The sequence below is a fragment of the Crotalus tigris genome, unplaced genomic scaffold (assembly GCF_016545835.1).
Source record: "Crotalus tigris isolate CLP2741 ecotype Arizona unplaced genomic scaffold, ASM1654583v1 scf7180000018548.2558034, whole genome shotgun sequence".
NCBI classification, from domain to species: domain Eukaryota; kingdom Metazoa; phylum Chordata; class Lepidosauria; order Squamata; family Viperidae; genus Crotalus; species Crotalus tigris.
The window spans coordinates 887,313-2,040,745 of NW_024097071.1; the positions used below are offsets into that span (position 1 = coordinate 887,313).

The 1,153,433-nt window shown below is 37.0% G+C and overlaps 33 protein-coding genes across 100 annotated transcripts; 21 read left to right on the forward strand and 12 right to left on the reverse strand.

The window, feature by feature from the left end:
• Nucleotides 1–2,221: 2,221 nt before the first annotated feature.
• On the reverse strand, nt 2,222–69,937 carry UHRF1BP1L (UHRF1 binding protein 1 like). Its single transcript, XM_039354062.1, has 21 exons — nt 69,735–69,937; nt 65,586–65,748; nt 64,286–64,324; nt 61,452–61,543; nt 58,861–59,050; nt 54,435–54,575; nt 39,895–40,065; nt 38,924–39,104; nt 35,512–35,595; nt 33,260–33,442; nt 29,784–29,899; nt 27,344–27,485; nt 26,271–26,464; nt 23,023–24,494; nt 21,253–21,428; nt 20,322–20,449; nt 15,839–15,989; nt 14,343–14,599; nt 10,480–10,588; nt 6,839–7,011; nt 2,222–5,061 (listed from the first exon to the last, which is right to left on the reverse strand). Exons 1-21 carry the CDS (start codon nt 69,776–69,778, stop codon nt 4,936–4,938), a joined length of 4,332 nt encoding a protein of 1,443 aa, XP_039209996.1. The 5' UTR covers nt 69,779–69,937; the 3' UTR covers nt 2,222–4,935.
• Nucleotides 69,938–81,106: 11,169 nt separating this feature from the next.
• ACTR6 (actin related protein 6) lies at nt 81,107–91,953 on the forward strand. Of its 4 annotated transcripts, none has more exons than XM_039354065.1 (11): nt 81,107–81,394; nt 82,149–82,266; nt 82,611–82,679; nt 83,153–83,276; nt 83,406–83,541; nt 83,625–83,681; nt 85,719–85,817; nt 86,339–86,414; nt 86,585–86,756; nt 88,742–88,813; nt 90,221–91,953. In XM_039354065.1, the coding sequence occupies exons 1-11, from the start codon at nt 81,168–81,170 to the stop codon at nt 90,253–90,255; spliced, it is 1,185 nt and encodes a 394-aa protein (XP_039209999.1). In that variant the 5' UTR covers nt 81,107–81,167; the 3' UTR covers nt 90,256–91,953. The 4 variants fall into 4 exon arrangements, with proteins under 4 accessions (XP_039209999.1, XP_039209998.1, XP_039209997.1 ...); XM_039354063.1 differs by having other exon boundaries at nt 81,113–81,394; nt 88,675–88,813; XM_039354066.1 differs by having other exon boundaries at nt 81,114–81,394; nt 83,206–83,276; nt 88,675–88,813.
• An 8,231-nt stretch (nt 91,954–100,184) lies between these two features.
• Nucleotides 100,185–135,586, forward strand: SCYL2 (SCY1 like pseudokinase 2). 2 transcript variants are annotated; one of them, XM_039354067.1, is made up of 19 exons: nt 100,185–100,365; nt 105,141–105,345; nt 109,209–109,366; nt 109,983–110,127; nt 110,741–110,890; nt 111,700–111,921; nt 113,331–113,447; nt 115,616–115,741; nt 115,993–116,169; nt 116,529–116,540; nt 116,672–116,794; nt 117,533–117,646; nt 118,417–118,549; nt 120,582–120,700; nt 123,677–123,777; nt 127,031–127,097; nt 127,314–127,397; nt 130,283–130,402; nt 131,000–135,586. In XM_039354067.1, the coding sequence occupies exons 2-19, from the start codon at nt 105,169–105,171 to the stop codon at nt 131,615–131,617; spliced, it is 2,763 nt and encodes a 920-aa protein (XP_039210001.1). In that variant the 5' UTR covers nt 100,185–100,365; nt 105,141–105,168; the 3' UTR covers nt 131,618–135,586. The 2 variants fall into 2 exon arrangements, with proteins under 2 accessions (XP_039210001.1, XP_039210002.1); XM_039354068.1 differs by lacking the exon at nt 116,529–116,540 and having other exon boundaries at nt 100,187–100,365.
• Nucleotides 135,587–141,431: 5,845 nt separating this feature from the next.
• Nucleotides 141,432–175,464, forward strand: SLC17A8 (solute carrier family 17 member 8). The gene is made up of 12 exons (XM_039354070.1): nt 141,432–141,586; nt 154,021–154,270; nt 156,291–156,409; nt 157,569–157,683; nt 159,079–159,166; nt 165,839–165,925; nt 166,047–166,183; nt 168,114–168,263; nt 169,108–169,240; nt 169,871–169,981; nt 171,858–171,985; nt 173,071–175,464. The coding sequence occupies exons 1-12, from the start codon at nt 141,486–141,488 to the stop codon at nt 173,407–173,409; spliced, it is 1,758 nt and encodes a 585-aa protein (XP_039210004.1). The 5' UTR covers nt 141,432–141,485; the 3' UTR covers nt 173,410–175,464.
• A 25,996-nt stretch (nt 175,465–201,460) lies between these two features.
• NR1H4 (nuclear receptor subfamily 1 group H member 4) lies at nt 201,461–242,501 on the forward strand. Of its 6 annotated transcripts, XM_039354073.1 has the most exons (12): nt 201,468–202,442; nt 208,156–208,278; nt 210,987–211,058; nt 211,223–211,356; nt 213,695–214,057; nt 215,673–215,813; nt 218,938–219,071; nt 226,940–227,038; nt 227,638–227,737; nt 231,095–231,241; nt 238,356–238,469; nt 241,995–242,501. In XM_039354073.1, exons 5-12 carry the CDS (start codon nt 213,712–213,714, stop codon nt 242,231–242,233), a joined length of 1,320 nt encoding a protein of 439 aa, XP_039210007.1. In that variant the 5' UTR covers nt 201,468–202,442; nt 208,156–208,278; nt 210,987–211,058; nt 211,223–211,356; nt 213,695–213,711; the 3' UTR covers nt 242,234–242,501. The 6 variants fall into 6 exon arrangements, with proteins under 6 accessions (XP_039210006.1, XP_039210005.1, XP_039210007.1 ...); XM_039354072.1 differs by lacking the exon at nt 211,223–211,356 and having other exon boundaries at nt 201,461–202,442; nt 208,189–208,278; XM_039354071.1 differs by lacking the exon at nt 211,223–211,356 and having other exon boundaries at nt 201,462–202,442.
• A 3,083-nt stretch (nt 242,502–245,584) lies between these two features.
• Nucleotides 245,585–276,736, forward strand: GAS2L3 (growth arrest specific 2 like 3). 2 transcript variants are annotated; one of them, XM_039354077.1, is made up of 10 exons: nt 245,585–245,699; nt 245,958–246,110; nt 251,917–251,949; nt 252,249–252,417; nt 252,976–253,094; nt 253,786–253,927; nt 261,830–261,893; nt 262,546–262,684; nt 273,247–273,354; nt 273,776–276,736. In XM_039354077.1, exons 3-10 carry the CDS (start codon nt 251,932–251,934, stop codon nt 275,165–275,167), a joined length of 2,151 nt encoding a protein of 716 aa, XP_039210011.1. In that variant the 5' UTR covers nt 245,585–245,699; nt 245,958–246,110; nt 251,917–251,931; the 3' UTR covers nt 275,168–276,736. The 2 variants fall into 2 exon arrangements, with proteins under 2 accessions (XP_039210011.1, XP_039210012.1); XM_039354078.1 differs by lacking the exons at nt 245,585–245,699; nt 245,958–246,110 and adding an exon at nt 249,675–249,741.
• Nucleotides 276,737–303,311: 26,575 nt separating this feature from the next.
• Nucleotides 303,312–400,018, forward strand: ANO4 (anoctamin 4). Of its 11 annotated transcripts, XM_039354080.1 has the most exons (30): nt 303,318–303,572; nt 303,679–303,785; nt 331,349–331,540; nt 338,212–338,322; nt 344,558–344,694; nt 346,028–346,186; nt 348,552–348,652; nt 357,817–357,861; nt 360,621–360,752; nt 365,063–365,169; nt 365,909–365,964; nt 367,500–367,621; nt 369,063–369,197; nt 370,872–370,968; nt 372,225–372,285; nt 374,974–375,056; nt 376,609–376,749; nt 377,581–377,610; nt 378,888–379,052; nt 379,484–379,520; nt 383,172–383,283; nt 385,711–385,768; nt 387,468–387,565; nt 389,890–390,032; nt 390,715–390,867; nt 392,211–392,358; nt 394,660–394,779; nt 396,691–396,796; nt 397,833–398,032; nt 399,537–400,017. In XM_039354080.1, the coding sequence occupies exons 3-29, from the start codon at nt 331,387–331,389 to the stop codon at nt 398,022–398,024; spliced, it is 3,003 nt and encodes a 1,000-aa protein (XP_039210014.1). In that variant the 5' UTR covers nt 303,318–303,572; nt 303,679–303,785; nt 331,349–331,386; the 3' UTR covers nt 398,025–398,032; nt 399,537–400,017. The 11 variants fall into 11 exon arrangements, with proteins under 11 accessions (XP_039210021.1, XP_039210014.1, XP_039210017.1 ...); XM_039354083.1 differs by having other exon boundaries at nt 303,318–303,785; nt 331,393–331,540; nt 399,537–400,018; XM_039354085.1 differs by having other exon boundaries at nt 303,318–303,785; nt 331,452–331,540; nt 399,537–400,018.
• Nucleotides 398,021–442,749, reverse strand: LOC120312838 (sodium-coupled monocarboxylate transporter 1-like). 7 transcript variants are annotated; one of them, XM_039354093.1, is made up of 16 exons: nt 441,863–442,749; nt 440,231–440,296; nt 439,551–439,602; nt 438,802–438,869; nt 437,827–437,981; nt 434,474–434,614; nt 422,242–422,371; nt 417,453–417,541; nt 412,484–412,593; nt 410,760–410,827; nt 409,807–409,893; nt 408,057–408,241; nt 405,440–405,543; nt 404,001–404,086; nt 398,953–398,977; nt 398,021–398,319 (listed from the first exon to the last, which is right to left on the reverse strand). In XM_039354093.1, the coding sequence occupies exons 1-16, from the start codon at nt 442,235–442,237 to the stop codon at nt 398,249–398,251; spliced, it is 1,812 nt and encodes a 603-aa protein (XP_039210027.1). In that variant the 5' UTR covers nt 442,238–442,749; the 3' UTR covers nt 398,021–398,248. The 7 variants fall into 7 exon arrangements, with proteins under 7 accessions (XP_039210027.1, XP_039210028.1, XP_039210031.1 ...); XM_039354094.1 differs by having other exon boundaries at nt 398,021–398,349; XM_039354097.1 differs by lacking the exon at nt 408,057–408,241 and having other exon boundaries at nt 398,021–398,349.
• A 4,930-nt stretch (nt 442,750–447,679) lies between these two features.
• LOC120312839 (sodium-coupled monocarboxylate transporter 1-like) lies at nt 447,680–466,881 on the reverse strand. Its single transcript, XM_039354099.1, has 15 exons — nt 465,434–466,881; nt 464,459–464,524; nt 463,217–463,268; nt 462,131–462,198; nt 461,559–461,713; nt 459,059–459,199; nt 457,989–458,118; nt 457,520–457,608; nt 456,574–456,683; nt 456,206–456,273; nt 455,181–455,267; nt 454,583–454,758; nt 453,434–453,537; nt 452,370–452,455; nt 447,680–449,193 (listed from the first exon to the last, which is right to left on the reverse strand). Exons 1-15 carry the CDS (start codon nt 465,782–465,784, stop codon nt 449,080–449,082), a joined length of 1,797 nt encoding a protein of 598 aa, XP_039210033.1. The 5' UTR covers nt 465,785–466,881; the 3' UTR covers nt 447,680–449,079.
• An 11,337-nt stretch (nt 466,882–478,218) lies between these two features.
• On the forward strand, nt 478,219–566,127 carry UTP20 (UTP20 small subunit processome component). The gene is made up of 62 exons (XM_039354101.1): nt 478,219–478,443; nt 479,119–479,199; nt 481,109–481,175; nt 484,634–484,766; nt 486,205–486,393; nt 487,846–487,927; nt 490,141–490,278; nt 491,493–491,648; nt 492,792–492,938; nt 496,542–496,676; nt 497,785–497,862; nt 500,965–501,143; nt 502,603–502,758; nt 503,483–503,571; nt 504,747–504,852; nt 506,766–506,916; nt 507,715–507,777; nt 508,287–508,427; nt 509,348–509,424; nt 511,765–511,844; nt 512,287–512,530; nt 513,105–513,320; nt 520,506–520,596; nt 522,966–523,051; nt 523,650–523,775; nt 525,076–525,242; nt 527,780–527,988; nt 529,668–529,811; nt 530,976–531,055; nt 532,019–532,245; nt 533,250–533,394; nt 533,789–533,876; nt 535,502–535,645; nt 536,678–536,728; nt 536,812–536,964; nt 541,062–541,217; nt 542,311–542,451; nt 542,647–542,784; nt 543,149–543,288; nt 543,672–543,751; nt 543,957–544,255; nt 544,633–544,772; nt 544,953–545,109; nt 545,517–545,618; nt 546,581–546,748; nt 548,172–548,338; nt 549,507–549,648; nt 550,688–550,804; nt 552,329–552,499; nt 553,331–553,459; nt 553,941–554,051; nt 554,731–554,810; nt 555,853–555,922; nt 556,797–556,979; nt 559,001–559,132; nt 560,156–560,288; nt 560,668–560,861; nt 561,325–561,396; nt 562,293–562,547; nt 563,398–563,524; nt 565,128–565,273; nt 565,401–566,127. Exons 1-62 carry the CDS (start codon nt 478,399–478,401, stop codon nt 565,554–565,556), a joined length of 8,370 nt encoding a protein of 2,789 aa, XP_039210035.1. The 5' UTR covers nt 478,219–478,398; the 3' UTR covers nt 565,557–566,127.
• An 826-nt stretch (nt 566,128–566,953) lies between these two features.
• ARL1 (ADP ribosylation factor like GTPase 1) lies at nt 566,954–573,992 on the reverse strand. Its single transcript, XM_039354102.1, has 6 exons — nt 573,811–573,992; nt 572,445–572,582; nt 570,876–570,957; nt 570,291–570,402; nt 568,072–568,250; nt 566,954–567,250 (listed from the first exon to the last, which is right to left on the reverse strand). Exons 1-6 carry the CDS (start codon nt 573,812–573,814, stop codon nt 567,220–567,222), a joined length of 546 nt encoding a protein of 181 aa, XP_039210036.1. The 5' UTR covers nt 573,815–573,992; the 3' UTR covers nt 566,954–567,219.
• Nucleotides 573,993–575,262: 1,270 nt separating this feature from the next.
• Nucleotides 575,263–624,942, reverse strand: NUP205 (nucleoporin 205). The gene is made up of 43 exons (XM_039354103.1): nt 624,663–624,942; nt 623,450–623,592; nt 622,009–622,180; nt 620,260–620,404; nt 619,495–619,654; nt 617,889–618,117; nt 615,460–615,624; nt 615,105–615,280; nt 612,494–612,610; nt 611,069–611,206; nt 609,556–609,706; nt 608,490–608,695; nt 608,052–608,234; nt 606,407–606,457; nt 602,951–603,160; nt 601,767–601,866; nt 600,974–601,111; nt 600,557–600,746; nt 599,946–600,066; nt 599,192–599,273; nt 598,562–598,726; nt 598,008–598,132; nt 597,481–597,595; nt 596,930–597,079; nt 596,327–596,401; nt 594,860–595,017; nt 594,189–594,269; nt 593,075–593,266; nt 592,570–592,840; nt 592,107–592,205; nt 591,070–591,218; nt 590,560–590,751; nt 588,755–588,876; nt 583,520–583,658; nt 583,208–583,334; nt 582,030–582,106; nt 581,250–581,378; nt 580,750–580,876; nt 580,059–580,225; nt 579,505–579,628; nt 578,656–578,784; nt 577,086–577,144; nt 575,263–575,573 (listed from the first exon to the last, which is right to left on the reverse strand). The coding sequence occupies exons 1-43, from the start codon at nt 624,688–624,690 to the stop codon at nt 575,421–575,423; spliced, it is 6,030 nt and encodes a 2,009-aa protein (XP_039210037.1). The 5' UTR covers nt 624,691–624,942; the 3' UTR covers nt 575,263–575,420.
• Nucleotides 624,943–625,737: 795 nt separating this feature from the next.
• POLR3H (RNA polymerase III subunit H) lies at nt 625,738–641,987 on the forward strand. 5 transcript variants are annotated; one of them, XR_005557977.1, is made up of 9 exons: nt 625,738–625,954; nt 626,679–626,818; nt 627,461–627,557; nt 628,396–628,482; nt 629,546–629,609; nt 630,944–631,151; nt 633,189–633,309; nt 635,801–635,933; nt 636,960–641,987. XR_005557977.1 is itself a non-coding variant. In XM_039354104.1 (7 exons), exons 2-7 carry the CDS (start codon nt 626,708–626,710, stop codon nt 633,240–633,242), a joined length of 621 nt encoding a protein of 206 aa, XP_039210038.1. In that variant the 5' UTR covers nt 625,738–625,954; nt 626,679–626,707; the 3' UTR covers nt 633,243–633,611. The 5 variants fall into 5 exon arrangements, 1 of the variants encoding a protein (XP_039210038.1); XR_005557978.1 differs by having other exon boundaries at nt 636,963–641,987; XR_005557975.1 differs by having other exon boundaries at nt 635,801–641,987.
• Nucleotides 641,988–642,584: 597 nt separating this feature from the next.
• Nucleotides 642,585–748,939, forward strand: CNOT4 (CCR4-NOT transcription complex subunit 4). 9 transcript variants are annotated; one of them, XM_039354105.1, is made up of 13 exons: nt 642,585–642,827; nt 663,405–663,663; nt 686,054–686,251; nt 686,709–686,795; nt 688,807–688,908; nt 690,073–690,198; nt 691,550–691,683; nt 699,772–699,927; nt 716,715–716,772; nt 717,420–717,669; nt 719,623–720,120; nt 746,815–747,027; nt 747,680–748,939. In XM_039354105.1, exons 2-13 carry the CDS (start codon nt 663,490–663,492, stop codon nt 747,979–747,981), a joined length of 2,298 nt encoding a protein of 765 aa, XP_039210039.1. In that variant the 5' UTR covers nt 642,585–642,827; nt 663,405–663,489; the 3' UTR covers nt 747,982–748,939. The 9 variants fall into 9 exon arrangements, with proteins under 9 accessions (XP_039210039.1, XP_039210043.1, XP_039210041.1 ...); XM_039354109.1 differs by having other exon boundaries at nt 691,550–691,674; XM_039354107.1 differs by having other exon boundaries at nt 642,585–642,823.
• Nucleotides 748,940–765,646: 16,707 nt separating this feature from the next.
• LOC120312845 (solute carrier family 23 member 1-like) lies at nt 765,647–809,746 on the forward strand. Of its 4 annotated transcripts, none has more exons than XM_039354115.1 (14): nt 765,647–765,770; nt 766,154–766,560; nt 779,579–779,648; nt 782,124–782,282; nt 784,639–784,796; nt 796,944–797,103; nt 797,768–797,949; nt 799,575–799,695; nt 801,301–801,457; nt 802,050–802,303; nt 803,240–803,404; nt 805,265–805,373; nt 806,415–806,510; nt 808,404–809,746. In XM_039354115.1, exons 2-14 carry the CDS (start codon nt 766,454–766,456, stop codon nt 808,649–808,651), a joined length of 1,986 nt encoding a protein of 661 aa, XP_039210049.1. In that variant the 5' UTR covers nt 765,647–765,770; nt 766,154–766,453; the 3' UTR covers nt 808,652–809,746. The 4 variants fall into 4 exon arrangements, with proteins under 4 accessions (XP_039210049.1, XP_039210050.1, XP_039210051.1 ...); XM_039354116.1 differs by having other exon boundaries at nt 765,670–765,770; nt 766,391–766,560; XM_039354117.1 differs by lacking the exons at nt 765,647–765,770; nt 766,154–766,560 and adding an exon at nt 777,295–777,423.
• On the reverse strand, nt 801,466–837,982 carry STRA8 (stimulated by retinoic acid 8). 5 transcript variants are annotated; one of them, XR_005557980.1, is made up of 9 exons: nt 837,694–837,982; nt 833,489–833,686; nt 831,006–831,081; nt 829,099–829,183; nt 828,568–828,720; nt 823,254–823,542; nt 821,414–821,490; nt 820,187–820,329; nt 815,064–815,364 (listed from the first exon to the last, which is right to left on the reverse strand). XR_005557980.1 is itself a non-coding variant. In XM_039354120.1 (9 exons), exons 2-9 carry the CDS (start codon nt 833,678–833,680, stop codon nt 815,293–815,295), a joined length of 1,056 nt encoding a protein of 351 aa, XP_039210054.1. In that variant the 5' UTR covers nt 833,681–833,686; nt 837,795–837,982; the 3' UTR covers nt 815,064–815,292. The 5 variants fall into 5 exon arrangements, 4 of the variants coding, with proteins under 4 accessions (XP_039210055.1, XP_039210054.1, XP_039210053.1 ...); XM_039354120.1 differs by having other exon boundaries at nt 820,187–820,298; nt 837,795–837,982; XM_039354119.1 differs by having other exon boundaries at nt 820,187–820,298.
• Nucleotides 837,983–839,637: 1,655 nt separating this feature from the next.
• Nucleotides 839,638–856,150, forward strand: WDR91 (WD repeat domain 91). 2 transcript variants are annotated; one of them, XM_039354133.1, is made up of 16 exons: nt 839,842–839,976; nt 841,171–841,254; nt 842,634–842,813; nt 843,428–843,635; nt 844,140–844,222; nt 844,640–844,767; nt 845,336–845,513; nt 845,683–845,841; nt 847,958–848,157; nt 848,508–848,658; nt 849,624–849,718; nt 850,650–850,818; nt 851,541–851,649; nt 852,724–852,836; nt 853,990–854,187; nt 854,807–856,150. In XM_039354133.1, exons 3-16 carry the CDS (start codon nt 842,745–842,747, stop codon nt 854,969–854,971), a joined length of 2,025 nt encoding a protein of 674 aa, XP_039210067.1. In that variant the 5' UTR covers nt 839,842–839,976; nt 841,171–841,254; nt 842,634–842,744; the 3' UTR covers nt 854,972–856,150. The 2 variants fall into 2 exon arrangements, with proteins under 2 accessions (XP_039210066.1, XP_039210067.1); XM_039354132.1 differs by lacking the exon at nt 841,171–841,254 and having other exon boundaries at nt 839,638–839,976.
• A 4,630-nt stretch (nt 856,151–860,780) lies between these two features.
• CYREN (cell cycle regulator of NHEJ) lies at nt 860,781–870,728 on the reverse strand. The gene is made up of 4 exons (XM_039354135.1): nt 870,589–870,728; nt 863,152–863,275; nt 861,690–861,756; nt 860,781–861,331 (listed from the first exon to the last, which is right to left on the reverse strand). Exons 1-4 carry the CDS (start codon nt 870,608–870,610, stop codon nt 861,101–861,103), a joined length of 444 nt encoding a protein of 147 aa, XP_039210069.1. The 5' UTR covers nt 870,611–870,728; the 3' UTR covers nt 860,781–861,100.
• TMEM140 (transmembrane protein 140) lies at nt 865,609–870,724 on the reverse strand. The gene is made up of 2 exons (XM_039354134.1): nt 870,593–870,724; nt 865,609–867,207 (listed from the first exon to the last, which is right to left on the reverse strand). Exons 1-2 carry the CDS (start codon nt 870,608–870,610, stop codon nt 866,578–866,580), a joined length of 648 nt encoding a protein of 215 aa, XP_039210068.1. The 5' UTR covers nt 870,611–870,724; the 3' UTR covers nt 865,609–866,577.
• A 2,462-nt stretch (nt 870,729–873,190) lies between the features above and the next one.
• Nucleotides 873,191–924,681, reverse strand: AGBL3 (ATP/GTP binding protein like 3). Of its 9 annotated transcripts, XM_039354123.1 has the most exons (23): nt 924,216–924,677; nt 923,679–924,040; nt 920,728–920,832; nt 918,743–918,803; nt 916,779–916,961; nt 914,215–914,322; nt 904,093–904,240; nt 899,154–899,936; nt 898,378–898,540; nt 897,668–897,794; nt 896,840–896,940; nt 896,666–896,757; nt 896,450–896,498; nt 894,215–894,313; nt 893,356–893,424; nt 891,973–892,086; nt 890,124–890,217; nt 887,653–887,724; nt 886,582–886,755; nt 880,074–880,104; nt 878,766–878,977; nt 874,765–875,014; nt 873,191–874,262 (listed from the first exon to the last, which is right to left on the reverse strand). In XM_039354123.1, the coding sequence occupies exons 3-23, from the start codon at nt 920,791–920,793 to the stop codon at nt 874,031–874,033; spliced, it is 3,228 nt and encodes a 1,075-aa protein (XP_039210057.1). In that variant the 5' UTR covers nt 920,794–920,832; nt 923,679–924,040; nt 924,216–924,677; the 3' UTR covers nt 873,191–874,030. The 9 variants fall into 9 exon arrangements, with proteins under 9 accessions (XP_039210057.1, XP_039210059.1, XP_039210058.1 ...); XM_039354125.1 differs by having other exon boundaries at nt 923,740–924,677; XM_039354124.1 differs by having other exon boundaries at nt 923,614–924,677.
• Nucleotides 924,682–936,858: 12,177 nt separating this feature from the next.
• On the reverse strand, nt 936,859–945,835 carry PDE6H (phosphodiesterase 6H). Its single transcript, XM_039354025.1, has 4 exons — nt 945,533–945,835; nt 941,677–941,859; nt 940,235–940,275; nt 936,859–937,220 (listed from the first exon to the last, which is right to left on the reverse strand). Exons 2-4 carry the CDS (start codon nt 941,814–941,816, stop codon nt 937,144–937,146), a joined length of 258 nt encoding a protein of 85 aa, XP_039209959.1. The 5' UTR covers nt 941,817–941,859; nt 945,533–945,835; the 3' UTR covers nt 936,859–937,143.
• Nucleotides 945,836–956,075: 10,240 nt separating this feature from the next.
• Nucleotides 956,076–970,476, forward strand: ARHGDIB (Rho GDP dissociation inhibitor beta). Of its 2 annotated transcripts, none has more exons than XM_039354136.1 (6): nt 956,076–956,230; nt 960,910–961,096; nt 962,138–962,221; nt 966,710–966,786; nt 968,097–968,160; nt 969,773–970,476. In XM_039354136.1, exons 2-6 carry the CDS (start codon nt 960,919–960,921, stop codon nt 969,970–969,972), a joined length of 603 nt encoding a protein of 200 aa, XP_039210070.1. In that variant the 5' UTR covers nt 956,076–956,230; nt 960,910–960,918; the 3' UTR covers nt 969,973–970,476. The 2 variants fall into 2 exon arrangements, with proteins under 2 accessions (XP_039210070.1, XP_039210071.1); XM_039354137.1 differs by lacking the exon at nt 956,076–956,230 and adding an exon at nt 956,248–956,355.
• Nucleotides 970,477–972,007: 1,531 nt separating this feature from the next.
• Nucleotides 972,008–988,429, forward strand: ERP27 (endoplasmic reticulum protein 27). 4 transcript variants are annotated; one of them, XM_039354139.1, is made up of 7 exons: nt 972,008–972,163; nt 973,107–973,207; nt 975,925–976,062; nt 980,275–980,391; nt 983,082–983,207; nt 985,635–985,910; nt 988,134–988,429. In XM_039354139.1, exons 1-6 carry the CDS (start codon nt 972,079–972,081, stop codon nt 985,863–985,865), a joined length of 798 nt encoding a protein of 265 aa, XP_039210073.1. In that variant the 5' UTR covers nt 972,008–972,078; the 3' UTR covers nt 985,866–985,910; nt 988,134–988,429. The 4 variants fall into 4 exon arrangements, with proteins under 4 accessions (XP_039210073.1, XP_039210072.1, XP_039210075.1 ...); XM_039354138.1 differs by having other exon boundaries at nt 985,635–985,832; XM_039354141.1 differs by having other exon boundaries at nt 985,704–985,910.
• Nucleotides 988,430–1,022,947: 34,518 nt separating this feature from the next.
• Nucleotides 1,022,948–1,032,387, forward strand: LOC120312853 (matrix Gla protein). The gene is made up of 5 exons (XM_039354142.1): nt 1,022,948–1,023,105; nt 1,027,789–1,027,927; nt 1,028,578–1,028,613; nt 1,030,783–1,030,864; nt 1,032,021–1,032,387. The coding sequence occupies exons 2-5, from the start codon at nt 1,027,867–1,027,869 to the stop codon at nt 1,032,157–1,032,159; spliced, it is 318 nt and encodes a 105-aa protein (XP_039210076.1). The 5' UTR covers nt 1,022,948–1,023,105; nt 1,027,789–1,027,866; the 3' UTR covers nt 1,032,160–1,032,387.
• An 11,828-nt stretch (nt 1,032,388–1,044,215) lies between these two features.
• LOC120312855 (matrix Gla protein-like) lies at nt 1,044,216–1,050,666 on the forward strand. The gene is made up of 4 exons (XM_039354148.1): nt 1,044,216–1,044,420; nt 1,045,111–1,045,134; nt 1,046,477–1,046,549; nt 1,049,908–1,050,666. The coding sequence occupies exons 1-4, from the start codon at nt 1,044,354–1,044,356 to the stop codon at nt 1,050,035–1,050,037; spliced, it is 294 nt and encodes a 97-aa protein (XP_039210082.1). The 5' UTR covers nt 1,044,216–1,044,353; the 3' UTR covers nt 1,050,038–1,050,666.
• On the reverse strand, nt 1,050,446–1,059,427 carry LOC120312854. 5 transcript variants are annotated; one of them, XM_039354145.1, is made up of 4 exons: nt 1,059,332–1,059,427; nt 1,058,772–1,058,941; nt 1,057,529–1,057,603; nt 1,050,446–1,053,378 (listed from the first exon to the last, which is right to left on the reverse strand). In XM_039354145.1, the coding sequence occupies exon 4, from the start codon at nt 1,053,375–1,053,377 to the stop codon at nt 1,052,577–1,052,579; it is 801 nt and encodes a 266-aa protein (XP_039210079.1). In that variant the 5' UTR covers nt 1,053,378; nt 1,057,529–1,057,603; nt 1,058,772–1,058,941; nt 1,059,332–1,059,427; the 3' UTR covers nt 1,050,446–1,052,576. The 5 variants fall into 5 exon arrangements, with proteins under 5 accessions (XP_039210079.1, XP_039210077.1, XP_039210078.1 ...); XM_039354143.1 differs by having other exon boundaries at nt 1,057,529–1,057,620; XM_039354144.1 differs by having other exon boundaries at nt 1,057,529–1,057,716.
• A 6,045-nt stretch (nt 1,059,428–1,065,472) lies between these two features.
• WBP11 (WW domain binding protein 11) lies at nt 1,065,473–1,089,462 on the forward strand. 2 transcript variants are annotated; one of them, XM_039354149.1, is made up of 12 exons: nt 1,065,473–1,065,775; nt 1,066,282–1,066,384; nt 1,075,258–1,075,289; nt 1,078,110–1,078,203; nt 1,078,601–1,078,797; nt 1,082,726–1,082,859; nt 1,083,841–1,084,040; nt 1,084,541–1,084,735; nt 1,084,942–1,085,043; nt 1,087,076–1,087,399; nt 1,087,837–1,088,019; nt 1,088,501–1,089,462. In XM_039354149.1, exons 2-12 carry the CDS (start codon nt 1,066,321–1,066,323, stop codon nt 1,088,917–1,088,919), a joined length of 1,944 nt encoding a protein of 647 aa, XP_039210083.1. In that variant the 5' UTR covers nt 1,065,473–1,065,775; nt 1,066,282–1,066,320; the 3' UTR covers nt 1,088,920–1,089,462. The 2 variants fall into 2 exon arrangements, with proteins under 2 accessions (XP_039210083.1, XP_039210084.1); XM_039354150.1 differs by lacking the exons at nt 1,065,473–1,065,775; nt 1,075,258–1,075,289.
• A 3,091-nt stretch (nt 1,089,463–1,092,553) lies between these two features.
• On the reverse strand, nt 1,092,554–1,093,171 carry LOC120312821 (histone H3). The gene has a single exon (XM_039354026.1). The coding sequence runs from the start codon at nt 1,093,118–1,093,120 to the stop codon at nt 1,092,710–1,092,712; it is 411 nt and encodes a 136-aa protein (XP_039209960.1). The 5' UTR covers nt 1,093,121–1,093,171; the 3' UTR covers nt 1,092,554–1,092,709.
• A 2,044-nt stretch (nt 1,093,172–1,095,215) lies between these two features.
• Nucleotides 1,095,216–1,096,071, forward strand: LOC120312822 (histone H1.10-like). The gene has a single exon (XM_039354027.1). The coding sequence runs from the start codon at nt 1,095,324–1,095,326 to the stop codon at nt 1,095,966–1,095,968; it is 645 nt and encodes a 214-aa protein (XP_039209961.1). The 5' UTR covers nt 1,095,216–1,095,323; the 3' UTR covers nt 1,095,969–1,096,071.
• Nucleotides 1,096,072–1,097,752: 1,681 nt separating this feature from the next.
• On the forward strand, nt 1,097,753–1,098,198 carry LOC120312861 (histone H3). Its single transcript, XM_039354156.1, has one exon. It carries the CDS (start codon nt 1,097,753–1,097,755, stop codon nt 1,098,161–1,098,163), a length of 411 nt encoding a protein of 136 aa, XP_039210090.1. The 3' UTR covers nt 1,098,164–1,098,198.
• LOC120312857 (pentraxin fusion protein-like) lies at nt 1,098,156–1,121,078 on the forward strand. Of its 3 annotated transcripts, XM_039354152.1 has the most exons (7): nt 1,098,156–1,098,272; nt 1,103,646–1,103,859; nt 1,104,315–1,104,365; nt 1,105,847–1,106,132; nt 1,116,269–1,116,423; nt 1,118,439–1,118,486; nt 1,120,219–1,121,078. In XM_039354152.1, the coding sequence occupies exons 2-7, from the start codon at nt 1,103,805–1,103,807 to the stop codon at nt 1,120,821–1,120,823; spliced, it is 1,200 nt and encodes a 399-aa protein (XP_039210086.1). In that variant the 5' UTR covers nt 1,098,156–1,098,272; nt 1,103,646–1,103,804; the 3' UTR covers nt 1,120,824–1,121,078. The 3 variants fall into 3 exon arrangements, with proteins under 3 accessions (XP_039210086.1, XP_039210085.1, XP_039210087.1); XM_039354151.1 differs by lacking the exon at nt 1,098,156–1,098,272 and having other exon boundaries at nt 1,102,657–1,103,859; XM_039354153.1 differs by lacking the exon at nt 1,098,156–1,098,272 and having other exon boundaries at nt 1,103,800–1,103,859; nt 1,104,300–1,104,365.
• A 225-nt stretch (nt 1,121,079–1,121,303) lies between these two features.
• Nucleotides 1,121,304–1,125,958, forward strand: APOLD1 (apolipoprotein L domain containing 1). Of its 2 annotated transcripts, XM_039354155.1 has the most exons (3): nt 1,122,459–1,122,487; nt 1,122,899–1,122,970; nt 1,124,192–1,125,958. In XM_039354155.1, exon 3 carries the CDS (start codon nt 1,124,195–1,124,197, stop codon nt 1,124,888–1,124,890), a length of 696 nt encoding a protein of 231 aa, XP_039210089.1. In that variant the 5' UTR covers nt 1,122,459–1,122,487; nt 1,122,899–1,122,970; nt 1,124,192–1,124,194; the 3' UTR covers nt 1,124,891–1,125,958. The 2 variants fall into 2 exon arrangements, with proteins under 2 accessions (XP_039210088.1, XP_039210089.1); XM_039354154.1 differs by lacking the exon at nt 1,122,899–1,122,970 and having other exon boundaries at nt 1,121,304–1,122,487.
• Nucleotides 1,125,959–1,134,902: 8,944 nt separating this feature from the next.
• DDX47 (DEAD-box helicase 47) lies at nt 1,134,903–1,151,693 on the forward strand. 2 transcript variants are annotated; one of them, XM_039354158.1, is made up of 12 exons: nt 1,134,903–1,135,030; nt 1,140,476–1,140,569; nt 1,140,996–1,141,102; nt 1,141,539–1,141,610; nt 1,144,037–1,144,155; nt 1,144,605–1,144,676; nt 1,144,782–1,144,898; nt 1,145,014–1,145,160; nt 1,145,398–1,145,535; nt 1,148,020–1,148,090; nt 1,148,769–1,148,898; nt 1,149,296–1,151,693. In XM_039354158.1, the coding sequence occupies exons 2-12, from the start codon at nt 1,140,502–1,140,504 to the stop codon at nt 1,149,434–1,149,436; spliced, it is 1,182 nt and encodes a 393-aa protein (XP_039210092.1). In that variant the 5' UTR covers nt 1,134,903–1,135,030; nt 1,140,476–1,140,501; the 3' UTR covers nt 1,149,437–1,151,693. The 2 variants fall into 2 exon arrangements, with proteins under 2 accessions (XP_039210092.1, XP_039210091.1); XM_039354157.1 differs by having other exon boundaries at nt 1,134,909–1,135,030; nt 1,140,996–1,141,184.
• The last annotated feature ends 1,740 nt before the right edge of the window (nt 1,151,694–1,153,433 follow it).

Sequence of the window (1,153,433 nt, forward strand, 5' to 3'; positions counted from 1 at the left end):
AATAGACTCTCTTGAATAGAGTCTAATTCTATTGGCTTTCAAAAGCCAATAGGAATTGTCCAGGCTGTCTCTGCCCTGCTGAGCCCGCCAAAAGTCCCATTCTGCAAACGGTGCTGCACCGGTTGAGTAGTCCTCGACTTATGACCGGTTGAGTAGTCCTTGACATACGACCGGTTGGGGGTCGCGGCATTAAAAAGGTTGAGAACCACTGCACTAATGAGTAATTGCGCCTAACAGCTGTTAGGCGTGATCTGCTGTTCGCCGTGGAACGAGGCTTCATTCCTTTTAGCGACAGCTGAAGGGAAGGGTACTTCAAGTAACAGACTTTCTTTCTAAATTACACCATGCTGCAACCAGAACTGCTAATAGCCTGAGTTGCTTCAAATAAGTAGTTCAGCAAATCCAAAATAGCGACCGTTTGTGGAAAGCTCTGACCGGGCTCGGTCAGAGAAGAATCCACGTGGCCTCAAAATGGCAGCCACTAGAAAGAACGCGTCCGCTGTTCTAAGGGGATTAACTCAGACCCCTTATTCTCTTAAACAAAAGGATCACCCCCCCACTTTGATTCTTATGTTAAGAAAGTGAATTAATTCAGCAAACTGCTAAATTAGGGGAAAAGGCAGCCACCACCACCCCAGCAAGGAAAGAAATACAACTATTCTCCCAAGGAAAGGGAAAAGGAAGGGGAAAAATGGCTAAACCTCCCAGAGAAGAACTAACCAAACTATAATTCTCCTATTCTCCAGGAAGAATCCACCAATGCTTTGACAATATCTAGTCTGACCTGCTATTCCAATGAAGAGATTCAAGTTATCACATCCTCATGGGCGAAAGACTAAGATGAAACTGGGAAGTCCTGGTCAATGAGGGGCGTGACAACTTGACAACTTAGTCTGATTGGACAGGAGGACTGAAATAACCCATTGGTGGATTCTTCAGTCATCATGCTGGAGAACTAATAGTCTCTTGGTTTCTAACCTGATGCCTTAATTACTGCACCACTCCGCTTCCATCTGGAGATTAGAAGCTTATAGATTTTTTTTCTGGTGGAATATGATTACTGGCTCATGAAAAACAATTTAGGAATTCAAAATTCTACTGTAATGTAGTTGCAATTGGGTAGAACTCTGTTTTCTCACATTTAAAAACCAGGATTGAAGACAGGTGTTTCTAATATTTCTCCCTCAGCTAAATATTCCTTTGAGTCAAGCTTGGCTAACCCTAAACAAAGCTCCTTTAACCTTGCTTAGCTTTGAGCCCAAGAACAATTGATTTATTGCAAAAAGAGAGATCCAGTATAAGATGGCTTCACAGATTCTTATTCTACACAAATTTCTGAAAAAGCAATGCCAAAATTGTTCAATGCATGTTAAAAGACCGTTGTGATATTTTTCTCATCTGTAATATGGCTCTATCTATATAAGAAAATTTATGCAGATTACTGCAAACATAGTCTCCCTTGTAATTTTGGACACTACAGAACAATTCGTGCAGAACTGGCATCTGGATCCATTCCTATAGCTGCATCATTGTAATTTGATGTGCTACTGTTCCTGCCGCTTAACAATTTAACTTGGATGATATCTATAAGCAACTGTGGTTGACCACTAAACCATACCTACTTATAAATCATTATGCAAGTTAAGGCCTATAAAAAGGAATACCATCTAGGATGGGCTTCCAATAAGTGGTATTCTGTTTTGTTGTATTGTGAATTTGATGTGGTATAGAAGGCCTGTTAATCTATTGCAAAATTTCCCTAGGTATTTGATACATGCTTCAGTTACACTCATCATGTCTTTATCCGATGGGTCTGAAGAGATGAACATTGTTATTTGATATAAATGAATTTCTGGTGTATTCTGAATGGAAGCAGAAAAATGCATGCATGCATGCATGTACTGGGCAATTCCTGTACAATATGTAGTGTATGTGTGTGTCTATATGTGTGTGTGTATACTAAAAACAATGGAATTCTATTCAATTGATTTTGGAAATTAAATATATAAACTGTAGCAGAGAACAGGGAGGTCCAGATTTATGGTTGTATAGTACATGAAAAATAACCTGAAAAATTTACAAGTTGTCTCAACACTAGAAATAAGAATATGTATAATTCAAAATAATTTCTGGAATGTGCTTCAGACCACTGTGCAATTTATTAAAATATACCTTTCTCTTTTTAAGGTTTTCACACAAACTGAAAAAAGATGCAGCCACATTAACGATCTCATTAAGTACATATTACTTTAATTATATGATTCATTTCAGCAGCAACATTTCTTTTTCAGGCATGTAAAAAAGCCTGAAAAAATACATGTTGCAATAAATAACAAAAAGATGATATGATCATGCAAAGTCCAACCCACTTCTTCTATACTAATTGGGAAGCATGAAGAGGCCTTAATTCATTCATAGGAATCTGCTAATACAATTTTTAATTTTAGAATTTGAAGGATTATTTTCCACAGCACCAATTGTTTTTTAAAAAACTGAATCAGAAAATAAAATTATCATTTAACATGACAATTCTTTGCTTTAAAAATTATTACCTCAAAAATCTTTTTCTTATAAAGAACAGCAAAGTGTATAAAAGAGTAGCACTTCTAATGTTAGGTGGAAAAGACCTTGGGAGACTGGGTGAAGAGATGTTGCCTAGGGAACAATTAGATAAGAAACAGTATAGCCCACTGCTGTAAAGTGGGTGGAGCAAGAAGCTCAGAAGGGAATGCCCTTGGGCTATAAAAGTGACAATGGGAGAATTGTACTTTCAGATTTTTACAAGTTTCTGTTCATGTAGTTTTACAGTAAAGTAGAATTAGTTGAGCTGGTTGTGTTTCCTATCTGGTCCACCTGGTAAGGCTGACAGCACTGGATTTGTTCAGTTAATTCAAACAAGCACAAAACCACATTCTATTTTCTTTTTGACCAAACCATTGCTATGATATCATAGTATGACAAGCATGAAATAAGAGGACAACAGTATGAGTTTCAAGCAATTTTCATCTTACAGTGCCTACACATCTTACAGTGGTGCTGAACAAGTGGTACTTAGAACCAGTCTTCAAGTTCCAGCCTCTGCAGTGTCCCCACAGTCATGTCATTTGATCTGGTTCTTCAGCTTCTTTGCTGGCTTTTTACAAGCAAAGTGAACGGGAAAGCCCCAGGTCACAAATAACAACCATGTGACATTGTAGAATTTGCATAACCATGGCAACTGGAAGCGCCCGAACTGCCATCTCTGTGCAGTCACAACACGCCTTATGACTGCATTATTTAGCCTTAGAAATTCTAGTCCCAATTGTTATCATTAACCAAGGACTACCTGTATATATTTATTTTGTAATATAATTCTATATATGCCTATCAGAAATAAAACTGCAGGAAGCTTAATGAACCTTAATACCAAATTAAATGGTTAGTTATGTGTAGTCTTTTAAAATGGACTGTACATAAATAACCTGTACAAAAATAATTTGGAAAATAACTTACTATTTTAATCAATTGGATTTAACAAGCATGTATTTGGTCAAGTATTTTGCATATTCAACTTAGAGTTATATAACTTTTGTTTCTGATAAACTAATAAAGGTGACACAAAAAAGCACTGAGCAATGGTGAGATAATATTTAAGAAAAAATAAAGATAAATGAACTGATAATTTCAGTTGAAAGGAATAGGAGATGGGAAATACACTGATCTTCATAAAATTAAGACTATTATGTTTTAAAATAAAAGCATACATAATTATTTCACATAATTCGGACATCTTGATTTGTTATCTTTTTGCAAAATTTTCAATTATTTTAATCCAATAAATATGAATTATATCAGATAAACTTTGATTAAAATAATTTCAGTTCAAATTCTTATTATTTTATTTCCAATTCAGTAACTCAATCACCAGATTTTAATTGTTTGGTCTCTTATTTTTACTTTAAAAAAGAAATTAATTATTCCCTGAATTATTTTACAGTTCAAGTATACAAATACATACCTCTCAAAATGTTTTCAAGTAATGAACAAGAAAGATCATTGAATAGCCTATATACTATTATCATCCTGATAAGTGTTCTATCAGAGATTTAGTTATTGTTTTAAAAATTTAAGAATCTTTTGCACAGGTTTGTATACTTTACTTATTTACAGCAATTTTTAAACTGAAAATTTAAAGTTTAATTTTTACACATAATTGTGATATAAAATGCAACTTTACATTTTGTTAAATTGTTACAAGTTTGAATAATTATATAACTGCTTTCAAGCATATTAATATACAGCGATGTTAATTTATAAAAAAACATTCAACTGTTAAAAATTTAAGTTTCTAAGAATGGCTGAGCTTCACTGTCAAAGCAAAAAAATGACTAATGATCTTCAAAAAGAGCTCAGATCTAACAACCTCTTATTCTGTGAGCTAATAAGAAATCATTGTCCAACTGATTGTGCAATTTCCAATTTTCCCCAACATATATTACCATATTATCCTTTCCGATGCTGAAGTGATACATTTTGAGAGTTGGAGGTGCTAATCTTTAAGCACATCCTGTTGGTGCCTGAACTATTTCTGCATGACTGTTATAAATTTTCATAATGGACCATTTTATGTGTAGTGCAAATTTAATGTCCCTTGAACAATCCTTTTGTTGTAACAAAGATTTTTTATCTTCACAAATGAAGATGAAGTTATCCTATCAATGACAAAGGAATATTTTATTCATATACCAGTTATTTCACAAGTTAATGATGTATAATAGCAATTGTTCTTCCTTACATCACTGCAACCTAAGAGTTTAAAAAGAAAAAAAATCTAATTTTTCTTATCCCTTTTTACAAGTGAATTTTCTGCAGAAATGTTGCTCTGAGTTCAGTTTCATAAACAAAAATTAATATAAAATGTCTCCTTTCTTGTTTCAAATTAATGTATAGGATCTGCTAACATTTTTCATTATTCATTTTTTTAATATGGTGAAGCAAGGTATCTTTTTCCAAATGAGCTTCAGCAAGGGCCATCTTGGCTTTCGCTAATTCCTGTTTTAGACATTCATTTTCTTCAACAAGCTGTAATAAATAAATAAATAAACAAATAAGTATATAAATAATATCAATTAATAAACCATTTTAATGTTCAGATGCCAAATTAAGTTTGATAAGGTCATAGCCTTATAAACACATTATATCACGGGTGTCAAATTTGCAACGTCACGTGACATGTCGCGATGTATCGTGACTTTTTTTCCATTGCTGGCATGGGTTTTGCCATGATGCATCTTGCTCGCTATGATGCATTTGACACCCCTGCATTATATGAAAGAATTCTGTGCTTCCTAATTGTTTTTTGTTTATTTCTTTTTGGGTGGTATTTTTCAGTGCTTTGCAATACACTTTGAGCACTTTTTAATATCACTTTTTTTAAAAAAAAACCCTCCTTATTTTCTAGACTGATAAAATTTTCAGTTCAGAACTTTGCAATACAATTCTGATCTTTATCATTACTTATAACTGGATGTAAATTACTCATCTATCTTCACTAATTTAACAACAGAAGACCTGACAGTGCTCCAAATTAACATAAAAAAACCATAAAAACCACTTGTAAGATTTGTAAAAAAAGTCATGTCAGCATGTTTGTGAAGGATAGAATAAATTTGCCAGAAACCATTTAAGGCACAGCTTAAAGGCACTGAATGTTGTCAACTCAACATTCCTTTTTACAGGATAAGTATACTGCATATGCATAAACATGTTAAGCAAGAACTAACAGCTGACCACTGTTTATGTTATGACTTTCGTTAACAGAAAAACATATTGAATTAAACTTAGTATTGAAAAAAAAAGTATTCTACTGCAAGGCTTTAAAAATACCATGGCTGAGTTTACATGATATAAATCTACTGTTTTGCTCTGAGCCATGGTTCGTAATTTATTGTTACATATTAACCTAATTTTTTTTAAATTTCTGTGAATGCATTTTAAAAAGCAATTTATTTGACATGACATATTAAAATTATATCTATCTTTTTCATACATGTATATAGAGTACTTTCTCAGATATTTAAATTATGTATTAGTAATTTTCTTATCCATTAATTATGAATGGGCTACATTTGTCCATTTTTAATTATAAATTTCTACACACTAAAGTTATTTTTAACTTACATTCATTATTTAATTTCCTTAAAGTGTACATAATTTACAATACTTGTAAATTATAAAGTATACTTGTTATCTGATTATTTCCATCAAGGTGTTTCATTTTTTTCCCATAAATAGGAGGTCATCATCTTAAGTTTTTTGTTTATTGAATACAGTATTTACAATCTTGGGCTCTAAACGATGTATTTTGCACTCTTTTAAAATACTCGAGGAAAACCAGATTTGGCTTCCAGTTTCCTTCAAAAGAGTATTGTTGGAATATTCATGAACAGGAAGAGTCATGTGGTAACTCAGTCAGCCAATGTGAAGAAAGTGCTACTGAGTCTGTGCAAAAAAGAGTATTGAGTTAGGAGCTGGTTTTCCAGTCTCAAGTTTTGTCTCTGATCTGTCTCTGTAAGAAGTCTTCATTAAGCTATGTTGCTGTAAAGAAGAATGGTATTGTAAATATTTTTATATAAATATAAAGTTATTTTGAATCAGCTAAATGCAGTCATCTGTAAGAGCTTCTGATTTATTTTTCATCAATTAGAGAAATTAAAATTCTCTAACAAGTATGCTGTTTTTTACAATATAAAATCTTTAACTGCCATTATAAAACCAATTTTACAAAAAAAGAAAAGAAAAGAAAAGAAAGAAAGAAAAAAAGAAAGAAAAGCAAAATATATAGTAGATTTTTCATTACCTGTTCTTTGATTACCATAGGTAAAGTCATAAATTCTTCGGAAGTGTTAATTTCTGGAGAGGTTTGTGTAGACTGGGAGCAAAAAAAAATTTTCTTTTGAGTATCAGCTTCAGCAACCTGATTGCCTATTCTGCTTTGTGTCTTTGGTGCATCACTACTAACTGTTTGGTGGTCTGTTAAGACAAATCAGAGAATTAAGAGAATTATACAAAGATACTGATATCAATAACTCAGTAAAATGCATCACATCAATATGAACTATATCAAGCAGAAATTGATAAAGTTATGACACAAAATATTTTCAATGCCATCTTACCAATATTGCTGTTAAATGCATATAACATTAACACAATATCAATCCAAGTATTAAGAGCTGGGATCAAACTTATTTTTCAAAAAGTACAATATTATTCAAAGTATTTTAAAAGGAAAGAAACATTCCCCCAAAATCTACCTTTTTAAAATGTATTCTAATCCTGGACCCTTTTCTTAATATAGGTAATCTAATTAGACCGTTACTTCTCATAGATTTAAACAGATAAATTATGTAGATATTTTTACATTGAAATGATTTTAAACTTCTGAACATTATTCAAAGTGCATTTTATTTGAATATATTCTCAAAAAAACCCAAACATATTAATGATGTACATTCATTTGACAAATTCATACATTTGTCTGTTTCACCTAGATGTATTGGGTTTTCAAGACAATTAGGTCTGAAATTAACAGAACCAAATTTCAATTCTCCAATTAGGTATTTACAATAATTTGTAAGTTATCTAATAACAGTTTATGAGTATTCTGACACTTCAGTGCTCTGCAAAAAAAAAAAAAAAACCAGACTGTGTAATTGGGAAAAAATAAAAGTTGCTTCCATTTTTTAAAATATGGAAATAAGAGGGAAAGAATGCAAATGAGAAATTTAACTTCTACTTATAAGAAAAAAATGTCACCATACATTTTAATTGCATTGTTTTGGATAAGAGAAACTCAGTTTTGTATACAGTAATGTTTCTATTTTATGCTTTTTATTAAATCTAACATTAAAAATAAAAATAAATAAAAAGTCAATGGCACCCCTTCAGCAATTGGTTTAAAGCTGCCAAGCTTCACTCCACTTGATGGTTTTATCCCTGCAAAAATTTTAAATTATCACTTTACAGTCACTGGAAATCAAAAGCCAGAAATTGCTTCATATTTAGTGCCGAATTGGACTAAATGCCTTTTCAATTGATTTAAAGCAATCATTTTTTAAACTCTTGAATCATGCTCTGAATCTGATCTTATGTACATCTAAAACTTTCACAGATTCAGCATATGTACATTAATAGAAACAAGAATGGTTCCAATAGATACAATGTATCACACAGCGCATAAAACATCATTGATTTTAATCTGGCTTCTAAGGTGGCTTAAAATGATAAATTTGTTAAATTAACAGATATACAAAATAGGGGAAGTTAGAAACCCAATAGTTCTTTTTCTTTATTTTACATGACTTCTTTGCATTTTTCTTGTTAAATTGATTTTTGCTTGTACTTTTTTTTTTATTTCCATACTAGATCAAAATCTTTTATTACATAACAAATAATTTGATGTAGTCCGCAACAGTTTTTTTCTCATATATTCAAATTTGTATGAAAAAGTCAAGTAATTTTATGCTTGCAATACTAATATTCTAAATTGTAATTAATACTGATAAAGTATTAGAAAGTAAAGATAAAAAATACTCTAAGTTATCTAAATGATAGAATGTCAATTTTAATTAATACTGTACAAGTATTATACTGAACAATATAATGTACTAAGATTTACAGTAATATAATAAACGGGGGAAAACGAGATTCAGTAATGCTGTCTTTGCCAGATGATGTTGACAGAAACATGAGAACTGGAACTGCATTCTTCTAAGGTTACTGGTTATTGTAATGCAATTTAATTTGATTTCTTAAAGTAAATTCAGCTATGTTCAATGGGAATTATATTAAGAAAACTTTAACATAGGTAGAAAATATTTGGACAAATAATCAGTACAGAACTACAACTGGCAGTTATTCATTAAATATTATTAATACATTTATTGAATAAATAGAGATAGCTTATGAAGTTCAGAAGAATCATGAAGTATTTAGTAAAGAAATTTTGTTCCACTTATTAAAATATGTTGTTAGGAGAAAGTACAATAACAATGGTTCACTTCAGTAATGTGATTTGCCTTATTTCTAACCAGTTTGGGTTTCAAATTAACAAACAGTAAAAGATTAATGTATGGATTAATGAAAGCTAAGATTCATCAGTAATTTTTTTTTCTTGACAACATTTAAACCTTGCTTAACAACTACTTGTTTAGTGACCATTCAAACTGAATGAATGGTAGTTACCAACAGTTCTCTAAGTTACAGCCATTGTAGGTGATCAAAATTTGGGTGTTTGGCAACCAGCCCACATTTAAGACTGTAGCATATACTTCTTCCCCACCAACCTCTTCCCCACTCTGCCCTCTGGGCTGCCATGCACTCTGCCATTAGCTACCTATACTGCCCCTCATCCCCAGCTGACCTCTACCATCTTCTTCCTCCCACTGCAGCCATAATCCAGGCACTGGATGAGGGCGCAGCCCCAGGACATTGTCACCAAGTGAAGGATAGTGGAGCCTTGTTTGGCAAAGGGAGCTTGCCGGGTCTGGCTGGGGAAGGGGTAGTGGAACAGAGCAGGCAGTTCACAGAGGACTGGAGAAACGTCAAGTCCTCGCCTAATGACAGCAACTATATTACTGGAATTTTTGTTGCTAAGCAGCATGATCACCAGATACTTTGCCTAATAACTGCATCATTTAGCAATGGAAATTTTAAGTTTAAGTGAGGATTATCTCTAAGGTAGTCCTCAATTTACAATCATTCATTTAATGACCATTTGAAGTTACAATGGCACTGAAAAAAGTGACTTATAACCGTTTTTTACATTTACGACCACTGCAGCATCCCCATGGTCACGTGATCAAAATTCAGATGCTTGGCAACTGGTTCATATTTATGATAGTTGCACTGACCTGGGATCATGTGATCACCTTTTGTGATCTTCTGACAACCAAAGTTGAGCAGGGGGTTGGACTAGAAGGCCTTTTAGGTCTCTTCCAGCTCTATTCTGATTGATTGATATAAGTCAATGAGGAAATCAGATTTACTTAACAACCATGTTAACAATTGCAGAGATTCACTTAACAATTGTGGCAGAAAAGATCGTAAAGTGGGGCAAAATTCATTTAACAACTGTCTCATTTAGCAACAGAAACGTTGAGCTCAATTGTGGTCATAGGTTTTATTTATTTATTTATTTATGAGACTTATATACCGCGTTGAGGACTAACTGTATATTTTAATATTTTAAAATAGTTAATGATTGACTCTCATTGTATATCTTTAAAAAAAATAGCCAAAAATATAAAATGAACCATGGACAGAACTTATAGAACTTGGTTTGAAATATAAAAAATAGCTCTGTTTGCTTCCCCCCCTTGCTTATTACTACTATGAAAATGTTAAGATTTAATAAAATCTTGCAGATTTTAATCAATTTTTCAGAATATTTACTTTGAATGTTGCCAGTATTATATCTGGGGAAGGGAAGAAAAGATCTACCTGTAATGTAAAATGAGCCATCATCTTTTCTCTCTATCATAAGCAGATCAATATGCACAGTTACTGGAACTGATTCAGGAGCAGACAAACTATCACGAGGACTATCATCCTAGAAAACAAAAAATATAAAAACCATTAACTTGTGTTAAGGCTAAATTCTGCATGCAGAAGTATTTTCTGGAAATAAAGTAAATTTCAGGTGACAAGGTAAGTAAGAACTTGTACTCATATAGGAACATTAAATATATAGACACGTATCTATATAGCTAAAGCTGTATCTCTATCTGTATCTGTACTGAATTGAATTGAATACTTTATTTGGTCTAGTGTGATTAGACACACAAGGAATTTACAGAAGCACTCAGTGTACATGCAAAGCAGCAGAATAATAATTATACCAATAAAAGGAGAGTAAAGAAGATAATAAGGATAAATAATAATAGTACAGCCTATATAGTAGATATACAGTATCTACTATAGATATAGCTATATCTATCTGTCTGTCTAGCTAGCTATTATCTATCTATTGAGAGTGAGTTCTGGACTAGGTTAAATGGTCTGATGCTATGACGAGACGGGTGGAAGAAACTGGGGCTCTGCTTTCTTAACCCAATTTTGTTTGGTTGGAAAGTTGCCCTGGAGGGGCAACAAAAAAGAAGGGAAGCTTTGGGAGTTTGGACCAGACAGCGGTCAGTCCAAACAAACCGAAGAACCTCTTCAAAAGGACAGAAGAAAAGCTGCCTGTAAGCAGAGGCAGTCCAAGTCATCGTCAGCTGGAAAAAAAAGCAAGGAGCTGCTACGCGCTACAGAAGAGCTGATTGTTTTTATTCCTCTTCCTTATGGACTTGGAAAGAGAGATCCCCTGACTGGAAAAAAATTCCAAAGTAAAGATCCCAGAAAGACTAGGGGAGAAGAGACTTAAAAGCGTCAAGAAACTACAAGAGGGGGAAGGAATTTAAGGAATATAAAAGAATACCTAAAAATGGAATCAGACTGACTTAAAGAAAAACTGTTTAACCCTCAGAGATATGGAAAATCTTTTAGATTCAATTTTCAGGAGAAATAATTTAAAGAGAACTTTAAAAGAAAACTTTGTAAAAACTTTTTAAACCAGGATATAGACAATATAGTGAATAAGGACATCTAGTGGTGAAAGGAGATACTACAGCAATATCAAATATTAAAAGAACTTGAAAAGTTTTTGACCTTGAAACAACACATAGGGTAAACAAAGTGCCTTTATATGACTTTACATGAGAAAGACTATCTACAATTATATCTTTTGACCCTGGATATAACCAAAACAGGAATTACTTGGAGACAGCAGACTTTTTACATTTTTGATCTGACTGGAGCATTTGGATCTAGCCTAAAGTAGTTGGCTGGTTTTATGGTTTGGATTTTAGCCTAAGATAGTTGGCTTTTTTTCTTTTCCTCCTTTTTATTTGGTTTTTTCTCCCTGTGGATCTATAAATTTACTTAATTGAAAAATGAGCACACCAAATCTCACCAGGCTTATGAAAAAACCTTCTTCTGCACCTTCTGTTGGAACATCTAGCCCAACAAGCCAGGGATCTATTGAAACAATGTTACAGCGAGAAAAAATAAACATAAAAAAATAAATAAAAATAAAAGGCAAGGATGTCCGTTATCTCCATTGTTATTTATTTTAACTTAGGAAGTTCTAAATAGAAATATTAGACAAGATACAGAAATTAAAGGACTAGAAATAAAAGGTGAAATATACAAATTGCAAGCATTTGCAGATGATTTAGTATTTATCCTGGAAGAACCTTTGGAGACAATTCCTAAACTATTGGAAAAGATAGAATGGTATGGAGAAATAGCAGGACTGAAAATAAATAGAGTAATTTATTACTTTATTATTAATAAAGTAATAGTTAAAAATCTTTCAGGTAAGCAAAACAAACAAATGTCAGAAAAAATAGAACTACAAACAGTCAAAAAGGCTAAATACCTGGGAATGTACTTAACAGCAAGATGTTCAATGATAAAAGAAGATAATTATACAAAATTATTGAACCAAATAAAATTGGACTTGGAAAAATGGAAAAACCTGCAACTGTCGATATTAGGAAGAATTGCTACAGTGAAAATGAATATACTACCAAAATTTTTATTTCTATTCCAAACAATATCTATAAAACTTGAGAAAAAATTCTTTGAAGATTTAAACTCATTAATTTTGAAATTTATTTGGCAAGGAAAGAAAGCTAGAATCAAGATGAAAACATTACAAGAAACCAAGGAAAATGGTTTTGGTTTGCTAGAGTGGGTCTTATATTATCAAGCATCCGTATTAACACGAGTAAAAGAATTGATAATTCTTAGAAACAAAAGGTTGTTATATTTGGAGGGATGTGATTTACAACTGGGGTGGCATGCTTTTTTTCAAAACCACTATATAAGAAATGCATTATCAACAGGGGAAAAAATAAAATGTAAAATATATCTGAAAATTCCAGATTGGCTTTCAACAATGGAAGCATTTGTACATCCAAATTTAGTTAATTTTGAAAAAATCCGAACATATAGAGATATTCTAAATTCTGAAGGGAACTTAAAATCTAAACAAGAAATGGAAAACCAGGGTATCAATCTATCATGGTGGGCATACTTACAAATGCAAGCTAGATATGACAAAGATGTTAAACTGTATGGATTTTATAAGGAGCAAACCTTGTTTGATAAGATATTATTAACCTCTGATGAGAAGCTAATTAAGAAAATTTATAATTTACTACTAAATTTGAAAATGGAAAGCGAACAAGTTAAAGAAACAATGATAAGATGGGCAAATTTTTTTGGATATAATATAGAATTAGAAAAATGGCAAAGGTTGTGGGAAAGAAACTATAAATGGACAATGTCAACTTCTTATAAAGAAAACTTATATAAAATGTTTTATAGATGGCACTTGCCACCAGCAAGATTAGCAAAAATGTTTAAAAACATGTCAGATAAATGTTGGAAATGCAAACACAAGTCAGATACTTATTACCATGTTAGGTGGACATGTGCCAAAGCAAAGAGTTATTGGAAAAAATACATACGTGGCTAGAAAAGATTTTGGGAAAATATGTAGATTTTAAACCTGAACTTTTTTTATTAGGTATAATGCCAGAAAAGACTGATAAACAAATCATATATTTAATTTACATGTAACGACAGTGGCAAGAATTATATTCGCGCAGTATTGGAAAAATGAAGAAATACCATCAGATGAAGAAATAATTAAAAAAATACTAGAATGTGCGGAGATTGATAGACTGACTTTGAGGTTGAAAGAAAAAGAAGAAAAGAATATTATCAAACTTGGGGCTTATTTTGTCAATGGCTAGAGGAAAGAATAAAGGATTAGGAATTAAATTTGTATTAGTGAATGTAAACTCAGACATCACGTTTGTTGAACAAGTACTATTGAATGTATGAAAAAATGAATAAAAATCTTATATAAAAAGAATAAATGGCTAAATCTGAAAAGAGTGATAAACCAGTTTAAATTAAATACTTTAGTGATATGGATCACAATTAAACCACTGCTGTTTAATATTTTCAGTTGCATTGGTATAGGGTTTCCTGCGTGAGCAAAGGTTGGAATAGATGACCTCCAAGGTCCCTTCCAACTTTATTATTATTATTTACAATGCAAATTCGAGAAATCCCTGTACAAAAGGCAAGTTAAATCCAATAACACTTCTTAAAAATATAGAGATATTTGCTTCAGTCAAGGGAACTATTAAGTAATTTTTTAAAGAAAGTTTCTATAAAAGTTGGACTATTCATATAGTGAATACAAACTCCAATCAAATAAAGTATCAAGCTCACTAAAAATGACATACTTTTATGTTGATTTTTGTATTAGAAATTTTTACATTCATAGGCATCACTTCTGCAAGCATTTCATCTTCCAAGAACCGCTGAATGTTCATAAGTGAAGAAGTTAGGAAATCAGCAGTAAAACCTTCTACGTGACATTGTAGAAACCCAGTTTTTTCAGATTTCAATGAATGTATTACAGCACTTGGTCCACTTTCCCATCTCAGCCTTACTTCGGGAGCTGGTTTAATTGGCCCAGCTGTACATTTAGGATCCGAACCTGTTATAAAATTAAATATGGAATTAGGTTATAGTTGTTAAATGCATCTCTATAGAGCCTATTTTTGATATGATATAAAAGCAGTCCAAATAAAGGGATCTATTTTTGATAAGTAGTTGCCCCCATAATTTTACATTATAAATAGAAATAGTTAACCCCATAGAAATTTTAAAAATTAATAAAATATGGCATGTTCTTCCTCTCACATTTTTATGCATTCTTATTTGCCTAAAGCCATTTCTCCCAATGCTTCATGTTAAGATATATTGAATAGTATTAAATATTGACAATATTACTGTCAAGCTTCCCTCTTTCCAGTCTATATTAAAGCAGTTAATCCAAGGAACAAGAAGTTTAAGATTATAATACAAGAATTCCAGCAAGTCCTGTACTTTCATATGAGGTGTGTATGTGTGGGCATAGAAAAAGAGGGAGGGAGGGAGAGGTGGGGCAATCAATGACAGCAAAACTATTAATTTTGCATTTTTTTCAGCATAGGGCAGTGGTGGTGAACCTATGGCACAGGTGCCAGAGGCAGCACTCAGAGCCCTCTCTGTGGGCACGCGCGCTGTCGCCCCAGTCCTAGGCCTTCAGCTGGGTTTTCTAAAACCTTTTTGCTTTAGGCCTCCGCCACCGTGTGCAAAAAAAAAAAAGTTCAATCAATCAATTTCAACTTCTTGCGGGAAAAAAAAAGATCTTGCAAAGTTGGAATTGATTGATTGAACTTTTTAGTCCCACCTAGTCTGCTGTTACCACCACAGCCACAGGCCATGCCCACCCAATGGGCCACACCCACCGGGCACTCAACGATGCATAAGTGGGTTTTGGGTTACAGTTTGGGCACTCAGTCTCTAAAAGGTTCACCATCACTGGCATAGGGGGAACTGCCCTTTTTGGGAAGGCACTCTGTATTTGTTACTGTTACTGTTTTGGAATCTGCTTTTCCTTTTTCTATGGTGAGAAATAACTTGCATTTTATAATATAAACTATATATATATAGCTGATGTAAGTGTTGAACAAGATTAAGTGGTTGTTTCAATTTCTGAAGTTTAAAAAAAAGCATTACTGTCAGTTTCCAATCTTTTTTTAAAAAAGTACATACACACATTGATAGGCCTATAAACTATGTATGTCCAACACAATAACATATTTTTTATAATTAATTAACAAAGAGAACAGTTCATGGTACTATTACTAAAGTGAAAATACTGTTAGTGCCTTTTTGTGTTATTTCTTACCTGCCGTTCGGTTGCAAAGATAATGTCGAACACTGATATTGCCCAGCTGATTTGGTAAAACATGATTTATCTGGAGGCATACTTCTGTGTCTTCACCTCTGATGTCAATTTCACCATTAATACCAAATATTTTAAAAACTACCACTGACATCTGTCAACAAAATAAAAAATGCAAATAATCTGTTAAGAGTCAGTTTTTTTCTTTTCTTTTCTTCGTTTGCATAATTTAGTAGCTTTTAGGAAGTTTTGTTGCTCACTCTGTGAATCAAGGATGTACAAAACGTTTCACATTCAAAATGTTTCTAACTTGAAATACTTCATTTTGGGTTAAAAACAATTGTTTCAAGTTTAACATGGGTTGTTCCCATCATTCCAAAAATGTTTCAAGTTTGAAACAAAACACTTTACAGGATGGGTGAAATAGCTTGAGACAATTCTTGGGTTTTTAGGCAAAATGTTTTGATGTCAAAATGTTTCATATACTGCTAAATCAGTGGTTCTCAACCTGTGGGTCGGGACCCCATTTGGGGTCGAATGACCATTTCATGGGGGTCGCCAAACAAGGCTGTCCGCCATTTTTTTCCTTTTCTTTGGCCACGCCCCTGGCACCCAGTGATGTATAAGTGGTTGGGGGTCACCACAACATGGGGAACTGTATTATGGGGTCATGGCATTAGAAAGGTTGAGAACCACTGTGCTAAATAAAGTTGTTTATATCTGATCTAAGTTAGACTTATTATTATAGATGCTAATAGTAACCACTATAGTCTGTTTTTCACATTTGCTTGGATTTTTAATATTTTTAGTTCCAAGATACTAAGATGCTTTGCTAATTATATATTTATTAAATTACAAATATATATATATATCTATGTGTAGATGTGTAATACATCTATGATCTCAAGTAAAAACTTTTGTTACAAGCAATATAGTACCTGAAGCAGAATCAATGCAGCTGGAAAAGTTTTCAGACACATTTAAAAAAAGGCTTATAGTGATTGCTTAGGCTAAGCAACCATTTAGTATAGGTAGTCACTGACTTACAACCTTTCATTCCGTGACCATCCAAAGTTAAAAAAAAGTAACTTACAGCCATTTTTCACACTTGCGGCCATTGCAGCATCCTCATGGCCATATAATCAAATTCAGAACCTTGGTAACTGGCTCATATTTATGACAGTTGCACTGTCCTGGGGTCATTAGATCATCTTTTGCAATCTTCTGACAACCAAAGTCAATGGGGAAGCCAGATTCATTTTACAACTGTAATACTAACTTAATAACTGCCATCATTCACTTAACTGTGGCAAGAAAAGTCAGAAAATTGGGCTTAATAACTGCCTTGCTTAGCAACAGAAATTTTGGGTTCAATTGTGGTCATAAATCGAGGATTATCTGTAATCATAATCATAATAGTAAAGTTGGAAGGGATGTTGGAGGTCATCTAGTCCAACCCCCTGCTTAGACAAGAAACCTATACCATTTCAGACAAATGACTGTCCAGTCTCTTCTTAAAAACTTCCAGTGTTGGAGCATTCACCGCTTCTGGAGGCAGGTTGTTCCACTGGTTAATTGTTCTAAATGTCAGGAAGTTTCTCCTTAGTTCTAGGTTGCTTCTCTCGTTGGTTATTTTCCATCTGTTGCTTCTTGTCCTGCCTTCAAGTGCTTTGGAGAATAGCTTGACTCTCTCTTCTTTGTGGCAGCTCCTGAGATATTGGAACACTGCTATCATGTCTCCCTTCGCCCTTCTCTTCATTAAACTAGATATACCCAATTCCAGCAACTGTTCCTTATGTGTTTTAGCCTCCTGTCCCCTAATCATCTTTGTTGCTCTTCTCTGAACTCTTTCTAGAGCAGCGGTTCTCAACCTGTGGGTCGGGACCCCACTTGGGGTCGAACGACCATTTCATGGGGGTCGCCAAACAACGCAGTCCACCATTTTTTCCCTTTTCCTTAGCTGTGCTACTCCCTTTTATTCTATTGGCTTTTGAAAGCCAATAGAATAGACTCTCTTGAATAGAGTCTAATTCTATTGGCTTTCAAAAGCCAATAGGAATTGTCCAGGCTGTCTCTGCCCTGCTGAGCCTGCCAAAAGTCCTATTCTGCAAACGGTGCTGCAAGTTGTCTGCAGCGAAGACGAGCTGTCTGGAAGTTTCCACTCCTCCCTGCTGAGCAACTACTAAAAATGTAAGTAAAAGAGGGCCAGGGGTGGGAGGTGGGAGGCCGGCGGGCGCAGGAAGGGTTGCTGACGCGCATGGGGCCCAGTGGGTGCCTTACCTCCCTTGGGCTGGGCCAGCTGGTGGCTCAGCCGGTGGTCGGCCTGCGCTGTCTGTGCCACTTGCCAGCTATGCCTCGGCCGGCACAGGGGGCGGCACCACGCATGCGTGGCGCTCCTGGGCAGGGAAAGTCCTCGACTTACGACCAGTTGAGTAGTCCTCGACTTACGACCGGTTGAGTAGTCGACTTACGACCGGTTGGGGGCGCGGAATTAAAAAGGTTGAGAACCACTGTTCTAGAGTCTCAACATCTTTTTTACATTGTGGTGACCAAAACTGGATGCAGTATTCCAAGTTTGGCCTTACCAAGGCATTGTAAAGTGGTATCAACACTTCACGTGATCTTGATTCTATCCCTTTGTTAATGCAGCCTAGCAATGTGTTGGCTTTTTTGACAGCTGCAGCACACTGCTAGCTCATAGTTAAGTGATTGTCCACTAGGACTTCGAGATCCCTCTCACAGTTACTACTATTGAGCAAGTTACTACCTATACTATACCTGTGCATTTGGTTTTTCTTGTCTAAATGTAGAACCTTACTTTTTCACCATTGAATTTCATTTTGTTAGATAGCGCCCAATGTTCAAATCTGTCAAGATCCTTCTGTATTTTAAGCCTATCTTCTGGATTGTTGGCTATTCCTGCCAGCTTGGTGTCATCTGCAAATTTGATGAGTTTCCCATCTATCCCCTCATCCAAATCATTGATGAAGATGTTGAAGAGCACTGGGCCCGGAACAGAGCCTTGGGGCACCCCACTACACCCTTCCCTTCATGTAGATGCGGTTCCATTGAGGACCACATGCTGAGTATGGCCGGTCAGCCAGCTACAAATCCATCTGGTGGTGATGCTGTCTAACCCACATTTTTCTATCTTATCAAGTAGTAGATTGTGATCTACTTTATCAAATGCCTTACTGATATCCAAGTATATTATATCCACAGCATTCCTCTGGTCCACTCATTTTGTCACTTGGTCAAAGAATGCAATAAGGTTTGTCTGGCATGATCTGTTTTTGACAAACTCATGTTGCCTTTTGATAATGACTTTGTTTGCCTCTAGGTGTTCACTGATTCATTGTTTATCTTTTCCAGAATCTTCCCAGGTATTGAGGTCAGGCTGATAGGTCTGTAGTTCCCTGGATCCAATTTTTTTCCTTTTTTGAAGTGGATATCCAGAGTGTAAATATGGCTCCTAGAAAGTTCTACTATCTTACAATGACCCAAAACGCACAAGTCTAACCACCAAAGATTAGTTAAAGCAGAACAAAGTTAATGTTTTGGAATAATCAAGTCAGAGTCCTGACCTTAATTCTATAGAAATATTGTGGAAGGACTTGAAGTGGGTAATCCACAAAAGGAAGTCCACCAACCTCCTAAAACTGAAGCGGTTCTATAAGGAGGAATCAACTAAAATTCCTCCAAGCCCATGTGTAGGACTGATCAAAAGCTGTCAAAAATGTTTAGTTGCAGTTACTGTTGCTCAAGCAGGGCATACCAGTTATTGAAAGCAAAGATTCATGTACTTGTGTCACACACAAATATGTAGCTTTGGATCATTTTGCTCAATAAATAAATGAGTAAGTGTAATGTTTTTTTACTCCTTTGTTCTAATCTGATTCTCTTTATGTAGTTTTAGAACATGTGTGTAAAACAGATCATACTTTAGCCATATTTATGTAGGAACATTGAAAATCCAAAAGGGCTCACAAATTTTAAAACACCACTGTAACTCTTGAAGAATAGGACTGCCCCATAAAAGCCAAATTTTTCCAAATAGCCTTTCTACCAATCAAAGATATCCATTTTGTCTGGAGAAAAGACAGGGGACTGTTTGTGAACTAATTAAATCTGCTAGCCCCATCCACCTCCTGTTCTCTAGGGGTTTGGGGTTTCAGGTCTAATTTCCTGAAAATTATAGCTGAACAAGGCAACATTTTATTCTATTTTTTTGTTACTGAAGCACTTTAAAACTCTAATCATTTAGTAGAGTCTGAGGTACAAATCAAAAGTTTATTTAACTTTTATGACAACAGTGAAGTAGTAAATTGTGTGGCATTTTTGTTCAGCAAGCACCATTTTTTATCATGGCCATGCATTACTTCCCCCCCCCGCCCATTCTACAATTAACCAAAAAGAAGTATTTCAGTTTTCCAAAGAGTTGCTTAGATATATAAAAGTGTTGTTATTGTTGTTTTTAGAGCATTACCATTTCTTCACTAGCATCCTGAGTTCCCTCTGAAATGGCACTGAGGACATCTGGGGATGATTCACCATAGTTCTCGTTTTCTGTGCCTTCATCAGGCATATTTTCCACGGGTTTATTGGATAAGATAGCTGGCAGATTCACATTGTGGAAAAAGAATGAAGGTTGAATATTCATATGCAAACATTCACAGTAGCTTAATCTGGTTGCACATCAAACTACATAAAATAAACTGGTTTTAAATAATTTAATTTGATTAAATTTTGTCATTTAAGATGGGAGGGAGAGATAAAAAGGATATCACATTCTGATCTAGTTAGTTGATAGGCAGAGAGACTGCAGACAGACAGGAACATTCAGCATAATGTTTAACCAAAATAGAATGCAGATTCCTACTATGAAGCTACCAAAAAACCTGATTGTTTGAATTCTTTCTTGAATTTTATTTAAAACTTCTCTAAAGTTTTTAAGTTTTGAAAATGTAGCAGTAAATAAACAAATATCCATAACTTTGCAAATTATAGTAAATATGCTCAATGCAAAACATAATTCCACGCTTAATAGTTATACACACACACACACACACACACACACACACACACACAAGAATCTGCTCCTTGCCCTACAATCACCATTTAACCATAATTAAAAATTCATCAATGATGACTATGCCATGGATGAATTTCAGTTGGCTTGCATTCACATTGACAGTTATTTGAAACTGAGACTCTCTGGTGATATATTAATCCAATAATGAAAGAGCCATCAATATATTATATTTTCTAATTATGGTAATTTGTTTATTGTAGGCCAAAAAAATGCATTTGAAATAAATAAAATATTTTTAAAACAGGAACTAAAATTAGTTCTTGTACTAATGAAGAAAAGAGATAGCATTGTTTATATTCAAAAGTGTGTCAGAAAGTTTTTATACCTTTTTCAAAAAAGCTCTGGCTGTCACTTCCATCACTTTCCAAACAGTGATCCTCAAATACGTTGCTGTCAGTAGAAATGGTATCCAAAGAGGCTTGTGATGGACTTTTCTTCATGTTCTTATAAGAAACAGAGAATGCAGGAAGATTGGACTGGCACGATTCCTTAGGCTTTCCACTTTTTGATATAAAGATATTAGGAAATCATTACTTAAGGTAGAAAAAATTACAAAATAAAATAAAAATCCTTTAAAATCTGTAATTAAAAGAAATGTTGATGAAAATATATTCTGAAATCACAAGTAGTAATTATACCCAGTAATATATTCATGCTTGACTTCAGTAGTCAGATTACAATCCTGTAACTAGTTAGAACTAACAGTCTATGTACATATTAAAGGATGATACAATTTGTGATTTTATTTTAAGTTGACAAGCGATCACATATAGAGAAAATCCTTTATCTAGCGGGCAGCTGCATTTTTTATAAATTTCCTAAAGTAAGTATTGCAGGAAATCCATGCAATGTTCACAACCTCCACCATTTTATAAATGAATTTGTAACACAAGAATGTCAACTAAGTATTTACGCCTCAAATTGCCCAACAAGAAATTGGGACCAAAATTCTTGGGGCCTTTCCCCATAGTAAGGATCATCAACCCGTCACATAGAACTAAAACTCCCTAGACTTTTAGGGAAAATTCACCCAGTTTTCCATTGTAGCTTGTTGAAACCTTATTAGAGCTCCACTTTAAGACCTCCTCCGAAGAAGGCACCTAGGCCCCTCGTAGTTGCGGGACAGACCCACTATGAAGTGAAACATATTCTTGATTCTAGAATCTTTAAAGGGAAATTGCAGTACCTAGTACAATGGAAGGGATACCCGTTGTCTGAAGCCACCTGGGTGAAATCCAGTGAAGTGAAAGCTGACAGATTGGTCAAAAGGTTTCATGTGAAACATCCCAACAAACCGAAAACTAGTCATTAACATATGCTTTTGTTTACATTACAGGATCTGTCCTTCTTGTAAGGGGGGGGGCGGATGTCAATGCTGCAAATACTGTATATTCTTGCTTTGACAAAATATGCAAAACTGTCTGGTATTTTTAGAGTTAATGCAGAGCTAAGGAGGGAGGAAGGAAAAGCCTGCGAAACAGAATGGAAGGGAATCTTTGCCCTTTACACTAATTGGTGAACGTAAATCGTGACAGCAAAATAGGGAGTGGAAATGCTAGCAAAATAACTGCTCAGTGGGTGGGGATTTTAGATCTTAGCATACCTTTGTTATGCTGTGCCGACATTTTGTAACAAAATTAAAGACTTTTAGGAAAATCAATGCCTGGAAGTTCTTTGAAGTGTTTCATTAGCTGGAATCATTACAGTAATAGGTAGGAGTATGAAAAAATGATGATGCCTTCTGATTCATTCCAACCACTAGAAACTTTTCTCCAGCTCCAACTGCACACTGATTATTGTTCCAATATATTGTATCATTCAGTTCTACATGGAGCATTCCTATAAGTATGCTAGCTGCTAGCCAAGAAATGCATGATAAAGAGGGTTTAAATGATTAATCTGGTAAATTATGACTATAGAACAGATGCAATGCAATATGCCAAAAAACACATTAAAATTTTGACAGCCAATTTCCAGCTTTGTAATATCAACAAGTAATCTAAAGACTCAGAATATCTTTAATCCCTCTAATTTTACTCTGCTGACCTTAAGTCCCAGATCTAAACCATGTTAATTTGTAGAATATTTTCTGTACCTTAATGGAGACTGAAATGCAAGCATTTTTGCTGTGTTCAATTTTTCTTTGCCATTTTCAAACTTCTCAGACTGTCCCACAGAATCAGTTTCAGTTTCTATGACTTTAACAGCTGAGCATTCTGCTTTACTTTTGTTATTTGATAAACCACTTTTCTCTTCTCTGTCCATCAGCATTTTGATAGGGTCTTCTTTGCAATTTGAGATATCAGCCAATTCTCTAGGATAGGAATTGTCACTTGGTGATTCACAAATTTCTTCTGAATCACTATGACTGAAAAGCCCACTATTACTTTCTTCGTTCATTTTCCTCCAAAGTTTTTCTGCTGCATCATTCAAAAATGAACTTTCGCTTGGCAAATCCATATCACTATTTGATTTTAAAACTGGATTCATCAAAAGATTAAGATTAGTATTCAGAGACCCACAGTTGGTTACAACATTAATATCTAAATTGTTCATTTGTGTAGTAGAAGTAGAAAGTAGCTCGCTTTTTGGTTCATAAACTTCTCTGTTTTCCATGGGTAAGAGATCTGATGTCCCTGGACCTCCTTGTTCTAAAATGGGAGGGTTGCACATGCTTCCTTGCACTAGTGGATGAAGCAACAAAGCTATGTCAGCACTTTTCAATAAGATCCCAATACAGACATTTGCCTCTTTTGCTGGATTACCTGTCACAGTCTCTACATCTTTCCTCAAGTTGTCCAAGAGTAACACAAGAGATTCTTGTAGGTAAAGTAAGAAAAGATATTGGTAATGATTTATCTGCATGCTTACATGTTTCTGAATATGAAGTAAAACATGAATGTCTGCAACATATGCAGATTGAGATTCTGAAGTGCTTTTAGTGGAGCCCAAATTTTCAGTACCACTGATGAAGGCTTCCATTTCAGTATTACAGGTATAATACTCTTTCAGACGTTTTTTATGCTGCAGGCGATTAGCAAGATCACAAGACTCACTTTTCAAAATGTTGAGAGATTCCTGATTGCAAAAAGGCTCTTTGCATGACTGTTCACATCTCATAGGTTGACAAATCCAAAGTGTAAGTGGGAATGAATCCACAAAGCTTATCGGCCGTCCTTTCCCACTTTTCATTCCTTCATAGTCCATCCAAAATTGGGAAAAATGCACTGCCCAAACATCTGACGCAGCTGAGGTTTTAAGCGCACATTTATTCAGTTGAGGAGTAATAATACCTTTATAGATGTCATGCAGTTTTGTATCTTGTTCATGGGCATGTCTTTGAAAAATGGGATGCAAAAGATTAAAACAGTCAGAAGATTTGGGAAAGTCTGTGAAAGTTCTACTGAAGAATGTAGAGTCTTTGAAGTTTTGGAATGCTGCTTCCAAATCAGAGTGTCTACAATTTGCTGAATGTCTAGCATTTGTAGCAATCATTTCAGAACTCTGAATGGAAATTGCATATGGATCATCTCTATGTTTTTGCTTCCTTTCAGAAGGAATGATGAGCTACAATGATTAAAAAATAAACTTAGTTAGAAAACTGTATGTGAGGATCAAACAGAATTCATTGAATAAATATTCTTCAAATGTTAGGAACAAGAAAGAAAAGTAAATTGTCCAAGGAGTATCTGATCAATACACATAAAAGTTATTAATATATATAGCTCCCCAAAGTGTGGGTTATACAATCCCCAAAACAGCTGAATAAGAGAAGAGGAAAATAGCAGTCTGCAATGGCTGGTACTGGATTTGGTCTAAAATCTAATTAATTAATATTAATTTAATTTTAATCTCTATAGCTTCTTATCTCAGTCAATGACTCTGGAAGGCTTACAGTTCAAAAATGTATGAAAATACTAAAAACATTTTAAAACAATTAAAACCAATAGAAACATCCAAATTAAATACACATAGTAGCTGAGATACTTGGCTACTTAGCAAGACAGCCAGGAAATAGGGCCCTTAACACATTCAGCATCCTAGGCATGAGAACAAAGCCAGGTTTTTAGGGCCTTATGAAAGGCTAACAGGGTCAGTACCATTCTAATCTCAAAAGGAAGAATGTTCCATAGAGCAGGGGCCACTGTGTAAAAGCTCACTATGGTAGTTTATATTCTAATAACTTTCCAATCCGATTAGTTTTAATAAGCAAAATATAGAGAAAACCTTAAAGATAAAGTGTGAGTTACAGCTAGTTCAGACTACAACAGCTAGTACTGTGAATAATGTAGTCATATGGAATCACATATCCATTCTGAAGAAACTGTACTGATTACTCATTTTCTTTAGGAGCAATTCTACCTAGAAACCTACACTGCTTGATTCCCATACTTCTCCCACCTGTTCCTGAAAACTGAATTTAAAAATTCAAGGCTAGAGAGCAGAGGTATGCTGCTATCACAGGATCTGATTGATCATTCCACTGTCTTGCTCTTTCCACGCAAGAAGGGAAAGTAACCTTTGCTACCTGGCTCCTTGTTGGTGGTGTTACAAGTTCCTCCATTTTCCTTTTAAATATTGCTACTTTCTTACTAGTTCCTGTTCATTTGTTTCTCAGATGTTGCATACATGAATGGCTTCATATATTTTTCCCATGTTTCTCCTTTGAAGCTAATATACCATAGCTTCAATGCTACCATTGTTAAAGCAGAGGGAACAGATTGTTCCTTTATTCCACTATGGGTGGGTAGAAATTTTGTGTTAATGAAGAACTAATAGTTGAAATTTAAGGAAGCAAAGAAGTACCATTCACTGAAACTTTGTAACATTGTTCAAATATTCAGGAAGGAAAGGAGGTAGAACCACTGCAGTACAGTGGGCAACGTGTAGGAAAGAAAGGAGAGGATGGGTAGGAACTATAAGGCTGCCCACAGAATAGAATGGAATGAATATACTAGACTCCATGATGTTTATGAGCCATTGGATTAGCTGGAAGAAATAAAAAATTATTAAATAATTAAATAATAATAATAGTAATAGTAATAATAATAATAATAATTATAGTTATATACAATCACACTGAAAGCATTATATGGTATCAGTAGTATACTGAGAAATGTATTTCTGCTATGTTAGAAATTTTGAAAATTTAAAAATCTGAAAGGTCCAAATGTCCTATAAAAGTTAGAAACCAAGACAGTCACTGGCACATTGTCCATGATCTGTCATTTAAAAATGGCTCCACAGTTTCAAATAGTTTCAAAACAGGGACTGTTCTCATGCATCATTCTTTATAGGAATGAAACACTTAGCAATGTTGTGTTATGCTTTTGCAAACTGTACCTTTATCATTAATCCGTCAACTCGAACATCAACATGTTCTTCTGATTTTGAATTGTCATTTAACTTGTACATGGCCATAAACTGACTGAGACTCTGTTTCATATCCAATACAAATTGATTTAGCCAAAGAATACTTCTCTCGTCCAAAGTGAACTGCAGTGCATTTAGTTGAATATACAAGTTTGCATTTGGAACTAAAGGAAATAAAAAAAATATTATATTAAAATGTTTTAAAAGTAGAGTTACTATGTCTATAATAAGCTAGGTGCTTGAAGAATATTGGCTCCAAGGAAAAACAGTGTTATTAGTATGGCAGTGGTTTCCTTAGTGTGGCACTAAATCTCTAATAATATTTTGATAACTACCATAGTAGAAATGAGATTTGGAAAAAAATTCACAAACACCAGTGAAATTTACAAAAAATTGCAATACATAGCTTTTTATATAGCTTTGATCCCTTTTAGAATATTCCATTCCAATTCTAGTTACAATTCTTTTGTAATTATTTTACCATCCACGCTAACATTTTGACCAAGATAAATGTGTTATATGCAGTGCTAAGTAAATAGTCTTAAACTTTGCTTCTGAAATGTTTGTCAAACCTGCTCTATGGTATAATCCTCCAACTTGTCTGGTTTATCAGTATCTACCTAACCCTAATCTTTTGCTAGATGTATCTGCTAGAAATAAATATATCTTCCCTGAATATAGGAGAAACTTCATTTTAATGGATTGAGGGCAGGGAGTATCCATTATTCTCAATGTCTGTTAATTTAAAAGTAATTAACAAATACCTTTCAGTAATACATGCATCTTTTGTATACCAACATAATTATACAAAAAAGCATAATCTGTGTTTTGTTATATAGCTGCAGAAAATATGACAAAATTTAACTGTCTTGTTCAGACTGTTTTGGATTCAAAGGAATTGCCATTATTTGAAAAAGATTTCCAAATAGAATACAGTTCACTATATCTGCAGACCACTAAATATGAATCCATTAAATTGAAGATCCACTTTCAAAACAGCTACAATGATTTAACAAAGGAAAAAAGATAAGAAAACATTTTACTAGGAAAGTCTTTGCCATCTGGATAATAGTATTCAGTGAATTCTATATGAATGGCTGGCATTTCTTGTGGGAGATACAGAGATTTTTTGTTGCAAGAAATAAGAGTTTTAGGCGAACGATGACAATGATCTGCTGTAGAGACCTGAAAATAAGAAATTCAGCATTTAGGTTTTGTGAAGTACAGGAGTTAACAACTTCTTACCTGTCACATTTCATGATTATTAGGAAAAATATTTTCATTTTAATAACCCGAAAAAGACAAATACATTTGGGGGGCATTTATGACACTTGGTGCATGGTACTGGATTTGTATAGAGCAGTGGTTCTTAACCTTTTTGAACGAATCGCCCCCTTGAGCAAATGAGGAAGTTGTCATTGCCCCCTCCCCCAAATAATGTCTCAATCATAGGAAATAATTCTTCAATTTATGCAAACACCTTTTTGTTTTCTTTAAAATTGTCATCAGGACATATCGATGCAAATAATTTATTTCCAGTCTTTTTCCCATATCGCCCATATTCTGGCCAATGGCGTGCCACTGTATGGGTAGAGGCTGCTGTGCAATGCGCATGAAGATAAGCGATGCGTATTCACATATGTACGGCGTTCTGTACTGAAGCTAGCTGGAGGAACATTTGAAAACACAATTCAATCCACTAATAGCAAGCAATCTGATGTTTTTGTATGACAGATATACAGCAATTCACTGTACGAAAAAGTCTCAAAAGTGTCCCCAAAACATCTCGCTCCATCGACCCCATATCGCCCCCTTTTCGTTCCTTTGCCCCCCTGTCACCCTTTTTCGTTCCATCGCCCCCCTGAAAAATGAAATCGCCCCCTGGGGGGCAATATCGCCCAGGTTAAGAACCACTGGTATAGAGCATACAAGGAAATGTCATTCTTAATATGCTGTTAACATTTCAATAATTATTTCTTAATTTTAAATAGTTGTAAAACTAAGCCCTTTGCCTAGTTTGGTCCCAATGGTGTTAAAATCAGAGTTAAAAATGTGTTATTATGCTACATAAATATAATACCTTAAAATTATATGTGAATTGTTTGTGTATGTACCATATGTACTATAAGTTACCATGTCTTTAAGCTTACTGTTTTCACATACATTTTATATGTTTAAGTCAATCAAATCAAATAAGAAAAATGAGAAAAATAAATTAAATTGCCTGAATACGCAAAGGTTCTAATAATCATTTACAGTATTAGCTAAAAAGATAGAATATATTTATATTAACATCCAAATTTTTAATACTATAATTTGCAAACATTACATAATCCTAGGAATGAGTCAGCTTAAAAAAAATTGACTAAGTGCAGTCTTGTTTACCTAGGACATCAATGTTTGTAAGATTCTTCTTCCCTCTAAGATCAGGCACAGAAATTTTATCTCAAAAAGTTAAATCTAATATCAGATATATTCTCCTTCTGGAAGCAGATAATTATATCCCAAGATATAATAAGGTTTAATAAGCTTTATATATAGCACAGTAGAAAAGTTAACCTGTTACATTTTCAAACAGGATAATCCAAAATATATTTCTTTTTGAGGTGCATAAACTGTGATACTTTTCATCATATGAAACAAAAACTATGGTAAATAACTGCTTGCTTATTATAACCAGATATTCCTAAAAGTTCTACAGGTGGCTTAGATTATAAATAATTATAACTTAAGCTCAAGATGTAGTCAATTATAATAATATTTTTTAAAAAACTCTCCTGCCCTCAGAATTCTTCAAAGAAGCATGCTGAGCACAGACTTCTGGAACAGATTTCTGCTACACTGCATGTCAGGGAACATATGTACATGTCATTTGGAGATGGCTGAATAGCTGTTGCATTTCCACTTAAATCCTCTATTTTGTTGTGTGTGCCTTGCCTTCCACCTGCCTCCCAATAGAAAGTTGGATCAGCCAATCAGCATGCAGACACAGATCTCCATGCAATGTGTAGTTAGGATTTGGGAGGTGTACGCATCAGTCCATTTGCAACCATCTGCAACCTACACTTACCCATCAACCCCATCCCAGCATAGGTATGCATCATTGTCTATGAGCAGTAGTGGACAAGTCTAAATCAAGCTTAAGAAATGGGCCAACTGTCCAATTAAATTGCAATGAAAAAAAACCCAGCAAATAGTTCCTGATTTTCATTCTGATAGAAATAAACTAGAAAGGCAAAAGTGACTGCGGATGATATAATGCCCATTTGAAGCAATCCAATCTGATCAAAGATTTTTTTCTCCCAATTATAAGACTAAAAACAGAAATAGTTTGGAATAAGAAAATAACCCTTTACGCCAACAATTACTTTGGCAAAATCTGTCATATGGATTAAAGTCAACAGTTGTATTAAGAATCTCATAATTTTGGACATAAAATAAGAGTAATATTAACTTGTTGTAGCAGTTATTATTTAAATGTACCTGATAAAAATTGACATCTGCAAGTCTAAGTACCACTGGGCTACACATCAATTTCTCCTTTGGCTGCTGTGATGACACAAAAGACTTAGAAATTCCTTTTGACATTTGATCCTTACCTACAAGAAACAAAAAGCATAAAAACACATACAGTATAGTCTACCTTCTAAAATCCCCTATATTCATGTTGCTGGGTAATGTAAAAATAATTAAAATAAACTAAAATTTCAATAAGAGAGGGCAAATGAAAGGAAACAAATATAAATTGACTTATTAATTGCACAATTCATACAGGATTGGAAACCTAATAAATTATTTATCATCATCATCATCATCATCATCACGTTGGAAGGGACCTTGGAGGTCATCTAGTTCAACCCCCTGCTCAGGCAGGAAACCCTATACCATTTCAGACAAATGGCTGTCCAGTCTCTTCTTAAAAACTTCCAGTGTTGGAGCATTCACCGCTTCTGGAGGCAGGTTGTTCCACTGGTTAATTGTTCTAACTGTCAGGAAGTTTCTCATTAGTTCTAGGTTGCTTCTCTCCTTGATTAGTTTCCACCTGTTGCTTCTTGTCCTGCCTTCAAGCGCTTTGGAAAATAGCTTGACTCCCTCTTTTTTGTGGCAGCCCCTGAGATATTGGAACACTGGTATCATGTCCCCCCTCGTCCTTCTCTTCATTAAGGAGAGACATACCTAGACATACCCAATTCCAGCAGCCGTTCCTCATATGCTTTAGCCTCCAGTCCCCTAATCATCTGTTACTTTTCTTTGTACTCTTTCTAGAGTCTTAACATCTTTTTTACATCGTGGTGACCAAAACTGGATGCAGTATTCCAAGTGTGGCCTTACCAAGGCATTGTAAAGTGGTATTAACACTTCACGTGATCTTGATTCTATCCTCTGTTAATGTAGCCTAGCACCGTGTTGGCCTTTTTGGCAGCTGCAGCACATTGCTGGCTCATATTTAGATAATTGTCTTCTAGGACTCCGAGGTCCCTCTCATAGTTACTACTATTGAGCAAGGTGCCACCTATGCTCTACTTGTGCATTTGGGTTTTTCTTGCCTAAATGTAGAACCTTGCTTTTTTCACCATTGAATTTCATTTTGTTAGATAGTGCCCAATGTTCAAGTCTGTCCAGATCCTTCTGTATCTTAAGGCTGTCTTCTGGAGTGTTGGCTATTCCTGCCAGCTTGGTGTCATCTGCAAATCTGACGAGTTCCCCATCTATCCCCTCGTCCAAATCGTTGATGAAGATGTTGAAGAGCACTGGGCCCAGAACACAGCCCTGGGGTACCCCACTACACACTTCCCTCCATGTAGATGCGGTTCCATTGAGGACCACTTGCTGAGTACGGCTGGTCAGCCAGCTATGGATCCATCTGGTGGTGGTTCTGTCTACCCCACATTTTTCTATCTTGTCAAGTAGTACGTTTATATTTATCAAATGCCTTACTGAAGTCCAAGTAAATTATGTCCACAGCATTCCTCTGATCCACTAATTTTGTCACTTGGTCAAATTTGTCTGGCATGATCTATTTTTGACAAACCCATGTTGGCTTTTAGTAATGACTTTGTTTGCCTCTAGGTGTTCATTGATCCGTTGTTTGATTATCTTTTCCAGGATCTTCCCAGGTATTGAGGTCAGGCTGATAGGTCTGTAATTTCCTGGGTCCATTTTTTTTTCCTTTTTTGAGGATGGGAACTACATCAGCTCTTTTCCAGTCCTCAGGTAGTTACCCTGTGCTCCAGGATCTTTGAAAAATATAGTTCAGTGGTTCCGAGATCACATCTGCCAGTTCCTTAAGAACCTTGGGGTGTAATCCATCTGGTCCTGGTGATTTGAACTCGTCTAGGGGGGACAGGTGCTCACTTACCATTTTCTTGCCTATCTTAACTTGTGTTTCTATTCTGTTTTTTATGGCACTATTTTTGATAGGTTGGTCTGTTTTTTCCTTTATGTAAAGACAGATGCAAAAAATGAGTTAAATAGTTCTGCTTTCTCCGTTGCTTGTCACCTTCTTGTCACTTTCACCCACTAATGGACTTTTTTCTTGTTTTTTACCTGTTGAAAGAAGCTTTTTTTGTTATTTTTGACTTTGGTCACAAGACTTAGTTCATTTTGAGCCTTGGCTTTCCTCACTTCATCTTTGCAGGCTTGGGCTATTTGCTGATATTCTGACTTAGTTATCTTCCCCTCTTTCCATTTTCTATACTTGTCCTTTTTATCTTTCAATTTGTCAGAGAGTTCTTTATGCAGCCATGCTGGTTTCTTTTGAGAGCTGTTATTTTTCCTCTTTGTTGGTATTGTGCTAGTCTGTGCTTTTATTATCTTATTTTTCAAAATTTCCCAAGCTTCTGGAGTTGTTTTCCCCTTGAGGATTCTCATCCATGGAATCCTTCCCAATCCCTCTCTAAGTTTATTGAAATTAGCTCTCTTGAAGTCCAAGACTCTAGTTTGACTGTGTTCTATTGCTTGTGCTTCCATAATGTTGAATTCTAATATTGCATGATCACTTCCTCCCAGGGTTCCTATGGCTTCAACACCTTCTATCTTTTCATCTCCATTAGTGAGAATTAGATCCAAAATGGCTAATCCCCTAGTTCCCTTCTCTACTTTTGGGGACACAAAGTTGTCTGTTAGGTTTGCCAAGAACCTGTTTGACCTTCCACTTGGTGCAGAGTTTGTCTCCCAGTTGAGGGTAGTTAAAGTCCCCATTACTATTGTGATGTGCTTCCTACATACCTTAATTAGCTGACTAGCAAAAAGTTTATCTATTTCCTCTGTTTGGTTGGGTGGTCTGTAGTATACACCTATGGCAATGTCATTTTTTTTCCCTTTTATATTGACCCAAATGCATTCAAGACAGTTTTTATCATTGTTGTGCTCTATTTCTGTAGAGATGTAGTTATTTCTTATATAGAGAGCAACTCCACCTCCTCTTTTATTTGATCTGTTTCTTTTAAATAATTTAAATCCCTCTACCTGTGTGTTCCACGTGTGGGTTTCATCCCACCATGTTTCCGTAATGGCAACAATATCATATCTGCCCTCATTAACCTGAATTTCTAGTTCACCCTGTTTGCTGTTCATACTCTGTGCATTGGTGTATAGACATTTGAGTCCTTTGTGACTGGCCCTGTGTTTACTTTCTACATAACCTGTGTAGTGCCTGAGTTCCCCTACTGTCTTACCACCTATCTGGTTAGTGCACTTTGTGTGGCACTCGCTATTAGAGGCTTCATTTTGCTTGACAGCAAGGTTGGTATTCTTGTTCACACACAAGAATATAAGCATCAATCTCCCAAATTATTTTTTTACGTACATGGGAGACTACAATATAGTATGAATAAAGATTACCAAATTATAAGGAAAGACAGCCAAATTTATTCAAAACAAATGTTTTGGTGTTTCTAATCAAATCAAATAAGACCTGTGTCCACAAATAGATTGTAAAAATGAAAAATCCTAAATACCTATCTGCATATGCTGTGGAGACTCCTGGAATGGGGATTTAACTGGAGAATCTAAATTGTGATCCTTCACAGCCTGCTTAAGCAATTCAATATTTCCTTTGAACTCTTGCAGCAGTTCTTCTGCCCATTCACTTCTGGTTTTTGTAGCATCACTGTAATGCATCCAATGGCTGCAGCTCTCATCTACAATTGTATATATTTAATATAAATGAAAAAGAAATTTAAGCACCTAACTTAAATCCATTTATAATATTTTAATATTTTATTCATAATTATCTATTTTAAAATATTTGAAGCTTGTTTAGATTCCAGTTTGTAATTGCCTAACATCAATATTAAGGCACTAAAGATGTAATGAATTTTAAAAAAGCTTTTACTACATCATTTCAAAAATCTATGTTATCCAGCATTTGTGAGGCACAACCAGGCCCACATGTACAGAGTTCAAACTAGCTACTTTATTGTTATTTGCCTATTTCACAGGAATCTTCCCAGATTGGCAGATTCACCTGGGAAAGACTAAATAAGGCTCAAAGGCATTCGAGGATGGGGTTAGACCTTGCCCTCTTTTGTTTACATACCAAGTCCATACTAATTCTCCTTTTGATTCCTCTACCCAACTGGGATGATTGTTCTCCAACACATTCTATTCAAATGCCTCATGAAGCAGCCCTGAGCTCTCTAATAAATTTCCATTATTATTTTTCAAAACTTGGTATTCAAGGGCACTGTGTCCCTATAACCTGGAAGTCCAATACCCATATCATTCTTAATAGTCACTTACTCCATCACTTAATCCAATCTCCTTCAAGCCATCTAACCTAGTAGTCCTTATCACATCATACCAACACAAATGAAATTGATATTTCATATATACAGGTAGTCCTCAATTTATGACTATTTGTTCCGTAAATTGTTCAAAAGTGCTGAAAAAATTGACTTATGACCCATGCCTGAAGTTACAGCCATTGCAATATCCCCATGATAAAAATGATAATGATCAAAAGTTGTGCTTGGCAACCCACTTGCACTTATGATAACAGGGGTACTACAATTCCCCCACCCATCTCCCCCCATCTCAGTGACCCACCAGCGTGTGCAAATCTGCTGTGACCTGGGGAGGACTCAGCTGGCCACCCAGCCCACCAACATGCACAATGGACTCCACTTTACCTTTTTCTCCAGCTTCTGAGAAGCACATCCAGCCTATGTGAGGCGTGGCATTCTTCCCAAGACTATCTCATGGCATTTTTCAAGTAGGCTCCATTGCTGCAAACCTCCAGAAGCCTCCTTCTCCAAATTTGGCCATGGCAGTTTGGCACACACTGTTGGGCCATGTGGCCAGCCGGGGCCTCTAAGTCCATGGCAGGTTTGTGAGTGCTGGTGGGCCAGGTGACCAGCTGAGACCTCCCGGGTTGTGGTAGCTTTGTATCATGTTGCAGCATCCTCCAACTTGTGTGCAGCTTCCCAGGGCCTCCCCCATCTCTACTAAGGTACCCGTGTGCTCCTTACCTGGGTCTTAATGACACATGAGGTCACTTAGCTACCATTATCGGGAATACTGGAATTGTGGTCGTTGAGTAAAGCAGTCATGTGACATCTCACTTAATGACCACTTTGCTCAATGACGACCAAGATTCTGGTCCCATCTGTGGTTGTAAGTCAAATACTACTTGTGTACGCTGTTTAAAACAATACTTTTTTTACTATCCTTATATCCCTATTGGATAACTTTAAACTTTAGTATTAAGAGAGGAAAAATTCTCTCAAGAATTTTCTCCATACCATATATAATTCTATACACCACTGTAATGACCATAATTACCACAACTAGAAAGGCCAAACATCAAAGCCTTTCTTCATAGGAATTATCTTCAAACCTAATGACTTTTATTATTCTTTTCAAATCCTTTCCAGTTTGGAAACCTTGGAGTTCTGGCTGGGGATGATGAGTGTATTTACTGAAGACATCTAGATAACAACAGATTCGGAACAGCTGTTTTAAGAGCTGCTAAGAATAACTGAAATTCTCAGAACATTATACAGTAAATAACTATTTCCAATCATTTAAGTATCTTTTTGAACTGTGATATAACCTATTATATTATACAATATAACCTATTGTGCAAAATTTCATATCTGCAGCATTCTCAATTCACTTTAGTCAATAATATCATATGTAAGATTTACTGTGGAAAAATAAAGTGCTGATCAAGCAGTTTGGCAACCAGTAAACAAAACTCAACTTTTACCTGCTTTGTGAAATGGATAGTAGTCTATAGTTAACTGACTAAAGGACAGCTGCATAGCACCTCCTGACACACGCCTGTTTGCATCTGTAAAATAATACAATTAATAATATTACATATCATAGTTCATATTTATTTCCTCTGGAAGGAAACTATTATGGTTCATTTAAAGCAACATTTCTCTCTTCTCGGTGGGTCTCAAATCTGCTATACTCTAATTTCATTTAGGAAAACAACAACAACTGAACAAATGTTGATTTCTATTGTGGCCTTTTTTTCATTTAATTTTTCCAGATTTGTGAAAATTCAAATCTGAATCTGTAACACATATAACACACAATCCATTAAAAATAGCCTGGGTATCATTAACTCCAATTTCTATTAGTAGTTTCTTACAGCCCTCATTAGCCTATATCCACAGATGAGCATTGTGGGGAAAAATGCATACTCGCTGAAGTTGTCCTCCTGTTCTCTAAGAACTGTAACTGTTAGAACTATAATTATTAATTTATGAAAGATAGAAAGAACAGCATTTTCAGAATTGCCAACCCCACGATCAGCAGTTCCCTTGAATATGTATCTATTCCTTTCAATTTTTGTAATAATTAACTACTTAGCTAGAATTATTAAATGATACATTTTTGAATAAATCTACATCTTTTCTTTTTCATTAATTTAAACTGAAAACTGCAGTTATTTGTACTATAGTGCTCTAAAAATAAACTAGATACAAATATAAATTTAGAAATATACAGTAGATAGTATATAAACATGTAGTAGAAACAATGGCACCTTATTATTTATTACTTAATTAGGCTAATGGTTTAAACTTCATAATGTTAATATTTTCAATCCCTTTTGTGTTATTACATAAATTATTATAGAAAAAGAGCAGAGTAATTAGATGAAGAGTATCCAGAAGTTTCAGCTGATAGAGAATGCAGTGATGCAGACAGTTACATGCACTCTTAGAACAGCACATGTTATGACTTCTATTCTGCGAGCTGCACTGATTGCCAGTTTGCTTCTGAGTCCAATTCCAGATGCTGGTTTTGACCTTTAAAGCTCTTTATGGTGTGGAATAAGCTATCTGAGGAAATACTTCTCATTGGTTACATCAGCCTACCCCATTAGATCTGTTACCAAAGGTATGCTGCAGGTACCATCAGACAGGAACCTACAAACAATGAGCACAGGCGCCATTCAGGGCTGCATGCTCTCTCTGTTGCTCTTTTCCCTCTATACCAGACATGTCAAACAAAAAGCCTATGATGGGCCCAGATCCTACCCAAGGGGCCAGCCTGGAGAGGGTGAGGGACCAGTCCCCACACCCCAGCCCCAGCTCACCCCAGCCAGGCCGGGTGCCCCACCCCAGGCGTGCACATAGGAGGTGATGAGCACGCGGGAGCCAGCAGTGCCCGGCAGCAGCAGCAGCCTGCCAGCCTGTCCAGCCACCTGTCGGCTGGCGCACCATTGGGATCCTGCAGCCTGCACAGTACAGGTGGGTCCGAGTGCACTGGGCCGGCTCTCCAAGTGCAGGCAGACACAGAGGCATGGGGGGAGGCATGCGATCCGGCCCCCCAGATGAGCATGGGCAGCAAAGCCCAGCCAGTCACCATCACCACCATGCCGCAGCCCCTACCATCTAACTTCATCCTCCAGCTCCACCGTCCACACAGAACGAGTCTCTCACCCACCACCACACCAACGGTCCTGGGAAACGGGAAGGGCAGGGAGCCTCCCATTCCCAAGAGGCAGCTGGGACTCCCCTCCCTGCTCCATCCGAACCCAGTTCCGGAGCTTCCCCAATGCGTCCAGGCACCGGGATGCAGTGCTAGCATCCCAGCACCCCAGGAGCGCCACTGTCCGGAGCCCCTGTGAGCCCGAGAGAACGGCGAGACTACTCCCTTGCACCAGACCCCGGCGCCCACCCTGGTCCCACCCTCTCTGTCCCAGCCCCCCGGATCCCCCCACAGCCCCACCCGGCAGTCCCCCGACGCAAACGACATTGAGCCGGCCATGGCCACCAACCCATGATCCCCCAGTCCCCTAAGGGCAACCACAATGCTGATGCGGCCCTCAATGAAATAGAGTTTGATACCCCTGCTCTATTCCAATGACTGCAGCTCAGGGGAACCCTCTGTTAAAGTTCTGAAGTTTGTAGATGATACAATTGTCGTTGACCTCATTTGAGATGGTGATGAGTTTGCATATAGATGGGAGGTTGAACAACTGGCCCTATGGTCCAGATGAATAAGCGTATTCATCTGGAGCTGAATATGCTTAAAACTGTAGAGATGAGAGTGAATTTTACCCTTCTATTTTACCTCTTATCATATTTGATAGCACAGTATCAGCAGTAGAGTCCTTCAAATTTTGGGGTTCTATAATCTCCCAGAACTTGAAATGGACACTTAACATTAGAGCTATCATTAGAAATCTACAATAAAGAATGTTCTTCGTGCAACAATTCAGAAAGCTCAGACTGCCCCAGGAGCTGTTGATGCAATTTTATAGAGGAATTATTGAGTCTTTCATATGTACTTCTATAACTGTCTGGTTTGGTACAGGAACCAAACAGGACAGGCAAGACTGCAATGGATAGTTAAGACTGCAGAAAAAATAATTGCAACCAGCCTGCCTCCCATAGAAGACCTGTATATTGTGCGGGTCAGAAGGAGGGCTGAGAACAATTTTTCCCCTTGGGTCATCACTCTACTGATCCCCTAATTCACACAGTGCTGTGTAATATCTATGTATACTTACACATGTAGTATGCCTGTAGTATTATAATTATCCTTATTATCTCCTTTACTATCCCCACTTGTTGGTGTTATTATTGGTGCCTTTTGTATGTGTAATCACACTTGGTCAAATAAAGTGTTCTGCTTGTCCTGTCCTGTCCTACCCTACCCTACCTTATTTTATTCTATTCATCCAAGAAGGCATGTCTTCTCAGCTATGCCACCCACCTTATGGGATATTTCCCCCCCCCCAAATTAGATTAGCTTCCAACCCTTTTGATATACCAGAAGACCATCAGGTTATGTTATGAGGCCTGGGACTCCTAGGGAACAAAGACATTCTTAAATAGTTCCATGACTATTTTTAACTTCTCTTTGCCTAGGCTTCTTTGTTTTTATAATATTTACTTTTAAAGTGATTTTTATATTTTTTATATCTGTGGTTTCATATGTGGTTTTATCCATTCGTTGTGCTCTGTTCAGAGTTGCCTTTGGGGAGATGGCAGAAATCTAAGTTTGATTAATAAGATACTGCTATGCACCAACTGATATTTAAGAAGTAGTGCATATATCTGAAAATGTACAAGCAAAATAAACTGGAAATATATAGTAGTTTAACATAGAGTCATACAATTTTGGTCAATCATAAAGATAATAAATAAAAGTCTTGCCCTTTTCCTTGGTGTAAATATCATCACAGATATGCAGATCCAAATGAGAAATTGCCAGATGGTAAGATGTTTCCTTAACATCAAAATCATTGAATAATTTTACAATTGCATCATTTTGATCAAAAGCTGCTGAAGACTGTTGAGTTTTCATCTCCTGAGAATTATATCCTGATATGGAACTCTGAAACAATTTAAATACAACATAAACTTCACTGAAACACCATAACATGTGCTTTCATATTAAATAATATTTTCAAATGGAATACAAATTATACTTTAATCTTCAGAGTTATTGCTATTAAATTGAATGACAACAAGAGTGGCACTGCTGAGGTGTAGCACTTTAAATTCAAAACCTTGTGAAACAGATTTTTTTTAAAATAGTATTCAAAATATTTCTAGAAATTATTTAATTTGATTTGATTTAATTAAATTTATTCAATTTGGGCACCTGTCTACAGTCAACACTAGCCAGGTCAAAATATAATTGCAGTAAAGTGAATATGAATAATAAATACAAAATAAATTAAGAACAAGAAAAATAAGAACAATAACAAGATGGCAGTCTGGCCAACAAGTCTTTGCTACCTAGTGCAATTAAGTTATGAAGAGATTAAAAGCAGAAAATAATTCAAAAATATGCAAAACTAATTTAATTCTGTCTTTGTCCAGTCTGATATACTAGTTATTACACTATCTATTCTAATAACAAATATTCATAGCAATTGGTTCTTCTGTCTTAGAGGAATAATATTACACAACAAACTCAAAAAATATTTTAACCCTTTTTATGTAATTTTATATAATTCAAACTGATGCTACCAATTTTGGGGGAAAAACCCTAAGGTTTGACAAACAAAATGAACCAGTTTCACAAAGTTAAAACTAAAATTCAATAGAAACCCATACTGTAGAGTTTTCTGAACAAATTTGTACCAATATTAAGATATAAAAATACTTGATTGCCTTACTTGCATGGGTTCAGAAGCAAGGCTTTTTCTCTGTTCAGCTGATTTCTCTATTGCTTCACTAAGGGATTTAGCATACTGTACCATAGCTTTCAATTGGGAATCAGTCAAAACCCACAGTAAATCATCCAGTATTAAAATTAGTTTGGATGCCACCACATTGCAATCTTTTAACTGTCAAAGGAAAAAAAGTGAATTTTAAATATTGTTTTTAAATATATTTTATTAAAACTTTTCTTTCTTAATATAAAATACAAATAGAAACACATATACATATATTGTCCCCACAGTTAAATATATTACAGCAATAATAGTTTCTCCCTGTTGCAAAGCAGGCCCATAATTTATAAACGTCTGCAAAACTATTTGCTACCAATTGACCTGTCTAGCTACTATATATATAAAAAAGGTAGTTAATAGGTAAACCAACAGTAAAGGTAAACTTCAAACCCCTCTGCAAGCAATCTATTATTGTATTTAGAAAACCTACAACATTGTAAGTCTATTTTTAAAATTTTCTGAATTAAACCATGGATCTTTACCCAATATTTCTTTGCCTTGTCATATGTCCACAACATACGATAAAAGTTCCTTCCTTACAGTTGCATTTCCAACAAATATTTGAAACATCCTTATATCTTTAATAGTTTTTATCTGGTATCAAATACAACCAGCGCATCACTGCAGAAGCTCTCATTAAGATTATAATTCAATGTGAATATCAGTTTATCAGTCCATGTATTTTCCCATTGCTCTAACATTATATTATAACCAAAATTTCTTGCCCACTGAATCAAACAACGTTTAACATACTGGTTATCTAGGTTTAATTGTAACAGCCTTTTATAAACCTTAGTTATAAGATGATACTTTGTACCAATGATGAACATTTCAAATTCATTTTAGCAGCTTCAAAACCACATTTTCTTTTAATTGCAAATAGGTAAAACAATGACATGTATGATCTTCTAGCTCCAAGTCTTCTTCTTCTTCTTTTTATATATATTTTATTAGTTTTTATAGGATTAGGAATAAGGTGGGTCGGAATTGGAGTTGGGATTTGGGTTGGGGTTAGGGTTTTTTTTAAAATAACATTCTCAATATTTAGCAAACAGCATAACGTCTGGGTTCATATATTTTAAAAAAGAGTAGTTAATTATCGTAAACAATATGTTAATTAATCGCTCAATGGTCTTCTTGCTAATATATATTCAAAGTTACATATCATAGTCCTTTCTCTCTAACTCGTTTTTCTAACCATTGATAAAAATTATTCCATGTACTAAAATACACCGAGTCTTCTTTCTCTTTTATCTTTAAAGTCAATCTATCCATTTCTGCACACTCTAAAATTTTCTTAATTAATTCTTCTTCAGTTGGTAAACTTTCATTTTTCCAATGTTGGGCAAATGCAATTCTTGCATAGAATTAAATATATACAGTCTTTCTCATAATTTGCTCCTATTATTCCTAACAAAAATAATTCTGGCTTAAAGTCTATTTGTTTTTTAGTCATTTTCTCAAACCATTTTAACCAAAATCCTTTTGCTTTAGGGAATGTCCACCAGATGTGGTAATAAGTACCTGGTCTTTGTTTGCATTTCCAACACTTGTTTGAAGTATTTTTAAACATTTTTGCTAATCTCACTGGTGTCATATGCCATCTGTAAAACATTTTATATAAGTTTTCTTTATATGCCACTGCTTTCGTTAATTTAGCATTTCTTTCTCATAACTTTTGCCAGTTTTCTAATTCTATATTATATCCAAAGTTCTTTGCCCATATTATCAGTTTCTTTTACTTGTTCTTCCTCCATCTTTAAGCTTAACAGATATTTATAGAGTTTCTTAATCAACTTTTCATCTGTTTTTAACAGTATCTGGTCAAATTCTGTCTGTTCTTTATAAAATCCCATTGTTTTAACATCTTTTTCATATCTCGTTTGGATTTGCAAATATGGCCACCATGATAAATCAATACCTTGTTCTAGTAAATCTTGTCCGTCTTTCAATTTTCCTTCATTGTCCATTGTCACATCTTTGTCGTAATTAATTAAATTTGGGTAAGCAAAAGCTTCCATTGCTGAAAGCCATCCAGGTATCTTGATATAAATTTTTGCTTTTATTTTTTCTCACTCTGAAAGAAATGCATTTCTTATAAAGTGGTTTTGAAAGTATCTATGTATTTCATTCTTCCCATACCACAGAAAGACATGCCAACCAATTTGTAGGTCATGCCCCTCTAGGTATAATAGTCTTTTATCTCTAAGCATTATCCTTTCTTTAAGCCAAGTTAAAATAGATGCTTGGTAGTATAACGTCCAGTCCGGCAGTCCAAATCCTCCACTTTCTTTCGCTTCTTGTAGCATTTTCAGTCTAATTCTAGCTTTTTTTTCTTGCCAGATAAATTTCAGTATTGTTGTGTTCAGTTCATCAAAAAAGGCTTTTCCTAGTCTTACAGGAATCATTTGAAATAGAAAGAGTACTTTTGGTAAGATATTCATTTTCTCCCCAGCATTGAAAGTTGTAAGTTTTTCCACTTTTCCAGATCCAATTTTATTTGTTTTAGCAATTTTACATAATTATCTTTTTTATTGTTACACATCTTGTTGTTAGATAAATTCCCAAGTATTTAACTTTTTCAACTATTTGAAGATTAGGGGTTTTTTTTGCTGGTTGGTTTTTTTGTTTTCCTGTTAGATTTTTTGTTAGCACTTTAGTCTTTTCTCTGTTTATTTTCAACCCTGCCACTTCTCAAAACTTTTCTATTTTTTCCTAAGTTTTGTGCTTGTTTCAAGCGGATCTTCCAATATAAAAATCAAGTCATTTACAAATGCTTGTAGTTTATATTGTTCATCTTTTATCTCCAGTCCTTTAATTTCTATATCTTGTCTGATGTTTCCATTAAATACTTCCAGTGTTAGTATAAATAATAATGGAGATAGTGGGCATCTCTGTCTTGTGCCTTTTTTAATGTTAAAGTTTTCTGTAAAATCTCCATTTACAATTATTTTGTCTGTTTATAATAAATTATTTTAATTACATTTATAAAGTTTTCTCCAAAATCCATTTCTACTAGTTGCTGAAACATAAATTGCTAGTTTACATTATCAAACACTTTCTGTGCATCAAGAAATATTAAAGCCATCTGTTTCCTTGGATAAATTTCATAGTACTCTAAAACGTCAAGAATTATTTTTTAATCTATCTTTTAGGTAGAAAACCATTTTGGTCTGTATGTATAAATTCAGTCAAAAATTTCTTTAGTCTTTCTGCTATTATTGAGACGAAAATTTTATAATCTACATTTAATAATGATATTGGTCTATAGTTTTTTATTTGCGTTAGATCAGAGTCTTCTTTGGTTATTAAGGTAATATTGGCTTCAGTCCATGTATTTGGTATTTTAGCTTCCAAAAGTATTTCATTACACAGTACTTTCAATATAGGACTTAATATAGTTTGTAATGATTTATAAAGCTCTGCAGGTAATCCATCTGGACCCGGAGTCTTATCTTTTTTTTGCCTTTTTATACCCTCTATAATCTCCATCCTTGAAATTTTCCCATTAAATATATTTTGAATATTTTCTGAGATTTTTGGTAAGTCTGCTTTTTTAAAATACTGTATTTTTTTTCTTTTGAAATTTCCTCTGCATTATTATTATTATTTATGAGACTTATATACCGCTTTAAGTGCAAGCACTCTCTAAGCAGTGTACACCAGTAAGCAATGTATATATATATTTACATTGCCCCCAACAATCTGGGTCCTCATTTTACCTACCCCAGAAGAATGGAAGGCTGAGTCAACCTTGAGCCGGTGAGATTTGAACTGCTGAACACAGTCAGCTAAAGTGGCCTGCAGTACTTCCCTCTAACTGCTGCGCCACCTCGCAGCAGTTATAGTGCAGTAAAGTATCTCGTAATAGTCTTTGATGATTTTTTTAATTGTATCATTTTGAAACTGTAATTCACCTTTTGAATCTTGCAGCTTATTTATCAGTTTTTTCTCGTTTTCTTTTCTCAGTCTATGTGCTAACCATCTCCCCGGTTTGTTGGCATTTTCAAAAAAGTTCTGTTTAGCCCTTTTAATCTATTGAGCCATTATTTCCGTCTCAGTTAGATTTAATTTGTATTTTATTATCTCTATTTGTTTCTTAAGTATTTTCTTTTGTGGGTCTATTTGTAATTCTGATTCTAACTTTCTGAATTCTTCCTTCAACTTTAACTGTTATTGTTTCTTTTCTTTATTCTTTTTAGCGGTATAGATTATAGCCAACCCTCTGAAATATGCTTTAGCTGTATCCCACACATTTTGAAGCAATGTTTCTTCTTTCTTGTTTATTTTGAAAAAAAAATCCATTTTGTTTGTTGCTAGTTGTATAAATTCTTTTTCTTTCAATATAGATTTGTTCAAGGACCATCTTAATTTTTTCTTGGTTCCTCTCCAAGTCATCTTTATTGGGTTACGATCTGCCATAACATTAGTTTCTATCTCAATTTCTTGTATCACCTATTAAGTTCCAAAGATGTCCATATCATATCAATTCTAGACCATGATTTATGTCTATTTGAGTAAAATATATATTGTAATTTCTTTGGATTTTTTTCTCTCTGTATCTTGGATACAGAGTTCTTCTGTCATTTTTGAAAACGCTTTAGGTAATATATTTTCTCCTTTCCTCTCTTGTTTAGTGCTTTTATATTCCAAAGTTCCATCTGTTATTGTATTGAAGTCTCCCATTATACAGAGATTTTGATAGTTCAATTCTAATATATTTAATGTAATTTTTGGTAAAATTGTTCTTGTTTATCATTTGGTGCATATATTGCTCCAAGTCTTCTTTTGGTTTGAGAGTGGATTCACCTTGAATGAATTTTCATTATTTCACTATAAATCCACCAATTAAAGCTCACTGTCATCTTCTTCCTTTAAAAAAGGCTTCTTGGGGTTACACCCAAAGAGGTGTTTTTTAAAAAAAATTCTTTACATTATCCCTTACTCTATAAATGGCACACTTCACAAAGCGATTCTTGAAATCTGCATTCATTTTAAGTTAGGCATGACATCTAAACTTCAGTTTATTACCTTTCAAATTCAATAACTTTTTATCCTTTAGGTCACCCATTCCTTCATCCAGACCAAACAATATGCCTCAAAATACAATTTTAAATCTGAAAGCCCCAGACATATTTGGCATCCCACAACAATTTATATTCAATTTTTGGTTTTTTCCTTGTCAGTGAATTTTAAATACTGTTAACCATATCAGTTTGTAAGCTATGTTTTATATAAGGAGAAATTTTAAGCAAAATGAAGAGATTTTAGTTTACAAACTATAATTTTTCTTCAAGTACTTCTATATTTCCATGTTCTACATGGAAAGTCCTTTAATAAACACTGACTAAAGACCACAGGCATCCATGAATTTTAAGCCTTATTGTTGGTGGTGATAGTTGTACAGTCAGCTAGATGTTTAGGCTGGATTTGGAATTTTTATCTATCTATAGAGTCCTTCCTAAAAGCTTGAATAGGCAGATGCTATTTGATGTGTTAAAGGTATCATAGCAGGATGTAAGTTGTTCCAAATAAAGCTGCTTTTGCAATTGACTGATGGTAATTTTGTCAATGCCGATGGTGTTTAAGTTTCTAAGTTATTTTGGATTGTACCCAAGATACCTATTGCTATTGTACTATCTTTGCTTTCTTTTGCCACAGTTGTTTCACTTCTATTTACAAGTCTTGTATTTTGTTATCTTACTCCAGGTCTTTCTCTTCTATTCTGCTGTCTCCAAGTATTGCCACATCCGCTATCCAGACTTTGTCTTTCTTATCAACAATTGTTAAGTCTGCAGTATTATGTGGCAGGTGCTGGTCTGTTTGAATTTTAAAGTTCCAGAGCAATTTAGCTTCTTCTTTTTCTATGTCTTTTTTATTTTATGGTCCTGCCAATTCTTGCTTGTGGGCAAATGTTATTTCTTGCACATCTTCCAATGCAGCATTATTGCTACTTTGTCATGCCGTTGTTTGTAATCAATCTGTGCAATCTTCCTGCAACAGCTAACCAGGTGATCCACTGTTTCTTCAGTTTCTTTGCAGAAGTGGCATTTGCTACCTGCTGCTGTCTTCTCAACTCTGGCTTTTGCATACCGTACTTTCCGGCGTATAAGACGACTTTCGCAAGCTTTAAAATTGGTGCCGAAGATGGAGGTCATCTTATATGCCGGAAATAACAGTAGTTTCCGGCATATAAGATCACTTTCTAGGCATGTGACTCGGCACCGAAGACAGGAGTCGTCTTATACGCCAGAATATACCGTACATTTGTTCTTAAGGCTTGGTCTTGTACAGCCAGAATTAGCCTTCTCTCTCTTTCTTCAACTTTTCTGCTCTTAGCCATTGCTAAGTTATTATCTGCTTTCCCTGTTATATTTTTAAAGTACTGACAATGTAATGCTTTGTCTTCCCATGCCTCATTTGGTCTTTCTTCTAGGCAACTTACTCAGTAGGCCTTCCTTGAATACTAGTTTCAATGTATTTCCTTCACTATCCTTCAGATATTCTTCCAATGCCCTTTTTTTCTTTTTCAATCATCTTATTTACTTGTAACATTCCACACCCACCCATTTTCTATGGTAAGCAGAGTCTTTCAACATCGATGCATGGATAAAGGGCAATATTTCATTGCCACTATTTTTCTAGTCTTCCTATCCAAGGCCTTTAGTTCTGAGTCCAGTCCACTATTTCAGCTGTGTACCTAATGATTAGAATTACCCAGGTGTTGATTGCCTTGACGGTATTTCCTCTACTGAGTTTGGAGTATAATCTTCACTCTCTTGATGTATTCATTTCTAACCCTTCTAACCTTATGTTCTTCATTTCATCTTACTTCTAGGCTAGTTTGGTCTCTCCAATAATTAATATTATTATTGGTGGTAGTTTGTCACACAGCCAGATGTTCAGACTCGATTTGGCATTTTTGTCTGCCTATTGGGTCCTGAGATAGGCAGATATGAATATTTGATGGTGATCGTGGTACAATATTACATCATTGCAGGATGTAAGCTGTTCTAAGTAAAGCTGCCTTTTGCAATTGGCTGATGGAGAATTTGTCAATGCCGATAGGTGCAATTCCAATATCTGGGAATTGCACCTAAGATGCCTATGATTATTGGTACTGCCTTTGTTTTTGTCACAATTGTTTTATTTCTATCTGCAGGTCTTTGTATTTTGTTATCTTCTCCAGTTCTTTCTCTTCTATCTGTATGCCAGGTACTGCCACTTTCACTATCCAGACTTTTTTTGTCTTTTTATTGACAGTTGTTAAGTCCGTGGTGTTATGTGGCAGATGCCTGTCTGTTTAAAGTCTAAATTATTATTTATTCTATCCCAACAACTGAGAGGTTCACAGGTGTTTTCTTTAAGAATTAGTTTTTCTATTTTCGTTGGAGTTTTCACACAAAAATGTTTCATTCAGAAATAAAATAGTATTCCTTATTTATCTCTCCTCTACAACCAATTAACAAAATGAAACATGCATACAGGAATTGTACTGAATAAATACAAAATAGGTAAAATATAAAATTTAGGCTATGCAATAATCTGCTTCAAATGATATTAATAGCCTTGCCCAACAGATTCAAATGGTCAAAGCAGGGATGTTGAATGGTGAACTGGGTTTGTCCCCAATTTCTTTATGGAAGGAACTGGCCTCTTGTACTGAAGACATTTTTTAAAAAAATAAGGCCAGCTTTTGAACAAGTCAACTGAGCAAGTATCTTCCATTTCATCAAAGGAAAAGTAAGCTGTGCTTTCTCTGTAGCAGCACCTGCCCCAAAGATCCAGGTGGCTCTGACCTTATTACTTTTTTATAAGGCTCTAAGACTTGGCTATTTCCAAGGTGTTCAGGTCAGGTTAAGCGAACACTATTATAGACAGGATTTTAGAACTGGAACATATTATTTACTTTAAGCATCATGGATTATACCATTTTATGAGATGAGTGCCCATATAAAATAGATAGATAGATAGATAGATAGATAGATAGATAGATAGATAGATAGATAGATAGATAGATAGATAGACAGACAGACAGACAGAGGAATGGATGGATGGATGGATGGATGGATGGATGGATGGACTGATGGATGGATGGATAAATAGATAAATATCAAAGTTCAGGATGTTTCAAAAAGCAACTTGATTGAGGGCAGATCAGGGATCCAACATAGTATCTGAATAGAGAGATGGGGACTACCAAACAGATACTTGGAAATGAAAAACCGATGCCTAAGTGGACCAGGCTGCAGACGCAGCTGCACTGCGTGTCAAGTGAGCGGTGATATGCGTAGGAACTGGAAGTGACTAAGAAAGATAGGCCCGAGCAATACATCCCCTGATCCATCTACCAATGGTCGAAGAGGATATCTTCTGATCCATGGCAGAGGGCTGAAAAGACACGAACAAGGCCTCTGATTTACGAAAGGCCGAGGTCCGCTTAACATAATGACGCAGAGCCCTGCGCACATCTAACTTATGCCATTGTCTCTCTAGACGATGTGACGGATTAGGACAAAAATCTGGAAGAACTAAGTCCTGTGACCTATGAAACCAAGTGTTAATCTTTGGAACAAAGGAAGGGTCCAAACGAAGGACCACCCTATCCTCAAAAAAGGTACACAAATCACTCTGAACTGAGAGTGCGGCCAATTCCAAAATCCGTCTGGCGATGTGATAGCCACCTAGAATGCTACCTTTAAGGAAAGGAAATGAAGTGAACAAGACCTGAGGGGCTCGAACGGCGGAGAAATCAGGGCTTGTAACACCCTAGGTAAGTCCCAAGAGGGATAACGATGGACCACAGGTGGTTTGGCGTTAACCGCCCCCTTCAGAAAAGCACTTACAGTTGGATGATGTGATAAAGGGACGAGGGTGTCACAGGTAAGGCCCGTTTGCAAGGCCGCAACCTGTCTGCAGAAGGTACTAGGTGATAGCCCCTTATTCATACCTTCCAAAAGATACTCCAATATGTTAGGGATGGTGACTGATAATGGCCTGAGCTGCTGTTTAGTGCACCACATGCAGAAGTTCTTCCACATGGCGTCATAAATCCTATTAGTCGAGGGGAGTCTTGAAGCTTGGATCATCGAGATCACCCCGGACGAATAGGATTGCCTAGCTAAACTTTCCCACTCAAGTGCCAGGCGGCCAACTGGAGCCACTGTGGATCTGGATGTTGAAGATTCCCGTGGCTGAGAGCCACTCGGTCCGGGGGAATCCTCCACAGTGGCGAGAGCGATAGATCCACAAGGTCTGCAAACCACGGACGCCTTGGCCAATGTGGAGCAATTAAGATTATCTCCGCCTCTTCCTGAATCAGTTTGCGAATGGTTGCCTGTAACAACGGGAGGGGAGGAAAGGCATAGAGCAGACTCCCCGGCCACTTGCACCGGAGGGCGTCCGTTTCCTCCGCCCCCCTTGTCAGAAACCTGGAGACGAACCTGGGAAGCTGGGCATTCATCGGGGACGCAAAGAGATCCAGATGTGGATGGCCAAACCTGGCCAAGATTTCCCTGAACAGTGCCAGGTCCAGTCGCCACTCTGAGTGGTCTACTGTGACCCTGCTCAGGGAATCTGCTTGTCGATTTGCTTCCCCCGATATGTGTTCCACTCTGATGGAACCCAGAGTGGACTCTGCCCACAGATCCAGCTCCAAGGCCTCCTGCATGATTGACCAGGACCAGGTCCCTCCCTGTTTGTTGACGTGAGCCTTGGCTGCCACATTGTCTGTCAAGATCAGGACGTGCTGTCCGGTCACTAGGGAGGAAAACCGACGGAGAGCTAAGTGTGTGGCTCTGAGTTCGAGCCAATTTATGTTGTGGACTAGATCCGATCGTGACCACTGTCCCTGAGCAAGATGAGTCTGAAGATGGGCACCCCAACCGAACAGACTGGCGTCTGTAGTCAAGGTGAGCCTGAGAGGCTCCTTGAAAATGGTTCCCTTGGACATTGCGGATGAAGCCTACCATAGAAGAGACAACAGAGTGTGATGAGGAACCCTGACCTTTCTGGTAGATGAACTGAAGTTCCATTTCTAGAAGGGAAGGAGGAACCATTGAAGGCTTCTGGAATGAGGTCTGGCCCACGGAACGATCCCCATGCAAGAAACCATCTTTCGCAGGAACTGAGACAGCTGGACCAGAGGCACTGTTCTCTCTCTCCAAACCTGGTGCATGAGCTTTCGGATGCTAACCCGACGCTCTTGTGAAAGATAAACCTTGCAAAGATCTGAATCTATAATCGCCCCTAGATGAAGGAGGCGCTTTGTGGGGATCGTGTTGCTCTTTTTGAAGTTCACGGAGAAGCCGTGAACCTGAAGGGTATGTATCGTGATTTCCAGGTCTGACTGAGCCGACTGGAAGGAACTGGACTGTACTAGGATATCGTCCAGATAGCATTGCACACGCACCGGCATCATCCTGAGGTGGGTCGCCAATACTGCCAAAACTTTTGTGAAGACCCTTGGGGCTGAAGAGAGGCCAAAGGGAAGGGCTCTGTATTGGTAATGCAGATGCGCGTAACAAAACCGAAGGAACCTGCGGTGGTCCGGAAGTATCGGAATGTGTAAGTATGCCTCTGTCAGGTCTATGGAGGAGAGAAAGTCCCCTTTCCTGATGCTGGCCAGAATGGACTTTAGGGACTGCATCTTGAACCTTCTCTTAGGTCAAGAAGTAATTCAGACCCCTTAAGTCCAGTATCGCCCTCCATCCCCGAGGCTTTGGGAACCACAAACAGAATGGAGTAAAACCCCTCTCCTTCCTGTTCCTGTGGTACAGGCTCTATTGCCTTGATTTCTACCAAATGGGAGTTGGCCATGGCTACTAATTCTGCCTTGGTTGTGTTTCGTGATACTGGGCACTGTATGAAACAGTCTGGGGGAGGTGAATAAAACTCTAGAGCGAGTCTGTGTTTTATGGTCTCTCTGACCCAAGAGTTGATGGTGTTGACCTCCCAAACGTCGCTGAACAGTGCCAAATGACCCCCTATGGGAGAGTCCTCCTTGGCGTCACTTGGACCGCCTACAGGGACAGCCCCTGGAGCCCCTGGAACTGGCCCTTGGCTGCAATGCTCTAGTGGTCCTGTTGGCGATCCTGCCTGGGGGGAAAGGATCGCAAGCCTCTGAGCCAATCCCAGGACTGCCTGGTCCAAAAGGGCTGCCTCCACTCCCAGGAGCCACTGGGACGGAAGGCCTGCCTACGAAACTCCTGCTGGGGCTGCCTATCCGACCTTTTGGATGGGTGTGCCAGGATCTTATGTTTATCCTTGCCCTCAATTATGTGTGGTTCGAGGACTGAACCGAATAGGTGTGTACCACTGTACTTGGATGTCGACAGATGCCACTTGTACTTTAAGTCAGTCCGCCACTGTTTCAGCCACAGTAGTCTGCGAGAAGCAACAGTGGCTGCAATGGATCTGGCGGAATATTTATTTTATTTATTTATGAGACTTATATACTGCTTTAAGTGCAAGCACTCTCTAAGCGGTGTACATCAGTAAGCAATGTATATATATATTTACATTGCCCCCAACAATCTGGGTCCTCATTTTACCTACCCCGGAAGGATGGAAGGCTGAGTCAACCTTGAGCTGGTGAGATTTGAACCGCTGACCTGCTGAACACAGTCAGCTAAAGTGGCCTGCAGTACTGCACTCTAACTGCTGCGCCACCTCGGCGCAGGAATACCTGGCCGAATGAAGAGAAGCATCTGCCATGGACTCTGATGCTGTCACTAGTTTCCCTAGTGTCTGATGTGTCCGAACCTGATCAGGGGGAACGAGTGCCTGGAGTTCACGGAGCCACATAATTGATGCCCTTGCAAAAAAGGAAGATGAAGTCGCACCCCTTTTCGCCCAGGCCGAGGATTGGTGAGCCTGATGAAGAGAGAACTCAAACTTCTTGTCCTCCGCCTTCAGGGCTTCAGCCATATCCCCTGGAATAGCAGAGGAGGTGGAAAACAAAGAAGTTAAAGGAGTGTCCACAGAAGGCACATCTAAGAGGGAAGCAAATGAGGAAGAAACATTGAACAGTTTCTTCTCTGTACTATTGGGAGAAGGCAAAGTAGCCAGAGATGACCACTGTTTCTCCACCATAGTACGAAAGACATGCGGACAAGGAATCTGTTTCTCCTCCACAACCTGTTCTGCAAACAAAGGGTTAGACTCTTGGCTAGTGGAGGTGGAAGATTTGTCTTCCTGTGCCAAAGTGAGGTTGGCCGTGGTACAGGCCTTCATAAGTAGAGACCTGAAAAGAGATGGATTAAAAAGACCCGAAGTTGGCGCCTGTTCGGGCGTTGCCTCATCCTCTGACATGGGTATGTCGGCTATCTCTAGGTCCACTGACCCCTCCTCTCCTAACTGGGAGGAAGTCTCAGAGACGCCGGAACCAGGGACTGTGGCACGTCCCACTTGAGAAGGTGGTATGGATGGAGGCAGTGGAGTTGCAAAGGTGGTTGACTCCTAGAGGATGACATAAATTGAGTAAATGCATGTTGCATAAATGCCTGAAATTGTTCTGACCACATATTCTGTTGGCCCCTAGAACTGACCCCAGCCTCAGTTGAGGCATACATGGCTTCAGGACCTTGTTGTGTAGATGATGAGCAAGGGGGACCAACCTGTTCAGTTTCCCCCTGAGGAGACCATGCCCTAGGGGCATCATGGGAAGGCACAAATGGAGGCTCAAATGGAGGTGTCCAATGGAACGGGGGGAACCACTTCAGCTTCACTGGACATGAGCCTTTGGGATTTGGAGAATTCCCTCTCCAGCACCTGGTGTCTCCTCGTGGCCTCTTGCTCGGCTGCCTTGGAGGACTCTTTGGTAGATAAATGCTTTGTCTTGGCTTTTTTCTTTTCCCCCGCGTCCAAATCAGTTGATCTGCGCTTTGTCTGTTGGGAGGGATACCAGAGCCTTGTGATGCCTGGGGTGAGGAACTGTCTGCCATTGCAATCTAGATAATCCGGGCAAGGGATATCTAGAAGTGGGGGGAACCCAAACACGCAGATCTAGTTGTCAGAGATGGGAAAATGACCCTCGCTCTGAACCACAGCAATGGCAAAAAACAGCCAGACAGTTCACTAGAACTGCCTGTCAAGGCCTTGTGGCACAGTGCCACAGACTAAACAGAAACAGGTGGATTCTAAAATAAATTCCCCTTCGCTAAACACACTAGTAAAGAAGGATATACAGCCTGAATTTCAATGAGTAGTCAGAATAATAATGCAAGTGCAATGAGGCGATCACTGATGTGATTCCCTTAATAACGCACCAAATTATCCAGAAAGATCCTCAAATGCTTCCCCCCAGTGAAGGCCTGACACAGCAGGCCAGGGCAACTAAGCAAGCAGGCCCCAATAGAGCTCAAAGGAACACGAGGTCCCTACAAAATGGCGTCCGTGCCTAAATCGCTCCAAAATAGCGGCCAAGCCTTGAACATGCGTTCAAAATGGCGGCCGCGTCCTTTAGTACCTCTTGAACAATGGCAAACACGCCCAAAAACTGAAGAAAATGAAGCTACAAGTCCCCTTGGAAGAAAGGGCCTTAAGAATCTGCAATCTAAATAGGCTCCCTTCTCCCCGCTCTGAAAAAGGCACTTGCGGTTTGTCGCGCAGCTCTGCTGCGATCCGAAGTCACCTGCTTCCAACAGAGAAACCTCGTGCGTTGGCAACAGCAAGGGAAGCCCTCCAGTTGTACAAAGTGTGAGGAACTCCTAATCGCCACGATTCAGCTGTTGTGCTGATCCGCGCTCCCACTGATCAGCTCGATGGGAGCGAAAACACTCCACTTCAGATCAGCCTGTAGCCTGCTCTATAGGAGCCTGTTAGGCTCTTGAGGCCCAAAGGCCTGAGTAATATCCAGGAGGATTACTGCCAAATTCTTGCCAATTTGAGTCCAAATATCAAGGAAAAATAAAAACACCTGAATTTAGAGATCTTTTGAATAAATTGAAATCCAATTAGAAATAAACCAAATTAATTAACCTAATCTAACTGAGGAGCCAAAGGATTTGCGTCCTACTGAGCTGAAACTAAGTCAAAAACTGGAGGACACTCCCAGAGGGAGGCGTGGCTAAAGTTCTGACTTAGTCTCTTCTGAGCAGGAAGGCTGAGATTACCCCACCGGTGGATTCTACATTTATCATGCTGGAGAACATAGCATACAGATCCAGGAAGTAACAGTTGCACTGTACTCTGCATTAGGCTGACTGTCATTGGAGTACTTTATTCAGTTTTACATATGTACCTTAAAACTAGTGAAGTTTTCAGAGAAGAGTTACTATAATAATATAGAACTGGAAATCTGCCACAGAATGTTCAGTGGATTTCTACACTGACCAAAAATGACTTGTTAGGTCCCTTCCAACTAATACATTATATTACGAGATAACATTTTATCCATTGCTATTAAAATGCTCATAAATAAAATTAACATTATTTTTATTTAAATAAAATAAGCAAACTGATTTCAACAGTTTCAGCATTACCCTTCTCTTAAGTATGATTCTAATTTTAGATTGGTTGGTAATCAGACGAACTGGAGCACTCATGATTTCATGCTGAGAGCTTTGGATTGCATCTGCTTCTATTCTGATCATCTGCCAGTTGATTTCTTTAAATGTCAATACCTATAATAAAACATACATAAATTAATTAAACATTAAGTAGAGTTTATCTAAGTGTATGTGTGTGTGTGTGTGTGTGTGTGTGTGTGTGTGTGTGTGAGAGAGAGAGAGAGAGAGAGAGAGAGAGAGAGAGAGAGAGAGAGAGAGAGGAAGAGAATAAAGCAGGCATGGCTGATTCTCTTTCTTATTAGAGACTGCCAACTGGAATTCTGTTTAGATTTGTTAACTTTCATTTTTTAAGATTAAAAACTCAAATTTCTTATTCATAACTAAGAAAAAAAAATCACATCCTAAATCAAGACAACAAAAAGCAAGTTTAAGAATGTAATGTTTAGGTTTGTGTATTTTGACTTTTGGATTTATTTTGTAACCGTTTAATGGTTATTATTATTTTTCTTTTATGTTGTGGGTTGCCAAAAATCTATGCATGATTGTGGCAAGGTACAATACACACATACTAATATATTTTTATTTGAAACTGTATGTGACTGATCTTTGGAACATTAATTAATCATTCACATATGCATATGAGAAAGCAAGACACAGTAATCATCTACACCATTTTTTCTATTTAGGTCTTGCCTAAGTGAACTATGATTGTAATCTTTGAAATCAGTGAACATGAGTGTTACTCTCTTATTATAATACTCTTGTAACTGGAAGCATTCTACACCCAACATCAAATGTTGTTCAACAATGAGAGATTTGTCCAATCAGTTTTTAAAGCCATTTTAGCAATTATCACAAATTGTGGTAATGAATTTCACCAATCAATTATGTATCAAGTGAAGAAATATTTTCTTTAATCTTTATAAATCTCCTTCCAAACAAGTTCATTAGCTAATCTTGACCTGTTATGCTAATGTTTTGAGAAAAGACAAAAAAATTCCAGATGCAGATGTACCAGAGCTTTGTATAAAGTCATGATATTATTGACAGTTTTACTTTCAGTCTTTTTCACAAAAATTCCTAATACGTCTTTTGATTTTTTCATAGTGGCCGTGTCAGCATTTTCATTAAATTATCCACTATGACCCAAATTTTATTCTTGGCTAGTTTCAGACAATTCTGATCTCATCAATCTATATGTGAAATTTTGCACCAACAAGAAATTGTTCCAAAACTTTTCATAATCACTTTTAATTTCATTAAGATGAATAATTTAACATAACCTGCAAACATGCAAATTTACTGTTTATACCTATGTCAAAATAAGATAAATGACAATTTAACTAATTTAAATGAATTCAAGTTTCCAGTATCAAGTAGATTACACTGTATGGTGTTGAAGAGACTAGCTGACAGCCCTTCAAATAAATCAGGTCATGAAACAGTCACACTAGGAATGCTCTTTATTATAGTAAGGTAGAATAGTTAAAGCCTGTCCACATTTCTCGCTTTGCCATCTTTACCAAACAAAATAAGAACAACTGCCAGGAATCATTGGTTGACTTGGGTGGGCTATAGAAATTGGATGGATGAATGGATAAATAAACGCTGAGTTTCTTTCTCAGCTTTCCTCTTTTTCCATACTGTATATTTTTTCTGAAAATCCTCCCACCAATAGCTGGCTCATTTCTTCCCTATCCTCAAGATCAGATCTATATTCCTTCACACTAGCAAAAGAGATCACAGAACCACTCTCATAAACTGAGAATTCCTGTTGAACTGATGAGGTCCTGGAAAATTGAAAAAAAGCAGATGTCATCACTATATGTGAAGGAAGAGGATCTAGGAAACTATAAATCTCTCATTTTGATATCTATAGTAGGAGACATCCTTGAATAACTTGTTGAACTGACTATTTGTAGGCAGGTAAGCTGCATTTAGGAGGAAGCAGCATGTGTTTGTCACAAACAAATCATGCCGGATTAACCATATCTTCTTTGATAGAATTATTAGCTTACTAGATCACAGGAATAACAGAGACCTCAGTAAAGCCTTAAATATAATCCTTCAGCATTTTCTCCTTAATAAATGGTAAAATATGGGTTAAATGGTACCACTAATACATGAATTCACAATCAGCTGAACAACTGTACCCAGTGTTCATTATTGGCTTCATTGGAGCTTAAAAGGAAGTACTGAATGAACTATGCAAAATACAGAGTCTAGGTCATGGGAGAGCTCAGAGAACACCAATAACTCCACAAATCATGGAAGTAATAATTCATTTTATTCTGTTCTAGTCAAAGCTTTAATAATGTGAATGGGAATAATGTGTGCAGTTCTGGGTACCACAATTCAAAAAAGTACAATGCCATACTCAAGCATATTCAGAACAGGGATAACAAAAAGATAAGGGGTCTGGAAATCAAGCCCTATGAGAATTATCTGGGTCTATTTAATCTGTAGAAAATATAAGTGAGGGACAGTAGAACAGTAGTCTTCAATATCTGAAAGGTTGTCACAAAAAACAGGGAGTAGATTTATTTGCTATTGCCCCAGAAAGCAGGACTAGAATTAGTTTGTAAAAACTGCAAGAAAATAAGTTCAGACTAGACATTATCATACACTAGTTTGATGTTTGACCATACAGTGAAACAGACTGCCAAATAAAGTAATGAATTCTCTTTCACTATAAGTCTTCAAACAGAGATTGAATGATTTTTAAACGATACTATAGTGTATTCTGCATTGAGCAATAGCTTGGATCAGATGACCTCTAAGGTGCCTACCAATTTTTTTAAAATCTATAATTCTTATAAGATCATATATCTGAAAACTGCAATTCCAGGTGCTTAAGCCTAATTTTCTTGAATAAAATAACATGTCAGGATTTAAATGTATAGTATGTTCCCATGGTGGCACCAAAAGTAATAGTGTGCTGCTAATATAGTCCTTGATTCCTATCAAAACATCTGCCTCATCCTTTTAAGATTATTTTATTAAAAACAGAAATCAAAGTTGCAAAGCAAACCAGTAATCTCCAGCATAACCTGCATTTCCAGCAATGCCTCTGGAACCACATATATCCCAGAGAATCTTAGAAAATAAAATGGTGAATTCTGATAAATCAAGATAACCAATGTATAGGAGCTGCAAGTCAGCCTCCCCACTTCTGAAAACCTATAATGTGTATGTTTATTTAATTATTTTTGTAACTCATCCTAATTAAAAGATTGGGCATATACCTGAACAACATGACAACACAAAACTTCACACACCACACATAATCAGAGCTGAAATGACACAGAAATGTTACTGGAAGTGGAATGGCTCAATTTTTTTCATCCCATTTTTTTTTAAAAAAAATATGGAAATGTTAAGGATGAGGAGAGGAAATAGGAGATTGAAATGTTCCAGAAATTGGTTGTTCTCATTTTCTCTTTTAAAACTATTCAGAACCTGAAAACTTTTTTTTTTTGGGGGGGGGGGGGATTTTGGTCTTGTGATCAAAGTTTCTTGGGGAGGATTGCATTTAGTTTCTCTGATGAATGGTCCTATCACCATAATGACTTTCTGGGAGTACCCCTAATGTGCTCCCAAATCTAAATGAGCCCACTGACTGCAAAAGTTTGGGCTCCTGGATTTGCTGCAACAGATTTGTTCTTTATGTTTACTATTTTCTCCAGAATACCAACAGATTTCCCTAAATGCCATCCATGGAGGATATTACATATACAGACACTTAGATGCTCTATAGTCCTGATTTCTATGACATTGAGATTCCTTTTGCAACTTATTCTGTTTCCTAAATACTTGTCAAGGCCCATTAAAGGCTTTCAAAAGCATAATTTCACAAGCAAATTATTTCATAAATGAAGAAATGATATTCCTCCCTTTAATCAGGAATTTGAACAGCATGGTAATTATACTGTAATAACATGAGAAACTTTTCAAAAATTGCAAATATGTGAAAAGGCATGAGATAACAATTGAATTAGTAGCAAGCTAATTGAGCTGTAATATGTAAATGGTAGCTGTACTCATATGTAAATGGTAGCAAGTGACTTAAAATGGTTAGCCACTTCGAAATAATTTTCATATTAAAATAACTATATAAATGCTGATCAGTCTTGGTTAGGCTCACAAGCTAAGCAGGGCTGAATGGGAGGTCACCAGGACTATCAGAGCTATAGGCTAACTGGCAAATTAGAAGACAACTGTGATTACATACGTCTGTATAGCTAAAAAAAACCTATAAAGACATTATTTAAATGCTAGTATTTATATAATGCTAAATAAAAAAGTGGATTCTGCTACAATTATTTTTCTATGAGTGAAATAGATATGTAAAAAATAGAGTCTCATTGTAAACATTGGGAAGAAGAAAAATAAGATTTACCTCTCCACGCTGTGATTCTTGTATTCGAGTAAATCTTAGATCATCATGTTCCCACTTTGCATTTACACTATATATTCTCAACTGAGAAAGTTCAAATGAAGCATTGAAAGCTTTTGCTCCAATTCGGATTATAATGGAGTTTACAGAAACAGATATGCCTTCTACAACTTTCTCAGCAAAACCATATTCGCTGGCAAAATAAAATGCAGGGATTTAAATTAGACTTTAGTGTACATGAATGAAACATTTAGCAATTGGTCAAAATGAAGACAATATATGTACTGGTGTAATAAGACATCAGATCCTCACTAAATTCAGAACAGATTAAAGATTGCTAAAGAATCCAATTCAAGGAGTCAAATAAATAAATAATGAGTTGCTTAGATAAAGCAGATATGCTAGTTGGTAAACACCCAAAAAACCTGCATTTAATTAGCTTTTTATTGATATTAGCTTCACAATTCTAAAGTTGGTCATGCATAATAAAACTGTAGTTTCCATTGCAAACTATTTGGCATTTTCTTGTGTTTCATGGAAATATTATGCTAGAGCAATGCAAGGGTTTTCATGCTTGCAGTTTATACTTATGATTTCCTGGAGCAATAAGATTATATACTGTAGAACAATTTAAGAAGTTCAAATTAGAGAAGATGTAACCACTGCCACAGTTGGTGGCAGACATTTTATATTAATAAAAGTAGTCCAGGATATAGAGAAGCCATAAGTTGGAAAGGAAAAGTCATCCAGTTCAACCCCTTGCTCAGTTTAGCAGTCCTATAGAACAATGTTTCCCAACCTTCACAACCTTAGGTGTGTGGGTTTCAAATACAGGTAGTCCTCAACTTAGGACCACAATTGAGCCCAATTTTCTGTTGCTAAGTAAAACAGTTGTGAAATGAATTTTATCCGATTTTATTATCTTTCTTGCCACAGCTGTTAAGTGAATCAATGCAGTTGTTAAATTAATCTGGTTTCCCCATTGACAGAAGATCGCAAAAGGTGAACCCATCACCCCAAGAAACTGCAACTGTCATAAATAAGAGTAAGTTGTCAAGTATTCAAAGTTTGATCATGTCACTATGGGGATGTTGCAATGGTTATAAGTGTGAAAAACAGACACAGGTCATTTTCTTCAGTGCCATTCTAACTTTGAATGGTCGCTAAATGAATTGTTGTAAGTTGAGGACTACCTGTACCAGAATTCTAAATAAACCACGGCCATTGCTTAGAATGATCTAAATTATCTCTGATAGGTTGCCATCAAGTTCCCATTTGAAAACCTCCAACAATAAAACATATGCTAGGATCATGCATCCCTTTAGATTAAAAAACGAAAGGATACCCATTTACATACCACCTGTCTGCCATCCTTAAAGCAACAGTGTTTTTTCCCAAGAACACATGGCTATATCTAATAGCTGCTGAGTGAACTAAGGAAAATATATGCTTGGTTCAAGGAATGCAGACAGATACTACATGCGTATTAGTAAGCTCTCTGAACCACTTTCCCCCCTTAGATCTGCAAAGCACTTAAAATTTCCTTCTGCTTTGAGCAGATTATTCCGTCGGTTAAGGAAATCCCTCATAATGTTCTAGCCTGAATCTTTCAATTCCAGTCTTGGTTTGGTTTTATTCCTCTCTACAGTGGTACCTCGGTACTCATCATTAATTGGTTTTAGGAGGTTTGTCTGCTAAAAACAATGAGTACCAAACAAACCACATGACTTAACATGTGACCCTTTGTTTCAGCTGGAAAGGGTAGCAAGTCACAAGGCAGCTGACAGCAACAAGTTCTAGCTTGTGCATCAAGTACCAAACAAATGATGAGTACTGGAACAAAATTTTTGCATCAAAATAGGTTGAGTACCAAATTCTATGAGTTTTAAATCAGTCAAGTACCGAGGTATGACTCTATTTCAAGAGAGTAAAACTGTCTTCTCTTCCATGGAACAGTCTTTTAGTTATTTGCAGGCCACTATCATATTCCCCCCTCCCCTAGTCTTCTCTTTCACAAGCTAACCATACATATTTTTAATTACCAAATGGTATTATAATGTTTAAATTATAACCAATTTGTTTTTATACATACCATATTTCCCCCAAAATAAGACCCGGTCTTATTTTTTTTTGTCTCCAAAAGAGGCACCAGGTCTTATTTTCATTGGGTGTCTTTTCCACTCATCTCACGGGGGCAGCATCAACAGCCTCACCCAGCCAGCCCACTTCTGTGGCCGAAGAAACAGCTTCCTTCTGCAGCTGAGAATGGAGCTCTGGCCTGCAATTCGCAGTCAGAAGGAAAGACTTCTGGCTGCAAAATGCAGGCTGGAGCTCCATTCTCAGCTGCAGAATGAAGCTGCTCCTTTGGCCACAGAAGTGGAGCCGTGAGGCAAGTGTCGATCCATGGGAGAAGCTCCAACCCCCCACCCTAGCTTGATTTTTAGGCATGTGCCTCGCCCCAAAACTAGGGCTTACTTTTGGGGTAAGGCTTATATTAGGCCCACCCCCAAAAATCAAGTTAGGGCTTATTTTCAGGGAAACACATTATTGTATACATTCCACCTTAATCACTTAAATGATTAATAATAATTTACCTTTGTCCTGATGCAGTTGCTATAGGTGATGGTCCATTTGGGGCACGAGGTTCATCACATGTACTCATTTCCATTATTACTTTATCTAATGACTGGGAAATACAGGCAAAAAAAATAATTGAATTGTTTTGATTTTTTAAAATCAATTTACCTAATCTATTCATGCATAATGGCTGGGTAAAATTTTAGCATAAAACTCTCTAAATATTGCAGGGTGTCAAGAAAAATGTAATACTGTACCTAATAGATTTTAAAGAAAGATACCTAATTACAGCAATTGTTCAACTTGGTTATCATGAATATATATATATATATTGTACAATATTATGCCCATCTATAATAGTAATTTGCTAAGTTTTGAATAATTGTATGCAAACTAACTTCAATTAAATTAAAGCTGTTAAAGAAATGCTCAATAGCCATAGTTGAAACATGTTTCAAATTGCATTCCATGCATGTCATTTAAGCAGCCAATGCCATATACAATGAAAACACTAAAACACACAATCTTAAAATGGTTCTCTGGATCTTATTATATTATCACTTGTAATAATTTATTTCTTACAGCAATACCAAGTACAAAGTTGGGCTTCAAAAATACATAAAATATATAAGATACATAAAATGGTAACATCCATGAACCAAAATAGTGTTGTATGTATAGCCAATGAGAGTCTGTCATAATATACACTTTAGGGCTACTAAGTACAGTCAAACTCTTCAACAATCTGGCAGCTATACTATGGTAAGACCACATTAAGCTAATCTAATTTTTAAGAAAGACTATTGCCATAGGCAATACCTAGCAATTTATCAGACTACAGTTTAAAAAGAAACCCTCCCGAAACATTTAGGTTCAACTTCCTCACTCAAAACTGAAAAACTCAAATATTATCAAATACCACAGGTGAATGAAAAGCCAAGTTAAAAGGAGAAATTTGAAAATGCAAAGATATACTTTTATAATTTCTAAGCAAATGGTAGTTATATATAACCAGTCCTTGGAGTTACAGCCATCCTAGCACCCCCACAGTGATGATCTTGGCACTTGGCAACCCTTTCACACTTATGACTGGATGCAGTGCCCCATGATCATGTAATTGTTTACGGCCTTCCCTAACAGCTTGCCACAAGCAAAGCAAATTAAATCAATAATATTTATTCAGTTATTGATCAGCAAAATTTAAAAGAATGAAAACCGAGTGAAACAAATAACATCTAGCAAAATAAATCACATAGAATAACATTCACTCCTCTATTACTATATTAATACATTTGTTATCCAGATGATAAATCTAAAATATTGATAGACATAAAATAAAAATTATATATATCCTCTAACAATTATAAGTTAATATGTATCAAACCAAAAGTAGTATTTAAAACAACCATTTATTAATGTCTTGAACCAATTATGTTTTACTTTCATCCCAGCAACAGAAAATTTAGCTACTGCATGTATTAATAAGGGGTTTTAAATCCTGAAGGAGAAGCTTCATGTAAAATTCATCTGGCCTCCCATATGCAAAGTCAATGGGTAAACCAGCAGGGAAGACTACAAATTGCTGTGTAAATCTCCTCAACCTGCACACTCTCCACAGACTTGTCTATGCTCATGCCAAGCTAGACACTCACACATCCCTTGTGCATGTTCCATGACCCTTCCTTGCACCATCACACACACCCTTGCATCCCTATGCGCCCTTCCTGAACTTTGCTGTGCCAGTCTTACACCCTCATACAACCTGTTGCACCTTCCTCCACTCAGCAGCAGCCACTTATCTGCCTGTCAGCCTGCTTGTAAGACACCTGAGATTTGCAATTTGCAATTTCTTGTGGAATTCCAGCAGGAAGTTGCCTCATCTAATATTATGGGATTCAGTTAATGATGGCAACTAGAATTGCATTACCATCACTAAGCGATGTAGTTGCACTTTACAACCATGTCACTTAATGACAGAAATTCCAGTCCCAATTGTGGTTATAAATTAATAACTACGTCTACTGCTGCTATTTTGACAATTTGCTTCTTAGTGAAACTGTACAGCAGTCCTCAATTTATAACAGTAATTGAGTAACTGTCTCTTGCTACAGGGACAGTGTATAAAGGCTTGTGGAAGGTGCACGAGGATGTGAGAGAGATGTGGTAAGGCTTATGGAGGGTGCACGGGAATGCGCAAGCATGCAGAGGATGTGAGGGAGATGCAAGGAGGGATGGGGAGAGTGCACACGGGTGCATGGTGATGCGTGAAGGTGCGAGAGAAGCAGTGTGAAGCTCAGTGTGTGTGAGGATGCAAGCAAGGTATAGCGAGGTTTGAGGAGGTACACATGGGTATGAAGAAGTGCACTTATGAGGGTGCAAGAGAGGCATGGCAAGGCTCAAGGAAGGTGCTTAATTGTGAGCAACTGGTCAGTGTAGCATGAAAGCAGAGACTGGGGGAGGGTGCGTTGGTGGAGGATATTTACTTCATCGACTTATAACCTTCCCTACTGGCTTCCTCACTGCCTTTCTTGGGAGGCCGGTTGGGAAGGTCAAAAATGGTGATCATGAAACCATGAGCCATGCAACTGATCATAAGTATGAGCTGCTTACCAACCACTTAAATTGCAAACACATGATGGGGATGCTGAGATAGTCAGATCTGTGAGGACAGTCATAACTACCATTTGTTCAGAACCATTGTAACTTTGAACAGTTGTTGAATGAATGGTCATAAGTCGAGTGCTATTGTAATGCAAATGTTATTTCAATTATTTTTGTGATGTCCAGAAAATGATAATCTATATACATTTTACTTTAAAAATCACAGGGAAGTGGCTGTATTCAAACTCACCAAACAGATTGGATGTGTTTTCAATTTTGTCCATGGTATCTGCAATGGAAAACAAATACAAGAGAAAATATTGTTAAGCAATAATGAACTTTATCTTCAGAAAAGAAAGAAGAAGAGGCAAAAGGGACATATAATTTTGTCTACATCAATAAAAACAAAATCAAATTATCTCTACTGTTTTCAGGATAAAATTCAGGGAGGGAGGGATGGAGGGAGGGAGGGAGGGAGGAAGATATCTGATATGACCACAAAGTATTCTATATAGAGAAAGTAGGGAATAATCCTCTTCAGCTAATTTCTGGGGTATCATACCTGCTGTTATTCATACCATTCATGGCTGTGATGAGAAATGGATTCAAAAATCCATCAGGAGAGGTAGCTCTTTCTTCAAATAAGCTGCAACAGCGTAATCCACCTTTATTTGGTTATGCATTCACTTCCTTTCTCCCAGATATTAGAAGAAATTTATTTTTATTTTATTTATTTCTATCTACCTTTATTATTTTTACGAATAACCCAAGGCAGTGAACATATGTAACTTCCCTCTATTTTCCACACAGCAACAACCCTGTGAGGTGAGTTGGGCTGAGAGGAAGTGCCTGGCCCAAGGTCACCAAAATGGCTTTCATGGCTAAGGCAGAACTTGAACCCATGGTTTCCCGCTTTCTAACTTAATTTCTTAACCACTAGACCATCGGTCTCCAACCTTTCCTGCTTTGCAGACCAGCTGTGGAGGGGAGAAGCGATGGCTCCCTCAGCCCAGTTCTGAATAGGCTGCAGCCCAGTAGTGGGTTGCGGCCTGGGGGGTTGGGGAACCATGCACTAAACCAAAATTTTATTCATTTTATTCTATGCAATAATATCTCTATTATTACATAGTTCATATTACAATCCCTAAATGCCCCCCTTCTATAAATGTTTGGTGTCTATGATGGATATATTGAGTGACAGAGAAAAGAAATGGAAGATAAAAAGCTACCAGAGACAGACAGAATAAAAAAAAATGTGATAAAAGTTTGATTCTTTTGAAAGAATTCTGGACTTTACCTCAAAATTAAAGGCTTCAAAAGGAAAAGGAGGAAAAATGGTTAACTAAATCTTATTTTAACAAGACCATTCTATATCATGCTATTTATTACAAAAATGGAACAGAATGTTTTATGGCTGCAGTTTCCTTTATTACAGTCTATTGAGCTTAAAAAGGGTTTAAACCCATTTCAAATACTGGATTCAAATTATTTTAAGAGCAACATGAATAAAAATTGACCAAATTCCTTAACTGAAATAGTGATTTACTCACCCTAATAGAAGCTTTATTACAAAACACTTTGTTGATGGCAAGCCAAGTGGGAAGGTCTAGCATATTCTGAAGTACTTCTTCATCAAACTCTATATTGGTTACCTGACCTTCACCTTTCAGTGTGCTCAAGTTGATTTTATCAGGTGATAGATTTTTGGTGAACCTAAAAATAAACATACATAGATACCAAACTTACTTCCCTAAATAATTTACAGAACTGAACATTCATGTAAACAAACAAACAAATACTATAAATACGTGTTCTGGAAAGTATTGAAAATATCAATTATGAGGATTATTAAACATTTGCTTTAGAATTTTAAACAGATAAACATTTCACCATTTCAATTAATTCACCATGAAGATTTTTTTTGTTGCACATTGAAAATTCTTTAATTATTTTTTTAAAGTGAAATCCCACAAAGTTTTTACGAACTATGAATGGAGATCAATTCATAAAACAAATATCTGGAAAAGGATGGACAAAAAGTTGAAGACAGAGCAATAGCAATAGCACTTAGACTTATATACTGTTTTGCAATGCTTTATAGCCCTCTCTAAGCGATTTACAGAATCAGCATATTGCCCCCAACAATCTGAGTCCTCATTTTACCGACCTCAGAAGGATGGAAGGCTGAGTCAATCTTGAGCCAGTGAGAATCAAACTGCCAAACTGCTGGAAACCGGCAGTCAGCAGAATTAGCCTGCATTACTGCATTCTAACCACTGTGTCGCCACGGCTCATGTTTGGATGGAACTAATATTTCTCAAGATAAGCAAATTGAGAAGTTTAATGAACAAAGAAATGCATGAATGAGTGAAGAAATGGTGAAAACTAGTGATTGCAAGGATAGAAAGTATTAACAGATATGACGTATAGTGCTACATGAAACTATATTCAGTTAAATTTCCTTTTCTTTTCTTTTAATTCCCATTTTTAATTGCTTCTTCTCGCTACTTGTCATTCACTGTCTACATTTTGCATAATGCTGCTTACTCAGAATAGCATGATGTGTTTGTATACTGTATTGGCCAAAAGAAAATAAGCTACAGTTATTTAGGGTTATTTAAACAAAAAGCACTTTCTGATCAAATGTGATCAGATCTTCTGTCAACATCTACCCAGTAGAAAAAAATAATAAAAATTCTTAATCACTGAATGACAGATGCTTCCAAAAAGTATTCATCTTACATTATCAAACATTAACTTCTTCCATAGATCTTTATATCAGCCCATTCAATTCTTCATTTCTCCATTTTAGACAGTTGCAGAACAGCAATTTGGGAAATTCAATAATAGTTTGGTTATATCCAGTCATTTAAGAGCATACTTGTCTTTTCCTTGAACTGGGGCTATCATTGCAAATCTTTATTTCTGTCAATTTATATGGCTGTCCATCTCACAAATGTGATTCTAAATAGATGACATGAATTAAAAATTATTTAAATAAAATGTCTTTGTTACATTTGAGCAGATACATATTTGTACTGCTACACTTTTAAGTAGAACATGTTGATGGAAAAGATGAAAATAATTCTGTATTTTAAAATTAAATGCCACATAAACTATAGAATTCTGCATAAGAGGATCAAATAGAGTGTGAAAATGGGGAAAATAAGGCTTGCCTAAGAATTTAACTCAAAAAAAAGCGCCAAGTTAGATATCATTCTTGAATATCAAGACATTTCAAAGATGGCAATAGTTAGGCTACCTCTAAGTTAGGGGTAGGCAACCTTGGCTCGTTTATGATTCGTGGACTTCAGCTCCCAGAATTTCTGAGCCAGCTATGGAATTCTGGGAGTTGAAGTCCAGGAGTCATAAAAGAGCCACGGTTGCCTACCCCTGCTCTAAGTGAAAGAGTACTGAGTGTGTTGTGTGAAAAGTCCTTACTCCTCACTCCAGGGGAACTGACATTTTGACTTTATCAAGAGTCAAGTACATTTAAGACAATCCCCTTAACTGCCTTGAAACCTAAAGGTCAGTAGTCACACCATTTCTGGGAATGCCTTATTTCACTATGGAAATCATGACGTAAATGTATCTGCATAATCCTTAGCATAAAAACAAAGATTACTTTTTATTAAGGGTCATCATTTAACCTGCATGCTAGTAAAGCAACATAAAAGCATTACAATAGGGTTCACTTTATTATTTAAATAATTGTTCACAGGAAAAAAATAGAATGAAGAAAAATCATCACACCCAGTTTCTTGCAATCATGCAGAACTCTCCACTAATACACTTAAATTCATATGATCTAGTGGACTCAGAATGACAAAGACAATGAAGTGCACCACATAAAGGAGTATTTAAAACAAACACAGAAGTCAAACATTTTAAACAGTTTTGTCTTGAACATAGTAAAAAAATAGCTTTTTCATAATTACATATAATCTATTTCAAAATGTCAGTGTTTTCTTTTTATTAAAATGCCCCTTAAAGTACTGGTTTTTGGATTACAATTTTAAAAAAATCTCATTTTTAAAGTGTGAGTTGAAAATGTAATAAAGAAAATGTATTTATTTTTTGCTATGCATCTTTAGGTATACAATACACCAAGCCAAACTCAGAATTCATGGGAAAAAGACATTTGATCATCTTGGAACTGCTTCATATTGCTTCAGTCTAACAAAGACATGCATGCTTAGGAAATAATCGTGACCATTATTGTTTATATCATTTTATTGATATTTCACTTTGCTTTATCATAAAGCTTATGCATTCAGGAAAACTGTCAGTCAGAAATGGAAAACTACTTTATTATTTGTTCCAAATGTTTAGTTTATATGAACCCATCAAAATATTGACTGGTTATTAATATACATAATTTCACTGTTGTCAGTAAAATAGATCATTCTTCCCATCTTATGCTACATGCTCATTCTTCAGTTTTCCCTAATGTTACCAGCTATTCTTTGTCTAAATGAAGAGTCCCTCTGAATTCCATTTTAAGCAGATATACAGGATTCTACACCAACAACATATTCAAAACTTGCATCTTTATTCAGTCTGACTTCTTCACTGCAATGTTTAGTGTCGTCAGTTATCTGTTCAAACCCATAAATCAATATATTTCAAGAAATTGTTGTAAAAACCAAACGAAGACAAAAGTACAAATCAGTTGATCAAATGTAAAATACTTAGTTATTATTTCTTTAGTTTTGCAGAAATACGTAGACGTACATCCTACTTTCACTGTTCTTAGCATTTCAAAAAGCATCCTCAAATTACCTCATTCACTATTATGCCCACCTCTGAACCGTGTTATATACTATTGTAAAAATACATTACTTAAGTTAACATCTACACGAGATGGACGGAAGCACAAACATCGCTTCAAACGCATAGCCAGTATAAAAGATTTATAAAAACTGCTCAGCAATTCTCCTTCCTTTCAGCTACAACTAAGGAAGCAGGGAGGGAACGCAGTGCTGAATCACAACCTATAGCAACGCGTTTTCCAGCAGGCTAGCTAGCAGTCATCTCTACATAAACCTGGCATCTCCAGACTCGTCTTTAAGAGACAATATGCACGGTGACATCAGCTAAGCCGCCGTTCGCTCCTCCTACAGATAACGTGTCAAGTATAATTTACGATCCACCCACTCTCGCCTGTGCACTTTCCTGGATCCACAGTGTTCTAGAGACAAGCTGTTCAATTGAGCGTCCCGCTGTATTGGCAGGTTACGGATAAATAACTCGGGCAATTAAGCTTTATCTCGACCTCCTCTCTGCACCGGTAGAATGAGCCACGAAGGCCTTCTAGAGTGCGGCAAGAAAAGCCCCGGGTGGGTACTTCCATGGAGAAGGCACCTCCCCCGCCCCCAGAATTACTCCCCTCAGCTGTCTGGTACCAAAGGCAAGCTCAGCCCTTCGGGCTCCTAGCGCGCGCCATCGCTCTCGCCCCCGCGAATTCAAAATTAGCGTTGTATTTTCTGCCACCTAGCACTCCCAAAACCACCAAGAAACAAGCAACGAGCGACCCGCAGGACCCTTCAGACGTTTTCCAGGACTTTGAATCTCGCGACTGAAGAAAATGGATGTGTTAGGCTCCCCTCCACCTCTTCCGTTGCCGAGTCGTCCTGCCAAGCGCTGAAAAAGAACACCGAAATCCGCCCCTCCTGAGGAAAAGCGCCCAGGGTACCGACCTGGAAAGGTGCTTAAGGATCTGCTTTTTGATAATGCCCGCCATGGTCCGCTTTCGCGTCTCAGCTTGTCGCCCGGTTCTTCAGGGAAAGGCGGTGATTGCTTGGCCCATCCCAGCGCGGGACTCCTCCATCCCCGAGACAGGCAGCGCAGCCGCTTTTGCTCACACTTTTCCCGGCCCCACCGCCATCTTGATTGCAGTAGAGCCAGCTGACAGGCTGAGCTTGAAGGGGCGGGGATAAGTGAGGCACGAGCCGGTGGATGCGCCGCCCGTCTCTCTGCTGCGACTACTGTATTGGAACCAGGGCTCGAGGAGTTTGGTGGCGTGCGCCTTTCTTGCAGTGACTAGAATGAATTCACACGCATTCCGGTGCCAGCAATGTAATCCTGATTCACCATGTTCACAGTTACATACGCATAGGCGCCGCTAAGTTAAAACCGAAGTTGTTTCTATATGTAAGTATTCTTAGTCAGCAAAAAGCCTGAAAATAGTTCTCTTTGCGTATCAGAGAGGATTCTTATACAATCTACAAATCAAATTAACCTTTATTGTCAAAGTGCAACATGTGTACAATGAGATTGGCTGAGCTTCCCTCCCCCCACTACACAACTCACAGTGACAACAAACCCACCATGTTGATTGTTGTTAATTGTGAAGTCGTGTCCGACCCATCGTGACCCCATGGACAACGTTCCTCCAGGTCTTCCTGTCCTCTACCATTTTCTGGAGTCCATTTAAGTTCACACCTACTGCTTCAGTGACTCCATCCAGCCATCTCATTCTCTGTCGTCCCCTTTTTCTATTGCCCTTAATCTTTCCCAGCATTAGGCCCTTCTCCAGTTAAGTCCTTCCTTCTCATTAGGTGGCCAAAGTATTTGAGTTTCAACTTCAGGATCTGACCTTCTAAAGGGCAGTCGGGGTTGATCTCTTCTAGGACTGACCGGTTTGAACGCCTTGCAGTCCAAGGGACTTGCAGGAGTCTTCTCCAGCACCATAGTTCAAAGGCCTCAATTCTTTGGCGCTCAGCCTTTCTTATCGTCCAACTCTCACAGCCATACATTGCAACTGGGAAAACCATGGCCTGACTATAGGCACTTTTGTTGGCAGGGTGATGTCTCTGCTTTTTAGTATGCTGCTAGATTTGCCATAGCTTTCCTCCCCAGGAGCAAGCGTCTTTTAATTTCTTGGCTGCAGTCCCCATCTGAGGTGATCTTGGAGCCCAGAAAAATAAAATCTGTCACTACCTCCATTTCTTCCCCATCTATTTGCCAGGAATTGAGAGGGCCGGATGCCATGATTTTGGTTTTCTTAATGTTGAGTTTCAAGCCAACTTTTGCACTCTCCTTCTTCACCCGCATCAAGAGGCTCTTTAGTTCCTCTTCACTTTCTGCCATTAGAGTGGTATCATCTGCATATCTTAGATTGTTGATATTTCTCCCGGCAATCTTAATTCCAACTTTTGTTTCATCTAGCCCTGCCTTTCTCATGATGTGCTCTGCATATAAGTTAAATAGGCAGGGTGACAGTATACAGCCTTGCTGGACTCCTTTTCCAATTCTGAACCAATCAGTGGTTCCGTGTCCAGTTCTCACTGTTGCTTCTTGACCTGCATATAGGTGTCTCAAGAGACAAATAAAATGGTTTGGTATTCCCATCTCTTTAAGAACTTGCCACAATTTGTTGTGATCCACACAATCAAAGGCTTTAGCATAGTCAATGAAGCAGAAGTAGATGTTTTTCTGGAACTCCCTAGCTTTCTCCATGATCCAGCGTATGTTGGCAATTTGATCTCTAGTTCCTCTGCCTCTTCGAAATCCTGCCTGTACTTCTGGTAGTTCTCGATCCACATACTGCTGGAGTCTAGCTTGTAGGATTTTAAGCATAACTTTACTAGCATGTGAAATGAGTGCAATGGTGCGATAGTTTGAACATTCTTTGGCATTGCCTTTCATTGGAATTGGAATGTAAACTGACCTTTTCCAATCCTGTGGCCACTGTTGAGTTTTCCAAATTTGCTGGCAAATTGAGTGTAGCACTTTTACTGCATCATCTTTTAAGATTTTGAATAGCTCAGCTGGAATACTGTCACCTCCATGTGAACTTACTGCACAATGCACTGGCCCCACAAGTCTGTCATATATGGAGTTATTTCCCATTCAGGAGTCTAACAGCCCATGGGTAGAAACTCTTCTTCAGCCTGTTGGTGCGGCTGGCTATACTTCTATATCTCTTACCCGATGCTAGAAGGGTGTGAGTCATTCCTGAGGATTTTCCTCACTCTTCTAAGGCAGCGGGCCCTAGCGATGTCATCTAGTGGTATCAGGGGACAGCCCATGATGTTTTGTGCTGTACTCACCACCCTCTGCAGTGTCTATCTGCGGCTGTCAAGCCAGCATACCACACCATAATACAGTGTGAGAGGATGCTTTCTATAGTGGACCAGTAAAGGAGGTCATCAGTTGTTGTTCCACTTTGTTCTTTCACAAGACCCTAGGGGAGTCTCTGTTGGGCCTTTCTGACCTCCTGGGTTGTGTTGATTTTCCAGGTGACATCTTCGCTGAGGTAGACTCACAGGAATTTAAAGGAGGAAACTCGCTCCACACAACCCCCTCCAATATAAAGTGGGGCGGGTTCCTCTCTTTTCTTCCAGAAGTCTTAACACCATTTCCTTTGTCTTGCCAATGTTCAGTTGTTTTCTAGACACCATGAGGATAGTTTCTGTACCTCCCCCCTGTACGCTGTTTTGTCTCTACCTGTAATAAGACCCAGAACTTAATGATCACAGTAGATGGGTCAGACGATACACAATCGTGTGTACAGTGAATACAGGTAGGGACTAAGCACACAGCCCTATGGCGAGCCAGTGCAAAGCTTCAGGGAGGTGGATGTGACAGACCCGACCCTCACTGTTTGTACATAATGTACAATTATGTGGATTGCTATGTGGATTGTTCAATACAGATAGTCTTCGACTTACAACAGTTCATTTAGCGACTGTTCAAAGTACAACGGCACTAAAAAAAGTGACATGACCATTTTTCACAGTTACAACCTTTGTAGCATCCCCAAGATCATCTGAACAAAATTCTGACTTCTGAATTCTGACAAAGTCAATCAGGAAGCCAGATTCACTTAACAACCATGTTACTAACATATCAACTGCAGTAATTCACTTAACAACTGTAGCAAGAAAGATCATAAAAGGGGGCAAAACTCACTTAACAAATGTCTCACTGAGCAACATAAATTTTCGACTCACTTGTTGTAAGCCAAGGACTATCTGTATAAATTTTATAGTTCAACCCAGCTCCTTTTTAACAATAACCCAAAAATATAAAGATATTCTATAGGGCATCCTAAGTCTAGAAGATTTTTTTTTAAACTAATCTTTCTTCAAACACAGAATGCTTCTATTACAGAAATAGAAATAATAATTTGCTTTCTAATAAGAAGCTTAAAGGAAATTGTGGCAAATATATTTCTGCTGCCTTCATTGACCCTCAAGAACTGCATATTACTCAGTTTATGAAATGATTACTGATTCTGCCATAAAGTTGATTAGACAAATAAAATTTGCACTGGAAACAAGTAAGTGTGGGATTTAAATCCATATTTACTTTAACAATTTCAGTACTATGTTATATATATATATATATATACTGTAGGTAAAATTAAACACAAATGAGTAGAATTGAATGAAGTTAAATGTCATGGTTCCGACAGATGAAACTCTTCAAAAGAACTTTGAGGCATTGTTTACCTTAAAGAATCTTTTATTCGATAAACAAAGTACCGGCACTACATAGTTGAAGCCAAAAACTGAATTCCCCTCCCCTGGGTACAAAGTAGCAAAGCACAATTCTCCCCAGCTCTCCAACCCTCCAAATCTTTATCAACTATGGGCGCAATAACCTTGGATTCCCACAGCTGAGTTGTTATTCTTATGACTAGCTGGACTCTCATCCACATTCCCCCTCCCAGCATCAACTAACTCTAAAAGTGAAAGAGAAAAAATGGCTACATTTCCATCTGTTGTCAAAGCAAGAACATCCGATGTTAGCAGCGTTGACATTAATCCTGTTAAACTAAAAAGTGCATACACTTTTTACAAAGATGTTATAATTTTAAGAAAAATACGTTTTTATTTGTATGTTTTTATTTTTTTAAGTTTTACAAATACATGTTTATAAGAATGTAGGGGGAAGGGGGAAAAGATAAACAATAGTATATTGTTTATGGTGTCAGACTTGATTTCATTGAGGGCTGCATCAGCATTGTGGTGGCTCTCAGGGGGCGGGAGGCCTGGCTGGATGGGCATGGCCAATTGGGTGCATGTGGCCAGGTGGACATGGCTGGCTTGATGTCGCCTGCATCAGGGGGGCACCTGTGGGGGGCCAGGCAGGGCTGTGGGAAGATCTGGGGGTCTCCCACAGAGGGGGGGCAGGACCGGGACAGGCACCAGGGCCTGGTGCAACAGAGGAGCCTCGCCATCCCTCTTGGGCCATGCCGCAGCCTCATCCATCTTTGCTTCCCTATACCTGCTGCGGCTGGGCAGGACAGGGCAGGCGGACGGCCACCTGGCGCATCTGGCAGACTGGATCGCATGCCTCCCCCCATGCCTCTGCCTACACCTGCTACTTGATGCGCTGGCCTGGTAGTGGCCATGGTGCTCAGACCCACCTGCACTGTTGCGGCTGTGGGATCCTGGGGGGCACTGGGTGGGCCAGGGCTGGGGCGGCCCCTTGAGCCAGATCTGGGCTCATTGTGGGCCTTGTGTTTGATATATCTGTTGTAAGCCATCCAGAGTTATTTATGAAAATAACATATAAATAATATATGGCCCAAAGTCACCTGGCTAGTTACCTAAGATGGAACTAGAATGCATGGTCTCCTAATTAGAGAGTACTTTACTTAGAGTACTTTAAGACATTTCACATCCAATGTTCAGAGATATTTCAATTGAACTGTAAAAATATTTGCTTAACATAACTGAAATTAATAAGAGGGGGGGAAAGCTATATATTGTAAATAGTACATTAAAAAGATACTATAAATAATATGTAGGCTATATATCAGATTGAAATATAAACTCTATCATCCACATTCAGGATATAATTTCATTCTATATAAGATATAAAGATATGAAGCCATTTTAGGTTGAAGCATATTCTTACTGTTTAACCATTTTTCTATAGAGGGGATTAGAGATATTTTTCAATAAAAAGTATATCAAACCATTACAAACCCATAATATTCAATGCCAATTCAGTATGTTTTGAGTAAAGTTTTGGTTTGGTGAAGAAAAATATATCAGGTTAAAATAGAATTGCAAATTTCAAAATTTGTTCCATTTTACAAATGAAAAATAATGAATTAATTTCCAATAATATTGAATTCTGCAACATTGCCACCACATAGAGAAGAAGTCAATTATTTTACCAATCAGAACCGGAGTACTGTACTAGCTGTAAAATATACCAGTTCTCTCTAAGGATAAGGTTCAAGGTGATCTTAATGTTTTTTCCATTGAAAATGAGAAAAAAGATACATACAATTGAACTCAATTCTTATGCTTGAACATTAGAATTCCTATCTTCCATTTTTATAAATGCTTAATTCTATTCTAAGCAGTGGTGGGATTCAGCCAGTTCGCACCAGTTCAGCAGAACCGGTAGCTAATTTTTTGTTGCCCAGACCCAGAATGGACTTCCAGAAGCAGCATCCACAGAACTGGTTGTTCACGTATCTGAATCTCACCACTGATTCTAAGGTATGGTATGTAACAGTTACAATTAAACTCAGATTATAGACAAAAATAGAGCTATAGATAGAAATATAAATCTCACTTGTGAACAAATGAAGGACAGATAATTGTTACCTTTTTAATAAAACTTAATATCACTTAAATTGGAAATCTTAAGCAGAATTCTCAAATCACAGATTCTTTCCAAAGTATTTAGAAATCATAGTATTCTGTTTTATAACTCTGATTTCTAAACACTCTGGAAATAATTTGTGACTTGAGAACTGCAGCTTAAGATTTCCAATTTAAATGATATAAAGTGTTATAAATATTTGTGAAAATAGCCATACGTGTAAAAGTTAAAAAAAACACAATATGCTTCAATTTTCTAAAACAAATACTATTACTCCTTAATATTATTGTATTGCTGTTCTATTTATTATTGCAGAATTATTGTTGCTGTTTATCTTAATTGCATAAAGCCAGAAATGAGGTAAGAAACATGGTGCTCTACTCTTTTTAAATAGTTTTTTTCCCCAGATCTCATTGTTGCCTTCTCTTATGGCAATCAAAACTGAGCATTTCAACAGAGGTTAAATTCTTACTTTTATGAATTGAGATATGGTGGCTTTATGAGCACTCAGATATAATGTGATAATGATTTTTATTGATTTTAATGTTTTAAATGTGTTCAGTGTTTTGTAAGCTGCTGAGTCTCCAGTCAGCAGTTTTTAAATACTGAAAACAAACAATAAAATAAGTCAAGAATTTAGAGGATTCTTATCTTAATATGCTTGTCATCCAAAATGACATAATTATTTGTCAATGATGAAACTAAATAATTTACTTTGTTCATTATAATGTTTTTTCTGGAAGAGAACTTTAGCAGTTATAACAGAATAAAAAAAGACATAGTTTGTATATTTCTTTGTTGCCCTCTGGTTGTCATTCAGGTTTTTTAAAAGCTAGTTCATAGCTTCTTCCTTCTGTTCTTTTCAGAATTTTCCTATCCATTTTGAATAGAAGACTAACCCTTTTTTTTATGGTGGGGGAAACTGAGTCAAATCTCTTTATGACAAGGATTGTATCACTCCCATGTGAAGATGCTGCATCAGACAGGGGAGTTGTGAAATCCTAGTCCTGCAAGCAAGCTGCCATTCTTGAAACAGTCTGGCAGTTATTGTTGTGAATGCAGGATATCATTCCCAGGAAAAATGAATAATGGAGAAAAAGCAAGAATATTTAAGAAATAGGCTTTCTTTTGCATTATTGATTCAATAAATTAGTTCGGCTTGTAGCAATTGTCTGGAACGTGGCTCAGATTTTCAAAGTCAAACAAACTCACTTGGGATTCCAGGAACAGAGTTTCATTGAAAGAAAGCTTTTGCAAAGGGTGGTGGTCTTAAATTCATGCAGGAGATTAAGCCACACATACAATTTTTAAAATCACATATTTATACCCTCTCATGAAGCTAGTTCTCCCCCCCACCCCTATCACACTCAACAGCCCACCTGCTCATCCCGATCAACTAATCCGAAGCGCCTAAACAGAATACATTTCAGTTCATCCCCTCCCAGGAAAAAGCCAGTTATATTTTATATACCTGTTAACCATGACCTTTTGCTGACATTAGCCCTATCTTTATTTTTATATTTCCTCCTGCTTGTGGTTACATCTAGCTTCCTACAGAACCTACATATTTCAAAGTAATTATCCTGCATGTGTCAAAGCCCCTACTTCTAAAAGCTGAAGTTATTCCATTTTGCCATTATTAAGCTTACTCCTTAAATTTCAGCTGATCTTATTGAATGTCTTCATATGATACTGCCAATGTGTTACCCTTGCCTGTATATCTTTAAAATAGATGGATTTGTATTTTCATATATCATTAAACAATTTCTGATATTTTATCTGTTACACGATGAACAAAATGTCATTCAGGCCCTACTCATCTCACGATTAGATTGTTGTAATGCGCTCTACATGGGGGTAGAGCTCTACTCTTGAAGAACATTCGGAAGCTACAGCTGGGGCAGAGTGAGGCAGTGTGCACAGTTTTTGGGGCCCAAAAAAAGGCCTATGTAACACCACTGCTCTGTGAGCTACATTGGCTGCCACTCCACTTCTCGTTGCATTTCACCTTTATAGTCCTTCATGGCATGGGTCCTGGCCACTTGAGGGATTGTCTCATCCTACTAGGATTGGCTGTCCCACCTGTGCCAGCAGAGGAGGCATGCTGTGGGCCATTGGCCCAAATAGTCTGACTGGCAGAGTCCAGGAGAAGGGTCTTCTTTGCCGCTGCACCTGCCCTCTGGAATATTTTGTGTTCAATGGGGGACCATCACAATGGAGATGGTTGATAGATTAACAACAGATCCCACCTACCCTACCCTGCTCCAGCCTGATAGGAATAAGTGAATAGTCTTCAAAATTTAATATTGAAAGAGAAATTTAAAATTGAATTTGCTGCAGTGAAAACTTACTGAGTGGAGAAGCAACTATAATGGATAGGAAACAGGAAAGGATAGTATAAAGGCAGGATGTAAGATAAATACGTAGGCAAAAATTAGCTGGGTCTTAGAATGGGAAAGGAAGAAGATGAGCTATAAAAACATCTGTAAGAGGAAATGGCTAGCCAGGAAAACTTAACTAAACTGAAAAACAGGAAAGAACCTATTGTTCTAAGGGGCCCAGAACTCAAAACCAACAATTGAATATGTCTGATATTTTATATTATTAATGTACATGTGATGTATGATTTAGTATGTAGCAGGAAATATGAAGGAGGCGGTCGGAAATATTGTAACCTCATAGTACCTCAGCCAATGGGGAAACAGGAGGGATGTGGCGGCCGGGACAGGGCTGTATAAAGAAGGGAATATTTTGGGTGGGAACTTTGAAGAGAACCAAGCTCTGATAGCTTCTTTCCCCGCTTATTGCAATAAACGAAACAAAAGGCCTTCACTGTGTCTTGGCTGATTATCGGTCAGGAAAGCTTGCCTCTGATCACGAAGAAAAGTAGCCAGGAGCACATAACACACCCTCCCGATCTTTAATTGGGCTGCAGTGTTTGCTTTTGTATTAACTTATTTAGGTTTTAGTTTATAAAGTTTTTATCTTTTAAGATTTCAAGTCACCCAGAGTTACCTTGGTGTAAGAAAATGGCCAATAAATTTTATAAATAAATAAATTAGAAAAAATGAATCAATGAAATAACTAAACATTTTGGAGAACCTCGGAATGTTTTGTTTCTCTCAGGTGAAACTTCATCTAGACCAGTGGTTCTCAACCTGTGGGTCGGGACCCCATTTGGGGTCGAACGACCATTTCACGGGGGTCGCCAAACAATGCAGTCCGCCATTTTTCCCCCCTTTTCCTTAGCTGTGCTACTCCCTTTTATTCTATTGGCTTTTGAAATCCAATAGAATAGACTCTCTTGAATAGAATTTAATTCTATTGGCTTTCAAAAGCCAATAGAAATGTCCAGGCTGTCTCTGCCCTGCTGAGCCCGCCAAAAGCCCCAGTCTGCAAACGGTGCTGCAAGTTGTCTGCAACGAAGGCGAGCTGTCTGGAAGTTTCCACCCCTTCCTGCTGAGCAACTACTGAAAATGTAAGTAAAAGGAGGCCGGTGGGTGCAGGGAGGGTTGGTGGCGCGCATGGGGCCCGGCGGGTGCCTTACCTCCCTTGGGCTGGGCCAGCTGGTGGCCCAGCTGGTGGTCGGCCTGCGCTGTCTCTGCCACTTGCCAGCTACGCCACAGCCAGCGCAGGGGGCGGCACCACGCATGCGCGGCGCTCCCGGGCAGGGAAAGTCCTCGACTTACGACCGGTTGGGTAGTCCTCGACTTACGACCGGTTGGAGGTCGCAGCATTAAAAAGGTTGAGAACCACTGCTCTAGACAATACCATTCTGAGAGGTTGTTCAGGATATAGCAATAAATACATTCTTCAAATCAAAAATCTATTGAAATATTATGGACCAAAAAAGATTTGTTTTGAGGCTAGATCAATTCTAGCAATTCACTAGAACTGCTTCTAGTTCTGAGGTTTTGGTTTTGGAAACTAATGAATTCAGCTTAAAATAGAATGGATCATATCAAAATTTATAATGATACAAAAGAAAATAGGGCATTATAAAGTTTTCTGAGACAATCGTTTCTCGGATCGATAAACCATGCATGCCTAGAGGAAAATAAAAACATCTAATCTTTTATTCATCAGAAAAAGGAATTATTTTTCCTGTGTTATGTCCAGGAACAATGAGGTGATCTATTTATTAGATTTCTAGGCAGTTGCAATCTGTATGCATCTGGATGGCTTGTATAATGCAACAATAAAAACAAGGATATATAATCCAAAAGAAAGTATGGAAATAAGAAACAACAATAACCAATCAATTTATTTCTAGTCCTACCCCACTTTTTGGACATTTCCTGGACTGAGAAGTCAGCTTTCTGTATGTTTTTGGGAGACTTAAAAGTATCTAGCAGTTTCTTAAAATTGCTGAATGATTTTTTAAAATATATTTCCACAATAAATTAGCATTAAAAGAGTGCATTCCCCTAAAAATGCAATAAATATACGGTTCAGAAAGTTTACTGTTTTTGAATGTTATTCTCATTTATTTATAACTGAATCTACTTTTTCCTAATATCAGTTTTATTTTCCAAGACATAATCCACCCACTTCTACTGCATTCCTGTTTTTAATAAATCAATCTTCTAATTGTAGAGATTTATAAGTAGGAGATTACTTTCTGAAATTCAGTCTATTTAGTCAATAACAATAAAGAATCTTTTTTAATGTTACAAACCTTGCAAACATGAAGCTACTAACATTAGTGTTCCTGTATTGAAGATAATCAAAGAAAGGGATTGTTGTAAGGAATTGATTACAAAGTTCTAAGAAAAATCCAGTGGGACTTTCCATTAAACAAACAACTTAAAATTATAAATGTATTTTTAAAATCTGCAGCGTGCATGCATCACATGGTGATTCACACGTGTGATCCAGTTGAATAGCTTAGTCTCATTGCAGCTAGTTTAAATAGGAATGTGCTCTTCTTACCCGAGTATAAATACATAAATATAGGGTAGAGTGAAACACTTCATTTTATAGGTTATTTCCCAGATGTAGCTGTTTATAAATTCAAACAAACATCCAGTGACAGAGTTATACTAAATCTATTATTTTAACTTTTGGGAAAAATAAACCTGCCAAATCGTGCCCAAAGTAGTTGACCACCCCAGCTTTCCTGTGTAATAAAATATATGTTTAGTAGGAATTGGGGAACTGACAAAAAATGGAACTTCGCTAATCTACAAAGCATTGGTATATTCTAAAATTAGGATTGATTCCGTTTTAAATTTCGTTAGAAGTCGCTCGCAGAAAACCCTTTTATACTCTCCGTTCTCATGCCAGTCTAATGGCAATGACCTGGAATGATCCACTGAACTGCATATAGCAGTTCGGTTTTTGAATATGCGATTTTTTAAAAAAATAAAATTATTACTCCAAGTAAGTTATACATTACAAAGACTTAAGAAACGATTTATATATTGCCGCGCCTTGTTTAAATGGACTAGTTTCACCTCTACACCGGAACTAAAAAAAATGAACCCGGATGAGCTATAAATTAAAATAATCATTTTTATACACATATATCTCAGCTTTTTGGCGATTTTCATATCTATATGAGTTTTTGCCCATTCATGGGAACATATTGCAATAATAGCCTACATTACAAAGGTAGATCGAACCAGGGAAGAGAAATCTCGATTGATGCGGAAGTTTTAGGTGGTTTTTCTTCTAGGCAATGGGGCGGAGTCGAGACACTTAGCCATGAAAGGAAAATGGCGACGCTCGTGTTGGATAACGGCGCTTATAATGCCAAGATTGGATACAGTCATGCTCATGTCAGGTGAGGCTGGTTCGCTCGAAATAGTTAGGGAGAAACCTAACTATCGTTTTAGGATAATTGACGACGAATCTATGGAGTTTCTTACATGTTTCATATAAGGATAATCCACGGTATTGTTACCGTGAATGAAGAGAAACATTCCCAAACTGTACGTTTCTTAACAAACATTCAGATTTTTTTAACTATGGAAACGTCATTTATTGAACTGTGTTGTTCATTATACATTTTTTTCCACCAAGGAGAATTTGGAAGAATCTGTTTTCTATTTATAGACGGATCAGCAATTTTTGCAAATATACCTCACAGCATACTTAGTTTATTTGGAGCCTTCTGATTGCATAGGAACTAACCCTCCAACTATGTAGAATCTGGATAAATTGTCTGCGTGTAATGCTCAAAATAAGTGTTAATAATACTTTAAACCCTGAGCCTCCTTTAAGTTTCATTTGTATTTTTAAGGCTTCAGGCTTTTTTGCAGAAAATACGCATATTTGATTTAAGAAATCTTGAAAATATCGAACTGAGAATTTGATTTAACTATATGAAACTTTATTGAGTCTCAGGCCCCTTTGGTTCCAGACATTAGCTTGCTGCATCCAACTCTAATAAAATATTTAATTTAATAGAGCACTTCCCTTGAAAAGTGTTTTGATATTGACAGTATTTTGTTAGTTGCTATGTTCATTTACAGATGACGGCTTGTTTAAATGCGTATTTAGGAATCTACTATATTTTTTTTTTCTCCTTCCCACAGTGTCATTCCCAATTGTCAGTTCAGATCAAAGACTGCTCGTTTGAAAACATTTACAGCTAACCAACTGGATGAAATTAAAGATCCCTCTGGACTTTTTTATATTCTCCCTTTTCAGAAGGTAACTAGAAACATGCCTCAATATATGTACTATTGTTTTTGTTTTCCACTTAATTTTTTAATAATTATAACTTCATCCTACAGTCCCGATCACACTAGCTTGGGTGTACATTTTTTTCAGATTGCTAGAATCAGTTATTGTTTATATGAGATAAATAGGAACTGGCAAGAACTTTAAATATTTTTTCCGAAAGCAAAATATTTGTTAAAGAAATGAGAGGCTTTCACTATATATTGTCAAATATCATTTTTTTACACTTGATGTTTTATAAATTATATAGACAAAATATAGGTTGAAAAATTTGAATTATGCAAGTGTCGTATTTTTTCCTTTTTTAAAAATAGGGATACTTGGTTAATTGGGATGTTCAGAGACAAGTATGGGATTATCTTTTTGGAAAAGAAATGTATCAGGTAACTTGCATTTTTGTATACCTTGAATATAGATGTAAGACAATGGCAAAAGGCATTTAGATCATAGTATTTAAAACATTCACTACAATAATAGTTGACTGAAAACAAGTTTTGATACGGATAATCTGTAGATACCATTCACTGATTTAAAGCTTCAAGCGTGCTTTGTCCAAACATGCAACTGTTCATTGTGGATATTCATGAATATTGAAAATGGACTGCCAGTTAATTAATTATATTAATTTATTGTGGAAAATATATTTAAAATGGGTTGTTTATTCATTTCATTCAGCAATTTTGGGAGAGAGAGTTTCAGAGATACAATCTGAAACTTGCTCAGAACAGTAACTGAGTGGGACTTTAATAAAAAAGATATATCTTTAATATGGATTTTGAATTAATATCAGGAAGATATTACGTCTGAAGTTTTATTTTAAAATTACTTCCAGTTCTTGAAATGTTTTCCTTTACAGGTAGATTTTGTTGATACTAATATAATCATCACAGAACCTTATTTCAACTTTAGCTCAATTCAAGAGTCTATGAATGAAATATTATTTGAAGAATACCAATTCCAAGCAGTTCTCAGAGTAAATGGTGAGTGATATTGTCCACTGTCCAGAAAATGTATAATGCTTTTCTTCATTGTGACATTGACTCAGCACATTAAAATTTATTATGTTACTGTTAATAAAAATAACTATAATATGGTATATTATGTTGCAGCTGGAGCTCTTAGTGCCCATAGATACTTCCGAGATAACCCATCAGAATTGTGTTGTATTATTGTGGACAGTGGATATTCTTTTACACACATTGTGCCTTACTGCAGAAGTAAAAAGAAGAAAGAAGCAATAATAAGGTAAAATATTTAAGCATTCATAAAAGAAGAAATTTTGTTTTAAAAATATATGAAAATTTTGTTAACTTTTTTTTAATTTCCAGGATTAATGTTGGAGGAAAACTCTTAACCAATCATTTAAAGGAAATAATCTCTTACAGGTAAAGCATTTATTTTGACTCTGCAAAAGTACCCCATTTAACCCTATCATCAAACAAACAAATCATGCTAGATTAAACTCATATTCTTTGGAAGAACTGCTACTTAAATAGATCAGAGGGATACTGTGGTCATATATACCTGGACCTCAACAAAATCATTGATAGAATGTGTCAAGATACTCTATTTAATAAATGATAAAATATGGGCTAGAGGATTCTATTGTTAGATGGACTGACAGTTGACTGAATGACCACATCCAAAATATGCTAATTAATGGTGTCACTTTGACTTGGAGGGATATTGTACTGCTTTATGTTCAACATTTTTATCAATTATAAAATTTGCAGATGATGCAAAGCTGTAAGGAAAGCTAATACTTTAGATGAAAAAGAAAAGATTTGAAAAGATCTAGAACAGTGGTTCTCATCCTTTTTAATGCCGCGACCCCCAACCGGTCGTAAGTCGAGGACTACTCAACCAGTCGTAAGTCGAGGACTACTCAACTGGTGCAGCACCGTTTGCAGAATGGGACTTTTGGCGGGCTCAGCAGGGCAGAGACAGCCTGGACAACTCCTATTGGCTTTTGAAAGCCAATAGAATTAGACTCTATTCAAGAGAGTCTATTCTATTGGCTTTCAAAAGCCAATAGAATAAAAGGGAGTAGCACAGCTAAGGAAAAGGGGAAAAAAATGGCGGACTGCGTTGTTTGGCGACCCGTGAAATGGTCGTTCGACCCCAAATGGGGTCCCGACCCACAGGTTGAGAACCACTGATCTAGAAAATCTTGATAAGTGGATTAAAATTAATGATTGATATTAACAGGGAGAAATGTAAAGTTCTGCATCTTGGTAGGAAAAAACATATAGCACAGATATAGATTGCAGACCTGTTTGTGGTTGCTAGCAAGGATTGTGTGTTCATTAAACAGAAAAGTCCAGATCATGGGAGTAATTGTTCTATTCTGCACAAATCAGATCCCATTTACAATATTGTATTCAAATGTCACTACAGATCAAAAACGGACAGTGGCAAAGTAAATTCAGGGAAGAGTATGAAAACCAACCCCTAGGACAGTGGGGGCGAACCTATGGCACGGGTGCCATAGGTGGCACTTGTAGTCCTCTCTGTGGGCACACGTGCCATTGCCCCAGCCTTGCCTCCCCCCACGATCCCCTCCTCTCCAGCCCCCCTGAAGGAGAGTCGCTCTCGAGCGTGGCCCACATGGAGCAGCGTAGCCAAGGACATGGCAGCCAGGTAGCGTAGACAAGATTTTGCCCTCATGACCCATCATGCAGTTGATGCTGCAGGATGCAGGCAGAGGGTGTGGCCGCCATAGTACTGCTGGGCTGCCTGGGCGATCGGCGGGCCTGGAGGTGGTGAATGGTCCTGTGGACGGAGTGGGGGATGGGGGGCAGAGCGGGGGCGGAGCAGGGAGGTGGAGTGGGGCGGGGCCAGTTTTTGGGCATTCGCTCTCTAAAAGGTTCGCCATCACTGCCCTAGGAGAAGGAGTTAAACAATTTGGGTATTAGTAGTTTTCAAATATATGAAGATCTTACATAGAAGGAAATGTGGGACTTATTTTCTGTTGTTCCTAATAGCAAAACCAAAACCAATAGCTAAAATTATAAGAAAGGAGATACGGCGCTGAACAGGAGGTTGGAATAGATGACCATTTCAGGCTCTAATTATCTTTCTACGAACTCATTGTACCAATTTTGGAAACGAAATGTCATGTCCTTAAGATTCATATCCTTAAGATACAAGGAGCTATGAAGTTTAGCAAGGTTGCCCAACAAATCCTTAACCAGAATTTACTGAGAAGTCAAATAGATTACTGTAATGGTTGTAAATTTTAATTCTTCAATTTACCATTAAATTTAGTAGTATACCTATATCTGTAGAACATTAAATGGGTTTTTCCATAATCTTGCAGCGGAGTACGAAATACGAAGTTAAATAATTTTCCTTCAACACTTATAATAAACTGGCAAAGCAAACAGAATAAATAACTTTTTCAAAACTTGTAATTTTTCTAGGCAGCTCCATGTTATGGATGAAACTCATGTGATTAATCAAGTGAAAGAAGATGTATGTTATGTTTCACAAGACTTTTTCAAGGATATGGAGATTGCCAAGTATGCTGTTTTTAAATATATTAATTAAGTGTTGTTTATTTTACTAAAATTAGGAAATTTATAGGGCTTGATCCTGAAAAAGCATGCCACTTAGTTAGGCTGACATTTTTGTAATTAAAAAGGTACTCTTTGAGCATATATGAAATATTTTATCTTCTGTGCCCTATCATACATATCTGGAAGGAGAGACAAAAGATCTTTGGGAAGACCTTTGATTTAGATTTCAGTTTGTGATCTGATCTATGAGAGATGTAGTTTTCTAGTCCACTTTAAAGAGACGTTTTTTCCTATAAAGGTGACCTAAAATATTTTTAAATAGAAGAAATAATGATGTTCAAAATCAAGGATGTGCTACACATTTTTCTACTTCTACCATTTACCTAATAATCATTTTGAAAGCCCATTTCATTAAGACTCTTCAAGTTACTATACATTATATTAAAATGTAAACATTGCTGTGCAATAAATCGTTTTGAGAAACTTTTAAGAAATTTCTTAATGCATTCTGAATTCTGTTCCAGATTGAAAGAAGAAAATACAGTGATGTTGGACTATGTTTTACCAGACTTCAGCACAATAAAAAAAGGATTTTGTAAGGTAATTCTGTAAAATAATTATAAGTGTGTAAAGTTTTCATTGTGTGCAAGTAAATGACGAATGTTTGCCAATTTGTTATATGTTGTGTTTGCATATTAAATATAGTAGTGGAAAAACACTTAATGAACTCTAGATTTCATCACTATGTGTTTTACAATTGTTTGATGTAGCCAAGAGAAGAAATGGTGTTAAGTGGAAAGTACAAAACTGGTGAACAAATACTTCGTCTTACAAATGAACGATTTGCAGTTCCAGAAATACTCTTCCATCCTTCAGATATTGGCATTCAAGAAATGGGAATTCCTGAAGCTATTGTTTATTCAATTCAGAATTTGCCAGAAGGTACATCGATTAAAATGGTGTTGCATTCTAAAGGATCCATCTTTGAAGTATATTGCACAACAAAACATTTTATTATGCTTAAGTAGCTTACAGTTTTAAACGCTTCATTGTGTACAACTATTTTAATATTGATATTTGCAATAATTACATGTAGTTCTCAGTCAATAATCACTCATTCAGTGGCCATTTGAAGTTACAGTGGCACCAAAAAGTGATGCTTTCAACCAATCCTTTAGATCAGTGGTTCTCAACCTGTGGGATGGGACCCCATTTGGGGTCGAACGACCATTTCACGGGGGTCGACAAACAAGGCTGTCTGCCATTTTTTTCCCCTTTCCTTTGGCTACGCCCCTGGCACCCGGTGATGTATAAGTGGTTGGGGGTCACCACAACATGGGGAACTGTATTATGGGGTCGCGGCATTAGAAAGGTTGAGAACCACTGCTTTAGATTCTGACTGTCCCAGGAACCCCATGATCATGTAGTCGTGATCTGGATGCTTGGTAAACAGTTCACACTTACTACAAGAGTTGCAGCATCCCGCAACATGTGATTGCCATTTGTGACCTTCCCTGCCAGTTTTCCACACGCAAATTAATGGGGAAGCTTGCAGGGAAAGTCGCAAGGCACTCTGGTGTATTCATTCACATTCCAGTGGCTTTTTCTTCAGAGAAGCCTTACTGTGGTACCTGAACCCACTCCTCCCAACCACCAACACACCCTCACGCACACTTCCCCATTTGCAGCACCAAACTCAACGATAGTTGCCAATGCATCCAACAGCAGCCAACCCTGGCCTTGTCGTATTTGTGCTATGCCTTGACAACCAATCACACATCCTCTCACACTTGGTAGCAGCCACACCTAGCTTCCACTATGTTCATGCCATGCTTCAACAGCCATTTGTGCATTCTTCCCCCATCGGGAGCAGCCATCTCTCAGACTGCACAATAGCCACCCATGCATCTTCCCTTATTCAGCTCCAATCACTTAATTGTCCAACAGCGTACTGGTGATCCACCCAGGACTTGCAATTTTTTGCTAGCTTCCCTATTGACTTTGCTTATTGAAAACTGACAGGAAGTTGCAAGAAGATCCTCACTTAGTGATCTGCAGTCCTCACTTAACATCAGTGGGCTAAACTATATGGTCACATGACATCATACTTTTCAACTGCATCTCTTAGTGACAGAAATTCCGGTCCCAATTGTCATTATAATCCTAGAACTACCTGCACTTATATTAAGAATGTTACATCTGTAAAATTTGCGGTAGATAAATTTACAAACCAATATATTTTACTCTATAAACATAGCTTCTGTATACAAGAATTCCTGTTCTGATTTCTCTGATATCAAATTTAATAAAAACATTTTAAAAATGATTAAACATCTAGTTAAAATATAATGACACATTACATAGGAAACCATTGTTAGTATTAATGTGCTATTGTAAAACTCTAGTAATTATCTCTGCACTATCAAGAATGCTGAACAAAAGAAATTTAAAGATAACAAGTATTGTGAAATACAGTTTCACTTTAGCACTTTGTGGAAATAAGCAATTATGTTTGTAAAATACCTAAATATTAAGATAATGGTAAGAGTGCCTTCATGTGTTTATTCCAGGTTAATAACAGTCTTAAACCTATCAGGTAGCTGCTATTCGAGAGAATGACAGGCGTATGCATTAGTTATGCTCAGGTTAAGATCTTTTAGCAGGAGGACCATATTTGTTCTTGTTACACTCACAGAAAACTCCATAATATCAGCAATAATTCCAATTATTTTTTTAAAAAACAGACAAATCTGAATTATTTCTACCTCTCAGGCAAGTTTAAACTGGCAATTGCTCTTTACCATAAAATCAAACAAATTAATTCAGAATATTAAATTGTCTTAATCTGATTTGTCTACAGAAATGCAGCCTCATTTCTTTAAGAATATTGTTTTAACTGGTGGGAATTCTCTGTTCCCCGGTTTCAGAGATCGTGTTTATTCTGAGGTTCGATGCCTCACTCCAACAGATTATGATGTTTCAGTTGTTCTACCAGAGAAGTAAGTTGTCTTCAATTTACAAATAGTGTATCTTAATTTTAAAGTATTCTTCAGTTTTTATGTTAAAGTTTCTAATATTAATTTAGGAATGAATGTATTCTGGTTCTTTCTGGCACCGTTGGCGGTATACAGATGTACTCACCATATTATTACTTTTGGGGTAAGTGGTGTTATGCCACCTATAAAAAAGAAGTAGAAATAATTGGCAAAATATAAAAGTAGAATATAATAGAAAAGGGAAGAAAGACTAAAATTATTCTTTATATTTCTATATACCTTCCTGTCCTTACAAATCATTCTTGCTTCCACAATATCCATATAGTATTTATATATTGCCTTTTCTTCCTAAAATTTCTCACCTCTTTTTCAGGTTCTCATCTGCTTTGTCCACCCATGGTTTTCCTAATCTTCCCCTTTTGCTCAACTTATTTATTTAGTCTTTTTATTTATTTATCAAATTTATTTGCCATCTGTCTCATAGTTTAAGGCAACTCTGAGCAGCTGACAGCAAAATAAAACACACAAACTTCTGACAATTATAAATAAATTATCTCTATTAATGCACCAATCACCTCCACCAGCAACTTCTCCTTCAGGACCCCTGGCATAGCCAGGTTTTAAGACTTTTACTGAAAACTAAAAGAGAGAGGGTAGATCTTATTTCCGGTGGCAAGAGGTTCCTATTTTTGTATTGTGACTATGTCTTCATTGATGTTTCGTATATAAACAATGCACCGCCCAACATACTTTTTTTTCATACTGATGACTTACTTTGTATTCATTTATACTTGGCACTTTGTCTTTGAAGACAAAGGTATTAAATTGTGGTGTCAAATGTTTTAATGGAGAAATATTCCAAGGAAGGGGCAAAAGTTGGATTAGAAAATATCTGAGATGCCTCTCAATTTTCCAATGAAGAGCCCCCAAATATGGTTATTTAAAATAAACCATTCCCACTCCATTGAAAGTTTATGGTTTTTCTGATATACCCAGCTCTTACTCTTATATGTGTAAAAAATGGGGAAAAGCACACATACCTCCATTTTTGTTTCTTCCGACAAAGATTCAGCCATCACAACAAACCTTGTATTGTCCATGACATTTCTAAGCAAATACATAATTTAAAACTTCCCCATCGATTTAATAAATATTCTATCAAGGTGCACAATTTTATCTGCTTGCTCTGATTTTCTGGTTTTACCTGCTCACATGGTAAGGTATAATTTGCAATCATTTGGTTCATTTTCTCTGTGAAATACAACTAAATTAATCATAATCAACTTGATTTTCAGTACATTAATTTCACATGCATTATACAAGTAATGTTTCCTAGTATGGCTAATGTAAATATTAATTCATAATTTTTATATACTTCACTTTCTAAAAGGCTGTTTTATTTATTTTCAGTCCTATTACTTATTCCTGGGAAGGTGGAAAGTTGATTTCTGAAAATGATGATTTCGAAGATATGGTAGTAACAAGAGAAGACTATGAAGAAAATGGGCATAGCATATGTGAAGAAAAATTTGATATTTAAATAGATTACTTCCATATAGGTGTTATATTGTATAGATTGGCAAGATGTCTTCATTTGGTGTTGTGTTGTAGAATAACTAATATTGATGAACTGTCTATATTTAACTGTATTTACTTGTGTACATGAGTATTCAAACATATAAGTGTATATATTGGTTATTACTGATCACTGAATTCATGGCAAATATATGAATTCTAAAGAAAATAACTAGAATAGCTCCTTAAAGGAAGTCAGTTAATATATCAGAATATTTTGTGGCCGAGATGACTTACAAATTTTTAAATGTATAGTATATATGAAACTTTAATGTATATAGGAAACCTTAATTTTGGATTCTAGAAAGATAATTATGTATAACTCAAAAGCTAGTTCATTTTTAAAAATATCTAATCTTGATCAATTTAATAAATGGGTAATTTTATCTACAGGTCCTCTTTATTAGTGGAAAGGCAGCCACTACTAAACTGAAGACAAAGGTAACATACTGCAGTATCAAATCTCTTAATAGAGAAATATTCCAAGGAATTAAAATTGGAAGGGGCCATTCAAGTTATTGAGTTTAGACTCATTCTTAATGTAGGGATTTACATTCAATTCTCTTAGACTATCTAGCCTTCATGTTAACAAAGGCAAAGGTTGGACAGCCATTTAGGTGAGAAGATAAGAGAACTCCTCGCTTGAGTACAAGTTAGATTAGAAAACATCCAAGGTGTAACTCTCAACTTTCCAAAAAAGGGGAGCCCACCATGATTTTACTTGTGGGAAGGTTTTCCTAACATTCAGTTGAAATCTGTAATTTAAATTTAAATTTAAATCCATATCCTCTACTATGGAGTTAAATAGAAAAGTGCTAACATACAGTAGTGCTTCAGCTTTCTCAAGGTTATAAAAACCTAGCTCCATTAATGTGTTCGTAGAATTTAATTTGTAGTCTTCATTATAGTCCTAACCCTCCTTGCTGTTCTATGAACTTGTGATAATTTCTCCAAATCCCTTACAAAGTGAGTTCAAATCTGAATACAGAAAAGTAGTTGTAATGGGGACTGACAAAATTCTCAGTGCCAGATGTTCCAACAATATTTTATTATCAATTTCATTCTATGATGAATTTTAACTTATAATAGGAATGAATACACCTATATACAACCTGGCTCCTTTGGGTGGTTGTGGATGCATGTAGCTGGAGTCAGGAGATAAATGTTTTTCCTAGGGAGGGTGAAATCCCACTAGCCTCAAAAAAATGGTAACATGCTGTCTTTTGAAGAGGCTGTTTCTATCCAGCTGTATTGGATGACTTCTTATCTTCAAATTTGTCTTTTGGAGCAAATTCTACAGATGGTATGGAATTAATTAGATCTAAAATGAAATGGCTCATCTGATCCCTTCCAGTCTGGATTCAGGCAGGCATATGAGAAACAGGAATAATTTCTCTGGAGCATTACCTTCGGTAGAATCTGATTACAGATTTGCCACTCCTTTTTAGAGCCCTTAACAGCATTCAGTAATTCAACTTTGGTATCCTTGTCACCACTAGGAAGGAGAGTTATATGGGAATCTTTGTTAACATTCTTTGTACATGTAAAATAAAGACTCCTCAGAAATACTAAGACGAAATGCTACATTGAGAAGCAACCGTCAAGACTTTTGAATGCCAAGATGTTTATGCATCTTGGACTTATTTACATCTATGATCCATAAAACCTGCACATTCTCATAATTCTATTGTACCTCAGTTCCCATGTTGATCTTTAGAATCTGAGACTATATAAATGAATTTGTATCAGCAATTTCTGCACCAAGTGGCAGCGGCCAATGCAAGTAATAACTGCAAAGTATGCATTTATGTAATTTCATTATGATGGCATTTATGTAATTTCATCATGATGTATACAGTATGAAAACACATCATTTGTGTGATGATGTAATTAAGCATATATAATTTGCTCTCCCTCTTCCTTAGGACAGGGGTCCCCAACCTATGGGCTGTGGCCCGGGATGCACATGGGCGAAAATGGGGATGCTAGTGTTATGTGCTCCTGGCTACTTTCCTTCGTGACCAGAGGCAAGCTCGCCTGACCAATAACCAGCCAAGACACAGTGAAGGCCTTTTGTTTCGTTTATTGCAATAAGCGGGGAGAGAAGCTTTCAAAGCTTGGTTCTCTCCAAAGTTTTAACCCAAAATATCTCCTTCTTTTATTCATCCCTCTCACCGGCCGCTACAGCCCTCCTCTTTCCCCATTGGCTGAGGTAGTATGAGGTTACACTCTTTCCGTCCGCCTATACACATTTCCTGATAACATACTAAATCATATTCACATATACAATAAGAATAAGAAAAATTATTTTCCTATGGTTATTTTTAAACTCAATATATATTTATGTCTCCACAATAAGCTCTTTTCCTGCTTTTCAATTCAATTCATCATTTCAATTCATCATTCTCTTCTTATCTTATTTGGCCTGGTTTCCTACTTTCCTATACTTCCTGGCTAGCCATTTCCTTAAAAAACAACTATTTATACTTCCCTCTTCCTTTCTCAGACCCAGCTATTTTTGCCTTATCTTACTTCCTTAATCTCTTCCTGACTCTCACCATCTGTATTTTTAACTGACTGAAGATTTATCATATTGATGTATATTTATCAATCCCCCCTGTATTTCTGTATACTCTGATGAATCTTCATTTTTGGCTATATTAGATAACATAAATTTAATCTGTACATCTTCTCCAGAGATGTTTTTCGCTACTGCACCCAATGTTTTGGTGCAAAATGAAATACAGCAGGGTAAACATTGGAGACAGACACAACACATAATACTTATCACAACTATAAACACTAGTCCTATAAATATTTGTTTTATCCACCCAAAATTGGGAAGCCAATTTGTTAACCAACTCCAATCACCCCACATATTTTCATACTTTTGTTCAGGAGCTTTGGCCACATTCCTGATTCCTTTTGCAATGTCCATCACTGCTTCATGATTATCATCTATCTTTAAACAACAGTTAGTGTAATTAAATTTTCCACATACTCCTCCCTCAGAGGCTAATATATAATCTAAAGCCATTCTATTTTGAATTACAATTTCTCTAATTTGTCCTACCTCAGTAGCCAGTAATTCTAGAGCTGTAGCTGTTCGATTAGCTATTACCTCTACCACAGCTTGTAATCTTATTATTCCATTGGTCAAAGTATATAGCCCTCTATATCCTCCTATGGTCCACCAATGCCAGGTTACTGGTTGTAATTCTTTTATTATTCTATTTGTGGACCATACACCTTTCCAACTTTGTTCTGGGGCTTTAGCTATTTCCCTCTTTCCCCTATATTTTTTATATGAGGGGATTTGTATTTCATTATCCTTTTCATTTTCTAATAAAAAGAATTCAGGTATCACTACCCCTGGATAGCAGATTCCAGTCCAATTTGGGGGCAATGCTCGATATGCTTTTGACCCACATATCCAGTATTGACCTTTTCTTGCTGGCTGTCCCTTAGGAAAAGGTCCATTCCAATTGCCATCCCATCCAACTGGTGCTATAGTCATATATTGTCCTCCATGTGGCACAGGCATAGCCCACAAGGTTGTTCCTACACATCTATATACTTTCCCTTCCTTTGTACATTTATCTGTAGGCCATTTATAAATGTTCCAATATTCAGTGAATCCTGCAGTTAATGTTCCATTTATATGTCTCCAACCCCAAATCCATTCTGTTAACTGTTTTACTATACCCTCCTTATTCTGCTTTCTGCATAAGCATCCCAATCTTAACCTATTTGCTGCATAAGAACATTGTTTTTTAGTGTATGTTGTTTTAAGTTGAGTACAGTTTACAGGGCCTGTTGTAAGTGGAATCTTGTCATATGTTTGAGTCCAAATACATTGACTTTTCCCCAACATTTGATGTCCTTTACTTCTATTTAAACAAAAGAAGCCTGTCGGAACATTACTCAACTCCCACATATGTCTATTAGTATCAGTCCAATTGCTAGTGTAATCATCAGCGTCAGGGAGAAGGAAATGAGGGCTCAAAGGAACTGCTCTCATAGGCCATTGAGCTATCAAAGGCCTGCCACACACCCAACATTTGGTTAAATTGAACACCTTATGTACTTGTTCTGCAAATTCCACAAACAAATTTTTACCTTCATTTCCCAGGCTGTTCTGGTGTGTTGTCTTCAGTAATATTAGAAGTAGAATCCACCCCTCATGATTATTACACAGTATTTCACACCCACAAATTGATCCACAATTACAACAATAACAATAACAATAATCACTAGCTATTACAGAGATAACACATCTACCACCTAATTCTTACAATGTACAATTCTACGTTTTCAGTTTCTAATGGTATGACTTCTGACTTAATTATTCATTTTATTTGTAACAAACAACTTGTATTTCTCTGATGAGTCACCACCAACATCTTTGTTCTTCATCTGGGGTCACCTGAAATTCTAATAAAGATATTCAAAATAGGTAGGGGTTCTGGTCCACTACCCATTCAAATCCTTTTAAACGTGGCTTTCAGTCCTTGTCCTGGAATAACCATCCACCCTCTTTCAGGTCCAGTCACCACCTTTGCTCATGTGTAGTGAGTCCAACCCTTCTCAGCCCTCCGGACAGCAGATATAACAAGGAACTTCCTTTCTTTGGTTGTAGAAGTTCCTCCTTCCATTTACGATTCAGCACCCACTGTCCCGGCTGGATTTTATGGACTGGAAATTCCAAAGGAGTTCTTTCCGCCACCAAGCCTTCCTGTCAAAGAGAAGACAGAGACCCCAGTACTTGTTCTACATTTAGCTATTTGTCTCCCTCCTTTGGGAGTCTTAACCCTTTATTAACCCTTTTACATATCAAACATCCCTCTGTAGCCCTTTGGGCTATCCCATAAATTCCAAGGGTAGCATAGAATTTCAAATACATTTCTACCTATGCTTTAATTCCCCAATATTTCCCCTCATATAGTTTTTGGATCACCATTCTTGCAGTACCTTGTAATAACCACAGAATCCCCTTAAGACCATTTTTGTTGTTTGGTAATTATAAATCTATATCCTTAATCCTTTTACTATCTATTTTTCTTTCCCCTTCAACGATAATATATTCTAGATATTTTACCTCCTTTCATACCAATTGGGCTTTATTTGCTAAACACCCTCAATCCTTTCTTCTGCCAAAAAGTTGCTTTCCCATTTCTTTATAATTCCCAGAATAAATTCTTACTGGGAAGCTACATAAAAATGTATTTGCTTCCACATCTTAAAAGTGGTGGAAAGAAAAGAAAGAAAAAATCATTTGTCCTGTATCAGATAGACTACACTTGTTCATGGAAGCTCTATCAAAAATTGTCACATTTTTCTTTCTCCTCCCCCTTTCACCCTGATTAGATACCATGTTACAAAAATATAACTCAATAAACTTATTGTAAATAACACATTCAGGATTTTAAAAGGTAAAGCACATAGGCTCACCAATTAGCATTGGGCCAACATTTCTGGAATGCCTTTTGTCTCAGGCAAATAACATTCAAATCACTCTTGTGGCAGCACATCAAAGAACACCAGGATAGCTAAGAAGACAAAAGATTGTCTTCCCCTTCCCCCACTCACTAAACCAGACAGAGTAAAAATTTATACAAAACTTTTGCTTGAAACAGCCCTCAGGAGGAAAATTGCCTTAACATTTACAGAAGTGGCTTGCCAATACCTTCCTCCTAGGGTTGAACAAAAATAAACCAGCCCCAAAACACTCAGCCAACCCTCAAGGCTAAAGCAGGATTTGAAATCAAATCCAGCCTTGCAGCCTGTGGCTATAACCCTGAAACCAAATTGGTTTTCTATAAAGATTTCCCTCCCCCTGCTTGGCTCCAAGGAAAAGGAAAACAAACTGGACACACACAGTATGCAGCAATTAATCATCTTTTCTGCAGTAGCAAGGAGTCCCAAAGACACATATTTATCAAATGTTAAATAAAACATCATAAGATTGTTCCTTTGACAAGAATACCCTCAAATGCATTACTAAGGATAAATCCAAACTAAAATGCAAAGGAAAAATCACTGAAGCATGCCACACATACAAAAACAGAATATCAGAGTTGGATGGGACATTAGAGGTCCTCTAGTCCAACCCCTTACTGAAACAGGAAACTCTATCCATTTCAGACCCTATCAATTTCTAACCTCCTCCCAAAAACCTCCAATAATGAAGCATCCACAATTTCTGGAGACAATTATCCCACTGATTAATTATCCTTACAGTCAGGAAATTTTACCCAATTTCTGTTCTTTAAAAAAAACACACATACACACAAACGAACATGCAGACAGAAACTGCCTCCCCCCTTTCCTTTTTTTCTTCTTTCTTCTTTTTGCATCTCTTACTTCTCCAAGGCAGAAATTCTTGGGTTAAAAAAGTAACAAACTAAACATTTTTAAAAGGATTGCTCAAAAATTTCACCCCCCTTCAATAGCCCTTCCACCATGGGCTTTAAACCCATTCTTCCTTCCAATGTAATGTTATACTGTTTCTGATGTACAGCTTCTCCTGGTTGTTTAAGAGTTACTTTTAATGGTTTAATTTGAACCCTTCCCCTATTCCCCTCCTTGGCCCAAACTGAGGGGTTCACTTTTCTTTGAGCCTCCTCACTTAAGGCCATAATGTTTACCATTATTTCCCTTTCATTTCCCATAATAACAATCCCCAATTTACCAATTATGTACCTCCTGGCCAAATTGCAGCTCCCTTTAACCAATACAAAGTTCAGGTCCTTTTACTACTGTCTGGACCACAGCTGATTTAAATATTGTTGCTTCTACTACACGTCCGTAATTCCCTGATCCTTAATCTTCCCTTTCCCAATTTGCATTCCTGGAGGTAAAAGTTCAGGGTAAATCTGGTGGTCCAGAATCCACCAAATACACCCTTTCCTCCTCCAGGGATCCAACCTTTAAGGTTTATCAGGGGTTCCTAAAAAGCTGAACCAGAAAACAGATTAGTCTCCTGAACCCCTAATCCTCAAAATTCACCAAATGTGCTAGTTCTTCCCCCTCCTTCCTCTTAAGCTACTGTACTCATTTTCCCAGTGTCCTTCCTCCTTACAAAAGGCACATTTGTTTATTTATTTAAAGACTGGGGAAAAATTTTCTCCTAGAGATTTATATCCCCTGGTGCCAACTGGCTGTCCTCACCCCCAGCCTGCCTTTCCTAATTACTCTTCCTCTTTGCTGGCCTGTTTGCAATAATTGAGCCATGAATTTTATCTTATCTTACGTTTATCTCTCTCCTCTTCTCTCTTCGCATATACTTTCTGAGCCTCTTTTACCGCTAATAAATCTTCTACTGTTTTAGTTTTCCATCTGTCTAATTTCTGCATTTGTACCCTAATACCTTCCCATGCTTTCCATTGGTCCTAAAAACATTTCTAACTTGTTTTCCTACTTCAATAGGATCTTCTATTAGGTTGGGCAATTCTTTCTTAGATTGCCTGATTTCAAAAGCTGTTAGGGGGGACAATTCCCCCCCCTCCAGGTCTTTAGAAATGAGTCAATACAATCCCCAAACACACAGACCATTAAACATAATTTCCAGACCTTTCCACTTTTACTCTTTTAGGGCACTTGTAGCTTGTTCTCCAGGCAGTGGGGAAATACGAGGAGTGTTTCTGATAAGACTTTAACCACTGCCTATACATTCCCCATCGCTCTAAGCTAAGCTGAGAAGCCCAATTTAATTTATTGGCTGGCCAAACATGTACTTAGGCCAGGTATAGCAAATGCCTTGTTTAAAGCATTGACTTAAAACACTTCAACATTCTCCCTAAGGGATTCGCATCTCCCTAAGGGGGTTCATTCCAGAATGTAAATACCTTTCCTCTTTTTCCTTATTGGCCGGCACACTGGCTGGGGAGGCGTCCCTCCTCTTCAAACTCTTATTGCCCATTAACACCTCTCTGGTATACAGATACCCCTCTGGTATCTTACCTGTCAGGCTGAGTTGAAGTCCTTCCTTAGGTCGGCCGACTTTCCCTTAGGTTTTCACTGGGTCCTGGCTTTCATCTCGGGATCTCCAATTCCTCCTTGTTTGAGCAGGGGCAATCCGACCTTTAGGGCTGGGAAAAACTTACCCAGGTGCGCACTCCCCTTTCGAATATCCCCGGCTGCCAAAGATGGAACAGGTGCAAATCCCGGACGAGCCCCCAAGGCTGTTATGTGCTCCTGGCTACTTTCCTTCGTGACCAGAGGCAAGCTCGCCTGACCAATAACCAGCCAAGACACAGTGAAGGCCTTTTGTTTCGTTTATTGCAATAAGCGGGGAGAGAAGCTTTTCAAAGCTTGGTTCTCTCCAAAGTTTTAACCCAAAATATCTCCTTCTTTTATTCATCCCTCTCACCGGCCGCTACAGCCCTCCTCTTTCCCCATTGGCTGAGGTAGTATGAGGTTACACTCTTTCCGTCCGCCTATACACATTTCCTGATAACATACTAAATCATATTCACATATACAATAAGAATAAGAAAAATTATTTTCCTATGGTTATTTTTAAACTCAATATATTTATTTATGTCTCCACAATAAGCTCTTTTCCTGCTTTTCAATTCAATTCATCATTTCAATTCATCATTCTCTTCTTATCTTATTTGGCCTGGTTTCCTACTTTCCTATACTTCCTGGCTAGCCATTTCCTTAAAAAACAGCTATTTATACTTCCCTCTTCCTTTCTCAGACCCAGCTATTTTTGCCTTATCTTACTTCCTTAATCTCTTCCTGACTCTCACCATCTGTATTTTTAACTGACTGAAGATTTATCATATTGATGTATATTTATCACTAGCACGGGGTGAGTGTCCATGGCCCATTTGCGCATGCTAGCCTGGGTGGGTTGTATGGCCTACTTGCGCATGTGCAAATAGGGATGCTAGCCGCCGCAGAGGGTACACAGCTGTTCATGCACACACGGCCAGCCACATGCGTGAACGGGGCCGCTAGTGCTGCGCCAGTGTGCATGGCCCCACGCACACACCAATTTTGAAGCTGCTCTCCTTCCTGTGGTCTGCGAGCCCGAAAAGGTTGGAGACCTTTGCCATAGGATACCCACAGTTCAAATATTGCTATTTATTAAAGTACAGGTAGTCCTCGACTTAAGATGGCAATTGAACCCAAAATTTATGTTGCTAAGCAAGACAGTTGTTGAGTTTCACTTCATTTTACAACCTGTCTTGCCACAGTTGTTAAGTGAATCACTGCAGTTGTTAGGTTAGTAACCCGGTTAAGTGAATATGGCTTCCCCATTGACTGTCAGAAGGTTGCAAAAAGTGATCATAGGACTCTGGTCATAAATGTGAACCAGTTGCCAAGCATCTGAATTTTGATCATGTGACCATGGGGATGCTGCAATGGCCATAAACTGAAAATGGTCATAGCACTTTTCAGTGCCGTTGTTAACTTTGAACAGTCACTAAATGAACTGTTGTAAGACGAGGATTACCTGCGCAACTGGCAAGAGCTCATGCAATATATTAAGCCAACACAAAGCAAGCTAAAACTATGCCCTAGTCTAGTGCAACGAGTGAAGTCGGCCGTCGTGATGAGAGAAGAGCCCCAAACAGAAAGGGAAATTCCAGCGTCTTTTTCCAGCCGAGCACTCCTGAAGAACCTTCGCCTGGGGATGGAAGGCGTCCATAACAGCCAGTAGCATCTCCTCGACCGCCTCAATCCAAACCCGACTCCCTTGAACGGGCAATCAAACTCCACGGACACCTAAAACTACCGTTGGCGGCGTAAGCGGTGGGCGGAGCTTCCTCCGGCACAACTTCCGGCCCTGAGCCCATCTCCTGTTTCTCTCGCAGTGACAACAACAGAGGCAGGCGGCGGAAGCTCGTGGGAAGGACTATCCGGGTCAGATTGGGCGGCTGAGGTGGTCGCCATGGCGTAGCCGAGCCTGGTCTGCACTTGGTCAACCACGCCCCACAGTGAGGGCTGTATCATTTCTTCAGGGACAGGTGAGCCGGGTTGAGGGCGGCCTTCGCTGTCGGTGCCGGAGAGTGGCCTTAAAAACTTGGAGCGGGGAAGGGCCCGTTTTCTGCCTCCGAATCGCAAGGAGGGCCTGAATGGTGTATTCTGGGCAGGCCAGGTATAGGGAGAGATGGGTGACGTTATTCCTCTCCACCGTGTTTTCTGCTAGTTTTCTCGATCGGTCGTGAGCGACGTGGCGAAAAAGAGTAATAAGCTTCTTAGTAATAATACAGTTTCCTAACCAACAGGCTCTTCCAGTTAAGGGGAAGGACAGCTTCAACCTTTTCCTTACACGGTGAAAATCTCGTATCTGTTTTGGGGGTTTATTTATCCGAAAGAATGGGCTGCTATTTGTATATCTAGTAGTGTGACATCTCAAAGAATATCAACGTTTTTTTAAAAAAGAATAGAAGCACTTTTGCTGTTGTGATCCGATAGTTGATTAATCTGTTTTTTAAATGGACAGTATAAATGATATTACAACATAGAGAAATACAGCATATTTAAAAGTTTGTATGTATATTGAAATACCAAACGAAGCATAAAAGTAATATGGGCTGAGTATATTTTATATGTTTAGTTGTCCACTTATTGCACCTTCTGACAAAACTTGCTTGGGAAATCTAAGCCAAAACAATGGGATTGCCTTGTTTTGAAGAGAATTAAATTCTTTACTTTTAATGTGTCATGGGTCTTCTAAATCTTTTTCTGACAGCTCACTAAAAGTAATTTCTTGTAAGATATGGAAGCAGTTAAACAGAAATTACTACCTTTAAAACATCTGAAATGCTACTGATGTTCCAGTCAAAAGTATATTTAGTAAACTCCACATTGAAAATAGCAGAATTGAAATCTTTATTTCCAGGCTTAAAAAGCAGAGGAATTATTCCCAAATTTGCTTTTGTTATGATGAGCTGAAGTCATACGCATTTATGTGTGATTAAGGATAATTAAACACCTTGCTACATATTTCTATTTGGTTTGTTCTATTTTCATTTTAAAAGATAAGCTCAAACTATTTTTACAGATATGCCATCTCCCTAAGTTACACATAAAGCAGTTTTTGGATAGCCTGTTTGGAAAAAAAAAAATTCAGCTGAAATCTCTATAGAGCTGCAGGCACGCTTACAGCAGGTTCCTAAACTTAATTTCTGGAGTTTACAGCTGTACTAATTTTTATATCTATAATATTTTCTATATCCTTAAATGCAGTGGTTCTCAACCTGTGGGTCGGGACCCCATTTGGGGTCAAACGACCATTTCACGGGGGTCGCCAAACAAGACTGTCCGCCATTTTTTCCCCCTTTTCTTTGGCCACGCCCCTGGCACCCAGTGATGTATAAGTGGTTGGGGGTCACCACAACATGGGGAACTGTATTGTGGGGTCGTGGCATTAGAAAGGTTGAGAACCACTGCTTAAATGACTTGCAAATACTGTTTTTCATAAGTCTGTTACTATGTCACAATAGTTTCTATGTATGATGTGTATAAACAATACTCCTATAATTAGTATGCTACCACTCAAGCATGCAAACATCAGAAAACAAATCCTTATCTTCCTATACTCTTGTCAGCTACTGGGCATCTTTCATTTAAAAGGCCCTACAACAGGCATGTCAAACTTGTGATGTCGCGTGACGTATTGCGACTTTTTCCCCATTGCTGGCAATGGGGTGGGCATGGTTTCGGTGTGACGCATCCAGCCTGTGGGCCGGCAGTTTGACATGCCTGCCGTACAAAAATGAATTCTTTTCACACTCTTTCCTAAATGTCAAAAGGGGAAAGAGGCATTCTGACCTCAGATGGCAGAGTATTGTGTTCTACAGTGAGGATGCTGGTCCTGGGAAGGCCATTTTATGGACATCTGTCCCCTTAATCTCTCAAGAGAGGGGTACCCATAATACCCCTCCCATTGAATAGGCATGTTTCATTCAGATCACATCATTTGAAACTTATAAGGAATAAAGTGATATAGGACTTTATAGTTAATAGATTTTGAATCAAATCAGCTGCAGATTATAGGTCATTTTCAAGAGCAGTTTCACGTAGACCAAATTGCCTCTGTCTAACAAGAGCTAGAGTCACTAACTTCATTTCTTTTCATCTGGAAAAGTCACAGCTGATAGTCCAACCAGAACTGGCCAAAGCCTTTATTTAAAAGAAAAGAAAACACACATAAATAGTAAAATAACAAAATGGTACAGCATAAACATAAAAAAAACAGAGATGGGGGAAAGACTGCAAGATCTCTCATTAAGATCTTTAATAATGTTTCTTCCCCAAATGTTTGCTGACATAAGTTGAAATCAACAAGATTGCATTTTCCTCCATTTGAAACATTCTTCTAAGCCGTCTAGTAAATATAATATTTTCTGATGAAATAATTTCATTTTAAATCATTATTAAATTATTTAAAGCATATAACAAAAAATATATAGCATGCTGAGTGCCACTACATATCTTAATTCTTTTTATTAGAAGAGGCCAGTGGTTCAAGAACAACACTGAAAAAAAAGGAGACAAGAGTTATCCTTGTCAGGTGTTTCTTATTTTTAGCAACTTAAGATGTGTGGACTTTTAACTCCCAGAATTCCCCAGTCACAGGCTGGAGAATTGTTGACAGGAGAATTTGGGAGTTGAAGTCCATGCGTCTTAAAGATGCTGAGGTTGGGAAACACTTATATAATTTGATAGGTTAAGAGATGAATCAATTCAAAATAACTGCTTGATGAAGATATAAAATTGTAATCTAATGAAAAAAATGTGGAAAATCATAACTTTTTAGGCCATTCTTCATAAAAGTAATTTGAAAAATGTCTAATATTTTTTCAAAACTAAAACAGCTGATTCAAATTTCTGTTATGATATCAAAATATCACTCATCAGGTGAATGTTGTCAGATATCCAGGCTCTACTAATCACAGCCCCCACTTGCTCTTCTAGCAGGAACCATAGGTCAAGGAGAATCCCCAGATTGCATATCCGCTCTTTGCCAGCAATATCGCATCTTTGAGAGCTGTAAATGGAACAATCATGAATACAGAACAACTTTGTAACAAAGTCAGTTTAATTTTATTAGGATTAAGCATGAATCTGTTCAACTTCGTTCAGTCGTACACTATAGAAAATAAAAGAAAATGTCTTGACAGAAGATTTATTTCCAAAGTAACAAGCAGATAAACATTGCAGAAGTCTAGATGAAGGGGGAGGGGTACAAAAAACATCTTAGATCGGCACCATCCTAACTTTTTTGAAATGTGTTTTTCTGGTTTTTGTTGTTAGTCTGTCTCTCACTGTTAAAATAAATAATGGGCAAATGTACAAAATCAGCAGGGGATCAAATAATTTTTTCCCTCACTGTATGCCAGACATGTCAAATCCACGACATCATGTGATGTCGCGCAATGTATCAGGACAGTTTTGCCATTGCCGGCAATGAAGTGGGCATGGCTTCCAGATGACACGTCTGGCCGATGGGCCGGCAGTTTGACACCCCTGCTGTATGCACTCAGTTAAGACTGTAACTTCTGTTTGGCTAGGATCAGGGTGGCTAATGATGATTTAAAAAAAATAATCGGATTTTGTTTATTTAAAACAGATTTTTTTTTATCAAATTTATTTTAATGAAATGCTTTTGGAGTAAAAATCTATCTAAAGTTAGTTTGAGATTGAAGGTTAAATCCTATGAAAAATGGTAAAAAGAACTATATGAAGCCTCCCCATCACAAGACTCTCATTGATGACTCACACCTCACCCATCACAAGACCCTCACTTGACACACCCACACCTGAAGCTCTTATAAACAGAAGAACACTAACAATGACATCCCTTAAATTCTACTGAAGATGTTACCTAGCCTGGTAGTGAAACATTTGGAAACCAACCCATAAGCTCAGAGAACAAACCTTCACCCTCATCCTACACTTGACCTACAGATATTCGCCACTATTGCGGAACTATATGTGTTTACCCAAACAAGAGAAGTCTGAAATTAGACGTGATAGCAATATTCCAATATTTGAAGGGCTGTAACGAGAATATGGATTCATTCCAAGTAATGCCAAGAAAATGATGGAAGCTCTCCAAAGAGAGATCCAACTTGAAATATCGAACTGATTATGAGAGTTAGTGAAACAGTCTGCCTCCTGGAATCATGAGTATTCCATAAATGGAAATTTTCAAATAAATATTAGACAACCATTGGTCTGGGATTGTCTGAGAAAGACGTGGCATGGGGTTGGACTAGGAAATGTTTTTGCAGCCCTATAATTGGATATTAGGGTACACTTTATAATGTGTTCATCTTATATTTAATATATTATATCAACTCAAGAATATTAGAAAGGGTATTATAACAGAGTATAGCAATTAATCTCTTACATTCTTTCTAACTTTTTTTCAACATAAGTAACAGATTTAATTCCTGAAATCCCTTCATCATTTTTCAATGAAAAGAAATTTATTCAGATTAATAAATTAATTTTAGCAAAATCTCTGATATAGAGTTTAACTGACACCATAACTTAGATTTCTGAAGTCATAGTCGTAGTCTGTCTATTTTTGCCTTTTTAGAATACAATTCCTTTTTTTCCCAAGGAGCTGCTATTTTTTAACACTTTAAATGGTGTTAACTATTAGAATAAAAACAAATTCTCATATTCAAAAAGGGATACAAAAATATGTTAAAATTCTTTATTATCTGTGGCATCAAGCTTTCATTTAAATGTTTTCCAAAATGATTTTAATAATTTTTTTTTGTAGGCAAACATACTGCAGAATTGTCATAATAATGGAGTTGATGCTAAATAAATTGAAGAGCACTGTTACAAAAGTGACTGCAGATGTTACAAGTGCAGTTATGGGAAATCCTGTAACCAGGGAATTTGATGTTGGTCGGCACATTGCTAGTGGTGGCAACAAACTTGCTTGGAAAATATTTAATGGCTTTAAAAAGTCAACAAAACAGGTAAGCTTTTTGGGAAAGAAATCTATATAATCATAGTCATGTTTCAGTGACAGAATAAAAGTTGTTGATTATGCTCAACATTATAATATTTGTGGAAGTGATGTTCATATATGTTCCTGTTAGGTTTCTAAAGTGTCTCAATATTTAAAAGTTACGAGAAAACTAAAGAAAATTAAATATACTATAATTTCTTAGACTACAATCTAAGGAGGTTGTCTATCTGTAAGTAGATATATGAACTCTATCCTAATCTATCTCAGATATGTGTGCTTACATTGCTATCAAGTATTCAGATGTCAATAAGACACCTTGAATATGTCTTTACTTTAGTGTGGTGGTGTTATCGCATTAATCCTGTGATAATGGTTACAGGAACAAGTCTCTGCAGTTGTTGATCACATTATCAAAATAATCACCTAATGACTGCTTCACTTAGTGATAGAAATTCCAGTCCAAACTAGGGTTGTCAGAAGTACTGGTAGGTAAAAGTGATTATGTATAAGTTTGGTAGATTTATAAATAAGATACTTCATGTCACATGTACGGTAATTTTTAATTAATACGGTAATTATTTTGTTGTTATAGCTCTTTTAAATAAAATATTCACAGCCATGTCTCCTTTTTCTTTGAGAGTAGGGGTTTCTTAAATACCAAATCATCTCTTCTTTAGATAAATATAAAAAAACTTGTGCAGGTTTTCAGGATAAACCAAAACTATGATTAAGAGTAAAAATTATATCCTAAAAATATTTAGCAAAGTCATCTTCTGGACACACTGAAATCACATTTTTATCATTTATTTTTTGTTTCTTATTTGCTGATCTTTTAACAGTGAAAAAATGGTTAGTTCTTAAGCATGCTAATCTTCAGACAGCTTTTTACACTGGTAACGTATCCATGTTATCCTGTATTTTCTAATCTATCTCCCATTTATTTCATGAATGGAGTTAGGATCACTCCTAAAATCCTGCTTACTCAACAGTTATACTTATATAGTTGGTATCTATTGGCATGTTGCCCCATTGAAATACTATTTGTTATTGCTAGTGAAAGACAGGAATCAAATTGGGATACATTGGTCAGAATTTCTGGAATTGTTTGGGAAAAACGACATTCAGTAACTATGACAAATATGTAACTCCACAGCCAAGCTAAAAACATGCTAATTTTTATTTTGGCTCTGACATATGATTAAGAGTTTTTATAGAAACTACTCTGATTTTACTGTGCATCTCATGTCCTAATGAACATGTGATATTTAGCCAGATCTAAAGTGAAGAAATCTAAAGTCAATAAATATTTCTGGGATAAAAGTATATTAAATATTACCAGAAAAATGTATTGAAACATGCTATCTCTTTGCATATATGTATTTATGTACTGAACTCTTCCCAGTCCTTTACTGGAAAACTCTTGTACATACTTTCTGCCCCCCTCCCTACTATCCACTGTCGCTTTAATACTGTACCACCTCCATGAAATTCATGGGCATTGTATTTGATGTGCTAAGTAGAATATTGTTTTGTTATGTCCATTGTTGTTGGTGCCATTGTTTGCTTCTGTGGCCCAATGATTTTTGTGCCGCAAGAGCAGAAGAAGTTTGTCTCTTGGTCTTTGTATATTATGCATCACAGTATTGGCTGCTGTCAGGTATTTATTCTTTTTGCTTTATTCAATTACATTTCTTTCTCTCCCTGATTGTTGGACTGTATTTCTCCAGTTTGGTTTTGCTACAGGTAGTCCTCGAGTTACAAGACTTTGTTTAATGACAGTTCAAAGTGATGACAGCCTTGGAAAAATTGACTTATAACCTGTACTTGCACTTTGTCATTGCACCACTCCCACAGATACATGAATGCAATTCAGGCACTTGGCAACTGAATATTTATTATTGGTTGCACATCTTGCAATCATGTGATCATGGTTTTAACGTTTCTTTGCTAATTTCTGGCAAAAAAATAGCCATTGGGGATGTTGGATTCAGTTAACAACTGCGAGATTCACTTAACCATAGTAATTAGTGACTAACTTAATGACCAAATTGTCATAAAATCAGGTCCAACTCAACTTAAAACTGCAATAATTTACAGTCGTAAGTTAAGGACTGACTTCTCATTAAGCAGTACTTGCTCATTGTTTCTTCTGAGCTTAACTGCTGTAGTTTTCTGTCTGTTGATATGAAAATATATTATATCTAGGATATAAAATAATTGTAAAGTTGTGGAATTACAGGTAGTTCTCAATTTCAACCACAATTGAGTTTAAAATTTCCACTGCTAAGTAAGATAGTTAAGTGAGTTTTGCCCCATTTTACAACCTTTCTGGCAACAGTTGTTAAATGAATCAGCTTCCTTATAGACTTGCTTGTCAGAAGATTGTAAAAAGTGATCCCATGACTCTGGGACACTGCAATCATCATAAATACATGCCAGTTGTCTAACATCCAAATTTTGATTACATGACCACACGGATGCTCCAATGGTTATGTAAAAAACAGTCATAAGCTGCTTTTTTCAGTGTCATTGTAACTTTGAATGGTCACTGAAATGACCATGGTTATAAGTCAAGGACTATTTCTATATACTGCCCTTATTATTAAAGTACACAATTGTATGATTCAATGGGCAATGAACTTTGGATATAATGTAAAGCTTAAACAATGGGAGAATATGTGGACGAAAGTTTTCAAATTTACATTAAATTACAATTTAAAAGAAAAAATTTATAAGATGATGTATCTTTAACATCAGGTAAGTTGTCAAGAATGTACAAAGGATTTCAAATGAACCCTTTCCCCACTTTTATTTTCCTATTTGCTTTTGTATTTCATATTATAAACTAATAAAAAGGATAATATTAAAAAAATAAATGTGCCTTTTCCCAAGATTTTGCTGTAGAATGAATGTGATCATAGAAATAGACTCAAATGCTTTAAGGACTTTTAAGATTGGGCAGCCATTTGTATGGAATTGTGTAGGATCTTCTGCTTGAGCAGGGGGTTGAACTAGAAGATCTTCAAGGACCCTTCAAACTCTTATTATTCTGTTATTCTGTTAGATTTAGCTGAATGCCAGTTATCAGGAAAATTGCACTTACTGTATTTAATATTCCAGTGAACCTTTCATCACCACTGTGTAATAGAGTTTTAAAAACTGTACTTTTAATAAAATCTTTCTGTCACATATAAAGGAAATATCCAGAATCAAGTGCCTGAACATAAAGCTTGTTTTTTTTGTTTTATTTAACACATAGCTTGAAAATTCTGAATAGATGTACTAGTTTAAGTGTGATTTGTATACAGATTGTCCTCAATTTACAAGCATTCATTTAATGACCATTCAAAGTTACAACAGTGCTGAAAAGAGTGACTTATGACTGGTCCTTGTACTTACGACTGTCACAGAAGCCTCATAGTCACATGATCAAAATTTGGGCAGTTGACAAACTTGTATTTACAGTGATTGCAGCATCCGAGGATCACATTATTACCATTTGTGACCTTCCTAGCCAACTTCCAAAAAGCAGAGTCAATGGAGGATGTCAGATCTGCTTAACAACTGCATGATTCACTTAAAAAACTGCAGTGTTTTGTTTAACTGTGGCAAAAGAGATTATAAAATTGGGAGCGACTCATTTAACAACTGGCTCGCTTAGCAACAGATGTTCCAGTCCCAATTGTGGTTGTAAGTCAAAGGCAATTTTGTAAGATGGCAATTTTCTTACAGTGGTGAAATGCCTTGTTTTCAACTAAAAGGTTTCAAAAAGAATTATTTTAAAGTAAAGTATTAAATGTAGTTGTCTTTAGTAAAATATACATAAAATATTAATGGTTCATTAATTACATTTGTATATCTTATGTTTAGGAAGTGGCAGTCTTTGTATTTGATAAAAAACTTATGGATAAATATCAGAAATTTGAGAAGGATCAAATTATTGATTGCTTAAAACGTGGAGTTCAGCAGTTGACAAGACTTCGACATCCTCGGCTGCTAACTGTGCAGCATCCACTAGAAGAGTCCCGGTAAAAATTTCTGATGCTAAAATAATAATAGATTCAGTGTAAAAGCTAAAGTCAAAACAGTCTGATAATTGGATTGTGATGAATTTTGAAAATTGACAGTGCAGTATAGAATACTGAATTGTAAAAAACTGGATTCTTTTTCAAATACTTACATAGATTTCTAAATAAAGCCAGAGGTTACAATTTATATCCATATTTTAAATACTTTTCAAATATTTTGTACCCTGGGTATAATGGGTGATGAAATATATGCATTTAATTCAGTTTGCATTCTATGAATATAAGAGAGTTTTATAAGGAAAAATCAAAGGGACCTATTTAAAATATTCAAAAATTTCATTTCATTTTGTTCTTTTCCCAGTGATTCTGAGAAGCTTTTTAAAGGATTTTAACTGGTGTTGATTCTTACAAAATAATGTTGATTTATGTAGTTGGAGTTTTGATACTTGCTGTTAAAATTCCAAATTGAAATATATTTGCTTATCATAATGTCTTGTGCATTTTCCAGATGGCAGTGTGCTACATAACCTATAAACTACCTGCATTAGTATAACTATCTCTTTTTTTAAATTTAACATTTGAAGTGTTTAGTAAAATTATCCTTGTTTTCTTTTAGAGATTGTCTAGCATTTTGTACAGAACCAGTTAGTGCAAGTTTGGCTAATATCCTGGGTAACTGGGAGAATCTTCCTTCACCCTTACCATCGAACATTAAAGAATATAACTTGTATGATGTGGAAACGAAATATGGCTTACTTCAGGTATATGTTGACTTATAACTTACATTGATATAGTACCTCAGTGTATCATAATTGTAATCCAGTCAAAATTGTATGTGTGTGTCTGTGTCTGTGTGTTTATAAATGAGCAGATATATGAATACCTTAATGTATTCATATGTAAATGAGGTATTTAGTCCACATTTTCTTTCTACAGAAGGAAAACAATAAAAGTACCGTTTACAATAAAAATTATAATAAATTTGTATACCGTACCAATTCCTTCCATGTTGTAAAATAATCTGCAAGGGAATGCACACATTTTAGATAATTAAAAACTTGAAAGTCCTCAGCTTCTTTCATTTCTTAAAAGATTTTTGGGAAGTCTTCAGGAGATTATCTTATTCAGATAGTTTGATCATTTGTATCATACTCTGTGTTTTAGAATAATAGTTCTTGTGTAAATTGTGCAAAAATATCTCATGAATAAGAAGGGCTTAAAGAGCTAATTACAGTTGATTGGATGAGCAAGTATGACTTGGTTACATTGTCTGTATTGAGATAGCAAAAAACAAACATAACCCATCATAAGTAAGTCTTAGAAAACTGGGGAAAAAGACATTATCACAAGAATATAAATTGTCCTTCCCAACAGGTTTCAGAAGGCTTGTCATTTCTACACAGCAGTGTGAAAATGATTCATGGCAACCTTACTCCTGAAAACATAATTTTGAATAAAAGTGGTGCATGGAAAATTATGGGATTTGACTTCTGCATTCAATCTATAAATCCATCTGAGCAAGAGGTAGTAGATTGTTTAATTTGCTATTTTTCTTAAATGAAGCCCAGCTGAAAATACTAAAAGTCTAATATTTAGCTGATTTAAAAGTTTTAAAAGTTTACAATGAGTCAATACATGATAGTTCCTTCACTTTTTCAGATAGAAAAACACCTTGACATTGTCAGAGGTGAAAATTTTGTATAAGATTTGTGATTTGTACTTTTTAGTACAAATTAAGATTTTATGATTTTTGAGGAAGTTATGGAGGCTATTTATTTATTATTTACTTGCTTGCTTGCTTACTTTCTTACTTATTTATTTACTATAAGCAAGTTCTCCCAGCACAGAAATGGCCACAATTGATGTACAAGACAAACCTGTGCAAAAGCCCCACTGGCCATGGGTACCATCTGTTCCTCAAGCAGGACCTCAGAGTCCAGGAGGATTCCCAAATACACTCTCATACAGAATTAAAGATGGAAAATCTCCAGAGTAAGAGGGCCTTAAAATCCATAGCAACTTAGTCTTGCCATGGTTGAGTTGAAGTTTATTCTCCCTCATCTACTAGGTATCTAGCAATTCTAAAATGAAGTAGGATGATATATTTATATATGTTATATGTTCTTATGAAGATAAGTTTTTGCTTTCTTCACTTAATATTAAAAATGTGTCAAAAAATTAAATTTCAATTGAAATGAGCACATGTCTGTTAAAAATTTAGGTCTAAATAGTTAAGGTAGAACTTTTGAATATTAATATTACTTGGCTAAAGTAAATTTGTTTTACATTTTAACGTTTCAAAATATATGACTTCACTACACTTCTTATTGCAGCCAAAATTCTCTTCTAAAGAATGGGACCCAAATTTACCATCTTTGTGTCTTCCAAATCCTCAGTATTTGGCACCAGAATACATCCTTTCAGTAAGCTGTGAAACAGCTAGTGACATGTATTCTCTAGGGGCAATTATATATGCTGTATTTAATAATGGAAAGCCAATTTTTGAGGTCAGCAAGCAAGATATATATAAAAGCTTCAGCAGACAGCTGGATCAGGTACATTTACATCTATTAATACGTATTTTCAAATATACGTTCTCAACTTAAGACCAGTTGCTTAGCAACCTTTTGAAGTTACAACAGACTCCCCAAAAATTACTTTTAACCTGGTTTCAAAGTTAACAATGGATGCAGCACCCTGCAGTCATTTGCCCTTATGGCTGACTGAAGATCCCTTCAGTGCAGTGTTCATCCACCCACCCATTCCTCCCTGCTGGATCCTTGCTGGATCCCTGCAGCCACTCATCCACCCAAGGGAAATCATGCTGGTTATAGTGATGCAAATCAGCTGGAACTTGCAAGCTATCAGTTGCCTTCTCATCCAGCAAGCAAGGGGAGATCAGCAGTCTTCCTTCCCACCCAAGGACTTTCAGGACTCAGCCTGCTTCACAGCCCAGCAACACTCAACTTACTTTTCTGAGGTTTTTTTGCAGCTTCTGAGATAGATACCCAGCCCAATACAGGATCAGCTTTCTTACAGACGTAGCCTCATGGCAAAGCAGTTGTTATTCTAGCAAATCTATAGGGAGTTCCCTTTTTAAGGAGGCTCCATAAACTCCACAAATAGAGTCTCCTTAAAAAGTGGACCTTCCTTAAAACAAAAGTCTATAGTATTGTGAGAAAAGAACCTGTTGCAAAATAGTATGAATTTGCCACAAGCCTGGGGCTGTAAGAAACGGATTCTGTATTGGACCAAGTATCTCTTTCTGAAGATGCAAAAAACAAAAAGTCAAGTTGAGCGCTGCTGGGCCTTGGAGCAAGCAGAATCCTGCATGTCCTTGGGTGGGATTTCCCATTGTTCAATTGCAAGCTCTAGGTGAACTGATCTCCCCTTGCATGTTGGAGATTGCAAACTCTATCCAGCCTAATCTCCTCTTGTTTGCTGGATTGGAAGGCAACTGGAGGCTTGCGAGTTCTAGCTGGCTTGATCTCCCCTGCTTACTGGGTGGGAAGGATGCTAAAGAACTGTGGGGACCCCACGGGGTGAGAAGCAGAACATGGGGTGCCTCAGGGGGTATGGGAGGCCTGGGGCAACTGACCCTGGGCCTGCATAAGCCTTCCAGAACCTTCCCCACCTCTGAGGCACCGTGTGCTCCATTTAACAATCTTCAGGTTTGCCTAACAGCTGCATCAGGGAGACAAAGGAGTGGGATCATTAAGTGAGGCCATTTTGCTTAATGGTCACTGACATGCAACCGTAATGGGAAGGGTCCATTATGGTTATATCTTAAGGACTACATGTATTGATTTATAATGGCTGGTTTCAAATATTAGACTTGATGTGTGAGCATGAAAATGTATATTGTACATGATGAAATTCTAAACCATAAAGATTTTTATGTAATAAACACACGATAGGCAGGATTTTTTGTTGTTGTTAATGATGTATGATGTGTTCTGTACAGCTTAGTCGGTTGAATTCCAGTAATCTTCAGAACATCCCAGAAGATGTCCGTGAACATGTGAAATTGTTGTTAAATGTCACTCCTGCAGTCAGACCAGATGCAGACCAAATGACTAAAGTAAGTAAATAGAAATAACGGCAGAACATAAGGCAGTCTTCAATTGTTATAACAAAAAATGAATATAGAGTTTTAAAATGTTTTGTAAAAATACCCTGGTTTACGGGAATTTGGAATATAAGAGATTAAATTTCTTTTATTAGCAGAGCCAGTGCTCAGTAATTCCCTGGAATTGTTTTTGGACAGAATACAGGTAGTCCTCGAGTTACAAGTGTAATGGAGCCTGCCCATTCCACTCGTAACTTGAAAACTCGTAGAGTGAATCTTGTTCCTTTAGCGAGATCACTCTCTTGCTCATTAAAATGCATGTGCCTCGTTAAGAAAACATGAGGTATCTCAGGATTGGGAAGGTCATGGTGGGCCTAGTGATGGAACAAGCCCCCAAGGCATCCCTGACCCACTAAGATACCTCATGCTTCCGCCTTCCTTCCTGCTGCACGAGACTCACGTGGAAATGGTCTGTCTCCTCTTTGCCACGGTTCCTGCTGCCGCTCCGATCTGAGGCCAGGGGATGTGTCCACAGCCCCCCGCAGCCCGGAAAACGTGGATGGGCTGCGGAGGGACAAAATCACTCAGCGGCCATGGATCTGGTCTCCAGGGGCTTGGAAAAGGCCTCCGGAGCCCGGATTGGGCTGCAGAGGGCTGCAAAATCCCTCCGCAGCCATGGATCCAGGCTCCAGAGTCTTGGAAAAGACCTCTGGAGCCCGGATTGGACTGCGAAGGGCCGCAAAAAGTGCTCTGCGACCATGGATCTGGGCTCCAGAGGCTTGGAAAAGGCCTCCAGAGTCCAGATCGGCCCTCGAAGGGGGCGCAAAATCATTCCACGGCCATGGATCCGGTCTCCAGAGGCTTGGAAAAGGTGTCTGGAGCCTGGATCGGGCCACGGGGGGCGGCAAAATCGCTCCACAGCCATTGATCTGGGCTCTGGAGGTCTTTCTCAGGCCTTTGGAGCCCGGATCGGCTGCGTGGGGTGTGAAATTGCACTATAGCCATAGATCCTGGCAGCAGAGGCCTTTTCCAGGCCTCTGCAGCCTGGATTGCCTGCGGGAGTGGCACAAAATCGTTCTGCAGCTATAGATCAGGGCAGCAAAGTCCTTTTCCAGGCCTCCAGAGCCCAGATCGGGCCCCGGGGCCCCCTGCAAAATCACTCCGTGGCCATGGATCCGGTCTCCGGAGGCTTGGAAACGGCCACCGGAGCCCGGATTGGGCCACAAGGGGGCTGTAAAATCGCTCCACAGCCATTATTCTGGACTCTGGAGGTCTTTCCGAGGCCTCCGGAAGCTGGATCGGCTGCGTGGGGCGCGAAATTGCACTGCAGCCATAGATCCAGGCAGCAAAGGCCTTTCCCAGGCCTTCGGAGCCTGGATCAGCCGGTGGTGTGTGTGAAATCACTCTGCAGCCATAGATCTGGGCAGCAGAGATCTTTTCCAGGCCTCTGGAGCCCCGATCCAGCTTCCGGAGTCACATCGAAGTGTCCCCCCCGGCTTCAGTTTGGTTCTCTGTTGCAGAGAACAGAAGCCTAAAGTACCATGAGATCACACAAGATCAATAGTGTGAGATCTCGCTCCACTGATCTCGCGTCATCTTGCTGTTATTTTAGGCCTCCATTCTCTGCAAACACACCAAAGGCCTGGAGCAGCCAAGAAAGCGAAGATTCTCCATCTTCGCAGAGTGAGTACTGAAAGTCTAGTGCCTAGGGAGACCCGCAGCGGGGGTGAGGAGAGAGGGAATAACCTGGGTGAGTGTTGCAGAACCACTGCGGCAGCTCGTAAGGATGAACGACTGCTGTGGTGCTGCAATACTCGTAATTTTGGGAGTTGCTCGTAAGGATTAGGGGGCGCTCATCACGTAACTTTGAACGAGCATTAAGTGAACACTCGTAACTCGGGGATTACCTGTATCTTTTTAGAGACTATCATGTAGTTGTCTAGAAAATAGGTGATACTTATGAAACTATAGCAGGAAAAATGATTTTTACCTTTATTTTTAAATTTTATTTTTAATACATCTATTTATTATTAAATTGTATACTGCCCAACTCTCAGACACTCAAGACAATTCATAAAATAACCTATTAACCTTAATTAGAATTAAATGCTATTGTACTTTTGATGAGCCAAATATATAACATTTATCATCTAAATAATCCTTTCTTATTTTTTTTTTAGATACCATTCTTCAGTGATGTTGGGGCCATGACATTACAGTACTTTGATTCTTTATTCCAAAGGGATAATCTTCAAAAATCACAGTTTTTCAAAGGGCTGCCAAAAGTTTTACCAAAACTACCTAAGGTTAGTAACTTCAAAATATATTAATAAATGCCTGAGGAATACTGTATATTGTAGATGAAATGTGCATTCTCTGTAATAAATTTATTTTAGGACTGATAAATATTTCTGATTTCATATGTTTTAAAAAAGAGTTATAGGATGCACCAAATATAAAGTTATTTTTTAACAATGCTGTATTTTTATTTATAATATTTAAGATTAATTATATAAATCTTATATCTTTGAAAAGTAAAGTATCTATTTTCTTTCAGCGTGTTATAGTGCAAAGAATTTTGCCTTGCTTAACATCTGAATTTGTAAATCCAGACATGGTACCTTTTGTTCTGCCTAATGTTCTGCTCATTGCGGAGGAATGTACCAAAGAAGAATACATTAAACTAATTCTACCTGACCTCAGCCCTGTATTTAGACAACAGGAACCAATCCAGGTACATTTGTATCTTAAACATTACTTTTGTTTCCTTTTGATGAATATTTTGCATTTCCCATTAAATATTGACAAAAATATGTGCCTTAAAGTCTGTTTACACTGACATGCTGAAAAGAAAAGATAGAACTGTTATATCTTTATACAATTATATTCAGTGTGTAAAGTTACGGCCAAAGTTTATTTCAGAATCCTAGATGGAATTCCCTGGAATAGATTTCTGCCAGGTGAGAGATTTAGTTTCTAAGTCTAGTGTATTTCATTTTGTGGATATAGTAATTATATTATGCTATACATTCCAACAGTATATACTGGTAATTTTGATTTTAAAATTGGTGTTCTTGTTTTCCACGCTTACAGGCTAGCAATATGGTAAGTGAATGTGTTTGTTATATTTACATTGACATTTGAATGCAGATTGGTACCAAAAGCTATTCTGAAATATTAGTCTGATTAACAAAATAAGCTAAAGTATTTTTTTAAAATTTACATTTCATAAACAGATTCTCTTGATATTTCTTCAAAAAATGGATCTACTGCTAACAAAAACACCTCCAGATGAAATAAAGAACAGTGTTCTGCCAATGGTTTATAGAGCCCTAGAAGCACCATCAATTCAAATACAGGTCTGACAACCATATCTTTTGTTCAACTTTGTTACAGCTGAAATGTATTTGGGATCTTTGAAAGATTCTCTTATCCTATCTTTATTTCTTGTATTTGTTTCTATCAGTCTTTAGAATAAGGTTTCACAATGCAGTAAAATATTTAAAAAGCAATACGAGGATAAATTTTTAATTTTTGCATTTCTTTAATTTTGGAATATCACTTTTTCTTATAACATTGACTGATTGTTTTTCAGGTCAAAAGGAAGGATGAACAAATATTCTTTTCTCTCGAAGTGTGTAAAATGTTTTGAGATTGAAAAGTTCTGATCCTAAATGTATCATTCTTACTTTCAAATGCTCCCTGTTCTAGTTTCACAAAAGCATTCCAAAGTTGGGCATATTTTTCAAACTTTACTAGAAGCGATCTGGTTGAAAAGCAGGCCATTCTGAACATTTACGATTGGAACGGTCCATTTCAATATCAACTTCATGAAAGGATAGAATTTCTTATTCCAGTGTAAGGTGATGATTCGGATAAGGTGAGAGTGATCCAACCTCAAAATGTTTTACATATGTGTGCTTCCCACACTCCATCCTTCATCCTATCTTTGACCTAAATATAAATTTTGTCTTAAAATATTAATCATTTACTGTAAACAGAAATTAAAATCAATGGCTTGAAAATTACTTGTTTTTAAAAGTTAATTCTAACCTTATCCAATTTTTATATGATGATTGTGGTATTTTTATTTGCAGGAACTCTGTTTAAATATAATTCCCACATTTGCCAACCTTATAGATTATCCATCAATGAAAAATTCATTGATACCAAGAATTAAAAATGCATGTTTACAAACTTCATCTCTTGCTGTAAGTTTTAATTCAGAGCTCTTTATAATTGTTTGCATTTTGCTGTTTTAGTTCGAACAATATTACTTGATTTCTGGCATGTGTGAGGGTTTTTTTGTATTTTTAGCAAAAACTGTTTTGATTATATATAGCTAATATTTGAAGAGTGAAATAGCTTACCAATTACTCTCACCCTTTCATCATTATGCCCCCTGCTTCCAAAATAGTGTCTCTAAAAAAGAAAAAGAATTACATGTCTTAGACTCTCCATACAAAGCAGCCTCAATTGTATAAGATTTCTAATAGCATAGGGACCCTTTACACAACCATATCATTGTATTCCTGAAGTTTTCAATTTCCATTGAATGTTCACATATTGGAATTTGAACTGTAGACTCATATATCTTTCTGAGAAGAGATTAAGGCTTGATCATAAATTAAACTTTCACATTTATCTTTAATCTAGCCTTATACTTTATTTGATTATTATATTATTAAATTTCCATTCATTTCTTTCATTTTTCTATTTCATTCATCAGATGCTAAAATACTACTTAAAAGCTTTAAGTAGCTGATATAGATTGTATTTTACTTTCTGATTACTAACATAGTAATTCTAATTCAGTGGATAGGTACATAAACACACACTGTTTAAGTCTGGAAAGGAGATATAGGAATGTACATCCCTTGTACACATATGTTTTAAGTGATTAAATAGCTTGTTTATGAAATTTCATTTTAAATCACCTTTATTCATAAAAATTCAGAGGCTTTGTTTATATATTTATTAGGTGCGTGTAAATTCCTTAGTCTGCCTGGGAAAAATTTTGGAATACTTGGATAAGTGGTTTGTTCTTGATGATATTCTGCCTTTTTTGCAACAAATTCCTTCCAAAGAACCTGCAGTCCTTATGGGAATCTTAGGTAATACAACTTTTTATTTTTTGTGTTATCTACAGTAATTCCTCCGCAATATTTTGGTGTACTGATTCAAAAACATATGTTTATAATATGGCTCAGAGGTGTATAACTTGTTTAGTTTCCCAATATTTTCTTTTAAGTTCAAACTGTATCAACATATATTAACTACCCAGGAACATACTATTATCTCTAGTCAAAAAAATAATCAACTTCAACATTTTGTTTCCCTATTCCCTCAAACTAAAAGAAATACAAACATAATTATACATTTATAATTGCATATAACAGTTTAGACAGCCGTGTTCAAATTTAAGTTTGAGTGAATCCCTAAATGAACAGAAGCTAACACCAATCTCTCTCTTGGATAAAGTTAAGCATGAAATCTTGCTGCAAATGTGAACACAATTATAATGTTTATGTGCAATTGTTTACCAATTCAAAATTATCTGGTATCTGTCATCTGTCTCACTTTTAACCTACATGAGCATAACCAATCTATTCCCCCCCCAACTTTCTGGTTCACCACAATTTAAATCGTACATCAATCAGTGCATAAAATCATCTGATGAATTCAGCTAGAAAAGTTTATATCTTAATAAAAAGGTCCTTCTGATTTTTTTGCCACCATTTTTTGATCTTTCGGTTAATATTTGTAATATCTCATTTGGCAAGCAGAAAAGCTTCCAAAATTCCCTCTAGCCAGCTTTTTATTTCTTCCTTCTGGAAGATTTTCCATTCTTTCTTGAAAATATCTACTGGTTCAGGAAAATCTTCTTATATACAATGGATTATTTCCTGGCAGATTTTCAATAACATTTCAGTCTGAGACTGGGAATATCAAAATCGTTGTCTTACTTTTCTGTAAGTTCTTTATGGTTGATTTAGAGGTGTATTTCTGATCAGTTTTTTTTACTAAAACATCTCTCTGTTATCAGCTTCATTTTCTTCACTGATTATAAAACCCCACATGATTGTAGTCTTTGCTATTCTTCTCTATGAAACTTCTCTATGTTCTGACTCAAGATATGGCCAAATACTTCAGAACTCAATTTAAAGATAGTTTAAGAGACTAATCTTGCCCAGAAGAATGAGCAAGTTGGGCTCTAATGTAATTTCTGAGATTGGCAAATTTACAGTGAACTAAAACAATTCAAAGCCCCTGGAATAATCTAATCCTGCTAAATTACTGAATGCCAGCACCAAATGGGAAGTCCCAATTTTAGCAAATCTGTTTAAACACATAGATCTTTGTTATATAAGCAGTAACTCTAGTCAGCTACTCTAGTATTAGCTGAACATCCCAGTTGTTTTTTAACAGTGATATGTGTGTTCCATTTTCTAGATCTTGCCAGTTTGGGAGAGCTCTAGCAGAGATTTTTCTTGGTCTTCCAGAACTTGTTTTGACTTCAATAACTACATGTAGCTTCTGTTTCTTAATAACACTTCTTGCAATTGAAATGGCTAGAAGAACATGTTTAGAGATTTTTTTAATAGATTTCCCTTATTTATACATACATTACCTTCATTCTCAAATGAACAGATAGCTATCATGAGGAGATCATGGTTGCTGAAAGTAAATAGGACACTCAACCTGAGAAGTAAAAAGTGTCAGAGCATTCATCTTTACCTAGGTAATTGTAGTCAGTGAGTCATCACTTTTTGGGGCCTTATTAACATCTTATAAAATAATGTGATTAATTTGGAAGTGTGTTCTTGTCATATTCACTACATATTATTTGATTCTATAAGCAACTGCACATAAATAATAGATATGCACTCATTTTTTTTTTTAAAAAAATAGGTCTTTATATTATGTATCAGCTTCTATTCCTCTGATACATGTAGACTGACTGGGGGTTATCAGAATGTTTGTATGCAACTATATATATATGTGTGTGTGTGTGTGTGTGTGTGTGTATCAAGTGCAATGGAAGTTTCCATTTAATTGAAATTAGTCTTGTGTTCAAAGTAAAATATAATGACTGCAATTTATTATAACAAAATGAATAGCTAAACCATTAATGTTTCATAACAGGTATTTACAAATGTACATTTAGTCACAAAAAGCTGGGAATTACAAAAGAACAACTTGCAGGAAAGGTGCTCCCACATCTGATTCCTCTTAGCATTGAGAACAATCTTAATCTAAATCAGGTAGGTTGATTAATCATATATTTTCACTATAAAAATGTAACATTAGAGTTAATTCATAAAGATGTTCATTTTACATTTCACTACGTTGCATTAAAGCTATTTTGAATGCAATTGTGCAAAAGTCAGGGGAACTGAATTGCTGTTCATTTAATCCCATGATTTCTTTGGTGTAGGAGCAGACTTTCCAATTTGGAGCCTTCTTTAAAGAAAAGATCACACTTAATTTGCACTGGTTGAGTTGTTTTGGTTTTTTGAGATGGTGGTGGTAGAAATTATAAAAATAACTTTCTGTGTAGGTAATATGTATAGTCACTACAATGAAGTACAGTTATGCCAAAGAGACAACACACCTTGACATCAGTGTTGTCATTATATACTTGCAAGGTGATATCTGATGCAAGTCTTAAGTTGTAGTGGTTCCATCTTGGACAGGCATTCATATCTTCCCTCCCCCTGCAAATGCCCATGGATATATTTTGACCTCACTAAGGGAGTATAAATACAGTTGTATTTATAGAAAAGAAGGCTGCAAACTGGAAGGGGATTGATAATTTGAATGAAAAAAATATTGCTAGTAAAGAAATCTGGACAATTTCAGAAAAATAGTGTGAGGATTAATAAAACATTCATTTTATTTCTTTATTTCTCTTTGGATCAATTGGCAACAATATTATAGAAAGTATTGTGACCTGACTAGACTTCCAATATTTTCCAAATATGTAAAAGAAAGCTTATAAAGAACATTAAGCATGGGAATAAAGCTGTGCAATATTGCTTTATATCCTCCAAAGTTGTGATCACTGATAAAAATCATCTGTTGTGACCAAGAGACTAGAAATGTTAATCACAAAACAACAAGCCCTTGCCCCCATCCCTGTCCTCACTTAAATCTTTTTTTATGGAACGCTTGAAGAGAAATCTATCAGTTTCTGCAGACTTCATTTCCATGTCCTAATATTTAAATCACTTATAAAGTTTCAGAATCTAAGTGTACTGAACATCTGTTTTATGCCATTATTGAGTAATTGCATTAAATTTATTTGCCTGAAGGCTTTTGGAAGAGGCAACTATCTAGGGGAATGTTAAAAGAGGTGTTTGAGACCCACACATACACATAGACTAAGAAAGAAAAACATTGTATACAAATGTGTTTGAATTATTTGGGAAATAAATGTAAAAACATTTACATGCATAGATCATGTTAAGTACAGAAAACAAGTGTCTTTTGGTGACAATTTCACAAGGCAGCTTGTTAATTTGTATTATTTTAAGATGGTACTATTTTTAGACCTTAAAAACTGCAGTGTTGTGTACACATATATGCCTGTGTACCCATCACCCTATTCCCTTTCAGGATAAGCAGTGTTTTGCAAAGTGCAGAAAAAGAAAAAATAGTAAAGAAAAGAAATTGGAAGGAGATGATAGTAGAAAAAAAGAAGGAAGTCGAACACTAACTTATACCAACATTTGTGATGACTCTATACCAGCAGTGGCGAATCTATGGCACGGATGCCAGAGGCGGCACTCAGAGCCTTCTCTGTGGGCACGCGCGCCATGCCCCGGAGATGGCAACCGTCCCTCTTCAACCTGCCCCTCGCTAACTCAACGAGGTCCCACGTGGCCGGATGCATCCCAGCATGGCGGGTTTCCCTCCCCCCATCCCTCCTGACCTCACATGCTCTCCTTTTCCCGGGCATGACCCACTGCATCGCCTCCTCAGCTGTCGGCCAGCCATTCAGCTCATAGACAGCTTCTCTGAACTGCTGGCGGTGGACTGCAGGGCCCCAGAGTGTGCAGGTCGAGGGGCCATCCGGCTGTGGCTGCTGATGGACACTGCCAGCCCCCATGCGCTCGCTGGCCTCTGTGTGTGGGGACCAATGGTGTCAGGCAGCCGCTGCCCCAGCCCCTGCCTCACCTTCCCCTGCGACAATGGCACCCCCGCCCTGCCTTGCCTTGCCTCACCTCACTACACAGGACGAGCTTCCTGCCCACCACCCCACCTGCCAGAGACCCCCCTGGATTTCCCCCAACCCTGCCCGGCCCGCACAGGCGTCCCTCCCCACCAGAAACATTGAGGCGACCACACCCACCTTGGCCATGCCCACCCAGTCTGCCATGACCATCACAGCCACACCCACCCAGTGGGCCACGCCCACCTGGCATCCAGTGATAAATAAGTGAGTTTTGGGTTGCACTTTGGGCACTCGGTCTCTAGATGGTTTGCCATCGCTGCTGTATACTGTTCTGTCCTTGCAAACCATTCTTGTTTTTATGACATCCATTCCTCAATATGTTACTTTTTCTTGAATTTTTTCAGTTCTTTTTGAGATTCTTATCAATTCCATCCAACCATTACTTTGTTTCCTTCCTCTTTTGTTTTGCAATTTGATCCTCATTCTTTCTTCCAGCTTCAGTTCCATATAACAAAGTGGACAGAAGTACAGGCTTATATGCAGAAATGGTAACTTCTTTTATAAACATTCATTCCTTGCAGTATTTTTTTCTACCAGCATTTGCATATCCTAATATTTCTCTTTTATCCATTTCTCCGTCTTTAAGAAGCATTCTATGCTACATTAATTTTCATACTCATACTGCTTTTTTCACCATATTCAGGTTCTCATCCAACAACATAGCAGCACCTATGTATAAAAATACAGATTCATTTATTTCACTAGTCAACACACCTTTAACATCACTACAGTCCTTATACACTTAATGAAAAATACATGAAAAAGCCCACAAGGCGCGTATTCTTATATTACATATACTTTGCAGTAAGTGTATAAATAAAGTCATTGAATTCAGCATGTCTTCTAATTAAGTGTGCATAGGATTGCTGAATGTCACACTGTGTTCCTTGCATAATAATTTTGTGATGCCCATTTCAATTTGTTAGATTTCTCTTGGTGCATATTCTATATTAGAAGATTGGTGTTTTCATATTTTTTCATGTTAAATATATTTCTCTTCTAGTTTAATTCCTTTATTTCAGTCATAAAAGAGATGTTAGGTAAATTGGAAGCTGAACACAAGACCAAACTTGAACAAATCCATGTTATGCAGGAACAACAAAAGTAAGTATGTAAAGCATCATGCTGTCACAATGAATTCATTAATATTATCTCTTTGCTTTGTTAGGGAATTTTCTGGTTTTCTTGAGTTTTTCTATCTAAAAAGCTAGATAAATTGTATTAATAGTATACACTAGTGGTGGCGAACCTATGGCACGCATGCCAGAGGGGGGCACTCAGAGCCCTCTCTGTGGGCACGCGCGCCTCGTTCTTTGGCTAAGTTTTCAGAGGAAAAAGCCATTTCTCAAGCCGCTTCCTAGCCAAAACAAGCCTCTGGAGCAAGTGCGTCCCGCTCTTTGGCTAGGTTTTTGCAGGAAAAAGCCATTTCTCAAGCCCCTTAGCCAAAACAAGCCTCTGGAGCAGGCATGCTCCAAAGGCTTCTTTTTGCAGGATTGCTCTTAAGAAGAGCTAGGTGTGCTCACTCCGGAGGCTTGTTTTGCCTAGGAAGGGGCTTGAGAAATGGTTTTTTCCTGTGAAAACTTAGCTAAAGAGCTTGCGGTCTCTGCCAGATCTCCATTGGGATAAAGTCTTTTAGCTCCTATAGAGCGCTTCTAAACACAGCCAATCCCTGTGTTTGGAAGCACTCCATAGGTGCCGAAACATTTTTTAATCCCAGTGGAGATCTGGCAGAAGGCTCCGTTTCTCAAGCGCCCCATTCCAGGCATACGGAGCTTGCAGTCTCTGCCAGATCTCTGCCAAGGCAAGCTCCGTATGCCTGGAATGGGGTGCTTAAGAAACAGAGCCTTCTGCCAGATCTCCATTGGGATTAAAAAATGGGGCGCTTGAGAAATGGAGCCTTCTGCCAGATCTCCGTTGCGGTAAAAAAATGTTTCTGTACCTATGGAGCGCTTCCAAATGCCGGGATTGGCTGCATTTGGAAGCTCTCTATAGGAGCTAAAAGCCTTTATCCCAATGGAGATCTGGCAGAGATTGCAAGCTCTGTATGTCTGGAATGGGGAGCTTGAGAAACGGAGTGCTTCTTTCCATGCAGTCACAAAGGGTGCTTCAAAATACAGGGAATCCCTGTGTTTTGAATAGCCCCACCAGAGCACAAACACTCCACAATCCACAATGCCAAACCTTAACCCCCACCATACCCCAAGGCATCCACAATGCCAAATTTTAACCCCCACCCGAGGGCAACCACATTCCTTCACTAACCTCCTTTCCAGCTCTGTTCTGTGTGCAGGGCAACAAAAGAAGTTTGTGGGACTAAAAAAAAAAGTTCAATCTGACCTTCCAACTTCTCGCCAAAAAAAAAAAAAAAAGATCTCGCAAAGTTGGAAGGTCTGGTTGAACTTTTTTTTTTAACCGGTAGTCCCACAAGCTTCTTTTTTTGCCCTGAACGCAGTGGCAGAAAATAGAGCTGGAAAGGAGGTTAGGGAAGGGAGGCTTTAGGGAAGCAAGGGGAAACAGGGAAGGGTCTGCTCTGGCCTCTGCTGCCTCACTCCGCCAGCATCAGAGCTCGGAGGCTTGTTTTCGCCAGGAAAAAGCCATTTTCCAAGCCTCTTCCTGGCGAAAATGGAGCCAAAGCATGCCTCGCTCTTACTGAGGGCAATCTTGCAAAAACAGATGACAAAAGTTAGTACAGTTAGTTCTGAAAATGAAATCCTTAAAGTATGGAATTCTCTACCAAATAATTTTAAGCCAGTGAAAGCACTTGGGATTGCTTTCTTTACTTTGTTTAGATCATCTTATGCTTGTGAGCAGCTGTTTTCAGCTTTGAATTATATCAAATCTAAGACCAGAAACAGACTAACAAATGACCTGAATGCTGCATGTGTTGCTCTCAAAGTTACGAAGTATGAGCCAAGGTTAGACAAATTATCAGCATGCATACAATAACAAAAATCACATTAATTGTTCAAAAGTATGCCAAATGCAAACTTTTATCTTTCAATAAAAAGTTGTATCATTGAAAGCTTTGTTATTGTATTTTTCTTTTAAGATGAAAGATGTTAATGTATGAGTTGTTTTTTCTAAACTAAAAGCTCAGTATTCAAGTTAAATTGCCGTGTTGGCACTTTGCAATAAATAAGTGGGTTTTGGGTTGCAGTTTGGGCACTCGGTCTCTAAAAGATTCGCCATCACTGGTATATACTAATAAGTTAACTGGTTATTAATATTCTACTGCAAGGACGTTTATAGTACTTTTCTTAACTTCTTCACAACCCTATAAAGTTAGCTAACTGCCATTCATCTTCACAGTTGAACAGTTTGGAAAATATTTTCCATATAAGCAGACTGTGAACTTTATCTTCCATCATCTTGGATAGGAATTTAGTATTCTACACCAAACCACACTCAAATAATGACTGGACTAGTACATGTTAAACTGCAATAGACATTTAATTTGAGTTCATGAACTGGTATTGATTAGTATTATGTATGAGTTATGCCTTCAGTTCATTGTTAAAACAAACCATGGGTTAGTGTAATGTGTGAATTGAACCAATGATGTGTTTAAATTAAAACTTCAGACATCTTGGGCTTGTCTCATAAAATTTGAATACATTATAGGTATGTGTTTTCAATTTATATTCAACACTGTTATATAGTTAAATGAGAGAAACAGGAGAAATTGGAAGAATCTATGCTCTGTTATATACATTTCATATTTTTAAATGGGGTGACATATTTTATAGTTTATTAATGCAAGTAACTTAATAGCAATAGTGAAAATATTTTTGTTTTGAGTATAGACATGCATTGGGAGCAAAGGAGGCATTCCGCAGTGCCCCCAAAATTGTTCTGCAGGCAGAGCAAAGATAAAAATAACACAGAGACACACACATACACCCATCCACATGCATAGTTATCTTACTGATGGTGGTGAGAGATGGAGGAGAATTTTAATAGTTTCAGCATGCATGCAAAATAGAAAAGGAAAACTATATCAACTCTGGTGAATTTTTAATTTGTTGTGGCGGACAAGAGCCAAGGAGGGGTTGAATATTGATTTTTTTTCTAGCCATATGTGGTTTATTGTATAGTAACCCTGTGTTGTTTTTGTGTTAATTCTATTTTATTACTTTAACCTTTGAATTTATGCTGCTTTGATTTAACCTGTAAATTTGTGATATAGAAGCTGATGTGACCTCTAAATAATAATATAATTACTAACTGTAATTATGTTGAAAAGGAAACTCAATGCAAATTATTTTTAATTTGTATTGATAACATTTGGAATATATTTCTGTAACTCTTACTGTGTTTTTGAGGTTGAAACTATAACATTATAATTACCTTTTTACAGATCTTTGGATATAACTAATCAAATGAAGCCACTTGAAGAATCAAAAGTTAGCAGTTCAGGCAATCAAGTAAGATATATGTATGTATGTAACACAAGGTGACAAATGTACAAATTATTCCTTCTTCCTCCTGTTTTCCCCACAACAACCCTGTAATGTTGCTTGGGCTGAGAGTGAGTGATTGACACAGTGGCAACCAGCTGGTGCTGTGTTTATTAAATGAATATAATACTGGTTTCAAGTAACTGTTTTAAACATTTTTTTATTTTGTTTTAATTCAAACAGGTGGACAAAATGTTAAGTAATCTAGGAACGTTAACTAGTGGACCTGATTGTAAAGAGAATGGATTAATGACAAATCAAAGAAAGGTAAATTTTAATAATGAGCAATGGTGTATGTGTGTATACATACATGCATACATGTGTGTACACATGCACATGTATATACACACATACGCACACAAGCACGTATATGGAGTCTGCAATCCAGAGTAGATTTCAATATGATGGATTGGTGAGATAGAATTCTTCATTTTTGGTGTTGTCTTCATAGTTTTAATGCAAACTAATCAGATATAAGATATAATGAGATATGTTATATATATATTTAATGAGATATAAGATAAGGCCAGGAAGACCAAGCAGTTCAATGTTGTAAAGAATATGCATAGAAGAGATATATCTGATGTTTAATCTTTTTTAATCTACTGAAAACAATTGCAATGAAACCTTCACTTAATGAACCTCCATTTAGATGATTTCAGATACAGCTGACAAACTGGAGATTTCCCTAAAATTATAGACAAATCCATTGCATCTCAATCTGGGCGAGGCAAATAAATTTATTCTAATATTTAAACTTAAGCTTAAATAGCTTAAACTTAAGTTTAAATTGTTACACAAATGACATAAATTGCTGCGAATAATATAATTTACAATTTAGCAGATATTTGGGAGCAATGGAACTTGCCTTAGCCCCACTCCCACCCCCCGTTTTAAACATGGTAACTAAATGGCAGGCTTTTGATTTTAAAAGATCTATCATCAACCATGGAAGATCATTTGCTTTTCATAGGAGACATCAATTGTGGACCTACCTGAATTATAAAACTCTGGCAACAGAAACCAAAGCCTTTATTGATCTGCTGTTAGACTACTGTAAAATGCCTTACATGTGTCCACCTTTGAAAACAACTTGGAACTGGTACAGATTAAAAACTGCAACTATGCCAGCTAGGATATTAGCAAATGAGAATACTATTGTAATACACTAACAGTTCCCCAATTATTGCACTTACCAGTAGGTTTTCAAATATAGTTCACAGTGCTGGTTTTTATCTATAAAGCAATAGCAATAACTCTTGGACTTAAATAACATTCTGTAGTGCTTTGTAGCACTCTCTGAGCGGTTTGCAATATCAGCATATTACCTCCAATCATTTGGATTCTCATTTTATTGACCTCAGAAGGATGGGAGGCTGAGTCAGCCTTGACTCATCAGGCTCAAATTGCAGATTGTGAGCAGGGTTAGCCTGCAATACTGCATTCTAACTACTGAGCAACCAGGGCTCTGTACTTGTCTTAGTCCAGGATACTTCAGGGAGAGCCAATCTGTGTGTGCAGTCAGGGAGAGAAAACTTAGGGGTTGATATATGAGGGAATTCAAGGGGCTATGGTCCAGTACACACTCCTTTCCTGTGGTGGCTCCCATTTTTTGGAATACCTTGTCTTGTGAGGTGTGAGGTGAATGTTGTTATGTGGCCTGTGTCAACCATCAACAAAAGAATACAATACAATACTTAGCCAAGTGTGATTAGACACACAAGGAATTTGTCTCTGGTGCAGAAGCTCTAAGTGTAGATTCAAAGCAAGAGAGTATACTAATCATCATCATAATACCAATAAGGAGGTAGTAAAGAAGATAAGAAAGATAATAGTAATATTACAGCCATACAACATGGGTAAATATACTTAGACATAAGACAGCATTGTGAAAATTAAGTGTTCAACAGAGTAATGGCAAGAAGGCAAAAATTATCCCTGTGACTAGTTTTTTTGACATGCAGTGGCCTATAAGAGTGTCCTGAGGGGAGAAATTGAAACAGTTTATGTCCAGGATGTGAGGAATCTAGATATTTTCTCAGCCCTTCTTCTGACCCATGCAATATACACATCTTCTATGGAAGGCAGGCTGGTTGCCGTTGTTCTTTCTGCAATCTTAACTATCCCAAACTAGACAGAGTAATACAAATGACAGGCTCAATAATTCCTCAGTAAAACTGTATCAATAGCTCTTGGGACAGTCTGAAATTCCTGAGTTGATGCAGGAAGAACATTCTTTGTTGTCCCTTTTTAATGATGGTTGCATGTCCATTTCATATCCTAGGAGATTATAGAACCCCAAAACTTGAAGGATTCTGCTGCTGATACCATGTTATCAAAATATAGTAAGAGTTAGTAAAATAGAAGGGCTCCTCCTAAAATCTACTCTCATCTCTACATTTTAAGCATGTTCAGCTTCTGGTTGTTCCAGCTGCACCACAGGACCAGTTATTCAACCTCCCATCTATATACAGGCTCATCACCATCTCAAATGAGACCATGACTTTTTTATCTTGTTATAATTCTTTTACTTCTCTTAGTCCTACTAAACAGCAAGACACAACACCAATATCCCAAATTTTTAAAAATCAGACAAATAATGTCCATTTCTAGTAGAGGGCAAACCTTTTTCTGTTTTACTGTCCTTGGCTATCAGCTGACTTGATAATAGATTTGGCAAAGGGATAGACAGCGTCCTTTGTCAATGAAATCCCTGGCTCTTAATCTTAAACAAGAATGGAAAGGCTCACATTTCAGCTACCATGTGGAAGGTAGATAGAAAACTTTCTGTAGCTGGTATCCTAGTGGAACTGAACTTTCAAAACTTGAAAACAGTGCTTTTTATATTACAGGGAATTGTTCACAATTCTAATAAATTACAATAATATCTGTTAGGCAATAAAAGTAAACTTTGCTATTTTATTTTTAAAAAGACAGATGAGGAAAAAAGGCTGAGTGTGTTTTCTATATATAGAAAAATGAGATTTGGCTGAGATGCAAACATCAGGTAGATCAGATGGGTGTCTGAAAAATGAGCAGGTATTTGCATTTGAACAAATGTTTCTAACTCTTTCGTTAGTCTTGCTGATTTTGTAAAGCTAGTTAGCCACAGCTGGTTCAGGCTATCCATTAACAAATGTGTTCTTTTGAAGGGGTCACTTACACTTGAAGAAAAGCAGAAGTTAGCAAAGGAACAAGAGCAAGCACAAAAACTGAAAAACCAACAGCCACTTAAACCCCAGTCTCATGCAATTATTGCACCAGTGAAACAGGTACGGGTGCATTAACTGATTTCATAAATATATTGGACTGCAAATAAGTGAAAATGGGAAAGTGGTAAAATCTTAGCAGCAATTAAAGAAAGCCAATTCAGCAGCTATGTTTAAACATCTCAGAAAGTGATTTTACCTGATACTGAGATACCGGCAAACTCCCCTAAAAGTAGAGATAGATCGTTAAGTATTTCTTTGTTGTCCACCTAATCTTAATGTAAACATTTGGTAAACTGATATTTTCTTAACAAAAGTTCTGAATACTAGCCTTCTTTACAGACAGCTTCCAATAATTATTTGACTGCAGTTTATGATGTTTTTGCCAGAAACCAGTCTTTACTTCCTGGTTTTGGCACAAAATGTGCTTGTTTTATGACTCCCATATTCTCCTAAAGACCACTGCAATTGTAAAATTGGGTGAAGACATGTGACTTGCTTTATGACCATCACAACTTACCATTGAAATTGCAGGTTCAATTATAGTCATATGTTAAAAACTATATCTGGTTTTAAAATAAAATTATTTCATTGGTGTTTATTATTTAACTTGATAATTGATGCTGCTATAAAATGATTTTAATTGTCTTGTATTTTTAGACAAAGGACTTGACTGATACTCTGAGAGATAACATAGCTTCATTGACCACTCAACCCATCAGCAAACCTAAACTTCCTTCTTCAAGTAGCTTTTCTTCAGTGGGTATTGGAATGGGATTTTCATCATCTGTTGAAAACACTAAGAGAAATGGACTAAATGCTAATATGGGGTTTCAGCCTTCTGGATTTGGCATGGGGATTGGTACCACAAGCCAGAATTTCTTTGGTAATACTGGTGTCTCTGGAATGGCTAACATGAATATGTTGCCAGCAGCAAACATGCCATCATATAGCCCTTTGAACACTACATCACCAGTTGTGCAGCAAAGCAGGACATCTGATATGTCTGCTTTAGATAGTCTATTTGGGACTCAAAAACCCAAAGTTAGTATGAATCAGTTGTCACAACAGAAAACAAACCAATGGCTTAATCAATTTGCACCTCCTCAGGCTACTACCAACAGTTGTCCTTTGGGAACACAGATGAATGTAATGGGACAAACTGGCTTTGGCTTACAGGGAAATCCTTTCTTTAATCCTCAGAACTTTACACAACCAACAAACAGCATGATAAACAGCAGCTCGGCTAGCAAGGATTTAAATGACCTCTTTGGATAATAGTTATAATTGTGAGCAAGATGATTAACATTGTTTTATGCCTATTAAAAAACTGATTTGGATAAATTTGATATAATGAAATGAACATGAGAAAGAAATATTTCCACAGTGACTAATATATTTCATTTGTCTATCTGTTTACTTTTCTTAAGTAATTACAAGACTCTGCCCTAAATTTCATTGTTTTCAAATCAGGTTGTATCAATCTGAGCACCCAGAGTAATGATTAATAAATAAAGATTGCATATCTACCAATTTTAGGCATTTATGTGCTGATTGGTCTTGCTAACTTCTACTGATAAACATGGTCAGATAATTTACTACCATTTGCAAACTGGGGTGTTCCAAGTGCACAAGACCTGAAAATTTGTGCATTAAGTGACTAGGTGGTAATGTGGGATTTCTGCCTTCTGGAGTTGGCATGGAAATTGTTATATAAGCTAGAAGTATTTTAGTACTGCTAGTTTCACTGGAATTACCAACAAATATATCATCCAATAATCCTATAAATACTACATCACCTGTTGTATAGCCGAGGCCAATTGTTATGTTTCCTTTAGATATCCTAATTATTGTATATTTCTACAAATACAATCAAATGATTTATCAGCAACCCAGGGTCCAGCATATGCATCTGAAGTATGTGCTAAACCTTGGCTTTTGAATTTTCCTCTGATATATCTAGTTATAAATAAAGATGACTTGTGGTCAAATGTATTAATGTGGCATTTTCTGGGAAAATATGAGAGCTAAAATTGGTGGACAAAACCACAATTATTTACCTTAAAACATTCTTCCCCAACAGAGTGTTTTGAAAATATTTGTAGAATAGAGGTTTTTTACATTGAAAAATACTGCAAACTGAATGCTCTGATTTACCTCTTAATATCTAAATGTCTGCCCAACCAGAGCACTTACATTTTTGGCATAAACTTTAAAAATGTTATCTAAAAGGCTTAGTTAATTTTATCATGCTTATTATATTTGATATCCAACCATTAAAATAGTACAGTTGCATATTGATGGAACAGATATCAATTGAGCAGCAAAGCTGGTAACTTTTCTGGATACTTAAAGTACAAGCAGTACATCTTCATATAAATATTTGTTAGGGAATCAGATTTGATTGCCATTGGCAGAAGCCTTTTTGTTTCTTCAGATTTAAGCAGATGAGCTTTAAATAAAACAATGTTATTTACTGAAATGTGTTTTTTTTCTCATTGAGGCCCTGTCGGAATATATAAAAGAATAAACTTTTTACATCAATTTGGAGAAAACAATCAACTTGCATCTGAATATAGTTTTTAGTGTAAAAGCTTTCTTTAAGTAAAAGCCAATAGTAAATACTGCTTTATAGAGGAGAAGGGAAGTTTTTCCCCTTTATTTCTTTCCCAGAACATTGGTGATCTATCATACACAATTTTTTGGAATGTAGCAAATTATATTGAGAAGATGTGTAACCTTTATTTTCAGTATCTTTCATTGTTTAAACTGTTTCCATTTGCTGCTTAAGAAACCAAAGGTGCTTATGCTGTGAATGTGAATTGTATTTTCTTAAATTATATCTCAATTATAAACAGTAATGGTGTTAAATATATCTTAAGGATTTACTTTATTTTTCTGCCTTAGTACTTTTATTTTGTATCTTTGGACCAGTGATAATATTATTTATCATAAAAAATCACTTGTGCGATTTATGTACTGTCAATATTTTGTTGAAGTATGTTTAATTAGCCACATGTGTAAAAATTGTGAATGCTAAATATGCTGTATATGCAGTTCTTTGTATAGTTCAAGGTTTCTTTAAATTTCTTATTTATGGTCTAGAAGGATTTCCCAAATATTAAACATTTTTTTAAAAAGAAAAATATATTGAAGATACAAGTTTCCTATAATATATGAAAAATGTTTACAAAACTGTAAAATACTAGTATATCTTTACAATGCTGTTTGTTAAAAATTCAGCTTTTTTAATGTATTTGAATTTCTTAAGATAGCTATAGAAAATGTTTCCTTTAGCTCCACCCCACTAATAAAAACTTGCATTCCAATGTAATATCACTGGAAGTAGCAGAGCTTTGATAGTAACTAATGATACAAGTGTTTTACTGTTCTTTTATACAATGGAAATTTCATTTGATGTAAGGCTATACATGGAAGTTGACCTATAATGGGAAGGGATCCTTCATGCCTCAGTGGTGTAAAAGTTCTTGAAATATTTTTATACATGGCCAATATCATAGTAACTGTATAACCAAATATTTTACCTAGCATTCATAAGATACAAAAAATAAATAAGGCATATGAACAGTTCACTAACTACTATAACTCTTTAATAAGGATTACTTGTTTCCAAAATAGTAAACAACCTGAATTTCAAAGAAAACAGTTCACTGATTTGCTGGAAAAAAATATTGTTCAGTCTCTTCTATGAGGTGTACATTTAAAACTAATTTAGATACAGTGAGCCTGGATATATTATGGGGCTTATTTAAAGATATTTTGGCCTGTGAATAGATGCAGCTGCCTTTATAGCAGATTACTTTTCTCTTTTACAGTGAGCCAAGCAAATGAACTACCATTTTAAGAGAATGCTTGGATTATAGCTGTGATATTATGTTGTCAACCTTTAATATTAACACAAGCATGGAATTTAAAAAGACATTTAAAGTCGAGAAGCATTTTTCTTCAGGATATATTTCATGATTTCTCCTTTTTAAAAAATGATTTCATTAATCACAATAAAATTGTTTTGTTTCACCTCAATTTTTTTTAGAATACCAAAAACATGCTTTTAAAAATGTATTCAGAAGTTTGGATTTTAAGAAAAATATTTTTAGATAACACCAACTTTAACTCTGATCTCATTAAGTAGGATAAAGTTCTATTTACTGACATGAGCTAAAATTTATGAATAAAATAGGCCACTGAGCCACATCCATAAGAAAGAGCTTGGGGACAAAGGTCTGCCTAGTTAACAGTGCAGGTGAAATGTGTATGAAAGGAAAGAAATTGTCTTTTCTCTACCAAATAAGAGGACCAGTTTTGATGGATGCTGACCTCACTCAGAAAAGTTAGAGTAGCAAAATTTAAGAACTATTAGATAAATATTTAAATAGATGTTTCCATTCTCATGTTTTTCTGAACTTAAAATTATAAAATGCTAATTTTTCTTCCTTCTGCAGCAATTCTTCATTTTATGTTTTTAACAGAAGGTGTAACCATGGATTTGTTGAGTTGGATAAACAAACTTCTTTTAAAGTACATCCAATATTTTGGTCTTACTATAGTGAAATAAATCTGGCAAATAACATATATACTTTAATAAAGGCTTCTGATATTTGATTTGTGTACAGTGATGTGTGACAACAGGCTTATAGTTGTCCATAGGTATGATCCATATAACAAATTATTGATTATACCTGTTCATGATATGGCTACATAGGTTTAGGCAAAAGGCAAATACATTATTTTAAATAAAATATTACTCTAATGGCATACTTCCAATCTGACCTCGTGAATATTTTCTAAATATTGATGAGCTTGTGCAGCACATGATTTTAAAAAGTAATTTTTAAAACACATAGCAATCCTACAAAAATTAACCTTTTGTTTGTGAACTCAGGCCTGATTATTTGATTGTTAATTGTTCAGTCTTTAAGCATTAATTTCTATGTTTAAAATTACACAGCACTCAAATTCTTATGTGTAAAGTGATATTCTAGTGTCGTGGTTTGTATAGGATAAATATTTGGAACATGAAATTCTATTTTGATTTATTGGACTTTTGCTGTTTTTTGAAACAAATACATTGATATCAATTTTTAAAATTGTTAACGCTTAAAATATGTAAAATGTACAGTCATGGTTATAAGAAATTCCTACTATTTTGTACTGTGAATGAATAACTGTAGTTTTCAAATAGTCAATGATACTGTTACTGGAATAAAGGTTTTGTGTTTTTTCATATATTCAGTTTTTCAAATGAGAATGGATCATATTTAGATGGAAAATAAAGGTTTTTCTCAATTGGCTATGAAGAAGTTCTAATTGAAAAGAACATTTAAACTTTACTAGTAAATTAAATTAGTAAGTAGAAAATCTTATTTAGTAGCCGGCTGTTTGTGAAGCCAACTAATTTTAAAATTATGCCTCCATAAAGTAAAGAAAATAAAAATATATTATCAGAACACCTTGCAGTGTTTCTCAATCTTAGCAACTTCAAGCTGCCAAGTTTGAGAAACACTGACCTAGATAAATATCATTTTAAAAAATATGAACGTATTGGTAGAAAATGAACTTTTGCCCAACTCTATTTACAGGGATGTTGAGGAAAAACAGGAGGAAGCATTATGTGTACCACCTTGAGTCATGCAAAATAAGGGCAGGATATAAATCAAATAACTAATTCCTAAGAATTTCGTTGAATCAGGCCAGTGATTCTTTCATAATTTCTACAGTTTAACTGTTATGGAAAAAATTGGAGGAAGAAAGGGTATTATATATGTTTGCTGCATTGGGTTACTTATAAAGTAATAAAGTTGGAATAAAATGTAATTACGACAACTTGACTAAATATATTGGTATTCCTCTTTCCCCCACAGAATCCCAATTTGCCAAGAAAAAAAACCCTGACATATTCTATATTCCATACAGCAAATACGTAACTATTTTCATTTCATTGGTGTATGACTCCATTCAAGTCATACATCAAAAGCAAAGTGCCTGCTCTGTGATACCATTTACTTGTGTTAGTTTCAACTTACTGTATTTAAAGGCAAATTGGAATTCTTTGGGAGGAAAAATTGAGAGGTACCAATACAGGTAGTTCTTGACTTATGACCACAATTGAGCCCAAAATTTCTGTTGCTAGGCAAAACAGCTGCTAAGTGAGTTTTACTCCACTTTATGACTTCCTTGCCATAGTTGTTAAGTGAATCACTGCAGTTGTTATGTTAGTAACATGATTGTTAAATGACTCTGGCTTCCCCATTGAGTTTGCTTGTCAGAAGTGTCAGAAGGTGATCACATGATCCTGGGACACTGCAATCGTCATAAATAAGAGTCAGTTGCCAAGCGTCCAAATTTTGATCATGTGACTGTAGGGATGCTGCAACAATTGTAAGTCTGAAAAAGTCATGTCACTTTTTTCAGTGCCATTGTAATTTTAAGCAGTCACTAAATGAACTGTTATAAGTTAAGGACTATCTGCACTTTGGTTGCATCTGTATATAATAAGAGTCACTGATCTTCGCTGTATATAACTAATGAGATTCACTGTACTTCTTTCAAGATCAGCCAAGATTCATTCTTCAATGACTTCATGCATAGAGTTTTGTGGTTGTTACCCTGCTTAAAATAATCTGGCAGAAAATAAATTCTATTATGTTGTCAATGTCAGTTTTTAGAAAAACTGATTTCAATATTCTAAATTTAGAATAAGTGTTTGTTTTAAATTAAAACTTTCAAACATTACCTAAATATATGCTTAATCAAGTTATTTAAACATTATAAAAAGATGATGCCACAGCTAAATTGCATATTTAAAGCGGATGTGAACAATATCAGCTCAACCAGTTAGATTTATCAGGGTGACACTGCTGAAAATCCTGCTCTTGGGTGGGTTGAAGGTCTGAGGTAAGATGTAATACTACTACTACATATATGCAACATAATAAAGTAATGTATTCTTATACAGGCATAGATTCAGTGGTGCAGTTAAATTAATGGACTAGGAATAGGAGATTCAGATTTTACTTCACCCTCTGCCAGAGAAGCTTACTACATGATTGTGAGATAGAGATACTGATAGATTAGAGAGCAAGCGAGAGGGAAAGAGAGAGGGAGAAGGAGAAAGAGATGGTAGACGGATGGATGGATTCCTTTAAGCTTCTGTACATAAAAGATGGCTATAAATTGAATAAACATATGCTGTATATATTCCATATATTGTATTACAGGTCTACATTTGTTAAATATATACCACAGCCCATCTCACTGCTTCAATTTTAGGTGATTTACAAAATTAAAAACCAAGAAGCAATACAAAGACAACCACATACAGAGAAACCAAGAGACAAAAAGCCTTACCCAATCCCCCCTTTCAAACAGAAAAGAATAAACTAATAAACCCTTAAAATTATCATCTATATATTTTTCTTGACAGATGCAATAAAATAATGTTTATTATGGAACAATATTTTTTTGTGCAAGATGAACAAATATCAGAATATACCTTTGGATAGCCTTAGTGTAGCAGTCTCCAGAGGCTGCAAATTAAAAATAATCCAGAAGGTGGTATTATTGATCCAAGGGCTGAGTGACACTAATGCAAAATGATGCAAGTTTTAGAGACTATTGGAATAATTGTCTAGGACATCACTGATCCTGCATAAATTGTCTCTGATATCAGCAGTATCAAAGAAAGTAAATTTAGCAGCATCATTTATATTGAGGACAACGGTTAAAATCTGAAATTGTTTTTGTTGTCATGTGATGTGTCAGAGTGAAAGCACTTGTACCACAAGAAAGCAGACATTAATACTGTTTTTTCCAAAATATAAAATAACATTAGTTGAGCTTTGGCTTTTTAAAAATTCTAAGTTCATTTAAAAATATATTGGTGGTTTCAGAAATAGTTTTTGCTTAAAGTAAAATAAGGAATGTAACAGAATCCACAGAAACCCTGGTTTATATAGAGAGTATGAATTTGTATTGAAGAACTAAATTAAGAGCTATCTATATGTTATATAGAAACAAATAACAAACCAGCTTTCCTCAAGACAAACTTTTTCATTGTTTTTTATTATGGTTGATCGCACACACAGATGTTTAGACTGGATTTGGCATTTTTATCCACTTATCAAGTCCTTCCCATGGACCTATGATAGGCAGAAATTGTTTAATGATATTAAAGGTATTGCTGCATATATAAGCTATTCCAAGTAAAGCTAGCTTTGTGATAGATGGATGGTGATTTTCTCAATGCCAATGGTGTTCAAGTGGTACTCCAGATATTTTGGACTGACACCCACGACAACTATTAGCAAGGAAATAGCTAAGTGAGGACTACCTCTATAGTACTGAATATTCCTTTTTCAGACGTAATTAACTGTATTTTTTCCCCCTCTGCATACATTTTGGAAGAAGGTTTTACTGTGCATTTTAGTAATATTCTGATCTAGTACATGCACCATTTTTAATATAAGGATAAAGGAAATCACTCAGATCATGGTTTTTCACACAGGTTTGGGAATCTCAGGAAAATAGGGAAGCCTATGAGATGGTTACACTGTATGTAAGATAATGATCCATTCTCCACTCTCTAGTTTTGTTGATATATATGTTTAACTGTTGTTTTAATTATTTTAATTGATTATTTTATTGAATGCTATCCAGAGTCACATTTGTGAGATGGGCAGCTATATAAATCTGATGTACATATATACATACATACATACATACATACATACATACATACATACATACATATCAACTATGTTTTGAAGTTCTAAATCACCTATGCTTTGAAGTTCAATAAACTGAAGCTCAGTTCATAGAAGAGGATGATTACTACAGGTAGATGTTTTTTTCTGCTATTTCCTTCTATCTTAGATGCTCCTTTTGTCAGGAATATGTTTGCTTTTTTTTACAAAATTGAGTAAACTATTAACAAATACATTAGAATTTTAGTACAGCCAGAAAATTCTTTTCATATCCTAATAAATTTATTTAGTCTCTAGAGCTGAAATTTTTAAATCGTCACATAGTTATAATTTTAATTAATTTTTTATATACTGCATTTAATAAAACATATTTTAATGCCTATGCATCAGTGTATTTTATTTTATATTTTATTTTACTTGAAAATACAAAAGTAATTTAATCACTCACCAAAGTATATACTTTATATATTAAACAAGCATTAAACAAACATGTATATTAGTGATATCAATGTTAACATTTATATAACTGCAGAATAATAGGAAAAAAGGCAACTAATTATATAAATTACTACCATCTATACCAGACATGTCAAACTCACGATGTCACATGATGTCACGCAACACATCAGAACTTTTTTCTCATTGCCGGCAATGGGGTGGGCACGGTTTCGTTGTGATGAGTCTGGCCTGTTGGCCGGCTGTTTGACACCCCTGATCTACACTATCCAAATATTTACGTAATTCACCAAATAGTTTGCCCTTAATATTTAGATATTGAATATTTCAATGCCTTATTCCATACTTTTTGTACTCTTGAGTATCTAATTTAGTATATTCCAGCAATAGTGTTATAATTGGCACTTATAAATGTTTATAAGGAACATGTTAAATCTTTCATGTGCCATGATGACACAATATAAAAACTGCATAACTGCATATTAATTGCATCAGATATCAGGACTATACTGTATAATGGTGGATAAAATCATTGTTTGCTGCATTTGTGTTGTTTTGATGTAATATTATCTCAACCCAGATGGATGGATGGATGGATGGATGGATGGATGGATTTGTGTGAGGGTTTCTTCTTTGCTTAGACTTGCAGCCTGGGCTTCTATGGTGATCTCCCATCCAAATATTAACCAGGTCCACTATAGGGGTTACCTAAACTGTTGAGAAGATTCTAATATAGTTTGAGAGAGGAAAACAAGAGATTGCAATGGTATTACTGGATCATACTCTTCCTTTAAAGTTTCTAATTATCTATTAAATGGAGTCCTAGGTTTTAGTTTATTAACCATGTCAGTGCTTATCCTGACATATCTTCATTTTCTGCTTTCATTTCTCCAAGTATAATACATTTCAAATTGCCACATTCACAACAATAATAAACATAAATTATAACTATAGGCTATAATTACTTCTTCAGAGAAAACACCTGGCCTCTGGTACAATATTAGTGTAATATCTGAATCGTATTTTCTACATACCTACAAAAGTCACATTTCATTCAGATTACGTTAACTGGTATAATTAGATCCTTATTTAAACAAAATGAGAAGGTCTGGCATCAGTGTGTGTGTGTGTGTTTGTGTGTGTATTGTTTTAGAAAAAAGAATTGAGCAGTTTGTTTATGCTAACTCAGTTGGAAGTATTTAAATCTCAGTGTAACTCAATATCAATTTCTTCCTTTCCCCCCCACTAATTTTCAGTGTGACCTAGTTTGTATCCAATACCATTTGTACAGTATATAGTGATTCTGTATTAGGGAGATATTAATGAGATCAGTCACAAGTGGAATATTAGGGTGTGTGTGTGTGTGTGTGTGTATGTGTGTGTGTGTGTATCCGTCTATCTGTCTGTTTGTCTCTCTTTATGTCAGGCAATATCGTTATCTGGGATTCAGCAGGAAAACAAAAGCAAAATAGGAGCAAAAGGCATGGTTTGAAATTGGGAGGGAGAATGCATAAATGTTTAATAAAGTTTGCTAGGGAGAAGCTCAAATGGCCAGAGAGACAGTATTGTGTTCGTTACTATAGCATCACTGAGCACATGTGTGAAGAAAGCCTAGAAAGAGGATGAGCAGCATGTTATAATGTGCTTTAGTCAGATGCATAAGCTTAACATCAGGTCCAGTATTACTCACTTTCAGGTCTATTCCTTTGAAGACTGCAGAATAACAAGAAATGCAAAACAGACCTCCTTCATTTTGCACTGAATTATTGACCATCTTTGGGAGAATCTATTGATAATTTCGGTGTGGTTATTTTGTTTGGAAGATTAACGTATCTGCCAGATCACTCTCCCAAGGAAGAAAAGAAAAAAAAAGAACAGAACAGGAAAAAAAGACTATTAGAATTGAAAAAAATTGATGATGATCAGTCTATTTTACATAAAAGGATTTATCTAAGAAAAAACAGAAGATGCCTTTTGAAGTGTTAAATTCGTTAAAAGAGAGACTTTTAAAGCCTGGGAAGGAAGAGGTGAAGAATACTGTAAGTGACTCTCTAGGACACTTGCAAAGGTAACAGTTTCATGTACTGTTAACTTCTATAGTAAAATTAGAAAGTGAAATACGTATGTGAAATATGTAGGAACAAATTAATAAAACAGGATATACAAGGATATACCTTAGTTAGATGTGTCCTCAAAATCAGGCAACCCTCCCCCAAAATTTAGATGGTCAACATTTTAGGCAAGCTTAATGTTATTGATAAATCAATTGTTTTGTAGTTTTAAATTAGTACAGCTAAAAATCATGAAGTATTTTAGCTATACTGCTGTGAGTGTGAACAGCAATTGTGTTTTATCTTCAGTCTGTTTAAATACTCTTAAATCCACAAATATGTGCTTGTCTTTGTACTCTTTACCTGAATTTAATATGTGCTTTTTTACTTAATCATTCTAATATATTTGAAAGTATATTTCACATTCATGAGAGTTATCTGTGAATGAATTTTATATACCATAAATTTCATAATATATTTTAGGAAAAAACTGTGTTAAATTGTCATAGCAAAAATTAGAAGTCTTGTATGTTAAAAAAGAATCTTTTATTAAGTTCCTATGGAAATTAGTTTTTTATGCAAACAGTAAACTTTTTATAAGGAAAAAAATAATACCTACAATGTCTAATTGGCATGTTTTTGTATTATTTATTTTCTGAAAATAGCACAGTTGTGTTATTGATGTGCTGTCTATAACAACACATTTTCTGGTCATTTTTCAAAATGTTATAAAAGCGTGAGCAGAAGTAACGTATTATTGTTACAATGTAAAATAATATTATATATAATTTCCTTACAATCTAAACTGCCATCATATGTGCTTAACCACAATTAAATATCTCTCAAAGTAAGTGGGCATTTCTCTATATAAATATACACAGAATTATGTTACAGTATTAATTGCTTATACTAACTGCAGAAAAACAACATGTTTATGTTTTTTGTATCGTCCTAAATAACTGTTTCGATCCATGCTTTCTTTATTTATCAGGACCGACTAGCTCATCTCCTTATTTGGTCTATTATATATAGACATTCATGCATTCATTTGACTTGGTTATTTTCAAAAAGCTAAAAAGTTTATGTGAGACATCCCACCCCCCAAAAAAGCAGAATGAGAGTTTATATTGCGAAGTCATAATAAAAGCAATAATCTCTTCTCCCAGAGGAAAGCAATGCCAAACCATTTCTGCAATGTGGTCAAGAAAACTACATAGACATATTGTGCAGTCACCAAGAGGCAAGCCAGACTTAATGAGGGAGACATTTTAAATTTTAAATTTGAGCATTAAGCATAAGTGTTTTCCTGTTTTCCTAGCTTTCTTGGGCAAATTATTTTTAATTTGTAAAAATTTAAAAGCCACCTTCATATTAGCCCAAAGCTGATATTTCTTCATATTTTTCCAAAGTTTTAGGTTGCTGCTATTGTTAATATTAACCGTCTCTGAGTGTGATATTTATTGTCTCATTTAAATGAAGATATATCTATAAATATCAACAAATAATTTAAGTTGTGCATGGATTAAACCCAAGCCTTTTGGCATTCTTTAATATATATATATATATATATATATATATATATATATATATATATATAAGCACGAAGCCAAAAGCACCAGCCTGAAGATGACGAATGAGACTTCGTCGAAACGTCGCCAAGACACTTCCAATTTTACGTGGGAGAAAACCTGAATAACCAAAGACCTACATAGATAGATAGATAGATAGATAGATAGATAGATAGATAGATAGATAGATAGAACGGCCTTTTAGCCCTGATGATGTTGGGGAGTTTTCCCAGTGAAAGCTTGGCAACTTTTTTTAGCAAAGTAAAGTATTTTTAGTAAAGTATTTTTACTTAAAACTATCCCGGTGATCGAGTATTATTTATTTTATATATATATATATATATATATATATATATATATATATATATAAATCACTGAGTTATTTTCTAAATTCTATTTCAATTCCATTCAGATAGGAAACTGATATGATTTATTTTCCATATCCATTTTGCAATTTATATTGAATACTGGTGGATTGTTACATTGTTGATACTGTATCTTCATCTTGTTTATTTTTCTTTTAACTCTTTTGCTCACGGACGTAAAAATACAAATATAAGATAAATAAGATAGATTCTCCATCTTGCTGTTCCCCCCCCCAAAAAACGCACACGAAGCATTGCTCTATGTGACCACCTAGAATAATTTAACACTAAGATTACTTTTGCATAAAATATTTAGTAAATTCTGTACTGAGTGAGGAACCATCAGACATGCAATATTTTAAAACCATGCATCTGATATTTATTTAATATTATCTACAAAATATCAGTATTATTTGTTGGTGTACTATATTGCAGGAATGGATTATAATTATAATTAAATGAAATAAATGATACTGCCCAGTACTGATGAGAAATTAATCAAGCTGCAGCTGTCTTTTTAAATTAAAAATACTCAACATTTTTAGAACTGGGAGAGTTTTATAAATTAAAATGTCCTTTTGAGTCTCCATCTAATAACTTGAATTCAAGTCCGTGTATGAAAACCTAAACTACTAAAATTACCTTTGGGATTATATTTAAACAGGTTAGTTTTACTGTTAGAATTAAATCTGTTGATCCATCTGATAATTTCAAATAGTAAACAATATCTTGAACTGAGATTCTTCCATGAATGTGGCATAGAACAACTGCAATCCCCACAAGAAAGGCTCTGAAGTTATTGTTAGTTGGTTTAGACATATGGAACATCTCTTTTTTTGAACATGGATTAGATTTCAAGCTGCTTAAGTTAGAGATTTGACTTCTATGCTTCTGTTAAATAATGTGACAGGTATGTTGAGAAGAAATATCTATATCATAGTAGGAAACAGCCAACAGAAACTGTCAGAGTAATAATACTATAAGCCACCCCAGCCAGGTATGGAGAGTCCTTCTCAATCCCTGGAAACTTAATTTTATCTCATAAATCTAATTTTTTTTAAAAAAGAAAGGTGTTTCTTTAAAAAAGGAAAACAATTGATTTCAAAATATTCACTAGCAGATAAAATTTTCTAGTGAATCATTTGACAGCAAGAATTTCTAAAAAAAGACTCGTCTATGGAGATTCTCAGTCATCCAGGTCATAGTTATCCCAAAGGTGCTTTTTCACAAGGCAATTGGACTTTCTTGATTTTCTTTGAAGATGTTTCACTTCTCATCCAAGAAGCTTCTTCAGCCCTTGTTTCAGCTCAGAGCTGAAGAAGCTTCTTGGATGAGAAGCAAAACGTCTTTAAAGAAAAACAAGGAAGTTCAGTTGCCTTGTGAAAAGCACCTTTGGGATAAAAGAAGACTCCTTTCACATTTCAAACTGAATGAGACAAGTACTGTAGAGTTTTAAATTAAGCAAAATTCAGTTTTGCAGCCTTTCTGCAGCTTCCCGTTTTGCACTATTTTTCTGTGTTTTACAGGATGCTATATAAATTAGGAAACAGTAGCAATATCCTTTCTCGTTTTGTTTTTGTTTTTTAGAATTATTCTGTTTGTCTGAAGTATATACTATAGTTGGAGTTTTTCAACATTCTCTTGTATTGTTCTTATCAGTCTATCCTTTTACCTTATCCACATCACCCTTTTTTCAGATGGATTAGCAATTAAGCCTTTGAAGCCAGCTCTGCTTCCCATCCACAGTTCCTCCTAAACATTTTGGATTAATATGGATAGTAAAAACAGGATATTCTTTACTGAACTTTTAAAACATTGAGTGCAAGAGCAATATTATATAAGAATTATATATATATAAATGAACACTGGGATTTACTTATTTTATTCTGTCCCTTCCTTTCTGTCCCTTCCTGCCTTTTACTTTTGAACTGAACCTATCATAAGGGATACATTGAATTTAGACATTGACTGGCAGGCAACAGTAGAAAAGATATTGAGTAGGGCAATTAGGACTGTAAATTCTGGCCTCTAAAGCTGAGAAGTTCCTTGTGTGATGAAGCAGAAATGGCTACTGATGGTGGCAGGATGAAACAGTCTTATCATCAATAATCAGGGATGAATCTTGGAAATGTACACATTTCCATGTACACATTTATGCTCATTTTATTATTTTTAATTTTTTAATTTTTTTCCATAAATCAAATGGTGTGGGTATGTGTTTCTATTCTTTCATAGTAATATATTGTAGTAATACTGAATAAGTACTAATAGCAATAGTAATAGCACTTAGATTTATATACCACTTCATAGTGCATTACAGCCCTCTCTAAGCAGTTTACAGAATCAGTATATTGCCCCCAACAATCTGGTCCTCATTTTTCTGACTTCAGAAGGATGGAACGCTAAGTCAATCTTGAGCCATTCAGAATCGAACTCCTGGAGTGAGCAATGAGTTAGCCTGCAGTACTGCATTCTAATCACTGCGCTACCTTGGCTAATATGTAAATAGTATATATAATAACAATATATGACCATCTACTCAGAATGTAATTTTTTCTACTGTACCACTATACATACTATACTATGCTATACATATTACATTCACATAGTATAGCAAATTGAAAATGAGTGTAATATAACCAGTTATATTACCCTCCTAAACTAGAATATAAGATTTTTTTTTAAATCAAAACGTTGTCTATGGAATCATGATTTGAAAAAAGGGATGATGAATCTGCAAAGCATCCAAGCCAGTAGATCTTCCATGACTGTCCTACATGATGCAAGCCTTACAACTGCTGTTGTGTGATATCTCAGCAAGGTTGTTTTTAGCTGAAACATCCAGGAATGAAGTATGTGCAAAAGCTTTTTTGATGAGAATATTAGGTACCACATGGCTAAACTTAGGTTCCAGAAAGCTTCAGCTTAACTGGTTAGTAATATAAATATTCTGTCAGTTCTTGCCTTCTCAGTCTTTTGTTTTCCCCTGGCCTTTTTTCTGTTGGACCCAGATTTCATTAAGATTATTGAAGACCCTGTTATGGGGCAGCAACCAGATGACATTAATTAAGCAGGAATAACTACAAAGGATTAGAACTGTTTAGTGCTTAAACAGGACAGCATGGAAAATCCCATAGATTTACCACTTGAGACAATAAGAATTTGTCTGAACAGAAAAACTGTTTAAAATATGTATGGCAAAGAGCAGATATTTAGGAATTACTAAATTACTAAAGTGTTTCATACATCTGCATGAAGGGAGGTATGTAGTGGACTCAGTACTCTTCAACATATTCATAAATGATTTAGATGAGAAGTAGAAGAGGAACTCATTAACTTTGCAGATGACACCAAACTGGCAGGAATAGCTAAAACTCAAGATAGGCTCAAGATCCAGAATGATCTCAAGAGACTTGAACACTGGGCCCTATCTAACAAAATGAAATGCAATGGTGAGAAAAGTCCTCCAAGATCCTTTCCAACTCTGTTATTCTGTTATTTTATTTATGATGCTATGTGAATTTACATTAAATGTCCATGCACATAACACTGTGCTTGGAAGGATATCCATTCATTTTCCTATAGCAATTGCTTTGGATGTAAAGCAGATAAAAAGCTTGTAATTGTTTCAAATGATATTTATTATTTTAAGAATTACTGCTGGGGATGATATGGTATTTTATTATTTTATTTTAAACATACGTAATATGTCAAAGTAAAAAAATATAATGGTTAATGTTATGTCCCGAGCCTTTGCAAACGGCTCGGGCGTTTGCAGGCAGTCCCGGGCAGGTGCAAAGCTGCCCGGGACCAGACAGGCTGTCGCCAGCGCCGTGCGCATGCGCGGGTGCTGGCGCGGGAAAAGTAACCCTTTTACCCGGGAGTTGCCTATATAAGAGGTTGCGAGGTGTTTGGGCGAGGCTGAAGCCATCTTCCTGTAAGCTGAACGCTGAATAAAAGAAACTGAGAACTCCAGCTGCTTCTCGTGTCTGCTTTCCCGCCAAGGACGCAACACTGGCGACGAAGGTGGGATGCCTTGCACTACCTGGAAAGGAAGAAGTGTAAGCTTACCCAAGGAGTCCTGAGCGGCGGAAGAGGAACGGCGTCGACTTGGCAGCTGCCCGCCAATCCGGTGCGCATTCGGGGGTAGGCTGGCTGATAGACCCGTCTCCTGAAGATCCGAAGATGGCGAAAATCGGAAGGCTTTCGGAATTCGACGTCTCACATCCAGAGCGGTGGGAGTCCTACGTATCCAGAATGGAGAACTACTTCAAGGCAAACCAAGTGAGGGAAGATAGCTTGAAGGCCGCCACCCTGCTTTGCGTTTGCGGCCAAGACGCCTTCGAAATCGCAGAAAACCTTGCAGCACCTGTTCCAGTAGAGTCTGTAAGCTACGCAGACCTGAAGAAGCTGATGAAAGAGCACTTCCACCCCAAGGTGTCCGTTATCTCATGGCGCCACACCTTCGAGCAGAGGGATCAACGGTCCGGTGAAACAGCCAAGGAATACATCGCCGCGCTACGGAAGGCCGCCAAGCCCTGCGAGTTCAAGGACCTCGAGGAACGACTGAGGGACCGATTCGTGTGCGGGTTAAGGCATCGCGAGCTACAACAGAGACTTTTCGCAAGGAAGAATTATCCTTCCAAGACGCCTTAAGGGAAGTCACCGCAGAAGAAGCAGCAGGCGGCGCCATCAAAAACATGCGGCCGATCAGAAACAGTGCAGAGGGTGCGTCCGTGCACCAGGAAGACGTCCGACGAAACTCCGAGGAGGATCCGGACGAGGAAGTCGACCGTCTACACCCCGCGAAGGAAGAGAACCAGAAGGGAAGCTCTTCGGCTCCGCTCAAGTGCATCGGCTGTGGAGGTCGCCACAGAAGAACCGACTGCAAGTTCTGCTCCGCTACCTGCCGGGCATGCGGCAAACAAGGGCACATTGCAGCTGTGTGTCTGAGCCGACGAAAGGCACAACCCCAAGAAGAACGCCTGAAAGGTACCAGATTCCCCAGCCAGAATAGGGTAGGTTTTTGCGCTTCGCGAAGAAGCATCTGTAGAACAGGCACACACAAGCCCATGAAGAAAAAGCTGTCACTCAACGTGAAGCTACAAGGGGTTCCATTATCTATGGAACTAGACACAGGGTCTGCCCTGTCCATCATTTCATTGCATACATTTAGGAAGATTTGTTCCAGAGTGGGTCTAAGGCCAAGTTAAGGCCTTCTGATATTGTATTAACAGATTTTCAGAACTCAAGAGTGTGTGTTAAGGGGGAGGCCACCCTTAACGTGCAATACAAGAGTTTTGAAGGTCCACTAGACTTATTAGTAGTAGGGGGTGAACGAACGAGTCTCATAGGACTCGATTGGTTTGAGGCCCTGGGGATACACGTCACAGGACTCAACAGCTTACAAACACTCGACCTACAGGAAGTCTGCAAAGAATTTGCAGATGTTTTCAGCCCCCAGCTGGGCACATTCAAAGGACCACCTGTGTCCTTAAAGCTAGACCCCACTGTCACTCCCATTAGGATTAAAGCAAGAAGGGTCCCTTTTGCTTTAAAAAGTAAGATTGACACTGAACTAGACAAACTAATCCAACAGGGAATCCTAGAACCTGTTGATTCCAGCCCGTGGGAGACCCCCATTGTCACGCCTCTAAAGGCAAATGGGGACATTCGCATTTGTGCTGATTACAAATGCACACTCAATAAGGCATTGCAGCAACATGCCTATCCTGTTCCTGTGGTCAGTCACATCCTGGCCTCTCTCAAGGGGGGGCGTGTTTTTGCAAAGCTTGACCTAGCTCAAGCATATCAACAGCTGCCTGTTGATGATGATGCTGCCATAGCTCAGACCATTGTGACCCACAGGGGAGCCTTTAAAGTAAAAAGGCTACAGTTTGGAGTAAATGTCGCTCCTGGGATTTTCCAAAGCGTAATGGAAAACACACTACGAGGTATACCAGGGGTCTGCCCCTACTTTGACGATGTCTTGATTGCAGGAGACTCCACACACATTCTAGCTGAAAGGCTTAGGGCTGTCCTGTTAAGATTCAGGAAATCAGGCCTCAAGCTCAGAAAAGACAAATGCAAGATTGGGGTGCCTTCTACTGAATTTCTGGGATTCAAAATTGATGCTGCTGGGATTCATCCTGCTGAATCCAAACTAACTGCTATTTTAGAAGCACCCAGGCCAAAGTCTAAGGCCGAACTTCAGGCCTTCCTAGGCCTCCTGAATTTCTACAATTCTTTTCTTCCACATAAAGCTAGTGTAGCTGAGCCTCTTCACAGGCTACTAGACAAACAAGCTGTGTGGCTGTGGTCACAAGCACATGAGGCTTGCTTTAAAGAAGTCAAGGCCTTGCTCACTTCTAACAGTGTTCTTGCACATTTCAACGAGTCTCTTCCTGTGTGCATCGCTTGTGATGCGTCCCCCTACGGGGTTGGAGCTGTCCTGAGTCACCTCAGGTCTGATGGAACTCAGGTTCCTATTGCATACTACTCCAGAACACTGTCTTCTGCCGAGCGCAACTACGCTCAGATAGACAGGGAGGCTCTGGCTGTTGTGCTGGAATTAAAAAATTCCACGATTTTCTATATGGCAGGCATTTCACGGTCTTCACTGACCATAAGCCTCTGCTGGGACTGTTTACCACACGTAAGCAGACTCCCCACATATTTCCCCTAGAATGCTTAGGTGGTCTATTTTCTTGTCTGCAATGATTTTTCATTACTCCACAAGCCTGGGAAAGAAATGGGCCATGCTGATGGCCTCAGTAGGTTGCCTCTGCCAGTAGTAGAAGCTGACCCCGCGCCAGCTGTCAACATTCTATCAATCCAAGCCTTGCCCGAGCTCCCTCTTAGTGCCAGGGATGTTACCGCTGAAACGGGTACAGATCACACACTTTCACGTGTCCGCTCCTGGGTCCTGTCCGGGTGGCCTGAGCACTGCCCTAGTCCTGAGTTTCAGAGTTTCTGGTCCAAAAGGAAACGAACTGTCCCTTTCTCAGGGTTGTCTGCTTTGGGGAAACAGAGTTGTCATTCCCACCTCAATGAGGACTAGGGTCTTAGAATCCCTCCACGAGGGTCATCCTGGCATTGTTCGTATGAAGGCTCTTGCACGAAGCCACTTGTGGTGGCCTGCTTTAGATAAGATATTGAGGCTAAGGTACACGCATGCCACCTGTGCCAACGATCTCGCCCAGAGATGCCCCAAGCTCCTGTGCATAGATGGGAGGAAACACAGTCCCCATGGTCTAGGGTGCACATTGACTACGCTGGGCCCTTTCAGGGCCAGTTCTTCTTGGTCCTTGTTGACAGCCATTCAAAATGGCTTGAGGTTGTGCCTGTCTCATCCACCACCACTGCAAAGACTATTCAGGTACTGAGGGGGATTTTTGCTGCACACGGGCTGCCAGATGTCATTGTGTCCGACAACGGCCCTCAATTCACCTCCTCCGAATTCCAAGCTTTCTTACAGGCAAACCTGATTCGTCATGCCACGTCTGCGCCTTTTCACCCGTCCACCAACGGTATGGCTGAACGCATGGTGCGCATCGCAAAGGACGCCTTGAAGAGACTCACCTACGGGGACTGGCATCACAGGTTGGCTGACTTTCTCCTTTCTTATCGCACCACACCGTCCACTTCTACAGGGAGAAGTCCAGCTGAACTTCGTTGGGGGCGCCAACTTACTACTAGACTTGACCGGTTGCATCCGGACAGACTGCCTTCATCTACCTCACATCCTAGGGCACCTAGACAACTACTTGTGGGTGCCCCGGTTTGGGCTCGCAATTACGGGCCTGGTCATACATGGGTCCCCGCTTCTGTGTCCAGGATCACAGGTCCTCTCTCCTACGAGGTTGCCCTGGACAACGGTCGTGTCCTACGTCGGCACATCGACCAACTTCGCTCTAGGCGAGACTTTTCTGCTGAGACTCCTGGGTCTTTTCCAGGGGGGGAGGGGGACCCTTTGGAGCAAAGGGAAGGGCAAGAGCTACTGCCCATCTCCACTGAGGGAGCCACAAACGGCCCGTCCCAAGATTCCGCAATTGCTCCGAAAAGGAAGTCATGGAGCTTACCCACACAACAGGCACTCACGCCTACTCCAGCCAGGGAGTCACCCGGGGGCATACTCACTTTCCACATACGTCACACAGCACTCCAGTCACGGAGGATACCCGGGGGCATCCCAACAAATCATTCCCCGCAAGAGAGCTGGCACACAATTCCCAAGGTTGGCCTGACCTTACCCCAAATCCTACAGGGGGTCAAACATACACAGAGCTAGTCGAGGAACCAAGTCCCGACTACAACACCCCTAGCACAAATCAGGGAACACCTGAGTTTTGGGAAAGTACAGAAACCCACACGAGCCCGAACACAGAATGGGGTTCAGGGAATGGACAGCCTCCTGACAGGTCTTGGACTGACCTAGGAGGTCCTACAGAGACGCCCAGCAGCGGCTATCACTTCAAGGGGCCCGAGGGTCTACAGCTAGGCAGGTCAACCAGGTCACAAAGCAACAGAAGCCCTGGCCTGACGAGCCCGGTGGGCAAGCGAGCAGGCCAGGCATTGGGGCACAGTCCTTGGAAGACACCAGGGCACAATAGAGAGAAAAGGCTCACGCCTCCCTCCAGTCAGGGGACTTATGCCAGTAATCCAGAGCTAAGAAGGTCACAGAGAGCAAAGAAATCTCCCAAGTACCTAGAAGACTACATAACATTGCTGGCAAAGCAAAAGCCAGTAAACAGTGGGAACATTGGGGAGCAAAATGTCATATAAAATAAATGTTGTATGTTGGTAGTAGTTTTAGCCCGGGGGAAAGGGGTGTTATGTCCCGAGCCTTTGCAAACGGCTCGGGCGTTTGCAGGCAGTCCCGGGCAGGTGCAAAGCTGCCCGGGACCAGACAGGCTGTCGCCAGCGCCGTGCGCATGCGCGGGTGCTGGCGCGGGAAAAGTAACCCTTTTACCCGGGAGTTGCCTATATAAGAGGCTGCGAGGCGTTTGGGCGAGGCTGAAGCCATCTTCCTGTAAGCTGAACGCTGAATAAAAGAAACTGAGAACTCCAGCTGCTTCTCGTGTCTGCTTTCCCGCCAAGGACGCAACAGTTAATATATTTTTACTCTCCTGGAATAAATAGAAAACAGCATGCAAATACACACACTGTGAGAAGTTTTTGTCCATTAGTAATATACTCACTTTAATGGAATACACTTTTCCTTTCCTAAAATGGAAAATCTCTGTATGAAACATCCACCACACTCTTGTTCTTGAAAACCTATACAAGTGTCTGATACAAACTGAAATGACAAAAAACAAACATGTACTACAATATCACAAGTTGTACTTGTGTCCTAACTTGTGTCCTAACTTGTGTCCTTAATCATGGGCTTTTTATAGTGATAACACAACTCATATTTTATCATTTGCCCTTCTTGCTCTCCCCTGGGTTTGGTTCTGAACCCTCTTATGGCTTTGCATTATTTATTTAGAAAATGTAATTGGCTAGCCATATTAAATACACGTTTCTAGGCAGCTAAGAAACCAGCTCAGAAGAAAAACAGTATGAAAACTTTTATAAACAAAGCAGAAAATATAGTTAAATATAATCCAATACAAAAACCAAGGTACCACTTTAAATGTTCAGAATACAAATACACATTTATTGTATTATTTTACTCAAGCATATCCTCTAATTTAAACTATTGTTCTAATGTAATTCTTGTGTGTAAGAAATACAGTTCTTTCTAGAATTTTAATAGTTTAAGAACTGTCAGGTTTTTTGACAATAGAGCAGTAGCCAAATCTGACTAGCTTGATGAGAGTTACAGAGAATACAACCCTCATCAAAGTTACATGCGAGTTCCCAAGACAGCTGAGGATCAAACATACTTTCAAATAATAGATTTGCTAATGAGATCTATATTGTCTTTTATTCTATAACAAGTTTCTTAAGGCACCTCTAAATAAGGTTCTGCAAAGCAAAGGCAAGCTATTGCTGAACAGCAAACCTTAGAAGAGTCTATAATTTCTGTATTCAGCAACAAATTGGGGGGGGGGAACAACACAACAGATTCCCAATCCATGTTTTTAGTAATATCACATTAAAATACATTTTTAAACAAAATACTTAAATGGTACACTTAGGACTCACTCTCTAACACTGCAGTTTTTATTCTGTTACTGTCTCCCTGATGGTTGATGAACTAGATTTGCAGCTGCCTCATCAGAAATGCTACTATCACTATATTAGCTTTCCAGAATATTCTATGAGTCATCCAGAGATGATGAGTTACAGTTTTAGTACTTTGGGAAACTATGGCTACAACATAGGACATCAGATTGCAAATGGGTACTCTGTAAAAGCTGGCTCCTTTTTTCTTTCCATGCTATTTAAATGTAATTTATTAAGAAGTGGGAATGTAACAAAAGCATTTCATTATTTAGTTATTTTAAGTAACTTCTGAGAGTATATTTTTCTCTGAACACACCTTGTCTCTGTTTTGCATGACTTTAGAAAAATTGATGGAACCAATGTTGAAAGAGATGCCATAGAGCTGAATGAAGAGGGAAGACCCGTGCAAGCAACAACTAAACCACCTTTATTTGATTGCTATTGCTGTGGATTACCTAAACGTTATATTATTGCTATGATGAGTGGTCTGGGATTTTGCATTTCTTTTGGAATTCGATGCAATCTTGGTGTTGCTATTGTGGAAATGGTTAATAACAACACAGTCTACATCAATGGAAAACCAGAGACTGAGGTAAGTAGAAGGATATATTATTTTAACACAGAAAAATAATATCTTATAATACTCCAGAAGAGATCAGATTAAAAAGTTTATTATCTTTATTTTTTTTTCATTTTTTTCCAATAGACACTGGAATTAGCAGATATTCAGATAGTATAAGCTAATTAGGGTCTTTGTAATTGATATAGAACTGCCTGGACAATCCCTGCAGTTTTCTTGGCAAAGTTTTTCAGAAGTGGCTTGCTATTGCCTCCTTCCTAAGGCTGAGAGAGAGTGGCTATTATGCCTAAGATGGAACTAGAACTCATGGTCTCCTAGTTTCTAGCCTAATTCCTTCACTACTATACCAAATGGGCTTTCTATTAAGCGTTTAGTGGCATTTATGAAACATTATAGTTTAACTCCAATAGTGATTCTTCATTAGATGTACAGCCTGTTTTTCCTTCAAGGAACTCAAGGTGGAAGTATATATTTCTCCTCATATGCCAATACTCACAGGTTTTATAATAACCCTGTGAAGTAGATCAGGCTGACAGATGCAAATAGTCCTGGATGGAACAAAGAGCTTCATAAAACACTTACTGCACAGTAAAAATGGAGATTTAAACCAGAAGCAATATCATTGAATTGAGGGAGAATTCTTGGAGCCAAATTAAAAGCCTCTAAACCAGTGGTGGCGAACCTATGGCACGCGTGCCAGAGGGGGCACTCGGAGCCCTCTCTGTGGGCACATGCACCGTTGCAGCAGCCCCGCTTCCCCCCCACAGCCCCCTCCTCACCAGCATCCCCCTGGAGGAGAGTCACCCTTGGGCGCGGCCTGCACGGAGCAGCGCAGCCAAGGACATAGCCAGGCAGCAGGGACAAGACTCGGCTCTCGCATCCTATAGCATGCAGAAGCTGCTGCGGGGTGTGGGCGGAGGGCGTGGCTGCCATGGCACTGCAGGGCTGCCTGGATCTGCTGCGGCAGGCCATGGAAGCAGTGTGTGGCCCTGCGGGTGGGCGGGGCAGGGGCAGAGCAGGCAGGGCGGGAGGCGGAGTGGGGGCAGGGGCAGTTTTTGGGCACTCAGTCTCTAAAAGGTTTGCCATCACTGCTCTAAACATATTATGCCTTCTCTGGAAAACTATTAGCTCAGCCAATAGTTTAGAAAGCCAAGAGGTCCTGACACTCTGGGAAAAGATCCTGGGAGAAGGAGAACTCTGGAAAATGAAAGAAAGTAACACTGTAAAGAAATTGTGGTCCTGGAATAACTGCCTTCTTGTTCTTTCAAAACCCCATTGTACTGCCATATTACCTTACAGGTCCCACTGTCTTCACTAAGTGCATGATGTGTTATATACAGTGAAATATCTGGATATATTCCAATGTACATAAATCTATAAAGAGGGACTGTATCCCCACCCCCTTTTTAGGTTTGCTTTGCCTAAGCAAATTCAGTCAATAAACCAATATGTGCTTTATTGTAATGTGTCCTGATCTCAGATGAAAGATGCCCTTAAAATATTTTACAAATTACAGTCGGAGTGAAGATACATTAACAAGAAATGTACTAAATCAAGGACAACCGTAGCATAACTGGGGAAGATACCTGTATTTAGAACAAAGGAGTTATCTAATTTGGCTAATCAGATAGGTGAATAGTTGCAATAAAAATGCCCCAGATATTTTTCTTTCTTTTGTTTGAAATATGATTGTGGACAATATGTATATCAGCAAGGACTTTCAAACATTCAGATGTAAAATAAAATTTGTGTAGTCCATCAATTTGAGAGCATACTAGCTGATTAATTAAACACATTTATTTAATACTCTAAACATATTATATATAATTTAAGTACAGTTTAATTAATAAAAAAGAACTCACAAAATTTTCTTCTGCCATCAAATAAGTTTGCTTTTACAGCTCTTGGAGAGTTAAAAATCCACAAATATTGGTTAACGATTATTGCAATATCTGGATTTTGCAGTAAAATATTTTTTACAAACATCAAGATACTGGCTATGTGTTACTATTTAATATTGTTTTATTTGTAGAAAGCACAATTCAGCTGGGATCCAGAAATAGTAGGACTCATTCATGGATCATTTTTTTGGGGCTATATTGTTACACAAATTCCAGGAGGCTTCATTGCAAATAAACTAGCAGCAAACAGGTAATATATTAATATAATATAATGCAATGCAGAATTTGAAAAAACACAAGATATGTACAAAAATATGTACAAAAATAGTGTTAGTTTTCTAGAACTCAACATTTTTAACAAAAATGTTTAAATCATTTGTAGATTTAAATGACAAGTAGTATTACCCATGCAGTATGGCAGTACTACTATTATCCTTCTCATCTTTTCTACTACCTTATCCTATTGGTACCTTATGATTATATTGGTACCTTATGATTGTATTACTTTGTTGTTTGTGTGCACATCGAGAGCTTATGCACCGGAGACAAATTCTTTGTGTATCCAATTACACTTGATCAATAAAGAATATTCTGTTCTATTTTATTCTATTCTAAAAATGTATTGATATAATTTCAAACAGTAACAACATTTTTAAAAAACATTATTTCCATGCTGCTTAGTGGGACATTGTGAGGAAATGGACATAATATGGCAGCTTGAGGATCAATAGTTAATATTAATCTTTATTTACTATAATGAGGCACAAAAATAGTTTATTACTGTAAAACTACAACTACTAGTAGTTTCTCTGATAGTTATTGCTGTTAATTAAAGCTTGTCAGATTATATATTTGTGTTCTGAAATAAAAATAATGATGTTAATTTCAGAAGAACTTAGTAAAGAAAGCTGTGGACTAAAAAGTTTTTAAATAGTGAACATTTTGAGAGTAACATTTATTAAAATGTTCACAGCACAAAGAACTATAAATATCATATATTTTAGTTTATGCTCAGCTAAATTGCTCAGTTGTATTAGCTGGCTATGTGCAATTCTAGAATATAAAGTCTTCAATGAAAGATTAGTTTGTCCTTTTAAAAAAAAAAGATCTCTGGATAATTTTGAACTTTTGTTCAGGCCAGATTTCCTCAGCTTAGTATATAGCAGTGTTTCTCAACCTTGACAATTTTAAGGCATGTGGACTTCAACTCCCAGAATTCCACACTGGTATATAGTATCATGGCATCATGGTAATATGATGTCATGATAAAACCTCACACGAGATTTTAAAGAAGAGACTGGACAGCCACTTGTCTCCTGCTTGAGCAAGACATCCAAGGTCCCTTTCAGCTCTATTCTGATTGATTGATATGAAATTGTAGGGGAAAATTATATTTCTCCTTTTTTTAGGGTATTTGGAGCAGCAATTTTCCTAACTTCAACTTTAAACATGTTCATTCCTGCAGCTGCCAGAGTACATTATGGGTGTGTTATGTTTGTAAGAATTTTACAAGGCCTTGTGGAGGTAAGTACCAATGTAGATGTTTATTTGCAACCGTTATTAAGTTTTCATTAATTGCATGTAAGCAATACAAAAATTAAAATAATGTTTGCATCATTCCAGGGCAGGTAATTTTTTTTGCAACTGTGTTAAAATTGAATCTCTTAGTTGCTCCGAACTTCCAACTGTCTACTGTTAATTAAGTCAATTGGGGTAAGAGGGGGGATATTAGTTAATTTACATCAGTGAGCCTGATAATTCTTGAAGTAGAATTATTCCCATATTGTTAACTTTTAAAGTAAATACCACTGATCTTAGTAAGTATATACAGTACCTAACTCCTTAAATGTATTTAGGGTTGGATTCTGTATTCCTTCCACCAAAAGGCAATCTGTTGCAATGATTAAATATTAGACTAAGAGTGGGAAGATTCAAATTCAAGCTTATCGTCCATCATGGAAACTTCTTGGGTGACTTTGGACCAATTAATTTCTCTCAGTTCAAACAGGGGAAAGGGGTGGAAGAAAAAGAGCTATGTAGTCCACATGACATCTTGGGACAAAAGTAAGATGTATACCCAACAAATAAGTATTAAAAGGATATCACTTCAAGCTATAAAAAAATGCTCGATATTTGAAAGCTTGGTGACATAAAGAACAGGAGGGGAACTTGCAGTTCCATTATGGTGGATATCAAGAGGGAAAGCAAATGAGAGCAAGTGCCATCTCCTTTGTAAACACATTGTGATGTCACACATAGAGAAGAGGAAACTCATGTCACAACAGGACAATGGTGACTTCATTATTTTGACTAAAGCATCTGAGCTGGCAGAGGCCTCTGGAAATATGCTATTATAGTAAAATTCCAAAAAACAAAATGAATTGAAGTTTAATTTGCAGCCATGTAAACTCTGAAAGATGAGAAAATATGACATGGAATTTCAACTAATAATGTCAGCTTCAACAAATAACAAGCAGGTTCCTATTGAAGAAAATCAGTATTTGAAATAACTGGATCCTTCAAATCCTTTCCATTCTTAAAACTATTAAAACAAAGTTTCGTGTCTGGGGCAGGACTTTAATAAAATATCTTCACAGATATTGGTTTGTAATATTTATATTTGAGGAAATATAGGTATTGTGCAATTAAAGGAACCAAAATTCTAATAGAATTCTACACAGTGAATCATTATTTCCTTTCTGTACTGTATTATGTACACATTATAACGTGTGTAAGTATACACACATGAGCGCGCGTACACATTTCAAGTTATTCCCTTTATGTTAAGTGAGATATCTTCCTTTTGCAGACGATTCCTGTCTAAAACAGTAAAAAGTCCAGTTACTTGCAAGTAATAAAAATGTGAGCATAAAGGAAAATTTTAAATGCAAAAATTTAATGCTGTGCAAAATTTGCTAGGGGGTGACTTATCCAGCATGCCATGGGATGTGGAGTAAATGGGCTCCTCCGCTGGAAAGAAGCAGGCTGGCAACTATTTCATTTTGTGGTATGTTCATTTTTTTTCTTTTGTTTTGAGAAAATACCTGCACAATGGGTTTAATGAAAAATACTATGCTGATTATAAAAGGTATTCACATTTTTCATTTGAGGATTTAATAGCCAAGGAAACTTTCTTAATACTTGAAGGACATTTATTTTGCCTTTGGTGACTGGTGTAAAATTGTTGTTTATCTTATACATTTCAGCACATATGGTTTCTATTTTTTTATGGTCATTTCAGTTAGGAAAAAAAATAGGAAAAATGTTTTTTCTTTTAATGCTTAGATTTTTGTTGCCTTAATATATACTCACTCATATCACTTGCTTTAACATATACTCCTGTATCAGATATTGACTTTATTTATATATCTCATTTATTTGTTGCATTATATATTCAATTCAATTTTTGCGGTTCAGATAACATACTAGAATAAGAATAGAAATAGGAATAGGAATGGAAGAGAAGAGAAGAGAAGAGAAGAGAAGAGAAGAGAAGAGAAGAGAAGAGAAGAGAAGATTTTATTTGGCCGTATGATTAAGTATACAAGGAATTTGTCTCCAGTGCAGAAGCTCTCAGTGTACATGCAAAGCATAATAATGATAATACTACTACTACTACTAATAATAATAATAATTAAAAAATAAGATCAGCAAGTTAAGATCACATGCAAGCAAGCTAGAACAGATGAAAGAAAAGAAGTTGAAGAACAAGAAGACCAAAGAATACCTAATCAAGAAATACCACTTAGAAACAAGGAAGATCAAGGAAGCACTGGAAATAATAAAGCAACAAATAACAGCTATAGCCAGGAAAATCAGTAGATATGAAGCTCGAATTGCAAACTATAGGCAGAACCTCCAATTTCAATCCAATCAGAAACGTTTCTACCAATCCATCAATGGAGAAACTGCAAGGAATCAGTCAGTACCTGACAAGGAAGAAACAGTGCAGTTCTGGAAGCAGATATGGGATAACCCAAAGAAATACAACAAGGATGCGGCTTGGTTAAAAGAGGTGGATGCAAATAAAACAGAAGTTGAAATGAAAGAACTAGTAATAACAACAAAAATGGTAGAAAAAAGAGCAAAGAAAATCAAAAATTGGTCAGCACCAGGTGAAGATGAACTGCATGGGTTTTGGTTGAAACATCTAACTGTTATACACCCACTCATTGCCAAGCAGTTCAACAATATACTACAAGGAGGAGAAATTGAAAAGTGGCTAACAACTGGGAAAACCTACCTAATAATGAAAAATCCAGCAAAAGGGGCAACACCAGGCAACTACAGGCCAATTACCTGCTTACCAACAACTTTCAAATTACTAACTGGTGTGGTAGCTGATGCAGTACAACAGCATCTAGTTGAAAACAATCTCTTTCCACCTGAGCAGAAAGGAAACCGCCCCAATAGCAGAGAAACAAAAGATCAACTCCTAATAGACAAAATGATCTTGGAAAACTGCAAGAAAAGGAAGACCAACCTGAATGTGGCATGGATTGACTACAAAAAGGCATTTGACTCTCTGCCACATGACTGGATAATCAAGTGCTTAGAAATAACAGGAGTAAGTAGAAACCAGAAAATTTGTGCAAAGATCAATGACACAATGGAAGACACAGTTGCAGATCAATGGTGAGAGACTGGGAGAGGTTAATATCAAGAGAGGAATATTTCAAGGAGATTCATTGTCACCATTACTATTTGTTATTGCACTGTTTCCTCTGTCAACAATACTGAATAACTCAGGACATGGCTATCAAATATCAAAAACATCTACCAGACTATCCCATCTCCTTTACATGGATGATCTGAAGCTGTATGGAAAAACATCATCTGAAATAGAATCACTGCTCAACACTGTCCATATATATAGCCAAGATATTGTTATGGAGTTTAGCTTGGACAAATGTGCCACACTTACTATCAAACAAGGAAAAGTAGTGAAAACTCAAGGAATCAAGATGCCCCACAAAAATAACATTAAGAGTCTGGATGAGGAAGATTACTACAAATACTTGGGTATCCTTCAAGCTGACAACATCAAGCACACTGAAGTCAAGAAAAAGATTAGAGGTGAATACATCAAGAGAGTGAAGAAGATCTTAAAATCCAAACTCAGTGGAGGAAATACCACAAAGGCAATCAAGACCTGGGCAATTCTAGTCATTAGGTACACAGCTGGAATAGTGGACTGGACTCAAGCAGAACTAAAAGCAATGGATAGGAAGACCAGAAAAATAATGACAATAAATCACGCCCTTCATCCATGCAGTGACATTGACAGACTTTATCTACCAAGGCAAATAGGTGGGCGTGGAATGCTACAAGTACATCAGATGGTTGAAGAAGAAAAAATGGCTCTGGAAGAATATCTGAAGAACAATGATGAAGATGCACTGAAATTAGTATATCAGGAAGGCTTACTGACTACTGGAGAGACCAAACTGGCCTACAAGAAAGATCAAATGAAGAACAGAATAGAGGCATGGGAAGACAAAGCACTACATGGCCAATACATTAAAAAAATAGCTGGGAAAGCAGATATTAACAAGACCTGGCAATGGCTAAGAGCAGGAAAATTGAAGAAAGAGACCAAGGGACTAATTCTGGCTGCACAAGACCAAGCCTTAAGGACAAATGCATATAAAGTCAAAATTGAGAAGACAGCAACAGACAGTAAGTGCCGCCTATGCAAAGAAGCTGAAGAAACAGTGGACCACTTGGTAAGCTGTTGCAAGAAGATTGCACAGACTGACTACAAGCAGCGGCATGACAAAGTAGCAACAATGGTGCATTGGAAGATCTGCAAAAAATATCATTTGCCTGTAAGCAAAAACTGGTGGGATCATAAAATAGAGAAAGTCATAGAAAATGATAAAATTAAACTGCTCTGGGACTTCAGAATTCAAACAGACAAGCACCTGCAACATAACACCCCAGACTTAACAATTGTCGATAAGAAAGACAAAAAAGTCTGGTTAGTGGATGTGGCAGTGCCTGGAGATAGCAGAATAGAAGAGAAAGAACTGGAGAAGATAACAAAATACAAAGACCTACAAATAGAAATAGAAAGACTGTGGCAAAAGCAAGCAAGGGTAGTACCAATAGTAATAGGCTCCTTGGGTGCAATCCCAAAACAACTGGAGCACCACTTGAACACCATTGGCATTGACAAATTCGCTATTAGTCAATTGCAAAAGGCGGCCTTACTAGGAACTGCTTCCATCCTGCGACAATATCTGTAATACCATCAAACAGCCACATCTGCCTATCCCAGGTCCTGGGTAAGGACTCGATAGGTAGACTAAATGCCAAATCCAGTCTGAACATCTGGCTGACTGTGCGATGATCAATAATAATAATAAATAAATAAATAAGAGAGGGTAGTAAAGAAGATTAGAAGGATAACAGTAATAATACAGCCGTACAACATGGGTAAATACAGTATATATAGACAGTAGACAATACTATGAGAGGTGTTCAGCAGAGTGATGGCATGAGGGGAAAAACTGCCTGTTGTCTACCGGTAGTTGTTTCAGTATTCAATGCCTTATAGTGGCATCCTGAGCAAATGAGTTGAAACAGATTATGTCCAGGATGTGAGGGGTCTATACATATTTTCTCAGCCCTTCTTCTGACCCGCACAATATACAGATTTTCTATGGAAGGCTGGTTGGTTGCAATTGTTATTTCTGCAGTCCTAAGCATCAGTTGCAGTCTGTACCTATCCTGTTTGGTTGCTGTACCAAATCAGACAGTTATAGAAGTACAAATGACAGACTCAATAATTCCTCAGTAAAACTATGTCAACAGCTGCTGGGGCAGTCTGAATTTCCTGAGCTGACACAGGAAGAACATTTTTGTTATGCCTTTTTAATGATGGTTCTATTGTTGGGTGTCCATTTCAAATCCTGGGAGATTATAGAACCCAGAAACTTGAAGGACTTTATTGCTGATATTGTGCTGTCTGATATAGTAAGAGATGGTAGAATAGAAAGGTTCCTCCTAAAATCCACTCTCATCTCTACAGTTTTAAGCATGTTTAGCTCTAGGTTATTCCAGCTGCACCACAGGGCCAGTTGTAACCACAAAACTCAATTCACACAACCAAATGCTAAACTAACATATATGGCTAGTTCATGATTCCATGTGTTGTAAGAATATACTAATCAATAATCAACTCCAGCTTCAGTAACCATCCTATAACTTATTGATATTATTGTCTTTGTACATTAATTCATTCCTCTTCTGAGTTTGACTGCCTTTCCTTTTATTTATTATTCTTTTAAAGTTTTGATTTATTTCCAGACAAGTTGAATGTTGATCAATGTAAGCACAATTACCTAAAAATCCTTAAGCAATTTATTATATTTGATTCAAATATTGTTTAAAAAGAATTGTTGGAACATCTCTTTTAAGGTACAGTTTGGATAAATGTTTTGAACTAGTTTATTTATAATTATTCCAAGAACAGTTCCAATGTTCTCAAGATGCCCAATAGTTCATACATAAGTTAACTGTCTATTAAATAATATAAACTAATTTTAAATGAGGAAAAGAAGAACACCTGAGTCTATGCATCTTCCAGAATAATTAATTAGCAACACTGGGAAATGCCAAACTAGAATTTCATGGCTTGTCTTTATGAGCTCTTAATAGGATCCAAATGCCATTTTTTAACCATTTACTAGTAACATGTTCTTCCTATAAATCATCACATAATACTACTTACAGCAGTAATGTCCTGCATTATTTCATGTTATAATATTGTAGAAAAGGCATCCTCGGATTTTAGGACCAAAAGGCACACTTAAAATTTTGGGAGTAATATATAAACACCTCTCATAATGGAAGACAGTGGGCATAGCCAGGTTTTTTTGTATGTATTTGTGTGAATCAGTGTGCACACATGTGTACATGTGACTCCACATACAAAAACATATTTACCAGAAAATAAACTGTTGAGATTCCTCCTCTGAATCCCTTCTAGCATTTCAGGATGAGTTTTACCACATCCACACCCTTTTTTTTCTTTTGGGGGAGCAGATGTAAAGTCTCCTTTAAGCAATGATGATTTCAGGAATATGACTATGAAGTTTTGTTGTATTTATAAGATGTATAAATGATCTCACTCCTGAGGCTGTAGGCATTTACAACATCAAAACACAGTACAATGATAGTAGAACAGAAAACAATAAAACCAGATATAATGAGAAATAATATTGGCACAAACCTTCCTCTGATTGCTTAATTACCAAACAGGTCTTGGAAAAGCCAAATTTTAATTATTCTCTTGCAGGCCCTAAGAAAGTGTGTTCATCCTTGCATCAGGGAACAGATAATCCAAAAGAAGCGAAGAGCCCCCAAGAATGTCTGCCTCAATTTTTTCCTGTTGAACCTCATACTAGGATGGAATCTTCCATATAATAGGGCGGTGTTGGTGAACCTTTTAGAGACCAAGTGTCCAAACTGCAACCCCAAACCCACTTATTTATTGCCGAGTGCCAGGTGGGCGTGGCCCACTGAGTGGGCGTCGCTGTGGTCGTCATGGCAGACTGGGTGTGTGTGGCCAAGGTGGGCATAGTCACCTCAATGTTGCTCGTGGGGAGGGACGCCTGTAGGGGCCAGGCAGGGTTGGGGGAGATCAAGAGGGTCTCTGGCAGGTGGGGTGGTGGGTAGGCGGCTGCTGCCTGACACCATCGGCCCCCGCACACAGAAGCCAGCGAGCGCATGGAGGCCAACAGTGTCCGTCAGCAGCTACAGCCTGCCGGCCCCTCAACCGGCGCACTCTGGAGCTCTGCAGCCCGCCATCAGCAATTCAGAGAAGTGCCCACATAGAGGGCTCTGAGTGCTGCCTCTGGTACGCATGCTATAGGTTCGCCACCACTGTAACAGGGAATAGTCCTCCCTATTTACCCAGGCTGAACAGCCAGTATTTAGTTCAAGAAAGTGTTCTCTAAGATTTCTTGGTCCTATACTGTTCACAACAATATGGAATTAGGTTATTATGACTTTCTTCTCAGGCTTTTTACTACTACTACTACTACTACTACTACTACTACTACTACTACTACTGTTGTTGTTATTATTATTATTATTTGCCAGACTAACAACAACCCTGAAAGTTTTAGGGTTAGTCAATGCAAGTTGTATGTGTTTTTTGTAATTTGCACAGATCCATTTGTCTATGTATTTTGTACGGTGTGTTTTCATATTGTTTTGCTATAATATGAATTGCCCAGAACTGGTTGAGTTGCCCAAGGTTGGAAATTGAATGAAGTCAAAAAACAAACAATGGGGATAGGTCTTTTATCTGAGGTCATGTTAGATTATTGTTGGGAAACATGAGGTGTAGTATTTCAAAGTGCATTCTCGGTTATCTGTATTTCAGCAACATTAACAGATGCAATGTTGTCTAACACAAACAAGTGTATTCCATAATACAAGAATCCATGAATCGAACACTTTTCTACAATGTTTTCATCTCTCCTACTGCAAAATTGGGTGTATTTATTTATTTATTTATTACATTTATAAGCAACTTATCTCACTATTGAAGCAACTCTGAGCTTATAAAACTTTAGTTAACAATGTAGTGCTCTTCCAAACAGAATATAATGGGTTTGATATGTTGGACTACAGCTGTTGATCCATATATATGTGGCTTTTGTTGCAGGTTCTTATGCTGGGGCAGTAGTTGCTATGCCACTTGCAGGTGTATTGGTACAATATATAGGATGGTCATCTGTCTTCTATATATATGGTAAGTTGCCAAGTGAAGAAAAATATCATAGATGAAACAATATATGTTGAAATAATGCTGACAAATATTTTGTTAATATTTTGACTGGTTGACAAAATCCTGTTTCATTCTACATTTAAAGGAATATTTGGGATAATCTGGTATATGTTCTGGCTGCTGCAAGCTTATGAGAGCCCAGCTGTTCATCCAACAATAAGTACTGAGGAAAAAATTTTCATAGAAACTAGCATAGGCGGAGCCAACTTAATCAATACCAATGTAAGTTATTTGTAGCCTTATTTCATAGTTTTTCCCTCTCTTGGAAATGTTTTATTGTCCACAACTACTGTAGAAAACATCAATTAACAACAAATTTGTTGTTGCATTTTGTCACTACTGTAACCAGTGGTGGGATTCAAATATGTGAACAAGCGGTTCTGTGTGTGGATGCCACTTCTGGAAGTCCATTCTGGGCCTGGGCAACAAAAAATTAGCTACTGCTTCTGCTGAACTGGTGCAAACTGGCTGAATCCCACCACTGATTGTAACTAAATGTTTGTGAAGATTCTAACCCCGATAACCTTACTCCTGAACTTCTGTGCTTGTTGATTTAATATCCTAATTTATGCTTAGGCGATAGTACTTTGACCCTGAAGCCTTTTGTTAGACATTCCAGATTTTGTCTGATGTGATTTTTAGATTCAGCAACAGAAATATTCTTAATACATAAATGCAAAGGGAGAGAGAAAGAGATGTGGGCACAGATTTCAGTCTCCCATCTCTCATCCCAAGTTTTTGAAATCATGGTATAAATCAGTGGTGGCGAACCTATGGCACGGGTGCCAGAGGCAGTAGTCAGAGCCCTATCTGTGGGTACGCACACCATGCTTCGGAAATGGCAACTGTCCCTCTTCAATTAGCCACCTGCTAACTTGCCGAAGTCCCACATGGCCGGATGCATCCCAGCACGGCTGGTTTCCCTCCCTCCCATCCCATCCCTCCTGGCCTGGCCTGGCATGCTCTCCTTTTCCCAGGCACAACCATTGCATTGCCTCCTCAGCTGTTGGCCGGCCATCCAGCTCAGAGGTGGCTTCTTTGAACTGCTGGTGGCGGGCTGCGGAACCCCAGAGTATACCGGTCGAGGGGCCGGCAGGCTGTAGCTGCTGACAGACACCGTCAGCCCCCATGCTCTTGCTGGCCTCTGTGTGTGGGGGCCGATGGTGTCAGGCAGCAGCCGCCCCAGCCCTTGCCTTGCCCTCTGGCAATGGCACCCCCATCCTGCCTCACCTCACCCCGCCGGACAAGCTTCCTGCCTACCACTCCACCTGCCAGAGACCCCCTGGATCTCCCTCAACCCTGCCCATCCCCCATAGGCATCCCTCCCCACGAGCAACATTGAGATGACCATGCCTACCTTGGCCACACCCAACCAATTTGCCATGACTACCACAGCCACGCCCACCCAGTGGGCCCTGCCCACCTGGCACTCAGCAATAAATAAGTGGGTTTTGGGTTGCAGTTTGGGCACTCGGTCTCTAAAAGGTTCGCCATCACTGGTATAAATCAAACAGGTTTGGGAACAATGCTTTTTTTCTTGTTTCTAAGCTTGTAGCAAAAAGACTTCTAAAATTTTTCTCTGGCTCTTTATATAAAAAGGAAGTTTGGAGCAGCTTTGCATTTTAGCATTAAATTCCGATGATTTTTTTAAAGAAAGATTAAATCTGAATTCCATAAATATGCATAGGGCTTACTATAAAGCAGACGAGCTATTTCTATCAGAATGCCTTTCCTTCCCCACCAGTTGTGATTTCAGGGACTACTGAAGTTTCAGGTGCCTTTCAGCTAGTAGTGGAATTAAAGTTGCATCTCTGAGCCAAAGTCCAAGACCATCCAGCCTGCCAGTCTCAAATGTCTGCTTGAGACAGCAACAAAGGGGTGGAGCATGGATTCCCAGACTGGTTAAGACATGCTGAACACAGTGGGTTTGATGCTGCTTGCTGCAGAATCTTTTCTTTTTCATTATGTAAATAACAAAAAGAGAGGTTACTTATTCATGTTTGTTTTTCAAATATTGTTTTCTACAGTGAAAACGCTTTCCCCCAAATAATACACATGAATGACAAATTGAACATTAAATTGATGTCTAATATTACTCAGTTGAACCACGACCTTCCATCATTCTAAAAAGCTTTGGCATTCTCTCTTCTAGAAATTTAGCACCCCTTGGAAGCAATTTTTCACTTCGATGCCAGTTTATGCAATTGTTGTGGCAAATTTTTGCAGAAGCTGGACTTTCTACTTGCTGCTCATAAGTCAGCCTGCTTATTTTGAAGAAGTCTTTGGATTTGCAATAAGTAAGGTAAAAATACAAACACAAGGAATTTTTCTAAAGGTCTGAAGGTAACTTGCTGATTGTTCTCAATTATTTTTGCTTGCTTATACTGAATAAATTGGCATGTTTAAATCTTCTCTTTATGTAGCTCACTGTTAGTCAGTGCCAGCTGCTTGATATACAGATAGCATAATAAAAATCAAGGACTGTTTGATGGGAGAAAAAAAAGCTAATCTGTATATCAATAGTCCTATGATACAAATGATGTTTTGTTATCCAATGATTTGTACATTCTATAACAGCACTTTATAAGCTGTCTTTGGAGGCAGTCCTTAAATTCTTTGGGTGTTTGTTACCAACATACTGCATATTGCATATGTATACAAACATTGTATATTTTTAATTGAACTGTTGGTGTTTTAGTACTGAGTCTCAAACTGGAGGCCTGTATAATATTTGACACTAATTTTATCTATAGCAAATGTTCAAATAAACCTGTTAATTGTGTTGGAAAATTAAGAAGATTTACTTTGTTGGTGACAAACCACATCCAAGACATAGGAGGGAATGGCCACTAGATAGGATTTCTGAGCTACATCCCTTTGCCTGCTGTTTCCATTGGGCAACCTTTGCTATTTTTTCAACAATCACTTTTACAGTTCCTTTTATGGTAATTAATGTCACCATAATTTGTAATAACCAATGACAAATGGAAATTTGTCAACTCAATTCTCTAGTGCAAAATATACTAAAATCACCTATGCTAAGGAATCATGTGCTCCTCAAATATTCATTTAATTAATTTCAGACATTGAGAGAAAAATGTATTTCTTTTGGTCACGTGACTTCCAATGTATGTATTTATTTCCAGGTTGGTCTTTTATCTGCAGTTCCGCACATGGTAATGACTGTTATTGTACCCATTGGAGGCCAACTGGCTGACTTTTTGCGCAGCAGCAGAATTTTAACAACTACTGCTGTCAGAAAAATCATGAATTGTGGAGGTATGCTTAGATCTTATATTTGATTTGTATGCTACTATCTAACTATCAGACTGATTTGCTGATTTTTAAAAAGTATAATCAATGCAAAATCTCAAACATTTTGTATATTGTACATTGAAAGAGGGGGTTGAATTTTCAAAATATATGAGGACAGAGGGACAGCTTTTTTTTGCTAAAAGTTTCATTCCTTCTGAGATAATCTGTTGGGGCTGCAGATGGAAGGAAGGAAGGAAGGAAGGAAGGAAGGAAGGAAGGAAGGAAGGAAGGAAGGAAGGAAGGAAGGAAGGAAGGAAATATTGAATTTTATGTTGGTTTAATCTTACAAATTCTAAGCAATTTATAAATATCAAACCATGTATGTAAGAATGATAATAATAAAAAACAGTGCCATAACCTGACTTGACATTCATGCATCATGCCCATGAACACCTACATGTGCACACACACACAGAGAGGCATGGTGTTTTTATAAAAAGCAGAGAAAACTAGAAACCAATCGGTATGTTGTTAGGGTTTGGAACTAATTTTAAAGAAAAAAATAAAAACATCTAAAATAAATAAATATTTTATACTTCTTGAAGTAGTGTATTTTGAAGAATTATTAATCTTCTCCATACATTTTCTTTGCAGGTTTTGGGATGGAAGCTACTTTACTTTTGGTGGTTGGATATTCTCACACTAGAGGTGTGGCTATTTCATTCTTGGTTTTAGCAGTAGGCTTTAGTGGATTTGCTATTTCAGGTAAAACATAAACTGTTAAACACATTGTAGAAGTATTTTAGTATCAGCAGGATTATTATTGCTATTTCCTGTTTCTATATTCTCATCCCTAGGCTGCTTATCACCTTGGTTCTTAACTTTTAATTTTATTTTTTAATGTTATGTTAATTTAATTGTTTTTAGTACTTTTAAACTTTTATTATATTGTAAGCTGCCCAGAGTTGCTGTATTAATGAGATAAGCAGCACAGAAATTTAATTAATTAATTAATTAATTTAGACAACATTGTAAAACACTGTTGGTACAAAAGAAAAAGGCATATTTTTAAAAGTAGTGATATGGGATATCCTATTGGGATGGATCCTTAACTTTCACTCAAAAGAGAAAATGTGCATTGTATAATGCAAAACTGATTGCAAATTTATAGGCAACATTTTTGTACATATAGAGCCTTAAAAATTTGTCATTAAAGAACATTTTCTGTTTGGCAAACTAACCAATTTTGATGTCACCTTTTAATATGCTAAAAATAATGAATTGAAAATCTGTATTCATGGGTTAGAGAACTGATAATGGTAAAAACTGAAAAGCAGGCTAAAGTTACTTGCAAATGTAATCCTGCCTGTTCCTACCAATTCAGTGACCATTTTGAAGCCAGTTGCTTGTATAATTTCTAACACAAAAGTGAAATTAGGAAAGAGACAAAATAGGAGAGAGGGAATTCCACAGAACAGAAAAACCTATCCAGTAAAACTTATAATTAGTAAAGATTATAACAAAAAGGCCATTAAGCCAAGTTATTGACTCACTTAAATTTGTAATAGGATCAGTAGATGTGAATATTAATTAGATTGGAAATCTGAGTACTGCTATTATACCAGCTGTCAGCTAGAAGCTTCAGTTTCTGCCCCTTCACACCCTGAATATTTGTGCCTAATCTTGGCCTTCAACTTTACATGATTTGCATGAATGTGACCTGGCCTTTTTTGTTCTCTTATTAATACTAATTATTCAGTCTATTGAGCTTCTTTTATAACAGATATTTGGAGAACTTACATTTGAAGAACATTTTCTTTCTCTGCAAAACTCTTATCTATCTCATCTCCCTTATCTTCAAAATTGCCACTGTTTTCACCTGTGCAATATCTCTGTCTGTCTGTCTGTCTGTCTGTCTGTCTATCTATCTATCTATTTATCTATCTATCTATCTATCTATCTATCTATCTATCTATCTATCTATCTATCTATCTATCTGGTATCAAACTTGTTTGCTACCCATTTCGACAAAGGCTATTCTGACATTCTTAAATGGCTTTGTAAACTGATTAATTTCTAATGAAAAATTTTACTTCATAAAAATTAAAAAGAAGCATCATTATGCTATAGTAAGTGACTGACTATTTAAATATGTTTGTTATATCATTTATGTATTTAAAATATTCAAAACTAGTAATATAATTTCATCTTAACAGTTAAAACCTTTGAATTATCTATGAAATATGAGCGGTTATGATCTTTTCAGTGCTTTATTTTCAAAATAATTGTTTTTTCTATGCTTTACTTATTATTTTCCTTCTTTGAGAAACTAGGGCTGTGCACAGAATCCACACTTCAAAAAATAAGATGAGAGTTGGGCCCAAACTAAAATATATTTAATTAATTTTACATTGACATTAAATTAAATCTAATTAACACAATTAGCCCTAATGTATTTAATCCCTTTTTTCTTATGTCTTATTTGGTAACCATGTTTGCAATTCTCAAATTCCAGATGACTATGAGGTCTTGGAGGCTTTGTACATTCATGATCAAGAAGGAAGCAGTTGTATTTAAAGCTGCTTGAATCATTCTCATGCTCACAGAATGCACCTTGTAGATGTTATATTTTGTGTTACAGGATTTAATGTCAACCATTTAGATATTGCACCTCGGTATGCCAGCATTCTCATGGGCATCTCTAATGGAGTGGGGACATTGTCAGGAATGGTCTGCCCTCTTATTGTTGGTGCAATGACAAAACATAAGGTAATTATGTGAGATGTATTTTTTCCTAAATGACTTTCAAATGCATGGCAGTCAGCTATTGTTTTTAAAGCATCATTAGTTTCACTAATTTCAAACCATTCCTGATCATTTTGAAAACATGATGGGGATATGAGATTTTATTTCAGCAAGTGGATTTTGGCATGAACATTACTCTTGCAAGAGAGTTAAGTTATTAGCAGTGTCAGAAAAAGGTATTGGGAAACTCGGGCTATAGGATCTTCATTTTTTTCTCCCATACCTCTTAATGTAAACATGAAGATACATTTGAACTTTTATCTAGTCAGATTAGGAATAGGAAATAAACCACATTTGGATGAGACTATAAACTCCATGAAAATTCAAATCTGCAATGTGGGTACACTCCTGAATTTAATAGTGAACCTGAAGGGTAGATTTCAGTGCTGGTCAGGAGTGTGTGTGTGTGTGTGTGTGTGTGTGTGTGTGTGTTTGTACAAAACTAGTACAGTAATAAAGTTCTTCCTGCAGATATCAGTGGCCACTATAAGGCCCCTACTTTTCAAGCTATAGTACATTTTTACACTGGGCTCTTTTTGAAATGCTTTCAGAATTTCAGCTGATTCGAAATGTGGCTACATTATTAATTAGCCCCAGGAAGTGACTCTCATTTTACAATAGCGTCACTGGTTACTTGCTTGTCTCCAGGATCAATTCAGAACTGAAGATTTCTGTGGTTTGAAATATAACATTTTCCTGCCATCAGGACTATTGGTTCCTCCACTATCACAGCCATAGTTGATAGTAACAAAAGAAAGGGGCCTTTTATGCAGATGCTCCTAGATTCTGTCTGCTAAAGTAGCCCAGAGGCTGTCTTTTGGCATAAAAATAGTTTTATTTGGTTCCAAAGAGATCATGCTGATAAAATCAATTTACTTTAAAGTGATATTATTTATTATATTATTTGATAAGTTTTTAGTTCCTGAGTTTTAATATTTTAACTACAGCTTTGTTGTTTTCTTAATATATTATTTTTTAATGTTATTTCTGGTGGAAAAATGGAATACAAATTTAATCTATATAAAATATGTCCCATGTCATTTCTTTAGACTCGTGAAGAATGGCAAAATGTCTTTCTAATAGCTGCTTTAGTCCATTATAGTGGAGTGATATTTTATGCTATCTTTGCTTCTGGTGAGAAGCAGGAATGGGCTGACCCAGAAAGTTTGAATGAAGAGAAATGTGGAATACTTGAACAAGATGAACTGGCTGAAGAGACTGAACTAAACAGTGATATTTTTGTTAACACAAAGAAAACATACGGCGCTACCGTTCAGCATGACGAAGCTCAAAGGAAAGAGCTGCCGAAGGAAAAGGGAGTGAGGCCCAATGTCGAAGAACAGACTGTTTACCAATATGAAAATGGAAACTTTCAAGATTCATTGTAAATGTGTTCATGGTTTATGTGACCATTAGCATTGGTGTATAAAAGCAAGCTCTCTCTGTATTTATTATATTATTGTGGCTAATCCTGCCAAATGATTGGCTATAAGACATAATCATTTTCAGTTTGTGTTACAGGAAATGAATTAATAAAAATACATTGGATGTGTGCAGTGTCTGTGATCAGCCTTGGATTTGCAAAGCCATGTCCTTTAACACCAGGAGCTTTGTTACTAATGATATTTTTAATACATCACTCTTCAGCAATGCATCGTAGTCATGACTCACACATTCTGACCATGTAAATATCCTATAAGCAGAATTTTTTAATTAGTTCATTTCCATAGTAATGTACAATGGAGGATGTGCTGTGTTTAACTTGAAATTATACTATACAGGTAGTGGTGCTCATTTAACAATGCTAATTGTTAATGGGACTGGAAACTGTTGTTAAGTGACATATAAGTTGAAAAACCATGTGACCATACTGCTGGACTTTTTCAAGTCCTGAATGCAGCCCTTTGAGCCACACAAAAGTTGTCACTAAATTATAATTTTTAGTGTAATCGAAGGGGATCCTGATTAAAAACATTAAAATAATATTAATTTAATGTAAATTAAATCATTTATTTTTTTGTCCTGGTCACATCCATGGTCTGCATGCATCCCTCAGATCTTCACTCAAAGGTCAAGTGGGCCAAAGTTTCACACTTCCCCTCCCAAATAAAATTGTGTTCCTACACTATTCCATATCTTTTCCATCCCAAATCCACCTGAAATAAATCAGTTATTTGCCAGCCTTTTAAAGTATTCAGACCATTCTTCCAACAATAGTCCTTACATGCTATGATTGGAAAGACTTTTGTCAAATGAGGTTTAGAGCATGTCATTTTTTTGCTGTATTTCATGATCTGGGAAGCCAACATGAGCAGAAATAACCCCTTAGATAAATGATATTTAAGTAGCTGCCAAATCAGGATAGATAATAGATAGGCTGCAATTTGTGCAAATTCAAATAATGCAATATTCAATTTAGCATAGACAGTAAATTGATACCAGACTGTATTTAATTCAACCCAAAATTCAATTAATGTAAGTCTAGTGCATGTGCAATTGAATCTAGTACATGCAGAGTTGTGGTTAGAATTTTAGATGTTGCTAATCTTTGTGAGTGGAAAATGGAGAAAAGAAAGATCCCATCACAGGAAAACAACACAAATTTTAAAAGAAGAGATTTGGATTGGAGCAAAAAATGCTTTTCTGCCCATGTTGGCTTCCCAGTTTAAATAATATGAAAGTGGTCATAGCAATACTAAAACAGGAAAAGATATTGGAATACCTGAATCTACAGTAGAATCTGTTTTTATTTTGCTTTCAATAACCACCCTGTGACTTTTGTTAACTTTAAATTTAAATTATAAGTATATTCTTTTTATCCATTACTGTAATATTTTACCAATATACATATGAAACATTATGTTAAACATTTTTCATTGCCTATTTTTGTCGAGCTGAAACCAGTTATCATATTTTCCATAAAAGTTTTACTTTATTATTATTATATTATCAAATAATACAACATTATTTGAATTCAAATAATGCAAACATTTCACGGCACTAATCAAGACCTATCTGTAATAACTGGCAATTCAGTCATGGGAGAGGAACAAACAGTTTGAGAATGTGTTCTTTGTTTCTAAATTACATATTTATATATTTCTGATATATTTTCTTGCAAAATAAAGACCTGTATAGCAGGGAGCCCAAGGAACAGTTGCTTTAAGTTATCCCTTCATATAAAAAAGCAAATGTGTTCTTGTGCCTTTTGCTTTTGTCTCAAAGGATTTATACATATTATACTCCCATACTTTTGACATTATGTAAGCAGTCAATGTATTTGCAGGAGTTTATTGTTTAAAAAATAACGTGCTGATTGTTATAGCGCTTATAACGGATTTACATGCAATATACCTAAAATACTTGGCATTGTAGAATTTTCCTCATAACCTGTGAGAAATATCCAGGAAGCATGTTGCTTGACTTCTAACCTGATTATTTTGTTTTCCTGCTATCACTATCAGTAAAATTGCAAGTGAAGATATTTTGCTACATTGTGTATTTTTTTGTAATATATTTTATTGATTTTTAAAAAAACATAAATCACTTAATAATTCGTGAACAGTATGTTGTCTGGGTTTACATTTGCAAAACAATCACTAATAATTGATTTCTATAATCCATAATCCACATAATGGTTTTAGTTGATTTCCTGTTTTCCCCAAAATGTCCTCTTTTGCAAACATTGAGTTAATACAATTCTTATTGTTTTGATAGATAACAATTAAATATATAATTTTTCCCAATATTCTTAAAAATAATAATCACATCAATATAATATTTCTTTTCTATCCAATCATTCTGGTTGCCTTATCATAGATCCTGTTACAGTCCTTATTTAAATTTGTTTCTCCCACAAAATTCAAAGTATTCTTACTGGTTAAGATTTTTTGCCATATGAGCCATCTCAGCATTTTTACATTTCTTAAGAAATAGATAAAACAGTAAAAAAAGAAAGGAGAGCAAGAATAAAGAAACATAAAAATAACATACTACTTAAAATATACATCCCTCCTAAGCTAATATATATTTGTTTCCAAGATTTCTTATTCTTTTAAATCATAATTAAAATATGTTTAATCTTTAAATATTCCATTTAATACATTTAGTCATCTAGTCTAACTCTTATTCAAAACATTTTCTTATCCGTTATAATTTTCTTAAATTCAATCACATTTAAATATCTAAAACATTTCCTTTATCTAAGCCATTTCAAATTTTTATATTACTCATATCAAGAAATATAATAAAAAAGGGAAAAAAGCATACTATATTATTTGAGGGATTCATCCCTCTTAGAATGACATATATATTCCAAATCTTTTCTATTTCTTTAACCATATTCAAACAAATGTTTCTTTTTTAAGTATTCTCTCTGGTAAGTTCCATCATCTATTTTCTTGATTTCCACTTTAGTCTTTTTCCTTTGCCCAATATCTTTCTCGATCAATGTATTTTGCTGAGTCAAAAGGTCTTTCCATATGTTCAGAAATGTTACTGAAGATTTAAAAAGAAAATCAGATGAAGTGTCTTTGTACGGGGCTTCTGGCTTTCCATGTTTGTTGAAAATCTTTTTCTTTCTCTCCGCTTCTCTTATCATTTGCTTTCTCTCCAATGTTCCTGACATCTCTACAGTTCATTTTATCCAGTCTGTTTTCTTGTCCTCAGACTTATTTTGTAGTCTTAAGGGATAAGTTTTTTTTCCAATTCTTGTAAAAAAAATGTCCGCTAGGATTAAATCATATTTCCTTGTTTTGTTAAGTTCCATCTTTAAGTCTCTATTCTCAATTTTGTATCCACTTATCTGTTTTATCTGCTCCTTCTCTCTTGCTGTTTTCTGGGAAATTTTTTTTTGTAAAGTTAACTTGGAAACAGATTGATTTATATTTTCAAAGTTATTTTGAATTTCTTTGTGGTTTAAAATCATTGAATTAGTTGCAGTATACTATATATCTCCTCCTGTGGAGTATTTATGTTTTCTTGATATGTTCTTTCTATGTGTCAATGGCCAAGAATTTGAGTTTTTCTCTTCTTTTCTTTTCTCTGCAAATAGCTTTAGAGTCCCGGTTAAATAGATATTTGTAATCCAAATAGTTCAAAAAAGACTTTTCCCGCTGAAATTTATAATTCTTTGTCTACAGCCCAGATTACCATTTTTTGCCACAGCTGTTCTTTGTTGTTAAAGCTTTGAAAGTCATAAACACAGATTAGTTTTTCCCAAGTTTTGCAAGTCTTATATGAAAGTCATAGCTGTCATAGTCTTCATCCACCACTAGGTGTCAGCATCTATTTCTTTTTCAATTTCCAAAATGAACAATTGTCTTTAGAATGAGAGTCTTAACCATTCAACAATATTAGAGTTACCCAGATTTAAGTTTTAAATTTCAGATTTTATGTTTATTTCACTTTCATATATTTTGATCCTCCATAAAAAGATTAATTCACCGCTTCTGTTAGTATAAGGGTGGGGTGGAAATCCCTCTCCTTCCCTTTTGGAGGTATTTTGTTCTTGGGGATCTTTTCCAGGAAATTAATTATATAATAGAAAAGAGAAGATCAAATTCCTCACCCTGTTTTAAACACGCTGTTCACAGTTGTGCTGGTTAGTACTTTTGGACTTCGGTTGCAAGTAGCTTGGGCTGGTCGATGAAGTATGACCAGATTTTGTCCTGTTGGGTTAAAAGGCTTTCCCCAAGTCGAACAGAACAACCGCCGTTGTTCCAGAATCGCTGAGGCACCCTTCTTTCTTCATCGCCTCTCCGGGGCAACTTAGATCCATTTAGGGTCTCCTGGTAGGGCGAAATTAGCCGCAGGGTTGTGGAGAATTCGCAAGCCTGCAACCAGTTGCTACTGTGCAAAAGCAGAAGTTCCTACATTGTGTATTTTATTGAGAGGCCTGTTGGTCAACTGTTCTATTTTAATAATATTTAAGGTATAGGAAAACATGACAACAGAGACATAACATCCTAATGATATATTTTTCAATACTTTGGGGATACTACTAATTTGGGAGGGGGTGTCTTTGATACTGAAGGCATTAGAGTTCACTTTCCTCAGAAAGGAGTGAAATGCCATACTGATGATAACAAAACTTGTCTGGAGCTACTTTTATTATATTAAAAGTGTTTTACTGAGATATGTTTTCCATCTATATACTTATGTTTGAAGTCAGCACCCATCCACCCTCCTAAAGAAGGAAATATTTGGGGGGATATTTAAAAGGGCAGAATATTAAATTCCCCCAAATGAATAATGGAGAAAATCTTAAAAGGCAGAAACTTCTCCCTTTCTTCTAAGCAGAAACTGAGCAGGCCAGCTCTGTAGAAATGCAGATTTGATAATCCTATTCAGAAAGACTGGGCCACCTAATCGTAAGCAAAACGCCTTCAGTCACAGCCCCAGAGAAGGTTTGAGCTGATGGGATTAGAAAAACAAAGACTCCCAAGGACAGAACATGGCCTTTAGGACATAATAGGATTAACACCACCATTAGAATAGCAAAAGCTCAGGTCAAAATACATGACTCAGGAATAGGAACAACCTCAAACAGGAATAACTCCAAACACAAAACTTCCAAAAGGTATAAAAACCCATCCCTGCCAGATCTATTTTGTCAGCTACCCCAGAAACACGCTGTGTCACTGAAGTTTCTGGCAACTAAATAAACAAGAACCTTCTTTCCAAACAGCCTCCATTTTATTCCCAGATTAGACTGGACCCTGATGATTTTTGCTTTCAACAATTTGGCACCCAGAATGGGACTCTAAACTCACCTGACCAATGTACTGGGCCTGGGTAAGCCTCCATCTTGCAGGTAGCAGACCCCTTGTGTCTGTGGGTGGGTTTTGCAGATCCTGCCCATCTGGAACAAGGGTAGTAAAGGGAGTTTTAAGTTTGAGCTCAAGGGCTGCTTTGGAAAGAAGGTGAGTACCTCTAAATTTTAACTTTTAAAGCCCAAGGGAGCGAGGGAAATGTGTGTATGTCTGTGTGTGTGAATGAGAAGATCTTTTCCCCAATCAAAGCTGGATCTTGCTCCCTCTGGCCTTTCCTAATCACAAAAAGGATCTGTTCAAGTGACAGACCCTGAAAAGCAAGTGGGTTTGGCCAGAGCACAGGAGTTTTTGTTAGAGAAAAGGGAGAGGCTGTGTGAGAATGGAATGGAAGGGAAAATGAGAGAGTCGGATTTGGGCAACCATCTGGGAAGTCAGTGAACAAAGCCCGGATTAGAAGGTGCCCGTACTCACTGCTTAAAGGTGCAGCAGATCCTCCCAGACTCTCCTGAGTCTGAAAACAGTGGGCAGGAAAAGTATGAGCAGGAAAAGGTTGTTGGAAGGAGATGCCCGTACTCACTGCATAGAGGAGCAGCAGGTCCTCCCCAACCCCTTTTTGGTCTGAAAACCATTGGTGGTGTTCCCTTGAAAGGAGGTGTCCATATTCTGTGAAGAAACCAGAGTCCTCCCAGACTTCTTTTTATCTGAAAACTGACAGGTGGAGCAGCAGGTTTTGGCCACAAGGGAAGACCCAACTAAGCCAATTGAACCCTGCATCTGAAGGGAACATGGGAGGCTTAGCTGATGAAGACTTTTCTTTCAATTCTTAAATTAAATATATCAAAAGTTATGTAATTTCTAGTGGATTCTAAGGTTAATGTTTGACAATAAGTGGTATTAAGTGCATTCACTGGATAGGTATTGAAAAAGTAGAGTTAAATGTTTTCAATTATGATTAGAAAATAAAAATGTTAAATACCATATATTGAGTCATTTAAACCCTCAAAAATGTTCTGGTTAATAAAAACTAGAGCAGATTTCCTTGCAAGAAGTAAGCCTTATTATCAGGTGCAGTAGGAAAATAACATAATTAGCTTCGTGATTTTATTTTAAACTTTTTGAGAAAGTGGAGACCTTATAAAGTAGCATTGCATCACTATATTGTGTAATAGTGAGTACTACTGTGTGAAAAACTCTTCATTTTATTTATCTGGAATCTTCCATTTTTCAGCTTCATAAAAAAAATCTGAGGTTCTAATATTTTAAGTGAGAGAGAAAACTTTCTCCTAGAAGAGACATCATGCCAACATAAAAGCAACAATCAATAAGAAACAATAAAGAGCTATCTTCCAAGATTAAAATGAAGTGTGTATTTGAAGGAGAAGGACTGTTTCAAGACTGTAAGGTTTTGGACTTCCGGTGGATTTGCGCTGGCGATGGTGGCTACTTTGTAGCCTTCCTCCTGAGAAAGTGTTAGAACCGCTAAGAACAGCAGGCATCAGCTGTTCTGTGGTTCAGAACCTCCTTCCCGGGCAAAGGGAGGGAGGGGAGTATCATCTGAATAGTGGTAGAGCCTCTGAAACCCCCCAAGGAATTTTTTTTGGGGGGTGAAAAGAATGCTCCCACGGAGTTCAGATTGTCTCCGCTTCTCAGCTGTCTTTGTCTCCAGGGACAAAGCGAGATGCCGCTCCCACCTCCGCGATTATAGAGATCTGGTGAGTTATTTTAAAAGCGGACAGAGCTGAATAAAGGATTTTATTTTTTTTTATTTTATTTGGACTTTTAGTTTAAAGATTTATTTTTATTCCCTTTTTTTTTCTTTTGCTGAAAGGGAAAGTAAAATGGCGATCGGCAGGGTTTTTTTTTTTTTTAAGTGACCGGAATGGAACGGAACGGATTTGATTACTTATAATGATTTTTTGAAAGTGGATTTGGATTTTAAGAGGACTATTTTCCCTCTTTGTTTAACCTCTTTTTTTTTACTTTTTTAAGGGACTTTTTTTTGTATCTTTTGTATTTTTTTCTTAAGGAGGAAAGGAGAAATACATTTTTGAAAATGGCTTCAAAGCGTCAAGCAACTTCTACAGTACCGAAGGTGGCTTCTTCTCCTGCGATACTACCAGCACAACAACCTAAACCTATACCACCATCTTCTTCCCCTCTGCAACCAATAATGGTAAAAGATATGCAAGATATAATGGGAAATGCTATATCTCAAATCAGAGGTGAAATGAAAGAGCTTTTAGTGGAGAATAATAGTATTTTGAGGCAAGATATAGTTTTGGCTTTAAAAGAACTTACTTCTGTGGTTGAAAAATTGGATTCTCGACTTGAAGAAGTTGCAGACAAGGTGGAGGTTTTGGAGGAAAAGTTTGAAGGAATGGAGAAAAAGGTGGAAATTTCACAAGATGAAATTGTTATGTCCCAATATAGAGAGATGGAGTTTGCTTTAAGAATCAGGGGCTTGAGAGAGGACATGCAACAAGACCTGAGAGAGATGGTAGTGAATGATTTTGCTGTGATCTTGGACAGAGAAAAAGAGGAAATATCTAGAGAAATTGAAAAAATATTTAGAGTTAATTCCTGGGTTGCAAAGCAAAGAAACCTGCCAAGAGATGTGGTAATTTACTTTGGGAAAAGATCTCTGCGCAATGAAATCATACAAGCTTTTTATAACAAGAGATTTCAGATTGCTGCACAAGATGTTATAATTTTAAAGGAGATCCCATCTAAAATTTTAAGAAGAAGAAAAGAGTTTGCTTTTCTGGCTGATGAACTTTAAAAAAGGCAAATGCCATTCAGATGGGATATTCCAACTGGAATAGTGGGACACTTTATAGACTTAATACTGTTTTTAAAGCAAAGGAGTTTTATACTTCGGTCCTGGGAGCACGCTCATCACCACCTATAATCCTTAAAGTCTTGGACGGGAAGGAGGTTGAACAGCAGTCTGAAGAAGCTGTGTTGATGAAAGCTGGAAAATCACAGGCTGAGTGGTTTCAACAAGTTGAGATGAAAGAGCAAAGAATGACTCAGGCAGCGCATAGACGTAAGGAAAAGGAACAACAGAAGAAAGATATCAAAGAAGTTTTACAAGAATCTGCTTCTGAGCCTGTGGGAGGAGCAAGACCTAAGAGATCTTCGAAACAATCTTCAATGGCAGATCTTCAAGCAGTCTTCTCCAGGCTTTTGGATGAGGGAGATGGTAAAGCTCCTGACATGGAATGCTAATGGCCTTAATTCCCCTCAAAAGAGAAAGAAAATATTTCACTATTTGAAGCAGCATAACAATGACATTATTTGTTTGCAGGAAACGCATATTATCTCTAAGGATCAAAAATATTTAGTTAATGCTCAATTGGGATCTCATTTTGTATCTTCTGCTCTTGGGAAGAAAGGGGGTGTAGTTATTTATGTTAAGCAAAATTTATCAGCTTGTTTAGTAGATTCTGATCCTCAAGGGAGATATGTTATGATTGAAGTGGGATTGTATGGTAAGAAAATACTTATAGTAGGTTTGTATGCACCAAACCAACAACAGGAACAATTTTATAGGTTGTTGCATCAAAAATTGATTTTATTGGATTACAGATCTGTTATATTGATGGGAGATTGGAATGGAGTTTTAGACACATGTAGAGACAAAAAAGGACTTTCTACTTCTTTTAAACAGGCTAAATTACCTAAGGCTTTTTTTGATTTGAAAGAGGACTGGGAGTTGCGAGACTATTGGCGAGAACACAATCTGGAAGAGAGAGACTTCACTTTCTTTTCGGATAGACATCAATCTTTTTCAAGAATTGACTTTTTTTTTATTACAACGGATTTATACTTTAGAGTAAAGAATGTAAAGATATTCTCAAGGACATTGACAGATCACAGTCCAGCATGGATGGTTTTTAAGGTTGTTAATAGGGCAATATTGGAAGAAGGAATTTTTGCCTACTTTGCAAGAATGGTTTTTTAAAGTTTCCTACTTAGCGGAAATGGCAAAAAATTCGGCTTTCTTGAAAGATCAATCGCAAGAGAAGTATCTTTCAGTGTGGAAAAGATGGATAAATTTTATACAATATAAGTATGATATAAGAAAATATTATCTAGCTTTTGAATAATTTATATAAGTTTAAGATATTATTTAGAAGTGTAATTGTTATTATTCTTTAATTTTTTATTTTTCTTTTATTTCTTTTTTATTTTCTCTTTTGTTTTTCCCCTTTTTGTTTTTTATATATAATGGAGTTAAAGTATTTTTCAATTTGTTTATTGAGTGTAATTATATTTGCTTAAGGTTTATTTGGGTTTAAAACTTTTTTTTTTAAGATCTAGTTAAGCCTGTATTCAGCTCTGGGAAGAACGGGGGAGGGTTTTGGGGTGGGTTGGGAGGGATTGGGGAAGGGGTTTTTATTGTAAAATTTTAAAAAAAATTAATAAAAAAAAGACTGTAAGGTTTTGACTTCAATTAAATTAATTTGAAATACTTAAAATTAATAGGATGGGAATATGGGCTAAAGCATTAATTTGAAAACAAAGAGGTCATAATTGTACAATTCAATATTCAGTTATAGTTGGTAGTTGAATGGATTGAAAGAAGAAAATATGAATGCATGTACAATTATTGTCTCAAGTGAAGAATGATTATTGTCTCTAGTGAAGAACAAGAAAAAGCAACAATGGAAACACAGAATTCACAACTGGATATAAAACTGAAACAGAGATAGCAGGTGTCTAAATACAAAGCAAACTTTGAAACACGTTCTATATATGTTCTTCTGGAACATATAAAGATTTGTTTCTTGAGAAATGTGAAGATTAGGTTATTTGATAATTTCAGATACTGTTGTAAGTTTCAGACTTATAGTCCATTCCCTATGGCAGAATCCTGTGAGTCCTGTAATTTATCAGAGCCTCCCTCTGCCCTTGATGGCCCTTCAAATGCCTCCTCCACCTCCTCCTCAGATTCCTCAGACTCAGCTGTTGCGAGCACCAGCTGGCACGGAATCACAACAGATACCTACTTTCTTCTATCTATGAATAATTGACTTCTCAACTGGAACTGGAATATCTCTGACAGCAGAGATAGTATATAAGAAATAAGCTTGAAAAGTTAATGATATGAATAATAGAAAATTAACTGCAATGTCCTGCTTTTGATGACCAGCCCTACTGTTAAAATATACAAAGCAGTAATCTATCTTGGCAAATAATAATAATAATAGTAAAGTTGGAAGGGACCTTGGAGGTCATCTAGTCCAACCCCCTGCTCGGGCAGGAAACCCTACACCATTTCGGACAAATGGCTGTCCAGTCTCTTCTTAAAAACTTCCAGTGTTGGAGCATTTACTGCTTCTGGAGGCAAGCTGTTCCACTGATAGCAGAGAACTCTATGAAGGTGAAGCAGTGGTGGGATTCAAATATGTGAACAACTGGTTCTCTGTGTGGATGCCGCTTCCGGAAGTCCGTTCTGGGCCTGGGCAACAAAAAATTAGCTATCAGTTCTGCCGAAGTGGTGCAAACTGGCTGAATCCCACCACTGGTAAAATGGCACCCAAAGCTGAGCTGCTGGGAAAATTCCTAAGGCAGCAGCAGACCTGCAAAAAAGATCAAGCAGATGAAATGCCATGGTAACACAAGACCCTGCATGGGTTGTACCATCAACAGATAACCGAGGTAGCGATCTTAACAACGGGCTGAAAAAGAATACACTGAGGCACAAGATACCCTAGCCAATGGTGGGATTCAAATATGTGAACAACCAGTTCTCTGTGTGGATGCTGCTTCCAGAAGTCCATTCTGGGCCTGGGCAACAAAAAATTAGCTACTGGTTCTGCTGAAGTGGTGTGAACTGGCTGAATCCCACCACTGGGGTGAAGGTTTGTTCTCCAAGCTTGTGGGTTGGTTTCCAAACATTTCATTATCAGGCTAGGTAACATCTAAAGAAGTCTATGCTATATAGCTGAACATTGCATCTCCAAAATAGCTTGCTGCCCTCAGCTGCAATGGAAAGTACTATCCCTTCCCTACTGTTCAGATGAAACTGGTTTTGAACATGGAATAGGGCAAAGCTGACACAATTGTTTTGAATAAACACAAAATAACAAATCCCTCTGACTTCCAGTTTGCCAACGTGGCCACATGGACGTTTGGAAGGCAAGCTCCATTTTCCATGTCCAGTTTCACTTTACTGGGGGACCCTAGAAAGGGTCAAAAGTCGCCCTGTATGGGGCGACCAGCAAGGATCCCTGCTTGATCACGGGAGGGTGGTAGCCTTTCTGTTTGATCTGGGGCGGCCCTCCAAACCGGCGGACAAAAGACCAGTCATATAAATATGGCCCGTCACTAGGCTGCAGACAGCCAAAGTCACATTTACCATCAGGCAACTATATACCAGTGCAGTTGAGACTGGGTGAGATCTACCTCTCTTAAATCCAAACTATCTTTTTTACCTATATAAGCTGCTCAAAGTACTCTCCCCCCTGTGGAGAGGGAAGGGAGATTATATCCCTCCCTCTAAAAACAGCAGCGACTGACTATCCAGGGGAGTTTAAAACATAACTTGATCCTAATTGGAATTTTTTTTTTTAAGTTTGTGGACTCAAAGATTTTTTATTTTTGCTGGAGATCTGGGTTTTTACTTACAAAAAAGAAGTAAAACTGAAAAAATTATAAAAAATTTGGACTTAAAAGAAAACTCTAAATGGTATGGGCGACATCTTGTGGCTAAACCTGATGTTACAACTTGTTATTGCTTAAAAGAGACTTGGCTAGTAGCCCAGACTATAGATAAGACTTTTGTAACCTTGAGATATCAGTTGTGAGAAGCCCAGCTGTGTTCTATACTCAGTGACAATTTTTTTTGCATTCTCTGATTGTAAAGCTTTTAATCTAATACATAACTAAGAGAATATGGATGAAGATCAGGAACAGATTCTCTTTATGTCGAAAGCTATCTATGAAACTATTCTTACAGCTACTGATGAAATAAGAAGTTACAGAAAAGAACAAGATGTCAGCCCAGATATATGAACTCAAACTTTGATCACAACTAAAAAATCAACTACACAGAATATAATAGAAAAAGTGGAACAATTAAATATTATGACAGAATATTCAACTGATCAACAAATACAGTTAATGGAAAACCCAGAAAAGGGACTGACAACATGGAAAAGGGAAAAGACTTCCTATATAAATCAGAAGAAACCTGAGGATCAAGAAGAACAGACCGAAGAGAAGATAAACAGTTTAGGACAACTACGTCAAGATGGGAAAATAGAGAGATGATTTGTTAGTCCTCTCAAAAAAAGGGTGACCGGATGGCTTTTTCTAAGTCAAACAATATACATAGCAACACAGGGAGGTTTATTTGATGACTCAAACACAGAGACATGGAAGACAATGTGGCAAAGAAAGAAAGCTAGAATAAGACTGAAGAAAATTGGGACTTTGACTTATCAGTGAGAATTAAAATAGAACATACTCAAATAGATAAGATGTGTACTTTGAATACCAGATATTGTTATGAGTTGAGATAAAGAAAACTTTAGTCATTTAAAACTTGGAAGTATAAATATTAACAGTTAAATTTGAACATTGATTTGCTTATAAAGGTTAAATGTAAAGGTAATTAAGATATATATAAGCTAAAAACCTATTGATTAATGTAATAAATATGTTTTTACTTAGTAGTAATAATAAAAATTATGAGTTTAAATATGAGATTATAGATATTAAAAGAGAGGAAGTATTAAATGTTGAAATAAGAGAAATTTTGGTTACTAAATTTAAGATATTTGGAAATTACCAGAAAATAAGAATGTTATATTGTATTATTAATCAGTTGATGTAAGATGGTGAGAATTCAAATAGATAAGACATGTATCCTGAACATTAGATCTTGTGATGAATTGTGATAAAGAGAATTGGGGTTATTTAAAACTTGGAAATTATAAATATTAAATGTAAAATTTAAATATCAATGGGAAACAAAAATTGGGGAAAACTAATTAGGACATTGATTGTCTAAAAAGATTGAATGTTAAAATAACTAAGATATGTATAAACTAAAAATTACTGATAAATGTAAGAAAGTTATTTTTATTTAATTGATATAATAAGAATTGTATTAGTTTAAATATGAGACAGTAAATACCAAGGGGGAAAAGAGAGGAAATATTTAATGTAATAGTTTGAGATCTGTACTAAAGATATTTGTATGTTATTGAATTATTGATCAACTTAGTCGCCACGTTGCTTTTCAAATATTTAAATGTAAAACTAGAAAATCAATAAAATTTTCTTTAAAAGAAACAAAAACAAATCCCTCTGATCAAATTTTGCTCCTGAGTGAATGAAAGCTTAAAATACTTCCATACTACTGCCCAACCCCAATAAATTTCCTCTCCATTATGTCCCATTAAAGAGCATGTTGTGTTTGCACTCTACTTTTTCAAATATAATGCACGTTTATATTTTTTTCAACCTGCTCTTCAAAATAACCTAGGCTCACTTTGACTACAAATATCTTTATAAAGCTGAGAAGTAATTGATAATAGGAATAGATTATAATTGTCCATAGAATTGAATGAGAAATAGAAATAAAATCCAGTAGGGACACTCAGTCACATATCATTCTCTGTATCTCCTATCTGGTGCTAGAGAATGTATTGGTAATTTTTGGCTAGGTACCTGCAAGGATCCAAATGCTTTTGTGTGTTTTTTTAAAAAAGGAATGATTATTGTATTTAAAAAAATAAATAAAAAGAAAGTTAATGTACTACAAAGTGCTAGCCTCAAGATTGCTTTTACTTCCAAAAAAGCTGAATTCTACGTAAATCTCATAATCATCCTTATGAAATAAAAGTGATAGTTAAAGCTTGGATATGAATATTATGGTTCATCACACTATCAACTGGATTTGGCATTTTTATTCATCTATTGAGTCCTTCCCAAAGACTTGGATAGGGAGATGTGGAAGTCGGAAGGTATCATCCTAGGATGTAAGTTGCCTTTTGCAATTCACGGAGGGTGAGTTTGTCAATATCAATGGTGTTCAAGTGGTGCTTAAGTTGTTTTGGGATTACAACCAAGGCACTTAATATTATTGGTACTACATTTGCTTTCTTTTGCCAGAGTGATTCTATTTCTGTTTGAAGGTCTTTGTATTTTGTTATCTTCTCTAGTTCTTTCTCTTCTGCTGTCTCCAAGTACTGCCAAGACTTTTTTGTCTTTTTTATTGACAATTGTTAAGTCTCCGGTGTTATTTGGCAGGTGCTTGTATGTTTGAATTCTATAGTCCCAGAGCACTTTAGCTTTTCCATTTTCTTTGACTTTCTCTATTTTATGATCCCACCAGTTCTTGCTTGCAGGCAAGTGGTATTTTTTGCAGATCTTCCAATGCACTATTGATGCTGTTTTGTCATACTACTGCTTGTAGTCAGTCTGTGCAATTTTCTTACAGCAGTTAACTAGGTAATCCACTGTTTCTTCAGCTTCTTTGCAGGGAGAGTGGATCACTTAGTTAGCTGCTATAAGAAGATTGCACAGACTGGCTACAAGCAATAGAATGACAAAATAGCAACAATGGTGGATTAAAAAATCTGCAAGAAATCCTATCTATCTAGCTATCTTCTCAATTCTGGTTTTGTATGCATTTCTGCTTAAGGCTGGTCTTGTGCAGCCAGAATTAACTCCTCTGTGTCTTTATTTTTCCTGCTTTTAGCCATTGCCAGGTGTTGTTGTTATCTACTCTGCCTGCTATTTTATTTTTTATATCTCTTTTCTGCTTGGTGTAGACCAGTAAGATGTTTCAACCAAAAGTCGTACAGTTTATCTTCAGCTGGTGCTAATTAATTTTTGATCTACCTTACCTCTTTTTCCTCCCTTTCTAAGTTCTTTTATTTCAGTTTTTTTAAAACTCTTATCTATCTCTTCTATCCAAGCTGAATTTTTATTATAATTCCTTAGGCCAGGGGTGTTAAACTGCCAGCTCATGGGCCGGACGCATCACGTGGAAACCACACCCACTCCATTGCCGGCAATGGCAAAACCGGCCCTATACGTTGTGCGACGTCACGTGACATCGCAAGTTTGACATACTTGCCTTGGGCTGTCCCATAGCTGCATCCAGAACTGCATTGTTTCTTCTTTGTCAGGTATCAACTGGTTCATTGCAATCTCTCCATTGATGGATTGGTAGAAATGTTTCTGATTTGATTGAAATTAAAGATTCTGCCTATACAGTATGCAATTCAAGTTTCATATCTGGTGATCTTCTTGTCTATAGCTATTATTTGCTCTTTTATTATTTCCAGTGTTTCTTTAATCTTGATTGTTTCCAGGTAATATTTCTTCTCAAGGTATTCTTTGGTTTTCTTATTCTTCAGCTTCTTTACTTTAATCTGCTCTAACCTGCTGGCATCTGGTTTTAGCTTGCTGATCTTATTTTCCAGTTTGAAATTGTCTAGCTCTCATCTTTCTCAGAGGATGCAAACCCACAACTGTGTTAAGGTAATGCCTCAGGGAGTTCTTCAGTAATCTCTTGGACTGTCAATTACTTTATGACAGGTCTCTTAATAAATACCAGAATGGATGCACTGTATAGCCAAATATTTTAAAGTACCACACTTCTTATCACTGCACAATAAATGATGGCAATCTTAGTTTTATTGTTATATAGCCTTTAATAAAGTTTCATTGTGAGTGATATAGCTTGCTCATTTTTTGAATTACTCATACACTGATCATACAGTAAAGCTGCCATCCTATATTCCCTTGTATGGAAATGCTATTGAATGTAATGGCAATAATTTCTGGATACAAATGTACAGGTTTACATTATGAAGCAATTTTTCATCAGTCAGTTATATCTATTTTTTAGGACTGATTGGTGAAAGGGCTCTCTTCTACCTTGCTATGGTGAAATAGAGAAAACTCCTGTCAATCAACATTTACAATGTTAAAATCAGAAGGTGCTTCTTTACGTTCTATTGTTTTTTAAAAATAAATTGAAGCAATTCATTCACAATGAAAATGTGCTAAGTCCTAAGTATAATAGATTCACAGCATTTGGCAGAATCCCGGTGATCTTGATTCTGCTCCAAAAGGCTAAGCAGGGTTGGACTTGGATGGGGAATTATCAGGAAAGCCCAGTGCTATAGATTAAAGTGGGAAGCCAAAAACATTCCAGAATTATTGCCACAATTCTGCCAAGAAAACTGTGTGGGTATAGTCATCTGAGTCAATTGGAAGTTCTTTAGTCCTTCATTTTCCTCATGTTTTCTGGGTTACCTTTAGAAAATTAAGCCTCGTTTTTTTTCAAAGGTAATCTGAAATAGTAGCCTTCTAAAATCAACTACAATTTTGTAAACCAGATGATAGCCCGACAATAATAGAAATTGAAATATCAAAAAATCAGAAATGTGTTAAAAATAATCAGGTTTCGCATTCTGATCTGAGCCAGCACTGTGATGTAATTGTAAAAAAATCAAGTCTAGTTTTAGACTGCATGAACATAAATATAATTTCCAAATTGTAAGAAATAATAATTCCACTTTACGTGTTCCACTGCAAATATTCTGCATTGATCAGATCCCCAAGGTTTCAGAGAAATTCAGGGCAATGAAAATGATCAGGGGATTAAAAGCAGCCCTATGAAAAATGAAGTGAAAGTGATGACTATGTTAATAAGTGTTCACATTAGAATAGAATAGAATAGAATAGAATAGAATAGAATAGAATAGAATAGAATAGAATAGAATAGAATAGAATAGAATAAATGGAAGGGACCTTGTAGGTCATCTAGTCCAGTAGTTCTTAATCTTTTTGAACAAATCGCCCCCTTGAGCCAATGAGGAAGTTGTCATTGCCCCCCTCCCCCAACATAACCTCTCAATCACAACATGGGAAATAATTCTTCAATTTATGCAAACACTTTTTTTTGTTTTCTTTAAAATTGTCATCAGGACATATTGATGCAAATAGTTTATTTCCAGTCTTTTTCCCATATCTCAACTGTGTGAAAAATTTTGGTGCCACCCAGCACTTTATTCCCAAACTTCGTGATACATGTATTTCATTCTTATCTCATTTATTCAAGACACTTAAATGTAATGACTACTGAAAACAAAATTCAATTGCAAGAAAGTGAAATACCCGAAAAGAAAAACAGTAACATTTAATGACTGAATTACAAGTGAAATTTAAGACGCAAAAAGAAATATAAAAAGGGCATAAGAACAAACCGCAATGCAGGAACTAAGAATTTCAAGACGAAAACTCTGAAACTAAATTAAGATTTGAGGAAAGTAAATATAGTCATGCACACTGTAAAAGGATTAAAAAGACACAAAGAAAATATAATATCAAACTGGAGTGCATGCTAAAAAAGTACAATACAAAGAGACACACAAAATGTTTTACAGAGCACAACAAAAATTCGAAAACAAAGCTGAAAACTCAAACTGTGACATCAACATTACAGCTGACGTCACAGGGGACAGCCACTCAGCATGCAATGTTTCGAAAGAAGCACTCCCCCCTCCATCACTGCCCATTCTGGCCAATGGCGCACCACTGTATGGGTAGAGGCTGCTGTACAACGCACATGAAGATAAGCGATGCGTATTCACATGTGTACAGCATTCTGTACTGAAGCTAGCTGGAGGAAAACTTAAAACACAATTCAATCCACTAATAGCGAGCGATCTGATGTTTTTGTATGACAGATATACAGCGATTCACTGTACGAAAAAGTCTCAAAAGTGTCCCCAAAACCTCTCGCTCCATTGCCCCCATATCGCCCCCTTTTTGTTCCTTCGCCCCCTTGTCACCCCTTTTTGTTCCATTGGCCCCTGAAAAATGAAATCACCCCCTGGGGGGCAATATTGCCCAGGTTAAGAACCACTGATCTAGTCCAACACCCTGCCCAAGCAGGAGCCCCTACACCATTTCTGATAGATGGCAGTCCAGTCTCTTCTTGAAAGCCTCTAGTGATGAAGCACCAACAACATCTGAAGGCAGTTTGTTCCATTGGTTGATTGTTCTCACTGTCAGAAAATTTCTCCTTATTTCCAGGTTAAATCTCTCCTTGATCAGTTTCCATCCATTATTCCTTGTATGGCCTTCATGTGTTTTGGAAAATAGGTTGACCCCATCTTCTCTGCCCCTCAAATATTGAAATACTGCTATCATGTCTCCCCTGGTCCTTCACTTCACTAGACTAGCCATGCCCAGTTCTTGTAACCGTTCTTCATATGTTTTAGCCTCCAGTCCCATAATCATCTTAAGAGGATCAAAGCCTATTAAACGGGTTTTATAACTGGAAGGTACATGAAGAATAATGTCAGACAGATTATTAACTTATTAGAATATCTAGACAAAAATAATCAAGTTCCTGCAGGATTGATATTTCTAGATGCTGAAAAAGCTTTTGATCAATTGAATTGGCAATTTATGTTAAGATTAATTGAGAAAATGAACTTTGGAGAAAAGATTTTACAAGCTCTGGGTGTTATTTATCAAAAACAAACGGCACAACTTATTGTTAATGGGGGTTTATCAGAGGTTTTTACAATAGAAAAGGGGACTAGACAGGGATGTCCATTGTCACCACTGCTGTTTGTTTTAACTTTGGAAATATTGTTGATTAAAATTCGAGAATCACAGGAAATAAAAGGAATAGATGTTAATAAAAAAGAATATAAATTAAGAGCTTTTGCAGATGACTTGGTGGTTACCCTGTCCCAACCTACTTATTCCGTAGTAGAGTTATTACAATTGATACACTAATATGGACGGGTTTCGGGTTTTAAAATTAATAATAACAAGACTAAAATATTACCTAAAAATATGACCAATTTGGATAAGCAGACTTTGGTTAAGTCGACAGATTTTGAGGTTATTGATAAGGTAAAATATTTGGGGGTTATTTTATCTGTTTCTAATGTAAAATTGTACAAAAATAATTATGAAAGGTTATGGGTCAGGATACAAAGAGATTTGAAAAACTGGGAGAAACTGCAATTATCCCTTTTGGGAAGAATTGCGGTGATTAAAATGAATGTTCTGCCAAAGTTCCTTTTTTTATTTCAAATGATACCTATCTTAAAGAATGAGGTTAATTTAAATGAATGGCAGAAAGGTATCAATAAATTTAATTGGGCGGGGAAAAAACCAAGAGTAAAGCTTAAAATAATACAAGACATTCGTGAGAGAGGTGGACTCAAGGTACCGAATTTGAAACTGTACTATGATGTGGTGGTTTTAACATTAATTAGTGATTGGGTTAATTTAACAAATGTAGAAATACTTCTCTTGGAGGGCTGGGATTTACTTTTTGGATGGCATGCCTATTTAATTTTTAATAAAAAAGTTGATAGGGTTTTTAAATCTCATATTATAAGGATTTATTTATTTCGGGTTTGGAGGAAATATTATAGAAGTGATTTTAAAATTCCATTATGGGCTATACCTGGGCATGCGATAGAGGGGATAAGGAGAGGAGTTAAGATGGATGGTGTTTCTTATTCACAACTACTTAGATGGGATGGTAAAAATTGGCAGTTAAAATCTTTGGAAAATCTAGCACAAGAAAATATTAAATATTCATGGTTTCAGTATAGACAAATAGTGGATAGATGGAAGTTGGATTGTAATGTGGGTTTACTTAGAGAAGATGAAAATTTTCTTAAACAAGTAAAAGACCAAAGTCGAACTCATATCAAGAGAATTTATAGGGTGCTAGTAGAACTGGATTCAGAGGCAGAATTAAAGATTGTATGATCAAATGGGCACAAAATTTTGGTGAACCAGTTTTACTAGATACCTGGGAAATTATTTGGGTGAGGAATGTCAAATTTACACAAGCCCAGAATTTAAGGGAGAATTTTTATAAAATGTTTTACAGATGGCACCTTGATCCACAAAAAATGTCTCGTATGTATCCTGACTTACAGCCTAAATGTTGGAGATGTGGTTGTTTGGATGCTACTTATTATCATATTTGGTGGTCGTGTAAAAATATAAAAGCCTTTTGGATTAAGATATGGTGGAATATTCAAAGAATTTTTAGAAGGAGGGTAAAATTTACCCCACAATTGTTTTTATTAGGTATTGTTACTGATTGTGATACTAAAGAGATCACATTGATGTTAAATTTAATTACAGCCGCAAGGCTGTTAGTAGGGCAATGTTGGAAGAAGGAATCTTTGCCTACTTTGCAAGAGTGGTTTTTTAAAGTTTCTTATCTGGCGGAAATGGCAAAGATTTCAGCTTTCTTGAAGGATCAATTGCAGGAGAAGTATTTTGCCGTATGGAAAAAATGGATAGATTTTATACAATATAAGTTGGATATTAAAAAATATTATTTAGTTTTTCAATAACTTATATTTAAAATTTAAAATATTTTATAGATTTTATTCTTTTTCTTTTTTATATATACTTTCTTTTATCTTTCTCTTTTTTCTTTTTCTTTAGTCTTTTTTTTTCTCAAGTATTATTTTCTGGTATTTATGTTTTTTTATATACATATATTATTGTTAATTATCTTATAGTTTGTTTAATTAATGTATTCAATATTTAAATTTATTCATGGTTTATATTTTTTTTTAGATTATTTGAAGAAATTTTAATTAAGCCTATGTTCAGCTCTGGGAAGGTCAGGGGAGGGAATGGGAGGGTTGGGGAGGTTTGGGGATGGGTTGTTTTGTTTTTGTAAAATTTTAAAAACTTAATAAATATTTACAGAAAAAAAGAGGATCAAAGCCTGTTCTTCCTTATTCCAGACTTATGAAGTGGAAATAATGGAGATAAGCCAAAGCAACAATCAGTTGAGCTGCAACGTGAACATACAAGTTATTTACTGTAGAAAGATTATTCAAGAATTTTTTTTTGAGAACTTCCGGTGGATAGCGTCGATGATGGCGGCTACATTGTAGCCGTCCTCCTGGGATGGCGTTGAGAACCGCAGAGCACAGCAGAGATCAGCCGTCCCGCGGCTCGAAATCCCCCTCCCGGGTGAAGGGAGGGGGTAGAGAATCACCCGAATAGAGGTAGAGCCTCTTAAACCCCCCAGGATTTTTTTTCTGGGGGGTAGAAAGAGAGCTCCCTCGGAGTTCGGGCTGCCTCCGCCTCCCAGCTGTCTCTGTTCCTTCGGGAACAAAGCGAAACGCCGCTACCATCTCCGCACGCTTAAAAGGACCGGGTGAGTGATTTTTAAAAGCGGACAGAGCTGGATAAAGGATTGGACTTATTGATTTTATATTTACTTTTTAGTTTAGGCTGATTTTCTTTTCTTTTTCTTTGTTTTTTGCTTGTGTGGAGAGTGAAAGTAAAATGGCGATTTGAAAGCGCTTTTTTTTTCTCGGAAGAAAGCGAGTCAAACGGAATGTTATGGACTATTTAGTTTTTTCTACTTAAACTTTTTAAACTTTTTTTTTTAGAAGGTGGTTTTGTGTTTTTGAAATAGCTTTTAAACTCTCCTTTGCTTTTTATTTTTTTTAGAGGATTTTTTATTGTATTTTCTTTAAGAAGGAAGAAGAGGAAATAAGATTTTTCCTTTTTTAAAAAATGGCTTCAAAGAGGCAAGCAGCTTCTACAGTTCCTAAGGTGGGTTCTTCCCCTGCGATCTTACCGGTACAACAACCTAAAGCTACACCGGTACAACAACCTAAAGTTACACCACCATCTTCTCCTCCTCTGCCAGTATTATCTGTACAAGACATGAAAGATATAATGGGAAATGCTGTATCTCAAATCAGAGAGGAAATGAAGGACCTTTTAGATCAGAACAAAACTGAAATTAGAGGGGAAATGAAGGAGCTTTTAGATCAGAATAAAACTCAAATCAGAGGAGAAATGAAGAACCTGTTAGAGCAGAATAACACTATTCTGAGGCAAGATATAGTTATGGCTCTATCAGGACTGGCTTCTGTGGTTGAGAAGCTTGATTCAAGGGTTGAAGAGGTTGCAGAAAAGGTTGATAGCCTGGAAGATAAATTTGAAGGCATGGAAAAAAAGATGGAAATTTCACAAGATGACATTGTTATGTCTTAGTATAGGGAAATGGAATATGCTTTAAGAATCAGGGGTCTGAAAGAGGATATGCAACAAGATCTGGCAGAAATTGTGGTAAATGACTTTGCTGTTATTCTGAATAGGGAGAAAGATGGAATACTTAGAGAAGTGGAAAAAGTTTACAGAGTTAATTCCTGGGTCGCAAAACAGAAGAATTTATCAAGAGATGTGGTGATTTATTTTGCAAAGAGATCTCTGCATAATGAAATTATACAAGCTTTCTATAATAAAAGGTTTCAGATTGCTGCTCAAGATGTCATTATCTTAAAGGAGATCCCATCTAAAATTTTAAGAAAGAGAAAAGATTTTGCTTTTCTAGCTAATGAACTTAAAACAAGAATGATGCCATTCAGATGGGAGATTCCGACGGGTATTGTTATGAGCCACGCGGGGACGCGTTACAGACTTAATACTAAAGCAAAGGAGTTTTACAGTTCGGTCCTGGGAGCAGGCTCACCATCATTTATGATGCAGAAAGCTTTGGATGGTAAAGAGGTGGAACAACAGTCTGAAGGACAAGGTGTGATGGTTGCTGGAAAGCCACAGGTGGAGTGGTCACGACAAACAGAGATCAAAGAGCAAAGAATGACCCGTGCAGCACATAGACGCAAGAAAAAGGAACAACAGAAGAAAGAAGTTAAAGAATCTCTTCAAGAAATTGCTTCGTTGCCGGTGGGAGGAGCAAGACCCAAGAGTTCTGCAGCACATTCTTCTATGGCAGATCTTCAAGCAGTCTTCTCCAGGCTCTTGGTTAAGGGAGACGGTAAAGCTCCTGACCTGGAATGCTAATGGCCTTAATTCCCCCCAAAAGAGAAAGAAAATCTTTCATTACTTAAAGCAACATAATAATGATATTATTTGCTTGCAGGAAACACATATTTTATCTAAAGACCAAAAACATTTAGCCAATGCTCGTTTGGGATCTCATTTTGTATCTTCTGCTCCTGGGAAAAAAGGGGGAGTAGTCATTTATGTTAAGCAAAACTTATCAGCCTGTTTGGTAGAATCTGATCTTCAAGGGAGTTATGTTATGATTGAGGTTGGTTTATATGGGAAGAAAATACTTATAGTGGGGTTGTATGCACCAAACCAACAACAGGAACAATTTTACAGATTGTTACATCAGAAATTAACTTTGTTGGATTATAGATCTGTGATATTAATGGGTGATTGAAATGGTGTGTTAGATATACAAAGAGACAAAAAAGGATCTTCTACTTTTTTTAAACAGGCTAAACTACCTAAAGCCTTTTTTGATTTGAAAGAGGACTGGGAGCTGAGAGACTATTGGCGGGAACGCAATCAGGAGGAGAGAGACTTTACTTTCTTTTCAGACAGACACCAATCCTTTTCAAGAATTGATTTTTTCTTGATTACAACTGATTTATGCTTTAGGGTAAAGAATGTTAAGATTTTTCCTAGGACTTTGACGGACCACAGTCCAGTTTGGATGGAGTTGGCGGATGAAAAAGAGGAGAGGAGATCGTGGAGGATTAATGAAAACTTATTTAGACAAGAAAAGAATGTTCAAAAATTAAAGGAGCATTTAAAGGATTATTTTGTTTTAAATATGTATAAGGGAACATCAATGTCAATGGTATGGGATGCAGGTAAAGCCTTCATGCGTGGGATCTTGATACAAATGAATAATACTCATAGACAAAAGCAGATTCAGAAACGTAAGGATTTGGAAGATGAGATTAAATTAAAAGAAAAAATTTTGATTTCAAATCCTACAGATGAAAAGGTTAAAGAATCTATAAAATTGCTTAAATCACAATTTAATATGTTGATGGCTGATCAAACTGCAACTAACTTACTGTATATGAGACAAAATACATTTTGTAATGCTAATAAACCAGGGAGATGGTTGGCTTACCAACTCAGAAAGCAACAGAGACAGAGAATTATAGATAAAATAAATCATAATGGTAAATTGGTATATCAGAAGGAGTTGATTAAGAAATCTTTTTTAGATTATTATCAAAAATTATATAAGAGTACTAAAATACAGGTCTCAGATATAGATAATTATTTAAATGAAGCCAACTTCCCTAAATTAACAGAAGATCAGAAACAAGAAATTAATAGTCCAATTACTTTCTTAAATTTCTTTTCTTCTTTCTTTCTCTTTATTCTTCTTTTTTTAGGTATTTTCTTTTTTTTTCTTTAATATTTATCTCTTTTATATATATATATATATTATTGTTAATTATTCTATTAGTAGTTTAAGTAATGTATTTAGACTTATCTATGGTTTATATTTTTTTTTTTTAAGAATTCAAGAAAATTTAATTAAGCCTATATTCAGCTCTGGGAAAGTTGAGGGAGGGAGTGGGAGGGTTGGGGTGGGTTGGGGAGGGTTGTTTTTTCTTATTTTGTAAAATTTTAAAAATTTTCAATAAAAAAAAAGAGTGGTTTTTTAAAGTTTCTTATCTGGTGGAAATGGCAAAGATTTCAGCTTTCTTGAAGGATCAATTGCAGGAGAAGTATTTTGCCGTATGGAAAAAATGGATAGATTTTATACAATATAAGTTGGATATTAAAAAATATTATTTAGTTTTTCAATAACTTATATTTAAAATTTAAAATATTTTATAGATTTTATTCTTTTTCTTTTTTATATATACTTTCTTTTATCTTTCTCTTTTTTCTTTTTCTTTAGTCTTTTTTTTTCTCAAGTATTATTTTCCTGGTATTTATGTTTTTTTATACATATATTATTGTTAATTATCTTATAGTTTGTTTAATTAATGTATTCAGTATTTAGATTTATTCATGGTTTATATTTTTTTTTAGATTATTTGAAGAAATTTTAATTAAGCCTATGTTCCGGGGGAGGGAATGGGAGGTTTGGGGAGGTTTGGGGATGGGTTGTTTTGTTTTTGTAAAATTTTAAAAACTTAATAAATATTTACAGAAAAAAAAGAGGATCAAAGCCTGTTCTTCCTTATTCCAGACTTATGAAGTGGAAATAATGGAGATAAGCCAAAGCAACAATCAGTTGAGCTGCAACGTGAACATACAAGTTATTTACTGTAGAAAGATTATTCAAGAATTAATACAGTTAGAAATATATAATCATGCATGAAATAAATAATTGGATTATAGGATCTATGCTGACAGTTAAATTGTCTGTAACAATCCATGAATGAAATATTCTCTGGTAAAATTTCTGACCTCTGAGGAGGGAATAAAGAATGTGTGTGAAGAAAATAAAAAGGGGATCCAAAATGAAGAAACTTCCCCAGATATATTTAAAAGATCCCTCAGTAGCCTCAACTCTTAATTCCTCACTGTTAATATGGCTGAAATCTCAATTTAGATGACGGTTAAATATGTTACAAATAACTCCAGCACTCAATTTATTCCAGGTAAAACACCCAGTACTCTTGCGAGTGAAGGTAAATATACACATCCCAGGGTCCTGTCAAATCCTGTAACCCAGTTCTCTCAATAATATAAATACAAATGTAGCAAATATCATTAAGAAAATGAATATAAAGGACAAACAATCACCTAAGTTAAATTCACAGATTAAAAGCCACTACAAGTACTTATAGCAAATTATGATTTAAGGTGCATAAGGATACAAAAGAACACAATTTGTTAATCTAAGATTGAATTATATGAAACAAATACAGTCAAGACCTTCATTCCAAATGAGACCAAATATTGTTCTGTGTATCTAAAACAATTCCCTCTGAAGCAAAGATTTATGTATTTCCTGTTCCATCACTGACTTTCTCTATGCACCAGAGTGTTCTTTTCTTCATAAGGGCCTTCATCCAGATAAACGTTGACTAAAGGGCCTTGTGTCCTGTCATCCATAATGCAGTGTTCCAGGGAGGTATGGTCCTAGAAGCCCTGCCAATGTACAACAGACCCAATTTCTTGATCTGACAAGGAGAGTTAAGATGCTTAAGACATCCACTTCTTCGTAATCCCCCTCCTCCCTGAAACAGAAATATTCGCTTCTGTTCCAAAAGGAAGAGGCCAAAGGAATGCTGGGGACTATATGCCATATGGTTTTTCTGTTTTGTCATATGGTTGTTTTATAATTGTATATATTGTTTTATTAGTTGTAAGCCACCAAGAGTTGGTTTCAAAATGAACAGCTAGATAAATGCTTTTAAATAAATAAATATGCAGCACTGGAAATCCCACTGTAATCCCAATCACTAAAACCGCTGTTCAGTTTTGTTTCAGTATAAATTAAATGCATTGATGGTAGGAGCATTCTGCCCACATAATAGAACCAAATGTTTGAAGTTCCTAGTTTCTAGGTCACTTTCATGACATGTCTTGAGATTTCTTATAGACTGATGTAAAAAAATTTTTTTAAAGTAATTGTTAATGTAACAACATCAAGCCATGAAACAAGCAAACACCACTGCATCTTAGGGTGAATTTGCCTGGTGAGAATACCTGAAGAAATTACTTGAAGAAACAGGTATAGAAAATGAATAAATAGTAAAATAAAGTCATTGGACTAGAATACTCCAGAGAAAATATTAGAATACACCAAGTCAATAGACAATTTGAGTAGCATTGAAATTAATTAAACAGCGCAGAAAGAAACAAAGATAAAATCACACACTATTAAAACTAGAAATTAACAATAGAAGAATGTGTGATAGACAATAATAACAATGACAAAATGTAAGACAACTCCCTTCATTAGAAGTTTGAATATCTAGCCAACTTCTGTAAACAGCACAATTTTTTCCAAATCAAACTTGATTACTTCTTTTGTGATACAATATATATTATGACCAGCTGTACAAAGGTTTCTTATTTTTAGGAGAGTTACATAAAATCTTATGTAGCAGTGGGTGACAAAGGTTTTATTTATTTCACATTATTATCTGTTGACTTTGAAGGCCTAAGTACTGAAGAGATGGAGCAATAGTTAAGTCAATGATTAAATGGATAAAATAAGCATATACAGTAAATGTTTAAAAGAAATTTTATGTTACATTTATTTTTAAAAGCCATAAACATTTTTATCCTTGAAGACCAAGCTAACATTCTGTACAATATGTCCTTTCACTTTTTAACACATATGACATACTATTACTATCATATTTAATTCCTAATAATTCATAAATTATAAATTTGATTGCAAACAAAATGTCTTGCAAATATACATTGTGACCATGTGTACAATATTGGGAGATGAGAAACTCATAAAAATCCTGAGAAACAGCTGATATCAATGAACAAGGAATGAAAGAACATAATGAGACCAGTAATTTATAGAAAGCGCCATCTGAAATAAAACAGCAATTTATTTTAAAAGATAATACTATGATAGGATTTGGAATCCATCTGATACTTAACAGACTAACTGCATTCATATTTAAAAAGAATAGAATAGAATGTAAAAGCAGACATTTCCAGAAGGTAAAATAATAGAGGAATGTTTCAAAATGATAGGAATGATAGATGCCAAAATATTTTTAAAATGTTATTTTGATATATAATTTTGATTTGTGTGAGTTCTATTCCAATATATTTAATCTTATCAGTTTACATATCAAAAAGAAACAGCCTTTAATGTTATCAAGCTAAATTTCCCCCTTGTCTCCCCATATGCTAACAGGTGTGTATATGTGGGTGGGGGTGTTATGTATGTGTACATGGATTTCATTCATAAAATTATGAATTGTATAGATTTTTGAGGAAGTAACTATCTATTAAGATCTGTTCTCAATGCCAGTTATTAGAGATCATGTCGACACTGGCATTTAATTGGTAACTATGTTTTAAAATACTCCATGTTTGGTTTAATTCAGCCATGGTCTTACAATGTTCTGATAATGTTCTAAGCTTCACACATTTCATACAGGAAGAGTTTAAAGAGTTCTGCAAGAATGAATAAATGTACACATAAACATTCACCAACTGGAGGTTAGGACACATTTGTTAAGCTAAATCTTTCTTAATCTCAGTGCAAGATAAATGTGTAAATTTCTTAGCTGTGGCTACGTGGACTGGAATTGTAGAAGTTTTAATTGGCATTTCTGGATGGTAACGTTTATGCTCAGATTATTACTGTGATGTTAAACAACTTTTTCCAGAATATTTAGGTTACAATTACAGCTAAATAGTTTTATAGGCATAAACATAGCTGCTCTATTTCTGGAACTTTTCTGCCTTTTTCAATACCCGGAATTCCACTTGGCCTTGATCTCATACACCTTTTGGTTGTCTCATTCAAAGAAGCATAAGCTAGCATTTGTCAACATACTTTTTAGTTACTGCCCAATAAGAATCTTCAACCAATCACGATTAGCAACATATCCTGCCCAGGAACTGTGCTGTATCCAGTTTTATAAAGTTCCTGTACTTCAAGCCTGTTTAGATAGAACAGGAAAGAAAGTACTGTTAATGAGTAAGCTTTGTGTACTGCAGCACTGAGTCAATGAAGAGAGGAGAAGTCAGCTAAAGTGGTCATGTTTTCACTGAACAATCCTGTGAAAGTGAAAAACAAAACAAAAATGTTCCTGTTGAAAAATCATTAGGAGTTTCAATTGATGCAAAACTGCCGATTCTATGAACAGAGCAAGATATCAGGTGTAAGTTGCTATTTACTAATGCTTATAGTTCAGATAAGTCATACTTTTGAGCATATTGTTTTCTGCAATTTCATTCATTTTGTCTTATTGGAAGCTTTGATTAACAGATGATTTTGCAATAAAGTGAAAAACAGCATTATTATTTATTTAGTATGTGATATAGGACTCCTTTTTAAAAAAATAGAATTTGCGTTAATCTGTGGGAATTAACGGCCAAAGCACTGGTTTTCCCATTATCAAAATATATTGATAATTGATTAAATATTAAATTATAATTACATAAACTTTCAAATTGGCTTACGATAATTTTTCCATTAAATTTAGCAAGTGAAATTTGGTATTTGTTTTATATTTCTGCTGCAGATCCCAAAATGTGAAGTTTTGCCATGGTGTGTGTTATGAAAGAAAAAAGCAGAAAAAAATTATTATTGTAGATTCACAAGCATAGGATCTTGTGTAACTGACAATATGTACTCCAGTAGAGAAAAAATATGGGACAATGCAAAATCATGTTTCTGTATTCTTTTTAGTATTCATTTTATTGGCAAAGGTGGAATGAATTTTCTTTATTATAATAGCCACTTCCAACTCAATGGTTCTGATATTCCTTTTCTTTTCCTCCAATACTTAAAAAAGTACTTGTGAGAATTTAACATTAATATAACTAATTACTTCATTATCACTGTTCATTATATGCTTTTATTTCTCTTTCAAGAGGAAATATAAAACTTTTATTTTATGTATTTACATTACTTTCTTAGTATAAATGTTTTTCATAGAATCTCTTGGCCGGCATTGATCTGATAATTATCACATAGTCCTGAACCTGGCAGTGCGATTACTTTGGTTGATAAAGGGGCACATTTAATTGGATGTAAAAATACTCCAAAGAGTGTCATTCTTTTATTCATTAGTTTCTCATGAGGTTTATCTTACTTTAAAATAAAATTAAAAATATGGGCAACAGCACAACACCATACATAGAGGCCTCAATAAAATATCAGAACACAAATGAAGCCAATGATTGTAATGCTCAGTACATCTAAGACAGTGGTTCTCAACCTGTGGGTCGGGACCCCATTTGGGGTCGAACGACCATTTCACGGGGGTCGCCAAACAACACAGTCCGCCATTTTCCCCCCCTTTTCCTTAGCTGTGCTACTCCCTTTTATTCTATTGGCTTTTGAAAGCCAATAGAATAGACTCTCTTGAATAGAGTCTAATTCTATTGGCTTTCAAAAGCCAGTAGGAATTGTCCAGGCTGTCTCTGCCCTGCTGAGCCCGCCAAAAGTCCCATTCTGCAAATGGTGCTGCACCAGTTGAGTAGTCCTCGACTTACGACTGGTTGAGTAGTCCTCGCCTTATGACCGGTTGGGGGGTTGCGGCATTAAAAAGGTTGAGAACCACTGATCTAAGACACTGAGTCATCTTAAGTACAGTAGCCACCTATTACCTTATCTAATAAATGTTTTTTTAAAATATATTTTATTGGGTTTTTTTAATTTTAACAAAGAGTACTTTAGACACACTGTGGTGTTTGGGTAAACAAACAATTCAAGGTAAAAAACATACATAAACAGCTCAACTTAATACATTCACTATCATCTCTCTATTTCTCACAAATAACATAATAGATTGAATATATTCCATTTCTAGCTTAAATTTCTGTTACTGTTCTGTTCTGTTTTAAAGCTTTATCAATTTAAAATGACCATAATCAAATATTGTTTTACATCAACAAATTATCACTTCAAGTATTTCTACCATGTATATTAAAGTTTTTAATCTCTCTCAGCCCTCTTCTTATCACCAAACTCATTCATTTCTTCTTCCAGTGATAACTAACTTAATTAAAAAAACAAAAAAATGTTAAAACTTAGTTCCTTCAATTGATTACTCAAACTTCAGATATCCAATTAGTTATCATACCTTATCAGATCATATTATTATAGGCAAAAATCACCTAATCAATTTAAGCACTTCAAAATTACATTCTCATGACTGAACATTTTTTTTCAACCCCAGAACATACATATATATATATGATTATATATTTTTTATCCTTAATACAATCCATAGAGCCAAGGTTCTTTTATCCAAACCATTCCATACAACAAAAAAAAATCTAACTAATTTAAACACATATGTATATAGTTATAACTGACTTAATTAAGAGAAAAGAAAAAAGAAAAAAATAATAATAATGTTAAACCTTAATTCCTTTCAATTCATTACACAAACTTCAAATTCCATCCAATTAATTATCATACCTTATCAGATCATATTATTATACACAAAAATCACCTAATTAATTTAAGCACTTACTAATTTAAACATGCATGTATATAATTTCATTTTTCTTAGTTCTAGCTCTAGATCATTATCCTTAAAACAATCCATAAAATCAACATTGCCTTTTACTCCATTAAACATTTTTAAATTTCTTTTTCAGTCTAATTCTGGATTTCTTTCTATGCCACACGGGCTTCCATAAAAGCGCTTCCCTTTCAATCAGTAAATCCATTCTTGATGCTTGTAGTAATCTTTGGGAAAATGTACGTCCCTTCCTCTGCAATAAACGTCTTTTTTCCCTTTCAACCAATAGATCGATTCTTGTTGCTTGTAGTAATCTTTGAGAAAATATAAATCTCTTCCTCTGCAGTAAATGTCTTTTTCTGTTCTCCTTGCAGTGTAGTTGCTTTGTATTTTGAGGTCTTTGCTTCTTCTGGTTCTCTAAGTTGCTGAAGAAAGGATTGTCAGATGAAATAAATTTCACTTCTATCTCTGTAAATTCCTCTTCTGGTACATTTTGATTTATGCCATGATCAGTTGTAACCTGGACATCAGTTTGAGCAAATGTAGTAGAACCTCTGGATCTTAATTCTAAAGTACAGTTTTTAAATGTAGCACAAATTTCTGCAGTGGCCTCATAAATCTTTTCCAATATAAGTGCACAATTCAGTTGTATCTGAGGTTTCTCCATTTTAATATTAATGCTTAAAAGGAAATCTCTTTTTCTTTTTTGTAGAGGCTTTGTTTAATATAAAAACATCCACCCCCACAGCTTCACAGGTGTACAGCTTATCTTTAGTGTTTTGAAATTCAATAGAAGAATAAGCAAAGTTGCAATATTAAATTTTCACCACTAGATGCCCTCAGTGAGTTAAGAAAGTCTTTTCCAAAAATCATTTCTTTTTTTCTGTCTTTTAGAGTATAATATATATTATACTCTAAAAATTGGAAGTGTCTTGGCGACGTTTCGACGAAGTCCCATTCGTCATCTTCAGGCTGGTGTTTTCAGCTTCGTGCTTTGAGCAGCAATGTGTGTGCTCAAAGCACGAAGCTGAAAACACCAGCCTGAAGATGACGAATGGACTTCGTCGAAACGTCGCCAAGACACTTCCAATTTTACGCGGGAGAAAACCCGAACAACCAAAGACCTACATACAAATACCCGCGAAAACCTCAGAAAACATATATATATATATATATATATATATAAAAAGTAAAATATAGTCTTTCAGTATTTGTAAAATGCCTTTCTTCCCAAAGAAAGCAGAAGCCTCCTTTCCAAGCCAGGGAAATAATTTCAAAAGCTCTTACAGGTACATAAATGAAAAAAGGCAGAAAAGAGAGAAAAATAAGAAAAAATTCTCACCTGGATTCACCACAGGGACACTCAAAGATTAGATGTTGTCTGACTTACGGTCTGAAGTGGCAGGGCGATCAGCCATTTTACTGGCCGATCTTCTTCTCCGTCGGCCCTTGGAGATTCGTCCGGACAGCTGGAGGAGCCACCGCTCCTCCGCAGCCAGACAGCAGCCTCCTTGACGGAAGTTGCATCCTCCAGGGTGACTTTGGATCCATATAAGGGTCCACCGACGGAGGGAAACCTAGTCGACGAGGAGAGAAGTCTCCGCGTACGACTAGTGACGCCGTGAACTGGAACCGGAAGTTATCTAATAAATGTTTTAATGACATGGTTACATTGTTGACTATTTCTATCCAAAGATAAAAATATGAATTAATTTGATTGCATACTCTAACAATATTGACTGACATTTCAATAAATTTCAGTGAACAAAGCTGAAAAAAATGGATTTGATTCACACATTATACTAAGCCATAATATAGTTTATTTGGCTTTGGTTTGGCATAATTTGTGGAGCCAGTCATGTGAGATTAATTTGATTAATAGTGGTGAAACAAACCAGAATGCAAACTCAATTAATAAGAATTTGGCATCACTTCCTAGTCAAAAGCCATAAAGATTCATACATGGAAAGTAATAGAAAGCTTGCATAGAGATAAATGTTTGTGCAAAGAAAGTTAGATTCTCTTATGTAAACAATATTAACAAACAATTGTGTAATAATATAACTGTAAATTTTAATTTGATAATTTTAATATAAAACAGTTGTACATGGCCAAAGTGGTATGTTAAAAATCATGTGTCTTCAGATTTGTGAGGTTTACATCTCCCAGATTTTTTTCCAAGATTGCAAAGCGATTGGAGTTGTAGTTCATATACAGCTAGAGATGCAAGATTGAAAGAGCCTTGAATATGGCAGTACTAATGTCTAGTGAAATATTATGATTCTGTAGAAATGACTAGTTGAATTTATTAGGCTCTCAAGTAAATATCATAGAATTTACTTGCTCAAGAATCAATAAATATATATCTTGGAATTATTTTCAGAATATTTGCTAATTTATTGTTTACCCTGCCTTTACTATTGTAGATAAAGATAGCTCACATGATCAAAATATATAAATATGGTTGAATTGCTCTCTATAATACATAGAACATAATAATATAATATTAGTTAATATACATGATGCTGGAAATGTCAGATAAATATTATAAGAACAGAGCCTGTGAAGAGTACGTTAGATTATATCTCAGTTCAGACATTTTAATGTCCACCACAACAGTTCCAGTAACTTTATATTTTCTAGTACATTGATGTTTAACTGTGGTACACCTTAAATACAATAGCCTATAGATGAAGGCTAATAAATGCAACGAATACGTGAGTTTGTTCAAAGTGTTGAATACTTCCACCAAAATATGAATCTCTTTAAGCATGTTATAATAGTATTGACTAAGCATCTGATGAAGTAAGCAACAGCTCCTGAAAGGTTATTATTTTTAAATAAAATGTGTCAGAAAAAGTGCTGCCAAATTCCTAATTTTTGGTTATCATAGTCAAACAGCTTTCAACACAGCCCGCAACAGCAGTAATTGAGAATGCCTTCTTGGATAATGGCATATGGAGTGCGGATGGAGAAAAGACTTTATGAATATCTGATGGAAGTGCTTTCCAGTATGAGTTTAGGCAAGTGTATCCATTTTAAAAATGGGAAAACTCTTAGTATGAAAACGATCACATTGTAGTATTACATACTGGGAATGATCCACATGGAAGAATGTAAGGCTTATTTTTATTTGCTATTAAGTCCTAACCAAGGATCTAAGAATTATTAAGACAGACTCAAAGAATATAAGGCAGTTCCAAGCAGGGCGGCTTTTTGGGGGTGGTAAAATTAACATCTGATAAATGTAATATATCTAGATATGCTTTAACTATTGCTCCAGGGACTCCAGTCACAACTGTTATAACATTGGATTTCTTTTTCCATAAGCATTCAACTTTGATCAGCAAGTCCCAATATTTTGTATTTTTTTACTAATAATATTATTTGTTGTTAGATTTCATCACTGTTTGCAAATCTTACATTAAAGATTCTATGGCATTGGAGATGAACTTGATCAACCATTCCCAGCTATCTTCAGCAGATGGATTTTCTCTTTCTGAAGGTCCTAATTTATTTGGTAAATCAGAACTTACATTAATAACAATACAATATTTATAATGTTGAAAGAAAGCTAAACAGTGGTTAAGGCACCAGGCTAGAAAGCGGGAGACAGTCAGTCTAGTCCCACCTTAGCCATGAAAGCTGATTGGGTGCCCTTGGGCCTGTCACTCTCTCTCAGCCCAATCTACCACCCAGGGTTGTTGTTGTGAGGAAAATAGGAGGAAGAAGGTGTGTTGGATATATTCGCTACCTTGAGTTATTTGTAAAAAATAATAAAGGTGGTAAATAAATAAACAAAGAAATGAATGAATGAATGTAGTTTTCTATCATTTTAAACAATTGACTATTTTTTGAAATGTCCTCAATTAGTTTTTAGTGATGCTATAAAATGAATAAATAATTAAAGAAAATAAAGTGATTTAGTGGTAAAGCACACTATTAATGCAGCAGCAGAACACATATGCTGTATAGAAAAAGATCCCAGCTTGTGTCCTTCACTATAAAGTTCCTGGATAGCAAGTATCAGTCAGCGCAGGCAGTAGGGAAATAAATGTTGACAGTAAAAAAAGGTTACATTAGCTCAAATAAGCATGTCTAATAACTGAACATTCAAGAATTCAGACTCCCCATCTGTTCAACCATTCTGTGGTTCTTGGTGCTCTTTGAGCTTGGTGGGTTTTTTGCAGACATTTTGTTAATGTTACCTAGTTTGGCAATAAAACGTCTGCAGGAAAACCACCAAGCTCAGAGAACACCAAGACTCCACTGGTGTTTAACCCTGAGTTTAATCCTGAGCCACAAGTATTCTTTTTTATCAATTCTGTGGTTCAACCAATTCTATTTCTTGACTCTGTCCAAATGTCTTTCTTTCCCCATCATTCAGCAACATTTACATTTAGTCAAACTATTTATCGTGTGAAAAATTCATAAACTCTTCTGTAGGTTTGTTTTTATTTTGTTTTGTTTTGTTTGAAAATATACTTATAGGTGAAAGAATGTAGTGATCTGGACTGAAGTCTTGAGATGGAGTAGATGGGGGAGGTGTTAACCATTTTTCCTTTCTGCATTCTTTGAATGTCTGTAATATTTCTGCTCTATGCCTCTTCCCCTCATCTGTTTATCTTTCCATTTTCCTCATAATACTTCCTTTAGTCTCTCTGTCACCACTTCTCTGTTTTCAGCTGTCAGCATATAAGGGCATCCCATCAACTTAGCTAAAAGATAAGAATAAATGGGTTTTGCAAGCAATGAGCAGGTGACACCAGGTTTTAGAATAGAAAAGATTTTCTGAGACAGTGTATAAAATACAATCTGTTTCTATATATACTGCTTTAAGTATACAACTGGTATTTTTTATATAATGAACAGTAAAATGGTTCAATAGTATTTTTTTCTTTCATATATTACATTGTTAGCGTTATTGGGATATATGTGTACAACAAATAAGATATATAATAAATGTAATAATCTTTGGATATTTTTGCCATGGTGATCAGTAACTCCTCAGTATTCCTCACCATGTTTTTCTGAATGCTGATGCTTTTGGGTAGGAATTAATTTTTTTTCCTCACCTTTTGTCAGTGGCAGACAGCTGACATGTTATATTCCCACATGGCAGCAGATCACTCAACTTGTATTCAAAACCATTAGCCAATGAGATGAGAGGAGCACAGCTGGTGGCAGGACTGCACTGCACAAAAAGCTGATTGGCAGTAGGAACATACTGATGGCCAGCAACAGCATAAAGCATTTGGCCAACTTGAGACATGATGAAAAAACCGCAACCCACTCCAAAATTCTCTTGCTTATAAACATACTTGAATCAAGTTATTTATATTTTTAACACAAAGATGATTTTCCCAATACATCTCTTATCTTGGGGGGAGGGGGAAGAATAACATGTGTTTCCCCATGAGGCAAAGAGCAGTCCTTCTCTAGAAACATCTCTGGCAAATCCAAGAGGAAAACATAATTTGATATCAAACAGTCGACCTATTTACAACACTCATACTGACTTGCTGACTGTTACATGAGGCATCTTGATTTCCCACAGCAGTTTCCTTGCCTCAGGGCTAGAATAGGTTTTTATATAGATTTACCATTGTGAATTATAATATATTGGTTGATTGGCTTATTTTATCAAGCAGTATTTTTATACTTCATTATACAATATACTGATCCATAAGAAATAATACAACAGGCAAGCGTACAGTTATGAATGCTTCTTCTGAGATCAAATTTTCTAAATTTCACCAAATTGGGCTGGACATTTGTCATAGCTACTCTCTCAACTTATTTCTCATAATAAAGTTAATCAGTAAACCATGTAACCTCTGCCCTACTATTTCCTTGGCTGGTCTCAGAGGAAGTTTTATGTATCATTTGTGATTAGGGTTTTGGAAGTTAAGGAAGCAGAAGAGAAACTATATTACAACATTTTCAGAAACTCTACTTAAATTGTTAAATTGGTTTGCTCTTAAAAGGTAAGATATCATTCCAATTTACTCATTTATTATTCTTAATACTAGATAAGATCATTTTTAGTAGTTATAATGAAACCATGCCTAAACATTGATATTTATGACCTAAGACATCCAAATACTATTATTTCTTTTTATATGTATAACTAATTCAGCTTGGAACTATCTAGTGAGCATTTTCTTACTCTACATAATAATTTCTTATATGGTAATTTTGGTTCATATTGTTCTTGATTTGTGGTAGACCAATCTTCTCCTTCCTGGTGTCCTCCAGATGTATTAGACTACAGCTGTCATCTTGCCCCAGTCAGCATAGGTAAGTTGAAAATACTCTATAACATATAGACTACTTGGTTTGGGAAACTGAAGTATAATATTAAGACTTACATATATTAACTTCTGTAAAATAAGAATTGATAATATAACATTACAATTGTGAATAATATTGTGATTAATAAGGAACAGGTTTTCTCTGTCCAGTTGTGTCTGACTCTAGGGGGTGGTGCTCATCTCCGTTTCTTAGCCAAGGGAGTCAGTGAAGAGACCTCCATGGTCATGTGGCCAGCAGACTATATGCCAAGGCATCCAGAATGCTGTTCCTTCCCACCTAAGTGGTACCTATTTATCTACTAGCATTTGCATGCTTTTGAACTGCTAAGTGGGCAGAAGCTGGGGCAAGTAATGAGAGCTCACCTTGTTGCACAGCACTCAGGTCTTGAACTTGGGCTGTCAGCTTTGCAGCTGACCAGTTTAGCATCTTTAACCACTGAGCCATTGTGCTTCCATATTGTGATTAATACTACTATAATTATTGCAATGTTTATTTGATTTTAAAAGGACAACCAAGCTCATTTACTAACTGGGGGAAACTAGAGTTTGTTATCTAATTTTCCTTTAATGAATTAATGTACCAGTAGCATTTAATGGTTCTTTAGAAATCAGTCAAACTTTCTTTTGTAGTCCATGGCTTATGTTTAAAAAGTGTTCTTTGTGTACGTAAATGATGTAACAAAGACTTAAAAATTTAAATATATTGTTTTTGTCCCCCAAACTAAAATTGATATAATATACATCTATCCTGACAAATACCAGCCTCATATTCCTTCAGTCCTACTCTGCTGAAAACTCCTCCTATCTGTATAGCAGAAAAGAAAAATAATTTAAGATAATTGTAAAAACAATTATTGTATCATTTATTTATTGTGTTTTCAGAACAAATTTACTCATTCATTTGACCATAGTTTATTTAAATAACCCAATGTTTCTATGACATACTGATTATAATTTAAATAAAGATTTGGTTTTCATTCTATCCTAAAATATAGCTGGGTTAGTTTGTGAGAATATCTTGGAAACGAAAAACAGAGGAAAAGACTACCAAGATCACATCAGAAATCACCTGTTTTCATGTTGTAGGAATTTGCATATGTTAATCCTTGTAATGCCACTATGTAACATTTATAATTAACTATTGAATTTTTTTACTTAGCAAAGCTAGTAGTTTCAATAGCTTTTTAAAGTATCAGACAAATTCAAGGAAGACAGAGAGAGAACTAAAAACATTAATTATTTAGTAAAAACAAAATGTTCTATTAGTTGAATCAAATTGCAGCCTTCATTGAAAAGAAAAATAACAACTGTAAAAAAGTAGTAATTTCAGATTTTCAGCACTGTACTTTTAAAATAGTTCCTATAAATGTTTATACTGAAAAATGAATACAGAAACTGTTTTTGCACTTTCACTAGAAACATTTAATCATAAATTCAAACTGATTGACTCTGTTCACACAATACAAATCAACCACATTGGAGTCTAACAATATTTATATGTGGTTTTGTCAGCAAATATATTCATGCAGTTTTAGCAACTGGCAATTCAATATTTAGAATCAAGAGCTAGATGGACACACAACCTTTTTATTCCACTATGTAAATATCTTTGGGGTGGAGTGGGAACTGACAAGGAAAGAGAGATGCTTTTCTTTGGAAAGCTGAGTAGTCTCCCACCTAGGGAGGGGAGGAGACAAGAGAGCAATCTCCATTGTATCTTTCCCTTCTACTTTAAACAGTGCTGGAAAAGAAGACCTCTGTATTATGGGGAAAAGTTTCATATGCGGTATAAAAGTTGTTCCGCAGCCCCTACCACAGTCCTACAGTCCATCGCTAATTGGCATGTAACTGTAGTCCCCTCATCTGGCATACATATCTTCTTCCTGCATACAGTTTATATATACACCCAACCAAATCTAAAAAGAATTAGCACGTCAAGGGAATCCAGCAGAGTTAATGAGAAAAAGAAAAGACATTTATTCTTTAAAATGTATGTTGTAGATTGATCACTATAGAATAGTGGCCCCCAACCTTTTGGCATCAGGGACAGTTCCATGGAGAGAGGTTTTTCCATGGACCAGAGGGGGCATGGTTTCATGTGCTGCCTGCATCCCACAGATGGGGCTTTACTTGTTTATGTGGCCCAGTTTCTTGATTGCCGCAGCTCAGTGCCAGTCCACGGACCGAGGGTTGGGGATCCCTGCTGTAGAATCTCAGTTTAATTGACCACTGAAGGAAGAGGATATCTACTAATGCCAAATGGTAGTAAATTCATATCTGTCATGTTCATCAATATGCATAATCTATATAATCATATAATTGACATAACTCTTGCTTATTCAGTAAATACTCAATATAAAGTGCAACACTCTTATTTAATCTGTAAAATCAAGGGCTGTTTGAACAAAATATGCATCCATTATGTATCACAAATCCATTAATCCAAGGTCTTACTATAATTAGATCCATCCATGCACATTTAGCAAGCTCAGTTCAGGATGATTGAACATTAATATACACTGCAAGGATGTACAAGAAGAAAAAAATGGCAATGATTATTTTTGGTGAAAATAACTGTTTCTGGAATATTGATTTAGAAATATATCTTCTGTTATTATTGAGGTATACATCCGGATCCAATGATTTCTGCAGCGAAAGATACTGATGTGTCATCCTACTCACAGTACAACACTATGCATTTTTGCCCAATGCAGCCTCCAATCTCTTTACCATCTTATTATTCAAGTTTTAATCTTTATCCTCAACAATCTGAAGAATGGCACTCCCCTGTAATGTACGAACTTGGAAAAATGCCTTCTAATCATTTACAAACCAAGGAGACAGATCTGGTAGATATTCCTATAGCCAAGAAGTCTCGGATGGGTCTACTCTCTGGAAGAACAAAAGATAAGGAGCTGTGTGTTGTCTGTGGTGACAAGGCCTCTGGGTACCATTATAATGCCCTGACATGTGAAGGCTGCAAAGGTAGGACACATGTTTAAAAATAGAACTATTTATATAGAATTCATCTACTTAACCAGAGATAGAGCCATTGTCAAGATCTTCTCAACCATGGCAACTTTAAGATATATATATACTTCAAACTCCAGGATTCCCTGACCACCAATTCTCTCAGAATTCTGGGAACTGATATCTACATACCTTAAAGTTGCCAAGGTTGAGAAATACTGTTTAGATAAAAGTCTGTCAGTAGTATTACTATAATAAGATTCTGTGATTACAGATAAGTCAACTGATAGAACGATATGACAAGATCATTCACTATTTAGCAAAAGCTTCAGAAGCACATTTGCTTCACTATCAAGTCACGAGGGTACAAATCTTATAATTTCTTTCACTAGAAGGATTTTCAGTGCATTTATCTTGCTAGGATTAGAAAATTTTCTTACTTGGAATAGCTTTTGTATTTAATATTATGCAATAACCTGGTACAGCTATCTACTCCATTGTTCAAACAAGTGAAAGATTGAGAGATGTGTGCTCCATGTATCACATTGTTCTATGCATATATATAGGGACATTGTTAGAAATAGCACTATAACAAATCAGAGCAGAGTAGCAACTTTCTATTCTAAATTGGAAAAAATACATTTCTCCAGAAGATATCTTTATAGATTTAAAAGCCTATATGGTATAAAATATTATACTTAAGGAAATTGAGTTTTCAAAAAGCTGAAAAGGTGCCTTTGCAATCAGTCAATCATTTAATCAATTTTTATTCAGTCACAGATCAGAAAATTAAAAAAAAAGAAAATCTCTATTAATTAGAGAAAAAAGGGGTAAAAGTTCTAAAATACCTAAAAAAGATTAGAAAAGAAACTACAGCATACTGTAAAATAATAGTTAGCTGTAGTCAAAGAAGTAACAGCAGATTGATCTGATAATAACTTGTTAAGATAAAATAAATCTAAACTACCAGGATATTAAGTAATGAATAGAGATAATTTCTGGCTGCCTTTGCATGATAGATTCAACTATAAACTTTATTTAGTGAACATGCATTAATTTACTGCTTAGTTGGAGTTTGTCTATCATCAATCATCCAGTTCATTGTTCAAAAGTGCTTTTTTTTTCAAAAGGCAACTGGATTTTTTTTTAGTTTTTAGCCACAATCAGAGAGGACCATATATTTGAAACTATGTACCAAAGATGAGGAGTTATTGTGGCTGGAATGACAAAACACACTAAGCCAAGACCAACAAATTACATTGCAATGCAGTACAATATGTACTGTAAGCCAAGCTGGTTCAAATAGCATGATAAAGTACCATTACTTTGGTGCAGTCTACTGTATGTACTCCAGCCTATGTGGTTGGTAAATGATGGCTTATGGGTTAACAAAATATGTCAACTTGACTATAATTTAACATGACATATGAACCCACTTAGAGGATAACAGAATATGCAGCATTTGAGAACTGATTATACTCAAGTTAGAAATTCAGCCTAGATAAAACTTTTACTGTGATCTATAAAACACATTTTTCTAATTAAAAGCATCTTAAGTTAGTGGTATTCATATAGTAATCATTTTAGCATTGGTTTTAAATCTGAAATATTATTCTGCATATATCATCAGGTTTCTTCAGAAGGAGTATCACTAAAAATGCTGAATACAAGTGTAAAAATGGAGGAAACTGTGAGATGGACATGTATATGAGGAGAAAGTGTCAGAAGTGCCGTCTACAAAAGTGCAAGGCAGTTGGAATGCTGGCAGAATGTATGTATACAGCTATTTTCACTTATTTCATTTTAATTGCAAATTAATTGTAGTTTGTTTTTATAATATAGGGGCTATGGATAGTTAGGAAAAGATAATATGGTCTTTGAATTCACCCATTTAGGAAAAAAGTGAAGATCAGATTTACTGTTGTATTGTACTTAACTAATGTTAGATTTATCATAGTATTTTATTAAAATTTACTTTCTTGGCATGTGTTATGTTTTGTAAATATACAAGTACAGGATTCAAGCTGTTTGGTGTTTCCTATTAATAGCTTCAGTTATTTTAGCATAATTGCAGTATCAAACTAGTTTAAGCTCATACCGGAAATTAATCTATTCTGAATTCTTAATGTACTTCTCCAATCTGATCACAAGATGCTATATCAACTCTTATGCTTTGTAGAAAACAATAGACTTTATTAGCATTTCGGAATTAATGAAAAAATTCTAGTATAATTAACCCCCTTATGCTGTCAATTTAAAAGCAAAGATCTTGCTATATGCTCTCTCTACCCTCAGTGCACAAGCAACCAAACAAATGAGGCTGCCATGATGGTCAGACCCCTTAATGCAGCGGTTCTCAATCTGTGGGTCGCGACCCTATTTGGGGTCGATCGACCATTTCACGGGGGTCTCCAAACAACGCGATCCGCCATTTTTTTGTCAGCTGGCGCAGGGGGCGGCGCTGCGCATGCACGCTGCGCAGGGGGTGATGCAGGGGGCGGCACTGCGCAGGCGCACCACGCAGGGGGGCTGCCGCGCATGCGTGCTGCGCAGGGGGCGCCGCCGTGCATGCGTGCCACGCAGGGGGCGCCGCCCTGCATGCGTGCCACGCAGGGGGAGCCACCGCGCATGTGTGCCGCGCAGGGGGCGCCGCCGCGCATGCACGCCACCTGCTTATGTCCGGGGTCGCCGTATAAAAAGCTTGAGAACCACTGCCTTAATGAATCTGTAAGCGTGCAATAAAAATAAACTTTCTTTAAAATAAAGTCAGGTTATTCCCAGAGAAAGGGGAAATGTGTTTATCTTCAGGATTACCAGTAAATGTATCTTCAGTACTATGAGTAATTTAGTATCTGATAATAAAATAATCAGAAAAAAATAGGGCAATGTAACTAATGCTGCCCAAGGAAATGGAAACTTTCAAACCAGCAGGCCATTTTCTCAGATAGTCTTGAGTGAAGCAAAGGCAAATAATAAGGCACTGTGACTTAAATGTCCCTTTGAAATGGAAACTTGTACTTTGTTACTATGAGAGTCATATAACTTATAATTTAAACATAAGCAGATTCTTGTAAAGTACAGGAATGAGGACATCATACAAGTTGTAACTACCTTCAAATAAGGAGTGGTACTGTTCATTTTTAATTTAAAAACAACCTTCAAGGTTTGCCGGATAGTTAAACTTGTAACTTTTTTTGTAAATTGACTTTAAGCAAATGATCTCTCTGAAATTAACATTACCTTGGACTTTGAGCCTTTACTCATAAGACAATACTGCAATTATTCCTGTAAAATGTTGCTATACTGCAAAAAAAGAGGGAAATCTTATGGTTTTTATTACTTTATTTGTGCATCCCTGAATCATCATGATGTAGTGATTACACATCATGTTTTTGTGCAGTTAGAGATACGTTTCTAACTCAAAACGTAGAAAGTAATCCTCACTCAAATCTGGTTCACACTTTGTTGGAAAGGCAAGCTTCTCATTGGAAATAATTCTGAGATTTTATTAAATAGCTTAGAAGGATGAACAATACAATAAAACAAAACAATACAGTAAAAACTGGAAAAAAATTAATACAATAAAACCATTTGTCAGATATTTGCTGGTCTGAAGATAACGGTACTGTTATTTAGAACAAGAGATATCCATCTGAATACATTAAATAAGCTTCTGGCCCTAGTTTATGTATACCATGTGTTTTCTGATTCATGGATATACAGAAATGTCTTTTTCCCCTAGTGTATGAAGCAACTGTCACCCTTTGGTAGTATTCATAATGTGATTTACATTAAATACATCTGGAGAATGCCAGTTTGCTAAGGGCTCCATGCTAAAACGATCAAAGTCAGCACTAAACCTAGTGCCTATGTTGTGATTATAAATGCCATTTTAATCTTTTGAGATATTATGTGGAATTGTTATTTTAATCCCTTAAATTTCCTCTTCTTTCTGTAATAAAGGAAGTTTGATTTCTGTGGTGCATGATTTTATAATATACAGGATATTAAAACTGTTCATTGCTGAATTAAGAATTTTTGTAGATATCTTCCTCAACAATATTTGGCCTCTTTTCTTCATTCTCCCAGGTGAAACAAAATTGTATATATATATACACACAAAAGTATTCCATTTGTTATGATTGTTATAGCCCTGCACCATCATTTACCTATTCTTGGACAACAATATTTTATCTTCTTAAACTGATATAGTAAGATTGATTTTTTAATATTCTGAGTAGAGAAATATGGTCACTGAAGTTGGCTATGTTACTTTGAACAATTGTGATAGATGGGAGGGAGGAATTACATAGGTCCAGCCTTGGCAATAACTTTACAAATTTATTTCCACCACCACATTTCAGGTATTAATAGACATAATGAAATTATTATTATTATTAAATGCTGAAATAATGTCAATAAGTGGAATATCTCCTCATTTTTTTCTGAGAATGTATATAATATGTAAAATTAACTCTTGATTTCCACCCAGCTATTTCAAACTGTGTCTGTCTATCATGGAAAAAATACTTCTGGGGAAGCAAATTTGCCTTTCTCTCTATAGCCTCACAAAGCTGGTCCAGTCAGGAAGAGACTTTCATCAGGCAAGAAGATGATTAACTTAGCAAAAGCTTCCTCCTCCTGTTTTCCCTCAAAGTGATAAGAAGCATCCAGCAGCAATTGGGGACATATGATCCTAGTTGCCAAAGTAACTTTGACTAGGAATGGATGTAGTTGCATCCACTCCTGGACAAGTTTACCTGAACATGTGAATTAATAAAAAAAAAAGATGGAGATTGTAATTATACATGAGCCTTTATTCGTTACTTTTGGGATTACCAACATGGATAAGTATCAGTTGTACAAATTATAAGTATTCATTTTCTGATTTTCAGGTTTGTTAACTGAAATCCAATGCAAGTCAAAACGACTAAGAAAAAATCTATCACAGCGCCCAGATGAGACTATTAGTGAAGATCTCGAGAAACCTGACCTGAAGGAAGTGTCATCTACAACTAAATTCTATAAGGTAATAAAATTACTGTAGCATCTCATCACTCTATAGTTTGATACATCTAGTAAGTATGGCAGACTGAATGAGAATTCTGACAAGCAAATTTCTATTACCTTATAGAAAGGTGAGCTTTTAATAATGCAAATAAATAAGTCTTCTGTTTGCTGGAATAAACCATATAACTGTAAAATTATAATTTAATATTATTTATGTGCAAAAGTATCATTGATGGCCTTGAGAGTATATCAGTTTATACTATGATATAATCGGTATCAGTGTGGTAATCATCCCTGAATTTGGCAAAATATTGTTTATTTAGTTCTAACCTTGGTCATAGTATGAAGCTAGCCTATTGAAGCTAGCCTAAATCAATTATGATTTATTCAGTAAGCCATGATTAAACAAACCATGGCTTAGAGTGGTATGTGAACTATCTAGAGCAGTGGTTCTCAACCTGGGAGCAATGGGGGCTGCAATGTCATCACAGGGGGCTTGAAGAAATGTTACGATTTAAATCTTGAGTTAAGTCTTAGGGGTCTATGGCCATGGTCTATCGCCACAAAAGGTATTTAAGAGGGTCAGTAGTGAAGAAGAGGTTGAAAACCACTGATCTTTTTTTTTTTATTTATTAAAAATTTTTATAAATTTTTACAAAAAGACAAAAAAAACAATACAATACAATACAAAAACAAAGCAAAACAAAACAAAGCAAAACAAAACAAAACAACCCTTCTCCAACCCTCCCCAAAACCCCCACTCCCTCCCCCCCCCGGAGCTTCCCAGAGCAGAATATAGGTTTAATTAAAAAAAGTTAAAAAAATTATATGAAAAAAAAGAATATAACACTAAAATATATGTATATATATAAAAATAAAAGTTATAAAAAAGCTAGATGATATTTTTTATATCCAATTTAAATTGTATAAACTTTATCCATTTATCCCAAACAGCAAGAAATTTCTCTTGCGATTGTTCTTTTAAGAAAGCCGAAATATTTGCCATTTCCGCCAAATAAGACACTTTAAGAAACCATTCCTGCAAAGTAGGCAAAGATTCCTTCTTCCAATATTGTCCTACTAACAGCCTTGCGGCTGTGATCAAGTTCAACATCAATATAACCTCCTTTGTATCACAATCAGTAACTATACCTAATAAAAATAATTGTGGAGTGAATTTTACCCTCCTTCTAAAAATTCTCTGAATATTCCACCATATCTTGATCCAAAAGGCTTTTATATTTCTGCACGACCACCAAATATGATAGGTGGCATCCAAACAACCACATCTCCAACATTTAGGCTGTAGGTCAGGGTACATAAAAGACATTTTTTGTGGATCAAGGTGCCATCTATAAAACATTTTATAAAAATTCTCCCTTAAATTCTGTGCTTGTGTAAATTTAACATTTCTCACCCAAATAGTTTCCCAGGTATCCAGTAGAACTGGTTCACCAAAATTCTGCGCCCATTTAATCATACAATCCTTAATTAATTCTGTTTCTGAATCCAATTCCACTAGAACCCCATAAATTCTCTTAATATGAGTTTGTCTTTGATCCTTCACTTGCTTAATAAAATTTTCATCTTCTCTGAGGAAACCCACCTTACGATCCATCTTCCATCTGTCTACTAATTGCCTATATTGAAACCAAGAATAAATAATATTTTCATGTGCTAGCTCTTCCAATAATTTTAACTGCCAATTTTGTCCATCCCATCTAAGTAACTGTATATAAGACACCATATCCATTTTGACACCTCTTTTTATCCCCTCTATCGCATGCCAAGGTATAGCCCATAATGGTATTTTAAAATCACTTTTATAATATTTTCTCCAAACCCTAAGTAAAGAGATTCTTATAATATGAGATTTAAAAGCCCGGTCCACTTTTTTATTAAATATTAAATAGGCATGCCAACCAAAAAGTAAATCCCATCCCTCCAAATGGAGTATCTCCAAATTTGTTAAATTTACCCAATCACTAATTGATGTTAAAACCACCGCATCATAATATAATTTCAAATTCGGTACCTTGAGTCCACCTCTCTCACGGGAGTCTTGCATGATTTTAAACTTTACCCTTGGTTTTTTCCCTGCCCAGATAAATTTGTTAATACCTTTCTGCCATTCACTTAAATTAATCTCATTCTTCAAAATCGGTAACATTTGAAACAAGAAAAGGAACTTGGGTAGAACATTCATTTTTATCACTGCAATTCTTCCCATGAGAGATAATTGCAACTTCTCCCAATTCCTCAAGTCTTTCTGTACTCTAACCCACAACCTTTCATAGTTATTCTTAAACAATTTTGCATTAGAAACAGATAAAATCACCCCCAAATATTTTACCTTATTAACAATTTCAAAACCCGTCAAATTAACCAAAATCTGCTTCTCCCGAATAGTCATATTTTTAGGTAGGATTTTAGTCTTATTAACATTAATCTTAAAACCCGAAACCAAACCATAATGATAAGTCAACTGTAATAACTTTACTACAGAATAAGTAGGTTGCGACAAAGTAACCACCAAGTCATCTGCAAAAGCTCTTAACTTATATTCTTTTTTGTTAACTTCTATTCCTTTTATCTCCTGCGACTCTCGAATTTTAATCAACAATATTTCCAATGTTAAAACAAACAGCAACGGTGATAATGGACATCCCTGCCTACTACCTTTCTCTATTGTAAAAACCTCTGACAAACCTCCATTAACAATAAGTTGTGCCGTTTGTTTTTGGTATATTGCCGTAAGAGCTTGTAATATCTTTTCACCAAGATTCATCTCTTCAATTACTCTTAACATAAAATGCCAATTCAATTGATCAAAAGCTTTTTCAGCATCTAAAAATATCAGCCCTGCAGAAACTTGATTATTCTTATCTAGATATTCTAATAAGTTAATAATTTGTCTAGCATTATTTTTCATGTACCTACCAGTTATAAACCCAGATTGATCCTTGTGCACAAGATAATGCACAACCCTCATAAGCCTATTTGCTAAAATTTTTGCAAATATCTTATAGTCAACATTTAAAAGAGATATAGGTCTATAATTCTTCGGTAAAGTAGGATCTTGATCCTCTTTTGGGATCAAGGATATAAAAGCACTACGCCATGAAGGAGGAATCTCTGAGCCCTGTAAAATATTATTAAAAAGATCACCTAATGGTTGAATCATCTCTTCCATTAGAGCTTTGTAATAAACAGATGTCAACCCATCCGTGCCCGGTGCTTTCCCTAGTTTCAATTGTTTGATTGCTATCGCAATTTCCTCATTAGTAATTAAACCATTAATTTCATGTTTCTGGTCCTCTGTCAGTTTGGGAAAGTTGGCCTCACTTAAATATTTATTTATATCTAAAATTTGCACATTAGTAGATTTATATAATTTTTGATAGTAATCTAAAAAAGATTTCTTAATCAATTCCTTCTGATACACTAGTTTACCCTTATAGTTTATTTTATCTATTATTCTCTGTCTCTGTTTCTTTCTTAGTTGATAAGCCAACCATCTCCCTGGTTTATTAGCATTAAAAAATGTATTTTGTTTCATAAACAATAAATTGGTTGCGGATTGATCCGCCATCAACATGTTAAATTGTGTTCTTAGCAATTTTATAGATTCTTTAATCCTTTCATCTGAAGGATTTAAAATCAAAAACTTTTCTTTTAATTTGATCTCATCTTCCAATTCTTTACGTTTCTGAATCTGCTTTTGCCTATGAAAGTTATTCATTTTTATCAAAATCCCACACATAAATGCTTTACCTGCATCCCATACCATTGACATTGAAGTCCCCTTATACATATTCAAAGCAAAATAATCCTTTAAACACTCCTTTAACTTTTGAACATTCTTTTCTTGTCTAAATAAGTTCTCATTCACCCTCCAGGATCTTCTCTCCTCTTTTTCTTGAGTCAGCTCCATCCAAACTGGACTATGATCCGTCAGCGATCTAGGAAAAATCTTTACATTCTTTACTCTATTATATAAATCCGTTGTAATCAAAAAGAAATCAATTCTTGAGAAGGATTGGTGTCTATCTGAAAAGAAGGTAAAGTCTCTCTCCTCTTGATTACATTCCCGCCAATAGTCCCTTAGTTCCCAGTCCTCTTTCATGTCAAAAAAGGCTTTAGGTAGTTTTGCCTGTTTAAAAAGAGGAGAAGAACCTTTCTTGTCCCTTTGTATATCTAAGACACCATTCCAATCACCCATTAATATCACGGATCTATAGTCCAGCAAAGTTATTTTTTGATGTAACAATCTATAAAATTGTTCCTGTTGCTGATTTGGTGCATAAAGTCCCACTATAAGTATTTTCTTACCATATAAACCAAGTTCAATCATTACATATCTTCCTTGGGGATCTGATTCTACCAGACAAGCTGGTAAATTTTGCTTCACATAAATAACCACTCCCCCCTTTTTCCCAGGAGCTGCAGATACAAAATGAGATCCCAGACGGGCGTTAACTAAATATTTTTGATCTTTAAGTAAAATATGAGTTTCCTGTAGGCAAATAACATCATTGTTATGTTGCTTTAAGTAGTAAAAGATTTTCTTTCTTTTCTGAGGGGAATTTAGACCGTTAACATTCCAGGTCAGAAACTTTGCCATCTCCCTTTACCAGGAGCCTGGAGAAGACTACCTGGAGGTCTGCCATTGCTGTATGTGTTGCAAAACTCTTGGGTCTTGCTCCTCCCACCGGCAATGAAGCACTTTCCGAAGAAGATTCTTTAATTTCTTTCTTTTGTTGCTCCTTTTCCTTACGTCTATGTACTGCACGGGTCATCCTCTGCTCTTTAACCTCTGTTTGACATTGCCATTCAGCTTGCATCTTCCCAGCAGAGATCAGACCTAATGTTTCAGGTTGCTGTTCCAGCTCTTTACCACTCAAGAGCTTCTGAACAGATGAAGCTGAGCCTGCACCCAGGACCGTATTATAAAACTCTTTAGCTTTGTCAACCGTGTTCAGCCTGTGACGCATCCCCGCATGGCTCAGAGCAATGCCCATCGGAATCTCCCATCTAAATGGCATCAATCTAGCTTTAAGCTCATTAGCTAAGAAAGCAAAATCTTTCCTGTTTCTTAAAATTTTTGATGGGATTTCCTTTAGAATAATAACATCTTGGGCAGCAATCTGGAATCTCTTATTATAAAAAGCTTGTATAATTTCATTACGCAGAGACTTCTTTGTAAAATAAATCACAACATCTCTAGGCAAGTTCTTCTGCTTCGCAATCCAGGAATTAACTCTATAAATTTTTTCCACTTCTCTGCGTAATTCTCCTTTATCCATATTCAAAGCAACAGCTAAATCACTAAGCACCATCTCCATCAAATCTTGATTCATGTCCTCCTTCAGACCCCTGATTCTCAGGGCGTGCTCCATCTCCCTATACTGAGACATAAGGATATCTTCTTGTGAAATCACCATCTTCTTTTCCATATCTTGAAATTTATCCTCAAAAAAGTCAACTTTGTCTGCGACTTCCTCCACTCTCGAGTCCAGCTTCACCACCACAGAAGCCAAACCTGATAAGGCTGTAACTATATCTTGCCGCATAATAGTATTATTATCCTCTAATGAGTCCTTCATTTCATTTAATTCCACTTTAATTTCAGATTTAATCTGTACAACAAGTTGCTTCATTTCATCTCTAATTTGAGATACAGCATCTCCCATTATGTCTTTAATCTCTTGTGCAGACAGGCCTGGCAAAGGAGGGGAAGGTGGTGGCTGGGTCGGTGGTACATGTTTAGGTTGTTGTTGTTGTTGTATGGTTAAAGTTGTGGGAGAGGAAACCACCTTAGGTAGTATAGAAGGCGGTTGTCTCTTTGAAGCCATTTTTTAAAACACAGTTCTCTCTTCCCTTCTCCCCAAAAAAAGGGAAGGGGGAGATAAAAATTAAAAGGAACAAAAATACTGTAATCCTTAGAATTCCGAAAAAGAAAAAAGAGAGAAAATCAAGAAAAAGATCCAAAGCTGAGAACAAGGAAATCAAAAACAGTCATTTAAGTCCATTACCTTCCAAGAAAAATAAGAACAAAGAGACAAAGGAAAAAAAAAAAGCCGAACACTTTCAAAGCGCCATCTTTTTCTCTCTCCGTGCCAACAAAAAAGAACAAAGGAGAAACAACCAAAACTAACTAGAAGAGGAAAATAAAACACTAAACTATAAAAAGAAATCCTTTAAACCGCTCTGTCCGCTTCAAAAGTTACTCACCGAGATTCTTTAACCGCGGAGATAGAAGCGGCGGTTCCTTTTGCTTCCGAAGAAGCAAAAACAGCTGGGAGGCGGAGATCAGCAGGAGCTCCGAGGGAACGCTCCTTCCACCCCCTCAAGGAAAAAATCCAGAGGGGGTTCAGGGGTTCTACCTCTACTCCTGCGTTCTCTACCCCTTCCCTTTGCCTGGGAAGGGGATTCCGAACCGCGGGCCAGCTGGTGCGCGCTGTGCTCCGCAGCTCTAACACCTTCCCAGCTGGACGGCTACAAGGTAGCTGCCATCATCGCCGCCACGTACCGGAAGCTCCTCCGAAAACCACTGATCTTATTGATGCAATAACAGACATGCTAATTCGGTGTAGGGGTTAAGCTTCCCGGCTAGAAATTGGGAGAGCATGAATTCTAGTCCTGACTTCGGCACAAAATAAGCTGGGTGATCTTGAGCCAGTCATTCTCTCTCAGTCTCAGAAAGCAAGCAATGGCAAACCACTCCTGAAATCTTACCACAAAAATTGCAAAGCCTAGTCCAGGCAATCACCAGGACTCTAAGGCATAATAAACAACAAACAACAAACGAATGAATATATAGTTAATATTACAGTTCTGACAAGTTTTAATCTTGGTTGTAATAGGATGCCCTCATCATATGCACATAGTTTGTATACCATATAATCTTACTGTTCTGTTCTGTCTTTTGTATTCTGATACAGATTAACGACTAATTAATGTATTACTGTTATTACTAGCTTGATATAGTCTTGAATCCCTTGCAAAATATATTTATGTCTAAGTCATTATGGAAAAGGTGTATTTATTATTTTATTTTGCATATATATATATATAGGTAGTCCTCAAACTATGACCACTTGTTTAGCGATCATTCAAACTTATGACTGTATTGAATGTGTGGTACTTATGACTAGTCTTCAAAGATCACATGATTACAATCTGGGCACTTGGCAACCCACTCACACTTATGGTGACTGCAGCATTCTGAAGTAACCTGATCATCATTTTCAACTTTCCCTGCTGGCTTCCCACAAGCAAAGGCAATGGAGAAGGTAACAGGGAAAGTTGCAAGTCACTCCAATCAGTTGCTTTTGGCACTTTTTCTCCCCAAATGCCCTATTATGTATAAAATCTCACGGATCTCATACTCAGTAGCACCACTCCACCAGGTCCACCCTCCATAGCATTTTCCCATAGCCTCTACCAGTTCATCTAGATTTTGTAGTGTCTACCACAGCCTCAGCCAACCCATCAACCATCTGTGGCCTTGCCTACTTGCCTGCACTTGTAGTACTGTCCCCATTGTACACAGACACCTCACAGCATCATCATGTACCCACCCAGCCCCTGCCCGCACTGTTTGCATGGGACTCCAAACTCTTCTCATTTAACAAACTGCATGGTCCTGGGTCTGCAATGGCAATGGAGACTGCTGGGATTGCCATCGCTAAGTAATGCAGTCATGCGCTATTGAACTTTACAACTGTATCATTTAATGATGGAAATTCCAGTTCTAATTGGCGTAGTAACCTGAGGACTACCTACAATGCAAAAGTAAATGATTCCATCGTATTATTGAAGTTAAACCTATGTATGAAGTAGAAAATCATGCTCAGTTATGGTTTCATTTTTTTGCCAGTATAGGTGAAAGTAAAATTAAGCCCAGAACAACAAAATCTTCTTTGTTATATAATGGATTCCTATAATAAACAGCAGATTCCTCCTGAAGTTACCAAAAAGCTCGTAAGTATACATGCTTTATCTCCCATAGAATGATTTAGTGATCAATATTTTTGGCTTAAAGTAGTGTGCAAATGACACCAATAAACAGTAGGGATTTTAGAGGTCATTTTGACACTACTGTACCATATTGGCTACAAAATTCAGTGGGCCATTAAGTGGTGACAAAGGGTTGTTGTTTTTTAAAGACCTCTTAACTTGGGCATTCTCTGAATTTTTACAGTCTACCACTATTTATATTTGTTCTAGTCAAGCCAAGTAAAGGCATAGAATTTGGATTCAGATCTCATAAGAAGCAGTACAGAAAGTTTTTATTTGTTGTATAAAAAGCTGAATGTGCAACATCCTCTATTTGTCATCTACAGTGTATAAGATTATGAGACTTTTAAACTGCTATATTATCTTCATCTATTTCATTTTCTCTTATTGGGGTCTAAAATAATCAGTTTTGTGTAACTTTCATACTTTAATAATTGTTCAGTTTTTCAATAAGTAATCCTATACATTTGAGATAGTTGTTCAAGAAAAATTAATAATTCATTTCTAGGATTCCTATTTTTAGCACTAGTTATAATTAATTATTATCTTGTTTTGATTATCAGTTACAAGAGGACTTCAGTGCAGAAGAAAATTTTCTTGTTTTAACAGAAATGGCCACTAGCCATGTTAAAATGCTTGTGGAGTTCACTAAAAGATTACCAGGTAATGAGATGTTGAATAAGTTTGGTCAAATTCATCAAATTTGATTTTTAGTCAGAGAGATTTTTTATTTTATATCCCTTTATATCTTCCTAATCTAATTAATACTCAAAGCACTTAATAAAATATTTTAAAAATAAAAAATAGAAAGTAAAGGGTAACAACAATAATATTAATAACATTTAAAAATTAAATAACCGATAAAAGTTGTTTTAGAGATTTTTAACTACTGAGGGGGGACATAAACTTCAGAAATACAACCACCTTAAATTCAATGCTTCTGCTTAAAAGATTACGGATATCATATAGTGTATAATTGATGATACTAGCACCTCGTTCACTCCAGAACATTCATTCCCTCTTAGAATCACCTTTGACAATTTCTTTAGAAAATAGAAATCAATTGTGTCAGCCTCTACCCTCTATAATTCATGCCCTTACGCTTTGACCTATAAGATCTGTTGCATAGCAATTTTTTCAGAAAGTAATATAATAACTTATATTAGAGTACATTAGAGCAATTAGAGTAAAGAGTTTTCATTTTAGGCCCTTACCTATTAAAATAATCAAATAATAAATTTCAGCATCTTCATTCCAGGTTTTTCATTGATAGAAAAAAATCTGTTATACTCTTTCCTTGTATATAGTTACAGTGATCTTTTATAAATTCATAAATTCTTAACTGAGCCCCACCAGATTTATTATTAATTTGACAGCATATGGTCAAATGCCAGGAAAACCAGGAGATTCAGGTAGTTCAAATGAGTATAAAGATTTATTGCAAGCTTAAGCCCTCTGAGCTACTAACGGTCAAGGAAAGTTAAGAATAGAAAGCAATTCAAGGTGGGCTGGACTTAGATCTCTTGTGGGCACAAAGGGACTCATGAGTTATGATGTGTTTGACCCCCTCCCTGAGGCTTAGCCTGGTCATCTCCCACACATATATAGATTTTCCTACAGCCCTCTCATTAGAAAGAGTCTGTGGGTACTAATTTTGCAATGGAGAAAATGGTCACACAGTTTCTCCTTCCCCTCATATAAAACAGTGCATTTTCTTCTTATGATGTCTTGTCATCTAAACGCATTAAAAGAAGATAAGTAAATGTGGGTTTCTGGGGAAGAAATGGTGATCTGAAAGTGGCTCTGTGAAAAGTGGAGCCAACAACTGCTTTAGAATGAAGAGCCGGCAGGTAGGCCAGCTCTTTGATACCTCCTCTCCAGATAAAGAGAGGACCTGAAATTGCATACAAATGCTCCATCCAGTTGGTCCAGCAAGATTACAATATGGGGTTCTCAAGTGGACGTAATACTTTGGGAGGCAAGGGAATAGCAGCCATCTTTGATTTTAGAAAGTTACAAATGGTCCAGATAAATTTGAAATAAAATTTTGGAATTAATTATAAGAATTCTTCCCATGGAAAGTGCCTTTGTTTTGAATTCATCTTAAAAAATAAGACTTTAAAAATTGGACACTAGAGGAAACTAAAAGAACTATAGATTACAATTGAAAAGAACACTTAAATTTGATTTACAAATACAGAATGAAAAAATATTTTAGCATTGGATTTATTGAAATAATTTTAAACAATACAAAAAGTTAATTTTAAGAGTATATGCCTCTATAGACAGATTGTTTTTAAAAGATATTATGGAAGATGAAATTTTATGTGACAACAGAGAGACTAATGTGGAATGGATTTAAATATGACAGGCTACAAGAACGACATGGCAGAAGATATTGCACTGGACATACAAAAGGCTGGTAGTCTAAAAATTAAAAGGGATATGCAAATAACAAACCAAGAGAATTACTTGGATAATTTTCCTATATTGGATTTATAAAGGAGTCTTGATTTAAGAATTTTATGAAAAGGGATAAAGAAAAAATGAAAAGAAATCAAGTTTTAGGACATTATTTGAAAGGATTAAAGATCAAGATTTTTAGAAGTAAAAAGAAAGAATATAAAGATAGTTTATTTGATCAAAGTTAAAATAAATATGTTGTTATCTCTGGTAACCCTTAATGGGCTTTTGTTGACATCTGGATTGAAATGACATAGCTTTAAGGTTTATTTATAAATATGAGATGAGATATGGAAACAATTTGTTGTATTTTAAGGAAAGGTGCTAAGTTATTAAAATCGTTTTTATACTTTTGATGAAGAGGGAAGTCCTATATTTCTTTTTTTATTATATTATTATATTTCTTTCATTTTTCAGAAAGTGTACTTTCTATTTTTTATTTTTATTTTTTTACATTAGTTTTTATTGTTACAGTGGTAATTTTTAATAAAAAACTATTAAAAAAAGAAAATAGGCAAAATTTACCTATGAAAGCAATTGGCAGTAGATATTGTAAAAATTGGTCGGTAAAAATAGTACTATGCTGTTTTAAATTACTAATAAGCCAGACAGTATCAGGTTACAGATATCTAGCTTAAATATCAATTTTAACTCTAGTTAGACCAAACCTCAGTAGGGCAGATATTATAAATTAAATGTTTGTTTGACTTCATAATATCTTCATAATATTTTCAGGGCACTGAAAATTAACATGGCTCTAAGGAGGCTTACTTGGGGATTGGTGGAGATGTATTCCATTCACCTTGATAGACCAAACCTCCACCACAGCTAACCCAGCTCTCTTTGAATCAGTTTATGACTAGTTGGTGTGGAGCTGGAAAAATAAATGCAGATAGGCTAGAATACCTTTACCCAGTTATCTCTGTGCTTTTATAAAGTGAACACAGATTTTAGTTGTCATAATTGGAAAGCAGACCTGATTAAGATATTGCCAATGTTAATAATTTACCTTTAAATTGGTGTAAATGTGGAGTTCTTTATTTGAAAACTTAGACTGAAATGGGTAATGCCTAAATTTGATGAATAAAAATTCTTCCAACTACATACCTTATTTTTATGTAGTATTATATAAAGTTCTTTTACATAGTCTCTCTTTTTTAAGCTAATTAGAACAAAGAAAAAGCAAGAACAAGAAATGAATGAAAGAGTTGGAAAGTATCCAGTTAAATACTGAAAGATGATAACACATCAGCTCTCTTCTAACCCACACACAGGAAGTTAATTTGTAATATGCTAATTAGGCTGAGAGTAATCATCTTGTGATCTTAAATTAGATTAAAAGAATGTGTACATGTGAAAAAACCTAGATGAATTCTTGTTTGGTGGCTTGGGAACCGAAACAAAATTCACCCTTCAAATATGTGTTTATAATTAAATAGCTTCTTTTCTATGCTAAAAAAAGAGATTTGTCTATTTTAGTTATCCTACAGTGTATCTTTGTCACCCTAAAAACCATTTTTCTGACTGCTAGCTTAATGTTCTCACATTTTATTTCAGGTTTTCAAATCCTGGATCATGAAGATCAAATTGCTTTGCTAAAAGGTTCAGCAGTAGAAGCTATGTTCCTTCGATCAGCTGAAATTTTTAACAGGAAACTTCCTAGAGGACATGCTGATCTCTTAGAAGAAAGAATTCGCAACAGTGGTAGGTATCATTAACAGCAAAAGGAGACTTACTATTCTTGAAAAGTTGAGCAAAAAATCACAGCCATTTTGTGAATGTCAAGCTTTTCAGCATTCAGTAAGAATCAACCTTGAGTTCAATTATAATGTATTATAAAAATACAAATACTGAAAATAAATTTGTTCTATTATAATCAGCCATATTTGGAATATGGGGATGTGGGGAAAAAATCAGATAATGATATGTCATTTCTATCTCATTAAGTTCAGTAAAATAATCTCACCCATCCAAGTGCATGGCAATGACAAAACAAGCTCTATAATTCCTAAGTACTGTATAGATTGAGTGGAAAAACTGATACTGTATTAGTTCATCTGCAATAAATTTGGTTATAACTGATGTGTATGATACTCACTATATAGTTGGTTTCACAAGATTACCTTTACTAATACTTTTACAGCATCTTTCTCTGTACAAAATGTGATTTCATTATCATTTAAATACAGTTATGGTATATATAAGTATCTCAGTCATCATAAGTTATTATCATTTGAACCCACTGTCTATACTCTGGATTTCATATTTGGAAGCCACACTTTTGAGAACCAAAATGAACAATTGCAAAGGGAGATAAGAGGGGAAAATTCTTGCTGTTTTTTTTTTTTCAAAGATGATCTAGGCATAAATGGGGGTATAAGATAAACATCTAGGAGTTAGGTTGCAAATTTATACCCATTTATATGGGAAAAAGTTCTATTTCCGCTTAGTATTTCTGACTCTAAGATATAAAACTGTTTTACTCTGTTAGCTACAGGTAGTCCTCAAGTTACGAGTGTAATGGAACCTGCCCATTACACTTGTAACTCGAAAACTCATAGAGTGACTCTCAAACATTACTCCCTTGCTCGTTAAAACGCACGCGGTTCATTAAGCGAATATGAGCTATCTCAGGGTGGGGAAGGTCATGGAGGGCCTAATGATGGAGTGGGCCCCCAAGGCCTCTTCGACCCATGAAGATACTGCATGCTTCCCCCTCCCTTCTGCCATGCCGTACTCACCTGGAAAAGATCCATCTCCTCTCTGCCGCAGTTCCTGCTGCCACCCAGATTTGAGGCTGGGGAATGCTTCTGCACCCCCCCCCGTGGCCCCATCCGGGCTCCAGAGGCCTTTTCCAGGCTACTGCCACCCGCATTTGGGGCTGGGGAATGCTTCTGTTTCCCCCCCGTGTCTTGATCCAGGCTCCAGAGGCTTTTTCCAGGCTGCTGCCCCCCAGATCTAAGGCCGAGGAATGCTTCTGTGCCCTCCCGTGGCCCCATGCCGTACTGCATGCTTCCCCCTCCCTTCTGCCATGCCGTACTCACCTGGAAAAGATCCATCTCCTCTCTGCCGCAGTTCCTGCTGCCACCCAGATTTGAGGCTGGAGAATGCTTCTGCACCCCCTCCGTGGCCCCATCCAGGCTCCAGAGACCTTTTCCAGGCCACTGCCACCCAGATCTGAGGCTGGCAGATACTTCTGCAGTCCCCCATGGCCCTATCAGGCCCGGAAAATGCCTCTGGAGCCCAGATTGGGCCATGGGGGGTGTGTGTGGAAGTGTTCCATAGCCTCAAATCCGAGCAGTAACGGCCTGGAAAAGGTCTCTGGAGCCCGGATCAGACCACAGAGGAAGTGCGGAAGTGTTCCTCAGCTTCAAATCTGGACAGAAGGGGCCTGCAAAAGGCCTCCGAAGCCCTGATCCAGCCTGCAGAGGCATGTGAAAGCATCCCCCAGTTTCGGTTCCATCCTCTTTTGCAGAAAACAGAGGTCTAAAGTACCATGAGATCACATGAGATCAGTTGCGTGAGATCTCACCCCACTGATCTCACATGATCTTGCATTACTTTAGGCCTCCATTCTCTGCAAACACACCAAAGGCCTGGATCAGCCAAGAAAGCGAAGGATCTCAAACTTGGCAGGGTGAGTATTGAAAGCCTGGTGCCTAGGGAGACCCGGGATGGGGATGGGGAGGGAGGGAATAACCAGGTGAATGTTGCAGAGCCAGTACAGTTGCTTGTAAGGGCGAACGACTGCCGTGGTGCTGCAATATTCGTAACTTTGGGACTTGCTTGTAAGCACCAGGGGGCGCTCATCATGTAACTTTGAACGAGCGTTAAGTGAATGCTCATAACTCAGGGATTACTTATATTAAATATATGTCCAAGAATTAATATAGTATATAGCATTTTACTATCAGATTATTTTAGTAGTATTTGTATTCTGGGTTAATGTATTATATATCTTGTTCTTGTTTTTTTGAAGACAGGTTGTTGAAATTCTCTTAAGAATTATAGCTAAGGGTTGAGGGGTTTTAATACGTAGTTGCACATTCTAATGAATGCATACTACACACTATAACTAGGTGTATTTAAAATGTGTAACAAATATGAACTTCTTCTGACAGAAAAACAAAATCTTGAGGATCATTTCTGTGGCTTGTTAAGATTATTTTTATGTGAAAGTGAACGTCAAGTTGTCAGATAGCTCCTATTGTTCACATCAGTGAAATGCAGCAACAAAAACTGAAAATATAAATATGCCAATAGATGTTCATTTTTTTGTCACCTGCCACAATTCAGGCTTCTGAATTCCCTTAACAGTTAGCAGTTATCCCCTTCATCTAGACAGTTGTTGCATTTTGGATCTCTATGTGACAAAGAAGCTTAGTGGTGACCTTTCTGATATAGCTTCCTTCTCTTAAGGCACTACTGTATGGATGGTGGCGGTGGTGGTAAGACTAACGGCCAAATAGCTTGTGAGAGCTATTGGAAATAGCCCTGACTTCTTCTACATAAATATTAGATTAAAAATGTTTCTATCTAGCAGCAATACTCTCACCTGCTTTTGTTCAGTACCTAATAGTTCCTCTTTATTTCATGGACAGAAGCATATGCTATCATTGTCCATGCTATTGATCAGTTTCCATTAATGTTCATTAAACTCAAACTAACTCATGGGGATGGGCAAAAAGAAGATGTAACATTAGTAACTGCATTTTAAATGTCTTTTTTTTTATAATTCTGAATGCTCATTTATAGTCATGCATTTTAGCTGCAAAGAATGTCAATGCAGCTTTGTGCATTTGCTTTTAAAATCAATGCATTTCCAAAGCAAATACCATATTTGAAAACCATAATTTGGCAGTGGAATTGTATTTATTGGATTTTGTTCTGGTTTACAGTTCCAAACTCTTTCAAGGCAGATTGCAAGATTTCAATACACAAATAGCGCTACTAAAATCTATTCCATAAAATTCCAAAAGCCAAAAGAGGTCATGAAAAACATTTTAAAAAAGGATTAATTATTTGGATCAAAAAAAAATCTGGATATCTACAACTAGTGCAACTAGAAGCCAGGTGGAAAACCCCAAGGAATAAATTAACAATATATTTTTTTTTTTAAAAAAGAGACTCTCTTAGATGAAAAATAATCAGTTCAGAAAATACTGGCACTTACTCAGTGTTTTTTATTTTCCCAACAGAAAGAACTTTCTTGAATTACATGCTAGATAGGCAGATACTGGTAGCAATGGACAGTTTCTTGAGTAATGCAATAAGTGAAAGCTTTCAGAAAAACTAAAGACTCTAATGAAAGATTTGGAATTAAGAAAATACTTTGAATAGATAAGATACGTGAATGAGGTAAAACAGTATGAGTAATTAATGTGTGTTTACTTCTCAGCAATACAGGAGCTAATTTACATTTTGATTTAATATCTACTGGCAGCTTCAAGCCTATCCAAAGTAAAGATCTCTTCATCCATATTAACAACTGTCGTAGTTATAATTAATTAGCTCCAAACCACCTTCCTGAAAGCTGTTTTTCTTCTTTTAATTTAAACATCTAAAGTGAATGCTTATTGCTGAACAATGGAAATTAAAACAGGATGTACAATAAAGAATTGTCTGAAAACAGACATAAATTTTGAATTATACCAATAACCAAGTACCAATTGAATCTACCATTCACCTAAAGCAGGGGTATCAAACTCAATTTTGAGTTTGAGGGCCGCATCAGCATTGCGGTTGTCCTCGGGGGGCTGAGTAGGTGTGGCCAGGGTGGGAGTGGCCTACTGGGTGGGTGTGGATGGAGTGGGTGTGGCCTACTGGGTGGGCATAGCCAGCTCTACATCGTTCACGTCAAGGGTGCCTGTGGGGGCCTGAGAAGGAGTGAGACAGATCTGAGGGTCTCTGGCAGAAGAGGGTGGGACCGGGGCAAGCGCCAAGGCATGGTCCACTGGAAGACCCTCACTGTTCCTCTCCTTCCTTCAAGAACAGACTGGTGGGAAAATATTTGAGATGAGGGAGAAAAACAGGCAAGAAACGCAGCTGGGGAGGTGTCACCCTTCATGAGGAATGAAGAAATGCACCATCACCTGGAAGTGGCCAGAACATGGCCCTCACCTACTTCACATATCTGGCTTGGTGGGCTTTGGGGGAGGGGATGCCATGAGCAATGTGAGAGTCAACGTTACCTGCACAATGCCGTCCAGCCCCCAGCCTGCCTGGTTTCGGCAGGCAGCAAGGCGCTCTCCTCACAGTGCTGAAAGGAAGAGCCAGGCAGCGCAAATCCGAAAAGAAGTGCGACACTACCCAGCCCCCAGCCTGCCCGGTTTTGGCAGGCAGTGGGGTGCTCTCCTCACAGTGCCGAGAGGCTGAGCCAGGCAGTGCGAAGCTCGCCAGCTTTACACCTTGCTTCCTGCTGAAATCGGGCAGGCTGGGGGCTGAGCGGCATCGTGCTTCTTTTGGGATTTGCACCACCTGGCTCAGCCTCTCGGAGCTGTGAGGACAGCGCCCCACTGTCTGCTGAAACCCCTCCCCCGAAGCCCATCAAGCCAGATATGTGAAGTAGACGAGGGCCATTTGCTGGCCACTTCCAGGTGATGGTGCATTTCTTCATTCCTCACAGAGGGTGACATCTCCCCAGCACGCACCTAGGGGGTGGGGCCAATGCGGCAGGGGCCAGTCCCTTGCTGTTTCCAGACGGTCTTGGGGAGCTAAGACTGAATGCGTTTCAGCATAGTTGGCCACCACAAAATTGTACATTGGCTCCCAGGCGGCCTGGGCCAGGGCCAAGGCAGCAGGGGCTATTCCCTCACTGTTTCCAGGATGGCTTTGCGGGCCACATGTAACCACGTTGCGGGCCGCATCCGGCCCCCGGGCCTTGTGTTTGACATGTCTGACCTAAAGGGTAAAGCTGTTAAAATAATATCATAAAGTTTTCAGAAATTGTATTTTACTTGATTCATAGTAAATATTTTCTCATATGGAACAACACAAGTCACTTCAAGAATGGAAACTCCCTCTAGATGGAAGTTTTATCTGATAAAGAAATATAAAATCAAAATCATTAAAAAGAAAAGAATAAACACAGAAAGAATATTGAGTCCTCAGCTTATGACTATTTCTTCAGCAATTATTCAGTTATGATACTCTGAATGGATTTAGGACCTGTGCCTGAAGTAACCGTTGTTGCAGCACCCATATAATCATGTTCTCAAAATTCAGGAGTGTCACAACTCCTTCTCAGAGTATGTTGCAGATATGGTCCAAAAGGCCTTCCTTTTGTGGGGTAGCTGTGCCCTTTCTTTGATTGGAAGGCCCTTTAGACCTCACGTCCTACCCATCTCACAGCTTGACTAGTCAAATGGACCACAGAGTGTTGGGGGCAATATGCTGACTCTGTAAAATCGCTTAGAGAGGGCTGTAAAGCACTGTGAAGCGGTATATAATTCTAAGTGCTATTGCTAAATATTTGCTTAAGAAATGGAAACTCCTTCATTCTGAAGTTAGCTATTGCTATTGCTCAGACATAAAGGTCCCTGATATCTGAAGTTCATTCACATCTGTCTTGTCTAATTGCTCCAGCATGAAATGTTTCCAGTCTATTTAGTACTTGATTATTTATTATTTTCTAAACACCTATAAACAGCTATTCCTTATAATCAATCAGTGAAATATACCTACAGGATATTATGAGCTGATTTCTATGAGCATAGAATGGTTATTTAAAGTACACGAAAGCTACAATTGATCTTGGTCAAAAGTTCAAGAAATTTTAATACACTACTGCTGATTTTTTTTAACCAATGAGGAAAATATTTCAGGCTTTATGTTTGTTTTGTTATACTGTTTCAATTTGTTATTGTGCAGATAAAATGAAAACCTCCCTATAATTTCACATATTGAAATGAATTTAAGATAGTTATGTAGCAGGGAAATATTATGCATAGATATGAAGAGTGATTCAACATCCAGTTAAACCTGCACATCTAGATTTGAGCTCAATTTCCCATATTGTTTCCTGGGAATTTCATATGAAATGTTTCTCTACTACCTGTATGGTTCTTGGAAATTAAGGAGTGCAATAATGGGATGTCTATGTATACACTTCAAAACAAAACAAGATTCAGCTCCCCAAAATATATTTAAGATATTGCAACAAAAAAACCCTATTGTGTATAGGTCACTAGTGATACACCGTTTCAACTATATTCAAATTAAACATGTACTAATCAACTCTTCAAATAGATCAACAGTAGGACGTTTCCATATGTGGTTGATCTAAAACTCCCAGTAACCCTAATCAGCATGGCCAATGGCAAAAGATATTGGGAGCTAAAATTCTGCCACAGGGCTGTGGTTTCCCCATTTCTGATTAATAGAAGAATTTTGACAGTAAAATGATGACTGCAAATAATATTAATAATCTGCTGCATTGATCTATTTTACAGTTTGAGTTCAGTTGAAGGAAGGCATATAGAATGCATTTATAAACTGATATTTATTTATGAGATTTGCAGAATTGGTGCTAGAATTTATGTTATACAGGAAAATAGTGCCCTCTTGTGAATAAAATAGCATACAGCCATCCTATAATGAAACAATAAAAAACAAAAATAAAAACAAAGGGAAATAGATCTGATATGGAATTAGAGAAGGAGGGTTATTTTTAAGTAAAAGGATTTTCATGCAGTAATTTCTATCTTTGTTGATTTTCAGGCTCTTGCATAACTTGGGTGTTAAATTGTCTGAATTTTAATTACCATAGATTGCCACATAATTCTATTATAAGAATCTGCTTTTCCACATTGTCTTATAGGTATCTCAGATGAATACATAACACCTATGTTTCATTTTTATAAAAGTATTGGGGAACTCAAGATGACACAAGAAGAATATGCTCTGCTTACAGCAATCGTTATCTTATCACCAGGTAATTTCATTTTCTCAATTGTTTAAAGTTGTTCAGACCACAGAACCCTAGGGCACATCAGTTTGAAAAACCCTGATCTAGACTGTCAATACTGAATTATGTTACCAAATTTGAAGAAAAAAGGAAAGAGGCATGAAAAAAAGAATGCTAATTTATTATATAAAAATGGTAACTATTATGAAAGTATGTTGACCAAATATTTCTAGAGTGAGTGCATATCTGTTGCCTATGTGTGCACTTTGCCGCACTCCATATGTGCATGTATGGGCATGGGAAATATAGTCCAAATGCTCTCTCCTCCTCTGTTCATGCAAAGAAGATGGCTTAGAATGGAGCACTCAGCAGTATTCCAAGGACCACTCAAGGACCTCTCTCGGGCCCTTTTTGAAGCCCCCTGCCTAAATCTGACCCATTTTTAAATTCAGTCTTTCACCAGCTTCTCTCCTCATACCAAATGTGGTCCAAATGTGCACTGCTGTGAACAATATTTCTTTCTAGCATTCTACTAGAAGGAAGGCATTGGAAAGTAACCTGTAAAATTCTACACTGTTTTAAGATTACAAATGTTAAGATACAATTGTTTAATCATAGACATTTCTGAATTAAATGTTTCAAATAACTTTTTTTACATTCAAAAGACAAACTACATATTACATTAGACCGCATCCTCCAGGGTTGGTATTTAGAATTCTAGTGCAGGTAGAAGACTTAACTCTTTCCCTCCATACTAGGCAGGTATCTAAGCATTTATTTTTCCCTGGAGTACAGTTATGGCCAAATATTTCAAACACATATTCATAATAGCGAGTACAAATTTAATATCATAGCTGTTAAGTTGCATTAATAATTCTGATCACTAGCAGCATAAAATGGTAGGAGGCTAGCTAAAAGAAATCTCTGAGTTTAGTGGGATTTGTGTTACAGGTAGTCCTTGACTTAGAAACATTCATTTAATGACTATTCAAAACCGGCACTGAAAAAAGTGACTTATGACCGTTTATGACCACATTGTGGTTAAGTGATCAAAATTCAGATGCTTGACAACTAGCATGTATTTAGAAATACAGAAACATATAAAACTCATGACAAAAAAAGGCCTACTGGCCCTTTGAGTCTGCCCTTTGAATTTTTTAAATTTATTTTTTTATTTTTGTCAGACGATGCATGTTTATCATAAGCATGTTTAAACTTAGTTACTGATGACTGACCCACTACTCTGCTCTAAAGTTGGTTCCAAGTTTCCACTACTTTTCCTGTGAAGTAATACTTTCTAACATTACTTTTGAACTTCTCTCCTGTCAGTTTGAAGTTATGCCATGTTCTTGATTTTGAACATACTGCCTTCTAGAACTTTATTCCCACCCTTAATATATTTAAATACTTCAGTAATGCCCCCCTTTCCTTTCTGTCCTCCAGGTTGTATATACTCAACTCCTCCAATCTCTCCTGATATGTTTTGTCTCTCAGACCCTGCACCATTTTTATTGCCCATCTCTGAACTTAATCTTATTAATATATTTTTTTAAGTGAGATCTCCAGAACTGGACACAGTATTCCAAATGGGGTCAGACCAAAGCCCTGTACAGTAGGATTAGGACCTCCTTTTTCCTGCTGGTGATCCCTCTAGTGATGCATCCCAGAATTTTGTTTCCCTAAACAGCTGCCTGGCCACAGTTTGCCCATTTTATAGTCATCTGTTATGAACGCACCTAAATCCTTTTTCTTCTTCTAACACTGTACCCCCCTAATACATACCCTACCAGAGGATTTCTATGATCCCTAAGTATGTTGCTTGCAGTGTCCCTTTTGTAACCTTTTGACAGCAAAGTCAACAGGGAAGCCAGATTCACTAGACAGACTTGAACACTGGGCACTATCTAACAAAATGAAATTCAATGGTGAAAAAAGTAAAGTTCTACATTTAGGCAAGAAAAACCAAATGTACAGGTATAGTATAGGGGGTATCTTGCTCAATAATAGTAACTGTGAGAGGAACCTCGGAGTCCTAGTGGACAATCACCTAAATATGAGCCAGCAGTGTGCTGCAGCTACCAAAAAGGCCAACACAGTGCTAGGCTGCATTAACAGAGGGATAGAATCAAGATCACGTGAAGTGTTAATACCACTTTACAATGCCTTGGTAAGGCCACACTTGGAATACTGCATCCAGTTTTGGTCACCACAATGTAAAAAAGATATTGAGACTCTTTTAGACAGAGTACAGAGAAGAGCTACAAAGATGATTAGGGGACTGGAAGCTAAAGCATATAAGGAACGGCTGCTGGAATTGAGTATGTCTAGTTTAATGAAGAGAAGGACGAGGGGGGACATGATAGCAGTGTTCCAATATCTCAGGGGCTGCCACAAAGAAGGCAGGACAAGAAGCAACGGGTGGAAACTAATCAAGGAGAGAAGCAACCTAGAACTAAGGAGAAACTTCCTGACAGTTAGAACAATTAACCAGTAGAACAACTTGCCTCCAGAAGTGGTGAATGCTCCAACACTGGAAGTTTTAAGAAGAGATTGGACAGCTATTTGTCTGAAATGGTATAGCATTTCCTGCATGAGCAGGGGGTTGGATTAGATGGCCTCCAAGATCCCTTCCAACTTTACTATTATTATTATTATTATTAACTGTGCTACTATCTTAATAACTGCAGTAATTCACTTAACAACTGTGGCAACAACTGTGACAAGAAAGTCATACAATGGGACAAAACTCAATTAACAACTATCTTACTTAAAAACAGAAATTTTCGGATCAATTGTGGTCATAAGATAAGTCAAAGACTGCCTGTTTTTTTCTCAGTCTCTAGAAATGGCCAACCTGACCCATCTTTAAAGGCAGAAACCAAGAAAATAAAAATAGAATTTGAATGAAAAAATATTTAATTCTCTAATTTTTGTAGGCATGGGATAGTTTTTAAATTAAAATCTCAAAGAGATAAGATTGTAACCTCGTTTTTGAAGCAAGAATATAACAAAACCAATTAAAACACACACTCACATTTATTTTTGATTTTGTATACTTCTACCATTGCTAAGGTTATGGGCAAGAAGCAAAAGTACAAAAAATACCACTAATAAGAACAAAATATGAAGCAATGTTTAATATAATACTTGAGCCAAAGGCCTGTGAGAATAAAAAATTTGAGTGCCTTTCTAAGGAAAGAGACGCCAGCTCTACTGCAGGCAAAGTATTCCAGAGTTGTTTTTACTATCTTTGCATAACAGAGATAAATAGGAATTTGAATTATTTTTATTATCTCAGAATCAGGGTGTGCAACTTTCTCTATAAACAATACTGTAGTATCAAGCAAGCTAATAAGTAAAACTAATCCCATCAACACTGCAACTTTTTACAGACAAGCAATTCTGCATACAATAAATATATGGGAACAAAATAGCCTATAAATAGAGAAATGATGTATTTCACTTGCAATTGGAACACTTTGGTCTTCATAATTTACATATATGAAATAATGCTTATTATTATTCCCCATCTTCCTTGAAAATTAAAACCAGATCGGCAATACATAAAGGATAGAGATTCTGTTGAACGGCTTCAAGAGCCTCTGCTTGAAGTTCTGCAAACATTCTGCAAGCTTCATCACACAGATAGTCCTCAACATTTTGCTTGTCTCCTCGGTCGTCTTACAGAATTACGGACTTTTAACCACCATCATGCAGATATGTTGATGTCATGGAGAGTTAACAATCACAAATTCACACCTCTTCTTTGTGAAATATGGGATGTGCAGTGATAAACCTGGACTTTACTGGATCCTAAACTAAGTTAGCTGGGACAATAGACTTGAATCCATAACATCAGTGTATTCATTCAGAGTTTTTGTATTGTAAATATTCTCTTAAAGCACTTAAAATAATTCATAGTAAATCATTTTCATTGAAGTTTACATTTGTGTCTGTTTACATAGAATATTTGCCATGGTTCTTAAATTCCTTGAAACAAAAGTACATTTCTACTTGCCTGAAGCAAGTTCCTGTTATTTCTTTTGAAATTAAAATGATATACTACAATTTATTCTCTTTATTTCCATCTTTGTTCATTATAAACCATTATTTATCAATTGATAAATGGATAAATATTTATCATAGCCAAGCTGAAGTGCTATCTATCAGCCATAAACTATTGGAAACTATACCTGCATAAAACACACTATCTATCCTGCTGTAGGTACAATATTGGCAAATGCTGCTGATCTTATATACAAGTCATATTAAAGACAAACTTATGGGCTCCCTCACTTCTTACCAAATATCACCATCTCATGGGAAAACTATGCACCAATAATTCTCCTTAATGTAGAGTAGGGGTGTCAAACTGCCAGCCGGCAGGCCAGATGCATCACGCCAAAACCGCGCCCACCCCATTGCCGGCAATGGGGAAAAAGTCGCGATACATCACAACATGCCACGTGATGTTGCGAGTTTGATACCCTTGATATAGAGTAAGGCTGGGAGGATGATTAGACAGATGAGGTCAGACATCTTTCAAATCTTGTTCCAGTTTTGCACAAATGCATTCAGAAGAAGTTTGACTATTGGCTGGTAATTTTGGACACTGACTGAGCGCTGTTCTGAATATCTTTATTTTGCTTACATTGCTATATATATATATATATATATATATATATATATATATATATATATATATATATATATATATATATAGGTTTTTAGGTTTTGCTAACAAAGAATAAAGAGAGAATGGTATAGCTATTTCGGGTTCCTTTAACCCTCATCAGCCAAACTTACTCTTCTGAGATTCGAACCTGGGCTATCTGCATGTTAGGCAGATGTTATAACCTCTAAGCCACGGGTTCTCTCCCACTTTGTTAGCTATCAGGAGAGAGACAGGGGGAGGAGATTTTTACCTTGAATGAACACCCTGTCAGCCCAGATATGGGAGAAAGAAATCTTCTTTCTTTTCTTTTCTTTTTGCAAAAAGAAAAGAAAAGAAAGAAGATTTCTTCCTCCCATATTTGGGCTGACAGGGTGTTCATTCAAGGTAAATATATATATATATATATATATATATATATATATATATATATATATATATATATATATATAGGTTCAGCATTAGTTCAGAAGACCAGAAAACCATATTCAAAAGCAGCCTGAACAACAGATGACAGTACAGAGATTTCGTATTGTGAATCAGAAGACAGCCAACCTTCCATTCCCTGCTTTGGTAAACAGTTTCACACTCAAAGAGACACATTGATTCAGCTTTCCAAACTGGGAATTGGCTCAAAGACTTACTGAGCACTGGGGAGAGCATAATTTCAAAGAATCAGAATTTCCTATTTTCCGCGGAGAAGAATAACTATCAAAGGCAGTGTTCATAGACCGGTGAAGGACAGTTTTTCTGTGAATATAAAAATACCCTTAAAGGAAATATAGATCTAGTTGCCTATCAAAGGAGGTACCACAAATATGCCAATTGATTATTTAAACCTGTTATTTTAGATAGAAAAGAAGAAAAAGTTGAATACAGTTTTCTCCTATTAGATAAATTAACTCAATACATACATAATACAATGTGTGTACTCAGGATGGTTAGAATCAGTGCTGACCCCTCTTAAATGAAAAATATTTCTTTTCTGTTTCATAACAGCGGCCAAGTTGGTCCACATGCATTACTACACTATTGGTTGCTTAATCATACTTTTCAACCAACTCACAACTGTACAGATTTACAGAACCTGCAGACTAGGGTTGAGGCACACTACGATGACTTTTTCCCACTGTATGCTAAATTAAATCCTGCTGTGGGTTAGCTTTGTCAAAGCAGAGGGCAAGGAATCATTTGGTTTGGGCCACAAGTTATTTTAAAGCAACCTTATTAAGTTTTTAAAAAAGATAAAATACAAATTAACAAAAACAAAAAAAGATTAAAAGAAAGGGGGAGGGGAACAAGGGGGGAATTAAAAATGACAAGAGAAAAGAAAAAAGTACAAAAATGAGTTGACTTTTTTCAGTATAAACTTATAATAAAGTAACCCTTACTGTAAATTAAAACAAAAACAGTAGACAATATAAAAATAAATAAAAAACTAAACCTATATAAAATAACCACTTATTCTGTCTTTCTAAAGAAGCCCAAAAGCGTTGTCCATCTAGAATAGTGAGTTCTAGGTAGGCTGCGCCGTCTGTTTATATAGTTCACTAAACTATCAATCATCGTTAACAAACCACAACACTTGAGTTCACAACCAAAGTAAGCCAAAGAGATAACACCATGTAATAATTTAACACAATGATTCTAGCCAGTGCTTTTTTTCTAAAAAAAAAAAAAAAAAGGTGCCGGAACTCATACACGTCATACAACTTGTCTTGCCTACCCTACAAGGTTCCATCCAAAAAAGGTGCCGGAACTCCGTTCTGGGCGTTCTATGAGAAAAAAAGCCCTGATTCTAGCAATACATGATACAGCATACAATATTGTATTGCACGGCGGTCTATCCAATGCATTTGTTAACCAAGGCTTACAGTTTATGCCTGGCAAACACAGGCATAAACTAGTTGTTTGAATTCTGTAGCGTTGTGTTGCAATATGCTTTATACGAAAGGATAAGGAACCTCTGATTATGCCTCTGATCCATTTCTCTGCCTCCACACTGACTTTTCTAGTTAGGGCTGCTGGGTGTTGCAACCGCTTAGGTTCCCCCCCCCCCCCAAAGCATACAGAGGAGGATTAAATCCTAACACCCGCGCCCTGAGTCCAAAGCAGGCTGTAGTGATAGGCAAAAACTTAGCAAGAGCTGCCTCTCTTGCCGCATGTCCTCTGCCTTATTTCTCAGCTGAGGAGATACCAACACTCGGTCCAGATAATAATCCTTGGTGACTGTCACCTGATACTAACGACAGCAGGATTCTCCCCCCCCCCCCCCCAATGACCGCTGCATCCCCCTTCCGTTTGAATCCTCCCTGAGCACCAGCATCGCCACCCAACCTTTCGCTCCGGACGCCGCAGGGGATCCATCCAACCCGAAAGCTCACTTTCCCTTCCCTCGCCCCCACCGCCCCGTCGGCCTGGGCTCCGCCTCGCGTCAGCTGATTGGGCCTTTCGAACTGTGCGGGCGGACGCGGCCAAATGAATCACGGAGCGCTGGAGCTCGAGAGGATTCCCTGCCGCTGCCGCAATTTCGCGTGTGCTCCCCGGCAGGGGATGCGTGGGGGGTTCTGACTCCGGGGTTTCCCGTAAGTACCCCCAAGTTTCCCCGATGGATAGCAGAGCGTTTGATTGATGTGTGATTTCTCCTGGCTGAAACGCAGTAGGTCCCCAAGGGTCAGCAAACAGATTTGGGACCGATCACAACCTACTAGAGTGAAGCGTGGTTGGTTGTTTATTGCTCAGTAGAGCCTCTAAGTTCCACATGCCATATAGGGGATGGGTTGCCTTAACCTTAAGGCGCTAATGTTCTTGAGGGTTTTTCTTTCCTTGTTTCCCTGGGATAGGGCTATGGAAAAGTGCTCGCCATTTACCCAGAAAAGGGGAAGAAAATCAGTTCGGCGCTTGGTTTCTGTTGCAGTGACGCACATACAGTCTTGACCAGCGGTTTTCTAGCCCGGCGAAACGGCTTTCTGCAACTACAGCCCTCATTCCGGCAGGTATTTTTTGGGAAATAGGAGTGTAGTCCAACAGGGCACCAAGTTGGGGAAAACTTGAAATAGCAGCTAAACTGACTTTTTATTGCATTTTGCCAATGGCACGAATAATCAAAATACCGAGACTCAAAAACAATGAAATGACTTGACATAATATAACAGCCTGTGGCAAATTGTTTCTTAACCTGGCTGACTTTGGAGTTCGCAAGTTCTGAATTAAAGGTTATGTGGTCTTCTAGTAATTTTCAAATGATGTAAGATGGCATTTTTCAAGATTGGCAAGTTTAAGATATGTGAACTTCAATTCTCAAAATTCCCCAGCCAGCATGAAGTTTGAAACATACTGGTGTAAGGAAACCATAAATTACTGAGATTATAACATAAACTGCAGTAGAGTATAGGTTTTATAAATACTTTTTTTAATTACAGATTTATATATTAACCTTAAAAGGGGATGCAATTATAAGGCGTGTGACTATGGTCTCATACATAATGGTATATGATTTTACATATGGTTTCTGTAATAATTCACTTGAGGATGAAGCATTCATCCCTGACTATAACTGCAGCATCCCCAGCAAATGAGTGAAGTTGTTTGGTTGTAAAACTATATTTTGCATTCTGTCCTAGAGGTTCAAAGATGTGAATCCCAAATAATTTAAAATATTCTTTCAGTTTACAATTTGAAGGCTAAACTATAAAGTGTGAATAGTAGGAAGGGTCTCACAAGAACAAATAAAATATTGAAAGCCATGTATTCTTAAAAAATGTTTTTCATTAACTCTCAGAAGATTAAGAAGTGTTTCTTTTGGAAAGATAATTTTGATGGTTTAACTGTCTAAATGTCCTCTTCCTTTTTCTACCTATTATTGAAATAATAGTTAAGACAAAGACTCCTCTGAAAGTATTTTTTCTGATCCTGAAAGGTCATTGCTAGTATTTTAATTGTACCAGAAATTAATATGCATCTCTTGCAATGTTCTAATACTGTTTAAAAGGTTTAGTTGAATTCTACAAGGTAGTTATTATCTGAAATTATCATGTGCAGCTCATTCCTGTTCCCGTTTGCTTTGTAGTTGGGCTCACTGAATTCAGTAGCATTTCCACTCAAGTATATGCACAGGATAATATTATGACTGGGTTTATATATTTTAATCCGTGGTTTATTTTAATTAGAATTGGTTAAACAAACCATGTAGGCTGTAATGTAATGTTATGTAATGTCATCATAAGCCACGATTTACCAATCACAATGGCTATGATATGTGAATTGAGATGTATTTTGTATTCAGACATCAGATTCCTAATTCTCCAACCATTTTGTGAAAGATAGAGAACAAGGAACAAACTTAATACTTGTATATCTTTTTTCTTCTTATTTTTTTCCCATAGAAGACTTCCTGATTTTCTTAAACCACAATTTCCTGTGATTATTGAACTATAAATCTGTGATTTGCAAGTCTTCTATAAAGGCCAAAGGGGGGGGGGAACAGGGTGAAAAAGCATGTACACACTCCTTATTTGTTTCCAATCCTCCAAATCTTGATTTGAAAAACAAAGAATATGATTACTGAAACAAGCTGTGTAGAAAAGACTAATGTTCAACTATGCATTATTGAATAAATCACAATTTGATAGATTCAAACAAGTTAAGCCCTGAAACATAGTTTACAAAAGGTCCCATTCAGCCAGAAAATTCAAGCCACATTGTACAGGTAATCCACCACTTTCAACAGTTTGTTTACTGACCATTCAAAGTTATAATGACACTGAAAAAAGTGACTTCTGACCATTTTTCACATTTATGACCATTGCAACATTGGACACTTGGCAAATGATTCATATTTATGAGTCCCAGGCTCATGTGATCACCTTTTGTGACTTTCTGACAAGCAAAGTCAATGGGTAAGCCAGATTCACTTAACCATGGTATTAACAACTGCAGTGATTCACTTAACAACTGTGGCAAGAAAGATCATAAAATGGGGCAAGACTCACTTAACAATGGTCTCACTTAGCAATGGAAATTTGGGGCTCAATTATGGTCATAAGTCGAGGACTACCTGTACTGGGCTGTAATGAGATTTCTGTTTTGGCCTATTCAGTTGTGATCTGAAACACTGTAGCTTATTCCATAAAAACCAGTCAGTTTACAGTTTAACTGTGAATCTAGCTAATAAATCTGAAATGTGAAAAGTAAAATTCTAGCCATTGTCAGCTGTCCTCTGCTAGCTATCGACAAACTCCAGACACAGAAGGAACAGGTAACAGCAAACCTTAATGCAAAGAAAAAGTCCGCACTGGGAGTGAACTGCTCCCAGTGCTTTACATAGATGTGCCCCACCCACCAACCCCACCCCAATCAGCAAGCCAGCATCCGGTCCCTATGGATAAAAGGCACACTTCAATGTCCGCATTCCCCCCCTCCAGACGCACCCACGTAGCCTCTGCTGTTCCAACTGTTCTCTCAAGGCAACCAGGCAGCACTCTGCCTCCTCCCCACTGTGCCCGGCGGGAGGGAGAGGCAGCCAAGGTGAGGTATAATCCCCCCCTCATCCGGCTTGCTTAGCCCAAATGTCCAGCCAGCGGTGGGAATGTTTCCGGCGTCTGGCTCCTTGGAGGGAGGCACCCGCGGCATCTGGTGGCCATGCCGACCCCCAGCTGCTGGCAGGGAGCCGGGCCGACTCCCAGCTGATTCCCAGGAGCCGGGCCGACACACGGAGGCTGGGCCGGTTCCCAGCCAATCTTTGGGAGTCGGGCGGCGCATGGTGTTTCCACTGACTCCCAGCTGATGTGTGCACGCCGGCCCGACTCTCAGCTGGCTGTCGGGAGCTGGGCGGTGTGTAGCGGCCCTACCGGCTCTCCGCCGAAAGCCGACCCGACTCCCAGCTGACTGTTGGGAGTCTGGTGGTGCTCAAGGCCCCCATAGGGACGTCGGTTGGCTGTTGGCTGCGTGCTCCCCATCTCCTGGCCCATGGCAAGCCCAGGGGCTTGACAGGTGGCCCCCTCTACCAGGGCCCCTCCTAGAAGGCAAACAGACAGGTGAGCATGCGACAACTCTATTGGCCCCTTCCCACCTCCCAGTTTTCCAGGGTGCTGGTGATGGAAGGCCCGCACTAGTCGTGGGGCATGGACGTCCTCCCTCCGCACCCACGATGCCTCCGAAAGAGAGTACCCCTTCCACCTCACCAGGTATTGGACTCATCCATGGCGGATCCGGGAATCTAGGATCTCCTGTATCTCGAACTGGTCGCCAGAAACGGGCCTGGCAGCTTGGTCACAAGCCCCCTTGGGGAATTCGTCACCGGCTTCAGCAGGCTCCCATGGAACACAGGGTGCACCTTCCCAAAGGACTGAGGCAGCCGCAACAGCACAGTTACCGGGTTTATGACCTGAATCACCTTGAAGGGACCTACATACTTGGGACCCAGTTTCTTACAGGGCACCTCCGAACGTAGGTACTTGGTGGATAGGTAAACCCAGTCACCCACGTTAAAGGGCTTGTACTCTGATCCCACTCTGATCCCACTCCCTGCAGGCTGAGACTCGGCCTGCGATGCACCCAGAGTAGACCCTCCTTTGTGAGCTTCACAATTGGATTTTAATTGATTCCAAAGACATATAATATGATGAAGTGAGCCAATATAAAAAATCTTCTGACATTTTATTTCAAGTGTGCAGTTTTTTTTCCAATATAGGCAGGCTTTGTGTGGCATTCTTGAAAAATGAAAATGCTGAACATTCTTCTAATAGTTCTTTTTTTGAATATTTTCCTTTGTTCAAGCTGATCGTCTGCCTTGAATATTGGGCAGTATTTTTGTTACTGTGGTAGTTGGCTTGTTAAGGGCCTTGTTCAAATGTGTAGTGTTCCATCATTTAATGAGAGCAGTATTTTTGGTAGCCTTTGCAACCATATTTTTTCCCTTCTAAAATGTCAGTGAAGCCCCTTACTTTGGACTGTTAAGACAAAGAGCTTTTTATGTAAATGAACTTTATTCCCTGGTACTCACTGTGGGAAGCTGAATACATTAGTTAGTAAAGACTTGTTCTACTTTCTGCCTTTTTTGTGTACTATAAAAGAGAGAAATATCAGGAGGACACGAGTTTTCTAATGTTCAAGTAATAAATGGTGGCATTTGTTTAGGATCTGTGTTCCCAGCTGGCTAGAAACTGAGATTTTGATGTAATTTTAAATTTAGCACTTTAGCAATATTAGTATGCAAGTGAATTATTTTCTATATGTGATTTGAAGATAATTTTAAAATGAAATTTAAAAGCATTTTGTTCTAACTATACAGCAGGATTTGCATTCCTAAACAGTAATGTTCACAACGTGGTTTTTTTTTTTTTCCGTACAGAATTGATTATTCAGTTCAATTAACTGAATAATCAATTCTGTACAGAAAAAAAAAACCATGTTGTGAACATTACTGTTTAGGAATGCAAATCCTGCTGTATAGTTAGAACAAAAAGCTTTTAAATTTCATTTTAAAATTATCTTCAAATCACATATAGAAAATAATTCACTTGCATACTAATATTGCTAAAGTGCTAAATTTAAAATTTAGCACTTTAGTGCTAAAGTCTTATATACTTTATACTAAAGTATACTTACCGTATATACTTTAAGCGTTTCTATGGAAATTTGTAACAATTCAGATTTCAATTGCAGTTTGAATTCTTTCTATTCTTTGGCAAGTCGAGGACACATTCTTCATATGAAGCTACTTTTAAAAAATCTGAGATAAATGTAAAAATATAAACAATGTTTAAAATGTATGTGAAACTAATGTGCAAGCAATGAATGTTATTTCATATTGATATACTTAGAATTATTCCTATGCTACCATTTTAACTAACTTTAAGTAGATTGATAGAATTGATAATATTAATGGAAAGGACTGACGCTTAGATTTTCTGTATCTAAATTTCAACTTTACAACAGGGTATGTAATTTGACATCTGTTTATGGAACTCAAGTGACTGAGTAGGAATAGATACGAGAGTGATCTTTCTGTGACATCTGTCACCCCATTGATTGCAAGAGTTGGTTTAGCTGATCTGGCTGGGTGGCCTCTTTTCCTCCCATTGCATCCCCCTGGAAGCTGCGTGTCTAGTGAAAGAGGGCAACCATTCCAGATAAGAAAAACAACTTCAATTTCAATTCTTATTCATGTGCCATTTTTACACTTTGTAGTAATCCCTGTTTGAAAATTGTTGATCAATTACTTTGGGGCAAAGTCATGGGCAAGTATTGGTATTAATCAGTTTATTACCAAGCACGTTTTTAAACTATTTGAAAGTTATTGCTAATGTGAATGTTAGTTATTTGCGAGAATTCTGAAAAATAGAGCTGAAATATCTCACATTAACAAAGTAATGGCTAAAGATCTTTAAAACATTTTTTTAATGGAGGATGTTTTCATGTTCATTGAATGTTCCAGAAACAGTCTAGCAATCAATCTCATTTTGCTGGAAATGTAAAATGGGAGAGAATATTTACACATGTGAATTAGGCTTGTCTACTATAATGCACCATTTGATTTTCTACTCATATTTGTCAACATGATTTAACTTACTTTTGATATATAAAAACATGGAATGTTGTTATGGAGATACTGAACATGAAGTTTAAAAAAAAGATATTCAGTATTGAAAATAAAGTACAGCCCCAATTTTGGATAATCAGTAATGGTTTACTTTTTGTTGATTTGTCGGCTGTCTTTCCAATGTTGCAGATAAATGAATGAAAATAAAATGCAATTTGTCACTTTTAGTTGAAAGTCTCTTTTTTTCCTCCCATTCTTAGGAACATCCAGTTACCATGCAACATACAGCTCAGGTAGGCAAATTGAAATATTACAGCTATATTTATTACATATTTCCTACTTTCTGATATGAATCTGAAGAACATAATTGACAATAGTTTTAATGTTCAAATCTAGATGGATTGTACAAGCCAAATACAGCTTTTAATAGAGCTAAAGTAGTCCCAAATAACAGTGAATCATTGGGGGACCGTATGTTTCGTTGTTAATGGACTTTCCATTTTTAAAGACATTGATAATGGATTGCAAATATTATCAGTTGTTACATGGTACTGAAATTGTAGTCGAACTGTCTTGTTAATATGTACCTTAGGTGTGGTTTGGAGATGATTTACCTATCAATCCACGAAGTCCACTGACTCCAAGGCATGGCCCTGGCCTGGCTGATGTTTTACTATATGACCAATGGATATCTGTCCGACATGAGGCAACTCTGATTCCTATGCAGGAGGATCTGGCTATCTGGCTATCTGGCTTGTTGGGTTTGTTTGAAGAACCATCTCATTACTGTAGAAAAACATGTAGGGATAGAGCTAGATTTAGAGTTCATGCTGATAGAAATTAAAACTGCTAATGTTACTGTTTCTCCTTTTATAGAAGTCTAGTCATTTGTTAAGAGTACATAATACTGCCTTATCCTAAACAATTTTAAAATGCATGTCTGCTTTTTTGAAACATTGACTAATCAGAACAGTATGAGATTCAATATTTTTCCTAATTAGTATAATTTAAACTACAGCCCAATGTACAACTTGAAATTTAAATAATTATTTTAAAATATATCATGTGCTTTAAATATGAATGACATCTGTGACATTCTGTATCAGTTTGGACATTGCCGCAATCCCACTGGAGTTAAACCACAATAAAAGGGAGTATTATATAGAGGCTTTGAATAGTGAGATAGGCAGCATGTAAATTTAATAATAAAGAAACTATATTTTCTATTGATTTAGGTTGAAGCTTTGCTTATGAATATCTGGGTTATCAGTCTGAGTTTTATCTTCTCTCTACTAATAAAAATCATGGCTTTTCTATAGGTATTGAACTTAAAGCAGAGCATTTATTGGAAGAACTTGATAATGGGGTACTCCTGTGCATTTTGATTGGAGTTATTCAAAACATAGTTAAAAGCTCTTGTAACTCAAATGATTTAAAAGTAAGTTCATTTGTTTTAAAAAATTGCAATTTTTCTTTAAATTAAATGTCATGTGACCAAGATTATACATTAGATGCACTTAGAATTAAAACATATAAAATAGTACATACAGTAGCTTGAGATGGTGCAGAGTACTATGAAAGTTGAGCCTCATATTAGATTCCGTTAAAAAGAAAAAGGAATTTGGAAGATGAAAGTCTGCTGATTAAAATTGTACATGACTTGAAATTCATTAGAAAAATGTGAATCATATGTTCAAGCTGCTGACAGATTTGTTCTAATTTTAAAATACCGAACTAGTATTTTGGATATAAATATCCTGGAGGGTTTGTTTTGGATAATCATGTGATACATGTTATTGCCCTTCTTGTACCTTTTCCCAGTAATATATATTTGAAGAGTCTTTCAAGCCATGTTTTCAGCTAAGTAAATGGGTCAACTGACAACTAAAAGTGAATGCCACAAAGTTTGTGGCCTTTTTTGCCTTTTAGCCAACTCCTCAACAGTACTATTTTAAACAAATTTTCCCATTGCTTATTTATATACAGCTGAGATTCTTTTGAAATGTAATCTTTTTTTGGGGGGAAAGGAACCCCCTCCCCACTTTCCTTACTGGTTCTACTCTAGAAAAAGCCTTTGTGATAAAATGTTTTGGAATGTTTCCTGTTAAAATTTATCTATTACTTTCCAGAATTTCCCTCTGAGAAAAGTCCCCTGTAAAAAAGATGCTCCTTCAGGATCTTTCTTTGCCAGAGATAATACAGCGAACTTTCTGAATTGGTGTAGATGCATTGGAGTGGATGAGACTTATCTTTTTGAATCTGAAGGCTTAGGTAACTTTTGTTGCTTTTTTGCATTGTTTATTGACTTATATACACTAATTTCTTATACACGCTATTATTCACTTCTAAATTTAAAAGATAAGAAGTGTTTGTATAAATGAGACCCCTCTGTATAGAAAAATATCTTGGTATGTTTAATAAACACTGTTAAAACATGTAGAAATGCAAAACAATGCTAAACAGGGCAAAGTATTTCTTAGACTGAAATATTAAAATACTTTTGTTTTGGTAATAAAAATTACTATAAGAGTTTTAAAATTTAGCTTGACAAGTTTAATAATGTTATTGCAATACCTTTCCAACAGAATTGAGAGGGGTTTTCTTTTCTAAAAATGTTGGGATTGTCTGATTTTTGCAACATCAGCAGGTTAAGCTAATGTCTTTGGAACATGTTGATGTGATAATGGCTTTATTAATGCTCTCTGAGGGTTCATTGACAGCTCACTAGGTCCTTGGTAACTTTCAGATGTTGAGTTGAATTTACAAGTGATGCGTCACTACCAGTGGTGGGATTCAAACACCTGAACAACTGGTTCTCTGCATAGACGCCGCTTCCGAAAGTCCATTCTGGGCCTGGGAGGCCTCCCCATGGCCTCCGAGGCTCAGAATGGACTTCCAGAATTGGTGTCCATGCACTTCCGGTGGTCCGTTCTGGGTCTTGCGAAAAAGAGCTAGGACTTCAGCCTGTTCACCAAAGTCAACAAAAAATTAGCTACCAGCTGAGTCCCACCACTGGTCACAACATCGAAATCACTTGAAATATAATAACTACTATAGTATTTTCATTACATTGATTATATTGTCAAAATGATGTGATTCAGCTACAGATACTAAATTAAGCTTAGAAAGTATAGGTAGTCCTTAATTTACAACCACAATTGAGCCCAAAAGTTCTGTTGCTATGCAAATCAGTTGTTAAGTGAGTTTTGCCCCATCGTATGGCTTTTCTTGCCACAGGTGTTAAACTGAATCACTGCAGTTGTTAATTAATAACACAATTGTTAAGTGAAATCTGGCTTCGCCATTGACTTTGTTGTCACAAAGTCACATGATCACATGTCCGTGGAACATTGCAACCCTCATAAATATATTCCAGTTGCCAAGTGTCTGAATTTTGATCACGTGATCATGGAGAATCTACAATGGTTGCAAGTGTGGGGAAAGGGTCATGTGACCTTTTCAGTGCTGTAGTAACTTCAAATGATCACTAAACAAATGGTGCTAAGTTGAGGATTACCTGTATTCTCTTGAGAAATTTGTTTATGCTTCATTGAGAGTTTATAAAAATGATGATTTCTTCACAACCTGAGTGGCTGGAAATGTTTTCTTATGTAGCCTTTACAGGAAATCTACTCTGAAAGCTAATGCATAATAATAATAAAATCAACATCCCATAATCCTAAGCATCAATTGATGTACTATAGCAGCGGTTCTCAACCTGTGGGTCGCAACCCTTTTGGGGGTCGAACAGCCCTTTCACAGGGGTCACCTAAGACCATTGGAAAACACATATTTCCGATGGTCTTAGGAACTGAGACATCGCTCTCACTGTTGCAGCCTCACTCTCTTCCATCTTCTTTTCCTTCCCACCTCCCAGCGAGCTTGTGATACCCCTCAGGGCCTTATGTTGCCTCCCGGAGGACTCAGCTGTTCGGCGGCCAGAAGTTGGAGCCGCTCAGCTGTTGGTCGGGATGCCCATGGAACCGACACCCACGCTGCCAGGTTGAACAGCGCTGGCTGCTGGTCTCCTTTGCCACCCCGCATGTTGTCCTCGACCCCTCCCCTGCTCGTTCATGTCGAGCCCGCGGGGGCTTGACAGGGACAGAGGGAGGGAAGGAGGAAGGGACTCCTCCTCCTCTCCTAAGGTTCAAAGCATGATCAGCTTCCCAAGGGTGCCACAATCCCAATTCATGTGTTTCTGCTGTACCTCCTTGGTGCTGCCGGGAACGGGGTGGGCGGAAGAAAGCTTGGCTAGGCTAGGCAAAGAAAAGCCATGAGCTCAGATCGCAGGCAGGCCGGGGAAGAGGGTGAAGAAGAGGAAGGGGATTGGGAGAGAGGAAATGCCAAGCTTGTCCTCACCTCTCCCAAGGACCTCCTGCGCCACCTCACAGGAACACCTGGTTTCAGATTTACACTGCAAAAGTTTTTCTCGCACAGAGGAGAGAAGAAAAACAATTGTGGAACACTCAGGAATCCCTTGCAAGGCACCATGTACCTTGGTGCTTATTTCCTAATGCCTTCCCCCCATGTTTTCTGCTTCACCTCGAATTTGCCTCCCTTCCACTCTCCTTACGCAGCCCTCTATGGTCTTAATACAGCCCTCAGTATGTCTCCCCTTCAACACCCCCTAAAATTCTTCATTCAGGCAGGCTTCCAGAGTTTGGCTGGCAGGATGCAGGTAACCCTTCCCCCCTGTCCTGCGCCCGTCAGCTGGCGACCCAGCTTGTCAGCTGGGAAGTCTGGCAAGGGAGCCGGCTGGCATGGAGGGTAATGGGGAGGCGGTGGCTCGGCAGGCGGGGTCCTGCCTGCCCACGAATGTCGGGCCCACCCACTCCATCTGTAAAAGAAAAAGTCTTCCACCCAAGCATAACTTTTAAGGATTTTAAGGATCTTTGAGAGGGAGAGAGAAATAGACAGAGGGAGAGAAAGAGGGAAAGAGAAATAAAGAGAGGGAGAGAGAGAAAGAGGAGAGGGAGAGAAAAGAGAAGAGAGGGAGACGGAGAGAGAGAGAGAGAAAGGGAGACAGGGAGAGAGAGAAAAAAGGGAGAAAGAGGAAGAGAGACAGGGAGGGAGAAAGAAAGGGAGAGAGAGAAAAAGAGAGGGAGAGAGAGAAAGAAAGGGAGAGAGATTAAATTAGTAACATGGTTGTTCAGTGAATCTGGTTTCCCCACTAACTTTGCTTGTCACAAGGTTGCAAAGGTTATCATATGACCCTGGAATAATTTTATGGTTGGGGGTCACCACAACATGAGGAACTGTATTAAAGGGTCGCGGCATTAGGAAGGTTGAGAACCACTGTACTATAGCAATAGCTTTTTTTTGTTCCAATTCCAAACTGTCCAATAACTGTTTTGTAGTGCCTCCCAAACTGATTTCTTGGAACATGCCCTGTAAGACAAGGAACAAGCCACAACCTTAATTTCCATGGGTGTGTACTGCTGCGTGTAATCTAGACCAGGGGTCCCCAACCTGTGGGCCACGGCACACATACCCATTTGCGCTAGTGCCTTGGCTGTGGGGTGCAAAAATGGACTGCTGCCCGCTATGGGGCGCAAAAACAAGAAGATGCTGCGCTGTGGGGTGTAAAAATGGGATGCTGCACAGCAGGGTGCATAACTGGGATGCTGCTGTGCCACGGGGCACAAAAATGGCGCTGGGGGCATGAAAATGGGGTGCTGCACCGCACAAGAACAGGGCAGGGCTAGCGAGTATCATGTGCATGCTCGTGGCCCCATGCGTGCACTCGAGTTTAAAATGCTTTCCCCCTCCCTTTCTCTCTGATCCGCCATCTGAGAAAGGTTGGTAACCTCTGATCTAGACACAGTAATAGATTTGTGGTAATCAAGAGGTGGTAGCCTAGTTAAAAAAACAACTACCATATTTTCCGGCGTATAAGACGACTTTCTAAACCCTGAAAATCTTCTCAAAAGTCGGGGGTCATCTTATACGCCGGAATATACGGGTAGCTGTTCTCTGAATTTAAAACCAATCTGCCCCCTAGTGGCCAGCCCTATTTTTTTTACAGAAATAAGCACTAACACAGTGTTTCTCAAAACAGGACAAAGCATACAAAAATCCCATTTTTCTACATTTTCAGGAAAAGCAATTAAATAGTAGAAAACAGTAAGCTATATAAATTAAGGACATTACATCTACAAAAAAAAAAAGAAACATTCGATTTACTTCTTATCCCTATAGCAGCAGTCATGAATATATGGAAAAACTTTTTGATTCAGCAAATCACATTGATTAAGAAAGATACTGATCAAAGGAAAAAGATCAAAGTGAAAATTAAGAAAATAAATGATGGGATCTACCAGAGAGAATATTTAAAAAAGAAACGTTTGAATATGGTTAAAGAAACAGAAAAGATTCTGAATACATATGTCATTCTAAGAGAGATGAATTCCTTAAATAATACTGTATGCTTTCCCCCCCTTTTATTTTATTTCTTGATATAAGTAATATAATACTGCTGAAATGGCCTAGATGAAGGAAATGTTTTAGATAATTACATGTGTCTGAATTTAGGGAAATTATAATGTATAAAAAAGAAAAAAAATGTTTTGAATAAGACCTAAAGGATTAGATGACTAGGCACATTAAATGGAATATTTAAAGATTAAATATATTTTATCAAAATAATAAGAACTATATTATTTCAAGGTTTGCAAAGAAGACATTTTGGGGAAAAGGGGAAATCAACTAAATGTACTATGTGGATTATAGATTATAGAAACCAATTGTTAATGATTTTTCTTTACAAATGTAAACCCAGCAAACACACCGTTTACCAACTCTTAAGTGATTTATGTTTTAAAAAATCAATAAAATATATGGGGAAAAAATACCAGCTGAGTTCAGGAAGCATTAGGGAAGCAGTGGGGGGCAACACTCGTTTTCTAGCAGCAAAGGAATGGAGCTCCTTTTGTGCTCATCTATAAAGAGAAATTCAATATTGTACCATATTTTCCGGCGTATAAGACGACTTTCTAAACCCTGAAAATCTTCTCAAAAGTTGGGGGTCGTCTTATACGCCGGAATATACGGTATCCATGGTAGCGTTGAAGCTTTTTGTATTACAGATCCTCATAGATTAAACAACCTTTTAAAAGTATATGTAAAACTGTGTTTGTTATGTTAATGAATATGTTGCCTTTCCTCAAAATGGCAATAAAGACTCTTGATTATGAATCTCTGAATAAAGTATAATATGTACCTGGTTGCTAAATTAGGCTGTTGAATGAAGAATTTAATGTTAGTAGTTAATAATCTGTTGATAATTAATCTTTTGCTTCAAATCCTGGATTCTACTTTTATGTCTTTTTCCTAACTTGGTAGCTATAAAAATACAAACTATTAATTATGCCTAGAGTTGCTACCCTCAGTTTATTACCTCATCCTAAGTAAATCTGTTGTTGGGTTTGCACCTCAAGGATTGGACTGCCTACCTCTTGTTGTTTCAGGCTGGACCTTGTAACCAGCAGCTGCCAGACCAAATTTTTCCAGATGGACTAAAATCTTATACTGTTCATTAAGAAAAATAGCTTGAAGATGTATTGATAATTACGTTTTTAGCATTGTTCCTTTTAAGAATAGATAGACATAGCTGTAAGCCTTAGACCTATATAAAATCAATGTTTAAATTGTTTGGTGTATATCCTTCCTGAAGAGTATTCTTTATGTATTTGCTTTGCATGGTGTGGGTTTGTTTAAATTTAAAAAATATAATTCAGAATTGTTAAATGTATGGCAAAGTTCAGTTTATAAATAGTTTTTCAATGTAATTAACAGTGGACAGGGTTTATAAGACACAATGTCATCCAAGAATGATAGGATTGATATATCTCCTACACAGCATATTTTAATCTACATTCAGTTAATTTTTTCTATAAAGGAACAGGGTGTAGGTTCACCAACCCTGTATAATATTGCAATTTTAAGGACATAATTCAGAATATTTTGAAAGTGGTTACTGATTACAGTAGCTGGTTTTGTGGCATGAATATATGCTTTGTGTGTTCTTGGCAAAGATCTGGAAGGACCCTTTTGTAAGGTTGTGGGAGTGAAATAAAGAGTGGGTTTGTGCCTAGACAATATTCATGCAGGGGCCATCTGGGTTTCAAAAGAGTTTCACTGCATTCATCATTACAAGGGCCATTGAATCTTTATACTTTTAAAAAGAGGCTAAACTCATTTTGCAGTTGTAAACCTGCCATAAGCAACTTGTACAAAACATTGAGCTGGGTGAGATGTGCCTCATCACGGGAGCTGGACCATATTAATATGACACAGGTTGCCCAAACTCATCATAATGAAGACTGGAATGTTCAAGGAACAAGTCTGTTTAAGTTCTGATTAATCAGATTTATTTTAAAGAAATACAAGTATTGATAGTTTTACTTTCAAAAGTGAACCTTTTAAACTTGCTTCATTGCTCCTGCCCTTTTGGTGAAAGGAAAAGATAGCTTGACTTTTCTGGAAAAAAAATAACCTCATGTGACCATCCATTTTCATATTTTATGCAGTTTATTTCTTAGATAAATCTGGTAATTGATCTAGCCATTATAATGCCATATTGAAGGTTTATAACTCAAACTAAATGTCAGGCATTCCTCTGCTTGTATGGCCCAGATTATCCTGCCTTCTGTTGTACATATTCAGAATTCTTTACTTACATTCAATATCTATGAAAATTATGGTTGTTCTAATATGCATCTATTCTATTACACATCCTGAATGCATTTTTCCTTGCAGCTGAGAATTTTTGAAAGAAGGGACCACATAGGATAAAGCAGGATTTCTCAAAGTGAAGGTTAGGAACTCCTAGAGCAGGGGTGTCAAACTGCCGGCCCGCGGGCCAGATGTGTCATGCAGAAGCTGCGCCCACCCCATTGCCGGCAATGGCAAAACAGTCCCGATACATTGCGTGATGTCGCGAGTTTCAGATTATGGAAAAGCCAGAACAGCATTTGAGATTCAATTTTCTGCTCTCTCTCAGAAAGTGACAATTTGGGAAAGGACTCCTTTTATTGAAGAACTTCATATTAAGCATTAATGTTCCCCACCCGCCTTTCCAAAAGTCCAGAGAGACTACCTCTTCTTCCATGGAAAGCTTTGATTGGCCAGGCTACTTACAGTAAGCTGGTAGCCCGGGTAGTCACATTGGTTCCACTATGCTAATATCCATGATTTCTGCTTTAAGCATTCCTCCCAACCCCATAGGGAATTGAAAATGTAAAAAATGGCCCTTATCATTGGATGTCTTCTTTAACAAAGGTGTATACCAAGGCCTTTAACTAATCTATTGGCTTATGTTTGAGAAGGTCATGGGAAGGTTTTCTTCAGGAGGTGTCTACGATTCTGTTCCTCCTCATTGCTGGGAGATTCTGCTACAGACATATGGAAAGGACACAGGTCACTTTGGTGAAAGCTAAGAGAGGCACACTTAGCTAAACTTTGTGGACAGTTTGTCCAGGGATAGCAGGAAGGAAAATCCAGAGAGCATGGTCTTATGGGACAGTTGATTTGCCCAAGCAAACCCCAAAGGGAGTGCTGATAGGGCTCCAGCACAAACCTCATGCCATGTATATTCGTAATTGGGTCGCTGTTAGTATTGGGAACTAGGAAGCATGCCTCTTCCATGGCAGCCCTCGTCCTATGGGATACTCAGCCTTCTGAAATTTGGCAGGCCTCTCTATCATCCTAGCCTTCTGTGAAGCTTTAAAGACCTGGCTTTTCCCCCAAGCGCTGGGATAAGATTGGATGATTGCAAATAAGAAATTTGAATTGGCACGAGGGTTTTGTTGTTTTTAATAGTTTAACGTGTTTGCTTTTATAGTTTTATACTGTTTTATATGTTGTTTTAATCTTTGATTGGGAGCGTCCCAGAGTTGTTTAGAGGATGGGCAGTTATATAAATGTTTTAAATGAATACATAAATAAATAAATGCACTGCTAGATTTCCAAATCAATGATAGCTAAAGGAAGGTCTGGATGCCAAGCAAAAGTACACCAGGGAGTAGATTAGAAAAGAACTTGCTGGTACAGACTTAGATGTTTACATATGAGTTACATGTGTTGCAAATTTTGCTCCATGCTGTTGAATACAGGTAAGTTCTCTAGGTTTCACTGAATTATTTTTTTTCCTTACATGCACTAATTTTTTTACAGTGCTGCATAAAGACCGAAGACAAGTGTACCTTTGCTTGCTGGAAATTGGTCGCATTGTATCGAGGTGTGTATTCATTTCTTTCTCCAAGTAGATGCTTGAATGCATAATAAGTCTCCCTAAAGGTTCTTAAGAGCTTTCACCCCAGAAATTGGCTGTTTTCATAAGGTACATGGTACTACAAACTAACCTAGTGCATTTCAGTTAGCGCTTGATTAGTGTATGGTTTTGTGTACACGTCATGAAAATGGATTACTTGATAAACCTCATTTTTAAGTTAAGAGTATTATGAAACACAGCCATTCAGTTATAATCCTATATTCTCTGGAAAGGCAATCCAGATGTCATAGGATATTTTGCATTTTCCCACCTACAAGTGGAAAAGGAAGTCTTCTTTTGCCATTGGGTGAGATAATGAAAGAACCTCTACTGTCACTAATCCATAGTAGGGGACTAAGTTTTACTGAAGAAGCCAGTAACCCGTAGGACAATAGAATGTTTTATTCCTGTGTTCTACCCTTACTCCCAAAAGTACTCGGGAACAATACCAGTTCTATAGCTAACCTAGATAATTCTCCTTTTTCTTGATAGCAATGATTTCAAGTATTCATGTTTTACATATGTCATAAGTATAATAGCTATTTTCACCCTATGGTTATTATCTTAGATTTTTGTTAGAATTCTAAATGTAGTATTTTATACATTTTTCTTTTTATAGACATGGAGTTGAACCACCAGTATTAGTAAAGCTAGAGAAAGAAATTGAATTGGAAGAAACTTTGTTGATGTCTTCTGATAGTGTAACCCCGATAGTTTCCTACAAATCATGTTGCCAGCATGGAGAATTACATGAAGCAGTAAGTAGCATGCATATTTCTACCTATGAAGCTATAATCTAAATCTTTCTGAAATCTGTAACCCAATGGTGAATTATGTAAATCTTCTAGGTATTTTGAATGACTAGATCATGCAATGGTCCAAGCTTGCTTGGTTTGGAAATAACATATTATGCAAGCCAAGCCATTGTGGTTTATTAACTGTATTTAAAGTTTAGCATTTGGACAAAAACAGCAAATTTTGATTATCTTATAAATCATAGGCAAACCATGTTTAGCATGAAATATGAACATAGCCCAGGTGTCTGCAAATCACATTCCAACCAAAAATCTATCTATGTAATGTTGGTCAAGATTACAATAAAGCAAATTAATTGAATTTTTTTGTTACATCTGAACCAGCCATTACTTGTTTACGACTTTATAAATTGTGAATTAGCATGAAAGGTGAAGCCATTTTATTGTCAGACCATGGACTTATCACAGAAGAAAGCCTTCAAAGCCTTTTCAACTCAGGAAACCACCTGTCTAAGCACTACATTTCTGATGTGTATTAGTCTTGGTTAACCTTCTCAGGTAGTGTTGCAAGCTTTTTGTATGTAGTGTAGTTTTAAGCAACTATTGATATTACCTCTTGGAAAACTAAATTTAGCTTCTAGAAATGTGGATATTCTGTTTGTCAATTGACAACACAGCAGGACAGGATGCATGAGATTATAGGATGGATAGGATCAAAGGGATGATAGGCCTGTCCTTGGAAAAACTATGAGGCAGTTTGAAGTGACAAGCATTCATGGTCACACAAGAGTTAAGTTCTAATGAATGGCAACTAACTAATTTGGTTAGTACCAAAGGAGTTTGATATCTCACTATTCATGTAATCAGGATAAGTCTTATCCAGAGTGCAGGTAACACAGAGATGCTTAAATTGGAGCGTGATTCTCTTGATTGAAAGCTACTGATACTCATTATACCAGATAATAGTAGTTGATCTTTTCAAAGTGCTGTTTGGTATAGATGTTCCTGGTCTGTGAATACAAGCTTACTCAAGATCATCTCCCTTCTATAATTTTTGAAGGATTCCTAAAACCAGCACCCAGAACTTAGGGGGAGTTCATTTGTTTTTTATTGATTCAATTTATTGCTGCCCATTTCACTATCATGTGACATTCTGGGGTCCTAGGATATATACCTTTGCTCTAGATAAGTGGCATTTGAATTCAGATATAAAAACTCTGAGCTACAATCTGGTTACCACCTTCTAAAACAGTGGTTCTCAACCTGTGGGTTGGGACCCCATTTGGGGTTGAACGACCATTTCACGGGGGTCGCCAAACAACACAGTCCGCCATTTTTTCCCCTTTTCCTTAGCTGTGCTACTCCCTTTTATTCTATTGGCTTTTGAAAGCCAATAGAATAGACTCTCTTGAATAGAGTCTAATTCTATTGGCTTTCAAAAGCCAATAGGAATTATCCAGGGTGTCTCTGCCCTGCTGAGCCCGCCAAAAGTCCCATTCTGCAAACGGTGCTGCACCAGTTGAGTAGTCCTCGACGTACGACCGGTTGGGGGTCCTGGCATTAAAAAGGTTGAGAACCACTGTTCTAAAATCATTATTACTTTATCAAGCTTATCCAAATTTTCAAGTTGAACTTGTAAGTTGAAAAAAATATTCTTTCTCCCCAGCTTTCCATGAGATTTGTCTTGATATATTGGTTGCATTTTACTATATTTTAATATATAGATAGGCCTTGACCTACGACCACAATTGAGCCCAAAATTTCTGTTGCTAAGTGAGACATTTGTTAAATGAATTTTGTCACATTTTGCAACTTTTCTTACCACAGTTTAAGTGAATCACTTAATCATTAATTGTTAAATTAATAACACGGTTGTTAAGTGAATCTGGTGTTCCCCATTGCTTGTCAGAAGATCACAAAAGGTGATCACATGACCCCGGGACATTGCCACCATCATAAATATGAGTCAATTGCCAAGCATCCAGATTTTTTTTAACACATTTTATTGTTTTTTTTTAAAAAATCTTAAGAAAAAGTACTCAGGACCCACCGTGGTGGTTGGGTGGTCAAACATCCAAAAGTAAAAATATATATAAACAACACAACTCAATAAATTTCACTATCCCCTCTCTATTCCCCTCAATTAACATGATACATTTAAATATTACATTTCTCCAGCATGTAGAGGAATGTAGACTCCACGGATGGGTTGATTTAGTCTTCTAGCCCAATCAGACCAAACAATCAAAGTTGCCACGCCTCTGCAGGGTCTGACCATGCCCCAGTTTTCGTTTGGTCTCAGCCCTGAAGACACATGAGAATTTGGCTCCTAATTTAGATTCAGAAAGGTAGTTATTGCCATTCGTGGTTTCTCTATCCTTTTTTTCCTTCCTGGGGGGGGGATTGGTTCAACTCTGAGCTCAGTGCTGCACCATTTCTTCTCTCTTAATCAATTCCCTTCTCCGTGAGTTTTCAGAGGCAGACAGCTGATCGTAGATTGCTGCCTCCTCATTACAATCCATCCTCCCCCACCCCCTCCCAAGATCTTCGCTGTGAATTGCGAAGCTAAACTACTAATTTTCAGCTGAAAACTGAAATCACCTTCTTAGGTTTGTTACCAATTCAAACAACCTGCGGGCGCCATTTTGAGCCTCTAGAAGGCTCGATCCTCACACTACTCAAGTACTTGTTACTGTTGATTGTCAGCTGTAAATTACCAAAAAAAAAAACAAAACCAGCAGGTGAACTGTTTGACTAAAAGAGCTGATTACCAGATTACTTGCAGGAGAGGATCTTTTCTCTCAGCTTGTTTCATCTCTCATCAGATTGTCCCGGCCGCCATTTTGGGCTCCGCCCGATCACACACATTAAATTGACTGCTTTGTCCTAATTACAGCCTTTTCAGTCACGAAGTAACTTACTTATTTGGTGATTCTCCCTAAGTGGGGGGGGGGGAATAGGAGTTCTAATTACATTCCTTTAGATCTTCACTCAGCTGCTTAATAGGCACCATCTCAGGTTGCCTAGTGGACATAGGGAAAATACCTTGAGTCTCTCACTCCATTTTATCTGGTAATATTCCAGACTGTGATACTGAGTTACTACAGTCGTCCCTCCCCCAATCCCTTCAGCATCTTTCACGCCGATGGTGGCGGGTCTTCGGGGCCCCGAACATCCTTCATTTACTGTCCAGCTCCAAGCCATGATCTCACAGGCGGTGGTTCAGGCAATGGCGGCTTCAGGGAGGGCCATTCCGGTCCAAGGACCGTCAACCCCCCCTACGCCCACGGAAACTAGGCATCCCAGGGAGTATGTGATTTCAGATCACGGTTCTCCACCTCAATCTGAAGGGAGTGAGATATCAGATTTTTCTGCTCAGATTCCGGAAGAAGGCATGTGGTCAGACGGGGAAGACATTCAGGCGGAGGCCACTCCTATGGTAGGGGTGTTTAATCCAAATTCCTTCTATCCTCTTTTACAAAAGGCCTATGTCATCGGAAAAATTGAACCTGTGAAACCACAGACGACCGATCAGGACTCTGGACAGAGTTCTGACCCACTGTTTCTGGAACCGGTCAAGAAGAACCTACAGATACCTTGCCCCCCTATGTTTCTCAAATCCATTCAGGATCAGTGGGGATGTCCTGGAAGTTTCTCTGCTCTTGGGGGATTAGATCGTAAGCTCTTAGATACGGTCCCTTCCCTCAACGATGTCCTCAAAGTTCCGAGTGTAGACGAGGTTCTCGCCCCCATACTGTCAGACACCAAAATCCCAGGAGATATGTCGGAGGCCCTTAAGGCTGAGGACAAGAAGTCTGAGATTTCCCTCAAAAGGACCCATCAGGCATCGGCTTGAGCTATAAGAGCCTCAACATCTAACTCCTTTTTTGCTAGAATTGCATTAATCTGGCTCAGGGAATTACAGGCCAGATTATCCCCAGACGAGGTAAGGGTTCACCAGGATGTCACTAAACTAAGGGCCGCACTGGAATACATGGCGGATGTGTCTCTGCAGTCGGCCAAATATTCTGGCTAAAAAAATTGGAAGGCCGATACCAGGCACAAATGGAGAGTAGCTGCGGCACCATATCATAAGGGTCGCCTTTTTGGAGAGGCTCTCACTCCTTACCTGACTGAAAACAAAGAAAAGTTGAAAGTACTAGCTCATGTTGTCAAAAAAACGGGCAGACGTTTTTCTCCATACAACCGGCGTCCGTCGTTCAAGTCTGGCTCAGACCGAACTACATGGAGCGGGTATCGGCCCTTTCAAGCAGGGCCGGACCGCTCATCGGACCGGTCCGGCTACAGAGACAAGCCAAAGCCACAATTCCAGGCTAAGAGCCCCCTTCGCGGCAGAGGAGCTCATCCTTTCCGAAAGTCAAAGTGACTTGAGGCGGATTCCTCCCGTTGGCGGAAGACTGGCACTATATTTCCACAAATGGGAAAGTACCACCACGGACAATTGGGTTCTAACCACTATCAGAGATGGACTGTCTCTGGAGTTCCTCACACTCCCACCTCGGCGCTTCATCTCCTGCCCCCTATCCAGAAATCCCGTGAAACAAGGTCTCATGGAGGAGGCCATTTGTCATCTGTTAAGCATAGAGGCAATAGAGCGGGTACCCCCAGATCAATGGGGACTGGGTTTCTACTCCATCCTGTTCGTGGTACCAAAACCCTCAGGAGGATGGAGGGCGATCCTAGACCTCAAGGCTCTAAATCGGTACCTAATTTACCAAAAATTCAAGATGCAAACTCTTCATTCTATTCTGGGCAGTATTCGGCCGGGGGATTTTCTTACATCCATAGATCTGACAGAAGCTTACCTGCACGTTCCCATACATCCAAATCACAGGCGTTTCCTCAGATTCAGGTATTCCAACCATCACTATCAGTACAGGGCCCTGCCATTCGGCCTATCATCAGCTCCAAGGGTTTTCACCAAAATCCTGGCGGTTCTCGCCGCACAGCTCAGGTTGGTACCAGTCCGCGTTCAGTGCTACTTGGACGATATCCTAATCCAGTCATCCTCGGCACTGAACGCCCGTTCAGACGTGGCACTGACGATCAAGACACTCCAGGATCATGGATTTATGATCAACTTCCCAAAGAGCCATCTGATCCCAACAAACCGTTTGCTCCACCTAGGCGCAATAATAGACACCAGCCAGTGCCGAGTTTTCCTGTCTCAGGAGCGTCAGCTCAGCATACGTACGATGGTCACCAGGATGCGCAAGGAGAAACGTGTAACCCTGCTCCTGCTGTCACAGCTGTTAGGGAAACTGATCTCATGTATTGCCATAGTGCCTTGGGCCAGGCTTCATACGAGACAACTACAGTGGTTTCTACTCCCTTACCAGAAATGGGGTGTAGCATGTTTTCCACAGAGGGTGCGAGTCCCACCACAGACACTCATGTCCCTCATCTGGTGGTTGTCCCCAGCACTGTCCAAAGGATCCCTGTTCAGAGAACCGACTCGGGTAACCTTGATCACAGACGCCAGTCTGTTTGGATGGGGGGCACATCTGCAATCTCAATTCGCCCAGGGACGGTGGTCTCAACGGGATCTCAAGAAAAATATCAATTGGTTAGAGCTCAGAGCCATACACCTAGCACTTCGCCATTTCCACAAGAAGTTGGCAGGCCGCCACGTGCTGGTTCTGACAGACAACGTGGTGGCAAAGGCCCATGTCAACAGGCAGGGCGGCACTCGATCACGGATTCTAATGTCCGAGGCCCAGTGTCTGGGGTCATGGGCGGAACAGAATCTGTTGTCCCTAAAGGCAGAACACATTTCAGGGGTGGAAAACGACCAGGCAGATTTTCTGAGTTGATCTACGATAGATCATTCAGAGTGGCGTCTACATCTCCATCTCTTTCGGGAGATAACTCACCGTTTTGGTCGGCCCAAACACCCAGCTTCCCCGGTTTCTATCTCGGTACCCATCCCAGGGTTCGGAAGGAGCAGATGCCCTCCGCAGCCCTTGGCCGGCGGGCCTTCTATATGCATTTCCACCCCTTCCCTTGATCCCGGCTGTCATCAGGAAGCTGTTACAGGAACAGGCGGAGCTAATCCTTGTGGCCCCGTATTGGCCGAGGCGTCCATGGTTCACGGATCTCATGAACCTCGCCGTAGCCCCCCCTTGGCAAATCCCTCCAGAGAGGATAATTCTAACACAGGGGGCCATATGCCATCTGAACCCACAGTGGCTACAACTAGCCGTCTGGCATCTGAGCGCCAGTTCCTGATGTGCGGATCTTACTCCTCAAGGGTGATAGCTATGATCCAAGCTTCCAGATGGCCGGCGACGAACCGAATCTATGATGCCACTTGGAAGAACTTCTGTGACTGGTGTACCTGTAAGGGTTTGTCTATCTCTTCTGTCACTATTCCAGTGATTCTTGAATACCTCATGGATGGAGTGGATAAAGGCTTAGCCCGAACACCTTGCGTAGACAGGTGGCCGCTCTTTCCACGGTGTTCACCTGTGCCAACGCCACTCCATTGTCCCATCATCCCAGGGTCCGATCCTTTATGAAAGGAGTCTCCAACACCAGACCTCCGGTAGTACACAGGTATCCATCTTGGGAACTACCTCGTGTTCTGCAGGCACTCACTAGGTCTCCCTTTGAACCTATAAGGTCTTGTCCTCTTCACATTTTGTCCCACAAGGTGGCTTTCCTAGTAGCCATCACGTCGGCGAGACGCGTGTCAGAGCTGGCTTCTCTTTCAGTTAGGGAAGACCTGTGTACCTTCTATCAGGACAGAGTGGTGCTGAGTTAGATCCCTCATTCATTCCCAAGGTGAATACCCTGTTTCACCGGGCTCAGGACATTGTACTACCAAACTTTTGTCCCAATCCTTCTCACGCACTAGAAAAGCAGTGGCATTACCTAGATGTACATAGGGCATTACGTCATTACATTAAGAGGACAGCTTCCTTTCGCAAATCGGAGGCATTGTTTGTCTCTTTCCACTCAACTTCCAAGGGACAGAAGGTTTCCTCCTCTACTATAGCCAGGTGGATCAAGGCCTGTATCGCTCAATCTTACCAGGCTTCCTCTTTACCTGTCCCAAGCCGCCTGACAGCGCACTCTACTCGTAGCGCTTCCACATCGGCGGCATGGCAGACTCAGGCGTCCATAGAGGACATCTGTAAGGCGGCTACGTGGTCGTCCCCTTCACCATTCATTCACCACTACAAACTCGACAAGTTTGCTTCCACGGAGGCTGCGTTTGGCCGTTGGGTTTTACAACAAGTGGTCCATTTCAGCATCGACACTTAACCAACCTGCTTCCCACCCGTGGGATCATAGGGGCTTTGGTATGTCCCATCCGTGGAGTCTACATTCCTCTACATGCTGGAGAAGGGGCGTTGTCTTACCTGAATGCCTTTTCTCAGCATGAGGAATGTAGACTCCACCCCCTCCCTGATTATTACTAGCAGCTAGGTTAGTGTCAGCAGTTCAGAGCCATCTCGTCACACAATCATTCGCTTCGCCCTTTCGAAACTGGGGCATGGTCAGACCCTGCAGAGGCGTGGCAACTTTGATTGTTTGGTCTGATTGGGCTAGAAGACTAAATCAACCCATCCGTGGAGTCTACATTCCTCATGCTGAGAAAAGGCATTCAGGTAAGACAACGCCCCTTCTATTTTAAATTTCTATCACTATTAAACCTGTATTATAACTTTATCAGTTTACAATTACAATAACTTAAATTTAAAACAAGAAATTATCAATTCTAATTCTTAGTCTCTCACATCCCTCATATTATCACCAATCTGATTTATTTCTTCTTCCACTACACAATAGATATCCTAATAGCAATAAAATATTGATCAGCCCTAAATATATGTAATCCCAAAGTCAATCCATCTCTTTAAAATAACGAGATAATATTAAACCTAAATTCATTCAAATTCATTAAACAAAATTCAAATTTTCTCTAATTACTTATCATGCCTTATCATGTCTTTGTTGTCATATAAGAAATCCATCCTAGTAATTTAAAACATTCCATAAATTATTAAAAGCATCCCAATCTAAACAGTCATCATTTTTTCAATTCCAGTACATAATGATTTTATATTTCCCAAACGCTACATAAGTACAATCCAATACATTCTTAATCTGTTTAAAATATCTATTCTAATAATCACACTCCTGTATGTGTGTATGTATGTATGTATGTATGTATGTATGTTTAACTAGCAAAAATGCAAGAACACCAGGAAATATAAAACTATAAAAAGTTTTAATGTTAAAATACCAAGCTTTCGCCAGCAACTGCCAGCATCGTCAGGGTAGCTTCCAGTCGATGGGAGAGGCTATTTATGGATATGGCGTTCTTTGCGCCTGGCTTCTGGACTTCGTTACAGGTCCCAGCCAATCCACTTGCACTCTGATCGTAGTTTCCGTGTTGCTGATCATTATTTTCTTGCTTTCCTTGTTTGTATCTATGCCCCCACCCCCCCTCCTCATGTGGCCGTGGATTGGGGGAGCCTGTACATTTTCGCTGTTTGTTTTCCTCATCCTCCTTCCTGATACTCCCCCTCCTCGTTCTCCTCCCACCTTCCCTCTTTCCATAGTCCTTTTTCACAGTTGCCATCTCATTGCTTTCTCCTACGTCACAAGATTTCATTGCAGTTATCTTATCATAACCCCCGTTCTCCAGTGTTGCCCCACTAACTTTCATTTTCTTATCAATGATTATTCTAATATAATTTGGTTTATAAAATAGTCAGGTGTAGCCTGGTCATCCATTTGAATGTTTGAAGTGAAAGTTCTGGATCTTAGTTCTGAACTAGATTCTTTCAATATGGCACAAATTTCTGTAGTGGCCTCATGTATCTTTTCCAGTATAAGCTTATAGTTTAATTGTGAATGCAATTTCTCCATTTTGATAATAGTTAGTAGTAGTTTTGTTTTGTTTTGCTTTGTTTGTGGAGGCTGTATTTGGTAAGAGTTAGTCTATATCCACCCCCACAATTCCCACAGCTCAGCTTATCTTTTTCCAAAAATGATTTGAAGGTCAGGTCTAGTCTAATTTCAAAGAAGTAACCAGAAGATGCAATATTAAATTTTTGCCACTAGATGTCCTCAGTAGGTTAAAAAAAGAGTCTTTTCCAGACAGCATTGCTTTGTTTCTATCTTTAAAAGTATAGTGTGAAAGAAGAAATAATCTTCCAACACCAGGTGATAGTATAGTTCTTAGCAGAACAAAAAAGAGAGAGTTTTCGGTATCCCAAAAAATATGAAAGTAAATTTTAATCTTGTAAAACGCCTTCTTTCCCAAAAATATAAAAGCTGCTTTCTCTAGCCAGGGAAATAATTCCAACAAGGCTCTTACAGGCAAAAAACAAAGTCAAGTAGAGAGAGTAACAAGGAAAAATCTCACTTGGATTCACTACGGGAGCTCTTACAGCTTAGATGTTCTTGACTTGTGGTTTGAAGCAGCAGGATGATCGGCCATTTTACTGGCCAATCTTCTTCTCCGTCGGCCCTCAGAGATCGCCTGGACAGCTGGAGGAGCTGCCGCTCCTCCGCAGCCAAGCCGAAGCCTCTTCGACGGAAATCGCACCCTCCAGGGCAGCTTTCGACCCGTATAAGAGTCGACCGGTGGAGGGAAAGCTAGCCGCCGAGGAGACGAGTCTCCCCGTGCGACTAGAGTCTCCGCGAACCGGAAGTCTCCAAGCATCCAGATTTTGATCACGTGACCATGGGGATGTTGCAATGGTCGTAAGTGTGAAAAACAGTCATTGGTCACTTTTTTCAGTGCTGTTGTAACTTTGAACGACCACTAAATGAACTGTTGTAAATCGAGGACTACCTGTAATCCAAAATACTTTTACAGCTGAAACTTTACAGTCAGTCGTAAACAGTTCCTCTCAAAGACGAGGAGAGCACCATAACATATTAAACTAAAAAATGAATGAGAAGAGCTTTCAGCAATAAAGGAGAGATTTTTTATCAAAAGTTAAAAAAAAATTAAGAACAGTATTTCTTGATAAATTTATAAAATACAAAATCACTGTAGTGAAAGTTCAGTACTAATGTAAATCAAAAAAAAAAATTCATTGGAGTTTCCGAAGCTTCCATGCAGAAGAGACAAAATTGTTCTACAGAAGCTAATCAGACAATAAAAAGAACATTAAAAAGCCACTTTAAGATCTAGCAGAGGGTTAATTTGAATCAGCATCCAACCAGTACATTAACGTTTAAAAGTAGACATCAAAAAATGTCAAAATGTGCAGTTAAAATCTAGGCATTCTTAAAAAGCAAACAGTAGAAAGGAAAAAGATGGAGACTCGACATTCTGACTACTCCCACTTAGAATTGTTACCTTCTAGGTCCTCTTCTGAGGTACATCCATGGTCATCCAAAAGTCCTCTTGAGTCATTCCTAGTAGCTCCCATTCATAACTGGGGAGCATGCTGCCAAGAGAAATAAATCCTGCTGGCTCAAAACACCCTCTTGGGGGCAGGTCCAGATTGTGTAATTCACATTTAGTGTTGTTTTTAATATATATTATATAAAGATAACAGCATCTTTGTACAATGTAGGTTAAGCATATTGCTGAAGATCCTCCTTGTAGCTGCTCTCATAGATTTTCAATTGAGTATTTGTCTGAAGGGCGCTATAGATTGGGAGACAAAATACTGTTCATTCGAGTAAGTACAAGTTTTCAGTGATTTTGCTCTGTCACTTAAGCATCAGTCTTAATTGGATGGGAATTTATTCCTTTTCAAAAGATGACAATATACTGTAATTTAATTGCTAGTACCTTACCTTAGTTATATTATCTGCCTAATTTCATTGCCTATCTGAAAATATCCCACTGTTACTGATGCTTGGAAATACTTCAGCAATCATTCTTTCTCTTTGCTGCCATAATGCTGGGCAGCTTGTACTCCTCTGTATCTCTTGATCAGCAGTTGTTTTTGTGTGGTGTGTGTGCACAATATTTCTATTGCTTTCTAAATATTGATGGCAAATGGGAAAACTGAATATTAAAACCATTTTAATATTTCATGCAATACCTATGTTGCAATCAGTTATAATCAATAAATCTTTTATCTCCTTTTCTATTAGATGTTACATGGCAAACATGTAATGGTACGTGTTGGTGGAGGCTGGGATACTCTTCAAGGTTTTCTTCTCAAGTATGATCCTTGCCGAATGCTTCAGTTTGCAACGTTGGAACAAAAGATTTTGTCATTTCAAAAAGGTGCCTCTGGTGATACAGTTTCTGATTCATCTGCTAGACCTCCACAGCCTCCACTCATGAATCCCATATCTGCCATTGATGCCTATCATAAACAGAGTTCAAAGGTCTCTACTGTGGCTTCAGTTTCAAAAAATCCTCGTGTAGGTAATAGGAAACAGGCAGGATGTAAGTTTTCCCAACCAACAGTTCTTTCTTCTTCAGAAGCAGTAAAGCATTCCTCACGTACAGACCACCCCAAATTAAAAGATTCTTTAGTAAATAACATTCAGTCATTTTCCAAATCATCAAAACCAGTTTCAAAAAAGCCAGCTCCACCTTCTCATAACCTTACATCTGTTTCAAAATACAGACAAACTATAAATAAGTGCTCATCATCAGCTCAGGGGAGAACTGCTACAACACCATCAGCATCTCTTCAGAAATGTACTGTATCATCTATCAAGCCTGCATGTTCCCAAAATTCTCCAACCGTACAACATCCTGCTCTAGGTTGTTCAACCAATAAACTTTCAAAGTTGGCTACAAGGATAGGCTCTCTAGAACATCATTCTCCTAATAGTGCAGCTGGGCTCAGAACTGTAGACAAATGTATGCCTCTTTCAAAAACCTCAGCAAAATCTGTAAAAATAATTAACAGAAACTTAAATGTGTCTAAGCCGTCTTGTCCTCAAACATCTTCTGCAATGCCTACAAAAATAATTTCCCAAAATAACAGTCAAACATTACCCACACAGTTTTATTCACACAGAGGGAAACTGGAAAGTAAGCAGACCAAACAGAAAACTGGTCTTGGCCCCAAACAGCTGAGTTCTAATTCCTCTCTTACAAATGATAAAGCAGCTGAGCAGACATCTACAGTAGATGTAAAGAGTAAAAATTCATTTTCACCTGTTAATAATTCTTCAGCCAAGAAGAGACCAGTTCAAAATAGCAGGATGAAAACACAGGTAACAGCTGATGTAACAACACATTCTGATCGTATGCCATTATCTATTGTGCGTCTTCCTCAAACATCAACCCTAAATGGGACAAAGAAAAAGACATTAAAGGCTAACATCAAAAGTCAGGCACAGGTCAAAGTCTCCCAAAAGAATGATAAAGACGTTGATTCAACCATTAAGGATTCTGTTTTAAAAGGAAAAGCTGCAACTGTTCTAACTAAAGGAACACAGATTAGGTTAAAGGATTCCACAGTAAAGTCAAAACAGGATGATAATTACTTTGTTGTGACTGGGAATAAGAAACTCAGAAAGTAAAGTACTCAGAATTTCAATTGATTATTGCAATATATTTTTCTAATAGCTACCTTATACTAGTGACTTTAACAAAATAACAATACAATAATTTGAATGCTAACTGCCTTGGAACAGGAGAGTTTAAAAGGTTTCCTAGTCCTCACAAGTGCAATAACTGACTGGATTACAAAAAGGCACTTTATCACAATCTGAATTATAATTATTTTGGGATCTATTTCTCACATTGATGTTAAGATGATAAGAATACTCCCAATAGGTCATTTATTGCTCAGGTTCATGTGGCAAATATTTCTTTATGAATTGTAAGGTGCTGTTTAGCATCTCCACAGAAAAATACAGCACAGTAAATTGGCTGTATTATTAGTTATATCTGCCAAAAAAATTGATATTCTCTGATAAGAGTCATTTGTTGACTCTGTCATGAATATTTGTTTCTGATAAGGGCTTTAGTCAAACATGAGCATGAGAATTGGTATTTACTACTATTGTATGTGCATACTACTAATTAGAAAAGCAACTGTCAAATAGTCTTGAGTTAAGAATAACTCCCAATAAATATCTACATTGCTAAATTTTATTTAAACTTTCAGTCAAAGAAAACACTAAGAATATTTTACAAGAGTGCTTGGCTGTAGAGGCAATAATTTTAGTGCCTTCACAGATTATGTTCTTTGTTAGCTGTATCGCAGGAAAGTCTGGAAAGTGGCTCAAATGTGTATTCTAATTATTTTGATTGTGTTCAAGGCTACTGTTACCAGCTGGACTTTATACGAACAAAATTATGCATTCAAATTATAATTTAATGATGATACTGGCACTGTAACTTTTTCATGTTTGCTTTTCAGAATGACTGAAATTTATGCTAACACAATGCTTCACTCTTAAAATGTGACAGACAATCTCTATAGAAGGACAGCACCCAGTAGATGCCTAGGAAATTACTTGTGTCTACAAAGTGAGAGTATAGCTTCAGAAAATAGGTTATATTCCTAAGCACAACTGAAAACCTTTCAAATAAGCTGCCTTTGATATTTTTATATTTGTTTTACATTATTTCATTTTTAGCTGTAGAATATATTTCTTACTGCATTAATCATTTTGCTTACAACATACATAACTAACATTGAAGGGAAAGTACTTTTTTGGTATTTGTATACTGCTGTTAAGCACAGTTGTACTTGTCATAGGGTTTGAAGCAAGTTTTAAGACAAATTTGTGTTCCCCCTCCCCTAGGAAGTAAGAAAAACTTCTCAAACATTAATTATATAATTTCACTATTGGTTAAAATGCTAGTCGACTCGGTGCCAGTAGTTGAAATTCAAGTTAGAATTAATTATGGTTGTATGGAAATATGTTTTCCTCCCTGTGCCCCCACAAAAAATAATGGATTTGGCCAGAGTTCAAATAATTAGTCAAACACCCTGACTCTGCTCTAGCTGCATTTTCAAAATACAAGTAGTCCTCGACTTATGACCACAATTGAGCCCAAAACTTCTGTTGCTAAGTGAGAGATTTGCGAAGTGAGTTTTGCCCCATTTTATGACTTTTCTTGCAACATTTGTTAAGTGAATCACTGCAGTTAAGTTAGGAACACGGTTGTTAAGTGAATCTGGCTTCTCCCCTTGACTTTGCTGGTCAAAAGGTTGCAAAAGGGGATCACATGATGGCGGCACACGGCAACCATCATAAATATGAACCTGTTGCCAAGCATCCGAATGTAAATTACACACGATGGGTTGTAAGTCTGAAAAACGGTCATAAGTCACTTTTTTCAGTCCCATTGAAACTTTGAATGGTCACTAAACAAACTGTTGTAAGTCAAGGACTTGTAGATTGTGTCTGGCTCCTTGAAGTTCAGTGTAGGCAAGATATATATTCTGTATCTTAGAGAAAAAAATGCAGACAGATATTTTTAGGCACTGAAAATTTATATCATTTTCTTGAGTCCAGACTTGCTTATACACACAGATATCCTTAGCTGGATCAGACTGATTCTGAGATTGTAACGTTATAGCCACTTATCTGAAAACAACCATATTAAATAATGGCTCTTTGTCTTTTGGATATAGGATAGTTTTAGATACAAAAGAAATTTGTATCTAATACAAAGATTTCTAAATATTCATTTTTGCACTTAGCAAAATGTATGGATTTGGAAACAAAATGTCTCAAATTGTTATAACAAGCAGTGAGAAAAGCATATTTATCAACACATCTTTGCTTTCAATTAAGGTTTAGGTCTGAACAATTTCAAAACTGGTTACAGTTGGTCCCTGTATTTATTCTTAAAACGGAGAAGACATTACTCTGATTTCTTTCTCTGCCTTCCCAATGCTAAGTAAAAAAAAAAAAAAAATCCTAGATATGGGATGCTAGATGGTTGTATTTACCAATAAGCATTGAAAAGCTATAGCAAAATTAAGTGACACAGCTATATGGCTTCAGTTGGGAACAATATTTAATTTTAGAAATCATGCATATTTCTATGGAAGTGTACCTGAAAGTACAGGTTGTAGTGGACTTAACAACTACAATTGGGATCAGAACTTCCACCATGATACTCTTAAGTAAGTCATGGCATGACCACACTCAACTGTACAATCGTTGCCATGGTTGTTAAGCAAATTGAGCTTTCCTCACCAACTTTGCATGTTGGAATCCAACCGGAAGGTTGGAAATGGTGATCGCATGACCCTGGGATTCTGTCGTAAATACATATTGGTTGCCAAGTGTCCAAATCACAATCATGTGACAGCAAGGACTCTGTGAAAGTCATAAGTGTGAGGATTGGTTGTAGGTCACTTTTTTCACCACCATCATAACTTCAAATAGTTGCTGAACGGTCATTAGTCAAGGACTACTTGTAGTTCAAGGTTAAAGTTCATACTGAAGAACTTACAAAACAACCAAAGCATTCTGCATCCATGTTGAAAGCTACTGCCATAATAAATAAATTGTTTATGACATTAAAACACATTACCTTTTCTAATTAAGAATATATTTGATTTACTACATGTTTACCTTTTTTTGAATTCTAAGAGCATGTTATTAAATTCATTCTCATGACAGTCATTTGAGTGGCTACAATCAGCACATGAAGCTTTTAGCTAAATGGGATCTCTCTAGCACAGGCGTGTCAAACTGCCGGCCCGTGGGCTGGATGCATCACAAAACCGTGCCTACCCCATTGCCAGCAATGGGCAAAAAGTCGTGATACGTTGTGTGACGTCATGTGATGTAAGTTTGACATGCCTGCTCTAGCAGAACAATCATTGCAATATATTGGCTATCAATTGGAGTGAAATTGGGTTATGACTCTTGGCCTACATAGTTTAAAGTTTGTGAAGCTGAGTGAATGACATCCTCCCCCTGACTAACCTTGGATTTTATAGACGAACAAGAAAATAATTACTGGGAATGTTATTAAATATCTGTCCAGACAGAGCAGAAAATACAAAGGGATCTCTTGCCACTGGATTATTTACACTGGCAAAAGAGTCACCTTCGTTCTTCAGCCATAGATAATAATGATAAAGTTGGAAGGGACCTTGGAGGTCATCTAGTCCAATCCCCTGCTCAGGCAGGAAACCCTATACTATTTCGGACAAATGGCTGTCCAGTCTCTTCTTCAAAACTTCCAGTGTTGGAGCATTCGCCGCTTCAGGAGGCAGGTTGTTCCACTGGTTAATTGTTCTAACTGTCAGGAAGTTTCTCCTTAGTTCTAGGTTGCTTCTCTCTTTGGTTAGTTTCTACACGTTGCTTCTTATCCTGCCTTCAGGCACTTTGGAAAATAGCTTGATTCCCTCTTCTTTGTGGTAGCCCCAGAGATATTGGAACACATCTATCATGTCTCCCCTCGTCCTTCTCTTCGTTAAACTAGACATACCCAATTCTAGCAACCGTTCCTTATATTTTTTAGCCTCCAGTTCCCTAATCATCTTTGTTGCTCTTCTCTGTATTCTTTCTAGAGTCTCAACATCTTTTTTACATTGTGGTGACCAAAACTGGATGCAGTATTCCAAGTGTGGCCTTACCAAGGCATTGTAAAGTGGTATTAATACTTCACGTGATCTTGATTCTATCCCTCTGTTAATGCAGCCTAGCACTGTGTTGGCTTTTTTGGCAGCTGCAGCACACTGCTGGCTCATATTTAAATGATTGTCCACTAGGACTCCGAGATCCCTCTCACAGTTACTACTATTGAGCAAGGTATCCCCTATACTATACCTGTGCATTTGGTTTTTCTTACCTAAATAGAGTTAGCATCCAGAAAAATCCAGCTGAAATGCTGGGATTGTAGACATTGAATTGGCAAAATATACAAAATGGGTGGGAGAGGAGTTGGAATAGCTACATTCAAGCAAGCAAGAGAAGAAAAGAAATGGCCACTCTGCAAGTGATGGAGCGAGAAATATCCTGGCTGCCCAGTCCTAGTCTATGGATATTTTATTTTATTGTGATAAATTAATAAAAAATACACATTCAACAGAATCAGCTTCAAACTTAAATCATAATAATTTCTAAGATTATCTTTTATATAATTGTAAAATATTTATAAAGACAACAATTGCAAAAATATTATTACCCCAGCATCCTCCTTGTCCCACATGCATAAACAATGAATTGCTACAAATGGTTAGCAAGTTCTCCTTCCTTTGTTCTATAATAGCTAAACAAGATGGAGCTTCTCTGCTACAAATGAGTTTTGTGTCCAAAGTCTCTGAAGGGAAATAAGAGTTCAAAATGATTACATATAAGATTTATATATATATGCATATACACACAGCCAGCCACTGTGATGTAGTAATTAAGGAGTTGAACAGGGAAATCCAAGTCCTAGTCTATCTTCAAGTAGGAAGAGAGAGTGTCTGGCCAAAAGCTACCTAGCAAACTCTCATGCCCAAGGGAGGACTAGAACTCACATTTGTATCCACCATGATAGCCTTAATATTTTTAGAATTTCTGATTATGCAACCAAGTGATTCTAAAGGCAAAGTAGAAAAAGAACAGTATCTTAGGGCATCCTTCTTTATAAATTTAACAAAGAAGAAAGCATATGGTTAATATTCACTCTTAAGAGATTGCATACATTTTATCAATCCCAAATTTAAAACTTTGAAGCAATTTATAACATTTTAACATAGACTTCTTAAATTTCCAAGAAAATGTTATCAAAGAACTCAAAACTATTATAACTCTGGATCTTACCTATTTTGTGCTATTGTCTGATATTGTTAGAAATTTGACATCCCTGTATAAATCCACTCTAGGTTCTGTCATTAGAAATTCGTGCTATATTTAGAATATCTGTGATAGCTCATTAAAATTTGAAAGTCAGGACTTATTGAAAAAGGTTTACCATGCAACTCTAGCAAGGTATGACATAAAAGTTCCATATACTTTTTATATCTAATGGAATATACTCTAATGGAAACTATTTGCCAGTTTTATAGGTTTATTTGTAATAACAGTTTTTTGAAGTGAATTAGTAACTAACTGCTGACATCAATATGGCAAAACTATTTAGTGTAAAAGAAAATCTAATCTTTTGTTTAATTAGTATATTTTGAATAAAATTCAAAATTATTAATGACACATTCTACTGTGTATTCTGAATAGAATACACAATAGTATTTACTGATCTAATAAGAATATATTTTACTCCCTCTCCACAATATTGTTGTTTTGTGCAAAGTATGAAAATATATGTTGGTACTTGTTCAGTTCATTTTTTGCAAACACCAAAGATCTATATCGATTCAGCAATGGATCTGAACAATACTCATTGTTTTACTTTCTTTTTGGCATAGTGGTAATTCAATCTCATATCAATGTTCTGGCAGAGCAGATGTATTCCCTATAACAGTGCTGTCTAGCAGGTCCCCAAAAACTTGCCTTCTTTTTATGACATCTGCCCTGTGAATTAGCCTCCACCCTGAAATATGGGTGGCTCCTACTCTATTGGCTTTTTGCAAGGCCATGAAGATCTGGCTTTTCCACCAGGCATTGATGGTGAGATGTTAGTTGTGTGAGGGGAGTGTCTAACAGTTTATGTTTTTACTGAGTCTTGATGTGATTTTAGCTAATATTTGCTTTAATTAATTCTTTGTTTTTATTTGTTTGCCTCCCAGAGTTTAACCCTAAGAGGATTAAAATAAAAATGTATAAATAAATAAAACTTTTAGCAGTAATCATACCAAGGCATTGTTCTCTGTTTTATAACATTTATATCATTCAACAAACCACATTCAAGAACCATTTAAAAAGCTGTAATTTCACAGAAGCATGGTCTGAAATTATATTAACATCTATATCTAAGAGTTAACTCTAGATATTAATGAATTAGCAGGGGGGGAAGCTAGCTTAGAACAATTCTTATGTGTGGAAAAAACAAACTATATTCTCATTAAAAAGATTAGTAGGCTGCCAAATATTCACTAAGTTAGGTTTGGGCAAGTATTCTATCAAAATGCTATGAATCCAGGAATATCGTTTGGATGGTAAAATGTTTCCATTAAAATGTTAATATGTAAAATTGCTACTTTATATAAATCTCATCAAAATCTTTTAATAAAAATTTTACCTTTGGCAAGACTGAGTCTCTTCTGAAAAAGCATTTTCAATTCCCATCAGACTTGTTTTCATTCCCATCCTGTCTTCTAAATGAATGTCCATTTTGTTGAGAAATAAACTTTTGAGAAGTTGTATAATAATAGTTTATGTGACATTTTTATCTAAATCTCCATTTCTCTGAAGCTTTTATTTTTCTCCGTGGTTCGATGGTTTATAATTTTTGCCCATGGGAAATGTCTTATTTCATGAAGAAGAGCTAGCCAAATAAATTGGACCAACATAATGCACAGAATTGTTATACATAAAATGAAGATAGGGAGGGCTAGCATGGGATCGGGTTACTTTCAGGATATCCCTGAGGATATCTGCCCATTCGGCCAGCTCAGATAGGATGGGCAGGCTCCAGGTCTCTTCCCTTAAATTAGGTTACCTAGCAGGACTTAGGAAGTGCACCTTTCCTGTAGCTGCCCCTACCCTGTGGAGCATCCTTCCCCAAGAAACCTGGCAAGCCCCCACCCTCATCCCTTCTGGAATGCCTGAAAGAACTGTTTCTTTCTTCCCACAAAGGCTGAAGTAGGATGTGGTTGGAGCCCAATAAGATGGTGTGGATGTATGGGAGAGTGCTGCCCCAGGTGCCATGGTCTTTTGTTGAGTTTTATATTGATGGTTTGGGTTTTTACTGTTTGATGTGCCACAAAGGGTTGCTACAAAATAAGTGGCTATACATATCAAATAAATAAGACACATTTCTACTTAAGAGAATTACCTACCAGCCTACAGAGGCCAGAATATCAGTCTTGCACTGCACAATTACAAAAGCGGACTACTGAATAATTCAAGCATGAGACCAATCTCAAAATTTAAAACAATCCATAGTTATTAAAGATACAATTTATTATCAATGTTCTCTTAAACTTCACACACAATCATATAGCAGAATAATTCTTGCCTTAGATTACTGAGCATTTTGCCCATGGTTAGAGTGTACATGACCTCAAGTGCTTCAACTGTAGATATGTACAGACCTTCAACTGTTGTGTGTATCTGTATTCTCAAGCTTTTCTTGGTGTTACTCAGCTTAGCTCATCCTGGGGCTTATTCTCCTGTTCTTTATTTCACAAGCCTTTTGCAACCTTTTGCAAATTCTTTAGCTCAGGCTATAAGCCCATTTTCTTAGAGGCTTCAGTATTCAGTTATGTGTTATCACCTTCTGGGCAGCTTGAAGTCATCCTATTTTCAGCCTTCTATAACTGACCCCATTTTTCCATACAGTTCAGTTTCTTGCAGCTTTGACTTCACTTATCACCCTTCTCCCTCATGCAAATTTTTCCTATTCATTTTCCATTCATGCTCTAAAATGTTTATATTTTAAGCTATCAGTGAACACAGGTTAGAGTAATAATATAAATGAATAATTGTGTATGCAAAAATTAGAAAAAAAATGAAGTAGAAATATAAAGCTAGAGAACACATCCCATCTAGTGGTGAGGATGCATTAATGTACCATTATTTGCATGGTAATTGTAACAAACCCTCTGTAAACCCTCTGTTAAGACACATTTATTTAACTATGGTTTTACTGATCAGCCTAACTGATCCAGTTGCCTCAGAATACACATTATGGCACTGGTGGAACAGGACATCAGACAGCAGTTTTGCCCTCTCTTCAGTATAAGTTTTCTTTAAACAGTTGTATCTCATGAGGTGCATCTACAGTCAAGAAAAAATGAATCAGAGCTATACAAATCCCAAGTTATAGCTTGCTGTATCCTTATTGCAACACATCCCAAATTCTTGCATCTGATCTGTACTGTCTTACTAGATATAGATTGAAAGTTTTCCAAAATTTGATATCACACCCTATTTGAGGACAAATTTATCAGGGAACTATATAGATGGAAAGACTTTTGAATAAAGTATGTATTTGTATGCATTTGTTGGCCTCAGTTCCTTCTCTTATTATTATTTCTATTATTCCATTCTCCCATTGTTTTTAAATGATATGACACAGTGGTTAGAAACCACAGTGTGATGACTTTGTTGGTCATTGCTGTCCATAGCTTGTTTATGTTGAGCTATACTGTAGTTCTTGCACAACATGAAGGAAGCAGATTCTGTACATGAAAAGGAGTGAGACGATTCTGTCAGATGCTCTTCCATATGGCACAGAAGTCAGGTTTTGGGTTCAATGATTTTTCCAAAGAAATTGCCTACTCAATTTGACTCAACTAAACAAGTTATTTTAAAATATAGTAAATGCTTCAGAAAGCCACAATAAACATTAATTAGTTAATAACCTCATGAGTTGCACTGGTTACTAGTGAATTTACAGGCAAAAGGGATATAGATAGTCCTTGACTTACAACAGTTCATTTAATGATCATTCAAAGTTACAACGGCACTGAAAAAAGTGACTTGTGACCATTTTTCACACTTATGACCATTGCAGCATCCCCATTGTCATGTGATCAAAATTCATATGCTTGGCAACTGGTTCATATTTATGACGGCTACAGTGTTCCGGGTCCTGTGATCACCTTTTGCAACCTTTTGACAAGCAAAGTCAATGGGGAAGCCAGGTTCACTTAACAATTGTGTTGCTAACTTAACAAGTGCAATCATTTATTTAGCCACTGTTGCAAGAAAGGTCGTGAAATTGGGCAAACTCACTTAACAAATGTTTCACTGAGCAACATAAATGTTGGGCTCAATTGTGGTTGTAACTCGAGGACTACCTGTATATATGTATGTCTGTATGGCTACAGAGATGTAGATATAGATAGATATAGATACCTTTTTCCTATGTGTGTGTGTGTGTGTGTGTGTTTGTGTGTGTGTTAAACCTCCATTGCCCAGGGCCAGGATATTTATCTCCAATTATCATAGCTCATCTAACAAAAACAGGCAGAGATTGGCATATTCTGAATTCTGTCAGTTACCTTTTTTTCACTTCTATTGTTCTGCTCTCCTGAAGTTGTACAAAACCTCAAACATACTTCTGTGATTGCAAAGTTAGGTATTATTTCCAGAATAGCTACAGCCATCTAGCATTTGTTAGGTGGATCATCAATAATTCTTATCTCAAGTCTCCTAATTTAATTTCAGTATCACTTTTTATCTAATGGTTTTTTTGAGTTGCATCAATTAACCTTTCTTCATATTTGCATGAGAAATTATGAGTAAAGATATAACAAAAGCTTGTGCTCCCTTTTTGAGACTTGGAGTACAACCAGCAAAATGAGGCCCTTTGCCATTCTGGTACCATTGTTTCCTAATTATCAACTTATCCTGACCCCAGTTTAAATATTTAATATGAATATTTAATTGAAATTAATTCTCTTTTTTTAGTTTTATTTATTTTCTGACTTGACATTATTATTAGTAATAGTAACAGCTATTTCAAAGTTGATGATCTTGCATTTTTAATAGTTTTACCTAGGCTATTAATAATAAATGATGTAAGTTTTCTGCACCTTGCTTTTCTGCCCTTTTGATCTACTCTGTTATGTTACAGTTAACACTAAATTTACTATTAAAATTAGGTGTTTTTTAAAAAAATCTCTAAGCCCCTTTTCACGCTACCATCTCGACTGAAAATAAATTCTTAGGAATGCAAAAGTGTGCATTAAAAAAATCCTTTAGTTGGTGTAATACAGATATTGCCATAGAAAGGCCGTGGCACCCTTTACTTATCCATACTCTGTGGTGCTTGCTTCGGATTCACTAAGTGGATTATATGCTTCCATGTGCTCAGTGCACTACATTTTAATTTAGCATGGGAGCATAACTATGTTCTGACCTTGCAATTTGAAAGACTTGAAGTTACAAAAATATTTTCATACCTTATATTCTTCATTTCTACACATCCCATAATATATTGTTTAAACTTTCAGATACTACCTAAAATAATAAAGGCAACATTGCAAAATTAGTAAAGAGCTCTGCTGTCATTTGTGTCACTTTTTTGCTCACTAAATATCCAATCTGTTTACTTTATGTGCTTGAATTTTTTTTTTAAGTAAAATGACAACTTCTTGATAGTCTGAGGACCTCTAGTGGACAATGCTAGAATGATGAAACAATTGGGAAGAATTCTAGAAGTCGTGTTTTGCATGCTTTCCTTATTTTTATTTTTATTTTAAAGGAAGTTGCATATTGTTGGTCATATGAAGCCTAGTAGAGCAAAGCACTTTATTAAGAAGTCTATCTTCACCTGCAATTCTTACTTCTACTGTTGCAGTTATTATTCATAATAATAAAAATAATGTATAGAAACACCCTGACATTGCTTAGTAAGAACAAGTAGTAGTTCATGAGCCACTCTTTCTGCTCTCTTCTCTTATCCTTATTTAAAAGTAGGTGTAGGAAAAGTTAAATTTTCTAACAACTGCATAGTACAGGTGATACCTGTCTTATGACCACAATTGAGCCCCAAATTTCTATTGTTAAGTGAGACAGTTGTTTTGTCCCATTTTACAACCTTTCTTGCCACAGTTGTTGCAGTTGTTAAGTTAGTATCATGGTTGTTAAGAAAATATGGTTTACTCATTGATTTTGCTTGTCAGAAGGTCACAAAAGATGATCACATGATCCCATATCACTGAAACAGTCAAAAATACACGCCAGTTGCCAAGCATCTGAATTTTGATCATGTGACAATGAGGGTGATGCAATGGTCTTAAGTGTAAAAAATGCTCATAAGCCACTTTTTTTCAGGGCTGTTGTAACTTTGAATGGTCACTAAATGAAGTGTTGTAAGTTGGACAACCTACAGACTTTGAATTGTTGAATTCCTTGCAGTTCCAGTATAGCCACTGAGGAGAAATGCTTGGAGCTGTAATTTGGCAACACTTTGAGGCTTTAGCTAATCCCACCTTGAAGAATACAGTTATCTAAGAAAACAAAATGAAATATAGTAAAAACAAATTTAAACAATTTAAACATGATTTATTTGAATGAAGAGAAACTGGAACCCTTTTCTGCCCCAAAGCATCTACTTTGTAAGCAGAGCAGCCCTTTGGGAGGCCTCTTCTGAACAAAGCAACATATCTGACCATTTGGTCAAAGTCATCAGCATTCTCTTTAGGAATTTTACACTGAAGTTATTTCAGTAAATTCCTATATGATGAATCCATTTTATATTATTTGTACATTTTCTGGGTATTGATGTTTTGCAAACTATCTTAGGAATTTTAAAAAGCAGGTACTAAATATTTTAATATTGTAGTAATTTCATAAACAAAGATCAATTTCATTTTATCTGCCCATATAATGTTTTATTACAAATCAGTCAATTTGATAGGATAGGAAAAGACACTTGCTTTCTTTCAAGTTGTTCCTACCAATTTAGCCAGAATGATGCAACAATCTTTTTGTACAAAAACACTATGAGTCATTCTGTATTGGCCACTGGAAAAATATAATTACTACCAAGTGTTATTCTGATGAATAGTATGTCCAATGGAGCTCTGTTCTGCTGAGTCTAGCATTGAAATAAGGGCATCATAAATTATGTGTACATATTACAGAACTGAACCTTTGTAATATCTGAAAAGTACTTATTACTGGTGTCAAAACAGTGTTGCACCCACAGCATTTTTAAAAATAAATTATCAGCATTTTTGCTACTTCAAAGATTCCTTGTATTAACTTTGAGAGTGCATGTAAAAATCAGTGTGAATGTTGCATTAACTTTGTGGGATGCAGATTAGAATGTCCATAAATAAATTATTTGATATCAGGAACATAAGGTTGTGTTTTGATTCATTACAATTTTGCAATTAATAGCTGATCTTAAAATATGAGAGAGAATGAAAAGTCTTTAGTAGAGACTGATCTGTCCCCTCAGATAAGAATAATGATATAGCGTGGATAAGCATGCAGCTCATCAGGGAAAGGTGAGCCAAGAATATATTAAGAACAAGTGTTCAGAATAGATGTCAGTCTAGGTGACCACTTTTTATTACAGATTGTTTTGTCTTAGCAAAATAATAGGTTTGGTTCAGCTTCAAAGAAAATAAGCATACTACTGAGGAAAAGATTCAGGGCTTTTATTAAATGAAACAGAATAGTAACAGTCCCTGATGTGCTTTTATATCAATCAGAAGGATAATAAGGAAAGTATTATTATAAATTATATAACTTAAATATATCTATTATAAACCTAAGCAATGTTTGTTGCATGATTTCTGTAATTCCATTCTGCTCTTTATCAATAATTTATTCACTAGTGTTGCATGAAACCACTAATGTTTTACATTTAGAAATTTTGGCTACTATGCCCAACGAGTTCTTCTTTTCCCCAAAAGTTGCTAAAAAGTAACTAGGAATATTTCAGGACTAAGATCCCTGGAATCAGTCAAATTTCATCTTGAGCGGAGGAGCAAAGGGGCAAAAGGACAAGATGCAAGTAGTGAAGATTTTCTTCTCTCCAATTGATATTGTATGCTCCATGTGTGTATTTCTGCTCATGGAAGTTCCATATGCAGATCATTGTTTATTTTATTTTTATTCTATCTTTCCTCTTACAAATTTGAGGCAATATGTTTGATTGAACCTACCATTTTATCTATATAACAGTTCTGTGAGAGAGTAAATTGTAAAAGGTGACCTACAGTATTGAACTAATTGGACAAGAAGGGAATGCTGGTTCTCTAAGCCAAGTATAAAGGTTGATTTTTTTTGGTTTGTCTCTTACGCTGGCTTTCCAGGGCTCTAATTCAAGATCAGTCATTCTCAGGTGGTTTGCTCTGATAGCAACAGACTGCTCCTTGAAGCAAAAGGAATCATATCAATTAATATGATTGTATGGAGCACCGAAGGAGGAGCTATGGAATAAACATTTTTTTATTTAGAAAATTAGACTATTGGATAATTGTTTTAAAAAAAGAAGTAATAAAGTATCCTCCATGAATGCCCATTGTAGATATGTACAGCGACAGTGTACCTGAGAAGGGTATGATCAAAAAGTGCTTTGGTATTTTTTATTATATTAAATGTACCTAAGTGGACTTGGATATTTTTCATCCCTTTTCTATTTCACAACAGAATGCATGTCTGTGTGGAGTGTTGAAACATCTGTGACCTATTTATTCACCCAAATGAAGAAGATGTATTGGGGAGAGGGGGAAAGAAAATTAATCTTGTTGACTTTCTTCCAAAATTTTCTGGGATTATTTTTTTTTTATGTTCAGTTCATTAGACAGGCACTTTTTCATGCCCCAGTTTTTTTTTTTAAGCTTTCCAGGTTTGTTTGTTTTTTAATTGACAAACAAACATGTACTGTGTTTTGCTAAGTCCCAGTTTGGGGCTGAAATATTCATAGTTACTTTCCCCTAATTCTTGGGGGAAAAGAGTACTCCCTGCATACAGCTGCCCAAAAGTTGAGATAGGCTCAAAACAGACAGCAGCACTTAACCAGCTTTAGCTGAATATAGCTGATCCAAGTGAGATAAAAACTAGTTGCTGCTTCCAAGCAACCACATCTCCAACACTTAGGCTGTAAACCTATTATCATATTTGGTGGATGTGTAGAAACATAAAAGCTTTTTGGATTAAGATTTGGTGGAACATTCAAAAAATTTGCAAGAGAAAGATAACGTTTTCACCACAATTATTTTTGTTAGGTATTATTGTAGATTGTAATGTTAAAGAAACTATTTTAATGTTGAATCTTATTACGGCTGCAAGGTTATTGGTTGGGCAATATTGGAGAAAAGATTCTTTTCCCACTATAGAAGAATTGTTGCTTAAAGTTTCTAATTTAGCAGAAATGGCCAAAATTTCTGCTTATTTGAAAGATTATTCACAAGAAAGATACATCTCAGTGTGGAGAAGATGGATAAATTATGTACAGAATAAATATGGGATTAGAAAGTATCATTTAGTTTTTGAATAACTTATAGTTTAAAGTGGGAATTGTTTATCTTGATATTGTTACTTTTGTTTTTCTTTGGATTTTTTTTTTTTTTGTATTTGAGTTAAAGTATTGTAGGGATTTGGTTATTGGTATAGTTGGATAAGCTTTGTTAAAATTTCTTTGTTTATTTGTAACCCTGTAATCAGCTCTGGGAAGTGAGGGGGGGTGAAGGTTAGGGTGGAGGGGAGGGAGGGAGGGATATTGTATTGTAATAAAATTTGTATAAAACTTTTCAATAAAAAAATAATAAAAAAACCTAGTTGCTGCTTCTAGTAGGAGTCAGATGTGAGTTGCAGAAGACTATAGCTTTATCCAGGGGCATCCATAGGTTGGTCAAGAGTGTCAAACTAACGAGGATAAGCAGAAGATCAAATGTCTGCCCCCTTTTAAAATACATCACATATATGCAAAAGAGAATGGGCTTTTGATTATTTGGTCATGTCCACAGTTGGTACGCACTGTTGACCGCACACCCCACATGGATGTTTCAGCCTTTATGTTAACATAATAAAAGTGAAACATTTCCTTCATGCTCGTGGCAATGTCTGTTTTGATGTATAATAAAACAGAAGTTTAAAAGAATACTATATAAGATTGAGGTCTGATGTTTTGCCAATTAAAAATCTCCTTTATCAAAAAATACACAAATAAGCATTTATGATTAGAAATCTCATTATTTAGTTAAGAGCCACTCTAGGAAAATATTTTACTGTATTTGAAAGTAAGCATGTATGATTGCATCAGATGTGATTGGAATGGTTGACCGAAATGAATAATCATAGTTCCAAGTATATTAACCTTGCCCAAGGTATAATACAGAGTTTTAGGGATCTGTGGAATCTCTTGTTGTAAAATTGCTTGAAATAATAGCCATCTAGGGATGAGTACTTTTTTCCAAGTACATATACTAACAATATTGCAATATTGCAGTTTATACACAGCAGCATGGGATCCATTTGCTACTGCTTAGCTCATTCAGCATTCTACTTAGGACAGTATCATTATTCATATCATTATATTGTAGAAGGCTATAATATTGCTAGGATTCTGAAAAGCAGCCTTCTGTAAATATTGTGACAAAGCTGTTAATAATAGTCATATATGTTGCCATTTTTATTTTTTTATTTTTCATTTTTTCAGTGGGATTTTTTCTCTTATTTGTTTAATAATAATAATAATAATAATAATAATAATAATAATAATATAATAATAATAATAATAATAATAATAATAATAATAATAATAATAATAATAAAAGTTGGAAGGGACCTTGGAGATCATCTAGTCCAATCCCCTGCTCAGGCAGGAAACCCTATACCATTTCAGACAAATGGCTGTCCAGTTTCTTCTTAAAAACTTGCAGTGTTGGAGCATTCACCACTTCCAATTATATTTCATCTTTAATTATCAAATATAGAAACTCCCAATTCTGCCTTCTCTGGATTCTGCCATAAGAGGGAGAGAAGGGGGAGAACAAAGGGGCTTTATGGCCCTCACTTCCTTCAGTACACTTCAAAGAGCTGAATGCTGAATGTGTGTTTATTGTAACCTCAAGCGTTAGCATACCAAAGAAGGGTATTTGCCTTTCATGTAGTTATCTGAAGTCTCCATCCAGACGGAAGAAAGAAGAAAGGGGGTGGAATTGTGATACTTGAAACTATCACTGGAAGGGGGGTTGATTGGGTGGGACTACTGGGGAACCCCTTAAAACCTTGAATGGAGAGCTTGAACCCCAAGTCCTGTCTAGCATGCCTGCAACCATTTTCTCTTAATAAAGGATTCCTGTTGGAAGAATTATTCCAAGAGTTCTGTCTTCTTAAGATGCAAAGTGGGGTGGGTCCTTACAGGCAGGTTGTTCCACTGGTTAATTGTTCTAACTGTCAGGAGGTTTCTCCTTAGTTCTAGGTTGCTTCTCTCCTTGATTAGTTTCCATCCATTGCTTCTTGTCCTGCCTTCAGGTGCTTTGGAGAATAGCTTGACTCCCTCTTCTTTGTGGCAGCCCCTGAGATATTGGAACACTAGTATCATGTCCCACCTCATCCTTCTCTTCATTATACTAGACATACCCAATTCCAGCAACCGTTCCTTATATGTTTTAGCCTTCAGTCCCCTAATCATCTTTGTTGCTTGAGCTTGTACTTTGATATTTTCTTTTAAAGCTGTAAATGGAAACTCTGAATGCTGAAGATTGGCATATAAATGGTTAAAATAAACTTGACAAAAATAAGGAATCACCTAAAGCCAGCACTTTGAATACCTTAAAAATAAATGAACACATAAATAAATGTCTTATTCCTTTAGTTAGTGTAGACCTTTTTCCTTGATGAACCTTTGTTATGATAAAGCTACCCTGCTACTTTTAACCTTTGTGAAAACTTGTGTTTACAATAGAGAGCTCTACATGGATACTCTGTAGTGATCATCTTGCAGACAAATCTTGTTTCTAATCCATAGCATCAGTGTTTTTCTTTTTCATAGGAAAAAAAATTGGATATAGTAATACTATGGCTGAATTTACACTTTATGCTAAACCAGAGTATACTGCAGCTTGTTAGGTTTTGGTTTAGTGTGTTATGTGACCTTACTAATTATGATTTATAAACCATGGTTTATGGCTTAGCATGTTGGGTAAACCTAGGCATTTATTACGTAAACCATATTTAAAGAAATTTAATAAATCATGTCCTTATCTAGACAGGAAATCACCTTATTTGGCCCACTGAGCTTTGTGCTGGATTTATTGTTCAAGTCTGTTTATTCTGTCTATAAAAATGGTCTAAGGGCAAATTTTACATTGGGAATATTGCTTAAGGATTACATTTCTTTCCTAATTGTCTTTTATATATCTATGTAGCTGAAGCAGCTAAAAGTCTGCTATTTTTGTTTCCCCTAGGTAGAAATGAGCATTCCGAAGAACTTTACAAAAATGAATCCACCCTAGCGTCAGTTTCAGAATAGCAGCAGCAGTAGCAGCATGTGGTTTCAGCCCATGTGTTAGCTAACATGCTGGAGGAAGAACAACTTCCAGTTGTTTCAACAGTGAGGGGGTTCCTGGCTTAGAATGTGGGCCCTCTGTACATTGCCACTTTCAGAAGCAGAGGGGAACTTGCAGAGAAGACTTCAACCAAGCAGATGCACAAGGAATCAGATCTGCTGCAAAATGGGAGCTATTCAGAAAGCAGAACTGCAAACATCACTGAAAGATTTGACTATATTATGTACCCCTGTCAATAACACCATCGAGAAAGGCAGCAGAATGGGCTCTCTTCCTGAATACGGTAAAACATCTCTTACTAATATATATATCATTAGCAGTGAAGATCTTATATTTGTATAAAAATATGGGATTATTATGGTATCTTACTCTGTATGCAACAAAGTATTAGGTGTCCAGTTTCCTTGCTTCTGTAGAAAGAAGCATTATGGAAAGTCATCTTGCTATTTATTTACTGACTCCCAAGGCTGTATAGATACGTATATTCATATGAAACATGGTATTACTATATAGTCAGTCACATTTTGGCCTAGCATGTTTATGCACCCAGTTTACTGTGAGTTCACTGTGTAGAGCGACCACAGAAAATTAGGTTAAAATAAGAAATTAAATGACTTGCTAACTATGAGGTAAGTGTGTTGTGTGAATGCAGCCATTGAAGGTCTAAGATACTCATTTTTGTTGGGTGAAGAGAAAACGCTTCATTGTACTTTTAAGACAATTTTTACAGAATTTTGGTTTCAGATACAGTGAAATGCTAGAACTGAATGTGAGCATTCCAGAAAGAATAATTTAGGCTGAACTTTTATACATATTAACACAGTAGTTTGGGATGGAATTGAATTTATTTTAGAATAAATACAGGTAGGCACATTTTGCAAATGTGCATTTGGGGGCTGCTATTTTGGTCTCTCTAATAGTAGTTAAAAGTTAATCTTAAAATTCAGAGCAAACATCTATCATATTTTATCTACTGCTGTTTAAAACTTGGGGGTATCACTTGATCTTTTATTTGCAAAGAAGGCATACTTTTTTAAAAAGTCAAAACCATTAATTTATAAACATTAGTGCCACTAATAGACTAAACATACCATCCATTTGGAAGAATTGAAAAGTATGTATGTATACTGCATGGTAAAGGAAGAGTAGCTTTTCCACAAATCAAGGTTTTATTAATTGTTGTTTTTCTTTCTGGCATATAAATGTTGGCACATTATTTTATGAGTGCTAGATCCATGAGATGCTATTTAAGATGAGATTCTCATCAGTAGAAAAACAAATAGTTAATAATCATTAAAAGCAAATAGAGACTAATTATAGCAAAAGTTGAGTTTGATCCCTACATTTTAAAGTATTTTCCTTTCACAAATGGATTTCTGAACAAATTACTCATTAATATAATTAATTACAGAACTGGTTGAAGTGCATTAGTCCAAATCAGAACCTTCATTCCAAAGCAGATAGTAGGCATCCATACATATCCACAAGCATATTATCTAAGTTGGGTTGTCATCATAATTCCATTATTTAAAGGGGAAAGTACTCATGTAAGCATACAAATAGTCATAAGGATGGCCAAGGATCCAAAACAAAGGTAGTCTTTTTAAAGAGCTGTTGTAGAATAGAGTAGCCCACTATGCTGAGATTAACTATATTAACTACAGAAAAAATATATTTGCATATATATATTTCCATTAGCATACATGCATTTCAACCAATAGGTTTGTCCATCTTTGTCCCTTTTTTGGTCATGCATTTCCTCTTTAATGTAGTATCTAAATGTCCAGTCTAAAATATAAGACTTAAATACTCACAAAGTTTTAGTTACAACCATTGTATTGTATCTATATGCATATTTGTGTGTGTGTGTATTTGGGTTTATGTACATATATATATATATATATATATATATATATATATATATATATATATATATATGAATACATTCTCCTGCATTTTTATTTTAGATAATAATATTTCTCATGGCAGCAGCAGTCTTTCTGTTGGAACCAGCTACCATAGTTGCATCAGCCAAATTACAGTAGGTAAGAAACTGAATACACTTTGTTTTCCTTTAGTTTATAGAAAAATTAATGTTGAAATTTGTGATTCCACTAATTTACAGTAGATATTGTAATAACCTTATGCACAAGTTTTGCAACAAAATAATATGTATTTATATTCTATAAAAATTGTATAAAGAACATAAATACCATAGGTAAATGAATTTGGAGAGCTGCTACACTGTAATTTTTCTTCCAAAGCTTGGATTTGATTTCCTGTATTAAGCCTAAAACAGTTGCAATTCTTATAGTTAACATTTGTTATGAGAGGGTGACTGTAGCTCAAGGAAAATCATTAATCAGCTGAATTAGGTCTTTTGGGTTTAGGCAGGAACCAGGTACATAATATAGTTCAATTCAGGTTGATTATGAGATCAATAGTTCTAACTGATGATGAGGTTTATGTAGATCAGCAATGGGTAATCCTACCTAATTCAGCCCATGTTGTCCATTGTGGAGATTCAGAAATCCTTCCTCATAATACTGTGGAAATTCAGTGATTTAATATCAAGTTTAAGATCTTTTGCACCATTGGTCAAATGTCTTATATGACCAATACCTGTAAATAGGAATCAGCCAAACACTAAGGCATGCTTGCTCTATCTAGAAAACCAGCAAAAGACTGTTAATTGATAAAGAAAGTGCAAACATTCCAGTGTGATATAAAAAGACCATTAAGAAAGAAAACATGGGTGGTTTAGGTGGTTGGGGCGAACAGTAGGAAGCCAACAAACATTTCTTTTAATTAACCAGTTCAAAGAAAGAGCTTCTAATAGAACCTGAAGGTTGCTTTATATGGTGACTATTTGCAACAATAAAGCTTGGGGGAGAATCTAATCAAGACTCTATTAATACGCATATTTAATCTCAAATCTTTAAGAACTGGATGCTTAAATCATATTAGCCTATTTTCTCTTTTATAAGGAGTTTTATTCTGTTCATTTTACAACTTTAATGATAACTGCTCCTGCCTATGTTTGCATTATAGGCAGTCCTCAACTTATGACTATAGTTGAACCTGGAATTAAGTTGTATTGGTCATTACGTGAGTCACCATGTGATTGTGCCCAACTTTATTATCTTTTCTGTTGTGTTCCTTAAGCAAATGTGGCAGTTGTAAAGTGAACACAGTGGTTATTAAGAAAATCCACCATCAACAATGGGTGTTTTTTTGCTGGAAATTAAAAGTAAATGCCAGTTTCTGGCATAAAAAACCATCCTAAATCACAGTCATATGACCCCAGGATGCTGCAAACAAACATAAATGTGGGCTGGTTGCTCAGCATCCAAAATGTAATCACATGACTGCGGGAGGGACCTGGCTGTCAAAACTTCAAATCTCAGTTGTAAATAGCTCTGTTGGAACATTGAACAGTCACTAGGAAACCAGTCACAAGTTGAGGATCATCTATATAGGAGACAAATAACCAAGTTTCTATATACTGCTAAAGATTTATTTTAGTGACAGTGTCACGATTAGATTTAAAACTATTATTATAACCAGCTTGTTAGAACTTTTGAAAAAAAATATTTACACATTTGAAAAGGAATTCCAAAACCTAATCTTCAGGGTGTAGGAAACAAGATTCTATTGTTTCTTAGACTCTGTACACATATTTGCATAACTTGGTCATGAGTTTATACATTCTGAAATTGCTTTATATAACTGGATTCAAACGGAATTATTGTAAACATGACTAGCTTTAAAAAAATTTAGTTACTAGGCACAGTTATAAAGATGCTCCAGGCTGGATTTAATGTCATGTGCAGATTTCTGTTCACTCAGCAAGAATTTATCTCACTTTCTTTTACCCTGGAGCAAATCTGGAAGTGAACATAGAAAAGGGGACATATCCACTATGCATGTTCTAAGGACAAATAAACAATTTTAAATACGACAAAATAGTTTTTTATTAGAGCCAGTTTGGTCTTGTGGTTAAGCAGGAGATCATGAGTTCTAATGTTGCTTTAACCATGAAAGCCAGCTGGGTGACCTTGGGCCAGGCACTTTCTCTCAGTCCAACTCACTTCACAGGGCTGTGGTGAGGAAAATAGGAGAAGGAAGGAATATTAGATATGTTTGTCACCTTGATTTATTTGTAAAAATAATAAAGGTTATAAATCTCCAAATGTCTTTCTAAACAGCAGAGAGTGGTGAATTCTTCCCTATCCCCAAATCTGTTAGTCTTTCAAAGATAATATTCTGTCAAAAAGCCTGTCTATCCAGTAAGGCTCTTCTTATGTTAATGCATGCTTTGCTTATTTTCAGGTTTTGATGCTTCGGGCCAGTTCTCAATTGGACTTTCTCATTGGAAAAATCCCTGCTCTCAAGCTTTCCATCCTCTTCCTTTCCCTTTCTATGAAGAGGCTGGCACATGTCAATATTATGTCCCACAGTCCAACTTATCTGCTCCTTTGTCCTGCCCAGCTTCACTTTCTGTCACTCCATTGCCTTCTTGCAGTGACAGCAGCAGTCAGGATTCGCTTAATGAAAACCTCACAGGTAAAAGGATTTGGGGAAAGGAATCATAGCTTTTATGTTGACATTGGGGTTCGTGGTTTAAAGTATATGGAATAAGTATATAATCTGATGCCTCATATATGAACTTTAAAATTTTGAGCATAGTTTCCTAGGTCTCTCCCAAAAAATACAGAGAATTGTTATATTACAGAAAAAGAAAATTATTAAATAACCAGATATAATTAGTGATATTTAATTGCACCTCAATTTTAATTAAATCAAATTTACCTTTTCTCCTATCCCATCCATTGTTTAGAGTACCATTGCTAACATGCTTCTAAAGGACAAGCACAGTCCTCTTATAAACCCCCTAGGTAGAAAAATCAATTGCTAGCACCGATCCAAATTCCTTCAGCTTCAATTTCTTTCTTCTCCCAAACTCCCATTTTTTCTTTTCCTCCAATTCTCCCTTTTAGGGATTGTTTTTCAGTTCTACTCTTGTTTCCTCCTTTTCAGATCTAGCTGCTAAATCATCAAGGTAATGCTGTAAAAAAACAATCATACATTGCCATTGCTGCATTTTCTTTCCTGCATATTGTAGTTATCATATTTCCTCCTTCTCTTTTCAAACTAAATATCTGTCAAGCACTATACATAGGATATAACTCTTAGACCAGTTGTGGCGAACCTATGGCACGCATGCCAGAGGGCGGCACTCGGAGTCCTCTCTGTGGGCACACATGCCATTGCCCCAGCCTCACCTCCCCCCACGACCCCCTCACCAGCAGCCCCCCTGGAGGAGAGTAACCCCCGAGCGTGGCCCACATGGAGCAGTGCAGCCAAGGACATGGCAGCCAGGCAGTGTAGACAAGACTGCCCTCATGCCCCATCCCGCACAGTTGATGCTGCGGGGCGCGGGCAGAGGGCGTGGCCACCATAGTGCTGCTGGGCTGCCTGGGTGATCTGCAGTGGGCCCTGGTGAGGCGGTGAGTGGCCCTGCGGGCAGGTGGGGTGGGGGACAGGGCGGGGCAGGGGGTGGAGTAAGGGTGGGACCAGTTTTGGGGCACTCGGTCTCTAAAAGGTTCGCTATCACTGTCCTAGACCATTGATCATCTTCACTGCCCTTCCCTGACATTCATTTTTCATGCCATTAATAATAAAGGAAAAGAATCCATTTATTAAAAAAGTACTAGAAATGCTAATTATCTATGCTCAGTCAGGACTTTTTCTATTTGTATTAGTTGCTGCACTGTACTAAAATAGCTTTCAAATGCAATTATTCAGTCTTCACCCAGCCAGTATTTGGGCTCATTTTCTATACGTACTTATGGAAGTTTTCACTCGATTTCAATAATATGAACAATATTAAGGAGAAAAACCATTAATGGATTCATTGATTTTCCTATTTTAACTTTCCTTTAATAGCTTTTATACTGGTTTAGATCCTACGATGCTTGTTGAATGGTTCTGTACCTGAATTGACCCCAGTAGGCACATCCAGTTCCTTATCCTCTGTTGAAGCTGAAGCAAATCTAGAAAAGCTTCATGGATTAAAAGGGATGCGTGTTCTGTTTACAAGCCTTTTGTAGGTTCTGTATAATCCATATAAACCACAAAACTGAGCTATATTATTTTCTTTTCTAATTTACTTCATATACAAATTAATTGATGTAATTTATCACTAAAATAGTATGAAATGCTGGTGTAGTTTCTGACAGAACTACCTGGCCATTATAATGTTAATGCAAGAGAATTTCTAGAAGTCTGGTGTTCTGATAGATCAATCATCAACAGATATATACCTGATTATAAATTATTCCAAAAAAAAGCAAGCAAAGGCCAAGACAGAATAAAACATTCTGGGGCACATCTTTCCTTATTATATACCCAGAAAACAATACATAGATAAGTGAAATCCAACACAACAGGCAAAAACAGTCTTAGATTAACCAATACAACTAATTGATTCTGGTAGATGAATCATGAACAAGTACCATAAACTGCAATCCCTATCAAGATGGGTAGAACAATCTGTCACACATAAAAGGCAACAAACCCCATTCTTGCCTATCAGAGCACTGACAATCTTAACTAGTTCAGCAAAGAAATGTTTTCAAGAAGAAAACCAAGTTCAGCAAATACCAAGATCTCAATGTTTCAACCCTGAGCTACTCTTTTCTGTTTTGAACATTTACTGTGTCAGCTACTACCTCTTTGCCCAACCCTACTCCAAACTGTTCCCTTTGCAATATCACAATACACAGCAATTAATGTCTATGGATTCTCAGTCATCCAGGTCATAGTTATACCAAAGATGCTTTTTGACAAGGCAACTGGATTTTTTTGTTTTTTCTATGAAGATGTTTCGCTTCTCATCCAAAAAGCTTCTTCAGCTCTTTTTTTTCAGCTCAGAGCTGAAGAAGCTTCTTGAATGAGAAGTGAAACGTCTTCAAAGAAAAAAACAAGAAAGTCCAGGTGCCTCATGAAAAAGCACCTTTGGCACAGCAATTAATGTCAAGATTTTTTCCCATTGCTCAGAAGCTGATGAATCTGAATGGGGAAGAACATGCTTTCACTCAATTCAAATAAGACTGAATGGCTATGAGTTTTAGTTCTAGGACTGGGAGGGCCTGCCCATGATCTCCCATTTTTGTGCACTTCCTAAACAGACCGTTGCAATTATTCTATATGAGGTTGCCTTTGAAGACCATCTGGAACTACAACTGGTCTAGAATGCAGTGATACAAGTCGGTAAGATATTTTAAAATAGTTTTGGGAACTATTACTCTTACAGGTCTTTTCAAATGCAATGAATCTCTTGGTGATTAACCTCAGGCACACCAACATTTCTGTGTCTGAGCACTGAACAAAATAATTTTATTTTCAATTTCTTAATTGCCAAATTATCACTAGTCTGAAAAAATATGCCTCTTGCTTTAAAATGCATTTATGTAATTAAGACTGACAAGGCAGCACATTTAAAGTAAGCATTGCATTAAACTTTTAAAAAGATTATTAGTCTACATAGTCTACTACAAAGGGATGAGTTTATACCATAGAGATAATTACATACATACATACATACATGCATGCATACATACATACATATATATAGTTGTATGGGATCTTTCTTAACTTGTTTCTGATCTATATATGTGCAGATATAACACTCAATTATGCATTTGCTTCTGATTTGCGTGGCATAAAAATTATTCTATATAAGAAACTCCAACATTATTTATAAAATGGTATAGTGGCATTGAATCATTATTTTTTTTCTATCACTGTTTCTATCAAGAGCCTGATAACACCATTTCCAACTAACAATCTTTCTTAAAAGGTATATGCTTTTGCGATATTTGCAACCATCTGCCAGGAATGCTCCTCTGCATTATATATAGGAAAAACAGTACAAACCTTCCATGAAATAATTAAGGGACGTAAGTTTGATATCAGGACATAAAACAAGAATAAAGTAATATCACAGCATTTCAACTTCCCAGGGCACTTAAAGCAGACCCCGAAGTGACTGTATGGAAAAGTGGGACTTTAACAGTATCATTAAGTGAGAAACTGTTTATTAGTTTTATTCTTTTATAACATAAAATGTGAAAATACAAAAGCAAATAGTAGGAGACAACAGTAAAAAAAGGGAAAACAAAAAAGTGTAAAGAAAGGGAGGGGAAGAAACAAAAGGCATTGACTTCCGACTCTCTCTGTTGCAGTAAAATCAGACATTAAAATCAAATCTCAACTTTTTACATTTCTATAGTAGTATGCACTAGCCATTTCTGTATTGGCAAATCAGTCTAATCGGTAAAACTTGAAATCATATTTTTTCCACATCAAGCACAAAATCCAGAAGCGGTTTCCAAATAGAAACAAAAGTATTTATGTTCTTTTCTTTTATCTGCACAATCAATTTGACCATCTCTGCTAATTCCATCAGCTTTTGTAACAATTCATCCATGGTAGGAATCGAGGCATCCTTCCACTTTTGTGCATAGAGCAGTCTTGCTGCCGTCACCATATATAAAATCAGAGTTCCAATTTTTTTTCCAGTTCTCTTTCCATTAGACCCAGAAGGAAACTTTCTGGTTTAATCTTTATGTTCACTTTAAGAATTTTCTGCATTAGTATATGAATCCTACTCCAATATTTCTTTGCCAAGTGAGAAACTGTTAAAGTCTTCTACATCAAAAAGTTTCTAGCAATCTCAGAAGGTCTCAACAAACACAATAGATTGGAAGAGGCACAGAAATTAGGTTTTATTAGATATTATATTTGCATTCAGTACTCTTTCTAGGAGTGCTAACATGAAAACAAACACAAAACAAAAATTGATTATAAATGTGGTTTAGAAAGGATTTATAGTATCAGTGGTGTCCATGCTGCCCATCCTAGTCTGCATTTATTATTTTGTAATCTACTACTTATCAAAGTAAAAACACTATCCTCGTAGATTTGTATTTATGAAAGTTTCTGTAAGTTTTCAATACTGAAATAGGACTTCTACATTATGGCCATCTAACAGAGCTAGCACACTATTAATCTAAATCAATGTTTTTCAAATTTTTACCCTGAAATCTTGCAGTAATGCATTTAAGTGATTTTTAAAAATAGGATTATTACTTAAAGGCCAACACAACTAAATTGATTCTAGCAAAGGCCAAGAATATGTTTTTATATTTGCAGAATACAAATAGAATGTGCATGCACATGCATGTGTATTATGAATATTGATCTATCTTAGCTTTTCCTGCTTGCATTTATTTATAAATTCTGCATATATTTTCATTACTTTTGAATATGAATGTGATGGAATATACACCTGCAGGAGCAGAGAGGGAGACTTTTGGCAACACAAGAGCTTTTCCTAGAGAGAGGTCCAAATTTAAAGATTTTGCAATGCCAGTCTGGAGGTGGGACAGGGGAAGAGGTTCGGTATAGACAAACCTAGAATCTCTCAGGATATATCTAGTAGAGTAGAAAGTTATAGCTTTTATTTGGCAAGATTTTGTCCAGATGTAAGCAAATAAAGGACTGAACTGTGTCGTCTCTAGGTTTTGACTTGACAGTAAGAATAATTTCAGTTTTTTAACTGAAATATTACAAATTCTTAAGTGTCAGATCTCTGCAAAGTTATTCCATTAGTCTTTGAAACTGATGAATCACTACTTTAGAAATGTGCACCTGCAGCAATATGAAAACTATTTTTCATGTGTCAAAACATTGTATTTTGGATTTAAATCCAGATACTTTTGCTAATATTATTAAGTTTATTTTTAAGTGAGTGAAACATGCCACTATATTGTAAAAAGTTATTTGGAATCTGAAATTTTAACCTTTTACCCATCATTTGAGAAGCAAGATTCTAATTATAGTTTCATATATTTTTTAAAGTATCAGATAAGAAAACTTTTTTTAAAAAAAGTTTTTTTAATGGTACCAATATATGGTACTTCCATCCATGAGATTGACCCAACACATATACATATGCTTTTCTTATTTCTCCAGTAAAAAAAATTGCATGCAAATATGTAAGCCATATTCTCATTTTAGTTTCCATGGCATACAAAATAAGAATGAAACCTAATCCGGGCTTTCTGGATGAATTCAGTTGGAAATACATGCATACATATCACATCAGGGCTGAAGGATGCATAGTTTGTTATGACCCTGGATCTCTGGTTGTGATGCGATTGCAGAACTTTTACACAGTATTTGCACCGGATAAAAGAAAAACAATTCCTAATGTCCGTACTGTAAGACTCGTATTTATTTTCTGTAACATATATAAGCCTGGTCATTCTGCTTTTCTTCCTGTAACACCTTGTCCTCTCTGTGGCTCTGGGATGACTGCGGCGTGGGGGAGAAATAGTGCAGTTGACTCCAAATCATTCGGACCTTGGGGACTTCGGACCCCCTCCTCAGATAGCAGGGCCAGCGGGCAACTCGTAGCGAAACGCTTCCGGGAGCCCGAGAAAGCGGCGCCTCAGCAATCTTCCGATCCCAGCCTGGGAAAGGGGTGCGCGGGGCTTGCTCGCCTCAGTGCCCGGCTGCCAGGGCTCCAGTTTAACTCTCCTGCTAGCTCTTGGCAACGGCTGGCCAAGCAAGAAGCCTGGGGCTGGCGGGGTCGCTTCCGCCACTTTTTCCCCCGCTCCTCTCCCCCTCCACAGAGGGGCACGCGCCCCCACCCCCACATAGAGGAACGCACGCGCGCGCAAATAGGAAGGCGGCGGGGCAAAGTGAAGAATCCCCGCCGCGGAGCTTCCGTGTGTGTGTTTATTTTCCCGGCGAGGGAGGACCCAAGTGCCTGCATTTAGCTGCAGTGCTCCAGGGGCAGTCCTGCGCTCCACATTGGCCGCTGCCGCACCGCGAATCGCTTCTTACAGGTTTGGTAGATCGTGGAAAGATTTCACTGTTGCCGCGCGGTGTGTTTGTGTTTGTGCGCGTGTGTGTTGAGTCTCGCATCTTCTTCCCTTTGCCTTCGTCCTCCAGATGACTATTTGCCGGAGCTTTGCTTGAATCGCGTCCCGTTAGGGTCGGCTTTCTAAAGGACGCCTCCCTTTCTAAGCTGCTTTTCCTCAGCGGTTCCGATTCGTATGGTAAGTGGCGGGTGTGCATAGATGGAGGTATATTTGCTGCAGTGCTCTCTCTAGCTCTACCTCCCCTTCCTTCTCCTCGCTGTCACCCCTCCGGATCACTTAAGCCTCGCGCCCTGGCCCATTTTCTTCGGGTGCTTGATGAAGTCAATGCAGTTTCCTTCTGATTTTGTTCCTCGCAACCCCGCCGAAGTCCCTCGCCCGAAATCCCTTTTTGTCCTTGACGGCTGAGGCTTGGAACAAACTCCGGTTTCCTTTCCTTTCAAAAGCCAATAGGAACAATACAGAGAAATCCCGTGGAAATAAAATGGTGTGTTTTGGGGTTACTGCTGGTTCCTTTATGCCAGATTAGAGTCTATTCCACAGAGCAAAATAGCCTCGAGCTGCAAAGAACAGGGAAGGAAAGCAACTCGCGTAATTCCAGGACGTTAAGAAGTAGGGAGGGTGAGACAAATATGCACACACGCACACGCACACACAAGTGTTCTCATCGGCACTTGGTCTCTGTCATTAAAGATAGATTCTTAACACGGTTGCAGTACTAAGTGCAAATATCTGAGAAAAATTATCAGACGTTCTGTAATCGTGTGTGTGTGTGTGTGTGTGTGTGTGTGTGTGTGTGTGTGTGTGTATAGGGTAAAGTCAGCGTTAGAAAGTAAAGGTATTTGATCCAATAGATTTTGTAGATTTGTAATCCCGTGGTGGTTTTGTTTTTAGTCTGAAAAGTTGAAATTTGTTGCAGCTCTTCATAAAGAAAGAAAAGGGTACATAATGTCATTGTAATGGAGGTTGTAATTGTTTTGACCCTACTTTGTCAGTTAGTACAACTTTAACTTGACTATGAGGTGTGTTTAGTAAAAAGCAGAACTGAATCATTATACAGGACAAAACAGCAGCTTTGTAGAATATTAAGTCCTTGCATTTTCCTTCTTACTTCATTAAAAAATAAAAAATTGTACAAATTTTAATGTGAAATAATATATCACAATATTTTTTCACTATGTATTAAAACTTTCAGTGAGATCATTTTATCATAAACAATAATAAATCCTCAAAGTGCCACAAAATAAAAACCAGGACTTTATTTCAGATATTATGAGTTTAATGTTCAGTACTTGGATCAAAGATACATTGATAGGAATCCATGTACTTCCTGTCAAAAGTGTTCGCTGTTTTTATATGAATCATTCTTCCACCAGCATAATTGGCTCCAGGGCAACTGAGGGTCACATTGTACTGGTTGCTCAACAGAAGACCACAGCTGCCAGCTTGGATAGCATGCATCACATCTTAGGAAATGAAATACTTGTCCACCTTTTATCTATATTTGATTCCCTCCCTTCTCTGGAGGCTTGAAGGCAGAGTTGCAAGATTTGAATTGCAGACATTCAAACAATCACTAAATGATATCAAAGGGACAGAAAACGCCAACCTTTTGCTGCCATTTAGTGATAGCTTGGATTTGTGCTGTGGAGACTCAGCGGCTACACTCTACTGTATGGTAAAAGTAAATATTTCCCCTAATATTTCCCCTAGTCAGCATCAGTTCGTGTTACCATATTCATACTCCAGGTCAGATTCTTGGCTAAACTATAAAATGTGTTTGCTCTTGCCTTCTTCCAGATTTTTTCATTGTTTGCACAGCCATGGGATGTCTTCATGATCTCCTATCAAAATAATAAACAATAAATCTGATTCTGTTTCGTGGGTTCAAGCAAGATTATCTAGGTGCTGCCATCAGCTATAGACTGCAGCCCTATGCATTCGTGATTTGGTATCTATTAGTGGATTATGATGCAAAAGCAGTGAGATAATGCATTTTACAATCATATGTGCTCCTGTTTGAGAGTAAACCACCTTCAACTTAATGCTACGTTCAGTAAATGAACATGGAAAATCAGAGGAACAAGAGAGACATCTCTGGAGACTTTTTATGTACTGTGTAGTTTAAATTTCTTATCTGAAATGTAATCAGGTGATGCTGTTTACGGAATAATGTTTGTTTTCTTGCACATAATAGAAGTCCCTAAATCTGTTAGCATCAACCTTTCCCGACTGAGGTCACTTCCAGATATTTTGTACAATGCCTTGTTGGGTAGAAAATATTGGGTAGAAAATCTGAAATCTTGTAGTCCAATATATCTGGAAGACATCTGGTTGTGAATTGATAGTGGTGTTTCTCAATATCAGCAACTTCAAGGTGTGAACTTGAACTTCCAGAATTCCCTAGCCAGTGAGTATGCCATACAGACGATTCTTATAATCGAAAGATCCTCAAAACTATAAGCATCTACACCAGCTGTGTTCACACAATACAGGATTGGATTAGATCAGCGGTTCTCAACCTGTGGGTCAGGACCCCATTTGGGGTCGAACAACCATTTCACGGGGGTCACCAAACAATGCAGTCCGCCATTTCCCCCTTTTCCTTAGCTGTACTACTCCCTTTTATTCTATTGGCTTTTGAAAGCCAATAGAATAGACTCTCTTGAATAGAGTCTAATTCTATTGGCTTTCAAAAGCCAATAGGAATTGTCCAGGCTGTCTCTGCCCTGCTGAGCCTGCCAAAAGTCCCATTCTGCAAACGGTGCTGCAAGTTGTCTGCAGCGAAGGTGAGCTGTTTGGAAGTTTCCACCCCTCCCTGCTGAGCAACTACTAAAAATGTAAGGCCAGGGGTGGGAGGTGGGAGGCCGGCGGGCTCAGGGAGGGTTGCTGGCACGCATGGGGCCCGGCGGGTGCCTTACCTCCTTTGGGCTGGGCCAGCTGGTAGCCCAGCCGGTGGTCGGCCTGCGCTGTCTCTGCCACTTGCCAGCTACGCAGGGGGCAGCACCACGCATGTGTGGCGCTCCCGGGCAGGGAAAGTCTTCGACTTACAACCAGTTGGGTAGTCCTCAACTTACGACCGGTTGGGGGTCGCGGCATTAAAAACGTTGAGAACCAGTGGATTAGATGATCCTTGGATATCTTCCAACTCCAAGTTTCTATGATTCTAATATATGGTACTAATCAATAGGCAACCACAGTTTAGCTTTGCGTATATACACTGAGCTTATGTAGATTAATTTAGAGTGTAATGTGTCATATAGACCTTGATGATTGGGTTAAAAAAGTCATGGTTAAATTAATGCTGGTGTCATGCATACATAGCCATTCCAGATAAAATGGGAAATCATTTTCTGTTGAATAATTGTAAATAGGATACAAATATACATTGAAGCAACATGTTTCATTAGTCTTAATATAAGATTGTTTTATTCTTAAGAATCTTTCTTTAGAAAAAGATTATTGCCAGAAAAATGGGATTAGAGATTTTTTAAAATCTAAATTGCAGTAGTAATTTTAGCACCAATTGGGGGGTGGGGTGTTTAAACAAGGCATGTAACAATTTTGTAAAACAAAAAGTAGGAACTTCCTCTAATATACTGTTATGGAAAATTTAGATGTGCATGTTCATGTACTTCAGAAAAATCACATTTTAAAGTATAGGTATCTAAAATACCCCCTTTATGGATTACTGCCTTGTCGTGGCGAAGGGGCTTGTGTAACTCAATGAAGCTATAAGCTATGCCGTGCAGGGCCACCCAAGACGGACAAGTCATAGCAGAGAGTTCTGACAAAATGTGATCCACTGGAGAAGGAAATGGCAAACCACTCCAGTATCTTTGCCATGAAAACCCCATGGACAGTACTAAAAGGCAAAAAGATATGACGCTGGAAGATGAGCCCCTCAGGTCGGAAGGTGTCCAATATGCTACTGGGGAAGAGCAGAGGGCTAATACTAGTAGCGCCAGAAAGAATGAAGCGACTGGGCCAAAGCCGAAAGGACGCTCAGCTGTGGATATATCTGGTGGTGAAAGGAAAGTCCGATGCTGTAAAGATTTTTTCTCCATAGGAATCTGGAATGTAAGATCCATGAATCAAGGTAAGCTAGACATAGTCAAAAAAGAGATGACAAGACTGAACATCGACATCTTAGGAATCAGTGAACTAAAATGGACAGGAATGGGTGAATTTAACTCAGATGACCATCAGGTATACTACTGTGGGCAAGAATCCCTCAGAAGAAATGGAGTAGCCTTCATAGTCAATAAAAGAATAGGAAAAGCAATAATGGGATACAATCCCCAAAATGACAGAATGATCTCAATTCAAATCCAAGGCAAACCTTTCAATATCACAATAGTCCAAATCTATGCCCCAACCACTGGTGCTGAAGAGGATGAAATTGACCAGTTCTATGAAGCCCTACAGCACCTTATAGAATTAACATCAAAAAATGATGTCCTTATCATCATGGGGGATTGGAATGCTAAGGTAGGAAGCCAAAAGATAACCGGAATAACAGGCAAGTTTGGCCTTGGAGTACAAAATGAAGCAGGGCACAGGCTGATAGAATTTTTTCAAGAGAATACGATGGTCATAGCAAACACTCTTTTCCAATAACCCAAGAGACGGCTGTACACATGGACATCACCAGACGGTCAACATAGAAATCAGATTGACTATGTGCTCTGCAGCCAAAGACGGAGAAGCTCTATACAGTCAGTAAAAACAAGACCAGGAGCTGACTGTGGCTCAGATCATGAGCTTCTCGTTGCAAAATTTAGGCTTAAATTGAAAAAAGTAGGGAAAAGCACTAGGCCACTCAGGTATGAACTAAATCATATTCCTAATGAATATACAGTAGAAGTGACAAATAGATTTAAGGAATTAGATCTGATAGACAGAGTGCCTGAAGAACTATGGATGGAAGTTTGCAACATTGTACAAGAGGTAGCAACTAAAACCATCCCCAAAAAAAAGAAATGCAAGAAAGCAAAATGGCTGTCTGAGGAAGCTTTGCAAATAGCTGAGGAAAGAAGGGAAGCGAAAGGCAAAGGAGAAAGAGAAAGATACACCCAATTGAATGCCGAATTCCAGAGAGTAGCTAGAAGAGATAAGAATGCCTTCTTAAATGAACAGTGCAAAGAAATAGAAGAAAACAACAGAATAGGAAGGACCAGAGATCTCTTCAAGAAAATTGGAGATATGAAGGGAACGTTTCATGCAAAGATGGGCATGATAAAGGACCAAAATGCAGGGACCTAACAGAGGCAGAAGAGATTAAGAAGAGATGGCAAAACTACACAGAAGAACTATACAAGAATGAGCTTAACATCCCAGATAACCACAATGAGATGGTCACTGACCTCGAACCAGACATCCTAGAATGTGAAGTGAAATGGGCCTTAGAACATCTGAGCAACAACAAAGCTAGTGGAGGTGACAGTATTCCAGCTGAGCTATTCAAAATCTTAAAAGACAATGCAGTAAAAGTGCTACACTCAATTTGCCAGCAAATTTGGAAAACTCAACAGTGGCCACAGGATTGGAAAAGGTCGTTTACATTCCAATTCCAAAGAAAGGCAATGTCAAAGAATGTTCAAACTATCGCACCATTGCACTCATTTCACATGCTAGTAAAGTTATGCTTAAAATCCTACAAGCTCGACTCCAGCAGTATGTAGATCGAGAACTACCAGAAGTACAGGCAGGATTTCGAAGAGGCAGAGGAACTAGAGATCAAATTGCCAACATATGCTGGATCATGGAGAAAGCTAGGGAGTTCCAGAAAAACATCTACCTCTGCTTCATTGACTATGCTAAAGCCTTTGATTGTGTTGGTCACAACAAATTGTGGCAAGTTCTTAAAGAGATGGGAATACCAGACCATCTTATTTATCTCTTGAGAAACCTATATGTGGGTCAAGAAGCAACAGTGAGAACTGGACACGGAACCACTGATTGGTTCAAAATTGGAAAAGGAGTCCAGCAAGGCTGTATACTGTCGCCCTGCCTATTTAACTTATATGCAGAACACATCATGAGAAAGGCAGGGCTAGATGAAACAAAAGTTGGAATTAAGATTGCTGGGAGAAATATCAACAACCTAAGATATGCAGATGATACCACGCTAATGGCAGAAAGTGAAGAGGAACTAAAGAGCCTCTTTTTTTTATATTGAAAATTTTTATTTTTTAAAACATACAATCATTTATAAAAATACAATAAAATTTTAAAATAGAGAACCCCCCCTTACCCTCCCTCCCACCCCCACCCCCCCTCCCTTCACTTCCCAGAGCAGAATACAGGGTTAAGAAAAAAAAAGAAAAAGAAAATTATAATAATTAAAAAAAAAGAAAAAAAAGAGAAAGAAAAAAAAATATCATAATTAACCTTTAACTCCATAACTTATAAAACAATTCTCTATAATATTTGATATTCATTCATAAAATAAATAAAACTTTTTAATTCCATATTTTTTCTGAATATAATCTATCCACCTTCCCCATACAGTAATATATCTTTCTTGTGTATGATCCTTTAAATAAGCAGAAATTTTTGCCATTTCTGCAAAACTAGATACTTTAAATATCCATTCTTCTAAAGTAGGCAAAGAATCTTTCTTCCAATATAGACCTACTAGTAACCTTGCTGCAGTTAATAAATTCAACATCAAAGTAGTTTCTTTTTCATTTAAGTCAACAAAAATACCAAGTAAAAATAGTTGAGGAGTAAACTTTATCTTCTTTCTAAAAATCTTTTGAATGTTCCACCAAATCATAATCCACAAAGCCTTTACTTTTTTACAATTCCACCAAATATGAAAGTATGTCGCATCATTATTGCCACATCTCCAACATTTGGGCTGTATGTTGGAATACATACAAGATATTTTTTTAGGATCTAAATGCCATCTATAAAACATTTTATAAAAATTTTCTCTCAAATTTTGAGCTTGTGTAAATTTAACATTTATTATCCAAATTATCTCCCATAAATCCAATGAGATCGGCTCCTGTATATTCTGAGCCCATTTAATCATACAATCTTTAACCAATTCTGTTTCCGAATCTAACTCTAATAAAACATTATATATTCTTTTTATATGAGCCGAACCTTGGTTTTTAATCTGAATAACCAATTGTCTATCTTCTAGTGTTATTCCCTCTTTCTTGTCTACAGTCCATATATCCATTATTTGTAAATATTGAAACCATGACTGTAGAATATTTTGCTGCCTTAATACATCTAGGGATTTCAAATGCCAATTCGAACCAGAACAAATTAACAATTCTTTATATGAAATTTTATCAAAATTTGTCCCCTTAGAGTTTCCCTCAATTGCATGTCTGGGAATCCCCCAGATAGGTATTTTATAATTTAATCTATAATAATACTTCTTCCAAACACGAAGTAAGGCATTCCTCAAAATATGTGATTTAAAAGTCCGATCAACTTTCTTATTAAAAATTAAATATGCATGCCAACCCTATATTAAATCCCAACCTTCCAAAAAAAGAATATCCATATTTGTTAAATTAAGCCAATCACTTACCCAAGTTAGGGCGGCTGCATCATAATATAATTTCAAATTGGGTGCCTTAAGTCCCCCTCTTTCTCGAGCATCCTGTAATATCTTAAATTTAACCCTTGGTTTCTTCCCGGCCCATATAAAATTATTGATACCCTTTTGCCATTCCTCCAAATTTGCCTCTTTTTTAAGAATATGTATCATCTGAAACAAAAAAAGAAACTTTGGTAGAACATTCATTTTTACAGCTGAAATTCTCCCCAACAATGACAATTGCAATTTTTTCCAATCTATTAAATCCTTTTGGACTTTTGCCCATAGTGGTTCATAATTGTTCTTGTACAATTTTCCATTTGAAGCAGTTAGATATACTCCCAAGTATTTAACCTTTTTTACCATCTGAAAACCTGTGGCTTTAATCAAACTTTCCCTTTCTTTAACTGACATATTCTTAGATAATATCTTAGTCTTATAATTATTAACTTTAAAACCAGAAACATTCCCATACTGTGTTATAAGTTCTAATAAACCATCAATCGCCTGATTCGGCTGTTCCAAAATTAAAACCAAATCATCCGCAAATGCCCGCAATTTATACTCATTCTTCCTTATCTTTACACCCTTAACTAACTTCGATTCCCGAATCTGAATCAATAAAATTTCCAATGTTAAAACAAATAACAATGGGGATAATGGACATCCTTGTCTTGTCCCTTTTTGAATATTGAAATTCTCAGTCAATCCCCCATTTACAACAATTTGTGCAGATTGCTGCTGATATATAGCTTTAAGTGCATGTAAAAAATTATCCCCAAAATTCATTTTCTCTACCAAAGAAAATAAAAATTGCCAGTCCAATTGATCAAAAGCCGGGAGAAATATCAACAACCTAAGATATGCAGATGATACCACTCTAATAGCAGAAAGTGAAGAGGAACTAAAGAGCCTCTTGATGCGGGTGAAGAAGGAGAGTGCAAAAGTTGGCTTGAAACTCAACATTAAGAAAACCAAAATCATGGCATCCGGCCCTCTCAATTCCTGGCAAATAGATGGGGAAGAAATGGAGGTAGTGACAGATTTTATTTTTCTGGGCTCCAAGATCACCTCAGATGGAGACTGCAGCCAAGAAATTAAAAGACGCTTGCTCCTGGGGAGGAAAGCTATGGCAAATCTAGACAGCATACTAAAAAGCAGAGTCATCACCCTGCCAACAAAAGTGCGTATAGTCCAGGCCATGGTTTTCCCAGTTGCAATGTATGGCTGTGAAAGTTGGACCATAAGAAAGGCTGAGCGCAAAAGAATTGAGGCCTTTGAACTATGGTGCTGGAGAAGACTCCTGCGAGTCCCTTGGACTGCAAGGCGTTCAAACCGGTCAGTCCTAGAAGAGATCAACCCCGACTGCTCTTTAGAAGGCCAGATCCTGAAGTTGAAACTCAAATACTTGGGCCACCTAATGAGAAGGAAGGACTCACTGGAGAAGGGCCTAATGCTGGGAAAGATTGAGAGCAATAGAAGAAGGGGACGACAGAGAATGAGATGGCTGGATGGAGTCACTGAAGCAGTTGGTGTGAACTTAAATGGACTCCAGAAGATGGTAGAGGACAGGAAGACCTGGAGGAACATTGTCTATGGGGTCGCGATGGGTCGGACACGACTTCGCAGTTAACAACAACAACAATCTAAAATACAATTCCTAAATTGTAGATGAAACAGCCTTTGGAATTTGGTTGATAGGATTAGTAGAAATTTAACTAGTGCAACCTCCAACTTACACTAGGTATAGTATGAAAGTATTATTTTCAGTGTATTTATTTGTCGAAATACTAGCAAAATGAATAGTTCTTATTTGTTGTTGTTGTTAGTTGCGAAGTTGTGTCCGACCCATCGCGACCCCATGGACAACGTTCCTCCAGGCCTTCCTGTCCTCTACCATCTTCTTTTATAAAATCATTTACTGAAAGAAAGAAAACCGATTACTGTGACATGTTCTCTTCCTATTTCATGTAGTGACCAGCTAATAACTATAAAAGCAGCAATATGTATATAAGCAAGAAACACCTTGTTTCTATTTTTAACAGCTACCATGAACCTTCTTCCTTTGTTACATTTGAATACAACAAAGCCTTCTCCTGTCTATTTAATCTATATGTTAAACTAGGGTTCCTATTAGCCCTAAACAACATGGATCATGCTGGCTAGAGATTATGGGAACTGCAGCCTGAAATGCATGAGGGCACCAGATTGGAGAAGAGTCTTTAAGTAAAAGCAAGCTTTGGCAGATCAGGCAGATGAGTTGATTGAAAAAAGAAAGTGAACAATTTATTTATTTATTTATTTATGAGACTTATATACTGCTTTAAGTGCAAGCACTCTCTAAGCGGTGTATACCAGTAAGCAATGTATATATATATTTACATTGCCCCCAACAATCTGGGTCCTCACAATGATTCCTTTCGAGTTTTGTGAAATGAAGTGCATTGTTATTATAGGCACAATTGAATAAATTCAGCTCTTCACTCACTTTATTTATTTGATTAGTATAGCCATTCATCTCACATTTGTGACTCTAGGCAGCTCATATAATTAAACAACAAAGCAACAAAACAAAAATGGGTAGTACAACTCTTCAGCTAGTTCAGTATCACAACTCTTCAGCTACTTCACTACTAGCTTGTGTCTAGTCGTCCAGGTGATCCTCAACTTACAACAGTTCATTTAGTGACTGTTTGAAGTTAAAACAACATTGAAAAAAATAACTTATGACCACTTTTCACACTTATGACCATTGCAGCATCTCCATGGTCACATGATCAAAATTCAGATGCTTGGCATATTTATGATGGTTGCTGTGTCTGGGGGTCATGTGATCACTTTTTGCAATCTTCTGATAAGCAAAGTCAATGGGGAACCCAGATTCACCTAAAAATCGAATTATTGACCTAACAACTGCAGAGATTCCCTTAACAGCTGTGGCAAAAAGGTGGTAAAATGGGGCAAAATTGACTTAACAAGATAAATTTTGGATTCAATTGTGGTCATAAGTCAAAGATTACCTGTACTAGACACAAGCTAGTACCATATACTACATAGTTATTCCAACTCCAGTTCTTTGAATATGCATTATTTATTTATTTAAGTGGTCAAATGCTAGCCTCTAGAAATATGACGCTACTTAATACACAGTTTTATATACTTTAAGGGTGGGAGTGAGACTGGAGAGAAGGAACAACCTGTAGTCTTTGTAGTTATTGTTGGATTCCAGTTCTCCTGAGCCCCATCATATCTGACCAACAGTTAAGAAAGATGAAGAAATATCAACAACACATGAAGTTCTGTAGATCTTTCATTCCGTATTATATTCTAGGAAAAAAATGATCAAATAGATCTCTATACATCAATCCAACTCCAGGTTTTTGTACTCTGGTTTTACTATGTTAGGAGACTCTGAACACTAAGTTGTTTGAGGAGCTAAAAACTAGAATAAAACGGCAAGTGTCAATGAAAGTGATAATTCTTCCCCTTTTAAGCTTCTTACTTATGGCCACCTTTGCCTAATGAACTAAAACAGAAGGGTGGTAGCCACTGTGGCTAAAAGAATAGGGTCTTTATCCAGCAGCATTAGCAGCAGTTATGGCTCTGCTTGCATCTGAAGCTCTAGAAGACTGTGTGAGAAATCAGGATAGAGCATTTATTTAATAAAATCTGTCCTGCAGTAGTATTGTAGCTTTATTTTTATGTTGGAAATGTAAAAAGCAAAAAGACAATATCCTTTACAGAGTTTAATGTTGTCTTTGACAATGGCAGAAAAACACTAGTCCAGTCCCTAAGCTCAGGGAAACGACCATTCATGCTGATAACAGATATCAGATCTGTAGCAGAGCTCACTGAAAGAAAAGCCTTCATAAAATATGAAAGCAAAAGCAAAAAAAAAAAAAAAATGGGGTTACTATAATAGTATTATTTAAATATTTATTGGTATCAGTGCTTTTAATTGACAGATAGCTTCAGAGGAACCTACAGTAGGTTTTAGTTCTCGCAGCATGTAAGGTATACTTTGCTGCACAGCATGGTGTTAATTCTTTCTGCAAGTTGCCTGAAGACTGCACAGATTGCTGCTACAGAAATAATAAAAAACGTATGTTTTACATTCAGTGAGCAAATTGAAGTCACTGTAAATAAAAAGCATGATGTCAAGTTTTACTTTAAAAATCAATTTATATTGGTTCATAGTTTGGAATCAGAATTCTAAAGACTCTTATTCTGAAGAACAATCAATTGATCCTTGTGGAACTTGCTTTTAAGTGAGCACGCTTAAAATGCCCTTATAATAATTGTGGGATTTGTGTTGATGTTATCTTCATAGATAAAGCGTTAGTTGTATTTTAGTATAAGCATTTTTTTCACTTTAACAGCATTATGCATTTTCAAATTAAACTATTTGCTTTTTTGAACTGATGTGACATTATAAATAATCAGACTTCATGTCCTCAGGCTCTGTCAGATCAGTCCAATTCAACTTGACTCAACCATACATCCAAAGTAAGATTTGGAAATGAAAGTTTCCATCTCCTGTTGATCATCATAATACATTCATAAAAGGCTGGTGTTTATTAGAACCTAATGACATTTGATGCATGGGTATTTGGGTGATAGGCTTTTCCACATCTGGACTTATTTTTAAGAGAAAAAAATCTAACTTGTGCCAACTCTCTATAATTTTTGTATATTATATATTTCTTCTATTCAATTGTGTCTGATTTTCAGAGACTGCCCTACAGCTTTCTTGGCAAGATTTTTGAAAGTGGTTTGCCATTGGCTCCTTCCAAGGGCTAAGAGAAAGTGACTGGCTCAAAGTCATCCAGCTGGCTTTGTGTCTTGGGTGTGATTAGACCTTCTTAGCTCTTCTGGATTGTATCCTGAAGTCTTGACCACTACACCAAACTGGCTCCTTTGGTATTATATTATAAGGTTATATTACGTTTGTTACGTTACATTACACAATGTGCACAATTATTAGGCAAGTGAGTATTTTGACCATATCATCATTTTCAATGCATATTTTCCACCTCCAAGCTGTATAAACTTGAATGTTTAGTGGACATAAGCGTATCAGGTGATGTGTATTTGTGTAATGAGGGATGGTGTGGCCTAAGGAGATCAACTACCTATATGAAGGTTTGCAAAATTATTAGGCAGCTTCTTTTCCTCAGGCAAAATGGGCCAAAAAAGAGATTTAATTGACTCTGAAAAGTCAAACATTGTAAAAAGTCTTTCAGAGGGATGCAGCATTCTTGAAATTGCTAACATTTTGTTGCAAATTGTCAACAAGGTCACAAGAAACATGTTGAGAAAAAAAGACACACATTAACTGCCAAATATTTGAGAAGAATCCAAAGTGAATCTACCAGGAACCCATTATCCTTCAGTGCTGTCATATTCCAGAACTGCAATCTACCTGGAGTGCCCAGAAGTACAAGGTGTTCAGTGCTCAGAGACTTGGCCAAGGTAAGGAAGGCTGAAACCCGACTACCATTGAACAATACAAATAAGTTGAAATGGCAAGACTGGGCCAAGACATATCTAAAGAAAGATTTTTCAAAGGTTTTATGGACTGATGAGATGAGAGTGATTCTTCATGGACCAGATGGATGGGCCTGTGGCCTGATCAGTAACGGGCACAGAGCTCCACTTTGACTCAGATGCCAGCAAGATGGAGGTCGGGTAAAAGTATGGGCTGGTATTATTAAAGATGAGCTAGTTGAACCTTTTTGGGTTGAAGATGGACTCAAAATCAGCTCCCAGACCTACTGCCAGTTTTTAGGAGACACTTTCTTCAAACAGTGGTACAGGAAGAAGTCTGCATCTTTCAAGAAGACTATTATTTTTATGCAGGACAATGCTCCATCACATGCATCTAAGCACTCCACTGCGTGGCTAGCCAGTAAAGGATTTAAAGATGAAAGAATAATGACATGGCCCCCCCCACCTGACCTAAACCTATTGTGGGCCCTTCTTAAATGGGAGATTTATGTTGAAGGAAAACAGTACACATCTCTGATCTGTGTCTGGGAGGGTGTGGTTGCTACTGCACAAAATGTTGATCATTAACAGATCAAGAAAGTGACAGACTCCATGAATGGAAGGCTTATGACTTATTGAAAAGAAGGGTAGCTGTATTGGTCAAAACCTCACTTTTACTTTGTTAAATATTCAGGTTTGAGGTTTATTTTGGATTGATTGAGAGCACTTTAGTTGTTCAATAAGAAAATTAATCCTCCAAAATACAACTGCCCACAGTGTATATTATGATATGATATATGATATTATTATCAATACTAATGCTATACTATACTATGCTATACTATATTATTTTCCCTTTTTTGGAAGATACGGTAAAATTTAGCAAAGACTTTGCAGAAAATATTGCAGTCCTGGAATTTCTTACGCTAAAGAGCATATATTGTGAGCTGACAAATTATAGAAGGAAATGTGGATATTTTTATACTAGGTGATTCAAAGCTGATCTTGGATTTGGAGAATAGAATTAACTCTAAGAGCACTTGATATTGAGTGCTACAAAATGGTGTGATTTTATCTTTTAGAGAATTATTTATATTAGTAGTGAAGACCAGCATGCTTAAATTAGTTGCAGGTGAACACAAATATAAAGCTAACTTTTAGATTGTAGACAAATAATTTTTTAAGATAGGAAGACCGGAATCCAAAATCTAATTGATCTTGTGATATGTTTATGAAATAATCTTTTTACAATTAAGTGGCATGACTGATACAGCTATTAACTGATACAGTTATTCACAAAGATATCAGCATGAGAAACTCCTTTTTGAATTCACAAGGGTGCTAGATTTTTCAAAGCAATAAATTTACAAGGAAAGGTGCAGCAAAATACAGTATTTATTTTCTCGGTTATTATTGCAACAGTATTTAGGATGAAAAATAGAGGAGGAACTTAAACCCATGCCTATGAAATAAGAAGAAAAAGATAGCAGTTATAAGAGGGTTTTTTCACCCTAGGCTATGTATATTTTGAACCATTCTACAAAGATCTTTTGGAGGACAAGTTGAGTGCATGATCTCAGTTAAGAAGTGAAAAATATAACCAAAAAAAGATAGATAATCAAAACAAGAAACCATCTTGCCAATTTTAGACATACATTTTCTTTGCATTATCAAGATATAGCATTGTGAATTGTGGAAAAATACTATAGATGTGGGAATATCAGGATCCTTCTGTTCATCCTGAAAAGCTTGCTCCATTTTATCTCATTCACAGTACACGTGATTCCCTACATCAGAATTACAGCTCTGTTTCTGGAATTACCAAATGTTTTTGTCAGTTCTGATAGAGTCCAGTATGCCAAAAAGAGATATGGATATACTAAATGAGCAACAAAATACTAAAAAATGTTATTTTCTAGCAGAGAAAATTCACCTGCAGAATTTGATGCTTTTGTCAAAATATTGATAGCAGTATTTCCATAACACAAACTCCATTCCTTTCATATATTTTTATGAAGCCACATATACACAATATATGTGTAGACCATGTATTTCAACAGATCAATGCAGCTTCTATGATATACTTCCCCCAAGTGTAAACACCTCTCCTTACTAACAAGGACCACATTCCTTAGTATTGGCCTAGAGCAGGGCTTTTCAATCAGTAGTACGTGTACTACTGGTGGTTTGTCGGCACTTGGCAGATGGTACGTGTATGACAGGTTGAAAAGCACTGTAAAAAAAAGTGTAAAAGAAGTATAAAAGTAGATGAGGTGAAGTGGCAGCAGCACTGCACAGGCTTGTGAGAAAGTCAGATGAAGCTGTGCGAGGGGTTGCCTGGGTCCTGCTGAGAGCCCAGGATCAGCGTGTGCAGTTCCAGCTGATTGGCGGTAGCCTTGGGGATGGCAGGCAGCCTCACTGAGTCTTCAAGTGGAGATTCAATTGGAGCTACACGGGGCGTTGCCTGGGTCCTGCTAAGAGCCCAGGATTAGTATGCGCAGCTCCAGCTGATTGGTGGCAGCCTTGGGGGTGGCAGGCCACCACACAGAGTCTTCAGGCAGAGATTCAGCTGGAGCTGTGCAAGGCATTGCCTACTGAGAGCTCAGGATCAGCGGGCGCAGTTACAGCTAATCGGCACTTCCAGTGCACCCAGAAGAGAAAAGGAGACAGGGAAGAAAGAGGAGAGGCTTTTTTAAAGGAGCAGATTTTGGCAGGAGAGGGAGACAACGGGGGGGGGGGGGAAGAGAAGGGGACTGCAAAAGAGAGATGGATAAGCGCAATCTTGAGGAGAACAGTCAGCTGGAAATGCACTGAAGAGAAAGGGGGGAGAGGATAGGATATAAAAGAAGGGAGGAAAGAAGAGGATATAAAGAAGGGGGAGAGAAGAGAGGATATAAAAGCGGGGAGAGAAGAGAGGATATAAAGGGAGGAGATGAGAGAATATAAAAGAAGGAGGGAGAGAAGAGGATATAAAAGGGGTGAGAAATTTATTAATGAGTTTTGCCCCATTTTACAACTTTTCTTGCCACATTTGTTAAGTGAATCACTGCAGTTGTTAAATTAGTAATAGGGTTGTTAAGTGAATCTGGTTTCCTCGCTGACTTTGCTTGTCAGAAGATTGCAAAAGGGGATCACATGACCCTGGGACAATGTGATTGTCATAAATATGAATTGGTTGCCAAGCATCCGAATGTAAATCACATGACCCTGGGATGCTGCAACGATCATAAGTGTGAAAAATGGCCATAAGTCACTTTTTCAGTGCCGTTGTAATTTTGAACAGTTACTAAGCGAACTTTTGTAAGTCAAGGATTACCTGTACTTTATCACTTTTTTCCATGTTTGGGGGGGAGTCATCAAGTTTTTGACACCTTGCTAGGCGACTGGTGGTACTCAAATATTGCCATATTCTAAAAGTTATACAATCGGTGAAAAGGTTGAAAAGCTCTGGCCTGGAGGATATGGTTCTGTATTTTAAAGATAACAAATTTACAAAGTTATTGCTCTGATACTACAGTTAGCAGTTTTTTGTTTATATTCTATAATAAGTTGCCTCTGAAATTGTCCACAAAAAATACAAAACCTGGAAGATAGTTAAATTCTGATCTGCACTTTTGTTCTGGAAATGTAGATTGGATAAATTTATAACTGAAAATACTATCATTGAATTTCTCAGTTCAATAGTTCCACAAGAAACTGTAGTAATAATTTAAAGATTGGAAGTGCAGATTTCTAAACAAATCTCAAAATATAAGTTTGCCTTTGCAGAGAGAAATATTTAGGTCTTTGAGGATATGGTCAGTCATTTTCTCTTTCTGCCCTAGAGTTTAAAAAAAAGCCCTGCTCTTCATCATGTTCTCAGTTGTTCAATAATTATATGTGGCATGGCTGATGGCTCATATTTTTATTTTAAATGTTCATTTACACATACACATAGTAAAATGATAGAATGTCAGAAGAAAGTAATCCATCTGGAATAAAATCTTATTTGGTTGAGATCTCAAGTTAGCCGTAGCCTCAAATTAACCCCCTCCAGAGTTTGACTTGAGGTGATTTGAAAGCTTATATTCAAGTCCAAGATAATTATTTAAATCTCTGTTTCTGCAGACAGTTTAAAGTAGGAGTGTCAAACTGCCAGCCTGTGGGCTGGATGTATCACGCCAAAACTGTTCCCACCCCATTGTTGGCAATGGGGGAAAAGTCATGATATGTCGTGACACGTCACATGACATTGTGTGTTTGACATCCCTGGTTTGAAGCATTCATTCTTCGGTGTAGAATTTTGGTTCCTATAATGCAGTTTAATTTCTAATATACCTCCAAGAAATTTATCTAAATATTTATGAAAGAATTTTGAGTTTGGGATAGTTGGTAACTGGATTCTTTGCATTCACAATTTCCATTAAATCATAATGTGCCTTTCTGTTTATAAATTATGATAGTACATAGCACATTTTATGGCTAATTATGAGCCCATCAAAACATACCTTGACCCAAGCAAATGTTTGAACTCTATTTCACTAAGTTCAAAAATGTTTTCCAGTAGTGCGCCTTTGCCTACAAAGGAATGAATAGCATGACCTTACATAAAATGAATATTCTTTATTCCAGGGCCAGTGTGCATTTTACCCAAGTCAAGAATATTGTAAAACCTTTATTTCAATGATGTTTTATTAAAATGATGGGTCATCTGGAAATTATGGACAGCAAAGGAGAAAAAAATTAAAAGTATTGTTATTATAGAGCAGAAATGATAACTCTTTGGGGGGCTTGGGAATCAAACTACAAATTCTGTCATGTCTGAAAGTTGCAACAATCAAGGCTTGTGATACTTTGACAACATTTGGGAAATATGGTAATGGCTTTTCAGTCACTTTGGGTGTGTGCTTTCTATTGGTTCAGATTTTTGTTTTGCCTTCCCAGAAGAAAAATGGGTCCAAAGATTTTGGCCCTAGTTATTCTGGGATTCTTCATGGAGAGTTTGTGACTGCAGAAATTGATTCTGGTGGCCATGCATCCCATTAGCTGTGTGTTGTCCATTCCTGCAATAGAGTTTGAGAAAATATGTAATTATGCAATTTCTTTTAATTTGCAGGGATTGAAATACTGGTCCATAATTATCTGAAGCCATTCGGTTCAAGTAATAATATTGGGGCTTCATCTAAAAAGATGAAAAACAGCTTTGTTAAGGTTTTAATTTAGATCATAGATGTATGTTTTTATAATGCTAATTGAGATATATAATGAGAGGGAAGGATGCTATTATCCAAATAATGAAACATAACAACTACTAAAAGACTGAATGGGCTTTCTCAGTATGCATCAACAAGAAGAGTAGTCATCAGCAGAAAGAGAAAGTGAAGCTTTGTTCCCAGCAAGTGTGGATTCCAGAAAATTGGCTTAAATTTCTTTGTGGAAGAAAAAAATGGGGATTGCAATTATGATTTAGCATTCATTAAAGCATATAGGATTAAGGTTTTGCAAATAGCCACTCTTCTTTGGCTATATTCCCAAAGATTAAATCCATGCAAATGCATTCAGCCCAATGTGACACAAATGCAGCATGGAAATTAAGGATGTGGCCAGCAATTCTAGCCTGCCTCTTCAGTGAACATAGGTATTTTTCTGGGAAAAGAAATATTGTGGTACCAAAGTAATCAGGCCCTTAGCATATGCAGCAGCAGCAGCAGCAACAGCAGCAATGTGGTTTTTTTGTGGGGGTTTTGGAGACAGAAAGTCAGGATATCAGCTCAAATATTTCTTATTATAGACTTAATGCTAAAAATTTTAAATAAGTTTTGTAAAATATTGCTAGAAGGAAATATGTGCATTTTTAGTGTTTATTATTTGTGATCAATATTGGTTCTTTTAATAGATCCTTTTGTCTCCCTAAATATTTTACAGTATTTGAATTAAGGCAGATAGCAAGTTTTATAGAAATGAAAATCTTTTTTAGTTTAAGATGAAATTTTACCTCTGTATTGATAAAGACATATGAAAATTTATTGCACTCAGAGTGAAAAAAGTAGATCGTAGAGATAGCAAGTTTAATGATAATTTTTTTCTCAATCCACTAAATTATCATCTAATTGCTTTAAATCAGTGCTTCTCAATTATTTTCTGTCATGCCCCCCTAGGAAGAAGAAAACATTTTGCGCCCCCCGCGCGACTGTAAATAGTATCATTTGTCTATAAAATTGTTATAAATACACCTCTGCATAACACTGTATCCTTATTAACGTATATGAGAATAAAAAAAGAAAGAAATGTGGATCAATTTACAACAAAGAATAGCTTTATTAACTGTAGCAGAAAAGATTTAAAGGAGCACAATATTAAAAAAAAACTTTAACCTGAAAAACAAAAATATATAAAATAATTTGAGCTGATTTTTTAATCAGAGGTGATGTCTGGACTAATGGCTACAATGAGCACGTTTTTCAATGCATAGCTTTTCGAAGCGGGGTTTGAAGCAGGACACAGAAACTCTCAGCTCCTTCTCAATGTGTAGCCGAGATCTGTATTTTTTTTTCTGTACAGAGGACCGATTTCCGGTCTAAAAGTCACACGGGCGGGTTTGGCCAATCAGGATAGAGCATCATGTCTATCCAATCGGGTCCTTTGCATGTGTCATGTGCGTTGGTGGTCATGTTGTCCTCCGCGTCGGGCTGCTACTGGGGCTGCGCTGGGACAATCTTCAGTGTTCGCGCCGCGCTGCTCCCTCTCTTCAGCTCTAGAGTTGCTAGGCAACCAATGCCGTGTGGGACGCCGCTTGCGAGTGAGTCGGATGATCCGATCTAGAAATCCAATATGACAGTATTTGCCGAGGTCAAACGAGCCCCCCTTTACGGAGCCTCGCGCCCCCCCTGGGGGGCGCGCCCCACTATTTGAGAAGCACTGCTTTAAATTATGAATACAGTGGAATCTATTACAGCTTCAAAGATGAACATGTATAAATCTAGGAAAACTGAAAGGTTTAAGTTTTGCAAAGTATTAATGTGATAATTTAATTGCCATCACTCACATCTTTTTTATTATTGAAAGACCTGAGAGACCAGGTAAGAGACAGTTCATCATGAAGAAAACCTCTAAGAACCAACATCAACTTGATGGCATATAATTAAATTACATTTTAAGGCATTCATCTCTTTTCAGAAAAGATAATTATAGGCAGTTTTCATTATTTGCACTTTTTTATTCACAGTTTCATATATCTGTGTTTGTAAGGGATATCTTTGTGATGCCTGCCAAAAATGGCAGATAGACTTTTGTAGATGTGTAAAATATATTTTTAATATATCTTTATTATTATTTGTAATTATTCAGCTGAAACAAAACCCTGCAATTAGTGAGGGCTGCTTTCTCAGTTCATAGACTGATAAAAACAACTGATAAAAAACAACTAAATTTTAGTTCTTTTTAACACAATATATTTTCTCCCATTGATAAATTTGAGCCTTTACTACAACATGTTTTGACACTAAACAATTAACTTTTAATATTTATTATCAGATACTTTCTATTTGGACCGACTGTAATATCATTTACTAGATTTCACAAATCTGTCAGTGAAATGAAAATGAAGTATTAAGACTTTAGTACTGTGGAAATGACCTCTCAGTAGATACTACACCTTTCCCTTTTTAAGTATGTTTATATCATAGAAGCTGACTTATATTATCTAAAAACTTAATTATCCTATACTGTTTTTGCATCCTGAGGGTAAGGAAGACAAAATTCGTATTCTTTTTAAGAAATCAAATCATAGAAGGTCTATTGCATATATTTAGTGTAGCCCATTAGCATCATGAATACTTACTCATTTTAGTCCTTTGTACTGGTCTCTATACAAAAATTTCCTTGAGGTTCTACAGTAATGGTAATTTATAATGTTACTTTTTCTTCTTTCTTCTCTGTAGTGTAATTGGGGAAACAGTATGCAATATAGCTAATGCAGTATCCCTTCCAAATAATTACAAAGCTGTTTTGATTGTGGATGATCATATAAGTTTGGCATAATACAAAATGACTTATTTTGGATTCTTGGGTATAATTTCAGCTAATTCTAACTTTTGCTTAAAATGTTAAGTGATTTTGGAAAAAAATATTTTAAAAATGGAGTACAAAAATAATACGCGTAAACCTAGCACTTCAATCCTGTTAAAGATTATTTGTAATTCCCACTAAACATATGAGACTTACTTGTGACCAAAAAGCACACAGAAGAGCTCTTTAATAATAGTACGAGTTGACAGTTGCTTGTATGCATGTTATGGAAACTAAACTTTTCACTTCTTTCATAAATGCAGATTTTCCCCCCAATATCTGATTGGAAATGCTTCAACTGAAATAAATCCTTAGAGAATGTATATTGCATATATTGCAATATAATAAAAATTAATGATACCAACTCTTGAATAAATTATGAAGAAAACCAACTGCTGTTATAGAATGTTGGCATCATCCTGTACAATGACAATTTTGCAAATAGCATCTGTTTTTTACCTTTATGATTTATAGATCCAAGGTTTTTTTTTTTTTTTGCTTAATTGGCTGAATTTTAGCCAAAATCTAATTACTTTCAAAGGTCTTAAACAAGCTGAAATGCTATATATTGCTAATGAGATTAATTTGTTAGCATTTACTAGGAAGCAAATATAAAACCTTATTTCTGATATTCCGGTTTGCTTCTGATTGTGTTAAATTTTTGTAGCTGAACATAAACTGAGTTCTATATTTAATACTGAAAGTTAACTCAGTAGCTTTTCATTCTAAGTACTGTAAAAATATTGGGGAAAGTTTATACGCATTTATATGTCTACTTTCTTTTTCCTTAATCAGAGATGAAATATTTCTGGACAGTATCTAGATTCTAGAAACTCTTACTAGGCTTCTTACAGTGATTTCTGGAGGCATAGAGGCCAGATTTTCAATTATAGCACCCACTCACACCCCAGCATCTAACATTTAAACTGTTGTACACTCATTTCTTTCAGCAAAAGTTGACATGGGTCCCAAATACCTGTTCAGCTGGGAAAGTTTGACCATACCAAAAAATGTATGCAACTTGTTACTCCTAGTGAAGGTTTCTGGAGGGGAGCTGAAGAAGCAACTTTGAAACAGCTGCCACTGAACATTTTAGACAAAGGCATTTCCCATGATTTCCCATTCTTTTCTTTTGTGTTTCTTTTTTCCAAAGCCTATTAATATTACTCAGAAATCCTCAGTGATAAATGCTGGAACTAGAGATAAAAGATTGACAAAATTATTTGTGAGGGAGGAGCTAAAAAACTTGATTTGGACACCAAATAAAAATACTTCTTTTTAGGGAAGGTTACTTCTTTGCTTTGCTTTTCTGTAGCAAAACTATTCTAGAGCTTACACTACAATTTTCATGAATTTTTCTCCTCAGAGTAGCTATTATGATTATTGTTATGATGATATGATTCTATTGCACAACTGAAATTTGGTGGTGTGCTCAAACAGGACTCTATGGGCTAAAAAACTAAACATAACTTAAGTAATATTTACTTTTTAAGATATTTTTAGAAACTCTTATCTGAGTATAATTTTGACAAGATTTCAATATATAAAAGAGGCAAAACTACAACATTATGGACAACATTGCTATGAGTGTAACATTCAGGCAGAATGGACAACTTCTATAAAATATAACAATGTTCTCTGGGGATAGAAAAATAGAAAATTCTGCTAGATTTATATACAAATTAGTTTATTAGTAGACTAAATAAGTGTATAGGAAAATAATAATACTTATAAGTTAACTCATAAATTAGAAAATATAAGTTGGAAATACTGACAAATGCAAATTTAGATAATAAAACTTGGTTGTTGAAAATGGGAGAAATTGAGAAATTCTCTGAATGTATTTTGATTTAAAAATTCAGAGTGTAACTGTGGTTGAATGCCCTCTACTCAGCCTCCAGAGACTTATGGTATATATTCATTTCCCCACTTTTTGAATCAATTTTACTTCTCAAGGCAGCTAACAATAAATGAATGGAGTCATAGGCTAATCCTGAGAGAATAGTCAAGATCTCTGGAATGGTAATGGAGTTCCCTGAGAAAGAAATAAAGTTATGAGTTTAAAGGTGGCTTGGTTGATGACATACAAAATCCTTTCTTGAAAGAGGCTGTTCTTAAACTTTGAATTCATCTTAAATTCTTACCCATATAGCAGTCGTGGCGAACCTATGGCACTGGTGCCAGAGGCGGCACTTGGAGCCCTGTCTATGGGCACACATTTCATTGCCCCAGCCTTGCCTTTGCCCATGATTCCCTCCTCACCAGCAGCCCCCCTGGAGAAGAGTTGCCCTTGAGCGTGACCCACACGGAGCAGCGCAGACAAGGACATGGCAGCCAGGCAGTGTAGACAAGACTCTGCCCTCATGCCCCAACACGCACATTTAATGCTGCGGGGCGCAGGCAGAGGGCGTGGTCGCCATTTATTTATTTATTTATGAGACTTATATACCGCTTTAAGTGCAAGCACTCTCTAAGCGGTGTACACCAATAAGCAATGTATATATATATATATATATATATATATATATATATATATATATATATATGGTCTTTGGTTGTTCGGGTTTTCTCCCGCGTAAAATTGGAAGTGTCTTGGCAACGTTTCGACGAAGTCACATTCGTCATCTTCAGGCTGGTGTTTTTAGCTTCTTGCTTTGAGCAGCAATGTGTGGTTTTAGCTGTTTCTTCCTTTTAACTGCCAGTGAGGGTATGAACTGATTGGATGGGAGCTTGGCTGTGTTCTGATTGGGTGGAGGTGTGTTCTGAATGGTTAGGGGCTTGGCTGTGCTCTGATTGGCTGGGGGAGTGTTCTGTTTGGTTGTGCTCAGGTTAGTCTGAGTTGCAGAGGGGTTTAAGATTTTGGGGTTAGGGAGTCGTTTGTCAATAAGGGCAGGTTTCCAAATGGCTGGTAGGCGGGAGGTATCATCTCGCTTGTTCATGCTGTGTGGGCGTTTTTCTATCTCGATGGCTTCTCTGATTATTCTGTTATTAAAATGTTCACTTTTGGCAATGGTTCTGGTATTTTTAAAGTCAATTTCATGTCCTGTGGCTTTAAGGTGTTGGACCAGGGAAGATGTTGGTTCCTCTTTTTTGACTGAGTTCTTATGTTCTTCAATGCGTGCACTTATTCTTCTGTTGGTTTGTCCGATGTATGTGGTGGGACAAGTGGTGCATGGGATTTCGTATACTCCTTGATTTTCTAATTCAATTTTATCTTTGGGGTTTCTAAGGATGGTGGATATTTTTCTGTTTGTGCAGAATGCTGTTTTGATGTTGTGTTTATGAAGGATCTTAAACCCCTCTGCAACTCAGATTAACCTGAGCACAACCAAACAGAACACTCCCCCAGCCAATCAGAGCACAGCCAAGCCCCTAACCATTCAGAACACACCTCCACCCAATCAGAACACAGCCAAGCTCCCATCCAATCAGTTCATACCCTCACTGGCAGTTAAAAGGAAGAAACAGCTAAAACCACACATTGCTGCTCAAAGCAAGAAGCTAAAAACACCAGCCTGAAGATGACGAATGTGACTTCGTCGAAACGTTGCCAAGACACTTCCAATTTTACGCGGGAGAAAACCCGAACAACCAAAGACCTATATACAAATACCCGCGAAAACCTCAGAAAAAAAATATATATATATATATATATATATATATATATATATATATATATATATATATATATATATATATATTTACATCTGCGGTGGGCCCTGGAGGTGGTGATTGGCCCTGCGGGCAGGCAGGGTTGGGTGGAGCAGGGGCGGGGCCAGTTTTTGGGCACTCAGTCTTTAAAAGGTTCGCTATCACTGCCATATAGTATCCATATTTAATGTAAAAAAGGCATAAACTATAATTTCTGATTTATTATTTTACACAAATACAGAATTATTATTAATTAAATTTAAGTCAAGTAAATAGCAATATAGCAGTAATAAGAGCAACAATACGTACCTCTGAACATACCTTAAGGACAATAAACTTGGTTACTATATAGCTCAGTTTTCCTAGTCAGCAACTGAACCTGTTTTTGTCTATAGAAATTGAATGCAATTAAAGCATTTGTTTTTGTTTCAAAAAAAGGAACGCTCCTTGGGCTTACAAAGATTTTTTTTATGTTTAGAAGATGATAAGATAGCATGGCATTTAAAAATCTACACAGATGTTAAATTTAGTATAGAAAAACAAAATTTTAAGAATCTAAAGGGTGTCCTGCTGGAACAGGCCGTAGGCCCATAGCCCTATCTGGTCCAGCATTTTGTGTTACACAGAGGACATTTGGACGCATTGGGAAGCCTGGACTAAAGGACACTAAACTTCTTCCAATGTCAATCAGTATTTAAGATAGGCTATGTATAATTTATAAGGTAGTAAACAGCTACGAGCATTACTAGATATTTAATCTGGCCAGTATTCAGGTTTCTGCAGGGACCTGTCCAGGCAAGTCTCCCAAGAATTCGACACAATTGAATGGAAGAAAAAAAAAGATTCATGTTTTATACATCTCTATCATATTTCCTATTACCCTTCTTTGTTTCAAACAAAAGAGCCTTGATTGCTATAATCTTTCTTCATAAGAGAACTGTTTCAGTTCTTTAAAAAAAATTGTTGGTAGTTTTTGAATCTTTTTTTTAGGTCTGTTGGTTACCATTCAGCCCTAAAACAAGATCATCTGTGTACAAATTTAAAAAACACTAACCCTTCCCCTGCACCTTCTTTATTCATTGCCCATTTATTTCTCCTTTCTATCCTGTTTTCTTAATAATTTACCAGTTCACTGAAACACCTATCCTTTTATTCCATTACAGTTGAATTTGTTTAGGAGCCTTAAGAGGTCTTTGTTCAAGTTTTTTTTAAATCCCAAGCAGCATCTATCAGCTTGTCCTGCTAAGTTTCTAATTCCTCTATGGACCAAATGAGCCCAGGCCAAATATATGAAGCCAGCTGTTCTCTATTTATTCCATAGTAGTAGACAGCAATGTGAAGCTGTTTCTGTTTAAAGAAGTGACACTTTATCATTGGCAATTGAAACATTTTTTAAAAAATACGTATGTGTGTATGAAGATAAATAGAATATATAAAGAGCCGAGGGGGCGCAGCAGTTAGAGTGTAGTACTGCAGGCCACTTTAGCTGACTGTGTTCAGCAGGTCAGCAGTTCAAATCTCACTGGCTCAAGATTGACTCAGCCTTCCATCCTTCCGAGGTAGGTAAAATGAGGACCCAGATTGTTGGGGGCAATGTAAATATATATATACATTGCTTACTGGTGTACACCACTTAGAGAGTGCTTGCACTTAAAGCGGTATATAAGTCTCATAAATAAATAAATAGAATAAATATAAATTTCTAATAGTAAATATCAATAAGTTAGAATTTAATTTTGAAATCAAAGAATTGAGAGAAATATATATATACATATATATATATATATATATACATATATATACATGTTTTCTGAGGTTTTCGCGGGTGTTTGTATGTAGGTCTTTGGTTGTTCGGGTTTTCTCCCGCGTAAAATTGGAAGTGTCTTGGCGACGTTTCGACGAAGTCCCATTCGTCATCTTCAGGCTGGTGTTTTCAGCTTCGTGCTTCGAGCAGCAATTGCTCGAAGCACGAAGATAAAATTGAATTTTACCCCAAAGATAAAATTGAATTAGAAAATCAAGGAGTATACGAAATCCCATGCACCACTTGTCCCACCACATACATCGGACAAACCAACAGAAGAATAAGTGCACGCATTGAAGAACATAAGAACTCAGTCAAAAAAGAGGAACCAACATCTTCCCTGGTCCAACACCTTAAAGCTACAGGACATGAAATTGACTTTAAAAATACCAGAACCATTGCCAAAAGTGAACATTTTAATAACAGAATAATCAGAGAAGCCATTGAGATAGAAAAACGCCCACACAGCATGAACAAGCGAGATGATACTACATATATATATATACATACATACATACATACATATATATATATATATTGACTAAGCACTGTTGATTTTGTTATTATTATTACAATAAATTTGATTTGATAACTATGGTCATAAATAAAGAGAGTGAATACATTGACGCCATGATTTAGTTTTGAAGGTAAAAGGTTACAGAAAGTTATTAATGAAGTCCCTCTGCTCCTTTTCAGGATCTTTCCTCCAACGTAGATAAATTATTCCTCTAGCATCTTTTAAAATCACTTAAGAGTGTAATCATAAGATATAAAATGATTTGCCTGTTCTGATTCCCACAAGCTCTACAAAAGTGCCAGGTTCTTGTATCTTTAATATTGGCATAGATGTGGGAATTTTATAAGCTGCAAATAAACTCTATTATTGTGCCGGTTTCCCATCCCCCTTTTTTCATACTGAAGAGAGCACATTACTTGGTAGTATTAGAAACTATTCATCTGGAAGTACCTTAAGAGCCTTCAGAAAGAGGTGATACTTAAGTACAGTATATCTCCTTAATATATTGCAACAGTAATTTTTAAAACTGGGAAACATTTAGATTTAAATTATGAATCCAAATTAATATAACATTTACACATTTCTTTGAAACTGTTCATTTTAGATTCTACACCCAAATTTGTAATAGTTATTCAAAGTTTGCCTCCTATAAACTTTTATCTTTTCCTTTTTAGTAGGTAAAAGCTTATGTATTCATGGGGCTGAAAATTGTATGCAGGTCTACCAAAGGAAAAGTACAGCAAGTAATTGGCTATTACAACATCCATCTGTGGTTAGGCATTCTTCATTTCCACAAGTCAGAAGGTCAATAAACATGGAAGCTTCCTCTTCTGGATTTATTACATCACCAATTTCTCATCACCCAGGTATTTAGTTCTGTTGTTTTCCTAAGTGCGTTACAAAAATTATCCCTGCTATGAAATACTGTATTTAAAATATCTATCAACTTCCATAGAATTTATCTCTAGATCAGTTAATAGATTTATGTTCTTTTTTTAAAAAAATCTACGGTTATTTCCAATTGTCATAGTGATTGATAATGAGGGCAGGAACAGAGATGGTTGGAAGATCTTGGAGAAACTGAGGCATTTCATTTTGTTTCTATGATACTCTATTATCACCATCCAGTATTGTTATGCCGACTTTTTGTATTTAAAAAAAAACATGCTAAAATAGCTATATTTCTTCTCTGAGTATAAACAAATCAGATAATTGTAACTTTATCTGTATATTATATATGTAATACACAGATAAATTCACATTAATCTAATTTATGGATATAATTGCTTGTTTCTTAGGCAACATGTACTTCAAACATGCATCAAAAGGATTTTCACACCAGTGAGGATAACAGTAGCTGCTGGGAATCTTTTTAAAAATATTTCTGGTCTTTCTGGCCATTCTGAGTTCTTGAATAGCAGAATAATTTTTTTTTTTTTTTTCAAGATCGCTTTCAAATTACTGACACTCAAAATATTCATAGGCATCCATTGTGCAGTTGTTAGAGAGTCTCCTCAGTCTAATATTTTAAATCTATGTAGGAATAACTTAAATTATGCCCTCATGTACCCTCATGTTTCTATATAGCTTCAAATAAGTAAAGAATGTTGCCTATCTTTCTTATATTACTTCGCTCTGTTATTATTATCCCATTGACTGATGACTACCAGGCATGCAGAGTCAATCAAAGATGTAGCCAAGAGGCATAAAAACATTAACAATATTTATAAGTTGCCATTTGGCCCAGAAAGGGCTCATAGTGTGATTTCATCTAAAGTTCCAAAATGATTAAAGACATTTAAGGACATGAATCCATCACAAAGGGCAATGAATTAGAACTATAAATGAGGCTAAGTTTTAAAAATTGCTTTAAGGATTAAATGCATAGTTCCGGTATTCCAAAATAAATTTTCAAAGAGGAGAGTGGTTCTAGCTACCTTTGCTTATGAAGCATGTGGTATTTTCTAGAAGTATGTTTTGCAGTCAACCAAAAAATATCTAAATATGGGATAAATATCCCTACGTCCGGTTAGATCCCACAGGCTGGGCCTCCTTCAGGCCCCGTCAGCCAAGCAGTGCCATTTGGTGGGGCCGCGGAGGAGGGCCTTCTCTGTGATGGCGCCCACGCTTTGGAACCAGCTCCCCCTGGAGATTAGGACCACTCCCACCCTGTTGGTCTTCCGTAAGCTACTTAAGACCTGGCTTTTCCGGCAGGCCTGGGGTTTATAAAACCTGACCCCTGGATGATTTTCTTTGTACTGTTGTTCTGTTATGTTTTATGTGTTTTTTATTGTTGGCCGCCCAGAGTCCTTCGGGAGTGGGGCGGCTTATAAATTTTAAAAATAAAATAAATAAAAATAAATAAAATAAATCAAAATGAGCTTTGTCCAAAATCAATCAAATATAAATCTGAAATCTCCTGAAATCTCAATTAGTAATCCTGTTTCCAATAACAGGTACATATATTTCAGGTACATATATTTCTAAACATTCCATTTACCAGCAGTTCCAAACCGGTAAGAGGAGGCTAGACATAAGAAAGTTTTGTTTCATAAAAGGTAGTTTCTAGTCATAATTATATGAAATGATAATCATTTCTTTCTTCCTGAAGTTTTTCCTGATATTTGTATGGAAATGCTGAATGTTTAGTTCTTTTGCTACTGGTTACTCCCTGTACATTACCTACTTAATCTTTGTATTACATTTTCTGTGATTTTGGCTTCAGTGGAGGAAAGAAAAGAACACCTCATAAATGCCATCGCCCTTATCTTTCTGACATGTTCTAAGTTATCTGTTAAATAGTGGCCTATGGTTTGACCCTTTTCATGCATATAGTCTCATTCTCATCCCATCCTAAAATGTACAAGGGTTATGGGGAAAATACTCTCTTTATGCCAAATTTGAATTTCCCATTATCGTTTTATACTGATTCTTTTGACATTTTAACCAATTATACATTTGCCATTGTTCAGTTTTTTTCTGACTCATAATAACTTGATAGACATCATTTCACAAGGATTGTCTATCAGTAACTGCTTCTCTGAGCTCTTGTACATTCGTGCTTGTGTCATCATTGATAATATTCTATCAATCTCTTTTTCAATTGCCTTGGATTTTTTTCAAGAATCTTCTCCAATGACTTCCCAGCACATTAGGCTCCCTAAATGTATAAGTTTTAGCTTTATAATTAGTATTTCCATTGATTGGCCTAGTTTTACTTCATGTAATATTCAGTTATTCATTCTTCTTGGCCAACATATTCTCAGTTGTTTTCTACAGTATCACAGTCCAAGGCATTTTTTTTTTTTAAATTCAGCCTTTGGACGGTTCAGCTTTCAGAGCTATATGTTACAACTGGAAAAACCGGGCTTCCTTTATTTTGTATGACGTTTTCATAGCAGTGCCCATAACATAAGGGATAAGGACAGGGGGGAAGCTCTCAAGCTCAATAGGCTTATTGAAAAGTTCTTGGACATACTTAAACCTGAAGACACTAAAAGAAGGGTCAACTTTGCCGGCTGATTTCATCCAACTTTGACATATTTTATAATGCTATTATGAGGGAAGAGTTTTTGGTGCTCTCTGTTTTCTTGTCAACATTTCATTACCCAAATTATTGCATTGATTATGTTACCTAGTTTGGATAATGAAACATCTACAAGAAAACAACCAAGTTCAGAGAGAACCAAGAACCCCTCATTTCAGCACTGTGGTACAAATATTCTTCTCTATCACGATTTGAAACATCCAATTTGAAAGATATTTAGCTTAAAAATATAGGCAGCATTCCCACTGCCCAGATTTTGCATATAAGTATTGGGAGCTAAAGCCCTGAGGGAAACCCACCTCTTCAATTGCTAGGAGATATGCTGCTAGTATGAACTGTAAAGGAGAACGAAAAGGCAAAAAACAGAAATGTTGCCATATTTAGCAAATACGGCAAAATGTGTGTTTTCAGCTGTGTTGAAAGTTTGGATGGGAATAAACATTGCTGTAAGAATGCTGGAAAGTCAAGTATGCAGTTATCAGAAAGCATATTTTAGTTGAACATTTAAATATGGAAATATGTTAGTTTTAATGTGGAAAACATTTGGATTCAGCATTTGGATGGAGTGCCTGTTCCAAATCTTGCTATAGTTTACCTCACTGAAAAAAGTACATTTTTCTGTTTTTAGCAATTAACTATTCCTCATCCTATGTCTACACCATATGCATAGTGGTGATAATACTATAGTACAACACGTCTAGAAAATAAGAATTATTAAAGGACTATGTTTTGAACACTCCCAACAAATAGAGCTGCTCATAACAACTGCTAATAACTACTAATAAAATACGAATGTGACTGAGTTACATCATTTTGTAACTGAGTCAGATCAAAAGTTCTTTATTCATTTAAATTTTTCAATAGCAACTGAATTGTTATCCAAAACTGTTTATGAATAATGAACAGTATTTATTCCTTGCAGTGGAAATTATGCAAATATAATTTTCTTTATTATTTTTTTCAATATAAATTAATAGAACATAATTTATTTAGCAACTGCATTACAATTTTCTATAGAATTTTCCTTATCCATTCCTTTAGAAAGCCCTAATGTCTTAGGAAAATAACAAGCACATTAACAATGAAAGTATCAGTAATAGCTGTATCTCAACATATGTATCTGCTTGCACTTAATATTCAAAGATTAAATTTCAAGCAGCCAACATTGCCATAGCTGTTGATGTGCATCTCTTTTATGATTTTACTGCAGTCTGAGCTAATGGCTATTAGTGAATCCAGTAACAATAAGTTCAATATATCAATTACGCAATCTGTGAAATAATACTTTCTTTTGTTTCTTTTGAACCTCCTGCCAATCAATTTAATTGAATAAAATGATTTCTAGCATGATGAAGAAAAAATATACATACTTTCTCAGTGTTTTTAATTTATAGGGGTCCAATATTTCTCTTGCTAAAATGAGACACTTTTTGTTTTTTTTTATAAGGTAGGGATTAAATGATTATTTTGTTACCATGTGTTGTCTCTTCCTAATACTGGGACATGATTCTAGAAAAACTGTTACTAGAGCTAAAATCATTTTTTAATTTCATAGTCTGCTTTTATTTGCTTTGTTTTCTTAATAGACAATACTTAACTGAATTTCTCTTTTTTCTGTTACTGTTATCCTAAGGAAATTATTAATCATACTTCATTGTTATAAATTATAATTATTTATTATACTTGAATGTTGGGGCCACCTTTTGCTGCTATCCCTGGTAGCTATGCATATTTTTGCAACCTTAATCTGATAGACCTTATGTTTGGCTTAGTATTATACTTCTACGTACTGCTAGTGCAGTGGTTCTCAACCTTTTTAATGCCGCGACCCCAACCGGTGTAAGTCGAGGACTACTCAACTGGTCGTAAGTCGAGGACTACTCAACTGGTGTAGCACGGTTTGCAGTTTTGGTGGGCTCAGCAGGGCATAGACAGCCTGGACAATTCCTATTGGCTTTGGAAAGCCAATAGAATTAGAGTCTCTTCAAGAGAGTCTATTCTATTGGCTTTCAAAAGCCAGTAGAATAAAAGGGAGTAGCATAGGTAAGGAAAAGGGGAAAAAAATGGCGGACTGCGTTGTTTGGCGACCCCCGTGAAATGGTCGTTCGACCCCAAATGGGGTCCCGACCCACAGGTTGAGAACCACTGTGCTAGTGGAAAGGGGTGATGCTCCTTGACTATATTAGTTAGTCTTAATTTCCCAGTACACTTGTATATTTTATGCAAATATTAGTACATTAGTATAAATTGTACTTGGGGTACAATTTATAAACCTAATTATACAGAATTTTGCAATCATAAAAAGAAAGAATTCATGGAACGTGGATCACTTAATAGGGAGAATATAAAATGCCAGTGCTAAAGTTTTATTAGGATTTATGTTTAAAATAAGAATTCTAAACTTCTGAAAAGCTTCTCTGAATCTGGAGCCCTTAGACCTCCAGTTTCACTCCCCTAGTCTCAGTCTAAAGGCAGAAAGGTAGAAAATCCAGGAGCTTGCAAGTGAACTCTTGACTCTTAAATGAGTGGCCTATCAGAACATGAAGAGTCTTAGATCATAATTCTAAGCTTCTGACCTCCTTCAGTAAGAGAGAGAGTGGAACTGGGAGGAAGAGGAAGTTAGAAGTTTTTTTTTTTGTCATCGGGACGTCTTGGTTTAAAGTTCTCATAGAAACAAGGAGAACAAAATTCAGATTTTGTCTGATTGATACTAAGATTCAGGCTCTGTGCCCAAAAAAATCAGAAAACTAGAATCAGATAGATAACATTGGCAAAGAGAGCAGAGAGCAGTTATGCCAGGGTAGTTTAGTTATTTGCAGTGCTGCCTTTACAACTATGTGTTCCCATTTTTTATCCTGTTATCTTTGTTTGATCAAATAAGTGCCAGTTTTGTATGTGGATCTCAGCCTCATGTAATATTGCAATTTACCTTTCTTTGTTGTCTTTCTTCTTTTGCTTACTGCTACTTCAATGTTAAATTAGGACTAGAGTTATACAACTTCTAGTAGTGTGTGGAGATCCAGGGATGAATTTGGCAAGCTTAATAGTATGGTGATGGCCAAGACACCTCATTTTTTGCCAGCAGTATCCATGAATCTAAAGAGGCCAAAATGATCAGAGGCATATAATGTTGTCATCACAACATTAATCATTATGACATACTTGCAAAGTATGTATAGCAGCATTTATGTGATGACATCATTATGCTTCTGTCATCATATCACGCCTTTGTCTAGCTCTTCTCTGCTACAAATATATATTAGGAATATATCAGTCTTCAGTTTCCAGAGAGCTTTGGTAGGCAACTTATTTATAACTAATTTAAAGCCTGATTACATTTATTTGGTACTGCTGTATATCTGCAGAAATAACTCTTTTTAACATAAATTGTTAAAACTACATATGTGAAAAGACAATTTATCAATAATAAATTTTGGAAAATGGATCATTTAGCCTCGGTTATGTTTTGTAAAATTTTGTTTACTGGTTCAAAATTATTTCTGTACTGTATATTGTAATGCTACATTTTGTATACATTTGGCAAACCAAAGCTAAACAGTATTCCCTGTCTGAAAGGGTATGCTTTTAAACTGCAGTTTAATTTGCAAATGCAGCTAGTCGAATATTTTGCCACTTTCTAAGTAGCCTGTGAGAACAAATGTCTATGGAAGGGTAAGGAGGGCAGATAACAACATGTATGTAATGGCTTCATACAAATTCCAACAAAATATGTTACGACACAAGTTGATAATCATAATATTTGTGTCATGACTTAATTTCACATGTTGTTTTGATTCAAATGTGCTTCTAGGAGTGAGAAATAACTTGTAATTTGATTGTTTGTTGGGCTGGTATTTCCCTGCATTGTTATATACAGAAAAGTATACACACAACAATAGTAGTTACTGCCATGGTGTCTTTTCCATTCATTGCTGTTGCAGTCACTACTAAATTGTTGCAAACTCCACCCAATCTCTTCAATTTCTTTAGATAGAAGAGAGCAATATCATGGTTGTGAGCTGGAAACACAAATACCAATAAGGCCCGATGCTCAGAAGACACATGTGGACTTTTCAGAGATTCTTAATGCAATACAAGAAAGTAAGTTATATTGTGAGTCTCAATTATATAATATGTGTTCATATATATGATTTGAAAAATGAGCTAGAGTGGTTATGATTATGGGAATTGAAGGTTGCTTCTTATATTTGAGTTTGATGAAAAATGAATGTCTGGAAAAGACTGATAGAAGTAAGATACCAATATAGGTGACAGGCCTTCCACCTTATCTTCTAAGTATAAAAACATAAACCAAATTGGAAACATAAACATGTGATGTTTGAGGGGGGAAAATACATCCAATGAGTCATACCTTTACCAGAACCGATGCCTGAAAAATCAGAACTTTATTAGCTTCTGAAAGACAAACTGTCTCAGAACCAGACAGACCTCAGAGGAATGTTGTTCCAAAGGCTAGTAGGACAATAGAGAAGGCATGTCTCCTGGTTCACACAGATGGCATTGCGTAAGGAATGAAACATGCCAACCCTGTCCATTCTTATTGGATGGACAGAAATAATTGGAAGTAGATGGTCCTGTGAGTAGCTTGGCTCTGCTTCATGAAGCAGTTAACCAGCATCTAGAACTGGATCCAGAAAATGGACTGGTAATCACTGCAACTCACAAAGTAGAAGTATCACATGGACCTATTGAATTATGCCCTTAATTATCCATGCTGAAGTTTCCAAGTGCTCATCAAGGGCAGCTCCATATATTGCAGTGATCCAATTGTGAGGTGACAAAGGCATGAATGACTGTCAGCAGGGTGTCACAATCTGGGAGTAGACTCAGCTGGCACATCACATCCATCGAGGTCCCTTCATAGATCATCAACAAATGCAACCTATGCTGTGCCTAGGTCTAAAACCCGACTGAAAGGAATCCATCTACTTCATCCAGGCCTTTTGAAGCTATAGCACAATGATCTTCTTAACAGCCCTCTATAGTACGTAGAGGTTGGGAACAGGCTTCAAGAGATCCTGTCCACTTCCATAGTGCCAGCAGCTTAGTTTCAATTAGCCAATATCGTTATAACTGTTGATAGACAATCTTTTTCATGATGTTATTGCTATCCAAGCTAGTAGCCATTACTGATTCTGATATCAGTGGATTCAATGTCTCAGTTATGCATTCTGTTAAATGATATTACATTTTGTTTCTTCTTCTGAACTTGCTTCCAATGAATTTGAGTAAATTAATTTCTAGCATAATGAAGGAAAATAGTACATACTTTGTTTCAATATATTTGAGACAATATATTAAACTGAGACATTTTTGCTTTCTTTCATAAGGTAAAGATTGTAGATTTTATTGCCCTCTTTAAGTCTTCCTAATAGGGACAAGATTTTTATGCCATAGGCTGCTGTTATTAAAACATTTTTTAGTAGACAAGAAACAAATAATGTTTATTTTGTTAATGTTTTTTATTAGAGCTATAGAGCCCATTAGACAATGATGGTGAAAAGACCTTTAGTCTTCAATATACTCTTCAGTATATACTTATTTATTATACTTAATTGTCGGGAGACCTCAGCTTAAAGAAAAACCCATTAAATATATATCTCTGCCTATTTTGTATTCCTCAAGATAAATCCATTATCGAGTGTGTTTATGTATCATACTAAGTCATAATGTAGTTTGTTTGATTATGGTTAAGTATTTTATCTGAATTCAGCCCGTCTAATTTATGTAAAAAAATCATAGTTGAAACAAACTATTACCTATGGATCAAACTCTTTCCTGGTAGCCATGCTAGACCATACCTCAGGCAACTTGAATCTGTACAACCAGAATCCAGCTCCAACTCAGCAATTTTATCTGACAGATGCTGTAAAAATATCCTCATAGCAGTCTTGAAGGAGATTTTCCAACCAGGCACTCCCTAGCAAGGACCAAGTCATCTTTAAAAGGGTTGCTAAATAAGAATCTGTGGACACAATAAAACAAGTAATTCTGTCTGGATGCTCTTTTTTTTACAGAACATTTTATTGGATTATAAAATAAAATACAAAACATATAATAGGACCCAGTGGGGAAGGAAAGGGAAAAAAGAAGTGAGGGGGAGAAGAGAAAGAGAAAAAAAAATAGAATTGACTTCCTCTGTTGCAGTAGAATAAAGCATTAACATCGAACCTATACTGTTTACTTTTCCAAAGTAGTATAAACTAGCCATTTCTATAACAACAAATCTAATCAGTAAATCCCAAAATCAAACTTTCATTTTTTTCCACCTCAAGCACAAAATCCAGAAGCAATCTCCATGTGGAAACAAAAGTACTTGTGTAATTTCTTGTATGAGAAAAGTCTTATCACAAGCTGGTCTGGCATTAAGAAGCAGTAGCTTGAGTCCAGGACCATGAAGGATCTAATTGGTTCTTAGGATTTCAAACAGAATCCTAGAAGGAGCCAGAAGCCAGAATGGTACAAAACACCAAGAATGCCTTTCCTGAGAGTGCCCCATATGTTTTTGTCTGTCACAACTGGAATGCTAGTAGCCATACTCTTCCCCACAGCAAACCACTCTCCCCAGAATCCTGCCAGCTCTAACCCATTTTTCACCCAGATATTGCCAACTGTCTCAGCACAGACTGCCTAGCTAGATCCTGTCTCATTTCTACATAGATACTCAGCGGGACAGTAATACTAATCAAATCAGCACATTCCTACCATCACTACAACATCCAAGTGTCCCTAAATCCAGTACTCTTACCAGACTATATATGGTCTAAAAGAATCATTCAAAATCCCTAATCACTGGAGGGAAGTGACCAGGAGAGGCATATCTATTCTCCTCTGTCTCCCACGCAATAGAGACACAAAATCCTCTCCTTAGCCCTCCCTAATCCAAGAAAGTAGCTATTCACTTCCATCCATCCAATAACACAATAAAAAAATCTTGAGTTCCCAATATCCAGTTTCCTGGTAAATGCAGAAAGGACAAGAGTACTAAAACATAAAAAGTGCTGACAATTCAGTCAGGGCATAGAACTTCCACTGCCCTGTTGTAGTCCCTGAAGGAAAAGACAAGATTGTGGCCACCCAAGATGGCAAACTTCACAGCAGCCACAGGATTCAGAGCAGCATTCACATCAGCAACTGTGTTGATCCCACTCTCGTCTCCTTCTATCACCCAAATGCTTCTACTATCGTCTTCAAAAGTTGTAATTAAGTTTCTTCTTTACCACCTATCTATACTAACAATCTGTAGATATACTATTTAAACCAATATATTTCCTAAACCAAAAAGTGTCTTAGATCAGGGGTCCCCAACCCCTGATCCATGGATTGGCACAGAGCTGCAGTATGCCAGAAACTGGGCTGCACAAACAAGCGAAGCCCCATACGTGGGATGCAAGCAGCACACGAAACCATGCTCCCTCTGGTCCATGGGGAAACCTCTCCAGTGAACCGGTCCCTGGAGCCCAAAAGGTTAGGGGCCACTGTCTTAGATGGCTTTAGTTTAGTGTGCTGAGTGAATCTAACCATTGTGGTTTATAAAATCCATTTCCAAACAATGTTTAAAGATGGACCAGAAGAAAAAATCTTTGATTTCTTTGAATTGGGATGGCAGAGAAAATTATTGAGAGTATTTTTAGAAGAACTCATTTAAGACAAGATAATATAAAAGTAGATTGCTCACTAGAAGCCCTTATAATAAAGCTAAACCTTAAATATTTTGAGCACAACATGTGAAAGGAAGGATCCAAGATGCCTGAAAAACACACACAAATACTATTGAAAAAAAAGCTGACAGATAAGGTGATTATCACTGATGATGCAAATCGGGTTTATAACAATTCAGAAACAGTGAGATATAATCCTTGTGAGATTATGTGTATTGGCTCATGAAAGATTGAAAGAGATCAAACAGCTAAACAACAATAGTAATTATGATTAATTTAACTGTAAGGGTGATTTATAGTTTAAAATACATGTCTTATTCATTCTCAATATTTAAACAATTTTATAAACTAATGAAAAGTTTTCTTTAGCGAGATTACTGCATAATGTTCAAGTGCCTTTTATAAAATACTAATCTGATTTTCTACAGCTCAAGCTTATCCAAATTTTAAAAATAGTCAAGTTCTGACTAGGTAGAGTGTCATGATTCCCATTCTTCCTGAGGTCAAGTAGAATAAGCTTGAATACCTTGTTTTTGCAAATATTGGTAAAGTGACAGGATGTTTTAAAAATGGTAAACTAGCAAAATCAAAAGATGCATACATTATCAAAGAAAAATACAGAGTAAGTAATTAAAAATAAGTGGAGAAAAATACAACAGAAATAAATAAAAATATAGAGCATAATAAGTCATGACAATAATAAATAATTATAGTTCTCTATATAATTTCTTTTTCTGTTATTTTAAAAGCAATAAAGACTATATTAAAAATGGTACAAATAGTCTTTCCTGATCTTAAAATGCAGTTAATACAACAAAAAAAGTTTGCTTCCTATACGTTGAATCCCCGCAGAGAACATTCCATAAAGGTTTGCTATGGGAGCCAAAACAAAAAACTTAAAACATTAACTCGCGTGACTTGGCTTGCCTACTTTTGCTTTGAAATTCTAAAAATTATCAGCTTGACCTTAGGTTGTTGATTATCAAAGAAACATACATCTTTTCCTATATTTCTAACTTACCAAGATATCAAACTATGGATCCTTACTACACCGTGGTGAAGTAAAATAGCATGCTAATCTCTCCCTCTTTCCTTTTAATTTTGTGTTTTGCTATATTTGTTTATGTTCACTGTAATTTGTTATTTTTATATAATTTCAAAAGAAGTGTATGATATTGGCTTTTTTCTGTTGATACCATTATTATGTACTTATTGCTACAGCTATTGTTTAACAAAGCAAAAAAAAATCTATTTATAAAACTAGTCATTTTTAAAAGCAGAATAGTCCTCGGGACTAAATATTTACTGGATACTGGCACATAAATTCCAGTAGATATATCCGTGAATGTGAATAAAAGGACTAGACTTGACATTTATTTATTAGAATTATATTCCACATGTATATACATATGTCTGTATTATGTATACTGTATATACATAAGATATATATTTTATATATCTATAGTATATGTATGTGACTACAATATATGTATCTGTCTCTATACAAGACTAATTTTTCACTTTTCTAACGTAATGGTTTTTGTACATATATATAGTACCTACATCCCATGCTGGCATTTTTACTGCAATAATTGCATACACATGAATAAATGTGAAGCAGATTAACTGGAAATGGGAATGAAAAGGTTTACAAATGTAGCAAATCCAACTTGATAATACAAATAAGATATTTATCATTTATTTGCTTGTTTTTTTACTTTCGTGAATGAAAAATAAATTGAAATATTATTATATCATTTAAACTGAGTCAATAGAAAGTATTTCTTAGGCAAATATAAAAGTTTGATAATATTTTGGGGTACAGTTTTAAAGCTTTTTTAAGAAAATAGGTGTAGGTCTCATAGTACTTGGAAAATAATTAGATTATGTAGAGTGGATATAAAAATGAACAACAGATATTGGAATTCCAGTCAAATGTTAAGAAGCTAAACAGCTGCTAATATTTATCATGAATTTAAAAGCTATATCTGTAGGTCAAAACACAGAGCGTGTATGTATGAATCACTGCTATTTAGAAGATGCTCTGCTTGTTCATATAACATGATCTGTTATAATCTGGGAAATGGCCAAACCTGCAGTGTGTTTGTGGTGCATTGGAACAAAGATAATACATATAGTTTGAGAATGTTCCTTCAGGAAATTTCAAGGCACCTCAGTAATCTCATTGCAGCCACACCAGAAGCAGTTTAGATGGTTAGCTTCCTTAGATATTGAATTATAACATCTATCTCACTACAATTATATAGCACCATATTATGGTGACTTTATCTCATATATTGTATTGTATACACACACACACACACACACACATACACACACACACATAAAGGAATGTGGTATAAAAGGTATATTTTTGCTGATGTTTCATTTAAACTTATATTTGTATATCAGGATTGCATGACCTTTGTAGATGCATATGCTAAATAAATAAAAACTGTTATAATAGATACACATTACATAATTATTTTACATTATCTAATTATTGCAGAGGCCAGCCTAAACTTGTTCCTTCCAGATGTACTGAGCTCACCCATGCCACATCATCCTTTTGCAGTTTTGAAAAGATTTCTAAAAATTTTGACTTTTGATTATATAAAGCACTAATGTTTTAATTCTTTGTCATTGCTTTTTAGTAGCTAAGGATGTCAATATTATCTTTGATGAATTAGAAGAAATAACAAATTCTTCCAAAGATGATGAGTCTTTACTTCACCGTAGAAACTTGACTAGTACTTCAGATGATACTAGCAAATTGGAATTGATTGAAGAGGTAAGACATTTCACACAAATATTTTATTTATGGATTATTTAGTTGGCTCTGAGTTGATAATGCTATCAATATATTATAAAATCACAATGTTTTCATCATTCTTGTATCTTGCAGATTATGTGCTAAAGTACACTCCTAGACTTTCCTAATAGCATATCTAATTCTTATGTTGAAAATAAACATTTGCAGAATGACAGAAAGTCAAACAAGCATATTAAAACAGTATATGGAATGACAAATTATTTATTTAAACTATTTATATGCAGCCTACTAAAAAAATAACAAATATAGAATAATCACCTCCAATCATGAAAACCATAACCTCCAGGAACAAAATTAAAACCAGCATTCATTTTATCTTCCAAAGACATGATAAAAAAATAAACTTTATTTGTTTCTGAAACATAAATATGGAGGGAGCCATTGTATTTTCATGGAAAAAGAATTCCAAAGGATTACAGAGGAACTTGCCTATGTGTTACCATCTCCTAATGTATCCATGGAATAGGAACAATTAATAAAAGTTCCTAAATAGAATATGCCACTTGGAAGATTCTGCTCAGAAGAAGGAATCCCATACAGATCAATGGCCAAAACCATAAAAAGCTTTGTAGGTAATGACTAGCACTTCAAAATGTATCTGGAAGCCTATTTCCAAAGCTAGGCCGTAGTATTTTGGACCAGTTGCAGTTCCCAAATAAGGCAGCCTTTCCTTTCAAAAGCAGCCCCAAGTAAAGCACATTACAAATGTGTGATGATAAGGGCATGAGTGACATTTACAAGACCATCTTGTTTCAGATACAGTTGTTTCAAGCATTCCAAGTATTTCCATATAGTTCATAGTTTCTACCTTCTATTCCAGCAAGAGTTATAATTCCAAAAGAATCCATAGATCCTGGATCAGCTTCTTTTGGAAGAGTGCAACTCATCAGTAGTTAAATATTGAGTTATAATGGATCCAAATTATTTTTAAAAGAAGATCTGTCAGAGAAACTAGGACAGATAATATGAAATTTTGAAAACATATAATATGCACATTCAGAAAACAGTTGCAATAGAAAAGCAACTATCTGGTGATCATCACTATATATGAATTATAGGGAAAATTCTTATGTGGTTTAATAAATCTTATTTCAGTGTTGTTATGTTTTGTTATGCTATCCTATGCTAAGCTAAGCTATATTACATTATGTTACGTTATGTTATGTTATGAATATTTATATGTTCTGTAGTAGTTTTCAGATATTTTGTTCTGAAATCCTTTTCTTACCAAAACTGTTAAAGTCACTAGTTGTGTTTTTTTATTTGACAACTGTACTGACTGCCTTTACAGGATATTCCAGAAAAAAATAAATCCAGTGGACTATACTTCAGAGATGGAAAATGTCACATTGACTATATCTTAGTGTACAGAAAATCTAACTTACATGCAGAGAAAAGAGAAGTATTTGAAAGAAATATTAGAGCAGAAGGACTTCAGATGGAGAAAGAGGTAGGGGGGCTGGAAGCAAGAGTATTTCATTGCCATTTATAATTTATAGCTGATTTCAAGAGGGATACTAAAATGTCTATTGACCTACATAGTTGATTAAACACAATCTACTGATTTAGGCAATGACCTGATTCATCTCAGTCTAATTCCGTGGCTTCCTGATTTGATTTAATACTTGATCCAAAATGAGGTCTGGAAAGCTACATCTTTGAAACTGAATATAATAACATGACATAAAATCTGATGTGCAACAGAAACAAAGCAAAATAGTTATATTGTATATTATATTGATCAGCCTTTGTAAATTTTCTCAAAATCATACTTTATATTTTAAGACGAAAGCTGTTGTAAGCTTGGATTAGACGCAGGGGTTCTCAACCTTGGCAACTTTAAGACTTGTGGACTTCAACTCCCAGAATTCCTCAGCCAGAAAAGCGGGCTGAGGAATTCTGGGAGTTGAAGTCCACAAGTCTTAAAGTTGCCAAGGTTGAGAACCCCTGGATTAGAGGATCTCTGAGGTCTCTTCCAGCCTTATGATTCTATATTTGTACCACATCTTTTTCTATATCACTTTTATAATCCAGGTTTTTTTAAACTCCAGATCCACATTGAAATCAGTCTCAATTTCTGTTTATCCAATAAAATCTTTTGTTCTTCTGTATTCTCTGCTATAATATTAAACAATCTTGAAAGTAACTTCTGAGTGCATTGTTCCCAAAGAGCCTTAATTTTTTTTTTTATAATCTAATAGTGTTGCTCCATTGTAATAAAGGGTCTGTCCTCCTTCAAGAGTAATCCTTTGCTCTTTGGGTTACTTATAGCCAGCCTACCATTCCCTTTTTATCATCTTGTTTATTTTCCAGTCAATAAAATTTTCCCATAGAAGGGTTTCTTACAATTAATTTCAAAGACTTCATGTATTGTCTTATATATTTTTACACACACACACACACACACACACACACACACACACACACACGGCAATATTCTTTCAAGTCCATCTAGCCCCTTAATTTTCCAAAATCAATATTTTAGTCCCCCTTTTGCTGTTTTCCAGAAATTAAAGCTTCTCATTTTTAAAAAGTCTGAATCTCCCTTTAAAGATTGCTCTGAAACTGCAAACTATGCTGTACACAACAACCTGCCTTAGATTATTGCCTTCTTGGAAAGAGACTAATTCCTCATCTGTATTCCATCAAAACCTCTAAAATATGCTGACCACACTTGTCTATTTGTGGTATTCATAAATATAATATGAATTAAAATACATTAGAAAGAAATGTAATTAGTGCTTGATTCTTTTTCTGGCCAGAGTTTGCATGAATTTAATCTACAGTACTATAAAAAGTACATTAACACAAAACCAATACATATGTTGTTCAGGTAGATAATATGCACTTTGTATTGAGTCAATGAACACTAATTTTATGGTTTCATGTTTTGCTTTGTAACAAATTTGTGTAAGGCTTATGGCTATGCACTTAATAAACCTAAATATTCCTATGATTGCATGATAAATAGATAATTCAATAGTAAATCTGATCAGTTGAAAAGCAACACAATATATGTGATTTAAAGCCAACACATTAGGTTTTACTGTAGTTTCAATCAGTTCTTCTTCCAGTTAAGAGACTTGGAGCAAATGCAAAGGAAGCCAGAGTGCCTAAAAGTTAGTGGACTCGATGCTTTATGAAGCACCTTTAAAATGTGTTTCATACAAACTTCCATCATAAACATATTAATATGTAATTTAAATGTAGTGTTCTGCAATCAAGTTAATGAAAGTCTTGTGAATTCACAAGTGGGAAATCACAATATTTTTACTATGCTAAAACTGATTTACTAGCATCACAAGCTCTCCAGTATTCTATGACTTGCAACTCTAACCTTGCAGAAAGGCAGTTCTTAATGGGATTTTATACATTTCATTAATGAGTCTGTGAAGTAGATTCGTCTTGGGTCTTAAATGATGATTCATATGTTGTGGCCTTCTACACTCTTAACTATTTAACCATTTATATTAAGAAAATATTTGAGAGTAATTTTTCAAATATTCTGTGATTTTTAAACAGTATATCAAAAAATAATTCAGTTTATTTTGAGGGATACGTTCAAAATATATTGCTTAATTTTTCTAGAGCCATCATATTCCTACTTTCTAAATGATTTCTGCACTAAAACAGACCTTTTCCTTGTTCACCAGAACTTCAGAATAATTTATCCTATTAATAACAGCTAAAATGGTATTACAAGAAAAAAGCACCAGCAGAATTGGGGAATTTCCAAGGTTTGCAGAGATTTTAAAATAAGAAATTACATTTTTTTAAATTTAGGAATCTAATTTATTATCTCTTATCTGTTGCAGTCATCTTTATCAAACAGTGATATCATCTTTGTGAAGTTGCATGCACCTTGGGAAGTCCTGGGAAAATTTGCAGAACTTATGAATGTAAGAATGCCTTTCAGGTAGGTTTAATTACAATTGTGGAGAATTTAACATGAACATGAAGTTGAAGCGATTATGATTCAGTTGAAATAATGATGGTTCAGCTGCAATTTTGATTCAGTTTTGACTTTGACTTAATATGATATATTCTGCAGTGCCGCTAGTATCATAGAGCAGTGGTTCTTAACCTGGGTGATATTGCCCCCCAGGGGGCAATTTTGTTTTTCAGGGGGGTGATGTAACGAAAAGGGGCGATGCGGGGGCGAAGGAACGAAAAGGGGGCAATATGGGGGCGATGGAGCGAGAAGTTTTGGGGACAGTTTTGAGCCTTCCTCTGCGGCTCCGAGCCTCCTCCGGCATTTGCAGAGAGAGGCACTTGTGCTTCCCTCTCTCTCTCTCTCTCTCTCTCTCTCTCGGATTTGCCCCCTTGAAGGGCTCCTGATTGTCCCTGCGCTCAGGTGCCCCGTCCCCTGGGAGAGGTGTGGCCAGGAAGTCCCTTTCTCTAGCTGGCCCCGTCCGAGGTTCACGTGCCCAGGGAACCGCGCGGGGAAGCCCTGGGATCCCCACTGGGAGTAGCCTGCCAGAGCCTCAGCTGACGGGGTCAGCCTTCCTGCAAGCCGTGGCCCCAAGGGAGAGCAGCCCCTGCTATCCCCAGCTGCGGGACCATTGGCCCAGCTGGCTGGGAAGGTGTGCCGGAGTCCCAGCTGCTTTGTCGGCGAAGAATGTGAGGGAGCAGAAGATGGGGGGGGAGAAAGGGAGGGGGAGGCATTTTCCAAGCAGCAGCAGAAGAGCCCCGGCCAGACCCACGGGAGCGCCTCCTCCTGGGGCCTGGCACTGGCTTCCTTGCCCTCCTCCCCTTCTTCCTCCTGCTACCCCCCAGGCGGCAGTCCCGGCTGGGGCGGTGGCCGGCAGGAGCATCACTCCCTGGGCGACGCTGGTGGGTTGCGGAGCACCGCGCAGAGCAGCCCCATCTCCTCCAGCACAACGGACCTACCGGCAGCAAGGGAGGCAGGCAGTGGTCCTGACGGTTGCGACCAAGTTGCGACCGAGGACGGCAGCGGTGTGGGAGAAGGTTTGGCGATGCAGCTGATGGGGGGGTGTTCCATGGATGCCCCGCGACTTAAGCCCAGGGACGCCAGCGGCACGAGGGGAGGCTTGGCGATGCAGCCGACGGGCGGGGCATTCCATAGATGCCCCGTGGCCCTGACTTGAGCCCGGGGACGTCAGCGGCACGTGGGATGGCCTGCCAATGTGACCGTGAGCCGGGGTGTCCCCGCAGGCCCAGCAGGTAGCGGAGCTGGGTGCCTCCAGCGGCAACAGGGGGTCTTCTGCTGCCTCCTGGCCCCCTCCCCACCACTTCGGCACCCTCTGCCTTTGGTTCTCTTCTCCTCACCTGGAGAAAGAAGGGGGGGAGGGAGAGGAAAGAGAGAGGGAGAGGGGAAAGAGAAAAAGAGAGAGAGAGGAGAGAGGAAAGAGAGAGAGAGGAAGCGCAAGTGCCTCTCTTTCCCCCCTCTCCCTCTCTCTCTCTCTCTCTCTCTCTCTCTCTCTCACACACACACACACACACACACACACACACAAACTGAGTATGGGAAGAGGACTGGCAAACCAAGGCAGAAAGAGGGGAGAGAGAGAGGGAGAGAGAGAGAGAGAGAGAGAGACCCTTTTGACATCTAAAATGAAGATAACACTGAAGATATATATATATATATATAATAAAGATAAAAAAGGATATATGCAATGTTATCTTCATTTTAGATGTCAAAAAGGTTTTGCGGCTCCCAGTGTTTTGTTTTCAGTGGGAAATGGGTCCAAGTGGCTCTTTGAGTGTTTTGGGTTGCTACCCATACAGCGGCGCACCATTGGCCAGAATGGGCAATGATGGAGGGGGGAGCGTTTCTTTCAAAACATTGCATGCTGTTTTGTATGTCTCTTTGTATTGTACTTTTTTAGCATGCACTCCAGTTCGATATTATATTTTCTTTGTGTCTTTTTAATCCTTTTTACAATGTGCGTAACTATATATATTTTCCTCGAATCTTAATTTAGTTTCAGAGTTTTCGTCTTGAAATTCTTAGTTCCTGCATTGCGGTTTGTTCTTATGCCCTTTTTATATTTCTTTTTGCATCTTAAATTTCACTTGTAATTCAATCATTAAATGTTACTGTTTTTCTTTTTGGGAATTTCACTTTCTTGCAATTGAATTTTGTTTTCAGTGGTCATTACATTTAAATGTCTTGAATAAATAAGATAATAATGAAATACATGTATCACGAAGTTTGGGAATAAAGTGACAGGTGGCACCAAAATTTTTCACACAGTTGAGATATGGGAAAAAGACTGGAAATAAATTATTTGCTTCATATGTCCTGATGACAATTTTAAAGAAAACAAAAAAGCGTTTGCATAAATTGAAGAATTATTTCCTATGTTGTGATTGAGAGGTTATGTTGGGGGAAGGGGGCGATGACAACTTCCTCATTGGGTTAAGGGGGTGATTCATTCAAAAAGGTTAAGAACCACTGTCATAGAGCATTCTGTCCTTTGGGTAGAGCCCAAATCACATCCTGCTTTTTTTTAAGGGGACTTCTTTGCAATCAATGAAAGGAAACAAACATCCAAGTGCCATCTGGCATATTTAGTGGCTGTGATCAGCTATGATGTATGTTGCATTATTAGAAACAAAGTTCACCTAAACATTCAAGAATTCAGATGGAAAAAATTAAATATTTATTGTTATTTTGGAAAAGAATTGTTAAAATGTGCTGTGATAATAATAGTCAATTAACTCAATATATCATTATGACAATTTTTGTATATTTAACTCTATATTTTTTCTAAAATTGAATATATTACAAGAATTGTAATTGACTAAAATCGATTCCTACATCATATTGTTAAAAATGTAGTATTTCAAGATACATTTGGCATATGTTACATTAACATAAAGCGGCTAATAGTAACATAATATATAACTTAGTTCATCTGTCACCTCTATAGATTTATTTGCTTTTGTTAGTTGCGAAGTCCGACCCATCGCGACTCCATGAACAACATTCCTCCAGGCCTTCCTGTCCTCTACCATCTTCTGGAGTCATTTAAGCTCACGCCTACTGCTTCAGTGACTCCATCTAACCACCTCATTCTCTGTCGTCCCATTCTTCTATTGCCCTCAATCTTTCCCAGCATTAGGCCCTTCTCCAGTGAGTCCTTCTCATTAGGTGGTCAAAGTACTTGAGTTTCAACTTCAGGATCTGGCCTTCTAAAGAGCAGTCAGGGGTTGATCTCTAGGACTGACCGGTTTGATCGCTTTGCAGTCCAGGGGACTCGCAGGAGTCTTCTCCAACACCATAGTTCAAAGGCCTCAATTCTTTTGTGCTCAGCCTTTCTTATGGTCCAACTTTCACAGCATACATTGCAACTGGGAAAACCATGGCCTTGACTACACGTACTTTTGTTGGGAGGGTGATGTCTCTGCTTTTTAGTATGCTGTCTAGATTTGCCATAGCTTTCCTCCCCAGGAGCAAGCGTCTTTTAATTTCTTGGCTGCAGTCCCCATCTGTGGTGATCTTGGAGCCCAGGAAGATAAAATCTGTCACTATCTCCATTTCTTCCCCATCTATTTGCCAGGAATTGAGAGAGCCGGATGCCATGATCTTGGTTTTCTTAATGCTGAGTTTCAAGCCAACTTTTGCACTCCTTCTTCACCTGCATCAAGAGGCTCTAGTTCCTCTTCACTTTTTGCCATTAGAGTGGTATCATCTGCATATCTTAGGTTGTTGATATTTCTTCCGGCAATCTTAATTCCAATTTTTGATTTATCTAGCCCTGCCTTTCTCATGATGTGCTCTGCATATAAGTTAAATAGGCAGGGCAACAGAATACAGCCTTGCCGGTCTCCTTTCCCAATTTTCAACCAATCAGTAGTTCTGTGTCCAATTCTCAGTGTTGCTTCTTGACCCGCATATGGGTTTCTCAAGTGACGAATAAGCTGGTCTGGTATTCCCATCTCTTTAAGAACTTGCCACAATTTGTTGTGATCCACACAATCAAAGGCTTTAGCATAGTCAATGAAGAAGAAGTAGATGTTTTTCTGGAACTCCCTAGCTTTCTCCATGATCCAGCGTATGTTGGCAATTTGATCTCTAGTTCCTCTGCCTCTTCGAAATCCTGCCTGTTCTTCTGGAAGTTCTCTATCCACATACTGCTGGAGTCTAGCTTGTAGGATTTTAAGCATAACTTTACTTGCATGTGAAATGAGTGCAATGGTGCAATAGTTTGAACATTCTCTGGCATTTCCTTTCTTTGGAATTGGAATGTAAACTGACCTTTTGCAATCCTGTGGCCACTGTTGAGTTTTCCAAATTTGCTGGAAATTGAGTGTAGCACTTTTACTGCATCGTCTTTTAAGATTTTGAATAGCTCAGCTGGAATACTGTCACCTCCACTAGCTTTGTTGTTGCTCAGCTTTCCTAAGGCCCATTTCACTTCACATTCTAGGATGTCTGGCTTGAGGTCAGTGACCACCCTATCGTGGTTACCAGGGATGCTAAGCTTTTTCTTGTATAATTCTTCTGTGTAATATTGTTACCTCTTCTTAATCCCTTCTGCCTCTGTTAGGTCCCTGCCATTTTGGTCCTTTATTATGCCCATCTTTGCATGAGACATTCCCTTCATATCTCCAATTTTCTTGAAGAGATCTCTGGTTCTCCCTATGCTATTGTTTTCTTCTGTTTCTTTGCACTGTTCATTTAAGTGGGCATTCTTATCTCTTCTAGCTATTCTCTGGAATTCTGCATTCAATTGGGTGTATCTTTCTCTTTCTTCCTTGCCTTTTGCTTCCCTTCTTTCCTCAGCTATTTGCAAAGCTTCCTCAGACAGCCATTTTGCATTCTTGCATTTCTTTTTCTTTGGGATGGTTTTAGTTGCTACCTCTTGTACAATGTTGCAAACCTCTGTCCATAGTTCTTCAGGCACTCTTGTCTATTAGATCTAATTCCTTAAATCTATTTATCACCTCTACTGTATATTCATCAAGGATATGATTTAGTTCATACCTGAGTGGTCTAGTGTTTTTCCCTACTTTCTTCAATTTAAGCCTAAATTTTGCAACGAGAAGCTCATGATCTGAGCCACAGTCAGCTCCTGGTTTTGTTTTTACTGACAGTATAGAGCTTTTCCATCTTTGGCTGCAGAACACATAGTCAATCTGATTTTTGTGTTGACCATCTGGTGATGTCCATGTGTAGAGCCGTCTCTTAGGTTGTTGGAAAAGAGTGTTTCTATGACCATCATATTCTCTTGACAAAATTCTATCAGCCTGTGCCCTGCTTCATTTTGTACTCCAAAGCCAAACTTGCCTGTTATTCCAGTTATCTTTTGGCTTCCTACCTTAGCATTCCAATCCCCCATGATGATAAGGACATCATTTTTTGGTGCTGTAGGGCTTCATAGAATCAGTCAATTTCATCCTCTTCAGCACCAGTGGTTGGGGCATAGACTTGGACTACTGTGATATTGAATGGTTTGCTTGGATTCGCACTGAGATCATTCTGTCGTTTTGGGGATTGTATCCCAGTATTGCTTTTTCTACTCTTTTACTGACTATGAAGGCTACTCCATTTCTTCTGAGGGATTCTTGCCAGCAGTAGTATACCTGATGGTCCTCTAGTCCTCTAGTATACCTGATGGTCCTCACCCATTCCTGTCCATTTTAGTTCACTGATTCCTAAGATGTCGATGTTCAGTCTTGTCATCTCTTGTTGACCACATCCAGCTTGCCTTGATTCATGGATCTTACATTCCAGGTTCCTATGGAGAAAAATCTTTACAGCATCGGACTTTCCTTTCACCACCAGATGCATCCACAGCTGTGCGTCCTTTCGGCTTTGGCCCAGTCACTTCACTCTTTCTGGTGCTAGTAGTACTAGTCCTCTACTCTTCCCCAGTAGCATATTGGACACCTTCCAACCTGAGGGGCTCATCTTCCAGCGTCATATCTTTTTGCCTTTTGGTACTGTCCATGGGGTTTTCATGGCAAAGATACTGGAGTGGGTTGCCATTTCCTTCTTCAGTGGATCACATTTTGTCCTCTGCTATGACCTGTCCATCTTAGGTGGTCCTGCACAGCATAGCTCATAGCTTCATTGAGTTACGCGAGCTCCTTCACCACGACAAGGCAGTAATCCATGAAGGAGCTATAGATTTATATGAGTGTTCTAAAAGAAATTTGATTAATCTAAATTTTACAAAGGATACTCTACATAAATAAAAATTAAATTTTTACTATGTAAAGTTTTCTGATCTAATTAGGTTCTAAAAAGGTATTAATATGCAGAGCTAATTGCAAAGACATGATTTTTAAAATTTTAACTCTGTTCTATAAAATTGTAATAATTTCAGCATTGACTGAATTTTCATTGTAAGTTGTAAACTTAATTCTAAATTCATTCTAAAAATGTTTGGGTAATAAAGTGTGGATGTCTATAAGTTTAATGCTGACCAAAATGCTTTATAGCTAGCATTCTGTTTCCAGCATTCTTTAATGAAAAGGGAAATGATCTGAAAAGAATCCAGAATATGCTTTGGAAAATTTATGAAAAAAATATGAAGGTGGTGTCCATTTGCTATTGCTTTTTCTCCTCTGGATACCTAGCAGTACACTTGATAATTCAGTTGCTGAATGATGGTGCATATATTCATGAATATGGGCATATAGGGTCCCTATGGGACACTAAGTTCCCTTAGTTCTACCAAGTTCCCCAAATGATAAGATCTTTATGATATAACACTAGATTAGAAAAGCCAATGTGTTGAAATTGAACTGGCCCAACAAATATGAGACCTCTCTGCTCAATCTTGTCCTCCATTTTTTTTTTGTTCTGCATAATTGTTCTCCTGCATAGGATCTACTGAAGTAGCTATCATCTCATATTATTGTAGTGAATTTCGTAAATGATTTATGCAGCTTTTCCTTTCCAATGGAAATTCTGACATCCAAAGAGGAAAAGACATTTCTACTTCTAATAACCATATTCAGTTTCTTAGCTAAGTTGAGCATGTAATGTTCATACAGAACATTTGAAAATACAATAATCCTTAAGCCCTATGAAAAATTTCATCTCAGTTTTCTTAATAGTACTTCACTTAAAGCAATGAGGTAATATTTTTAAAGCTTAAAACCTATTCTTAATATAGGGAGACCATTACCAGTTTTACAGTTCTATTTTTATTTAAATTAAATCTTAATTGAGCAGAATTCCATATCACCTCTGCAAGGAACAGAGAAGTTCTTTCATTGTGTTCCTAAAGCAGCTTTTTCAGTCTAGCTATGCAACCTAGATATAGCTGCCAATAAACATACAGTATAAAAATATATCTTTATATACAATATAAAAATATATCTTTAATTCCAATATACCTAGAAAGAATTTCTGATATCAGTTGTTTGGGGGCATGTCCATACTGTTCCTAGCCTGTTCAGCTTTATTCTAGATCAGCTGATGAATATCCTGGAGAAGCTGAGATCCTTTGACATGCAAGGTGTTTATCTGGATTGCAGGCTACAATTGGACAATTGCTATGCTGCTGAGGACTCCTAATTGTTTGTACCAGAAAAGCAATTGCCAATCATTTTCCATACTTAGAATGCTAAACTGAATATATATATACCTCCACTCCTTTTTAGTGACTGCATTTTGTTCCAACCACCATGTCCTTAATCAAAATGGATGCTAAGTGAACATGTGACAGAGAGAGGGAGAGAGAGACTCCAGCATGTATTGTTTAGATACACAAAATTTAGTTGCAAATGTACACGGTGTTGAAAAATGAATTTTGTTATATCATTTATTACCTCATCATATTTGTGATCACAGTCACATGAATGAGACAGTTTTTTAATGAGAAGTGGCTGCATATATACAGTGTGCATATGCATACATGCACACAAGCTCACACGTATGTACAGATAGAATAATCAACACTGAAATAAAAAAAATATATTGTCACATTGTAGATCTCTAACTCCAGTAGTTTCAGAACTATTACTAGTAATAATGCAAGAGACACAACTTGTATGAGATATAGATGGTTGCTGGTTCATAACAGAAATGTTTTTTTCCTGAGTGATTTTTCCAGTGGATTTTATTTTTGTTTTTAATAAATGTACCAGTGCACAGTTTCATCATCTTTCAGCTATAACTCCAGAATGCATCCAAGGCAACAAACGTTTACCCACTTGATAGGATGATCCTGTCTCTGCAAGGCAGTTAATCGAAATTAAGTGTTGGCCTAGAATAAATTAAAGCACAATGAGCAAACCAGACAGCAATGTTTGAGTTGAAAGATGCAGGCAATAAGGCTTTGAAAGGGGAGCAAGAAGACATACCTAGAGGTTGCATTGGGAGGGGGAAGGAATATAAAACAATGTCCTTGATTTTTGCCCTCAACATGGTTGCTGGCCATGGTCATCGGGCAAGGTGGCAGTATAATAAGCCCCTACTATGTTGCTTTTTGCGCTTGAGTTAACTTCAGCCCATAACTTCAGTTGTGTGACTTTGTCTTTAGCACACAAAAAATTACACCCAATGTAATCTGAATTAGTAGCATTGTCCCATGAATCTCTTACATCACATTCATAATGGAGGATGCACAAGCCATTCTAACCAATACAATCTCATAGTCACATCACAGATACAGAAAATATAAAAACTGGTATGGAAAACATATACTAAATGCCTCAGTATCATACTATTGTGCATGAACGTAATCTTTTCAAAACTGCATCCCTAGCATCAATGTCACCTGATCATGTATTGCATGTATAACTATAACAGTTTTATATTCCCCCTATTTAAAGCATTTTATTATCAATATAAAAGCGTAGCATTTTATTTCATTTCAGGTTCCATGATTCATTGAACAAAAAATGCTTCAAGGTGTATGACTTAATTGGAAAAAAGAAAATAATGAACATACATGCTTGTATACGCACATACAGAGAAAGTGTGAGAAAAAGATTAAGAATGTTTTTAAAATGATTCTGATTGTTAATCTCTTTTTAGTTTCTTCTTCCACCTCTTACAGGATTCTGTCTTCAATCTCCTTTCCTTCCTTGCTAGTTCATACTGTAACTGACGATGGGTTTTCTTCTCGACTGGCTTCATTTTTGCTGTTCTTCCAGGAGAAAATTCTATTACCTGCATAGGCGCTACAAGTTCCTGAAGAAGTTAGTGGGTTTTGTTTTATTTATTGGGAGTTCAGTTTAATCAAAAAGTTAAATCACAGAAGAAAAATCTAAACTTTTATGGTTTCTATAAAAGCAGTAATTACAAAGATACTTTTTAATTGAGCTCTTCCAGGCATTATCACTTATTCCTCAAATATGATGATAATATTTGTATACCACTTCATTAACTTAAAGGTCTATAACAAGGCTATGAAGGCTTTCCAGCTGCTGTATAATCTCAGGTAAGGGATGGATTCTTTATGAAGTGATAGGAAGGGGTTATATTTATGCTCCTGCAGGCATTAAAGTGACTTTCTGGTGTCAAATCCAAAGTAATTGCACCAATCAAATGGCAATTCCCCTGGGTGTATTCCTTTGAAGAGAAATGGTATATGACATTCATGAAACCCCATCCTAACTTCGAACAGTTGCTAAGTAAATGGTCATAAGGCAAGGACTATCTGTACTTTTTGTATCCTGCTTTTTTCAAAATCCAACTTCCACTTTGATGGCATATCGCAAGGAATACAATTGCTTGCGCTGCTCAGATCTTTGTAGGTAGAGAGTGATTTCAGGTGTTATTAACTTTTTCTTCCACTTGGTTCCTAAGATAAAATGGAGCGATTGTATCTGCTTTTCACTTTTAGCAAAAAAAAAACCTCCCGCTATGCATCTTAAATTTGTTGTTTTGTTCCTTCCCCTAAGAAGCCAAAGTTTTATGATTAAAAGCATAATAGATAAAAGCAGTATAAAATTTTGAAAGAAACAAATAATGTGTTAAAGAATTGTACCTTGGAGAGTCACTGAATATATTATCAGCCCAAACAAGATACAGATTTGTTTGTAAAGTAAATTATGATGGATGTAAATATATTTCAGAGTATCTCCAAATAATAATATGAAATATCCTACAAAACAATGATAAGTAAGAATATAGATAGGACATTTCAGCTAGGAATAGATATTCAGACAATCACAAGTATGTTCTAGATTTTTGTTTTGTTTTGACCTTTCACTAGACCAGTGGTTCTCAACCTGTGGGTCGGGATCCCATTTGGGGTCGAACGACCATTTCACGGGGTCGCCAAACAACGCAGTCCGCCATTTTTTCCCCCTTTTCCTTAGCTGTGCTACTCCCTTTTATTCTATTGGCTTTTGAAAGCCAATAGAATAGACTCTCTTGAATAGAGTCTAATTCTATTGGCTTTCCAAAGCCAATAGGAATTGTCCAGGCTGTCTCTGCCCTGCTGAGCCCACCAAAAGTTCCATTCTGCAAACGGTGCTTCACCAGTTGAGTAGTCCTCGACTTACGACCGGTTGGGGGTCGCGGCATTAAAAAGGTTGAGAACCACTGCACTAGACCATAATGCCACTGATGTTAAGAAATGAGGCTCTTACATTCAGAGACCGGGTACACAGTCAAGTTTTTAAAACCTTACAGAAGGTCAACAGGGCTGGAGAATATTTGACTGAGCAAGGTCTACCAAAGAAAAGGCCCATCTTCTGATCCCTGTCAGCCAACACTCAGGTGGGATCTTCTGGACCAAATTGAATAGGTAGATACTCTTGAAAAAAGATGGTCTTTCGGGTAACCTGATCCCAAGCCATGTAGGTCATGTTGCCTAGATATGCTATTTGTACACTTGCAAACCTGATTGAATAATACATTATATATTAACTGACTAGTCTCCTGATAACTGTTGTGCTTTTATTAAAAAACAAACTCAGAGTTTTGGGATTGGGTATGGAAAACCAGTGCACATGACACATTCTGACAGTTAATACATTTTGCAGCATACTCAAATAAGCATTAAAGTCTCTTTGAAGTAAATAAAACTCAGCACTTGGTTTCTATATTGATACATCCAGGAAGTTTTCTTGGTAGTGATTGGGAATTGTTTTCTTCCACATTTTTTTTCCTTCCTAGACTAGCCTATTATTCTCAATTTCTTATCCAAATATTTACCAGACATTGTCCTGATTAGCTTTTCATAATCACCTAGCTAGACCAAAATAAGTACTATTGAAACAAACTAAGATACCAATGTTTTTTAAAAGCTCTCTTTGTGACAAATGAGTAGGTAGAAAATGGCAGCAAAACCATTTCTGTAAAGTTCTGCTGCCAGAATCTTTTATAATGAGTCTAGGAAGTTTTTATTTTATTTTATGTAGTTTTTCAGATAAGATTAATTTTTTAATCAAAGAGTTAAACCTTTTGAAAATTAAATTGTTAAAAAATGGTCTATATTGAAATTTTGTGCTAAGATTATTTTGTCCTGAGATTATTGCCAAAGCATCTTTTCTTATTTGCTACAATCTTTAAAGCTCTGACTAGCTTTTTGAACTAAGACATTTAAAAGGAAGAGAAATCTAAATACTTCATTCCTTTGCTTTTCCATCTCAAAATCTTTGTCAAAGCAAAGATGTGATTATAAGAGATGTATCTGAAGAATCCTCTATTTTATCTATTGTGAAGCAAGCCAATCTCACTGTATACATGTTATACTCTGATAATAAAGGTTCATTCATTCATTCAATACACACACACACACACACACACACACACACATACACACATATTGTATACACATATAAGTATAGGCTGTTTAGTCATGGCAGAGTTAATTGTGATTAATGTCTGGAAAATTATTACATTTAATATCCTCTGTATCCATAAAAATGTTTATGTATAGAAAATGCTTATTTCCATTTAAATATATTGGTATTGTTAAGTTTGCCTTCCCTTTCGTCTCTTGCAGAATTGAGAAAGAATTAAGCAGGTTTCGAGGATGGTTACCTAGAAAGCCAATGAGTCTGGACAAGGAAAGGCTGCCAGATTTGGAAGAAAATAACTGCTACACAGCTCCATTTAGTCAACAAAGGATTCATCAGTGAGTTTTATAAAAAGGCAAATGTGAAAAGGGAAATATTTATATTTAAGTGAAAATGGAGCCTTGTACTGCTTGATAATTTTTCAAATGCTGAATTCTGAATCCTCCTTAACATACTAAAAAATTCCACATCCTGTACCCTCTAAGTATTTGCTGGGTGCATACTAGCTAAATAAAAACACCAGGTTAGCAATATATTTGGTTATGTTTGTTTCATTACACGTTAATCCAGCTTCTCCATATAAAATAATACCCTATGACCTTTGAATATGTCTGGCTGGGAGAGACTTTTGAGCTGTATTCAGGGAGGTTGGACATTCTGAACATTGTGGATTATAATCTTGCCTGACTGAAAATTTTTGGATGCCTGAGACAAAGGATCACTATAAAATAATTGTTTTTGGGACTGGACCTGTACTCTGGAATCTATTGGATTATAAAGGCTACATATAAAGACCAGAAAACTAGAGGAAACTTTGTTCTACTTTTACTGAGACTGGTGATACCAGAGGAACTCCAGGAATGATGCCTCAAGAAAAAACAAACATCTTTCAGAAGGAAATATACTCTACGCTACAACTAATTCACCAAACAATTGTTGCATACAAAGAGGACATAAAAATGAACCATAATGAGACTAAAAATAATTTAGATAATATAAATGAGCAAATCTCCAAATTAAATCTATAACTACTGTAGAAAGTTCCCAGAAAACGACTACAAAATAGAAACAAAGAAATCAGAACTCAGAAGATGAAGCAGAGGAAATGGACCTAGAGATAGAAGAGATAAAAGAAGGGAAATATAAACTACCATATACGAATAAAATACTGCAAGACCTACACATAACAATGAAAATGCAAAAGACCCTTTACCCCTTAAGACTGCAAAATACACCTGATGACAAAGAAGAAGATGTTTAAAAAATGGAACATAGAGCTGTCAGGGGAAATGTTACAACTTGGGAGAAAAAATAAAAAGAGAAATGGAGGGAGAAGAAAAGTGGGAGTTGCTTAAGGAATATAAATGGGTGGAATTCCCCCCTCAAAAAATACTCTACCTAAATTATCTTCCTCATGCAAAGCAACTTTCACAAAAATAGAAAATTCCTGTGCGATTTAATTGCCCTAGCTTGGAAAGCTGTTTGGCAAAGAAAGAAAGCGAGAGTTAGATTTGAAAAATAGAAGATTTGACTTATTAGATGGAGCATTATATGTTTAAATACTTGTTTGAATATGATTAAAAGAACGGATGGCCCTTAGATATAATTAGATTTTTATAATGAAAAATATGATTTAGAATTAAAATAGTATTTTTTTCTTTTTTGATATGGGAAATATTAAAATAAGAGGAGGATTGATATGAGTAAAAGTTTTAGCGATATAAATGTAATTAATATGGAGAAAATCATAACTGACAAAGATACTTCAAATATTGATGGGACATCAAACTTTAACAAGAGCACGAAAAACAGGATATTGATTTATGAATTGATATTATTATTTGTATAATATTAGTAAAATATGATGAAGATGTATATATCTAACTTGTATACATCAATAGTACCAAGAATTGTAACTGTGTAATGAGGGGAAAATGGAAAAAGTATGGGGAAGAAAGGAGGATCAAGAAAAAAATATTGGATTGTGCAGTACTGAATAGATTTACATTGAAGAAATTAATGTTAAATATGTGAACCCAGATAACATGTTTTTTTATTAAGCACTAAAGATTGTAATTCTTAAAAATTAATAAAACATTTTTTAAAAAAATTAATAGAATATATCCTATGCAGCATATAACATTAATATATCAATTATGAAGTAAAGATCAAAATAACAAAATAAAAAGCTGAGATAGCTGATCTACTTAAATGCTTACAATCAACTGCATATAGTTCATAATTCTAATTTGTATTTTACAAAGCATCTTATATAAAAAATTAACAGCGATAACAAATGCATTTATGGATTTCCATTACAACTATGAAAGAAACAAATAGCTTTCTGACATAAAGAGGTCCTTAACTGATCAAGATATATATATCTTATTCCATTTTGTAGACACATTACTTTTCTATGTCCTCTAAAAAATAAAAAGTTGGAGAATCAGTACAGTACAGTAGTTAGGATTTTAGTTTAGGCCTATAGAGATTAAGGATCACATTCACTATCAGCCTCAAAAACTCACATTTGCCCAGAGATGGTATCATTATTAGTTTACCAATATTAATTAATTAATTAATTTTTATTTTACGGTCACAGACCAAAATGCAAGTGCAACAAAAGAAAACACAAGAAAAATATAATCACAAACAATTAACACCAGAAGCCTTGGCTAAAGGGAATTACAACGTTCTCCTCTAATAGTTACAGCTCTTAAAAGAAATTTAGAAACCTGAGAAGTAATATAGGAGGAGCCATCCCCTAGACAATTTAAAACCAAATTACTAACATTAGAACCAGAGGGATCAATTCCAAGGAAAGGCAATAATTTAATTCTGGCTGTATTATACATAGGGCAGTATAATAAGACATGCTCCACAATTTCAACTTCAGCCCTATCACAGGGGCATAGTCGCTCACTAAACGGGAGCCTCTTGAATCGCCCGTCGAATAGTGCTAAGGACAAGACATTGAAACGGGCTAGGGAAAAGACTCTTCTATACTTGGGGATGGTTAGAGTATAGAAATAAGAGGCCATCCTCAATCCATAATTATTAGAATGGCTAAAGATCAAAGGGGAGTAGGTTTTGTTGACCCTGGCTCTTAAGTATTGCAAATCTATGTCCACAAGCCATTGGACTACCCTAAACTGGGCATCCTTGAGACCATAATCTCCCAGAGCATCCCCCATAAAACTTAGCAAGTAGAGTTTCTTTGTCAGCTCCCTCTCCCAATGAGAAGTATGAGAGTCAGCAAACACCAGGGAGAGGTAGCTACCAGGGGCTGAGTTTACCAATATTTAGGGTGTAGATAAACAAAAAAAGAAAAAAATAGTGCTTGAATTAATTGTGGCAAATAAATATTATCTGAAAGAAAAAAGATATTTTAATATGAAAATAAATGTTGAAGTCTTATCTTTAGAAATGTCATGTTGAATTCTACAATGACCGTTACCACCACAATAGGAGAAGAAAATGGAAATTTAGTTAAGCATTTTTTTGGTCCACACAGTACATGGATAATATTTTTAAAACGGGCTATTTTTATTTGATATAATGCTGTACATCTTAGTGTTCTGAAAGAATTACTGCAAAGCAAAGCAGGCTCAACTTATCTTGGCATGTCTTCCAGTAGATAAAAATATGTTGCCTAAATTTTATTACAGGAAATCATTACATTTGATTCAAATCTGTGATTTTTAATCTAAAATATTTCCAATCTAGATAAATCAAATTTAATCTGCTGACTTAATTGCCAGCTGCAAAGTTATTCTTTATCTGATAGTGTGCTGCACATCCTTTATCCTGCTCTATGTCACATCAAGAGCACTTTCAGATATCTAAACAACCACTTCTATTGATTTCTTACTCCACCATATAACAAATAAAAATATAGTATTTCTAGTATTCAATATTATTAAAAAGAAATGTGTCCAAAAAAGTGAATAAAATGAAATTCTGTAACCCCGTTACATTATCCGGTTTGCCTCCTATAATTCTGAGTAGGTTTCATTTATCTTGTGCTAGGCATTTCAGTTGTTTCCCTGTCTTGCAGGTGCATTTGGTTATATACTAACTGGTGTGAGGGTTCCTTGACTCTGAAATGTTTCTAATCAGAGCATTTCAGATTTGAAGGCAAAAAGGTATTTCGGTGTGTGTAGGATACAATTCCTTAAAGCAACCGCAGCTTTTCCTATATTTTGGGACACCTTTTTGCCTTTGTATTCTAAGCATTGCATAATCTTAATGTTGACTTGTCATATCTGGTAAGGAATCACATACTTTTTCACTCAAGTTTGGTATTGATTTAAGATTCAGTGGCCAATTTGGTTAACATAGAATTGGCAAGGGAACTCATCGTTTGCTTCATCCACAAATAAATTGGTATGATCCTTTCATTTTATAACGAATATCACTGAAGCTGATTTACCTCTTTATGACTATATATCCTACAAACTCTAATAAGCAACAGTTTTTATTTACAATATTTTTAAAAATAATGCAGTTGATTAGGACTTTTATAGAAGATACATTTATTTACTGTATATTTTTTATATTTTATTGTTGGTATGTCAGAAATATTAGTGAAATCTTTTCAGTTGTCAGAAACAATAATTGCATTTCCTTGCTTGTATTTTCAAAACAGCTTTATCATTCACAATAAGGACACATTTTTTAACAATGCTACAAGAAGTAGAATTGTTCACCATATTTTACAAAGGGTGAAATATGAAGAAGGAAAAAATAAAGTCGGTAAGTGTAGGATTTCTGCAACTCTTACTTTATTTCAACCTTTGCTATTACACAGAATAGAGTTAAGAGAAGCTGCAGTACAGAGAGTCCTCGACTTACAACAGTTCATTTAGTGACTGTTCAAAGTTACAACAATACTGAAAAAAGTGACTTATGACCATTTTTCACAGTTACAACCTTTGTAGCATCCCCGTGATCATGTGATCAAAATCCAGTTCATATTTATGACCATTGCTGTGTCTCAAGGTCATGTGATCTCCTTTTGCGACCATCTGACAAGCAAAGTCAATGGGGAAGCCAAATTCATTTAACAACCGGGTTACTAACTTATCAACTGCAGTGATTCTCTTAACAACCGTGGCCAGAACGGCCATAAAATTGGGCAAAACTCACTTAACAAATGTCTTTATTTAACAACAGAAATTTGGGGTCAGTTGTGGTCATAGGTTGAGGACTACCGATACTAGTATATTTCTTGGTACAATTATTAGCTACCAAAATTGTTCCTTTTTGTATCTTTTAATTCAATAATAACTTTTGGAAAAATACTAAAGTGTGTGTAGTATTTGTAACTTGTATCTTCTCATATTTACACCTACTGCCCGCTCTTTGAATACAGTCATATTAAATTGATTGATTGATTCATTTAAGCACCTCTAGATTAACGCTGAATATAATATATTATATACTGTATACATTCCAGCCTTTTCTGTTATATATTAAATATTTCTATTTCTAGGTCTCAATCGGTTGCTTACTAATGGTTCCTATGAAGCTGCATTTCCTCTTCATGAGGTATTCCTTCTATTTTATTTTTTTTAATCCAATTACTTCCCACCATTATTGTTGGTCCATTAATCCTGATTTTCACTATATTAAGGGGAGAATCCATCTAGGTTCTCTCATTTGGACAAATGAAACAAAATGGAATTTCAGATTCTTTTTTAGAAAGATATGTCTTTGAATTCACAACAAATAATGATCAAAAAAGTCAAATAGAATAATTTAAAGGTTTTGATGTATAAATTCATATTTAAGAAAATATGTCTGAAGATGGGGTTCAGCTTTTTAAGTCAAAAACAATGAATGATAGAATGAAAGGACATAAATTCAGGACCATCGGTGGAAAGTTCAGGGGAGTGTGTTACATGTTCCTTTTGTTCCCACAGGAACGCAAACCTTTGTAATCAAATCATGAATTTACCAATATATATTCTTCAAGTGCTTTTTCTTCTGATGAAATTAAAGACATCTCAATAAGTTATTCTAATACTTGCCTAACTGACATTACAGAAGAAATAACTCCTGCAAGTACAAGATTTATAATCAATAATAACAACAATCAACAACTCAATATACAACCATTCCCAATCGTCGTATCTTCTACATTTGTGTAGAATAAGTGTAACTTTGCATATGCAAGACAGCTGTTCTGTGTGAACCTAGCTTAATTTTGTATACAGATAGTCCTCAACATACAGTAGTTCATTTTGTGACCAAAGTTACAACAGCACTGAAAAAAGTGACCTATGACCATTTTTCACACTTACAACCGTTGCAGCATCCCTATGGTCACATCATCAAAATTCAGAAGTTTGTCAACTGACTCATAATTGTGACAGTTGCAGTGTCCCAGGGTCATGTGATCATCTTTTGTGATTTTCTGACAAGCAAAGTCAATGAGATTCAGATTCACTTAACAACCATGTTAATAACTTAACAACTGCAGTGATTCACTTAACAACTGTGGCAAGAAATGTCATAAAGTGGGTCAAAATTCACTTAACAAATGTCTCAAATTTTGGGCTCAATTATAATCATAAGTCAAAGACTACCTGTAATTGTTGGACAAAATTACATGGTTTAAAACAAATGAAAGTTCGGAAGAAGGTTTCTACACATATGTAATGAGTAGTATTTTCTCTTTTTGATTAACTTTATAATATGTATAACTTTACTACAAAATATCAAATTCAGTCTTTCATTTTTAACACTGCACTTATTTTATACTGAATTAAGACCTCCATTCTTAAAAAATAAACTTTAAAAATTGTGGTTGCTTCTTTGAAATATGGGGTCTACTCAGATATATGAGCCATTGTATTCAGTAGGACTTATTCTCAGAAAATTTTATATAGATTTATAACTTCCTTCTTAACTTCCTAAGATAGAATAGAGTACCAGCTAATCATAATTTGAATGGTAACAGAACTTCGGTGATAAATAATGCTAAATCTATATTTATGAATTTAATGCTCTAAAATATTATTATTCATTGATATTTATAAATATCTATTAACTAATTCTTTATTTATTTACTTGTATTTTAGGGTAGTTACAAAAGTAAAAATTCCATAAGAAGTCATGGGGCAGAAAACCACAGGCATCTGCTTTATAAATGTTGGGCCTCATGGGGAGCTTGGTATAAATACCAACCTTTGGATCTTATACGGTAAATTTTCTTTAAAAAATCATTTGTATTAGAAATGTATAGGTAACCTAAAATACTGAAATATATTTTGTGGTTTGATTTGAGGCAATTGGTTTGTTGCCTCATTTGAGTTTTGATATTCACAATATGTATCTGAAATTCTCAAGAACTCTTGTGAGTGCCAGGAGACTAATCTGCCCTGTTACCTTTTCATTGATGAGGTTTACCAGATCATACTTAAGTTGCATTGTTGTGAAAAATATGTCTATTGCTGCTTTCTCTGGGAAAGAAACAAGTGTTATATCTGCATATTGACATCATATCAAAGATGATGTAATATATCATTACACATTTTTCTGATTTATCAAAGTGATAGTTAACTTGGTAAACTCCCTTTTTGGAAGGCTTCCTCTGACAGATGTTGTTCTTGCGAGAACTGTGGCACTAAGAGAGGAATATGAGAACTGATTCCTGAAAGCCTTTAGCACATATTATATTAGTGGAATGAAGAATTTCAAACAGTTTAAAGTGGGTGTACAGCAGAAGCACAGGAACCGATGCATGTTCAATTAAATATACAGAATGTATATTTATACAGAATGAATATCTTTTTCCAGCCATTTAGAGGAAGTTCTATTTCCTTTCCTTTGTACACTTATTTGCTAACTGGTTAAAGTGATCTTTGTACTGCTAGATAATTCTACCAGGGCTAACCAGGTGAAAAAACAACCTAAGGCGACTTTGCCCATGCCCACTGCATCCAGCTCTGCAGAGGGTTATTTTGAGATTCTCAAGGTTTCTACCTCTGGGATCTAGCTGAATTTCTGAAATCACAGTCATAAACTGGCAAATTCTGACAATGGCAAGTAGTAGGGTGCAGTAACACTATAAAGTCAATCTGGAGCAATACTGAGCTTCAAAGGGGCCTCTGTACCCATAGAAACCTTATCTTATATGATCAATTTTGCTATGTAAATTAGTTCTAAAGATCCTGAATGAAAAACTGAGGAGCAGTGTTGCAAAAATTCTCATGGAAATTGAAATTATCTCATGAAACTAATTTGTTCTTTGTTTTTCATATTTTTGGGCATAGACTGGCAAAATTCAGTCTCTTAAAATTAATAGCAGACATCTCTAACAAAGTTAAATGAATAAAGAGGCAGGTCTATCGATCTAATTGTGTATAAGGAGTGATCTGAATATTCTTTCACTAGTAATAATTAGTTTTTGAAACAAGTGGTAATACAATATTCAATATTGCTTGCTTATTTGCATGAATATATGCATCTGCATCAATAAAACAACAATATTTTTTTAAAACTATGGGTGAAAGAATGTGATATGTGATCTTACTCATATATGGGAAGCCCATACATTTCTCGATCATTTTATATTAAGAACCACTAATAAATTCTACTTCGGAAATGTTAATAAAATTGCTTGCTTTTGTGTTTTTGAATAGACGGTATTTTGGTGAGAAAATTGGTTTATATTTTGCCTGGCTAGGCTGGTATACAGGAATGCTCTTTCCAGCAGCCTTCATTGGACTATTTGTCTTTTTATATGGAATAGCCACACTGAACTACTGCCAAGTCAGGTGAAGTCAATATTATATATATTCCTGTGCTTATTTCCAAAACAATTATATTAATTGTTTTTTTTTAAATTGAATTACTATATCATAGCTACTTTTTATTTTGGCACAAAAGATGGTAGAGAATGTACTTATGAATAGTCTGGAGGGTGGCAGCATTGCTAAAGGTTTTGCCATTCTAAGAGATATGTTTATTTTTCTCTTGTTGATTTGTTTTAATAACCTGTACTTACCTCACTTCCTCTTTCAAACCTATTATATATTGCTGTTCTGCTCCTGCAATATGGATATTTTCACATTTTTTCTTGATATACAAATGAATCTTAAATTATTTTCAATTAGCAACCATGCAGTATTTTGCATCTGCTGACAGACCTTGCTATCCCTATATCAGAAAAATCCTATTATTTGTTTAACAGGCCATAATCTAATCCAAAACTGTACAGTAATCACTGAATCATTTGGCCACTCAAACACTGAGTTACTGCAAATGAAGGTGAATATACATGTCCCAGGATCCAACGTGGGTCAGTCACCAGGACCAGAGATTTTGTCTTCCAAGCTTTCGGACTCGGGCTGGAGCCCATCCTCAGGGAATCTCTTTCTAGAAGTTTCCTGAAGATGGGCTTCAGCATGAGTCCAAAAGCTCGGAAGACAAAACCTCTGCTCCTGGTGACGAACCCACATTGGATACTGATTTATTGATTTAACTTTATGAGTTTGATCATAGATTCCATATGTTCTCTTAAAAAAAACAGACAGCTATTTCTGTTCCAACTTTTACATAACTTAATATGATTAAGAAAATTAATCAGATTTTTTTCTATCCCTTCTCTGCTCATATCTTACTCTCTGCCTATGTCTTTTTATCCTACTTCTATCTTCCCATAGTCTCTACCATTTTCTCAGATGCTTTAATTGATTTAGTTAGTTCCTTTATCAGCCAAAATGGGGCAAATATTTCTAGAATATTCGATAAATATTCTGTAAATGGTTAATTCCTTGTTAGTTAACAATCGTAATGCATTACACAGTATAATTTGATTCATTTGTTTCATTGTCTTGATTTATTTATTCTGTATGCAAGTTTCTTTGGTAAAATAAGGGTTTTGTCCTGCTCTGACTTGTAATAATGCATATCTTTGAAACAAACTATGACCTTCCAAAGTGCCATTTGTACTGGGATGGAACACTAAAGATGATTTTATAGACTAATGTAGTCTAAATGTTCTAAATAATGAAACAGTTAACCATCCCAGGAGAATTTATTACAATAATTTCAATGAGACACACATAAAAAAATCTAAAGAATGATTGGAAAGCAAATTTAACATCGGTGCTTCTTGTCACAGCAAGAAGGCAGGAAATTTAAAGATACAGCAAGTACACATACCCAGAAAATGTTTTTTCCTTTATTCCTGTCTGCGGCATAAGGAAGCATCTCAGGGTTCACAGATGTGGAAAAAATTGTACACATGTTGAATGTAATGACCTGAACTATTGATTGATGTGTCTTTAAACTAATTTAAGCCCAAAAGAAAACATTCTATTATTATAGAAAAAGGCACCTTTTCTTTCTAACTCCACTGTTGTCTAAATAATGGGAGTTTTTTTTTTTTAAATAAAATAAATTAATTAGAACTTGGGATAGTAATCATTAGCTCTTCTCTTTTGCAGTAAAGAAATCTGCCAGGCTACAGAGATTATTATGTGCCCAATTTGTGATAAATACTGTCCCTTCATGAGGTTGTCAGATAGCTGTATTTATGCCAAGGTACAAATAAATGCTGTTTTTCTTTTTCTACTAATAGTTTTATCTATGTGTATGTATGTATGTAGGGTGTGTGTGTGTGTGTGTGTGTGTGTGTGTATGTGTCTGTCTGTCTGTATTCTAAATAATCTAAAGACATTGCATTAAAAAAAGATAGATATTTAACTCTGTGGAGTTGAATGCAGCACCTTCATAGAGCTTGCTTCTTAAGATATTAAAGTATTAAGCATACCTAGTTTTTTAAAAAGGATTTGCTGATAAATATAGTGAGTGAGGAATAAGGAGATTAACAGAAGCTTTTAATGTCTATAGCTCACTATATTATATTAAAGGTTATATAAAATTATTACTGTTTTATATTGCCTTTATTATTGAAAGTGATGAGCCTCTTGATGGGGATAGGGATTCTGTTTATACTTTTACTTGTGAGGTTTTGAAGGCAATTGGTTGAACAGGGACTAGGAGTTGTGCTGCATTTAAATAATTTGGAAAATATCTTTCACAGTTTGTGAGAGTTTAAATGCAACACTTTGCATTTGCCCCATGATCCTGGGAAAGAAACAGTTACTTTAAAGAGTTTCAGACAAATGCTACATTTGAGCCCTCATGTGTTTTTAACTACATTGTCCTATAAAATAGCCCTTGATTTAATCTTATTAGCAAAGCTCCTCTTCTGTTCCCATGAGAACCTCACAAGTAGAATCTAGTGAAAACATTTTAGAACTATTAAAAATTATATAAAAATTCCTTCCAATAAAAATAACATTTAGCTTTAAACTTCAGTAAGGTATTTACTTACAATTCTTTGGAGAAGTTCACTTATCAGTACATAGAAAATGTAGAAGATGGTCAGGCTGAGCCCCAGGGAGGGGTCAACTGCATCATCAGTCATGAGTCCCTTCGTGCCCATAAGAGATCTAAGTCCAGCCCACCTTGAATTTCTTCTACTCTTATCTCCTGCTAATTTCCCTTGGCTGTTAGTAGTTCAGATTCTTATTGAGAGGTCAAGCTTACAATAAATCTTTATACCCATTTGAACTGTCTGGATTTCCTGATTTTCCTGGCGCTAGATAGAAAACCCTCTAAGACATGCTTACGGTTTTACCATTAGTGCTAAACTTATACTTTAAAGGGTTTCCTAAGTAGAATAGATAGAAATAAAAATTGATATATATAAGATTTTGCCTAGTTTACAAATCATAAAACAATGTGAATTAAGAAAAATTAAATGAATTTAAGTTAAAATTATTTTTCTCCAGGTAACACATCTTTTTGACAATGGGGCAACTGTTTTTTTTGCTGTTTTCATGGCAGTATGGGGTAAGTGATAATTAGGAAATAATATCAGTGTAATTGTGTTTAAAATAACTAAATGGAGGATATGCTTAACTTCAGCAGACTTAGTTCAATGATATGAAATTCTTAGGGTATTTCTACGCCTCTGTTCTGTTCTTTAAAAATGAATGTTTCTATTTTCATCTGCCCTCATCTTTGCAAGCTCAATAGGAACAGTATAGGACAGCAGATATCTATCTTATTTTTTAAAAGAAATTAAAATGAAAGTGTTTCCCACAGGAAGCCTTCTTTATAATTAATTCCAAAATCTTATTTCAAAATTTTCCATACCCTTAGTCCAGTGGTTCTCAACCTGTGGGTCGGGACCCCATTTGGGATCGAACAACCATTTCACGGGGGTCGCCAAACAACGCAGTCCGCCATTTTTTTCCCCTTTTCCTTAGCTGTGCTACTCCCTTTTATTCTATTGGCTTTTGAAAGCCAATAGAATAGACTCTCTTGAATAGAGTCTAATTCTATTGGCTTTCAAAAGCCAATAGGAATTGTCCAGGCTGTCTCTGCCCTGCTGAGCCCGCCAAAAGTCCCATTCTGCAAACAGTGCTGCACCAGTTGAGTAGTCCTCGACTTACGACCGGTTGAGTAGTCCTCGACTTACGACCGGTTGGGGGTCGCGGATTAAAAAGGTTGAGAACCACTGCCTTAGTCTGTCTGTAGCTTTCTAAAACCAAAGATTTAATCACCCTTTTGCTGTTTATTCCATAAAAAAATAAGTCCTTAAATTTGTATTTAAAACTTCATTTGCTATTTGGATTGAAGGAAACTTACCTGGGTTCTCAAATTCAAACATCCCTAATAGCTGAAAAACAGTTAACAAGAAATTTCTAAAAGTGATTAGAAAAGGAAGTCTGCAAATCCAGTAAACATTCAAAGGCAGTGACCTCAGTTTAAGCAAGATGGCTTTTGCTCATCTCCCAGAGCTCTAAATCTATTGGAAACCACTGTCTTTAAGTCTTCTCTGAAAAAAAAAAATGTCAGGAGTACTTGTGGACGATCTTAAGTTCTCTTTTTGTGCAGAGCAGAATTATTTATCCTATCTAATTGTTTATAAAATTTATAAGCCATTGATCTTATCTCAAAGTAACTCTGGGCTTCTTACAGTCATAAAAAAAATAAAAACTATATAAACTAAAAACATAAATAGGCTTATATAAAATCCAGAACTTCCTGGGGAGGGTGAGAGTGGGGGGAGGGGAGGGTGGGATCTATTGTTAATCAATCAACCACCTCCACTGTGATATTCCCCCATTGAAGTTCCGAGCTAACTGGCAGAGTCAGGTCTTTAGGCTCTTTCAGAATATCAGGAGGATCAGGGCTGACTATATAGATCAATGAAGAATTGATCTACTCACTGATTCTTCATTCCACCACCATCATCAACTTTTCATGGAGCTTTTCACCATACAGATTAGAAAGATATGATCTTTTCTGATTCTATCCTAATGCAGATTGGCAGCAATGAACAAAATGCATTATCAACTGTCATTCTCCACCTAAATTGTTGCATTAAGACATGTTAGAAATATGTATCCAAAAATAGATTTAAATAAAGCACCATATATTAAGAGGAAACACGAATAACAATTTATAGGATTTTTCTCCCATACTTTTTAGGTGCAGAACAAAATTGACAGAACACAAAATAATATGTGGAAATATGTTACACCAACACTGACCAAATTTAGACTGATTTGTATTTGTGTATTCCTTATATTATATCAAATACAATAGAATTTCATGCTTTATTTTCAGGACCCTTTCAACTTGAATTTCTGCCAAAGAATTTCTAGGTAACACAATAGGATTAAATTATATGCAGTATTCCACGAATCCTTTTTTCCCATTCTTTTCAATCAAACAAAACGTTGAGAAGAAATTAGAGCCCTGGTGGCACAGTGGTTAGAATGATGTATTGCAGGCTACGGTAATTCTGCTGACTGCCACAGTTAGATTTTCACCCGCTCAAGGTTGACTCAGCCTCCCAACCTTCCAAGGTCAGTAAAATGAGAACCCAGATTGCTGGAGGCAATATGCTGACTGTAAACAGCTCAGAGAGGGCTGTAAAGCACTCTGAAGTGATATATAAGTGTAAGTGCTATTGCTATTATGTGAAAGGGTTTAGAACTGTATCTGTCTATGTATAGGTCTGTGCTGTTGGCAGAATAACTCTCTGAACAGCACCAAATTTGGTGTGAGAATAGTCACTAGCAAAAAAAGATTGACTTTGACCTAGATCTAGTCAGGCCTGCAGAGAAAAAAATGATCAGAAAAAAGGCAGACATTTTCTTCAGTGAAGATATTTCCTTTCTGAAATATGGATTATCACCACTAGCCATACCTACAGAGTAAATTGGATGAAATAGCTTCCTATGTTGTTCATTTCCTACTTTTTCCAAGAATAGGGGACACTAAAATGCTAGTGCTGAGAAACTAATAAAGCGTTCCTCTTTCTGTGATTTTTCCATTACACACTACACCAGAGACTTGCCATTTTGTATTTAGTTAAGGATTAAACATTTCCACAATGTAGTAACCATATTTATCAGGGGAATTGATATACTGTATATACATTTTCTGGTTGCAGAGGGGGAATCTTGTAAATTCTCATTCAATAATATTACTGGATATATTTTTCCTTCTGTTTTTCTGCCATAGCCACTGTTTTTTTGGAATTTTGGAAAAGAAGACGAGCAGTAATTGCTTATGACTGGGACTTAATTGACTGGGAAGAAGAGGAGGTTTGTATGGATAATATGTCACAATTTTAATTAATATTAATGTACTATTAACAGTCTCAGTTATAATATAAACAGACAATATGGAAGCTGATTGCCTGCCACATAGAACTTAGAGTTTGTTTCCCGGTATCTCTTTTAGCTGTTCTGGTCTATGTCATTTTAGCTGAGTCACTGTCATCGCAGAAGACACAAATCAGTCAACAATCTGATCAATATGAAACAGTGAACAGAAAATGATGGGTGGCTGAAAAAAAAAGGCCAAGCAATATTAAGGAATCTTATATCTATTTCTTGCAGAGAAGAAACTCATTTAATAGTTTAGTCATCAACTATTCTACAGCAAATTTGGAATAAACATTGCAGCTATGCAAAGTCCTTTCTCTTAGCTCCTTTCATGATAGCTTCAGCACTTTGCTCCATTAATTACTAATATTATTCTCAATTCTCAAAACTGAATTGATTCAATAATATATTTGCAGCAAAACACAATTTTAGTTGCAAATATTAATATAAGTGTAAATTCTCTCACTGGCAGCAATTCATATAAGGACCTAATTATATAATACGTCAGTTGTTTGGTTTTTAGATAAATGAAGGGATGTGTAAAATTAAATTATGTGTTCATTTTGAATTCTTTTAATATAATAAGATGTATAAAAGAAATACTGAACACTTCAGTCCCCACATAAGAACCGGGTCAGCACTCTGCTTGTAGCAGTAATTGCCAATATGTTAATTTGCTCAGAGGCAATACCAAACATTAGTGTTATCTTAGGCCATCTAAGGCAGGGGTGTCAAACTTGCAACATCATGTGATGTGTCACAACACATCGCCACTTTTTTGCCATTGCCGGCATTGGGGTGGGTGCAGCTTTGCTATGATGTATCCAGCCTGCTTGCCGGCAGTTTGACACCCCTGATCTAAGGTAACCTCCATTACAGAATCAAGCAAAGAAGCACCTTAGAATCAGCTCCCATTATAAGCGCAGCTTTGAGTAAAATAGGTCTCAGATGCCACTGAAAAAAGTGAGTCCAATTAATGAGTCATAGCGGCAAAAAGGAGCAGTAGGTCCAAGATGCTTATGTGTGGAGATCAAGTTGGCCAGATAGCTGAGGACAGCTCATAAAGGGTCCTTCTGTGATTTGAGGTTCTCTGTTGCTGCCTGACTACATTAATGCTTTGGCATTGCTGCAAGATACTTAGTTAAAATATCATAATTAACCTTCTATTGTTAAGTTTTGATAATGAAAGGCAACAAGAGGGAGGACATAGTAATTTTCCTGAAGTTTGAAGAATTTTCCTGTACTGTACTGTCAAAAACTAAAGGAATCATTTAACTTTGTAAAGATATCTGCTACCTCTCTCTGAAGGATTACAAAATAGTACTTTACTTATTTCTTAGCAATTCTTTTAAATATTTTTAACATCTCAGTCTACTGGCTTGACTAAATGTAATGTATTAATAAAAGCTTCATAAAATTACTAAAAGCTTGAGCTCTCTACACAATTATATATAATACTTTTTTAAAAAAGATGTATTATATTCTTTAGGAAGAAATACGCCCCCAGTTTGAAGCCAAGTACTCCAAGAAAGAGAGAATGAATCCTATATCCGGAAAACCAGAGCCTTATCAAGCGTTTGCAGATAAATGCAGTAGAATGATTGTTTCTGCATCTGGAATATTTTTTATGGTTTGAAAATTCTAATTCATTTTGTTTTTCCTGAAAACTAGATTTTTAAAATATCACCAAAATGGAGTGTATATATTTTAAAGTAGCAGTAAGCCATATTGACTTTTCTAGTTTTTTTTCCTGTTTTAAAATCATTTGTATTGTAGAGTTGTCTTATGTTCTAGGAATTTAATATTCAATACTATTATTGAAACATTTACTTGCTATCATGTTTAATAAAAATGAAATACAGGAGTGATCAATTTAATCAATGAAAATAAAACAACTCTAGCATGTTTTTTTTTAAAAGCTCTGACTAGGGCAGGGGTGTGAAACTGCCGGCCCGCAGGCTGGACGCGTCATCGCAAAACCGTGCCCACCTCATTGCCAGCAATGGCAAAAAAGTTCCAATACGTAGCACGACGTCATGTGACGTCGCGAGTTTGACATGTTTGGACTAGGGAAATCTAGCAAAGAAAAGGATTGTTATTTAATATTAGTGTAGATTAATTCATTTTATTGTGTGATATGTTTATCCTCCAAGCATACACAATATTTTTAAAAAATTAAAGACTATTCCACAATTAAAGCTAATATTGAATGCAAAATTGGACCTACTTTTTCTTAAAGAGTAGAATTATGTATTCTGTAAACTGACCATCAGCTTAACTCTAAACACTTTTATAAATAAGTGTTGGCTGGAATGAAGGCCAGGGTGGGACAAATGAAAACACATGGGTAATGACATAATCATATAACGATTATGGTTTTGTGTCAAGGTATCTGATACAAATAAAAACAGAATTCATGCCATGGCATTGTCACATTTCATGTCATCTTGGTTTCCTGCAGATACCACTGCAAGATGATTGCTTGCATAAGGTAATTGTAGTGGTTGTGGTACAGAGGTCTCCTCACTCTTAAATGTGCTTATGTGAAGTGGAAGAAAACTTATGCCCATAATAACTTTAGATTTCCAAACAATAAACTATTACTTTATAGTTTTTATTTTGACTGTTATTTATATGAGCTTAACTTTAATTATGTTATAAAAATAATTGATAGCCTTTAGCATTTGACTCATCTTTAGCATTTGATTCAAGGTTAATTAAATATTTAATTAGTTTAAAACTTATTATTTGTTGAAATGTATTTTTCAAATATTGAGAATGTGTTTCAAACAGCTGAACTTCATTTTATAGGGGTCATTTAGTATTAAAATAAATGCAACCAGCATTTATTTTATAGAACAGGGAATTGAATGTTATTATTTGGTTACTGCTGTATAAGAACTAAGTGCATTTCAAAAGTCAAGGGATTATTAAAGCAGTTATTAGCTGCTTTCATTTGGTTTTCATTTGCTTCTTATCTACAAGTGAAGCTCAGCAAATTATTATCTCCTTGCTTTTGTTTATTTCCTTTATTTTCAATAATATCTACCAAATAATTGTTTCAATATCTATAGATCCCAAAGCATTCCATAATTATTCTATGCTGAAACTACTCCAGAAATTGGATGTCCATATTTATGATAATGGTCATTGCTTCCTTCTCTCAATTCTGATCTGAGACTTGCTTTTTTTTTTTTTTTACTGTTGCAGATCAGTGTTAATTGACTTTTCTGAGAGGAACAGTTCATCATAATAAAGAGATTTTTGTAATAAAATCTCACTTCAGTAGAGCAATTAAGTAAATTTCTTTATCTGTTTTAATCAGAGCAGCAATTAAGAAACTATTAGTTTAATTGCTTTTCTGAACTTCAGCCTAACTGAATCCTTTAGAGAAAAACTAGAGAAAACTGCCAGCCCTTGGATATGATGCCAGGTTGAGCAACTTCACTGAGAAGTGAAAACTTACGGAATACAAAGTCCTCCAAGCGTGAAATTTTATCTTCTGAAAATTAAATTGCATAATTGACCCTGTTAGTCTGACACTTTGGTCCTTGAGTATTATTTCTTGTCATGACAGTAATAATAGGAAGAGATCACATTAAAATGAAGAAGGAAATCAGGGACAAATCCCCATATGTCCCATGCCTCAATTCTTTTAAGAAAATCAAAGTAATTTATAAATGACTTAATTGGATTTATTATTTGATTGTTAAGAGCTAATGTCCTGGTTGTAAGTTATACTGTATATTCTTTCTATTACTCCTTTAGATCTGTGTGGTGATCGCCGCTGTTTTTGGCATTGTTATTTATCGTGTTGTGACTGTCAGCACTTTTGCTGCCTTTAAATGGGCTTTAATCAAGAATAATTCTCAGGTTGCAACAACTGGGACTGCAGTGTGCATCAACTTTTGCATCATCATGCTGCTGAATGTTGTAAGGAAGCTTTCACACCTTGACTAATTTCAATCTGTGTTTAGGTTGTTTCTTAGTTGTACTCAGATTTCTGTAATAAGAAATAGTCTCCTCAAAAGTATAGCATAACTTGTAATATATGTTAATAAATACAAAACATAAATAATTCAAGTCTAAAATATACCTTTCTCAAAGCACTGTCTTAGTTGATTTGAAATATAGATTTGTACAACTGCAAACTAATATTGAATATCCAAACTCAGTGGGATTCAAAATGCTCTATTTAGCCCCCTAGGCATTTTTAAAAGAAAAGTCAGTAACATTTTGCCTCTAAAGCTGTCATTATCACTGCTAGAATAGAGAAACAAGGAATGAAGGTAGTAAGCACATAATGTTAATCAAATCTGATTTATATATTAGTTTAAAATTATATCCTTTTTCATTTTTTGCAGTTACATGAAAAGGTTGCTCTTTTTCTGACAAATTTAGGTAAGTAATGAAAATGAAGTAATATGTTTCATGATCATCATGCACCTTCATTTATTATAAATGGAGCTAATAGTATTCTGTATTATTTGTTTCCCTGTATGTATGCATGTGTATTTGTATGTGTGCATGTTTCCATCAAATCAACTTACTTTTCTCTATGCCAGTTTTCCCATTCATCTAGTATTCCATCCTACAGAGCAAGAATGCAAAGAAATAAGATACTTGTATAGTATACAATTTCTTGTAAGCAAAAGAGGTAACTGTATAATACAGTTTCATATGTATTAATTTTTTTTGCACAAAACCCACTACTCACATTTTTAGAATGGATTGTAACTGACCTAAACAGCATAAAATGGACTGTCGGAGCTAGTTCTAAACTTTCACAATCTATTTAAGAGCCATCAGTATGAGACGGACTTCGTAAAAAGTTGGAGTTGTTTTTGCTATGTCAAAAAGAGGTCTTTGATTCCAGATTGAAATTTCTCCTTCATTACATTAAATAATACACCTGCTGCTTTATTTCTCAGAGTTTGTTTGCAACCAAGTATGTACAGTATGTGGCATGCCTTGTCTAACTAGGTGCTTCAAGTTTTCAACTAGTATCTTTAAGATGTTTTAGTGTTGCACTATTAATATGCAATAGGAAGGAAATTTCTTCAAACTAACTTCCTTTGAAACATATTTTCCAGCATGTTAGAATGTGTTTTGTCAGACTTTGGTACAAGAGGACAAAGTGCAAAGGATGCCATGTAGGACCAGACATTTTTTCTGTAAAACAATGTTTATTTTTTTAGAACTCTGTTACCAGTCATCTGAGTAGAATGTTTAAAATCTTAGTAGTCTTTCAAATGAAGGTAAATCTACATGTCCCAGGAAAATGTTGTCAGATGCAATCAGATTTACCACCAACTTATCAGGTACTTAGGAGCCAAGGTTACAGCTCAGAAACACAAGGAAACAAAAATCAATGACTTCATACCCATCAAACCCTAATTAACAATTAAAAGCTATACACAATTGAGTTGTTGTTGTTAATTGCGAAGTCATGTCCGACCCATCGCGACCCCATGGACAACGTTCCTCCAGGTTTTCCTGTCCTCTACCATCTTCTGGAGTCCATTTAAATTCACACCTACTGCTTCAGTGACTCCATCCAGCCATCTCATTTTCTGTCGTCCCCTTCTTCTATTGCCCTCAATCTTTCCCAGCATTAGGCCCTTCTCCAGTGAGTCCTTCCTTCTCATTAGGTGGCCAAAGTATTTGAGTTTCAACTTCAGGATCTGGCCTCTAAAGAGCAGTCGGGGTTAATCTCTTCTAGGACTGACCGGTTTGAACGCCTTGCAGTCCAAGGGACTCGCAGGAGTCTTCTCCAGCACCATAGTTCAAAGGCCTCAATTCTTTGGAACTCAGCCTTTCTTATGGTCCAACTTTCACAGCCATACATTGCAATTGGGAAAACCATGGCCTGGACTATACGCACTGTTGTTGGCAGGATGATGTCTCTGCTTTTTAGTATGCTGTCTAGATTTGCCATAGCTTTCCTCCCCAGGAGCAAGCGTCTTTTAATTTCTTGGCTGCAGTCCACATCTGTGGTGATCTTGGAGCCCAGGAAGATAAAATCTGTCACTACCTCCATTTCTTCCCCATCTATTTGCCAGGAATTGAGAGGGCCGGATGCCATGATTTCGGTTTTCTTAATGTTGAGTTTCAAGCCAACTTTTGCACTCTCCTTCTTCACCTGCATCAAGAGGCTCTTTAGTTCCTCTTCACTTTTTGCCATTAGAGTGGTATCATCTGCATATCTTAGGTTGTTGATATTTCTCCCGGCAATCTTAATTCCAACTTTTGATTCATCTAGCCCTGCCTTTCTCATGATGTGCTCTGCATATAAGTTAAATAGGCAGGGCGACAGTATACAGCCTTGCTGGACTCCTTTTCCAATTTTGAACCAATCGAGTACCATATAAATAAAACATGTAGAATAGCCCAGTGCACATATTCTTGAGAGAGAAAAGTTCCCTGATGATGGGCTGCAGCACAAGCCCAGAAGCTTAAAAGAATAAACCTTGGTCCCAATGACTGACTCAGATAGGATCCTTAGTAGTTTTTATTACTGTATCTAGTTGCAGCTAATATTTGTACTTAATTCTAAAATTAAGATCATATGGCCAAGTATGATCAGTTCCTCTCATATCATATTTTTTTCTCCTTAAAATAACAGAAATTTTAAAATTGGCCTCTTTGGGTCCTAAATACAATTGAGCTTCTGAGAATACTATATGAGTCAATTGACTCACATCCCATTTCATGTCCATTGAGTAATGAACTATTGTAGGTTTGGCACTTTTAAACGCCTGGAATGATTCCAAGTCCAGATCTCTCTCTGTTCTGTTATAAGCATCTCCAGCTGGAAAACTGAAAGCAAGAAGCTTTCTCTACAGAGAGCAGGCAGAACCTGTGAGTTCCTGCTGGTGGATATTGTCTGCCTGCACTACCTATACTACTTATCCTGCAGTGTTTCTCAACCATGGCAATGTTAAGATGTATGAGTTCAATATTAAGAATTCTGGAAGTTGAAGTCCACACTTCTTAACATTGCCAAAGTTGAGAAGTAATGTCTCAGAAACTAGGATTTTCTCTAAATATGGGCTACATTATAAGCAAGATCTGTGGCTCTGGGTTTTGCCCCCCAAGGGTCATCCTGATGGTCCATCATTAGTCCTGGGGGGGGATAAATTTACCTTCCTCAGTGCAGGCACGCAACTTGGGTGTCCTCCTGGACTCACAGCTAAATTTGGAACAACATCTATCAGCTGTGGCCAGGTGGACCTTTGCCCAGGTTCGCCTGGTGCACCAGTTGCGGCCTTATTTGGACCAGGAGGCTCTACTCACAGTTACTCATGCCCTTGTCACCTCAAGACTGGATTACTGTAATGCGCTCTACATGGGGCTACCCTTGTAGAGCATTCGGAGGCTGCAGTTGGTTCAGAATGCAGCCGCGAGACTGATTGTGGGTGCACCAAGGTACACCCACGTGTCACCTATCCTCCGCGAGCTGCACTGGCTTCCTGTGGGTCTCCGGATGCAATTCAAGGTGTTGGTTATCACCTTTAAAGCCCTTCATGGCTTAGAACCAGGTTACTTACAGGACCGCATACTGCCGCATAGTTCCCAGAGTCTGGTGAGGTCCCACAGATTGGGCCTCCTTCAGGTCCCGTCAGCCAGACAATGTCGGCTGCCGGGCCCTCAGGGAAGGGCCTTTTCTGTGGTGGCTCCGACGTGGTGGAATCAACTTCCCCCCGAGATTCGAACTACTCCCACCTTGCTGGCCTTTAAGAAAGCCATTAAAACTCTCCTGTTCCGGCAGGCCTGGGGTTGATGTCCCGGGGGGGGGCGGGATACGATTGGGACATGCTGTATAAATGCATTTATTTTTATTGTTATATTTATTGTTTTAATTTTGTACGCAGCCCTGAGTCCCTAGGGATTGGGCGGTATATAAATTTTATAAATAAATAAATAAATAAATCTGTAACTACGTTTACCAAGACATTTCTAGCTTTGTAGGGTGCATGCAGTTTCTCCAACTCCAGCATTCAAATTTCAGTAAATATCTTGATTACAATTTCCATTTTTTTTAAATTACAGAGCAGCCTCGTACTGAATCTGAGTGGGAAAACAGCTTCACTTTGAAAATGTTTCTTTTTCAGTTTGTTAATCTGAACAGTTCTACCTTTTATATAGCATTTTTCCTTGGAAGGTAAGATTAATTAATTTGCCTCTTTGTAAAATTGTTGTTTGTTTTGAATTAATACTAAGTATGCCTTAAGTAGTAGAATACAACATGTTCCTCAAAGTTCCCAAATATAGATTAACTGCGATCACTAAAGGAACTTTTAGTGAGTCACATTGTCTAATACATTCTGTATCTTTATCTATAATACCACATACATACAAACATGCTGTTCCTTTGTGGGTAAGCAGTGCTACTGCAACTGCAGAAAAGCAGTAAGAAAGAGTAATGAAAGGTAGAACATAGGGGAAATATTCCCACCCCCATTCACTATATCTCTCGATAAATTCTATCTTTCTTTCACTATGTCCATATATTAACTCAAATATTGCCTTCTATGTCCATATATTAACTCATATATTGCCTTATTTAAATTGCACAGCTTAGTTCCATCCAAAACCACTTTGTCTATCTTCCTCTTGCTATCAATCCATTCAGTCTTCTTCGTGTGATTTAATAATTCATTCTCTATATAGAACCAAGCCCTTTCAACATCTTTTGTACTGTATCCATAAAAATGTTAAACTAGTAAAAAAATATTATCTTAATCTCTGTTCAATATTCAATCATTAAGCATTTCAATTATTCCCACGCATGCTTTACTTCCATCACATCTGCCTAGAGTTGTTCAACAGTGAGATGAGCAGCATATAAATTTAATAAATAAATCACATACCATTTTTGTATTTCACAATATCACCCATTTTTCAGTATTCAGTCCACATTCATAAAGCATCTATTCATTCTTGATACTATCTGTTCTAAATTTACCACATATTTCTTGATTAAATCTTTCCCACTGCATTGATCCTCCTTTCAAATTTCTCCTCATACATTCAATACACCAGCTTTCTTACAATGGAGTAGATGAAAGTATATTATAAGCAGCCATTTTTACTTCTTTTAATAAATTACATTCCCTGCATACATGTTATGTATTGCCAGCATTTATAAAACTTAAATCTCTCCATCCATTTTTCCATCTTTAATAAATACCAGCAACCTATAACCCCTCGGGCCATCATTTCAGAGATATTTCCTTACCAGATTCCTCAGTGCCTTCAACAAGGGGAGAGTTTCTGATGCACTGCCTTCAATGGAAAAGTTGGGATACATTCATTTCATACTGATAATAGTCCACGTTGAGCTGTATAGCATAGTCAAGCATCAGCACAGGGATTTTTTTAATGACATTTTCTAATGTCATAACTCTTTTAAAGTAATTTTATGTCATAATGCATTTTATAAAATTTACCAGATTTTAATTCCACATGAATCATGGATCCCAGATTTTGAACTCATTCTGTAAGTTAGTCCATTTGAGGTTTATACTTGTCTATACTCTATAGCACATTCCCACAGCGCCCACCTCCCTGTAGTCTGTACCACACCTGCCTGCCTCCCCACTCATGTACGCTCTGTAGTGCCTGCCTCTCATAACCTCTCACACTCTGTAGTGCTCTCCCAAAGTGGTCTCCCACTTGACCTTAGCTCTCATCTGCTATCCTGCTTGCCTGAATTCCAATTTTACCACATGATAGTCACATGAAGTCTATGCTTAATGACCCTTGTGGTTCTTGAGTTATGGCAGCAACTGGGATTGGAGGGATTGTGATTGCTAAGCAATGTGGTCATGTGATATTGCGGTTTTCAATTGCATCATTTAATGATGGAAATTCCAATCCCAATTGCCATCATAACCCAAGAACTACCTGTATTTGGAACAATACGTCACAAGCATAACTAAAGCCCAGTTTTATTCCAAGTGTGCTGAGGCTATTTTATGCAAGATAAGATCTCTAATTTAAATGCTATATTGTAATGCAGTGTATTGACAGTCCATCAGAATATTACACAACGTGGATGAAAAGAGGTATATAGATGTCCTAGTGGACCACTGCTTAAGTATGAGTTGGCAGTGTACTGCAACTGTGAAGAGCTTTTTGTCTTTTAATACACTAACGCATCAAATAATCATTTGGAAGGTTCCACTTTTTTAATAAAATGTTTTGAGGATGTTTACAAACACCTGAAAACTATTAAATGTATCATTTGTTTGAAATATTAGCATGTACTTTATCATGAATATTCCGATATGGCTAAGCTGAAATGATTATCTATGAGTCAAAACCAAGAACAAAATTATTATTTTTAGCCCACATCTTATTTTTATAGATAGGAAAAGTAATCTTTATGTTACATCTAGATTCTTATATAAACCTCAAAAATATTTTTAAAAAACAATTGGTACATTGTACATTAATGCAAATTTAATGCCCTTTTCCATGGCAAAATACAATTGTGCCTCTTGTCTTTGATATTTTCCTCTTACATTCCTATTGTTTTGATAAAAAACGTACCTGCAAAGAGATGATGACCTCTCCTATATTGAAGGTTTACAGGTCACCCTGGTGCCTACCTCAGACTGATAAACAGATGGAGACTAGAAGAAGTAAGTGCTTTATGTTAATATTGAAGCATATTGTACAAAGTTTCAACATATACATTTTTAAGGTTGAAATACGTTGTGTAGAAGGATCTGGAAGGATCTCATAATTTATAATATCTAAAATATATCCAATGCACTAAAAATAATGTATGAAGTAATTAACAGTGCAATTTATTGGAAACAATTGTTATTGAGTTAATGTGGCCTACTCCAATATAAATGCATATGGAATTGCAAAAAGATGCACTGCATTTTAAATCCAATTACACAGTTGTTCAGAAAATAGTCCAGTTTAACTTATAGGTATTATGCAGTTAGACTATTAGAGGAAGATCTGCACCATTATAGTTTGCTATAATTTGTTTTTTTTTAATATGTTGTTCTTCATTTTTTATTTTGTACATCATATAGAGCCTCTGGAATGAGGTGGTTTTATCAGGCAGGCAGGCAAACAGACCAGTAGGTAGGTGAATAGTAAGCAAGATGTCCAAATATGCTTACATTTTAAATCTAAAGTTAAATTCAGAAAACTAAAGTTTTGCTATTAACTAACATGGGAAAATCACAAACAACTATAATGCTTTTAATTGTCCTGAGTCTTGGAGTTAAGTTTCTTTAGCTGTGTTGATGTGTGTGTGTGTGTGTGTGCGCGTGTACACGCATGCATATGCATGCATGCATTGGGATACATGTTTCAGAATTATTATTGCATTATTGCATAGTAAAGTTATAATTCAATATAGAGATGGCTGCCTTAAGATAATTGCTATGTAATTTCTACTAAAACTATGATAATTGTACATACTATATGGTATAGAAACATACTAGATTGTTTTTACACGAGGAACAACATCCTTCATCAACACTGAGAATATGCACAGAGTTTTTGTTCAAATATTTAATTTGTGACTCTATATTCTTTTATCTTGAACTGTTTTTGCATAGACATCTCCAACTCCTTCCAAGTTTTTTTCTATAGCAGCTGACAAGGCAAAAACTTTACTATATCCATTTGACTGATTCAAGCTTTGTCTAGCTTTGTGTTGTCCATGCTAGTAGGCAGATGTCAGTAAAGCTTAGTTTTGAACACTCCCAGATTGACCAGTCTGTAGACCTCATTGCCCATTCTGCAGAAATCATTTTCCTAGCAAGTGAAAATGTGTGCCTGCACAGCTAATCGTTAATAAGTCTGGGAAGGTTTTCAAACTTTACAGCCGATCAGTCATACAGATTAAAAACTGATTTCCTTGATTCCCAATTTCAATCCTTGTAGCTTCTATTTATTAATGCCAATGCAAGACATTATCTAAAACTGGTATTCCCAGGGTCCAAAGCTCATATACTAGCCTCTCTGGCTCAAAAAAAACCCCCTCTATGAATTATGAATCTCCCAATCTAGCACATGCACTTATTCACAAATTTAAATAGCAATATGTAAAATTTTCCTCCATAAATACCTTGGCGCAGTTTTAAACAGCAAGGTACAAGCAAAGAACATATTTAAGTACCCTTTTCTTAGTTTACTGAAAGTATTTGAAAGATGTGTGTAATAAGGATATAGTAAGAATACATACAAGGCTGAGTTCTGTGAAATGTGTATTGCCGGCTTCCTCAATATGAATTCTGGGATTTCCTTCCAATAATTCCCAGTCAGCATGGCTTAAACTTCCCTTTGTTCCTTTGCTGCCTGCTTCTTCTGCAGTGCCACCCTAGTGGATGCCTTATTGATCTCTGTATGCAGATGGGTATTATAATGGTGCTAAAGCAGACTTGGAACAACTTCATGGAATTAGGCTACCCGTAAGTATGTCCTTTTTTGAAATATACATATTAATGCTTGTTTATTGTAACATGTATAGAATACAGAAGCTGTGCTGACACATACTCCTGGGCAATGTAACCTGTTCATTCTGCTTTTGGAGATAACATTCTATTTATTCTGAAGAATGTCAGATCCTTTATATCAGCTGTCCCCAACCTTTGCGGCTTGGTGGCGTGCACATGTACATGCAGCTTCACTCACACATGTGCACCAGCCCGCCACTCACATGAGTCAAGCAGCACATGCACCAGCCCGCTACTCACACAGCCCGGTTGCAAATAGGGCAAAGCCTGGTAATTGACCATGGCCGGGGTTTGGAGACCCCTGCTTTATATAAATTGGAATAGTAATAATGAAAGGTTTCTGTATTTCTAAATTAATTGTTATAACTGTGTCATCCCCCTGGAGTTTCAAAATCATCTTCTCTTTTTCATTCCTTAATACTGGTATATACGCCAAACGCCTTCTTGGTTTATTTGCATGTTCAAGATTCTTTTGTTTAAGAGTGTTCAATTTATTATCTAAACACATAGATAATAAGTTTGGTTTAGAATGTTTATCTTTGTAGGTGATTTCCTTAATTCTTCTTTACTTTTAATTTCCTGTAAGATTTCCCAGATTTTTCCTGGACTTTCTTTTTCAGTTTGCTTGCATTCCATACTCTTTTTATGTCTGTATCTTTGTTTAGGTTTTTGTCAGACAATTCTGTTAACTTCTCTTTGACAACTTTACTATCCAATCTTTCTGTAATAAAGTTTCATTAAGTGTCCATCTAAAGTTTGCTGATTTCTTTGTTAAAGTCAATTCAACTGGATTGTGATCAAGGAAAGACTTTGAGGCCAGAGTAACTAATTTTTTTGAAATTCTTATCATATCTATTTTGAAAATGATTGGTGAAAATAGGTATATTCTCTAGAATTACATTTTTTTTTATTTCTAGATATTGACTAATGTTAAATTTTCTGCAAGAAGGACTTTGGCAATTTTCCTTGGATAGTTTTGATAATTTTTTCAGATGTTTTGTCCAATTGTGGAAACACCATAGCATTCCAGTTGCCTATCAGACACCAACTTTGGTACAGTAGAGTTAACATTAGGTCCATCATATGTTTTAGAAAGTATTTCTGTTGATTGGTGCATAAATTCCCAGCACACAGGTTTTTTGGCCATCTAGTTCCGTTTCTGCTGTTACATATCTACCATCCTGATCAGCTGTTATTAATTGTGGTTTTAATTGGGTTGATATATAGAGCTAAATTCATCTAAATTTTTGTAAAATAAATATTTTACATCTTTATTTCTAATACGTGTTTCCTAAAGGCAAATTATATCCTTTTTTTTTAGATAGTGAAATACTTTTTTTCCTTTGGGGGTGGAGTTGGCTCCATTTATATTCCAGATTAAGCATTTTATTACATAGTTGATGAACTTTTTTGAAAAGTCCATGTCCATAGCCCTCAGCTCCTCATTTTTTCTTATTTCTTGCTGGTTATATACTTGTCTCTTAATTTGTTTGGGTCTTTTCATCTTAATGCCTTTCTGGATCTCTTGTAATTCATTTTTGTATTTCTCTATAAATTATCTGGCCTTTTACACAGTATTTAGACTAAATCTCTTTCATTAAAAGGTAAAATCTATGTCTTCTAACTTTTCCCAACAATATAAGTAGTTTTAATATTTCAGTCAGGATAGAGTAGTCCTTTCGTTTATATAGATTCTGATAGGAATTTCTTTCAAAATAAGTACCTCTACATTGTTGAGCTTCAATTTGGATTTGAATTGACATTGGAGGATTTGTTCTCTTGTTACTTTCTTTTTAAAAAATGCACCAACTCAACTCTTGGAGCCTTTCTTATTATTGTGTAACAAGAGTTAATTGTATATATTTTGTCACATATGGAAAATTTGGTATTAGCTCTAAGTCTTAAATTTTGATGAAGTTCCAACAGTGACGAGTTATAGAGCTCTCTCAAATTCTGTGCCCACAACGTGGATATGTTCTTATTCCATCCAGAGGAATTTTCAGCATCCGACTTGCTGAGAAGGGATTCAGCTTCAGACATTCACTGCTAGGTCCACCATATTGGAACATTTTTGGCAATCAGATTAGTACAGTGATTATTCCAATTTTTATTTTATACTTTAAGATGCTTATTTTAATTATGTTTCTGTTATGTGGCTATTTTTATTGGTATTGTGTGAAAATGAGTACCTCTATAAAAAAACAAATATATGGCAAAACTGTAAATGTTGAAATTTAAGTGATCTGAAAAATATGTAAAAATAATATTCATATATGCAGGATAATTCAGAACTGGTGGACCAGACGAAAACTGCGGCAAGAGTATGGTTCACAGCAAAAAACAACTTTACCACAATGGGAAAAAGACTATAACTTGCTGCCTTTAAATTCCTATGGACTCTTTGATGAATACCTCGAAATGAGTATGAACAGTTCTTTCTTTGTTGCTTGATTCTGGTGGTCCAATATAATAATAATGTGTTTTTTAAAAAATAAAATCTTCCAAGATAGTGTTGCATCCATTCTTGTAAGGTTATAAAATTATTTTCAGAGAAGTAGCCATTTTGCAGCAAAAACATCTCGTGGCACTGTGATATAAATTTTGAGGCATCATAGATCTATAAGCGTAAATGAAATTAGATTAACCAGGCGTGTTGACTCTAATAATAGATACTATACTTTCTAGCGTTTCAAACTAGCAGAGACAAAGAGGAGGTACTGAAAGGAGAAACTTGTTTGATCTAGAAGCTTAAATTCTTTTAATTCTTTTAGAGAAGATAAAGCATTGTATATTTTGATTTGTATCTTGCTATTTTAAGCAGCAATGTGGTCTGCAAATCTGTACTGTTTATCTTTGGATACACTGTATAGATGATTCCAATCTGTACAGGAAGAAATCTACTCTTATGAATCTGCCATTGTTAGTATTTAATGTTGTGGGTTGCTAAAGGAATGTTTATTTCTTATAGAAATCATAAGCTTTGTATTCATGCTTTATTCTACCTTTAGTTTTTAATTATTGTACACTTGGTCATGTACAATATATATAAAATATACTTAAATATTGGTTAAATATGACATTCCTTCTCACATTTTCTTTCTCAGTCCTTCAGTTTGGATTCATAACCATATTTGTAGCAGCTTTTCCACTTGCTCCATTTCTGGCTTTACTGAACAATATCATTGAAATACGCCTGGATGCCTATAAATTTGTCACTCAGTGGAGACGGCCATTAGCTTCCAGAGCAAAAGACATTGGTAAACAGATTTTTTAATGGGTGTATATTGGTGTGATAGCAAATTGAAGTTGAAAATTGTAATCGAAGATCTAGTTACTGAGAAAAGTTTAATATAGGACTACTAGGGTAATAGTTTCAGACAATTAAAACATAAATCTTTTCATAATAACTCTGTGGCATTAAAAAAGCCCAGGCATAGATGCTCACAGGATACAGCCTATCAGGTAGCTAATACCACAAGGTATTTCATACTTGGGAGAGACCATTTTTAATAAGCTTGCTATCTTGGGCCTTGCCTTTTCCAATTCTCCCATACTTGTAGCGCTGAATTGTAGCTATGTGAAAAATGTTTGAGGTAAAAAACAAGGGTAATTTCCAGTTATTTCTATTTAAACCAAAACAAGTATTTAGTCCATGTCTGGAATAGATAGTGTGTACCAGGCAACAACTTAGGGGGGGAGCCAGATGGAGATATAGTAGTGGAGGTGGCCAAAGAAAGGTATTGGAAACATAAGGAGATTGATTGTTAATTCCCTTCATGCCACATTCAACTAATTTGCCTATCTCTGAACTTTTTGAAGACTCCTCTCCCTGCTTCCCTTTAGTTTCTATCAATGTCCTTTACTTCAAACCTTGTTATATGGGAAGACATTGTGAAGATCAGCAAGTGGGCCAATGCACAGCCCATGAGGACAAAGAAAAAAACTTGGTTCAGATTTTATTTTGGCTGAAACTCAAAACAATGTTGAATTTCAGTTCTGTTGAGCTATACTGTATCACTTCCAGAATATCCAACAGAACTTCCGAGTCAATGTGTACATGTCCATTTCACAAAACACATTTTTGTTACAAGTTTCTCCTTAAATAGTAGAATTGTGCTACTATCTTTATAGATCATAAATACAGTCCAATGATGGAACATCATGATACACCAAAGTGGATCCTGTAAATCAGATTTCCTTTGGTGCTTTCCAGATTTGTTGAATTATAAATGTCAGACTCAGAGTGGCAGGTTTTTCATTTTAATACATTTGCAGGCACCATAGGAGAATAGCCAACTTAGTTTATGGTAGCAAAACATCAAGAGAAATCTGAGGACCCTTTTCCCAATTTACACATTTCAAAAACTTAATAAAATTTATCAATTGGAAAAAGTAGTACCACACTCTGATTTTTTAATTCATTTGGAAAAATATCTAATGGGGAAATCTTTGATATTGACTTCTCCTGGAGCAAATGGCATTTTATGGGCATAGGTCTGGTAGACCTATCTAGAACTGGACCATAAACAATGTTGATTAGTGTGTAAATGCTACAATTTCAGAAGTTGAAACTGACATGGCTATTCTTTTCTTTTGTTAGGAATCTGGTATGGAATTCTTGAAGGCATTGGAATTCTTTCTGTCATCACAAATGCATTTGTTATTGCTGTGACTTCAGATTTCATCCCACGGCTTGTTTATGCTTACAAATATGGACCATGTGCAGGTCAAGGAGAGGCTGGACAAAAGTAATTTTTTTTAGAAATATGCCACAAAATAATCCAAATGCCTATTGCAGTTTCAGTTTTAGAATCTCATAGCAACATATCTAAGACTTCATTCAGTTTTTCATAGGTAGGACTATGAACTTTTTAATGAGATATTTACAGAGAAATATCATTGGTTAGGCTTCTTCTTTGCATCCAAATTATTCTGCTTTGACTCTACTGCAAAAATATAAAATAATTTTGAAGGAGATTAAATCTCCAATACAGCCAGCTTTTATTAGCTATTTATGAGAAAGTAATGAAGGCATGCCACAAAACAACTTTTTAGAAAGAACAAGTATTCTGATGCTAATAATTGAAAAAATAACTTTGGTTTAAGATTACTGAACATGTGATTGTCATATTAAAGTTAACTGTACTTTTTAAAATCACAAATAACACCACTACATAAAATAATATATTACTCTGTGATACCAATAAGATCTATTATTTCTATTTTGATATTTCTTTGCTATCAAATAAACCTAATATATAGACTTTTTGAAAGGCCATAGATGGCATAATCTATGTCTGAATCAGAATAAGCTAGGCAGTATTTGTTTCATTAACCATTTAGATGTGTTATATTTTGCATTCCTGCTATACAAAAAGCTATTTTGGAAATTGGAATTTTCTTATGAGTGGATATATTTGGATTTTATTGCAGCTTTGTCACAGAAGGCTAAAAGACGAACTTACAGTTTTGGATATACATTTCTGCTCATTCATTAATGAGTCAAGGAACTTAACTTGGTACTTAATTACATACAGGAGGGAAAGCCAATATTCTCTTGCTATAATTCCTATAAAATTATTTCCTGTAAAGCTGAGTGTGAAGAGCTGAGTTATTGATTATTTCTAGCAATATATAGCAGCATTGCTTTTTCTGAGGAAAAACATTTTGAAACTGCATTATATGAAGTTTTTCACCTTAAGCTGCTGGTAATGAGAACAGCAGTGAGAACTGAAAGAAGCATAGCAGATTAAACAACATATTTCATAAGAAAGTCAATAAAGTTATTTGTTTATTTAATCCATCACAATGACCAGTAGAAACCATTCCAGTTGTAGCTGTCAGCCGATCCCTGGCAGAAGATTGCCATGTCCAGAGGCTTTTTCAAAGCTGCTCCTCTTTTTACGATGGGCTCTTCAGAGTTTGAGTTGTTTGTATCATCCCATTTCAGTGAAAAAAAGGGCTTTACTGGGGTGGAATGGCAATATTTTTTAAAAATATCTTGGAACCAATGAAGTCTGATGTAGCTAATGATGTGATCATATGCTATATCTGAGGGCAAATGAATGTATTTCTAAGACAAGGCAATTCTACAATATTGTCATTTGCCTTTAATGACATTTCATTGTTATATGTTATTTTTTTCCTAGGATTAGTAAACTGATTTGAAGTTTTAAAAATTCATACCTGTGTCGAGCCAATTGAAGTTGAAAATACAAAAAAAAAATCAGCATGAGAGAAGTATATATTTAGCATATTCACAAATAAATATTTAACTCATTACAATATTTTAAAAATAAAAAGTATTATTTAGGAAGAATATAGTTACATAAAAGTGGTTGGATCCATATTGCATTTGGTGCATCCTATTCACTTCATCCCATTCATTTCAACTGAAATCAATATCATCTAAATTAGCCTTGATTAAGATTCCATTGAGTCCAGTGTATATTCTGTAATTTTAATTTTGTTAAGTTTGTTCTTCATTCCAACTGTGAAAAAACTATTTTTTCCTTATAGCCCTTTAGCTCACTTAATATTAAAAATAAAATAACTTAAAACTGAGCAGTGACATTACTCCATTACTAACTAGTATTCCATGTCCAGTTCTTCATTGACTGGGATTTCTTTTTAAATAATTTTATATAACACGTGATTGCAGAAAAAATATTTAAATTGAGAATCAGTATTTTCTTCTTGAAGTTATGAAACAAAAAAAACCCCTAAGCCCTTAGAAAACTGAACAATTTTGTGGATTTTTTTTGGATAATAAAAATCTCAGTGTATATTTATCTCAACATGCAAATAACCTGACTATTGCTTTAGAAGAGATGTTTACTCTTATTTCCCCAAATGTAAATAATGAGACGGTTAGCATATAGTTTCTGTATTATTTTCATGAATCCAGAATTAGGACCAACAGCTCTTCCTAGGATGTTCATTGTTTAGCAAATTATCTGAGTAATATGGACCTGAGTTTTTGTGAGTATTTATTATAGAATCTGGTGTAAGAAGGCTGTGTTCTGAGTAAAATCATTCTTCCTTTCTAGATGTATGGTTGGCTATGTTAATGCAAGTTTATCACTATTTCTGGTGTCCGATTTTGAACATCGTTCAGAACTATTATCAAATGGAAGTGAGCTTTCTGGTGTATCTTTAAAATATTGCAGGTAAAGAAATATGTGTGAAAATGCTATTATGTTTATCAGACATTTTTACTGCTTCACCACTATTATTTTTATTTAAAACAGTGTATATTTTCAAAAAAAATTAACAATGACCTACAGCAATAGTAGCTACAAAAAGCCATTTTCAGAAATAGAAAACTTCAAATGCTTGTCTTAAAAAAAAGCTTTTTATGCCATGTGAAATCAAATCCCGAGTTATTCTTAGGTCTGTGTCACAACTTCTATCAGTAACATGGGGTGGTAAAATACTAATTTATCCAATGCAGTACATATGAATCAAATTACTAAAATGCTGAATGGATACTATTTTATTATAAAAAAAGCTAGAACATTATCCACTGACATCCACAGGGAGGGACAAACAGGCAAGATGGTGATCATGGTATGATTGAAGCCCTTGTTGTTGTTGTTAATTGCGAAGTCGTGTCCGACCCATCGCGACCCCATGGACAACATTCCTCCAGGTCTTCCTGTCCTCTACCATCTTCTGGAGTCCATTTAAATTCACACCTACTGCTTCCCTACCACTTTGTATATGATTCAGTGTCATGCATATGGGTCTTTATCATGCTATAACCACCATCTAGCCTGTTCTGACATCCTCCCATAGACACGAGAGGCATTAGTAGCTATGTAGACCATTAGTATATGCATTTAAGATGTGAATTGTCCTCAGATTATGACCATTCAGTGACTATTCAAAATTCTGACAGGTCCTCAGAATTCCGGCTGTTGCAGTTTCCTGCTGATCACATAAGTACAATTTCCAACCTTCCCTGCTGGCTTCCCACAAGCAAAGATAATGGAGAAGTCAGCAGGAAGTCAGAATGTCCACCTTACTAAGAAGATCAGACAAGAAACATAAATTTCTAGCTTATGTTTTATTGTAAAGCTATATTAACAGAATCCTACAAGTGTGAAAGTACAATTCTCCCTCCATCATCTTAAGGAAGGTCCTTCCTGGGCCTCTTTCTCTTCCCACTATGCAGCTGTGGGCTATGCTGTCTCTTATCTGACTGTTCTCTAGGTAGGATCATTTCGCCCATTCTCCCAAAGACATTCTACCATACTATTACACTCAATCAGAGAAATCCCCTAGTTAGCAATCCATGGGTTCTTCATTTAATAATGACAGCTGGGACTGTCAGAATTGCCATCACTAAATGGCATGATCATGTGATATTACACTTTACAACCACATTGCTTAGTAATGGGGTTCCCACTTCCAATTGTCATTATAACCTGAGGGATATCAATAGACATTAAATTTGTTATGAAAATTTAAAAGTATTAGATGTGTGCTTGAATTTTAATACCAAAAGACAAGAAGAGTGAGATATAGATAGAAGGGGTAGAAACAAAAGAAATAGGTAAGACGCACAAATAGTCGGGTAAAAACCAGCCATTTATGTAGATAAATGTGGTGGTAATCTGTGACATATGATGACATAAACCATTGATTACTATGATTGATCTGACTGTTCTCACTAGTTTGGCAGGTGTCTTACTTACTTTCTTACTCATCATTTCACGTGTCCCTCACGAAGATACGTACTAAGTGGAATAGGGTGACAATAACAGATAGAATTGGCATGCTATTCTTCTTGAAATTATTACCTATACAGTTATCTACAACTGCCATGCTGTTCTTTTTAATGGCAAACAACATTATGCAATATAAATGGTTTAAATCATCTTGTTGTTAAGGTAGTCTAGAAGCTCAGTATATTGGGAATTTCCATAATTCTTTCACAGCCTTTAATTTCAGGTATTAATGGGATCAATGGTAAACAAAGGCTTCAAACTTAATGTCATAGTAGGGTTGATATACATTCAGTAGATATCTTGCATTTTAATAGATAAAATTTATCCTTTTTTTGCTTCTCCTTTCAGATACAGAGACTATCGTGATCCCCCTCATTCTTCAGTGCCCTATGGTTACACACTACAATTCTGGCATGTCTTAGCTGCACGGTTGGCATTTATTATAGTTTTTGAGGTAAATTTCAGTTTTGTAGCCTTCCAAATGTAAAACTTAAAAATGATTGAACTGCCATTGTAATGGTTCAGTGTCGAGGTATAAAATGCTGATACTATTAACACTGGGTAGGCTGACCCTGTATAATAAATTCTGGTCTCCTAATAGTGGCTTGTGCTCAATTTCTTTCTCTTTGAATATCTGTTGAAAGGTTGCCAAAATAGTGTTTTCAGAACACTATTCATATAAATTCATGGTAGAAGATCTTCTTGTGTGAATCTATTAATTCAAAATAGCCATTGTTTGTATGTAGGATGGATCACAGAACCATTATGTTTACTTCTGTGATATTTTAGGTTAGTATTTTTATAACAACATAGTTGAAATATTTAGACCAATTTCACTGCCCAAAAGTTTCAAAGTAACTAAAAGAAATTCAGCTAAACCTCCTGCATTACTCTATAGAGCAGGGATCTCCAACCTTCAGTCTGTGGACCAGCACCAGGTCACAGCATGCCAGAAACTGGGCCGCACAAACAAAGCCCCATCCACGGGATGCAGGCAGCACATGAAACCATGTCCCCTCTGGTCCATGAAGAAACCTCTCTCCATGGAACTGGTACCTAATGTCCAAAAGGTTGGGGGCCAGTATAGTGTTATATTATTATATGATATAATGGATGCATGGATAATTCACTAAATTTAAATATATTAAAATTTAATTTAAATAGTACTAAAATATTTTTTAAATTCTTAAATGTATCTAGATTGTTTCCTCCTCCTATCTATTTCTTTATTGTAGTGAACTAAATAAATTGACACTAGTAAGTACAGTTAGCAATTAATATTGCCATTTAAGTTGTTCTTGGTTTCTTTGAGATGTGAGGATGTTAATAGAAATGAAGTGATTCTTAAAAAAAAATACAAAAATATCATAAACTGTGTATGGAAACATAATTGTATTTTCCCATTATGTTTATTAATAATAAAGATTACTGTATAAGTGTTCAGGTTTGTATGGAAGTAAATTCACTTGCTTTTAAAATTTTCTTTACAGCACCTTGTGTTTTGCATAAAACACTTGATTTCCTATTTAATCCCAGATCTTCCCAAAGATCTAAGGGATCGTATGAGAAGAGAAAAATATCTGATTCAGGAAATGATGTATGAAGCTGAACTTGAGCGCCTTCAGAAGGAACAAAAGGAGAGGAAGAAAAATGGAAAATCTTACCACAAGGAATGGCCATAACTAATGGAGTGAGCATTTCTAAACATATATGTAATTTCCCCAGTAGAGAGTATGTAATTTTTCAAATAAATCAAAAGTTCAGATAAGTATTTTGAGGACATTGAATAGGGGTACTGAACACAAATCAGTAACCCGCACATTTTCCATGGTTAGTGTATTTTTATTAAAGGATACAGTATAGCAATAGTTATATCCTGCTATGGATAGGATTTAGCAATATTTTTTCAGAGCTGTGCAAAGCATCTGTAGAAGACAGTTGAAGTACTGTTCCTTGAAGCATTAAAGTGGCTGCATTCTGCAAAAGGACAGGCACACTAAAGTAATCCTTTTTTTAAAAAAAAGAAAATGCCTCATTTAGCAACTATCCATAATTACAATGGAAAAAATAACTTTACCACCAATCCTTGCATTTATGACATTTGCAGGTCTATAAAGCAAAGGAATGCTGAAATAAGATAAGCAAAGTTGCTATTTCACTTAACTGCTTCATTTAATGACCGATTGGCTGGTGCCAATTGTGATTGCTAAACAAGGACTATCTGTGCTTTAAAAGCTTTTTATTGGCTGCCTGTCCACGTGAGCATGCCCAGACCACACTTCTGCTGGATATACAGGCACACACAAACACATGGTTAGCCATTTAAAACCTTTGAAACAATAGTTGTGCTTCTTTCCAGAAGAAGAGGATTCTTTAATATTTCAAGGATGGATTTTCATCAACATCCTTCATGTGGCTCCAGTATACTTTATAGATATTAGCATCTCTCTTCTTTTTCTTTGACATATATGTCATCTTTCTGTCAATACATTTTGGATCTGGAAATATGACCAACCCATCCTGTTTGTTGTGTATGCATGGACCTCCTCTTCCAAAGATAGAAAGGAAGAGGGGACTGGCATGCCATGCTCAGTAGCATCTGATACTTACTTGCAATCTGACTATGTCCCCTAGGCTGCAAAAAAAAAAAAAAAAAAAGTTAAAAAAAAAAACTAAAGAAATATACTGCATTAGCTATCCAGTTTTAAATTAAATTGAATCTTTTATTTTTTTAGCATTCTAGTAACCATATTACAACCACAGTACAAGTTTAAGGATTCAGGATTAATTATTGTAATATATATTTAATATAGAAAAGGCATATGCATCCTAAAAATTTAACTGGAAAAGAAAGGTGGAAATAAAAACTATTAACGAATAAAGGTTTTACTGAGAGCACAATTGATTTTTGTTTATGCTGTATAGAGTTGGGGAAGATTTTTTTATTGTTTAAATCCTTCTGACTCGCAAAGGGATTCTGTGAAGGGAAGCCTGCAGAAAAAGGAAGAGCACCTCCTTTTTTCATATTGATGTTGCTCAAGCCTGGGGATAAGTTATACATGCTCAAGATTCAGTTCATTTAGATTAGGGACACAATGCAATATTCTGACAATTTAAAATAATGTCTAGATATTGTGTTGTTCATTTTTGCAAGTGGTAGACCTATATTCTTTTCCTTTTTATATTTCCTTAAGAACCCTGTCTTCAGGAAAGTGGAAATGATGCAACATCAATTCATGGACAATTTTAAAAGAACAAATGAGGCAAAACATTTCAAGGAGTTTATTATTTGAAATAATGAGGCAGCCTGCATATGATTACTTTCGAATCTTAAAAAAAAAGTCTTAAGACACAAACCAACAAATAAACCTAATGTATACACCCTGGATCATTTTTCAGCCTGATTGCTCTTTTCTGTGTTATGTTTCATCTGACATTTTTTAGTTCGGAAATAGAAATAAATATATAACATTATCACTGATTAATGTAATATATATTAGCAAAGCATATTATAGTAGCATTTTTACTGTTATGTACATTAGACATACTGTTTGCATATGCAATTTTTTTAAAAAAATGCTATATATAATTCATGAATATGTATATATTGTTTATTTGTAAATAGCAAAAAATAAAAACAAGATCAATTTTACACACTTATAGAATATCATTATCATAAAGCTATATTTAGCATTCCTACAGTTATAATAAACTTTAAAACATATTATGAATTAAATTCCTGCTTTTGTGTTTATTTTTAAAAGAATAAAAAACATTTTATGAAAGTTTGTTATGATTTTATCTTTTAAAACATATTATTCAATTAAATCCCCATTGTATTAAGAAATTGTTTGCTCCCAAAATTAGAATAATTATCAGGTATACTCTGGCACCTTAAAAAATTCCCCAAGTGAGCACAAAACCACAGGGTTCTCCTATAATCTAATGGTCTTTCCAACATGTCTTTCCAATCTGAATCTGCCAGGCTGTTATTGTTAATGTTGTTTCTCTTTTGGTGATTTTTAAAAAAAAACTTAATTGCAAGTTATTGACAGATTTATGGTACTTTATTTTTCTCCTATTAATTTCCTTGTTTATGTTCTATTTATAGAAATGGTATGTGTTGTTTAGTATTCCTTTTCTAAATTATATTTTATTGCTTATATAGTCTTATGATTTTGCTATGCAGGATGATATCCAGTCTTCAGTCTGACTTTAGGCTTTATTTAGTTGAAAACATCTCTAGTGGGATTCACCCCTTCCTAGTTCCAAGCAGTAAAAACAGCCTGAAGAAGCTTTCTCCCAGGTGATTAGTCCATCTCAAAGCAAGATAGTTAATTATGAGTTGCTACTTTGAAGGGCTCCAGTGACATTTCCTATATCATTCTATGGCTTTTCCCTGCTTAAAAATAAGTTGTTGGTAGTTTGTGCATCAATACTTTATTTGGAATTTGCAGGATGGCTGCCAAGGAATGAGAATATCAAGGGAGATTCCAGGCTAGCAAAAGACCTTTAATAAAGTTTATTCAGAAATTGTACTGAAACACATCCACAGCACCAGGAGATCCTTCCTCAATCTGCCTTGCTGAGTCCAAGTGGCAAGGACAGCCTCCAGAAGTAGGATCATAAGGAAGTTGGGATTGCCAGGCAGATCTTACAGATTTTCCCCATTCCCCTGCCCTTTGGAATGCTCACCCCGTTGCTGACGCAATTAACAAGAAGGAAATCATTTGTATTTACTTTATTGGAAAGGAACAAATTACAACAAGTAAGGTGTGTAATATGGAATTCACATGAAAAGAAAGTGATAAGGCTGGTTGTTTGCCTAGTATACACTCAGGAGGCAAAACCCATCTGCTATTAACTTATTAAGGTCAAGGCTAATTTTAGGCAGCAGTGCCAGCTGTAGGAAACAACTAATTAAAAGTTAGTTAACTTGCCATTAGCACTTATTAGGGAAGTGCACTGCAGAAAAAAGCTGCTCAGAAAGAGGGGGGGGGGGAATGGCTCAGGTACAGGATACAAGGTCTCTGAAACAGAGACAAACTATCCAAATCTAATGGAGAAGGGTGAGTGGGATCTCTGATGCCTACCCACCGAAGACACTAATCCAATGTAACCAGTCCTTCAAAAAGCCCATTTGCCCTCCAACTACATCTTTATTACTTCTGTTTTCCACTGGTCTAATTGTTTTTAATACAATAGTGGAACGTTACAAAGTGCCTCTTTGTTATTATTAATACTCCAAAATATTGAGGGCTTTCTCAAAAAGTGGAAAGGGGTCCTAAGTAAGTATTAACTTGTTAGAAATGAAAAACATGAAAATGTTACTCAGTTTTCATTCTTGGTATTTCAAGAGAAATGGGCATTGGAAACTGCAGATATTGCAAAATCAGAATTAGATGGACCAGGGAGAGAATGTTTTCAAACTTTTTTCCAGGCTGAGGAACCTGTTAGTTAAATATATAAACAAATCCCAAAATCTTTAATCAGGAGGAAGAGCTTCAATTGATGTCCCATATTTTTTGCTGTACCTTGGGAAAATTGTTATGGCCACTCCTGATGAACTTTATTTGTTCTTAATTTCTCACTAAATAGGCTCATGTTCTTGTGGAAAACAGTGTTCCAGGAACAATTTTAAAAACCTTAATCTAGATATGCCAAGTATCAGATTTACACTGAATTTTTGCTTATTATTAATATGGATGGTTGAAGGACATGCATAACTGATCAATTTTCAACCAAGAAGGCATTAATCTAAAAAATTATTTTGTGCATGTGGGCAGAATGGTAAAGATTGTAATTTCAACATACTAGTTGAAATTGCAACATCCCTTAATAGCCTTTCATTAAAAATAAAACCGCCATCATAAAATTCTGCTATATAATAGTCAGTGGGACACCTTTTATGCATTGTAAATTACAAAGCTTTTTGGAAAAGAGATGAAAAACAAAAAAAACAATACAAAATACCCATATAGACAAGGACGAATTCTTTTTGTGATTTATATTGTGTGAATATTTTGTTACTTAACAATGTTTAGTCTAAACATTTAGGTTCAAAATTTAGAATTTATTATTTGTAAAGCATTAATAGCATTACATAAAAGCAAATAAAACAAATTTAAGGTTCTTCAATAAATAATGGAGTGTTATATATTAAACTTTTATAATGTTTTGCAGTTCTATAAAATTACCATAAAAACATGCTTAAGCTTTGATAATCAGGTAATAACACAACCAAAATAATTTCAATAATTATTGAAAAATAAAGATTTTCCAATTCAAATATCATTGAGTAAAAACCAAAGATTGCTAAATGCTCAACTTTACTATATTCCATGGGTTTCATTTACAGAAGTTATTTTATAAAAATGCTCTTCTTTTCTGTTTTGTCCTCTGAATCAGCCTTCTTCAGGAGCAACCTGTTTTGCTGACTGCAAATGTAATACAAATTAAAAACAACATAACCATTACTAAATAGACGTTGTACCAAGGCCACATTCTTATTTATTTACCAATTTGATTTATGTGGCCACCCATCTTACAAACTACGACTGAGTAGCTAATACAGTACTAAAACCAAAAGCAAAACTGACAGGGAAAAAAATAGCAGGAAACAGATATAAAGTAACTGAGAGCAACCCATTTGTTCAACTTCCATCATTACAATGAAGCTCAATACTCAGAGGAAAAGTCCATTCTTCAAGGACTTACAGAAGTTCAATAAAGTTTTAACCTTTAAAGCAGACATGTCAAACTCACGACGTCACATGACATCACGCAACGTATCAGAGCTTTTTCCCCATTGCCGGCAATGGGTTGGCTGTGGTTTCCTCGTGACGCGTCTGGCCCACGGGCCGGCAGTTTGACACCCCTGCTTTAAAGTATTAGGATAGCATTAAAAAGGGAATATGTAGCATTTCAGATTTGATTCCATATGCCTCAAGGTATGTAAAAGCAGAAATGTAGTACTTTTCTGAAACATTTTAAAGCAAGTACTATGCTTTTCTTGAGCAAAGGCTGAACTCTGCGGGCACCCTGTGATCCGGGGGGGGGGGGGACTTGTGGCATCTACGCCAAAGAGTTGCTGTTTAATTGCTACATTTTCTTTCCTTTGTTCTTCAAAGAATCTTACTTAAATCAAATCTGCACAGATCTATTAATATATATTTTTAAATTCCACTGAAACAAGTGAGATTGGGGAATACTCAAAATCCTCTTGCTCTAATTCAGGCGTGTCAAACTGCTGGCCCGTGGGCCAGATGCGTCATACCAAAACCGCGCCCACCCCATTGCTGGCAATGGACAAAAAGTTCTGATATGTCACAACATGTCATATGATGTCGCAAGATTGACACCCCTGCTCTAATTCATTGTGATCTAATTGTAAAAAGGTTATTTTGATTTCCTTGTAATCTGATCCTGAAGTTCACAAGAGTGAAATACTTTAGATGAACTACATCCTACATATTTAGTAAACATTATCCAGTCACTGATAATTAATACTTGAAACAAGGATAGTGAACTGCACAGTAAACTCAAATTTGTACCAGATATCTAAAATGAAACTTTGAAAATTAAAGCTATAAATATTCTATTTGCATATTATCTAACCGGAAATAGGTACATCAATAGCACTCTTAAATCATACTTACAAACTTGTTTTTCCAGTACTGAATGTTCACCATAAAATCTTTTCTTGTAAACAGAAGTCTGTGATCTACCTCCTTTTTTAAACCTCCTAAAAGAAAGTTTAATAATATAAACCAAAATTCTGTAGTTTAAGTACTGATATGATCATCTTTGTATTAAACATTCCAAACATAAAATGGAACTTGGAAATGGTTTTGGAAGTAATGCCATATAAAATAAAGAGGCACTTTACATCTGGATCCATTTGCCAATTGCCCAACACATTATTGAGTATCCATAGGTTTAATATACTGTATTTACTGCACTTAACAAGAAAAAATCTTTTCCCCAAAAATAATTATTGGTGCTACTTTTTTTGTAACAGCTATAGTAACACAATCTTGCAAGTCTTGAATGTGCTTTCCCCCTCTCTCATTTTATTTTTGTGTGAATTAGGAAGGGCAAGTTATTTCTTCACATGGACTCAAGCTCAGTCTTTGCCTTGGTAGCAGCAATTCCTTCTGATCTTTAATCTTTATTACCTATTCTTTCTACATTATCAGCAACAGAGGCTGATATATTTATTTATCAAAATTTTATGGCCATCCATTTCACAAGAAATGACTCTGTATATATAAGAAAGTGGTTGATGAAGATATGCATAGAATTGAAGGTATATGGTTAATTACAAATGAAAGGCCTAAATGAATGGCAGAAAATAGGAATTTGTAATTTGGAGGCATATGAAAACAGGGCTTTCTAGATTGATGATAGCTGCATATTATGCTCTGATTGAATGGTGATAATAAAAGAACCAGGAATGAGTTTTGAGGAATTTTTTTACAAAGTTCTGAATGAATACAATCCAGTGTTCAGTGACATTAATAGATAGATGGGAGCAAGAAGAGGGTTTTTCAAAGACCCAAGAATGAATGACAATGATGACTGATAAACATCTGCTTAAAAAGTGAGTATTTTTTGCAAAGCCTTCTTAAGTACATGTTTCTATTTAAAGTTGATTTATAAATCAAGTAGATCAGTAATTAGTAATGTAAATCTTGGTCAAGAAAAACACTGATAAATAGCTTTTTGTATTACATTCTTATATATTATTTGTGTGGTACAATATCACTGATACAATAGAGCTGAGGTGGCGCAGCAGTTAGGGTGCAGTACTGCAGGCCACTTTAGCTGACTGTGTTCAGCAGGTCAGTGGTTCAAATCTCACCGGCTCAAGGTTGACTCAGCCTTCCCTCCTTCCGGGGTAGGTAAAATGAGGATCCAGATTGTTGGGGGCAATGTAAATATGTATATACATTGCTTACTGGTGTACACCGCTTAGAGAGTGCTTGTACTTAAAGCGGTATATAAGTCTCATAAATAAATAAATCAGCAAAGATTGCAAGATAATTTTTAATAAACTGGATGTAAATTTCCATAAATAAAAATTAGTTAAAATTACCTGTTATTAAACTTATAATTGTTCCCATAATAAATGTAATCAAAGCACCTAATGTGTTGAAATATAGATATGACACTGAATACCAGTACTCTTGAAGATATGATCTGAAAGAAAAAAAGTTTAGTATTTCCTATTCCGTTAATTAGAGACTATTTAAAACAAACTACAAATTTAAACTATTTTATGTTTAATAAATACATTGTGGTTGCCCTACTCGGAACTATGCAACCAATACATTTTTTATATAACCCCCTTTTTTAATAGTATAAATTTAGAGAAAATCACTCCTCTCTGTTTATATTGTACAGTATGACCAATCTAACAGTCACCTGAAGGCAAGAGAAACACTACAGAACCCAGAGAGTTGGATGAATTCCCAATGCTTGAAGAATCACTGGTTTACAAAGAAAAAAGAAAAAAAAGCTTTTCCCTCCTCTGGTTGAGAGATGTTAATTATCTTCTTGATTGGAAGCTTTATAAATTGATTTATAAATGTTATAAATAAATATAAGCATTATGACATATTATATCATTAATAAGGGAGCTCTTTGCCAAAAATAGCCTCTGTTCAGTCCAAAGATCCAGATTAGAATTTTGGGTAAATATTAACAGTTGCAGTCATATAAGAAGCTGATAGAATTCTAGATTTTCTAGGAGGCCGATATGAACATACTGTTTTTAGCAGAATAAGTCCATATATCTACATATGAGAGATGCACGTTTGATAAATTCTCTGCAGGGGCAGGTTCATGAAATATCACTGGCTTATCAAGGAACACTTGGTAATAAAGTCATTTCCCATTTTGTCCAGCCAAAGATTATCTGCAAGAAGATTCTGGGCCCCTTCAGGGATCTTGCAAATGCAGGAAGCTGCATGTTGAAAAGACACACAATGGCCTCCACATTCAATATATTATGAAATATAAGTTAATTTCTGAGGAACTCTAAATAATCTAAAATCGTTAGAAATGGAGAAGTGGCTGAAAAATCCAAATATAAATTATTTGGGTCAATGTGCAGTCCATGCTAAAAAATATCATAAACTTGAGTCCTATTGTGGTATTTTGATATTCCCTTCTTAAAAATTTGGACTGCTCGTTCAATGGTTACTGTGCTTTTTACCCTGGTGTTTGGACTACAATAAATTTATCCTCAATTTGTTTCTTTACGTTTCCAATTTCTGATTTTACCATCTTCTTTTGCTAGAATTTCTAGTGTTGAGTCTAAACTGATTGTATATAGCCAGTTGTTAATCCTAATTCCTGATACATAACTTTCAGTCTCAAGCACAATATAAGCAGACTCACTGCTAATTTATAGCAGAGGGAAATTGTAGAGACACTCTACTTATATCAAGAGCTTTTCTGTATTCTTCCAATTAAGGTAAGCAAAAGCTTTCCAAGGGCCAAAGAAAGTAACAAGACCCAAGTAGATACAGATATTGTTTCTTGGCAAATTAGGCATAAGTATCAAAATTTCCAGAATGGGGACATTTGAAAAGAGATGAACAGTATTAACACTATTATATGTTATGTATACCTCCCAGTTCAGTAATTAAGTACATGACTGGTACAAATAAAAATTAGCTCTGATACAGAAATTACCCTGCCATGCATTAAGAGGTTTCCTTTGCTTACCTTTACTGATTGTCAGTCAGGATAGCAACTGATACAAACACACAGCCAGTACTTAAACAAATGAGGAATTTTATTCCAGACATTAAGATGCTAATGAAGTAGTATGATCTAATATTACCGCTCATACAAGTATTACTTACAAAACCAGTATGTACAGAATAGTATAAGAAATAAACTCTTGGCCTGTTTAATTCCCATCCCCAAACTCTCTTTCCTTACTTTCCACTTATGCTTTTTTTGGCTTATTCTACCCCTCATCTCAATTATGGATACTGGAACATCTGTGAGTTTTTCTCTGGCTGTCTTGCTGTCTAAGAAAGCCTTTAACTCACAAAGTACAATTGTCCAGCATCTGATTCCCCATGGTCAGAATAAAATCAGTCATCTATGTCTTTCCACATTTTCACAAACCATTCCAGGATTTTCCTCCTGATTTTCTCCCCACCTGAGGACCAGAATCTGTGGATTTCGCATGCTCCACTCCATATTAACCAGGTGACATCCTCTTCAGCAGCATGAGCTGCAGCATTTGAAATACCACCCCTTATTTCTCTGCTCTTTTGTTAACTATACCCAGACATACATATGGCATGATAGGTATCTTCTAGCATTTTCTCTTTTCTGCCTACAGAGGTTGTTGTGCTGAGTCACCTGCTTTTCTAAAAAAAAAAAAAAAATCATGACCTTGGCATACATCCAACGACTTTCTTCTAGGCAGGCACTTCAATCTGTCAACACTGGCTCAAGTATGCTGTAACACTCAGGACTCTAGCCACAGAAACTCACTTGGGATTTTGGACCAGTGTTTAGGTCGTTTAGGGAAAAATAAGAGAATAAAAGGCAGAATTTAAATCTAACAAATGAACACATGTACTTACACATACATATATGTATATAGTATATATAGTACCAAAATGATTGCTATATATAAGTGCGAAACATTCAAAGATACTTAACCTAGATTGATTTCTTGGGATTACCTTGAAGGAGCTGGCGAAGGGCTAGTAACAATTATAGGTACAAATGCGCTGTCATTGGATTTTTGACAGCCTGCAATTGAAAGAGGTAATGGTACTGTCCGGTGAGATGCCGGTGGGTATTTCTGAGCACCAATTCTAATCCACATTATTACACAAAATCCACAAATAAAACCTGAGAATGCACCCTGAGAAGCAGAAAATTATATACAACTCAAGTGTATGTAATATTAAGAAAAGAGATACCTCTAATTTTTAAAATGGAAGCTAATATTACCTATTCAGGCATGGCTTTAGCTCTCAGTCCACTTATTTTCTGCAATTACAGGGTTCCCTTTTGTTACAATGGAGGAAGTAGACTCTCATGTCTATTGACATTCAAGAAAGAAACCTGTAAAGACTCAAAATCTATGTATACACCTAGGAATACATGGACCTTTGTACTAGAAGCATGCTTTCAACTGCAGAATGAGTAGGCTTGATCCAATAAATAAATATGTTTATTTAACCAGTATTGCTATTATATTGGCCTTTATCCAATCTATTTCTGGAGAATTCTTCACCAGAATGTGGGACTTCCTTTTGTTGTATTCAAGTATCCTTATGGTAAAGGTGATGTGATATTAATATTGAATAAAACATTTTAGTTTAAAAAAATAGTATGTTTAAACTTGTCATTCTACAAGCAAAATTGATTTTTTCCCAGGAAGCTTTATTACAAGACCTCTAAGCCATGGAAATATGAAATAAGTAATACACATTGTTTGAAATGTTATATGTAAGTATCCCATATTTGGATTGGTCTACTACTTCAAAAATTTGTGCCATGAGGCTTCTAATTATTCACTCTTGGCAATCTAGAGTCTGGTCCAGCAAAAAGGAGGAAAATCTTCAACCTGATTTTCACTAACTGTGCCTTGCTTATAGAAATTTTTACATCTAGCAAAAACAAAGTATTTTAAATTAAGCAGAATATTCTTTTAGATTCTTAGGTTGTTTGGACATACAGCAATGTTCTATAATCTGTACATTTGAAGTATTTGATCCTACACTCTGGTTTTTTGCTCTCTGATAGACACTGGGCTTCTATAATGGTTTAAAGTAAAAATATTTTGGTGGTTCTGATCTGCTTCAAAAAAGAGTAAGAAGCAAAAAAACAAATGTTGCATGCAGGAAGAAGAGGGTAGTGGGAGTAGATTATCCTGATTTTTGCATTCCTGGCTTCATTTTTTTTTTAAAAAATGTACATACAGATACTCCTTGATTTATAACCAGTTGCTTAAATTTGAGGTACAATGAGATCATAAAAAGTTACTTACAACCTGTTCTCAAAGTTACAACTGTTGTACCATTCCCATGGTCATGTGTTGCATTTTGGGGATTTGGCAACTGGTCTACATTTATGACCAATTGAAACATCCCATAATCATGTTTTGAAACTTTTGTTGTTGTTTTCCAGCAAAAACACCAATTGGATAAGTTGAATTCAGACTTATGACCATGTAATTTGCTTAACAACCACATGATTCAGTTAACAACTGCAATTTCATTTAATGACCATAGTCCAGGTCCATGGTGACTTATGAATGCAATCTTATAACTCAATTGTAGTCATAAGTCGAGAACTACTCTGTACCCCCATGAAGCTATTAGAAGTAAAGACATAATAGACACATTCAAATACAAAACTTTTAGAAAATAATTTGACATACTCTTTTATTTAATGACAATAGGATATGTTATTAACACTTACTTTAGAATTTGCAAAAGGAAATAGGATGCCCAAAGAATATATTCCTAACAAAGGTCCTCCAATTAATTCAAAAACACTGAATGCAGCCTGAAAGAAGCAAAAGAAAATTACAAACTTTTTGTAAACTAAGCATTGATTTCTTCAACTTACAATGGGAATCCTGAAGGAAGCTATACCCAATAAAGTGAAGCCATTGGGATGGATCCAGACTAAAATGGCTAAGACAGAACTACTGAAATCAGGAGAACAAATCATGGGGGAACTTTTCAGAATTTTACGGGAGTATCAAAAAGCATGTTGATAAGAGAGACAGGCTTTTAATTTTTTTTTTGATGAATATCTTCATCAAAGGCTCTCCATTAATACAGGTAGTCCTTGATATGCAACAGTTAATTTAGTGACCATATGAAGTTGCAACAGCACTGAAAATAAGTGACTTACAACCATTTTTCACACTTACAACTATTGCAGCATCCCCATCATCACGTGATTTACATTTGAATGTTTGGAAATAGACTCACATTTATGCAATGTCCTGCAGTCACATGATCCCATTTTGTGACCTTCTGACAAGCAAAATCAATGTGGAAACCAGATTCATTTAACAGCTGTATTACTAATTTAACAACTGCAGTGATTCACTTAACAAATGTGGCAAGAAAAGTTGTAAAATGGGGCAAAATTCACTTAACAATTTTTTCACTTAGCAACATAAATGTTGGGCTCAATTGCGGTCTTAAATTGAGGACCACCTCTATATCATTCATTGGTAGAAATCATGAAACATTAGTAATTCATGGAAGAACCTAAGAAATAAAATCACACAAAGATCTGCATTGGGCAAATGGAGCCTCTGGCTAATGCCTGCACTATAAACTATTATTAACATTATTTTTTGGGAAATATATATTAAACTTATTTTAGATTAATATAAGAAACCATTAAGGTCTTACCTGTAATAAAGCACCCATAACAGATACTAGCGCAGCCATGGATAGACATGCTATACCAAATAATAGACCTATGTGGATAAAGTTATATGAAGTTTATATGATTTATAAAAGTGATTTTACACTATTAGGCAGAGGATTCACTATTAGGAGATGCTTCCAAGATAATCAATAAAAATGCATGTTCCCTTGGCAAAATGAAAAAAATCAAACTACTAATTGTTAGACATTGATTTAGTCATATAAAGATCTGTCCAGTAGTCCATATGAAACATGTGTTTATTTTTTAAAATTCTTACAGTTAAAGGTTAACTATGAATGGATGAACAAACCTGGTCCCTGGCATTATATTAAAGAAGTCTTTGCTCATCATTGTCCCCATACTTATTTGTGCCTACAACTAAAGCCTTAAAAATCAACCTCATGCTGATAACTCCTGGAATCAGAAAGGCTGCCTATCATAATAAGAAAAAAAATCTCCCTGGTCTCAATTTTAGAAGGGATCCACAAACTTTAGTTCCAAAAGACAATCTGCTAATTGAAACTTCTTTTAGTCCTTGCGTTGTCATAAACAAGGCACCAAAAAGACACCAATATTATTATATATTGTATTGTATTATTATATATTACTTTACATTACATTATAATAATATTGTGTGCTTGATAATAGTATTATCAAGCACAAAATATTATGCTTCTAAAATTTTGCAATAACTGCTGCCATACAATTAAAAAAAAATGAATAAAAGAGTAGTCTGGCAGGAGACACCAGTTTCCATTCCTTGAAATTGTTATTTAGAGGCAAATACATGACTGCTTGAGTATATTTAGGATTTCTAGGTCTGAGGGGGGAACAATATGTGAACAACCAGTTCTCTGTGTGGATGCTGCTTCTGGAAGTTCATTCTGGGCCTGGGCAACAAAAAATTAGCTTCCGGTTCTGCCAAACTGGTGCGAACTGGCTGAATCCCATCACTGGGGGGGGAACAATATGACTCCCAGAGGCCTTCCACTTTATACAGGTAGTCCTCAACTTACAGCTACAATTCAGCCTGAACTCTTGGTTTTTGAGCGAAGTGGTCATTGAGTGAGATGCCCACATGACTGCTTTGCTCAACAATTGCAATCCCAGCTCTCCCGGTTGTGATCATTAAGCAATCATGCAGGGTGCCTCCCCAACTCTGGAAGGCCTGGTGCCTACTGGAGTGTGGAAACCTGACACAGGCCAGGAGGCTTCAGCTAGGCACAGGGCCCACAAGCAAGTGGAAACCTGCCATAGGCCAGGAGGCCCAAGCCACAACCCACCATGCTTGGGAAGCCTTTCCCCGCTCCACTACAGCTGGGTCTACTTACCTTTGCCTTTTTCTGCAGCTGCTGACTGGCACACCCAGCAATGCAAAACACAGTTAGAAAGCCAGTGAATGCAATCTTTGCAAGGTGGAAAGAGCTTTTCAAGTTGTGCTTTGCCTTGACTCAGCAATGTAGACTGTGTTTTGGTATGGTAATTTAGCATAATAACATACTTAAAAATAAATAAATCAGTGGTGCACTATTTGGAAATTCAGGGCCATCTGTAGCCTTCAAAGGCTTTGCATAAGGTCTTCAGAACTACCTATACTTTTTTAACATGACAAATCATTAAGAAATCATCATAGCAGCTATTCTTAATAAGATTCTATAGCATTTATATATAAATTTTCAAAGCAGAATACCAAAGATAAACTTACTTATTCCCATGGCAATATATGATAACTTTTCTTCAGACACTGTGAAATAAGGCTTAATAAAATCTTCTAAAGTTACAGTAGCTAATGCATTGATGCTGGTAGACACTGAACTAAAAAATATAAAATTAAGCATTGTTAATGTTTAACCTGCACTGAATATTAGTTCACAAATATTAAAAAATGAGATAATGAGAAGAAAAATAAAGTTAATCTGAGAAGCAGCAAAATACAGTTCTATTATGTATTTCATTTATATCCTACTACAATCCAAATCAACTCTCAGTTTTTGTTATTTGCACAGGATTGTTGATCAGTTGATTATGTTAGCAATCTCTGCTAAGTGACATGATCCTGGAAAGTATATGACTGAACTAAAGTCTCATGATTAGAACTGCCTTTTAAGAAATGCCTTTCTATTATTTCACCATGACTTTCAGCTCTTTAAAATAAATTGTTTAAACATTATGGAAAAAATAATAGTTGCTATTTTATAATGATTTTGCATTTTGGTTAGCAAAAACTGAACACATACCTGCAAAATTATGTTTCTGTGTCTATGATATGGTGAGAGAGCCAGTGGGTTGATGGTAATTTTGTTGTTATTGTTATGTTTCCTTGATCTGTTTATGTATACATAGAGAGATTTTATTGCTATTTCTATGAATTTTCTTTTGTTATATTCCTTTTGGAGGGCTAATTAATTTCTTCTGAGTGTAGAAATAGGCTTCTATTTCAAAGGATGTCTCACTTATTTAGAATAAATGTTTTATTTAAAAGTTCTGACTAGTTTAATATCAGACTGTTTGATGGAACATATAGTAATAAAACTTACAGACAGCTTATTTACCAAGTTGGCATTTCATTCAGAACTAGCTAATAAAAATACATATGGAATGATTGACATAGAACAGTAGCTTACCTTACCTTTCAGTCTGAGGAAAATTTAAGAAATTATTTCCCCAAATTGTATTCCTAATGCAATTCCATAGGATTTATCCATGAAAAAATGCGCAAAAAAATGGAGCATTATTAAAAGTCAACCAAATATAAATCTCTGTTCTAGGATGTCAATAAGTGTCTTTCATGTTAATGATTGCATGCAACAATGTGCATCTACCAATGCAACAACTTTCAGCATGAAAGCAGTATTTTTTCCATAGTATTGCACCTCACAAAAGGCACTGCTCAATGGAAATCTACTCATGTAATATTACAGGTAGCCCAATATTTATTTAAACATTTACACAACAGTTGCACATTATAATATCTGGCCTTTGAATGACAGAAGAGTTACAAAACTTAAAATAAAAATAAAATCTGATATAACTTTATTTATATTTCTAATATATCATTATTTTCCACTCTTGTATTTTACTAATTTTATTTTCTTGAATCATACCAAAATGTATAAATTGGTACACCTTGGAGGTCAATGATTTGGGACCCAAATGTGACTCTTGGGCCTCAGATGATACATTTCTATGTAATAATATAGAGATAATTATAGTGAATATTTTAAGAGAAATTCTAGCATTAAAAGTCAAAGAACAGAGTGAAAAATGCGATTAAATTAAAGAAATCCAAATTAATGAGAATAGGTACAACAACTAGCCTTAAAATTGACAATGAAAGTACTGAAGTGGTAGATAGCTTCTGTCTTTTAGGATCGATCATCAACAGTAAGGAAATAAGAAGTCAAGAAATATGCTGCATACTTAATAGAGCAGCCATGAAGGCCTTGGAAAATATATTCAAATGCTTTGTCTATGCATATAAAGATCAGATTTCCTGTGACACAAAGTCAAAGGTTTTGGACTTTGAAGAAGCAAGATAGGAAGAGTATTGATGCTTTTGAACTTTAGTGTTGGAGAAGATTCCTGAGAATACTGTGGATAGTCTGGCCAGCACAAAGCCCACTCACCAAAGCTGCTTTAGTACAAACTAAAATTAATTTATTGGCACCAGTTAAAACTTTATACCCAATTAAACCAGATTGGTTTAAAATCTTTGCCTACTTCTAAATATTGGACAAGCGCCAAGGAGATTAATATGAGAGTCTCATTCAAACTTTTACCAAATACTCAGTCCAAATAGTCCAGAAATTAGTAGTACATGTTTTAGAAAATACTTTTGTGGGTGGATTTTTGCCATAAGTAACTATAGAGGGCTGGCAATAGGAAAAAAAATGAACGAGTTGTCAGCTGAACCCATTGTTTTATGCAATTGTATCAGACTGAGCATACAAAGGAGGGAAAGAAGGATCCCAGAATGTTGGTAGCCAGGAGAGATCAAACTAAGCAATGCTCAAAGTAGTGCAATAGGAATCAAGGCAGGAGATGTTGGCCCAAGAATTCTGGAGTTTATTTTTACTGAGAGTGAAATCAGAAGTTGAAATTGTAATTGGAAATTGGAAGTGGGTGAAATTGGAAGTCCCAATGCCAGGATAACCTAGAACAGTGGTTCTCAACCTGTGGGTTGGGACCCCATTTGGAGTCGAATGACCATTTCACGGGGGTCGCCAAACAACGCAGTCCGCCATTTTTTCCCCCTTTTCCTTAGCTGTGCTACTCCCTTTTATTCTATTGGCTTTTGAAAGCCAATAGAATAGACTCTCTTGAATAGAGTCTAATTCTATTGGCTTTCAAAAGCCAATAGGAATTGTCCAGGCTGTCTCTGCCCTGCTGAGCCCGCCAAAAGTCCCATTCTGCAAACGGTGCTGCACCAGTTGAGTAGTCCTCGACTTACGACCGGTTGAGTAGTCCTCGACTTACGACCGGTTGGGGGTCGCGGCATTAAAAAAGTTGAGAACCACTGACCTAGATGCAGGTACACCCCTCGTTGGCTTCTATCCATCTCTGCCTCAGCAGATTGTTATTCCTGTCTCTTATCCCTCTTCCTACACTGGCACAGTTGCAAGCATAGGGCTATCCCAGCAAAAGGTCCTACAGGTACCCAATCACACTGCTTTAGAGATAAATGAAAATGTTTTTAATTGATACTGTAGCTGATACATCATGTCAAGTGGCAAAGGAATTTCAAAGGAGTCCTCTCACTACTGCTATTCATTTTGCTTCTGGAATTTCTGACACTCCAATTTCCCACAAAGAAAATGATCATATGCCAGTAACTTGAGGCCTTTACCTAATACCCATTCTTTCTTGATAGGAACTGATTTAGATGTTAGTCTTTTGGATGGAGACCTCCCATGTAAATTATAAAATGGCATTTTATAAATAAATACCTAAAACTATTACCATGATAACTAAAATATTAACACCATAGAAAGACTGTAAAAAAAACCTAGCAAGAACAAAGAAACAGAAGAAGGAATTTTAATAAAAACCAAGCTATCTCACTTTGCATTGCACTCCTAAAAGTGCCTTCATGGACATTCCAAACATTGAAAATCATAATTGGGTGACAGCAATATCGGAAGTGGCAGCTGATAAAATGGAGTCTATTAAAGTTTACTATTCTAAAGACAATATTTTGCCAGATCTGCTTTTACATTGTATTCCTAAAGAAGTATGGATCACATAAAGTCAGACTTTGGTTGATTAAATCAGCTGATACAGTCTAGATGCATTTAAAGTCTCATATTTCATTAGTGAGGATGCCTCAGTATGCCCGGAACAGAACTGCAGTAAAAGGCATTCGTCCTGTTACTCAATCATTATTAGAACAAGAAATATGAATCAGACCTGGTTCTGATCCCCCTTCCTAGAGATTAAGTCAAGACCTTAGAGCTGTAAATCAGGTTGCTCATACCTGGTTCCTCAGTAAATAGAATGTACAGGTAATCCCCAAGTTATGAGCATTCACTTAATGCTCATTCGAAGTTACACGATAAGCGCTCCCTTATGAGCAAGTTCTGAAATTACGAATATTGCAGCACCATGGCAGTCGTTTGCCTTACGAGCGATCGCAGAGGCTCTGCAACATTCACCCTTGTTATTCCCTCCCACCCCACCCAGGTCTCCCTAGGCACCAGCCTTTCAATATTCACCCTGCAAAGATCGAGATACTTCGCTTTCTTAGCTGCTCCAGGCCTTTGGTGTGTTCGCAGAGAATGGAGGCCTAAAGTAACGCAAGATCACACAAGATCAGTGGGGCGAGATCTCACCCTACTGATCTTGCGTGATCTTATGGTACTTTAGGCTTTTGTTCTCTGCAACAGAGAACAGAACCGAAGCCAGAGGCTGGATCGGGACGTCCCCCGGCCTCTGATCTGGGTGGCAGTGGCATGGAGAAGGCCTCCGGTGCCCGGATTGGGACGCTGGAGAGCTGTGGAAGCGTCCCCTGGCTCAGATCCAAGCAGCAGTGGCATGGAGGCCTCTGGCGCCTGGATCAGGCCACTGGAGGTCCACAGAAGTGTCCCCCAGCCTCAGATCAGGATGGCAGTGGCCTGGAAAAGGCCTCCAATGCCCCCATCCAGTCTCTGGAGGCACTGGAAACGTCCCCCGGCCTCAGATCCGGACAGTAGCAGGAACCGCAGCAGAGAGAAGACAGATCTTTTCAAGGTGAGTCCAGCGTAGCAGGAAGGGGGAAGCACTAGGCCCTCCATGGCCTTCCCCACCCTGAGATACCTCATGTTTACTTAACGAGCCACATGTGTCATAACAAGCAAGAGAATGACCTGGTTTGAGGTACGAGATTCACTTCCACGAGTTTTTGAGTTACAAGTGGAATGGGCAGACTCCATTACACTCATAACTCGAGGACTACCTTTACTTTCTTTGTTATAACATTTTTCACATTTGATGGTAATCTCAGCGATGGTACTGCTAATGGTGAGATTGCCGGATTTATCCTTACTTTTAAAAGATACCACATTTTTAATAAATTTTGTCTTATAGTACAGATTGTACTTGACTTAAAACCATTCATTTAACAACTAAAGCTACAACACTAACTTATCATACTAAAACTTATCAGTGTGAGGATTTATAATGTCAAACTTAAAGCTTACCTTAATGAAGCACTGAAGGTTCCAGCCACAAAAAGTCCTGGTACGCCTGGATAATCTTCCAGAATATCCAGGACAAAATATGGCATGAGCTAAAAAAATTACAATTAACAAACATTAAATATCTATTTTTATTTTGCTCTTTGCAATCTATAATTGAAAATCAATTTTGAAATATTTTTAACTTCAGTCATGTAATCTGAGCACTCTACAATTATGACTTACACAAACATATATTATTCTCTAGCTGTCAATCTACATAATCTATGATCCTTTTTATACGGGTTGACATCACGACACCTCAGTGCATATTACACCATTCTGATGAAATCTTGCTGAGGATGTTGTAAATAGAATTATCTAACAGAACATAATTATCTGAGAGTGAGATGGGCAATATCTACATTTGATAAATAAATAAACTAACTTCTTCTCCATTGGGTCTCAACTACATTGTTTCTTCAAATACAAACTGAAATTTAGGTGAATTTCATATTTCACCTATATAATTCCCTTTCTCAGGAATTATGGGATTCTCTAATCATATATCTGGCTGGGATAAAGTTATCTCTCTTTACTCCATTTAATCAATTTTAATTGACTTTAGATATGTTTATATAAAACACATTAGCATGTATTTTAATTTAGTAAATATTAAAATTATGAAAAATTAATTTGAAAATTTATATTAGTTTATTAGTTAAACAACTAATAGTACCAATCTGGAAGTGCCATTCTTTTTGACACATTACTATTTCAAAGATTATCAACATTATTAAGAACAAAGTACCGTAAATGCCGGCGTATAAGACGACTTCCGCGAGCGCTGAAATCGGCGCCAAAGACGGGGGTCGTCTTATACGCTGAGTCGTCTTATACGCCGGAAATACTGGTAGTTTCCGGGTATAAGACAACGTTCTAGGAATGCGGCCTGGCTATAAAGACGGGGGTCGTCTTATACGCCGGGTCGCCTAATACGCCGGCATATACGGTAGTTGAACTTCCAGAAAGTTTCAGAATATATTTGACTGTAACATTTTTGATACAGCTGTTGCAATCCTGTAGAATTTATACTTCAATAATATGCAAAAAACCCTAACAAAATGAAATGCTATCTTCTTCTAAGTGCATACTGTATGCTCCATACAAAGCCTTATGCAGGTGCCAGGGGCTGCAATTTTATATAATTCAGCAGTTATTAAATTGCTATATAAGTCAGTCTTGTTATGGCACAGATTAATTTTCTTATGAAATGTGATTAAACACGGGTTCACATTTTGTTCATAAAATGGATAGAAATTTATCATCACCAATCTTGTACAATAGTTACAACAGAGTGATTAATTTCAGATGCATTTTATTGTCCATTTTTTCCTTTGCTTTTCTATTTAATTCTGGAACTCTTCACAATTTTTATTAAGCAATCTAATATACTACTTATTTGGCAGTGGCAGATTTTGAATATATTTTTAGTAATTTTATTTAATTATTCTATTTCTTTGCCAAAACAATACATTCAGTATTTTGGTAGGAATTTTCAAAAGGCCTGGGGTATCACTAGTACACAGGTCAGCAACCCGCAGCTCCAGAGCCACATGTGGCTCTTTGAGCCTTCTCCTGAGGCTCCCAGCATCCTCCGCCATTTGCAGAGAGAGAGAGACAAAGAGAGGCACTTGCGCTTCCCTTCTCTCTCTCTCTCTCTCTCTCTGTGTGTATGTGTAAAAAAGAGAGTGGCCTCACACTGTTCTCGGACAAGCTGACAAGCTTATTGGGCAGGGCTCCTGCCTTTGCTGTGTCTCAGCAGGAAGCGCGCACAGGTTTTGCAGCTCCCAGTGTTTTCTTTTCTCTGGGAAATGAGTCCAAGTGGCTCTTTGAGTGTTTAAGGTTGCTGACTCCTGCACTAGTAGAATTATTTTGAAAAATTGGGACAGCAATATTGTTTCTGATATTAAAGAATGGATTCAAGAACAGTTTAATTTATATTTTAAAGGAAATTTTACCCATCAAAAAAGGAAAAAATTGTCATATGTTTTATGATGTTTGTGATATTTATAACATTAGATAATTATCATTTCTATTCATTTATTTAAATCTAGAACTAGATAAGATGGAAATAGAGTTGAACATACATTTAAAAAGGACTGCTGATAAGAATGATCAGGAAAAAATATGAAATAGTGGATATACAAATGATCCAAATGCTCTCTTAATAATTAAAAGGGACATGCAAATAACAAACCTGGAGAATGACTGGGATAATTTTCTTATATTAGACTTATAAAGGAGACCTGTTAAAGTTTTGAAAAACTTGGTAAGAAGAAACAAGAAAAAAGAAAAGAAATAAAGGTAGGAAAATATTTGAAAGGATTAAAGACTAAAATTGTTAAAAAAAATAAAGGGAAGAAATATTAAGTTGATTTATGTGGGGAAAAACTGCACGTGCAGCAAACTGCCATGCTTCCCCCCCCCCAAACTTCATAACCTCTTGATACCCTTTGTCCCAATGAAGCAGCCAAAAGGTCATCCCCTTTTGACTTAATACCTCACCTACCTAAATAGATAATATGCTTAAGTTACTTCCTATCTCTTCCTGCCTTTGTCAGTTCTTTCTCCTTTTGATCTATCTGTATTTGTTTTTACCTGGTCTCTGATCAGGTAATATGTTACTAGAAAATAGTTGCTTATATGAAGGAATTTTCCAATGAAGAAACTTTATGTCAGCATCTAATGGTTCAACTTATGAATGTAAAATATCAGCATTTAATGGTAAAAGTCTATGTATGTGAAAAGTATATAAAAACCAATAAACACAGAGAGACTCTCAAGCTGTCTCAAGCTGTGACAAGCAGCTCTGCTCAAGACATGCCTGAGTCTTTTTCTTAGCGTCTTTACAGATTTATTTGATCAAGGTTAAAAAGGGGGGAAATTACATCTTTATATTTTATTCTCTTTCTTTTGTCATAAAAAAATTCTGGTCTGTTCCTACTAGCATAAGACCAGGAGAATTTGTATTCCTCAGACTAAAACTGAAAATAATTCTAAGATACATTGGGCCCATAAACATTTTAAATTGTTTGTCCTTAGAAATTAATAGTCAATGAACTAAACTAGGATACATATTATATATTCCCTTGCACAGCTGCTGATAGAAAATACATCAAGGTATTTTGTACAAGCGAAACTCTGAATGGTCTTCCAAAGCAGCCCAGAAAAAAGGTTCTATAAAGTTATATAAATTCATTGAAGTATGAATGATAGTGAGAAGATCCTTGATATCCAGTACATATATTTGTATTAGTTACATAATCTGAAACATCCTAGGCACCATTATTCCCTGCTATTCAAAAAGCAAAATGCATGCTTAAAAGAGTAAATCAATGTTAAGTCAATGTTAATTTGAAATCCAGTTCATAGAAGGAAGATGTATAGGTATTCATACAATGTAGAAACAGATTCTTAAACAACTTCATTTTTGCTACCAAAGAGAAGCCAATCATTCATGTTAACAGTAGTTGTTATATTGCATCAGATACATTTGAAAACACTTTACAAATGAAAGCAAATATATGTGTCCCAGGATAATGTTACAAGATCCAGTCTGTTTCTCCCCACTCCAGAAATACATCATTCTCTTCCTTCATAGATTTACATCTATTTCTAATAATATAGTATTTTATTTATTTATTTATTTATTTATTACAATTTATAGACCGCCCCACTCCCACAGGACTCCGGGCGGCTAACAATAAAAACACAATATAACATTAACAAAACAAACAATACAATAACATTCATCCAGGGGTCAGGTTTTATAAACCCCAGGCCTGCCGGAAAAGCCAGGTCTTAAGCAGCTTGCAGAAAACAAACAGGGCGGGAACGGTCCTAATCTCTGGGGGGAGCTGGTTCCAAGATGTGGGCGCCATCAGAGAAAGCCCTCCCACGCGGCCCCAAATGGCACTGCTTGGCCGACGGGACCTGAAGGAGGCCCAGCCTGTGGGATCTAACCAGACGAAGGGAACTATGAGGTAGTAGGCGGTCTCGCAAATAGCCTGGCCCTGAGCCATATAGAACTTTAAAGGTAATAACCAACACCTTGAATTGGACCCGGAGACCAATAGGCAACCAGTGCAGCTCACGGAGGATAGGTGTAACGTGGGTGTACCGAGGAACATCCACTATCACTCGTGCAGCTGCATTCTGGACCAACTGCAGTCTCCGAATACTTTTCAAGGGTAGCCCCATGTAGAGCGCGTTGCAGTAGTTCAGGCATGAGGTCACAAGGGCATGAGTGATTGTAAGGAGAGCCTCCCGGTCCAGGTAGGGTCACAACTGGTGCAACAGATGAACTTGTGCAAAGGTCTTCCCAGCCACAGCCGTCAAATGATGTTCCAATTTCAGCTGTGGATCAAGGAGGACACCCAAATTGTGAACTCGCTCCGAAGGGGGTATATTTTCCCCTGCTAGAGTCAACACTGGACAGTTAACATGATCCTTGGGAGGCAATATCCAAAGCCACTTGGTCTTGTCAGGATTGAGCCTGAGTCTGTTAACCCCCATCCAGACCCTCACAGCTTCAAGGCAACGGCCCATCACATCAGCCGCTTCACTGAGAGAGCTCGGGGAAGAGATATATAGCTGGGTATCATCAGCATACTGATGAAACCTCAGTACATTTTGGTATAAACATTTTAATTTTTCCAAAATATGACCATAAATTATTTATATGGGAGATGCAAAGAAAAGATACAACAAATCCAAATGACAAATATTTCACTTGTACCAAATACTAAACCTGATCTGGGGCTGATACAATTCCGGATGTCAATGGATCACAATCCTTGTATATTGAATACATTGATATTCCATCCAGTGATGCAAAAATCAGAGCTATCCAGAGGCCCACAAGATTCAGATATAGAGCCCTATAATAAAATTTTATAAATGATTGGAAGATTAGAAAATGTTCTTTCTAAAATTATATTATCATAGAAGCATGCCACATTTATATGCTGTAATATTTTTACACTGAGCAAAATATGAAGTATTAGTGCTTTCCTTTTAAAGTTTTAAAATTTTATACTAATTGTAATGCAAGAAAGGATTACCAAAATTTAAATGAAAAAAATGAATTGAAATGGCAAAGTATAATTACTGGAGGATTGTTTTAGTTTTGTACTTTTGTTTGCTTTATGAGATATACTAGATTAGTATACCACCTTTCATTTGGAGTTTGAAGCAGAATATTTACCATTTCCTCTTATTCCTTCCCATCCCAAGAACACTGTGATTATCTTGCCAGTATTACCAAAAAATACTTCCAGACACCTGGGAATTTGAGGGTTCTGTGCAGGATCTCAAATGTCCTGGCACTGCACTCTTTTGGACAGAGAGCTCTGATGTTGTTCCTGGAATCTGTTAAGAGCCACTCTCCTAGCTTAGGAGTCACAGTGCTCTTACCACCACTAGTCCACTTTGATCTTTCCTCTGCAGTTTGTCTTTCAGATCCTGATACTTCTTCAGCAGCTCTATTCCTTCCTGATGTTGCTGCCACTTGTCACTGCTACATCTATCACAACCACTAACATTTGAACCTTGTCTACTACCACAATGTCTGATTTATTGGCTAGTAATTGCCTATGTATCTAGATCTGTACGTCCCCTCCACCCAAAGACTGAAAACAATGCAAGTCTCCCACAATTCAAAACTTGTGGGACACTTTGAATTTGTAAAAAACCTACACTTATTGAGGTGGCAATTCTGGTGGCTATCGTTATAAAAGGACATTGAAAGTTATTTGGCCAGCTGCCCAACTTGTGCAGCACCAAAATAAAGACAAGGAAAAACGCCTGGCCTTTTGCAGCCAGTAGCAAACCCTTCAGCACCTTGGAGAAAGATCTCTATGGACTTCACTATAGAACTGCCAGAAAGCGCAGGAAACACTGTCATTTGGGTAGTGACTGACCTGTTTTCAAAGCAGGTCCACTTTATCCTGTGCCAGAAGATCCCAACTGCCAAGACCCTAGCGAAGCTGTTCCTCCAAACATATTTACTGACTGCATGGGGCCCCTCACCATATAATTTCAGATAGAGGGGTCCAATTCACCTCAAAGTTCTGGAAGGCGTTTTTGGACCTCTTGGGCACAGAACAGGACTTGAGTTCTAGTCATCATCCTCAAACGAATGGGGGACAGAACGAACTTGGTTCTGGAATAGTATTTGAGAAGCTTCATCAACTACCAACGGGATAATTGGAGTGACCTTTTACCATTTGCTGAAGTGGCATTTAACAATGCCATACACTCTAGCATGGGATACACCCCTTTCCAAGTGGCCGCAGGACAGATTTTTAACCCAATATCTGAACTGCCAGCTAATAAATCCACCATCCCTTCCCTTAAGTAATGGATGAATCAGCTGCAAAACACCTGGCCGGTTGTTAGAAAAGATCTAGATGAGGCCAGAGAAGCCTATCTCAAGCAGATAAAAAGAGAGTGGAACCTAAACCTTTCCACATTGGGGACAGAGTACACCTATCTACTAGGTTCTTACAATCATTGCAGCTCTCCAAAAAGTTAGGACCAAAATATGTAGGTCCCTTCCCCATCAAACACATCATAAACCCAGTTACAGTAGAACTAGAACTTTCCAAAGCATTAAGGCAGATCCACCCCGTATTTCACTGCAGTTTATTAAAACATGAGATAAACTTGCCTTTACGGCCAATGACAGCCCCAACACCACAATCCATTATGATAGAGGGTGAGCAGCATTTTGAAATCAAAGAAATACTAGACTCCCATAAACACCATGGAGCTATCCAGTATCTTGTGGTTGGAAGGACCGCCCAGCATCCCAAAATGAATGGGTCCATAAAAAACATGTTAGAACCCCAAGATTACTCAAATGCTTTCATGCACATTATCCGGACAAACCTAACTAACTTCTCATTTCTTTTCTCTCCATTTTTATTATTTTCTATTTCTCCAGGTGGATCTCCCCTTCTTTTAGGGGAGCAGCATGTCTGATCCTCAAACTATATATTAATTTCATTTTGTTTTCAGGTACTGCCATTCTGTTGGGAGGGGGAGGTTTCACTCTTTGGGGAGGGGGGAGCTCTGTGGGCTTTGGGATGCATTTCTTTTACTTTGTTCTTTCACCTTTGATGCATCCCTCAGGGTGAGAAAGGGAGGAGGAATGTACCTGGGGCATTTCTGTCTTATCTTTACTCTGCTGGGAAGAGACCGAGACAAAAACAAAATGCCTGAGAGCTGTGGCTTTATCACCTCGATTCCCATAACAACGTCACATCTGTGAATTGGCCAAAATCATACTGAACCATTGGGCACTGGGGAGGGGTTGAAGGGAGAGTTTTAATGTAATGTTTTGCATGGGAATTCTTCAGATCTTGCCTTGCTATTCTATCACTGTCTCTCAATAAAAGTTCCCTTTGAAATGATGTCAGTTTCAGGAGTTTTGCTTTCTTGGAAGCAATAGCTGAGACAAGACCTTACATGTCTTTAGCTTTCTTATTCTTCATGATCTTCTGTGGGATCTCCTATCTGGACTTAGGATGGTCTAGCCTGTATTCTGTGCAGATGTTATACAATGCCAGCTACTTGGTTGTGCTGTTCACTGTATGCTATTCCTGCCATCTTATACCCTGCCATTATATGTTGGACTATCTCTGAGGCCCCTCTGCACAATCTGCAATTAGGTCCTGTCTAGTGTGGTAGGTCCTGCTTCTATGGAGCTGGTGCTTAATGCCTGTTCTTGTGCTGCTATCTTTTCTTCCAGCTCTTTCCAATCATTGGTAGGATTTCCCAATGTCCGCCACTTCAGTTATCTGTCATTGATAGATCCTATATAGGGTCTTGTCTTGCCATGGCACTTCCTCTGCTTGATCTTCCATATCTGCTGCTGCTTCAGGCATTCTCTCAGCAGTTCATCTTTGGGTGCCATCTTACTGATGTATTTCTCGATGCTCTTTCATCTTTCATTATATATACACATACAATGCCAATAAAGTTTATTATTATTATTCAGGTGCTTTGGAGAATAGCTTGACTCCCTCTTCTTTGTGGCAGCCCCTGAGATATGGGAACACTGCTATCATGTCCCCCCTCATCATTCTCTTCATTAAACTAGCCTTCTTTATTTGCCAAATAGGCTTCCAAAACCGTGTATTTAAATTATCAAAGCATTTTTCCTCAATATTTATGGGTACTCTTTGTGACAGGAAAAGCCATTTGAGTAAAGTATTTCTGAGGGGGAGTTCAGCCCAGTCGTATTCCCACGTTCCTCCTCCCTCAGCTTCTCTTTTCATTTCATTTCTTGTTTCCCAGTTCCTAACACTTCTTTTGAGGGCTCTATAGTATGTTCTATACAATCTTCTTCCTTATTTTCAAGTATATTCTGAGGTCTTAAGGGATGGTGTGTTCTTTCCATTTCTGATATTATCTCTGGGTCTTCAATATTTTTCTTTGTCTGTGTCAGTCTATAGTTTCCTTCCTTTATTTTCTCTGACTTTGGATCATTTTTTTCTAAACTCTCTTCTATTTTCTGGGTTCCTTGTTCTTTCTTTGTAGTCATTTTCTGGGGATTCCCTAATTTAGATTTTAAATTAAGAACTTGCTTAATAATAATAATAATAATGATGATGATGAAGTTGGAAGGGACCTTGGAGGTCATCTATCCAACCACCTGCTCAGGCAGGAAACCCTATACCATTACAGATAAATGGCTGTCGTCTCTTCTTAAAAACTTCCAGTGTTGGAGCATTCACCGCTTCTGGAGGCAGACTGTTCCACTGGTTAATTGTTCTAACTGTCAGGAAGTTTCTCCTTAGTTCTAGATTGCTTCTCTCCTTAATTAGTTTCCATCCGTTGCTTTTTGTCCTGCCTTCAGGTGCTTTGGAGAATAGCTTGACTCCCTCTTCTTTATGGCAACCCCTGGGATATTGGAACACTGCTATCATGTTAACCCTAGTCCTTCTCTTCATTAAACTAGACCACGGGTTGGCAACCTGCGGCTCTGGAGCCGCATGTGGCTCTTTGAGCCTTTTCCTGCAGCTCCCACTCCTCCTCCACCATTTGCAGAGAGAGAGACAGAGAAGAGAGAGGCACTTGCACTTCCCTTCTCTCTCTCTCTCTCTCTTCTCTCTCTCTCTCTCTCTCTCTGTGTGTGTGTGTGTGTGTGTGTGTGTGTGTGTGTGTGTGTGTGTGTGAAAAAGAGAGTGGCCTCACACTATTCTCTGATAAGCTGACAAGCTTATTGAGCAGGGCTCCTGCCTTTGCTGCATCTCTGCAGGAAGTAGGAAGCGGGAAGCAGCAGAAAGCAGTATCTCTCTCTCTCTCTCTCTCACACACACACACACACACACACACACACACACTCACACTGATTGGGGGAAGAGGACTGGCAGACCAAGGGCAGGAGAGAGCCAGCCCAATAAGAATGTGTGTCAACTTGTTGGAGAACAGCATCAGGACAGCTGGTCAGGTGAGCAGAAGATCAGAGAGAGGGGGAGATAGAGGGTGGGAGGAAAAGAAAGAGAGGAAGGGAGAGAGAGGGAGGGAGCGGGGGGAGAGAGAGAACTCATGCACAGCAGCCTCTATTTCTTTTTAATTAAACCCTTCAATCAAGCCCCCTCCTCCAGGGGGCACGCATGCATGTGTGAGTTTTGCAGCTCCCAGTATTTTTTTTCTGTGGGAAATGGGTCCAAGTGGCTCTTTGAGTGTTTAAGGTTGCCAACCCCTAAACTAGACATACCCAATTCCAGCAACCGTTCCTTATATATTTTAGCCTCCAGTCCCCTAATCATCTTTGTTACTCTTCTCTGTACTCTTTCTAGAGTCTCAACATCTTTTTCACATCGTGGTGACTAAAGCCTATATTTTGGAGTGTTGGCTATTCCTGTCAGCTTCATGTCGTCTGCAAATTTGATGAATTCCCCATCTATCCCCTAGTCCAAATCGTTGATGAAGATGTTGAAGAGTACTGGGCCTAGAACAGAGCTCTGGAGTACCCCACTACACACTTCCCTCCATGCAGATGCGCTTCCATTGAGGACCACATGCTGAGTATTGCCAGTCAGCCAGATACGAATCCATCTGGTGGTGATGCTGTCTAACCCACATTTTTCTATCTTATCAAGTAGTAGGTTGTGATCTACTTTATCAAATGCCTTACCTAAATCCAAATAAATTATATCCACAGCATTCCTCTGGTCCACAAATTTTGTCACCTGATCAAAGAATATGATAAGATTTGTCTGACATGATCTGTTTTTGACAAACCCATATTGGCTTTTAGTAATGACTTTGTTTGCTTCTAGGTGTTCGCTGATTCGTTGTTTGATTGCCTTTCCAGAATCTTCCCAGGTATTGAGGTCAGGCTGATAGGTCTTTGGTTTCCTGGATCTAATTTTTTACCTTTTTTTAAGATGGGAACTACATCAGTTCTTTTCCAGTCCTCTGGTAGTTCCCCAGTGCTCCAGGATCTTTGAAAAATATAGTTCAGTGGTTCTGAGATCACATCTGCCAGTTCCTTGAGAACCTTGGGGTGTAATCCATCTGGTCCTTGTGATTTGAACTCGTCTAGGCTGGGCACTTTCCCTCACTAATGGACCAAACATTTCCTTAACATTTTTCTTGTTTTTTACATGTTGAAAGAAGCTTTTGTTATTTTTTTACTTTGGTCGCAAGCCTTAGTTCATTTTGAGCCTTAGCTTTCCTCACTTCATCTTTGCAGGCTTGGGCTATTTGCTGACATTCTGCCTTAGTTATGTGCCCCTCTTTCCACTTTTTATACTTGTCCTTTTTATCTTTCAATTTATCAGAGAGTTCTTTATGCAGCCATGCTGGTTTCTTTTGAGAGCTGTTATTTTTCTTCTTTGTTGGTAATGTGCTAGACTGGGCTTTTATTATGTCACTTTTCAGAATTTCCCAAGCTTCTTGAGTTGTTTTCCCCTGAGGATTCTCATCCATGGAATCCTACCAAAGCTCTATGTCTATTGAAATTAGCTAAGACTCTAGTTTGACTGTGTTCTATTGCTTGTGCTTTCATTATGTTGAATTCTAATATTGCATAATCACTTCCCCCCAAGGTTCCTGTCGCTTCAACACCTTCTATCATTTCATCTCTGTTAGTGAGGATTAGATCCAATATGGCTAATCCCCTAATTCCCTTCTCTACTTTTTGGGAGACAAAGTTGTCTGCTAAGTTTGTCAGGAATCTGTTTGATCTTCCACTTGGTGCAGAGTTTGTCTCCCAGTTGATGTCAGAGTAATTAAAGTCCCCCATTACTATTGTGATGTGCTTCCTACATACCTTAGCTGATTAGCAAAACATTCATCTATTTCCTCTGTTTGGTTTCCTCTATAGTATACACCTATGGCAATGTCATTTCCTCCCCTTTTATATTGACCCAAATGCATTCAAGACAGTTTTCATCATTGTTCTGCTCTATTTCTGTAGAGATGTAATTATTTCTTATATCGAAAGCAACTCCACCTCCTCTTTTGTTTGGTCTGTTTCTTTTAAATAATTTAAATCCCTCTAACTGTTCCATTTGTGGGTTTCATCCTACCATGTTTCTGTAATGGCAACAATATCATATCTGCCCTCATTTACCTGAATTTCTAGTTCACCGTTTACTGTTCATACTCTGCACTGAGTTCTTTATGACTGACCCTGTGTTTACTTTCTACATAACCTGTATGGTGCCTGAGTTCCCCTATTTTCTTACCACCTATTTGGTTAGTGCACTTTGTGTGGCACTCGCTAGTAAAAGCTTGATTTTGCTTGACAGCAAGGTTGATATTCTTGTCCACACACACATCTATGTTACATGCACTGATAACCCTATAATTTTTAGAGTGCTGGGGACAGGGATGTTCTGTATCAATTAACTCACTGTCCCCGTTGTTTAGTTTAAATATTCCTCCAGAAAATCTGTGAATTTATTGCCAAGTAACTCAGTCCCTTTCTTGGATGGATGCAAACCATTTCTTTTGTACATTTTTTCATTGGACCAGCTACAGACATCGTGACTAATATAACCAAAGCCTTCCCCTTTACACCACTCCTTTAGCCACATATTGAATTCTGCTATACGCTGGCCTTTTCCATTTTGCTCCTTACACAGTGGTAAAACTCTGAAAAAGTAAACCTACAGTCTATCCTGCTAAGTTCCTGCCCCAAGTTTTGGAAATCATTCTGCACAATGAGTACATCTTTTTGGGACAGATCGTTAGTGCCAAGATGTACAATAGCATCCACATCACAGTCCTTGCTGGCATTTTTCATTATTTTAAAAATACGTTTCTTGTCTCTACTGGCAGTAGCACCTGGAAGACACCTGACCTCTTTCAAAACCTCTGTGTCCTTTCCTAAATTTACATCCCTTATAATTGAATCACCAACCAGAAGGTGGCTTCTTTTTTTGGATGCCTTTCTCTTCTTGCATGACTTATGTGTAATACCGATTCACACTTCTCCCTGTCAAAAACCAAGTTCTTCATCTTGGACCACAACCCCCTGCTTATTTGAGTTATTATCATAACTATCTTGACCTCCCCTTTATGGATTACTGCCTTGTCGTGGCGAAGGGGCTTGCGTAACTCAATGAAGCTATAAGCTATGCCGTGCAGGGCCACCCAAGACCGACAGGTTATAGCAGAGAGTTCTGACAAAATGTGATCCACTGGAGAAGGAAATGGCAAACCACTCCAGTATCTTTGCCATGAAAACCCCATGGACAGTACTAAAAGGAAAAAAGATATGACGCTGGAAGATGAGCCCCTCAGGTCGGAAGGTGTCCAATATGCTACTGGGGAAGAGCAGAGGGCTAGTACTAGTAGCGCCAGAAAGAATGAAGCGACTGGGCCAAAGCCGAAAGGACGCTCAGCTGTGGATATATCTGGTGGTGAAAGGAAAGTCCGATGCTGTAAAGATTTTTTCTCCATAGGAACCTGGAATGTAAGATCCATGAATCAAGGCAAGCTAGACGTAGTCAAAAAAGAGATGACAAGACTGAACATCAACATCTTAGGAATCAGCGAACTAAAATGGACAGGAATGGGTGAATTTAACTCAGATGACCATCAGGTATACTACTGTGGGCAAGAATCCCTCAGAAGAAATGGAGTAGCCTTCATAGTCAATAAAAGAATAGGAAAAGCAATACTGGGATACAATCCCCAAAATGACAGAATGATCTCAATTCGAATCCAAGGCAAACCATTCAATATCACAGTAGTCCAAATCTATGCCCCAACCACTGGTGCTGAAGAGGATGAAATTGACCGTTTCTATGAAGCCCTACAGCACCTTATAGAATTAACACCAAAAAATGATGTCCTTATCATCATGGGGGATTGGAATGCTAAGGTAGGAAGCCAAAAGATAACCGGAATAACAGGCAAGTTTGGCCTTGGAGTACAAAATGAAGCAGGGCACAGGCTAATAGAATTTTGTCAAGAGAATACGATGGTCATAACAAACACTCTTTTCCAACAACCCAAGAGACGGCTCTACACATGGACATCACCAGACAGTCAACATAGAAATCAGATTGACTATGTGCTCTGCAGCCAAAGATGGAGAAGCTCTATACAGTCAGTAAAAACAAGACCAGGAGCTGACTGTGGCTCAGATCATGAGCTTCTCGTTGCAAAATTTAGGCTTAAATTGAAAAAAGTAGGGAAAAGCACTAGGCCACTCAGGTATGAACTAAATCATATTCCTGATGAATATACAGTAGAGGTGACAAATAGATTTAAGGAATTAGATCTGATAGACAGAGTGCCTGAAGAACTATGGATGGAAGTTCGCAACATTGTACAAGAGGTAGCAACTAAAACCATCCCAAAGAAAAAGAAATGCAAGAAAGCAAATGGCTGTCTGAGGAAGCTTTGCAAATACCTGAGGAAAGAAGGGAAGCGAAAGGCAAAGGAGAAAGAGAAAGATACACCCAATTGAATACAGAATTCCAGAGAATAGCTAGAAGAGATAAGAATACCTTCTTAAATGAACAGTGCAAAGAAATAGAAGAAAACAACAGAATAGGGAGGACCAGAGATCTCTTCAAGAAAATTGGAGATATGAAGGGAACGTTTCATGCAAAGATGGGCATGATAAAGGACCAAAATGGCAGAGACCTAACAGAGGCAGAAGAGATTAAGAAGAGATGGCAAAACTACACAGAAGAACTATACAAGAATGAGCTTAACATCCCAGATAACCACAATGAGATGGTCACTGACCTCGAACCAGACATCCTAGAATGTGAAGTGAAATGGGCCTTAGAAAATCTGAGCAACAACAAAGCTAGTGGAGGTGACAGTATTCCAGCTGAGCTATTCAAAATCTTAAAAGACGATGCAGTAAAAGTGCTACACTCAATTTGCCAGCAAATTTGGAAAACTCAACAGTGGCCACAGGATTGGAAAAGGTCAGTTTACATTCCAATTCCAAAGAAAGGCAATGCCAAAGAATGTTCAAACTATCGCACCATTGCACTCATTTCACATGCTAGTAAAGTTATGCTTAAAATCCTACAAGCTAGACTCCAGCAGTATGTGGATCGAGAACTACCAGAAGTACAGGCAGGATTTCGAAGAGGCAGAGGAACTAGAGATCAAATTGCCAACATACGCTGGATCATGGAGAAAGCTAGGGAGTTCCAGAAAAACATCTACTTCTGCTTCATTGACTATGCAAAAGCCTTTGATTGTGTGGATCACAACAAATTGTGGCAAGTTCTTAAAGAGATGGGAGTACCAGACCATCTCATTTGTCTCTTGAGAAACCTATATGCGGGTCAAGAAGCAACAGTGAGAACCGAACACGGAACCACTGATTGGTTCAAAATTGGAAAAGGAGTCCGGCAAGGCTGTATACTGTCGCCCTGCCTATTTAACTTATATGCAGAGCACATCATGAGAAAGGCAGGGCTAGATGAATCAAAAGTTGGAATTAAGATTGCCGGGAGAAATATCAACAACCTAAGATATGCAGATGATACCACTCTAATGGCAGAAAGTGAAGAGGAACTAAAGAGCCTCTTGATGCGGGTGAAGAAGGAGAGTGCAAAAGTTGGCTTGAAACTCAACATTAAGAAAACCAAAATCATGGCATCCGGCCCTCTCAATTCCTGGCAAATAGATGGGGAAGAAATGGAGGTAGTGACAGATTTTATTTTTCTGGGCTCCAAGATCACCTCAGATGGGGACTGCAGCCAAGAAATTAAAAGACGCTTGCTCCTGGGGAGGAAAGCTATGGCAAATCTAGACAGCATTCTAAAAAGCAGAGACATCACCCTGCCAACAAAAGTGCGTATAGTCCAGGCCATGGTTTTCCCAGTTGCAATGTATGGCTGTGAAAGTTGGACCATAAGAAAGGCTGAGCGCCAAAGAATTGAGGCCTTTGAACTATGGTGCTGGAGAAGACTCCTGCGAGTCCCTTGGACTGCAAGGCGTTCAAACCGGTCAGTCCTAGAAGAGATCAACCCCGACTGCTCTTTAGAAGGCCAGATCCTGAAGTTGAAACTCAAGTACTTTGGCCACCTAATGAGAAGGAAGGATTCACTGGAGAAGAGCCTAATGCTGGGAAAGATTGAGGGCAATAGAAGAAGGGGACGACAGAGAATGAGATGGCTGGATGGAGTCACTGAAGCAGTAGCTGTGAATTTAAATGGACTCCAGAAGATGGTAGAGGACAGGAAGACCTGGAGGAACATTGTCCATGGGGTCGCGACGGGTCGGACACGACTTCGCAATTAACAACAACAACACCTTGACCTGGCTTCTTAATGTCTCTATTAAGATCAGCAAGCGCACTGTATCTGTTATGCAGGGACACAGCAAAAGCTTTATGTTTATGGTTCACAGCTCTCACCCTGCCAGATCCCACAGTTGTCCACACTCCCCTTCTCTAGTTTTTGGGAGAAGGAAGTAATAGAGAAAGGATTAATAATCTCACCCAGTTCCATGCACATTGTTTAAAATGCTGATAATGATGTTTTTTTTATTCGGAAGTGCAGCTAGCCTTGACCGCTGTCTTTCCATGATCTACGAGATTCCCCTCCTTCTTCATCACCTCTCCAGGGTGACTTTAAACCCATTTAGAGCCCCCTGGTAGGGCGAAATCAGTCGTGGGAAGTGGAGCCCCACTTAAACCAGAAGTCTTGATGGTAATTCCACTCTTGAACATGTATCCATATCCAGCCCTTGTGATTATCTAGCTGAGTGGTTTAAGCCTATGCAGAACAGCATCTTTTAGCATACTATCTGATGGTACTTCTCTAATGAGCCTTGGCAACCAGTCTCGAGGGTTGATTGCAGCTAGTTTATCTATGATCTTATGTCTTCTATCAGCTGTTGTGCTCTGTAATGAAGAGGGTGGTATTGACATCTCAGCTTCAGGGATTGGCTACACATCCAGTTGTTTTTCCATGTCTTGGGTATGGGATGTAATGTGTAATTGGTCTATTTCAAGTTATGAGAGCAGTTTCCTCTTCATTATGTTAAAACATTGGATATCTGGCTGTTTCTCAGTTGGTGTGGGGATGCAGGTCTTCTGTCCATCCATAGTTCCCTCATATGTTTCATATATCCCCTCTCATTAGATCTACTGTTGTAGTAGCAGTTCATCAATACCAAGTTCTCTTGTTTTTTTCCATGAATGGTTTGTTCCAGTAACAAACTTACCACTTACAGACTGTTCTGGTTCCTCAACATCTGACACGGACCTTGTTAATCCGGATGACATCCGAATAGGCATGACTCTCCCAGTTCGTGTCACTATCATTTTCTGAGGTAGGAAAGTGAAGCGTCAGGGGGTCTTTACCCATGGACACATAATGGTAAGGGATTTGAACCCTGGTCTCCCACATCAAAGGCGGTATTCTAACCACTAAGCTATCCAACCACTACACACACACACACACACACACACACACACACACACACACACACGCATCCTATTACTACAAGGATTTTTTTTATTGGAACTGTAGACTTACCATTTGGCATCCCATTGTGATCTGCAAGCAAAATATCGTTGAACTTGACTTTGATTTGTTGCATACATACCAACCGAAGTAAAAGTGCCACCAATCACAACAGTCCACACAGTGTGTCTTTTCAAAGGATTTGGGTTAAAGCTACATAGAAAATTCAAGAAAATAATTTAAATTTATCACTGAAAGAACTCAAGAATTTAGTGGAAAAAAAATGGACATTTGAATTTAATAAAAATATATATTTTTCCCAGTATAAATATAGAATAGTGGTTCTCAACCTGTGGGTCGGGACCCCATTTGGGGTCGAGCGACCATTTCACGGGGGTCGCCAAACAACGCAGTCCGCCATTTTTTTCCCCTTTTCCTTAGCTGTGCTACTCCCTTTTATTCTATTGGCTTTTGAAAGCCAATAGAATAGACTCTCTTGAATAGAGTCTAATTCTATTGGCTTTCAAAAGCCAATAGGAATTGTCCAGGCTGTCTCTGCCCTGCTGAGCCCGCCAAAAGTCCCATTCTGCAAACGGTGCTGCACCAGTTGAGTAGTCCTCGACTTACGACCGGTTGAGTAGTCCTTGACTCACGACCAGTTGGGGGTTGTGGCATTAAAAAGGTTGAGAACCACTGATATAGAAACTATAAATAAACAAAGTCATTACAAAAGCCAACATGGTTTGAAAAACAGACTAATTTTATTGCATTCTTTGACCAGGTGACAAAATTAGTGGACCAGAGGAATGCTGTGGATATAATTTACTTGGACTTCAGTAAGGCATTTGATAAAGTAGACCACAACCTACTACCTGATGAGATAGAAAAATGTGGGTTAGACAGCATCCCCACCAGGTGGATTTGTAGCTGGCTGACTGGCCAGATTCAGCATGTGGTCCTCAATGGAACTGCATCTACATGGAGGGAAGCGTATAGTGGGGTGTCCCAGGGCTTTGTTCTGGGCCCACAGCTCTTCAACATCTTCATCAACGATTTAGATGAGGGGATAGATGGGGAACTTATTAAATTTGCAGACGACACCAAGCTGGCAGGAATAGCCAATACTCCAGAAGATAGGCTTAAGATACAGAAGGATCTGGACAGACTTGAACATTGGGCAGTATCTAGCAAAATGAAATTCAATGGTGAAAAAAGTAAGACTCTATATTTAGGCAAGAGAAACCAAATGCACAGGTATAGTATAGGTGGTACCTTGCTCAGTATAGCAACTGTGAGAGGGATCTTGGAGTCCTAATGGACAATGACTTAAATATGAGCCAGCAGCGTGCTGCAGCTGCCAAAAAAGCCAACACAGTGCTAGGCTGCATTAACAGAGGGATAGAAACAAGATCACGTGAAGTGTTAATACCACTTTACAATACCTTGGTAAGGCCACACTTGGAATGCTGCCTCCAGTTTTGGTCACCACAATGTAAAAAATATGTTGAGACTCTAAAAAGAGTACAGAGAAGAGGGGACTGGAGGCTATGATTAGGGGACTGGAGGCTAAAACATATAAGGAACGGTTGCTGGAATTAGGTATGTCTAGTCTAATGAAGAGAAGGACGAGGGGTGTTCCAATATCTCAGGGACTGCCACAAAGAAGAGGGAGTCAAGCTATTCTCCAAAGCACTTGAAGGCAGGACAAGAAGCAACAGATGGAAACTAACCAAAGAGAGAAGCAACCTAGAACTAAGGAGAAATTTTCTGACAGTTAGAACACTTAATCAGTGGAACAACCTGCTTCCAGAAGCAGTGAATACTCCAACACTGGAAGTTTTTAAAAAGAGACTGGACAGTCATTTGTCTGAAATGGTATAGGGTTTCCTGCCTGAGCAGGGAATTGGACTAGATGACCTCCAGGGTCCCTTCCAAGTTGTTTTTTTATATTATTATTATTATTATTTACTTTAAAAAGTCAGTCTTATAAGTGACACTTCTCATGTAGTCATGTTGTCATGTGAGCAGACGTCACACAACGTATCGGAACTTTTCCCCCATTGCTGGCAATGGGGTGGGTGCGGTTTCTTCATGACATATCGGCCAACGGGCCGGCAGTTTGACACCCCTGATCTAGAACAAGCTCCTATTTTGCCTATAACATATTACAATATCACAAAATATTTCATTCCATAAAGAAAGGTATGGAACTCCAAATTGTTGCCATTTTTTTTCTTTCTCATTGCAAGTTGGAGAAAATATTAGTTGAATTAAACAAAGAAAAGTGGAGGACTATGCATTGGCAAAAAATATTTCTTATGGCTTTCTGAAAAAGGCGGCAGAGAAGACTAATTTCTGAACTTAGCACACAATTAAGACACATGGTACAGTCTGAAAACTATTGGGGAAGAAAGTTTTCTCTGAAGGACTACCTACAAATGGTGACTGGCATTTCATGGGCTATAATTATGTCAACATATTGTGAGAATCATCTGAGTCAGTCACATCTCATCATGAAACGACAGTGGCAAGGATTTAGAATTTTTGTACAATTACTGCTTTGGCATTACTGTCACCATTATTTAGAAATTTTACTTTTTAAATTTCAAAAGAAGAGAATCCTGTTGCTATGGTTCATACAGACCAACAAAAATTCCTACCTCCTGGTCAACCTTATTAAATTTATTAGGATAGTAAAAATATTTAACTTTGATAACTTTTTATTGTAGGTATACAGATAGTCTAAACAAGATAGAAGCTTTTCTTCCTGAGTTACATTGTTATTCAAGAGTATCTTCTATTTCTTTTAATACAAATGGTTATCACTAAGAAGAAAGATGACTCTCTAATTTAATCTGGCATTCATATATACAGAAGATTTAGGTGAAGAGACAAGCCTTTAGCAGTCACTTTAAAAAGATGACAGTAAGATCCTAAGAGAGAGAATATTTCTGTTTAGATATAATATAAATGACTGTTCTTTAAAAAGAACCCAAATCAGCTTGTTATAGTAACTTGTATTAATACAAAATGTTTATTATTTATTTATTTATAAAGTTTAATGGCCACCCACCTTAGCACAGGGCATTCTGGGTGGCTTATAATCGTAAAAGATATATACAGTATAGATATCCTAAAAACATAAATAAATACCAGCATATGCCACGATCTAGTTACAGATGGGGAAGGAGGGCGGGGGGGGGGAAGTGAGATCTGTTGTTAATCTATCAACTATATTATTATTATTATTATTATTATTATTATTATTATTATTATATGGCTTGTTAATTTGCTATTTAAAAATTATTTAGATTCATATCAGTTGTCCACCTGTTCAAATATGCATTCATAAATTTAAAAAAAACTTTAATAGTTTTAATAAAAAGTTTCATTTTTTATTACTTTCTATGCAAAAGAATACTTACTCCCAAATGTTTAGTCTTCCTCCCTGGTAAGCATCATCTAGAATAGGGCCAAATCCTCCTTTAATTATCACAGCCTTTGCAAACACTACTCCAAGCCCAATTATCATCAGTATATATTGGAAAACAGCTGCCCAGACTACTGCCTTTAGGCCACCCTAGTCGGAAACAGATATTATATATAGTAAAATATATGCTCTGCCTATATAAACATGCATATAAAATCTGACAAGGATATGTTTCAATGACAAATGTTTTCATTTTTGCACAAATTACCCACTAAAAATAAAAATATTGGCATAGATCATGTATATATTCATTTGCCTTTAGAAAAGAAAATTTTAAAAAGTTGAGCTTTCGTTTATATTCTAGTATTCAAATTTGTTTCAACTGACTATATTAATATTCATATTCTAAATAATATCAGCTTCTTTTCTGAAAACAACTAGGAGCTGCTGTGTTTGTGATATTCTTTTAGGGGCCTTTTTTCTTTAATTAGGCTATATTATAATATTATAAATATTTGTCTATAGATCAGCGGTTCTCAACCTATGGGTCGCGACCCCATTTGGGGTCGAACGACCATTTTACGGGGGTCGCCAAACAACGCGATCCGCCATTTTTCCCCCTCAGGGGGCGCCGCCACGCATGCGCACCGCGCATGGGGCGGCGCGTCCGTGTGACAGGGGTCGCCGTCACACAAAGGTTGAGAACCGCTGCTATAGATTGTTTTTTATATAATACAGAAATTTTTACATGGTGAAAAGGCCAGGCCCTTAAAAACAGTTTTTTAAATTAACTCTGAAGCATCTAAGAAAGATGAGTTTTCTGCAATTTAAGACTATAAACATGAAATTCCATATGCTTCCATGTTTGAAAGTACCGGATAAGAGAATAGGGAAAACATATATTAAATCTAACATGGATTGCTTTACTAATAATTTACAAAATGTGAATTATAGAGATTTGTTAACATACTACTGAGCAGTAGAAGGTGCAGATTAATCCTGTTGCTATTACTGATCCCCACAACTGAAATCCTGTAACTGAAAAAAAAGACATTGTTTTTGAAATATTTCTAGGATAGCACAGAAGAAATATATTTAATTAAAGAAAAGCTAATCAGAAGTACACAAAACCCCCATAAATTATAGTGTATATGGTACATACATAGATTGAAAACCTCTTAATTGACAGCCCATAGGCACACAGCTAATGTCTCAGCTGAGTACACATCTTTGTCTCAAGCACAGACTTTGCTATGTAAGTGAAAGGCAAATTTATCTTCAGTCCTCCTTCTCAGAAGACTTCGTTATTTTGAGAGACTGTAAGCAAATCTCTGTGAAAAGAGAGAAGAGCAGGAAGAGGTGTGCCAGAGTGAAAAGAATAACCTGTGATTATTTTAACCCCAAACTAAGAACAGAAAATTTACACAAAAATCAATTAAACAATGAACTAATTGGAAATCTTTTCCTCAACAAGTTTTTTTTATAATAAATCACAGGAAGACAAAATTACCTTCAGAAGAATTAGACTTAAAAGTAGGGCAGTGAATGAGAAGTAGACACATTCAGACTTTCCAGCAGTAATTATTTAATGATACTATGTTTTGTTTATGTAGTCATCCTTTTCTTTGTTCCAAACTCAATAAAGTTTGGCTCTAGGTTATGCAGCTTTTTCTGTGTTAGAATGTTATGTCCTAGGCAGGATATAAATGTTCACAGTACCTTTATTCAAAGCCAGTGATGGAGAATATATAACAATGCTGGTGTATAATATCTGCAGAAATAACAGAAAGAAAGAAGCATGAGCACATAGGTATCCTCATAAATATTTATTTATGTTAATTTATATTGAATATAATATGAAATAAGAACTATGTAAATTTACTATAATAAAAATTAGTTTTGACCAGTATAATACGAGTTCAAGATGAGAAGAAAAACCAGATTGTAAATTCCCATTAGAGCTTTGTATTTTTCGCTATGCAACTGTTATTTTTATACCTGATTTTTTTTATAATAAATTCTCTATACCCAAAGAGTACAATAGGATAGTTAAAATGTTTCAGATCAAGTAAACCATCTTATATGATAACTTATGAACAAGTTCTAAGAACAAATAGTAACAGAACATTTATTACCATATTTTCAATATATATTTAGTGTCCTGTTTCCATACTTTTTATATATGACAGAGAATATACACAATATACTTTTCCTTATAAATATGGCCTTTTATAAATTAACTCATTAAAAGCCAATTTAATTTTAAACCAGGAACATACCATTTACAATACCAAATTTATATATTATTTGCAGTAAGTAACACTGCATTTAAAAACTATTGTTTATGATACTTTAAATAAGGTTTAAAGATAATCAATAATATTTGTGTTTCTACTTGCCGTTAGTATTATAAACATCATTGTTCCAAGAATACGCATATACTTATTATACCGAAGCTCCAAGTACTGCAAGAGAGGTAAGTTATTAAAACAAAATAAATGTGCTTATGTATAGAAAAATGCAATGTACAGAAGGAAAAGAGCAAAGAAGTTTTAATGCCCAAATTTTAACAAGAAAGCCAACGTAAGAGTTAACACAAATTTTTCAGGGAATTCTAGAGAGGAAGAAAAGGAATTTGCTTGTGAAGTGTCAAACATTTTCTGAATAGTTGTAGATTACAATGGAAGTATCTTGAGAAAGGGTGATCCCGTGGTATTGGTACTTGTGAAAAATATATTGGAATAATGACTATAAGCAGAAAATGACTGCAGTGTAAAATGATTACAGAAAAAAAATCAAAAACAACTTTAAGATGCACCAACAAAAGAATACACTTTCCAAATTGCGGCAAATAAGTATAGTCTCATTTTATTCTGCTGTGATCAGAGTACAATGTCCTCTTCTGGACATCATACTTGATGAGAGTGGAGAATATGGCACGTTAAAGAGTGAATGAGAATCTGTTCTCCTTCATTTCAGAGTGCAAGCCATAAAAACAAATTTAAATTACAGGAAGATTCCAATTAAAAGAGTGTACAGATCCGCGCATGGCTCGCTGCATTGTACTGCATATACCATGCTAATGCTTCCACTCTTATGTTTCTAAAGGTTAGTATTGGTTACAATCAAGTATTGGTTTCTATTTTTCTTTAGAATGGGGAGCCACATGAAAAGATCGCATTTTATTCCCATAAACAGAGATGACTAAAAAATAAAAGGACACAGTTGGGGGAATGAAATTGATAATATATCCATAGTATATACTGCTCCCATTTTAGAAGGCATCTCTTTTTTAGGGAATCTTGATAAGTTATACTTTTGGAACAAAAATTGAAGGACCTATTTTAAGAAAAATCAGCAAATTAAATTGTTCTAAGATAATATTTTTGCAAGATAATAAATTCCACTTAGTTCCAAGAAACCTGAAGTTTCATTTTAAATTAATTTTAACCTTAAGATAACTAAGAACAGTTTATTCTTTTAGCATTGTTAATTTATTAAATGCCTAAGTTGTACCAATGGTTAGTTAATTTATTTTTAACAGAATTGAAAAAAGGGCTGAGAAGTTTAAATTATTAATGAAAAATATATATTCTTACCGCTTGCAATTCTGAATTGCAATTAACAGAGTTGCCCCAATGGCCAACACGTGGCCCTCTCAAAAAAGTAAGAATTTAAATGGAGGGGTTCTGAAACGTTTTACATTTCGTCATTTGTAAGTTTAATATAAACCACTGATTGAAATCCAAGAAAGATTCAGAAATTAAAACCTTTCCTGTTGGGTCTCCGTGCAATTTCAATATGAAAATTAGATGGGCAAGCTCTTGCTATGTCAGAGAAGAAATAGAAGTCTGTATTTATTATTATGCCGCCCATTTCATTATCCAAACGAAATCTTAAGCTACACATCCCGGTCCAGGAAAACACTGGAAAAGTTTTAACATTAAAATAGACTGTATAGAGTTATGACGTAACGTGAGATGTAAATTTTAGCTTGCCATGGCGTAGGTAGGTACGGCTGCTATTCCTACCTCGTAAACGCTGGTGAGTCCCAGTCGATAGAAGACGGGTAGGAACACTTCAGCAATGATCACCACCATGATGGCGTACGAAAAAGCAAAGAGGAGAAAAACACTTCCGAAGCGATAGACTTCTGCCGGAGTTCCCAGCACTGTCAAGGCCGACATATAGCTAGTCGCGAGAGAAAATGCCACAGGCAAAAAACTTAGATTGCGGTCTGCCATCAGAAAGTCCTTGTGAGATTTTAGGACTCCCTCGAAGGCGTAGAATACGCCAACTACCGCCGACAAAAGCAACATTGTGGAAAAGATGGCATAGTCCAGGGTGGTGAAACGTTGACTCAGTATGTCAACGCCAACATCGGACTGAGAGCTGGTCGTCGTCATGATAATTCGGCCCACTCGAGGGCAAGCAATAGTCTGGGCCAACTAGAAGAAAGGTGGCACAGAATCTTCCCTTGCGAAGCTGTGGCCGCAAATACAGCACCTCTCGGGTGGTTTAAGGTCGACTCGCCACTCTGAAGGACTGTTTTCCTTCCACAGCCGAAACCCAATGCAAGCCCTCCTAGCTGCGCGCCCGAGAAGCCACGCGCTGCCAACCGCCCAGACCAGGCCTCCGCGCCCCATTGCTTAGAAGCGCTCGTGGAGCCTTGAGAGCGGCGCACGGGGCCGTTTTCCCACTTCGCTGCGCTTTTCGACCCGCTTCTCCCGTTGTTTGTAGGCATTCCCTCCTACATCGGGTTTTTCTCGTGCCCACCTTTTCTCTTTATCAGATTGCCCTCCTTTTTTCATCCCCCATTCCCAGCTGAGCTGAACAGCTTTTTTCATCTAACACTTTCCCTCTTAAATCCCATGTGTTTGTGTTTGATAATTGTGTTTTTTTTCTTTATACTATTTTTTTTTCTTTGCCAAGACTTAGCAAAATAGGCAGCTTTTGGAAGGAGTTGTGAACCAGGCAGATTTTCTGATACACAAGTATTATCCAGAAATATATTTCAGCTGGAAAGAATAAGAAGTATTCTTAATTACCTTGTGAGTTACACGGTGACAATAAGATATTCTATTCTATTCTAGACCTTTTTTAAACCATAGTGAAACTAAAGAAAAAAAGTAATTATTTTTTGTATTACTTAAAAAAGGCTTTCTTCCCCCAAGTGTTGGCTGCCGTGCATTTAAATTTTGCTTAAAGTTCTTTTAAAATGCCAGAATGTTATTTTCCATTTTCAGATACAAAATCTTCAAAACAAATTTTATTTAATGGGCACAGTCTCAGCTCATAAGGAAATTTTTTGTATCAGCCCTTCAAAATGCTGCATTAAAGTTAGTGTTCTTTGGAATTTGGAAATAGTTGTGTGATGTAAGTATTGCACTGACTTTAAATAAAGAATTGACTACTTAGAAAAACATACTTAAGGTAGAATAGACTAGTCCTGTTGGGCTTCCAAATCTTTGACACATTGTTCAAATGTATTGAGTGCATGCTAATAGCCCATCATTAGGAATGCCTTCCTGGAAGTGTGTTGAAGTTTTTGTAAGGTTGTTCTGAACTAAATTGATTTGTAACTATCCTCAATAAGCAAAAAACTCAAATCTGTGTGAAAGTACAGTAACTAGAATACGAGTCCATACATCTGTTTTAACTTTAGATGGTTCTGCATCTCTCCTTAATACTGCATTTGGAACAGAAGGAGCTACTTGGAATATCCTTAGGAATTTAGATTATATCCTTTCATGAAGTGTAAAGGAAGTGTAAAATCTAATTTTTCAACCAACGAGCAGTTTGAGCTCAGCTATGCTAATACATATTCAATTCCTAATCCTTCATTCTTTCCTCTAGCCAACAATAAAATAAGTCCCAAATTTGGTAGTAATCTGTGTCTTCTTTATCTTTCAATCTCATGGTTAATCTGTACATCTCTGCGCATTCCAATATTTTTCTGATTATTTCTTCTGATGGTAGTCCTTCATTCTTCCAATATTGCATAAAGATTATTCTCACTGCTGTGGTAATGTGTAAAATCAAATATAGACTTCGCTTATTAATCTTTTCAGGCACTATACCTAATAAGAAAAGTTCAGGTTTAAAATCAACATGTTCACCTAATATTTTTTCTAACCACGCATTTATCTTTTTCCAATAAGCCTTTGCTTTGCCAAATGTCCACCAAATGTGATAGTACATGCCTGAGTTGTGCTTACATTTCCAACATCTATCTGACATATTTTTAAACATTTTTGCTAATCTTGCTAGTGGCAAGTGCCATCTATAAAACATTTATATAAGTTTTCTTTATATGAAGTTGACATTGTTAATTTGTAATTTCTCTCCCATAGCTTTTGCCACTTTTCTAGTTCTATATTGTAGCCAAAGTTTTTCGCCCATCTTATCATTGTTCCTTTAACTTCTTCATTTTCCATTTCTAAAATTAACAAAAAATTATACATTTTCTTAATTAATTTCTCATCTGAGATTAACAAAATCTTATCAAATACAGTTTGATCTTTATAGAATTCATATATTTTCACGTCTTTTTCATATCTATTTTGCATCTGTAAATATTCTCACCACAATAGGTTGATCCCTGATTTTCCATTCTTGCTTAGATTTTAAATTCCCATCAATATTTAGAATATCTCTATATGCCCCTATTTTTTTCAAAATCTACCAAGTTCGGATATACAAATGCCTCCATCGTTGATAGCCACACTGGAATTTTTAAGTATATTTTGGCTTTGATTTTTTTCCCGTACTATTAACAAGGCATTTTTTATATAATGGTTTTGGAAATACTTATGAACTCTGTTTTTTCCATACCATAAGAAAGCTGCCAACCCAATTGTAAATCATGCCCCTCTAAATATAACAACCTTTTATTTCTAAGCATTATCCATTCTTTCACCTATGTTAAGACAGATGCTTGATAATACAACACCCATTCCGGCAACCCAAATCCTCCATTTTCCTTAACGTCTTGTAATGTTTTCATCTTAATTCTAGCTTTCTTCCCCTGCCAAACAAAGTTCAAAATTAATGAGTTTAAATCTTGGAAGAAGTTTTTCTCAAGTTTTATCAAAATTGTTTGAAATAAAAATGAAATCTTTGGCAATATGTTCATTTTTATTGTAGCAACAGTAGCTGTATGCGAGCTTTAGTTGAATTGCTTACACCTAATGGACAAAATCTTGCCAAACTAAATGTTCTAACCTACTAGATATATCCTGAGAGATTCTAGGGAAGTGGTGGTGAATCTATGGCACAGGTGCCAGAGGCGGCACTGAGAGCCATCTCTGTGGGCACGTGCACCGTTTCCCTAGCCCCGCCTTTCCCCATGGCCCCCTCCTCACCAGCAGCCCCCCCGGAGGAGAGTAGCGCAGCCAAGGACATGGCAGACAGGCAGCAGAGACAAGACTCCGCCCTTGCACCCCATCGCAGATGATGCTGCGGGGTGCAGGCAGAGGACTTGACTGCCATGGTGCTGCAGGGCTGCCTGGGTGATCTGTAGTGGGCCATGGAAGCTGTAGCTGGCCCTGCAGGTGGGCGGGGCAGGAGGCAGAGCGAGCAAGGGCAGGGTGTTTTTTGGGCACTTGGTATCTAAAAGGTTCACCATCACTGTTCTAGGGTGTGGCTATATTGAATCTCTTCCTCCCTCTTCTAGTCAGCTTGGGCCTACATAGTCTCTTAATTTGGATCTCTCTCTGGGAGACATCTGTACTACCAAAACTCTCCTCTATTGCTCTGCAGATGCACATTCTATCACAATTAATATTGAACCTGTTTTATATGTGTATTGTTTTGATCAGATGTTGAAGTATAAGGGCATGTCCATAGATAGAATGCCTGTTCCTAAAGCCTGCTTGCTCATCTGACAATATACAGTATGCTCTAGGTTGATCTAGTCAACTAATTTATTGTATGTGTCTGCCACAGAGCTTGCTTATAGTTGAAAGGCCAATAAGGCTATAATTAGACAGGTCTTGGGTGCCCTTTATATAAATGTGCACTATATGAGGTCTAGTCCTTTGGGATTTACATAGTGCAATCAATATAAATAAATACAGAAGCAGAAACTAGGGCCCACCATTCCAAATTATTGTGTAGTGTTTCAGGAATGATAAAGTTATTACCTGGAGATTTACCAGGTTTTATCTGATTTATAAGTGTCTTTATTTCAGCAGTAGAAACTGGAGTCCAATAAGGGAGCAAGTTAGCGATTATATTTGACTCAGATTTAGGAGACTCTTATTTCGAAGATAATGCTCTAAAACAGGGGTCCTCAAACTTTTTAAATGGGGCCAGTTCATTGTCCCTCAGACTGTTGGGGGACCGGACTATAGTTTGAAAAAAATTAATGATTATAACCAAAGCATCCTTAAGATAGGATGGAAGACCACCGGGATAGGCCAGGAGCAGGGGCCAAGGGGATGGCAAAAGGGCAGCAGGGCAGGACTAAGGCAGGACTTCCCATCTCCTTCCTTTCTTCTTTCCTTCCATCCTTCCTCCCTCCCTCCCTCCCTCCCTACCCTCCTTCCTTCCCTGCCTCCCTCCTTCTCATCTCCTTCCTTCCTCCCTCATTCTCATCTCCTTCCTTCCTCCCTCCCCAGGAAGGGAAAGGGGAGGGGGAGAGGTTGCCAGCAAGGCCGGCGGCCGTGCTACCGGTGGCCATGTCTTGAAAGGCCACTGTAAATTCCTGGACAATAGCTGCACAGCCTTAAGACAGAGTGGCGATAAGATATTTGTGATGAGGGAGGGAGAAAAACAGACAAGAAATGCAGCTGAGGAAGTGTTAACCTCCGTGAGGAATGAAGAAAGGCACCATTGGCTGGAGGTGATCAGCAATTGGCCCTTGCCGCCTCCTGTGAGCATGCTGAGGCAAGTTCAGTTTCTCGCTAGCTTCGCCTCACCCGGTCCAGCCTCAATAGATATAAATTTAGTTGGCTAGCTGTAATAAACACAGTCCCTTGTAATCCACTTTTGAATATTTATATTGCTGGGTTGATAGATGGGAAATTATAACTAGTTTGGGGATATTCGTTGAACTGAATAAAAAGTGTCTCATCACTAACCCACACCCACATGTTTATTACATAAGCAGAGGGATTATTAAGCATAAAGGTACTTTTGTATGCTTCAAGTTTGGTCCATAAGCTATTAAATTGGAACTTATTTTGAGAAGGTAGGGTAGACACTGTAATAGAGTGTTATTAAATTTTAGCTGCACAGATGTTGTATAGCGCTCCACTAACTAATGCTTGAACAAAGGTCAGTTGAAATCTGTATACTTAAATGTGATGGAGTCCCTAGCTTGAGTACAGGGGAGAATAAAGAGGCAGGCTAGCTTAGAATCGCTTCATGGGAGGAAGAGGCCAGATTCCTGAAGGCTTTATCTGCCTGTTCACAAGAAAATGCAGTTAGTCAGCGAGATTCTTGTAACTAAGAGAACAACATTAAATTACTTTGACCTGCTCATGGAGTCATTCTGGTTGCTTGTGCCTGACATTAAGCTACCCCATAATCTAGGAACTGCTGCAAGCAACACCTATACCTACTTATAAAAAAGCTGTTATTTAGCCAGGTTTCTTGAAGCTGAAGTATTCAAACTCAGCAACATAATTCATGAAAGTCTGAAAGGGAAATATATGATTTTAAAACTATTTATATTCTAAAAATCAAATAGTAGATTATAAATCCTTTATAATAGATTAAATTGGGGTCTTCAATATATATATTAAGACACTTGGCTATATCTGAACTTTTTAAGGAAATTTTGGAGGAATTATTCTTGCTCAAAAATAAAAAGCCACATTGTTGAGATTAATAGTAAAACACAGTTTTTTTCAACTTATAGTTTTATTTTCTAAGAAAAGACATATTTCATAGAAAGGATATACCACTCCCAAAATAACTTTAAATAAATTATTCTGAAATTATTTAATTGATTTTCCACAGACAGATCATACCCAAGTAATTTTTCTCCTAAATATACACACATAGTGTTAAGACATAAAACTTCTCTCTCAGCATCATTTCTTAAAAATATTCTTATTCTTCTGGTTTACTCCCAAACATTTAGTCTCAATTACATATTCAGATAATCAGTCTTCCAGACATTCACAGCCATGTACCTCATTATTCCATCACACAAATATTGCATATTCCTAAACTCTCATTGGGAATTTCAGCCATCCACCTAAACTCCCTTTCCCAATTTTAGCCAAAAAGCCCCAATCTTTTGATCATTTTTTTTTCAATGTTCTGAGTCCATGGAGTACTGAGATCTATTCTTTGGCGGATGTTAGCTTTGATGCTTCCCAGTTTTTTTAAAAAAAAAAGTTTTAAAAGTTTTAAAGGTTTTAAATAAAAGGCACAGGCAACTTGAGAAGCATCAAGAGGTTTGGAATTGTAATAACATTTCTCTTTTAATATAAAAGGACTTATTTCTGAGTAAACCTGTAGGATTACATTCTGATGGTATTTCTATTGAATAATTCACACTGGACCATCTCTCACAAATTTGCATCAGGATGCAAAATCAATTGAAAGAATTGTAGAACTATGTTTTTAGTTTTAACCTGATAACATAAGCTCTCTTACTGCACTCGATAGATGCTGTAAGGAAGACATTTGAAACAGGAAAGTTTCAATATACCTAGTCTTTCTGTGATTCTAATGCTCTGACTGTAAAAGACCCCGAAGTATAAAGTTCCACATGAGATCTACACATGGACAGTTATCCATGTTAACATGAAAAAAATCAGGGCATGAAGAAATGTGCAACATTTTGGGTGATGCTAAAAGACAAATAAGTGAAGTTTTTGGAAAATAAAACATGGCAATGCAATTCTATGTATTTTTTTCTCAGAAGTAAAATCTCATTGAGTATTTGATCTCAGATGATAGCCAATAGCCAATGAAATAATAAAAACACATTCATAACATAGTTTTCATTTTGCACACAATGGTATGACAGGTATTAATTTCCAAAATGAGCTTCACATATCTTATGAAATTAAAACATTAGATTTGTTATTGTTTCCGTATTTTTAGTTACTATTTGCGTAATGTATTCTTTAACAATATCCCAGCCAATATGGACTGATGTTAAAATATGGAAGGGCAAAAGTTCAGGTTAGGATGAATTTTCTAATGTATTCTCATAGCAAAATGTTAGTTGTATTCCATGTTAATATATTTGAAATAGCTGTCAACTTTAGCAAAGTGTCCAACATTTTCACAAATAAGTGTCATTTCCTTTTTTACTCTCTGTCATCATTTCAATATGATTAAAGGCTGGATTGTCAGTTCCTTCATTGCATGGTGTACAATTCAAAACTTTTTTATCTTCCTGGAAAACAAGATATATGTTTAGAATAAATGTAATAAAGAACAGTATATGTAATAATAAATGTAACAGTTGAGTAAATAGATGCGATTTTGCTTAGCGACAAAATAATAATAATATTGATACCAGGCAAATTATCCTGGAGAGGAGGTTCCAGAGCTCCTGGTGGAGAAGAAAAATTCTTTTAGCTATCTGGGTGTCAAACCATATAGGGATTTAAGGATTAATAGCATGACACTGAATTGTACTCAAGAAGGGACCAATTATTAATGAAGTTTTTTGTAATTTCAAATCCTCCAATAACTTTGATGTTAATAACTTTGCAGTTATTTATTAGATTTTATCCTGCCTTTATTTTATTTTTTTAATAAATAACTCAAGGCAGTGAACATACCTAATGCTCCTGCCTTCTTCTATTTTCTCCACAACAACCTTATGAGGTGGGCCAGGCTGAAAAATAATGATTAGTCCAAAGTCATCCAGCTGGCTTTCATGCCTAAGGCAGGACTAGAACTCACAATTTCATGAATGCCAGGCCAGCACCTTAACCACTAGACCAAACTGGTGCTCCTTATATTACAAAACTGCTTATTTCCTCAATGGTAGTTAAGAAATTATCAGTATGCCACACCTTATGAATAAAGAGTTTGGTCTAGTAGTTAAGATTAGAAAGGCTAGAAAGTGGGAGACCATGATCCCTCATCCTGCCTTCATCATGAAAGACAGTTGGGTGACCTTGGGCTAATCAGTCTATCACAGCCCAATTCACCTCACGGTTGTTGCTGTGGGGATAATAGGAGAAAGGTATGTTGGATGTGTTTGCTTGCCTTGAGTTATTTGTAAAAATAATAAAGGCAGAATGCAAATAAATAAAAAATGAAATGAGGTGCTCATGAATTTATATTTAATCATAAACAAAATAGATTTTAAAATATTAATTTAATTAGTGTTTGGAGAATTGTGTTTTTTATTACTTAATAATCTCCTACATGGTCAGGTACAGTTTTGAGAATATTCCAGCATTCTTCTTAGATGCCCACGTCACAGTGGTGGCACAGGATATTTGCCTGTTTGGGTCTATACATTAGCTGCACTTACTACTGGAAAACAACATTTGATCTTGTCATTCATTGATAATTGCGGGATTAGATTTTTGCAATGTGTATTTATTATATGAAGTGGTCCTTGAAAACAAACTGTTATTTTAGCTAGTTAATATATCTGCTCATCTGCTGCCAAGTGTAAATAAGAGAAATACAACATCCTCATAGGCTTTCAATATCTGTATTGAAACCAAAGCCTAAACACTGATTTTATACCAACAAAAGGTCTAAATCCTAAATATATCAAGAATAGGCCCTGCTTCTTGATTATTACTGGTAGGTGGGTGGTAGTACGGGTTTCTGTGCTGTGGACTTTTAATTTTTTAAGCCGTCCAGAGTCACTATTTTGAGTTGGGCAGCCATATACGTTTGTTTAATAAATAAATACTGCCATTTTGAAACAGGGTCCTAATTCGGGTGTGATAAACTGAAAGCTAGGTTCTTATCAAAACAAATATAAGATCCTCCCCCTTTGGAATACCATCCTTTTGGAAGTTTAGAAGGGACAAGATTTCCAAAGGGAACTGAGAAGTCTTTCCTTGAATAAAGATATGTATAAACAATTCCCTCACTAATGTTTGCCTTCAAATAGGAATGCTAGATTTTTCGTATAGTTAATAAAAGATAGCCACCAAAGAAATGGTATTTAATAGTATAGTTGCAAATTATTTCAGCTTTTCAGAATCAATTTTATTGTAAATAATTCTTTATAAGTTAATTAATAATTTCATTTTTAAGACATAGGCCTAAAAAGGGCCGTTTCTGACTTTCAGTTGGTTAGACAATGTTTTAAAGAAGAGTGTTATTTATAAAAGAAAGCACTGAGCAAAAACCTCTATAGCCTAACTGATAGATCCAGGTTTTGATCATCTAACATTTTGACATTCACTGTAGATGCCCCAAGTGGAATAATTTCTGGGATGACTTTTTAGTGTTCATATATAGCAGAGGATGTAATAACATTTTCCACTTCCCATCCAGGTGGGAGTATTAAAATCTGGAAAATGGTGGGCATGATATCAACAATCAGAGCCCTGCCATTTTTGCACTTGCATGCAATGTCAATGCATGTACAAAAGAGGTAGAATTTAGACCATGATGCCATACCTTCCATTTTGCAGATTTTGACCTTCCTCTGTGGACATCACTACCAGTAGCAGAATTTGATAAAGGACTCTTCTGTTATATTCTTAGTGCCTTCAGCTCTATAACAAAAGCTAGTTAAGAATTAGGTACTTTTAAGATCTAGAACGTCTTAAATACTCATTTTCTTCTTTTATGTAATAATATTTCATAGCCAGAAACTATAATAATGATCAAATTTACCTTCACACAGGTTATAGACTTATATAAATGTTACTATTTATATCCTAGGTTCAATACAAATTTAAACAACTTTATTAATCTACTGCTTCTTGGAACTATAAATTTATGTAGAAAGGCAAAAGCGGGGCGACTATTTAAAGCTACAGAATTTATCTAATTTTTTAAATACTGTTTCATAAATTCTGAATTATACAGCATCTGAAATGTCTTCATAAAGACATGAAATTGTCTCTATGATGAGATTAAAGTACATAGTTGGCTGTTCAAAAAAAATTGTAGCAAATCTCATCTATAATATACATCCCTATCATTCTGACAGTGGCCAATTATTTATTCAGATAACAGCCAAGAGTAATAATATTAAGGGCAAAAAGAACTGGTAACTTCAAAACTACATCTAAGAAACAAGTCATAATAATTCTGACCTCTGCAATGGATTGTACTTGGACCTATCTTTGAAGATAATATGGAAACTTAATGTAATCAACTAGAATTATTACTTGACTAATTAGGGGACAAATCTATCCAATTATGTGACTGGAATGTATTCACAATGTGTGAACTGTTTCTGTGCTCAGTTCAAAGCACTGGTTTGTTCAAAGCACTTCAAACACTAAATGGATTGAAGTTGCAGTATCTGTTAAATGCTTTTTCTTATATAGTGTGTTTGGACCTCTCTGTCATTTTTGGATTCTTTGTTTCTTTGCAATCCTTATCAGTCTGGAATAAAATAAAATAATATATACATACTTGTTTCGATTTACCACCTGAGAAATTACAAAAAAGATCCTCTTTGCTGAGTAAGAATTTTTTGTCCACATTCTGCTTAAGTCCTCCTGAAAAACATTTATGTGGTCAGTTAAAATATATTAACACACATATAGTATAGTTAAATTATTATTTGTGCAAAACAGTAACAATAGTATTAACATGAAATGGCATAGTGTAATCACTTTTAAATTTTTCTAACTTGTTTTTACTTCTGTTTTTAATGTTGGTTTTGCTTATGTCTTTCTTATGTGGCTGTATGACTTTATTTGTAAACTGCCCAGAATCACTTTATAAAGATGAGCAGTATGTAAATTTAATAAATGAATAAACAAACAATGTCCTTGTTTCTTTCTGTTTCTTGAATTGTATGCTCAGGCCAATGAAACCATTTTTCATGCATCTAAAATAAACTTGAAATTTATCAACCTGATTTGAATTTGCAACAGCTAGGTAAGGTTGTCTGCAAAGTCAAATCCAACTGATAAATTCAGAAAGCTAAATAAATTATAGTTTAAAATAAAATGAAGATTTGTCATGTACCAAATTATTTGTTTAACTGTATATTAGGCTGGACACACTTTAAAAAAATTTAGAAGTGCTCATGTGAACTTGTATAAGTACTTCTTATGTAAGTTCAGCATCTTTGTGTTATTTATTAAAGCAGCCCGAGTTCCAGGCTTTTAGACAAGATTGAAAAAGAAATTGTTATGCAATAAGAAATCCAATTATTCTAAATCAATGTATATTATTTTAACAAATAAGATACTTTATTTGCCCCATCTCTGAAATATGGACAGACTTTTATTACAGAAGAAGGGAAAATGTAAATTAAACTTTCAAAATTTAAAAGATTAATAGTATATTTTATTTTTTGGATTCTAAAAATCCAGATATTGATGCAATTTCAAAGGAGAAACCTAATCCTAACATTTTGATATTATAAATTCAGATATAATTTTTATACAGAGCAGCGTTTGAATTCTGTTCTTCTGGAAATAAATATATACTTGAATAAAAGCAAAAATAGAGGAATCATTAATTACCTGTCAAAAGGCTAATGACTATTCCCACAGCAACTGTAAACAGAGTTCCAATTGGGCTTAAATACAGATAGGATAAAGAATACCAATAATCTGCAAGGACTGGTCTAGAGGGGCAAAATAGAATTTACTAATGTATTTCCACAATTTATATGAAATCTTACAATGACAATGTTATATTAAATATAATTATTTAAAACAGTTTAGCAAAGCAGCAATGCAGTCATAATAAGAGGCTTTTGCTGTCTTCATAGAAAGAAAACAGTCTTGTGCCTGCAACAGCGTTTTGCATGCACAAAGCAGGCAGAGCTTTCGTTGCAACAGCACAGGTTGCTTTTGTTATTCCTGACTCTGGCCACCCTTGTGCACACTGTTGATTACAGTCACAAAGACTTACTTAAAAGTGAATCTAGACTTTCAAGCTAAGGGAAAATTAAAGGAAAGCAGGTGTTTTTCTTCTCTGTAATCTGAAGAACATACAAAGAATAAAAGCGGTCACAATAAAAACATAATCCCAAACCAGTTCTAATTATATCTACCATTATCAAAGGTTTGTCTTTAGGTCTTTAGAACATGATGTTTCTCTGCAAGAGACACATTATGATGGCCTGATTTAGCTAACATTAAATTATCACTAGTTTATTTGATTTTAGCTGTGAGCAATATATTAATTCAGTCACGGCAATTTGGCAATCATAGTTACTAGCAGATATGTAACAAAAGCAATTGTGGCTTCATTAGGGAATCATGATTAAAAATATAATGGCTTAACAGAATGTGTGAATCCATCCCAAAGGATATATCAATTGTTCAGTAATACCTAAGATTATCGGACTTTGCCATTTTCCTTTTGAATTTAAATATATCTTTCTACAAAAAATGTACATTATATGTATAAAAGCACCAGCAGAAGCAAATTAACAGCACTAGACAAATCAATAGTAATGGAAATGAACAATTATCATTTTCTCTGCATGTGATCTGCAAAGTGTTAATGTATCCTGCAAACGTGAACAGAAAAATGTGTACTTGACTGGGTTTCAAATCCTACTATGCAAAAAACAATAACATTAGTTAGCAATAAAAGACTTACTGTGTTTGGCATAATTAAATGTGACATATTAAGTGGATGTTAATAAATTTGGCATATACCTCTCACTATTTTCAGTTGTAACAGTTGGCAGTTCTGTGCTTAGGCTGCTTATGTTACAGCCTGTAATTAAAAGAGGTAACGGCAGGGTCCTAGTATCCAGCGGCTTATAAATCTGAGCTCCAATTCCAACCCAAAGGGTAAGAACAAATCCACAGATGAGACCTATAAATGCACCCTGTAAAACAGGAAATAGAATCTGACCACATTTAAAAGAAAAGAAATAAATCCCACTATAATTTCTAAACATTGTACTTTTAGAAACTAGTCAGATGTTACATTAGTTATTTAGAATTGTGCATACTACTTTCCTAACAGCATGGGACTTTTTAATATAATTTCGAGCTCCAGAAAGAGAAGGATCTCCAAGTCATCCTGTTGATATTATTTCTGAGACAAAGATTATATCCCTATAGTATACCAAAATTTAAAAAAGCTAATGTTCACAAAAATGTTTACAATTCATTGTGGTTTGAATTGATGCATTTAATAGTTTCAAATCTCTTTAACTAATTTGTTTTTTCAGGGAGACTGAAGAATGTCTTGAATCAGAAGATGGGGTAGCAATTAAATAGTACTGTAAATAGAAGATTTTCTTACCATGGCATTGACAAAGGGAAAAAGAATGCCCAAGGAAAAGAGGCCCAGGAGAGGCCCACCAACCATGCCAAAAATGGTCAATGCTGCCTAAGAAAAACATTAAGTTATACTTTTGAAGGAATAAAATCTACAAACGGTGCTAAATAGCTTCATTTTCATTAAACATTTTAAAATGAAAAGACAACATTTATTTACAATACACTTATCCAGCTTTTCTACTGGGAAAAAAATCAGAACCACAATAGTGGTTATTTATTAGAACAACATTTCCTAAATGATGTCTTGCAGATATGTTGGCTTTAACAAATGTACTATAGGTAGGCATTTAGGAAACTGTGATCCTTTCCAGCACATGTGAAGGGCATCAGGTAGGCAATAGTACATTAACTTACAGATAAGAAACACTATATATTAAGATACTGCACAATTAGTAATAGAAAAGTATGAGAGGGTATAGTTAATCCTTTCCCTGCAAACCATTTCCCCACTTCAAATTGCCCATGACGAATTGGCTGAGTTCTGTTTTTTCAAACTAGAGACAAATATCATTGAAAGGAACATGACTTGGAAAGCAGAAATGGCCTATGTGGAAACTATTCCCTTCCTTTATATCTTCTCTGCCATCATTTGCCCCCCTTAAAATAGCTTTTAAAATAATATATGGACATAAACACAGACAGCCACAAACAAAGGAAAAGGAAAGAAGAAAGGAAAACAAACCATTTTATGCTGACTTTTATTTATTTTTTTCTGACTTTTATTTGTAAATGTCTTATTGACACATCACATGTTTGTACTGCACTCTTAAACTGCACCTGTGCTATGCTCATACTGAATCAATTCACTGCAGGATGAAGGCCATTGAAGGTTATAGACTGCACTGGCTTACACTATTGAGGTTTACTCAGTGCTAATACTACAATCAAAGTAAGTCCAAAGTATAAAAAAAAAAGAATCCATTGAAAGGAATAAGGGTTGCTTTGTTTTCCAGAGAGATTTCTTGACAAAGAAATTATTACGTATACCTGTAACAATCCTCCTAGAACTGATGCCAAGGCAGCCATAGCAATGCACACCGCACCATAAAATAAACCTATGTGGATGATGCACACAAAGAGATCAAATAAGTTTTTATTTATTTAACAGCATTAGACAAAAGTCAGATTGTTCTTTGATGATGATGATGATGATGATGATAATAATATCAAATCCAGATTATGCAACCAATCATAATAATAGGCTTTTTTCACTGAACAGATTGTAATAATTGAAATAATAGCTCATATATTTAAAAAATAGTAATTGTAATTTTTTATAATAAATTATTTTAAAAACAAATTAAAAATTTCCTTAAGATAATTTAAATTTAAAATAAATATTAATATATACTTACTCATCCCCATAGAAATCCAAGACAATTTAACTTCAGTTAACGTGAAATAAGGTTTAATGAGGTCCTCTACAGTCACAGCAGCTAAAGCATTGATGCTAGAGGACACTGTACTAAGGCAGGTAAAATAGAGTCCATGTAATTTCATATCAATTTAAAGGTGTATTTCATTTGCTATCAAACAGTTACTATAGTGGTTATTATTTCTGCTGTTAAAGTTAAGCAGCTGAATAACAATAATTGAAAGACATTATTAGTTTTATCTATTACTTAGGAAAAAAGCCCATAATTTAAACACTCTCCATTCTGTTCAAAGAAGTTACTAATGAAATCTTAAAGAAACAAGTCTATATAATAAAGAAATTACTGACCTCTTATAACATGTTATAATAAGTCATAGTTAATATATACCACAATGGATTCATGCTAAAAAAAAATCCAAGCAAATTTTGGTTTAGCATAACGTATCATGGTAGCAATCCAGTGACTTCCATTTCTCTGTAAAATTTTCCTAAGTTCACTTTTCTTTTTATTTACTAATATTATTGTTACTTTGTTGTTAGTTAAAAAAAATTAGGTCTCCTTAAAGAGCAACAGTATTCCCATAAAATACAATTACACATTTAAATTAACATACTAATAAAATATGTGCTCTCAGCTCACATTTAGATTAATATCTGCGTCACCTAAAATAACTACATAAACAGTGAAGCTGTGCTATATAATCCTATACTTGGTAGTGGGATGAATGGTCGTATAGATTGTTTTAAAGGTAAAATAAATACATCTGTTTAGTTGGAAATCCCACTAAAATGCAACCATAAATATTTGTTGAGAAGTAAGTCTCCTTGAGTTCAGTGGGCATACCATTGCACTTGTTATAAGGTTGCTATTGACTCCGTTGACACTTCCCCCACTTCTCTGTCTATTGAATTTTGAATTAACTTACCTTAAGGTTCCACTATAAGCACAAGCAACAAAAAGACCTGTCATTCCTGGAAACTCTTGTAGAATTTCCAACACCAGATAAGGCATGAGCTGAAAAATGCAAATAGCACATATATTTTATATATTTTTTTTGCATACATTTTTCTTCCTACTTTACAATACCTAAACATGTGATAAAAATATGTGTAAAATAGTCTTTAAAATTGCTTTTTTTCAAGGAAGGTAAATTCACAGTTCAAAATTGGCATAAAAATACACCATTAATTTAATTCCTCCGTTATGCATGGCATACTTTGGGAGACATTATTCCAAAATTTAATGTCATTCATTTCTTAACTGTTTCTTTCAAAAGGGGTTTCTTATGATTTCTTCTAGTAACTCCCTATAATCAAATCATATCCCAATAGAAAACTGAAAATCATAGCCCTAATGTTTATTTAGCATTAATTAAGAATGTTTTAATACTAAACCTGGTCTGATGCCATCACACATTTTGCTGTCCATGGGTCACAATCCTTAAAAACAGAGTACATTATTAATCCACATAATACTGCACATGCAAGAATTATCCAGAGTCCCACGAGATTTAAATAAAGAGATCTGTAAGGAAACAAACAAGAGGGTTTTTTTTTACTTTGTGTAGAAATATTATTATTTTGTAGCATTATATGTACACATTGCATTGTGTTATACCTGCATTTATTTCCTCTTTGGCAGGCAAAGAAAAAGTCTTTGTTAGATAGGAATGTACTGGTTTCTTTGGCTAAAAAAGTTATGCAAATGTTCCAGCAAATGTAAATAGCTATGTACATTTAAAAATCATTAACTGACTTACCAGGATTTCAGGAAGTTTTCCCCACATGAATTAAAACAATTCTTCTTGGTGTTTAATTATTTTTATAAACATTGTAGTATTCTTATTATTGTAAACATAGCCCAAGTGTAAGATGTCAGAAAAATATGGAGAAAAATAAATGAATAATATGCATCATATTGGACAGTATGAGGTATTATTTTGGTCTGTCTTTAGGCCACTTTGAACATTTAAGATACAATTGTTAAGAAGTAGAGAACTAATTTCCAAACAGCATGCAAATGCTGCTCTTTTTTAATTGTTATCATCCCATCAGCAGACATCTTGAACAGCAAGATTAGCTCTTTGCTTAAAAGACAGATAGGATAGTGAATTTTCAATATCTATGTCAATAGTAATTATGCCTTTCAAAAGGACTTTATACATACATAAATGGGTAATAAATCAGAAAGAGTTTACAAAATCAAAGTTTGATATCGGTTTGAGATTTTAATAATATTGGTAATAAATAATTTGATAATTGATTGTTACAATTGTGGCTTATGCCCTTCAATGGAATGTCCTAAGTAATGCTAAATTCATTGTTACTAAAAGGTTTGCATTTAAAAAAGTCTGTAATACATACTATATTATAAGAATGCAGGTTGTATCATTATTGGACATTGATGTTGAGAATACAATTTAAATGAAAATCCTTGAGCAAACAAACAGAACATGTTAACTTACAATTTTGCTTGAAATCTGGTTTTGCAGGAAAGATATCGCTGAACTTGAGACTGATTGACTGCATATATTCCAAGCCAGGTAAAAGTCCCACCTACAACAATTGTCCAGAATGTATGCCTTTGCAAAGGATTAGGACTGAAGCTACATCGAATAAAAATGTATTTTATAGTATTAGCTAACTGATCATATCTCTGTTAAAAACTAGTTTATGTTTTCTTTCAATGAATATTTCACAAGCTTAATTTGAAAACATATTAAGAAATTTTAAATATTAAGCAGTAGTACTGAAAGCACAGAACACATTTTTAAAACTTATTACATACATGTAATCCTCCAGATACAATAGATCAATTAGCAAATGTTCAAAGTTACAACAGACACCCACAAACCACATATGACCCTGTTTTAAAGTTATGACGGCTGCAGTGCCCCCATGGTCATTCACCTTATGACTGACCATGGGAGTGCTGGAGCACTTCCCCACCTCTCTCCCTTCCCAGCCCCATCCTGCCCTGACATGACCCTGCAGCACTTTGGCCTGCTCCCCATGCCTCCTGGAAGCAGTTACATTTTCAGAGCTCAGACAATTCCTTGTAGGAAATGGCAACTGCCTTTGGAGCTTTCTGCCCTGATCAGCTGGCCATTGGGAGACTGCAAACTTCTCCAGGCACTTGCTAGCCTTTGGGTAACCAGACTCTGCATGCTAAGGTAGCAGCTTTAGGCCGAGCTTCCCAAAACCTTTCCCTTACTTTAATCCCCTCTCTGCTCCAGAAAGGGGGTTCCTCTCCTCTCATTTTTTCAATAAATAAAACAAAAAAGCTGGGAGGGACAGTCTTGTTGATCTTTTTCCCCACTACCCAGGTGATAAAACTAAACTCCTACCTCTGCCTTCCAATTTCTATACCTTTAAAAAAATCTTACCTTAACTCCAGGCTGAAGAGTAGAGGAAAGGAAGAAAGCAAGCAAAGAAACTCTTTCTGCAGCTTTCTACTTTGAGGAGCAGTAGAAAAAATATTCATCTTAGAAAGTTTAGCCATGTGTATTAAAATGGAACAGAAGTGGGATCCTTACAAAGCTTTTAGCTGTTTGTCTGATTGCTTGTAGGACCCAGCAAGACTCTAAGACAAGTTTCTTTGCTTGCTTCCTTCCTTTCCTCTACTCTTCAGGGTCTCATTTCTGAAGGCTAGAAAAAGCCAGTTGAAGTTTGCAGTCTCCTGACGACCAGCTAATCAGTAGACAGCTGGTGGGGTAAAAAGCTCTGAAAGGTTAGGGAACCGGTCAGTGATGGAATTCAAATATGTGAACAACCAGTTCTCTGTGTGGATGCCACTTCCTGAAGTCCATTCTGAGCCTGGGCAACAAAAAATTAGCTACCAGTTCTGCCGAAGTGGTGTGAACCAGCTGAATCCCACCACTGGAACCAGTCCTATTTTTGCCCCAGAAAGGCAGGGGAATCTTGTCAGGAGGAAGGGCAGTAGCAGAACCAGGATAGGTAGGCATGTCCACCATTTTCCTTCTCCGTTGTTTTTCATTGGTAAGACAGTCAATTGTGCAGCGAGACACTTGTGGGAGCCTCCCAAGGGGCAGAAGCAGAGCATGGGATATCTCAGGGGGTGGGAGAGGCCTTGGGAATCCCAAGGCAGGTGGGCTTGTACCTGCACTAGGCCTCCCAGGATCTGTCTCACCCCTGAGGCACTCTGTGCTCCACTTAATGACCCACACATTTGATTAATGAATACCTTGGGTAGAGCAGAGATGGTTGATCGTTATTTGAGGCAGATCGTTTAATATTTATTCCAGCCTCCAACCCTAATGGCAAGCTCCATTATGGATGTAACCTGAGACTACCTGTACATCATTAATAATTTTGTCATTGAAGATGCAAAGATTTCTTACGAATAAATTCTAAAATTGTATCAAAAACTGTTTTAAACTCACACAAAATAGGACATCCAATCTGTTATTTTTTTCCATTTATTGTGGCCTATTGTAGTCTTCTTTACCTCTACTATTTACCTCTACAGTACTAGTTTGGATCCTTCCAACAACAAACAAAAATGTAGATACATCCTACAGTAGGTAGGTAAGCTTTTTACCTTATAAAAGCCTTTTTAAACCTTTACCTTTTAAATCTATCTATCTATCTATCTATCTATCTATCTATCTATCTATCTATCTATCTATCCATCTTATTTGACTTATAGTCCACCTTCCCCTCAAGGCAATTTACTTGGATATCTCTTTTTATTTCATCTCCCACATTACAACTTTATGAAAAAGTATGAGCAAAGTATAACTCAATGTCACTCAGTGATTTTTCATGAGTGAGGTCTTTCTGATCCTAATCCAATAACTTAAGCATTCTGATCAGTAACAGCCTTATTCTATACCTACTACTGGAAAATATAATTTATTTGCTATAAATGATTCAACTTAACTACATAACAAATAATATATATCTGAAAGTTTCTTCTCCAGCTCAAATAAATTAAATACTTACTCCCAGAAATTTAATCTTCCTCCATGATAGGTGTCATATATTACATTTCCAAAACCACCTTGTACTATCACACCACGTATAATCACAGATAAGAATCCAGCTATCATGATTGCTGCTTGAAAAACATCTGTCCAAATCACTGCTTTTAGTCCACCCTGAATGGAAAACAAAAGACATAGATTAAAATACAAGGCAAGTAATACAGTATTAAAAGAAATATAATAGGTTCATATTTGTAACAATTGTAGTGTCCTGGGTTCATGCGATCACCTTTTGCAAACTTCTGACAAGCAAAGTCATTGGGAAAGCCAGATTCACTTAACAACTGGGTTACTAACTTAACAACTGCACTGATTCACTTAACAATTGTGGCCCAAAAGGTCATAAAATGGAGCAAAGTTCACTTAATAAATGTCTCATTTAGCAACAGAAATGTTGGGCTCAGTTGTGGTCATAGGTTGAAGACTACCTGTATTTAAAATAATAATAATAGAAGTAAATATAATGAATTTGTTCAATTAAGTGTTTAAGCTTTGCAGTTATAGCAATTTTCAAAATAATTGCAGACTTACCAGTGTGCAATAGAAAGTACATACTATTCCTGTTCCAACAACTGCACCCCATAAATGAATTCCTGTAACTAGGGAAGAAAAAGTATAAAATATTTTTTAAAAATTAAAATAGCAGAAAATGGTTAATCCAAAGCATATTGAACATAATTTTAAAAATTAACTGATATGGGATTCCAATATGTTTTTGAATAGACAACTCTTGTGGGATAATGCAGATAGTCTAAATCTACAAAAATAAAAATAAAACTGAATTGAAGAGTGAGTCTAATCAATTTTTATTGCAGGATTGATTAAATATATATATACATATTTATTATATATGTATTATTGAGGTCTATTATAAAAATAACGTAGAATATAACTATTTAGTTTTTTGTGAAAAAATAAGAATGAAAATCATTATGAGAAATTTGCATTGTATTGCAAATATAACATACAAGATTAATTGTGAATTGATCACATTTTTTAAAGAATTAATTGTACAAACAATTCTCAACTTACAATCATTTGTTTAGTGGAGCATTCGAGGTTACAATGGCACTGAAAAAATGATTTATGACCATTTTTTATGCAACTTTTGTAGCATCCCCATAATCATGTGTTCAAAATTCAGACGCTTAGAAACAGGTTCATGTTTATGACATTACAGTGTCCCAGGGTCATGTGATCACCATTAGTGGCTTTCTGACAAGTAAAGTCAATGAGGAAGCCAGATTCATTTTATAACTGTGTTATTAAATTAACTACTGCAGCAATTCAGTTAACAACTGTGGCAAGAAAGGTCCTAAAATGGGGCAAAACTCACTTAATAACTGCCTTGCTGAACAACAGAAATTTTGGTTTCAATTGTCAAGGATTACCTGTAATACTTTTAGAATCCATGTGAATCTTTATTTAATATTTAGAATTGATTAACCTAGGCTATTTACAGCTGTTATTGCAACTTGAGTTATATAAACATGTTCAGAATCAGCAGATAGTTGAAAAATTTCAAAATTGTTCTGCATTAATTTATTTGTTATTATATATATATATATATATATATATATATATATATATATATATATATATATATATTAATGTTACCTTGATATAAAGCTAAGGCTGGAGCATAAATGACAATTCCAGTGTAAAGTATCTAAAAAATAAACACACAACACAAACTGTTCATCTTGGCATTCCAAGAACTATTTGGAAACAGTACAGTATAGAATTGCATGGCGAATTAAATCCAAACAATATATGACAAATGTGCTGATAATAGTGTTAAGTTTCAATAGCATTTACACAAAATACAATAAAAGAATAATAGTTTTAATTTTTAGAATAAATAAGAAGCTATCATAATCATGATAAAATGCAGAACATTGTTGTTTGGAATATTACTGCAGGCAAAGTAACAGTAATTATTTGCAAGCCACTCAGAGTCATTTATACAATAAGATGGGTGGCCTATAAATTTTGACTTAAATAAACAAACTGGTTCTTCTAAGAATATTGTTGAGTTCCTGAACAACTAAAGATTTCAAAAATGGTCAAGGTTCATTCATAGTCAGAAATTGAGATCCAAAGATCTCAAGTTGATTAACATTTGTTTTTCTTTTCATAATCATAATTTGAGAAGTAAACTATGTTATGTGATAGTTAACTCCTGACATTGACAAAAAATCTACTGTAGCTCATCTCATATTGTTCAGGAAACATCTCCAGTATGCCAGAGAATTTTTAGGATAATGATAATGTTAATGGAGTAAAAGATGACTGAAGAAACCCTTAAATTATTTTAGATTTAAATGCAAGGTATATTCCAAATAAAGAGCTAAATGGCAAATATAACTCTTTACAGGATATAAAGAAGTTTTGAACATTTTTATGTTCAAAAGGTTTAGTTCAAAACTTTTTAGCATATTTATTTACATATCTATTATAACTTAAATAAGCCATCAAACTCTTTTTGTCAAGGGGGTGAAGATTTTCCCTTACTTCGTACTTCAGTTTAGTTCATATAAAATAATATAGTTCATAACTTCATATCTGTTTTTAAAAATCAACTTTATTTTACAACTATTATTTACACTACATTAAATGTCTTAGTTATGTAATCTACTGCAGAGCTATTAAATATTAAAATTTAGCAATAGCAATAACACTTAGATTTATATACACCCCCATAGTGCTTTACAGCACTCTTTGGGCTGTTATAATATGAGCATATTGCCCCCAACAATCTGGGTCCTCATTTTACTGACCTTGGAAAGATAGAAGGCTGAATCAATTTATTTAGAAATGTCATACATTAAAAGAAATGTATAAAATTAATTTTCTTACCGTCAATATAATAAAGAGCCCTGTTCCACACAGGCGCAGCTGTTTATTAAACCGCATTTCTAGGTACTGTAATAAACAAATACTTTGTAACATTTGTGTAATTTTGATGGAAGAATTAACATTTTACTGAAAAATTATTACTTTAGAGGAGTTGTCTAACTCTTCAATCATGCTTTGTTCTTCCAACCTTTGTCATTCTATACTGTTTATATAAATCTACATTCCTCATCAAGCTTTATTCTATACACAATTGTTTTGTTGCATCCAATACAAGGTTTCATGATGATTATTAGCCAATAAGACGTTTACTGAGTCACACATAATTTCATTTTGTAAAGTGAAACAATCACTTCAGACAGCATAATCTAGGCTAGGGGGCTACAGTATATGACAAGGAAGCAAAGTCATTTGCCAGAAGCTATTCCGTGCTCTCTAAATCAATGTTAGCAACTTTTAAAATATATGATGAATGCATGCTGGTTGGGGAATTCTGGGAACTGACGTCCACATATCAAGTTGCTTGAGAAACTACTCTAAATTATTTTCATGCCTGCTGGGATCACAAGGTAGTAGAAGATTCAGCTGCAGAGTCCAGTTCTATGAGGACAAGCTGCAGAGCATTTTCAACTCCTTCTAACCTCCATCTCCTAGTTCAGTGTTTCTCAACCTTGACAATTTTAAGGCATGTGGACTTCAACTCCCAGAATTCCACAGCCAGCGTTGCTGGCTGTGGAATTCTGGGAGTTGAAGTCCACATGCCTTAAAATTGTCAAGGTTGAGAAACACTGTCCTAGTTGAAGAGTTCAGAAAGCGAGTGGTGGAATGTAGAAAACAATACGACAGTAATTGCTTATGTACAATTACTAGTATGTAGATAAAACAATAGTCAGCAGCCAAGGAGAAACGGGCGAGTGCCTCTCCAGAAAGCAAGTATGAGCGGAGCCCGGTAAGGCTAGCTGGCCCCTCCTTCCCTACCTCGTAGGTGCTGGTGATTTTCAGGCGGTAGAAGACGGGCAGGAAGATCTCAGCGCTTATAACCACCATCACTGCGTAGGAGATGGCGAAGAGGCTAAACATGACTCCGAAGCGGTAGATTTCGGCGGGGGTACCTAGTACCGTCACCGCCGACATGAAGCTGGCCGTCAAGGAGAGCGCCACGGGTAAAGCTGTCATGCTGCGGCCCCCCATCAAGAAGGCTTCGCGGCTCCTCTGGCCACCGCCCGCGAAGGCGTAGTACACCCCGATGGCCGCGGAGATTAACAGCATGACTCCGAAGACCACATAGTCCCAGACGGCGAACCCCCCGACTTTTCTGCAGGTGACCATGGATGAGCTCCGTGCGCCTCCGCCGAGCGGGCGAAGAGTCCGGGGGGCGCTCTTGGACCGCCTGCCTCGCTTCCTCGCTCAGCGCGCGCCTTTGACTTGTCCGGTTGCACGAGCGTCTCCCAAGCCCGGCAAAACTCGGCGCGCTCTGCTAAGGAGGCGGTCGCTTCGCCGGCAACCTTCGCTTCGCACAACTCCAGAAACTGCTACTGTTCTCCTTGAGGACGGAGGCGCTGCCTTCTGGCCGGGTTTCCCTGGCTGACGCTTGGCCGTTCGCCTCCTTGTCCCGTGCCCCGCGCCCAACAATAAGCTATCCCGGTGTTGATTCCTGTCGCCTTTCCCGGCCGCCGTCTTTGACGGGGTTGGAAACCAAACCTACTAAGCGAGCTCCTCTCTAGTGCCTTGTGGAGGCACTTAATGGATAGGCTCCTTTTTATCCTCGGGTTCAGTATTGGAGCAGTGTCATCATTCCGAGCATCGAAAGGGGAGGGAAAGAGAGAACAGCCCTAACCGGTCCAGACCAGGAAGATTTTCTCAGCTGTGGAGTTCAAGTGGTGGCCGGAGGGCGTGGAGTAGCATAGTAATCCCCGCTACCACCCAGCTGCTATCTCTTATTATTCAAGGTGCTGGATTCTTTCATCCAGACAATGCGTTGTAATGTGATGTCCTGAGAACCAGCGCCCAGTTTAAGTATACTGCCAGGAATCCATAGCCTCCATTAATTTATTCATTAATTTATTCTGACTAATACCATCTTTCGTCTCAGAAAGTGTTCATTTGTGTGTGTTTGCTATTTAATCTCTGCTGGTAAATTGATTCTTCCATTTCCTCCACGTATACCAAGGCAGGAATGAATCCATCCTTCCCCCAGTTTCTCTAGAAGCAGGTAGAATATTTGTGAGTGATTCTTCCTATTACCCCCACCCAAGCTAATACCTGCATGGCAAAGTTGATACATTTTTAATATGATTTGGTTGGCAACATAGGAGCTGGTGAGGTTATAAACTATGTTAAACAGCCCATACATCATGTAAATTCAATCAATAATGGTTTAGTTAATAAACAATTCTGAACAATGTTATTTTAGAATGATATATGAACTCAGCTTCAAAGTAGACTTAAGCTTACTATAGAGTTGCCTGCAACTGTGTGTAAGGCAGTGGTTCTCAATTATTTTCTGTCATGCCCCCCCTAGGAAGAAGAAAACATTTCGCACCCCCCCCCCGCGTGACTGTCTATCCAATCGGGTCCTTTGCGTGTGTCACGTGCGTCCAATATGACAGTATTTGCCGAGGTCAAACGAGCCCCCCTTTACGGAGCCTCGCACCCCCCCTGGGGGGCCCGCCCCACTATTTGAGAACCACTGGTGTAAGGCTTGTTTGGTAAGGCATAGGCTGCAGATGGCTGCAGACTTCAACACACACACACCACCCAAATCCCAACTGTGGAGGTGCCCATCCTATGTGCTGATTGGTTGTTCCAACTTCCTTTTCTGTACTTTGCTAGCCATTACATTTGCAGAAATATAAATATGCAACCATCCCAGAATGAGAGATACATACATTCCCAGATGTGCAGTGCCAGAGAAATCTGCTCAGTTCTTCACTAAAATAAATTATAAACTCGAATATTATGATATCTGATAGATGTAAACATGGTCTGCTAATTAGTAAAATTAATCTCCATTAAAGCCAAACTGTTTTGCTTAGATCTATGGGACAGAGCAATAATAAACCTATAGACAATGATGTCTTGTGAAAATTAGTTCTCACATAGTTGAAAGAAAACCGAGGTGGCGCAGCAGTTAGAGCCGAGGTGGCGCAGCAGTTAGAGTGCAGTACTGCAGGCCACTTTAGCTGACTCTGTTCAGCAGGTCAGCGGTTCAAATCTCACTGGCTCAAGGTTGACTCAGCCTTCCATCCTTCTGGGGTAGGTAAAATGAGGACCCAGATTGTTGGGGGCAATGTAAATATATATATACATTGCTTACTGTTGTACACCGCTTAGAGAGTGCTTGCACTTAAAGCGGTATATAAGTCTCATAAATAAATAAATAAAACCATATTAGAACAGGCTGTTACTAGAACAAGAACAAATAATAACTGTATCTCCTGCACACAAAATAATTACTTCTGGCTCTTTACATGATGTGGTCAGAAAAAAAGGAGGCATAGAAATTTGAGCACTGATTGTATAAATAAACCTTGTATCTGATACAAAGCTGTACAAGTCACTGAAATTCTGTCGTTATAACTTTACTGCCATAAAAATTGAATTATCACAAGTTTCTGGATTCTTGATTGCTTAATTATTTCCTAAACATCCTGTTAGGACAAACCTTGTATATATACTCATACAATGTGTATATTACTGTTATTATAGTTACCCAATAACTATTATAGCCTTCTGTGTTATATATATTTCTTTGTTTTTAATGAGTTGGTTTTTAAAATGTATTCAGTAATATATGTAGAAAATTAGAAAGTCCTTATTAATGTCAATAGAATTATAATTAGTGTTCAGTTCTGGGAAGCAAAGAGCTGAAATGTCACATCCAGTTCTGTTCAAATGCTGCTTAAACCTTAATAGTAAAAGATCAGTTACACCTATCTGAACTTTATCCTTTTGGCTTTCAAACTGTTCCCTTGTTTGCTTAAGGTTTTTAATTTTACAAAAACAGATTTATGATTTAACCAGATTGCTAACTATAAGTTAATTTAAGTGAAAGAACTGGGAAAGGTGACTGAGAAAGGTGACAAGGAAGATAATTATAGAGATCAGTTCTCTTAATTCCTTCTGTGTGGGTTTTCACGCGCCCAGCGGGTCTCCCATGAGTGTAGAAGAACAGACACGAACACGTGGTTTCCTCGGGATGGGAGCCCCGAACAAAGCCGAAGCATCCCTTTTATTGTGTTACCAGAAGGCGGGTTTATATGCACCTGGTGACCACCTTACACCAATCACATTTGTTATAACAGCATATTAGCATATTGCACGTGCTGCGGGTCTCCCATGAGTGTAGAAGAACAGACACGAACACGTGGTTTCCTCGGGATGGGAGCCCCGAACAAAGCCGAAGCATCCCTTTTATTGTGTTACCAGAAGGCGGGTTTATATGCACCTTGTGACCACCTTACACCAATCACATTTGTTATAACACAGCATATTAGCATATTGCACGTGCTACAGCTTTGTTTTGCTCACACCCTATACAGCTGTTACACCCGGCACCAACAACGCACCAAACACCTTCCTTTGCACCGTACGGCACTTCTTGGTATTCTCCCGAACTTTTTGACTTCCGACTTCCTTATACCTTGGTCTACTGCAGCTGATGACTCAGCCTAGCAGGCCACATAATCCAATAACTCCAACACCTCTGTTTTAATCTGAGGTTGATAATTGTCCTCAGTTGCCAGCTCTTGATGTCAAATTAGTTCTCGCTTTCTCCTTAAATTATTGCTCTTCTGTGATTACAATTAACACAATTATGGTCACTCCCAGTATTGTCTTTGTTTAACTTTTCCCTATAACTGAGATTATTCTATAAAAGCTGAAATTAGAGTCCAAGCTGTTAAAAAAATATAATGAAATCAATTGTTTATTTAAACTATCTGATTCCTTATGATTGCTGATTTCCTTGAATTAAAATTTGTTGTTTTACAAAGGGTTTTTTTAAATATAAGAAATCTCTTTGACACAAATTACATTTGAAGAGTTAGCCATAAGTAAGATCTGATTTAGTAGTATTATAATTGCAATGTTTGTTGATGCTTTTTTCCCCTTTGCTTCTCTCTCCACATGTATTTTGACACAGTAAAATGGGGAAGTTTACGCATTGGAAGGCAGTAAGACATGATAGAAGCTGAAATAAGTTTATTGAACAAAGCAAAAGAGTAACTTTAACGGCAAAGCATAATTTTTATGGACAAGGCAACATACGAAATTTCAACATATAGAATAGAGTAGAGTAAAGTAGAGTAGAGTAGAGTAGAGTAGAATAGAATAGAATAGAATAGAATAGAATAGAATAGAATAGAATAGAATTAGAAACAGAATACTTTATTGGCCAAGTGTAATTGGACACACAAGGAATTTGTTTACGGTACATAAGCTTGATATAGGACAGTGATGGCGAACCTTTTAGAGACTGAGTGCCCAAACTGCAACCCAAAATCCACTTATGTATTGTCGGGTGCCGGCTGGGCATGGCCCATTGGGTGGGCATGCCCATTGGTTAGGTGTGGCCCATTGGGTGGGCGTAGCTGCGGTGGTAATGGCAGACTGGGTGGGACCAAAAAGTTCAATCAATCAATTCCAACTTTGTGAGATCTTTTTTTTTCCCGCAAGAAGTTGAAATTGATTGATTGAGCCTTTTTTTTTTTTTTTTTTTTGCACACAGCGGTGGAAGCCTAAAGCGAAAACGTTGTATAAAACCTAGCTGAAGGTCTAGGACTGGGGTGACGGCGCACATGCCCACAGAGAGGTCTCTGCATGCCACCTCTGGCACCCGTGCCATAGGTTGGCCACCATGGATATTATAGGAGATGACCAGACTGAGCCCAAGAGAGGGGTCAAAGGGTCATCAGTCTCTGTGCACCCACAAAAAATCTAATTCCAGCCACTTTGAATTCCTTTAACTCTATCTACCACCAATTTGCTTTGACTGTTAGTAGCTTAGTAGAGAACTTTAGCTTGCAATAAATCTTTATACTCATTTGAACTGCCTGAATCTCCTGTTTTCCAAGATGCTTGACCCTCTCAGTGTACATATAAACAACAAGATAATATAATCAGTGTATATACAAACATACAAACAACATGTACATACAAATAACAAGTGTACATGCAAACAAGATAATATAATCATAAGATACCAATAGGAGAAAGTAGTAGAAAAGATGAGAAGGATAATAATAATACAGCCATACTATATGGGTAAATATGGTGTTCAGCAGAGAGATGGTATGAGGGAAAAAAACTCTCTTTGTGTGTAGTTGTTTTGGCATGCCCTATAGAGGCGCCCTGATGGGAGGAGTTGAAACAGTTTGAGTTCAGAATGTGAGAGGTCTGTAGATATTTTCTCAGTCATCTTTCTGACCCATGCAGCATACAAAGTCCTCAATGGAAGGCAGGCTGGTTCCAATTGTTTTTTCTGCAGTTCTAACTATCTATTGAAGTCTGTACTTGTCCTGTTTGGTTGCTGTACCAAACCAGACAGTTATAGAAGTACAAATGACAGACCCAATAATTCCTTTTTATAACTGTATCAACAGCTACTGGGACAGTCTAAACTTTCTGAGTTGATGGAGGAAGAACATTCTTTGTTGTGCGTTTTTAATTATGGTTCTAATATTACTGTAGGTGCCATTTCAAATCCTGGGACATTATAGAACCCAGAAACCTGAAGGTTTCTACTGTTGATGATACAGTATTATCTAATATTGTAAGAGGTGGCAGAATAGGAGAGCTCCTCCTAAAATGGATTTTCATCTCTACAGTTTTAAATGTGTTCAGCTCCAGAGTATTCCGGCTGCACCACAGGGTCAGTTGTTCAACTTCCCATCTGTATGCAGACTCATCACTGTCTCAAATGAGACCAATGACCGTTGTACCATTTGCAAACTTCAGTATTTTAACTGATGGATGCTCTGAGATGCACTCATTTGATAGAAAAGAGTAGTGGAGAAAGCACATAGCCTTGGAGGACACCTGTGCTAATTGAACAGATATTCAATATGATTTTACCCAGTGCTTATCTGGAAAAAAAAGGTGCCGTAACTCACACATGTCATACAACCTGTCTTGCCTACCCTACAAGGTTCCATCCCAAAAAGGTGCCGGAACTCCGTTCTGGGCGTTCTATGACAAAAAAAGCCCTGATTTTACCTAGCTTTGTTAATCGGGATTTTGATAATTCTGATAATGGGTCAAAACGTTCTTATGTTGAAATGGCAGAATTAAAGGTCGGGCTTTATCTGGCCTTTAGAGCTGTGAAAAGTTCCATAAGAAAGCACAAGCCTGTGGATTAAACATGTGATTCAAACTGCAGAAAGTATACATGAGTATTTTTATAACTTCTATACCTAATCTACTGTAATGCTGACCTCCTCTTATATAACCAAGTAAAAATAAGAAATCTATGTATACTTGCTTCAAATTGCATTCAGGATTTTTACAATCTTACAGAAGGATCCACCTTTATTCAGCTGAATAAACGTGTTTTTGTTTTAAGAGAGATAACCTGGACTCTGTTTCTTTGTTCGCACCAAGCCACATTTGCTTGACATTTTTGGCGACTCCACTGGGACTTTGGTGCTTGGTTCTGTGAAAACTTGAGGAGAGGGTTGCACCAAGCATCTCCAGGATTTCCTAGGGGTGCCTCCCTTCTCGACTTTTTATCAGACTCCAAAGGCGACCAGGAGTTGCAGGCTTACATTGTTCTTCCACTCTTCCATTCCTTTCTGCTCTGGAGGGCTGAAGACAAAGTAAGGCAATTGCTTAGTTTTCCAAATTCTGTAGAGTGTGAATGGGGATATGGAAATGAATGTGTGTCTCCCTTGAATTTATTTCCCACTGTTGACCAAAGCTGAGACAAACGGTTGGATTGAGCCACCATAAGACTGAGACTGGAGGTGTTTAAAATGCGGGGGGGGGGGAATCCTGTACTCTTGTGCTTCAACAGGTTGCGAGTGGTTGTTTTATTGTATGTGTGCTCCCTTATAAAATTTTCTGCTGTTGACCAGGTAGGTGTGAAATTCACTAGGTGTGAAATTAATCTCAGCTGCCCATAGTCTCCTGTTAGATGTTCTCACCATTGACCAAGAGTGTTTATATTGCAAGGTGTGTGTGTGTTGGTGAATCTCATGTGGCCCAACAGGCTGTGAAAGGTGTATGATTTGCATAGGCAAATGGACTCAGCCCAGAGTAAACTTAGATTTAGAATGAATCAGGCTAAGACATGTGCCCTTAGCCCTCTTGAGTGTGCTATAAGGAACTTTGATAAATGAAAAACCTGAAGAGATATGAAAGTTAACATTTTGGTAAATTACAATGTTCTTTGGCATCAGGACATGCCTGAAATTTGCCTCCTGGGAGGGATCTATAGATTTGGGTGTTTTTGAAGTAATGAGAGATTATGCCCAAAGAGTATGGATGATGATCAACAAAGTTATTGTGCATTGTTCTGGAGCTTCCATCAGAATAAGAAAATGCTGAAGGACTCTGGGTTGTGGTGCCCCCTTGCACCCACTAGACAGCCCACCACTACAACTCCCTCAGCCCCTCCACGCTATAAGGAACTCTTACGCTCTCATGGAACATGTTTCTATAAGTGGTGGGGGGCCCCAAAAGGTTCTTTTTTTACCCCTTTTTCAATTTCTGATCTCCATGCCTGGAAGGAACAGCCTGGCTCTTATATAGAAGCCCTGCATAAATACACTGACTTAGTTTTATCTATCATCTGTACTCATAGCCCTAACTGGACTGATCTGCAGGCCATGCTGGACATTTTTCTTATGACCAAAGAAAGGTGACTAGTAGTTGCAGCTGCCAAAAAGCTTGCTGAGGAGAAAAAAATATCTTTTCATGGAGACAGATCCTAGATTAAAGTTCAGACCTTAGCTGGCCTTTAGGGCTATGGAAAGTTTCAATCTTACTGGAGGACCGGCCTTTCTTCAGCGGAATAAATGTGCTTTTGTTTTATGATAGATAACCTGGACTCCAAGTCACACCTGATCTCTGCCTGACATTTTCACCTGCCGAGCTGAAGTCTACAAAAAGGACTCTTGCATAGGTCATTGTGGATTCATGATGTTGCAAGATGTAGTATAGTGCCATATTAACAGCATCATTTGCTGATCTATTTGCAAACTGCAAGGGATCTAGCAGTGGATCCATGATGATTTTCAGGTGGGCCAGCACTACCTTTCAAAGGTTTTTATAACTATAGATGACAGAGCAACCAGTCTGTAGTCATTTAGGTCCTTGATGGAGTGTTTCTTGGGCACCAGGATGATAGAAGAGGTATTCCTTGAGTTACAATAGTTGACTTAACAACTGTTCAAAATTATGCTCCACCCCAAGTACTTACAACCCAGTCCCAAAGTTATATATGTTGCAGCACCACAGCCATCATTTGCCCTTATGACTGACCACAGAGATGCTGCAACATGTCCCCTGCCTATTTCCCCCCTCCAGCCTGCCTCGCTGAGTCTCCAAGGCACCAGGCCTGCTTTGCTAGCCTCCGGGAATCCACTTGCTCTCCACCCTGTTTCTAATCACTCACTTACCTTTCAAAGATCTCCAGAGTTCCAGAACAGGCTGACCCACATGGCAGAAAAGCAGCAGTCTTTCACTCAGATGCTGGCGAAGCTGTAAGAATGTGAGATCTAAGGAAAACAGCTTTGCCAGCATCTGAGTAAAAGACTGCTGCTTTTCTGTCATGAGGCCAGCATCCCCGCAGGCCAAATTTGGCCCCAGACTGGGTGCCGCCACAGCAGCCTCCTGCTTGCTGCTGGGTGGCTGGTTTGAATGAGCAGCTTCAGGGATTGGGGTATGAAGGCAGCCAATCAATGCGGAGCTTGCAGTTGAGCCTGATGAGACAAAGGAAACAAACATCAGGCCTCAATGAGCTCTAAGAGTGCTAACAACCAGATGACTGCAAAGAATATAAATCCTTCTATTCTCCACCATTCATATAGAACTGAAGAAGCTTCTTGGATGAGAAGCAAAAAATCTTCAAGCAGAAACAAAGAAAGTTCAGCTGCCTTTTAAAAAAGCACCTTTGGGACAACCATGACCTGGATGATTGAAAATCTTCATAGATATTGGTGAGTTCATCCAAGTCTACTGAGGAATTGAATACAGAATTGAATAGAAAACATAAATACAATAGAATATTGCATTTCTTCAGCTATTGTCAAAGACAATAACAAACAACAGCAAAGTTTTCCTGGATTGTGACAGCTAATGTTCTTTCTTCAGGAATCAGATCGAACCTAAAACAGCCTTGGGAAGGATTTGAAAGTTACGTATATAGAATACTACTAAAAGTTATATTTAAGAACATTTATTGTTTATTTGTCTTACCTATAAGCTATCAAAAGCTTTATGAGACAGTACCAGCTCTTACATCAGACTTTCCATACCACAGAAGGATGACTCTCAAATTTAAAAAAGGACAATACTTTTGAGCTAGCCTTCCTCAGAAGATGAGAAAAAAGATCTGAAAAATACTGGTACTGTAGCTAAAGCGGCGATTCTCAACCTATGGGTCGCAACCCCATTTGGGGTCGATCGACCATTTTTCGGGGGTCGCCAAAGAAGGCGATCCGCCATTTTCTCCCCTCGGGGGGGGCGCGCATGCGCGCCGCGCATGTGGACGTGCCGCGCATGCGGCCGCGCATGTGGGCGTGCCGCGCATGCGTGCCACACATGTGGTCAGGGCCGCACATGCACACCGCACACGGGGCGGGGCCGCACATGCATACTGTACACGGGGCGGGGCCGTGCATACGCGCCGTACATGGGGATGGGCCGTGCATGCGCGCCGCACATGGGGACGGGGCGCGCATGCGTGCCGCACATGGGGTGGGCCACGTATGCGTGCCGCGTATGCGTGGCCCCACCCCCATGCGTGCGGCGCCACGCATGCGCAGAATGTTTGTGTGACGGGGGTCGCTGTCACACAAACGTTGAGAACCACTGAGCTAGAGGGAATTGGGGAAGGAAATGGAAGCTCAGAGACTTTCTTTAAAATCTGCTATCTTACTAAGTCATGTTATGTGTAAGAACAGGAAAACATAGAGGAAAGTGAGGCATATTATTCTTAATAGCCCCCTTCCAGTGTGTTAATTATGGTGGCACAATGGTGGTGCAGTGGTTAGAATGGTGGAGCTGTGATGGTGCAGTGATTAGAATGCAGGCTAACTCTGCCTACTATCAGGAGTTCAATCCTGACCAGTTCAAGGTTGACTCAACTTTCCAGTCTTCCAAGGTTGCTAAAATGAGGACCCAAATTGTTGGAGGCAATATGACATTGTAAACCACTCGGAGAATGCTGTAAATTGCTGTGGAACAGTATATAAGTCTAAGTGCTATTGCTAATTATACAATTTTCTAATTATTCCTATGGTTTTATGAGTTCCACTTTTAATCAAGCAGCCTCCCTTTTCTCTCTTCTTTGTGCACACACTCAAGTTCCTCCCACTTAATTTGATGAAATATTCACAGATGACAATGACTGGGCATCTTGGACAAGCTAATTTTGAATAGCTGAGTTAAAAAAAGTTTTTATGATGGGAGAACAACTAGACACCATTCAATGGGACTCCTTTCCCTTTTTTCCCTAAGGCCCTAAGGCAGAGGTGTCAAATTTGCAACATCATGTGATGTGTCACAATGTATCGTAACTTTTTTTCCATTGCCGGCAAGGGGGTGGGCAGTTTCGGCATGACGCATCTGGCCCGCGGGCTGGCAGTTTGACACCCCTGCCCTAAGATAATAAAGCAGCTAGACTCTCTCAATGACTAATGAACACAGTGTTCTGCTAATTGCAAAGCTATATTGAAAAAGAAAATCTTTTGCTCTCATTATTGCATTTGTGCTCATAGCTCCTTTTGCCCTTCTGAGATTTGTTTTCTACAGTTTCTTTTCTGGTTCCCAAAGTTTGATATGCCAACTATCTGATAAGATGTTGATGTGATTCTCTCACTTGCTGATAATGCTTCTTGAGCTCTTTTTCAGATGGTGGCTCTAACTTACTAGTGGCCTTTTTTTTTAAAAAAAAAATCTCCCACTGTGTAGCATTATATTTACTTCTACAGTAAATATTTTGTTATATTGAATTTACTTAAAGAAGTACAAAAAAAATCACATAGCAGAATTTTTACAGAACTGATGAATTTTCTTCTAGTATATAATAGTTACAGAAAAGCATGCTAATGGTTAATCCTTCTGCTTAGAAGGCATGCCTCTGCTTGTCTTGGTGTCACAAAAAATGGCAGGTTTAGATTAGCAAACTGCATTATTTTTCTTTTCCTCCTACACCAACATTCCATGCTTTACTTTTTCTATTTAAATCTTTTATTAATATAGCTGCAGTTTAAACATTGAAATCATGTTATCAGGTATTCAGATGCTAAATACATTAACTTTTTATTGTGAGAAAGTCTAATACATTTTAATTGAAAAATATAATAGTAATTAAAATTCCTAGACTAAAAACAGAGAGACTATGAATTATATAGTCTTCCCTTAGGCACAGAAGCTGTGTAGATGACTTCCAGTAGATGGCTCTCCCTCAGCCTAACCACCCTACAAAGTTTTTGCAAGAACATAGGCAGGAAGGAACATTATATTCACTTCCTTGAGTTATACAAAAGAAAGACGAATAGATACAACCTAGCAAATAAAATATGCAAATATGCACACAATTAAGCCTGTCAGTATCTTGATCTCAATACCTCCTTGCCATACTCTTGCTTCCTTTTCAGGGCAAGAATCAGCCTGCCTTTACCCCCAAGGTCAAGCCCTAATTATAGATTTAATTACTGTAAATCAATTAAACCCGTGGTGGTGAACCTATGGCATGAGAGAGAGAGCATGAGCCCTTCCTGTGGGCACGTGCACCATCGCCCCAGTCCTAGGCCTTCAGCTGGGTTTTATAAAACCTTTTCGCTTTAGGCCTCCACCTCCGTGTGCAAAAAAAAAAAAAAAAAAAAGTCCAATCAATCAGTCAATTTCAACTTCTCACGGAAAAAAATCTCACAAAGTTGGAATTGATTGAACTTTTTAGTCCCACTCAGTCTGCTGTTACCACTGAAGCCACGCCCACCCAATGAGCCACACCCTCCCAATGGACCACGCCCACCCAGCACCCGACGGTTTTGGGTTGCAGTTTGGGCACTCGGTCTCTGAAAGGTTCGCCATCGCTGGATTAAGCTGTAGATTTTCAGTATTATTTTAGAAATGTACTTGCAAAAACCACGGAAACTCCAGCCTCAAACCCATCACTGACAGCAGACTATCAAGAGTACAAGATTTCCCATTATAGTGTTTGATCGTTAGAATTATTTATGTTTATTAGATTCGATTCCCAAGGACTCCGTCTATGCATCTATTCCAAAATCCACCCCCGAGTCACTTCTTTTTATCTTAATGTATTCGGTTCAGCCTTTTGCTTTAATTTCCCAAGGACGTTCTCTCGCAGCTGAGTAATGCACACGGACACCAGACTCTACATAAGAGCCGTGTTAAATTATAGCGACAAAAAATTAGGAGTCTGGTAATATTTTTTTCAACTGACAAATGTTATTAAAAGGCACAAACGCCTTCGAATTATCTGTCACAGAGAGCCAGAAAGATTTGTAAAATGACGCCACCGCGCCGAGTTTTCCTTCCACTTTTCTTTTTTCCGGCTTACGTGTCACATGATGGCCATATCCCAGAATCCATCAGTCAAGATGGTAGCCTCCTGGAGCTAAAGACGCACATGTTTGTACGGGTATACGACTGAATAAATACTTGTTTTTTTGTTTTGTTTTTTGCAAGATCTCTTGCTTAGTTTACTGTCATCGTCTCCTAAAGTAGCTTTTTTTTTTTAAATTTTCGAATACATGAAGACCAAATCGTCAGCTCATAAGGCTGAGAACACGCATCGGGTGAGACACGAGTGCCAGTTCAATTTAATATTTGATTTTACCGCAAAGGATAATTAATACATGCATTGCTGTTAATTTAATCCTGGATACGTCATTGATTTTAATAGAACTTAGATCTGAAATTGTAACATCTATTTTCATATTAGTATTAGGAAATTAAAAGATATTTTCACTAGTGCTAAAGACTAATTAGATCTTCAGTTTGCGAATGAAAATTATTCTAGTTGTCTATCCAATAACATGTACATTATAATAATATTTAGTGTAAGAGAGGAATCATCTACAAGTAAGTGAACTGAGCAAATTCGTCCAGACAGAACAATTTACAGTACTAGATCGGGAAGGCTCCTGTTTGGGGATTGGAGCAAGTTTTTCAGCCAACCTTGTCATTATCTTTGGCTTATAGTATTCTATTACTATTATTATCAGGAATGTGGAACAAGTGGTTAAGTGCAAAAAAGGACTAATTCACATGCATATATGTGTCAGTATCAGAAGATTATAACGTATGTATAGGGCATGTGTTTTCATAAGCACCATGCCATTATAAGACAAATATTTTAAAGATGTAGTGGCATCAAATTTGATCCAAATGACAAAGTATTCTTTTACAGTGTGATTTCATGAATGTTACTGATATTCAGCCAGAGTATCTTCTGTGTTTTTTTTTTGTAGTTTCTCACTTTTTCAGAACGTTTAAGCAATGTAAACATTGACATTATACACCGCATTGATAGAACAGGAAGCTATGCTGAGGTAAGACCAACAGTCTTAAAGTCATATTGTCTTTGTGAGAATATTGCCATATATCATATTCTTTAGTGATAGGAACAGTTATCTGTCTTATTATTTGGTTTACTTGCTGATATCATTGTCCTCCCTCTCTCCGTCCCTCCCAGTGTGGTAACAAGATTACTGTCCCTTTGTGGTACATTCTTATATTATTCCCATGATGCAATTAGTTGCCTTGTTTGCCACTGTTGATGGAAAGTTTGAGGTATACATTAAAGCAGGGCTTTTCAACCTTTTCACCCTTTGTACCACTTTTAGGATATGGCAACATCCGAGTACCACCAGTCGCCTAGCAAGATGTCAAAAACTTGATGGCCAAAAAAAAGGGGGGGAGTGATACAGTACAAGTAGTCCTCGATTTACAACAGTTTGCTTAGTGACTGTTCGAAGTTACGGAAAAAAGTGTCCCCAAGCCACAGTTGAGCAAGAAAGTGCCTAATGGCGCTCTTCCTCCTGTCCAAGATTTTCATTGTTGTGAGCATTTCTATTGAGGATTGGCAGCGGGGGTGGGGTGGGGGTGTTTGGTTTTTATTCCCCCCGTCTATTGGGTGGTTGCAGCAGGTTTTGGTCACTTCACATGACCCTGGGACACTGTGACCGTCATAAATATGAATCAGTTGCCAAGCATCTGAATGTAAATCACAGGACCCTGGAGATGCTGCAACATTCCAGCTGATTGGCGCTTCTTCTGGGCCTAGTAGAAGCACCAGTATCAGCGCTGAGCTCCAGCTGGAGCCTGGAGCTGATCCTGGCACTTCCACTGAGCCCTGACAGCCCTGCAGCTCCAGCCATCTCTCACTCGGACTTGTGTGGTGCTACCAGCGGTTCAGCTCATTCCCCTCCCCCGCTACCACTTTTCTAGGATGGTCGCGTACCACCTGCCAGGTGCTAATGTACCACAGGTGGTACCCGTACCACTGGTTGAAAAGCCCTGCATTAAAGAAGTTCTGTAGCTCCACTGTACAGATGGTGAACTATGGCAGAAAGACATCTCAAATTACAAATATGTGGTTGTGTGTAAATAAATAAATAAATCCTTTTGATGATTGAGTGAACAGTTAATGCACCACAAATACCCTTTTATTTGGACACATGTACATCAACTTCCATGGTGAAATTATGGCAGCGTGGAAGAATTGTTGTCATAGTTATCTACCTTGAACTGAGAAAATGTATTGAATGGATTCTCACTATTTACTCTTAAATGCTATGATAAACAGTATTGTTTTCAATTTAACAGTAATTATAATATAGATGCAGAATCTATTTTAGGCTTATCTACAATATGTCAAAGTCAGCTTTTGAATATGATTGTTTAGTTATAAAAAGAACAAAACAAATTTTTAAAAAATCAAGGAAAATTTATATACATATCCCATTAACGTATATAATGCTGACGTGGTTAGGACTTCATGTAGTGTAACGAAAGATCTGCCTGTGAGAACATTTCTATTAATTTTAGTAACAGTGTACATTAACTGTAGAAAGTCTCTTACTAATGTTCCTATTTTTCTCTATTCCTTTCTTCTCTTGTCTTTCTTTTTTGGTAGTAAAACAGTGAAAACAAGTTATAGAAGAAAAATTATTATTTTACTATAACACAAATTGGCAGTTGGCTTCCAACTGTCAAATTATTACTATTGTATTATAAAATATTGCCATAGTGGTTGATTTATTAGGATTTTCAGTTCTTTTTGAAATTGTCTGGAAATCATTTCAAATTATATATGCAATAGAATAACTACTGGGATATTTCAGGTTTTTTTGTCATATATCACAAAAGATTGATCTACGATAGAAAAGATTGGGTGCCTTATTCTTTGGAAAATTATATGGATGTTCACTGATTAATGTATATATTTGATTTTGGTAGGAGGTTGAGACCTATTTTCATGAAGGACTTGAGAAATGGAGAGAGCTGAATCTGACACGGCATTTTGGTATACTCTCCCCCCCCCAAATATTTTGTATTGCATTTCACTCAGAAATTCAAGTACTTACAATAAGAAATTCAGAATTACATAGTTCCTTTGTCCCTTTGTTTCTGCTATTTCCAGTTTCTAAACTAAGTCTTCAGCTTTTGGTTAGCATCAAGTAAAAAATAGTTGTTTTCTGTGCCTTCCTCCTCCTTCTATAAAAACAGAGTTGTTCTGCTAAGACAGCCAGAAATTTTCTCAAAGGATGATGTTTGGCTACATTTGTTTCCCAACAAGTGTCAAGTAATTTGTTGACATCAGATGTCATTTCCTACTTCATATCTCTTAAAATACCTGCAGTTTAATTTTAGAAGTTATTATCTACATCTCCCCTTATATTGGTTGGACAGTAATATACCAAAAGCATTGTACTTTGTTGGTTCCCTCACTTAATTTAACCCTAGAACTTGCTACCATACAACATTGCTTAATTCATCCATTTAGATTTTTGAGCAAGAGTGGATATTTTTAAAAAGCAATGCAACTTCTTCCTTTCTACTGCTTTTGTTCCTATTGAAGTCATTGCATTCAAATCTTGCATTCTGGTCATGGGATTCATTTCATCAGGTTGTATTAAATAAATCATATTTTCCTGTATGTGTGAAAGATCATATTTGTTTATGCTAAATAATAGTGTAGAGATAATGAACTCCATTAATTTTGTGAGTCACTCATTTGTCATTGAGTTGTTTAACAGGCCCCAACTTTTTCCGTTTCTTTAGTGCGTGTCAATCTGAGTTCCTGTTTTTAATCTAATCCAATCTAATCCTAATCCTAAATATATATATATATATATATATATATATATATATATATATATATATATATATATATATATATATATATATTTAAAAGAGAGAGAGAGAGAGAAAGACCACCAAGCCCTATGGCATGCTACAAAACAGGGACTGAGAGGTGGTCCTCTCACTCCCTATCCAAACCGACTGGGACCAACCTTGGAGAAAGGTGAACCAGGTCAGTCTCATATCCAGACCTGAAATCTGATTGAAAAGAGTCCAGATAACCCTAACCCATTTCTTCTGGAATTCTCTGGTGTTGCAATGCCACCACCTTCTCTGAAAAGGGGATGTGGAAGACTGGACAAAAATTGTACAGAATGGTAGAGTCTAGCAATAGCTTCTTGAGGAGGGGGCACACCAGCTTCTGTTTAAAAGGAGCCAGGAATACTCCTTCCAACAAGGATGAATCACAGTGGCCTGGAACCATCCATTTGACACCTCTTTGGTGGCCTTAATCAGCCAGGAGCGGCATAGATCTAATGTACAGGGGGTGGCATTCACATTCTATGTACCTGATGGTCAGTTACAGTCTTTCTACAACAGTTATGATACCTTGATACTTAGTGTATCATAATATATCAGAGATATGGTCCCTCTGATTATAATGGCATGAACCCATTTCTCTGCTGCCACCAAAAAAGTGTACTTTAGCTTTTTGGCAGAGTACATCTATCTCATCCCTATTTCATTCTCATAACATTCTCAAATTTTACCTGGTGTTGTCTTTTCTAAAATAAGTTTTTATTTCCTTATATATGGAGGAGCTACTTTCTAGTGTTAGTATTGGAAGTTTTCTAGCTTTAAATTCATTGAATTTACTTTTTTCAGATTTAAAAACATTATATTAGCATGAGTCGATAATTGAGTTCATATAGCTTTTGATGTGTACGGTAAATGAATCATTCAGGATGGACCTTAAAAATGTGCTGCTGTGTGATTCATTTACTGATGTAATATTTTTAGGGCTGAGAAAAGTCTTGCAAATAATCTATTTCGTTATCCTGATTCCATGTGTATATGTTATAATTACCTATTTTTAATTTTTAAAATTGGAAGATTTCTGATATGTTCTCTATCAGAGTAGGATGAATGAAGAAGAGGTTATGTTGTTAATTCTTTTTTTTATTATTAATTTTTTTTTAAATTTTACAATAAAAACCCCTTCCCCAATCCCTCCCAACCCACCCCAAAACCCTCCCCCGTTCTTCCCAGAGCTGAATACAGGCTTAACTAGATCTTAAAAGAAAAAAAAGTTTTAAACCCAAATAAACCTTAAGCAAATATAATTACACTCAATAAACAAATTGTAAAATACTTTAACTCCATTATATATAAAAAAACAAAAAGGAAAAACAAAAGAGAAAATAAAAAAGAAATAAAAAAAAATAAAAAATTAAAGAAGAATAACAATTACACTTCTAAATAATATCTTAAACTTATATAAATTATTCAAAAGCTAGATAATATTTTCTTATATCATATTTATATTGTATAAAATTTATCCATCTTTTCCACACCGAAAGATACTTCTCTTGCGATTGATCTTTCAAGAAAGCCGAAATTTTTGCCATTTCCGCTAAGTAGGAAACTTTAAAAAACCATTCTTGCAAAGTAGGCAAAAATTCCTTCTTCCAATATTGCCCTATTAACAACCTGGCCGCAGTAATTAAATTTAACATTAAAATAATCTCTTTATCATCACAATCAGAAACAATACCCAACAAAAACAATTGTGGAGTAAATTTTATCCTTCTTTTAAAAATTCTTTGAATATTCCACCATATCTTAATCCAAAAAGCTTTAATATTTTTACATGACCACCAAATATGATAATAAGTAGCATCCGAGCAACCACATCTCCAACATTTAGGCTGCAGGTTTGGATAAATACGAGACATTTTTTGTGGATCAAGGTGCCATCTATAAAACATTTTATAAAAGTTTTCCCGTAAGTTTTGGGCTTGCGTGAATTTAATATTCCTCACCCAAATAATCTCCCAAGTATCTAATAAAATTGGTTCATCAAAATTTTGTGCCCACTTAACCATACAATCTTTAACTAGCTCTGCTTCTGAGTCCAATTCCACCAAGACACCATAAATTCTTTTAATGTGGGTTCGACTTTGATCTCTAATTTGTTTTAACAAATTCTCATCCTCTCTAAGCAAGCCCACCTTATAATCTATCTTCCACCTTTCCAATAGTTGTCTATACTGAAACCATGAATAAATAATATTTTCTTGTGCTAATTCGTCCATAGATTTTAATTGCCAATTTTTACCATCCCACTTAAGTAATTGTGTATAAGAAGTAATATCCATCTTAACTCCTCTCCTTATTCCTTCTATTGCATGCCATGGAATAGCCCATAATGGTTAATTCTTGTTGACTTATCCAGATGGAAACTTTTAAAAAATAAACAAAGACTGCAATCCTATATTTATTTTATGCATGCATACATACATACATAAATTCTCAAGTATATATAATTAGAGAGCTTTAGCCTTTCACTTAGCCCTGACAAAAAAAGTACTATCCTTTGAATTACTTATAACTGTTACTAATTACTTTATTGTTTTCTCTGTTTTTCCCCCTAACATTTTTATATTTTTTTCAAAATAGTGACATTCTACAGACAGGTAGTCAACAAATGCCAGTCTTTCAACCAGTTAGTATACTATCAGAATGACATTGTAAAAAGCTTGAAAACCCACCTGCAAGTGAAAAACAGTCTTGCATTTCAACCCCTTTTGGAGTAAGTATGTCATCAGAAATACATTTTCTTCACAGACACAAGATAAGAATGTGGGTATTTTTATCTGTAAACAAAAAGTATGATTCTGTGGTACCACTGTGTTTCCCTGAAAATATGACCTGATCTAATTTTTTTTTTTGCCTCCAAAAGAGGCACCAGGTCTTATTTTTGGGGGGTGTCTTTTCCATTCACCTCTGGCACTGACAGCCTTGCCCAGCCAGCCCATTTCTTCTACAGCTGAAGGAGCAGCTTCATTTTGCAGTAGAGAATGGAGCTCTGGCCTACATTTTGCAAAGGCCTTTCCAGAAGGCCACTGCAACTGAGAAGCAAGGTATGGATTCATAGCTCGGTTCTCAGCTGTACAGGCCTTGCAGAAAGGCCTCTGACTGTGAAATGCAGGACTGCGAAATGCGGGCCCGGGAACACTGCAGAAGAAGTGGGCTGGCGAGGAGAGGCATGGCTGCAAGATAAGTGGGTATAGAGCTCTTGGGGCAGCTCCACTCCCCCACCCCCGCCCTAGCTTGATTTTTAGGTGTGTGCCTCGCCCCAAAACTAGGGCTTATTTTTGGGGTAGGGCTTATAGGCCCACCTCCAAAAATCAAGCTAGGGCTTATTTTCAGGGTTAGGTCTTTCGGGGAAACACGGTACGTGTCTTTAATTTTTTTAATCTTAATGATTGTTTCTGTTGCTTTATTTACAACATATTGACTGGGTTGACATGATGCATTAACTTAGAATATGATCTCTTTACTTTTGGTTTAGAGTATGAGGTAAAATCAATTGCAGTGCAATGTGTGAAGCCAATCTGCATGAATCACATAATTCATATAGGTCATACATCACATTTTAACGTAGAGTAGTCCTCTCCAGTCTGATGTTTTCCAACTGTATTGGATATCAGCAGATATATTCTTTATGGATGTTTATGACCAAATAATGATGGAAATTGGTCCAACAGACCAAGAGGGCAACAGATTGAAAAAAGTATTATACTGCAGATTAAATACTTCATACATATGGATGATATAATAAGATGACTATTTAATAGTGGAGCAATAATACTAATTATATCTGCTTCTCAAAACTGTTGTAGTTGATATTACCTGGAGCTGAGGAATGTTTCAGATATAAAAATACATTATATAAATACATTGCACTCTGAGCACGCTATAGGCCAGCAAGATTTTTCAAAGCTATTTGTAACTATTGTTGAATGTGTATGTTTGTTACAGGCTGTGTTCACACATTGAGCTATGCCATAATGTTATTTGTTTCATTCTGATTTAGTGCCCCATGCAACTTACTATAATTGAAAACCATAGTTTTTAGTCGAACATATTGTGTGAGCCTATCCAATTAAGGGGTACACAGTTAAACAAAGTAGTTTAATACAATATGCAAATCAAGTCATAATTCTGCTATATGTTTTTCAATCTAGTTTGGTGGTACAGCTGGCCCGTGATCTTCAGACAGATTTTTATCCACATTTTCAAGATTTTTTTCTCTGCATTACAAGTCTGTTAGATACTCAGGACACAGAGTTGTTAGAATGGGCTTTTACATCACTTTCCTACCTTTACAAATATTTATGGAGACTGATGGTGAAGGACATGACCAACATTTATGGGTAAGCATTTTGATCAAAAATATTATAGAGGATTTTAGTATACAAGTTTTATTAACTCCCATCATTTGAGTGCTAATCCTTAATTCATTTTACTGATCATGCAAAATATATGCTATAAACTTAACCCTGGAAATACCAATAGTGATATATATATATATATATATATATATATATATATATATATATATATATATATTAGTCTATTCTACGCTTAAGATGTACCCTAATAATTATTGTAACATTAATTTAATGAACTAGAACTCTAACTTCATGACTCAAATGTTCTAAAAGAAAATCTCAACTATAACATATATCAGGATCTATCACTAACCTCAAGCATGTGCCTAATTCTTATGATATTAATTTTAATCAAAGTCCTTAGTGTGCTAGAACCTTTCACCATATCCAAAAGCAAATACTTGTCTTAAAAATAACTTGGTAAGAATATCTGTGCAATAACATTGATTAAACATACATATCTCCTTCATGTTGTAGAACTCAAGATCATACACTAATGCTTGCTCCTCCTCTTTTCTCCATAACAATAACCCTGGGAGATGCATTGTGCTGAGAAAGTGTCCAGCCCAAAGACATTTAGCCAGTTCTTCTGCCTATGGGAGAATACATAGTCTCTTTTCCAGTCCAGTCCCCTAACTGCTATACCAAAGTACCTTTCCATAAATCTAAATAAATATAAATCAGTGATTGGTACAAGCCATAACAACTCTCCTAATACTTATTAATTTTATACAGAATCCACAATGGACAGAACCCTATCCCAAGAGGAAAATCCTGTCACATAAATCATATGTGTTGTGTTGTAAACTACTAGGGAAACTTTCAAATGAAAACCTTTAATACCTAATTTAGAAATATTTACATGTTCAGAATTATGATTTCAGATAAGCACAGAATGTGGTTCTGGTAAGGAATTTGGTGTCCATCGAAGATAATGGAAATATGTCTGTAGTCTTAGTACAATTATGTGCTGATAGCAAAATTTAACTATTCCTGACATGAAAATCCAATACTTCAGTATGACTGTTTCAACCATTTTAGACTTAAAGAACCTTTAGACATTTATTTAGTGATCAGTTGCTCCATTTGCCTTTCATACCTGTATTAGTTTAATATTTTCTGTGTGTATGATGATATTAAGCTGCAAAAATGTCCAGTATAATGAAAATAATTCTTGTTCTGTTACATTCCGGTGTGTGTGTGTGTGTGTGTGTGTGTGTGTGTGTGTGTGTGTGTATGAAGGAGTTGATGGGATTATATAAACAGAAATGTATTTTTCTTTAATCTTCTGACCACACCACTCCTGTGCTTTCATGGAACTACTTAGGAACAATCCTTGCAGTTTGTATTAGTCTGCAAAATATTGCTGGAAAAATCAGTTGACCTGGCTAGTTTTCATTCTTTTTTTGGTACATGAAAATATTGTGTTTACAGATTGTACAGTACCCTTCTGGCTCATCGCAAACAGCACATCAGAAACTTTGCAGCAGAAAGCTTCACTTTCCTGATGAGGAAGGTAGGTGTTTGATGGACAGTGGGAGCAGTACTGGAAAGAATGAATGGGAAAGGGATAGTTTTCCTTGAGACAAGTTGGTCATTGTCTTTAAATCAATGGAAACAGTTCCCAGACATGCCTTTGGGACTGATGGCTATTTTTGTTTCATGAAGAACATGTTTCATGAGCATATGCTATGAATGATAATCTCTTTCTTCTTAATAATACATGTTAGAAAATATAATTTCAAATCCTGTTTTGGTCAAGTATTCATTAGATAACTATGTAGTAATATCAGTTCTCATGGTATAATATGCAAGTCACAGTGTTATAAGAGTAGCTGTTCTCTCCCAATATACATATATATTACATAATACTTGCAACTGCCCAAGCATTAATATATCCAGTTTACACATTAGAGAACTGGGAGAGGAAGATCTATATCGGAAGATCTATATCGGAGCCAGGTATGTTCATGCCTGCAGTTTGATATGAACCAAGGATTTCTAACTCTTGAATTAAGCTACCGCATGAGCTCCAAATTTTTCAGTTATCTACTATGAACTATTTAATGGGAAGTGTGAGAAATTACAAGCATTGCTGTGTGTTAATTCAAGATCCTTGTCTCAGTTTAGTCATCCCACATAACTAATTTTGTTTCAGTTTGTGATGTGCAAGTTTGGCTTGCACTTATACATCTGTCCTTGATAGCAAGAAGTAGGTATGATTGTTATCATTATAGTGATTGCAACTATAGTGCTCTTCAGGCAATGAATCACTGTAATACACAACAACAGAAACAGATGGGGAAGAGGGCAGGAAGGAAAACATAACATTTTTATGGTGTTGAATGTTTTTCCTGAAGAATACAGATGGAAAATTAGAAAAGCTAATGACCATATAATCACTGTGCAAGTTTTTCTATGGTTTTTTATACTATAAATAGCACACTAATTTAATTCTTGCCAAGATACTATTAAGCCTAAGAATATTTTCAGCTGGTAACATTCATAAGGACCTTCTAATTTTCTACATATATCACTGAATAAACTAACTTAATAAAAACAAGAAATATATAACACAGAAGGCTGTACCTTTTACTGGGTAATCATACAACAACAATAATAATAGTATACACAATATATGACGAAAAAAAGAGTGTGACATCAGATTGTTATGGCAGGATTCTGAGGAAGCAATTAGGCAATCAAGAATCCAGAAACTTGTGATATGTCAGTTTTTATGGCTATAAAGCTAGGAAGCTATAACAGAATTTCAGTGACATATACAGCTTTGTATCAGATACAAGGTTTATTTATACAATAAGTGTTCAAATTTCTATGCCTCCTTGTTTTCTAACACAATGTGTAAAGAGCCAGAAGTAATTATTTTGTGTACAGGAGATAAGTTTTTTTTGTCCTTGTTCTACTAACGGCCTATTACTACTATTATGTTCATATTTTTTCCTATAAGCGATTGTGGATTCTTTTTCTACTCAAATGTTTAATTATTTGATAAAGTGCTGTTAATATGATTTGAGTTAACAAGCCAAATCAACAGACTTTCCCACTAGCATATTTCTGCAACATGATTATCATGAGTGCTTAGAACAAGGGTAGCTTTATTTAAAATCTTGCTGAGCAGCTGGTCACTTACCTTTTTTTCTCTTCCCATCAGGGACCACATTGCAAGGAAAACATGCGAATTATTTGCTCAGTTTGATCTACTTGATAGGCTTTTGAAATCCCAAATTTATCTGAATTCCGGAGAGAAAGAATGATACCTAATCAAACAACTAATGAAATATTTTTCATTATGAAATGAAAACATTTTATGGGAAATAAAATATTTATTATATTAAAATGTTGATGACATAAACCGACTCATGGTAGTTTAAATAAAATTAAATAACAGTAAATAAAATTAAATCATAGTAAAATTCAATTAAATATAAAATTAATAAAATAGCAAGCAATAATATTAATAGGACAGTAAAATGATAGTAAAAATAAACATACTGTCAGGCAGCCAGTTATAATTTGAGGTCTTTCCATAATAATACTAATAGGCTATTGTTCACCCACCTACTTTTTCCAATTAAGTTTATGTAAATTGGAATAGCAATACAGTATTGAGAGTTTCAAATGGAGAAGTAAGAGGATCACTGGGAATTAATTGAATTTTTAATGTAATAGTGGAACACTATAGTTTCATTCTTCAATTTTGTCTCACAGATTTCTGATAAAAATGCCCTTTTAAACCTTATGTTCCTTGATCTGGGAGAGCATCCAGAGAAAGTGGAAGGTGTGGGACAATTAATTTTTGAGATGTGCAAAGGGGTTAGAAACATGTTCCATTCCTGTGCAGAAAAGGTAAATAATTCTTGGTGCATGAAACAAATATAACATAATTTATAGAGGATCTATAATCATGATCACATCGTGCCTGGCTATATAAGCTGAGGGCATATACTGGTCCAGTATTTGATTTTTAAAATATAAATGATATAAACGGTTAGATGGCCTAGACCAGAGGTCCCCAGCCCCCAGTCCATGGACCAGCACCAGGCCGCAGCTTGCCAGAAACCAGGCCACGCAAACAAGCGAAGCCCCATCCATGGGATGCAGGCAGCACACGAAACCATGCCCTCTCTGGTCCTCAGAAAAACCTCTTCCCACAGAACCACTCCCTCGTGCCTAAAAGGTTGGGGGCCTCTGGCCTAGACATTGGTATTTGAACATAGATCTTTTTAATATTTATATTTTATTGTGTTTTACTAATCTAGGTGAAACGTTAATATATAGCGCTACTGCATGTATGATATACCATATGCTAAATAATATATAGAGTGATTTGCTATATTTAGGTTGGTTTAGATTCGGATCCTTTACAGTTTAATCGCTAAGAATGTTTTTGCTTACTACTTGGACAATGGGTAGACACTTTCAATGCCAATGATGGAATTCAATTTTGGAAAGACTTAAAAATACATATTTTAGTAAAACATGTATCCATCAGAAGTTAACATATCTGATTTATATTTTTAAAGGACAAAATCATATTACCATAAGAGGTCCTTGATGCTCTTTGAGCTTAATTATTAGTGTAACCAATGTAACACTAGTGCACTAATGATATGATCAAGTTTGGGTAATGAAATGTCTGCAAGAAAACAACCAAGTTCAGAGAGAACCAAGGACCCCTCATTTCAACCCTGAGCTACAAATATTCTCCTTTATTGTTGTCACATGACCATAATCTGGTCATATGATAACATATTTCAGCAGTGTTTTTAGGTGAGTGTGGTAGATTGCTCATCTCTCCCAATTCTAAAGGAAACTTTTTAGACATTTGATCCAATATTTAATTGTTATCCTTTGATTAGTTGAAATATTGAATTGGACAGTATTAGAAATCATGACTATGGAAGGAAAAATTATATCTCTAACTTTTTGATTTCTGATTGCTGTATTCTGTAATGATCAATTCACATAGAATAACAAATTACTGTAGAAGTTATTGACAATAACTGTTTAAAAGCTTTATTTAGAAAATAGCCCTCATATATCTGGGATTCTTTCTGCAGGCCATACTGTTAATTTTGAAGAAGATGGGACCAGTTACGGAAACAGAGGTTATACTCCCCTGGGTTTCCATTGGAGAAGTTTGCAAACATATGGCACAATCAGCTTCTAGATTCATCTATAGGGAACATTTTGATATCTTTTTCAAATGTTTGCAGGTGAGTTGAAGATAATTGAAATACAAAGAGAAGTCTTAACTCTCAGTTTAATATTATTGATAAGATTACATAATGAAAAACTGAGGAAAAGTATTTTATGTTGAGGTAGTGGAATACTCTATATAAGCCTTCCCAGAATGGTTGTCCTGTCTGTGGCATATGGAAGTAGTTCCAATTACTGCAGACTTATGCTTAGGGAAAACTGTTCTGAAAGTTGAACTGATGAAAAAATACAGCAGATGTACAGGGAGTCCTCAACTTACAACAATTCATTTAGTGACCATTCAAATTACAATGGCACTGAAAAAAGTGACTTATGACCCTTTTTCACACTTAAAACCATTATAGCATCCCCATGGTCATGTGATCAAAATTAAGATATTTGGAACTGATTGTGTTTATGACGGTCGCAGTGTCCCAGGGTCATGTAATCACCTTTTGCAACCTTGAGACAAAGTCAGTGGGGAAGCCAGATTCATTTAACAACCGCTACTAACTTAATAACTGCAGTGATTCATTTAATAACTGTAGCAAGAAAGGTCGTAAAATGGGGCAAAACTCACTTAACAAATGTTTCACTTAGCGACATAAATTTTGAGCTCAATTGTGGTTGTAAGTCAAGGACTATCTGTAGTCACAAATAACCATGTTGATATATACTGTTTACAAACTCATCTAAAAGTTGTGTGAGAATAATGTTTTGTCCAAGATTGCTTTCACATCAGCCTGATTTAGGTGTTGTAAAGTGCTGTGGGAGTAGCAGGGAAGAATCCGTCCTATCTATAAATGTTGCTTTGATGACATCCATGATGAGCCAGACTCCATAAGTACATTGTCATTAACCTTTTTGAGTGACACATATTACAGCTTCTGTATGAGTTGAAATCTTTATAGTTTAGCTTTGGGGGGGTCATGCGGAAGAGCCCTAGAGGTAAATAAAATTATTGTACTACAGAGACTGGTTTTTTAATGGTATCATATGTGTGGAAATGAATGGCTGCCCACTGCTATAGTTATCTCTGAAATAAGGAAGAAGACAAAACCAGAAAAGGTATAAGCACTAAATATCATTGATCTTAATGAACCTTCTGTCTTATTTTTATTAATCTAAACTTTGAATATATTTTTGTCAAAAAAAATCAGGAATCAGTGTTTACGTTGCAAGAAAACGTAACCAAGGACAACTTTTGTGAAGCTTCTGAACAAATGGAAAGATTATTGCAAGTCTACTTAATCATATTAGAGTATGCACATGGCTCAAAAATTTCACAGCCTGAAGAAGTTTGTAAGGTAAGGTCAACTACTACTACTACTACTACTACTACTACTACTACTACTACTACTACTCCTACTCCTTCTCCTTCTCCTTCTTCCTTATTCTTCTTATTATTATTTTGAAATATATTTTATTGATTTTTTTAAAAAAAACATAAATCATTTACTAATTAGTGAACAGTGTGTTGTCTGGGTTATATTTGTAAATCATTAACAATTGATTTCTATAATCCATAATCCACATAATGATTTTAGTTGATTTCCTCTTTCCCCCAAAATATCCTCTTTTGCCAACATTGAGTTAATACAATTCTTATTGTTTTGATAGATAACAGTTAAATATATAATTTTCCCCAATATTCCTAAAAGTAAAAATCATATCAATATAATATTTCTTTTCTATCCAATCATTCTGATTGCCTTATCATAGATCCTGTTACAGTCCTTATTTAAATTTGTTTCTCCCACAAAATTCTAGGTATTCATACTGGTTAAGATTGTCTCAAAAATTAATTATATTTAAAAATTTAACTCTATTTTTCCATATGAACCATCTCAGCACTTTTACATTTCTTAAGGAATAGATAAAACAATGGAAAAAGAAAGAAAGGAGAGCAAGAGTAAAGAAACATAAAAAATAACCTACTACTTAAAATATATATCCCTCCTAAGCTAATATATATTTATTTCCTAAATTTCTTATTATTTTTAACCACAATTAAAAATATGTTTAATCTTAAAACATTCCATTTAATACATCTAGTCATCTAGTCCTTTAACTCTTATTCAAAACATTTTTTATTCATTATAATTTTCCTAAATTCAATCACCTTTAAGTATTTAAAACATTTCTTTTATCTAAGCCATTTCAACTTTTTTATATTACTCATATCAAGGAAGAAAAAAAAAGGGAAAAAAGCATACTATATTGTTTAGGGAATTCATTCCTCTTAAAATGACATATATATTTCAAAACATTTCTATTTCTTTAATCATATTCAAACAAATGTTTCTTTTTTAAGTATTCTCTCTGGTAAGTCCCATCATCTATTTTCTTGGTTTCCACTTTAGTCTTTTTTTTTGCCTAGTATCTTTCTTAATCAATGTATTTTGCTGAATCAAAAGGTTTTTCTGTATGTTCGTAAATGTTGCTGTTGATATAACAATAAATCAGGTGAGATGTCTTTGTACAGGGCTTCTGCCTTTCCATGTTTGTTGAAAGTGTTTTTTTTTTCTTTCTCTCCACTTCTCTTATCATTTCTTTTCTCTCCGATGTTCCTGACATCTCTACAGTCCATTTTATCCAATCTATTTTCTTCTCCTCACATTTATTTTGTAGTCTTAAGGGATAAGTTGTTTTTTCCAATTCTTGCAAAAAAATTTCCACTAGAGTTAAATCATGTTTCCTTGTTTTGTTAAGTTCCATCTTTAAGTCTCTATTCTCAATTCTATATCCATTTATCTGTTTTATCTGCTCCTTCTCTGTTGTTGTTTTCTGGGATTTTTTTTGTTAGAGTTAAATTAGAAATAGATTGATTTATATTTTCAAAGTTATTTTGGATTTCTTTGTGGTTTAAAGTCATTGTTGTTTGAATTAGTTGCAGTATACTATATATCTCCTGTGAAGTATTTATGTTTTCTTGTTATGTTCTTTCTACGTATTTCTGATCCATGATGGCCAAGAATTTGAATTTTCCTCTTCCTTTCTTTTCTCTGCAAATAGCTTTAGAGTCCCAATTAAATAGATATTTGTAATCCAAATAGTTCAAAAAAGATTTTTTTTCTGAACTTTATAATTCTCTTTATCTACAGCTCAGATTAATGTCTTTGTTGGTCACAGCTGTTCTGTGTTGTTAAAACTAAAGGTCACAAACACAGATTAGTTTATCCCAGGTTGCCACGTCTTATATTAAAGTCATAGCTGTCATAGTCTTCATCCACCACTAGCAACTATTTGTTTTTCAATTTCCAAAATAAACAATTATCTTTAAAATGAGAGTCTTAACCATTCAAACAATTTTAGATTTATCCAGATTTCAGTTTTAAATTTCAGGTTTTATATTTATTTCACTTCCATATATTTTGATCCTTCGTAAAAAGATTAATTCGCTGCTTCAGTTAGTATAAGGGTGGGGCGGAAATCCCTCTCCTTCCCTTTTGGAGATATTTTGCTTCTTGGGGATCCTTTCCAGGAAATTAAATGTAGAATAAAAAAGAGAAGATCGAATTCCTCACCCTGTTTCAAGCACGCTATTCACAGTTGTGCTAGTTAGTGCTTTTGGACTTTGGTTGCTAGTAGCTTGGGCTGGTAGATGCAGCACAGCCAGCCTTTCTCCTGTCAGGTTAGAAGGCTTTCCCCAAGTTGAACGGAACGGCTGCCGCCGTTTCAGAATTGCTGGAGCACCTTTCTTTCTTCATTGCCTCTCTGGGGCGACTTAGACCCATTTAGGGTCCCCAGGCAGGGTGAAATTAGCCTGCGACTGGTCACTATTGCCAGAAGTCCTCAACTTTTTTTTTTATTATTGGGGCAGGTCATGTGGGTTTGTTATGAGGAAAGTTTCTTTAACCTGATGCACTTGGGGGAAATTCTAAACTGAAATGACAATCCTGGGAATACTAGTTATTGTAGTCTGAATATATTTGACCAGTGCCAGGTTGGGAAAAGCAGGGAAGCAGCATGACGTAACTGTTTATAGGTTGTGTTAAAGGATTATATGTAATGGTATGTAACAATATTCTGAAGAATCAATCTTACTAATCTTTTTATACAATCTGAAAAAGATTCTGTAGCCCTAGATAAATTCTCTTTTATGAGTGAAAGCAAATATGTGTGTCCCAGGATAATTTTGCAGGATTTAATCCCTGTTCTGTCACCAGGACCAGAGGTTTAGTCTTCCGAGCTTTTGGACTCGTGCTAGAGCCCATTCTTAGGGAACTTCTCTCTGCCAGAATGTGTGATTCTCTTACACCTTACTGACTTTCATATTATACTGTTGCGTAATATTGGCAATATTGCTCCAGAAGGAAGAAGCAGCTGAGAGGAACATGGCAATAGAATGATTGAGAGATAGGCACAGTTTACAGTGTGATAGAACACTGAATAAGGTGTCAGATAAGACAACATTTTCAGGTAAACAATAACAAAAAATGTTTTAGACTTCATGGCTTCAGAAAGAAATGTTAAAAGACCCACATTTTGGAAAGAAATCAAAGAATCATTTTAATTCTCACTAAAATTAGTTGCCATATAATAAATTTCCATTAGAACAAAAGATTTCATTGAAAGAAATGTAGGCAACCTGCCATACTATCATAATATGTTTCTAAATCTTATTGGATTATCCTATCTGCAATTGGATTATCTTTTTTAACTTGACATTCTTTTTTAGCCTCCATTTTCAGCCCACCTGCTGAAAACTTTCTGAGAAAAAGTGTTTTATAGACACCTTTTGGTATAAAGGAATATTACAATATTTTGTTTACGTTTTCACATTGTGAGGATTCTTTCTGTGTACTGCTGTATATGTGAAATAATGAGGGAAATGATATTTTTATATATTTTTATTTTGCCTGAATGTCTTAAAATTTTGAAAATCATTATTCATTCTTTTATTCCAGACATTAATAAAAATAATAGATACATCTGATCTCACAGTGCCTTATTGTGATTCCCTGCTTAAAGTTATTTCTGTTTTGCTTCTTCATGAGAATGTCTTATTGTCTGATTCTTTGGTGAAAGAAACTATTGAAAAGGTAATAAGGCACTAAGTTAAATTAAAATGTATATTTTGGTAAAAGATCTAATAAACATATGCCCATTATAATGTTTGCTTTGTATTTTTCTGGAATAGATCTAAATATTTCTGATAACAAATATATGTAGATGGGCATAAATGACAACTCTCATTTATCATCAGTGATTGAAATGCTCTATATGTGAATTGACATGGGGGGAAAATGTTACTTTAAGGAATTTGAATTTTATGGCACCTTAAGGACTAAGAAATTTATTATAATTGTTCATGGATCATAGTCCACTTCATCAAACATAAAGTGCATCACCCACAACAGGAAAGTTATTACATATACCAACTAGTTGTTAACCATAACCAACTTGCTTTCACTGAGCAAGCAGCCCAAATATATATGGAAAAAAATAAATAAGTACAAAACTGAAATGTCAATGATAAAAAAACTCATTGGAAAATGGACAGTAACAGTTCTACTTTTCAGTCCATGAATTTTTCCTGCAAAATGTTTTTTATTGTAATATTGCATGTTTATAGGAGGTTGCATTTTAAATAAAAGACCACAATCAATATGGCAGAAATGAAATGCATAAAAGCATTTAAACAACAACAAAAGGTTGTGTCATTTCAAGGTGCAGTGGAGGAAAGATCAGGGTAAATAAAATATTAGGTTTGATAACAATTGGAAGCTTTTTGCCAAGGATATAGCCAAATGTTAAATCTATAGTTCATTGCTTAAGAGAATTATTCCCCTAAATGTTTTTATTTTTTTATTTTAAATTTGTAAGTTTTTAAGGTTTACTTAGCTAAATGTTTAGTTTTCACCCTTGAGTTGGATTTTTGATCAAATATGTAAAGGGAGGGCAAGAGTTGAAGACAGCATAGTTTTTGCATGTTGACATTTAAGATTTGTTTCAGACATTTCTTAGTGTGATCTGTGATGATGCTTGTGTATATGAATATAGTTAATTCTGGAAAGATGCCATTCATGAATCAGTGTTAACTTTTGTGATATGATTATCTTTGAGCAAATTGTACAGAATCAGTTTGAAAAGTTTGATAATCTTTTGGAAAAGTCATTGAATCTGGACCGGCCCTTTTCTTTTTAATAGGTCTTCAGAAGTGGATTTGAATGGTATTCTGTTTTGAATTTTTCTAAAGCGATGTTTCAGATGAAACAATTTGAAAAGGTAGGCAACCCTTTCAGCAACTTTTCACCTCTGGGGAAGCAATACAAGTATCTCTGAATGTTACTGAGTTTTAATCCAAGCAGTCATCTCCAACAATGTCAAATGCAGAGAGTTCTAATTCAGTCCCAGGTTGCCCATCCATGTTTTAATTAATGTAGGGATTATGTGGAAAGAACTTCAAGAAATGTCTATAGTGTTTATAGTTTGCAAAATCCAACTGCCATTGGCTAAGAGGATCCAGTGCCTAGAGCTGTATTTATTCGTTCTGAGATAGCTTTATAGTTATTCTATTCTTTGAGTTTCAGATAATAATAAAAGTAAAATAATTCATTTATGCCGGATCTAAAAGATATTCTGAAAAGAATATCCTGTGTATGAAAAGTGCATAGCAACAACTATAATAGCTGCTAGATTCTTGAAAATCTTGTTTAGAGATAATGTATGAACTTAATTAACCTTAGCATGTTTTGTTTATGCAGCATATGTAAATATTCACAGAAGTGAATAATAAGAGCACTTCAGGTTTATGCACTTCATTGTCACAGTATAAGCCCTGGGCTATTTCATGTTACCTCACAGTGCAGATAGGGCTGAGGCTGGGGAATGCAAGTAGTCCTTGTCTTACAACCTCAATGGAGCTCAAAATTTCTGTTGCCAAGCAAGACAGTTAAATGAGTGGTGCTCCATTTTACAACCTTTCTTTCACAGTTGTTAAGCAAATCTCTGCAGTTGTTAAATGAATTATGAGGTTATTAAGTGAAACTGGCTTGCCTCTTTGCCTTTGCTTGTCGGAAGCCATCTGGGAAGGTTATAGATGGTGATCACATGACCCTGGGACACTGCAACTGTCATAAATACACACCAGGTGTCAAACACCCAAATTTTAATTACGTGGCCATGGGGATGCTGCAGCGGTTGTAAGTGGAAAAACTGGTTATAAGTTGCTTTTTTCAGTGCCATTTTATTAGTCATTAAGCGAATGGATGTAAGTCGAGGACTACCTGTAGTGCTTATCACGACAGCTTGTGGAGCATGTAGCTTAGTGGGAGATGAATTGCAGAATTCCTGTGCCCAGCTTTAGCTGCTCTTAGAGTGAATCTAATTTTTTAAACATTCAGTAGCCTGAATATTAAGTGCCCTCTACATCTTAGGAAGTTTAATAAATTTTCTCAGGTCTATAATTTAAGCCTTGCCTCTGTCGTTTTAGGAGAGAACATCATTTCATAGGGTAGAAAAGTTTAGATGAACATTTATCATGAAGCTGTGCAACACAGAAACAGCAGTATAGTGTTACGAACGGGGAAAGTGGGAGGAGTATGAACTATGGAACCCGTGAAGATTTGCAATTAGTTTAAGAATGTTAAGAGAGTGATATAGAAGTTCTAGAGACCAAATAACTTAATTTTGTTTTTACATTGAAATGTAGAGGTTGTTCATTTAACTTTTTAATTGAGTAGTTTTCTCTGAGTCATGTTTGATCCCTGGAAACTTTGCTGACATGTTTCTTGACAACAGAATAGTTTATCATCAGAGCTTTCCTGGATTTCTTTTTAAATTGTTCAATCTAGCCTGTAGCCCTTGAATTTTTTATTAACTTCTCATTATGTTTGCATTTAGAAATCAATTGGGTGTAGGTAAGTGCTACCACTTCCCTGAAGTTGCTTTTAGGACCCCTAAAGATTTGACTGAAGAAGATGAACAATGTAACTGCCTGATTAGGTTTGCTAGGAATCAGGCAGTGTAAAATTTTAAGATAAATAAATAAATGATAGAAAATAGGGAGGAAAGTATATATTAGATGCCTACACATTGAATCCTTCACATATTGAGGCATGATTAGCAACCTGTAGCCAATCTGTACCCTTCAGGTATGTTTTTGCCACCCCTAGGTTTCCTCTAGAACAGGGGTCCCCAATCCCCAGGCCGTGGCCCATTACTGGGTCATGGCCTATTTGGAAGCCGGGCCATGCAAGAGGTGGGCTGGTGCATACACATGTGCACAGCTCTACTCACTCGAGTGGCGAGGTGGTGGGTGTGCGTGCGCTCAATTCCACCTGTGGAAGCGGCGGCGGACCGGCTTGCATGTGCATACGCACATAGCTCTACCTGCGTGAGCAGCATGCCAGTGTGCATACATGCACAGCTCCATTTGCATGAGCAGCAGGTCAGCACGCACGTGCATGCGCACTGGTCCAGCACAACAGCCATTTATGACTGATTTTTTTCCCCCTTCTGTCTCTGACAGCTAAACTGGTTGAAAAAAATTGTTTTGAAGCTTTTTGAAGATATATCTGTTTTCTATACATTTCCCCAAATCCACCCCTAAGGGTTCTTGAAGACTAAAAATAATGGCACACAAATGGGCATTCCCATAGATCAGGCATGTCAAACTGCTGGCCCGCGGGCTGGATGCGTCACACCGAAACCACGCCGTTGCCATTGCCAGCAATGGGAAAAAAGTCCCAAAATGTTGTGCGATACCACGTGACGTCGCGAGTTTGACATGCCTGCCATAGATCGTGTGAGCACAAGATTAAAAAAAAAAATGCTGGCACTGTTTTAGAGGATTATACCATACTCTTTGTAAGCCACCACAATTAAATAAGACTAAGTTCTATGTTTATGTGGAAAATTGGCTTCCTGATTCTGATATATCTGTGTCCTAGTTTGAAAAGTCTTGTACAGGTAGTCCTCGACTTATGACCACAATTAAGCCCAAAATTTTATGTTGCTATGAGACATTTGTTAAGTGAGTTTTGCCCCATTTTATGACCTTTCTTGCCACATTTGTTAAGCGAATCACTGCTGTTGTTAAGTTACTAACATGATTGTTAAGTGAATCTGGCTTCCCCATTGACTTTGCTTGTCAGTAGGTTACAAAAGGTGATCACATGACTCCAAGATATTGCAAGCATTATGAGTCAATTGCCAAGCATTCAAATTTTTATCCTATGACAATGGGGATGCTGCAATGGTTATAAGTGTGAAAAATGGTCATAAGTCACTTTTTTCAGTGCTATTGTAACTTCGAATAGTCACTAAATGAACTGTTGTTAAGTCGAGCTTTACCTGTATTGTATTGTTTTGTTCTGTTCTTTTCAGCAATTTCTTCCCAGCCTCCTTGAATACACTGGGTACTGTATCTACAGCAATGATGCTTTGATCCAGGAAGGGGCCTTAGCAATTCTTTCTAGACTTATCCTAAAGAAAGCAGAACCTCCCTCTGTTGGATCAATGGCCTATGAGAAGTATCCACTTGTTTTTGAAGAATCAGCTAAAGGGTATGTATGTCTTAACCTTATTTGGAATTATACAAGTGATATTCCTCAGAACTTGTTAAATAAACTTACGTAGTGTAGCAAAAGTTCATGTTTTAACATCCGATAATGATTCTTTAACTCCCATTTTGGTTTAATTGTTCTGCAGTTACTACATTAAAACAGAAGGGACATAAATTGAATCATAATCCTGCTGCAGTTCATTCATTTCTCCTAACCCAATTTGAAGTGGAAGATATCTATTGCCAGGGCTATTCTAAGCCAGTGATAAAGAGCTAATCTGGCTCTTTAAGTATTTAAACACTATTGATTGTGTTGATGTATTAATCTTTAGTATCGGGTCAGTGTCATAATTTCATATTTTAAAATGCCTCAAACCACATTTGAGATAGATGCCAGTGAGAATCAGTTGTTAAGTGAAGTGGTTGCAAGTGAAACCACAACTGGACTTATTGTCTTACTTCAGCTTTCCTTTGCTTTATAGATCTGCAAAGGTTGTAAATGCAAGGACTGGTCACAAAACAGCTTTTTTATCACTATTGTAACCGTGAATGGTTGTTAAACAAGGCAGTTGCTATCTAAGACTACCTGTATGAGTAATTAATTCATTTAGAATATTTCTCAGTCTGTGTTGCTGCTTTGTAATTCAGGTATCTCCCTGAGTGCAAGTTCATGTCTGATTCAATTCCATAATGAAAGGAAAACTATGCAAATTAAGTTCCTGCTGAAACCAGAGCAGTTGTTGGTTTTTAGATTTTTTTTAATCCTGCCTTTATTATCTTTTACAACTAACTCAAGGCAGCAAACATACCTATTACTCTTTCCTCCTGTTTTTTCCCACAACAAAAGCTCTTGAGGTGAGTTAAGCTGAGAGAGTGATTGACCCAAAGTGGCCTAGCCAACTTTCATCCCAATGGCAAAACTAAAACTCACAGTTTCCTGGTTTCTAGCTTAATGCTTTAACCACTAGACTAAACTGATCTGTTCATACTTAATAAGTATATTGGCTTGGCTCACTTTTAACTATTACTTAGTGTGAGTTTCTGTATCACATTAAATAAAAAACAAACAGTGATCTATGAACCAGATCAAAATATTTACAATAAAGAAAAATAACAAGAATAACTTAATCTGTTCTTTTTTATTTATATATACGGTATATATTTATACACACACACACACACACACGCACACACGAGATGTGTTTGAATATTAGTAGCTCAGGTTGGTAGCTGGGCTGTTGGTTTGATCTCCGGGCTTGGTAATTAGATTGCAATGTTTTATCTCCGTTTGGGGGACATTTTCATATATAAAATTATGAAAAAGAGATCTTCGTTGGGCAAGTGGGTAGTGCATAAGTTGCAAATTATAGTGGAAAGCCTAATCTCTAAAATTACAAGAGAAAAGTATAGTGCAAACAATTTCATGTAACTGTTACAGTGACCATTCAATTTTATTTTAGATTGAGTAGAAGATATTTGAGAAGTAAGAAGATGGAAGAAAAAGAAGAGGAGACAGTGCTTGATCATATTCTGTCTTGCGTCAGATTCCCCAGCAGCAGAAACACAGCTGATCTTTCACAATCCTGGGCAGCCCTTGTTGTACTTCCACATATAAGGCAACTATAAATCTACCCTGGCTTATTTTTTTACTTCTTTCCACATATTGGAGTACATGTATTATAACTGATGTGTAGAACTTGGATTTATTCTTCTGCTTTCTGGAACAGCAGTTCTCAACCAGAACTAGGAAGTTAGAAAGGGTAAAATAATCCCAAATACTTTGCTGGCTAAATGACTGTTTAAAAATTCAGCAGTTGAAAGTCAAGATCATCTGCAGTATTGCCAATGATATCTGAGCACATTTCTTGGATTTATTACTTATCCCTTGTTGCTTCTATTGTTAGAGGCAAGCAAACATCAAAAACTGTTTGCAGACTTGCTAACAATTGTCGCATCAACAAATTAGCAGATTTAATAGAAAAGAAGGATTTGGATTTCTTTCCTTTTTCAAATAAGTTATTTCCAAAGACCTTCTAATTTTGCAAGAGAGAACTAGATGTATCTGAGAATGTTACTTCTAATTTGCTACTCTTATTTTTTCTTATAGCTGTGAATGTACAGCTAAACATAATGTTATCATAATTCTCAATCCAAATTGCCCAAGGCAAATTACAAATTTTCTCTCCTCTAATTTTCTCTCTCCTTACTTCTGTTTCTTTTTTCATGCTTTGGGGTACATTAGAGGGTAAAATGAAATCATAGTTCAAGGTTGAAATTCAGAAACCAATGCTTAGCTTTCAGTAAAATTATAATTTATATTTGCTTTTATATATTTGACAGGCCACTAGTGAAAGAAAAAGTTACACCAGTGCTTACAAGGTTCTCTGAGAGTCTCTTTGCTGCCCTTGACAAAGGACAGTTCTGCAAAGGTTAGCCCTTTAGATTAATCTGTTCTTTCTTTGTAAGAGTCAATAAAAATAAATACGGTCTGTACCGTTCCCTAGGGCCCCCCCCCCCTTTGTAGAAGTGTGGTTAATTTTGACTGCTACTGGATTGTCACTCCCTTATTTGTCCAGATTTTTTAAAAACTTTGCCTTTCCAGTGTGATCCCTGGAGATAACAGTGTGGTTGCCAACATGTCTCTTGGCACCATCCCTTATTGAATTTAATTTTTCTTTTTTTTTAAATTTTAAAAAATGAATGGGTAGTCAGTTTGCTCAAGCATAATCACTAACCTCAAAACAGCCTGCATTTTCAACTGTGCATTTTGGTCCTCCATTAATCCCAGAATCATTCTTAAAAAAACATTTGGGCGGCTGCAGCCCAATGCTTTATTTGCTTTCTAATAGATGGATGTTTTGTGATCAGCCTCACCATTTTGACAATCATTTCTGAAGTACTCATAAAATGCTCTCAAAATTCCAAATGTTGGAATTTTGAAATTCTTCTTGGCCATAAAAAGTTTGGCAGTTTAAAACATCTATTTGTTTGATTGGCCTAATCTACTGTTTTTATACTTTTAGTTTGCTTCTAATATAGTATTAATTAGTTGAGATAACTAAATAAGAGTACAGGGGCAAGATTATATGGGAAAAGCTTTGTTCTTATTTCTGTTGTGAGGTACCCTGAACTTCTGATACAGATTGCATCATTGTACTAGGATTGTTTAAGACTGTTATTGTCCTGTAGAAGATGCACACTAGAAAAATGCGTACATCACTGATTGCAGATGTTTGCATGAAATGCATTCCAGGAGAAAGAAATCTTTTCTAATTTGGTATTTAGTCTCCTTGTATGATCGGCTTCAGCTTTTCTTGTTCAAATCAATAATGACATGTCCAGATATTTGAAAATCATACTTAACTTGGTTCATATCTAAGCAATATGTTAGACTTCTACTGTGCATTTAATTTACCTTATGAAGTTGAATTAATATTTTTTCATATTTATCCATCTTTTCTCTAACTTTATATAAAATGTACATATTTTACAGGTAGTGTGCATATTTTATAAAATAAAATGATTATTTTATTTTAATAGCTTTTAAAGTATTTCTAATATGGGACATATGAACTAAGACACAATTTGTTTTTTATTTTCTTAGGAAACTTGTTTGTGGCTTGTCAAGCTGTGAGCACGCTTCTTAGTTTAGTGGAATCCTTGGAAATTTTAGATATGTTACCAGTGGAACGCATAAAGACTTTATTGATGTATGTATAATAGGAAAATATTTCCCTATGGAATAGCAACCTAGTTAACCTGTTTTATGCTATATTGTCATCAAAAACTAGGTTGAGTAATCCTCAGGATATGACAGCAGTTGGGCGGGGATTGCTGTTGCTCTGTGATGAAGTCATAAAGCACTGTGTTATGTGACTGCATTGCTTAGTGATGGCAATTCTGGGCAGTTGCAATTGCTGTGATAACTCCAAGATGTGTGAGAAGAAGCCAGGGAAGGGTATAGGAGGGCCAGCGCAGGCTACATGTGAGTCATAGGAAGCTGGGAGAGAGTCTGTGAAGGCTTGCATGAGCCAGGGGATGCTGCAACCAAGAGAAAAAGTGGGAGGGAATTAGCAGAGTGACTTGTGGCCTTCCCTGCTAGTTTTCATACTGAATTTGCTTGTGAGAAACTGGCAGGGAAGATCGCAAATGGCAGTCGTGACCATGGGTCCCTGTAGTTGCAGTTGCGATCACAATTGCAACTATGGCTATGGGGATGCTGCCGTGGCTGAAATTTGAGGGAATCAATTGTATATTCATTTTTTCAACGCTCCTCTAACTTTGAATGGTTGATAAAAAAAAAAGGGAGTAAGCCGAGGACTATTTGTACTATTTACATATTTATTGCTAAACCTAGAAACTCCTTTTTTACATGGAAAATGTCAGACACAATTGGTATTTATTGCATTTTATACAGCAGAGATGGGAGTTTTTCTTTCCCTGAAAAAACTCAATCCCCAAGGTTAATAATCAGAGACAGTTTTTCAGACTATTGGAAAAAGAAAAGATTTCATGGTAGAAATTCCAATTATTGTAAAGGGTCCCTGGCAGTATAGTCGTGCTGCTGGAAAAAATAGAAAATTGCATCTGTGTATTTCAAGGATTCAGTTCCTGTAGGCTTGAAGTTTTATGTAGCAATGACATGGAGCACAATTCAGGAGGCTTATCTTGAATCCTGTAATTTAACTTGTTCTGTGACTTGGCTGAGGTGAGCAGTCTTAAGTCTAAATGGGGCACATCAGCTTGCTATTATGGGAGCTTCATTTTAATCATTGTCATCAATTGTGCTTAGGTTTGATTGTCATTGCTATCTTACCTGTCATTGTTGTGCATATTGGTGAGGGAGTACTCACCATCATTAGCAATAGATAAAACAATTGTTCTGTAAGATATAGGTTTTCTATAGGTTATTGATAACCTGAGAACCAGTGTGGTAAAGTGATGTAAAATTAAGATGCAGATAATAATAAAGTGCAATTTTACCCTTGCATAAACTTAATAGATGGCATTAAAGCAAGTATGTTGTGTCATCTCAATTTGCCATATGAGGGATAAAACGTAAAGAGGTATTGTAAGGATTAATAGTAAGTAATGCAGGATAAGGTCTTAAATATTTGAAAACAGACAGTAGAACTGCTGTATTTGCTTACTGCTAACAGTTGGATTGAATACATTCTCCATCTTGGAGGCTATCCTACTCAACTGCTCTTTGAAGAACAAGATTCTGTGCTTAGAGGATGCTAGAGCCAACTTGACATCTTGTTTGGTCTCTTAAAACTGGCCAGTTAATGTCTATGTACCTTTACATACACTTATTTTCCTTTTTCCTCCCTCTCCCCAACTCTGTTGTTGTTAGTCACTAAGTGATGATTAACTCTTCACAATCCCATGGACCATAACACACCAGGCCCCCCTGTCTCCACCATTTCCTTCCAGAGTTTGCCCAAATTCATGTTCATTGCACAAATGGCACTGTTTAGCCATCTTTTTTTCTATACTACATTACTAAGAATGTATGATGATTTTTATAGAAAGCCTGCGGTTAAGACAATAACATAGTAAATTAAAGTAAAAATCATATTTTTAAAATATATCTTGGTTTTACTGTTTTCTTTTTCTTTAGGACATTTCCTTCAGAACCATCTGCCTTACTATTGGCTGATCTGTATTTTACAAGATTAGCATTGTGTGGTTATCACGAACACTTATCTAAAGAGACTCTGACGGAATTATTTTCTAAATTGCAATTCAATATTTCTTCCAGTGCACCTAAAGTAAGCTGATCACAACTGTTTTTTTTTCTTTTTTGCTTCTCCACTGTTCTTTCAAGAGTCATTGCTGCATAATGTGTAGTAAACTGCAGCAATTCAATCAGCAGTCTGTGACATCTAATGTGTTCTCACCCTCATATCAATTAGGGTTACATAATACTTTGTGCTGAATGCCCTCTGGCACTAACCGGATGAACAAGAATGGTCTCTGGCAAAGACTCAAAAGAAATAAATCAGGACACAAAACAAGCATTGGAGGATATTTAAATCTCCATAATCACATTCGTGGATCTTAAGGATAGCTATTTGCAAGAAAATCAGTTTGAGGGGTGAATAAAAAATGAGATTGTAGAACATGAATGCCTGTTAAAATATGATTTCATCCAATTTGCCTTAAACAGAAATTATCAGCTTGATATTTTTTCCAAGAAGTCAGAATTTGTAATTGTACTATTTTTTCATTGATACTAATATATTGAAATTTCTTAAAAATGTAGAAATGAATATTCATTTTTACTTCCTTATACTGACCTTCACTTTGTTTTCTTTCATCTCTATCTGATAAAACAGATTTTGATATAAATTAAATTATTATGGTAGGTAACAGGAAAGAAATACAATATTGTGTTGGGAATACACTATTCCTATCCAAGTAATTTGAAGTTTTCATAATTCCTAACTTTGGGGATATTGGCTAAAGCTCATGGAAGATGGATCTAAAAATATTTGGAGACATAGCTTATCTATTGCTGGCTTATATATTATTAAATGAATTAACGAAGCATGATATCTTTGGAACAGGTGCGACTGCTAACTATACGGATTTTAAGTCGTTTTGATAACCTGCTTTCAACAGGAACTCAGGTAACATTTCAAATTGTAATTTAGTGCAGCAAATGGTACAGCATTCATGTAGAAAGAGGCTTCTCCAGTGTTCCTAAAACGGTTAAAATTGCAGTGGTAGATGAACCAAAGTATAGGTTTAGTAGTGTTCCCTAACTTATATTTCTGAATGTTAGTATGCCATTATTTTTGGTGAATTTAGAGTTTGCACTTAGTGAAGGTTTGATTCCTGCAAAATACTTTATACATTAGTACATTTTCTTTTTTCATTTAAAACAATAATGAATTGCTAGGAACAGCTTGGATTTAAGTTTAGGGTGGTGTTTTTCTTTCTGGTTGAAAACAATATTTGATGTTACTCATATCCATGCATTGAATTTCTTTTCATTGAATGTTTTTTTTTTTTTTTTGACATAGTGGATTATCAGCTGATTTCTAGCAACAGTTAGGAAACTTTCTACCAAATAAGCTATGAATGCATTTGGCTTTGAAGAAACTTTCTGACACATTTTTTTTTCTTATTTGCTAAGGATGTGGGGTTATTTGGTATGTTGCTTCAAGCCGAACTTGTACCAGCAAATATCAATGATTATCGTGAGAAGCTGCTCTACCTAAGTAAGCTGAGATACGATTTGGTGTGCTCCATGATCCCCAAGGGAGATTTGCAGGAGGTAAAAGTGTCCTTTGTGAAAAGTCTTAGCATAATTGCATTTTCCTATAAGCAGATCATGCAGTTTTTGTATACTATCATAATGGCTTTAATAACGTGATGAGAAACAAAATCAATTCACACCAATGGTGAAGATCCAGGATTTCCATGGATTATAGAAATCATAGCCATCTCTATTTTTATTTTCTGATCAGATAAATTTGTGGATAGGTAGAGTATCAGGTAATGATTAATTTATGTTAGCAATTAGGTTTCAAATCAAGGGCAATTATTATGTTTTTACGGCAAAGATATTTCTCTTTAATTACAGTTTATCTTTCTGGTAAGTCTGAAATAGTATTTTGATTTTCTTAATCAAATTCTGTCATATTGGTCAGATGTTTGCAGGGGGGCACTCTGTATCATACAAACTACTAGACTGAAGTGGGATTCAATGCAGCACTACCCTCACTTGCATTTTCCCTATGTAACACAGACCATATTTACATGGAGCACTTTGCTATATTGGGGCTTCATTTACTGCACTAGCTGGTTAAATATGGAAAGAAACATCCTTTGTGATAAGAGAAAGAGCCATTAATTACAGTCCATAACCACAGTATGTTACTGGTGAAGCGGTCTGGCATGTCATCCAAAATTTGATTAAGAATTAACTTCTAAGAAAACAGCTGTTGATACAAGAGTGGCTACATGTATAGCTAATAAAGGAGGATATAATATATGTAGCGCAAGATTTCAGGAAAAAAGGCCACTATTATGCTAACTGTTACTAGAATTTAAGGAAAAATTAAAACATTGGATACTAATATACTGATAGTATTTAAGAAGAATATCTTTATAGGAATGGATACTAGTGGTCTTGTTCAATATGTATTGGTGGTTTTGAAAGAGGCAATCAAACATTTTAGACTGTTATTCTAGGTGTCTCTTCGGTATTTACTGGGAATGCTTTATATCAACTTCAGTCCACTGTGGGAACCTGTGATTGAGCTTATAAGGTAAGTCTTTGTTTTTCAAGGAAAAGAGCAAATTGGGTATTGTGATTAAGGATTTGGATTTAGCTCAGCCCCAAGCCATGAGAGTTCACTGGGTGAAGTGGAAATCAGGCCTCTGAGCCCAACCTTTGTTGTGGGAATTGTAGGAAAAAAATGTAGTGTATGTCACTTTGAATATCTGAAAGAGAGGCGAATACAGTTATAAAATTATGTACCGTAATTTCCAGCGTATAAGACGACTCGGCGTATAAGACGACCCCTGACTTCGGAGCCAATTTGCATGCCTAGAAAGTCGTCTTATACGCCGGAAACTACTGTAATTTCCGGCATATAAGATGACTCAGCGTATAAGACAACCCCTGACTTTGGAGCCGATTTGCATGCTTTAGAAAGTCGTCTTATACGCCGGAAAATACGGTAGTTATGTAGTTATAAATGAGGACAAAAATCAATTGTATCATATATCTGTGAATTATGTGGGGTGGAGAATTAGTTTAATATGCTAATGAAGGAAATGTCTTATTTCTGGTGAGACAATTGAACGTGTCATTCTCTTGAAGGAGGGGATAATTGACATTGTTCAGCCTATGGGAAATATGACTTCTTTATTTTCGGCTTGCTATTTTCTGGCACCTGGCAGGTTTTTTTTATAATAGAAGATTTATGTAGTATGAATCATATGATTCGTATAGTATGAATAGACAGTTCATAATGCCTGAGTTAACTTGAAATCCTAGCTTCCACATCCATCATGAAGATATTATTGCAGAATTGCATTCCTCGTTACTTTTTTTTTTGCTGCATCTACACACTACAATTCTACCCTACTTATCCATGAAAAATGTTTTGTTTCATAAATGAATTTAGTCTTATAGAATGATGTTGGTTCCACCCAGTGGTGGGATTCAGCCAGTTTGGCAGAACCGGTAGCTAATGTTTTGTTGCCCAGATCTAGAATGGACTTCCGGAAGTGGAATCCACACAGAGAACCGGTTGCTCACATATTTGAATCCCACTGCTGGTTCCACCCCTATACATTAGAATGTGACCTCTTTTGTTCAACTTGAGTCTGGGAGAAATTGAATGATGCCAAATATTTGTGGGAAGGAAATTTACTTAATGAGCAGATGTTTGAGAAATGAAGGAGTGCAGTTTCAGGTTTGCAGCAATACAGTTTAAGGATCCCTTGCACAATCAAAGAGTAGAGAACAAAGTTCCTCATCCCTCTGTGTAATTGAGTTTCTGGGTGGAATGGCTCTCCTTTCTCGCTCTCATATGACAAACATCTAGCAGGCTGAATCCAGGGAGCTTTTCCACGAGTAGAGATGAGGAAAGAGCTGAAATCCCAGTTGCACAAGATGTTGCATAAGTCTTAAGATGAGTACTTGTCCTTTGTTTAAAAGTAGCTGGTAGAAATGTCAGAATTTCTTTCACTGACATTGCTCATTAAATGAATTCCCACTCTGTTCTTATCCCTGCATATCTGTGTTGGATAAATCACTCTAAATTCCTTCTTTTAGTTGATTATTAAGGGCAAGCTGTGTGTCTGTGTGTATCCTTAAATCAAACTGATTAGGCAAATTAATTTATGAAGAAACCTACTACTGAACTCTCCAGTTTAGTTGAAAATCTACTTTTCTCTAGTGTATATTTTAAGCTACAATGACCAAATTATGGATAAAACTGAAAAGGGGCTAATTTTAAAGACTTCCATAAGGATTAAAAATGTTTATAATTTTGCTTTACAAAAGAAAATTCAAGAGCAAAATCAAGAAAATAAATTCTTGAATTTAAATATAGTTTTCTGAAATAAAGAACTGCCCTTTCTGATAAAGAACATGTGGTCACTGAAATTTAAGCACATGCTGAAAAATGACCACAAATAAAAAGAAAAAATCAGTTTACTGTGCAAAAGAAAACAGGACAAGCAGAATTTTACCCCAAGGAAACTTTTCAAAGAGAAAAGAATTAAGAAATAATTCAAACTTGGTGGCTTTTTTTTCTTCTCTTTGTGACGCAATGAAGCACCAATTCCTGAATATTTCAGCATCATCATTCTCATATTACACTACTTTGCACTTTTGGAATAAACCAGATTGTGGAACGATATGAGCAAGTTAGATATACTTACCAGATTTCTTACGCTTCTGTTTTTCAAACATATAGCAAAATGATTTTGGATTGTGATACAATAGGAATAAAGCCCTATAAATTAAGAAAAGATTGCAAAGCATTGCAAAATAGTTTAGTTTTTGTGAAGAAAAGAAGACAGCCTATGATAGTTAATAGTTGATTTGTTCAGTTACCTATTTTAAAAAAAAAAATCCTATTTTTTTTAATTAGATCCCATGCAGATGAAATGGAAAACAAGCTATTCTGGAAAGTTTATCATGAACATTTGGAAAAAGCTGTATCCTATGCTGGTAAGACATTGTCATATAAAGTTTTGATAAGGTCAAACTGCTTGTTAACTAAGCAAATAGTGTCTGACTTCAGGAATTTTCTCCCCTGCTCCCTCTGTCTCTCTCAGGTTCCAGTGGCAAAACATGCTTGCAGTGATCTGGAATTGTTGCTTGCTATTTTTTTTTTCTTTTCTGTCTCAAAGAACACAAAACAATTATTTTTATTGATAGAAGGCCTAAATTTCTCGAAGTACACAATTTTCTGGGCCTGCTGCAAAACCCCAGTGATTGAACAGTATTCACTAAAGTGGAACTCTTAAATTTTAAGTTTTGTGTAATTCTTTATTAACCAAAACTATAAATAGATTGGTTGTAAATTTGCAGTAATAGGTTAGCTGGCATGACTAAAAAGAGTCATTTTTAATTTTATTTTTAATGGTCATTTTGGTGATTTTTTTCATAGAAAAAGAGCTACATAATGAGCTAGAAGAAGAACCAAAAACAGTTACGGATGTTGGAAGTGAGGAAATCTATCAGCATCATGTCAGAGCTTTGTATGATGAGCAACTGAAATGTCAGACGTGCTGTAATGAGAGAATGGATCACACAAACTTTAGGTTTCTCCTTTGGAAGGCAATGTCAAGATTTGCATGCAGGGTGGAATCCAGGTCAAGAGAACTTTCTCCACTTCTACTAAGATTTATTAAGTAAGTGAGGATTTTTATAGAAGAAATATTTATATACATGTTTCCCAATCACTTTTGGAATTACTTGGTTATTCAGCTAAATCATAGGATGGAATAGTTCATATTATAACTTATCAACAAGGAAATCTGACTGTACTTGCTACTCCCCCCCCATCCCAAGCACTCATGACAAACAGACTATGGTGTATAATGGACTGTGAGGAACAGTAGCAAGAGCTGCAACCAAGACATTGATTAGACAAAATCTTAAGTCCAAAGCAGAAATGCAGTTTTGAGTAAATGTCTTAGGCCTGATCACCCCAAGTTCTATTGCAGGTAAGAGAGTGGGGAGGGGGGAGGTGCATTCAGATGTGTAAGATTCTGTTACTTTAACGCTATAATAAAATTAGTTTAGTGAAGAATCTGCTGGGCCTTGTGTGCACATCACAAACATTAAAAGAGAGGGAGAGATAGGGCTACAAAGAATAACAATGATACAAAAGAGTTATTATCTACTGAGGCACAAATAAGTCACTAGAATGAATTGAAAAAAGATAGGTAGGAAGACCAACTCCTGTATTTTGTTTTGTTACAGCAATGAGTATTATCCTGCTGATATACAAATAGCCCCAGTGCAAGATCTTAGAAAAAAAACCAGTTGTAGTGAAGATATAAAAAAACATCCGGAGAAGATGGATCTTCAAGATACAACCGAGGATGAGTCATATGACTTTGAAGAAGAGAAGCAAACTTCTGAAGGCCAAATGACTGAAGAGATGCCAAAAAGGAAAACCAGAAGAGCTGCAACAAAGTATGTTCGTCTTAATTGCAATGAAATGATAAGGGTTTTCAAAACTTAATTTGGCCTGGAGTTCTTGTTATTCAACTGTAACATGCCTTGCATAGTTTCTTAATTCTTTCTCTTTGTCCAGTCATTAGAATATGTAATAGGAGAACATTTTGGTCATATGTTCATTAGGCTCACAATTCAGGTTCAGTAATGTGGTTGATTTGTTAAGCCCATGAATTAATATAACATGGGACTACAGTCATGGATCAGAGACAAAGTGAAAAGAGTTCATATTTAGCTTTATTGACTATGTAGAGCAGACATGTGAAACAAAAGAATTGGCCCATATTTGGCCTGTACGGCTACCACAGAGACGGTGAGGGACTGGGCCCTGCCACCCCGGACATGGGTCTGCCCGGCCTGGCCTGGCCGGGCAGTCACCCCAGGTGCGCGCACAGGAGGTGGTGAACATGCGAGGGCCGACAGTGTCTGGCAGCAAGGAGTCTGCAGCCTGCCGTGACCACTGGGCCAGCTCTCCAAGGAGCAGGCATTGCGGTAGCACCGCAGGCATGTGATGTGGACCACCAGACGTGCCTACTTCATCCTGTCTGTTTTTGCTTGTGGTTGGAGAACAGATCACTGCTGGTAATCTCCTTGGCCCCCTTGTGGGTCTTGCCTTTGGCCCACAGGTGGAGTGTGTTCCCCTCATGCACCCAATACACCTTGGCCTCACCGTGAGCTGCTGTCACAACAAAGCCACTACCAGCTTGCACAGGTCCGTTAGGCTGCCACTGCCGCCCGGAGCTGCAAGCCCCTCCAGCACAAAGGAGGCAAAGCAGCCTGAGTAGAGGTGGTAGAGCATGCCCAGACCCTTCGGCGCCATGGCCGCCCAGGCCAGCCAGGATCGCATGCTTCTTCCCCGTCTCTGCTGTGCCTGGGTGGCTATGCCACCAGTGGGGATCTGGCTTTCCCTGCTCGGATTGGTCGTCTTTTGTCTGCTGGGCCTGGGCGTGCTCTTCCACCTCTACTTGGATTTCCTAGCTGGCTGCTTCACCTCCTTCGTGCTGGGTGGGCCTGCAGCTCTGGGTAGCAGCCTAATGGACCTGCGTGAGCTGCCGGCGGCCTCGATGGTGGCGGGGGCCTGGAGGGGGCCAACATGCATCGGATGCCTGATGGGAACACGCTCCACATGTGGGCCAAGGGCAAGACCCGTGAGGGGACTAAGGAGATGATCAGCAGTAACCTGCTCTCCAATTGCAAGCAAAAACAGATGGGACAAAGTAGGCGCGTCTGGTGGTCTGCATCATGTGCCTTCACCCTGACATTGCCTGTTGCTGGTGCCACCGCAGCGCCTGCCACTTGGGGATCCAGCCCATTGGTGGCAGTGGGCTGTGGAGCATCAGCACACTGTGGCTGCTGATGGACACTGTCGGCCACGTGTGCTCACTACCCTCTACACGTGGAGGCCAAAGGTGTCTGACAGCAGTCACCCCGCCCCTTGCCTCATTTTGCCTCAGCCCGTGGCAGCATCCCCACCCTGTCCCCTGCCTCGCCTCACCCCTCAAGACGAACCCTCCCACCCACTGCCCTACCTGTCAGAGATTCTTGGAATCCCCAACCTTGCCCGACCTCCATAGGAGCTCCCCAATGCGAGCAACGATGCAAAGTGAGCGATGAGGTGGCCAGGCCTACCCCAGCCACGCCCACCCAGTTGGCTGTGACCAGCCTGGCCATGCCCACCCAATTGGCCACACCCATCTGGCTCCCCCAAGGGCAACCATAATGCTGATATGGCCCTCAATGAAATTGAGTTTGACACCCCTGATGTAGAGGCTTATGATTGTGGATAACCCTTAAAAAACATTGGTGCTCCTCATCTGTATGATAACTATCATGTTTCCCTGAAAGTAAGGCCCTGTCTTATATTATTTTTGCCTCAAAAAGAGGCATTAGGTCTTAATTTTGGGGATGTCTTATATTTTTCGTGACACCTGCCTCGCCTTGCGGTGATGGCACCAACAGCCCCATCCAGCAGCCCATGTGGCTGCTGGCCCACTTCTGCAGCCGCTTGCAGCAGGAGGCCACGCAGCCCATCATGCCGCTGCTGCCACAACAAGGCAAGGCAAGTGGAGGAGGGGATGGAGCTGCCCCACGTGCCCCACACCCGCTTACTGGTACTTCAGCCCCCCTCCACCAGCCCATTCCTTGATCAGCAACCTTTCACTTCCCTCCCGAGCCCGACTGCCATGCTACAGTGGATGGGATGGGGGAGTAGGCCCAATCCCCCTCCGCTGTTTCAGAGCCACGGGGCAGTGACGATTACCGTCTCTGCTGCCACTGCGCCGCTGGAGGGGCTTTCTTTAAGCTTCACCTCACAGATCACTTGCCCGGGCTCAGCCGCCAACTCTTTATCCTCCGCCGACTCTCCCGGCCACCTGCTTCCACCAGCTCTTTGAATTGGTAAGAGGGTGCAAGGTGCATGGAGCAGCTCCACCCCCTCCCTCACCTGCCTTGCCTTGTTGTGGCTGCAGCGTCGCGATGTGCCGCACACCCTCTTGCCCCATTGTGGCAGCGAGGGGGGACGGAGTGGGCAGGATCCTAATGAGGGCTTATTTTTGGGGTATGACTTATGTTAGCCCCCCCCAAAATCAGGGCAGGTCTTAGTTTAAGGGAAGGGCTTATTTTGAGGGAAACACGGTAGGAAGCAACAGAATGGAATATGTTGCAATTAAATAATTCAAAATTGGGAAAGATCTATGCAAACATTGTATACTGTCCTCTTATTTATTTAGCTTGTATACAAAATATATCAAAAGAAATATTGGACTGGAAGAAATATAATTTGGATTGAAGAAGTGAGAAAATTTAAGGAATATTTTTGAAGGTGAAACAAAAACAGGTTATTGTTCAATATTTAAAAAAAATAAGATTATGTCAGCAGGCAATACCAACCCCATGAAATTTCAGCAGAAATTGAAATAGTGGTAGGATTTATAATTTTAAGCTTAAAAATTTACTGCAGTCAAGAAATCATGAAAGAGTCACGAAAGAGTTTTCATCATGTCTTCTGATTACTAGTTGGTGTTCATGTATGCATTCTGCCAGATTTCTGTCTGTTTGTCCTACGTAGTGCCTGTTGCTGTGTATGTTCTAGATGACTTTTTTCTGTACACTTGTGTTTCTAGTTTGCAATTTGCAGTTGTGATCTCTGCTGATCAGGATGTCCAGAAAGGGGAGTGCTTGTTGTTTTCTTCTCTGGTAAACTGGATTCCTTTAAAGATGTTGATGAGGGAACTTCCGGTTTTGCACGATAGCAACCAGTTGCTGGCTTGCAGATTCTCCGCACGCTCGCTGCTAATTTCGTTCTGCCAGGGGACCCTAAATGGGTCTAAGTTGCCCCGGAGAGGCAGTGAAGAAAGAAGGGTGATCCAGCAATTCTGGAATGATGGCGGTCGTTCTGTTCGACTTGGGGAAAGCCTTCTAATCCAACAGGGAAAAGGATGGCCATACTTCATCGACCAGCCCAAGCTACTTGCAACCGAAGTCCAAAAGTACTAACCAGCACAACTGTGAACAGCTTGTTTGAAACTGGGTCAGGAATTTGATCTTCTCTTTTCTATTCTTTATTTAATTTCCTGGAAAAGATCCCCAAGAAGCAAAATACCTCGTAAAGGGAAGGAGGGAAATTTCTGTCTTACCCTTATACTAATGGAAGTGGCAAATTAATTATTTTTATGGAGGATCAAAATATATGGAAGTGAAATAAATATAAAATCTGAAATTTAAAACTTAAATCTAGATAAATTTAATATTGTTGAATGGTTAAGATTATTGTTCTAAAGATTATTGTTCATTTTGGAAATTGAAAAACAAAGATGCTGACATCTAGTGGTGGATAAAGACTATGACAGCTATAACTTTCATATAAGACTTGGCAAAACCTGGGAAAAGCTAAACTTCAAAGCTTTAACAACAAAGAACAGCTGTGACAAAAAAAGAGAGAAATATAGATTTCAAAAAAAACCTTTTTTGATCTATTTGGATTACAGATGTCTATTTAACCGGGACTCTAAAGCTATTTGCAGAGAAAAGAAAAGAGAAAAACTCAAATTCTTGGCCATCATGGATCAGAGACATGTAGACATCATGTTCAACAAGAAAACATAAATACTCCACAGGAGGAGATATATAGTATACTGCAACTAATTCAAACAATGATTTTAAAATAAAAGAAAGAAATTCAAAATAACTTTGGAAATACAAATCAATCTATTTCCAAGTTAACTCTACAACAAAAAAATTCCCAGAAAACAACAATAGAGAAGGAGCAGATAAAACGCATAAGTGGATACAAAATTGAGAATAGAGACTTAAAGATGGAACTTAACAAAACAAGGAAACATGATTTAATCCTAGTGGAAAAAAATTCATAGGAATTGGAAAAAACAATTTATCCCTTAAGATTACAAAATAAATGTGAGGACAAAAAAACAGATTGGATAAAATGGACTGTAGAGATGTCAGGAACATTGGAGAGAAAAGAAATGATAAGAGAAGCGGAGAGAAAGAAAAAGAAAAAGATTTTCAACAAACATGGAAAGGCAGGAGCCCATACAAAGACACTTTATCTGATTTACTTTTTATATCTACAATAACATTTCTGAACATATGGAAAGACCTTTCGACTCAACAAAACACATTCATCAAGAAAGATATTGGGCAAAGGAAAAAGACTAAAGTGGAAATCAAGAAAATAGATGATGGGACCTACCAGAGAGAATACTTAAAAAAAAAACATTTGTTTGAATATGGTTAAAGAAATAGAAAAGATTTGGAATATATATGTCATTCTAAGAGGGATGAATCCCTCAAATAATATAGTATGCTTTTTTCCCTTTTTTATTCTATTTCTTGATATGAGTAATATAAAAAATTGAAATGGCTTAGATAAAGGAAATGTTTTAGATATTTAAATGTGATTGAATTTAAGAAATTATAATGGATAAAAATGTTTTGAATAAGAGTTAAAGGACTAGAGGACTAGATGTATTAAATGGAATATTTAAAGATTAAACATATTTTTAATTATAGTTAAAAAGAATTAGAAATCTTGGAAACAAATATATATTAGCTTAGGATGGATATATATTTCAAGTAGTATGTTATTTTTTATGTTTCTTTACTCTTCTCTCTTTTCTTTTTTTTTTTTTACTGTTTTATCTATTCCTTAAGAAATGTAAAAGTGCTGAGATGGTTCATATGGAAAAAGTAGACTTAAATTTTTAAATGTAATTCATTTTTGAGAAAATCTTAACCAGTAAGAATACTTTGAATTTTGTGGGAGAAACAAGTTTAAATAAGGACTGTAACAGGATCTATGATAAGGCAACCAGAATGATTGGATAGAAAAGAAATATTATATTGATACAATTTTTACTTTTAGGAATATTGGGGGAAAATATTTTTAACTGTTATCTATCAAAACAATAAGAATTGTATTAATTCAATGTTTGCAAAAGAGGACATTTTGGGGAAAAGAGGAAATCAACTAAAAGCATTATGTGGATTATGGATTATAGAAATCAATTATTAGTGATCATTTAACAAATGTAAATTCAGACAACACACTGTTCACCAATTATTAAGTGATTTATGCTTTTAAGAAAATAAAATATATTACAAAAAAAAATAAAGATGTTGATGAGGTTCAATGGCTGTTTTCTAATTGGCCCTTTTTATTATGATGAAGGTGTCTACATATCTGAACCATATTTGGGTTGTATTTGTGGAAATGCTATGGGCTTCTAGATATTGCATAACAACCTCCGCTATAGAACAATTAACCAGTGGAACAACCTGCCTCCAGAAGCGATGAATGCTCCAACATTGGAGGCTTTAAAGAAGAGACTGGACAGCCATTTGTCCGAAATGGTATAGGGTTTCCTGTCTGATCAGGGGGTTGGAGTAGATTACCTCCAAGGTCTCTTCCAACTTTATTACTACTACTACTATTAGTAGTAGTAGTAATCCTGAAAGTAGTAATCACATAAGTGACCTTAGTTTGTCCATCAAATTGGAAGTATGTGGTCAGGCAGAGGAAGAATCTATGACCACATTGCTCCACAATACACCTAATGTAACCAAATATACAAAGATTGAAATGCCCAGGATTATGAGATCCATAATCTTGTGTGTTTCAATCTTTGTGTATTTGGTTAAGTAAGGTGTGCTTTGGAACAATGTTGTCATAGATTCTTTGGCTTATCCCAGATCTGTAGACGTGAAAAGGGCTGTGATATCAAATGAGACCGTGATTTTATCCTCATCTATAGTATTGACTCTGATTGTTTGAAGGCACTGTTTTGGGGAGTTGAGAGTCAAACCACTAGAATATAAACTGAGAGCAAACCCCACTGCTTACTAGCACTGATGATTTTACCTATTTTGGATAATGAAATGCCTATAAAAAAACAACTAAGCTTAGAGAGCAAGGACCCCTCAATTCAGTACTGGTATGAGAATTGTTTTTCATACTTGTAAGAATTCTAATAACTTTTTCCAAAAGTCTGCTTCAAAGAAGCAAATACTGATAGATAACCATGACATAATGATATTATTTGGGTTATCTGGGGTTAGAAGTGACTGACCAACAAAGTGGTCCCTTGGATTTTACCAAATTAAATGAATTAGTGTTACCTTCTCTGGAAGAAATATGAGACTGGAATTTTCTGTTTTTAGTTGATAAAAAAGTGTTTAGTTTTCTGCAGCTTGGCATAACATCCAAACCCAGATAAATTGGTCATCTTATTCTTAATATGATGAATGGAAGTAGATTTCAAACTGTATGGAATTGGCTTTTTTGTTGTTGTTAATCATTAGCTAAGGATAGTTAATGGGGTTTGGGTGACATAAATGTAGCTATCTCAGAATGGAAGCGAAGGTATCTGAAATCACATGTGCAGTCCTGGCTTGTTGCTTTTCATAATAGCTGAACCAAGTCAGGCTAATAGTCATTGCTAGATTCAATAAAATAACCCAGTGATCTTTGAAAAGAGCTGTGTAAATTTAAGTACATAAGATCATTTTTAAAAAAGCATTTGATACATTTGTTTGTTGTTTTGAAATGTTTCCATATCAAAAGGCAACTTTTGTTGTTGTTGTTTTGAGTTTTTACTGACAAATGGTCTCTTCTGTATTGTTTTTCAGGCAGCTTATCAGTCACTTACAAGTTTTCACTCAGTTTTCAAATCCTCGTGCTTTGTATTTAGAACCCAAATTGAATAAAATATATGTTCAGGTAAGAATTTTTTAAAATGATTAATTAAAAAATGATTAAATGATTAATAAACATGCATATTTATTATTTTGCATCTTGGAAATAATTTGGGAAAAGTTTTTGTTTCAGAATTTGTTCCCAGCCTGATGTTTCCAGAGAGACTTGAAAATGCCACTTCCGGAATTTCTAGCCAGCATGACAGTGACTAAATTATTCTCAAGAAATTAGTTGTTAAATGAATGAATGAATGAATGAATGAATGTAAACATAAGATAGGTAAAAAGAAAAAGAGAAAAATAATAATAAATAAAATGTATTCACATGACAATTTGAATTGTGATGTTCACATTAGAAATTAATAATTTCTCTTTTATGATCTTTCTTGGCTGGTGGTAGAATTATTATGATAGTAGTGAGGAACAGCTTAAATTAGCCTTCAACATATTAAGAAAAATCAGGTACAAGATCTAGGCTTGTATATCAGGGGTTCTCAAGCCCTGGGCCATGGCCTGGTACCGGGCTGCGGCTTGTTTGGAACTGAGCTGCAGAAGCAGTGGGTTAGTGTGCATGTGTGTGCAGCTCCATTTGTGCAAGTGGCGAGCACACATGCAGGTGCAAATGGAGCTGCAAATGTACTTACCACCAGTTATGTGGAATCATCTGCTCCTCCCGCCAGTCCTCAAAGCCGGAAAGGTTGGGGAACGCTAAAGTATATGATGAATTTTTGGGGAAAGGAAAAGCCTTACAGAATTAAGGATTTAAGCGAGATAGTGTAGGGATTGCATAAATGTTTTTGGATTATAGCAACTGATCATGCTTTTTGACAAGCTGATTCTTGGAGATTCCTGTTTTGAGGACCATTCTTTTTAATGTGCAATCTTTACAGCAACTAGAGTTCAGTAGTGGAATGTAAATCATTTTCATAGTAATTAGAGCTGCCTGTCCCAAATTCCTTGTTGGTAATATGAAGCATTACCACAGTTTAGGAATAGATATTAGGAGTCTAAATGGTAATTATTAGAGGACCAGTAGGAAAGCATATAAGTGTTTCAGATTTTTACAGTGGTATAAGAGCACATGATTGAAGTTCATGGATTCTAGGTATAAGAACAATTATTAAAATGGCAAAAACATTCCCTGCTTGTGGATTCTGCTGTTTGCATAATTACTATCCTCCAGGGCAGTGTAAATTATGACAAAGTATTGATTGTAATATGCTACTTTAGAACGGCTTTTCAACCAGTGGTACGGGTACCACCTATGGTACATTGGCATCTGGCAGGTGATATGCGACCATCCTAGAAAAGTGGTAGTGGGGGAGAGGAATGAGCTGAACCAGTGGCAGCACCGCACAAGCCTGAGCGAGAGATGGCTGGAGCTGCAGGGCTGTCAGGGCTCAGTGGAAGCACCAGGAGCAGTGCCACTTTCCAGCTGATTGGGGCTTCTTCGGGACTGTCAGGGCTCAGTGGAAGTGCCAGGATCAGCGCCAGGTTCCAGCTGGAGCTCAGCGCTGATCCTGGCACTTCTTCTGAGCCCTGAAGAAGCACCAGTCAGCTGAAATGTTGCCTTATCTCCAGGGTCTTGTGATTTACATTCAGATGTGTGGCAACTGATTCATATTTATGACAGTCCCAGGGTCATGTGAAGTGACCAAAACCTGCTGCAACTACCCATCAGACGGGGGGGAATAAAAACCACACACACCCCACCCCACCCCCACTGCCAATCCTCAACAGAAATGCTCACAACAATGGAAACCTCAGACAGGAGGAAGAGCGCCACCAGGTGGGCAGGCAGGTGTCTTGCTCGGCTGCTCGGGGGCACTTTTTTCAGTGCCATTGTAACTTCGAACAGTCACTAAGCGAATTGTTGTAAGTTGAGGACTATCTGTACTTCATCACTTTTTTCTTTTCTTTTTTTTTTTTTGGGTCATCAAGTTTTTGACACCTTGCTAGGCGACTGGTGGTACTCGGATATTGCTGTATCTTAAAAGTGGTACAACGGGTGAAAAGGTTGAAAAGCCCTGCTATAGAACAACTCTAACACATTTATTTTAACCTAGGTTTGTTTGGGGAGGGAGCCTCGTGGTATCTGAAGCAGAACATCCAGATTCAGCCACAGTTTTGTTCCATAAATCAACCTTGTGAACTCTCAAGTTTCTTTCTTCTGCTATGTATTCAAAATGGACATTATATGTATATATATATATATGGCATATTTATATATGCATATAGCATGTATATAAGTGGTATGTATGTGTATGGGTAAATATATTCTTTCTTTCGAGACAGGCAACAGAATTTCATTTTTAATGTTGGCCAGTGTGCTCACAGTAAAAAATAACAGTAAAGGTTATCTTATCTTACCTTATCTTAAAACATTATTTTCAGCTGCTGACCCATCAAGACCAAAATGTGCAAAAAGTAGCTCTTGACTGTATCATGACTTACAAGCATCCACATCTTCTGCCCTATAAGTAAGAGAGTGCATTGAATTGTATATGATTATACACTCACAAATATAACTTCAGATTTAATATATAGATTCTGGAATTGTGTTACTTTCTCTTGCTTTAGATCACGGGTGTCAAACTCGTCGCATCACGTGATGTGTCATGAAGTATTGCGACTTTTTTCACATTGCCGGAGCTGGGGTAGGCACAGCCTGTGCATGATGCAACTGGCCCATGTGCCGGCAGTTTGACACCCCTGCTTTAGCACATTTTTATTTCCTGGATTGTAATATTTTAAATGTGTACTTACCTGGTTTAATGATATACATTGTATCATTACACTAGCTTATGGTACATTTTTATTATAGAGTGTGATTCAAAAATGAGACAGAAAGATAGAACATATTAAAAAATGAATAGAGGCTCCTTGTTGTGTTGGTATTTTATTCAATTTATTTTACTTTCATGTTATATATTTTGTAATTTTTGCTAGTCATTGATTGAATAAGCTTTACTGTTGTCAGCTCTCACATATATCTTTTCATATATTAAAAAGTTTGTGACCTTATATTTTAAAAAAATTATGTAACGAATCTTTTTAAGTTGTATTATGTGCTTACAGAGAGAATTTATATCGGCTATTGGAAGACAAGAGTTTTAAAGAAGAAATAGTTCATTTCAGCATTTCTGAAGAAAACAGTATAGTAAAACCACAGCACCGACCAGAACTTATTCCTGTTTTGATGAGGTAAGAGACTTTTGTATGTTAATATAGACATTGGTTTACCTTTTATTGCTTTAGGCAGTGTGTGTTTTTACTTCTTAGAGTGTAATATTTTAAACTTCTACTTGCACGGCTTACCAGACTATACATGCTTTGAATGTTTAAAAATAAAGTCTTACCTCCTGTCTCCCAAAGAAGATGGAAATTCTGAATCTATTGTCCAAATATTACTGTAAACATACCATCTTTGTACTAAACTTGTTACTTAACTTATGTTCTTGTATAAAACTACCACCACAACTTATTTTTTTAAAAGTGGCTTTTCTCTGAAATTATAAAAGCTAACTTTATTTCTAATCAAACAAAGGCGAGATTGCCCAACTGTGAGCTTGACCGTAGACCCTGGTGAGGACCAGTTGTGGTGAAATGGTTATAATGCTGATTTGGGATTGGAAAAAAGTCTGTCTCTAAATACCATTAAGACATGAGGTTTACTTTGAACTATTTACTACTTCCTACTCTAACATAATTCAGAGATATTGTAAAGATAAAATGGAGGCAAAATGGTTACCATATGCATGTAAACTGGGGTTTAATTAAATATAGGGTTATTTGAATCAAACTTGGCTCCTAGTGACAGCTACATAATTTTATGGCAACAACATAGAAAGGGTTTTTTTTTTTTTTCAACATTCCAGTAATCAGTAGCCCTAGGTTTTCCTGATGATCTTCTGTCAAAGTTTCATGCCTGATCCTGCTTAGCTTTCCAATATCAGCCTTGGAGAAACGCAGCCCAGAGCTGTGTAAAGTGGGTAACTGTAAAAGATAAAATTATAAATAAAATAAATGTGGGTAAAGAATGAAATAAGTTCTAATAAGTATGGATGGAAGAATAAAACAACTTCCAGTTGTGAATTATTTTGCAATAATGTTCATTATAATCATTGATCAGACTGATATCTTACCTTTATCTTTTATATCTCAAGATGTTTATTACTACTATTTTCCCCATAACAAAAACCCTGTGAGGTGGATTGAGCTGAGAGGGGTGACTATCCAATGATCCCACTAGCTTCCATGCCTAAAGGAGGACTAGAACTCATTGTGTTCCAGTTTCTAGACCAGCATTGAATCACCACACCAAACTACATCTTTGATTTAGTAGTAGTAGTAGTAGTAGTAGTAGTAGTAGTAGTAGTAGTAGTAGCAGTAGTAGTATTTTGTAGTGTCCTAGAAATTTCTACTAGGACCAGCCATACTGAGCTTTTGCCTATAGACCCATTGCTTCTGAAAAGCTAACATGATTTCTTCTTACCCCTTGAAGGATTCTGTATGGACGGATGAAAAACAAAACTGGAAGCAAAACACAAGGGAAATCAGCAGCAGGGACCCGTATGGCTATTGTTTTGAGATTCTTGGCAGGCTCTTTGTCTGAAGAGATAAAGGTGTTTTTGGATCTGCTCTTTGAGCCTGTGAGACATTTCAGTAATGGTATGTTTTTCACAAGAAAAAAAAATTAAGTTTTGGCAAATATAATGGAACTGTCAATATGTTTAAGGTGATTGAAGCTTGCAGAAATAAACATAGCACAAAAGCATATGGGAACTGTCTCTACTGTCAACATTGCCTAGTGAAGATTGAGCATGGCCTGTAGCCTCAGAATGTTGAATATATATTGTAAAATAATATTACTTTATTTCTATGCATGTATTATCGCATTGGCTCATTGCTATTGTTCCTTTGTACTGCCTAGAATATTTAAAGAATGAGATGGTTTTAAAAATGTATAAATTAATTAATTAGAAGAATGAGTGAGAAGTGAAGCGTTGGATGACATGAGTGGTTTCTTAACATTTAAAGCAGAGTATGGCATTTTCAATGTGATTGGTGACTTGGTAGCTCCAGTTAATACCACATTCATATGAAACAATCACTTTCTCTCCTGTTAATAGCAATGGAGAAAAAGCAGCTTTCCTTCATTTCCTTTTCCTTCCCCACCCCTAACTCTCTTACTCATTTTCTTCCATTTTTCTTTAGATTTTTTTATCCCATTTTTATTACCTTATAAATAACTTAAACGTACTCTTTTCTTACCCCAAAGTTACCCAGCTGACTTTCATGCCTAAAGTGGATCTAGAATCTCCTGGATTTTAGCTGGTGGTCAAGACTTCAGAATATGATGACTTCAATGGGCTCTGTGATGAGTTATCAACCCTCTTAGAGCTAAGGCTAATTCTTAGAGGGCAAGAATGAAAGTTTTTAGTCACCTAGGCAATTGCTCTGAGAGTGCTCTAAAATTGATGTTGAGTCCTCTTACTCAATGCTAATACTTTTAAGAGTTAAGTGGCCTTTCAGCAGCCATGCCATAACAACATTACATAATGGTGACAGGTAAAGCCAGTGGTAACAGTGGTTGAGAATTATGTTCAATTGTGATGAACTGCAACCTGTGATTTCAAGGATTACGTGGTCTTGGCATTGCCTATGTGAGACCCCTAATATTCTAAAGGAGGTTGTGGCTGACTAATCAGAATCTTGAACATGAACCTGCCTGTAGGACAATTATATCCTATAACATTTTGTGTTGACTCCAACTTTCTTTAATGTAAATTCATGAGCATGAGCACCATGTGCAGCAATAACAATGAAGCAGATGAGAAAATTGTCTTGTAATATTAAGAAGATAGGTTGAGTAGTTGATTATGGGAAAGTAAACCTTTCTAGTTCTGGGGATTAATGCTGGATCAGCAGTATCTATCTAGTGCAGTGGTTCTCAACCTTTTTATAGCTGCGACCCCGGTTGTAAGTCGAGGACAACCTGTATTTCCCTGCCTGGGAGTGCTGCCCCCTGTGCCGGCCGAGGCATAGCTGGCAAGGGGCAGCGGCAGGCAGGCCCAGGCGCTCCCAGGTGGCCGCGGCAGCAACAGCACAGGGCGACCACCGGCTGGGCCACCAGCTGGCCCAGCCCAAGGCAGGTAAAAGCACCCGCTGGGCCCCACACGCGCCAGCAACCCTCCCTGCGCCCGCCACTGCCCCGCTAGTCTTACCTTGGCCACCGCCTGTTCGGGGCGGCGGCAGGCAGGCCCAGGCACTCCCATGCGGCCGCAGCAGCAACAGCGCAGGGCGACCACCAGCTGGGCCACTGGCTGGCCCGGCCCAAGGCAGGTAAAGCATCCGCCGGGCCCCACGCGCGCCAGCAACCCTCCCTGTGCCCACCGGCCTCCCACCTCCCATCCCCGGCCCTCTTTTACTTACTTTTTAATTGCTCAGCAGGGAGGGAAGCTTTGCAGAATGTTCGCCTTGCAGCACCGTTTGCAGACTCGGGCTTTTGGCGGGCTCAGCAGGGCAGACACAGCCTGGACAATTCCTATTGCCTTTTGAAAGCCAATAGAATTAGACTCTGTTCAAGAGAGTCTATTCTATTGGCTTTCAAAAGCCAATAGAATAAGAGGGAGTAGCACAGCTAGGAAAAGGGGAAAAAAATGGCGGACTGCGTTGTTTGGCGACCCCCATGAAATGGTCGTTCGACCCCAAATGGGGTCGCGACCCACAGGTTGAGAACCACTGATCTAGTGGAACAGGAGAGTTTGCATCTACCTAGTTACTAAACTAAGTCATCACATCTCATAGGTCTTGGTTAATGTGAAAAGCAGTTGCACTTTGAAAATATGAACATTCATCCTGTGTTAGAATCCTAAACATCCTGTTTTTGAAATCGGAAATTGGTTTGTTAAGTGAGACTAACATGTATGCACATGCAGAATTTCGGCCTTCTCCCTCTATATTAGTTAGAGTGTTTTCCTCCATTTTTAAATATCATCTTAAAATTTGATTCCACAAACTGGGCATTGTCTTGTAGCTAAAGCACAACCATTCTTAATTTGCTAATTTCTAAATACTATGATTAAATCTTGAATCTAGATTTACACAAATGAAATATTGAACAGTAACCCCATTCTGTAGAATGTTTATCAATATACATTATTATTCATTATTCTTCTCCTCTTCTACATTTTCTCTGTTTTAAGGACATTGCCACTCTGCTGTGCTTCAAGCTATGCAAGATTTGGATTTATCTCAGGTCCTACCGTTAGGCCGTCAGCATAGCCTTTTCAACAGTTTGGAAGTAGTACTAAAAAACATGGGACATCTAATCAGCCAGAACCTGCCTGAGATTTTACAGATTTTACTTTGCATGACAGCAACAGTATCCCACATTCTTCAGCAAAGAGAAAAGGTGAGAGCTGCTGCCTATTCAAGCTGACATGAGAGTTAAAAAAAATATCTTGGTGTGATTAAGAAAGGAATGCTAGCAAGCTAATTTGGTATTCTTTCTCATTTAGTGTGCTTGAATTAAAGTACTAAAAATAAATGCTTACCCAACATTAGCATAACTTGCAAGGGATGCATTTCAGTTATTTTACAAAATTAAACATTTGGTTTAATTTCTAAATATAAAACAAAATGCAATGTGTATATTTTAAATATACAGTATCAACAAAAGATTATTGATAATATTAATACAGGTAGTCCTCGACTTAACAGTTCATTTAGTGACCGTTCAAAGTTACAATGGCACTGAAAAAGGTGACTCATGACATTTTTCACACATATGATCATTGTAGCATCCTTAAGGTCACATGTTCAAAATTCAAATGCTTTGCAAGTGGTTCATATTTATGACGGTTGCAGTGTCCTGGGATCATGTAATCATCTTTTTCAACCTTCTGATAAGCAAAGTCAATCCAGATTCACTTAATAACCATGTTACTAACTTAAGAAATGCAATGATTCACTATAGCAAGAAAAATTGCAAAACGGGCAAACTCACTTAATTATTTCACTTAATAGCAAAAATGTTAAGTTCAATTGTCATAACTCGAGGACTACCTCTATTAGCAACCTTCTGTTGTCCTTGTATACGTTTGGCAGGGAGAGTCATGCTGGGCTAAATACAGTGTACAGGTTCAGTGCTATGTAATAGTAAGCTGCTTACTATTGAAATTGAATTCAATTGTCTTGATAGCCCTCCTCTGCTGTACCAGTATCAAATCAAATCTTTATTATGGTTATTCCCCAGCATAGAGTTGCCATACGCTAACCAGCATAGAACAATAATCCTAATTCTTAGATATAGGGAAAATAGTTAAAATTCCGAAAAGCATTTTTAGACTGTACATATTGCCTTTACCAGGCAGCTGGTTAAACTGGGAAAAGGCTGTTTTTTAAAGCAAGATAATTACTGATGACCTTTTGTATAAAGTTACTCAGTAACACTGAAATGAAAAACTGTAATTTAGTAACCTAAAAAATTATTTCACCGTTGTCATTTATTAAACTGAATTTAACATTTCATTATCTATTGAGGAGCTAAAAGAAACTTAAAAGTCTGTGAGAGCCCAATTTGTACTTTACTTGGTAGTTTTCTAAACGTATTAGTCATACATTGCAGACAAACATTCCCATTTGTGTTAAACTTCGGCTTTATATAGTTGTAAAGAAACTTAACCTTACAATTTTCTAAAGTTTGCAATTCTGAATAATGTTTTTGTGGTTATGGTGCTTAAATTTTCTTTCTCTGCTATGTAAGTTCTTAACGTGTGTTACAGAATTTTGTGTTGAACTTGTGTTACAGAATTTTGTGTTGACTTTGCCTCTCACACATTATAGAAATTACAATTTCCGTAGTAACAAGGTTATACAGAAAAAATAATATACAGTTACACAGGGTGTAACTAGTAAAATATCTAAAAAACTACTTCCCAAAGTATTACCATACCTAAGTAGGTATAATAATGCATGCTAATGTCTAATAATTAATCTTAAATATTTTGACCCAATACATGAATAAAAAATGCAATTTTCGGAAGATGTTTTGCTTAAGGAAAGAAAGAACCATCACAGTTTATTTTACAGATTCAACTCAGATTTATCAACCAGCTGAAAAACCTAAGGCGCCTTGGACTTAAGCTTATCGCAGACTTTTTCTCTGACTTTGAAACGTATGGCTTCAGTGGAGAAGAGATTGATGCTGTGTTCTGTGCAGTGGTGTGGCCCCAGGTAAGGCTGCTCCTTTCAGTAAAATGATTCCCAAGGTTAGTACATACCCTCTGTGGGAAAAGTAAAATTTGGGGCAAAAGGAAAAAAGTACATTAAAATAAAGCATCTCACTTCGTTATATTCCTCTTAGATGGTCCACATTTTAATGGCCTATATTTTACTTTAATGTTACCCATCTGTCCTGTGCCTGGAGATCAAGAGGTGAGGTTGAACCAGTGCTTTGGCTGTGTTACTGGTGGAGTTGTTTTTACCCTGGCTGTTGTATATATGTTGTTTCGCTTTTCTGCGTTTATATTTTTAATGTTACTAGCTGCTCAGTGTCAGTAACTTGAGATTGGTGTCCATATAAATTGAACAAATAGTTCAGTAAATATTGATTGAATTTGAATCACTTCGACATAGATCACTTTGACATAATCAGCAAATACGACTCCGCATTTGCAGCTGAGAAATGTAAAAACTACAGAAGTCTCCTTTATATGAAATATGTATATCCTTAAATTAGCCAGAGTTACTGGGCAAAGGTAATAGGTGGCCTCCATAATAGGTGAATCTACTGGCTAAATCCCGGTGGAGTAGGAATGGATCTGCAGTTCATCAATTCATCTTCCTCTTAAATCAGGCCAACTTCCACTAACAAAGATGAAGTATTGTAAACCATATTTATAATAGTTATGTGATATTGTATACTATTTAAATATAAATAATACAAAATTTCTTCTTGCTAGCTCAGGCTAAGGCTAGAAGGAAGACTTCTGTAATTTAGCCAGAAATTATGTGTAATATCCACTTTTCTCTGGAGCTAGGATCCTGGGACCTAAAGACTATTTTTAAAATTAGCAGCAGGCCCCTCTCACTTGGTGAATTGAAGGCAATATCTAATGGTAACAAGCTGGGTTGGACATTTCAAAGTATTTTTGTCAATGGAAGCAGCTTTTGTTATTCTGTGCAAAAGGCATTGCAATAAATATTGGTTGCATGCATACTAAATTCACATGTGCTAAGTCAAGATGAAAAGAACTATGGCATAATACATCATGTAACCCCAGATAGTTCAGTGTTCTTTCAGGTATAAATAGTCTTGCTTCTTCTATTTTGAATAGCTATCCTAAAATATACTTGTTAATGTAACCTGATTTTATCTTTCTGTTTTGTTTTTTTCAGATCACTAGGCTGGCTTCTGAGAGCCAATATTCTCCTACTCCTTTACTCAAAATTATTCACATCTGGAGCAAAAACCCCAGGCAAGCTATTCATTTTTAGTAACCCTTCCTCCTCCCCCAATAATTATTATAGACTTTATTATCTACGTTAGTTAAAAGCTTTAAATCCAGTTGGTGTATTGCCTTGCAGGTTAACATGCAATTGTGGTTTAGAACTCTCTGCCATCTGCATTAGTCCCAGATTACAAACTCCCATTATCTCTTATTCACACTGCTGATTGGGCTGATGGAAATTGTATGCCAGTCACAGATGGAGAGCCATAGTTATCTGCCTACGTACAAACAAACCAGTAAGGATAAATAATTGTAATACTGGGACCAGGCAAAAAAGGGCTGGAACCCTGTATTGCAAGTATTTGTGTCTTGCCAAAATAAACTAACCTTTTTATCCTCTTCTTTCTGCCTACTCTTCCTTCCTGGAGCTGTGAACAAGAATAAACTGCAAGTTTGTGATTCAAAGACGCTTATAGGAGAGGTCACTGACAGTTTCCAAAGTTTCTCCTTTCCCGGTCCCAACCTTTTTAAATCAAATGATTTCTTGCATTGCACCCAAAACATGATAAACAAGTGACAATGGCTGCTTTTACACAGTCAAAAAGCAAAACTAAATAATGTGATTATTTAATTATCTCTTAATATCTTATTACAGTAGGAGTTCTATCTATTGATCTTCTTAAGTGTTTTTAATCCTACGGATAGAATTGTATCCAACTCAGTTATATTTTCATCTCCATGGCTGGTGTGTATGTTGATAGAATAATCAGTTCCTGATCTCCAGTAATAGTTTTGAATTTGGTAGCAATTATTCAGGGGATTTCATGCTTTTGTTCACTGTTAATATCTGGAAATGGTCATAAATATTTTTATAATAAAAGAAGCTGAAGCAGTTTCTTTAAGTTGTCCACCAGAAGAATGAAAAACTTGTCCTTTTTTCATATAATTTATTTTTTAAAATTCCCCTTCCCCCTTTCACTTTGCTTTTAGGTATTTCATTTTGCTGGCTAAGCAGAAGCCAGGGCATCCAGAATATGATATATTATCAAATGTATCTGCCGTGCTCTCAGCCAAGATTCTGGGAGAAGGAACAGCTGGTATTGTGATGGATGTGATTGACAGCCTTCTTAATATTCCTGACTTTGAACCTAATGACCAGTTTAGCAGCTTGACAGTGACTGACTGCATCTTTACTGAAATTGAAGAAATAGCAGGAGGTAGGAATGGATAGGTCTCAGTTGGATGGCACTGATTGTTTATTACAATACTGCCCATTTCTATAAGGCACATGGAGTTCAAAAAAACAAGGAAAATATATAAAATAAAGTCAAAGGCACATAATATTAAAACTATATAATTGGCAGTCCAGCCACCATTGGACCCAAACTCTCACTCAAACAGCCAGGTTTTAAGCAACTTTAAAAGAGACAAGAAAATTCAGATGATGATAGGACAGAGAATTAATTTGGAAATGAAAATGGCTTGAGTGTATTATATTTGAGCTTTACAGAGGTACATACAAAGTGTATACTTTATTAAAAGCTGTTTTACACAGAATACGTAAACAAAATGAAAGATACTTCCTGGTCTTAGCTTGGGATGGTTAAAGGTTTGCCCAGGCCCACAACATATAGCCTTTGCATTGAAGTAGCCTTCTCTTGCCTTCCTGCAATTTGAAGTCAGAAGTGTGGTGCTTACAGAGAATACCTTTTCACCTTGGAATGTGAAATTAAGAATGAATTCAGAAGAATTGCCTAACAAGGGCCCCCCTTCAGAATGAGGCACAGATTGAAAAAGTAATCAAAGTTGCCAGCTGTTAAGACTGATAACCTGAAGTCAGCCACCTTTTTAATATCTGGTACAACTATATGAACTTTTTGATTGCCAAAAATGACAAAAAAAGATTAAATGACTCATACAACTATGTGAACTTTTTGATTGCCAAAAATGACAAAAAAAGATTAAATGATTTTGGTTGCCTTGGAGGGTTTCTGAGTTTAAATCTTTTTTAAAAAATATATTGTTTCCACAAACATAAGCAGATATAATCAGTTTATACTGATACCAAAGTATCATCATCATAATGTATATAAATAAAAATAACAAAGTAGAAACATGTTTTTTTAAAAAAAATATTGTAACACTCTTACTAGGCTGTTTTGTAAAGATTTGTATTTTCTGCATGCACTTTAAATGGCCATATTCTACATCTCCATTTTAGATGTTCCTAGTATGGGGACAAGGCTGATTCTCCCCCATGTCCCTTCAATTCTTCAGTATCTCAACAAAACTATGATCAGCGTAGATAGGATAAAGAAAAAAAAATATAATGCACAACTCAGCAAAGAACTCAACATTCTTTCAAAGTAAGTGGTTTCTTATACTTTCTAATAGTACATATTTACAGAGATTTCTTAATGCTGTAGAAGTAGTGGAAAGGAAATAGCTCTTTTTCTTGGTGGGAAGGAGGTTAATAGAACATAGTAGAAGCAAGCTGTTCTTAATCTCTCAGAAGGCAAGAAATTAGATGACTTTGTCAGTTGTTCTATTTTCACTCAGAACAGATGCAAAAAATGTCTTTCCTCCTCCTCTACATCTCTCAGTATTTCTGAATGCAATGACATGCTCTTTCTATGCCAAAGTTCAAAACTTTTCAAGGGTACATATTAAAAAAGCTTGGCTTTTAATTTAGACACCTGAAACTTTACATTGTCTGTAACGTAGGTATATGTGGTTACCTTTATTTTCTGTTGTATTTAGGATTAGCAAGTTTATAAAGGATAAGAACCAGAGTTCTATTCTGATTGGCCTCCTGCTCCCCTTCCTTCAACAGAGCAACATTACTCAGGTAAATTTATAATAAAGTATATGGAAAGTAATATTTTCTTTCAGGTTAATTTCTTTTGTGATGACATTTTAAATGTTTTTGCACTTATGGACTTTACATGCATTGAGGCTGACACTGAAAGGTAACCGGGTTATGTATAAGCCTCAACAAAGAATGAAGCTCAGCAGAATATGAAAAATAGTGGATGAAGCAGAGGGAAGCCTGGGCCATAACCACTTCAGTTAGATTCAAAATGAATCTAATATGTTGTATGCTGATCTATGTATTTAGGTAACGTACTTTTGGGGTATAAAATAGAGGTTTCTAAATACAAATGTAGAGGGAGAATGCCATCTTGAGCATCTTGTTAATTTACTGTAAATCATTTCTTAGCTCCCCATCTACTTCTGCAGATACCATCTTTAAATCTTTGAAAATATAAATAAAATTTTCCAAATTAGCACCAAGGCTTTATAAAAGAGACTGATTTTTGTGTGATTTGCTGAACCAGCCCTACCTGAGTTATGCAAAAAATGGGAAATCTGATCTTGCATAAAAAACAAACAAACATGTTCATGTGGCTTTCATGGATGACCAACACACTAAGTTTGTCATAAATGTTTGCAGGGAACAGCATAATAGTGCTTGTATAAGCATACAGGGAAAATGTGAAGCCTCCCAAATTGATTCTAACTTCCATTCTTTTTACTCCTTGTTTAAAGGACTTCCCCAAAAGTGGCAAATTACACTTACAAAGTTCCCCAGATTACAATTGTTTTCCTCAAAAGCAGATTTCATCTTATTGAATAAAATGATTGAAAAATGAAGAAGTCCAGAAATGACTTTTGTTTGTTAATTTGTTCTTTTAAATTGTGTTTTCGATTTAAAATTCAGAATGTCAGCATGTGACATAAACCTCATCAAGAATTTCAGTTCACTTTTTTATGTTGAAATATCACTGACCCTTTGGGAAGTTCTTACTCTAATTTTGTCATGAACATACTTAAAAAAAATGATATACTCAGGAATGTCACATGATTAACAAGAAATAGAAGGAATTTTCTATTGGAGACTTGATGACACTTTTCCCTTCTGCCAATAAAATCCACTACCAGGATCACCCTGCTTGACTAGCTCCAAAAACCAGCACAGTTTATTTACAATATAAAGTTAAAAATATTTACTGATTTTTAATGGTTTGATGAGCGTCAATATTTAGCCTTATTAATGGATTTTCATTTTGTGATGGCACATTTCCATTGATTGCTGTAGTTGATTCAACCAAAATTTACTTGGTATCTCAAAATTCACAGAAGAGTATATAAAGATACTTTCAGTAATTTAGTCAATTGTAGTCCTTTGCAATGTATTTATATAGAGGAATGCATGGATAACCTTCAGGAAGAAGATAAACAAGAATCAGTAAGGCAAATAGGGTACAACGTAGTCCTGCAAAAGGAGAAGACATGAGAAAGAAACTCAAGATTACCCTACCTTGAATCTTTTCAGTATAAGCAGTGGCACAAGGATATTCTGGCAGGCTTTCAAGATTCTGTTATTATACCCCAAGCAATAAAGTAGCATTCCTGTAACCCTTGTTCTGTCGTTTTCCTGAACCTGGCCTACTGACAATCTGTTTCTTTTAGGATACAGAGATTGACATTCTGGAGACAGTACAAAATCTACTGAAACATTGCTTAACTCCAGCAAGCTTCCTTAAACCTCTGGCAAAACTGTTTTCTGTTATTCAGAACAAGTTGTCTCGTCAGGCACTCTGTGTGGTTTTTGAGGTATTACTGTATATAAATGCTTATTTTTTTTTAAAAAAAAATATTCTTATCCCACTATGCTTCAAATTGTTGAGTAGCTTTTGTTCCTTTGCTTCTTTTTATTATCAACAGTAGACTTCTTTATAAATTCTTTTTAAGTATTATCCTTTTCTGTCTTTTTGTCATAGTAGTCCTTTACTTATGACCAATCACTTAGCAACTTTGTAAAGTTATAACAAACATGTCCAGGTTACTTACAAGGTGGATTCAAAGTTCTGAATACTGTTCTGGGGCATTTAATAACTGGCCCACATTTATGGCTGTTTGCAATCGCCTGCAGTTATGTTACTGTGATTTAGGACTTTTTTTTGCTGAAACTAGCATTTACTTCTGGTTTCCATCAAAAAATGTCCAATGCATACAATGGATTTGCTTAACAACACAGCATTTGCTTAAAAATTCCTTGAAAGAGTTGACCATGGTCACATAGTGACCCACTTAACAACTGGCACAACTTACAACTGTAATTCCAAGCTCAATTACGGATATACGTTGAGTATCTATGATTGGAGGAAGAGGCTTTTGTGCTATTTTCCATTAAGATTCCTTAGTCATGGATAGGCAATTTGATAACTTTTAGAAGTTTTGGACTATATTTCACACAAACTATTGTGGGAATTGAAGTCCAAAATATATGGATGCTGCCACATTACCTATTCTTGCCTCTGTATCATGCAATCTGTTGTTTTCCTGGAAGAGGAGAACATGTTGCAAAGGATTTCTCCAAACATAATTGGATGCCATACAGACTAGATCGATTTGTTGACAAATGCAAATTTAGTTAGATTGCAAGTGTAGTATATTTACATACTGAATATATATTCCAGCATGTGTGGTCTATATATATTTATCTTTTGATACAATGTATGCTGCTCCAACAAATTTTATCCTCAATGAAGTTAAAAATAGCCTAAAAAATAATGTATGAAATAAATGCAATTTATATTATTCATTAATTTTGTCTTTTAATGACTTTCAATCTTTTTTTAACAGACATTATCACATTTGGAAAGTAATATAAAATATATCACAGATACTGTCAAGGTATGTAGCAGTTTTCTTCATTTGCTTAATCTTTTTAAAATTCAGATTGATTTTTATTTTGATTAAACATTTTGTTTGTCTAGCTGAATGCTTTCAGTCTGCAGCATCTTGATGAGATCAACTTTGACGTCCGTTTGTCAGCATTCCAAGACATCGTTTCTCATATCAAAGGAATGAACAAAATAGATGTCAACTACCTCATCCCGGTAATGCATAACTGTTTCTATACTATACAGGTGAGTCCCGTTAATATGGAAAATATCTGTGCTTGCTTTATGATTGGGCCCTTAGAAATGTATTCATTTTATATTGTTGTTTATGATATTTACAATTTACAGATTTTTGAAATCAATTTTTACATATTTTTCCTGTTTGTCATTTGTCACTCCAGTTGTGAGAGTAAAGTTTCATATGACCTGTTAACAACTACAACAACAAAAGAAATGAGTGGAAAATGTTGGTTTTGCCCAAGACCTTTAACCTTGTTTCCACAATAAATAAACAAACCAGGTTTCATTTTATACATAGCAATTGCTGGATTCTTTTGTAATGCCCTTCTTAATTCTATTACAGTATGTCTACTTACAAGCTATGGTATCCTTGAAAGTCTGTTCTTTCAAGCCAACTAAATAAAATTGATGCCAACTGTAGTTTAACTTTGATTTAGAAATTTCTCTAATTTAATTAAAGCAAATGTTTCTTTATTCAGGATACAGCAACTATTTTAAGATGTCCCATGCACACTCCAAATCATATTTGATCTTTTTAATCTAGTTCTCTATATACCCCTAAAAAGCAGTGCCATCTAATTTCTACAATGATGGTGGGAGAAGGTATGCCTATAGCTATATGTATCTGCATTCTCCCAAAAGCATTTCTAAGTACCAAGCGATTTTTAAAGGATCTAGTGTACAAAAGTATAGTCAAAATAATTAGAAATGGAGGCAACCTAAAGGAGCCTGGACCTGCAAAACACTTTCTTTCGATTCTTGCTAATTTTTTCCTCTCTTCTGCCTTTTATCGGTGCAACATCTTGACTTTCCCATGACATAAGGGGAAATAATTTACTTCAATAGGAGATGGTTGGGTGGTAAGGAAAACATGCATTCCCTTAGCATGAATTCCTGAATGAAAAGTTTATTATCTGTGGTTGCCAGCCATCTAATAGCAAAACTTATTTTCTTTCTGGAGAAAAAAGAAGCCTATAAAAGGTTTGCAGTGAATTTATGCACTTTTGGTCATACTGTGCTGCTAATGAAGATGACTTGGAATTTTTATCGCATTATAGCTGTTTTTTTTTTTAATTGAAAATTTTTGAAATTTTACAAGACAAATCCCCTCCACAAACCCCCCCAGCCTCCCGTACCCTCCCCCAACTCCCCAAACCTCCCTAACCCTCCCCTGGACCTCCCAGAGTTGATTACAGGCTTATCCAAAATATTTCGAAGAAAAAAAGAAAAAACTTAAAACACATATAAAACTTAAAACACATATAAATCCTAAACAAGTCTAGATATTTTAAATTAAATAGATTATCTCTAGAAAGTAATAATCATTAAGCACATTATAATATACTCTAAACATCTTCTAATCATACTTATAATATTATCCATCATTCTATATAAGTTCCTCCCAGAACACAATTTTAAACACTACTTTCTTTGAACATCTATAACTATAATATAAAATCTAATTTAAATCATAAACAAATCTAAATACGTTTAATTAAACAAGTTATACTCCCTCCAAAACACAGATTTAAACATTACTTAAAACTTAAAACCTTAGAGTCCCCTTATATACATTTAATCAAGTTCCATCTTAAAAATAATAATAATAATAATTAGAAAAAAAATAAACCCAAACACTAAACATATTATAGTATACTCCAAACCTTCTAATATCATGCTAATATTATTATCATTTTTATAAACTCCCCCAAAACACAAATTTAAACATTACTTAAAACTTAAGAAATCCCTTATACACATTTAAATCTTTATCAATAACAAATTCCATCCACAATAAACACATTAAAAATTTAAATCTTCACCAGTAACAAATTCCATCAATCTCAATTGTCCATTTTCATTCTCCATCCTTATCATTCTCTAATTTTTATCAAACTCAAGAGAAATTCTTTGAGATCTGCCTTTAAGGATTCCTTTAAAATTTCTGAATCTCCCAACAACTCAGAAGCCAATACATGTGGGGATTCCTTAAACTCCTTATTCTGTTGGTCTTTTTCTTTATAATTATGTGTTGCACGAATTGTCTTCTGCCCCTTCCTCTCAACTTGTTGAGACTCCTCAAGCTGAGATTTCCCATTTTTCATTTCAGACAACAATTCCATCCTTGAAGATTGCTCCAGAGGCTTTATAAGTCTTGCTTCTCCCACAGATTCAGAAACCACTAGATGTGAAGCTTCCTTGATCTTCTTCTGTTGTTGCTTTTCTTTACAGTTATATGCTACACAAGTTATCTTCTGCTCCTCAATCTGAACATGTTGAGACCTCTCAAGCAGTGGTTCCCCAATTTTAAAGTCTTCAAACTGTACTTCTGCATTCTTTTCTTCCAAGGTTTTAAACTTAATAGGTGACGATGAACATACCCCCAGGACCGAAGTATAAAAATCTTTTGCTTGAGAAGCAGTATTAAGTCTATAAGATATCCCCAAGTAGTTCAGCACCATTCCAATCGGAACATCCCATCTGAACGAAATTCGTCTCTTTTTAAGTTCATTTGCTAAAAAAGCAAACTCCTTTCTTCTTAAAATTTTAGATGGGATCTCCTTTAAAATTATAACATCTTGTGAAGCGATTTGAAATCTCTTTTTATAAAAAGCTTGTATAATTTCATTGCGTAGAGATCTTTTCCCAAAGTAGATTACCACATCTCTTGGCAAATTCTTTTGCACTGCCACCACAGAGTTAACTTGAAATAATTTTTCAATTTCACTAAGTATTTCTTTTTTTTCTTTATTCAAAATCACAGCAAAGTCCTTTGCAACCATCTCTTTCAGATCTCCTTGCAAGGACTCTCCCAAGCCTCTAATTCTTAAGGCATATTCCATTTGTCCATATTGAAGCATAAGAATCTCATTTTCCATTTCTTTTTCCATACTTTCAATTTTTCCCTCCATTAATTCCACTTTTCCAGCTACTTCTTCCACACGGGAGTTCAACTTTTCAATAATAGAAGCAACTCCTTTTAAAGCCAAAACTATGTCTTGCCTCAAAATCTTGTTATTTTCCTCTAAAATCTTTTTCATTTCTGCCCTAATTTGAATTGTGAGATTTCCCATCATATCTTGCAAATCCTTCATGATTGTTGGTTGAACCACAGAAGAGGGTGAAACTATTGATTTAGGAACTGTAAGAGTCCCTAGACGCTTTGGAGCCATCTTAAAAAAAAAACAAAAAAAAAACTTTACTCCTTCTTGAGAATTACAAAAATTTAAAATAATAAAAAAAGGGGAGTTAAAAAAGAAGAAAAAAGAAATTAAAGTATCCGTTCCAATCATTAAAAAGGGGGAAGAAAAAACACCAAAAATCCTGCCTTTTAAAAGTACAAAAGACAAAGCTAAAAAGTCAAACAAAAACAATAATGTTTAAAAAATTAAACAACAAAAATAATAATGCTTCTAAAATCCATCCAATCATTAAAAAGAAGAAAAAAAAGAGAAAGTTAAGAGAAGCCGATCGTCATTCTAACTCCCCCCCCCAAAAAAAACGCTAGAAAGTCTGCCGATCGCCATTTTACTTTCCCTTTCAGCACAAAGTAAAAAGTAAAAGGAGAGAATATAAACATGAAAATAAACCTTTAAGCTTAAAATACATATAAAATCAAAGAAAGCAAAAAGTAAATCCTCTAATCAACTCTGTCCGCTTCTAAAAAAAACTCACCAGGTCCCTTTAAGCGCGGAGGTGGTTGCAACGGCTTGTTTTGTCCCTAGGGACAAAAGCAGCTGGGAAGCAGAGACAGTCTGAACTCCGTGGGAGCACTCTGTCACCCCCAAAAAAAGAAATTGGGGGTACATAAGAGGCTCTACCACTATTCAGACAACCCTCTTCCCCCCCCTTTGCCCGGGAGGGGGATTTTGAACCGCAGAACAGCTGATGTACGCTGTTCATAGCGATTCATTACACTTACCCAGGAGGACGGCTACAAAGTAGCCGCCATCGCCGCGCAGATCCACCGGAAGTGTCGCATTATAGCTGTTTTTAACTATCATTAGTGATGTAGTTTATGTTTATTTTAGTGCATACTTCTAACTGCTTCTTCAATTTATAGGATTATAATCTCATGTGGCCTGATCCTTTTTCTTTTGCAGCTAGAGGAAATGGCTTTAAGTGACAATGCAGTCCTCTGCCTGAATGCCATTATTCAAAGATTTTCTGAACTTGAGCATACAGAGGATGAATTCAAGGAAATTATCCAGCACACACTTCTGGATTCTTTGAGAAAAGGGCTAAAGAGCAAGATTGAGGTGACGAGCCAGCACCATTTTTATGTTATAAAAATCAGGATGAATTGAAAATCTGTGTCTGTAGATCTTGTATTTTTCACTTTTATGAAAATAAAAGCCCTCTGGAGGACTTTTTACTGTATTTTCGGTCCCAGCTCTACTTTTACCATGACTTTTATTTAGCTATTTATGCTTGAATTAATATGAGTTATCCTCAAATTATTAAAGGCTTGCAATAGATACATATACATGTTTCATTATCTGTTTCTTGGCCATTCCTTTGAACCTATGGGGATCCGAATGTGGGAAAATATAAAATATGTTAAATGAATTAAATCCTGTACACTTTGGGACACTTGTATATGTTATCCTGGATGCAAAAACTCATTTTGCTAGGAACAGGTAGACTTTAAAAATAGAAATGTGTTTAAGGTACTACTATTAGCCTATTGCTATTACTTTAAGATACTTTTACTGGCTGCTTAGGATAGCCCATTAGCAAGATAGGTGGTAAATAAATTTAACAGACAGATAGATAGACAAATAAATAAATATTTATAAAGTATAGAGCAGTAGTTCTCAACCTTTTTAATGCTGCGACCCCCAACCGGTCGTAAGTCGAGGACTACTCAACTGGTCGTAAGTCGAGGACTGCTCAACTGGTGCAGCACCGTTTGCAGAATGGGACTTTTGGTGGGCTCAGCAGGGCAGAGACAGCCTGGACAATTCCTATTGGCTTTTGAAAGCCAATAGAATTAGACTCTATTCAAGAGAGGGAGTAGTACAGCTAAGGAAAAGGGGGAAAAAATGGCGGACTGCGTTGTTTGGTGACTACTGTGATATGGTCGTTCGACCCCAAATGGGGTCCCGACCCACAGGTTGAGAACCACTGGTATAGAGTATCTACTTCCATTATTGCTTCAAAGTCTAGTCTTAGTATAATAAATACCTGGTATTTAGTAATGGTCACAGTAGCTTGGGATAGCAGTTTAAAAGGGAAAATTTGGACAGATTGCTGTAAAAAAAAGTTTTCGATTTAAAAGGTGGAGGCTATGATACAGTTTAGAATGGCAGATGTAAATGTAAACTACTTATATTTTCTTTGTGGTTTCAGTGCATTCAGCAAGATTACACATCATTGCTATCAAGCTTGATTCGTGCATTTTCAGAGCATCCAGAGTTTCATGACTTGGTCCAGCTAACTGATTATCATGATCCAGAGATGGACTTCTTTGAAAATATGAAGCATATTCAGGTAATAGGAATTGTTGTAACTGATTCTCCTAAAGTAGCATATAAGTTATCTGATAGTGATAGCATGAAAACTGATACCACTTATTTCCTTTTTTCTATTGATATAAAATATCTGCAGTCCATTGTTTTAGTATTCAAATACTTGGGGGATTAAGATATCTCAACCAACTTTAATTTAATTTTTATATTCTTTCAGATTCATAGAAGGGCACGAGCTCTGATGAAACTAGCTAAGCAGTTAGTGGAAGGCAAAACCATACTGAGTTCTAAAACTCTTCAAAATTATATTATGCCTTATGCAACCACTACCATTTTCAATGAGAAAATGCTTAAGGTAAGCTTTTGAACATAAAGTAGGCAAAACTACTTCTGCTTCATTGCCATAAGAAGGATTTACTCCATCAACACTTCTGATCTTTATAAAGCGAGAAAATCGAATTTGCTCTACTACCTTTAGTAGAACGCATAGTTCTTATGGAAAATTTCTTGTGTTGAAGCTTCTCATATATAATGGGGGATGGACATAAAGAGCTGGTTCAGAAAGATTGCTTCCTGTTGCCCACCCTCCTGAAGTGGTCTTGATCCAGCTAAGGGAGCTATGGATTTATTTTTACATTAAAAAGAAATGCTAGAGGAACAACTTGATGTTGAACAGGTTCTGTAGTTTAATCTCCGTGATAATACTCTTTTTTCCTTAGCATGAAAACATGATAACTGCATCAGTTGAGATGGTGGGAGCTGTCTGCAGACATCTTTCTTGGTCAGCTTACCTCTACCATTTGAAACATTTCATCCACGTATTGCAGACTGGACAGATCAATCAGAAACTTGGTGTCAAGTACGTACATTAAATGCCAGTTTTAAGATTAAGGTTATAATCATTTGCATTAAATAGAAATAAATACCATTGAATGCTATGGGCCTCTAAATAAATATGAGTGATTTTGAAGTTTGGAAATTATGCTGTTCTTACATTAGTAATATTTTTAAAAAGTGCTATTTCATTATAGTTGACTCACAATTATTTTGGATTATAAAGATTACACTGTATTGCTGTACATATATTTATTTTGTGAGATTTATCTGTTAATCCAGGCTTATTTTCACCATGACAATAGTGGCTCATTTTTTCCCTTATTTATACAGAGTGTTTTGTAAACTGCTTGATAAAGTTGGAAAGAACTCAAATATATTTCTTTTCTTTTGTTTTTAATTTGAAAGCGTGCTAGTAATGGTGCTGGAGGCTTTTCATTTTGACCATGAAACTCTTGAAAAGCAGCTTTCAATTATTGAAAAGGAAGGTAAGTTTTTTAATTTCTTAATCTGATTGAGGGTACCTTGGCCCATGGGAATCTATTCTGCCTGAAATAAATTATGATGCCTTTTAAATTTTTTATTGATATGCTAAAGTATTTTATTACAGTTTTTATTTCTGTTTTATTCCAAAAGTATTAATTTGGATTAATTAATGCCATAGTATTTTCATTCATTTTATGTAACACGTAGATGCTGTGGATATCAATCCTGAAGTAGAGAATGAAGCCATGGAGATGGAACTTAGTGATGGAGAAGAAGAAAGCCAAAAGATCAGCAAAGAACAGTCTTGTGTTAATGAACAGAAAGTGTGTGCTGAACCTAGGTCTAATCAGCCTGCTAATGAAGAAGATGAGAATTTCCAGAAAGTTACAAAAGCACCTTCATTCCTGCCCAGGAATAAGGAAGAGTTGGAGTGTCTGATTAAACATATTCAGGAAACAGTGACTGGCAATATATTGCCCAAATTGCACAGATGTCTCATTGCAAAGGTACATTTTAACATTTCCTTCTTTTTTCTCTCTGAGACATTCAAGTTGGCCTTATAGGGATTTCTCCTACCTTTATTTCAGAATAATAGTGCAAGAAAGGTCAAGCTGCAAAAGAGCATATAGAGATTTTTATGATCAAAAGAAGTTTGAAATCTAAAATGCCCTTAGACCTTGTCCACCATTCTAATCAGCCTTTCTTAACACTTCTCCTAGCTAGGGTATGATTGGAATTGCGGTCAAGCCCATCCGGAGGAAGCAGGTCTAGTTTATACATTAAAGTAGACTGAGTATAAATTTCTTCTCCAGCAGAAGAAAGATATAAAATGCATCTTATAATAAAATGGTTACTGAAGAGTATTTTGTTTTGGTACTGATAGGTGAAAAGAGATGAACAGCACAAGATGGTGAAATCCAAGATTATCAATGATGAAGAGGTGGTGCGAGTGCCAATAGCTTTTGCAATGGTCAAGCTAATGCAGTCTCTTCCTCAGGATGTTATGGAGGAGAATTTGCCAGGGTAAACATTATATTTACAATCTATATAATCCATAAATAATTCACATATAAATCTTTGGAGATAAAGCATATCAACATAGTATTAAAATGTTGTTAGAGTTGAAATGAAACTTTTTCCACTGGTGTTTTGCATTTTTCCATTTGGCATCTTTAGGTAATTGTAGTCTGTCTTTGTTTCCAGCATTCTTCTGAAAGTCTGCTCTCTTCTGAGGAATAGAGCACAGGAAATCCGGGACGTTGCACGTAACACCTTGATGAAAATAATAGAGGCTTTGGGGCCACAATACTTGCAATATGTCTTAAAAGAGATGGTGTCAATCCTTGTCACTGGTTATCAGGTAAGGACGAAGCATAATAGATTTCAGGAGGATTCTGGAAATCCTTTTTCATTCTGCTTTTATTACCAATCCATAATTGCAGATAGTAACAGACTGTATTTGCAGAACTATATCCAAGAATGACTGCATTTTCTCCTAAATAAGCATATCACTTGACATTGGGTTAATTGTAGTGACTGCTCAAGATTTTTTTTAAAAACCTTAGAAATATTAGAAATAACATTAGAAAGTTATTTTGAAAGTTTGAGAAATACAGGATATACTTTGAAGACTGATCTGCTAGACAACCATAGAAAAACTGTGGAAAGATATAGCACACTGTAGTATTTTGACTTAAATTTTTACAATATTCATTTGGTGGTTCTCTTTTCATTTAACAAATATAATGGTCTCTCCTAAATATGTAGGTCCATGTGTTAACTTTCACTGTTCACCTCTTGCTGAAGAGTCTTGCCAACGATCGACTTAAAGTTGGTGATTTGGATCCATGCATAGAACTATTGATGGAAGTACGTGTTTACAGCATATGAAAAAATTAAATGCAAAATTAATTTATTTCACCAGGTCTTTAACTTAACTCTTCCACAGGGAAAATGTTATGTTGGGTAACACCAAAGTTAAAATTCTAGCTCTCTGAAGAAACTCAGTTCATGAGCTGTTTCCTTAAAAAAGAAAAAAAGAAAAGAACAATTGTTTGATCTTTAGCTGGGCTTTCATAATGTCCAGATACACAACCTATGTTGATATGTGATGCACAGGAAGACGTTATGTTGATAAGGACATAGCATTGCTTTTTAATGAATTGGACAAAGCATTATGATTTGCTGGCATTTATTGGATTTTAATTTTCTTTTAAGCAAAAGAAGGCTGTGTTTAAGGTATTGTACTTCTGATGTATAACTTAGGGCAGTGATGGCGAACCTTTTAGAGACCGAGTGCCCAAACTGCAACTCCAAACCCACTTATGCATTGTCGGGTGCCGGGTGGGTATGGCCCATTGGGTGGGTGTGGCCCATTGGGTGGGCGTGGCTGCCGTGGTAATGGCAGACTGGGTGGGACTAAAAAGTTCAATCAATCAATTCCAACTTTCCAAGATCTTTTTTTTTTCTGCAAGAAGTTGAAATTGACTCATTGATTGAACAACATGGCAGTGGAGGCCTAAAGCGAAAAGGTTTTATAAAATCCAGCTGAAGGCCTAGGACTGGGGTGACAGCACACGCGCCCACAGAGAGGGCTCTGAGTGCCGCCTCTGGCACCCGTGCCATAGGTTCGCCACCACTGACTTAGGGTTTCTTCCTCTCTCTTGTATAACAGCATAGACTTTTGTGGTTAATCTTTATGGTGCCACAAAATTTGTGCAGCAGTGAAGTAAAGAGATAGCTGTATGGAAAGTTATACTGAAAACAGCAAAAGAAGCTATAACTATTTCATTATTTTCTGATGCTAAACTATTCTTGTTTCTCTTGTAAAGATTTTCCACCGTGAATTGTTTGGGGAAATAGCTGAAGAAAAAGAAGTAAAAGGCATCGTTTCCAAAGTTATGGAAGCTCGTAGAAGCAAAAGTTATGATTCTTATGAAATCCTTGCCAAATATGTAGGAAAAAACCAAGTGATTAAATTTATTCTTCCATTGAAAGAGGTACGAAGATAGAATTAGTGTACATTGAGACTTCCTAGTGGGATGTGTCTGAATATAGTAACTTTATTCTAGTGGGCAACATTCTGGGCAGAGTGAGTAAATTATAGCCCCAGAGCTGCATATAGATCCTTTTTGACAAGTCTTTCAAAAACTTTTCACCATTTTGATACAGGAAGCTACAGCATAAGAACTAAAACAAGCGTAACAAGGGCTTAAAAGAAGAAAATACTGTAAAACCTGACCCCCCTCTATCACTTTGGTCCCAAATATAATCCCTGGTCATTAAAATGTCTTTTTTGATAATTAATCCTGCTAGGGCTCATTGTAGGGCGTATGGGTACTTTAATGAAAAGTTGTATGTCCATTTTATGTATAAACAAATAAGTATAACTGTACAGGTTTTTCAGATACATTAGTCCCTCCTATGCCAGTTTTGGCTGAGAAGAACATGGATTAACCAGTTAATCTCATTTATATGTTTAAGTCAGGAATGAATAAATTTCTGGGGACTAGAGGTGGTACTTAATATTTTAGGAAGAGTCAAAGACTAAGGCAAGGGACATGTCATGTACATGGCCAGACAGTAATTTCTTCCTTCGGGGGAGGATTTTTGGTTGTGATTTTTGTTGTTTTCTATATAAAACCTAGCTCTGACTTATTTTACAGTTTTCCTTTATCTGGGGACAGTACTGGGAAACAAGCTGTGGACTTTCAGTAACATTGACCAGAGGCTCTGAGGAGCACAAAAGAGGTTAATGATCTGAAGCTTCAGATTGCCCACCTTACTGTAAGATGACTTCATGATCTAGGGTATTCAGAGTCTCTTTCCCTCAAAATTTTGCCAAACTACTGTTTCCCCATCTCTGTCATGATCAGTCCAATAGAATATCACCTTTCCCACTTATAATTTTGAATTTTCAAACTTATTTTTATTTACGGAATGGAAAATCCACAAATTAAGAAATGGCCTAGATTATCGTGTAGAACCATTTTACTGCTTTTGGATTCCAATTGTCCACCTGATCTGCAGTTTCCCCTTTTTTTCTTCCAATGAATTCAGTCAGTGTTCCAGAGGCTGTAGAAATACAGTATAGGAGAATTTGGTTAGCAGCTGGTTGATGCCTCTCTTGTAGAAAGAGGACAGACACACAATGAATGTTCGTATACAGTTTCTAGGAACATTCTGATGAATAAGAAATTGGAAGAAAAATGGAGAGAGGTTTTTCAGTGACACAGTAGAACACTTTTAGATATCTCCTTTGATGTAGAGGCATGGGAAAAAGCAAAATGATTCATCCTCTCAGAACATGTTTCTGCTGCAAAAAGATGGGAGTTGTGAGTGTTGAAAGTGTCCTTCTAAAAAGATTTCTATTCCAGGATTTGCTTTGTAAGGTGATTGCTGAACTGCAATGTTGTCCTGTAGATTTTGGAGAATACAACCAGCCTAAAAATGTCTCGAAAAGTGCATGAAACTTTACGACGAATTGTGTCTGGATTGATAGTGAATAAGGAAATGACTGCAGAGACTGTTCTTCTACTCAGCCATGGTTTGATTAGTGAAAATCTACCATTGCTAACAGAAAAAGCAAAGTAAGTTTAGGAAAAATAAAATTATAGAAAACTAAATTTAGTTTGATTCCCCCTGTTATTTGGTTGCCAATAAATGTGATTACTGTATACAGAATTCTAGTAGAAAATATATACCTGAATGCCTAAGTCTTATAAATGTGCAGCAACATACATATTTATATGCAGCGAATCCCATTTAATTATCATAAATGCAAAGAAGTCAGCAACCTCTGGTTTTGTGTTTCTGTAGTGCCTACCATTCGGGATTTTCCCATTTGTTTATTTGCAGTTCTATTGTTTCTAATGAAGCCATAATTTATTTTAACCAGCATTTGATTCCTTCTTCAAGGCTTTTTTTCCCCTTCCTCTAATGAGGGCATTCAATGCACACAGCAGTCTTTTGAGATCAGTATTATATGATTGATCTTTTCCAAACCCTCAAGAAGGAATGGCTTCATTAAATAACTGAGCATATCTTGGAATATATACCGTATATTCCGGCGTATAAGACGACTGGGCATATAAGACGACCCCCAACTTTTGAGAAGATTTTCAGGGTTTAGAAAGTTGTCTTATACGCCGGAAAATACGGTACAATATTGAATTTCTGTTTATAGATGAGCACAATAGGAGCTCCATTCCTTTGCTGCTAGAAAGCGAGTATTGCCCACCGCTGCTTCCCTAATGCTTCCTGAACTCAGCTGGCATTTTTCCCCCCATATATTTTATTGATTTTTTAAAACATAAATCACTTAATAGTTGGTAAACAGTGTGTTTGCTGGGTTTACATTTGTAAAGAAAAATTTAAATGGGATTTTTGAATGCTTTGTCCTGCTGGCTGTGGAATTCTGGGAGTTGAAGTCCACATGCCTTAAAATTGTCAAGGTTGAGAAACACTGTGTTAGTGCTTATTTCTGTAAAAAAAAATAGGGCTGGCCATTAGGGGGCAGATTGGTTTTAAATTCAGAGAACAGCTACCCGGCGTATAAGACGACCCCCGACTTTTGAGAAGATTTTCAGGGTTTAGAAAGTCGTCTTATAAGCCGGAAAATACGGTAAGCTCATTCTAAATGTCTCATTTTGGTTTCCTTTCCTTTATCTGCCTAGTAAGTGCCTTTTCTTTGATTAGAAGAACTGTCTGCTGAGACCATAATTCTTATTTTTGCTTTCTTTTTCAACAACTTTTTAGAATGAAAGCTGCAGTTCCTCCAGATCCTCGTTTGCAACCAGAAAGCTGCCTCTTACTACCACCAACTCCTATTCGAGGAGGTCAAAAAGCACCTGTGAGCAGCAAGACTAACATGCATGTCCTGGTTGAGTCAGGGCTACGGGTAAGAAGTGCCAGGCATCATTCCTTATTCTCTCTTTCGCTGTTGTTTTTTTCTGTTTTAAAATGTGTAGCTTCTGTAATAAAGTGAATCCAACCCTTTATGTTTCAGTTGCAGGAACACTATAAACAAACCAGATCAAACTTCATGATCCACTTTAAAATTGTTGAAATAACTTCATAGCTCTAGTTTCTTCCTATATGTTAGAGTTTGGTCACTTGATCAGAATAAAGAGTTGAATGGACAGGATCCCTTCAGTTTTGAGAGAACTGCCAATGTGTATAAGACTGCAGTCCCTTTCCATCCTTCACATCTGGGGTTTTTCTTTCTAGGATAAGGATAAATCATGACTTGCCATTATATTTGAATGCATATATTATAAGCATAGGAGACCCTGAGGATTTTACTCTGCTATTCATTGCCAGCTGGGGGAGGGGTGCTCATCTCCATTTCAAGGCCATTGAGCCAGCGCTGTCTGAAAACATTTCCGCAGTCATGTGGCCATCATGACATCAAGGAGCGCTGTTACCTTCCTGCCAAAGTGGTACCTATTTATATCAACTTGCATTTGTATGCTTTCAAACTGCTAGGTTGTGAGGAGCTGGAGCAAGCACAGGAGCTCACCCCATCATATGGAGCTTGGGTCTCGAACCTGGGCTGCTAGCTTTCCAGCGGATAAGCTCAGCATCTTAACTGCTGAGCTCTATATTATTAGCATACGGAGATTGAAATGAGAACTTTGGAAGTCACTAAGAGAATGGGATCTGTATGTCTTGCCATTCTGCTTTAATTGAGGCAAATTATAAAAAAAACAATAAAAAGTTGTTTTTGTGGAAAGTTCCTGAGCAGTATTACAGTTAAATAGACTTGAAAGATTGAAAATATATTTCTATCCATCCATTTCTTTTGTGCTTTCAATCTTTTTCATGCTTGCACTCTTCCCTATTCATGTGCTGCATTTCTAAAGTACCACTGTAATTTCCTTATAAATCACTTCCCTTTTTAGCTTAAAGGCCGCCTAATATTTCTTTATTATGCACAGCTGCTGCACATGAGTTTGAAGAGATCTAAAATAAATTCTTCAGATGAGCATGTTTTAGAAATGATGGATCCATTTGTACAATTGCTTATCAGCTGTCTTCAGTCCACAGATATTAAGGTATGATGTTTAGCAATATGTAACTAACCTTATAGCAGTGCAGACAAGACTATAGAGATCAACCCTAGAACAGTAATAGAATTGGGAGAATGCATATTCGCTGCTTAGATATCAGTACAGAAAATCAAGAGTTTTGCATTTCTCCCTTCAGAAATTAGGATGACCCTTGGTCTTTCATAAGGCTGTGAAGACTTGGTTGTATTAGTGGGCCTGGGATCCTGATTGAGTTAAGGTCCCGTTTCTTGGCTGTATCCATGGCAAGAGTAGTACTCAGTGTCTGTATGTATTTATTTTGTATTGTTTTGATTGTTTTTAATTTGTTTCTATATTTTATGATGTATGCTGCCTAAAGTCAGTTGTTAAGATGGGTGGCTACAGAAATCAAACAAATGAAGAAAAATAGATTTACTTAAAGTTTTTCTATTTAATGCAAATTTCTGGATTTTACAGTTGCAGAGAGAACTTCAGAATAGAGATACATAACTGAAAACCCTAGGACTATAAACAGTCCCCAAACCTTGGCCTCCAAGAACTTTTAAAAATTGTCACTAGACTGTAGTTTCCGTGCATTAGAAGTGAATCAAGAGGTCGACTGACAAGATTTGCTAAGATGCTTGCTAACTTCTTGCTTCAATGGCTACTCAACTTGCCATTGAATTGGGGGAGGGGAAGCTTGGGAAAAACAGGATTTTTAAGAAGCCATCTACGGACCGTGGGAACCAAGCTCACAAAAGCAGGTGTCTAACAGAGAAGTGGACCGTTCTCATAACAAACCAAAGAAATACCATTGGGCAACATGAACACTTGGTGGGTGGGGGTTATGAAGAACAATTGTTAACTAACTAGATTTTCAGGTGGGAAACTTAGAGCTGATTTTACTTCTTCAGTATCAAGATGTGTATTCAATAAAATTTATCTTTTATGGCACCTCAAAGCTGTAGAGTTTCCTCAATGCTGAATTCGCTAGTCGGACAGATGACATGGACTCTAGTACAGCGGTCCCCAACCTTTGCAGCTTGGCAGCCCAGTGAAGGGGGAAAGAGGGGAGCTGGGCCTCCCGAGTGGGGGGGTTGGATTGCACCCGTGCACATGCTTGCAAAGCTCGTGGGGCCCAGTTCCAAATAGGCCACAGCCCAATAATGGACTGTGGCCTGGGGGTTGGGGACCCCTGCTCTAGTACATACCGTAATATATTCCATATTAGCCAGAAGGTTAGCAAAATTAAAGGTGCTCTGCTTTGGTAGAAGTTTGCTTTCCCTTTTATGTTCTAGATTATATACCAATCATTTATTTTGTCTGTTTTTTTAATATAATCTGTATAGTAGCCTTTTGAATGTAATAGTAAGATAAACTATTGATTTGGCCCATGTGGTGCTTGATTAGGTGATACTAATATTTGGTACATGTGATTGTTTGTGGAAAACCCATAATTTTAAATTTTTAAAAGCTCAATAATCTTAGATTTCTGATTGCTACCAATATTTTAGTGAGCCATAGAAATCATTCTTCTTATTTTCTTTTCAGGTGATTACTGGTGCTCTTCAATCATTTCTCTGGGTTTTAAAGTTTCCTCTACCTGCTATAGATAATAATATGGAACAGTTAACATCACAGCTTTTCCTCCTATTGAAGGATTTTGCTAAATCAGGTGCAGCTAAAGGACAGAATTTTCATTTAGTTGTCAATTGTTTCAAAGTAAGTCTTAACCAAATGAACAGTTCATTGTTGGTCTTGGATGAGTTTTGTCTAGTATTATATTACCTGTGCGGTAAAGAAGGTATCGCTGCCTTCTTGGAATCTGCATATGTTAGCAAATTATACTGAAGTGTACTTATTGGTGATCTGGAGGCTATTGTGCATGCAGAAATCTCAGTAGCAGTTTTTAGTATTTTGTCCAAAGTAATCATTCATTGTAGAACCTACTCAGCAGTGTTTGCAGAAATAAAGAACTACACAGGTGCCTCATTTGGAGATAAATGAAACTGAGTGGGACAGTGTATTTTGTAACAATCTGACTCAGTTTCAATGTTGTGGGAATTGTTTCAATTTCCATTTACATTTTTTCTTAATAGCACAAAAAGGAAATCATTCAAAAACTTGCCTATCACTAATGCTTATCATTTTTATTATATGTATCCTCGTATGTGTAGATTTGCTTATTGTATATTTTTGATTATTCAAAGAATTGTAAGTCACTGCGTACCATTTTATATTGAATTAAAAACATGCCTAATTTTAAAAAAAAGTATTGAGCTGCAGAAAATAAAAAGTTCAAAAGGTATAGCTTCATCTCACCTCAGAAAAGGAGTGCATGGGTATAATTCAGCAATAGGTTTCATCAGAAAGAAAAGACACTACTAATTTGAAAAACAATAATGGAGGCTTAGTCCCTATTTAATTCTATTTAGGCTTGTAATCTTCGTGGGGAAAGTGATATTTTTGCACATCTATAGAGTAAGATGACAATTTTTTATTTGGTAGACCAGCATATAATTAAGTTTTTTAACACAAATTTTTAATTTGCAGTGTGTAACTCTGCTGGTGAGGAATACAAAGAGTCAGATTACAGATAAACAATTGCAAGTTTTGCTTGGATATGCTGAAGAAGATATTTATGACTCGTTACGACAAACCACAGCTTTTGGCCTCTTAAAGGTAGTAACATAACAAATTGTCATTTAAGAATTATTGTTTGAAAACTGAATGACTTATTTTGTATTTTTTGTGAATACAAAAAAAATAGCTTAGCTATTTCTCCTGCAGGAGAATATTATTCAGCATTATCTTGTTGTGTTGCATCTCAGCAAGCAGGATAATTCTAAGCCACCAGCACTTTGCAGATAAGCCACTGTTCATCAGGTGAGCAGAATATCAGTCTCACCCATCTGATGGCAGATCAGAAGAGATGACAACTTCCAAAGTGGCTGATTGGACATAAAATAATTCTGATTCTACTGAATGGATATCTCAAGGGTTGGCTTTTGCTCAGATTGGTTAAGCAGTTGGGTTTCTGAAGTGTGATGTTTTTGTGCCACCAGGACAAAGAAAGGAAAATTCTATTGTAAATTGCTTTTGATAGATTAGAACAACTTTACCCTGCCTCATATTTTACATTATTTTCTTTGTTTTTTAAAAGGCTATTTTATTTAGAAAATTAATAGTTCCAGAAATCGAAGGTGTCATGCAGAAGGTTGCAGATTTTGCCATTACAGGCCAAAGCGAGCAAGTTCGAATTCAATGTAGACAGGTTTGTATACATATTAAAAATGTCCTTTTCATTATTAGAATTATTTTCTTAGGAGCACAAATATATTTTAAGTAATTTTATTAAATCGGAGATAATGGTTATAATGGTGTGGGAGCTGAACTGACCCTTAAGAAGCTTACTGATGGGCAGGGCTTTTTTTGTCATAGAACGCCCAGAACGGAGTTCCAGCACCTTTTTTGGATGGAACCTTGTAGAGTAGGCAAGGTGGGTTGTATGATGTGTGTAAGTTCCGGCACCTTTTTTTTTTTTTTTTTTTTACAAAAAAAGCACTGCTGATAGGTATTTGCTAGCAATAGAAAGGATCATAGTTAAGAAAGTTTACCCACTATGGGATGTAGACTCTTTTTTTAACCTCCTTGGCTTAGGATCATATATACATTCTTTTTTTTCCTTCTGTACTTATACACTGATCCTTTTATAAATTCCCGTGCCACTGTGCCCAATGGTGTGGGGTATACGTGTGTGGGTGTGTATTTACATTAAGTTTTCCAATGTTGGTTAATGATTATTTTGGCTCTAAAATTAAATTAATGAGATTAACTTGTGAATATTTTCTGCCTGCTGGCGCTTTGATAGTTATCCTGTCTTTGTAAATGGGAAAATAACTTTAAACCATTTATATTAGTATTGTTTTTCCTGGTTCACTTTTCTCCCCCAGATTTTTCTGAAATACATAATTGACTATCCCCTTGGGAAAAAGTTGAAACCCAACCTCGAATGTATCCTTGCCCAGCTTAAGTAAGTACTGTGGAGATAATTCTCAAACCATGAGAACATAAATATTAAACATTTGCTTGTTTCTTTTAAATGATTATTTTGTAATTGTTTTTCCCTTTGGTCGCAGATAAACAAATGCATGTGTTCTAAGCAAAATCCTGTAGTGCAGTGTCTTCAGACTTGGCTCTTTTATGACTTGTGGACTTCAACTCCCAGAATCCCTCAGCCAGGCACGCTGGCTGAGGAATTCTGGGAGCTGAAGTCCACAAGTCATAAAAGGGTCAAGTTTGAAGACCCCTGCTGTAATAGGTCTTACTTATTTCCCTACCATGTTTGTGTTGTCTGTTACTGCCTCTCACATCAACTTTTCTACCATTCCTTTATCTCAGAGGTGGGGAGCGATGGCCCCTTTCTGACTTGTGAACATCGACTCCCAGAATTCTGGCTCAGGACCTCTGGGAGTTGAAGTCTACAACTCACAAAGGGGCCATAGTTACCCAATCCTGCTTTATCTGAAGATTCCAAGGGCTGAATATGAAGTCTTCTGAAAGCTCTGAAATTGGCCTATGGTCATTTCTTAAGTTTGCCAAATTTCTATTAATGCTTGAATTTTCTGGGCTATGGATACTTCTATTAAATAATAGAACTTTATGTAGTGCATAGACATTTGCATAACTTTGTTTTTAGATTAGATATCCTGTCCAGATAATTGGGTTTTGGCCAAGAGCTTGTCATGCTGAACAGCTGAAAAGAAGATGATGAAGAGCTGCTAGCAGTCTGTCTCCCATTTTGTTGTGAATGAAAGCTTGCCATATATGTGTGTGTCTATTTCATTTTTCCTTTCTTCAACAATTAAAGGAGCAAAAGCACCTGCGCATCCAATAGTGGCAAAGGCAGATTGTATGATCAAAATATATTGTTTAATGTTTTATATATCTGGGGCTTCTAAACACAAATATAAAAATAAATCTAATTGAATGCACACAGGCATTATGCTGTTTGGTCAAAAATCTTGGCAACTTTGGAAGTATTAACTATATTGCTGTTAATTGTTTTCACCCAGTTATGAATATGAGACGGGAAGAGAGTCTGCTTTGGAAATGATTGCTTACATCTTTGAAATGTTCCCTCAGGTATTGTGCATTTACTTCACAGATACAATACCCCTAATGTTTTCTTTGAACTAAAATAGTATAATGTTTGCATAAGACTATTTATGATAACTTTCATTAAATGGGATGAGTTTGCTGAGAAAATATGTATAGGATCAAATTTGTAAGCACATCAGAGGAGTTGTAAACCTATAGCTTCTTGCAGAGTTTTCTGGAATTTGTGGGAACAAAGAATTTCATGGATTGGATTTTATTTGTTTAAATCTTACCTATTCTAATAGGAGATTCCCCCCTCCCATTTAATACAAAGCTTTTTATCCAAAACCATTCCCTACAATTATTTTGTATATATTGTGAAAAGCTGTCCAAATGTTGCTTAACGTACACTTGCTAATTGCAGTTAGAGTGTTTTGGACCCCTGCTTTCTCAAGAACTATGAAATATGTGCAATTCTTAGATACAGTATTATTAAACTGAAACATGTTGCAGAAAAAAATGTGGTATGTTCATCTGTACATGGAATACAACCTTTCCTTGTTTAGTGACTGCAATCCAGTCCCTAAATTGGAAGCAAAATGTCAGAGAGACTGAGAGAGAAAAAGAGAGAGAGATGCTGCAAAGGCCACTGGTTGTTGTCTCATTTAGATAAAGTTCTCTTGTACAGCTTACTTTCACACTGTTGTCAGATGCAGAAATTTAAGTGCATGCATTGGTCAGAAAATGATTAAAATCATTTTTCATAGTTGTGAACAGTTGCTAAATGAGGTATCCGCTAGATAAGGAGTGGCTGTATTTTGATTGTCTTGATGTGGATCTTTCTTTCATTGTGGGTTACAGGAGAAAACTGTCATTCTAGACATTTGCAACCTATATGATTCCTGCTTTATTTCTGCAGGGCTTATTGCATGAGTTTTGTGGCCTATTCTTTGTCCCATTATGTATGATGATAGTAAATGATGATTCAGCAAAGTGCAAGAGGATGGCAGCACTGGCAATCAAAAATCTTCTCAGCAAAATTAGTCCTGAGAACCGAGACCTGATGTTTTCCCTGGTTGCTTCATGGTTTACAAGTAAAAAGGTACTATATAGGCAGGCGTTTAGGTTGTCATTGGCAATTAGTCTTTTAATCAGCGTGAATAAAATAAGGGAATGTCAAGAGTCTAACTTTTTTTCAAAGAACAATTATAATCAACTCAAATTTCTTTGCAGAACACTGTTTTATTACATGGCATTTAGCATTCATTTTCTTGTGAGATTAAAACCTCCACTCAGAATTAAGGTCCACCATGTTGTTTGTAAGGAAGACATTTACCAATTTGGGCCTTCCTTGCACGTAAAGGATTCACTTATCTGCAAGTAGACCAGGAGTTGGCTATAGCCTCTGCACCATGTGACACATTAAAGGAACTGCTTTCAAGAAGTGACAAATCACACTTTTAAATAGGCTGAGTTCTGACCGTTATTTCTTATCATGATTGTAGAGCAGTTCTTTCAGTAGGAACTTTTAAATTTGTTATTTATAATGAGAAAATATATTTATATTTAGTTGTGTTTATATGTTACTTCAATCAAAACTCATTCTGAGTGGCTTACCTACTTTCTTTGATATTACAATGAAAATAAAGCACAGCAACCCATAATACAATAAACACTGATAACAATGAGTAATAAGAACCTTAGCTCAAGGATGACACTAACTACACAAACCTTACCCTCCAGGGAGGGATCAATTCTCAGCCCTCAAAATCTTGTTGGTGAGGTTTTAATGACTTTGTTAAAAAAAACCCAGATCAGATCAGATTATAATTATGAAAATTTTAGAATGTGCAGAAATGGACAGACTAACTTTAGAGATTAAAGAGAAAGAAAATTCAGTTTATTTTAAAACATGGGAAGAATTCTATCAATGGTTAGCAGCTCGATAGAATGAGAATGGATTGTGAAACTGAATAAGATGAAGGATATTTATTGACTAGACTTTACTTTCATGATTATTGTTATTATTAGCGATCATGATTGCTTAGTATTATATTAATTATTGCTACTTAAGATGAATTTATTTATTTATTTATGAGACTTTTATATACCGCTTTAAGTGCAAGCACTCTCTAAGCAGTGTACACCAGTAAGCAATGTATATATATATTTACATTGCCCCCAACAATCTGGGTCCTCATTTTACCTACCCCGGAAGGATGGAAGGCTGAGTCAACCTTGAGCCGGTGAGATTTGAACTGCTGACCTGCTGAACACAGTCAGCTAAAGTGGCCTGCAGTACTGCACTCTAACTGCTGTGCCACCTCAGCTCTGATACTTACTGATTAACTTCTTTTTTCTCTCTCTTATGATTATTGTCATTGGTGACTATAATTGTTTAGTATTATATTAACTAGGGTTATTTAATATTGTAAAGCTAACAAGTTGAATGATATTTATTGACTAAGCTTTATTTTTATGACTATTGTTATTAGTGATTATAATTATTCAGTATTATAGTAACTATTTATCTAGTAGGATAAACAACATTTATTGACTACTTTTATTTTTCATGATTACGATTATTTTTTGTGATTATAACATTTTAGTATTATTTTAATTACTGTTATTTAACATTTGTACCCGGATGACAGTCTGCTTGCTAAAGTGATGAATTACTGTTGGGGGTAACCCCACTATTGTACCTTTCCCTACCCTTATCCCAACCTCACTCCCCAACCCCATCCAACACCCTTACCGAGCTTATCCCTTCCCCACCCTTATAAAATCTAATAAAATATTTTTTAAAAAAACAAAACCCCAGAGCACTGGGGATTATTTGATCTTGGGAGTGGGACAGGGTTAGGATGCCATTGTAGAGAAGGGGTGGGCAATAACAGAGAACTCCTACCATCTTCTATAGAATTGGCATTCCTTAGGGATAGGGATTCAGACAACCTTTCTCTTCTAGATTTTGTTGGGAGAGCAAAATTGATGTACTTCTTTCCTTTACACAAATTGATGTATTTAATTTTCCTCACACAAAGAAATGACAAATACTATTACTTTGTCTAGAATTTTTTGCAAAATGTCTAATTTATGAGAGATTGTCTTTATTGATAGAATGTACATAAGAGATTAGCTGCTCATGCCTCTGGAGCATTTGTTGAAGCTGAAAAAATTGAATTTGAGAAAAGACTTGGAACCATTCTCCCTGTTATCGAGAGAGAAATTCATCCTTCAAATTTTGAAGAAGTAAGTATTTTAATCAGCAATAATGTTTCTAGGAAACTGAAAAGCTGAGAAAACTGATCAAAAACCCAAATGAGACAAAATGCTTCATTATTTTACAAGAAGGCAGATTCATGAAAGAAATCTATCAAATTATTTTTGGCAGAAACATGTCATTTTTTTCAAGAAGTGTAAAAGAGCCTTATTGAAACAGTTTTATGAGATAATATAGCTGTAATAAGGAAGGAAGGGGAAAGCAAATGGGGAAAAGATATTCTATAAGCTGTTTAGGCTACACATGAATTGTCTTCCTCAGTGGGTATGAAGGAAATGAATGGTTTAGTATATTGTTTTTGATTGTTGTGGCAACTATTAAGAAATGTTGAATATAGGCCTTAATCTATTAGCATAAGAGCTCTATTTTCAGTGCTATAAATTCTGGCATGTGTTAGCTTTGCTAGCAAACACGGAGTATGCATTTGTGATGCAGATGAAAGATGCCAGGATAATACATGACATATTAATACACAGATATTTTCAGAATGGACAGTGGATTTCATAATCAAAGTGATTACATATAAAGATTCAGTTTAGAGATAGCATGATCTTAATTGGGAAAAGTTTCCCACTGTTTCTCTATATCCATAACAACAGAGGAAGGAGACTAATGTGAAGTTTTCTAGATAAAAGAAGAAAAAAAAATTCAGGAAGCCAAAATACACAGTTTATGGTGACTTCTGTGTGAAGAGATGTAGTGATCATCCACTCTTTGTGTTCCTTGGGCTAGGAAATCCTTTGCAAATTTCAATTTCAAATTGAAATGTGGAACTTTATAGAAAAGAGTTTGTGTTGTGTCTGCTTAGTTGTGTTTCAGATTATAGTCTCATTGTCCTTATTTGCAGTTGAACTTACAATATTGTATCAGTATTATAAGTAGGCAGCAACCTAAACCAGGCTATGAAGACTAGCAAGGGATATATTAATTACTTGAACACTATTGCTTCTGCAGAATATCATTTGTTATCTTCCACGTTCATTTTTTTAAAGGTTAAAGAAGAGAATGAAGAAAAGCAGGCAGACAGATTGCTCTTCAGCTTCCTAACTTTGCTTATAAAACTAATCAATGAGTGCAACATTATTCAATTAAACAAACACCATGAGATTCTGATCAACATTTGGGGTTAGTAGTAACATTTTTTCCATTCAGTTGTGTCCAATTCTCAGAGACAGCCTGGCAAGTGTCTGAAATTTTCTTGGCAAGGTTTTTCAGAAGTGGTTTGCAATGCCTCCTACCTAGGGCTGAGAGAAAGTAATTGGCCCAAGTCACCCAGTTGGCTTTGTGCCTAAAGTGGGACTAGAATTCATGATTTCTAGCATGATGCCTTAACTACCACACCAAACTGCCTCTCAATATTACATTGCTGCAAAAAGAAGCATTGGTGCCTGGTATGTTTATTATGAAGACTGTGAATTTTAAAAGTGTATAATGCATAACTGTTTTATATCTCTGTATATAAATGAGTTCAGTTCAAGTGATGGCTTTTTTCTCCATTTTTAAGGTCATGTCCAGTCCCATTTATGGTACCCACACAGCTGGGTTTGGCTGACTTCTGCTCAGATTTTTGGCCTGCTATTTGCTTCTCACAAGCCAGAAGAACTTGTTAATAAATGGTGCAAAAGAAAAACAGAAAAGAAACAAGTGACACATGAGCCATCAGCAACAATTTTCTTAATAGAGGAACTTAGTGAAAAGGTTATCTTACTATCTTACTTATATTGCTGCATATTCCAAGCTGTGGTAGCAGAGTTGTTAGAATGCAGTATTGCAGGCTAATTCTGCTGACTGCCAGCAGTTTGATTCCCACCTGCTCAAGGTTAACTCAGCCTTCCATCCTTCCGAGGTTGGTAAAATGAAGACCCAGATTACTGGGGGCAATATGCTGACTCTGTAAACCACTTAGAGATGGCTGTAAAGCACTGTGAAGTGGTATATAAGTCTAAGTGCTATTGCTATTTCAGTTGGTGGAGGGAGCAGAAATTAATACTAATTTCAATATAATTTATTGATTCCGTTATAGTTATATATCTTTAGTGCTAGAGCTTATTCTTTTTGTTGTATTTTAATTGTTACTTCTTTGGGAGGGTGGTGATTTACTAATGCCCCAAATTTAACACCAGATATATCTTGTTATCTTGTCTTGCATGCTCCTTTACAGATGAAAACATTTGCTTTAGCTTTCTGCCATCAGCTGAAATCCAGATTTCTCAGTTACAGTCTTGGAGAACAGGTAAATTATTAAGTAGAACTTTTCATTTTGTCATATTTATAATGCATTTGCTGAAAGAAAAACATAGTTGAAACAGATGTAAGAGTTCAAGATCAGAAAGATTCATAAATGGTGGCCAGATTTTATGCCATTCAAAAGACAGTCACAAGTTCCTGGACCTGACTGCACTCCAGATATGTTTAGTCTCAAGCACGAATAGCCTTTTTATGGGAAGTTTGTAATCTGAATTATTTTTGTAATCCGAATTATTTTCTCAGTTTTGCTTCTCCCCCCAACCATTTATTTTAATAAATTGTTCAGTTATCTGATGCATTCAGTATATTAGGAATTTAGACTGTTCTACATGTTAGGAATTTTGTTCCAACCCCTGCTCTATGAGAATAGCTAGTTCCTTAGGCAAGAGTGATATTCTGGTCTCTGCAAAAGAGATAGAGATCACTATCCTTCGTTAGTATTTCATTTTCATAATAAAATAAAATGATAGATTTTTGATATATATTGGACATATTGTAGCATTAAGAATGGTTATTAGTGCATTCTTTCTGTTTTGTACACATATTCCTTGATGTAAGAATATTATTTTTATATCCTGGCACTTAAGTTGGAAAACATTGAGCCTCAAATGGCGTGATAACCATGCTAAATCTGCTTTTGCAGTAGATTTAAAGGAGTATTTCTCAGCCTCAGCAGATTAAACTTTAAGATGTGTGGATTCAACTCCCACAATCCCCCAGACAAAATGCTGAAAAATACTAGCTTAGAAGTCATAAAGCAAGAAGTTTAATCGAGTAGCTAAAAAACAGTTCATTGAGAACATGCCCTAAAACTTTGGCAAACATTTTATGAGTGATTTGGATGTTTTGTTTTGTTTCCTTTTGTTTTTCTTTGTATTCAAGGTTATAAAGAATTTACTGTTTGTATCCAAAGTACTGTACCTTCTGGCTCCTACTCCAGAAGATGGCAAAGAGATTGGTGAGAATGTGGTCTGGGAAATTGAAGATCAGGGTAACCTAGGAAGCGAAGATGAGAAAGAGATTTCGGGTATGGAAGCAAAAGAAAAGAGCAGTCCAGCCAGTTTGTTGTGGGTGATGAAGAAACTCCTAGTCATGGCAACAAGAGAAGCTGCTCATTCACCCAAAGACTCTTTAAAGGTTGGTCTGTCTTCTGCAAATGACACCTTCAGCTCAGAAAATACTGTCAAAGTATCAGTAGCTTTTATAGTTTACAAACGCAAATGGTTAAAAAAAAAACAGTGCAGCAGGATAGTCTCATAAACGGACATGCAAGTGGGAGCAGCATTTTTCCAGTTCAGGGCAAGAAGGCATCCAACATTGTTGCCCTTAGCTTCTTAGGAAGAGCAGAATAAGCAAAAGATCCTTGCTTCAATTCTTTTCGCTGCTTTTGCTCAAGTTATACTGTATTTTTATTATTATTATTATTTTGGTTTTTGAAACCTGTCCCAATCCAAGGATTCTTGCTTTTTTCATTACTTACTTAATAAAACCTGGGGCACAGAGACTCTAACAGTAATTGTGCTAAAATATGAATGAGGTTGCCCACATAATGCTCACCTCGAGTTAAATCGAAAGAAGCCATTTGTAAATATAATGTGGGAAAGGGAAAAAGATCTCTTTCTGCCCCATTTCTTCAGAAGACTTCTGGGTTCTGTGGTTACATTCTAGGCATATGGTCTATGGAGTGCTGAGAAATGCTGCGTAGAGTGCACTTGGCCTAGCCAGGCATTGTAGGAAGAAGGGATACAAAGATGAAAGGTTTGGAGAATAGATGGCAAATGGAGAGGGCTGTAGGCACAGAAGAAGCATGATCAAATTAGGCTTAAAATTAGATATTGAGCAAATCAAATTGTTGTCAGAACTGCTGGAAAATGTACTTACCAAGTTTCACTGAAAAAATATTCTCTTGCCACTAATTGATAACATCTTTGGGTTGTTCTACTGCTTTGTGGGCTAATCTATTGACCAAATGTCATTGCCTCTTCAGAGAACCTGCATCTTTAAGTTTCTTGGTGCTATTGCAGTTGACCTTGGCAAAGAGAAAGTAAAACCGTATCTTCCAACTATCATAGCCCCTCTATATAGAGAACTGAGTAGCACGTATGCAGAACAAGGTAAGGGAATTTGCACAGATAATGGGCATAAAAATTGGTATTTTATACTTTCCATATTTTAAAACACCTAGGCAAGCATTCAAGTTTTTTCCAGTAGAATGGATCTATTATTAATGCTTAAAATGGAGGAACAGGGAGGTTTGGCACAGAAACACTTGCAACAGCTTTATATGGTGCTCATCAACATAATTAAAAAAAACCTTAAAATTTAACAAAGTACTAAAATTTAAAATTTGTAGGATTGCTAAATCTTCTAAAATCTGTCTTTTTAATGAAATTTTTCTACTTGTAATTTTGAATTTTTAAAAGAATCATGCTTTTTGGGGTCAATGTTGCATAATATTACACTATATTGCTTGTGAACTAAAATTGAGTTCTTATTGAGGTTCTCTGTGTCTTTGCAACTACTGCTCTTTTAAATGTCAATATTCCATTCTGGATGTTACATAGTCAAGTGATTGCATGTTTCCCATCTCTACAATGCATATAAAGTAATTCGATGAAGAGGCTTTTATACATGGTAATTGGTGTGATACATTGGTGTATTTTCTGTGTATTTTTAAATGGTCTTGTGGATATATGGCAAATTGTTCAGCTATGCTCTGAAAACCTGACCCAACCTTGTATCCCCTTCATATATTGGATATTGAAACCCGTAATTCCTTGGCATATTATCAGTCAGATTGCATAGGAATTATGAAACTTGAGATCCAACATATCTAGAAAAAAGTATATCAGTAAAGGCTGCTTTATATATTCATTTGCCCCTTGTAACAGCCTAATATTTGACTACAATACAAGCTTTTGGATTTAGATAGCTTGGCTGAATTCTGCCATAAAGGATCAAGTGAATATCTGGCAAAATCCTTGCTATAGCTTGGTGGGTCAAAATCTAAACAATTAATGCTGTTTCCCATACATGCATTCTATACTAAATATATGGCTTTGATCAAACATTATTGGCTTCATGTTATGTGAATGAGCCTCAGGTTAGCTAACGTGCTTTAATTAATTATTTTCTGCTCTCACTGTAAAGTCACCTCTTTCCTTTTTACTCTTCTTGCACAGCTGTGAGGAAGAGATAAGAAATGCCTCTTAACTGCAGTTTAATTTATCCAGCTGAACTTTGATTGAAAATTGATGGTTTAATCAGTGTTTCCCAAACTTGACAATTTTAAGGCATGTGGACTTCAACTCCCAGAATTCCACAGCCAGCGTTGCTGGCTGTGAAATTCTGGGAGTTGAAGTCCTCATGCCTTAAAATTGTCAAGTTTGGGAAACACTGGTTTAGGTAATCACAGGTTCTTGGGATTCAGATGGCTTGGCAAGCTGCACAATCTATACCGAAAGAGGTGGCTGAAGATGAAAAGAGCCCATTTTCTCCTATGAAAACTGATGGTCTTTAAACCTTTTATTTCAAATATTTTTGATATGGAAATGAAATACTAATGCTGATTTCTGAATAGCCTTAGTTTGAATAATATATTTTATGGAACTTTATACGGTACACTACGCAGAGAATTGTGCAGTGGATTTAACAGTAGATAGCATACTTTAGCTTCTGTTCTCAGGCTTTAAGTAATGAAAATCATATTCTTGCCAGATCCAACCCTAAAGAATCTTTCCCAAGAAATCATAGAACTACTGAAGAAATTAGTTGGATTGGAAGACTTTTCAATTTCATTTGCTTTTGTGCAAAAACAAGCCAGTCAGAAGAGAGCTAAACGAAAGAAGCAGAGAGCCCTACAGGTTAGTATCTACTTCATTTTCCACCTGCATTTGCTTAAAAAATGTTGACCATCTCATTTATCAGGAGAGGTTTTATTATAACTAAGCAATTTCAGAAGATATATTATGATTCTTTGTTTTTCATTAGGCTGTTGCTAATCCTGAGATTGCTGCCAAGAGGAAGTTAAAGAGGCATAAGAACAAAACTGAAGCAAAGAAGAGAAAAACAGAATATCTACGGCCTGGTTACAAAGCCAAAAAACAAAGAAGCCATGCATTAAAGGACTTGGCAATGGTTGAGTAAAACTCTATTACATAACTTTTTATAAAGAACATTTAATCTTTCATGTTTGCTTAAAAGGCAATAAACATTTTATGTGATTTTTAACAAAGTAAGAACAGCTTTTATCAACTAAAGCTCTACTTAAGTATCTGTATTTCTGTGGATTAAAAGGCAGTATATAGCAGAAGCTTAACTATCACCTCATGGCCTTTTAAAAGCTTTGAAATGGTTTCAGGAAACCATACTTCTGATTTCAGAACGATGCACCTACAGGACTTTCTAAATATTTATAATTTTTATTCTTTGTAAATCCTGTTCAACTAGTGGTAATATTGAGAAATCTGTAAAAATTTCAATCATTTCACTGAGAAGGCTTGTGATTAAGGATGGAGAGTTCTCAGCCATTTTAGTTGTCCAGAGCTTATTATATGTTAATGTACAGCTTGTGGTAAATGTATTTTTTATTAAACGTGATTAAAAAACTTTATTCATAACTGTGTGCTAGTTATTTTGGTGCCATTTGGTAGCATTAAAGTTGATTTGGTACCAGCAAACATGACAGTTTTTTCACAAACTCACTATGAAACTGGCTTAATATCTTTCCATTGAATTTATTTAGATGAGAAGGCTGCCTCTTTCAAACAGCGTATTAGTGAAATGTTATATTTTTCCACTTCAATGTCAGCTAATTTTCTTTAATCTGGGCACTGTACCAATTCTTCCAACATTACAGAAAACATTTGGATATGCTGGATTCTGATTTTAAGCTTAAAATTACTAGGTCAGATTCAGTCCATAGTTTGCCAAGTCATGATTTGTTGACAAGCCACAGGCTTGCACTAAGTAGCAGAATTTATTGTGCGTGCCAGAACAGGTAAGACAGCAGTGAGTGTCGGGAGGCGAGCTCTATCTCATTTGTATATGAGTCATGCACGCTGCAGGTGCCACTGGTATTAAATTGAAAACTATCTTTTTGCTTTAGTATTCTCTATGAACTTGGGTTTTCATTTTAAACTGAACTATTGATACACTTTATACAGATCCTAGAACTTTTAGGACATTCAACTTTCCTTCTAATAACACTGTTGATTCCATGAAAAGGGTTTCTATTCCTGTGTTTTTCTGTATAATAAAGGAGACTTTTGATACAATCACTTAGTTTCTCTCTGTGAAAATGCTAGGAAGCCATTCCCATATCTTCTTAAAGGAAATATAAGGCTCAAGGTGATTTTTGACTTACAATTTTCCACGAAGGAACAAGTGCAAGTATGTGATGATTTAAGCAATTTTAAAAAGCCCACATAAACTTTCAGAGCTTCACCCAGTATTCCTGACTTTTAGGTTACACAAAAAACTGTGCCTTGTCTAATTCACTTTCAAAAGGGAATATCTTACAGATAACTAGCATGAGACAAAAATGTAGACAGTTAAATATTTATTAGTGTTAAATAGTTTCAGACACTTAAATTAAAGATTTATTTCAATTTTTCTAGCCAATATTCAGTACTGAGTATCATAAAAATTGATGTTACGTAACTTACACAAGATACGAAGTAAATATAGTATGCAAACTTTCAGAGTAATTGCACAGGAACACCATTTTTTTTTCAAAAGATAATCTGTCAATCCTATTTACAGCATTGCATTTATTCACATAACCAATGAAGAAAACTTCAAGTCTGTTTCACTGTCTGCTCTTCAAGGTCTCAACCAGCCTGAAAAAAATAATTTGTTTTGAAATTTAAAAATCAAACATTTTAAAAGTAAAATAATAAATTCATCTTTATGACTCTGGATTTCTATAGTATGCACTAGGATATACTATACTATTACTGTACTATGCACAGATTCAGAGAAGGAAAAGTGATTTGGAACGTGCCTCAGCATGTATGGAGCATCTGTTAGACAGAATCTCCTTAAATGAAACATGGCTTTTCCTGTAAGCTTCTATATAAGGTCAATGCAGGTAATATTTGACCTACGACCACAATTTATCCCAAAATTTCTGTGGTAAGTGAGAAATTTGTTAAGTGAGTTTTGCCCCATTTTATGGCTTTTCTTGCCATATTTGTTAAGTGAATTGCTGCAGTTTTTAAATTAGTAACATGGTTGTTGAGTGAATCTGGCTTCCCCATTGATTTTGCTTGTCAGAAGGTTGCAGAAAGGGATCACACGACCCCAGGACACTGTAACTGTTATGAACCAGTTGTCAAGCATCCAAATGTAAATCATGTGACCATGTGGATGCTGCAATGGTCATAAGTGTGAAAAATGATCATAAGTCATTTCTTTCAGTGCCATTGTAACTTTGAATGGTCACTAAATGAAGTTGTAAATTGAGGACTATCTGTGTGCTACTTCAAGATTAGTCAGTCTTTCTTACTGTGATCGTGGATTCAGATTAGACTACTTCAAGGAACTGCTGATAGGTACCACATGAGCATGGCCAACCTCCATGTGCTCTTAATCAGCTTTTCCTTTTTTTTGCACAGTCCTAATAAATAGTCTCTACGGAAGTCAGAACAATAATGCTTACCACTCCATAGCCTCATCAAGTCCAGTGCCTTTGGTTGCAGATGTTTTGAATATCTGCCATTTTCTGTCTTTTAGCGCTGGGAGTCCAAGTGCATTTGCCATTTCTGTAGGAGTCATGGCTTGTTCCATATCTTGTTTATTTGCAAATACCACCAAAATGGCTTTCTTTAATTCTTCTTCCTAAAAGAGCAGTCAATAGATTACATTAGATTTTCAATAGAAAATCAAGCTTCCACTATGAAGCAGCTTAATAATCACAGGGCCACAGAGACAGATAAAGAATGAGCGGGGATGTCTAAATCCACAAGTTACTCAACCTGGGTTAGATTTAGTGAAAGAAATTTTTCTTTTGACAGACAGCAACATTGGACTGCCCCTCCTTCACTCTGCAATGCAGACTTGTACTGAAAGTACTGCTAGTCCTTGACTTACGACTACAATTGAGCCCAAAATTTTTGTTGCTAAAAGCGAGACAGTTCTTAAGTGAGTTTTGCCCCATTTTACGACCTTTCTTGCCACAGTTGTTAAATGATTCACTGCAGTTGTTGTTAGTAACACAGTTAAGTGAATCTGGCTTCTGCTATGACTTTGCTTATCAGAAGGTCACAAAAAGTGATCACATGAGCACAGGACACTGCAACCATCATACATATGAGTTGGTTGCCAAGTGTCTGAATTTTGAATATGTGACAGTGGGGGATGCTGCAACGGTTGTTAATCATAAGTCACTTTTTGCAGTGCTGTTATAACTTCAATTGACCACTAAAGGAATGGTTATAAGTTGAGGACTACCTGTACAGTAGTCCTGAAAGCCTGTATAGAGCTTATTTGGTTGAAATAATCCAAGGTGTTTGAAAAGGAACTCATTGGAGTTTAGGCCAAAAAGGTGACTCTATCAGCAAGTGTGATTGGACAAAGACCTTAGTTTTACCACAATAAACAGGCAAGCAACAGCATTCTCAGCAACAAAGATTTTCTTATCAGCCCTGCTATGTCCATGATTTGCAGTAATTCGCAGATTCTCTATATAAAGCCCAAATTGAGCTCTTATTAGTCTCCCCTCCCTTCCCCTTAGAATCTATAGTTGTTGAGGGGAGGAATAGAAAAACACAAAAACTACAAAATAAAAGAACAGAGATGGGCAGGAAAAACAAACCCTGATGGGAACAAGGAAGAAGAAGTCAATTGCCCTCATCAAAGGCCCAGATTTAGAGCCATGTCTTCTGGGCCCTTCAAAATACCAACAGGGTGGGGGTTGTTCAAACCTTGGGGGAAACCGCATGCTCTCTTGACATGCACTTTCGGGGTTCCAAAAGAAGGCATTGTTTAATCGATGGAACTAGATTGCCCCAACTCTGCCAAATCGAACTGGCTGGAAAAATACTATGGAAGACAAGCAGTCCCTCAAGTAAGCAGACCCTATGTTATGTAGGCTGTTATAGGTAGCAACCAACACCTTGAATCACATCCAGAAGCAAACTGACAACCAGTGCAGTTTGCAAAGCAGAGATGTCACATGGGCATACTGAGGCATGTCCATCATTGCCTGTGTCACTGCATTCTGGATCAGCTGAAGCTTGTGTTGTCTTCAAGGACAGCTCCATATAGAGTACATTGCCATAGTTAACCCAAGAGGTGACCAGGGCATGAATAACTGAAGGGCAACCAAATCAATGTGCAACTGGTGTACCAGATGAAGCTGGGCAAAAATCTTTCTGTCCACAGCTACCACCTGCTCGTGATGTAGAAGTTGTAAGGCCAGGAAAACTCCTAAATCATGTACTACCATTGAATGGGGAAGTACCACACTATCAAAAGTCAAAGTTGGAATATTCCCAAATCTGGTTTGTCAAAACACCAACTGTCACTACATCCTGGTGGGACTGAATGAGAGATGGTACCTCCCCATCCTAACTCAGAAGACTCCAGGCATTAGAACAGAACCTCAATTGGCTGGCCCAGAGTTGAAAAATATAACTGGGCATCGTCAGCGTACTGACAATACTGAATCACACATTAGCAGATATTAATATATGTCCAAAGCCTCCAAGAATAAATAAGTTCATCTAAAGGGTGAACTAAAATGATGCCTGGATTAGTAATAAAAAATCATTTTAGTTGAAAATGAATAAACAGGAATAGCATCAGGTTAAGACACCTTTTCATAATTATGAGCCTAATCTTAAATGCAGTATCTAGAGCCACTTTATTATTTCATACCTCCAACATGGCAACAAGCTCAGATTTTGATATTCCAATTCTGTCTCTATCACAGCTGTCTACTACATAGATAACTGCATCAGTATTGGAATAATAACATCGCCAATATGGTCTAGAAAAGAAAACAAAATTTAAATTGTATCTTATATCAAATTCATAGCCTTCAAGAGTGTTTCTTAGTAGTTGTAAAGTTAGAGCTTTATAAGTTTTGAGTTTTAAACAAAACGTATCTATTGATATCAAAACCATAGATTCCAAGAGCTTATAAAATGTTTTCCCCCAGTATCCCACATCTACAATTGAACAACTATGGTAGCACTTTCAGTTCCTTCAAAAGGTACTTGAAATTTCGGACTGTTCTTTATACATCAATGAATTTTAGAGCCTAAAAATATTTTTCTTAATTTTAATGGCAAAATCTATAGAAACTGATACAATTATTCACAGCTTACTCTCTGTGAAAGCCTAACCCAAAGAATTTTTTTTCTGATATATAAAGACATTTTCTTGTAAACTGTGAAAATATCACAACATTCAGTAAAATATTTAGAAGTCAAGATTTGTTGCGGTTCAGAATAATTTTACCTGATGCTAGTCTGTCCTCCTAAGTCCCAGACTTGAAATTTTAGATTCTTGTAGGTGACTGTTTCAACATTAAAACCAATTGCTAAAAGAAAAAACAAAACTTAACTAGCTTGTTTGAAACAAACTGATATCCAACTCTATTGCATGAATGTTTTTTTTAATTTCCAAATAAATTTTTATTACTACTGAATAATATTCAGTACGGGTAATCCTCGACTTACAACATCATGGAATTGAAAGAGACTTACAACCCTTTTTCACGCTTATTACCATTGCAGCATCCCATGGTCATACAATGAAAATTTGGATGCTTGATAACTGGCATGTATTTATGATGGTTGCAGTGTCATATCATGTGATCAATCACCTTTTATGACCTTTTGTCAAGCAAAGTCAATGGGGAAGCCAGATTCACTTATTGTGTTGCTAACTTAACAACTGCAATGATTCACTTAACTGTGGCAATAAAAGTCGTAAAATGGGGCAAAACTCGCTTAACTGTCTTGCTTAGCAATAGAAATTTTGCGCTCAATGTGGTTATAAGTCAAGGAATATCCATATTATTAAAAACATAGCCAAAACATCAATATTTATAAGCCAAGATGCATATAAATGAGATGGGAGACTATAAATGCAAATAATACATAAATATTGAATAATCCTTTTTGGCAGGATTGGTAAGAAGGGCTGCAGTTACAGAAGAGCCATCAAATTCTAGCTGATTCATTCTTTACTACTGGATGGGTTATGTTGTCCCATATAGAACTTAGGTGTCCTTCTTGACTTCTTGCTCAATGAACAGGTAACAACTGTGTCGAAGTACTTTCATACATACTACTCTTTCATACAAGTGCTTGCTTATTCACAATTACATCTGCTCATCCAATACGATATCATAATGTAGTCTCTCCATATCCCTTCATACGGGTAATGTCATCAGCAGATCTCATGAAACAAACTCAACTAAAATATTGCTTTCTTTTTCTAAAACGGCACCCGCTGAAAATTCAATGGCCGTTATCTTAGTGGTTTTTAGGAAAGCCTTTCAAACTTGGCTGGAGGTTTTACGTTGTTGCCTGGTTTTGAAATATTTCATTAATGTAATTGTTTTACAAAAACTGTATAAAATGCTACTATGTAAGTATTGTTCCCAGAATTTTCATATGAATGTACTATGAGTTTTGTATTATTTTATTATTCTTTAACCTGGTCAATAGATATCTGAAATGTACACTATTCAGTTGTCATTGATTCCAGTGGCATATAAATCCAACAAGGAAATAAATTTATTCTATAGCTGAAAAGCCAATATTGGAAAATCCTAATTTCCTTATAGGAGGAAAAGAATACCCTATACATAGAGGTATTTGTTCTGCTCTGATAAAATTTCCTTTAGTAATATTCATAATATTTAGTAAATTAAGTATTTACAATTTTTTGTGCAACCCATATTGTAAAGGAAGGTGAAGTAGATTTTAGGACACTTCAATTAATAAATGTATAAAAGGAGATAAGAACATTGCATTACATGTTATGAATCATATTTCATTTAGGGAAAAAAACACTTACTAGGAATGGTAGTTACAACTTCACCAACTTGTAACCTGTAGAGAATTGTGGTCTTTCCTGCTCCATCTAACCCCAAAATTAAAATTCTCATCTCCCGTGTACCAAACAAACTGGAAAAGATTGTTGAAAAAAAGCCACCTATAAAAAAAAACAAGCATTATTAAAAGTGTACTACAATAACAGACTGTTCCAAATTAATAATTTTTAAAGCTGAGAAATACATTTTACTTCTAAAACATCTGCTTATCTTAACAATATTTCTCCTTTCTGTCCTTTTAATAATTACACACATGCTATACAAAAGCAAGTCATAGTAATCTTAAAAGTTGAAATTTCTGTATTATTACACATCATTTTGTATTTTTGTGAATGCAATTTCATAATTTCCAAACATTTTTCAATGATGATCAGGATGGTGGGGAATGGCAGGATTTATATTCCTTGCAGGCAGCTGCAAATGCAAATGAACAGCTGTCTGCAAGGAATATAAATCCTTCTATTCCCCATCATCCAGTCAGAGTTGAAGAAGCTTTTGGGATGAGAAGTGAAACATCTTCAAAGAAAAATAAAGTCCAGTTGCCTCCTGGAAAAGCACCTTTGGGACAACCATGACCTGGATGACTGAGAATCTCCACAGACATGATAAATACCCAACAAAATATAGCTCATACAAACTAAAGCTATTTATGAGTCCTCCATAATTTTAAAAATTGGGAAGGGGTCCTGAAAGCAAAAAGTTTAAGAATCACTGTTCTAGCGCCAAGGAGTGGGGAATGGCTGCGGTCCCCCTAATCTTGCTTCAATTTTGGTTTCCAAGTTGGTTTGCCATCCTCATCGGAGACGGCTGAAATTTATAGCTCAGTGACATACAGATATCCCTGCGGGTCGCACCCGACCTTAAGGTAAAGCTTCTGAATGGGAAATTAGAAATCGAGAGCCAGGGCATGTTACTGTCTACATTACAAGCAGTACAAGCTACCCTCCATTTGACCTAAGTTAAACAAAGGGGAATAATGCGTGAGAATGAGGACGAGAAAAGGGGAGAGGAGTCGGTTCGAAGGCGTCGAAGTTGACTCCATGAAGAAAATTCCAACACACCGCCCGAGATGCCGAGTTTCCCCTCCAGGAAGCTCCCAGGCGAGCGAATCCAGTCGCCCGATAGCCCCAGGAATAGCCCAGAGCCTCAAGGGCGCCATGGAGACACCCCCCCCCCCGGTCTCGCGCCAAGAGGGGAAAAAAGCTCTTCCCGGAACCCCACGCTCCGTCCTGCCCCCCCAGCGCTCCATTTTCGGATTTGCGTGATTTCCTGCCCTTCGGGCCGCCACCTCCTCCCTCGCCAAAGTCCTGCCTCTCTCCCTTCCCTCACCCATGGCGGTAAAGGTTTCCCGAGCTGTTTTCCGCTCAGATTCCCGGTAGTCGTCGTCCTCCCCCTCAGACTCTGTTGCCGCCGGCGGCGTTCACCCGGAAGTCGGCGAAAAGCTAGTTCCACGTCGGCTCCCGCGTGCTCTAGTCGCTCCCGCGACGTTCCCCAGCTGCTTGACATGACGGTCAAACCCAGAACAGAATTTTCGACACAAACCAGCGGCGCAGAGACTGAGGACGAAGCGACGAATCTGCTAGGTCAAAAGCAGAGCGACAGAACTCTCTCGGCTTCCTCATTGGAGAAATTTGGCTAGTGGGCGGGGATAGATTTTGCTCGCGGGATCCAAGAGGTGGGGCTGTTCGAGTTCCGGTATCACGTGGTGCTTAGCAAAAGCGGTGATAGGAAGGAAGCGAGCAAGTAGGAAGTTGCAGGAAGCGTTTTCTGCTTTTGAGGAAAAGCACTGGCGTGTTTGCTTTTTTGTTACCTACGGTTGCGGGTCTGCAGTGTTGTAGTATTTATTGCTAAACTAGATGTTTCATTCCCGCGTAGTTTAAGAATGAAGCGCGACGGGGAAGCAGCATATTTAAGTGGAAAATTTCCAAGTACATCTATGAAGAAACTTGCAACAGGACTGCAGAATGTAATTATCCTGGGATTTTCCAACGTAATTTAATATTCACAGAATGACATGGTTACATTTCACTTTTTCTAAAGGCGTTATCTGATATTTTTTTAGAAAGAGCAATTATCAAAACATACATTATGAAAGAAAGCACTACCCTTAGACAATCTAGATTTTATTCAGAATACTTTTTAAAGGCTCATAATTTCAGTAGAATGGGGGAAGGAAAACAATGTTGCTATAAAAAGAAACTTTTTCCAATAATTATTTAAATACAGATAATCCTCGACTTACGACCACAATTGAGCCCAAAATTTCTGTTGTTAAATGAAGCATTTAAGTGAGTTCTGCCCCATTTTACGACCTTTCTTGCCACAGCTGTTAAGTGAATCGATGCAGCTATTAAGTTAGTAATATGGTCGTTAAGTGAATTTGGCTTTCCCATTGGCTTTGCTTATCAGAAGGTCACTGAAGGTGATCACATGACCCCAGGACACTGCAACCATCATAAATATGGGCCATTTGCCAAGCATCTGAATTTTGATCACATAACCAAGGGGATGCTGCAATGGTCCCAAATGTAAAAAACAGTCATAAGTCACTTTTTTCACTGCCGTTGTAATTTTGAACAGTCACTAATGAACTGTTGTAAGTCAAGGACTACCTGTAGACAAAATCATTTTACACACATTATTTCATTTCATGTGGGTTGCCAGAGTTAAAGAAAAAAAAATCTGGCCAGTGTTTGACACTGATATACTGATACCAGAATTTTTATTCTTATTAATTATATTCCATTTCCTTTTCAAACTAATTAACCTTGTACACAAATGTGGCTGTTTAAAAAAGTTTATTTTTCCACTTAGGTAATGAATGGCAAGAACACACAAAAATTATTCATACTTGTAATGAAACATATTAAAATTATTTCACCATAATTTATAAAATGTTACTTGTACAAAAAACATCAATAATGAATAAACATTATTCTTCATCCCCTTGATATTCTTAGCAAGCCACGGATACGTCTAACAAGTGCTTGAATGAAAGTATAGCGTGACCGCATCTTAGAATACAGTCCTTCTATATCTAGAAGTTTCTTCTGAAGGGATTCTCCAAAATTATTGGTTGCCTCTAGCTGAAGCTAAAAAGAAACAACAACAACAAAACCCAAGATAATCTTTATTTATTAAATCCTCCTTTAATGCACTGCTAATTTAGATTCAGTGGTCTATATAAATGGGGTCTTCTTTGAAGCAAACCCAACCTTGCTTTTTAAAATCTAAAAAGTAAGCATACAGATTTATGTCACGCCATGCCTAGGTTTAGCATATGCTTGTTACAAAAAGTAAAAGGGACTGAAAATCCAATCTTGATATTATAACATTGTAAGAATCAGAAGCCCATTACAATATTATTATTTTAAAGTTTTAAAATATAGACTCTGATGGAAAGAGAAAGATGATAAAGGGACGCACCCAAGAAACTTAATTATCCCTAAATTTCTATTCTCAAATATATGAAAAATGATAAATACAAATGATATATAAATTACTCAAGTGTATGAAAAAATAGCCAATTATACTCATTTATTTTAAAGCTAATATGCTTTTACTGTTATAATGTAAGATTTGCAAAGAAAAAACAAGGCGAAGTATGCTTTCTTTTTGATGGTTTACATTTTGTTAATTGAAAGGAAATGAAAAGAAAAATTCCAATATTTGCTTCTGCTTTTAAATTTAGTATCATAATAGAAAAGTGTAAAGGAGAAGAGACAAGAAAAAGCAAATATGTTGGATAATTTCTTTTATTACAGAGCCAGTTTAGAATAGTGGTTAAACTGGGAGACTATGTTCTAGAGTAGTGATGGCGAACCTTTTAGAAACCGAGTGGCCACAAACTGCCCCCCACCCCTGCTCTGCCTCCCACCCTGCCTGCTCTGCCCCCGCCCGCCCCTTGGTCTGCCCAGCCGCAGGACCATGTACTGCCTCCATGGCCCACTGCAGATCGCCCAGGCAGTCCTGCAACACCATGGCAGCCATGCCCTCCACCCACACCCCGCAGCATCATCTGCACGCTATGGGGCACGAGGGCAGAGTCTTGTCCCTGCTGCCCCGCTATGTCCTTGGCTGCGCTGCTCCGTGCAGGCTGTACCCGGGAGCGACTCTCCTCCAGGGGGGCTGCTGGTGAGGAGGGGGCCATGGAGGGAAGCAGGGCTGGAGTGATGGTGTGCGTTCCCACAGAGAGGGCTCCAAGTGCCATCTCTGGCATCCGTGCCATAGGTTCACCACCACTGTTCTAGAGTTTAGGTTAATTGGGCAACCGTGGTCTGTCTCTCTCTGTCCTAGGAAAGAGGCAGTGGCAAACCATTTCCAAAAAACCTTGCCAAGAAAACTGCATGGACTACTAATCACTATGTGACAACCTCCCCCCACAACCCTTTATTACTAATATTCATAACCCACAAGAACAAGTATGGTTCTAGAAGCAATATTTAGTATGCTGGTTTGTTGTGTATTTCAGAATGAATAATTTCAAAGGTAAGTAGCAATGAACTAATCAAAATTTTTATTTTTAAGGACCAATAATCACTTAATAAAAGTTATGTAGAGAATCAAGCCCACTATTTATAAAGAAAACCTTTGAAAGATCCTACCTGATCTATATCAAGTTGGCTTACTCTGCTCAATCCACTTGTTAAATCGAAGTTAGTATCTGAATTGAAGGAATGTTGGAATTAAAAATTAACAGTTATGTCCAAAGCAAGCTTTAAAAATATGCAATGTTACATCATTTTAGAGTTGCATAATATCTATACATGGAATCAAAAATTATTCTAGTAAATAGAAATATTTTATCAATTGATATCTTTGTTCTAGTACATATAAATAGAGAGACAAAGAAAATCTGAGATCCTTATATCAACTGCATCTCCTAAAGGAGCCATCTCAATTCAGCTGTTTTGGAGGACTATAAACCTTAGGGAAGTGGTAGGGCAGCAATTACAGAGCACTTAGATGAAAAGAATGGTCTGAATCCCTTTCAGATATGAGAATAGAATAGAATAGAATAATTCTTTATTGGCCAAGCGTGATTGGACACACAAGGAATTTGTCTCCAGTGCATAAGCTCTCAATGTACATATAAACAACAAAGTGATAAATCGTAAGATACCAATAGGAGAATGTAACAGGAAACATGAGAAGCATAATAGCAATACAGCCCAACTACATGGGTAAATATTCTTAGGCATAAATCAATGCTGTGGGAATTAGGTGATTAGCAGAGGGATGGCATGGGGGAAAATATTGTCTTTGTATCAAGCCGTTTTGGCATGCAATGCCCTGTAGTGGCATCTTGAGGGGAGGAGCTGAAACACTTTATGTCCAGGATGTGAGGGGTCTGTAGATATTTTCTCAGCCCTCTTCCTGGCTCGTAACAATAATTCCAATAATAATTATAAAAATTATAATAATTATAAAAATTATAAAAGTAATTAAAATAATAATTACAATAATAAGATAAGACTACATCTTATATGTAGATGATTGTAAGATGATTTGGATGGATGGAGTATGACCATGTTGAAGGCCTCTTTTATACCACTGGTTATAGTATTGTATCGAACCGTGTATTGTATTGTATATTGTGTCCTCTTTATTTTTCAATCTCTACATGATTCTACTGAAGAGGTCATCTATCAGCACAATATAATACCATGTTGATGATAACCAACTATATATCTCCACCTTAAGCTAAGAAGGAATTGTAAATCAAAATGATATCTCAATGCCTGGAGGCTGTTGGGGACTGACTGGATGGAAGAAACAAACTTTAGACTTATTTTCAGCAGAATCAAGAGGTCAGATTTAGAAATCTAACTCTAGAGTAAGTTCATATTTTATTCTAGAAGGGTTGTGCTTCTTTATGAGAACAGGATTGTATTCTGGGGGTTCTGGATTCATGTTTCCTGCTGGAGGAATAAGTGGAAGCCATTACTGAGAGGCAAGTTACAACTTCTGTTTCAACTACAATTTTCCCTGGAATGGGAGCCTTTATAAGCATGATTCTTGCATCTAATTAATCACAAAATGCTTAAACCAATGTTTTAGTTTTGTTGTAGCAGAATCCATTAAAACTTTTCCAATCCTAATCGATTAAAAATAGTTGCATAATCTGCTGATTAAACATAATGTAGGAATTTAAATAAATTTAAGGAAAATTACCTTGTAATCTTCTGTTCCTCAACTGAGTCCTGGGAGCCAAAAGAGAAGCTTGGGAATCTGCAGGAGTACAGTGTAGTAGATAGTGTTCCAGATGCCGCCAAAGAATAAAAAGACAGGTTTCTATAATATCTGAAAACATATCTAGTAAAGGAGCTTACATTTACTGTCCATATACATGAACATGTATATAACAAAATAAAGCAAGAGATAATCATACAGTTGCTGGCTTAATGGCAAATAAGGATCTGTTTCATTCCCACATTTAAATTATTTCTTCCAGAATACACATACATTCTATCATTTTTAAGCAAAACCAAGTTCTCTGGTTGCAGTTTAAATTATTTTTATTGCTTTCTCAAACAAACATTATTAAGCAATAACTTTATATTTAGACTGCTCAATTGATATTCCTAACAATAATCATAATCCCAAACTGCATTTAATGCCTCTTAAAGAAAAAATCTTCCCAGAAGTTCCGCTGCATTTAAAATGTCATCATCTTATAGAATTAAACAGTCTCCCCCAAAAGTTCATTTTCTTGATTAATTTTAAAGGTTATAAAATTGTAATGTTAAATCAATGGTTATGGAGATTTTTTTGATATTTAAAAAACAATTACATCTGATTACAGTCTCTTGAACAAAGGCTATTATCTATTTAAAATCAAGAAATCACAAATTGTTGAGATTTACAAGATTGGTTAAAAAAAACATTTAAGTTGGATAGCAGTGGAGGAAGTCACTTTTCACCATATTAAGTTCTTAATTTTGTTCCTAAAGGTTTTTAAATACCATCTCTGAAGTTTGCTCTAAAAAACAAATCTGTTTTCACATAATGATCAAAGGATACAGCAACACAGAGAAAGCAATTTGGCTCGATTGTTGATCAGCTTCACTAAACGTCGCTTTGCTAAAATATACTTTTGGGTAGTGGAAATTTTGTCTACTCCAGCTAGAATAACAGACTGGCACAACTATGGAAAGAAAGAAAGACATATAAACATGTAATATTGTGTACTTAGCCACCATACAAAGTAAGAGCTCTACAAAACCAACTTCTCACATAAAGACACATATTATTCCAAATAAAAAATAAGCTTAAAGAGAAATTTTACAATGAGAAACTCTGGAATTCTACTTATATAGCAACTTTGATACATTTGGCATCTCCAGAGACATCAGTCACTGAATAATTTGATAATCTCCGCAAAGACTGATTAACAACTGAAAAAATTAAAAGTCTCTTTATTCTTCTAAGAAAAGCAAGAATATTTAATTTTTTCTCATTCAGAACTTACACTATTAAATATAAAAAGAGGCAGTAAATACCATCCCTTGGTGCAACAATTAAAGGATAAACTTGGTGGAAATAGTAAAAGCAAGAGAAGGATACAGGAAAATTACCTCTTTTATCTCTTCTGGTGGTAGCTGTTCCACATTTTGCAATTTGCTAACATTCTGACGATGACTATCGTAGTAACTGAAGAAGTCATTTGCACTTTGTTTTAAGAGATAGACAATAATACCCAGGCCAGGCAATCGCCAATATGGAATCACTGGTGCTTGTGTATCTAAAACAGGTAATAATCCACGTTAAAACAAAGAGCATTTGCCATAAAGTTGGATCCCACTAAATTAAAAACAAACAATCTAAAATAAAAGCTAAAGAGTTAATTGTACTTTATTACAAAAGTGTGGCCTCCAATGTCACGTATTTTATATTACCCTCCCATCCACATATAGAGTACAAACATGTAGAAAATAAGTACTACAGTATGCTACATATGTAAACATTGAGAGCAAAGTCACACAGACATATATGGTATGCCATATTATATGGAAGATAATCATACTGTCAAAGTGAATAACTATGACAATTCAGCATATTGTGGAACTAACACTTTTACAAACTAAAGCAGCCTCTGTGGCAGAGAATGTTTAGGTTCTGCATCAGTCTCGACCTCCCAAATGTAAAAGCAGACCTTATAAGCGTGACATAAACAGCCTTCTCAGTACATGAGAATATGGGAAGAATTGTTAACTATAATATCTAGAATGCATGTTTTAATTTACCCAAGTAAATCCACAAACTTACCCTGCCGAGGTCCATCTCGATTGGTGGACTCAGAAAGACTGGGAGTGAAGAGGCAAACTGTGTGTTCAAATGTAGGGGCACACTGTACCATAAGCAGCTGGCAATATTCCATCACATTGGCACAGATCTAGAGATACAGATGTAAAGTTTTTTTTTTAATACAATGTCTCTTATTGCTAATTAAAAGGCACAGAAAATAGAAAAAGATATTTGAGAATGTTGCAGTAACAGCCGTTGTTCCTTCATTTGACTTATATCCAGTCTTTTATATAGGAGGCCAAAGTGGTGTATGTGTGTGTGATGCTCCCTCACATTCCCCACAACAACCTTGTGAGGTAAGTTGGGCTGAGCAAGAGAGAGCAATTAACTAACTCCCCCTGAGAGCTTCTGCAGCAGAGAATGGACTAGAACCTGGGTCTTCTCACTTCCAGTACAACACTTCAGCCACTATACCACCTCATTTCTCAATTTTATATACAGAGGTTTATTGCATGGCTCACCTGTTGCATGGCTAGTTCAATATCATCTCTCTTGTTCACTCTATCCGCCTCTGTGTGATCCTCTTGCAACCTGAATTGGTGCAGTCTCTCTGAACTACCAAACCGTGTGAGTAGGCCTAAGCACTGGCGCTAAAAGCAAATGAAAATAAACCAACAATTAATTCTGTTCTCCAGATGTTTACCATTAATTGTATAAAAATTCAACGCGTTGTGTTTAAGATATAAAATCATATTCTGCATTACTGACCACAATATTAAATTAAAATTCTTGCCTTTTTCATTTTTCTCAATGGTTTATCTGTTTTGAAAATTTGCAATTAAACATTTTGTTCCTGACAGTATCATACTTTATTCACCTCACCTACCTTGCACCTCACAAAATTTTACAAAATATAACTTGGGCTGTACCTTATGTTCCTTATTTCTGCACACCTTTTATGCCCTAAAGTTCATTCTGCGAAACTATTTGTTATATTTAAATATTATGCCACAACTAGTTTTGTCTTTGGAAAAGCATAGGAAATACGTTTACTTTTAATGTAAATCTTAGCTAAATTATAACATTTATTCTTTTGTCAAAAAACAAGATGGATAAATACTTTACACAGCCTATAAAATGTGTATACTACTTATTTTATCATAAGCTTCTTAGAATTGATGATGATTCAAGTGGTCTATAGAGCTATGTAATTAAGTAAATAAATACTGCTGTGAAGTTGTGCTACTAGAGTAAGTTATAAACTACTAAAGAAAACAATTGCTGTAATTATAGAAATTTACCTGAAATCGCCCTATATGTCCTTGTAGTTCAATCTGCATTCCTTCATTGAAATCAGGGTCAAAGTCACCAAGCACACCTAATGAAACAACACTCCATAATAGATTGAAATATATTTTTTATAAGGGCATCTTCTGCTAGGCTGTAGTAATTACCCACTTTATTTAGCAGGATCATATTAATTTTTAGTTGTTAATTGTTTCAGGATTTTCTTGCAATTTTTAGAAATTCTTTTATTTTATATATATACATAGGTCTTTGGTTATTCGGGTTTTCTCCCACGTAAAATAGGTGGGAGAAAACCCGAATAACCAAAGACCTACATACAAACACCTGCGGAAACCGGTTTTCTCCCGCGTAAAATTGGGTGGGAGCCAATCAGTTCATACCCCCACTGGCAGTTAAAAGGAAGAAACAGCTAAGACCACACATTCCTGCTCGAAGCACGAAGCTGAAAACGCCAGCCTGAAGATGACGAATGGAACTTCGTCGAAACGTCGCCAAGACACTTCCAATTTTACGCGGGAGAAAACCCGAACAACCAAAGACCTACACACACACACACACACACACACGTTTTCTGAGGTTTTCGCGGGTGTTTGTATGTAGGTCTTTGGTTGTTCGGGTTTTCTCCCGCGTAAAATTGGAAGTGTCTTGGCGACGTTTCGAGGAAGTCCCATTCGTCATCTTCAGGCTGGTGTTTTCAGCTTCGTGCTTCGAGCAAGCACGAAGCTGAAAACACGAGCCTGAAGATGACGAATGGGACTTCGTCGAAACGTTGCCAAGACACTTCCAATTTTACGCGGGAGAAAACCCGAACAACATATATATATATATATATATATATATATTTTCATCTTCAAGAATATTGGTAAAAATGCGACTCCCGGGCATAATTATGAATAAAAGAATAAAAATATATATATATATTCATATTCAAGAATATTGGTAAAAATGCGACTCCCGGGCATAATTATGAATAAAAGAATAAAACACGATCACCGGGAGGGTTGAAGTAAGAATACTTTACTAAAAATATACTATACTTATACTAAAAAGTTGCCAAAAAGCATAGAATGACAACCCGCTCGATCAGTAAGGGGAGGAGTAATGAGAGCGGTTTGAGTGCCAAACAACGGGAAAGTGTGTTGTTTTGTGTCAAAAACAAAAAATATCTTGCCTGGTAGAGCAGCTTTGCTGATTATTCCAGTTAGTAATGCCAATTCTTGCAAGGCTCCCACACTAACCTCCTGACACCGCAAGATTGCTTGGACAGCATCTGAATGGGATATTAGGAACTGCAAAACCTATGAGACAAAGAGAAAGAGGGAGGGAGGGAGGGAGGGAGAGAAGCATACAAAAAAGCAAAGTTAAAATGTAATTAATTCAGGGAGCTGGAAATAAGAGCACAAAGTATCCAATGATATCCAGTATCCAATAGTATGTAACTTTGAGAATAATTGAAATGAACAGCCAGTTTCTGTCATCTTACCTGTCTGGCAGCCTGAGCATGTTGTGCCATGCTAGAAGTAAGGATGATCTGGCAAAGCTGGAGAGCAGGCAAAAGAATCTGGTGATAACGTTCTACAGGAGCAGGAATGAAGACTGGAGGGTCTCGCATTCCAAATATTCTTAAATGAAGAAGCAAAAATGAAACCGATAATCTAGTTATGTTAAAAAAAACCTTGAAAACTCAAGACAATACATATTTTACAATTATAAAATACAAAACACACTCTCTGTATACTCTCAGAAGACTTAATAATAATAATGATGATGATGATAAAGATGGAAGGGACCTTGGAGGTCATCTAGTCCAACCCCCTGCTCAGGCAGGAAAGCCTATACCATTTCGGACAAATGACTGTCCAGTTTCTTCTTAAAAAATTCCAGTGTTGGCGCATTCACCGCTTCTGGAGGCAGGTTGTTCCACTGGTTAATTGTTCTAACTGTCAGGAAGTTTCTCCTTAGTTCTAGGTTGCTTCTCTCTTTGGTTAGTTTCCACCCGTTGCTTCTTGTCCTGCCTTCAGGCGCTTTGGAGAATACCTTGACTCCCTCTTCTTTCTGGCAGCCCCTGAGATATTGGAACACTGCTATCATGTCCCCCCTCGTCCTTCTCTTCATTAAACTAGAAATACCCAATTCTAGCAACCGTTCCTTATATGTTTTAGCCTCCAGTCCCTTAAGCATCTTTGTTGTTCTTCTCTGTACTCTAGTAGAGTCTCAACATCTTTTTTACATTGTGGTGACCAAAACTGAATGCAGTATTCCAAGTGTGGCCTTACCAAGACATTGTAAAGTGGTATTAATACTTCACGTGATCTTGATTCTATCCCTCTGTTAATGCAGCCTAGCATTGTGTTGGCTTTTTTGGCACCTACAGCACACTGCTGGCTCATATTTAAATGATTGTCCACTAGGACTCCGAGATCCCTCTCACAGTTACTACTATTGAGCAAGGTACCCCCTATACTATACCTGTACATTTGGTTTTTCTTGCCTAAATGTAGAACCTTTTTTCACCATTGAATTTCATTTTGTTAGATAGCGCCCAGTGTTCAAGTCTGTCCAGATCCTCCTGTATCTTAAGCCTATCTTCTGGAGTGTTGGCTATTTCTGCCAGCTTGGTGTTGTCTGCAAATTTGATGAATTCCCCATCTATCCCCTCGTCCAAATCGTTGATGAAGATGTTGAAGAGCATTGGGCCCAGAACAGAGACCTGGGGCACCCCACTACACACTTCCCTCCATGTAGATGCGGTTCCATTGAGGACCACACGCTGAGTACGGCCGGTCAGCCAGCTACAGATCCATCTGGTGGTAATGCTGTCTAACCCACATTTTTCTATGTTCTCAAGTAGTAGGTTATGGTCTACTTCATCAAATGCCTTACTGAAGTCCAAGTAAATTATATCCACAGCATTACTCTGGTCCACTAATTTTGTTACTTGATCAAGAATGCAATAAGATTTGTCTGGCATGATCTGTTTTTGACAAACCCGTGTTGGCTTTTAGTAATGACTTTGTTTGCCTGTAGGTGTTCGCTTATTCGTTATTTGATTATCTTTTCCAGAATCTTCCCAGGTATTGACGTCAGGCTGATAGGTCTATAATTTCCTGGGTCCTTTTTTTCCCTTTTTTTGAAGATGGGAACTACATCAGTTCTTTTCTAGTCCTCTGGTAGTTCTCAGTGCTTCAGGATCTTTGAAAAATATAGTTCAGTGGTTCTGAGATCACATCTGCCAGTTCCTTAAGAACTTTGGGGTATAATCCATCTGGTCCTGGTGATTTGAACTTGTCTAGGCTGGACAGGTGTTCACTTACCATTTTCTTGCCTATCTTAACTTGTATTTCTATTTTGTTTTTTATGGCACTATTTTTGATAGGTTGGTCTGCTTTTTCCCTTTGTGTAAAGACAGATGCGAAAAACGAGTTAAATAGTTCTGCTTTCTCCCTGTTCCTTGTCTCCTTCTTGCCACTTGCACCCACTAATGGACCAATCGTTTCCTTCACTTTTTTCTTGTTTTTTACATGTTGCAAAAAGCTTTTTTTTTTTTGTTATTTTTGACTTTGGTTGCAAGCCTTACTTCATTTTGAGCTTTAGGTTTCCTCACTTCGTCTTTGCAGGCTCGGGCTATTTGCTGATATTTTGACTTAGTTATGTGTCCCTCTTTCCACTTTCTATACTTGTCCTTTTTATCTTTCAATTGATCAGAGAGTTCTTTATGCAGCCATGCTGGTTTCTTTTGAGAGCTGTTATTTTTCCTCTTTGTTGATATTGTGCTAGACTGGGCCTTTATTATCTCACTTTTCAAAATTTCCCAAGCCTCTTGAGTTGTTTTCCCCTGGAGGATTCTCATCCATGGAATCTTTCCCAAACCCTAAGTTTATTGAAATTAGCTCTCTTGAAGTCCAAGACTCTAGTTTGACTGTGTTCTATTGCTTGTGCTTCCATAATGTTGAATTCCAATATTGCATGATCACTTCCTCCCAAGGTTCCTATGGCTTCAACACCTTCTATCATTTCATCTCTGTTAGTGAGAATTAGGTCCAAAATGGCTAATCCCCTAGTTCCCTTCTCTACTTTTTGGGAGACAAAGTTGTCTGCTAGATGTGTCAGGAATCTGTTTGATCTTCCACTTGGTGCAGAGTTTGTTTCCCAGTTGATGTCAGGGTAGTTAAAGTCCCCCATTACTATTGTGATGTGCTTCCTACATACCATAGTTAGCTGACTAGCAAAAAGTTCATCTATTTCCTGTGTTTGGTTGGGTGGGCTATAGTATACACCTTTGGCAATGTCGTTTTCCTCCCCTTTTATATTGACCCAAATGCATTCAGGACAGTTTTCATCATTGTTGTGCTCTATTTCTGTAGAGATGTAGTTATTTCTTATATAGAGAGCAACTCCACCTCCTCTTTTATTTGATCTGTTTCTTTTAAATAATTTAAATCCCTCTAGCTGTGTGTTCCATTTGTGGGTTTCGTCCCACCATGTTTCCGTTATGGCAACAATATCATATCTGCCCTCATTAACCTGAATTTCTAGTTCACCCTGTTTGTGTTCATACATTTGAGTCCTTTATGACCGACTCTGTGTTTACTTCCTGCATAACCTGTGTGGTGCCTGAGTTCCCCTAATGTCTTACCACCTATTTGGTTAGTGCACTTTGTGTGGCACTCGCTATTAAGAGCTTGATTTTGCTTGACAGCAAGGTTGATGTTCTTGTAGATTGCCGGGGACAGGGATGTTCTGTATCAGTTAGCTCAGGGCTTTTCAACCTTTTCACCCATTGTACCACTTTTAGGATATGGCAACATCCGAGTACCACCAGTCGCCTAGTAAGGTGTCAAAAACTTGATGACCAAAAAAAAAAAAAAAAAAAAAAGGAAAAAAGTGATAAAGTACAGGTAGTCTTCGACTTATAACAGTCGCTTAATGACTGTTCGAAGTTACAATGGCACTGAAAAAAGTGCCCCCCAATCCACAGCCGAGCAAGACACCTGCCTGCCCGCCCGGCGGCGCTCTTCCTCCTGTCCGTGGTTTTCATTGTTGTGAGCATTTCTGTTGAGGATTGGCAGTGGGGGTGGGGTGGGGGGGGTGTTTGGTTTTTATTCCCCCCTCCCCCCCGTCTGCTGGGTGGTTGCACCAGGTTTTGGTCACTTCACATGACCCTGGGACACTGTGACCATCATAAATATGAATCAGTTGCCAAGCATCTGAATGTAAACCACAAGACCCTGGAGATCTGCAACATTCCAGCTGATCGATGCTTCTTTAGGGCTCAGCAGAAGCGCCAGGGTCAGCGCCGAATTTCAGCTGGAGCCTGGTGCTGATCCTGGCGCTTCCACTGAACCCTGACAGCCCCGAAGAAGCGCCAATCAGCTGGAAAGCGGCACTGATCCTGGCACTTCCGCTGAGCCCTGACAGCCCTGCAGCTCCAGCCATCTCTCACTCAGGCTTGTGCGGTGCTACCACCGGTTCAGCTCATTCCCCTCCCCTGCTACCACTTTTTTAGGATGGTTGCGTACCACCTGCCAGGTGCCAATGTACCACTGGTTGAAAAGCCCTGAGTTAGCTCACTGTCCCCGCTGTTTAGTTTAAATATTCCTCCAGAAAATCTGTGAATTTATAGCCAAGTAACTCAGTCCCTTTCTTTGATGGATGCAAACCATCTCTTTTGTACATTTCTTCATTGGACCAGCTGCTGACATCGTGACTAATGTATCCAAAGCCTTCCCCTTTACTCCACTCTTTTAGCCACATATTGAATTGTGCTATACGCTGGCCTTTTCCATTTTGGTCCTTATACACTGGTAAGACTTCTGAAAAAATAAGCCTGCAGCGTATTCTGCTAAGTTCCTGCCCCAGGCTCTGGAAGTCATTCTGCAAAGTGAGTACATCTTTTTGGGACAGATCGTTAGTGCCAAGATGTACAATAGTCTCCACATCACAGTCCTTGCTGGCATTCTTGATTATTTTATTATCTAGCTTAGCACTAGCTTGGCTTATACGTGATAATACAGTGGTCCTTGAGTTACAACCTTAATTGTAGTGGAATCTCCTGCTAGACTGTTAAGAGGTCTTAAGAGGGGGGCAAACCTAGAATCCTCACACTGCAGAAAGTGGCATAGGCCTGACTTCCCAGAATCCCTGAAGCCTTATCAGATTATTTCCCAGGGAATGTAATCGGTCTGGCAAGATTCTTGTAAGACAGGTGACCAACAATAAAGCATCTGCTGGAGATTATTCATGAGTAGTTCTGGTATAATCCAGAAAGGATCGCTTGGCATTACTATTTGTTTTGAGATTTAAGTGGAGGTCATGCTTTAGATAGATGGATAAATTTATTTCAATTAGTGGCCAGAAAACAAAATATAACAAAATTCAGTTCTGATTTAACATTAAAGTGAATGAAATCTTAGATTTATTTATTTACATAGATGATTTCGCAGCCTATAAAACGGGGCTGTAGCATACATAAATCCTTGTAAAATAATAAATAATTAAAACAAAAAATGAAAAAAATGCAATGAAACATAGATTAATATAACCAGTTACTATTTATAAAACTATCTAACCCTATATTTTTAAAGGAAATGTAACTGTTTATCAGTAAGTGAAATAATTTCAATTCTAGTCAAAACATGCACTATAAACATATAACACTAAAAAACATTAATTTATCCTAACCAGGATGTTACTTTGGAAATCTGGTGTATAAACTTACCCTTGTTGATCTATTTCTGGCCGCATATCATATACCTGAAACTGTGCAAGTTTCACTATTACTCCAGATCTCAATAACTCTAATGCTCCTTGCTGTATTTTTGCTACTTTGGTCAGGAAGGCCTGGAGGAAAAAAAAGTAAATATTTTATTTGTTAACAACAAGAACAAGAATCCAAGAATCAGAATATATGGTGAGAAATCGGATTTGCTAAGAAGTAGCTGGAGGCTCATCCCCTAAACCTCACTCCTTAGGTCATCCCTTCTTCTTACCTATAAAGAGAGACTGCCTTGAGTGATAGGGTGTCAGCAAAACGATGATTCAAATATTGATTTTAGCAAATCACAAACAGACCAAGGGTCAAGATAAATTTGACAAAAGATTTTGGAATTAATTATAAACAAAGCTTCCTGTGGGAAAATGCTTTTGTTTTGAATTACTTAAAAAAATCATAAGAAAATAGAATTTTAATAATTGGACACTAGAGGGAACTAAAAATTACAATTAAAGGAGATAAACACTTAAACTAAAATTACAAACATGAATGAACCAAAATATTTTAACCCTGAACGTACTGAAGGACAGTTTTGAACAATGGTCCTGGAAGTTAATTTTAAGACTCTAGGGCCAGTGTTTCTCAACCTCAACAACTTTACAATTTGTGGACTTCAAGTCCCAGAATTCCTCAGCCAGCATGCTGGCTGGAGAATTCTGGGAGTTGAAGTCCACACATCTTAAAATTGCTGAGGTTGAGAAACATTGCAAGACAGTCTGTATTTAAAAGATGTTATGGAAAAGGAACTGATTTGAAAGTGAACCTAAAAATGAAGGTTACAAAAATGGAATAACGTGTCACATTGGCCATCCAAAAGAACTGGCTGATGTCTTAGTAATTGAAAGGGATATACAAATAACAAACCAAGAGTGACCTAGAAATTCTCCTATACTGGATTTGCAAAAGAATTGCAAAACTGAAGAATTTTATCAGAAAGGACAAAGGACATTATTTGAAGGGACTAGAGTAAAAGGGAGAAATATAAATTTGGTTTATTTGATGAAGATTAAAATAGATATGTTGTTGTCTCTAGTAATCCTTAATGGACTTCTGCTGAAACTAGGACTGAACTGATGAGGTTTTAAGGATTTGTTTATAGATAAGAGACAAGATATGAGAAGAAGAGATTATTTGCTATATTTTAAGAGAAGTTCCTAAATTATTAAAATTGTTTATACTTGCTGTGATAAAGGGGGAAGTTTTATGTGTGTGCATGTGTATGTATTTCTACATTCTTATTTTTTCTATTTTTTTCTTTTCTGCATTTTCTATTTTTTCTTTTAATTTTTTTATTTATAGTTTCTATTAGCTTTTATTGTTGTAATTTTTAATAAAATTACTATTAAAAGAGAAAGATATACTTGAGAAGCTGACCTCTGACAATTTAAGAGAAATAATTGGGAAGGCTGGGAGAATGCTAGATAGTAAGAAGTTATGATTTGCCTCTTTTAAATGAATAATCTACTATTGCAAAGGAGAAAGAGAAACCTCATGTGAAGTGGTAGAACAGATTAGAGTTCAGAGCTTTAACTGTTTTCAACAACGATTTTGTAAAAGCATGCTTTAGAGATGAAACAGAAAGTTATTTTAATCTGGCTAATGGATAGAAAGGAGAGTATTCAGAGATATGGACAATGTGAATGCAAAGATTTAAAAAGTGAAATTTTTGTGACATAAGAGTTATGTTAGTGCTAAATACTGACTGCTTTAGGCTGGAGTACAACAGAAGCAAAATTTGCACAGAATCTCACCATTTTTGACTCATAGGTATACAGAGCTTTAAGCAAAGGAGGCTGGGGTATGAGCAAACTTTGCAATTTGAGATCATCATCTGCCAGGCTGTCAACAAGCACTTTTAAGTATCCGCTGTTGGAGAGATATAATAGCCACTGGTGCTGTTTATCTATAGAGACGATACGGTCCAGTAATGCTAGTGCTAGCATCTAAAAAAATAAGAGAGATTAAATTACTTTACAAGAATGCAGTCTCTGCTTAGAAAGGTTTGATTGATATCTTTAAACTCTAATTGCTCTAATCAATTTTAAATCATAATAAATGGAGTTTGTAGATTATATATTATTGCATTTTATACCTTTATAATATAACTGTATAAGAACCAACCTACTTAAATACTATAGATAGTTCAACATAATCATATAATCATTTCTTATACCAGACATAGCATTTTGACTATTACAACACAATTGCCCATCCCTAAAGAATTAAGTCTGTTCAAAATTAACAGATCTAATTTTATTTACCCGTCCTATCTCATGTCCATCACAGGCATCTCTGCAGACTACCTCCATTAGGGCAGAACCATAGCTTTCAATAATAGCCATGTTTTCTCTCTGCAGTTTACTGAAACCATCTTCAGGAGCTGTTAAACGCTCCCACATGGACCTTTTGGCTGTAAAATAGATCAAAGAGTATTAAAAACAAACCTTTTTTATTTTAAACTGTATCATGAATTGTATTTAGCAAAAATATATACTGTAGAAGGAGTATCTTAATGAGACAGGTCAGAAAACATGAAAAAGTAAAGTTCCTTCAAGTCAGATTTGATTCCTGGTGATGTCATATATGGAAGGGTTTACCAATTTTTTTTTCTGGGAATGTTTGAAATTTGGTAACTTTTGCTATATAGTTCCGTTATTACTTCTAAACAAGTAATAACCAAGTCTGTTTAGCTTTTCAAGCGAGGTCTCTTTGTGCAAATGGCATTGAGAAATTAGGTCCAAGAACAGATAATTATAAACTTCACAGTATTAATGCTAGTGGAAAACAGATACTCATTGGAATTTCAAACTTTAAACCTAAAAGTTGTTTAAGAAATTTAAGAACTTCCTATCATCACTACTAATATTCACATCTGACTCTGTAGAGACAGACTGTATATGCAGCTCTGTAGAGCAGGGGTTGCCAACCTTTCTGGGTTGGTGGCCCGGTGGGAAAGGGAGGGACAGGGATCTTTATGCGCGCATGCACACACACACAAATGTAGCTGCATGCGTGTGCATGCAAACAGGCTGTGAGCATGCACGCTCTGCAAATGGGGCTGCTAGCGCCGGCAAGAGGCTCGCGGCTCTCCTAGCGCTGGTGAGAGGCTTGTGGCTCTTCTAGCTCTGGCGAGAGGCTCGCAGCTCGGCTAGCACTGGCGCAAGGGCAGGGGGTGAGCGCGTACACATGCGCACGTGCACTGACCACCACTCACGTAGCCCAGTAGTGGATCGCAGCCCATAGGCTGGGGATCTATGCTGTAGAGTGTCATACTTTCTACAATTAGATTATATTTTACCTGCTTCTAGGGTATCTGGTTCATCTGGTCGTTGAGCAATCTGCAAATAATAGAGCAATGATCCATACAAGTGTGTCCTCACTCGCTGGAACCCACCACCTATTCAGAGAGGAAGAGAGAAGCCAACAAATGTAGCATTATTTTCAATTATATGTACAATACTGATTTTGCAATGAAAACAACTATTTTTTCATAAAAGCTGAAGCCAGAATAATCAAATTGTTCCATTCTTAGCAAAATTAAAACAGAAAACACCATAAAGATATAGCCACTGTCCTCTACTTTTGTCAGAACAACCCACACGCATCTTCTACTGCTTACAGCTATAACTGTTAAACAAGATAGTGCAAACTCATTTTAAGTATAATTTTTAATTTAATGAAACAAAATGAAAATATGTTCAATTCCATATTAACATTTATGGAATTCCTTTCCAATAAATGTAAGTGATTTCTGTATTCACCGGTCTTCAGAATAAAATCCAGAATTTTTTTCAATATGATATGTAAAGAAGAGTCTCCAATGGAGGCAAATCCCACTGCCAAATCTTCAGAAGCAGGTGATGTAGCAAAAGACCCATCCAACATTAGGACAAATTGGAAACGTCCAGGCATAGGGATAGCAAATGGCTCCTTTTGTTCTGTTCGCACAGACTGGCTTAGGTGAGCAGTCAAAGTGAACACGGCTCCCGCCACAACAGGCATTAACTCTTGAGCTGCATCATCATTCAAAATCTTATGGGAAGAAAAGAAATTAATATTCTTAAGTTATAAGTGACATGATTTCTATCATCTTTCCAAATGCAAATGACAGTAACTAGAATATGACACATAAAACAAATGAGTCTCAAATTGCTGTTAAATTGTCTCTGATATATTCCTCCTTTCCTTACTCTGTATTTTATAATTTAATTTTAAAAGAATCTCCTTTTAAACCACATAATGTAGTAATATATCTTTATAGTTTACCTTATCGTGCAAATCTTGCAGTAGATCACGGATAATAAGCTGTCTATCTTCAGATTGTATGAGGTCCTGTGGGCAGGCAGTTAATATAATTTCAACCAGCTGCCTCCAGGACTCCAGAGCATGTTTCTTTGCATACAGACACTGAAGAAGCCTGTTCCTTTCCACAACATACTGAAGAATTGTATTGATTTCCTGGAAATCAATTGAAAAAAAATCATTAACAACAAAAAACAATTAATCAAGTTATACTAATATCATATCAGTTTATAACCAAGCAGGGAATATACATGTCAGAAATACCTTGAGGATTTTGAAAAAAAAGTTGCATCAGGGAGTTTCCTTTTAAATGCCATCAAAAGGTTTGATGGTGGGAAATCATAGAAGAAACTGGAAGGAGCTTTCAGGTGAGGAATGGTGAACTACAGCATCTCCAAATTAGCAAAGATGACAACCACAACTAAGACCCAAGGACCTGTGAGCAGACTCGTCTCACAGAACTTTCCCAGATAAGGAGAGGATGGAAGATGGTTCACTTGTGCTCCAGACAGTTGTTCCTCATGAGGAGACCACAAGATACAGTTTTTTTGTGGATCTGAGTTCTGGGAGATGAAGAGAACCATCATGCTCTCAACTGCAGCAAAGTTTTAAAGGACACAGAGCTCATTCACTCACTCTCTAATCACTTTCAGAAATTATCTTTCCTTTTTTCTCTGTATATCTTTTATTCTTTTTGTACTTTCCCTTCTTTCTGAGTTTAATTTGTATTTTTCCAGTATTGTATTAAAACTTAACACAGGTAGTCCTTGACTTACAACCGCCTCCATTATGATTGCATGAGAAGGACTACCTGCAAAAATTATTTTTTTAAAAAAAGAAGAAACTGGATATATCCCTGTGAATTACAATCTTAGATATTTTTAAATTCCCATTTCTTTAAAGTAATAATAAAACTTGGGATTCTAGAGTACAACATGCTTATAATCACTCCCAAATTAGTAAGCATTATATAAAATATTTAGTAAAGCAAACAATTAATAAATATTTACTAAAGCAAATAATAACAATTGATAACCTTTTTCAAAATCTAGGCATTCTAGTTATTTCATTTCTTTACCTCCATAAGTAAAGGTCTCTGTCCAAGGGCTGCCATTCCTTGCAAGGCATTAACTTCAGCAATCAGAACTTTGTGAAGATGCTAATTTTGAGGAAAAGATAAGGTTCATGTCTAACGCACAGTAAACCAACTCATTATCTTAGCTGTGAAGAGTGTTTTCATCATTTCATTTATTTCTTACTTCTGCCCATTTTTACTTTCATCCTAGATAAAATTATACACTTTAATGAAGCTAGCCAGGAAACATACAATATCCAACATGGAATGTCAGTTATTCCTTTATAACACTCAATTCAGTGTAGTAACTGTATTTTCTATTTTTTATTTTTTGCCAGGGAGAAGTTGACTATAACTTTATAAGAATGTCTCTCTCTCTCTAGAACTTTCAAATGAAAATAAGGATATATTGGATATATTGAAAATAATGGATATATTAAGAATGGATATTCAATCCCAGAATTACCAAACATATTTTAATAACATGAAGCAAACTTGATAAATAAATAACAACTCTGGCCCCTAATAAAACCGGGAACCAAAATCCATTTCAAACTTTTGCTTTTAGACTCAAGCAGGGGGGCCATACATGCATTACTGTGGATGGATCAAACTCTTAAAGTGTGTTTCTATATATTTTTGGATAACCCCAACATTTCTCGAAACTTGCTGACCTTCACATTGCAAATAATTGGTCCATGTGCAGTCCTATTCTCACAGTTAGCAATGACCTCCTCTATTTGAGCACGGTCAAAAAAATCTAGTTGCAAAGGCTCTGGGATCTCTTGACTGAAGTCAATTGAATCAAGGATGCTCAAGATTTTCCTGTGCACTGAAGATATTAGAAATCAATTTAGAAATTTCTGGAAATCAGACAGAAGAGAAGTCAGCTGAACTCAGAAAATATAAATGACAAACTTTATGATTTAGATATTTTTCTATTTATCATAATTCTACATTTTATTCCTATTAATATATCCCAAGAAAATGAATTAAGCTACACCATCAGACACCACAGTATATTTATAGTTAAATTCTGAAACAATGTAGCTCCAATCCAGCAGGTAATTACAATATACAAAACAGAAGTATGAGTGCTTTAGCATTTGTTAAAGTTTTATGCTCTTGAAGCTGGTCATATTGAACATTACTGTTAGAGCAAAGAAACATGAAAATACATTAAGTTGTAGTTAAGAAGATTTATTGCTCAAGCCTATAAACAAGATTCTAGTCAACTAGCTTTCAGTGCTAAATTGGCAGAGGATAATGCAAGAGAGTTTGAACTTAGACCGTTTGTTGGAATGTAACAACTCTAGGCTGATGACTTGCTTAATTCCGCCCCGGCTCTACCTATTCTTCTCTTACAACACAGTATTTTAGGAAATTAATAAAAGGGAAAAATCCCAATAAACTTCAAATGATTTATCGATTTCTGCATTGTGCCCACTCATTTCTTTGTAATGTATTAAGTTGCTTCTTACTATGCAGTGCTCTAGAATTTCATGTTAAATAACAGCACAGAAATATCACAAAATATATATGCTAGAAGCCAAAAAATGAATGTATTATATAAACATATAATACTTATATAGACATTTATTTATCATTTACAAATTTAAGTGTATTATGATTTTTCTAACAAATTTTAAATGTTCTGATTATAATAAACAGCCAGGCAAAAAAGACAGAGCCAGACAGCTTGGTCTAGGGCAGACATGTCAAACTTGTGACGTCAACATATTGGGACTGTTTTGCCATTGCCAGCAATGGGGTGGGCATGGCTTCTGCGTAACGCATCCGGCCCACGGGCCGGCAGTTTGACACTCCTGGTCTAGGGTAACCAGGGGTGCCAGCATTCCCAGGAGGTGTGAGATGGCATTTCAGAGATATGACAAGAGTGTGGATTGTATTCCTTAGTGATAAGGATAATTACTTTTGTAGGGGGTGAGAACATTAATCAAACATTTTCAAGGAATGTGGGGTATAGAAAAGGTTGGGAAGGCACTAGAATAGAAACCAGGAGACTGAGTTCTAGTCTGTCTTAGAAATGAAAGCTGCTATAGTTTTATTGCAGCAATCAACATAATGGTCTCTGTATTCCTAATTAAAATCTGAAAAGTAGGTCTTTGCAAGTAACTTACCCTTGGAAACAGTATCAAAGTGAAGGAATCCAGTGACAGAACGACTATCATCTTCTATCCCTCCTTCACCATCAGCTAAGAAAATTGAATTTTAAAAATTAAAATTAATTTATAAGCCACCCAATTTCATCACAGCATAAATTTAAAATAAAATACAAAATGTCTGTGCATTTTAAAGCAGCTGCACAAACTGAAAGATACAAACTTCTTTAATACTCCAAAGAGAAGTGCTTCGCTTATACTAACATAACTTTGTTACACATTGATAGCAATAAATTCCATCCAATCCTAATTTACACTTAGAGAGATGAACAATAAAAGCTATGTATCCTGTTAATAAGGCAAGAACAATGTGTTATACTGAATAATTTGCTATTAATTGCTATTAATATGTCATCTTTGACTAAACCAATATCTCCATTATCTAAGTAATGTTTGCTTCCCTCACTCCTAAAATCGTAACTGTGAGACGAACTAGGAAATGTTATGGTAAAAGTTGTAACAACTGGATATGAAAGTGATAGCTAATTCAGAAAAGAAAAAAAATGGCCTTTAGGTATAATAGTCTTAACCCTTCTATCTCTCCAGCCCTATTCCATTTACCTAAATAAGATTTGACTGGCACATCATCAAGAAGGAGCTGTAACAATCTCTGTGTGTGAGAACGCTGGCGGTTCAGGGAAGTAACTCGCAATTCTATAGATGCAGTTTTCATTAGCCATGACATCTGATTCAAGGCAGGAATCTCATGCTCTGAGTAGAAGTGAAAGAAACAGTACAGCATAGTTAAATATTCACATTGGGAAAACATAGCCCTCCTACTCTGACATGCTTTGAAACCTTAGCTTAGACTGTTTGAGAGCAGTCATATTGCAATGTGGTCCAATTCCAAAATGAGATTCCTCAACGGTCATGCTTCCTGACTATTCTTTCCCAATGCTGAGGTGGAAAAGAAGCAAAAAAGAAAGGATAGGATGCATGAAGTGCCACAAAAGAAGGGAGATGTATTTCTCTTCTTTCCAAGGCAAGATTTCTAATATTCTAAGATAAAAATAGCTTTTCTGCAAAACTAAAGTATTTCAACTTAGAATGAAACAATGTTTCAAAGCAATAGAATAAAATACCTCCAATTAAAAATGCATTTCAAGTGTTACCTTTGACACAAAAAGGAAGGTGCTGCAGCTGAGAGAATAAAAAATCCTGGCTAGTCCTCAAATATCTCATAGTTGGTCCTGATGTGTCTGAGCACGCACATAACTGATAGATCACCTGTTAATCCCAAAAAAATTTCATGTTTGTGTTTGGGTATAAACAAAAAAACATGCATTCCTTTTAAAATTTTACAAGAATATTGGGTTAAAAAACCTGAATTATTAATAACACAGTGTTAAAACTGCCTTCACTGATTTAAATGACTTACATGTAACAGCTCTATTTTTAAAAATCAGCTTAGGCTCCAATGCTATAAAGTGAAGGATTCAGATATATAATTATCTAAAAGAAAATATCCCCGAATTCAAAGAGGCATCTTTCTCTGTAATCATATGTAGGCCTGTGATATAAATTATTGTAAGAATCAAAATAGCACTATAAAACTACAAAAAGCTACAAAAACACTTAAAGCTGATTGGCTGTATATACAAAATTTAAATTCAAAATTTACTCAAAATTTCTTTCATACCTGATAACACAACTCTGCTAGATGTGGAGATTCCCGAACTGCTGTGGGATCAGATCTTGTTCCAGTACCATTCTCTAATATATTCAAAATAGCATGAAGGCAAGTACGAGGGCAACCCAACACACCTTAAAAAATTTAAGACCCTTGTTTAGATAAACAGTATATAAGGCATAATACGGTAATTCACATGGAAAATAAAAAACCAAATTTCATTCTGTTTGAAGTTTTAGTGTACTTTTTATGATACTAGCTAGAAATGGCAAAGAGTTTGCTCTTGTAAAATTACAGTAGTTTAATGTTGCATTTTATTACAAATGGGATATGATGGATAAAAGTATCCAGATTTGCAGAGTTTGCATCTAGATGCACTTTCTACAATGCACTGATTTTAAAATTTAAAACATTTAACATTTTTTCTGTGTACCATATTAATATCATGCTATACTGGAAAATTAAAATAAAATAAAATATCACTATCCAAGTATAGTTTTTTTCCAGATGGTAACTAGCCACTTCCCTCTTTCTCTATTATCAGAGCACTCTTAGTTAGGTACCTGGATCTTGCAGATTTGTAGTGCTGACAGGCTTCCTAAATTCATAACCAAGAAGATACAGAGCAAGATTGGGTGGCTTGCACTCCAGAGAGGTAATGAGAAGGTTCAGAATATTAATCCTTGTTTCATGGAATATCGGTGCTTGTTTCCTTTCAAGTTCAAATTCTTTGAATCAAGCACACACATTTATATTAAAAGTGGATTATCCAGCAAGCATTCAGTTAATGCATATGTATGTTTAATTAGTCTAATTTACAACCATCTGCAAATTTCTCAATGAGCAACAGAAATACAAGTATGAAAACTTATGTTTAAAGTATTTCAGAAGGTATCAATCTGTTTCTGAATTAACCGTATAATCATCATGTCACCCATAAATATAAATTATGGAAAACAGAACACTTAATATATTTGTGAAATTATTTTGTAAATATAATTTTTTGGCACTCTTTTGGCAGGCTAACTATAATTTTGTTAAAAATTATAAGAACTAAAATTTTAAATAGTAGACTTCTAAATGCAGTCTTTCTTTATTATTCTATCTTCTGAAATTAAAAGAATAACATAGTGCAAATAAACACAAGCATTTTCATTTTTGAAAATAAAAAATAAAATGATCAACCTTCATACCTTCATCAGGATTAATTAATTCTTCTGCAGTTTCATTGTCCAAACATTCCACAAATCCAGCCATTAGTTTCTGACTGATACTCTAGATTTGTAATTAAAAGAAAAGCAATATAATAAGATATTACTAGATGATTTACTGGTACATAAACAAAAATATATACAAACCTAGAATAGTACACAAAAAAATGCTCAAATAAGCCATACATTACTAAAGTTGTGCTACATTATTTCAGAGCTATCACATTTCAGCAGAAACAAAACCTAGAATATTTTAGTTGTTCCAGGCATCAGTTGAAATAAACATGTGAAGGATTCTCCAAATGATTTTATGGGATGAGTAGAGCAAGGCTGGGGTGCATTATCATCTCCCTTCCCTCCTCCTCATGCCTTATGTGCCACACTACAGATCCCCCATCTGTCCATCACTGCCTCTTTCTTTTCTCTGCTTAGCCATTTACACGGCATCACAAAGGAAACATCCAGTCCTAGGTTTTTCCTGTTTCCCCCTCCCCACAAAAAAAAACCCTTTTGCTTGGAATAATCATGATTCAGTCTGTATCAAAAACAAAATAGATCCATTTCACATACTTGAAAAACGTGGGTTTTGGTCAGAGAACAGGTTAGCTCAAACCAGCTGTTCTGCTCATGGAATGGCTCAAACCCAGAACATTTGCACATCACTATTAATAAATCATTTGCTGATAATTGGATAACAATTCCCCTTTTCTTGCTTAAAAAAATTAATTGCAATTACCTGGTCTTGTGTGAAGTCTCCAATCAGCTTGACCTGAATGTTAGAATTGCAAGAAATGCAACAAAGGATCTTGGAACTTTCAAAAGCCAGTTCAGGATTGGTATTACCATGATAAAGGTACCTTTAAAATATAACATTATAGAGAAATAATGATGGCAACCCATGTATTGATAGAATGTCAGAGAAATCCTATACCTGTATTTTTTTTTTACAATGTACCTGGAATACATAGGTGTAACTTTATTCAAATCATTATCCTATACTTGGGAAGAAAAGCAGCTTATGTTTTATCTCCTAATTCAATTGTTTCTTAAATCCCAATTTCTACAGGCCACATGAACAGATTATAACATCAAATTAATTAAATTAAAATATAATATTATTCACAATATAAATAGAAATTGTTTGGAAATGTTCTTAACAAATGCACAGCTCAATCCTATGAATTACTGTAGATGAATAGGGGGACAGTATTCTATTTTTCTGAAGCCAGCTATTAATGGAATTTTTCTAAACACTCATGCTATAGGAACATCTGGAACAGATACACTCTGAGTAAAAACGCAGCATTTCTAAAGTCACAGCAGGTTTTTTAATTTTTTGGGACTTACCTGGCAATATTTACCACATGATCAGCTTTTTTAGTACGAGGATTGATTCCTTGCAGCAGCTGTTCTAGTGAGGTAACAATGAGAGAGAGATGGCTTTCTCTTAAGAAGTCCATGAAAAGGTTCTCTTTCTGTAGAGTTAGATTGAGCAGCCCAAGACAATACTGTACAGCCTTCTCCAAATGCTTTTTACCTAAAGAAAACAAATCAAACAATCAGATCACACATTCATGATTCCCCCACAAGGGGGAAATGGAGAAGGGGAATAATTCACAGTGAGTTTACACAAGTACTTGGATGGAGGCAACAAACAACCCATCAAGAAATGTCAGTTTTGAGTCATCAGATTTTTTTCAGCAGTCTATACTAGAGTCATGTAGATATTTCGATATCTTAATTAAAAAGAAACTTGCAACTTACCAGGGAAAGGTGCATAGGTATCTAGCTGTTTAACTCCTTCTTCCAACAAGCTAAGACACAATTCCAACATAGGTGATTCATTCAAAAGATGATACATCAGGTTAAATCCAGGTGGTTTATAAGCTATTACTTCTTCTCCTAGAAAATGAAATGTATATTTATGTGTTATTTATGAGATTGCAATTTACCAGCATAAATGTAAAACTAATCATTGTCATTTTCATTTTTTCCTTCTCTTTCTCCGTGTAAAGATTTAAAGTGTAAAATCCCAATTTTCCCACGAAATTCTTTAATTTATTCTTGAAACCTTGCCTTTTCTCTGAACTGCCCCCTTTTCAAGTGAGCTAAAGCAAAAAAGTGAATTCTCACCTTTATACGAACCACTATAATCTTTTTTGGGATTTATATCACTTATTCCATCTCCAGATATTTAGCCTTATTTTAAAAGGCTTTCCCTTGTCAGTGCCTCCCTCTTCCTATTCTACTTCTAAGTCTTTCCTAAATTTTCATTGGGGAAAAAATGATTTTTAACACTACCACAGTTCTAAAAATGCCACTGCATCTAAATCCTTTTTCATATTTCTACATGTAAGCATCCACACCATTCCCTACTGTAACATTGTACATAGAAATCTCATTGAACTATAAATATTCCTGCTTATGTTTTGAGGAGCACTTAGAATATAATTAGCAGTCACCAACAGATCAGAAAAAAAAACTCCATGAGATTTTGTTGGCTTTCTTTCCCAGCAAGAGACCAAAAATAGGTAAAAAGAGATCAGCAACAGCCTACCTTGTAAATCTACATATTGGTCCACAAAATCTTCAAGTTGGGGTTCATAGTCACTCAGCAACTTATAAAAGACCTCCAGAACTACTTCAGCTACTTCCCACTGTCAAAAAGCCATGTCCAAAATATTCATTTAATTTTTAAAAATGTTATAAAGTTATATTTTAATTCAATGAGTTGGATCCAATTTTTTTCCTGCCAGAAGGAGCTTAAATGAGACATTTCCTGATATAAGACTTGTTCCACTGAAATAAATCTTGAAGAAATCTTTAACTCAACCAACTCCCAATATAAAATAGTTCCAAAAAAGAAATTAAATCAACCCCACTATATACATTGGCCAATACTCACATTCTATAGAAATGAAATCCAGTAACATTGTATATATTAATTCCTCCAGTTTATTATTGTGCAAATAAATCACAATAGCGCCTTTTTCAGGTTAGCTGATATAGGATTGCATTTAGGGAAGAAAGTCTTGTTTAAACTTCCATATATGATTGAAAAAAGTCTGGATTGGAATTTTAGGTCACAAAGATATAACAAAAATTATAATGTTTAAATAATATAATTATTATTATAATTATTATAACAATATAATTATTAATATGTTATAATATAATTATTGTGTTATAATATAAATAATTATAATATAATTATTAATATGTAAACATTGGAAAGGAGCAATTAGCTTGCTGTACAAGCTAAAAGTAAATGGAGGTCTCTAACTTCAGTTTCCAGTTTAAAAGTTGAAACAATGTGTTGAATCAAATCAGTAAAATATCTAGAAAGTTTAGCAGCAATTTCCCAGCATTTGCAACAACAAATTCAGTCCTACTTGAAACACTTTTCCATTTGCAGAACTTATTCTGAGTTCTGACTTTCAGTACAAGGTCTGAGGAAACCACAGATTTTATAAGTCTATAATGGCTATTTAAAAAATAATTCTATTATTGTTTAAATTTGCTGTTCACCATCCACAGCTACATGTTGAGTGGGAGATAATACAGAGCAAATCAAATCAATACATGAATGTCCCTTGTAACAACATGGTAGATTATTGTTACTACTATTGCTATAGGATTTTTCAAAGGAATACAGAAATATTACATAATCAAAATAAAGATGATACAAAGACAAATTTGCATAGATTTGTAGTAATATGCATTATAAGATGTAATGTTTACCTTTTCAGCAGCTCTCCGGTAGGCCCTGGTCCGAAATCGAAGAAATACAGATTCTCTCAGAAAATGAAGGTACGGTTCAAATCCTGGTGGGCGCAGCCCAGCACCCAGGTTAGAAGGAAATGAACTCTCTACTAGGGTACTGATGAGCCGGCAGAAGGCACGAGTTAAAGGATATTCCTCACACCGGGATTCTACTTCATTCAATTCAACCTTCCAAGAATATAAATTCCAAACATGTTACTTTTTAAACACAATGGCAACACACCACCTCATTTACCACCCTTAAATAAGCTCATGCAAATGCTTCTTCCAGTTTTCTCAAAGGCCCTTCATCAAAAAAAACCCAAACCATTTTATAATTTCAGTCTATAATGTTTAATCTAATAAACAGATAATTTATCATCATTTACAGTATCTACAAATACTGTGCCACTGTGAATTAGAGACTGTTGAACCTAAGGGTAGTCCTCAACTTACAATCATTCAGTGACCATTTGAAGTTATAACGGCATTGAAAAAAGTGACTTATGACCATTTTTCTCACTTACAACCGTTGCAGCATCCCCATGGTCATGTGATCAAAATCCAGACACTTAGCACCTAGTTCATATTTATGACAGTTGCAGTGTCCCAGAATCATGTGATCGTCTTTTGTGACCTTCTGACAAGCAAAGTCAATGGCCAAGTCAGATTCACTTAACAAACATGTTACTAACTTAACAACTGCAGTGATTCACTTAAGAAAGATTGTAAAATGGGACAAATGTCATTTAACAAATGTCTTGCTTAGCAACAGAAATGTTGGGTTCAATTGTGGTCATAAGTTGAGAACTACCTGCATTACAAAACTTGTAATGAAAGCCTCAGCGTCATAGAAGTTATACTGCAATTTATACAATAGTATACATAGACAAACTTCCAGATTGCCATTTTTAAAACCCTAAACAGACTAAACTTTCAACATCAGAAGAAGGATATATCTAAATTTGTATGGCAGGGGAAAATAAATGAGTTAAATATAAGGTTGCAGGATGCAAAGGGTAGAGGATGATTGGGTTTACCTATTTGAAACTGTGCTATTTGCTATTTGGTTTGGATGAAGCAGCTGATGCTGCTAGAAATAAAAGCTTTGGAATTAAAGCACATGACCTGAGATTTGGATGGTTTGGCTTTCTGGGATACGCCGAAGTCAAAATTAATGTGAATTTAAAAAATCATTATATTAGAAGTGGCATATTGACAATATGGAATAGATATAAATCTAGTTTTTGCCTGAAAACACCTTTGCGACTCTTAGCACAACAAGCTTTTTATAAAATGAGAAATAGTAGGCAAACACAAATGGCTAACTTATAGTGAGATACTGGAATTTGGTCAAGAAGGCTACAAAAGAAAACTTTAAAAAAATTGCTGGCAAGAGGACATAGATGCTTAAAATTTCCAGGTTATTAGAAAGATTTAAAGTAGACAAAAGAGTTTATGGTTTTGAACATTGTAAGACTGAGTTTGAAATGAAATTATGTACAAATGATAAACATGTAATTGTTAAAATGTATACACTTGACTTGAAATGTGAAACAGAAGAATATGGGAAAGAATGGATGATAAAGTGGGCTAAAAACTGTTTACTGGGAGCAATGGTTGAAACCACTGAAATTTACATGTTAAAATCTTAAAAAAGAATTTTTATAAAATGATGTACTGTTGATATATGTCACTAGAGAAATTGTCTAGAATGTATAAAGGTACTTCAAATTCATGTTGGAAATGTAAACAAGAAGGAATGTTCTATCATGCTTGGTCAATACGTTCAAAAGGTATACAATTTTGGATTCAAATATGTATACTGATTGAGAGAATTTTGCAGATTAATATACAATTGAGACTATAGGACTTTCTTACGGGACCGGTGGACAAAGAATTGCAAAAAAGTCATGGAAATTTGTACAGTATATAATAATTGCAGTAAGATTATTGTAGGCACAAAAAATGGAAAGAGTCCTATAGTGAAGAAATAGTTGGTGAAGATGATGGAAGTCTCTGAGATGGCTAAGTTGGCTTGATTAGAGAAAAGACATTTGTGTTTATTGCTGACTGAAAACTCCTTATGAGCTTTTTGAAGAAGACAAAATGAACTTGATTTATGGTTTTGGTGATTAAATAGGATAGATTATAGAAATAAGAGAAACATGTTGTAATTTTAAAGATTTATCATTTATAATTGTATTTATAACTGTTGTAAAGAACATCAGAAGCTACTTCTCTGTATCTTTTTTCTTTTCAATTTTTCTTTTACTTTCTTTCCTTTCTTGCACTTTTTTCTCTTGGATTTTTTCCTTTTTTCCTTTTATATTAGTTTCTATTAATTTTTATCTTCCTTTTTAAAACTTTAAAGGGGGGAGACGGGGGGGGGGAGGAGAATGAGTTATAAAGAATGAAATTCAATTCTTCAGAATCCCTTTCATTTGTAGAACTTGTTAAGTCAGGATTGCCCTCAGGGAATTACCTGAAGAAAATGGGCAAGGGGGAGTAGATAAATTTTGGAAAGCTTAGAATTGATCTATGCTGCTTTAATATTTAAGGCAGCAGTCCCCAACCTTTGTGGCTTGGTGGCCTGGCTGGGAGAGGGGAAAAGGGGAATCAGGCTGTGCATGGCAGGCCGCCGCACACCTTGACTCACATGAGCGGCAGGCCAGCACACCACGCACACATACTCAACTGCAAGTTGAGCTGCATGCACATATGCATGCCGGCCCATCGCTTGTGTGCGACAAGTTGTGTGCGTGCATGTGTGCCGGTCCATTGCTCAGGTGAGTCAGTTGCGTGTGTGCGCTGGCTTGCGGCCAGTTGCAAATAGGCCTGGGGGTTGGGGACCCTTGATTTAAGGCTCCAAACCATCTTAAATAATTCCAAGTTAAATACAATTATAATTACAAAAGGATTTAGCTGCAATTTGAGTATCACTGTTTTCACACTTACAAGTTTATTCTACAGCATCCAGAAAATAAGGAAGATTTAAATCTGCACAGATCAGATTATTGATCCTATTTTTTAAACTGGATTGAGGCTCTAGCCAATGATATAATGGATTTTTGGTAAATGTATGTTGTTTTCTTTCTTGTGATTTTGTTTTAAAAAGCAGTATGTTTTCAAGTGTCAGGCACACGCAAACCAGATCCTCACCTGAAAGGTTCAAGCTCACTGCTGTATTATATTCTGCCTATTACACAGGAAGTTCCACACATTGCCAGACTTAGACTGGGAACAGATAAGATTCTACAGAGCTCAAAGGAGAGAGGATCAGTCCTGCACAGGACTCAAGGCTAAATCTATGATTGAGGCCTCCTTCTGCCTAGAAGGGTATTTCCCAACATTAAGTTACTGAAAGATAACAACTGTCTCATGCTATATAATCAAATATTCATCAAATAGAATGACTAAGTACAGACAATTTACCTCAATACCAATGGCTTGTCTTTGGCCTGGAGTTCTTACAGTCTGCAATATCTTCCAAAATAAATGGGAGAGAAATGAAATGTTTGTCACCATTAGCAAAATAATACGATATTAAAGGAATGAACTAGTATTACATTGCTGATTGCACAAAACTTTAGTGATAGGTCCTGCTCCAAAATTAAAGCACCTGCACTCTTCTTTCTATACTTTTTTGTGTTTATTAAGTGTGTATGTGTGTATATGTGTGTGCATGTGTATGTGTGTATACACACATACACACATACACACACACACACACACACACACACACACACACACATCTTAAGTGTTTTTTATGATGCATCCGGTCAGCCCAAATAAGGGAAGAAGAAATCTTTTGCCTGTATCAGCCCCAATCTAGGGCTATCCACAGGCAGCAGTCGCTACTGCGACAATCATCTTTGTTAGCAATCCAAATTCAACACATATACGTATACATATACATACATACATACACACACACACACACACACACACACACACACACACATAAAGACAACAGAACAACTATTAATGATGCTGATGATAGCAAGAATTTTCATAAGAATATCTTGGACTGTGATTTGTTAAATCGTGTTAAAGCAAAGTTAAAACAAATTCCTCTAATGGCCCTCTTCTGTAAGAAACAATTTTGTTGACAGAATTTTGAGTTTAAAACGTTTTCCACTAAATCTTTTTTATTTCTTACATACAATCAGATTTCTTGCCTCTCTATCATCTACTTCCCATCTACTAGCAGGGATTTGTAATATAAAAAGAAAAACAATACACTAAAGTTGGAAGGGCATTCAGGAATTCAGTTTTGCTCAACAGATTTTCTTATTTTGCAGACCAACTTTCCAAATTGGAAAACATAAAATAATAGCAATAGCTCTTTGACTTATATACCACTTCATAGTGCTTTGCAGCCCTCTCTAAACAGTTTACAAAAGCCAGCATATTGCCCCCAGCAACTTGGGTCCTCATTTTACCGACCCTAGAAAGATGGAAGGCTGAGTCAACCTTGAGCCAGTCAGGATCAAACTCCTGGCAGTGAGCTGAATTAGCCTGCAATACTTCATTCTAATCACTGTGCCACCACAGCTCTAAAATAAGTTGGACAAAGTACAGAGCAGAGATAAACTTCCTCTTACAACAGTGGTGGCAAACCTATGGCACGCGTGTCAGAGGCGGCACTCAGAGCCCTCTCTGTGGGCACGCGTGCCGTGCTCTGGAGATGGCGAGGGACTGGCCCCCGCCGCCCTGGCCCCACCCACCCAGTCTGCCATGACCACCACGGCCACGGCCACCCGGCATCCGGTGATAAATAAGTGGGTTTTGGGTTGCTCAATGAATTTAGCCGTTGAGAAACAGTAGTCTAGAGCAGTGGTGGCGAACCTATGGTACGCGTGCCAGAGGCGGCACTCAGAGCCCTCTCTGTGGGCACGCGTGCCGTGCTCCGGAGATGGCGAGGGACTGGCCCCCGCCGCCCTGGCCCCACTTACCCAGTCTGCCGTGACCACCACGGCCACGGCCACCCGGCATCTGGTGATAAATAAGTGGGTTTTGGGTTGCAGTTTGGGCGCTGGGCCTCTAAAAGTTTCGCCATCACTGCCTTACAAGATACCTGTGTGTATTCCAATGATTGCCATAGTGAAGCAGCAATTTCTGGAGATTTCCCAAAGGCTGAGAGAGTTTCTAAGAACTCTGCTTTCAAAATTGGGTGTATGCTACATTGCAGAAGTCCCAGAATAACAACTACTGGTGTCCACTGAGGATGTTCACAGAGAGCCAGTCGCGCATTTTCACTCTGAAAAATTAAGAAAAACTGTCATTGTTTAATGATATAAAGCCTTGTCAGTTACAGTGTCCATTATACCAAAAATGAACATTTAGAATTGTAACATTTTCTTATACATTATTTTTCTCCCACCAAATTTACCTTCAGTTAAATTAGATATATGGCCACCTCTTAGCTCCTTTTGCATTTATTCCTGCCAAATATGTCAGTGACTATTGAATAATGTACCAACTGAATTTTTTCATATCTCAAGTAACTACCTACCCATTTCACGATAGTCTTAGTAAGCTGCAGAAAGGCAATTAATCCATCCTGTTCTTTCTGTGTAATGCCTCTGAGAGGAAGATGACGATACTGAATGCTCTCTGCGCTTGGCAAATCTTTACGTAAATGTTCATGGTACAGCATCAAGGAATGGAAGAAGTGTTCCCAAGAGACAGGACTGCCACCTGCTCCTTGGATGTTTTCAGCTGAATGAAAAAAAACCTATAATGTAGATTATATTAAATAAACTACAGGTGAAAAAAACATTTTCCTAAACTCAATCTCATTGAGTTGCTAAAATCATTTAGACTAAGGCTAAGACCAAAGCCCATTCCTAAGTGAGGAATGCATATAGTATTAAAGTTCCCCAAAATTGCTTCCTTGTTTGATTCTTTTCCTTAAAAAGAGTTCTTTTCCTTAAAAAGAGTTCTTTCCTTTATCATCTCCTGCTTTAGGGCCTTTACTCACTTTTATTTATGGATAAACGGATAGAGATTACAGCTGTCATCATTCTTCTCTACTCCACTACAAATTCCTATTAACTGTCTTCATTCACTGACATTGTTATATGAACAAAATTAGCAAATATATAATTAAAAGTGAGTTAATTATCCAGTTTTGGATGCAAAAAGACAGAAAACATATAAAACAGAAAAAAATTGGTTTACCAATTATTTAAAAAGTCAAGCTTTTTATAATTATCAATCATGCAGGAATTATAGATTTCCTAGTGATGATCTCCCCACAAAAATGTGAGTTAATAAATGAAAATAAAGAATGTAATGATCAAGGATGGCATATTTACCTTTAAACTTTTATGTATTTAGTTTTTCATTTAAGAGCATGTTCTATGAAATACTAATTAAAAGCTTTATTATATATGCTAAGCATTAACTTGAAATGCCCTATGAATAGGCAATAAAAAGGCGTCATGACATAATAAATATGAAAATCTTCAGTCAAAGTGCTCAGCTACTTCCCTGAAGAAACTTGTATTTAAGTTTATGCTTATGTGAATGGAAATAAAATATCAAAACATTCAGCTATGTGATGCTATATTTCTTACCATGAGTACTACCATTACCCTTTAGCAAAGTAAAGCAATAATGAGAACACCGAGGTCCATTGGCCAATCCCCGGAGCATTTTCAGATAAGGAATATAAATTGTGGAAGGAAGCAGGTCTCCCATTTGTCTAACAAATTTTGATAAAACAACCTGCAATATAAACAAAGATTCATCTAAGTAGAAATACCTATCCAAAGAAAGTCTTGACATTTGTTTTCAAATATCTCTGGCTAACACGTATAGGGAGTCCTTGACTTATGACCACAACTGGGATAGTTGCTCAGTGATGTGGTTGTTAAGTGAATCACACCCAATTTTATGACTTTTTGCCAGAGCCATTAAGCAAATAGTGTGGTCATTAAATGAATCATATGAACAGTAAGCAAATCCACTCTCCCTCCCTCCCTGACTCTCCCAGTCAGAAGCCTCCTATGCAAGTTTCAATGGCAATCGCTGTGACTCTAGGACACTGCAACTCTCATAAATACAAGCTGGTTGCCAAGCACCTGCAGCAACTTTGCAAGGACCGATCATATTTTTCCAGCACTGTTATAAATTCAAATTATTGTTAAACAAATGGTCATAAGTCAACTTCCTGTACACACAATCTGATTAAGTAATCACTTAAATTTTTATATCTTTATGTTTATTAGAATTAATTGCAATATTCTTCCTACTGGCAATATTAACAACCACAGATTTCAATGGGGGGGGGGGAAGGCTACACTCATATGGTTCTCAGAAAAAAGCTCCAGGAACTAGGAAGATACTACAGTCTACTATTCCACAAATGCTGTTTCGCCTCTGATAGGTCTTGGGATGCATCTCCAGGATCAAGTGAAACAAATGCTATAGACTTGGAGGCCTTGCTGCAATAGAAACTTCTGCTATCAGTGCTTAAAAAATGGGACAGTGATGGGAATATAAATAATATGTCAATAAATGAATGGGGTGCCAGAAGTGGATTTACAGCTTCCAGAACATTCATGTTTCCCTCAAAAACTCTTGAAAAGAGATATACAGGAGTGTACTAAATAATAAATTTACAGTTCTAATATTTTTCTCTCCAGTCACAAACATATACTCTACACCAGGTCAAGTGCATACTAAGCAGGGGTTTAAATGATGGTTCTTCCACTGAATATTTCTGATTAAGGTCTGAACTTAGATTGGGTTGTATTTTATTTTTAAAATAGTAAAGCAAAACTAAAGTTACATAGCATTTATGTAATATTTTAGAATATCCAAAATAATCTTTATAAATATACTCTTTATGTAAATACTGAAACGTATTTAGAGAGAGGGGCGGAAAAAGGGGGTTAGTAATCCACTGCAATTTCAAAAAAAAGGAGATGATGTGCAGTAACTTCTCCTCAACAGGGCTCTTCCTTTAATAGTGATAAAAGTCAACAAAAATGTTTGTTAATTAATATGTTAGTTAACTAATTAACTAAATTAAACAAAGTCATTTCAAATCACAGGCATTCCAAATGAAGGAGTCATTTTTCTAACCTGACGCTGAGGTGGTCTTTGATGGGCTACCCCAAGATATGATCCTATGATAGTGGAGCTCTGCAAAGAGTCTGAAGGACACCAATATTCAAGAGCAAATTCCAGATTAAAGGGATCTTTCTTATACAGCTCAGCAATCTGTAAAGGGGAAAAAAAGAAAAAGAAAAATTGTCTATCTCAGCAAATGTATAGGTAGTGTTTAGTTAAAAACAGCAATTAGGATTGGAATTTCTGTGCAATTATAATGCATGATGTCATGTGAGCACACCAAGCAATTTAACATCATTCCTATGCACAATCACTTAAATTTAAATTATGTGCTCTTTTAAAATCTGTGGATTTTAAATTTTTCAGATTTTAATGAACAAGTATGATAAAGGTATATTATTATTTCCTTAGCAGAACTTATACAATAGACTATATTTTTTAAGTGATAAACCTACATTCAGATATTCTACAGGTCAATACAGAGAAAGGCAGGAAAGAGAAGGATAATGAGAGAAACAAGGAAAACTAAACAAAAGCATACAACAGAAAGCAAGAAAGATATCTCCCTCCCACTGTCATTCTTTTGGCTATGTATAACACATTCATTTTATGCCAAGAAAATATATCCCAAGAAACAGGAGACAATAGAAAATTGTGTTGGCTTAATGAGAATTAATTGCATATAATTTCTCCATAAGCCAATATACAAAACCCATCTTAAGAAACAAAGGGGAGATTAAACCCTCTTATGTAATTTTGCTTCCAAAGAAATGTATAGTCTACATATAGCAAGAAAAACAAGCCCTTTGGTCAAGTCTCTTCCCTTCATAAAAAAGTTTCTTCTTCCCTAAAGTACTGATAGGAGTGGAAGACACAGTTAGACTTCACACCAAGCACAGCAATAAATCTCTACGGTAGTGTTTCTCAATCTTTTTTCCCAATAAATTTATTAAAAATTATAGTAAAAATAAAAGCTGGGGATTTTGGGGAGCTTCTGAAATCCACACATCTTAAAACTGCTGATATTGAGAAACTCTGCTATAGACACTCAAACCCACATTCATGAACTTGCTTACAGCAGAACTTCATAGAAACAGCACAGCTACATAAACTATTTTATGGCAGAAAATACAAGTCAATATTTGTACAGATTTGCTTATTGAAGAACAAAGAAATCAAGTATTATATCTCTTCTGAGGTTTAAATTCTAGGTGAGGGCAGACAAATCTTTCTAGAAAGAAATAAAAAACATGGTTTAGTTACAAGTGCTACTTCTGTGGCTTTCTTTACTTTTAAAATGAGCAAATTAGATTAATAAAAATGTGATTATATAAAGGGCCAAATAGTTAAAAATAAACTTTTAAATAATTTTTAACAAACATTTTGCTATGTTTTTTAAAGAACAAGGACCTATTAAAAATAAGAACATTAACTTACTAAAAGCATCAGATGTTCTAGATCCCTTCTAACAGATATGGGTGGTTCATTACCCATCTGTATACTCATATGAATCATACGAGCATCTTCATCAGCACGGTTTCTCAGTTGTTTCACCTAGTCAATTGGCCAAGCAAATAAAGAAAAAAAAGGAAAAAGAAAAAAATCAGTATGATTTACCATCATTAGCATTTTAAACATAGAATAAATGAACGAAAAGAAAGGGTATTGTTTAAATTAAACATGAGAACTATCCTGCTTGACTAGTTTAAGGCCCATTTGAGTCCAGCATTTTGATTCTCAAAGGAATCGATCACTGGGTCCCTGCAATTAGTATCCCAACCCAGAAATAATATTGAGGTCTAACAACATTTGCCTTTAATAGACTTATTCAAAGCCCCTTAAAGAGACTCATATTTATCAGTATGTAAAAATTGAGTTAATATATGAACCTTTAATATACTTTATATCTAAACAAAACTTTTGACATTATTCTATATGTGGAAAATTAGAAAGTTAATCATACAATTATACAGGTAGTCCTCAACTTACAGTTCATTTAGTGACCATTCAAAATTACAACAGCACTGAAAACAGTGACTTATCAACATTTTTCATTTATGACTTTTGAAGTATCCCCATGATCATGTGATCAAAATTCAGATGCTTGGCAGATTGTTCATACTTGTGATCACTGCTATGTCTCAAAGTCATATGATCAACTTTTACAACCATTTGACAAGCAGTCAATAAGGAAGCCAGATTCACTTAACAACCATGTTACTACTTATCAATGCAGTGATTCAGTAAACAACTGTGGTAAGAAAGGTGGTAAATTGGGGCACAACTCACTTAACAAATATCTCACTTAACAACATAAATTTTGGGCTCAGTTGTGGTCATAAGTCAAGGACTATCTGTAATTCCCATTGAAATCAATATTCTATCTCTAATTGAAATACTTTCTATATAATCCAAAAGAGTAATTATCCCAAAGATGCTTTTTCAAAAGGCAATATTTCACTTCTCATCCAGGAAGCTTCTTCAGTTCTGACTGAATGGTGGAGAATGGAAAAATTTATATTTCTTACAGTCACCTGGTCATTAGCAGATGAGGCCACTTGGAGGTTTATCTGTGCCCTCAGGGTCACCTAAATCAGAGTCCAAATGGGTGTGGAACCTTCTTGGAACAGCCATAAGAGGATTAAGGAGCCGAACTTGGTCAATTAGATTTCTGTTAAATGCGTATTTGGTGACTAATACTTTAACTGCTGCTGTCATTTTGTAAGTGTCTGTTACATTCTTTAAAAAATTTACAGTAAATATATATACGGTACCATCTGTATCTCTGCAGTAAATTAATTGTGTTATCTTGCTAATTTGATACTTAAAAACAGAATTATTCCCCAAAATCTAAACTGAATGCACCAACACACCAAAACATTCATATTGGTAAAAATAACATGTTCATAAATTGGAAAAGAACAATTCCTGATTCTATCAATAAAATGTGATCCAGAGGGGATTTAGAACAGGACATAGGCATAGTAATATATTTATATTTGATATAAATATATTTATATTTGACCTAGACTGAGAGTTAATTCTTAGTTCACGACAGCAATTGAGACCAGAACATGTCAGAAGTGACATAGTTGTAAATCATATCACTTGACCACATTATTTAGCAACAGCAGTTTTGGCAATCCAGGTTGCCATCATTAAGTGAGGATTTCACAGGTCATTAATTGGGAACCTCATGTAATCTTGACTTCCAACTTCCTTCTGGCTACCCTATTGATCTTGCTTATGCAGAATGTTGGAAATTGCAATCATGTGATCACAGCACACTGTAATGTGTAATCATGAGCCAGGTGCCAAATGACTAGATTGCAATCATGTGACAATGGAGACACTCCAAAGATTGTAAGAGGAATGTTGTAAATGGTCATTAAATGAGAACCACTTGTAACTACAGATTAATAAAATATAACAATTTGACTTACTCAAAAGAACTGAAATTCTGACTAGTTATATAAAAAATAGAGATGAATTACTTAAAATATTTTAATACATCAGGAAAAGTCACCTTCAATATAAGTTTAGATTTTTTTTCTTTTTAATTATATATATATAGATGAATAATCAGATAACAGATAAACTGTTATGTCTGAATCTTGTTTCAGGGACATGTATCATTCCACATACTGTATGTTTATTTTAAAATCACAATTTTTTCTCAATTTAAAGTCTTCCCTAAAATGTTTAGATGTACTTTTTTCAAGACTGTGTAAAGAAATTGATCTATTTATATTCAAGATAATTCTAACTTAGCTCCTTCCCCATGAAGGAGCTAAGATGGCGCAGCGGTTAGAGTGCAGTACTGCAGGCCACTTTAGCTGACTCTGTTCAGCAGGTCAGCGGTTCAAATCTCACCGGCTCAAGGTTGACTCAGCCTTCCATCCTTCCGGGGTAGGTAAAATGAGGATCCAGATTGTTGGGGGCAATGTAAATATATATATATATACATTGCTTACTGGTGTACACCGCTTAGAGAATGCTTGCACTTAAAGCGGTATATAAGTCTCATAAATAAATAAATAAAACTTACTTTCATTGGCATGAGGGTAAGGAAATCTGTGATAAGGTTGTGGATTCTACGGATGTAAAATTCTTCCTGATAAAAGTTTTCTGCTCTCACTACAGATTCAGTGAGGAATAGAAAAACATTGTCTGCAATTGCTAACTCTGCCATTGCTTCATCAGCTTCAGTGAATTCTGCAAATGCTACAAAGAAGAAAGAACAAAAGAAACAATGTCATAACACATCATACTTCATAGGAAATATCAGTTAGAACTGCTATTTTAACCAGGGGAATGTGTGCAGATCTGCCTCCTTCAGTGAAATGAAGGCAGGGGAGTGGAATTGAGTTCCTTGACTACATACCACTTTTAATCAAATTTACCTGTCACATCAGAGAAGTGTGAAATTCCACGCAAAGTTAGCGCCCAAGCTAACCTAACAGTAGCTTGAAGTCCTGGTAATTTCCAAGGCCGAGATTCCTGAAGGCGGGTATGGATTGCTGCTATATACTGTCTCTCTGTTAGCAGAGGCAACTGGCGCATCAGTTCTAAAGCAACAATAAAAAGTATCTACCAATTAAAAAGCACGGTCCAATTCACTGAAAATGAAAAAAAGACTTGTCTAATTTTATATTATCATACAAGTTCTTGGATACACAATGGGCTGCTCCCATATCAATGCTATTATGTTCTATCACATATGATCACCATCCACTAGATTTTTCAATCATCACAATAGTCAGTAATCCACAAGAAACAGAAGTGAAAAACGTTGTTCTTCATTTAGCAAAACTGCTAAATATTCCTGCATTTTGGTAATAGAATGCAGCTCCCACATTTTGTTAGCCATGGCTTATTTTAACCAGAGTTCAAATAATAAATCATGGTTTGAATAACTAACATACTTAGGGCACATTATGCAGAGCCCAGTTTACTTGAGAAGTCCATTATATTTGGAAAATTGAAGAAAACAGAACTGGATGGCCAGCACCAAGTTGGATGGATTTGACAGCAATGAATGCAGAACTGACAGACCTAAAAGATTAAGACAGATCATTTTTGGGAGAGCCTATGTGTGTGGTCACTAAGCATCAACACCAACATGATGACATTCAATCAGTCGTTCAGTGTATCATGACTGGGTTCAAGCATGCACTCAAATTACAGCTTAGTGTGCTATACAAGCACAACCAATAAAAAGTTAAATTCAGAGAAAAAATAAAAAATACCGTAAATGCCGGCGTATAAGACGACTTCCGCAAGCGCTGAAATGAGCGCCAAAGACGGGGGTCGTCTTATACGCCGAGTCGTCTTATACGCCGGAAATACTGGTAGTTTCCAGCGTATAAGACGACGTTCTAGGAATGCGGCCCGGCTATAAAGACGGGGGTCGTCTTATACGCCGGGTCGCCTAATACGGTGGCATATACGGTACACTGGATTTCCATTTTAACACAAATGGACTTCTATGAATAAATGCATAACTATTATTTAGTATTTATGCTTCTTTGAAATTTACAGTGCAGTTCTCTGCCAAAGAAGGGTTTGCTATAAAGTTAATTGGCTAATGAAACATTTGATCATAAATTCTTCCAGTTTAGATTATGCTTATTTTTTCAGAAGACTTTAAACAGTTTTATATGTATGGAAGAAAGCAAAAGCATCCTCTATCTTCCCCATTGTTTTTGTGTTGATTCATTCAAGCCAATATTATTCTGCTAGAAGTAATGACATTCTTAAGCTTTACCCCAAATTATGGAATTGAATTGAGCCCAAAAATTCTGTTGCTAAGTGAGACATTTGTTAAGTGAGTTTTGCGCCAATTTGACAACCTTTCTTGCCACAGTTGTTAAGTGAATTATTGCAGTTGTTAAGTTAGTAACATTGATGTTAAGTGACTCTGGCTTGCCCATTGACTGTCAAAACATTACAAAAGATGATCACATGACCCTGGGACACTGCAACTGTCATAAATATGGGTCAGTTGCCAAGCATCTGAATTTTGATTACATGACCATGGGGGGTGCTGCAAAGGTTGTAAGTGTGAGAAATGGTCATAAATCCCTTTTTTCAGTACCGTTGTAACGTTGAATGGTCACTAACTGAACTGTTGTAAGTCAAGGACTACCTATATTACAAATGGGAAGTAAACTCAAGAATACAAAGATCCCTTTAACTACCACCTACCATCTAATTCCCACAAATCCAGACTCCTAAACAGACACATATTTTGTCCAATTCACAACACTATGCTGTAAAGTTACTTTATATAATACTACAATTATTTAATTTATCATCTAATTTATAAACAGCAAGTTTCTATCTATAGGGTAGAAGGTCAGTTCCTACTTTTTAGTTCTCATCTAATGTAATAGTGAGTTCTCAGCCTGATAAAAATTCAAGACATGGTTGTATAACTACAGCTGAAATCTATTCCATTGTCCATTAAAAGACCCACCTCCATGTTAAATTATGAAAAGGCTGCTAGGAAAAAACCCTAAAAATATCCGCAATCTAATATCTTATGAGATAAGTTTATTCTAAATGAAAAATTGCTGAAAAATTTCTTATCCATCTCTTATATCTCATTAAATCTTTGCTATAGCCTGTCATAGTTTTGTTAGGAAGTAATCATTTCAACATGCAAAAGTTGTCGTGTATCTATCTGATCCTTTTTTTTAACCAACCATAAAACCATAGGAATATAAAAGCCACATAAATATGTAAGCAACGAATATTTTATTAGTAGACATTTAATTATAAATTAATGACAATTATAAATTAATGCATGCTTAAAGTGAAAAATTATTACCGTCTCGATCTTCAGTGATCTGTTCTAGAAAACTGACATCAAAACAATACAGAACAGCCAAAAGTAGTGCCAAGTTTACTCTGTCCAATGACCCATCAGCTTCTACAGTTACTTTCTCGAAATAACTAATAAGGATTAAAATATCATCACGACTTAGTGGTGACTGGCAAGTCCAAACAAACAAGCTTTCAGCCAGTGCCTGCCGACATTCCTTGATAAGATCAGCAACCTAGTTCAAAATAAAATATTATTACAATTGTATAGGCATACAGTTATTACATTCTATAACTGAATGAGCAAAGATGCATTTCACACATAATAACAGCAAAAGGAGCAACAAGATCAGCAAGAGACCAGTTCATTGCTAAGCCAAAATTATTGTGACTTGGGCTGATCTCTGAGGCTAAGCAAAATAGGTTCTGACTAAAACCGAGGGAAGTGCCTGGGCATTGCTGTGCTACTGGCAGGAATTGGAAGACAGTAACAGCAAACCACTTCCGTAACACTTTCAATAAAATTGCCTGGCACAAATCATCAGGAATTGAAAGCAATATGACATTTTATCTTAATGGCATTACAATGCAACTGAAGTATGTGAATTCAAGTTCACACATAATTTGCAATTTAGTATTCCATATATGGGTTGCATCTGTATATTTAAAACACTTAAACATATTTTACTGTTCTTATGTAGGAATTTGCCACTGACTATTGAAAAAACACAGTTATATATATACATATATTTGTACTACAAGAGCAAGAGGCAACTGGCTTGCATATTCAATGCAGTCATGTCATGAGATAACAATTTATAATACTGTTAGCATTGAATTAATCTTAAATTGGCACATATATTTACTATATATAAAGTACTCTTACAAATGCTGGAAAGATTCTCAAAAAGGATCATTTTTTCATTTGTGATGGTCATATGATAAAATTATATCTTTTGGGGTAATTATTTTGGGAGAGATAAGTATCACTAAACAAGGAACTGAATGCTCTCCAAAATTTGGCTTACTGTATTTATTTACAGGAGCAAACTGTATTTATTTACAGGAGCAAACCATAACTGATTACTGTTATCTATTTAATTTTAGCAGCCAAAGCAATGATTGTACATTGTTGGAAAACTCTAGATAACATAACAATTGAACTGTTGATTAGCAAGCCCTTTTCAACTGCCACATCAGGAAAAAATATCACATTTGCTTATTAAATTTATATGTCACCATGTCACTGCCAAGCAGCTTGTAAGCATCATAAAAACAGAGGTACAAACATTAAATATTAAAGTTAAATTAATGAGACTTCAGAAGCAGGAATAATTTTATCAAATTTGGTTGCATTATTCAGTTTACCTTAATAGCAACAGATTATAATTTGGTAAACTCATAATGGTAAATTTTCACATGTATAGTAGCCATCTCTTTGTGCACATTGTAATAAATCTTTTTTGTAGTTCTATCTTTTTTTTTCTTTACATATATCTTGGATTTATGTGAATGTAGTTATCTGATACTGCTTGAAATAAAAAAAATATTTTTAAACAAATGCTGCTTTTCTAGCTATATTCCAATATTAAAAGTACTATAAAATTATTTACCTCTTTGCGATGTTTCTCACTGCCCAGGCCTCGTTCTTTCTGTAATTTTTCAAATTCAATGTTCACATCAATTTGAGATACCAAAGTCAGAATTTTATGAGTTAAACCCTGCTCCATCAACTCATCTGTAAACTGTGTTGTTATGGACACCAACTCAGGACTGTAATTGAAAGAGACAGTAATGTCACAACTAACTTTATTTTGATGTGATGCTGAATGATCCTCAAAATTGTAGAACATTAGAAATTAAGCTATTGCCAACAATATTAGGCTTTCAAGAGAACACATATATTTATTAAGTGATAAAAATTGGAATCATTAAGTCCTGAGCTAGAAGCAACATAATAAATTGTATCACAGATGCAAAGGCAGAATCAGGTACTCTACAGCACCATACAAATACTATTTAAATAAGAAATAGTTATAAAGCACAAGCTGAGCTGGTTTCTTTTCTTGATTCAAGTGGGAAAATATTCAAACTGGAAGTCCTCCACTTGTAGCTTAAAAATGATGTAAACTACTGTACTACCTCAGTTTTTTTTAAACTCATCAGCCTCAAGCGTGTCTACACTAGACACTATAGAGCCAAAATGTAATGTGAAAACAAAGACTATTATGGAGATTATAACAGATAATTATATAACAAATTTAAAATAGATGCAACTTTCCCTTCGACTGCAAAGATAAGACTTTGAACAATCCAAGTTCAAAATAAATATGCTGCTAATGTCTAAGACTTTTCTGATTACTTTGCTGAAGACAGACCTGAGCTCCAGCGTCCATGTCTTGCCTCGTCGAGATTGGATAAGTGTTCTCAATGAATTTGCAATGCATCGCTTTCCATCCCAGTATAAGAGGACAGCTACTAACCCCCTAGTTAGACCAGGAAAACGAGGCTGCTGGTGTTCTCCTAAAAAGAAAAATAAAGTTGCAATCCCATATGAGATCACAGCTTCTGATGCTTTTCATTTTTTTGTTTTTCCTGTACCTAGTTTCAAATATAGTAGTGCTCGACTTACAACATCAATTGAGCCCAAAATTTCTGTTGCTAAGTGAGATGTCTGTTAGGTGAATTTTGCTTCATTCACTGCAGTTGTTAATAATACAGTTGTTAAGGGAATCTGGTTTTTCCATTGATTTTGCTTGTCAGAAGTTCACAAAAGGTGATTGCATGACCTCGGGACACTGCAACTGTCATAAATATGAACCAGTTGCCAAGCATCTGAGTTTTGATCAAGTGACCATGGGGATGCTGCAATGGTCATAAGTGTGGAAAATGGTCACAAGGCACTTTTTTCAGTGCCGTTGTAATTTCGAACAGTCACTAAATGAAGTGTTGTAAATCAAGGACTACCTGTAACAGGGAAGGGGAACAGAATATATGGAATATTCCTTAATAAAATGCTCAAGTTCACCTCTGACTCAGTCCTCTCCAATTTTATTCCCATTACTAATATTCTAAAAACAGTAACTAAAGGTACAGCCCTCCTCTCTGCCATGTATAAACTGAGCATTATCCACTATCTCGGCATCATGGTATCTTTTCCAGTTCCTACAGTAAGAAATTAGAAAACCAACAATTTTTTTTATCAAAACTCAAAGTGTGACAACTAAATGTATATAAGCACTCCACATATCATTATAGATCAGTAACAGAGCATGTAGTTTACACTGTAAAATGTTCCCGTATCATAGTTAGTAGCCTATCTCTATTTCACTAGCCACGATATGAATACCTTCAAGTTTCTCTTAGTAACCTAAAAATAGATGCTTTTGATAAGGCTTAAAAATAAGTCACTATTTTTCAAAGCAACATATTAACTAAAATTGTTATTAAAACACATGACTTTAATAATTGACTTTTGAAAAATCTTTTTCAATCTAAAAGGAGTAACATATAGGGTTTTTTATATATATATTCTAGGATCTTCTCAGCCTTCCTAGCTAATTTTACTAGTACAATTAATCAAATACAACCAACAATTCCTTCTGGATACATAGTTAATACTTAAATATACTTAAGCCTGGACATGCAATATGATATAATCCTTATGTATTTATTTGAAAAAATTACATGCTGCCCTTCAAAACAACATTTTCTCAGGGCAAGTTTACAACATTTGAAAATCATATATGAAAATGCATAATGTACATACAGTAAATGCATAGACAGGCACAATTTAAAAAGCTCAACTGAAACAAGCATAAGCATTAAACATTAAACACATTCATACGTTTAAATACTAGTAAAGTTTTAAAAAATATCTCTCTAAGTATTAAAAGAAAAAGAGAGTTGTGTCTTGCTCAGGAGGAGTTTTCCATTCCAAGGTTGCTGGATTAGGTAGGCTAGTGCTTGTGCAGAAAAACACTATCCCTAGCACTGCATCTTAGCATAGGAAAGCATCTAGAAGAAGATTCTCGATATACTTGAGCATTTGGCATTTATAGAAATCTTGCACTATTAGAACATAATCAGAAAATAAAAGAAGTGACAGTTGAGTCTCATCACATTACCAGCCAGGAGTAGTTCAACAGCTGCCAATTCTCCGATATCAAAAAGATCACTCAGAATAAAGGCCTCTTTGATGAGCTGTTCTGGTAACAATCGGGTCCCCTGTTGACCTTGGATAGCAACTCCCTCTGTATTTGCTTTCTGAACTTTTTCATGCTGTTGGGCATTCTTTGGCTACAAAATAATTTTTTAAAATGTCTAATTATTCTCAAAACTACATTGAAAAATTTGTACTAAAATACAGCTGAAAAGTATTGTACTAGGAAAATACAAAACACTGTTTTATGGATAAAATGTTTTAGGGAAATACCGAATTAGTCTAGTTTTCTTCTGGAATGCATCAGAATGTGGTTTGGTAATTTTTCTGGAACTGAAAATTTGGTAGAAGAATAAACCATTTCAGTGTTTCCCATAATCTTCTTCCCAGGAATAAATTCTGCAAACATGTGCATGGTATATTTTAAATCATTGACCAAACTCCAATATATTTCACATTTCCTAACATCTTTAATACAGTAAAACATAATCTATAACTGATTTAAATTGACTGTGATTGTACATTGTGCTATATTGTAATGTGATATACTAAATTAATGTTTTTTATGTCTTTACTCATCATGTTCTGTGAACTATGGATTATGGCTTAACATGTATATAAGATATCCTGACTATGAGTACCTAGCACCTTAAGAATTAGTTAGGATATTTCTGTTTCTTAAAAAGAAAGTCTCCAATATTTTAAAAACAGTAATAATGTTGGAAATTGCTAACTATGTTCAAATGAGGATTCATAATTCTGGCTGGGGATACAGCATTGTTCAAATTCTATTTTGCTAGGAAATCTTTCCACTAAATCATACAAGAGATGATTTATCACTATGTCTTAAGGCAGAAGTGTCAAACTCGCAACGTCACGTGACGTGTCGTATTGCAACTTTTTTTCCTTTTCCGGCAATGGGGTGGGCATGGTTTTGCCATGATGTATCTGGCCCCTGGGCCGGCAGTTTGACACCCCTGTCTGAAGGGGTCAGAGAAAAGCAATATTTCAATATAGCTTGTTGCAGCTCTATTCAAGTTCTCCCAAATGTAAATTCAGCTATTTTCCTAGCACAGAAATCATTATTTTAGTTATTGAGCTAATCTATTTTTCTCAAGTGAGCTGTCACTTCCCATTTAACTTGACCGTACTGGGCAATATTATATTCTTTTAAAAAAATACTACCAAAAATCCCTTTCCATTATCTATTATCAGTTTGTTGTGTTACTGAAATATAGATGTCTATGCAGAAATATTATCTTCATTGTAATATTATTAAAATACCTCATTCTGACAATATATAAAGTTTTAATTCAAGTAAAATATAAAGCAAATTTTAAGAAACAAGAATAATACCAACACAACTCTTTTTTACACACCTCCCAATAAAATAAAAGTTTGTTTACCGGATTTCTGAAGAGTGATATAAAGTCAGCTTTGTGTTTCTTTAAAATCTGGTCAAGAACATGTATTGCTTCAGATTGCCTTTTCCATATAGCATTAACCACTGCCTGCCAAATATCTTTGTATGGCCCCCACAAACTGGCAGCTGAAAATAATATATATGTGTTGCAATTAAATAAAATTACAATAAAAACATTGCTACATTATATAACATTTACAAAAAAATTAAATTACATTAATTATATGCAATGGCAATAACCAGAGGTAGTTAATTTTGCCCCATTTTATGACTTTTCTTGCCACACTTGTTAAGTGAATCACTGTATGGTTGTTAAATGAAACTGGCTTTCCCATTTGCTTGTCAGAATTTTGCAAAAGGTGATCACATGAACCCAGGACACTCCATTTGTCATAAATGAGTAGTTGCCAAGCATCTGAATTGTGATGACAGGACCATGGGGATGCTGCAGTGGTCGTGTGAAAAATGGTCATAAGTCACTTTTTTTAGGGACTTTTGCAACTTTGAATGGGCATTAAATGAACTGTTTTAAGTCAAGGACACTACCTGTATTGTCGCAAGAAAAACAATCACAGTTCCACTAACAGTCAAAATACCTAAGGACAATAATTCAGATTTCCTGTGGTCCTTCAAAGAATGTTTAAGAATTTGACTTTTCATCACGGAAGAATCTATTTAAAAAACTCTAGGTCTGCTCTCAGTCGCCGTTATAGGTTTTACTCTTACCGTTTTTATGTTTTCAATGTACTGTGTTATTAGCCGCCTAGAGTAGCATTTCCCAGTTTCTCGGCCGTATTAGTCAAAAAAATTGATTGACATAAATTTGATTTTTTGATTGGGAGCCGCACAAGGTTTGTTGTAAGGTCCGCGGCTCCTGCAAGATCCAAGGGATTATATTTTTCGGTGTTGTTTTAGACCAAGACGAAGTGCAAGTAAAGCAGCAAGCCCATAAATCTTCTTTGAAGTAAATGTTCTACTTAGTTTTGAGCTGCTGCGTAAAGAATTGCGCGAAGCGAAAAGGGAAAGAAACTCCTATCAAAAACGGTGGCCTTAAAATAATTCATTTTTCCATAAATAAGGAAGAAACCGGGCGGCACCTGTACCGCCTCCAAGAAAAAAAGACGTCCGAAACCAATCCATCCGCATCTCCACTCGCATCTCCTCTCGCTCCCCACCTCGCACCCGAGTCTCCCTACCTGAAATTACCGCCAACGGCGCCGACATCTTGGACGTCCACTCACGCGAGCCCAGCGCTCCTCCTGCCCAAAGGCCCGGAACTCGAAGCAGGCGACCTCTGTGATTGCCGGGTAGCACTATTAATCTTCCGACAAACCATTTAAGATGCTTAGTATCAAGAATAATTCCACCTTCTGCTTGCTTTCCATAGCACGGTGAGCAGATTGTTCCTTTAGCTCATTAAATAAAAATCTACAATTTTTTTTTTAGCAGTACAGTGATCGCTATGTGCCCAACAATTAAGAAAATCAGGACCTAGAAGTAACGAATGCTGGGAATTGTAGTTCAGCTCAACATGATAGAAGAGCGGGAAATTGAATGAGCATTGCAATATAGTGAGGCAGGTCTCATCCGTTGGCTGGAACGATGGATACGGTTTTCTTCACAAATACACAATTTTGTTCAAAAGTATGGATAAGGCAGCCGATTATATAAAAATATCTTTGGTACATCAGAAATGAATAGACTGATTAACAAGTTATAACTTTTCTTTCCTTTAAAAAGTCAAGGTAGCATACAAGGTTCTCCCTCCCACACATTATTTTTTCACAATACCTCAATGAACTAGATTAAATAGAATTGAACTGATGAGTCCTCGCCAACGTTATTGAAACATCTTGCCACGGTTCCCGTGAGATTAGTCTTTTTGGCGCAATGTTTTGGACGGAGTGGATTTGTTATACATCAGTTTCCCTCTTCCTGTTTAACATACCAGAATATATGGGTGTAAATAGAACTGAAATCAACATTGTTTCACACAAACTCAGGCTGATATTATCCAGCGTTGAATCCAATTAATTTAAATCTGAACGTATTTTCAAACAAAAGTTTGCTGATATTATCCAACCGATTCTGAAAAAATATAATCACCGCTTCATGAAGCAAGTTAACCGTTCGAAATATTGTATAGACGGGGAGAGTTCCTAATTCCCCAAACCAGTTCCCCAAACTACTGGAGTAGACCTGCTGGGGGCAGACTCTCCGCTTTGCTTCCTATCTTTTCCTTCCGTTACACCAACTCGCTGATGGCTTGCTCGTATTCACCTTGGGAACAGCTTCCGGGGCATGCTGCTGGTCTGTCCCCCGTCGTCTTAACAGAAGATGCTGGCATGCAACTGATGGTCCGATGGTTTGGAGAGTATCCGTCTCTCACATAAAGGTCGTCTGTAGAACTACCCAGCTTTACTCCCATTGTGGTGGAAGAGAACCAGCGACCGAGAAGAAATTGTTAACCCGGGGATCGACAATGTGGGTAAGTGGAGACCAAGAGGAACTAGGGAGCCAGAGCCACTGACCGTAGTTTTCTCAGCCGGAGCTCCTCGTTCTTCTGGGGAATCTGTGGGGTAGGATAAAGGGAACGTTTGCCTGCATGCAACGTCATCCAAGTTACCACGTGTTACGTATGAGCAAGAATGTCCCAAAGTTGCTTTTTTCAAGAGGCAACTGGACTTTCTTGTTTTTTCTTTGAAGATGTTTCGCTTCTCATCCCAAAAGCTTCTTCATCTGACTGAATGGTGGAGAACGGAAGGATTTATACTCCTTGCAGGCAGCTGGTCGTTTGCATTCTAATTTAGACAGTTGTTAAGGCTAAGTGGAGGTTAGTCTGTGTTCTCAGGATCACTTGAGTACTAAAAATGGGTGTGGAGCCTTCTTGGAAATGCTGAAAGAACTGTGTTGTGGAACTCTGCTGGATGGCATTCCCTACTATATTAAAATAAACAGAAATCCAGTGGTGGCAATTCTCTTGATGAAACCACAACTAGATTTCTGGAAAAACTCATTTTCCTTAATTATATTGGTCTAGTATTGATTTTAGAAAAAGCCATTGTGACCAGTGTGAAAAAAATATAACCACTTTACTGTCTCATCAAGGGATAAAAGTGCCATCAAATCCCACAAATAGTACAGCTGTAGTTGAGGTGATGATAAACATGCTCATTATTTTCCTAAAGGCCTTACAGCTCTTTTTTTTTAAGATCTAGGTATAGTGCTTTTGCTGGCCAACATGTTTGTGTTAGTAGAGATGACAGATACAGTGCGAATTCCTCCATGGCAATTTGAAAGAAAGCTTAATGATGCAATCACTGAAGAGTTAAATAAGAAGTTGGCCAATAAGGTAATTATTAAAAGTTCAAACAAATTGATTCTAAATGCTTCATCAAACCATTAGTGCGTATTTCTGTCTCAGGGTAATTCATGTATTTGATAAAATAGACTATAGTATATGGCAACATGCCATAACAGAATTGTGAATTTTGAAGAAGCTAGGAAACTCAGCTGTTAATTACTGAGCAAGCTTGGGTAACCTTATTTTAAGTTACAATTCCCATAAACGGCAGGCAAAAGTAATCAGGGATAACAGTTTGAACACAAGGTTATTAAGTATGTTCCTCATTTAGAAAAAAATTGAAAAATGGCCTCCAAATTTTCATCAGCTTATTTGGAATGTTTCTTGTTCTGTTAATACATAGTATAGTACTATAGAATTGATTTGCAGTTCATCACAAAAGGCTGGCTGTTCATGTTTCTTTCTATTCATCTCCAGCTTCAGGGATTGTCATTTTTTTTTTTATTTTCATTCTTGTACTCTCCTTGGAATCACCTGGCTGAAATGTTTAGAGATATAAATGACATAATCATTAGTAATATTCAGTTATGTGGCTTTTCTTTTGTACATATTTTTACATGAACTTTCTGATAATTGCAATTTGTAGCTCTCTGGACCTCCCTCATTTCTCCCTCATTCTACTGTATTTAGGTTGTATATAATGTTGGCCTCTGTATCTGTCTATATGACATTACAAAGCTGGAGGATTCCTACATATTCCCAGGAGATGGTGCATCACACACAAAAGGTTTGACAACTATATCTAAGTTATGCCTCTTCAGATTTGTGGAGAAACTGAGAGCCACAAGACTCAGTATTTAATTCAAAATATTTAACTCCCATTTTATTCTTGACACTATTTTTCCTTAATATAAAGTAAAAATTCCATGTATTATTGTTCCATTCTAGAGAATTAAGGATTTGTCATCCTGCAATATATCCTGGTTCAATTTTTGTTAACTTGGTATGATAGTGAATTAGCATATGATTAAATACAGTATGTTATATAGTAATATTAAGCAATTCTTCATTATTAAAGCAGATATTGATGATTGAGAAATCATGAACAAATTGGCACATATTGTAGATGTTCAGCTTGCTAATAGGATTAATTTTATTCTAATTTAATACAAATGTGCATTTTAAAAAGGGCATTTAATAGGTTAGTTTTCAATTTAAAAAAGAAACATCTGCAATGTCCTATGCCTATGAAGTTCTACCTTGCAGTGCCGGTTACTTTATTCATAATACAGTAAGATATTGATTTATTATGTTTTAATTTATTATTTGAATTTAGTTTTAATTTTCATTAGTTTAGTCTTTTAAAAGGAAAAGAAGCGGTATATAGAAATTACAAAATACATAATGAAAAAGTTTGCAGAATAGTATAATGACATCAGTGGATCAATATCAATGGATTAGAACAAATTTAAAGATAGTTTAATTGTTAAACACCTATGCATTTCAAACCTATGCATTTAATTGTTATTAAAATCAATGTTTAAATTAGCTAATCTGCATTATGTAATAAAAATAAAAGATAAGAAGCTCCGGATCAGATTTATGATACTTGCTGCTTTTTTTAGTACATTTTAGGTATGTTGTATTTCATCCATTTTTGGATGAAATTCTGGTTGGAGAGATAAAGGGCTGCAGTCTTGAAGGTGTACATAGTAAGTTTTTTTATTATTTAAAATGATGATAACTACTACAAAGATTTTTTTTCAAAAGATGTACCAGTAATAAAAAATAGTGGAAAGTATTATGTTGTGGTATGTAACCAAGGTAACCAAGATGTGATGAATTTGTTTCAAAACAAATCTGTAACTGATTCCTGTCTAATTGATTAATTTCTTGTCCACTGTTTCAGCAATTTTATTTTTGTCATTTAAAATCAATCTAATAATGTCTATTCTTTAGAAATCTGGGAGATAGCAAAATCAAACTTTATTGAATCAGAGAGCCAATGTATTTGCTGTATTATTTGATAATGTTTTATTGGGTTTTGTGTAAAATTATTATAAGGGTATGTCTCTTTAATCCTGCCCTTTGAGAAATGGCAAGGACCCGTAGTCACTGTAACCTTAAGTATAATGTTGAGAAGATTATATGTAAAATACATAATTAGTGGTATGTTTATAGATATATATAGTTTTTATTTTGTAAATGCACTTTAAAATTTAGAGATGAGCAGCTTTAACTAGATGTAGGCAGTCCCTGACTTACAATAGCTTCTTTAGTGACTGTTTGAAGTTACGACACTGAAAAAAGTGACTTATGACCATTTTTCACAGAACTGTTACAGCATCCCTGTGCATATGATCAGAATTAAGATGCTTGGCAACTGAGTTATATTTATGATGGTTGCAGTGTCCCAGGGCCATGTGATCACCTTTTGCAAAATTTTGACAAGCAAAGTCAATGGGGAAATCAGAGTCATTTAACAACCATATTACTAACTTAACAGCTGTGGCAAGAAAGTTCATAAAATGAGGCAAAATTCACTTAACCAATGTCTTCCTTAGCAACAGAAATTTTGGGCACAGTTGTGGTTGTAAGTCAAGGATTTAAGTATTACTCTTGAATTTGTCTAGAAGCGATTATGTTGAATGCTGTAATATTTTTAGAGGTGTATTGTCATTTTTTTCTCACATGCATTATTGGACAATCTAAGGCTTAAGCAGGTGTTATTATGTTGTATTTAAGTGGCTACTTCATTAATTGATTTTTCTACAGTTTCTCTTGGGTTCTTTGATGACATACTCATTCCTCCAGAATCTCTACAACAGCCTGCTAAATTGTATCCTTCAGGTAGCTCTATACAAACAGTACATTCAATAAAATAATAATAGGCAATAATAGGCAGAAGAGAACTGGGAAAAAAAATCACAAAATTGAAGATCTGTAGAATAGAATAGAATAGAATAGAATAGAATAGAATAGAATAGAATAGAATAGAATAGAATAGAATAGAATAGAATAGAATAGAATAGAATAGAACTGTGGCAAAAGAAAGCAAAAATAATATCAAACATAATAGGCATGTGGAGTGCGATTGCAAAACAACTGGACCACCACTTGAACACCATCGGCATCAAAAAGTCACTGTTAGTCAATTGCAAAAAGCAACTTTACTTGGAACAACTTATATCCAGAAATAATAACTTTAATGTCATCAAACAACATCTGCCTTTTCCAGGCCCTTGAAAAGGACTTCATAGGTGGATAAAAATGCCAAATCCAGTCTCAAAATTTGGTTTACTGTGCGACCAACCAAATTAGTAATAATGACAAATCTTTTCAGATCAGGCTTATTTCTATTTATTTTTTAAAGTCTGTTTAGTTTGTTAGAAAATATTTTATTTCAAGCCTTAGACTTAGTAAAATCAGCAAGAATTATCCTGATTAAAAATGCAGTAGAGATGAAATTAAGGGAGACATTAACATTTTTTTTCACATTATATGTCTTAATGAAGTAGTATCTGACTGGTAGTATCATAAAGCTTACAATTAGACTATTTAGGCCATTGATACTAATAAATCTGGGATCTAGAGGAAAACATGATTGCCTAATCCTATTTGAATACATCCAATAAATGTGAATCCCTAATCTCTTATGGTTATCGGTCCCATTAAAACTTCTTAACATTCAACCAGAATCTGTTCTTTTGTAAATAAAATCATTACTCCATGCTCTACCCTATAGGACAGTGGTGGCGAACCTATGGCACAGGTGCCAGAGGCGGCACTCAGAGCCCTCTGTGGGCACGTGCACCGTCATCCCAGTCCTAGGCCTTCGGCTGGGTTTTATAAAACCTTTTCACTTTAGGCCTCTGCTGCCGTGTACAAAAAAAAAAGGTTCAATCAATCAGTCAATTTCAACTTCTCGCGGAAAAAAAAGATCTTGCATAGTTGGAATTGATTGATTGAACTTTTTAGTCCCACCCAGTCTGCTGTTACCACAGCCACGCCCATCCAATGGGCCACACCCACACGGCACCCGACGATGCATAAGTGGGTTTTGGGGTGCAGTTTGGGCACTCGGTCTCTAAAAGATTCGCCATCACTGCTATAGGATGTTAGAGAACAGTTGTTTTTTGTCACATTGTTGCCTTAACCTTTTCATGTACCCAGCGATGAAACAGAACAGGTATGGGTTTGGGAATATGAGACTGACGAAGGAGCCCATGACCTGTACATGGATACAGGAGAAGAAATACGTTTCCGTGTAGTGGATGAAACTTTCATTGATACATCCCCAACAGGCCCAAGCTCTGTAGAACCTTCCACATCTAGTGGCACTGAGGAGACACAGAAGAAAGAAGCACCCTACACTATTGTGGTATGTACTTTTCTTTGGAACCCTTTAAAATAAAGAGATTTGCCAATACCTAAATGGAGAAATAAAAGGAAAAGACTATCTCAAATCAAGTTTAATGTCTGGTGATTACTGTAATCCATCCATACACTTTTGGTGGCAGCAGTACACATTGCTTTCCTCTGGAATATGCGCAGACATGCACACAACCTAGTATTGTCTACAACAATACTGAGATTTCCTGGTAATTTTCCATTCAAGTATCAATAGCTTCAATTCTATTTAATTAGTCATGGAGTGGGGAAGAATTTCTAGTTTAAAAAATGTAGTTGCTTTTATAACGATGTGCAGAATGTTTCATTTTGAAGTATCTGGAGCATGAAACTTTTCCAGAACAACCTGTTTCCAGTATAAATTTACTGTTCCTATTTTGCAATCAAGTTGCAATTCTGCAATTGAGGGAAGATGTTTTATGTTCAAAATGGCTAAAAATAAAACATTTTGCACCCGTGCAGTTTATACTAGCTTCTACGAATGGAAGGAAAGAGAGTAGAATGTGAAGGTATAGTTTAAATATAGAGCTGAACAATTATATTTTTGTCAAATGTTTTGAATTTGTAGAATGTAAAGCTAGGCAAAGATTTTTGTTTATGATTGTATGAAATCTGTATGGTCTAGAACACGGGTCGGCAACCTGCGGCTCCGGAGCCACATGCAGCTCTTTCAGCCGTCTCCTGCGGCTCCCTGTCCTCCGCCGCCATGTACAGTCTGGAAAAAAAAACTGGGACTAAAAAAGTTCAACTAATCAATTCAAACATCTCACAAAAAAAACTCGTTGTTTGAATTGATTGGTTGAACTTCTTTGGTTTGTGGGGCTGCCCACAAACCTCTTTCCTTCTTCGGACTGCACGTGGCGGCAGCAGAGGAAGAGCCGGGAGGATTGCTGGAAAGGTGTCCCTTTGCCACCCTCCGGAGGCAGAACCTGGGTAAGGAGTCATGGGTGGGGGCGGCCAGTCTTGAGGTGCCTCTTCCCTGCCCAGCGGGTCTCACCTCGCCCTGCTCCGCCGCCTCTGCTAGCCTGGGGGGGTCACCGGGGGTCTCTGGTCTCTTTTGAGAGATTCCCTACGGCGCCTGCCCAATCCTTTTCCCACCTGCTGTGCGGCACTTCTTGGCCGTCCTCCCGCTGCCACCGCCGCCACTGCCAGTCGCGCTGAACGAGGCCAGGGAGGCAGTGGCGACTGGGCAGCCGCACCCCTTTGCCGTCTTCCCACTCCCGCTACCAACGCTGCTGCCGGTCACGCTGAGTGAGGCCGGAGAGGCGGTGGCGACCAGGCAGCCTCGCCCCTTCGCCGTCCTCCCACTGCCAGTCACAAGAACTGCCGCTGCATGAAGCTTGCCTGGCTGCTGCGGGGCTCTCCGCCACCCGGCCCCACCTCAGCCCCATCGGTGGCGCTTTCCTCGGCCGCTTTTGGGGAGCCACCGCCGCCACCCTCACAGCCCAAGGTCTCCTCCTGCAGCACCGAGGGCGGCAGCAACTCCCCTCATCCCTGCAGCGGCACTCCCTGTTGGAGCCCCCTTTGCTGGCGTGGCCACCCATTGTGCACCCGCGCTGCAGGGAGAACAGCGTCCCCTTGGCGCCCTCCTCTTGCGACAGCAAAATAGCCAAAGACACGGCGGGGGCCGGGGCAGTGGGGATCCCCGACGGTGCTGCAGTGGCCGCGCTGTGCCGCCGTCGCCATCGCCTCCCATCCTTTCCCCCTCCCCGCCCCTTTGGCGCCGTCTGCCTTTCGTTCTCTCTCTGATATATGCAGTGTTATCTTCATTTTAGATATCAGAAGGGTTTTGCGGCTCCCAGTGTTTTGTTTTCAGTGGGAAACAGGTCCAAGTGGCTCTTTGAATGTTTTGGGTTGCCTACCCCTGGTCTAGAACCCAAGTATTGGTAGATATTCATGTTATTTTTTTGAACAGTTACAAAGGGATAGGCTTGGAGAGCGAGTGTCAACTCAAAATATATTAAATGCATATTAATTCAAATGTTAATTTTTACAATTTTTCATTAAGGGATCTATCAGTGAACCCGGCCTAGGTCTCCTATCTTGGTGGACCAACAATTAATTGACGATAAAGATGGACAGTTACACAGAAAAAGCCAGGAGATGCCTTGATCAGCAGTTGCAGAATGGTAATTTTTTTCCATTTCTGCTTTATAGATCAAATCAATCTGATTGAGATATACATAAATGAATGCACCTAATGAAATGTCATCAAAACAGAATAACTATGTACCATGAACATTACTGTAATAATCCTGATGCTTTTATCAACAGAAAAGGATATAATTACCTGGGAACAGTATGTTAGCCGAAAACAAAAAGAAAAGAGAAGATCCTCCAAATTTAAAAAGTGCAAAGAAAATATTCTTAAGGATTGACCTCATGCTGCTACAGTTCATTATGAAAATAAATGTTAAAAAGGACTGAAAAAGCACTACTTTATTTTTTTCAAAAGGATTGAAGGGCTACTTGTTTTTTATATTCAAACAGGTTATATTAAAAATGTGGTATAGTTAAAAACAATAATCAAGTTTCCTCTACTCCAGGGGTGTCAAACTCGCCCCATCACGTGACATGTCGCAACGTATCACGACTTTTTTTCCCATTGCCGGAACTGGGGTGGATGCAGTTTCGGCATGATGCATCCGGCCCACGGGCTGGCAGTTTGACATCCCTGTTCTACTCAGTCTTACAACAAATCATCATTTCAAAGGGCCGCAACCAACCAGGTAAAATGAATAAGCTGCTTTTCTGCCAGAATTACAGTTAAAATAGAAGAGAATATGTGTAATTCAGGGTTGTAGAGTCCTTGGTGTTCTTTAAGCTTTGATGTTAGTTTGCAGACATTTCATTACCCAAGCAGTAACACTGGTGTTAACATTATCAGATGATACCTAGTTGGGTAAAGTAATACTTGCCTGCAAGTAAACAACCAAGCTCAGAGAGCAGCAAGGACTCCACAGAATTACAGTCAGAAATTCTGCTTTATTTAGACAACAAAGAAAACTTACCTTCTTGTCTTAGAAAACATACAGCATAAATACTTATAGAAAGATAGATGGCCTCCGGGGATGTTCCATTGAGAAGACAAAATTTTATATACACAAACATTTTTCAACAAAAGAACTTACCGTATATGCCGGCGTATAAGGCGACCCGGCGTATAAGACGACCCCCGTCTTTATAGCCGGGCTGCATTCCTAGAACGTCGTCTTATACGCCGGAAACTACCAGTATTTCCGGCGTATAAGATGACCCCCGTCTTTGGCGCCGATTTCAGCGCTCGCGGAAGTCGTCTTATACGCCGGCATATACGGTACATTTTATATGGAAGAAGTTCCCATTTGAGGAATGAATATCTTATCACATGTTACATATGAAACAGGTTTAGACCATTTTTTATTGCACTGTGATATAAAGAATATTAAAACAGTTCTAATAAACTTATCAAAAACATCCTTGTAGAACACCTTGTTCTTGCTCACTCTATTTTCTGACAAGTAAGCATCCCAAATTCTAAAAGTTTTCATGATGCTGCAATTCAGTGTTTGTGCAGGACATTTCTACTCTTGGTGCTATGATTACTGCTAAGATGCAATGTTTTGCTTTCTAATATTGTGTAATAAAATATGATATAAAATTGGTAAGTTGGTAGAAAAATGAATAAGTTTAAAATATAGTTGGTAACAATACAACCATGGGTTTTTTCCTGCTTTTCAAAAAAGATTTTGGACTAAAAGCAATGATCTCTATTAAAGTTGCCGCTTTTTTGCTTGTTTTCCCTTAATGTTATTTAATGTATTTAGAATGTTTATATTATGCATCAAAATGTTAATACTTCTTATACAAAATATAAAATTAGTGAAAGTTGACAATTCATTTTTCTGACAATTTGTGTGTTGTACTTGCTATTCTATACCAGATCTATTGGAGTCTTCCACATATACTCTAAATCTGCTCCAGATACTCATTACTAAATGCAGTCCTTGAGCCTGGAATAAATTACTGAACATAGTAATTCTGCAATATGTATATGTATTCTTACAAACTGATTCTGCATAACCACTTAGCAAAAGAGAAGTGTTAAAAATGACCTCTGATAATTAGAAGCTTGCGATCTATATTCAACTTTAAAATTACTTCTTGATAGAATGGCTTTCAAAACACACTAATAAATTTGTAAGTCAAATAATGCGCAAGATACAGGAAACAAGGCTTAAAGAAACTGCCATAAAACAAACAGTATCGATATTTTGTGATTACATAAGCTAAGTGTTGAACTTCTGAAAAAAAGAGGATAATGAGATGTGATTGAATTAGTTTGGTCACTGCTCTGAAAAATATCTGCAAAAAGAGTAGTCTTCAACTAAATGGGTCTTTCAGTATACCACCAATCAAACCTGTCATGTGCAGCCCTGCAACAATGATATGGAGGAAAAAGATTTCTGCATTTAATTTAAAGTAGGATATCAATGGCCAATTTAAGCAGCCAATATTAGTGTGGAAGGGTTGCACTGGGAACTGTTCAAAATGTATTTTAAAATAATGCACAAAAGAAAAAAGCAAAACTACTTTTGTGTGTCTGTCAAATTTAACAAGACACAATTTTCTCATTTGCAGTATTCTCATTTGCGGTAGTTCCATTCTATACAATCACCATAAACAGTAGCAAATATTGAAACCTCAACTGGAAACATGCTTATCAGGAGACTCAAATTTCTCCCTGCTCTGCATGAGGATGAAAACACCGCAAGTATTGATTTTTGTTTATAAATAAATTTGAGTAAGCAAATTTTCAAATACAAAATTCACAATTAGCAGGAATCAGCTATACACACACACAAACACAGGTCTTATATTGCAGAATTATTCACATTTAAATTTGTTTATTCAAACAAAGAATTTTCTTCCATGCTTATAACTGGAAAGCAGTCTATAATCATAAAAATGAAATAAGCCATTCACTTTTGTTATCTTTTAGTTTATTCCAAAATCAGTTACATACTTAAGAACATAAGTATCTACAAAAATAGCAAATCTTTCAGAATAACATATATGAAATAAATTTGAACCAAAAGGATACCACTTAAAGCCCTACTGCATGAAAGTAAATTGCATATTGACAATGACTCAATCCCTCAAATTCTTCCAACACATGTAGTTTTTAAAATTGCTCACACAAAAGATTACCAAAAAGATCGAAAATAATCTGATGCAGACATTCTCTGAAACGATGGGGCAGTGGAGAGAAATAATACAATTCTAAGGAAATTCAGTAGGAGGGGCACGGAGAACGGAAAAGAGGGAGCAGCTGAGAAGACTAAATGGGAGAACTTCACAGCATTTTATTGAGGATATTCCATCTGCTTATTTGGACAAAAAATGCATCCTATTAGAATATCCTTACTTAGTGTTTTTAAAATCTTACGTTCGAAAACTTTAATAATATGTGAATGACGAGATTTCACTCACGTTTAAATATAACTAGTCAATGTAATGCACGAGCTCCTAGATCTCTCCCCCCCTCCCCCCCAAAAAAATCATTACGTGGGGAGTAGGACATTTTACGTTCGTTGGTAAAGAAGTTATTCCCTACTCCAGCCATCCCCTCGCTATGTGTTAGGGCTGAGTTCCCACGGGCATGCGACAGAAGAGTGTATGCCAGATGTTCAGGTCTCTTCACCTGATCTACATTTTGTACACCATCTTAAAACAGTAGCAGATGGGCAACTCACCTTACCTACCGTGCCTTAACCGATTTTAATGTGATTTTAAACAGCAGAATTGCAATCTGCCGATGAGCACCCCAAGAGTACAAAACCGAGCTATCGCCAGCCTGCTCAGTTAACTAAGCGCTACCGTCGAAGGGAGGCCCAAAATTACAAATTTGGAGGCTAACACGAACGCCGGTCTAGAGGGATCTCCTCGTATCCCGGCAATGTCGCAACCGTCTCCAAATCCATTGAGAGCGGCAACCACCAGTTTCTCCGCATGCAGCGGGTAAGAATACCAAGGCTCAGTTCAACAAATCCATCTACAAGAATCGCCCTCGGCAGCTCCCTCAAAACTTCCAGAAGCAATGTTTGCTGTGAGTTGTAGTTGAAGCTTGCCGGGCAGGTTAGAGGAGCGATGAGAAGCGTCTACTTACCTATCTTTGGTTAATTAAAAAGTTCTGTTCAGATGAGGCAGATTATAGAGCTGCATTTTTTCACTCTCCTTATCAAAGTTGCGGTATTTATAATTCCATGTTGAAATTAACATTTAACATGTATTTTGTTCTGTACCATTAAGCGGCTGCGCAAGAAAAGTTTGAAAAGGTTTCCAAATTACAGCACTGTACTGTATGAAGTTTCACAGCGCGATCCTGTGCAAAACTAAGCAAAAAAAGTATATTCCGTTTAATTCAGTGAGATTTTATTTTGTATGTATTGCACCGTTCTGCTCGATTTTGTTAATGCTATCAAGAAAGAATGAATGTTATATAAAAATATGACTTGATATTTTTAATATGTTTTATCAACAGGAATAAAATGCAAAACAAAGACAACAGAAAAATATAGATCCAACAGTAACAACAAAAGTTGTGTACAAAATAATAATGACCCAAACATCAAATAAGTCTAACATTAAACGTACAAAAAAACCTCAACTCGCTGTTGGATGCTGAGAAGAAAATACCTGATAAATTCTCCTCCCCTTACTTAATGGGTCTGTAAATAATTATAAGCTTTCTTATCCTTATTTTACAAGAAAAATATATAAACAACTATTTCAGATGAGAAGGTCTGTATCTAGTAATCAAATTGACCCAACATCTTATCTGTTTATATATTTTTCTTGATATATAAAGAACAGTCAACAGGTTAGCCCAGTCTCTTATAAAGCTTTTTAGTCCATTGTCTCTAATAAAAGCAGTTGATTTTGCCATCTTTGTTAATTCAGTCAATTTTAGAATCCATTCTTTAACAGTCAGCATCTCTTTCCCAGTGCTTAATAAATACAGTCCTCACAGCCGTCAACATGTAAACAAATAATGTCCCAAATTGTTTTTTGATTGGTTTATCCAATTTCATTAATTTTTATATCTTAAATATTTTCTGCATTATGTTTATCAGAAAGTTTTCATATACTTGCAACACTATGTAATAAAATGTACCCAGATTTTGATTACATTTCCATTACTTTAGAAGTTCCTCTCTATATTTTTGCTAATCTATCTGGAATCAAATACCAATGATACATCATTTTATAAAAAAATTATTTCAAACTATAATTCAAAGTAAATTTTAATCCATTAGTCCATATAGTCTCCCATTTATCTAGTGCTGTTACCCAAAAATTTTAACCCATTTTATCATACAATCTTTGCAATACTTGTCTTTCAAATCCATCTTCAGTAACATTTTATATACTTTAGCGACCAAATGGTCATCTCCAAAACATAAATTGATACCCAATTCAGATTTAACTCCTGTGAAAGCAAAACTTTTTTAATGAAGTTTAAATCTTTCAAAAATTCTATAATTAAACTAATCACAAATCCTTTACTTGCTAATTGTTCTTGTCTTTGTCCTTGGTCCCTCTTTTTCAAATATCAATAACTCCCACTAGGTGATCCATTTACATCCCAATAACTTCTCTCTTCTATGTTGTGCCTCATGAGGTGATAACCAAAATGGCACTCTTTCAGCCAGTCTTCTTTTATATTTCCACCACACACACCCAATCAATTGCCTAATAATATGATTTTTAAAACTAGAGTTAACTTTTACTTTGTCATACCACAAATAAGCAAGCCATCCAAATGTCAAATCAGAGTCTTCAGGGTCTAACAATCTTGATTGTTTTAGAGTTATCCATACCAAACATATCTTTTAACCATACCAAACATCAAGTATCATAGTTTAGTCTAAGATCCCTTCTTTAGAATCCTGTTAAGAGCTTGTATTTAATTCTTGTTTTTTTTATTTTGCAAATGGAATTTAGATACATCTTTCTGCCAAGAAGGAACTTTAATCAATATCAGTATAGCCTTCAAGGTAGTACATTCATTTTAATTGCTGAAATTCTTCCTGTCAACAATTCTAGTTTTTACCATATGTTTAAATCCGTCTGTATCTCCTTCCATATTTTAATTTAGTTTTTATATAACTTAGAATTTTCATCTGTAAGAATCACCCCCCAATACTTTACCTTTTTCACAACTTTAAAGCCAGTTTTAAGTTCCAATTTCTTCCAGTCTTAGTGTTAGTGTTAATGTTAGTTAGTGTTACTAACATAACTGCAATGATTCACTCACCAACTATGGAAAGAAAGAAGAAACTCACTTATCAATTGTCCAGCTTAGCAACAAAAATTTTGTGCTCAACTGTGATTGTAAGTTGAGAACTTCCTGTATATTATATCTGTTGAAGTTCTACATCTACTGTTAAACTCACTTGATAAAAAATGAAGTAAAATTGCAAGAATTGTTCTTAATAACCCATGCTGATTTCAGCAAACCATCATCTGATTTGTTCACAGCTTAAAGATTCAATTTACCTGGTTCTGAAGATTTAAATGAATTCAAAGGAAAGTCCTTATTTTTGTTAATCTCAGACTTCAATTCTGCTGCCTGCCTTTTCTGGTAGAACATACAGTTTTTTATTTATTGTTCTACTAAGATTATTAAAACTGACATTGTTTTTCATTAAACACTCAGCGTTCTCCACAGATTAATATTAAGGCAAAAGCCCTCCCAATAATGAGATTATAAATCCTGATATTTCTGGCATATAATATCTGTTGTGAAGCAACTACAACTGGCAACTGTTCACTTGGATAGCATGGTTCCAGATTATTGTATATCTTCATATCTGGATATGTCATTTACATCCTGCCTTTCCTCAAAGGTGTTTAGGTCAATGTATAAAAGACTTTAGTTCATTTTATTCTTCCACAAATGCTTGTTTTGCAAATAGGTTAAACTTAAAGAATACGTTTAACCCTTAAAGTGGGAGGATTCTTGAGTTGCAAAGAATCTGAATTGAAATTTCTTTGAAAGAATGAAGACCAGATTTCTTTATTAGTTGTGCAATCATATTAATTGTGTTATTCCCTTTATGAGCAGGTAATATTATACAAAGTGCAAAATATATAGTGAGAAAAAATTAAAGGCAAACAAAACAGTAAACAACAAAGATCTGAAAATAAAAGAAATTGAGAGGGGCAAAACATAAAGGACAAATATCTTTCCACCCAGATTATATGCTGAGTGGCAGGCATTATTCCCTAGAATTGAATGGGGGGAATTAAGAAGGACCCAATAAGATCTTTGAACAATTATCTAGTTTTGGAGGAGAGGAATCTTGAAGATCGCAGTTCTCAATAAGGAGTGATCAGAAGTCTTTTACCATCTTTTACTTCAGCTGTTTGTTTTTTTTAAAGCTTACCTTGGTTTTGACTGCACTTTTAAAATTCCTTTAATTTTATTTATTTTTAATAACTAGTTGATTTCTGATCTATCTTACAACTCTTGCTGGATCTTTACAATTTTCTCTTTGCTGTCTCATTGTTTACTATTGAACTATAAAACACTTTTACTTTCCATAAGAAAGTTGCCAGTGAAAATTTATTATCCAGTAGTGAAAATCACCCTATTGGACTTACACTTACATTGGATTATATATGAGGATTTTATTCTTACCACTTTTTTTAATGAAAAAGTGGGAAAAATCCTTTTCTTTTGATTAATTTTCACCCTGGGGGAAAAATAACTTCTCTCTATGGACATTTTGTCATGATATATCTGTTTGTCTTGTTCTTGGAAGGAATATTTTATTTATTTATTTATTTATGAGACTTATATACCGCTTTAAGTGCAAGCACTCTCTAAGCGGTGTACACCAGTAAGCAATGTATATATATATTTACATTGCCCCCAACAATCTGGGTCCTCATAGTGTGTTTTTCAAAATGTCTGCAAAAGGAGATAAAGAATTCTTTCTATCTTACAGACTTCTTTTGAAGATAGAATCAAAACATTTGATGGGTTAACAACAGTTTTGAATCAAACCCAGGATGATACTCAAAAGCAGAAAATAACAATGGGGCTTAATTTGCAGTTTCATGAATTGGAATCTGATTTGTTGCTGCTATACCTGAAGAAGAAAGAACCTGGTCTGAACCTTATAGATTTGGCAGAAAAGATTGACAAGAATAAGAAATTCAGTGATAATGGAACTGATGAGTGATGGGCTGGATATTTTAGACAAGATCAATCCTATCTTTTCAGATAGAGCTTTTGAACAGCGGATGCTGCAGAGACACCTACAATAAAGACCTATGGCTCTGAGAAACAGGATGCAATTGTTGGGAAAGTTCTTAACTAAAATTCTAAGAAATAGTTTTATGATTAAGAATCGGATGAGAATATTTGATCCTGGACAGATTAGAGATAACAATTGGGGTGATTTATAGTAGATAAGAAACTGTTGTAGACAATAACAGATTGTTAACAAAGGGCTTTAAAGTTTTTATTGATTAAATTGTTAATTATTATAACAGTTAGATCTACTGTATAACAGTTTGATTGGTTGCAAATAGATGTAGAAGTTTATAAATCTTAAACTTGACTGCAAGGGGAGGAGGCTATTATTGTTGCAATATATTGGTCAGTGCTCAACTGGGGGGGGGGTGTTTTTGTTTTTGAATCCATGTTTTTAATGTCTATTTAGTTTTATTTTGTTCTTGTAAGATTTCCATTTCCCCCCTGGAGATTGTATTTTAATTTTCTGTATTAAAAATAAAATAAAAGAACAAAGGAAAAGTAGACAAGTAGACTGAACTATATTGCTGACATAACCAACGCTCACAAAGAGTTGCAATTAATGACAGATTACGGACTTACAATTTGTTTCAACAAGGAAGTTTCAATTATGTCACTGCTCTCAATGGAGAAAAGAAAACGCTAACAATTCCCTAACTATTTCATGGAATATAACACGTACAAATCTCACCAACGTTATCTTATTCCATACTAATTTTATTTTTAAACTATGCATAAACAAGCCATAGCTTTGCATGATGTGTGAATCTTAAGTTTTCTTTTGAGGTAACAAAGTGAAGATTCCAAACGAAATCCAGACATATTTAACCGAAACGGGAGTTGACACCCAGTCCATTTATATTGTACCGTATGGAATATATATGGAAGGACTCGTTGAAAAACAACTTTTTATAGGGTCGATTACTACTAACACCGTAAAAAAAAAAAATCTCAGTCTCGCTGGTGGCTCAAGACATACCCTTTGAATTTAGAAAAGGAGATGATCACTAAAACTACTAGTCCCATCATGCTCTGTGCTTGCGTCGCATTTCTTTCTACTTTTTCCTTCCCCCGCAACTAAAACGCTCTGGTGGCTTGTGCGCATGCGTCTTGAGAGCAGCGTCCGGGGCAGGCAGGCAGTCTCACCCTAATGTAAGATGGTGGCCTGTCTGGCAGCGGAGCGCACAGAGCCTAGAGATTACCCGTCTCTCAAATAAAGGTCGTCACTGGAGACACTCAGCTCTATCCCCGCTATCATCGAAAAGAACCAGCGCCCGAGAGAGTATTGCCGCCCCCGCCACCAGACAGCTCGGTTGCTGTGGAACAGGGACGACGAGGTGGGTAAGTGAGCAAGCAGTAGGGGCTGGGGGAGCCGGAGTTGTGAGAGCGTGGAGGCTTCTCCGGGAGCCTGGAGGCCTCAACTTTTCTCTGTCCTCTTCCTGCCCGGATCCTTGGTCTCTCTGGAGCGGAAAGGCAGGAGGAAGGCAAAGGAAGCCGGCGAGCCTATTCCAGCGGCGAGGCCGACAGTCTTTCCCCGGCAGCGGAAGGGGGCTTCTGGGACTTCCTTGCTTGGCTGGCGATCGTCTGATCGGGGAGAGGTTCCGATTGACCCTGGGAAGACCCTCAGGCTTTTTGGGGAGGGGGCCAGGAATAAATGGAGGCGGAGTGTCCCTGTGCAGTACTTTGTGCTTTACATCTTCTTCGGGATTTCCAGGTTTTGTAGGTGAAAGGTGGCCGGATCTGCTGCTGTAGGCGATTGATGCTTTAGTGGGTTTCAGATAAAGTGGGATGCAAAAAAACTCAAAACAAAACAAAAACAACCAAAATCTACTTTTCCATATGTTGAAAAGAAATGGGAAGACTTCCAGTCTCCACAGTAGCAGCACGTGTGTTTGGTTGTGGGTGTCAGTTAACTGTATGGGTGTTTCCTCTTATACACTATTTTTATATACCATTTGAGTTTCCCTGGATAGAAATTCACATTTTCTAATAGGCTTTTTGCATTTTCCAGTACCTTTTATTTTATGTTTCTTGGTATTCTTGAGTTAAGCAGCTAGAGAAGAGATTTCACAGTTCAGAGTTTTGGGTTGCCTTGTCTCCTTTTAAAGGGATGCTGTGGACCAGCCATCTGTTTTGCTCTCTAATGTTTCCATAACAAATCTCTGAGAATTTCTTCTGATAATATAAAAGGGTAAGCTAAGCAATTTTGTCAGTAAAGAAGTCATTTATAGTGACATATTTTATCAATGATATGTATTGTAGTAAAGGAACGAGGGGTGGAATCATCATCTAAAAGCTAGCTTCTTTATAATTTTACTAATGTCACACCTATTACAGTTTGATAGTTTTTAAGATTTATTATTTCAAGTAAATAGGCTTTTGATAAAGCTGTTATCCACATTCCATAATGCTGCCTATTTGTTTTATAATTATTTAAATTTATGATATTGAGAGTACAAAGCGTAGTAAAATAGCATTTTCTTTTATAATAATAACCTTGGAATTATATATAGAGAAAATATAAGCTATTTAATATGTCCTATGAATTACTACTTGGTGTTTTCTCAGAGAGAGTCAAGTATTTTAATTCCAGGAAATCTTATGTTTGAGTGTTCTTGGTTGCAATGTTAATTATAATAGTTTTGAATTAAATCTCATGAAAATTAGCAAGGCTTTTTGATAGATATATACAAGAATACACTGCCAGAAACTGACTTGATAAATCATGTATTGATTTAATAATATGAAAAAGTTTGTATGTAATTCCCAAATTCAAATAACCAAAGCAACTCAAAGCTTTATAATTTGGAATTTCTTTTTTCTGTCCTAATTTCAGATAATCTAAAAAATAAAATATGTCCCAGAATTCTTAATTTTATTTATATGCCATAGAAGCATCTTGAAAGTGCCCAGTGATTAATTTAAAAAAAAATAATGTAGCTTTTAACTATATATATTTGTGATTTTTATATAATTTTTTATTTTTTAATTGTAAAAAGAAGTATTAATTTATTAAAATTATTTTAGTGATTTTTCAAATTTATCTACTGATCATCATATAATATGTGCTATGAGTGATTTTTATTCCACTTAAAATATGCCATTTGGGACTGAAACAGTTATTTACTTGGCAAAGTAAGATATGCACACAAATCAAGTATTTTTTCAATAATTTTTCATTTAAAAGTTTTTCCTAGTAGAAAAAAGTAAGATAATCTTGTGCAGATGTTTTTGTGAATTTCAAAAATATAAATGATAGAAGAAAGTACTTGCACCTTAAGTGGTACAGATTATAGAGATATTTGGTTGGTTGGAGAACTGCATAATCAACTTGGATTTGAAGAAGAGTTAGAATACCCTATAAAGTTGTACTGTCTGATAGAATTACTTGATGTTGAAAGACAAGTAAATTTTGTTTATAACTTGAGTTATTTTGATGATTAATGGTATACTAAAATGGTTTATTAGTGCACTAGAAGATTTAAAAATATTTAATATCTAATCTTCACAATTTTAGAATATGGGTTCTAATGTTTTTTATAATATATACATCTTAGGATTGAGCACTGTCTTTTGTAGGTGCTGGTATTAGAATAGAATAAATAAGCATACATTATCTTAACCAGAATTCAGTAGAGAAAGAAAATCCTAAAATCTTTAATATGCATAGATTGTTGCTGCTAACTTGTGATTTTCCAAAAATCTTTAATATGTATAGATTATTGTGTAACTTGAGTCATTTCTTTTTTACTTATGAAAATTCTACTAGAATTTATGATTTGCTTCGTATCATTTGTAGTATAACAGAAAGCAGAGTTGGAAGGTACCTTGGAGGTCTTCTAGTTCAACCCCCTGATCGAGCAGGAAACCTATACCATTTCAGACAAATGGTTGTCCAATCTCTTCTTAAAAACCTTCAGTTATGGAGCACCTACAACTTATGAAGGCAAGCCATTCCACTGGTTAATTGTTCACACTGTCATTTCTAGGCTGCTTCTCTCCTTGATTAGTTTCTATTCACTGTTTCTTGTCTTTCCTTCTGGTGCTTTGTAAAATAGGTTAAGCCCCTCTTCTCTGTGGTATCTCCTCAGATATTGGAACACCACTATCATGTCACTCCTTCTTTTCACTAGATTAGCAAACGGTTCTTTATATATTTTAGCCTCCAGCCCCCTAATCATTTTTGCTGCTCTTTTCTGCACCCTTTCCAGAGTTTCTACAGCTTTTTTATAATATGGTGAGCAAAACTAGATGCAGTATTCTAAGTGTGGTCTTACTAAGGCTTTATAAAGCAGTACTAATATTTCATGTGATCTTGATTCTATCTCTCTGTTAATGCAACCTAGGATTGCATTGGCTTTTTTGGCTGCTGCTGCATATTACCAGATTATATTTAAGTCATTGTCTTCTACAGTGGTTCTCAACCTGTGGGTCGGGACCCCATTTGGGGTCGAACAATCATTTCATGGGGGTCGCCAAACAATGCAGTCCGCCATTTTTCCCCCCTTTTCCTTAGCTGTGCTACTCCCTTTTATTCTATTGGCTTTTGAAAGCCAATAGAATAGACTCTCTTGAATAGAGTCTAATTCTATTGGCTTTCAAAAGCCAATAGGAATTGTCCAGGCTGTCTCTGCCCTGCTGAGCCCGCCAAAAGTTCCATTCTGCAAACGGTGCTGCACCAGTTGAGTAGTCCTCGACTTACAACCGGTTGAGTAATCCTTGACTTACGACCGGGGGGTCGCGGCATTAAAAAGGTTGAGAATCACTGGTCTACTAGGACTCCAGGATCCTACTCACCTAATCTGTACCTGTACATTTGATTTTTCTTACCTAAATGTAGAACTTTTCTTACCGTTGAATTGTGTTAACTATGGTCTAGTGTTCAGGTCTGTCAAGATCCTTCTGTATTTTGAGCCTATCTTTTGGAGTGTTGACTGTTCTTGCCAGCTTGGTGTCATCTTCAAATTTGATGGTTTCCCTTCTGTCCCCTCATCCAAATGAAGACATCGAAGAGTACTAGGTTTAAGAGAAAGCCGTGAAGTACCCCACTGCATACAAGTAGTCCTCAACTTACGACCACAATTGAGCCAAAATTTGTGTTGCTAAGCAAGACAGTTAAGTGAATTTTGCCTCATTTTAAGATCTTTCTTGTCACAGTTGTTAATGTGAGTCACTGCGGTTAAGATAGTAACGTCGTTAAGTCAATCTTTTTTTCCCATTGACTTTGCTTGTCAGAAGGTCACAATAGGTGATCACATGACCCCGTGACACTGCAGCCATCATAAATATGAATCAATTGCCAAATATATGGATTTTAATCACATGACCATAGGGATGCTGCAACGGACGTAAGTGTGAAAAATGGTCATAAGTCACCTTGTTCAGTGCTGTTGTAACTTCAAATAGTTATTAAATGAACAGTTGTAAGTCAAGGATTACCTGTACTTCTCCCCCCCCCATGTAGATGCAGTTCCATTAAAAGACTACATGTTGAGAATGGGTGGTCAGCCAGTTACTAATCTATCTGATGGTAATGCTGTCTAACCCACATTTTCTATCTTATCAAGAAGTAGGTTGTGGTCTACTTTATCAAATGCCTTACTGAAGTCCAACCAAATTATATCCACAACATTTCACAATTTTGTTACATTTCAAAAAACACAATAAGATTTGTCTTGCATGATCTGTTTTTGACAAATCTATGTTGGTTCTGGTTATGACTTTGCTTGTCTCTGCGTAATTCACAGATTCATTGCTTGATTATCTTTTTCAGAATCTTCTCAGGTATTGATATCGGGCTGATAGATGTGTAGTTTCCTGGATCCATTTTTTTTCCTTTTTTGAAGATGGAAACCACATCAGCCCTTTTCCAGTCCTCTGGTAGTTCCCCAGTACTCCAGGGCCTTTGAAAGATATAGTTCAGTGGTTCTGAGATCAAGTCTGCCAGTTCCTTCAGAATCTTGGGGTATAGTCCATCTGCTCCTGGTGATTTAAACTTGTCTAGAATGGATAGGTGTTCTCTTAACCATTTTCTTGCTTACTTTTTCACTTGAATTCCTGATCTCCATTTTATGATATATTTTTTGATAAGTTGGATTGTTTTTTCCTTTTGTGTAAAGACAGATGCAAAAAATGAGTTAAGCAATTCTGCTTTCTCCCTGCTTCTCGTCACCTTGCCATTTTCTCCCATTAATGGACTTTTTTCTTATTTTTTACATTTTTTACAAAGAAGCCTTAATTCATTTTGAGCCTTAGTTTTTCTGACTTCATCTTTGCAGGTTTTGGCTATTTGCTAATAAGTCTGCCTTAGTTACGTGCCCATCTTTCCACTTTATATATTTGTCCTTTTTGTCTTTCAGCTTCTAAGGGAGTTCTTTGTGCAGATCTCTTATTTCTTCTTCTTTGGAATTGTGCTAGACTAGGTTATTATCTCATTTTTCAAAGTTTCTCAAGCTTCTTGGGTTGTTTTCCCCTTGAGGATTTTTATCCATGGAATCCTTCCCAACCTTTCTCTAAGTTTATTGAAATCAACTCTCTTAAAGTTCTAATTTGACCTTTTTTATATTCCTTGTGCTTTCATAATTCTGAATTCCAATATTGCATAGTCATTCCCCCTTCCCCCCATGGTTCCTGTAATTTCAACCCCTTCTATCATTTCATCTCTCTTAGTGAGAATTAAGTTCAGTATGGCTGACCCTCTAATTCCCTTTTCTACATTTTGGAAGACAAGTTATCTGCTATATTTGTCAGGAATCTGTTTGATTTTTGACTAGGAGTTCCTCAGAATGTAATTATTCCTTTACCTTGAAAGGAATAGTAGACGTTTATCTTACAAATATTTTGCTTGAAATAGAATATATATGTCTTTATTGTGTAATTATCCATATACATTTATTTTGTAAAATCAGTTTATAATTTTTCACCATCCATTCCTAAAGTGAGGCACAACTGCAAGCACTTAACAATGAATATTGATTTAAGTAATAAATTTTAAAAATCTCTAAAAAATAGCCTTAGATCAGCAACAACTTAGAGATGAAGATGAGCTTAATACCAATTGAGAAGGCACCAGTTTGAACAAATGTATTTATGGACAAGTATGACTTAAGTTGGGGCTGTCTGTTTGAAAGTCTTGGTGGTAAGCATATCTGAAAAAGAAGAAATCCCACAGCTGACGTACTGGTCAGACTGTTCTCTTTCAGATCATTGCATGATAGATGCCACATACTGAAGAGAACATTGTCTTATTTAATGGGAAGGTTTATAAGGGTATAACACTCCTTTAAATATTCAATTCTAACCTACATAGGTAGTCCTCAACTTATGATCACAATTGGGACTAGAAACTTCATCATTAAGCAGTATGATTGTTACAACCTTTTGTTAAGCAAATCACTCCAGTAAGTATGACATCACATAATTGCAACTTGAGACTTTCCCTGCTAGTTTCCTCATTCACTTTGCTTGCCAGAAGCTGACTGGGAAGATCACAAATGATCAGTGTGTAATCCTGGGATAATGCAAGTGTCATAAATGTGAACTCATTGCCAAATGTCTAATCATGCAGGGAAGCTTGTGATGGTTCTAAGTGTGAGGACCTGTAGTAAATAATATTTTCAGCTCATGTGTAAGTGTGTACAGTCACTAAAGAATGGTCGTAGGTTGAGGACTATCTGTATAGTCTTTGTGTCATACTCTAAATTTGGTTCATTATGAAATTTGCAGCCACTGCATCTCTTTCAGAACAGATAACTTGTCCTCTTAAGCAGCTAAGTTATTGTTCATCATTTAATGTTTTGTTTAAGACAGTGAAATATTCAGGATAGACTGATAAAAGGCAATTTCATGTCATTCTATATCCATTATACATCTTTCCTGGTTTGATCTCATATTTTAAGAGTTAAACATGTATAGATGTAATAGTAAAGGGTGATAGATTCTAATCAAAATGTTGAATTGGTCACAGTGACATTGTAACAAGAGTACCTTTTTTGAGATTTATTGATCTGCTAGCTTTAATCCTTCTTGACAGAGATTTATCTTTTAACAGTTAGTTGCATTTGACTAAATTCTGATTTAGGCTTTTGCAGACTTAAGACAATGTAGAGCTGGAGAGAGAATAGTGAATGAAGCTAGAAGATCTGGCTGTATCATTCCTGTTTTGTTTTGGATATGCTGCACGATTCTATTCGAGATGCTAAATGGCCTGAGACCTTGGCTTTGGTAGTTATCTGATGCTTTCTACTAGATCCTTCAATCTTGAGCTATATAATTCTAGTTCAGGGATGGGGCTTTCTGCATAATAGAATTTAATCTATGAAATGTACCACCAACTCAGGTTTATTAGAAAACATTGTTGGCTAATATAAGATTATGACTATAGGATTTTTAAAGATTATTTTACTTTTCTGTACATTATATTTTAAATTTTTTAAACATAATTATTAAATGTATATTTAAATATATAAAAATACAAAATACCTAGTATGTTTGGATTTTGTAATATTATATTTTATACTATTTTTTTAAAGATTATATAAGATCTTACATTTTTTTCCATTGTGGTCTGAATGGGTGCTGTTGGAAGATGGTTTTTAGCATGTTATGGATGGTTGGAGATTGGCTGTTTGAATTATGGAAGAGCCTCTGAAGATCATCTCCTGAGTGAGAAAATCAGAATTGGTTTACTATCTGGTTCATGCAGCTTATATTTTATCTTGGGCTGTCAATGTGCTTGGGAAGGTATGTAAGGCTTCAGGCCTTTGGACTTGGACTTAGAGAGTTGGTCTTGGGGGATTGGATCCAGCAGTGGTAGTGGCTAGATTGGAGGCAATAGCGCTGGTGGCGGGATTGTTGGGTAACTGGTTTAAGAATCTGTTTTGCACGGACACATTCCGGTTGTTTGGGAGAGACTGGTAACATGACAGTAGGAAGGACACCAGCACTGATGAAGAAGAAACTTTTATCATTTTGCAAATAAGATGGAGCTGCATGTAATTATCAGGTATTAGAGGAGGTCTGCTTATTCATCAGGGTCGTGGGGGACGGGGGTTAAGTTTTTGTTGTAGCAGATACAGTACTAGATTAGCATGGCTGTGGCTGTCAGGGTCCTATGCAGTCATGGGGCCCTGACAGTCACAGCCATCCCAATCCTCTCCTCCACACGATTGGAGTTTACCTCTGTCCGGCTAGAGTTGGAAGACATTGAGAAAGTCACCTCTGTGTGAGTTAATTTAATGATAGCGAGAGGGATTTAAGAAGATCTTCCTGAGAGGAGTGGATTGAGAATCAGATTTGACTTAACAGACTTGGTGGGCTTCTCACTGTGACTGATTCTGCCTAGCCTCACAGTGAGAGCTGGAAAGGAGATGCTTGAAATCATTTGATTGTATGATTAGGTGCTTCAGCAAGAGAGGACTGACTGAAGGCATTGGGAGATTGGTATGTGGCTTCTTGATTCTCCAGATATGTTAAATGTTATGCAGAAGTGCCCCTGGTATTAGGGTACCCCTCATTTGACTGGTTATAGATTGTGTCAGGTGAGAGACTATAGATTGGGATATGGACCTCTATGGACAGGGAAGGCTGGAGGCCTCTGAAGAAATGGGGGCAGGTTGTAAGATGGGTAGGGGAAAATATGATGGCAGATAGAATGTGGTCCACCCACAGGGCAATTAATATATTGTGCCTGTATCACGTTCCAGCCTTCTGAATTTGTTCCCAAGCCACAGAACAGATTTCAAGGTCCTGGTTGTCAGCTGCTGCTGGCAAATGCCAAATTGAGCCACCCTTATTCATAACTTAATTGTTGGTAAAAAGGCTCATCTAGTGTGCATTATCAAGAACTGGCTGGGACAAGAGGAAAGGTTCTCCTCTCTGAGATCTATCTGACCGTTTTCTGGGTATGGCACCAGATAAGACCCCAGGATAGAGGAGTTGGGGTGATGTTGGTCATATGAAATATTATGGATCCTGCTCTTCAGATTGCCAGGTGTGGGACACTGTTTATTAAGTTGGGCACCAAGTGGGATCAGTTGGGATTGTTGCTCCTGAACTAGCCCACCTTCTTGACTCTGTGGCTGGACTGGTGGTGGAGTTCTCTGGGCTTATAGTCTTGGTGGATTTTAATTTGCACAAGGTAAAAGAGTTCATGGACACCACTACAAGAGCAAATCCCAAGTTATCCATGTAACTTAACAGTGGTAATATACCTGACCTGTTGTTTTTATTGTGACTTGGTCCCTCCTTGGAGGGAATAATTCTGAAATTCATCTACAGGATTGCTATGAGGAATACGGGGCATGTTTAGAACAGAAATTTGTTTGCATTCACTCTATGTTGGATTCCAGCCTTTGGAGAATGCCAGTTGGTCAAGTGGTTAAAACATCAGACTAGAAACAGGGAGATTATGAGTTTTAGTTCCGCTTTAGGCATGAAAGCTGGCTGAGTGACTTTGGGTCATTCACTTACTCTCAGCCCAACTCACCTCACTGGGTGGCGGTAATGTATAAAATAGAAGGAGGAAGGGGTATTAGGTATGTTAGCTGCTTTGAATTATTCATCTAAATAATAAAGTGGAATATAAATAAGGTAGAATCTGTGGGGCTTTTATAGTTATCTGGGAAAGTTTGAGCCCATTGAGCCATTTAAGTTTTAGATCCATGTCTGTCCTGGCTGCATAGGAGGGGATGCGTGATTGGGTCAGAGTTGTAGTTAATTCTTCTTTGAGAAAGGGAGTGCTTGTGCCATCTCTTAAGAAGGTGATGGTGTGCCTCCTCAAGGAACTATTACTTGGCCCAACTAATCAGGATAGGTTTTGCCTAGTTTCCAAGCTTCCCATAAAAGGAGTGGAGAGAGTGGTCACATGGCAGCTTCAGAAGACTCTGGATGAAGTGGGTTATTATTATTAAGGGCCTTATTCTTTGACTATACTATTATGATAACTTTCTTGGCACATACATTTGTATATACTCATTTTTGTACTGTTTTTAAGTATTTTAATTAAGTGTTTTAAACCTGTTCACCACCCAGAGCCATTGGGCAGTCATAGAAAATAAATAAACAAATTTCAGCGTTAATATTGACTATAACAGTTATAGAATAAAAGCAAAACACTGGTGGTGTAAACTTAATTAACCATAATAAATAGAAATAATAAACAGATGGTAATAGCATACTAATGACCAAATGCTCTGGAAAAGCTCCATTTTAAATAATTTCCAGAATATTAATTTATTCAATTTCTATAGCCGCCCAACTGAGTCAATGACTGGGGAGCTTACAATTCAAAAAATGTATTACAGTTAAAAATACTAAAAACATTTAAAAATACAAAAACAATCAGAACAAAACACTAAAAACATCCAGATTAATTGTACATAGGAACAAGATATTTGGCCATTTGTCAGTACAGCCAGGAAATGGGGCCCTTGACACATTTGGCACCCCAGGCTTGGGAACATAGCCAGGTTTTTAGGGCCTTAGAAAAGGCTACAGGGTTGGAGCCATTCTAATCTTCAAAGGGAGGATGTTACATAGAGAAGAGCCACTGTGGGAAAACGGTGTTTTCTGATTCCTGCCAGCCAACACTCTTTGGCTGATGGGATCTGCACCATGCCCATTCTGTTTCATCTGGTTGGATGTGTAGAAAAGGTGATCCCCTCAGGTACACCTTATATTGTAATAATAGGGCAAGCAGAACTGAGTTCTAGTTTAGAGGAAGGAGGATCTTCTCCATTCAGAGTAATATAGGACACATTTGGATTCCTCAGAAGTCAGGTGGCAGAGTAAAGATCCAAAATGGATCTGACAGGTACATTATGTATGTCTGTGATAGTCACATTGCAGCCCTGATGATGGTATTGTGATTTGAAGGACATTAGGAATAAATACAAGTTAGTAAAATCTTCCCAAAATGTTTAGCTCTAGGACATTTTGATAAATTTCTAGCTGCTGGATATCACTATCAGTTAATTTTATAGATAGGAATTAGGTGAATATATGGTCTTAAGAGGGCAGTGAAGCTATCCCAAACTCCAAAGAAGGCATCCAGGCCAGGATGTTTAATAGAGGAAAAATTGCAATAAAGAGTTCACTATTTCACCACTTTAGTCCATCCACAAGTTGGTTTAGGAGACCAACAATCTCCATCATTAAAAGATTTAGGCTGAGATAATATATTTCTATTTTATCTCTATCTCTAAAGATGAAAAAGATATATAGAAACAAGAAACAAGAAGGCTTACTAACCTATGTTTGCTGCTAGAGAAACAATAGCCCGATCCATATCTGTGCTCATAAATGTCTGAATTGGGCCAAATGGGAAAGGTAAGTTTCCAGAGTAAATGGAAGGCTAGAATATAGATCAGACATGTCAAACTATCAGGACGGTTTTGCCATTGCCGGCAATGGGGTGGTGCAGCTTCCAGATGATGCGTCTGGCCTGTGGGCCGGCAGTTTGACACCCCTGATATAGATGCTGTATATTTCTGTCTTTAAGATTTATGAAGACATTTCATGACCATGGAAGTGACAAAAAATACAATCTATTAAAATAGTGGTGAAATCCTAGGTATGACTTACCTCTGAAAATGCTAGGAAAGATTCTGCAATTTTGCACATCATTTGCAATGTACACTTTAGATCTGGTTGGAAAGAGCCAGAGTAATCATCTTTGAAATCCTGTTAGACCTGATCCAGATCTTGGAACCCTAATAAAAGAGAGGATAAAACTCTGGAGAAGGATAAAGATTCCAGGAAGAAATGTAGCAGGCATATTCTGTGATTGTAGCAACTACCCTTTCATATATGTATGCAGGAAGGCAGATTGTGAGTGTTAGGTTGAATGGAACCAATTATCCAGCAAAATCATAAACTCCTTTCTTTTGGATGTGTTCATATGGGGCTAGATCTGTATGGGATGCTCTGTTAGATTCCTGCAACGGGCAGAGGATTCGACTTAATGACCCAAATGCTTAAATTTGTGCTTTAATTTACTTTATATTCTTTTCTACACTGGGAAATTTTCTTCTAACATAGCCAGAACAGAAGAGAGTGCAAATTAAATTAAGCCTTTTCTCCATTGGGTGTGGAGAGAATTATAGGAGAGCCAACAGTATATAACACATAGCATTTAAGAGAGAACTTTGGAAGAAATGATTTGTCGAAGTGCAGGTTAATGGTAGGAATGGTTTTTCTAAAGAAATAATAGCTTAAAAATGTGTGTATAAACTTGTTCCTTTGCTATGGATCTGAATTTTATTTAAAATGTTCTTGTTTTTGCAAGATAAAATTATTAAAATATTATAAATTGAATAACAAGGTAATACTATGGAACCCAACAGAAAATATCATGACCAAGCAGCAGGCAGTGAATTACACTGAGTACTGATATGACTTCACATTTTTTCTAGCTCTTGATTCAGTTCTAGGTAGTTCAGCTATCCTATTTCTTTTCTTAAGAAAGTAGAAAAAGATAGTTTTCTTCTATACCCTGTCCATGGTGCTGCATCTTACTGCTTCTGTACAATATATGAATTGTTTTAACCAGCTTCTTTTTTTAATTTTAGCTATTGGAGAAGCAACTATTTCATGAAAGTATTTTGTCATTTTGTTTTAGAACTAGTGGTAATGACAGTTAATATGCAGTAAATAACGAAGACACATTTCATATCCTGGATGTGTAGAATTTAGGATATTTTAGTAACTGCTGATTGGGGTTGTAGTTCAGCAATATTAAAAAGATGATAGGCTCCTTGATCTCTAATGAAGTCTATATAGAGATTATGTGTGTGTTTATTTTATCTTATTCCATGGTTCTTAAGAAATCTTAATGTTTTTTGTGTCTAATAAGAAGCATCTTCACTAATAGTTAAGGTTAGTGAACTATTAGTGAACATGATTCTTATTAGGCATTGTTATGCAATAAACTATTAGTTAAGTGAGAATCTGGTCAGAGTCTGACCGTGTCAAAGACTGTTTGATTAAATGGATGTAGAATTTGGATATACTAGACGCAACAATGGGAATTTCAGTGAAAGAATATTAAGTCTACTCCAAATATTATGCTTTGAGAAAATTAATATAACCTGTTCTTTTGTTAGTATTTTAGTCTAGTTTTGATTGCTAATATGGACAATTCATTTTCTAAAATATTTTGGAAATGTAATAATCGGCTTATAATTATTTTTACATGTGGTAGCAGTGCTAGAAATCCTAAGTTTTGGGAAATGGTTTATATTAGAATTGAACAAAATCTGAAAATTGAATTCCCATTACAATCTCAGATATATTAAATGTTAGATTAAATTAGGTAAATTTACTTAATTTCTGATATACTAAACAAGATTTTAGGTATCTATGCTTGGTTAACATGAGTTTCAAGCTGAATAGGGATTTTTAGTTCTTCAAAAATGGTATTATGTAATTTGTATAAGTAATTAATGATATATTAAAAAAATTAATTTTTATGATATTTTACTTCCCTTTATTTTTTCCATATTTCATTATTTACATTTCACCCTTGTAGTCTTTATACATTCTCTGCTTTTTTATATTTTTTCTTTAAAATGTTTAATAATTTTTATTTTAAAAAATTGTCTTAATGATTTCAGACTGGTTGACTATTTTAAATATCACCTGTCATTACATAGACTTATGTTATTCTTACATTATATAGATATTATGGGCTGGTTTATTTAATTGTTTGTTGTACTAGCTCATATGCTAGTACAAAGAACTCTGAGAAACTTAGTTTGTATACTTTAAAAGATAAATGTTTAAGATGATTTAATTCCTAGAAACTCCATGAACATGTCCATGTAATTTACTTGATAGCAATATGGAAGTAGTTTTCTGCTGCTTTCTTCTGGACTGTTTTTTTTCTTCCCAGTCCTTGGAGGTTTCTCAGCAGATTGTTAACAGGCCCAATACTTTGGGATTTTGAACCCAGATAATATGAGCCAGGTGCTGCTATCCTTTTAATGTATTGCATTTCTAGGTTGCCTTTCTATCACAATTCAAGTGATTTAAAAATATTAAAATATATTAATAACCAAATCAAAAACAATATGCCAACCAAATTATATCTCACCTTTTTCTGGAAGTGGTGATATGTTTCAGGTATAGTCCTCATTATTTCATGGATTGATTAGCAACTTATATGAACAATTTCTGTCTGAGATTCTAGTGAACCTCTGCCAGTCCAAATAGACAGTACTGAACCTTGTGAATAGGTTTGATTTGAGGTGATTTCCTATTTCCAAAATGTAACAGCTTATGCACTGGATTATCCCATGGATTTCCAAATCTTCTGCATAGAACAGAGGGTTCCACAGAAAGATCCAGAGGCAGAGGGATAAAATAAATTCATGCTGTATGAAGAGAAATATGAACATATAATTATATATGTCTGTATGGTTAATTAACCATATATATATGGTTAATAAAAAGGAAGGAGAGCCAACATATATCATAAACTCTTTAAATGAATTGCAAAACAAGTCATGAAAAATTAAACTGTCCAATAGTTACCATTCAGTCCAATTCTAATTTGTTTCCTTGGAACAGTATTCTTCTTTTTTGCTTACCTCTGTGTTTTTATATCATTGTCTGAAAAATAGAATGCATAATAATTTAAAACAAACTACTATTTAAATGCTTACGCATTGGCTGGTAAAATAAGAGATTATCAACAATAGGGTAAACAAATAGAAAAATGTTTCGCAACTTAAATTTTATATTGCCTTTTTGAAACAGAGAATGCACTCCTTTCTCATATGAGAAAAAATAGCACCCAACAAGTGCAAAGTACGCCCATGTGTATAGATTGGTCTTTGTCTCACATACCATCCATTTTGAGAATCTGGGAGGATGTTGTTTGCCATTGTTTATATCGCTTCTAATTGATAGAAATAAAATTACAGTATAGAATATAAATACTCTGAAGTTCATTGCATTATTGCAATCAAAACTTAACTCTTGTCTCATTTTAAATTATTGATGTTTTCTAAAATTATAACATATTATGTTCAAGCGATGGATATCAGAAAACAAGGAGTATGAAAAGTGCTACTATATGATATTTTACTGATGTGATTCATTTGGGGTTTTTTTACTAAGAAAATTAATAGACTTGACCAATTCGTTCAATTTAAGTTTATTCATTCATTGAGACATGAACTTTTTCTAAATTTGCCTGAAAATATATACGTAATATAAATTTATAATAATTTTAAACAAGATAATAGATACCTTATCATATTTACTTGTAATAAGGAACATTTATAAGTTAATTTGCCTGTTCTTACATTAAAAAAATCATCTTCATTTAGAAGATGTACATCCTTATAGGGGAGTGAAGTTTTACCTATACACTGTGTGCACAATTATTAGGCAAGTGAGTATTTTGACCATATCATTTTTATGCATATTTTCCACCTCCAAGCTGTATAAACTTGAATGCTTAGTAGACATAAGCATATCAGATGATGTGTTATTTGTGTAATGATGAAGGTGTGGCCTAAGGAGATTATCACCCTATATCAGGGGTCTTCAAACATGGCCCTTTTATGACTTCTGGACTTCAACTCCCAGAATTCCTTAGCCAGCTGTGGTTGCTGCTGCACAAAACGTTGATTGTCAACAGATCAAGAAACTGACAGACTCCAGGAACGGAAGGCTTATGACTTATTGAAAGGAAGGGTGGCTATATTGGTCACTGGTTGTTGTTGTTGTTTTTAAATGTCAACTATCAAACATTTGAGCTATTTGTTTATTATTATCATTTTAACAGATACAAATAAACAAGTGAGATGGGCAAATTTTCATTTTTCATTTCATTGCATAATAATTCTGCACACTAATAGTGGCCCAATAATTGTGCACACACATTCTCCTAAGAGAATTTTTTACTTTCTTAAATGTTCAGATTTGAGATTTATTAACATTTTGGATTGACTGAGAGTACTATAATTGTTAAATAAGAAAATTAATCCTCCAAAATACAACTTGCCTAATAATTGTGCACACAGTGTATACACTTAAGCTACTTATAAGGGAGATGATTTGTTAAATGTGTCACTAAAGAACATCTGATGCTCCTAATCTGAGAAACCTGGATGAAGATATTTAATTTAAACATACTCTGATTTGTATGTTTTGGTTTCAAATACTTATTAGTATAAGAAACATTTGGGAGAGCCTTCCAGATATATTTATATGTTGGGTGTAGCCCAAATGTGAAATTATAGAGCAAACTATTTGGGTTCATCTAAGTAAGCCAGACATTTTTGTTTCTGTAGATGACTACTAAAATAGTATCTCTCTAAAATGCAGAATTTCTCAAAATGGGATTGATTAGATCAGACATTTCAAACTCGTGACATCATGTAACATCGCGCGACATATCGGGACAGTTTTGCCATTGCCGGCAATGGAGTGGGCGCGGCTTCCATGTGATGCGTCTGGCCCGTGGGCCGGCAATTTGACACCCCTGAATTAGATTGTAGGGAGGAGGAGCAATCAACTCTTAAAGCAGATTAGTGTGCAATGGATTTATTAATTAAAACATATGTAGCAGTTTTTAAATAAAGTACAGTGAACTCGATCTCAGAATACTAAAAGAAACAACATTAATCTTAATTTTCTTAGCAGTTGTTGAGATGGGTGACTATAAAATTCAAATAAATAAAATTGTTGATTTAAATGTTTTATGGACTTGGACTTTGTATACTTTTGTGTATATCTGTAGAAATAATATGGATCTACACTTATATTTAATTTCATTTAAAGTAAAAACATTCCCATAGCACTTAAGATTTCATTTTTATTAATAATTTTGGAGTAAAAATTGTATTGTGAAAAATTTGGAATATGGTGGCCAATACATTTAAATTAATAATTCAAACAGACAGGCATCTGTCACATAAATTGCCAAGAAGAAAGACAAAAAGACCGGATAGTGGATGTAGTATCTAGAGACAATAGAATAGATGAAAAAGTATTGGAGAAAATCACAAAATACAAAGACATGCAATTATAAGTAGAACAACTGGAGAGAAAGAAAACAAAGATACTACCAATAGAGCATGACTTGAATACCATCAGCATTGACAAAATCAATTGGAAAAGGCAACTTTACTTAAAACAGCTTATATCCTGTAATAGTACCTTTAACACCATCAAACAACAACATCTGCCTATTCCAGCTTAACAATATCTGCCTACCCTAATAAGTGGATAAAAATACCAAATTCAGTCTAAACATCTGCCTGACTATGCAACCAACAATAATGGTAATAAGAATAATATAGACTTGTAAAAGCTTATGTAGAATGGGATATTGAAGCTTATGATTATTGTGATAGATAAAATGAATAATAGATTGATTTAATAATAATGTAAATAATAGATTATTTACATATAATGAAAGCACATAGTTTTGTGAATGATATAGTATTTCAGATTATAATAATTGAAAACAGTTTTTAATGCTATAGCATATTTGAACTAAACTTATAATGTGAGTTAGATTTGCATTCTAGTTGTTGTGGATTAGGTATTAACTATAAAGTACTGTATTCATATCTCTGAAACTAAGACTTCCTTGTAGGTAATAACTTAAAATGTTTACCAGTACAAACCTAAACAGTTGCAGGTTTTTCCTGGTTTATAGCTAATCTGATCTGTTGAGGGGGGAAAAAGGCAAGGTTAATCAGATTCAACACGCAGATAACATTTGGAAGCAGACAGATTCCTGATCCATTGAACTATAAGAAAGAGGAGAAACTATAGCATCATATTCCTATGGAGTTGATCTAACTCCTTTGGAGTTAATTTTCCACAGTTGTCTAACTTTAACTGATTGGGTTGACACTGTCTCCCAGTTTATTACAATATATAGTGTGTTCATCTAGGATTCTGGTTTGAAGGAAAATCTTCAAGACCTTCTGTAAAGTGAATTGGGTTAGAACCATCTAAATTCTTAGGCAGGCAGGAAGGGGGGATGCTACTTCACTGTGACAAAGGCATATTACCTGCACTACTAGATGACATTGTTTCATAGAATGGACTGAGAGTATGTCTATCCTACCAGATTTCGTGGGATAGTCAGAAACAATTGGAGACAGGTACTTCAGTGAATAACCTGGCCCATGCCATATAGGCTTATAGGTGGCAATAAGCATCTTGAATCAGACCTTGAAAACGATTGGAAGCTAGTATAGCTTGTGAAGTAGTGTTCCATAAGGTATATTATGGTGCACCTGAACCTGTTCAGGCCACTGCATTTTGCCCAGTTGCCTCATATAGCATACATTGTAGTAATCCAGCTGGGAGGTGACTAAGGTATGAGCGACTGTGAGCAGGGCCTGCCTCCTGATCCAGGAACAGGAGCAGTTATTGCACAAAAGGGATTTGGGCAAAAAAACCCTGGTTATGGTTTCTACCTGCTCTAGCAAAAGCTGTGAATCCAGGAAAACCCTAAAATTACACAGCAACTCAATCTGCATGAGTGCTGTCCCATCCAGAATCACAGATGGAAAATATTCAGGAGGTTCTATTCGGTCTTGCTAGAATTAAGTTAGTCTATACTTCCTCATACAGAACTTCAAGCACCAGGCAGTGGGAAAGTATCATTTGAACAACAGAGATATGCAGCTGAGTATAATCTACATAATAACCTTACCCAGTGGTTTCATGTAAATTGTAAATAATAATGGGGAGAGAGTTGAGCCCTGAGTATCCTGCAGTGTCGGAGGGAAAGGTTCAGTGCCCCAACTAGAAGTTGCTTAGGAGAAAGAAGTACTGCAAGACTCAGCACCTCATTCCCAGTGCTCTAATCCTGTTAAATACCATCAATGATATCAAAGGCTGCTGAAAGATCAGGGTAGGAAATTAGGGTATGACTCACTGAGAATTAAGTATAAACCCTCCTACCTCTGGCCTTTAGTTGCCTATCTAGGAGTAGTTTGAATTCAGAGGATTTTCAAGTCAAGAGAAAGTACTGAAGCAGTTGGACAATATTGATGAACAAACAGAACTTCATCTTGCTTGGGTTCAATTTCTCTGTTTGGTTCCATAATAATAACCATTGGCATTGACAAATTCGCTATTAGTCAATTGCAAAAGGCGGCCTTACTAGGAACTGCTTCCATCCTGCGACGATATCTGTAATACCATCAAACATCCACATCTGCCTATCCCAGGTCCTGGGTAAGGACTCGATAGGTAGACAAAATGCCAAATCCAGTCTGAACATCTGGCTGACTGTGCGATGATCAATAATAATAATAATAGTAATAATAGTAATAAAAAAATAAAAAGTTGGAAGGGACCTTGGAGGTCATCTAGTCCAACCCCCTGCTCAGGCAGGAAAACCTATACTATTTTAGACAAATGGCTGTCCAGTCTCTTAAAAACTTCCAGTGTCGGAGCATTGACCACTTTTGGAGGCAGGTTGTTCCACTGGTTAATTGTTCTAACTGTCAGGACGTTTCTCCTTAGTTCTAGGTCTTAATAGCCTTCAGGAACTAGGACATGACTTTCACAGCATCACCTATCATAGCCCAAGGTAGCCCAAGCTGAGTATCATCAGTATAATAATGATATTATATCCCAGATTGACTTGCCCAATGGCTTCATGCAGATGTTAAGTAGCTGGAGAAAAATGTAAATTCTGCAATATCCTACATATAAGGGACTATTGAGCCAGACTCTTCTTACTTGTTACCATTGTCTGGAGAAGCCACTGAAACAGCATGTCCGTGAATGATATTTGATCATATTCAGAACTGTTGACAGGTTTAATAGGGACAGAAGGGGTGCTTTAGGTCATATCTACATCCCAAGAAAGCTGATCTGCTAGCATAACCATAGATGTTTTCATTTTATGCCCAAGCTATACCCTAAGTAAAAAAGTCTTAGATAATCCACTTCTTCCAGGGCACTCTATAATTGAATTCCTTCTTAATCTTCCCTAAATTTAATTCAACCTAGTGGTGTGCAGTATTTGAAGTAGTAGGGGTGCTTTGCATTTAGAGTTAGGTATCCTCTCTAGCTTTCAGATGCTCCTTTAAAAGACATCCTTGCATGGCCATTGAATTTTTTGAGCTTTCAGAGCTACCATGGGAGTCCAGAAGAAAGCACAAAGCACAGTTGACAAAAAGATCATATTAGTGACGGATCAGAAGAATCCTTGCCTGTTTTGCATCTAAATACCAGTACTATACACCATTAATTAACTTCAGTCATTCACTTTTCTGCATGTATTCATTAATTCTCCTCCATGAGATTCACATTGTTTTCTTTCAGATCTATTATATCGTTCCCTTCTCTTAGTTTCACAAATAAAATATTTCCCATTAATTCATACAGATCACCATTTACTCTTGTTGAATTCTAAGTTGCGGTCTTCCAAATGCGTGGTCATGAGCTCCTCAGTATTGATTTCTACTACCTATCATACTTTTGGTCAATTGACGTTTCCCATAATACAGAGGTGGGCAATTACTTTTCCCAAGGGCCACATGCAGATGCGACTGTTGTGGAGGATCAAACCAATAGGGTCACTGCCACATTCTCTTTAGGCTTTCTGTCTTAAAGAGTTTTATTGTTTTTCTATCTATTGTGAATTAAGATACAGAATACAGCCAGATTGCCAAACATATAAGCAATAGAAATGCAGGTTGATGGTTTATGTAGTTTAATTGGTTTAACAATGATACTTAGTTTACATGCTACTATTTCCAACAGTTAATTGAAAGCTTATAAGAGATATATCCCAAAATTAAGATAGAACATATAATGAAGGACTTCTGTCAGAAAATAATGAAGATACACAATTGCAACGAATTAAAGTAATGATTACATTCCAGTATATACTTAAATACTAATTCAATTATCTTTATTTTTCTTTTACAGATCTTTGAATATCTTCATTTTTTTCTCTGCTGATCTTATTACTCCCTTAAGTTATTACATACTTTTTGCTGCTCTGTGAGAAGAGATGTCTCGCAGCCCAGATGCAAAGGAAGACCCTGTCGAATGCCCCCTTTGCATGGAGCCTCTGGAGATTGATGACATAAACTTCTTCCCTTGCACCTGTGGTTACCAGATCTGTCGCTTCTGTTGGCATCGTATTCGCACAGATGAGAATGGACTTTGTCCTGCATGTAGAAAGGTATCTGTTTTAAGTTCATCACAAATATTTTGCTTTATAACACAATTTCAGAATGAAACGTTGCTTCAATCTAATGTAAATTTCTTCCTAAAAAAATTGGGGATGGATAAAGGGTTAACAAAGAAAAAAATAGGATTGCTTTATATACATGTAAAGTTATCTCATAATGTAATTTGTGGCTAATGCGATATTTACGTTGATGTATAGATAGTCCTTGACTTATGATTGTTCATTCAACAATTATCTAGAAGTGCAATGGTCCTGGAAAGAATGATTTAAGGTCTGCAAAGCACTTCTGGCCATCACAAAACACTGTACCGCCATCCCTATAGTCATGTGATTACTGTTTGGGTATTTGGCAACCTTCTCATACTTACAGCTGGTTGCCAAAGGCTCCATGATCATGTGATCACTATTTGCAAACTTCTCTGCTGTCTTTCCCAGAAAGTCAAGAGGGAAGCCAGCAGGGAACATTGCAAGGTGCTGTCACTTGCTGAGAAAACTCTCATCTCTGAGGTCTGTCTAAAAAAGCTGTCTCTCGAGGAGAGCTGAATTCCTTTGGATGACTGTAGAAATACTGAAGTTCTCCAGCACTGGAGATGGATAATCCACCAATGGGTTGAGACTGTATTTCTGCCCAATCAGATCAGTCAGCCAAAGTTGCCACGCCCGTCCTGGACCACAAGATTCCCAGTCTTGACTGATCTCGCCAAGCATTCAGACGTGCAACTTGGCTCTTAGGCAGGTACAGTTTCTCTCCATTGGTGGATTATTCCCAGTAGCTGAGAGTTGGTAGCAAGGATTAAATTCTGTTTAATTGGCCCCTATTAAATTTCTAAATTTTAAAATTTCAAGGGAGCCTAAAATTCACAACCCCACGGGGGAAGTCTCCCTTGATAGAGAGGAAGGAATTTCCTTCCTCTCTATCTTACCTATCTTACCTCTACCTTACTCCTCTCCCTTTACCTAGCTCCCTTCACTTCCCTTACCGTTCAGCCGGATCAGCTGAGCAGCGCGGATGGAGCTTGCGGCTGCAGCTCCATGGCAGAAGCACGCTTGGGAGGTGTTTGTGGGGGGGGAGGCGCGGGGAGAGAGAGAGAGAGCAAAGCGCAGGGAAAGCTCAGGCCCTAGCGCGGAACAGCTGACAGAGGGAAAACAGGAGAATTTGCCTTCCGTCTTCACCGGAGAGCTCCGACAGTTTAAAAGGACCGCCATTGTCGGAGCTGCTCAGCGAATGCGCGTCCCTTTGTTCTAGTGCACGTGGCATCGCACAGCAAGAAGGAGCTACTGCGCATGCGGAGAGTTTTTTCCTGGCAGCATCAGCTGTTTGGGGGGGGATTTCCCCGTCACTCACAGAAAGGAGAAATCCAACCAGAGAAAGCTTAAGAAGAATAGGCAAGATAGCAGAGAGCATTAAGGTAAATAGAAAAATAGCATCTTCTCTTCCAGGACTTGGTGTTTCTCCAACTACAATCAATTAAAACAAAATTAATTGCTAATAATTAATTTAATTAATTCAATTAATTAATAAAAAAATTTTTTAAATATTATCTGGCTCCACCCGGACCTCAGGTAACCCATCAGTGGACCTGTATGTATCTGGGTTATTATTGCTTGGATTCCAGGCACCCCAAATCATGTGCCTGTCCTTATCTGCAGCAGACCGGGCCGGGTTCCAGGCATCCCCATTAGTGTGCCTGTCCTTACCCGTGCACAGCCATGAATTCGGGCCTAGACACAGAGGCTGTACCTGGGTTCCAGGCGCCCCCTGTAGTGCGTCTGTCCTTACTCAGTGTGTATACTCTCCTATTACCGGGGTTCCCCTCTCGTGACCCTGCACTATTGGAGAATGGAGGAAGCTCTCATGCCCTCTACAGGAGCCCTGCTTTCCACCTCAGGAGCACCCAGTTCAGAGAGCTCCGACAATACAACGGCCTCTAAGGCCAGATCTACAAAAAAGTTGTCCAGGAAGGCAGACAAACAAGCAAACAGGAGACACCAAGCCCTAGAAAAAGAATTTGCCAGGGCTCAAAAAAGGGCCAGAATAGAGAAGAATCAGAAGGGGAACCTAGCCCCTGAGTTACCTCTGGGGGCCTCATCATCCCCTCTGGGGGTCTGATCAACAGGGGAATCATCCCAGTCCCCAGCAAGATGTGGGACAGGTGAATTCTCATCCCAATCTTTTTCGCCACGGAGGTCACAAGGAGCTCCAGAGGCCACATTCACACCTGCGACAGCGGGGACACAAATGAACTCGGCCCCTCTTATTCCATCGGAGGACCGGCTAGCGGCATTAATAGCGCAAGCGGTTGACCGTGCCTCGAGGCCAGAGCCCAGAGCATCAAGCCAGCAGCGGCCAGACACAGATCCGGCCATCAGAAGGAAACTGAGGACCAACAAGACCTCTCCTCCCCTTCTGGGTCATCCCTTTCTGATGACTCTGACCTTGACCAACCAGGCACATCGCAGGAGGTTCAAATGTCCGAGGACGAAGACAACCTACCTGAGGTGTCTTCTTTCAACGGTCTCTTTAACCCTTCTCTTTTTGTCACCCTACTGTGTAAGGCCGAATCCACGGCTCATCTCGGGCAGGGAACTCCAGCAGAACCAGCCCTTCCCGACGTGGAGGCAGACCCCAGGTTCGCCGAAAAGGTAACCACTCAACACCGCATTGCTTGTCCGGCCCTGTTCCTAAAGGCCGTCTGGAAACAATGGACCTCACCAGCCTCCCTTCCTCTTCCGGGTAACACCGATAAGAGGCTATACAACGTAGCCAAGGAACTGGAGGAGGCGTTGGAGGTACCAATGGTAGACGAGCCCTTAGGGCCCCTAGTATCAGACACTGCCATAATGGGAGACTTTTCAGAGGCCCTTAACGCCAAGGACCGCAAATGCGAGTCCATCTACTGGAGAATGCACAAGCAACAGCATGGGCTATTAGAGCTGCTACCTCTGCTTCTTTTTTCAGCAGAGCCGCACTCTGCTGGCTGCGTGAATTGCAAGGCCGAGTCCCTGTAGAGGACATCCGTACCCAACAGGAACTCAGCAAAATGGTTGCAGCCACGGAGTATGCGTCAGACGCAACACTCCAAGCGGCCAGGTTCTCAGCCAGAGCAATAGCGTCCAACATTACGGGCAGACGCCTGCTTTGGTTAAAACACTGGCAGGCCGATGCCAAATCCAAATGGAAACTGGCATCTGCCCCGTACCAGGGAGCCAAATTATTTGGCAAGGCACTAACGCCTTATCTAACGGAGAATAAGGACAAACACAAGGTCCTTAACCCCGTTCTCAAGAAACAGGAGAGATGACCAGGTTACTTCGGAAGGAAACATTCCTTTCACCTACTCCTAGCCAGCACAGCCCTTTCAGGCTAGACAGGATAGGCAGGAGAGACAAACAGAAAGGCAAAACCCAAGGCCTAGGCAGCAAGCGCAGGGAAGGCGGCCCTTTCGGGGGAACAACCATCCCTTTCGTCACTCCAGATGACTCCTCAACCCTTCCCATAGGGGGGGAGGCTCGCCCAGTTTGCCCACCAGTGGGAAGAAACCACCACGGACGTATGGGTCAGAAACACCATACGCCACAGGCTCTACCTGGAATTCCTCTCCAAACCACCAAACTGTTTCCTCCCCTGTCCTTGTCCCCGGAACCAAAAAAAAAAAAAAAAGAAACTCATGAACGAAGCCGTTCAACACCTACTAAGTATCCGAGCCATAGAACCGGTACCACTGGACCAGAGAGGTCAGGGATTTTACTCCATACTGTTTGTGGTTCCCAAACCATCAGGAGGATGGAGAGCTATTCTAGATCTCAAAGGCCTAAATTTCCATCTGGCATATCTCAAATTCAAGATGCAAACATTGCTCTCCATACAAGGAAGCGTAAAAAAAGGGGACCTCCTCTATCGACCTCACGGAGGCGTACTTATGTATCCCCATCTCTCTGACCCACCGCCGGTTCTTACGGTTCGCTTACGGGGGACGTCACTTCCAATACAGGGCTCTCCCATTCGGCCTATCATCAGCCCCCAGGGTGTTCACCAAGATACTGGCGGTCCTAGCAGCTCATCTAAGGACCATACCGGTCAGAGTTCAGTGCTATCTGGACGATATATTAATCCAGTCATCGTCCGCCCACTCTGCCCAGGCGGACCTCAAACTAGTAGTGAGACTGCTATAGGATCACGGCTTCTTGGTGAACTTCCTCAAGAGCCACCTGGTTCCATCAACGAGAATATTACACCTCGGGGCCATCATAGACACAGTGGAGTACAAGGTATACCTCTCCCAGGAACGCCGCAACAGCATAAAGGAGGCAATAACACAGCTACGCTGACGTCAGTCGGTAACACTGGTCAGCCTCTCCCAACTGTTAGGGAAAATGATCTCGACCATAGCAATCGTCCCATGGGCCAGACTGCATTCACGGGAGTTACAATGGTTCATGCTTCCATTCCAGAGGCAGGAGCTCAGCGCATCCCAAAGAAGGGTAGGGTTACCACAACGGGTACGGTGTTCGCTCAGATGGTGGCTATCGCCAGCCCTATTCAGAGGCTCCAACTTCAGGGAGCCGGACACAATAGTACTCACAACCGACGCAAGCCTGTTCGGTTGGGGAGCTCACCTCGGGATCAGGTGGACGCAGGGCCGCTGGTCCACAGTGGACCTCCGTCACAACATAAACTGGCTCGAACTTCGAGCCATCCATCTGGCACTATGACACTTTCACAGCAGGCTAACACGGCGCCACGTACTAGTCCTAACAGACAACGTGACAGCCAAAGCCTACATAAATCGGCAAGGGGGAACGCACTCCCGATCCCTATGGTCCGAAGCACTCCTACTGGGGACTTGGGCAGAACAAAACCTGGCCTCAATAAAAGCCGACCATATATCAGGGGAAACAAACACCCAGGCAGATCTATTGAGCAGGTCAACAGTAGATCACGCGGAATGGCACCTCCACCCGAGGATCTTCAAGGAGATCTGCCACCGCTTCGCCCTTCCTCAAGGTATTCGCTTCCCCGTCAATGCCCAGCTGACTCGCTTCTTCTCCCGATTCCCATCTGTGGAAGCGGAGCAGACGGATGCGTTACGGAGTCTATGGCCGAGGGGCCTCCTATACACTTTCCCCCCCCCTGCCTCTCCTCCCGGCCGTAATACGCAAACTTCTCCAGGAACGAGCCGAGATAATCCTAGTGGCCCCATATTGGCCCAGGAGACCTTGGTTCGCAGACTTGAGAAGCCTCTCTCACACGAATCCCTGGCGAATTCCCCCAGAGAAAGTCTCACTCAGCCAGGGGATGATCTTACACCCAGAGCCACAAAGGCTACAACTAGCCATTTGGTACTTGAACGGTCAATCTTAAAAAGGGGACTGTGTTCATAGGGAGTAATCAGGGTTATCCAGGCCTCCAGACGCCCTTCCACGAACCGTATTTACGAAACCATGTGGAAAAACTTTCAGGCATGGTGCTCTGAACGGAGCCTGTCCCTCAGAGAGCTCACAATTCCCAACATTCTGGAATTCCTACTAGGCGGCCTAGAGAGAGGCCTAGCGCCAAACACACTGCGTAGGCAGATCGCCGCCCTCTCAACAATACTGTCGGGCAACACTGGTGAACCCCTGGGCCAACATCCCCTACTCCGCTCCTTCCTCAAAGGGGCTGCGAACATTAGGCCACCTACCATACACAGGTATCCCTCGTGGGAGCTCCCACGAGTACTGCGAGCTCTCACCAGAGCACCGTTCGAACCACTCAAAACATGTGACATCCGCTACCTAACCCACAAGGTAGCATTCTTGGTAGCAATTACGTCAGCTCGTCGTATATCCGAGTTAGCCTCACTCTCAACAAGGAAAGACCTGTGTTACTTTCACAGGGACAAGGTAGTCTTGCGACTAGACCCTTCCTTCATCCCAAAGGTCAACTCCCTTTTTCACAGGTCACAAGAAATAGTCCTACCGGATTTTTGTCCAAATCCAACTCAAGCCCTAGAACGACAATGGCATACATTAGACGTCCGCAGGGCGCTAAGATACTACATTTCACGGACAGCGGAATTCCACTGTTCAGAGGCTCTCTTTATATCCTTTCACTCCTCCTCTAGGGGCCGGAAGGTCTCTTCTTCCACCATTGGCAGGTGGATCAGGGCATGCATCGCTGGGGCATACCAGGCGGAGGCTTTGCCAGTCCCCAGACATGTCACGGCTCACTCCACAAGGAGTGCTGCCACCTCGGCAGCATGGGCCACACAGGCTTCCATTGAGGAGGTTTGCAAGGCGGCCACTTGGGCCTCGCCTTCCCCATTTATTCACCACTACAAAATCGACAAATACTCCTCTGCAGAGGCCTCCTTTGGTAGGAGGGTTCTTCAGCAGGTGCTAAACCAAAGTTCCACACAGGACCAGTCTATTCCCCACCCCGAGGGACAATAGGCTTTGGTATGTCCCATTGGTGGATTATCCATCTCCAGTGCTGGAGAAGGGGCGTTGTCTTACCTGAACGCCTTTTCTCAGCAAGGAGATGGATAATCCACACCCACCCTTGTAGACCATGATGGTTAGGGGTAAATAGTTTGAGCCAAAACGTCTTGCTGTCAGTCAATGGCTTCGCTCGTGTCAAGACTGGGAATCTCGTGGTCCAGGACGGGCGTGGCAACTTTGGCTGACTGATCTGATTGGGCAGGAATACAGTCTCAACCCATTGGTGGATTATCCATCTCCGTGCTGAGAAAAGGCGTTCAGGTAAGACAACACCCCATTTCAGTTCCATTTCTGCACAGCATCAAAGGTGTTTCTTTCCATTCATGGAGGGGAGCTGAACTCCTTTGGCAGGGCAGCTCTTTTAGCCAGCCCCCAGAGACAAGAAGGAGCCAAAATCCGAGCAGAGAGTCAGCCAGTAAGGTAAGGAGCATGGGATACCTCAGGTGGGGGGGCTGGTCCAAACTATGCACCAAATGTCTCTTTGCTCAAGGGTTGAAAATTATATTTGGATTTCATCAGGGAGGATTTTCAGCTTCTGCGCATAGCCTCCCAGTATCTCCCCCACCTCACTGAACCATCTTGTGCTCCTTACCTGTAACTACCTGTGTGATTACTTAACAACCACACCTGGGAACGCAAGTATTGTGATTGTTGAGAGAAGCAGTCACATGGGCACTCAAACAACGTCTTACATAATTACTACTTTGCTCAGAAACTATGATTCTGGTCCCAGATGTGGTTATGTTGAAGACTACTTGTAAAGTGGCAAACATTGTCCTTGATTGTAAATAGTTCCCCTGTCCTATGAAAGTTGGTGGCTATATATTACTTTATACAGTGAAGGGAAAAAATATTTGATCCCCTGCTGATTTTGTATGTTTGCCCACTGACAAAGAAATGATCAGTCTATAATGTTAATGGTAGGTTTATTTTAACGGTGAGAGACAGAATAATAACAAAAAATCCAGAAAAACACATTTCAAAAAAGTTGTAAATTGATTTGCATTTTGATGAGTGAAATAAGTATTTGATTCTCTATCAATCAGCCAGATTTCTGGCTCCCAGGTGTCTTTTATAGAGGTTGCGAGCTTAGGAGCACTCTCTTAAAGGGAGTGCTCCTAATCTCAGCTTGTTACCTGTATAAAAGACACCTGTTCACAGAAGCAATCAATCAGACTCCAAACTCTTCACCATGGCCAAGACCAAAGAGCTGTCCAAGGATGTCAGGGACAAGATTGTAGACCTACACAAGGCTGGAATGGGCTACAAAATTATTACCAAGCAGCTTGGTGAGAAGGTGAAAACAGTTGGTGCAATTATTTGCAAATGGAAGAAACACAAAATAACTGTCAATCTCCCTCATTCTGGGGCTGCATGCAAGATCTCACCTCGTGAAGTGTCAATGATCATGAGAACAGTGAGGAATCAGCCCACAGCTACACAGGATGATCTTGTCAATGATCTCAAGGCAGCTGGGACCATAGTCCCCAAGAAAACAATTGGTAACACACTGCACTGTGAAGGACTGAAATTCTGCAGTGCCCACAAGGTTGCCCTGCTCAAGAAAGCACATGTGCAGGCCCATCTGAAATTTGACAATGAACATCTGAATGATTCAGAGGAGAATTGTGTGAAAGTGTTGTAGTCAGCTGAGACCACAATCGAGCTCTTTGGCATCAATTCAACTTGCTGTGTTTGGAGGAGGAGGAATGCTGCCAATGACCCCAAGAACACCATCCCCACAATCAAACATGGAAGTGGAAACATGCTTTGGGGGTGTTTTTCTACTAAGGGGGCAGGACTACTTCACCACATTAAAGGGATGATGGACAGGGCCATGTACCTTCAAATCTTGGGTCAGAACTTCCTTCCCTCAGCCAGGACATTGAAAATGGGTCGTGGATAGGTATTCCAGCATGGCAATGACCCAAAATACATGGCCAAGGCAACAAAGGAGTGGCTCAAGAAGAAGCACATTAAGGTGCTGGAGTGGCCTCGCTAGTCTCCAGACCTTAATTCCATAGAAAATCTGTAGAGGGAGCTGAAGGTTCGAGCTGTCAAACGTCAGCCTCAAAACCTTAATGACTTGGAGAGGATCTACAAAGAGAAGTGGGACAAAATCCTTCCTGAGATGTGTGCAAACCTGGTGGCCAACTACAAGAAACGTTTGACCTCTGTGATTGCCAACAAGGATTTTGCCACCAAGTATAAAGTCAGGTTTTACGAAGGGGTCAAATACTTATTTCACTCATTAAAATGCAAATCAATTTATAACTTTTTTGAAATGCGTTTTTCTGGATTTTTGTTGTTGTTATTCTGTCTCTCACTGTTAAAATAAACCTACCATTAAAATTATAGACTGATCATTTCTCTGTCAGTGGGCAAACATACAAAATCAGCAGGGGATCAAATAATTTTTTCCCTCACTGTATATTTGATCACTTTTTTGTTTTGTTGTGATTATTTTGAACTGAAATAGTATGTTCTGCAATGTTGCTTATGTCATCAGGAATGCATATCATATTTTTCTTTATGACATATTTCATGAAACCTTGAAACAAAGTATATTGTCTTCTGCTTTCTATACTTCAGAAATCACCTAGATGAAGGCCTTTATTCTGGCAAGCTCCCCAAAGCTTGGGAAATACTACCTCTGTTTGCCAACAGTGCACAACATTACACTGAGTACAGAAAGCACTGAAGTGGACTTTTGAATCCACTTGATATTATTATAATATAATATAATCCACGCATATTATTCTGTCTACTGTTTAAGGAAAGGATGTTGATTAGTTCCACTACTGTCACAGCATGAATTAAATGGTCTAACCCACAGGTCGGCAACCTGCGGCTCCAGAGCCGCATGCGGCTCTTTGAGCCTTCCCCTGTGGCTCCCAGCCTCCTCTGCCTTTGCAGAGAGAGACAGAGAGAGGCAATTGCACTTCCCTGCTTCTCTCTCTCTGGGTGTGTGTGTATGTGTGTCTGGGTGTGTGTGTGTGTGTGTGTGTGTGTGTGTGTATGTGTGTATGTATGTGTAAAAGAGAGTGCACTCACAGTGTTCTCCGAGGAGCTGTAAAGCTTTCTGGGCGGAGCTCCTCCCTTTGCTGCGTCTCTGAAGAAAGCAGGAAGCAGGAAGGGCAGGAGAGAGCTAGCTAGCCCAGCTAGGCTGACTCAGGAATTCTGGGAGTTGAAGTCCATGAGTCATAAAAGAGACGAGGTTGCCTACCCCGGAGGTTGTTGGACAACAGCTTGAAGCTTGCCAGGTGAGCAGCAGATAGGGGGGGGGGAGAAAGAGAGAGAGAGAAAGAGAGAGGGGGGGGAGAGAGAGAGAGAAAGGAAGAGAGTGGGGGAAGAGGAGTGGCAGACCAAGGGCAGATAGAGAGGGAGGGAGAGAAAGACCCTTTTGACATCTAAAATGAAGATAACGCTGCATATATCCTTTTTTTACCTGTGTGTGTATGTAATTTTATTCTCTTAAAGCATTCTCTTGGTGATCATTGTTTTAATAGTATGGATATTCCCAAGAGTCATATTTTTACTTTTATTTTTAGTGTGTGTGTGTGTGTGTGTGTGTGTGTATACACACACATATACACATACACACACACACACACACACACACACACACACACACATACACATACACACACCTATAATAAAGGTAAAAAAGGATATATGCAGTGTTATCTTCATTTTAGATATCAAAAGGGTTTTGCGGCTCCCAGTGTTTTGTTTTTGGTGGGAAACGGGTCCAAGTGGCTCTTTGAGTGTTTTGGGTTGCCTACCCCTGGTCTAACCCACTGGAAATTTGTAGTTTCAAGAGTACTGGGACTCTTTTCAATAATAAAATATTATTATTTAAACTACTGTAGTTCATTCTTATCATTTTAAAGTAATAATTTTCTGAAGGAAAAACAATTTTTCAGATGTAACACAGATGTTCATGAAATATTTGTTGTGGTTGTTTTGTTTATTAATAGATTTCTTGTAAGAATCCCACAGAGTTTAGTCTCTTGTAAGCAAAAAGTACAAAACAATTTTATTCTCCAGCACTGGAAATGAAGAATCCACCAATGGGTTAACTCTGCCTTCCTGCCCATTAGACCGATTCAGCCAATTTGTCACGCCCGTCCTAGGGTAGCCACTCCCCAGTTTTTGACTCGGTCTTCAGCCCAGACAGATGTGATAAATTGGCTCCTGGTCTAAGGCAGGTAATAGAGATTAAAATATTGATTTCTATTCATCTCACATCACAGCTACTTCAACAGCACTGGGACCAGCACTGCTCGAAATAGCCTGTGAAAGGCTTGGGGAAGTGGGTTCTTCCCTTCTAAACCTGGGATTAGCATTGAGAGAAATCCCTCTCCAATCCCTTAAGGGAAATCTCTTTCAGCTGTTCAGCGTTGGGACCAACGCTGCAGCTGGAGTTCGGAGGCTTCAATTCCTCCTAAAAGAAATTCTTAGCCAACTCCTCAGCGTTGGGAGCAACGCTGCAGCCGGAGATCTGAGATTTCAAGCCTCTTGAAGGGAAATCCTTAGCCAGCTGCTCAGCGTTGGGATTAACGCTGTAGCCGGAGCTCACCCACTCCTCCGGAGGGGGGGTGGGGACTGCCTCTTTAGATCATTCCGATCACGACCGAAGGCCAGCTGATCGGCGGACACGGTTTCTAGGAGAATTCCCTACTGATTCCTCCCCCCCAAACCTTGTTGTGACCCTGCCAGCCGACTTTCTCCCCGCGCGTCATTCCGAGCTGGCTAGCCTCCTCGCTGCCACACTAGGTTCCCTGTTGGCCATCTTGACCGCCGGGACATGTGGAGATTGCAGAAGGCACTTCTGCCTTCTGCCCTCTTCTTCTCAAATCTCCCGCCAGCAGGATGGAAGCTCCCTCTTGCCCAGTCATAAAGCCGAAAGGGAGACTTCCGCTTTCTCCCCCAGTTACAGAATCACCTCAGCCGCCATTTTTTCTTGGCCAGTGGAACAGGCGCGGCAACAGGCGCAGCAGCTCAGCAAGGCATTAAGTTCTGGTGGAGGCTCAAGTCTCCACGGGAACGAAGAAGCATCATTCTCTCTCTCTCTCTCTCTCTCTCTCTCTCTCTCTCTCTTTCGCTTCCAATAGGAGAACAGCATGGCTGTTCAGCACAAAATAACTACCTCACATCGCGCTGCAGTCTCTCCCCCCCACCCTCGATAGTTCAGAGATTGATAAACTAATTAAAGGGCATAGATATAAAGATAGAAATAATAAATAAATAAAAATAAATAAATAAATAAAATTTAAAAAACCATTTGAGATCACGTTACAATAGTTTTTTCCCCCAACCCTGGTGCACCCATTACCCTGATCACCACCACCATCACCACCCCAGCTTCTTTCAGCACCACCCGCTACAAACAAGCAGCCATAGACAAGACCAAACCCCAAAAGGGTGGGGCAGCAGCTGTTCCTCTACCAGTCTGGTGGTCAGGAGAGCGGGACGACCTTCCCCTTCTCCACCTGCTTTGCCCATCTCGCCAACTGATCCCCTACCAGAGCTCCCTCTCGGTATCACTGGGATAGCTCACCTAGGATGGAGGAGCCCACGGTATCTCAACCCATGAGCATCGCCTCCCCTCCCACCAGACACAAAAGACAAAAATCCTCCAAGCAGGAGGCGGCAGGCAGGATCAAAGCCAAGGCTAAGACCATTTCTGGAAGGAAACCTTCCAAGTTGGCTGAGAAACAGGCTAGCAGAAGGCACCGGGCTCTGGAGAAAGAGTTCTCCAAAGCGCAAAAGCAGGCCAGAGCAAAAGCGGAACAAACAGAGGAGGCACCCTTTGATCTTCCTTTGGGACCCTCTACCCAAGGAGTATGGTTTCCGGAAGAGACCCCCATGTCTCTGAGGTGGGTGAAGCCCAAGCAACCCACCAACTACCACTGCCACCGCGGGCCACACAGCCCATACCTGAGGCCACTTTCACCCCCACAGCAGCAGGACTCGGGGGCGGAGCCCGAAGTCCTCCCCTTCGAGGATCGCCTCCAAACTCTAATTGAGCAGGCACTTCACAGAATGCTGGCTGCTAGGAACAACCATGGGCCGAGACTCAAATCCATGATTGCTATACCCCCACCCAGTTTCTTACCAGGGGAAACCAAATATCAGGACTCCTCCTCCCTGTCAGTCCTTTCACAGCAGAGGTTCCTCTCCCACGGAGGATGACCAACATGACATGTCATGGTGGGAGGAGGAAGATCCTCCTCCAGATCCCCCCCCCCCAATTTGGAGGGGTATTTAACTCTTCCTTCTTCTTACCACTGCTTCGCAGAGCCAGCTGCATAGCCAACATTGGCCCGGATCATATTCCATAGCCAGAAGCACCGCACGGTTCAGATCAGTTGTTTTTAGAACCCGTGGTAGCTCAGCACCACGTCCCTTACCCGGTACTCTTTCGGAATGCCATCAAGAAACAATGGACATCACTGGACACCTTCCCAACACCGGGGGGAACAGACAGGAAGTTATTTAGCATAACACCAGAACAGTCAGAGGATCTCGAGGTTCCTAAGGTAGATGAACCCTTCGGTTTCCTCTTCTCCCTGTCCACAGTCAGGAGACATGGCAGAGGTATTAAAGTCCAATGACAGGAGATGGAAACTCACATTCCGCAGGACCCACCAGGCGGCAGCGTGGCCAGTAAGAGCCGCCACCTGTGCATCCTTCTTTGCAAGAACCTCCCTACTCTGGATCCGTCAACTACAAGCCAGACTTCCCCAGGAGGAGGTACATACACAACAGGACCTGAGCAAGCTTGCTGCAGCATCAGAGTACATCTCTAATGCCACGCTACATGCGGCAAGGTTTTCATCCAGAGCAATAGCATCCAACATCCCAGCACGTAGGATGTTATGGCTCAAACAGTGGCAAACTGATCCAAAGGCCAAGTGGCGCCTAGCCATGGCCCCTTACCAGGGTGGACAGTTATTCAGTGAGGCGCTGAACCCTTACCTAACTGAAAATAAGGATAAGCGGAAGGTACTGGCCCACTCCAGCAGACGGGCCGACAGGCATCCAATCCCGTACTCCTGTAGGCAGTCCTTTTGGACAGGAATAGGCACAGGATTCCCTCAGCCACCCTGGCCCTTCACTCCTAGGCAAGATCGCCAACAGGACAGGCCCAGGCCTGGGCCCAGACCCAGGCACCAAACCTAGAGCAAACGGCCCTTTTGGGGAGGAGGGCGTTCAAGTGACTCTCGAGCGGACGCCCCAATAGGTGCCAGAGTGGCATTCTTTATCCGCCAGTGGGAAGTCACCACCACGGACTCCTGGGTTCGCCAAACTATCTGCTATGGCCTGTCCCTGGAGTTCGTATCCAGCTCCCCCAGAACGCTTCGTCCCTTGTCCTCAATCAAGGAACCCCACCAAAAGCAAACTCATGTGAGAGGCTATCTGACATCTCCTAGAGATAAGGGCCATAGAACAGGTTCCAGCTGGGAACCGGGGGGGCGGGGATTCTTCTCCATCCTATTTGTGGTCCCCAAGTCCTCGGTGGGTTGGAGGGCGGTCCTGGATCTCAAGGGTCTGAACCATCACATCGCCTATCGAAAGTTCAAAATGCAAACCCTCCATTCCAACTTGGGCAGCATAAGGCACGGGGACCTCCTGACATCCATAAACCTCCTGGAAGCGTACCTACACATTCCCATTGCTCCCAGTCACCAGTGGTTCCTCAGGTTCTGCTATGCGGGACACCACTTCCAGTACAGGGCCCTCCTGTTCGGTCTCTCGTCAGCCCCAAGGGTGTTCACCAAGATCCTGGCAGTGCTAGCCGCACACCCAAGATCAATACCGATGCGCGTCCAGTGCTACCTGGACAGCATTCTCATTCAGTCATCCTCCTCTCAGGTCGCCCAGTCAGACCTAGCATTGACAATCAGGGTCCTTCAGGAACACGGGTTTTCGGTCAACTTTCAAAAAAGTCAGACTAGTCCATCCATCCGTCTCCTACACCTGGGTGCCATCATAGACACACTCGGGCCAGGTCTACCTATCACAGGAGCGCCACGACAGCATACGATCCCTAGTGCTAAGAGTATGCAGGGAACAAGAAGTTCCACTGGTCATGCTCTCCCAGCTACTGGGGAAGATGGTATCGTGCATGGCAGTAGTTCCTTGGGCAAGACTACATTCCAGGGACCTTCAGTGGTTCCTCCTTTCATTCCAGAGGCTGAAGCTCAGCTCTTCCAACAGGCGAGTAAGAGTCCCACCAGAAACATTATGATCCCTCAAATGGTGGTCATCACCAGCAGTAGCCAGAGGTTCATACTTCAGGGAACCCGACTGGCTCACACTCACGACGGACGCCAGCCTGTTTGGCTGGGGAATGCACCTGCAGTCTCTGTGGGTACAGGGACAATGGTCCCAGGCGAATCGGGAACAAAATATCAATTGGTTGGAGTTAAGGGCCATACACTTGGCCCTCCAACAATTCCACAGCAGGATAGCGGGGCAACATGTACTAATCCTCACAGACAATGTGTCAGCAGACGCACACGTGAACCGGCAGGGGGGCACCCAATCCAGGTCCCTCATGACTGAGGCCCAAGCTCTGGGACACTGGGTGGAGGCAAACCTTGCCTCCATCAGGGCTGAACACATTTCGGGGGAGGCGAACAGACAAGCGGACTTTCTAAGCAGGTTGACCATGGATCACTCCAAATGGCATCCGCATCCAGACCTATTCGTGGAAATAGCACAGAAGTTCGGGCAGCCGGTCGTGGACTTGTTCGCATCCCTGACGAACGCCCAACTCCCGAGGTTCATCTCAAGGTTTCCATTGTCGGGAGCGAAGGAAATGGACGCCCTGCATTGCCCATGGCTGAGGGGGCTACTTTACGCATTTCCCCCTCTTCTGTTGATCCCAGCAACCATCCGCAGGGTATTGCAGGAACGAGCGGAGGTCATACTTGTGGCCCCACACTGGCCACGAAGACGGTGGTTCGCAGATCTGGTGAATCTCTCCAGATCCCTCCCATGGAAGATTCCCCTGGAACAAGTGTCACTCAGCCAGGGAGATCTGCAACACCCAGACCCCCAATAGCTACAGTTAGCCTCCTGGCACTTGAACGCCGGATCTTGAGCAGGGAATCATACCTGCCGAGAGCAATCTCTATGATACAGGCATCCTGCCGACTGGCAACAAATCGCATCTATGATTCCATATGGAAAAACTTCTGCAATTGGGGCAAGAAGTGATTATTTGATGTCTCGGACCTGACAGTCCCAAACATCCTAGAATATTTGCTCGAAGGCCTTGACAGGCCTAGCACCGAACACCATTCGCAGACAGGTTGCGGCGCTATCCACCCTACTCACCTGTGCCAATTCAGTCCCATTGGCACAACACCCCAGGATTCGCGCCTTCCTTAAGGGTGCCTCCAATACAAAACCACCCATAGTTCACAGGTACCCTTCATGGGAATTACCACGGGTCCTTCAGGCTTTTACCAAGGCACCATTCGAGCCCATCAAGTCTTGTACCCTGAGGGCCCTATCCCTCAAAGTAACCTTCCTGGTTGCTATCACTTCGGTCAGATGCATCTCTGAACTTGCGGCACTGTCAGGGAAGATCTCTGCACCTTTCATCAAGATGAGGTTGTCCTCCATTTGGACCCAACCTTCGTCCCCAAGGTTAATACCCTATTCCATAGGGTCCAAGAAATCGTCTTACCAGATTTCTTCTCCAACCCGTCTCATGCCCTGGAACAACAGTGGCACACACTGGACGTTCGGAGGGCATTACGACATTATATCACGCGAACAGCGCCCTTCCGCAAGTCGGAAGCTCTCTTCGTCTCATTCTACCATGCCTCTAGTGGGCGGAAGCTGTCCGCTTCAACCATAGGCAGGTGGATCAGAACTTGCATTGCGGAAGTGTATCAATCACTTTCTCTACCAGCACCGGGACAGATCACAGCACATTCCACTCACAGTGCTGCGGCCTCCACGGCGTAGGCCACACGGGCCCCTATCGAGGTTTGCAGGGCGGCGACATTGTCTTCGCCCTTCCCACTCATCCAACACTACAAGATAGACCGCTTTGCCTCCATGGAAGCCTTCTTTGGAAGGAGGGTTCTCCAGCAGGTAATCTCAGCGGACACAGCTTCAGCCTCTCCTATTTTCCCCCCATTGGGACAGTGAGGCTTTGGTATGTCCCATTGGTGGATTCTCCATCTCCAGTGCTGGAGAAGGGGCGTTGTCTTACCTGAACGCCTTTTCTCAGCACGGAGATGGAGAATCCACTCCCACCCTTAAAATCAATTAGCTCATAGTAGGGTACCGGGAGCCAACACGTTGAATGGTAGTCAGCTACTTCGCCTTCGTCAAAACTGGGGAGTGGCTACCCTAGGACGGGCATGACAAATTGGCTGACTCAGTCTAATGGGCAGGAAGGCAGAGTTAACCCATTGGTGGATTCTCCATCTCCGTGTTGAGAAAAGGCGTTCAGGTAAGACAACGCCCCTTTCCCGAAACCACCTACACTTGACAGTTCTCTTATTTTTGAAGTTCACTGGTCAACAGTATAATAAACTTTATTTATTTAATGTCTTATCATTGATTGTAACAATACAGTTTCCTCTTAACTTCCTGAATCAGTTTATGCTTTTTAAATCATTGGTGGCTTCATTCTTCTTTCAAAAAACCATGTTATGAAGCAACAAATGATTGAATAAATTAATTGTGGCATACATTTTGCATATAAGATTCTATTTTATTGGGTACACGAAATGTTACGACTGATGCAACAAATGATGCTATTCTTTAGTGAGGAGCTCCAATACTGTACATCTGCATTTTGTATAAAGCAATAAAGTAGTGAATCCTCTCATTTATTCCTAACAGAATCTCCAGCTAGGATTTGGGGTGGGGGTGGGGTTGAATGATCCCCTGACCAAATAGCTTTGAATAAGGATCTTGAAAAGCCACTGAGATTAACGTCCTTGTGAAATTATTCCTGTTTTTCCTTTCTGAAAACTGTTAGTTCAGATAGCTTCCATGTTTTAGTGATGCTGCAATATGTAGTAGCTTTTCCTTAAATGTGTATCTTTTTCAAAATGTATTGTAATAATTTAGCTAATAACTATTTGGTCCATTTACTTTGAGTGCTTCTGATGACAGAGCTGTTTATGCTTGACAATGGGTCACTTTTCATATATGACTAATAGATAAAGAAGGCTAAATGTTGTGTTTCATGAGATTGAAGCAGTGCCATCTTTCTTTAAATACTACAATATATAACTGCAAATTAGCAAGCATTATGGCAAAGACCACTTGGGATTGTATCCCTTCTTTGTTGCACTTATCACTTGTGTTTCTGCCACCATTGATTGAATTTTTTCAGGTTAAATTATTTGATTAGAATGTCAATTACTACTTGCTCTATGCAAACAAAAATGCTCTACAGTTTTTTTGAAAAGCTAATTTAATATACTCAGTAATCTTAATTCCCAGTGAATACCCTGATAAATAGTTTTCTTGCAATAGTGTAGAAATGGTTTGCTATTTTCTATTTAGAGATTGTCTTCAGATTCCTAGTTTAGTCTATATATCTAACATTCCTTAGAAATCTCCAATACTAATTAAGTTTGACTCTTTCTGGCTTTTTAGTATAGGCATGGTTGCTAAGTGTTACCTTTGTAGCATTTAAATTACTTATTAACACATTTAGAAATAAGCATGTTGTTTTGTGCATCTTATAGATTTTGAGGGTGAAGGTTCGTTCTCCGAGTTTGTGGGTTGGTTTCCGAATGTTTCATTACAAGGCTAGGTAACATCTTCAGCAGAGTTTAGGGGATGTCAGTGTCAATGTTCTGTTTATAAGGGCTTTAGGTGTGTGTGTGTGACAAGTGAAGGTCTTGTGATGGATCAGGTCATTATAGATCTTCCTGTGAAATGCCTTCTCAGTTCATTCTCTCATACTGTATAGTAAAATAATAACTTAGCAGCTAGTATATCATGTTAGTGTTGTCTCTTACTCATCAGTATATTTTAAACAAATCTATTTTTTGGTATTAGGTTCAAAAATGAATGTAATAGCACTAGTTAAGGTAGTATTTTCAAACTAGATTTTGTAATATATGTATCTTAGGTAAATGCTTCAAATTTCAGCAGTGAGAATAATGCCAGCTTGTATGTCCTTATCTGTCTCTTCTTAAATTCTGCAGTGGCAAAAATTGGACATCTTATAAAGGACAGTAGCAAAGTTTAACAGAGATACCTGACAAAAATTAGAAATTAGATTATCTGTTTTAGCTTATTTGAATAATTTTTTGAGTAATTTGCAAAATATTCACTGTAACAAGTACTGGTTCTGCAAAGAAATGTAATGTAGGAATTATTCACTGAGAGAAATATACATCATCACCAAAAAGTACAGATATGATTCCTATCATCCCTGCTGAATAGTAGATTGTAATAAAACAAGGATTCCTGAAAATAAGGAGGAGATATTATATTACTATTATTATCGATCATCGCACAGTCAGCCAGATGTTCAGACTGGATTTGGCATTTTGTCTACCTATCGAGTCCTTACCCAGGACCTGGGATAGGCAGATGTGGATGTTTGATGGTATTACAGATATTGTCGCAGGATGGAAGCAGTTCCTAATAAGGCCACCTTTTGCAATTGACTATTAGCGAATTTGTCAATGCCAATGGTGTTCAAATGGTGCTCCAGTTGTTTTGGGATTCACCCAAGGCACCTATTGCTATTGGTACTACCCTTGCTTGCTTTTGCCACAGTCTTTCTATTTCTATTTGTAGGTCTTTGTATTTTGTTATCTTCTCCAGTTCTTTCTCGTCTATTCTGCTGTCTCCAGGCACTGCCACATCCACTATCCAGACTTTTTTGTCTTTCTTATCGACAATTGTTAAGTCTGGGGTGTTATGTTGCAGGTGCTTGTCTGTTTGAATTCTGAAGTCCCAGAGCAGTTTAATTTTATCATTTTCTATGACTTTCTCTATTTTATGATCCCACCAGTTTTTGCTTACAGGCAAATGATATTTTTTGCAGATCTTCCAATGCACCATTGTTGCTACTTTGTCATGCCGCTGCTTGTAATCAGTTTGTGCAATCTTCTTGCAACAGCTTACCAAGTGGTCCACTGTTTCTTCAGCTTCTTTGCATAGGCGGCACTTACTGTCTGTTGCTGTCTTCTCAATTTTGACTTTGTATGCATTTGTCCTTAAGGCTTGGTCTTGTGCAGCCAGAATTAGTCCCTCGGTCTCTTTCTTCAATTTTCCTGCTCTTAGCCATTGCCAGGTTTTATTATTATCTGCTTTCCCAGCTATTTTTTTCATGTATTGGCCATGTAGTGCTTTGTCTTCCCATGCCTCTATTCTGTTCTTCATTTGGTCTTTCTTGTAGGCCAGTTTGGTCTCTCCAGTAGTTAGTAAGCCTTCCTGATATACTAATTTCAGTGCATCTTCATCATTGTTCTTCAGATATTCTTCCAAAGCCATTTTTTCTTCTTCAACCATCTGATGTACTTGTAGCATTCCACGCCCACCTATTTGCCTTGGTAGATAAAGTCTATCAATGTCACTGCGTGGATGAAGGGCATGATTCATTGTCATTATTTTTCTGGTCTGCCTATCCATTGCTTTTAGTTCTGCTTGAGTCCAGTCCACTATTCCAGCTGTGTACCTAATGACTGGGATTGCCCAGGTGTTGATTGCCTTTATGGTATTTCCTCCATTGAGTTTGGATTTTAAGATCTTCTTCACTCTCTTGATGTATTCACCTCTAATCTTTTTCTTGACTTCAGTGTGCTTGATGTTGTCAGCTTGAAGGATACCCAAGTATTTGTAGTACTCTTCCTCATCCAGACTCTTAATGTTATTTTCGTGGGGCATCTTGATTCCTTCAGTTTTCATTATTTTTCCTTGTTTGATAGTAAGTGTGGCACATTTGTCCAAGCCAAACTCCATTACAATATCTTGGCTATATATACGGACAGTGTTGAGCAGCGATTCTATTTCAGATGATGTTTTTCCATACAGCTTCAGATCATCCATATAAAGGAGGTGGGATAGTCTGGCAGATGTTTTTGATGTTTGATAGCCATGTCCTGAGTTATTCAGTATTGTTGACAGAGGAAACAGTGCAATAACAAATAGTAATGGTGATAATGAATCTCCTTGAAATATTCCTCTCTTGATATTAACCTCTCCCAGCCTCTCACCATTGATCTGCAACTGTGTCTTCCATTGTGCCATCGATCTTTGCACAAATTTTCTGATGTTTCTACTGACTCCTGTTATTTCTAGGCACTTTATTATCCAATCATGTGGCAGAGAGTCAAATGCCTTTTTGTAGTCAATCCATGCCACATTCAGGTTGGTCTTCCTTCTCTTGCAGTTTTCCAAGATCATTTTGTCTATTAGGAGTTGATCTTTTGTTCCTCTGCTGTTGGGGCGGTTTCCTTTCTGCTCAGGTGGAAAGAGATTGTTTTCAACTAGATGCTGTTGCACTGCATCAGCTACTACACCAGTTAGTAATTTGAAAGTTGTTGGTAAGCAGGTAATTGGCCTGTAGTTACCTGGTGTTGCCCCTTTTGCTGGATTTTTCATTATTAGGTAGGCTTTCCCAGTTGTTAGCCACTTTTCAATTTCTCCTCCTTGTAGTATATTGTTGAACTGTTTGGCAAGAGTGGGTGTATAACAGTTAGATGTTTCAACCAAAACCCATGCAGTTCATCTTCACCTGGTGCTGACCAATTTTTGATTTTCTTTGCTCTTTTTTCTACCATTTTTTGTTGTTATTACTAGTTCTTTCATTTCAACTTCTGTTTTATTTGCATCCACCTCTTTTAACCAAGCCGCATCCTTGTTGTATTTCTTTGGGTTATCCCATATCTGCTTCCAGAACTTGCACTGTTTCTTCCTTGTCAGGTACTGACTGATTCCTTGCAGTTTCTCCATTGATGGATTGGTAGAAACGTTTCTGATTGGATTGAAATTGGAGGTTCTGCCTATAGTTTGCAATTCGAGCTTCATATCTACTGATTTTCCTGGCTATAGCTGTTATTTGTTGCTTTATTATTTCCAGTGCTTCCTTGATCTTCCTTGTTTCTAAGTGGTATTTCTTGATTAGGTATTCTTTGGTCTTCTTGTTCTTCAGCTTCTTTTCTTTCATCTGTTCTAGCTTGCTTGCATGTGATCTTAACTTGCTGATCTTATTTTCTAGTCTAACCTTCCATTTTTCTGGTGCACTGTTTGTTTGTTTTTCTTCTTTGTTGATTTTGCATCCCAGGTATTCAGTTATAACTGCAGCTGTGCTGTACATTAGTTGGTTTGTTTCTTGCAGTGAATTGGTGCTTATACTTGCTATTGCAGTATTTGCATCTTTTAATGCTTGTGCTAGCTGTTTCTTTGGAACAAGCTTCAATGCAGGCAGCCTTATTCTGTTGTTTTTGTGCTGTTCTAGATGCTCAGTTATTCTTTGTTTCAATTCTTTTATTTCTTTAGTTAGAGGTTTTTGTTCTTCCTGAGGAAGAGGTGCCTGGTTTCCAAATGAGAACAGTTGTATATCTCTGCTGGATTCCTTCACTGCCAACTCCCCCTGGTTTGCCTCTACATTCTGAATTACTTCTGGTAAGGCTTTGATTTCTTTGCCCTGGGTAAACCTTTGCAGTTCGTCCAATTCTGTTTCTGTGAATATTTTATTTCGTGTTATAAATCGGCGTTGATCTGCTAGTCTCTGTTATTATTATTATTATTATTATTATTATTATTATTATTATTATTAATGAATATCAGGGAACTTTTTCCAAAGTTGGTTTCACTCAGCAAGATTTTCCATTCTTTGTAGCTCTTTAGGCAGTGTCAGTTCCAGCGTTATTTCTTATTCCTTTTTTTAAAGCCATATCCAGAAGATCCAGCAGTATATAAACCACTCTCCCAAGAAGAGCTGCAGAGGATAAAAAATGAAAAGAAGCAGAAACAAAATGAGAGAAAACAGAAGATATCAGAGAATCGTAAGCATCTGGCCAGTGTACGGGTTGTACAGAAGAATCTTGTTTTTGTAGTAGGTTTATCCCAGCGTCTAGCAGATCCAGAGGTAAGCTGTTTCTAGCAGTGCACCTTTCACTTTTCTAGTGTATTCTTTTTTTAAAGGTAAAAATGGTTTAAAATGGATGGATACATGATTACTTTCTATGTATAAACTGATCTTTTAGTGAAATTATGGGAAGTTATGAACAATATTACTCCATGTGATCAAGATTTTATTTATTAAGACTTGAGTTTTTGATAATATATTCTGAAATTTTGCATTGTGTCTTAACTATGTTAAGGTTACCAAATGCGATTGTTATTCTGGACTTTTCAGAAGTATTTAACACAATAGTGATGTATTGTTTTTATAGGTTGAGTTGTCTGATACTTAACATCATTTTATTTTTCCTGAAAGTTAAATTTAAAAGATTTTTTCAAAGCCAACGCAAATAGTTCAAATATATCTTAAACAATGGTAACTTGCAATTATAAAATTTATTGTTATACATTATTCAATACAGGTTTTGAAAAGGCCAGAATATTTTGGAAAATTTGGTAAAATACACAAAGTTGTCATCAATAATAGCACATCATATGCAGGCTCACAGGTAAGACATTGTTCTGTACCTCTGGGGAAAAGAAGCAAATTCAGTATTTCTGTGGAATGTAAAGAGTTATGTGTTAGTATACCATTGTTAATATTTTATTTAGTGATGTAATAACTAATTTTCAGTCAAATACATAAACTAGATTACTACATCATGATTTAAGAGGATTCTTAAATTATGGGCATTGCATAAGAATAGTTACAGAATTCTACTTATTTTGACTCAGTTTATGAATTAACATTTGGTATCAATACATATATTCATATTCCATACTGAAATGCATGAAGTCTGAACAATCAGCCTTGTTTAGTCAATATAGTCATTAATAATATAATCTAATAAAGTAATTGTTTTTAATTTTCCTCTCATCTGGAGAATAATATATTGAAGAAAGGAATGCTTATTCCATATTAATATTCAGATTACTTGGTAGGAATGTACAGCCTTCAAAAATCAGCAACTTTAAGAAGTTGCTGCTAAATGCTATGTGAGTGCCAACATGTGCTATAATACAGGGCTTTTCAACCAGTGGTATGGGTACCACCTGTGGCATATTGGCACCTGGCAGGTGGTACACGACCATCCTAAAAAAGTGGTAGTGGGGGAGGGGAATGAACTGAACTGGTGGTAGCACCACACAAGCCTGAGCGAGAGATGGCTGGAGCTGTCAGGGCTCAGTGGAAGCGCCAGGATCAGCGCCAGGCTCCAGCTGCAGCTCGGCGCTGATCCTGGCGCTTCTGCTGAGTCCTGAAGAAGCACCGATCAACTGGAAAGCAGCAGTGATCCTGACATGTCTGCTGAGCCCAGAAGAAGCGTTAATCAGCTGGAATGTTGCAGCATCTCCAGGGTCTTGTGATTTACGTTCAGATGCTTGGCAATTGATTCATATTTATGACGGTCACAGTGTCCCAAGATCATGTGAAGTTACCAAAATCTGCTGCAACCACCCAGCAGACAGGGGGAATAAAAACCAAACACCCTCCACCCCACCCCCGCTGCCAATCCTCAACAGAAATGCTCACAACAATGGAAACCTCGGACAGGAGGAAGAGCGCCACCGGGCAGGCAGGCAGGTGTCTTGCTCGGCTGTGGCTTGGGGGGCACTTTTTTCAGTGCCACTGTAACTTCGAACAGTCACTAAGCGAACTGTTGTAAGTCGAGGACTACCTGTACTTTATCACTTTTTTCCTTTTGGGGGGTCATCAAGTTTTTGACACCTTGCTAGGCGACTGGTGGTACTTGGATATTGCCAGATCCTAAAAGTGGTACAATGGGTGAAAAAGTTGAAAAGCCCTGCTATAGCGTACCTATTTACCATTGAACTGAAAGTGCTGCACAATTAAATTACTTTGAACAATTGATTTTAAATGCTAAAGGAACAAATAGAATCCTAAGAAAACAAGTAAATCCAATAGCATAATGGAGATTTTGGATAATTATGGTATTGGCATTTTCCTGATCCTCCTACGAAATTATATAAAAAGTTAGGTAGAAATAGTAGCACACTAATTTGAGAATTTACTAGTTCAAATATCTCTTTAGTCATAAAGTTAAAGGTGAATTTTAACAAATTGTTGTTTTTCCATAAAATAGTTTTTTATGATTTTAGATGATTTGGTCTGTTGAATACATTTACCCATGTGTGCAATGGTTTTGAAACAAATTAATTTTAAGATTTGCAATTTTGTCACATTTTAAAATATTCTTTTATTTGTGTAATGAAGCAGAAATAGCTTTTAAGATGTTTCTTGCCAGTACCTGAGATGATTTTTTTCCATGTAAAAATAACTTTGTTAATAACGTTTATTTTTACATTGAGTTTAATTATATATTAATCATATATTGCAGTCCCAATTATTACTAATTTTAAAGTAAATAATAGTAATTTGGAAAGTTTTATCTAGACTTATTTTTATAAATTAACTTTTACTTAAGTTTTACATTTGGCTTTCAGCTTCATAAAATTTTAAGTACTTAAGGATCTGACTTGTAAATTTTTTAAAAAATCTAGGGTCCAAGTGCAAGTGCATATGTAACATACATCCGGTCAGAAGATGCCCTCAGAGCTATACAATGTGTTAATAATGTGGTAGTAGATGGAAGAACACTTAAGGTAATGTTAACAAATGTTTTATAACTTTAGCATTTACATTTGTATAAGAATTTATCAGATTTATCCAACGGAAAGACAAAGGGGGGGTTCTCTTATATTTGGCAGATAGACAGGCACTGAAGGCAAAACTAATGGGCGGAAAATGCATATATCTAGTTGAAAATACTGTGAACCAGTTGTCTAAAGACTCAGACAAGGAAAAGAAGGTATTTATATTGCTTTTGCCTTATTGAGGCACAGATTTTTCCAGAATCCTCATTGTAGATACAATGATTTTTGTTCATCCTTCTCATTTCCTCTCTAACTGTGGATACTTACTGGAGAACTGGGGATGAGATGAATGTACTTTTATACCACCTCAGCTTAAATGGCAATAAACTATTGTAGGATTAATGATTGACAGGAACCAAAAAACTTTTTCATACTTACCTGGGAGTAATAGCCATTGAACTCAATGAGACAGCTGCCCAGAGTCTCTTGGTTGAGTTGGGCTATAGAAGTTGAATAAATAAATGAATAAATTCTTCAGAATAACATGCATACTTGGTAAGCTCAGTAGAGGTAGTCCTCACTTAACAACCTCTATTGGGACTAGCAACTCATTAAGCAATGTGGCTATTAAAGGAAACATGTGACCACACTCGTCTTAATATCAGTTCTACTTTGATCACTAAGCAAACCACCCATTCTTGTTAAGCATGACATCACTTGGCCATGACTTGTAACTTACTGCTAGCTTTCCCATTGACTTTATTTGTTGGAAATCTGTTGTAAATGTCACAAATGGTGATCATGTTACTGCAGAATGTTATGGTTGTAAAATCGAAGAACATTCATAAGTCTTTTTAGCACCACCATAAGTTTAAATGGTTGCTGAATGAAGGAGTTGATATAATAAGGACTACCTGTATACAGTCCTGTGAAAAAGTAAGTATAGCCCTGTAAAGTGTTTTTCTTCTTTAACGTATATAGGCATATCAATATTTAACATTAAAGAAATTAATGGTGATATAATTGAATCCTGAAGAATTGACTTTGCATTTATTCATTCAATAAAAAATAACAGATACGACATTTCCTTCTTTCTTTATGAAGGCAGATCTACTTCTGCAGTATATTGTTTGTTATCTTTGAAGATTTTTGACATACTACATTTTTCATCAGGCATCTTTAGGAACCACAAAGTACTGCAGTTATTTTCTGAAGAACATGCAGTGTCCAAAGCCAGACTGTATGTACCTACATGAATTAGGAGATGAAGCAGCCAGTTTTACAAAAGAAGAAATGCAGGTAGGTATTTTGAGGGTTAATGCTTTTGTCCTAAGCCATTCTTCAAAGATTGATCCCATATGGCAAAACAGGGCTCCTTCTCCCCCCCCCCCATCATAATTGCTATATTTGAGATTTCCAAGAAAGAACGAGCTATAAAGCACAATTATAAAATGAGCCATTAAGCTCTATAAAGCACTAAAGGCTACAGGTACAATTCTCCAGCACAGGAGATGGAGAATCCACCAATGGGTTTGCTCCGTCTTCCTGCCCTTGACACCAAGTCAGCCAAACTTGTCACACCCCCTGCTGAGCTAGGAGAACCCAGTCTTGATTTGGTCTCCAGCCCTAAAAGATGTGTCAGGTTTGGCTCTCAAGGTCTGACAGGTATTGAGTTCTCCCATTAGTGAATTTTTTCCCTCTCCTCTCATCCACAGTCTCATTTGAAATTAGCAGATTAAGAAAGAACGAGCTATAAAGCACAATTATAAAATGAGCTATTAAGCACTATAAAGCACTAAAGGCTACAAATACAATTCTCACAACATAATATAGCTGCTTTAAGAAGTTATAATCAGGTTTACATTTGCAGTTCCAGCATAATCTCAAAATAACTTTTTGGAAATGAATCCAAAGCACTGGTCATGTAGATAAATAAATAAAATAGATAATCAAATATTCTGAAATGTAAAAGTCCTAGCTGAAAATATCAATAAGTTGAATGAGAATGTTAATATATTGTAATATTTTTGCATGAGAGGCCTGAAATTGTGAGATTGTGGACAATAATACTAAAATATAATTGTATGATGTCATAAAAATACTGTCCCCTCCTTGTCCCATTTTTTACTACTAATCTATTGCTGTTGTTAGTTGATCCTAAAAGGCAAAATCTCTACAACACTTCAATAACTTCACTGTCAAAATTAAATAGTATATGAGTGCTTTTTGCTAGCATAAAACTGATCAAATCAGGAATGGCAGTTAGAAACAAATCAGTAACTGAATAATATCAGAATCAGATAAGAGACACAATGGGTTTGTGGTATAGGAAAGGAAAGGAGAAATAAAATCATAAGTTAGTTGCGGTTTCACTTAGAGAATGCTTCACTTAATGACCAAATTGTCAGTCTCAATTGTGCTTACTAAACAAGGACTATTTGTATAACAAACCACATTTTCCACTTCTGACAATGATTTGTAATGATTTGGCACTTGTGCTATCTTATCCAATATAGATATTGATTTGGGAACTTTTAAGATGACTTTGTATTGTGCAGTATTATTTTGTGGAGATACTAGTATGTAATGGAATAAAGTATATGCTTTAATTGAACAGGTTTTTTTACTTCTGACTTCTCTTTCACTTCAGGCTGGCAAGCATCAAGAATATGAACAGAAGTTACTCCAAGAACTATACAAATTAAACCCCAACTTTCTCCAGTTGTCCACAAGTGTAGTTGACAAGAACAAAAACAAAGTGGCTTCTCTACAGAGGTATGATGTGTAAGTACAGGTTCTCTACCAGAGTTTTCTTGTTTTCCATCAAAACTCCTTTTCTTCTTGAACAGTTTTATTGCATGACTTCTTAAATCAATATAGATGGCAAATTATTCTTTGTATGTTAGTTCTGTCTTTTATATAGAAGTATGGAATATTTTCAAATACATGTACATATGTTTATTAAATTTAATTTTTTTAACAGAAAATTGCCTTTCTGTTAGGCATATATACATTTACATAGAATGTCACAGTCATCATGCTGATAGGTTTTGGGGGTATAATCTGAATTCATTTTAGTTTTGACTGATGTTCTGAATAAATGTTTTATAAACTATTATTATGAAGTAGACCTGGTCTTCAGTTTGGTAATGCAAACTGAAGAAATAGGTCAGATGTAGAAGGAGGTAACATTTTTACAGAGGCGTTGAAAAATAAAATAAATCTTCATGTAAATTTTCTGACATTTGGTACTTTATTTGAATTGTGCTCCTATGTACTTCAGCCACAGTATGTTGGTGATTTTTAGATTATAGTACTTGAGAGGAAGTGCATTCAGATGTTCATTATTTGAAATTTTCAGCATATACACTTACGGATAATTCCCCAACCAATGTTGTTTCAATAGTATCAGCTGCTATCAGCACTTTTCTTTGGTCTCAGTCCTAGTCAGGTGTCTTTTCCACATGCACTTAGAAGTTCAGATGACATCAGAATGCCTTCAAAGTGATTGTACTGAGCCTTCAAGTAGATGGAATACTTCAGGAAGCAAGTTTAAAGTACAGGTAATCCCCAAGTTACGAGCGTTCATTTAGTGCTCGTTCGAAGTTATGCGATAAGCGCCCCCTAGTGTTTATAAGCAAGTCCCAAATTTACGAATGTTGCAGCACCACAGCAGTAGTTCGCCTTTAAGAATGACTGCAGAGGCTCTGTAACATTCACTCTATTCCCCCTCCCCACAACTGCTTCCCACTCCCATTCTGCCATGCCTGATTCACTTACCTTGCAAAAATCCTCTCTGTTCTGTTCCTTTGACGTTGAGGGAGAGGAGAGTTGATGGAAGCTCCTGGGTGCCTTAATATCATGTGAATTCAGGCACCCATCCTCTTTTGCAGAGAATGGATGCCTGAACTCTCACGAGATTGCGGACACCAGAAACTTTCATTTATAGGTTGAAAAATGTTTGGGGTGCCTGTCTCCTGCTCTCCCCCAACTCCTTTCAGTCACCGCCGGAACACTTTTCATCCAGACGGAGACTTTGGGGAGACTATAACCTTTTTTCTGCCTGCAAATGGAGTGATTTGAAACAAAGTGAAACCCTCCATTTCCAAGTGCCCCATTTATTTATTTATTTATGAGACTTATATACCGCTTTAAGTGCATGCACTCTCTAAGCGGTGTACACCAGTAAGCAATGTATATATATATTTACATTGCCCCCAACAATCTGGGTCCTCATTTTAACTACCCCGGAAGGATGGAAGGCTGAGTCAACCTTGAGCCGGTGAGATTCGAACTGCTGACCTGCTGAACACAGTCAGCTAAAGTGGCCTGCAGTACTGCACCCTAACTGCTGCGCCACCTCGGCTCATTTGCAGGGAGATGGAGCTTCCAGTCTCCCCAAGGTCTCCATCCGGGTAAAAAGTAATTGAGCACCTATTGGGTGCTTTAAAATGCTCTTGTTTCAAAGTGTCCCATAGGTGCTCAAACACTTTTTACCTGGACAGAGACCTTGGGGAGACTGTATGGCTGCAAATGGGGTGTTTGGAAACAGAGCATTTCGCTCTTTTCCCAAGTGCCCCATTTGCAGGCAAACAAAGCTTCCAGTCTCCACAAGGTCTCCATCCAGTTGAAAAGTATTCTGGAGGTGGCGGAAAGGAGTTGGGGGGAAGCAGGAGACAGACACTGCAAACACTTTTCACCCCCAGAATGAAAGTTTCTGGGGTCCATGTTCTCATGAGAGTTCAGGCACCCATTCTCTGCAAAAGAGCTTCCGTTGATTTTCCTCTCCCTCAAAGGCAGAAACCATGGCAGAGAAGAAACAGATCTTTGCAAGGTAAGTGAGTCCGGCATGGAAGGAAGGGAGGGGAAAGCATGAGGTATCTTAGTGGGTCAGGGAGGCTTTGGGGACCTATTCAATCACTAGGCCCCCAATAGCCTTTCCCAGACTGAGATACCTCATATGCACTTAGCAGTGCATTCGAGGTATGAGATTCAAGGTACGAGATTCACTCCCATGAATTCTCGAGTTACAAATGGAATGGGCAGGCTCCATTACATTTGTAACTCGAGGATTATCTGTAATGTTTTGGTTATTTTGCAAACTATCCGTCAAGTGGCTTACACAGTCCTGCTATTTAACAGTTTGTGCATCTTTCTTTTTAGGGTAGTTTTCTCAAGTTAAAAGTTTCACTGTTTATCTTAATTTGTGGATACACTGTTATTATTTGAAAATGAGGAATTTTATGTTTAGAAAGTACTATGTTAAAACATTTATTAAATACATTTTTAATTAATAATCTAAGAGAAAGCAAAATAATTAATAATGTAATAATTGGATAGAGTTGGTACAATAAATACCAGTAGTTGATGATTAGAACAAATGGTTGGTGATCAAGAATAAGTTCTTTTTTTTTTAATGGCTTAGTAAAAATACTTTTCAAATTAACTTTCAGATAGCAGTGTCTTACATTTATGTGTCATTTTGTCCAATGTTGATTCAGGTTATCAGTATTATCTTGAGAAATAAAGGAACTTGGCATTTAGGAAAGTTGATGAAATATTTGCAAAGTTAAAAATGTATTAGCAAAATTTGTAATAAATACAGCGTAGACCAGGGGTGTCAAACTGCCAGCCCACACGCCAGTTGCATCATTTGGAGGCCACGCCCACCCCAGTTCTGGCAATGCAAAAAAAAAAAGTCATGATACGTCATGACACATCGTATGACGTGGTGAGTTTGACACCAGTGGTGTAGACTTTTCTTCTTAATCCAAGTAATCGATATCAAGTGAACAGGACAATCAGATTGATCTTTTTCATTTTGAGTATCTTGTTTGGATCATGTTCTATCTAGTTATACTCTATTTAATATCTGTTTCAAGAGAGAAATATATATTGAAGGAAACATCTTGTAAGGTTCAAATTAAATTTTCTCACAAAATGAGAAGGAGAAATAATAGCATTGGATTCTGAAATCATGAGAAATTCTGACGTGGCTTGTCTCAACAAAGCAGGAATCTAAAGCTTCGTAATCATTCTTGCAAAATGATTTTGTGTGGAATTGATTGACATCAAATTAGCATTTGTGATATGTTTATTTGATCGAAAGATAGACTTTCTCAGCTTATTGCCTAAATTTTCTATGCTATCCTAGCATTTAAATCTTCATTATCATATTTTAAAAGAAAGGAAGCAGCATGAAAGGGAATGTAGAGTCTTGTAAGCTGTTCTTGGTAGCATTTTTTAAAAAGGGACTGAGTTTAGCTCTTTAACTTATTTATCTTTGTTTCTAAAAGAAGTGGTATTAAGAGGCAGGGAGAGATGGGCCTCTTCTCAAAATATCAATGTAACTTGTGCCAAATAATATTTCACTAAGATTTTATGACACATGTATATATATTGTGGAAAAGCCACTACACAAATTGCATGTTCTTCTTCTGTAGGAAATGTCAGATTGCTATTTTCTGTTTAAGATAGTTTTAGGAAGCATGTTTTATTAAAACTTTGCAGCAGTAGTGATTATAAATACATTAATCAAAAACAGATTTTTAGGTATCAATTTATTCTGAACACTGCACTTTTGAGCAGAGATTAGGATAACTGATTATTTGGAAGATTGTCATTCCCCATTTGAAAAATGGAACTGAAGCAGTTGTGCCATTTTTTACCTTTTTCCATTGCTGGAGAGGATGAAGGCACCAATGAAAAAATACAGCAAATAGATCCCAAAAATGGAAAACTGTAAAAGTGGGGGGGTTGTTTTTTTTTTAAAGAAAATTTTATTGATTTTCTAGTTTTACATTTAAATATTTAAAAAGCAACGTGGCGGCTAAGTTAATCAATAATTCAATAACATACAAGTATCTTTAGTACAGATCTCAAACTATTACATTAAATATTTCATCTCTTTTCCCCTTAGTATTTACTGTCTCATATTTAAACTAATACAATTCTTCTTATATCGATTAAATAAAAATAACTTTCTTACATTTATCAATAATTTTTTGTTTATACATTTCCTAGTTATTTTAACATTCAATCTTTATAGACAATCAATGTCCTAATTAGTTTTTCCCAATGTTTAGTTTCATTTAATATTTAAATTTAACATTTAATAATTATAATTTCCAAATTTTAAGTAACCCCAGTTCCCTTTATCACAATTCATCACAAGATCTAATGTTCAGGATACATGTCTTATCCATTTGAATATATTCTATTTCTCACCATCTTACATCAACTAATTGATAATACAGTATAACATTATTTTCTGTTAATTTCCAAATATCTTAAATTTAATAACCCAAATTTCTCTTATTTCAACATTTAATACTTCTTCTCTTTTTCTCTTAATATCTACTATCTCATATTTAAGCTAATTGTTTTTATTATAACAGCTAAGTAAAACATATTTATATTCATCAATAGATTTTTAGCTTATATATATCTTAATTACTTTTACATTTAACCTTTATAAGCAAATCAATATTCAAATTTAACTGTTAGTATTTATACTTCTAAGTTTTAAATGACCAAAGTTTTCTTTATCTCAGCTCATGACAAAATCTAGTATTCAAAATACACATCTATTTGGGTATGTTCTATTTTAATTCTCACTAATGAGTCAAAAATCCCAATTTTCTTCAGTCTTATTCTAGCTTTCTTTCTTTGCCAACTCATCTTCCATGTCTGTGTTTTTAAGTCATCAAATAAATCTCCCTGTGTGGTTATGTATGTTGTTTGAAGTAGAAAAAGCCATCTGGTTGCCATTTTTTTTGAAAGGATTAACAAATCATCTCTATTTTTCCATCTCGATGTAGTTGTCCTGAACTGTTTATCTTCTCTTCATTTTGTTTTTCTTCTTGATCCTCAGGTTTCTTCTTGTTTATATTAAAAGTATTTTCCCTTTTCCATGTTGTCAGTCCCTTTTCTGGGTTTTCCATTAACTGTGTTTGTTGATCAGTTGAATCTTCTGTTATAGTATTTAATTGTTCCAGTTCTTCTATTATATTCTGTGTAGTTGATTTTTTAGTTGTGATCAAAGTTTGGGTTCGTATATCTAGGCCAGTGGTTCTCAACCTTTATAATGCCGCAACCCCCAACCGGTCGTAAGTCGAGGACTACTCAACTGGTCGTAAGTCGAGGACTATTCAACTGGTGAAGCACCATTTGCAGAATGGGACTTTTGGCGGGTTCAGCAGGGCAGTGACAGCCTGGACAATTCCTATTGGCTTTTGAAAGCCAATAGAATTAGACTCTATTCAAGAGAGTCTATTCTATTGGCTTTCAAAAGCCAATAGAACAGTGGTTCTCAACCTTTTTGATGCCGCGACCCCCAACCGGTCGTAAGTCGAGGACTACTCAACCGGTCGTAAGTCGAGGACTACTCAACTGGTGCAGCACCATTTGCAGAATGGGACTTTTGGCGGGCTCAGCAGGGCAGAGACAGCCTGGACAATTCCGATTGGCTTTTGAAAGCCAATAGAATTAGACTCTATTCAAGAGAGTCTATTCTATTGGCTTTCAAAAGCCAATAGAATAAAAGGGAGCAGCACAGCTAAGGAAAAGGGGAAAAAATGGCAGACTGTGTTGTTTGGTGACCCCTGTGACATGGTCGTTCGACCCCAAATGGGGTCCCGACCCACAGGCTGAGAACCCCTGCAATAGAATAAAAGGGAGTAGCACAGCTAAGGAAAAGGGGGGAAAATGGCGGACTGCGTTGTTTGGCGACCCCCGTGAAATGGTCGTTCGACCCCAAATGGGGTCCCAACCCACAGGTTGAGAACCACTGATCTAGGCTGACATGTTGTTCTTTTCTGTAACTTCTTATTTCATCAGTAGCTGTAAGAATAGTTTCATAAATTGCTTTCACCATAAAGAGAATCTGTTCATGAACTTCATCCATGTTTTCTTAGTAGTGTGCTAAGTTAAAAGCTTTATAATCAGAGAATGAAAAACAATTTTTTATCACTGAGTATAGAACACAGCTGGGCTTCTCGCAGCTGATATCTGTCAAGGTTACAAAAGTCTTATCTATAGTCTGGGCTACAAACCAAGTCTCTTTTAAGCAATAACAAGTTGTAATATCGGGTTTATCCACAAGATGTCGCCCATACCATTTAGAGTTTTCTTTTAAGTCCAAAATTTTTATAGTCTTTTCAGTTTTACTTCTTTTTTGTAAGTAAAAACTCAGATCTTCAGTAAGAATAAAAAATCTTTTAGTCCACAAATTTTTAAAAAGATAAAAATCCAATTAGAATCAAGTTATTCTTGCAACGTTTTAGAATCAAGTTATTCTTGCTCCCCTGGATAGTCGGGGGGAAAGTACTTTGAGCAGCTTACGCAGGTAGAAAACATAGTTAGCATTTAAGAGAGTTAGATCTCACCCAGTCTCATCTGCGCTGCTTTATAGTTGCCTGGTGGTAAATTTGACTTCGGCTGTCTGCAGCCTAGTGACGAGCCATATTTCTATGACTGGTCTTTCATCCACCAGTTTGGAGGGCTGCCCCAGATCGAGCGGAAGGACTACCACTCTCCCGCGATCAAGCGGGGATCCCCTCCTCACTGGTCGCCCCTACAGGGCGACTTTTGACCCTTTTCAAGGCCTCCCAAACATCCGTGGCGGCCGCATCGGCAAACTGGAAGTCAAAAGTGTTTTTTGTTAATAGCTTATATAGTTTTAAAATCAATTCATATTGATTTCTTTTAAACAATGCTTGAGAACCCAGAACTTTCTACGTTGCAAAAAATTAATGCTGGAGCATATACAGGTAGTCCTTGATTTACGATCACAGTTGAGCCAAAAATTTATGTTGCTAAGTGAAATATTTGTTAAGTGAGTTTTGCTCCATTTTATGATCTTTCTTGCCACAGCTGTTAAGTGAATCACTGCAGTTTTTAAGTTAGTAAAACGGTTGTTAAGTGAATCTGGCTTCCCCATTGATTTTGCTTGTCAGAAGGTCCCAAAAGGTGAGCACATGACTCCGGGAGACTGCAGCCATCATAAATATGAGTCAGTTTCCAAGTGTTTGAATTTTGATCACATGACTATGGGTTTGCTGCAGTGATTGTGTGAAAAAAGTCCTAAGTTACTTTGTTCAGTGCCGTTGTAACTAAACAGTCACTAAATGAACTGTTGTACGTCGAAGACTACCTGTACACATATGTAACATGCAATATAAGGTTCTGAAATCTTTTATTTTTTCATACAGATAGCACTTTCTAAAAATAACAAGGAAAAACTTTGGATCAACAAGCAGAAGAAAAAAGCTATAATCATGCTTCTTTTAATATGAATGGAAGTTCATGTATTGCTATAGAAATCATCTAAATAACTAAAGATGATGTTATCAATTTTGTTCAAACTGTTAATTCCTTTTCCATTCCAGAGGAGCCTAATTCATTTAGATGTGCTTATATTGGTAAAAGTGTTGGAATTAAAAGATGGGAAGGGACTAAGAGGAAGGTTGGTTAGCTCAGGTTTACAATAACTAATATGTTTTAGAAGTATGAAGCCAACACAGGGAAAAAGCATATTGAGAATGTAGGCATACAATTTATCAGATGCAAGATGAACCATACTCAAAAAATAATAAAAAACAGACAATGTGAAGTCTTTGAGGATTCTAGATTTTGATGGCCAGATTTGCCTTGACCATTACATATACACACAAATACAAATGTAACTACTTTACCTGATGCAACCCCTCACCACTTTTACTTCTGTAGTGTTACATGCAGACACTACAGTTTGCGTTAAAGATTTCCTTGTTCCTCAGCACCATTTAAGGAATGCGGAATAATTTCCCCAATGTTTCATTTTTAAGATTTTCTCTATAACTTGAACTCTCTTTTACTTTCACCTCTTTCTAGACCCAACAGTAATAACAAAGATGCCTGGCCATCATTACAGAGTTCAAGTAAATCAGTCAACGGCTTAACAATGGAACACAGGAAAACGCCTCCTATTTTAGAAAATGGCACAGACCCAGAACACATGACTCCAGATGGTCCAGATTCAGATTTCGGGTAATTGTGCTGCATTTTATACTTCAGTTAGTTTTCTTTCTCTCTCACTGTTGTGGAGGGATGATTTTTTTTTCAGCCTCTGTCTGGAGAGCTGAATTCAAATGCTGATAAAATTACAAATAAATATGGTTGCCCCAGTTCACTAGTTGATTTTTTAATCCTAATGTGGATGAAAAAACTGTTCATTATTCAATGAGCAGCTTTTAAGTAGATGCCTGTATAAAGGTAAGGGTTGCAAATGAGAAGAAACATTTTTAAACAATCGCTGACGTCAGCATTCTAGGAAAGAATAATATCACAGTTAAACAACAAACTTGTATTGCAGTGTATGAACTCTGATTTCTGGTGACCTTTACTTAAGTGGTTTAAATATTTTGAACCAAATGTAAAAATAAAAATATTCACTTAGATTATATTGGTATTACACAAATATGACACTATACTGAGTTGCATTAATTTTTCCTTTTCCTAAAAGTTTCTGGATTTGTATTAAATATTTTAAGAAATTCCTTGCATCATGAATATTTTGTCTTTTTATATCATGAATTAAAAGTGCATATACTATAGCACTTTGATGTAGCTGAACTTGTGTGCTTCATGTTGCAGTAATTCTGTGTAATAAGGAAACAAATCATGGGGTCCTGTGCCATAGTACACAGGTTGCTCAATTAATTTAGTAGTAATAGATGAATGCCTTTTATTTCAATAGTTACTCTTGTATTGAATGAATGCTTCACATCTAATGATGATATTTGAACACTTCAGGATGCACCATTCTTGTGGAAGAATATTCTTATTTGTGAGACCACCCTTTGACTGACCAAGCACTTTATGTTATTTTACCCAAGTTTAATCTCCTGCCCAGAAACAAGCAGTTTGATTTACATTGTATTAATTATACAGTAAATGAAAAGGTGTCTACTACAATGGGTCATAAAATAGTGTGGTAATGCTCTACGATTGTTAGTTTATTTCAGTTATAAGTGTAGGAAATGTATTGAAAATATTTTGAAAATCTAATGTGATTTCAGCTTTAGAGGAACCCCACAACAACATATAAAATGAGGCTTTCCTTCTTCCATAATGTAGGTAATGGAAAGTCAGCCCAATGGAAGAAAAAATGACCAGGTTCTTCTGTTAATGCTATTGGTTTGAGAAAGAAAAATATAGATATATATTGATACATATTCAGCATTTCATCTAAATCAGGAATGCAGTTTCAGATGTCAAGATTGCATGTAACTATCAAAAGTTTCAGTGTGACCTCCCAGGCCCCTGCACATATCAGTAAAAATTATAATGTTTAAGGAACAGAAGGCAGAAATTATTAAATATTTGGATAAGCCATATTATATTCCCTACAATTGCATATCTCCGCTCTAATTGGTTCTAGGAACTTACCTGATATTCAGACATACTTTCACTAGCCCAAGAAATTAAAGTTTATATTTGTAAGGAAAACTTGAATATTTAGGCAGCTATTTATCAAGCCAACTGTTTTCATCATTATATAATGGAATAAAATTCAAAATTAAATCTTGAGTGTCTGAAAAGTACAATCTGTTCCAATGCAGTTTAAAACATATTTAGAAAGTGTTAAATAACAATTAGAAATGCAACATACACTTTTTCATATCTTTTCCAGTTTACTCCTTTATATTAAATAAATTTCCAAGTTTTTACATTTTGTCTTTCTTTTTGTCAGTTAAGTTTGCAATAATCAAATTCCGACTAAGGTCACTTAACCTAGCTAGTGTTTGAAGTGTAATTGCTGTTTTATTTTAAATAAAAACTAAAGGTAAAGGAGTCCCTGCGGATTTTATTCTACTAGTTGTAGCTGATTTTAGAGGATGCTGTTCATCTCTGTTTCTTTTAAGTCATTTAGCCAGAGCTATCTGAAGATATTTATGTGGTCATATCATCAGCATGACATCATGCCACAGTGCAAAGTGTACAGTGAAACATGGAACGCTGTTATCTTCCCATCTAAGTAATACTTATTTATTTACTTGCATTTACATGCTTTCAAACTGCTAGGTTGACAGAAGCTGATGCAAGATGATAGGAACTCACTGTCTCCCAGTGGTAGGACTTGAACCGCTGGAGTATATACCTTCTCCGATGTCTTTTAAGCACTGAGCTTAAGTGTTAAATGCACTTGAAAATAAATACTACTGGTTCTTTATTAACTTTGTACAGATAATCCCCAATTTATAATCACCGTTGGGACCGGAATTTTGGTTGCTAAGTGATGCTGTTTTTAACAAGTCGTCATATGACCAGACCAGATTTTACAACTATTTTTACTATGATCTTTAAGTGAATCACCATGGTGGTTAAGTGAATTGCATGACTGGACGGGTTCGGCTTCACCCAGTTGATGTTGCTTGTCAGAAACTGTCTGGGAAAGTCACTAGTTGCAATCACATGACTGCAGAAGTCTGCAACTGTAAATGCAAACTGATTGCCAAGTGCCCAAATTGTCATCATGTGACTGTAGGGATGGTGTAACAGTTGTAACTTTAAGGATAGGTTGTAAATCATTTTTACAAGGTCGTCATAACTTTGAATCATCATTAAGTAATTATAAGTCGAAGACTACCTATAGTGACTTTTGCTGTCCTAACTAGATTCAGATGAAACCATAGGCTTGGGATATATAGGCTTACAGCATTAAGACACTTTTTGAAATATAACTATTATAGATTTAAGATTAGACTTTATTGTGAGAATAGTTTAGAAAGGAATTTTATATTTCTGAGGGGTGCCTGGGTTTAGTGCACCTTAGTGCAACCTTCTTAATGCTGCGACCTTTTAATACAGTTCCTCATGTTGTGGTGACCCCCAATCATAAAATTATTTTTGTTGCTACTTCATAACTGTAATTTTGCTACTGTTATGAATCGTAATGTAAATATCTGATATGCAGGATGTATTTTCATTGTTACAAATTGAACATAATTAAAGCATAGTGATTAATCACAAAAACAATATGTAATTATATATTGTGAAATATTTATTTCTAATTACAAATAAATGAAATTTTGGCATTGTAGTCCAAAGACTTCAAGTCAGATTCCCTCTTCTTTTAAATATTCAAATGCATTGTGTAAAAAAATAATGGTAATCCTGTGAATTATGTTGAATTTTTATCATTTTTGATGCTGACATTTGATCGGAATTGCAAATTAATGGTGGAGAATTGGGCCCCAAGCCTCTGTAAGGTAAGCTCATACCTGGCAAGGAAAGATGAACCGATATAAAACTTCCAAGGGGAAAGATGGCAATTAATTAGCCCCCACTCCAATTTAACTGACGAGGACCACCATAATTTCTCCACAGCCTGCCAATGCTCGCTACTCCGGCGTTTTGCATCCAAGCCAGAGAAGTTTTTTCCTCCAAGCAGGGAGAGGGAAGGATCTGCTCTCAAGAGTTAAGTCTGAGCGGCAGAAACCCCGCATGTGGCTGCCCTTCTTCCATGCTCCTTTCACTCCATGGGGAGGAAAGGAGCTGAAGAATGCCAAGCGAGAGCCTGGCCCCTTCCTTTTCCGCTCACAGTGTCCCTCCTTCCTGCCTGCACTCACACAACCCTCTTAACTTCAAGTGTCTCCGAAGAGAGTCAGCTCAAAGTTACAATTGATGGGTTGTTGTTCCTCTTCATCTTTTGTGTTTCGTTTGAAGTGCCATTGTACATAGTTTCACCTTCGGGACTTCCCCCCTGCTCCCAGGATTTGCTCACGGCGCCTTCACGCCATGTATCGTCCCACGCTTCCTTTTGCGCGGCACTCATGCCTAAGACCTCGGGAGGGACAGACCAGAAAGATGAGGGACACCGCTCATGTGGCTTTTTTGCAGCTCCAGCAAAAGAACCTGGGGGAAGTAGCCCCAACGACAAAGTCCCTTCCATCATCACCCAATCCTCTTCTCGGACATTGAAGCCACGTGAAAAACCAGCAACCCCCGGTCTTCCCAGGCCAAGGGGTACAGGATGAAGCAAATTTTAGTCAAAATATGCCTTCCACAAGGAAACGCTTACCTTGAGATGCTTTTTCTATTGCCCCATCTATTAGCTTCTCTATGGACATGGGAATATTGAGGGGGGGGGTCTCTGCTTTTCCACAGATACAATTTCGCCGCACGATAAAATAAATGGTTAGAAATCCTGTCAAGTCATGTGATTGATTAAATTATTTCCACCTTTTTCCTCCTAAACTCCCCCCCCCATTTTAGAACAATACTCTGCAGCTTTTTTTCATTATGTCAGACAAAAATGGCTGATGACAGAGAAGAGGATCACGGCTGCCGTTGCCAGGGAATGCTTGGCTCTCCTCGCCGCTACTGTGGCTGCAGAGGCTTCAGCCGCGAGGTGAATGCAGAGGTTGATTAGGGTCTGGTATCTCCCAGTCATGCCTTGAATGTAGGAGGATAATTCTTCCTGATTCCTCCCTTCCCCCTCCCTTTTCCTACTTCTCCAAGCTAGGAAAGTCTATAGTGTCTTGGTTCCTAAGATATGTATTTTCCGATGGTCTTAGGCGACCCCCTGTGAAAGGATCGTTCGACCCCCTCAAAGGGTCGTAACCCACAGATTGAGAACCGCTGGTTTAATGCCTCATTTAAATATTTTCACTTTAAAAATAAAGGGTTATTTTTGTTTTTATTGTTACACAAAATCATCTTAACGGTTTACAATTCTTAGATTAAATTTATTTTTAACTTGAATATCAAAACTCACAACCTTAAAATCAGCTATTTATTTATATAGCTGTCTATCTCATTGCAGGGAGTTCTGGGTGACACACAACAATCTTTAAAGAATTGTTTAAAAACATGTGAAGAGTGGAAAGAATACATTACAAGTAAAGTAGCCATATCTCTTGAATTAGGATGCTTTGCCAGTAATTAGGATTTATATTATATTTTAAAAGTAACTAAAATCACTTTAGTGACAATTGGATACAAAATTGGCTAATTTCAATAAAGACCATTTGAATGCTGTTCCTTCGTCTTGCTATCTTCACATATTCTTCTTTATAAAACTCCAGTTTAACATTGAACATATCATTTTCATCTACAAAGTAGTAATGCTATTCTTCAAAATAATATTAATAGTATTGTTTTCCATCCAAATTTTATATATTGCATTGTGTAGTGATTAAACTATAGTTTGTTATTGTTCCCTTCCTCTTTTAATAGTTTTATTAGACCATAGTATTTTAAATGTTACCATGGTTATGTGTTGCAGTGATTATTGCAGTGATATATTGTATCAGTAATTGCATATGATATACATTCCAGCAAGCATTGAGGTCTCCTTCATAATTTAGTTTTTAGAGCAGGGATCTCCAACTCCAGGCCATGGACAAGTACCAGTCCATGGCCTGTTAGGAACCAGGCCATGAAAGTGGTGGGCAAGCAAACAAAGCTTCATCTGTGCATGTGCAGGATCTAGGTTGTGCATGAAACCATTCCCTCCCCCCCCCCCGAAACTGTTCCCTTATGCCAGGAAGGTTGAGGATTGCTGCTTTAGAGGAAGATCTATTTTGTCTTGTATTTCTCTTTTTTTTTTCAAGTATTAGCTTACCGTATATGCCGGCGTACTAGGCGACCCGGCGTATAAGACGACCCCCGTCTTTATAGCCGGGCCGCATTCCTAGAACGTCGTCTTATACGCCGGAAACTACCAGTATTTCCGGCGTATAAGACGACCCCCGTCTTTGGCGCCGATTTCAGCGCTCGAGGAAGTCGTCTTATACGCCGGCATTTATAGTAGTTCTAGTTCAACTCATTCATTCTCTCTTTATTCATCTAATAATTACTTTAAAAAACTGTATATATCAGTGTCCCAAAGATGCTTTTCAACAGGCAACTAAAATTTCTTGGGGTTTTTTCTTGAAAATGTTTCTCTTCTCATCTAATAAGTTTCTTCAGTTCACCAAATTCAGTTCTTGGATAAGAAGCGAAATGCTTTCAAAGAAAAAAGCAAAGTCCAGTTGCTTTTTGAAAAGCACATTTGTGACAACCATAATCTGGATTATTGAGAATCTCCATAGACGATGTATTATTAAAGATACTTTTTCCTCCAGTGGATTGTGTACAAATATTATTTCAGCAACAAGATGAAAGTAACATGCTCTGGATTATATTAGTACTGGTACATATGTCAAGGACTACAGCTAGTCCTTGACATATGACCATAATTGAGCCCAAAACGTTTGTTGCTAAGTGAGACATTTGTTAAGTGAGTTTTGTCCAATTTTACGACATTTCTTGCCAAATTTGTTAAATGAATCACTGCAGTTGTTAACTTAGTAACATAGTTATTAAATGAACCTGGCTTCCCTATTGCCTTTGCTTGTCAAAAGATTGCAAAATTCATAAATATGAGTCAGTTGCTAAGCATCTGAATTTTTTTTTTGAAAAAATGTTATTGGTTTTCAAATTTTACATTGAGTATTTGGAAAGCAGCATGGTGACTGGGTAATCAGTGGTTCAATAACAAATCTTTAGTACATATTTCAGGTTACATCATCAGAAATTCCTTCTCTATTTCCCTTAACATTTGTTATATCACATTTAGGCTAATAGATATTTAATTATAACAAAGTTAATTAAAATCTTTATCAATATATTTTTTGCTTATACATATCCATATCCTGTTTTTAAGTTTTACCTAATTTTTAATTACAATATTCCAATTTAACCTTTAATATCCATAGTATTTGAATTTTGGGTAATCCAAATTTCCTTTATTTCACTACTGTACATAAAAGTTATCATATCTAGAATATACATATTACTTACTTAAGTATATTCTTATTTCATAAACATTTTCTATTTCTCATCCTAATACATCATCACTAACTGATAGAGTGTCCTTTATTGTCTCAGGTCCATCATCTATATTATTTGGGCTAAACAATAGTTCGAAGCTAATTCTTAATAATTAGTTTTCATTTCCCTTATAAGTCTAAATCCTAAATATTAAGCCAATTAATCCCTTATTTTTTATCATTTAAAAAGAATATTTAAATCCAATAATCATATTTCCCTTCATCTAAAAATCTCCCTTTAGCCCATTAGTTGAGACTTTAGGATCCTCTATCATGAATCAAAAAATCCCATTTTTTTTTTAAAATCTAACTCTGGCTTTCTTTTTGTGCCAACCAGGCTTCCATACCAATGCCTTTAAATCATAAGATAAATCTTCCTTCATTCTTGCACATATTGCTTGAACCAAGGGAGACCATCTAGTTATCAATTTTCCAGAAAGGCTGGTCCATTCATAATAACAACAACAACAATAAAGTTGGAAGGAACCTTGGAGGTCATCTAGTCCAACCCCCTGCTCAGGCAGGAAACCCTATACCATTTCGGACAAATGGCTGTCCAGTCTCTTATTAAAAACTTCCAGTGTTGGAGCATTCACCGCTTCTGGAGGCAGGTTGTTCCACTGGTTAATTGTTCTAACTCAGGAAGTGTCTCCTTAGTTCTAGGTTGCTTCTCTCCTTGATTAGTTTCCATCCGTTGCTTCTTGTCCTGCCTTCAGGCGCTTTGGAAAATAGCTTGACTCCCTCTTCTTTGTGGCAGCCCCTGAGATATTGGAACACTGCTATCATGTCCCCCCTCGTCCTTCTCTTCATTAAACTAGACATACCCAATTCCAGCAGCCATTCCTTATATGCTTTAGCCTCCAGTCCCCTAATCATCTTTGTTGCTCTTCTCTATACTCTTTCTACATCACGGTGACCAAAACTGGATGCACTATTCCAAGTATGGCCTTACCAAGGCATTGTAAAGTGGTATTAATACTTCATGTGATCTTGATTCTATCCCTCTGTTAATGCAGCCTAGCACTGTGTTGGCCTTTTTGGCAGCTGCAGCACACTGCTGGCTCATATTTAAGTGACTCCAAGGTCCCTCTCACAGTTACTACTATTGAGCAAGGTATTCCCTATACTATACCTGTGCATTTGGTTTTTCTTGCCTAAATGTAGAACCTTACTTTTTTCACCATTGAATTTCATTTTGTTAGATAGCGCCCAGTGTTCAAGTCTGTCCAGATCCTCATGTATCAAAAGCCTGTCTTCTGGAGTGTTGGCTATTCCTGCCAGCTTGGTGTCATCTGCAAATTTGATGAGTTCCCCAGCTATCCCCTTGTCGAAATCATTGATGAAGATGTTGAAGAGCACTGGGCTCAGAACAGAGCCCTGGGGCACCCTTCCCTCCATGTAGATGCAGTTCCATTGAGGACCACATGCTGAGTACGGCCTGTCAGCCAGCTACGGATCCATCTTGTGGTGATGCTGTCTAACCCACATTTTTCTATGTTATCAAGTAGTAGGTTGTGATCTACTTTATCAAATGCCTTACTGAAATCCAAGTAAATTATATCCACAGCATTCCTCTGATCCACTAATTTTGTCACTTGGTCAAAAAATGCAATAAGATTTGTCTGGCATGATCTGTTTTTGACAAACCCATGTTGGCTGTTAGTAATGACTTTGTTTGCCTCTAGGTGTTTGCTGATTCGTTGTTTGATTATCTTTTCCAGAATCTTCTCAGGTATTGAGGTCAGACTGATAGGTCTATAATTTCCTGGATCCATTTTTTCCCCTTTTTTGAAGATGGGAACTACATCAGCTCTTTTCCAGTCTTCTGGTAGTTCCCCAGTGCTCCAGGATCTTTGAAAAATATAGTTCAGTGGTTCTGAGATCTGCCAGGTCCTTGAGAACCTTGGGGTGTAATCCATCTGATCCTGGTGATTTGAACTTGTCTAGGCTGGACAGGTGCTCACTTACTGTTTTCTTGCCTATCTTAACTTGCGTTTCTATTCTGTTTTTTTATGGCACTGTTCTTGGTAGGTTAGTCTGTTTTTTTCCCTTTGTGTAAAGACAGATGCGAAAAACGAGTTAAATAGTTCTGCTTTCTCCCTGTTCCTTGTCACCTTCTTGCCACTTTCACTCACTAATGGACCAATCATTTCCTTCACTTTTTTCTTGTTTTTTACACGTTGAAAGAAGCTTTTTTTGTTATTTTTGACTTTGGTCGTAAGCCTTAGTTCATTTTGAGCCTTAGCTTTCCTCACTTCATCTTTGCAGGCTCGGTCTATTTGCTGATATTCTGACTTAGTTATGTGTCCCTCTTTCCACTTTCTATACTTGTCCTTTTTATCTTTCAATTTATCAGAGAGCTCTTTATGCAGCCATGGTTTCTTTTGAGAGCTGTTATTTTTCCTCTTTGTTGGTATTGTGCTAGACTGGGCTTTTATTATCTCACTTTTCAAAATTTCCCAAGCTTCTTGAGTTGTTTTCTCCTTGAGGATTCTCATCCATGGAATCCTTCCCAAGCCCTCTCTAAGTTTATTGAAATTAGCTCTCTTGAAGTCCAAGACTCTAGTTTGACAGTGTTCTATTGCTTGTGCTTCCATAATGTTGAATTCCAATATTGCATGATCACTTCCTCCCAAGGTTCCTGTGGCTCCAACACCTTCTATCATTTCATCTCTGTTAGTGAGAATTAGATCCAAAATGGCTAATCCCCTAGTTCCCTTCTCTACTTTTTGGGAGACAAAGTTGTCTGCTAGGTTTGCAAGGAATCTGTTTGATCTTCCACTTGATGCAGAGTTTGTTTCCCAGTTGATGTCAGGGTAGTTAGTCCCCCATTATTATTGTGATGTGTTGGCTAATACCTTAGTTAGCTGACTAGCAAAAAGTTCATCTATTTCCTCTGTTTGGTTGGGTGGCCTGTAGTATACACCTATGGCAATGTCATTTTCCCCCCTTTTATATTGACCCAAATGTATTCAAAACAGTTTTCATCACCGTTGTGCTCTATTTCTGTAGAGATGTAGTTATTTCTTATATAGAGAGCAACTCCACCTTCTCTTTTTTTTATTAATTTTTTTTATTTTATTTTCATTACAATCAGATAAAATTCAGATACATAACAAGTTAAATTACAACACACAAATTCCGGCATTGCTCACCCATTTCCCCCCAAACCGCATCCCCCTCTCATCTCTTCACTTCCCCTTTCCTTCTTCTTCCTCACTCTCCTCCTCTCCTCCCTCTCTCCTCCATCTTTCTACTTACTTATCCCTCTCCTCTTCTTCTCAATTGGGTGCGGTCTAGGGGAAAATGCCCGAGCAATCCTCTATCACCCCCCCCCCAAAAAAAATCTTAAAAATATAAAACTATTCCTACTTATCTGAACTATTAAACATACTATCCATACTCTCCCCTCCCCTCCCCCACCCCCTCCCCCCCGGAGCTCAGTACAGAGTTACATAAAAAAAAACCTAAACATAATCAACTTAATTTTACTACTTATCCAATAACCAAAATCATAATAACCCTTAACTCTCTGCAAACTTCAATCATAATTTAATAAAAATCCATTATTCATGAAACTTTGTTGTTCCATACTTCTTCTGAATATATTCTATCCATCTTCTCCATACAGAAACATATCTCTTTTGTGAATGGTCCTTTAAATAAGCAGAAATTTTAGCCATTTCTGCTAAATTAGAAACCTTAAATATCCATTCTTCTAAAGAAGGCAGAGAATCTTTTTTCCAATACTGACCCACCAATAGTCTTGCTGCTGTTATTAAATTCAACATTAAAATAGTTTCTTTAACATCAAAATCTACAAAAATACCCAAAAGAAATAATTGGGGAGTAAATTTAATTTTCCTTTTAAAAACCTTTTGAATGTTCCACCAAATCATAATCCAAAAAGCTTTTAATATTTTTGCAAGTCCACCAAACATGAAAATAAGTTGCATCCAAGGAACCACATCTCCAACATTTGGGTTGCAAATTCGGATACATACAAGATAACTTTTTAGGATCCAAATGCCATCTATAAAACATTTTATAAAAATTTTCCCTTAAATTTTGTGCCTGAGTAAATTTAACATTTCTAACCCAAATTATCTCCCAGGAATCCAATAAGATCGGTTCCTGTATATTCTGAGCCCATTTGATCATACAATCTTTTACTAACTCTGTTTCCGAATCCAATTTTATTAACTTATTATAAATTCTTTTAATATGAGCAAATTTCTGATCTTTAATCTGAATTACCAAATTTTCATCTGTTAAAGTAATTCCCACCTTCTTATCTACCCTCCATCTTTCCATTATTTGTAAATATTGAAACCATGATTGTAAAATATTTTCTTGCCTTAACAAATCAAAAGACTTTAATTGCCAATCCGTACCTGACCAAATGAGCAACTCTTTATATGAAATATTATCAAAATTCACCCCCTTAGAAACCCCTTGAATTGCCTGTCCAGGAATCCCCCAAATGGGTATTTTATAGTTTAATTTGTAATAATACTTCTTCCAGACTCGAAGTATGGCATTTCTTAAAATATGTGACTTACACCCAATCTACTTTCTTATCAAAAACTAAATATGCGTGCCAACCAAATAATAAATCCCAGCCTTCAAGAACCAAAATATTTTTATTTGTTAAATTAAGCCAATCACTTACTAAAGTTAAGGTGGCTGCATCGTAATATAATTTTAGATTAGGTGCTTTAAGTCCACCCCTTTCTCTAGCATCTTGTAAAATCTTAAACTTAACCCTTGATTATAACCCATATAAATTTATTGATACCCTTCTGCCACTCTTCCAAATTTGCATCCTTTTTCAAAATGGGTAACATCTGAAATAAAAAGAAACTTTGGTAGAACATTCATCTTTACTACTGAAATTCTCCCCAACAATGATAATTGTAATTTTTGCCAGTCATTTAAGTCTTTTTGTACCTTTATCCACAATTGTTCATAATTATTCTTATACAATTTCCCATTAGATGTAGGAGTATATACTACAACTCCATCTTCTCTTTCATTTGGTCTGTTTCTTTAAATAATTTAAATCCCTCTATCTGTGTGTTCCATTTGTGGGTTTCATCCCACCATGTTGCCGTAATGGCAACAATATCATATCTGCCCTCATTAAACTGAATTTCTAGTTCACCCTGTTTGCTGTTCATACTCTGTGCATTGGTGTATAGACATTTGAGCTCTTTATGACTGACCCTTTGTTTACTTTCTACATAACCTGCGTGGTGCCTGAGTTCCCCTATTGTCTGACCACCTATTTGGTTAGTGCACTTTGTGTGGCACTCGCTATTAGAAGCTTGATTTTGCTTGACAGCAAGGTTGATATTCTTGTCCACACACACATCTATGTTACATGCACTGATAGTCCTATATTTTTTAGATTGTGGGGGACAGGGATGTTCTGTATCAATTAACTCACTGTCCCCACTGTTTAGTTTAAATAGTCCTCCAGAAAATCTGTGAATTTATAGCCGAGTAACTCAGTCCCTTTCTTTGATGAGTGCAAACCATCTCTTTTGTACATTTTTTCATTGGACCAGTTATAGACATTGTGACTAATATATCCAAAGCCTTCCCCTTTACGCCACTCCTTTAGCCGCATATTGAATTGTGCTATATGCTGGCCTTTTCCATTTTGCTCCTGATATACTGATAAATAGGCTGTTGTCCTGGTGGCTCCTTCAGTACAGTTTGGTCATCTTGTTCCTCAGGTTTCCTTTGGTTTAGGTAGAGAGTCATGTCCTGCTTTAAAGGTATTTGGTTATCTAGGTTTTCAATATGCTGTATTTGTTGGTCTTTAACAGTCTCCATGTTGGTGTTGGCTTTGTTCCACTTCTGTTGCTTTTTGGGTTGTAAGTTCTTTAGTTGTGATCAGGATTTATCTGTCAAGGTTTTCAGTAAATTGTATTTGTTGATCTTTAAGTTCCTCTGTCTTGGTATTAATTTCTTCTACCTCTGTTGGTTTTTGGATTGTAGGTTCTTTCATTGAATTCAGAGTTTCATTTTGTAGGTTTAAGCTGGTGCCTTTATCTTTCAGTCTGGATTTAATTATCTCAGTAGCTTCAAGGATTTTTTTCAAGTATGAGTTTATAGTTAAGTTGTTGCCAGTCTTCCTCCATTTCTAGCACAGTTATAGATAGTCCTTTAGTGAAGGCTATTTCTTGGATGAAATTCAGTAAATGTTCACCTCCACAATTCCCAAAAAACAATTTTACTGTCCAGCTGTTCTCCCAGCTTTTTATCTCTTTTAGATAGTACCAAGGACAAATCTGGGTTGTAAGCAGGTCTCTTTAACAAGAGTATTTACTTGCTATACCACGTTTCGCCACAAGATATCTCTGACAGCATTTAAAATCTTTTTCAGGACCAGGGCTAGGTTTTTATGCAGTTTAAGTTCTTGTTCATCTTTTTTAGAAGTAAATAAGGTGACAGGTCCCCGTGAAAGTAGGAATTTTTGGGTCCCCAGATGTCAAAGTGGTATAAATCCAGTTACTTAGTTGTATTTTTTTCAGGGCTTTGTTTTCCCTACGTAGTCAGAGGCTGCCATTTTGGAGGGTGGGAAGAAAACATTCTCTTCCCTCTCTCCTCGCAGGGGGAAGAAGTTTCAGAAGGCTTTTGACAGGAAAATACTTGGGATACAAGAAAGTAAAGTCTCACCCAGTTCCTCTGTGGTGTTTTCAGTGTTCTTGGTGGTAAATTTGGCCTTGGCACGTAGCGGCTTAGTGATGGGCCATGTGAATGGCCGATCTTTCTCTGTCAGTCTAAAGAGCTGCCCCGGATCAAATAGAAGGGCTGCTGCCCTTCTTTGATCAATTGGGAGGTCCTCTTCCTCGTTCGTCGCCCCTCCAAGTTGACTTTCAACCCCTTTCCGGGTTTCCTGGCGAGAGAAAACCGGATGGCGGATGGCGGAGGGAGCAATCTCCCCGCACATCCGCCAGCGCCGTGATCCGGAACCGGAAGCCTCAAGCATCTGAATTTTGATCACATGAACATAGGGATGCTTCAACAGTCACAAGTGTGAAAAATGGTCATAAGATACTTTTTCAGTGCCTTTGTAACTTGGAATGGTCACTAAATAAACTGTTGTAAGTCAAGGACTACCTGTACTATAAAGTAGAACATTCCAAGACTTCTTTTGTCTGCCTTTTAAAGTAGACCAGACTAGCACACCAGAGTTATGAATGATAATACTTTTATTATAAGGTTATATTAATAGAATCTTGTAAGTCTGAGTGCACTTCCCTCCCACATTTGTTTTATCTTTATGAGAACTTGGAAGGTTATGTCTGAGACACTTTCTGAAATTAATTTTCTGTCCCAGACACAGATTTCATTTTTCTGACCATTGCCTTTGTTGCAGTTCTACATCTATTTCTCCAGATTATTACTATTACCCATTACATTATTCTGTCTTCAATGAGATTTAAGGAAAACTGTATTATTAGTAACTAATTAGTTATTTAATGGAAAATTTCCTATTACCTGAATTACATGGATGGTTTTAATTGTACTTATAGCTTAAATTAAACTCGTGGTTTTTGGTAGTCATTTGCTGCATTTGATGCTACTACGTGAAGACATTTGTAACTTTTGCCAGCTTTATTTCATTGCTTATAATATATCTAACATTTGTTGGGTTTGGCAAGATAATTTTTTTGTTAAGCACTCAGGTTTAAGTAATTTTCTTTGAACCTGGAAGATGGGAGAAATCACAGAAAGGTACACCAAATTAGGTTTTTACAGACTAGGATAGATTTATTCTTATTTTAACTTGTTCTATCAAACATTATATATTCAAAATATTTTATTATTTTTGGATTAAAATCTGTTAATATTTAGGTTGCTGTATCACCGCCCTTATCAGACAGATGCTTCAGAATTCAAGTGTTCCCTTAACTATTGTTGGAAATGTTAAATTCAAGTACATTTTTGGATGCCAATTTTTCTTCAGTATTCATATCACAGATTACAGTCGTTATTTCTGACTAAAGTATTTTTTGAACAAAGGTATATTTGAAGACATTTATGCAACTTTGTGCTCAAGATGCATTCTATCTTCAAGTCACAAAACCATATAAAGTTTTATTTTAATGTTAATTTATTAACATGTTAATTAACATTTGATAACTTATTAATTTATTAAATTTAATACGTCTAAATCAGTGATGTTCAGTGTCTGTATCTCTTATTTATAGATTCCCTTCTACCAAGTCAGTAATGTAGTAAGCTATGTACTATACTTCTGCTGAATTGCCAAGACAATGAATGTTGAAATCTTGGATTTTTATCAGTGTTTCCTGATAAATATATTTGGATTAGTGGAATAACTCTGTACAGGCAAATATGTATAGCTTAATTCCAGTTAGAAACACACATTCCAGCACGTGCATCTTATCTTTTTTGTTCACTTGGTTTTTTATAGTGCTTGATTCAGTATCTGTATCTGAACTACATTACTGTAACTCATTCAAACCACTCTTTCCCCATTATTTATGAATTACAGCACCATCTGTGTTTTGTATTGATCTTCCCTTGTTCTTTCTGTTACAATGGTCTTTCAAGCTAATTTATCTGTAGAGTAAATTTGTGAATGGCAGTTTTAAGATGCTCAGATTACTTGAGTGTTCCAAATAGCAATAGCACTTAGACTTATATACTGCTCCACAGTGCTTTACAGCACTCTCTAAGTGGTTTACAGTGTCAGCATATTACTCCCAACAATCTGGGTCCTCATTTAACAACCTCAGAAGGATGGAAGGCTGAGTCAATCTTGAGCCTGTCATGATCGAACTGGATGTAGGCAGAGTTAGCCTGCAATACTGTGCCACCACAGTGCTAGAATTGCTAGAAAGATACATGGCATTAAAATGTAGTTTTTCTGTTAAAATAATTGATTCAAAGACTTGGGTTAATTTCAATTCCTCTTACCTCCTCCAAACTAGTATATTTTTAATCTGAATACCAGAATTTCTTGAGCATTACATGCCATCAGTCTGAAATCCAGTGTTATTTTATTTAACAATCTAAAGCCATACTGAGAGCTTTTCCATTTATTTATTTACTGGACTGTTATTTCACCTTATATTCAAGAGCTCAAGATAGCATAAGACTACTATTTTTCTCAAACAGAATTGGAGGCAGGCTGGGCTGAGAGACAATTACTAGCCCATAGTCACCCTGGGAGCTTATGTGACTGAGAGGGGATTACAACCTGGGTCATTCTGTTCCTGATTTAATCTCTGTGTCATATTAAAATGTTTGCAAATAAATTTCTGTTGTAATAATTACAACTGGAATTGAGTGCAGATAAAGTTTAAATAATTTTGTATAGTTTAAGTCAGGATTTTTCTAATTGAATTTTTCATTAAGTAAATGAAATTCAAAAGTAAAGCAGAATGTGCAAATGGATATATAAAAATAGTTACTAAAACAATACGAAGTTATTTTTAAGCTAGTAAAAGGTTTTAACTTTACTTCCTATAGCACTGATAGCAAACCTTTTAAAGACCGAATGCCCAAAAACTGCTCCCCCAGAGCCACTCACCACCTCCAGGACCTGCTGCAGATCGCCCAGGCAGCCCAGCAGCGCCATGGCGGCCACACCCTTTGCCCGCACCCCGCAGCATCAACTGTGCACGATGGGACATGAGGACAGAGTCTTGTCTATGCTGCCTGGCTGCCATGTCCTTGGCTGCGCTGCTCCGCGTGGGCCATGCTCAGGGTTGACTCTCCTCCAGGGGGGCTGCTGGTGACGGGGTCATGGGGGGAGGCAAGGCTGGGGCAACAGCACGTGTGCCCACAGAGAGGGCTCCGAGTGCCGACTTTGGCACATGTGCCATAGGTTCGCCACCACTATCCTATAGTTTACTCCATTAAATTAATTTTGTATCGTTTTCATTTGCTTAAACATTGTTTCTTTTTCTCTAGTTCTATTGACAAGCCATCAGATTCTCTCAGTATAGGAAATTGTGACAACTCACAACAGGTAAGATCCTAACAAGAATGTTTCTGAATTCTATTAGTTGCATATTTTTGTAATTATAACTAATCTGTGGCAAAAAGAGCCCCGCTTTCATATAAAAGTATATACATTTTTAATTTAAACTTGTTATAGTAAATACAGTAGCTTTTTTTCCTCAGCTGCCAAAATTTTGGAAATGATTTAAAAATTACCTATATACTTCTGAAACTCTTGGGCCTGTTTGATTGTTTGTAACCCTCAATGGGTCAAAACAGTGGATCATAGGATATTAATTTTTGAATGTACATACCTCAAATGGACTAACTTACAGAATACATCCAAAATCCAGGACCTTTCTGTGGTTTTGAAATTTGGCAAAGTTGTGGCTGCTTCAATGCATTTCCAATACTCCCTGCCGGTTTCCCAAGGAAAGTCAATGAGGAAGCGGGCAGGAAGTTCGAAGTCATTTATCTTGTTTTATTTTGTTTTTGTTTTGCCCACCCATGGTCATTCCGTTTCTCTGTTTAGGTAATATATCTGAAATAGTGATCCAATGGGTCATGGGTTATCTAGTAAGCTGATAAAATTATCTTCTTTTAAGATTTTTTTATTTTATGGTTGTAGCATATTTGCAAAACTGAATCTTATTTTACCTGACCTTTTCCTTTCAGATATCAAATAGCGACACACCATCACCACCTCCCGGTTTATCAAAATCCAATTCAGTCATCCCAATCAATTCATCCAATCACAGTGCACGTTCTCCATTTGAAGGAGCTATAACAGAGTCACAGTCTCTCTTCTCAGACAATTTTCGGCATCCCAATCCAATTCCAAGTGGACTCCCCCCATTTCCTAGCTCTCCACAGACGTCCAGTGACTGGCCCATGGCACCAGAGCCACAGAGTCTCTTCACATCAGGTAATATAGAGTCGCCCTATGAGGAGATCAGGGGGATGTTTCTGATAAATGATAAATAAATATAATATGTAGTATAAGAATAATTATTAATAAATATTTGCACATTGTAATTTGAAATAGTATTTTGCCTTAATTTCACTTTTTAAGTAAATCATGATTATTAAAAGCCATGGTAATACTTTTGTATTTTCTGTGTGGGTGATGATAAACTTTATTAAATAAATGAAAATTCTATCTTAAATTAACATAACTTTCTTAAAATAAAATTTCACATATTGTGCTTGAATGCAGTATAATTTAACATCAGAATTAGGTAGAATATTTTCCTTATAATTACAAACAGTGATTTATTTAATTTATATATCATGAGCTTTGTTACCTGGCATTAATATATTTAAATATAAATGTCTGAGTAATCATGCTTCTATATGAACAACATTCCCAAATTGATATTATACATGCATGCATTTATTAGTTTAGAGAGTTGATTTCAGGATATAGGAAGTCCTTGACTTGCAACCATTTGTTTAGTGACCGTTTGAAGTTACAGCAGCACTAAAAATTGACTAATGGCTTTTTTTTCACACAACCAATGCATCCCCATGGTCATATGATCAAAATTTGGCTGCTTGGCAACTGACATTGATGGTTGCAGTATTCTAGGGCCATGTGATCAGTTTTTGTGACCTTCTGACAAGCAAAGTCAATGTGAAAGCCAGATTCACTTAAAAATTGTATCACTAACTTAACTGCAATGATTCACTTAATAACTGTGGCAAGAAAGGTCATGAAATGGCGCAAAATTCACGTAACTGTCTTGCTTAGCAACAGAAATTTTGGGCTCAATTGTGGTTGTAATTCGAGGACTGCTTGTACAACGTCAGCTGGTACAGATTGTTCCCTTGTTGAAAATTCATCCCCTAATACCATACAGCATTTCATTAGAGGCTAAAATAAACAATTTATTTTAACAAATTTAAGATATTTGTGTTTTATCATGAAAATAATAAAGAGTCTCATCCCACAATAAAGACTTGCCAATTATCACTTAAACTTTGGTAGATCATAGTCAATGAATGACATGGACAGTGTCTTATATAACAATAAATTGATCATTTTTAAAGACTCTTTGTTTTAATCTCATTAAATATAATATCTAATATAATATCTAATCAGAAGCAGCTATGGTGATTTATTTGCTATGTAATTTACTGTTAGACTCTCTTATACACAACATGAAGTAGTAGTTTTTTTATTCTGTATGTACATGACAGGAAATAGAGATAATCCTTGCTGATTGATGGTAATTGGGACCTGGAACGCGATGTGACCATAAAGTGTGATATTACATGACCACATCAACCTATGGCAATTCTGGCAGTCCCAATTGCCATCATTAGGCAAATCTATGCTGTTGTAGCACTGCACATTATGTTATCACCATTTGCAACTTCCTGTTGACAATGCCTCTTGGAAACCAGCAGTGAAAGTCAGAAAGGATGATCATAGGACTCTGTGACCTTGTAATTGTGAGCCAGTTGCTGACCACCCAAATTGCATTGGTCATAAATCCCTCTTTTACAGTTCCATTGTAACTTGGAATGGTTGCTGAATAAGTGGTAGTTAAATGACTACCTGTACAGCCATTTTCCTGCTCTCTGCATTTGTTTCTAAATATGTTACAAATATAGTTCTATATACCATAAACTAAGTCCTGCTTGTGTCAATGGTATTTAATAAGTATGTTTTGTACTAAATATTTTATAGTTATCCAAATGACAAAAATGCTAAAGTTGTTTTCATTTTGGGGAGTTAACAAAAAGAAATTATGAATTCAAATTTAAAGATTTTCATGCACAATAGAGATGAGGGTAAGAAAACAAATACAAAACTTGTAAATAGTTTGATATAGGTGGTTTGAGAAGACATTTATCTCTCCTCTCCCCTCCCCAGAAACCATCCCAGTATCCTCCTCTACAGACTGGCAGGCAGCATTTGGATTTGGTTCATCCAAACAGCAAGAAGATGACTTGGGATTTGACCCCTTTGATATCACCCGCAAAGCCTTAGCAGACCTGATTGAGAAGGAACTGTCAGTTCAAGATCAACCGTCTCTCTCACCAACATCTCTTCAGAATCCTTCCCCACACACTACAACTGCCAAAGGGTCAGGATCTGGATTTCTGCATCCTGCTACACCCGCAAATGCCAATTCTCTCAATAGCACATTTTCAGTCTTGCCACAGAGGTTCCCACAATTTCAACAGCATCGAGCAGTTTATAATTCCTTCAGTTTTCCAGGCCAAGCAACTCGCTATCCTTGGATGGCCTTTCCTCGCAATAACATCATGCACTTGAACCACGCAGCAAATCCCTCTTCAAATAGTAATTTCTTGGACTTGAATCTCCCACCTCAACACAGCACAGGTCTAGGAGGGATCCCCATAGCAGGTAAGTGCCTTGAGTCAGGCAATACATTTGAGTCATATCTTCAGCTTTTCTAAACCAGGATAATAAAGAATAGGAGGAGAAATATATTTATTTATTTATAATACTTGCTAGAGGATCCCAATTAGAAAGATTCTAGGTGGTGCACAACTTGGAGAAAATTGTTCATCACGACATTAAAACATAAAGCCTATTTAAAACATACAATCAGAGGGTCACCTGCAATTGCACTTTAAGTCAATCTCGCATCAAAATGAAATGATTTGCGGGATCTTCCAGAATACTTGGAGGCTTAAAACTAACTGTACTGCTGGGTTAAGCATGTTCCATAGTGTGGTGGGTACTACCAAGAAGGCCTGCCTTCCAGCCCATGCCTTGATGGTTGTTACTGAATAGTGGTATAACTGTCATACTGGGAACATGTCTTTTTACACTTCTGAAGAGAAATATTAAATTTGAATTTAGCCTTCTAATTATGAGCTTTATAAGAAAAGTGGAGTATTCCATGTCCAATAATTAATATTTCAGAAGTTTTATAATTTGCTTTGACTACTTAGTAGTGCTGTAGAATTGATTTTTATTTATAGTTTGAGGTATATTTCAACATCCAAACATTTGCCCTGACTACTCATTACACCTGGAGAACATAATAGCAAATCAGTAGTCATATCATTTACCTTTTTCATTATCTGAACAATGAAATCTAATATTGTTGAGATGGTACAGACAAGTGAATAAGATGGTACGGAATGCTTTATGAATATAATTATGCTATATAATGTCTCTACTGTTCAGTTTGACATTCAACCAGAAAATTAACCATCCAGATTTTTATTTGTATATTTTTTATATTCCAAATTGCACTGAAAATGTTGAAAGTAGAGAACATTCTAATTAACATACACAAAGAAATATGATTGGCAAATCATGATTTTGTTGAATTTAGAACAAAATTTGGTATCTTTAAATCATAATTCATAATGTTTTTAAAAGATATTTTGTTGGTAGCAATTGCATCCTGACTTAGGAGTAATATGACTTGGAGATAACATTTTATTTTTCTAAGCTATTTATCATGAAAATCTTGGGTTTTTTTCTCTATAAATATTTTAAAATAACTAGGAAAACTAACATTTTTTACTTAATATCATTTTATTAGTAATTGAAAAATTCTGAAAAGTTTCAATTTTCCAGTATCTTTGTCTTCACTTGCTTTGCCTACATGTTCTTTGGTACTTTAATTTCAGCTTTTAGATCGCCTCATTTTTAAAAATCAGTATCGACAGTGCATATAAAGTCTACACACTCCTGTTAAAATGCCAGGGTTTTGAGATATTAAAAAAAAAAACACCACATCAAAATAAATCACTTCAGAACTTTTTCCATTTTTAACATAACATATAAGCTGGACAATTCATTTGAAAAGCAAACGGAAACATTTTAGGGGGGAAAATAACAATAAAAAAACTTACAGCAACATAGTTTTATAAAGATGTTTACCCTTAAACTAATACTTTGTTGAAGCACCTTTTGATTTTATGACAGCATTCAGTCTTTTGGGGTAAGAGTTGTCAGCATGGCACATCTTGCCTTGGGAATCTTTGCTAAAGTAAAGGGCAAAATCCTTGAAAAAGTGCTCCAAATCTGCCAGATTACATGGGCATCTACTGTGCATAGCCCTCTTCGGGTCACCCCACAGATTTTCAATTGGATTCTGGTCTGGGTTCTGGCTGGAAAAAATTCCAAAACTTTGATCTTCTGGTGAAGCTATTATTTGGTTGATTTGAAGGTAAGTGTTGAGTAGTTGTGTTGAAAGATGAAATTCCTCTTCACCTTCAGCATTTTAGCAGAGACCTGAAGGTTTTGTACCAAAATTGACTGCAACTTGGAAGTATTCATAATTCTCTCCACATTGATTAAAGCCCCAGTGCCAGCTGAAGAAAAGCAGCCCCAAAGCACAATGTTGTCTCTGCCATGCTTCATTGTGGGTACGATGTACTTTTGGTGATGCACAGTGGGGGTTTTTTGCACCAAATATACCTTTGGGAATTATGGCCAAAAAGTTCAACCTTGGTCTCTCCAGACAATAACACATTTTTCCACATGCTTTTGTCAGATTGGATGTAGGTTTTGGAAAATGTAGCTGGGCTTGGATGTTTTTCTTTGTAAGAAAAGGCTTCATCTTGTCATCCTACCCCACAGCCCAGACATATGAAGAATACGGGACATTGTTGTTACATGTAGGATATAACCAATACTTACCAGAATCAATGCAGCTCCTTTAATGCTACTATAGGCTTCTTGGCAGCCTGTTAAAACCAGTTTTCTCCTTGTTTTTTCATCAATTTTGGAGAAACAGTCAGTTCTTGGTAATGTCATTGTTGTACCATATTTGCCCCATTTGTCGATGATTATCTTCATTGTGTTCCATGATCTATCCAAAGCATTGGAAATTTTTTATACCCTTTTCCTGACTGATACATTCCAACAGTGAGATCCCCTTGATGCTTTGTAAGCTTTTTGCAGACCGCAGCTATTGCTATAGAGGCAACTGAGAAAATGTCAAAAAACTCTTACTAGAACAGCTGAACTTTATGTGGGCTTGATCAGAGTCATTTTAACTGATGACAGGTATGTACTAACTACTATTTAATATCAGTTTGAATATGATTAGTTAATTCTGAACACACTCACATCCCTATTTATAAGAATATGTGCAAACTTATGCAACCACGTTATTGTAACTTTTTCATTTTTCCCCCATGAAAGATTGTTTTTCAGTTAAATTGTGTAAACATTTTTGAAGTGATTTATCTTGGTCTGATATTTTTTTTTACATCTCAAGGATCTAGTATTTTAATGGAGTGCGTAGACTTTTTATATCTACTGTATTTTATTCCAGTATCCAGTCTGTATAAACATTTAAAAAAAAAGAAATCATGTATTACAGAGTGATTACTGAGAACCCTGTCCTAATGAAATAAGATTTAGAAGAAAGGACTGTACCAGAAATAAACACCAATCTGAGTGGAATAGGCTATGTAGAACCTGTCTCAGTGTCACCAATGGTATATTCAATCCTGAGTTGGGTTATGATATATCACTTCCAGTAATATTAAAGGCAAAATTAGGGGAAAGGTGTTCTTATGGGGCAGTATTTTATATATTTGTGATTCTCGTTTGGACTTACAAAATTTATTGGACCATTATTCCTCAAAATAAAAGTATTATATTTAAGAAGCTTGGATAATTCTAAATCCATTTAGCAAAAGAAATTTACATGTACTCTGTATTTTAAAACTGCTTTTTTATATCCATTGTACAACCATACTTACTTTTATTTGCCATCTGCCCAGTATAATATATATGTGGTTTTCCCACACATTTAATCTTTCCCAAAATAAACTGCATGTAATTGTTTTCTGCAGTGCTATATGTTTTGTATTGTCAGCTTTGAATTGTCAGAGTTGTATCCACTTCTGAATCAGGGTGTATTATAGCATTTCAAAAATATGTTGTTCTTTGCTCCTGTCTGGAGTACTCCAGACTTCTTTTACATGTGCATTCTTTCCTTAATTTGTGTTTTATTGTTTAAAAAAACCAATAAAATGTGATTAAATAGATACAAATCATTTACATTTAAAAAGTATTTCAATCTCTTTGTTCTTCCCCTAGTGCAAAATGTTAGAGATGCAGGATTTTTAAAAATAGGCAAGCAAAGAATTGGAATTATTTTCTTCACTGTCATTCACTAAGAACTGTTCCTTTTAACCAAGATGAGAAAAAGATTCTCTTTTTCTTGTAGAATGTAAACTTTATTTTACAGATTTAAAGGTTAATGTAAAGATTATACAATCTTAGATTCCAGTTAAAATTTAGCCATAATAGATTTGATTCTTGGAAAAAATATGAGGAAGAGTGCAATTCTGATCTCTAGTATAATCTACTGTAGTTTAATGCCATTAATGTATGTTTGACCATATTTATTCCAGGTTAGACATGGGTGTTTTTGTTCACCAGGGAATTCATTTCCCTTAGATTTATGCTGATTTCCACTAGAAAGAGTTAAATTACGATGAATTGGACATATAATTGCTATCTTTTTTATGGGCAGTCACATCACTATTTCTAGTTCAAATTCACCATTAAAAAAAACCCCTGTTACATTTCACAATATATCTAGTATGACTCTGTGACAAATTCATCCGCTATGTTCATTTGATAATATATGCTTCATAAAGTTCATATTAGGAGCATGAGACCTACAGTTCATCTTTTGTAATGATTCATTTACTATGTGGGAAAATTTATTATATTAAAAGTAGCTTCTTTTCTAAAGGTAAAATATAAAGGATTTTAAAAAATTTTTACAAAATATACGCGCTCCTAGCACGCTTTACTATTCTTTTACATAGTATTCATACTTCAGTTAAACAAGTTTTCAAAGCAGTTTTGAAAAGTAATAACAAATAATTCATATTAATTAACATAAGTTACATTTCACTAATTTTAGTAAGTTCACACTTAGATTTTAAGATAGATAGGAAGTAGTTTGTTTCTTTTTAAAAAATAAATCATTAAAGTTTTACAAACCATGTAAAAACTAACACAAACTATTAAAAAGCAGAAGCAAAAGAGAAAAAAATACAGAAAATCAAGAAAAAAATCAGGAAGAGGGAGCTTCCACTGTCCTTTGCAGCAAATATAAATATGATTACAAAATTATCTCTTACACTGTAATTACAAAAGAACCCTGACTTCTTTATTATCCAATTTCTTTTCTAGTCATCAAAGCCACAAATTATAAGTGCATTTTTTTCTGTTTCATGGAAAGTCTACAAAGGGTTTCCAGGCAACCATAAATGTAGGTACTGTTTTTTTTCTGATCAAAACAGTTAATTTAGCCATCTCTGCAAATTCCACTATCTTCACCAACCATTCCTCTGTTGTAGGTAATGATAAGTCTTTCCACTTTTGAGCATATAATAATCTTGCTTCAGTTGTCATATATAAAACAATGTTTGGTGACATTTGTAGTTGCTTGTCCGTTTATTCCAAGAGAAAAGTCTCTAGTTTCAGTTGCATTTTAACTTCTGAAATCTTCTGAATTGATTCACACATTTATAGCCAAAATGATGTCCACCAAACATGATAGAATGTTGTTCACATTTCCAGAGATTCAAAATACCTTTATTATATTATATATTATAGATAATACTACCAATGACAGATATCAATGATACATTATTTTATAACACTAATTTTTGTAAAAATTCTCTTTAAGACTAGAACATAATGTAAATCTCAATCCTTTCAACCACATATTTTTCCACTCGTGCATTTGTTTATTATAATCAAAATCTTCAGCCTATTTATTGTACATTCTTTCAGTTGTTTTTCTTGTCTCATATTTCAACTAAAATTTATACAATTTAGCAGTGATCTTTGCATCGTTAGTACATAATTCTTTTTCAAATTCAGAAGTAATTTGTTTTTGAGGAGGAGTTTGATGTTTTCATTCCATGTTGGTCTTTGAGCAATGCCTGAAAACTTATTTTATGCAACTGGAATTTTCCAAAGAAAACACTTCTTTTAAATCTTCCTTTACTTGCCAAAAATTCATGGCATTCTAGACCTTGGTTTGGCTTCTGCACCAAATATAAGTAGGAGAGAAAAGGCAATAATTCAAATTTTCAGCAACTTAATTATAAAAGTTGGAGAAATCATCAATATTTCATTAGCTCTTAGTTCTCATTGAGACTGGGATACATCTATTTGGCTATTAGCTATGTGCAGGTTTAAATGTTAACAGATGTTGGGCAACATCTAATTCATTACTTTATCATAAATGACTCTAAAAGAGGGGTGCTATCTTAACTTCTGGAGCTTAAGATGTCAGAAAGCAGTTATATGTTTCTAGTGTAGTTATTAGATATTCAGGCCTGGTGTGTATTAGATACTACATTGACATAATGCTGAACATTATGTAATGTCATCACTAAATAGGGAAGCATGCCAGAGTAAAGCATCAAACATGCATATTCATCTGCCCATTTTGTCTAGGCATAAGATTTTGACTAAGTGTTATATAACTATCTAAAATTATGCTACAGTACTTAAAAGTATATAATTTCACTAATTATTTTACAATTTCTAAAAATTAGCATTCAAACATTGCTCAGATATAGGCAAAATTCCATTTCAAGAGCCAACACACATTTGCTCATTTTCTACCATTCATCCTTAGGGCAAGTATTTATTTGCTGGATCGTATTGGTGGCCAATTGATGCATGTGGCTCTAAATGTTAATAAGTCTTATTGCTCTGGAAAACTTGCATATCAATAGAAATATTAAAGTTCATTTAATAGGTTGACAATACAGTTATATCCAGTGCCTGCACAAGCTCTAAATGTTATTTATAGTATCCAAAAGATGAATATTTTAAATTTTTGTTTGTTTGTGAATGAACTAAAGCTGCCTGCTCTTACTTGCCTACAGAGTATATAGCCTTTAGAATTTATAAATAATAAAATGCATATGAAATCATTCAGTTTGAATCAGGAGAAACAAATCCACAAGGAGACTCAAGAGACAAAACAAAATCTTGACTTCAGATCCCTTACATTGTGTCAAGGTTCTTTCCTTTAACTGGTTTATACTTGACACAGCTTATTAAGAATTCTTATTGCACACTAGATTAAAGCCACTTTTTATTTTTTATAGTTGACTGTCCTCTATCCAAATAAGGATGAAGTTTCTTTTTATATTTTCTACAGATTAAACCTGGTGCTTTTTTCTCCTACCTTATCCACAGGTTAATGAATACCTTGCTTTGTATTTTTCATACTTAGTGCTAAGTGGTATTAGTTATTGATATAGCAAGCATTCTGGCCCTGAGGAACACCAGCTTCCAATATATCTCCCACACCGTTCTTTTAAAGCAAACATTAACTATTTTTAGATCATGGGTATCTCACATCTTTGTAATGGATGTAGCTTGAATTAAATAATACATTTTACCAGAATTTGCAGATAGCAATAGCACTTAGACTTATATTTCGCTTCACAATATTTTACAGCCCTCTCTAAGCAGTTTACAGAGTCAGCATATTGGGTCGTCATTTTATATACCTTGGAAAGATGGAAGGCTGAGTCAATCTTGAACCAGTGAAAATCGAACTGCTGAACTGCTAGCAGTCGAGAGTCAGCAGAATTAGCCTACACTACTGCTTTCTAACTACTGCCCAGCACAGCTCAGATCATGGATTTGAGAGTATTAAATACTAAAATTGTTGATTTTAGTGTCTTACAGTGGGAACCCACAATTGCATTAATATAAGCTGTGCTGAGTGAATTGCTAAAAAAAAGCCAAATTCTATATGAATTTTAAGTGATATGTTAATCTTGTCTTGGTGATGTTTAGATACTTTTTAAGGAATATTTCTGTGTGTGATTTAGTTTAATGGTATAATCACAGGAAGGTCAAAATGCCTTAACATCTTTATTACAAAAATGTACAATAGACTTAAACATATGATAAAGTTTCTCCCAATGCTTCATCCCCACAAGCCCCATAGTGTTCAGCTTTGCTTCCTTTGATATTAGCAAGTACTGCTGGAGAGAATGAAAAATATTGAATTTAGGCCTCATTTAAATCTAGCCCTCATACAGATAAAGTATTTGCTTCACAATATTAAGCTTCAGCTTCATATTAGTGTTGGTATGTTCAAGCTATCTATGAGAATTACTGCAAAGAGAGTTTAATTTAAAAAAAATCTCCATGACTTTTTCTTCTGTAGCTCTTGGAATACTTGCTTTTAAGGATGCATCCTTTCAGGTTCATTCTAGGGTTTAAAACACAAAGTTGATACAGATAGATAGCACTATCTATACATGCATATGCTAACTTTGGTGCCACTCAAATATATTGGACTGATCTTAATTTTCACTCCATATCAGAAAAATACAGATAGCAATGTTCTCGATCATTTTAGATGTTGATATCCTTTACCATTTATAGGTCCTTATCATTTTATTCAAATAGAGAATTCAAAGATCTGCATCATTATCCTGAGACATGTATATTTGCCTTCATTCGTAATTCAAAGACTGCCTGGGAAGTAACTCTTTTGTTATGTGTTCAGAAGCAAATGAATGCAAATTATCAATGCATTAGGAAAGTCAAAAATAGCCATCACTGCTTGCTGCATGTTCGCAACAATAATGCAAAAATGTTTTAATATCAAAATAACTAGAAAATTGTGAGGTGCTTTTATGTACATCTTTGATGAAATTGTTCATGATTTTATATTTGGTAAATGACCTTGGAATGAGAATGGAAATTGGGAATACTGAATACTTTTTTAAAAAAAATATTTTTAAAAGCCTTTTCAGAATGCAGAAAAGATGGAGGCCTTCTAAGCACTGTTTTGATGTATTTGAAAAATATAACATATTAGCCTTATATTGCTGGTGCATTTATGGTAGCAACTTTCTTAATGCTGTGCTTCCCCCCCCCCTTTACTTCTTTATGTCTGTAAAATTAAAGACGGTGAAAAAGATTTTCATCGGCTCTCCAGGATGAAATCCTTCTAAGTGGAAATGTTGGGAACTGGAGTTTTAAATTCAGATGAGTGCTATAATTAAAACCTTCCACAGTTTTTTTAAAATATGGAATCTAGGTCTCCTTGACATTATAAGTAGTATTGATAGATTTTGCTCTTTCTCTGACATTTGGACCAGTCATTTCCTTTAGCTCAAAGTGTGCCTGATACAAAGGTGAGGATTGTGCCAAGCCCTACTAAAATTAAATAAAAACATTTTTGAATGATTTTCTATCAGAGGTAATACATTCTGTATTAATGTATTGGGAAGTGACACTGTTAAATGAAACATAGTAGATAAGTAAATTGCAGGATCCAATCTGGGTTGGTCACTGGGATCAGAAGTTTAGTCTTTCGAGCTTTTGGATTATGCTGGAGTTCATCCTCAGGGAGCTTCTCTTTAGCAGAGTGTGGATTGTTGGGCATACTTGTTGTTAAATGAATCTGGCTTCCCCATTGACTTTGCTTATCAGAAGGTCACAAAAGCTGATCACATGACCCCAGGACACTACGATCGTCCTAAATATGAGTCAAGTGCCAAGCATCTGAATTTTGATCACATGGCCAAGAGGATACTGCAACCATTGTAAGTGTGAAAAATGGTGATAGGTCATTTTTTCCAGTGCCATTGTAATTTCAGATGGTCATTAAATGAACGGTTGTGTGTAGAGGGCTACCTATAACAGAGGTAGTCCTTCTAGTCCAACCTCCTGCTTAAGCAGTAGACTGTATATCCATTTCAGACAAATTGTTGTCCAGTCTCTTCTTAAACATATTCAATGATGGAGTACCCACAATTTCTGAAGGCAAGCCATTCCACTGATTAATTGTTCTAACTCAGGAAATTTCCCCTTATTTCTAGGTTGGTTCTCTCCATGATTAATTTCCATCCATTAGTTCTGACTTCAGATACTTTGGAGAATAGGTTGACCCCCTCTTTGTGGCAGCCCCTTAAATATTGGGATTGCTATCATGTCACCCTCAGTCCTTTTTTTCATTAAACTAGACATAACCAATTCCTGCATCTATTCTTCATATGTTTTAGCCTCTGGTCCCCTAATCATCTTTGTTGCTTTTCTCTGCACTCCTAGAGTCTCAACAAATATTATCATATTGGTAATTGTGTATAAAACAAGAGAATAGCAGTGAGATCTTTGGTGCACTCTTAGTTTGGTTGTTTTCTTGCAGATGTTTCATTATCCAACTAAGTAACATCATTGGTGCTATAAGAATAATAAAGAATATAAAGAATTTCATTCAACAGAATTAATTGATCTATTGTTATCATTCCTCTATTGCAGTTCTGCTTCATTTAAAAAAAACTTTAGCACTTTAAAATTGTTGTGATCTCTACAGAATTTTTTCCAGAATGTTTTGTAAGATTCATTAAGAATCAGTTCATGTATTTTTCACCTGTACAGAAAACTCTGCTTATGGTCTAGTTGCATAAACTGTGTTAGATAGTGCTGTGAGATGACAGAACTCTATGACTCAGAAAATTAAACCTATATGGGACAGCATAATCTATGATATTTTCCTTTGGCAGCACATTGCCAGTTGAATATTGTTTAGAGTTTTATTGTCCTTATTTATTGTTTTTCTTTCTCCTAAGTTTACTTTTGTATGCCACAAAGGCCTTCTGGAGAAAGTGGCTTATAAAATTGGGTGACCAGCCAGTTAGCTAGCTAGCTAGGCAGGCTGGCCACCTGGTAGGAAATATAGACTAATTTACATCAAGTTATCAGCAAACCTCAGCTGAAATTAATCAGGAATCATCATTTGTAGAAAAAAATGCATTTTTCTTGCTTACCATAACATGAATGCATATTTTTAGCAATCAGAAAGAGATGTAGACTGCATTTTTAGAACATATATAAAATTTAAAGCAATTATTTTTTCATATCAGTTTAGTTAATTAGCATGTGATGTGATTAGATGCTGAACTGTCTTCAGTTGATTTAGTTGGAGTGGACATTGGAAGGTATTTGATATGTGCTAAGAGAACAACCAGTATTTCAAAATGTTACTCATTGCCTTTTTGTTTTGTCTTTGCTCTTTTAGTATTTATTCATCATATTTATATAGCTACTCAACTGACAAACATGACTCTCAGTCACACAATAAAAAATATAAAAGCAATCAATAAAAAATAATGTTATAATTTTTAAAAGTCAAGGAGAGAGTCACAGATATTAACAACAGCGAGACCACCTCAACCTCTCACCATTCCCTTGGGGCCACTGAACCTAATGGCACAGTTAAGTCTTGGGGAACTTGTGAAAAGTTAACAGAGATGAAGACAGCCTGACCTCAGAGGAATGATGTTCCATAAGGTAGGCACCATGCAAGAGAAGGCCCATATCTGGCATCCTGCCAGATATAGCTCTTTAGTAGACAGGACCTGCAATGTACCTCTTCTGCTGGGAATTGGGAATGATGTAATTGAGTAGAAGCAGTCCCTCAAATAACCAAGCCCCATGCCATTAAGAGCTTTAAAGATGAAAACCAGCACTTTGAATTGGACCTGGAAGAAAACTGGTGACTAAATGCAGCTCACAGAACAGAGATGTAACATATGCCATTCCATGAGCACACATAAGTTCCCAGGTCATTGCATTCTGTACCAGTTGAAATTTCTGGATACACTTCAAGGGGACCCCATGTAAAACACATTGCTATAATCCATTTGGGAGGTTACCAGGGCATGAGTGACTGAGCAGAACCTCCTGATCTACGAACAAGAAGCAACTGCTGCACAACATGAAGCTGTGTGAACATCCTGTTAGCCATGACTGCCACCTGCTCTTTGAGTAGGAATTGAGTCTAGAAGAACCCCCAAGTTATTAATTTTAGTTATTAGATCTCTTAATTTAACCTTAATTCCATCTCATTAGCAGAATGGAAAAAAGTCAGGTAATACATTAAAGCATTTCTTTCTAATATATGTTTTTCACTAAGTTTAAATGTTACATATGAATGTAACACATGCATAAAGGAATAACCAATACAGAGCCGTGGCTAGATCACTGGACTAGGAATATGGAAACTCGGGTGCTAGTCCTTCTCTAATTGCGGAAACTGATTGGATGCGTGATTTGGGGCCTATGAATGTAACACATGCATAAAGGAATAACCAATACAGAGCCGTGGCTAGATCACTGGACTAGAATATGGAAACTCGGGTGCTAGTCCTTCTCTAATTGCGGAAACTGATTGGATGCGTGATTTGGGGCCTGTTCTCTCTTAGTCTAGACTGGAAAGTTAAAAAAAAACCCTGGATACAGCACTGATCCACCTTGGTAAGCTACAATCTATAATTATCAGTGAGGAGGTTTCCATCCTATAGTGGTCTGATTTGAACTGATGATTTATTCACATATGTGTTTGTGTGTATGGCAATTACACGCTACTCTAGGGGTTTCAGATTATAAATTGCCCAATCTGCCTAAAGCAACACATTAGATCAGAGGTTCTCAACCTGTGGGCCACGACCCCTTTGGGGGGGTCGAACAACCCTTTCACAGGGGTCGCCTAAGACCATCGGAAAACACATATTTCCGATGGTCTTAGGAACCGAGACACTGCTCCTCTATCCGTCTTCGCACGGCTTCAAGCTGGGGGCTGTTGCAGCGCCGGATTCGTTTCTGTCGAGCATCTCCTAAGGGAGGCTGCGCTGCTTCGCGGCCCTTTCCACGGAGGAGGCTTAATTAAGCTCTGCCGGTGCTGTCGCCCTCTTGGCTCTCTCTCTCTCCCTCCCTCTCCCCACCTGGGTGCTTCTCCAACCAGGCTGGGCGGAGCCAGCGGAGCGGCCTTCCTGCCCCCCCTCCCCAGCCAACTGGAGCCAGGCAGACCAGCGACCTTTGGAAGTGAGGCAAGGCGCGCTGAGCCCCAGGCGCGGTGGGTAAGTGGGCGGCGTCGATGCATGCATGGAGAGCCCTTAGAGTTGGGGATCACCACAACATGAGGAATTGTATTAAAGGGTCACGGCATTAGGAAAGTTGAGAACCACTGCATTAGATAGTCAAGAATGCTAAAATATTTATTCATTATTTGTTAATCAAGTTTGTATAGCTGTTCATCTCGCTAAAAGGAAATATTTTAAGTTTTAACTGGAATTGAAGCAAGCAGATTCCCTCAGACACAGAAGGAAGTTTATGTGACAATTTGGTTACTTATAACAATAATTTGAAACTTCTTATGTATTGAGCACAAAGAAAGAAAAAAACATGCCTGTGCAAGCTTCAACCTTTTGACTATAGAAAACTTTCTTCTTTAAAAAATGGTGTAACACCTAATGGTTAAAGAACCACTTGGTATATGCAATGAACTATCCATTTAATTTTCACTATTGTATTGTGTAGGAACCCTCTGTATGGTTCTGCTCATTTTGCCCAACTGTTCCAATATGTTTCTGGTGTCAATGGCTATTCTGAGTGTATGATGTATGCATGTAACATACAATGAATATATATTATAATTAATCATAATGATAAACCAATGCTTGGATCACATCACTTTTGATTGTTGGCAGAAATGTTTGATGATCGATAATAAAATGTTCCTTGTTAAGAAAGAATTTTATATATAGTAAATAAAAGCTTAACTTTTCTTTCTGACACCCACTCCATGGACAAAATTATTAGGCAAGTTGTATTTCGGAGGATTAATTTTCTTAAAGTTTTTTTAAAGTTTTATTATTTTTTTAACAGAGTTCAATAATAATTATTCAACAAAAGCGTGTTGTCTGAGTATCTTATTCACTAATACAAATTAAATTCCTAATCCCTAAATCTTTTCTCTAACCATTGATAAAATAGGTCCCAAGTTTGAAAATATTCTGTTTCTTCTTTTTCTTTCAACCTTAAAGTAAGTCTGTCCATTTCCGCACAGTTTAATATTTTTTGGATTATTTCTTCTGGTGGTATTTCGTTCTTCCAGTATTGTTCTAATATAATTCTTGCTGCTGTTATCACATGTAGAGTCAAATATGGACTTTGCTTATGAAGTTTTTCTGGCATTATACCTAGTAAAAAATTTCAGGTTTATAGTCTATGTCAGGCATGTCAAACTTGCGACGTTATGTGATGTATCGCGACTTTCCCCCCATTGCTGGCAATGGGGTGGACGCGGTTTCGGTGTGACGCATCCAGCTCGTGGGCCGGCAGTTTGACATGCCTGGTCTATGTGTTTCTGTAACATTTTTTTCCTAACCAAGTGTGGATTATTGTCCAATATTCCCTTGCTTTAACACATGTTCACTACATATGATAATAAGTACTTGGTTTGTATTTACATTGCCAACATTTCTCTGACATGTTTTTAAACATTTTTGCTAATCTTGATGGCAAATGCCATCTACAAAACATTTTATATAAGTTTTCTTTGTATGAAGCTGACATTGTCAATTTATAGTTTCTTTTCCACAAAGTTTGCCACTTTTCTAAGTCTATATTATATCCAAAATTCTTTGCCCATACTATCATTGTCTCTTTTACTTGTTCATCTTCCATTTTGAAATTTAATAAGAAATTGTACATTTTATTAACTTTTCATCAGAAGTTAATAATGTCTGATCAAGCATAGTCTGTTCTTTGTAAAATCCATACTGTTTAATATTTTTATCATATCTGATTTGCATTTGTAAATGTGACCACCATATTAAATCGATGCCCTAATTTTCCATCTCTTGCCTGGATTTTAAGTTTCCTTCAGAATTTAGAATATATTTGTATGTCCATATTTTATCGAGACTGACTAGATTTGGATGTACGAATGCTTCCATTGTTGAAAGCCATCCTGGAATTTTCAGATAAATTTTATGTTTTATTTTTTCCCAAGTTAATAATAATGCATTTCTAATGTAGTGGTTTTGGAAGTATTTATGTATTTTATTTTTTCCGTACCATAGAAAAGCATGCCAATCAAGTTGCAGGCCATGTCCCTCCAGATACAGCAATCTTTTATTTTTAAGAGTTATCTATTCTTTTATCCATGTTAACACTGATGCTTGGCTTCCGGTTCCGGATCGCGGCTCTAGCGGACATGCGAGAAGAGCGCTCTCTCCGCCGCCCGGTTTCCCTTCATCAAGCGACCCTGAAAAGGATCATAAATTGCCCTGGAGGGGCAACGACCGTCCCTTGACAGATCGCGGAAGAGCGGCAACCCTTCCATTTGATCTGAGGCAGCTCTTTTGGACTGACGGAGAAAAGATCGGCCATCAACATGGCTGATCACTAAGCCGTACCAGCCGAAAGCCAAAATCACCAAGCGCAATGAAAGCACCGCAGAGGAATTGGGTGAGACCTTACCTTACCTTATATCCTAACTACCTTCCTGTAAAGCCTTCTGAAACTTCTTCCCCGTTTTTAACATAGTGGCGTCTGCCTATCTTGGGAAAATAAAGCTTTGAAAAGAAAAGAACAACTAATCTAAACAACTAAATAACTAGACTTGTACCTTTTGGATATTTGGGGTCCCAAAAAGTTCCTATTGTTACAGGCATCTATCTATTTGTTAAGTTGAAAAAAAATTAAACTGGATAAAAGCCTAACTTGTGTCTTGAAAAAGATTTTATATACTATTGGGGACATCTTGTGGTGAAGCCTGGTACAGCTAGTGAATTTCTTTGACTGTGAGGCCTGCTTATTACTCCCTAGATTTGTCCTTCATACTATCTAAAAAAGATAAGAATTTGAAACAGCTGGGTGGTGAAAACAACTTCTAGGAATAGTGGAGGTGGACATCTGCTGACTTTTATTAAACATAACCTCCACTAAAGGACTATCTCCAATTACCACAGAAATGGAGGAATTTTACCCACAACTTAACTATAAACTCATACTTGAAAAAATCATTGAAGCCACTGAGCTAATGAATTCCAGAGTGAAAGACAAAGATGTCACCTTAAAATTACAAATTGAAGCCCAGATTTCAACTGATGAACTTACAATCCAAAAAACAAGAGAAGAGGAACAAATTAATATCAAAGAGGATCCCACACAACAACAAATACAATTTATAGAAAACTTTGACAGTCAAACCTTGATTTCAATTAAAGAACCTGCAACTCAAAAAGCAATTGAAATTGAAGAAAGCAACACTAAGATGGAGGGTGCTAAAGATCAACAAACACAACAAATTGAGAACCTAGATAACCTAAACAATCAAACAACAACTACAACACCGGACGTGACCTCCTATTTTAGCCAGATGAAAACTGGAAGAAGAAGACCAGACCGAACTGACGATAAATATTTTAAATCAAACATGGAGATTTGGACTATTAGGGCAACAATCTAATGATCAAAAGGGGGCCAGTTCCTTTGAAAAATTGATAACTGGATGCTCTCCCTTGATTCAAATAACATATGTAGGAATGAAGGGAGATCCATCTGAGGATTTAAAGGCACTGGTATGGAAGTCTGCTTGGCACAAAAAGAAAGCTAGAGTTAAAGTTAAAAAATGGGAGTTTCTTTCTCTTCCTTTTTTTCTCTTTTATGTTGACTGATAATGGAAGAGCTTAAAATCTTACTTAACGGGCTAAGGAGATCTTTAAAGATATTGATTGATTTAATATTTAGGACTTAGATTTATAAGGGAAATAAAAATTAGCCATTAGATTATAGTTTTGAATTCTAATACGGAAGTTGGTTTGTAACAATAAAAGATATTTTATTAGTAAATGATGAGGCACTAGGATGAGAAATAGAAGATACTTGTGAAATAAAGTAAGAATGTAATATACTGAATAATATGTGCATTTCATATATGATAACTATTTTGTAATGAAATATGGAAAATTTGGGTTACCTGAAGTCTAAATATTATGGATATTAAAGGCTAAATTGGAACATGTAATTGAAATTAGGTAAAACTTAAAAACAGGACTTAGATATGTATAAGCAAAATTATATTGACAAATATATTGATTGATTGAGCTGTAATTAGAAATGTATTAACTTGAATGTGATATAATAATTAAGGGAAATAGAGAGGGAACTTTTAATGACGCAATCTGAGATATGCACGAACGATTTTGTTACTGGACTATTGATTACCCAATCACCACGCTGCTTCCTAAGCATTTGGATGTAAAATTGAAAAATTAATAAAACTTTTTAAAAAAATACTGATGCTTGATAATATAAAACTCAATCTGGCAAGCCAAAGCCTCCATTTCCCTTTGCTTCTTGTAACATTTTCAGTTTAATTCTAGCTTTCTTTCCTTGCCAGATAAATTTTTGAATTAGAGAGTTGAAATATTCAGAGAATTTTTTCTCCAGTTTTATAGGTATCGTTTGAAATAAAAATAATATTTTGGGTAGTATATTCATTTTCACCGTAGCAATTCTTCCTAGCATCGACAGTTGAAGATTCTTCCATTTTTCTAAATCAAACTTTATTTGGTTTAACAATTTAATGAAATTATCGTCTTTTATTCTTGAACATCTTGCTGTCAAATATATTCCCAAATATTTGACCTTTTTGACTGTTTGCAATTCTATTTTTTCTGATAATTGCTTTTTTTTGTTTATTTGTAAAAATTTTAACTATCACTTTAGTTTTTTCTCTATTTATCTTTAATCCTACCATCTCTCCAAATTGTTCTATCTTTTCCAACAGTTTAGGAATTGTCTCTAAAGGTTCCTCTAGAATGAATACCAAATCATCTGCAAATGCTTGCGATTTGTAGGTTTCACCTTTTATTTTCAATCCTTTAATTTCTGGATCTTGCCTAATGTTTCTATTTAAAACTTCCAAGTTTAAGATAAATAGCAATGGGGATAATGGACGTCCTTGTCTTGTGCTTTTTTGTATATCAAAATTCTCTGTGTAATTCCCATTTACAATTATTTTTGCTGATTGTTTCTGATATATTGTCTGAATTGTACTTATAAAGTTTTGACCAAAGTCCATTGTTTTTAGTTGTTGAATCATAAATTGCCAAGAAACATTATCAAATGCCTTTTGGGCTTCTAAAAAATACTAATGCCAGCTGTTTCCCTGGATGAAGTTCATAATATTCCAATGTATCCAGCATTACCCTCAAATTATTTTTTATTTGTCTCTTTGGCAAAAATCTATTTTGATCTGGGTGTATAAAATCTTTTCAGCCTCTCAGCTATTATTGGTGAAGATTTTATAGTCCACATTCAGTAGTGATATCGCTCTATAGTTTTTGATCTTGGTCAGATCTGAGTCCTCTTTTGATATCAAAGTAACATTAGCTTCTTCCAATAGAAGTTCATTACATACATTTTTCAATGGCGAACTTAATATGTCTTGTAAACATTTATAAAACTCTGCCAGGAGTTCATCTGGTCCCGGTGTTTTTTTATTTTTTTGTCTTTTTATTGCCTCTGTCAATTCCATCATTGTTATTTTTTCATTTAACAGTCTTAAAGTTTTCTGGAATTTTTGGTAAATTATTTTCTTCCATATATTGAGTCATTTTATCCCATGGAGATTCTTCCTTTTCATGTAGTTTCTCATAGTATTCTTTAATTATCTTTTTTATTTCTTCATTTTTAAATTGTAAACAGCCTTTTTCATCTACTAAATTGTTTATCATTTTTTACTCCTGTTTTTTAAGTTTATAAACTAACCATCTTCCTGGTTTGTTTGCATTTTCAAAAAAGTTTTGCTTTGCCCTTTTAATTTGTTATGCCAATTTTTCTGATTCTATTAAATTTAATTTATGTTTTATTATTTCCATTTGTCTTTTCAATATTTTCTTTTGTGGGTTTATTTGTAGTTCAGGTTCTAATTTTTTAAATTCTTCTCTTAACAACTGACATTGTTGTCTCTTTTCTTTATTTTTTTCCGCCATGTATGTTATCACTATGCCTCGAAAATATGCTTTGGCTGTATCCCATACATTTTGTAATGTTTTATCTTCTATTTTATTTTCTTTGAAGAAAAATTCCATTTCTTTTGTTGCTAAGTCTATAAATTCTTTCTCTTTTAATATAGCTTGATTCAAAGTCCATCTCAATTTTTTCTGCATTCCTTTCCACATCATTTTTAAGGGGTTATGATCTACCCAAGTACCTAATTCTATTTCAATTTCCTGCATGTTAACCCTTAATTCAGGCATCATCCAAATCATATCAGTTCTGGACCAAGATTTATGACTATTAGAATAAAATGTGTATTTTGGTTTTCCTGGTTTTGTTTCTCTCCAGATATCTTGTATACCAATTTCCTCTATTATATTGAAAAAAGTCTCAGGTAATCTTTTTCTTCCTTGTTTCCTTGATTTACTGCTTTTATAGTCTAATGTCCTGTCTACTATTGCATTGAAATCCCCAATTAAGCATATATTTTGATATTCCATTTTTACTATTTTTCTGTGAAGGTTTTGATAAAATTCTTCTTGTTTATTATTTGATACATATATTGCTATCAAAAGTATCTGTTTTTGATTTAAAAATATTTCTACCATTAATATTCTTTCTTCCTCATCTGTATAAATCATTTTGGAATCTATTGTCTCTTTGACATATATAACTACTCTTTTTTTGTTGAGTTGATATATAATAAAGTTTTCCAAATTTTGGATTTTCCAAAAATTTATGATGTCTCTTGCAAACAAATTATATCAATGTTTAATTTCTGTTAAATTTCTGTTACCTTTTTGATGGGGAACTCAATCCATTTATATTCACTGGAAAAAATCCATTTTCCTTCTCCATTTTGGTTTACTTATATTTAGGTCTTGTTGATCTCGTAATCCTCTGCTCTTTTACTATTCCTTTATCCTCTTGCTTCATCTTCTCTTTTTCCTCTTCCATCTGTGTAATTGTTTCCTCTATTGTTTGTTCTATCTGTTTCTGGCTTTTTCCATCCTCTTGTTGATATTGTGTTCTTTCTCCCAGAAATGCTCTATATCTTTCATCAAAATCCTCTGCTTTCCACACTGAGTCCAAACAATATCTTATGTTATTCCAATTGATTAAAATCCCTTCTGGCATCAGCCATCTAAAATTTACTCCTTTTGCAATCAGCTTTGTAGTCAGGAAATGATAACAGTATTGTCTTCGAGTATCCCTTATTCTCTTGGGAATCTGTTTCAGCACTACTCTTTCTTTATCTTTATATTGTAATGGATCATCTCTAACTCTTCTTAATATCTCATCCCTCATTGTTTTCTTCATAAATCTTACATGGACTTCTCTGGGCAATTTGTGTTTCCTTGCATAACTTGAATTCATTCTAAATATTTCATCCACTACTTGCTGCATCTCCGGTCTTTCCATTTCTAGGGCCTCTGCCAATAGATTAATAATCACTTCTGATTATTTTCCTCTTTATCTTCAGATATGTTCTGGAATCTCAAATAGTGTACCACCCTTTCTATTTCCAAAGCAGCGACAGCTCCTTCTAGGTTTTGGTTTGCTTGTTCTAATCTTTCATTCTCTATCATTAGTGCTTCAATTTTTTCCCCGGTATCTTCTGATTGATCTTCCACCTTCTGAATTCTTTGTTCATTTTTAAGGATCATTTGTTGGTGAACCTCAAATTGTGTCTTTATGTCAAGCATTTGTTCGTTTAGCTTATCAAGGTTGCTTTTTGTTTCTTGATGATTTTTCTGCATCATTTCTTGCATTAATTGTAAGGTCGCATGCATCTCTTTTTGGAGGTTGTTTGGCTTCTCTCATTGTAACATTGCTTCAATAGATCCCTGACTTGCTGGACTGGATGTTCCAGAAGAGGGTGCAGAAGCAGTTTTTTTTGTAATTTTAGTGAGATTTTGTGCACTCATTGTTCAATCAGGCAAATTTTGTAAATCTACAGGGAGAAGAGGGGGGGGGGGAAGCCAACTGCTTTAGGCTATAATCCAACTTTAAAAAGGAGCCAACTGTTTTAGGCTATAATCCATGTTTAAAAGGGAGCCAACTGCTTTAGGCTATATTCCAAGTTTAAAAGGGAGCCAGCCAACTGCTTTAGACTATAATCCAAATTTAAAAAGAAGCCAACTGCTTTAGGCTATAATCCAGGTTTTAGAAAGGAGCCAACTGCTTTAGGCTAATCCAAGTTTTTTTTTTTTTTTAAAGCCAACTACTTTAAAATGTTCCTTGTTGAGAAAGAATTTTATATATAGTACATAAAAACTTAAGTTTTCTTTCTGACACCTACTCTGTGGGCAAAATTATTAGGCAAGTTGTATTTTGGAGGATTGATTTTCTTATTGAACAACTACAGTGCTCTCAGTCAATCCAAAATGTTAATAAATCTCAAATCTGAATATTTAAGAAAATAAAAATGAGGTTTTGGCTTTCTTAGGAGAATATCTATGTGTGCACAATTATTAGGCAACTATTAGTGTACAGAATTATGGAACAAAATGAAAATTTGCCCATCTTTTATTTGCATCGGTTAAAGTGAGAATAATAAACAACTCAAAATGTACAAATAAACATTTCTGACATTTCCCCCCCAAAAAATCAGTGACCAATACAGCCACCCTTCTTTTCAATAACAGTCATAAGCCTTTCATTCATGGAGTCTGTCACTTTCTTGATCTGTTGATGATCAACATTTTGTGCAGCAGCAACCGCAACCTCCCACACACGGTTCAGAGATGTGTACTGTTTTCCTTCACTGTAAATCTCCCATTTAAGAAGAGCCCACAAGTTCTCAATAGGATTTAGGTCAGGTGAGGAAGGGGGCCAGGTCATTACTGTTCATCTTATTCTTTTCATGCCTTTACTGGCTAGCCATACAGAGGAGTACTTTGATGCATGCGATGGAGCATTGTCCTGCATGAAAATCATGGTCTTGAAAGATGCAGATTTCTTTCTGTACCACTGCTTGAAGAAAGTGTCTTCTAAAAACTGGCAGTAGGTTTGAGAGTTGATTTTGAGTCCACCTTCAACCTGAAAAGGTCCAACTAGTTTATCTTTAATAATACCTGCCCTTGTACCCCATTTCCACCTTTCTGGCATCTGAGTCGAAGTGGAGCTCTATACCCATTACTGATCCAACCATGGGCCCATCCATCTGATCCATCAAGAGCCATTCTCATCTCATCAGTCCATAAAAACGAACTGTGAAATGGACTGTGAAAAATCTGCCTTCAGATATTTCTTGGCCCAGTCTTGCCGCTTCAACTTATGCGATGGTTGGGTTTCAGTCTTCCTTACCTTGGCCATGTCTCTGAGACTGAACACCTTGTATTTCTGGGCACTCCAGGTAGGTTGCAGTTCTGGAATATGATAGCACTGGATATTCCTGGTAGCTTCACTTTGGATTCTTCTCAAATCTTTGGCAGTTAATGTGCATCTCTATTTCTCAACACATTTCTTGTGACCCTGTTGATTATTTGCAACAAAACCTTTGATGGTTCTGTGATCGTGTCCCAATATCTTAGCAATTTCAAGTGTGCTGCATCCCTCTAAAAGACTTTTTACAATGTTTGACTTTTCAGAGTCAGTTAAATCTCTTTTTTGGCCCATTTTGCCTGAGGAAAAGAAGCTGCCTAATAATTATGCACACCTTGATAATAGAGTGTTGTTCTCCTTAGGGCACACCCACCCTCATTACCCAAATATACATCACCTGATAAGTTTATATTTAAGCATTCAAGTTTATACAGCTTGGAGGTGGAAAATATGGATGAAAATGACGATATGGTCAAAATACTCATTTGCCTAATAATTGTGCACACAGTGTAGTTTTATGTAGGATTTTCCTTCGCCTTTTGTTTGAAGGAGAGCCTGAATTAGGAATCTACATGCATATTCTAGATTTGCAGATCATTAAACTGGTCCTTAGGAGTTTGAAGATATTGTGTTCCACCGTATATGGTTGGTAATGAAAAGTTTTCAAGTAATAAATCAGTTATACCCAGAATAATCTCTAAATGAATTTATAATTAATGTCAGCTAACCAACTCTGGTAGCCATGTATCAAAGTCTTCCATTATAAAGGTCAATATGCTGCAACTAAAATGAATTTTCTAGTGGATATACAAATAGATTTTCATACATAGATGTTTAGTCCCCCGTTTTGGTGAAATGTATGTAGTTGTTGTTAGATTCTATACTATTGCTAAGCTAACTATACAGTTATCTATTGCTAAGATAACTGTATAGTTATGCCCTTGTAGCCTCCAGGGGTGTATCAAACCTTGAATGTTTAAATGTAGTATCTACAGTTGCCAAAAAAGGAATAACTTGTTCAGTTTTTTTAGTCAAGCATAAACTGATGCCACAATAAAAATGTTTTCAGGAAATGTTTAGATTTTTTTTCTCTTGGAATTTTTTTTATTCAAAAAATCAAGTATACAGGTAGTTCTCAACTTATAGCCATTTGTTTACTGACCGTTCAAAGTTACAAAGGCTCTGAAAAAAGTGACCTAGACTGTTTTTCACACTTACAATCACATCCCCATGGTCACATGATCAAAATTTGGACACTTGGCAGTTGTCATGCATTTATGTGATTGCAGATTCCTGGGGTCATATGATTATCTTTTGCAACTTTTTGACAAGCAAAGTCAATGGGGAAGCCAGATTCAATTAACAACCGTGTACTAACTTAAGAACTGCAGTGCTTAGCAATAGAAACTTTGGGCTCTATTGTGGTTGTAAATTGAGGACTACTTGTAACACATTTTACTATTTACTGATGATAAGCATTTTACCTCTTCTATTTCTACAGTCCATTATTGTATAGAGGAATATATTGACATGTTTATAGAAGTACTGTAGCATACTACATATTGAAACCAAGATGCCCCTGCTTTTTTTTTTTCTTTTTTGTGTTAACACATATTTTATATGTGCAGCTTTGCCATGATTTCTATGATCAGGGCTTTAAGGGGACTTGTTATCTTCATTGCACCTGTATCTTATAATTTCAGTAATGTAGAATGAATGTATTGAAATCTAATTATTTTATCTTAATGTTTATAGAACAACCGCGAAACATTATTTGTTATAAATTCATCTGTCATAAAAATTAGTTTGCTTGTCTATTGTACTAGCCTTTCATTAATAATTTGTAGGAAAATATTCCTATAGTAAATTGTTAGATCACTTTATTAACACTATCATTCTCAGCATATCTGAAAGAAAGCCTTATTCGGATTTAGTTAGCATGTCAAAAATTGAGCTACGTTGTATTTAATTTTAGCAGATTAAGTTTTCGTGCAGATTGTTTGCAAGATGTTTGTAGAAATGTAAAGGAAATTTAACCGCGCTTCATGTTTGTCAAATTATTGGCATAGGTTGTTCATATAAAAAAATAAATATAAATGTTTCTACTAATGATAATTAATTTATTAAATCAATTTTTTAAATGGTTGTTCTAGAATGAGAACTGTTTTTGATAAGCTCAAGGATTTAACTTAATAAATCATTTCATAATCTTATTCTAGTATACTGATACTTTTTCCATCTTAAAAATATGCATTTTATTTAAATGTAGCATATTCAATTTAGAATATAGCAAAACATTTCCTTATTCATTTGCTTCCTAATAAAAACAGTTTTACCACTGAAGTGCTTTTCTTGTCTCCACATTTCTATTTACAAAGAAAATGTTATATTGCTACTTAACTAGATATAACATACACCTTCAATTTCCAGTAGAGTAATAATAGCCTAATTATTGTCAGTAGATTCACTGTTTATTTGTTTCAAGTATGTGTCCTAACAGTTAACAGTTTCTTTAAAATGATTTAAGACTAGACATATTTTATTTCTACTATTTTTGGATATAATAAACGTACCATTATAAATCAAGAACAGCTTTTTTAATTAGTTAATACAGTAAATAACGACTACATAATTGTAATAGTAGTTGGGGACGAGAATATACTTTTATCAAGAAATCTTTAGAATTTCCAGAAATAATCACAATCCTAATAAATATATATGAAGTGCCAAAGAATCCAGACATAGTGATTTCTGACCCACTGGCATTTTTTTCTCAAAAAGCTTTGAATATTGTGTGGGTTCAATGATAATTATAAAATATCTTTTAGTACAGATTTGTCTCCTTCCTAACATTACAGTTTTTTACGTACTGGGTGGGGGACTACATGGTTGGGCATAGGTTACAATACAAATAATGATGATGATTTTAGAAAAAAAATTCTCCTTTTTAATGCTGTGGAAGCACGGCATTAAAAGGAGGTCATTTTAATCTCTATCAAAGTACTGAGGAGAAATGAGCAACATTTGAAAGAATTAATTTTTAAAAACAATATTGATTTCAAATTAATTGGGTTTCACTTAAGTACCTTTTATATGACTAAAAATTAAAAGGAATATCAATATATTTGTAAACAAAAGCATATTAAACATTGTGCATGTTGATACATAAAATATGAATCATAGTTATTTAGAATTAAACTGAACAAACTATAAAAACATCAGCTATAATTTGTGGATTTAATCCTACTGCAATTTCTGATTCTTTTCCCTCACTTCCCAATTTATAATAGTTGAAGAAAATGTATTCAGATGTTTAATAGCAGTGACTTACTGCAAAATATAACTATATGGTTTTGGTTCTCACTGTAAATTTGTGATAAAGATACAGCAGTGTTTTGGGGTGAGTATTAGCACAAATCTTAATTGAGGACATCTTAAGTCTGGCATGTCAAACTGCCGGCCCGCGCCCAGATGCGTCATGCCGAAACCGCACCCACCCCATTGCCGGCAATGGGGAAAGAGTTGTGATACGGGTTTGACACACCTTTCTTAAGTAATTCAATTTCCTCTTGTTAAGGGCAAGTTATACATGGATATGTAAACTGAACCCATTTTGAACAGAATCAGAAATCATTCTGCAGTGCTAATTGATCTCTTTCATTTCTAGTCCTTTTGGTCTGTACTTTTGAGATACAATAAGTGGAATTACGTAACTCAGGTTTATATTGAATATGTTGAACACAGACCTATTGAATCAGTCTCAGAATCTAATTCACTTATATTCATAGATTATATTTTCCTGATTGACTATTGTAATGATCTGCAAAACTTAACAGTCTCCTTGGTATATAGTGCATGCTTAATAATGGCTAAATTTCCTTAAAAGTTTGGTCAAAATAAAAGGGTGATGTTTTGTTTTGTGAAGGACACAATAAAGGACATTGTTTAAGTTCTATAAATGAAATATTTTGGTTGTCACTGGCTAGCTACATGATTCTTGAATATTTGAGGTTTGTCTCCAAGAATATTTATGGAATTTTCCCCCCAAAAGGCATACGGCCTTAAGACTTACACATTCTATTAGTTTCATTATTGTGGAAAGGTATTTTTCCTATAACTATGGCAAATCCATTTTAAATACAATACTAGTTAATCAAATGATTGTTGCCACATCTGATGAGGTATTTTCTAAATTATATATTTGAGAGAAGTTCGGAGAATGTTGTATTGATAGGATTAAAAACCAAATTGTTGGAAGTTTCATGTTTCATTAAAATAGCCACTAAATTTGTCTTCCTTAAAAAGTAGACTTGCTGCAACTTTGCAGTTCACTATGATAATACATTAGGATTTCCACTTTAGAGCTTGTTAATTCTTTCTTTAAAATGTTAGAATATCCTTTTCTCTTCATTCTTTGAGACAAAGGAGGCTGTTCTCACTTTCAGTATTTAGTACCTTTTCTTTTTTTAAAAAAAAAAGTAGATTTGGAAGAATTTTATAGCTGTAATTCTGGTGAGGATTCTGTAATCTTGTTTGTGTCTTCTTTGTGTAGGGAACTGTTAAATACCCCTACCATTCAGCAAAGCGGGCAAAATTATCAATAAGGCTGCTTTCATAGAAAAGATGTGATTATTTTCTTGCTAGTAATGGAAGAATCATTCTTTTGTTTAAGCGTTGAGTTTCTGCCCAGATTTAGTAGGGAAGGATTTAGTTTTTTTTCTCCATTAGACATTTAAATAATTACATATTCTACAGCAGCTCAACACTGAAGCTTCATCTTTATCATCGTCCCATTCTCTTGATAGAAAAACAGTTGTAAATGCTTAGAGAGCCACCATCTTTCACTAAAACAACATCTGTTTCTAACTTCAGCTTTTTATTTTCTATCTTTCATTTTCTTTTTTCTTTTTTTGTTGATAAATCTCCCAGACAACAACAGTTCTGTAGAGAGTTTAAATATGAAGGAATGGCAGGACGGGCTAAGGGCACTTCTACCGAACATTAACATCAACTTTGGTGGACTGCCCAATGCTACTTCCCCCTCCAACGCCAACCACAGTGTACCAACGTCCAACACTGCCACAACCGACAGCCTGAATTGGGACAGCCCTGGGAGCTGGATGGACCCCGCAATCATCACAGGTAACAATTTCTCGCTCATTCAGCTCCATTGACAATTATCAAGTGCATATTTGGCACAAATTAATCAATACATCTTTTTTGAAAAAAAAAAATGCGGTGGTCTCTTCCAGCTTCCATCTACCAACTTTCAAGAGGCCCAGAAATCTTAGAACAAATGAACATTAATACCCCACAATCTTTTCTTTTGCATGCCTAGCATCTTTCTTAGCATATTTGCGGTTTCTGTCAGTTCCCACATCAACTGATGGCATGCAATTCTGTGCAGTATAATTCCTGTGCTACTGAATTTTAACTGGATTATTTTTTTCATTAAAAAGGGACATACTCCACTGTTTATAAAGCTCTCTTTATAAGGCTGTTTTCCTTATAATGGTTAATTAAGATTTGGAAAGGTAGAAAGGGAGGTAATCGTATATCATTATGGAAGAATGTCTGGGCAAGTGTGAAAAATCATCTTAAGGGACAAATGTTCTCCAGGAAAACTCAGCTTCAGTTGTGTTTGAAAAATTGTATTCATAATCATTTCATTTCTGCAAGCTAATAATTGTTTTTTCTGATCTTGCTACTGGTTAAATTACACTGTCCTACTTCATATGTGTAGTTTATGCTTACTTTGAATAACCTATGTCTCCTGTGTTTCTCTTCTTCCTAGGTATCCCAGCCTCCACTGGAAACAGTTTAGACTCTCTTCAAGACGACAATCCACCACATTGGCTAAAGTCTCTTCAGGCTCTCACAGAGATGGATGGCCCCAGTGCTGCCCCAACACAGACCCCCCACAATAACCCCTTCAGCACACAAATTCCATTGCACAGAGCCAATTGGAACCCATATTCCCCTCCTTCAAACCCTGCCAGTTTCCACTCTCCTCCCCCAGGCTTTCAGACAGCTTTCAGACCCCCCAGTAAACCCCCCACAGATTTACTACAGAGCTCAGCGTTGGATCGTCATTAGGAAAAGTACAAAAACATTAGAAATGCAGGAATTGCTCCTCCCAGACTTCCTGTACTCACCTATGGCCCCTCTTTCATAATTTTCTTTCTGAAGAATCTGGTTCCTGATCAAAAATCTTTCCCAACCAGCTTCCAAATGCAATGCAATCACAGGGTCATAACTAATTTTTTTTCTTAAGTTTTGCTGAATCGGTGTTTGAAATACACTGTTTAAAAACTATTTCTTTAAACACACTAAGAGAGAAAAATCAAAGTGCATAATATTTTCATGAAACCTTTGCACATAATTATTTTAGCCTAGCAGAAAAATGTCATGTTGACAATAGAGGAAAATAATACAAAATTCAGAATCCAGTGCAGAGATACATTGAGGAAAAGCAGTGGCCTAACTTTCATGTTGCATTCTGTGAGTTGATTATATAGGGAAATACTTTTTTTCTTTTTTCTCTTGAAGGGGTGGGAAAGTTTTGGCATAAAGTAGGTGAAAGACAATTTGCCTGTAGAAATAACTGACATGTTGGTAAGAAATGATTTAACGGGGAATTTTTAAAAGTTTTGGCTTTAGATTTCAAATAAATATAATGTTTTAAAAATATCACAGATTTAATACCTAGCATATACATAATATAAGCAGCTGAAACACAAGTGATATTCACTTCAATCTTTCTGTCTTCTTGTCAGTCTCTTTTTTTTAATCACCTGATTAAGACACTCTGAGATAGCACTGCATTGGGGCCACAAGATCATCATCAGGAGCGCAACCTTTGACGACCTCTGCCTGCAGCTTTTACCTAACCTTGTAGTTTCTGGACGTTTGTGCAGTATTGAAAGACAGGGAAGAAAAGAAACATAAAATTAAACGTGGTTATAACCTGACGCTAAAACTAAAAACAAGGAAATGTACCTCTTTCTTCAGAATTAAAACTAAAATCTTAAATAAAACAGAAAACTTGATGACACCTTTTTGTGAATTCTCTTTTTTTTTTCTGTTTTAGGTATATATCAATTTCTGTGATAAAGTTTCCAAAAGATTCTTAAGGCTGTGTACTCCCCATAGAGCATTTGATGTCCTTACCTTAACACCATTATTTATATTTATGTCATGTCTCATTTTTATTTTCTCAAATGTTATGCCTCCCTCCCTGACAATTCTTTCTCCGCTGCTTTTAAAGTCAAGAATTTTTAATTTAAACAGACCAAACTGTCTTACTAGATTATAACTGGTATTTTGTAGACTATTCCTAATAGTCATACCTTATTGGAAGTTGTAGCTTCATTTTAAACATCATGATTTAACTTAATATATTTAAAGATCATAAACCTTGGCAACTTTAAGAGGGGTGGACTTCAACTCCCAGAATTCCCGTGCTGACTGGAGAATTCTGAGAGTTGAAATCCACCCCTCTTAAATTGGCCAAGATTGAGAAATACTGTACTACCTTAATTAGACTTCATATTTTAGAAATTAAAATGGCTTGGTGAATTAAAAAACATTTTATCCAAGGAGGGAGTTTCGCAAGCTGAAAAGTGCATTTATTAACTTCATACAAATACAGAACACAGAAATACAAAAAAGTAAGAAATTGGCATTTCCTTCAGAGAACAAATACTGGTATTTGCCTTTTCCCCCCTTCTGCATATCAGTATGTACTATAGGAGATAATCAAGAAGTTTGAATCGTAAAGGCTTGGCTCAGATATATTTTTAGTCTGATAACATCTGTGCAATATCATCCTAGGAACAAGCTGTATCTGAACTATCTTATCTTTCCAGCTTCATGTACTTCATGCAGTCTACTTTTAACAAAGCTATCAATTTCTGAAACTAGTTGTCTGTGACATCTGAATCAGCAAATGCTGATTTTAAAGAATCCATCAGAATATAAAGTTGGGAGCATAGCAAGAGGTTGGAAGCTATTGTTAACTGGTCGTTAACTAGAAATTTTGGAAAATTTTTCAGTCCTTCCTCCATGAAGTTGTTAGTGGGAATTTTTGGTTCTGGTATGCCATTACTCTTTACCAAATGAAGAAGTACTAGGATAGAACGGAATTACTAATTACTAGTACTAGGACTATATGGAAACATAATTTCTTCCTAGGCTGGATTAGGCTTCCTAGGCTAAATAAACCATGGTTCAAATCACTTGAAGATCTTCCCACATATGCAGTTATACAATAGCAAATTATTGATTTGTTTTTGAAACTTAATAAAATTTGGAAGTACATAGAGTATTGGCCATACAGGTAGTTCTTGACTTACAACAGTTTGTTTAGTAACCATTTGAAGTTATAACAGCACTGAAAAAAGTGATTTATGACCATTTTTCACATGACTCTTTCAGCCTTCCTTTGTTCGGGTAATCAAAATTCAGACGTTTGGCAACTGACTCATATTTATGAGAGTTGCACTGTCCTGGAGCCATGTGATCACCTTTTGCAATCTTCTGACAAGCAAAGTCAATGGGGAAGCCAGATTCACTTAACAGTTTCGTTAATAACTTAACAACTGCTGTGATTCACTTAACTGTGGCAAGAAAGGTCAAAACTTACTTAACTGTCTCACTTAGCAACAGAAATTTTATGCTAAATTATGGTCATACATTGAGGATTACCTGTATATTCTGTATCAAAGAGTATTCAATAAAAAACCTTCAGGGTGCAAGCTATTATTGTGCACAATAAAAATTTAGACTGGCCCAACGAAGAGGCGATTTACTATTTTGTGGCACTGCAGGAAACCTAACCAAATGTACAGTACAATTTTATAAGTTTCATGTTGATGCATTTACTGCACAGAGTCTAAATAGCTTATGTTGGTGCACTTAGGCTTCTAAGTATCAAAACCTGTGCGTTAGTGACATTGCTTCTTTTAAACCTACAGGGTGTCACCCATCTTCATTTGTAATATTCCATAAATTGTTGACATTGTTCTTTGGGTTGGAAAGGGCAATTGATTGCTATTTTTTCATAATTAAATAACTAGATGCTGACTCCTTTATAGCCTTCTTATAAAAAATTAAGTAGGAACTCTGATAGCCAGGATAGATGGGGACCTATGTATAACTCAAACACTTCTACTTTGTGTCTTATTGTTGAGGTCTCATCCTCTGTTGCAATTTGAGCTTTTTTTCAAGGCTTTTGTTGGGTTGACGTGTCCTCATTAAAGAATATTGGATATCCCAGTAAAGTTACCCTCTATCAAAGTTGCATATTTCCCCCCCCCCCCAAATTGAAGGTTCTTGGTGACCACCTGGACTAGCTCCTTCAGTTTTCTTCTTGGCAAGATTTTTGGAAATGGTTTGCCATTGCCTCGCCTAAGGCTGAGAAAGAGTGACTGGCCTAAGGTGACCAGCTGGGTTTATGCCTAAGAACTCAACAATTCTATTCAAGAGTGAATAATAACCAACAGTTTTCTGGTGGGGTCAGATATATTTCTTTTTGGAATGAAATCTGATTGATTAGACTGCATAATTTCCCCATAATTAAATTGAAAAGTTTGACTAGTAGTTTAGTATATTATTTATAATAAATATTATGGAGGGAGATATGTCTGTAAGAAGATAATGCTAATGAATTGTTGTGTGATTTAGGAATTAAAGGTATTTTAGAATTGCACTAGCAATGAGAAGAAAATTACCTTAACAAAAATTCTCATTTAATAAAATTTTTAAATGCCTTGTAGAACCTACATGTTAGAACCTGGGAATTTTCTACTTTCAATATTTTTTTAAAAAAAACCTAAACTTCTAATTGTAAAAATGAGTTCAAGTTCTCAGCACCAGAAAATTTAGGTTATCTAATATTTTTTTTCTGTCATGAGGTTTTTAGAAGTTTTAGTTTGCAAACTAGAGTTGCCTTCAGTAAACTGAATGGCACACAAGCTTGATAAATAAACTTTTAAATAATTTTTTTAGTATTTGTGATGATGTGACAGTATCATTTATTGCTTTTATATAGCACTTTCCTTTACCTTTTGGAAGCTTATTTGCCAATCATCTTGAGTTTTTATTGACAAATACATAATATTTTTGATTTAAATATAAAAAATGAGCTAATAATTCGGACAGTTTCTAAATATTAAGCCTTTTCCTTTTCTTAATGCTTAGAATATATATATTAATTAAGTTTGAATTTTATCCATATATTTTTTAAATTCTGAAGATAATTCCTGAAGATACATTTTTGGTGTAGTGGTTAGGACACCAGGCTGGAAAGTGGGAGACCATGAGTTCTAGTCTCACTTTAGCCATGAAAGCCAGCTGGGTGACTTTAGGCCAATCATTTTTTCAGCCCAACTCACCTCATGGGTGGTTATGGGGAAAATAATAGGAGGAAGGTGTGTTGTATATATTTGCTGCCTTGAATTATTTGTAAAAATAATGCAGGCAGGATACAAATAAGTAATACATTCATTATTTATGTTGATTTCTTTTTTATTCTGCTCATTTACATTATATTTTCACCTCTTACCTATTGGATTATCTCTATTTGGATTAATTTATTCAAAAAATATTTAAGGCACAAACATAATCTATCCTCAAATGTGATTGGTATCTCTTTGAATACTATGTAAAGCCCTTTGTGAGTGGATGCATTGTGCTCTAAATTCGCTACATTTGTGCAGTTATATCAAACCTTTAGATGCTAAAAGTTGTCTTCTATTTTTCTTGATTATTTGTTCTATCAGCTGTTGCACCTGCATTAATATTTAATTAATTCGTAGAACCAAATTCTCCTTGCCAAATTTATTTAAGGGTTTCATGAGTTTTTGTATAAACTTGATTGATTCTGACTTGATAGGTAGGTAAATAGAGCCTAAGTTATAATTTTAGTATCAAATTTCCCTTTAACAAAAAACAATCTTCCCTGTATGTTTTTGAATCTTTTCTACATAAGGTCTATATTAGCATAAAATGAGTTGGTTATTCTTGTTGACTTGGTTCTAAAATCTTTAATTTTTTTTGATGTATATATTTTCTGTAACATATAGATTGAAGGATCTTAAGTATCAATTGATTCTAGTCCTTTAATTGAATCACTTAGCCTCCAACATTTAAAGAACCTATCCTTGTCTTGCTTACTATTCTTATATCACTGAAACCTTTGCTATCTTACTAAGTAATACTTATATAATTAAATTTGTGAGGTTATTATGAATTTTCACACTAATTATCCTTTTTGCTCTCATACCGTTTTCCCCCACACATCCCCAGTTCTCTTCTTTATTTACTCCCCCCACCCTCACCTTCTCAGCCTGTTATTAGATCTAGCTCAGTGTTTCTCAACCTTTACAATTTTAAGGCATGTGGACTTCAACTCCCAGAATTCCACAGCCAGCAATTGTCAAGGTTGAGAAACACTGATCTAGCTAGTCTAATTTAGGGGATTGTTGAACATCATCTCCTCCCTTTCCAGCTAGCCTTGTCTTTACATCAACTTTTAAACAAAGTTTGCCATTCTCCGTGTTTTCTCTTTCTTCCTAACTAATAGGAAACAATATCAAACATGTAAACTATAACCAGCAGCTATTTTATGAGTCCATATGCAAAGATGGTCAATTTTTATAGAGTTATAAGAGTTTCTTAAACATTAAAGATTATTCTGTATTCTCTATGAAGGCATATGAAAACTGTTCATTTCTGGAATTTATACATAATATCTATTTTTGAGGGTTCAAGTATTAAGTTGAAAAGAAATCCTTATTTATATCTTCTTCCTTTTTTTAATCATTATTCTATCAGAGATTTCAAGCTTGTGGTAAGATTAATGTCTTGAAAAACTAACCCTTTATCTCTACCAATTTATCTCTTAAATCCACAAACTTTCTGTGGATTTTTCTTTCACATGATCGTTTAAAATTTTATTAATATATTTCTTGGTTTTTGGATTTTGTTGAATTTAGGAGCAAATCTTCAAAACTGGAAATTTGTATTAGTAACTTTTTTAGATAAGTTAGCTATTTGCTGTGTTTTCCCTAATTCTTCTAATTCTGAAATTATTTATCCTGTCCCAGTCCTCTGGCTCAGCAAAATACATTTTAACATCAGTAATATATTTATGAACTTTTCCAATATCAAGCTCATTTTCACAGCAACTTCACATGCTTTTTCTTACAGTCTGGGTGATTTCTGAAACTTGAGAAGACAAGTGCCTAGTTGTGTATTAACTTGTTCAAACATACCTGCCATTCCCATTCAGTTTAAAGTAATTGATTTATCCAGTTCCTCTATTAGACGGGTGTCAAATTCGCCATGTCACATGACGTGTCACGATGTATCATGACTTTTTTTCACATTGCCGGAGTTGGGGTGGGTACAGCCTCTGCATGATGCAATTGGCTGACGGGCCAGCAGTTTGACACCCCTGCTCTATTAGTTCTTTAGTTACTTAAGTAGATTTCCTGTTGAGACAATCTCTGGGTTTTTTAAGGGTAGCATTCAGGTTTTGCATCTTCCAAAGAGGCAATTGCCTTCACCATCTTTTCACTGAGTGAATTGTTGCCTCAGCCATCTAGACTCATCCATGTATGCCTTAGTTCCTCTGCCATGTTGGGAATTTTTCTTGGGCATTTTGCTATTGTTAGCCTTTCAATTAATCAAATCTTAAGTCAATAATAAACAGCAATAATGGACAAGAAAAGTGGGTGGGGAAGAGAAAATGGAGCTCGATACAGTAGCATCTCTAATATCTAACTGCTCCTCTGAGATTGGTCTCTAGTTATGAATTTACTCTTTAACCAGATTGCTGTACCTCAGTCTGTACCTACTTATAATATGGGGTAATATGGAACAGTTAAAAGAATTAATAATATACTGAACCTTTGTTTGATGAAAAGGCAAAGAAAACATTTTACTCATATGCTCATTTCCTATGTCTCATAGACATAAAGTCAATGCCGGACCATTTGTTAGAAGTAGTAATTGCAATATATTTGTACACAGTGGTAGATCATTCCTATGACCATTCATATTATTTCCAGGAATTAGTTTTAATAATATTTGTGCCAACTTTTTCTATGTGTAAAATAATTAAGTCTAAGTAATTTTTTTGATGCATATATCTTATGCAAACTGAAATAATATTCATTAGGAATTGGTAACTATGCATTATCCTTTAATATTAATTCACCTCTTTGCATTTCCTGAGCTTATATGCCAAGAGGTTTTCTATTTTACATTATCCATAATTGATCTGGCCAATGGTAGAGTATGACTAGAGTTTCAATACTTCCTGAAATGTAGTTTTTTAAATGAGAAATGTGAACTAAGAGCAAGGACATACAAATGCAAGCACTGGAGAAAAAACTACAAGGCCACATAACAGGGAAAAAAGCGCTTTCAAAAAATGTATATTGTAAACCTACAAAAAATAAACATTAGAAAAATGAACACCAGAAGGTGGATTTTTATAGAATTTTACTAAGATGAATTGATTAGAAAAATAAGAAACAAAGAATAAAGAAAATGTTCTAAAAACTCTACAAATTGAAAAAGGCCTTCTAAGTTCATACTGGTATGCTAAAGGATACCAGTGGACAGACAGTAAATGATAACAAAAAGGGAGAGAGCTTATTGAAATTTTGTACAATAGAAATACCAAATTCAAAGATAACTTGGAAGATATTCCCTATTTAATCTTTAATACTAGAAGATGAAGGTGAAGTTAGATGAGTGCTCTGGTCGTTACCAATTAACAATTCTGCAAGAATTGTTGGAATATCTATATAAGTATGAAAACAACAAAAAAAATCAGTAAAGATTCTAAGCAAATTATACTAAGAAACGTGGAGAATGACATAATGCCCAACAGATTGGAAGAGGTCAATCTACATATTAATTCCCAAAAAGGAGTCTTAACAGAATGTGCAAACTATTGCACAAGGTCCTTAATTTTACATGCTAGAAAAATAATGGTTAGGATTATCCAATGTATCATTGGGAAATGCCAGCAAGGAAAGACAGATGCCAGATGTTCAAACTGGCTTTAGAATAGGAGCAAGAGGTGTTATTGCTGATGCATGCTGGGTAAGTGAGAAAACCAAAGTTTAGCAGAAAAAAGTCAATGTGGTTCATTAGTTGTTTCAAATTATCGAGCTATGGAATGTGCAAAAGAAAAAGGAGAATTCCAAAACATCTCATTTTCTTCATGCGGAAGCTATACAGAAGACAGGAAGTCACATAGATGGAACGTCGCAAAACTGACCTGCAAAGGAGTGAGCCAAGATTGCATATTATCCCCTTATTTATCCAACCTATATATTTAATATACTGTATATTGAGTGAAATGGAAGATGAGTAAAATTTTAAAACTGGAAGAAGAAAAATCAACAATTACATTATATTGACAATAGTAACCTGAGAGCTAAAAAATGCAAATCATTTGAAAGCTCTAGTAAAGCCAAGTCAAGAATAGTAGTAAAAAATGGGACTAAGGTTAATTATAAATAAGACCAAACTAATGAAAACAGATACAGCAAGCCAGCCTTGGAATTTACAATGAAGATACAAGTAGTTCTTGACTTATGGCCACAACTGAGCCCCAAATTTCCATTGCTAAGCAAGGCAATTTTAAGTGAGTCATGCTCCATTTTATGATCTTTTTTGCCATAATTGTTAAGTGAATCATTGCAGTTATTAAGTGAGTTATGCAACCATTAAGTGGATCTCAATTCCCTCATTGACATTGCTTGTCGGAAGCTAACAGGGAAGTTACAAATGGTAATCATGTGACCCTGGGATACCGCAACTGTCACAAATACATGCCAGTTGCCAAGTGACGGAATTTTGATCACTTGGCAATGGGGATGCTACATCAGTCATAAGTGTGAAAAATTTCTTTTTTCAGTGCTTATAACTGTGAATGGACACTAAATGAATGATTATAAGTTGAGGACTACCTGTGCCAAAGGGGTGAATAGCTTCTGCTTTTTAAGATCAACCATTACTATTTATCCAAAGAGACTCTTTGGTCTTTGTTGTAGTTGTAGTTTCCTCTCTATCATTGGACGTATTTAGTTCGCCTTGCCTCCACTGGAAGTTGAGGTTTTGGAACTTTAATGTTCGAGGGGGCTCTTGAGAATACTCTGGATAGTCAGGTAAACAAACAAGCCAGTTGGGTGACTCAGTCCTAGGAAGAAAGCAGTGGCAAATCACTTCTGAAAGTCTTGCCAAAATAAGGGCAGGGACTCACCGAGCAGTCACCATGAGTCAAGACTGAGGCACCAAAATAAAAATAAAAATGCAAAGTCCCAGTTCCACTGATAACCCATACAGGTAATCCTCAACCTATGACCACAATTGAGCCCAAAATTTCTGTTGCTAAGTGAGACAGTTGTTGAGTGAGTTTTGCCCCATTTTACAATCTTTCTTGCCATATTTGTAAAGTGAATCACTGCAGTTTTTAAAGTTCAGAACATGGTTGTTCAGTGAATCTGGCTTCCCCATTGACTTTGCTTCTCAAAAATCACAAAAGGTGATCATCACATGACCCTGGGACACTGCAACCGTCATAAATATGAGTCAGTTGCCAAGTGTCTGAGTTTTGATCACGTGTTCCTGGAGATGCTGCAATGGTTGTACGTGTGAAAAATGGTCATAAGTCACTTTTTTCAGTGCTATTGTAACTTCAAACGGTCACTAAATGAATAGTTGTAAATCAAGGACTACTTGTAATGCTAGGAAAGATGAAAGAAAGAGGAAAAGAGAATAGCCAATAGCAATTGTAAATGTGGAAGTGCCCTAATATCTATCCAGTGCAGCATCTAATAGCCAACAGGCAAATAGATTCCCTAGAGGTCCATAAGCACAGTCCATAGTCCAAATTTTGTTTTAGGAGTCCTTTTTTAAATCCTCTATATTAATTCCCAATGACAAAGAAGGAAAATGAAGAACCAAATTACCAGTCAACAACAACTTGATGGCACATATTCAGAGATAGTAAAAAGATTTTTAAACAGTTTCAATTATGAAACACAACCTATACTTGAAAAATCAATATTTTCTCCTTTGCCCTTCTTTTGTTTGGAGTTGTATATCTACATTTTTTAAAAAAAATGTTTGAATTCAATGCATTTTAAAAAGAAGAAGAATTTATTATTATCTCCCTAATTTATTGGTTAAGATTGTAATATCATACCAAGAAATGTTTTATGAAAGATATTAGTACATCAGGAACTGGGTATTAGATTAGATTCAGTTAAAAAAAAACTGTACCTAGAAAAAAATAATATAAGGATTGTTGATTTTTATCCTAGACAGATGATCCTGCTTCGCCAGTTAAGGTTCTTTCTTATTTAAAGGAGGTCTAATAATTATTGTATTGTGCATTAACAATACATACAGTTCCTGTAATTAATATTAAGACATCATGTGGCTCTTTATAGATTTTAGTTTTATATTGATTATTTCTATATTATTAGTAATTTTATTCTTCCAGAAATTTTTCATAGTTTGTAAGCATACAGTATGTAGTTTCATATGGAGGGACTGTAAAATTTTATAGTTTTAATGTTACATATGCTGGTCAATGACCAACTTAAAATCATATGAAATGAACAAAATGAATATGTGAGGTTCTCTACTCTTTTGACACAAATGTAGACATTCTCTCTGCTCTATTTGTGTGCTTGTTTTCAAACTCTTTCACAGTAGAGATGATTTGAATTGCCCATACCAAATCTTAACTTGCACTGAATGTACCTCAATTTGTTCTGTTTTGCTACAATTTTAATCTCTAATGTTTTCTTGATTTCCATAGTTGACAGTCATAATTGGAGAAAAGTGCTATTAGTTTATTGTCCCTATTACAGAGGCAGTGCAGCTCCCACAATGCCACCAAATGACATCCATAGAACACCCAGGATAGGTCCAGGACTCCCCTAGATTTTTGCTTCAGTTGTTAAGTCAACTTCCTTAAGGACAGAGCCATACCTGTACTGTTTGTGTTTTATAATATTTTATTTTTAATGAAATAACCAGTTTGGTCTAATGATTAAGGCACCAGGCTAGAAATAAACAGACCCTGAATCAAATCCTGTCTTAGCTATGAAAGCCGGCTGTGTGACCTTGGACCAGTTACTCTTTCTCAATCCAACTCATCTCATAGAATTATTGTGGGGAGAATAGGAGGAGGAAGGTGTGTTGGCTATATTCTCCACCTTGAGTTATTTGTAAAAATAATAAAAGCAGGATAAAATAAATGAATAATATGTAATGCAACATATAACAACTTGCAAAAACATTTTTAAATCACAAAATTATTGTGGGAATATTTGGGGTTTTAAATGTATGTCTTGTTATGACTATAATTATCATATTAAAAGGTGAGCTCATTATTTTTTGTACTGGTATAATGGTTCCTATAATTCCAAAAGTTCTTAAATCTTTTAAATCTTCCATGACAAAAGGGTAGATTTTGGAAAGATTTAGCTACGTAGATGGTTGATTGGTTGGTTATTTATATGACACCCATTTCATTGATAAGGGAACATGTGGATATGGAGGCATAAACATAAAGTCAAATAGCTAGTGTCTGCAAAACATTGTTTTTCACTCTACAAAATCTCTTTCTGCAAGTTCTCTTGGAGATTGAACATTTACCTTGTTCTAAATAAAATATGCTATAACTGAAGGATAATTGAAACATGGATTATGTGCTGTAAAGTACAGTCACCTAACCTATTTGCAACCGTATTCATCATGTTGTTTGGACATTTAAGGGCAATCCTATCAGTGAAAAAAAATGTATGTACAGGTAATCCTCACTTAACAGTCACTTAATATCTATTTAAATTTATGATGGATCCTCCCAAAAGTTACTTACAAACCATTCTCAAAATTGTGACTCAAAATTCTGTGCTTAATTATGTTGTTACTTGAGGACTACTGCATTGTAGGTTATTTCTTGATTATCCATACACACTACCAGTAGTCTTTGACTTACAACCACAGTTGGGAGAGAAATGTCAATCACTAAGCAATGAGGTTATTAGGTGTGTTATGTTCTATTTTATGAATTTTTTCCATGATTGTTGCCTCATTGACTTTGCTCATCAGAAGCCCCCCGTGAAAGTTGCGCATTACCTCAGGATTTGGCTGAGACTCATTGACCTGAGAGGGATGGCCAATGGTGGAAAAGGGCAAAAGAACATGGACAAGGAACTTTGTACATTTAATATATGGCAGGGCTGGTTTAAGAATGAATTTTCTATAGTGCAATCATCATACTGCAAATCAGATGCCCTTCTTTACTAATTCTGCATTTTCTTCCATAAACTGCTGTAAATATCTAAAATACCTATACAAAAATGTAAAAATTATATATTTTGTATGTACCCATACAAAATGTAAAAATTATAAAGGAAAAAATGATAGTCTGAAGTAGCCTGGCTTCTTAAATAGATCTAGTTAGGGAAATCTATGGCAGACAATTATATTACATTGCAACCTGCTCTTTAGTTTATGCCATTATAATTTTTCTTTTTCATTCCACATGTCCATTAATGATCATTTTTCACTTTATCATTTTGCCTGAATAATTTAGACATGCATACTGTTTCATAATGCAAAATTGGATTAATAAAGACATTATCTGAATTATTTTTTTTTCTAGCCATCATTGCCATAAGAAATCAGTTCTTTCATATATGTCGGAATATTTCCCATTTGGTTCTTTGACCTGCAGGAGGCAGCATTAGCTAAACAATTTGCTTGATAATTTATGAAGGATGTGATAGATAACCTGACAACAAAAATATTTAAAATGGAAAAAAAATCATTGTAAGATATACTGAATATTACAACTAAAGGGAAACAAAAATCAAAACAATAAGTCATTTGACTTATTTGATATGTATTGGTGAGCAAATGATGGAAGTGCAAAAAAAGCCAGATTTTTCTGCACATTAGATTCAAAGCAAATGATAGCATGTGTCTCACCATATCTGATATAAAAAAACCTCTCACAACTGGACTTTGGAAAAGAGAACATCAGAAAATCTCAGGACAAGTAAACTAGACTGGGATGTCCCAAAACGTCCTAAGGAAACAACTTCTAAATGAACAATGCAACACTGTGGAGACAAGATTGATTCAAAGGAGTCTTTACTAATGTTGGAGCAAGCAAAATAAAGCAGATTTCACACAAAAGTTTTTCTACCCAAGATTTTAAGCTGTCATTTCAACTAATGGGAAATCTTTGTAAACATTTCTTTATTAGTGTTAAAACAGATAGTGAAGATATAATACATTTTAATAAATTTCACATTATGTGTAAGTCTTCATTGAAAAATACATGCATATGAGAAAATTCATTGTATATTTGTCAATTTAGAAGATGTATACCATAAAGTGAACAGATTAGATTCTGGAATTCTTGCACACAGGTATAGAATGATACATCATGGAAACCAAAATGTGTGAAATGCTTAGTTTAGTCAGTTTAATACTGATCAGAAAGCAAGGCAAAGATGTGCAATGCTCCCTTCATTGTTTATTAAATTTATGAATAAATGTACAGTGAATGCTATAATAATGGTAAAAGTGCACTGGTTAGGGATGGAAACTAGAAATACTTTTGTGTGCTGTTTATGCTATGTCATTTGGCTAAAACCCCAAATTATCAGCATCTGACAGCCCTTCAAAGTAGGCCAGTTCAGGAAAAACTCCATAAGGACTGATTGAATTCTGTTTTATTGTTGTAGGATATCACAAAAGAATCATGAAAGCTTGCCAAAGTTCCCTTTTGTCCCTTCTTATAGTAAACAGAGTCAAGGCAGAGTTATCTTTCTGCTTCATCTCTTGTTCCTGCCCAGGACTAAGCTGACATTTAGTTAACATTTTTGCATTCTTTCATGAATGTTATTTTTATACTCCTCTTGCACAGTGAATGCTAGATAGATTGTATGATGCAATGAGCAGTATGGTTCTGAAAATTAATGCACTGAAATCAAGATAAAGGAATTCCTTGATTTAACAGAGCTCAGTTTAGAAATCTTCAAGGCAGTAGGCAAAGTCCATACATCTTTTGGGCATGTATCCCGATTGCCATTTTTTGACTTTCAGAGCTCCCTGTGACTAAAATTATATTTTAAAAAATGGGCACTATGTTTTCTGACTAGTTTGATGCAGGAAATTCTTCAAAATGTAATTTAAATCTTAAAAGAGACTTAACTAATACTGGTATAACTGGTTGCCTGAATTTTGCAACCCTCCCATAAAAGAAGTTTCCTCATTGTGTCTTCCCTTGGAATATAATAAAGAAAATTGATAATGAGAGGCATTGCAAACCATTGGAGAAATAATGGAAAATAAAAGCCATTTATTTCCCATCAACTATAAGGAAGAATGTCAAAGTCATAAATTTCAGTAACATTATATGTAACTTAAGAGATATGCTTCTGTGACACCCTATCATTATAAATTTAATTTAAGCAAACTTACTTCCTCCAACCAAGTTCCATTTTAAAGTAAAGAAAGAAAACCTAAGCCTGTAAAGATTTTAAAAGCTTCTTAGCAGAAAAGGAAAAACTTTGAATTTTCTTTTTCATGCCATTTATCCTTCTAATGCTTCCATTATAGTGATGACAAGACAAATATCTGGAATATCAAAAGTCTAAGGAATTATATGAGATGAAATAAGAAAATATTTTTTTATCAGTAGCAAATTATTTTTTATTTTTTTATTTATTCATTGCAGTGGAAATTAAGCATGATTCAGTGATCACAGGACAATTAGCAAATTCCTTCAGAACCCAAGCTCAGCCCTTTGTGTTTGGAAGCCAGATTTAAAATAGTAAGTATGAATTTTGCATCCAAGATAATTGCATTAATTCTTTCCTTTATACTATTCAAGATAAATCCAGCTTCCAACTAAAAGTGTATAGAATTACAGCCTAAAACAGTATCAAAAGGAAATTGTCTGACTTTGAAAATTTAGATTTCATTTCAGCAATTCTTATTAGACAAAACAAATTCCTAATTATTAGGTCAGTGTCTCCCACAATGGTGTCTACTATTATTGTATTAATCTTACTATTCTAATGGATCCAGTCAGGGCTATGGATGGAATTGTGTCATTTAAATTGTGTCTTTTAAAAATGTCATTGCTTTGTTCAAGTCCACTCAATATTTTGTCTCTCAGGCAGCACAATTTAAAGGTGCTCAGAAGAGTAAAAATAATAAGTCTGCCAATAAGAGAGGCAATTTTTCTGCCAAATAATCTTCTGCCAAATGAGAGACACAAATTGTTAAATAAAGTATAAAAAAGGAAACTTATGCATATGCCACTTCACCTGTCCAGAAACTTGCTTTTTTGCTGTTGTTACTGTTGCTGTTCATATAGACTGGGAAATAACTACTTTACAAGGGAATGGTTTGAAGATAAGCCATTTATGATAATCAGAAAACATCAGAAAGAGTGGAGCAGTTTCCATAGGTTATTCAAATGTATATCCACAACATTTGTTTTTTAAAATTGTTTCTGGTATTAAGTTACTGGAAAATAGGAGACATGCTTCTTTCAGTTAAAATCTACAGTGCACAGCCTGGATTGAGATCTATCACATGTTCAGAGGTCACCAGATCACACTATTATAGCTAATATTGAGTGACACATGTTGCTTTTAGATTTAAAAGGCTTTATTTAGTTCAGTGGGAGTGGCTTGGAAATACCAATACTAGAAGAGTTATATAATGTTGTTGTAACAATTTCATGTAAATATTCTTAGAAAGAAAAGGAAAAATGTAACTTGCTTAGGAAAGTGGAATAGCTGTTGAGTATTCTCATTTTAATTTTAATCAGGAAATGTGGTAGCATGACAGTTCATAATTAGTTCAGCATGTTAGCAAAACAGAGAAAACAAAAAGGTCTTACCTAATTAACTGAAACTAGATGAACAGTACTGATTACAATCCCAGGTCGGATCCAGTTCCATGAGTACAGAGCCAAGCATTTTTGTCTAATAAATTTATTTTAATTTAAACATCTCATATCCTTTCTAGAAAGCTCAGATTGCCAGAGTTCATATAATACTATTTATATAGGCAAAATGAAATCACACATGGACAAGAAAAATATATGCTCAGACTTGATGGAAACCAAAGTGTCCACAAATTTCTATTATTGTTTTAGTTTAAGGGAAAAAAATAAGTTGCCAGATATTAGGAAAGGAAACAACAATATAGAAAGAATAAGAGGAGAAGGAAATTTGTGAAAAAGGATATGGTGATCGTTCAGACTTATTCTGCCTGAATTAACACATCATAAACTTGTTAGGAGTGAAGCACAGAAATAAGGAATTAGCAGATATAAGTAAATCATTAAAAAACCTCCCTTTTTACGACCTTAATTTGGGGTAGTCTAGGAGCAACTGGATGGAACTGAGCATTTACTGGCTGGATGCCCTTCCTGATGTCACATGGGGTTCACAGCAGTTATTTTTTCTTTGTACCCTAGGAGAGAAATATCTGCTGCTACCTAGGATTGAACTCTTAACCTTCTAAATATATCAAGAAATCTCAACTGCCTTCATGGCCTGAAAAAAAATAGTGAACTATCCATTAATTTAGAAACTCAGAAGGAAAAAACTCAAGATTAAATCTTGGACCTAGACCAATATACAAGTTTTGACTGTTACAATAATAATAATCTTTATTGATTAGCCCTTGGGCCATATCAAAGTGCAAAGTCCCAGCAACAAATTATTACTAAAGTGATAAAAGCAATTTAAAATGAAATTTGATAAAATACAGTTTAAAATGGAACTAGAGTAAAATACGACTTAAAATGAAATTGGAGTAAAATACTGTTATATACTACAGTTGCTAGATCTTCTCTTATTGTTGGATTAATTGTTCTCTGCAAGAAAATATCTACTCTTGCCGAGGCATTTCCAAGAATATTCTGTGGAATAAACAATTTCACAACAACCTCACACTATGTTTAAGTTTGTTTTGTTTTATCTGTTTATGATTTATAGCATTTTTGCTTTGGTTTTAATTGTTTGCTGACTAGTGTCAGTATATTGTGAAATGGGCAGCTATATAAATAGTATGAATAAATAAGTTGAGAATATGGAGAGGCCAGATTCACTCATAAAGACCAAAGTGGGACAAAAAACCATTACATGCCTGAACATGTTATGCTAACATAGCCTGTATTCATATAATAACAATAGGGATTTTGCAGTAATGCAAAAAGACAAAATAAACATGAGCAAATCCTGGCCTTTCATACTTGCATCCCCACAACACACAAATACAGTGAATATTTCACATCACACATAAATCCCCCCAAATAAAATGATTAAAATCATAGAGAAATCTGATCAAATCTGGCCATCTGAGATTTTTATATTTAACTTTTAAAAATTTACTTTTTTATGTGTTCTGTTTGTTTCTTGAGCCATTGATTAAAATGTTAAGAGTAATTCATGTCTGTGCTGTGGATGTCAATTAAAGAAAAAACTTAATATGTTAAAGGATCCAAGATTCGATTTTTACCATCTATTGTTGAAGATATTGTAGAGCAACAAACCTAGGAAATATCTCTGCATGGGTGTGTGAGAAAATTTTAGATAAACAGGCAATATTGAATGAATAAACCAAGTCCACACATGTGCCAGGCCTTCTGTCATAAACCCCTTTGGAAATGTTTTTTTTTTCTATTTTTAGTGATAGCTCTACTAAATTTCCTTGGACTCAAGGTATGGATGTCGCTGCAGAACATGATACATTCACTCAATAAATTTGTACTGTGAGTCAAAACTTGGATAACCTTAGTGTGAAAATTTCAGGTAAATTTTTGGAGAAGTTATAGGCAAGCATGTTATTAATACCCTAAATCAATTTATTGCAAACCAGGTTTTTAAACTAACTGCTGAATAAATTGTAAGAAGAGGAATTGCCTAAAATTGCAAAATGGCAATATAGTTTAACCTTCTTTTGATGTTACAGTTTTGTCCAGGTATACTTAGTAGTGTCTCAAACTTATGAATTGCTCTCAGCACTGGAATAACAAAAAAATTCAGCATGTGATGAATTAGTCATATCTAATTCAACAAAATATATAAATAATGATTGTTGCTTCCACTTTGCTTTAGTAGAAACTCTGCTTTAACTTTGTGGGGGTCCTCTACCCTTTATCTAATGTAATATTCCACCCCCTGGCATTTTCCAGATCTTTTAAGACTGCATGCTGATTCCGATGAGTAGGCATTCCAGATACTGCCGTTGCTGCATGGCTGGAGAGCACCAAGTTGGGGAGCACTGTTTTCACTGATATCTAAGGAAAGGCATATTTATTTTATTGCAGGGTGGAATGTATATAAATCTACACCAGCTCATTCCAATAATAACAAGATGGAATGTGTAATTATTTAACACTGGTTTAAAATTCTCTCCTTTTTTGTCTCAGTGCCATCCACACCCACATACAGATCACCTGGTTTTGACATCCTGGCAGCTCTTCAATTTATTCATGTGCTCCAGCTCAGCGTTCAGTGACTCTAGGAAGCTATTCAACCTGAAGGAAATCAACTGCTACTGTATCTTGGGGGGAAAGTACAGTTGGACTGAGAAGCTAAGGTACCTCTTCTTAACTTCCTTAAATAGAAAATTAAAGATTAAAAAATACCTAGAAACCAAAAAGCCCTCTGAAAAATAAAGACTTCTTGCTACACAATTGATAATCTAATCGATAAAATGTGAAACAATCAAACAATAATCAATGGTTATTGCAAGTGTGGCCTAAAAAGCAGAGATATAGCTTAGAAACAATATCCATTATGATAATTAAATCTATAGAATTATAGATAAAACCTGAACAATGAAATTAGTTTTATAGTAGGAAAAGTTAGATGGTTTCTGATGCATTACTACAACCAAATGTCAAAATGTTTCTTGAATTCTTTTTTTTTACCATAATGCTAAATACAATCCTTAGTAATACACTCTGATCTACATGGCAGGAAATAATATCTTCAGATATGGTAAGGTGACTTACAGTAATGCTAGATATGTTAAAAAACTAAATTGGTATATAATCAGCATAGATAATAGAGTAGATTTGAATCTAGGAAACTTTCCATCTTATCTATAGAATTATAGAAGAACTTTGTCAATTCTTAAGATTCGTTCTGTATAAGAACTAATATGCAGCATAATTTGGAAGGCACGGACTCTATATTTTGCTTGGTGTACTAAATTTTGGGGCAGTGTCATTATTCTGAAATAATGTTTTGGCATTTGAGATAGAAGATACTTTAACAACTACACTAAGAGGAAAATATATTACAGAACATGAATTAAACTAATTAAAATTGGAAGTATTTTTGAAAATCTGCTACTAGGGAATACTTTACCTTATGCCCATTATACATATTTCTTCCTTTTCATAAGTCACCAAACCAGCAGGAAAAAGCAACTTCACTCAAAATCTTTCACAATGTACTTTGTTGTTAAAAGATATTTCATTTAAAACTTTGTTGTTAAGAGAGTAGCCTATTGCAAAGTGTTTTCTCTTGTGGTGTGTAGAATCTTTACATAATCTATACCCTGCTTTTAGGAATCAAGAAAAGATAGAGAAAAGAACATAGCAACATTTGGGATATACAAAATCACAATGATTATGATTTTGAAACTGAACAAAGAAATGGTTAAGAGGTTTATAAAATTACATAGTGATGATGATCCCAAAGATGTTTTTTCATCAGGCAACTGGACTTTCTTGGTTTTTTTGAAGACGTTTCACTTCTCAACCAAGAAGCTTCTTCAGCTCTGCTGCTGAAGAGCTGAAGAAGCTTCTTGGATGAGAAGCAAAACGTCTTCAAAGAAAAACAAGAAAGTCCAGTTGCCTCGTGAAAAAGCATCTTTGGGATAATTATGACCTAGATGACTGAGAATCTCCATAGACATAGTGATGGTGAGACTTCAGTTTTCTGCTCTCATCACCCTCTTGCTTTCCTAATTTTCCAATCTTATCTTTCACCCAGATTGTTGCCTGCATTTTTGCTAGTTTGATTTACAATCTTCCAACACAGGATTGTTGAGAATTCATAATGGTAAAGTTCAGTAAATTGAAAAACATGGATGAACAACTGTGAATATTCCTCCTCAAAGTATGAAATCTAGAACTAGCAAGTTAAACATCAACTTTACACAAAATTAGTATATGGTTTGAATAACCATATACTAATGAAATAGGTTTATTTTCATCATCTGTGAAATAGGATGTCTTTGTCCTGAATAATAGAAATCATACTCTTATTAAAAGAAACATGTATCTGTTCACAATTCTTCACATATAGACGTGTGATGGCCAACCCTACCTACAAAATACTATCCACATTTCATTATCCATGTTATGTTGTTGATCACTGAAAATAGATGGTTGCAATAAATTGCTAATTCAGGAACTGGGGAAGATGAGAGGGAATAGATAGACTCAGTAATAAACTGCTATTTTTTTAATTGAGGAACTTTTATTGCACAAGCAGGATTTGAAACAATTTATTTCTGATATTTTTATATTCTATATTTTTAAAAACTCCGTGCCTGTCTTTCACCAGTTTTGATCCAATTATAGTTATAATTCTTTGGAAAACTTCAAAGGCAACGAGAGCCTGTTATTTTTAACTTTAAAAGATATGATCTTTTTGCTCAATAATGTGACAATTATATGTGCTAGCTAATTAAATTTACTTGACCTGTACTTTCATGGTTGAGTCATAAGGTAAATACTGTGCCTGTTTATACACTGTTCCTAAACCTCGTATAATTATTTTGAAAGATTTATGATTTGAGATATAAAATGTAACTGTCCAGTTCCGTAGGAAGAACAAAGTTTAGCAGTACCATAAGAAGTTTAATTTCTTTTTGGACAACAGATACTAAAGACTTCAACCATATTGTCTACATAAATAATACATTCTGAAAAAAATAAGCAAAGTTTAGAAGCAGGTAGGCACACATCTGAAAGATACATTTTTATTAGATCTATTAGATTCCTTCAGAGTTGAATTGTAGCTATTTAGCAACATTTAGACTTTTTGGTTCAAATTACATTGTGCTAAAATGCTTCCCTTTTTCATTCTCTTTTCAATTTCAAAATTGTTGCCTTCTCCCCTGTGCTATATGTCTCTTCTGATTATACACTATTTCCCCTGAAGATGCATATTGGAGGAAATTATTAATCAGAATTCAGTAAGTTTGTATAGTTGCTTTAATGGTTAAACCTGCATATTGTTGAAAATAGAGAAAAGGTAGGGAAAAGAGAATTTTTGTCCAGATTAGCATTTTGATCAATGAACTTCAGTAATTAATTACTGAAATATTGATTTTTAAAAATTACCATTTGCAGCTTTAAAATAGTTTTCATATTGTATCTTTGGAGTTACTTATGTGTTTTTGCTCATTTTTCCCCAGCATTTTCATTTTCACTTGTAAAAGAAGGCAGCAGATAAGTGACATAAGTTTGCAATTTAAAAGATGTATAGAAAAAATGGTGCCAGGGAAATTGGGGATAACTGCACTATTGAAAGTTGGTTTGCTGGAAATAGCTCAGGCAGGGGAAGAGGTTTTTCAGCAGAAAGAGTGATCAGTGTAATTGGTTTATGACAGAGATTATAATGCCATTTGAGATTTCTTTGATTTATTTTACTATTAATACAATTTGTTCTAAAATAGGAAACTTTATTAACCAATGTTCAAAACTTTTACCCTGTTTTTAAAAGACTTGGTTTAAATATAGCACAGCAAAATTCTATTCAGAATGTTCTGAACATGCATTTATACTTCAGCCAATCCTGGATTTTCCCCAAACTTGTGGACACTTCCTTTTCAAACACGGATGGCACTTCTCTGACTAATGAAGGAGAGGCGCTGATTGGACTGGTTTGCTTTTATTTATATAATGAGGCAAAGATAAACAAGCAAAATGGGGCAAACAAGGAACATTGTTATTTCATGCAATAAGTTGTTGTTCTGGTTAGCCAAGAAGTAAGGGTTTTATAGAGTCTGATGCCATTTCACTGGCTTGGAAAGTCAGTTGAGAACTTGAAGATCAGCTCTAGTAGCTGGAATTAGAATTTTTTTAAAAAAAGTTTCCAAAGCCCATAATGAGGAAAGGATAAGTAATACAGGTAGTCCTCGAGTTATGACCATAATTGAACACAAAATCTCTGTTGCTAAGTGAAACATTTTACAACTTTTCTTGCCACAGTTGTTAACTGAATCTCTGCAGTTATAAAGTTAGTAACCCGGTTGTTAAGTGAATCTGGCTTCCCCATTGGCTTTGCGTGTCAGAAGGTCACAAAAGCTGATCACATGACCCCAGGATGCTGCAACTGTCATAAATATGAACCAGTTGCCAAGCATCTGAATTTTGATCATGTGACCATGGGGATTCTGCAATGGTTGTAAATGTGAATAAAGGTCATGTCACTTTTTTCAGTGCCATTGTAACTTTGAATGGTCACTAAATGAATTATTGTAAGTCAAGGACTACCTGTAATAGCAATAACACTTAGACTTATATACCGCTTCATAGTGCTTTACAGCCCTCTCTAAGTGGTTTACAGAGTCAGCATATTGTCCCAACAATCTGGGTCCTTAGTACCGACCTCAGAAGGATGGAAGGCTGAGTCAGTCTTGAGCAGGTAACACTCATTTGGCAGTCAGCAGAATTAGCCTTCAATACTGCATTTTAACCACTGTGCCACCACTATAATGTCACCAGAAGGATAAACATTGGGATTTTAAACATACTTGCCCTCATAACAAAGACTTAAAGCAACATTAGCTTCTATCTGGAAATCAATGGGAAATTATGACACTCTTATTCAGTAGTTTGCTGGCAACCTTAAACTGCCAAATAGGAAGTATGAATGCACTATATAGAACTTGGGTTTCCCAGTGCTTTCTAAGAAATGGCTGGTTGAAGACACAAGACACTGATGTTAAAAGTCCTGATACCATCCCCCCAAAGCATCATATTCAAGATCTAAGAATAGGTGCTGAATATAATCACTGTCTCCCAGTTTCAAGGGATTCAAATACTGGAGTTCAAAGCTCACTTTGCAGCAACTGGATTTATTTAGTGCTAGACAAAATATTGCCTGAAATGCAGCATACTTCACCTTAAAGTTGCTGGAATAAATATACATTCATAGATAGAATAGAACAAAATAATTAGTGTTCTCACAAGTTTTAGATCCTGCGCTTTACACCTTAATTCCCGACAGCCACACAGAACTGAAATCACAAATTATGAGGTGGGAAGTTTCTGTTGACTCTCCATCTAGTGCTTAGGTGGAGAAATGTATATAATATCCATCTGAATATTTGAACAAGAAGCTCAGGTAAGATCTTATCTACTTTATTAGGTAACTGCCACAACAAACTAAAACTGAAGGAGGTTTATCAATTTCACCCATTGAATCAGAAGTAAAAATGAACGTACAAATAAGAAATTGAAGTTTTTCTGTCCTAAGTGAGAGATTTAATGATTTCTAGGATCTCTTCACTACTATAATTCTGCGAAAGCAGTCAAAGGTCACACCTGTGGCTGATGTCATACTTTAACCCAGATTAACAACCATTGTAGGCTGACCCAAATAATGCCCATGAATGAGGACCTCACTAATCTTAAAAATATCTGATGTTCCAAATGAAGTAATGCTTTTCTATATATTGACCACATTCTTCACAAGGTTTGTGGCTTTAGCCAGTAAATATAAAGTTAAACATTCTAAATACTACTTTAAAGCAAAGGTGTGCAATTTATTTCTATCCAAGGCTTTACTTGGCGTTTGGATGTCATGCCATCTGGCCACACTGCAAAAAGTAGGAATAGCAGGAGAAAAGGTGTTGTTCCCCTAAATAATAACCTCTGAGTTGGGAATTGTCTTATATTCACTGTTAAGAATAACAAAACAGAGGAAGGAAGCAGAGATATAAATAACTGCAGAACTCTCACTGCTGCCAGCACCTGAAACTTGGCCATTACTTGAAAGGGGCTACTTGGTAGAAACCTTTGAAAACAGTCTCCAGGCTTTATCAGAGACTTATTTGAGGGCTGGGCAAGGTGGCCTTGGGCTGTGCTCTAAATGGTGACTCTCTTCATCACTAGTCTATAAAGGAATATGCAAACAATGCCAGTCTTAGTTTTATGAGGGTTAACTACCCTGATGTATGCTAGTGAGACCTGGACAGTGTACAGGAGGCACGTTAGGCAACTGAACTACTTCCACATGACTTGCCTTCATAGAATTCTGAGGATCCGGTGGCAGGATAAGATACCAGACACAGATGTCCTCTCCAGAGCAGACCTATCATCAGTTTACACTCTGTTGATGAAAGCCCAGATGCACTGGGCAGGCCATGTTGTAAGGATGCCAGATCATTGCATCCCTAAACAGCTCTTCTATGGTGAGCTGTCTCAAGGAAAACGATCGCACGGGGGACAAAAGAAGCGATACAAAGACATGCTGAAAGCCTGTCTCAAGTCCCTGGATATTAACACCATCTCTTGGGAACTTCTGGCGCATGATCGACCAACATGGTGCACCTTGGTGTACCAGGGTTGCCAGACATATGAACACAAAAGGACAATCTTGGCACAAGAGAAGCGAGCACTCCGCAAAGCCAGAGCTGTAAATGCTGAAGTAACAGTGTCTATATTTCTTTGTTCGGTATGTGGCAGAACATTCCGTGCTAACATCGGTCTTATCAGCCACCTACGGACATATCGTTGATGGCCCATAATTTACAAGATATCAAGGTCCTCATCGAAATTGATGGACAAACAACATCAGTTTTACGAGTGATAATGAAACCTTATCATATTACTTCCAAGGTGTATCTCTAGTTCTGTAGTTGTAACCTTTGCATTTTGTCTCATTGTTGGCACATTGCTATTATATTCTAGTGTTCATTTTTGCTTGTTACCATTATTAATTTGACTCAAATTATCACATAATCTGCTCTTTTCACTATTGTTAATTTCTTATGCAATCTTATTGAATAAAATAATCTTTCTTCCTCACAATCATGATTAGAATGCAACAAAATTATCAGAATTTGTTAAACTTTAACTCCCCCCCCAGTTATTTTAATTTTCTCCCTGTTCATATCATACAAACTAACTTTAGTGATATTGGAACAACAGTTTTAATATAGAAAGCAAAGAATTTTCAGAAGTCTGAAGCTCATCATCAGTAAGTTGTACCATGGGATTGATGGTTTAGGCAGCTGAACTGGCATAAATTTATTCTAGGTCTGTGTGTCTTGTTTTGATTATTCTAGTTTGGATGTTTCTGTAGTCATTGATGTAGTTTTACAATTGTTTTATTTTGTTCCACTATGTTATATATTTCTTACAGTGGGGATAAAATGTGAGTTGAATTCCTCTAAGGAGTGTGCATGTAAGTGCAAATATAGCTTAGTAATTAGATTAGTGGAAGTAGGAGACCCGGATTATAATTCACAGAGACTGATTGGGGCAGGCAGTCTCTTTTAGTCAACCTACCTCAAAGGGCTGTTATTCTGAGGGAAAATAGATGTTTGTAAATATGTTCCTATACAAAAGGTGGAACACAAATCATTTATGCACACATACTTTCTTTCAGTGAAAGGCCTCAGTCTGATTGTTATTGAAAAATAGCTGCCAAAATAAACCCAAGAATCCTGAACTGAATAGCCTGAAGGATAATTATATGTGCTATATTTACCTAGGATTTCTGTGGAAGGATCTGTTGGCTTTTTCCTTGAAATGTGCTTTCGTAGTGTTTGACAATTTTTGACATATTGAGTATTCATCTCTATAAGAATATTCATTTATTAGAAAAAAAGAAAAAAGAAAAAAAAGAAATAATGGGGCTATAAGGACAAATATTTAAAGAAGAATAAGGGAGAAATGTAAATATTAGATTACTGTTATGTAATTGCTGTAAAAAAAGGAGTATATATATTGTGTGTATGTGTTATGTTTTGCTTTGTTCTGTTTTGTCTTGTTGGTTAAAAATAAAAATTAAAAAAAAAGAATATTCATTTATTAGAAGTTCTTTAGAAGTGTGAAATCAAAGTATAGTGTGGTGGAGGCTTTGCATAAGTTTGGCAATCTAGCGGATCATAACTTCACTATAACCAATACATATGAAGCAGCTGTTAAACAGATATACATTATATTTTATTTTAGTCAAACTGTATTTGAAGGTGAGATTTTATTGTTTTCTGTAGACCACTGAGTAGGTCCATATAGTTATACTTCTATTGCTGAAGAATAAATCTTTTAGAAATTAATAGGGCATGTTGATCCACTGTTGTTCTCGAAATATCAATTTCCATACAGCAAGAACATACTTAAAAAGACTATGTACAGCTGAAAATGTTAAAGCCTGCCTCACGCTTAGGAGACTGCATGTAACAACTTTCTTCCAAAAACAGAAAAACTGTACAAATATGTATTTAAATACAGCATTACTGTAATTTTATTGCATCTCAAATAAAATATCAGTTTATTGAAGTCTGTTGTTATATACATAATTTTATATAAACACAGTGGAGTCCAATTTGAAATGTTCTTGTTGGTTTTGAATGAAACATAATGTAAGAACTATTGAAGATTTGGGTTTGGTGTTAAATATCACTTCTCATTGTCTAGGCAAAATACAAATCTAAGTCTTTATTCTCTTCAAACATTAAGGTCCCATCATGAAATGTATTCACTACCAGCAGAATTTTATGAAGGAATTTTTGTGGTTGTAGGATTTAATAATTGCCTGTAATAGATTAGATTAGATGCTTCCAGGGTTGAAAATGCTGTACCTCCAAACTGAGATGTCACTAAAAATGTTAATGTAACGACTCTAAATTCAGCTACTGATCCCACTTAATAGATAGTTATCCTTCAGTGGAAAAAATGATTTAAAAATCATCATTTTCATCTAATGATTTATTCTAACTATAAATTTTTACCTCCAAACTATATTTTTTTGCAAAGAAATGAGAAAGAGTTTGGTCTAGGTTATTTCCAAGGTTTCTTTCAGTTCTATTTCTAAGTTATAGCTGACAATCCTTGCAGAAAGCCATAGCTGCCTTTGGTTAGTAACTAAATTGTATGTCCAGTTTCTTTGATGATGTTTCACTAAATAGACATGAACAACCGTTGAATTAGTGATGTATTGATCTGGGCTATCCTAATATTCTGTGTGCTTTTGTCAACCAAGGAAAGATTCCTCACCATTTTTCATGACTGCTACATGACATTCTACTGCTTATCTTCACGGAGCTTAAACCAAATTCCTCCTCATAAGTTAGATGAACCTTCATAATAATTAAGTATTTTTTTTTGCATGACTACCAACATTTGTTACATTAGGGAATAGATGTCACTAAAATGTATAAGGCCAAGATATTTATGATCAGCAATTTTACTGGATCAGAGGACACTCTGCAGTCTAGTCATAGATAAAGAAATTAATGTTAATACTCTCAAGAGCTGTTACAAGTGTCCATTCATGCCGTCTTGGAAACTTGTTATCTACGATATAGTCTCTGCCTTTGTGCATTCTACATTGTGCTTTTCCTTAATATTCCTTAGGCACATTTTGTCACTTCACTCAAGATTGCACCTATAATTTTGCCATTTTAACAGCATTATGACTATTTTTTTCATTTCCTTTTGTTACCAAAATGGTAAGCCAGCCAAGTACTTTGGGATTAAGTGGACCTTTATCCATAACCAAGCAATTATCAGTTAGTAACTGTTTTACATTTATGATACATTTTAAACTCAGGCTGGGTCTTGCTCAATAAATTACTCAGTTATAATTATATTGGCCACCTGTGGCTTCTTCACCTCCCCAAGTAATATTGCAATGGTTTCTTTTGAGTACTGTAACTGCTGCTTCAATGACTGGAAAATAACTGAAAAGCTCAAGGTCTGTTGCTTATCAGAGAACACAGATTTTTATATAGACATATTATCTATCAATATGTAGAAACCAGGGTATGGATTATCATTAGCTTCATATTAATATTGCTTGATATACCACTTTTAGAAATGTATTCAAAAGGCCTGATAATAAATGATAGTTTTACATAAACCATAAAAATAAAATTAACAAATCCTTAAAATAATAGAAAATTAAAATTCTGTTTAAATTCTTTTCATTTTTTTCTAAGATATATTTTCTCCTAAAACTATCCAATATTATCAGTAGAAGTAATTTTCATAATCTATCAGAGAAATTAGTAGTACTCCAAAATAAATGTCCTTGTTATGGAGATGAACTGTCACTGTCTAGCTAGCCCATCTTTTCCTAAACTTCCAGTCATGAGGATTTCAGCTCCCAAAACTGAGAGGACTTCCAGTCTTCAGACTGCATTGCTGTTCTTGAGAACTCTGTGCATGAAATCTATATATCTCAAGTTGCTCAGGTTTGAAAGATTGGCCGAATACAGGGGTATCAAATTGCTGGCCCATGGGCCGTTTCATCATACCGAAGCCGCACCCACCCCATTGCTGGCAATGTAAAAAGAGTTGTGATATGTCGCGGCATGTGACGAGGCGAGTTTGACACCCGTGGCCTAATAGATCTAAAAAGATCTGGAAGTGAAACTACTGAATCTCATTTTGTCTTAAGTGATTATCACTTTCTTAGAACCATAGAACTTTAGAACCATGGGATGTCCTTTTTTGTCTCCTCATAATAAACTGGGGTGACATGGCCAAGTGGTCAAAGCACTCAAACTGTATTCACTCTCATCCTTTTCTTTTCCTGCTTTTTCTTCTGTTCGTCTTCTGTGATTTTTCTCTGAAATAATGGCAAATAGCAGTTAAATAATATAACTATCTGAGTGAAGTATTTATTCTGAGATTGCTAGTGCTGGGGCTTACAACCTGTCTGGCTGGTTTGATTATTCATTACCCGGCTAAGACTTCAGGTGCAAAATTATTTTATCTGTTGTTGGTTTCTGCCTCTAGGCAACATTCATTACTTAATTTTTACATCATCTGTATTTTTTAAGTAATTGGTTTGCTGATTGTAGATGAAATGAATTGAATAGCAGGTTACAACCAGTGGCAAACAAATCATTTTGACATACAGCTGTGCTGGAGTGGAGGGGGAAGCTAGGCTAGTTTGTGTTACAATAACCTATGATTAATGTGATGCCTGAACACAGTAATCAAAAAGAGGTTCTTGAGTTAATACAGGAGCAAAATGGCAAGACAGTAATGCCAGGCATGGTATGCTTTCATTAATAATTGAGAGAATTATTGATCAAAAATGTTAGTTACACAGTGAATTATTCATGGTTAATAAATAGTGAGCTTAAAGAAAATCTGTACTGAAGCTATGCCATAACCCTGTAAAAATAAGGAAGGAGTGATATTCAACTTTGGAGATGGAAGAAGTGATCTTCAGTCCTTTTGGAGTCATACACAAGGTAGAGTCTTCATAACTGTGGTTAAATATCATAAAGGAGATTAGCTGAGTATGCTTTCAATTGCTATATATAAGATATCCCTGTCATTATTAGCCAGAACTATGTTTAACTTGTTTCAGAACACAGATGAGTGTTTTTTAAGTGAAGAATTCTGACTTATATTACTGAACAAATCGAACACTACTTTATATTAGGTTCAGTAATCCTGTGATATTCAGGTGTTTTGAAGCATGACAGTTGCTTATTTTGGTCCATGCAGAATGGGGGCTGACAGGTGGTAAAGACAAAAGCATCAAGCAAGATAGCTTGATTTTGATTGTTACAAACAACTTTTGGGCCTTTAAAAGTCTATAGTCAACTAGTAAAATTTGGGGGGGAAATATTTGCAGGATTAATGTAATGTGTCTTGAATTTCCAATCTAGTGCCATATGAATGTATTTGGCTATAACTTTAACCACAATACCTATTGATGGGAATTTTAGTCCAAAATATCTACACAGTGTTTGGTCAGAAAGAATTCTTATTGTGTAAGGACTTCCACAAGAACCTGAAGACAATATCACTTGGTCTCTGTACCCAATGGGAGAGCACCACATGGAGGAGATTATTAGACTAATAGCAGATCCCCCCTCCCCCCTATGCATTCTGCTCCCTCCCTGCCATCTTTTAATTCATATTGCTGTACTTTCATTGCTTTTTATTGTTTCATTGCTTTTACTATTATTATATTTACAATATTTATACTTTTACATTTTATTGTTGTAAGCTGCCCAGAGTAACCCCATAATGAGGTGGAGTATAAATAAATGTAATAAATAAATAAAAATAATACCATTTTTCTATTCATCTAATAGAATTACTTTTAATTTATCTATAAAACATTCATTTGCATTGTTAATAAAACTCTGGAACAAATAGTACAATTATAATTATATTTACATTACAATCATTACATTACAATTACATTGTAATTGTACAATTACAATATATCCTCAGGTATATATTTTTACTTGGTTAAACAGAATTGGATTTACATGGTTTTTGGGGCAGAGGAAGAAAGAGATTAGTATTTAATAAGCATATAGAAGGCCAATAAAAAGGCAATAACAGTAAAAATGAAGCTTTACTAGCCTGACAATACAATATAATATTCATAGTACAGCAAAGAAAGGATTTAATTAAGGAAGCAATTTTTAACATTTTCTTCTTCTTTTTTCATTTAGGCAAATGTGCCTTTTAAAATAGTCATAGTTGTACAGGTAGTCCTCAAGTTACAACCACAATTGGGACCAGAATTTCTGTTGTTAAGCAAATGACTTGGGCCTAATTTTATGACCTTTTTTGCCACAATTGTTAAATAAGACATGTCAAACTCATGATGTCACATGACGTCACGCGACATATCAGAACTTTTTCCCCATTGCCGGCAATGGGGTGGACACGGTTTTATTGTGACGCATCGGCCTGCGGGCTGACAGTTTGACACCCCTGTGTTAAATGAATCACTGCAGTTTTTAAATGTCATTAGGCGAATCCGGCTTCCTGCATTGACTTTCCTTGTCAGAAGCTGTATGGGAAGTTCTCAAAGGGCAATCATGTGACCCTGAGATGCTACAACCATCCCTAATACAGGCCAAGCATCCAAACTTTGATCAGGTAACCATGGGAATGGTACAATGGAAATGATGCGAAGACTGGTTGTGAGTCACTTTTTTTAGTGCCATTGTACTTTTAAAACAGTCACTAAACAGATGGTTGTAAGTTGAGGACTACCTGTAATAATGATATATAGTCTAAGACATAGACAAATCTCACTATTAAGTATGAACCATTGCTTTGTATAGAAAAGAATGCTCAATAGATCTGCATGGAAAGCCCTGGGATTGGCAGAAAGAAGCCGACTTTCAGTTACTGATTCATTTCTGCTCAAGCAGGATCATTAAAAAAATATATAAAGTTTTAAAAACATCCTGTTGTATAATTTTGCTGAACATGAGTTAAATGATTTCAGCAGGCTAGGGAAGTGGGAATAACTCTATAGTTACTTTCACATGAATGCCTGGAAATGCAATTTGGATTCCTGCAACGCATTCAGGATGCCAACATGAAGTTTGATTGGTGCCTCATCTCTGCTTTCTCTCTGCTTTATTTAAGGACGTCCCATGAAATGGAGATGACACATGCTGAAAAAGAAGCAAATGGATTAGACAATCCCACTTTTATTGTAAGCTTATATTGTCATTTTAAATTAAATATCTGCATAAAAGAGTTTCAATCGTATAAAACAAAGAGTAAGAATGATGTGGGCAATAGCTGGTGTCTTGTGTGATCAATTGATCAGTTTATTGTAAAAACTATGCTTTTCCTTCCTCCTGAGATCTAATAGAATGGCATTTAACACATTTGAATCTAAGATTTAACATTTGCTGCTTGTATTTCCCTTTTTTATTTTGAAAAAAGTAGGAGAAAGGACTGATATTCATTTTAATATGTGCCCTTCCTCCTATTTTTGTCAGATTATTAATTCACTATGAATTATATACTGTAATTTCCTTCTCAATTTTTTAAAAAAGATAATGTATTATTTCTTGCTATTCACAGTCTACCTGAAATAGAACAGACTATGACAAATATAATGTTACATTTTGGGAAGAATTAGCACAAGAAAATTTTACTTATTCTTGGTTCCAATATAGGCAACTACTAGATAGATGGAAGATGGATTGTAAGGTGGGTTTTCTTAGAGAAGATGAAAATCTTATTAAGCAACTTAAGGATCAAAGACAAACCCACATTAAGAGAATTTATGGGGTTTTAGTTGAATTGGACTCAGAAACGGAACTAATTAAAGATTGTATGATTAGATGGGCGCAGAACTTTGGTGAGCCAGTTTCATTGGACACCTGGGAAACTATTTGGGTGAGAAATGTCAAATTTACTCAAGCACAGAATCTAAGGGAGAATTTTTATAAAATGTTTTATAGATGGCACCTTGATCCACAAAAAATGTCTTACATGTACCCTGACGTGCAACCTAAATGTTGGAGATGTGGTTATAAGGAGGCTTCCTATTATCATATTTGGTGGTCATGTAGAGAGATAAAAGCATTTTGGATCAAAATATGGTGGAATATCCAGAGAATTTTTAGAAGGAGGGTAAAATTTACTCCGCAATTATTTTTGTTAGGTATTGTTACAGATTGTGATACAAAGGAGGTTGTATTGATGTTAAACTTGATCACAGCCGCGAGGCTGTTAGTTGGACAATATTGGAAGAAGGAATCTTTGCCTACATTGCAGGAATGGTTTTTTAAAGTAGCTTATTTGGCGGAAATGGCAAAGATTTCGGCTTTCTTAAAGCAACAAACGCAAGAGAAGTTTTTTGCTATCTGGGACAAATGGATAAAATTTATACAATTTAGATTGGGTATACAAAAATATTATATAGCTTTTTCATAAGTTTTATTTTTATATATATTATAGATATCTTTTTTATATATATAAATATAAAGTTTTTAATTTAATTTTTATTTTTTTTTTTTATTATTTCTTAAGCCTATATTCTGCTCTGGGAAGCTCAGGGGGGGGGAAGGGAGGGTTTTTGGGAGGGGTGTGGGGTGGGGTTTTTTTTTTATATGTATTGTTTAATTTTTTTTTCTTTTGTATATGTTGTTTTTTGTTCTGTATTGTTTTTGTTTTTTTTGTAAAATTTATAAAACTTTTAATAAAAAAAAAAAAAAAAAAAAAATATAATGTTACATTTTAAGAAGCTTTGACATTATTTGTTTGGAAGGGTTTTTTTTTATATCACTTCTCATCAAAAGAAATCTTGAAATAGTTTTATAGCCTTTTGCATGTTCTTTCTCTCTTTCTTCTCCTACTCTGTGCCATTTATGTATTTACATCTATAGTCATTTAGTTATAATTTGAAATTTGTAATTCTCTGAATTTTGAAAAAATTAACAGACAATTAAAAAAAAATCTCCATTTTTATTTCCTTCTTAAATTTTTGTTGTCTCTTTTGAATGATCTATGTATCTATTGTTGGAATGCCAAGCTTTCAGGAATTCCCTGGCAGTTTTGATTTATCTTGGTCTAGACTACCGTACTCTCACTTTCCCAGTTGAAATTGTTGTTGAGCTTACCCATATGTTAAGAGAGTAAGGAGTTTTCATCATGTCTTCTGACTGCTAGTTGGTGTTTATGGATACACTCTGCTAGTCTTTTGCCTGTCTGTCTACATAGTAGTTGTTACAGACTTTACACTCTGTGTTATAGATGACTCCTGGTTTTTCCTTCTGAGTCTTTTGATTTCCTTAAGAAGTTTTGGAGAGCTTTAGTTGGTGTGTGTTCTACAATGCTGTTGTGTGGTTGTAATGGTTGTTTTTGAGATGTTTTTGATGTATGATAGTGGGTTTTTTCCATAACTTATATTATTAGTCTTGTAGCTGGTTGAGAAGTTAGGCATTTTTGGATAAAGTTCTGTGGGCACCCATTTTATCGGAATATGTTCTATAGATAGTCTCTTTCCTTTTCCTGGTGTTCTGTGCTGCTGTAGTGGGTTTGTGTTCATTTGAATACTGTTCTTATTCCTCTTGTGGGAAGTTGGTTTGTTAATATGGTAATGAAGCACTTAATGTTGGTTCAACCCTGAACTGCATATATTTTCTTCATATGAGAAGATTCATTGTTTCTGCAGACTGATGATGGCAAATATTGTAACTTCACTGAAGATGGTGCTGCAGTTTTAGACTATGAAGAAAAACCAGAAGACTTCAACAAGCAAGGTGGTAACAAGCTAGCATACACTGTCACAGATATACCTCCATGGCACCTTTGCATCTTCCTGGGAATTCAGGTAAATCTTCAAAGAACAAGTTATCTGGGAATTCTTGGCAGGGATATATTGTGCAAAAAGATAAATAAAAATGTGAGTCAGCTAACACCACATAAGGATGTCTATCAGACAGACAAATTGTCTGTTTGTGTCTGTCTGTCTGTCCGTCTGTCTGTCCGTCCGTCCATCCATCTATCTTTCCTGCAGTTTTTTGGGCAAGATTTTCAGGAGTGGCTTGCCACTGCCTTCTTCCTAGGACTGAGATAAAGGGACTGGCTCAAAGTCACCCAGTTAGCATCATGCTGGAGATGGGACTAAAACTTAGGGTCTCCTGGATTTCAGTCCACAGCTTTCAACCTCTATCCCAAATTTGTAAAAATAAACATAAATAAATAAAAGAATCTGGGGGTCCTTTATTTTTCCTTACAAGTATGACACTTATAGCAGCAGAGATTTTCTTGTCAACTTAGAGCAAAATCCTGTCAGTCACTTGGAGTTGGACAACATAAATTTAATAAATATATTTTAGAAAATAAACATTTTTGAATTTCTGAGACTGCTTTTAATTAATTGTTGCCCTCTTTTTTTTGACAGTGTATCTTCACCAGAAGGGAAACTAGTTCCTAGTTCTGTCTAGGTCAATGAAGTGTGACAACTACCATGCCTTTCATAACTGTGCATAGAGATTTCTCTTCTATCTCTCCATTGCCTGAGGTCTTTGACAATACTTCACCTATCTTTTCTTGTTTAAGTAGAAAATATTACTAGATCCAGCATACTGGGAAAGCATTATTAACCAGTTCTTTCAAGAAGCAGTTTTCTGTTATAAGTCACTTCACATTAACCTGAGTGTGAAGGCTGAAACTGGAACACAGGGGATTCCTGATTAGAGTTTCTACTATTCTACAGCTTCCTCATTCTGGAAGTAGCATGCACTGGATACCACCCACTTAGTTAATTATAGCCTAAGCAGATTTAAAATGTGTATTTATGGAGAAGGAATCATACTAAAATACACTAAATTGTTTGAATAGATTAAGTGTAAGCAATTCAAGTTAGCAAAGGAATTAAATCACCTCTGGTTTCAATTGAGTAAATATATTCCAAAAATCAAAGAGAAGTTCCACCAAGAACTTTAGAAATAATTACCTAATTTAAATGCTACAAGTAACTTATGAAGCAATTCACAGGAACGTACATGGAAAAAAAAACACGTATTGTTTCACAGTATGGCCTAGTTTAAACTTAATTCCTTGTGAGCTGCTCAAAACCAAAGGAAAATTCACAATGTAGAGATTTCTGCAAGGAGTCACCTTCCAGTTGGGAGATACTTCAGAATTTATCTAATGCAAAGCATCCTGCTAGTTCAGGTATAATTAATAGTTGAACATCTACATGTGGTTCAAAATCTTATATGAAGGAAAACTTTTAAAGTACTTTCTGCCATTTGAGTTGAACTATCAGTTTAGCCCAGTGGTTCTCAACCTGTGGGTCGGGACCCCATTTGGGGTCGAATGACCATTTCACGGGGGTCGTCAAACCACGCTGTCCGCCATTTTTTTCCCTTTTCCCTAGCTGTCCTACTCCTTCTTATTGGTGGCCACACCCACTTGGGAGTCACCACAACTTGGGGAACTGTATTATGGGGGTCACGGCATTAGAAAGGTTGAGAACCACTGGTTTAGCCAAACTAGCTAAAATTTATTTGAATTAGTTTTCATATGGTCAGAGGACTTCTGGAAAATCAGATCTGTCCTTTGCTAAGATAAGATACAGATACCACCCAAAAGACATGGACCATTCAGTCCATTGCATAGCTTGGAAATGGAGATACAAAAATATGAACTTTGATCTCTCTGTAAATAGGACTTCTGGTACATATGTTTCCTGATTTCATTGTCATCAGTTACTGCAACAACACATGGATTTGTCAAACTGGGGGAATTTAATAGAAAAGGAAGGTCAGGTAAAATGAATGCTAGCTATCTGTGTGGCCTTGAGTTCTATGACAGTTTAAGGTGTCTCTTCTATTTTATTTTTTTTTCTAAATTTTTAGGCATTTAAACTTCATTTTCCTTTATAGTGAAATGCACTGAAGCTTGATAAAGCAACAAACTAATTTAAACAGTAAATTTTATTGTAAAAACAAAAACAAGCTAAAGGGAGTCTCAAAGTATAAAGACATTTAAAGAAAATCACATCAAAAGTTTGGTGGTAGCATATCTGAGGCTTAAAAGAGAAGGAGCTTATAATATTTTAAGATGGTCTTCTATAATATAGGCACCACCACACAAATAGCATTGTTGTATGCACCCACCATTACAGCTGGTAATCAGGACTCTTTTTAACTGCATTTTTTCCCTCTTCTGTTTCTTAGCATTACCTGACTGCACTTGGAGGTCTCGTCGCAATTCCTCTCATCCTTTCCAAATCACTTTGTCTGGAGCAGGACACTCTGACACAAAGTCACCTGATCAGCACCATCTTTTTCGTCTCAGGGATCTGTACGCTTCTTCAAGTTATCTTAGGAGTAAGGTAGTCATATATATCTACAGCATGATGCCTCTTTCTGATTACATCTACCCATTCTATCAGGTCCAGCCGGAAGGGCACACACAGGTCCTATCTGCTAAGGAATTCTATCTGGGGGGACCCAGAAAATGTGCCTTTTCTGCTGTGACATTAAGATTGTTATATTGTTTTAATTGTGGTTGTGGTTGTATGTCACCCAGAGTCACATTCTCCTGGACAGAAACAGCACTGCTTGCATTTGTGGATAATCTCTGACAAGAGAGGGGTGAGAGTAGCGCATACCTCCTTGCTCTCTTAGTGGCTTCCAATACCATTGATTGTGGTATCCTTTGAGGCCAGCTGTGGGGTTTGAGGCTGGGTAGCACAGTATTAAGATATGTTTTTACTAAGGTGCATTTTTTTTTAACAATACTTATTTAAAGAAACTTTTCATCAGCTGTTTCCACTAGGAATTAACGAAATCTTGTATGAGGCTTTTAAAGCAGTATAATTATTGGGAGTTTTTAAGCAGTGGTGGGGTATTATCTTCTTCCTTACATAATCTTACAAGGAATGTCACCACCTTGAAAGATTTCTAAAGACCATTTATCCATTCATATGATCATGGAGGGAATTTAAACATGTGCTGTTGGATGCAATGGCTACTTATACTCCAATATGACCCACCCTATTTCTTTGATATAATAATAATAATAACATAACATCATCATCAACAACAACAACAATATTAATAAAGTTGGAAGGGACCTTAGAGATCTTCTGTCCAATCCCCTGCTCAGGTAGGAAACCCTATACCAGGGCTTTTCAACTGGTGATATGCATACCACCTGTGGTACATTAGCACATGGCAGGTGGTACGCGGCCCTGCTCAGCCAAGTATAGTGGGGGAGGGAACAAGCCAGAGCAGTGCAGGATTTACTATGAGAGTCCTCTGAGCTGCAGAGTGGCTGGGGCGAGGCAAAGCCCAGGCTTACTTCTGGATGAGAAAGGAGGAGGAGGGGGGCAGAGACAGGAAAGCCTATAAAAGGAGGCAGTTTGGGCAGGAGAGGAAGAGAGGAAAAAAAGACGCAGCCTTGGGTGGAGGCAGAGTCAGCTCTAGCTGCACCGAAGGGAAAGAAGGAGGAGGGCGGGGGGGAGAGGAGAGGAGATCAAGCGGGCTGGCCATGAGCCAATCTACAACTTCTGTGGCAGCCATCCGTGCTGGCAGCAACAGACAGGCAAGAAATGCAGCGGGGGAGGGGTTGCCCTCCATGAGGAATGAAGAAAGGCAGCAATGAAGAAAGGCAGCATCGGCTGGAGGTGAGGCACGGAGGGAGGGAGATGGAGAGTGGAAGGATTCTTATGTGCTTTCGTGATTTTGAAGTTCTGGGATTTGTTCAATGTGGGCTTTGTGTTCTTAAGGAGTGTTTGGCAATTTCTATTGCTCTGCTATTGTTAGCTGTTAGTTTTGCTGCAAGGGATTTTGAAGTATTTTTCTCCTGAATGGATTTTGCTTGTAGCATTCCTTTACTTATGAATGGAGCCATTTGGGGAGGCTGCCTTAGCCAACAAGAAGCAACGGATGGAAACTAATCAAGGAGAGAAGCAACCTAGAACTAAGGAGAAACTTCCTGACAGTTAGAACAATTAACCAGTGGAACAACCTTCCTCCAGAAGTGGTGAATGCTCCAATACTGGATGTTTTTAAGAAGAGACTGGACAGCCATTGTCTGAAATGGTATAGGGTTTTCTGCCCGAGCAGGGGGTTGGACTCCAAGGTCCCTTCCAACTTATTATTATTATTATTATGGATCATCGCACAGTCAGCCAGATGTTCAGACTGGATTTGGCATTTTGTCTACCTATCGAGTCCTTACCCAGGACCTGGGATAGGCAGATGTGGATGTTTGATGGTATTATGGATATCGTTGCAGGATGGAAGCAGTTCCTAGTAAGGCTTCCTTTTGCAATTGACTAATAGCGAATTTGTCAATGCCAATGGTGTTCAATTGGCATTTTATATATATATATGTTTTCTGAGGTTTTCGCGGGTGTTTGTATGTAGGTCTTTGGTTATTCGGGTTTTCTCCCGCATAAAATTGGAAGTGTCTTGGTGACGTTTCGACGAAGTCCCATTCGTCATCTTCAGGCTGGTGTTTTCAGCTTCGTGCTTCGAGGAGCAATGTGTGGTCTTAGCTGTTTCTTCCTTTTAACTGCCATTGGGGGTATGAACTGATTGGGTGGGAGCTTGGCTGTGTTCTGATTGGGTGGGAGGTGTGTTCTGATTGGTTAGGGGCTTGGCTGTGCTCTGATTGGCTGGGGGGTTGGCTGTGCTCTGATTGGCTGGGGGGTTGGCTGTGCTCTGATTGGCTGGGGGAGTGTTCTGTTTCGGTGGGGGCTTTGTTGTGCTCAGGTTAGTCTGAGTTGCAGGGGGGTTTAAGATGGTGGGCTGCCTTGCTATTTTTTGGCTTCACGTTCGTGGTCGTACCTCATCTTCATGGTGGGTGTCAGTTTGCTTCATGTATGGATTGGAGGGGTTTAAAGTGGCTAATGATGCAGCTGTGGTCTGGCTTCTGGTTTGTGGTCATGCCTCATCATCGGTGTGGCTTTGGGTTTGCTTTTTGCGTGTATGTGTGGTGGTGACATCCTGTGTGGTTTTTGTGAGTGTGGGTCTGGTGTCATTTTTTGTGTTAGGGAGTCGTTTGTCAATAAGGGCGGGTTTGTCAATAAGGGATGGTAGGCGGGAGGTATCATCTCGTTTGTTCATGCTGTGTGGGCGTTTTTCTATCTCGATGGCTTCTCTGATTATTCTGTTATTAAAATGTTCAGTTTTGGCGATAGTTCTGGTATTTTTAAAGTCAATTTCATGTCCTGTGGCTTTAAGGTGTTGGACCAGGGAAGATGTTGGTTCCTCTTTTTTGACTGAGTTCTTATGTTCTTCAATGCATGCACTTATTCTTCTGTTGGTTTGTCCGATGTATGTGTTGGGATAAGCAGTGCATGGGATTTCATATGGAGGTAAAGCAGCCAGCTAGGAAGCTTGAATTGGCATTCAATTGGCATTATATTATTATTGGCATATTATTATTATTATTATTATTATTATTATTATTATTATTATTATTATTATTATTAACAGCCAGTACTTACTACATTTTTTTTCTTCCTTAAGTGCCGGCTGCCGGTTCCTTAATTTTCCTTCCATCTCTTTTTGATTGGAGAGCAGGTTGCCACTGGTCATTTCCTCAGCCCCTTCATGGGTCTTGCCCTTGCCCCGTGGGTGGAACGCATTCCCCTCGTGCACGTCGGCTGCCAGCTACCAGCTGCTCATGCAGATCCATTAGGCTGCCGCCCAGAGCTGGGCGCCTAGCATAAAGGAGGTGAGGACGTTGGCTTGGAAGCCCCGAGTATAGATGGTAGGGCACGCCCAGGGCCAGCAGGCAAAAGGCCACCCTGAGCGAGGAAAGCCAGATCCCCAGTGGTGCCATAGCCGCCGAGGCCCAGCAGAGATGGTGGGGAGGCATGCAATCCTGGCTGGGATGGGTGGTCATGGGGCTGTTGGAGATCTAGCTTTCCCCACTCAGGATGGCCTTTTGCTTGATGGGCGTGGGAGTGCTCTACCACCTCTATTCAAGCTTCCTAGCTGGCTGCTTTACCTCCTTTGTGCTTGGCGGGCCAGGCATTCCGGGCAGTGGCGGCAGCCTAATGGACCTGCGTAAGTTGCTGGTGGCGGCAGCCCAAGGCAGGGCCAAGGTGTGTCAGGTGCATGAGGGGAACAGGTTCCATGCAGGGGCCAAGGGCAAGATCTGCAAGGGGGCTGAGGAGATGACCAGCAGCGACCTGCTCTCCAACTGCAAGCAAAAACAGATGGGATGGAGTAGGTGCGTCTGGTGGTCTGCATCATGTGCCTCCCCGTCCCCTCTACTCTGCCTGGTGCTGGAGGGCTGGCCTGGTATTTGCAGTGGGCTGTGGAGCCCCAGAGTGCGCTGGTTGAGGGACAAGCAGGCTGTGGCTGCTGACAGACACCGTCGGCCCCCATGCGCTTGCTGGCCTCTGTGTGCGGGGGCCAAGGGTATCAGGCAGTAGCTGCCCCAGACCCTGCCTTGCCTTGCCTTGCCCCATGGCAATGGCACCCTCTCCCTGCACCCTGCCTCACCTCACCTCACCCCATAGGACGAGCCTCCTGCCCACTGCCCCACCCACTAGAGACCCCCTGGATCTCCCCCAATCCTGCCCGGCCCCCACAGGCATCCCCCCATGAGCAACATCGAGGTGGCTGCACCCACCCCAGCCTCGCCCACTCAGTCAGCCATGACTACCGCAGCCACACCCACCCAGTGGGCCACGATTACCCGGCCCCCTTGAGGGTGCCACAATCCTGATATAGCCCTCAATGAAATTGAGTTTAACACTACTGCTCTAGCCAAAAGCTGGCACTAACAAACTTAAGAAACACAAGGGCAATTGGGCAACTAGCTGCACTTTTTTTAATGAAAATTTTCTTTTTTAAATGAATGAAACTAAATCTGTAGTTACAACCACAAATTTACTGGGAACTAGAATCACAAGAAAACAATGGAAGGCAGCAATCACTTGCACAATTCTAAACAAAATCAGTGCAGACAACCTAGCTAAACTATGTATTTATAACAGATGAATAGTCTCTTGGGGTTGAGCAGACGTTTCCAGTTCATTTAACTGAAGGAATACTTTGAATTAAATAATCTGGACTTGGATGCTATTAGGGAGACATTCCTAAATCTTGCTATGCCAAAAGAAGCAAAAAGTTCTATGTCAGTGTCTTGACTCTAGCCAACAAATCAGAAAATTATATAGCTGTATTGAAATAAAGGGTTAGTGATAGAACTTTAATTTGGATATACAGTATGCACAAAACTGGGATTAGATTCAAAGGCCTAAATGGCTACAGGTAATCTTTGATTTATGACAATAATGAAACCCAGAATTGCTGTTGTACGTCATAATGGTCATGAGTCGAGGCATCCATGTGACTATCTTGATTTTACAACCTTTTTGCAGCAGTCATTAAGTGATCTTTAAGTAAACTCATTGTCCACAATGGCAGTTTTTTTGCTGGAAACTGAAAATAAACACTAATTTCCAGCAAAGAAAATGTCTTAAATTGTGATCACATGAATGGGACGTGGCAAATGGCCATAAATATGAGCTCCCCAAATGCAATCACATGACTATAGAGAGGGTCTGCCATTGGAACTTGAATCTGGATCGTAAGTACTTTTTGTGTGTGGGGGGGTCTGTAGTAACTTCAGATGGTTACTAAGTGACCAATCATAAGTCAAAACTTTCCAATTCTATAGATTCTTTGAAATATCAATTTCATATCAAGCATTTGCAGCAAAAATATTAATGTAATCTCAGCAAACTGAATCATAAATGCTCCTGATATAAAATGTTTTGAAGGATTTTATATTAAAAAACCAGAATAGTTGGCAGTCCTGGGAGAAAAAAGCATGCATGTAGAGGAAGAATGTGCAGCTCTGTCAAAGAAAGGAAAATTCAAATGAAATATTAGGAGTCTGACAAGTAGTATCAGAGCAGATCAGTTAACCAAACTGAAGCAGTTTCAGAGTTCACTTCTGACAACTTTTAGAGAGTACTATGAGGCTTTTTGAAAGGGACAAAAATGCTGCTTTGTATGCATCTTTATTTTTTACAGAGTGAAGGAGAGGAAACAGAGCAGAGTAATTCTCTGAAACAGTGTTTTCTTTACCCAACAATGAAACTTTCAGAACTGGGCAACAAATGCCCTTTGTTTAGAATAAAGCAAGATTCTAATTTATTTAAGGCTGCTTTCCCTTCCTCACCCTCCCAAGAGATTTTTAATTTCACAATAACCCCTTTGATTCTACTAAGAATTGCAAACCACATCCAAATCTGTTCTGCTAAATGCTTATTTAACTGCAAAGAACATACTTTAAAAGAGGCTTGGCCTCTGCTATCGAATGAGGAATAAAGTTGGTGAACCCACCCAACAATTAAGAGAGAGTTCCAATTTATATACTATTAAAACTCTTTTTGTGTTATCCGTTTGTCTGTTTATATCCTCAAGTTACACCAAATGGTGCATTATACTGCAACAATTTTCAATCAAGGTATCTTACAGTATAAACTTCTTAAATGATCCTAGGACTGTCCAGCATTGGAGTAAAAAAAGTGGTTTGTGCAAGCTATACTGGTCTCTAATTTCTTTCTGGGTTCAATCCAAGGTGCTAGTCATTACCTTTAAAGCTGCATATGGTATAAGAACAGTTTACCTGTGTGACTGCCCCTCCCTAAAGAACCCACTCAACCTCCAGGTCAGATAGGATAGGCACATTCCTAGTCCCTTCCCCTAAATATTGTCACTTGATGGGAATTAGAAAGCATATTTTCCATAGTAACCCTTGACCTACAGAACATCTTCCCACTTCCAGTTTGGCAGGCCTCTACCTGCCTAACTTTCCATAACTTTGAAGATCTTTTCCCCCAGATGCTGGGATAAGAGATACTGACTTGGTGCCAGGTTTTTGTTGTTTTTAATCTTTTAATGTGTTTAGTTTTATAGTTCTAATATAATTTTACGTTGTTTTTAGTTTTGATTGGGAGCTACTCAGAGTTGGTTATAAAATGGGCAGCTACCAAATGTTTTAAATAGATAAATACATTTTGAACACTTTATCAATATAAGCATCTCATATTTGGTTTCTCAATCATTCAGGTCATAAAAAGAAAACAAACTTCCTGATGGCAAAATAATAAAAGGGGATGGATATTTTTAATGTGTGCCAGTGTGCTCACAATAAAAAATGACAATAAAGGTTATCTTACCATATATCCTCAGAGAGTGATGAGATGAACTTTGACCAAGTGGTAAATGGGATTTCAAACATATCCCCTCATATTTTGCTTTAGAATGTATTTTGATATAGATTTGCACATGCCTAGTGGCGCAATGGTTAGAATGCAGTATTGCAGGCTAATTCAGCTCGTCTCCAGGAGTTCGATCCTCACCATCTCAAGGTTGACTCAGCCTTCCGAGGTTGGTTAAATGAGGACCCAGGTTGCTGGGGGAAATATGCTGGCTTTTGTAAATTGCTTAGAGAATTCTGTAAAGCACTATGAAATGGTGTATAAGTCTAAGTGCTACTACTATTGCCATTTCCTTCAGGCTCCATCTCAAAGAAATTAACCCTTCAGGGTCTATGCATTTGAGCAAAAATACAAGAGAAAAAATATTGAGACCCAATTTCTGAAGCTGGGCTTATGGGATCAGTTGGGATTGTTGCTAGTGTACTAGTCTCCCTGCTGCATGGCAACCTCTCTTCCTGGGCTCCTGGAGACTGTCTCAGGATTGGCAGTGGAGTTCCCCAACTTAATGGTTCTGAAGGACTTCCACTTATCATCCCTTTGGCCTCAGAAGCAGTCCACCACTGTAATGTCCATGGGCCTATCCCAGATCATCATGGTCTGACTCGGAACAGTAGTCACAAACCAGATATGAAAGTTATTCTTCTGCTTCACTTAAAGCACAGTGAAGTAAAGTGAAGTAAAATGAGAGATTTTGTCTCTAGGCATAATTATTGCTGTTGTAAATACAGGTTTTTTACTTGGTGATGTTTGCACTTTTAAATGCATTTTCTTTAATGTGTTGGTCAAACAAGTGACCCACACATTGGAAAACTGGAAGTCCAAGTAGGAAGCTTGGAAGTGGGAATCAAGTATGCAAAAAGCAATCCTGTTGGATGAGCTAATATTTCTTTCAAAGTTCCGTTGTAAAGTATAAGTCCCTTCATTTTGGTTGGTAATCAGTAAAATACTTATTGGAATTCTTTTTAATATCAGTGAAAGTCCAAGCTGTGGCTTTTACTGTGAAATGCAGTTTCAGCTGTCTACAGCAAATTATGAAGCTGTGACATAAACTTATAAAGATTGAGGAATTCCATTATGCTAAGACTATTTTGCTCTCAATCTCCTGAGAAAATAGCAACAACGTACTGTGAAGTGAAAGAGAGCAGATGAAAATGGTAATATTTTCAAGAATCTTACTTCCTCCACACCCAAGACATGTTAATGAATACCCTAGATATAATCTGATGTACCTAGTACTTACTTGGTTAGTTTTCAGTGAGTTATAAGATTCTAATAAATGCCTATGATTCAATGCATTTCTTAAAACAGAATGACTAAATCCTGGCTTATTAAATAAAAAAATGTTCAAAGTTTTATATTAGCCAGCCCTTTAAATTCTCAAACTATGAAGGAGAAGTAATCAACATAGTTAAGAGAACTTATGTATTCAAGCATCACATTGCTGGAGAAGTAAAAAAAATGAGTACAAGAATACAATGTGGGATAAAGGAGCATTTAGAAGAATCTGCTTGGGTATGCACTTTTTCTTAGTATATGAATCTGGTATGGAAAAAGCTTTTCCTTGTATGTAGGGGTTAGGGGCCCTTGTATGCCTTTGCTGCAGTTTCTTTGCAACATCCCAAGTACTTGGCAGGTTCTATGGAACTGCATTACACACTCCAGATCACTGCGTTTTGTAAACCCATTCAGTATGGGACTGCTGGACATGTTCATGACAACATTCCAGTTTAATTACATAGCATCTACATATATCTCTGTGAGAGATCCGTGGTCTCTTCTTGTCACTATATGAAAGCACAATGTGTCTCCAAGAGCATAAAGAACAGAGATTACTTGAATACACCTCCACTTTCCAATGTTGTCCTTATTTCTGCAGAACATTTTTTAAAAACTAAGACTTTTAGGAAAGAAGAAAAAAGAAGCAGTTTTTGTAGAGCTAATTTACAAATTTGATTTCAGTTTGACTCAAATAAGTTACATAATGTACTTTAATCCTGTTATTTATCCCAAGTCTTACAAGGCTCTATTTTTGCAATCTGCCCTAAGAAACAGATCTTGTCCTTCAGAAAGAAAGGGGATGCTTAACTCTTCATCTGCCAGACTTTTTAAAGAAAAATCCTTAAAAGTTTCTTAGGCTTTTTATGTAAATGCTTGTGTGATGTAAATGTTTAGCCTTAGTAACAACTATTTCAGAGAAAAATACTAACAGCAGAAGGCTGATCCATTAACTGTAATTGAGCCCAGAATTATGGTTGAAAGTTGTGGCAGTGAATAAATGGGTCACCATGTGACCACACCCAAGTTTACAAACTTTTGTACACTAGTCATTAAGCAAATCCCACGGTCATTAACCAAATCCATTAAATATAATGGACACTTTTGCCGTTAACCAGAGGTACATGCTGGAAATCTGGCCACATGACTGCAGGACGGTGCAAATGACCGTAAGTGCAAGCCAATTGCTAAGCACCTAAAATACAATATATGACTGCAGGTGTGTGTGTGTGAGAAATCATTGTAACTTCAAAACTGGATCATAAGTACCTTTTTGGAGGGTCTGTTGTTACTTCAAATAATCACTAAATCACCCTCAATTTAATGAGGATTAGTTGGAGATAGATTTTCTCCATGACAACCACACTCAGTAAGTGGTCCTCAATGGAACTACATCTATATGGAAGGAATCACGCAGTGGGATACCTCAAGGTTCTGTCTTGGGCCTAATACTTTTCAACATCTTCATAAATAATCTAGATGAGGGGATTGAAAAGGTGCCCATCCAATTTGTGGATGACACTAAGCTGGGCAGAATTGCTAAATTTTGAAAGATAGAGTCTACATTCAGAAGGATCTTGACAGACTTGAATATTTAGCCCTATCCAACAAAATGTAGTTCAATAGTGAGAAAAGTAAGGTCCTGCATGTAGGCATGAAAAACCACATGCACAGGTACAGAATTCGGAATACCTGGTTTAACAATCCTCTCATCTAGTTTGTGAGAGAGATCTAGATGTCCAAGTGGATCACCACTTAAGTACGAGCTAGCAGTGTTGTAGCTGCCAAAAAAGGTAATGCAATCCTAGGCTGCAGCAATAGGGGAAATAGCGTCAAGATCATGAGAAGTGGTAGTACTGGTATACTGCACTAATAAGCCCACACTTGGAACACTGCATCCAGTTCTGGTTACCATGATAAAAAAATAAATCCTGAGATCCATTTTTTTCAGGGAAGATGATAAGGAGTCTGGAGGCTAAACTATGATAAATGGCTCAGGGGACTAGCTAAATTTAGCCATCCCTAAGAGAAGGCTTAGGGTGACAGGCTAGCCATCTTCTAATACTTGAAGAATACTCCAAGTCACAGGGAAGATAGGGTCGATTTATTCTCCAAAGTTTCTGAAGGCAGGACAAGAAACAATGGGTGAATCTCATCAGAGAGAGATTCATTCTGGAGCTAAGGAGAATTTTCCTGATAGTTAGAACAATTAGTCAATGGAACAGCTTGCTCCTGGAGTTGTGACTGCTCCCTCACTGGAGGTTTTCAAGAAAAGATTGGACAACCATTTGTCCTAGATGGAATAAGGACTCCTGCCTTGGAACACCTCCAAAGTCCCTTCTAGCCCTATGATTCTATCATTCTTTTTTAAAAGCTTGCTTGAACATCTGGCATCTCCCTTTCCATGTAGAATTTGCATTGGATGATCCTAAGCATTATTTTCTAAAGCATTATTTTCTGCAATTAAGGATATTATAACAATAGTTCACACTGTTAAGTGTTTGGGTTTTTTTGGTATTAGCGTATAAACTGATCTCTTCCGATCTGTTGGCCACTCTGTTTTTCTTCAGATTTCTGGCATAGATTAATTTTATCTTTACTTACTATCTTTAACCCTTTATTGATTATTTTTCTGTTGCTCCCCATATTTGCATAGATATTTTGACACTTCCTATAGTATTTTGACTTTGGTGATGACCAAAGTTGCCCTAGCTATATATTTGTGCTAGAGGTTCTTTAAGTAGAAAATATCCTCTATCTTGGATGTTGACAACATTTAAGGATCCAGTCTGGTGCATCCCTCCACAAGAGGGCATTGCTGGAGCTGACATTCTGGACAATTTCCATCCAGTTTTCAACCTACCTTTTTGGGGCATGGTTCTAGACAAGATGCAGCTTAGGAGAAACCTGGAAAAAGTGAATTACCTAGACCCCTTTCAGTCAGGTTTCAAGCCTGGATATGGGATGGAGACAGCATTGATTTTAATCTTGGATGATTTCTGACAGGAGCAGGATGAGGTGGTGTGTCCATTCTTGCTCTTCTTGACCTTTGATACCATTGTTGGTGGCCTTTGATACCATTGTTCACAATATTCTTGTGAATCAGTTGGGAATGGGTGACAGGTGTTGTGCTAGCTCTCCTTCCTCCAGGATCATCTTGGTTCCACTCATTGTTGATGACCTTCCCTCTTTGGTTCTGAATGGGGTGGCATTGCTTCAAACAGAATTGGTGCACAATCTGGGGTTTTCCTTGGGCTCAGAGTTCCTGCTCAAAAAGCAAGTTGCAGTCATAGCTAGGAGGACTTTTGCAGAGCTTCCTGTTGTGCTTCAGTTGCACCCATTCCTACACTGAGGAGCCCTCTCACATCACTTATGCACTCGTGGCCTCTCATTTGAACTACTGAGACATGTTCTATAAGGGGCTATCCTTAAAGAGCATTTGGAAACTTCAGTGAATATGGAATGCAATGGTGAGCCATAAATGGGTGCTCCTCGGAAGTTTATGAAATGGAGTGGTGTATAAAGTTGAAGTAACAAACTAATAAACTATAAACCAGTAAAGGGAGAGAGACAGTATTTGTCACATAACACCAATGTCACATAGCATTGGCAACTTATCTGTTTCCAAGTGCATTTCAAGATCCTGATTTTTAATGTATAAATCCTTACATGCCTTGGAGCCTGGTATCTTCATATTTCTCTTTTTTTGTATCTAAATTGATTATAACCCCCACTGCATGCAGAGTGCTGATTGAACACCTATTGAGTTTTTTGATGGAAGGGGGAACAGAATAGTTCTCAGAACAGTTTGCTGTCAGAGATTAGGGTAACCTATTTCCTTATGATTTTCCAGAAAACTGTCAAAACCTGGTTGTTCTAGCAAGCCTTTGGAAAATAGACTCATACTAAATTGTGTGAGTAAACTGCAGTGCCATCTAGTGTACATAAAAGTAGATGGTGTATTTTGTATGTATTGCTCCATTTCCATCTCCCTCCTCATTACAGGCTACCTATTCTACAAGGAGGAACCTTTGCATTTTTAACTCCTTCATTGGCCATGCTCAGTTTGCCCTCCTGGAAGTGCCCTGCTTGGACCAATAATGCCAGCATGGTGGATCCCACTTCCCCAAATTTCATCGAGTTATGGCAGGTTCGAATGAGAGAGGTAATCCACTGATAATGTTTGTATAAAATTATTATTTTGTGGAAATGCTTTGGTTTTGTGGTGCACCTAACAAATCTGTGTAACTTCTCTTTCTTCAAAAGACACGACAGTAGGAGAATGATGTCACTTTGCCTTTCAAATAGTTTTTGATCAGCTATAGGGAGAGATGATTTTACTTTCTTTCAAGATGATTTAACTGCTACCGTTTCCTAAATACTGTTGAGAATGGTAGCTTAATGTCCTCCAGAACAGCAGCCTGTCAGATAAAAGTGACATGGTGGTTGCTCTTCTCTTATATTTAAGAGGACCTTTTATGGTACCCCAGAAATACATTTGAATCATGAACAAAGGAATACCAAACTCATTGCTTCCACTTTGTGCTTCCTATCTTTAATTTCTCCCAAATCAGAAACATTATCAAAAAGATATTTCCTTTTAGTATTTGTTAACTATTCAGAAGGCAAATTAATAAAAGCAATTAATTAGTTTTTCTACTAAATATAAAGTGCATGGCAACTTTGTTAGGATTACTAAGATGACATCCAATTCCATTAACCCTCTCCTGATCAACTACCAACCACTGCCAATTATACATCACCACTTGCAGCTTAAATGCAAGGATTTCCATTAGAATAAAATGCATTTACAGCCTTTGTTGTTTCAGTTGCAGGGAGCGATTATGGTAGCTTCTTGCTTCCAAATTTTTGTTGGCTTTTCGGGTCTCATTGGATTCCTGATGCGATTCATTGGCCCTCTGACTATTGCTCCAACCATAACCTTGGTGGCGCTGCCTCTCTTCAGCTCAGCAGGGAAAGATGCTGGAGAACACTGGGGGATAGCGGCCATGTAAGTTTTGTGTTCCTTCAGTGACCAAAATGATGTAAACTGGGAATATAATGCTTTTTATTTTTCTTGTATGGATTAATTAAAAAAGAAATTTCTTAGCTCCTATATGTTCACACATGCAATGTGTTAAATAAATGTGAGGTAGAATGTAGTGCAGAATCACAAGGAGGTAGGGGCTCTTTCCCAGGAAGCAAGGAGACAATAGCTTGCAATCTTTGATATACAGGAAAAGGGTGAAGGTGACACCCCCATCCCCGGGCAGTTCACAGGGTATATAGAATACTTTATTTGGCCAAGTGTGATTAGACACACAAGGAATTGGTCTCCAGTGCAGATAGTTATTGCAGATAAATGCTTTAGTCTGCAAGATCAATGTCAGTCCCAAGGAACCAAGACTGACAGGAGGAGTTGCTTCAGAGTGGTTTCTTTTTTGTTGCTCTCCTATAAACAGGAATCTTGCCGGTCTAAAGCAGGGCTTTTCAACCTTTTCACCCATTGTACCACTTTTAGAATATGGCAATATCCGAGTACCACCAGTTGCCTAGCAAGGTGACAAAAACTTGATGACCAAAAAAAGGAAAAAAGTAATAAAGTACAGATAGTCTTCGACTTACAACAGTTCACTTAGTGACTGTTCGAAGTTACAATGGCACTGAAAAAAGTGCCCCTCAAGCCGCAGCCAAGCAAGACACCTGCCTGCCCACCCAGCGGCGCTCTTCCTCCTGTCCAAGGTTTTCATTGTTGTGAGAATTTCTGTTGAGGATTGGCAGCGGGGGTGGGGTGGGGGGTGTTTGTTTTTTATTCCCCCCCATCTGCTGGGTGGTTGCAGCAGGTTTTGATCACTTCACATGACCCTGGGACACTTTGACTGTCATAAATATGAATCAGTTGCCAAGCATCTGAATGAAAATCACAAGACCCTGGAGATGCTGCAACATTCCAGCTGATTGGCGCTTCTTCTGGGCTCAGCAGAAGTGCCAGGATCAGTGTTGCTTTCCAGCTGGAGCCTGGTGCTGATCCTGGCGCTTCCACTGAGCTCTGACAGCCCTGAAGAAGCACCGATCAGCTGGAAAGCGGCACTGATCCTGGCGCTTCTGCTGAGCCCTGACAGCCCCGCAGCTCCAGCCATCTCTCGCTCAGGCTTGTGCGGTGCTGCCATTGGTTCAGCTCATTCCCCTCCCCCACTACTACTTTCCTAGGATGGTCACATACCACCTGCCAGGTGCCAATGTACCACAGGTGGTACCTGTACCACTGGTTGAAAAGCCCTGGTCTAAAGCACTTAATGTACAATAACTATTAGATATACCCTGTGAACTGCTGGGGATGGGAGGATGCTTTTGTCCTTTTCCTGCATACCAACAACTCCAACCTATGTTGTCTCTTTGATCCCTGGGAAAGAACCCTCCTCCTGGGACTCTGGACTACATTCCAACATATTGTGTGCATTATGAGAAACATGAATTAAATAAAAAATGTCCATTGTATAGTACTCTGTTTTTTAACTATTTGATGCATTAATATTTGCAAACATCAGTATTGAAATTAGTAACTGTAAACTGTTACATTAATTTCTGAATCAGACTGTCATAAATGAAAACCTTTTTCTTTTTTTATCACTTTAGAACTATTTTCTTCATAGTTTTATTCTCTCAGTACCTGAAAAATGTGCCAGTTCCACTACCATCTTACCAAAAAAGCAAAAAATGCCATTTCTCCCAGATCTATCTCTTCCAGATCTTTCCAGTGAGTAAACTCTAATGATATTTGAATAATCAAATACATACACACAAAAAGCAGAATTATTTAAAAGAAACCTCCAGAAAGTATCACTACTTTCTGCTGGAAATAATATAATGAGCTAGATAAGTTTCTGGTTCACAAATTCAGTCACCTAAGGTCACATCAGTAATTGAGGTGGAGTACTACATAGGTGGGGAGGTGTGGGGGAAGAGTAAGAGAGAGAGAGAGAATGAAATGCTTCATGCTGTACTCACTTGCCAGGTCTTAGGTGAGTGAATGATTTTATTTTGTTTGGATGGAGCTATGGTTTGCTCTGAGCCTTAACATTTGAAGTGTAGGAACTACAAATTTTAAGTCAGACCTTCTCAGATGTTTCTCCCATTTTTAGTAACTGAAGTGTTCCAGTGGTTTTGTTGCATATTAGTAGCAAGACTGGCTCTTCCATTAGATAGAATGAGACAGAACTAGGAGGAATGGCAGCAAGAATATGTTTGTAGGGCACAAACAGCTCTGTTTTCAGTCTGTGCTGTTTCGTATAAACTGGGCTAGTGTACTCAGCTGTAGTGGAACACTCCTCTCAAAACTGCTTTCATCTTTTGGTCCTGTTGGCTACTGAATATGTATTTGATATTTGGAGGGTAGCAGATCCTGGACACTTTTATGACTAGGGGTAGGCTGAACAACTGGGCTGAAGGAGAAGTTTTAATGTAATAAACTGCTTGGAGTCACCTGTTTGTGTGTTGGGCGGCTATAATAAATGTGTTAAATAAATAAATAATGTTTTGGTTAATTTGAAATGAGACTATATGAGAGACAGACAAATCAGATAATTTAAAAATCAATAACTCAATTCTGAAGGTTCTCTATATTTGTCATTTTTTATTGCAACATCTATTTAGAATAGAACCTTATGGGTGTTGTGGGCGAGCATGCATGATCACGCACATCCCCACTTGTGTGAGCAGCGGACGAGCATGTGTGCGCCTGTTTCATTTGTGCATACATGAGTGATCACTGCTCTTGCAAATGGAGATGGGCGTGCATGCATGCCTGCCACTCGTGCAGACCCATTCCCTCCCCATCCCCCAGTCGGACCACAAAGACAGAAAGGTTGAGGAACTCTGCTATGTTGGATCTGAAGTACAAGAACATATAATTATGTACAGTACAGAATATAAACATAAAGCCAGAGTGCCAGAATAAGTATAAAGTTAGGCTGCTGACACAAACTCACTAATCTGCAGATAAATACATTATATCAAATCTGGGTTTGTGCAGTGTGTGAGCCCAACCAATATTATACTGAGCCAGTGTGTCGTAATGGTGAAAGTGCTGGCCTAGAAACCAGGAAACTCTGGATTCAAGGTGTCCTTTAGGCATGAAAGCTGACTGGGGGATTGTGGGCCAATCTATTTCGGTTTAACCCACCTCTACTTTGTTGTGGAGAAAATAGGAAGTAGGATATAAGTTTTCTGCCTTGAACTGACTAAACTTAAAAAAGGGCAAGATAAAATGATTATGATTATCCGTCCTGAAGGATGGTCTCACCATTACATGGCTATTATGTTTTGTACTAACAAAGATTTCTTGTCATCTGTAACTACCTAGGTGCTGTTTGCTCTCACAATTACGTGGCTATTATGTTTTGTACTGACCATCACCAACGTTCTCCCTTCAGATGCAAGGACTTATGGTTATTTAGCGCGGACAGACAGCAAAGGTGATGTCATAAGCAAGGCACCCTGGTTTCGATTTCCTTACCCAGGTATTCTTATGCTGATGCTTTTTCCTGTTTGGCATAGCAAAAAATGGAAGAAATCTTCAGTTTCTTCTATACAAAAATGTATTTATGTTTATGTGGCCCATTAGATCTGGAGCATCCCATTTTATCCCATTTCTTCATCACTTATGTCCAAGCTCTTTGGCCTTTTTAAATGTCTGAATTCCTTGAGAATAATTTTAGATCAGTACTATTCAAGTAAGCGTTGCAAATAATGAAAAATCCCAGTGCAGAAACAGAGACTCCCCCACTTTTCTTATATCTTTCCACTTCCCATTTGGATCTGCCTTTGCTTTGGGCTTTTAGAAATATGATCGTGATGGTATACAGAGTTTTCTAAAAAAAAAAAAAAAAAGTATTTAGATAAACTGTTGGAACAATCTCCTATTTTTTTATCTAAATGCAACAACATACATGAGACTAGACTACAGTACTGATATGAGCTTTTACAAAATATTTACAAGAATTCGTTAACAGTACATGCTTTTAGCTGTCCTGAATTTGGCAAATCAAAAATTGCAGGTAAATTTACCAATTTCATATCTTCAATTTTAGCATGCTTGTTTCTTCTATTTAGGCCAGTGGGGAGTGCCCACGATTAGTTTGGCTGGTGTATTTGGCATCATAGCTGGAGTGATCTCCTCCATGGTGGAGTCAGTAGGAGATTATTATGCCTGTGCTCGTTTGTCTGGTGCTCCACCCCCTCCGAAGCACGCAATCAATCGTGGAATTGGAATAGAAGGGATTGGCTGCCTTCTGGCTGGAGCCTGGGGAACAGGAAATGGTACCACTTCTTACAGTGAAAATGTTGGCGCTTTGGGGATCACGCGGGTAAGTCTGATTTTGAATAATCAAAACCAAAAGTGGCCACGTGTGACTAGGAATAATGGAAGAAAAGCCTGTGCATCTTCTGCTTTGCAGATAACTTGGGAGCATTTTGGGGATGCATATGCTTTGGTTATAAGGCATTGACACTTTTGTATCTGGTCTGAGACCATGATTTAAATTCCCTACTATTCCTTTGGGTTTGCATGTTGCAAAGAAGGTCGCTGCAAGGGAATCCTGAGTTTTATAAGTTCAGAAACCAACTATGCTGCTTTGGCATAGTTTTAACTAAAATATATTTATCATATTTAGGTGGCCATCTATTTCACAAGAGCATATTCTGGCTGGCATAGAACAGTTGTGGATGAAAGTGGGTGATTCTTCAGACTTCTAAAAATAGCAGCTGATTGCTCAGGGAGGTGGTCTAAAAGGAATGTGCCCTTCTATTCTCTTATATTCAAAAAATGCCACAGAGTTTGATAAGCTTCCTGATTTTAAAAACAATAAAAAACAGTAGGTGAATGGATTTAGACATTCTCTGAGGAAGTTAGAGCTTTCAATTGATATTAGCACTCAGAGCATTTACTTTCCTTTTTAAAAAATAATTTTCAATAACATTTTATTATTCCTAGTTATATCTTTACATATTTAATGATAACTCTATCATAATATGACCCATTATATTATATTTTGGAGGTATATTATATATATAAGAAAAATTGCATTATTTAGTATATTTTACAATAATTATTCAAAATGACTGTTTGGCTTGATAATTGTTAGATGGAAGTCCTCTGGCATACTATCGAATAAAGGATATTTGACTCAGCTAAAGAATCTTGAAATTTTCCTTCTAACCCTATCAAAGTTGACAATTGGGAGGTGTAGATCAGCTTTCTCCTCTTTTTGTGGCTTGTAATTGCTTTCTCTCCCTCTCCACAGGTAGGTAGTAGAATGGTCATTGTAGCTGGTGGCTTTGTTCTGCTTTTGACTGGCATGTTTGGCAAGATTGGGGCTGTGTTTGCCAGCATTCCAACACCCATCATCGGAGGAATGTTTCTTGTGATGTTTGGCATCATCACGGCTGTGGGGGTTTCTAATTTACAGGTAAGTGGATTTTTTTCTAGGATAATTTTGCATGGATAAGACAGAGCCACTTGTAGCATGATTTACAAATTGGGATGTGCTGAATATCATTTGGAATTTCCACGTGCCAAATTACATGGATCATCACAATCAATATTCAATTTGTTAATATGTTTATTTGATTCTTTTTGTTATGTTTTTTTTGTGCTTTTATAACACCATGCTAATTTTAGTTTTATTGACTTGCGAGAATCTTGTATTGAGAATCTACCCACATATAAGAATTTAGTCCAACTTAATATTTTTTATTTGTTGAATTTAGATACCACCCATCTCACCCACAGAATGAATCAGGGCAGTATACAATTAGCAAACATAAAGACCTAAAACCATATAAAAATAATATATATCAATAAAAAAGGCAGATAAAAGAAGTTAAAAGTTAAAAGGTGGGACAGGACCATCAAAACCTTAAGACCCTCAGGGTTGCATGCTGCTCAGTGAGCCCAAAGTGAATTGGCAGCCAGGTCTTCAGACTTCTTCAAGAGGTGGGGAGAAGGTCTGCTTCATCTCTGGAGGAAGGGTATTCCAGAGGGCAGGAACAATGGCAGAGAACGCCCTCTTCTTGGACCCTGCCAGTCAAAATTCTTTAACTCAGTGGTTCTCAACCTGTGGGTCGGGACCCCATTTGGGGTCGAACGACCATTTCACGGGGGTCGCCAAACAATGCAGTCCGCCATTTTTTCCCCTTTTCCTTAGCTGTGCTACTCCCTTTTATTCTATTGGATTTTGAAAGCCAATAGAATAGACTCTCTTGAATAGAGTCTAATTCTATTGGCTTTCAAAAGCCAATAGGAATTGTCCAGGCTGTCTCTGCCCTGCTGAGCCCGCCAAAAGTCCCATTCTGCAAACGGTGCTGCACCAGTTGAGTAGTCCTCGACTTACGATGGTTGAATAGTCCTCGACTTATGACCGGTTGGGGGTCGCGGCATTAAAAAGGTTGAGAACCACTGCTTTAACTGATGGGTCTGAAACATTCCTTTCCCACCTGACCAGGTGGGAAAGGCTGAGTTGGTGGAAATGAAATGGTTCCTTAGGTAACATAGCCTATGCCATATATAAGACTTTAAAAATAATAACCAACACTTTAAACTGACTCGGAAGCAAGCCTTGAATTGAATTGGCTCAACTAACAAATATTTATTGTACTATACGTACAGTCTGATTCATTTACATGTATTGACATCCATTTTGCCTTCAGTATTTTGTTCCCTCAGTTGTCTTAAAGAACATCATTAGAATCAGTTCTTCTCCATAGCTACCATCCTTGTTGCCTGAAGGTCTTCTCTCCCCCAAAACCCCCCCACTAACCCTTCACATTTCCTATCCTATTGTTGGGACTATTATCAACTATCTCTCTTCTTCAGTCTTTCCTATGAAGCCTTTATCTACCAAATTCTAATGTCCTGTCATAACCCAATTTATTATATTTTAAATATATCCTTTATTATATCAATAGAAGAGAATATTTTCAATTTACAATATTTACATTTACATTTCATTTACAATATATGTTTTACTAAGCTTATGCTGCTTCTCTACTTATTTCTCTCTGGCTCTTGTTTCTCCAGTGTTGAATATCAGAATCTATGTCTTTGGGCTCAGAAACTTGTCCTTTGTGCTCTGAGTATATAAAGTTAAGCAAAAGTGTCTTTGAATTGAATTAGACTCCATGAAACAGCATTTGTGCATTTTTTTCTTGGCAGCATTGTAGAACTGATATGCCACTACATTAGCATGATATAATAATGCTGATCTGTTTACATGTAAAATCATTGGCATAAGTTAATATATTTTGTTTCAATTATACCTCTTTGTCAGTACACAGACATGAATTCTTCAAGAAACATATTCATCTTTGGATTTTCTATATTTGCTGGCTTAGCCATTCCACACTGGGTGGAGAATAATACAGAAAAACTAAAAACAGGTACATGAGATTACAGTTTTGAGAGCAATAATTAGAAGTATAACAAAAATGGGAGATATTGCCATATATTAGACTTCAACTCTATAGGTTTCATACTCTATCATGCTTCTCTACTTATTCTAAAAGGTATTTTGGATATGCAAAAATATTGTTATATGTGGCTTATATAATGAGCAGAATATGACTGCAAATGCTGTGATTTAGTTCAGAACCGAAGAGGCTATTACTAATCTGTAAATCCCAGCTAGTGCAGTCAAATATGAGAAATATTAAATGATACTATCAGCATCTAAGTAGGTTAAGGTTTTTCAGCTCTGATTTATTTGCTCTCTTGACTCTACAAATACAGTAGAATGATATTGTTATATATGCATCCAAATCTATATTTGAGCTGCCAGTGGATATCAGATCTGAGATTTGACTCCAGTGAATTCAAGTTGCAAAACTAGTTTCAATTGAACCTTAGTGACAACATTTTGGGCAATTTACTATGTACTATAATTAGATTATTGCACATATCTTGTACAATACAGCATTCTAAAGCATTGCTCAGACTTGGATGATTTCCTGTTACTTAAATCTAGTAGATCATTAACATAAAAAGGATTATTGAAGGTTTGAAGCCAGCAATTTCAACTGGATGAAGCACAGCAATCATATTACCAGTTGCTGGATGAGAGCTAATTAAGGAATTGGAGTATTGAAAATTGAGTCCTTCACAAAATGTCCCATTCCTGATGCTAAAGTCAATGATCCATTGATGTGAAATTGAAGATTGAATCCCATACTCTTATATTCCTTGTCTGTTTATCACAGGGATCCATGAATATTTTGGGAAGTATTTATGCCAGGGTTTCTGTGTAGAAGACTGAAACAAAACAAACATTCCACATGGACTACAAATGTTTTCAGTGTAAAGCAAATGCCATGGCCTAATTATTAAAAGAAAAGAGAACATTTCAAATGACTTGCCTCTCTTCCCTTGGGAAAGGATTGGGAGGTTGTGATTTGTTCTGATAACTCACTGGGTTCTCTTTCTAGGAACTGTACAGCTAGACCAAGTGATCCAGGTGCTGCTAACTACTGGCATGTTTGTTGGTGGATTCCTGGGCTTTTTTCTTGATAACACTATTCCAGGTAACTATTGATCATGGTTCTTCTTCCTTGAATTTATGATAGCATTTATGGTTCTAGTGCAGCAGTATAAGTAAAGGCATTTTGAGAATTTGTCTAGGGCTGGGGTAGGCAACCATGCTGGCTCAGGAATTCTGGGAGTTGAAGTCCACGAGTCATAAAAGAGCCAAGGTTGCCTATCCCTGGTCTAAGGGTACAAACCTTCTTACTCCAGGACCAGCTAGTGGGCCTTGAGAGCCCTCAGTGATACTCTAAGGACTCTTGTAAAAATTGCCAACAGATTAATGACGTTTAAATGGCTGTGGGAGAAGTAGTAAAAAGTAAGCAATGATTACCCCACCAAATTTTAATTTAGTTATTTTACATTATTTTAAAAGATTTATATGGCCACTCATTTTAAAACACAGTGCAGCTTAATTAAAATTTTATTTAATAGTAAGTAAAATCAGAAAGGAATTATGCTGAATTTAATTTTTGTTTTGTCTTAAATGCTTAGTTTTGGAACCGGCCAGGCCCCATTATTAGGGACTCAGTTCAAACCATTTTCCACAAGCAGTTCAGTACTACATGACATAAAAATAGAAAACTGTTTATGCCTTTCTAACTGCTGCCCCTGAAGATAAGGTTGAGATGCTACCTAGTCATGTCAGAGCGTGTTATTCTGTTGATGGTTCTGGAGCTGATGGGGCAAAGTAAATGATGTAAATACATTCATACATACATGCTGACCACAGAGTCAGTGCCTGTAGGAATATTAATGCCAATTCCTTAGGAAAGACTCATGTGATTCAGCCTTACCCACTTAGTGAAACCACTTATTTTATTAATAAATATATTTATTAAATTTATATACCACCTGTCTCATTAATAAAATGACTCTGGGCAGCATACAACAGAATAAAAGCAAGAAAATAAAAATATAAAAACATTAAAAACACTACAGACATTAAAATTAACAGGGCTTGGATAAAACAAATACTGAATATTAAAATAATAAATTATTTAATTAAGTATAGCAATTATAGCTTAGTTACATAGGAGTTACTCACAAAACAGTAATACCGACATATCTAGAGTAAGACGCAAACAACCCTCAGTGATGCACTGTAGTAAGCATCCTTGGTGTTGTCACCTGAGGAAAGCCAGAGTGTTGTACTGTTACATGGGATCACGGATATTTCTATTTAGAACTGGTCTTGTGGATTTCTGCATATATTTTATATTACATATTTTGGAAAGAAAGAAAAGGAGAAACATATTTCTCTCACAATTTTGTTATCAGTGATCAAGCACATTATGGGAAATATTTATTGTAATCTTCTCATCCTGAAGCCATTTGTCCGAAATGGTATAGGGTTTCCTGCCTGAGCAGGGGGTTGGACTAGATGACCTCCAAGGTCCCTTCCAAGTTTACTATTATTATTATTAAGGACAGATATGCTTGCACATGGCTTGCAACTGTTAGATGTTGTACGCTCCCCCCTTCCCCCATGCTGGAAGCCTAATCAGATGGTTTTGCGTAGAAACTCCCTTCCCAACTATGACAGCATGTGGCCATTTAGTTGAAGAAGTGCCAGATAATCTATCATGTTGGAGAAAAGTGGTGCAAATATTTCTGTCCTCAAAGCAATACTGTGAGTATCCTAAATTAGCTGAATAGTGGGGAGCAGAAACTTTGTACTAAGGAGAAAGAGTAAAGGAAAATTCCTTCTCCCACAAAATTGGGATAGATAGGTGGTCAAATTTTCTGTTGACTTCCCTGACCTTTTGTGTGGGCTTTTTCAAAATCACACATTCTGATACTAGTACTGGTATTTACCTGGAACAGCAAATAGCTTTCTAACCATAACTTAGGCGCGAGGCCTTGCTACTCACCATCTTGCTTTCGCTTTACAGGAAGCCCAGAAGAACGAGGGCTCCTCGCTTGGAGAAAAGATTATAATGAAGAGTCTGATGGTGCTGTGAATAACCTGCACATCTATGATCTTCCATTTGGAATAGGTTCCAAGTTCTGTGTTGCTAACTGGTTTAAATATCTTCCAGTGTGCCCTAAGCAGCTGGCTACTCAAGATGCAAAGGAAGAGAAGAGGACTAAAACTGATTTTGAAAGGAACTCTGATATTGATATTAACACAAAAGTTTAAATCTGCAGCAAAACAGTTTCTTAAGCCTCTGAAAAATCATCTTCCTTTTTGTGGGCTTCTTGACCCTTGAGCTGTGTGCGGCTCAAGACTAATGTACAGAAAGCAGCTCCATGATTCCCTCCCGCATGCCGACTGGCACCATCCTGAGTGTTAATTTATTTATAGCATCATTTCAGGAAATCATCTATTTAGGGAGTGGGAAGTACAGGTGTGGGTCATGGAAAATAATTTTCTTTTCTATGATGGAAAACTGTTGCCCAGAAAATCTTAAGTGTAATTCTTGAGAAAATGAATAAACTCATCCCAAAGCGTTAGGCTACGGTTTCAGTAAATACAGCCTCAAGCTTTATCTCAGCTGAACTGATTGGATACAGCTGATCAAACCCTAAATTTGCATGCTTTGGGCTTTTGGTGTCCCCCTATATTTTAATCATCAGGTTAAATTGATAAAATCTCTGGAGGATAGTAAACTCTGGTTTCTAGCAAAAAATGTAAATTGTCACATGACCAGGATGCTATAAACGGCTGGTTGCTGGACACCAAAATGCAACCATGTGATTGTGTGTGGGGGGTGACCATCAGAATTTTGAATCTGGGTCCTATGTACTTTTTTGGGGGGCAGGTTCCTTTAACTTCAAACATTTGCTAAGTGACCAGTATAAGTTGAGGACTATCTGTATGTTATCCAGATAAATATATGTTCATATAATGTTGTCCTTATTTTTAAACTGTACCCAAAGAAAAATATCAGCAATGTGACATGCATGAGGAAATGCTTTTTGATCATTCTCTTGGGTGTAGGCCATTTTGGTTTACTAAGAAGCCCTACTTCATGCTGACAGTTATTTCCTATGTTCTGATTTCGAGAGGATTTGTATTGATGACTTGTTCATGATTGTTTGCATCATATCACACTTACGGTTTGCATTGCAAAGCAATATTTTCTAAAATTCTGAAAAAAAGGATTTGGATCTGATTAACCATAGGGCAATATGGAAGGGCCAAATCAGGTCCTTTCTGCCCATTTCAGTTTCCTGTTATGTTATGGTTAAGCATGTCTAATCCCACATGGCCAAATAAACTATTCTATTTCTATGTTGTATCTCCTTTTTTTCATACCATCTATATGTCCATTCTTCAGTCTTCTTCATTTCGGATTTAATACCGGTTTTTCACTTTGAGTATTGTTACTTTGAAGTAAGCAAAGCATACTCTACTTCCCAGCCTACCAATTGCATCCTTCTTTCTCTATATGGCTATTAGGAAATATGAATGGAAACGTTCAAACACTGCTTCTCATCATAGCTCTCACATATATATCTGAATAGTTTACATGGATACTGTATCAAGGTAGCTAGACACATGCACAATAGTTGTTGTGTCATTTTCGTGATTATTAACATGGAATGAAGCCTAAAACCCCATTAGCTCACTTTCATAGCATCCAATGAGTCTTTTGAATCCAGAGCTTAGAGCTGCATGGTGTTATTGCAAAAGAAAATATGAGCAATTATAAATCTATAAGTTCTTCTGTTTGCCATGGTGGTTTCAGCAAAGTCCTGCTTGCTGCTGAGGAACAACTGGCACATATGCTGTAGTAGGCTTCTTTACAAATAAGAAAGCAAAGATTCTGACAAATTCTGGCTTAAGGATCCTCCCCATTCCAAGGAGCAAATTGGCATGGAACTGTTGCTGATCATGTGAAGAAACAAGTCTAGGAAAAGCTTTCTCCACTCACAGAAAGAAAACAAAGTTGTAGAATATCCTCTTTTCCAGTGATTCCTTCTATGACACGCATGCACCATGTAAATGGAGATGATATACTGTATACGTGCCCAGACATTTTCTTTATAATTAATTATGCAGAAGCAATTAGATATCTAACAAGTACCAGAACACTTTTTAGTAGACAAAACCCTTCACTGGATTAAACTCGTCTTAATCTGTGTACTCTACCATACTACTTTTAATGTTATGCTTAATGAGTCATTCAAATGGATATTATGTGAATTTTATAACAAATATAAAATTAGTTTTGGATTTTTTTTAAAATGATGAAATACTGCTTTAGCCTTTGTCATAACCAAAGTTAGATTTAGACCAGTCTAAGTAAATTGTTGTTTGTTTGAGCAGGAGTAGAAATTTGATAAACAAACGCACATTGTTTACGGAAACAATGGACATCTTAATTTGAGCAATAGTGCATGCATTTGAAAAAGGACTGCAAACATGTTCTTCATTCTTGTGCTGGGCCCAGATCTAATCTAATCCAGAATGTGCTTAAAATAAATGCCACTGTCTGTACTTGTGTCCTGCCTTGTAACGATCATCACTAACTTAAGTTTGGCAAGAATACTGTAACCAAAGGCAAAAGGGCTTCCTGATTTGCTGGCTGGCAAGCTATTGGCAGTTGAGCCTAACATTTCAAATCTTGAAGTAATTCTTTGGTACATGGTTGAAATTATTCTTTTGTATAAAGAAACAAGATTAATGATTTCAGCAGCAGGAAATTACATTCTGGCTAATTTAGTTCAATTTTGTGATGGCCCGTGGGCTAGATGCGTCATGGTGAAACTGCGCCCACCCCATTGCTGGCACCCGTGATCTACATCATCAAAGCATATCTTAAAAAAAAGTAAGATAAAATGCATCAACAAATATCTATGTTTTCTTTTTTCCAAGACAATGTTGTTACTTTACAGCCAAGCTGCTTCTTTCTACTCCCATTTGCTTTGGAGTCTTTTGGATGATGGCCCAAAACAGGAGAGCAGGTTTAAGAAAGACAGCCTTATCCTTTCACCCGTTTTGAACATTTAAATCCAATTCTCTATGTTTATAGGAGACCCACAACACACTAAATTAAAATGTAACTAGCTAGTTTGTAGTTCAGTATGTTATGTAACTAGTCTTTAAATGAGCTTTGAAAATGACTTCCATGAACATCTTTTAATTCTGTTCTTAATATTTAACTGAAATGCATTTTAAAACTGTTCCTGTTTTAACTGATGTGCTCTGTTTTGCTATTTCAAGTTTTTCTATTGTGGTGACTTTGTAAACTGCTTTGAGTATATCATGACTTGAAAGAATAGAACAGAAACAAATACAGTGGTGATATACTTGTTAGGACTGAATATGATTAACAGTTGAATAAATTACCATTTATACATATTTTGTTTCAGATGCTACTGTCTCACTTCTAAAAATATTCATATAATGATAACTCTGCTGAATAAGGGAAGATTATTAATAGCTGCCCCTTAATTGCTTCCTTTCCTTGCAGCATACTACTACTGTATGATTGCAAATAATAGATATCCTTCTTCAGTTTATATACATAAGCTATAAAAAAGTACAATAAACACAACAGAACTACCAGACTACTATATTTTGGACCTATTCTAGAAATGTCCATCCTTGACATCTGAAAAAAGTTTAATAAATTGCCATACTCTTAACCCAGATAATTCTGGTGACAGCTGTATTACTATTACGTATTAGATTTAGATCCCACTTTTCTTCCAGAAGCTATACATCCATTCCTGTCTCCAATTTTGCCCCATAAGAATCCAGAGATATGACAACTGGCACAAAGTTCTCCAGGGAACTTCCTTACAATTGCAAGAAAAGATTTAGGCACCCCCCTGGCTAAATAGTGTTTTTTGGTGAATCTCCACATGAATGGAAGCTGACACAGCCTCTAAATGCAAGTCAAACACAACATCTTCTATCTATGGCAGTGGTTCTCAACCTTTTTAATGCCGCGACCCCCCAACCGGTCGTAAGTCGAGGACTACTCAACCGGTCGTAAGTCGAGGACTACTCAACTGGTGCAGCACCGTTTGCAGAATGGGACTTTTGGCGGGCTCAGCAGGGCAGAGACAGCCTGGACAATTCCTATTGGCTTTTGAAAGCCAATAGAATTAGACTCTATTCAAGAGAGTCTATTCTATTGGCTTTCAAAAGCCAATAGAATAAAAGGGAGTAGCACAGCTAAGGAAAAGTGGAAAAAAAATAACGGACTGCATTGTTTGGCGACCCCCATGAAATGGTCGTTTGACCCCAAATGGGGTCCCGACCCACAGATTGAGAATCACTGATCTATGGAGTCCTTAGTGCTATCAGAGTTTGTTGGTTTTCCTGCAGACATTTCATTACTAAACTAGGTAACATCATCGCTAGATAACATGATCACCAGGAGGCTGTTACCTAGTTTGGTAATGAATCATCTGCAAGAAAACTACTGAGGCATCAAGGACACCCAAGTTCAACTCTGAGCTACAAATATTCTATCAGTACAACTACAACAATGGTTTTGTAAGCATCCTCCTGAATATGTACTTAGTAAATATATGCAGCTGTTTGGAGACTCAAAGTAAGGAAACTGAATATGGAATACGTTTGAATACTTTTCTCAGTTAGTACTTTGTTAATTCCACTTTTGGCAGAAATAATAGCTTCTCAACATTTCTTCTAACAAGTTAAGAATCTTTCCATTCCTGTTTTTAGAATTTTTCTTCACTTTTTCTTGCACAACTCCTCTATTCACAAATACTCAGGCCCGTGTGTTTGTGAGCGGTATGTTTGAGATCCCCTCATAAATTGTTGATATTTAATTCGGAAGACTGTGAAAGTCATACCAGAACTTTTAGCTTTCTTTCCTGTACACACTTCATGGTTAATTTGGAGGTAGTTTAGTTTGTCTTACTAAGATAGTTGGCCTCTTTTCAGTTTCTTTACTAACATTAACTTCGAGATATGCTGATATATACTTGAAACCATTCTTCATTCCACCTGCACAATATTGCATGTGCCACTGATTGCCATTTAACCCAAAATATGAGACATCTCTGTGCTTCATGGTTAGCAACGTGACCATTTCTTCACATGCTTCACTCCCTTTTCTCCAAATGTATCTTGTGTGATTGGAACCAGACAGTTCAATATTTGTTGCAAAACTTTTCAGGCTTATTGAAGTTTTCTTTTTCATACTTTTGAGAATGGTTTGGGGGAGGAGTTTGGAGAAAAGTTTTCCTTACATGCAGATTATTGCTATTCAAGGGAAGCTGTGCTATGGATAACTCCCCTATTAAACATTTCATTGCAGGGATCCAAAATTCTGTTTTGTAGTTCTGACCAATTTGGAGGAAGTTTGAAGAGATTTTTCTTGCACTTCCAGATCTTGCTTTTACTTTTCTATGTAATCTGAGTTGGGGGCATCTAGAGTACTTTTTAGAAACTCCTGCTGCTTTGTAAGTGCTGATCTTTATTTTTAAATGCTCAAAGACCAGTTTTCACGACTGTTGAAAATAGATTGAACAATCTAATCTAACTAGAGGCATTTCTTGATTTGTGAGTATTATCTTCCCTAATTAACTCTAATAAATCAATCATGGAGAGCTTATTAACATGTCAGCAGTTTTTAAAAAAGGCACTGGGTGCCTGAAGTCATGAATAAGTGGCAGAAGTATATTTCACAAATATTTCTAAATAAAATTTGACTCTGGTTATAGTTGCACATAAAAAGTGATTATAAAATGACTATTTCTTTATAACCAAAAAGTAAGGTTTTCATAGACATGCTTAATTAGATTTATTGAAAAAAAAAGGAGTTAGGTTACAGAAATTTTAGCAACTGACTACACTGACTTTAGTACCCAATTTATCTTTTAAGTTTGTTAGGGTGGAGAGTTCTTGATCCTTTTGCTAACCACCCGTTGATGGGTTAGGCTGTTTTGCCTTTTTCTTGATAAAGGAACAATGTACAGAAATTCAGGATTTATAATATTTTTCAAATCATCATTCTCTTTCCCAGGCTCTTGAAGCCTATTTACATTATGTTTTCAAATGTTCAGAAAGGTGTTTAGCTTTTTGTCTATGGAGACTCTCGATCATCCAGGTCATGATTGTCCCAAAAGTGCATTTTCCAAAAGGCAACTGGACTTTCTTGTTTTCTTTTCTTTGAAAATGTTTTGCTTCTCATGCAAGAAGCTTCTTCAGTTTAGCTTAAGTTTTGGTTTAGTTTCAGTTTTGTAGAGATTGTGTCTGTGTTCTCCACTTAGAGATTAACTGAAATATATAATATAACCAGGGTTTAACTGTTGAATGGAACAGCAGTTGATAGCATACTGCATCACCCTGGGTCTACTCCAGTATTTTAACCATTATACTACACTGCTTTTATTGTGAGTTTTCCCTGAGATGATGCCACAAGTACAGAAAGCACCTAAATTTTAAAGAGACTTTCAACAATCTGGGGCCTTGATGGGAATTCTGGGGATGTGTTCCAACATATCTAAAGGCACCAGGTTAATGGAAAACTATTTTCATTAATGAAACAATTGGTATCACAGGTAGTTTTGTCCTTAGTTTTTAACATTATCTATAGGATATAAGATTATGACTTGACACTGGCAACACTGAATTAAGACATATATTTAAAAAAGAATTTTATGAATGTTAAACTTCAATACATGTAAAGTAGCTGCTGAGAAACTGCAAAGCCAACATAAACAACTGTTTGTAACATGATGTATGTTATGGTAACAGAAATTATGGTAACATCTCCCATGGTAATGCTTTTTTCTTTTTTAAAGGAAATTGAGGAAATATATATATTTCTGCACTTAATGCGAACATGTTCATTACAAATCATCATCAAATGTCTCCGTGCATCGCAACATCACAGTCTCGTAGTCTAACTGAAGAATTTCTTCCTGCCAAAAATAAAGGTGGAGGAGAAAAATAATTAAAGTTCTGTTAGGAGCCTGACTATTTTGGGTAATAGAGTTAATGAATAAACATTCCATAGCAAGTTTAAATGATCTACAGAACAGTTCTTTGGTAGTCAGATTCTCAATATATTGAGCATACTTGTGTTTTTACATAAATGCAGCAAGACTTTGTGGCAGATGCTAATCAGAGCCTGCTGATCTATGGATGTGAATGTTGTTCTTTCAACTGGTTTCCTTACCAGGAGGGCTGGCTATCTCATAGCTCAAAAATACTGCAAGTCAAGTCTACTACATTTAAATCAAGATGTAGAGAAAACATTGCACAATAATAATGTGATAAAAAGTTATCCAAATACTATTTTGTAACACAAAATCCCAGTGTAACTCTGTACCTCACATTAGAAAGTGGCTCTAATCCAAATTGTATCTGCATTTTTTTAAAAAAGGAGAAAGTTAAAGAAAGAATGTGCTACTAAATAGGCAAGCTTTTTGTTTAGTTTCTCCCTCTGCAGAAGTTTTGATTTGCTGGTCAGAAAGCAAATATAAAAACACAAACAAACTTACAGAGAACTGATTTTGTTAGACTGATTTTGAACATGGCTCTTGGTATTTAATGTAATTTCTTTTTTTTTTTTTGCTAATTGTTCAGATTTCTAGAACTCAGTTGATAGGAAACTCATTTATTAGCATTCTAAAAATATTTAAAAATAATTTAGAAAAGATACTAAAGGCTGATTAATATGATCATGCATGCTTACTGAGCTTGTGGATCTGTGGTGAAACATATACATAAACATCATTTATTGTCATTCATCAAGCTTAGTTTAACTAATTTATTTTATCACCACAACACAGTCAAATTCTGAAGGAATAGATGTGGAGTAAAATAGGATAAGCTGCAAACTATGTGCGTAAAATAAAGTATGATTATATCTTGCTCCTCTTAAATTGATTTTGATTCAATATACTGTTTTAAAAAAACAGAAACATCTACATTTCATTGATATCAAGAAAAACCTGTGGGTAATTAATTTTGGTTAAGGTTCGTAAACTAGGATGTACAACAGTTTATACAGAAACTGCCCTGGGATAGAGATAGTAGGAATTAAAATGGGAAGCACCTGCAGGTCAGTGGCTGGAGTGAACTGCATTGGGGATTTATCAGTTGATTTTTTTAAATGGATCATTCTCTTAAGCAATTCTACCTCCTTGGGTGCCATTCCTCTCCTCTTTAAATTCATGTTTCCATACTAGGATCTGGAAGGATTTTTTTTCCATAACACAGAAAATGTTATTCTCTAGAAATTAACTGGAAATTGAGAAGCTGTAATGCCAGCATATCAGGATATGCCAGTTTGTGGGAGGCCACCATAATAAAATTGCTCAACATATTCTCATATTCTTTACAAGCAGATTACATAAAATTATACTGATATCCATCATTTATTCCATTGAAACCATTATGGGCATTATTTTAACTTGCAGGCTTTCCATATTACCCACATTGTCATTCCTCAGTCCCTCATAAATCAGTTTGAAACTAAGCACAAATAACTTCAAATCTTTCAGTCTTGAAACAAGACAAAGAGAATCTCATAAGCCAATTAGTGCTTATCTTACAGCTAACAAAAAGAGACTTTAAAGAACATTTTTATTAGTCACTGGATCAATACAAATCACTACACCCTTGCTACACACAAAAGGAAATTAAATAAATTGTTAGTGCCCAGTCCCATCATTTTTCAGTATTTGATAGTTTGACAAAGAGGTTGTGATGGGTAGCTAGGCTGAGAGAAAATTGATAGTGAAGAATAAATAAATGCATTAAAATACTCCCCTAGCATCTTCTTAGTTAACCTACTGCCATTTAAAAGCTCCTGTGAATTCCATATCATGAAAGTATTCTCAAAGAAATAGCATGTTAGCAAACTTGCAACCAATCACTTTTCCCAATAGTTATGGGAATGACTGCATGTTTCTACAATTTTAATTGGAACAAGAAAGAGATAAGTTCTAAATAAAATATACAGTAAGAAATGTAGAACTGTGAGATGATACAAAGAAGATTAATGGCTGTCTTGCCTTAAACCCATGGCTTGAGTAAGGCAAGTTTCTCCAATAATAAAACAGATTACCACAAACTTGTAGTACCCCAGAGATTAAAAGAAACACTGACAACAATCATATCAATTTCCTCAAACAATATTGTGAGAACAGTCAAGCTCAAAGTCAAACCCAAAATAGTGTAAAAAAAACCCCCCAATAATGTGGAAGTGTCCTAAATATCCATTCAATCCAGTACCTATTAGCCAAATACTTTTGGAAGTTTAAATCTCAGTCCAACAGGACTCACAAATCTTAGTCTATTTCTCTCCCCCCCCCAAACTGTCTACATTAATTTCCTAGAGAAGATACAGTGTACTGTTGGAAGATCTAAAGGACCAGTTTAGGGACAAATTATCCTGGAGAAGATCTACTTTTATGTTCAATATAAGCTGATACTGACTTAATGAAATGTAATAAATCAGTATTAATTTCCAACATAGTATATTTATGAATGTATTTGCTCTCCCCACACCAGTTAGCTATGTTTGCACAAAACAAGGGGCTCTGAATGGGTTCTAAAATACATGCTCATCAAATACTATAGCCAGCTTTCAGGAAAGTTACTACTTATACATAACTCTAGATGTACATTAGTATGTTGGATAAAGAAATTTATATATTTTGAAAAAATAAAATGCTAGGTGAATTTCACTTTGAAAGTTAATATACCTGCTTTAATATTTTTTCATACCATCCCCAATTTTATAAATCTGAGACTCTTTATGACAATCTCCTTTTTTATTAGCTAAAAATTATCCTCTAAATCATTTTTGAACTGTTTCAGATGGTAAGAAATAACAATAAAATAAGATTAACCATTACATTTACCCAATATAAATGTTTCAAATCTGTTAAACATTAGATTTGTCTTACAGAGTGTATTAGTATACCAGTGAATTTAGATTCCTTTTTTTAACATTAACAAAATGTGTGCCAAGTTTTTGCATCAAGAATCTAGAAAAACTGTAAAAAACCTAAAGGTGTGAAGGCCATCCCTTTATTGTTTATCTCTCTTCCATCTCATTAAGGGAAGATCCTGAAGAGGGCACAAACAGAATATTTACTATCAAAACATACTTCATCAACCAGATTTAAATAGGTGATTATATTGTGATCCATCCTCTTTTGAAATCTACCTATATAATTCTTATGGGAAAGTAGAAATTAGATAACACATGATAGCAATCAGACATAGACAGATGAAAAGCAACATATTTGCGTATGATAATAAATTACATTAAAAAAAAAGAAAACAGGTGGTCCTGGTTAACCAACCTTTAGCTGCGCAAAATAAAAATACTTCAGCAGATGTATTAATGAACAAAATGGTATTTAAAGTATGTAAGAGTCTGGCAATATTAAATACTGATTGGATATGAAGCTCAGAATTACTATTGTGAAAACATAGTTTGGACTAAATTCACTTGCTTAGAAATAGTACTGATTAATTTTTTAACTAAAAGAGACAAGAAATGAAATAACATTTCTATAACATTTGTTATTTATAACTAAAATTGTATTTACTTTTTGTCCCTACACTCTATTTATTGCTAATAATTGCTCACTACTGCTATACCTGGAGCTACCTTTGAAGACCACCCAGCAGTCAAATGACCCAGATTGCAGCACCATGGATAGATATAAGTTTATTGTTGCCATATGATATTTCTGCCTTACTAGCTGCATGGTTCCCAATAAGTTTTTGGTTGCAGTTCAGAGCGCCTGATTATCACCTATGAATCCTTTTTAGCACATACGATTTGGTTATTTGTGGGATGTCTGTTCCCAAAAATATCTATCCATTGCATACACTTGAATAAAGTGCATACAGACAGAGTCCCTTCCTTAAATAATGTCATCTTAGGAGTCCCAGGTGTGTCAGAGGCCCATAAAATCTAATCAAATGGCCAATATTTAGGCATCAAGTGTCAATTGCTGTAAACTACACTATTGTATTTCTACTTTTTTTCGTTGTTAAATACCTTCATTTACCCAATTTTGCTTTCCTTCATTCCTTGTGGTTTTCCTATGAACAGCATGCCTTAAAAGATACAGGGATTGAGTATTTTATCAATGAAATACCTATTTGACATGATCTTCAACAACTACAAGCAAATTTCAACTTTTTATGATGCTTGTGGAGCATAAGGACACCTTGTTTCCCCTCAAATGCTCAGTTTAATTATGCTACAGTTCTCCAGAGATTTAAGAAAGGTGTCTTTTTACAAGTCAAGGAATGACTGAGCCAAAAAGAACTTTGTTTTAGATGGTGGCTGAACTTGGCTGATGTTTTTTAGGGTTGGAAGATAAGCCGGCTTGGTGGTGGTTGGTATTTGGGTGAGAGATCACCAGGGAATTTCAAGGTAGGCTAAAGTGAGAAGTAAGAAAAAAAAAAAATCCCAGAAAGTGATGGTAAACTATTTCATTACTATTGCTAAGAAAACTGCATAGCTGGATACATGTAATTACCAAATCTAATCCTAACTTGGGGGCAGTTTCAGCTGAAAATTGTTACCATATGAGTAGCTGAGAAATGACTTAATTATGGGACTCTGAAAGTAGATTTGTTGTCCTTATGCATTAGTCACTTTCAACTTACCCAAATGCTTCAATGTCTTTGTGACAGAGCTTGTACTTCTTCCATAACATGAGAAATGATCCTAACAAAGCTTATTTCAATCACATTGCAAAATCCTACCTGTGATGGTTGTGTGCTAGCAAAAAACAAGTTTTTCAAGAAGGTAATGATCTGCAAGTAGAGGTGATGTTTATCCTCTTGACTATCTGAAGCACAGACTGTGAACGCTGAGCTGCAAACAAAATAATCTATACTGAGGTCCCCTATCGAGTGTGTGGAAGAAAAAGCAAAAAAATGCATATAAAGGCCTCTGATTATAAGTTTGGCTGAAAGGAAATTCACACAATTATCTAGCTTTGCTGTCATGCGGTGCCTGTACTAATAGAAAACAGTGACTTCTGAAATTAAGCTGCTCCCAAAGAGTTCCTTTGTGGTGCCATCTGAGCAGGTTTGCATCACTGTCCCCTCAGCCTGTCCTGTCAGAGTTCACAATTGGTGGCAGACAAAAGCCAGTGTGCAGAAAGCCACAATCAACATGTCGCTGGCCCAATAGATTTTTTGTCTCTTCTTAAGGATCATCAAATGTGTAACCTCTGTATGTGATCAACCTCTAACACACTCCAACACCTTTGGGTGATATTGGCATCTGGTCAAACATTTTGTTCATTTAAGGAAATAAAAAGTGGCTATTAGAGCTGGAGGATTAATCAACTTCATAGCAAAAAGGGGACTGAGGGGCAGAGATTAGACCCAGGAGGGTATGTTCCTACACAGGAAATAGCACTAGCACTAGCACTTAAACTTATATACCACTTCACAGTGCTTTATAGCCCTCTCTAAGCAGTTTACAAAGTCATTATATTGCCCCCAACAATCTGGGTCCTCATTTTACCAATCTCAGAAGGATGGAAGGCTGAGTCAACCTTGAGCTGGTCAGGATTAAACTCCTGGCACTGAGCAGAGTCAGCCTGCAATACTGTATTTTAATCACAGTGCCACCAAGGAAACTTGTGGAACCAATTGGAACATGTGATTTTAGATTGTCTTTCCCATGAGCATTAATGCGCCATATATTGTCTGCATGTGGAGTCTTGAGGCAGAATATTACAGACAGCAGAATTTCTAGAGTAGAACACCAGAAAACCTTTCAACTGCGTCTGCTATAGGCTGCCTTGAGATACAAGCAAAGGTACAAGAACATATGGCCTGGGACCAGGGAATGCTTATGGTAGGGTCAGGAGACTATGGGGATATGGCCTGAAGTTGACTACGCAATGAGTAGCCCAGACATATAGGAACAAATAGTTATTCTGACCTAGTTAAAGATTATCTAGTTAAAACCATTACCTTTGACTGGATATTTCTTGAGTTTCGTTTCTATCAAGGAAACTAGTGGCCACATCAAAAGCATCTTCAAAGAAGATCTAAAAGAGAAAGCATTTTGGGCACTATATCCAAAAGCATGATACAAGAAATCTCTTTCTAAATGCCTGCTGTTGATTAACATTTATTCTAGTGATTCCCAAATAAGGAGTGTGGCACTTGGATATTTGTAAGATGAAACTGGTTGGTATGCATAACTGTTATGCACTGATTTTTCAGCCCTCAAATTTAAAAACAATATCTCTTTTTATCCAAGAACATTTATTTTTATGGTTTATAGTTTATGATGATTTCCAATTATTAAGGTTATAGTTTATTAATTTCTATTTTATGTTATCACTGAGCTTGGTTGTAATCAAAATGGCTCAAGAAGAATCAAACAGTATATGATAATAACTAAATTACTCTCTGCCTCCTTACTAGATCAGTGGTTCTCAACCTTTCTAATGCAGCGACCCCATAATACAGTTCCTCATGTTGTGGTGACCCCCAACCACTTATACATCACCGGGTGCCAGGGGCATGGCCAAAGAAAAGGGGGAAAAATGGCGGACAGCCTTGTTTGGCGACCCCGTGAAATGGTCGTTCGATCCCAAATGGGGTCCCGACCCACAGGTTGAGAACCACTGTACTAGATGATGTTCTTTTTCTGCAACTGACACCATACAAGTGCTGCTGGTACTGTCAAAGGTACTGTCAAAACATCATAGGGCATAAGACATTAAGACAGAGATTAATTTCTCTGGAACCTATTTAATTAAAAACAATCACATCTTTCCCTAATGCCTATTATCTCCCACGGATTCAATGGAGAACCCCACATATATATTAGCTGATAAATGAGGCTTTGTAACTTTTCCACCTAATCCACAAATCACATATCCCTAACACAGTGGTGGCGAACCTATGGCACGCGTGCTAGAGGCGGCACTCAGAGCCCTCTTTGTGGGCACGTGTGCCATGCCCCAGAGATGGCAACCATCCCTCTTCAACCAGCCGCCCGAGGTCCCATGTGGCTGGACGCATCCCGGCATGGCTGGTTTCCCTCCTGGCCTCGCATGCTCTCCTTTTCCTAGGCACGACCCACTGCATTGCCTCCTCAGCTGTCGGCCAGCTGGCCAGCTTAGAGGCAGCTTCTCTGAACTGCTGGCGGCGGGCTACGGAGCCCCAGAGTGCACTGGTCAAGGAGCCGGCAGGCTGTGGCTGCTGACGGACACTGTCAGCCCCCATGAGCTCACTGGCCTCTGTGTGCGGGGGCCGATGGTGTCAGGCAGCAGCTGCCCCAGCCCCTGTCCCTCCTTGCCCCGCAATGGCACCTCTGCCCTGCCTCGCCTCACCTCGCAGGACGAGCCTCCTGCCCACCACCCCACCTGCAAGAGACCCCCTGGATCTCCCCCAACTCTGCCTGGCCCCCACAAGCGTCCTTCCCCATGAGCAACATCGAGGTGACCACACCCACTTTGGCCACACCCACCCAGTCTGCCATGACCACCAGAGCCATGCCCACCCAGTGGGCCACGTCCCACCTGGCACCCGGCGATAAATAAGTGGGTTTTGAGTTGCAGTTTGGGCACTCGGTCTTAAAAGGTTTGCCATCACCTAACATATTTTAGTTATCACCAATATGAGCTAACTGGTGAATAAATCAACGACGTAGCCTGAGTTTACATTTTGACCAAATGTGGTTGTGTTGTAATAAGATTATTATATTATATGTAGCCTATTTTGGCTACAATTTTATTTAAAGAAAATCTTTTTTCTTGACTCAAACTTTTTTTTAACAATTTCTGAAACAAATTCTCACCTCCTCCGGTGTGGATGCTACTGAACCGCTGGCTTCCTGACTGTTGTTTCCACTGTCCCTCATACTGCCCTCGTCAGTACAGGCAGGTTCTTGAGAAGCTGTCTTGATCTCAGAGATGAAATTCTGTCTTTGACTACAGTACTGCAAAACACTGTCCTTCCTGTCTTCTGGGAGTCCCTGCCACAGATGGGAAACAGCTGTGGAGACCACAGGGAGCATAACTTCTTCTGGGCTCACAACTGCATTATCAAGCAGCAAGTCTACAGTTTGTTTGTAAAAATACAAGTATCTGGAATGAAACAGGAAAGGAGATATCTCTCACAATATGGTCTGGGATGGTATCTAACAGGCACAAAGCAATACACTTTGGGTGTCACTGAATTGAAATGGATGAGAATTGGACACATTCAGTCAGAAGATCATACTGTTCACTGCTCAGGACATGAAAAACAAAGACAGGATGCCATTCCCTTATAGCAAGGAAGAATGTAGCAAAGACAGCACTTTGGTACAATTTAGTTAAATAGATTTCATGAGGGTTATTCAATGTTTGGCCCCAATCACTGATGCAGAAGAAATTGACAAATCTTGTAGTCAAATTCAATCGGAAGTTGACAGAACATGCATACATGATATGCTGCTTATGATTGAAATGTGGAATTCGAAACCTGGAAAAAGCTGGACTACATGGTCTAGGAAACATCACCAGATCAAATATTTGACTACTTTATCGGCACAAGTAGGCGGAGGAATTCAGTTACAAAGCAAAAGTGCAGTCAGGGATTCTTTGCTCATGTGCAAGTTGCAAGTCAGGGATAAAACCAACTAGTTTCCACAATATGATATGGAATATTGTATACCCACCATTTTCAAGGAGAACTTTGAAGTCCTGAACCTTATTGATGGAAGCCAGAGGAACTGTGGAATGAAATCAAATAAGTTGTTAATAAAAAGTGTGAAAAGAGACTGTCTATGATTAAGAAATAGAAGAAACCAAACTGGATGTTTGAAACAGAAAGTAGAATTTTTTGAAAAAAGGCAAAACCAAGAAAAGCAAAACTCTCTGGAAGGCTTTAACCATTCCATTCCTAGAGAAGGAACAGTATTCCAACATCTATAAAGACATCAAAGATGGAAACAGACATGGAAAACAAAGTAAAGTCTTCCAAAAGATTTATTAAACCAGAAGGAGGTTCTAACATCTAACTGATATGCTAAAGATGTCAAGAGACAGATTCAAAGAAATCAAGGAATATGTTGAAATTCTGTACAGTACAGTACAGATGTCCATGTCCAAGACAGCTTAGCAGATATTCCCTACTTATATAATTTTCTAATACTAGAATACCAAGTTAAATCAACACTCTGATTATTACCAAATTGGAAAACTATAAGAATTGATGGAATATCTTCAAAAGTATGGCAAGCAATGAAGAAGAATCAGTAAAAGTTCTAACTGAACTGTGCTAGAAAATGTGGAGAACACACTGATAGCAAGATGTCAGGCTACATACCAGTACTAAAGAAAAGATCCTTAAGAGATTGTGCAAACTGCTACACAATAAGTAACTGAAATGCTAGCATAATAATGCTTAAGGTCATCCAACACAAATTAGAGCCTTATCCAGCTGTTCAAATTGATTTTAGAAGAGGGAGATATTATTGCTGAAGTATTTTGCAAAAAATCAGAAAAATAAAAAAAATATCTCCCAAAACTCAATGAAAAGTTCATTGACTCTAGAAGACTTCTGAATGTATCAATCATATCAATCTATTAAATGTCTTTAGAAAAATGGGATAAACAGAATATCTCATTGTCTTCATACAAAATTTATACACAGGTCAGGAAACAACAGAAAATGATGAAACAGACTGGCTCCAGTTGGCAAAAGAATAAGGTAGGGCTATATATTATCTCCTTATCTGAAAAAATGAGAAAAGCTGCATTAAAACTGAAGAAATAACCTGCATTAAATTGAAGCAACTACTCTGATATTTATTTATTAAATTTGTATGCCCCTTATTTCACTGTTACAGTGACTTGTGGTGGCTTATAAAATGATAAAAAGATAATACAAAATGAATATGTCCTATATATTGATTAATAATCAATTATCTTCAATGCTTCAACCAAATACAAGGGGTCATAAAAATGCCTGACAAGGAACATTGCTACTTCAACTGCACTTCTAAAGTAATTGCAAGGGCCACAGAGCTTTATAGCTTAATTACGGAAAATAAAGTGTAGGAGAAGAAAACTGATGAGAATGATCAAATAATTTAATAATAATGATCAAATAATTTAAATTTAATAATTTTCTATCTAGGGTGCCTGACAAGGCAATATCTGCAGAAAATTATGTTACCCAATAACTACATCCTTAATTAAACCACTATGTTAACAATATCTGTTGCTCATGTTTCACAGCAAAAGAATAAAAGAACTAGAAAATGGTAGTGTCTGCTTTTATCATAATCCAAATGGAAGAGGTTGCTTTCTAAAACATTTCCTGGAAGGAGAAAAATCAATATAACTCTTATTATAAATGGAATTCCTGTTTTAAACACTAAGTTTGTACTGCCATTTCTTATATTGTAACTCATGGAAAAAAACAAGCTTCCAAGTAAAGTCAAACTCAAAATGTTAAACAGACATACATTACAACCATGATTTATACAGAATATAATGTAATTATAATGAGACTTCACAAAATGAATGTATCCAAAATAAAGTCCAGAACAATTGCTAGCATATAACTATTTATTTTTCATAAAATTCTAAAACTCACATAATTCAACTGGATTTCATTCCTCCTTTCTAAAGGCCTGGGTGATGAACTGGGTCTTCAAGGCCCTTTGAAACATCAATAGGGTGTGGTCTGTTTCAATTTTGAGAAGAATCACATTCCAGAAGGTGGGCACTGCTATGGAGGAGCCATACTTCTGGGTACCAATAGATGGTCTTGTTTAATCAAACACACCAAACAGAGCATGCCAACCCAGCCATATCAAATCAACTGGGCAGATATATGGGTGGTAGGCAGTCCCTCAAGTTACCAGGCCCTATGCTAGGTTGGGTTTTATACTGTAGGTAGTGACCAACATAATGAATCACAGCCAGATGTAAACTGGCAACCAGTGCAGCACACAAAGCAGAGGTGTTGCTTGGGCATACCAAGGTATGATTACCACTGCCTGCACTACTACCTTCTAGACCAACTGAAACTTTTGGGTGGTCCTTAAGGGCAATCCTAGGTAGAATATGTTGGAGTTAAATTGTGACATTGGGTGATTGTCTGAAGAGGCCAACAGCTGTGAGTTCAGGAATATCCGCAAATTGCTTACTATTTGTCAGTTCTCTCAGGAAAATCAGACAGGAAACACAATCTCATAAGCTAATTCTACTTTCTTGTAGAATTAACAGAATCTTGCAAATCTGAAAGTACAAATCTCCCATGATTTTTTTTGCAGCCTGATCACTTAGGGTGGGTTCTTCTTGTTTCTTTCTCTAATTAACTAAGGGGCTTTTTGCTCTCATGTCTGACTGTTCCCTCTTTTCCTTGTCCGTCACATATAATTACATTTAATCCATCCAAAGTCACAGATAAATATTCAAGATCTAGGCTTTCTCAAAGACACCCCCCCCCCCCAGCCATGCCGTCTTTGTAGACTTGGCTTGGAGATGGTTCTTTCCCAATCAAGCACACACAGTCTCCAGGCACTGGGGTGTAATCTTGAAACTCTCATTTGGCCAGCCCAAAAGCAAAAGATAATAGACTAAGATTAAATACAAAAAATGACCACACTAATGACAACAGGCAGTTAGAATTGACAATGAAAAAATTGAAGTGGTAGATATATTACAAACTAGAAATATATTACAAACTAGAACCTGACAAGGCAACAATGAAAGTCTGGAAAAGATATTCAGAGGCCTGATCACCATCTCCTTCTTCCCAAATGTCTACACTTATTGTGACCTATAAAGTTTATAATTGTAATGACAATAGTTTTTTCTTGTGACACTCTATGGGCGTCAAGGTTGTACTGACACAAAATAAACAAGTATTGGTGCTTTTGATATTGGAGAAAACTCAATAATATCATGAATAGCTGGGAAAACAAATAAACAGATCATAGTACAAACCAATCCACAGTTCTCACTTGAAGACCAAATGAAAGGAAAAAGAAAAGGATGACCAACATCAAGATGGATGGACTGTTTGCTCTTATTTATGATTTGTAGGATGGCATTTGGGTTTATTTGATTAAGTATATCCTAAAAAGCAAGAATTAATTTATTTCATTAATTAGGAGACTAAGTGTGGAATTAGAAAATAAATACAAGCCAATTCACACTAAAATCTTGAATATGAATAATTTGCATTGTTATAAAAAGTTATCATATTTGCTTTGAAAGTATCACTGTAAAAGGGAAGGAATGAGACAAGAAATCACAAAATAACTATATAAGTAATGGATTAAAAAACAAACCTTGTACTGATTTTTGCCACCTATAAAAAATAGTAAGGTTAATTAAGAAATGCCTCAAGTCTTGTAATTCAAACATGCTTGCACCACCTGCTGGTCATATTGCATAGTTATTCTTACAATGCTGTCCCTACGTCCTCTCAGAAAAAAAAAAAGTATTATGCTATGTAATAGGTACACAGGACCATACTATGTAATAGATATATTTAAGAATAGCAGAAACAGAACATGTGTTTTTCAGAAGCAGTTCAGGTTAAGTAGTGACTTGCAATTTGTATCAATAAGCATTTCCACTTTATTTGGAGCTATTGTTATATATTTTTTCTTTTCTTTGATTTCTGCACCTTTGTTCCTGCTTCTTTCTTCTCTTATTTTTTCTCCTTTTCCATTCAGTATTGGTTCTTGTTTGTTTTTAGTCTGAATTATTTTTTTAAATAAAATTTATAAAAAAAGAAAGCAAATATCACTTAACTAGGATTCTTGAATAATCTGACATAAATGAACCTTTTCACTAAACTATACTGTAGCTACAGACAAAATATATTATATTGCACTCATCGGCGCAATTGCGCAGTCAGTGCTGTGCTCTTCCCCCGCTATACAATAAACCAAATATAAAAATATTATAGGATAATATTCTTCCATTACTTAAAGACGGTGATATGAAATATAACATACCCTTATTTTCTTCTATCTTGCAGTTACTAAAATCTATTAAATGTCTTCATTCATTCAGATCTAGACTAACTGAAGCAATTTAACCCTATATAACTTTATTTGCTGAATCAATTCAAAAGGAGAAGTATCATATTTCTTCATGTACCGTTCAAACTCCATGAGATCAGGAGAAGAGGTAGTTGATGACTGTGTTAGCCTCTGACTTACATCTTCTTCTACAATTGGTTTCTCATGTTCTCGGATCATGTACCAGACCGTGCTGCCATTTTGTCTCAAAACATCTGAAGAGGGTACAATGCTAAAAAATAAATGGACAGATTACCTAAATTTGTATTTTTTTTTTTGTCATGAACATATGTTGAAAAGTCAACAAATTTTGTTTGGTGTAATTATTCTTCAAAAAATATACCATGCTACATAAACCACCTGGGGAGCAATATAAACGAAGAGAATAAAGAAAAACAAGCATAAAAAAGTGGGATTGAGATTCATTACATTAAAAATTGCACTTTCATAATCTCTATTGCACATTAACTTTCCTTCTTGCTGTTTCTGCAACTCAGTAAAGACTGTAAGTCCATGCAAATTTCATAGAATAGGAATGTAATTATTTTCTGAAGCTCACAGACTTGAGATATTTAAAAGGGACACTTTCAGAAAGTTTAAATTTTTTAACCTATGATTGTTGAAATACATCTTGACATATTCCTCCTTTACATCTTCCAAACTGGATGGATTGCCGTCCTCCAGATTTAAAACTTCTGTTGGTAACAGAAAGAACATCCATTACTACCGTAATAGGCATTTTTTGAAATTTGAGTATAATCAAATGTACTTGAAGAAAGTATTGTAGGAAAATATTTTAAACAAGCAGAGCTATTATCTTTATTATTGGTTATTTGTAATATTATCACTGCTAGTATTATTAATATTGTGTTGCTGCCCAAACAATATACATGATGTATTTGTCAATAAAATAATCCAAACTTATAATTTCAACTAATACAACAAAATGAAAACAGATAATATAAAGGCAACAAACATCATATAAGCAACAAGTCAGAAAATTTTATGGATAACGATAGGTCACCGAGCTCTATTTTGGGAGGGGCTACAGCTCAGTGATGGAGCATAGATGTTCTCTGAAGAAGTTTCAGTTCCCCACATTCCCAGCTAAGGCCACATGGTAATAGGTGATGCAAAAGTTGATCACAGTATGTGATGCTTGAATAGCTGGACAAATCACTCATAATTAGCAGCTTGAAAATTAGGCTGGAAAATGATGACATGAGCAATGATTCAAATGTCATAATGGAAAAAGGAAATGAATAGAGTTCTCTCTGATCCAAATATAATAATATAGTTGTGTTAATAAAATATATTTGACAATGGGAAAAATAGATATTTTATTTCAGTCCAGGACTAGGGATAAAAGAAACCATTACAAACACAACACATAAAAAATGCACAAAACAAATGTAAGATTTAAAACAGAGCAGCAAGAATGAACTTAATCTATAGATCAACTTTTATATCACCTATGATACTCTTCATTTCTTGGTAAACAGTGCCAGAGACAAATTTTGCTACCTTATAATATTGTTTAGATTTAAATCATATAAAAGAAGAGACACATGTATCTGATCAAAACAATGGGGAACGTTTTAACAATATAGGATAACAGCGATACATAATAAATACAGGATATAGTTTTAAAATGTTTTTAGTATTTTAACTGTAAAATATTTTTTTGAATTGTAAGCTGCCCAGAGTCATTGACTGAGATAGGCTGCTATAGAAATTGACTAACTGATTGACTGACTGACATTGCCCTTCAGAATTGTCCATTCCTCTGAAGAGATATTTTGGTGCTTCCTTTTTTTTGCTTGGGTAAATATACATTTATATCAAGTTCAGCACCTATTCAATCTTAGCTGACCCAAAAAAGACTAAACAGGGTTCTTCAGATTAGAATTTGGGTAGGAGACAACCAAAAAAATCTCAAGGCCATAGATTAATTTATTTAATTTATCAAATTTATATGCCCACCCATCTCACAAGGGGGGTCTGGCAATGCAGAAAAAAAGTATAAAAAGTATGTCAGTCTTATAAGCACACACACGAGATTCAATCAGCAATGGAGCAGCCTTGAGATCTCACCAGTCCCCTGAGACCCTCAATCCTGGTTACAAAGCCAGATCTTGAGAGAACTAGATCAGGAATTCAAACTATTTCGGGAAGAAAGCAGTGGCAAATCACTTTCATATTGCTGCCAAGAAAAACTCAATAGGAATGTATGTAAGGTTCCGTAGAGTGAAATCAAATCAAAGTCTTTAATTTATGAATGCTCACTGAATATATCAAAAATGGAAGCAAATCTATGTGAAAATACTTTCTGATAATTCTTTTAATTCTGTTGTTCATAGTGATCTCTTACGCTAGTAAATATGAGCTGCAAAAGATTCATCTTCTTAAGTTCCAGCCTGATTCTGATTCTATAATTTGGCCACTAATCTATTTTTTTTTCAAAGAAACAAAGACATAGCAGAGGAAAAAGATTTAGCAAGCACTTCCATATAGTACCTTTCATCTTCAACAGATTTTCCAAAGTTTGCTCCAATTCCTGGATATAATTCTTAGCCTGGCATAAAATCTGAGACTAAACAAACAAACAAAAAACGAAGAGCCAATCGTATGCATTCTGAATAGGTTAATATTCATGTGTTCATTTAATTGGTTAGTTAATTAATTAACTGGATTTCGAGGCCAACTTCTGAATGGTTTACATCCCAAAGATAAAAAAATAATAAAATTAATGCCAAATTTTGAAAGAATTGTAGAATAACTGCAGAGGAGAGCTGTACACCTGGGGACAAGGTGTTCCAGCTGACAGGCATCATGTCAGAGAAGGCATACTTTCTAAGCCTCAACAGGTGACAATGTTTAATTAAAGGGACTTGCAGCATACCCACTCTACCCAATCCTACTGGGCAGGCAAATCGCTATCAGAAAGAGATAGTCTCTCAAATAACTACGCCCTATATCATGGAGGGCTTTATAGGTGATAAGCACCACCTTGAATAAAACCCAGACATATGTATGTCCTAGGTTTCCTAATCAACCTATTGCTCCTGTGTGATGGGAAACTCGTGACTTACTGGAAACTGCTAAATTATAACTCCTAATAGCCCTCCACATGGGCTATGGTCACTGGGGACTGTACTTTAGCAAGATCTGGAGGGCTATTGTTTTCCAACCTCTGAAAGAGTTTAATACATCAGGTTATGAGGAGAAAAGAAAAAAAAGTTTTTAAAAAAGGGAAACCAATGCTGCCATACAGGTTTACAGATTATATTGACTTATTTTTGAGGCCTGGGTTCATATTTTCTATATAATAACAAATAACATGTGATAATATCGTGGCATTAAAGTATCTCCCATATGAAAATCATGAAACATGCAATCAAAATCCATGTGGAGAAAGAGTAAAATGTAGCTTGCCTTATTGGCAATCAAAATGTAGGCAGTCCTCAAATTATAACACAACTGAGCCCCAAATTTCTATTGCTAAGTGAGACAGTTTTTAAGTGAGCTTTGCCCCATTGTATGAACTTTCTTGCTACAATTAAGTGAATCATTGCAATTGTTAAGTTAGTAACGCAGTTGTTAAGTGAATCTGGCTTCCCCATTGACCTTGCTTGTCAGAAGATTGCAAAAGGCGATCACATGACCTCCGGCCACTGCAATATCATAAATACATGCCAGTTGCCAAGAGTCCAAATTTTGATCACATGACCATGGGGATGCTGCAATGATGAAATTGAAAAATGGCCATAATTCACTTTTTTCTGTGCCATTGTAACTTTCAACAGTCCCTAAACAAATGGTTGTAAGTTAAGGACTACCTGTATTCTCATCTGCCTACACTAAGTATAATAAATAGTCAATCAGGAAGGAGAATACCACTTGAGAAGCAAGGGGCTTGAAAACAGCTTGAGAGGATAGACTATTGATAGCATACCTGTATAAAAGGCCTGAGCTGGTTTAATATGCATTTAATTTTCTCAGGAAACCTCATTCTATCGGAAGAACTAGATATGTTTATTGGAAAAAACAGTCTCTTCATTAAACCTTAATTATTCTTTCAGTTATAGAGGTGAGTTCTCTGAAATAGCTATCTTTCACAGACTGAAGTTTTTGCTCTGACTTTGCACATACCTCAATCATCTCAGCAATAGATTAGAATGTATATTTGTTTTCCTAACATTTTTTTTATTGTGTTAAGTGCACTGGGTAAATCTGACTTGCTTTTGATCATTTTTTTAAAAAAATACATGAACAGTATGAAACAGGCTTATAAATTAAGATAATACCAAATTGTCATGGACCAGAAAGGAATCAATTTATAAATCCTTATTTCCATATCTCATTCTATATCACAGCTTGCTGGCTCAAAGCTCTAAGCCAAAAGAAAGACTTTTGGTGTCCATCAACTTCCCTGACATCTGACTTAAAAGATAGATTATTCTACTAAGTAAAATTAAAATGAAGCTAGCATGTTGCAAAGTAAACATTCATTTGTAACATTATTTATTTGCAGCAATAGTTTGACAATGAAGAGAGAAACCTTGAAATTCCTTTTGCTTTTGGATGGTTACTAGTGGTAAAGCCCAGAATCACTTTGAAATGAGATGGGCAGCAAATACATTTAATAAATAAAAAAGGTTGTTTTTTTAAAAAATAAATGGATTGGTATGTCTGTCATGGCAGTTTTTTTGTGAGTTGGCACTCTCCCATAGTATTTACTTCTTTATTAAAAAGACTGCCTGCTCTCACTCACGAGATATAATTATAGCACACAGAGGACAATTCCCTATATTTACAGATGAAATTGGAAAAAGCACTAAATCAAACTTTCATAGCTTTAATTTCATAAATAAAATTTAAAAACAGCAATTGTAAGAGAATGTGAATACAGCAAGAATATTTATTACTATTACTAAGTATTATTCTTACTGTATTTAATTTTTTTTCACTTTTAAAGACTCACATACTTATTTCTGTACCTTTGAGACAGAATTTTCTTGTTGTGAAAATACAGTTTCTCGTAAGTTGTTGAACAGTCCTGCCAAAGTAGCTCTATGACGTGCCTGAGATAAGCGTCTTTTGCCCACTTGTGGCTCAATACCTTGCAGACGAGTATGGTATTTAGGAGTCACTCTGGCATATGGGATACTGTAGCCTCCAGATATCTCCATCAAAAGCTGAAAGATAATACCTATACTAAACATGCATAATGTGAAACATATTGTTTCTTACTATATTCATATTATACCATCACTATGAGTGAATTAGATCAAAATTCGTTTTAATTGCTTATATGTATGCAATAAGGACAAATAATATGACCAAAAATAGATGAAAATATATGCATGTTGAGCATTTTCACTGTTATAAATATATTATTGTTATTATTCATAGTTCTATTAGTTAAACTAGTATTAAATTTTCATATAATAAATGTTGGGGGGGAACTATCAACACTCTGAAATTTTATGAAGCAAAGAGCTGAAGAGTTTAAGGACCCCTGTCCTAGAGACATCCAGCCATCTTGGTGTAATAATGAGGCGAGACTTTCTACTGCCTCCATAATGGCTGGGTGGTGCTTGCCTTCATGATTTTAGTTTTCTCAACTCTGGACTGTGCTACGTTTGATCATGTGAACTTCGGACATCTTAGTGGATTTTAGACTCATTCTTTGGACTTTGGACTAGACCTGAATTTTGGACTTTGTGAACTCTTGCCTTTGTTTTTCAACTCAGTACCCTTGTGCCTAGACTGAGCATTGCTGGACTCAATAGGATTTTGCCTTGGGTGAAAGTGGGAACCTGGGGAATTAATATTAAGGACTTGAACTATCAAAAAAGTCCTTAAAACTCTTGTGTATGTGGATTAAAACAAAATAAATATCCTTATTAAATATAAAATTGATAGCTCTTTTGCTAATCCATGCATATGTCATCTAATAGAAGCCAGAGAATTAAATAAGTAATTTTCTTACACAAAAATGTTTATTTAGGATGTTGAAAGTATACCTACACTGCCATAAATTATGCTGTATCTGGATTATACAGTTTGCTTTGCTTTAACTGGTAAAGTTTAGATTACTATTAAGTGTTGTATAAGAGAGTACCCTTACAGACAATCTGAAAAGCTGTAAATGCAAAATGTGCTGGCTAAATATTATCAAGAACTGAGCATTAAAACCATTTTATGTTCGTACAACAGCTTTTTTTACTGGCACTTACATTGTTTTCAGGCCTAATGCAAATTGCTGTCATTAACCTGAGAATTTTACAATACAGCTTTGAACAAAGCATTTTCTTGTAAATTTCTTCCCAATCTTCAAGATTATTAGCTGTTCTGTTTTGAGTACCTTCACATGTTGAGGTATAACAGAAGGTTGATATCAACAATGGACATTTTCATTAATACTTCCCTAGTTTGAGGTCTGCCTGGCATGTGTATTACTCTGGGAGGGGGCAGGGACACTTGGCAAAAATCAAAATAGTTAATTCTTTTGTCTGTTGGTTTAAAATATTGTTTTTTATTAAGTTTTTTCACTGATTTTATTGTATTTTTATGGTACGTTGTCTTGATAGATTTTTTTCTCTAATATCTAATTAGAGAACTTAGTATAATTTAGCAATGAATAAATAAATTTAGCCTGCAGTGGATACCTTGAGATTATATTTACATGATACATTACTCAAGGTTCGATCAATTAACAGTTTTCTGAATTTGCACAAGATAATAAACTCATTCAGGCTGTGTTCATTCAAGTGATAAAAAGTAGGTGGCTACACAGGAAGTCATCCAAATGTGAAAGGGCCAACCTACATTATATACTGTATTATATATGGAAGTAGTCCTTGACTTACGACCACAATTGAGCCCAAAATTTCTGTTACCAAGTGAGACAATTGCCAAATGAATTTTGCCCCATTTTACGACCTTCCTTGTCACAGTTGTTAAGTGGATTACTATAGTTGTTAAGCTAGTAACACACTGTTAAGTAAATCTGGCTTCCTCACTGACTCTATCAGATCACAAAAGATGATCACATGATCCCAGGATACTGCAACCATCATAAATATAAATCAGTTGCCAAGCATCCAAATTTTGATCAAGTTATCATGGGAATACTGCAATGGTCCTAAGTGTGAAAGACAGTCATAAGTCACTTTTTTCAATGACATTGTAACTTTGAACAATCATTAAATGATCTGTTGTAAGTCAAGGATTACCTTTATTAGCATATTACAAATACTGGCATATTATAATCTTCTAATGTTATGTATAGGGACTTTTTTATGCAGAAACATTAACCATATAAACTTCCATCCATAGTATGACATAGTAAATTCTATTTAAATTCAGTATTTCTGTTAAGAGGCTCAAGATGACACATCAGAATTTATGCAAGCAACAATTTCATTAGAAAAATTAGACAAGTTGACATTAATTGGATAATATAACTCAGTAAATGGATTCTGAATACAGCTAGCCCTAGGTTTAATTCTAATCATGATAATCCTGCTGTCAGGCTATACTTTTGATCCAGACATAATATAAAATATGTTTGTTATAGAAGTAAAGTATGAAAACAAGCAGTTCCAGTTTGAAGCCCACTTTTTTTACTCCTACATGAAATTTCTGTCCAACTCCTTTGATTGCAATTATGTATGCCGCAGGTAGAAATCTGATGGAACTGAGAGATAGAGAGACATATTCAAGTTTAAGTTTATATGCTTAAAATTATACCGTGAATCAGTTTATGTTTTGCTATAAATTTATATGGATGAATGTTGGTGATGCCTTACTACAATATGAAACCAGTGAGCTCTTAGAAGAAAACCAGCTAGAACTCAGGTCAATTTTTTTCCTTTTCTCAAATTTATCTTTATTTAACCTCACAAATTTATACCTGCAATTCTTTTAAGTAAATATGGCCTATCTGTTCAACTGCTATGAACAGGGTTGTCCATATGAAAATGTCAGAAAGGCTTTATTATCTAGAATAATAAATGTAGATTATTTTTAATAACAATAAAAGTGGGAACGAGAGAGGAAGTAGGGTAGTGAGAGGAGAAGAGAGTAGGATGGGAGGTGAGAAAGAGGAGGGAAGTAGGGAATGTTTTAAGAGAGGGTGGACGCAGCCTGGGGGGAGTGCGCAGGTCGTAATAATGTTTATTTTATCTTAAAATTGTATTGTATACTTTTTTTTATAATGTTTATATGGAAAAAATAAAAAACTTTCATTAAAAAATAAAATAAAAGTGGGAACGCTATATATGTCTCCTAGTTCTGCCAATTTGAAATGTATGTAAAATTTTATTACTCATGAAAAGAGAGATACTGATATTTGAAAAATACATAGTTGGTATTTCAGAATTGGACATGTCCCTTTATACTTCTCTATCTCTGAATATAGATTCTTTAACAGAAATTATTTACTCTAGTGAGGAAGATTACAAGAATCATCCTTCTGTATATATTCAGTGAATACATCTACAACATTAGTTCAAATGAATGGTTTAAACAAGATTTAGATAAATTAATGGAGAATAAGGCCATTTATTCAGACTGAAAATTGTGGAGTATGCTTGTAGCCCAATGCTTAGCACAGGACATAATAATAATAAAGCTATTTATGGCTACTAGTTAAATTCAACAAAATATTACTTTCAGCACTGAAATAAGAGAAGGTGCAATACAGTAGTGTTCCTCTTTTGCTAAAGGGCTTCCAATTGTTATTTGATTGGTATTCAGCAACAGAAAACACCTAGCAGTTTCAGCTGGGTCCATTAGTGGTTTTTTGTCTCTCTGATTTCTTATTTAAAGAGAAATATTTCTTGCTTCTGACTAAATATATGTTTAGGGCATTTAAAAAAAAAAAGGGGGGGGGGTGTTAATAGATTATATATTGGTCAGCCATACACTTTGCATGCAAAAGAACTAAGATTTCTTCTCTTGAATCCCAGAGTTATTGCTACTGTATATACAAGTTGGAAGGACCAATGAACTGACATGGCAACATTCCGTGAATGACACTGGTATTGAAATAGCATTTGTCATTTTCTCAGCTTGCTTTCCCCAAGATTTTCAAACTACAAGTAACACCGTCCCTCCTGACTTCAAAAGATAAGAGATTGAAACTGACTACTTTTTCTAATATCTATACAGCCAACCAGCCACTCTATTTATTTACCATCATCTGCGTCCAGCTATTCTCCGGGTTTGTCCCATCCCCTTCTGTCGAAACACCCTTTTTTTCACCATCTTTTTTTAACCTCAGCGTGTCTGACTAACCTTCCTTAGTAGTGCAATTCTTTCCCCACTTTATGCTCCCAGTTCCTCACTCCACGCTTTCCCGTCTTTACAGACTCGACCATGGAATACGAGAGATAAAAGCTACACTTTCAGGGTTACGTGACTCACTCATTCGTTACTCCCAAGTCCTATCACTCATTCCACCTTGCATACATTCCACTCATCCACCTATCATCTGCGCACACTCTCACCATAGCATTTAGTGGCGTATAACATAGGACCAATCACATTGCAGGAGGACTCGCTATCTGCCAATAGGAAGACACGAATATTAAACGAGAGATTCGACCGAGGTAATGCCGGAAATGGTAACAAAAACGCGGGAAAGATAAGACGAGGCGAAGCGAGTAGTTTAGAGTCCTAGAGAAGAAATAGGTCTGACTTGTGTATCGTTTATTATATATTAGATATATATTAGAATACGGGGTTTAAGCTTTTAAGCTCCTAGAAATTTCAACGTGTTTGCTTCGAGGTACTTGCAGTGTGTACTGTACAGAGTCATCAAATAAGGATGTTGCGCTCTTCGTATTTAGTTTAAACCGAATCTACTTGCTTGTCGTACCAAAGCAGCCGAGAGTCTATTTTGCATAAATATCAGGTGCATAGAAACATCCAATTCTCAGGATGAAAGAGGCGTTTATTTTTACTCTGCCTTATTTTTTTTAAACAAATTTGCTTACTACAAATTACTAATAGTCTAAATACTCCATACTTCTATCCTCTCCAAGAGATGGTAGTTCATTGTTTACAGAGGTACAGAAAGATTTGAATTTAGCGCACAGATTCTAAGAACACTTATAATAATGCCCTTATTTAAGATTAAATAAATGAGCAAGCATATATAAAATGTGTAGGAATGCTGTTCCTATTTTTAAAGGAGAATTTCATTTTAAGGTGCAGGGTAAATTGTGCCCTAGCCAAGTATCAATGCTGACTTGAGAAATACCTGCTGGCACCAGTAACAAACTAATGACTGATTGTTATAGATATTGCAGATTGAAACTGCATAATTAACTTTTAAAATGTTGACCTAAGTTCATCAGTACATGCATAATATCACTTTTGAAACTGTACTAGTGGTTCATTTTCCACTTTCATAAGTCCTCCTTAACTGGATGGAGAACATGGTCTATACTACAGCAGCTTTTTGCAATCATAATCTTATAAATCCTGAAGTCTGCTCTGTTAAAAACTTGATTTAGATTTTAATGTATTTGTGTAGCAATACCAGAACATTTTTTATGACAGACTAAGAAGTTGAAGGTTGAAAGTACCATCCCCAACTTTTTTGCTGCATCCTTTTTTTGTCCTGTCAGTGGCATAAATAGCCCAGTAACTGAGAGGGCAAACAAGTGAATTATTTCTTACTATATTTTATCCATTTAGGTTTGTTTCTTTAATGGAAAATATTAATCCATTATCAACATTGAAATGCGTAGAATAACACCCTCCCCCCCCGGATAATTCCTTTAAAAAGACCTTGCACGTGCATGTTAAAACAATAATATAACAGGGTTAGCAGCATTAATATACAGGATAGGTAATAAAGTTGGTGGGTCCATTCACATGAAGGATTTTTTATTTACATACACTATGTGTGATAAGGAAAATTCATAACTAAGTAAACTAATTAAGAAACATCTAGGTTCTTTAAAATCTGAAATCCCGAGGGTTGTGCCAAAATCATGAGTTTTCTTTACTAATCGGCGTTGCCAATTCTCAGTCAAAGGATTTATTTAATTATTTAGCGTATGGCATATCATACATGGACTAACAATATAAATTAACATTTCAACTAGAAATCAGTCAAAGGAACGAACGTCTTTTAAGGATATCAATGCTTTAAGGCTCAGACTCAGTTTTCTAAGCAAAACAAATCACAATTTGTAAATACAAGTCAATCATTTGTAATAAAAAGTTGGGTAGCGAAGGAAAACCCAGGGGCGGAGCGAGGAGGAGGATTGGGGCAGCGAGCGAACGTAGGGCGGCGCATGGAACTCCGGCCGTCTCTTCGTCTTGTCGGCGAGCCGGGGGCGCGATGGCGGCTGCGGCGGAGCGTGTTGACGAATTGGTGCGGGAATACTTGCTGTTCCGTGGCTTCACTGCCACGCTGAAACAACTAGATGCGGAGATCAAGGCAGACAAGGAGAAAGGCTTCCGGGTGAGGATTGCAGGGAGGAAAGGCCTGAGCTGGTTTGGGGAGGTTTAGGTGATGGGGAGGGCATTTAGTCCAGAACGCCCCTTCCCCGGTCTTCCTTTTTCACGCTGATTTGCCACTGCGAGAAGCAGGAACAGAGAAAGCATTGTTGTGCCCGGAATTCTGAGCGTCTTACCGGAACAGAGGTTTCTGGCTGGATGGGCCTGCCTTTCAGCAAGGGCTGGTTGAAATTATTTTTGGATTTGCTTCCAATTCGTTAGTTAGAAGGCACCCAGTCAGTCCCTTGCAGCTCTTCTTTAGAACCGGTCTTACTAGAGAACGGGAGGTGAAGAGCATGTGTAGAGTGCATCCCTTTCAAAAGTCCCTAGGCTGCATGGATATTAGCATCTTCTAGTTAGATTTAGATGTTGACATTTTGCTTATATATATCATATTTTCCTATTATTGAATCTGCCTAATAGATTATTAATCAAAATAAAATAATTGTCACTAGAATTTATTTAAAAAGACTAAGTCCAGACATATCTCATAAAAAGTTAAATAGCTATTAAATTGATTTAATATTTCAGACAGAGGCATAATCGGGAGCCTCAGGGCTCCATGTAATTTCTGAAATAAATGCTTTTAAAGCCAAGGTACAGTCATAATAGATCTTTTAAAATTATTTTGTTTAAAAGTTATGTATTGCTACCTACTTTGTGTCACACAACTCTGGTTGGTTAACAACAATGTTTAAAAATACAAACAAAACTAATATGAAAAGAATTAAATAAAATAAAATTTAGAAAAATCACACACCCAACCCAAAACTATACGTACCTATCCTGGATTCTAACCTTATTGTCCCAGCCAGCTCTTCACCAATATGCAGAACGCTTGTTACCAAATTGTATTTTTTTTAAATATGAGAGAAGTGGAAAATTATGAAACATAAATCTAGAATGGCAAAAGTAAATGAAATAAAATATTTTTTCTCCTAATCCTACCAACTAATATTTGGTTTGAAGCACCCTGACCTAACAGTCAAAGGCCAGATGCAACTCTTGTCTGGAAAGTTACTGTATATATTATAATAAATGTTTATATATCTCTGGTTTTTATATGTTCTATTTCAAGTTCTTTTTTGAAATGACCTGTTCTTTCCTATTTCTATTGGTTTTAGCTGACAACAGTTGTATATTATTACTCTACTTACAGGCCAATAACCTGACATTCCCTTTATAGCTGAAATTGACCTGAGACAGAGGGTTATAAAGAAGAAAAATTGGCTACAAATTACAGGTAGTGCTTGACTTACAACAACAATTAGAACCAGAATTCCCAGTTGCTAAGCAAAGCACCCAGTTTTACAACCTTTTTTCCTATGGTTGTCAAGCTAATCATGTGGCCATTAAGCAATTCCGGCTTCACCCATTGACATGGTTGGAAGCCAGCTGGGAAAGTCGCAAATGGTGATCATGTGACCCTGGGATTGTGCAAATGTCGTAAATACTTACTGGTTGCCAAGCGCTTGAATTTTGATCATATGCACATGAGATGCTGCATCAGTTATTAAGACAAAGACCTTTTCGTAAGTCACGTTTTTAAGTGCTGTTTTAACTTAAGTGGTCACCAAACGAATGGTCATAAGTCAAGGACTACCTGTATATCGAAACAAAGGTTATGGTCTTCTCAGTAACAGAGTTAAAGGCAGATGGAGAATAAATCAGAATGTCACAATTTAGAGATACTTTTCAATGTTTGAAGGGAGCAAATGTGGATTATTCCAGATAGTAACCAAAGATATTCCAAAACTATTCTAAGCTTCCCTACCTGTACTTAACATTCAGTTACCTGCCACTTGCCATTCATTTTTTCAAAGTTAAAACAATCAAGCAAATGCTGTGTGACTCCCAGGTCTGTTGCTATAAAGATTTCAGATTGCTAGGAGTTCTTCAAACATTTTAAGAGCTATATCCTGGACTCCAGATAGTTCCCATTGCATCTTGTTACCTCAAATCTTGGCTTGCCTCATTTGGAATTTAAGACATATCTTTTCAATTGCATTCTTTATACTATTGGATGGTTATATTTCATCCTGGAACAAAAAAAATTAGAAGCAATCTTTATTGTACTTTCTCAGGACAACTTTTAATTGTCTTGACTTTTGAGTCGGCTAATACATTGGATATGGATCATCAAAAAATCTTAAATATGAATAAAAAATGCCAGGAGCTAACAGAGGGATGTTAATCTCCATTAACCATTTATTTAACGATGCACATATGTTTCATAAAATTTTCTCCTTAGCCAAGCTGTCAGACCCTCAATGTTTTTGGAGAGGAAGCAGAGAAATTGGGATTAGAACAAATTTGCCCATGTGAAATTGGGTAATAGAGACAGCCCCACATGTACTACTATACCCCTTTAGTATGAATTGTTGTACTGGTCTGAACTATTAAACCCTGTCAAGTATATTTTAATTATATATATTTGAACTTTGTTTCTATAAAAGAGACAAGTGTTTGCTTGGTAAATCATGATCAACATACATGATTTTGATTTTTTCCTTCTCTCCTTTATCCTGTGACAGATAATTGTACCCCCTAATTATTGCTGTGATTTTTCTTGATAACTGAAGTTGTTGGTTACATAACTTACTTTGGAGGGTTTCTAATTAGGTGGACAAGATAGTGGACCAGCTTCTGCAGTTTGTTCACAGCTATGATCTAGCTGCTCTTCGAGAGTACTGGAGTTACCTTGACAGACGCCTTTTCAGTCGACTGGAGGATATGTATCGACCTACAGTGAACAAGCTGAAAATCAGTTTATACCGCTATTATCTCATTCATGCTGTGCAGGTTTGTGTCGATTTAATAAGCTTGCTTCAAAATAAGGATAGTTAAAAATAGGTACAGATGGTCCTTGATTTACTATAGTTCATTTAATGACTGTTTGAAGTTACAACAGCACTGAAAAAAGTGACTTATAACTATTTTTGACACTTATGACTCTTGCAGCATCCCCATGTTGCTGCAGATGCTTGGCAACTGATTCATATTCATGACAGTTGCAGTGGCCTGGGGTTGTATGATCATCTTTTGCGACCTTCTGACAAGTAAAGTGAATGGGGAAACCAGATTCATTTAGCAATTGTGACTCATTTAACAACTGCAGTGATTTACTTAACAACTATGGCAAGAAAGATCATAAAATGAGGCAAAGCTCACTTAACAGCTGTCTCACTTAGAAACAGAAATTTTGGGCTCATTTGTGGTCGTATGTCAAGGATTATCTGTATTCTGTCAAAACAAGATACACATAATTCTTCAGAAAATAGCTGTACAAGTTTAGTGGGAAAGATACTCTTATTTTGTTAGAGAGCTATACAATCTGCATTATCAGTTGCTGAAGATTGAACCGCTGCTGCTGTGGGGAAAAAGTGATATCTGAATCTCTTTTTTGTACATTTTAGACGAACAGAAATGACAAGATACAAGAATTCTTTCTCAAACAAGCCTCCGAACTTCAAAATCAGACTGAATGGAAGGATTGGTTTATTTTGCCTTTTATCCCAAATCCAGATGCAAACCCTAACTTTGCCATGTATTTTTCCCGTCGGTGGATGGATATTTTCATTGTTTCTCTACATAACTTCCTCAGTGTTTTATTTCAGTGTATTCATATCCTTTTTCATATGGAAGAATATTGTAAACCTGAAGCAACTGCTTTTCTGTGCATGTTTTCTTTTACTTTTTTGTTAGAAAGTAATAATTGTTTTTATGAGGGAATCACCTTTCCATTCTAGCACAACTGCTTCTATAGCTAATGAATTAATATATTTTCTTATATTTCAAATAATCATCCATCACTCTGCCATGCTAGAATTGTGTGCTAGAAACCCAGCTAAATGTAATTTTGGCTAAACTGTTCGAGAAACTATAGCATTCAGATGGGATCATATAGTCCACTGGTCCAAAAGGACTCACAAAGTCAAGTTTATAATGCTGGACCTTGGGGGACGGGGGATGTTATTTCATAGGGCAAGAGCAGTACCAGGGAAGGCACAGTTAAGATATTTCCCCCCAAATTTTTAGGGTTCTTGGAATGTACTTAAAGTTTGGTGCATATGCAAAGGGAAGAGTCCTGTAAGTATCTTAAGTATCTTTATCCTTAGTCTTTGTTACCTGTGCCAGTGATTCTGAACTTCGAAGCAGAATGTCAGCGGAACAATCTCCTGCAAGAAAAAAATGAAATTCTTTGTCAAAAGGTAAGAATTGCACCTGTATATTAAGATTTGTGTCCCAGTTCTGGCACTGAAATATATTGTTCCATCTTTCACTATATGTAGTTAGAAAAACTATGAAAAAATAGATCTTCACAATATGAACTTGAATTAAGTATCAAACAAGTCAGGATTTATAAACCAAATTTCAAGCAATGTTTGTTAGATTATCTGAAATGTTTAAATGAATCATATAAAAATGTTCCTTTGTGGCTTGTAAGTATGCTTGTGTATGCTGCCCATTCATGTTGAAGTTTGATAAACTAAGATTCTTACCTAATAGTTTGTGCTAATATAATTGCTGTTTTGAAATTAATGACCAATTAATTTCCATTTCTATGGCTTGCATTCATATAGAGGGAAATCAATTCAATTCTTTCTCTCTCCCCCATCTTTTTTTAGTTATTTGCTTTGCAAGCAGAATACTCCCATATAAAAAAAGAGGAACAACAGGAGGAGGAGGATTTGACACTTCATCATAAACTTCCTTCATATGTAGTTAACATGGACCATCTGGGAGACTCAGAGCTGTGAGTGTATGTTAGAGGCTAATCACTGAGCACACAGTTAGATTACCCAGAGAAATCCTGGACCTTATAGAAGTGTTTGCATGATTTACCTAGTGAACTTTCCTAGAGACATAGATAGATATGATGGAAGAGAAAGATAAGGAAACATTTGAAATTTATTTCTTGTCTTCCACCTTCTCCCTCTCCTTGGCATTCCACGTTCTCATAAAACTGATGGTTAGGTATCTCTTTTTTTTTTTTAAAAAAAAATCTTCATGAGTTGTTAAATGCACTTCGTGTAAGAAAGAATCCCCCAGCTGGGTGCCTCTAGGAATCTTGGGACTTTATTGCTATAAATTCTCAGCTAGTTGGCTGTTCAAGAGTGGGAATTCTGAAACTTGGAATCCTACAATGTTTCTGAACAAGCCAGGTTGGAGAAGTGTCGTTCAAGGACTCTTTGTCTGAAAATAAACATTATGTGACATAAATGAAAATTCTTTTGGAAAGTGGAATTTTTGTCAGGTATGGAGATTTAGGGTTCACCTCCATTAATTTGCCTCCCCACCACTACTCCCTGCATCTCATTTAGTGACTTGATATGCAGCCAGAGAAGCACTGCACATTCTCTGCAGGCCCGAGGAGGATTCCTGTCTTCCTTGCTACCTCAGAGCAAAAAGGGCCCTGCAAGAACAACCCAGCCAACAGGAGCCACACCAGCACAGACAGGAATCACACAAGGAGGCAGAAAAGAGCTGCCAAATCACCAGGTAAGGAGAAATAATTGCAATTTCTGTCTCTGTGTGTGATGTGTAAGAATCAGAATGCACAATACAGTATTGTTTTTGTGTCTGCTATTCTGTTACGTACCTGAATTCCTAATTTAGACATGGGGCTTTGGAGAATAAAAATGTGTCAAATCTTCCCTTTGCTTTCTAGGTTCCCAAAGGGAAAGAGGCAGCAATTGGAGGCAAGGAATCAAAAAGTCATATCGGTGGTGTGGTTTCCATGGAGCCTATCTCAATACAACAGAATCAGAGACGTTTACAGGATCATGGAAAGGAAAAGAAAGAGTTTGGATCTAAAATAGCTTTGCAGGTAGTGCGGCTAGTGTCTTGTGTGGATAGGGCAAGTTTTCCTTCTGAGTATTTCTGAGTAAAGTGAACTATGTGTCTTTCTGCTCATAACCAGCTGATTGGTGTAAGGCAAAATGACCCATGGCGTCTGAGCAGTTACTTATTTGTTTGGGTTTTTTTTTTAATGAGTCACCTATTTGAACTGGGCAAGTGATAAAACATCAGTGTTATTTCTTCTGCCAGCTGATGTTTTCTTATGAATCATGAAAGGGACAAAAGGTTCTGAAATATTTTTTCCTTAAAATAGTTTGAGCAGCAGAAGTTTACATAGGCTTTTTGTCCTATGACTAGTCAGCTGCTTATTTCTCCCTTAGTGTATTTGCACTCAGAGATGAATACTACGTAGGGGAAAAACTTGTGCAAGCCTTCCCAGCTTTTGAAACTTGATAGAAAAGAAATAAGCAGCACTTTCCCATCTTTAAAAAAATTGATTATGAAAGACCCATTGTGATCTGTGGTCAGAAAACATAGTTGCATTTTATGTGAACATTTCTTGTGGATTGTAATAAGCCCTCAGTTACTTATTTCTAGAATAGTAGAAAGTTGCTAATAGTTACCTCTTCTATTAGAACTGACTGGGCTATGCCTTTTTTTTTTTTACAATTACCCTTCTAATGGCAAATAACTAAGACATGGTACATGTACAAAAAGTATTGTTGCAGCACAGATTTTAGAAACAAAATTTCTTTCAATTTGAACCCTTAGAAATAAACTTTTAGAAAATAGGAAGTAGGTTCTTCACTGTCCTTCAATATTTTGTTGACTTGGGCAATTAGAATTATTGACAATATTTTCAGGGTAGATTAGAACATTGTAGTACTTGGTGTTCTCAATCTTTTTCCTAAATGTTTGTAATTCTAAGCTTCTCTCATTATTTGTTTATTCTATTTCTGCTGGATCCCTGAGATCTCTTTTTTTGGATGATTAAGGGTCATGTTAAGAATTAATTCTCTGTATTTGTTGCTGAGTTTGTTTGTGTGTGCATGTACACATGAAATGAAATAGTGAGCTTTTTAGTTCCACCCAGTCTGCTGTTACCATCGCAGCCATGCCCACCCAATGGGCTACATCCACCCAATGGGCCATACCCACCCGGCACCCAATGACGCATAAGTGGGTTTTGGGTTGCAGTTTGGGCACTCAGTCTCTAAAAGGTTTGCCATCATTGGGCTAACATATTGTCCAGTCCTTTTATTGTATCACTAAGGAACTTTTGAAAAGTGAGGGTGTGCATGTTTAATCATACCAGTTTTTTGTCCCATTTATACGTGTAGCTTTCCTATGATAATAACTTTTGTTACCATCTAAGTATGATGGATCTTAAATAGATTATTTCTAAATATTTGGAATGGAATGTAATAATATATTTACACCTTTGAAGCTTGATTCAAAATTAATATTTAATCAATATAGAACAACCAGAAAATATAACCAAATCATGTATGACTTTACCTTTGAATTTATTGCATTTCCACTATAAAATATGTATAACCAGTCCTTATGAAATGCCTACTGAGAAATGTTTTAAACACATCCCAGACAGTGATCAAATTGGTAAATTGTCTATTTGAAAAAAAAAATCTCAAAATCTTTTTGTTGTTCATCAACGAGCTTTGGATCTTCTAATAATGAGGTTGAAACGTTCTCCTAAATGCCATAAATAATGCCATTAGGCTGTGATCAGATATTATAGTAAACCATACAGAATTTCTGCGTTTTTGCTGGCTTGAATGACGGGTTTGCTTTTTAGATATAGTAAGATATGCAGTGGTCTAACTTATTGTGCAGTCTCTGGATGAGGAGGTAATTTTAGACTGGATATTGAATTGAATTCAGGGGTCTAGTTTCATTAGGTTCAAATAGTTCAGTGTTTGCTTTTCTCCCAAGGGTGATTTCTCTGAGAATGGATAGATCAATGAACAAAAATGTCTCATCCTGCAATTTGTAACTTTCATAATAATATTTGTGTTGTTGCTGATAGGATACAAATCTGTAGTCTTAGTTACCTAAAACCTAGCTTGATGCAAGATAGGTTTGAAGAGCTTAATTGATTCTCCTAGTTGGCTGTGTCTTTTTAGGGACAGAATGCTGAGAAGAAAGCGGAGATTACTGTCATTGAAACAGAGCCATTCCCTGAGCTTCATGTTGAACAACTGGAAAACCAGACAAAAGTATTTGGAACTGTCATAGATGCTGGAGGCATAAGGCATGAGCAGCCCTTCATTGTTCTGAGTCAAGAGGAATATGGAGAACACCACTCATCCATCATGCATTGCCGGTAAGGATTGAATAGAAAACTGAATGTCATATTTATCAATATCATCTCAATAGAGTGGAATCCAAATCTTTGTGAACTTACCATACCAAAGTGTGGACATTTATTCTTGGCTCCCAGTTTGTCAATTGCAAATTATATTTTGGTACATGTTTTGTTATCATAAGAAATATACAAAGTTTTGCATATTAGAAATACTATTTAAATGAGCATGAAAATATCTACACAGGGTAGATGTGTAGAAAATATCTACACATACACATAGATATGAAAGATCAAATGGGTAATAGAAATCCATATCAAATTTATGAAGAGAAGACTATAAATGCAAAAGTCTATCTTTCTGTGTGCAGGGTAGACTGCTCTGGCAGAAGAGTGGCCAGTTTAGATGTGGATGGAGTCATCAAGGTGTGGTCTTTCAATCCTGTCATGCAGACAAAAGCGTCTTCAATTTCCAAGTCTCCACTGCTTTCTCTGGAATGGGCAACCAAACGGGACAGGCTGGTGAGTAACTGGGGTTACGTGATTATGGTTTTGGTAAGGGATGATTTTTAATCCAGTCTATGAGGAGGGAGCCATATTGAAGAAGTTGTACTAAACCCACCTTCCTTTTTGCTTGGATGTTCCTAGGCATAAAAGTACCTTAAGATACCTGGCTCTGATGGCAGCTATGGTTTTAGGGCATTGATGATGCTACAAATACTAGGCTTGTAACAAAATTAAGAGAAAAGGATTGCAGAATAAAAATTTGCTATGTTGGGTGATTTCTGGAAAAAAATTCAGAAAGTGAAACTAAAAGGTTGTAGCTTGGATATTACGTTACAAGTGTTGTTCTAATATCTTCCATCAGTTTAACAGGTATCAGCTCATTATTGTTGTTGAGCAATTTTGAGTTTCTTCTTATAGCTCTCTGTTCTGGGAATATTCCATGGTTAAAAACTATTTTGATTATCCACTTGATTGTTTCTTATTGCTTATTTGTATTCCTTGGCTGATGCTGTGATTTATTTTAAATGTGTGTTGTCCTAAATCATTGAACTGATTATATAATAATAATTCCCAAACATCTGAAGCATCACTTGAACATCACTGGCATTGATAAAATCCCCATCAGTCAATTGCAAAAGGCAGCTTTTCTTGCGACAATTTACATCCTATGATACCTTTAACATCATCAAACAACAACAAAGACAAGGTTTGATTTCTTTATTTACCATGCAAGGATCTGGACTTGCCCTAGCCTCCAAGACACAAGATTACTCTCAATCAGGCCTCTTTAAAAAAAATATGTAAACTTTAAGTAAACTTTAAAGTAAACTTTAGGAAGGCATACTGTCTAGCAAACTGTAGATGGCCTAAGCTAAATAATAAAAGCACCCTTCCCACACAAACACACAAAGCCTGTTAATTTTCAGAGGAATACCAATCATATCGTTCATCTCTGTTTTTCCTCTGTTACTTCTCTGAAGTTGTTGCTTGGCAGTGGAGTTGGTACTGTTCGTCTCTATGACACTGAAGCCAAGAAGAATCTTTGTGAAATTAGCATTGATGAAGATATGCCCAGGTATAAGCCTGATCTTTAGCTTTTATATTTCATCTCGAGTGATAGTGATTTTTGTGACAAGAATAAGAACAGTACTGTTCATTGTTGCTTAAACTGATTGCTTATTTGTGAATTGGAATCATGAGCGTGAGATCCTTAGTGCTGTCCTGAGCTTGGCTGGGTTTTTGCAGATGTTTCATTACCCAACCTAGGGTAAACTCTGATGATGTTACCTAGTTTGGGTAATGAAACATCTGCAAGAAAACAATCAAGCTCAGAAAGCAACAAGGATCCCTCATTTCAACTCTGAGCTACAAATAATATCCTTTATTGGAATCTTGAGTGTATTTTCAGCTTTGCTTCTGTCACTTCTTTGCTATTTCAACAGTCTTGGGGGGAATTGTTAATGCTGTATTTGGGGTATTTTACATACTATGGCTTCTCTGCGTAGGAAAATTCTGTGACAGAAGAATCAAATAAGACTTTAATAATTTTATTTATCACTTTTGGTAAGTGTGACAAGCCTCCTTCTCCTCTTTGAGTTGTAAGACAGTTGAAGAGAAAGGATGAGTATAATGCGGCTATATCATCAAAGTTCCAGAGTGGTACCATGATCAGGCACAGGACTAAGCCAAGTGGTAGAGGGGGAAGCAAAGGATTTTCTTGGGGTGCAGCATGAGCTGACACACAGACTTTATTCTGCAGATATTTGGTCATAGTCATCCATAGCAGTTCTTACTCATTTGCATTTATTTAAGAGATCTTCAGAGATTGGAGGTGGAGAGAATGAAGAAGGTATATGCTTACATTTTTAATATTGAGAGTGAGTATTTATACCCAGTATAGATGCATATTTTTGTGTTAGGAAATTCTGATCAGTCCCAATAGCAGTTGCTTTCCCTCTTGGTTTGCTGGACTATGTGGAAAGCCACATTGTATCTCTTTATTTCAGGATCCTGTCCCTTGCTTGTAGTCCAAGTGGTGCTTCCTTTGTCTGTTCAGCTGCAGCATCTGGCCTTGTCAATCAGCTAGATTATGCTACATCAGATTCTGGAGGAAAGGGTATCAATCAAGTTCCTGGGAAATTGCTTTTGTGGGATACCAAAACTATGAAGCAGCAGGTATAGTGTGTATTTTTCCCCCACACACCCTTGTGCTTGTTTGATAAAAATAAAAATATTTTCTTAATCTATAGCTCAAAAAAAGAGGGTACTTAACTGATGTTTTTAACAAATCCTTCATATGTTTCTCCTTAATATTATGATTGCTTAGAACTTTTGAATAATTGTCATCACAGTAGCTTTAATGTTGATATGAGCTAATGCCAAGTTGACCAATATGTTTGCTTATTGCCACCTTCTAGATTCAATATTGGCCAAGGATGCCTAGTTGGCTTTTATGGTTAGATGTACTTTTTGTACAGCTTTGAATGACGCAGATCCTGTTGTACTAAGCACTGTATCATTCAAAGTTGAGCCATCTTTAACTGCAAAGAAAACATGTTAAAAAAAATATGTCTCTTCCAATGAACTTGCGGGAGGATATCCTTCATCTCTAATCAGGTTATATTTAGACCTCTCTTGGTGGGAATTTTTTCATTTTATAAATAACTGCTTTCAGGAAACATAGGCTAGTTTATGAAAAGCTCCATTTAGTATTTACAGAATACAATGGGAGATGAAAAAACTCAGATGTAAGTTTGTGGTGTTCGAACAACTGGATTATTTATTTATTCATTTGAATTATTTGCTACTCATCTTATTTCAACGCAATTCTCAGATGGATATCTCAGAGTAATTGCTCCCTGAGCAATTTACATTCTGTGTTCTGTTTGCTGTTTCAGCTCCAATTTTCTCTTGAACCAGAGCCCATTGCTATAAACTGCACAGCCTTCAACCATAATGGGAATCTCCTGGTCACTGGAGCAGCAGATGGCATAATTCGCCTCTTTGGTAAATGGCTTTTTTCCCCCATTTTAAATTCTGTAGGTCCTAGGATTTTCAGTTACTGAGCAGACACTTTGTTGTAGAGCAGGAGTGGGAGAATGGGCCAAAGGCTGGTACACTGACAAAAGTTAACCAGTGATGTTATTCTCATTTAATCATTTACTTTTTATTAGATCCCTCATTTTAATAGATACAATGCAGTGTATTTTAGGTATATTTTGACTATAATTCTCAGCTAAGATACAACATTCAGGAGGTTGTTATTGATCTGTATATGTATAACATTGAGTGAAGATCTCTATATCAGATTTCATGTTAGGACTTGGCAGTTAACTTTTTATTTATTTGTATCCCACTTTATTATTTTTACAAATGACTCAAGGCAGTGAACATATCCAGCACATCTTCTTCCTCCTGTTTTCTCATGACAACAACCTGTGAGGTGTCTGGGGCTGAGAGAGAGTGATTGGCCCAAGGTCACCCAGCTAGCTTTCATGGCTAAGGTGGGACTTGAATTCACAGCCTCCTGCTTTCTAGCCTGGTGCTTTAACCACTAGATCACTCTCTCTGCTTTCTTACCTCATACTGGAATAAACAGAACTAATGATTGTTTGTGTTTTGGTAGAGATTGTTAAGGTTTCAAAATTGGTCTTTGTTTGTTGGATGTAGCTTCAGTTAGGGATGAAGAACATCCACCCCCAATGAAGTTCTAACTCCATTTTCTCTGAAAGCAAAGCATTGATAAAATCCACAATATATGTTGTGCCCAAATTCAATGGAGGTTATCAAATTGCTGTCTCCCAAGCTTCAGAGCACCTATAGCCAGTGGAGATGGAAGATTGGTGGAATTAATCATGTTGAAGACCATGGTAACTGTTGTATTCATGCAGATAAAGATAATTATTTTCCTCCTCTTATTGTTTCCTTCCTCTAGCGAAATCATTCCATTATAACACCAACCAGCAAAAGTCTTTTCAGTCAGAATATCAACATGGATGGGCAAGAAAGACACCAAGTTCAAAAACTGTCTTAGAGAACTATGAGGATAATCCATGTGGCCTTTTTCTCTCTGTCTTCCAGATATGCAGCAGCATGAATGTGCTATGAGCTGGAAGGCCCACGATGGGGAGGTTTATTCTGTTGAATTCAGCTATGATGAGAATGCTGTTTATAGCATAGGTGAAGATGGAAAGGTAGGTTTTAAAAAATTGTGGCCAAACTGACATTATATATGACAGCAACACATTTATTTATATCAGTATTTACCCGTGTTTCCCTGAAAATAAGATCCAGTCTTATATTTTTTTTGCTTCCAAAAGAGGCATTAGATATTATTTTGGGGGGATGTCTTATTTTTTTTACTGTCTCATCTTGTGGCAGTGGCACCAACAACCCCATCTAGCATGAGCCTGCGTGCCCGCCACTGGCCCTCTTCCTCTATGGCCACTCGTGCACATCACCCCCAGCCTCCATTTCACTGGCAGAGGCCTTCAGGAAAGGCCTCTGCATCCGAGAACAGAGCCCTGGGCTGATGCGTGCATCGCCCCCATGGCCTCCATTTAGCTGGCACAGGCCTTCAGGAAAGGCCTCTGCAGCCGAGAATGGAGCCTTCAGGAAAGACCTCTGCCGATGAAATGGAGGCTGGGAATGATGAGCGGGTCAACCCAGGGCTCTGTTCTTGGCTGCAGAGGCCTTTCCTGATGGCCTCTGCTGGTGAAACGGAGGCTGGAGGTGAAGCACGCAAGCAGAAGTGGGCTGGCAGCAGCCACGCTGGCTCCTGCTGGACGGGACTGTTGGTGCCACCGCCACAAGGTGAGACAGGTGTCAGGGCTTTGGAGGCCTGGCTGTGGGGGCGGGTGGGACAGCTCCACCTCCTCCCCTACCTGCCTCGCCTCACCTTGTAGTAGCACCACGAACAACCAGATGGAATGGGCAGGTGGCCAGTTTCACATGCTCTTAATTAGGGCTTATTTTGGGAGTAGGGCTTATGTTAGGCACATGCGTAAAAATCAAGCTAGGGTTTATTTTAAGGGAAACATGGTATATTTTTCTTTGGAGATATATTTGGCCCTCAAAATAGCTGGTAACTACATCTAATTAATATCGCCCTATCTGGAAAAGACCTTGTAACTCTCTGTATCTTCTGAAGTTTCATCTGAAAGCTGTTCGTCCAGTGAATCTATAAATCATTTTGAAAACAGATGTCTTAATTTGTAGGGACCCCCATTGGTTGTGTTTCTTCTGGTATCAATGATTTTTTTTCTCTGTATCTGTGGGTGCTATTACAAAGTAAATAATGCATGTGAATGGTTATATATCTTACTGGGCTCTGTTATATCATTGTAGTTTATTCAATGGAATATCCATAAAAGCGGATGCAAAATTTCTGAATTTAGTCTCCCTAAAGATGCCACTGGGCCCTTTGTGTTGTCTGGCTACAGCGGATACAAACAAGTCCAATTCCCACGTGGAAGGCTCTTTGCATTTGATTCTGAAGGAAACTACATGTTAACCTGTTCTTCCACTGGAGGGGTTATCTACAAGGTACTAGTTATTGATTAAGATAATTACATGCTGTCTCTGACTTTGTTTGAAGAACTGAATTTGTTCATTCTAAACCAGGCCTTTAACCTGATTTATGAATAAGCATCAATTTGATGGCAATTTCACAATTTGCATAACTTATGAAAGCATATATGATTTAGAAATCACACGTCTAAGCCAAAACCAAGTAGCCACATTGAATTGTAGTATTATATGTTAGGCTACATATAGTGCCTCTGGGTGGAATTTACCAAAGGAGATCTTGGTTCTTGTAGCCATCTATATTAGTTAACTTTCCTATGATCATATATCTTGTTAAAGGGTTTGGGAAACTCATAAGTGGAGACAGAGTATAAATGCAGCATATTTTGAGAAGTAGAGTGATGAAAATTTGATCTGTTTTATGATCCATATAACCTTCATTGACATTAGTATATATTGTACTTTAATAATCATTCTGGCATTATTTATCTCGGCTCTGCTCTATGCTTAAAGTCCAAGGTAATATTCTATTTTTTTTAAAGAACTAGAGTTGTCCTAGAATTTTAGATTCCATATTGGCAAGTGATTTGTACCATAAAACCTTGCTAATCTTTGATTTATTGTTTCTGTATTTCAGCTGAATAGCAATGACAAAATACTAGAGAGCTGTCTTTCCCTTGGAGGACATAGGGCTCCGGTAGTCACTGTGGACTGGTGCACAGCCATGGATTGTGGGACCTGTCTCACTGCATCCATGGATGGGAAGATCAAACTAACCACTCTACTTGCACAGAAGTCTTAAAGGAAACTATGCTCCAAGATGAGAACAATTTTTTTCTACAGAAGAATGATCAATCAGTATTAACCATTAGCTTCAAGGTTTTGTGGGGTGGGAGGGTTTAATCACTTGTCTAAAGGTCATAATCTCTTTTTAAGTTAGGAGTTAAATTTAACTGCAAAACTACTGCCACTTAGAAGAGGACTTTCTAACAATTCATCTCAACAAATATTAAACATTCCCTGATCATCAAGCTCCTTTCAATAAGGATCAGCCCATTTTTCCTCTTGGTCTTCATTAGCACATAGCCATAATTCACTGGGTTTGTCCCAAGATGGAGTACAAATTTGTTATGGTTCTAGCAGGTAGGAGATTGAGTGGGAAGTCTTTTTCAAAACTAACAGTATTAGTTGCATTTTTACTAGAAGAAAATTTGATTCCATTTACATTATGCTGTTTTGGTTGTTTGAAGAACATTCCGTGCTATGCTCTAGAAGAAAAAAAGTTATTATATAATTCATATTGTTTATTTTCCTTTATTTAGAGTTTTGGACATCTGATATAGACTACAGAAAGCATATGATAGCAAAAATGTTATGAAATGGCTCATCTGTTTATTACTACCAAATCAGTTCATTCTAATTAAGTTCTGTTAGGAAAGAAAACAAGCCAAGAGTTTTATGGAACTCTTAGCTTGCTTTCTATATTTGTAGCAATTTGCATGTTTGAGAGGATAAGAATACACTGTACACAGTGGAAAAACATCTGTGCATGGCTTAAGATCCAAGCAAAACCACGAGCATACCTTGGAATTGCTTTTATGTCGATCCATAATTTTTTAGATATATGTAACATGAATAGCATTCTTGGTCATCAGCCTGAGTTCACCAAATGCAGTTACTCTCAGAAATACATCTAAGGAGGCACAGCTGTGGTTTTCAACTGTAATAGATTAGACACATCAGAAGTCCAAACATAAGATGAACAATAGTGTCTGTAATAAAATGTGGTTTGGCAAGTACTGAAGATCGTTGAAAGAAACGGAGAAAAGTTCAAACCTACAGCCTATAATAATTTAGAATCATTCTATTTTTTTAGGGGGAAGATAGATGAAATGGCACCATTGCAACCATAGCATGCTTATGGAAATGCAGTATAGACTGATTAAAAAATGGGGGAGGGGAGCCCAGAACAATCCCCTTACGACTGAGTGTTGTCATTTATTGGTAAGGCCTTTTTCACTAGAGGAAAAGCGTTGAGCTGCCAGAATTTCAGATGGCTGCATCCCACACTGCAACAGTGTAAAATCTCAGTTGGATATATAATTTCCATACTTTAGCATTCCTGTGATAGAGACTCATATGAGGAGTTCAGATGTGGCTGCATTCCTATGACAAGTTTATGGTTAATAATTATAGTTTATTGTGGCTTGACATCGCACACCAAATCATGAACTAACCACATTAATTTTATTAAAACAGAATCAGATAAAATACAGCTATTATATAGTTTGATGTCTTGTGCAAACAAAATATGAAATTAAGGGGAAGAATAAATGCATGTCAGATTTAGAGGAAAAAATCAAGTTTATTTAGAAATTGTTTTGCACCTAAAAATCCTTTTTATCACTTTGAAGTATTTAATTGTGATAAATGAAGATATGTGGACATTTCTGAGACTAACATAACAAAATGATATAAAAGGAACTGTGGCAATTATTCAAAGGACAGAGGGGGTTACCAGAAGACACTTGGATCAGTGTTTTTCAAACTCTGTACCTTTAAGGTGTGGACTCAGTGTTGGGATTCAAATATGTGAACAACCGGTTCTCTGGGTGGATGCCGCTTCTGGAAGTCCATTCTGGGGCTGGGCAACAAAAAATTAGCTGACGGTTCTGTCGAACTGGTGCGAATTCTGAAGTCCACACATCTTAAAGGTGCTGAGTTTGAAAAAACTGATTTTCATCACTTTTTTTTCCTTCTCACAAAGAGCTCTAGTGTACGCAACATGTCTCATTCTGCTTCCGGATGCCTCCTTGAAATTCAAGTCCCAAAAGCTACTGGTGTGCAACTAACATAATGGAGTAAAACTGGCTTCCACCACAGCAGCCAGTGGAAAATGGTTGTTTATGCTATTGCTTTGTGTTTGGAGGTATGATGGGTGAGGGTGTTTCTTTTTTCTATGAGCACTTGAAAAGCCCCAGTTCTTCCTCTGGCTTTCCAAGGTGGGTATTGGCAAGCAACGCAAAGCATCTTGATTCATAGGGCGAGTAAACATCCAGTGGTGTTTTTCTTTTTAAAAATTGGGATTTATTGGTTTTATGGATTCTAGTTTGAGATATTTAAAAGAATAACTGTACAGCTTGTTGTGTGAGGAACTGGGATGAATTGGATTCAGCCTGCAGTCTTGTCTACTGGCTTGGGAATAAGCGCCATGGAATATAGTGAACTTTGATGTGGATTGAATTTGGTGCAAAACAGTTACATATTGCATGCATCGAGCTCCTGTGGGGGCCCAGATGGGGCTGGGGGGGGGATCCAGGGATCTCTGGCAGAGGAGGGGCAGGACTAGGACAGGCACTGGGGCCAGATCCACTGGAGGAGCCTTGCCAACACTCTCAGGCCACATGGGGACTTGCACAGCTGCCTGGGGGAGGGTGCCCAGTCCTGGGGCACCGGACCCTACAGCCCGGCCTTGCTTCTGTGAGAGAATGCCCGGCTATGCTTGCCTTGAGGCTGCTGCAACTGTGCTTGCTCTCTTTGCCCAGAATGGGCTTCCTGGGCTGGGAGGGCTGAAGGCTGACAGGCTTCTGCTGGATGAGGCTGCTGCTGCTGCCACTGAGGCAAGGCAGGTGGTGGGACAGGCGGCCTAAGGATCATTACCGTACCCAGCCAGGGAGACGCCTGTGCCTATGGCCATGGGCCATGGACTGGTTTCATGGCCTAGGGCATGGAGTAGACCGTCAAGGGGAGGGGGCCACATGGCTCTCCTACCGACTCCTGGCCCCCCTGCATCCTATGACTGCGTTTTCTGGCCACGCTACCAGAGAGATAAGGCCTGGTAGACCTCCCACTACTACAGACGCCATTGGCGATGGGACCAAAGAGCAGCAACGAGCAAGAGATGCCAAGGGGAGACCAGGGCCGGTGGCAGGTCGACCCACTTGATTACCCCTGGGGGCAGATGGCCCTTGTGGTGACCTGTGTACCCTCTGTCCTCCGACATATCTGGGATCAGATGGCACCATGCCCAGACACCCAAGGTGGTGCTAACGTGCATTACCCTCGAAGGGGGATGTGGGTTGAGCTGCCTGGGCACCATGCCTCCGTATCTGTCAAGCCAAGCGGGTCGTGATGTGTGACCTCCAGCGCTGTGACAACAGCTTCTCTACCGTCATTGGCTAATCTACGACTCCATCTCCTGGACGGGGCTCAATGGGTCCTCCCATTGCAACACCCTGTAACTCCCACTCTGGGGTCCTCTCTGTGTCTTGTGGCCTCAGCCCAGCTCATTGCCCTCCCTCCATCCTTCTGTCTGCAGAACTTTCAGGTGCATCAGACCGATAGGAGGAAAATTTTCACAGGCCCAAAGGGGGAAGGCAGATTGCCGCTGTGGCCATTCTTTGCTCTGGGCGGCCTGTGCATGGGGGCCAACTGTGTCCAGCAGCAACCTCACTCTGTGGTCCGCAGACCACATAGCGCAGGTGAGTCTGAGTGCTGCAACCACCGGGCCAGCCCTCCAAGAAGCAGGTGGAGGCAGAGGTACAGGGGGCAAGTTGTGATCTGGGCCGCCAGACGGCCTTGGGCAAAGGTAAATGGGACGGAGCAAGTGGGTGGGCAGGCAGCCACCTGGCACATTAGGATCACATGCCTCCCCCTGCCTCTTCCTCCACCTGCTGCTTGGAGGGTCAGGAGGGCTGTTGCAGCACTCAGACCCACCTGTGCTGCATGGGCTGCAGAGCCTCAAGACTGTGCCAGCTGAGGGGCCAGTGGGTTGTGGCTGTTGCTGGACACCATTGGCCCCAGCACGCTCACTGCCTCCTGTGCACTGGGGTGGGCTGGGGTGGAGGGGATGGGTCTCTTGCTGTGTCCAGGGCGGCCCTGCATGCCAATTCTGCGCCCATCCGCAGGCTGCGGGTCTTGTGTTTTGACATGTCTGCACTAGAATTTCTGTAGCTTGCTTGTGTTATAGAAACTGCTACTTCCTCACATTTGCCAAATTATGGAACTTGAAATCAAATCTCATTAGGTTGAAATGGGTGTAGAACTAGCAGAAGAACTTTTCCTAATGTGTCTTGAGATGTGTTGAGACTCAGTTTCAATAATTTCCATTGCTGAAAAGGATAGTATATCTCAATATTTCATTACTGTGCAAATAATACTTGGTAACTGAAAACAGTAATAAGATTATCTACATACCAATGTATTGCCATTAACCCATAAATGGGGAGTTTTTCTTTCCCCAGTGTTCTAGTTGTATGTGAATAATGCCATGACCTTTTAATTAAAACTGAATTATTTGTATTTTTATATTAGTATATGGTAGTCCGTCTTTTGTCAACTTTCTGCCAGAAACAAAGTAATTTATAAACAAAATCATCTTAATTATTAATAAATGTGTCAAAGTTGCATTTGTAAAACAGCATGTCAAGGAATTTTTTTTTCTATATAGCATTTTTATATCTTTTCCCATCTGACAGACATTAACACAACGCTTTTTAGAAGAACCATATGCTCCAGATCTGCAGTTTAAAGCTACCATTTGAGTAATAAATGCACTGTGATAATTTCTTGATTCTTAGTCACAACCCAGCTAATTGCTAAGTGGTCTGAACATTAGTGGAAAAGAGATAACTATTTAATGAAGACAAATAATAAAACCTGATCCAAAAATGCATGTCTCCAGGGCACTTGAGTACTTTAGCAGATCCCCCCCCCCCAAATTGTTGCATTATATTCTTGCATCATAGGAGTTTAATCATTAATTAAAATATAGGTAATTCTCATTTACTGACCACTCATTCAGCCAATATTCAAAGTTGTGATGGTGCTAAGAGGGGCACTTAAAATTGGTCTTCAGATTTCTGGCTGTCACAATGCCTCCATAATCACAACTCAGTGCTTGGCAGCCAGCTTGCACTTATAATGGTTGTAGCATCCCAGGGTCACATGCTCACCATTTGGTAGGCAGCCAATATTGAAGCCAGCAGGAAAAGTTGTAAAATATTCCTATAAGTCATTTGAATTCTTGCACCCTTTTCTCCCAGAAATCTCATACTTGTAGCATGTGCTCACAGCACCCCTTCCCTACACCTGCCCCCTCCCCCCCCCAGTACCATAGCAGCCACTTATTCAGCCGTTAGCCTGTTTGCAAGTTGCCTGGGACTTCCCCGGTGACTTTGTTGAAAACTGTCAGTTGTGAGGACCTTGCTTAACAGCAATGGGGACAGTCAGGACTGCCATCACCAAGCGATGCAGTCATGGCGATGTTGTCCTTTGTGACTGCATTACTCAGCACTGGAATGTCCAGTCCCAATTACTGTTGCTAAGCAAGAACTACTTGTTTATAAAATGTAACAGGGCTTGAAGATTGAATAAATATTTTGTTGTTGGGAGCCCAAAATTAGAGAAATAATTTTCTGAGCCAGGGATCAATTAAGTCACATAATTAGGAACTAGAGGTCAAGACTACTCTTTCTATGACTGGATTCACACAATTTGCTAAGCCAAAATGAGGTTTGCTTGTTCGTAAGCTAGTATAAACCTAGGCAATTATACACTGAACTATGATTAAACAAATTGTAGCTCTTAATTTAGTATGAAGCTAGCCAGTGTAAAGAGAAGTAAGAACTACTTACATTTATTTTTAAATACAGAATTCATGTCTTCCAAGTCAAGCAAAAAAAAAAAAGTGCTTATTGAACCAGGGAACCCAGCAGGAAATTTCACCATTCTTCCCCCAATGCATCCCATTAAATCTCCAATTATAAAAATAGATTTCCATAAAGTCTCTCCTCCTGATGAGTTTATTTCATGAAGTCCTGCCATTGTGATGTACCATTCCTTCACTTCTGGTATCCTAGCCACCATTATCCTATCTATATCTCCTATTTATCAATTTAAAAAACCTAGATGTTGCTTATAAATATTAAAATTATGTAAAGAAAATCTCCCTGACATATTTTAAGGCATCATCTTTATCCTCCAGTTTGGTTTCCTCACTGCTACTTAAAGAAGCTGACTGAGCTGGAGGTGTGGATGGTACAGGAGGATCCTTGGCAATGTTGGCTGCAGTCCTTGGATGGTGACCATCTGTCAATTCCTGTTGACGCTCTTGGACCTCATCTTCTGATGAAATCACATCACCTTCTATAGCTTTGCAATTCTAAAAAGGAAGCAATCATATTTTCTTTCATTTTGGGATCAAGACACCAAGTTTCTCTCTCTGCTATCTAAATCAGGATAAGTGAGATGCTTGATGCCTGGTAGAATCTCTCACATGCCTGATTGGTAAATAATTCTCTGGGGTCAAAAGAAATGAACTCAAGTGTCCTTGAACTTAACAGTGAGTTTGATCACCCAGTACAATTGGCTGTATTTAGACCCAATTCTTTTTTTCCAATTCTCAGATAGCAAGATGTTCTGGCAAAAATTAACTGAAAAGCTGCAGCCTCCCTAACTGCAGAAAATCGTATGGAAAAAGGAAGATGCTGCCACCTGGGCAACATCTTCGCATTGCTCACCTCAGCTAAAATACAAAGAGCCATGTCGACCAACTCTGCTTCATTCATACAATACACAGTCTCAGTCCTACAAAAGAAAATCATACTGTGAAGTATGTAAGAGGGAAAACTAACCCTCCTCCCTCCAGTTAATATCAATTTATAGACAATTAGCAGATGCCAGAAAGTGCAAATTGTCAAATTCTCTTTGTAGTCTTATTCAGTATATCTATTTCAGTATATCTATCTATTTTTAGCCCTGGTATCAGGAAAAATAGCAAAGACCAACTCAATCATTTTTTTTTAATATTGCGGTCAAAGACCAGAACTACAACTAAGACCATTAAAAACAGCAACAAAATAAAAATAAAAACAGACAAATAATATATTACAATTAGTGGTAGGTTACCAGTGGGCAGTTAAGAGTCTAATTTTGCATACAGTATAACAAAATTTGGCGACATTCAAGGAAACTACTTCATACTGAACTGATAACAGCAGTTGTAGATAAAAGAGATCAGTACTTCCTGGGTATTTTATTAGGTGAGGTCTTACAAAGTGAGTCCGTGAGTTCTTATAAAAGATACAGTATAGCAGAAAAAGAGCTGTAATTTCAATGACCCCTTGTCCACAGGGGCAACCATCTAAAATACTTTAAAACTCTTTCCTGTATCTCAAACAGCTCTTCACCATGATCTGTCTTTATTTTTATGTAACCTGTCTCCCACAATCTCTGTACTTTATAACAAAATTGTAGTTTTGTTCAAACATGTTTCCTATTCTTAGAACTGTAGAGGAAAAGCTTTTTAACATTTAATTCTAATTTAACCTCAATTGAATCTAAAATATGGTTTCTCACAGCCAAACTTTCAAGATATTATATGAGTGTAACTATTTGGGATGACATATTCTGTAAACAGTAAAACTGTAACAATTTTGTTTTTAATTAGTTACAAACTGATTCTACTGCGTTTCTTCAAAAATAAGACCAGGTCTTATATTAATTTTTGTTCCAAAAGACGCATTAGGGCTTATTTTCCGATTAAGTCTTATTTTTGGGGAAATAAGGTATTAAATGTGTCTGATGATCTTAACTGGGGCTTATTTGGGGGCTTATATTACGAGTGTCCTGAAAAATCATGCTAGGGCTTATTTTCCGGTTGGGTCTTATTTTCGGGGAAACACAGTATAGACTATATTTGATGTGTGTGTGAGTATGCACAGATACATGTGTGTGACTATTTAAGGGTATAAAAACAGAAAGATAAATTGAAGAATGTGACAGTTCTACAATACTGGAGAAAATCTATGTAATCACTAAGAGTCCATACTGATTGGATGTCCCTTAGTCTATCAATAGTTCTATACACACATCTCACAACGCCCCACAACCCTCCTCCCAATTTGGCTCTTTGAGGGTAGAAAGGGAAGTTTAGAACAACCCATTCTTCTCTGATTTTTAAGAAATAGGTAGGCAGCACACCTTGCTAAATCTGTCCTTTTTCTTCTCTTTGATTTCATTTTTGCCTTTTCTGCTGGTTCAGCTGTCTTCTTGGTCATCCATGCTGGAAGAATCCTCTTCTTTGCTGCTTCAGGGGAACTCATTTCTGTTAATTCAAAAAGAAAGGGAACAATTTGTACCAGAAAATTTGAAATTAAACTTTGTCGAATTAATGGTTCAATGCAGCCTACTGTTCCTTTCTGACAATGTTTACACATCTCAACCATTTGGTGCTAACCATAGGCAATAACTGAACTGGCAGCAAACAGAGCAAACTGAAACTACTTTTGGTGTGTCAATCAAAATATACTGGCTCATCTTTGTCATGGCTGATCAGCTACCACTTTATTTTACAAATATATTAAAAAGTAAATAAAACTGGCAATTACACACAGTTACCACAGACTGGAGGGAGGAAAGTTAAGTATTACCCCTTCCATTTGTGTTCCATTTCAATAATTTGCAGGTACAAGCACATACGTAGAAAAAAAAAACAATATTCTAAATAAAGGACAGGTACTGAAGGTTTTTATGTTGCTTCAACTTGCTAGCATTCAGCCCCTCCTGCCACCCCCAATGTTCATCCCTGGAGCAAAAGATCTTCAAAAGGTTTTCTGCTTTCCCTTTCTACACAGCAGGCTCCTGAGTTTCTTGCATTGAAGAGCTGTGGTGGTTAGAATGCAGTACTACAGACTAATTATGATGACTACCAATTGCCAACAGTTTGGCAGTTCGATTCCCACCGGCTTAAGATTGACTCAGCCTTCCATCCTTCCAAGGTCAGTCCTGGCCCAACCCAACGCATAGGAGACAAGCGTGTAAGGGCCGACAATACCTGGCAGCGGCCGTAGCCCGCTGCATGGTGTACTCTGGGGTTTCACAGCGCGCACAGTGCAGGTTTGAGCATTGTGACCACCAGCCCAGCCCTCCAAGCAGCAGGCAGACAGGCTTGGGGGGGGGAGACACAAGATCTGGATGCCCACCTGCTCTGTCACACCATCTTTCTTTGCTTGCCCACAGCCAGATCATGTGCCTCCCCCCTACATGCCTCTGCCTCTGCTTGGAGGGCCGGGTCGGCAGTCATAGCTGTTCGACTCATCTGCACTGCACAGGCTGTGGAACCCTGAAGTGCGCCAGCAGAGGGACTGGCAGGCTGAGGCTGCTGTTGGACACCTTCGGCCTCCACGCATGGGATGCCCGGAGCAAAGAACAGCCACCTTCCCCCTTCAGGCCTGCGGACGTTTCCCTTGGATCGGTCTCACAGACCCAAAGGTTCCACAAATGGAAGGACTGAGAGAGGGCAATGTGTTCAGCTGCCAGGTGGAGGCCACAAGATGAGAGGACCCTGGAGCGAGCATCGCATGGTGATGTGACAGGACCTGTTGAACCCTGCCCAGGACGTGGTGTCATGGATCAGCCAACAATGGCAGGGAAGCCGTTCTCTCAACATGGCAGTTGCGCGTCACCGCCCCCTCAGTTTCAATAGTGGCGACAGGTGTGGAAACATGATGCCCAAGCGGCCGGGCCATGTCACCCCCCCACCATTCGGTTCCGGACACGCTGGAGGGCGGAGGGTGCAAGGGTCAGCATTGCGAGGGGTGTCCATGGCCTGACACCCTTGGGGGGGAAAGGGTCAGATGGGATGACCCATCGCGCTATCCATAGGAGTAGCGGGATGCCTGCCTGGATTTGCTTCTCTCTGCACTTTCTGGTGGCAAGGGAATGATGGAAAAATGCAGCCCCAGGATGCGGGGGGGGGGAGGAGTAGGGAGGAGAGCTGTGTGGCCCCCTCCGTGTCCCAGGCTGCGAAACCACCTTGTGGCCCACAACTCGGCTGGTAATGATCCTTAGGCCACCCCCACCCCACATGTGCCTCACCTTACTGCAGCAGCACCAGCAGCCCCATCCAGCAGGAGCCCCACCGCCTTCAGCCCTCTCCCCCGCAGCATGGGAAGCCCAGCCTGGGCAAGGAGAGCAAGCATAGCAGCAGCAGTCTCAAGGAGGCAAGCATGGCTGGGTGTCCCCTTGGGAAAGTGGAGCTGGGCTGTGGGGTCCTGGCACCCCGGGAGCTAAAGGGCTGGGCCGGATGCCTGCCATCCAGGGCCCCAGGCAGCCCATGCTACCAGCCACAGGCCTCCTAGCGGTCAGCAAGGCTCCTCCGGTGGATCAGGCCCAGACCCCTGCCTTGGTCCCATCCCCTTCCATCAGAGAACCCTGGGTCCCTCCCCAGTCCTGCCCCCAGGAGCCCCCTGATGTGAGTAATGTTGAGCTGGCCATGCCCATCCTGGCCACACCCATCCACCCACGCCCACCTGGCCCAAGGGCAAAAATGCTGATGCGGCCCTCAATGAAATTGAGTTTGACACCCTGTCCTAGTGGATCGAGCTCCACTTCACCACCTCATTTCCTTGTCTGGTTAAAAAAAAAAAAGCATCAAAATTGCATAACTGAGTTGATTTATTTATTATACAAGTTATGAAGAATACAGTGATATGTAGCAGGATAATGATATTTTATTAGGATAGTAACAATAACCCGCCTGCAAGTGTTTTGCTCAGGGACCTTTCTTCTTTTACAAAAAATAAACATTATTGCTACAAATTGTAGATAGAAAGCAGCCACACAACTAACTCACTCACTCATTCTCTCTTCCCCTCCTCTCTGATTTCGGAATAAGTGTAGACATGTAAGCAGGGGAAAAGATCTGGTTTGCAAGTCAAACCAACATTCACAGAACCCTATAGATTGATTTAAGGTTTCAAACTATACAACAACTCCCAAGTAAGCTCCAAGGAAAGTTTCAATACTAGCAAACAACAGCTGACTGATAACTTTCGTCTTGAAAACAGAAGCGTGCAACTTCTGTCAGCTTACAGACCATACCATGCTTGTATGGCAAGAGCTGTGCTCCAAAAATAGAAGAGACTAAAATCGATTGTGGTAGAAGGCATGGGGGATTTTTATAGGCATTCAATGCTTAACTCCTTTTTGCCTTAAGCCTTTCTCAAATTCTTAATTCTAAGTGTGGTTCCTCTTGAGAGGGCTTCAGTTGATCTTCCAGTCTTTGAAATAGGAGAGACTATGCATTAAGTGTTATATGTTAAGAGTGTTATCTCCCTTCCAGTTCACTTATGTTGGAAAGCATTCTCTGGATTCAATATATTCAGGTCTTGGAAGGTATTTTTGCACTGATTCTACCACTCAACTCACTGCAGTGTGTGTTACATTCAGATGCTGCCTCCCATTTGCCAAACAAGTTATTCCATATCCAACTTGACTAAGATTTACTGGACTCAATATTTTGGGTTCACACAGTTCACTAAGTCATAAATAAACAACAGAGGATGGTGTTGCATGACAAATTCTTGTAGTCTATTTTGCAGTTCAGTGTGTCAATTGAACAAAAACTCACGGAAGGCTCTTGGCAGCAGTCAAAAGTCTATTATGAAGAGTGTCTTTGTACTTTGCAAGGTAAAGGGTAATTATGAGCAGGTGAAAGAGAAGTAAAATGTAAGCTCCAACTAGGGCTGCAAAACCCTCACTTAGTTCAGAGACTTGAATCCATTTCTGACTGGGAAAGATAAACAAAACGAGACCAACAGGCAAACTCACACTGCTAATAGACAGAAGAATCTGAGCCACTTTCCATCCATCTCGGTCTTTGAAGCACAGGGCCTGCTGCATGACTGTAGTGGCAGTGAAGAGACACAAAACTGGACTGATGTATACACAGACCCTTGATAGCACCAGTGCAACCTCACTGATTCCCAACTTCTCCATTTCTCTGATCATAAGGCAATCCAATTCTGCTTTTTGATTCCACAAACAGAAATTGTAGAAGCCAATCCTTTTGGTGGGAAGATTGATGATATTCCCAGCTTCCCAGACAAGGGCATAAAATAGCAAAGCATTATAACCAATGGCAAGGGAGAAATTACTCAGGTACAAGAGGCAGGAGCTGTAGGTTGATTCTCTTAACCCTTTAATGAATTCAACAATGTTTTTTTGGAACTTCAGCTGCATTGTCCACCTGAATACCTAACAGAAGAAAGTAAACAGTCAGGTTGGATTCTAGGAACTATGTCTCCACTTTGTCACATACTTCCCAAGTGTCAATTGGTAGATTTACATGATACACAAGATCATTCACGCTCCTGGAAAGCTTTGGATTCTGCCACTAAGCCTTTCAAAGGTTATTAAAAATTGTAATTTGTAAATTATAAAAAGCAATGCATACTATAGAAATGGAATGAATTCAAATGTTTTTAATTTGCTTCTGCATGCTTCCAACAGAGCTTTCAAAGACCAAGTCTAGCTCCTAGCCCTATACTGTTAACAAAATATTGCAAATGTTATCAACTTGTAATGTTGGAATTTTTTCCCTAGTTCCTTTTCCCAAGCCTCTTAAGAAATATTATACTGTTGGAGATATATATATATATATTTTAAAAGGGGAGGAAAGTTAGAAAGTTATAAAATTAGGCATGTTAAGAAGAAACAAATAGTTATCCCTTCTCATATTTCATAATCTGGTTTTATGAGTAACACAATCTGGTGTTACTGAGATTCCTATTTTGAATTTTAATGGTCGTAGTCTATAGTCAGTAGATATGTTGTGGATTAAGGAAACTAAAACCTAAAACATTATGAAGATTGTAATAATGAATGGTAGAAAAATCACAACAGCAACAAAAGACGCTTTTTCAGAAGATGCCTGGAAAAACTAGAATTCACTACAAGATTTACTAATGACCCAGCATGAAATTTTTTAAAGAGGGGATTATACAAGTTCCTAGAAAATAGGTATATCAATATTCAGTTATATGTTACTTCCAGTTTCATAGGCAATATGTCCCTTACAGCAGAAGCAGCTGAAGCAAATCATAACATTTGTTGACTTCTTCTGGTGTGATTCATGGTGGCTCTTATATTTGGGTATTGATTAAACATGCTTCCTTTACAAGGTAGAAGAAACACGTGTACAATACGTATTACACCCTTCTCCTTCGAATTCAGTAGACAAAGAATGCTCTTTAGGTTGAGGATAAGATTGATCGGTGAACCGCATAAAAAATGCAACTTAAGTCACATGCACTAAAAGAGAAACAAATCTACTCTTCAAAGTATGATGAACATATCTAAAGTTGCAAGATACATAATATTCAAAAATATGTTCACATATATGGTTCTTTGTTCCTGGTAGTTTTCTCACTACTGACTTACAGCATCTTCACAGCATCATCCAGCCATCCTTAAAACACAATAAAAATTGTCCTCAATCTTCAATTTTATGAAGACTTGCCAAAAATCTGACTCAGTTGGGATAACTCTTGAAGATGCTGTAGTTCAGGGGTGTCAAACTGCCAGCCCGCAGGCTGGATGCATCACGTGAAAACTGTGCCTCCGGCAAGGGGAAAAAAGTCGTGTTATGTTGCGACAGATCATGTGACATGGCGAGTTTGACACCCCTGCTGTAGTTTAATGAAGAGGAAATGATTTAAGAAAGGAAGTTTTGAAGGCGGAAAAACCCTACTGCCTTGATACACCTCTGAGACCAAAAGATTGGAGCCTAGAACTCTTGATCTCCTAAAGCAGGGTGAAGAAAGAGTGTTTGAAACAAAGGGAGGAATACCTTAGTTTACAATGAAGAAGGATTTTTAATTTGCTAAGCAACTTTCATGAGACTGGTCAATGAAGGACAAAATAAAAGCCAATCTGTGGAGAAATTAATTTGTAATTCAGCATAATTTTAAAACAGAATGGTACAAGTATTATCTATTAACTTTGATTGGGAGGGGGTAGGAAAAAAGATCTGAAACTCAAAATAGGGTGATAACACAATCTCTTTGGGGGGAAAAGTGAGGCTTATAATAGTGTATAAGAGAAAAAGATGCCAGTCCTTGTATAATAAAGGAGTAAACTGGTAAGAAAGAAGAAAAAATAAATATTAGGATAGAAAGAAGGAGCATATGACAGAAACTAGAAACAAAATGTATGTGGAGGACTGAGACTGAAAAACAGTGGGAGCCAGAAGGAAGATGAAGAAAAAGTACAGAGAAAATTGGCTGGAGAAGCTGGCTCAGATTTATTTTTTATCTTATCTTAATATTTTTATAAAGTGGCAGACATACCTAATATTCCTTCCTCTTCCCATTTTCACCACAACAACGTGTGTCAAGTGTGTTGGGCTAAGAGAGAGTGACTGGCCAAAGTACTCAGCTAGCTTCATAGAATGGGTAGTCCTTGACTTATGACCACAATTGAGCCCAAAATTTCTGTTGCTAAGTGAGACAGTAGTTGAATGAGTTTTGCCCCATTTCATGATCTTTCTTGTTGTATTTAAGTAAATCACTGCAGTTTAAGTTATTAACATGTCATCCCCATTGACTTTGTTTGTCAGGTTACAAAAGCTGATCACATGATTCCAGGACAATGCAACCATCATAAATTTGAATCAGTTGAATCAGTTGTCAAGCACCTGAATTTTGATCATGTGACCCTGGGGATGCTGCAATGGTCTAAGTGTGAAAAATGGTCATGTCTCTTTTTTTAGTGCTGCTGTAACTTTGAACGGTCACTAAATGAACTGTTGTTAAGTCAAGGATGCAGTCTAAAGAGGCCATACAAGACACACAAAAAAGCAGCCTGTATAGAGGGCTTATTCACACCCTCTTAAGCTCTAATACAAACAGCAATTCTCTTCCTACAAATCAGCTAAGGCTTTTCAGCAAGTAAAGAAGCTGTAGTAAGGGAAAGTGAACCCAATCTTTGGGCAAAGTGGTCTGAAGGAAGATTGGTAAACTAAATAATCTTTGAGATTTGGCCAACAACTGCCAAATCTTAACAGTGCTTAAATCAAACACAATTCTGAACTGTTTGTGATCACTTCAAGGCACGACATTGGTGTGATGGTGAAATAGCCACGTTGGAATGCATCAAGAAGAGTCGAAAGAAAGAGTGTCCAAAGATACCCAGGGTCTCTTCAGCCGCTTCCCCGGTGCCTGAGAAAGCAGCCATTTCCACTAGGACGCCCGTGCCTTGCAGAGTTTAGGCCAAACTTGCTGGCAACACGCAATCTAATCCATTCGCGGAGCATTAGGATCAGGAAGGGTGGGTTAAAGAACTCGTTCGCTATCTTCTGACTTAGTGCGATAAGAAAGGGAAGGAGGTACCTAGACCGCTTGCTTTCATTTGCGGTGCCCGCCGCTGAATCCAACTCAATTGGAAAACCCGCAGGGCCTCCATTCTCTTGACCGAGTCAGAAGGCGTCGGAGGCAGAGGCTGCCAAATATTGTAAAATAACCGAGAAGAATTAAAGAGTGATAGAGTCCATACCTCTAATTTCATATTACAATGGCCCTACACCTCGTGAACCCTTAAAGTAGCCAGGAACAGTAATAATTTTAAAAAGGTTATTACTTGCCAGCGAATCCGAAGGCATTAAATCCTACTGCTGGAAGCGATCCTCCTTAATGATCAGACTCGCTTTCAGTCTTGTTTATTGCTTGATCTGGTTTTGCTCCTCGGATCGCGTGCTAACGTCAGCAGATTTCCCTTTCGTTTTCGTCCGATTTCTCTGCACTGGGGTGAGCAGAAGGTGAGGTCTGTTGTCCCGTGGCTGTTTTCCTTCATCTTCCGAGGGAATCCAGTCGATTTTTCAGAAACTACTGTTCGACATTTTGTTTATGCTTTTTAAATATTCATGTGTCACAGTTTAGGCACGCCTTTGTAAGGCTCATAGAATTATGAATATTGTAATTGTGATGAATTTATCTAAACATATCATTAGAACATGAAAGTTTGGTAACGAAGCAGAAATGATCCTCGCGTTGTTTTAGGCGCTTTTGTTTCGTCGTTCCTGGCTTTCGCAGTACACAAAGCGCCAACGATTTCAAATTTCAGAGCAAGCCTGTAATAAGGTTTCATAAGTACAAAGAGGACAGCAGTTATTATTAGTAGGGCGGAGGTCTAGGCTCGTGTTTCTCGACCTCAGCAATTTTAAGACGTGCGAGCTTCAACTGCCAGCATTCCTCAGCCTGTATGAAGTTGAACATCTTAAAATCGAGAAACACGTTTTTTTTCAAAACGGCCCCGTTAAATAACGCACTCCAGTATTCCCCGGGTGACGCTCTTTGCAGGAGAGAGGGTAGCGACTGGGATGCGTTGCGCAATCGCACCTAACACATTGCAGTTCTTAAAAAAGATTTCCTCTCAGAAGCAGAAAAAGCAACTGCTTGCAAACACCAATAGGAAGAGAACAGAAATTCTTATCGCATAGTGTGTCTTCGTGCACATAGACAGAAACATGATGCAATGCACAAAATGCACAAGGTTCATTATTTCTAGGCAGTTATTACAATTGCCAATTGTAGGCTTCCTTGTTTTTTTTTATTTCGGAGGGTTGGGATTTTGTTGCTTGCTTATCAGGGTTTTTCTTTTAAGTAGTCCAATTAGAACAGATTTTTTAATGCTTTCATGAAGGCAATAGCCATATATACTTTCATTGCTGTCTTATTGTTCCTTTCACATAAGATCTGAAAAAGCTTACTAAATTCTAAAACTCATCCATTCATGCAGCCTAATTTAGGTGTATAGGTAGTCCTCATTTTCCAACCATAATTGTGCAATTGGCTACCAATAGCTAACAACCTGTGCAATTGGCTAACAATAGATAACAATAACCATAATTGGAACCAACAACTCCTTGGCTAAGTGACACAATCATAAAATGAAACATCATGTGATTATGCCAACATAGGACATCAGTTCCAGCAGCAGTTAAGCATATCACTTGACTGCAAGTTATCTCTTCTTGCCAGCTTCCCACTGACTTTATTTTTTCAAAGCCTGCTATGAAAATTGCAAATGGTGATCATGTGACCATGGGGACAACTTTGACAACTGGTTGTAAATCTTTTTCAGCACTGTTGTAACTATGAACAGTAACTATGGTCAGTAAGCAAGATGTCCTTTCTTGTTATAGCTATGTGCACCCAGCGTAGAAACACCTGCTAAGATGTAATCTTGGTGTTCTTTATACTTTTATATCTGAAAATGAGCAAGTTTACTTTGCTGTTGTGTTGTGGGTACAGAAATGGAAATGGGACATTTGATTTTCCCTCCTATCTAAAAAATCTGAAGTAGCACTCTGTTCAGACAAAAATACTTCAAATTTTACTGATTTTTCAAATTTTGTATTTTTAATTAAACTCCTCTCTTCTATAGGCATAATCTGTTGAGTCACTCCAGCAGCACATAACTGATGAATTGTTTCAAACATTGACTATCTTAACTGCTCTTCCTCATTCAAGTCTCTTATTATCTATTTTTTTCTTCTCTTTTTATAGTAATGTAGAGGTATATATTTTTTAAAAAGAGAAAGAAGAAAAAAATCATTAGTGCTCCAATGGGAAGGACTTTAAGTGAAAATTAACAGTTAGTGATCCTAGCCAGGATCAATAGGAAGGAATAAAATGGACTAACTAATATGTAGTCATATCATTTTCGCTGAAAATTCCAGAATCCTGAATTTTGGTTGTGCGTGAACATTCTAGGACAGACCTGGACATTTTATGGCTTGCAGGCCATATTTGGCCCTTGGCTGTCCCTGTCTGGTCCACATTGTAGGTGGGGGAGGCAGCAGTGCCAGGAGACAGGGTGGTGGCCTTTCACAACAGTCCCAATTTCTCATGTAGCCTCTTGGGAAAAATTAATCACCCACCCCTATTTTTGGAGGATCTTGCCAATACAAAAAACCCTTGGTTGGATATTAGAAGTTTATTCAAATGCTAACTGGAATTTCCATTTTTTTTCTAATTCCAGGTAATTGTGCGAAAATAATGCTGTAACATGTCATGTGGGGGAATTCACTGGAGGTAGCAATTATGTTTGGAAGAATTAGTAAACGGTGGTTGGATACTATCAAACATGATACCAGCCATAGCATAGAACAACTCAAAGTAGTAGTGCAAGATTGGAAGATGTGGAGCGACCTCACCCATAGAATCCCGAAGAGTCAGACTTGACTGAATGCATAATATTATCATCATTGCCTTAGCAGATTACAAAAATTAAGAATGTGGTTTATAAGCAACTATAAGTATTAGAACATAAGTTTTCATGGATGGGATTTTGGTTCACTGTATCCATCAGTTGGCAGGTACACATAATTATCAAACATACTTGGAATTTACTGCAGAACAGCAAAAACTGGTGTCTTCCAATACAAAATTGGTCACGTGGCAGTTATTTGTAGATTTGACATAATTAAGCTGGAGTTAATTGGAAACTGGGAATAGTCAATTATAAGGATTGTCCAAAACATTTATATACAGCAATGTATATTTTGCCTCTTTGTAAGAAACATGGAGTTAATGACAGCAGCCCCAAATTGAAAAAGTAACCTTATTTCCTCAATTGCATTCTTATCCGTTAAGACAAACGCCAAAGAGAAACCATTCAAGTTTATACTTTTTTTCTTTTAAGATTGAACACCTTATAGAATGAAAATCCTACCCTTGTTTAATATGATTCAGCCCTGAGAAACCCAATTCCCATTTCAATTTTTCCAGACCATTTTCTTGAATTATTATATTTAGAAATGAAATGATTCAACTTGCTTCCCTGTGCAATTGGCTAGCAATAAAAATAAATAAATCAGATCATATTTTACTTTTGTTTATATTAATCACAGCCACCTCCCTCCCAGATGTTCTAGTTTGTATCCAATAGTTCAATCTTGTAAAAGTGCAACTGCTCTGCCTGTAACATCTTCCCAGTCCGATGTCTATAGAGATAAAGCAGGACGCTCAGATGGTGTCACTACTGGGTAGTCTGAAACCAAAAGAAACGGCATCTCTTGTTACGCATGAAAAGAAATCCTCTCAGTTGTGTTTGGAAGATCTTGCCCTGAAGGTCTGTCACTTTTACATCTCTTAGGAAAAAAATTGCTTTCACTCTGGCAAAGCAGGTTTCTTGTTGGCATTTTTGGCCTGCTTTGCAGTAGAGACCCGGATGTTTCATCATCTTCAGAATGTTTCATTAAAATTGTTTTGTTGGGCCCTTTTGTAGTCAGTAAAGTAGCAAGGCGTGGTCTGCACAAATAAGCAAAACAAAGTAATTTTAAAGGGCAATACCTCAAAATTAGTTGCTAGTTATATAGTTACTACATGTTTCATAACATGCTTCTTGATAATCCAGGCTGCCCAGCACAACAGAGGCCATGCTTTTTTTTTTTTTTTTTTTTTGCAGAATCAGTGAATCAGGATGTAAAACATGGAAGCTGCTTATTGAGAAAAAACACAAAATCTTAATATTAAGAATTATACTTTTTTCTTCCTGACTTGCTGTGACCACATTCTTTATTCAGTGAATTCAGAATGCTTCTTTATATTATTTACAAAATAATTCAATTGAAACTTGCTTCAGTTAAATATTTCTTGATCTGGAATTCTACTGTTTTGTTGAATATTCTGTTTTAATCTATTTCTGCCCATTGTTACATAAACTTGACTTTTTCATTAAAAAAGCAATCACAAAACAATTTTGGATGGAAGCATTAAAAGTCAGGCTGAATACATACTACACTTTACTTACCGGTGTCGGCTCAAGGATTTTAGATGTCGTTCACTCCTCAAATATTTTTCAGTGGGCTGACTGTATTTTCCCTCTGACATCAAAGGAAGGGATAGCAGCAAATCTTGTGTTATAGAAGATCTGTTCAGTATAAGATCTTCTTCACAGTTACCTCCACTAATTCTGTTAGTTTTTGCATTTCTTGAGGGTGACAATTCCTTTACTTTATCTTTGCTTCCAGGTAAAATACTTTTTGGTGGCTCAGGGAAACCTGTGATCAAAAATAAGTAAATCTGAGATAATGTTTCCCAAGATCAGTTTAACACACAATTCAACAATTTAGTGCTAACATGTTTTACATGATTTTTTTCTGTGATATATTAATAAATTTACATTAGCCTATCCTACAGAAGAAAAGCTCCCATCCTGCAGTATCCTTCTTTCAGATCTTGTAGTCATGTGAGTGTATATTTTGTTATACTCAATTAGGAAAAAGTGTATTTCAAGTTGATTGTTGTGTCATAAATCATTATGTTCATTTACGATAATTCAAGCTGATACTTTAAAAAATTCCCAAATTCCCTTCTCAAATGAATAAAAGGATTATGTGCTCTGCAGAGAATATGTGCGTGTCTGAGAGAAAGAGGGAGGGAGGGAAGGAAGGAAGTTTATTTGGCAGTAATATGGAAGCGACATGTCATTGCTGAGGTTTTTTTTCTCTAAACTTCCCAGTTTAGATTTCAGCACAAGCATTTCAGCCAACTATTATTCTGTCCCAGCTTAATTTTTAATTCTTTCAAAGTTTTAGAATATCAGTTCTCATAAAGTTTTTCAATTGTTAACTCTAAATGGGATATCACTCCCCCAGACAGAACTGGTGTGCAATCTATGACCTTAACCTTTCAACAAATCCATTATGTATGCAAGTTTCATCTATTCCTGGAATAAGCTCTGCTTGTAGTAATTTTAAACTGAACAATGGGGACAGTGAGTTAATTGATACAAAACATTCCTGTCCCTGGCAATCTAAAAATTATAGGGTTATCAATGCATGTAACATAGAGGTGTATGTGGATAAGAATATTACCTAGCAGTCAAGCAAAATCAAGCTTTTAATAGGGAGTGCCACACCAAGTGCATTAATCAAACAGGTGGTAAGAAAATAGGGGAACTCAGGCACCACACAGGTTATGTAGAAATAAACATAGGGTCAGTCATAAAGGACTCAATTGTCTATACACTAACACACAGAGTATGAACAATAAACAGGGTGAACTAGAAATTCAGGTAAATGAGGGCAGATATATTGTTGCCATTAGGGAAAATTGGTGGGATGAAACCCACAAATGGAACACACAGCTAGAGGGATTTAAATTATTTAAAAGAAACAGACCAAATAAAAGAGGAGGTGGAATTCTTCTCTATATAAGAAATAACCACATCTCTATAGAAATAGAGCACAACAATGATGAAAACTGTCTCAAATGCATTTGGGTCAATATAAAAGGAGGAAAAATAATATTGCCATAGATGTATACTATAGGCCACCCAACCAAACAGGAAAAAGATGAACATTTTGCTATTCAGCTAACTAAGGTATGTAGAAAGCACATCACAATAGTAATGGGAGATTTTAATTACCCTGACATCAACTGGGAGACAAACTCTGCACCAAGTGAAAGATCAAAGAGATTCCTGACAAACCTAGCAGACAATTTTGTCTGCCAAAAACTAGAGAAGGGAACTAGCCATATTGGACCTAATTCTCACTAACAGAGATGAAATGATGGAAGTCTTAGTGGACAATCACTTAAATATGAGCCAGTAGTGTGCTGCAGCTACCAAAAAGGCCAACACAGTGCTGGGCTGCATTAACAGAGGGATAGAATCAAGATCACGTGAAGTATTAATACTTTACAATGCCTTGGTAAGGCCACACTTGGAATACTGCATCCAGTTTTGGTCACCACGATGTAAGAAAGATGTTGAGACTCTAGAAAGAGTACAGAGAAGAGCAACAAGGATGATTAGGGGACTGAAGGCAAGACAAGAAGCAACGGATGGAAACTAACCAAAGAGAGAAGCAACCTAGAACTAAGGAGAAATTTCCTGACAGTTAGAACAATCAGCTGGAACAACCTGCCTCCAGAAGCTGTGAATGCTCCAACACTGGAAGTTTTAAAGAAGAGACTAGACAGCCATTTGTCTAAAATGGTATAGAGTTTCCTACCTGAGCAGGGTTTGGATCAGATGACCTCCAAGGTCCCTTCCAACTTTATTATTATTATTAATATTAATTCATGCCTTAGTCATTTCCCATTTGGATTTCTTCAACATACTCTGCATAGAGGTGCCCTTGAAATGTATTTGGAAGTTTCAAATGGTCCAGAGTGTAGCAATGGCCAGTACTGGATGCATTAGGTTCGCCACTGTGACACAGCTGTTGCATGACCCACACTGGCTTCCAGGTGCAATTAAGGTGCTGGTTATACCTTTAAAGGCCTATAGGGCCTTAATTGAGGGTCACCTGTATCCAGTAGTTTTTGTTCATCCACTGCATCCAATAATGCTGTGTGTTTCAGGCTCCCTATCTGAAACTATATTCTGGAACCCAAGATAGGAGACATGTCTTCTCTGTAATAACACCTGTGCTATGGAACATCCCCCTCTCCCTGAGATCCATATGGCCCCAATCTTCCAGAAGGCTGTGAAATCCTAGTTTTTCCTTCAGGCATTAAGGCCAGACTGCTAATGGATCCTGATAGACATGTTTTGGGAACTGAGTATGATGCCTCAACTCTCATAATCTATTATGATTGCTTTTAATTGTATTTTTTGTTCTGTTGTTATATTGTTTCTTATATTCTTGCTACCAGCCCAGTTATTTAAGTTGGATAGGAAGGAAGGAAGGAGGGAAGGAGGGAAGGAAGGCTGTACAGTCCACAAATTCAGCTTGTTTAGTTTCATAATTTAATAAACCACATAGCAGAATTCCACAATGAGTAAAAATCTCTGTAGGAGAGCTGCAGATTACTAGTACTTCTTTGGATATTTTCCCCCCAAAATTTTTCATGTACAACTGAAAGAATAGGTGACATAAAATAATAATAAATTAATAACTAAAAATGGGATTCTAAAATCTCAACTCATCTATATATTTAAGTCTTAGAAACTGACTTCCATTGTCATCTATTTTCACACATCTATTCCACAAACAGATTTGTGAGGAACTATAAGAACTGGATGTACTACCATAGACGCCATTCACTCATCATCAAAAGCATATTTCAAAGTCTTACAATGTGAATTATTAAAAATAAATTTAAGTCATATTGTTAAATTTAATTGATACTCTGTATCAGTCTTTTCAGGCATAGATATACATGTCTATGTCTATGTATGTGAGGCTAATTCATTCTCCATGAACTCTTTTGAGCAGTACTGGAAGTACATTCCATAAAGTAGCTTAGGAAATTATATTTTATTAAACGTTCTTCAGATTCTAAATATTGGCTTTTCCCACCCAGAATACAAATTTATAGTTCAAATATTATTTCCAGTTATTCCTCTCCACTGAGAAGGAGTAAATGAGAAAGAGAAAATACAATCTGAATAAACGTTTTATTTTTGTATCATATAGTAACCCATTCAACCCTACAATTTGCTCTATCTCTCTGATTTTGACAGCTTGATGGGCAGGTTAAAAATGGCTGATCCTGGGCATGTGTGTTTTACTGTTGTACTACTTTTGTTATTATTGACTCTGTAATTGATTAACTTAACTGAATATTCTCCATCAATCAAGAAAAAATCTTCAGATTAACGTTAATCTTCCTTTTCCTAAGAAAGATAATGAATTGACTTAAACATTTTATGTATCAAGTTGTTCATCGAGACTTGGAAGACTTTAAGGTCCAGCCTTTGATAATATACAAGTAAACCAGCCAATGTATTTTAGAAATTTTGATGAGATATAAACCCATTGTAATTGATAAAGTTTTAATTTCCAATATGAGAAAAACCTTTGATCTCTGGAGATGCCTTTTCTCTGCAACTATTGGTTTTTCCAGTTTGATACTTTTCTAATCTCCAGGTTGCAACTTTTTTATATGGAGCGTTTAAATGGATTTCTTGAGCTAGAGCAATATTTTGTAGTTCTTTTTCTTCTAACTGTAGTGTGACACAGTCCCTTCCAGGATGATTTTCTGCTACTGGCTGAGACAGATATAAAGAGCTGAAACAGATTAAGATTAACCATCTCAAAACTCAGAATAAAATAACATGCAAAATGATCCAATTCTTAAAAATTATACAAAAAGGATACACTTCAAAAATGTTGTGTCTTCTGAAATATACAGTCAACTCATTTTGTGAAATAGTACTTATATTTACATTTATGCCAGGCATGTCAAACTCGCGACGTCATGTGACGTCGTGCGACGTATCAGAACTTTTTCTCCATTGCTGGCAATGGGGTGGGCGCGGTTTTGGGATGACGCGTCCGGCCCATGGGCTGGCAGTTTGACACCCCTGCAAATTATATTTGGATATGAAACATGTGACTTGTTGTTATGCTTCTTCTTTAAAATAAAGTAAAATAATTGTTCTGCTGGCAAATATTTCTTTTCCTTTTTATAAGCAGATTTTCCATATTTCACTTTAAATAACTGGGTTTTTAAAGTTTGATAAAAACTAAAATGACTTTATAGCATTCAGTATTTTTCAGGTTAGAAAACTTATTATCTTGGCAGAATCATAAAACTGATGATTAAAAAGCTTAATAAATAAAAACCTAGTCATTACCGCTTGGGCTACAATCCCTTTAAAATGTGAAATTATGAATTATCTACTGGTTATATCTGCACTAATTAAATATCATTTCTAAAATAAGAAGTGTTCTTCTCTCTCTTTACATTGTATGTAAATGTCATGGCAAGTTTTATCCCAGAAGGGAACACTCCAAACTTCAATATGAAAGACAAGAAAGTCTTTTAGAATGATGTTTTACTTTTTGCAGATTTTCTTTAATAATTATTTCTAATATAAATTATATGGAATTTATTGCTCAGTTAATTAGAGTGAACTATTTGATTAAAATAGATCCACTAAGTAGTACTTGCACCCAAACTTGCAATGTAAAATTTATTGTAAGAGAGAATGATAGAAATATTAATTAAAATAAAGACTACAGATAATAGTTTTATAAAGCACATGTGCAGTCTTATATTTGACTGATCCATATTAAAGTAAATTATATTCTATAAGATTTTTCTCAAGGTTTAATATGAGGGTTCCAGAAATCACTAATAACAAATATATAGTTTTCCTACCTTGGGTGACTGTCCAGTTGTATGAATGATGCTACAAATAAGAGATAAAAAGACAATATACAGTATAATTGAAAATAAACATCCTTATTTATTACATAATTTCAGTCCTTTTCTTATGTTAAAATCATTATTCTCTTCCCTGGTAGAGAACCACATTAATATTTTTGATTACTGATGTATTTGTACAAGGGAATAATTCTGCTTATGTTCATTCTCATCCCCCCTTGTTTTAAATATTTTCAAGATACTATAAATCAAGTTTTAGCCTCTTATCATTAAAAAAACAATTTGATTTATTAATGATTTACAATGAGACAAAATTGGACTTATTAATGACTTACAATGAGACAAAATAGTTCCTTCCAACTCTATGATTATATAAAAATATAGAATTTATGAAAAAAAATGGCTCACAAAAATTGTGAAAATCAAAATTATTGTGATATTTTGGATTATTGTTGAAGAACTCAAGCAATTAAGCACATATGCTTTGTATTTGAGGTTAACTAGTCTGGAATGATATAATATGTAATATTCAAAAAGTGATCTGTTATTTCTGTATGGTGTATGTTCTGGCCCATATAGCTCTATGGTCCAGCTCTAGGTTGGAATGTCTGGCAGTTATTGGGTTAAATGCTAGGTATGTGGATGGGTCAGTGGGAGGAGTTCCAAAGGTCTTTGGGAGACTTCCTGGACACAAGCCACATGGGAATCTCTTTGTCTGTAAGAAGCATGGGCCATGGAAGGTCTCCCTATAAGATGGTATAAAGAGCAAAATCTTCTTACCTAAGGAAAGGATCTGAAAGATGAACAAACATGTATTCCCAGCAGCACCAATCTCAACGTGAACGCAAGTAATCTTTCTCATTAAAATATATTTGTTTGTTATAAGATCGTTTCTTTTGAGTTAACTATCTGACTGGATTTGAAATATAACACTTTTGAATTTGGGTCAGTATAGTAAGAAGATTTTTTCATAATTTGTGCCATCTTTTGAAAGCAAATAGTAAATTGGCAAAGATTAATTCTCCTCTCAAAGCTGCAACAGTTTGAAGAAAGAGAATCAAATTGGTTAGCCTTTTCTCTGTATAAACCTTCAAGCAAGTAAAGATTCTCTTGATGCTTGTAAGAGCCTGCAAAGCAAAGCCAGCGTGTCTGTGTAAAAGACAGCTTTCAAGGAGTGATTCAGAGGTTTTGTTATGCTAATTCGCTTGCTAGCTAACCTTCAAAGTAAAAAGTACCTTGGACCTGTTCTCAAATTAATGTTTATAGCGGAGAGAAAGAAAAACAAAAATCTACACTTTTGTTCCTTGCTTGAAAAGTTTGAATTTTAACACCAAAAGGAGCTTGGGCTTTTCCCCCTCCCCTCTTTGCCAGTGAATCATGCAGCCTGAAACAAAGAACTGTTTAATGACTGCCTCTAAAGTTCAAACAAAAGCAAGGTTTATTGCCTTTCAATAAACTCATCTGTTGCCATAGTGACAGCCCTAGGTATGCTCGGAATTTCAGCCAATGTTATAAGGAGGAATCATCGCAGAAGCAACCCCTGGTGGTCATGCAATTTTTTTTTCTAGCTGAGCCACAACAGCCACAATTAATTCAGCACACAACAGAGCAAATCTGTTAGTTAAAGTGCAAGCTACTTAAAGTTATCCCAAGCTACCAACACCCCCCAGAGGGCACAGAGTGATCTTATCGGAAGCATTCACTCACTTACCCAAGCTGAGCACTAAGCTGTTCCAGCTTGAGAAATCAAAGCCAAGTCTCTTCGCTCATTATCACAGCTGACCAGGTGGGAGTTTGTACCTCTACATTCTCTCAGTGGCTCACTAGCAGTAACGTGGTAATAGGAAGAATTTGGCTAGCCTTTTCAACACCCCCTAGAGGGCACAGAGTGAACTTACCAAAAGTACTCACTCACTCACTCAAGCTGAAGGCTAAGCTGTTCCAGCTTGAGAGACAGGAAGCAAGAGCCAATTGCCTTCGCTTATTATCACAGCTGATGACCCGGAGTTCCAGCCTGCAAATGACCAGGTGGGAGTTTGTACCTCTACATTCTCTCAGTGGCTCACTAGCAGTAACGTGGTAATAGGAAGAATTTGGCTAGCCTTTCTCCAGACGCCCCCTAGTGGTTAAAGGAAGCTCTACATGCAAGCCTTTAACCGCACCCAGAGAAGCCCCTCTAGTGGACAAAGGGTGAACCTCGAAGCCAGAGCACCCTGGTAGCTGACCCACAGCAAGTGACCCCTAGTGGTGAAGGGGTGAACTGCACTGAAGTACCCACAAACACAGGAGAACGCACCCAGTGGCATCTCCACCCACAGACAGCACCTCAGAAGCTGATCTACAAGTAGCGACCCCTAGTGGTCAAAGAGAGAAGTTCTTCAAATTCTCTTCAAAATAGCTGAGAAGGACACTGAACCTATCCTAGCCATAGCTGAGCATCCTACTGGTCTAGCAGAAGGGGTTCAACCTATCAGCCTAGTTGAGATACATCAACCAGCCCACAGACGCCATGCATTCACATCTGATGGAGAAATGGCACATCATCCACAGACGCCATGAACGAAGCTGGGAGAGATTATACAAACTCTACCATGAACAGAAGGAGGAACTCTCCCCAGAACGGGCACACGCAGTGGAAGGAGATAAGGAAGACGCCTATGTGCAATGGATGGATTCTGAACAGCAACTAAAGGATATTCAGGAACAATTAAGAGACTCAAGAATCGATAGCAAGATGCACAACCTCAAAGTACTAAACAAGGAACGCAAGAAGTTTCTAGAGAGCTCACAGGGTTCCCCACAGCCCAAGCCTCGCCAGAAAAGCAGACTGGTCGACAGGGCCGAGTCCAATGTCTCCCGCTACTCATATGCACCATCCCAATGGTCGCACGCATATCCATCCCACGTGTCTGAAACAGCCTCATCTTTTCGCCACATATCCAAGACACATTCCAGCATGTCCCAACAACCGCACGTCACAGGACCCTCACGCCATTCAAAGGCATCTTCTCGCCAGAGCCATACATCTCAAGCCTCAGGAGCAGAGAGCATCGCCGCCCGTCTCAGGGAAGCACGGATCAATACCGCAATGGCTAACGTTGCTGCACAAGTAGCAGTAGACGACAAGCTACATAGAGAAGACTTGGCCAAAGCTCAGGCCAACTTTGAGATTTTCCAGCGACAACAGAGAGCAAAAGAGGCAGCCGCAATAGAAGCGATCCTGCAGAGAGAGTTAGAAGATGCCATGTCAACGCCCAATTTGGAAAGTCTAGGAAGGGAAAGTTCTCACAGCCATGTACAGGCCTACGTGGACAACCAAAGCACACTCCAGAATGCACAGATGAGAGCACCTCAGCCAGCCACAAGCCCCCCAAGACCGAGTAGACAAACAGAGGAATCTCAACGACCTGATTCGCTGGTCAACCACAGAGTTGATGACACGACACCTAGGTCACGAGATCCTCCTGCCGTTGCTGCCACATCGAACCTGATGGCAACAACTGCACAGCGGGGAGTGCCACAAGATCTTTCCACCATTATTACCCCATTGAACCCCATAAAACCACACCTACAATACTGCATGCTTGTGACAACCAAACCTGTTTTGGTAGCAACAGTGTTCCAACCGTGCCTAGAACAACACTGCACGCTTGTGACAACCAAACTTGTTTTGGTAGCAACAGTGTTTCAACCGCGCCTAGAACAACACTGCATGCTTGTGACAACCAAACCTGTTTTGGTAGCAACAGTGTTCCAACCGCGCCTAGAACAACACTGCACGCTTGTAACAACCAAACCTGTTTTGGAAGCAACCGTGTTCCAGACAAGCAAGACTTACTACAATTTAGCTTTGTCCATAAAGGACAAACAAGACAAACAGCGCCCCCAAGACTGGGAGTCATGGAGCATACTCCCAAAATGTCTCCAAAGCATGCAAGTGCAGCGCATGTATGTCTCCAGCTCACCTGCCCCAGTGCAGAAGAAAGAGTTGTACGCTTCCTTAGATGTGCCTACGAAGGTGCCTGCAGCCTTAAGATACGTCTCACTCTACAGCGGGGAGAGCCACACTTACGTTATCTTGTTTGCAACAATAAGATGCATCAGAGTCTACAGCGGGGAGTGCTGCAGTCTTGGTGTCTTCTTTGGAAAAGCAAGACTAACAATGCAACAAGGCCACACCGTACCAAGGGTACAGCTATATGGCATCACTTTGGCTGTAAAGCTGACCAACTTGACAGCAAAGACGTTGTGCCTTGAACTACAGTCCACCACCTTCTACGCAGACAGCAAGGTGATGTCAAGCTACATCTGCAAACAAAGTGGACACTTCTACGTCCATGTAAACAACAGAGAGAAAAGGATTGAAACATCCTTAAGCCCTGAACAATGGCAACATGTGCCAACAAATAAGAACTTTGTTAACCAAGTAAAGTGGCCCAACCTTGCCACACAGATAACAGAACTGATCTGGTTAGAAAGTCTTCAGCTCTTGGCCTGTCCAAATAGACAGATGCCACATAGACCAAAACGTTATGCACTTCCAGCTTCAGATCAAAGTGCCAACCTTCAACCTCAGACACCCGGTAAACGTCAACCAATCCGCTTCAAAACCCTGTCTAAGCGCAGACAACTGAAGTTAGGCATAGTTTTGATCGTCTTGATCACTTGTCTCAGCACCCCAAGAATTAGCCTTGTAGAAGCCTGCAAGGACTTACTGCCTTTCATGGACTCCATGTCATTAAATACACTGACACCCACACATGAAGTCCTCACCCTGACAACAACAGTAGCAGTCCTCTTCAGTACTCCACCGGTGGCTCCAGACCCTTCGGTTCTTGAGTATCCTGAGTCTTCTGCTCAAGCTGTTGTTCCTGATTCTTCACTTCCAGCTGCTGTTCCTGACCCTTCAGTCCCAGCTGTTGTTCCTGATTCTTCAGCTCCGGCTGTTCCTGAGTTTCCAGATGTTCCTGATCCTGAGTTTCCAGCTGTTCCTGAGTTTCCTGATGTTCCTGATCTTGATTCTTCAGCCCCAGCTGTTCCTGAGTTTCCAGATCCAGCTGTTTATGTCTTTCCAGGTTTTTCAGTTCCTAAGTATCCTGTGAATCCAGTTCCCCTCATTCCCGAGAAGCTTGGGTTCCAGTTTTTTCTGTTCCAGATTTGGTTCCAGTTTCCTTCACAGCAAGAAGACCTTGTCTCATTGGGAGACAAGGCTGCATACCAGAACTATTGGCCCACGGTTCCTGCGCACCGGGCCCACCCACTTGATGAACTAGTTTACCCAGCTGAGATCCAGATCATGAAGCCACGTGAGTCAGGTCGTGACTCAAAGACACTGGTCCATCGTCGATGAAGACTGAACCAGAAGATTAAACCTCAAATTATGTATTGTCTTATGCATTGTTTGATGTAACACTTGCCTTTTTCATAATTGTGCATGTTTTATGTTTACCTTATAGTTATGCATGTTTGATACCAAGTTTTTACCTAGTTAGTCACAAGTTAACCACAATGAGTATTGCATGCCTTGATGCTACGTTTTTACTATTTTAATAGTGGAAATATAAATTTCCAAGCGGGGAGTGTTCTGGCCCATATAGCTCTATGGTCCAGCTCTAGGTTGGAATGTCTGGCAGTTATTGGGTTAAATGCTAGGTATGTGGATGGGTCAGTGGGAGGAGTTCCAAAGGTCTTTGGGAGACTTCCTGGACACAAGCCACATGGGAATCTCTTTGTCTGTAAGAAGCATGGGCCATGGAAGGTCTCCCTATAAGATGGTATAAAGAGCAAAATCTTCTTACCTAAGGAAAGGATCTGAAAGATGAACAAACATGTATTCCCAGCAGCACCAATCTCAACGTGAACGCAAGTAATCTTTCTCATTAAAATATATTTGTTTGTTATAAGATCGTTTCTTTTGAGTTAACTATCTGACTGGATTTGAAATATAACACTTTTGAATTTGGGTCAGTATAGTGTAACTTCGTTTTTTATTTATATTATAAAATGGATATTAACAACTGGCAATGGTTTAGCTGTTAAGCCTCATACTTGAGGAAATAAGATGAAAATTCCAAACCCTACTTAGCCATTAAGCTCTACACTGGGGCTTGGGCAAGTTGGGCAAGTTGTAACTTAGCACACTTTACTGGATAGTTGTCTGGATAAAAATGAGAAAATTCCTAAGCACCTCTATGATGTTTGATGGTTTCTAATATCTACAAAAAATGTTACATTATCTTAATCTGTATGACACTCATGCACTGATTTTGACTAAAATGACTTAGTCTTTCCCAGTCTTTTGGTTGTCCGGAGAACCAGTAGCCTAAGGGTTTTGAAGGGTGTCAAGTAACAGAAGGCTTCTATAACTGGCTGTAATTGCGATCAGATTTGTCTATGAAAGGAAATCACCGTATAATATTTGCTATACCTGCATGGTTGATCACTTCTAACTATGTATTGCCCCCCCTTCCCCTTCTCATAATATTGTGCTACAATACTTAACTTTTTCGATGGATGCTTACTTCCCTCTTCATATTTTCCACTCTAGGAAGTCGGCAATCCAGAAGTGCACTATTTCTTCTTGGTGTATTGCACATTTGGTTATGGGAAGTAGGAGGTAGGAAAAGTCTCTGGGAAACAGCGTGCTTAAAAGGCTGGGCTAGATCCCATCCAAAATCTGTTTATATAAAAGACCAAGCCCAGACATAGTACTACAATATAATCTTGACATGATAAAAATTGAGAGTATCAAATATAGTTAAGGAATGTGTCTAGCTCTTAAGTGCCTAGATTTACTCTCTCATATATATAATCTTATTAACTACAAAATGCTGAATGTGTGCACATTTATGTACAATTAAGTGAACTGACAAATGTCACTACCAGTAAGCTTGAAAATTAATATAAATGCAAAATCACTTTAATGAATTTAATTTGTAAAACACTACTACTATAATTCTATTTTGTTTTTTCTCGCATACTCATAAAAGCTGGAAGCATAATTATTTTATCAAGAATCTCAGATGTCTTAAAATCCTAAGGATCTTCAAAATTGCAAACAGAATTATGTCAAAAGTCAACTTGATTTTGTTAAGTCTGTTCTGGGTCCATAAAAATGGTACCAAACACTTAACACTTTTCACTTCTTTCACACCACATTCCACTTCTGCCCTCAGTCAAGAGAATTTTTTCCCAAAATATTGCTAAGGACATTTTTAGCTCTCAGCATTTTAGGGATTAAATTTCATTAGGGCATTTTATGTAAGTTTATGTTCTGTAACAGTATTTATTCCTGAGTAATTTTTCTGTAGTATTTAACTTGTCACATTGGACTCTAATTCTTAATTTGCCTATGGAAATTAAGAATCATAGTCCACTTCCACTGTAATAAAATGCAAAATTAAAATAATTTATTCTTGCAAACTGTGACTAATCCTAAGAACAAGCACTGTTGAAACAGCTTGACTACAAATATGTATTTCATAGTCATAATTTCACTATATTGTACTGCCTGTAAATATACTGTTTATACATGCATGTCTATCTTAATCATATTTATAAATGAATTACTCACTTAATCCTTGCTCAGGGAAATAATGACTCAGATACTGAATAGTATATTTACTTGGCACATTAGGTACAGCATCTGAGAAAAAGAAATTAAAGACATGAAAGACGATACAATAATGGATTTGTTGTGGCCATAGACATGATAATAAAAAATGACATCCTATATCTTGTACTTGTATCCCAATAATGGAGGAAAAATGTGATTCACAAAGTTTATGTTCGGATGTCATTACACACTTTTATTCCTTTCCTCATCATCACAGAAGCCTATGGCTGTTGCTTTTATCTGTATTGATAAAACATAGATAAATGAACAAAATGAGGCACCTTGTTAACTGGCAAATGCTTATATAATAGGGTACATGACAGAGACCAATGGATGTATCCTTTATTGTATTATAATGTTTATGTTGCTGTGTTGTTTATGGGCAACAAAACAGTAAGTATCCTCAATGTCTCCCAGCTTACATTCGTGAAACATAACTTCATGCATCTGAATTATACTATAGTTTATTAAGATTTACTGTATATGATAAGACATTTATTATTTGTTAATTTTTAAGGTACCACAAAATTTGGTAACTGCCCAGAGTTGGGCTCCACACAAATTTAACAGATGATGATGATGATTAACATAAAATATAAATCCTCCAGATAAATTTGTTTAAAAGTATGTGCATTTTCCTTTGCTTTCCAAGAGGTAAAGAGAGATACTGGGATAATTCTTATATAGCTTCACACAATTAATATTAATTAGTATACCCTAAGAAAAAAAGGCTTATTTCGATAAATAAATGAACACAAGCAACAGGTTTATGTGTTTGCTTTCTATCTTTGCATTGCTCCTTCCCATTCCTCCTCATTATTTAATATACGAGGGAGCTCTCAAAGTATACTGTATATTTGTATACAGTACTGTACTATAATATAATAATACTGTGTTGTAACATAATACTATAATATGTTACATTCATACCACAGTGTGTACACCAGGACACTATGTTTACCAGATCTTGAATAATCCAGAATCTTAAATTACAGTTTGAAGGTCTTGTAATAATAATTTCAATATTTGAATGCAATGACAATCAACATTTAACAAAATATTTTGAGTGTTAGTCATGATATAGTGAGAAGAGGAAAATAAGGATGTGGCAGTTTTATATGTATTCATATTTACAATTATTCAATTAAGATATAATAATCTAAGCTGGGTCACTGATTAGCCTAAGACATATGATTGATTTTGTGACTTAACAGAACTTTAGATTCAAAGTTTCAATTCTAACTCTCTCTCTAAAATGCATACACCTTGGTAAAATATCTATGGGACTGGAAATACCCCTAATCTAATTTTTAAAACATTTTCTTGTAGTATATTTTTCTGAAGAAAGAGTCTATTTTATTAAATGTATAAAAAGTTCAAGAAAGTGGTAGATGCATACATACACACACTAAAGGTAACTAAAGAATAAACAAATTTACAGACCTCAAGATATGCTCATCTAGTGTTTTGTAGAACTGGAATGTATCCAGAATGTCTAGCATAGCTATATGCACCATGAGTTTATCAGGAAATTATATGGCAGGTTGGAAGAATTATGTATTTTTTTACATAAAGTTTCCACACTTAATTTCCTATTAAAATACAGAATTGGTAATACAGAAAATGTCCAGTAGATATACTAAGTGAACAATATAAAATATAAGAAGTATGAAAAGAACATTTTAAAATCTTTGTTCAGAATCTGGAAGAAACGATTTAATCAGAGAATAAATTCCAGTTCTTCTGTAATCCTTGCCTGTAATTATGTTGGATGGAAATTTAAAGTGAGAGTCAAATGTCCAAAGAGAACATACTATTTTTTTTAAATTATCCAATGCATATACTCTATAGTGTTAGAGCACATGGTGAATTTACAGATATCATGTCACCAAAACACAATTTCCTCCTTCCTCTCATGATAGCATTAAATCTGCAAACAAGATAGGACTCTAAAAAGGTTTTAAAAATCATATTTTAAAACTGGCATTTAACAATTCCTGATTGTGTATTTTGAATTTTTAATGTTGTAATGTTTAATGTCTTAAAATGACTAAAATGTTACTTTATTACAGTATAGGTATTATTTTTAATATTCTTGATTTATACTCATTCATTCAAATTAAGTTGTAACTACCAGCGTAACCCTCTCCCTCAAACCATAATTATTTTAGGTACCGTATGCATTTTATTTTATTCATCACACTTCTACTCTAGAGTCACATAAGTGACTCTAATCTAATCTTTAATACATTTTAAGGGCAATGTTGGTCACTAATGCATGTATTTGCTATTTCATAGCTAAAATAGACCATGGAGTTATAAGGACATTATATACAGGATTGGGAAGATTCAATAAAATCTAGAACATACCCTATTTATAGTGCATCATGTAACTATCAAAATGTACAAGCTGATAAAAATATTCTTACCTTTTTTAGAGGGGAAAGCCATTTGATCTGCTTTACTTTTTAAAATGGAACTAGTTTCTTTAAACAATTCATGAACCCCTGCTAAAGTCTTTGACTATTAGAGAAAACAGAGACAAATGCATGATTACTATTCTTCCACATTTCTGAACTCCCTCATTTCTTTCTTCATATGTAAAGACTAATTAAAATATGTGATAAATTCCTTTATGGCACAGACTATAAGTAGTCTGGGTATGCTAAATATGGCTGCATCTTTCCTCATTATGTTTGACCATAATTCCAATGAATTATGTAGGTACAAATTATAGATGTAGTCTAAATTGAGATATGAGAGAAACTGAAGACTAATGCATTTGAAGGTTACCAGGTTGAGGAAGACTGGTTGAAAGAATGGAATGCTTATAGATGAAATATTCTTTCTGCGCATAAAGTCAACATTTTAAAGCATAATCACATCTATTTTATTTTTAATCAGACATAACTGAGTTAATCCACAAAATTATAAAAAGTAACCATGTACCATGCTCTTTTGGAATGAACAACATTGATCAAAGAACAGAAAAGGAGTAGGAAATATTAAGGTAAGTGAACAGAAGGCATGAGCAAGGGGGGAAAAAGCCAAATCTAATTTATACCAACAGTATACACTACCTGTAAGTCTAGTTTACAGCAATGCCCCTAGACCTCTCTATTTTTGCAAAGTCCTCAATAAAGTCACTCTTCTTGATATATTTGTTTTGCAATTTGATAGTCATACATGGTTGCTATATGATCAAATCACATGAACACACTTTTTGCACATCGGTCATTTTTGTATTCGATCCATAGTAATTCACTTAGCTCCCACTAAGTTCTTTCTTGAACTCATCTCTTCTTGTTTTACCATACCTACGTGTTAAATACTCCATTTCCAATCCATTCAATTTATTTTTCTTCCCGGTATAACCAACCTTCATTTTGTATAACAAAATAGGCAGAAGGATATTCTTAAACATAAAAATATGACCTTATTTTGCAATATTGTTGACAACATTACTTACAATACAACACACAAATGTCTGTATGCTTTCCTTTCTTTCCTTGCAATAGCCTGAATATTATTGTAGTGGTGTCTTTTGCCAATGTTTGCACATCTTTACAGTTCTTCACTTATTTCCCCAACTTTAATAAACATTCTATAGGGGCACCTATTAGTGAAATTCTATAATGTCACATATATTCATTATTATCGCTCTGCTTTTTCACTATGTATAACTTGCAATTGCTGTCAAATACACTAATTTGATACATTAATTTTCAGAACCATATAATCAATTTAATATTCACTGCAATTCATTCAGACTGTTAACCATCATACACATGCATATACATTCATATCCACAACCAATTCCATTTAAGTCACCATAAGCGTTCCTTGTATGGTTATCCCAAGCTTTCAGCATTCCCAAGCTTACTAATGTGACCCCCTATAGTTTTTGCATTTATTCTTGCTATTTTTATCTTTATAGAGGGGAACAATAATAGCACTATTCCAATTAAAAGAAACAATGCAACATTCACATATACTTTAAACAATTCCTATAACAACTTCATTTATGATGATGTCAGGAATGGGAAAAGCAAGAAATGGGAAATGCAGAATGAATCCACAATAGAACATAATTCTATTTCAGTAATTTAAATATATATATATTTAAGCATCAGCAATAACTTAAATGATGCACTGCATAAATATGAAGTTTGCAAATGGCAACTATACAGAAATAAGATTTAAAAGTATATACAAAAAAGAAGTCAGCATTCTCTTATTTATGTTGCAAAATTTATTCTACTAAGATGACAGCCAAACCTTTTTTGCATTTGTTGTTCTGGAAAAAGTCTCTACATTCTGCTTGTTAATTTCATACTTTTCTCTTTCCATGTTTTGTAATTCCATCAGTTTTAATTTCTGAAAAACCTGGGCCTGTGGAGAAAGATAAATGGGCAACATTTATATTTTACTTAATATATAAAACTAAACACATAACCTGAACCTTATATATTTTACTTAATATATAAAACTAAACACATAATCAGAAATAAAAACTTAAGGTAAAAAAATTACTTCACATGTGATAGATTAAATTCAACTGTAAATGCTTATACCACTCTTTACCAATATGGATGTAATAATATGTTCAATGCCTCAAATAGATTCCCTTCTGGACACCTGGATATTCTTCTCTTATAATTTGTTTTAAAAAATGCCTTTTTGCCATTTCACCTAGAGGTTGTAGTCAAGAGGCTGAGAATCCTGCCTTAGAAATCTGGGAAATAAAATGAGTTCTGAAAATGAAAACAATCCAGTTGTTGAAATTTCTGTAACATAATCTCTTTTCCATTTCAATAAATCTGATTAAAGAGACTTCTGTGAGAATCTTGCTTTTGGGGTAATTGACTGTCAAGGCTTAAAACTGATGTCTCCAGAAATGTAGACTACTGTACAAAATCTATAATTTGTACCTACATGCCATGCTTGTTAGGAATTACGAAGTTATAATCAAACACAGCTGGGAAGCACCCACTGGGGAAGGCTAGTTTATGATAAGCTTATTCAGTTCTAATTGTGTGTCTTGATAAGTGTATCATTCCACTACATTGGAAGTGGCATCAAACAAGTTCAAGTAGATAAAAGCACTGTAATTTTGATATGGAAAAAGATGAACATCTACATCTTCAATGGTAACATTCTGTAATGTCCTTAGGTGAAGTGAAGAATCTGTATTTTATAATTATAAAAAATATTATTTATAGCAACATTTATACATAGCATTTCCCCTAACAGTAAGTAATTATTCAGAAATCATTCATTTCTGTATTAGTGACTTGTAGAAACGTCATAGAATTACTCAGGTAGTTTTCAAATTATATCAAGGTTACCTCATTATGGTCATGCTGTCATATTGGCACAATGATGGTTGGATAAATTACCAGTTATATTTCTCATTGGTCTAACTATTGAAGGACAGTTGAAAACATTTCAGAAAAAAATTAATGAAAATAAGAAGTTTTCATCTGATGCTATTTACATGGATAGATATGTTCAGCAAAATAAAATAAACAAATGTAACTGGCTAGAATGACTTATTGCAAACATAAGGTTTGCTATAAGTCAATTATTCATTATTTTTTTGTAGATTCATGGTACCAGATCTCTGAGCTTTACATTATAATGATACAATAAAATATTTACATTTTTAATTATTTGTTCTTGGGTCTTGGAAACTTTGCGAGAAGGGTCTTCATGTTTTTTGGATTCATTCTAAATAAGAAAAAAAAACTAATCACTACAAGGAACATCACTCAAGATATTATACAACTGTTTCCAGATTTTCAAGAGTCTATGTTTCTTTTTTACTTCTATTTCCATAGAACAAAACATCTGGGATACAATCTTTCTGAATTACTGTATATCCCATAATAGGAAAATATTTTCTTTAAATTTGTAAGTATGTTTGTTTGTTTGAATAACATAAATTGCCCCTGATTAAGACCTCTCCTGATCTTATGATGGAGAAAATTCTGTAGGCGAAATAAAAAAACTATAGTCCCAACAACAGCACTAATATATTTTTATGAAATGGTTCATTTACTGGGCTAGTATATAGTCTGAACTAATCTTACAGATTTTTCTAAACTGCAGCACATATTGTTTATTCTTCCAATTTCTTTCCATTTTTAAATATAATATAGAAATACAAATATCTATATTATGTAGGAAGAAAAATTAAAAAATATTGGAAGACTAAGAAAACCATGGTTGAATTGAGGAGATCTGACAAAAGAGGGAGGTGAGAAATTTAAAGAATAAATTTATGAAAAAGAAAAAAGTGGAAACAATAGCTGGTGGAAGATATGGAAAGTTATAATGATGTTCTACGCTTTTGTTTTATTTTTTCTTATTTCAAGACTTTTTTTGCCTTATTATTTCTTACTTCTTTTCCACATAACACTTCTATCCCAAAAGGGAATAGCATAACTAGTGTGTTATGAACATCTGTAAGAATCAACAAGCTATAGTGAGTAGCTACTATACAACAATTATAATCTACCACTGGTTCATGTAAATGTTTCGAATATCTTCTTCCAGAGGATTCCAAAACAAAACTTCTTTCCTTCTTTACTTTCAAATATTTTTTCTTTGATTTTGTCTGCCAAGAAAGAGAGAGAAAATCAAATTAATTAAATTTAATAGGATTAAAGATAAAGATAGTAGAATATTTACTTAAGTCTATTTTAATTATTCAACTAAATCATCTCTCACTATCTCCAAAATATTTAAAGGCAAGTACAAATGATATAAGAAATATGACACATCTCTGTCATCTCCCACAATTTCCAAATTGTTACAATTGTTTTGATATGCCCAGGTAAGTTTTTCAATGCTCTTATATCCATCCATAGCTGAAGCAACCCAGTGTAATGTTTTCCCTCTTTTCCCAACCCATTTTTCAGAGATGACTGATATGACCAATAATTCGAATCTGCTCAGTTTCTAATGGCTGTTTTAGATATGCCTCCTTTTGCTTTGGTTACTGGCACTTGCCTCCGTGGCTATTTTGGTTTTGCTTCTAGAAGAAATTGGATATCTGATTACTGCAGTGTCATCTCCTTGCAAATGACTGACATTATGCTTTCTAATGATTCAAATGTACTTTTAAAAAAGCATTAGCACAGGTTGATTTAAGGTAAGAAAAGGAGCCAGGATCTGCTAATTTCTGTATTGCTGCTTCTGTCATCCATAACTACTTTTATAGGTTTTCCGTTGCTTTTGCTAACATGGTGGATCACCAAACTTTTCTGATTTTATTACTACAATTGGGAGAGATGCTGTTTTGCCTACTTCATCAGCCCTCTCTGTGTGCTGCCAGTCACTTGTGGTGAGACATGCTCTTTTGTTGCAGCACTAATTAGGGCAGGGCTTGCTTGTTGACTATTCCCTTCTGTTTCTTCCCAAGAGTGTCTATTAATATATAACTATGTACATAGATCCAGAGCTTGATATATCTTCCCTCTTCAAAGTACAAAGTGAATTTTGGGTTTTGTTTATTCACTAATTAACAAAATGCCTACTCCTTTTGGCAACATATATGTTTTTACAGTGTCCTTGAGAAAAGATTATATTTCTGATATGCATTCGGCTTCAATAAAATCATTTTCACTGGCACTTGGGAATCTCTTTTTCTTGGCTTCTGTGGCTACATTCCTTTTACTAAATTTGTATTTGGGCCTATATGTAAATAACACGAAATGGATGCATGAAGCCCTAGGATAATAACAATGGTTATTGACCCCCAGGAGATAAATCTTCCTCTCAGTCTCTCAATTGCAGTGCTTTTCAAAATACAAAGTTGTTGCTGGGTAGCAAAGTATGTGGAATAAAGTTTAATGAACAATAAATTAGCCACTTGTATCTTGCTCAGAGAGTCTGTCTGACATAACTGATTTATCTAATTTCCTGTGTGATACTTTTAAAGAAAAGATTGGACAAACATTTGTCTGAAATGGTATAGGATTCCTGCTTGAGTAGCGGGTTGGACTAGATAGAAGATCTCCAAGATCTCTTCCAACTCTGTTATTCGGTTACACCAGACCCAAAAGACAATATGGAAGTTACATTTCATTAATGGCTCTTTTCAGACCCTATTGTTCCTTATGACTTTCCAAGTCAGGCCTTTAAAAGGTCCCTTCATTTTAAAGATCTTTTTAAAAGGTAATTTATTCAATTATGGCTACTTCCATCTTCGAAGAATGGGAATTATCATCTGTGGCTTTTGTGAAGATCAGAAAACTTCATTTAGTCTTGACTTGGCCACTTGCATCCTCAGGCTTATGAAACTTTGTGTCAGGTATGGCTGAACATAAAAAAATTGTCAAATTAAGTCAATGCAATAGTTTATCATGCAATAGTTTATCTTATGTATTGCTTTACCTTACATTATTTTGCAAAAAAAGCATAATAGCATAGAATCCTTAATCTTACGTCAGCAACTAATAATCAGACAAGGCAAATCAAATCACTGATATCCTTCAGCTTCAATCTTAGGGATGCAGCAAGTACCATATATAAATGTTTGAAATTGCTTTTAACACACACTTTGTCTCATTTACTTTACTTTGATATTTGTTTCTAAATTAAATGAGGGGAGATTATAATGTTTTGATATATCCCTTTCCAACCAAAGTTCTTTATTAACACATTTTGTTTATCTGTATGTTAAATGCCAAGAAAATACATTTCAAATATAAAAGTGATGTAAATGGTTGAATGATAATTTTTACAATACCTGGGTTTCTGTTTTATCAGCAAACTCATTAGAATCTGAACTGTCTGAACTGCAAAAGAAAGCAAGTATGTTGTTTTGATTTACAGGATTGTGAACAATAAGATATTCAACTATGTAATTATTTTATCAGATAACAGAACTGGGAAACACATCATAGCTAATGATTTCACCTTTTAATATTCGCTAGAAATATTTTTGGAGAAACAATCCATTTACCTAGAATCCCCTCTGTCTCCTATATCATTGACACAGGCAGCTGGATCATCCTGTTTTACTAGTTCCTCCAATTCTTTCAGGCATTCATTGTACTGGAAAAGATCAGAGTCAGCAGTGAAAATCAATGCCTATTATTATACAGTTCAGTATGAAAAAAATGTTCCTCTGTATTACCTTGCTCTTCTTTTCAGTACAAAACACCAATAATGAATCACAGAAATTGTATCCGATGGACTCCAAATCTTTAGTATTGAAGTGGGTAGCGTTACTATTTCCTATAATATAAAAGGGAAGCCATACTGAAAAAAGAACTGTTCAGCAATAATTTTATGTACTCTGGAGAATATAAGAAAACTGAATTCTAGCTATTATTTTACAAATTTATCAAATAATTTTTTATGAAAATATTCTTATACATTTTATAAATCATTGATAGATGCTTGAATTTCGAAAGGAACTTTATTATTCCATATTTCCAATCTGTACCAAATGCTGATACTGTCCTTGAAGGATTAGCTATATTTTGAAAGTGTTTTGCCTTGTTTTTTTACATGATGTTTACCTCATGACTCTTCTCCAAACATTCTGGCAATTAGAAATTTTGTTAAGAACTGCTAGCTTCCCCATTTCACTTGTAGGGCTAAAAGTAGCACACTATAGTAATTGAAACACAGTTGCTTATCTGTGATAATTGATACTCATAACCATTTTTTTTCTTTAGTTAAATGAAATTCTAAAACACTTTTGTAAACATTTCATTTCAACCTAGCCAGTTTTGAGGAGGGTTTGTTCTGCTTAGTACTTGGTAAGCTAGGCTGGCAATTTAAGAAAAAAAATATTTGAAAGACACAATACCACTTTCAAGGTTTGCCAAGAGTGAACATGTCCATCTGGTCACTGGGAATTGATTATCTTATCTTTATTTAGCAATTATCTCTACAAAACAGGAGCTGTTACTGAATGCATTAATTATTAATTCTGGAATAGTATTACTTGTCTTACCCAGTTTAGAGCCACAGAAGGTTACTTCCAAGGTATAACTGTTGTTAATGCCCATCTTCCACATAGCTACTCGACCTGTTCCTTCTTTGCCTTTTTGTATTTTAAAACTGCAATCTTGGAATGAGAACTTAATAGGAAAGGAAATGAAATAAAGTTTAGCAATTCCTGCTAGAGAGACATATTATTCATTACAGAGCAGATACGGGAGAAAATAGTGTACAGTTGTAAAGATTATTATCCCACTGCATTTGCAAAAATCTGATCAAACTTGTAGAAGTAGATCTTTAAAACTGTCATTAGTATAGAGACGCACAACCTAAAGTTCTGCTCAAAGGCTTGGGCACATTGTTCATATATTGAACGTATTTGCTCAGAAATGGATACAATAAAGAAGAGTTATTGAAAAGCTGAAATATACGATGGTGTTTAATTTATTAAATTTTAAATACATTTATCTCCTTATTCTACTACCATGCAGTACAGTTCACCCAAAGGCTAAGTACTGTCCCAAACCTGAAAAAAGTTATGCATTTATATCTTAATAGAATTAAGAGTTAATACAATATAACTGAAATTTATTTTTAGAATATTTATTAGAGGGACAAACTGGTTATGAGTTTTAGATCATTACAGTACAATATTAAACTAACATGCAAATGGATTCCGGTTTTGATTAATTATCTGAGATGTGATATTAAAAGTTGGCTTACTTTATCTGGACAATTTTTGTTCATAATGAAAGGAAAAATGCGCTGGAGTAAGCATGCCCTTTCATCTTGTTCTTTTTTTTCACAGCCATACATGAAGACATTTTCTTTCCTGCTATGACCATGTAGGTCACAGTATAGAAGAACATTTCGCTCTTCCATTATTCTGTTACAAGAGACAAAATCACATTATGAGAGCTTTGGTTATTGAAGCTTAGATACCCTGATTGGGGTTTTGGCTTATGTTAGGAATTGTAAGTATCATTTCAAGATAGTTTAGATTTTAAGTTTCCCAATATATGAAGGCATGACAGCCATTAGTAGTGATCCAGTTTCAATAGAAGCTTTTTCACTGAACACACTGGACATTCAGCTTCATCTCGTCACATCTCCCTTCATTTTGGGAAATATTAAATATACAATATTAAAATGTTCTGTCCATGGCAGCTTAAAAATTTTAAATTAAATCATATGTATGAGCTTCATCATTATATATAGCTTAATTAAAAATATAGTGTATGATTTTTATTGTTATATAATACTTATTCTTTTCTTTTTCTCCAGAAATTAGTCTTTTTATTATACACGTCAATTATAAGAAATAATAGCGTTACAATAAAAATTAAAGTACTGTATAGAAAAATCCAGTAACCTCTGAGCTAACAATAAATAAAGTGGAACAAGTTGGATAATAAATCATGCATTCATTAACAATGAACTAATATTGAACATAGAATAAATGTATTAAGCAGATAGAAATGATTGTGTTACCTTTTTACCTTTTGATCATGCTGCGGGTATACCAAATAGAAGGAAAAGAGTCTTTAAGATCTGATCTATAATTGCGATTCAAGTCCTTGCCGGCTAAAGAGCAGCGATAATTGCCCACAATCACACCATCTGGATTCAACATCGGTACCACTTTAAAAATAAAAGTGTCTCGGAGCAATTGGGCATTATCTGAATCCCCTAGAAGGTAATCCAGAAAGCCTTTCATCATCCATGAACTGTTTGTTTCACCAGGATGCACCCTTGCTGTCAAAATGACTGCTGACTTGCATTTTTCCTTATTAAAATCTTGCAAGGGATTAGTAATAGTTAAAACATAGACTATATTCCTAGCCAGAGAATGACATAATATACGTATTTTGCAGAATTTGGACCGCCGTGGGTCTCTGGCAATGGCTGACAAGTAGTCTTGCAGGTTGCTGTAAGTGTATGGATAGCAGTGGGCAAAATAGCAAGTATCCCTGTCATGTGGAAACTGGAAAGTCCATGTCAAGGAAAAATATTGGTGCCCATCATGGCTGAAATTGTTTTTATAATACTTGATTTGATCTCCTGTCCTTTGCCATCCCACTTTGTGGATCTTTGCTTCTGCTTCTGAATATAATAATGGACGCATGCCACGATTATACAAGCTTGTTGGCTTGGTGAAGTTGACAATGGTGAATCGGTAAGGCATTCCTGCTTGGGTGTTGGTAACCTGAAAGTAGTACCATTGGGTGTGCTTATTTGTGTAGAGATCAGTACGCAGCGTCAACTGATATTCAAAATCATTACTAGCAAGGGAAAAAGGAGAAAAACATTTTAATATAAATTATTCATAGGATGTCAAACTATTGTTGAATAAATTATTCATATTTCCTTCATGTCTATTAATATCAAATATTTTCTTAAAGCCAAATTTATTTGATATTTTATTTACAGGTCCCATTGTCAATTATTTGTATCAACTTTGAATGGAACTTTTTTACGGACCTATTTTAACATTTAATAATAAACATGTATACTGAGTTACAAACAAACTGAATGGTATTAAGGGTGATGAGGTAGAGAGATCCAAACCTCATTCTGGCACAAAATTAATTTAGTAATCTGGGACTCATTGCAATGTTAATAGCCTAATTTACTCCAGAGTTATCAGGATAAACAGGAAAAGAAAAATCAGGTTTCCTGTCTTGAATTTACTAGAAGTAAAACAGACTATAGATATAAAACCATACATAAGCGTGCACTAAATTTCCCAGGAATGGCATTTTAAATTTGAGTATATAACAGATCTCTAGAGATTGTTTTAATATAAGGATTTGAATACATGTGGAAATCCGGGGCAGATATTATTTTAACAGTGTACTTGAAAAATAACAGCTTTTAATTTGGTACCCTCCAAATGTGGTGGTTTACAGATCTACATGGTTCTATACAGAGAGCCAGTTTGATCTAGTGACTAAGGTGCGAGGCTAGAAAACAAGTGACTGTGAGTGCAAGTCCTGCCTTAGCCATGAAAGCCAGTTGGATGACCTTGGGCTAGTCACTATCTCTCAGACCAACCCACCTCACAAGGTTGTTGTGGGGAAAATGGGAGGAGGAAAATGCATTGGATATATTCACTGCTTTGGGTTGTTTGTAAAAATAATAAATATGGGATACAAATATATAAGTAAAAATCTAGAATTCCCAGCCCAGGCATATAGGATGAACATCAATTTAGTGAAAGGAAAAATAAAGACATAAACCCTATATTTAAAACATCCAGGTGAATATTTGTAATTCATGAGTAATGATCAGCCCTCACTAGCCCTGTCTTGATCTATAATTCAATCTCCAAGATCCCCTCCACACGCAATCTGAGATCAAGGCCTCACAACATTGTGGAGCTTGTAAAGTTGAGTCAATTATCTCCACAAATGAATATGTTTGGCTCTCAAACTTCATTAATATATTTAGCTCTCATGCTATGATGTCAGTCTCAAAATGTTCCTCTAGGACGGTGGGTAGAGTAGCTTCCCAATAATAGGAATTCCCACCTCATTCTACTGCCCATCTCTAGGATTCTCTCCTTCTTCAAGAAGCCCAGGGCCTAAAGTGTCTTGACTCCTCCTATCCTTTATTACTGAATGGAGAAATAACTGTCACTCCCACAGCAACGGTTCTTTTTTTCTAGTGTAAAGCCAATTGTAGTGAGGTGAACAGCAAAGGGATAGCATGTGTTGCTTACAGCTTTTAACAAATCCAGCTGGCTGGCTGGAGGGAGCATCAGTAGATGTGAGTGAACAATGAGATAAATGTCAAGTACTACAGGGAATTGAAAAAGGTGAGTGAGGCTGACATCTGTGTGGAAGAAATTATGTGTACATATATAAGTTTCTCTCCATACCCAGACAAGCTACAATGGGAGGTTTTATTACTTTATTGTACAAAGATAATGGCTCACAAACTTGAACACTCAGATTCCGGTAGTGATGCAAACTATACACAAATATTTGTGTTATACATTACTAGTTCAGAATTGGTTATAAATTCAAATGATATTCCTTCTTTCCTCTAAGATGCTAAGTATGTCAAATATAAATATGTATGTTCCTGCTCCTGCTGTAGATTGGAATATTTCTTCAAGAAAACATGGAGGATGCCTGATTTAGTTTCTTTCTTTTTTTTAGCCTCATACAAAGATTTTGGTAAGTAGGAGCAGCATTTCTGCCAGTCATAATTAATTGTACTTGAGAAAACAATATTATTTTCCTGAAAACCAGCTATTTGTCTTTGTCTTATAAAGCATATAAATAGACTGACTGATAGTTCTACCAAAGGAACTGACATTTTAATAGCTCAATAGATATACTGCTGCAGAAGAAAAATAATTTTTAAACTAAGGTGCTCATGATAAAGCCTAAAGTAATCAAATACAATTTATAAAATGGTTTGAGTTGAAACAGAGATAAGAGAATTTTGTGGAAGAAAGCTGATTGGACAATTACAAATGCAGTGAAAATGGAGGCAAGAAAAGTGAATGGGCCCATGTAGAAAGGAGAGGAGAAGAGATTGTGGAGATTAAGAAATGGAAAAAAGAATAAGAAAGGGAAACTGAATGTAGAAGAACATTAAAAGCAAGATGGATAGTATGAGGGCATGGAGCACAAAGTGACTGAAAAGATTCAAAAGGACAACCCTTTGTTTGAAACTGTGCCAGATGAGGTCTTAGAGAAGAAAAAAGATTGCTGATATTATTAATGGAGATGCAGTTTGGAGTCTAGTGGGGCTATTTGTGAATTGCTGCTGCTACCACTGCCAACATATTATTGCACATCAGCTGATTCCCAAAGCTCTTAAAAGGACTTCTCAGAATCTGACATCTGTGTTCGTCACTGGCAACCTCTTGGTTACTTCCAGGAAGACATTCAGTAAAGGGAGTAACGGTAGTCAAGGAATTAGTGGGGCAGTTCCTTGTACTCCAGAACTGGAAGCAAGAAGCAGAAGTGGATAAGAATTGTTTTTACAAGTCACTCAAAATCGAAGGTAATGGACTTGTTTGCGGGGAAGAGAAAATACAAAATTGAAGAGGGTCTGATGGCTGAATTGGAGTTTGTGGTGGATCAGACTGGGAGAAATGCTGATCTTATGTGGGGTAGTAGTAGAATTTCCCCCCTAGAATGATAATCCTGGGGAAATTTATTTTTTACATAAACAAGAGCAGTATATAGGGAGTGGGGAAGGTTGGGGGTGCTGTAATGGATTGCATGCTCATTTATGGATGACAGAAATGGGTCTGTATACTGACTTTGCCAAAGCAAAAACTGAATGAAATTCGAAGAGGGAAGAAATGGGGTGTCTGTCATTCTCTTAAACTGTTGGGAGAGTGAATGCAGAGAGAAAAGTGGAGAAAGAGGAGGGTGCAGCATAGCAGGTGTAAGAGGCGGAAGACACAAAATATGCCTGTCAAAACATAGAATATGAGCAGAAATTACAGTACTTCAGCTGGCTAGATCTTATGCCATGAAGGGCTATACAGAAAACCAGCACACCAGCTACCACAAATGATTGTGCATTTGTAACTGTACTAAATGTTGTTTTTTGTTTTTAATCTTCTGTTATTAATTTGGAAGCCATTTTGAATCTTCATAAATGGAACTGTGTATAAATTGATGTAATAAATACATAAATCCTGTACTTGGGCAGTATTTGTTAAATTACCATTGAAGATTATTTATTGTATGGCACATTCACATCACAGTTTGATTAAAAAGCACAAGAGATAAAAATATAAAATATGAAATAAAAAATCTAAAATACAGATAGTCCTCAACCTACGACCACAATTGAGCCCAAAATTTCTGTTATTAAGTGAGATATTTGTTAAATGAGTTTTGATCCATTTTACGATCTTTCTTTCCATAGTTAAGTGAATCACAATGATTAAAATACTAATATGGTTGTTAAGTGAATCTGGCTTCCCCATTGACTTTGCTTGACAGAAGGTCACAAAAGGTGATCACATGACCTTGGGACACAGCAACAGTCATAAGTATGAACCAGTTGCCAAACATCTGGATTTTGATCACGAGACCATGGGGATGCTACAACAGTCTTAAGTGTGAAAACCAGTCATAAGTCACTTTTTTCAGTGTTGTTGTAACTTTGAATGGTCACTAAATGAACTGTTGTAAGTTGAGGACTATCTGTACTATAAATATCCAGATTGCAGGTCTAATTTTTTTGCTTCATTTGTTGCTGCCAGGAAATCAACAAAGACCATATGTTTATATTGAAGAAAACATGAAATATAAATTTATTAATAATGACTATTTTCCTAAAAAGATGAATTGGAATTTGCATCTTACTTCATGCTGTCTAAATTCAAGGTCTACCAAGGACTGGCTTAATGCCACAGAAAATGGACTATTTTTCAAATTAAAAGAAAAATGGGAAGCAACTCACATTTTGACCACCTTTTGTAGATTTCCACTTTCAAATCGTGCTTCAAAGATCAAAGTATTATCCCAGTCATTCCATGATTGAGGAAGCACTTGCTTTGAAGGGAAACTTCCCCCTATTCGAGAATATCTAAAGCTGGGGTCCTTATCGGCTATTGAGAGGAACAGAATATAGTTAATTTTCAGTTGCAGATTATTGATAAAGAAACATTTTCTTTAATATATTTCAATGGCTATGAAAAGGTATTTGATTCAGTATTTTAGCAAGCAATAATTAATGCATTGCTTAACCAAGGCGTAGACATTGCTTACATAAACTTACTACAATCAATATATGAAAAACAAGATATATGCTTGGCAAATCAAGACAAGATGGAAAGACCTGCACATGGATTAGAGAACAAACGAAAGTATACAATATCATCAAGAGAGTAAAAGAATTGCAATGGAAATGGGTTGGTCACATAGCAAGAAGAACAGATGGCAGGTGGACCAAGACACATAGAATGGATTTTACTTGATAAAAAGCAACCACAAAAGAGACCTAAAACAAGATGGATCAACGACATCAACAAGTATTGAGGCTCAATTGGTATTTGAGTCTGTGACCGCTGAGGATGTTGACAGAGCGGTGGGAGCAATGAGCGCCTCCACTTGTTTATTGGACCCGTGTCCTTCCTGGCTGGTCTCGGCTGCCAAGGAGGTGACACGAGGCTGGCTCCAGGTGTTGATCAACGCTTCGTTGAGGGAGGGGTCTTTCCCACAATCCCTGAAGGAGGCGGTTGTGAGGCCCCTGCTCAAGAAGCCTACCCTGGACCCGGCTAATTTAAATAACTTCCGTCCAGTCTCCAATCTCCCCTTTGTGGGGAAGGTTGTAGAGAGAGTGGTGGCGCTCCAGTTCCGACGATCTCTGGATGAAGCAGATTATCTAGACCCTTTTCAATCTGGCTTCAGGCGCGGCTTCAGCACAGAAACCGCTTTGGTCGCGCTGAAGGATGATCTCTGGCAGGCCAGAGACAGGGGTTATTCCTCTGTCTTGGTGCTACTCGACCTCTCAGCGGCTTTTGATACCATCGATCATGGTATCCTTTTGCGACGACTTGAAGGGGTGGGAGTGGGAAGCACCATTTTACGGTGGTTCTCCTACCTCTCTGGCCGGTCACAATCGGTATTGGTGGGAGGGCAGAGGTCAACCCCGAGGCCCCTTGAATGCGGTGTGCCACAGGGATCGGTCCTCTCTCCCCTCCTATTTAACATCTATATGAAGCCGCTGAGTGAGATCATCAGACAGCACGGGGTGAAGTTTCATCAGTATGCTGATGATACCCAGTTATATATCTCCTCCCCGAGCTCTCTCAGTGAAGCGGCCGATGTGATGGGCCGTTGCCTCGAAGCCGTGAGGGTCTGGATGGGGGTTAACAGACTCAGGCTCAATCCTGACAAGACCGAGTGGCTTTGGATGTTGCCTCCCAAGGATCATGTCAACTGTCCAGTGTTGACTCTTGCGGGGGAAAATATACCCCCTTCGGAGCGGGTTCACAACTTGGGTGTCCTCCTTGATCCACAGCTGAATTTGAACATCAATTGACGGCTGTGGCGGGGAGGACCTTTGCACAAGTTTGCCTGTTGCACTAGTTGCGACCCTACCTGGACCGGGAGGCTCTCCTTACAGTCACTCACGCCCTTGTCACCTCACGTCTGGACTACTGCAACGCGCTCTACATGGGGCTACCCTTGAAAAGTATTCGGAGACTACAGTTGGTCCAGAATGCAGCCGCGCGAGTGATAGTGGGTGCTCCTCGATACACCCACGTTACACCTATCCTCCGTGAGCTGCACTGGTTGCCTATTGGTCTCCGGGTCCAATTCAAGGTGTTGGTCATTACCTTTAAAGCCCTATATGGCTCAGGGCCAAGCTGTTTGCGAGACCGCCTACTACCTCATAGTTCCCTATGTCCGGTTAGATCCCACAGGCTGTGCCTCCTTCAGGCCCCGTCGGCCAAGCAGTGCCATTTGGCGGGGCCGCAGAGGAGGGCCTTCTCTGTGATGGTGCCCACGCTTTGGAACCAGCTCCCCCAGGAGATTAGGACCGCTCTCACCCTGTTGGTCTTCCGTAAGCTACTTAAGACCTGGCTTTTCCGGCAGGCCTGGGGTTTATAAAACCTGACCCCTGGATGACTGTCTTTGTACTGTTTGTTTGTTATGTTTTATGTGTTTTTTATTGTTAGCCGCCCAGAGTCCTTCGGGAGTGGGGTGGCTTATAAATTTTAAAAATAAATAAATAAATAAATAAATAAATTGGTAAAAGAAAGTTGAGGACCGTATTGGTTGGAAATATGCAGAAGAGGCCTTCATCCTGCAGTGGATAAGCAATGGCTAAAATAATAATGAAATGAATCTGATATCTGATTCATTTATATAAATATAATATACATACACACTATATATAGTATACGTAAGTATATGTATTTCTTTCTCTCTGTGTGTGCATATGAAGCAGAGATAATTTTCAAATGATTGTGCTAAATTATATCTTTCTAGTTCTCAGTCTTCAGGTATATGATTAAAACTTTGATAGGGATATTTCAAATATATCCCCACAAAGTATATGAGAAACTCTCTCATCATACTTGATTTATGTGTGCAGGAACTAAAACAGTTTGAACCCTTCCTTCCCTCAACATCATCTGGATGTGTAGCTCAACTTCTACAATTCTTAGCAATGGATATATTGTCTGGATAACGTTGAACTGAAGTACATACTGTTGAGAGCACTTAATTGTTAGAAAATATTTACCACTTTACAGAATGCTTGATGACTTAAGATGGATCCAGTATTTATTCTCCTTTTAAGTTCTGCACACCTTTCTGGGATTACAGTATATCAAAAGTTTTCAGATTGAATAATTGTGGTTAAAGACAATAACAATTTAGTACCTGAAGATTCTCACGGCAGTTGTGCTATACACAATAAAATGTATACTATTCTGTAAATCTAAGCTATTACAGTATAAAACAAGATAAACAACCAAACTGAAATTAAAAAGAACTGAATTGCAAATGAGCCAAATGAAAGAGGCAATAAAGTCTCATTTGTACAAAAACAAAAAAGAACTTAAAATTCCACATACAAAAAGATTTACAAAAAAGTTAAAAAGATTATAATACCAATTCCTTCAGAGAAAGTGATTTGACTGAAAATGTTGGAAGGTTTTAGAGCTAATTATTTTTATTCAGTGTGTTGTTAAGTCTAAGTGCAGTATAAGGCAGAGCAATGTAATAAAACACTGTAAGCCAGCATCAGCAATAAGGCGCTATAGTTATTAATATAAGAAACTTCCTAATACTGGCACAATGTTAATATCATATTATTTGGAATAATGACAAGAAAAGTCTTCTAGATTAATAAAGGTCTTGCAAGGAAAAAAAAGAACTTTAAGAAATCCTGCTCTAGACATAACAGTAATTCAATGGGCAGTAGAAGATAGACAGGAAAAGCTAAGGTGATTTTTCACTTCATTCAATAGAAAATGTGTTGGAATATTCATGAACAGGAAGAGTCATGTGGTAACTCAGTCAGCCAATGTGAAGAAAGTGCTACTGAGTCTGTGCAAAAAGAGTATTGAGTTAGGAGCTGGATTTCCAGTCTCAAGGTTTTGTCTCTGGTCTGTCTCTGTAAGAAGACTTCATTGAGTTTTGTTGCTGTAAAGAAGAATGGTATTGTAAATATTTTTATATAAATATAAAGTTATTTGAATCAGCTAAATGCAGTCAACTCTGAGAGCTTCTGATTTATTTTTCACCAATAGAGAAATTTAAAATTCTCTAACAGGTTATGGGCCCAGAGCTTACTAAGGACTGCATTGTAATTTAAAGCTGGAAGAAATTGCCTGTGTTTAGAAAGTATAAGAACAAGGCAGAATTAGCAGAATGGCTGCAATGGAATTTAAGGAAAGATGTGTGCCTCATTTAGGCCAGAAGAATTACATTATGTGGGCTGCAAAAATGGAATGTTTGCTGAAAGCAAAAGAGCTGTGGTATATTGTTGAAAATCCACCACAAGTATTTGCAGCTGCAGATCAGAAAAGCCATGATCAAGCAATGGCTTATCTCATCTTGAATTTAGGTGATGAACAATTTCTAAATATTGCAAATTTAAAGACTGCAAAGGAGATTTGGTTGAAGTTGAGAGCTGTGCACGTGAATGTTTCTGCATGCAATATAGTGCAATTGTCAAGAAAACTTTACAGGGCCTGTTTGCAACCAGGTGAATCTGTGGAACAGCATTTAAATAAAATGAAAAGTTTATTTTTGGACTTAGAACAATGTGGGATTAAATTCCCTGAGTCCCAGAAGGTTTTATTGGTGTTGAACAGTTTAGATAAAACCTGGGACAAAGTTTCTGCAATATTTGAGTGCAAAGAAGAGCAAGACTTAAAGTTTGAGGCTTTAAAGGCATGTTTGCTTAATGAAGAAGAAAAACGCCATTTTAGAAGCAGCCACGAGGAGGAGAAATTCCTGAGGAGGGGATCCAGACTGCAAGTCTCCAGAGCAGAAGAAACAAGCAGATCGGACCCGGACCAAATTGCAACAAAAGAGAGATTTTGCAAGCAGAGAGTTTTGCAAGAAAAGAATTGCTACATTTGTGGAGTGAGCACACATTTGCAAAGGAACTGTTTGCAAAGGAACTGTTTGCAAAGGAACAATTTGCAGCAAAGGACATTTGTGCATGAAAAAAGGACTGCTTTGCAAAAGGAACATTTTGGTGTTGCAAAAGTTTGCTATAGTAACAACAGAGACAAGTGGCTAATAGATAGTGGAGTAGGTCAAACAATTGTTAACGACTCTGAAATTCTTTTGCAGGTTTGTTCCAGTAGCACAAGAAGCTGTGGCTTTGGCAAATGGCCAGAAAGCAAAAGTCATTGGAAAAGGCGATGTAAAAATTCCATATTTGGAATCAAAGTTTACCAATGTGCTTTGTGTATCTGAGATGGAACATAATTTGTTAAGTGTGTCTAATTTAGACAAACAAAATTTTGAGGTCATTTTTGTAAATGGGAAATGTCTCATCAAAAGGAATGGGAATATTTGTGCAGAAGGCATAAAGGAAGATAATCTATATGTATTGCAGGGACAAAAGGTTCAATGTTCCCATATATTTAAGAATGTTACAGAGCATGATTCATGTGTTCCTCCATTAATAATACTACATTTGCCATTCTATATGGGAGAAAGCCATCACTGGCACATTTGAGAATTTTTGGAAGTACTGCATGGGTACATATTCCTAAAGCAATCAGAAGAAAGGGACAGCAAAAGGCAAGAAAGCTCAGGTTTGTGGGCTATGAGCCAGGGTCAAAAGGATATCGCTTTAGCAATGGAAGTAAAAGAATTATAATTTCAAGGTCTGCTAATTTTGCAGAACAAAATTGGGACAGAATTAATGCAAATTCTGGGTATGTATCACTTAATGATGGTGATCTGTTTAGTGACAATAACTCATCTAATGATGAAAAAATTATTATTGAAGATGTCAATGTTCAGGGAGGAGAGGCTGAACAAGACATGAAGCCAGAAGGACTTGAGACACAGGAGCAGTTAATACCACGTAGGTCAGAGCGATGTAATAAAGGAATTCCGCCTGACAGGTATTCTGCCAGCAAGGTAAAGGTTTGCAATGTGTGGTATGAGCCAAGAAGTTATAAAGAGGTGTTGGCATTACCAAAAGCTGAACAAGAAAGATGGAAGGAGGCCAGGGATAAAGAGATGAAATCCATGGGAGATCATGAAGTATTTAAATCAGTGACTTTGCCACAGGGAACTAAAGCTGTGGGTTGTAAGTGGGTATATAAGAAAAAGGTATTGCCAAATAATGATGTACAGTATAAGGCCAGGTTAGTGGCACAAGGTTTTTCACGATTAAAGAATGTTATAAGTCAATAGGCCTGTTATGAAGGGAGGAGTGTTGGAATATTCATGAACAGGAAGAGTCATGTGGTAACTCAGTCAGCCAATGTGAAGAAAGTGCTACTGAGTCTGTGCAAAAAGAGTATTGAGTTAGGAGCTGGATTTCCAGTCTCAAGGTTTTGTCTCTGGTCTGTCTCTGTAAGAAGACTTCATTGAGTTATGTTGCTGTAAAGAAGAATGGTATTGTAAATATTTTTATATAAATATAAAGTTATTTGAATCAGCTAAATGCAGTCAACTGTAAGAGCTTCTGATTTATTTTTCACCAATAGAGAAATTTAAAATTCTCTAACAAAATGCAATTTTCCTTTCCAAGCCAAGTGCTTAAAAAGAAAATATTTGAATGATTAAAGCAGAATCTGGTTGTTTATCAAACTGATTAGCATCCTTAGCCATTATTTTATAAGGCATATCTTCACCACTACTCTTTTATTTTTTTATCCTTCAAAAGTCTAAAAGTTAAAATCATTTCATTGAAGCAATAAGAACGATGATAGAAAGGTAGATGTAGCCAAGAGACATAAGAAAGCACTATCCTGGTGATGCTTAAAAATGTGAAGGGGGAAAGGGAGGGAGGGGAGGGAAGGAAAGGGAATGGAGCCACAGTTCTGATTAGATTAAATTCTTAAGGAGATAACAGGGTATGAATTATCTTCAAAAACACTGATCCTATTACTTGGCACAATAAAACTTTTAAAAAAATAATAATCTATTACATTAACTAAAAGGATAACCAAAGAAAAGAACCAACACTGGCAGAAAGAAAATTAATTTATTAAAGTGATATACTTCAAAAGAATTGTGGGATGGATTATGGAAAATGCTATGAATTGTACATTTAGTATTACAAAGATTGTGGTGCTAAAAATTTAAGATTCTATTTTTACAAAACTGGAATTCTAGAGCAGTGGTTCTCAACCTTCCTAATGCCGCGACCCCTTAATACAGTTCCTCATGTTGTGGTGACCCCCAACCCCCCCCATCCAGCTGGCCGGGGGGTATCAAAACTTGACCAAAAAAAAAAAAGGAAAAAATGGGAAAGTATAGGTAGTCCTCAACTTATAACAATTCGCTTAGTGACTGTTTGAAGTTACAACAGCACTGAAAAAGCGAATTATGATCATTTTTCACACTTATGATTGTTGCAGCATCCCCAGAGTCATGTGATTTACATTCGGATGCTTGACAACTGATTCATACTTATGACTTTCACAGTGTCCCAGGGTCACGTGATCAATGGCCAGGGGACGTGGCCAGCTGATCACTCAGGTTGCAGAGTGCCTGTGGGGGGAGAATCTGTGGGTCTCTGGGGTGAGTGCCTGCCTTCCTTCCCTCCCTTTTCTCCCCTTGTCCCTTCCTTCTTTTCTTCTTTTTCTTCACTTCCCTCTTAGTCTCTTCCTCTTTCCCTCCCTCTCTCCCATTGTCCCTTCCTTCTTTCCTTCCTTTCCTTCACCTCCTTCTTAGTCTCTTCCTCCTTCCCTCCCTCCCATTGTCCCTTCTTTCCTTCCTTTCCTTCACCTCCTTCTTAGTCTCTTCCTCCTTCCCTCTCTCTTTCCCATTGTCCCTTCCTTCTTTCCTTCCTTTCCTTCACCTCCTTCTTAGTCTCTTCCTCTTTCCTCCCTCTCTCCCGTTGTCCCTTCCTTCCTTCTTTCCTTCCTTTCCTTCACCTCCCTTAGTCTCTTCCGCCTTCCCTCCCTTTCCCATTGTCCCTTCCTTCTTTCCTTCCTTTCCTTCACCTCCTTCTTAGTCTCCTCTTCCTTCCCTCCCTCTCTCCCATTGTCCCTTCCTTCCTTCCTTCCTTCCTTCCTTCCTTCCTTCCTTCCTTCCTTCCTTCCTTTCCTTCCTTCCCTCTTTGTCCCTTCCTTCCTTCCCTCCCTTCCATTGTCCCTTCCTTCCCTCTCTCATTGTCCCTTCCTTCCCTCCCTCTTCGTCCCTTCCTTCCTCCCCTCTTCCGTGCCCAGGAAGGGATAAGGGGAGGGAGACAGGCTGCCAGAGGTAGAGGAGAGCTCCGCCCAGCTCACTTGCTCAGCTTCACCAGAAAACAAGTCTCTTGCTAAATTAGCAGAAGCCCCAGGATTGCCGGGCTACAGCTGATTCATGCTTCTGCTAAATTAGCAAGCTAGCAAAGCTCGAGCAAGTTTGCTGGGCAGGAGCCAAGGAGAGCTGCTACAGCTGACTTGCTTCTTGGCTGCTCTGCAAAAGCGCAGATCAGCTGTAGAGGTTCGCCCCGATCCTGGACAAGAGGGAAGAAAGGAAGGGTGGAAGGGACAAGGGGAAAGAGGGAGTGGAGGAGGGACAAAGAGGGAGACGGAAGAAAGGAAGGAAGGAAGGAGAGATTGAAGGGGAAGGGATGGAGATGGAAGGAAGGAAGGAAGATTGAAGGGGAAAGGAAGGAGATGGAGAAGAAAGGAGATTGAAGGGGGGAGGCGCTGCCAAGGATGCACAAGCAGCTCCGCACAATTGCCTGGGGAGGGGGAAGGCTCTGGCGGAGAGCCTGGTGGAGAGCCAAGCGACGGCACTTCTGGGGCCTCGGAAGTCGCGCGGATGATCCGTGCGCCTCGGAGCCGCCGGCCGCCCTCTCACACCCGCCAACCTGGAGCCCCCCATCTTCATCCCGGCACCTCTTGCCCTCTCCCAGCTGCCCCCCGGGACTTGCCCGCCCCTCCAGCCATCGCAGCGGCGGGGTTGCGGGAGCCCCTTTCCATGCCGCGCAGCCCATCACATGCGCGAGGGGTTTGGCCGGAGCACCAGCTCCTGCTCGGAAGGCGCTGCTTCTCCCCTCCTGGCCCGGCTGCCTGGCCTCCGACACACATGTGGGCATCGCCACCGCCTCACCCTCTTTCCCGCCCCCTGGCTGCTTCCGAGGCCCAGAGCCCAGCAAGCCGGGAAGGAGCCGCTCCTGCCCAGCAGCCCCACGGCCGCACTGGGCGGCAGAAGGCCGAGGTGGCCTTTGACTGTGAGGGGGGCGGGCTGGGTGGCGCGGGGGAGACTCCCACACGGTGCAGAGGGCGGCCAGGGGTGGAGCGCGGCTGGGCAACCAGGAGGAATGGAGACCGGCTCGGCGCTGCAGCTCAGCTCAGCCAGCAGCGGTTTTCTTGCCCTTCTCCTCTCCTTCCTCCTGCTGCCCCCAAAGCGGCTCGGGCAGGAACCAGGAGGAAGAGGGGTGCCTGGGGAGAGCAGCCGGTCTGGCGGAGGGGCTGGCAGGCCTCACAGTACCAGCCCCCACCGCAGCTCCATTGATGGACGGAGGACCAGGCCCGGCAGCATGGGGGCTGCGGGGACTGGCAGTGGTGGCCGCTGCTGCATCATCATCGGGGGTCCCCGCCGCCCCCATGCTGTCCAGCCTGGTCCTCCGTCCATCAATGGAGCTACGGTGGGGGCTGGTGCCGTGCAGCCCGCCAGCCCGGCTGCTCCCCCCCAGGCATCGCTCTTCCTCCTGGTGGCCGCCCGAGCCGCCTTGGGGGCAGCACAAGGAAGAAGGGGAGGAGAAGGGCGAGAAAACCGCTGCCGCCGTCCCCACTGCCCGGCCTCACCCTCCTCCCATCTGATAGAGCCGCAGTGGGGGCTGGTGCCATGCGGCCCGCCAGCCCTTCGTCCAGCCTGGCTGCTCCCCCCCAGGCACCCTTCTTGCCCCGGCGCCCACCCAAGCCGCCTTGGGGGCAGTAGGAGGAAGAAGGGGAGGAGGAAAAGGATGGCAAGGAAGCTCCTACCTTTGCTGCATCTCCTTCTTCCTTTCCGGCAGCCTGGACTCTGGCGCGCCTTCCTGGCCAGCTTCCCCAGGCGGCTCCAAGGCCACGAGGCCCTGGCCGCGCTTCTCCCAGGGGGTGGGGCACCCGGGCGCAGGGCCAATCAGGAGCCCTGCAGGAGATAAGTCTGCCTGAGAGAGAGAGAGAAGGGAAGCGAAAGTGCCTCTCTGTCTCTGCAAATGGCGGAGTGGTGTCTTGGTTCCTAAGATCATCGGAAATATGTGTTTTCTGATGGTCTTAGGCGACCCCTGTGAAACGGTCTTTCGACCCCCAAAAGGGGTCGCGACCCACAGGTTCTAGAGCTTTTTTTTTGTCTTAGAATTTGCATATAGAATTCCATTTTAAAACTACTTTGTACAATAAAATGTAAATAATTAAGTTATATGTGTGTTCTCAATAAAATCTTGTCAGACCTTCATCTGCTAAATACACAACAGCACCTTCCCCTGGATCTGGACATGGAGGTTCGATCTCTAAACCTGTGGGATTGTAGAGAAGCTCTGGATGAGATGGAATCCATTCTGCAAAGAAAAAGAAAGAAAATAGCTTTAAAATAATGCGTTAAAAAACAAAAACATATTTTAAGGTGCAAAGGAGAAGAATACTGCCTATAAGATGATTAGCTTTTTTAAAATGAAAAAAAGATATATTGATGACCCTTCATTTTATCTTTTCAAAAACATAAACTAAATTGATCAATTACTAGCATTGCCAGTAATCCAAACACAAGCTGTCAACACTGAAATCTGTGTAGTACCCTGCTAATTTATTATTTCTCTTCTGTAGTAATCACCTATACTGTACTTGGAATCCAAAGAACTAATATGTATAATTCTGCAACTACAACCTTCTTTTATTTACTTCCTATTATGGTTTCATGATTACTTTAATCTGTACTTTATAAGTAGCTTTAATATATTTTAATCAATTATTTTAATTATATTCCCATTCAGAATTTTTAATAGAATCTATAGAAATTTTTAAAACCACAACAAAATATAATTATATATTGAAACTTGGGTAAAATTTTATACAGTACATGTACATTTGTTATATTTTCTTTTTCCTTTAAACTTTTTGTTTTATTAAATACCACTTTTTAAACCAGCAAATGTCCAACTGTAATAACAACAGCAGCAGCAGCAGCAACAACAACAATAATAATGTTGGAAGGGACCCTGGAGGTCTTCCAGTCCAACCCCTGTTCAGGCAAGAAACCCTATACCATTTCAGACAAAAGTCTGTGTTTCTACTTGTGCTACAAAAATGGAAATATACCTTACAAAGTGAGCAACAGAATTTTACTGAGCAGCTACAATAAAATTCTTGTTAGGTAAGATTCTTTCTTATATTGTTAACTAGTTATACAGTAACATCAATGATAACACTTCATTAGAAATAGGAAGACAACATTTGTAAAAATAATTATAGGAACCAGGTGAGCAGCATGGTGGCCTAATGGTGAAGATGCTTGCCTCCCACTTGGAAGGTTGAGAGTTCAATCCTAGATAGCAGCCGATGATTCTCTCAGGGCGCAAAGAGAAAATATCTGCTGCGAACTTCACATAGGCACCAGGAAATGCTCAGCTCCATTCAGCTGCACTGACTTTACCCAGAATCAAGGGTTTACAGAGTCATAAAAAGAAAAAAAAATAGGAACAAGGTAACCAGTTAAGAAATCAAGTGTGCATTAGCAAGTCCCTGTATTTGTATTGGTAGAATAGTTTATCGAGCCAGATGAGCCTTTAAACTGAGTGACTTCATTACAATAAAAATATGTTAACATAAAAACTGGTATACATTCTTCCTATGTTGTATGTGGGGGTTGCCACAATTGGTAGGTTTATATAGCCTACCTTCAAGTTATTCAATTTTATTTAAATAGTAGAAGACTGCTTTTGCCAGAAGGTGTCATCACAGGAACTCAAGACTTTATTAGAAAAAAAAACCCTGCACAATTCTTTGGGCTAAGGTCCTATACAACCTAGAGCAAATAGAAATTTCTTTCCAACACAATTTCTAGTGAGTAGATGGATACTTCCATATTGTTTAGTTGGCTTTGCCATTAATTTCTTCAATGTAGAAAAATTCTCTATCTATAGTCCTGAAATTTCCTGATGTTCACAATCAAAATACTCAACAGGTTCTGGCCCTTCTTAGCTTCTCAAGCTCAGTTGTCAAGGTTGGCTAAAAGCTACTATCTATTCTTGAATTTGGCCTATAATCATAACAAAAATGGAGATTCACAAAAGCAGACAAGTCTTCAAAATAAAAGGGCAGGATTGTCATCTCAAGAGTGTTAAATTAATTTTGATTTTTCCCACTTGCTGTATCTGAAATTAAAGCCTTCTACCTGAGATGATAAAGCTAAAATCATGGCATTACATTCTATATATTCATATCTCAGTCACCCTTTGGAGCAAATGCTTCACTCTTAAGAAAGTCCTCAGAGCAAGGAAATTAAGGTTGGTGACCACAGAAAATGCTCGTGTCATCATAAAGTCTCTGCTGTTATCTACTGCAGTGCTTTAAACCCATCCGCATGTCTAACTTCAATGTTTCAAACTACCGTTGGAATTAATTCCAAGAAATGTCAAGTTGATCAAATCACAGAGCAATATCACATTCATGAAGATATAATTGGATTATCCAAACAAGCACAATTGCAATCCTATCCTCTTCCAACTAGTATGGAACTGTAACTGAGGATGGGATTGCTCTATTAAAGAAAAAGATATACAATTTTTGAGAATCTTTAGGCTTGATGTTGTTGAATAGTCAATTGTTAAAACTATTCATTTTCTTTAATACGCATTTGTTTACGTTTAAATTTGAAAGCCGAATTAACTGCATCAATGAAAAGTGTTGAATCAAGGAAAAATATTTAAGTGGTTGAAGCAAATCAGAAAGTACTTTATTGGAAATAATATTTCTTTGTGAAAAATGTCACATTAGAAAAGGCTAAAATATTATTTACCAATATGCTTAATTTTTTCTCTGATAACTTCATACTGATGTGGCCAGCGTACTAAGTGCAGATCTCCTGCAGGAGAAAGCCCATATAAATCTCGTGGTTCACGAAGTCGTGGTACCCATTTTCCAGAGTTATATTCCAATAAAATCTGTGTTGTCCGTGGCAAAAGTTGATCACAAAAAGAATCTGTAAGACAAATGTGTGCATGTGTTGATCACTGATCAGTTTTGACCTTGATGCTTCAATAGCTTTCCCTCTGAAATCATGGATGGTAAATTTAAACAAATGCCCCCATTTTCTGAAGTACATATTTTTCAAAGAATTGTGTTCTCACACTTAACCCAACCCTTAATAAATAGGTTTATTAATAAGTAGAAATAAATTGATCTGACTAATGGAATTTAAAATAAATTCTTAAAACTTAAGTGCCCCCAAATCACTTCCTCCATATTCAGATCCAACAAAAGAAGTAAATTATTCACTGTGATTTTGTGGCAGATCATATCTGATTTTTAGGCAGTAATAAATACTTCTTTTGTTAGTTTTAAGACTTTTTGATCCTGGAATTATAATACTCAAACAAATCAAGAATCTTGTCATCTCTATATTCCAAATAAAAATATTATTTATGACTGTGGTATACTGCAAGTTTTGCAAAAGCTGCAAATTAGCCCAAAATGGCAACAGAAACTGTTCCACAAAACAAATTTATTTTATAAGATTTAGCTTTGAGTGAAGGGTTAGACATGTATATGGTATCATTGAGTTTTATGAGGATATATTTGAAAGAATCCATAGTTTGGTTATAATTGCAGTGGCAGTGGAAAATAAAGATTTGCAACATTTTGAATCAATATAACTAGGAGAAAATATTCTGCGATGTAATATGAATAAATGAATGAGAATAAGATCTAATGCAGAATTTTGAACTATTATTTGGAACATTCAAAGACCCAAACAAAAGTAGTTCTGAATGTGGAAAAAAAATAGAATTAATTTCTGATGGAAATTAAATCAAAACTGAAGTGTGGAAAAGAAATCTAAGTTAGGAACCATGACCAGATTGAATGGAATTAAAAATGATAAACTGAAATGATAGAATGTTGGAAAGAGCATTTTGGAAGGGACGGGGGGGGGGGAGGTGCTGCAAGCCATTTTTTCATTTTTTAGCAAGTCACTGAGAAATGTAGTAATATGTAGTTGTTGCAAGGAATAAATGTTTGCTGAATAAAATAGAACAAGCTTCTGCTCACAGTCCACTGGAAATTAGATTTGTCAGAAAAATCAAAACAGTAAGTTAATGCAATAGGAACAATATACTTAACAAGTATAAATAACAAAATAAGAACAGATAGATTCAGGAGCAAACGGAAGCTAAATGAATATATAATTAGTATGAAATAATTATGCTGAGATAGTTGGGTCATAAAGAGAGAATAAACCAAGTTGGAAAACAAATATTTACAGAGTTAATGAATTAAGAGAAGGGGACAACCAATTTAATCATTAAATGGGGCTGATGAGTTCCTGAAAAACTGAGAAGGAAGAAATTTAAAGAAGAAAAGGCAATGCATGAAGAAGAGGATGGACACAGTCAAAGCAAGAATACTTTGTAAGGCTTGAAAGATATGGGTAGACAGTGAATATTATTGTGTAAACTAGAATTAATTATATTTTCTTATCATCTTGTGGCTTTAACATATGTGGATTATACTTTCTTAATTCCTTTTTCAGGCTACCAGTTAAAATTCCAGTACGATGGGCGTATAGATATGTATTCAAGTATGTTATTTATTAGTATAAGAGATAATTCATTAACAAAAAAAGTGAACACAATTTCTTCAGATGTGTTCCAATATATTTAGAAGGCATTATGTATGCCAACCTTTTGCTACAGCTACATGGCAATTCATTTTTAATGTTACCCATATGTATCCTCAGTTCACAAGAAATAGAACTATTCAGACCTGCGACAAATGCACACTGCTCAAGATCTTCTGTTACGTATGGGATAAAAGAATCCTCATCCTAAAATACAAATAAAATAAAAGAGAAAACGTGATTCTTGCAAAATGAAAATTAACGATTTGGTAAAAATAACTATTAATAGGAAATTCATGCTTAATTTTTAATTTTGCAGGACAAAACTAAAAGAAATAATGAGGTGAAAAGAAAAAATAGATCCTGGGCTTTGGAATAAAATACAGAAAATATGCATATTATTAGGCATCCTGAATTATCAGGATGATCTGTCCTACAGCATCAAATAGGGTGAGTGTGCTTCTCTTAAATGTTGTCATCTGGTGGGATCTCAGACAGGCGTTTTTCATGATAGCCCCAACCCTTTTGAAAAATCTCCCCTTTGAGATTCAGAGGAGTCCCACCTTATTAGTTTTCTGGAGAACAATAAAGATTTAGTTCTTTACCCAGGCATTGGGCTAGGATGGAAGTGAGACCAGCAAATATAAATATAAATGTAAAGTTGTTTGGCTGCTGTGGCATATAAGTATGTTGTGGGACTCTTATAGAAATGTATTGCTATATTAGCTATATCTATTGAGTGTCATTGTGAGCTGCCTGGGATTATCATGTACAAGATGATCATATAAGTTTCCTAAATAAATAAATACAGGTTAATCCCAGTGTAATTTGGTAAAGACCACAGCATGGATTGCTAGAGATCAAAGCAGAGAGTAATACTTAAGTCAAACTATTCACATCTTTTAGTTGTATACAACAGATTACAATTCCTATCACAGTAGTCTGAGTATCTCACAGGGGGAAGAACTGTAATTCAACACATCTTATATTATTTGATAAGGCAAGATTATTGTGAATAAAGATTTCTGCCTCTGAGGTACTATATTTGAGACTTCCTACACATAGATTTTGCCCGTCTGGTACAAAGAGCTGAGAGGACTTGTTGAGGTTACCTTCGTAGATGTCAGGAGGCTGTAGGTCTGGAGGTAGATCTTTTCAGTGCCAGCTCCTTCATCTGCAACATTTTATCACTTGGGTTGAAGAAGACTATTGACATTATGGCCCACTAATGGGCTATAAAAATGATTCTTCTTGTATAGTATTTGGAAAAGAAGATTTCAAGTAAGTGCTCAGGTCTGGTTTGGTAAGGCAGTGGTCCCCAACCCCCAGTCCGTAGACCAGTACCAGGCTGCGGCATGCCAGCAACCATCTGCACAAACAAGCAAAGCCCCATCCATGGGATGTAGGCAGCACACAAAACCGTGCACTCTCCAGTCTGTGGAAAAACCTTTCTCCACGGAACCAGTCCCTGGTGCCGAAAAATTTGGGGACTTCTGTGCTAAAGAATTTTTATAAATTTGTATTGTGATTATGAGATCATTGCTTTATTATTTTGTTGTTTCTATTAGATAGTGAGCTACCTTAAGTCTTGGACAGAGGTGGCATAAAAATGATGGAAATAAAGAAGTAAAATGAATAGATTCTATTTTCTGCTAAAGTTATTAAGCACAAGGAAATGTGTTAATTATTTATGGAAAACTATTCTGTATTTGGATATGTGGCATTTGGATAAGAGAATGTGTACAAATATAATAGTTTCAATGCAATACATTTCTGTAAGAAGCAATGCAATTTTGGGCTTAGCAGGTTTGGCTTTTATAAACTGCACATTTTTTAAAAAAATATTGGATGTAAAAAATGTAATGCGGAGAAAATACTGCACAGATAATGCAAGGAAGTGCATACTGTATATTTAAATAATTGTTATGGTATCTACTGCCCAGACAAATACAATTTAAATGCATATGAGGAAATATACAAGTAGGAGAGGAATAGTTATCTACTGTATGTTCCCTTTGACAAATAAATGGACTATATAGCTTAGAATCAGCTATGTTTGAAGTGCATACAAGCCCAGTTATTAATTAATTAAATGTTAGAAGAATATAAAAAACTGAAAGTTTAAACATACTGAGTTGTAATTTTCACTGGTTAACTGTTCTATGTATTGCTTGTCCTTATTTGAATCTTCGGACATAATCTTCTGAAACCAGGCCCTTTATTTTTCCTCCACAGACTGAAACATAATCAAAATTATTATATGAACACTGCAAATACACAACCATCTTTGTTAATATTTCTAAAAATGCATTAGTCAAGCTATTGAAAGCTTTCAGTATAGTATAACATTTTAAAAACACAAATAAAATTATTAAAAATCAATGATTAAAATTGCAGTTTAAAAAAGCAACAATTAAAATACCATTGAAACAGACTACCATAATTAAAAGCACTACATATCTGATGAAGTTCTAGAAAATTAAAAAGCTCTAGGCTGAAACAATAATTCAACAGGTGCTGAAACAGACACTTCTGGAAACAGTATTCCTTATCTTGGAGTATCTATTTAAAGTGACCCATCCCTGAGTAGGCACCTGAGACATTGGGAGCAGGGCCTTATTCTACGATCTCAGGACTTACAGTAAATAGGAAAACATGCCACAGATGTTCTTCCACATAGTACAGCCCCAACATGTAATCATACTGGAAGAAAACTGGGAACCAATAAATAAAATATGTACTGTCATTACCATGATAACACACCATTTCATTTGGTATTCTAGCTGTCTTATTTTGTATCAACATAAATATTTTGTACACATATCCAGATAGCTCCATGAATTATCTTGTAATATCCTTAATAGTAATCTGCAATACTCCCCTACCAAAAATATTAATAATTTTCAATCACTTTTTGGGTGTTGATAATAATTTAAACTATAGTCTCAATTCTATCTCAAAACAATATATGTTTTCCCCGAACACATGTAATATTCTCACTTTATTTAAATATTTCACTATCACTATATTAATGGGTTTATAAGAGGAAAGCATGAATATCTCTCTACATTTTTCATTTATTAAATTCTGAGGCCTCATTTGACTGTAATGTTTTAATTATAATTTATCTTTACCTTTATGTTTACCTTTTTGTCACCTTGCCATTTTTACCCTTTTTTTGCTTTCTTATGTTAATGTTTTAAATAATTTGTAAACTGCTCAGAGTTGCTGGGAGTCAGCCAGCGTATACAGGTAATAAATTATTATTATTTTATGCCATGTGGGATGTACAAAAATGTATCCATAAAAACAGAAAAGTATGACACAGTGATTGCCTCTTCCATACCACTTTTGCTGTCTGATAAAATTTCTTAAAATCTGCTATATAATGCTTTAAAAACTTAACCTTTAAATATATTTGTAAAGAAAAAGCTAGTAATTTCCATTGCCTTCCAGTAATGTTATCCTTCCACAGCAAAACATAAATCAAGAATAATGATCCATTGAAGGTGCAACTGACTAGAAAGTCTAAGGACCCAGGGCTGCCAGTCTTGTGGTGGCCTCATATATTTATATTGGTTGAGGATGAGATAAGGACACTGTCATAAAGACAAGACAGAAAAAAAAAGTTGTTGTGCTGATGTAGGCACAGTTGGGAAAAGGCCCTGTGACAGCTAAGTCCAACAGAGTCTTTGATAGTTTAAAGATGGGCTTTGCTTAAGCTATAGTTGGAAGGCAGGCAGAGAAGCATCTGAGAAAGGTGGGTACTTTTTAAAAGAGCATTCCTGCTCTAAAGAGCTGTGTTATTCAGCCTAAAATACATGACTGTATCTGTGGGCAACTATTCTTCCAGAAAAAAAATATTTTGGCACAAAGATGGGTATATAATTCTCACATCTGAAATATAATCTTTAGTTTAATTTAGCTTGTGGTAGCTGATTCAAGCTAAAAAGTCAACATAGATTGCAAATCTCTTCCTAGTACATATTAAAACAGGGGTCTTCAAACTTGCCCCTTTTATGATTTGTGGACTTCAACTACTAGAATTCCTCAGCCAGGCACGCTGGCTGAAGAATTCTGGTAGTTGAAGTCCACAAGTCATAAAAGGGCCAAATTTGAAGACCCCTGCATTAAAATATTATGTGCAGCCTTGTTGCTCTCTGAGCTTGGTTGTTTTCTTTCATTACTCAAATAGGTAATATCTTCAGTGCTAGGAGGGAGTGGGGTTTTCTCTATGCTTGCCATGTCAGTGTTTGGTGAAAGTGTTTTTAGTGGTTCCTTGATTAGGCTGTTGTTTACTGCTAACTTGTTTATCAGAGTGTTGGGTAATGAAATATCTGCAGGAAAACAGCTTAGAGAGCACCAAGGACACCACAGTTCAACTGTGAGCTATAAAGATTCTTTTCTATCGAAAGCAATATGCAGACAAATACTTTAAGGAAATGTTTCTCAATCTAAGTACCTTTAAGATATGTGAACTTCAACTCCCAGAGTTGTCCAGGAAATTCTAGAAGTTAAAGTCCACACTTCTTAAAGTTGCAAGATTGAGCAACACTGCTCTAAGATTTTCCTCTTTAATAAATCATCAACTCTGCAAAAATACTAGTTAAATAATTTCTAAGTAGTTTCTGCTAGATGGAAACTGATCATATTAAACAGATGGATTTATTACATCAAAATGGGGGGTTTTCAGCAACTGTGTAATGTACAATAACTATGTAATGTAATTATTTCAGGAGCCATGTAATGTAATTATTTCAGGAGCACAACTTGAAGGAATCGTTAAGTCCTATTTAGTTGAACGTAGAAGATTATGGCTCAAGATTCAGTAGATGAGTCTGGAAATTATCTCAGATCATAACCCATCAATCAGATCCTCCCTCCCGAATCTCACTTGCATTCTGAAGAATTCAAAAGTTTGCATGCTATTACTTGACAACCTGCTTGGCTTCATAAAGCTATTGCCTTAATGTGGGGGTGTGTGTGGAATTCACTGCCTGCGATGCTTTTTCGTTACCTGCTGCTCACTTAGAATCATTTGAGCTCAGCGATGCACACTTCCACCGTGTTCTGTTCCCTCACCTTTGTATAGACGCGTGACTGCTGATTCCCGAGTGCTGCGGAAAAAAGAGGAATCCCTAACCTCGCATGGCTAAATGTCAATTTCGACCTTAGCATCCAGCCCGCAGCAATGTCAAACCGCTGCGCTGTCAGGGCGTGGCCTCGGCACCCTCTCGTGGTCCGTGATGGCGGCGCTGCCGTGAATTCCAACGAGGAGGGCGTTGCTATAGCAACTCCGAGCGCGCCGGTTCTTTCCTGGAATCATTCGCCTTTTCCGCGCCTTCTTCCGTGAGCGGCCTCGACTTGGAAAAGCAACCCCGCTCTCGCGTCAGAAGAAACGAGAAATAGATGTCTCCGCTTTCCCCCTTAAAACAGGCGTACCACTCGAAGCAGAAAAGGAGAAGAGAGGGAAATATTTGAATACCTTTTTCTTAATTGGCTTATACTCTTTGGTCGCACTGCGCCCTGTTTGCAACTCTGCTACCTACTTAGAGCAAGTTGGTGAAATCGCTTCCCAGGAGCACAAAAGGGGGAAAGATTGCCGAGAAGTGCGCTTACCTGCATACTGGCATTGTGAAGATTCTGGATTTCCCTCTCAGCCTTCCTATCCTAGTAAGATCCAAAAGAGATTGACCAAAAAGTTCATCTCGGGTCTGAATTCCTATGCAGTGAAAAGGAAAGGGCTTGCAACTTCTGGTTGTAGTTATCCACGTTTCTGCACACTGAGATAATCGGCCACCTGTACAAATACAGAGCCTATCATGCTTTTATATTTATATGGAACAGATACATTACCTGAAAATTTAGGGGAGAAAAAAATTGTGTATATATGTATTTTGGTTCTGACTTTAGAAGCATTTGGCACATCTGCACTGACAATTATACTGTCAATTATATACCTATAAATACATCATGCGTGACATAATTTTTGGAATGTGTAAGAAATTTGAACCCGCCCACAAACTCATTTCCCATTGTTTAGGTATATATAGAAAGTAAACACTGAAATAGATTTGGAAAGAGTAAGGACTTTGATTAAATGGAAATGTTGCTAAGCATAGAACTGTTGAGTAAACTTGCAGCTGTTTCTGCTGTTATCTTTTTTTGTGCTTGTGATTTTACATCACATTTTAAAATCAGCTAAATTGAATAGGAATAAGATTGTGACTGAAAGACTACTAATTCTGAAATATAGTAAATATCTTTAACAAGTAACGTTAAATTTAGCTTTAGTAGTGTAATTTGCTTGCTTACTGTAGCTAAACTTGGAAATTATATTTCTAAAGCGTTAGTATGGATCATTTAAGAGCAAAGATTTAATATTTATGATTCAAAAAATATAAATGTGTGAGAAACATGTTTTTAAAGACCTTTGCAGCTTGTTCTCATATATAGCCTGCCAAAGGAATAACTAAAATTATGAAATTTAGAATCTGCCAAGCTTCCCTCCCATGGACAGAAGACAATCCATGGGAAATGTGAATCAGTAATCCATAGCTTTCAGTAAATGAAAAGAAACGGGAGCTGTCTTATTCTGCTCATGAATATTTTGAGAATAGTTACTTACAAGTTCACATCAATTTAAATCAGATTGTTAAAATGTAATCATTAACTGCACAGCTTTAGATATTAGATAAACAGTAAAACCAAATCCACACTTTGGTTCCCTATGTAAGCACAAGTGTTTAATTTGCTCATTTGCAATTCTGAATGATTCTTTCTCTTGGAGCCTAACAGAATTTATGATTTGAGGTCAGTTTAGGATGCATTGTCGATGAGGTATTGCTTTCTTATCATAGAATACAGCTCAGAAACCAGCTCAATGAAGATTTTTTTTGCATGTGCCATTATAATATACATTTCTTTTTTTTCTGGCATTCTTTAGATATGTTGAATTATTATTTCCATAATAACCACTGAATTATGGGAAATGTAGTGAAGCATATCCAGAGGACTCAAGTTTAGGGAGACTGAACACACTTTCAGTAGTTCTTTAGCATGCACACTGTTGGATAATACTGTATGTATACAGTACAAAAGAGGTTAGGGAGGCAGTTTTATAAATTATTTATCTTAACACTGGTGGTTTCCATGGTAATACACTTATAATAATGGCATAAGATACTCCAGGGAGCCTTGTGATCTGATATCCATTATATATACACTGCTCAAAAAAATAAAGGGAACTCTTAAACAACACAATGTAACTCCAAGTCAATCACACTTCTGTGAAATCAAACTGTCCACTTAGGTAGCAACACTAATTGACAATCAATTTCACATGCTGTTGTGCAAATGGAATAGACCACAAGTGGAAAGCATAGGCAGTTAGCAAGACATCCCCAATAAAGGAGTGGTTCTGCAGGTGGTGTCCACAGACCACTTCTCAGTTCCTATGCTTTCTGGCTGATGTTTTGGTCACTTTTGAATGCTGGCAGTGCTTTCACTCTTGTGGTAGCATGAGACAGAGTCTACAACCCACAAGTGGCTCAGGTAGTGCAGCTCATCCAGGATGGCACATCAATGCGAGCTGTGGCAAGAAGGTTTGTTGTGTCTGTCAGCATAGTGTCCAGAGCATGGAGGAGCTACCAGGAGAAAGGCCAGTACATCAGGAGACGTGGAGGAGGCCGTAGGAGGGCAACAACCCAGCATCAGGGCTGCTACCTCCACCTTTGTGCAAGGAGGGACAGGAGGAGCACTGCCAGAGCCCTGTAAAATGACCTCCAGCGGCCACAAATGTGCATGTGGCTGCTCAAACGGTCAGAAACAGACTCCATGAGAGTGGTATGAGCGCCCAAAGTTCACAGGTGGGGGTTGTGCTTACAGCCCAACACCATGCAAGACATTTGGCATTTGCCAGAGAACACCAAGATTGGCAAATTCGCCACTGGCATCCTGTGCTCTTCACAGATGAAAGCAGGTTCATACTGAGCACATGTGACAGACGTGACAGGGTCTGGAGACACCGTGGAGAACGTTCTGCTACCTTCAACATCGTCCAGCATGCCGGTTTGGGTCAGTAATGGTGTGGGGTGGCATTTCTTTAGGGGGCTGCACAGCCCTCCATGTGCTCGCCAGAGGTAGCCTGTTGCCATTAAGTACCGAGATGAGATCCTCAGACCCCTTGTGAGACCATATGCTGGTGCGGTTGGCTCTGGGTTCCTCCTAATGCAAGACAATGCTAGACCTCATGTGACTGGAGTGTGTCAGCAGTTCCTGCAAGACAAAGGCATTGCTGCTATGGACTGGCCCGCCCGTTCCCCAGACCTGAATCCAATTGAGCACATCTGGGACATCATGTCTCACTCCATCCACCAATGCCACGTTGCACCACAGACTGTCCAGGAGTTGGGGGATGCTTTAGTTCAGGTGTGGGAGGAGATCCCTCAGGAGACCATCTGCCACCTCATCAGGAGCATGCCCAGGCGTTGTAGGGAGGTCATACAGGCACGTGGAGGCCACATACACTACTGAGCCTCATTTTGACTTGTTTTAAGGACATTACATTAAAGTTGGACCAGCCTGTAGTGTTTTTTTCCACTTTAATTTTGAGTGTGACTCCAAAGCCAGACCTCCATGGGTTGCTAAATTTGATTTCCATTGATAATTTTTGTGTGATTTTGTTGTCAGCACATTCAACTATGTAATGAACAAAGTATTTAATAAGAATATTTCATTCATTCAGATCTAGGATGTCTTATTTTTGTGTTCCCTTTATTTTTTTGAGCAGTATATGTGTGTGTGTATACATACATACACACACACACACAAACACGGATGGACGGACAGACAGCATAGCATAGCATAGCATAGCATAGCATAGCATAGCATTGCATAGCATTCATTGATTCATTTGGAAGATCTCTGTTGTAATTGTATCAAATTTCTGAGTAAGCTTTCATAAGATTCTTGTAATGGAAGTTGATGGTAGAGGATATTAAACACCTACTATATATGTTAGGATACACTCACAACTGCGTAATATAATTAGAAAACATAATGACATTCGCAGGTTATAGGTATTAACAAATTTTTTGTTCTTGATGAATCTGAAGGTAATGGAGGCAGATTTCTGACTCCCCCCGCCGTCATTTCTATGCATAACATATAGGTTTCTTTGGAATTAATTACCTTACCCTTCCCTGTCTTTCTATCAGTGTACATGAGGAATGTGTTATTGAAATGAAGCATGTATCAGTTTTTAAAAGAGAATTCAATCCAAGCATTACTGCAATTTTTAAGACAGATTTATAGTAAAAGAACAAAGGCATATTTATATTCTTATATTTATATTCTTAACTAGATTTATACATATTAGAAGATAAAGCTATGATTGAGATACCATTACCTCTTAGGTAACTGAGAACAAGAATTAAGACAGGAATTTTATTTATTAATTTTTTTGCAGAGAAATATTAGTTGAACTATAATCCTAAACACATTTATGTGAAAAAACCTCTATTTTTCAATCTATGTGATTGATTTCCAATTCATTTCAGTGTGTGTTTGGATTGCCATATAAAAATATAGCAGGAAATAGAGGATTCAGAGAGCAGAGAAACCAGGAATTTCAGGGGAAAATAGAATAAAAAGTATAATTAGAAATTATAAACTAAAAACATTTAAAAATGCAAGTAAATTTTACCTAGAAGCCAATTAGTAACTGAATCAGAGATGCATGTTCATTAGTAACCATGTATATGCAAATTAATGGCTTGCTGTTTGTAAATTGCCCAGAGTCACTTAGGTGAGATGAGCAGTATAGAAATTTGATGAATAAATAAATAAAATAGTCTCTGACAATCCATATCCTTCTCTAAAAGGTACAAATCAAAATTAGCAATAACAGGGAAAAAAAAATACCCCCAAAATATGAGACAGTGAAATATTATAACATACTTCATCCTGAATAACATATAGAAGGCATTTAAGATGAAACTCTACACTATATAGAAATCTTTCAGTTCAATGGTTTACAGACTTTTGTGGCCATGCTGCTAATTGGACAGCAGTTCATTTCCAGATCCAGCATATGAGATACAGAAGATTGGCTGGCCCTTTCCTCTGATTTGCTATTTATTTGTTGTCATTAATAAAATAAGATATAGATGAACTTGCTGTCCTTCAAATATTGCTAAAGTGCAACTCTCAAGAGCTTCTATCAGCATAGATGATGGTGAGGGATTCCGGGAGTTCTAAATCAGCAACATTTTCAACCCTAAGGCAAAGATTCATCCTAGAATTTCCTGGGCCAATTTCAAGTGTTCTCAGTGAATTATAAAAAAACAATAACACAGTAAAGCTTAGTGGTGGAATAGAGCTGGGGAAATATATAATAATCATCATCAGATAAATAGCAATATTTACTGGAATTGTGTACCACCATAGCAAGGGTTAAATGGGGTAGATGAGCAACAGCAATAATAATATAAACAGCCATGAGATATCAAAGATAAGATAGAGGAAACAATGGGTAATAATTCTGTTTCCATAAATAAATGGAATCTCCAAATGGATAGGTCCTATACTATCAATAAAAAGGCATTGTGCCACTATTCTGCTTTTCCTTTTCTTAATGGACATTTTTCTGGCAAGGAAGAAGATGTAGGAAATATAGGAGAGATAAAAACAAAAGATTATGAATATAATCTGTGAATATAATCAGCCATTTGAGAGTAACTGCTGTGTCTGGAAGCATCAATAGAAACAAATCATTTGAGACCATTGAAGTCTATATGCTACAGTACAGCTTAGCTGGTTCACAATAAAGGGGAAAATCATACCTATAAGTCAGAACCATGCAAGATTCTATTTCATGCTGAATATGTGTGGTAAAGTAAAATAACTTAAGTAAGGTCATTAGTATTGATGGTGCCTGTTATGTCCTGAGCCTGTGCAAGCAGGCTCGGGGCATTGCAAATGGTCCCGGACAGGTGCAAGCTGCTCGGGACCAGACAGGCTGTCGCCAGTACTTGTGCGCATGCGCGGGTGCTGGCGCGCCAAAGTTGCAGATTGACCCGGGAAAGGCCTATAAAAGAGGCCGAGAGTTTTGGGCGTTGTCGGCATCTTCTAACTGTAAGCTGAACCACAGAATAAAAAGTTCCTGAGAACTACAACTGCTTCTCGTGTCTTGCCATTTCGCGAAGGACGCAACACAGGCAATGAGGATGGGATGCCTTACATCAACAAGAAAGGTGTAAGCTTACCCGAGTGAGTCCGGAGCGGCAGGAACGGCGTTGACCCGGCAGCTACCTGCCAATCCAGCGTGCATTCAGGGGTAGACTGGCTGATAGACCCTTCCTGATACAAAAATGGCAAAGATTGGAAGGCTTTCAGAATTCGACGTCTCACATCCAGACAGGTGGGAGTCCTACATAGCCAGGGTCGAAAACTACCTCAAGGTGAACCAAGTGAGGGAAGATAGCCTGAAGGCAGCCACCCTGCTGTGCGTTTGCGGTCAAGACGCATTCGAAATCGCTGAGAACCTTGCAGCACCTGTTCCTCTAGAGTCTGTCAGCTACGCAGATCTAAAGAAGCTACTGAAGGAGCACTTCCAGCCTAAGATGTCCGTCATCGCGTGGCGCCACACCTTTGAGCAGAGGGATCAACGACCCGGAGAATCGGCCAAGGAGTACATCGCCGCATTGAGGAAAGCCACCAAACATTGCGAGTTCAAGGACCTCGAAGAACGACTGAGGGACAGATTCGTATGCGGGCTAAGGCATCGAGAGTTACAACAGAGACTTTTTGCTAAGGAGGACTTGTCATTCCAAGATGCCTTGAGAGAGGTCACCGCAGAAGAAGCAGCGGGTGGCGCCATCAAGAACATGCGGCCGATCAGGAACAGTCCAGATGCTGCATCCGTGCACCGGGAAGAAGTCCAAAGAAACTCTGAGGAGGATCCGGATGAGGAAGTCGACTGTCTCCACCCTATGAAGGAAGGGAAACAGAAAGGAAGCTCTTCAGCTCTCCACAAGTGCATCGGTTATGGAGGTCGTCACAAGAGAACCGACTGCAAGTTCCGCTCCGCTATCTGCAGGGCGTGTGGAAAACAAGGACACATTGCAGCTGTGTGCCTGGGCCGTCAAAAGGTACAACCTCAGGAAGAATTGCGCCTGAAAGGTACCAGGGTTCCCAGCCAGAACAGGGTGGGTTTTTGCGCTTCGCGAAGAAGCATCTATAGGACAGGCACACACAAGCCCATTCAGAAAAAGCTGTCACTTAAGGTGAAGCTACAAGGGGTTCCATTGACTATGGAACTGGACACGGGGTCTGCACTTTCGATCATTTCTATGCATACATTTAAGAAGATTTGTTCTGGCAGTGGAACCCAGGCCAAGTTGAGGCCTTCTGACATTGTGCTAACAGATTTTCAAAATTCCAGAGTGTGTGTTAACGTACAGTATAAGGATTTTGAGGGTCCACTAGACCTATTAGTAGTAGAGGGTGAACGAACGAGTCTCATAGGACTCGATTGGTTTGAGGCCTTGGGGATACACGTCACAGGGCTCAACAGCCTACAAACACTCGACCTACAGGAAGTCTGCAAAGAATTTGCAGATGTTTTCAGCCCCCAGCTGGGCACATTCAAAGGACCCCCTGTGTCATTAAACCTAGACCCCACTGTCACTCCCATTAGGATTAAAGCAAGAAGGATCCCTTTTGCTTTAAAGAGTAAAATTGACACTGAGTTGGATAAACTGATCCAATAAGGAATTCTAGAACCTGTTGACTCCAGTCCCTGGGAGACCCCCATTGTCACGCCTCTCAAGGCAAATGGGGACATTCGCATCTGTGCTGATTACAAATGCACTCTGAATAAGGCATTGCAGCAATATGCCTATCCTGTTCCTGTGGTCAGTCATATCCTGGCCTCCCTCAAGGGGGGGTGTGTTTTTGCAAAGCTTGACCTAGCTCAGGCATATCAACAGCTGCCTGTTGATGATGATGCTGCTATAGCTCAGACTATTGTGACCCACAGAGGGGCCTTTAAGGTAAAAAGGCTACAATTTGGAGTAAATGTCGCTCCTGGGATTTTCCAAAGCGTAATGGAAAACACACTACGGGGTATACCAGGGGTTTGCCCCTATTTTGATGATGTCTTAATTGCAGGAGACTCCACACACACTTTAGCTGAAAGGCTAAGGGCTGTCCTGTTAAGGTTCAGGAAAACAGGCCTCAAACTTAAGAAGGACAAATGCAAAATTGGGGTGCCTTCTACTGAATTTCTGGGGTTCAAAATTGATGCTGCTGGGATTCACCCTGCTGAATCCAAACTAAAAGCCATTATGCAAGCCCCTAGGCCAAAGTCTAAGGCTGAACTACAGGCTTTTCTGGGCCTCCTGAACTTCTACAATTCTTTTCTCCCACATAAAGCTAGTGTAGCTGAGCCTCTTCACAGGCTATTAGATAAACAGGCAGTGTGGCAGTGGTCACAAACACATGAGGCAAGTTTCAATGAGGTCAAGGCCTTACTCACTTCTAACAGTGTACTCGCACATTTCAATGAATCCCTTCCTGTGTGCATCGCTTGTGATGCTTCCCCTTATGGGGTAGGTGCTGTACTGAGCCACCTCAGGCCTGATGGAACTCAGGTTCCTGTTGCATATTACTCCAGAACATTGTCTTCTGCTGAGCGTAACTATGCTCAGATAGACAGGGAGGCTTTAGCTGTTGTTGCTGGGATTAAAAAATTCCATGATTTTTTTATATGGTAGGCATTTCACGGTCTTCACTGACCATAAGCCTTTGCTGGGACTGTTTACCACACGTAAGCAGACCCCCCAAATCATCTCCCCCAGGATGCTCAGGTGGTCTATCTTTTTGTCTGCATATGATTTTTCCCTACTTCACAAGCCTGGGAAGGAAATGGGCCATGCTGATGGCCTCAGTAGATTACCCCTGCCGGTAATAGAAGCTGACCCCATGCCAGCTATCAATCTTCTTTCTATCCAAGCCTTGCCCGAGTCCCCTCTAAATGCTAGGGATGTAGCCGCTGAATCGGGCACAGATCACACACTTTCACGTGTCCTTTCTTGGGTTTTGTCTGGATGGCCTGAGCACTGTCCTAGTCCTGAGTTTCAGAGTTTCTGGTCTAAAAGGAACGAGTTGTCCACTTCTCAGGGTTGTCTGCTTTGGGGATCCTGGCATTGTACGAATGAAGGCTCTTGCGCGCAGCCACTTGTGGTGGCCTGGCCTAGACAAAGACATTGAAGCTAAGGTGCATGCATGCCACCTTTGTCAATGCTCGCGCCCTGAAATGCCCCAAGCTCCTGTGCATAGATGGGAGGAAACACAGTCTCCATGGTCTAGGGTGCACATTGACTATGCTGGGCCCTTTCAGGGTCAATTCTTCTTGGTCCTCGTTGACAGCCATTCAAAATGGCTTGAGGTTGTACCTGTCTCATCCACCACCACTGCAAAGACTATTCAGGTACTGAGGGGGATTTTTGCTGCACACGGGCTCCCAGACGTCATTGTGTCTGACAACGGCCCTCAATTCACTTCCTCCGAATTCCAAGCTTTCTTGCAGGCTAACATGATTCGTCATGCCACTTCTGCACCTTTCCACCCGTCCACCAATGGTATGGCTGAACGCATGGTTCGCATCACCAAGGACGCCTTGAAGAAACTCACCTACGGAGACTGGCATCACAGGTTGGCTGACTTCCTCCTTTCTTATCGCACCACACCGTCCACTTCTACAGGGAGAAGCCCAGCTGAACTTCGTTGGGGGCGCAAACTGACTACCAAGCTTGACCGGTTGCATCCGGACAGACTGCCTCCTTCTGTCTCACACCCCAGGGCACCTAGACAACTGCTTGTGGGTGCCTCGGTTTGGACTCGTAATTACGGGCCTGGTCATACATGGGTCCCCGCTTCTATATCCAGGGTCACAGGTCCTCTGTCTTACGAGGTGTCCCTGGACAACGGTCGTGTCCTGCGTCGGCACATCGACCAACTTCGCCCTAGACGGGACCTTCCCGCTGAGACTCCTAGGTCTTTTCCAGGGGGGGAGGGAGAACCCTTTGGGCAAAGGGAAGGGCAGGGGCTGATGCCCATTATCAATGGGGAAGCCACAAACGGCTCATCTCAAGATTCCGCAAGTGCTCCCAACAGGAAGTCATGGAGCCCAACTAGAAGCCAGGCATCAATGCCTACTCCAGCCAGGGAGTCACCCCGGGGGCACAATCACTACTCACCCATATCACACAGTACTCCAGTCAGGGAGGATACCCGGGAGCATCCCAATAAACCATTCCCCGCAAGAGAGCTGGCACACACTCCTTCTAGTTGGCCCGACACTACCCCTGTCCCTAGAAGAGGGCAAACACACAGGGAGGTGGTCGAGGAACCAAATCCCGACTACAACACCTCTGACTTCACTCAGGGGACAACGGAGTTTTGGGACAGCACTGAAACCCACACAAGCCTGGACACAGAACGGGATTCAGGGGACAGATAGCCTCCTGACAGGTCTTGGATGGACCTAGGAGGTTCTACAGAAACGCCCAACAGTGACAGTCACTTAGAAGGGCCAGAGAGCCTACAGCTAGGTGGGACAACCAGGTGACACAGTGGAAGAACCCCTTGCCTGACGAGCCCGGTGGGCAAGCAAGCAGGCCAGGCATTGGAGCACAGTCCTTGGAAATCACCAAGGCAAAACAAGGGGGACAGGCACGCATCACCCCTCAGTCAAGGGGTACTTGGCAGGTACCCAGAGCTTAGGAGGTCACAGAGAGCAAGGAAATCTCCTAAGTATTTAGAGGATTTTATAACTCTATTGGCAAAACAGAGTTAGTAGAAGAAGCAGGGCACTGAGGCTGATGGTAAACGGGGAATACCTAGTATTGGGGAGCATGGCACTACACTCACGATGGGTTATGTATTATTATGGCATGGGTAATAGTTTTAGCCCGGGGGGAAGGGGTGTTATGTCCTGAGCCTGTGCAAGCAGGCTCGGGGCATTGCAAACGGTCCCGGACAGGTTTGCAAGCTGCCCGGGACCAGACAGGCTGTCGCCAGTACTTGTGCGCATGCGCGGGTGCTGGCATGCCAAAAGTTGCAGATTGACCCGGGAAAGGCCTATAAAAGAGGCCGAGAGTTTTGGGCGTTGTCGGCGTCTTCTAACTGTAAGCTGAACCACAGAATAAAGAGTTCCTGAGAACTACAACTGCTTCTCGTGTCTTGCCATTTCGCGAAGGACGCAACAGTGCCAAAAGTTTTTCTCTCTAAAATCAAGTACTGGAAGACACATTATTCATAAAATAGCTGTGAAAGTTATAGTCTTCATTGGAAAACTAGATATTTTTGAGAGAAGCTTAGTTTTTACTGAAAATTTTGGAATCAAAGAGTGAAAAAAACTATCAATTCATTTGAGAACCTTCATCTTTTCATAGCTAAAATCTACCAACCAAATCCATAAGTAAGAGACCATGATATCTGAAACTAGTTAGATTTATTTATAAATTAAAGCATCAGAATTATTTTGAAATCAGGAAAACTTAAGATAGATTCTTACCCACCACCATTCAATCTACAAAAATGACTAAACTATACGTTGACTCTTGCTTAAATGCAGGTTGCCACTTCTGTAATAAAGATTAAAGGAAAGTTAAGCTAGTAGGACAGATTGTGTAACCCAAATCACTGCCATTCTGTGTCTTTCAACATCTGAAGCCTGAAGTGGCCACTTCAGTATTCTTAATAGTTCCATTCATGAAAACAAGAGTACGTTTATATAGCACACAAAAATAACTTGCCAGAAATCTCCTTTCACAAAAAAAAACCCCTAAGGCAAAACCAAACCATATTATGTCTGAACCAGGCCAATAACTTTATATTATTATCAAGCCCTTGTTTTTATTTCTGGTGTTATAATTCATAGAATTTAATAGTTACAAATTCTTTTCCTGAAATGATAGCTAGTTTTGTAATTATTTGGAAATTTCCATTTATATTTAATGACAAAACAGCACAAGGGAGTGACTATGAGGCTAGCATATATATATATATATATATATATATATATATATATATATATATATATACACACACACACATACATACATACATACATACATACACACACACATACGGTCAAAGATCATCTGTGGTTTACAGAATCAATTGCAAAGACTGTGCGAGCAATTACGTTTGGGAAACTACTAAAAGGCTGAGGACCAGGGTTCATGACCATTAACTGGCTATTAGAAGGTAGGAGCAACGCTCACAAATGTGGGCCCATATGTCCAGCTCTGGCCACACATTCGATCTAGCTAATGCAGAGGTTATAGCTCGTGAGACTTCCAAGAGTGGCCGCCTACTCAAGGAAGCCTGGCTCTCTAATGAAAATTCCATCAACTGGCATATAGATCTTTTGCCGGCTTACCAGACTCTTAGGAGATGGGAAAAACAGCGCCACGGCCTACTGAGAAGACATTTAACTCTTCCTTGGCAGGATTGGGGCGGTAAAATGATGGATGAGATGGGCACGCTCTCTAAGGAAGATGACAGCATTTTGCACATTAGGACGATGGCTCTATAGGTGAGACGACCACAACTCCCATGGACCGAGATGATGGACCAAACGGTCCTAAGCCAGGGACGGACGCGCTGAGGCAATCTGGAAGGAGGGGGAGGGAGGGGGAAGACAGAGAGCAGGAATGCCGGAACAGCTGCTTGTTGCAGGACTGGAGTGGAGGAATTATGACAACAGCCTTGGGGGTGGGGGAGGATAATGGCCCTGGGAGGGAGGGAGTCTGGGCACAGGAACAGATTGACAGCTGCCCTCCAAGTGCTTGCACATGCTCTAAAAGAGCACTTGAGGATCGTAAAACAACCAGTAGAGCCAAGGACAGTTTGCCTGACGCGGAACAATTCTGTGCGTTACAGATTAATACAATCAACGGGCCGATGACACGCTCAAGGAGCCGGGCGCAGAGGCAGGAGGCTATATGAGCTGCCTTCCCGATCTCCTTCTATTCTAACTGATGACGCCGGCAGTTTTTGGCCAGATGAAAGCTTAGTGACTCTTCTTAACATCAGGCTTGTTTATATTAAACAGGATGGTTTATTATATCCTGGTGTTCGTTTTTTCTTTTATTTTATATACACACACACACACACACACACACACACACACACACACACACACAACATGTACAAAATTAGGAAAGATGAATCCATGCTTGAGGAATTCTAGATTATAGAATTCTAGATATTAACAATTTTATTTTAGAAAAAAATGTAAGCTACTTCATAGCAAACATAGAAGCTTTTAAGGTTCTTAGCTAATTAATCAGGTGAATACTTCAGCAGACTTTCATAGTTTTCTGAAAAACGAATCCAAGAGCAAGTTTTCACATTGACCCTTATTTACAAAACAAAATGTTAATATTTTGGATGGAATGATGAAAACAGGAATTGTATGTAATGAAGATAGAAACTTTAGATGCCATCAGAGACAAGCAGGAATTCTGGTTGATTATATTATTCCAAACTGTGCCAATTCATGAAGTTCCAGATGGCTGAAAGCTTCCCAGGGGCAGATCACAGTGATATCTGCAAGTGAGACAAAGAAATTTCTGCAGCTGATCAAACTATAACAAGGTCATATAAGAAGGAATTCTGTTAGTTGGAACTTCATGCAAAACATCTCATGTTAACATTTTTTTCTTAAACTGTAGTTAACATTATTGTAGTTTGTGACTAAAACAGTATAATTTCAACACAATTAAAATAAAATGGAATATTATATAATAGTAAAGCAAAAAAACTACTCTAAGCTAATTTACTTAGTAAAACAAATTGTCAATTATTAGAAGAAAGATCAGTAAGAGACTTATTCAAATGTAACTAAAATTGTTGGCTACTAAAATGATAACTCTTGAAATGAATAAATGAATATAAATTTGTCAATTATCACTGAATTTACTCAATATTGTGAAATCAGAAAATGAGTCTTAGAATCTCTGAGGATCTATAACGTTCTACACATGGACATGAAACAATTTTGTGATAACAGAAATGGCATTCAAGAAGAATTTAGCTATTCTCCTCGAGATCATTTCTAAGGTGACTTTAAAGTGTACAGTTGCACAGACAATGGAGAATATGAAATGCAAGGAAGCAGCCCTTAATCTAACGCATGCTATTAGTCAGATTAGGAATTGATGGCTATTTTGTTCTATTTCTGGTCTGAAATGTCATTCAATTTCATTTCTAAAACCATTATAAATTATTTGCCAATTACAAATCCATTTATTTTCTTTTTGTAGATATCAGCTATTTCTGTTTTGTTTTGGTGTCTCATAAAAGAAGGCATTTAGGAGAAATAACTAAAGGCATTTCTGAATCCTATCAAAATCTTTTTGCAGTATGCAGATGTTCTGTTAGAGTCATAAGTCTAGCTCTAGTGAATTATGCCAGTTCTTGCATTGTACTTGAATTTTTTATAACTATATTTCTCATCTGAAATAGTATGTTGTATATGGTACAAATCTACTGATAAAGACTAACCCTTAGTGACACATTATACAAATGTATTTATTTATTTGGAACAACTTATATAGTTCCCAAATTTTTTCCACAGACAAATGCAATAAGACAAGTATTCTCTTTTCTGGCCTACCAAATTATTGAATAAAGGAGCATTATTAAATTTGTGCACTATCAGGCCATTTAGAGTAGACCCATAAAGATCTGTTTTCCCAGCAAGCATGGATAAATAAACTTTCATTGGGGCATTATTTTATTTCTCCTCCATTATGGACTGAGGACATTAATCTGGTCAAACAAAAATATTGCCATTAAAGCAAACATAGATTATAATTGGCTGAAATGAAAAGTCTTAATAGGTGAGTGGGGTACTTTCAGGTGATCAGTGTGGAATATATACTAGGGCCTTAGCTACATTTTAATTCTCTCAAAACTATGCGAGATGAGATTTTACATTGTGATTTTATTTTATTTATTCTTCTAGAATAATGGAAAGCTCCCCAAAGGAATTAAGAAGGCAATGAATGAAAACATTGTAGCCAGAATTTTAAATAGGAGATCTACATGTATGATTATAGAAAGGCCAGTCTAGAGTTCAAATGAAGTAAAGAACGGAAGGTACTTTGAAGAACATGAAGTCCATAAAGAACATGAAATTTAAAAAAAACCCTTAGGAATTTAGATTATATTGTGCAGATAGATTCTCAAGAAAGTGGTACTGCAGATGCATTGATGCCAAAATTAGAAGGTTACATATGTCAAAACTAGTGTTTTAAATTGCATTCTGAAGCTTATTGGCATCTAGTCTAGGTCTTAAACACAGGTTTAATAGGCTATTGGGCATTAGTATCTATAGGAAATAGACTACAGCAGGGCTTTTCAACCTTTTCACCCATTGTACCACTTTTAGGATATGGCAACATCCAAGTACCACCAGTCGCCTAGCAAGGTGTCAAAAACTTGATGACCCCCCCCAAAAGGAAAAAAGTAATAAAGTACAGGTAGTCCTCGATTTACAACAGTTCGCTTAGTGACTGTTCAAAGTTACAGTGGCACTGAAAAAAGTGCCCCCCAAGCTACAGCCGAGCAAGACACCTGCCTGCCTGCCCGGCGGCGCTCTTCCTCCTGTCTGAGGTTTTCATTGTTGTGAGCATTTCTGTTGAGGATTGGCAGCGGGGGTGGAGTGGGGGGGGTGTTTGGTTTTTATTCCCCCCGCCTGCTGGGTGGTTGCAGCAGGTTTTGGTCACTTCACATGACTCTGGGACACTGTGACCGTCATAAATATGAATCAGTTGCCAAGCATCTGAATGTAAATCACAAGACCTTGGAGATGCTGCAACATTCCAGCTGATCGGCACTTCTGAGCTCAGCAGAAGCACCAGGATCAGTGCCGCTTTCCAGCTGATTGGTGCTTCTTCTGGGCTCAGCAGAAGTGCCAGGATCAGCGCCAAGCTCCAGCTGGAGCCTGGCACAGATCCTGGCGCTTCCATTGAGCCTTGACAGCCCCGAAGAAATGCTGATCCTAGCGTTTCCACTGAGTCCTGACAGCCCTGCAGCTCCAGCCATCTCTCGCTCAGGCTTGTGCAGTTGTGCCACCAGTTCAGCTGATTCCCCTACCCCACTACCACTTTTCTAGGATGATCGCGTGCCACCTGCCAGGTGCCAATGTACCATAGGTGATACCCATACTACTGGTTGAAAAGCCCTGGACTACAGCTTTTTGTATCTATTGAAGCTTCTGACTGCAAAGGCAGCCTATGTACAATGCACTACAGTAGTCCATATATGTGCTGATAAAGGCATGAATAAGGATTGAGGCAAAACTGTTTTTAAATCAGAGACTTTTCAAATATGTGGCACATACAGTGATAAAGGCTTGATCAAAGTGCTAGTTTCTTTCTGGCCTATACAGTGACTTGCACCAGCCAACTGATTAATTTCTCATAAAGATGGCTGCTTCAAAATTTACTGATTTACCTAAGATATTAATTAGGTGAATGAACAAGTCATAACATTATTCTCTGTATTAAATTGTCATAATAGAATATTTAACAACACAGTTTTCCTATATTATTTACCTGTTCCAAGTCCTTCCATTCCTGGGATATCATCTCCAAAACTTTGGACAAAGAAAACAGAGCAAGAAAATGAATGAGAGGGAGGGAGAGTGGGAGAAAAAAATATATACACAACAATACTTTTTTCCTAACCCAAGAGCAGAATGACAAAAAATGGCTATGTAAAAACTCTTTCAAATGCGGTTTTCTTTAGTGTGTTACATTTAAGTTATTATGTTTTGCCATTCAGTGTTCTGATCTATAATGTAGACTGTCTGGACAAATAGAAGGACAATGTAAAATAAGATGTAATCTTTTTCTTGAAATAAGTTACATGCTAATTGTTTAGGTCAGCAGAATTAAAGCCTCCTTATTGCCCAGTGAACTTTTGGTGTCCAAATTGGCTGTCTTAGGAAATAACAGGAACAAAATAGGAAATGTATTTCAATTAAAAAAACAAAAATCAAAGCAAATAAACACAATTCTTTCAGCCCTTTGAAAATATTTCTGTCATCATGCCACCCTGTCTGACTTTATAACATAGAAATCTATGTACATATCACAAGTGTCTTATCTAACGCCTAAAATATAAAACAGTCATAGAAATATGTCCCATTTAAATATAATTATATATGTACACATTTAATATTTAAGCCAATAGTCATAGAGGTATTGGTTTTGGCAAGTACAGTAGTTATTCAGTTTGATAATTCAGAAAATTTCATCATTCCATTTTATAACTAGTCCAAGAAACTGAACTAATTTTTATGTCTTTAGTTCTGAAAGGGGTACTATGTCGACCAGCTCTTACCAACTACACTTATTAATTCCATTTACAATACAATACAATCCTATGTATATATCCCATTATGTGTCATGGGCCTTATTCCCTTGTTCTTCATTAAGATTACACCAAGATAGCTGCTGCACTTGCAACTTATACTATGGTTTGAAATATAGTATAGTATAATTTGTATCTATGAATTATCTATATATATTCATTTAAGATGAGAATTAACACATGGAAGACGAGAAAGAGAATTAAAGGCAGTGGTAAATGAAGGAACAATACACACTCACACACAAATATATATTTATATGCATATTCTCCCTCCCACCAAGAATGTGTATTTTTACTGCAATTCATATTTATCTGAAAGTTCCACTGGATTCAAGGATCTTACTTCTAAGGAGATATGTACAGGATCATTTATAGCAGAGAATGAGGAATATTAGGTTCATGCCTCTAGTAATTATAATTACTAAATACTTATACTCTAGTAAGTTTAATTGGGCATTATCAAGTTGTCAGGCAGTCCTGACACAAGAAGTCTTTGAAAAAGACAGTGATTAGACCAGTTGCGAGTTCAGAGGTAACTTTCAAGAGTTAAGAAAGCCACAGTTTAAGTCTTCTGGAAGGAACAAGTTGGAGAAGGCTGTTGCAGAATCTTCAGAATACCTACCCTTTTACTCCTTTCTTAGGGGGCTTGCTCTTGAATTGTCTTGTTTGCCTTTGCTTGAATTTCGGAGGCCCCTTTCGTGGGGTTGTTGGCCCTGTTGAGTCTTTTGCATTGAGGTTAGCAGCTGCAGCGTTATCAGACATCTTGGGTTACAGTGAGATACTTGGCTTTTTAAGATTCTCCTCTCTAAAAGAGAAAATATTGCGGTTAATAAAGTTGGAGAAGAGAAGGTCTTATATAATATTTGATGCCACAAAGATTGAAAATTCTAACTAGTACAGAGTCAGTATACATGTCAAGTTAGATAGACTAATTAATACTGTTATCTAATGCTATTTCTGTCCTTTCCCCCATCCACTTGAAACAGAGGATATGGTTTTCCCTTTTTGTTGTTTCATGTATATATCTGCATTTCTCCTTTATCAGTTATAAAATGACCCATGAATTAAAAAATGGATAAAAATTTAGAGCAGTCAATATGGGTAGCTTATTCCATGGTGATGAATGTGGTCAGAGAAATGACTTATATACATTGACAAAAAGTCAGTGTCTATTCATCTTTTTCATCTGAAACTTATTTTTTCTTTTAATATTTTAAAAACTCATAAAATAATGCTGCAATGGGTTTAAATTATCTTCAATGAATTTATTGAATCCCATGTACTAAGTACAGCTAAATGTACTAATTTGAGTACTTTACTTCAGCTCAGATAGCAATCTGTTCCTTTGCAATCTATAGATTTTATGCTTACATAAATTTAATCCTTTCCTCCTCCTCCATATTTGATTCTTTTATTTCACATCAGAATAAGACCAATGTTGGTTAGGACAAAACTATGTTGCTAATGGCCTTTATACTCAAGTGCCACCAAGAAAAGTGCTTGTATTTAACTTTTTCTGTCTCATATATGGAAAGTCATATGCTGCTCCTTATAAGTATTTTTTATTTTTCTACTTTTTTATTTGTTCTTTGTATGTATTCATGGAGATATGAGGTAGTGTCCTATTTTTTTAAAAAATGAATGCTTATTATCAGACCTTAACAGTATATTCTTAATACAATCTTGAGTTCTTTTCATGTTATCAGTTAAAAAAAAATCAGAGCATGGAAAATATTCACAAATAAAAATTACATCTACAAAACCACAGGGGCACATTTTAGTAGCTGGATCTTTTACTAGAGTTTCTGGGAATTGATTGGCATATACATTTAATAAAATATTATTGGTTCATTGCACAATCAGCCAGATGTTTAGGCTGGATTTGGTAACTATTGCGTCCTTTTCAAGGACCTGAGCGAGGCAGATGCTGATGTTTCATAGTGCTAAAGGTATTGTGGCAGGATGTAAGTTGTTCCAATTGCCGTTTGCAATTGACCAATGGTGATTTTGTCAATGCCAATGGTGTTCAAATACTGTCCAAGTTGTTTTGGGAGTATACCCAAGGTGCCTATTACTATTGATACTGCCTTTACTTTCTTTTGCCACAGTCATTCTATTTCTATTTGCAGGTCTTTGCATTTTGTTGTCTATTTGAATTCTAAAGTCCCAGAGCACTTTAGCTTCTTCTTTTTCTATTACTTTCTATAGTTTATGGTCCCACCAGTTCTTGCTTGCAGGCAAATAGTATTTCTTGTAGATCTCCCAATGCACTATTTGTTGCTACTTGTTGTTTGTGGTCAGTCTGTGCAAGCTTTTTACAGCAGCTAACCAGGGGGTCTGGTTTCTTCAGCTTTTTTTCAAAAGCGACACTTGCTGTCTTTTACTTTCTTCTCAATTCTGGCTTTGTATGCATTTGTTCTTAAGGTTTGGTCTTGTGCCACCAGAATCAGCCCCTCTTTCTCTTTCTCCAACTTTCCTGCTCTTAACCATTGCCAGGTCTTGTTATCTGATTCGTCTGCTATTTTTTAATATACTGGCCATGTAATATTTTGTTTTCCCATATCTCTTTTTTGTTCTTTTTATTTTTATTATTACTGACATTTAGAAGGGGCAGAAGAAGGGTGTCACACTTGGACCAAGCAGATTATCAATTATTTGTCAAGGGAGAGAATTTATCACAACATATAATCTTCATACCCATTTTGTGTATTTGATTGTATTGATAAAATATATGCTGTCATAGGCCAAAAATAATACTATGAAAATGTAGCAAACATCATACAATTTAGGTTTACAAAGAAGAGGGAGTCAAGCTATTCTCCAAGGCGCCTGAAGGACAAGAAGCAACGGATGGAAACTGATCAAGGAGAGAAGCAACCTAGAACTAAGGAGAAACTTCCTGACAGTTAGAACAATTAACCAATGGAACAACCTGCCTTCAGAAGTGGTGAATGCTCCAACACTGGAAGTTTTTAAGAAGAGACTGGACAGCCATTTGTCCGAAATGGTGTAGGGTTTCCTGCCTGAGCAGGGGGTTGGACTCGATGACCTCCAAGGTCCCTTCCAACTTTTTATTACTATTATTATTATTATTATTATTATTATCGATCATCGCACAGTCAGCCAGATGTTCAGACTGGATTTGGCATTTTGTCTACCTATTGAGTCCTTACCCAGGACCTGGGATAGGCAAATTATTATTATTATTATTATTATTATTATTATTATTATTATTATTATTATTATTATTATTATTATTATATCTCCTATAACTATAAGCCCGAACCATATTTGGAATTATATTTTGCCAGTAGACATATCACTCAGAATATATATATATATATATATATATATATATATATGTAGGTCTTTGGTTGTTCGGGTTTTCTCCCGCGTAAAATTGGAAGTGTCTTGGCGACGTTTCAACGAAGTCCCATTCGTCATCTTCAGGCTGGTGTTTTCAGCTTCGTGCTTCGAGCAGCAATGCTGCTCGAAGCACGAAGCTGAAAACACCAGCCTGAAGATGACGAATGGGACTTCGTCGAAACGTTGCCAAGACACTTCCAATTTTACGCGGGAGAAAACCCGAACAACCAAAGACCTACATACAAACACCTGCGAAAACCTCAGAAACATATATATATATATATATATATATATATATATATATATATATATATATGTGTGTGTGTGTGTGTGTGTGTGTGTGTGTGTGTGTGTGTGTGTGTTTGTGTGAGTAAATAGACATAGGATGAAGGATCATTGTGTGTTGGACTAGCGATTACTTTTCCTTCCAGAAACATTTTAGTTATATACTGTATTTTGCTTTAAGAAACCATTCCTAATTTAAGGAATATGTATTCTTGCAAATAGGAGGGTGAGAAGAAAGCATTAACCATGCTGAAAGTGACATTTATAGCAGAATCAAAAATTTAGTTAAACTCCTGATTTCCTGGCTGCCTTTATAGGACCAGATTCCTTGCTAAATTCAATGGAATTGTGCCAATTCCAAACAAACTGATCTCTAGAATCTCAAGGACTACACAATTTTTTCTTCATATATGAACATGTGTTTAAAGAAATGGCAAAGAATGGGAACAATTGAAGTGAACTTATTTTGCTTGTCTTCACATGAATAGTGGGTAAGAAAAAACTCTTCATCCTTAACAAAAGGTTCTTATATTCTACTTTAAGTCACATAACAATCATTTCCTACCAAAACCAGAAACATCAATGAGTTCTCTACAACAACCTTACCTAATTATAAGTCAATGAATCTGTTTCTAGATGGTTTTCATCAAATCAAACCACACTTTATTTATATACTTCAAATAAATTATGTAGGAGTTCAACATCACTGTAATGCATCAGGTGCCTAACACTAACTGAACATCTTCTTCACCTAATCACTTGCCTTCCTATTTATGTTTTGATTTTTTTTGTCAATGTCTTAACCAAAAAATCTTTTACGATCTTACCTTACTCAAGAAATGTCCAAAGAGGTTCTTCTAATAAAATTGCTCACAGTTCTTAGAAAAAGTGTAATCCTATGATGACCAAATTAGTGTGGGCAATAGCAGTGAAGTAAGACTTGAAGACTGCTGTGCAAATGAGTGCTCTTTCTCTTCCACTTTTCTCGGCCCTTCTCAACGTGAAACTCAGTGTAATTGTTTCTGACATATCCTTGTTTAGCATAGTAGTCAATCCATCTTGTTTGCGTTGATGGCTAATTTTACCTAGTTTAATCTGTCCATAGAAGGTTCTTATCATGATGCTGTCAGATGGCAACCTACTTCTATGTTAATCTCTGTCCTTCTTTCTTCTTGCTTGTTGACTTGTGAACAGGAATGCTTCTATGCTAATGGGATTTAGTTTCTTCCTAATCCATTCCTTTTTCAGTGTTAATTTCTGATCTTTAGGAAATGCAAAATAAATGCTTGGGCTGATAGATTTAGCAAGGCTAGGCAAAACACTTTATAGATACTTTTGACCTTTTTTTTTATTTATTGCCTTGGAAAAGCTGCTCATTCAGCCTCCCAGTTCAATGGGAACATTTTGCTGGTTCATGGAAAGATCAACTGGTATTATTTTCTTACAACATTTTTATCAAAGAAATAAAGATAAACATGAACAAATAGAAGAAAAGTAGGAAAGATAAAAAAAGTGTTGAAAACAGAGCAAAGAAAGAGAAAAAGAAAAAATATTTAAAGAAGTGACTTCCAATCTTTTTTACAGCAGTTATAGACAATATCACTTCCCCTCTTACATAAATTACGTAGCATAGTTATGTAATTATCTTAATAATGAAAATCCTGGGCAGGAACTTCTTCTCCCATCCACTGGCATTATCTTTTACTGATCACAATGAGCTTCTTTGTAATCCTAATCAGTCCTTTACCCCATCTTGTATTTTCTTGATATGAAATGTAACTCCGGTCATTTCCAGACTTATGGTGCAAGTCAGATACACTATACAGCACCAGCTTGGAAAAGCCATATATATGATATATATATATTATATATATATATATATATATATATATATATATATATATATATATATATATATAATATTATACTCTGTTAAAATCAATAAATAGTCGAACACCAAGAGAATAAAATTATACAAAAGTTAAAAAATGTTAAAACTTTTATTTACTAGACCTAGCTTTCGTCAAGAGCTCTTGACATCATCAGGGTGTAAATGGCAGTCGTTGGGAGGGCTTATATGCAGCCTCCAATCATTTGCGCTCAGCTCTTGGATCGTGTCATAGGTCCCAGCTGTGTGCATTGTGTCCTGCATTGGGGTGTGGTTCTTTCTCACCCCTTCTATGTATGCTGTTACGTGTGTCTTTCTCGCTAGTTCTAAAATTAGCTGGGGTATTTCCCCTTTCCTTGCAGTTAGTGCATGTTTTACTAGTTTCCCATTCGTGATTCTGTCTGTCACGGGCGGTAGTTGCTGTTTTCTGCTTCCTTCTAGTTCCTCCAACCATCCCCTCCGAGCCACGTTCCAATCCTCCTGTTCTCTCGGATCATAGCCCCCGTGTGCCATCCCGTCCTGCACCACTCTCCCTCCTATTCCTTTCCATCACTCCCTTGGATCTATCATCACTCTCCTCCCTATATTCTTGGGAGGAGTCGTTCTGGAGTGTGTGCATGTCAGTAAGGCATTGCCTAGCTCGTAACCGGTCAATCCATTGCTCACTCCATTTGGGGCTTCCGTCCTCATCCTTCATCGAAGAATCTCTCAGCCCCAAATTCACATTCCAAAGGAGCAACATGTGAGCCCACTAAAACTGCTACATATACTGAGCTACTGATCTGCATGTTACAACACCTACTTAAATTATTTTCTTAGGCACTGGACTGAACACCTCCCTGCTCCTGCCACCCTAGTCTATAGGATTAACTTTTGAATCCTTTCAGGTGGACTATATTAGGACTTAAATTCAAATTCCTTGCCTGGGCAGTTTGATCGGTCTTAGCTATGATAGATTTCCTTATTATTTTGTTCTTGCCTGTTTGTCGAAAATTTGCAAGCTGTATCTGAGATTTATTTATTTAGAATAAATAACATAGCCACCCATCTTCTAATTCTGAGCATCTCTCAATTAAAAGTTAAGACAACATATAAAACAAATAAACAACAAAAACAAAGACCTGGAGCCATGTCAACCTTCTAATATGCAATTATTTAGTCTTATTCCAGCACTTGGAAGAAAAGCCAGGTCTTCAAAGTTTTAAGGAAGGCTAGGAGGGTGGAGAATTGCAACAGAGGCTGCCAATCTTTAGGGGGCAGAGTGTTTTATAGGGCAGGAGCTTCCACAGAAAAGGTATGCTTCCTAGCTTCCATTAGATGGCAATATTTAGGGGAAGAGACTAGGAGCACGCCCACACTATGTAATCTGATAGGATAGATCGTTGTCCTTAGGGAAAGGCAATCCTGCAGATAGCCTGGCCCCGTGCCATATACAGGGCTTTAAAGGTGATAACCTACACCTTGAATTGCACCCAGGAAGAAACTGGAAGTCAGAGCAGGATGAGGTAGGAGCAGGCGGTTATATGCAGGATATCTTCCAGTTTTATTTTTTTATCTTTGTCAAATTTCACTGTAATAAAGAATTTAACAATATCCAAACAGTCTATAAGCCATTTTGTTCAAGCTAAGCAGCAAGGACAAAATTAACTTTGTGTGATTTTTGAGAGTCCACCTAATATTTATAGCACTTATGCAGGATGAAGAAATTGTAATTTCTTTGTAAGTGTGTGCTTGTATGTAGCAAGCACTGAAAGTGTCTCACTACTGTGTGACCAAAAGGATTAAGACCATGATGTTGGCAAATAATATGTACTGTAAGAGGCTGTTTCAATTATTAATAAATTACATAGTTATTGTCTTTTAGCAACTGCAAATTTGCTTTGTTCAGGGACAGTCTAATACATTCTGATGCCTGAAGCTAAAGCCAAGATCATAGAACTGTTCAGTTGAAAAGGGGTATTTAGTTCATCATCCTGTTCCATGCAGGAATTTAAATTAAAGCATCCCTGATAGATGACGGATAAGCTCATCAGAACATTGAGCTGGAGGGGGAATTATTTAATTTGTATAACCACCTGTCTCACATATGTGACTTTATACAAGTTACAATAAATTAAATAAAATACATATTATAAAATAAAAACACATGACAGCAGAGCTTCATAAAATATGAACAAAGTCAAAAGATGGGCTCTATCACACATCTGGGCCTCTGCTAGGCAGAAAACCAAATTTTTAAGGCCTTCTGAACAACCAGCAGGGCCAGGGCTACCCTAATCTCAAGAGGAATGGTGTTAAACAGGGTGGGCAGCACAGCAGAAAAGGCTCTTATTTTTAGCTCTGCCAGTTGACAGTCCTTAGCCAATATCACCTGAAGCATGCTCTGCCTGCTGGACCAGGTGGAACAGGTAAAAACAATTGGAGAGAGATGGTCTCATAGTTGTCCAGTATCCAGCCCTGAAAGACTTTACTACTAGTACCTTAAATTCCCCCCAGCAGCATTCTGAAAACCAATGCAGCTCATGGAGTAGCGATGTCATATGTTGCCATTAACTTCTTGCACTGTTGCATTCTGCACCAGCTGAAGCTCCTAAACAATTTTTAAAGCAACCCCATGTACAGTATGTTGGAGGTCATGAGAGCTTGTGACCATTAGCAGCCCAAGAGTGGGCACAACTGATGTATAACTCAAAGGTATGCAAACAACAAATATTTATTTGTAGAAGGCCAGCAGGCTGGAGCCATCTGAATGTGGATCCAGGAAATAGGTACAATTGAGGCACATAATGGACTTCAAAGGCTCTTTAGCTATGTCTGCCACCTGCTCTTCAATCAGAAGTTGAGAACTGAAGAAAAGCCCTAAATTGTGCACCATTTCAGTCTGGGGAAATCAATCCCCTTGAAGTGGAAAATCTTCATGTCCGGGGAGAGAGCCCTAATACCCACAATTACTAAGTCCTCTGTGGATTGAGAAAAGCCTGTTCTTCTTCATCCAGACCCCCCTCCAGATAATTGGGAAATGTCTTCACCAGCCAAGAGTAGAGATGTAAAGATTCATATTACCAGCTCCCTCTGTACCCAACCAGATTTTATTTACCCATGCCAGGTTGGGTAAATGCTATCAAATCATGGATGTAGGAGTCCTTATTACATAGCAATCTGGCATTTAGTACTAGCAGCAGCAGTGTTATTTTTAGACAATAATGTAGGTTAGATTGATTTATACAGAAGCTGAAAGCTGCTATAATAAAATTGCAGTTTGCAAGACAAGAAACTTGCTATCTGTGATAAATTATATGGGAGAAAGGAAGCTTAAAATAGTTCTTGCTCAAAATCTTTTTTTTTTAACTTGGTTAGATGGTTGTTCCCATACCCAGAGTATGACTTTTTTTTAAAAAAAGTATCTTGTTTCTTATTGAAGTTGTAAAAACTGAAAATGCTCAGTAATAAAAATAGTCTTAACAAATCAACATAATTTATAATGCTATGTATTTGATATTTATCTTCTTTATTTACCGATCTTCTTCCCAGTTTTGTTTATGAATGAATTTTACAAAAACAGTGTGCATGAGTTATATTGTCCAGTAAAAATATGTTCAAATTAGAAGAAAATGTGAGCTTCATATTGCAATTACTTCATATTGAAATTTCAAAATGCAAAGAATTGACAGTTTTAAAAGAAATTACAGAAGCAATATTAGAATAAGGAATATTTTTCATACAAGATTTAATAGGAGGAAAATAAGATCAAAATACTGTATATGGCAAGAGAAGAAAATAAGTTTGAAGTTTTATATATGTCTTCTTGGAAATATGTTCTATTAAAATCAATGGAATTTTTCACTTTATTTAGAGTGGCAAAAGACTGCAATGTGATTCTTACTCTCCATAATGCTCTCCATTCAATTAACCAAACAATTTTTCAAAAAGGATATTCATCAAAATCTTTGTTGGGTAATTAATCAGCATGCTCAAGGATAGTCACATCTTATGAATTTTACTCAGTTTTAAGTTTGGGACCAGGAATTAAGCAGCTGCCATGAATCAGAGGCTAAACATCTGTAACTACGGTAAGAGGAGGAATCAAAGGTTGTCACTAAAATAGAGCAGTTTTCTCTATAACAAAAGTTCAGTTGCAATATCTTGTTTTTCAGTTAATCAAAAGTAACTGTTAGATGTTTCAGGGATACTTACTTTTTGGTAAATTACTCCTCTTTCATTGCCAGATCTAGAGTACATGATTGAGGAAAATATGTTGTTGAACTTGGGATATTTTATTTGAAACATTTTAGAGTAAAGCTAAAACCATCTTTTTTCTTAAAGTCTATAGACCAGAATCAGTAGCTTGGTTCATAATCATTGTTTGTTGAGCAGGTCACACCATCTTGTGCGCATCCCATAATGTACACAGATCAGTGGTTGGATTTATTCATTACATTTAACCCAAACATTATAGATTAATATGTTATTGGTGTTTGTCAACTTGCTAACTCATAGTGAACTGTTGTTTATTGAATTAATCCATTTTAAAAGTTTGCATTACTTACTAAACCATAAAATAAATTTATGTTAGGGTTCAGATGTAGTTCAATGATTGTGAGCACTCAGGAAAAATTAACCTGGGCAAAATAGCCCAGTGGTCTTGGAATGATAAAGCAGTTTATGAAATTATCAAATGAGCTAATGTAAAATATAGAGCCTTTATTATTTTATATGGGTTTATTTAAGCATGTATCTATTATACATGAGTTAGCAGCAGTCTCATTGCTGTACCAATCTTCAATTGGACACAATTCCTGCTACATCCTAAGGATTGTATAGAACAGAACAGAACAGAACAGAACAGAACAGAACAGAATAGAATAGAATATTGGCCAACTGTGATTGGACACACAAGGAATTTGTCTCCAGTGCATAAGCTCTCAGTGTACATACAAGCAACAGGTGATAAATCATGATCATAATCATAATAAAAATACATTCATCATAAACCATAAGATATAACACTTAGTGATAGTCATAGGATACTAAATAAACAAACAACATAAATCATACTAAGATACTAAATAAAACAATTAATATAAATTGTAAGATACAAGCAACAAAGTTATAGTCATAAAAAGATAAGGATAGGTAATAGAAAAGATGAGAATAATAATAATAATATAACCTTACTAGGTTTAACAGTGTTGTGGGAATTAGTTGTTTAGCAGAGTAATGGCATGGGGGGGAAACGGTCCTTGTGTTTAGTTGTTCTGGTGTGCTCTGCCCTATAGCATCGTCTTGAGGGAAGAAGTTGAAATAGTTTATGTCCAGGATGTGAGAAGTCTGTATATATTTTCACAGCCCTCTTTCTTGCTTGTGCAGTATACAAGTCCGCAATGGAATGCAGGCTGGTAGCAATTGTGGGTTTTTTTTGTTTTTGTTTTTGTCAGTTTTAACTATCTGTTGAAGTTTGTGTCTGTCTTGTTTGGTTGCAGTGCCAAACTAGACAGTTACAGAGGTGCAAATGACAGACTCAGTAATTCCTTTGTAGAACTGTATCAGCAGCTCCTTGGGCAGTCTGAGCTTTCTGAGTTGGCGCAGGAAAAACATTCTTTGTTGTGCTTTTTTAATGACATTTTTGATGTTAGATGTCCATTTTAAGTCTTGAGATATTGTAGAATCTAGAAACTTGAAGGTCTCTACTGTTGATACTGTGTTGTCTAGTATTGTAGGAAATGGTAGAGGTGGTAGAATAGGGGGGTTTCTCTTAAAATTCTAAAATCTCCTAAAATCTACTATCATTTCTACAGTTTTGAGTGTATGCATATTCATCATTGTCTCAAATGAGATCAATCACTGTTTTATATCTGCAAACTTCAGTACTTTAACAGAGGGATCCTTTGAGATGCAGTTGTTGGTATAGAGAGAAAAGAGAAGTGAAGAGAGCACACAGCCCTGGGGGCTCCAGTGCTAATTGTACGGTATCTGTTAAGATTTTGCCTAGTTTTACCTGCTGCTTCCTGTCTGTTAGAAAGTTTATGATACTGTTAAACTAGTAATTAACTAAGATACACAGTTATCAACTGCTAAGTGATTAGAAAACAATTTGATACATCAATTGCCTTCCAAAAGACATACATAAGGGATTCTTGTATGGCTTTTAATGTGGGTTAATTGTACATGTACTCAAAAGGAATGCCCAAGAGTTGAATAGCTTGTCATATTTTACAAATCATTTGTACAATTTGCAAACAGGAAACTAGCAATAAGAGAAGCTTGCACACTGATGCATATCACTAAGTTATTTTCCTGAAAATGAACTGAACATCAAAGAACTCAGAGAAATCTCCATGTGAGGCAATTGTAATAGTTAACATTAGAAAAAAGTGTTTTGCAAAAAAGGAAGGAAAATGTGTAGGGTATGACTTCTGGAATTCTTCCAACCTTTTAATAATAAATAGATCCATTCTGGGTCATGTGAGTGGGAAGGAAGGGGTTTAGAATGAAGAAATCACCAACAAGCTCTGCCCTATTTCCCCTTTGCAGACTTGCTGATTCTTCCCATATTTGAACTTGATTTTTCCTTTGCCAATTTCTCTTCTCCAGGCCAAATTTGGTTCACTTCTGTTTATTTTCCAGAGAATTATTCTACTGATGAAAAGATAGACATACTACAAAAAAACTACACATGTAATATTGGTTATTTTTGAGAACTGAGAATGTCCATGAGATTTTGTATGAATTTGAGGCTGTTTTTAGGGAAAATTGTTAACATTCCCAAACAACCGCATAATTAACTTTTTCAAGGTCAAGGAATTTACATTAATAACAGTCATATTTTTGAGGTTACTTTTAAAAGTCTTGTTTTAGTCTATCATTTACCTGTGAATTAAAGATTCACATTTACTTATAAAATGTTGGATTTGGACCATTGCACTCTTTTACAGTGATTCTATTTCTTCATAAGGGAGTGATTCAAATTATTAATAATAGGGAGAGATAGGTTTCCATTTGACTTGAAAAATGTTGCTAAACTTTGAAATTGGCAGAATTTAATCTGGATATTATTTATTTATTTATTTATTAAACTTCTTAACCATCCATCTCACTCATGTAGGGGCTCTATTTTCCAGACATATTTTCCAAACATATAATTTCTCCAAATTTTCCAGTCTTTTAGGAGCAGCTGATATTGATAAAACTGTCCCCATTCACATTTCTTATGCTAGAATGTAGGACATTTGGAAATAAAATCATAGTTCTAAATCATAGAAAGTCATAGAAAGTGAATCATAGAAAGTAACACACCTCAAATTGTTTCAGTTATTTTAATTACTCTTCCAATTAAACACAGAGTGTCTCAATTGATAACGGAACTGCTGGAGGTGAAGAACAGGATGTCTGCACCTTAAAATTTTATAAAATAAAATTTATAAATTATAAAAAAATTATACATTCCCTTTATAGAAAAACTTGTATAACGACCTATAGTAACTGAAATATCTTCTCTATAGCTGTTGAATATGCAAGAGCCCTGAAATCTCTTATTGTATATTTATTAGCTTTAATTCATAGATGGGACCAAATAATGAATGCTGTTAATCTGGGGTATCTGTGGGTATCAAGAGACTGTCAACACTGACAGAATCAAAGCCCACTATAGATGTTTCTACTGTTCAGCAGAAGCTGGAAAGCAAGAGATACTATAACCCTACCCTTATGTTTGTTTGAATACATCAGTTAAAAAAAGGAAGGACTTATGTTTTAAAATGACGTCAAGTTTGGTGAATGAGCACTCTCCTTCTGAATGTTATCCATCCCTCATTGAGTCAACCAAACATTATATGCATATGCTGTGCCTATTAGCAACACTTACCTTGCCTCCGTTAATGAGTTTTGGGCTCTCTATTGAATGGTTTTGTCTTGGTTTGGCATGTGCAGCACATGATAAGCAAAGCAATTGTTTGATTCCTCCTACTTTGCAGTCTTGCCTCTTCTGTGTATGAACAATGAGTGGGAAAAATCTTCCTATCACGGTGCTTTGGCAGGAATGGAAAGATTCTGGCTGCAAGATTCTGTCACTCATCTCTAAGTGCTTAAGCTCCAAGCCATCATAACCCCTCCAAAAAATTGGAGTCATAAAGGAGTTGCATTACAAGACTATTTAGGATCCCCACCCCCATCCTATATGCAACAAATACTGGTTTCCACATTGTTTGGTCCTCTTCTTATTGCACTATTTCCACGTTGAGCTAACCACTCAGGCCACAGAGCTAGAGCATGTGCAATACTACTGGCTGAGCAATCAATTGTTAATACATGTTCTGACAGACCATTGGCCTGAGCCTGCTGTGTCCAGCTCTTTTAGGAGAGAAAGAGAATGTTGGCAGATGAGGCTAGCTAGGAACATGAGGGGAAGGGCATGTCCACATTAGCTTGAAGCAGCCTTTAGGCTCAGCTCTGTTATCACACAGTGCTGGTCCCCTGATTTCTGCTTCAGCATAATGGATGACAGGTCTTAAGTTTATACATTTCTTGGCTGCCTTTGGATGCTATTGGCTTGTGATGGAAACATTAATACCGATACACTAAAAAACAATCTAAGATTGTTTCAGTCAAGGAATAGAAATATTGCACCGTAATTGTAAATGTTAAGTTTATTCTTCTAAATAAAATCCAAGAAATGCATAGGACTTGTTTATGAATCAATACCCAAAGTGTTAGGCTGTTCAGCATTACAGATGTCCATTTTTTCCCCAAGGAAAAAAATTGGACTCACCTCTATAAGGAATTTCTGGTGTCACTTGATCTTAATGAAAACAAGTATCTATCCCATTACAATTAATAGCAGAATTACTTTTTGGGGATGTATTTACCAGGGCTTTCAGCAATAATTTTCCCATTTTCAAATTTTCTTCAAAATGAAAGTGTATATGACTGGGCACTGTTGAAATACAGCCTAGACAGTAGTTAAGTTTGTATAGATTTTTGCAAAACAAATTCATGAAATAGGTTGCATACAGATACATATACAAATAAAATAATTGTTCTATTGCATTAGGATTTAACAAAAACATAGCTCGTTACTTCTCTTCTCCCCAAATACCTAATGCTTCTGATTCAAGTGTTTGATTATAGATAAGGCAGAACATCCAGACAGCAGAGAAATGAAACACTAGCTGATGGAGAGGGTGGAAAATGAGCTGTGTGATTTTTCTAACTCTAATAACTCCTTCTCCCCAGAAATAGCATCCTTTAGAAACCTCGGTAATATCACAGCCAAACCTGAATATCATCCAAGGCATCTACCGTTGTTTGTACAGTTTCCAATATCTACATACATAAGGAATGCATACGTATCATAAGCAAGGGGAAATAATGCACGAATTCCTAAGGACCACAAGTGAGGATACTTAAAGAGTTCACACAAACAGCTAATCATCTTTTATGCTTTATTGTATTTTATGTATATGTGTGCCCAGATCAGAGAGGCTCTAAATGAACTGTGCGCGGTAGAAGAACTAGTAACGCCGCAACTTCCTCTTCGAGTCGGATTTTTTGCAAATGATTATTATTTTTTTAACCAACTTCCTTCCTGCTTTTAACTGCCAACGCTGAGACAGAAAGGAACCCCGGACGCAGCCGCCAGCAAGTAAGTACCAGGAGGGCAAGTGGAAGAAGAGGCGAAAAGCGACGTCTCCCGTCGCTCCCGATGGGGGGAGGCTCTTGAAGCCCCCTGGAAGGATTCCTTCAAGCCGGGGACGCCGGGCAGAAAAGGTGGCTCTCTAGAGAGCAAAGGGGAAGCGGGGGGGGGGGGGGAGGTTAGGAGAAGCAACGCCTTCAGGGCGATGGCTCTGCAATGCAGGGAAAGCCTCAGCACGATCCAATGCTGGGAGGGGGTCACTTCTTGGAGACACGGCCGAAGGAAGATTACAAAAAGCACTGCTTGGCGTCTTTGCTGCAAGAAACTGATGAATTTTGCTTGCTCCACAATTTGGGGGCGAGAGGAGGGGAAAGGAGCAGTCCTTGCCCAGAGAAAATTCCATTGCGCATCCTGTTCCGTCGTTCCTATAGACTGAATGTTTCTATTTTTCCATTATTTTATAGATATTCAGTGAACATTAGTGTGGGCTAATGATGGGTGGTCTGGTGACCTTTGAATTTTTGGTGCTGCAGCTCCCCTAGTCCTGCAGTCAGCAAGCACCCAGGAAACACCAGAACAAATAACCTAGAGTTAGGGGCTGAGAAATTTGCCAACCTATTGCCTATTCTTATCTGACTTTCAGACAGGAAGCAGCAACTGCTTGTTGGCTGCAAAGGGTAAGGGTGTGGCTGACTTCCTATAGCATTCTTAACCAAAATGTCTAGTTAGCAAGTGCCTGCTGCCTCCTCATCCTTTCTCCCCTTCATGCTTGGCATGCAGTGACAGCCAAATCTGAAGCAACTGCATTTTTGGATGAGGTGTACTATAATTTATCACCAATAGTGATAACGATAATAAATTCTATGTCTGAGAAGCTCCAAATGGCATCTAATGTAAGCTCAGATGACATAATAAGCTTAAGAGCATTAGTAGGAAGGTGATGGAGCAAGCTCCTTAACTGGGCTTATTGACTGACAGTAAGGACACTGTTTTCTGTGGAAGATTTTAACTTCTGTAGTTTAGGAGATGTGCTGACTCCTGACAGTTCACAGATGTTAGTTACAGGACAAATATGTGGATTCTGGACTAACCTGTAACTTTTGTAAGAACTCTTTTGCTCCCAAATGCTAGCTAGTTTGCATGTTACTTCAGATCCTTTAATTTAAGAAATTGCTTCCTTCATAAAAATGGGCTATGTGCAATCCATATCATAAATCCTAAACCCTGTTGGTTTTTAGCCATTCTTGGATGCAATCTGTTTCCAAGAGATCCCAAGGTACCCTGCTTGTACCAGCTGTCCCAAAATCCTCCATAATTAAAATGAGATCACTGGGGGATCAATAGCTGTCTGTACTATCTGAGGCACAGTTAGCTCCTTAATATTTCTTGTCATTCTTTACATTTTAATGATCTATCTATCGGACAATCCCATCTCTCTCTGCAATATCTGCCTCAGATTAACAGGAACCTCATTTGCATATCTTCTGAACCATTCTTACAATTAAAAATGAGTTTTTTAATAAACTGACTTTGGACTGTAAGGAAATATGAGAGCTCAGATTTGTATTTTCTTGAGATCAGAACAGGTTCTTCAGAACCTGGTTGGGCATCACTCTGTTATGTTGAGCAAGCCATAACACCATATTAGGTCTATTTGAATGAAAAACAAATCTCTTATGTTCATTTAAGGTGAAGCTGGAGGATTATAATGGTTGGAGTTTTATACTAAGTTAGCTACTATCATATGCTGGTAAAGAATCTGAGGTCCAAACTGTTGCTATTGAATTACAACTTTCAGCATCCTGCAGGTTGCTGAATTTGCATTTATCTGCAAGCTTGAGAACTTTTATTTTTAGCTTAGATTAGTTAGTTTGTATTGCTTGAATCTGACAAATTAAGGATTCAAACAAACCAACTTCTTACTATGATTCATGAATAACCCTTGCTTTAAACTAGCCATAATTCAAATTATGATCTGTACTGAAAAATATCCACATCCAAACATACATTAGAGCAGGGGGCCCCAACCCTGGACTGCAGAGCCAGAAAGGTTGGGGACCACTGCAATAGAGCCAGAAAGATTTGTGGATTGGTAGTGGCGGCGGCAGCAGCAGGGGGGGGGAAGGGGATGGTTTTGCACCCATGTGCCCACTGCTTGCACAAAGGGAGCATGCTCACCTGCTGCTTGCGCGTTCTGGTTCCCAATGGGCTGCAGCCTGGTAAATTCAAATAAATACATTTTGTTTTTCTGAGCAAAATAGGTTGCCTGCCCTATTGTGCCTTTATGTATTATTCCTGTTATCCATGCAAGGGCATGAAAGATTAGCAAAAATTTATGCCATTCTTTATCACTGCATGCATGAATTTTGGCAACCCTGATGCATCTGGAACATATGAAGTTGGGGGGTATTAGAACAGAGCATCTGTTCTTGAGCCAAATGTCATATATCTCCTCTATTGTAATTGTTCAAGAACTCAGATTAAAAACAAGAGCAACATGATATTGTCTACCATGGATTAGCAATAATTTTCTACTCAGCTTTTTATGTTTTTTACTTTGTATTTTGTTTATCCTTCCTTGGCCAAGAACCTAACAGCAGAGTGATTCTTCTAGTGCTGAAAAGGGAATTTTATTTTAAGTCCTTCTTGAGCGTATTGCTTACTGAATTTTGTTTCGGATCCCTCAATTTCAGAGAAGTTTCAGTGTTAGAGATTGTGGTAGCTCCTTGGAGTCTATAGCCAGGGCATGGGTTGTCATAGGAACAAGGCACATGTTTCTTTCCTACATAAAAAGGGGACCTGGTCACCATACAGACAACAGCTATTTTAAATATTGTGCAGTTGGGAAATTATATGATATTTGCAATTGGACTGATCAGCTTTAAAAAAAACTGTTAATAAGCTCCATTCAGGTATTTTTCTTCATTGTCTGCTTTTGATGCAAATCTCTGTATGTTACTGCATGAACTATTTGATTTATTTCTATTGCTGTCATATCAATGGTTTGTTCAGTAATGTGGCTGCTACGGCTTCTGAAGGTCATTTGTCTTTGTCAATGTGATACAAAGAGGTTCTTTAATCAGAGGGTTTGCTGGTCATCCTGGAAGCAGTATGAAGTATTTTGTTACCGATACAAATAATAAGGTTATGTACTTATTTTTCTGCTCCAGAACTTCAAGCCCAGCATACTACATATATTTCAAAAATGTGACTGAATCTAGTTGCAGTCCTTAGCCTCTAATTGTTTGGCTCATCAATTAATTGCTACCTCGCAGGGTGAATCCTCCTGTATGACCGTGTTTAGATTTATGTCATAAAGAGAAGGTGAGTACTGTATATTGTGGGAAGTAAATGAGTGCAAATTCACATTAACAGCCTTCTCCAGAATTCTCAGCCAGGAGAATTCCAGGAATATAGGAACTGAAATTCTGCACTTCTGGAGATACCAGATTGAGAAAGATGCCTTAGTGTGCATTCATGCATTGTTGTGTAAGATGAGGAAGAATAGCTCATATTCCAGAATTTGTATTTCACGGAGAACAGAGACTTCTTTCTTGGTTATTGTAGCATAAATATAGATGTTAAAAAATATTATCATGCTTTTACAGCAGCAGTTGGGACTCTGCTGCTCTTTCTGTTGATATATGTAGGTGTGAATGGTAAAAAGAAAGAGGTGGTGATGGATGTCCCTTAATTTGTGGTCCAGAGGTAGAGTCTTCCCTCATGAGCTGACCTTGATGCATGGATCTGGTACACTATTCTCAACCTAGAAAATGCTGGCTAGAGAATTCTGGGAATTAAAGTTCACACATCTTAAAATGGTTATAGCAATAGAAATAGCACTTAGACTTATATACCGCTTTACAGTGCTTTACAGCCCTATCTAAGCAGTTTAGAGAATCAGCATATTGCCACAACAATCTGGGTCCTCATTTTACTGACCTTGGAAGGATGGAAGGCTGAGTCAACCTTGAGCTAGTGAGAATCAAACCACCAAACTGCAGGCAGCCAGCAGTCAGCAGAAGTATTGCATTCTAATCTCTGCACCACCATGGCTCATATTTTATAGCTCATATTGGCTTTGTTAAGAGAACTCAGCATGTATAGTATTTTACATATATGTGTGTGTGTGTGTATATCTGTATGGGTAAACAGAAAGAAAGAGAATATAGTTTAAAAATTACCTTGCTGTAGTTATTGATTAAATCTATTTTTGGAAGTCAGGAATATCAGTGGCTGTTTCACTGGCCAGATCAGGTGCTTTTTTTTTGCTATGTCCCCCACCATTAAAGTGTTTGAGAGCTGGAATGATTGACAAATTCTGGGGATCAGTTCATGTTCTTTTATACTGCCAATGTCATGAATCTGGGATGAGCAAATACAGGTGAGAAGAATATTCAACAAAGTAGCTCTTCTTGGTCCAATAGTTAAGAGGGATTATATCCTTCCATCTAGAAATAGCATCTCTCCTAACAGAAAAAAGCAGTCCATCTACTGGATATCTGAATTTGACAAATTAATGTATCTATTGGCAGGTTAAATGTCTTTGATACTTTTGCTTATGAAAATATTTAAATGGCTGTGCCTGTGACCATCACTCCCACAGTTGTTCTCTGTAGCAGAAACCAGCCAACCTTGTAATCAGTATCTTACTCGGTGCCCTTAACTGGCAAATCTTTCTTTTGAAGCCAACAGTCATGACTGAGAAAGACCCTGAGGTACATGTGGAAGAAGATGACGATGAGCTAGACAATAAACTAAACTACAAGCCTCCACCTCAAAAGACACTTCAGGAATTACAGGAGCTGGACAAAGATGATGAAAGCCTTGCAAAATACAAGAAATCTTTGCTGGGGGATGCACCAGTGGTTGCAGGTACAGCTGGAAAAAGGTCTTGGTCCTTTGGAAGAACCATTTTTGGGGGCAGAAAAAAAGGCAGTATTTGTATTTGCTTTGTAATGGGGTTAATATTGTTAATGGTGGAGAGCATTAAATTTGATCCTAAAAATGAAAGAGAAAAGATTATTTATTAATTTCTGTACTGCCCTTCCTACTGATAAAGCGACTCCAAGTGGCTGTATTACGTTGATCTGAGTATATTTTTACCATTATTGAAGATCAACTTTCAAAGTTTCTTTTAGATGACATGGATTCTATTTTCATTATGCAAGTCTACTTCTGTCATCTTAGTTGGGTGGAGGACTTCGCTATTCAGCACAGGAGCAAGAACATAGCTTAAAAAGATCAAACCAGAAATGTTGAGAGAGGCTTCTAGACAAGTTCTGGAGTAAAGCTTCCAGTCAAGTTGACAACAATGCTAGGTAGACTCTTATTGGTGTATTTCTTAGCATATGAAGAAATTAGTTGAGACATATTTATATTATTTATACTTGAAGTTAGCAACAAAACCTGAAGCATTATTTAGTTACTGCACATGGTCTATTTCAGCAAAGATAATTCATGCAACTCATATAATATTTGGTTATGTTGACTGCTACTTAGTTGATTCCATTTATTCTTGGAAGGTATTTGATTATTCTTGGCAACTATTTTACACTGTGTCATATTATTTATGTTTTTAATTATTGGTTGTGTTTTTATTCAGCTTTTATTTTGTTTTAAATTGTTACAATTGTCTTGTAAATTTATTAAAGAAACAAACTAGAAGAGAGGTATTGTTATTGTCCTCTATGGAGGGTGTGAGTGGGAACAGTGAGGTATGATTGAATTTCCCTGCATGACAGAAACTAATAATGTATCAGAAAAAAAGTTTATCTTAGTTATTAAGTGATGTGCTAATTTCCTGTGCACTTGAAGGCTTTATGAAGATAATTTTTGCATTAAAAAGACAAGGAAGTACCTCTGGTTTCTCAATTTTTGGTTAATAAACCTTTTGTCCTTTTCCTGATACCACAGACCCAACACTTCCAAATGTGACCGTCACTCGACTTACTCTTGTATGTGACACTGCTCCAGGACCAATCACCATGGACCTCACTGGTAGGAAACATTCTCTCCTCATTATATAGCAGGTTGAATGGAATTCCTGGGCCTTGCTTTATTTTGAATTTGATTTTGTGAATGTTGAGTTAAGTAGGATTGGGATGAATAACCTCTGAAGTATTAGATAGTGCAACTCAGTCCTCAACCTTTTGGAAGACTACTTAAGGTCAACTGGTTATTCAGTGATGTAACTTGAAGGAATGTGAGGTTCTTGTACAGTTGGAGGGAAGGAATTAAAAACGAGTGGGAGTGGGTAGCCTTCTGGCCTATATCATTCTTCTCCTTAAACCACTATCTAAAAATAGTCCAAAACTGAACTTGTGAATTTCAGATTTATTAGTTCAGTCCTTAAACCACCACATTTCATTGGCTCTGAGTGAACAACTCTTGTGGCAGTGACTTAAATCCATTATCAACCAGTTTAATTATGTTGGTCTTAGTAAACCTTTCTGTTTGTCTAGTTTATGTAATTATATAAGCTTCTAGCAGATGCCTCTGTATTCATTTCCTCATGACCAATTAAAAACACTAATTCTTCCATCTTTTCCTTACAAGGAAGGTGTTTCAAGCTTTTGATAATTTATATCAGTTGCAGATGGGCTGGGAGCAGAATGTGATGAATCTTAGAAATAGCTTATTGCCTGTTTCTTGATATTCCAGGTAGGAAAGGTTTTGAACAGGGGATTTCTGACTTTTAATCTGTCTAATGTCCTAATATTCTTATTTTCTCTGGTCACCATGAGTTATTTCCTATTTTTTTAAAGAATTAAAAGTAAAATTTAAAGGGAACTAACGAAGTGTAGGAGGTATCTAAGTAGAGGCTGGATGGCCATCTGTTAGAGATGTTAAAGCTGCATTTTTCATAAAGATCCTACACTCAGCTGAGGATTACATAAGATGATCTATGGGGCTCTTTCCAACTTTAGAATCCTTAATGGATGGTGTGTCTGTGGTGGTTGACCAGCTAGTCTGGGATTAGTTGGAATTAGTTGGTGACACATGGTTGTTGGATGGGATGGGATGGGATCCATCAATCTGGGAAAAAGAGACAGGGTTTGGATTATGTTGACTTGTTTGGAGTGTAGTGGCAGACAGTAACATCTTAGTAGAGATGGGGAGAGGGAGATAAGGTAGAAAGCAGGGTGGGCCACTCTCTGGGAAAGTGTACTTAGTGGCTAGTACCAATACTGCTTTTTAGCCTCCTTGGCTTAGCTCCCATGCCAAGATATTAAGTGCTCAAGCCGTTGCTGCTTAATGCCAGGTCAGCCTGGTATTAATGAAAGCTCTTATGAGAGCCAACCTCGTATGTATTACTGAGACTTAGTGGGTGAGAATGGGGCTCTTAGAAATGTTTCCAATTGGACCTGGGGTGTGGCACCAGCTACATCTTCAAGGCAGGGATAGGAGGATGGATATTGCTGTCTGGAAATCTCTTGTGGCTTTCAGAGGCAGTTTTCTATAGATGTTTGTGTAGCTGGTTCCAAAGAACAGATGGGATTGCTGCTGCCAGCCTCTTTGCTGTGTTATGGCTTTCTCTTCTGAGCTGCATGATACTTTGACAGGGTTTGGAGTTTCCTAGACCTATGGTACTGGAAAACTTCCCTCAGCTTTCCCTGAATGCAGTGTGTGGCTTAGGAGCTCATGTCCACCTTAGGAACTTCCCCAGGAATTCTCTAAAAACCACTGGTCTGCCTCAGGCATCTTTTGGACCCCATTGGCTTTCAGACAATGTCTGGAGAAGTTCGTAAGGCTCTAATACCCAATTCAACCTTAGTCTCCTCTTGGAATGAGAGGATGTCTTTAGTATTGGATTGGTCTTTATATGTACCTGTGGCCTCTCTGTGTACATGAATCCTGGAGGGATCCCCTGGTTTTCAGAGGAGCTCTGGAGGATAAAATGGCAAAAGAGTTTAAACCTGTTAATCCCAAGAAAGATGGCAGGTTTCTTTGGAGCTCTTAGTGTGGCTACATGATTATTAGATCAAGGCTTCTTGGGAGATGTCATATGGCTGAGTTCAGGGGTGATTAATACTTGAGTGAGGGGTTGTCCCTTTGCTCTTAAGGAAACAATAGTCTGCTCTTCCCCCAAAAGCTATTGCTTTACAGTGTTGGCTAATTTTTGATCTATTTCCAAATCTTCTATGGAAGGATTGGTGAGGAGGTATTTGGCTGCAGCTTTAGAGGGAGAAATGGATTATCTTTCTGTCTGGATTAGGCCTAAGTTGCTTGTGGATGACCTGTGGTGAGACCAGGATGGGCATAGTGGGGGTGGTGTGCCCATCCTGGCTATCCTTAATCTCTCAGCAGCTTTGGCATCATGGATTAAGGTATCATTCTAGGCTGGGATTGGGAGAAATAGTGTTCTGCAATGGTTTTCCTCCTTCCCCGGGGCCAGTTCCAATTAATGTTGATGGGGGGAAGAGGTCTAGCCCTTGACCCCTGTTGGAGATGAGGTGCTTCGTGGCTCAGTTCTCTCCCTGCTTTTGTATGACATCTACATGAGGCTCTGGATTATGTCATCCTTTGGCATAGAGTAAGATACTGCCCATATGCGTATAATATCAATTATACATCTCAGCCTCTAGTTGCTCAAGCAATATTATCAAGTCACTGACAGTGTCTAGAAGTTCTGGGATCTGTATGGGGAGGAACAGATTCAACTTCAATCCTAAACAAGACCATGTGGGTGAAGATGTTGAGGCTTGATGAACCTGGAGATCTTTCACCTTTAGTTCTGAATGGGATTGCTTTCTGCCAGGCGGACCCAGTGTTCAGACTAGGAACCCTTAAGCTCATGACATCCATTGAAGAGAAGTTGGAAATCATGATTGAAAGGCCCTTTGCAGAAATCTATCTTGCCCAATTCATGCCTTCATCACCTCTTCTTTGGATTAGTTGTGTGGTTGCCCTTGAAATCTACTCTGAAGCTAATAGCTGGTCCAGAATGTAATGTCATGGGCTCATCGTTGTATACCTACATTATACTGTTATTTTATGATCTGCATTGGTTGTCAATAAGCTTCTGGATACAACTCAATGAGCTGGTTATCACTGGCAAAGCTCTTAATGGAATAGGGCCTAGTTATTTATGGAACCACTTGTCTCTGGTTATCTCTACTTGTTTTGATAAGCTCTAACAGAGTTGACATGCTCCATATCCCTTGAGAAATGTTATAAAAACTGGATAGCTCTCATCCTTGCTTCTTTTTGTAAGACCTTGAAGATTTAGCTTTTCTTCCAGACACTGGATCAGGTGGTTTTGTGAATCTGTCTGGAGAGTTTATCTTTGATTGTTCAATTGCCTCTGGCATAATAAATATTTTATAGCATTATTGTTATTTTAATTATACACCCCTGTATGTTGAGAGAGCATGTAATATAAATTAGCTAAATAACTAAAATATAGTGGTAGGATATAGTCAATCTTCTCACAGCTCAAGTTTTTAATGCGTTCAAGTACAGCCAGAAGACTGCCTGCTTTAAATCTCTTCATTGTTGGCACAGCATCAGGACAATAATTCCTTCTGCATACTTGAGTAACAATCTGTGTTCCTAGGAGTTTAATATCAGCAAGAAGTAGTCACAGTTTGCCTTATATGGATTCTTGCTTGATAAGAGAGGAAGTCATGGCTTAGCAAAGCACAGATGCTTCCTCTGTAACCGAAATCTCCAGGGGAAGCAAGTCCACAAATGGTTTGTTGATAAATGCATTATACAATCTGTGTGAATGCTGCTAGCTTTCACTTACACAAATATGCATGCTGATAGCTATGCAAGAATATTTCCAGTGCATAGTTTTTTTTTAGTTAATTGGAATGACACAAGTGTGCTCATATGCACAAATTCACAGGTATAGATATTTCTGGCTCATTAATGCATGCATTTTCACATTTTATGTTCATTGTCAAGATACTTACTGCATACTTATTTGATACATCTAAAGAGCATGTTTAATAAATTAAATATAAAAAGGGACTTCTGTTTCCTTGGAAAAACACTATGTTACAGTGAAAGAGTAGGGAGATAGAACTAAGAAACCTCCATCTCTTTTCATGTAATTTCTAGATTTCTTTGAGGGAAGTTATTTTCTTTGTTTGTTTATTTTTAAACTACCATATCCTGCTTAAAACAAGCATAATACTAACATATATTTGCAACACAGATATACTTATATGCAACACAGATATACTTATATGCTGGAGCTGGCTTATATTGGCTTGCAAGAATTGATTTTCTGGAATTTTGCCAGAAAATGGTTGAGAGCAGAGCTGAGCTACCGTACCTAGTGTGCCTATTAGCTATTTAGTAATAGCTGTGTGGTAGCAATGGAGCCAGCAGAGCCTTTTGTTAAATGTGTACAAGCACACCACTGCTTATGCATCTGTACGGTACGCCAGTGTACTTCAATCAAATGAATCCATGGGAAGAAAGCTGTTCTCTTCCACATCTTTTAACATGATTGATTGGCATTTTTCTCTGTTCCAGGGGACCTTGAAGCCCTGAAGAAAGAGACCTTTGTATTAAAAGAAGGAGCTGAATATAGAGTCAAGATCCACTTCAAAGTGAGTGACTTTCCTATAGAAATTTTCCAGAGCTGGATTCTATTCCATTCTGCATATCTTTATTGCAGCCTCTTACAGTGCAAATTGTACATTGCTGGTTCATAAATGTCACATATGTCAATTTAAATAATAAAGCATTAACCAAAATAAGAAGTTTACATTGTCTACAGGCAGAACAGTAGACTATTGCAGAAAGGAAAGTATTCCCAGTGAATCTTGTATTCTTTATTTTTTTTTTGGCTGGACTAATTATAATTACAAAAAAAAAATAAATTTAAATGAAGTTCCCTGAGGATGAGCTTCAGCACGAGTCTGAAAGCTTGGAAGATAAAATTCTCTGGTCCTGGTGACCCACCCAGATTGGATCCTGCAACATTATCCTGGGACACATATATTCGGCTTCATTCATTAAATGAAATAATAATACATTATTTTTACATTATGATATATTGTGCAACAAAACTGATAAAAAGGTTTTATTTTTTTCCTCATGCAACTTAATTAGAAACAGAAAAAAGAAACCTGAATTTGATTACTTTTCTTAAATGAGCTTTTTATTGTTTTAGCTTAATATATATAATTGTTTGAGTTACAAATCTATTAGTATATTTCAGAACAGTGTATCAGAACAAATACCATTATTAAGTGTATTGTCCCAAAATAGATTAGGTTTTTTTCCAAATGTATTTAGTCCTAAATATATCCAATTGCTGGTCTTTAAAAACCTGTTCATAATATGGCTTTCCCCAAAATCTTTATTTGATCACTAAAATGTAAAATGGTGCTTTTTAACAGATCTGGGCAAAATGCAGAAGTGGTTACACTGATAGGCTAATTTGCTAAAAACTGCTTTATTTCCTCTTTCTCTTAAGGAAGAGCAATCAAAATCAAACAAATATAACTAGTAATTGTGCTGGATGTAGAATTTCATTCCCACTGATGATTACATTAACTCAAATTCTAAATGTCTCACAAAGAGATATCAGCAGTTTCATTTGTTGCACAACATAAAAACTAGCTGAAGATTTGACATGACATGTTCAAGCTGCAGTGAGTAATCTATCTTAAATTGAACTATAGGCCTTTATGGTTGAGTGTATGAAGATGTGGGCTGTTAACTTTACCTTTTACTGTATTTTGAATTTAGGGTTTGATGGTTAATCACAGGAGCATCATAAACTGAAATAATAAATGAATAAATTATTTATTGTAGTGACAGAATGGTGTTTTCTTCCTACAGTATCCCAAAGTAAGGTTAGTGGAAACCTAAATTGAATTACCTCACTCAATGGGCTGTTTTTCTCTTACAGGTAAACAAAGATATTGTATCTGGTTTGAAATATGTCCAGAACACTTACCGGAAAGGAGTGAAAGGTGAATATATGAAATAATTTCTTCTCTTTTCTTTTCTCTTCCGTATTTGTAGATGATACTGCTATAAACATAGCCTTGGGTGTTTTTCAAAAATCACCTTGATGTGATTGTGCTGAATAGCTCACCTTTAAACTTTACAGATAAAGTGATCCTTTCCCTTTTTGTACAGTACAAATCTTGCAAAAATCCTTTGCCTCTAAGTTGTAATACAGAGACTATCTATAGCAGTGATGGCGAAAATTTTAGAGACCAAGTGCCCAAACTGCAACCCAAAACCCACTTATTTATCACCGGGTGCCAGGTGGGCGTGGCTCACTGGGTGGGCGTGGCTGTGGTGGTCATGGCAGATTGGGTGAGTGTGGCCAAGGTGGGCGTGATCACCGTGATGTTGCTTGTGGGGAGGGATGCCTGTGGGGGCCGGGCAGGGTGGGGGGAGATCCAGGGGTCTCTGGCAGGTGGGGCGGTGGGCAGGAGGCTTGTCCTGCGGGGTCAGGCGAGGCAAGGTGAGGCAGGGGCTGGGGCGGCTGCTGCCTGACACCATTGGCCCCTACACACAGAGGCCAGCGAGCGCATGGGTGCTGGGATGCATTCAGCCATGTAGGACCTCGGTGAGTTAGCGAGTGGCTGGTTGAAGAGGGACAGTTGCTATCTCTGGGGCATGGCGTCCGTGCCTACAGAGAGGGCTCTGAGTGCCGCCTCTGGCACGTGTGCCATAGGTTCACCATCACTGATCTATAGGAGCAGAAATTGTTCTGTTGATATTTCTATTTGCATGGTAAACACTGGGCATATAGCTAATTGCCTGAAAACCTCCTTTTCTATAGACATTTGTATGGTATTCTTAGACATCAGAGAGAAAATTCTCTTATATGTATAATATCAGAGAACTTGAGCTAACCTGAGCTGTCTCTTCTATCCTAATTTTAATTGCCCCAAAGTCAGTCCTTCCTCCCTCCCTCCCTATATAAAACTGTCAGAAAAAATTGTTAAGAGGCTTATAGAGCTTACAATAAGATTTAAAACAATACATTGTATCAACAAAAAAGAAATTACAAAAAAGAAAAATATTTCAATAAACCTTCACCCCAAAGGAATAATCAAGCAGAAAACACATTCTCAAAACTGGAAATTCTTCATTCATAGCAAATCCATTCTCATGACCCTTTAAAACAGTCACGTTTTAATGACTTTCTGAAGAAACAACAATCTGATCACTAGGGAAATTGAAGGAGGTTGTAAATCTATGTGAGAACATTGAAATATGGAAACATTTAATAATCTTGTAGAATTTGGGACATTTTTACTGCATTTTGGAGTTTAGGGGATGCTATTGTTGTTATTCTCTATTTTATAGAGAATATAAATTAAAATTTGTTCCAAATTCCTTTCTGGGATAGTTTCTGTGTGTGAGTTGCAGTAGCAGCTGCAAATAACTCTACCGAAGGCTAATATGACCTGAATTTAATCCAGGTGATGGAGAACTGCAGTCAATATTACATTAAATGTTTGCATTGCGATTTAAAATAATTTGTGTTTTGTGTTCTATCCTATTCTGTCCTACCTCCTGATACACTGATTTTCCACTGATTTTCTATGGCTTGTTTTTTCCTAGTGGATAAGGCTGTATTCATGGTAGGCAGCTATGGGCCACGGCCAGAAGAGTATGAATTCATGACACCTCTTGAGGAAGCACCAAAGGGCCTGGTGGCCCGAGGAAACTACTGCAATAAGTCTCTCTTCACTGATGATGATAAGCACAACCATCTCACCTGGGAATGGAACTTGGCTATTAAAAAGGAATGGACAGAGTGAATTTTACCTGGTTTTCTTTTTTTGCTTCTTCTGCTGCTTGTGCTTATTCCAAGTGTGTCAGTTTCTGGCACATGCATGCCATGCTTCTTCCACATAACCCAACCCTTTTATTGTCAAAACGAATTTAGCCAATAGAGGCTATTGGAGAGACTCTGTCTCTCCTCCTGCTACCTTGAAAATAATCACACAAAAACCAACAGGGACAAAGCATTTCTCTTGTTGCACAGGATCAGTTCTTGAAGTGCCTTTGGTCAGAAGATACACAGTCACCAACTTAAGCCAATTGCTATCATGGCACATCAGTTGATTGAAAGAGAGTTGGCTTTGGAATTTCTCTTTCCCCCTGCCTTATATGAAAAGTTCTGTCAGCAGATAATGTCTTGTTTAAATCTGTTTCCCAGAATTGCATATGGAGTTGCCTTGTCTAGTAATATAAGATACAATTCCTGATCTGGTCTGTAAAGATAACAGTGTCTTTGAAAATAAAGCCAATTTTGTCCTTTGCTTCAGAGTAAGCTTCTTGTGTTTCTCACAATACATAGATTTATTTTGCCCTCTACACACAAGGGATATCAAACTTCAATTCTTGCCACACACCTCCCCTGCCCTCAGATCCAGGCACTTTAGTCTTCTTGCCTCATTTTAATAGTTTAAGGAATAAGCAGATCTCTAGTGATTAGGATTTTACAGAACATAATGGGTATTGCCCCTGGATCACTCTCAGGGTATTGTGAGAAGTAGATTGTACAGAGAAATAAGTTGGTTTGTCATCGGTGTATGGGTCTATTTTTTATTCTTTTATTTAAGATAGGTTTAGGCAGTACATTTTGGTGCCGGGGGGGGGGGACCTTTTTTAAAATGGCCAGTGACAACTCTGAAACTGTAGAGCTGAAATGTTTGGCTGGGAGTTTTCTTTGCAGGAGGCTAGTGCACCTGTGTAACATTCTCTCCTTTAAAATATGAACCATTTTGCCACAAAAAATCAACAGTTTGCTCTGGATTTTGAAGTTTGATCTTGGCTGTGCCTGAGAGACCTGCAAAATCAGGGAAGGGGATGCATGTGCCCCACCTCCCCCTGTTGCAACCTGGGAGGTAAGGTGAAACAAGAACTAGCTAAAGATTTAAGGCTACATTCAGAATCACAGAATTAAGGAACAAAATGAATAAGCAAACAACTTGAAGAATGTTCGCTTTACAAATGCTATTCTGCCTAATAGGCAGAAATTACTGGGATTCTGTAAGAGAAAGCACTGCTCATTTTATAGAAATCTAAAATACAACGATGGGAGATGGTGCAGGCAAAATGTGCATGAGATAAGAGAGGTTAAATAAATCAGCCACAAAACAATTTTTTAGGAAAAAGATTTTTTAGACTCTCTAAATTCCAGTCCATAAGATTTCTGGGTGATATTAGTAAAGGCCAGCAAACAAGTACAAATAACATCTGTGAAAATAGGACTGCAATATTTAACCAATTGAAAATATTTGTTTCAATTGAAAATATGTCTGTAATGAAATTGGTGATTTAATTTTTATAATTAAAGTAGTGCTATCTAGTTTCAAAGATAATGAAGTTCTAAAGATAATGTTTGACAACATGCTGGTATCTCTTCCTATGTAAGCTTCTTTGAGAAGGTTTCTTTACCCTTTCCCTTTCCTCTGTGTCTCACCAGGCACCAGTCAGTGGGCTGGAATTCTTGACAATATGAAGATTTATTCAATTCAAAATCTATAGTGATTTTTTAATTAAATGAACTCTTAAAAAACGGTTTTAATGCTAGCCAAGGATTCCTGGTTGTACAGAAATAAGCGGCAGAGTTCTGTTTATGTTAACTTACCTGAATGCTAGTATTTTTGCTTTTTATTTGCTAAGCTATGAAAATGGAGCTTATCTTACAATGGAATAATAAGATTTATTACATGAGAGGAAACATTTGGGAGTTCATGTCCCCACTAGTTTCTTATCAGAAGAAAAAAAAGGTACAGGTGGCCATTCCCAACTGTTTCACTCCCACAGCTTTTGGGAGCTGATTAAATGACAGTTTTCAAAGGTGTTTTTTCCTGTCTGAAACAGATGAACTGGCAAGGAGAAAAGAAGTCAGAGCAATGGAAAACTCCCTCTTGCATACATTTCTTTTCCTTAGTGGTGTGTTCCTGTTAGGATCTGGAGAGGAAAATTCTTCATCTGAAGGTAAGAAAACCTAAAAGTTTAGAAAAGGGGAAAGTGAATAGACCAAGAAACATCCAGTGGACAAGAAGAGCAACATCTAAATCAGCTTTCTGAAGCTGGTGCTGTTCAAAGATTAAACTAGAGTCCTGCCTTCATCACCTGCAGTAAGCATGGTTATACTAGCTTAGATTAAGGAAGGGAAACCTATCTGAGGGGTACTGTGGGAATGCTATTGTAGTAGGCAGCACACTCAACTCCTAGCTAAAACACAATTCTCTATACCCAAGAAAGTTAAGAAAATCTCAGGGAAAATCAGAAGCATGATTTTCCTAGGAAACCTTGAAAAAAGATTGCAGCACAGACTGGTCCCCTTCATTGGTATAATCACGTGGGATCACCATAAACCAAATTGCTATTTATTTCATTCCAAATTCCTGTTTATTACGAAATCACTCAAACAGCAGTCTCAGTTTTCATGGTCGGAAATAATACCATAAATCATAGTGAAGCAATTCATGCTTTGGTCTTGTATTGGAAAAAGAGTTCACAAAGAAGAATAATTCCAATTGCATAAAAGAAACACTAAGAGGAAATATATTTGTCATGGATAAGACTTGAAGCCTAAATGCAGTTAAGCCTCAGCTCCATCTGTCCCTTAAAAAACCAGATGGAACAAGCAGATTTCCCCATCTGAAAGTGGAATTTTAAACATCCGGTACCATGTCCAGGAATGCTGCCTGCTGCAACAGTTCTTGTTTCAAGGCAGGCTGGCACCAAAACCAGAAAAGGACATTTTTCTATTGGTTATGTTATTCCCAGACAGTGTTCAAATATGTGAAAGAACAATTTGTCCAGGTGAAGATTTGCTGCCAGGAATATTCAAAGCAGGTTGTTATGATAGTGGGCAGAAACTGGACCATAAAAAGATGCTGTCTAAACAGTACTTTCCTTCTATTTCCTCCAGGTACTATCAGAGAGGAAAGGGAGCCTGTGCTTCTGGAAGATATCCCAAGTACTGCAGCCTTCATTGATGGAGCTGAGGTGGCAGTTGTTGGATTCTTTCAGGTCTGTTGAAATGTAACAAGATACTGAGTGATTGGTTTGCATTATGGTTATTAGCTATGAATTGTAGCTTAGTACATTGTGCCAACTATGAAAAATGTGTTTGATTTCATAAACTATATTTAAGGGAACCATATTTAGCATGCTATATCACCCCCCCCAGAGATAGTTTATTTTGCATATAAGTCTCTTATAATAATATATACTATATTGAAGAATATAGTATTAACAAATATAATTTACATTACAGTATGTATCTGGAAGCTTAAATACTAACAGCTTAGTAATTGGGGATCTGAGGCAGTGTTTCTCAATCTCAGAAACTTTAAATATTGGACTTCAATTCACCTATGCATCTTAAAGTTGCTGTGTTGAGAAACACTGATCTGAGGGACCATCTTTCTTGTGACCATATTTTGAAGTCTGCCAAAGGAGATTTTTGAAGATATTCTGGCTGGCCAGTTTCAGTTTTCAATCCCACAGAAAGGACTTTTTACTCATTGCTTTAAAAAAGAATCAAGATTTATCTTTTTAATTTAGACTTTTAAACAGTCCTTCCTATTTTAACATTGTTTTGAAAACAGCTTATTAACATTCTATATTATTATTTCTCTATACTGTTTGTAAGGAGTTAAAAATGCCACAGAAGTTTTTTAAACTGTTTGCTAATTGAGGAGCTCATTGTGGAAAGCTGGAAAGGTATATAATTAGCATGTTAGAGAATGCTGTGATATCAACTGATCTAGGAAAGATTCATCTGCCTGTTACAGGGACGCAAGACAAATCCAAGTTAAAAATTACAGTATTACAGCCATATTTTCCAACCTGCTACCCTCCAAGATGTACTAGGTCAAAAATATATGGAGGAAGGCTGCATTATTGAATCAGTGCCAAACTAATCCCAAGGGCATATAATATGCTTGTCTATTTTCTCAACATGTTTTCTGAAGGTTGTTTCTCATAATCAGAGCCAGCTGAGCACGTGATACCTTCCTGCAGCTGCCAGAGCTACAAGAGGGTTTCCCCCGCAGTCTCCTCAAAGGACATCAATAAATCCCATAACACATTATTGACTTACAACTCACAATCTCGATCCACATTGTTTGGGAATTATGAAAATTATAGTCCAGTTTATCAAACAGGTGTGAAGTTAAGGAAGGCCCATGTAAATTCTACCTACAAGAACGTGTGCACATTAGACATTTTACTACCATGGTTTTAAAATGGCAGAAACATGCTATTCTTTCCATAAAGATAATCCAAAACATTTTGCTATTTGAGGGGGAACCAGAATCCCCTTTCCTGTACCAAGCACATTATATCTGAATGTAGCTAAATAAAATTAACAGCAGCGATAAAATATCCCAAGAATGCTTCTCTCTAAAAATAAAAATACCACAACAATAATAAACAATTTGTAATAAACCAATATGCCAGTTTTAACTGTCTAAAGTATGCAGTTTTATTCTTATAAGAAAAAAATACATAAAATTACAAACGTAAAAGACCTTTCTGAAGTTTTGTGTATTTTAAGTGATCTTAAATGCATCTTTAATGGAGTCTGTGAAAATAAATAGCCACCAGATGTCAGCATTCTCCCCTTAAATTGCTGCTAAGTGTAAAAGTCATAGCCAAATTGGAAGAAATTCTTACCAAATTACAACTTTCATTTAGAATATGTCTTGCTTTCATTGTATGTTGTATTTTTTAAATAAATTCTGGTCCTCTCCATTTTGCCTTTCCTCTGCACCATCTTCCTATTCCTGTCCTCTTTTTGTTTTTTTCTATCTTTTTCTCCCATTACATCTCTGTAAAAGAATAGCCATCCTACTCAGAAATGCTGTAGGGAAACTGTAGCCCTTTAGATATTATTGAACCACAATTACCAAAATCCTACCATGATGGCCACTAGTAAAGAAGAAGCTGGGAGTTCTAATTCACCAACATCTGAGTCATCACACAGTCCTCTTTGTAATATAGGCCAGCCTTACTTAACAAATACAGTCAAGAGCTGGTTTATAACCAGTCTTGTCTCCTAACTGGCCCTCTGAAGAACCTCATATTGGGAAAGGCTGTTGCAGGTTGATGTTTCTTTGTCTCTTTCCATCATTCCCTGGAAGCTCTCTGTGTGTGTATATGTGTACATACACACACTATTTAAACTCTGTAACCTTTAACTGGGTGAAATGGTGCATCATAAGGAAGCAATTTTTGAATCAAGGTATATCAAATGGCTAACTACAGGATGTATCCAATGACCCAAAGGAACACAGATTGTCTAGTTGGCAATAATATCTTTGATGTGATGTGGGAATACAGGGACATTCTCATTTATTGTTTACTTTTAATCTATCTATCTATATCATCATCATCATCATCATCATCATCATCATCTATCTTTGTACCCTAACATAAAATAAAACTTGGTAAAGCCTCAAATGTACTTCTGTTTAATTTGCTTCTTGCTCTGGGAGCCGCAGTATTGAATGATAGTGGCAGATAAACCATTATTTAAATAATGCATTAAATTAAATTACATTTCTGAAGTGGGACCTGCTCTGTGATGGCAGAATTGCATTGCAGGAAAAGCTCTAAGAGAGTTTTTATACCTTTTCCTGTTCCTAGAATTATGAATGGGATAGCTCTGGGGATAAAAATCAATCTCTATATACATCATAGTGTCGCAAAATCTTTCTCAACTTGTTCACTATTTTTTTCAGGATTCAGAAAAACCCGAAGCTTTAAAGTTCCTTACCATGGTAAAAAATATACCAGATGTACCATTTGGGATCTGCACCAGTTCTCAAGTTCTTTCTCACTATAATATCACCAAAAATACCATCTCCCTCTTTCGTATGGTAGGTTTTGTTTTGCAGTTCTGCTTCTTTCTTGAATAATATCTAAATGCTATAGCTGCTAATAGGTATAAACTGGGACTTTTCTTTAGCCATGCTTATGGTATGTAGGAATCTATATGACATTCTAAAGTTTGGTTCATAAAACAAGCTTAAGTGAGTCAGTCGCAAGGATAATGTCTTGCAATTTGCTAATTCAACCAATTTTGGAGTAAGAACAAATTAGTTTTAACCCCAAATGATATTAGGACAATTTTTGTTTTATTTTTCTTCCATTAGATTCAGCTGTGCTGTATGAATTCAAAAACACAGTAGACTGTTGAGCATCCTGCTCAGGCAGTCATCAAAGGTAAAGTGAGGAAGTTGTGAAGAGTTGCCCAAACCACAAGATGCTCATTACAAAACTTATTGTTATATCCTGTTAACCATGGAACATGCCTTCTCAATACTGATGGTTTGCATCATGTCAATGGGGAATGAAAACTGGCATGACATAATGGTTAGGATGCTGGGCTAAGAATAGGGAAGTCCATGTTCTAGTCTTCCCTTTTGCACGGACACCAGATGGATGTCTATGGGCCAATCAAATCCCCAAAGTAGAATTAGACACTGTATCAAGTCATCTAAAAAACTAAACCTGTTGAGTACTATGCTATTTAGAACTAGATGGCTCAAATACAAAACAAGTAAACTCTACAATGAAGCAGAACAAATATTAAAAACAACAATATTATCAATGAAGATGCACTATTTACAGAACAAAAATTTGCCAGTGTTCTCCTGGCACAAGGACTTATGGGATAAAGGCAGGACTGAACATAGTTGATATGAACTCTTCGTTTACCCAAATCGCAACTTGAAATAAGTTTCCATGACTATGTGTTTCACTGATCATTGGCTGAAGCATGAATACAACCCAAGAGTACTTCCAGGGGGAAAACTCTAAGTGCAAACAATCAAAATACTCTGTAACTATCCCAGATGGCAGTGTTACAACTAAAGGATAACAATATTGTTTAGTCTGGTTTAAGATACCATAAATATGGCAAAGCAATTACCTCATTAAAACATCATCTGGATGCAGGCAGAGAGAGAAGTATGAAGAGATGTTTCCAAGAGTGGTAGAAACAAATTATCAACATATTGCATAGAAAAGATATCTAATGGGGATGCTTCTTTTAAAAACGAGAACTTCTCTCCTCAAAGTCAGTAGAATATTTTGGAATGAGTCTAACATTTAAAAAAGCAAGATCAAATGATATTAATTAGTACATATTTTTATAAATTTGGGTAACATACTTTTTTTTCAAAATTAAATAAAAGCAATAGCAATAGCACTTAGACTTATATACCACTTCACGGTGCTTTACAGCCCTCTCTAAGCCGCTTACAAAGTCAGTATATTGCCCCCAACAATCCTCATTTTACTGACCTCTGGAAAGATAGAAGGCTGAGATCAACCTTGGGCCTGGTGAGATTTGAAGGGCCGAACTGCTGGCAGCCAGCAATCAGCAGAAGTAATAATAGCATTTCTGCTGTGCTTATTCTCTATAATATGCTTGTTCATTGCCTTGCTGCCCCAAAATCCATGCATCCCCACTTTACCTTGGAGAATTTGTGCTTAGTTCCATCCCAGGAGAATTGTGCAAACTATATGGACATTATATACTTTATGAAGAAATAAATGATGTGCTTTATCAAACTTGGGCCCATGAAACACTTGGGCCCATGAAACAGCATATGATACCTTTTTTCCTAAATGTTCCCATTCAGAATTTGAAAAATGAACGCAAGAGAAATAGCAAGTTTGTTGAATGATTGGCTGAGTTACAGTGCTAGTATAATATTTAGTTATTTATTGTACTAGTATTCTAGCATACTTCTATATTATAAAACATCTTTTTTGATAGGTTTGGCATGAATTGTCTCTTCATTTACATATTTATGTATGTCTAAACATGCAAAAGCATTAAACAAGCCAGTTGCTTTTCTGTAATCTGAAAAGGCACCAGCTGGCTATCTATAAAAGGTTTTGTGGTTGAAACGATCCAATTCTAAAAAGTGCTCTTCCAACTGACTGTTTCTGTCTTAGCAGAAGTGTTCCAACATTATTCTGACTTTAATACCAACATTTCAGCCTCAGAATAGACCATTATGACAATATAGAAAGAAATGTTGAGGCAGTTGAACTGAAAATCAGAATACATCTGGTTGGGTTGGAGCAGTCCATTCCAGAGTTTTCACCATGAAACTTTTTGCATAGATTTACTTGAGAGTGATGTGTATTTATTATCTAATATGATTTATAATGATATATTTCCATTTGCATATTTTAGGGCCTTCACTCTATTTTGTTTCTCTACTATAAATCTTGATTTTTTTTTGTTTTTCTGTTTTTAACCTTAAGTAATACGGAGTTTAAAATAGGTAGAGAGTGAAAATAAAGCATCTATGACCACAATGAACTTACTACATCATTTCCTATTTGGTCAAGTAAAACACCACATGGCTGTGACATGATTTTACTTACGTATTCTCTATTTATCTGCTTGTTATAAGTCATTTGGGAAGCATTTTCTGTTTAGTGAATATAGTGTTTAGTGACAGAGTTGCTAGATCCAGGTGTAGTCACTAAGTGAAGACTTTGCTTGTTATGTAGAGATGGAGGGATAAATAACCAACTAACTGCTATATTGAACTACCTCTTCAAGGCTAACATATTAGCTGAAGGTAACAGGAATTAAAGTGCTATATAACTAGAAAACATCAGACTGGGGATAGCTCGGTAGATTATTAAACACTTTTGATGGCTTTTTGTTTAATACTTGACATTCTTTAGAGTTTCTGGATATATTAAGAGGATATGGAAGTACCAGAGTTTTGTGATCAAAAACTAACCACACTAATCCAGGCCTAATCCAATGACACTGGATGAGATATCGACCCTCTCCAAACAATTTTTTTAAGAAGATCTGTCTGAACATACATACCTGTATATATGTTGTTTCTCTCATATAGGAGAGTCTTTATGCACCAACAAAATATGTACAGCATTGGAATAGGGCTGATCTGTTTTTGTAGAAGTCATTCTACATTGTAGAGGCCATTCCAAATAAAGGCTTTCCCCACTGACTTTAATGGTTTCTGGAAGGATCTCAAGAGGTTATGTGTTCTGGCTTTCACTTGTTTTGCACCAGTTTAACAGTCCTTGTTTTTTATGGAATTACTTTTGGTTTCTTCCTCCACCAGTCAAAGAATAATTGACATTAACAGTTGCTTTGATATTTGAAGGCATATAGTAACAACAAAGTCAAAAGACTTTCTATAAGAAAAGACTGAGGCTGGTATTTCTGGGGAAAAGAACACATTTGCTTGGTGAATGTAATAGAACATAGTGATATGCATTGCCAAGGATCTCCCTCTTCCTCCCCTCTCTCCCTCATACAAATCATTCACTTATACTCTATATAGCCATGCATACATCAATAAGGAAATTTAACTGAGCATTGACTTAATCCTCTGGGATTTGCTGTTGAATTTTGTTACTTGCCTGTCTGTTTGGGGACTGTCAGTTAGATCCAGGAAGATATCAGTGGGAGATCTGTTCCCCAAAATGGAGTTTTTGGAGTCTGAATATTTTTCCTTGATCTTCTGGAAAAATGCCTGTATTTATTGGAGAGGATTCTTGCTTGCACAATGTTTCCAGGAAATCCATATATGCTTATGCCAGTGTTTATTAAGTCTAGAAGTAATGAAGTTAGCAGATGAACTTTTGCAAAAAATAGAAATTAGTTTTTTTAAAGATCTCATTACAAAAGTCGCACAACTGCTTAATATTTCACCTTATTATTTAGAATCTAGGATGGTTTAATTCAACTGCTAATAGTTCAGAAATTTGTTAGCTATTTCTCTAGCTAAACCAAAAAGCAAAGACTTTATAGTTTTAATTTTCTAGGATAGTCAGTACTATGAAAATCTTGAGCAAAAGCATAGTTTATATGTATATGAGATGGGAAATGAATGGAATGAGAAATTTGTTTGGAGAGAGGCAGAAGGCTAAAAATCTATGTAGAAAACATACTGTTCAGAAGTGGGGAAATAATGAAGGATTGGCTATCCTTTCTTGTTGCATTTGAAATGCTTTCTGCAAGTGTTTTAAAGAACAATGATGACTGAAGTGCAATAATGATAGCAAGATTATTTGCTTTAATTCAGGTGGATAACAAAAGGCAAGATTTGGAAATCCAGGACAGCAACAAAGTCGATGTTGACAAGTTGAGTCGCTTTGTCCGGATCAATGAACTCCGCTGGGTGACTGAGTACAACCCCATGGTAACAAAGGAATTTTCTAAAACCTAACTAGTACAGTTTATTTGACTGCTGAGTTTACAATGATTTATATAGGTTTGATTTATTCTTATAAGGAAAGATATATATTAGGAGGAGAGTTTTACTGTCAGATTATCTGTTACCCTAAATAATTCACAATGATATATGCTTGATGCATGTCATGTGAGCAGAAGGGGAGACCTCAGAGTTAGATTGAGCTCAGAATTAAGTTGACCCTACCAAGCCTTGCATGTGGCTTCCAGAAACCTCCAGAATTAATGACTTATAATTCTAAAAGAGAAACAACTGCAATAAGTATATTGAATTGTAATTAAATGCAAACATACATTTATTTTCTTTTGCTCCTTGCCCTAATGTCTTCTTTTTGAAATATGACCTGTAAGCAATGCCTTTCAAAAGCAAATTGCAGTCCTTGCTCTGGAAAAAGTTGCACAGGTGTAATTTAAGATTTATAATAGATATTTGCATTTCAACTCTGCATGTGAGGAATACATCTCTTGCTGAAATTTCTTTTTTGTCCCTGTTGTGGGTTAATAGTCAGAGCATTGCCTATGTCTGACTTTTGTAGTCTAGCTGTTTTCATGGAAAGAGAAATGGAGCTTTGAAACTGCAGGTCAGAATATTCTGGACCTCCCACAACGTAGAGTCCCAGTGGTCTGAGCTGGAAGGTTCTTCAAGAAGTGCACTCAGTGACCTTTTTTTATTAATTCTGGAATCCTCTCACATATTCCTCTTTTTTAATGGAAAAGCTGGCAGGGTCTGACACAGAGGTCTTTCTCTTTCTCTCACTGTGGTTCTATGAGGCCCATGAAGGAGCAGCAGGTCAGCTGCAGACTCTCCAGTCCTCTGTTTGGCTTGTGGGAGCAGCAGCTGCAGTTCAGGAAGTGTTAGGGGGAGAAAGGGGAAAGGAAAAGTCAGATGACAAATTATCTACCACCTACAGACTATGCAATAAGACCACTGGCAGTGCCAGGTGACTGGAGGCTGCTCACAGAGACTTAGTGTGTGCCACTCTATCATCCTGCCCCCCCAGGTGATATGTGCCATCTTTTAGTGTTCTCATCCAAGCTGCCTCAACCTTGTGGCTTGCAATTCCAGATGATGTTTTCCAGGTTTCTGCTGTGTTTTTATAAGTTATGATTGTTATATTAGAGAGAATACACACATGGTCATTTCTGCATCAGTATTTTCAGAAGGTTTGCTTTCACTCTGTTCCAACTATGTCATATAACAAATTTAGCTAAATTCATGATGAAAGCAAACAATCCATTTATTAAAAATTACTGGAACATGAAATTGCAGGGAATTTAAATCAGTAAGAAACGAAGAAGACTGCAATTGAAAGAAAGGTAGCATTGAACTCAGTGGAACTTCCTTCTGTTGAATAGTAAAGTAAGGTAAGGTAAGATAAAATAAAGTAAATTAAATTAAAGTACAGTGGTACCTTGGTACTCAGCTGCTTTGAAATTCATCAAATTTGGTACTCAATGCATTTTGACATGAAAATTTTGTCCTGGTACTCATTGTTTGTTTGGTACTCAACGCACAAGCTAGAACTTGGTGTTGACTGCCTTGTGATTCGCTACATTATTTCTTATGGGAAAAATTTGTTTGGTACTCATTGTTTTTAGTAGTCTTCGCGCTTCCTCGAACCAATTAGTTGGATAAGTGGCAAGGTGCCAAAGTCAAATCAAGTCAAGTCAAGTCAAGTGTGGGATGGAAATCTACAAATAAGTATTTAGATGTACATCTGCAGCAACTAAGGCAAATACAAAATCTAACATTAAAATGAATGTTAAAGAAAATTTGCCACCTCCAGTGTGGAATGCAGTAAGCCCTACGTTGAAGAAGGTGATTTAGTCTTTGACATAACTTCTCTCATGTCCCTTTATCAATGTCATGTTTGTTGTACAAATATAGAGGATGAGATATACAGATTACTCAGTAGAAGATGTGCCAACACTAGTCATGCTTTCCTCCTCTCCATATTAGTTATTATAGATGTGAAAATATAAGAAGTATTCTTGGTTTCCTTGAAACCAGGCCTATATTTTGGTTCAATAGCTTTGAATACATCATTTGGAAATAGTGTTTATATCAGCAATGCCACTAGCAAATGATTTAAAAAAAAATAAGAGATTTAACAAAATGAAACAGATCAAACATCAGGCAAACTTCAGAAGAAAACCAATTTTGAGTCAGTTCAGTCTGTTTTTCAAAGATTAGCAGACATACTGGGAAAATTTTTGGTCCTGTTATAATAGATGTAGCTATATCATTTTTCTAGGCAGGGAGATGCAGTTCCAAAATAAGCCCTTATCTGCAGTCACTCACCATTTTTATTTTCTATTCGCGATTTCAGGTCCAACTAGAACATACCAACTTCCCACTTTTAAAAAAGTAAATGTTATTTAAAAGACAGTAAAAAAATAAAACAAAAGCGAAGGTTTGTAAATACTAAAAATGGGTGTTTGTGACTTCTACAATACCTACCTCTGATACTGAACATCATCTGCTTTTGTTGTTTCTCCAGACCTTCAACTCAGTTGCATTCTCTTCCGACCCTTGACTATAAATTTATTCATGGCTCAGGGTTATTTTGAACATGCAAGGATTAATGCTTACATTCTCTAATCAACATATTACTTCATCTGTTCTGTTAATCATGACAGACTGCAGTAGGCCTCTTTGATAGTGCAGTTCAGATCCATCTTCTTCTGTTCACTGACAAGACTTCCCCACTGCACACTGAGAGGATTAACAAGTACCGTGAAGCAGCAGTAGCCTTTCAAGGCAAGGTAAGTCTGAAATAATCCTAGTCAATACCACAAAAGATTTTTGGAAGTGGTAATACTGCTTATATCAAATTTCATATACAAGTAGCCCTTGACTTACATCCACAGTTGGGCCCAAAATTTCTGTTGCTAAGTGAAACAATTGTTAAGTGAATTTTGCCCCATTTTACGACTGCCAACCGTCCCATTGTCAGGTACAATAAAAGAAACTCCTGGGACATTTTTCATTTTACCAAGAGTATAACTTTACTGACAGATCCATATAAGTACAGAAGAAGCAAAGCCAGTTCTAAGATTTTGGTGTGAAGCACAGCATAGTAAAACCCCCTTTTCCTTCCCCCAGGCCACGTAGTGTCCACTGTCCACCAATCCAGGTTAAGCATTTTGTTTTGGGAAAACAGTCTGCACTTTTCAAAAGTCTTCAGCATCTGACCTTGGGGTTGCAAGATTTTCTCAGGTTGCAAACAGCTCACATAAATTCCTTTTCTTCCTCCCAGCTCCCCACATATTCCAATCATAGCCATCCCCCCTCCCTTATCTTCTTTGTCAAGTTGCAAGCAGAAAGAAGTGCCTTGCAAGTCAACCTTGACATGCCGACCCTCCAGAAGATAGATAGGCCTAGGAAAGAGAACATACACAAATTTACATAACACATAAGCCCCTAACTCACACTCTATCTTTCTTACCACAGTTGTTAAGTGAATCACTGCAGTTATTAAGTTAGTTACATGGTTGTTAAGTGAATCTGGCTTCCTTGTTGACTTTACTTGTCAGAAGGTCACAAAAAGTGATCCTATGTTCCTGTGACACTGCAATCATCATAAATATGAATCAGTTGCCAAGCATCTGAATTTTGATCACATGGGAATGCTGCAACGGTCAGAAGTGTGAAAAGATGTCATAAGTCACTTTTTTCAGTGCCATTGTAACTTTGAACGGTCATTAAATGAAAGTTGTAAATGAAGGAATACAAAGGAGGAAAGCAGGAGGATTAAATGTGAAATATGTGTCAAATTAAGAATAACACAGAAAACTTTCAAAAATATATGTAACAAATGCATGGAAGTGGAAGGATCCAGTTTTAAGTGCACATTTCTTTCTCTTCCTCTCATTTCATATTATTAAATTAAATTATAGGCTTCATCATATTTTCAATATGATGATTTTCACACACACACATATATGCATATACATATATGTATACTAATACGTATACTGTAGGTACACACACACAAACACACACCCACACCTGTTATTTATGGTGAAACAGAATTTGTTCATTTTCCATAAAGTTATCAATGGGTAGGAAAGTTTTGTAAACACAGACGTGGAACATATGCTCCATCCACATACATTCTCTAGAGAAATCTGATGGAATGAAGAAGGTTCATTATTCAGCTGTTCCATTCCACCACTCAATGGCTCCATGCTACAATGATAACAGATTATTTTGTCAGCGAAAAGACAAGTTAATTGGGTCATTTTTGTTTAACATTGGTAGTCAACTGCAGCTGTAAAAATATTGCATATCTTATAGCACATTCAGGGTATACTTTTCTATGTTTCTGTTTCTTCGGCTTTTCTATTATACAGTATCTGGGGCATGTGACTATGCAAATAATTGTAACTTTACAGAATTTACAATTTACAAATCTTTTGTTGAACAACACAGTCCAATTCATCAAATGTGAGCCCATATATATTTTTTGAATTAATTAACATAGCAAATTAACATAGCAAATATATATATATATATATATATATATATATATATATATATATATATATATATATATATATATATTGATGCATAGAGCAATGTAAAGCTTATTAAAAGAGGGAATAATGGTAAAATAATATTACTGATATAAATATTTTTCTCATGGTGAAATCTGGCTTTTTTCAATAGTGGAATTTAGTCTACAATACTCTTTATGATTACTTATAAATAAAATTAATGAATAAACTTGCATCAGGTTTACACTTCTTTGGACAAATTTAGATGCCTTAGTAATTGGGTATAGAAAGACAGCTCTGGCAAAACATTATCATCCTTTAATTCCTCATCATTATAAATCTGTGTTATCATATTTATTTATTTATTTATTTATTTATTTATTTATGAGACTTATATACCGCTTTAAGTGCAAGCACTCTCTAAGCGGTGTATACCAGTAAGCAATGTATATATATATATATATATATATATATATTTACATTGCCCCCAACAATCTGGGTCCTCATTTTACCTACCTTGGAAGGATGGAAGGCTGAGTCAACCTTGAGCCGGTGAGATTTGAACCGCTCACCTGCTGAACACAGTCAGCTAAAGTGGCCTGCAGTACTGCACTCTAACTGCTGCGCCACCTCGGCTCATATTTATTTGCTCCATGAACTTTTTAAAATTATGTTTTTGTTCTTTCTTTGAAGGCTCTATTTATCCTGGTGGACATCAGTGTCAAAGGTAATGATCGCGTTCTGTCTTATTTCCACTTAAAGAAGTCCCAACTACCTGCCCTGGCTGCCTACTATACTGCAGACGAGGAGCAGAATGTGCAGCTTCTGGATGAAGTCTCTGTTGAGAAAATAACAGATTTTTGTAATGCCTTCTTGGAGAGAAAGGAAGGAGTGAGTGTACAGAATGAGTTTTTGCACACATGATTCCTTGACTAGTCAACAGCTTGCTGTTCCCTTGACATCATTCTGGTAATTTGGTGCTAGCTTTTCTCTCCCTGTCAACATCATTTCCAACTTTATGCCTGAAAAAACTGCAGAGTTTCAAAACATTTCTTCCTATCCTTGATACAATTTCTTTCTCCAATCTAGTGTTCTCTAAATGTATTTGGAGTTCATGCTCATCCATAAAAATGCTCACATAAAAAATGTTATCTCATTTAGCTGATGTGTTACCAAAGAACTGCTTTCTCCTTTTGAAAAGCTGTGCAATTCCATAACATTTAGAAATTTTCTATTGGTTATTAATCTTTAAATCTGAAACTCTAGAATTGGACTATGTAATACAAATTGGACTAGTGTGAATGATTATATTCAGTGTCTTATTTTTTCTCCTTTGCACAACTTGTTTTCCCAACCTTTGGAAATTCTGGGTTCTGGTGTTTTATGTTTATTTATGTGTTTCTAAGGATTGGAGAAAGGAAGCTTTAGACTCATGGAAAAATAGAGAACTGTGGTAAACTTTGTGTGTACAGATACTTCAGACCCTGGGCAATGTTTTGGATTTAATAGGCATAAATTTGGTTCACTTCTTTGACAGAAGCAATCTTAAGAATTAATTATAAACCTTAAAAACAAGACTTATTCTTGTAATGTAAAGAATCAGAAATGACATACACTTATTGTCAAAAGCCCTAATGCTCTCTGTTCCCTAAATTACCAGCTTGCCTACCACTGTCTCCCACCAAGGAATTGTGTTTTGTTAGAGGCAAAATACATCTATTGTGCATTTCTATTACAATGTCTCTATTATAAAAAACAGGTACATTTAGGAATCCACCTGCTTTAAGGAAAAGGTCTTAGGCTTAACTGTTTTGTAAAATATTTAGTTGTTGAGCAATAATTAGCTTACTCTTTTCAAACCTTCTTTTGCAGCCTGGTAGTTGATTCATGAGTACTAGTACTTCAGCATATCAGATGCCATGTGTCATACAAATGCTGTCATTGCACAGATTCTTAAGCTAAGAGTGTTAGCCAAAAAGGCAACAATCTGCTAATTAAGCACCTTAGGACCTCTCTCCACTATTAAGTACAAGTGCTCTCCATCAATTACTCAGTTGTCAGAAAACAATATTGGTATACAATATACAGTCCCTAATGCCACCATTGCCAATGATGTTATCCTAATTTTTTGTGTAACACTTTTGGAATGCAAAGTAACTAGTTTAATCCCCTGCCTGTGTCCTCCTCCATCTTCACAGTACATCAGCTAGCAAGAAAAATACCCACCAATGAGAAGAAATGGGGAGGATCTGAGTTCAAGGCTTTGTCTTCCTGAGGCTGCTTTGTCTGTTACTGTTTGATTCTTTGTAAGGTTTTTAAGTTACAGAACAGCAGCTGAAGAAGCTCATGCCCACTACTGTTCACCCGAATACCCTTCTCCTTGAATAAGTGGCAAAACACACCAGATTTTACTTACCTGCCATCTGTTGTTGTATGGTGTTGAAAAGGGGGGGGACTACTTTAATACCTGAACACTTAGAGACAACTTAACATGGGCTTACCAGAGGCTGGGAATGAAATGAGAATATCATGAGGATAATGGGAGAAATTGCTTTTATCAAGGAATATATAATTGAGTGATGATTAAGTACAGCAGAGCACATGCATATTTTCCAGCATTTGTCCATTTGTTTCAGCATTTGTCCATTTAAGATTAAGAAGTTCTAAACATAATCTTAGTTTCAGTAATATGTCTTTGAGTCCTAAAGAGGAGAAAACTCCCATGAAAGTTATATGTTCATTTCATAAGGAGAATTAATTTTTTAAAAACTCCACTTTTAAAGTATTAGACTTGGGCTTCAATATCCCATTTATGTATTACTCAAGAAATGAGGAAAATGTTTTGTTCCTGAAGGAGGCTGTTGGTCCAGTTAATGAAAGTTAATGCATAAAGTTCTACAAGTTTTTAGAGATGAGACTTTCCCAGTCCTACCTGATGATGATAGAAACTGAATCTGGGGCTTTTGAAATACATAACATCTATTTTGTTATTAAGCTACAAGAAGTGATCAGGAATTCATTTTCATGGTAAGGTGGTTTGATTTTCAGGATTACATTTTTCTGATTTGTGCAAGCGACATTGAGCTAACATTAAAAAAATAAATTGGAGGTGGAAGGGCTTAAGCTTAACTCCTTTGTCATATATTTTCTTTCGTGATTTGATGTGTTTCTCTTTATTCTGCTTTGTTTCAGGAAAAAACCTCTAAACCAGAGGACAAACTCTTCAGAGAGGAACTCTGAATTGTTTTCAGCTCCATAACAGAAATATGACAACTGCAATTACTGTAATCAACAGCAATCTAGGAAAATGTCTTCTCTGTATGAGGTTGCCATTTAAATCAGATTATGATTCTGTTCTGGAATCAATTTCCATAGAGGTGTTGACTGCTTTTTCAAGCTCTGTGTTCTTTCATTTTGATTTTGGAGATATTACACACTTTTTGCATTATATTCTGAATAAATTATATTATATGACTGAATAAATAAAATTGTGAGTTTGTATATTCTATATTGTGGGAATGTTAATATGCAATGGTAAAAATAGACAATAGCTTTCTACATAGTATTGAATATAGCTTGAACTAGGATTTCTGCTTGTATGCATTTATCTCATTTTTTTGCCTCTGATAAGCAGATTTTTCAGATTTTGCTTTGAGGAATATTTCTTTTTTAAGAAGGTGAAGAACTTTTACAGAAATTTCTCATGATGAGGAATCTTTTAAGATTTTCTTTTGTGTTAATATGAAATAAATGAATCAAAAAGATATTTCAATCAAATGAATAGGAAGTACAAAAGATAAAAATGTGGGAATGAGAAATATGAAAAAGGCAAAGAAACACCAGATAAGGAAGGCCATTGACAATCTTGTCATTATCAGAATGAAAAAGTTGGCTGAAAATATAATAGAAAATGCTAAATAGCAAAATAAAAAAAATGGGTAACAGGCTTTTGTTTTCTCATATCCATTGTGACGGGAGATGTTTGTTTTTATACATTGCTCTTAGAACAAGGGAAATCAGAGTCCCATAAAAGCACCTTCTTTGGAAATGTTATGTTGTAAATGGAAAGCCCTTTGCAAAAAAAGTTTGTCACTGGAACATTAAGCAGCATGTTCTGTTCCTTTAAATTGATTCATTCCATTGAAGCCTTGCCAAAGTGTTTGCCTCATGAATGGTTAGCCCTTTCTAGCCCAAATGTTTGCTATTGCCATCAAACAGTCACCACACTGTCTCTTTGAAAAGGGTTCAGCTTTAAGAGAACTGCTCAGAACTGCCAAATGTAGAAATCACAGAACAGCTCCTGTGTGAGATTGGCCAAAGAGCAGAGCTGAGAGTAAAAACTTTGTTTGTTCTCTTTATCTTCTTCAGCTACCATCTTTGAAGCCTGAAGTTTCCAAAATTAATGTATGATAATAATCCAGGTAAGGAAAATGGTTCTGAAGGAAAGCTTTGTCTTACCACATGAAGTTCTAGGACGAAAAAGAGATAATGAGGGGTCATAAAAGTAATCTTTTATATGCATTTGGTGTCTCATTTTTATTTTTATTTTTTTTCATCCCCAAACTTCGTTTTTCTACTCTTTGTTGAACTAATCAACAACCAGAATTGTTAAGCCAAAATTATGCTATTTTGGCAGAGCTGCATGAATCAAAGTGGTACAGCTGAGGATTGGATTGTTCGATGTTAGACCTGCGAAAGCAAATCTCTTGTAATTTGCCCTGAGCATCTAATCTGAAAAACACCCAGCAATAGACATAGGCACACATAGCAGTTGCATGCACTGTCACACACACCACATGCAAATCTGGTTCCCAAATGGATAAATAAAATATAGAAAATATCTCCACTTTTTAACTAGTAGGTTTTATTTGATTCTAATAATTTACTAATAAACACCAAGATTGATTGGGAGATTGATCAGAATCTATTGGTAGAATTGGTTGCTTAAAGAGTAATAAAATAATCCTTCTCCTCTTGGGAAGCAACAGTAAATTTTGATCTAGAAGGATTTTTTTTCCTTTGTGCATGGACTTATTTTTAAAATACTGCACACTCAGAATGTGTTGATTCCAAAAGTACAATTTTCACATCAGTTTCAAGTTTACCTATTTAAAAAGTAAGTAAGTCAACTTTCAAAACAGCTACAGAGATAGATGGAGGTCTCATACAGAGAGCTGTATTGTGTATAATGTGTTGGGATTGGCTGTTTTGCTTAAATTGATCTCTTCTCCCAGTGCCTTTCAGATGTGACTTGATTAAAGCCAATTTAGTATTAGGGTTGCTATGAAGATTTGTCCCCCATAAATCACTTTGATGCCTGCTTATTACAAGTTAGAGACTTTCACACGGCAGATATTACTATGCAACTGAAGTCTTTGGAGTAGACTTGCAGACTTCCTGCAGAGTAGCATTCTGCAGATAAATGATGCTCTTCCTTTCCTCTAGAAATTACCGTATCATTCAATTAGAGGAAAGAAAATTTGCTTTAGATATTCTATCAAAGGATAAATTTTTATGGTGGATTGTGACTTTCTTCTACATTATTTATTATCAGGTAGTTGAAGGCTGTGTTTGCATGGGCTGACTTTTATTATATAATCCTTTCTTCATGTCCTTTAAATCCGATTAAGAAGGCATTCATTTAGTTAGATTACTTCAGAAGTGGTGCTGTAGGAAATTCTACTCTTAAGAAATTGTTAAAGAATTTTTCCTTTCACCAGAGAAATTTCAAACCCCCTTCAACCACAAACACCTGAAAGAAAGGGCCATATGTATATGCAAAATTAATCCAACAATTTGGTGAACTCCTTCATTAATATAATGGTGTCTGCTGTGTGGGATATCTTCCACACTGAATCTAAAATTGTTTCCTTGATCTGAGGACTAGGTATTGAAAGAATCTTTAATATTTCATAGTTGCATAAAATACTTGCAATATTTATAAATAGGGAAATGGCTTGGCCAAAAGTACCTTGTAAGCAGTAGAGAAGAGCAGCATCCTAACAAAAGAAGGGATAGAACAGCTTTATTGATTAGCTTCTCACGTATAATAATGAAAATCACTTTTAGACATGCAAAGTAGAGGAAAAATAAAACAGACTGTAACAGGGCCTTGTGGCTATGCTTATGTTCTTGGAAGAAGACATATACACAGCACAATACTGCATTTCTACACAGATAATTATAAAGACAACTTTTTAAAGAAGCTTGTTGTACACACTGGTAAATTTAATCCAGCCTATTTTTTGTCTAGATGAGCTCATCTCAAACAGTAAACCCTTGAACCACAGTCTGACTAAGAAGGCCCCAATCCTCTTACATTGTCCATAACCAACTAGTACTAAAACATAGAAAGCTGTAATATGATGTCCTCAGAAGACCCTGGAATAATTCACTAGAAGATAGTGAATTCTTTAAGAATTTCAAAACTGCATTTTTGAGATATGAAATCAACATGTCTGGACACTTGGGCTGTGCATTCTTCAAAAATCAGACAAGTGATGAGGATCTTGTGCAAGCATAGCATCTCTCTGTTATTTCTCAAAGGAATCTAACCTTTTATTCAGGCTCCTGGATGAGACTGAAAAAAAAATAAAACGCTACTGTTTTAAGAAATTTACTTGTTAAGATTAAGACAACTCTTCAAAAGTAGAACTTGAAAGTAAGATAGAAGCCTGAAAAGATGTAGCAAGATAATTAATATGATACAACAAAGGTGCTTACTTTTAGAAATTGCTTCTATTTAAAATATATTTTTCAGCAATTTACAATCTTTTGAACTTACAATTTTTTCCACATTGCACTCTGAAGGAATTTTTTGAAATAGAAATTTCTGAACTCACTGAACATCACGCATGGTTTTCAGTCCTCATGTGATGAGTGATAAAGGGACATTGAATAATTGGATGATTGTTTATGATTATTTTTCTATGTCAAAAGAGTGATTGAGTGATTCCTTGATAATTTTAGAAACTGTACTAAGACAAAAGGTAGGATATTCTACTATCCTATTAAATCAAGGATGCATGAACACCAAATTTTTAGTTGAAAATGAATTGTATGCAAGTGATAATTGCTTAAATATAAAAGTGAAACAAGTAACATGAACATAAAAGATGCAATATTAACATGTTCTTGGAGATATTCAGTGACTTACCAGAATCTCATAGACACACAGGAAGAAACATTTCCTAAGTGTCATTATGTTGTCAAATAACAGATCCTTATTCTGCACCAGCAAGTAAAAATAAAACCTTAGCTACATAGCAATTATTTTTAAGGGAAAAAGTGACATAGACTGAAGAGAGTTTCCTACTGCATTAGCTTGTGCATGGTGTCACTTTGGTTAAATGCCAAAGCCTCATCATCCCACGCTTCTCCTTTTTGAAGACGTTTTGTGACAGGAGGAACACACTGTGAGACACATTTGTTTATTTATTTTTTTGGAATAAGGCAATAGTAAACCACTACTATATTTTCTACCAAGAAAAACACCTGGATAGAAAACATAAAATAACTGGCAATATACTATACCATGCCGGTTCCTTGGATCAGATGGCCCTCAAAATCCTACTGAGGAAAAGCTGATAATATTTTTGACTACTAATGATGTGGCTAAGTTAAAGCCTTTCAGACATCATGTTGATGATGTTCCATAAAAAGAAAAATCTAAAGCTGCAAAGACAAACTCAGTGGAAATACGGAATATAAGATGTATGAATGCAGAAAAATTCAACACGATGAAAGATGAAATAAAATGACTACAAACTGACACCTCAGTGAATTGGGATCACTGATGCAAATGAAGAGGAGGTGGATGGGTTTTATGACCAGGTTCAGTTTAAAATTGGCATAATATGCAAGCAAGATATGCCTCTTGTGAATGGTGACTGGAAATATTAAGAAGGAAAATGTTGGACTATGTAGTGTAGGAAACCAAAATGAGGCAGGAGAATGATTCATCAATTTCAGCCACTCTAGTGTTATGTTCATTGCTAACACTGTCTTCAAACAATCAAAATGTTGATTGTATTGAATATATAGATGTCTAATTGACTACATTATTGCTAAAACAAGATAGAGGAACTCAATTACAACATCAAAGAGATGACCAGGTGCTGACTGTGAAACAGATCATAAACTGCTTATATGCAAGTTCCAAGTTAAGCTAAAGCAGAAGAAAGCCAACCAGTTTCCACAATGTGTTCTTGAGCATATGCCCACCCTTTCAAGGAGAACATCATGAATCATTTTGATGTCCTTAACCTCATTAAAAATGAGAGGAATAGTGAAGTGAATTTAAATATGTTATCAAGCATGACTGTGAAAAGAAAATACTAAAAATGAAGAAACAGAAGAAATCAAACAAACCATAGTAATTGTCAAGAAGAGAATAGAAACCAAAGCCAAGAAAGACAGAAATCTCAAGAAGATACTTAACAATGAGTTTCAATAATGTATGTAAAGATATAGAAAATGGAATAGAAAAACAAGGAAAGCCTTCCAAAGATCTCAGAACTCAGAAGAAGTTTCCAACCTTGAATTGGTATCCTTAAGGATACCAGTGGACAAATAGTAACTATTTCATAGATGATCAAACAAATATGGAAGGAAAATACTGAAATACGTCAACATTCAATATGCTTCAAATGATATTCCCTACTTACAAGAATCACTAGTATTAAAGGATGAAGTTAGATAAATTCTTTAGTCTTTACCAAGTAAGAAGACTACAGGAACTGATGGAATATCCACAGAAACATGGCAAGCAACAAAAGAAGAGGCAGTAAAGATTTTAACCAAGCTATGGCAACAAATCTGGGGAATGACACAATAGCCAACAGACTGGAAGAAATCAAATTCCAATATAAGAAAAGGAGATTTTACAGAGTATGCAAACTGTCACTTGGTAATCTTATTTTTACATGCTAACAAACTAATGCTTAGGATCATGCAATACAGATTAGAGCTCTACTCAGAAAGGAAATGTCAGACGTTCAAACTGGCTTTAGAAAAGGCAGAACAACAAAAGGTATTGCTCTGATACATGCTGGTTAGTCGGGAAAGCCAAATAATATAAAAAAGGAGTCAGTAGAAAATAGAAAAGTGTTTGATTGTGTTGATTATATCAAGCTGTGAAAAGTGCTTAGAAAAACGGGAATCCCAGAAGATCTCATTGTCCTCAAGGGAAATGTAATACACAGGTCAAGAAGTCACAGTATGAAGAGAACATGGTTCCAGACTGAAAAAGGAATGAGACAAGGCTGCATACTATCTTCTTATGTATTCAGCCCATAGTGAGCTAATTAATTAAGGAAAGCTGGATTGAAAGAAGAGGGATGTGGTTTTAAAATTAGCAAAAGAAACATCAATAATATGCCTTATGCTGATAACACTATTTTGATAGCCAAATAATGCAAAGGATCTGCAACTTCTAGAAATGTCAAGGAGCACAGTGAAGAAACAGGACTAAAATTAACACAGAGAAGACCAAACTAATGATAATAGGCATAACTATCAGTCTTAGAAGTGAGAACAAAGATATTGAAATGATAGATAACTTCAACCACCAGCCGGTTTGGTGTAGTGGTTACGACATCAGGCTAGGAACCTGGAGGCTGTGAATTCTAATCCTGCCTTAGGCATGAAACAGCCTGGTCACTCTCTCTAAGCCTAAGGAAGGAGGTAAGAGCAATTCACTCCCAAAAATGTTGCCATGAAAATTACAGGAACTAGTCCAGGGAGTAATCAGGAGTCAACACAAGATAAAAAAAAAAGTAAAGGAACAAGCAGTCAACAAACAAGCTACAAACTAGTACTTGGTAGAGTACCCACGAAGGTCTTGGAAAAGATATTCAGGAGCCATGATGTTTTTATACATATAAAAATAGACAATGATATTTTTTGTGATTTAGTAGAAGCAAAAGTTGACTTTGAAGAAGCAGGATGCAATACAGATTGATACTTTTGAATTTTGATGGAGAAAATTCCCAAGAATACCATCAAGAGCTAAGAAAAAGAAACAAACTGATCATAAAACAGAATAATACAGAATTTTCACTTGAGGCCCAAATGACCAGGTTCAAATTATCCTACTTCAGGCATATTATGCAAATACCTAGAGAAGAAGAGGATAACCATCACTTTTCGGAAACCTGAAGGACCAGGTTAGGGACAAATTGTCATGGAGAAAATCTGTTTTTGAGTGGACACCAACTTGATATATAATCCTTAAAAGCATTCTTTCCTTTAAAAGCAAAACCAACCTAAAATAATAAAGAGGCAACAGGACTAATATTTTTGACAAATATATAAATGTGCATGTCAAAGATATAAGTAATTCTGGCCTTCCAAGAAACCATATAGAAATCTGCCATAATAATTTTCCCTGGGTATGAAGGGGCCATTTAAAGTAAGATAAGTCATAAATTTCACCTCTGAATGGCACCCCAATGTTATGCTCACAAACTTTATTAGGTCTATTAAAACAACCTTCCAATATGTTTTCTTGAACCTAACTTGGGAGGAAACAATCTCCTAATGAAAGCGCTGAAAAATATCAGTTTATATTAGTCATATGTCCTGGAAGCCGAATATTTTGAAAACTTATCCTGTTCTAAAAATGTGGGTGTATGCTGTTTAATATAAGATGTGTTTAATTTTTTTCCCTCCCCTGCTTTAACAAATCAGAACATCCAAACCAAACTGAGAAAAAGAGAGGTTCTATTTCTAATGGTAAAAACCAAATCTCAGACTATGCTTTATTTTATTTTTTTTGATGCATTTAATGCCATGTCAGAGAATTTACTGTGACTAAAAAACAAATTTAGAGTCCAGACCATGTAATGTTATTATGCCTTAAGACTTGCGTGCTGTGAATATTTTGGGGGGATTAACATTTCAAGATAAAGATTCCAATCTGTCATACATCTTAACAAAATCCATAAGGTAATATTCTGTAACTTTTTGTCTTTAAGATTTGCAGATTAAACTCCTTATTTGTTTATTTGTTTAAATTTATTTAAAATAAATAAAGATGAATGGAAGGAAGGAAACTAAAGTTATGAAAAATAATGACTACTGACTTTCTCTTCAACAGATAAGCACAATTTTATAATCTCACTTCCTTCTTAGATATTATGCATTTCCTTTCAGCCCTCATTTAATCTACATCTTTTTAAATTTTTGAACCTATAAATCATTATATCACTTTTTTTAGCAAAAAGTCCATTTTTCCCCTGACCAAAAAGATCTACTTTTCCATTTCTGTATATTCTGACATTTTCACAATCCATTCCTCCACTCTATCTTAGTCTTGCAAGGGGAGGGGCAGGATTCAATAAAAAGGAAAGGGAGAATTTGAGGGTAATTTAAGTCAACTTCTTTAGCTCTTCCTCAATAATTTCTCCAACCTCTGGACAATTCTCATATAAATACTTTTTGTTTGCTTTGGTTTTTAAACAAGAGTGATACATTTCAAAGCATTTGCACATTAAAGTAAGATATGAACTGGATTTGTTTAAACCTCAAGGTTGTTTATGTATTCAAGGGATGAATAAAAATTGATGTGCTACAAGAATCAACAACTCCAGCAAGAGACAACTGGCTTTCTTTCAAGCACACAAGTGATTATGAAACCAACAGAAGTTTCATTATTGCCATTGGTGAGGAAAAAAATTACCATTCAAGACAAAATCGATCACTTAAAGTGGTCCAAAATATATCATAAGAGCATCTCTATAATTGTTTATTAAACCGGCCTCTGGCATTTGGTAGTAAGAGAAAGCTATAAGAACTATTCAGGGAACAGACTTGCTCCTGTGTTCATGAGCACAGGATATACATTGAAAACCTTCTGAGGGAAGTGCCTATGTTATACATTAGGGCTGCAAAAATCCAGATGATCATGAGACAGTAACAAAGAGATACAGAAAATTATATATCATTGCTTCCATATGCAGGTCATCCAGATTTCTGTAGCCTAGATTTAATAACTCTAGCATACATGACCTTTTATATCAGGGGTTCCCAACCGGGGGTGGTCGCACCGCCTGGGGATGCGAGACAATATTCCAGGGAGTGTGAAAACTTGAATTTTCAAAATTATAGTGTATATGCATAATTCGCTGATGTTATTTCAAATTTTTGCAAGGGGTGTGAGAATATATCAGAAGCATTCTAGGGGTGTGAAGTATAGAAAAAGTTGGGAGCTGTTGTTTTATATAGATGTATATACATCATGTTATAGATACTTTCTGTTCAGTATACACAACAGGATTTCCAAAATAATGTCTAAAAGATCATACAAATTGTGAGCATTTGTAGACAAGCATAGAAAACATCAAGTGGCTGAGGACTTCATGATGCCTTATTCAGGAGAATCTCTTCCTTTAATTCTGAATGGGGCTGCACTCTCCCAGACTGAACTGGTACACTATTTGGGGTTTTTCTTGAATTCTTGGCTGCTGCTGGAGGGAAGAGTTTTGCATAGATCCATTTTAAACACCAACTGTACTTGTTCCTAGATAAAGAAGTCCTGTCTGCAATCACACATTTCTGTTTGAACCGTATAATGCTCTTTACATGAATCTGCTGTTGAAAACTGTCTAGAAGCTGCAAATGATCCAGACTGCATGGCCGAAATAGTTATGGGTGCACCTTGATGTAACATTCTACTTTGTGAACTGTACTACCTCCTGTAGATTTCTGGATGAAATTCAAGTTGCTGGTTATCATCTATATCACTCTTCATGGCATAGTGCCAGATTATTTCCAGGATTCCCAATCTCCAATTGTCTTCGTTTATCTCATCCAGCAGGACGGGCAACTTTGGGCCTCCTCTACAAAATAATGTCATCTGGCAGGACTCAGGAGGTATGCCTTCACAGTTGGAGTGCAGCCCTATGGAAAATCATTCATCTTTATGTTTAAATGGGTCTGGTCCTATTGGCCATCCTTAAAATCCTATCTCCCTATGCCTGTACAGAGCTTCAGAATTTTATTTCCATCTGTAATCAGAAGTTAAAGATATACAATCAATTCTCTCCCCGAACCTGTAAACGTATTACCCCCTCATTCATGGAGCAGCCAGCTATTGGTATTTGTGTATTCACAGAAATATTTTTGTTTTGTGCTTAAATGATACCATCAATTTTGCTGTCACGTGGGAGGGCTTCTAAATGCAGCTTTCTTGCTGCTGCCATATCATATTTGTTGCTATTTAGGAATGCTTCTCCAGGAAGATTTCATATACTATATTGCCATACTGCTGCTCCATCCAGAGGTATTTGTTTACATGCTATAATTATTTCCCTTCTCCATTAAGAGCCTCTCCTCTTGCAAACACTAAACAAAGTAGATCCATACAAATATATGGATTAGCAGTTAAAAGGAGGAAGCAAAACTAAATTGTTTTATTTTTCCGAAGGGGGGGGGGATTAAGGGATTTTTTTGCTTGTAAAAAGTACTTGTAAAAGTTCAAATGCACAGTAGGCAGGATCTGCAGATTGGAAAAAAGGGGATTTCCCTATTGAGCAGTTTGAAAGTGGCAAGAACAAAGACTTGTTAGATGACATGCTCTATAAGCTATAAATGTCAGCTTAGATCTGCAAAGAATTCCCATTATATTTAATATGCAGTGTAAAGGCTGGAAAAACAGAAGGGCTGAGAGTTGATGAAGTCATTATATCTGTTTCTCTGTGCCATCATTTTGCCACATTCTGCCACAAATTCTCACAGAAATCAGCTGGTTCGTACTATCAACTTGGCTTATATTTTTGCTTTATCCTACAGTTTAAAACAACCTAAATTTAAAATAGTCAATATATTATTTCTTCATTAAATCAGTTACAAATACAGATTACAACACCCATGACTTTAAAAATATTTGTGGACCTCATATTTTCTTAAGCATTTGAAAACACAAAAATGGAAAAATTTGAAAGAGGCAAATCTAATCCAATTTTACATTTTAACCCAGCTGTGTGCTTTTCAAAATAAGCACATATTTATTCATAATATAACACGAAGTATATGCTCTGCCTAACAATCCTGCTGAGAATGAGCAATGTTGATGCCAGATTTGGGGGAAGTTGCTCATAAAATTCAACCTGCCTTATTTCCGTATATATGTTTTGACTCACTTGTTTCGGTTTCTTGTCAAATAGCAGGACCACAACTTCTTGTTGTTTTCCATATTTCCACTCCATCTTTTGTGCAAACACAGCTGGCATTAGTGATGCAAAAGTTCCTTCTAAAGTACTGCAGCAGTAACCATACAAATATGTATTCCTATCTGTTAAGTATTTTCTCAGTATTTCTGATGTTAACTCTATAGGGAATAAAATATTCTTAAATAAGGGTGTATAAATCTGACTGCAGAGCTTGGATACAGTTCCAAGAATTAATCTAAGACTACTTACACACACACACACACACAAACACACAAACACACAAGCAAGCACACAATATGCTTAACCCACAGCTATTTACTCAGTATAAACTCCTTTATGTTGGCTCTAGCACCACACAATAATGTGGACTGCCTCAAGGATTACTATTTTGGGAAATAGTTCGGCCTGGTATCCCACAAGCCTTTGTGTCAGAGAGTACAAGTAGGCCTTCATTTTATCAACACACCCTTCCAAACTGGCCAGGCAGGCAGTAGGGAGAATGTCTATGGAGATTCTCAGTCAACAAGGTCATGGTTATCCCAAAGGTTTTTTTTCAAAAGGCAACTGGACTTTCTTTGTTTTTCCTTGAAGACATTTAGTTTCTCATTCAAGAAGCTTCTATTCTGACAGCCAGAATTGAAGAAGCTTCTTGGATGAGAAGTGAAATGTCTTCAAGGAAAAACAAAGAAAGTCCAGTTGCCTTTTGAAAAAAAACCTTTGGGAGTAGTGAGAATGGTTTGAAAGTTGCAACTAAATCAATATTTGGGAAACATTTCTATGGCTCTTAGCCTTTGTAGTACATCATGTAATGGCATGATAACAAAATTTCAGCTGCTTTTTACCTAGGGCTTCATTTCTTAAATGGCAGTGCAAGGCCAGTGGCTTAGAATTATTTGGATTTCTAGTTTGTACAACTCTAACTGGGAGAAAGTGGTTTAATGAACAATGGACCCAATTGTTGGGCTTGGAGACTGAGTAGATTTCTGGGTTAGCATAATAGTTTGGATCTAGAAATGAGACCAGGCAAGGCCGTTTTGTGAATATAGCTCAAAAATTGTCAGTGAACTGTACATTTTAATGTTATAAGAGGGGAAAATTAGCTCCTCATTTGCAATACTAGGAATGGATAAGTACAATAAATTTAAATTATATTAAAGTTAGTTTTTGTTTTGTCCTGGTTCATGCTTTCAAATATAGCCACCGATGTATCACTTAATTTCTAGGACCTCAAACGATTATCAATGAAAAACCTCAGATATTTGTCCCACTTGGGCCTCTCTTTGATAAAGCATTTCCAATGTTTCCCATACTAGTTTGCAGTTAAGGTACAGCATATTAAAATAGGACACACTGATTATCATTGCAATGATAACCTCATTATGGGATGTAGTTCATCAGCATAAATTTCCATTGTTGTACTAACATGTATTTTCTACTGCCAAGTTGAGTTGTTATCTGTATACATAAAAAAAATTCAGAAGGCAAGTTCAGTTCCTACTATATCCTAGTCAAAAGTGGGGGGATACAAAGAGTTTTCATTCACAGAACAAACTGTCCCATTAGCACAGATGTCTTTAGGAAGCTCAGAACAATCATGAAGTCTTCAGTTTTGGCTTTACTATCTGAAAATACAAGTTTCTTAAATTAGTTTAAGAATGCAAAGTTTGTTGTGCTTATTTTGTATTAGAATATACTGGGCTCAACTCCTAATGATTTCATGAACACATTTTTTTTTTCTTGGCAATACATCAGAAATGGTTCACCTTTGCCTCTTCAGGGATTTTTTTTTTCCAACTTTCCAAGCTAGTCTACAGCCCTCTGATTCTGGGATAACTTCTTATCCAAGAACTATTTTGAAGCCAATCGCTTAGCAGCTCAAAGGTCATGATAAAGTTTGGAAACTTTCAGATTTCCCAGAAATCTCAATCAGACAAGTTGGTTAAAAAACCATAACAAGCAGCCAATCATGATGATGAAGTCATATAATCTGCATTTATTTATAGAGTATGAGAAAGGATACAGATGCTGAAAACTAGCTTGGTAAAACATTTCCAGATTTGGAAACAAGTAACCAATGGTTGATGCACATTTTTGAAAATATAAAATCCAACAATTATTAGTACGAATGATATTCTTAAGTGAAGAATTTATTAAGATTCCTTAATAAAAGAAAACATTCAAGCATTCAGTCAAGTGGCTGATGTTGCAACCAAATCACCCTCATATCTACTTTTGGAATTAATTGTAAATATATTGTTCAGCTCCATATTTATCTTTAGTTTACATGCAAGTAAATACAGAACAGCCTTTTCAAAAGCTAGATTAAAGGTGTTGCCATCAAATAGATAAATAAAGCCAGTTTGGTCTAGTGGTTAAGACACCAGGCTTAACATCAGGAGACTTTGAGTTCTAGTCCTGCCATAGTCAAGAAAGCCAGTGTCGGGCCATAGCAGAGGTTGCCCCAGCTGCAGAAAGAGACGTTAACCATCTAACCTGCTCTGACGGCGCACTGGCTTTCCAGGCGCGCGTCTCTGACGGCCCGACATGCAGCTGGCTAGTGCCCATGCGCAGACGATGACCCGACAGCCAGCTGGCTTCGCACATGCACAGACGACAAGCACGACAATGTAACACATGCGCAGATGGATTGAAGGACTAGAACCACCCAGCGCATATGCGCAAATGTCCAATTGTAGCTGGCAATAGAAACCGGAAGAATAGAGCCGAGTAAAGCAGCCGAAGCGTTGAGAAGCGTCGGGAGGCAGCAGCCGATAGCTAGAACGTTCGGGATGGGTGACCATGTATGGGGGAATAGGGCAGTTCAGGAAGTGGGTGGTGGTGCACGGGCGTTGGCGTGGGTATGGGCTAGGCGGGGTTCCTTTACACTGTATAAAAGAACCATGACTGTAATGGTTGTTAGTGCTGACTTTAATCACCTTTTGCTGTACTAAAGTTGATGTTCTTCGTTCCTGACGTGGTGGACCTGTGTCTGTTGATTGCGAAGTCAAGACGAGGCAACAGTAAGTCAGCACTCCGTAAAACAACTACTAGAGCAGGCCTTGGGGAGTGACGGGAGCCAGCATGGCAGAAGGGGTGCAAGACGCTGCCCCGGCTGGAGATGTTCCAGAACAGGCGGAGGACCAGGGGTTGCTCGCAGAACCAACTGCAGTGGTGGAGGGCCCCGTAGTACGGCCAAAGGAGCGGCTCCTTCCACCAGTAGTGGATGTGGGACCTGAGGCTAGGCAGAGGCCAGCAGTGACTGAGGCGGGTGAATTGTGGTTAAGTCCTGCATTACAATGTTTGGACACTGGTCGGCAGCCTTCGGTGGCTGAAAGGGACTCCTATTCAGCCTGGAGAGAAAGGAGAGCTACTGGTGACGAAGATGATGAATGGAGTTACTCCACTGCTCCCGGCCAATACACCCTTGAGGTTTTGAGGGATAGGTTTGGGAAACGGGATTCCTTCCCAAACAGGGGGGGGGGTTCCTGTTTCTCAGACTCCGGGTTTCGTCTGGCCAGCCCACGGTTGAGAGTGACAGCGGCACAGCAGGAACAGGGGATGGAGGGAAGTATGAGAATGGGGCCCACGCATGCCAGTCGTACCACCTCTATCTCTCTGCCTTTAGGGTCTGGGGATCTCGGTCAACAACAGGGGGGACAACCGGCTATAGTGTGGCCTACGGGTATGCCATGGACCCCTCCCCCTATTGGGATAACATATGATGGCGATCCAGATAAATTGGCCATGTTTCTAGGCCATGTTTTGAATCATTTAGATCGCTTTGCGGCCCATTATACTTCACAGTGGGCCATAGTGGTAGCAGTGACGGCCAATTTGCAGGGTGAGGCAGCTACCTGGGCGGCGGATCTGTTTGGGGATCACGCCAGGGAATTAGCAGATATAGGGTCTTTTCTCGAGGCATTGAGGGTACGATTTGAGGACCCCACCAGGGTTCAAAGAGCGGAAGCAGAAATTGTACGCCTAAAGCATACAAATTCCCTTATAAGGGAATTTCAGCGTGTGGCGGGCCGCTTAAGATCATGGCCTGAAAAACTGCTAGTGCATCACTTCCGACATGGGCTAGATACGGAACTATGACAGGCTTGTGTGGTGAGGGGGGTTCCGGCTCGATTACATGATTGGTATAGAGCAGTCACTGAACTTTATGCTGGGCTGCAGGAGATCAGTCCAAGTGCAACCTCCCCTCTTCCCGCACCCACACAGCAATTGGTTGGTAAACCTAAGGCTGTGGGAGGTCCGTTACAAGCAGTTCCACCTGTGGCTCCAAGAGGGACATTCCGCTGTTTCCGATGCAATAAACCGGGTCATCGGGTGGCTCAATGTCCGATGACTCCAGGAAAGGGGCCGTCTCCAGGACAGTCCGTGCCGGCAATGCAGAGAAGGCAGGATGTCACGCCATTCAGGGGTGTGGATCAAATGAGAGCTTTGCGGCAAAATGAGGAAAACACGCCATATGGGCCTTCACCAGGAGTGGTGGGTTCGACTCCAGATGCGTTACCTGACAATTTCGATCGGGAGGATCCAGAAGAAGATCCAATGGTAAGTTGCCCGGTGGTACCATTCGCCATATCAATCTTCCTGGTGAATTGTAACAATGGCCAATGGGTGGAGTGTAAGGCACTGATAGATTCGGGTTGCACAAGATGTCTAATAAGCCGGAAAATAGCGGATGCGTTGGGACTTCGGCTGAAAGATTTATCCCGGCCGATTAATTTTGAACAGGTGGATGGATCCCTATTGCGTGGTGCACCGGTGACTCAAGTGACTGAACCTGTACGGTTAGAGATGAGGGATCATTAGGAATTAGTACGTTTTATTGTGATTCCATCAATGACCGAGGAAGTGATTTTAGGATTGGCCTGGCTTGATAAATGGCAACCGGTCATATGGTGGGCAGGCGGATGTTGCTGTATAAGGTTGGCTATTGGTCCCCGACCGCCGGAGGATGGTTGTGAGCAGCCATCTATACAACTGCCACAACCTAAGTCACCTTGTAAGGAAAGGATCAAAGTGGCAGTAGAGGCCAGTGAGGGGAAGCGTCTATTCCCGGTAGAGTATGAGGATTTACAGGAAGTGTTTAGTGAGAAGGAATGTGATGTGTTGCCGCCACATCGTCTCACAGATTGCGCAATAGATATTGTGCCGGGGGCAAAACTGCCAAAGCCCCGGATGTATCCAATGTCCCCCAGAGAGTTGGATGAGCTAAGGGGCTATATTGATAAGAACTTGGCGCGCGGCTTTATACAGCCAGCCCGGTCTCGGATTGCTGCTCCTGTGATATTCCAGGGAAAGAAAGATGGGGGTTTAAGGCTTTGTGTAGACTTCAGGGGTTTGAATGCGGTATGTACTGAGTATATGTATCCTTTACCCCTGTTGAAAGACATGTTGACCCACTTGTCCCAGGCAAAGATTTTCACCAAACTCGATCTTAGGGAGGCATACTACCGCATTCGCATAAGGCCAGGAGACGAATGGAAGACCGCTTTCAATTGTCCCTTAGGGAGCTTCCAATTTACAGTCATGCCGTTTGGACTAAAGGGTGCTCCTGCAGTATTCATGCAAACAATTAACGAAGTATTGCATGAGTATTTATATCGTGGGGTATTGGTGTATCTTGACGATATTCTGATATATTCTAGAACCATGGAGGAGCATATAAAAATGGTTAGAGAGGTGTTGAGTAAACTCCTCAAGGCCCAATTATTCGTAAAACTCTCTAAGTGTGAGTTTCATAAAACCCGTATCGACTATTTGGGATACAGAATATCGGCTTCAGGTATAGAGATGGATCCGGCAAAGGTAAAAGCGGTAATTGAATGGCAGGCACCTAGGACGAGACGCCAGCTGCAAAGTTTTTTGGGGTTCGCAAATTTTTACAGGCAGTTTGTTCCTGATTTCGCACGGGTGGCTCTGCCACTTACGGAATTATTGAAGACGTGGAATAACCCCGTAAAACCTCGACCTGGCCAGTCATTAGCGTGGAATAAGGAAAGCCAATTAGCATTCGAACACCTAAAGTCTTTGTTTTCCAAAGAGCCCATTTTACTGCATCCAGACCCTGACAGGCAGTATATTGTACAAGCGGATGCCAGCGATGTGGCAGTAGGAGCGGTATTATTGCAGCGAAATAACACCAGTAATTTACAGCCTTGCGCATATACCTCGCGTAAGTTAACAGAGACAGAGAGGAGATGGGCAATATGGGAAAAGGAGGCTTTTCCCATTAAATGGGCCTTGGTCACGTGGCGACATCTCTTGGAAGGGGCTAAGCAAGAAATAGAAATTTGGACAGATCATAAAAACCTGGCAGTGTTGCAGTCGCCCAGACAGTTAGCACCGAAACACGTGAGGTGGGCACAATACTTTAAGCGGTTTAATTTTCAACTTAAATATGTTCCTGGGGGTCGGAACTTCTTGGCGGATGCGTTATCTAGAATGCCCCAATACGAGAGCCAGAAGGAGGAAATGGTACAAGCCATCCTACCTCCGTATACGCAGGGGATAGGTAAGGCAGCCTCCCATTCTGATACCAGGAATATCGAATCAGAATTGAAGGCAGCAATACCACAGGACCCTTGGTTCCAGGAACATCGTAACCTGTTCACCCAAAGAAACGGATTGGCATGGTACGGAGTAAAATTGTACGTACCACACATTTTAAGGACTAAGATCCTTCAAAGGTGTCATGACGTAAAACTGGCAGGACATTTTGGATTTGTGAAAACTTTGCCCCTGACCAGACGCCAGTTTTGGTGGCCCACATTAAGGAAGGATGTAGAGAGGTACGTAAAAGCATGTTCTATATGTGCTATGTGCAAAACCCATCCGGGAAAGCCAATAGGGTGCTTACAGGCAGTAGCTGATCCGGAATATCCATGGCAGGACATTGCCATGGATTTCATTGTAGAACTTCCAGAGAGTAAAGGCCATACAGTAATATGGATGGTAATCGATTTATTCTCGAAACAAGCCCATTTCATTCCATGCAGGAAGTTACCGACCACTCAGAAATTAGCTCACATGTTCCTTACTCACATATACCGTATCCATGGGGCTCCTCGGCGAATAATATCTGACCGGGGGGTTCAATTCACAGCACGGTTTTGGAAAGGGTTCACGATTTTACTCGGATCAACACTGGGACTTAGTACTGCATACCATCCCGCTACTAATGGAGCGGCAGAATGGTATTTGAGAAGTTATGTGTTGTACCAGCAAACCAACTGGGCAGATCTGCTTGTATTTGCAGAAGTTGCGTATAATAATGCTGTACACAGCAGTACAGGGTATGCACTGTTTAAAGTAGTATCTGGAAAAGACTTTGTTCCTATACTGGAATGCCAGCAATTTGATGCACAGCCATGTCTCCCAAAGGAATGGACACAAAGGATTTGTGGGGCATGGGCTGCTGTCAAGACAGCGTTGGTAGAATATGGGCGGAAGATGAAAGAGCAGGCGGACAAGAAACGGCAACCTAATAAGCCGTTCGTTGTAGGGCAACTAGTCTATTTGTCCACCAAGTATATAAGAATGAAGGTACCATGTAGGAAGTTGGGACCTAAATACATTGGACCTTTCAAAATCGTTAAAATCATTAATCCAGTTACTGTAAAATTACAACTACCCCGGCTGCTAGGGAAAGTACATCCGGTATTTCATTGTAGTTTACTGAAACCAGCATGTATGTATCATAAAAGAACTGAACCGGGGCCTGTTGCCAATGACGAGTATGAAGTGCAGGAGATACTTGATTCATGTATTAAACAACGTGAACTGTATTACCTAATTAGATGGAAGGGTTATCCTCTATCGGAGGCTACTTGGGTACGGGCTAATAATGTACAAGCTCCTCGACTAGTTAAAAGGTTCCATGTACAAAACCCCAGAAAACCAGGGAACATGCGCACAGTGGCAGGCAGGGAGGTGGACGTGCGTGGACAGAAGTAACATGTTTTGTTTTTCCAGGGGGAACCCTGGTGAAGGGGGGCAGTATGTCGGGCCGTAGCAGAGGCTGCCCCAGCCTCAGAAAGAGACGTTAACCATCTAACCTGTTCTGACGGCGCACCGGCTTTCCAGGCGCGTGTCACCGACGGCCCGACATGCAGCTGGCTAGCGCCCATGCGCAGACGACGACCCGACAGCCAGCTGGCTTCGCACATGCACAGACGACAAGCACGACAGTGTAACACATGCGCAGATGGATTGAAGGACTAGAACCACCCAGCGCATATGCGCAAACGTCCAATTGTAGCTGGCAATAGAAACTGGAAGAATAGAGCCGAGTGAAGCAGCCGAAGCGTTGAGAAGCATCGGGAGGCAGCAGCCGATAGCTAGAACGTTCGGGATGGGTGACCATGTATGGGGGAATAGGGCAGTTCAGGAAGTGGGTGGTGGTGCACGGGCATTGGTGTGGGTGTGGGCTAGGCGGGGTTCCTTTACACTGAATAAAAGAACCATGACTGTAATGGTTGTTAGTTCTGACTTTAATCACCTTTTGCTGTACTAAAGTTGATGTTCTTCGTTCCTGACGTGGTGGACCTGTGTCTGTTGATTGCGAAGTCAAGACGAGGCAACAGCCAGCTGGATGACTTTGAGCCAGTCACTCTCTCTCTCAGCTTAACCCACCTCACATGGTTTTTGTTGTGGGAAAATTAGGAAAAGGAAGAAGTATTAGGAATGTTCACCTCCTTGAGTTATTTATAAAAATAATAAAGGCAGGACACAATAAATCTTAAAAACATATGATACATGATAGCTTTCAAAAGATTCCTATTTCTCAAAGATGTTGTCCCTGTAGTGTATTCATTTTGGAATAGTCGATTAGAATAGAATAGAATAGAATAGAATAGAATAGAATAGAATAGAATAGAATAATAACTATATTGTCACTTTGAATGTACACTAATCGGCATACATTAAAATGAAATTTCATTGCAGTCAGCTCTCAAAGGGTCACTATCTCCAATATACACTACATAAATATGACAAAAATAAACAAATACAGAATTATACATATACCCACGCATATTATCTGACACAGAGAAACAATACAATCTAGTTCAGATTATGTATACATGTGCATGGTGAGAAAAATGAATCTTGTGAGTTTACTATACAGATGGCATAGGGAACAAAGCTATTACAGAATCAGGTAGTTCTGCTAGAAATACTTCGAAACCTACTTCCAGAGGGGAGCAACAGAAACAGACCATAAAGTGGGTGTGTGGAGTCTCTAACAATGGTTTGAGCTCTAAGCACGTAGCACTTATAAGCAGCATCCTGAATACCAGGAAGTGAGCTTCCTATAATCTTCTTGGCTGTCCTTACCATTCTCAGTATGGACTTTCCATCTGAGGCACTGCTGCCACCAACCCAGACAGTGATGCAGTTTGTTAAAATACTTTCAATCGTGCCTCTATAAAAAGTGGCCAGGACAGAAGGAGAAAGATGTGCTCTCCTTATCCGACGCAGGAAATGCAGACGCTGGTTTGCAAGCTTCACTAAGGATGACATGTGGAGAGACCAATTCAGATTGTTAGTTATCTGCACCCCTAGATACTTAATACTGTTGACCACCTCTACAGCTGCATCCTTGATACTGAATGGAGTATGATTATGCCGGCTCTTTCTGAATTCTACAATTATCTCCTTTGTTTTATAAACATTTAGAACCAGGTTACTTTTATTGCACCAGTCCACCAGAGCCTTCACCTCTTCCCTGTAAGCATCTTTATTGTCATCCCGGATAAGGTCCATCACTGCCATGTCGTCTGCATACTTCAGAATATCATTCAAAGCAGATTTGGCACAGCAATCATGGGTCATCAAGATGAACAGTAGCGGACTCAAGACCCTGTGGAGAACCTGTACTCAAGGAGATGGAATTGGAAACTTTCTTTCCAGCTTGCACAACCTGGGGCCTATCAATAAGGAAATCAAGTATCCAATTACATAAAGGAGTATTAAAACCTGATAGGCCCAGTTTGCTCACCAGATACTGAGGGATGATTGTGTTGAATGCTAAACTAAAATCCACAAACAACATTTGCACATGAGTATTCTTCCCCTCCAGGTGCGCCAAGCTAAGATGAAGCACACTGGAAAATGCATTTTCTACAGAGCGGGTCTTCCGATAGGCGAACTATAATGAGTCAAATGTAGGGGGGAGGCATGAAACCATGTAGTCCTTTACCAATCTCTCAAAACACTTCATCATAATGGAAGTGAGTGCAACTGGACAGTAATCATTAAGGCATGTGATTTTAGTTTTTTGGGGGCATTGGTACAATGATTGCAGTCTTAAAACATGATGGAACCATAGCCTAATGCAACAAGAGATTGAAGATGTCTGTGAGCACAGTGACCAGCTGGTCAGCACACTCACTGCACTGTGAATTTTACAAGAATTTTAGGCAGGATATTATCTGGCCTATTTTAAAACTAAGACAAGAAGAGATATTTCTCAATATGTTAAGTACATATTTGGTTGTAAGTACATTTTTTATTATTATAAATAAAAATCATATTTTTCCTATTGATATAGTTGAAAAGTTTCAGATTATGTGTACATATTCTTCTCTTTTCTGACCTTGATTCCTTTTTCTGAAAGACTGTTTTAATCCAAGAGACAATTCAGGAGGCATGAACATTCAAATATAGAGGTAGTCCTTGACTTACATCACAATTGAGCCCAACATTTCTGTTGCTAAGCGAGATAGTCAAGTGAGTTTTGCCCCATTTTATGACTTTTCTTCCACAGTTGTTTTTTTAAAACAAGTTTTATTAATTTTTCAATTTTTACATCCAAGTAATTAGGAAGCAGCGTGGTGATAGGGTAATCACAAATCCAATAACAGAATCATTCATATATATCTCAGGTTACCTCATTAAAAGTTCCCTCTCTATTTCCCTTAATTTTTATATCATATTCAAATTAATACATTTCTAGATAGAGCTCAATCAATCAATACATTTATCAGTAAAATTTTACTTATACATATCTAAATCCTGTTTTTTAAGTTTTACTTAATTCCAATTACCATGTTCCAATTTAGCCATTAATAACCGTAATAATTAAACTTTGGGTAACCCCAATTTCCCTCATTTCATTACCAAATAATTATCGTGTCTAGAATACACATATTATTCCGAAAATTAAATTCTTACTTTATTTCACAAATATGTTCTATTTCTCGTCCTGATAGCTCTTTGTTTGCTAATAAAATATCTTTCAGTGTCACAAATCTATTTCCATATTAATTTTCATTTCCATTATAAATCTAGGTCCTACATATTAAATGAATCAATATCTCTAAAAATCTCCTTAACCCATTAAATAGAATTTTAAGCTATTCCATCATCAATCAAGAAGGGAAGGAGAAGAAGAGAAGAGAAGAAAAAGACAAAAGAAAAGAGTCCCATTTTTAAACCTAAGTCTGGCTTTCTTTTTTCGCCAGGCAGGTTTCCATACCAGTGCCTTTAAATCCTCAAATAGGTCTACCTTCATTCCTACACATATAGTTTGAATCAAGGCAGAACAGCCAGTTATCAATTTTTCAAAGGAACTGGCTCCTTTGTAGTTATTAGGTTCTTGCCCTAATAATTCCAATCTCCATGTTTGGTTTAAAATGTTTATCGTTAGTTCAATCTGGTCTTCTTCTTCTAGTTTCATCTGACTAGAATAAAAAGTCATGTCAGGTGTTGTAGTTGTTAATTGATTGTCTAGATTGTCTAGGTTCTCAGTGTATTGTGTTTGTTGTTCAGTTCCTGTTGCTTTTGGAGTTACAGGTACTTTAGTTGAAATCAAAGTTCTCAATAGGTTGTGTGTCTTGTTGTGTAGAATCCTCTTTAGTATTAATTTGTTCCTCTTCTGTTGTTTTTTTGGCTTATAAGTTGATCAGCTGGAGTCTGGAGTTCAATTTGTAATTTTGGGGTAACATCTTTGGCTTTCACTCTGGAGTTCATTAGCTCAGTAGCTTCAAGGATTTTTTCAAGTATAAGTTTATAGTTAAGTTGTGGGTAAGATTCCTCCATTTCTATAGTGGTTAGAGATAGTCTTTTAGTAGAGGTTATGCTTAGTAAAATTCAGCTAGTGTCCACGTCCACAATATCTAGAAGTTGTTTCCATCACCCAGCTGTTTCCAACTCATATCTTTTTTTAGATAATGTCAAGGGCAAATCTAGGGAGTCAACAGACCTCACAGGCAGAAATATTCAGTTGCTGTACCAGGCTTCGCCACAATATGTCCCCACAGGATAAGAATTCTTTTTCCAGATGCCCATTAAGTTTTTATCCAGTTAGAAAAAAGGAAAAAAAGATATTTTTCAAAATTAATAGATAGATAAAATGATAGGTCTCTATTATAGGAACTTTTGAGGACCCCAAAGTATCCAAAAAATAAAGATCCAATTACTTAATTGTTGAGATTAGTTATTCTTTTCTTTTCTTTTCAAGACTTAAATTCTCAAAGTAGGCAAACACCACTGTATTAAGAGCAGAGGAGAACTTTCAGGAGGCTTTCACAGGAAGGTGGTTAGGGTAAAAGAAAGGTAAGGAAGGATCTCACCCAAATCTTCCACGGTGCTTCATTGTGCTTTCGGCTGGTGCGACTTGGTGATTGGCCATGTTAATGGCCGATCTTTTCTTCTTCGGTCTTGAGGAGCTACCTCAGATCAAACGGAGGGGCTGCCGCCCCTCTTCGACCTAGTGAAGGTCCTCCTCAATGGTGGTTGCCCCTCCAGGGTGACTTTCGACCCTTTCCAGGATCTTCCGAAGAAGGAAAACTGGACGGTGGAGAGCGACCTCTAATCGCATGTCCGCTGGTGCCGCAATCCAGAATCGGAAGCCCATTTCTTCCACAGTTGTTAAGTGGATCACTGTAATTAAATTATTAACATGGTTAAGTGAATCTAGCTTCCCCTTTGGCTTTGCTTGTCAGAAGGTCACAAAAGGTGATCACATGACCCCGGGACACTGCAACCGTCATAAATATGAGTCAGTTGCCAAGCATCCAGAATTTAATCACGTAACCATGGAGGGTGCTGCAATGGTTGTAGGTGTGAAAAACAGCCATAACTCATTTTTTTCAGTGCTGTGGTAACTTCAAACAGTCACTAAACAAATGGTTGTAAGTTGAGGACTACCTATAGTTCCCCATTCCCAAGTGCAAGGAATCACAAGAAGATAAGAATTATTTCATAATTGGCAACCCAGAAAAGAAATAATACAAATTCTTGTCACTCCCTGGGCTACATTTTTTTCAGAAGCATCTGGCAAACAGTTTTCATACCTTATTGCTGAATGAGCTATGATGATGGGGAAAAAAGTGAAGTCAAAATATTAAGGAAATCTTTATGATCAGATGAAAAGCAGAGGAGAAGCTGAGATTTTTTTTTTCCTTTCATCCCTTCTTACTTAGCCTCAGGCTGGCATAATTTCACCCTCATTCTGTATACATGTCAGTACTCACTGAAAAATAAGATCCATGCCTTATTTTGACATGCCTGTGATTTTTTTCCTGTCAACCATGGAACTCAAAGGTTAAGCAATCTGGTGACTTTTCTGGGGGCTGGGATGACTATCTTAAGTAACCTTTCCTCTTCAAGGAATAGATTAGAAAAAGTCAACATCATCTGGGATTCTTTTCTGAACATCATACTTCCTACAGAGTGAGTCCAACAGCATACAGAATATGCTATATGCAAAAGGGCATTGATGCATGCATGACTCCCAAATCACGTCAATGCACCATGCACAAATCCTGTTATATATTCAAGTCACAGGACTGCCTTTTTTCAGCTGTAAGGGTACAAACCTGGTTGAAAAAGACCATTCTGGCTATATTTCATCTTGATAATTTCACATTTAATATGGTTGGTTAATACAGGAACAATCTAGTCAGTGTCAATGTTGATAGCACTGTGCAGTTTAGTACAGTACTAAACTGGCTGAGGAATTTGAAGAGTTGTGTTGTCTAGGCATCTAAAAGTCACCAAGGCTGAGAAACTCTGCAATTGAGATTAAGATTATAAAAGTCTCAGCAGTGGCACAGGATATTTTGTTCCATGAAGCAAAAATGATCTGGGAGCAATTTTCAAAAATTCCTCAAAATCTGACTCTTGATGTACCACACTTGTGACATTCTTGCAACACTGAAAAAACTGTAGCTACCTTATGAGTTTCCCTTTTTCTTCTCACTAATTCAGATGAGATATAGAAACTCCCTGGCACCTCAGAGTAGCAAATGGCCCTGTCTGAAGAGGTCGGAAATGGATTCTGGAAACCTTTTCACACAGAGGAGAGACTCTATAGCTGTCTTTTTCTTGAAAAGGATGCTGGTTTGCTTTTTGTGCAGTGCTTTTTTCCATTGATTTAGATATAAATTGATGAGAAGCTACTTTTTTTTCCAACAGCTAAAAAAAAATGCAATTTTTACATTCCTTTAATTTTATACCATGCAGATATTCTTAAATCTACACACTTGTTCTGGGAGCAACAGATTTATCCAAGGAAGTTTGAAAAGATGTATCTGATATCAATAATATACTGCATTGAAGTAAGTACATTGATTCTTAATCTAGATGAGACAAAATGCTCTCAGTCTATTAAAGGAAAAATCAAGTATTTCCTAGATCTTTTGGGTGCCATTTTGGATGAATAATAATGAATAATATTTTATTACATTTATATGCTGCTCAACTCCTAGTGACTCTAGATAGTTCATAAATGATTAAAATGTTAAAACAAGAAAACAACCCAAAACAAAAAAGAAACAAAGAAAACAGAGATAACAAACCCAAATGGAAACAAAGAAAAAGAAGAAATAAATGTAATTTTTTTTGGATTTTTGGCTGCTTTTGCCAGGGAGTATGGTGGGGCTCTAAAGGCATTTTTCCCCTTACCCCAGCTGATTAGAAAGAAGTCCCTCAACAGACCATCAGATCATTTAATGGGATGTAGCAGATTGAGGAGCCTGTGCCATTCAGCTTTTCACATTGCTGATCATTTACACAATGGGATGGTGCAGACACTTGAGCTTGGATTATCTCACAGAGTGATCCTTGACTGAAATGTTTGCTTTGCAGAGTTGTCCAGGTCAAACGCCATGAACTCACAGTTGGTTGCTCTATTAAGTGAAGCCGGTTAAGCTTTTGCCATCCCATCCCTCTGCATCAGGCAAAATCTGCAGAGTATCATGGGAGAGGAGAATTGAACCCCAAATGCCTCAATGGATTTGTCTTTGACAAAGCTAAACCCAGTGCTCTAGCTAGCTATCAAATTTCACTTCCCTAGCCTTAGTCTCCAGCATATTAAGGAGAGCAATTGGTAAATGCTTTTCTAGCCCTAGGAAAGCCATCAATCATTGTACCTTAATTTGCCCCATAGTAAAGTGATAGAACAATATCATTCACTGGCTTCATTAATGAAGCAACGACCAGGGACTGTAATGGGGTAGAAATCAGGTATGCAAGCAGAACAAATTTGTGCATACTTTGTACCTTGTAGACTGAAAGACGATCTGGTCATCTGGGTCTACCCCAAGGGAGATCTATCAGTTTTGGGGTGTCTTGGAAAGACAACAAACTGAAGGACTCACTGGAGAAGGGCCTAATGCTGGGAAAGATTGAGGGCAATAGAAGAAGGGGACGACAGAGAATGAGATGGCTGGATGGAGTCACTGAAGCAGTAGGTGTGAACTTAAATGGACTTCAGAAGATGGTAGAGGACAGGAAGACCTGGAGGAACGTTGTCCATGGGGTCATGATGGGTCGGATACGACTTTGCAGTTAACAACAACAACAACCAATACATTTTTACCATCAGGGAGGGAGAGAAATGAGCTTGGAATGTTCCATCTCAGCTGCCAGAACTTGGGTGGCCTTGGTTACTTTGCACCTTAAGCTGGGCAAGTCAGAAGATGTGAATTTGCTGCTCTGCAGCTGATGCCTTGTTCTTGCCTGTTTTCCTCTTCCTAGCTTAGGCTAACAAAAAAATATGTTTTGCTGCCTAAAGCAAATAAAAAGGCATTACCCTCCCTCATTTAGAAGTTGGCCAGACAGGCTGTTGAGTCTGCCTTCATTCACTGGCTGGCCACTCCATACCTGAAGGCAGCTGGCTAGCTTAAGGATACATACACAGGGTCCATATATTGCTCAGGGCACATGTACAGTTTGTCTGCCAACTTGTCATATTACTCAGGATTCCCAGCTTACCTGAACAAAAGCTACTTAGAAGCTCAACAGAGCATAGCACTATTAGATAAGAATCTTTAATGCATCCTAGAATAAAGTCACTTATGTAACTCATTCCTTCTGTCATTCAGGGATTGTGGTGCTCTCCTATATGAAATGAAATTGAAACCCAACAGTTCTTTTTCCCACCTTTCCCCTGGCTTAACAGACACCTTTCTTTGTGATTTTCAGAAATGGTGCAAAGTGGTAGTTGGCTGTTGACATACTGTAATTACTGATTCCTGCTCTGAAACTTCAGTTCTCAGTGTAACTCCTGCAACATCTATTTTCTTTCTCTTCACCCAAAATCTGTTGCCTAAAAAAATAGTTTATTATTCCTAATGACAGTTTTCCCAGATACACAAAAGCTCTTTCAGATGAACCAGCTCCTCCCTCCCATTTTTCTGAATCTAGCCAGAATCTAGGATCAAATCTGTTCTGGATGTTCTGACTATTTTCAATCTATCTGGATATCAATATACTACTATGTTGGAATGTTTATACAATTGAGAAAACAGAATTATCAGCTAATCAGCAATTTCCTATTCTGGCAATTAGATGGTTGCTCAGCACTGAGACCTGTCAGCCAATGAGTGTCTGATCATTGTCTGGTAACTGATTGTTTCATCCTGCCTTCTATTGCCTTCCAAACTTTGCTAACAATCCAGCATTTGGGCTCTTTCAACTAACTGTTCTATCATACTGTTTTGATGAACTTCCAGGAATTCTGTCCAGGAAGAGCACAGCCTATCCCTTCAAACATGAGAAGAAATATGCTGCTGTTTCTGAACAGCATTGCCTTGAAATGCTGTTTCTCCATCCACAGGTATAATGCTACTCTACAGATTAAAACTGCTTACAGTTTTAAGCCACTATTTGGCAATATATGTATGTGTGCATATATTACTTACATATCCTGCTGTTCCTCCACCAGCTTAAGGAACTCTTGCAAGTGGATCTCACTTTATTTTAAATTCATAACAGCAACTCTGTGAAGGAAGTTAGACTAAAAGACAATAACTGACTAAATGTTATCCACTGAATTTCCATGGCTAAAGATAGATTTGGACCTCTGTTGCTCAGTCATAATCTTTAATCACTACACCAAACTACCACATGACTTATATTTGCCACATTATCAGAATTTTTGTTAAAGCCTACCACATGTAGGCCTTAAAAATTTGGATGGCCATTAGATGGAGGCAAACAAATACAGAAAATCAGTTGTTTGGACTTTTTGCAACCCAGATGTGGGAGCTTTAATGAGGATTAGTAAACTGAATACAAATAACAATTATATTTTGTATAGTAAGCAAAAACAGTTTTCTGAAGAAATTATCCAAACGCTTTGTTTAGTGTTTAATTTTTATTATTGTCTGCAGTAATACATAGGAAAATAAGGCTAACTGAAATTCAGGACCCAGGGATGTTATGCTTCTCACACTTTAAAATGCAAAATTGATTAAGTGCATTTTATGGATTGCATTACTCCACCTTTTGTTCTATATTCTTGATCTGTAGAGAGGTATGACCACCCTATAGCACTCTACATAGTAAATGCATTCATCATCACCACATATTCCAAATGAGATGCATTCTGCTTTCATGCCTAAGCATGTATCTGATTTTAAACTGATATAAATTAATTCCATTTATCAGGTGAAGGGACTAGAAGCATTTACTCTTCTTTCCAAGATCAATAGTTTGATATACTGATGAAATATGTCTTTGCTTATATTATCTTGAACTAAGGAGTCTTTTTGTCTGGCATTTGTACTTTGAAGGGCTATCAGTGGAAACCTTTGTTTGAAGTTGTCCTTTCTGGAAAGTTATCTCCTTCTAAGGCTAATTTCAGACGAATGAGTAATGTCCTGCTAATAAGAAGACATTAGCAATACTTTTTAAAGTATTTTTTCCTTAGTAATTTTTTTGAAAAAAGAAAAAAAAGTAGAGGAAATGGTAAGAAGACCATATCATACATATTATGCTTGACTAGGTTTACATAATATGTTGCACAATATTATAAAACATTCTTGACTGATTTCAAATAATAACCAAACCAAAACTAAAATCGCACATTATAGCTTAGTCTGATGAAGCTTCTTTCAAACCAAGTTGACCTCATTTACATGATGTTTCCTCGGTAGAAATACTAAAAGTAGTATTTTAAAGAAGTTGCCACTGACTTCTTTGGAGATTGTTTTTTTTTAACATTCCATTCTTGCCTCCAGCCCTGATATGTTATATTTAGATGTGTAAACTTGATCTAAAAGTCTTCTTCTTAGGGCTTCCAATGAGGACATGGTGAACTGAAGACATCTGTGAAGAAGCAGAGTCATTATGGGTGAAATTGGTGGCTGGATGCAAGATCTGGGTCAGCAAAAGGAGAGACCATGAGATCACCCAAATCTATTCTGGACAGGGGTATAGTGTGAATCGACAACAGGAACCAATGTTTTGGTGATAAGCAGCTGGGAGTTGAGGGATTCCATCTTTAGGCTTAGTCCAAGAATGATAATACAATCCAGCCAAACTTCAGTTCTTTATTTGCTTATACCATATAGACCAGCGGTTCTCAACCTATGGGTCACGACCCCATTTGGGGTCGGTCGACCATTTCACGGAGGTCGCCAAGCAAGGCTGTCCGCCATTTTTTCCCCTTTTCCGGTGGGTGCCTTACCTCCCTTGGGCTGGGCCAGCTGATGGCCCAGCCGGTGGTTGGCCTGCTCCATCTCTGCTGCTTGCCAGCTACGCCTTGGCCGGTGCAAGGGGCGGCACCACGCATGTGCGATGCTCCTGGGCAGGGAAAGTCCTTGACTTACGACTGGTTGGGTAGTCCTCGACTTACGACCGGTTTAGTCCTCGACTTACGACTGGTTTAGTCCTTGACTTATGACCGGTTGGGAGTCGCGGCATTAAAAAGGTTGAGAACCACTGATATAGACAGAATCTTGCCAAGCTAAATCTATACTATCCTAATTTAATGGCTATGATTTAATACCCCAAGACCATTCTCACTAACACTGATAGGGCAAGCTACTAATGTGTAAAATGAGGGCAAACCCCATTTCTTTCTAGCATTGATGATGTTACCTAGTTTGGTAATGAAATATCTGCAGGAAAATACTGAGAGAGCACCAAGAACCCAAAGACAGTGATAAGATGTTAGCATTATTTACACTTGCTGGAATGAAGGGGGAAGTTATTTCTTTTGTTTCTTTCTCTTTTTATTTTTTATTTGGACCTTTTTATATTTTGTATCAGTTTTATCTGTACTATGTAATCTTTAATAAATTATATTAAAAAGTCTTCTTCTAAAGCAATGGTTCTCAACCTTTCTAATTCCGCGACCCCATAATACAGTTCCCCATGTTGTGGTGACCCCCAACCACTTATACATCACCAGGTACCAGGGGCGTGGCCAAAGAAAAGGGGGAAAAATGGCGGACAGCCTTGTTTGGCGACCCCCGTGAAATGGTCGTTCGACCCCAAATGGGGTCCCGACCCACAGGTTGAGAACCACTGTTCTAAAGTATGGTTTAATGATTGAAAACCAAAAGGAAATATTGGGCCTAGGAGTTTCCTGACAACAAGGGGTACCCAGCAGCAGATGAAAAGGCAGAAACATACATGTTCTTTCTCCAGTATGGTAGATAAATATACATTTCTATCTGTACATTTATGCAAATCTGTATGGGCATTTGTCTTTCTTTTCAGACAGTGCTGTTAACACTTTTAGTGAGACCAGTCTAGCCTGACATTGTTTGGAGTACAGGCAAGAGCAAGAAAGCACTTTAACAAAAGTAAAAAGAAGTTTTAGTTTTAAAGTAGAATATGCAAGGGAATATTTTCATGATGTCTCATGGAGATGTTTGTTTCATAAGCATGGATCAACTCCAACACTTTATAAGAAACATATGAAGGTTTTGGATCTCAGGCAGGGCTTTGGCCTAAGGCTGCCAATAGAACTGTTTTGTAAGAAAGATGAAAGACAGCTTTTCTTCTGACATAGAGTGGCAGGCAGTCCAAGGCAGTTCTTATCACCTCTCAGATCTGGACAAGAAAGTTGTTTAAATTATATCTGGCTGCAGAGAAGGAGTCATGCCATTAGGTTAAACAAGCGGGTGGGAGGAAAAATGCAGAAGACTTCTGATTCATATCCCAATTTGAATTTTTGCCCAGTTCGTCTTATACTTAGAGCATCTGATTAGTTACATGTGTCCCTTGTCAAAGTATTCATCAAATGTTAAAAGTATAAAAATAACACAGAGAGACTTTCTAAAAAAATAAATAAAACCCATTTCTAGCCTGCCTTCCTTCATTCCCAGACAGTAGAAATAATAGCTTAATTAAATCGGAAGAGGACTATGAAGAGTAATTGAAGAGAAGCTAGGAAAAGAATTTATCGTTACATGCTTTCTCTTGGATGACAAGTCACTCATCTGCTTTTGGTTTGTATTCCTACCAGACTCATGTCCTAATAGAAACTAAGAACTGGGGATGTTTTCCAAAATGGATAATTTATCTGTGACGTTGAGTCTCAGATCCTGTTCTACCTGTGAGTATCTATTGTAAAAAAGAATAAGAATATAATTTATTTATTTTGTATCCTACCATTATTATTTTTACAAAAATAACTCAAGGTGGCAAATATATTCAACACATCTTCCTCCTTCTATTTTCCTCACAACAACAACCCTGTGAGGTGGACTGGACTGAGAGACAATGACTGGCCCATGATTACCCAGCTGGCTTTCATGGCTAAAACTGGATTTGAACATAAGATCTTCTGCTTTCTAGCCTGGTGCTTTAACCACAAGACCAAATCAGCTCTCAATAATAGTTAAAGTTGGTTTTTTAAGTCATCTCCTTTATTTAATTATTTACTATTGATACTGTGTTTAGAATTAGTTCCTCCTGTATCTAGTCTCCTTATGGGATTTCTTTTAAGATAATGCATTTCTTTGTCAAACTGCTGTGCCATTAAAACATTTCTCCTAATAAACCAAATATAATCCTGCCATAGCTTACACCCTTTAGTTCTAGGCCTATTTTGTGAAACAGGAGAGAAACAAGTTCAGTTTTAACTTGTAAGATTCTTTTCCTCCACAAGGCTGTATCCATTTGAGATTTATGCCATACTCTTACATCCAGACAATGCCATGCACATAGGTTGGGCATGGGAAACTTAATTCTTGCTATAGAGGAGCCACCACAAAAACAATTTTACAATAGTTCATCTAGAGCTCTGTAGCAGGCAGTTGCCTATTGAAGGGAATCTATGCTCTGTTCTACATTCTAATATTCTCTTGAAACCAGAGCATCATATTATCTTCCCATCACCCCAACTTTTGGATGCAATTAGAGGAGTAGCTTTTCCACAATTCCTATGCAGTTATTTGTGGTCCTCCTCTCACTATTGTGCAATTAAGGGAGGACAGAGAGAGTAAAAGTGCTGTTTTTAGCCCTAATTTTTTCACTCTCTGGTCAGCCAATGATCTTTTCATCCTCCCCAGCTCACAGTTCAGTAATAAAGATATTTATACGATGCAGTAAAACTATGTCAGAGCACAAAAGGGAAGCCTGCTTGCTATGTGGAACTACCTTTGGTAACAGTCCTTCAGATATTTGAAGAAGAGGTTTGCCCAAGAATTGTTGCATAATGCAAATGACAAGATGGCATAGTCCCTGCAGTAGACATGTAGAAATCAATTGAATCTTACTTTGATATTATCTGCTTCCATTAAGCTTTAGAACAGCAGATAACTTAGAGCTAAATCAAATTGTATGATGAATCCAGCTCTGTTTTCCAGCACTTGCTATCATTGTTACGCTGCTGCCATTTGCTATCTGGTTCAGCTAACATTTCAGTTGAATGTAAGGCAAGCTCTAAAAAGTGCCATCATGCCCCCTCTTAATCTTCTTTATCCTGAACTAAATATTTCCAGTACTATTCATCAAAGGACCTTACCTTCATCCTCCCTAAACGATGGTGTCCAGAACAAGACATTAGGAGTATTCTGTTTGTTGTTGATTCTGAGATTTACACGTACAATAAATATACTACCTTGTTGACTAAAAGTAGAACTTTGTATTTGTCCCTATGAATTTTATTTCAGCTAATATTTCCATTTTGGCATGGTCTTTGAAGAAGTCAATAATCTTTGCCAGTGATTTCTTATGTTTAGTTGATAAAAAGGTTTAAAGTGGATAAGAAGAATTATGATTTTGCAAATAAGAAAACTATATTTGAATTGACTTTGTGTACCAATGATGAACATGTTGTTGCTAAGTTATATAAGCATTTACTGAAAATGAATATAAAACATGAATATATTAAAAATGTAACTTTATGAAATGGGCAAGAAGTTTGGATATATAATGCTTGATCAGTGGGATAATATGCACAGCAAAAGATTGCAATTTACACTGAATTAATCTGATGGGCACCAGGTATCCTATGCAAACCCTAAGCTCAGAAGTCTCTTACCAAGCTAAACCAATGAAAGATGTACTTTCCTTGGGTTATCTTTTATGTCTGGGAATGACCTTGTTTAGATCAATTGGGCTTTTCTATAAAACAAAACTATGAGCACTATATTAATTTCTCTACATGTTGTTCAACTATTTACCTCTCACTGTTTGCCATAGCTGTAAGAAATTAGCATGCAAGCAGCACATGATGCCATGGCTGCAATGGATACCAGTCTTTGGAAAACTTCTCATGTGTATCCAAATTGGTACCTAGTCAGAAATAAGGCAAACCTCTGTCTGTATGTTCTTCTTATGAAAGAAAAGTAGACATGCCAAAGATTTGATTGGTTCAACATTTGTTATATTGAAAATACCCTCCAGGGTACTTATAAATATCTAGCCAGGTGGCTTCTTTCCACAAGCTCAGACATTTAACTCTGAGCATGGAGAGAGGGGTTTTTTTTAATGATATTTGGATGAGGAGTCCAATTGTTCCATTTATTATGCTTGTCCAAATGGCATGGATTGTTAATTTTGTCATTACATGCGTAATGGATTTCTTTAAACATTAATTCATCTGCAACTAATTTAGAAGTTGCTTCCTACGGATGCCAAACTCCCACTCAGTTCAAATACATGGTTCCATATTTTCTAATTCCATCCTTAACATCTCTTTTTAGATGGAGAAATCGGGTTGGGAAAAGCAGAAACTCAGAGGTTTTCCACTCCTATTTTTTTCACCCTCTCAAGAACTCAAGTTAAGCTGTAAGTATTTGGAGCACTACTGTGCTTCAGAGCACAGAACTCAGAACTCAAGTTAAACTGTAAGTATTTGGAGCACTACTGTGCTTCAGAGCACGATTACTGAAGGTTAGAAGGAGTACCACAGCCATCAGAGAATCCCTGTATAAAAGTGTGGTTTGCTTTCAAGATCTCTAGTCAAGGTGTAGTTTAGATGCAGCCACACTGCCCCCAAGATGTGGTTTTGATTTCCATGAGCAACTAGCATTTGTTGTCCCACCCCCTCACTCTCCTGGTTTCATTTCCTGAGGTTTCTGATTTCCTGAGTGAGGGATGGAAATATTCAGAAAAGAGGGTGGCAGTCTGAAGGAGGAGGCTGCATGGAGAAGGGGAGGGAGGGGTCACTTATCATAAATAAAAAGGTTTCCACTTTAGCAGTGTGGAGTGTAGGAACATTGGGAGAAGAGAACCTGCCACATCAGAAAAAGTCCTATGTAACAGAGGGCAGCACAGATCATTATATTACAGTGAGTATGCAGAGCCTAATTAGCATCTGTGCACCGGTTAATTGCAAATGCAGTAGCAAAAAAGAAAGAAAAAGGTGTATATATTACAATATTGTGATTATGAATAATTTCAACAGGATAAATTCCAAAGGACTCCCTTTTGCTCTAATAAAATGCAGGGTTGTTAGTGCAAGTAGGTGCTAGAATTAATACTAGAAATATTGGTTTATAATTGTAACAGGAGAGAAAATGAAGAAATGAGAGTGGATCTGAATGTTTTAAATGTGCACATGATATCTATGATAGCACAACTTTTCATTTTCAAATAAAATTTCCTAGGTTTTATTTGAGCCTCAGAATTGAATGATATATTGTTTAGAATTAGGATAAGGAAGATGTGACTCTAATACTGTAGCTGAACTACAATTCCTAAGATACCTTAATATTTGAAGCATGCTGAGTAGGTTGGATGAGAAGTGTAATTCAGCAGCAAGGAAGATAAATGATATAAGTTGCTTAAAATGAAAATGGTTTAATATTAGCACATAAAAACTAAGTCTTCTTCATTTTTTAAAAGAATATAGTTAAATTTTCATTAAAATATTGCTGGATATTCCATACTTCCCAAATCATCTTTAACCTCTCATTTTAGCAACATAGTAACCTGCCTATAATTAGTCAGGTAATTTTAATGAATGTTATTAAGATATATTTCCATTAATTATGAGTCAAACCTGAACATAGCATCATTTTGGCAAAGAATTTTGTAAATAATAATTGTAAACCAGAACCAATAACAACCCCAAAGCATTCCTTATTGAAGTTAATGAAAATGATGATACAAGCTCCTGTGGATCAAAGCAAATTTTTCTCTGAAAATTTATCCTGATTTACTAAACTTTGCATTATTTGCTTTGGGAAGTATTAGGCGTGCTGTGAGAAAGATGCTTAAAATAAAAATATGGTGTTTAAAAGCCCATGTATATTTCTATACATTTCACAATAAGCATGATGATGGATGGATGGATGGATGGATGGACAATCTGAGACGAAGAAACATTCAGATAAACCACAGATGGTGTTGTGGTGAGCCACTATTTTCTCTCCAAGCTTGTCCTGATAACTTCCTCTGAAAGCAAAGATCTGAATAACTCTCCTGTTTGCAAAGAACTCTCCACCACTCTGTGGCTTCTGAAACTTCTCTGAGCCTTCTTGTCCTCTCCCATTCAAAACTCTTCCAATAGCATTGTTTGCCTCTGGACTGCCCCCCCTCCCCCGTTACTGTTCTTCTTCTCAGCAGGAGGCCAGGAGAGAGCCACATAGATGCCAGGTTAGTTGTGATACACAGTCAGCTCATAAAAATCCATATAGATAATGTGGAATATAAAGAAGTCCTTATCAAGGCAAGTTAATATTTTAAAGGACATTTTTGCTGTTTTAATCTTGGATATGCAGAAAGAGTGGAAGGAAACCACTGCAGAAGCTTGGAGGACTGTAGGGTATCATGGGCCAATGGCTACCATGATTGCTCTGGTTGGCCGTCTGAGTTGCTCAGCAGGCAAGCAAGAGATTCGTGGTCTCAGTGTGATATTATAAGCAATTTGAAATATTTAGTAGTTTGGGGATTATGGGGAAAGGTAAGAAATATTCTTCCATTCTTATTTACTAGGAATTTTGAATATTATGTACCCAGAATCCCTAATACTGGAATTCTGTACACCTTTCTTCATACACATCCCTATTCATCTCAAGGGGAGAAATGGCCTTGAAAGAAGGTAATTTGGGGGAAAACATTGCATATGGATAGGTTATATTCTGGATATATGAACACATTCATTTTTATTTACACACAGTTTGAAAGCCTTCATTGCCGTTAACTTTGAAAATTCTGAGAATACTTTCTAGATAATCAAGGCAAAATTGGTCTGTTGTTTTATTTCCTTGTTCTTTTATTTTACAGCTCTTCTAGGCTATGGTACTCCTAACAAACTCTGGGCAGGGAATGCCTAGTCCAGCTCCATTCATGAGTTTATTTTATGTTATATATCTTACTACCCACAATAATGATTATGGAGAAGTAGCTGCCAAGTCCCTTTTATTGCATTTTTAAAGAGCTGTGAAGTAATAGTGGCTTGGCAAAATGCTACAGCAGATGATCCTTGTTGGAAGAGGGTTGCAAGAACCAAGATGATGTGAAACCTCTCACAAATAGGAAACCAGAAATAGAAATGGGTAGAAGTACAACAAATGACTGAAACCTGGTTGAAAATTCACTATTAATATGATGGAGACATGATGATGCCATATTCACTTTATGTGGAAATTGCTCTTGTGATATTTCTGCTATACCATGTCACTGTCTACAAAACCATTAAGATTTTGGTTAGGCAAGGGATTGAGAAACTATGATTTTGGGAAAAATTGTGAATTGATGTCAAGAATCAAGGTTTAGCAAATAATTAAACATTATTTGATTGTGCTTATTGTAGAAATCTATATGACTCATAATTGGTCACATTTTTATAGTACAGTATGGCAAGCCACTGACTTCTCCTACCAAAGATAGCAGTTAAAGAAATCATAGTGTTCCTTGCATAATTTATTTACTATATAGTGCAGACTGGAATTCTGATTTCTTTCTTTGAAATATGTCAGGTCTCTGATTGCAAGAACAAACCTTGATGTTTTTCTCTGGTTTTTAAAAAGGGAACAGTCAGAGATCCTAGTTCACGAATCATGATGACATGATGAACAAAAGAAAGAGATTCTATGGCTTACATAGTAATTCTGCCTAACCAAGATCTCTGGTGCTAAATCCTTCCCTCTGTAGCATAATCCACATCTTCGCTAGCAGTCTGTTTACTTCTATATAGACATACTTTCAGCACTGCATACTTTCCAGCGCCTTTCTTCCCCATATTTCCAATTCTATTTCTCTTACCACGTTTTTTTGTCTCCCATTATTTTTTTTGTTCCTTTAATTATTAGTTTCGTTGCATAGTAGAGAAAAGCTTTATTGCTACAGAGAGTGTACAGAGTAGGACTTTATGTTGAACCTGCCTCTAAGGTATGGAGCCCTGGACCTGGGATGGCTTTGCTCCTGTGGAATTTTTTTTTTAGGATGGGAAAAAAGCTAAGATAAATGTTTGCATTTTAGCCAGCAAATAAAAAGCAGAAAGGATCTTGTGCCCTTAAGTGAACCTTCTTTGTTACCAAAAGAAGATCCCCTCCTTGCACTTCTATTTTGAATATATTATATAAGCAAAGGTTATGGTTGTTTTTGTGATATTTAGATTGGCTCTCCAAAATATAGTAAAACTGTGTTTGGGCTGACTAAAATGGAAAGTCACATCCTTGACTGACTCTACACACAAAGAAACACACACACACACAGAGAAACACACACACACACACACACACACACACACACACACGGACATACAGACAAATCCCATCAGAACATAAAACAAATCTATTAGACAGAACATTACAGTAAAACATTTTCTTAGGAACTAATTTTCCTCGGGGGGGGGGGGGGAGGAATTTTCTCTTGGCCTCCGCACTGCCAGTAGTTCTGTGGAGAAGATATAAGATATATTATCAACTTGGTGATTAGATAACAATGTAAAGTGGAGGACATTGGAATTTTAAGCTTCATTTTGGGGACAACCAGAAATTAAATTATTATATAAAAATAAAAGGAGTGGGGCAGTACTGGATGTGGCTTCCAATCTGCCTCAATAAGTCAACTGAACCTACTCTTAATCAGTTGTTGGAGTTCAACAATGTTTTTGTTGTGCCAAATCCAGAGCCCATGTTGCATAAGCCTTACAATATTAACGAGGGCTTCATTTGCCAACCCAGCTTGATTGAGTTAATAGGTAAATGAGATTTAGAAAAGTATGAAGAGAAGTAACAGTTGAAAGTAACACTGAATTTTCCAAGATGATATGATATGTTAATTTTGAGACAATGAATGTTGTCTCCTTGGGGTTTGGGGAACTGCAATCCAACACTTCTGGAGGGGGTCAACTATTGTTATTGATGGAAGGACAGGAAAATCAATAGTCTACAATAGTGTCTTGATGTTGGGCTTTGTCTGGCATTTTAGTGACTTGTTGAAGGAAGCTCTCCAAAAGTGCTAAGTGGGAGCAGGGCAAAAATATAGACTTGGACAAAAATATAAACTTGATTTGATTTCATCTAATGTATTAAGTTATATGGTTATTCTTCAGTCATGTATTTAATAACATTCAGCTTCTGTAATGTTACACGTTATAATGTGGTAGCAATCTTGTGGGGGAGGGATTTCCTCTGTGGACTGCTTTCTAGGTTTTCACAGGAGAGACAAAGCCTTGGAGCCTTCAGTTGTGTCCTTCTGACTCAGACAATTAAGCATTCTCTTTTGGAGAAGCCTAATCCTGTCCCCATGGGCCTGGGTTAAACTCTGGAATTCTACCCCATATCCAGCATTTTTGAACATGCAGAGTTAATATCTCACCTTCATTTGAAATGTGAAGCCCTCCCTCTACAGAAAGGGAGGGAAAGAAAAGAAGCCCACTCCCACCACAGGATGATTAAACCCTCTCGGAGGATATTTTATAACAGCCTTTGAGACACCAAGTGTCAGGCACACCATTCAGCTGACTCTTATTTTCCTACTGCTGCTTTTAAAAATACATATTTAATTGCTAAATTTTGCAGCTTGCTTGCAGTTTGGGGCCTGATTCCATACAAACAGAGGGTAAGGCAGGAGCAAAAAGCAAGAGATAAGACATAAAAATGCGGACCCTCATCCTCCTTGCACTCCTGGCTGTTCTCATGGTGACAGCTTTCTGCTATGGTAAGTGAGTTGGACAAGATTTTAGAAAATTGCCTAATGTGGAAATAATAGTATTTGGTTTGTGTTATCATGGTATATTTATTTTTAGAATTATGGTGCATTTTATAAAAATAATGTAATAGATGAATCATATTTTCATTTTGAACTGTCTGAATAAAGGCACTGTAATATTTTAATGTATTTGTATATATTTAGAAATCACAAAATAAGAACTAGCCTTTTAGGCATTGTTAGCTTCAGTAGATAAATTAAAGCATGAGTTTACTTTTTGGTGGGTTATACGTTATGCTAATACACCTTAATTTTGACCCAAATTCTTATGGCTCCAATATCATGTCACAATTACACTATATAGTACTAGTCATCAATCCATTCGATTGATAAATTAATTATACCTATATTTATGTTATTACAACATCCACTAATACAAATAGATTTAAAAAACAATAGTTGATTCTACAAGTGGTTGAATCTGTTAATTGCCCAAAGCTGAGAATGAAACTTATGTATCAACTAACAGGAGAGGATATCTTAGTTAGACATCTTTAGAAATAGATTTTGGAACTAAATAAATTTTTGATCTGGTTTAAATGTTTGCATTCTTATAGTATCGTAATTGAATAAGCCACTTTCACTTTATTTTCTTACAGAGTCTCATGAGAGCATCGAATCACATGAATTTACAAGTAAGAAATTGTGGTATATATTACCTGACTTAGTGATTCCTGAAAAGTTTGATTTTGGCAGGGAATCTAAAGTGATCTCTTATTGTCACTTAAAAAGAAAACCAGTTTTTTTTTTCAGCCAATTGAAGGAACACAACCATATCCTTTCCCCATGACTTCAGTCTATCCAAACAGCCCACTCAGATTCCCCCATGCTTTCTTTTCCCATTTGTTCTCTTATCATCTAAGCTTGTGATACCCTCAGGGAGCCAAGTGGTTGCAAGTTAACAGCATTAACCATTTATCAGAGAACAAGCTAAGAATAGCATCTGTCATAGAAAGGGTGGCAAGAAATAAAATAAATAATTTTTCCAGAGTGAAAGCCAAATCTGACATGTCATCCACTGTGGGAAAACACTTCAAGAAGCCCTGCTTATCTATGCCTGCAAAAAGGTCTATTTGAACACTGCCCTATCAGGGCAGAAAAGAATATCCACAGTCCTCCCAGGACTGTATCCAGTGAACTTAATTTCAGTGAAGCATTTTAAAGATTGGATTGTTCATTTCTTAATCATTAGGAGATGGGGGGATGGTAGGCTCATTGGAAGAATTACAAACAGGGAGAATATTTTAAAAATGGGGACATTTTAATCATATAACACAGATATTCAATATGCAATGTATTTTTACAAGCAACTTTGTCGAAAGATACCGAAAAGAGATCTTTGTTGAAAAAACTCTTGTAAACCCGTTTAGATCCAAAATTCATTTTTATCCATAATCAGTTCAAAGGAAGGTACTTTTACAGCAACATAAAACTTATTTTCAGTTTTTAAAATTACATACCAATCTTTAGGATGTCCTTGGGGATCTTGCCAGTTTAATATTCCGTTTGCCTCCTAGTCACCTCCTTGGAACCATTTAATATTATGGATTATATCAAGGGGTGGTCTTCTTCCCCCAGATACTTTTTTTGTTCTCTACTGTTCCCTTCTTTAAGCAGAAAACTGGATTTTTCTGTGCCAAAGAAAGTACAAAGCAATCATTCTCTACCTTTTTCTGCACAAATAGGGCACAGTTAAGAACGAGAGATGAAAATAGAGAATAAATTCCATTATTCCCAATTTCTCCTTTAGGCAATGAGGAAGGGCTACTGAAGATGTAAAGAAAACAGAAGACACATTTTTCTTCTCAGTCCTAAAGAGTCAACTACACACAACACTAATCTATTAAAATATCTGTCCTCTTTTGCATCTGGCTTCTTCCTGCTTTTCTATTTCTTTTAAATAAAGAAGCTTGCCATGTAATACAATAAATGGTAGTAAAGTTAGTTTAGATCTCAAAGTAACTTATTTGTCAATATTCTCATTCAGAATCTTACCATCATTAGTCTAATCATAAGTCCTTCATCTTGAGTGATCATAGAATATTGTCATGAAAGACTGGTGATTGCTGATCTCTCTCAACTGGAGAGAGATCTGATTGTTACTGAAATGCCTTAAATACTGGAACTATTTCAAAACATTGGGGAAGAAAATGAGAAAAACAATCCAGGGGAGATGGGAAGTTAAGAAATATGAAAAATAAATAAATAATTGTGTTTCATGTTCTGGAGATAGCAAATTACTGGAAAATCAGAACATAAGAACTTAACATAAACTTTACACACATACTGACAACAAAAGAAAAGGATGAAACTTGAAGAATAAAATTTAGAACATGGAAATTATTAAGTGAAAAGTTTCTCTCAGCTCTATACTTTGCTTAAATGCAGGGTCAAAAACCTGAAAGGTTTCTTGTTCTTGTGTTCGCTTGTTGGCTTCCCAAAGCATCAGAAAGTTGGACTAGATAGATCTTTGCTCTCATTCATCTGGACTCTTGCATTCTTATGTAACAGGATTTGCACTAAAATAAACAATCCACCCTCAGATACTTTGCGTAGGCGGGGTGAATGAGTTGGAAGCTCCCATGGAAAATCATGCAACAGAGAAGCCATTTGTTTTTATTAATAACAAGGCTTGCACTAAACAGAAGAAAATGATAGGTCTGGTCTCATATGTGAAAGGCAATGTCAAAAGAATATGAGCACAGGGTGGATGGGGTGTGTGTACATAGAGCTATTATCTTTTGATTCATATATTATGATTATGATATATATCAGCAAGTATTAACTAATCTCTTTCCCACCAGGTCCTTTCCTTAATAGAAGGTATGCCAACATCTTTATGAGACCCCCACCAGACAACAGGAGAAACTTTTATTGGCACGAAAGGTATGCTTCATTAGAATTCAGGATCATTCAGAACAAATGGGAAAATTCATCATCCTGGTGTCTTGATGCTGGCTCCCAGCTTTTATCATCCAAATCAGTTATGGGAGCTGAACTCAAATTATGTGAAAGTCTTGCTTAATAAGACTTGCTTTGAGGAAAAACTTCTCTTCCTCAAAGAATGCTGACTTTCATTTGGAACAAGTCATGGGAAGAAAATATCCAGAAATGTTTACTGTTGATACACATGTATTCTGTGCATAGCTGAGAACCACTAAGAGCCAAAGTACAATAGCCACACTGTATAATGTTCAGGAGTCGCAGGCTGGCATAGTCAATCAGTTCTGCAATTTACCAATAATCCTATTCTCATCATTGCATTTAGCTCTCTTATCCTTTATTCTTTTTCTAGTGCCATTTAACAGTATCATCCAGCCACTATTAGAGTGATATAAAGCCTGTAGGAGCATGCTAGGTAGCCAATTGCTGCTTAGAGGCTGTGCGTTTTTTTTTGTTGTTGTTGTTGAGTTTGAATGGAGATCAACACTATTTTATTTTATTTATTTTATTTTGGTTTGATGGATATCAACACTATGGTCATGATACACAATTGGGAAAGATAGTTCCCATAGATATCTTCTTCTCTGGTTTTCTGTAAAATGTTGACAACTTAGTTTCTGAGAGTTCCAGAAAATACACAGACTGTCTTTGATGTAACTTATTGGCTATGACTGCCCACCCTATTCTAATTTAGACATGGGAAATTTGATACCTTCCAGATGTTGTTGAATATCCAGCTTTCCTGGCTGTTGACTACCTAGGTGTGGCTCATGGCTTCAACATTTAGTTAGTATGGGGTTCTCCCCTTGCTCTAAAGCCAATTCACAAGTTTGTTTTTAATGGGTAGATTCTACTCACAGAGATTTTAGCTGTTACTTTGGGAAACATCTGCCCTGTTTTAGAATCCTAAAAAGATTATTAAAATGCTTTCTGTGGGAAAATATGTCAATAAAACTGGAAATCATTTAAAACATGCACGGCACAGGAAGAAAAGTAGGGTAAGTTGGTACTTAATGGCTTACCAAAGGTTCACAGGCAATTTCCCTCCACTCTGTTCCCAATCTGCTCTTTCATCATCTTCTCCTGCTTCTGTGGACAGGATCCGGGAGCGTAGGAAGACTACCCAGGAACTCCAACGGGAGGAATGTGAAGATTATAATCCCTGTGAACGTTATGCTATGCGCCATGGCTATGTTGCTGCCTACAAACGGTTCTTTGGGCAGAGGAGAGGAGAGTGAAAACATTACATTCCCAGTGCCTGAAGCCTGGATTTTGTAGCTACAAAGAGTGACCTCTTTGAAATGTATTGTTGCTTCTTAACTGCATAGTATTCCACCTCTCGCTTCATTCTTTTGTAGCCAGTGATTTCTAGTATCTGTTAACTAGCACAATGCTGATGTAATGGTGGTTGGGCAGAGAAGGGATGCAGGTTTTCTTATGAAATAAACAATATGGTTTGTTCATGAGTTTTTTTGTGTGCTATTTGTGTGTCAAACGTGAAGGTGCATATTTGTACACGCTAATTTAGAATTTAATATATCTAATAAAATACTTTGCGTTGTATTTTAAAATATTTATTAATGAAATAAAGGAGTCAACAGCACAATATTTTCATGATGCTCTAAAATATCTAGGACAGTCTCTAAATTTTAAATATTTTTTTTAAAGTGTAAAATTAGGTGAAATCTCAGAAGATAAGCAAATCTTCCACACAAGTGCTCAGTGTTCCTCCAGGGTTCTTACATGAGATTGTGCAAGGATTTGGAATTGGGAAAGAATGTCAAAATCTCACAGGATTGATGATCTCAGGTGAAATTGTTTGGTTTTGTTGCTGTGCCATTGAATCAGTGTTGAGCAACTGTTTTGACTGATCCCTGCAGTTTTAGGCATCCTAGATTTTCATTATTGTTTTGACTGTCCTGAAAAGTTTTTGATCTTATTATATACCAATACTAATAGATATTGATTTTTACAACTTTATCCAGGCATTACAATAGGTTAGTGATTATTGCCACAACCTTAAATATATCCATGACTAATTGCCCTTAGCTTTCAATTGTCATGGTTCCGATAGATGAAACCTATCAAAAGGTTTCAAGGCAAGAATTCTTCCTCAAAGAACATTTTATTCAGGAAACAAAGTATCGGCGCTACATAGTTAAACCCAAAAGCTAGATTCCTTTACCCCAATACAAAGTAACAAATTTCAATTCCCACTCCCAATAAGCTGTCATAAATCACATTCTCCAATTAGCCTGAAACGCAGGTTTTCTCTCCAGCTCCTCAGCCCACCAAAATGTTATCAGTTCGTCCTTGGGTTCCCACAAAGCAGCCTTATTATTATGGCTAGCTGAGCTCAAGCATTCATCCCAACCCCCCTTCTGCACCTGATCTCTAAATAGAAGAAAAAGCATGTTAAAAGCAAAGTGAAAATGGCTGCGATTTTCATCAGTTGTCAGAGCAGGAACATCCAATGTTTACAGCATTGACATCAATATGGTATTAAAAGGCAGACCCCTGAAATTAAATCCATTAATTCTTGAAAGTATCCAGATGGGTATGACCAAAGAGATATAATGTTGTTTGTTTCACATTCCAAATGAAACAATGAGATTAGTCATCCCCATCTTTAAGATTGCATAAGCCACCCAGGGACACATTCATTTATATAACATACCATGCTGATGTGATATGTTTATTAGTGTAAAACAAATGGGTACAGTACCAAAGCTGGCATCAGTCATTAGTGATTAGGTTAATATATTTGCAGCCCATTACTGTCCACTGCAATTTGAATTCTTTCCTTCAGTTCAACTCAGTTTATTGTCATAGACCAGTATAGGTGATCAACAAAACAAAGTTTAAGATAGGAGTTAAAATACATTTGTAAAACAGCCCAATTAACATCTATAAGTGAAGTCCAGGATGCAGCCTATATTAAATCATAATGTAAAAACTAATATATTAAATGCTAAAACATCTAAAACTATTAGTATCAACAAAGTTATAATATCTACAATTTAAATGAATTATAGTTACAAAGAATGCATTGTGGAAGATTGGTTCATCAGAGTGCGATGGATCTTCCATGGTGCTGCACAAAATGTAATTACATGTGCTGTAACAAATAGTACTTCATTTACAAGCAGCATCTGGGCATAGGTCAAATCTGGGCAGCTACGATATTTACTAAACAGAGGCAGTATGAATCTGGTTCAGATGTGTCCATAAAAGGAGCAATGAAGAAAAACACTTCTATTAATGCCAATAAAAGGGGGGGAGTAAAGAAGATAATAGAAGGATAAATAATAAAGCTACAGCCATACTATATGGATAATATGACATTGACAGCACTGAGAAATTAGTTATTCAGCAGAGTGATGGCACAAGGGAAAAAACTGTCCCTGTGTCTAGTTGTTTTGTCCTGCAATGCCCTATAGTGCTGTTTCAAAGTAAGGAGTTGAAAGAGTTTATGTCCAAGATGTGAGGGGTCTGTAGATATCTTTTCAGCCCTCCTTTGGCCTGTGCAATATAAAGGTCTGCTATGGAAAACAAGCTGGTTATAATTGCTCTTTCTGCAGCCTTCACTATCTGTTGGAGTCTGTACCTGTTCTGTTTCTTACCAGACAGTTACAGAAGTACAAATGACAGACAGTAAAACTATATCAATAGCTGTTGGGGCTGTCTGAACCTCCTGAGTTGACGCAGGAAGAATATTCTTTGTTGTATCTTTTTAATGATGATTCTAAGGTTTAGTGTCCATTTCAAGAAGTTAAGCTTTAATCAAAGGTTCATAGAAGTTAGCCACATTTTGACTCCACTTTTATCATACTTGTCTCTAGTTGACATGTGAGTTTGAGACACTGCAAGGTATCTAGAGAGCCACTCTGATAAATTTGTTTATATCTTCTCCAGGGGGGTGAAACATGAAGCTGGGGAGAGGACAACTAGCGTCCCATAAAGGAGTTGGGCTAGTATTTTTTCTTTAAAGATGGCTATCTCAAAACACAGAGGAGCCTTTACGCTTGTTAAATATATGCACTATTCAAATACTTAGTCTTAATCTGTGATGGGTTCTTTAGCAAATAACAAAAACATATACAGTAGAAGCAAGGTAACATAGACAAATCAGCAAAAATGGGTGCTATGAAATAGTTAATTTATTATTAAGCATATTAGACTACCTGCATTAGTATTGTCCTTATGATCTCTCTCTCTTTCTCTCTCTCCCTCATTCCCCCTCCCCCTCCCCCTCTCCCTCCCTTCCTCTCCCTGCCTCCCCCCCCCTCTCTGTAGTATATGTCTAAAAGAAATTTGGAAATCTAACATTATGGCAGAATAATATACTATTTATTCACTGCATTTCCTAGAAGTCTCATGCAGAATATGAACGGAGTTCAGAGAATCCAATTTTTTGGACATTGCTTTTCATCATGCAAAGTGTGCACAAACTGTAAAACTAGCCATGAAGGCTAAATGCCCAATTTTATGAAACTGCTCATTCACCATTGGTAGGACTGGCAGAGACTGTTCATAAACAGGTAGGGGTTTTGCAGCATTTAATAAAATATACTTATTCAAAATGTTTTGTGCAGGCTGTTTGTAAATATATGGAAAAGCATATTATTATCATGAGATAGCTCACACAGACCAGTTAATAACTGACATGAAAAGCAACTGCAATCTGTCCACATACTATCATAACATACCATTTATTTGGCACCAATAGAAGAGATTAGAAGATTTGCAATTGATGTAAATATTATGAATAGAATGTGGGCTGTGTTGTGGCCAACATTCCAGCAATACAGTTGTTGAATACATTTGGAGCAAAACATTTTTATGCTTTGTCCTCGGAGAAATCATTAAATCCTTGTATGCTGTTTTGGCACTAGTGTGACTTTTGAAGAATGTATGGTATGTATGCGACATGAACTGAGACCTTTCAGCAACCTTCATGGATTTATTAGAAGAAAAGCAGCTGTAAAAAGGGCATGTTGCCAATTCCATAAGGGGATTACACAGCTGAATACACTATGTCAGCAAAGAAGCATATATCCAAAACTTTTCAAAAGTTGTGAACTACATCAGGAGCAGGGAACCTATAGTATGCATGGCCAACATTGAGGAATGCTACCATTTGTAATTCAGCAACATCTATATGGCCATGGGTTCCTCATCCCTAGTCTACATGAGCCATCTCCGCCTGCTAAAATGTTTCCACAGGAAGATTATATTACAAGAGAATTCCAATTTCTTATTTCTCTGTCCACGTGTATTTTGGTCCCCTTCAATCTAACTTCACTTTAGGTTTCATTTTGGTCTAAAGAACAGACTAGAATATTCTGTGACCTGAAGATCAATTTAATTAAGATCAATACCTGGATAAATTTAATTGAATCTGGGTGATACAGCACCCTAAATTTGAACTATCTGACTCAGTAGGAAAATATTGTGAAGCATTATGATTTTTATCCAGGTACAGTACAAATGTAACAACTCTTTTATTTTGGGTTTTCTGTCCTTGGAAAAATCTACCTGACACAGTTGTTGAAGGAAAAGTCTTCATCATGGTTCAGTCCAAGCCGGGAATAAACAACATGGCGACTGCTTTAGAAAGAAGATTGCAGTTTATTGAAGAGGAGAGCCAGACAGAAAGATGGCTTTGAAAGAAAAGAGAGAGAGCACATGTAGGGAGTGGGTTTTTATACCTTCTTGAGCCTTTTGTTTGGAGTTGTTCCTGTGGCATGAACTTTGACCTGAGTCTGAGTGTGCCTTTCTGGGATTCTGATGGTGGTGGGTTAATCCTATTATGTCCCAAAGGTCAATCCTGCTTCCCTGGGGCTGTGATTGATGACTCTTAGATTTTTGGTGTGAAGAATTGTTGATTCTAGGGATCTTTTTTTCCTAATCCCAGTTTCCTGACTCTAATAATCTGACAAGACTATCACATCTGCATTTTTGCAGACTTGGTTTCTGTTTGGGGCAGAGACACTTGGAGGCAGGGTTGGTTTCTGCTTTTAAAATCCTTTAGGGAAATATATTTTGCCTTTTAAATATTTCCAAAGACATTTCTTTCTCTGGGGGTGTGTGTGTGTGTGTGTGTGCTGATTTCCCACACAGTTGAGGCATAGCCTTGAGTTAGTACTCTTTTTGAGATCTTCAAAATATTGTATATATTTTATGTACCTTCAAATATACTTTTTAATGACTATCACATCAGCTCTGTTCCTGAATCATGTGAAGTTCTACTTCTGATCATGGCTGTATGCAAGGAGACAGGGATAGGCAAATGATGAAATGTACAATGCAAACTCCAGTCCTTTTAATGTGTGATATCACATGCAAGCATTAAGGGTACAACTTGCATCATAATATTATGATGCACAATTGTTTTTTTTACTGATAGAGACACTATACATGCGAATCATTTTCAGAATATACACACAGCTCACCTTCACTGTAAGTTCTGTAATCAATTTCACCCTTCTTTCTCTCCAGCATTTTTCCTCAAAGACTAAATGTATAAAGTGGGAAGTTAATTGGGTTTAGGGGAAGTCCCATAACATGCATTACTAATGTAAGTATAACTAGTTTAATCCTGTACTTGAACCTGTTTTAAATTAAATGTAACCTCTTTTGATATTCTTATAACATACTACAGCCTCTTCTGTTAATGCCACCTAATATCATTGGGAATCCTTTGGGGAAAAAAATAATCTGGGGAAGTAACTACTGTCCACGTAGCTCTATTTGTAGGACCAGATCTACTGAAGTTCTTCCCTGCTGAAGCAGTTTTACACTCACAGGGTGCTAGTTAAAGGGGTAATTCTAAAGGTGGGGAGTTGTACTGGGAGTATAAATGCATATCTCTTTGGGTGAGCTCACTTATTGTCTTTTTATATGATTATAATGAAAGACTTGCTTTATTTTGCTGGTATTATTAATTGTGGCTTAGTGTTATAGAGAAATAGGGAGTGTGTGAAATGAGAGTAAATATTATATTAACTGATGGGGCAGTTACAGTGGGAGACTATTGTCTGAGTATTGCTGGGGAAAGAAGTAGGCTTTTGATGGACCTCACTTCCTTTCAGTGTGTAGTCTAAGGGAGGTAGAAGTGAAGGTGGAGACTTTAGTCCAAGAGTCTTGCTTTTTAATGGAAAGTCAGTTGCTAGTTATTTCCCAGGATTTAATGCTAGAGGGAAGTACTGATTTGATATGTATTGTGAGGACATGATGAAGAGAAGAGAAGTGTATTAGGTGTGTTTAGACAAGAGGTCCTCAACTCCCAGACTATGGACTGGTACTGGTTTATGGCCTGTTAGGAGCCAGGCTGCTCAGCTGGAGGTGATTGATGGTTGAACAAGCAAAATCGAAGCCACCCACCCCCATCCATGGAAAAATTGTTTTCCATGAAACCGGTCCCTCATGCCAAAGAAACGTGGGGACCACCATTTTAGGCAAAGTTCAGGATATCTTCTAAGCTATAATATTGAAATGACCTGTGCTGAAAATTAGATTGAGGAAATACAATCCTGATTAATTTTTTGGGCCTCTTAGAAATGTTTCATACCATGGTATATAGCTAGGCTTTTTGGCAGTATGGGGGACCTAAGGGCTATTTCTCTCCTCTTTGACATGCCTGGAAAGTGATGCTGGTGGACTGTTTGACCTATGCATGTCTCACAGCATCTTACCTTATCTTCTCTACTGTTTCACATACATACTTATAGGTATGTTGTTCAGAGTTTTGGTGTAGGGACCTATCAATATGCTAATGACAGCTCTAATGCTAGCTAACTATCTCATCAATACCTTCTTTCTGGCAAATGTTGGTAATGGGCTAAATGAGGATAAACAAGCTGAAATAGAACAAGGTTAGAAAAATTATTAGAATATTTGCAATTCATTTTTCAAGTTTCTAAACCAGTTCCCTTTTCTTTAAAATATAATATCATTTAAGGAATTGAATATGTTGCAAAATGTGAAAGATTCTTATATGCATATCTTATATACATGTTTGTGGATTATAATATACCAGAGTGGCCTTCTTCAATCTGGGAAAGATGGGAATTGCAGCCTAACACATCTGGAAACCATCAGCCTGGGAAACTCTTCAAATTTTGTCTCAAAATGACTGAAAACTCCAAATGCCCAGCATTTTCTTGTCTTTGTGCTCTGTTTCATGTAGGGTGCTATGCAATCCATCAGCCTTAATAGTTGGGTAACATTAAGTGATTAGCTTTTCTAAAGTGGCCAAAGATTCCCTGAGCCAGCAAATGCTGAACTGTTATTAATGCTGTTATTGTTGAATGTACTGAAATCCAACACTTAATAGAACATTTCTCAACATGAAAAAAATTGTTGAAATCCTCATGTCTTGGAAAAACTGCTCAAAATCCAAAGTACCAAAGGAACTAAAATGTTTATTGTTGTATACTTCGTTTGTGTGCGAATGATGAAGACACATGGTGATGCTGAACAAACACTTTATTCTCCTTCTACAACAATGGTTCTCAACCTTTTTAATGCCGCGACTCCCAACCGGTCGTAAGTCGAGGACTACCCAACTGGTTGTAAGTCAAGGACTACCCAACCAGTCATAAGTCGAGGACTTTCCCTGCCCGGGAGCGCCACGCATGCGTGGTGCCGCCCCCTGTGCCGGCCGAGGCGTAGCTGGCAAGGGGCAGCAATGGCGCAGGGCGACCACCGGCTGGGCCACCAGCTGGCCCAGCCCAAGGGAGGTAAGGCACCCGTTGGGCCCCACGCGCGCCAGCAACCCTCCCTGTGCCTGCCGGCCTCCCACCTCCCACCCCTGGCCCTCTTTTACTTACACTTTTAGTAGTTGTTCAGCAGGGAGGGGTGGAAACTTCCAGACAGCTCGCCTTTGCTGCACACAACTTGCAGCACCGTTTGCAGACTGGGACTTTTGGCGGGCTCAGCAGGGCAGAGACAGCCTGGACAATTCCTATTGGCTTTTGAAAGCCAATAGAATTAGACTCTATTCAAGAGAGTCTATTCTATTGGCTTTCAAAAGCCAATGGAATAAAAGGGAGTAGCACAGCTAAGGAAAAGGGGGAAAAAATGGCGGACTGCGTTGTTTGGCGACCCCCGTGAAACGGTGGTTTGACCCCAAATGGGGTCATGACCCACAGGTTGAGAACCGCTGTTCTACAATAACCAAGCAAAAGCAAAAGGCACGCAGGCCTTTTTATATGGCCAGAAGCCTGGACAGTATCAACCAATAGGAACAGAGCGTTTTCACACCTTGCGCATGCACACAAGGCCGGCGCCGCTCTGTCTGGTCCCGGTCAGCTTTTGGAATGCCTGGGATTAATGCAACACCCCGAGCCTGCTTTTGCAGGCTCAGGACATAACATTTATAATTGTATGATCTGCAATGTTTCAAAATAATTAAATTTTAGCAGCATGAAACCATACAATACAAACGTTAATTCAGTTTATCAACAGGAAATTAAGAATTGTTCCAAAATATCAACAGGCCTCATTGGCTGGTTCATATGATTTCATGATTTACTTTGGCTTTGGTTTGCCTAACATAAATTGTGCTAATCTATAAACCATTGTTGGCCAACTAAAATAGGTGCCTTCACACAGCAGGCTAAACTACATTCAGATGAATGTGACTCATTCTAAATTATGACTTAGCACAATTCATGAATAAATGATTTGTTTTACTTAGTTATTCTCAATTCTTAAGACTCAGATAAGATTCAATTGTATCTGGGTTCACAAAATTGGCTGACGCAAAAGAAAATACATTATGAATTGGGGCCCAACTCCAGCGGGGCTGGGTTTTTTATAATTATTATTGTTGTTGAGAGTCATTGGTTGGATTTGCACAATTTGCTTGTCAATAGTGGGGCAGAAGTGGAGCAGTTCCAGCTCAAAAAAGATACAGTATGTTCTGGGTTAAACTATCTTTGCTAGTTCTTCTAAGCCCTTCCTAATCAGTTATGGGTTGAAAGGGAGAAATTAGCTCATTACAGGGAGAATCCTGATAGTCCCAAATTCTGAGTGGGTACACCATCTAAGTCAGTGTTTTACAAACTTACAACTGGAGTTCAACTTCCAGAACTACCATCCAGCATGAGATGAGATGGGTGGCACTGATCAAATCCAATCAAATCCAATCAAAATACTGATCTAAGCCAAGTCCAATGCTGTGTGCCAGATAAAATGAAGAAATGCTAGTAGTGTAATAAGGAAACCTTGTCAACACTTCTGGTGCAAGTATTTCTGGGATATCAAAGATACCATGAAGGAAATAGGTGAAAACTATATTCCTCAAAACATTTAGTTGGAAACCAATTAGTGTAATTCTGCCACACCCAGAATAAAGATGGATAATTTAGTAAAATGTCATTATCATTCTAGCCATTGTCTATTCACTGCAGGTTGAAGGCCTCTTCTGCATGTTTCCAACTAATACGATTGAGCTTTCTTTTGCCAGTTGGGCCTGCAATATTTGGTGAGGTTGTTGCTCCATCTTGTTTTAGGTCTCTTTTGTGGACGCTTTTTATCAGATGGAGTCCATTCTATAGTTAAATGTATTATGCAAATAGTGCCATCCTGTCACACAGTTAAGTTCTTAGTTTTAGGGTTGGTTTCCTTTATACAACAGCTATAAAATACTGTCTTTTCAATTGTGTTTTTATTTTTACTTATGTGAATCTAAATAAAACTATAGTACACATCAATTTGATCTGTCTCCTCTCAGATTTCTAAAAGGAAACTTGCCCTCCTCTTTAGGCCTTTCAGAAAATTCTCAATATGCTCTCTGTTTCTTCTGAAACAGAAGCTATGCAGAAGCACATGCTTTATAGAAGCTTTCTAATAGGAACTGTTTGAAAAAGATCTCCAGCTCTCAGGACCCACCAATGAATGATCTTGGTTTCCTAATCCTTACCAATTATAGTATGGTGACTCCTCCCTCCCCCTGATAATACTAAATGATACAATGTATTTCAGTAAAATTATTCTCATTCACATTATTTTTTCCTCTTTCTGAAATTTTAAAACTATGAGCAATTTTTTAAAGCCATGGTTTTAAAATTTTTGGAAAGGCTATCTGAGCCATATAACATTTCTTAGAGTAAAGATTTTACCCAACAGTCAACCAGTTAACCATCTCTGAGCAATCCACATTGTAGTTTAAATTGTGTTTCTCCTATCTGTTCCAATCTGTTTCTTAAACCAATTTCAGAAATTTCTGACTGGGTTGTGATGGGCTAGCAATAGACCTGGTACTCTGCAGATTATGCAAGACTTGATAGATTGTCATCATGGACTGGTATACTGGTGCCTGCTTTTTTTTTTTTTTTTTTTTGGTCCTGGAGAAAAATTGATCTATGTGGTTGCTAAGAGTAAACACCAATTTGATTGCATAATCAAATAAACCCTTGATTTCCCAAATGTTCACATAAATAAATGTCTTCCCTCTCCCCTATACCCTTATCTCATTTCTCTAACATATATCCTTTTTATTTATTTTTTTCTTTGATGGTTCTATACAGTACCATTGTAATAATCAAAACAATAGGGAACAGGTATTCTTTCATTGCTATGTTCAACCAGCTCTTGGAAGAAGAGGGGTATGCAAGATCTTGCAATCAGTTGGAGCCAGAGCAGCTACAGGAATAAAACAAACTTCTGGAGACCTTTCACTCTGAAAGGCAACAGTAGAAAATATTAGTGTTGAACTGGAAAACACAGGTACTGAGTGTATTTGAAATAGATTGGGAGTGGGATGAGGATGCATCATCTATTTGAACATTCAGGAAATGGTGAATAAGTGCACTGGTGATGAGCCAAGGAGACAGGGTAGATCTACTTTTTGTCTCAGAATATATCCTTACAGTGTTTACTGTCCAAAAACACGGAGTCACTGAAAGAACAAGCATTAGACATCCTGAATTAGTTTTTTTAAAAAACAGCATTGGAATTGGTTGCATTTTATGTGATCATTTCCAAGCAAATATTAACCACAACATTTTTTCCATTCAAGGCTGGAATACATTTCTATTGCATATAAAACTAACTTTGGAAAATAGTACTAAAGTTTTTTTTTATTTTTATCTCTAAAGTAATAAATATTATTTTATTTTTAAAAGGAAAATTAAAGCTGCCAACTCTCTACATCCCTGCTTGTGAATCAGTTTCACTGGACTTAATAGTACACCTACATGTTTTTTTAAAGAAAGATAAAGCAGTCTCTTCAGTTTCGTTAATGTACCTTCTTGAACAATGTAGCTAATATAAGTGCACTGTAATGTTTAGTAGTTGAGTTAAATCCCAGTGCCTCATGATACTTAGGTAATATCCATACAACATCCAAACCTAAATATCAGAGGAGCACACACTTTTTGCCTTCTAACCAGCTGATGCTGCTTGTGCGTCTTTAACCAGAGCCTTATGTTAACATTTCTGCCAAGCCCAAAAAAGCCACAGTTTTTAATGTAGGGAAATTGGAATTTCGAAACCTAAGGCAAGTTACACATTTGTTTTCTATAAGGGCAAATTAGTGGAGTTGAACTTGATTAAGAGTTACACTTACAAAATTAAGGATGACCAAAGGTATGTATCAAATGATGCTGTGGTACTTGGGCTTTTTGGTGTAGCATATTATACAAACAAACCATACTGCTGTAGGGTGCAAGTGTAGATTTTCTCCAAGGTTGACTCTGTTGAGCTGAAGGAAGCAAAAACTTGGCTTAGAATAGCAGACTCCATAGCTTAAGAAACAATAGCGGCTCTGGAGGCATTTCTGGATTATTTTCTACATGCTTCTCATTTCTCCCCCTCCTTTTTTTTTTTTTTTTTTACAATTTTTAAAATAAAACCTGGCAATATTTTTTTGATGCAATATCTCCTTGTTCACTATTTAGATTGCATAACACGAGTTGTCTTAGAAAGCTTTGGCCATTCATTCTGCTATATCCTAGCAATGAAATCACAGGCCCTCAAAATGGCGAAGAATTGAACATTTTGTTACTACAAACTTTCTTACATCCCACGAACTTCAGGAAGCTTTGGATCTTCAACTATTTATCTTCCACCCATTTGGAATGAATTGTTATTTTTCAGCAACAATTTGTCATTTGGTTTTTTTTTTTTTTGAAATACATTTGTGGGAGTCCTTGAAATTCTTTGAAAATGCCATGAGCTTTTGGCTTAAGGCAAATGTGCAAATAACTGCCAGAACCAGAAGTGGGCTTTTTAGTCCAAATGAAAAATTTTGAATTAGAACCAGGACTCAAGAAAGAGAGGGCCGTAGAAGTCTTGGCTGTGGGCCTGATGTATGTAGTCACAGAATATAAGCGGTGGCTGAAAGGCAAAAGCTTGTAAGAAGCTACTGGATCTTTCAGGAGAAGCTCAAGCAACAGAGAAAAATTATTAGGAATAGGCAAATATGATGAATCTTCTGATGCTTCTGCTGTTTACTTTGTTGCTGACAGCCCCCTGCTGTTGTGAAGGAGGTAAGGGAATATGATTTTCTCCAATTCTGCAACATCATTCAGCCACAGTCCTACAGCATTTCTCCATACATACCTAGGTATTAGCAGTTGGATCCTTAATATGAGATCTGCTCTAATAAATCTGAAAGAAGGCTTAACTTTCTCACTTAAGAAAAGTGATACACACACCTCAACACAAATGAGGAATGAACATACATCCCATCAATGTTTGTGCAGTCTCTTTCTCTTATGTATGAGGAAAAGGAACCTGGTATGTTCAGATTATTTAGTGTCAAAATAACATTCACAATGAATTTAAATCCAAATCCCTTCTGACTTTTTAAAATAGAGAAAATAAAAAAATGTGTTTGATAAATTGAATAGAATTTTTGTGGCAATGTACAAAAGAAAATAATTTCTTTTCATGTCCTTTTTTCATAATTCTTCAGCTTTAAAATTTAGAAGACAGAAGAAAACAAGCATCTTATTTAACTTATAGAAATAACCCTGAAAATGTAAACTACTAAAACTTTTTCTGAGTATATTTAAACTAAAAAGAATGAAGTAACACCAATTGGCCAATTACTACTTTTTACTGAAAAAACAAGTACTTGTGTGCATGTGTTTTGTATATTGTGCCTAAATGAGTGGGGATACAATGTCTCTGAATTATACTAGATATCTCACACTATCTTATCTTTTTTTTAAAAGCTTCATCCAAAGCTGTGGATGAAGGTAAGTAATTCCCCATTACAAATCCTAATAGGTAGGTAGGTAGGTAGGTAGGTAGGTAAGTAGGTAGGTAGGTAGGTAGGTAGATAGATAGATAGATAGATAGATAGATAGATAGATAGATAGATAGATAGATAGATTGTGTGTGTGTATTTGTTTATTTAGGAATTCTTCATTTGATGTCTGTTTTTGATCCATCTCTTTAGAAAAGACATTGGAAACCTACTGGGAAAAGGGTGACAGTGTAGGCTGCCTGAAAATGATGGGACTCAGTTGAAAATGGTTTCCCTCTCTGTTCTTCCAATATGTTAGCAATCCCTTAAACTAGATGGAGGAAAGTTAAGGGTTCCTTGATTCTCCATGTGTAGACCATTTATGATGACAAATATTACTACTGTAATTTAATTTTTCAGACAGCCAAATAACATGAAGAAAGTTGACAGGGAAACCTCTGGCCCCTAGTAGCTAACTTAACACTCATCTCTTTTAGGTGTTAAAAGAGACCTGGCACAAACTCAGTTTGCCTATTAGTCCCCCGATGAATAAATGTCCTATTGGCTAGACACATAGGAATATTCTTACCAGATGGTCTGGCAAAAACTAAGAAAAGTTCTCAGAAGGTGATGGCCAAGTCAGTCTGTTGCAGCAAAATAACTCTCGTGGCACCTACCTGATTTATTGTAGCATAAACTTTGTGGATTAGAGTTGCTTCCTCAGTGCTATTTGATGAAGGTAGATCTAAGGCTATCATATAAGATCTCACAAGACGTCTGGATCTTTGAAAGGAGAAAAAAAAGAGGTGCCTGGCATATATTTTATTTGGCCATTCAGCAGAATTTATATGATTTTTCTCCTCCAAAATACCCCTATTGAAAGGTCTCAGCAACTCACTGACTATTCAGAATATTAGACATATATCTGTGATACTCAATGATTCCAGATATTTCATGTATGACAAAGATATAGGTAGTCCTCAACTTACAACCACAATTGAGTCCAGAATTTCCATGGTTAAGCAAAACTATTGTTGAGTGAATTGTGCCCAATTTTATGACCTCTTTTGAAACAGTTGTTAAGAGAATCACTGTAGTTGTTAAGTGAGTCATATGGTTTTTAAGCAAATATGGATTTCCCTATTGACTTTGCTTGTCAGAAGGTTGTAAATGGTGATTACGTGACATTAGGACACTGCTGTCTGTCCATGCACAAAAAGCAACTGGAATTTCTAGGCTACAGGTTGGCCACCCCAATCTAGAGCATGAAAGGAATTTTAACTTTAGAAACTGTTTTGTACTTGGAATTTAAGTCTGTTTCCTCATATTTTAACATATTTTATTTGCAACAGGGATTAAAATTGGCCAGGAAAAAGCAAACACCTTTGTTAGAAGACAGAAGAGGGCTTACCCATATTCTGAAAGGTAAAGCAGATATGTATAAAGTAATTATTAATTCTCAATGCAACTAAAAAAAAATGAATGTAAAGATAAGGAAAAGCATTGAAATGCCAGCATATATGATTCCATAGCTGCTGGAAATAAATGAATTCTTTTTTGCTTTAACAAGGCTACTTTAAATATCATTGTGGGGAGGAGAAAGTGCTTTTTAAGGTGATATCTAGTGTAACTATTGTATTTCAGAAGTGCTTATTTGGCATGTATCAGTACAAATGCATGTTGACTCATTGCATACATTTTAGCAGATGGCCCATATCTGTTATAATCTCATAAAGTTGCTGAATGTATGAAATAAATAAAGGGTAGAAATATGTTTAAATGTTATGATTATCATATGCTATGGTCTCACCTCTGCAATGGCTGGAGATAGTTATACATATTCTGGCTTCTGGTACTACTGAAAGGGACTGCAATGATGCCAATAAAAAACTTTCTTATTTTATTAAGTACATTCGGGATTAAGATTCTTCTCATCAACGAACAAACCTCATGTTCCTTCCAATAGTTGTTCCAGCCATTCAGATCTTGATTGTTATGATCCTGTATCTCCTGTAGCATTGTTACATCTGCCACGGTTCTGGGGATGAATAGAATTTCTTTTGCAGTTTTGATCCACATGTTTTGCTCTTCACTTTTGCCCAAGTTACAGAACTTCATGTTCTTCCTCCAATATCCATCACTTAGGCCTACCCGGGCTCCCTTATTTTGGAAGTCTCAAGGTTCTACCTTTTGGGATAATTCCACTAATTCTCTGGTCACTCTGTTCCTGACCCCTGCATGTCACCATTTTATTCTAATTTATGTGGATTTCTTTCTTCATTGTATGGTTTTCAACCATTTTCTCATTGGTGTTATAACACTGAATCAGTCTTAGAGGGCTAAGAAAAAATAAACTGCAAATTGGTGTTCCTAGGAAAAGAATTTTCTCCCATCATATTTCAATTCAATACATAGTTCAATACACTGTTCATTTCAAAGGAAAAAATAAATTTGAAGCAATTTGAAGATAAGAATTCTGTGTTCTTGCACTTATTTAATTCTGAAGTATTTGAAGGCCATGTGTGAATACTTTATTTTTCACTGTGCAAATCTCTCTCCAGTAATTCCAATACTCTCAATTTCTTACATTTCCCCTAAGAAAGACTTCAGAACATTTTTGCCACATTGGGCTTTTTCAGCAGAGGTATTATGTCAATTGTCTGGCAGAGTTTTTGAAGAATTTAAAAAATCATCCAATGTCCTTGACCAAAAATTTGGTAGCTAATTTTAAAGTATTGTTTTAAAATTTATTAAAACATAAATTAAACTTATTTAAACCCAACTCCAGGTATACGAGAGCCCCATAAGGCTCTCATCCATCAACTTTTTTTTTAAAAAAAAACAACTATAACAGTGATGGCGAACCTTTTAGAGACTGAGTGCCCAAAAACTGGCCCTGCCCCCACTCCACCCCCTGCCACACCCTGTTCTGCCCTCCCATGCCCCGCCCCACCTACCCACAGGACCACTCACCGCCCAGGCAGCCCAGCAGTACTATGGTGACTACACCCTCTGCCTGCGCCCTGCAGCATCAACTGCATGATGGGGTGAGGGCAGAGTCTTGTCTGCACTGCCTGGCTGCCATGTCCTTGGCTGCACTGCTCCGTGGGGGCCATGCGAGGGGGCGACTCTCTTCAGGGGGGCTGCTGGAGAGGAGGGGGTCATGGGGGGAGGCAAGGCTGGGGCAATGGCATGTGTGCCCACAGAGAGGGCTCCAAGTGCCACCTCTGGCACCCGTGCCATAGGTTCACCACCACTGAACTATAACTTACTCTTACACTGATTCCCCATCTATACTAACATGTACTCACACGTTTATAAATATATGGCTAAAATCTAATAGAGAAGTTGGTGTAGTTTAAATGTAAAAAATAATTGGCTGGAATAAAGTTAAACTGATCTTTGTTTCTCCATGGAATAATACTCTGTTTTAAAAGTGTTATTGTTTTAGAAGTTAATAAAAAAGAATATAAACTAAGAGCTTTTGCAGATGACTTGGTGGTTACCCTGTCCCAAACTACTCACTCTGTAGTAGAGCTATTACAATTGATATACCAATATGGACGGGTTTTGGGTTTTAAAATTAATAACAATAAGACCAAAATATTACCCAAAAATATGACTAATATGGATAAGCAGACTTTGATTAATTTGACAGATTTTGAGATTGTTGATAAGGTAAAATATCTGGGGGTTACTTTATCTGTTTACAGCCGCAAAGTTGTTAGTAGGGCAATATTGGAAGAAGGAATCTTTGCCTACTTTGCAAGAGTGGTTTTCTAAAGTATCCTATCTGGCGGAAATGGCAAAGATTTCGGCTTTTTTAAAGGATCAATCGCAAGAGAAGTTCTTTGTGGTATGGGAAAAATGGATAGATTTTATACAACATAAGTTGGATATAAAAAATATTATTTAGTTTTTCAATAACTTATATATAAATTTTAATATTGTATAGATTGTAATATTTTTTCTTTCTTTTTATATTTTTTATTATTATTTTACTTTCTTATATTTCCTTTCTTCTTTCTTTCTCTTTATTTTTTTTTCTTTTTAAGTATTTTTTTTCCTTTCTTTAATATTTATGTTTTATATATATATATATATATATATATATATATATATATTGTTAATTATTTTATTAGTTGTTTAAGTAATGTATTTAGATTTATCTATGGTTTATACTTTTTTTTTAAGAATTTAAGAAACTTTAATTAAGCCTATATTCAGCTCTGGGAAGGCTGAGGGAGGGAATGGGAGGGTTGGGGTGGGTTGGGGAGGGTTGTTTTTCTTCTTGTAAAAATTTTAAATAAAAAAAAAGTGTTATTGTTTTAAGTTACTGAGAAAAAATAGCATATATTATAATAACATAATTTCTTTATACATTATTGGCGAATATGGGCATAACAAATGCAGTAATGTGTTCATTAATAAAACCCATTTATTACCCCATCAATTGTTTATCTCTGAATATAAAGTATTCTGAATATAAAGTATGAATTGGGAAGCCTGGAATTAGGATAATTCAGGCACTGGGTTCATGATGCTACACAATTGGGGAAATGTATAAAGGCGTAGCAGGTTCCTCTTTGATCTTTTTTCCAGCCTGCTCAGCAGAATGAGCTGTCACAAATATAGAAAGACTGGCTTACCTCATTTTAAAGGAAATGGCATCATTCACATAAAGATTTAAGGAAGGGATACAGTGCAAGGCCATGAAGTCAAGCCTCCAGCATAGTTTTACAATATTGCCACTTCTTCCTCTGATCTTCTCCCTGTTCTTCAGGTACTATGAAATGTTCAAGTCCCCAATGGAGATGAAGCAAGAACAGTGTGAACATTATGCACCCTGTAACTACTACTCTGAAATAGTCGGATTTCCTACAGCATATCGCCGTTACTTTGGGAACATCTGAATATAGTCATTTCTCATCCAACTGGGACATCTGCAAGGACAAAGTGTGGGGCAGCTTAAGAAAAACGGAAATGGCATCTTGTTTCTATTTCACTAACAAGAGTTTAACAACAAGATGTTTACTTTTAAGGCAAGAAATAAATACTTTCTCCTTTCTGAGGAGCAAGTAAGTTCTGCTAGTAATTCTATAAATTCCAATATTTCTTGAAACATGAGTGACATTTCTTGGAAAGTGTAGGGAAAAATTAATAAATTACCTTAATAAATTGGAAGTTGAGGGTTACTTCTGGGGCAATCTAATGGTAAAATTTGTAATTCTATAAAGAGATACTACACTAAATGTTCTCACATTTCAAACTTTCATGTGATAGAAGGAATTTCTATAAGGATGGGGTATTGTTGACAAGGGTTTTTTTTTTTTCTTATATCAGTTCATACTAGACAAATTCACACTTATGTTTTTGTCCTGGTCAGAAAGCATTTGAAATAAATAAATAGAAATAAAATTTTCATGTACAATGCAAGTATTTCAAGAAAACATATTCCTCAGCTATGTAATGTGATTAAGCATGATAATGAGATGTTCCTGATTAGGAACTAGTAGTAAGAATATAATGAGGCAAATATAAAGGCTTGTTTTTGTTTTTTTTGTTCTCTTATTATTACTGTTTTGCTGATGACATATTATTTCATTTAATGACTAAGGAAGGGTGCTGAAATATGGATTTAATTTAAAATATTCTTACCTTTCTAATTTAGAAGATATGTGATCATGGCTATTGCACTTGTCTGAGTATATGGAAAAAAGCATCTGGAATGTTCTTATTCATGTGGTGTCTCTGGGCCCAATACACAGATGTTTATTAAGAAATATTATGTCCAGCAGAATATCTACTAGGAAATGTTGCATAGGATTGCAACAAACTTCAGCTTTAAAGTACACTGAAATAAGGACAACCAATTAATGAGGAAGAACTAATTAACTTGATTACATTTCTAATGGTTTGCCTTCATCCATTCAATTTGTCAATTTCCCTTAAACACAGTTGGAAGTTGGTGAAAAACAACCTTGAGCAACGGCCAATAAGTAGAGAAAAAAAATCTTATGGAGATACAACTGGAATAAAAGAGGAAGAAGGATTTAAATGAGATGACAGTTATATACTGATAAGGAAAGGAGGGGAGGAAGATTTTGCTATAATGAGACTTTCCTTAGTTTAATGTGCTATAGGTAGAGGTTCCTATGAAAACAAATTCAGCAACTTCTATTACTGGTAAGGAATGTTGCAGCCAACTGCCAATAAACCCTCTCTTCACTGGGTTGCATTAGAAATGTATATGCTGGTGAACTCCTAACCACAACTTTTTTTTTCTAAGCTCTAAATTCTGATGTATTCTTTAAGGCCAAAAGACCGAAGGCTGTTTGCTTTCCTGAAAAAAAAATTGTCCATGAAAAATTGTCCTCTGGAGTAGCTTTCTTGTATTTCACATCAAACTAGCATCTGAGGGCTTTTTCTGTGTTTGTTTTCAAGTTCTTTTGTTTTTCTGTCTTAATAGAAGGCCCTAACATTTTCCTAATTATTTTTGAGGCACAAATAACAGACAATCTCTTCCATCTAAAAACTTCTACAACTATGTTCCTACACTATGCTTAAATATTTGATGATCTATGGCACAAACACAAAACAAGAAAGATACAAATATATAAATATGCCATTTGTCTAGGATTGTCCTAAGAAATCAGATACAAAGAACTGAATGCCCATGTTCATTTTTTGTGAGTCAGCTAGAGGCCTGTCCTGATTTTGCTCATATGCACATATGGTACATACCAAAGCGTGGCCTTACCAAGAAGAGATGAACAAAAAGAATTCAGTTTATCTCCCTGAATCATTCAATTGAACTTGCTTTGAAGAGCAAAATCAGATTAATTTCGTGTCTTGATGCTGTAATATTTACTTCTGTTCTGGCTAGCATTGGAGAGGGTTAGTATTTGTCAGACAATTCAAATATATGGGAATGATGGGAATTCCCAGGAAAAAGCAAATGCTATGGAATCAAGATGCTGAGTTTGTTTACTTTGGGGAAAAAAACATGGAGTGAGGAGGAAGAAGAGGCTAAGTGGACTTCCTTTGTCAAATTATTATTTCTGAATGAGTAAAGTTGAATTAACTGGAATTGAAAAATGATAATTGGTAAAAGGAGAAAAACGGAATTGTGATGAAGAAATGAAGACTACAAATACACAATAGAAATAATTAAGCAGTAGAAGAGAAGAAATAGCACAGGGAAGAATTAGTAAAAGGATAAGATCATTTCAAGGGAATTGATAACAAAATCTTCAAAGTTATCAAGGGGAATTTTCACTAGGAGCCAAACCATATACATATGCCTTTGTTTGCATTGATGTTATATGAGATATTAATATGTATGAACTATAGATTGAAATGATGCTGCAATCAGAAGTTTTCTCTTTTATTTGCAACTTTCTTGCTGGGTAAACAAGTAAATTTCTAGAAGCTGAGCAATTGTCTTCTGGTTTATTGCTTTTTGTCAATGATCAATGTGATATACTCTTCAGCCATTTTAATAGATCTTTGGAAATGTTCACAAGTTGGTTTCAAAATCTGAACAGCTTCTGCCATGAGTTCTGCAGCCAACTGAACTGAATCCTTAGATGTTTGTTTACAATGAATTATCCGCATGAATTTAGTAAGTGAAAAAGAACTGGGCACAACAGAAAAACTATGGGTTTTTTGTTTGACTGGTGATGCAGTTTGGGATGAACAGGGACTGGAGTCTGGAAGTGCTTTAGCAATTTCTTCTTTGGTCATGAGAAGTTCACTCACTTGAAGAGACGGCACGGGCGTACTCATTAAATTCTGAATAGCAGTCTCAAGCATTTCAGGGAGATTACCATGCTTAATTATAACAGCACAAATGGGACCACAGATATTTTCAAAAATTCCATTATATTGACCATATATATCTTTTATAAGCCTGATTTTTTCATTAGTGGAAAGGTCTGGCAGAATAAGTTTAGAATATAAAGGAACTTCAATTTTTTCCTGGAAATCTTTGTCTTTCAACTCTACTAGCATCTGCATCTCTTTCAGGGCACTCTGTAGAAGCTGAAAAATTTCCTTGATGCTAAGGTTTTCCTGTACCGTAATTGTGGCTAATTTACTTCCAAGAAATTGGTTGAGCATTCGGAATGCAGTGTTGGTAGAAGAAACAAAAATGTAGACGCAGTCATACATATCACGGCTGGCCTTGACTAGCTTCTCCTCTGACTTTGCTCCACAAAAAATGGACTGCATTTCCATAAAAGGATATATCATACTGAAATTCAAATTAAAACAATATTTAATGGAAGAAAATCAATTGCTTAATTTTATGAAACCAAAGGCAATATATATTCTATGATGACAAGGCCATACTCAAAATATTTCTGATGTACTTCCATACTTGGAGCTAGTACAATATATTTTATTTGAATGGCTATAAAAATTATAGCCCCCTTCGATCAGGCCAAACCCATCTTTTTTTCTCCAGAGTAGCCAATTGGATGTCTTGAGGACCTTGAGAAATATTCCCTCTCCCTTGTCTTTGTTCCTTTGCATTTGGTATTTGCAGGGATGAGATTGCCAACAAAACTAAATGTTCTTGACAGACATGTCAAAGAGCCTTGGTGACACAGTGGTTAGAATGCAGTACAGCAGGCAAACTCTACCCATAGCCTGGAGTTTGATCCTGGCAAGCCTCAAAGTTGAGTCAGCCTTCCATTCTTCCAAGGTCAGTAAAATGAGGACCCAGTTTGTTGGGTGCAATATGCTGACATTGTAACTGCCCAGATAGTACCATAGAGCACTATGGGACGGTATATAAGTCTAAGTGCTATTGCTATTGCTATTGTCTTCCATGAATTTATCCAATTCCATTTTAAGCAATACAAATTAATTGCAATCATGACATTTTCTGGTAATGAATTTCACAAGTTAAATATATTCCATGTAAAGAAATGCTTACGTTTACTTATTCTAAAACGTCTTTCAGACAGCTTCATTGGGCCCATTGTTCTGAGACAGAGAAAAGTTTCCTCTCTGTCCCACATAATATTATATACCTCAGTCATGCCCTCCATCCTCAGGAGACTTTTCTTCAAACAAAAGAGTCCCAAATGTTCTAGCTTTTTCTTATGAGAGAAAGTTCAACGCCCACCCCCTCCCCAATCATTTTGGTGGCCTTCTTCTGTACCTTTTTCAAATGTGGCTACCAGAATGTTATATAGTATATTTGCAGATATACTACCTAGTTGCATAAAGGAGATTACAATTCCTAATTATAATATATAAATAAATTAAAAACAGATTGTTTAGGGACTCCCCTTTTTACTTCCCACAACGAAGAAAACTAACCATTTACTATTACTTTTTGTTAATAGCTTGTAAAAGGACAGGCCAATTTGTTTGAATCGTGCACTGTTCTCAGTTGCTGACTTTTGAACTGATCTTCCCTCAGCCTGGCTGAAACCTCTTATGGGCATTCTCTTGTTGCCTTTCTACTGACGAACCTGCTAGTCAACTTTCTGGGTCCAGTGCTGCTATTCAGTCATCAAATTATTTTGTCCTTTGCCATGTGATTCTTATATTCCTGCCTTCCTTTTTGGATCACACCACTTGTCATCTGGGTCCCTGAAACACACAACCAGGAATTTTCTGGATTCTTCCCCTGGGCACCTGGAACTCATTGATAAATGGGCAGAACTCTTAAAAGTCTTCTACCAGTAACCACATCTAGCTTACCAACCTGGTTTTTAAAGCCAGCTGGCTCTGCCTTGCACCCCATAGCAAATAGGGTTATGTATAAGATCAGCCAGCTCAGGTGAGCCACTTTGTGAAAGGCAGACTATAATCATCTATCTGGGTTCTTATAGTTTCATAATATACATATGACACCAGATCATAATGACCTCTGAAGATGAAGTCTAAGTTGACCTTTACTGTTGTTGATGCAAAGACCAACTATTCTAATTCACAATCATTTAGAGTAGAGATGGTTCACTAAACTATGATTGACAGTGACTCTCCTCTAAGATTTCAGACAATTTTTTCCCCAGCCTCATTTGAAATTTATCTATGAAAAGCATGTGATTTTCTAGAGAAAATTTCTAAAAAATATAGAAGCATTCACATGGCATTTTATTATTTCTCTTTTACTTAGAAATAAATTAGTATTTAGTATCTAGCGAAATTTCAAGAAATATCAGATAAAAAAGAGAGCCATAGTTGAATAAGTGTCCAGCTACAGTGAAAAAACATTGTCAAATGGGAGAAGGATTTATGTGAGTCTGACAACAGAAAAATGATGCCAAAAAAGTTATTTTCATTTCCTGATTCATTAACAATTTCCCAGATAAATATCTCTAGTAATGCCACTTCCAGTAAAATAACCATCAGTGGGAACCAAGGGATATCTGAAATGATATCCCTTCCACAAATTCTTTTGAACAAATTTAGCAATTCTGGAGATTTAAGCAGACAGTTAGCAAGGATATGTGGGCTATTCAATGAATTTCATTATGCCATCTGTCCAGCTTTCTAGTTATTCTACAGCTATAGTTAGGTATTTGATGCAATAAGTCTTGATTGAAAAAAAAAATCCTTTAAAGCCACGGTGGATCAACTAGACACACAGCCACAGATACTGGAAGAGGAGCATGCAAAGATTGAATAGTGGCATCCCAGACTGAGAGTGATGGCTACTCTGCAGTCATGAAAAACAAGAGTCTTACAAATAGATAGTAGCAATTGCTTTACATGAACGATACAATTGCACTTGAAAAATTGTATAGAGTTCTGAGAAGTTACTAAAGAGTAATCACTATACTGCTGAGGTGGACTGAAAAATGGTTTGAAGGGACTGGTCTGTTTTGTCCCTCTCTGCTGCCCAACTAACAAAGACAGGAGTGAGGAAAATGTTATATTAATCTTGATGGGATTCTTCTACTACTAGCAGTCTTTCTCTGATCCCATCAAGTTTTATGTATTGAGCAATCCCCACTCATGATTTAGGAAAATGAAGGGCAATTCTCATGATTTGCATTAAGATATCCACTGATCTCAGTCTGGAAAATTCTGTTATTAAACCATTCTGATTAAACCCTGGTGACTAGAACATGCACTTGCTGATCGTAAAAAAACCACCAGATCATATGAAAATAATGATTCTTAAGAAAGAAACAACTGTATGGGGTAGACAAGTCAGGAATATTTTATGTCATTACAGCTAGTCTTAGACTTATAACAATATTATGTGGCTGTATCTAATTTTATGACTATTTTTGTTGTGGTTGTTAATTGAGTCACTGTAGTCATTAATAGTAATAGCACTTAGCACTTACACTTATATACCACTTCACAGTGCTTTACAGCCCTCTCTAAGCGGTTTACAGAGTCAACATATTGCCCCCAACAATCTGACTCATTTTACCAACCTCAGAAGCAGTGGTGGGATTCAAATATGTGAACAACTGGTTCTCTGTGTGGATGCCGCTTCCAGAAGTCCATTCTGGGCCTGGGCAACAAAAAATTAGCTGCCAGTTCTGCTGAACTGGTGTGAACTGGCTGAATCCCACCACTGCTCAGAAGGATGAAGGCTGAGTCAACCTTGAGCCAGTGAGAATTGAACTGCTGGCAGTCAGAATTAGCCTGCAATACTGCATTCTAACAACTGCACCACCATGGCTCTTTAAGCACAGATTAAGGAAATCCTTGTCACAATGGACATTTTTTTCTGCCAGAAACTGGAACAAAGTGCTGATTTCCAACAACAAAAAAAAAATCTTAAATAACAATAATTGACAATGAGACACTGCAAATGACTGTAAATGTGAGCCGGTTGCTAAATGCCCAAAATATGATGTGATTCTGGTTGTAAGTAAGCCATGGGTAACTTTGAAAGATTGTTAAGCAACCAATTGTAAACAGAGAACTATCTGTATTTATTTTTGAAATGTTATCTAACTACTGGAAACTGGCCAGATTTTAGGAGGTTTACAGTATTTATAGACTGAAAAGAAGGTAAAAATAAAAATAAAATGATTAAAATAATAAGAATACAACTAAAAAATGATAAAATAGTAAAAAGTGATGTCACTAATACAGTTAAACCCAAAAGCCCTTAAAAAGAGTCATATTTGCATCTGCTTCTAGAATACCATGATGGTGATAGATAACTATATTTGGGGGCAAGCTGGTGCAGAATACCTGCCATTGGGGCCTCTCTCATTGTACAGCCTGGTAAATGGAGGCCATTAGTATGCTATCCCTAGTTGTTCCAGTAGGATGGCAAAAAATTATTGAGGAAGAGTCACCTGTAAGATACCCAGGTTATGAAGTATATAAGGCTTTATACCTATATCTTGAACTGCACTTGGAAACCTACTTGGAAACTTATAACAGAGGAGTAATGTGGCACTATCATGACTTACCAGTGAGCACATGCGCTGTTACATGCTGGACCAGCTGAAGTTTCTAGGAGTGGTCTTTAGGAGCAGTCCCAGGAGCTATGAATTTTAATTATCTGATCAACAAATGACAAGGCATGAATGGCCATCTTCAGATCATCCTGTCTAGGTGATGTTACAATTGGTAGAACAGCTAAAGCTGTGCAAATGCCCTCCAAAAAAAAACCAACAACAACAGTATTCACTTGCTCTTTGAACAGGAGCAGTTAATCCAGAAAGTCCTGCTCATTGCAAGCCTGTACTTTCTGGGGGAGCATCATCCCATCAAGAGTCAAAGATCGTATAACCTTGGAATTATTCAGCTTCTGAATAAACAGCCACTCTTCCTCTTTGGACTGAGTCTGAGACTGGTTTTTTTCCATTTCAGGTCATAACATCTACCACATTTCTTAGTGGATCTTTGGTGAAGGTATATAACTAGATAACATCAACATAACAATAGCAATAGCAGTTAGGCTTATATAATGTTTTATAATGTTTTACAGCCCTTCTAAGCAGTTTACAAAACATGTTGCCCCAACAATCTGGGTCCTCATTTTACCGACTTTGGAAGGATGGAAGGCTGAGTCAACTTTGAGCTGAAGAGGATTGAACCTCTGGCAGTAAGCAGAGTTAGCCTGCAATACTACATTCTAACTACTGCACCACTACAATGAGATTTCACCCCAAACTAGCAGATGACCTCTCCCAGAAATTTTATATAGATGTTAAACAGGATAGGAAAGTGGTCTGAACCCTGCTGCATTTCATCATGAAGTGGTCAGGGGCCTGATCCACCTCCACCTACAACAACCACCGTCTGAATCTGTCCACTGAGGAACGAGTAGAAACCTCGGATACCATGTTTCCCAACCTTCCCAACTGTTCTAGAAGAATACTGTGGTCAACAGTATTGAAAGGTGCTGAAATATCTAGCTTATATGATGTTAAATATACAACTGATCTCAGACCTGAAAAAAGAAATACACAAATATTATACTACAAGAAAGTATCAGAAAGTAAGACACTAGTATGCTATGAATAAGAGGTAGTAAAATAAAGCACTGAACATATTTTTAAAATTATGGTTAAGAAATAAAAATTGCCAATATTATCACAAAAGTAAAATGTAGCAGCCTTTCGTAAGAGGATATATATCTTCTATTATACTGTTCACAGGGAAATTCCAATCTGGAATAATTTAAGAACATGAATGAATTTATTTTACCTGTGTTTTCTTATTTATTCCATCTGGATATGTGCCATCACAAATCTTCTATCCTCAGTGGCCTACTTTGATAATCCTAAAGGTCCCAGTGGCAGCAATTATCAATAGCTGTCTTCAGACTGCAGACTCTGGTGTTCAGTAGGACACACATTTCACATATATACCTGACACTGTAGAGAAAAAAGAATTTCCTGATCAGAGGTACATTCTATATGCACTTTAAATTTTTATACTATGAAGATAATACCAGCTGTTCTGTTATTTTTCCTGTTTTCTCTTGATCTTTCTCCTACTTTCTTTTGAAGTCCCTCATTTTTTCTTTATAGTTTTTTTTGTTACAATCATTAAGTATATATTATCAAATAAGCAACATTGGGAATACTTCATATTAATATATTTATGATTGCACAGGTTCAGAAGCAAAAAGCACACAAGTTTTGCATTTAAACTGTAATGAAATCTAACTGTATGAGTTTATATATGAGTATCAGTTTAAACCATAATGAAACCTAACTTCCTAGTAATAGCATAGTTAAAATAAATAGAAAACCTGGCTCAACCTGCCATTTGGCTTGGTATGATTGCTTGGAAACAGATGAAAGAGAAAACACAGTTCAGTGGAGAAGAACTAGAACAGCTTATCTTGTTGAAATATTATCAGTGGTTACAGAGACAATGACCTCATAGAGGCCTGTGAGGTGGATAATCCTGCAAGATACCAATAATGTAACAGTGACATCATATGATATAATCAAAGAAACAACACAGCACGCTAACTGCTTCAGTTTAAACAAAACAGACCAACCTCTTACTGCATCTCTTGTCTAGGATGCACATATAACTATCTTTCTTTTTTTTGTTCCTCTCAGGATGCTAAATTTTCAATACATGAAGACTATTTTTGAAGATGGTGGCAATCTTTCTTTTCTAGGGTTTACTACTTTTTAAGGGAACATTTTCAGAAATGGGTTCATCAAGATAACAATTCTAACGAAACAAATATATCACATTTGTCACTGCTAATCAATTCAGTAATAGAGTTCTGGTTATAGTCAAATTAACATCATATTCATTCCAATTTGCTGCAAATGTGAAAATTACAGAGTTTAATCCTAAAATTTGTCAAATTATTTCCAGCCACTTTGATGTACTGGTTAAGGCACTGGGGCTAGAAAGATGGAGAGCTTGAGTTTTAGTCCCCTTCTTAGGTATGAAAGCTGGCTGAGTGACTTTGATCAGTTATTCTCTCTCAGCCTAACCTACTTCACAGGAAGGTCAATGTGTGTGTGGGGGGGGGAATAAGAGGAAGAGCATTAGATAGGTTTGCTGTCTTGAGTTGTTTATGAAAATAATAAAGGTGATCTAAATAAAATAAATAAATATACTGACTAAATTCTGAAATACATACTTCTTAGCTTCTATAACATCAGCTTTTCATTTATACACACTTAGCTTTCCCTTCAGTCTTTGCTAACAACGCTAGCATTCTCCTGTACTTCTCTATAAAGCTTTCTCCAACATCTAACATGTCTTGTATTTGCCCATCCTTCCTTCAGTTTACATTTCTTACCAAAGCTCAAATGTCTGATGTGGGTCTGACTTGCAGTAATTGGAGTGATGGGCACAATTATACCTTTTCAAAGATGGCCAATTACTTATTGAATTTCCTGTCTTAAAATGAATGTTTGGCTTTATAGATGAGATCTTAAGCGTCTCTTTAAATTAGTCTTTTGGACCAGTTGATTTTAGTTGGTTGACTTATAATGCATGTTTTAAAGTTTCTAGTATTAATGTGCTGCTGTCATGAACATTTTGAAACTTTTTAAATCCTGTACGCTACTTTGGCAAACTTGATTTTAAAAAATGACATTTAAATAATATTTAACTTTCCTCAGTCTAGAACTACTGCTCTCCTGTGGTTGTAACTCTGTACTTTGACATGAGTATTGGCAATGATATTGGTATTTTAAACTGGATGTTTTCTTCATTGAAGCTTCCATTGATTCTGTTTTCTGTAACTGTTTCCTGTCAGCAGTTGAAATATCACTATAACTACAAAATGAATGATCAAGATGAAAACAGCAGGTCCCATTTTTTTTGTGGAAATTTTGATTAAAAAAATCTAAGTCTAAGAGATCTGTAATCTGAGTCAAGGGGTCTTACACTTACACCTAACCATAGCACCAACATGGACCTGCAACCGCTTATATAGTTTTTTGCTATGTTGTCATAACTTCAATTTTTACCTGAGATAGCTTAAAATTTCCATAACTGTTTCAGGTTTATAATCCAGTTTGTATCCTTAACTCTGGGATGGGCACACCATTCCCACCTAGTTCTTGTGAAATTTTCTCAGAATTATTTATCTCCGAGCTGGTGGAGAATTCAATTTTTAAAACTGGAATTGCCTCAGTATTTGCCAGATTACCAAGTTGATCTATAACCCAGAAATCTAGATCAGTTCAAATAATAGCTGATTAAGTGATGGACATAAAACTGTGAGATGAAGCAAAAGAGAGACAGCTATCCCTCTAATGCTTCATGGTGCAATCACTCCACCCTATCTCTCGGTGCTGGGCTGTTGTGGAATTTGGGTTTATTGCCTTTTCAAAATGATACTAAATCTGTTAAAAAAAGCTTAACTTGTGAGCTGATGGAAACACAGCGGCAGTTGCACTGATAGTAGCTAGTGGACAAAGCAGTTTAGAGAGATAGAAGGAGGAAGAGAAGTTGGGCCCTTTATCCTGCCATCTCTCCTAGTCTCTATACAGTGAGTTGCTAGGAGTTTGTGCAAAGCCTGGAATAACATTTGAAGGTGGCTAAACCAACTGGGTGAACAATCTATCCAAACTAGGATTGCTTCCCAATCCTGCCCTATGCCAGGTAAGGAGTGATTGCTGTATATTTTTCTGCTGGCAGTGATTTCTAGTGGAGGAAGATAGTGTGTATGTGTGTGTGTGTGGGGGGGAAAGATAGAAGAATCTACCAATTACTTTCCTTAACTTGCCTTGCTCACAGTAAATAAGGACACCACAATTCAGTAGCAGGATACTGATAGGTGAGGCAGGTTGAATGAAATTTTCTGCTCGTATACAGTAATTTTATGCCATTGAACTGGTGAATGGTGCTTTAATGAGCTGTAAGAAGTGCTTAATCCAGGGTAGGTATCCTAAGATGTCTTAAAACATCAGATCTTTAAGCAGTAGCTTGGATGGGTAATTATATTTCAGAGAATTTCTTCTTTGGGATTGGCTTTTAAAATATCAGCTTTAGAGATTTCTAGCTCCAGATTATTACTTTCTATAATTTAAGGATGAATATTTTAAGAATGCAGTCCCTTAGTGCCAGTTAACACTGTACAACTTGGTTCATTTTTTTATTCAGTACAAGGTACCTCTTCCAAATTTGTTCTCCAGTTTTGTGGATGGAAGGAGTGTATCATTTAATTCTTCTCTTTTGCAAACAGACTGTGTACTTTATGAAGGGCAGAAAGAAGATTGTGCTAACGGAGCTGAAGGGAGCTGGTCTTTTTTTCCTTCATCCTTAGCTATAAAATCTGCCTCCACAGTAAGAGTTGTTTTGCAACTGAGCAAATATCTGAAGAATCATCAAGGAGCCCTGCCAAACTTTGGAACTTTGAAAGTGGATTCAGAGAGAAGGGTGTTATCTTTTTGAACCATCAGCACTGACCTATACATTCTACAATTGGTCTTGAAGCCCAAGATGAACTGCAAACGTTGCAGTTGAAGTATTAGTCTTCATTTGGTGATGTCTTGCTTCTTGCTTTTTATAACATCATTTTTATATCACTTTAGCTGGATCTCAGATAGATGCTTATGTCTGCTCATTGGATCTTGCACTTTTTAATGGATCTAACTGGCTTTCTTTTAAAAACAAATCTAAGTTTCATACTACAATCATTTGCTGCTTCTGGACTATGAATGTTTGGTTTCATTATGTTTGATATCTCTGGAAAAAAATTAGATTAAACTTTGCAACATAAAATCGATAGTTGCTACACTTGATGCATTTTTCTATCAGCAAGTAGGGTAAAGTGGGGGTGTTCCCCACAGAAGCAAATCTTGCAGAATGTTTGCAATTTCGTATATATGTCAGGCTGAAAGCAATGCTTGTTTTTCTTCTTAATAAAAAAAATGTTATCGCAAAATGCTGTGAACAGAACAGCAGTACTACATATATATTTTAAAAGGATAATAAAAACCAATGTAAAAATAATCAGCGAGCGCCTTCTACAGTCCCTTTGGGATCTAATCGCATCCCTGCCCCAACTGCGCCCTCTCGCGCTCGCATGCGGAGCCTATTTGCTTTGAGCCGCTGAACTGAGAACTGGAAAAAAAGATAATGGACAATCAACGCTAGGGAGCGCAGTCGAGCTGCGTCGTTGCCATAGAGATAAGAAAAGTGCCTTAGCTGTTCGGTTTAAGGCAGCGCCACTTCTCTTATTTAATAAAATACTCCGCGTGGGACTCGAGGATCATGTTGGAAGTATTGAAATAATCCAAGAGTAGACCGGTAATTTCTGTTAGAGAAGATACCTCCTGATTCTTTTGTATTTAAAATCAAACTGATCTTTTAAAGAGGCAATAAAACATTTTAGGATAATGATAATGTTTCAAGAATATACTGAATCTATTTGTTATTTATATAAAAGCAAAGAAAAGATGCTAACAGGGCCCAGGACATTGTTTCTTGGGACTGGAAATTTGGGAGCTTTATTTGAGGCAAAGCGCGTCTCAGAGATGGGGGACAGAAGGAAAGATGCTTTCTGAATTAAGTTTGGTAACTATGCAAACTCTGTAGGTAGGACTGTTGAAACTCAGGAAATTGCTGATCTAAGCTTTTTGCAGGATAAGAGAAGCCACAAGGAGAGATTGCAGATGGTACTTTTCTAGCAATCTTTCCTCGCTTTGTCTAATTGCAATCAAAACATGTTCCAGCAATCTTCTTTTGTTTTTTCTATGTGACATTGTCTTCATTTAACCCCCAGTCCATGCTTGAAGTACCCTTAAATTGTCTTTACCTGTCCTGGGGTTATAGGAGTGATTTCGCTCTTATTCAAATACTGTTTTTGTTGTAAAGCCAATTTGATCTGCTTCATTAAATGGTATGTTAATGATACAGTCAATGATTTCCATAGAGTGAGATCAACTTATTTGCCACTTTAAGCTGATGCAGGTACAGCAATTTCTGCTTTGGATAATAGAAATGTCTTCTGCCAGGCCTCTGACTGCTTTTAGTTGCATATCATTCATGATCATCAGCTGACCAGCAGAATGCAGGGTCCAGTGGGCATCAGATTACCTAGTGAATTATAAGAAACAAAGCTAACTCTTTCTTTGCAGGATCATGCTCACTATCAATGTTGTCAATCTTTGGATTTCTTTGGGATATGGATTTAAACATTAAATTTGAATCCAAGGGGGTCTATCAATAGATTATGCTGATAGTCGGCCTCTCTTTGATGTGCTTCTGCAAAACACTTGCACATCAACTCATTGGGTTTTAACTGAGATAAATGCAAGGATCTAACCAATTGTCAAAGCTAATCTCCTACCCCAGCTCTGGTCCCCGGCAATATAGTATTAAGGGGAGTGAGCAGAAGATATTTTCCCACTGGTTGATATTTGCTACGAGGGGAGGGAGATAAATCTTATAAATCCATCTATCCCTATTTTTAAAATATCACTTATATTGTAAATAAGGATAGCACCATTTGGCTAGTATCATGATTGTGGCAGGATAGAAATTGGTATTGGAGATAGAAAGTATAGATTGGTATAAGTTTTATGCTGGGGCAAGGTGTGGTAAATAGTGTTTTAAGCTGCAAGGAATCCCAGTAGACATATTCTTGCAGAAACTAGTGTTTTCTCTTTTCAATGGCTAATGCTTTTAACTGTAGCACTGATCATTCTCTCCTAGAAATAGAAGCATTTTTAAATTTTCTCTTCCATAATGAAAACTTTTGCAGAAGTTGAACGTTTATGTCTTCTTTCTTGCGATTATTGTGGATCCTAATACAATAAATGCATTACCTGACTACAGAGCTAGATTTTTTTCCCTGATGAAGCAAAAAAACCCACCACCCTATATGAACTATACTATATATTAAACTAGGGCTGCTACATATGGACTGAATTTTTGTAGAAAGCCCTACATAGACTATTCATGCTGTTATGGATGCAACTGCAATGCAGAAAGCATTCACCAAATTGCAAATCTAGCATAAATTAGTGTCTGTATTACGGCTACTACATTATGGCTGCAGGTGGCTTTTAAAAGCCGTATTTGTTGAGTTTGGCTTGGATTTTGAGTCACAATTTCTTTAATTGAGCCCTCTTTATTTTGCAGTGGTGTTAATCTCAGATATTGTCACTTTTCGAATTGTATATAGATGCGTATTTCAATAAATTTAAAAATTAATACAGGGGTGTCAAACGGCAGGCCGCTTGTATCACACGGAGGCCGCGCACACCCCAGTTCCGGCAATGCAAAAAAAGTCGCGACACGTCACGTGACGCGGCGAGTTTGACATCCGTGCTTAAAATAAGATCGTGACTTAAAAACAGTAACGCCTATCCCCGTAACTATCTTTTCCCTGTTAGGCTTTAATTGTTATGCACTGAAGACTTTACATTTACAACGAAGAAAAGATGGTTTCAAATTAACCCGGACGTTATGCACTGGAGGCAAGTTTATAAAGTCTATGCAACCAAACGTCACTCATTTGGCCGGAAGTTGGCTCTGTACGAGTATCTCTAGCCTGTCCTCGGTTTTGTTGGTACTGCCGTGAAATCGCGTGGGTTTTTAAGATGGCGCCTGAGTAGGAAACTCTGGAAGCGGATTCGATTTTTTTCGCAGGAGGCAGGACACCGGCCTGGGATAGCTGGTTGGAAGACTCCATATGAATGGGCTCTGTGGAAGAGGTAGCCCGTAGTTTTGCTTCGGTCGCTATCTTGGTTTAGCGCTCTCGGCCTTGGCGGCAGGTAAGGAAAATAAGGTAGAAAGGGCGATTTCTCTCTTCGGGATCTTCTCTCTCCTAAACACTTACACTCTTTAGAAGTTAGCATTTGCCCCTCTAGTATTGTTTATGTTGCACCTTTCGTTCTCCTCTTTAGATTTACAAATATTTCACGCTAGACTTGATTAAATATTAATAAGCGGCTGTTAATAGACTGGAGATTGTGGTTGTGCTGTATTGGATCTTTATTTTAATCTTATTCAAATCATGAGCCACTCGTTGTCGGAGCCAAATAATCTCAATACAGAACAAAAAGAATATTAATTTGGATTCAGCAAATATGGATGAATGGTCATAATTCTTCTACTTGCCTTTCCTCTTTTGTTGATCAAAGATGCGTTTTAAAAGACTCCTTGGCAGAAGCAGTGGTCACAAGAAATTCGAGGAAGGCCATGGGAAACTGATGAAGATGGCTTATTATTTTCTGTTGGGATATTGCTGAAATTACGTTTTTCCTCTTATCTTGTTTAGTTTCATCAAGTGGAACAGTAAAAGAAATAAATAGTCAAAATGGGAAGGAGATCTACATCTTCCACTAAGAGTGGGAAGTTCATGAACCCCACAGACCAAGCTCGTAAGTATCTTGAAATCTTTTTCAAGTTTGGATATGGGATATAGAGAATATGTCATTGTTGGTTTGAAATATGTTCTATGTATTTAACATGATTCAGGCTTCATGTGCAGCCATATTCTTAAGTTCACCAGTAAACAATATCACTTATTTAGGAAAATAAAAATATGTATGAATACATTGGATATATCTTCTAAATTTATGGGTTGTAGACAAAGATACATTATTTTGCAAGGTGACCTCTAGATTGGAGATACCAGCTTGCACAGAATAGCATTAACTTGCTTGGAGTAAAGTTGGGGTTTGGTTGTGCTTGTGTTTACTGTTCAAAATGTGCCCAAACTGACCAGACTGTCCTTACTATTAGGGAATGCTTCATGTGGCATGAATGCTATTAAGGCTGGTAACTTAATCTACAGCTTCTCTGTCATACGTAGAAATTTAACCAAAGCCAGGATGGGCAGTGGTAATTTATACCTATAAGGCCCTGCTAATGACAGGTGGGGCATATGGAGATTATGACTTGGAATACAAGAGGAGTAATAATAATATGAATTAATGAAATGAAAGTGATTAATGAATTAAAATAAATTATATTGTGTGTATTTGAATCTAAGACAAAGATGAATACAATAGATCTGAATAAAAGTAATTCAATCTTTGGAATTGGATGGATGCATCTATACAGAAAATGGAAACAGATGTAATTATGAATGAAAAATTAAATACATATCAAAGTCTGAATTGAGGTTATTTAGGTTGTTCTGGGAACATAAGAAAAATGAATCAATCAGAGATAGTTGGTAAAATATTTACTTCTGGTGGGAAAAATAAAATAAAATACCCATATGAAAGGATATCTGGCAAATCCAGAGAGTTACATTTTCTGCAACAGTCCATAAATGGAATGCTGTCCTTTGAATGGATGAACGATGGATTGTTTAAGTGCCGTTAATTAATTCTGAATGAACATACCAAATATAAAAGTAAATGAGTATAAAATGTAAATAACTTACTACCATTTGTTTGGTGACCATTCAAAGTTACAGCGGAACTGGAAAAAAAGTGACTTATGATTGCTTTTCACATTTATGATTGTTTCAGCATCCCCATGTCATGTGATCGGAATTTGGATGCTTGGCAACTGGTTCATATTTATGACGGTTGTAGTGTCCCGGAGTAAGGTGATCACTTTTTGCAGCCTTCTGACAAGCAAAGCCAATGGGGAAGCCAGATTCACTTAACAACTGTGTTGCTAACTTAACAACTGCAGTGATTCAGTTAACTCTAGCAAGAAAGGTGGAACAAAACTCACTTAACTGTCTTCTCAAGAGAAATTTTAGGCTCAATTGTGGTTGTAAGTAAAGGACTATTTGTATATTGAGGTGGTTTGGTCATATAGAGAGAATGAATGAGGATCAAGTTAAAAAAAAAAAACAATGTAAGAAGAGTTAATAGATTAAGAGAAAGGGGAAGACCAAGAAAGTTGTTAGATTGAATTGACCAAATGCTGAAAAAGGGAAAGGTGAGTAGTTTTAAAAAAGTATCCATGTGATCAAAGATCAGATAGAAGGCAACATATATGAAATGATATTCAGAAGGATAGGAAAGTTTAGAGCAAGGGTATTAAACTGCTGGCCCGCGAGCCGGATGCGTCATGTGGAAGCTGCACCCACCCCATTGCCAGCAATGGCAAAACTGGCCCGATATGTTGCCCGACGTCACGTGACGTCACAAGTTTGACATGCCTGGGTTAGAGGGACATGTTGAATGGTGGTATATAGTATTTTAAACTATGGTTTATTTAATTTATGTCTTTCATTTCTTTTGATGAGTATTTCTCCTTTTCTGTACTTTTGCAAAGCTTATATTAAAAGGGAATGATGAATATGTCTGTTTATGTGAAATTAATGTCCAGGTAGACAACACCATGAATTCTTTAAGGGAGGCTAGAATCAATTATGGCATTAGATTTTCCAGTAGATACTGCAGTTAGAATAATTCAATCCTACAATACTGGACAATATCAAAAATGACAATTCCAAAGCAGTATTTCTTTTAATAAGTGTTTTATTGATTCTCTATTATTACAAATCAGAAATGTTTAGTAAACAAATGTGATGTCTGGGTACATTTGTTACTCAATGTTGCACCTTAACCTCAGTATAAATCTATTCAATGCTACACAATCCAGTGGGGTTTTTTTTAATCCCCTCTTCTTCCCCCGTTTTCATTTTCTCAACATTAAACAAATACAATTCTTACTACTATTAATACATACAAAATTAGATATATACATCCTCTTCATATTTAGTGTTATACAGATAACAATAACATCAATTTATAACCTCTTTTCTAACCACTTTATATTTAAATTGTATTTCCAATTAAAATCTCATTAAATCAATGTCCTGTTTTTTGAGCTCTTATTTTAGTTTCCCATCATACTCAAAATATCTTTATCAGTTATGATTTTCTCAAAGTTAGTTACCTTTGTGTAGCCGAAGGTTTCATTTATACAAGCAACCCCAGTGTTTTTATAATTCCCATCTCAAAAGAGTGCTATTCTTATAAATCTTATCTTTCTTATTAAAAAGATCTATTTATATCTATGTATTATCTATTCTTTTGTCCATATTCAAGCAAATATTGGCTCATATAATACCCCATCTGGTATGTCAGATCTTCTGTTTTTTGAGTCTAACTCTAGCTTTCTTTCTTTGCCAATTAGCTTTCCAGGTCGAAGTAATTAAATCGCCAGTAAATTCTTCCTTCGTTTTTGTAAATACTGCTTGGAATGGGAAAAACAATTTAGGGTATTTTTGAGGGGGAATTCTGCCCAGTTGTATTCATTAAACCAAGGATCCCCAACCCCCGGTCCGTGGACCAGTACCAGGCCCTGGCGTGCCAGCAACTGGTCCGCACAAACAAGCAAAGCCCCATCCATGAGATGCAGGCAGCACACAAGACCACGCCCCCTCTGATCCGCAGAAAAACCTCTCTCCCCGGTACCAGTCCCTTTTGCCCAAAAGGTTGGGGACCTCTGCATTAAACAACTCCCACTTCTCCCTCAATATGTCTTTTCATTTTTTGTCACCCAATTTCTGACATTTCCCCTAACAGCTTTATAATTTTTTTTTTTAAATCGTCTTCCTTATCCTCAGGTATATTTTGAAAATCTAAAGAATAAGGTGTCTTTTCCATTTCCAAAGCAATATTATAACACATTGTGCACTGTGGTATTCTATACAATTCTACTCTGAGCAAATGAAGGCATTTGCTGACTACATAGTTCAATGTGAAATGGCAATATTGGAAACAAATTACCTTTTTATGCTAGAAAAGAATAGATATATGTTTATATTTTATATTTTATTGTTACACAATAAAATAATAACTTTTGTATTGAATTAAATTGTTCATGATATAAAGCTGCACACGATCCTTTTCTGCTCAAAATAAAACCAGTTATTTTTAAGTGTGTTATTTATTTATTATAGTATTCCACCTTTTCTATGAAACGCAATGTGGCATCCATGGAGATCTCCTAGAGTGTGGCATCCATGGAGATCTCCTACAAGAAAATGGAGTAGGTTGGGTGGAGAATAGCTGCCCCAGAGTTAGTTTTGTGGTCAAGTGGCAACTTGAAGTGGGTCTAAGTCCAATTCCGTATGCTATCCTCCCAAATTTTCATTTTCTTTGTCAAGTTAATAATATATACTATGACTAAATCCCCAACAGTTGTTCAAAATGGGTTTTTATATTTAGGATGTGGAGTCAAATTTATTGCTGTTAATAAGTAATAACTACTAAAATTCCCCTTTTTCGTCTAGTACGTTTTTATATGTTATAATCTTCCCTAATTGGATAAACTTTGGATGTACATGCATTTCTAATGATGAGATCCAGCCGGGGACTTGAGTATAGTTTGGTTGCCAGGTTTTAACCCATACATCAATCAAAGCTCGTCTGATATAATGCCTTTGAAAATATTTGTGTTTCTTATATTTCTGATCCCATAGCATAGCGTGCCATCCTATTTGTAAATCATGGCCTTCCAGACATAATAATCTCCTATTCTTCAAAAGTATCCAATCCCACACCCATAATATTATGGCCTGATAATATTTTTCCAGGTCAGGGAGGCCAAGTCCCCCCCCTTTCCTTTGAATCCTGCAGTAATTTTAATTTAATCCTTGCTTTTTTTCCTTGCCAAATAAACTTGAGTATAGTTTTGTTAAAGTTTTGAAAAAAATTCTTATCCAATTTTATGGGTATACATTGGAACAAAAATAAAATTTTCGGTAGCACATTCATTTTGATTACAGCAATTCTACCCATAAAGGAGAGCTGTAAGTTGGTCCAAGTATCTAAATCAGTTTTAATCTATTCAATTAGCTTATCATAATTGTCTCTCTTAGGTGTAACGCCTCTATTCTGTCAACCAATTCATTTTTCTGTATTTTAGTCATATTCTTGACGAGCATTTTAGTTTTTTCTTTATTTATCTTTAGACCTGCTATTTCCCCATATTTACTCAATACTTCCATCAATCTTGTTCCTGATTGTAATGGCTCTTCGATTATAAAAACTAAATCGTCTGCAAAAGCTTGTGTTTTAAACGTTTCTTTCTTGATCTCTAAACTTTTGATCTGTTCATCTTTCCGAATTACTCTGATTAATACCTCTAGGGTTAGTATAAACAACAATGGTGATAATGGACAACCTTGCCTTGTACCTTTTTGAATTTGAAAGCTATCGGTCATTTCCCCATTAATTATTACTTTTGCTGCCTGTTTAAAATAAACTGATTTAAACATATTTATAAAAATTTCCCTGAAGTCCATATACAACAATTGATTGAGCATAAAATCCCATTTCACATTGTCAAATGCTTTTTGTGTGTCGAGGAAAATTAAACCCATTTGCTTTTCATTGTGTACCTCATAATACTCCAATATATCCAAAACAATTCTGACATTGTTTCTTATGTATCTTTTAGATAAAAAGCCATTTTGATCAGAATGTATAAAATCTGCTAGGAATCTTTCAAGTCTTTGTGCCATTATGGCCATAAAAATCTTATAGTCCGAATTTAATAATGAAATGGGTCTATAGTTCTTAATATGCGCCAGGTCTGCATTTTCCTTAGGAATCAGGGTGAGGAGAGCTTCTTCCCATGAGGCTGGTATTTTAGCTTTGGTTAAGACCTCGTTAAATAGTTCCAACAGTATTGGGCTTAAAGATTCTTGTATGATTTTATACATTTCTGCAGGTAGACCATCTGGCCCAGGTGCTTTGTTATTTTTTTGTTTCTTAATTGCCTCCAAAAGTTCTAAAGGTGTTATCTCTTTGTTCAACAGAGTTTTAAATTCTTCTGGCACTTTCGGTAGGTCAGCTGTTTGTAAATACTGTACAATGTCATCATTATTTCTCCATTCATCTTTATATAAGTTCTTATAGAATTCATATGCTACTAATTTCTTTCCTTCATTCTGGTACACCATATCACTTTCTGCATTACAAAGTTTGGTAATCCTCTGTTTATTATTATGTTTTTTAATTTTATAAGCCAGCCATCTCCCTGGTTTATTGGCATTTTCAAAAAAAAAATTGTTTAGTACGTTTTATCTGCTGTCCTAGTTCTTCCTTCCCAATGATATTCATCTTATGTTTAATTAGGTCTATCTGTTGTTTCAAATCACGTCTTTGTGGTTCCTTTTGTAAATTTTCCTCAACTCTACTTAGTTCTTCTTCTAAGTGTCTTTGTCGTTGTGTTTTAATTTTGTTTTCCCTGGCCATATAAGAAATTGCAGCGCCTCTCATATAAGCTTTGGTCGTATCCCATAAGTTTTGGCAGTTCATATCTTCCTTTTTGTTTGTCTTAAAAAACAAATCCATTTGTTCTTCCAAATTCAATTTAAATTCTTTATGTTTTAGGATTGCTCTTTTCAAGGTCTATCTCCTCGTTCTTTTTTGCCCTTTCCATCTAATTCTAATTCGATTATGGTCAGCCAGGAGTTCGTATCGATTACAATATCCTCTACCTCTAAATTTAAGTCTGCTGACACCCACACCATATCAATTCTGGACCATGATTGATGACGTCTAGAGTAGAATGTAAATTGTTTTTTCTCTAAATTCCTCTCTCTCTCCAAGTATCCTGAATATTAAGCTCATCTACCATTTTTAGGAATGTATCAGGTATTGTTCCTCTGGTTCTTTTTCTACTCTTTCCACATTTATAGTCTAGGTGTCTATCCACAATTACATTATAGTCTCCCATTATACAAATGTTATCATATTCCAATTGATTAATAATGTTATGTAGTTTTTTATAGAATTGTTTCTGCCCCTCATTTGGGGCATAAATTCCCACAAAGAGAATTTTTATTTTATTCAAAATTATTTCCATTATTAAAATTCTACCCTCTTCGTCTTTATAAATTTGCTTTGCCAAATTTTCCTGTTTGATATATGCTACAACTCCTCCTTTCTTGTATTGTGAAAGTGCCGCAAACATGTTTCCCAATTTAGGGCAGTTTAATAAATATCGATATTGTTTTTTATATGAACTTCTTGTAACATAATTATATCTAAGTTCATCTTATTAAGTTTATTTAAAAACTTTTTCCTTTTTATTGGAGAGTTGAGACCATTAACATTGATGGATATGGATATGGATTCAACACTTTTTTCCCCTCCTTATCTATATTTGGATCTGGTTATTATTGCCTAGACTCTTGAGATTGTAAATCCTTTTCTCTTTCCACTACCAATCTTGTCGGTCTAGCCTCTTTATTTTATTTAGGTCTATTCTCATGATGTTTCCCTTCATTTTTCCCATTGTCAATATCCTCTCTAATCTCAACTCGCTTACCTTTAGGTTGCATTTCCTTTCCTTCAGTGGCCTGGGCTAGTGTTTCTCCTTCCTCTCTTACCTCTCTTTCAACTAGGTCTCCCTCACTGCCAAAGTTTTTTCTATAAAATTCCTCTCTTTTATCCATTGAGTCTAAACAGAACTTTTTCTCCTGCCATGTAACAAGAATCCCTTCCGGGGTTAACCATCTAAAATTAATATTTTTTCTCGTCAATTTAAGAGTTATTTGTTGGTAGGGCCTTCTCAAATCTCTCACTCTTTTAGGTAGTTGTTTGAGTACAATCAGTTGTCTACCTTGGTACTCCAATGAGTCATCTCTGGCCCTGAATAGTATTTCATCTCTGATTGATTTCTTAATAAATTTAACATGTACTTCTCTGGGAAGATTGTGCCGTCTTGCATAGTTCATACGGATTCTGTAAGTCTCATCTATTTCGCTGGCCATCTCTTCTCTGCTGGACCCCAAGGCCCCCGCTAGTTGGAACCGTAAATAGTGAGCGGCCTTCTCGTTCCAGGGAGATAACTCTAAATTCTAATTCTTTGTTAGCCTGAACTAACCTCTCATTCATTTCATCTACTCTCTGCTCTTCTTTATCCATCCTTTCCTCCATTTCCTTTTTCATCATCTGTTGATGGAAGGATTTGAATTTCCCATCCATTGACTTAATTTTATCTTTAAGTTCCCCTGTATCATTCCTTACTTCCCCTATTTCTTTTTTTAGATCTTCATGATTTTTGCACATCATCTCTTGCATTGCTTGCAACATTTGTTGCAAGTCTCTAAATGAGTTCGCCTATCTCTTTGCGCCATTTCTTCTAGCGATCTTTGCCTGGCAGGGCTTGGTTCCAACAATGTAGTCTGAGTTGTTTGTTTCCTCCCTATTCCAACCCTTGTAAGATTGAGGATACTAGACATTTTTTTCAATTCTCCAAAACAACCTCCCCACTTATTTACAATTTTTGTAATATTTTCCAGAATATCAGAATTATCACTTAAGGTCAAAAATTTCTGCACAGATAACTACTTGACATTTACAGGCGAGACAGAATACACTCAACAATCACTTTCCCTTATTGGCTTTTTTCCCCTCTTGTGGCTATTCTCAATTCAGCCAGCAGGTGTCTCTTTGGCTTTGTCTCTGATATTCAATTTGCCTGTTTATTTCAAAATGTCTACCTCCTTAGTTTCTTCCAGGCTTTCACTCTGTGACTTGAAGTAAGCTTGCCTTTCAAAGTTAAACATTCCTTCCTTGAAATAAAGAAAGAAAAAAGATACTTCTCTTCTCCTTAAGTCCAACCAACGTAATGTTTCCGCCATATAGGCAAACCTTTCAAACCCAAACCTTCCTTTTCGCCGCTTTTTCAGAAGCGAGGGAAAATCCCTCCTCCCCTCTTGTGGGCATTCAAAATCTTCAAGTGTCTCTCGAAATCCTCCGGAGCGTTCTTGCACCGGATCCCTTCTGTCCAGTTGTCAGGATTACTTCTCGGATTACATTTGACTGGAGCTGTCATGTCTCGGTCCAGCTATACCACCGCTATACTTCAGCCAGCTGGCAGCTGTCATTTCTTCACAGCCACCATTGACGGCCGGCTTCTTCCTCCGCTCAACTTACCAAGGCTTCTCCCGGGTTCGCCAGTCCTGACCGCTGTCAGGGACCGCTCCCCAGGACACCTTATTGTTCCCGGTCCCCCTCCAAGGAACCAGGGACCTCAAAGGGTCTGTCAAGCGATCGGAAACAAGGGCAGATGCTTAAGAGAGTCGTCCAGCACACCCGTTCTTCTTGATAGCTGGCCCCGCCCCTGCTCTTCGTAATTTTATACATTCTTAATTTCCAAATTTGAAATCCAATTATATAATTCTAAAACTATTCCAAAAATAGCTATTTCACCCTGTTTTTATCTTCATATATGAAATACAATTAATATATTATCTCCATATTTGCACTGTACTTTTTATTAAATATATATTTGTGATAATTTAAATTTCTTTTTGTAGGAAAGGAGGCCCGGAAGCGGGAACTGAAAAAGGTAATAGATCTTTGCCAAATTATAAACAGAGGCTGGCAATGCTATATGTTTCTCTGTTAGCTTTGTATCTGACATTAAGCACATGCGTATTAATATAGAATGTACATATTCTATTAGCTAATGAACTTTTTCCTAATCTATCTTGTCTGAGCAAGATTTGACATAGGGCACTGGATTAGGATTATGTTGCTATTAATAAAGCTATGTTTCATAAACCTTACAGTAAGTTTTAAAAGGATACAAAAACTGCCTCATAAAACATGAAGAAAGAAGATAGTATATGAAAGGATTATGCATGTACAGTGGATATAAAAAGTCTACATTTGATTTAAGAAAATCAAACCAAGATAAATCATTTCAGAATTTTTTCCACCTTTAACATAAACTATATAATTCAGTTGAAAAACAGATTGAAAACTTTTAGGGGGGAAAACAACAATAAAAATATACAATAATGTAGTTGCATAAATGTGCACACCATCTTATAAATAGGGATGTGGCTGTGTTTAGAATTAATTAATCACATTCAGCCTGATGGTAAATAGTCAGTACACATCTGCCATCTATTAAAGTGATTTTGATCAAGCCTATATAAAGATCAGTTATTCTACTAGATTTGTCTGACATTTATGCAGTTGACTTTTACAGCAAAAGGTATGATCTGCAGAGAGGTTACAAAGCATCAAAAGGATCTCATTGTTGGAAGGTATCAGTCAAGAGAAGGGTATTGGATATACCATGAAACAGAGTGAAGACAGACAGCAACAAGTGGAGAAAACATGGCTTCAAAATTGATGAAAAAACAAGAAGTTATCTGAGAAGCTCCCAAGAGGCCTACAGCAACATTAAAGGAGCTGCAGGAATTTCTTGCAAGTATTGGTTGTGTACTATATGTGACAACAATTTTCTGTAGTTTTTGTATATCTGAGCTACGGGGTAGCGTGACACAATGACAAGATGGAAGCCTTTTCTTACAAAACAAAAACAAAAAACCCTCCAAGCCTGAGTGAATTTTGCAAAAACCTACATCAAGTCTGGGAAAATGTGTTATGGTCTGATGAGAACAAGACTAAACTTTTTGGCCATAATTCCAAAAAGCATGTTTGGTATAAAAATGACATTGCACATCACCAAATGTACACCACGATGGTGGCAGCTTTATGCTTTGGGGCTGCTTTTCTTCAGCTGGAACTGAGGCTTTAGACAATATGGAGGGAATTATGAACAGTTCAAAATATTTTATTTGTTAAATTGCCTATCTCGCTGTGGGGAAACCTTCAGGTCTCTGCTAAAATGCTGAAGAGGAATTTTACCTTTCAACTCAACAACATCCCATGCGGTTCAAATCTCACCGGCTCAAGGTTGACTCAGCCTTCCATCCTTCCGGGGTAGGTAAAATGAGGACCCAGATTGTTGGGGGCAATGTAAATATATATATACATTGCTTACTGGTGTACACCGCTTAGAGAATGCTTGCACTTAAAGCGGTATATAAGTCTCATAAATAAATAAAATAAATAAATAAACAAAAGAATGGCTTCACCAGAAGAAGATCTAAGTTGAATGGCCCAGCCAGAGTGCGGACCTGAATCCAATTGGAATTGTGGGGTGACCTAAAGAGGGCTGTGTATAGGAGATGCCCTAGCTATCTGACAGATTTGCAGTGCCTTTGCAAGGAAGAGTGGTCAAAGATTCCCAAGACAAGATGTACCTTGCTGTTAGGCTCCTACTCCAAAAGACTGAAGCTGTCCTAAAATAGAAAGGTGCTTTCACAAAATAGTTTAAGGGTATGTGTTCTGTCCCAGCCTATAGCCGTCTTTGTTAAATGCACAAGGACAAAACCCCTTTTGAGAAATAGGCTGGAGACTCAGAAGAAAACAAAACCCCTTTTAATATTGGTAACAAACTTGCCAAATGGTCCAAAAACAAAAGCAACAAAACACAATCCAAATGGAGGAAATTCTCCACATGAAACACAATGCAAAACAAGGAATTAGTTACCGGCAATACCAACAGAACATGATCCCATGAAGTGCTTTGCAACGGTTGCCTTCAGCAACCAGCACCGCCCACATCTTCCCTTTTTATTAAGCAGCCTCAAGGCGTGGCTTCTCAATGCCTTCTCCTTCCTTAGAGTTGCCATATTGTCTCCCTCTGACCTGCTCTAGTTAACTGCCTTCCTCTCAAATGACTTCCAGCTGTGAGTCCTCAGATTCTGACTCATCTTCCCCACACAGTTGTGTCTCATCCTGAGCACGATTGGAGGGGCTAGGCTCTTCATCAGATTGTGAGTCTTGTAACTCATCAGAGCCTCCCTCTGACTCTGATGGCTCTCCAAAACCCTCTTCTTCCTCCTCCTCTGATTCCCTGGACTCAGCTGCCAGGTCCACTGGCTGGCATGGACTCACAACACTACTGTATGCACACTTAGGTAATCACATTATTGTATGATTTTTATTGTTTTTCACCCTAAAAGATTTCAGTTTGTTTTTCAATTGAATAGTACAGCATATTTGTTATATTAAAGGTGGAAAAAATCTGAAGTGATTTATCTTGGTCTGTTTTTTTACATCTCAAAAACCTGGCATCTTAATAGGGATTTGTAAACTTTCTATATCCAGTGTAATTGTTAAAGAGAGGGAGAATGAATATATATTTGGATGCGTTGGTAGGCGGCACATTGCCTGTAAAACATGAATAAATAAAACCCTCTGAGTTTGCCAGACACATAAGAAAATTGCACTTTCATTTTATTAAGTAAATTAAATATATTGCTTGTGAAGTCCAGGTCCTTAATTCTGGCTTTTATTTTCTGTTCAGAACAAAAAGCAGCGCATGATGGTGAGAGCAGCAGTGCTAAAGATGAAGGATCCTAAACAAATCATTCGAGACATGGAAAAACTTGATGAAATGGGTAGGTTTGAATTTTTTTCAACTTGAATAGAAAAAGTAATGTGATAGAAAAACTAGTTTAACAAGCATTATCCATTACTATATGAGAGAGAAAGTAAACTCAGAATTAACAATAGTCATACTGGCCACACAACCACAGAAATGTTTTCAGACAACGCTGACTCCCTCAGTTAAGAAATGGAAATGAGCACCGCCCCCTACAGTTGGATACAACCAGATAGGAGAAATCTTTACCTTTCTTTCTTTTTATGATTACCAGAAAGAATAGTTGCTATTGTCTTTGTTTATTTTCTGTGCCCTTTATTATTGTTCTTGGCTACTATAAATATCAGCTAGTGGGAAGATGAAGGTGAGAGTCTGCACAATTTTTTTCTTGCAATTTTTTTTCATGTTTATAGAATTTAATCCAGTACAACAGCCTCAATTAAATGAAAAGGTGCTTAAGGACAAGCGTAAGAAACTACGTGAAACCTTTGAGCGTATCCTGCGACTATATGAGAAAGAGAATCCAGACATTTATAAGGAATTACGCAAGCTAGAAGTGGAATATGAACAGAAAAGATCTCAGCTCAGTCAGTACTTTGATGCTGTAAAGGTACTTGTTCACATCAACTTTAAACTATTGGTTGGATTTTGCATTTTATTTCCTAGGTATTCAGGAAAGGTTGGTTGATTCTTCAGATTGCCTTTCAATCTTAATTATTTGGAATTGCTCATGTACATAATCTGTGTCTTTCGTATAACATTATAGACAAGTGATCATGAGGTTAGCATTGAAATTCAGTCTTATAAACATGGCTTCATTCAGGAGGCCAGTTGTTCACTAGAACACGGGTCGGCAACCCGCGGCTCTGGAGCCGCATGTGGCTCTTTGAGCCTTCTCCTACGGCTCCTAGCCTTTCTCTCCCTCCCTCCCTCCCCCTCCCCTCTCTCGTATTGCTAATCTAATAAACATAAGATAAGGGAGTAAAAAATGAATACAGCAATTCTTGAACTTAACTTGTTCTTCAGATGACCATTAAGAATGAAGACAAAGGAATGTAGAAACTGAAGTGGGATACCACAATGAATATAAATTCTTGAAGTTGAAAACAATAGTGTATATTTATTACAATTGTTATTTTATATCTTTCTGTCACCTGAACATTTTTAAAATATTAAACTGTCTTATGTCAGAATGACATAATTAAAAAAAAATATAACATGGAACTTAAGGTCAATCAAGCAGTGTCAAGCACTTCTGGGATGCAGTGGTGGGAAGCACTTCCAAGGAAGCAATGGACTTTGGACTTTGCAGTTAGTCATCTACTTGATGACTTCAGTGGAAAGTGTAGCCGGTGAATGAATTGGCTCACCAAACTCTTTTCCAAATTAGGGACAGGGCTTGGGACCACCCAGAATGCTCCGCACAAATACTCCCCCATCTCTAGTGGATTTTAGCGCTCTGAGAGTTGGGAGAGTCAGCTTTGCCCAAGACACAGTTTGGAACCTTCCAAAGGATGCTGGGTTGGCTCACTTCCCTCCTTAATTTATGGAAAATGGCTTGTAAATTGCTTTTTGAATATTAAGAACCTTCAGAAGGACAAATTTTATTACATTGGATGATTGTCCTTCAACCTGAAATAAAAGAATTTTTATGTGAGTTTAAAACTTAAAACATTTTTTAATTTGGAAATAAGCAGTAAAAGGATGATTAAAATATTGATTTTGGAAAGCTTCTAAAGAGACTAAGGAACCAAGTTGACTGGAAATAAGATGTTGAAATAATTATAAGAATATTTCTTATATTTTATTTAAATTTCTATTAAAATATAAGAAGCTTTTGAATATAATTGTAAGAAATCTCTTCTATTTCCTGGGGAAAAAATTCTGGATCAGAGAAAAGAGCCCTGGTGGCACTGTGGTTAGAATGCAGTATTGCAGGCTAATTCTGCTGGCTGCCAGCAGTTTGATTCTCACTGGCTCAAGGTTGACTCAGCCTTCCATCCTTCTGAGGTCAGTAAAATGAGGAGCCAGGTTGTTGGGGGCAATATGCTAACTCTGTAAATCACTTACAGAGGGCTGTAAAGCACTATGAAGCAATATACAGGTAGTCCTTGAGTTATGAATGTAATGAGTTCCATTTGTAACTCAAGGATTTGTAGGAGTGAATCTCATACCTTGAATGCAATTCACTCCCAACTTTCGCCCATACATTTGCTAATCGAATGCATCGGCGAATGTGTAGCTTGTTAAGTGAACATGAGGTATCTCAGGCTAGGGAAGGCCACGGGGGGAGCCTAGTGATGGAAAAGGCCACCTGCTTCAGATCACCCAAGCCCCCCCCCCAGTGAGATACCTCATGCTCTTTACCCTGAGGTCCCCACAATTGTTCCCTCACCCAATCCTGCCACGCCGGGTCACTTATCTTGTGAAGATCTGTCTCCTCTCCAGCCTCTGTTTCTTTCTCTGCTCCCGGCAAGAGCAGAGGGAAGCCTCCGAGGCCCAGAACAGACCTCCAGAAGTACGTGGGCACCGCCCATAGCCTGCATTCTGGGCTTCAGAGGCTATTACTATTACTATAAGAGGAGACCTTGAATGCTGGCTATTAAAGGCAACAAGAAAGAATTAAAAATTATAATTAAAGGAGAAGAACTACTATGTTTCCCCAAAAATAAGGCCCAGTCTTATTATTTTTTTGCCTCCAAAAGAGGCACCAGGTCTTATTTTCGGGAGGGGGGTCTTTTCCACGGTCTCACCTCATGGTGGCAGCACCAACAGCCCTGCTCAGCCGGTCCATTTCTGCGGCCGAAGGAAATGCCTCTGCAGCTGAGAATGGATCTCTGGATTGATGCGCGTATCACCCCGTGGTCTGCATTTCACTGTCAGGCCTTCCGGAAAGGCCTCTGCAGCCGAGGACTGAGCTACAGATTGAACCATAGCTCGGTTCTCGGCTGCAGAGGCCTTTCTGAAAGGCCTCTGACAGCAAAATGCAGGCCAGAGGGCTCTGCAGAAGAAGTGGGCTGCAAGGCAGATGTCGATTCATGGGAGGCCTGGCTGCAACAGTAAGTGGGTGCGGGGTGCGTGAGGCAGCTCCACACCCCTGCCCTAGCTTAACTTTTAGGCATGCACCTCGCCCCAAAACTAGGGCTTATTTTCCAGGTAGGGCATATATTAGGCCCACCCCAAAAATCAGTCATAGGCTTATTTTGGGGCTAGGTCTTACTTTCGGGAAAACACGGTAGTACAGAATGGAGAAAAGTATTTTAACTCTGGAAGAATTCAAGGATGTTTGACAATAATATTCCCAGAACTTTCTCCTTACACTGATACAAAAAAAAAAAAAAAAAATGGGCTTAAGAGACAGGATGTAACTGAAAATCAGACTGTTTTGAATATGGATTTAAAATTGGCAAGATACAAGAGTGATGTGAAATGAAACCAGCTGAGGTTTTAATAGTTAAAAATTAAATAATATTTAGTTTTGATATTTTTAAATTTAATAACAACACATAAATAATAAACCTTAAAAATAATAAAATAGAGAGCCAGTTTGGTCTAGTAGTTAAGGCACCAGGGTAGAAAGCGGGAGTCTGTAAGTCTTGTCTTGAAAGGGAAATCATTTCTATATTTTTTCTTCTGTTTTTTTCCCCCCTTTTCTATATATTTTTTTTCCTTTTTCCACTCTACCCTCATTTTTTTTTTCTCGGTACACATTTTACATTTTCTTTTTTATATTTTCCTTAATTTATATTAGTTTTTTATTGTTGTACTTTTAATTTTAATAAAAAACTATTATAGAAAAAAGTCAATTAGGCAGTGCCAACCAATACAGATAGATTATCAAATCTTTAGGGGGTAGTTCTACGAGGAGAGGATGCCAGTCAATCAAATACAAATAATAATAATAATGATGATGATGATGTTGGAAGGGACCTTGGAGATCATCTAGTCCAACCCCCTGCTCAGGCAGGAAACCCTACACCATTTTGGACAAATGGCTGTCCAGTCTCTTCTTAAAAACTTCCAGTGTTGGAGCATTCACCGCTTCTGGAGGCAGATTGTTCCACTGGTTAATTGTTCTAACTGTCAGGAAGTTTCTCCTTAGTTCTAGATTACTTCTCTCCTTGGTTGGTTTCTATTCATCTTAACTACCAGACTAAAATACTATATATAACTTCAGTTTGGCACTATTATTTCTGTATTTCTTTGTTATTCTTTACCACTTTATCTGCCATTTTTTTTGCTAGAAAGCAGCATATAAATATGTTTTCCTATATTTTAGCTTTGGTGAAACTATTTTATAAATCAGTTATTGAACAGAGTTGGACATAGTTGAACATAGTACTATGTTTCCATTAGTTTTTCTAAAAAACAAGATTGCATGTTATAACTAGAAAGTTTTTTAAAAATCCTCCTGGTTTTATATTTTAACAGCTGTTTTTTTTAAAAAAGCATTTATTGCAAATCATTTTCAGGATATAATTCCTTCAAAATTAATAGAAATATGTAACTTAATTTAAGGAAACTTAATTTTTTTCCAGAATGCTCAGCATGTCGAGGTGGAGAGCATCCCCCTGCCTGACATGCCTCATGCTCCTTCCAACATCCTCATTCAAGATATCCCTTTGCCTGGAGCCCAGCCTCCTTCTATTCTCAAAAAGACCTCAGCCTATGGGTAAGAAAGAAATTACATTGCAGAGAACTGAACTTGTGAATGGAGTTGGTAAAATGATTAGAATCCCATGTTGTTATTTTGTAATTGCCATTTGTTTCATTCTAAACATAATTGCGACCTTTGCCATTTTCTTTGCTTTATCATCGTATGTAATCATGATGTTCGAAGTGTAGATTAAGGAATTCAAAATATACATTAAGGCAGAAATTAACTTTCTTTTCAAAGAAAGAGTTAGATTAGGGATAATCCTAACTCAGCCAGGAAGCCAAATTGATGATTTTGGATCATCAGCATCACTTGGCCTAGCCTTCACTTTTCATGATTCTTTGATAATATTTGCAAAAATGTTCCACATTTTTGGTATTATTAATAATAAGGTTTTATAAATAACTTGCTGTTACTGCTGCTTCAATCTGTTCTGGTGAATTCAAACCAAGAAACAAAACTTTTGAACATAGTCTGTTGTTTAAAATATGAAAATGCATATTATGAAACACATTAACAGATTATAAAACCAGGAACTAAAGGCATAATTATGGCAAACTCATCACAACTCACAGGCTCTGTTTGAACATTATATTAAATCATTATTTGGCATTATGTTCCAAAGAATAAGCTTCTACAATTCCTTTTTCCTCTTTTCTTTTGATAGAGCTATCAGAAATAGCTAATTGTCCCTTGATTTTTTTCCCAGACTTGGATAAATCTGATTAGTTTTAATTTTCTGCTTTAATTAATAATACTGGCCTTTTTCGGTAATTAAACACTAACTGTTTTGTCATTTTTCATTTAGTTTAGGCAATCAGATATCTTGATAACTTTAGATATCTTGAAAACTGATCTTTCTGATCTTATATCTGTTTAAGGCGAAGCATACTCATACTTTTGATAAGGTTTCAGACTGCCTTGTCATAAAAAAGTAGGAAAAGTTTCAGATTTCAAAAGTTCCTAATATTGTACTTACCTGATTCATATTTCTAGACCTCCTGTCCGGCCTGTTACTGTACTTCCACCTCCTGGGCATGGTGTACCCCGTCTACCTCCTGGTAGGAAGCCCCCTGGACCTCCACCAGGACCACCACCACCTCAGGTTTTGCAGATGTATGGGCGTAAAGTAGGATTCACTGTTGAAATGCCTCCTCGGAGAAGAGATGAAGACATGTCTTATAGTCCAGAGACAGGTAAATGGCTTCCCCTCTTCAGAGTATTAGTACAGGTGGTCCTTGACTTATGACCACAATTTGGATTAGAATTTTGCTTGCTAAGTGGCATAGTCGTTAAGCAAGTCATGAGGTGTCCACACCCAGATTTACAAAAATTTTGACTGTGGTTGTTAAGTGAATCCAGTTTCCTCCATTGGCTGCATGTTGGAAGCTGGGTAGGAAGGTCACAAATTGTAACTGTGACTGCAGGACGCTGCAACCAGTCATAAGTAAGAGTTGGTTGCAAAGTGCCCAAATCATGATCATGTGACTACGAGGATGGTGCAATGTTGTGATGTTGAGGACAGGTCGTAAGTCACTATTTTGTCTTTATTTTAAGTCATCTATTTTGTTTCTTTACCTTGTATGCTTTAAGAGCTGGAACTAGAAAAAATGTTTTAATTTTAAAAGCAAATGTGATAGAAAAGAATCTCTTTCTCTCCCCTTGCCTCTGATAAAACATACCTTACATTTTACAGGTCGAAGAGGCCATGATGAAGATGCTTCCAGTACAAGTGAAGATGAGGGATACCCTGAGGATATGGATCAGGACAAGCATGATGATACTACCGATGACAGTGATAGTGAAAGAAGTGATGCTGACAGTGAAGGGGAAGAATTCATGCATCATGATGACAATGCTGAAAGGGAAGGTGGTGAAGATAAGAAGTCTGGTAAGCTTAAAATTGTTTGGATCAGAATTAACTAATAGAAAAATTAGTAACTATTGCACTTAACGCATGTTTATAGGCTTGGGAAGCAATTACTCTATTCTTGAACTGAAAACTGAATAGATAATTTTGGAGAAATTAAATATTGGTAAACCTGCTAGAAGCAGTGATTGCTAATGAAAAAAATATTTCATCACATGCCTTCACAGGTCATAGTGTACGTTTTGCTGACATTCCTGGAAAATCAAGAAAAAAGAAAAAGAACATGAAGGAACTCACACCACTTCAAGCAATGATGTTGCGGATGGCTGGTAAATAATTTTAAAAAAAAAATCTTCCCTCTGTCCCATGCTCTTTTTATTTTTTTAGTTACAAGCTAGGGAAACTTGTTTAAAGAAATAACATCCAAGATAACTTTTAAGCAAGGATTTATATTAAGAACCCAGAATAGTACAGGAAGGATGTGCGGCATTAACACAAACCAATTGTGATGAAAAAAATAATTTCAGATGCTAACTTGCTTGCAGTTGTTGTCCTTTAGATTATTAAATTCACATGTTCTAGAAGCATAGCACAGAGATCAAAAGTGGTAGGTTTGTGTTCATCTCAAGTTTATAGCTTATAGCTCATTTACAATTTTATTTATTTGATGTAATTGCTGTGATTTTAGTCAAGGCAATAATTAAAATGCCAACTAAAACAAAAATTAAAACAAAAGCACAAATTAATTAACAAAAGCCAAATGAAAAACTGTATCTTGAGTGAACTTTTAAAGACATTGAGAATGGAGCCAAGTGTAAATCCAGAAGAATTAATTTTTATAACCTGGAAACTGTGAAAGAGCATACAGTGTCATCCCAGTGAGGCCCTACAAATAAATACTCAATTGTGGATAAACGTAATTCAATTTGTAATGGAAATTTGTTCCAATTGTAACTGACTTCCAGTCCTGTGATTGGAAGATTAGTTGATTTATGGTAGCACATGCTCTTACTGAAATCAGGTTAGAATACACTTTTAGTTTGTACCAGCTTCTTGAAGATCTGTGGGATTTTTTTTTTTTTACTAAATGTTGAACAGATGGGAATTCTGAGACTTGAAGTCCACACATCTTAAAGGTACCTGGTTTGAAAAATATTATGCTAACCATTCCTATAAGTGAGTTTTATTCTGGACCATGGTGATTTGTTCCAAACATTTTTATAAATGTATTGATTTTAGTGAATCACCATTCATTTTAGTCCACCATGAATAAGCAAGACTGAGCCAAAGTAGATATAATATTGTACCTATTAAATGCATTTACACAATCTTTGTTAGATTAAAACTAAATGAGAAAACACATTTCTGTTTAATGATGACTTCCCTGATTCCTTTGGAAGCTTCCGTTGAAATGAAGATAGACACTTCAAATAAAGGGTAGTTATCCAGATCATAGTAGGAAGGGAAGTAAAATAACGCATTCTTACACTTCCATGCCCAATAACCCTGAAATTGCTTAACATTTGCCTTGTCTGCTATTTGCAGAGCAGAGATAATTTATATGTCTGGAGTGCAATATTTTTATCATAATGATTGAAAATATGTTTGTTTTTTAAATCTTTCTATAATATTAAGAAAATACATAAAGGAATATTAGAATTCTTTATTGGCCAAGTGTGGTTGGACACACAAGGAATTTGTCTTGGGTGCATAAGCTCTCAGTGTACAACACAAGTAGTAGTGATAAATCATGACCATAAACAAAAATACATTCATCATAACTCATAAAATACAACACTTCATCATAAATCGTATAAGATATATAACACTTAGTAATAGTCATAAGATACTAGCTAAGCAAACAGCATAAATCATACTAGGATATTAAATAAAACAATGTAAATCATAAGACAAGCAACAAAGTTATAGTCATAAGAAAATAAGGATAGGTAATAGGAAAGATTAGAAGTATAACAGTAATACAATCTTACTAGGTTTGACAGAGTTGTGGGAATTAGTTGTTTAGCAGAGTAATGGCACGGGGGGAAAACGGTCCTTATGTTTAGTTCTGGCGTGCCACGCCCTATAGCATCGTCTTGAGGGAAGAAGTTGAAACAGTTTATGTCCAGGATGTGAGAGGTCTGTAGATATTTTCACAACCCTCTTTCTGGCTCGTGCAGTATACAAGTCCTCAATGGAAGGAAGACTGGTAGCAATTGTTTTTTTTTTCTGCACTTCTAACTACCTGTTGAAGTTTGTGTTTGTCTTGTTTGGTTGCAGTTCCAAACCAGACAGTTATAGAGGTGTAAATGACAGACTCGATAATTCCTTTGTAGAATTACTACAAATAATTGCTTATAGGTCAGGAAATTCCTGAAGGTGGCAAAGAGATAGAAGAATATTCTGAAGACGAAGATGATGACGATGAAGATAACTCTGATGCAGAGGATTCGCAACAGCAGCAGCAGCAGCAGCAGCAAATTACAGAAGAGTCGCACTCAGAGATAGGATCCTCAACGCCTTCTCATACCAATCCCCCCCAGCAGCAACCTCCACCTCAGCCTGTTCCTCCATCTCAGATTCAAGCACCTCCCATGCCTGGGCCACCCCCTCTTGGACCCCCTCCTGCACCACCTCTGAGACCACCAGGGCCTCCTACTGGCCTTCCTCCTGGGCCCCCTCCAGGTGGGTATTTGAATAGGCAGTTTTATTATTGAACTAGCTATATGCAGGGGCACTGATGTAGTTTTATATGATTAATAAAAATATTGCTATATTTTACACAAGACTGAATTTCAGTTATCTCAGCAGAATTCATCACAAATCCCCCCCCCTTTTTTTTCTATTGTGAGAAATTGGAATGGATATATACTACTTTACATACATGTGAAAAACATATTACTATACATAGTTATCTGTGCATACGGGAAAGCTTGATTCAGAAGGAAAATAATTTGTTTTAATTGCTTAGTCACCCTTTTCATGGAATGAATTGGAATGCTTCGTAAACAACACATTCTTGAAACATTTTTCAGTTTAAACCATATCAATTAAGATGATACTGAAGAATTACCCTTTTTAGAGAAATAGTCAACTAACATGTATTTGTATGATATTTTTAGGTGCTCCTCCTTTCCTAAGACCACCTGGATTGCCTGGACTGCGTGGACCTTTGCCACGGCTCTTACCTCCTGGTCCTCCACCTGGTCGGCCACCTGGTCCTCCTCCTGGCCCCCCTCCTGGTTTGCCTCCCGGCCCCCCTCCTAGGGGGGCCCCACCTCGTCTGCCACCTCCAGCTCCTCCAGGTAATGTTATAATTAAGAAGTGGGATGTTTTGGTTTCTCCAGTAATTTGTAGTAGAACAGAGATCTCATAAAACATTTTCAGTTGGGATTCTAGGAAATGTTGCAAGAGCTTGTGATTGAAGAAAATAAATTTTAATTTTTGAATTTTGTGTACTGCAGTGTTAGTAGTTGCAGTGATAGGAATGTTTATACTTAGGAATTCAACTGCTGGCCTGTAAATCTGCTGTTGTAAACATTATCAAACATGGATTGTGTAGGTAGAAATAAAATTCATTAGGATATGTGATTTCAGGATTAGTCAGTCTTTCTTGATAAATGTCTTGAATTTTCATACAGATATTGTACATATAAGGAAACTAATACAATGAATTTATGCTTAGGAAAATTCTTGAGACTCTTAACTGAAACTTTGTATATAATTTGAAATTCAAGTTTTTATTCTTCACAAAGATCAGAAGAATAACAATTTATGCTTCTGCAGGTATTCCACCTCCTCGTCCAGGCATGTTACGCCCTCCTTTGGTTCCTCCACCTGGGTTATTCCCACCTGCTCCCATTCCGAATCCAGGTGTATTGAGTGCTCCCCCCAGCTTGATTCAGCGCCCCAAGACGGATGATACTAGTGCAGCCACCATTGAGAAGAAAGCCACAGCAACGATTAGTGCCAAGCCACAAATTACAAACCCCAAGGCTGAGATCACCCGGTTTGTGCCTACAGCTCTTCGAGTTCGGCGAGAGAATAAGGGAACAGCTGCCTCTGTCTTGAGAAAACCTGATGATGAGCATTCTGTTCAGATAACCAAAACAATTCCTAAAGCTGGCTCATCTGCCCCTGTTTCTGTGCAGACCAAGGATGATGTTTATGAAGCTTTCATGAAGGAGATGGAGGGGCTTCTGTGACAATCAGTTAAGATTTCTACTATGATGAGATATGGGAATGGGGTTCCATGTTATAGTGGCATCCAGTTGAAAAACATCTGTTGTGACAACAAAATAGCCTCCATCTCAATCTATCATTATACTGGGAGGGGGGAGAAATCATAATAGAAAATGTAAGAAAAAGCACTGTCATATTATCAGTTCTTAAAAAAGACTTGGTTATATCTGTGCTGTATGGGAAGTATATTGTCTTGAGTATTTTTAGTGATTGGAAGAAATACATAGTTTACCAAGATAAATTCTGGTTCTAATCTCTTACATATAAACCTGATCATCAGGCTTTTGTGTTTGGGTGGCTTCTGTAAATATTTTGCAATGCTATTTTTTAGGCGGTGAAATGTCTTAGTTTGTACACCATCATAGAGGTGGGCAGACAAGATTGTTTGCATATGTGGCATTGCAAATGGTTTGTATTCTGCTTATTCTGCAGTCACATTAGTGGCTTCTTGCTGGCAGGACAAATACCATTGTCTTATGAGAGAATAAATATTTGATGTAACTCTTTTTGTGATGAGGTGTCTGCATTAATACTTTAAATTTAAAAAGAGAATGAGGACTTTCTGAATAAATGGTTCATCTGGAAATTAAGTAATGATAATGATATTTAGTAAATCTTAATCTCTAACGAATCCAGGAAAGAGATATTTATTTTTCCAGTGTTCCCCAACTTGGTAACTTCTAAGTTCATATTCCTAATTTTTTGTTATGGTAGCTGGTGGGATACAGAGGTAACATTCAATGCATTTAGTGCTCACAAGGTTAAGAAAGGACAAATCATTGATTCCATTTGAGAGAGAAGACACACTCCATGAATTTATCACTTCTGTCTTTCATTCTTTTGTACTTTAGGCTTGCATACAAGCTCTTAAAATCTTGGCATTTGCAAGACAAAAAGGGAGGAGAAAGAGTGATTTTGTTCAGAGGACTAGGCTTAAAAAGCAGCACACATGAAGGAGCATTGACTCAATCTAATGCTCACTAATTTATTATTTTGGCAACGTAACATTTCATCTGCTTCCAAGCTAGGAAATCCTTTGTGGATTCTGCTTGGTGTATCTAACATTCTTTAGTTTTTCTATCCACTAAATTTTTGAACTTTTAAACCTGGGGAAAGTTATTTTGAGGTTACAAGGCATCTAAACCGTATTAATAGGTGTGTGAAGCAGGAATGGATGGAATACGCTACAGCATTTAATATTTTGTACAATCAGAAGATTTAACAACATCTGAAAGTAAAATTATATTGGCTAGTGCTTTTTGGTGCTTCTTTGAAGGGTCATGAATGAAGACAAACGTATCCTGAAAACTAGAGATGTACTACATCTCGTTCCTGGGAATTTAATTGACTGGAGAATTCTGGAACCTTGTATTTCTTCTTTGGATCACACTGAACCAGTCATTCTAGGAGCAGTTAATATACTGAATTGGAAGTTATTCGTACTGTATGCGTGCTTCGGATGAAACAAGCCTGTTTTGGGGCATGACCATATCTGGAATATCACAAATCACTTTCAGTTTAGAAGCTTACTTTTTAGAAAACCTCCATTTTTAAAGGAAAAATGGAATGTTCCCTAGTTATGAAAGGAAAATTCCTGTATAATAAAAGAAACTTCCAAGCAAAGGATGGTAATGTAAGGCATTTCTCAGTTATATTCCCATAATGAAGAGGGATGTAGGAAGTATTAGCAGAACAGGTCTGCTGTTCTCAGGAAAGCCTGAGAATATTTCCCATCCTTGAGGAGACAAGGTTGGGAATATTTTTTAGCATTTGCCTAAGATTTTGGGGAAACAGAAGAAGTAAGGAAGCGCGTTTAAAGCCTATGTTTAATTGTTTAATAAAAGTCATTTTCCTCCTTTGTTTCTATGGTAAGCAAGTGTCTGAAATATCTTTTATCTTCCCTATGTTCCATCTAAATGTTACCTTAGAAACTTTAAGGAATTTCTAAATCAGAAACGTTTAGTGGTGGTAGAGATAATAACAGAAAGAGGGTATGTCAACCACACAGAAAGCATAAAATGTTTCCCTTTGGTATCACTAATTAATTTTTGTGACTGCATTTACATGGCATCCTTCCTGTGGTTAATGATTTTCTCTATCCTGTGATCTAAACTAATGCCACATAAACTCTCAACGGGGAGTTATGCACACGCTTGCTTGACCTCACCATGGTAAACTAATTCATTGTATTGTGTTAATAAAGTGTTAATGTAAAGATATAAAGCTACATTCAGCAAAGCAAAATATCACTAGCCAGTGGAAGATTAATACCATGATTCTAAAAGGAATGTAGTTCTTGATTTACAACCATTTGTTTAGTGATGGTTCAAAGTTATAATAGCATTGAAAGAAGTGACATGACCAATCCTGATTTTTAACAGCATTCCCATGATCACTAGATCAGGATTTAGGAACTTGGCAAGTAGGATATATTTAGGACAGGTGCAGCATCCTGGGGTCACATGATCACCATTTGCAATCCTCCCAGCCAGCTTCCAACAAAGTTAAGTCAATGGTGAAGCAAGATTTGCTAGCAACACCATGATTCATTTAACAACTGGAGTGATTCCCTTAGCAGCCATGGCAAAAAAGATTGTAAAGTTGGGCAGGACTCACTTAACAATTGCCTTGCTTGTGAAGAAGTAATGTGAGATACTCAAAAGAATGAAGAGGAAAGGGACAATTAAAAACACGTTGCCAGGTTTAAAAAATTCTTGTAGCCAGCTCTCTTTGAAATTGTCTAGGGCAGGGGTAGGCAACCTTGGTTCTTTTATGACTCCTGAACTTCAACTCCCAGAATTGGCTCAGGAATTCTGGGAGTTGAAGTCCACGAGTCAAAAGAGCCAAGGTTGCCTACCCCTGCTCTAGGGAATACATTTTATAGTATATTCCTGCAAGGAATATAAATCCTTCCAACTTTCCATCATTCATTCAGAACTGAAGCTTCTTGAATGAGGAGCGAAATGTCTTTAAGGAAAAAAACAACTCAAAGAGAACAAAAGTTGTCCTTTGAAAAAAGCACCTTTGGGACAAAGATATGCAATATTTCTTAAAATTTTGAATTAAAATGATGGAAACAGGTTTGAGGGGTTTAAGGTTTAACAGGACAGAGTTCTGAAAGGATTCGGAAACGTGAATGGATTCAAGATGTAAAAGTTGCTAGCATTGTATATCCAAAATTCAGGAGGTGCAGTCCCTTACATGCAAATTGCTATCTAGAGTTCCTGGCGAGAGTTAAGTTGAATTGACATTTGTTTTCAACGGTTTCCGGGCTGTTGGGTGGGAAGTTAAAGTTAGGTTCTCCTTTTTCACTCCTATGAGAAAAGGAACCGAAACTCGGGGACCGCCCTTGGGCAAACGCAGGAGTTGGGCTCCCGGACAATTGAGGTGAAATACACCCCCCCTGAAACTACAAAAAACAATTCCTTTACACAGGTAGTCATAAATCTCCACAGTATAGACTTTTCCAGTCCCCAAAATGGCGGTTCATACAATGGAAACTGTTGTCCAGACAACCAGTGCTTCAAATAAACTAGGCTACAGAATACCCAAGAAAAAATTACCTTTTCCCTGCTTCGTGCTACAATTTAGGTACACTGTAGGAGCAAACGGCATTTATTAACCCGCCTTAATCGCTGGGATTTGCTTGACATATGGACTCGGCTCTTTCCGAGACGAAGGTGGCGGCTCTTAAAAGAGCCTTTGGGTATCGTATTATTTTCCGAGATAGGCCGAAACTGGAGGAGCGCGGACTTAAGCTCTCTCCCCGCGGATGCGCCGCGCCAGCTGAATGTCTTTCGGCATGATGGTCACCCTCTTGGCGTGAATGGCGCACAGATTCGTGTCCTCGAACAGCCCCACCAAATACGCTTCGCTCGCCTCCTGCAGAGCCATCACGGCCGAGCTCTGGAAGCGCAGGTCGGTCTTGAAGTCTTGGGCGATTTCACGCACCAGCCGCTGGAAGGGCAGCTTGCGGATCAGCAGCTCGGTGGACTTCTGGTAGCGGCGGATCTCTCGCAGGGCCACGGTGCCCGGGCGGTAGCGGTGAGGCTTCTTCACGCCGCCCGTAGCCGGGGCGCTCTTACGGGCAGCCTTGGTCGCCAGCTGCTTGCGGGGCGCCTTGCCGCCGGTTGACTTCCGAGCCGTCTGCTTCGTCCGGGCCATCTCCCTGTTCGCGCCAAACGTGGGCGAGAAAAAGTCTTAAGGGAAGATTGAAACTCTCGTTGCCTAATTTATAGCGATTCCAATTTCTCTTTTGATTGGCTAGCTCTAGGAAGGCAATTGCCATTGGAAAGATTTGAAAACCCGCGCTTTTGGTTGATGTCAGAAAGGCCCGCCTACCACTTAGTTGTGTTGTTTTTGCGACTTTCCGCAGCATCTTCGCCTCTAACCAGAGAGAGAGAGAGAGAGAGAGCGCTTCAGGATTTCTTGGTTGCTGCTCTAACAAAATGCGATTGTTGCTGCAGTTAAATTTTCAATGTAGTGGAGGGCGTACATATGTGTGTACAGTAGAGAAAGACACTTTAAAAAAAAAAAATCTTGTCTGTATTACTATTACAAAGGAAGCGAACACAATACTCCTTCCTCTCATTTTCCCCACAACAACCCTGTGAGGTAATTGGGCTAAGAGTCACCCAGCCAGCTTTCATGCCTAAAGGAGAACTAGAACTCACTTCAGAATTCTTCATGTCATTTGACAATATATATAATAGGTGTATAATTCAAAGTTTAAAGCCACCTACCTAAATATCAACAGTTTCCATTTCTTGAGTTTTCACAGAACTGATTTGTTGGTTGTTTTCACTAGATGCATTTCAGGAAAGATAAGTGGTAAATTAAATGAAGTATTCTAAGAGGTTCTTTGTTCTGGAAGAGAGCGAAGGATCAAATCTATTTGAGTTACAATCCTATTTTCTGACTTGGGAGAAAGGGCTGAACTCAGTGGAATGTTTTAGTACTATAGACTTACCTTGGATTCTCTAAAAGTTCATAATCCTATGTACAAATATTTGAGTATAAATTCCATTGACTCCTATCTCTCCTGACATGCCCAACATTTGCAATTTCACATACCCATTGCTTGTAAAGGTATGTGAAAGCATCTACATTTGTTCACCCTGTGTACACTGTGAATTTACAGTGTAAATGAATCTCATGACTTGAGACTTTCACTCAAATAAGTAGGATGCAGCTTTAAAGGCTATTTTGTATTCAAATGTAACAAGGGAAATATGGTGATATACAGCAATCAGAACAGTTCAAACTAAGGATTTAATGCCAAACTAATTAAAAAAATAAATTCCCTTGACAGCACAGTGTTTTTCATGCTGAATACATTTATTTAGACTGAGGCATAAAACAGAATTTTTAATAAAATACTTGTTTCATAAAGATTTTCTCCAATGAAAAGTGTGAAATTGTATCTAAACTATAATTGTCTCTATTTTTTCCAGATATAAATCCCATTGAATTCAGCAGAATGTAGGTCTCTTATGAATGGATATGTGTCTGATCATATTATTTCATAATCTTGAGTGAAATTTCAACAGGAAAATCCTTTTAAGTTTAATATTATTTAATCCCCAGCCAGGAATATTGGTGTTAGTCTTTCTAAACTGAGTTGTAAAAGGTCCAACTAAAATGGACAATCTCTATGATGCCTTTTTGCATCCAACATAGGATTATTTGCAAATGTGAAAAAGGGGCATTACAGTATATATATTAGCACATGAAATTCCAATTTTTGCCCATATTATTACATTATCTGACAGTTTTTCTTTAGAGATAGTGGCTTGCTTAGGGCTTGCTTGATTAGCAATGGTGAGTGTAGTTTGTAGAAGTCTGTGTTACCTCAGTTTACTTGAACTTGATTTATAATAAGGCTGTTATGCTAAAACCCACATACTGTGCCTCATCTCAGAGATTACTATCTAAAGAAGTGATCTGCATAGTTTTTCCAAACATTTTAAAAAATGCATAGTTTTAATTTACAAAGAAAAACAAAACTTCCACTCTTTCCAGGTCTTCCCAGATCCTGCATTCGGTGGTTATGTGCCCTTTTAAAAAGTATATGTTGCGTTCTGCTTTTTCAAAAATTAAAGGAATAAAAAGAACACCTTCCTCTTTCCCTCATTCTAAGATTTCGTTATTTAGAGGCACAAATTCTGTAAAATTTGCAATTTATTAACTCTAAAGAAACACAAACTGAGCTGTCGGAAGAGTCCCTTCAGCCTTGGAACAGGGCGGGTTCTGAAGCGGACCAATCACAAAGCAGCTCAGCTCTATAAATAAACAGCGGCTGACCTACTTGAGCTCACTTTTTGTGTTTGGAGATTTTTTTTTTATTTAGTTGGTTCTCTCAGTGATCATGTCTGAAACGGCGCCTGCTGTTGCTGTTACGGCCGCGGCTCCTGCTGTAACTTCGAAAGCTCCGGCTAAGAAGACGAAGAAAGCGGGAGCGGCGAAAGCGCGCAAGGCGGCGGGTCCCAGCGTCACCGAGCTGATCACTAAGGCGGTGGCCGCTTCCAAGGAGCGCAAAGGGGTGTCTCTGGCTGCTCTGAAGAAAGCCTTGGCCGCTGGGGGCTACGATGTGGAGAAGAACAACAGCCGCATCAAACTGGGTCTGAAGAGCCTGGTGAGCAAAGGTACCCTGGTGCATACGAAGGGAATCGGTGCTTCCGGCTCTTTCAAACTCGGCAAGAAATCGGGCGAAGGGAAAGAGAAGGCGCCCAAAAAGAAAGCAGCTAAGCCTAAGAAGCCGGTGGCCAAGAAGCCCGCGAGTGGCATCAAGAAGCCCAAAAAGGCAGCGGCGGCCAAGAAGAGTCCGAAGAAACCCAAAAAGCCCGCGGCGGCTAAGAAGGCCACCAAGAGCCCCAAAAAGGCTAAACCGGTCAAGCCCAAGAAAGTCGCCAAAAGCCCGGCCAAAGCGAAGGCTGTGAAGCCGAAGACGGCCAAGACCAAGACCAAGCCTAAGGCGGCCAAAGCGAGGAAGGCGGCGCCCAAGAAGAAGTAAATCCAGACTTGGCCCGTGGTTGCTTTTCTAAAAACCCAAAGGCTCTTTTAAGAGCCACCCACAGAATCCAAAAGAGAGCTGTTGTCCGCTCAGTAAAACACTATCTGAGTGCTTTAATGTCGTGAAACAAAATGCAGTGCGGCTCGGGCGGAACCCTATACACTAGGGCATCATTCTGTAGCGTTTAGGGATGTTGAGCAGCGATTTATTGAGCTTCAAAGCAAGTACACTTAACGGGGCTCTATATACACTAAACCAGGCGAATCATTACTTCCGAAAAGTGGGGAGGGAGCGGGGAATAGCAGGTTTCCGCCTCTTTTATCTGGTTAGTAAGAAGCAACTAGGCAACAAATGCCACTGAGTCAAGTGGGCACTTTCTCATTAAGCGTGCACGGGGTCGGGCTTTCACTTTCCATTTTAAGCAGTCCCATTTAGGCAATATATATTAGTGGGCAAGGGCGTTTATATCGAGTTTGTGTCCTATGAAATATATTACTAATATCGCAATCCTCCCAGGTTTGCTTCGAATTCCTAAAAACTTAAATAAGACTAAACAAATGTAAATCACGCCTTTTAATTAAAAATAAGAAAAGATGCTCCGTTTCCCACACCAGGAAATAGAATGAATGCGGCATAACTTTAAAAATGCTCGTGAATGAAGGTTTCGTTCGCTCAGGTTGAATTACAGGTCGTTTTCTTCCCTATCAAAGGGTTTTGTGATGCGCTTGTGATAGGCTCACACTAAGATGTCGTCTGAACAGCCAATAGCCGCTCGATGTCAAGTAATCCAATCAGTCGTAACGCTTTGTTCTATTATCCAATAGAAAACTAGAACCAGAACCCTTTTATTTGCATGAAAGCTAGTATAAAATAAAGCAGCACTTCACTGGTTTGTTATAGGGACATTTATTGTCGCGTGTATTGGCTGTAGCTAATTTCGCATGTCTATCTCTCGTTCCCCTTCCCTCCATCCTTCCCCGATTACACGGGAGACTGGAAAAAGATTAACGATATTTTAAGAGAGTTGCCCTTTCAGCGTGTATAAAATTTCAAACACAATACTGGACCTGGTAGAGCCACTCGTTTATTCCACTGTTTCATTGTCCTTTCCGGGGAGTCAAAGTCCTTGTATTTGAGCGCACATAAGTTACTAAACATAAAAAGCTTTTCAAGAAGTCTGTTAAATGATTTCATTCATGTCCACGATAGAATAATTTTTCTCAGAAGAGCTAAATAAATTAAATAGCTATTTTCTTAATAAACTGGAGACAGAATACTTAGGATTTAATAATTGTTAATGTTATAATTGAAGCGAAAGCCAAGTTCTCAACAGGTACACGTGCATAGATGAAATTGGTGCCCATTGAGTAATTGAATATAAGGCACTTTATTCCAACAGAATATTGGGGGGGGGGACCGCTAATAATCTGCTACGTTCCTCAATAATTTTCAGTCAAGCTGCAAACGAACGGGAAAAAATAGATTTTACCTCCCGGCTTTTCAAAAGTACAGTAATTCTTGGGGAAAGCATAGAATACCAATTTAAATTAAATACAAGTACAGTAGCAAAAAGGCTAAAAGTGGCGGTCTTAAATTATTGCGCGCACTTTTAAATTATCCAATGAAGCTTTGGCTTCCTAGCTCCAGCCAATCAAATATTAGCTTTCTTCCAATGGAAAGAGGCTTTTTCTTAGCAGTAGCCAATCAAAAGTGCAAGGTGATGTATAAATGCTGTCCCGCGAATTTGTCTTCTTCAGTTCCCTTTTTCCCACTTCTGTGAAGAGATGGCCCGGACGAAGCAGACGGCTCGGAAGTCAACCGGCGGCAAAGCGCCCCGCAAGCAGCTGGCGACCAAGGCTGCCCGCAAGAGCGCCCCGGCTACGGGCGGCGTGAAGAAGCCTCACCGCTACCGCCCGGGCACCGTGGCTCTGCGAGAGATCCGCCGCTACCAGAAGTCCACCGAGCTGCTGATCCGCAAGCTGCCCTTCCAGCGGCTGGTGCGTGAAATCGCCCAAGACTTCAAGACCGACCTGCGCTTCCAGAGCTCGGCCGTGATGGCTCTGCAGGAGGCGAGCGAAGCGTATTTGGTGGGGCTGTTCGAGGACACGAATCTGTGCGCCATTCACGCCAAGAGGGTGACCATCATGCCGAAAGACATTCAGCTGGCGCGGCGCATCCGCGGGGAGAGAGCTTAAGTCCGCGCTCCTCCAGTTTCGGCCTATCTCGGAAAATAATACGATACCCAAAGGCTCTTTTAAGAGCCGCCACCTTCGTCTCGGAAAGAGCTGAAAGTCTTTAATTCAAGTTAGTTGCTTTGAAAATTGCCACATCTATGGCAGCCATATATGTTTACTGTTATATTTACTAAAGTAAAGCATAGCTTAATGGAATGGTTAAAGTATCGGGATCATGAGTTCTAATCCCGGCTAGGTACGAAGATAGGTGGGAGGCGTTGAGCCAATCAGCCTTCGGAAATAGACAAGGGGCAAGCCTTTTATGAAAGGGTTAAAATTATGGGACTTCAAGGAGGCAACATTGAGGCGCGTGCGCACACGGTATTCGGTATGGTACTCCTGAAACTGCTTAACTAGTTGGATTGAGTTTATAGAAGGTGCTGTTGTAGAGTATTTTAGGTTTAATTCTGAGTCTGACTGGATACTTTAATTAGGAAGAGAATTATTTAAATTAAACGAGATAGACCTCTTTCAACTTTCCTTAAATTCTGAAAATATTCCTGATGAATATGTTAAAACTCCAAATACCTGACAATTTTTAAAATTTGTAATGTCGGATAAGTGTTTCATTTCGTGCTTAATTTCTTCTAGATTTAGGCAAAAGGTACCTTTTTGCAGCAACAAATGGAAACTACCTTGGTCGATTACAGGGTCATTGACTAATAAAATGAACTGAGAACAAGCCCTTTTATCTTTTCTTGATGTTAATTATTCCTAATGGATTTTGATTGAGGGTAGTTTAAAACAGTTGTAGTTTTAAGTTACTCTGCCAAAGGTGTTTGTGTGTCTGTGTTCTAGACAGGAATGCTCTGGAGTATGTTTATAAGCTGACAATGCAGTCAAATCTGGGATCAAATTCTATAAAAGACAGGTCATTGGTGCCTGCAAAAGTCTTTAGTGTGAACTTGCATAAAGACCCAAGTACAAGCTTTTTGTTACATCCCTTGCAACTGTATCCTATATTTTATAACGTGAAACTGGGCTTTTGAAATGTGCAACGCTTCCCACAGGGCTCTGTAATGAAGTCACTGTTCTGATTATCCAATGATATGTGAGCACTTGGTGTCTGTGGGCATTTAGTATGATCTTGCTTCCTGACCAGAGGTCATTTGGATACTGTACCTCACTCTCCTGTAACAAGTCACCCATTCACCACAGGTCTAGTGCAGAAGTTAATTATGAAGCTGCTTCTGTCATACATACTGGTTTACCTCATCTTTATTCATGTGCCAGGACTCTGTGACATTAAAAAGTTGATATCTAATGCAAATTGAGGTCTGCTTACCACTCTCTCCCTTCAATGATTTGTAGTCTCTTTGTGTAAACCAGGTGCTTCCTAGTTCATTTTTGCATAATTTCCCCTTCATTATCATTAGGGATTTGCAAAGAGTTTTGGGCATGGGACAACTGATTTCAGATAGTCTGTATTTTGTATGTTTGATCTGTAAACAGAACATGTTTTGTTCTGGATAGGAATTGAAACATGATAGTCCTAGGCAGGAGTGATGCAGGTGGTTATAAGAGTGGAAAAGAGCCTGGCCTTGGGGACAACTTATATGCACTTTGGTATTGGTAGTTAAGAGAAGGCACATGGGCTTGGGAGTACATGCTTTGTCAGAGCACCTGTGGTTGGTGATGAAAGAAGGAAGGAAAAGCCATATGGAGAAATATGACACAAGTAAGTGCACCAAGGTAGTTTTACTCTTTAAAATTGCTCATATTGCTTTGGATTAGATTTTTGCCTAAACTTGGATCACCCAAAATGATCCAGACATATCTCTGCTAAACTTCAGCTGATTCAATCATTTAGTCAAACTTCAGGAACATGGAAGTTTAGACTGAGCTTGAAATAACTTTTTCTCTTCACTACATACCTATCCCAGCTCTTTCCCCACTTGCATCCTAATCCTATATAAATATGAGCATCATCTTTTGCCACTGTCTTATGCTTTAACACCCATTTTATCAGAGGTGAAGATGGGTGAGTAACTGTGAGTGAAATCTGAGCCAGGCTTATTGGCTGTTTCAAGCTGCCCTTTTCCCTCTAAAGGAAAAAAAATATTTTTTAGCTTGGGGTTGAAATGAGGGATCCTCAGTGCTCAAACTCAGAGAGCACCAAAGACGTCTTTTCCCTCTGATCAGAATCATCTGCCACTTTGTTATTATCTCCTTAAAATCTAATTTCACCTCATAAAAAGATTTTGGATGGCATACAATAGTAAAAATACATTTAAAAATAGAAAAATCAGTATTAAAATAAAGATAATTAAAAATATATGCAAACTGAACAGAGATTGAGTGAATACATCCACCTTAACTGTAGAGCCATCTAAACAAGTCTCCAGTTCCTTGATGCCATAAAGAAACTTAAGGGACTTAAGCAAATGTAAACATTAAAAGGGATGAGGAGAATATGTCAATTGTAGGTCCCTGGCAGATAGTACCTTCAGCATGCTCTCTCTGTTGGAGCTAATGGGTTAGCTAGGCTGATATAACTGGAAAGAGGTAATCTCTCAGCCTGGACCCTCCTTTTCCATCACCTTCCCTCCAAAAGGAAGGTTAGATACCAGATAAAAATTGTGCAGGATAGTGGGGTCTAGGCTTCTTGAGAAGGAAGTAAACCAAAGCCTCTTTATGAGGTACAGGAAAAATCCTTTCACTCAAAGAAAAAATTCCCACCAAAACCCACTCTCACAACACACTCTGGATTGCTTTCACAGGCCAGGAGGGGCATGGATCTAAAGAGCATGTGGCTAAATTCCTAAGGAACCTGTCTACTTATTCAGGTCCAACAACCTCAAATAACCTTGCAAACACTTTTGTGAAGTAAGTTTAGGATATAATTAGTGTAAAGGCTTCATAGAGGCTTCTCTCTAGTTATACTATGAGAATGCTCCACACATCATTAAAGCCTTACAGGTGTAACAATTGCACCAGGGGGTATTTATTAAGGTATTTATATTTTAGGATAAGGCCATTACTTAATAGAGTAATCCATGTTTAGAAATGGAACGATATTAGAAATTACTTTGGCATAAAATTCCGTTTATGCCCAAACAATTAACCTCTTCTAATGATCCTTAAAAATATAAGGATTTTGTGACTTAACATTTAGTGCTCATATAATGTAACTTAATTCATCTTAAAACAGTTAGTACCCAATTCATTACTTGAATAGGTTCTGCTTCCTTTGATCATAGAACAAAAGGAACATTTGAGCTCTGCATCTGGGCAGTGATCAAGATCAAGTTAATTATTAAATTATGTTGATATTGTTACTTTATTAAGTTTTATTAAATTATTCACACTTAAATCAGCTGAGTAAACAAAATGAGAAATTCAACATATCCATTCCAAATTTCTAGAATTTTTTAAGGTATTTTTTTCTGACGTGGTGGGAATACTTATTCAAATTTAGACAGAAGATAAATTCTTCAGACCACTGAATAACTAATGGAGAAGGGGTGTCCTTCCAGCTTTGCAGCATTAGCTTTTTGCAATCTTTAAGAGCATGAATGCTTTCACGGATTATCATGATTACATGCCATAAAGTCATTCTTGAGTCATAGTGACTGCATAGATTTTCTCCATGATGATACATTTCTAACCTGGTCCTTCAGATCTTCTAATGTTGCACTCATCAGTACTATAACTGAGTCTATTCACCTTGCTGCTGGTTGTCCTCTTCTTTTTTTCCCCACCTTTCCCAGCATTTGACTCTTCTCCAGAGAGCTAGATCATCACATAGTGTGTCCAAATTATGAAAGTAGGATAATTTGAACCTGGTGATTTGTGTCTTGAATGAGAATGATTTGTTTTATGGTCCATTGTTTTATTATTTGGCTGTCTAAAATAATCTCAGAAGTTTTCTCCCACACTAAGGTCCAAAAGCTTCAACACTTTTCCTATTCACTATCCTATTAATATCTAAGTCATTAATATATAATTAAAAAGAAAAAAACAAGAAATCTGCAAAAACCAGTAAGTCTTCTAGAACAACATTAATATGCTTAATACTCCTGTCTCCTATTTTTCTCACAACAACAATCCTAGATTGGACTGACATAAACTGACTGGCCCAAAATCACCCAGATGGCTTTCATGCCTAACTCACACTCTCCTTGCTTCTAGGCCAGCATTTTAACCATTGCATCATACTGGCTCATGTCAGTTTCTTCCAAAATGCAGAGTTATGGTTTTAAGTCATACTTAACTTTTTCCTCTTTGTTTTTTCAGTCTATTGTGTGGTGTATAAAACCTTTCTAGATTTTAAATGAGACCTGGGTATTTTGCACCCTGTGGGCCACATTTGGCTCTTTGGCTATCCCTGTCTGGCCTGTGGTGATACTAATAGTGGTGGGAGATGGGGCATTGATGGGGAGTGGGGTATGAAATGTGGGGCAGCAAGGAAGGGGGGTGCGGCAGCTGCCCTCCAAACAGTCCCAGTTTCTCAGGTGGCCCTTGGGAAAATTAATTGCCCACCGCTGTCCTAAATGTTCATCCTTTGCTATCTGCAGGTTAAACTAGAAAATTAGCTGAATTTCAAGCACCTATATCTGGTGCCTGCAGACAGCTGGCATGATGGAGGTTCATTAATGTTTGCTGTTCTGTAACCTACTCTCTATTTTAACAGAACCTGAATTCTAGGGCTTAGTTCTACCTACACCCCATATCAGCATAAAGGACATGTTTAGTCCTTTAACAATAGTGGGGAACAAGAAATATCACACTGTTAAAGTTTTCTGCAAACTCAGGATGAATGAATTATCTTTCAACTCAACAGTAGAAGACCTATCATAATGTTCCATAACTGGAGGTTTTAAGAAGAGATTGGACACCCATTTGTCTGAAATGGTATAGGGTTTTCTGCCTGAGCAGGGGGTTGGATTAGAAGACCTCCAAGTCCCTTCCTACTACTACTACTACTACTACTACTACTACTACTACTGCTGCTGCTGCTGCTGCTGTTGTTATTATTATTTTAAAATTCTGGGCTTGGAGAGGGAAATCCAGGTTCTAGTCCTCTCTTAGGTAGGGAGGGGAGTTGGCACTGCCTTTCAGCCCTAATCAAACCCAGTCTTTGCAATAAGACATCTGAAAACAAAACAACTTGTAGCATCATGTACTGAAACTTTGCTGTGTGACCTCTGCAGGCACAGACTAAAAGAAGCCTGGCAACCAAACAAGATAAATGCTAAGAAAAATAGAAAATAAACTATCCAAGTTTCTGCTGTATACATAGAGCAGAGCCCTTATTTCTTCAGGTCACTAGTATATATGTATGTTAAATATTAATACTTTCTGTCTGGAATTTATAGTTGTCATTGTGTTCTGGCTATTTCTGTTCATTACCCTGTGGACCTATTAAATTTTTATCTTACTGGATAAAATACACTACTGTAATCAAGATCTTTCTCACCGCTTAGAATTTCCTATCCAGCAGGTGTTGCGTGGGTGTCTTGCCTTTCAAGGTTTGGAGAACAGCCCAAGGAAAAAAGATTGCCGCTGAAATTAATGGATAAAGAAGAGAAAATCTCCTGAATGCTGCAAAAGAGATGTTGAAACGTCTGCATAGTATTTGAAAAAGCTGGTAAAATAAAACATGCTACATGCAGTCCTGATTACTGTAGCTCTTCACTGGCTTATCACATATAAATGTAAGTAGTAGAGTACCAGTTACTTACTTTGCTTGACAATTTAGGTTTTAATCCTAATTTTGGTACATGAAATCCAGCAAAATTTATCTGGCTCCTATTGGATTTAATATCACATTTAAGGCTGCCTCCTGAGGCACAATAACTGGGACTAAAATCCATTGAATCTGGTAAAATTTATGTAGAAGTCTAGAAGGCTGGAAAAAGAAATATATTGGTTGATGTGGCACATACTGTAGTTAAGGTATTAAACTGGGGTGAGATCAAGCCAGAAATCAGTTAAGTATCTCTGATCTGGATCTGAATGTATATATTTTTGATTAATAGCTGGCTGTATTTGGCTTTGCTGGTTTTGCAACTGTGCTATTGGCTTAAAAAAAAAATTCTGCCTATTCTTTCTTGCCATGTATCTCTTTCTACCAACTGCTTTCTGGATTACTAAGAGTTCTTTTTTTTAGATGGTGCAGGCAGTGGGGCTATGGTAGAGGCTTCAATAATCCCAGTTGGAGGTAAATATAAACTCATTACATGCATGATATATTTATTTATAATTAAATGCTTCCTTATCCTATTTGTCTGAGGTACTATATTGCTATTACAGCAATACAGATAAAATTATGGATATATTTTAAATTAATCTCTCTCTATTCTTTTTGATGAGAAACCAATCAACCTTGTCTGATCTTGATTAATCTCAAAAAACTAAGGAAGATTTATTTGTCTGCTTATTTCCTGCCTTTATTATTTTTACAAATAACTCAAGGCAGTGAACATATCCAACACAACAACACCCCAATGGGCTGCAAGTTGCCCTTCGCTTAATTTTGAAAACATATATTACATGCCAGTTTGGATGGCAAATCATCATTGATAGCTTATGGCAATGTGTAAATTCAACAAATTATGGCTTATAGAAGAAATTGGATTAAGTAACCCATGACTAGCGAGGCTCAGCAAAGAACTTTTCATGCAGTTCAAAGTGAATAGCCTCAGAATGGAGAGCTTTTATAAAAGATGCAATAAGCTAGGTGGCCTTTGGAGGTTTGGGAACTGCGGCTGTCAGAATTCCCCAGAAGGGCATCTCTGAAAAATCCATAGTAAAGAGGGGGAGGAGATAATGGGAAAGAGTCCTTACCCACACCACTTGCCACAGCCCTTGCTGGGATCTCTACTTTCACACTTCTATTATCTGAGTTCCAGGCTGTCCAGGTGAAAAATTTGTGCTAGGCAGGGAGTTATGCTGCTAAAACATTCTTGAGTGGGGGAATGTTCTCCATTGCCTAGAATCTGGACAGCGTACAAGAGGAAAATCTCCCTTCACCAGCAATCAGCTTTTCCCCTTAGGCTCCAGTTTTTTAAACAAAGACACCAAGTCCAAGTGGGCATGGCAAAATGTGGAACTGGATTACAAACTTAATCCTGGAATATTCGACTACAAGGTACAAAGTAGGGATTGGAGAGAAAAGTTGATCTATAACAAACTATCTGAAGCTCAGAACTGCATTACAAAGCTGGTAGCAGTCAGTAATTTGTAAACAAATAAAGAGGCGTGCTGATAATTGAAGGAAATACAAAAATCAACTTGTAGTACTTAAAAGATTTTTTGTTTGCTGGTTGCCTTTCTCCTAAAGTTTGTTGGCTTTAGGCCTGAATCCTCCCTGAACCATACCCCTTTACTGTCACTAGGGAAAACAATGGCTGTTATTGGGGAATACTTGAAGTCCCCCCTCCCTCAAGTTAACTGCTCAAAATTAAAAGACCCCTTAATTTACTTCAGAATCCCAGGCTGGGAATGAAACAATTAGATAATTTCCATTGAGGATTAGGTACAAGTAGTAACTGAAAATTAGTCCTAAACTTCCCTTACTAGTCATCTAGATGATGCTAAAAGATTATTTTTTGATACATCAAATGTGTGTCTCATATTATTAGATGCTCTTGTTCGCTTTTGCATTAAATAAATATACCATTGTCTCCATTTCCATGCCAGATCCTAATGTAGCAGTGGGAAAACTATCATCCCAGTCTAGTACATTTGAAGAAAAAGGGGAGTCAAGGAAGGCCATTGATGGATCCCTGGCAAATATCTACACAAATGGAGACTGTACTCTGACAAAGAAGGATTTTGAGCCCTGGTGGATGGTAGATTTGATTTCAGCCTTTCAAGTATCTGCAGTAGTGATCACAAACAGAGGAGATTGTTGTGAGTCATGGATAAAAGGAGCTGAGATTCTGATTGGAGATTTGCCGCAGAAGGGCGGCACAATGAATCCCAGGTACTGGCACAATATTACATTGTCCTCTGAAGTGAGTTTATGAGAAATATGTCTTATGAGTCTTAAATCTGAGCATTTCTGTGTGAATAAACCCAACTGAAGCTTTTAAAGATGTAACTCACAAAAATTTAGGAAGAATTAGATTTTCTGTTCTGTAGAATGGAATGTCGCAGAATGTAGCATTACAACATTCTGGATAAGTAGCAATTATAGGAGGAGAGACATGTTAGTCTATGGTGGCAAAAAACCAGAGCGAGTTGGTACAATCTTTTCTGACTAACGTTAGTGATCTGCAGCTCACTTCATAAGATGCATAGAATGGCTAGACTGATGAAGGATTGTACACTATATCCCATGAGCCCACATTCAGCCCCTTTCAAAGTAAACATGTTTCTGTGAGACTAACCTGTTTCCTATATTGAGTAAAATGAGTGTCACAGTACTGTACAACCTTGTAGTACGATATGCGCAATGTAGTTGCAAAACATTGAAAGAATTTCAGGTTTTCTCTGTATCTTTTCAATAGAGAGTCTTTGACTTTCAACTGTAATATAGAGCCTGCTGATCACGGTCATAAGTCATGGTGGTTAGTAAATTAGATCATCCCATTTTACAACTTTTTTGTGGCATTTGTTAAGTAATTAAGTGAACCTATGTACTGGTTTTGCTGAAAATTTTAAGTAAAAGGGCGTTGTCTTACCTGAACGCCTTTTCTCAGCAGGATGATGTAGGGTCCAATGGTTGGGTTCCATGACAGCCTTCCCGCCCGACAGACTAGGTCAAAACTTTGGCCACACCCTCTCTTTGGTGTGACTCCAGTTTTGACTGAGACGAGAGTTGTTCGTTGAATTCTATAGTAGCTCCTCGTTCGATATCTGCCTAGACCTAATACCTGGGGGGGTTTGGACTCTACATCATCCTGCTGAGAAAAGGCGTTCAGGTAAGACGCCTCTTCTCCAGCAGGATGGCTGTAGAGTCCAATGGTTGGGACATACCAAAGCCCTCATGTCCCCCTGGGAGGGAGTGTCTAGGCCCCTGGCTCCTGAGGCGAAACAACCTGCTGTAGCACCCTTCTACCAAAGGCAGCCTCCGCTGCGGCAAAGGAGTCTAAGTGGTAATGCTTAACAAATACGGAGGGAGAAGACCAAGTTACGGCCTTACCAATCTCCTCCACTGAGCCTTGTGTGGACCACGCTGCTGATGTGGACGCGCTGCGCGTTGAATGAGCAGTCACTGTGTGGTAGCAGTGGAATTGTCTGAGCGATGTAGGCTTGGGCTATACAAGCTCTGATCCACCTACCTATGGTAGAAGATGAAACTTTCTTCCCCATAGTTGATGGTTGGAAGGAAACAAATAGAGCTTCCGTCTTACAGAAAGACAAAGTGCGCTTTACGTAGTAACACAGCGCTCTACGCACGTTCAGTTTGTGCCATCTATGTTCTAGCCTATGTCTGGGATTTGGGCATAGATCAGGAAGAGTCAGTTCCTGAGATCTGTGGAAGATGCTGTTTACCTTCGGAATGAGTGCAGGGTCCGGTCTGAGGACCACCTTGTCCTTGAAGAAGGTACATAGATCCTTCCTAACTGACAATGCTGCTAGTTCCGAGATTCTTCTCACGGAAGCGACAGCCACTAGAAAGGCTACCTTTAACGATAGGTGATGGAGAGAACATGAGTCGAGAGGCTCAAATGGGGCTGATGTCAAGGCTTGAAGAACCTTAGACCATCTACAGGAAGGATACCTGTGTATGACAAGAGGCTTAGTATTGACTGCTCCTTTTAGGAAGGCGCTAATCTCCGGATGTTGCGACAGAGGAGTTAAGTTGTCACAGGAAAGGACAGTTGAGAGGGCCGCTACCTGTCTACGAATGGTGCTGACTGATAGGCCCTTATTAAGTCCCTCTAACAGATAGTCTAATATATTGGGAATAGACACTGAAATTGGATCTAGCTGATGTAGAGAGCGTCACTTGCAGAACCCCTTCCATGTAGCGTCGTAGATCCTGTTGGTCGAAGGTCGTCTTGATGCTTGTATGATTGATATCATCTCTGAGGAATAGGATTGCCTAGCTAAACTTTGCCGCTCAAATGCCAAGCGGCTAGTTGCAGCCACTGAGGATCTGGATGTAGAAGCTTGCCCTGACCGAGTATTACTCGGTCCGGGGGAATCTTCCACAGGGTTGATATTGAGAGATCCACAAGGTCTGTAAACCACAGACGCCGTGGCCAGTGTGGAGCAATCAAGAGTACTTCTGCGCCTTCTAGGATCAACTTGCGTATGGTCGCCGGTAGCAATGGGAGTGGTGGAAAGGCGTACAGGAGTTACGCCAGCCACCGACACCTGAGAGCGTCCGTTCCTTCCGACCCCAGAGTCAGGAATCTGGAGAAGAACCTGGGTAGTTGTGTGTTCTTCGGAGTGGCAAATAGGTCCAGGTGTGGTCGCCCGAACCTCCTGGGGACCTCCTTGAACAAGGCCGGATCCAGACGCCATTCCGACTGGTCCACCTTGGCTCTGCTCAGAGAGTCTGCCTGGAGATTTGCCTCCCCTGAGATGTGTTCCGCTCTGGTGGAACTCAAATTTGCTTCCGCCCACCGAGCTAGAGCTGATGCTTCCTGCATCAGTTCCATGGATCTTGTTCCTCCCCCCTTGTTGACATGGGCTTTTGCTGCCACATTGTCGGTTAGAACGAGGACATGTCCTCCCGTTACTAGGTGGGAGAATTGGCGCAGAGCCAGGTGGATGGCCCGCAACTCCAGCCAATTGATGCTGTGAGTGAGGTCCGATTGTTTCCACTGGCCCTGAGCTATCTGAGTTCCCAGATGGGCTCCCCATCTGAATAGACTCGCATCTGTCGTGAGCGTGAGCCGGGTCGGCTCCCTGAATATGTTTCCCCTGAGCATCGTGGGTGATATCCACCGATTCAGGGACCTCAGTAAGTGGTTTGGTACCAAGACCTTCCTGCTGGAGGTGCTGAGGTTCCTTCTCTGATAAGGGAGGAGGAACCACTGCAACTCCCTTGAGTGGAGTCTTGCCCATGGGACAATGCCCATGCAAGATATCATCTTTCCCAGGAGCTTCGAGAGTTGTATCAAAGGTACTCTCTTGTCTTTCTAAATTTGATGAGCCAGCTTGGAGATGCTGTTTCAACGCTCCTGGGAAAGATATATCCTGCCCTGGGATGAGTCTGTCACCGCTCCCAGATGCTGAAGCCTCCTTGCGGGAGTGAGATGGCTTTATTTTGAAATTGATTGAGAGTCCGTGATCCTGCAGGATGCGGATCGTGGTCTGAAGGTCTAATCTTGCTTGCTTGTGTGAGCTGGATTGAATGAAATGTCGTCCAGATAAACTGTACGCGCACCGGCATCAACCTGAGATGGGCCGCTATGACTGCTAGAATCTTGGTAAATACCCTTGGAGCTGAGGAGAATCCGAAGGGTAGAACCCTGTACTGGTAATGCCGGTTTGCGTAAGTAAATCTGAGGAACTTGCGGTACTTGGAATGGATAGGAATATGCAAGTACGCCTCCATAAGATCTATTGAGGTCTCCCTCCCTGATACTGGCCAAGATGGACTTTAGGGACTGCCTTTTGAACCTGTAGGTTACAAAATAATTCAGACCCTTTAGATCCAGTAATGCCCTCCACCCTCATGATGTCTTTGGGATCACAAAGAGGATGGAGTAGAAGCCTTCCCTTTCCTCTTCCTTTGGTACCCTTTCTATGGCCTGAATTGACAAAGGGTGTGCAATGGCCGAGGTTACCGACCTTGCTTTGGATGTTTTTCTGGAAATGGGACACCTGATGAAGCGGTTTGGTGGGGGAGAATAAAACTCTAAGGTCAGGCCATGCCTGATTGTTTCCAGTACCCAGGCATCGGTGGTGGTCTGTTCCCAGACCTCGATGAAGTTCCCTAACCGACCCCCTATGGGAGTATCTCGCCTGGCGTCACTTGGAACATTTAAAGGGTTGGGTTCCCGATCCTCTGGAGGGACGCCTGGATTGGAATTGTCCTCAGGCTCCCATGTTTGGGCAATCCTGGGAACGATCCTGTCTCAAGTAGAAGGATCGTGAGCCTCTAGACCAGTCCCAGGATTGCCCTGATCAAAAGGGCTGTCTCCAGTCCCAGGAGCTTCCTGGGCGGAAACCTTGTCTCCGGAATTCTTGAGTGCCTCTCCTATCCAGCTTCTTTGATGGGTGGACTAGAATCTTTCTCTTGTCCCTGCTCTCACTTACATGTGGATCCAAATGGATCCAAACAAGAGTGACCCACTGTACTTGGACGTTGATAGACGCCACTTGACCTTTAGGTCTGTTTTCTAATTTTTAAGCCACAGTAGTCTGCGCGAGGCTACTGTGGCAGCCATTGACCTTGCTGCATACTTGGTTGCGTGAAGTGAGGCGTCAGCCATAAATTGTGAGTCAGCCAGTATTTTGGCCAAAGTTTGGTGAGTTCTGACCTGATCAGGAGGTACAGTGGTTTGCAGCTCGCGAAGCCACATAATGCAGGACCTGGCAAAGAATGACGAGAAAGTTGCCGCCTTGGCTGCCCCGGCTGCTGCCATGTGGGAGCGACGGAGGGAGTGCTCAAATTTCTTGTCCTCTGGTTTCAAGGCCTCCGCCATGTCTCCTGGAATTGCTGTGGGGACATCTAGCATGTCGGAAAAGAAGGGAGACACATTGAATAGCTTCCTCTCCACACTGTTAGGTGTAGGTGGCATTGCTAGGGAAGACCATTGCTCCTCTACGGAGGTGCGGAAAACCTTGGGACAAGGAATGTACTTGTCCTGTGCTACTTTTTTTGGTAAAAGGGGGGTTTTGCCTCCTTACTTGTGGAAGGATTCTCCTCCTGAACTGAGGTCAGATTGACCGTAGAGTCTGCCTATATTAAAAGTGATTTGAGGAGAGCTGGATCAAAGGGGCCAGAGCTCGTCGCCTGCTCAGGAGTGGTCCCTCATCCTCCGAAGGGGCATGCCAGTCATGTCCAGATCTATTGATTCTACCTCTCCTATTTGAGAGGAGGTCTCAGAGATATTGTAGCCGGAGCCTTGTTTCGTCCCTTAGGGGATGGTTAAAAGGCTACTTGACCTTTAGATGCCATGAACTGGGAAAGGCAACCTGCATGAATGCTTGAATTTGGGCAGACCATATGTCCTTCTGAGCTTTGTCGTTAGACGCAGCTGTAGTGGGAGTATGGTCTGGTGATGATGCTGGTGATGAGGAGTGAGAAGTATCCATCTGTTCGGTTTCCCCCAGAGGAGATCAAGTTCTAAGGACTTCCTGGGAAGTAGGCTCTGGTATAGGGGCCGCCAATGGGGCAGGGGAAACCATGTTTGCCTCATTGGATCTGGTTCTCTGGGCACTGGAGAATTGTTTTTCTAGCGCCAAATGTCTCCTCTAGGCCTCTCGCTCAGCTGTTTTGGAGGGTCCCTTTTGGATAAGGTGCTTTGTTTTGGCCTTCTTCTTCCCCCCCACATCAGATTCTGTGGATCTGCGCTTTTGTTGTTGTTGTGGGGGGGAGCAGTTGGGGACCCTGTATAGCTGAATGCGAGACACTGTCTGCCATTGTGGCCAGGTACCCCGAGTAGGCAATACCTGGAGTGGGAGGAAGCCAGAAACATGCAGATCAGATGCAGAGTTTGTAGGCTGCAAGCCTGACTCTGAAGTCAAACAATGGCCGGACAGACAGGTACTATTCTGAGAAGAAAGGTCCTGTGGGGCCGGTGACAAACGGTCACCTTAGAGAGCAGATGGAATACAAGGGAAAACTCCTCACACTCCTCCAGCCAATAATCAGGTTTAATAAGAATGATTATCTGCAGAACTGTACTGCCCCCAAGTAACTGGGCTGTAAAGACAGACCCAAGGGTGTCTAATAATGTATATTTCTCTCTCCTTCCCCTCTCTCTATTCTATTATATATTTATTATTATTATTATTATTATTATTATTATTATTATTATTATTATTATTATTATCATTATCATTATTATAAATATATATGTGTGTATATAAGAGCAAACTAATCCCAGACGGGAGGAAAAGCAGGTCTGAAAAAACTCCGGTAGTTGACCCAACTAATGGAGAAAGGAACAGTAAGGACACCCAAAATGGCGCTGAAGAGGGAGACCACGCCCCCTAACTGCCAAACTGTCAGCTTCTAGAATAACACGAGGCTCAAAATGGCGATTGAAGCCTTCACGGGGAGTTTATGGGCTGAGGTAATCAGCAGAGAAGACTCACGAGGGATGGGGTGATCCGAAAGGGAAACTTCCCTCAAGTACAGCCGTTTGTTTAACTCCGTGTTTTGCAATCTGCGCTTCTTAAAGTCAGCTGGCAAAGGAGCTTGGTAGAAAAAAACCACCCCCTATACTGCTGACCGGCGATCCGCGGATCTGCCGGTCGTTCCGGAGCCGCTGGAGCTTGCGCTTCACAGCTGAGTAGAGATGAGCTCCGCTGCTGCTACGAAGGCTCCGAGTCCCCGAAATAGTTTGGAATGTGCTCGCAATGCGATATGCTCACCACAATGACGGAAACAAGGCCCTCAGGTCTCAAAGTTCTGACAGAAGGCTCAGAGCTGCAATCTAAGAAGAGAACGTCTTCTCGGATACCACAGCAAACGCAGTAAGAGAGAGGAGGATTTGACTCAATTTGTCTCAATTTTGACTATCTAAGGAGCTAAGGTTTTTTTGCTGTTAACGGGCTCGAGACTAAGTCAAAACTGGAGTCACGCCAAAGAGAGGGTGTGGCCAAAGTTTTGACCTAGTCTGTCGGGCGGGAAGGCTGTCATGGAACCCAACCATTGGACTCTACAGCCATCCTGCTGGAGAATGCCAGTTTTTGGTAGAACTGTCATAAAATGTAGACACATGACACTTGCAAATGGCCATAAATGTGGCCTGGTGTTGAGCGGCCAAAATAATTCTATTAAGTAATTCTCTTGCCTGTCAATTGTAAGTTAAGTCCACTTTTGATACCATCTCTATCTTGTCGTCTAAAATTTGTTCTACATCTGTCATTTCAATGATAACATCTTTTGGGAATAGTCTATCCATAGAAGTAGACATCATTACAAACATTGTTGATATTGTGGCTGTTTTCTTTCCATCCTTCAAAGTCTTCTTCAATATATTCATTGTTAGAATGTTTTCAACGTTTTTTCAGATTATAAATTATTCCTCTAAATTTTAGCCCCATCTAGTGTTCAGTTTATGAAATTGCTTGTTTTGTTTTGTAAAAGCCTAAAGAGAATCTATGTCCAGCAAGCAGCTGTTTGTTTTTTATAATTATTCCAAAATCTTATTATAAAAATTACAATATTTCAATTTTATCTGGACTCTTTCCATTCATAACTTTCTAAAATCAAAATCATGTTTAGCTTTTTGCTGTTTATTCTTTAAATTCTAAAGAAGTGGTTCTTAACCTTTTTAATGCCGCGACCCCCAACCAGTCGTAAGTCGAGGACTACTCAACCGGTCGCAAGTCAAGGACTACTCAACTGGTGCAGCACCGTTTGCAGAATGGGACTTTTGGCAGGCTCAGTAGGGCAGAGACAGCCTGGACAATTCCTATTGGCTTTTGAAAGCCAATAGAATTAGACTCTATTCAAGAGAGGGAGTAGCACAGCTAAGGAAAAGGGGAAAAAAATGGCGGACTGCGTTGTTTGGCGATCCCCGTGAAATGGTCGTTCGACCCCAAATGGGATCCCGATCCACAGGTTGAGAACCACTGTTCTAAAGCTTATCATTAAAATTTTCTTTCATTTGGGATTGAAGGCAGACTCACCCCTGTATTTTCAGATTTGTCAATGCAGGTATCTTTAATAGCTTAGAAGTAGTTAATGAGCCATTTCTGAAAGTGATTAGAAAGTGAAGTTTGTGAACTTAGTATCCTTTAAAAGTATTTACAACAGCTGCAAGCAAGATAGTTAATCTCATCATCTTCTGGCACTCACAACTATGGAAAACTGCTGTCCTTTGATCTCCTTATGAGGAGCAGCCATCCTGGCTTATCCCAATCTCCCATCCTGTCCTTAGGTGGAAAGGTTCCAAGGAACTATTTTATTAGCCAGTTTCTTAGTCTTTGCTGCAGCACACCATCTTCAGTTTGCCATACCTCCCCTGGAAATCACAATTAAACTTCCCTTCTGATACTTGACATACAGCTACATCCACTGCTTGCTCTTGATACCACTGTGTAAGCCCAACATAGCACTTTTCAGCTGTTTAGCAGTCTTCCAGATTTCTACAGCCACATCAGGTAGTTATAGTTTTAGCTAGGCATGGTCTTTTTCAAAATACTGTACTCCATTTCATTATTGCTTATTTTCATCTCTTTCTGTCAGCATTCCATAGCAACTGAAGAGGCTCAGTTTTTACAGGTAGTACTCGAGTTACGAGTTACGAGGGTAATGGAGCCTGCCCATTCCCCTAACCCTAACTCAATAACTCATGGGAGTGAATCTTGTACCTCAAATGAGATCACTCCCTTGCTCGTTAAGACACAAGCAATTCGTTAAGTAAACATGAGGTATCTCAGGGTGGGGAAGGCCATGGAGGACCTAGTGATGGAATAGGCCCCCAAGGCCTCCCCGACCCACTAAGATACCTCATGCTTCTCCCTTCCTAACGTGCTGGACTCACCTTCAAAAGATCAGTCTCCTCTCTGCTAGAGTTCCTGCTGCCATCTGGATCTGAGGCCGGGGGTCGCTTCTGCATGCCTCCAGAGGCCAGATAGGGGCATTGGAGGCCTTCTCCAGGCCTCTCTGCCTCCCAGAAACAGACTGCTGGAGGGCCGCAGAAGCGCCCCCAGCCTCAGATCTGGGCAGCAGTGGCCTAGAAAAGGTCTCCAGTGCCTGGATCATGCCGCCGGAGGCCTGAGGATGTATCCCCTGTCCTCAGATCTGGGTGGCAAGGGCCTGGAAAAGGCCTCTGTCACTCCAATCCAGCCTCTGGAGGCACAGAGAAGCATCCTCTGTCCTCAGATCTGGGTGGCAGGGGCTGGGAAATGGTGTCCAATGTCCCAATCCAGCCTCTGGAGGCACATGGAAGTGTCCCCCGGATTCGGTTCCATACTCTGTTGCAAAGAACACAGGCCTAAAGTACCATGAGATCACGTGAGATCAGTAGCATGAGATCTTGCCCCACTGATCTCATGTGATCTTGCGTTACTTTAGGCCTCCATTCTCTGCGAACTCACCAAAAGCCTGGAGCAGCCAAGAAAGCAAAGGATCTCGATCTTTGTAGGGTGAGTATTGAAGGCCTAGTGAGACCTGGGGTGGAGGTGGGGATGGAGGGAATAACCAGGGTGAATGTTGCAGAACCTCTGCAGTCCTCGTAAGGGCGAATGACTGCCGTGATGCTGCAATATTCGTAATTTCAAAACTTGCTCGTAAGCACTAGCAAAGTTATCGCGTAACTTTGAATGAGCGTTCAGTGAACGCTCATAACTCGGGGATTACCTGTACTGTGTTGTTTTGGACCCAACTCCTTTTTCTTACTTCATTTTGTTTTTACTTTTGGAAAATTTGGAAGTTTTTCCTAAACTCACTAACCCTTTGATTAGATGTTGCATTTTGATTGAATGAAAATTCAAAATTTTACTTTTGAGTAGATTACTTAAAAGTTATGTTGAGTTGAACATTAATAAACTGCAAGGGTTTTTGGGGAGGTCACGTATTTAGGAGCTGGGTTAAATGATAAATAGCTACTAATCAATGTTTGGTCAGTGAACTAATACATCTAAAACTTACTTTGTGGTAAGATGGACAGCCAATAAATTAAATAATTACATTTCAAGTTGTGAATTAGTGCATCTATAGTAAAATGTAACTAATTTATAAGACAGTGGAAAGATTGCCAACAGGAGTTACAATCTATATCCTCATCAGAGTTTATTTTACTCACACCAGAAGCAAAGGAGATCGCAAAGTGTAGTTTTATAAGGACCAATATTGGGGGAACAGAGATTACTAGCAGATATATAAATGTGGTAGATATTGTTCCCTGTGTTCTGAGAATCTTGTGGAAATCATGGCTTCTCTTAGCATGAATGTTGATAAAGCTCACGCATAAATCCAAGGACTCCGATTCCTGTTGTGCCAATCTGCAGTTCAATAACAATCTGGCCCCTTGGCAGGTGTACTACAATCAACAGCATGGGACGTGGGGAAACAATGTCATTTAATTGTGCAGGCATGCAAGGACAGTATGTGACCATCACAATCCCTGGGAGATATGAATTCCTAACACTCTGTGAAGTGCAGGTGCTTGCACATCCATGGCTTCATATAGGTAAGCAGAAACTGTGTGAATACTATGAGCACCGTAGTGAATAGAGGATGTATGGCTTATATAATGTTCTGTGTTTACATCTACTGTTTTTCATCATAATGAGTATGTTGGCTTTACTTCAAACATCTAATATGAGGAAAATATAGACTAAGATGCACATATATTTAACTGAGAGCACTGACAGTTGCCTGTTTTGTTGAGATAAGGAAAATGCATTCTTATGGTTATGGAGTGATCAGCACAGTAGCAACACAAAGTCTCACAACATCTTTCACTTAATGGAAAAGAAGATAAAAGCTATAGTTAATAAAAATTCAGCAGTAGGGGAATATACTGGTCTGAAGATATAACCCTTGGGTATCCTGAAGTTGCAGTATAGAAATTTAGCAGCAAAATGGCTAATTTTTAGAAATACCTACTTTATTTTTTTAAAAAAATATATGATCAGAATAGAGGACTTTCAGAGGCAAACTGCCTGCATTTCTTATTTTAAATCCGCATCTAGAAATCAGAAAAAAATGACCTGAAATGCAGTCATTTTGCAAATAAAAATCAGCAGCATGATTTGGGACTAATTTTGTATTTTCAGCAGAGCTTTAAGAGCAGAAACAGATAAAATGAATCACAGAATTTCCTTATCGCCATTCCCATCATTGATTCATTCCAAAATATGAAAAAAGCAGACTGACAAATTCTGCCCTGATCCTTCTGTAAATATTATTGTGGCAATCCTTCAGATTGTGACCCTAATCCTTCAAATATTGTTCTTTCCTACTCTGTTGGCAATATATTGTCCCAGCTTCATGGTATGTTCATAATTCAGTTTGAATTTGCATGATTTAAAATACCTGATGACCACACTCCAACTTGCCTTCAGCTTTCTAGCTAGAGTTACTGCTTTTTCAACCCAAAATACCTGACTTGAATTTTCTTCAAACGTTTCCTACTGTGCCATTTTATGTAAAAGGTAATGTATTGTGATAAACTGAAGGAAGTTGAAGATAAGAAGAAAATGATATGTTCTATCTATATTTGGGGGCAAGAAGCAATTTTTAACAATATAATTAGCTTTTGTAGGCAGTGTTTTACTAGTTATTTTTATTTAGGAGGAAAGGACTTTGATATCATTTAATGATGTTGATTTGTGATTATGGAATTGATCTGATGACTTTCCTGAAGAGCATACTGTATATTTCTAATCCCAACATCATCTAGATGTTAGCATATTGCCTACCTCTGGTCCAAAGCCTTTCATCTTTTCAGAATTAGGTTCAGTTGAATCACTATTTTTTCTTTTACTGCCAGGTAGTTGTGAATTCTGCTTCCCAAATAGAAGACTGATATTAAATGGAGCAGGAAGAATGCTAGAATCTAGGTTCTATTGATTAAGGAAAACCAAGAAGTTTAGGATTTGTATGATTATAGAAATATTGATAAAAATGCCATTCCTGAGACTGTTGATCCTTTATCTTTGATCTACATGGATTTGTTGGACATATTTCTTGTCTTAAAACTAATTTTCATAAATATTCTCATTTAGTTGTAATTTACTCCTGCCATCTTGTAGTTCTTTCTTGTTATACAGAGTATGAAATTCTAAATTTGATTGTATTAAGAGGGTTAATCCAGATAGCAATATTGCCCAACTACATACAATAGTAGATAGTTTAGGAAAAAAGACACAAAATTTTCAAGACACATTAATATTTTCTGAGCTATAAAACTCACAAAATGCAATGGTAATAAATAGCTGACAATGTATCAGCTCTTCTTGAATTCCCATTTTCTAAGAGAACAACTGATCTTGCAAATTCAGTCTAGTAAATTAGAGGGAGAGGGAGAGGTTTATTGGGTGTGTGTGTAAGGCACCCTTTTCTGTATCTATATCCTCTTTCTTTCAAGGAACATCTTCTTTCATTTTTCAGAGGCCAGAGTAGTGATACAATCAAGTCTTATGGTGAATATGAATCTTTCATTCTTGAATATTAGAAATTCAGACATTTCATTTCTTGCAGTTCATGATGGAGGACGGAGTCCTGTTCGAGACAGTGACACTGATTCAGGTATGTGCGTTGTCGTATTGTAGGTTGGTTTATGCTTCTTTCTAATAGTCTTTGCAAGGGAATTATTTAATATTCTAAAAATTATCCCTTTATTTCCCTAATTTTGTCTCTTCTTCCTACATCTTTAATGGAACTGAATAGTTTATGGTGTTTTTCTTAATATAGTTTGGGCTTGGGGAGAATAGCTACTGTATATATGTTGATCATCTATTTGTCATGTAGCTCACCTTTGCCCAGATGTATTTTCATGTGCAATTAGCCTGTGAGAGAATCTCAGACAGGTCACTGGGGTATGGGGGTAAATACAGAAGTCATAGGGTGAGGCTGGTAACTGAGTATCCCTGATTTGCTTTGACCTGACTAATGTTTGATTGAAAAGACGCAAAACAAGTATCAGATCAAAAAGGTGGATATATGTTGCTGCTGCTCATCTCAAGGTCTTTCAGAATAATTCATTGAAAGTGAAATAATAGAGGAAGGGGACAATGATAGAGACAGAAGTAAACAATGAATCATTTTTATACGCGCATGTTTGAACACCCTAATAATAAAAGTTCTTTAGGGAATACAAAAGACGAATAAAGATACAAAAAAAGATAAAGACTACCAATAGAGAGCAGTCATATAATAAATAGTTATTTGATTTATATTTTACCCCAATCAGAAAATATTATTAGCAAAAATGCAATACAACATCCATAGTAAAAGGCTAAAAACAATAAAATCATATCCCACTGTTACTTATACTACGTGATGACATCAGCTCAACCTTCCAAGGCTCTCCAAAGTAATTTTGTTTTTAACAACTTAAAGAAAGCTTGTAAGAGGGATTGAATTCCTGAGGGGAGGCTATTCCAAAATGTAAGCATATCCCTAATGAAGGTGCTTCTATGAATTCTTCCCTACCTTTATCTTTTAAAAATGTGTGGAAACACAAGGTGGTTCTGAGATGTTCAACTTGAATATGTTCAAGTGGGTCAAAATTGAATAGAAAAGATGGCCCTGTAAGCATTCTGACATCATATAGGTCTTTCAAGATAAAAAACAAAAAAACAAAAACCAACCCAGCACTTTAATTACACTTGGAGCTAATAGAAACCAACATAGTGCACAGATGTAGTGTGCTCATTTTAGTGAATGCCCATCAGCAACTGGGCTGATGTATTCTGGACCAATTCTGAGACCACACCTCTAAGCAGGTTTAAAAGGCAATCTTATGTACTGCATGCAACAGAGAGTCTAAATGAAAGATGATAAGGATATGAGTCACTGCCACAACATCCTGTAACTATGGCTGCAATTGGTATACAAACTGAAGTTAGGCAATACTCTCTGGTCATGACTTTTACCTGCCCATTTAGCAATAGCTGTTACTCTAGGAAGATCCTTCTTCCTTCAAAATAGTACCATTCCATGAAGAACACTTGAGACATTGAAGAACTTTAATGAACCGATAGTAGCTCTATCTTGCTTTAGTAAAATTTCAGCCTTTTATATCCCATCCATACTCTTACAGTCTACAGACTTGGGTCATGATATTGAGAGCATCTCCTGTCTACCCCAGAGTAATAATGTACAGATAGGTATTGCTGATAACCATACCTATATAACGGTTTTCATTACATATGCTAATTACTGTAGAATGTTAAGATATAGCTCTGTGATAACACACAAATAAAAACACTGATTTAGTGTACTTCTTGAAAGGTCATGATAATATTCTCTCTTCTAGGTCTACAAGACAGAGTTCTGAGTTTCCCCAAAGAAACAAAAAGCAGTTTTGTGATCATATCCCCAATGCAGCCTTTGAATTTGATGGAATTCACACTCTGTATGAGGGTTGCAGTAGAGTATTTAGATGAACACAGAATAATTCTCTTTTCCTACCATTCTCAAAATGATGAATTGAGAATCTTGCGTGAAGCAATGGGCCACTTTGGTTTATACATGGGGGGTCGGAGTGTGAGGTTTGCCCTTCCTGATCTCAGCACTTTGGGGAGCCACATCTGTGTCACCTGGGAGTCAGCATTTGGCCTTACAGCCTTTTGGATGAATGGAAAAAGTAGTATCCGAAAAGTGCATAATATGGGACACATTCTCCAAGCAGGTGGTACAGCAATGCTTGGACGGGATCAAGGTGCACAAAATATGCCTGATCAGCAAAAGCCACATTTTGTGGGAGAAATATCAGATCTCTACATGTGGGATTATGTACTGAAATCTCATGATATAGAGAAAGTTTTGCAGGCCCATGAGTTTCCCAGGGGAAACATCTTTGACTGGAAAATATTGTCATATAAAATTATAGGTAATGTGATGGTATTGCCTAAGGCCTAATAATTCTGTGTGTATACATAAATATGTATGAAAATACTGTCCTATTATGTTGGGCAGCAAGCAAATAACATTATTAGTATGTAATCTAAGATGTTGAAACATAATTAGTGAGCATTTTGTTCTTAGTTTGTAATTATTCATGCTGAAATTCCTTGAATTAACCCATATAATAAATATAATAAAATTGTCTTATGAATAACAAGTTTGCAAAAGCATATTTTTCTTTTTCATTTGATATGGCAACCAAAATATAAAAAGACATGCCTGGTATCTGGAAGAAAAAAAAAACAGTTTTCAACAAAAATGAGGTAAAATGTTGTCACATGACTGTGGGATGATGCAAATGGCCATAAATATGGTCCAACTGCTGAGTGAAGTGCAGTCACAGGACCACGGGGGGGGAGGGGGAATAGGTCATTGGAACCTTTTTTAGGGGGGGGGTCTGTCATAACTTCAAAAGATTGCTAAGCGACTGACCATAAGCCAAGGACTATATGTACATGATGATCATCCAATCTGCAGCTCTTCCTTCTGTTTCTGAAGGTTATTCCCACATACCATTATACTAACTTCTTGCTTTTCAGAACACTGAAAAATTGGGTATCATCCACAGACTTAAGCAGCTCATTGCTTATCCTTAAGCCAAAATCCATTCTGAACATTAGCAAGCATTAGTCCCGACGCTGATCCATGTCTTACTTCCCTGCACTAAAAGTTGCTCATTCATTCTTGCTGGTTTTTTTTCTATGTTTTAGCTACAGCCAGTTTGGTATACTGCTTAAGGCATCAGGTTAGAAACCAGGGGACCATCCATCCCATCTTGGGTACAAAGCCAACTGGGTGATCTTTGGACCACTTTCTCTCAGCCCTAGGAAGGAGGCAATGGCAAACCACTTTTGAAAAATCTCGCCAATAAAATTGCAGAGACGTGCAAGTTCTTGGAAGTCTCCAAGAATGTTTTAGATAGTTAACAATAAGTGGATGAATCCTCTTATCTCATGACCACTACGTTTGCTCCTTTGTTGAGGAAAGTTATCAAACGCTTTTTGAAATTTTGCAAGGGTGGATACAATAGATGCCTATATGCATTTTTGAAAACTGTTTAACTCTGGATCTGGTGTATCCCAGGCAATCAAGAGCAGCATTCCTGTGACATGTTTTTCCTTTACAAAAGACAAAGAATTCAAGTAATCTGGAAGATTGGATGAGATCATCCTGTATTTTATGAAAAGATTCTGCTGGCTCAGTCACCTGCCTGGAAGGCACAGAGTCCCATAACATGAAAGCATGATGTTACCAGTTATTTCAAGAAGAGGAAGGGTAGAGTTCTCTCTTTGGGAAATGACCACACTTGATTAGAGTCAGGAACGGTAGTGTGTGTGTTTGTGAGTGTGTGTAGATGTATTTTAGAACAAACAGTATAAAGATGGTTTCCTGAATCTAACAGGAGAGGCACTTGTCTCCATAGCCAGTGTTCAGTGTCATATCCTTCTGAAGTCTCCAGGGGAAGGATAATGGGTAGGGGTGCCAGGAAATGACAGATTTCTGGTCTGATACAAAGCAATCCCACTGGAGCAAAGGGGGTTATGGAAAGTATAAATAAAGCTGGTCCCAAAACAGCGTGAGAATCATTAATGAGAACACTGGTCTGAGAGAAAACGATGGTAAGTGGAATTATTACTTTTTCACTTTGAAAACCTTTTGAACATTTTATTGTAGATATTTTTATCCTTCCTTCTCTATAAAATAATTTACTTTTACTTAAAAAGAATGCTAACTTTTAACCTTTTTCACATAATTTAATGGGACAAAGTCAGGGATTCTTCTCCTTCTTTTCTAGTTAGTGTTGACTCCAGGTGACTGCCTAAACTAATCCCTGCAGTTTTCTTGGCTAGAGTTTTGGAAGTGGTTTGCCTTTTCTTCCTTCCTAGGGTTGAGAAAAGCAAATGGCCCTGCTAGCTTGATGCCTAACATAGGACTAGAATTCATAATTCCCCAGTTTTAGCCTTGTGCATTAACCATTACTAAACTGGTTCTCATTATTATTCTACTTTATGGTAAATTGTCATTCAAAGGTATCCAGAAAATCTGCTGCAATGTAATGATGGCTTGGGCTGCAATTTACTGTCTTGGACTTGTGAGAGAAGGTGAAGAGAATTTTTTTTTTAAAAAAAGTTATGTTTTAATAGTGAAATATAGAAAACTACTGCCCTAATTTTTAAAAGACAGTGATTATAAACTGAATGTGACTAAAACTAAAAGAGAAAAAATTATATAACAATAGATTATGATAAAAATTAATTCAGTCCTTAGGTTTATCATTAAATATAACTGACATGGAGACATACTGTACTACTTTCTCAGTTTTAAACATAGAAACTTTTTGAAATCAAATTGTATCCTGAATCCATTTCTTAAAATCAGGAAAGTAGACTTCTTTCCAATTACCTAAAATTATCATTTTGCTGTGCCCCAAGCTTGAAAAGGCCAAAGCTTTTAATGAGATGATCAATTCTATATTTTAGGAATATAGTTCAACATCACATTAAGATCCTTATCTATTACATTTCTTCCTTTGCACTTGCGCTGGGTCCCCATAATATAATTTTCATTTTGTTCTTAGCCTATGAATGAGACAATTTTAAGTCAATCTTAGCTGTATTAGTGTTAAAATATATTCCCCTCTTTTATTCCAATACTGTCCAAGGGTAGCTTCAAAGTTATGATAAACAATTAATCTTCATCCGTTATGTTTGAGATGTGAGGTAAGTGGCAGAGACAGAAAGACAAGCAAATAAAGATAACATAGAATTGATACTGGGGGGTAGCAAATTTGATTCCTGTATAGTTTTCTGCTGAGTCAAGGATGGATGAAGTGTTTTCAATAGTGGGGAAAAATCATACAGTATGTACATGAGAAAGCTGTCTAAAATAGATAATCTTTACTTTCATTTAGGGATGTATGCTTCTCTTTCTGGCGATTTACAAGAGAGTGCAATAGTTTCATAGCTCTTAAAGGATGCTACAAAAGATAGTCCATGAAAATTTTCATGGGAAAGCTTGCCAAGATTTTAGGAATTATTTTTAGAGGGCTATACCAAAAGTAACAAAAAGTCTTGGAGCAATCAGGAACTATGGGGGAAGGGCTTGAATCTCAAATTAAGACAGAAGAAAAGATATGGTTTGTAGAATGGGTTAAAAGCAAACTGCCAAGTTGCTGCCTAGATATATTAGGATGGCAATTCTCAGAATTCCTGGGCAGGGAAAACTTTGTTTAGGATTCCAGATACAGCTGTATGTCTCTTGATCAAAGTATGAGTTTGCCGTTCTTAGTGACCTTCTTTTATTTTCCCTTCTCTTCCATGAAGATTATGGAATATGGTGTTTTCCCCTTCGGTTTTGATCCTACATGTTGCTTTTACAACACACTGCTTGACCAGCAAAGCCGGCTATGCAACTACATCAAGAAACTCCAAGAGATATTACAGAGACTCAGTAAACTGAACAGATGTTCTCTCATTGCATATCTAACGGGAAATTCTTTAAGTGCTGCTGGAGCAATTATGGCCATAGTGGGGCTGTCCTTGAGCCCTGCAACTCTAGGAGCCTCCCTCTTGGCTTCTGGGGTGGGTTTAGGAGTGGCGGCTGCAGGAGGGGCTGTTTCCATGACTTCAGACCTTTCTTTAGTGCTCTGTAACTCCAAGGAGGTGAAAAGAATAAAAAAAATTGCCCTGGCTTGTCACAATCAGATGAAGGAAACAATGAATTGCTTGGAGTTCCTGCACCGCAGTTGGAATCCCACCGATCCTTTCTTATTGCAGACTGAGAAAAATGCTTCTATTGCCCTTTATAATTCTGCCTGCTTCCTGGTATTCTGTGGTCCTCAGGGCTTTCTGATGCCTGAGCACAAAGAAGAGATGACAAAAGTGAGCTATACTCTACTTAGGGCAAAAATCCAGAAACTGGCAGAAAACCTAGAAGCCTGTGCAAGGCACATGGATGAAATCTGCAAGCTTTTAGAAAGAAGGAAAGCATGTTCTTGGAGGACAAAAGGATTAGAATGTTGACATAGGATCAATGGTCAGAATGACTCTGCAGTAACACAAGTCTTCTTGAAAAAAAAATGAAACTTGGGCATAAAATGCTAAATACCAGTACTGTGATTTAAAATTAATATTTTATGTACCCAGGAATTTTCTCTACACATTTCCTAGGATCTGCAATTCTCTGCACCCTTCTATTTTGTTTTATTTTTTGATGATTAACATAACATACAGAAACCATGGTTCTATCAGTTGTAGTCTATACTTTCAGCACATTTCAAGGGAAGTTGTTTGTCACAAAGCACCATACTTAGGTTTTCTAGGCAGGAAAAGTTTTCCAAAAGTCCGACTGAATGATAGCACAATAAGCTGAAGTTTCCTTAACACATGAAATTTCAATTAATGTTTCACAATAATAGAAAAAAATAGGGAATAATTTTCAAAGCTCTGACAGTAATTTTATTTGAATGCTCAAGAGGTCATGATGGAATACAAATGTTTGGCAAGTCCAAAACCTGTTGAACTGTGAGAATGAGACAGATAAGCAAAGCCTAAATATTTCTGAACTTCTCCTTATGATGTTCTCATAACAGATGGGAATTTGCTCTACAAGTAGGTTTAGGACTGAATCATTTCTTTTCTTTCCTTTTGTTTCTCTGACTTTATAATCTTTGTCTCATTTGTCATAGCTATCTTTCATGTACTCTTTTCACACATATGCCAAAATATCATGTAGTTTTATATTTATTTATATGGGCCAATATTATTGAACTCTTTGTCTAAACGAATAAGAACATTGTCAACACAAGACAGAATAAGATATTCTTCACTGTATCTAAGGCAACGTCTTTAAAATGCTTGAAGTCATTCTCTTTGTTAATATTTTCATTCAAAAGACATGATAAAGAAGCCAGAACAAGTCTTTTTTCAAAATTCTGTTAAAATTTCATTTTAAGAATTATTTTTAATAGATCATTTTCCTGTGCCTTTATATCCAGAAACATTTTACTACAATGTGCAAAAATAACATTTTTTTAAGAAAAGCCTTCGCAGATTGAATCTTTTAGTAAAAACTGTTTTATATAAAAATTAGATGCTCCTCTTCACTTGAATTGATTAATCATTAGTTTTCTATATTCAAAATATTGTTGAATAGAAGGCTAGGAAGAAGAAAAACTAAACCAAAGATGGTGGAAAGCATTCCTCAAAGACTTTTTCACAATGGAAAAGCCAGTTAGCCATGTATTTTTCTTTCTTTTTCTTCTTTCCATTTCTTTCACAAAGGAAAAGGCATGCTGAGATCAAAAGATAACAGAAAGGTTGAATTGTTGCTTTATAATTCGATACTATAATGAACACCTTCCACGATCTTATTATGTCTGAAATTCATTTAACATACAAGAAACTGTAAGATTCATATGTCTTGATGGAACAATTAATAATAATTTGGGACTGATTTGTGCACATGTTACAGAACTTCTTCACACATCTATAAATATACATGCAAATAATTTCATAGTAATAGAGCTCCCAAATCTGGACATCAGATAGGGTCATCTGAAGATTTGCAGCCCAAATCTGGTGGTAGTACAACCAACCCCACCCCCATTATCCCTACAAGTGGATGTCAGTTCTGTAAAATTTTACATGTGGTACTGGAAATTATTCCCTGGGATGTGATAAATTTGGGACCAGACTCTCTAAAAAAGAAAGGAGAAAAAAGGCAAAAATGACCAATTGTGTATATCAGAAGAATGAGAAAATGTTTCCAGGTATACATGTAAGCTTAATTCTCACCCAGCTATTGTGTTTTGAGCTATACCATTTTACAGAGCAGGTCTAGGTTTTATGCAATTGAATTATTTCTCCTGTCTCTACAAATAAGAACAAGAGCTCACAACATGACAGTTTTCCTGAAAGCCTGCCTTTTTAAGGCAGTGATTTTATTTTCCTGTTGGGGAGCATTCAGTCATATGTGTCCAAAGACACAGCTTGGGCTTATCAATAATGAGGAGTAAACCATCAAGCTGTCAAATCCAAAGATAATGTGATGTTTCCCATTTCTTTATTATTAAAGAGTATATTGGGAATTCTCAAGTTCCTTAAGTGATAGCAATGAAGGAATGTATTTTGGAGCCAAAGTATGTGAGTATAAGGTATGTTTTGTGAAGACAACATAGCAAATCTGACATATTCTTTGCCTGTCTGTCTTTGTGGGAAAGGAAGACGTGCCCATTATGATCTCTGGGTTATTTCAGTCATTTATAAAATCAAGAAACATATTCTACAGCAGTGGTTCTCAACCTTTCTAATGCTGTGACCCCATAATACAGTTCCCCATGTTGTGGTGACCCCCAAGTGGGTGTGGCCACCAATAAGAGGGAGTAGGACAGCTAGGAAAAGGGAAAAAAATGGCGGACAGCGTGGTCATTCGACCCCAAATGGGGTCCCGACCCACAGGTTGAGAACCACTGTTCTACAGAATCCTAATGCAGTATAAAAATCAGAACAAATATGAAATAATTTAATTATCTGTTATTTATGTTATTTCTCCACAATTCTTGAAAAATTTACTTCAGAAATAGCAACTCCCTAAACATTGCAATGGATTCAGAACGTTTGAAAAAAATAATTATGATAACTGGTGTTATTTTCTTCATCTTCAAATATACAAATTCAGGAGAAATTATCAGTGAGTATGAGGTAAAGTTCCATGATCATAATATTATGATCCTAGTTCTTTTAATTTAAGCTCCCTTCTGCTTTTCTACACATCTTGTTCTGAGCACACTTATTATAAACTTAAAACCAAGTGTGACCTTTTGTCCAAATGCATCATATTATGATTTATTCAAATAATAAACGAAATGAGTTCCCAAACGGTGGTCTAACTGCAATATATGCAAGTAATACTAAGCTATACTACCACATACTAAGTAGAAGCTTCTGATACTGATGTAGTACTGTGGCTAAAATATAGATCCAGAATACTGTGATCTGTAAGCTCTTGGGGCTAATGGATCTGAGTTGCAAAACTCAGCATGGCTACTAGATAAAAGCAGAGAGCTAATGTTTTCTGCATCTCTTTGCTGCTGTTTAGATTCTTGAAGTCCAGATCTCATAGCCCTAGGATTTCCAGACAACTACTAACCAAGCAGCCTGATTCACATTTGTTAAACAAAATGCTGCATTGGTCAGCTGATTAAATTTGCAGCAGCTACATATATTATGTTAATGGCATACACTTTGAGGGAGGGAGATGGTTGTGATGCAATGCAGTCAATGATGGTCCTAGAGGGGTTACAGTTTCACTATAAACTTTCACCACTAATGTAAAATGAGAATGACCAGAACAGAGTGATGCATTTATCTCCCTTCTGTGCTTTGTATTTTCAAACTGAAGAAGAAACAGAGTGCTACTAAACAAGCAAATGTGAACCAAAAGCCTGAGAAGGGAAACATGTATCACTGATCTAGAATCCTAACAAAGATATATTTTTGATGCCACATTGCATTGTATAGCACATTTAAACACTACTATCACATGATCCTATGGACTGTTGACATCAGTGGTGAGATTCAAATATGTGAACAACCAGTTCTCTGTGTGGATGCCGCTTCCGGAAGTCCATTCTGGGCCTGGGCAACAAAAAATTAGCTACAGGTTCTGCCAAACTGATGCGAACTGGCTGAATCCCACCACTGGTTGACATACATGAAAAATTCCAAAGTTGACTTCCAGTTTGCCATTGCGGCCGCTGGAAGGCAAGCTCTGTCTTCCGCGTTCAGTTTTGCTCTGCTGGGGGACCCTGGAAAGGGTTGAAAGTCACCCTGTGGGGGCGACGAGCAAGGAGGGGACCCCCGCTTGATCACGGGAGGGTAGCAGTCCTTCCACTCGATCTGGGGCAGCCCTCCAAACTGGCAGAGGAAAGACCAGCCATAGTAATATGGCCCGTCACTAGGCTGCAGACAGCCAAAGTCAAACTTACCACCAAGCACTTCAAAAGCAACGCGGATAAAACTGGGTGAGATCCGATCTTCTCTTTACCCTAAGTATTTTCTTTTCCTGTAAAAGCTACCCAAAGTATCTTTCCCCCTATGAGGAGAGAGGGAAAGGAATTTCTATCCCACCCTCTAAGAATAGCAGCGACTGACTACCCAGGGAAATTAAAGCACTAAAAGAACAACTTTAATCTAATTGGATTTATATGTTCCTGAAACTTGGGGACCCAAAATTTTCCTACTTTTATTGGAGACTTTTGCTTTTAGCTACAAAAAAGAAATAAAATTGGAAAAAGGATTATAAAAATGTTGGACTTAAAAAACCTTGAATGGCATCAGTGACATCTTGTGGCGAAGGTTGATATTACAACTTGTTATTTAGTAAAAGAGACTTGGCTTGAAGCCCAGACCTTAGATAAGACTCTTCTGACCTTGGCACTACCTGTGAGAAACTCAGCTTTAAGAGAACAGCTGGGTGGCATAACTGGCCTATTGAACTATGAATGTAAACCTTTACTGACCTTCAGAGTTATATGTGGGGAATTGCCTTCCTATCTCTTTATTTGAGGAATATTGTTTACTATATGAGATGATGGACTATAAAATCTTGCTTGACAAATGACTTCTATTATAAAGACTATTTATAAACGTGAAAGAGATGGAGGAAGACCAGGAAAAGATCCTTTCCATGTTGAAAGCAATACATGAAACCATTCTTTCAGCTTGTGATAAAATAAGACCTAATATAAAAAATCAAGATGCCAGCTTAGATACACAAACCCAAACTTTGACTACAACCAAAGAACTAACAACACAAAAGATAACAGAAAAAGTGGAACAATCAAATATTAAGACAGAGGACTCAATTGACCAACTAATACAGTTAAATCCAAAAAAGGGAGCGACAACACCGAAAATGGAAAAGACTTTCTTTATAAATTAGAAGAAATTTGAGAAAGAAGAACAGATTGAATGGAAGACAAACATATCAGGGCAATCATGGAGAATTGGAATAAAAGAGAGACAACTTAATGAATACAAATGGGCTTGTCCTTCCAAAAAAAGTGGCAATTAAATGGTCTCCTTTATTTCAAATAACGTATATAATAGAGGGAGATCTATTTGACGATCTAAAAGCACTGACGTGGAAGGCTGGTTGGCAAAGGAAGAAAGCCAGAATAAGGCTGAAGAAAATTGGAGTTTTGATTTAATAGAGGGGATTTCATATTATTAATTAGAGGGTTAAAGGGAGAAGCTGAGATAAGGGAAATTCTGCTCACTAGATTTAAAATATTTGGAAATTAGTTGAAAATAAGGATTTTATCTGTTTAATACTTAAAAATTAGACCTAAAAGAAAGAAAAAATAATTATTATGAATATGTTTGATTTATTGATTAACTCAGGCAATGGGTACAATGGTTTTGATTTATTAAAGGGGATATTGTATTATTTAGATTTAATATGGTGGGAAATAGATAACTCTTAGGAAATAGAACAAGATTATATTCAAATAAATAAAATGTGTATTTTGGATATTAGATTTTGTTATGAATTGAGATTTTGTTATGAATTTAGGTAACCAAGGGAAATCTTGGTTACCTAAAGCCTGAAAACCATAAATATCAAAGATAAAATTGGAATATTGATGGGAAACTAAAAATTGGGGAAAAAATAATAACAGGATATGGATTGTTTATGAAGATTGAATATAAGAAATAATTAAGATACTTATAAGCTAAAAATGTATTGATAAATGTAATAATGATGTTTTTACTGAGTTGATATAATAAGAACTGTATTAGCTTAAATATGAGACAATAAATGTTAAGGGAAAAAGAGAGGAAATATTTGATGTTATAATTTGAGATTTGTATTAAAGATTTTGTAATTGAACTATTGATTAACCCAGCCACCACGCTGCTTTTTAAATACTTAAATGTAAAATTGGAAAATTAATAAAATATTATTAAAAAAAGATTCCAAAGTTATAAAAAGGGCAGAACATATGACAAGCAGTTTACACTGCCATGTAGAAATGTCTAAAGCAGGCCTAATTTCTGCAGGCCTGCAAATTTCTCAGGGAAGGAAAAGAAGGAAGAAAAACTCAAAGGAAAGGTGGATGTTGTGGATTTTTGAAATACTGTTTGTGAAAATAGAAAAAATGGCCAAGAATGAACAGAGAAACCAGAAATGAAGGCAAGAATATGTGTCCCATGATAATGTTGCAGGATCCAATCAGGTCACTGGGATCAGAGATTTAATTTTCTAACCTTTTGTACTCGTACTGGAGCCCATCCTCAGAGAACTTTTCTCTCACCAGAATGTGTCAGTAGAGAAACCAGAAACATTGTAGAAAGATTCATTAAGAAAAATGGGAAATAGAGAAAAAACTCTACAGATAAGGCTGCCAGGTGACTGTGTGGGTCTCCTTTTTGAATAATGATAATCCATGAATGGTTGGTGGATGTTTAGTCACTGTATATGTTACCACTTCAATTTCTGTTTTTTGTTTGCAAATATTGTTATCTGGCAAGTGTATGTGATAGTTGCAGAAATGTAGCAAAAATAAATCTTTCATATTTATAACTTAAAAATTGTGACTATTATTTATAACTATATAGCAACTGTGATGCTCTTGCAGTTACACACTGTAAGTTTGTTTGGATTGCTTAACACATTTCCTGCTCCTATACAAGAAGAGGATATGGCACTGTGAGATACCAGCAACGGATGACGCAGGTAGGTCATAATTCTCCAGTGGTCACGCACGTAGCTAGGATGGGTTCTCCCCTCCCCCCCATTAACTGGGAAAGTTCATTCATGCTATGGATACAATTCCTGATACGTTTTTAGCCTATGTGAACTCCCTGCACAGCATGATTACTGATCACATGAGAGATCTGAGTTTGGGAGTAGAGAGAATTGTTGTGTAATACATAAAAGTATGACTTCTAAATGAATAAAACACAATGTATAAGTAGTGCTGCTAAATCTCTCCTTTTGTACGATAGGCACAATCTCTGAATAAAGAACAAAAATAAGAGATTAAATCTCAGATATGTTTTTTTTCAGAGAGTTAAGAGCAGAGGTCTCCAACCTTTCTAGGCTCGCGGACTGAAGGAGAGCAGTTTCAAAATTGGTGCATGAGCATGAGGCCACAGACACTGGCGCAGCACTAGCAGCTATTTGTGTATGCAGCTGCGCTAGCGCCATACACATGCCCAAATGACTGTGCACCACCCATGGTTGCTAGCAGCCCCGTTCATGCATGTTCCAACAGGCTGTGCAACTCACCCGGGCTAGCAGCCTTGTTCGCGCATGTGCCAACGGGCTGTGGACATCTGCCCTATGTTACTGTCCCCGTTTGTGCCCATGCGCATACGCAAATGGGACCGTGGGCACTAGTGCAAGGGGGAGAATGCACGCCCATGCGTGTGTACACCGGCCAGCCATTTCCGTAGCCTGCAGACCAAGAGCCCGTGGCCCACTCCCGATCCACAGCCCATAGATTGGGGACCCCGGTTAAGAGTAAAGAAGGCATGTAACTAATAAGGCAGTTAAAAAGAGAAACATTTGTAAAAATCACATTCAGATCTATGACAACTTGTGATCATTAGGTATATCAGTTTTATAAAACCTTGGAAAATTATATGTGTATTGTAAGTATATACAATACACTTTATTCTAGAATAAAAGTGCTTTGGCCTGAGAACTGTTTTTATAGCCTTTTACTAAAGCTTGCATGAAAGCTGGCTATGTGACCTTGGGTCAGTCACTCTCTCTCAGCCCAACTCACCTAATAGAATTGCTGTCGTGGGCAAAAAAGGAAAACAAAGTATTACCAGTAGGTATGTTCACTACCTTGAGTTATTTATAAAAATTATAAAGGCAGGAAACAAACAAATAAAATGGGAGCTACGAGGGCAATTTGGAAATAAACCTCCATTTAGTTATCAATGACAGACACTCACAGATACAGAACTTTTATTATACACATTAAAAAACTACAACTTTACATTACTTTTTGACATAATCGTCATTCAAATTGAGACACTTGTCATAACGTCTTACAAGGTTTGGGATTCCTTAATAGTAGTCGCTCAGCACCAAATTTGGGCTATGGGGGTGATGATCAAAAACATCCCAACAGAACTGCTTCAAAAGTTCTTGGGTGTGTCTAGTGGTGTACGGGAGAGCATTATCATGAACCAACACCACACCGGAAGTGGTGCCATAGAAAATCCCGCCAAATGTGAAGATGCCAAAGGAGTACTGCTAGTGAAGTTCATGGAGCATGGTTTGACCATCAGTTCAGAAGTCTACTGTGAGACGTTACAAAAACTCAGATGAACCATCCATAACAAGCATAGGGGCATGCTGACTTCCAGTGTGGTGTTGGTTGATGATGATGCTTGCCCGCACACCACTAGATGCACCCCAGAACTTTTGAAGCAGTTCCGTTGGGATGTTTTTGATCACCCCCCCCAGTCCAGATTTGGCGCTGAGCGATTACTACTAAGGAATTTCAAATCTTGTAAGAACTTATGACAAGTGCCTCAATTTGAATTGCAATTATGTCGAAAAGTAATGTAATGTTGTAGTTTTCTAATGTGTATAATAAAAGTTCTGTATCTGCCAGTGTCTATCATTGATAACCAAGAGGAGGTTTATTTCCAAATTGCCCTTGTATTTTGATGTAGTGGCAAAGGTGCTGGACTAGAAACCAGGAGACTATGAATTTTAATTCTCCGATAAGGATAAAAGCTGACTGGATCATTATATATAACATTTCTACCTTATACTCCAATCAAGGAACCACCAATTCAGACAAACAGTAAACAACAGACTAATCAAGGAACACTAAGAACACTGATAGCCTTCTGTATAAACAGAGATCAAACTCCACTCCTTTCTAGCACAGATGTTATCAAGCTGGGTAACAAAAACAAGCTCAGAGCACCAAGGATTCCACATTTCTGCCTTAAGCACAGCAGCCACAAAAACTTTACTGCTCCTATGTATTGAGATAAGTCCCAATAAATCCACATAATTTGATAATTCAGAATAAATATATTTAGAATTTACTCCTTTAGCAGTTTTTATTTTAAACTAGCAGAATGCATATTTGGGCTTAGAAAAACTTTTTGAAATCTCAAATAGTTGTTCATTTTGGGAAAACAAAATTTTCTGCAATATCATTTCATAATTTTCTATATCTGTTCTGCAAAATTCAAGACAATTTAAACATTGCAATAGCTTCCTATACGTGTAATTTTTTAATGTCATCAGCCTTTTCCACTCAAATTAGTTAGCAGTTTTGTTTCACTTTAGTTGATCACTAATACAGAGTTTGATTTAAAAGTTTGCTTCTCTGGATTTAACTTTAGGAAGCATTTTCTTTTTCTTTTCATTGTACTTAGCTGTACACTCCACGCCTTCCACACGATCTCTTGGCGGCGGTCTTTAGGATCAATAATGCTCTGTAACACTCAAGAGCCTCCCACAGGAGCTTTGGGCAACGGGAAAAGAGATTGTAAGAATTAGGGACCTCTTTCTATGTCGAGAACTCCGGTTTCCATTTAAAGAAACTAATCTAGGGACCCATTTCTGAGTTCCAAAAACCCGGACGATCAACAGCGACAGAGTTTTCTATATCTCTTTACTGTTTGCTGCCGTTTTCCAGATTTTTTGCATCTCCATAGGTGATAGACATACTGGTAGGAACCGATGTAAATCCCTGAGGAAATTCAAGTTTTGCTAAATGTAGGAATTCTAGGCTTGCCGTAAAATACGACACCCGCCCATCTTTGGGAAGAAGGTTGTTAAGCCTCTCGTCCATTGAAAGTTTTGCTTCTGCGCTGGCAGCCCGTTGGGAAGAGCCGCATTAACACTAATCCAATGAGCCTTTCAACGGTTACGTTGAAACGGTTCAACGTTTTTAACTGTAAAGTGAATACGCCCGTCTTTCCGGACCTGGAGACTTTGAAGCAATGTGTCGTCTCGCTCTCTATTCCACAGTGGGAGGGGCAAGTGGAAGCATTTGGACTCCCAGTCCCAAGATGCTTCGCGATATCGCTGAGGTTAAAGGTGACACGAATATGGCGACGAGCATGGAGCACGGGGATGATTCGGGAGAGATTGCGGAAACTTTCAAACGACTGGTGAGTGGGTTTTCTCTTATTATATTTATTATTTATTGTCTCTTTGTCTCTCTCCCAATGGAACAGCTTGCCTTCAGAAATCGTGGGTGCTCCATCACTGGAGGTGTTTAAGAAGAGACTACTGTAGACAATCAGTTGTCTGAAATAGTATAGATTCTCCTCCTTGAGCAGGGAGCTGGACTAGAAGACCTCTAAGATCCCATCCAGCTCTATTCTATTCTAGTGTCTGATGTTTCTTCTATTTGCTCCTCCTTCATTTTGACTACCTGTTCGGCTTGAATGACTTGCTATCATATCTAGTTTTCTAGTGGACTTTTTTTTCCCTATTTTTTTCTTTTAATCTGCAAAGAAACAAACTTTATTATGGCAGCACACACACACAATCTCACAGCACAGCACAACACCAGATCCATAAAAGCAGGGATCTATAACATTAGGAGGGATCCAAGGTGCAGACAATGCAGAGAAGCCTCAGTGATAGTCTAGTACAGTGTTTCTCAAACTTGACAATTTTAAGGCATGTGGACTTCAACTCCCAGAATTCCACAGCCAGCAATGCTGGCTGTGGAATTCTGGGAGTTGAAGTCCACATGCCTTAAAATTGTCAAGTTTGGGAAACACTGGTCTAGTACATAGTGACTGGGTATGAGATGCAAGCAGGGGTAATATATACTGAATGGCATAACCAAGGTAGCTGCCATTGTGTACAGGAACATTTGCACAATGTATGGGCTAGAGCCTCCCAAGTTCAGATGTGAGATGACACAAGAAGGTCCTGGAGAAAAAGAGGCTAAATCCTGTGAGACTTGCAGATTCTGATGGACAGGCAGGTACTAGCCAATCAACAAGACACTGTGGTAGTAGACAAGGTCCAGAGGTCAGCTGTGGTGATAGATATAGTGGTACCAAGTGACAGCAACATCAGGAAGAAGGAATATGAGAAGCTGGAGAAGTACCAGGGCCTGAAGATGGAACTAGAGAGGACATGGAAAGTAAAGGCTAAAGTGATGCCAATGGTGGTAGGAGTACTGAAGACTGTGACTCCTAAGCTGGGAGAGTGGCCATAACAGATCCCAGGAACAACATCAGAGCTTTCTGTACAAAAGAGTGCAGTGTTAGGAACAGCTAAGATTCTGCCCAGAACTCTTAAATTCCCAGGCCTCTGGTACAGGACCTGAGATTGAGGAAGACACATACCATCCTTAGGGGCGAGAAGGGATTTTTTTTACTTTTATATACACACACTCCTAGACACATACCACTCTAATCTTCCAAGTCTGGGCCACATACAACAAATAAAAAGACAAGTCATAGGGTGGGGCACAGCCTCATTTAATTTTTGTCTCAAGTTGAAAGTGGGTGGTTTGAATATTACAAGGGAGTTAGTGTTACTCTGCTGGTAGGTAAAGTTTGGTCCCTTCACAGGGGAGGGATCTGCAAAGATGATCTTGGAGACTTAAGGACTTTTTTTATGTTCTCCAAGATTTTACAAAAGCTAGGCTTGGTGATTGTATAGATGCCCATATTGACTTATGGAATAGAGAAACAAAACTAGCCATCCATATAGCATCTGATCCTTAATTGTCCTCTGATGCTACAGAATTCAGGTGTCTTCCTTTTTATCTTAAGTGCTCTAGTTGTAAAGTAAGCTATAAGACACTACTATGCAGGGATGTGATTCATTTAAATGATGGGTTGATAAGCTTTACTGTATACATGCATACATGTATCTGCTCAGGTGTGAACTCTTTAGGGTAATCAAGAGTTTGTTATTTGCTCCAGAAATAACCTTATGAGGGCAAGATAATTAAGAGAATAATGGTTATGCAATTGCAGATGTCCTGAGAGACTTGGTCACATCTCTTTTTAATCTGATTTATGGCCTGGTTTGGAGATAAATTCAGTCATAGTAGACCTCCAGGGAGAGACAAAGGAAACATGAGTTTTGATTTGCTTGATCTTTCGACCGCTTTTGATACAATTAATCATGGTATCTTACTGGAATCTCTTCATGAATTAAGGATTGGGGACACTGTTATAGTAGTTCCACTGTTAGTTGTAGGGTTAGCCTTAGACAAATAAGTAGGTGGCTGTAGCCCTGACAGCTATACTGTAGAGTGGCAGAGAGTGCTTTACCAGTACTTTCAAACTTCTAGATGTGGCCTGTCACCAGTATTCTGGTGGTACTGAAGTCTACTTCCTCATTACACTTTTCTGTTATGATCTTAAATCTATTTTCTACTACTGCCATTATTATGAGTTTTAAAACTCTTTAGAACCATTTAGCCGCTGAGTTCAATCTTCTGAGTACTGCGGAAATTAAAGCATCTAAGATGGTTTTTAAATTCTGTTTTAATACACACAGTAGAAATAAGCTACTGCCTCTCCAAATAATTGGCTCCAATGTCAAAATGTTCTTGGTGGTTTTTTCTGAGATTCAGATGGACTCTAACCTGAGTCCTTTGTTTCGTATGGTTCATCATGAAAGACAAGAGTCTTTATATCACATCCTTTTTCAAGTATTTGAAAATTACTACCATAATTCCCCTGTGTTGTGTCCTCAAGACTAAGCATGTTTAGCTCTTTCAATCTCTCTGTATAATCCTGAGTTTTAATCTCCTGATCATCCTATTTGACTTTCTCTAAAACTATTCTGTTTTTATGAATACTTTATAAAATTGATGCCCAGAATTGGATTAAAATATTACTACTCAAGGTGGGATCTGACCAAAGCAGAATACAGTGGAATGTTTGTTCCCCACAAATTAGAAGTTATGACTTTGTTGTATCTGCCTTTTTGTAATCACATAATTCTTCTGGCTGATGTTCAGTTTGCAAACTAATATTCCAATACCAAGTATCATCACCAAGAATCGTGTATCACTATCACCAAGCTAGATGTTTCTCATCTTATACTTATGCCTGTGATCTTTGTTTCCTAAGAGAACATTGTGTTTCTTTTGTAAAATTCTCTTATCCTCTGCCAATTTCTGTAATTTATCAAAATTGTATGAATTCTATTTCTGTCTTAGCTATCCCATTCAATTCTGTGTAACTGGATCTGTTAAGCATTGTCTCTTCTTCATCCAAGTCATTAATACAAATATGGACAGACAGAGATTTTGGGAATGAACCTTATGGGTAGTCTTGGCAACCTTGTGTCCAACTTGATAAGGAATCATTAATGGGAAGTTTCTGTGTATAATTTTCAAAGACAGATATGTACTGTTTTAATTGACATGCCATCTAATACTTAACTGGCTTTCTAAGCTTGTTAATCAGCATGTCATGGCATACTTTGTCAAATGCTTTGCTGTAATCAAGATTCATTATGTCGGCAATATTCCTACAATTTATTAAGGTTGATATAAAGACAGGCTGGTAAGATTTCTTCTTTCCAAATCAGTGCTAATAAATTACTCCATTGTCTTAAAGGTGATTACAAAGTGGCCCTTTTATGATCTGCTCTAGATTCTTAGAAAATAATGTTACATTGGTTCTAGTTTATACCCATTTTTGAATATAGGGAGGTTGAGAGTCAACTAGCATTTTCCAGTCAACTAGTAATGAATTTTTTACTTTAAATTTAGTCAAATATTTCTTTATCGTGTTTTTGTCTCAACCTTCAGTGCTGTCCTGTCATAATTTCCTGGTGAAACACGATACTTTGAAGACAAGTAAACCAAAATAAAAGTTTTTGAAAAGCTCTGACTTTACTTTGTTATTTGTTAGTATTTTTATGTCTTCATTGAGCAGCTATTATACTGATTTTTTCCTTTTCCTTTTATTTTGAAAGTATCTATATAAGCCCTTTCTGTTATTCTTAGCTAAACACAGCTCCTTCTGAGATTCCAAGTTACTTGTTTATATTCTTCTTTTGTGACATGGACTTGATCCTTTTCCAATTTTCTAGATATGTTTTTTGTTTTCAGATATTTTCTAAGTTCGTGTAATGACATTGGTTTCTGCTGTTCTCCATTTTTTCTTCCTCACAACTGTTTGCAGTTGTGTTTTTAGTGTTTCCTTCTTTAAGAATTCTCACTCATCTTTATCAGTTCTGTAAATAAACTGAAGGCAGGGAAACAATTCATTTGGAGTTTGGCAGGAATGGATTTGATTTTTTTTTTTTTTACAAATAGCGCAACTCTGTTTCTGTTGTATATTTTGAACAAGTTCAGTTGCTATTTCCAGTCATGGAAGGCCACGCTCCAGATTATACTTGCCTTTCTGTACTGAGAACTTAAACCTTATTTTTGTTATTTCATATACCTTAAGCATTCATTTATAGACACTAAAAGCTACAAACTGCTGTAATATTCTTCTTGAATTTTCATTGAGGGGTTTAAGATCCCATTTCATTAATATTTTCTCATTTTACATTACACAGTTTTAAAACTTTTTGGAATTGTTGCTTCTTCCCATCCAAGAATCCCATTTGTTCCTCTCTTTGACATTTCTTCAATAGTGCTACTAAGCTCCCTCAAGATGGGAGGAGAGCTTGTGGTGAGTGGTTGCCAGACATGGAAAGTTATTTTCTATCAGATTGCACTTCATCAGAAAGAATATATATATATAGTTGAGGGTATTGTTAGAACATTGCTGACATTGGAGGATTAAGTGGTTATGGCAGCTTTGATTGGTATACCAATTACACATTTTTCTCAAGAGGGATGTAGATAATTATGTAATATTTAAATAATATTTTCTTATTAAAGATGATTCTTTAACAAAATAATTATATTAACTGCCAGTAAGCTTCTAAAACCAAGGTTTTGCTTATGATCTATAAGACTCTGAACAAATATTGGATAGATTGCCTTTGTAATTTCAGACTTGATCAATTTCTTCCTTTGTTGGAGGAGGTCCTTCTGCATCTGCCTAGAACTGCAAGATGCCATTATGCTTGCCTGTTGATGAGCTTTCTCTGTGATAAGGACTCTACTCTGGAATGTTTTATCTCCTGAAATTCATGAGACAGCTGCTATTACTTACATTAGAAACCTGTTGATCTATATCAGGGATGTCAAACTGCTGGCTCATAGGCCGGTTGCATCGTAGGGATGCCGCGCCAACCCCAGCTCTGGCAATGCAAAAAAGTTGCAATACGTCACAACGTGTCACGTGACATGGCGAGTTCGACACCCGTGATCTATATTTTTACTCAAGCCTTCTCTGTATGAAGGTTCGATAAGTCTTTTCCTTTCCTTTTATCACTATATGTTTTGTTTTATTTTATATTATATTTTGTATTCTATAAATTGAGTTTCAGATGCTTTTGTATCAGAAGCACTATAAATATACATTAATAAAAAATTATAATTGTCCTTGCTTTAAAATTTTCAGTTTTCTGGAACTTAAAAAAATGCTAGAATCTATATTCAGATCTGTGGCTTCTTGCTGATTATAGCTTTTGCTCTCCTTCCCCCTTTTTCTTTGAAATAATAGGGAGTGACAGATGTACTGTGTGAAGCATGCAGCCAGTTAGGATGGAAGACACCAACAAAGATCCAAGTAGAAGCTATTCCAGTTGCACTCCAAGGTGAGTATGATTCTGGGACCTGAATGTAAGGGAAAGGAGAGTATGCCGTACTGATGGATTTAATGTGTTATTCAGAACAATGTAATTAACGGGTCTGCATTTCCAACTCTCTGAACTAGGCTAAACAGCAAGGCATCTTTTTATTTATGGGACCTTTCCACATACCTCCATTGTTTAGTCTAACCCTACATTAATGTAAAGATAAATATAGTTTTTAAGGATTGTTTGGTGTTTGAGAAAAGATGCTTCAGTAAGTGAAAAAAGAACCGTCTTACTCTGGTGCTCTGTTTGTACATTTACTCAACTAAAATTTTCTGAATTTTCTGAAAATGCTTTCCATAATTACTCTGGGTTCTGTCCATCTATATTACTATGTTACTTTTTTTTCCATTGACATTGAATGTGACACATTTTTTTTCCTCATAGGTCGGGACATCATTGGCTTAGCAGAGACAGGATCTGGAAAAACGGGGGCTTTTGCTTTGCCCATCCTTCAGGCATTATTAGAAACTCCCCAGCGCTTCTTTGCTCTGGTACTTACACCCACCCGGGAGTTAGCCTTTCAGATTTCCGAACAATTTGAGGCTCTTGGATCTTCCATTGGTGTCCAGAGTAGTAAGTAGTGTGGCTACAAGACTTCATATGAATATAAAACATCATGAAATTTAAGAGAATAGGTGCAAAAGCATCTTTAATAAACATTCTACCAAGATACACAGATTCATCTAGTTGTTCTAAATGTTCTTTATCATATACATATAATTTGCAACTACTTTTCCTGTTTACACAAATCTTGCACCATAATGTCTGTCTAACGTTCACTGCAAGTTATTTGGTTTCTCAGCTGACAATATAGCAAATGCGTTACTTATTCAAACCCCAGAGACAAACTGTTGGGGTAGGGGTTGAATAGTATTGTGATTGACCTGCTGAGGTGGCCATTATTTAATTTTTCTTTTCTTTCCTAAGCTGTCATTGTTGGAGGAATTGACATGATGTCGCAATCTCTGGCCCTAGCCAAGAAGCCCCATGTAATTATTGGTAAGGATCTAGCCTACAATTTGATCCTATGGAAATGGTGAGATACTAAATAAGGGTTAGGCGATATAATTGACTATCTGATGCACTCCCCATCTCTTGCCTTGCCAGTTTAATGATCTCTGACTCCAATTAACTAATTACTGGTCTTGTATTTTAAAACAATAATAGTTGGGAAAATATATCTGATGCAACGATTTGTAATGTCTTTTTGGTTGCCGTGTTTGCTTTGAATCTCTAAGTTTTAATTTTTTTAATTCATTATATTCCGCTTTGACAAATTTCCTATGGACAATAGTAACTGATATATATATATATATATATATATGCTGTTTGGATAGCATTTCTTCATCAAACTTAGCTTTAGAATGAATAGATTAGCCATCTTGCATTTACTCTTTCCTACAGAGGAATTCATTTAAAATTATTTAGAGCAAGTCCCTGGATTGCTAAGATTCAGCAAGCCCATGTAACTTCAGGTCTATTTAGGATTCTAGCTTGATCTATATTCCTCAGAATATGCTTTGCAAACTTTTTTGAACTATTTGGATTACAAATATCTATTTAATTGGGACTCTAAAGCTATTTGCAGAGAAAAGAAAGGAAGAGAAAAACTCAAATTCTTGGCCATCATGGATCAGAGACATGTAGAAAGAATATAATCAAGAAAACATAAATACTTCACAGGAGGAGATATATAGTATACTGCAACTAATTCAAACAACAATGACTTTAAACCAGAAAGAAATCCAAAATAACTTTGAAAATATAAATCAATCTATTTCTAAGTTAACTTTACAACAAAAAAATTCCCAGAAAACAACAATAGAGAAGGAGTAGATAAAACAGATGAATGGATATAGAATTGAGAATAGAGACTTACAGATGGAACTTAACAAAACAAGGAAACGTGATTTAATCCTAGTGGAAAAAAATTCACAAGAATTGGAAAAAAGGACAAGAAAACAGATTGGATAAAATGGACTGTAGAGATGTCAGAAACATCGGAGAGAAAGGAAATGATAAGAGAAGCGGAGAGAAAGAAAAAGAAAAAGATTTTCAACAAACATGGAAAGGCAGAAGCTCTGTACAAAGACACTTCACCTGATTTACTTTTTATATTTACAGCAACATTTACAAACATACGGAAAAACTTTTTGATTCAGCAAAATACATTGGTTAAGAAAGATACTGGGCAAAGGAAAAAGACTAAGGTGGAAACCAAGAAAATAGATGATGGGACTTACCAGAGAGAATACTTAAAAAAGAAACATTTGTTTGAATATGGTTAAAGAAATAGAAAGGTTTTGGAATATATATGTCATTCTAAGAGGATGAATTCTCTAAATATAATATAGTAGGCTTTTTTCCCTTTTTTGTTCTCTTTCTTGATATGTGTAATATAAAAAAGTTGAAATGACTTATATAAAGGAAATGTTTTAGATACTTAAATGTGATTGAATTTAAGAAAATTATAATGGATAAAAATGTTTTGAATAAGAGTTAAAGGACTAGATTAGATGTATTAAATAGAATGTTTAAAGATTAAACATATTTGTAATTGTGGTTAAAAAGAATAAGAAATTTAGGAAATAAATATATATTAGCTTAGGAGGAATATATATTTTAAGTAGTATGTTATTTTCTATGTTTCTTTACTTATGCTCTCCTTTCTTTTCTTTTCTTTTTATTGTTTTATCTATTCCTTAAGAAATGTAAAAGTGTGAGATGGTTCATATGAAAAAATAGAGTTAAATTTTTTAATGTAATTAATTTTTGAGAAAATCTTAACCAATAAAAATACCTAGAATTTGGTGGGCGAAACAAACTAAAGTAAGGACTGTAACAGGATCTAGGATAAGGCAACCAGAATGATTGAATAGAAAAGAAATATTATATTGATGTGATTATTATTTTAGGAATATTGGAAAAAATTATATATTTAATTGTTATCTATCAAAACAGTAAGAATTGTATTAACTCAATGTTTGCAAAAGAGGATATTTTGGGAAAAGAGGAAATCAGCTAAAACCATTATGTGGATTATGGATTATAGAAATCAATTGTTAATGATTGTTTTACAAATGTAATCCAGACAACACACTGTTCACCAATTATTAAGTGATTTATGTTTAAAAAAAGATCAGTAAAATATATTACAAAAAAAAAAAAAAAATAGCCACAGCAGGCTAGAAACCGGAAAGTCTGTGAGTTCTAGTCTTTCATAATTAGCTATGAAAGCCAACTGGGTAAACTCGCACCAGTCCCGCTCCCAGAGCCCAACCAACCTTACAAAGTTGTTGTGGGGAAATAGGAGAAGGAAGGTGTGTTCTATATGTTTGCCACCTCGAGTTATTTATAAAAAATAAAAGTGAGATATAAATAAATGAATAAATAAAGAACCCTCATAACACTCTTTCTCCTGGTAGCTACGCCTGGTCGTCTTATTGATCATCTTGAGAATACAAAGGGTTTCAATCTTAGAGCTCTGAAATACCTAGTTATGGATGAAGCTGACCGCATCCTCAACATGGACTTTGAAACAGAGGTGAGATGTGCCCATCCCTGCCACTTTAGAATGATTCATTGTATTGCTAAGCTGGTATTTTTCAGAAATATGATTTCAAAATAACCCATACATTCATGGGATTTGTCAGACTTTCCTTCCTGATATTGAACGTATGCCATGTATTCTCTTGGTCATTTAGAAGTAGCTGCTTGGGAAGTAGATTTATTAAGTTCCTTTAATATGGATATGACCCTTCCCAGTGCATCCTTGCTAAAGTGAATCCACTTAAATCTGAACTGTTCCCACAGGAATCTTTTAGTTGTTAAACTCATCATTCCTTGCTGAAGAGTAATGCAATGTCTTGGCTTAAACTGAAAGTTCTTGCTCTATGGCTTCCATCAGGCATACCTGGTATAGGTCTGCATGCATGCATGCACATTGATCAGTGTTCTTTTCTTTTGCATTTCATTTGTTCTTTCTCTTTACAGGTAGATAAAATCCTGAAAGTAATTCCCAGAGACAGGAAGACATTTCTCTTTTCTGCTACGATGACTAAAAAGGTGTGAGACAGCTTGACACTTTGCATTTGTTTAGGAGAGTGAGACAGAATTGAGAGATAGAGGTACAGTGGAATTATTGTCTGGAAATTTAATTTTAATTCTCAGGTGCAAAAACTTCAGCGTGCAGCCCTTAAAGACCCTATGAAATGTGCAGTGTCATCAAAATACCAGACAGTTGAAAAACTTCAGCAATACTATATTTTTATTCCTTCCAAGTTCAAGGTAATTTATTTTTCATTTTTGTTTTGGATTTTCTTTAGTACTTGGCATTTTTTAAACTTTGCACCCCTTTGCCTTTCATATTTCCTGATTTAAGTTCTTTTTCTGATGCTCTTAGGATAGTTATCTTGTGTACATTCTGAATGAACTTGCTGGCAACTCATTCATGATATTCTGCAATACATGCAACAATACTCAGAGAACGGCACTCTTGCTTCGAAATTTGGGCTTTACTGCTATTCCCCTCCATGGACAGATGAGCCAGGTAGAGGCTAATGTGCTTACAAGAAAATTTTTAGATTATGAAGTAACAAATGTGTGATAATAGCAAAATAAGTATGTATCCATTCTCAAACTTGTTCTCCTTTCAATACTTTTTTGCCCAATGTGACACTTTCGAACATTGTGATTAATAAATAATGCTTTCATACCTTCCACTTTGCCATGCTAAATGAGGTGAAAAAATATAAGTGCATACTAATGTGCTCCTTTGTCCTTCTAGAATAAACGATTAGGATCACTGAACAAGTTCAAAGCTAAAGCACGGTCCATCTTGTTGGCAACTGATGTTGCAAGTAGAGGCCTTGACATCCCTCATGTTGATGTAGTGATAAACTTTGACATTCCTACCCACTCCAAGGTGAGTTGAAAAAGCTGTTAGCTGAGATATGACTGACTGTTGCCTAGAATTTCAAAGACATCATCATAGATTTTGAAACTGAATTTGCCTATCTATTAAGAACTTTTTGTGGAGACTTGCTCTGTGAAGTTTAGGAGATCTGAATAATACAGCAAGGCTTTTCTGTTGTGGCCCCCATCTTATGGTAATATTGCTCTGTAACTATTCCTGTAGCTCTTTCTCTATTAACATTTTGTGAGTTCTTTGGAACAAATCTCTTCTACTGTGCCTTTAATCCTAATTGATTGGTTAGCAACATTTGTCTTGGAGGTAGATTTAATATTGTTGTTTTTCATGTTTTTATTCTTTATACACTGCTCAGAGTTTGTGAATTGGGACAAATTACAAAAGATCTATAAAATAAACCAGAAGAAATGGGCAACTTTTGGTCATATTCTTCAACAACAACAACAACAATAATAATAATAATAATTCTACCAAGGCAAATAGGTGGGCGTGGAATGCTACAAGTACATCAGATGGTTGAAGAAGAAAAAATGGCTTTGGAAGAATATCTGAAGAACAATGATGAAGATGCACTGAAATTAGTATATCAGGAAGGCTTACTGACTACTGGAGAGACCAAACTGGCCTACAAGAAAGACCAAATGAAGAACAGAATAGAGGCATGGGAAGACAAAGCACTACATGGCCAATACATTAAAAAAATAGCTGGGAAAGCAGATAATAACAAGACCTGGCAATGGCTAAGAGCAGGAAAATTGAAGAAAGAGACCGAGGGACTAATTCTGGCTGCACAAGACCAAGCCTTAAGGACAAATGCATATAAAGTCAAAATTGAGAAGACAGCAACAGACAGTAAGTGCCGCCTATGCAAAGAAGCTGAAGAAACAGTGGACCACTTGGTAAGCTGTTGCAAGAAGATTGCACAGACTGATTACAAGCAGCGGCATGACAAAGTAGCAACAATGGTGCATTGGAAAGATCTGCAAAAAATATCATTTGCCTGTAAGCAAAAACTGGTGGGATCATAAAATAGAGAAAGTCATAGAAAATGATAAAATTAAACTGCTCTGGGACTTCAGAATTCAAACAGACAAGCACCTGCAACATAACACCCCAGACTTAACAATTGTCGATAAGAAAGACAAAAAAGTCTGGATAGTGGACGTGGCAGTGCCTGGAGATAGCAGAATAGAAGAGAAAGAACTGGAGAAGATAACAAAATACAAAGACCTACAAATAGAAATAGAAAGACTGTGGCAAAAGCAAGCAAGGGTAGTACCAATAGTAATAGGCTCCTTGGGTGCAATCCCAAAACAACTGGAGCACCACTTGAACACCATTGGCATTGACAAATTCGCTATTAGTCAATTGCAAAAGGCGGCCTTATTAGGAACTGCTTCCATCCTGCGACGATATCTGTAATACCATCAAACATCCACATCTGCCTATCCCAGGTCCTGGGTAAGGACTCGATAGGTAGACAAAATGCCAAATCCAGTCTGAACATCTGGCTGACTGTGCAATGATCCATAGTAGTAGTAGTAGTAGTAGTAGTAGTAGTAGTAGTAGTAGTAGTAGACAAAATGCCAAATCCAGTCTGAACATCTGGCTGACTGTGCAATGATCCATAGTAGTAGTAGTAGTAGTAGTAGTAGCAGCAGCAGCAGCAGCAGCAGCAGTAATAATAATAATGATGATGATGATGATGATGTTGATGTTGATGTTGGAAGGGACCTTGGGAAACCCTATATCATTTCAGACAAATGGCTGTCCAATCTCTTCTTAAAAACTTCCAGTGTTGGAGCATTCACCACTTCTGGAGGCAGGTTGTTCCACTGGTTAATTGTTCTAACTGTCAGGAAGTTTCTCCTTAGTTCTAGGTTGCTTCTCTCCTTGATTAGTTTCCATCTGTTGCTTCTTGTCCTGCCTTCAAGTGCTTTGGAAAATAGCTTGACTCCCTCTTCTTTGTGCCAGCCCCTGAGATATTGGAACACTGCTATCATGTCCCCCCTTGTCCTTCTCTTCGTTAAACTACATATAGATTACATATAGAGTTGTGAAGCACTGAGTGATATTAAAGCTCAGAAGGCTAAAGGTATGTCAGCAAGAGGTTGAATGAAAGAGTGAGAATTACAGATAAAATGAATTAGTATTGTAGGTATTATGCAGTGATGATGGGTTGATGGGACTCCACCACCTTTGGTGATGGTAGCAGCTCCAAAATGAATCTTTTCTGTTGGAATCTCAAATGACAGCAGGGCCACATATGCTTTTACATACTGTATTGCTTTTTAGAGAATTTACGTGCTTTCTTCCTTACCAACTTTTAGGAAGCTGAGCTGAGTTCCTTTATCTGGAAAACTGCCTGTTTTAATAGTTGACATTTATGATGAAAACGTTTTATTTTGAGGACATTTATTTTAGTGGCTGTCCTATAACCACCATCTTGTTCTGTTACTTATTCTGGATTCCTTTCAGGATTACATTCATCGAGTAGGGAGAACAGCTCGAGCTGGACGATCGGGTAAATCAATCACCTTCGTGACACAGTAAGATATTGTTTTGTGCTACTCCAGCTGTACCACTATCAGAATTTATATATTCCAATGCAGTGATTTCCAGCTACAGGGTCCTTGGGAAATACAGAGCTATTTCAAGAGACCCACAATTTGCAATAAACCGGGGAAGAAGCATCCCTCCCCCTGCATAGTTGGAAGGAGATTTGAGAGAACAGCACTTGAGTTGGGCCAATTCCCTCTTCCTTTGTCCTTTCCCTCCCTCCCAGCATATATAACACAAGCATAGCTTTTCCTAACATTATTAAGTTTCTGCATTATGCCTGGCCTTAATCTGTGTAGAATGCCCATAAATTGATAAGTGAAGTTCCTATATGCTTTTACTGAGGAGTAAACCTGGATGACACATAGCTTGCCCAGTATTTGCTGCAGAATCCTCCAGACAGACTATGGTTTATGGTATTATTTGTTCTGTTCTTATATAACACTGATGTCTAGAATGGTTTTGACTCAGAGGGCTTCTTCGGGAATGTGTTATATTTTTGCTATATAGTGGAGAAAGTTCTGTTTTGTTAAAGATTGAAAGGAAAAATTAGTAAAATGAAACATAGCATAAAAATACTGGTGAATTTGTTGCTTTTAACACTTAAGTAACTGACAGGGAATTAATTAGGGTGAGATTCTTTAGAAAAATCCTTTCTCCTCTTCCAGGTATGATGTGGAACTCTTCCAGCGCATTGAGCACTTGATTGGTAAAAAGCTGCCAGCCTTTCCCACTCAAGAAGAAGAGGTCATGATGTTGACCGAGCGTGTGGCTGAAGCCCAGAGATTTGCTCGCATGGTAGGCTGCTTTAATGCTCGGTCTGGTTTGTTTTATGTAGAAATGTAACCGTTGCACTCATGATTGTGAGAATATTAGGATTTATACAGCTTCAGGTGTCTATTGCTTGGGTAGTCAAATTCCAAACAAGGCTTCAAGAGCTGAGAGATTCTTTTATTCTTGCATGAAGAGCTGTATTCCATGTCCTCACTGTTCTAGTTCTTTTTATTTTCTTTTTTTCAAAATTAAAAACATCCCATTAACTCAGGGGCAACTTTAAGGAGTCTTTTGCTTTTGCTACCACTATCAAATCCTTTCCTAATTAACTTCTATTAAATAATATGTTTATCTTCTTTATTGTCTCAGTGATGGATTTCCTTAAAGGTCTCATGATAACATTCTCCTGTTTCTTTTGCAGGAGTTGCGGCAACAAGGAGAAAAGAAGAAACGTCCTCGAGACGAGACAAATGAGGATGATGATGATGATGCAGAAGGAGCGTTGGGAGTCAGGAATAAAGTTGCTGGAGGAAAAAAAAAGAAATGGAAAGTTCAGAAATAAATAGATCAGACTTTATTTCTCCATATTTTTATGCAGTTTGGAATCCTGGAATCATCAGTCCAACATCATTATCAGAATGACTTTCAAGGACTCATGAAGAATATCTCAGTAAATTTAGCAGTCCACGTTCATGGATATAACTAGGAATGACTGTCCTTGCAAACCTGGGAAATCTTTTAACGTTGGAGGAGTCTTATTAGTCTCTAGCAGCAGTTGGTATTCCTCTGAAGAAAGCAGAAGAGAACAGATTCCATATATTCTTTATGGACAGTGGAGTTGAGAATATGAGTTTCAGTCTGTTGCCACCCAAGTTACAGTTAATTATTTTTACAGCCCATATTTATTTAATAAGATAATTTGCAAAAACATGGGGTGCAGTGGGGGAGAAAAAAGTAATGTATTCTAATATTCAAGAAGTGTCAGCAAATAGCAGACTAATAAGATTCTTGAATATTAAAGGGAAGGACTTGATAGAGAGAATTAAAAAAACTGCCAAATTTTGTGTTTGCTTATTCACATAATTGTGCTATGGCTGCAACTTCTCAGTTTCCTTTCTCAATTTATCTGACATTCAGCCATATTTATTTGTTTCAGTCTGTTATGAATGCATCTGTGGACTCTGCAGTTTAGTAACCTCACCATTAACTTTGTAGTAAAGAAGTTCTATAAACTGATCATTTTTTCTGCAGGTCATTCCTGAGGCAATTCTGCTTGACAGCCGACACTAAGAGGCACTCTTCTTTTACATAAGGTCTGTGCCAGAGTGAATTGTCTACTAAAATTGATTGCTCATAAAGCAAAAATCCAAAGACACACCCAGGGATTGGAATGAGAGCACCGTTGCAAGTTTGCCATCATTTTCTGCCTTACAGTTTCCACTGTGATTCACTTCTTGTAGGTGACTATTAAAAAAAAAACTTCACCCAAGCATATCAGATAATGTTTGATCCAGGACATTTTATACTAAGATTTTGAAACTTAATTTTTTACATTTTTGTTGCTATCACAAAGCTTACAAGAGGGAGAGAGGCCTGTATATAGCAAGGATTTATAAGTACATATGCTATAGCCTAATGGGCACTACATTTCCAATGGCTGGGAATAAACAGCCATTTATAACTATAGGAAAAAATTATAACAAAGCAAAATTTGTCCATTTGCAATAGAAGTGGTTTCTTATTTTATTTTATAAGTAATCTAATAAATTTTATTTCAATTATTTTATGAAGAATTGGTGGTATCTGCATTGATGAAGGATGGCCAGCTTCGGGAAATTGAAATAAAATTTCTTGAGGGCAAGAATATGCTTTGAATGCCACCACTTAACAGTCTTCTGCAGAAAAATTGGATTTTAGAATCTCAAGCAGTTTTTATTTCAGTGTATAATTTGGGGCAGCTGTTTACATTCCTCAAATAAGAATTCTTTACCCATCCATTGAAAATCAGCCAGGGATCTATCTGTAATTTATGCTTCCCGTAATCAGAAACATTAGACGTTTACCCATCTTTCAAGAAAATTTATTTGTTTAGAAATTGATATAGCCATCTAGCTTATACAAGATAATCTTAGGCAGTTCACAGTAATAAAAAATAAAAACAGAATAATTAAACCAACTCAGTGCACCAAAATGGCTTTTATATATTTAAAAAGTCTGAGTATACATTTTCCCTCAACATTTTATTTTATATTGATTCTTATCAAAAGAAAAAGAAATACATTTAATTTCCCTATATGTCCTTTAAGTTTCATTTAAGGCAGAAGTTATAGACCATCTTAACTCCAACACAACTGCAAGAGGACATTGTCTTAGTCTGATATGTTTAGCAGAATTTCTAGCATATTATGACCAGACAGAGGGTAGTTAAAATATGTATATATTTTCTCTTTCTTTTGCAAACATTTGCTGAGATATATGTTGATGAAATGCTATAGACTGGAATGATACTTCAAAATTAATCCCAGATGTCTGAAGCAGCAGCGCAAATTTTGCAAACTACCTTTAAAATGCTTGGGCAAATAAAATACTTTAACCTGGGCTAAAAAGCATTCCATGGACAAGACGCTGCTCCCATAGAGCTTCTATGAAGTTTCCCATAGCAAAACTACCCGAAGGACTGAGCATTTTAAGAGTCACTTGAGCTTTGAAAATATTATCGTTTTAATTGTATTTTGACAAGAACAATACATGAAGAAAACTATTCCTTTTTGTATAACCGGTGTACTTTGACTAGCTGAATGAATTTATTTCTCCCCTTCCTTCCCCTTGTCTTATATTTAAATGTGTCGTCCTAGGCTATTTTGACATGCAACTAACTACATATTAAACCACATGTTACACCCACATTCTTAATAGTGACCCCACCTGCTAAAAGTATTTGCATTTTTTTGGCTAAAAATATTTATTTTCTCCTGCTTCCAGTTTCTATGTTAAGAAATGGCTTCTCTATGAACAAGTCATAGGACAGCCAACAGGTTTAAAGGGTCTTAAAAGACTTCTAGACAGACTAATTAATATGGGTACAAAAAGGTTCACATTAGTATCTGCATATAGGAGATTTTTGTTGTGAGAATTCCAGCAAACATGTTGAAGGAAAAAAAGATTCTATAGACTAGAGAAAATAATTTAGAAGTTGATACTGAAATAGCTACATGTCAATACACAATAGATAAAGGTTCCCCTGGCCAGTCATGTATGACTATGGGAGGGGGTGTTTGTGTCCGTTTCTTAGCTGAGGGAGTCATTGTTGTCCAAAGACATTTCCATGATCATGTGGCCAGCATGACTGTATGCCAAGGCACACAGAATGCTGTTACTTTCTCACAGAAGTGATACCTATTTATCTGTTTGCATGTTTTTGAACTGCTAGATGGGTAGGAGCTGGGGCAAGTAACAGAAGCTCACCCTCTTGCGCGGTGCTCAGGTCTTGAACCTGGGATGTCAACTTTCCAGCCGGCAAGCCTAGCATCTTAATCGCTGAGCCATTGTGGCCCTCACACTATAGATGGCATGTTTATAAATTGATACAAAGATACTGCATTCTGAGGAATAATTTATTTCTGCTCAGGAATGATGGCCTTCGGTGAAGAAAAAAAGAAAACTACCAGCTGCTTTCTACATGACTTGGAATGTTTTAGAGAGCATACTGAAGTTTAACTTTAAACTTTTTTTTTCAGTTGAAGCACTTTCAAACAACACTTTGAATGTGTTGAAGGCATTTTAACATATGCTTAGAACACAAAAGAAAAGTTGCAGAGTGCTTTATGTTCTTCATTGAGAAGGAGAAAGAAGATGAAAGTAGTGACAAGTTAGGCTATCACTGAATATCAAAGTGGGACTGAATTACCCAATTTATGATTGACATCCTAGCTACAATTACCTGAAAGAAGACCCTTCCAGACAAGCAGATAATTCTGTGATAAAATCTCATTGATTGCCATAGGATATAGCATTTTTCCAGTATTTACTGTAATTTTTAATTTCCTTGGAGTATCACTGCAACAGCTTCCTGAATGACCTGGTAGGTATGCTTTGTATCTTGAATGAACAATTTAATGAAATATATCAGAACGGGACAACTTCTTGTGAATTAGGGAGTTACTCTAAACAATTTTCTTTGACATCTAAACATCTTTTGACTTACTTGCTCTTCAGGGGCAAAACTGGGCAATCAGGTCCTTCAGAAGACAGTACATTGCATTCCCTTTACATCAAAATATAGAATAATAGTGGCGGAAATGTGTTGTGGCCAATGAGTCCAAACTGCCTAGCCTCTGTAAGAGGAGGTCCTCTGAATGAAGCCCGCAATCTTTCTAAATAATTGGCTCTGCTCACTCTTAAGGAATTTTTCTCCTAGCAACATTTTTGTACGGTATCTTTTCAAAAGTCATTTTGCTTTTGTCACCCTTCCTCTCCATCCCCCTTCTTTATCTGTTTTAACCAGGTGGGATTTGTGTATGTCAAACAAAGTCAAGATGATGGCATAGTTATATGATTAA

Bases quoted from the DNA above. Each gene is read 5' to 3' on its own strand.
- NR1H4 (XM_039354072.1), top strand. From the start codon at position 208,194: ATGGCATTGGAGATGAACTTGATCAACCATTCCCAGCTATCTTCAGCA. The intron at 211,059-213,694 runs GTAAGTTGAAAA...GTTATTATTGAG, and splicing joins TCTTGCCCCAGTCAGCATAG to GTATACATCCGGATCCAATG. The intron at 238,470-241,994 runs GTAATTTCATTT...AATTAAAACCAG, and splicing joins AATCGTTATCTTATCACCAG to ATCGGCAATACATAAAGGAT.
- GAS2L3 (XM_039354077.1), top strand. The intron at 253,928-261,829 runs GTAACTTTTGTT...ATTTTTTTACAG, and splicing joins TTTTGAATCTGAAGGCTTAG to TGCTGCATAAAGACCGAAGA. The intron at 262,685-273,246 runs GTAAGTAGCATG...TGTACAATGTAG, and splicing joins ATGGAGAATTACATGAAGCA to GTTAAGCATATTGCTGAAGA.
- ARHGDIB (XM_039354136.1), top strand. From the start codon at position 960,919: ATGACTGAGAAAGACCCTGAGGTACATGTGGAAGAAGATGACGATGAG. The intron at 962,222-966,709 runs GTAGGAAACATT...TCTCTGTTCCAG, and splicing joins AATCACCATGGACCTCACTG to GGGACCTTGAAGCCCTGAAG. The intron at 968,161-969,772 runs GTGAATATATGA...GTTTTTTCCTAG, and splicing joins TTACCGGAAAGGAGTGAAAG to TGGATAAGGCTGTATTCATG.
- LOC120312845 (XM_039354115.1), top strand. From the start codon at position 766,454: ATGTGCTCCAGCTCAGCGTTCAGTGACTCTAGGAAGCTATTCAACCTG. The intron at 784,797-796,943 runs GTAGTCATATAT...TCCTCATTACAG, and splicing joins CAAGTTATCTTAGGAGTAAG to GCTACCTATTCTACAAGGAG. The intron at 797,104-797,767 runs GTAATCCACTGA...TTGTTGTTTCAG, and splicing joins GGCAGGTTCGAATGAGAGAG to TTGCAGGGAGCGATTATGGT.
- ARL1 (XM_039354102.1), bottom strand. The intron at 570,403-570,875 runs GTAAAATTATTC...TTTCTTTTCTAG, and splicing joins GGAGGACAGACTAGCATCAG to ACCATATTGGCGATGTTATT. The intron at 567,251-568,071 runs GTAAGCATTATT...TATTTTTTTCAG, and splicing joins CTTGATGAGGCTATGGAGTG to GCTGGTTGAGACCTTGAAGA.
- SCYL2 (XM_039354067.1), top strand. From the start codon at position 105,169: ATGGAGTTGATGCTAAATAAATTGAAGAGCACTGTTACAAAAGTGACT. The intron at 117,647-118,416 runs GTAAGTTTTAAT...TATATTTATTAG, and splicing joins TACAAACTTCATCTCTTGCT to GTGCGTGTAAATTCCTTAGT. The intron at 123,778-127,030 runs GTAAGTATGTAA...ACCTTTTTACAG, and splicing joins GTTATGCAGGAACAACAAAA to ATCTTTGGATATAACTAATC.
- NUP205 (XM_039354103.1), bottom strand. From the start codon at position 624,690: ATGTCGGCGCCGTTGGCGGTAATTTCAG. The intron at 598,727-599,191 runs GTATGAAGGTTG...CTTGATTCAAAG, and splicing joins ATTAATTAATCCTGATGAAG to AATTTGAACTTGAAAGGAAA. The intron at 581,379-582,029 runs GTAAATTTCTAT...ATTTGCTTTTAG, and splicing joins GACATATAGGGCGATTTCAG to CGCCAGTGCTTAGGCCTACT.
- CNOT4 (XM_039354105.1), top strand. From the start codon at position 663,490: ATGTCTCGCAGCCCAGATGCAAAGGAAGACCCTGTCGAATGCCCCCTT. The intron at 686,796-688,806 runs GTAAGACATTGT...TAAAAAATCTAG, and splicing joins CATCATATGCAGGCTCACAG to GGTCCAAGTGCAAGTGCATA. The intron at 699,928-716,714 runs GTAATTGTGCTG...CTTTTTCTCTAG, and splicing joins GGTCCAGATTCAGATTTCGG to TTCTATTGACAAGCCATCAG.
- ACTR6 (XM_039354063.1), top strand. From the start codon at position 81,168: ATGAGTTTTTGCCCATTCATGGGAACATATTGCAATAATAGCCTACAT. The intron at 82,680-83,152 runs GTAACTTGCATT...TTTCCTTTACAG, and splicing joins TTGGAAAAGAAATGTATCAG to GTAGATTTTGTTGATACTAA. The intron at 86,415-86,584 runs GTAATTCTGTAA...TGTTTGATGTAG, and splicing joins TAAAAAAAGGATTTTGTAAG to CCAAGAGAAGAAATGGTGTT.
- LOC120312855 (XM_039354148.1), top strand. From the start codon at position 1,044,354: ATGATGAATCTTCTGATGCTTCTGCTGTTTACTTTGTTGCTGACAGCC. The intron at 1,044,421-1,045,110 runs GTAAGGGAATAT...TTTTTTTAAAAG, and splicing joins CCCCTGCTGTTGTGAAGGAG to CTTCATCCAAAGCTGTGGAT. The intron at 1,045,135-1,046,476 runs GTAAGTAATTCC...TATTTGCAACAG, and splicing joins ATCCAAAGCTGTGGATGAAG to GGATTAAAATTGGCCAGGAA.
- UHRF1BP1L (XM_039354062.1), bottom strand. From the start codon at position 69,778: ATGGCGGGCATTATCAAAAAGCAGATCCTTAAGCACCTTTCCAG. The intron at 39,105-39,894 runs GTAAGGCAATCA...AAATTGTTTCAG, and splicing joins TTGCTTCTGAACCCATGCAA to AGTTCCATATCAGGATATAA. The intron at 10,589-14,342 runs GTATGTCATTTT...TTTGTTTTCTAG, and splicing joins ATACAAAAATCAACATAAAA to GATGATAGTCCTCGTGATAG.
- CYREN (XM_039354135.1), bottom strand. From the start codon at position 870,610: ATGCCTTCGGATTCGCTGGCAA. The intron at 861,757-863,151 runs GTGTGCTGCCTA...TTTCTTTTGTAG, and splicing joins AAAAGGACAGATTTAGCAAG to GACTGAGACTGTGTATTGTA. The intron at 861,332-861,689 runs GTGAGCAATGCG...CTTCCTTTTTAG, and splicing joins CTCTTTGTATTTTAGCTGAG to AATTGCAAAGCTATAGAAGG.
- PDE6H (XM_039354025.1), bottom strand. From the start codon at position 941,816: ATGTCTGATAACGCTGCAGCTGCTAACCTCAATGCAAAAGACTCAACA. The intron at 940,276-941,676 runs GTAGGTATTCTG...CTTTGTCCAAAG, and splicing joins CCTAAGAAAGGAGTAAAAGG to TTTTGGAGATGATATCCCAG. The intron at 937,221-940,234 runs GTAAATAATATA...TCTCACTTGCAG, and splicing joins AATGGAAGGACTTGGAACAG to ATATCACTGTGATCTGCCCC.
- UTP20 (XM_039354101.1), top strand. From the start codon at position 478,399: ATGAAGACCAAATCGTCAGCTCATAAGGCTGAGAACACGCATCGG. The intron at 507,778-508,286 runs GTAACATTTCAA...TTATTTGCTAAG, and splicing joins TGCTTTCAACAGGAACTCAG to GATGTGGGGTTATTTGGTAT. The intron at 508,428-509,347 runs GTAAAAGTGTCC...CTGTTATTCTAG, and splicing joins CCAAGGGAGATTTGCAGGAG to GTGTCTCTTCGGTATTTACT.
- ERP27 (XM_039354138.1), top strand. From the start codon at position 972,079: ATGGAAAACTCCCTCTTGCATACATTTCTTTTCCTTAGTGGTGTGTTC. The intron at 976,063-980,274 runs GTAGGTTTTGTT...GCTTTAATTCAG, and splicing joins CCATCTCCCTCTTTCGTATG to GTGGATAACAAAAGGCAAGA. The intron at 985,833-988,133 runs GTGAGTGTACAG...GCTTTGTTTCAG, and splicing joins TCTTGGAGAGAAAGGAAGGA to GAAAAAACCTCTAAACCAGA.
- POLR3H (XM_039354104.1), top strand. From the start codon at position 626,708: ATGTTTGTGTTAGTAGAGATGACAGATACAGTGCGAATTCCTCCATGG. The intron at 627,558-628,395 runs GTTTGACAACTA...TGCTTTTTTTAG, and splicing joins TGGTGCATCACACACAAAAG to TACATTTTAGGTATGTTGTA. The intron at 629,610-630,943 runs GTATCCTTCAGG...TCATGTACCCAG, and splicing joins CTACAACAGCCTGCTAAATT to CGATGAAACAGAACAGGTAT.
- LOC120312857 (XM_039354152.1), top strand. From the start codon at position 1,103,805: ATGCTACATGCAGTCCTGATTACTGTAGCTCTTCACTGGCTTATCACA. The intron at 1,103,860-1,104,314 runs GTAAGTAGTAGA...TCTTTTTTTTAG, and splicing joins CTGGCTTATCACATATAAAT to ATGGTGCAGGCAGTGGGGCT. The intron at 1,104,366-1,105,846 runs GTAAATATAAAC...TTTCCATGCCAG, and splicing joins TTCAATAATCCCAGTTGGAG to ATCCTAATGTAGCAGTGGGA.
- LOC120312839 (XM_039354099.1), bottom strand. From the start codon at position 465,784: ATGGTCACCTGCAGAAAAGTCGGGGGGTTCGCCGTCTGGGACTATGTG. The intron at 452,456-453,433 runs GTAATTAATGAT...AATGTTTTTCAG, and splicing joins AGTCATTAGCCTTTTGACAG to GAGGACTTAAGCAGAATGTG. The intron at 449,194-452,369 runs GTATGTATATAT...CTTGTTTTCCAG, and splicing joins CAGGTGGTAAATCGAAACAA to GAAGATAAAAAAGTTTTGAA.
- LOC120312838 (XM_039354092.1), bottom strand. From the start codon at position 442,237: ATGACGACGACCAGCTCTCAGTCCGATGTTGGCGTTGACATACTGAGT. The intron at 405,544-408,056 runs GTAATCCCAAGA...TTTTTCTTTCAG, and splicing joins CCTTCGCCAGCTCCTTCAAG to ATCATATCTTCAAGAGTACT. The intron at 404,087-405,439 runs GTAATTTTAACT...ACTTTCTTTTAG, and splicing joins AATTATAAGTTTAATAACAG to GAGGTTTAAAAAAGGAGGTA.
- LOC120312861 (XM_039354156.1), top strand. From the start codon at position 1,097,753: ATGGCCCGGACGAAGCAGACGGCTCGGAAGTCAACCGGCGGCAAAGCG.
- WBP11 (XM_039354149.1), top strand. From the start codon at position 1,066,321: ATGGGAAGGAGATCTACATCTTCCACTAAGAGTGGGAAGTTCATGAAC. The intron at 1,082,860-1,083,840 runs GTAAGAAAGAAA...TCATATTTCTAG, and splicing joins AAAAAGACCTCAGCCTATGG to ACCTCCTGTCCGGCCTGTTA. The intron at 1,084,736-1,084,941 runs GTAAGCTTAAAA...ATGCCTTCACAG, and splicing joins TGGTGAAGATAAGAAGTCTG to GTCATAGTGTACGTTTTGCT.
- WDR91 (XM_039354132.1), top strand. From the start codon at position 839,854: ATGGCGGCTGCGGCGGAGCGTGTTGACGAATTGGTGCGGGAATACTTG. The intron at 843,636-844,139 runs ATATCCTTTTTC...AGTCTTTGTTAC, and splicing joins TGTTTTATTTCAGTGTATTC to CTGTGCCAGTGATTCTGAAC. The intron at 850,819-851,540 runs GTATAGTGTGTA...TTGCTGTTTCAG, and splicing joins CCAAAACTATGAAGCAGCAG to CTCCAATTTTCTCTTGAACC.
- ANO4 (XM_039354081.1), top strand. From the start codon at position 331,387: ATGCAGGTCTACCAAAGGAAAAGTACAGCAAGTAATTGGCTATTACAA. The intron at 360,753-365,062 runs GTGAGTTTTATA...TTTTCAAAACAG, and splicing joins AGTCAACAAAGGATTCATCA to CTTTATCATTCACAATAAGG. The intron at 392,359-394,659 runs GTAATTTTTTTT...CTTCCTTTCTAG, and splicing joins CAAGGAGAGGCTGGACAAAA to ATGTATGGTTGGCTATGTTA.
- SLC17A8 (XM_039354070.1), top strand. From the start codon at position 141,486: ATGCCTTTTGAAGTGTTAAATTCGTTAAAAGAGAGACTTTTAAAGCCT. The intron at 156,410-157,568 runs GTAATATATTAA...TCCTTTTTTTAG, and splicing joins AATAAACTAGCAGCAAACAG to GGTATTTGGAGCAGCAATTT. The intron at 168,264-169,107 runs GTAAAAATACAA...ATTTATTTCCAG, and splicing joins TTGGATTTGCAATAAGTAAG to GTTGGTCTTTTATCTGCAGT.
- LOC120312854 (XM_039354146.1), bottom strand. From the start codon at position 1,053,377: ATGATATATCCTTTTATGGAAATGCAGTCCATTTTTTGTGGAGCAAAG.
- DDX47 (XM_039354157.1), top strand. From the start codon at position 1,134,929: ATGCTTCGCGATATCGCTGAGGTTAAAGGTGACACGAATATGGCGACG. The intron at 1,144,677-1,144,781 runs GTGTGAGACAGC...TTTAATTCTCAG, and splicing joins CTGCTACGATGACTAAAAAG to GTGCAAAAACTTCAGCGTGC. The intron at 1,145,161-1,145,397 runs GTAGAGGCTAAT...TTGTCCTTCTAG, and splicing joins TCCATGGACAGATGAGCCAG to AATAAACGATTAGGATCACT.
- AGBL3 (XM_039354123.1), bottom strand. From the start codon at position 920,793: ATGTCCGAAGATTCAAATAAGGACAAGCAATACATAGAACAGTTAACC. The intron at 918,804-920,727 runs GTATGTTTAAAC...TTTGTATTTTAG, and splicing joins CCAGTGAAAATTACAACTCA to GATGAGGATTCTTTTATCCC. The intron at 894,314-896,449 runs GTATTGTAAAAA...CTTTCTTGGCAG, and splicing joins CTGATAAAACAGAAACCCAG to ACAAAATCAAAGAAAAAATA.
- LOC120312853 (XM_039354142.1), top strand. From the start codon at position 1,027,867: ATGCGGACCCTCATCCTCCTTGCACTCCTGGCTGTTCTCATGGTGACA. The intron at 1,027,928-1,028,577 runs GTAAGTGAGTTG...ATTTTCTTACAG, and splicing joins GGTGACAGCTTTCTGCTATG to AGTCTCATGAGAGCATCGAA. The intron at 1,028,614-1,030,782 runs GTAAGAAATTGT...CTTTCCCACCAG, and splicing joins CGAATCACATGAATTTACAA to GTCCTTTCCTTAATAGAAGG.
- LOC120312821 (XM_039354026.1), bottom strand. From the start codon at position 1,093,120: ATGGCCCGGACGAAGCAGACGGCTCGGAAGTCAACCGGCGGCAAGGCG.
- STRA8 (XM_039354119.1), bottom strand. The intron at 831,082-833,488 runs GTACAGAAATAA...TTGTTTGTTTAG, and splicing joins AAGAAAATTCTGTCTCAAAG to TCTCAGATTTTATGCCAGGC. The intron at 815,365-820,186 runs GTAGGATTTTGC...TATTTTTGGCAG, and splicing joins CTAGCACACAACCATCACAG to GAAGAAATTCTTCAGTTAGA.
- LOC120312822 (XM_039354027.1), top strand. From the start codon at position 1,095,324: ATGTCTGAAACGGCGCCTGCTGTTGCTGTTACGGCCGCGGCTCCTGCT.